The sequence below is a fragment of the Pongo abelii genome, chromosome 16, assembly GCF_028885655.2.
Source record: "Pongo abelii isolate AG06213 chromosome 16, NHGRI_mPonAbe1-v2.0_pri, whole genome shotgun sequence".
Lineage (NCBI taxonomy): Eukaryota > Metazoa > Chordata > Mammalia > Primates > Hominidae > Pongo > Pongo abelii.
In genome coordinates this window covers 79,400,043-80,392,814 of record NC_072001.2, presented here as the reverse complement: position 1 = coordinate 80,392,814, position 992,772 = coordinate 79,400,043, and the positions used below count along the sequence as shown (strand labels likewise).

The following is a 992,772-nucleotide window of genomic DNA, read 5'->3' as shown; positions in this document are numbered from 1 at the left end:
CCTTGCAGTTACAGATCTTAAGCATTCAGTAGAATGAATTTTGACAAAAGATTACACCCATATAACCCACACCCACATCAATATGTAGAACATTTCATCACTCCAGAAATTCCCCAGGTCCACCCCACAGGCAACCACGTTATGACTTCTATAATGATAGATTCATGTTGCCTGTTCTGAAGCTTCACAGAAATGGATTCTCACAAAACATGTGCCCCTTCCGGTCTGGCTTCTTTCACTCACCATAATATCTGTGCAATGCATCCATGTTGCTATGTGTCAGTAATTCATTACTTTTCATTGTTGAGCATATTTTCTTGTAAGAATATACTTATTGCAATTTGTGTGTCTATTTTCTCGCTGGTAAATATTTAGTTTTTTTCCAGTTTTTACTGTGAGCAAAGCTGCCATGAACACTGTGTGCTAGTCTTGTTGTAAACAGATGTTTCATATTTTTCCTAGGCAGGTGTACCTAGAAATGGAATTTGCAAGTGTGTGCACACTGCCAAACTGTTTTCCAAAACAATGTATGAGAGTTACTGTTGCTCCACATCCTCGCCATTATTTCATATTGCTTCTTTAGGAACTTTTAAAAAAAAATGGTTTAACTTAGCATTTCCCACACTAATTGAGCCATTGAACTTCTAAAATTTTTTATTTAGTATTTCCTTATTTATTTAGAGGTGGAGCCTCACTGTGTTGCCCAGGCTGGCCTCAAACTCTTGGGCTCATGACACTGTGCCTCCAGAGTAGCTGGGGCTACAGGTGCACACCACCACGCCCAGCTGTACTTTAAGAAAATAATCCCTTTTAACATATAATGGAACAAGTGTTTTGTAAAATTTATTTTGGAAAATGAAGATCTAGATCTTTATTTATAAGTAGGAGAAACAAAAGCATTAGCTATAACAGTAAATCACCAGATGAATGAGAAGGAGAGGCTCAAAAGAGAGGGCAAGGCTGAAAAAGCTGAAGAAATGGCCTCCCATGAAAAGGAATGAGTACAATCGATCAGACTAAGTGTGAGGTTCAAGAGCATGTCACATAGATAAAACTAGACGGAGCAGGCTGCAATGAAAGAGAAAGATAATTTGGAAATGACCAACATGGCTGCCAAAATGAAAAACTTGAGAATTAATGAACTACACAATAAGCTCTGCCCCAAACTAGTGATACTTGCAGTTAAAGACAGTGGAGTAAAGGCGTCTCCACCCCTTTCTCCTCTCTGAAACCAAGTAAAACCTTAAGAAGAATGAGAAATAGGAGAGAAATGCTCTTTTGCACAAAACTTGGACACTCATAACACCAAAACATAATGTATGAATACTATAACAATTGGTTACTATCCTGGTCTCTCCAGATAGTATAGTATCAGGAGAGGATTCTGAGAGACCGTATACCCCTAGAGACCAGGAAGGATAAAACCGAAGACCCCTCTGTTGGAACAGCAAAGGTCAGAGTGTTTGGATGGGCTTCTGAACTTTCCTGAATGCTGCTTGGCCGTGTGGCATGGCTGTGGAGGGAGTGCTGAAAATGGGAAGGCAGAAGTTGCCATCCTTGCAGGAAGCTGGATGACCATCTGGTGGGTGACTGGCAGCCCTGCCACTGCTGGTCTTGCTGGCTAAAGAGAAACAAAGGCTGAACCACCACACACAAACCTGGGACACTGTGGTGGCTTGACCGTGGGTGCCCTGCTAGTCTGGGGTGAAGTCACACCCTGGGGAAATTGTGGATTAGAAAGTATATTAGTTCCTATGACTGCTGAAACAAATTACCACAAACACCAGCGATTTATTCTCTCACAGTTCTAGAGAGCAGAAGTCCCAAATCTGTGTTACTGGGTCAAAATCAAGGTGTTGGCAGTGGGGCGCCCTCCGGAGGCTTAGGGGAGAATCTGTTCCTTCCCTCTTGCAGTTTCCGGGGGCTGCCAGCACTCCTTAGTCTGTGTCCGCACCACTCCAATCTCTGCCTCAGTGGTCATATTGCCCTCCTCTCTCCTGTGTGTGTGTCAAATCTGCTCCTGCCTCTTTCTCATTAAAACACTCATGATTGCATTTAGGGCTCAGCCAGATAATCCAGAATAATTTCTCCATCTCAAGATCCTTAATTTAACCACATATGCAAAAATCTTTGCCATTTAAGGTAACACTCACAGGTTCCAGGGATTAGGGCTTGATATCTTTGGGGCCATTATTCAGTCTACCACAGAAAGCATCACAAGACAAAGCTCAAACGTGAGCTGCATGCTAGCTCAACTCACTGCTTTGGCCTCTGGCTCCTCCTCCATAAAATCTTTCATTTTCTTTTTTTTTTTTTTTTTTTTTTGAGGTGGAGCCTCATTCTGTGCCCCAGGCTGGAGTGCAGTGGCACAATCTTGGCTCACGGCAGCCTCCACCTCCAGAGTTCAAGAAATTCTTTTGCCTCAGCCTCCCAAGTACCTGGGATTACAGGCTCACATGCCCAGCTAATTTTTGTGTTTTTGGTAGAGATGGGGTTTCCCCATGTTGGCCAGGCTGGTCTCAAACTCTTGGGCTCCAGTGATCCTCCCACCTTGGCCTCCCAAAGTGCTGGGATTATAGGTGTGAGCCATCACAACTGGCCCTCCATACAATCTTCCTATAGAAAACTAGTCCAAAAAGACTAGAAAAAGCTAGTCAAAAATGAATGATAACAACGCATAAAATGGCAGGAAGGTCAAACATGTCCTTGTTGCAGGATAGCTGTGACTTAGCTAAGTACCTCTATTTAATGAGAAAGATCCTAATACTGGGCAGGCACCCACATATTCTTGTATGTACTCATACACAGACTTACACAACTCCAGCTACACACCAGTTACAAAATACTCAAAACAACAAGAGTCACATGGAAGGCCTGGCTAAGACATCTCAGGCAAATGCTGACATAAAGAAAGCAAGATAGGATATGTTTATATCAGACAAAGTAGAATTCAAGGCAAGATGCATTAAACAAGATAAAGAACTTTTTTTTTTTCCAAATAAAAGTACAGTGTGCCAAGAAGATGTGAAATGAAGAGACCTTTTACCGAGCAATCGTCTCAGTGGGAGGATTTATCATAACTTTCTCAGACTCAAATTGAGTAGAGAAAAGAGAAGGTTTGAATATCAAATTAAATAAGCTTTGTGTGTACTCTCAAAACAGACTACCTGTTTTCTTTTCAAATTCTCATGGAACAGTGAACTGACCACATACCAGTCCACAAAAAACTCAGTAACCAAAAAGTAGAAATCATATGAACCACATTTCCTGATCACAATGTAATCCATCTAGAAATTAACAACAAACAGATAATACCTTCACCCCAGGTCTAACCGCTTATAAATTTTCAAACATTTCTCCACAGCTCAAGTTAAATTAAAAGATAAAATTTGAGGCCAGGCATGGTGGCTCACACTTGTAATCCCAGCACTTCAGGAGGCCAAGGTTGGAGGATCACTTGAGGCTAGGAGTTCGAGACCAGCCTGGGCAACATGGTGACACCCCATCTCTACAAAAAAAAAAAAAAAAAAAATCACAAATTATCGGAAATTATTATTAACAATGAGAATATCATTGTTAGTAACTGAAATATTAAAACCTAGATAATAAGACTAAAGATTTTCTCACAGCAGTGGTCATAGTCTTAAACTCTTATGTGTAAAGTCAATAACTCATTCATTCCACAAATATTTTCTGAGTGCTTATTATAGGCCAGCACTGCTCTAGGTGCTGGGGATTGAACAGAAAGAAAGAGAGATTCTTTTTGTAGAGCTTACATTCAAATTGATAATGGTAAGAATTTGGGAGCGGGGGAGGGTGGAATGCCCTGAACATTCAATTCAAGAAGCTGGAAAGGTACAATAAAATACTCTCAGAAAAGCAAAGGAAATTACAAAATATATAAATTAGGCCGGGCGCAGTGGCTCATGCCTGTAATCCCAGCACTTTGGGAGGCTGAGGCGGGTGGATCACAAGATCAGGAGTTCAAGACCAGCCTGGCCAAGATGATGAAACCCCATCTCTACTAAAAATACAAAAATTAGTTGGGCGTGGTGGTGGGCGCCTGTAATCCCAGCTACTTGGGAGGCTGAGACAGGAGAATTGCTTGAACCCGGGAGGTGGAGGTTGCAGTGAGCCCAGATCGCGCCACTGCACTCCAGCCTGGGTGACAGAGCGAGACTCTGTCTCAAAACAAAACAAAACAAAACAAAAAACAAAAATATATAAATTAATGATTTAGAAAAATAAAGTAGAACTGATAAAATTAAGCTTTGATTAGACTCTATTGCATCTAAGAAAAAAGAGAAAACAAATATTTATCATTAGTAAAGGCAAGAGGGATTACACAACTGCAAATACAGAGGCAATTGTATAGATTATAAGCAAATAATATGTGCAACATGATGCTAAAATTTGAAAACTTAGATAAAGCAGATACTATGGATACAAATGGATATATTTCTAGAAATATATAAATTACCAAATAGGCTCAATAAGAGATAAAAAGCCTGAGTGGTGGAAGGGCGTGGTGTCTCATTCCTGTAATCCCAACACTTTGGGAGGCCAAGATGGGTGGATGACCTGAGGTCAGGAGTTCGCAACCAGCCTGGCCAACATGGTGAAACCCCGTCTCTACTAAAAATACAAAAATTAGCCGGATGTGATGGTGTGCTCCTGTAATCCCAGCTACTTGAAAGGCTGAGGCAGGAGGATCACTTGAACACGGGAAGCAGACATTGCAGTGAACCTAGACTGTGCCACTGCACTCCAGCCTGGGCAACAGAACAAGACTCTGTCTCAAAAAACAACAATAACAACAACAACAAAACCTGAGTGGCCCAGTTACTAGAGAAGAAATTGAAAAGATCGTTCAGGGTCTACCTACCAAAACACATAAATACCTAGATGACTGGAAGCAAAATCTGACAAACTTTCAACACACTGATAATCTTATTAAACTATATAGAACATAAAGATGGAAATACACTCTTTTGCAAGTCTGCATACCAAAATCTGATACACAAAACACATAAAGCAATTACAGTTCCAAGCAGGAAGGCTGGAGCACACACTGCCATTGTTGCAGCTGGAAGTGCCAAGCAGTGTTCACTTGGACACATGGGTGGGCTGTCACCCAAACACAGCTGTGGGGATATTTCACCTACTGTGGTCCTGTCCTCCTGTCACTCAAACTATGCTCCACATCTATGGCTTCAGGGGTGTTCGTTGTGGCCAGTTGACAGAGGAAGATAATAATTGAGTGGAGTTTACCCCAACTGGTTCAGTAAAAGTGCACAGCTGCAGTGTTACTCTCCCACTCAGGAGTGGCCCCAAAAGACAGTGTGGAGAACAAATCCTCTCAGGAGTGGAATTTAGAGGCTTACATCTTGAACACTTTCCCCAAAGGCCAGATGGCCTGAGATATAGATCTACACTGGCTCATGGGCAGTAGGTCATGGTTTTGCTGGACAAACAAGGACTCCAGAACAAGATGTGAGATTGGAGACAGGGTGGTTTGGGGAAGAGAATGTGCATGGATCGCTCAGAACTGACCCAGAGGCAATGAGGATTTGTGTGCCATGTGGATTCTCTCCAAAATGTCCTCACTGTGGAGCAAGTTCTCAATAATCAGGTGGACAAGAAGACCCACCCAGTGAATGAGTAAATGTCTATAAGTCTCTTTCCTCAGTCACCCTTGTACCTACTCAGGAATAAAGTAGTTTTGAATACAGCAGCTACCTATCCAAGTAAAGACCTGATGGCCTCTCCAAAGCTGAAGCAGCCACTGGCACTGATGAGGGTCTAACTTCCAGCAGTAGAAACCAGATTCTGCAAATCTGATATTATACCACAGTGAGGAGGACCAGTTAGCTACTTGATGGAAAGTTAGTTTCACTGGGGCTCCTTCCATCGTGGAGGGGCAGGAACTTGACATCACTGGGATAACTACTTATATTGGAGTTGAATATGCATCCTGTCTTTATTGTGTTTCCATCAACACCACCATCAGTGGCCTGAATAATGTCCTCCACTCTGTCGTAGCAATCCATACAACACTGTTTCTGCCCAAGGATCAGGTGTACAGTCAAAGAAGGGGAGCAGTGGGTTGATAGTCATGGGATTCACTAGTCTTTTCATACATGTAGGAGCAGCTGGCCCTATAGAACAGTAGAATGGACTGCTAAAGGATCAGTCCCAGCAGGGCGCGGTGGCTCACACCTGTAATGCTAACACTTTGGGAGGCCAAGGTGGGCAGATTGCCTGAGCTCAGGAGTTTGAGACCAACCTGGGCAATGTGGCGAAACCCCATCTCTACTAAAAATACAAACAATTAGCCAGGCATGGTGGTGCATGCCTGTACACCCAGCCACTTGGGAGGCTGAGGCAGGAGAATCACTTGAACCCAGGAGGCAGAGGTTGCAATGAGCTGAGATCGCGCCACTGCACTCCAGCCTGGGCGATGGAGCGAGACTGTCTCAAAAAAAAAAAAAAAAAAAAAAAGGGTCAGTCCCAGCACCCTGGTAGACAACATTTTGTGAATTTGGGACACTGTCTGCCAGCGTTTGGTATGTGAGCACAACCAGCAACCAATTTATAGTGATCACAGCAATCTTGGCACCAAAGCACGGATGTGGGAATGGTGCCCTTCACTAATAACACCTTTTCAATAAATGCGCTTCTTGTTCCCACAGCTCTGCGCTTGCTGGTTTACAGGTTTTGATATCCAAAGGAGTAAATCTTCAATGTGAGTAAAACACAATGGCTGCCTAAACAGGAAGTTAATACTGACAGCCCACCACTATGGGCTCTCCATGGTACTGGACAAACAGGCCCAAACAGAGGTCAAGGCTTTGGCTTCAATGACTGATTTAGACCCGTGCTGCCCAATACTATGGCCACTAGCCACACGTGGCTATTATATTTAAATTAGCTCGAATTAAACAAAATTAGAAGTTCAGTTCCTTAGACACACTAGACACCTTTCAAGTGATCTGTATCCGCATGTGGCTCCTGGCTACCATATTAGCCAGAGCAGCTATGGAACATTTCCATCTCTGCAGAAAGTTCTACTGGACAGCATTGATTTAGACTATCAAAGGTAATGGGGAGGTCACTGCGATGGGGGCATGAAGAAGTGAGGTTGACCTCCAGGAACCCTCTGTCCTGTCTGCTCATCCTGCTGTATACAGTGGTCAACATGGAAGAAGGTACAACAAACCTATTTAGGCAAGGGCACCAGGGCTTAGCCCCCTCAGGAATAATGGTCTAGGTCACCCTACCAGTAAAGAATGCCTGCCACCCAAGGTGTGGACGGAGGGCAAAGGAAACATGGAATAAATGAGGAGGGAGGTCACACATTCCTAACCACAACCATACAGAGCCTGTATGTTCTTCCTTGCTATGCCATGGGTATATTTATATATTTTAATAAATTTATTTTGTCTTTCCCTTTAATCCACTATTGTACACATTGCTTGCAGAATATTGAGACAGGAGTGGGACAGAATTAGAGAAGGAATGGATCTCACCCAGAAATACTGGACTTAGAGTTGTACAGAGTAACCGTTATTAGGCTGTTCTTGCACTGCTACAAAGAAATACCTGAGAGTGGGAAATTTATAAAGAAAAGAGGTTTAATTGGCTGGTGGTTCTGCAGGCTGTACAAGAAGCATAACACTGACATCTGCTTCTGGGAAGGCCTCAGGGAGCTTTTGCTCATGGTGAAAGCAAAGGGGGAACAAGTATCTCACGTGGCAAGAACCAACAACGAGATCTCCCGAGAACTCACTGTCTTGAGGACAGCACCAAGCCATGGGGGATCTGGCCCCTGATCCAAACACCTCCCCCCAGGCCCCACCTCCAGCACTGGGAATTACATTCGACATGAGATTTGGAGGGAACATGCAATGCAAGCTATATCAGTAACTGAGAAAAGAAGTGAAGATATTTTCAGATGTTAGGCTTCACCTTCTGAGGGAGGAGTGCTAAGTCACAGAAAGAAGGCAGAACTGTAATAAAACCTTGGTTATTTTGCCTGCCCAGAGTTTGATTCTCCCAGTAGCCTTCCCATGTTAGTTTAAGTAGAGTTGATTTCTGCTGTTTGCGAACCAAACCTCTGACTGATCCAGAAGTCTAAATGTTGGTAAAGAATAGACCACATGGCTTTTTGCAGATAACATGTTTGTCTTCCCAATCAACAGGAAAAAAAAATAGAAATCATGAAGGAATTTACTGTGGTGCAAAAAATAATAATGTTGGAGGTGATGGATATGCTAACTACCCTGATTTGGTCATCACACAATGTGTGCGTGTATGGAAACATCACACTGTACCCCACACATATGTACAATTACTATGTGTCAATATTTTTAAAAGTCAGGAATTTACTGTGGTGGCCAGATACAAGATTGCTTTCTTCTTTATCAGATTTATTCTGAAAGAAAATCTAATTTTTAAAACCTATTTTGGGCCAGGCGCGGTAGTTCACACCTGTAATCCCAGCACTTTGGGAGGCTGAGGCGGGTGGATCACCTGAGGTCAGGAGTTTGAGACCAACCTGGCCAACATGACGAAACCCCATCTCTACTAAAAATACAAAAATTAACCGGGCATGGTGGCATGCACCTGTAATCCCAGCTACTCGAAAGGCTGAGGCAGGAGAATCGCTGGAACCAGGGAGGCAGAGGTTGCAGTGAGCTGAGATCACACCATTGCACTCCAGCCTAGGCAACAAGAGCAAAACTGTGTCTAAAAAAAAAACCTATTTTCAATGTAAAATAAAACCAGACCCAGAAGGGCCTTAAATGCCCAACCGTTTTGTCCTGGAGGAGCTAAGCAGCCAGAGAAGGTGTGAGAGCAGCGAGGCCAGTGTTAGGAAGCCTGGTTGCAGAAGTGTGTGGGAGGGCAGGACCTCCCAAGGCCAGGCTCATTCCTCCGGGGAGGTGCCTGCTGCTGTCCCCTGTGCAGGGGCCTGGGGCTGGGCATGGCTTAGATCCATGGCAGTGCCAGCTGCAGTGCACTCTGGTGAGAGATGGGGGTGTCTCACCCACAGGAGCCAAAGGAGAGAGCAGGAGGGCCTGGGGTATTGGAAGGGTCTCTTGTGGAGTGTGAATCACTGCAGCCCTTCAGGCCACAGCAGATGCAAGTTTTGTGGTCCCTAACTTTGTACAATTTGGAGGCCTTCCTTAAGGAAAATAATAAAAATCATAAAGACAAAATTAACAGTTGGACACAGTGGCTCACGCCTCTAATCCCAGCACTTTGGGAGGTCGAGGCAGGTGGATCACTTGAGGCCAGGAGTTTGAGACCAACCTGGTCAACATGGTGAAACTGTCTCTACTAAAAATACAAAAATTAGCTGGGCATGGTGGTGCATGCCTGTAATCCCAGCTACTTGGGAGCCTGAGGCACAAGAATCGCGCTTGAACACTGGGAGACCGAGGTTGCAGTGAGCTGAGATCACATCACTGCACTCCAGCCTGGGCGGCAGAGTGAGATCCTGTCTAAAAAAAAAAAAAAAAGACACTATTAGGTACAAACATGAATAGTTACTTGGAATGAGAAAATAAAACAACCTACAAATCAGAAAAGTTGACACTACAAATATTACAAAATCCCCCCCAATAGCAGTATATTTTTTATTCAGTGCTTAATAAACATTTATAGTATCTTTTTTTCCCTTCATTTTTGCTACATATCTTTTGGCTGCTTTTTCATATGACAGTACTTTCGTGCTGCCATTTTCTATAAAGAGAATAGAAAGATAATTCACTGCTTGCCGTGGTATGATTGACTAATTTGTTATTTTATTAGTGATAGTTTACAAAAATCTATTTTGGCTTCATGACTTACTGGTAAAGTCGTGTACATTTTTAGGATTGTTGTCAAGTTGAGGGAAACCTTTATCAAATTTCTTTTATAAATGAGCTGTAAGATTTCAGGGTTTTCAAGTTTTCTTGTGTTGAGGACCAATCTTAAATACTCTGAATTGATGGTGCTCGTTAAGGAGAGCAATTCAGATGCACTTAAATTGCTACTACATTGCTTTGAGCTACATAATTGTGTAATAAAATTACTCTTATGTCACATACACTGTACTTATTGATGAGCACATGTAGGAGTTTTGTCGCAGGAACACTTGTTTCTTCAGGCTGTCTTGCTGTGTTGGTGGCAATTTCATGTGCCATTTCATCCGGAACTACCAGACCTTATCAGGACAAGATGCATCAGTTACACCAAGATGTGATTCCATATATTGGAGTGCATAAAACATCTAACTTCACACACAAAAGTACTTGCTGCTTGTAGAACTGCTGTAACATTCAAGCACTCACTATAAGCAGTGATTTTCTTTTTCTTTTTCTTTTTATTTATTTATTTTTTTTTTTTTTTTAGACAGGCTCTCTGTTGTCCAGGCTAGAGTGCAGTGGCGCTATCACGGCTCACCACAGCCTTGACTTTCAGGCTCAAGCGATCCTCCTACCTCAGCTTCCCAGATAGCTGGGACCACAGGCACGCACCACCACACCTGGCTAATTTTTGTATTTTTTGTAGAGAGAGGGTTTCACCATGTTGCCCAAGCTGGTCTCAAACTCCTGGGCTCAAGTGATCCTCCCACCTTGGCCTCCCAAAGTGCTGGGATTACAGGCATGAGCCACTGTGCCTGGCCTAACAATGGAATTCTGATCAATTTTATTTTGCATGAATGTCATTAAAGAGAAACTAATGTGTGGCACATGCGTCATGGTGTATGCTACATTATTGCATATATTCTTGACAAGAGAGAACTTTCATTTTGACTGGGCATGAGAAATGAGTCCCATGTTCTGATAGTGTAAGAATTTTCTACAGACAAACTTCTGGATTTGTACATTTCAAACTTTGTTTCTCTTCCACAAACTGCCAGTGGTGGGAGCTGACATCCATATTTCAATGTGGCGTCTGGCCCTGCACCATCATGTCACAATGACGGGTGAGTCAGCATGGTGAGTATTGGTGGATAGGAGGAGTATTCCTGGAAACCATTACTAAACCAGAATGGCTAGTAATAACTTTACACTGTAAGCCACATAAATAGATCCCACTAAACCAAACAAATATGTCTTTAATTCAACTTCCCTTTAGCCAGATCCCCAAAATGCCATGGCCATTCCAAACCATCCAACATGTGTGGAAATATGACACAGAAGTTGGAGTGGAAGAGACAGTGATCTTCACTGATTGTAGTCAAAACATTTTACTCCTACAGGTTTTACAGAAACGTTAGGACCATGTAAATACATTGCTAGTACCCCTCCCAGGGCTTTGGAGGGGGATGTCATTGAGCTTAATTAACATCACACTTTATCCTCCTTTGGCTTGGGCTGCCAGAGTGGGAACTGGGGAACCAGGGAACAGTCGCATTCATCATTCCTGTCACCACAGAGCTCTCCACAGTTCACACAACAACCCTCACACTCACCTTCTCATTTTCTTGCTACAACCCTGTCAGGCAGGCCTTGTCATTCCCACCTCACGGAGAAAAAGTGCAGGCCCAGAGACGAAGAACCCTAGGCCAGGGCCACACAGTTGGCAAATGACAGAGCCCAGCTCTCTGGTGTCCCAGTCCGGTACTCAGTCCCTCCACCAGGGTCCTACTGCCTCATCTGAGCCCATAGTCATCCTGACAGGGGGCAGGGAAGGGGTCACATCCCCATTTCATAGAGGTGATGGCCTTTATGTTCACCCATCTACACCCACAGGACAGTTGACAGGACATTTGGTGCACAGGAGTTTATTTAGCTCTTATGGCAGTGTGCAGGGAGTGTTATCCCCATGCTCTGGTGGAGGAAACAGAGGCTCATGGAGGTCACGTGGTCTGATTAGGAGTCGAGGAAGAGGCACCTGAAGTCAGGTCTCCGGACTCCTAATTGAGTGCTTTTTTGCTGAACTTTGCTTCTCCCCCTTTAGAGATGGACGGGACCTCGGAGTATCATCCAGCCCAATCCCCTTTCCACAAATGAGAAACCGAGGCCAAGAGGAGAAGCCAGGTCATACAGCAAGTTGGGACGGATGCCTTACTCAGCCGTCTGGTTTGCCTCTCTCCTTCAGGCACCCGAGAACCTTCCATCTGCTCCCTCGTGTCTAGGGGTCCCCATTGCAGGCTGGACCTTTACCCCGAACTTTGAGTGACCCATCCAGCAACAGCCTGTACCAAGCAATCCTGTGATTGTCGTCCTGTCAGAGTAAACTCCTCTACTCTGAAACTGTCTCCACCCACAGCCCAGGAAGAGGGAGACGGGTGCTAGGCAGCCCTGAGAGCCCAGAGTTACCACGTCCCCATGGCCACAGCTGATTGGGTCACACCCGATCCGGGAGAGCCAATCCAGTCTAAGCAAAGCCGACTGGGTAGGTGGCAAGCCTGAGTGATCGGAGAGAAGCCGGGACGGATGCAAATGCGGAGCCCGCTGGCAGAGGCGCAGAGGCACCGACCGACCGACCGGAGCGAGGAGGCCCCCAGAGACAGCCGCCGCCCTGTAAGTTTCCCAATCCCATGAGCCTTAGCAGTCCCTGTGTCTGTGCGTTAACACACTCCCCCACGGAGTCCCATGAGAGGGTTTTTGTGCCCTTCAATTTAGACATTATAGAATTAATTTATTTTTATTTTAAAATTATGGCTAATATTTATATGGTTCACAAATCAAAGCCAAATGAAAAGGAATACCTTAGGAAGTCTCATTCCCACTCCAGTTCGCAGACATCCTATTCTTTAGTCCCCCATGGGTAACCACTTTTGTTCATTTCTGGTCAGTCTTTTCCAGCATTTCTTGATGCAGATATAAGCAAATACCAATATATTTTCTCTCTCTCTCTCTTTTTTTTTGTTTTTTTTTTGTTTTTTGTTTTTTGTTTTTTGTTTTAGAAACAGACTCTTGCTCTGTCACCCAGGCTGGAGTGCAGTGGCACGATCTCAGCTCACTGCAACCTCCACCTCCCGGGTTCAAGTGATTCTCCTGCCTCAGCCTCCCGAGTAGCTGGGATTACAGGGAGACGCAACCACGCCCGGCTAAAACCACGCTTGGCTAATTTTTGTATTTTTAGTAGAGACCGGGTTTCACCATGTTGGCCAGGCTGGTCTTGAATTCCTAACCTCAAGTGATCCTCCTGCCTCAGCCTCCCAAAGTGGTGGGATTATAGGTGTGAGCCACCGTGCCCAGCCCCAATATATTTTCTTACTCTACCCTCCTTGCCCAAAGGGAGCATTTATTTGTGTTCCTTGAAAAAGAAGCATCTGTTGTGCCTTGCCTTTTTTCACTTAGCAATCCTAGAGACCTTTCCATATCATGAAATGATGTATTTTTGTTTTGTTTTGTAGAGCTAGGGTACAGTCTTGAACTTCTGCCCTCAAGCTATCCTCTCACCTGGGCCTCCCAAAGTGCTGGGAATTAGAGGTGTGAGCCACCATGCCTGGCTCTGAAATGATGCATTTTAAATTCCACTGAAATTATTATGTCCTGGGCTCCTGGCAATAGAGATACCATAGGCTGAAGAGAAATTTTGTTGGGAATTTCAGTATTTCCAAAATCCCAAAAGTCTTCTTTTCCTCTCCACAGCAATGCTTGGAGGTGTGCAGTCTAGTCTACTGTAAGTCACATGTGGGAGGGAGGGAGTGGATGCTCTCCAGGAGCTGGGAGATGAAAGAGAGACATACAGGAGTGAGAGGAGTGTGGGCTTATGCTCAGACAAGGGTGAAGAGCAGCTGCGAGGGGGCTTACCCCACCTTGAGGTTGAAACTCTGGAGAAAGAGAAGATCCTATATTGTATAAACCCTACATAAGCAAAGTGGGAACCCAAAGTAGGAGACTGTCTCTCTGGGAACCCTTGAGCCAAAAGGTCAATTCACTGGAAGCCAGCTGACCCCCAAAGGGTGAGATGAGCCCCAGAGACTTCATGTAAGACAAAAGTGCAGCAGTATCCAGAGCTGCTTCTGGTCTGTCTCCTGGTGGGGAGAACTGAGTAGAGGAAGCATCAACTGGTGTCTGCAGGAGTCAGGAGGTGCCTGGCCTAGGGCTTGGTCATGGCAGGGATAAAAGCCCATCACTGTTATGTTCTACAAGGCCTGCTGGCCTAGGCAACTCCTCAGCTTCCCCCCACTCTTCCTATGAAGTTCAGAAATGAGTTTCTTAACCAGCTCAAGTTGCTCAGCTTATTTTTCTCTCACCCAGCAATTGCTCCCCCACCCTGAGTTGGCAGCTGTGAAAACATAAACATTGTCAAAACCTCCCTTGCACCTCCCCCGTCTCTCCCTGTCCCCAGTACTGCTGGGCCCACCTCTGTGCCCTGCTCCCGAGGGTCCTCCCTCATCCATGGCCTCCATCCGGGCAGTACCCAGGAATGTGGGCCCAGGACAGGCAGCTTCCCTGTCCCTCGGCCCATCCGGGGCATGGGGGAGGCACAGTTCAGCTCTCTCCCTGGGCTCTGGTGGACACACAGCATCTCAAGTAGCCCTATCTGGATTCCTAGACCCTGGCACAATCACTGGCAATTGGTGATGTGGGGAAGGGATCTCTACCCCCTGCCTCTGTTTCCAACCCGAACTTCAGGCTTCCCTGGCCCCTGGGCAGTGCCCTCACTCCCCTGCCTCTACTTGATCCCCAGTGCTTAGTGGATTTGTGCCCCACCTTGGCCATTAGGGCTCCCTGCGCCTCCCTCTTGGAATAACACTTCCCATCTACTCTTTTCTCCTTCTTCCACATTTCTTTTTCTTTTTCAAGATGGAGTCTTGCTCTGTTGACCAGGCTGGAGTACAGTGGCACAATCTCAGCTCACTGGAACCTCCGTGTCCCAGGTTCAAGCGATTCTCCTGCCTCAGCCTCCCAAGTAGCTAGGATTACAGGCACCCATCACCACGCCCAGAGAATTTTTTTTTTTTTTTGTATTTTTAGTAGAGACAGGGTTTCACCATGTTGGCCAGGCTGGCCTCGAACTCCTGACCTCAAGTGGTCAGCCCACCTTGGCCTCAAGGTGTTGGGATTACAGGCATGAGCCAACATGCTTGGCCGGTCACCTCCTCTTTTAAGGGACCCCAAAGTGCCTTTCTTTTCTCTCCCTTCTCCCCTCAGATTACAGGGCCATTCATTAAAGTCAGGTGGTCTTTCTACAGAAGAATTTTTGCTTCAGTAGGCAGTTCAACTGAGATGCTGTTGAAAGTGTCTATGTCCCTGCAAGGAGGGATTTTTTTTTTTTTTTTTTTTTTTTAACCGAGTCTCACTCTGCAACCCAGGCTGGAATGCAGAAAAAGTATTTGATAGAATTAAATACTCATTCATGGTTTAAAAATAAAAAACTTCTTAGCAAACAAGTAATTCTTAAAAATAATCTTATAAAGGCGTTGTAAAAAGCCCTATAGCAAACATCACATTGAGTGGTGAAATACTGAATGTTTTCTTCTGATATTAGAAATAAATCAAGAAGACATGCTATCGCTACTTCCATTCAACATTGTGCTGGATTTTACCAGTGCAATAGGGCAGGAAAAAAAATAAAAATCTGATGTCTTATGTATTGGAAAAAAAGAAATAAAGTTGTTATTATGCATAGGCAACATGATTATGTACATAGGAATTTTTTTTTTAATCTACAGATAAAGCCTGGCACAGTGGCATGTGCTTTTAGTCCCAATACTTGGGAGGCTGAGGCAGGAGGATTTCTTGAGCCCAGGAGCTCAAGGTTCCAGTGCACTACAATCATGCCTGTGAATAGTGTCCTCCAGCCTGGGCAACATAGTGAGACTCCATCTCTAAAAAAAATTTTTTTTAAATCTACATACAAACCCTTAAAAATCAATAAAATTTATCAAGGTTGCTGGATACCCTCTCTATATACAAAAAACAGTAGATTTCTTTTTTTAATCTTTTTTTTTTTTTTTTTTTTTTTTTGAGACGGAGTCTTGCTCTGTCACCCAGGAAGGAGTGCAATGGCACAATCTTTCTTAGCTCACTGCAACCTCCTCCTCCTGAATTCAAGAGATTCTCCTGCCTCAGCCTCCTGAGTAGTTAGGATTACAGACGCCCACCACCACACCCAGCTAATTTTTGTATTTTTAGTAGAGACACGGTTTTGCCATGTAGGTCAGGCTCGTCTCAAACTCCTGACCTCAGGTGATCCACCCACCTCGGCCCCCCAAAATGCTGGGATTACAGGCATGAGCCACCACGCCAAGCCAAAAACAGTAGTATTTCTACTAATAGCTACAAATAATTAGAAAGTGAAATTCTAAAAATGAGACCATTTACAATAACATCAAAGCAAGACTTATCTAGAAATAAATCTAATAAAAGATGTATAAAACTACATACTACATCACTGAGAGAAATTAAAGAAGACCTAAATAAAGGGTGAGAGGGATATGGATATATCACATTCATGGATTGGAGGACTCAAGAATATTCATAGCAGCGCTACTCTAAATAGCCTAAAAACTGCAAACAATTGGCTGGGCGTGGTGGCTCATGCCTGTAATCCCAGCACTTTGGGAGACCGAGGGGGAGTGGATCACCTGAGGTCGGGAGTTTGAGACCAGCCTGGCCAACATGGTGAAACCCCCATCTCTACTAAAAATACAAAATTAGCTGGATGTGGTGGCACATGCCTATAATCCCAGCTACTCAGGAGGCTGAGGCAGAAGGATCACTTGAACCCAGGAGATGGAGGTTGCAGTGAACCGAGATCGCACCATTGCACTCCAGCCTGGGCAACAAGAGCGAAACTCTGTATCAACAAACAAACAAAAAACAAACAAACAAACAAACATTGCAAATAATCCAAATGTCCCTCAACTATAGAATAAATAAATTCATTGTGCTATAATTATACAATTGAATATGAATATTCACAAGAAATTAATACACTTCTGCTTCATGCAACAACATACATGAAACCCGTAAATATGATGTGGAGTGAAAGATGCTAAACACAGAAGATCATGACTCTTTGTGATTCATTTATATGCAAGATTTTATTCATAAAAAGTTCAAAAGCAGATAAAACTGATCCGGTGTTAGGAGTCAGGATAGTGGTGGCTCTTGCTGGGGAGTAACGACGGCAAGGGCCCAGGAGAGAAGGTTTCTGGGGTGCTGGCCACCCTCTATTTCTTCATCTGGGTGGTGGTTTCACAACTGCTCTCGCTTTGTAACAGTGAAGCCATGCATTTATGGTTTGTGTACTTTTCTGAGTGTATGTTTTAATTCAGTAAGAATTTTCATTAAAAAAAGTAAGGGCCGGGTGAGGTGGCTCAGGCCTGTAATCCCAGCACTTTGGGAGGCCGAGGTCAGGAGATCGAGACCATCCTGCTAACACGGTGAAACCCCGTCTCTACTAAAAATACAAAAAATTAGCAGGGCATGGTGGCGCATGCCTGTAGTCCCAGCTATTCGGGAGGCTGAGGCAGGAGAATCGCTTGAACCCGGGAGGCAGAGGTCGTAGTGAGCCGAGATCGGGCCACTGCACTCCAGCCTGGGTGACAGAGCAAGATTCCGTTTCAAAAAAAAAAGTAGGAATTGGCAAATTGTGATGTAAAGGACTTCTATGGCTCCTTAAACTCAGTGACCTGGCTGTCGTCCGTGTCATGTGCTGCTGAGCAGTAGAGCTGAGTACTTTGTGTTTGTTTTCTCATGTAATCATCTCAGATTAAATGCACTCTGTGAAATCGGTATTATTCTTTTTTTTTTTTTTTTCTTTTCGAGACGGAGTCTCACTCTGTCGCCCAGGCTGGAGTGCAGTGGTGCGATCTCGGCTCACTGCAAGCTCCGCCTCCCAGGTTCACGCCATTCTCTTGCCTCAGCCTCCCGAGTAGCTGGGACTACAGGCGCCTGCCACCATTAGCCCTGCTAATTTTTTTTTTGTATTTTTAGTAGAGACGGGGTTTCACCATATTAGCCAGAATGGTCTCGATCTCCTGACCTCGTGATCTGCCTGCCGCGGCCTCCCAAAGTGCTGGGATTACAGGCATGAGCCACCGCGCCCAGCCGAAATAGTTATTATTCTTATCACCACCCCCATTTTGAAGAAAACACAGCAGTCCTCTCTTATCTGCAGTCGCACTTTCCATGGTTTCAGAAACCCACGGTAAACTACGGGCTGAAAATGTTAAAAGGAAAATTCCAGAAGTAAACAATACGTTTTAAATTTTGCACCATTGAGAGTAGCATGATTAAATCTCTCGCCATCCTGCCCAGGATGTGAATCCTTCCTTTGTCCAGTGTACCCTCGCTGTATACACCACTCACCCATTGGTCACTCAGTAGCCCTCTTGGTAATTACATGAAAAACACAGTAGACATAGGGCTCTGTACTGTCCTTGGCTTCAGGCACCCACTGGGGAGCTTGCAACTTACCCGTGAGGATAAGGGGGACTGCTATACTAGCATATATATGTGTGTGTGTGTGTGTATGTGTATATATATACACACACATATACATATATACATATGCACATATATGTGCATAGATACATATACATATATGTATGTATAAATATATGTGTACATATACACACATATACATATATACATATACACATATATATATTTGCTAGAGAAAAATATGCGTGTATACGTATGTGTGTGTATATATATATACACACACACACACACACATATATATATATATTTTTTTGGAGACAGAGTTTCACTCTTGTCGCCCAGGCTGGAGTGCAGTGGCACCATCTTGGCTCACTGCAACCTCCGCCTCCCAGGTTCAAGTGATTCTCCTGCCTCAGCCTCCCGAGTAGCTGGGATTATAGGCATGCACCACCACGCCTGGCTAATTTTTTGTATTTTTAGTAGAGACGGGCTTTCACCATATTAGTCAGGCTGGTCTTCAACTCCTGACTTCAGGTGATCCACTGGCCTTGGCCTCCCAAAGTGCTAGGATTACAGGGGTGAGCCACTGTGCCCATTCTATACTAGCAAATATTATTCCTCATTTTACAGGTGAGGAAACTGAGACCCAGAGAGTTTAAAGTAACTTGGCTAAGGTCACCTGAGGAGTAAGAACCAAGAGTGAAATCTCAGCAGTTGGTCCCAGGACCCATGCTCTTTGCCGCCGCACTGACTCGGCCTGTCAGCTGTGTGTCTATTCCACTCCTTTCCCAGTTCCTGGAAAAGTGTTTCCCAAGCTACATAATTCATCCCGCAATTCATGCGACATCTTTGCCATGTTTGATGACGCGAAAAACAGTAATGACTCCTATTGTATTCCAGCACTTGCCAATAAGAGACAGACTTTTAAAGAGCTTGGGACATGGTGCCAGGAAAATAGCTAAACAAAAGGTCTTCTGTATTTTGTCAGTAGAAGTGGAGTTGTGTGGGGCAGCACAATATGCATTTTCATTGCCAAGAAACTTGCATAATGATTTTCTGCCTCTTTAAAGGCCTGAATGTATTAAGGCTTTTTAATTGGTAAAGAGTAATACACGATGCAAATGGAAGGTATTATCCATCCCCAGCACCTCTTTGTGTCATCTTTTCTCTAGGAACTGTTAAAATGTCTCAGTTCACTCTGCATAAAAATTCGGAGTAATCAGTGTATTCTCTAAAAATGCAGAGAAAAGTTTTAAGGAAATACACTAGATTATTAATAATAGTTATCTCTGGGTTGTTCTTGTAGATTCAAATTTTCTATAATGGATATATGTCAACTTTGAATGCAGAAAATACTTTTCCAATCAGGTTAAAGTATATAAAGTTTTATAAAATCACATAACTACAATTATATTGAAATGTGTACATAGTAAAAGACTGGGAGAAATTGTTCATAGTTTTTTTTTTTTTTTTTCCCCTGGATGTAGAGAAATGAATATTTTTCTTTCTTCTATTTTTTGGAATTTTCCGATTTTTCTACAACAATCATTGTATTCATCAGGATTCTTGATGATAAATTACAGAAATAGACTCCAGCTACCTTGAGCAGGAAAGGATTTATTGTAAGAACATTAGGTAGTTCCAGCATCCTTTGGAATGCTGGAAGCTGTGGAAGGTTTAGTAGGAGGGATCTCAGCCAATGTCAAACCACAGTGATGGTGTGTTTAGGAGGCTGTTGCCGGCACTGCCACCCCGGCACACACAGTCGGCGCTGCTGCCAGACTCAATGCCTGCACTGCCACCGTAAATACTCTTACTGTCCCTGTGTCTTTGCGTCACTCCCTGAAGGTCCAGATTTCTGGGCAGGATCATCTGACTTGCCAATATCTATCACATGGCCATGTTCTAGCTGCCTGAGTGCAGGGAGAAAGACTGTCAGGCTCCAGTCTGGGTGCCCCCAAAATTCATACAATGGGGATCTTCCCAAACAGGTAGGGCGATCCAATGCAGGATAGCACAAAAAAAGACAAATGGCCACAAGCGGGTATTGTTATTATTTGCAATGGCCCAAATCATACTACAGAGCAGATTTAAGAAGGCACAAACCAGGCTGGGCACGGTGGCTCACGCCTGTAATCCTAGCACTTTGGGAGGCCAAGGCGGGTGGATCACGAGGTCAGGAGATCAAGACCATCTTGGCTAACACGGTGAAACCCCGTCTCTACTAAAAATACAAAAAATTAGCCAGGCATGGTGGCAGGTGCCTGTAGTCCCAGCTAATCAGGAGGCTGAGGCAGGAGAATGGCGTGAACCTGGGAAGCAGAGCTTGCAGTGAGCCGATATCGCACTACTGCACTCCAGCCTGGGCGAGAGAGCGAGACTCCGTCTCAAAAAAAAAAAAAAAAAAAGAAAGGCACAAACCACCACAAGCAGGCATTGCTTTACAATGGAAAGAAAATGAATAAGCCTTTTCTTTTTTGGTAAAAGATAGACTCTTTGTGTCATACAACATGGATCAGAGTGAATTTTACTTCACACAGTACGGGTTGAAAAACAGAGTTTATTAGGGCAAGTTATAGGCCAGGGGTCAGTAAGCGAAGTCACAATTGCTCCATCCTCCCATCTTCCCCAGACAGGTGTGCCACTGTCAGATGCAGCGAGACAGAGTGGGTCTGTGCTTCCTTGGGAAGGACTTCATGCCCTCAGTTGCTCTCTTTCTTAGCAACTTTGTCAGTGGAGGTAAAATCAGACTTCCTGAGCACTGGGCAGTAGGAATTTGGAGTTCCAAGAGTTACCCAGGAAGGCTAATTTTCCAGTAAGAAGGATCCTCTCAGTGGGTAGAAGGGGTCAGTGAGGGACGACTGTGGGTCATAATATCCAAGTCTTGGCCCAGGGAAAAGGATGGGTGGACTATTCATGAAGCTAAGGAACACAGGTAGAGGAGAGGCAGGTTGAGGGGAAATGATGAGTTCAGTTTGGGACCTGCCGGGTCTGGCACACATATAAGTTAACCCCATACAAGGTTATGGTATGGTCCCCGTTATAAACTCTCACAGCAGCCTGAGGGTCTCCTTTGTATTGCTTATCCCAGTTGCAATTAGATAAATAATTTCATAATTAGCATTGAATCTCTGCTCTGGATTGCAAGCTCCCTGGGGCCATCGCACACCCAGGTCTAACCACTGTGTTGCTAGAACCACCCCCCAGTACCTGGCATAGGGTTAGGCACAGAGTAGGTAACCAATAAATGTGTTGAATCAATAAATGAGTCCACCTGGAGCAACGCAGCAGGCAGTCAGATTCATGGGAAGGAAATTGAGAGAAAGACCTGGGTTGAAGCTGTAGGTTCAGGAAAGTCCTGCACGTGGATAGCAACGGAATCCAGTGCTCTGGGTGAGCTGGCCCAGGTTGGTTGAGAAAATCAAAAGACCAAAGCCAGAACTCTGGGAGACACCAACATCCAACGGGTGCAAGGAACAGGTGCTGCTGCAAAGGCAGACAGTGAACTAAGAGATGATGGTGTTATGGAAGCTAAGGAAAGGCAGAGTTCTGAGTACGAAGAAGTCAACAGAGCCAAATACAGCTAGGTCTCAGAAACAGTAAACTCCGATGGTTACAAAGCACCTGTGTGCCAGGTACTTTTCTGACAGCTCTATGTGTATGAACACACTTAATTCTCACAGCAATCACATGATAATTAGGGAAGTAATGTCATCATCATTTTCTCCCTATGATGGAGATACTAAGGCACAGAGAGAGGACCCAGCTAGGCTACCTGGTCCCCGAGCCTGTGCTCTTAACCATGATATATGCCACCTCAGAGAAGGGGTAGCAGATAAGTCACTGGTAACATTGACAAGAGCGATATCGGTGGCACTGTGGGGGTGATGCCACATGGCAGTGAGTCAAAAAGTGAGGCCGGGCACGATGGCTCACGCCTGTAATCCCAGCAGTTTGGGAGGCCAAGGCAGGTGGATCATGAGGTCAGGAGTTCAAGACCAGCCTGACCAACATGGTGAAACCCCGTCTCTACTAAAAATACAAAAATTAGCCAGGTGTGGTGGTGGACACCTGTAATTCCAGCTACTCATGAGGCTGAAGCAGGAGAATCGCTTGAACCTGGGAGGCGGAGGTTGCAGTGAGCGGAGATTGCACCACTGCACTCCAGCCTGGGCGACACAGCGAGACTCCATCTCAAAAAAAAAAAAAAAAAAGTGAGTGGGAAGCAAAAGAGTCAAGGGCAGAAGTCCAGCCCCTTGCTACAAAGAGGGGCCCAGCTGCACCCCCACCACCTGGACTCTGCATCCTCAGGTGATCTGTGTGCAAGGCGAAGTCTGAGAAGCACTGGATGAGATGACTCTTTTAGGAACCTTGGCTAAGAGAAGAAAGAAAAAGTAAAACACGGTGTTTAAGTGAGAGGCTTTTCTTTTTAGGATAGGAGAGGCATGACCACGCTTGTAAACTCAGAAATGTGGTTTGCAGCCCTAACAGCATATTTGAATCACCTGGTGTGTTTTTGAAAAACAACTGATTCCCTGAGGCTCACCCCCAGAGAATCTGATGGAGTTTGTCTGTGTGGCCCAGATGATTGTAATGTGGTGGGGGGTGGTCTGAGACCCACTCAAGGAGAAGGCACAAGGAGGACTTGATTAGACCTTGGCAGGGAAATGAGAAGGGACATGATGAGGATGAAGAAATGCAAAGGAGATGTTTTGGAAAAGGAGGAAAAGCAGTCAGAGCAAAGCAGACAGAGAAATTTACAGAGGGTAGGGGCGTCAAGAAGATAGATGTTCAAAGGGAATCATGTTTGAGAGCCCATCATTTTTCTTTCTTTAACTAGGACCTCCATGGTATGGCAAGAATGGCACTTGAAACACTTACATGGTGTTACTGGTCTGCTCAAAGGCTTGCGCCTGGCATAGTAGGCTGTTGGTGATCTGGACTTGCTCACCTCCAGCACACTAGGCTCTCTGTCTTCCCCTTCCTACAGCACAGTGATCATGTTCCAATGTGAAATGTTGCAATGCAAAGAGATGTTTCTGTAATCGTTGCGAATCTTGGTCCAAAACTTACTACCCTGGAATAGACCTTGTTCCCAACCACTCACCCACACAAACATGTCTCTGCCTTGCTAATGCCATAACCAGCCTTTTCTCCTCTCTGACTCTTCTGAGATCTAGCCCAGCGCCTGGCACAATAAGTTTCTCCATAAGTATTTGTTGTTTTTCTTTGCACTTCTCACCAACAGTGCTGCCAAGATTTTAACCTGGTCAGGAGAATCTGGTCAGGGAGAGATTAGTGTCTCCAACCTTCCTAGGGGAGAATGGGCTAGGTAGAAAGATAGCACTCAGAGTGCTCTGAATCATCTGTAAGGGTGGCATAGTAAACGTAAGTCATAGGAGGAGAGTGGCTTTGGTCCACCAGAACCTCCCTAGGGACCCATCTGCGTCCAAGGGCGGCCAGAGGCCAAGAAAAGGCGCTGAGGCCTTGGCTCCTTTAAGAGGCGTGGCCTCACTGCAGCCTCCGCAGAGGCGATTGGCTGAAGCGGCCGGCCGCGGGGGGCGGGACTCGGTTGCCAGGGAGCGGCGCGGGCGCCCTGAGGGGACTGCGGCGGCTGCGCGGAGGAGCGAGGCGCTTGCTGGGGTCGGGGCTGCGCGACGGCGCAGGGGCTGCGGGGAGCGCCGCGCAGGCCGTGCAGTTCCCAGCGAGGAAGCGCCGGCGCCATTGCCGCTCTCTCGGTGAGCGCAGCCCCGCTCTCCGGGCCGGGCCTTCGCGGGCCACCGGCGCCATGGGCCAGTGCGGCATCACCTCCTCCAAGACCGTGCTGGTCTTTCTCAACCTCATCTTCTGGGTGAGCGGGGCCGGGCAGAGCGAGGGGCCGGCGGCGGGGCCGGGCGAGGCCGCGGCGGAGGCGCCCGTGGGGGCCGGGCTTGGGCCTGGGCGGGCGCGCGGAGGCCGTGCGCGGGCCCTCAGGCGGCTGAGGCGAGGGGAGGGCCGGGTTTGAGGTTGTTTCGCGAGGTTCCTGCCGGACCAAGCCGGGAGCCCGGGCGCGGAGGACAGCGAGGGGAGGCCCTCAGGGACTCCACGGCCTCCAGCTGGCGCCTCCGCGCTCGGCCCACGCGGGCTGGCTCAGTGCCAGGTGCCCCAGGCTCCCCTCTGGAGTCGCCGGCTGGACGGAGAGCGCTCATTGCAGACTGTAACAGGACGTCGGGCTCGAAATAGCATCTTCCCCAGAGGCTCAGGTTCCGCGCTCTTTGTCGGGACTCCGCAGACGAGTGGCCGTCCCGAGGCGGGCAGATCCGCGGGGACGCCGCGGAGCCGGGGCGGGGGTTCCACTTAACGCCTTTTGTGTGTGGAGAACTGGCTGGCTGTCACTAGCCCAGAAAATGAAGGGTTTCAACTCGAGGAGCCGAATAATCCGTTGACCAAGAACATCGGTCTATTTGTTTTGGTCATGGGGGTGACCAAACTGTGAGATTATAACCCTTGGTTAAATATATGATGGAGATGTGACAAGATTTTGAAAGTGATGTAGTTCACTTTCAATAAAAGGTGGCTTATGAATTTTTAAGGGGTACACCCCCGTTGAAAGAAATGTTTATGTCATCTTAGTTTGGGTCCTTATCTCACCAGGGACTTTTATAGTAACCTAAGTTGTTCCTATCCGTCTCTCCACCCTCCAGCCCATCTGGACTTTGCACCCGGATAAATCTTTTAAAATGTTTCCTCTATCACATCACTTGATCTGAAAATAAGGAAAACAGAAGCTTCAGCGGTAGAATAAGGTTCAACTCCTTGCCCTGGTCTTGCAGCTGAAGTCCTCAGTCTGGTCCCAAATCACCTTGCCTCTCTGAACTTGTCATTTCCTTAAACACTTGAGTGCCCTGGACAGATTGCTCTGTCCACAGTCGCCAGAGCACTCCTTGAACATTCCGGTTAACCATACTCTGTGCCTCTTCCTCCTCCCCATTCAGCTCCTCCCTCCCACGCATACGCACACCTGTTCTGGAAAGAATCCTTTCCTCCTCCCCCGACCCCCCAACAAGGGATAAAACTTCATATCCTGACAGCTGTCTCATAAAAGGATGGTTATATGTCAAAAAGCACTTGCTACACACTTGTATTGCCAGAGTCCTTCAGGGCGTTTGTGTGTGAAGAGTCCTAACTGGGAGGTAGTAGCTGTTGGCAAACACCCGGGCGACATTGGCATTTCCGTGATTTCTTCTTTTCCAATTAGAGCAGTGTTTCTTATACTTTAATTTGAGTTACAGGCTTTTTTATTTATTTTATTTTATTTTTTCAGTTTCTTGAGTTTATTGTGCAGAATGAAATGCACATATAGAACCAGTTCCATTAGCAAAAGTCGTATCAGTCTTCTCTTTGTAGATGTGGCATGATTTGTGAATCTGACCATTATAAGGGCATCTTTTGCTAATTTGATACGTATCTGTATACCTACTGCTACTTATGCATCCATAACATTTTTTATTCCATAAAGAGAAATGTATTCTACAATGATTAAGTCATTAACTCTCATAGCATCTCGTTATAAACCAGGAGTCAGCAATCTCTGGCCCAAGAGCACAAAACGGTTAGCTACCTGTTTTTCTACAACCTGAGAGCCCAGAATAATATTTACATTTCTAAATGACTGGAAAACAAATGAAAAGAATAATACTATTTCTTGGTATGTAGAAATTATATGACGTTCTCCCACCATTCGACCCAGCAATCCCACTACTGGGTGCATACCCAAAGGAATATAAATCATTCTATTACAAAGACACATGCATGCATATATTCACTGCAGCACCATTCACAATAGCAAAAACATGGAACCAACCCAAATGGCCATCAATGGTAAACTGGACAAAGAAAATGTGGCACATATACACCATGGAACACCACGCAGCCACAAAAAAGAATGAGATCATGTCCTTTACAGGGACGTGGATGGAGCAGGAAGCCATCATCCTCAGCAAACTGATGCAGGAACAGAAAACCAAGCACCGTGTGTTCTCACTTATTTTTTATTTATCTTTTTTAAGAGTTACAGGCTTTTTTAAAAGGAAAAATAATTTTCAGGGGTCCCCAAATGAGAAACACGTTGTCAGCTAGTAAGCTACCTAAGAGGTAAAGATGTGGCTTTGTACTCTTTACAGTTCCTTGTGAATTTATGGCCATAACTATTTGATTTTGAAGAATATTAGGTGAATTCTAGGTTATTCAAGCTCAGGGACTGGAATTGTTCATGTAACAAAATATTGGAAATACAGTAACCATTTTCTTTAAATTAGATTTTTATTTACTCTGAAATATCAGTTCTAAGTGACTCCTCTGAATCTTTGGATATTGTGTAAATATATGTATTGTTATTCCAGTGAAGAAAGTTATTTTGAACTTCAGTGGTGCTTTTTATAGCGGGTTATTGCCAAGACTGAAGTGGTAATGTTTAGTAAAAATATGCTTTATCTTGGTTAGTAGGGTAGTAAAGTTTTTGTGCGCTGTGATAAGGAAGTTAAGCAGATATGCTGGGGGCAAATGTGGCACAATGCAATGTAGCTAATGAGGAAACAGCATTAGGTATGTCTCCCAAGAAAGTATTAGTTTGTGGACTAACTGTGGGAATCTGATGATGATGGGTAATGGCAACTAACATTTGAGTTGCTGTACCCCAGGCACTGTGCTAAACACTTTACATGGCGTATCGTCGCAGCTTTCTCATCTAGCAGGGAATATTATGTATATTTTAGAGGAGAACATTAAGGTTGACTGAGCCAAAGTAGCACACCCAAGGTGTGATTCAGCCTGCGTTCAAACCCAGGTTGTCCCGTACTCTAGAGACTGTGATGTTAGGACAAATTGTGATTTCAGAAGATTTGTAAAGAGAAGAAACTTGTTAGAATCACTTCTCTAAAGCATGCTGATTTTGACATTGCTAAAATTAGAAACTGTACCAGAATTTACATGACACTTTGTTTGGTTTTGAATTAAGTCATTATGAGGAAGTACATTAAAAAATGTTAAAAGTTTCTTCCTGGGAGTTTGTAATGCATTCTTCAGTTCTAATAAATGTATTCTTATATATTGGCCCCTCCCTCCTTTTAATGCCTTGAGATGATGTATAAGTGGAAGAATAAACATACTCTCCATAGAGCATATCAAATGTTTACCTAGGTTCCCTTGGGCAACTGTAGGCATAAAAACTATGTTGCACTGGCTCTTCACTGTCAGATGGTAATGGCTGATTGTTAACAAGGGTCAAAGTTTAACTGCTTTGGCAAGACCTTTAAACTACACTTTCTTATGTCTTGATATCCTGATTCTGCTGGCAGTTTGTTCATTGAACTGTGACATGGAGATAGATATATACCTGAAATACTCAGGCTGTAAATTATCTGACAGCTAAAATCGTTACTGTTGATTTGGTGTAGATAGTTTGGAACAATGCTGTAATAATGTTACTGTTGAAAGGCACAAACCAAAAGCAGAAACAATCATTTCTAAAATCCTGAAATTTGTCTTAATGGAAATAGGGAATTCCTGCTATGGCTAGAATGTTTGTCCTTTCTAAAACTCATGTTGAAACTGAATCCCCAATGTGGCCGTATTGAGAGGTGGGGCCTCTAAGAGGTGATTGGGTCATGAGGGCTCTACCCTCATGAATGGATTAATCCATTCATGGATTAATGGATTAATGGGTTTTCATGGGAATGGGACTGGTGGCTTTATAAGAAGAGGCAGAGAGACGTGAGCCAGCATACTCAGCCCCCTCACCATGTGTGATGTCCTGGGCCACCTCAGGACTCTGCAGAAGGCCCTGACCAGATACGGCCCCTTGATCTTGAACTTTTCAGCCTCCATGTATGTAAAAAAATTTCTTAAATTACCCAGTTTCAGGTATTCTGTTCTAAGCAACAGAAAACAGACTAAGACAGTTTCTCACCAAATTCTAGAATATTAGGATTTGTAGCTTGAAAGATAATCTTGGACAAGTGAAAGGATGTACAGCTTGGATCAACTTGGATCTCTGTTTTTATGGAATGATGAGGCTTTAAATATAAGTGTATTCATGCTGGACCCATGAGGATTTATTGAAGAAGGTTAGAAGTGTTTTAGGTAAATGACTAAATTTTAAAGGCTTTTTTTTTTTTTTTTTTTTTTTTTTTTGAGACAAAGTCTTACTCTGTCACCCAGGCTAGAGTGCAGTGGTGCGATCTTGGCTGTCTGCAGCCTCTGTCTCCCGGGTTCAAGCGATCTTCCTGCCTCAGCCTCCCCAGTAGCTGGGACTACAGGCGTGTGCCACCATGCGCAGCTAATTTTTGTATTTTTTTTAATAGAGGCAGGGTTTCACCATATTGGCCAGGCTGGTCTCGAACTCCTGACCTCTTGATCCGTCTGCCTCAGCCTCTCAAAGTGCTAGGATTACAGGCGTGAGCCACCGCGCCCAGCAAAGGCTATTGTATTAAATAGTCATTAGCCTATTCTGTAAACTGTACCTTTGTACCAAGGTCAGACAGGATTTTTAGTTTGGTAAGTCATTTAATCTGACCAAAGAGGGCTCGTCTAAAACAAGTTTAAATCAGTGCTTCCTACCATTAAGTTTTTATTCTGGTAAATTAATTGATTATTTAATCAAGTCCTATGTTATACAAATTACCTTTACTTTTTTCTTTTTAAACCCTATTAGAAAAACTAATTGGCTAATACTTGTTTTGCTCATATTTATCTTAGGCATTACAGGGACTGGAACAGAAAGCTTTGTCCATGCTTATAGAATTTATAATCTTAAATATCTATTTAGTTTGTTGTTTTTCATCTGAGAGGTGATAGTATAAAACTGAGACACCTGTAGAGTGGGGGAAGTACCACAAAAAAGTCAAACGCCTTTTAAATAAATGCCTTTAGAAATACCTTTGGAACGTGGCACCTTCACTAACCATCATTCGTTCATATGAAATACTTTACACATATAAATTGTAGTTGAAAGCCATATGTAACCTTTAAAACTTATCCTGCCTTTAAAAATAAAACTTATCGGCCGGGTGTGGTGACTCATGCCTGTAATCCCAGCACTTTGGGAGGCCAAGGGGGGCAGATCACCCTCTTGACTAACACGGTGAAACCCCGTCTCTACTAAAAATACAAAAAATTAGTCAGATGTGGTGGTGGGCGCCTGTAGTCCCAGCTACTCGGGAGGCTGAGGCAGGAGCATGGCGTGAACCCGGGAGGCGGAGCTTGCAGTGAGCGGAGATCGAGCCACTACACTCCAGCCTGGGCGACAGAGCGAGACTCTATCTCAAAATAAATAAATAAATAAAACTTATCACACTTATGTCTACGAATGTATATAATTAAGGAAAATTTGCTTTGTTAAATATAACACTAATATTTGAGCACCTACTTTGTGCTTATATTGTTGATAAATGATGAAAAGACAGTGAAAACTCCCTGTTCTTATAGAACTTACTTTCCAGTGAAGCAAGACACACAAAAATAAACAAGAAAAATGATCAGAGTGATGTGTTATGCAGAGAATTAAAGGGTGATGTGATAAAGTGATTGGGTCATGCTTTATGTTGGCAAAAAAATCTGGAGTATAAGAAGTTGCTGACTTGGGTGATTTGGAAGAGATTGGGAGACTGGGGGGATTCAGAGCTGAAGGAACAGGCTATAGGCTGTAAGGCAAAAACATACTTGCTATGTTCAAATTACTAAGAGGTTTATACCGTCATGCTTTTGTTTAAAAAATTAAACTTTATAATGAGGTATTTCAAGTGTGGTTCTCCCTTGTCACAAATCTTGTACATACTTTGTGTTTTCCAGCACATCCTACACATTCGAGGTGGTAGTATGATACTTTTAAACCGGAACCTGCATCTAATATCCTGGAATTTGTTTCTCTACTTCCTGTATTTCTCCTGTTATGAATGACTGCTCTGACAAAGAATATGTCATGGGACACACCTTCAGCTAACTTTGCTTTTTCATGCTTGTTTTCAATTCACTAGAAGAAAATCTAACTTGTCAGGAAGCAAGTACATAATAGGAAGTGTGTGTCTTAGTTTGTCTTCAACAGTTAAGAAAATGAATGTTTCCACTCTTACTACATTCTTAGTCACCTGTCCACTGACCAAGAGCCTTGTGGCCCTGAGTAATCATTTAGAACTTGGAATCAGCAGGGGCGCTCTCTCTAGTTGCAGTTTAAGGAATGGGTTATTAGCTTTCTAGGATATTTATCATGCTTTGAAATAATTTAATGAATTTTATTCCATAAGATCCAATTCAGGTTAGGCTTGTTTGATTTTTTTTCAGAAAATGTATTCCATAAAGTTTGTACTTAGACCAAACAGGTGTACTAAGAATCATTCATGAGTAAATGCGTGTTGAATATCTACCCTTGACCTTTTTTTGAGAAATAGAGTAAACACAGTCCCTGTAGTCTGACAGCTAATGGGGAGAGAGGGTAGACTTTTCATCGAATTAAATTTCTACATGCACCTTTCCCCCAGAAATCTTACTCATGGCTGGTCTCAAGTAAGTCTTTATTGAAAAATATTAACATATCTTCTTCCTCTTCCTTCTCCTCACCGTCTTCCTTTTAGTAGTTAGGCAGAGTTAATAGGTAAGAAAAATTATCTGCATTTATGTGTTGTTTTTAATCTACTAAAGGGGTTCTAGAATAAATGTTGACATTTTGTAACTTACATTGTTGTTGCTACTGATTAAACACATAACCCAAGCGTGGATGAACTCTACCATTATAAAGCTTAAGCACCTCAGGCTCCTATGATGTTGTAATGGACTCTTTTTACAATTAGAGTAGGGTGGGTAACAGAGGGTCTCAAAGAAAATGCATATTTAAATTTCAGGCTTCTCAGATAACCTCTGGAGCCCTACCGTCTGGAAACAGCCAATTTCCATGCTGTTACAATAATTTGGCAATGGCAATTGGTTAATCTCCAGTTTCGTTGCCACCTGAACTTTTGAGTTGTTCAGCCAGTAGATATTGGATTAAATAGAACAACTTTGTTAAGCTGGTTTAATAATGATTATGAAAAACCAAATCGAGAAAAGGTGAAAATAAGGCAGAATTGAGGAGCATGACCTTTGGTATATCATCAGAGTAATAGCAGTAAAAAGGATTAGAATGTTTCTTATTTAAGAATAATGGCAAAAATAATAGTGATGTTGATGGCAAAAGTGGCTTGTCAGAACTTTAAACTCTTAGCCAGGCGTGGTGGCACATGCCTGTAATCCTAGCTACAAGTAAGACTGAGATGCGAGGATCCCCTGAGCGAAGGAGTCTGAGGCCAGCCTGGGCAACATAGTGAGACCCCGTCTTAAAAAAAAAAAAAAAAAAAAGAATAATTTTCTCATTAGTATAGTGGTGAGTTAAAAAAACACACACAAAACTTTACACCCCAGTTTAAGTAGGACTTTAAAAAAAACTTGTCTCCTTGAAAAGTAATATTTATGAGAAAAGGAACATAGTGTACATTGAAAGAATTGTGTTAGATAATCAGAAAACACGTACAGGATGAGTCAAAGCCACACAGACCTGAGAAAAGTGGTAAGTGGGAGAGATTGGCAGAGGTGCCTAAAATATTTAGGATGGAAGAGGTGTCTGTTTTTGGTTGGTGAAGGACACATCCAGGAATGAATTCATTGGTGAGAGAACATTAAAGCCTCAATTTCAGACATAATTTAACTATTATTCTAATTACGCAAGTAATATATTTTAAAGAAGATACCAAAAGTATTTTAAAAAGCAAACTGATATCACCCATAGTTCTACCACCCAGAGACAACCAATATTAACATTTTGGTTTGTTTCCAATATGTGATATATGTGTTTTTTCCCCTATCACACCACAAGCATATTATTAAATGATGCTTTAAGAAAATATTCAGGGCTGAATGCAAACACACCTCTGAATACCAGGGCTTTTTCATTTTCATTTTTGCAGCCACAATTTCGTTACAACATCTCGATGAATTACCTTTTACACAAATCTGTGTTTCTGACTAACTTTCTTAACCATAGATTCCTGAAAGTGGAATAAGTAGGTATAAAGGCATCAATGCTGAGGCAGATGTGTATTGCCAGATTGTTTCCAAAAAGATGATTCTCTATTAGTTTGTGCTCTCGCCCATCTGAGGGCCCTTCTCTCTGCACCCTCACACATCTTTGAATACTCCTTAACTTTATTGCCGATCAGTTTGTTAGGTAGAAAATGATATTATTTAATTTAATTTTATTAAATAATTATAATATTTTAAATAATTACATTTATTTAATTATTATTTTTATAATAAAATTTTATAATTAAAATTTTATTTAAATATTTAATTTAAAATATATTTTATATATAATATATAATTTAAAATTATATAAAATTTTATGTATAATATATAATGAAATTTTATAATTAAATAATTAATTATTTAATTATTAATATTAAAAATTAAATAATTATAATATTTAATAAATTATAAAATAATATTAAATTTAATATTATTTAATAGCTTCAGAAATTCTTGGTAAGAGTAGCTTTAATTTCTGAAAGAGGATTTGGAGTCTTTGGAATGGCCTTTTTTCCTTGAGAGTTGGTAGGAGAGTAAATTATATATTCAGGTAGTGGACTTACATAAGAAGTAGTTGTGTTTAGTGATGTAAACTACTCTATCAGATTAAGTCAGAGGTGAAAGAAAGCATGGTTGAATTAGAGAATATACATTATGGCAAGTAGAATGCTAAATGATTTAAGATGATTTTAAGACACTTGTAATGGCATAAGGGTGGAGTTTGGGGAAGCTTTCAGAAATCCACTGTATGGGATTACGAATGATTCTTCCCAGGAGAGAAAAGAGGTATATGAAAAATAATATGACAGTACAGGAAACTCTGGATTAAATGTTAAAAAGATATGTGCATAAGATGGATTCCTGCCGATTTTTTCCCTCTGCTTTTAAAACCTGCTTTCTTACAAAGTCTAGAGTACAGCATTTTTTGCTCAGCCTTTTACTTCTTGACTTTTTTTTCCTTTCTCTCAACCCTCCAGTCACTTCTACTTTACTAATTGATTCTTTGGCAAAAATCACTCCGAAGGAGCAGTTCACACAGGCAAGCAAGAATTTGTCAGGCACTGTGCTTTTAGGTGAATAAAGTCCAGATGGTGCCTTGTCTTTACATTGTCTTGATTCTTGCCAGTTCTAGATGGGAATCATCATCAATGGCTACTACATACCACTGCAAGAAAACCACTTCTATTCTTTGCTTCAGCTTCGCCCAAAATGTCCTGTGGGATGCTTTCGCCTTTGTATTTCTAAATCTCCATGTAGGTATACTTTTGGCAACAGAGCTACTTTATCTCCCCACTTGCAGCAAATCTGTTCCATTTTTAATATTGCCACATTCCAATGGCAAGTTACACCGTAGTTGATGAAGGAATTTAATAGTTTTACAGATTTAAATTTTTTTTTTTTGAGACCGAGTTTTGCTCTTGTTGCCCAGGCTGGAGTGCAGTGGCACAATCTCAGCTCACTGCAACCTCTGCCTTCCGGGTTCAAGCATTTCTCCTGCCTCAGCCTTTCTGAGTAGCTGGGATTACAGGCATGTGCCACCACGCCCGGCTAATTTTGTATTTTTAGTAGAGACGGGGTTTCTGCATGTTGGTCAGGCTGGTCTCGAACTCACGACCTCAGATGATCTAACGACCTTGGCCTCGCAAAGTGCTGGGATTACAGGTGTGAGCTACTGCGACTGGCCCAGATTTTAACATTTTATCTACTTGTCTCTTTCATAGAATATTTGAAAATTACCCCCCAAAAACGTTTCTAAGCTATGGAAAAAGCAATCTCATATAAGAATGAAATCTCTTTAAGATATTTCACATTTGTGCATATGTAGAGGAAGGGTAAAAGCATAAAATGAAGTATCATCCTTTTGGAACTCATATACTTGCAAAATTTTATAACAAGATGGCTTTATTTTTTAGAGAAACAGCTTAGTGGAAAAGCACTGGCTCTCCTAAAGTTTTAAAATGTTGTGACTTAATTTAGAGTATAGGCTTATTAAAAGATAAAGAAGAATGGTTTTTAAAAAATTATTCTTTCTGTAATTTCAGACCTCAGCCTTTTGCCTAAATTTCCTTTCACTTCTTTGTAAAAAGGATGAATATTTTTAGTATACTGTCCTGGCACAAATCCTCCTTACAGGCTCAGATTTTCTCGGTGGTGACTAAAGCAGTTCAGCTGCTTCCAAGTTCTACATTTCATCTCCTTTTCTGTTGCACCTCCCTCCTCCCAACCCCCCTCCTTTGCAGCTGCTTTATTGGCAAAGCTCAGATCCTTTGATAGATCTCAAGCCTATCATGGCACTTCAAAAGAAGAATTTAAGCTCACCTTTTATATAGCTTTTCTGATAGCCACAATTTCTGCATTAAAAATCTGAGGGACGACAAAGTCCCTATGCATACTAGTTAGGAATTTCTTAGAACCTCTCTTCCATTTACTATACTGTTTCCCATGTTCTTTTGGGTGTTTTTCCTATTGATGGTTGGATATCGTTACAACCATTACTTTTGGCTGTTTTTAGGTCTTCAGCCACTACTGGGATACCTCTTCTATATTTTCAAAGTAACCAGTGTCGTTTCATAATTGTTTATTATACAGCTTAAGATATAAGCACCATATACAGATTTCAGTAAAAGCAAAATTTGAAGCTGTTTTCAATTTAGGAAACACATCGTCTATTTATAAGCAATTTGATATTTGATGTGTATAGTTTCATATCAGCAATCCGTGCAGTTTTCTCTTTGGTGTGTGCAACTAGTAAGTTCCTTTCACTATATGTTGCCAAATAGAGCTTTGTTATGTTCTCATCTTCTTGTGTGACTTGGATGTTGACTGGTTGCAACCTGGGAAAAAAAACTGTTGTAGAGTCTATCAGAAAAGAAGAGGCAGCTTTACAAATGGCATCTCCCCACAGCCCTCCATTGCATTTGTTGTGCGTCTGGTTGTCTCTTTTGCTGGTTTTTCTGCTTTCTTGTAGTCTCAGTTTCAGATGAGTGCCTCTTTTAGGGGGGAGTGGCAGTGGCAGCAGAGGAAACATTTCCCTTGGCCCATCTCCAAGCAGCAGTAAGTGTGAGTCTTATGGGAACCTCTTTAGGTTGAAAACTCATCAATTTATATCTAAAATGCAAGTAGTTCTTCAGTGAACTATGCTTCAGGTTAATTGTTAAGTACATATGGCCTCCAGTTTTCTCTTATTTTCATTCGAATTTACATAGGCTAAAACTAGTGAAGTTTCAGTAGGTGTACCGAAAGCTCAGAAATGGAATTCATTTTAACTCAAGCCTTTTAAGAAACAAATACTGCCTTTTAGAGTAAAAAAAAAAAAGCTACAACATTAAAGGATAGAGAAACGTCTAGTAAAAACAAATGACAAAATTTGATTAATTTACACTTCGGATTGCTTCTAATTTAGCGTGAGGACTGATACTATTTACTGTAGCAAAATGTGTGTGTGTACATGTGTGTGAATATATATCACACAAGTAGTCAATAAAAAGGGGTATTTGGGAAGAGTGTTAAGTAGTTGACATACTTCTGTAATAAATGCACCCAAGTTAAAATTAAGCTATTTCTGGCCAGGCGCGATGGCTCACGCCTGTAATCCCAGCACTTTGGGAGGCCAAGGCGGGCGGATCACGAGGTCAGGACATCGAGACCATCCTGGCTAACACGGTGAAAACCCGTCTCTACTAAAAATACAAAAAATTAGCCGGGCGTAGTGGCGGGCGCCTGTAATCCCAGCAACTCGCGAGGCTGAGGCAGGAGAATGGCGTGAACCTGGGAGACGGAGCCTGCAGTGAGCTGAGATCGCGCCACTGCACTCCAGCCTGGGCGACTGAGCGAGACTCTGTCTCAAAAAAAATTAAATTAAATTAAATTAAATTAAATTAAATTAAATTAAATTAAGCTATTTCTCTTCTTCCCCCCCCAACTTTTGTGCTCACCTTCATTCTCTAGTACCATGCCCCAAAAACAAATATGTCAGTGAACTCTGAGAACCTTTGAACAGGCAATTTGCTGTAAGTACAGCGTTTATATTTATGAGATATTTTATGATACATTAATATATTCCAGATGTAATGGCCATCAGAATTCAGCAAGCTGGATTAAGTTGCCAAATAATTGAATAGTGAACTAAAAGCTATAAGCATTGAACTGAAGAGAAACCAGATACAAACCAAATACAAATACAAACCAACGCAAATACAAACCAAAGCTTATGATAGAGTTGGGAGGGTGATTTCAAGGGAAAGGGGTGAGATGAGGTGTACTCAATAAATTTTAACTGATACCTGCTGTCTGCCAAGCACTGTTCTAGATGATACAAGGGTGAAGGACAGATGGGTACAATTTGTGTTCTCGAGGTGTGTTGAGACAGGTATAGCTATAATTGCAACCGTTTTGATAAATATTCTGTTAGAACCATGCACTGGGAGATGTTCGTGTCCACCAAGGGCAGCTAATCCAGCCTGAAATGGTCAAGAATGGCTTCCAGAAGGAAGAGGTAACATTTAAGCTTCATCTTAATGAGCGACAAGGAGTTCCCAGGCACTTGAAGAGAGCATTCTAGAGAGAACAGCAGAGTCAAAGAAGTGAGAGAATATGTGGTCCATTTGGGTATAACAGTTCTATATTGTTCATAGTTCACAAGGGGTAATGAGATATGGGGCTGAAAAGGAGGAACAGCTTGGTTCATCGGGGACTCACTTGCCTCATCCTGATTTTAAGTAAGGCTATGGCTTGATCTGGTTTGTATTTTTAATAAATATAACCCTGGTAGTATAAAGAATGTATTAAGATGCAGGGAAAGTCAATAAGTAAGATTTAGGGGGATAAGATAAGGCCCAAATTAAGACAGAAGCACTGCAGTGGGGTTGAAGAGGAGGTGAGGTATTCGAATAATGTTTTGGAAGTAAACTTGAAGTTTTGTGATTTATGGGTTATAGAGGTGGAGCAAGGAAAGTTAATCCTCAGATGTTTGACCAGAAAAATTAGATGTCTGTTACCTTTTGCTATGATAGGAATGTAAGGGAAGATTAGATGGCCTGGGCAAGAAGGCAGAAAGGGTTTGAGACAGGTTGAGGATGACATGTCTCTGGAACTCGCAGATGGAAATGTGTAGGTCTGAGATGATAGCTCAGGTAGTGAGCTACAATGACTAATAAAGCCATAGCTGCTGTAGCCCACGGAGAGCCCAGAGAATGACTAAAGAATAAGGCCGAAGACAGAATCCTGGAGATCACTAACATCTCAGAGTCGGTGAAGAGAATGAAAAAGTGAGCACCTGGGGAAGTAGGAAGAAAACCAGCAGTGGGGCCTCTTGGAAGCCAGAGGAAGAGAGTTTTAAAACAATGTTTTTAAAAATTGCCTTCATTATTCTAGTTGTCTTCTCACTTTAAAAAGTTCATGTTACATTTTAAAAAATCAAGTTACTTTCCCAAATTTACATAAATGGAGTCTTTTTCTTCCTCATCTGACAGTGATCCTAATGGCCTAGTGTAAAAAAATATACTGATGATCCCCAAGCTTACTGAATTTCATAAACTTAAATGATCTGGGTTTTCAGGTTCAGAGAAGTTAATGATATTTCCAATATCATTGTGGCAGCTGTTTCTAGTTCGAAGATGATTTATATGTTAAATTTTAAAGGATGATGAAATACTTCTTGTGAAAGTTTCAGAGTACTCTACAAATGATAACTCATTGTTATCCAAATGATAACCAAATGTTTTAACACTTACTCTGACACTGCATTTGCTTGTTTGCGTATGAGCCAGTGGCATTGGGCTGTCAGCACAGAGCTGGTACCCAAAGATAGCAAAATTGACAATAGCGGAGAAAGTAAGACTCTGCAGCTGGAGAATGACGCCTGGAGCAGCAGCTGAAATAAGACACACCTATCGCTTGTCTTTGTGTGTTCACTTTCCCTTTAGGTCTTTAATACCTTGTTACTCAGAGTGCGCTCCAAGAAGAAGCTGCGCCAGCATCACCTGGGAACTTGTTAGCAATGCAGACTCTCAGGCTCCTCCTCAGACCTCCTGAATCAATCTGCATGTTATTCAGATCCCCAGGCAATTCCTATTCACTTGAAAGTTTGAGAACCACCATTCTAAAGAATTAATAGAGGGCTTGCAATGTTCCTTAATGACTGAGCCCTCTAGCTTTGCCATTTCACTGTCTGTAGGACAGCAAGATTTTTGGAAGTGGGGTGGGTATCATGCTTACTAGTTGGTGTATTTTCTTTTCCTTGAGGTGGGGTAGATAGAGATTAGAAGTGCAGATTCTAGAGTCAGATTGCCTGAGTTCAAATCCAAGCTCTGTCATTTCTACCAAATTTCCCCACTTATTGAGGGCAACTGCAGTGAGCAAATAAGACACACCTATCGCTTGTCTTTGTGTGTTCACTTTCCCTTTAGGTCTTTAATACCTTGTTACTCAGAGTGCGCTCCAAGAAGAAGCTGTGCCAGCATCACCTGGGAACTTGTTAGCAATGCAGACTCTCAGGCTCCTCTTCAGACCTCCTGAATCAATCTGCATGTTATTCAGATCCTCAGGCAGTTCCTGTTCACTTGAAAGTTTGAGAACCACCATTCTAAAGAATTAATAGAGGGCTTGCAATGGTCCCCCTACCACCATACTGATCCGTATTGGATGTGGAATTGAGCTACAGTAAGCCTTTAGGGATGTGTAGGTGTGTGTCATCATCATTGTTATTTTTTGGTTGTGTTTTCTTGGTTCTAGCTGAACCATCAATTCTTGAAAAGTAGGTGAAGTGTGGATAACTTTTTAACTTTATCTAGTATAGAAATGCTCTTAATAAGGAATCATAGAAGACTTTTCAGCTTTACTGAAAAAAGTCTATAACAGTTATGGTAACTCTCATTAAATTATACCATATCAAGCAATAATAGGAAATTTTTACCAGCAGTGCTTAGAGACCGGTACTGACTTTGTTTTCTACAGGGGGCAGCTGGCATTTTATGCTATGTGGGAGCCTATGTCTTCATCACTTATGACGACTATGACCACTTCTTTGAAGATGTGTACACGCTCATCCCTGCTGTGGTGATCATAGCTGTAGGAGCCCTGCTTTTCATCATTGGGCTAATTGGCTGCTGTGCCACAATCCGGGAAAGTCGCTGTGGACTTGCCACGGTAAGATGTGTTGTGAGAACACGCAGGAGTATTTAGTCTACGCTGCTCTCTTCTTGAACATGAGACTCCTTGGCTCTTATAGTTGGAACGGAGTTAGCATTTAAACTTCTAGCAATTATCTCTGATAACTTTTTTTAAATCAAGAGTGTATTTTAAGTTATTTTTTCATTTGTATATAATTTTAAACAATGTTTTCTTACAGTTTGTCATCATCCTGCTCTTGGTTTTTGTCACAGAAGTTGTTGTAGTGGTTTTGGGATATGTTTACAGAGCAAAGGTATGTTGTCTACTGTAATTCACATAATGCCTTAAAAGGTGGTTTAAGTGTTTCAAGTAAAATAGAACACATTCATTTTATCAGAGTAAATGTTTTCTTTTGCCTTACTTGTTTAATCTGTATTTCAAATATCTAAAGTTAATTGGCAAATATTTACATGTCAAGACTCCTCACCTCATTTAATATAGCAGAGTATTATATATGTATTGTTCTTGATTATAGGTGTTTATAGCTGCAAATGAATAATTAGCTGAGAAGTTTGTTCAGATTTCCTCAGCACACAGATTGCCTATATGAGGGGAGGCATAATTTTCTGATAATCTGCTTTAGAAGAACCAAACTCAGGATTGTGTTTTCCATTGGCTGTTTAAAAAATGCTTTGGTCCTGAACATAGAAAAAGGTGTTGTGAGTTGTGATCCCACCTTCCACCCCTGTCCTGAGGAACAAGGGGTCCTGCCAACTTAGAACACCAAGGCAGCTGGTGCCAGCACTCCTTTCTTGCCCTTCATTCTTTTTAATCATTTCACCGTTCCTTCCTTTCTATTTTGCCTGATTTTGCTGTCTACCTCTAGTACTACTTAAGGCTAAACAGGCTGCTTTAAATTAATTAATATGGGTATAATTTTAGAGGCATGGTAAAGACATAATAGACTCATTCTCATTATAACTTAATGGTTTTGAGTCAAGGGCATAATATGCCAAGTTAATTTTCAGATCGTTGATATGTAAGGTACTGTAAAGCTGTGCTAAAAAAAAAATGCAATGGATTATGTCCCTACCTATGATCTGGTTATCAATTTTATGGACTTATTATATTACTGTTGTAATTACCAGATAAGTCCAGTCCTCCGAGGGGTAAGGAGGATCTGGTACAAGCAAACTTTACTTGCTTGCCATTTTATGTAATTGGCAGCAATAAGCTGTGAAGCTTGTTTCCTGCCTCCTTTTTGCAGTACATTGAACAGTAACTTTTTCATAAAGTGCCACTTGTAAGGACTGATTTTTTTAAACCTGCTGATTACTTTTGCACATTTAGCCAACTCTAAACGTTGAATAAATAAAATGGAAATAATGTTGGCATTTGTCCTAAAAGTATCTTACAGGAGCTTCGGAGTTACTTTACCTCACCTCCTTTAGGAAAGGAAAATGAGTAGTCTTCTGAGAAACTTATTTGTAAAAGGAAGATGTCCATTTATAATTTAGGACATCTATCCCAAGCCTCAACTTTTCTCCCTTTTGAATACGTTGTTAGCCTGCCATTTTGCACACAATCTTCTCTTTGAATGCTTAAATCTATGTGGTATATGTCTGAATTTTTACCTGTCACTTTTCTCCCTCCTGCCTTCATCTATATCTATATGAAGATGAAGGCAGGAAGGGAGAAAACTTTACAAGAAATTCATAAAGATCTGGCAACTTGCAAACATTTCATTTAAGTATTTTAGTAGGAGCCTTGACTAATGTAACTTTTACTAGTATTTTTGAGGGACTGAATTCTTTGTTCTGATTCAGGTGGAAAATGAGGTTGACCGCAGCATTCAGAAAGTGTATAAGACCTACAATGGAACCAACCCTGATGCTGCTAGCCGGGCTATTGATTATGTACAGAGACAGGTGAGCTTTCTTGAGGCAGATTTGTTTTTGAGGACCAATCACTATTGGGTCAACATTAAACTAACTGCTATTTCTGTGTAAATTAGCCATGTCCCTTCACACCCATGGCTATCCTGATGTGACCAATATTTTTCCCCAACCTTCACCCTTGAAAAGTTTATTTCATCACCTAGCCAGATGAGAAACATCTTGAACTTTTTTTTATCATCTGAATTCCCCTTCCCTGACCCCAGTCTGTACTCTCCCAAAGTACTTAGCCAAAGGGTTGATGATGCAAGAGAGAGGGATGTGTCACAGGAAAGGTGGGAGTCCAGATTGACTCCAGGGGAGGTGGGAGGTCTATATATACCTTTAGAAAACAAGATCAGAAAAGACAACAAACTGTCAAAAAAAAGTTGTTATGGACAGTTTGATACACACGAAGGTAGAAAGAATAGTATAATAGATGTTTGCACCCCGACCTTGCCTCAATAATATCAACTTTTCGTCAGTCTTATTGCCCCTACTTACTCTTTGCTTCATTATCTTAAAGCCAATCTCAAAATTTTTAAGACAAAATATTTTAAATACTTTGTCATTGGAAATAATATTTAACTTGGAACTAGATATTTAACATGTAAGACATGAAGATTTTCCTTAGTTAGAAACTACCCCTTATAGGCAATGTACTTTTCTTTTTTTTGAGATGGCGAAATTTCACTCTTGTTGCCCAGGCTGGACTGCAATGGCGCGATCTTGGCTCACTGCAGCCTCCACCTCCCGGGTTCAAGTGATTCTCCTGCCTCAGCCTCCTCAGTAGCGGGGATTACAGGCATGTGCCACCACGCCCAGCTAATTTTGTATTTTTAGTAGAGACAGGGTTTCACTGTGTTGGTCAGGCTGGTCTTGAACTCCTGACCTCAGGTGACCCGCCCATCTCGGCCTCCCAAAGTGCTGGGATTACAGGCGTGAGCCACTGCACCCGGCCTGGCAATGTACTTTTCATATGGAGGTTCTGGAGCCACTAGCCATGTCTGGCTGTTTACATTAAAATTTAAAGTGCAGTTTTCTAGTCACACTAGCCACAATTTAAGTGCTCAGTAGGGCTTCATGTGGCTAGTGGCTACTATATTGGATCATGCAGACTTTCCATTATTATAGAAAGTTATATCGGACATCACTGGTCTAGAGTAGCTTATTTTAAAGCTCTGTAGTACATGGAATTTCAGGCATTTGGGTTTTGTGAGAAATAATACCTATTCTCTTCTCCTTTAGCTGCATTGTTGTGGAATTCACAACTACTCAGACTGGGAAAATACAGATTGGTTCAAAGAAACCAAAAACCAGAGTGTCCCTCTTAGCTGCTGCAGAGAGACTGCCAGCAATTGTAATGGCAGCCTGGCCCACCCTTCCGACCTCTATGCTGAGGTGAGTCTCTTGGCCATTTGAGTCTAGCCTGATTAACCTGTTTTTCACCATGTCTTATCACCATCTGGGACTTCTTTTCTGCCACCTTGCTTGTCTTTAATGTCATATTGTTTTACTGTAAATTATTATAAAATGCATTCTTTGTTTTAATTACATGTCTGTAAATTATACCAATCATGGAATCTTTTTCCCGTCTTTCAGTTTCTGTCATTTTCCTTTCAGTCGGTGGGTAGTGGCCTGTGAATCTGCAGCTTTAAATTTAAAGAACACTTCTAACGAGGATGACTGTGTTTGTTACAGGGCTGTGAGGCTCTAGTTGTGAAGAAGCTACAAGAAATCATGATGCATGTGATCTGGGCCGCACTGGCATTTGCAGCTATTCAGGTAAGCACAGCTTGCCAAGGAGTTCTATCAGAGTGAGTTGGTTCTCTGTTGTCAGCCCTGAATGGTTTTAATCCCCATCACAGTGAATCTTTGTGTATGTAGGTAATGTGGAAGTGACTGAGGTACTGGCCTCCAGTTTCCCATGTCTTCCATTTCTTGTCTATACACCTAGACCTGGAATGGTCTAAAGAAACCAGAAATCTGGATGGGGAGGGACCATGTGTTGAGGGAACTCCTCGTCTTACTGTCTTTCTTGATTAGTGAGTGACCTGTTCAAAACATAAACAAACTGTTGTCTTAGTGTATTCTTGGAAGATATTTTAATAGAATGTCACAAAATTTTTAAAAATTATACTTCTTTCTTTCAGTTTGGGAATACAAAGCTTTATTCAGTTTTTTTGTATGCTAGTTCTCCCTCTAGTTCTTGTTTTTCTGTCCTCACAGGTTTTATATAGTCATATACCTAAATCAAGAACTGGTACTACAGCACTGGTCTCTTGCACTAAACACAACAACTTTTAAAAATAGAGACAAGGTCTCACTCTGTCACCCAGGCTTGAGTGCAGTGACATGATAATAGCTCACTGTAACTTTGAACTCCTGGGCTCAAGCGATCCTCCTGCTTCAGCCTCTCCAGTAGCTGGGACTACAAGCACGGGCCACCACACCGGACTAATTTTTAATTTTTTTTTTTTTTTTTTTTTTTCCCCCCAGAAATGGGGTCTCATTATGTTGCCCAGGCTGGTCTCAAACTCCTGGCCTCAAGCAGTCCTCCTGTCTTGGCCTCCTAAAGTGCTGGGATTTACAGGCGTGAGCCACTGCACCCAGCTTATGCTTTCTTTTCTTTTCGCTTTTTTTTTTTTTGAGACAGAGTTTTGCTTTTGTTGCCCAGGCTAGAGTGCAATGGTGTGATCTCAGCTCACTGCAACCTCTGCCTCCCGGGTTCCAGCGATTCTTCTGCCTCAGCTTCCCAGGTAGCTGGGATTACAGGTTCCTGCTACCACGCCCAGCTAATTTTTGTATTTTTAGTAGAGACAGGTTTTTACCATGTTGGCCAGGTTGGTCTTGAACTCCTGACCTCAGGTGATCCACCTGCCTCGGCCTCCCAAACTGCTGGGATTATAGGCGTGAGCCACCGCGCCCAGCCTCAGCTTATGCTTCTTAAGCCTGAAACCTATTTCAAGAGCTAAAAGAGCCAGGTGTGATGGGTTACACCCATCACAGCACTTTGGTAATCCCAGCACTTTGGAGACCGAGGCAGTAGGATCCCATGAGGTTAGGAGTTTGAGACCAGCCTGGGCAATAAGACTCCATTTCTACCAAAAAAAATTTTTTTTAAAAAAAGAAAAATGTAGATAACTTTTATTTGTTAAATAAAACCAATGTAATTGCTAGTTTAAATGTAAGTTGCTTGGATTGCTTGCTCTTTTTATATTTGAACAGAAGCTAGTGTATTTAATGGGGAAGGCCTTTTAAAATGGCAAAAGGATGATTGTTTACTATGCTGATATTCAGACAGCCCTGAAATGATTCATTAAAAACCCTACCTCTATATTTGCCATGGTCTTTGCCCTTCTAAGCATTTACTTTGTAGCTCTGCATAGCAGTAATCTAATGATCAGCAGGGATTTATTTCATATTTTGATTATTTATGCAAACACATTCATTTAGCTAAAAATAATGAAATATGAGGAAGGTCTCTTTTCCCAAATAGAATTCTGAAGTGTGCATTCTTAATGATTTTATGTTCAGTAATAAAGCCGCGTGTACTAGCATGCAGCAAGAAAGCTTTGGAACTGTATGGTACTTGTGGTCATGAAATATGCAACATGTATATAGAAGACTGATGAAAATAATCACTTTAGCTATGTCCCTCATCTAGTTAAGCGGCTTAGCCTGCCAGATATTTCTTTATTAAATATTTTTCAATAGGGGCTAATAAATATTTTAACTAGTCTCTTAATTTAAATATGACTGCTATATGTGTTTTATACTTAAGTCACCCTGACTTAAGTAAAAGCTGATAAAGCTTGATTTTTTCAGTTCAGCAAGGCTGCTTAAGTTTAGGGATTCAGAGCTTTCACAGACTCAAAACCTAGTGGTTTTGAAAATTTTAAAAACTTGGGTTTTAAGGGGAGAAAATTTATCTGAATTAATAATTTTCCCTAATTGTTTTTAAGAGTACCTGTAAACATTCTAAGCTTCTGGTATTCAAAATCTGATAGATTGGTGCCCTGGGTGTGGAAAACCTGAACAAAGGCAGAAATAACTGAAAGATCAGTGAGCTTTTGTGCTTATACACTGATCCTAATATAGATATTTAGAGCTGGAGAGGATGGTTAGAGATTCTCCAGTCTTGGCTCTCTTTGTTTAGCCACAAAATTTAGGGTGAGCAAGGATAGTATGGCATGACCATCACACAGAGAATGTCAACTCTAGAGACCCCTGCCTCTGTTTGTACTCTGCCTCCAATTACAAGTGTAAGATTTGCAGAAGATTAAATTCCTAAATTTTGTCAGGAAACCTGACAGTTAATTGACACTTTAGCTGGATAAAATACAGACGTAAGATGGCAGAGTTGAGTAGTTAACAATATTGATTGATTTTTGTCTTGGTTTGGAAAGCCTAAAATATTTATGATATGGCCCTTTAAGAAAATGTTTGGTGACTCTTGTTCTAGTCCATTAAATAATCTGGATTTGGGTAGGACCAAAGTGACCAAGAAAGAAAAACCTGAAAAATACCAGTTAATTATAATAACAGGACTTTTGAATATAAAAGAATGAGGTTTTAAAAATTTTGATGTACCCCTTATTAATTAGCAGGATATTTCACTTCTTTGAGAGTAGCCACTCACTTAACTCATGATCAATTATGAATTTTATATTTAAAGAGTCTGGTCGTAATAATTGACAAAAATCTAGGTTTTGATTTATCAAGCTCTTGAGTATCTGCTGTGAGTAAGGCTGTCTCTCTACAAAGGCAATACGGGGGAAATGTTCTAAGTCTTTACTTTGGGGTCTCATGAAGTTGGCATGTCCTCAAGATAGAACGATCAAGAGCAGATTTCATAAAGAACTGTTTCCCAAGGCTGTGTTGCTTTTTTTCTGGTCTCTATGCCGCATGTGAAGCCGGTGGAGACTGCCCTTTCCTCCTCCTCCTCAATTACCAGTTATTCATTAAAATGAGAAACTTCCTCCTTCCCCTCACACCCTGGCCAACACTGCAAAATGTTATATAAATGAACTCATATAGTTTGCAACCTTTTGTACCTTCTTAAAAACAAATTAGTGTATTTTGGATATAGATCTGCCTTTTAATTTCATGTCTGCGTAGTATTCCATTCTTTAGGCATACTTTAATCAATATTAATGGGCTGTTTATAGCAAAAATTTATAACTATGAAATTACAGTATCAGAGTGTATGAATGAATTTTGATAGGTGTTTCCAATTTTTTCTCAGAAAAGAGTGTTTCTAATGTGCAAAAGTTCTTACTTTTGTATAAGACTGCCTATTTCCCCATACCACCAGCAACATGGTATATCATAGAACATTTTACTTTGCCAGTCAGTTTTTTTAATCACCACTAGTCATTTTTCACAATTTTTGCAGTTGCTGGGTGTTACATTTGGGCTAAGTGAAGTTTAATTCTCATGCCTTGAGTATTGCAAGAGAGTATTTCATTGCAAGAAATAATGTTGGAGATAAAATATTTGTGTAATGTTTCCAAGTCTGTTGTTGGAGTATTTCAAAAATCAATGGAATTTCAGTATAGCAGGCCTTTGGAAATGAGCCTGTAATACTTAATGGTGAGGATAAGAAATTGTTGTGTAGAGCTTAATGTTCTTAAGCAGACTGATTCCCAAGCATGAGTAGAATTTTATCAAGTTTATTTAATTGTTTTAAAATCAATACAAGTTGATTTCATTGAAATAAACAAATTGGGATTCAGACCTCATTTTGAGAATGCTGACTTCTCTAATAGAAGTTAACCAATTGAAAGAAATGTGGGGAGTTGGGGGTGGGAAGAGAGATTTTTTTTCCCTTAGCAAATCAGTCATTTCTGAGCTTAGCATTTTTATTGCTCAATTTAACATTGCCTGAGAACATAATTGCATTTGAGTTTATAGCTGTTCTAACAATGTTTTGATGTACAGAGAACAGAAATGTATTTCTCTAGGAATTAGGTACTTCATCGGTCTAGATTGACTTAAATTGTTTGGTAAACTTTAAATAATATTCACCTCTTAAGTGTGTTTAAGGTGCTTTGCACTAGTAAGCACTCAGCAAATGGTGAAATAGTGAAACTGGTGGATTTGAGCAGGAAATATATATCCCGAATGAGCAGAATATAGGTTAATGTGAGGGTAGAAATTGGAGTGGGTGACTTTATACTATGGAGAATTCAGATTGAGGACATCCTTATGTGTATGTGTGTCTTAGTAGTGGTTAATCTTCCACTTCAAACTTTGAGAGTCTGTTTATGGATTGGGTACATTTTGCGGAAATTTGATTGACCCCCATATGTACAGAGGACCCTGTCTTTTAAAATCAAATAACTGAGGCTTTTCCTCATCAATGAGAAGTTAGAACAGCAAATTATCTCACAAAAAAATTATATTTTGGGAGAAGGTAGGTCAAAAATTCTAGAATCATTTTCTCTTTAATCCAGCTTAATCCTTTTGCTTATCCAAAATAACATGGCATGACTTTATTACTATTCCAATATGCTACCACAGAAGGATTAGGACTTATTAAAATAAAATGATGAAGGAAGAGTGACCTTTCAAAAGTAATATGTATATAATACCACAGAACCGTGGATTTCAAAAATAGTGAATGTGAAGGAAACAAAAACCTTCCAACTACATTTTTTTTGGCATCAGAATTTGTTTTCCACCATAGGGCTATTCACATACTGAATTTTGTTTTCCAAAAACCAAAAGGCCTGAAAAGACCACCATTAAACACACACATTCTTGCTCATTCTATTCCCCAGACCTTTGCTGTCCAGAATGGTAGCCACTAGCCACATGTGTCTACATTTAAATTAATTTAAATAAAATTAAAAGTGCAACTCAGTTGCAGTAACTATATTTCAGGTGCTCAGTAGCCACATGAGGCCACATGACAGTGCATATGTGGTATGTCTCCATCGCTGCAGAAAGTTGTTTTGGACAGCACTCGCTAGACTAGTAGTGGGGATGCCAAATAAGAGAGACTTGATTCCCTGCTGGCTTTACGAAGAGTTCCTGGGAGGGAAGCTGAAGCTTAGGACTTAGTTCCTTAAAAAATAATGTACTCATAAGAAATTCCTTCTATCAGTGTTGTTACTGCCTTTTTGATGATTTGAAGTCATTGAACTTTGAAACAGCTCTTTTACCAACAAAGAAATACACACCTGCCGTGAGAGGGTTTTCAGCCTTTTTTCCCCATTGTTGTTTTCTTTCAACAGCTGCTGGGCATGCTGTGTGCCTGCATCGTGTTGTGCAGAAGGAGTAGAGATCCTGCTTACGAGCTCCTCATCACTGGCGGAACCTATGCATAGTTGACAACTCAAGCCTGAGCTTTTTGGTCTTGTTCTGATTTGGAAGGTGAATTGAGCAGGTCTGCTGCTGTTGGCCTCCAGAGTTCGTTTAGTTAAAGCACATGTACACTGGTGTTGGACAGAGCAGCTTGGCTTTCCATGTGCCCACCTACTTACCTACCTACCTGCGAGTTTCTTTTTCCTTGTTCTAGCTCACTCTTCATGCCCCTAAGATTTTAAGTACGATGGTGAACGCTCTAATTTCAGAACCAATTGCGAGTCATGTAGTGTGGTAGAATTAAAGGAGGACACGAGCCTGCTTCTGTTACCTCCAAGTGGTAACAGGACTGATGCCGAAATGTCACCAGGTCCTTTCAGTCTTCACAGTGGAGAACTCTTGGCCAAAGGTTTTTGGGGGGAGGAGGAGGAAACCAGCTATCTGGTTAAGGTTAACACCAGATGGTGCCCCTCATCAGTGTCCTTTTAAAAAATATTTACTGTAGTCCAATAAGATAGCAGCTGTACAAAATGACTAAAATAGATTTTAGGATCATACGGTGTATATCTTGGTTCATCTTCAAAATCAGAGACTGAGCTTTGAAACTAGTGGTTTTTAATCAAAGTTGGCTTTATAGGAGGAGTATAATGTATGCACTACTGTTTTAAAAGAATTAGTGTGAGTGTGTTTTTGTATGAATGAGCCCATTCATGGTAAGTCTTAAGCTTGTTGGAAATAATGTACCTATGTAGACTAGCAAAATAGTATGTAGATGTGATCTCAGTTGTAAATAGAAAAATCTAATTCAATAAATTCTGTATCGGCCCCCAACATGTCATTTTTCATTATTTTGGGGATATTTCAGTTCCAGAGCAGCAGTGTCATGTTTTCTTTGTTGGCGCTGTCTATAGTTCATCATGGTTTGCGTGTGTTTTCATTATAGCTGTTGCCAGATTCTAAAGGCCTTGATATTCAAAAAACCACAGATGCTTTCAGTCCAGTATATCCTGGAAATATAGAGCTCTATTTTGTGCAAGGCACTGGGGATACAGTGGCGATACTGTCCTTGTCTTCAAGGAGTTCGGAGTCCTAGTATAGGAGACATATATAGGAGAAGATAATTTTCACACTGTGCAGTGGTTGTAATAATAGAATGGGAGTCTAAAGGGGAGTTCCAGAGAGGTCAGGGGTGACTTCTTGGAGGAGATGCCCAAGCTTGGAGGCTGGATAGGCTTTGTTGAAAGATGGTACACAAGAGTGTGAAACAAAATTGTGTGTGCAGGGAGCTTAAAATACAAGGCTGGGGAAAGAAGTTGGAGAAGCAGGAAAACCCAGGTCCTCTAGTGTCTTACAGAACATCCTGTGGAGGTGAGAGCTGACTTGTAGGTGGAAGCAGCTCTTCAGAGGTTTGATTTGGAAGGTGAACTGAGAAGAAGGTGGTGATGCAAGCCGGCCGTGCTGAAGCCAGGATGAATTGGTGTGACTGGGCTTCAGTTAGGCTGGCATAGCAGTTGAGAGAGCTTAGCAGTGGGCAGCAGGGCACTGTTGGGGGCAGTGGTGAGCGATGGATTCTGGCTGTTTGGAGGCAGGACAGTGGCGGAATTCGATCATCGATTGGATGTGGGACAGAGAAGAGAGAAGAGAAGACTCATCTAGGATGAGTCCCAGGTTTCTGGCTCAGTCAACTGGGGAAACAAAGTCACAGAGCTAGGGAGTAGTTAGAGAACACATCTGGGGATGTGAGCTCACGGTCAGTTTTGGGCTCGTCAGTTTTGTGATGCCCAAATAACATGCAAATCTGTCCCACCTGAAAATGGAGAAGACACGGGAAAGGAGAGGAGTAAAAACTCTGTTTCACAAAGTGGAAGTTACCAGAAGGTGATTTCAGAGGCCCCGGGGGATTTATCATGTGACTACTGACCCATCCCACCTCTTGCCCCTGCCTGTTGCACAGTGGGCAAGAATGTTTGTGACCTTTCACTACCACCACCTCCCCCGAGCATGGTCCCCCCAATTTTCAATATGAACCATCCTGTGGCTACCCTGTCACAGGCTGGCCCTGAGGTGAGCAATATTTGGACTGTGATGTTGGTTGTCCTCCACTCTTTCTACAGGACAGAACAGGGCCTCTAGAGTGGGAAATGGCTTTGGGAAATATGCCAAGCAGTAGCCTTGTTCTTGAACTTGCCCAAGAGGATAATTCTCCACACCCTTCCTGTACTCAGTCCTCAGTTTGCCTGGTGAGAGAGCAGCCTCATCCCATGTGCTCTGCCAGCTGGACCCAGACTGGCCATATTACCAGTGAGACTAAAAAGATGGAGGTGGGGAGGTAGCTCTGAGGTCTGGGAAACCATTCCAGCTCCTGCCAGTTTTAAATTGTGTTTAATTCCTGGCACAGTTGTCCTGGAAATGCCTTTTTCTCTTGCCTGGGAACCACTAGAAGGGGAATGTTGTCTGTGTTGGCCAGGGCCATGCAAATTCAACATCTTGTCTCTGCCCTTCCCCCATGTAGCTGAGGCTAGGTGTTGGCATTACCCAGTGCTTGTTCTTCAGAGAGCAAAAGCACTGCTCGTCATGTCTGAAATTTAGTGAGTGAGCTCACCCACTAGGCTGGTGTTTCCCGCCCGTGGCTGCATGTTGGAAGCACCGGGGCACTTTGAGAACTACAGATGCCTGGGTCCCGGAGCTTCTAAGGTGCTCTAGGGTGTGTCCAGGACACAGCCCCGGTTGAGGACCACTGCTATATCGCATGACCTCTTTTAAAAAAGTTGATTTTACTTGGAAATGATTTCAAACCTACAGAAAAGTTGCAAGAATAAGAACTGTACAAATGAGGCTCAAATATCCTTTGCCCAGATATACCTATTAACATTTTGTCCCATTCTATCTGTCCTGTGTGTTCTCAAATGTGTGTGTGTTCTCTCTCCCTTGCCCCAACCCCTTGTCTCTCCCTCTCCCTCCCTCCCGCTGCCTCCACACCCGTCATGGCCTTTTACCCCTAATACCTCAGTGGGTACTTACCAAGAAGAAGATACTCTCTGACGACTGCAGTACAGTTGTCAAATTCCGTCCATCTAACACTGATAGAATACCTCACCACTCATATTCCCATTGGCTGCATCGTGTCCTGTATAGCACCTTTCCCTCTGCGATGCTGGATCCGGTCTGGATCAGGTAATCAATTGAGTTGTCATCTCTCCTTGGTCTTCTTTAATCCGGATCATTTCCATAGCTTTGTCTGTGATGATTGGAACAGTTTGTAAGGATACAGTTCGTTTTAGGTGGTGCTGCTTATCTGCGTTTGTCTGCGATTTCCTCGTGATTAGATTTGGTTTTGCATTCCAGGTGGCTGAACCACTGCCTGCGTCACGCGACCTCTCAGGGCATCGCATCTCGAGGCACACAATGCCCATCTGCCCCACAGTGGGGATGTTCGTTTTGATCATCTAGTCCAAGGAGGAGGAAATGTGAACAGGAAGGTTTTAATATAAATAATTGTTAACTGTGTAGAAGGTAGTTAACTACTAAAAGGGATAAAAAAGAGCTCTAAAGCAGCTTAGCAGAGAACAGCTGTCACCCCTAGGGCTAAGGGAAGAGAAAACAGAGAAGGAACTTGGAAACTCAGAGGAGGTTCCCCAAGGTGGAGAGACCTCTGAGGGGTGGCTGTGGTTGCCTGGGATATGCTGCCTGTCCCATGCTGGAGAATCAACTTACTGGAGGTGCCCCCCGCCAAGCCACGGGAGCAGAGAGCCGCCACGGTGGGGAATGCTGCTGGGACCCGTGCAGGACCAAAGGAGACAAAAGAAAAAGGCCATCTTCCTCCTCTAGCCTTGTGGGCCCCTTCAGAGCCCACTGTGGGTCAGGCTGGCAAAGGATAAAGGAGTTTGCAGAGCCCCCTCTTCAGTGTGACAAGGAAGGGCAAGGTCAGGGAAATTCGGAGTTAAGAGGCAATAAATGAGTACCTGGCACACCTGGTCGAGGTGTGTCCACTTTCTCCATAGCATAGTTACTGTTTTTTTCTTTTCAACTAATAAGAAATCTCTGGAGACACACTGTCTCCATGTACATACCCTGTTCCTCATGAGACTCCCCGCATCCCCGGCCAGGTTCAGCAAATGTTGCTGATTCTGGCCTGATTGAATCTTTATGATGACTGCCAAGCGATGTTTCTGCAGCCCAGCACTCCTTCCTCATTTGCCAGTCATCCCTCCTCCTCCATTTATTTTCATATATCCACTATGGATTCCCATTTTTTCAGCAGTCTTCTTCATCATTGACCTTTGGGGATGGGGGAAGAGTTCCTCAGATAGTTCCCGACTTGGCCAGTGAGAGCCCCTTCGAGTTCCTCCTATATCCCAGCATTTTTGGAAGCACTCCCCTAATTTCTGATCTAACAAGATGTTCCGGGCCCCTTGGGCGCCAGCCCTGGATCAGTGTTTGTCCCGGGAGCCCTGGTCCCTGGCACTAGGTGTGCTTATTGCAGCTGGGGTGTCTTTGCTTCTTGTCCTATAGATTGACAGAGCTTGTCTTACTGCCTTTTTTAAGTGTATTTTTTTTAAACAAAAGTAATTGGTGCTTTAAAAAATGTAAACAATACAGACATCTGTAAAGAAGTACCCACAGGGAAGCAAGTTCAGCAGTTCAGCAATGGCATGTGTCTTTGCAGACTCTACATACACAGAAACACTTGGTATTGGGTTTTGGTTTTTGCTTTTTGCTTTTTGCTAATAGGAATTTTATCCTACAAGGTCCTCTTTCTGTCTTCACAACATAGTCTGATGCTCTTTCCATGTCGAACTGTAGGATTTGTCATTCCATTGTGTTAGCTGTGTGGGTACATTAGTACCATGATTAACCAAAGTGTATAAAGGGCAGGCCTGCAGGCTGCCTCCAGTGCCTCCACTACTCGCTACAGTGACCATCTCTATACACACACAGCAGTCATTTACAATTTTTAAAATTAAAACAATTTTTATTGAGATGAAATTCACATGGCATAAAATTAACGATTTTAAACTAAACAAGTTGCCTTGAGTACATTCACCATGCTGTGGAACCACTGCCTGTATCTAGTTTCAAAGCACTTTCATCACCCTGTGTCATGTATTTTTACATGAACTCCAAGAGTGGATTCTTGTTAGTCTGGATCGAAAAGTCATGTTTGGCTGGCTGCAGTGGCTCACGCCTGTAATCATAGCACTTTGGGAGGTCGAGGCAGGTGGATCACTTGAGGTCAGGAGTTTAAAAGCAGCCTGGCCAACATGGTAAAACCCATCTCTATTAAAAATACAAAAAATTAGCAGGGCGTGGTGGCATGCACCTGTAATCCCAGCTACTTGGGAGGCCGAGGCAGGAGAATCGCTTGAACCGGGAGGCAGAGGTTGCAGTGAGCCGAGATTATGCCATTGCACTTCAGCCTGGGCGACAGAGCAAGACTGTGTCTCAAAAAAAAAAAAAAGTCACGTTTAAACATTTTCATGGATACATCTGGTTGCTCTCCAGAAAGATTATATCAGTTTCTGTTCCCACCAGCAGTGAATGAAATGTGCATTTCTTTACACCCTTGTCGACACTTTTGGTGTGATCAGCCTTCATCTTTTCTTCCATTCTGAGAGATGAAAATGTGTTTATTTGACTGTTAGCTAGGGCCAGGATGCTTTTAAAGGTGTTTCAGCCATTTGTATCTTCTGAATTTTGCTTCTGTCCTCTGCCCGGTTTGATTGGTTATTGGGTTTTTTTCTTTTGGATTTTAACAGAGTTTACTTAGGAAATTTTCTGTGAAGCTTAATGTCTGTAGCTATTGTGAATGCAATGGTTTTCCTAACTTATTCCCGAGTTGGTTGTTGTTGGTGTGTAACAGCACCTGCTTTTTGGGTGCATCCTTGCAGTTCTTGAAAATAACTTGTGTGTTGCACGTGGCTTTCTGTTGCAGTGCCTGTGAGGTCTGTGAGGTCTCCTGAGGGTGTAACACAGTGACCTGGCAGAAACCTCCTATCTACTGAATGGTGCTGCTGCATTGCTAGTTGTGGGGAAGTTGAGTTATACATAAATCCTGCTCTCCTGAGTTTATCCAATGAAGAAAGTAAGAGATGTAGAAATTACAGGGTAGAAAAGAGACTTGCTGATCTTTTTTTTTTTTTTTTTCCCGAGACAGAGTCTTGCCCTGTCATCCAGGCTGGAGTGCAGTGGCATGATCTTGGCCTACTGCAACCTCCGCCTCCTGGGTTCAAGCAGTTCTCCTGCCTCAGCCTCCCACATAGCTGGGATTACAGGCACGCACCACCACGCCTGGCTAATTTTTGTATTTTTAGTAGAGACGGGGTTTCACCCTGTTGGTCAGGCTAGTCTCGAACTCCTGACCTCGTGATCCGCCTGCCTCTGCCTCCCAAAGTGCTGGGACTACAGGCGTGAGCCACCGTGCCCGGCCTACTTGCTGATCTTTGTTATCCCACCATCTGGCAAGTAATGGGCACTATCACCTGAGATAAGTCACTATGGTGCCATAACTGTTTTTCAAACTTTTAAAAATGTTTAGCTGAAGATCCTGTTAGCCAGGGGTTTCTCAGCTCCGGCTGCATATCAGAATCACCAGGAGAATGTTTCAAATATTTATGCGCAAGCCCAGTTTGCACGGATTTGGTTTCAGTTTGTCTGAGGTGGGACCCAAACATCAGCATTTGAAAATCTGCTCAGGTGACTCCGTTGAGCAGCTGGGTTGAGAACCACTGCACGTGCAATATGTAAACTCTCCAAGTAGATCTCGAAGTGGAGTGGGTGCCCCCTTTCTCCTCCCGTTTGCCCCTAAGAGGGCTCTACTGAGCACAGTTTGATAATCCCATGAGGGTGCTGAGGGCAGCGAGCCCACTTGCTGATGTGACCTTGTCCTGGGCTTGTGCTGGCTCAAATGCCGGGGTGGAGAAATAGGCAGACACCCAGGTACAGTCAGACCAAGGCAAGCAGGTGACCCTTGTGCTGAGGTTTCTTGGCCTAGGAAAGGCTGTGAGAGTGGTTGGAATTAGGTGTTGGACACTAGTGGCACGTGCTTCCAGTTTGGCCAAATGTGAGTTGCTGCTTTTCGTCATCATTGCGAAGGATTCACTGACATAACCACAGCTGTCCCAGAGGGCGTGCTGAGCGAGGGGGATTATGCCAAGCTCAAAGCTGCTGTTGAGTGTAGCCAAGATTCAGAGGTTGTGGGCCTTTTCCTTAAAAGTGGTACCCCTTGCTGGTAAGTAACATCTAACCATTGTTTAATTTGAACCTTAGGGGATTTTGCATGGGGGCATATTGCACCCATCTTACTGATGCTGAAACAGGCCCAGAGAAATTGTGACTTGCCTAAGACCACCCAAGAAAGCGTGAACCTGGATTCAGGCCCTGATGTTCTGATTCAGAGACCATGCTTGTCCTCCTGCTCCCTGCTGTCTTTGAGTGGCCCTCTGTCAGGAAGAGGCTGCAGTTATTTATACACCCAATTACACGCTAACTCCCTCTTTATCTGGCACCGTCTCTGCTGGGAAGGCCATCCATCCACGCAGTTGGTTCCCAGCAGCTGAGGTGGTGCCTGGTGATGGGAGAATGGAGAAAGCTGCAGAGGCAGTGAATCTGACTTGGATTCATTTGTGGGCATTCTCCCCCTGGCATAAATTGTGACCCAAGAGTTGCTTTCGGTTCTATTCTCTGGCCACCCAAACGACTGGAGAACAGACTGTGTTATCTAACACTTGTTACCCATCACCCTCCAGGGCCCACAGACACTGCGGCACCTGTCAGAGATGATGATAAATATCTAGGCCAAAGGTTTTTTAAAAAATCTTTGCAGTGGAATAGAATGTTCAATCAAGATGACAAGGCATCTTCAAGGAGTAAGTTAAGTATTGATACCTAACTTTTTACTCTTTCCTTTCCCTTCCCTGCCCACACATGGCCTGACCCAGTGGTAAGCTGTCCTGCCTCTCCCAGCCCTCGCCCAGGCTTTGTTCCTGCACCACTACCCTGCAGCTCCTCCACCTGGGGAGGAGCCCATCTTCAAGTCTCGACTCCGAAGTCACTCCTCACCTCCTCACTTTCCTGTCTTCCCACCCGTCTACCATCCTGTAAGTTACCAAGTCCTGCCCATCTGCTCCCTGTGTTCTTCCAGAATTGCTCTCCAGCCCAGTCACCACTTCCCAGACAAGCCACCCTCCGCTCTGCTGGATGGCCTGCACCGGCCTCCGGGGCCCACTCACCCCGCTTACTGCCTCACATCTCAGGGTCTAGAGGGTGCCTGTCTGTCCTCCTGGGCTGAGTGAGCTCTTTGAGGGCCCCCTTTATCTTAGCACCACACCCCAATCATCAGGTACAGTGTGGGTCACACAGAAGTCATCAGAATGTCCTGGTTGAATTACTTGGACCACCTGACAGGTCTGGGACCCAGCTGGACCTGCTGGGGCTTGAGACGTGTGTCCTGGGCAGTGTTTTTGGCCCAGGCCAGCATTTTCACATACAAGGCTTTATTCACGGACTTCTCTTGCCTTCAGGGGAGTATAAGACCAAGCACCAGATGACATTTTTCTCTCCAAACATCTCTATTGGGAAACCTTGGATGTATGAGAGCAGGAGTGGGCATTTGGTCGGCTCTTGCAGGATAGCTTTAGGAGGGAAAATGGCATTTCAGGAAGGATTTAAGCATCACTGAGTTTTTTCAGAGAACCAAAGCCTTTTCCCACCCTGTCTGCCACACCCCCTCTGGTGGGAAGCAGTGATGGGTGACGCTCAGCAGACGGCTAGCCTGTCCCCAGCTCTGGAGCCCTGCTTCCAGGGTCCTGCACCTGCACCCTGGGGGCTGCCTGTACCTTTGCACATCTGCCTGGCCCCAGCCTGAATAACACTTGGGTGGGAGAACAGCCCTCTCACTGCACTGAGGCAGCGACCCGAGGGCACTTTCCCTCCCCCGCCTTCACCAGGTCTCATGCTTGCTTAACTGAATCCAATTTTTTCTCAAGTAAAGATCAGGGTATAAAGATGGGCATTCATGTTAAACACCAGAGCAGTCCCCTTCTACCAGCCCCTCCTTGCCCTCTGAGAGCAGAGCTTGGTGAAAAGCCTCATTTCTGCCATGGTGGCATCTGACAGTGGCCTGGGCACATGAGGGAGCCTCTGTATGCCAGCTGGCTGCCAGCCTGGCAGCCAGGACCGGTGGGGAAGCCGCAGGTCCACCCTGGCCTTCTGCGGGGCATGATGAGCTCCCTGTCACTAGAGATGTTGAAGCCGACTGGGATGCCCATCCCCCAGAGGTGGCGGGGCAGGCATCGTGCAGGAGGTGCCATGAGAGTCTCATCTAGTCCTCAGTCCTGGGGAATTCCAGGGGTGACCTCACTCCCTTCTCTCTGACTCTCTCTCTCTGACTCTCTCTCCCCTCTCTCGGTCTGTCTCTCCTCTCTCTCTCTGACTGTCCTCTCTCCTCTGACTCACTCTCTCTCTCTCCTCTCCTCTCCTCTCTCGACTCTCTGACTCTCCTCTCTCCATGGTGGAGCTACCAAAGGCAGGAAGGAGCAGAAGGGAGTCCCCCCATCTGCTTTGCGTGTTCAGGGCCACCTCTTCCCAGAACCCTTGGTGACATCTCTGCACACCGGGACATTTCCTGTAGAGTTCTTAAACTTTCTAGGTTGTGTGGTCCCCCTTACTGGGTCAAGAGGTCCTTGGATGGAGCAGGAGACTGAGGCTTTGCTCCTCTGAGTTGAGGGCAAACCCAGCCCTCCCTAGGCCTGGCACAGAGCCATGTCCGTAGAGTGCAGTCCCCAAAGGCTGTGGATGAGGAGAGACCAAGCAGCTCGCAATCCAGATAAAGACGGTCCGCGGGGAACAGCAGTGCCCTGCAGCAGCTCGTCAGCGTGGTCCCAGCAGAGGAGGACCACTGTGTCCCCCCACCCCACCCCACCCCTTACAGTCCTGGGCCTGCGTGACTCTGAAGCGGGGTGGGGATCCCAAGAGGGTGTGAGGTGGGCCGGCTTGGCCACTCCCAGGACTGAGGAGCGGTCAGTGGCCAGGGGCCCTCTCCTCCACACCCACTCCCAATGCCTTTGGCATGGATGAAGCCTATCATGGTTGGAGCAGGGCTTGGCCAGCGGTGGAAGTTATGTTCCTGGGACCAAAAAGAGAAGGGGCTGAAGGCCTTCAAGAACAGCCCTCTCTGTGCCCGGGGCCGGCCTGCCTGGGCTCTGGAGCCCTGCTTGGCTGGGGTTGCCATGTTGAGGGGAGTGTCACAGGCAGCAGTGGCTTTCCCAGGCCCCACTTGCACCCACAAGCCACAAGCCTGTCTTCCTGGGCTCCCACCATGGCCTCTCCAACAGATCCATCACCAGCTTCCTGTTTCCAAACTGAGTCCTCAGAATATTCCTGGGTGTACCCCCAACCTCACCTTTGCCCACGCACTTGCCCTGGCCTGGCCGCTGCTGCCCGGCCATGGACCTGCTCGACCCTCCGCCCCCAAGAAGCCTGCTCTCCCCATTGCAGCCCTGCTGAGCCCCTTCTTGCCCCTACCACATCCTCCTGCACCCCTGTGTCCTCTGTCCAGGTGTGAATGTGTCTCCCTGGCGGTCTGGGAGCTCCTAGCAACTGGGGCCAGGCATCTTCTCCAACTATAGCTGAAGCCTCAGCTGAGTTGGGGAGCTCCACCATCCAGGCTCCCTCCCTTGTTCCTTTGCCTTCTCTGAACTGAGCACTCGGACACTGGAGAAGGAGAAAAAGAGAAAGGGACCCCAGCACACCAAGGAGAACAGAACGCACTCCTTTATTCCCTGGGAGACAGGCTCCCTCTCAGGGCTGGGGGACGCTTGGTTCTGGGCCCCAGCAAGGCAGGGACAGTGCTGGGGGCACTGCTGGCTCCACTGGCAGGGCAGGTTTGAAGGGGCTCCTGGCCTTTCCTCAAAGCTTCTCCAGGTAGGAACCAGGGACGAAGCCACGCTGCCCGTTCCTCTCCACAGTCCACCAGCCATCCTCCCCTTCCAGGATCACCTCCAGGATGTCTCCCGCGGAGAGGTCCAGCTCATCTGGGTTCTGGCCGAGAGAGATTGAAAGCGCATGATGCCGGAAGGGCCTGCAGGGAGGGGCCTGGCGTTCTTCCACCCAGCAGTAAATGCGGCATGTCTCCCAGGGTGGGCAGGGGCAGCCGAGCTGTGTCCCTGCCTGCTGGGGTAGCCCCTTGGAGACACAGGATGGGGGTAACCCAAGGGACCGGGCCTCCCGTCCCCCTCAGTTTGTCATCATAAGCCTCCCCCAACCTGGGTTTCTTCCCAGCCTCACCTCCCCTCTCCCACTCTGGAGACGCAGTGACTGGAGCATGTTAGGGGCCACGGGTGCTCATCATACCCCAAGCCCAGGGCACACTCACGCCCAAGCTTACCACACAGCCTCCCCTTTGCGGTCCCCAGCCCCAGCTAGCCACTGCCATCCAAATACTCCGTCACTTTCCTGGCCTGGCTTCCCTGCCTCCCCAAGCCCTGGCCTCGTCAGTGGAGTCCACACCCAGCCTGCCTGGCCATGTGGGGTTGCTTGGCCTCAGTCCAGGTGGGTGTGAGGTCTGGCTATGCACTCCTCCCCTCAAGCAGGGAGCAGAATGGACTCTCATAGCTGCCCTGTGGCTGCCTTGGTGCGTCCTCACCCTATGCACATCAGAAAATCAATCCTGGCACGATCGCAAGACTCATTCTGGCCACAGTTTTCCACACCCATGGCCAGGAAGGACAGGGCCCTGACCCAAAGGCGCAGAACCTGGCCCTCAAGCTATGACCTGCAGGCAGCCCCAGGCTCTGCCAGCTCCCCACACCTGTGCACCATGCAGCACCCAGCCTGTGTGGACGGCACAGGCACGTGCTCCACCTGTGTGCTGTGTACAGGCGCGGGGAGACACAGGCCTGCTTGCACACCAGCTTCCAGTCAGTACATGCACACTGAGGCCCCGCAAGCCCTGGGTGCTGTTCTCAGAGCTCACACCCAAGCACACTCCCAGGTGCCCTTGCTAGTGTGGACACACTCGGGCACACGTGCCCTCCTGAGCAGGAGAGGACGCTCGAAGATGAGTGAAACCATGAGGAGAGATGAGGACGCAAGGCACTGGATGGGAGAGGGAGCTCTCAGGTGCAGGGGAGGTGGCACAGGTGGGTTTGGGGTGTGGAGGCCTCACCTGCGCTGTATAATCGTAGAGCGCCCTGTACTCCTGGGCTGGCGAGGCCGGGTTTCCCTGCATCTCCTGCACTGCGATGGCTGCGTAGACACCCTCATTCCGCTCGGGGGTGGGGGTCAGGGTCTCTGTGGAGGCTAAGAGCAGGGTGACACATGGACCCCTCCCCTTTCTGGGGACACTGGCCCCTGGAGGTCCTGCTAGAACGGGGTTTCTCCATGCTGGGCCCTGCCTCTTCCTTCCGCTGTCCACACTTGCTGTTGGGGGACACACTCTTCCTCTTGAGGGCCTCAGTGGCCCCATCTGTGCCATGTGGGAGACCTCTCCTCCCCCCCCCCGGGATCAGTGTGTTTGGGGGTCCCCTCCTGACCCCCTTTACCAGCAGAAGCTGCCAACGAAGTGGTCTTGGGACTTCCGTGCAGCAGTCCAGAGAACCTGAGAATGGGGAGGAAAGAGAGTGAGTGCCCCCACCCCACACTCAGGGACCCACCGGGAGGGAGGGTTTAGACAGGGAGAGGTCTCAGAGCTGCACGCGCTCTGCCAGGGCTGGGGCTGCCCCTAGCCTCCAGGCATGGATGTCATTTATGAGGTGCCCCTCAGGCAGGAGGGCTCTCCAGAAAGTGGTCCTGGTGGCTCCTCCTTCCCAGCTACGCCCTCCACTGGTGCCCTCTGCAGGCCATCTCAGCACCTGTTCCCTGCAGGGCCCTTCGGGGGGATCCTAGAAACCCCAAAGCTGCAGCTTCATGGGAAGACTCCCATGGCCCTTTGGGGGTTCTAGGACCTCCGTGCTGAGGCCTCGTGGGAAGATACCCAGTCCTCACCCTCCAGGCCCCTGCTCTAGCTTGCCCTAGCAGCTTCCCCTGTGGGTGGGGGTGGGGGGGTGCACTGCCACACAAAGCCTGGCTCACGTGCCCTGCTGAGGCCTCCACTGCCTGGGCCGAGCCAGCCCTCCTCCCTGTGGGCCCACAGTGATCAGGCCAGCTCAGTCACCCTGTGCACAGGAGTTCCGGGACAGCGCTGGGCTACTTTACCCCTGCCCCTGCGCCAGGCTTAGGCCTGGACTGAGCTGGGGTCATGAAGGTTTACTGAAAAAAGGAAAATAAAACAGAAGAGGCAGCTGCTGGCGGCACCCCCTGAAGTGGGCCGTAGTGAGGGCTCAACAAGTAGAGGCTGACACTGCCTCCAAGGCGAGAGGGCTTCTTGGTGGGGTGGGGCTGAGTCTTCAAAGGTGAGTGAAGCTTTACTAGGAGAGAAGCGGGAGCGAGGCACTGTAGGGTGACCAGGAGAGGGAGCGCTCAGGTGCAGGGGAGGAGGCACGGCACAGGCGGGGTTTGCGGAGTGGAGTGGACCAATTTGGGAGTGTAGGGGACAGGACTGAAATAGGGACTGGACCAGACCCTGAGGGACCTTGAACGCAGGTGAGGGGCTGAGCCATGACTCAGGCGCCTGTGGGAGGCAGCCCTGCAATTCAAGGTGGCATGTGGGGGGCCTTTCCCACATGAGGGGCCAAGGGCCAAGGCCCCAGGAGTGCACACACATGCACAGGGTGGACATGCGTGCACCCAGCACATGGGAGGGCCTGACACCAACACAGGTGGGCATACACACGCACCAGCACCCCAGGCAGCAAAGGACAGGGTGAGAGCCAGCAGGGGCTGGGAACAGGAGGAGGGGGAAAGGTGTGCAGGGCTTGCTGAGCCATTGTGCTGCCTGCTCTACACCTCTTTTCCCCAGACTGTCTGACCCCCGCCTCTTCCCAGCCCTGCGTGGCTTCTAGATGCCCCATCCAGAGGCCTGACCAGCCCCCTCCAGCAGCCAGGCCTCCCTCTGCCCTGTAGGACATCTCTGTCTCTCTCTCTCTTTCTAATCCTCTCTGGGGCCACTCCTTTCAGCCCCTTCCTGATACTGCTTCAGGTGAGCTCTTTTGTCCAGTTGCTTAAATGACTACCTTTGCTGGGATCCAGGTCCTCACCAGGCGCAGGGAAGCCTGTCTCACAAGCTTTTGTAGCATGTAAGACTGCGGGTGTGCTGCCTCCTGGGATCACTGCTTTCACAAGATTCTCAAAGAGGGTGTGTGTGTGCCCCTCTCTAAGCACGGGTGATTCCCACGAGCCTCTGCCTCCCAGGAGTAGGAAGTTCCAGAGGCTCCTGAGGCCCTGGAATGAGCTGGTCCTAAGGGCCGGGAACTGCATCAGCCTCTCCCCGCAGTCCACTACCTCCCAGAGGCAGGGCCTTCTTGGTTGAAGGGTGGCTGAAGAGTGGTGGCATGGCGGTGGGGGCACAGGCACCATGTGAAACCCACAGACCCTTGTGGATGTTCACAGACAGGGCACATTGGCCTCTCTCAAAGGCCTGGCTATGAGGGCTCCCTGAGCTGGCTACAGGGCTCCTAATGGGCTGTCACCTTCGTCACTCAACGCCTGAACCAGGAGAGTCATCAGATTCTGAATCTGACCCCAACACTCAGGGCCCTGGCCTTAGAGAGTGCGAATCACTTGCCCAGGTCACACATTGAGGCCTGGCAGTAGGACCTTGGCACTTGACTGCAGCCAGGCCAGGGAAGGGGCCCTGGAAAAGCCTGGAGAATTCTCCAGATGCCCCAGTCCTGCTCCAGCCAGACAGCGTTGCCACTGCAGACTGACAGGGCACCAGGCTCACGTGAGGCCCCAGGGACAAGGAAGCCAGCATAGGGGCCTCCCCAGAGCTCGGAGCACATCCCCTAGTGAATAATTGGGGTGTGATTATTCACTTAGTGTCTGGGTCCCTTGGGCTGAGGGTTCCATAGGCTGAACTGAGCCTATCTTGTCTCCACAGAGTGCCCAGCACCTAAACTGGGCACCAGATACAGATACATAGTAGGTGCTCAGTGAACGAGGAAGGGCCAGGTGCAGAGGAGGGGCTTGATCCACTTCCTAGCCCAGCCTCAGGCCCTCCCTCCGTCTGTCAGGGCCTTACCTCTTTATCATGCCGCAGGATGGCTGTATGCCAGGGCTGCTGGTCAGCGGGGTGACCTCCCGATCGTAGTAGTTCTGGTAGGGCACCGGAGCTGCAGACAGCAAGCCGTGAGCCCCAGGGCGGCCCCCAACACCCCATTCTGGCCCTGCCAGAGACTCAGCTGGGGCCCTACATTCCCAGTCTGGCCCTGGCCCATCGTGGTGCCCGGGGGAGGTGCCTGTCTTGCTCCCATGAGAGACCCCACCGTAGGTACCATCAAGACCTAATATTCTGGACCCGTGATCCAGTGGAACCAAACAGGCAGGGAGTGGGGGCTGTGGGAGCTCCTCACCTCAATCCCCATCCCCACCCCTTCCTCTGAGTGCCATCGTGCCCTTAGCTTTGCCTGAGAGGAGGCAGCAGGCCTGGGACCCAACCCCCCCCCACCCCTGCTAGGGCTCCTCTGCCCGGAAGGGAGCTGTGAGCTACCCTAGCCCTGTCCTGGCACTTGAGGCTCAGGGCCGGCCCTTCCCAGGGGCTCAGTGCACCCAGAGGCTGCGCTGTCTGCAGGCCGGGCCTCACCGGGGGGCTCTGTGCCCGTGCTCTTGGCCTGGATGAAGCCGTCGATGTCTGCGTCTATGCTGCAGCCTTCCAGCGTCAGCCGCACTTCCTCATAGAGCTGGGGCAGGAAAGAGCAGAGGCCACAGCCCGATGCCCACTCTGCCCCTCTGTGGGCCTGAACTCTGGCCAGCGGCCCCCACCCATCAGACTCCTCACAGGCCATTGTGCGCAGCTCGGGGCCTTTGATCCTGAGGGGTCACGGCCCTGGCTGACAGCTTCCTGTTTCCTGAACACCTTCTGTGTGCAAGGCCCTGTGCAAGGGACTTAACTCACACCTGTCCTCTAAGGTAGACCCCACTTTTCCCATTGGATAGATGAGGAAACTCAGAGGGGAGTGACTTGCCCAAGGTCACAGAGCGAGAATGCAGCACAGCCAGGCCTTGGGGCTAGGAGAGTGGATCCAGAGCTCGCCCTTCCACCTCGAGGAGGCGAGGAGGCAGCAGGGGGATTGAGTCACTTGGGCAAAAACAACAAGAAAATCAACCCCCACAGCCCTGGACAGGAGCGTCAGGCAGGAAACACAGCAGGCAAGGGGGCCAGGGCTGCCCCGGAGAGCCGTGTGCTGGGCTGCATCAACAGAGCTCAGGGACCCTGGCTGGGGGCCCTCTCTGCTGGGGAGGACCCACCCAGCAGGTTGGGCTCAGTAAGGGGAACCAGGACACCCTGGAGATATGGGGAGCAGAGGAAGGACTGCGCCTCGGCTCCTGCAAGCACCAGGCCTAGAACAGAGCAGCCAGGGTCCTCCAGCTTCTGCCAACCTCTGACAGCTGTGTCCACCTCCCCTCCCATCCCCGGCAAAGGGAGCAGGTGCTCTGTGGCTCTGAGGCATGAGGAGGAAGTCAGATGGCAGGGGAACCACAGAGTCACCATCTTCCAGGCAGAGAAGCCATGGCCCTGTGCGGTACTGAGCTCCTGTCCTGGGGTTCTGGGGGCAAAGGCTGAGCTGCTGAGGCCTGAGACCCCTGGGGCCAGGCTTGGATCACAGAGGACCAGGTGCTTGTTGATTGGCTCAGACGGACCTGGGCACTTTGCCGCCTAGAGGCTGCCCTCCCTTACCCCACCAAGGCCCTCAGCCCCCACCTCATCATCCTTGACACACTGCATGGAGAGCTGGTTGCTGTGCACCCACAGGGCGTTGCGGAGAATGGTCAGCCGGTCAAACTCTTGCAGCTGAAAGGCCTGGGGGCAGTGGGAGGGAGGTGAGCAGTGAGGAGGGGGCTGCCGGGCCCGGCCAGGCTGGGCCCCATTCACAGCTCAGCCGGAGCTGACCAGGCCAGCCCTCTCTGCTGGAAGCCCAGTCCAAATGAGAGAGTGCCCCGGGGTCCCCATCCCAACTCCGGGCCAGCCCTGAGGCTGCAGGGAGGGAGGTGGAGCTGCCCAGGGGGTCCCTGCCCCAGCCTCCCTTCAGGCCGCACCACACCGAGGCAGAAGGGTAGTGAGAGGAACCTCGGACGGGAGTCCTGAGCCCTGTTCCCCAGGCCCTGTCCATTGGCAGCGCCCAGAGAGGCTGTGGGTTTTGTCCAAGTCCCAGTTGTGGCTTCAACCAAAAGGGTGGAAGAATGCCTGCCTGCAACAAAGGGGCCCAGGACTCAAGGCCAGGCGACAAGCAACAGGGCCAGAGCCCGGCACAGGCCTGTAAGCAGGAGGCTGAATAAACGAGTGAGTAACAGGTACCTTCCCCCACTGCCTCGCTTGGACCCCTTTAAGCAGCTGGAGTAGGGATGGGCGTCTCACACTTCCCAGCTGGGGAAAGCAAGGCTCCACGTGGGCCACTCACCTCACAGGTGGTCCGGTGCTCCTGCTCCCACTCGACCCGGACCTTCTCCAGCTGCGCGATGCTCTGCCTGTATACCCGCTCTGAAAGTGCAGGCAGCCTCAGGGAGTGCCCTCACAGGAGCCTCTCCACCGCTGTGCTCCGGCAGGTCCCACTCTGGACGCCTCCTCCCCCTGGGAGCCCCGCCTCCCCCGTGGGACCTGCCCTAGCAGCTGGCGGGGCCTCATCTGAATGCCCATCAGGGCCACCCACGCTGGTACTGCTGCTGCTCCCCAACTGTGCTCTGAGCTGCCTGAGGTCTGGAGTGGAGCCTCATATATGCAAGTCCAGAGTATTGGCCTCTGGGCATCTCTCGGCGCCCCACCTCACTTTCCAGAGGGGAAACTGAGGTTCAGAGAAGGCAGCTGAGACGGCGCTGGAGGAGGGGTGGAGTCCCACAGGCTTGGGTCACAACTTCTGTGCCCAGATCTCTGGAGGTCACCTGTCCCCCAGCCGAGGGACTAGCTGGGTCCCAGTAAAGGCAGAGCAGAAGGGAGAGGCCTTCCCAGGGGCAGGGTGGAGGGTGGGTGCTATGTCTGGTGGGTGGGGCACCAGCAGAGACAAAGGTGTTGGTAGGATTCGGGCATCAAGTGAAGGACAGAGGCCCAGAGAAGGCTGTGTGCACACATGCGTGTGCCTGAGCTTGAGAGTGTGTGTGCACACATGCATGTGAGAGATGAGCGGCTCTGTCTCCTGGGGCTGTGCCATGCAAGTCCTGGGCTCTGAAGCCCGATGGCCTGGGTTCAAATGCAGTCCCCACCACTTATTGGCCGTAACCTGGGGCAAGTACTGGACCTTTTAGTGCCTCTGTTTCCTCATCTGTTAAGAAAGGGAATAATAACAGCAGCCACCTTGGAGCGCAGCTGTGAGGACTGAACACAGGAAGCGCCAAGAAGGGCCGGCGAATGGGGGAACACAGTGTTTACTTTGACTGCACATATCTGGAATGAGAGCGCCGCGCCCATGACTGTGCAGCCAGGTGGGAGTGTGTGTCCCCAGAGGAGGTGTGTGTGTCCCCAGAGGAGGTGTGTGTGTCCCCAGAGTGAGGAGGTGTGTGTGTGTCCCCAGAGTGAGGAGGTGTGTGTGGGGAGTACCGCCCAGGCCTCCGCCCCGGTCGGACGGGGCAGCCAGGCCCACATACCTGCCTCGGTGGCCGAGTCCTTGCACTGCCTGGCTTTGTTCTGACTCTGAGGAAACAGAGGGGAAGCAGCGCTGAGCCCTTGCCCCAGGAGCCAGGGCCCACCCCAGCAGACCTGAAGTGACTGTCACACCTTCCCTGGCCACCCTGGGGGGGGACATTCAGGAGCCAACTGTGGGCAGATGCCATCATCCAGCAGCAACCTCTGCCCACAGAGGACCACAGGCTAGCTCCATGGAAAGGGAATGAAGACAGGAACCGAGCCCAGGAGGATGCCTGTGAAGAGTGAGACCACAACCCACAGGAGAGGTGCAACTACTGCTGAGCCTCCTGGCTGGGACTTGGGCTCTGGCCGCTGACTGACTGCCCCCAGCTCACCCTCGGGCTACTTCCCTCTCTGGGCCTCAGGCTTCCTGTCTGTGCAATGAGTGATGTGTTTCCTGGGCTCTGGGAGCTCTGATACCCCTACTCTGGCCTAGGGGCCACAGCATCAGGAGCATGGGCTCTAGACCACCTGAATTGGGGGTCCCTTCTCTGCTGCTTCCTGGCTCTGAGACCTTAGACAAGTCACTTACTGTGAGCCTCAGTTTCCTCTCTGTGACATGGGCCTACTGAGCCCTTCTCCAAGGTTGTGTGAGGGTTGGCGTCTGCTCTCATCGCCCTGTGGGCCTCAGTGGGCCTGCTCCGAGGAATGGGTCCCTGAGTGCCGCCTGACTGTGGCAAAGGGGATCCAGCTGACCTGCCTGTCCGTGCCCTGAGGTTCTCTCTAGGAAACCCATTTCACAGATGGGGAGACTGGGGGTCAGAGAGGGCCAGGCAGCATCCCCAGATGCAGATCTTGCCTGGGGGTGTCTACGGCACCCCTTCCGTGCCTCCCCCACTGCCGCAAGCCCTGGGCGACCCACACGGCCCAGCAGCCCAGCGCACCTTCTCCACCTGCTTCTGGTGGCCGTTGGCGCTAATGCGCTCGAAGGCCTGCTCGGCGTCATCCGCGTCCCGACACTTCTGCTCGTATGTCTTCTTGGACTGGGGGTGTGGAGGGGCGTGACTTGGGGGCTGCACAGCCCTGTTCTGTGGTCCCCGGGAGTGAGGCTCCCTTAGCCCAGCCTCCCTTTTTCCCTGGCGAGGGTTGCGGGTGGAGTGGGGGTATCCTCACCAGGGACAGGGATCTGGGGGTCCGGAAGGAGATGGAGAAGGCGTGGGGGCTGCTAGCAGTCCTGCTCTCAGGCCCTCCCCACTGAGAACAGCACGGCCTGCCCCGGGCCCCGCCTCCTGGGCTGTGCTCCTCCGCGAGGGCACGCCCTTCGCCATGCCGCGCCCTCTTAGGAGCCCCTCTCCCTTCCTGTCCAGCGTCTCGCAGGATCCAGCTCAGGGGTCCCTCCTCCCTCCACCCCTGGAGTCCCCAGCTGACTTCGTCTGCCCTTCATTCACGAGCCCCCCAAGGGAAGGGCCCGGGCCTATCCCCACGGGGCCATGGCGCCCAGCGCAGGCCCAAGCGCCCCGTAGGCTGGTGCGCCCTGCGGGACCAAGGCCGAGGCCAGCCTGTTCCAAATGCCCTGCCCGGGGCCACAGCCCAGGATCGCACCCTGATCCCTGCGCTGCTCCTCGAGGGAAGGCCGCGGCCCCAGGCCCTGGCGCTCACCTCCATGGCCTTCTTGTAGAGTGACAGCTTGCTCTTCTGGACCCGGTCCATGACGGCCTCATACTGCAGGGGACACGAGGTTCTGAGCCGAGGGCCGCGGCCTCGGGAAGCTCCCCTAGGCCAAGAGGACGGAGTGTCCCTGGGATGAGGCGCAGCACCTCTCCTGGCTCTGGAGAGAGGGTGACAGCCTGCCCTCCCTCCCCCAGAGCCTGCTGCTTCACAGTGACCCTCACAATGGAAGGCCACAGAAAATCCCAGGGCATGAGTGTGCCCTGAGGTCCTTGCTGCAGACCTTGGCTGGAGCTTGGTCTCCAGCTGGGGAGTTCCCGCCCCAACACACGTGCGCACACAGTCGTTCATCCTGCATCCCCGAGCCTCTGCAGGCATCACAGTTGCTCACACGTGTGTGTATACTGTGGCACACACACACATGCAGAGTTCCACATTAACTCGGAGGCACATAGGCCCCATCCCTAGCTGCCCACACACATGATCACAGGCATTCCTGTGCACACCCACAGACGCCACTCACAAGTACACACTCCCACAGTCACCCACACACAACCACAGGTCACATGCAGGCACAGTGGCCACTGGGCCCCTATGCCGAGGTCTGGGGCCAAAGCCTCCCTTCACCTCCCAGGCTTCCTGTTCTGATAGAGAAGGGAAAACAGCCAGGACAGCGACTGGGTTATGAGGTAGGAAGAGAACTGAGCCAGTTTGTGCCTGGGGTCTCCGGGGAGGGGTTCTGTGCCAGCTGGGAGACCAGCGAGGCACAGGCACTCACACACACACCCCAAAACACCCAAGTGCACAGGGCTGCGCAAGGACACATGCTCACAGGCATATGCAGGGGAGCGTAGGGGGTGTGTACCGTCCTGTGAGCATGTGTCCTTGCTGTGTGGCACACACACACACAGAGGCTCAGACACACATGGCACACACTACAACACAGTGCTCTGCCTGCGGGGCCCTGGCCACTTGGGAAAAGAGTGCTCTGTCCAAAACAGCCTTTGCAGCCAGAGCAGCTCCTCTGCCACAGGAGGGCTCAAAATAGCAGGGCCGGGGTCCCTCCTTCCTGGCAGGCTCTCTGCAGGCTCTGCGGGCAGGTCCCAGCTCAGAGAGGGTGCCTGCTCCAGCACCTCAAGCCTGGGCTGGCTTCTGGGGACCCACTGTCTGCTCAGAACCCCATATTTAGAATCCTGAAAGCCCAGCTGGCAGATGGGCAGGTGGCACGGGCAGCCGTGCTACATTTCTGCCAGCAGAGCTGCTAACCAGAGCTGGAGCCCTGTCTGTGGAGACTGAGGGGCGATGGCTTGGGCTGAGCTCCCAGCACTTGGGAGGTAGACATATGTGTCCCATCCTGTGAGAGGGAAACTGAGGCACAGAGCTGGGAAGTGGTATGGCCAGGACACCCAGGCCTAGCCTGGCCCCAGCCTCAGGTACAGCTTCTTCCCCTTCGAGGCTCAGCTGTGTCTTTTCATTTTCAGTTCTTCGGCCACTTTACAACGATCCTTCCTCCCCAAGCAGGAAGCAGGTCTGTGTGCTGCCCTCCCACCCTATGCTGGGCACCACCCTCATCACTAAGGCCCTGAGAGGCTGAGCCCCCATCCTCACAGGCCCAAGCCCAGCCTCCAGGCCAGCCTTCGTCCTGCCTGCCCTCCAGGGAACCCATCCCCAACCTCAAGGCTGCAGCCACTGCCAGCCTCTGCTTACACACCTCCCATGATGGGGACCTCACTTCCACGCAGTCACTCTGTCTCAGGATAGCCATGCCCTACATATGGGTGAGAAGTACCTTTGGATGCTAAGCAATGCCACACAACTCTTCCACCCCAGTCTGTGTCTGACCCCTCAGCCTTGGGCAGTCCTGTGGAGTGACTGGCTGCAAGTCTGCCTTTTTCCAGGACAATCCGCCGTGATCCTTGGACTCAACACCGGTTTCCAGTGACCCCCACAACTCAGACTGCCTCCTCTGGACACCGCCAAGTTGCCACAGACCCTCTACAGTCTACTGTAGTAGGATCCTCCTAGGCGTGAGGCAGCTCGACGGGAAGAACCCTCCATGGGGCTCTGGGACTGAGAGTTGGCCTTGGTGCCAGCGGCCAGGCCTCTGCCCTCCCCACCCACTTCAGATCACCCTCAAGCCCCAAAGCCTAGGGTGCTGTCCCACCACCACCCCTGCCATCCTCCACTGGCTCTACCAGGAGGGTCAGCCCCCTACCCCCACAGCAACTGAGAGGCTGGCAATGGGGGAACAGTTCCCCTGCCCCCTGCACCTGCCTCACCTTCTTCCTCTGCTCCTTCTGCCTCTCACGAAACTCCTCGAGACTCCGCAGCTCCTCGCGCAGGGTCAGGGCCAGCTGGATGTGTGAGCTGCCCACATTCTCCATTTCTGGGGTCAGAGCATAGATACTGGTCCCCAGTGTCAGATCTGATGGTCCTCAGTCACCCACAACTCACCCCTGTGTGGGCCAGCCCAGCCCCAGCCCCAACACCTCATCTTCTGTCCCCCCAAACCCTCCACCAGCCTCGCAGTCCCGAAAGATCCCATTGCCCCAGGGTAGGGGACTTACGCTGCTTCAAGGAGTCAAAGGAGGCCCTCAGGGAGCTGCAAAACAGACCGGTCCAGGTCAGGAGGAGGAGAGCACAGTGGGAACCTGCAGTCCAGGCTGTCCCCCAGCGGGGCGGGGTAGGGGGGAGGACTTTTATTTTGGTGGGAAGACCCTGGGTCACTCTAGAACCAAGGGACCTTTTAGCCAGATGGTGACCATCCACTGGGGCCCCAGACTGATTTCTGGAAGACAAAGCTCTCTGCAAATAAAAGCAATCAACCCCCTGCAATGTGGCAGAAGGAGGAGGTACCAATGGCCCCCACCACCTGTGCTCCTAGCTTCATTCTTAGAGAAGAGGGGATTGTCTTCAGGACCCTCCGTCCCTCCCCTGAACTCCTCTCGCACACTCACAGCCCTCTCTCCTTGGCAGGTACCAAATGGCCCCAGGGTGAGGCTGCATAAAGGGGAGGGGACAGTGTTCAGATGGGCTCCCAGCAGGTGGCCCGGGGGATGTTTGGAGGAGGTTGGATGGCCGTGGGAGAGGCTAGTAGGGCAGGGCTCAGGAGGTGAGAGGTGGGCACTGTCTGCCAGGGAGGGAGGGAGGGAAGGGCCCAGCACCGTGCATAGGAGGCAGGGAATGATGGGCGGGGGCTGCCAGAATGAACACATAAAAACAGGACACCCAGTGCAATGTGAATCTCAGATGAATTTTTGAGTATAGTATGCCCCTTGTAGTATTTAAAACGGACTTTTATTTTTAAAGTATTTGTTGTTTATCTGAAATTCACATTCACCTGGGCATCCAATATTTTATCTGGCTCTCCCCGCAGCCTCTCTGTGGAGCAGCTCGGCTGCCCCCTGGCGGCCACATGGCCTCATGACGCCCACCGGACAGCCCTGGGTGGCGGGGGCAGCGCACCAGGCAGGCTTCTCAGGGGGCTTTTCCTTTCAGTAGACACCTGGGGAAGCAGAGGCCAAGGAGGAGCAGTAGCCTGGCAGGAGCCTGGGGATCAGGCCTGGGGGAGATCTGTGGGGGCCAGGCCCCTCGCCCTAAACTCGTGGATCCCAAAATGAGGTCCACAGACCAGCAGCATCAGCATCCGCGGAGCCTGTTAGAAATACAGATTCTCAGGCTCCTCCCCGACCTCCCGAGTCTGAGGCTTCGGGGTGGGGCCCGGCTCCAAGCGCTGCTGATGCCCATCCAGACGTCAGAACTGCTCACAACTCTGCCAGCACAGGTGCCTTTATTATCCCATTTCACAGATGAGAAGCCAAGGGTCAGAGGAGTGAAGGAGCTGCGCCCGTGGCCACCCTGCGGTAAGAGGCGGAACCAAGGAGAGGAAGGAGAGGGGTGGCTGTGTGGTGACCCCACCTTCCCTTGTGGGGCTCAGGACTCTTCTCTGACTCCTCACCAGCAGTGACACCTCCAATCCCTCTGCTTCCTGTCAGATCACCCCTCAGCTCAGTCCCCCTCATTCAGTTAGAGGCCTCCAGGCACAGCCTGGTCCCCGCACCCCCAACCCAGCCCTCACGCACACCACCCTCCAGCCCCGCCTCCTTCGTGACCACAGCATGCCCAGGCCCCTCTCAGAGCTCAGGGCCTGCATACTCACTTCCCCGCCCTCACCTTTTGGGTCTCATATCTGACAGATACCTCAAATTCAGCGTGTCCAAAACCGGACTCAGCACCTGCCCTGCAAACCTCTCCTCTTCCAGGGCTCCCCTCTCGTCAAAGACACCACTGTCCACCAGCTATACACACCAGAAACCCAGGAGTCACCCCAGGCTCTGTCCTCTCCCTTCCTTGCCTCCACCTTCTATTTTATCTCCTAAATCTCATGCCTGTCCCACGCTAGCTGCCACCACCACTGCAGACCCTGCCCCACCACCTCCACCTCCCACCTGTCAGCCCTGCTCTCTGCCCCTCCCCCCATTGCTTCCAGGTGCCAGGCTCCATCTTGCCTCAGGGCCTTTGCACGTGCCCATCTCCATTGCTGCATCTTTGCCTGGCATCCTCTTCTGTCCTTTCTGAGCACTGATGTCACTTTGGGCTGACCCAGTGGATGTCTGTCACCCGGCTGAACCATGAGCCCTTGAGGACAGGGGCAATGCCTGTCTCTCCTCCTCATTGTCCCCAGGCTCATAATCTAGATTTTCTCAACCCCAAACCCACCTGTGGGCCACCCTGGTCCATGGTCTCAGGCTGGGGGGTGCTGTAAGGAATCGCAGGTTCTGGGAGCTGCTGGCCCTTTTCCCAGCCCCCACCTGAAAGCTGGGAGCCTGCCTGAACGTACAGCACTGCCAGGTGGACATTCAGCCTCTGTCCCACCCCTGGGACAGTCTTGACAGTGATGGTCTGTGCTCATCTTGAACTCCCATTTGCCCCCATGACAGGCTAGGCCTTGGGTGCTGCGTAGATACTGGTGCTGCCTCTGTCTGGGGTACCTGGGCAGGCAGGCTCTGGCCCCTCCAGGCCCCTCTTGCTGTCCCCTGGGCTGCAGGCCTTCCTGCCCCAGGTCCCCTGTCCCCATTGCTGGAACCATCAGGCCACCCTAGTTCAGCTCACACAGCAAGGCCCAGAACACTCCTCCCTTTCTTGGCCCCAGATGAAATTTCAAGGAGGCAGCCTCAGCTCTGTGGATGAGAGGAGGAGCCCAGCTTTGCCCCAGAACTCCCAAAGTGAACAGCCTTGAGCTCTGATCTTGGGGAGGATCTGGGGGCCACATAAAGTCATTCTCTGCCCCATGAAATTCCCGCTTCCTCCCCCTGTCTGCGCAGGGAAACTGTCAAGATCTCCCTGAGCGCCTCTACTGTGTCTCCATCGCATGTCGAGGACAGGGTCCCGCACAGGCCTCTGCCTCCTGCCATCTGTCCCCAGTGCCTTCATGTGTAACTCATCCCATTGCTCTTTTTGACTCGGCTCTCAGGAAGCTCAGTCTGAAATTCTGTGCTCAAATACAATCCAGATTTCCAGTGTGTTTCCTGCTCTGACCCCACTGTGTCCCTGCTGCCTGCCCACCAGCTGACAGGAGTAGCCCTCTCGGCTCCCTGTGCTGTGGCTGTGCCCATAGTGAGCCAGTGTTGGGGGACATCTGACAGGAACAGGGCCTGGCTCTCTCCCGCCAATATCCTCAGCGATGTCGTCATTCTCTCTGAGTTCAGAGGAAGAGAGACCATAAAAAAAATTGAAAAATCTCTCTGACAGGAAAACCACAGCATTTTTGGTTTGTGACAAGTGGGGGTGAGGCAGGGACGTGAGGATTCAAACCTGCACCCCTTGGGGACTGTGCCTGCCCACTGGTAACCACAGAGGGGCTACAGGAAGCTGGTCTTGCCTTGATTTTCCTTTGTTTCCCAAACCCCTGCCCTGTGCAGCTTCTGGGGGCAAGCAGCACCCCAAGCACCTTACCTGACGCAGGAGGAGCAATAGGGGAGTGGAGGTGACAGCTTTCTGAGGGAGGTGACATTTCAGGCAGGCCTTGAGGGATGGGTGGGACTGGGCAGGGGAGCAACCGGGCAACAGCAGGAGCAAAGGCCCAGAGGCTGGAAAGGAGAGTCAGGCAAAGTCTCTGCAGGGCTGGACAATTGTATTTGAGCACAGAATTTCAGACTGAGCTTCCTGAGAGCGGAGTCAAAAAGAGCAATGGGATGAGTTACACATGAAGTTACACGTGGACGTCAGCAATATTGGTAAGTCCCCTGCAAATATTAACACTGTCTTTTTTTTTTTTTTTTTTAAGATGGAGCCTCGCTCTGCAGCCCAGGCTGGAGTGCAGTGGTGCAATCTGGGCTCACTGAAACCTCCGTCTCCCAGGTTCAAGTGATTCTCCTGCTTCAGCCTCCTGAGTAGCTGGGACTGCAGGCTTGCGTCACCATGCTCAACTAATTTTTATATTTTTGATAGAGACGGGGTTTCACCATGTTGGCCAGGCTCGTCTCGAACTCAGGTCAGCCTCCCAAAGTGATGGGATTATAGGCATGAGGCACGGCGCCTGGCCCTAATGCTGTCTTTAAAATGCACTGAAAGCGCTGGTGGGGATCCCTGGAGTTTGGGGACTGGGTCTTACTTGTCCATCCTCCATTGCCACTGCCCCATGGATGTTTGCTGAATTAACATGTGAAGGAGATACATGTCAAAAATCACTTAAGATATAACCTCCTGTTAATTTCAGTGGCCTGAGCCTCCAGGCCTGAGGGTGGCTCCTGGCTGGTTTGAGGTCAGGGGAATGTGCAGAAATGCAGCACCTTCAGGCAGCAGTTCTGCCCTCAGGGCTCACTAGGCTATTTACAGGGTCACTTAACCACCTGGCTTTTGTCCTCGTTCTGCACCCTGTTCCTAGGCTTCCCATCCCCCAGTCCCCTGCCCGTTCTGCAAGGGGCAGGGAATGAGCATCCCATAGACCTGGGGGGCAGCTGTGGGCCTCAGGGAGGCCAGGGGCTTCCCCTACTCAGGGATGGGCCCTGGAGGGTGGGCCACCAGCCCCAACGTTGAAGAGCCGGGCCATCTTTCCTGAGGGCCAACACACACTCCCCCCCACAGGAGTCCAAGATGAGGAAACAGGTCCACGGCCACTGCTCATACTTACCCACCAAAAGCCCTTCAGGTTGGCATGGGGAAGGGTAATTGGGTCTAAGCCAAGACTCTGACAGTGAGGCAAGGCAAGGTGTCTGGGAGGGCTTCCTGGAGGAGGTGGGGGCGTAAATGGGCCCCAATGCAAAGGACTAGGAAGGAGAAGGAAGTCACCCTCAGTGTGCTGGACTCTGGCTAAGGAATGGCAAAGCCCTTTATTTTATTTTATTTAATTAGTGAATCCTCCTGACCCATCCAGGGCATGGCACATAGTAGGTCCTCAATTAAATGGTGACTAAATGGATGGAGGATGGATGCTTGGCCTACACTGAAAGGAACAGCTGCGTGGCCTCACCAACAGTACTTCATGCTACATGGGTCAACAGCAACACTATGGAGCCCCACTGTGTGCAGTGAACCCCTGTGGCTTGGCACTCTCTGCTTGTCCTTGTGACTGCCCAGAACACCTCTCCCAGTGACCATCCCCTTCCATAGGTACAGACCTTGGACTCAGAGACAGGGAGGACCATCCAGGGCCACACAAAGGATAAGTCAGGGCAGACCCTTCCCCACCTGGCCTTGAATAACCATGGCGCAATCAGGGCCGCCCGGAGCCTCCACCTGGCCCCTTCCTAGTTCTACAAATGGAGCAAGATGTTGCGTACCTCCCGCTTCCCGAGGCCCACCCTGCTCCCCACCCCCATTGTATTTTCTGTGAGTAGCTTCTCCTTCCCTGCTGTAAATCCCCTGTGACTCACAATCCCCTGAGCCTGCATCACACAGACCCACTCCAGCCTGGCTCCCATTGTGCCCTGCTGGGGCCACCCTCTCCACCTCTCCTGAGTTTCTGACTTCTCCCCATGAGGTACCCTCTCTTTCTGGGAAAGTTCTCTTCCAGCCTGGAGGCCGTGAGGCAAGGAGGCCAGGAGGGGCTCCCCTGGTCATGCTGCCAGGTCCCCACAGCTGCTCCTCCCCTGGCTGAGAGCTCTGGGCACTGCTTCCTGCAGAAGACACCTCCCTGCATACGTCCATTCACTCCTCGCCATGTCCTGAGCCCTCCTCTGTGCCCAGCCTGCACCTGGCCCTCAGCCCTTCCCTTGGGAGGCCCTCAGACCATGTTCTTGTTGATTTGCACAGCAGCTCGCTGGAGTGGGAGATGAGAAACAAACTCGGAGAGGCTAGGTGACTTGCCCACAGTCCCACAGCTCACATTGGCCGAGCCGGGACCAGAGCTCCAAGGGCTCCTCAGAGCCCTCCGTCCTCCCGGGGCTGTGTGCACACTTTCTGGCCTCACGCACGGCTCATGCCACATCTAAGCCTTCCTGTGATCTCTGGCTCCTGGTTGGAAGCAGGAGCCGCCAGGGTGCCTGGTGTCTTTGGGGGACCTTCAGAGTATGGCACATTCAGTTCCTGTCTCGGGGGAGAAGGCAGGAGGGGAAGGGGTTCCACAGCAGCTGCAGGGTCAGGCTCAGGGCCCCTCGGCAGGAGGACTCTGCAGAGCCCTTTTAAGAACTTGGAGGCCGGTGGTCTGTCTGCCCCTTGGCCTGGCTCTGTCCTCACCCAGGGGGACAGTCTGGGCCTTCCTAGAGCAGCCCCTCCACTCCACTGTTAGGGTGGCTCTGTCCTGAACTCAGCTTCATCTCCTCACCTCTCCTCCCACCCCAGCAGTCTGCGTGCAGAGACCTGTGGGGCTGGAGACCCCCGCTTCATCAGAGCCACTCCCCTAATGGCCTGCCCTCTAACCAGGCCTCAGCTAAGCCCATGAGCCCACTTCTTCCTTTGAGGAGGGCTGCATTACTATCCCATCACTGATGAGGAAACGGAGCCACGGAGTGTGTCAGCAGCCAGCCCATGGTCAGACAGCTGGGGGGTGAGGAGCTGGTACCGGAACCCCGGTGTGTCCCCTCCTGGAACCCCGTCTCTGGCTACATCTCCATCCTTGAAGCCCACGCTGAGCCAGTGCTGCAGGGGACTTGGTCCACCAATGCAGAGGCCTGTCACCTGCCCCTCAGGACTTCAGTGGAGGCCACCCAGGCTGGTGAAGTCTGTGCTGCAAATGACTGAGGATGGATGGCCTCCTGTCTCCCCTGCCCAGACCCTTTCCAGCACTCAGACCCTCGGGCTTCCTCCCACACAGAACCTGGCCTCACCCTGAATGCCCGATAACCAGGCACCAAGGAGCAATCCAGACCTACCCTGGTTCTGCCCAGCCTCCCCTATGCCAGGAAGACCTACACCTCATCTAAAGGCCCAGAAACTGCCAGCAGAGGGGAGGAGTGAGCCCCAGGGCCCGGGAGCTCTTACTTGATCTCAGTCTGGCCGCCTGCCTTTCGTGCGATCTGCACCAGCTCCTTCCCGTACCGCTCCTCTGCCTGGGCCCTGCAAAAAAAAAAGGGCATTTGAAAGGTCATCAGTGACCTGCCACCTTTGGGGGAGGCCCAGGTTTGAGGGAACACAGGAGAGTGTTTTTTAAGCAGGGCGTGTTCTGACAGAGTTTGGCTGGGATGGGGGCCTTGTCCACTGTCCCAGGAGCCGAGCAGAAGGCACCTGCCTCCTGCTTGCGCTCCCCATGGCCTGCCCAGCAGCTCACCTCTGCCTCAGTAGCTCCTCCATGTCTTTGCACATCTTCCTGCCATCCAGAAGTCGCTGCAGCAGCACCTCGTAGCCCGTGTGGGCTGTGAAGTCCCTGCACTGTGACACAGGACAGAAGGACACATGAGGGCCACGACCAGGCGACACTGAGCACAGCCCTGTGGGGACCTCCCACCATCTCTAGGAACAGCCTCTCTCCTGCCTCCATCTCCCCTGCTCAGGGCAAGCTCTTGGGACTCCAGACCTGGCTTTACACAGGCACACGGGAGGTCCCCTCACATCTGCAGAGGTGACAAGTACATAAGTGAGCCCCACCCAGCTGACAGGGCCGGGGGTGCCGGGCCTGGCATCAGAGCTCACAGGAGAGGACATGCATCAGCATGAGATAGCAGATGGGAAGGGCCACCCTTAAGTCCCCCTGATGACAGCCAGCCCTGAAATTCACTCACTCATGGTGCCACCCTTCCAATATCCCTATCGCAGCTAAGTGGGGAAACCGAGGTATAGGAGGATGACATGTGATCGCATCCAGAGTGGCCCAGCTGGAAAGTGGCTGGCCTGGCCTTGAACCCCAGGCTGTCTGGCTGGGGTCCCTGCCCTTCACCTCAGCACTCTGCAGTCTCCATGGCCATCACAGCAACTGCAGTTTCTTGGGCACCAGCCATGTGCCAGATGCTGCGCTGGGCTCTCTGTGGGCTCAGGAAACGCCCCCTTCACGCAGATCCAGGGAGGTGGGCATGGAGGGTGACTTCAGTCAAGGTCAGAGCATGCGCAAGCACACCCTACACTCACCTCTGGACTGGGGTGGGGTGGGGAGCCTCAGAGAACTCTCTAGGGACAGCTACCCTCTGCTGCCTGGCACTTGCCCAGCTTGCCCTGGCTGTTGTTCTTGGCCAACCCAATTCTCCTTTCTCACTGGGCAGTGGATTGCAGGTGTGTGTCTGAGCTGCTGGTGTGGGAAGCTGGGTGTGAGAAGTTGGGGGAGGGAGGTAGTCTTTAAGGACTGTGAAGGAACAGAGGTCTCCCAGGACATTCCCAGGCCTGGGGAGTGGGTCCCAGGGCCAGGCTCCCCCACACAACCCTCTGAGCTCTCCCAGGCGCTGCATGCAGGCTTACTCCAGGGGAGCTTGAGGGGTGCTGGGGAGACAGGATTTTTGTCACCAACTGCACCAAGGCAGGCCTGACATTCCGCACCTAGTCTGTCTTCCTTTCTATCCCTGAGGACCCCTAAGGCCTCAGAGACTGGAGGAAGAAGTCCCAGCTCCCCTGACCACACACATTACAGTCTCCAAGGTCACACACACTCCAGGGTCGCACACACTTGACTGAGGTAAAGCCTGGTACTCCTTCCCCTGACCCAAGTCTCCCCTCAAATGCCACCTTAGGGGTGTGAGGGGAGCAGGGATGGAGTCGAAATCCAGGAGAGCTCTCTGCAGGAAGAGGCATTTGAGTCAGGTGCTGGAAGGAGAAGGTATTCTCCAAGGTCTAAGAAGAATCTGAAGTAGAGGTAGCAATGGCATAAATTGCCCCAACAGTGCCCCCCCTCCCCACCAACTCCAGCCCACTCTCAGCAGGTGAGCTCTTCTGGCCTGTAGGACACTTAGGACCCCAAGCTCCTACCCCCTCCATAAGCATCCCTAGAAATTCCTGAGGAGGGCCTGGCCCATGTTCAGCTGTCCACAGAGCAACAAGCAGCCTGTGTAGCCTGGAAGGCCAGAAGCTGTCCCCCCAGCCTCAGAGGCAGGCATCCACCCCCATGTCCAGGTTGGCGTCACTGGGCTAGCTTGGACCAGGCCTCCATTTCTGTGGTTTTGGTGGGCAGCTGCTTGCAGCCAGCAGCCCTCCCCTTCCCACCCCTCAGCCTCTGCCCTCACTCCAGACCCTCAGGTCAGAGCCCCTGGCGGCTGGGAAGAAAAACAAATCTGGGGCCTCAGCCTCCTGCCCCTGCCCGGAGGGACACCAGGATTCATGTCAGAATGCCACAGACCACCCCCCCCCGCCCCACAACTGGGAACCACCTTGTGCGGCTCCCCTCACTCCTCAGGAAACTGAGGCCAGAGAATGAAATGGCTTGCTTGAGGCTTCAGAGTTAGGACGAGAATCTGGACTCTCAGGGGACCTGTCATTCCTTCCTGATACCTCTGGAGAGGCCACCTGGAGCCCAGCCCTGACGCCAAGGGAACCCTCTCCTTATGGAGGCCCCCAGAGTGGAAAGAGAAGCAAACGGAACCTACGCTGGCCATTCGGGAGGAGTCAGAAAGCAGCGAGAGGCCCTGCAGGCTGTGACCGCCGTGCTCAAGTCCCCAGAGGCTGCAGGCTCCAGGATCCCGCCCAGTCCGTCGCTCAGAGCTTTGGGCTGCTGGCAGGGGCTGTGGCCGAGTGAGCTACTGTCGCAAGGACTGGGCTGTTCCGAGGAAGTGCCCGACTCTCCAGGGGCTGCTCACGATGCCTCCCAGCCCTGCACCCCTTCCCCCAGCCTGCGCCCTCCTCCTTCACCCCCACCCCTGCCACCTCCTCAAGGGCATGGGTCTGACTCAGTGCTCTGAGCTGGGAGAGTCAGGCTCAGGATGTGTTTAGGAAATGAATAAACCAATCATCCTGTAACTTAATCAGTCGTGTGGGTCCGCCACCCAAGGCCCAGCATCAGCATCACCCCCAGGGGGCCTACCCTAGTTGTCCCCCACTCCTCTTACCTCCCTCTCCCCTCATCCTGTCCAACCTCTGTCATCCGAATGCTGCCTGTGTCCCTGCCCTTTGTGAAATCTCTATTTATCAAGTCTACCGGGCACACACTGCACCAAGGGTGTCACAGCGTTATCTTCCTGATCACAGCACAGATCTCGGGAGGCAAAGATGGGGACAGGAGGCCCAAACAGGGAAAGAGACTGCCCAAAGCCACTCAATGGGCAAAGGGCAGAGTTTGGGATCTGAATGCAGGTCAACCTGTCCCCAAAGCCATATACCTACATCAGCCATTTAGTAGACAGCCCAGGAACCATTTTCTATTTTGGAACATCCAAACATGATTTGAAAAACTCACTCTTGAAAATGATCACTCAAATGATCTCCACCTCAAATCAAAGCTGTATTTTGGGCTATAATTCGGTTACTGCGGATCCACAGAGGCTAGCCTGGTGCCCAGGCTGGGTCAGAGGAGTGCGGCCCTGGGGAACCCGTGAACAGCCAGTGGTCACGGCCCAGCCATGTGGCACCCAGGACAACCTGTCCTGGACTAGGGGTGCCAGGTGGGGAGCGGGCACAGTCTCTTCCTCTGGGAGGCTCACTTGAGCCAGATGTGGGACCCAGCCCTCGCCATCCGTAGTGTGTGGCCATCGGCTCCAGGCTGCATCCCAGAACTCCAGGAGGAGGCTCTTGGGAGGAAACATATTCCTGCCTCTGCCTTGAGGCAGTGCGGCCAAGGCCTGGGTGCCCTGTTCTGTCCAGGGACAGCCTACTGGCTTCATTCTCTGGTGGGTGTTGGTGTGAGCCATGGCCCAGGCCTGTGAGCTGGCCAGGGCCCTCCACACCCCCACTGGTTGAGTGGAGAAGCACCCTCTGTAACTACTGCCACTTCCCCCTTTTCATGCCCATAACACTCTTGGTGGCTGCAGGGGCGAGACCACAGACACCAGGGCCTGAAGCAAGCCACTTTACTTCTCAGGACCTGGTTTCCTCATTGGGAAAGTGGGGGCAGGAGGCTAACCCCTTTTCGGGCCCTGACAGCCCGCCCCTCTAGGGCACAGTCCTGTTAGTGTAGGCCACAGGTCAGAGAGGGTACTCGGGCCTGTTTGAGAGGCTGGGAAGGGTCTGACCAACTAGATGTGGATTCACACCTCCCGTGACCCTGGCCCTTCTCAGCCTGTTTCCTTCCTGTGAAAATGGGCCTAATAGTTCTCACTGCATAGAGGTGACCTGAGAAGCAAGTGAAATTGTGCGCATAGGTGAGAACGGTGGACTCAAGATCAGGGCTCACCACAAGGCAGATACTGGGCTAGGGGTGATGACTCCCATTTTATGGATGAGGAAAAGGTAACCCAGAGAGGTTACCCAATCTGCCCAGGGACCTGCCAGGTGCAGCTGGGATATAACCCAGATATCCCAAGCCACGATCTTGGCTGTTAACTTCCCATTACTTCACCTCTCTGCAAAGCCCCACACTCAGGGCCTGTCACCCATGGGCAGTTCAGCAAGCAGCAGCTCCCCGAGCCCTCCCCGCCTGCCTGCCACCTCCGCCACCAGAAACACCTTCCCTCAGCTGGGGCCAGGCTGGAAGAAATGAGTCACCTCGTCACCTCCCCTCTCGCCCTACACACCTTCCTCCACCAGAGGGTCCGTTTAAGGGGAACAGAGCCTTTTTCAAACGCTCCCTTGCCTGGCACTCCAGAATACAGCATCTATCAGAGGACAGCTAAGCCTCCAACCTTGGAGGGGGACGCCTGGGTTTTGGTCCGAGTTCCCATCTGCTATGTCCAAGAATTGGCACCAAAATCTTCCCTGGGAACCAAGTGGGGGCCGTGGAAGGTAGCCAGGAAGAGCTGCCTGGTAATTCTGTCCATGAGAACAGCCTGACAGGGAGAGAGGAGCCCCAAGGAGAAGCTGAGTGGAGCAGACTATTGGGTGCAATGGGAGGGGTTGGAAGTGGAAGGCTGTAGGGAATGGAGTGGTCAGGGACTCCAGGGGGTCAGGGTCGCCAAAAAACCTGCCTAGGTGCCAGGGAGAGAAAGGGCTGAACTGTGTGCATTCGCTGTCACCAGTTACAACAGTACCAGGGCAATGAGACATTTCTCCCCTTTACAGTCACGGCCCTGTGCCCCACCCCCCCCGCCATGGAGACCCCAGAGGCAGCTGGCAGTGCAGTGTGGGTACCCCACGGCAAGGGAGGAAACCGACCCTGTTCTCTTTTCCCCATCAGAGGCTTCCAGTGAAAGTCGGAGGACTGGGGAGCTTTAAATTGAATGAGAGTGAAATTGTGATACTAGGTTGGACTGGATTGGGTTACATCTGAAGATGACTGGGAAAGCTCCAGCACGGGCCCACAGGTGGGGAAGCAAGACCTAGCAGCGGCTTTGGAAGGTAGCTGCATGGAGCTCTATGGTGCTGGGGTGCTCTCCTCCCTCACACCAGCAGTGACTTCTGCAGGCGGTGTGGCTGACACTGTGGGTTTGCTAGCACCTAGTTTCCTGTTGCTTGTCTTCTGTGGACTGAGAACCTGAGGTAGGAAGGGCTGAGCTCCATGGAGGCAGAGGGGGGTCTTTCAGGTTCCCCACTGGATCCTGGCACCCGGTGCCTACACACAGCTCTGCTCACAGACACACTGGGTGATGGGCTGGAGAAGCGCCTCAGTGAGGCCCTCAAGAGGACAAGACCTTATGATGGCTGCTTCCTGAGGTGCCCCATGGAGGGGACCAGATCATTTGCTTGCAGATTCAATGACCCATTACCCAGCACCTTTAAAGAAGCCAGACACACTGGTCCCCTCTACCTCTTACAACAGTCCTCTGAGGCAGGAATAATCATCCCCATTGTATAGATATGGAAACTGAGGCACAGGGACGCTAAGTCAATGGGTAGCAACCAGGCTCCTTCCACTGCCCTACAGTCAGTACCCCACAATGCGACTCCTCTCCACCATTATTGGTTGACAAAGTGAGGTAGGCAAAGGACCAAACACTCAGGTACAACTGGATGGATGGATGGATGGATGGATGGATGGATGGATGGATGGATCGATGGATGGATCGATGGATGGATAGATCAATGGATGGATGGAAGGAAGGATGGATGGATGGGTGGGTGGATGGGTAGATGGGTGGGTGGATGGATGGATGGATGGGTAGGTGGGTGGGTGGGTGGATGGATGGATGGGTGGATAGGTGGGTGGGTGGATGGGTGGACTGGTGGACAAATGGAGGGATGGGTGAGTGGGTGGATGCATGGATGGGTAGATGGGTGGGTGGGTGGATGTGTGGATGAGTGGATGGGTAGGTAGATGGATGAGTGGGTGGATGGATGGATAGATGGATTGGTGGATGGATGGATGGATGGATGGATAGGTGGATGGGTGAATGGGTGGGTGGGTGGATGGATGGATGGATGGCCAGAGCCCTCAGTAAACAAGTCAGTTGCTTACCCAGAGTATTTGGGAGGAGGTGATAGGGAGGGAAGGGAGAGTTCCAAGCCAAAGCTGTGAGGGAATGGCTGATCTCACCTGGAGATCTCTGTGGGGCCATCAGGAGCAGAGGGAGCACTAGTGGCTGGCATTTCCCAGCCCAAGCCAGGACTCATGGGGGCAGAGACAGGGAGGCCAACTCCAGGACAATGCAAGGAAAGGCTTCCCAGGAGCCTGAATGGCTGCAGGTATGGAAAGAGGGCGGGGGGCTTTGACAGGTGAGGAGCGCCCATCACTACAGTCTGTAAGCAGGTGTGGTTCCACAGAGACGACTCAAGCCTCAGATGGCCTGTTAAATTAGGGACTTGGTGTCTAGGGGTCCCCTGACTCAAGTACTGCTGGGAACCATGTATAAGCAAATAAATATGGGATGAGGATGACTTACAGCTGTCTGAGATGGCCCAGGGTAAGTGTTGAACAGAGAGGGCCAAGAAGGCAAAGACAGACTTTTAGTTTTTAGAGAACAAATGTGCATTAATGTTGTCAGATGAACGACTCTGTGTTCACCTGGGCTGACGGGACCTTGAGATTAGAAATGAGTTTCCAGAGTGCCACGGTTCTCTTCCGAGTCCCAGTCTGATGGCCCCTGCTGGGCCTTACAGGGCCCTTCACCTCAGCAGCCCAGCTGGCCGAGTCCCAGAGATGCCTGGGCTGGGCTCCATTGTGCTGGGAGGCCCACAAGCCCGTGGCTGACAGGGACCCCATCAGAGCCCTGTGAGCTTCCAGGGACTCCCAGGGGTCCCACTGAGGGGACAACACAGGCACTGGACAAGGACACACTGCGCATGAGTATGGCACCTGCCCTCAGCAATACTGACCACGAGGCAGCTACTGGAACCTGGAACCTGGACCTGGGGTGTCCTGCTTTGCGGCTGTGATTTGCTGTAGGTGTGAGGGCTGGCAGGCTCCCCTGGGCTTGGGACTTGCTCAAGAGACAGAGATGGGCCCCTAGAGCTTCAGGGGAGCCCCACTCCTATGCCCATGCCCTTCCCTGAAGGCAGGGACAGACCCCTGCAGCCTCTGGAGGCCCTTTGGCTCTCTCTGCCAGCCTCAGCAGGTTCAGGGCCTTGGAGCTGAGCCTGAGGCCTTCCGCGCCTGGGGGCTAGTTGGACTCCACACCTGCAGGGGATCGCACGTGGAGCTCCTTATCCTTGCTTGGCCATCAACCTGCACGTCTCCACTCTCAATCCTCTAACCACCAAAGCTGGTTTACTACTGCAATATTTACAGACAAGGAACAAAGGCTCAGAGAGTTGAGGGGCTCCCCAGGGCCACCCATGAGTGTAGTAGGATCGAAGCAGGCCACTGGGCTCCAAGGTCAGAGTGAGAGACAAAGATGGCACCTGCCAAATAAAGGCTTCTATGTTGGAGTCTGGGAAATCGCTCTGCTCTGCCCAACACAGCCAGTGTACCTGTTGCACACAGCCACATGGTGGAGAAACATGGCTCTAAGTAGAGTCAGATGCTCCCCCTACCCCAGGCCTGGGGAGCTGGGCTGTGTGAGGAGCCTGGTGCTCTCTGGGACCATTCATTATTTAACGTTTTACTCTCAGCCTACAGAGGTAGGACACAAATCAAGAATGCCGGGCGCAGTGGCTCACGCCTGTAATCCCAGCACTTTGGAAAGCTGAGGTGGGTGGATTACCTGAGGTCAGGAGTTCGAGACAAGCCTGGTCAACATGATGAAACCCCATCTCTACTAAAAATACAAAAATTAGCTGGGTGTGGTGGTGGGCACCTGTAATCCCAGCTACTCGGGAGGCTGAGGCAGGAGAATTTCTTGAGCCCAGGAGACAGAGATTGCAGTGAGCCGACATGGTGCCACTGCACTCCAGCCTGGTCAACAGAGTGGGACTCTGTCTCAAAAAACACAAAACAAAACAAAACAAAAAGACTGCCGGACTCTGAGTGCAAGCTCCTTCCCTTGAGGACTGGGAGTTATCTGAGGACTGGGATGAAATTTCTGCAGTTTCACAGCGGCTCCTGCTCTGACCCTAGACCCAGGCTCAGCTGCTGGTCTTCCCTTGGTCCTGGCACCAGACACACCTGTTTCTTTGGTTTCAGGGTCAGTGAGAATCCTCACAGATATCCCCAAACACCTCATCCACACCCTGTGCTTCCCTGTGCTGTGCAGACCTCATACCTGGCTGTGTTTAGCATTCACTGCTGCTCCAGGGACACTGATTCAGACTTCTGTGATGATCTCTCGCCCTCCACCCCCAGCTCTGCTTGCCTGAACCATCCTCAGCTGTTCTGGGTCTTCCTACCACCTGTAGTCTGGGGTCCTGATGCCTAGGAGAGTGGGCTCAGAGCTGGTCCAGGTCAATGGGCAATTGTTCAGGAGGTGACCAAGAAGGGAATCCCTTCTGCTTCAGTGACTGCAGTCCTCAAAGTGTTCTATTGCCAGTTGGGCGCGGTGGCTCACGCTTGTAATCCCAGCACTTTGGGAGGCCTAGACAGGCAGATCATGAGGTCAGGAGATCGAGACCATCCAGTGAAACCCCGTCTCTACTAAAAATACAAAAAAATTAGCTGGGCATGGTGGTGGGTGCCTGTAGTCCCAGCTACTCGGGAGGCTGAGGCAGGAGAATGGCGTGAACCCAGGAGGCGGAGCTTGCAGTGAGCTGAGATCATGCCACTGCACTCCAGCCTGGGCAGCAGAGCGAGAGTCCATCTCAAAAAAAAAAAAAAGTGTTCTATTGCCCAGGCTGGAGTGCAGTGGCATGATTACAGCTCACTGCAGCCTCAACCTCCTGGGCTCAAGCGATCCTCCCACCTCAGCCTCCCAAGTAGCTGGGACCACAGGTGTGCACCACCACACCCCAGCTAATTTTTGTATTTTTTGTAGAGATTGGGTTTTGCCATGTTTCCTAGGCTAGTCTTGAATTCCTAGGCTCAAGCAATCCACCTGCCTCGGCTTTCCAGAGTGCTGGAATTACAGGCATGAGCCACTGCATATGGCCTGAAGTCTGATTTTTATCCAGGCAAGCTGAGGCCGGGACAGACATTAATTCCTTGCAGGGTCTTCTCTTGATCCACTGAGGAAGTTGGTGACCCAGCCTCCAGGCCTTCCCTCCAGACCCTCCTTGAAGAAGAGTGAGAGCTGGTGGGGCCCCAAGGAAGCCGAGACATCATAGATGGACCTCCTTGGGGAGCTGGAAGGCAGAGCAATCGCAGGGAGGAGCCCACAACCCAGGGGCCCTCTAAAGCAAGTGTCTCCCTACATGTGCCCAGGGTGGGAGTATGATGAGGAGTTTGTCACAGACTCGTGGCCAGTCCAGGCTGGGCAAACTCAAGACGGTCCAGGCCTCAGTCTCCTCACCTATAAAATGGGAACAACCAAAGCAGCTCTACTCGGGCCCCTGAAGAGCCAAAACAATCTTGAAAAAGAAGAAGAAGTTTGGAGGACTCACACTTCTTTATTTCAAAGCTTACTACAAAGCTACAGTAATTGAAGTAGTGCGGTACTGTCATAAGGACAGACATATGACGAATGGAAATAGTGAGCTCAGAAATAAGCCCTAACATATATGGTCAATTGATTTTTGACAAGGGTGCCAAGGCCATTCAATGAGAAAAGGACAGACTTCAACAAACGGCGCTGAGAAAACTGGATATCCACATGCAAAAGAATTAAGCTGGACCCTTACTTTATACCATATGCAAAAAATAACTCAAGATGAATTGAATACCTAAATGTAAGACCTAAAGCTACAAAATTTTAAAAGGAAAACATAGGGAAAACTTCATGATATTTAATTTGGCAATTATTTCTCTGATATATTAAAATCATAGGCAACAAAACAAAGAGTAGACACATTGAATTCATCAAAATGAAAAACTTTTGTGCATCAAAAGACAATATCAAAAGAGTGAAAAGACACTCCAGAGTGGGAGAAAATATTTACAAATCATATATCTGATAAAGGATGAGTATCCAGAATATACAAAGAACTCCTACAACTCAACAATAAAAAGACAACCAATTCAAAAGTGGGCAAAACTTAAATAGACTTTCTCCAAAGAAGGTACACAAATGGCCAATAAACACATGAAAAGATGCTCACCATCATTAATTATTAGAGAAATGCAAATCAAAACTACGATGAGATATTACTTCATGCCTCCTAAGGTGGCTATGATTTAAAAAAAAAAAAACAGAAATTAACAAGAGTTGGCAAAGATATGGAGCAATTGGATCCCTTTTGCATTGCTGATGGGAATGTAAAACTGTTTGGCAGTTACTCAAAAAGTTAAACATAGGATTACCATATGATCCAGCAATTCCACTCCTAGGTATATATCTAAAAGAATTGAAAGCAGGGTTTCAAACAGGTACTTGTACACCAATGTTCATGGCAGCATTATTCACAATAGCTCAAAGAAACAGCCCAGTGGTCATCAATGGATCAATGGATGTACAAAATAAAGTATATATGTAAAATGGAATAGTATTTTGTCATAAAGAGGAAGAAAATTCTGACATATGCTACAACATGGATGAGCCTTGAAGACATTATGCTAACTGAAACAAGCCAGACACAAAAGGACAAATATTATCTGATTCTACTTACAGGAGATGACTAGAATAGGCAAATCCATAGAGCTAGAAAGTAGAATCGAGGTAGAACAAGGTATGTGGTGAAGGGGTGGGGAGTTATTGTATGCTGGGTACAATTTCTGTTCAGGATGATGAAGCACTTCAGGAAATAGTGGATGTTCTTAATGCCTATGAATCATATACTTAAAAATTGTTAAAATGGTCAATTTTATGTTACATATGATTACCACCACCCCCAAAACTTCTAACCTCTGCTCACTCAGGTGAGTCAAATGAGGTCATGAAAATGGTAAACACCAGACGTATGCCTATTGTCAGCAATGGTAATTTTTGTTTTGTTTTGATATTGAGTGTTCGCTCTTGTTGCCCAGGCTGGAGTGCAGTGGCACAATCTTGGCTCACTGCAACCTCTGCCTCCCAGGTTCAAGCAATTCTCCTGCCTCTGCCTCTCAAGTAGCTGGGATTACAGGCACGCATCACCACACCTGGCTACTTTTTTTTGTATTTTTAGTAGAGACAGGGTTTCACCATGTTGGCCAGGCTGGTCTTGAACTCCCGACCTCAGGTGATCCGCCCACCTTGGCCTCCCAAAGTGCTGGGATTATAGGCATGAGCCACCACGCTCGGCCAGCAATGGTAATTAATTACCACAATTATCTATGTTGATGCCTCTCATAAACCTAAAATTCCACATGGAGGCACTGGGGAACTTTGAAAAATACTGATGTCCAGGTCCCACCCCCAGAAATCAGGATGTAATTGACCTGGGGTGTGGCCTGGGCATTGGGATTTTTTAGAATGACAGTCCTACAAGATCTCAAGATCTGGCTCTCTGCTTCATTTCTTTTCTTTTCTTTACTTTTTTTTTTTTTTTTGAGACAGAGTCTTGCTCTGTTGCCCAGGTTGGAGTGCAGTGGTGTGATCATACAGTCACTACAGCTTCCAACTCCTGGGCTCAAGTGACCCTTCCACTCCAGCTTCCCAAGTAGCTGAGACTACAGGTGTGCACCACCAGGTACAGCTAATTTTTGTACTTTTTTTTTAAAGAAGTGGTTTCATCATGTTGCCCAGACTGGTCTTGAACTCTTGGGTTCAAGTGATCTTCCCACCTCAGCCTCCCAAAGTGCTGGGATTACAGGTGTGAGCCACCACGCCTGGCCGCTGTTCTATTTCTTACCTTATCTCCAACTACTCTCCACCTTGGTCACTCTCTCTAGCCACGCAGGCATGCTCTTGCCTCAGCCCATCACCCCCTCACTTCCTCCCCAGTGTGGCTGTTTCCCGTTCCTGTTTCCACAGCTGGGAAGCCCTGAGTTCCATCTGGCCACCGCATCCCCACACTGGCTGCTGGTCTCCAGGGCTCCAGCTGGCACTTCCTGTTGCCCAATGGTGGGTGGCCTGTCAACACCAGTGGAAGGAGCTGTCACTCTCCTGCCTGTTCCATCACCCATTGCTCAGTGTGCCAGGCCTCAGCAAACCACCACACCCACCCATTAACTGCAAAGGTCTCTCTGACCCAGACCTGGGAAGGTGGTATCCAGGCCCAGCCCAGTCCGATCCATCTGTGTGGCATCCCCCAGGCCCACATCCCTTCCATGAGGCTCAGTTTCCTCTCTGTAAAACAGGAATAAGAATACTGACCTCACAGGACTATTGTTGGAATTAAGTGAGATAACATAGATCATCTTGTTACTTGAAACCAAAGGAATGATTCTCTAATGGTGGAGTATAACATGCAATGGTGAACATCAGTGGAGGAGGCATTCTGAAACAGCAAGATCTATGTATAAGGCTCACATATGGGTGCATATCCAATTATAAATCTGAGTCCCCTGGGACCTGTTCCTGGTCTGCTACCCCACTATGGTGAGCAGGAGGAGGTGGTCCCTTAGCACTGCCCTGAGCCGCCCCATCCTCAAAGCCCTTATCTTAAGTGATAATGACCCTGACATCCTGCAGATGAGGAAACTGAGGTTCAGAAAGGGAAAATGATTGTCCAAGGCCACCCAGCAAGTGTGGGTGAGGGCTGGGTGAGGCTTCAAAGAAGCCTGCTTCCTTCTTCTTTTTTTTTTTTTTTTTTGAGATGGAGTTTCGTTCTTGTTGCCCAGGCTGGAGTGCAATTGTGAAACCTCAGCTCACTGCAACCTCCACCTCCTGGGTTCAAACGATTCTCCTGCCTCAGCCTCCTGAGTAGCTGGGATTACAGGCATGAGCCACCATGCCCCGCTAATTTTTTGTATTTTTAGTACAGACAGGGTTTCACCATGCTGGCCAGGCTGGTCTCGAGCCCCTGACCTCAGGTGATCCACCCGCCATGGCCTCCCAAGAAGCCCATTTCCTTCTAAGCCTGGAGGATGGGGCATGACTGAGTCTGTGAGGGAGGAACCTTCCGGAGCCAACCCAGAGGGGAGTCCTGGTGTGGGCAGCCCCGGGCCCAGGGCATCATTTTCTCTAGCTGGAAGCAGAGGCAGTCTTGGTTTCCACCCAAAGTTCCCTCCATCGTGTGGTTTGCAGCATCAGCCAGGCTCTGGGTGAGGAAGAAGGGCATCCCACTCACAGCCCGCAGCCTCTGTCCTCTTTTGCATGAGAGGAAACAGCCACCACCAGAGAGGGTGCAGAGTGGCAGAAGAAAGTATCTCTGCCACCACTTAGGGCAGACACCTTTCACAATCCAGCTCAAGCGTTCCCTTCCTACCAGTCACCTTGCGCAATGCTCTGGGCCAGAAAACTGTCTTCCAAACCCCTTCCACACCTTTGCCCATGCCGTACCTCCCACTTTGAGTGCCGTTTGTCCTCCTGACATGTCTCAAATCCTCACCCACCCTTCAAAGCCCAAAGCAAGGCCCTCCTTCTCCATCCCAGGGGCTGCCCTAGTTCGTAGATGCCAGGAGCAGCCAGGAAAAGCATGTGGGTTCCTGGGGACTGGAGCACAAAGTGGGTCATCAAGAAGCAGATCTTGTTTTTTATCAAGAATAAAATTGAATTCAGAACACCAAATCAACCCAGAACCCTGCAGACAGCAAATCCTGGCAGTGACCATCTGCAGGCATCACAAAAGCAAAGCAAGCATGACCACAAACCTCTGCAATCTTCTAACACCTGAGCAGCCGGCCACGTCCTGTGGAATGGGCACAGATGAACGAAGTTCTTGGTCCCCAGAGGCCCACGTACCACAAAATATGCACCGAGCATGTGGAAAAGGACATGCTAGCAAACCACAGATTTGGCCTAGAAACACCAACTCAGTCTTGAGAGCAGGAATTGCTTAGTTTTCTTTTTAAATATTTTCTTTTTCATGACAAAGGTACTCTGTATTGACTTGCAGAAAATTAGATGGGGGATGGAGAGAATCCTACTTCCAAATCCATAGACACCAATGTTAACATGTAGGGAGGCATCCTTTCATCCTACACAAATTAAAACAGAAGCAAGAACAAACTCTTTAGAATTCAGGGGCAGAGGGCAATAGAGTTCGACAGACCTAGGTGGGAGTCCCTGCTCTACCCTGCACAGGTGACCCTCATCTGGTCCTAGACCTGCCGTGCCTTAGGTCCCATCACAGAGTCAGGAGGACACTGATGATGCGTTTGGAGGCATGTGGACTGAATGGCACCATGCCTGTCACGGAACAGGCACTCAGAAAACGGGCAGCATTGCTGCTCCTCAGGGGATGATGTAAGTAGCTGGGATTCAGGGAAAAATTCTTCATGGGACTTGAAATAAATGTCCTCTTTTTCATTTTTAATTGTTTAATTTTTGAATAATTAATACATTCATATCGTTCAAAAATCAAACAGTTTAAAAATATCAATCCTGAAAACATGCACAGCCGCTCAGCCTCATCCCTCATCCATCTCTTTTCTCTCATTCTCCCAACAGGCAATCATTTTAATGAGCTCCCTGTGCATCCATCCACAGATTGTTGTTGTTAATACAACAAGCCTGTGCCAGTATAAATGCTTATTTCCCCACTTTTCACCACGGGTTGCCGACCAGGTGCACTGCTAGGCTCTCTGCTTTTTACAGGGAACACCAGGTCTTAAGGAGCTTTCCCAATCAGGAAAAGGAGAGCCTCCGTCCTCACTGCTTCTGACAGATGCAGCCAGGCAGGTGCTGGGAAGGTACTTGGTGGCAGCAAAGGCAGGATGGCCAGGGCCTCTCCTCCCACCTCCTGCACCGTCTGCAAGCTCTGAGTGCACCAGGGCCACTCCTCAGCCACTGGCCTCCTTGGCCCTCAAGGCCACAGCAGTTTGCTGGGCTGCAAGGCCTTCCACAAAGTCAGAGCCGGCTCTGGTTTCCAGCAGGGCCCCGTCCATGGGTCCTGACCCTTCCAGGCCATTCTGGGGTCCCTCCTTCCTGTGTGAAAAAGCTCCTGCCCAACCAGAGGACTATGGGGGATCCCAAAGTGACTGCTAGTGCCCATGGCTAGAGAACTGGCCCCACTCTTTCACCCAGAAATGCCTCCTTCCCTGGAAAAGAGCCATTAGCCTCCTCTGCCCAAAGAAATAATCCCCAAGTGAAAAATCTACCCATGGTGTCACTGTCCAGAATAATAAATAATTGGCAGTAACCTAAATGTTCGGCAATGGGGTACTGGACAAAAAAATCACAGCATGGTCACCAAATTCACAAGCTAGAGAACTGTGCGGCCATGAACAGTGGTGTCGCTGAAAATGAGGAACCAATATCCATAACCCACAAGTGTTCCTGATGGAGTGAGTTATGCTAAAAAAAGGGGAGGGTGGCAAAGTGTGAACAAACCTAGCGCTACTGAACCATACACCAAAAAAAATGGTTAAGATGGTATATTTTATGTTATGTGTATTTCACTACAATTTAAAATAAAATTTAAAATACTAGAAAAAAAGGAGGGAGGGCCATGCATGGTGGCTCACGCCTGTAATGCCAGCCCTCTGGAAGCCAAGGCAGGAGGATTGCTTGAGCCCAAGAGTTTGAGACCAGCCTGGGCAACACAGAGAGACCTCATCTCTGCAAAAATAAAAAATTTTTAAAAGAAAGGGAAAATACAAAATTATGTACACAATATGCTTGCACCTATGTAAGGCAATCTTATGCAAACACAGCATAATATTAGCAGTTGTGTGATGAGACTAAAGGTGCTTTTTCTTTTCCTATTTCTCTCCATTTCCCCACTTTCCTTTTAGGATCTTATATTAGTTGATTTTGTTTCTTTAGAAAGTATATGTGTGTGTGTGTATATATATATATATATATTTAAATGCCCAGGATAGAACAGTTGCCCAGCAAATGTCAGGCTCTCCTGATGCCCCTGGGCCATGGTAGACAGGTCTGGGGGTAGGGACAGGCAGCTTTATGACAGATCAAATTAGGGCCCCTCAGTCCCCTTCTCTGTAGCCTCATAAATGGGCACCTCAGTGTCTCAGAACTGGGAAGTGAAAAGGCACCAGTGGCTGAGTGCCACATAGGGAAGGGGCAGACCAGCCCGGCCCGTCCCACTGTGTGAAGCTGGTGAGTCACTGCCCCACTCAGCAGCGGTGCTGTCACCTGTTAAATGGGCTTGGGGAGGCTCAGCTCTTCCCAGTGTGGCACAGGGGTTTCCAGACAGAGCCAGAACCCAGCCTCAAAGAAGAGATACACCCACATGTCAAGGGGAAAGTTCAGGCCTATTGTCCCCATACCCCCTTGGTGGTTCCCACCCAAAGGGTAGGTGACGGTCACTGTAGTGCATGTGGCCCAGCCTCCCCAGGTCCTTACTTTTCCTTTTAACTACCCTAAAAGGAACAGGATGTGGATCTCAATAGAATCTGGTCCAGAACTAGATTTTCCCTCTTAAAACAGTATCTAATGACATCTTTGCAAAGGCCATTGGATGGACATACAGGTTGCGGGGAATGGGGGGCCTGGGAGGGGATGGCACAGTTGACATACTGCTCCTCTCAGAGCACTCCTTGCCTGACTCAGTTATTCCTGCAGCCCCGGCACTGGACTGTGGCTTCCTTCAGGTCAAGACAGTTTCATTCATCTGATTAGATGTTGTAGGGTGAAGAAGCACAGGGGTCCAGAGTGGACCACCTAGTAGAGAGCCCTACTCACCAAATATTTGCAGAATATAACAAAAGTGAAATGAAGTGCTAGGCACAGTGGCTCACGCCTGTAATCCCAGCACTTTGGGAGGCCGAGGCGGGTGGATCATCTGAGGTCAGGAGTTCGAGACTCAGCCAGGCCAACATGGTGAAATCTCATCTTTACTAAAAATACAAAAATTAGCCAGACGTGGCGGCACACGTCTGTAATCCCAGCTACTCAGGAGGTTGAGACAGGAGAATCGCCTGACCCCAGGAGGCAGAGGTTGCAGTGAGCCGAGATTGTGCCACTGCCCTCCGGCCTGGGCAACAGAGTAAGATTCTGTCTCAAAAAAAAAAAAAAGTGAAATGAAGTAAAAAATGGGTTCAGGAAGGGAGATGGACCATGGAGACATTCACTGTCCGTTCATTAATTCTATGAACACGTCCTCAGCCAGTACCCCACTCGTCAGAGGGTGTGCAGAGGATACAGACAGACGTTTCTTGCAATAATTTGGCCACCTACTGGGAGTGGAGCCACGACAAACTGGGGGCAGGGGGAGGACCCTTCCTTCTCTGGGCTTCCCGGCACCTTAGACTCAGTGCTAGGCAAGACAACATGAGGTCTAATGCCCTCTCCGCTCGGACAGCTGGTATTCTCAGATTCAACCTTGTCTCACTGACAGGTCCCACTCTGAGGCTCATTTACAAACTTCCTGCCAAGGGGTGATGCTCTTTATCATCTGCGTGTATCACAGAAATCACATTATCCCTTCCCTCCCCCTGTGACTGGTCCGCCCTGCCTCACTCCTACAGCAGCGTGCATCTGAACACTCGGCTGCAGCTAAAATCAGGCTATAAATAAATACTGTGTGGCCACACTGACAAAATTGCAAAAACAGGCCGACTGAGGGACAGGACTGTTTCTGCTCCCATGCTGAGTGTCCCCACTACTTCTGTGCCATTACAGCTGCTTTTCAGACTGTTTCTGTCTCCTTCCTTCCAATCAGGCTGCTAGCTGCCTGTGAAACGTCCTCTCACAGTCCAGGTCCATCAGCATTTATCCATTGCCAACTGTATATCAGGTACTGTGCAAACTGCCACTAATTGCTACATCTATAGGCTAAAAGACCCCATGACCAAGCTCGTTAAAATTGTGGATGAAATTAGAGTTCATAGGACCTGAGTAAAAGCTAGGGGACATCTCCTAGGAGTGTAGTATGTGAGCTTTAAGGAAAGCTCTTAGGGAAATCATCTTTGGCTTCTGAGAAACCACTTTTGCTTCCTCCCTTACTGTGAGCTAAAGCCAGAAACAGCAGGGCTGGCTCCCCTCCTCTGCCCTGTGTTCTGTATGGGTGAGGTTGCCCAATAACTGAAGGGCTGTGATATCAAACATGATCTTTCTAGTTTAGCCAAAGTAGGGTCCGTCCACTCTGTCAGCTCTGTCGCCCAGACTAGAGTACAGTGGCGCAATCTCGGCTCACTGCAACCTCTGCCTCCTGGGTTCAAGCCATTCTCCTGCCTCAGCCTCCCAAGTAGCTGGGATTACAGTCATGAGCCACCATGCCCAGTTAATCTTTGTATTTTTATTAGAGACAGGGTTTCACCATGTTGGCCAGGCTGGTCTTGAACTCCTGACCTCAAGTGGTCCATCCACCTCGGCCTCCCAGAGTGCTGGGATTACAGGCGTGAACCACTGCACCCTGACTAAAAACCAGTCATTTCTAAACAGTGTGCTGGCAGGCTGAAGGGTTTAATGACAGTGCCTTGGGCTGGGGTGGGGGAAGGCCCGGACATGGGCCAAGCTGGCTGGGCTGTTCCTAATATAACACCTATGGTCAGAGTAGTGTGCCTTTTCTGTTTTACAGATTCGTCTAAAAATGAAGCTTCAAAATATTGTTCTAGCCACATTGTCTGATCTTCTTACCCCTCTGGGAGATAAGAGGGGTTACTTCTTATCTTACCCCGAAGCCAAAAGATCCAGTGATATGTCAGATAGAGAGAGGGATCCTGCGACAACACAGGTGCTGAAGCCAGACTGCCAGGGGTTTAATCCCAGCAGTGTGACCTTGAGCAAGTCTCTTAATAGCGCTGTGCCTCGATTTCCCCATCTGAATAAGAGAGATAATAGTAGCATCTGTTTGAAGGATTGAATGAGTGAATATGCATACATCTTGAGAACAGTGCCTGGCACATCTTTCGTGCTCAGCAAATGTTAGTTGTTATGCACTGGGATGGGCTGAGCATCAGGAAGAGGTATTAGAATCCAGAGCCCTGGGGCAGGTGATGCCTACAGTGACCTTTAGGGGCATCGGCCCAGACTCAGTGTGAGAAGTTCCCACTGGCTACTTCTCTCCTCTTCCTGCTCTGGCCTTCCCTAGGGAAACTATATGCCCACCCTGGGCTCAGGGAGCCAGACACAGAGAAGACCAGGTACTTGGAGGCCAGGAAGCCCAGAGGTGCGACGAGCACAGAGTGTGGGCAGGATGCCGCTCAGGAAGCTCCACAGAGGCTGGCTGCTTGCTTCTGCTGCTGCTGCTGCCACACCCTGCTCCCTTATACGCCACCCCTACCTGTGCCCAGATCCTGCCATGGAGGCTGCTCCTTGCCCAGCTCTGCCCTAGGGAAGGCAGGCCCAGGGGCTCTAGGACTGGACAGAGGTCTCAGTGATAAAAGAGTCAAGGGGTCCTGGCCTGCCCTGGGCTACAGAGCGGCCTGGGTTTCCAGACCCTACCCCTTCCCCCAACTTTGCACACCAAGGCAGGGCAGCAAGGTGCTGACTCACATCCCCCATCCCCCAGGGCTCCAGCTGCCAGCCTGGGCCCTGAGCATCCTGGTGCCTGGTCCTCCAGATGGGCTGAGGCAGCTCTGTCTCCATTGGCTTCTCTGGGCTGGGCCCACTCTATCTTTGTAGAGATGGGGAAACTGAGGCCCAGAAAGGCACAAGGTGCCCTCCCCACGTGGGGTCCTTTGCCTACTGTGCAGTCAGTGCAGAGGAAGCAGAACACTCACACGCCGGCCACAGGCCCCAAGTGGAGCTGGCCGGAAGGGAAGGGAGGCCTGGCTCTGTAGCTCTCATCCTCCTGGCTTCAGCCCCAGGAAAGGGCCCGGGGAGGGCAGGGCTGTTGGCTGGGGCTCCGCCGGCTGAGCCGAGGGCCAGAGTGTCCTCTTTGGGGTTGGAGGCAGCACCCCGGGACAGCCACATTCCCCAGCTCCAACCAGAAAGGTCTCAGCTTTTCCCCAGAGCCCTGGGCACAGCCAGAGCTGAGGGGCAGAGGGGTAGTCGAAGGACAGCTGGAAAAGTGCTGAGATGATCCAGGGGGTCCAAGCTGGGCTGCAGGCTACGTGGCCCGGGCCAAGCCACTTTACCTCTACCACTGGCTGGGCGCCCTTATTTCATGGGGGAAATGACTTGATTTAAGCCCGTGTTGAATTTAAGAAAGTAAGCAAGCCATTGCCCGCCTGGCTGCCTCCTTGAAGGATCCCCTAAGGTCTGCAAGGGACAAGGGGCTGGGTGAGGGGAACAGAATTACCATTTGGAGTGAGGCAAGGTGCTGGGAGCTTTAGTGCATTGGATCCCCTTGCTGATCCAATACTTTAGTTGGTGTGTTAATTTCTATTTTATCCCCATTATATAGATGGAGAGACTGAGGCTTGGAGACAGAAATGACTCGCCCAGCCTGTAACAAAGCCAAGACCTGAACTCAAGTTTGTCTGGTCTCTAAATCTGTGACCCCTCCTTTGCTGCCCCACACATCCTCCTCAAGCCCCCACCCATGTGTTACCCTCTTCTAAGGAGCTCCTGTTGTGGGGAGAGGTCTCCCAGAGGAGAAAACAGACGGGGCAGCAGAGAGGAGGACCCTCATTCACGGAGTCCACTTGCCTTCCAATCCAGAAGGGGTGGGGGGCCAGGGCCACCTCCATGACAATTAAGACCAAGAATCAACCACTATTTTATAAGAAAGCTCTCCTCTCAGAGCCGCATCCCATCACCTGCATGGAGATTTCAGCCTAGCTCTGCCCACTCCACTTGTTCAGTGCCCCCAGCCATCCTCACTCACCCAAAAGGCATCTTTGAACTGCAGCTGGGGCATCATCCTCAGGCGTCTGCCGCGGCAAAGCTCGCTCTCCTGCCACAGGCTGGCCTGATGGAGGGCCAGGCGCCAGCAGCAGCGTCCCAGTCCTGGCAGGGCTGGCCCAGGCCCCCCTTCCCGGCCGGCGCCGTCTGCAACACTCAGAAGGCAGCCACGAGCCAGAGAGGAGCTGCTGAGGGGAGGAAAAAGCTCAACCTGTTTTGTTTGGGGCTAGAATCAGCAGCAAAATGAGGAAGGAGTGGAGCTCAGTGATGGGAGGGCGGGCCCTGGTGTCCAGCCCAGCCCCTCACCGACCCTGCAGTGATGGAGGACACAGTCTGGGACCCAGGGCAGGCAGCAGGGATGCCAGCCCCGGGTGGGAGGCAGTGGCCAGTGGAAGAGGCAGGCTGGAGCTCGGGCCAGGCAGGCAGGCAGCCCGAGGCCTGCGCAGGAAGGTTTGTGCAACCTCCCCCGGGGCAGGCGCAGGGCCCTCGCCCACAGGAAGTGGAGTTGCTGTGCTCCCCTGTGCAGCCCCGCCTGCCACCTGCCATCCCGCTCCTGCCTCTGCTTGCCCCCTCCCGAGGTGCGGGCTCACTTTATTCCAGAGGCCATATGCTAAGGGAGCTTGAGGCCCACTGACAGTGTGGCCAGGAGGGGCCCAGGAACCCCAGGTGTGTCACCCGCCAGCCAGTCCAGCACCCTTCCAGGCTGGGCCCAGAGATGCCAGACTCTCCACCCCACACCAGCAGGCCATTCTGGAGGGGCTTACCCAGGCCTAGGGCATCTGTCATTCATCAAACCCTGGCTGCTCTGGGACCCAAACCAGGTCCTGCCCTCAAGGAGCCCACAGTCTGGGAGCAGACACAGCTGTGCTCTGGGGGGCTGTGAGCACACAGAGGCAAGGTGAGCAGGCAGCAAGATGAGGAAGAACAGCCTGAGGCCCCGGCACTGCCCCCCCCCACCACCACCGCCACCACCGCAAGTCTCCAGATTAGACGCTGTTTGGGGCAGAGAACCCCCCCCTGAAGATGGAGGCTTCCGGCTCAGTGAATGGGAATGGACGGAGAAAGAAACAGGATTATCAAGGCACAGAGTGGGGTGTTTGGAAACCCAGTCTGAGGCCCAGTTTTTGTTTAATTTTGACCCTACCCTTCAGGGGCTGAGGGACCTTAATAGACCCTCCAACTAGCTGAGCCTCAGCTTCTTCATCTGCCACACCCAGTCTTTGGAAAGAAGACGGTGTCGAGAATATTTCTGGAATTTCCAGTTTGGTGGGCAGGTGCTGGGGGCACTGTGTGGTACCACCTTAGGAAGAGCCCTGGACTAGAGCCCCAGCCCCAGCCCTGAGACGCCATGCCCTGCCCGCTCAGCAGAAGATGCAGCAGGAAGTCCTGAGCCCAGGGCGGGCTGGCAAAATGGGGTGAGTCAGGGATTGTCCACAAATCACCACCCTCACTGATGTCTGCCTTACAGCTGAAGGGGTGATAAGATGAGAGCTGCTGCAGATGAAATAGTTGAGCTCCCAAGTGCCCATTATGCATGCCCAGGGTTTAGAGAGAGGGGGCACACCCAGGCTCTGAAATAGCCACCCAAGAGGAAACACTTTGGGGAGAATTGCAGAGCAATGGGACTGCCCCCAGAAGGCCTTCACCTCCAGAAACCTTGGATTTGAGCTAATCTGTAAGGCGCCCCAGTCAGGTTTTTTGTTACTTGCAGCTGAAGACAACTAATAGTGTAAAAATCCGCTTGAACTCTGTAGGCCATAGAGTGAGGCAGGCTGCACCTCCCCTCCCAATGGCACCACCACCTCTGATAGCACTGGCTCAGCCTCCCTGAGCTCAGTTTCTCCATCCATCAGATGGGATGATGCCTCTAGGTCTGGAGCAGACTAGAGACCCTCTGTTAACAGAAGGCTCCTGCCTGCTTATTGGCAGAAATTTTCACAGCTGAGCTCCCTGCCGTGCCTCTCTAGGTGTCCTTCCCATCGCCTCCCAGAGACTTCCGCTCCGGCCAGGCCTCTTCCCTCTCCCCAGAGGCACCTTTCCCACTCCCACCTGCTCTGTTCCCAGCCTCCCTTCTGGCAAGCCTTCCTTGGTCTTCCTTAACTGGGCAAATCCTCCCACCCCTCAAAGCCAACCTCAAGGCTCCCACACATGACGCCTTCCTTTCCCGATTGCACTCGTCCAGCCAGGGCAGCCCCGGATGGAGGGCCATGCTGGTGACGGGCTGGAGCAACTGGGGAAGCAAGTAATGTGAGGAACCTCTGGAGAGACTCTGCAGTTCTCTACTAGAGAGGCCTTCCTCCTCCCCTCCCTTCCACCCTTACCTGTTGCAGGTCTCCAGGCTGGGCGACCAGACAGCCAATTCGGCTTTGGAGTACTTACCCAGCACCAGGTACATCATTCTGCTTTTCACACGGACCGCCTCAGTTACACTGTCATTATTCCCACTTTACAGAGGAGCAAACTAGTGATTGAAGAGTGTAAGTAACGCACCCAAATAACAGGCAATAAGCGGAAGGCTGGGCTTTGGTCCTAGATCTGTATGAAGCCAAAGCACACGCTCTTAACTTCTACGGTTGTCTTTTACTAACAGCCTTCTATTCAAAGAGCGTTTCATTGTTCCTTTCTCCGGTTCTACCTCGAGACCCTCTCACCCAAGTTGATAGATGGAAAAACAATCTAGGGAAGCCACTGGGGCTGATGGTGCTATGGGGATGAGAGGCCAGCCTTTAGCACATGCTATTCTGCAGTCACTGTGTTATTTGCATCAGTTGAGGATGCTTTTGGCTGCAAAGAACATAAACCAGAGGGTCTGACACAGAGGGCATGTGCTGTCATCTACACAAGGGGGCTGGAGGCAGGGCAGCCTCCAGCTGTGGTACATGAGGGCTTCAGCTCAGTCTCTCTGAGTTTCTCTTGTATTTACGATCTTCCTCCTTGGGCTGGAGGCCAAGGAGCTGCAGCAGCTTTCTACAACTCCAGACACAGCCACAAGCAGAGAAAGAAAAGGACATCTGCCCTTGTGTCTCATTTTCTCCAAAGCCCCTGCACCCTCCCTTCTGGCCAGCTCCCCAGGAGACCTTCCCCTGTGTCTCCTTGGCCCAAAGTGGGTCACGTGCTCATACTTCCCCATGGTTGGTCTTGCGAATGGGCAGCCGGGGATGCTGAAAGCCAGCCACGTGACCACCACAACCTTCTCCTCGGCCCAGGCGCTCAAGCACTGCTGAGCACCAACTCCTGCAGGGTCCTGCTGGGACTGGGGTCTCAAGGGGAGGAGACTTGGTTTTTGCTCTGAGGGGCCTACAGACTGACAGACAGGTTCTGGGGAGTTCTGTCTCCATAAGGAGTGGCTCAGAGCAGGTGAGACCAGAAGAAGATATTGTGATGACTTCGACAGGAATGAGGTCTGGTTGGGGTAGGTGGGGTGGGGCTTGAGTGGATTGGTGGGATGTCAGGGAGATGGAGGAGCAAGACTGAGATGTCTGAGTGCCCCTCAGAAAAGAGTACTGTCTTAGGGGGCCCCTACTCACACCAGCCCCACCCACACCCAGGCCCAGGCCTTTGGGGAGAGGAATCCATTCCTGAAAATCACCGCTTTTTAGTGACTGTTCCAGCTGCTTCCAAACAATTTGCCTTGAGGTCTGTGCAGTTGTGCCTCAGGCCAGGCTGTGGGGGCATCCCCTTCCCAGGCAGAGCCCCTGCCTGTTTTGCCTGGTATCTGAACACATCTGCTTGAAGAATTCAAGAAGCAGTAGCTCCAAGGATTGAGAATAAAATGCAAAATCAGTTTTTATAACATTTATTGTCACAGCCCCCACCACTGACTGGCAGGACTCAGCTCCTGAAGACACTTCATCCACAGAAACAACAAAACCAGTAACACCAGCTGCCACAGAAGGAGGATCAATATTTACAGGACCTCTATCAATTTCACAAGCTTGATCTCACTGATTGCTCACTGCCTGGACAGCTACATAATTTGCAGGGCCAGTGCAAAATAAAAATGTGAGACCTCTTACTCAAAAAGCAGGGACAAAATTGCTGTTAAAGGTACTAATATATAAAACTTGTTTCTTTACTGCAGTCTCTCTCTCAACCTGGAATGGTGTTTTTGATTTGTTATTTAACGTTACACTCCCTTGGGCATGGGAATATCTGTGGGACAACTTGCCCCGCCCCACCCTCTGACTTGACTCAGTTCTGTGTGAAATTCACCAGTTGCTGGAGTTCTCCTCCTGTCAGCCACCACGCTGACCTGCGTTCTGCGTTCCCCAGCGGGGGTTGGGGAAGTCAAGCCAGGCATTGCCATTTCCCACGGACCTGACTCACCAACCCACAGTGGACAGGCAGTCCCCAGGGTTGTTGCAAAGTCCAGGCCAGGATGCACTAGGAACCTGGGTCAGAAGTGAGTGAGAGGCTCAGCCCCGCTGAGTCACCTGTTGAATTTGCCATGGTGTTGCCAGCCTGGGGCAGGGGCCACATTGCCATGGCCAATCCTCAGATTCTACCAGGTGTGCCCTTGACTCTGACTGTCCCCATGCCTGCACTCAGGTCTCTGCTGGGGGCACAGTGTGGCAGTGGTTGCTAGGCAGAAGTGGAGAAGGAGACTGAGAACCAGTCCAGGGGAGGCAGTTGGAGGCAGGACCACAGGAGCTAAGGCTCCAAGTCCTTGATGTATGCTTCATTGTCCCACCAGACTGTACTTAAGACAAGCAAATTCAAAAATAATGTGATTAAGAATTCCAAGACGGCAATCTCAGAGCATTAGACCCCAAGTACAATTTGCTTACACGAGTTGTACATCTATGAAACCAACCCTGCTCACTCCTGTCTGCTCTCCACACAGCAGAGTGACATTTTCAGATCCACATTTGGTCATGTCAACGTCCCACTGTCACCTTGCCATGATTTTCCATTACTCTCAGGACAATGGTCATTGCCCTTATATGGCCTACAGACCCTGCATAATTTGGTCCCAGCCTACTCTTCAAAACTTCAACTCACATTATGCCTCCCTCAATTTCTGGTACTGCTTCCTGGACCGTCTTTCAATTCCTCCATCCTGCCTCATTCTCTTCTACCCCGGGTCCTTCACAAATGATCTCCCCTCTGCCTGGAAGCTTCTTCCCATTCCATCCTAGACCCTGTCTTGGCCCAGCTAACTACTCCTTATCTCTTGGCCCTCTTATCAAATGTCACCTCTTTAGGAAAGTCTTTCCTGACCAATAAATTGATGGACAAATGGACAAAATGCAGGCAAGATGGAAAGCAAATAAACATCATTTTTCTTTTTTCCTTTTTTTTTTTTTTTTTTTTTTGAGACAGTGTCTCGCTCTGTCGCCCAGGCTGGAGTGCAGTGACACAATCTTGGCTCACTGCAAACTCTGCCTCCCAGGTTCAAGCAGTTCTCCCAGCCTCAGCCTCCCGAGTAGCTGGGATTACAGGCATGCACCATCACGCTTGGCTAATTTTTATATTTTTAGTAGAGACAGGGTTTCACCATGTTGGCCAGGCTGGTCTCAAACTCCTGGCCTCAAGTGATCTGCCCGCCTTGGCCTCCCAAACTGCTGGGATTACAGGTGTGAGCCACCGCACCTGGCCAAATAAACACCATTTTGAAGGAAGTTCAGCCAAGTTCTCAGGGGCTGGAAGAGAAGACGTTGTTGGGGGAATAGCCCTCAGAGGTGAGGCTGACACCAAGCTGGAGGGTGGGACTGCACTCTGAGGGTCCTAAGATTCTAATTTGTTATCCAGGAAGAATCTAAAGCAAGAGCTTCAAGCCTTCTGAAGAGGGGCAGGGGCTGGAAAGAAGAGGGAGAGAAGGAGGGTCTAAAAGCTCTTTGGTGATATTCGAAGAGCCAGGAGGCCCTTGCCATGAATTTCATTTGGAGACAGCATTGCCACTGGTCCAAGGGGTAGGGCAAGTGACGCACGCTTCTCCCTTCTGCAGGGGAGCATCTGTCCTGCAGGAGTAATTCTCAACCTGCCATCAGCTTATGGCCAGAAGGGCATCCATGAGTCGGCCATTTAGACCTCGGTGTGTGCACTGTCATGAAGCTGCCCATGGCTGTAGGGTTGTCCACCCATCCCATGGCTGAAGTGGGATGTTCCAGCACCTGGCCATGATGGTTCACTGTTGCTGGGGGAAATACCTGTAGGGTCCCTCCAGGTGGCCAGAGGCACATGCCCACTGTACTGGGGCAACCACTGTCCACCCCACTTACCCTGTCCCAGAATGGAACAAGCTCCACTGAAACACACCCACCAGCACTGACTGAGCCTTCCTGTCTGGGAACATGCAAATGAACAAGCTCAGCCCCTGCCAGTCTGGTGAGGGAGGCAGCCTAGGAAGGGAAAATGTGCTGAGCGCAGACAACAGAGAAAGGCTGTTGAGGAGCCTGGCCTGGGAAGTCCTCCCAAAGGAGGGGAGCTGGGTCTTGATTAATGGGAAAGAGCTCACCCGTGAGGCAGGAAGGGAGTTCCAGAATAATGCTAATAGCCTACTAGGGCTGTGCTGCATCAGGCTCTGTTGTAAGCACTTCCCATGCCTTATGTATCACTTAATCTTCCCAACAACAGTGTGAGGCATTACAGCCACATTCAACAGATAAGGAACCTGAGGCTTAGACAGGTCAGTTAACTTTTCGGAGTCCCATCACTAAAAAGGGTCTTTCCTCCCCAGAGTGTGGGGCTGGCAGTGAGGGGCCAGGGCCTGGGGCAGAAACAGGATGAGGAAGAAGGGAAAAGCAAGTCCCCGCTGAGGAGGAAGTGCAGAGCCCATGCGGGGTGGGGGTGTGGCGCTCAGATGGAGGCTCCCCTCCTCTGACTCCAGGAAATATCCTTGCCCCAGAGTCCTCCACTGGGGCTGAGGGTGTGGCCCTTGGCCTTCAGGATGTGATATAGTTTGTTTTTCAATTTGCCCCCAGGGACAGCAGTTGCGAAAAATAAGGCCTCTTCCCACTCACACAGCTCTTCTGAGTTGATGAGGAGCTTTCAGGTTTACTAATTTGCAGCCACAAGAGTATGACTCTGAGTTTCCAAGCATTATCAGTCATCAGAAGCTGAGTGCTGGTCAGGAGTCTTGAAAGACAGCAAAGAGGTGCAAAGTGGCCCTTCGGGAGGTGGCCCAGGAACTGGTGGGCATGGGGAAGGGGCCTCAGTGAGTCCCAGGAATCCACTGCCACCCGCTCACTGGTCAGAGGGTGGAGGCCTGCAGTGATGGAAGAGCCTGCAGGGACCATCTGGAGGTGCCCAAACAGCACAAAGCCTGCCTACCAGAAGTGGGACTTTGTTTAAAAAAAAAAAAAGCAAAAGGCCAAGTCCCAACCTTGGCCCACTGACTGGGTGGGGCCGGGGAGTATAGATTTTAGGTTTCATAAGTGAGTCAGTCATACACCTTGGAGGAGAACTCCTGCTATTGCCTTACTTTGTCATTTTACAAATGGGAAAACTGAGGCCCAATAATTGGGGGTGGCAGGGCCCAGAGGGGGACCAGTAGAATGATCTCACTGACAGAGAAGGAAAGGCATAACCATCTCCCACCACCCCACCGCCTTTTCTAGCCTGTTTTGTTTTGTTTCCATTATGGCAGCTGTCTCTCAAAATAGCTTCAAAAATGTGTTTCTAGCATCCTCTCCCCCATTGGGTTGGTTTTAATTCAGGTGGAAAATGACTTGTTCACAGTAAGGCAAAGCTTGATTTCAGCCCAGCTGGTGTTTAATTTTCTCTGAAAACCTAGGATTCAGAGGCAGGAGACCCCAACTTCAGTCTTGGCTGGGCTAGAAAATCAATAGGCAGAGACATGTGGTGGGCCTATGTGCAGGCAAAGGGAGTAGCATGTGCTGAGGCTCGGAGCAGGGAAGCCCCAGCCTGTCCAAGGAGTGGAACTGGGGGTGGGGGGAGGGGGCAGGGGTAGATGACCCCTGGAGTCAGAGTTGGAAGAACTCCAGCCTCACTTCACTGAGACTCAGTTAACTCATCTGGAAAACAGAAATGATGAGCCTACATATTTAAGCAGGTGGCTTGTTTAAAGCTTAAACAAGATTCTGGCCAGCCGCAATGGCTCACGCTTGTAATCCCAGCACTTTGGGAGGCTGAGGTGGGCGGATCGGTTGAGCTCAGGAATTCAAGACCAGCCTGCGCGACAAAGCAATATCCTGTCTCTACAAAAAAAATTAGCTGGGCATGATGGCATGTGCCTGTAGTCCCAGCTACCTGGGAAGCAGAGGTGACAGGATCACTTGGGCCTAGGAGGTTGTGGTTGCAGTGACCTGTGTATAACTGCACCACTGTACTCTAGCCTGGGTGACAGAGTGAGATCTTATCTCAAAAAAAAAAGAAGGAAGGAAAGAAAGAAAGAAAGATAGATACATGCCTACGCCAGTGTTTGATAACATGAAAAGGCACCTAGTCCAGGTTCACCCACAGTAGACTCACAACCAGGGTGATAACTGTACCTTTAGACCTGACAGTGTTGCTGCTGACAGCCCTGTCTGCTCAGCTGGAAAAGCCTCATTCCCAGGACTTCAAATCGTAGAACCAAACTGAGGAGCGGCTGGAAGCCAGAGTAGCAAACAGACTTCCCAGCCCCATGAAAGCCCACATCCTCAGGGAGCAGGCACTCGCTCTCTAGCTGCCTCCCAAGCCCCGCCCTCGTAGTACCTCCTCAGGTCATCTAGAAGAGGCAGGCTTTCTCATGTTCTTTTTTTTTTTTTTTGGTAAATTTTTATTTTGGTATAATTTTAAATTCAGAGAAAAGAGTACAAAAAACTCCTGTCTGTTTTACCCAGATTCATCAGACTGTTTAAATTTTACCTCAACTGCTTTATTATTCTCTATTTTTATATATGCATACTGATTTTTTTCTATTAGTTGGGTAAGTTGCAGACACGGTATCCCTTCACCCTTAAATTATTCAAGTGTATATTTCCTAAGAATGAGGAAATTCTCTTATATAATCACAGTACAGTTTTTTAAATTAAGAAATTTATCATCGGCCAGGCGCAGTGGCTCACACCTGTAATCCCAACACTTTGGGAGGTGAGGCAGGCAGATTGCTTGAGCTCAGGAGTTCGAGAACAGCCTGGGTAACATGGCAAACTCCTATCTCTACAAGAAATTAGCCAGACATGGTGGCATGTGCCTGAAGTCCCAACTACTCGGGAGGCTGAGGTGGGAGGATTGCTTGAATTGGGGAGGTGGAAGCTGGAAGCTGCAGCAAGCCTTGATCATGCCACTGCACTCCAGCCTGGGTGACAGAGTGAGACCCTGACTAAAAAAAAAAAAAAAAAAAAAAAAGAAGAAGAAGAAGAAGAAATTTAACATCAATATAAGGCTATTGTCTAATTTGCACTCCATATTCAAATTTACTTTCATTAATTGTAATGTCCTTTAAAATTTTGTGTTTTTTTCTCTTGGTCTCCTTAATTCTGTGACAGTGCCCCAGTCTTTCCTTGACTTTCATGACCTCGACACTCTGGAAGATTGCAGGCCAGTTGTTTCATAGAAAGCTTCTCAATTTGGGTTTGTGTCAAGTGCTTTCCTCATGATTAGACTCAGATGATGTGTTTTTGGCAAAAGATACCACATATGTGATGCTGCATCTATCTCAGTGCATCATAACAGGAGGCACGTGATGTCAATTTGTCCCACTATTGGTGTTGTTAACTCTGATCACTGATTAAGGTAGTGTCCACCAGTTTTCTCCACCTTAAAGCTACGTTTTTCCCTTAGTCATTTGTAAGTATCTTGTGGGGAAATCCTTTGAGACTATGTAAATACATAGATCATGTTTCTCTTTGCATCTTCGCCCATTAGCTTTAGCATCCGTTGGTGATTCTCCAACTCCATCATTCCATCTACATTTATTATACCGTAAGGAAGAATTTTCCCTTCTCCCAACTATTTATCCATTTAATTATATTAGTGTGGGCTTGGTAAGTTCTATTTCATCCAATGAGATATAATCTGTTACTATTATTATTTATTATGATGCTCAAATTATCCCAGATTTGGCCATTGCGAGCCCCTTAGGGTGGCTTCTGTTTCCTTCTGTTATGGCCTCATCATTTATTAAGCACTTCTTTACTTTCTGGCACAAGTTTTCAGGCTTATCTTGTAAGTTACCTGCCCCTCGCTCTCAAATCAACCTTTCTCCAAGGATCCCTGGTTCGTTTCAGTGGTGAGTCCAGAGCTCTGGCTCTTAACTCATTATTCTTTACCTCTTATCTCCTAGAAATTGTTTGGAGTAGACCTTGATGAGACAGTTGAGGATTTTTTTTGGTTTGTTTGAGACGGAATCTTGCTCTGTCACCCAGGCTGGAATGCAGTGGCGCGATCTCGGCTCACTGCAACCTCTGCATCCCAGGATCAAGTGATTGTCCTGCCTCAGCCTCCTGAGTAGCTGGGACTACAGGCACCTGCCACCACGCCCAGCTAAATTTTGTATTTTTGGTAGAGACGGGGTTTCACCATGTTGGCCAGGCTGTCCTTGAACTCCTGACCTCAAGTGATCCGCCTGCCTCGGCCTCCCAGAGTGCTGGGATTACAGGTGTGAGCCACCACGCCTAGCCGACACTTGAGGTTTTGTATGAGCAGATGAGCCAAGCAACTTTAGCTTATCGCAGGTACTGAACCCCTATGAGTACCTATGGTTTGGTGGAGCCTAGAGAAACATGCGTCCTTTTATTATTATCACTATTAACAGAAATAAGCATTTTTCCTTTTTTTTTTTTTGAGACAGAGTTTCATTCTTGTTGCCCAGGCTGCAGTGCAATGGCACGATCTCGGTTCACCGCAACCTCTGCCTCCTGGGTTCAAGAGATTCTCCTGCCTCAGCCTCCCGAGTAGTTGGGACTACAGGCATGCGACACCACCCCCAGCTAATTTTATATTTTTGGTAGAGACGGGGTTTCTCCATGTTGGTCAGGCTGGTCTAGAACTCCCGACCTCAGGTGACCCACCTACCTTGGCCTCCCAAAGTCCTGGGATTACGGGTGTGAGCAACTGTGCCTGGTATTTTTCCTCATTCTTACTCACTGAGCCCCCACTCTGTGCCAGGCTGGGAGGAAGCAGCCCAGCTCATCAGGTACTTCATGCCAGGCTGAGGGATTGGACTTCAAGCTAAGGGCACTAGCAGGGCACTAAAGGCCTTGAAGCCAGATGCATCCTCCTCTTGAGGACTCAGGTCCCATGTCTTTCGGGCTACCTCCTTACTCCCGACTTCACGGCCTCATGGCCAAATCCACAGAAATAGGAAAAGAAGGGAAACAATGATCTTTGCTTTAAACAGAACGACGTGGCACCTTCATCCAGCAGAAAGCATATTACCAGGCCCAGGAGCTAGCACAGCAGGAGGGAAGGGAAGTGGTGAGATATGTCAAGCCAGATATTTCAAAACTGCCAGGCCAGAAAATCAGGAAGCAATGGACTCAGAGAATCTGACTCTCCTAATTGGGACTCCTTTAGTACAAACACAATGACTTATTTTCTCTATCCACCTTTATCAAAGCATCTGTCCAAAGCATAGGTTTGTATTCTCTAAAGTTTGTCTCTCTGCCATGTACAGTTGAGAGGGTGGTTCACTGCTTAAAGTGTGATAGACATGGAGATGTGCAGTCCAGATTCCCCCTTCAAGGAAGGACCTGCTGCTCAGCTGCAGGGAGAGAGGTCATCAGACAGTCTCAGCTTTCAGTTCCTCCAGAGCCTGCCTCCACTGCTGAGGGCCACCTCATCTCAGGTTATGCCGTTGCTGGGGTAGCCTACATCTGGTGACTGATGGTGGCAGGAGTATAGAGGCCCATCCACTTAGATCTGACGCTGGACAACTTTGATGAACACTGCTGGTTTAGCTGAGACTTTGCTGAGCTGCAGCACAGGTCAACTTCCCTCTGCCCAAGCCTGCTTCCCTGCTCCTTTCCTAGCTGTTGACTGCTAATAAACATCATATGCCTCAAATTCTGTCTCAGTGTTTCTGCTTCTGCAGAACCCAACCTGAAACACAAGGGTATCCAGCCAAGGGAATGAGTGAGGTCTGAAAACGAGACCTTATTCTTCTAGCCAAGCGATATAAACATGAGACTTCATCAGCCAAAGCAGGCCACATTTTCTAATCTTCATTAAGGGACAGTGTGAATGGCAGGGAGCCCAAGACAATCCTCGCCCTGCCTTGGGGCTCCCCACTGGGCACCTCCCACCTCGGCACTCCTCTCACCCGTGCTCCCTCTGTCCATCCCCCGCTGCCTCCCCTCCCACTCCACCTCTCCCCCGACACCCTGCTGTGCTCTGGCTGTGGTCACTCTCTTTAAGCAAGCCCCCTCCCTCTGGATTTTCTTCCAATAATCCTCCCGAAAAGGCTTCCCATTGCTCCAAGAGACTCGGTTACACCAGCACTTGTCTCCTGTCTCCTGCAGAGGAGCTATGTATGTTGCTAGGTTTTTAAACTTATGCGGAGGTCCAGAAGGAGGGTCGTCGATCTCTTCAGGACACTGCCAGGCCAGAGGTTGTCCAAGATCGAAGGACACCCAGGAACTTCTGCAAATGGGTAAACCAGAGTGCAGTAAGGGTGAGGTTCTTGTTCAGGGTCACACAATGAGCTAGTCATAGAACTAGGCATTGGGTGTCAGAACTTCCTGGGACCCATTCCTGCCCATTCCTCTGGCCACCTAGTAGCTGGATTCACCTTATGTCCTGGTACTGAACCAACCCTTCCCTTTGGACCTCATCTTCTGGTCTTGACCTTTCCTGTCCACCCCTCCTCTCCCCAACCAAGCTCTCTCCCTCCCACTCCTTCCCAGTCCCCTTTTTTTCCTCTCCCAGGCAGCCTGACGATCACTTCCCCACTCTGTTTTGCCCTCAGAGCCCTTTGCTCACCTTCTCTGGTCTCAGACCTTGGTGTTGGTTTTTGCTTTCTGCCCATCTGCCTGAAGGGATCCTGGGGGCCCTGGCTGGGTCAATGTAGGGACACACATGCCTGGGTTGGTGGGTCTCACTCTGCAGCTTCAGCTTCCAGAGGCCAAACGTTTACACCAGTCCCAACCAAGGAGATGCCATGCTATCGCGATAAACAATTGCTGTGCTCTTCTGTGTGCCATACCCTGAGCTGTGTGCCGTGCATTCAAGGGCCTTGGTCCTCACAAAACTGCTTGAGGGTAGTATTATCACTTCCATCACACGGACGAGGAAATGAGTCTCAGGAGGTTGAGGCCACGTGGCCACAGCTCTGTGATTAGTAAGAATCCCAGAGCCGTGTGATTGAAAACATTCCATGCCCACCTTCTCTTCTTCTGTAATTCCCACATCTTCACACAGATGCAAGGACGAGGCCATAACTGTGACTGGACACACCGGAAAGCCATCTCAGAAAGTCACTCAGGCCATAAGTATCGAGGGATTATTAAGAGATTTTAAAATGTTCACACATTGTGTCCAGAATTTCCAAGACTAAAAATCTACCCCAAGGAAATAAGAATCATGGGAAATAATTCTGTACAAAGATATTTGTAACAGTATTATTTGTCAAAGAAAAAACCTGAAAACGAAACTAAATGTCCAAGCCTACTTCTTACACCTGTAATCCCAGCACTTTCAGAGGCTGATGCGGGCAGATCACTTGAGCCCAGGAGTTTGAGACCAGCCTGGCCAATGTAGCAAGAGCTTGTCTCAAAAAAAAAAAAAAAAAAAAAACATCAAAAAATTAGCTGGATGTGATGTTGCATACCTATGATTCCAGCTACTTGGGAGATTGAGGTGGGAGGATCACTTGAGCCCAGAAGATCAAGGCTGCAGTGAGCCATGATCACACCATTGCATTCTAGCCTGGGCGATAGAATGAGACCCACCCCCCAACCAAAAAAAAAAGCAAAAACCTAAAAACTATGGCATTGCTTTACAGAAAATACATCACAGACATTGAAAATGTTTACCAAGAGTTTTATAATATTATAGGGCAAATGTTTATTACATAATACCAAATAAAAATAGCAGGTTAGGCTGGGAGTGATGGCTCACACCTGAAATCCCAGCAATTTAGGGGGCTGAGGCAGGTTTATTGCTTGAGCCCAGGAGTTCAAGATCAGCCTGGGCAACATGGAAGACCCATTCTCTACAAAAAATACAAAAATTAGCCAGGTGTCGTGACGTGTCTGTAGACCCAGCTACTTGGGAAGTTGAGGTGGGTGGATCACTTAATCCCGGGGCAGGGGTTTGGCGGGGGCAGCGGGGGGCGGGGGTGGAGGCTACAGAGACCCTATCTATAACAACTACAAAAAAAGCAGGTTAACAAAGACTGAATAGCCAAATAAATCTTTTTTTTTTTTTTTTTTTGTTTTTTTGAGACAGAGTCTCGCTCTGTCGCCCAGGCTGGAGTGCAGTGGCATAATCTCAGCTCCCTGCAAGCTCCACTTCCCATGTTCACGCCATTCTCCTGCCTCAGCCTCCCAAGTAGCTGGGACTACAGGCACCTGCCACCACACCCGGCTAATTTTTTGTATTTTGAGTAGAAATGGGGTATCACCGTGATAGCCAGGATGGTCTTGATCTCCTGACCTCGTGATCTGCCCACCTCGGCCTCCCAAAGTGCTGGGGTTACAGGCATGAGCCAGGGTGTGCGGCCAGCCAAATAAATCTTAAGCAAAAAGGATAAAGCTGGAATCATCACACCTCCAGCTTTACCTGACTTCAAAATTCACTAAAAAAATCTATAGTAACCAAAACAGCATGGTACTGGCATAAAAACAGACACATAGACCAATGGAACAGAATAGACAACCCAGAAATAAATCCATGTATTTACAGTCAACTGATTTTCAACAAAGCTGCCAATAATGTCCTTTGGGGGAAAGGACAGTCTCTTTAATAAATGGGTATGGGGAAAACTGGATATCTATATGCAGAAAAATGAAACTAGATCCTTATCTCTCATCATTAAAAAAATTAAATCCAAATTGATGAAAAACTTAAATGTAAGACCCCAAAGTAGAAAACTACTAGAAGGGACCTAGAAGCAGCTTCTCTGCTCCTTCTTGAATGTCCACCTGGTTCAGCCCGCCTGCCTCCACTCCTGCCTCCACCATGTCCATCAGGATGACCTAGAAGTCCTATAAGGTGTCCACCTCTGGCCCCCAGGCCTTCAGCAGCTGCTCCTACACGAGTGGGCCTGGTGCCCACATCAGCTCCTCGAGTTTCTCCTGAGTGGGCAGCAGCTTCCAGGGTGGCCTGGGTGGAGGCTATGGCGGGGCCAGCAGTATGGGAGGCATCACAGCTGTCATGGTCAACCAGAGCCTGCTGAGCCCCCTTAACCTGGAGGTGGACCCCAACATCCAGGCCGTGCACACCCAGGAGAAGGAGCAGATCAAGAGCCTCAACAACAAGTTTGCCTCCTTCATCGACAAGGTACAGTTCCTGGAGCAGCAGAACAAGATGCTGGAGACCAAGTGGAGCCTCCTGCAGCAGCAGAAGACAGCTAGGAGCAACGTGGACCACTAGTTCGAGAGCTACATCAACAGCCTTTGGCAGCAGCTGGAGACTCTGGGTCACAACAAGCTGAAGCCGGAGGCGGGGCTTGGCAACATGCAGGGGCTGGTGGAGGACTTCAAGAACAAGTACGAGGATGAGATCAATAAGCGTGCAGAGATGGAGAATGAATTTGTCCTCCTCAAGAAGGATGTGGAAGAAGCTTACATAAACAAGGTAGAGCTGGAGTCTGGCCTGGAAGCGCTGACTAATGAGATCAACTTCCTCAGGCAGCTGTATGAAGAGGAGATCCGGGAGCTGCCCTCCCAGATCTCCCACACGTCGGTGGTGCTGTCCGTGGATAACAGCCGCTCCCTGGACACGGACAGCATCATCGCTGAGGTCAAGGCGCAGTATGAGGAGATCGCCAACCGCAGCCGGGCTGAGGCTGAGAGCATGAACCAGATCAAGCATGAGGAGCTGCAGACGCTGGCTGGGAAGCACGGGGATGACCTGCTGCGCACAAAGACAGATCTCGGAAATGAACTGGAACATCAGCTGGCTCCAGGCTGAGATTGAGAGCCTCAAAGGCCAGAGGGCTTCCCTGGAGGCCGCCATCGCAGATGCCGAGCAGCGCGGGGAGCTGGCCGTTAAGGACGCCAATGCCAAGTTGTCCGAGCTGGAGGCCGCCCTGCCGCAGGCCAAGCAGGTCATGGTGCGGCAGCTGCCTGAGTACCAGGAGCTGATGAACGTCAAGCTGGTCCTGGACATGGAGGTCCTACCTGCAGGAAGCTGCTGGAGGGCGAGGAGAGCCGGCTGGCGTCTGGGATGCAGAACATGAGTATCCATACGAAGACTACCAGTGGCTATGCCGATGTGCTGAGCTCGGGCTATGGGGGCGTCACAAGCCCCAGCCTCAGCTTACCGCCTGGGCTCGAGCTTTGGCTCTGGCTAAGGGCTCCAGCTCCTTCAGCCGCACCAGCTCCACCAGCGCCATGGTTGTGAAGAAGATGGAGACCCGCGATGGGAAGCTGGTGTCCGAGTCCTCAGACGTCCTGCCCAAGTGAACGGCCATGGCAGCCCCTCCCAGCCTATCCCTCCTGCGGCTGCCCCAGAGCCTGTGGGGGAGGCCGAAGCCCACCCGCGGGGGGAGTTTACTGCCTGGGGTGCCCCACTTGGCCATGTCTCCAACTACAAACCAATTAGATTTTTTTTTTCTAAAAGAAAACTTCAGCTAGCTATGCCAAAATAAAAAAAAAGAAAGAAAGAAAGAAAAGAAAAAACTAAAACTACTAGAAAAAAACATAGAGGAAACACTTCAGGACATTGGATTTGTCTGGGCAAAGATTTAATGGAGACCTCAAACGCACAGGCAACAAAAGCAAAAAATAGACAAATGGAATTAGATCAAACTGAAAAGCTTCTGTACAGCAAAGGAAACAATCAACAGAGTGAAGAGACAGCCTGCAGAATGGGAGAAAATATTTGCAAACTATCCATCTGACAAAAGACTAATATCAAGAATACACAAGGAACTCAAATAACTCAACAGCAAAAAAAAAATCTCATTTCAAAATGGGCAAATGAGCTAAATAGACATCTCTCAAAGACATACAAATGGCCAATACGTATATGAAAAAATGTGTGACATCACTAATCATCAGGAAAATGCAAATCAAAACGGTGATGAGATATCATCCCATCCCAGTTAGAATGACTACCATAAAAATGACAAAAAATAACAAATGCTGAGTATGTGGAGAAAGAAGTCTTATATGCTATTCATGGAAATGTAAATTAGTACAGCCATTATGAAAACCAGTATAAAGTTTCCTCAAAAATCTAAAAATAGAACTAACATATGATCCCACAGTCCCAATACAGCATATACATCCAAAGGAAATGAAATCAGTATATTGAAGAGATATCTGCACTCCCAAGTTTATTGCAGCACTATTCACAATAGCAAAGATATGGAATCAATCTAAGTGTCTATCAGTGGATGAATGGATAAAGAAAAGCTGGTATACATACACAGTGGAATACTATTCAGCCAGAAAAAAAATGAAATCTTGACATTCACAGCAATACAGATGAGCATGGAGGACATTATGTTAAGTGAAATAAGCCAAGGACAGGAAGAAAAATACCACATGTTCTCACTCATATGTGGGAGCTAAAAAAGTTGAGTGCATAGAAGTAGAAAGTAGAATAGCAGTTACTAAAGCCTGGGAAGGGTGGGGGATAGTGAGAGGTTAAAGGACACAAAATCACAACTAGATATGAGGAATAAGCTCTTGTGTTCTATAACACCCTAGGATGACTATAATTAACAATTTGTTGTATATTTAAAAATTGCTAGAAGAGTGGATTTTAAATGTTCCCAACACAAATAAATGATAAATGAGCTGGATGTGGTGGCTCATGCCTGTAATCCCAGCACTTTGGGAGGCCAAGGCGGGCAGATAACAGAGTTCAAGAGTTCAAGACAAGCCTTGCCAACATGGTGAAACCCTGTCTCTACTAAAAATACAAAAATTAGCTGGGGATGGTGGTGAGTGTCTGTAATTCCAGCCAGTTGGGAGGCTGAGGCAGGAGAATCACTTGAGCCCTGGAGGTGGACGTTACAGTGAGCTGAGATCGCGCCACTGCACTCCAGCCTGGGCGACAGAACCAGACTCCGTCACACACACACAAAAAAATAATAATAGAAATGATAAATGTTTGAGGTGATTACCCTGATTTGATCATTACGGATCATATACATGTATTGAAATAGCACACTGTATCCCATAAATATGTACAATTACTACATGTTGATTAAAAATAATAATAGCTGGATGTGGTGGCACATGCCTGTAGTCCTAGCTACTCAGGAGGCTGAGGCAGGAGGATCGCTTGAGTTCAGGAGTTCTGGGCTGTAGTGTGCTGTGCTGATTGGATGTCTGCACTAAGTTTGACATCAATAAGATGACCTCCCAGGAGGGGGGACCACCAGGTTGCCCAAGGAGGGGTGAACCAGCCCAGATCCAAAACGGAGCAGGTCAGAACTCCCATGCTGATTGGTGGGACTGCACCTGTGAATAGCCACTGCACTCCAGCCTGGGCAACATAGTGAGACCTCGTTTCTAAAAAAAATTTAGGAAGAAATAGCAGGTTATAAAATTATACAGAAAGGTAGGTCTCAACCATAAAAAAGTGCTCTGCAGTTAAAAAAAAAAAAAAAAGGAAGCGTGACTCTTCAGCAGCTCCACTTCCTCAGGGTTCCCCGTGTGTCATGCACACACCTCTAACAGCAATTTCACTCTGACAGTGTCTCTTTGCCTTGTCTCTCTCTCTCTCTCTCTCTCCACTGGACTGTGAGCATTTAGGGTGGGGAGCAGTTGGGTCTTAGTTCTCTTTGATAGAGCAGCATCCAGGACAGAATCTGGCCCTGAGTGGATGCTCAATCCACATCTGTGGAATGAATGAGCAGATGAACGAAAGGAAAGGATGGGAAGGCTGGGCCAGATCCCAAGCCACTCACTTCCTTGAAATCAGAGTTCCCCCAACCCACACCCCACTAGGATTCTCTCCTAAAGCCTTTGGCAGTTTTGTTGCCTGGGAAACAAGAAGGCCCTTCTCAGCAGTTCCCCCATCATCCTATGCCTAGGGACATGGGGCTGGAGGCCTGAAAGCCACTCAGGAGCAGGCTCTTCATCTATCATTTCCTCTAACCCTCGTAGCAATAAAATATCAGAATTGTGATTTCTCATTAACATTTGCAGAAACTAAGCCTCAGGGGTTGAAATTTGCTCAAGCTCTTATGGTTAGTAAGTGGCAGAATTCAAATCTCCCTGTCTCCAAAATCCATATTCTTGTCTTAGAGACAAGACTGCAAAAGTGACCTTGGGCAAGCCCCTTCTCCTGTGTGAGCCTTGGTTTCCCCTCTGGGTAATGAGGCTGTGGATCCTCAGAGGGCTCAGCTATCCATTTCCACTCAGATAGTCCACAATAATAAAATGTCCCAACTCATCCCTCCCCAGCCTCCCTGTGTTACTGGAAGCAGCCTGTAACCTACCAGAATGTAGGACTGCAAGCTTGCCGAGCAAGGCCATGTTCACCTGGCTGGAGAAGAGCTCCTGTTTCTCCTCAGTGCTGGCAGAAAGCCCTGGGAGCATAAGAGCACCTCATCCGCAACTCACCTAAACAAGTGTGCATGGGGTTCCTGGCCATTGCCTCACATCCCCCCCACCTTAACCCCCTGGGTTGGCATCTGAGGGTTGTGGAGGGGCTTCATGCTGGCTTTGCTCAGGTCTTATGGCCAAGAGGCACCAAGAAACACAACATCTCCCCCTGCCCCTGTACACACCCCACCCTCAGGGAAAACCCTTATAATAACAGCCCGCACCTGCACAGTTTCCCACCTTAGCCTAGTGAGGTAACCAGGACACGGATGGCAGCCGCATGTTATAGCTGGGGATCCTGGGGCCCAGAAAAAGACAGTAATGTTCCAGAGACCACCCAGCAGTTAAGTGGCAGAGCTGAGACTGAGTTCCAGCCCCCAGGCCAGTATTTAGTGCTTTCCTTCCAGAGCCCATGTTTATCCAGGTCATGTAGCACATTTATTGACCCCTGCCACAGGCAGGGAAACATGACGTCATGGAATGGGCAAGATGCAGCCTCTGCCCTTGAAGGGTTACAGTTCAGAGGAGCAGAAGGATAAGGTCTCATGCAGGAGTTAATAAATGAAGATTAATAAGATCCCAAAACAAGTGGATGAGGTGTCAGAGCAGGGGGGTTCCGAGTGCTGCCCAGGAATGGCGGGCACAGAGTGGGAGCCTGCAGAGCCTGCTGAATGCAAGGCTGGCTGACTGAATGAGGGGCTGTTTCATTACCCAGAGGGATGCAGGAGGGTGGCGGGGAGAGGGGTTGAAGGAGGGAAAGACAACTGAGCAGAGGTGTGGCAGAGGGATGAGCACCCACAGTTTGACATACGTGCAGGATGCACCTCTGAAAAGATAAATAAAGCAGTAAAAATTCAGTAAGGCCACATTTTTGAACCACTTTAAATGCCAAGCCAAGTATTTTCAAAGATCCTCTGCAGATGAAGGCTGCTGTTATAGAATATGGTTTAGAAGCATTAATTTGGCAGCAACACAGTAACTAATCAGAGAAACAGCGGCAGCCCCTGGTGGATACGTGGGCAGGGTGAGCTGGAGGCAGGGAGGCAGATGAGGATGCTGGAGAGGCTGGGCCAGGGCCAGCCAGGGACAATGGGAAGGGAAGAGCTGGTGGGTGTCAGGGGCTGGTGTCTGACATCGCCTTCCTCTGATCCAACAGCTTGGCCTCCCTGCTGGCCAGCCTCAGCCTCACCCCATCAGGGGGTCAGTCCTGACCTAAGAGGAGAATAAGAAGGCAGCCAGCAGCCAGTCTCACAAGCCTTGCTGGTGGTCGGCTTCCTCTCTGGATGAAGCACATTAACACGGTGAAGTGCCTGGCATGGCCCCTGGCATACAGGACCACTCAGCACTAGACCCGGGCTTATATCTTTCAGACCCATAAGTGCCACTTCATCTGGATGAGGGACTCTTCCTCCAGCCTGCCAGAGCTGGAGTTAGGACCCTGAACCCCAAGCCGAGCTACATATGGCCCTGATGCCAGGAGCCACTCGGCCCTCCATGTGGGCCTGTGTCTGTCCCCCTCGTTCTTACTGCAATTAACCATGCTGTATTTGCTTACTTGTTGTTTGTCTCTGATATCCTCCAATGTCAGCTCTTCGACACTAAGACCCACACATCACTTGTTCACAATTATATCCTGCAACTAGCATGGTACCTGACATATACAGATATCAAAAATGGTTGTGGGATGAATGAGTGACTGTTATCCTCATAGTGGGTGCCCTTACCCAGCCAGGGGGTCATGCTTATTTCCTAAGGGTCTGCCACCCCCTCCACCTCCACTCTAGGTTGCCTCAGAGGCACTCGCACCCCCATGGGGTCCTACTCACCTCCCCACTCTCCTACCCTAATCTCACTGGACTTGTCCCAGGCTGTCCTTAACCATCAGAGTCATGCCATGGGTTAAGGGCCTAAAGGACAAATAAAAGTCCTTCCCCACCCCATCCTCCCACTACTTACTGTGTGGTGGTGTCTATTATACACAGAAGTGGTGGTTGTGTCTTTCTGAGATAGGGCCATCCTGGGGGCCACCAAGGAAGGCCCCTGCTCCCCTGCTAGAAGGAGGTAGCAAATGGAACTTCTGGGCCAGGCAGGGTAGGGGAGAGCTCAATCCCTCTTGGTCTGCATTTGGAAAATCTGGAAGAATAGGAGGAACTTCTGGAGCCAGGGGAGAAAGATGGCACTGAGATCAAGGCAGGAGACACCCAAGCTCTGCCCCAAAAGAGTTTTCCAAGTTTCGGTGCTGCCGGGAACAATTTCCGTCGTTCTTCCCCAAGCCTTTATCTCAATGGTCTTTACCACCCTCACTGGGCTCTGAGCCTGGCAGCTGCCCTTGGTTCAGGCTGATTCTTGGAGGCTGGAGGAACAGCGCCTCCTAGAGGCCAGGAAGGTGGGGCAGCAGAAGTCAGCAAGAGCCCCCTAGACCCCCTATGTCAGGGCTTGAAGAGCCTGGTGTCACAGCCAGCCTGGACATTTCTCAATTTTATTTAGCCCAAGAAGCCTGAGCTTCCTATGGTGGCTTCGGTCCAGCAGTTAGTGATGCTGTTCCCCTCAGACCCACCCCAGGTGCAGGGGCAGGTGCAGCGATCAAGGAGGCACCACCTCATCCCAGGGTGTCCCTGCTCAAGTCTTCCGCCTGCCCCGCCCTGCCCCAGGCCTCCTCAGTCTTGAGACAAGAGGTGGCTGCTCCCTATCCCGAGCTATGCAGAAGGGGCAAGCTTGGTGTGCAGGACTTTCCAGCGAGTCCTTCGGAGTTGCTGAACCGCTTAACTGGACCTCGAGATAACTTCTCCCAGAGCAGAGGGGTGGGGACTGGCGGCTCCTTAGCTGTAACCTTCCTACCCCAAATCCTGTTGTTTCGAAAGTTAATTCTGGAGCCACAGGGAGGATGAGAGGCATTATTGCTCTTCATACCTCCAGAAGTTCTCTTTCAGGCACAGGAAAGGGGTTTTGGCATCTGCCGTGCTTGCAGTTTTCCAGACTGAAACATCTGTATCAGTCTTATGACTCAGAAATTCTGTTCCTGTGCCTATGATGAGGGAGCGAGGGGCAGCCGGAGAGTCCCCTGGCCTGGGAGTAGATAAGGAAAGTGGGGTTGATGCACTGCAAGTACACACATTATGGATATAATGGATATATCTTAAAATCAAAGTGTTTAATGAGAAAAGTAGGAAACCAGGTGAGATTTTTATAACATAATGCCATTCCTGTAGTTAAAAATACATGCATAGACACGTGCTTATTTTTAGCACTGTGTTATTGCCTCTGGTGTTAATAAAATGAACACATGACTCTCTGGCACCTGTATGGAAAAGACTTAAAATACTTATTTTTAGGATATGAGGTGAACATGTTTTTGTCCAAAATCTGGACGTTAACTTCATACGCAAAGATGATTACATAACATCTCTCTTATGTTAAGGACTTTTTAATCTGGAACTTTTGCATAGTCACATAGTTGGAAGGAATTTTGGTGGTATTTTCAATAATTCAGTACTATTTTTTAAATGTGCTTGAAAATTCTATAAATTGACTTAGGAATACTATACTTAACTGGGAACGTAAGTATACATGCTATATTTTTACATATGTATATCCACGATATATTTTGCTCCCCAAATTATTTTTCATCTTCACATTGCATTGGCCCTGAGTTTGAAATAACAAGCTTATTCTAAGCAGAGAGGAAACTGGTGAAGGAAGATGATTTTGAAGAGAGTTTTGAGAAGTATTTATGTTTCTTCTCCCTTTAAACCTCTAGAAAATAATAATAGCCACAATATCACACTTAAAAACAATTAACAATAATTTTAATATAATCAAATATCCAGCCAGTGTTCAAATTTCCAATTGTGTTTTATATGTCATCAAAAAATTATTTTATTCTGTTTAGATTGTTTGAATCTTGATCTAAATAAGTTTTGCAGGTTGTGATTCTTTTAACTATCAGTTTCTTTTACATTTGTTTGTTTTTCTTTACAGCCTATTTGTTTAAGAAACTAGATAATTAGGCCCGGTGCAGTGGCTCACACCTGTAATCCCAGAAATTGGTAGGCCGAGGAGGGTGGATCACTTGAGCCCAGGAGTGTGAGACCAGCCTGGGCAACATAGCAAAACCCTGTCTCTGCCAAAAAACAAAACCAAAAATTAGCCAGATATGGTGGTGTGCACCTGTAGTCCCAGCTCCTCAGGGGGACTGAGGCAGGAGGATCACTTGAGTCTGGGAGGTTGAGGCTGCAGTGAGCTGTGATCATGCCACTGCACTCCAGCATGGGTGACAGACAAGACCCTGTCTCAAAAAAAAAAAGAAAAGAAAAAAGAAAGAAAGAAACTAGATCATTTATCCTGTAGAGCTTCCCACAGTATAGAATGACTGATTGCATACCCATTGTGGCCTTTAATATTTTCTTCTATCTCCTGTATTTCCTGTAAATTGCCATTTGAATCTAGATTTAGGTCCATTTTTTTGGCAAGAATACTTCATAGGAGGCCTATGAGGTCTGGTTATCTCAACTTGTGATATTAGCAGACATTGCCGATCAGTGCCACTATCCATCAATTAGGGATTGCCACATGGCGATATTCTAAGTCTACCATTTCTTTTTGATTTACGAGCTGAATTACTTCTATGAAGAGAAATGTCTCCTTATCTACTATTTGGTTACCCAGTAGTAGTTTGTACAGTGTAGGTGGGATAAATGCTCAATTATTTCTCTTTATCAGTTTATGAACCACTGAATACTCCAAAGGTGACCAATTAGATATGTTTTAGTATCATTACGAACTCATGGAGTTAAACATATTTGATGTGCTTCAATCCATTGCAATTTTTGCCTTTATTGATGCAAAAATGGTCCCATCTTTGGCCAGAGGGGGCCTCTTCAAGTTGACTCCTGAGTCCTTTGGACATCACCCTAGCTGCCTTAGAGAACTTTCTTGCCATCTGATATGGCCAATGTTCCAGTCACCTGTTGTCCATTTCCTGTCTCAGACCTGGAATCAATCACTTTTTCAGGGAACACTAGTTCTTTTACTGGGTATATTTCAAGAACACAATCTAGGTATTGGGGTGCTCATAGCTACTGAAATGCTTATTGTTCTTAGGTCTTTTCTGAGGTCAGAACTAGGAAATACATTTTTTCTCAATATAAATATAAGGCACATCATAAGTTCATACTGATACTTTCAATTAAATTTAGGTCTACAGGGTGTTTGCACAACCTCTTCCTTCTTCCATCTGTACCTCCTTTCTCCCATGTCCAGAATCTCATTTCCCAAAAACACCAGGAATTCCAGAATTAGAATTTCACATAATTTCTCATTTGCTTCATTCCACATTGCACACAACAGTCTCAGAACACCAATACCAAGTCTCCCATCAGCCAAGTGATGGCTGAAAACAATTTAAGATTTTCATTTGTGCATTTGCAGTTCTTTTTGTCTGCAGGCTATATCCTTTTGGGGTTGTACAGTCAAATTACTGTGTTTAGAACAGTTCATCTGTATACTGACTCCACCAACCAGATGCACATTATGTTTATTTGCTTCTTTTTGGGGGGATTCATTTTTATGTAATTTTTTTACTTTTATGAAATATTTACTCAGTTCCAAAGTCACATGTACAAAACAAGCTATCTTCAAATAAGCCCAGCTTCCATCCCTATCTCTTCCATTCTGCTCCCTCTCTCCTCCTACAGGTAGCCACTTTTCATTGCTTTATCCTTCCATTGCTTGTGTGCTTTTAAATATAAGCAGATACATTTACATGTTTATATATTTGCATCCCTGCCTTCCTTGGAGAACTATGAGACACACATTCCTTTTCTTAATGATATATTCTATATGGAAACAGTCTTCACTCCTTTCTCCAGCTGCCTAGTACTTCTTGGTATGGCTGTACCATAGTTTATTCAGCCAGCCTATTGACAGATATTTGGGTTGTTTCTCATTACAAATAGTCCTGCAACTAATTGCCTTTTTTTGTTATGTTTTATTTTGAGACAGAGTCTTGCCCTGTCGCCTAGGCTGGAGTGCAGTGGTTTGATGTGGGCTCACTGCAACCTCTGTCTCCCGGGTTCAAGTGATTCTCCCTCCTCAGCCTTGTGAATAGCTGGGACTACAGGCACGCACCACCACACCCGGCTAATTTTTGTATTTTTTTAGTAGAGACGGGGTTTCACCATGTTGGCCAGGCTTGTCTCCAATTCCTGGCCTCAAGTGATCCACCCGCCTCAGCCTCTCAAAGCGCTGGGATTACAGATGTGAGCCACCGCGACAGGCTTGCCTTTTGTATTTTGATCTGAGTTCATTTTAGATGCAAATCCTACACGTCCTTATTTCACAGAGTTTTTCTATATTACCAATGTGGTCAAGACTCTCCCCTGCTTAAAACCCATCAACAGTTTTTGATCATTCATAGGATAATGATCTAAATTCAGCTCGACAGACGGCACCCATCAGACCTACCTGGCCCCTCATATTGGTCTATCTTCTTGTCAGAGGCATTCAAACCAGAGTGACTCCATTTTGAGTGAGGGCTAGGAAAATGGGGCTGGGAATTACTGGGCTGCATTCTCAGAAAGTCAGGCATTCCTGGCCTCTAGATGTTTACAGTTAAGGGAAAAAATTAATAATGTTTACTAAACAGACCCAGACTTGGGAATGTCCAGATATCCTGATATCTGGAGAACAAAGGCATTCCTAATTTTGCTTTAAAGATAATAATATCGATTCTTGCAAAATATCAGAATTAAGAAAATTAATCCTTTATCACAAACCCTTGTAGCAGAGCACATCTCTCCATATACACAAGCATTGTACCCAGGGTGGACGCATTTCTCCTCTTACTTTTGGGAACGTCCTGCTCTGTCTATGGAGTAGCTGTCCTTTCACCACTTTACCTTCTTAATAAACTTGCTTTTACTTTGCACTGTGGACTTGCCCTGAATTATTTCTTGTGCAAGATCCAAGAACCCTCTCTTGGGGTCTGGATCAGGACCCCTTTCCTGTAACATTCTGGCCCTCTCTACCCAGCACCTCTCATGCCCCTCTCTACCCAGGAGGAAGCCCACACTTCCCTGACTCTGGGCTGCCCGCACGTGCTCTACTCTCTGCTTAGAAGGCTTGGTATCCTTCTTTTCTTCACCTGGCTAACTGTATAGCCTGTGTGAACTTATCAGTGTCAATTCATGGATTTCCAGGCTGTGATTTTCTTTCTTTCTTTTTTCTTTTCTTTCTTTTTTTTTTTTTTTTAAAGAAGATGAGGCCTTTAGAACCTGGGCTGTGATTTTCTTATGTCCATCTCCTCTGCACTGATGGCACCTTCAGAGCTGGGGCTGACTTAATATCCTCAATGGCTGGGCACAGTGACTCATGCCTATAATCACAGTGCTTTGGAAGGCCCAGGCAGGAGAATTACTTGAGCTCAGGAGTTTGAGATCAGCCTGGGTGACATAGCAAAACCCCATCTCTACAAAAAATTAAAAAATTAGCCAGGTGTGGTGGTTGCTCCTGTAGTTCCAGCTACTTGGGAGGCTGAGGTGGGAGGATCTCTTGAGCCCAGGAGTTCAAGGCTGCAGTGAGCTAAGATGGCACCACTGCACTCCAGCCTGGGCAACAGAGCAAGACCCAGTTTTATATATTTTACTGGGCTCACTGGGATTACAGATGTCAGCCACCTATATTTTATATATAGGTATGTTATACACGCATACATATATATGTATCTCCGCAGTGACCAGCAGAAGCCCAGTGGCTCTATGGGCTCAGTAAATGTTTGTGGAATTAATGAATACTTGTCTTGTCTTTCCTTTCAAATAAACAAAAACAGCTCCAGGCCACAGCCGTGTCTCTTGCCAACCAGAGAGGCAGCTGCACTATAACGAAATCTCCTTGGTGTTATTCTTTTTGTTATCCTTCTGAAGGGAAAACATTTTACTCTTGTTAGGTGTTTATGAGAAAGACTGGAGCTATCATCATTGTGGGGGTGGGGAGCGGGTGAGGAGGAGATTTTCTAACCCAGAAACTCAAGTAGTCCAAGAATTTTATGACAAAGTTCTGGTTCTGTTGGAAAAAACAGACTCAGAGCCAGCAAGTACTGGGCAGACAAAGGCAGGCTCTGGCTGGCGGCCCTGCCCTCTGTGGCAAGTCCATGGGCCGTCTCACATTTGGCCCCTTTAGAGTCTGGGAAGTCCCCCAGGTTCACCTCTGAGATCCCACCACCAGGGCAGGCTCTGACAGTCTCCTAGGCTACCTTCAAGACGGGTTTCCCCCAGCATGGCAAAACCAGTTCTACCCATGCCCTTCCCATTGGCCCAGGCTTTGGGGCTCCCTGCCTTTTCTCCTGTCTGCACCAAAGGTGGTGAAAGGCTCGGTTAAACTCAAATTGCAGCCTCTGCCATCTGCTGCCACTGTGATCCTTGACCCCAGCATGGAAAGCCCTCACTATGTGCCATCCCTGGAGAGGGGCATGCGAGGTATGTGGCTGCAGCAGCACACACACTCACATCTTTCCCCTTCCCCGTAAACATCACCACCTTGGTGACACCACATCCAAGGAAGTGTGTGGGCAGCTCAGGAAAAGCCTGGGAGGGGAGCAGAAGTTCCAGTTTGGAAAGTTCTCAAAGAACCACAGAATCAGAGGAGCTCCTGTCGGAAAGGACTTGATACTCACCCAGGATATTCCAAAGGGGTGTCCACATGGGAGGGCTCCAGATCCCTATCCCAGGGATCACCAAAGAGGCCCCGCTTTGATTGTTTTATAAATTGTGGTACCATGGTATATTATCTCATTCGAAGAAAGAGTTCTGCTTTAAAACACATTTTTAAAGTCTGCAAAATATTGACCCTGGTGCAGTTCCTTGCCTGATACAAGAATTGCCTTTACTATGGCATCTCTGTCACGTGGCCATACAGACTTACATACTCCCAGTGCCAGGAACTCCTTTTTATTCCTAAGATGCCATCCCATTGTTGGGTAGCTCTGTTTATCAAAAGGAGCCCCCAACTGTTTTTTCATGGCTCACTGCATATGAACTTGCAGGTTGTGATTGTTTTCTTGTTCTGGTCCTCTTCTACATGACGGGGCTGTGGCTCCTTGAGACAGAGCCCATATCCCTTCCCTCTCCCCAGCTCATCCCTTCTCCATATTAAGTGTCCTTAGATCTTTGGTCTGCTCCTTTGATATTTAACAGACCATTACCTACCCTAAAGGGACTCTCTTGTCAGAAGTAAAAATGTTTTATGGTTATCACCTCAATTTGCTCTGCCACTGTTTCCAAATAGCAATTGCTTTTCTCTTTAGAGTAAATGTCGTTGTTTTTCCGCTTGTGAGTTCTTGCCCCTTTTAAAGGTGTGAAGATTGAAGGCTGCCCATCCCCCAAATCCCCCCTTCTCCCACCCACCCCCACCCTCCCCCGCCACAGGTTTCAGATTTTTCTCCCTAGGCTTTCATAGCACTCCGCCCTCCCCACTTCCCTCCGTTCACCGTTGTTGCTGACAGGGTAACAGCAGCCTTACAATGAGGATACTTCAGGTGCACAGAATCGTGAAGCAAAGAATAAAGACTAAACCACAAGTAAAGCCATTTGATGAACCATCCCAGTAGAATCATGTTGAAATCGATGGTTCTGACTGTGCATGAGAATCCCCCAGAGGACTTGTTAAAACACAGATTTCAGGCCAGGCACAGTGGCTCACGCCTGTAATCCCAGCAGTTTGGGTGGCCAAGACGGGTGGATCACATGAGGTCGGGAGTTTGAGACCAGCCTGACCAACATGGTGAAACCCCATCCCTACTGAAAATACAAAATTAGCCAGGTGTGGTGGCACGTGCCTGTAATCCCAGCTACTCAGGAGGCTGAGGCAGGAGAACTGCTTGAACCCAGGAGGCAGAGGTTGCAGTGAGCCGAGATCGTGCCATTGCACTCTAGCCTGGGCAACAAGAGCAAGACTCCATCTCAAAACAAACAAACAAACAAACAACCCCACAGATTTCTGGGCTCGCTCGAGAGTTTCTGATTCGGAGGTCTGGATGGGGCCTGGGTATTTGCATTCCTACCCGTTCCCAGATGATGCTGATGCTACTGGTCACGGAATTGCATTTTAAGAGCCACTGGAGTACACGGCTATATTAGTCCATTTTCATACTGCTATGAAGAAATACCAGAGACTGGGTAATTTATAAAGAAAAAGAGGTTTGTTTAATGGATTCACAGTTCCACATGGCTGGGAAAGCCTCACAATCATGGTGGAAGGTGAAGGAGGAGCAAAGGCACATCTTCCGTGGCACCAGACAAGAGAGTGTGTGCAGGGGAACTGCCCTTTATAAAACCACTGGATCTTGTGAGACTTATTCACTATCACTAGATGAGCAGAGGAAAAAACCCACCCCCCATGATTAAATTACTTCCCACTGGGTTCATTCCACGGCATGTGGGGATTATGGGAGCTACAATTCAAGATGAGATTTGGGTAGGGACACAGCCAAACCTTATCAATGGCCATGGAGAAATATCCCCAAAGAAAGCAAGGTTGCAAGGCACAGAAGTGTTTCTAAGTGCCCAGCCTGGGCCTGCACAATCCACAGCTGCCTGGGCTTACCTGGGCTTCTTCCTGAGGCTCTTCCTCCCTCACCAGCAGCACCTCCTCACAAATCAAGTCTCACAGGGCTGGACACAGAGCAGCCGACATATCTAACCTTCTCCTGCTGACCATTCTATCTCAGAAAGTAAAGGAAACTTCTCCTTTGGACCCAATTTTGGCCACTAAAGAAAGAATTAACAAGAAAACAGCCATTCTTGTCTTGGAGGTGGCAGTATCTAAGCATAGTCTTGCCCTCCTCATGCATTTAAAACAGCTGTGTGTGTTAAATGCCTGCAGACATTTCCTGAAGACCTTAAAAAGGCAAATTTCAAAATTCTGAGAACACAGGTTTTCAGGATATGTGACGTCCAATGGATGAGAACTACTTTAAAGTAACAATAACAATCACAGCTCTGGAGAAAGAGAAGCCAGATCTGGGCTGACATCAGGGCAGAGATGTTAGGATTTGGAGGTTTCTGTTGGTTTTAAAATATTTAACACCACCTGAGCATCAAAGACTGACAACGAACTGTGAAATTTCCCAGACCAAGAGGGAAGGCAATTATGTTCAAGGGGCAGAGCTGTCAGTTGGTGGCCAATATATGCAGACAAGGAGCCTTCATCTTTGGCATCTTAACTCCAGCTGCTGAGTTCATCTCACCTTGCAGCCTTATCAAAGCTTTGCGCCTCCCTCCACCCTGGTTTTTGTTTGTTTTGTTTTTTGTTTTTTTTGCTTAGAAAGTCACTTTACCGAGATCCTGAAATGCCAACGTTTTCAAACCATCATCAGCTCTTATTAGAACTTAGATGGGCTTTAATCAGAATGTGTGTATTTCCTGTTTTAACCTTAAAAAGCAGCTGTGCCAGTACCTGCTGAGGTTTGATGAGGACTGTTTTATGACAGCGGGTTCCAGAGCTTTTCTTCGCTTTGTGTTTTGGCCATGCTTACCTCATCCTTCTCTTATTACCTAGCAAGGAAAGAATTTCCTTCTTTTTTTTTTTTTTCTTCTAGTCTAAACATTCTCCCAGGAGAAAAATCGTCGGTTTCTGTATTGACTAATAAGCCCAAAGAGCCGGTTAATAAAAATTAAAGTTCATTTAGAAATTCATGGTAGGTATGAATCAATATAATTCATATTAATCATATTTTTCTACCTGATAGAGCATAAAAAGTGGATCAGCTTCCTAAGCTTTCACTGAAGGAGCGGATACAGGGTTTGCTTTTTAATGAAGCATGTCAGACTAGTCCTGTTGATGGTTCTGCCGCCAAAATGTCTCCACTCTCTGTTCCCACAGCAGTTGTTCTACCCAAAGGCCCATTATTCCCTTCCAGAGGCGTCTACACCCTCCTAACTGATCTCCCCACCTACTAATAAGCCGTTCTCCACACACTTTCCTCAAAACGCAGATCTGGGCACCGGTTCCTCTCTCATAGCCTGCAGGATCAAGTCCAAACTCCTCCTCGTGGGGCGCCACAGAGCCTCCGTCCCCGCCTGACCTGCCTTCCCAGCTTGGCTTTGCCCAGGCTCCCAGCTCAGCACACCTGACCTGCTAGTCCAGCCTCCTTCCAACCATTGCTAGTCTCTCAGGCAGACAGGAGTTCATTCAGTCATTCATTTCTTCCCTCAGCACACATCAAGCCCCTATTCTGTCCATGATCAACAGCTTTAAGAACAACAGTAGTAGAGCCAGGAGTAGTGGTGCTGGTCTGAAGTCCCAGCTACTCTGGAGACTGAGGTGGGTGGATCACTTGTGGCCAGAAGTTCAAGTCCAGCCTGGGTAACATAGTGGAAACCCCCGCCTCTAAATATTTTTTTAATTAGGTTGGTGCAAAAGAATAATGGTTTCTGCCATTACCTTTAAATGGCAAAATCTGCAATTACATTTGCACCAAACTAATAATTAAAAAAACAGTAATAACAGCTAACATTTACTGAGGACTCTGTGTGCCAGTCACCGTTCTTCAGGCAAGAACTCATTTAATCCACACAATGACCCTATTAGGTAAATACAGGAACTTATCAACCCCACTTAGCAGTAATTAAAATAGAGACCCAGAGAAGCTAAGGAACTTGCCCAAGGTCTGACTTCACAGTTTATGGGTGAAGATCCATAAGTGTTGTGGTGGAAGTGTGAAATTGTAGTGGGAGACTAGGGGGCTTCAACCATTCATTCATTCATCCATCCACTCATTCAGTAAGCTTTTTTTTGGAGGAGTTATTATGTTCCAGGAACTGTTCTAGGTGCTTGGAAATATGAAAGAAGAAAACAACCCTGCCCCCCAGGATCTTCTTATGCTCTAGTGGAAGGAAACAGACATTATAAATACATTATGTGGTGTGTTTGAAGGTGGTATACTGTGGGGAAAAAACAAGGGCAGGCTTAGGGGCTGGGGAGTCAGTATGTGGGTGGCAGGTTGCAGTATTAAATAGGGTGGTAAAGGGCAGCTGCGTGGAGCAGATGACTTTCACCAAGAGCTAAGGGATTTAACACAGTCACCCTACAGCTATCTGGGAGGAACATTCTTGGGAGAGGGAACAGTTCGTGCAAAAGTCCTGAGGCAGGAGCCTGGGGTGTGTTTGAGGAACTATCATGGTGTCTGGTATGGAGGGAGAGGAGTAAATGAGGGGAAAACAGTAGATGATCCTGTAGGGCTTCTTAGTTATTGTAAGGACTTCGGCTCTTACGCTGAGTGAAATGGGGAACAGCAGCAGACGTTCTATGCTCTGGTGCCCTGTAGAGAGTGAATAATGGAGAAGCGGGTGGAGGGTGGGGAAGAGGCAATCACGTTAATGCAGCCAAGAGATGACCCAGGCAGTGGCAGTGGAGATAGCAAGAAGTGGCTGGATTGGACATGAAGTGAAAGATGGGAGTCAACGACTCCAAGGTTTCTGGTTGGGAGAGTGAGGAAGGCTTCACTGGGACTGACTAGGAGGTCTTAGGGACTCTACCCTGTCTGCTTGACAGGTAGTTGTATATAAGTCTGTTCCTCTGATTTGATAGTTAGCTATTAAAGGGAAAGGCCCCTGTGGCAGCCATTTTTGTTTCAGGACCACCATTTGCACAACTCCAGGGTGCTCCATTCACAGTGTGATCTATGGGCAATGTGCTGCTCCACCACAATGTTTCACCTGTGAACAGCTCAATAAACAACATTGGAAGGAAGAAAGGCAGGCAGGCAGGCAGGCGGGCGTCTCTTTGGATTATTACAGATTCGTTTGAAGTCACACACCCCAAACTGGAAATTGCTCATTTAAATTCATTTAATACTAGCATTACCCTTTTTAAAAACAACATCTACTTTTTAAAATTCCTACAGACTTTTTTGTCTTTGAAAGTTAAATTGTTAAATTCATCATCTCCACTTTTAAATTCCTCTCATAAAAAGGCAGTGTTTCTTCCTGTCTGTTTAAATCATATTCCACACTGAAACTGGTTATGTAACTTAGGAATGAAAATAATGTCAGGCCTTACTTTTAGTTTGTCCCCTGGGAGGTTGGGCATGGGGGAGGGTGTACAAGAAACTTATTGAGGTAGAGGTGGACAATCAATAAAGTCACAACCATTAAAGCAATTTAATTAACTCATTCTTAATTAACTGGGAAATATAAAATTCTTTTCAGTAAATGTATCTAATGTAAAATACACTCCAATTCCAACTAGTTGCTAGGGGAAAGCAGGCAGAGAGAAGATGTTAGAGCTGGAAGGAAATGGAAAGATCTACTAGTTTGACCTCTTCGTTAGCCCTCTGCTGGGGAAACAGACCCAGGGAATATGAGAGAGCTACCTGGCAACAGTTTTAATGTTGAACGTCCCACTACTGAATGGCAGTCAGAACTTCTGACATCAGTTCAGTGCTTTTCCCAGACACTGTCCTGCAGCTTCCTGTGAAGGCAGACACAGAAAACAAGACGATGGGCTTTCAAAACCTGGCTTTTTGTGTTTTGTGATGGAGTTTCTCTCTTGTTGCCCAGGAAATCTCGGCTCACTGCAACCTCTGCCTCCCAGGTTAAAGCTATTCTCCTGCCTCAGCCTTCCCAAGTAGCTGGGATTATAGGCATGCACCACCACACCCGGCTAATTTTGTATTTTTAGTAGAGACGTGGTTTCTCCATGTTGGTCAGGCTGGTCTCGAACTCCTGACCTCAGGCGATCCACCCACCTCGGCCTCCCAAAGTGCTGGGATTACAGGCGTGAGCCACTGTGCCCAGCCTAAAACCAGGCTCTTAAAGCAACTCAGAGCAACTAGACCAGTGGTTCTAAATAGAAAGTAATTTAGCACCCCCGGGACACTTGGGCAATGTCTGGAGACATTTTTGTTTGGCACACCTTGGCTCGGGGAGGGAAGTACTAGCATCTCATGAGTAGAGGCCAGGGATGCTAAGATCCTACTGAGCACAAGACAGCCCTCCCTGCCCCTCATGAAGAATTATTCTGCACAAAATGTCAACAGTGCCACTGCTGAGAAACCCTGAGCTAGAACGAGCTTTCAACCCTAGCCGCATATTAGAATCACCCGGGCCACCTTGGACCATCTGAATCAGAATCTCCAGGGAGGGGAGCCAGGCATCGATATTTTTGAAAAGCTCCCCAGTTGGTCTTAATGTGCCCCAAGTTTGAGAATCACTGATTAAACCTCCACAAATTGGAAAATGAACAAACAATCAAGCAAATAAGACATTTAGCCTCTATTATATGTCTGGTGGAAACTGAAGGAAACATAAAGTCATCAGTAACACAGTCCCTGCCTCAGGGAGCTTACAGCACGCGTGAGAAACAAACCAAGAAGAACTGTCATTCATTGAGGCTAAGTTAGGCAACAAATGAAGAGCAAGGGTGGGAAGCATGATGGGAAAGGGGGCAGCGCACGGCAGCCGTGGGAAACCAGGACTCCCTGGGGTCATTGCCAAAGCTAAGCCTATTCGGTGGAGACTGCCTCATTCATTTTGCATCTTGTTATACCTTTACTTCTATGATCAGAAAAAGAATTATTTTCTCACTCTGCTAGAACCAGATTCACCACTTATCTTTCTCCTAAAATTATAATTGTACATAACTTAATAATATTAAATATAATATATTCTATGAGTAAATTCAGGCTGCATTTTTTTTTAACATTATACAAGTTATACAAGCAATTTTGTGTAACTGATACATTTAAAAAATAATGGTCCTCCAACTGTGATTAGGTTAAGCCTATCTTTCCCAGTGGGGGGGTTGGTTCATTAAGGATATGTTGGTCAGATTCCTTCGCCTGCCTGTCATTTTTGTGGCTATAGCTCCCTCATTTCACTATTTAAAACACAGTATTTAAGACACAGTCTTCTTCAGTTTTGACTGGTCTCTATTCAAAACCGGTTTCCCTTAAAGGCCCTGGTGGTTCTGGCAGTGATTGTCAATCCTAAAGAGATTCAGTGCTCCCTTGCTATAATTATGTAGTAGCATTTGCTTTACAATCTTGAAATGAAATTCATAGGCAGTATAACTTATCTACATATAAAAATTTAAAAAGATCAGTATGTACTGCTTACTTCTCTTCCCCTATCTATTCTGTATCCTCCTATGGCCTGGCCTGCCCTGTGATTATCTCCACATATTGCATCGGCCCGCCTCCTAGCTCTCTGGCTTCATGGTACAGCAGGCCAGCGGGAGGCACAGACAGGAGATGCCACAGAGGAGGAAAGAGATGAGGGCATTTATTCCCTGACCCAGCAAGATACCTATAGTACAGGCCTATCTCTCTGGTCACAGCTCATGGAGGTAGGGGGAGGAGGGGCTGGGCTTCACCATCATACCTGTCCCAGGCCCCTTCAGGCCAAGGGGCAGTAAAGACTTCTGCTGTTGCTTATCCCAGGGTGTCTCACCAAGCCCAGTTGGTTCCCTTAAACCTGCCCTCTACTCTGCAAATATTGAATCCCCCATTTCCTGTTGTAGCAGGTGGTGGGGTGGGGGCCTTACTGATACACAGTGTAATGCTCTAACTAGAATAGGAAGGAGGAAAAAAAGGAAAGTAATTTTTATTAAATGAGTATTATTTCAATATGTAAATACTTGGATATGACTTTACCAGAGACATATTGAAATACTGTGGTCAGATGTTTGCACTGCAAATGGCCTAAGGACAAATGCAGGCAGTGGCAATGCCATTTGTGACTTGGTTTTCTAAATGGCAAATAACTCTTGAGAATGTTCTGAATAAAACAAAGCATCACATTCCTTTGATTTACATAGTAGCTGAATTTCTGGAAATGCTATGTACATGAAAACTACATAAAAATAGTTTTAAATAGAGTTTGATTCTAGGCTCAAATGATCATAAGCAGGCCTTTCATCTACATCAGGGGTCTGCAACCCCTGGGCCACAGACCAGTACCAGTTCATGGCCTGTTAGGAACCAGATGCACAGCAGGAGCTGAGTGGTGGGCGGGCGAGGGAGTGACGCTGCATCTGTATTTACAGCTGCTTCCCATCACTCTCATTACTGCCTGAGCTCCGCCTCCTGTCAGATCAGTGACGGCATTAGATTCTCCAAGGAATCGAACCCTACTGTGAACTGTGCATGCAAAGGATCTAGGTTGCATGCTCCTTATGAGAATCTAATGCCTGATGATCTGTCACTGTCTCCCATCACCCTCAGATGGGACCATCTAGTTGCAGGAAAACAAACTCAGGGCTCCCACTGAATCTACATTATGGTAAGTTGTATTAATATAATTATTTCATTATATATGACAATGTAATAATAATAATAGAAATAAAAAGCACAATAAATGTAATGCACTTGAATCATCCTGAAACCATCCCCACAACCCTGGGTCCATGGAAAAATTGTCTTCCACAAAACCCCTCCCTGGTGCCAAAAAGGTTGAGGACCACTGATCTACATGAATGCCCACTGGGATGTTCTAAAACCATGAAAGTCAGAGGACAATTTGTTCCTGTACAAGACTGTCTCATAAATTGTAGCATCCTAGGATTCCTGCTCTGCTTTTTTTTTTTTTTTTCTGTGATGGAGTCTCACTCTGTCACCCAGGCTGGAATGCAGTGGCATGATCTCAGCTCACTGCAACCTTCGTCTCCTGGGTTCAAGCGATTCTCCTGCCTCAGCCTCCTGAGTAGCTGGGATTACAGGCATGTGCCACCACGCCCAGCTAATTTTTCGCATTTTTAGTAGAGACGGGGTTTCACCATATTGGCTAGGCTGGTCTCAAACTCCTGACCTCAGGCGATCCGCCTGCTCTGGTAAGGATGTGCTTCTCTCTCAGGTGGTCGTCACTATTCTTGGCTCACACTGATTAGTGAAGCCTTCTGAGGAGCGGCTTTCTGGTGGGAAAGCCATGTGAGTTATGTTTTTTCTTTTTAAAATGGGCTTATGATGATATAATTCACATGCCTTAAAATTCACCCATTTACAGTGCACAATTTGAGTAAAAAAAAATAGAATGATTAAGATCTACTATTTGAGAGCACAACGGGGTAACTATGGTCAAAAATAACTTAATTGTACATTTTAAAATAACTTTAAACGCTTAAGGAGTGTAAGTGGATTGTTTGTAACTTACAGGACAAATGCTTGAGGGGATTGATACCCCATTCTCTATGATGTGCTTATTTCACATTGCATAAGCGTATCAAAACGTCTCTTGTATCCCATAAATATATATATCTACTATGTCCCACAAAAATTAAAAATTAAAAAATTTTTAAAAAATAAAGTGCACAATCCAGTGGTTTTTAGTATACTCAGAGTATTGTGCAACCATCACCATAATCTAATTTTAGAATATTTTCATCACCCCAAAAAGAAATCAGGTACTTATTAGCCAACACTCCATACCTCTATCCTCAGGCCTAGGCAAACATTAATATACTTTGTCTCTATACATTTCACATAAATGGAATTATACAATATGTGGACTTTTATGATTGGCTACTTTCACTTAGGATAATGTTTTTAAGGTTCATCCATGTTGTAGCACATATCAGTACTTTATTGCTTTTTATGGCTGAATAATATTCCATTGAATAGATCTACACCATGTTTTATTTTATCCATCTATCACCTGATGAAAGTACAGATTGATTCCATTTTGGGGGCTAATATGAATAGTTCTGCTATGAACATTCTTGCTCACGTTTTTGTGTGGATATGTTTTCATTTCCCTTGGGTATATACCTGCGAGTAGAACTGCTTGGTCATATGGTAACTCTGTATTTAACTTTTTGAGGAACTGCCAGACTGTGTTTTCCAAAGCAAATGGATCATTTTGCATTCCCACCAGCAAAGGTATGAGGGTTCCAATTTCTCCACATCCTCTCCAACACTTGTTGTCTGCTTTTTCATTATAGACACACGTTTAAATGGATCTGAAGTGGTATTTCAGTGTGGTTTTTGTTTGTATTTCCCTAATGAGCATCTTCTCATGTGTTGGTTGGCCATTTGTGTATCTTCTTTGGATACATATCTATTCAGATAATTTGCCCATATTTTAATTGGGTGATTTGTTGTTTTGTTTCTTAGTTATTGAGTTATAAGAATTATTTATATATTCTAGATATATAAATATAAATCACTTAGCAAGTATGTGGTTTGCAAATATTTTCTCTCATTCTATAGGTTATCTTCTCACTTTCTCGGTGGTGTCTTTGAAGCACAAAATTTTTAATTTTGATAAAGTCCAATTTATCTATATTTTTGTTTCATTCTTTTGCATGTAGCTATCCAGTTGTTCCAGCATCATTTGTTGAAGAAGTTATTCTTTCCCCATTGAATTTTCTTGATACTCTTGTCTATAAATGTGAGATTTTATTGCTGAACTCTCAATTGGAATCCATTGATCTATATGCCTATCCTTATGCCAGTACCACACCATGCTGTCTTAACCACTGTACCCACATATATTTTTAAATGGGCCTTACAAGGGCCTCCCCCACTTCATACTTGTCCTTATATGAGGAATCCAGCTCCTGCTCAACCTGTCCAGAACTGACAAAACCCACAGGGCTTAATAAAGAGGTAAATTGGAAACCATGCTGCTTAAGGACACTTCCACCATCTTGGACACACCTGACTCCCATGAAAACAGCTAATTAAGATGCAGTCAATCAAAGTGTGCAAACCACATGGGAGTTAGTGAACTAACAGATGGGACCACCACAAGAATTAACAGAACAATCCCAAAGTATTTTAAGATATATTTAAATATCCAAAGAGAGAAAGAATATAAAGATCACAAGAACAGACTAAGAGACATTAAAAAACACAGCCACTGAAATAAACTGATGTTGTGTCAGCTCTCTCTCATCTTGTATCATCCCGTTAGTAAATTTATTCAATGACTATCTAGTATGTCCTAATCACATGCTGGGCAGGGGAGATACAGTGATAAAGAAACAGTTGCAGCCCTCAAGGAGCTTACTTTTTCTTTTTTTTCTTTCTGAGACAGGGTCTTACGCTGTTGTCCAGGCTGGAGTACAGTGGTGTCATCACAGCCCACTGCAGCCTCAACCTCCTGGGCTCAAGTAATCCTCCTGCCTCAGCCTCCTGAGTAGCTGGGACTACAGACACAAGCCACATGTCCTGCTAATTTTTTTTTTTTTTTTTTTTTGTAGAGATGAGGTCTCCCTGTGTTACCCAGGCTGGTCTTGAACTCCTATCCTCATGCAATTCTCCCGCCTCAGCCTCCCAAAATGCTAGGATTGCAGGCATGAGCCACTGTGCCTGGTCTTTTTCACTTTAATGTAGGACAATTGATTTCCAAGTAAACTTTTTACCTTTTCTTTTTGCCAAATGAAATTTTATAAATTAGATTTTCTTACGTCTTTAAATTTAGCAGAAGGAAGGTGGCATCAAAGTAAATCATTCTTGTCTCTTTCCTTTTCTAAGCTCCTCGTAATAGTTGTTTTGCTTTGGTGGGTTGTTTGGGAGTTTAGGAGAGTTTTGCCTAGTCATTTGGGATTATAAAGTGGAAGGGCTGAAGACTAATTGCTATATGACAGCGAGGTAAAATAACTGTAAAGTAGCTTAGTCATAGCTCAGCCTCAGCCTAGCCTCCTTACCACCATGAAGGCAGTCCACAATTAACTTCAATCAAGTTTTTCATTACAGAGTACTCTTACAAAATAAATCACTTGCATGACATCATTTGTTGTAGACGGAACAATAAAGCATTAATTCAGACAGGCCAGCAGCTGGCACAAAAAGACCTTAGTTTATGCTTTTAGTGTGTCATTGTAATGGAACAGTCTCTCTACTTAGGTTACCAATCACTGCTAATGGTACAATAACTGAGCAAAATGGTGATGCCCTCTGTTCATTGGAACCTGGTCTCAGAAGAAAAATATCTCTGTGGAACAGAAAGCAAAAGTAGGGTTTTTTTCTTTAAGGTATGCAAAATCATGAATAAAAGCTATGAGATTTTAAAAAATCCCCATAATCACTTTAAAATAGTTTTATAAGCTCAAATGGTTTCCTTTCTACAGCTCAGGAACTAACTGGTTAATTTGAGATAAAGATAGGGCAAACTCTAGGTATTCAGCAGTACTTGTTTTTTTTTGTGCTTGGATTGAGGTGTTTTTTCCCCCAAAAAATAAAATAGAGACATTTTAGTAGCTGCACGAGAGGCCCTTAGGTAATTGGTTACTAGTTATAAAAAATTTTATAGCAGGCAGGAAATCTGGCAAATATTTATTCGACAAAACTCAAATGTTGCAATGAAGCAAATTAGTTTTTACAGTTGTTTAAAAACTTTTACTCTAAGTGGCTTTCCTAAATCACCTTCCTAAGTGAAAAAGTGTAAGTTTGAGTTGAAATTTCTCACTCAAAAGGAGGTATTGTAAGACAAAAACGTTTGAGAAACAATAGCATAAATTTATCCTCACATTTAAATTGCAAAGGAATGATATTCTGGAACAGGCAAAACTGTAGAGAGAGACCATTAGGGAAATGCAAATCAAAGCCACAGTGAGATACCACATCTCACCCATCAGGATGGCTACTATTAAAAAAAAAAAGAAAGAAAAAAAAAACAGAAAATAACAAGTGTTGGTAAGGATGTAAAGAAACTGGAACTCTTGTGCACTATTGGTGGAAATGCAAAATGGCACAGCTGCTGTGGGAAACACTATGGCAGTTCCTCAAAATATTAAAAATAGAATTACTAGTCGGGCGCGGTGGCTCACGCCTGTAATCCCAGCACTTGGGAGGCCGAGGCGGGCGGATCACGAGGTCAGGAGATTGAGACCATGGTGAAACCCCATCTCTACTAAAAATACAAAAAATTATTTTTTTGTATTTTAACAAAAAAATACAAGAGGCTGAGGCAGGAGAATGGCGTGAACCCGGGAGGCGGAGCTTGCAGTGAGCCGAGATCGCGCCACTGCACTCCAGCCTGGGCGACAGAGCAAGACTCCGTCTCAAAAAATATGTATATATATAGAATTACTATATAATTCAGCAATCCCACTTCTGTGTATAATATATATCCAAAAGAACTAAAAGCAGGATCTCAAAGAAATATTTGTACACCCATATTCATGGCAGCATTATTCACAATAAAAGGTGGAAGCAACCTGTGTCCATCAAAGGGTGAATGGATAAGCAAAATGTGGTATATGCAAACAATAAAGTATTGTTCATCCTGACAAAGAAGGAAATTCTGGTAACAATATGGGTGAACTTTGGGGACGTTATGCTAAGTGAAGCCACTCACAAAAAGACAAATACTATATGAGTCTATCTTAATGGACAAAAACTAGAATGGGGCTGGGCGCTGTGGCTCATGCCCGTAATCTCAGCACTTTGGGAGGCCAAGGCAGGTGGATCACCTGAGGTCAGGAGTTCGAGACCAGCCTTGCCAACATGGCAAAACCCCGTCTCTACTAAAAGTACAAAAATTAGCTGGGCATGGTGGCGGGCACCTATAATCCCAGCTACTCGGGAGGCTGAGGCAGGAGAATCGCTTGAACCTGGGAGGTGGAGGTTGCAGTGAGCCGAGATCACACCACTGCACTCCAGCCTGGACGACAAGAGTGAGACTCCGTCTCAAAACAGAAAGAAAAAAAAACTAGAATGGGAGGCTGGGCACGGTGGCTCATGCCTGTAATTCCAGCACTTTGGGAGGCTGAGGCAGGAGGATCACCTGAGATCAGGAGTTCGAGACCAGCTTGACCAACATGGTGAAATCCCATCTCTACTAAATACAAAAAATTAGCTGGGCGTGGTGGTGTCCGCCTGTAATCCCACCTAGTCGGGAGGCTGAGGCAGGAGAATCGCTTGACCCCAAGAGAGAGGTTGCAGTGAGCCGAAATCATGCCATTGCACTCCAGCCTGGGCAACAAGAGCAAGACTCCATCTCAAACAAAAAAACTAGAATGGTGTTTGCCAGGTGCTGAAGGGAAGAGGAAAGGGGGCTTTATTGTTTAATGGGTATAAATTTCCGTTTTACAAATGAAGTTCATGGAGATGGAAGGTGGTAATAGTTCCACAACATTTTGAATGTATTTAATACCATACCACTGAACTGTACAATTAAAAATGGTTAAGATGAATTTTGTTATGTGTATTTCACTACAATCTAAAAAATTATGAACAGTAAAAAGATCAGTATTGCTTGGGGTTACGGGGAAGGGAGGGATGAATAGGTGGAGCAGAAAAGACCTTAGGGCAAGGGAAATACTCTACCACACTACAATGGTGGGAATACGTAATCATACATTTGTCCAAACCCAGAGCATGTGCAGCACCAAGAGTGAACCCTAATGTAAACTATGCACTTTGGGTGATAATGGTGTTATATAGTTTCAACGATTTTAACAAATGTACCACTTTGGTAGGTACTATCTCATGACATATAGGATAGGATGGGGGGGAGGCTGTGCATATGTGGGGCAGGGGACATATCGAAACTCTCTGTACTACTTTTTGCTCAATTTTGCTGTGAACATAAAACTACACTAAAAAAATAAAGCCTATTTTTAAAACTGCAAAGGAAAGAACTAAGTAAGGCAAACATGATATGCTAGCTTTTCCTCTGAATGTCCTGGCTTCCTTTAAATTTATATCATAATCTAGACAGTCATTTTCTGTCCTGCAAATTGGCCCAATCAGAACTACATATGAGCCAACATGTGCACATTCCATTAAATTTTCGCCTTTGAAGTTGTACCTGAAGTCAAATAATGGAAGTGATTAAGTCCTTCAGGCGGAATCGGCCAATGATTCAGAAAGTCTCAAACTATTTTTACTCTAATGCTCAAGGATAAATTCAAATTATCCTAATTATATTAAAACCAAAATAAAAGCTTTATTTTAAGTCTTATTTAAAATTCAAATCCAAAAAAAGCCTTAAAATTTTCTATTTTGACTCAGCTGTAGATATAGCATCTCTGTTCAAGCAGATGATTCTTTTTCTCTGCATGCTTATTAAAAGCCTATTGTTAAATGCGAAATCTTCACTCAGTCACGGCAGGATGGGCTCTGCTGTGGTTAAAAACAAAAAAGCACAACCAAATCTCAGTGGCTTAACATAATAAAAGCTTATTTTTTGATCATACAAAGCCCACTGTGGATCCAGCTGACCTACACAGACTCAAGATCAAAGCCACCTTGATCTTGTGGCTGCACCATTTCTGCTGAGGCCTCCTGCACAGTGCTGTGGCAGAGCAAAAGGGTTTGTCATGAGATAGTCTGATAGTGACACACACTACTTCCACCCATGTTTAACTGGTCAGAACTAGCCATCGCCTACCTACAAGAGGGCTGGGAAGTGTTTTCTTTATGCTAGGAAGGAAAGTAGTACAGACATTGCATTTCTGCAAAGGATTGAAATAGAATCCATATCTGATGATCTATTCTGGCATAGATTTTGGAGAAGCTAGAGAGAAAAACAAATAGCTAACATACTAGTCAAACTGGTGATTTCAAATATGCCAGCTTCAGTGAGTCTGACAAATGACAGATGAGTGATAGTGGTAAATCTGTAATTCTAAAACTGCTATAGCCAGACATATATTGTAGGTTAAAATGAAAACCACGTAGATATCCAAGTAAGCAAGCAGTCATTAAGGTGTGGAAGCTTACAATTTGCAAGCACACCTCACATCAGCAAAGATGCGGCAGTAGAGAAGTATATAGGTGCAGTCAATTCTATCAGAGAAGAGTTTCATGTCTTCTCAAATAGTCATAGGTACTTGTTGAGCCCCCAGTGTGCTGTATATGAGACAACTTTAGCCTGGAAAGTGATTAAGAGAATGCATAGCTGACCTCTTCACCCACAAATAAAAGTGATTTAAAGAATGAAAAACTAGAGGCCGGGTGCATTGGCTCACGCCTGCAATTCCAGCACTTTGGGAGGCTGAGGTGGGCTGATCACAAGGTCAGGAGATGGAAACCATCCTGGCTAACATGGTGAAACCCGGTCTCTACTAAAAATACAAAAAAATTAGCCGGGTGTGGTGGCAGGCACCTGTAGTCCCAGCTACTCGGGAGGCTGAGGCAGGAGAATGGCGTGAACCCAGGAGGCGGAGCTTGCAGTGAGCTGAGATGGTGCCACTGCACTCCAGCCTGGGCCACAGAGCAAGACTCCGTCACACACACAAAAAAAGAATGAAAAACGATCTCTGTATATCAGAACTAGAAAAAAATTAATTCCTCCCTTCACTTTTCCCTATCCCACCTCCACCAAAGTTAAATAAGTTGACCTACTGAATTAGGTTAAAATTGATTATCATGCTTATCAAGTATGATTTTAATTTCAGTAAAATTGATATTGAGCTCTACTGTTGATATCTGACCAGCTCTATTGGTAATTCCAACCTGCATTACTCAAGATTATTTATAGCCCCAAAGAGCAAAACCACATTTGCTACAAGACCAATTATTAAAATGTGTCAGGTGCACATTCAATTATATTATAACATGATTCTCTTATTTAAAAAAAAATAAGAAAATGCAGCAAGAATAATTTGACAGCTTTGGGAACTATCCACATAAAGGAATGGATGAGGCAAGATAATGTACAATACCACAAAACCTATGCTAAATTCAAGATTTATCTGAAAGTTAAAGAAAAGCAAACAAACATATAAAAAGATAGGACATTTCATTTTTAATCACTCAAAAATGAAAAAGGTTTGGACAATGTCAAATTCCACTCACCATAATGCTATAGTTATACATTAAATATAATTACTATCTATACATATGCAAAAATATAAAGTTCTATTTCATACAATAAAACCCTTTATAGAAACCATTTTAAAATTAAGCAGAACTTCTCAACATTAATATGTGAGGTCTAAGTTCTTCTAAAGGTTTCTTTAAAGGTTTTTAAACAAAATGCTAAACCTAAAAACATTGTCCTGTCAGTTCCCAAATTAAATCTACTTAGAACAAAAATAAAAATTTATAGCTCAGTCACATACTACTTAAATAATATTGTTCAGGCATCTCTAAAATCCTCCATGTTTTCAAGTATGGAAATAGAACTCAAATATTCCACAATACAGTACTAAACAGATGGAGTATTTAGGAAAGACTTTGTTGTCATATGGCACAATATTAATGTTTTGTTGCTTCAATACGTTTTGAAATAAATATCAGATTTTTGTTTTTTTTCCTAAAAGACCAAAATTATAATCTACATTAAGATAATTCTGACTGTGGTTAAGACTTAAGAGTGTAAAATACAACATCAATATTTTATCACAAAAGTAAAGCTGGTAACAAATTATAAAAGGAGCCAGTACTCTACTGAGACAGGCTTGGAGATTAAAGCTCATCATGATAGAAATAGTCATCATGGAGCTGTCTGCCATAATCTGTGGCTTCACTGGTGAGAAACAAGTCCGGGTTTTCCAGAATCTCTTCTTCAGAGAGCTTTTTGTCACCATTCAAATCCATTTCATCAATTAGATGAAGCGCCTTCAAAATAAAACAAAAAAGTGTCAAGTGTAATAAGTATTTTCAGCAAGATGTTCACAATTTAATGTGATTTGACTTGTCAAAATCATCCAGGTGTACAAGTACTCATTATTGTTTAAGTATCTAAAAATGTTACACGTTGTAACTAGGTCTGTCTACTGCTTTTCCCATTATCTCCTTTCTTCATTTCTGCTGGGTTCTGTCTCTCTCCACTCAAATCCAATCCAGGATATATCAAGGCAATGAAAAATTACTATAACCTACTTTGAGTCCCTCTAGGTAAATACAAACTATTATTCTATTCACTGTACTCTCAAATTAATACATGACACAATCTTAACTTCCTTGTCTCCCTGACAATCTAAAACAGTTCGTAAATTCAAAACATAGCAATGCATCAATCCCAAATAACTCCATTACTTCTTTCTTTGGCTTAAGATTTTGAACGTCTTTTCCTATCAACAGCACCAAATTCGGGGGGAGGGGGTGGAGAGAAACAGTTGTTCTGTAACACTTACCTCCTCTTGTGCAATGCCCTGATTATTAGGTACTACCCAAGGTAACAGCTCTTGGGGATCAAGCCTGCCATCATTATCTTTGTCATAATCATTCACGAATCTGTCTTTCTCAACAAGTATCCATTCTGGATCTTCATTTGCAGCTTAATATAAAAAAACACAAATATACATACACAAGAATATCACATGTATCCAATAAGAAGTTTGGTATATCCCTAGAATAAAGGAAGTGAATTTAAAGTTTACTAAAGAAAACCCAATAAAACAGAACTACTTAATTGAAAAGTCATGACATAAGTACAAATATATAGTAATTTTCAAAAGTGACACAAGTCTAAATAACCCAGTTTTAAAATCATTGGATGTTTTCATAAACTAGTAATTTTGTTAACTGCTATTTGTTCTGATATCTAGTTTTCCCAGATGTGAGGTGGGTAATGTTTTACTATATATCATGTTTCTATACAAAGTTTCTTACATGTTTTCACAAAGTAAAGCCATGTGTAATTTTAAAGTGACAATCAGAATAAGTAAAACTGGTGACCAATTTAAAAATTGCATTGTTTGGTGTCTTTAAGCAACAATTCTGAAAAAACAGCTGCTTACATAAAAGCAAACTCTTAATTTCAAACACTTATTCACCTTCTACTAAGCTTCTGATACTGTGTTTACACCAGTATTTGTAGTGTTTTATGTTTCTATCTCTTTTAAGATCCACCTGCAACAGCACAGGATTTTGTTTAAAAATATCTACCTTACTTCCTTCCCCATTTAAACTGATAATAAAATTAGATTTGTTTGAAAAGAAAGAAAAATGTTTGACTCTACACATGGAAGTAAAAGTAAGCAAGACAGCGTTCTCAGATAAGCTATAAATCCATTTGTTGAACTTGTACTACAGTTAACGAAATAAGTAGGATCAGACACAGATCCTCGTTACATTTCCTGTTACAGTTCCTGTCGAAGAGAGCTTTCAATGAGCAAGGCTGTCTTTCAAAGTCTTTCCTTTTCTCTTTTCACATTCTCCCAGGTGACTTACTTGGATCCCACCTGTAATCACCAAGAAATTCTTCCAAACTAACAAATCCATCACCATTTTTGTCATGTTCTTCTAAAGCTTCTTGAATGACAAATTCCTATTCCACGTTCATTAAAAAAGAAAAAAAAAGTTACAAAATGTTCAGTCCCACTGCCATCTGATTCAATTCTACTACAGAACTTCTTTAGAAATAAATGATAATTTTTGGAGCTCTAGTGGTGCAATCAGCTAGTAAGGTACTTATACAGGAAAAATCACTTTGGTTGTCCATATCTTCAAGACAATCCTTCTAAACACTGGAATTTAGAAGCAAGAATAAAACCTGAAGTACTACGTAGCTTTAAATTCAACATCCTTAAGCTTCTGGTATTGTGAAGAACTCCACTTTCACTCTCATAAACAACCTCAGCGTTACTCTCATGCTATTTTCTGCCCATCTCTCCCTCTCAAGAAAAGCATCTTATACTACCCTTGTCTTTAACTTCATTTGCCCTCCAATCCATGAACCCTAAAAGAGCCCTTACCTTAGAACTGCTGTTCTGCCTCTAGATCTAAAATGTACCAGCCCGCCATTATACCTCAACCTCCTTGCTTCCCTTTCAGCAAACCTAGCCCTATCCATCCCAAACTGCCCCCAAATCTGTTCCTCCCTCTTATCAAAGCTTCTTATCAAACAACCAATCCTTTTCCCTAAAGATGACCTGTTCAATGGCCAGCTGTTTCAGTACTTTCCTCAATATCTTCCTATCTCCTTTTTTTTTCAGATGGGGTCTTGCTCTGTAGCCCAGGCTGGAGTACAATGGTGTGATCTCAGCACACTGCAACCTCTGCTTCCCGGGTTCAAGCAAATCTCCTGCCTCAGCCTCCCGAGCAGCTGGGACTACAGGCATATGCCACCACATCCAGCTAACTTTTATATTTTTAGTAGAGACAGTGTTTTGCCATGTTGGCAAGGCTGATCTCGAACTCCTAACCTCAGATGATCTGCCAGCCTCAGCCTCCCAAAGTGCTGGGATTACAGGCATGAGCCACCCCACCTAGCCCTCCCCCCGCCTTTTTTTTTTAAGATAAGATCTCCTTCTGTCACCCAGGCTAGAGAGCAGCGGCACAATAGTAGTGGCTCCATAGGCTCAAACTACTGGACTCAAGTGATCCTCTCACCTCAGTCTCCCAAGTAGCTAGGACCACAGGTGCATGCCACCACACCTGGCTAAACTTTTTTGTAGAGACAAGGTCTGCTATGTTGTCCAGGCTGGTCTTGAACTCTAGCCTCAAGCTGTCCTCCTGCCTTGGCCTCCCAAAGTGCTGGGATTACAGGTGTGAGCCACCATGCCTGGCCCATCTCTGACTCTTACCTTCCCTTAACACTTACTTAGTGAGTCAACATTCCTGCATGTGCTTTCTTCAAAATCTTGCTCAAATCTATTTCATTCAATTGCCAGACAGAGCTCTGGGCCGTATCACATTATGCCTAAATTATTTCATGGCTTTTACTGGTAATTCCTCTCTTTTGTCTTCAATTGTTCCTTATTCTCCAGAGAATCAAGATCTAGCAACCTTTGCCTGTCATTCTTGGGCTCAATTAGCTTGTCCCAACTTAATTTTGGTACTTAAATTACACCCAGCACTGTTCTTAAACTGGGTCATGTATTTTGTGCCAATGAGAAATTAGAAGCTTCACAATGGCAAGAGAAGTGGTATTAATGACAGTGTCTTACCACTGAGCTATGGAGAAAAATGTATCTGCAGCCTTGTTATGCAAGGCAGCAGGGTCTACCATGACACATTAAACAAAAAGCTATATCTTCCTTCTTTGAAATATCCAGGGAACCAAGCCACATAGCTGGAGGCTGATGTCATGCAACAGACTTCAATATAAATGTTTAGTCTCTTTTTTAAAAAGCTATTTGTTACATTAGTCTTTATTTCCCAACGTGATGGTTTATGCTTTCAAGCTTGGCCAAGTCATAATAGGGACTCAATTAATGTTTGTTGAGTTAAACTTACAATTCAACAAGTTTTGAAAAACTGGTACTTATTTTAAATACTAAAGGGATGAGAGGACTCATTATGCTTAAAATTGCAAAAACATTACTAGTTACTAGCAGCCGCACCCCTACCAACCCTAGGAAGAAGAATCCAAACATGTTTTTCCAAACCAAAAGCTTTCATAAGTGATGTTGTAAAATTAAACAGAAATCCTAGTATTACTAACATTGAAAAACCAAAAAAAAGTCTGAAAGCTACAAAAGGATAAGGAAGGCACTGAAGGTAACACAGTTATGAGAGAGAAAATAGCCTGAGGAAGCATGCTGCTCATACATAGTACGGAGATTTAAAACTTCAGTCCTTCACCTTCTCCCTCCCAATAAGCAACTTCGTCACCACCAGAAAGCCTCCTTACCACTCCTAATTTTAAGTGGGGAGAATTAGGATCATTTTAAATCTGTGTATCTCTTAAAATTCTGGTTATACAATTCATTTTAACAACTTAATGAACAGGTTTTAAAGTTTTGGTTACTTGGAAATGTAAATTCATACAACCACTATGGAGAACAGTTTGGAGGTTCCTCAAAGAACGAAAAACAGAGCTACCATATGATCCAGCAATGCCACTGCTGGGTATATACCCCAAAGAAAGGAAACCACTATGTCAAAGAAATATCTGCACTCTGATGTTTGTTGTAGCACTGTTCACAAAAGCCAAGATCTGGAAGCAACCCAAGTGTACATCAACAGATGAATGGATAAAGAAAATGTGCATATACACAATGGAGTACTATTCAGTCATAAAAAAGAAAGAGATCCTGCAACAACATGTTGATCCACGCAACAACATGGATGAACTGGAGATCATATTAAGTGAAATAAGCCAGGCACAGAAAGACAAACATCGCATGTTCTCACTCATTTGTGGGATCTAAAAATCAAAACAATTGAACTCATGGACATAGAGGGTAGAAGGATGGTTACCAGAGACTGGGAAGTGTTGGGGAAGGGGGCGCTGAGAACGGTTAATGAGTACAAAAAAAAACAGTAAGAATGAGTAAGATCTATTATTTGACAGCATAACAGGGTTGACTATAGTCAGTAATAACTAATTATACATTTTAAAATAACTAAAAGAGTGTTCACTGGATTGTTAGTAACACAAAGGATAAAAGTTTGAGGGGATGGATACCTCATTGTCTATGATCTGATTATTTCACATTGCATGCCTGTATCAAAACATCTCGGCCGGGCGCGGTGGCTCACGCTTATAATCCCAGCACTTTGGGGAGCCAAGGCGGGCGGATCACGAGGTCAGGAGATTGAGACCACGGTGAAACCCCGTCTCTACTGAAAATACAAAAAATTAGCCACGTGTAGTGCGGGCGCCTGTAGTTCCAGCTACTCGGAGAGGCTGAGGCAGGAGAATGGCGTGAACACAGGAGGCGGAGCTTGCAGTAAGCCGAGATCGCCCCACTGCACTCCAGCCTGGGCGACAGAGCGATACTCCGTCTCAAAAAAAAAAAAACCTCATGTATCCCATAAACATATAAACCTACTATGTACCCACAAAAATTTTAAATATATTTTTTAAAGTTTTGGTTACTCAATAATTCTCTTAAAAATGTTTCTTTCTTACCGTCATATAATCAACTTCTTCAGGATGCTCAAAAGCAATAAATTCTTCAAGACTCAAACCGGGACCTGAATCCTGGTTAGCTTTTTCAAATCGCTTCTTGTCCTTTAAGTGAAGCTTTGAAAATTAAAATTTCTCATTAGTATACCACATCATTTTAAATACTTTGAAAAATACAAACTATGTGAAATTTAAAGTACATTCCCATCCATTATCTCATTTATCTTCACATCCTCCCTTTGAAGGTAAGCTACACAAATACATGTATTAGAGGCAGGACAGACTCACAAGCTCTAGAGCCACATAGACCCAGGCCTGAATTCCAGCAATGTCACTTACTAGCTGTGGTGTCAGCGCAAACTGCTTAACCTCTCTGGTTTCCTCATCTATCAAACTGGGATAAAAATCTCTAATAAGCAATTGGGATGAGAATCCCTACCACACAATTAATAAACCTTAAGTATTAAGTATTTAGTGTTATATACTATTATTGATAGAAAAGCAGATTGAATGATTTGATAAAAGTCAGAAATACAGCTAAAAAATACTGAGCATGCATAGTGGCACACGCCTGTAGTTCCAGCAACTTGGGAAGACTGCATGAGCCCAGAAGTTCAAGGCCAGCCTTCATACCATAGCAAGACCCTGACTCAAAAAACAAACAAAACTACTGAACTTGGATCCTCCCTATTCTTTCTACAGTACTATACAGTCTACTTTAATAATTAATCTCAATACTTTTTTGAATGCCCAAAAGTCAATAAATTTATACCATGTATTAAATCTTGGTAGAGCTTTTAAAAATTGTTTCTGGTCCTCTAAGTGACTTTTCAAAAATATATTATTGTTTCAGAAAAAGTCTTCTTATGTTGAGAATCTCATAATATTAGTATATGTACCTAATATTTGGAAATCTTTTCTTTTTTGGGGGGTGGGGAGATGAGGTCTCACTCCGTCATCCAGGTTGGAGTACAGTGGTGCAATCTCAGCTCACTGAAACCTCCACCTCCCAGGTTCAAGTGATCCTCCCACCCCAGCCTCCCAAGTAGTGGGGACCACAGGCATGTGCCACCACACTCAGCTAATTGTTTGTATTTTTGATAGAGATGGGGTTTCACTGTGTTGCCCAGGCTGGTCTCAAACTCCTGAACTCAGGCTATCCACCTGCCACAGCCTCCCAAAATGCTGGGACTACAGGCGTGAGTCACCATGCTCAGCCTGGAAGTCTAGTCTTAGCAGGCTCTTTATAGTGTTAATTCTGTATATTCAGATATAAATACATAAAAGTTTAAATGGATCCCATGTTGAGGTTTAATAAACACACATCCTTTTCTACTTTCTCTCCCATCTTCCCATCCACCCCCCCTTTTTAAAAATGATTCGGCAGCTATCAGGGACAAGGCTGCTTTTGATAAAATTTTCAATGGTAATTCTGTAACCAAGAGCCTTGGGAGCCAATAATGCTATATTGCTAATCCTGTATAATTTCTGTTTTGAGAATTTCTGGGAATAGCTTTCCTTCCTATAAACTGATATGTATTAAACTGTGCATTTTTTTAAAGCACAATTTCAAATATTTTAGAAGCTTTTAAGTGTTTCCCTACTGAATAAAAATACCCTTTTCAGTTTTCTAGAATAATAGAGGTCAGGTAGCAGTCATTTACTTAAACACTAGTTCTTTTACAATTACTGATTTACAGCAGAGAGGCGCACCTCTTTCCCCAAAGAATTTGTTTTATTAACATCTAGACTCTACAAGCTAGTTATATTCACCCAATCATGACAGAAAAGAAAAAATAATAACTTGTTTCCAAATAGCTCCTTTTAACTTAATGTTTCAAAATGTTAAATAACTAGACCAAATAATTTGCATTTTATGTTCAGGTTTAACATGGTAAAAGCAGACAAACAAGAATTTGAGGTACTCTGCTGAGTCAATCAAGTTCTTTTTGAATAAACCATTATTCAAAATACCAAGTGCTTTGATTTCCTTATGAAAGAACCCTTCACTTTGGAGCAAAAAGGTCCATGTTTCAGGAGAAGAGCTAAATTTGGCCAAATTTGCCTATGGAAAGAAAGGATCTCTTTCAACAAGCTGAGATTTCTTTAAAAAAAAAAAAAAAAGTGAAGGGGGTAGCTTTTTCTGGTTCACATTTCACGGCCATTTGAAGAACACAAAATAAGAACAGCTCACATTAAATCGAAGAAGCCAAAAACAGAAAGACTGTTTTTTACAAAGTGGCAAATTCCTAAAAAAATAACAAAAAAGATGGTCAGTTTCATAAAACTTCAACACTCTTTTTTGTTCTTCTATATAAAAACCTTGTATTCTAGTAGAGGGTAAAAAGTGTTAGGTACAGTAATAAAAAAGCTACCATAATCATTTATTTTTAGATTACAACAGAAACTTGTGAGGAACAAAACTGCCATCTTTTGGTAGACTAATGATTCTACATGAGGAAATATATAATGTGTGATACTAGAACAAATGACTAGGCCTTAAAAATTCTGATTAGCCACATGCAAGGTTATATCTTACGTAAACAAATACTGCTTATACATGCGCATTCAGCAGTCACGCCTGTAATCCTAGCACTTTGGGAGGCCGAGGTGGGCAGATCACCTGAGGTCAGGAGTTCATGACCAGCCTGGCCAACATGGTGAAACCCCATCTCTACTAAAAAATTAGCTGTGCATAGTGGCACACACCTGTAGTCCCAGCTACTTGGGAGGCTGAGGCAGGACGATTGCTTGAACCTGGGAGGCAGAGGTTGCAGTGAGCCAAGATTGCGCCACTGCACTCCAGCCTGGGTGACAGAGCAAGACTCTGTCTCAAAACAAAAACAAAACAAAAAACACTTGAACTTTTGCCAGATAGATCCCCAAACTTTAATTATCCTGTGTTGACTATAACTGTTCTTTACATTATAAAGAAATGCTTCTTCAGGCATTTCACAGCCTGAAAGGGTTATCTTTATTCTCTATATGAAAACTTATTAAATATAAGATAAAATTCAGACTGGGCATGGTGGTTCATGCATGTAATCTCAGCACTTTGGGAGGCCAAGGCAGGCGATCACTTGAGGTCAGGAGTTTGAGACTAGCCTGACCAACGTGGTGAAACTCAGTCTCTACTAAAAAAAAAAAAATCAGCCAGGCATGGTGGCATGTGCCTATAGTCCCAACTACTCAGGAGGCTGAGGCAGGAGAATTGTTTGAATCTGGGAGGCTCAGACTGTAGTGAGCCAAGATTGCGCCACTGCACTCCAGCCTGGGTGACAGAGCGAGACTCCCTCTCAAAAAAAAAAAAAAAAAGGTGAAGTTCAGATATCAAGCTGACTTTTGTTAACAGACTTTCTTATAGAAAACTTTATTTTATTCACATATCCAATTACTTTTTATGATTATTTTATTTATGGTATAGTGTTTAGTCTATAACTTTGAGACTGATTCATTCCTCATCCTTTATTTTTTATTTTGAAAAATAATGCATATGGTTTCTGGGTTCATCTTTACACTCCACATCAATTTTTAGGATGTTATTTTTTTTTTTTAAAGGGACAAGGTTTCACTATGTTGTCCAGACTGGCCTCAAATTCCTGGGCTCAAGCAATCCTACTTCAGCCTCCTGAGCAGCTGGGACTACACATACACACAGGAAGTTACTTATACCAAATTCTAAAAACATATGATTAGAACTCCGTGAAGATAGAGACATATTTCTAGGCTGTCAAAAAAAAAAATAACCCAAAGGACTCCCATTGAAGTGTTCATTTTAGGGATCGATCTATTCTTTTAGGCTGTTAAGATTCATCTAATTCATCCTTTAAAAGCACAGTGTTATAATCAACACGTTCTAAGTAGCTGGTGGAGAACACAGAATTAGAACCAGACACCTTTTAAAAGAACTGTTCATAAACAATTTATGAGTCATGTATCTCTTCAAAGTGAAGATTTTCTTCTCAGCACCATCTATTACATCACCCCCTTCTAAGAATACAGGAACATGCACTTCTTATTTTTTAATGGGATAGTAATTAAGTCTTTTGAGTAACACAAAAATAAAAATAGAAAACACAATTAGAATCTAATTCCAGCAAGATTTTAAAATACTGTATTTAACTTCTCTGTTGTTCCTAGGAAGGGAAATCATACCATACCATGCTTTGATTTTAGATAAGTTACGTTGGTTTAAGATAAGTTAATTCCTATAGTAAATGAGGATACTTAATAGACAGATGATCCCAAATCTCATTATCACTACTTGTTTTTCCTTTAGTATTTACAAGTAGCAAAAAGACTGATTTTTACTCACTTTAGTCCACTATAGAATGAATACCCAAATAAAAAGAAAACAAAAGATACATTTTCCCGTTAAAAAATAAAATCCTAACTAATCTAAAGCTGATAGTTAACAAATGCATAAAGTTTTAAAAAGTTGATTAAATATAAATTTATGTGAACTATAAATGCTTTCTTCAGTAATATTCTTTTAAATCAAAACAGAACTGCTTGCCCCTCCAACTGCTACCATTTATTACTATTTATCCACACTATTATAATCCTAAATAAAGAGGAAATTTTTATTTATTTATTTATTTATTTATTTTTAGAAACGGGGTCTCTCTGTTGCCCAGGCTGCGGTGTAGTGGCATAAATATGGCTCACTGCAGCCTTGACTGCCTGGGGTCGAGCAATCTTCCTGCCTCAGCCTCCCAAATAGCTGGGATCACAGGCATGGACCATCATGTCCATCTAATTTTTAAATTTTGTTTGGGCATTTGTTAACTATACAGCTTTAGATTAGTTAGGATTTAATTTTTAAGAGGAAAATGTATCCATAGGGACGGGGTCTTGCCACATTGCCCAGTTGTTCTTGAACTCCTGGGCTCAAGTGATTCTCCCACCTTGGCTTCCCAAAGTGCTGAGATTACAGGTGTGAACCACCACACCTGGCCTGAATGGGAATTATTATCCTCATTTTTGGAGATGAGGAAATTGAGGCACATGAAAGTTTAATAACTTACCCAAAGTTACACAACTGTGAAGTGCTGGAGCTAAATGTGAAGCTAAGCAGACTGGCTCTGAGGATGGAGCCCCAAACCTCCACATTGATGCTGTAGTTATTAGCAGAGAATTAACCAACTTACAGTTAGTGGTGGCTTACAGAGTTCAAGCGGCCAATATGATTCTAAATAAATAGCACACTTAGAACGCATTTACCAAGGAGGGAATGGGGTGTTGTTTAACAGGTACAGAGTTTCAGCTTTGCAAGATGAAAAGAGTTCCGGGGATTAGCTGCACAACACTGTGAATGTACTTAACACTACTGAATGGTACACTTTAAAATGGTTACAATAGTACATTTGTTATACGCTCCTCCCTCCATATTTGTGAGAAATTGGTTCCAGAACCTCCCTCGGATACCAAAACCCAAGGATGCTCAATTCCCTGATATAAAGTGGCACAGTATTTGCGAATAACCTACACATATCTTCCCAAATATTTTAAATCATTTCTAGATTACTTATAATACAAATTACAATTTAAATGAGGAGTAAATCATTGTTATACCATATTGTTTAATACAATAAATTATGGCCACAATAAAAATTAAAAGGTATATACCAAAACAGGATAAGTTAAGAAACAGAAGAGCCTTGAATATTTTCCAAGCACCCTTGACTAATATTTTGGGACAGTTTGCAACAGCATGTTTGATTTCATTTTTATTTTTTTCTACACATAAAAACTATCTTAAAAAAATTCTTGGTGATACTCTAATTACCCTGATTTGATCATTATATTATATGTTTGTGTGATATCAAAATATCACATGTACTCTGTAAGTATGTATAATACAACCATCATGTACCTATAAAAAAGATTTTAATTCTTTAAAATTAGCTTTGAAATACAAATGTATTTGATATAGCAATTTCTCAAGCTCACAGTCATTTCTGTTGATATACTTTTAGTTTAATAGACTTCCTAGAAGTGTTAAAAAGTTCCTAATTCCTAAATTAAATTAGTCTTTCTCAGCTCTGCTTAAGAAGCATATATTTCAACAAATTAAACCATGAGACACATTAGAACTCATAGAGATACTAAATTTTCAAAAAATGAGTAATTTGGGGCCAGGTGTGGTGGCTCACACCTGTAATCCTAGTACTTTGGGAGGCTGAGGTGGGTAAATCGCTTGACCTCAGGAGTTTAAGACTAGCCTGGGCAAGATGGTAAAACCTCAACTCTACAAAAAATACAAAAATTAGATGGGCGTGGTGGCTCGAGCCTGAAATCCCAGCTACTTGGGGGGCTGTGTTGGGAGGACTGCTTGAGCCCAGGAGGCAGTGAGCCGAGATCATACCACTGCACTTCAGCCTGGGCAACAGAGTGAGATACTGTCTCAAAAAAAAAAAAAAAAAAGAAAAGAAAAAGGAGTAATTTTAAAGGGTGTACTCACTATGAAAAATGGTACTGTGGTTTCTCAAAAAATTAAAAATAGAATTACCGTATGATCCAGCAGTATCACTTCCAGGTATATACCCAAAACAATGGAAAGCAGGATCCCATAGAGATTTGCAAATCCCAAATCCAAGATGCTTCAATGAGCATTTCTTTTGAGTGTCGTGTCAGTGCTCCAAAAGTTTCGTATTTAAGAGCATTTTGATTTTGGAATTAGGGATACTCAACCTGTACATACAACAGAATATTACTTTGCCTTAAAAAGGAAGGAAATTCTGATGCATGCTACAAAATGGAAGAATCTTGAAGACACTATGTTAAGTAAAAATAAGCCAGTTACAAGAAGACAAATACGACGTATGATTCTACTTAGATGAGGTACCTAGAGTAGCCAAAATCAGAGACAAAAAGTAGAACAGTGGTTGACAGGAGCTAGTGGGAGGAGGGAATGGGGAGTTATTGTTTAATGGGTAGAGTTTCCGCTCTGTAAGATGAAAAGAGTTGGGGAGATTGGTTGCACAACACCATGAATGTACTTAACATTACTGAACTGTACACTTTAAAATGGTTACAATGGTCAGTTTGTTACACAGTCCTCCCTCACACATTCCTGGGAAATTGGTTCCAAGACCTCCCTATCAAAATCTGAGAATGCTTAAGTCCCTGATATAAAATGGTGCAGTATTTGCACATAGCCTACACACATCTTCCTGAATACTTTAAATCACAGACCCTTAATCCCTGGGTCACGGACGGGTACTGGTCCATGGCCTGTTAGGAATTGGGCCACACAGCAAGAGGTGAGTGGCAGGCATTACCGTCTGAGCTCTGCTCTGCCTCCTGTCAGATCAGGGGTGGCATTAGATTTTCATAGGAGTGCAAACCCTATTGTGAACCATACAAGTGAGGGATCTTCGTTGCGCACTCCTTAGGAGAACCTAATGCCTGCTGATCTGAGGTGGAACAATTTCATCCTAAAACCATTCCCCGCCCCCCCGCCACACACTGTCCCATGGAAAAATTGTCTTCCATGAAACTGGTCCCTGGTGCCAAAAAGGTTGGGGACCTCTGCTTTAAATCATCTCTAGATTACTTATAAATTATAACTTAAATGAGAAATAAATCATTGTTATACTATATTAAGGAATAATCAAGAGAAAAAAGTTCTGTATATGTTGAATAGAGACACAGTTTTTTTTTTTTTTTTTTAATACTTACTTTTTTGGATACTTACGATTCTCAGTTGTTTGAATCCACAGATGTGGAACCCGCAGATTTTTTTAAGTGAGTATATAAAACTATGTGTTTAAAAATGGCAATGGGCCATAATGGCCTTCTTAATAAAGATAAAACTGATTATTCAATGATATTAAAATATTGAGATACTCGTTCAAAACACATTTAAAAAACAACTCTGGAAATGAGGACAATTAAACGATGCAGCTGAGAAAAACAGATAGAAGAATCATGTAGGTAATCTAGAATAAGAGTCCTAAATCTGGCCAGAAAGGAAACCATCAAAATGACTGCTGAAGTGGAACAGGTGATTTCCTAGAGAACAAGACAATCCAGCTTACGACCTCAGGCCCTCAATGTGCTCATTCATGCAGGAAGGTAAAGTGAACTGATATGATCAAAAGAAACAGCTTGTGCACATGAACTCACCTTCCTAAAGGACTCCTCTTCTGCATCATCCAGAGCAGTGTTCTCATCAAAGTCAATCACACGATCATACATCTGAATGTTATATTCATCCCATGTCACAGTATCATCACTGTTTTTATCATATTCAACAAACTGTTGTTTTGCTTCTTGCATAGCATAATGCTTAAAAGACATCTGAATCCACGAACTGAGTTCACCTATGAGAATTTCCCAGAACACAACGCATGTGACGTTAATTCTGATACTTAAGAGTAAGGATTTCCAAACCTTCTCTGAAAAGGCAAAATCTTTGATGTTTGCAAATACTGAGAATTGGCCTAGTTGTATTAATAGAAATGGGGTAGGAAGTGGGAAAGGCTGTTTAGAAGAGCTCATGAAGCTTTTTTTTTTTTTTTTTTTGAGATGGAGTCTCGCTCTTTCACCCAGGCTGGAGTGTGCAGTGGTGCGATCTCGGCTCACTGCAACCTCTGCTTCCCGGTTCAAACGATTCTCCTGCCTCAGCCTCCTGAGTAGTTGGAACTACAGGCATGCGCCACCACGTCCGGCTAATTTTTTGTATTTTTAGTAGAGACGGGGTTTCACCATGTTGGCCAGGCTGGTCTCGAACTCCTGACCTTGTGATCCACCTGCCTCGGCCTCCCAAACTGCTGGGATTACGGGCATAAGCCACCATGCCTGGCCGGAGCTTCTATACTATAACATATGATCTAAATATAATGTAAGCTCCATAAAAGTTTGGGTATGTTCTGTTCACTGATGTACATCAAATGCCTGGAAAGTTCCTGGCTCTGTAAATATTTGTCGAATGAATTACCAACTGGCCAAAATAGCACTTAACTTTTAAAAAAAATGTTACCCAAAACCTTGCAGAAAACCTTTGCTAACTACCACAGATCTCTCAGGAAGCATAAATATCTTGATAGCTATTTATTTTAGTGTGTATGAGAAAAAATAGTTTTTTATTTATGAAGGTGATATAAAGTCTTCCTTTAAAATAAATTTTATGTGAGTTGAATTAAAACTAAATTAAGAAAATAATAGATGGTTAAGTAGATATGGCCTAAATTCTGAAAAGGTATTCAAGTGACTGAGAATACTGCTTCAGTATATTACCTTTAAATATGTCGTTAAAACATCTGGAGGAAATTTTAACAAAGTTATGGGTAGCAATTTATGCCCTTCCTGCAACAGCTGTCTGTCTTAACTTGGTACCTGAAGGCATGGGAAAAAAGTTTCTAAAACTCAAATGTTCACTTTTGAATCAACTTTTAAAAAATCTATTCGGCTGGGCTCAGTGACTCACGCCTGTAATCCCAGCACTTTGGGAGGTTGAGGCAGGCGGATCACCTGAGGTCTGGATTTCGAGACCAGCCTGGTCTCGGGTAAAACCCCGTCTCTACTAAAAATACGAAAAGTAGCCGGGCATGGTGGCCAGTGCCTGTAATCCCAGCTACTCGGGAGGCTGAGACAGGAGAATCGCTTGAACCTGGGTGGCAGAGGCTGTAGTGAGCCAAGATCACATCACTGCATGCCAACATGGGTGACAAGAGTGAGACTCTGCCTCAAAAAAAAAAAAAAAAAAAACTATTCATGAAAATATTTACTAAACTACATTAAAGGAAACAAAGGAAGGGACAAACACGAATATTTGTGAGGACAGCATGAGTATACCATTTATCAGGTCCCTCTGTACATGTTGCCTCTCATCTTCAAAACAATGCAATTATAATCACCACTATTATACAGGTGAGGAAACTGAGGTTCAGAAAAGTCCAAGCCTTCACAATTAGTAAATAGCAGAGTCCAGATTCAAACCTGTTTGGCTTCAAAGCCAACTCCTACTGAGTTTTGCTACCTCTTAACATCTGATTCCAGACCTGGCCCTCAAAGAGCAAATTACCAAAATTATCTTAAGGGTTCTCAAGTAGAATGAAGGCTTTCATAAGCACCATGAGTCTTTCTTCTAGTTTATTCAAAGAGATCACCATGGCATAGAAGAAAACAGAATGGAACAGAGATCAGAAATGTGGGTTCACACTTCAGCTTTGCCATCAGGGGGTAGTTTACCATCTCAAGCTTTTCTTCTCATCTGTATAATGAATATTTGGACTAAAATTTTTCTAACTTTAAACTTCTTAAAACCTTACTATTAAATATTTGAACATATCTAGGTCTTGACAGATAGGTACCACACAGTCTCCCAAATCAACGTGTTGTGTTCTTTGATTACTCTAGTATAACCAAAGATTGACTTATTATTAGATTGGATAATCAGAGTTCAAAGGTTTTGTTATTATTGTCTAATTAAGTGGAAGAAAAAAGCCCTTAATCTTCCAGAGGGTTCCAATGTGAATATGTCATTGACAGCACATCTTAAATTTACCAGTTTTTAATTTTCTCCAGCAACTTAATTCCTTGATGGTGAACAGTATTTAAAAGAGAGTTACAGAAAAACAGCTAACTTAAGAGTCACAGTAACAACCTGAATTTTTCTGAGGACCCACTTGGAATGCTGACAGGGTACATCATTTGAATTGAACAATGGGGAGAGACAACTGCACAGCAATTTATTTAGAACATTCTTTTAATAGTCTGTGCATTTCATTTCTGACTACAGAATTTACCTGAGAGCACTCAGATTTTTTTTTTTTTAACTGAAGGATATTAAAACCTGAATTAAGAGCAGGATACCTGGATTCTAGTCCAGCTTTGCCACTTATTTTTAGAAGGCACTTATCCCTGTGCTTCATTTCTTCATCTCTACAAAGTGATGTGGACAAGATGATCCTAAGGCCCCTACCAGCTCTAACATTTTGGTACAATGTTGTAATAAACGTAATTCACAGGCAGCAGGTCTTTTTCTACTTGCTTACAAAAAGAAGCAAATTCCTAAAATTTAAATGAAGCATATATCAAAAGAGCGATAAATCATTTACTGCCTTAAAGTTTTGGGGCATATTTCTCTAAAATAAATCATATTGTTGACACTAACAAAAGTCACGTGAGAAAGAGGGTGTCTCAAGGTGTGACTTGCACATAGAGTACAGGGTCAATGATGTTTATATTAACTGGAGAAAGCACCGAGTTTTACTTGGTTCTCAATGTCTAAAGATTTGTAGGTATAAAACCTATTCTCCATGTCCTTTTCTCCTTCTCACAGGACTTCCAACTTGGGACACTAGCAATCTATACATTCAGCAGACACCCCTGCTTAACATATTTGTGTTTGTCTCCATTGTTAGTCGTGTAGGGCAGTCCTTACTTTCAGTGAGAAAGCCATCTGAGTCCAAGTCTATTTTCTTTATGATCGCCTGCAGTCTTTTTTGCTGCTCTTCGTGGCCGAGTTTAACATATTCATCCACATCTTCCTTTAGGGGGAAGCGACACACAGGAGGGCCAAGCATTACTATCAGTGGGGCAAAATGGTGGAGAAAAACAGGGCTACTAGAAGACCCCCTTGCCAAAGGGTTTCGGGGTGACCCGCACCTGCACTTCAAGGCCCCTACCCCCTACACACCCTCCATGATCTGAGGGGTAGAAGGGATCCAGCTCTTGGGCCGTGCTATCTCCTCAGGCTTTCCAGGCCCCAGGACCCCCAGAGAGCGAGTGCCGCGCCGCCCGGCCCCCATTGTCAGGCCGCCCCTGCCAGGCCTCGCCCGGCCGCCCCTCTTTGTCCCGGGACAAAGCCCGCGGCAGCCGCGGTGCGAGGCCCGGCCCTCCCAGCACCGGCCTGGCCGCCTCACCTGGACGCCCAGCAGCGCCTCGCGGTCGTAGTCGCTGCGGCGCTCGCCCAGCGGGTAATGCAGCTCCTCGGCCTTGCCGGCGCCGGCCGCCGCGGCGCACAGCAGCAGCAGCCCCAAAGCCGCGGTCCTCGGGCCCAGCCGCATCGCGCCGGCCCGCGGAGGACACCGAGGGACGCGAGGAGGGAGGCTGGCGGGGGCCCGAGCCGGCTGCGATGCTCCGCGGGCGGCTACAGAGAGGCGGTGCGACGTACGTTGAGGGCGGAGGGAACGGGAGGCGGAACCTGCGGTGGCGGCCACAACGCCCATGGACGGGCCGGGAGCCGGTCCACCAATGCGGTGCGGAGGCGCGCCAGGAGAAGGCCTATATGGCCGGCGCGGAGTGGCGGGGCACCAGGCCGCGCCGCTGATTGGGCAGCGCGGCGCTGGGGGCGGGCCGCCGCGATGTCGGGGTCAGCAGCCGCCCAGAGAGGTCCAGGAGCCATGCTGGGACTGCAGAGAGGGGAGACCCCTACGACCCGCGCCTTCTCGTTCCCCCGACACGCTTCGAAAACCACGCCCCCACCCCACTCCTGCCCTGTCTTCCCGTCAGCCTCGTTACTGCTATAAACTGGTCCACTCCATGTGCCTCTCCTGCCGTCCATCAATGAGAGAGGCTGGAGGTTTCTGTGACAATACAATATCGAAAAAATTATTGCCTGAGGAATCGGCCAACAGTATTCTTTCTGTCTTCAATGTATCTCTATTTGTTTTATGAGAGTAGGACGTACAAACTCAGGAAGTGCAGCCAGATGCTTGTATCTGATGCTCAATTTCGTGATTTACAAGTTAATGTGAACTTGCTCAAATTTCTTGACCCCTGAAAACTTGTTTGCTCATCTCTAAAATGGGCATAGTAATAAGACTACCTTAAAGAATTGTCGTGAAGATTAAATAATGTAATGGGTTTAGAACAATAGCTGGCACATAAGGTGAAGTGTTCAGTGAAGGTAGGCTTTCATCCATGCAAGTAGAAAAACAAAAGATGATTGCACAGAAGGAATAGCTTAGTAAGTACCTTGCAAAACCTTTAGGGACAGAATGCGTATACACATGGCTTCTATTCCATGTCTATTCACAGGTTTATGTAATTTCTCCACCTCATCCTGAACACATTAAACTCTAAGAAATTTGTAGGCTGCAGCTTGAACCCTTTTCTTTATTGATTGCTCCACTTAGGATCAGGCCTTTCACAGAGAAGAAAAGGATTTCTGGGTCCTCTTTCATTTCTCTCAGTCTCTATTTCGATTGGGAGCAAGAATTCTGTTCCAAACTGCAAAACTGAGTGGGCACAAGTCGCAGAAATTTCCTGGGTCGGGTTGAAATTTATTGTTTGGTCACAAACCATTGAAAGATTCACAGAGCAAAGTGTAAGTTCAATCTTTCCGATTTTATAAAGATCAACGAAGAACAAAGTTTAAATTTCAGAGTATAAATTAAAGCAAATTTTAGAGTTGATTTCATTAAACTAAAAAGAAAACCCTTTATTGCTGGATTTTAATTTTCAATTCCATTAGCGGTTTTGAGGAAAAAAAGAGAAAAATGTCCCAATTTAATATAAGGAACTCTCCTTTGTACCTGTTGTTCTCCAATAAGTAAAAGGTAAACTTTGACCAGCTTCCGGTGTGACTCCAATTATAAAAGGTAGTCTACAAGGTACTATGGAAGTTCTTCTAAACTCAGGGGATCCACAGATGGGAGTTTTTGGGGCCAAGGGAACCTAATGATATCTAAAGAGACAGTGGAGTAAACAGTATCAGAAGGCTGGGTTCTGTCTTCAGCCCCTAAACAGGTTGTTTTCTCTCCCTGGGTCTATTGTTTTCATCTGGAGGAAAAGGATTGTGTTATCTCAGTGGATCTTAATTTGAGATCTTTGGGTTCCTAAGTGGGTCCCTGCATGGTTTTCAGTGCTGTGTTTATCCCAAAATCTTGGTGCATGTGTATATTTCCAGGGAGGAAGTCTATAGCTTTGCTTTTATCAGAGTTTCAAAGGATCCATGTGGCAGAAAAAGTTAAGAGTCCCTGAAGAAGGCTCTGAGCAACTTTTTGACTCTTAAAATCAATGATTTTATTGGGATTGTTTGGAAGCAGATTACAGTAAAGGCCTGTGCTTAAAAGAGGCAAGACTGATCCAATGTCATTAATTGTAATTAATCCATTCTACTCAGGGAAAAATAAATATCTAAAATAAGTAACCTGTTTAAAAAAATGTGTTATGAGAATCCAAAGATCAATTTTCTTGACCTATAAAAGCCCATAGCATATAGCAAAATTGGTTTTATTTATATTTTTATTGAGGTATAATTTACCTAAAGTACACAAATGTTAAGTATACAGTTTGATCATTTTTTTAGATTTGTTTGCTGTGAGAGCCTTGAGGTAGGGAACTGTGTGATTTCTCCTAGTGCACCTACAAAGAAGAGGAACTCAATAAATTTTTGTGAAGTGTATGAATTCAGCTATTCTGGCATTCTTTTAGAAGTATGTATTATGGGTAATAAAGTTAACTTTGAAACTATTGAAAGAAAGATTTGTAGATTTCTTGCTTTTTGAATTTGGTAAGATGTGTGTTAAAATAAGCAGCGGCTTAAAAAATAAAGCCATACTTAACATATATGGCATGGACCCTTGTGTTACAGGCTGATTTCCACCAGAATGAATGAGATTTGGCACAATAAACAACTTAAGTGGGAAAGCCAACAAACTCAATGAGACTGCAACTTTGCACAGATGGAAAACACAAGACAAAAGAACAGACTATAAGGCAGTGAATGGGAGAACAACTTAGACTGAATGATCATGCAATTAGGGGGATTTTATTGGCTGTTTAATCTTTTGTCAGTCTTTTGAAGGGAGAAGGAAATGTGAGAATTCCAGGGTTATGGTGGAGTCTTAGAAGGTGACAAGAAAATGTGTAGGTGGGTGGGTGTATTATAATGCCTTAAAAATCTTTTCATTTCCAAGGAGTATCTGAATGTGTAAGTAGTCACAAAATCTTTATAACCTATTAGAAGTACTTTCAAGAAATTCAATGTAACTTTTTCACTGAATAAGATTTCCCTAAATTAAAGATGGATCTGTCCCAATGATCAAATGTAGTGATAGCTCCATCCTCAAATAGAAGCCATCCTCCACTTCCAGAAATTCACATTTACGGCCCTTGGTCAGTTATACTGGTGCATCTCTTGCCCTAAAGGTAGCCCAAGTAGACAGATACTAGAGTGCCTTCCTGACTTTCTCCCTATTCACACAGGGTGATCATACATCCTGGTTGACCTGACGTGATTATTAATCATGACTCTTTCACACTCAAAAGTATACCAGAATGGGGTGATAAATTATATGGTCACCTTACCTTTGGGCCTCACATTCAAAGTGTCCAGCCCCCTCCCTGTACTCCTCCCCAAGCCCCAGGCTTTATTATGCCTCAGAACCTTTTCCCACACTCTTTTCCCCAGGTTTTCAACAATAGGACCTTGAAGTCTTAGTCAAACACATTAGCAATAAAAATAAAGAACACTAAGAAAGAGGGCATGAAAAGAGAAATAAGACTGTGGCTTAAGCAAGCGTTTCTTATGAATTATAATGAAATTTATTTTCTTTGGCATTACTAAATCAGCTCTGAAGACAATTTCATGGAGGAAATCCAAAACTGAAACAAGCAGAGTGACTTTGAAAGACAGCACTTCTTGAATTTATAAGTTCTCAAGTGTTTAAGAAAACTCAGGCATAGCTTTAAGTCACACCATGCATTCAAGTCTTAGGTATTCACAGATCTCACTGAGGAAGAGAAAATGCAGTTGCTCTGATTGCAACTCCATCACGAGATGGTGTTCAGGGGACTGTGATTGATTTGGGCTTTGGTTTTTTGATTCAGGATGAAACTCAAGTCTATGGGATTTTGAGGTTAATTTCTGTTTAAAAAATACAACTAAAAATTGGCCAGGCACAGTGGCTCATACCTGTAATCCCAGCACTTTGGGAGGCTGAGGCAGGCAGATAGCTTGAGCTTAGGAGTTCAAGACCAGCCTTGGAAACATGGCAAAACCCCAGATCTATAAAAACAAAATACAGAAAAGCATATTAGTTGGGTGTAGTGGCATGTGCCTGTAGTCCTAGCTACTCAGGAGGCTAGGGTGGGAGGATGGCTTGAGCCTGGGAGGCAGAGGTGGCAGTGAGCCGAGACCGTGCCACTGCACTCCAGCCTGGGCGACAGTGTAGAAACAAAGGAGTTATACAAGTTATGCATGCTTACTTGTTTATTTTTGCTTACTTGTTTATTTTAGGAAAATCAGTGTATGCAAATAAGAAAAAGGAAAAAAAGATCCCAAATCCCATTCTCATAAATAACTGCTATTAACATTGCGGCATAACTTTCCAGAGGTTTTCTGTGCGCAGTATATACACTTCTAAAGGCAGTATCCTAGTCTATTTGTGCTTCTAGAACAGGATAATTTATAAATCTGTATTTATAATTTATAAAGATTTATAAATCTGTATTTATAAATTTATTTATAATTTATATGTTATAAATTTATTATATATTACTTATATATTATTTTTAAATATTATATTAAATTATTTAAATTATATATTTATTTAAATTAAATATTTAATATTAATATTTAAATTAAATATTATATTTAAATTAAATATTATATTTAAATTAAATATTATATTTAAAATTAATATTTAAATTAAATATTATATTTAAAGTATTAAATATTGTATATATTTATATATTATAAATATATTATAAATTTATATATTATAAATATATTATAAATTTATATATTATAAATATATTATAAATTTATATATTATAAATATATTATAAATTTATATATTATAAATATATTATAAATTTATAAATTTATAAATCTGTATTTATAATTTATAAAGATTTATAAATCTGTATTTATAACTTATAAAGAACAAAAATTTATTTCTCACAGCTCTAGAAGCTGGAAAGTCCAAAATCAAGGCGTGGGCAGGATTCGTGTCTGGCGAAGGCTGCTCTCTGCTTCCAAGATTGCACCTTGTTGCTGCACCCTTGGGAGGGGAAGAACACTGTGTCCTCAGGTGGCAGAAGGGATGGAAGGGCAAAAACGGCTAACTCTCTCTGTCAAATTATTTTATAAGGGCATCTGGTCCTTTTCATGAAGGCTCTGAATCAATCACTTCCTAAAGGCCACACCTCTTAATACTGTTACATTAGGAATTCTGTTTCAATGTGAATTTTGGAGGGGCCAAAAACATTCAAACCATAGCAGGCAGATACAACTTTTGCAAAAACAGGATACAAAGGAAGCTACTACTGTCATTGAAATAGCTCAGAAAAGCAGAGAAACAGTCCAGAATGGCCTAAAAGGCCTGGGAATCCCTTAAAAATCCTCAGCAAATACGCACATTTCATCTCAGGAGTTTCTCTGTATCAATTAATTGTTGTCTGGTATGCTTTTCCTTATCTTTTACCTCTTTGGTGGAGTTTCTGTAGCTCTTACCACAAATACTGCTTCCCCTGGATCCATCTGAACTCTGGGAATCTGCAATCTATTTTGGAATTGAATATGGCAAGCTAGACCTTTGAGTCCCCTCCAAAATATAACTTCTGGTCTCTACTCTGAGTCTACCCATTATACCCAAAGTGAGAGGTATCCCACATCCTCCGGCTAAACAAACTCCCACCTAGCCCTCACTTAATAGTGGAATTAGAATGCAAATGTACAGGGGGCATGGAAACGCGCATTTATTGTATCTGTTATTTATTCTACTAGAGAGGTCAGACCTCAGACTTCTGCTACCTGCGCCTTCTTTGAAAGAGTTCCCACCCATGTGCAATGGGGGAAAAAAGTCTATATTCTGAAGTTGTTGTTTATAGTTTTCTGTTTGTGTCAATTGGTAACACTTGTTAACTGTGCAGTATAGATCTTCACTGTACTGATATTTTGACTGCTTGTCATTATCAGTTACTGAGAGATGTTTTATGATCTGCTCTGATTGTATATTTCTCTACTTCTTTAAGTTTTGTCAATTTTTGTCATATGTATTTTGAGACTATGTTATTGAGGACTTACACATTTATGATTGTTTTATCTTCCTCATGGACTGTGGTTTAATCATTACAAAGTGTTTTCTTATCTTTAGTAGAGTTTTTGTTGTAAACTGTACCTTGTTTGATGCTATTATTGCCTAGAAGGTTTTATTATTATTATTTCATACAATTAAAACTTATTTAATTTCCCACATATTTACCCTATTCTTTTCTTTTCTTTTCTTTCTTTTTTTTTTTTTTTTGAGGCAGAGTCTTGCTCTGTCACCCAGGCTGAAGTGCAGTGGTGCGATCTTGGCTGACTGCAACCTCCACTTCCTGGGCTCAAGCAATTCTCCTGCCTTGGCCTCCCGAATAGCTGGGATTACAAGTGCATGCCACCACGCCTGGCTAATTTTTGTATTTTTAGTAGAGACAGGGTTTCACCATGCTGGCCAGGCTGGTCTCAAACTCCTGACCTCAGGTGATCTGCCCGCCTCAGCCTCCCAAAGTCCTGGGATTATAGGCGTGAGCCACCACACCTGGCCACTTTCTTAATCTGAGAAAAAATATCTACAAATCCATTTTACCTAAAGGTAAAATATTGAATGCTTCCCCACTAGAACAAGTAAAGAGACAAAGATGCTCACTATTTCCTCTTCTACTCAATATTGTCTAAAGATACAACTCTTGCTAGTGCAAGAAGATAATAAAGGGAAATAAAAGGTATAAATATTGGAAAGGAAAAAATAAAACTGGTAGTATCTGCAAATGACATTGTTTTGTATGCCAGAAAATGCAAAGGAATCTATAAATAATCTGTCATAATTAAATGTTTGCCAGTATTACTAGATATAAGGTCAATCAATTTAATTTCTATATTCCACAATCTAAGTTAGAAAGTAAAAGTTTAAAACAATGCTCTTCATAGTAGTCTTTAAAAAAATCAAATATTTTCCATTAAGTATAATGAAAGTTGTACAAGTTATCTACATAGAAAGTTTTAAATGATTTTGAGAGTTGATGTTTTATATTAAGGCATTTTGCCTGCCAGGCTATGAAGATATTCTCCTAAGTTATCTTTTGAAAGAGAAATGAAATAAGACATTTTAAACCCCAAAGCATATACTATGTTCAAGGATTAGAAATTCAATGTTGTGAAGATGTGAATTCTCCCCAAATTGGTGTATATATTAAATGTAATCCCTTTCAAAGTTCTAGCAGTTTTGTTTTGTGGAATTGATGACTGATTCTAAAATGCTTCTGGAAATGAAAAGGACCAAAAATAACCAGCTCAATCTTGAAGGAGAAAAAGAATGTGGGAGGATTTATGCAACTGTATATTAGACTCATTTCACAGTTACAGTAATTAAAACAGTGTGGGATCAGCACCGAATAGTGTCAAGAAACAAACCCACACATATAGGCCCACCTGATTTATGACAAAGTCGGAACTCCAGAAGAGTGTGCTAAAGACAGTATTTCCAGTAAGTGTTACTGGGTCAACTAGATGACCATATGGGAAAAACTAAAACAAAGACAAAACTTTGATCCCTACTTTATACACACAAATTCCAGGTGAGTTGTAGATCTAAATGTTATCATTAGAATAATAAAACTTCTAGAAGTTAACATAGAAAAATATCTGGCCAGGCACAGTGGCTCATGCCTGTAATCCCAACACTTTGGGAGGCTGAGGGGGGCAGATTATGAGGTCAGGAGATCGAGACCATCCTAGCTAACACAGTGAAACTCCGTCTCTACTAAAAATACAAAAAATTAGCCGTGTGTGGTGGCACGCGCCTGTAGTTCCAGCTACTCGGGAGGCTGAGGCAGGAGAATCACTTGAACCCAGGAGAGGAGGTGGAGGCTGCAATGAGCAGAGATTGCGCCACTGCACTCTAGCCTGGCGCCACTGCACTCTAGCCTGGCACCACTGAACTCCAGCCTGACTCCGTCTCAAAAAAAAAAAAAAGAAAAAAGAAAAAAATATCTTTATGGCGTTGGGGTAGGCAAACATTTTTTGTTGTTGTTGTTGTTTTTGATTTTGTTTTTTTAGAGATGGAGTTTTGCTCTTGTTGCCCAAGCTGAAGTGCAATGGCGTGATCTCGGCTCACTGCAACCCCCGCCTCCGGGGTTCAAGTGATTCTCCTGCCTCAGCCTCCCGAGTAGCTGGGATTACAGGTGTGCACCACCACTCTCAGCTAATTTTTTGTATTTTTAGTAGAAACGAGGTTTCACCATGTTAGTCAGGCTGGTCTTGAACTCCTAACCTCAGGTGATCTGCCCACCTTGGCCTCCCAGAATGCTGGGATTACAGGCGTGAGCCACCGCGCCCAGCCTATATACACTCTTAATTTACTATTCTAGCTTTTACTAAAGTGTAGTGGATTGACAGTAGTCAAGACAATGTGGTACTGGCATAAGAATAGATTTATAAGTCAATAGACTAGAATTGAGAGTCTAGAAATAAATCCACATCTTTATGCTTAATTGATTTTTTGACAAAGTTGCCAAGACCACTTAATGGGGAAAAGATAGTATTTTCAGCAAATAATGCTGAGACAAGTGGATATCCACATGAATGAATCCACCCAAAAGAATGAATTTGGATCTCTAGTTCACACCATACACAAAAATTAACTCAAAATGGATCAAAGACCTAAATGTAAGAGCTAAACCTTCAAAACTGTGAAAAAATAGGTGAAATTGCTGTGACCTGGGATTAGGCAACAGCTTCTTAGATATAACACCAAAACACAGGCAATCAAAGGAAAAAAAGATAAATTTGATTTCATCAAAATTTAAAATTGTTGTAACTCAAAGAACACTGTCTAGAAATCAAAAAGACAACTCACAGAATAGGAGAAAATACTTGCAAATCATATATCTGATAAGAGATTAATATTCAGTATGTATAAAGAATTCCTACAACTCAACAACAAAGAAACCAAAATAACCAAATTCAAACATGAGCAAAAAATCCAAATAGACATTTCTACAAAGAAGATATACTTCTTTAAAGAAGAAATGACCAAGAAGCATATGAAAAGATGATGCTCAATATCGCTACTTATCATTAGGAAAATGCAAATCAAAACCACAATGAGATATCGTTTCACACTCAGTAGAACGGTTATTTTATATATATATATAAAAAATATATAAATAATATAAATATAAAGTTATTATATATATATAAAGAATAAGTGTGGGTAAGGTTGTGGAGAAATTGGAACTCTTTTGCTTTGCTGGTGGGAATGGAAAATGGTACAACCACTGTGGAAATAGTTTGACAGTTTCTTAAAAAGTTAAATGTAGAATTACCATGTGATTCAGTGACTATTCTTTTAAATATACACTCCAAAGAATTAAAAGCAGAGATCTAAACAGATACTTGTACACGAATATTTACAGCAGTATTATTCATAACAGCCAAAATGTGGAAACAACCCAAATGTCCATCAACAGATGAATAGATAAACAAAATGTGGTGTATATATATATACAATGGAATGTTATTCAGCCTTAAAAACAAGTAATATTCTGATACATGCCACAACATGGATGAGGCTTGAGGATATTATACTAAGTGAAATAAGCCAGACACAAATAGAAAAACATTGTATGGTTCTACTTATATGAAGTACCTAGAATATTCAAATTCATAGAGACAGAAAGCAGAATAGAAATAGGCTAGGGCTGGGAGAGGGATGATGGATAGTTATTGTGTAATGGGGACAGAGTTTCTGTTTGGATGATGAAAAGTTTTGGAAATGGATAGCGGTAATGTGACACAAAGTGGGAATGTGCTTAATGACACTGAATTGTTCACTTAAAAATGGCTAAAATAGTAAAAGTTATGTTACATACATTTTTCCAATATAAGAAAAATAAACTTAAACATTTTTTTAAATTTAAAAATGGTGACTTTTATGGTATATGAACTACATCTCACACAAAAAAATTTTAACTCAGTAGATCATGGTGGATGACAGTAGACCACTGCAAACTTAATCAAGTAGTAGTCCCAATTGCAGATGCTGTGCTAGATGTGCTATCTTTACTAGAATAAATTAATATGGATGCTGGTGTATGATATAAAGCTATTGATTTGGTGAATGCATTATTGTAACTACCCACTAGACATTGGGACCAGAAACAGTTCTTTCACATGGGATGGAGGACAGTATACAATATACACTCACAGTGTTGCTCTAATCTAAAGGGACCCAAATCATATGGACATACCATGGAACATCACATTGGACCACTATACTGGTGATATCATGTTAACCATACTGGACAGATAATAAATGGTGTCTACTTTGGATACCTTGGTAGGACAATCCATTCTAGAGTGTGGAAGATAAATCTACAAAAATATAAGAGCCTGACACATCTATAAAATTTTTAGGAGTCCGGTGGCCTGAGGCAATCTATCCAAGATAAAAGACAAGTTTTTGTATCTTGCACCATCTACCACTAGGAAAGAAACACCCACTAAGAAAAAATAAACATAATATTTAGAAGGCCTTTTCAGGTTTTGGAGGCAGCGTATTCCACACTTGGGAATGCTGCTGCAACACATTTATCAGGAGATACAGAAAGTTGCTAGCTTTGATTGGGGTCTAGAATCAGAGTTCTATAGCAGATCCACCTGTAGTACAAGCAGTCCTGCCTTTAGGGCCATATAACCCGGAAGATCCTACTATATTAGAGTTTCTGTGATGGAAAAAAGACGCCACCTGGAATACCTGGCAAGTCCCTTAGGAGAGTCATAGCATGGACCATTTGGGTTCTAGAGCAAGGCCACGACATCTGTAGCAGAGAACTCTATACCATTTAAAAAGTATCTCCTGGCATGCTATTTTGCCCTGGTAAAGAATGAACATCTAGCTATAATGACATGTTGTGAGGATAGGTCACTATCCTTCTTTATCCTTAAACCAACAGTCAGTGTATGGTGCTGCCTTTCCAGTCAATGCAACACATGGGTCTGAGATTCAAAGAGTGGAGCGGGAGTGGCCCCACTCCTCATCACTCTTGGAGACCCGGAATTTGTTCTGCCTGTCCTCACAATTTTAAGTCTTGTGGTTGTGGAGATTCTGATTTCTGGAAAGGATATACTTCTACCAGTCAACAGAGCATCCCACTAAACTTAATCCTATAACTGCTTCCTTGACACTTTGGGTTCCTTGTGCTAGTGGAAAGGAGTTACCATCTGCAGAGAAATTGACTCTGATTATCAGGAGGAGGCAGGGCTGCTGCTATGTAAGGGGTGCAGGCAGAAGAAATGTATTTGGCATTTGGATAATCCACCATCTTGGTACTCCCATGCCTAGTTTTAACTGTACATGGAAAAATTCAGCAACCAGAGCCTGATAGTGGCTGGTAATCAGGAGCTCAGGCTCCTCAGAGATAAGAGTCTGAGGCAACCCACCCAACAAACCATGTGGATGAGCAGAAGTACTACCTGAGGGTGTGGTGGAGAGAAGGGATAAATATTAGTGATGGCCTTGGGTCCAACTGCAGCAGTGGGGTTTGTAGTTTGTCTCACAAACTTTCCTGTCTTAAGTGTTCCAGAAATTATAACCAACCAGAATCCCAGAGAAGCTGTAACAGGATGGAGTAAACCTAATGTGAAAAGCACATGGACCCGAATGGTGCAAGAGGTGGACCTTTGTGGACATTGTTGATGCCTCGCTCAGATCTTCTGGATCCTCTTCCTCAGTCTGGTTCTTGTTTTTAATGCCCACCTGCCACAGATACCTTGGGTAACGGGTCATATCCACAACTTTCTCTAGATGATTTTCCATGAATGTCTGAAGTCTCTGTGGCCAGAGATTCCTGGGAGTAATGCTAACCTCTCATTTCATGGACCATGACCAACAACTGTCTGGGGCAGGAATACAAAAATTCCACTCCTTTGTCCAATGCAAGATGGGATCTGCCATCCACTTTATACTCCAGAGCTTCCTGTAAGATGTGGCTGAAGCTAGATTTCACCTGGAACCTCATTCTTGCATACGTTGTTTCCTTTCCTGCTTCACTCTCTCTTACCTGTCTCTCTCGAGTACACCCTTGATAAATCACAAGCACACAAATCCCCATCTCGTGCTGTTTCTGAAACCTACTTTGAGACACCTCCCAAATAAACTACTCATACCCAAGGCCTTCTCCAAAGCAAGAAAGAGGTTATTCATCCAATGGATTTTTAACAGGTGAGAGACCACAAGACCCTAAGTTATTGTATGAAACAATTCCTGGACTTCAACTTTTATAAAAATCATGAACATCAGACCACAGCTTATCTTGGTATACATAACTATATTTATACTTTTAAGACATTTTAATAGACTGTGAGTAACTTTCTATATAGAAGATTGTGTCTGTAGGAACTTCATTAACAACGAAATATAAAAGACTTCAAGATTTGAAATTAGTTTCAAGGGTATAAGTTACAGTGATAAAAAATTCCATTGAACACAAAGAAATTTTAGCCATTAGAGTGGCCTCAGGTTAGGTTGAATTACCTGTCATCTTAGATTTCTGAACACAAGCTGGATGACCATTTGGTGACGACTAAACAGAGGGCTCTTCAGGCATCAGGAGGATTGGACTGGTAGCTAGAAACTTAAGTACAGGGCCGGGCACAGTGGCTCACACCTGTAATCCCAGCACTTTGGGAGGCTGAGGCATGCAGATCACTTGAGGTCAGGAGTCCCAGACCAGCCTGGTCAACATGGTGAAACCTTGTCTCTACCAAAAATACAAAGATTAACTGGGCATGGTGGCTCATGACTGTAATCCCAGCTACTCGGCAGGCTGAAGCAGGAGAATCCCTTGAGCCCAGGAGATGGAGATTGCAGGGAGGCGAGATCGCACCACTGCACTCCAGCCGGGTGACAAAGCGAGACTCCGTCTCAAACAAAAAAAAAAACAAAAAATGAAACTTAAATATGGTATTTTAAACACTTTTAGTTGGAGGAATTACCAAGAAATTATTTCCAGTAATTTATATGTGTATTTTTTTCTTTCTAGCACCCAGTACTAAATTAATCTTTTATTTTTCACACATTTTTCTTTTTTTTCATTCATTCTTTTTTTTCTTTTTTTTAAAATTATTATTATACTTTAAGTTTTAGGGTACATGTGCACAATGTGCAGGTTAGTTACATATGTATACATGTGCCATGCTGGTGTGCTGCACCCATTAACTTGTCATTTAGCATTAGGTATATCTCCTAATGCTATCCCTCCCCTCTCCCCTCACCCCACAACAGTCCCCAGAGTGTGATGTTCCCCTTCCTGTGTCCATGTGTTCTCATTGTTTAATTCCCATCTATGAGTGAGAACATGCGGTGTTTGGTTTTTTGTCCTTGCAATAGTTTACTGAGAATGATGATTTCCAGTTTCATCCATGTCCCTACAAAGGACATGAACTCATCATTTTTTATGGCTGCATAGTATTCCATGGTGTATATGTGCCACATTTTCTTAATCCAGTCTATCATTGTTGGGCATTTGGGTTGGTTCCAAGTCTTTGCTATTGTCACACATTTTTCTTTAAGCAAACAACTGTTTCTCATTAACACAACCCATACACTAGCGTGTGGGATCCTTCAGTGAATTGTGTTGGGCAGTGTCTCTTACTGATGGTATGAAGTGAAAACCATGAACTTCCTACACCTGTAGGTGGCTAAAAACCCAATTTAAAATTTGATCCTGTGGGTTGCTGAATTTAGGCATTTAATGAATTCACAGCCATTCTCTTATATGAAAATAAGGGCACTGGAATGTAGGATGCCTAGAATTAAAGTGGGATGCATTGGAGTGTTTGGATGGTTGCTGCCTGATGGCACCATTCAATATCCCTGCCCACCATGCCCCTGAGCATAACACCATCCATCACCCTTAACCATCATGGTATTCCATGTAACATTGCTTCTAACAAAGAACACACACTTTATGATGAAAGAATTAAGGCAATGAATGATGCTTATGGAATTGACTGGCCTTATTATTTACTCCATCACTCAGAAACAAGTGGCCATATAGAGAGGTAGGATGGTTTACTGAAGCCTGGGAATAATGTTGGCAGGGAGATTTTCCAAGGTTGGATGCCATTCTAAGATATGTTATATGCTCTAAGTCAGCAACAAATATGTGGTCTTTTTTTCATTGCAAAAATGTAGGATCCAAGATGGAAGTAGAATATATGCTTTTTCACATAGCATAAACTGGCAAATTTTTTGTTTTCCATCCACACAACTCTTTAATGCGCTCATTTAGAGGTCTTAGTATGCACAGGAGGAATGTTTCTGCCGGGGTACACAACTATAGTCCCACCGAATTGGAAACTAAGAGTGCCACTTGGATACTTAAAGTTCCTCAAGTCACCAGGAAAACATGCTGAAAATGGTACTTGCTGAGATGATTAATCCTCACTATGAAGAGGAGATAAGGAGCCAGGTGTGGTGGCTGATGCCTGTAATCCCAGCACTTTGAGAGGCCGAGGCTGGCAGATCACCTGAGCTCAGGAGTTCAAGACCAGCTTGGCCAACACGGCGAAACCCCATCTCTACTAAAAATACAAAAATTAGCCAGGCATGGTGGCATGCATGTGTAATCTCAGCTACTCGGGAGGCTGAGACAGGAGAATCACTTGAACCCAAGAGGAGGAGGTTGCAGTGAGCTGAGAGCACAACACTGCACTATGGTCTGGGTGACAGAAGAAGACTCCGTCTCAAAAAAAAAAAAAAAAAAAAAAAAAAGAGCGGATAAAGTTGCTGATAAATAGCAGAGGCTAAAAGGACTATGGCTGGGACTCACAGATCTCCTTGGGGTGACTCCTGGTACTGCCAAGGTCCGGTGGCAAAGTTCTCTAGTAACAACAATCTCACGTGGACAAGACCATTAAGGGCTCCGATCCTTTAGGAATGAAGATTTGGGTCATTGTATCAGGTAATAAAGCCTGGTCAGCTGCTCTGGGCAAAGAGAACATGAAATGGGTGGTGGAGGAAGGAAATTAGAAATACCAATTACAGTCTCGTGACTACTTGCAGAAATAAAGATTGAAGGTTCTCTAATTTTCTGCATTGTTCAATCATGTATATATATTTAATTTTTCTTTCCTTTTTCTGTCCCTTTTCTTCATGGCATGCAGCTGGTGGTTAATTTTACAATTTCGTTTATGTGTTACAGAATACTGAGATAGGATCATAATGGAACCAGAAGAGGACTGAGTGTCACCCAGAGATTCTGTATAAACTGGATGTAGCTGCCAATGAGGTTATCATCCTTTTAGGGAAGGGATGAGCACATTGTGCTTTTATAAGGAATAGTAGCATTACGATAATTGGTAATACTTTTTCTTTCTTACGGGAAGAGGGGTTTATGTTAGTGTTGGGTATGCATAGCAAAGAAGTAAACTCTGGTGAATATTGCCAAATTCTGTTCCATCTAGCATCTGTTTTCTTTTTGATATTGGAAGAACTCCCCACCTTAAAGTATGCCTCCCACTCTAGAAGCTGAAAATGGCATATACTCTCTCTCCTAGCCTTTCTTATAGTTAAGAGTACATGATCTAGGACCCACCCCTAACCAAATACAATCTTCCAATTCTCTGAATCGGAGTTAGACACAAGAGGACTGAGAGGAGCTCTCAGACAGCACCTACATCACGGGAAGATCAAATTCCCGTAGCAGTGCTGCCTTCGCTGGACCAATTCTGGTGTGGGAATTTTGGGTATCGTTTCTGGTTGAATTGTCCTGAGCTCACTGAGACTGATTCTCCAGACCTCCTAGAAATTCTGGTGTAACAGGATCCCTGGGGTGTTGTTTAGCCAGTTGGAAACCTCTGTGGCTGGCGGCGCGTTTCTGCCTATTGCTCGTTTCTGCTGGGCTCGTTCCACCCACTTGGCCTGGCAGGCTGCACTTAGTTCACACTACCAGCCTGGATCCCACACCTGCCAAGTGTGAGCCAGGGGCGGAGCAGCAAGTGTTGTGTGTGGGTGAGCAAGCACCGGTTCAGCCACTGAACACAGCCAGGCACACCGGCTGCAACAGTGCAGGCAGCTCCACGTGCCAGCACAGGTGCCAGCTCCATGCCATGCTGCAGCTGGACCAGAAGTACTGCATGCAGCTTCCGCTGCAGGCACCCATGTCTGGATGAGAGGAACGCGGTGGCGCCCAGAAGCTTAGAGACACCAGCAACGGCAGAACCCCAAAGAGGGAGTCACAGCCCTGGCCCAGGGAACCCTTAGGTCCAGGCTCCCCGAAGGGCCAAAGCTCCTAGGTCTAGGCTCCCCAAAGGGCCAAAGCTCTTCTCGCCTTCACAACACGGCGAGTAGGGGGGATGTTTCAGCCCTGTTTGTGTCATAGCTCTTTTAGTCCCACCATTTGGTGGGTCCCGAGTTCTTGTTCCACATCCATGGGGCCTCATGGACTACTTCATAGATGGAGAGGCGCTTCACTGAAGGCAGAGAGGCAACAGAACAGTTCTCAGAAGAAAGCGGGCAGCTCCTTCCCTTTCCACAGGCAGGTCTGGGTCATCCTGACGAGTGTCCAGCCCTCAGCGGTGAGAAGACCCGCAGTGGGTAGCTTCCAGCAGAGAGAAGATGAGTGTCCAGCTCGCGGGTAGCTCCCAGCAAAGAGAAAGCGAGTGTCTGGCTCTCAGTAAAGAGAAGACAGGCAGTGGATAACTCATTAGTGACTCCAATTCGCAGGCGAGTCTTCCCATCATCTCTGCAGTCCTCAGCAGAGAGGAGACCTGGAGCGGGTAGCTACTATCTGCAGGCAGGTGGTCCTGTCCTTTGAGTCTGGCTGACTCGGGGGCTTTTATGGGCTTCAGACAGGAGGAAGTGTGTGCTGATTGGTCCCTGGGTGTCCATGGGCGGCCGGAAAAAGCACAGTAAGTTCTCACTCTGGTCTGCGGAACTGACAGCCCGGCCCCCAGGCTTCAGGCCATCTCTGGATTGAAGGTGGGGCTTCATCGGGACTGCCCCTTTCCTCCCGGGAGCCTGTCTGCCTCCTGCCACCGTCAGCCTGCTGTCCATGGCATCCATGGCGCCCACGGTCCCCAGGCGGTTCGTGCCAAGGGGGGCCTGCAGGCCTGCGCTGCCCTCGGCTTCCCTCCTGTGCTTCTCTGTGCCGAGGCGGCGGGAGGCTGGTGTGTTAGTGCTGCCCCAAGCGTGTGCACACCCAGCCAGGTCGCGACAGCGCCTGGGCTCAACCTCAACTTTGCTCTGAGAGCTGGCGCTGCCAGCGGGAGAGGCCAGCCAGGAAGAGCAGGCACTTCCGAGCCTGTCGGGGGAAGGGGGCTTCCCGGTCCCTGAGAATGCAGAGATGCCCCTTTCGGCAGCCGCAGCTGGTCGGCGCAGCTGCGCCTGGGAGAGTAGGGCTCCCGCCCCTCCAACTTGGAAGGGGGCGGGGCTCCCACCTGTTCCGGGCTCCGCAGGCTCCTAGGAACGCACAGCCTGCCTCATGGCAGTGGCCGCTCCAGATGGACTGCTGCTGCCATCACTGGGAATTACATTTTTGTTTGTTTCTTTACAACTTTTAATTTTGATATAATTTTATACTTGAGAGCAAAATTACAAGAATAGCCAAGGAATCATATATAAAAGGAACCATATAAAGAGAATATGGTAAAGCAAATTTGGGCAAAGTGTAAACAACTAGTACATCTAAATACAGGGAATATGCGAATCCTTAATTATTCTTGCAATACCCACACAAAGATACATTTTTTTTTCTGATTCATTTGAGAGTAAGTTGCAAACATTGTAGTTCTATACCTCTAAATGCTTTGGTATGTATGTCATAAAAACAAGGATATTTTCTTACATAACCACCATACAATTATCTAAATTAGGAAATGTAACTTTGGTATAATACTATTATCTATCGAATCCACTCCATATTCAAACTCCTATATCATTTAAACAAATTCGTTTACTTCTTAAATGAATCAGAATTAGCTTCTATGAACTCTGACTAATTCAAAGTCTCAAATATCACTCTCTCCAGACATGCTTTTGGACCCTAACTCTGGGTTAGACAGCTCTGTTATATACCATTATAACATGGAGTACTGTGTGTACCAGTGTATTTATAACTCTCTATTCCTGATTACTTATGTGTGTCTGCCTCTGCTATTTGAATTAAGCCAACAAAGGGCATATATGTCTCTTTTTCACTGGCCTTTCCTCAATGACTATCACAGTGACTAACACATAGTAGATACTCACTAAATATTTGTTGAACAACTGGATCTGCACACTTCCGTTGCAATTTAAATAAAATACATTGAAGTTGAACTTGTCATACACCTTTTTTCGATTGAAGGCAATGTCAGTCAAGGTTGAATGCAGAAAGTAGGAACCACTCTAGTTTTTTTTTTTTTTTTTTTTTACAGGAATAGATTTATTGCAGGAAATTGATGCTTAGAAAGGCGAGCACAGCAAGATCAAGGCTGGACCACTAGGAATGATTCTCAGAAAAATACAGAACTGTACTACTCAGAAACATTCCTACTTCCAAGGTCGTTATTTGAACCACTCAAGACACACCACCATAGCTTTGATCCAAAGATCAGGAAACTAATGAAGAAGCAGCTGCTCCTTCTACTATGGATGCTGGCACTGCCTTTCGACCCTCAGAAAGCAGGAAAATGGCCACTGAAGTCCCACTGCAGAAAAAAAACTCACATCTTCGGCCAGGAGCGGTGGCTCATGCCTGTAACCCAGCACTTTGGGAGGCCGAGGCGGGCAGATCATGAGGTCAGGAGTTCGAGACCAGCCTGGCCAACATAGTGAAACTCCATCTCTACTAAAAATTAAAAAATTAGCCTGGCGTGGTGGCACGTGCCTGTAGTCCCAGCTACTCGGGAGGCTGAGGCAGAAGAATCGCATGAACCTGGGAGGCAGAGGTTGTGGTGAGCCGAGATTGCACCACTGCACTCCAGCCTGGGCAACAGAGTGAGACTCCGTCTTAAAAAAACAACAACAAAAACAAAACCTCACATTTTCACAAATTTTCTAGACAGTATTTAAATTGGGTTTTTCCTTCACCTCACTTCCGCCTGTCATATTTCATGAGTTCATCATATTATCAGAGACTAATTCACATTCAGAAACGTAGTTGCAAAGAAGTCCAGAAAGTGTACTTTTCAACTCTCCAGGCTTTGCAGTGCAGGAAGACACCTTGTGGATTGGAGGTTGAGTTAATCCACATTATATACCACAATGGCATCGCTATTCATGAAGCTGCTAAAGCTAGACACTGATGTGCAATCCTCAACTCCTCTCTGACACCAAGATGCTCCCCTTGGATGGAGGTGGTTGTGCCTCTTCTCCTTGAGATTAAACCTAGAAGATACTTAGTTTGTTAGCGCTTCCAGGGAATGGGATGAAGTGCACCTGTTTCCACTGCTCCAGAATCACTGATCTTTGAGAAGTTTTCTGCCTGAGAAAATGGCAGTCACATAGCCAGTTTATACCTTTCCACCTCTGGAAGTGGCAGTAACATACTGACTCATTTGCCAGGTACCTCAGTGACTTCTAAGGTCAGAGCAATGGGAAAAAACTGTGGTAACCAAGGTCCAGAGAGATGAGGGACATGTGCAACATAATGGAAAGAGCATGGGCTTTGTAGTCACATGGTCCTCAATTTGAATCCAGGTTCTGCCCTTTACTAAATATAATACCTGGAGAAAGTTCCTTAGTGTCTTTATATCTTGGTTTCCTTGTCTCCAAAATACCTACTTCATAGTGTTGTTAGGAGGATGAAATTAGGTAACACTTGTATAGTGCAGGTACATAAAGTACAAAAAGAAAATGTTGGTCCTTTTATTAGTTTTACTAGTTTTATTAGTTTCCTATGGCTACTCTAACAAATTATGACAAACTTAGTCACTTAAAACAACACACATTTATATTCTTACAGTTCTGGATGTCAGAAGTCTGAAATCAGTTTCACTGGGCTGAAGTCAAAGTGCTGGCCAGGCTGCACTCCCTCTGGAAGCTCCAGGGAAGAGTTGGTTTCCTTGCCTTTTCCACTTCCAGGGTTGTATTCCCTGTGTGCCTTGATTAAGACCCCTTCCTTCATATCTGAAGCCTGCACCAGTCCTCACATTGTCTTCTTTGTCAAATTTCCCTCTGCCTCCTGCTTGTGATTGACAATTAAGGCCCACCTGGCTAATCCAGAATTACCCACTATCTCAAGATTCTTAACTTAATCACACCCACAAATTTCTTGTTACAATATAAGATAGCATTCACAAGTTTCAGAGATATGGATATCTTTTAGGGCCAATTCAGCCAACCATAATTCTTTTCATCACCAATCTTTACTACTTTTTTAAGCCATTTGGCATCTAAAGCAGTACAGTCCAGTAGAAATATAATGTGAGCCACATATGTAATTTTAATTATTCTAGTAGCCACATTAAAAAAGTAAAAAAAAAAAGGTGAAATTCATTTTAATGATATGGTTTATTTAACCTAATATGCCCAAAATATCATCAACATGTAATCAATATGAAAATTACTAATGTAATATTTTCCTTTTTTTTATACTCAGTCTTTTTTTTTGGAGACAGAGTCTTACTCTGTCACCAAAGCTGGAATGTAGTGGCATGATCTTGGCTCACTGCAACCTCCAATTCCCAGGTTCAAGCGATTATCCTGCCTCAGCCTTCCGAGTAGCTGGGACTACAGGCATGCACCACCACGCCCGGCTAATTTTTGTATTTTTTGTAGAAATGGGGTTTCACCATGTTGGCCAGGCTGGTCTTGAACTCCTGGTCTCAAGCGATCCACCTGCCTTGGCCTCCCGAAGTGCTGGGATTACAGGCGTGAGCCACTGCACCCAGCTCATACTCAGTCTTTGAAATCTGATGTGTAATTTACACCTAGTGCAAATCTCAATTCAGATGAACCATGTTCAGTTGCTTGGTAGCCACATGTGGTTAGTGCTGAGTGTAGGATAGTGCAGGTCTAAAGGGTTGTGAAATTAAAAGGGCCAAAGGTAGCTTGGACCATGTGCTCCTCACATCCAACCCATAGCTGTAGCTTTCACCTCTGGTACTTTATTCTGCCTACATTCACCACTGAGATGATGACTACAGCTCAGACCCTTGTCACTATGCCAAGTCGGCCACCAGCAGATTATAAACACCCATAGGGAACCAGACTGGGCATGGGATTAACTAACATTAGGTTATGTATCAGTTAGGTTTATCAAGAAAACATAACCCACCCTAGGTCTGAAAAGCAGAGGGATTTTAGTTCAGGGTTTTACTTATACAAGTTGATAGAAGGGTTGAGAATTCAAATAATAGACAATTAGGCAAACCACGTATTAGCAACATTACACAGCTGCTGCCACTTCTAGCGACAGAGGGACAACAGGAGGAGGTAGTGTTACCAGAGGGTGAAACTGGTACTGCTTATGAGCTAGGATCATGGCAAGGTTCTTGGATCATGAAGGAAGGAACTGTTTAGTGAGAGCTGGAGACACGGAGGAAACATAGCCACTATTGCAGATGCTGCCTGAGGAAGGAGTGAGAGAAATGCCTTGATGATTCCTTGCTTCCATACTCTGGTGTTCTGTCAGGGTCTTCCATTGGCCAAACATACCTGGAAGCAATTTGTCAAGGCATCCTGGGAAATGTAGTTCCTTGAAAATCAGACCAGCATAGGGGAAGATCAGGGAATGGATCCAAAAACTAACAGGCAAAAAGTGTCACAGTTCACATCATTTTTTTTTTTTTTTTTTAATTTTGAGATAGGGTCTCACTCTGCTGCTCAGGCTGGAACGCAGTGGCATGATCTTGGCTCACTGCAATCTCACCACCTGGGCTCAAGCAATTCTCCCATCTCAGCCTCCTGAGTAGCTGGGATTATAGGCATGCACCGCCATGCCCCATTAATTTTTGTACTTTTAGTAGAGATGGGGTTTAACCATGCTGCCCAGGCTGGTCCTAAACTCCTGGGCTCAAGCGATCCGCCTGCCTCGGCTCCCAAAGTGCTGGGAAAACAGATGTGAACCACTGAGCCCAGCCAGTCCACTTCTTTACTATTTTTCTATATTTACCTCCTATCTTACAACAACTTCATGTTTCTGTCTAACACAATATAATTATACTTTATACAAATGAAGATGTCCTCATTGTCTCCTCAACATAGGGAGATTAGTCATAATTGCCATCTTACAGTCCAAGATATTCAGTGAATTTACAGTTTTCTCCATCAAACTATGGCTTTTCATGGTCTGGTAATATCTGAACTAACTGGCAAAATTAAATACCATTGACCTTTTTGTACAAAATAGTAAGAAGGAGAAAAAATAATTGGTTAATATTAATATATACATAACAAATATATGCATAGTCATTTCCATAACTGGTCCTAAGGGTACAGTTGATACTTACCAGTTCCTTCTTTCACTCTCATTCCCTGCTCCCATTGTCCTTAGTTAACACTTTGGCTGGTTGTGGTCCTTCATCTGAGTAGTGACCCAAACCCTTGTTCTTAAAGGATCTGAGTCCTTAGTGGTCTTACCTTTATTGAGTCTTGCCTTTACTGGGTCTTGTCTTAATTGGGTTCTTCTTTTAACATTTTCTACTGGAAGTAGAAGAATAAAATGATGCCCCAGTGGTTCCCACTGGGTTCTAGATAGGGTCTTTCCTGCCCTCATTGTGTAGCAGCAACCCAAATTTCCCCTGTTAATTGGAACTTATCACTCCATCCATTATAACTCCTAATTTCCCTGTTGGTTCAGTGGGATGAGGACCCCAAAATAGTCAGGTGGTAGTTTCAACTTCTCACTCAATGGGACCATTATTATGTACCCCAAAGATGAGAGCATATCTCCCTTAGGAAATTTATCAGCTGAGGCAGATGTCTCTCTCCATGTCCCCTTGGCCCACCCGACTTCACTGGCAGCTGTGATAGAGAGTTTCCTACACAATGACAGCTTTTCCTCATTTGTCGTCTCTTCATGTGGGCTTTCTCTGGTACTCTGCCAAAGGAAAATGCATAACACCCTGTGAACTGGAGTTGGTGGGTATATGCTTTGCCTTCCCAACCTCTTAAAGGACAATTCTAAAGCTTGCTCCATCCTATTTTTTCAGAGAGTTCTTGGTGAGATTGAGCTTCAGTTGCCCTCAGCAGTCACCTGCTCATCATTACACACCTTATTGGCTTTTCTCCCTTCTCTGACTCATTTTCCTCTTTTCCTGCTTGTGCTTAGTGGGATCACATCCCAGATAAGCAATCTGCACCCAACACCTTGTCTTAGGACAAGAATCCAAACTAAGACAGGAACCAAGACCTATAAACCACAAGAGTCTCTAGGCGTGGAGAAAGGAAAATACACTTTGTCAGTGGGTCATAAGGTGTAATCGGTTCCAGAACCTGGGTATTTGGGCTGTAAGAGAAATAGCACCATCTGTTGGTCACTGGTCCAAAGCATATACTCCGTCCCATAGGACAGCACTTGATCTCACAGGGTGTTGTCTCACAGGTGGTGCTCTAATTATGGCTTCAGTAGTCCAATCTACCAGTCTGCCAGGTTATTTGTTCTCAGGTGTTGGGGTATGTGATAATATTAGTGAATTCCAAGAACACGAGCCAGTTTCTCTTGCTTTCAAATCATATCTTTGGAGAGAAGCAACAGTGTATAGGATATCATGAAAATGAATCACAGCATCATGACATTCCATAAGTCCACAGATGGTGATGCTGGCAGAACCATTTTGAACGGGAAAGTTTAAAAAAAAAGTGTCTATTCCAGTGGGGACAAATTTCTGCCCCTCCATGACGGAAGAGGTCCAACATAATCAATATGTCCCCTGAATCCCAAGGAATGGTGCATTCAGGAGCTCACTCTTGGCTTCTCTCGTTGGCAGGCTGCGTTTTCTGCCTCGGAGAGGGAAGTCCATGTTTTTGATCCCATGGTTAGCCCCATCCCTGTTGCCATGGTTAGTTACATATGGGCCCACTGAACAACAACTGGTGTAGCTGAATAAAGAAGCTGACCAACATCCACAGAATGGATCTTCTTGCCCATCTGATGATGATGATGATTATTATTACTATTATTATTTGAGACGGAGTCTGCCTTTGTTGCCCAGGCTGGAGTGCAGTGGTGCAATATTGGCTCACTGCAACCTCTGCCTCCCGGGTTCAAGCGATTCTCCTGCCTCAGCCACCCAAGTAGTTGGCACTACAGGCATGTGCCACCACCCCCGGCTAATTTTTTCTGTTTTTAGTAGAGACAGGGTTTCACCATGTTAGCCAGGATAGTCTCGATCTCCTGACCTTGTGATCCACCTGCATCGGCCTCCCAAAGTGCTAGAATTACAGGCGAGCGCCACCATGCCTGGCCTGCCCATTTGATTATTGAAAGCCTATTCAGTGGATGCCGTTTTGTAAGCATTCGTATGGGTCACAAAAATCCTCATACAAAAATCCTCTCTCCTTCCAGGTATTAGGTACGTGGCTAATATACGCTCAAAGTTTTCCACACCGAGAGGATTGCCTTTCATCATTTTTTCAGAGACACTTATCAACAGAATGGTAATACTGCAGTAGTCCACTTCCAGCTGATGCCAACATATTGTACAGACCCATCTTTAAATCAGCCTTAAGTTTTTCCCCCCCTGATAACTGGTTATAGGAAATTCTTTTTGAGGCCCTAGAATCTGAGCCACCTGCCTATGCAACTTACTTGTGTCCTCCTGATCTTCTAAAGCCTGACCTTTTATACAGCACTTTTAATTGATGATGGATTGTTGCTATGTATGCACACCCAATCTTATGGAAGTTCATGATGGGCAGCTCAGAGCCCATTGATCTTGATGTCATCAAAATCTAGCCTTTAGTAGAATCCAGTGCTCTTTCAGCAGAAAAGAGCACAGCATTGTGTCGAAACCCTGGGATTCTGTGCTTTGGACCCCTATTTTGCCAGAAGATCCATACAGCATCCTTACTTGCCATAGATGCTTTGGGTTTTCTGAATTATTAGGCTTGAGTAGCAAGATAGCTTGCCTAGCACCCTGGACCTGCTACAGAGCCCTTTAATTTTCTGAGAGAAAAGGGTTCTCAGTAAGTTGGTTAGAGAAATACACCCAAATGTGGTATATGTGCCTCTTTCTTAGTGTTAGGATGTGCAAGATGCAGAAAGTTGTCTCTTACTGTAAGTTACAGTAGGGATTCTCAATCTCAATCTTTTTATTTTGGGCTTGATAATTCTTAGTTGTGGGGAGCTATCCTGTGCATTGCAGGGTGTTTATCAGCATCCTTGGCCCCTACCTGCAAGATGCCAGTAGCCACTAATTTGCCCACCCTCAGTTGTGACAACTAAAAATGTTTCTATACATTTCCTGCAAAATGTCCCCTAGTGGACACAATCACCTGGTTGAAAAACACTGCTATACAGGGATATGCTAACATTCCTTTCACCGAATTTTTATGTCTCTGGCATGCATGTGCCTTACTAAGGCATCTAGAATATTTGCTACTTTTTGTTCACCAAGCCAATCAGCATGATGTTATCAATGTGGTGGATCACATGAGGATGTTCTACAGCATGTCTAGATGACCAAGGTCTCTGTGGACTAGACTGTTACAGAGCTTGAGAGCTGGCATAGCCCTGAAGTAAGACCGTGAAGGTGAATTGCTGTTTCTGACAGGTAAAAATTTGCTGCTTTCTGATTTTTCCTGCTAATTGATATGAGGGGAAATGATTTTCCAGATCAATAGCTACATAATAGATGGCAGGACTATGTTGATTTGTTCCAGCAACAATACCATATCTAAATTGGAAGCTGCAAGTGAAGCCACCGTCTAGTTTTGCCACTAGTCAAACACAGGAATTATGCAGAAGTGTGATGAGAATCCTTACTTTTGTATCTATCAAGTCTTTAAGGGTGGCACTAGTTAATGTCTGCAATTCCCACAGGGATGTGGTATTCTTTTTGGCTTACCATTTTCTTAGAGAAGAGCAGTTCCACTGGTTTCTACTTGGCTCTACCTAACCATAAGAGTCCTCTCTTTATGGGTCAGGGAGCCAGTGCAGGGATTTTGCCAGTTGACAAGTACGGCTAGTCCAGATAACTTCAGAGTTATTTGAATAGGGTCTACAGAACCTATTGAGCCCTCTGAGTGATGGACTTGATTATAAATTTCAGTTTCTACTTGACCACCCAAAGCTCTCAATCTATCCAGGGGTTCTCAAGGATTAGCATAAACTCAGAGTAGTGTGTAATAATCCTTCAAAGCCTAGGTATGTCCCTTTCCTCAGTGCACACCCATCATGATAATAGCCACAGGTCCTTTTGGGACAGGCTTGGAGAAATATTTATAGTATACAGTTGTGACAGTGTTGTAGTTTCTTTCCTCAAGGGGACTCAGTTTCTGCTTCAATCCCTGGACCCTGCATATGTGAAGCAGTTTAGGTCTGGGAACTAAATGAGAGGCTACAATTTCCTTTTGTGGCAACTCAAGACGGGTTTCTGCTCACTTGACCTCAGTTTTGCCAGTTGTGTATATCAAGTAATACTTCAGCAGGCTGCCCATCTATTTTATTCCTAGGGACCCTGTCATGTGTTAGCACCCCTACAGATCTCTCAATGTCAAAACTTTCTGACTGCCTGCTGCTCATTATGGTAATTGTGCCTCTCTGTCTCTGTTGGTTAAGTATTACTACATGGCCCCTGCCACGATGCCAACATCCCCGTAGAAATCAGATAACTGTTTCAATCATCCTTAGTCCAGAAAGGACAGCCATTGCAGAACTTTTGAGGATGCCTACGCTTCTCTGACTAATGTTTTCTCAATGCTTTAGTGCCCTCTGGGTCCTTCCAGGAAACATAGTCAGGAAGTGGGTGAACAGGTTACACATAATAAATCCACTCCAACCCTCTCATAACCTTGATCCTTTTGTATATGACCCTGTAGTTTGACTTTTTTTTTTTTTTTTTTTAAATAAAACCCTTTGCGCCAGGCGCAGTGGCTCACTCCTATAATCCCAGCACTTTGGGAGGCCGGGGCAGGTGGACCATCAGGTCAGGAGTTTGAGACCAGCCTGGCCAACACAGTGAAACCCCGTCTCTACTAAAAATACAACAAATTAGCTGGGTGTGGTGGCGGGTGCCTGTAATCCCAGCTATTTGGGAGGCTGAGGCAGGAGAATCACTTGAACTTGGGAGGTGGAGGTTGCAGTGAGCCGAGATCGTGCCACTGCACTCCAGCCCAGGTGACAGTGGGAGACTCCGTCTCAAAAAACAAAACAAAACAAAACAAAACAAAAAACCAAATCTTTGCTTTTTCCACATTATATGAGATATTCTGGCATCTCAGCTCAGCTTCATTGAATGTAGGCCACCACTGAATCCTAGCTTCAGTCAGTCAACCAAGCAAACCATTAGAGATGCTTCTACTTGCTTTACTTATTTATTTATTTATTTATTTATTTTTGAGATGGAGTCTTGCTCTGTCACCCAGACTGGAGTGCAATGGCACAATCTTGGCTCACGGCAACCTCCACTGCCTCCTGGGTTCAAGTGATTCTCCTGACTCAGCCTCCCGAGTAGCTGGGATTGCAGGCATGTGCCACCACACCTGGCTAATTTTTGTATTTTTAGTAGAGATGGGGTTTCACCATGTTGGCCAGGCTGGTCTCGACCTCCTGACCTCAGATGATCCGCCCCCCTTGGCATCCCAAAGTGCTGGAATTACAGGGGTGAGCCACAGTGCTCAGCCCCGTCACTCAACTTAGCACATTAAAAGGAGAACCTCAGGTAAGGACATCCATATTATAAGTTTAGTCTGGTCTGTTATCATATTCTATCTTTTCTTATAAAACACCCTTAGAATCTACTCCCATAAATGTTTTTCACATTACTGCTGATGAAAATACACATGTTTTTGCAGTGGTTTTGGTGTATAAGTTTCTTTTTCTTGGAATAGACCTTACATTTCTCTCCTGAGTCACTAGATTTGACTTTAGAAGTGGGTCTGGGGCCGGGCATGGTATAGTAAACAGTTGAGTGGATTCTTTTTTTTTTTTTTTTTTTTGAGATAGAGTCTCGCTCTGTCACCTAGGCTGGAGTGCAGTGGCGCCATCTCGGCTCACCGTTAGCTCCACCTCCCAGGTTCACGCCATTATCCTGCCTCAGCCTCCCGAGTAGCTGGGACTACAGGTGCCCGCCACCACGCCCAGCTAATTTTTTGTATTTTTTAGTAGAGACGGGGTTTCACTGTGTTAGCCAGGATTGTCTTGATCTCCTGACATCATGATCCACCCGCCTTGGCCTCCAAAGTGCTGGGATTATAGGCATGAGCCACCGCGCCTGGCCGAGTGGATTCTTGCTCCTTGCTTTCAAAGAAGTCTAACTATTGAAGTTCATACAAAATGCTATGGAAGCCCAGAGGAAGAAGCAACCAAGCCTGCTGCCAAAGTGCAGGAAAGGATGTCTGGGGCAAGTCCTAGAGGTGGGTGGGAGTTGATCACGTAGCAAAAAGGAGCAGGGGCATTCTGGAGGGACTCGTGCGGAAGTCAGGAGGTGGGAAAAGACAGGGCAGCTGAAGCAAAGGGGGTAGTTATACAGTAGCACCCAGCTCATATGTTTGTTGTGAGATTAGATGACAAAAGAAACATTATAGTTGGTATAATTTGACCTCTTTCTCTATGCTAAGGTTTTCTAAGTGCTTTCTAAAAATTGATTCATTAATACTCACAAAACCCTTTGAGGTGTATTTTATTGCTCCATTTTACAGATGATGATGTAGAGTTTAGAGAGTTTTAGTAATTTGCTCAAGGTCGCATATTATGTTATCTATCTCCAAATTCAGGGTCTTAAACTGCTGTGGGATACCACTATTCTATACTTCAAGTGCATGGATTTCTCTATGTGCGTTAAATATAATCCATGAAAAGTCCATGCTAATATCCATTTAGCATAATGCCTGCCACATACTAAATGCTTACTAAAATTCAATTACCTTTAGCTCTTAGTACAGCATAATGACTCAAAGAAGGGCTTTGGAATCAAATAAACCTAGGTTCAAATTCTGGCCCTACCCCTTCCTAGTGCCAGGAAAAGTAAATCTAGGGTCTTTGTTGATTTGTAAAATGGGATATGGTACCTAATTCTTAGGGTTGTTGTCAGACCAAATATATATATATATGTGTGTGTGTGTGTATATATCTGACAACAAAGCAGAAGACGTGTGTGTGTACACATGCACACACGCATATATGTTGTGGGCACAGAAAATATTTAGGCAAAGATAGCTATTAATATTATATTAATCCAGTAATAATGAATACTTAGGCAAAGTCAGGTTAGGGGGAGGGAGAAAGAGAGAGGAAGAAGTAAATTCCAGGGCCTGAATGCATTTTATTTTGTCTGGGGGATAGGGTGGTTGAGGGAATGGCCTAAAAATGAGGCTGTACAGGACAACAAGCCTGATCTTTAGGGCCTTGTAGGCCATGTCAAGGAGCCTGGAGGGACAGTGGAGCCAGTCACATATGATGAGTGTGTCCTCTAGGCCAGGCTATGTTATGATGCAGTAGCAAATGTCCCAAAGCATCTGAGTGGCTTACAAAAACAAATGCTGTATTAGTCCATTTTCACACTGCTATAAACAAACACCCAAGGCTGGGTAATTTATAAAGGAAGGAGGTTTAATTGACTCACAGTTCTGCATGGCTGGGGAGGCCTCAGGAAACTTACAATTATGGTGAAAGGGGAAGAGTCACATCTTATATTAGGGCAGGTGAGAGAGAGAAGAATGAGGAGCAAAGGTGGAAGAGGCCCTTATAAAACCATCAGCTCTTGTGAGAACTCACTATCATGAGAACAGCATGGGAGAAACCGCTCCCATGATCCATTTACCTCCCACCAGGTCTCTCCCTAGATATGTGGGGATTATGGGGATTATAATTCAAGATGATATTTGGGTGGGGACACAGCCAAACCATATCAAATGCTACATATCCACTGGGGATCAGCTGCAGTTCTGCTCCATGTCATCTCTAGTATGGAACTTATGCTGATGGAATAGCTTCCCTCTAAAACAAATTGCTTGTGGCAGACAGAAAAGAGACATGGTGAACCCACATGCTAGCTCTTAAAAATTCTGCTTGGAACTGACATTCCTGCTTACATTTTATTGGCTGAAGCAAGTTACCTGTCTGCCATCAGTGGGGCCAAGGCAGCAGCACATCATGGAGGGGAACCAGACTGTTTGGCATATCATTAATAAGAACAGATTTTGTGGCAAAAGAAAATGAGTGGTAACCTGACTAAAAAATTGGCAAAGGATTTCAATAGACATTTATCTAATACCATACACAAATGGCCAATAAGCACATGAAACTATGCCGTCAGGGAACTGCAGATCAAAACTACAATGAGATACCACTTCACATCCACTCAGATGGTTGTAATAAAAAAGACAGACAACGGTAAGTGTTGGAAAAGCTGTGGAGAAACTGGAACCCTTATATGCTGCTGGTGGGAGTATAAAATGGTGTAGCTGGTTTGATAAATCATCTAGCAGATCCAGAAAAATTTAAAAATACAGTTACTATGTAGCCCAGCAATTCTACTCCTAGGAATATACCCAAAATAAATGAAAATATATATCCCCACAAAAACTTGTAAATAAATGCACATAGCAGCATTGTTCATAATAGTCAAAAAGTGGAAATAGTCTGTATGTCCTTCCACTGATGGATAAATAAAAGGTGATTATATATTCTATACAATGGACAATTATTTGGCCTTAAAAAGGAATGAAGTGTTGATGCATGCTACAACGTGGACATACCTTTTTTTTTTTTTGAGACGGAGTCTCGCTCTGTCATACCCAGGCAGGAGTGCAGTGGGGAGATCTTGGCTCACTGCAAGCTCCACCTTCTGGGTTCATGGCATTCTCCTGCCTCAGCCTCCTGAGTAGCTGGGACTACAGGCGCCCACCAACACGCCGAGCTAATTTGTTCTATTTTTTAGTCTAGACGGGGTTTCACCTTGTTAGCCAGGATGGTCTTGATCTCCTGACCTTGTGATCCGCCCGCCTTGGCCTCCCAAAGTGCTGGGATTACAGGCGTGAGCCACCGCGCCCAGAAACATACCTCGAATATATGCAAAGTGAAAGAAGCCAGTTACAAAATACCATATCTCATGACTCCCTTTATACAAGGTGTCCGGAGTAGGCAAATCTATGCATAGAGAAAGTAGATTATTGGTTGCCTATGGCTGAGAGAATTGAGGGAAAATGGAGAAGTGAGTACTGGGTTTCTTTCTGGGGTGAAGAAAATGCAGTGATGATTGCACAATTGTGTGAATATCCTAAAAACCACTGATTTGTATGTAGGTTACATCTCAATAAAGCTGTTTTATATGTATATAAGAAAGATGAATGGTTTTTATTTTTGTCATATTTATTTTTATTAATTCAAGTGGAGATGACCAGTAGGTAGTTAACAATGTGGCCCGGATCCCAGGAGTAGGAATCAGGGCTGGGGATATATATTGGGAAATCCAGAGCATAAAGATGCTAACCAAAGTTATGTAAAAGGCAGCGGTCACATAGAGAGTGTGTCCAGTGGGAAAAGAGTGAAGGCTTACACCTATTCCTGTGGGATAACAATATTTAAAGCCTGGGAGAAATAAGAGAGACTTTAAAAGAGATGGAGAGGGAGTGGTTAGAGATGGAGAGGGAGTGGTTAGAGATGGAGAAGTGCTACCAAGAGAGTAAAAATGAAAGGCAAGGAAAAGTATTTCCAGAAGGAAGGAGTGTCATGAAGAGAAATTAAGTTAGGTAATGATGATAATGTCCATAAGATATACAGTAGGGAAATCCCTAGTGACTTTTTTTTTTTTTTTTTTTTTTTGAGACAGAGTCTCGCTCTGTCGCCAGGCTGGAGTGCAGTGGCACGATCTTTGCTCACTGAAACCTCTGTCTCCCTGGTTCAAGCGATTCTCCTGCCTCAGACTCCTGAGTAGCTGGGATTACAGGCACATGCCACCACGCCCAGCTAATTTTTGTTATTTTTAGTAGAGATGGGGTTTCACCATGTTGGTCAGGATGGTCTCGATCTCCTGACCCAGTGATCTGCCTGCCTCAGCCTCCCAAAGTGCTGGGATTACAGGCGGGAGCCACTAGCCCAGCCCAACTTTTTTTTTTTTTTTTAAATCGAGACAGAGTCTTGCTCTGTCACCCAGACTGGAGTGCAGTGGCGTGATCTCAGCTCACTGCAAACCTCTGCTACCCAGGTTCAAGGGATTCTCGTGCCTCAGCCTCCCGAGTAGCTGGGACTATAGGTGTGCGCCACCGCACCCGGCTATTTTTTTTTTTTTTTTTTGTATTTTTGGTAAAGACAGGGTTTCGCCATTTTGGCCAGGGAGGTCTTGAACTCCTGACCTCAGGTGATCCACCTGCCTCAGCCTCCCAAAGTGCTGGGATTACAGGCGTGAGCCACGGCGGCTGGCCCCTAGTGACTTTGGAAAGAATGGTTTCAGTGGGGTGGTGGGGCAGAAACCAGAGTGCAGTAAGTCCAGACTTGAGTAGTGGTTGAGGAATTGGAAGCACTCTTGTTTAGATAATTGGAGAAATGTATTATAGGAAAGAAAGCAGAGGTTGAAGTGGAGTCTGGTAGGTTCGGCGGGAGATTTCAAGGTGGGAGAGACTTCAGGTTGTTTACATGCTTATGAGTATGAAAGGAAGCGGGGATAATTAAGAAATGAGGCCCTGACCACCTTTTATAGAATTGTATGCTCCCTACTCTATCCCCCTTATCCTATTCATTTTGTTTATTGTAGTGCTTATCATGTTATATAATTTACTTATTTATTGTGTTTACTATTTCTTGTGTTAAAAGCAAAACATTAGCCAAATTAAACAGAATTTGAGCAAAGAACGATTCCCGAATCAGGCAGCCTCCTGAGCCAGAGTAGGTTCACACAGACTCCCGCAGAGCCACATGGTGGAAAAAGGTTTACAGACAGAGAAAGAAAAGTGAGGTAGGGAAACAGCCGGAATGGTTATAGCTAGACGTTTACCTTATTTGAACACGGTTTGAACAGTTGGCCGTCTTTGGCCAAAACTTGGTGATTGGCGCAAGAGTAGGTTGCAGTATATTTACACCTCCATTTAGGTTATAGTTTACTATTTACGGATAAACCTTCAGGCTGAACTTAAAATATGTAAGGACACAGCTTTTGGCTAAACTTGATGTAACACTTGCCTGGTTTCACCCTGCTCCAAGAAGTCGGAGGTTTTTTAGAGATTTCTGTTTATTTTGCTCACGTATTAACTCCAAGCATCTAGAATACCATCTGATATATAGTATGTGGTCAATAAACATTTGCTGAATAAATGAAAAAGCGAGTTTTCTAAGAAGGCAAGAGAGAAGGGGAGCCAGAACATAGCCATATGGTTCCTGCCCCCGCAGCGCTTGTGAATCCAGGACCTCCCGCCTACTGCGGGTGGGGAGAGGGAAGGGTAAAGAGCTGTTTCCCAGCTGGATGAAAAGGGACGGTGAATATTCGTTTGATAATTACAGTCTGCATTGAATCTTTTTTCTATTTTGTTCAGACTGATTTAAACGTTAAAGTATTTAATTCATCATGTGTTTGTCTTTGAAGTAGATGAAACGTATTTGTTAGGTCTCTGTACTTCGACCTTCCAAGCCTGGCACACAGAAGGGCCCTGATAAAGCTTCTCGGAGGCCTAGTTGTGTTCAGCGCAGCCCAGCGTGCTCCTGTCAAGTGCTTTCGCCAGCACAGATTTCTGTGAGGCGCGTCTCTAAGTCCTTAATCTGTGGATTGACTGTGGTGATAAGGCAGGAGGAGGGAAGAGATTGAGTAAGAGAAGGACCTATGTGGCCAAAAGCGGCGGTGTAAGCTTAACCTAGGAAAAGAAACAGCTTCGGAAAAGCCGCGGCCAGGACATCGAACCAAAGCGACCCTCAGACCTCCCGCCTGGGCGCCCCAACGGCGCGAAACGGCGTGCGCCTGCGCGCGGACGACACAGAACTTGCAGCCGGGAGCGGCGAGGCAGAGGCAGCGGGTGAGATCACGTGGTGCGCCGGGAAGCCACCCCGCCTCTCCGAGGCCTCCCTGCCCCGCCCCGCCACGCCCCTTTCCCGGCGGGACGCTCTGAGCCGCCCCGAACTGCGCAGGGCGGCCGGGGGTGAGTGTCCGCGAGGGGCGTGCGTAGCGCAGACCCGGGCGGGTCCGGGTTGGGGCGCGGGCCGTCTGAATGCCTTGCGGGGACCAGGGGACAAAATGGCGGCGGGGTACGCCCTTTCACCCCCTCCCCTCACCTGGGAGTGCGAGTTGAGCGGGGCAGGGATCGTTGCTGGGGGAGGGGAGCCGCGGTCGCCTGGGGAGGGCTCAGAGGTCGGCCTCGGAGGCCTCGGGACGGGGGCTGGGGTAAGCCGCGCCCGGGCCTGCCCTGCGGGCTCATCTGGGGTGTGAGGGACGTGAGACCCCGCATACTACGCGGTCTGAGGGGTGAGTGGGGGGCTGCCGCGTCACCTCACTTGGGGGCAGCCCCGGCCGCGGGTGACGAGGCTTCTGGAATGTCTAAATGCGAGGGGCCCTTGGAGGAGCCTCCCTTCGTTTGACAGGTGATCGTCATCGTCATCTGTCATTCCCAGCGGGGTTTACCATGCTTTCCCTGTACTCTGACCTTAGCTCTGCCCAGGAAACAGGGCAGGAATGGCCTCTCCGTCTTCCAGATGCGTGCGCTGAGGCCTGGAGGGGTGAAGAGCCCCTCGCACCTGGGAGTAGTGGGACCCAGCCTCCTGCCTCTGTTGATGCTCTTTTCCAAAACAGCACTTCCTTCGCGACTTCCCCCTACACCGTTTTCCAGTCGCGTTCGTGGGAACGGCATCAGGGAGGAACGGGATTGTTAGAAAGCAGGCACAAAACTGGTCCTGTAAGCAACACCTGCTGCTGTTGAGGGGGCCCCAGCTGAGATGAGGCCGCCTGTTTGTGAGCAGCTTCCTGTTGCTGGTGGACTGCATCTCTTATTCGAGTTGTGACAAGTTATTTTCCATGAAAATAGCTATTCACTAATAGTCATTTTACCGAACAGATACTAATTCCTTATATGAATTATAGTTTGTCTTAGTTTATGGATTAATTTCATCATTAACTTTTCATCTTCATAAATAATCTGGTAGAAGGATGGATGGGCTAGGAGTAATGCTTATTTTATGAATGGAGAAACGGGGGCTCAAAAGGTAATTACTTGCCTTAGATCACCAGCTGGTGAGTGGTAAATCTGGGATTAAGTTTTCTGACCTAAGGTTGGTAGTCTGACCACTGTCCCACTCTGGCCTATACTGGTGCTCTGTCCCTTCTGTTATTTCTGTTAACTATGTCTTTTCCTCAAAGTTTGTTGGTTGCAGATGATTTATGCCACTTGAAGAATGATATCCACTAAAGAATTAATATTTTTAATCAATCAAAGAGTCAAGTTTTAATGTGATTTGGAAGGTTGTCTTTGTGGGAGAAGTAATCTGATGGCTTTGAAGGCAGACTGATTTGAGTTTGAATCTCAGCCCCATCCCTTGTTTTTGGCAAATTAATTTTTCTGAGCCTTTCTCATCTGTAAAGTAGGAATAATATCCACCTCATAAATTTGTTGATAATAATAAATTAGGTGTCTGTAAAGTATTGAGAACTGTTCCTGGCCCATGGTAAGCCCTCAACAAATGCTCTTTTCCTTCTTTCTCCACACTCCCTTGAGCTGCATTAAAAATATTCTTTGTGTGTCTTTGGTCCATTTGGGTCTGGTATAACAAAATACCTCAGACTGAGTGGCTTATAAACAACAGAAATTCATTTCTTGCAGTTCTGGAGGCTGGGAAGTCCTAGATCAGGATGTCTGATGATTCAGTGTTTGGTGATAGCCTACTTTCTGGTTAATAGATGGCACCCTCTAGCTGTCTCCTTACATGGTGCAAGGGTGAAGGGGTCTCTCTCTGGCCCCTTATAAGGGAATTTATCCCATTCATTAAGGCTCTGCTCTTATAATACAGTCATCTGTCAAAGGCCCCACCTCCTAATATGACCTTGGAAACTAGGATTTCAACAAGAATTTTGAAGAACACAAACATGCAGACCATAGCATTATGGTTAATCACTTGGTTGTTCAGGTCAAACAACCATGGAAGTGTAATCAGCAGTACTGTACAAATGTGTTTATAAATAAATTTTGGTGACTGGTCCAAAGGATATAGTATTCTAAACAGACTTTAAAAATGTTTGCCATTGGTGCTTCATAGGTATTTTAGGAACTCCTAAAAGATTGATATTAAGGTCATTAATGTCTTCATTTAGCTGCAGGAATGTTTTAAAGATAAGATGAAGGGACTTGAGATTTTGTCATTTCTTTCACTTTCTTTTTTTTTTCTTGAAACCGAGTCTCACTCTGTCACCCAGGCTGGAGTGCAGTGGCACGATCTTGGCTCACCGCAAACTCCACCTCCCAAGTTCAAGCGATTTTCCTGTCTCAGCTTCCTGAGTAGCTGGGACTACAGGCACTCACCACCATGCCCGGCTAATTTTTTTTTGTATTTTTAGTAGAGACCGGGTTTCACCATGTTGGCCATGCTGGTCTCAAACTCCTGACTTCAGATGATCCACCCGCCTCAGCCTCCCAAAGTGCTGGGATTACAGGCGTGCGCCACTGCACCTGGCCTCTTTCACTTTCATACCTGACCACAGCCCAGACTAGTTTTAAAGGATAAACAACTTCTTTGGGAATCACATGTGAATGTTATTTAAACACTTAGAAAGTGGTGGTATTATTTAGGGGGAAATTTAATAGAATTCTCTGTAAGGGTACAATCTGATATCCATTGTGGAATTGACATTTCTGAAATTGTAGAAGAGAAAACTATAAATGGCTGGCATAGCAAAAATTAAATCATTAATAGAATTCTGTTTGCAGTTTCTGCTGGATGGTAACCTTTTTTTTTTAAAAAAAAAATTCAACTTTTATTATATAGTAGAGGGTACATGTGTAGATTTGTTACATGGGTAAATTGATGCTGATGCTTGGGGTCCCAACTATCCCATCACACACGCCATAAGCATAGTACACAACAGGTGGTCTTTCAGCCCATGCTCCCCTCGGCCTAGTGATCCCTAGTGCCTGTTGTTTGTGACTTTTACGATCACATATTCTGTGTTTAATTCCCACTTATAAGAGAGAACACACAGTATTTGGTTTTCTTTTCTCATGTTAAGTCACTTAGGACAGTGGTCTCCAGCTCTATCTGTGTTGCTGCAGAGGGCATGATTTTGTTCTTTTTTATGGCTGCATAGTATTCCATGGTGCATTTGTAGCTAACCTTTTTCACAAACATGTTTGGCTTTCACTTATTGGCTATGGGTCTTGTGAAATATAAAGAGTGAAAAGATCTGGAGTCCAATGATGGAGCTAGCCTTAAAAATTATTAGAGGCCGGGTACGGTGGCTAACGCCTGTAATCCTAGCACTTTGGGAGGCCGAGGTGGGCAGATCACAAGGTCAGGAGATCGAGACCATCCTGGCTAACACGGTGAAACCCCGTGTCTACTAAAAATACAAAAAATTAGCTGGACGTGGTGGCTCGTGCCTGTACTTCCAGCTACTCAGGAGGCTGAGGCAGGAGAATCACTTGAATCCTGGAGGTGGAGGTTGCAGTGAGCTGAGATCGTGCCACTGCACTGCAGCCTGAACAACAGAGCAAGACTCCATCTCAAAAAAAAAAAATTATTAGAAATTATTTATGGAAAGCCTTCTTCTGTGACATGAAACACTAAAGATTTCATAAAGTTTTGGTAAAATGATAACTTCTTAAAGTAATACGTTCATTTTATGTTTTGAAACATACTCAAAAGAGAATAGTATGATGAACTGCTATGTATCAATCTATTTCAAAAATTAGCTATACATTATACATGGGCAATATTATTCCATAAAAGTTACCTCCCCACTAAATTGTTTTGAAGCAAGTTTCAGACATCATATTTAATTTGTCAAGATTTTAGTATGCATTAGGCCTGCTTTTAATACAGTATTGGAAAAGAGAGATAGTTTCAGTATTTTCAATTGAGCATGCCACATTCATGAGACAAAATAAATAATTTGGTTGACATATTCATGGCAGTATATATAGAAGTAATCAGAATTGAAAATCTTATTAAACAATTTAGAATTATAAAATGTCTATATTGCTCTTCAAATTACTCTTTTTTTCTTTTGAGACGGCGTCTTGCTGTGTCCCCCAGGTTGGAGTGCAGTGGTGCGATCTCGGCTTACTGCAACCTGTGCCTCCCGGGTTCCAGCGATTCTCCTGCCTCAGCCTCCCGAGTAGCTGGGACTACAGGCGCGTGCCACCACACCTGGCTACAAACTACTCATTTTTACCATAATACACATATTTTCCAATTAGCAAAAATGTGAACGGTAGTTTTTGAGTATGCCTGTGACAATATTAAAGTATCAGACTCAGAAAGGCAAATACTCAGATTTTCTTAAATGTTGGAAAAGGCAAAAACATGGGTGACAGACTTTGTGAACCCTGGAGAGGAACTGTGATTGCAAACCTCAATTTTTCTACAATTTGTTGACCAATATGTGGATAATTCATAGATGTACTATCCTGGCTTCAGTTAGATGGGCCCCTATATTTTGGAGTAGTGCTACCAGCAGGCTTCTCACTGCTTTGGGTCTGCCATTTACTCCTTGCTCTTTTACAGCCTGTGTACCCAAACTTGGATAAAGAAAAGATATGCCTTTTCTGGCACTTGAGCCCATCTTTACATTTCCATCTCTAGGATTCTTAGGCATCTCCACAGATAGTCCGGGATTGCAGGGCAGAGTAAGACAAGTGAGACTTCAGTTCTGAACAAGGCAGGAACTTGTTCAGACACTTTGGGCTCAGCCAGACCTAGTGCTCATTCCCTGTTTACCACCTTTATTCTTTGTTTTGTTTGGGTGCTCCACTTTCTGCTTGGCCACTGTTTTTTTGCAGCCCTGAGTTTCTCAAGTTTCATTTATTTGAGTACCACTGTCAATATTTCGCCATATCCATATTTCTTGTATATTGACTGATTTTATGTTTAAGATAGTGTTACAGATTTTTATTTGAGTAAATGTCATTTTATTGAAAGAAAATTATGTAAATTATTTTATAGGTGGTACTTAGTTATGGCAAATATCATGAAGGTAGTAACTGAATGATTGCAATTTTGGGCATTTTGGATTAGGACATAGCTTGCTTTCTTTTTTAATTTGAAGCTTTATTGAGCTATACTTCACATACCATAAAATCCACCCATTTAAAATGTACACTTCAGTGATTTTAATGTATTCACAGAGTTGCGGATCCATTACCACAATCAAGCTTAGAACATTTTCAGTATCCCAATATGAAACCCCATAAGCATTAGCAGCCATTTTCCATTCTGGCCTCCCTCCCTACTTCCCCATCTTATCTCCAGCTACAGCCACCCACCAATCTACTTTCTGTCTTTATGGATTTGCCTATTCAGGACATTTCACATAAATGGAATAATACAATACGAAGCCTTTTGTGTCTGGCTTCTTCCATTTAATGTAATGTTTTCAAGATTCATCCATTTTGTAGCAAGTATCAGCCCTTCATTCCTTTTTATGGATGAATAATATTCCATCATATGGATATACCACATTTTATTTATTCATTTATCAGTTCATGAACATCTTGCATTGTTTCTACTTTTTGGCTGTTGCTGCTGTGAATACTCCTGTAGAAGTTTTTGTGCGGACTTGTGTTTTCATTTCTCTTGAATATAAACCTAGGAATAGAATTGCTGGGTTATATGGTGACTTGTCTTTTACTTTTTGAGGAACTGCCAGATTGTTATCAAACCAGCTGTACTGGTTTACATTTCCACTGCAGTGTGTCAGGATTCCAGTTTCTCCACTTCTTCTCCAACAGTTGTTTTGTCTGTCTTTTTGACCATAGACATCTTGGTGGGTATGAAGTTATGTCTCATTGTGGGTTTGATATGTATTTCCCTAATGACTAGTGATTTCAACATGTTTTCATATGTTTATTAGCCATTCGTATACATTTTTTGGAGAAATGAGAACATAACCCCTTTAACTTGACATAGTGGTGCTATTTAACCTGACATGGGTTCTTATTCTTCCTCTTGGTTGCTCTCTGTTGGCTTTTTATTCATATAATCAAGTGAATTGCTCCCCAGAAATCCTTTGTGGTAATCTGTGAAATATACATCTCCTACTTATGTTTATTATTACATTATAGTACCTGTTTACCTAAGTGCATCTGGAAATATCTGGAATTTATCTAAAAAAAGGTCATGCATCTTAAGTACCACTGACTTTCAGTTCAGAAGCAGAAACAATAATCTGTCAGGTGCCTAATTGAACAGTAGTGCACAAGATGCAGTGATGTAAGGATTTCGAGTTAATCAGTATCTGGTGGGACTTAAGAAATAATAATTTAGTCTTTTTCTTTTTCTTTTTTTTTTTTTGAGATAGAGTCTCTGTCACCCAGGCTGGAGTGCAGTGGTGTGATCTTGGCTCACTGCAACCTCTGCCTCCCGGGTTCAAGCAATTCTCATGCCTCAATCTTCCGAGTACCTGGGACTTCAGGTGCATACCACCACACCCAGCTAAGTTTTTGTATTTTTGGTAGAGATGGGGTTTTGCCATGTTGTCCAGGCTGGTCTTGAACTCCTGAGTTCAGGCAATCTGTCCGCTTCAGCCTCCCAAAGTGCTAGGATTACAGGTGTGAGCCACTGTGCCTGGCCAATCTTGAACTAACATTTTTTTTTTTTTTCCTCTTTGGAGGAAAAGGCCTGTAATTAAGAGTTTATGAACTCTGGACTGAAAAATTTTAAGTCAGAGCCTAGTTTAATCTGTAATTTGGAAATACTTTAAATCATTACAAGTTTTTAAAGTTGTAATTGCAGTGCAGTGCAATCATGTATCAGAAAATCTGAAAATAACAAAAAAATTCCCCATTATCCTGTGGTGCACAGCTACCAAGTATTGAGTGCTGGTTGTTTGCCATCAAACATTTTTTCACATTTACTTTGATTTTGAAAATAACCCTACAAAGTAGATATTTTTACTCTTGTTTTATAACTGTGTACCCTGAGATTCAAAAATGTTAAAAGAATTTACCTAAAGGCTAGTGTAGTTTGTAATTGGCAGACTTGGGATATGGATTTGTGTCTGACTTCAGAACTTACTCTTTTTTTAAAAAAGATTAATAGTTTTAGAGATGAGGTCTCACTCTGTCATCCAGGCTGGAGTGCAGTAGAATGATCATAACTTACTGCAGCCTCTATCTCCTGGGCTCAAGTGAGCCTCCCTCCTTAGCCTCCCAAGGAGCTGGGACTACAGGTGTGTGCCACCACGCCTGGCTGTTTTTTGTATTTTTGGTGGATTGCTGGTATTATTTTGTATTTTGGCGTATTCTCCACATTGCCCAGGCTGGTCTCAAACTCTTGTTTGAGACTCAAGGCGGTCTGCCTGCCTTGGCCTCCCAAAGCGCTAGGATTATAGGGTTACAGGCATGAACCACTGTGCCAGGTCTAGGATTGTTTTTTCTATTTCTGTGAGAAACATCATGGAGATTTTGATAGGGATTATGTTGAATTTGTAGATTGCTTTGGGTAGTATGGGTATTTTAACAATGTTAATTCTTCCAGTTCATGAACACGGGATGTCTTTCTTTTTATTTGTGTTATTTTCAGTTTGTCATCAGTTTTATGGTTTTCAGTGTATAGGTCTTTCTCTTTCTTGGTTAGATTTATATTCCTAAGTATTTTATTACTATTATTTTTGTTGTTGTTTTTAAGACAGGATGTCATTCTGTCACCCAGTCTGGAGTGCAGTGGTGTGATCACAGCTCACTGCAGCCTTGACCTCCCCAGGCTCTGGTGATCCTCCCACCTCAGCCTCCTGAGTATCTGGGACTACAGGTACACACCACCATGCCTGGCCAATTTTCATATTTTTGGTAGAGACAGGGTTTCGCCATGTTGCCCAGGCTGGGCTCAAGTGATTGGCCTGCCTTGGCCTCCCAAAGTTCTGGGATTACAGGTGTGAGCCACTGTGGCCAGCCTTTTATTGTCTTTTATGCTATTGTAAATGGGATTTTTTTTTTTTTTTTGAGATGGAGTCTCGCTCTGTCGCCCAGGCTGGAGTGCAGTGGCGCAATCTCGGCTCACTGCAAGCTCCGCCTCCCGGGTTCACGCCATTCTCCTGCCTCAGCCTCCCAAGTAGCTGGGACTACAGGTGCCTGCCACCATGCCGGGCAAATTTTTTGTATTTTTAGTAGAGATGGGGTTTCACTGTGTTAGCCAGGATGGTCTCAATCTCCTGACCTCGTGATCCGCCCGTCTCAGCCTCCCAAAGTGCTGAGATTATAGGCGTGAGCTACTGCGCCCAGCCGGGATTGTTTTCTTGATTTCTTTTTTGGATAGTTCATTGTTAGTGTATAGAAAAGCTACTGATTTTTCTATTTTGTATTTTGATTTTGTATACTACAACTTTACTGAATTTATTCTAATAGTTTTTGGTGGAGCCTTTAGGATTTTCTGTATATAAGATCATGTAATCTGCAAACAGACAATTTCACTTCTTTTTTTCCTAACTTGAGTACTTTTATTTTTTTTTCTTGACTTTTATTATTTTTTTCTTAGTCAAGAAAAAAAAAAGAATTGGATGAGATGGCATTCTTGTCTTGTTGATCTTAGAGGAGAAGCTTTTAAATTTTCACTGTTGTGTATAATGTTAGCTGTGGGCTTGTCATCTATGATCTTTATTACGACATTACTTATGAACCTAATTTGTTGAAAGTTTTTATCTTGAAAGGATGTTGAATTTTGTCAGATGCTTTTTCTGCATTTATTGAGATGATTGTATGATTTTCATTCTTTGTTCTGTTAATGTGGTGTATCTCATGTGTTAATTTGCATATGTTGAACCATTCTTGCAACCCACAAATAATTCCTACCCAATCATAGTGTATGATGCTTTCAATAAGCCGTTGGATTTGGTTTGCCGGTATTTTATGGAGGATTTTTGAATCTATATTCATCAGGGATATGGGTCTGTAATTTTCTTTTCTTCTAGTGTTTATGTCTGGCTTTAGTATTAGGGTAATGTTGGCCTTGTGAAATGAGTTTGGAAATATTTTCTTCAGTTTTTGGGAAGAGTTTGAGAAGGATTGGTATTAATTCTTCGTTAAATGTTTGGTAGAATTCGCCAGTGAAGCCATGAGGTCCTAGGTTTTTCTCTCTTGTGAGTTTTTTTAATTAAAAAATCAGTCTTCTTACTTGTTATTGATCTAGTCAGATTTTTTATTTCTTCATGATTCAGTCTTGGTTGTATATTTCTAGGAGTTTACTTATTTTCTGTAAGTTATTCAATTTGTTGGCATGTAATTGTTCAAAGCAGTCTTTTATGATCCCTTTATTTCTATAATATCAGTTGTAATGTTTCCTCTTACATTTATAATTTTGTTTGGGTCTTCTTTTTCTTAGTCTAGTTAAAGGTTTTTCAGTTTCATTTATCTTTTTCAAAAACCAACTCTTAGTTTCATTGATCTTTTCTGTTTTTCTGTTCTCTATTTCATTGATTTTTGCTCTGTTATTATTTCCTTCCTTATGCTGACTTTAGATTTAGTTTGTTCTTTTTTTAGTTCTTTGAGGTGTAAACTTAGGTTGTTTATCTGAGTTGTTTTGCCTTTCTCTTTTTTTCTTTTCATAGATGGGATCTTGCTATGTTGCCCAAGCTGGAATGTAGAGACTAGTCTCAGGCATGATCATAGCACACTACAGCCTTGAACTCTTGGGCTCAAGCAATCCTCCCACCTCAGTCTCCTGACTAGCCGAGATTACAGGTGTTCACATCATGTGAGGCTGAGATCTGTCTCTGTCTTTTTTTTTTGAGTTGAAATTTCACTCTGTTGCCCATGTTGGCATGCAGTGGCACCATCTCAGCTCACTGCAACCTCCACCTCCCGGGTTCAAGTGATTCTCCTGCCTCAGCCTCCCAAGTAGCTGGGACTGCAGGCATGCACCACTGCACTCAGCTAATTTTTTGTGTTTTTAGTAGAGATGGGGTTTCACCATGTTGGCCAGGCTGGTCTTGAACTCCTGACCGCAGGTGATCCGCCCGCCTCGGCCTCCCAAAGGGCTGGGATTACAGGTGTGAGCCACTGCGCCTGGCCCTGTCTGTCTTTATGTAGGCTTTTGTCACTATAAACTTGCCTCTTAGAACTGCTTTTATTGTATCCCATAAGTTTTGCTATGTTGTGTTACCATTTTCATTTGTTTCAGGATACTTTTTGATTTCTCTTTTGATTTTTTTCTTTGACCCATTGATTGTTTAGTTGTGTGTTGTTTAATTTCAACATATTTGTGAATTTTCCAGTTTTCTTCCTGTTATTTCTAGCTTTATACCATTGTGGTCAGAAAACATACTTGATATCATTTAAATCTTCTTGAATTTGTTAAGACTTATTTTGTGGCCTAACATATGATCTATCCTAGAGAATACTGTGTGTGCTTGAAAATGTTGTATATTCTGCTGCTGTTGGATGGAATGTTCTGCATATGTCTGTTAGGTCCATTTGGCCTATAGAACTGTTCAAGTTCACTGTTTCCTTGTTGATTTTTTTTTTGTCTGGATGATCTATCCCTTGTTGAAAGTGGGGTATTGAAGTCCCCTGCTATTAATGTGTTGCTGTCTATTTTTCATTTCAGTGGTGTTAAAATTTTGGTGCTCCACTGTTGGGTGCATACATATCTACAACGGTTATATCCTTTTGATGAATTGCCCCTTTATCATTATGTAATGACTTTTTTTTTATTATTATACTTTAAGTTCTAGGGTACATGTACACAAAGTGCAGATTTGTTACACAGGTATACATGTGCCATGTTGGTTTGCTGCACCCATCAACTTGTCATTTACGTTAGGTATTTCTCCTAATGCTATCCCTCCCTCAGCCCCCCACCCAGTGACAGGCCCCAGTGTGTGATGTTCCCTGCCCTGTGTCCAAGTGTTCTCATTGTTCAGTTACCATCCCAAGGATGAGTGAGAACATGCGATGTTTGGTTTTCTGTCCTTGTGATAGTTTGCTGAGAATAATGGTTTTCAGCCTCATCCATGTCCCTGCAAAGGACATGAACTCATCCTTTTTTTATGGCTGCATAGTATTCCATGGTGTATATGTGCCACATTTTCTTAATCCAGTCTATCGTTGATGGACATTTGGGTTGGTTCCAAGTCTTTGCTATTGTGAACAGTGCTGCAATAAACACATGTGTGCATGTGTCTTTATAGTAGCATGATTTATAATCCTTTGGGTATATACCCAGTAATGGGATTGCTGGGTCAAATGGTATTTCTAGTTCTAGATCCTTGAGGAATCGCCACACTGTTTTCCACAATGGTTGAACTAATTGACACTCCCACCAACAGTGTAAAAGCATTCCTGTTTCTCCACATCCTCTCCAGCATCTGTTGTTTCCTGACTTTTTAATGATGGCCATTCTAACTGGCATGAGATGGTATCTCATTGTGGTTTTGATTTGCATTTCTCTGATGGCCAGTGATGGTGAGCATTTCTTCATGTGTCTGTTGGCTGTATAAATGTCTTCTTTTGAGAAGTGTCTGTTCATATCCTTTGCCCGCTTTTTGATGGGGTTGTTTTCTTTCTTGTAAATTTGTTTGAGTTCTTTGTAGATTCTGGATATTAGCCCTTAGTGAGATGGATAGATTGCAAAAATTTTCTCCCATTCTGTAGGTTGCCTCTTCACTCTGATGGTAGTTTCTTTTGCCATGCGGGAGCTCTTTAGTTTAATTAGATCCCATTTGTCTATTTTGGCTTTTGTTGCCATTGCTTTTGGTGTTTTAGTCATGAAGTCTTTGCCCATGCCTATGTCCTGAAGGTATTGCCTAGGTTTTCTTCTAGAGTTTTTATGGTTTTAGGTCTTAGATTTAAGGCTTTAATCCATCTTGAATTAATTTTTGTATAAAGTGTAAGGAAGGGATCCAGTTTCAGCTTTCTGCATATGGCTAGCCAGTTTGCCCTGCACTATTTATTAAATAGGGAATCCTTTCCCTATTTCTTGTTTTTGTCAGGTTTGTCAAAGATCAGATGGTTGTAGATGTGTGGTGTTATTTCTGAGGCCTCTGTTCTGTTCCATTGGTCTATATATCTGTTTTGGTACCAGTACCGTGCTGTTTTGGTTACTGTAGCCTTGTAGTATAGTTTGAAGTCAGGCAGTGTGAAGTCTCTAGCTTTGTTATTTTTGCTTAGGATTGTTTTGGCAATTCAGGCCCTTTTTTGGTTCCATATGAACCAAATTGGAAAAAATTCTGTGAAGAAAGTCATTGGTAGCTTGATGGGGATGGCATTGAGTCTATAAATTACCTTGAGCAGTATGGCCATTTTCATGATATTGATTCTTCTATCCATGAGCATGGAATATTCTTCCATTTGTTTGTGTCCTCTTTTATTTTGTTGCATAGTGGTTTGTAGTTCTCCTTGAAGAGGTTCTTCAAAATCTCTTGTAAGTTGAATTCCTAGGTATTTTATTCTCTTTGTAGCAATTGTGAATGGGAGTTCACTCATGATTTGGCTCTCTGTTTGTCTGTTATTGGTGTATTGCTTGTGATTTTTGCAGATTGATTTTATATCCTGAGACTTTGCTGAAGTTGCTTATCAGCTTAAGGAGATTTTGGGCTGGGACGATGGGGTTTTCTAAATATATAATCATGTTATCTGCAAACAGGGACAATTTGACTTCCTCTCTTCCTAATTGAATACCCTTTATTTCTTTCTCTTGCCTAATTGCCCTGGCCAGAATTTCCAACACTGTGTTGAATAGGAGTGGTGAGAGAGGGCATCCTTGTCTTGTGCCAGTTTTCAAAGGGAGTGCTTCCAGTTTTTGCCCATTCAGTATGATCTTGGCTATGGGTTTGTCATAAATAGCTGTTATTATTTTGAGATACGTTCCATCAATACCTAGTTTATTGAGAGTTTTTAGCATGAAGGACTGTTGAATTTTGTCGAAGGCCTTTTCCGCATCTATTGAGATAATCATGTGGTTTTTGTCATTGGTTCTGTTTATGTGATGGAGTACGTTTATTGATTTGCATATGTTGAACCAACCTTGCATCCCAGGGATGAAGCCGACTTGATTGTGGGTGGATAAGCTTTTTGATATGCTGCTGGATTCAGTTTGCCAGTATTCTATTGAGGATTTTTGCATCGACATTCATCAGGGATATTGGTCTAAAATTCTCTTTTTTTGTTGTGTCTCTTCCAGGCTTTGGTATCAGGATGATGCTGGCCTCATAAAATGAGTTAGGGAGGATTCCCTCTTCTGTTGATTGGAATAGTTTCAGAAGGAATGGTACCAACTCCTCTTTGTACCTCTGGTAGAATTTGGCTGTGAATCTGTCTGGTCCTGGGCTTTTTTTGGTTGGTAGGCTCTTAATTATTGCCTCAATTTCAGAGCCCGTTATTGGTCTATTCAGAGATTCAGCTTCTTCCTGGTTTAGTCTTGGGAGGGTGTATGTGTCCAGGAATTTATCCATTTCTTCCAGTTTTTCTAATTTATTTGCATAGAGGTGTTTATAGTATTCTCTGATGGTAGTTTGTGTTTCTGTGGGATCTGTGGTGATATCCCCTTTATCATTTTTTATTGCATCTGTTTCATTCTTCTGTCTTTTCTTTATTAGTCTTGCTAGCAGTCTATCAATTTTGTTGATCTTTTCAAAAAAACAGCTCCTGGATTCATTTATTTTTTGAAGGGTTTTTTGTGTCTCTATTTCCTTCGGTTCTGCTCTCATCTTAGTTATTTCTTGCCTTCTGCTAGCTTTTGAATTTATTTGCTCTTGCTTCTCTAATTCTTTTAATTTTGTTGTTAGGGTGCAGATTTTAGATCTTTCCTGCTTTCTCTTGTGGGCATTTAGTGCTATAAATTTCCCTCTACCCCCTGCTTTAAATGTGTCCTAGAGATTCTGGTACATTGTGTCTTTGTTCTCATTGGTTTCAAAGAACATCTTTATTTCTGCCTTCATTTCATTATTTACCCAGTAGTCATTCAGGAGCAGGTTGTTCAGTTTCCATGTAGTTGTGCAGTTTTGAGTGAGTTTCTTAATCCTGAGTTCTAATTTGATTGCCTTGTGATCTGAGAGACAGTTTGTTGTGATTTCTTTTCTTTTACATTTGCTGAGGAGTGCTTTACTTCCAATTATGTGGTCAGTTTTAGAATAAGTGCAACGTGGTGCTGAGAAGAATGTATATTCTGTTGAATTGGGTTGGAGAGTTCTGTAGATGTCTATTAGGTCCGCTTGGTGCAAAGCTGAGTTCAAGTCCTGGATATCCTTGTTAACCTTCTGTCTCGTTAATCTGTCTAATATTGACAGTAGGGTGTTAAAGTCTCCCATTATTATTGTGTGGGAGTCTAAGTCTCTTTGTAGGTCTCTAAGGACTTGCTTTATGAATCTGGGTGTCCCTGTATTGGGTGCATATATATTTAGGATAGTTGTTCTTTTTGTTGAATTGATCCCTTTAGCATTATGTAATGGCCTTCTTTGTCTCTTTTGATCTTTGTTGGTTTGAAGTCTGTTTTATCAGAGATTAGAATTGCAACCCCTGCTTTTTTTTGCTCTCCATTTTCTTGGTAGATCTTCCTCCATACTTTAGTTTGAGCCTGTGTGTGTCTCTGCACATGAGATGGGTCTCCTGAATACAGCACACTGATGGGTCTTGACTCTGTCCAATTTGCCAGTCTGTGTCTTTTAATTGGGGCATTTAGCCCATTTACATTTAAGGTTAATATTGTTATGTTGTGAATTTGATCCTGTCATTATGTTAGCTGATTATTTTGCCCATTAATTGATACAGTTCTTTCATAGCATCGATGGTCTTTACCATTTGGCATGTTTTTGCAGTGGCTGGTGCCGGTTGTTCTTTTCCATGTTTAGTGCTTCCTTCAGGAGCTCTTATAAGGCAGGCCTGGTGGTAACAAAATCTCTCAGCATTTGCTTGTCTGTAAAGGATTTTATTTCTCCTTCACTTATGAAGCTTAGTTTGGCTGGATATGAAATTCTGGGTTGAAAATTCTTTTCTTTAAGAATGTTGAATATTGGCCCCTACTCTCTTCTGCCTTGTAGGGTTACTGCCAGGAGATCTGCTGTTAGTCTGATGGGCTTCCCTTTGTGGGTAACCTGACCTTTCTCTCTGACTGCCCGTAACATTTTTTCCTTTATTTCAACCTTGGTGAATCTGACAATTATGTGTCTTGGGGTTTCTTTTCTCGAGGAGTATGTTCGTGGTGTTCTCTGTGTTTCCTGAATTTGAATATTGGCCTGCCTTGCTAGGTTGGGGAAGTTCTCCTGGATAATATCCTGCAGAGTGTTTTCCAACTTGGTTCCATTCACTCCATCAGTTTTAGGTACATCAGTCAGACGTAGATTTGGTCTTTTCACATAGTCCATATTTCTTGAAGGCTTTGTTCATTTCTTTTTACTCTTTTTTTGGTCTAATCTTGTCTTCTCACTTCATTTCATTAATTTGATCTTCAATCACTGATATCCTTTCTTCCACTTGATTGAATCTGCTATTGAAGCTTGTGCATGCATCACGAAGTTCTCTTGCCATGGTTTTCAGTTCCATCAGGTCATTTAAGGTCTTCTCTCCACTGTTCATTCTAGTTAGCCATTCGTCTAACCTTTTTTCAAGGTTTTTGAGCTTCCTTGTAATGGGTTAGAACATGCTCCTTTAGTTTGGAGAAGTTTGTTATTACCGACCTTCTGAAGCCTACTTCTGTCAACTTATCATTCTCCATCCAGCTTTGTTCCGTTGCTGGTGAGGAGCTGCGATCCTTTGGAGGAGAAGAAGCACTCTGGTTTTTAGAATTTTCAGCTTTTCTGCTCTTGTTTCTCCCTGTCTTTGTGGCTTTATCTACCTTTGGTCTTTGATGTTGGTGACCTACAGATGAGGTTTTGGTGTGGATGTCCTTTTGGTTGATGTTGATGCTATTCCTTTCTGTTTGTTAGTTTTCCTTCTAACAGTCAGGTCCCTCAGCTGCAGGTCTGTTGGAGTTTGCTGGAGGTCCACTCCAGACACTGTTTGCCTGGGTATCACCAGCGGAGGCTGCAGAACAGCAAATATTGCAGAACAGCAAATATTGCTGCCTGACCCTCCTCTGGAAGCTTCGTTCCAGAGGGGCCCTTGCCTGTATGAGGTGTCTATTGGCCCCTCCTGGGAGATGTCTCCCAGTTAGGCTACATGGGGGTCAGGGACCCATGTGAGGAGGCAGTCTGTCTGTTCTCAGAGGTCAAACGCCATGCTGAGAGAAGCACTGCTTTCTTCAGAGCCATCAGGGACGTTTAAGTCTGCACAAGTTGTCTGCTGCTTTTTGTTCAGCTATGCCCTGCCCACAGAGGTGGAGTCTATAGAGGCAGTAGGCCTTGCTGAGCTGTGGTGGGCTCTGCCTAGTTCGAGCTTCCTGGCTGCTTTGTCAGGAGTGGACGCCCCTCCCTGACTAGGCTGCAACCTTGCAGGTTGATCTTAGACTGCTGCACTAGCAGTGAGCAAGGCTCTGTGGGTGTGGGACCCACTGAGCCAGGCATGGGAGAGAATCTCCTAGTCTGTGGGTTGCTAAGACTGTGTGAAAAGCGCAGTATTTGGGTGAGAGTGTACCGATTTTCCAGGTACAGTCTGTCACGGCTTCCCTTGGCTAGGAATGGGAAATCCCCAACCCCTTGTGCTTCCCTGGTGAGGCGATGCCCCAGCCTGCTTTGGCTCACCCTCCGTGAGCTGTACCCACTGTCCAACCAGTCCCAATGAGATTAAGCAGGTACCTCAGTTGGAAATGCAGAAATCACCCATCTTCTGGGTCACTTAAGCTGGGAGCTGCAGACTGGAGGTGTTCCTGTTCGGCCATCTTGGAATGGACTCTGACTTTCATTTTTTGAAACTTTTATTTTAAGTTCAGGGGTACAAGTGCAGGTTTGTTATGTTGATAAACTTGTGTCATGGGACTTTGTTGTACAGATTATTTCATTACCCAAGTATTCAACCTAGTACCCATCAATTATTTTTCCTCACCCCCTCCCTCCTCCCACCCTCCATTTTCCAAAAGGCCTCAGTGTGTGTTGTTCCCCTCTATGTGTCCATGTGTTCTCATCATTTAGCTCTCACATATGAGTGAGAACATGCGGTGTTTGGTTTTCTGTTCCTGCATTAGTTTGCTAAGGATGATGGCCTCTAGCTACATTCATGTCCCTGCAAAGGACATGATCTCATTCTTTTTAATGACTGCATAGTATTCCCTGGTGTATACGTACCACATTTTCTTTATCCAGTCAATCATTGAGGGCATTTAGGTTGATTCCATGTCTTTGCTATTGTGAATTGTGCTGCAATGAGCATACAGGTGTATGTGTCTTTATAATAGAATGATTTATGTTCCCTTGGGTATATACCCAGTAATGGGATTGAATTATATTTGTGTCTTTAGGTCTTTGAGGAATCACCACACTATCTTCCACAGTGGCTGAACTTAATTTGCACTCCCACCAACAGTGTATAAGTGTTCCTTTTTCTCCAGAACCTTGCCAGCATATGTTTATTTTTATTTTTATTTATTTATTTTTGAGAGAGAGTCTCACTCTGTTGCCCAGGCTGGAGTGCAATGGCACAACCTTGGCTCACTGCAACCTCTGCCTCCTGGTTTCAAGTGATTCTCCTGCCTCAGCCTCCCAAGTAGCTGGGATTACAGGCGCGCACCACCCACCCAGCTAATTTTTGTATTTTTAGTAGAGACGGGGTTTTGCCATGTTGCCCAGGCTGGTCTTGAACTCTTGACCTCAGGTGATCTGCCCACCTCGGCCTCCCATTGTGCTGGGATTATAGGCGTGAGCCACCGTGCCCGGCTGTGAGTTTTATTTTTATACATTTTCACATTGTTAGCATCCTTTTAAAAAATTTATATAAATTTGTGGGGTTCATGTACAATTTTGTGGGAATGTGAACTATTACACCCTCTATGGAAAACAGTATGGGGATGTCTTAAAAAGCTAAAAAATAGAATTACCATTTGATCCAACAATCCCACTACTGAGTATCTACCCAATGGAAATCAATATACCAAAATGATACGTGCACTTATATATTTATTGCAGCATATTCACAGTAGTAAAGATATGAAATCAACCTGTGTCTATCAACAGATGAATGTTTAGTCATCTTTTGTTTGAACTTGAGGAACTTCTTTTAGCCTTTCTGTAAGGTGGGATGAACTCCCATAGCTTTTCTTTGTTTGGTAGGGTTATGATTTTAAATAGGGCCAGGTGTGCATGGTGGTACATGCCTTTAATCCCAGCACTTTGGGAGGCTGAGGTGGGTGGATTGCTTGAGCCCAGTAGTTGGAGACCAGCCTGGGCAACGTGGTGAAACTCCATCTCTGCCAAAAAATACGAAAATTACCCAGACATGATGGTGTGCACCTGTAGTCCCAGCTACTCAGGAGGCTGAGGTGGGAAGATGGCTTGAGTCAGGGAGGCAGAGGTTGCAGTGAACCAAGATCGCACCATTGCACTCCAGTCTGGGCGACAGAGCCAGACCCTGTCTCAAAATGAGTGAATGAATGAATGAATGAATGTTATATGGGAAGGCCTCATTGAGAGTGACATTTGTACAAAGTGAATTGGGAGTGTTCCACATGGAAGGTCCAACAGGTATAAACCCCTAATGGTAGAATATGTCTGGCATGCTGGGAAGCATAAGGAGGCCAGTGTGATTGGAGTACAGTGAATGCTGGGGAGAAGGGGTATATGGAATTGGAAAATTTTGGACATGATAGGCTATTGTGAGGACTTTGGCTTTTACTCCGAGTGAGATGGAGAGAGGTTGGAGGTTTGTGAGCAGAGGTAGTACATTTAAAAAAATATAATAGCTTTACTGATAAATGATTCATATACAATATAATTTCTCTATTTAAAAATGGTTTTTAGTATATTCACAGAGTTTTGCAGCCATCACCATAATTAATTTTAGAACATTTTCATCACCCCCTAAAGAAACCATGTGCTTATTAGCAGTTATTCTCATTTTCTCCTAACCCCCCAGCCTTCAGCAACCTCTGTTTTCTGACACTATGGATTTGACTGTTCTGGACATTTCACATATGTGGAATCATACAATATGTGTTCTTTTATAACTGGCTTCTTTCACTTAGCATGATGTTTTAAAATTTCATCCATATTATCGCATGTATTAGCACTTTCTTCCTTTTTTTTGTCTTTTATCCATTTTTATGTCCTTTTATTCATTGTATGAATATACATTTTATTTATCCATTCATCAGTTGATGGGTATTTGGGTTGTTTCTACTTTTTAGCTGTTATGAATAATGCTGCTGTGAACATTTGCATATAAATTTTTATCTGGACATATGTTTACTGGTACTGCATTTTAAAGGAGCATATTTATTGACAAAGGATAAATGACCTAGGTTTTCTTCCAGAAGGAGGTTTGGTTCCATTTGCCGCTTTCTTTTCTTTGTTCACTGACTCTTCATACAGAGTTAGGTCATTTATTTTATTATTTATTTATTTATTTTTATTTTTTGTTAGGCAATTTCCCTGTCCCTGTGTTCTGTCTAGTTTCCCTGACTTGGATTTCTTTGAGTAAAAGTTTGGCCGCATTAAATAGGTTACCTGAAAGGTACGGTCTGTTGTACTTAGAGCCTTATGTAATTGTTAATTAAGATATTCTGATAAAATCTTAGTTTATGAACGTTCTTAAGGAAAGTTACGCAGGATTTTCTATACTGAGTTGAGACTCATTAGTGAGTCAGTTCAGTGAAAGCAGCATTTAAAAACTGAAATAGAATACAGAAGGAAATATTAGAGTACATGTGTTACTTTACGAAATTTTTAATTCAGTTAAACGTATATGAACTGGGTAAGATATAAAACGTGTATGTGTTTATGGGTTGTAGTAAAAAAGTTTGGAACCCCTCTGGGTTAGGATGTCCGTGTAATTAATAGTTTCTTTTCCATTTTATTTTTATTTTTTGGAGAGCACTGAGGTCTTGTTCAGCACGGAATATTTAAAGCATGCTATATTATACCCCAACAGGTAATATAAAGGAGCAGTTTTTTTTGTTGTTGTTAAATGTAAGTGTGGGGATAAGATTTGTATCTTTTTATGAATAGTTATGGTTTTCTGGTAATGTTATAACTAAGCGTATATATATTTTTTATTGTAGGAGTCATACTCCATGGGTTTGTGTGATAAATGATCTTGGCATAGAAGAGAATTTAAAGAATGATGGTAAGTGATATCTTAAAGACTAGCCTTAGTTTTTTTGCCTTTCTCTTTTCTTCCTTGCTTTTATCTTTTTTAATGTAATAGTTGTTTCATTCAAGATACCCTGTGGAACACATTGTCATAAAGCACAGTGATAAAGTGAGCAGCTATGAATGTACTATTCAACCTTAGAGCCCAGGAACCCTGCTGCTTCTCAGGCTTGCCTCTAACACTTATGGTACCTAGGTTAGGAATACAAGTGGAAGCCAGCTTTTAAAATTTCTTAATATTAAATAGTTACAAATCAATGGATGCTAACAGCCTGACCTGGCCTCCTACCCAGGGTCTAGCCAAGTCTTAAAGGAACCTGCTCTCCCTGGGCTAGGTAGGGTAGAAGTTGGGCTAGAGTAGGTCTTGAATCTGGTATGGGGACTGATGTGAAATTCCCCAGAGAGCCAGGGAAAACAGGTTTCTGTCACCCACACTTTACTTTTCTAACTCAAGATTTTTCAGGCAGTTCCAAACATCTTCTTAAACTACTCAAATTGAGGAGGAGAAAGGAATGCAGGTATACAGGGAGTCCAGTCTGCCTGGATACTTCCTTTGGGATAGTTGGGGTGACCAACCTTAATCAAAAGCAGATATTCTTGCTCTGTTTTTTCCAGCACTGATGCTGATTTGCCTTCTTCCTTCTCTCTTATTGTCTGGCCTGGGGGGACCCTAAAGTTTAGTTTGTGAGTCCCTCTCTCTTAATTTGTGTTCACTCAATTAGTTACTGATTCCTTTCGGATTTTGGTGTTTTTGATAGGTACAACCTTCTGAAGTGTGGGGCTCAGGGCAGAGCCCCTTCTTCTGGTTGAAAGAGCAGGAGAGGGCCGGGCACGGTGGCTCACGCCTGTAATCCCAGCACTTTGGGAGGCCTAGACGGGCGGAGACCGTCACAAGGTCAGGAGACCGAGACCATCCTGGCTAACACGGTGAAACCCCATCTCTGCTAAAAATACAAAAAATTAGCCTGGCGTGGTGGTGGGCGCCTGTAGTCCCAGCTACTCAGGAGAATGGCGTGAACCCGGGAGGCGGAGCTTGCAGTGAGCCAAGATCGTGCCACTGCACTCCAGCCTGGGCGACAAAGCGAGACTCCGTCTCAAATAAAAAAAAAAGAAAGAGCAGGAGAGCATCTATTTGTTGTGTGCTCTTATCTCATCCCTCCCACTTCATACTCTTCCTCAGTTCTAAGGTTTTGATTTTTCATATCTGTCATTTGGGGTTATTTTCTGTTGGTCTGCTTTTGGGTCTCTTGGTCATAAACTATGCTTTTGTTTGCCAGAAGATTTCTTTTTTTTTAATCTGCCCTAATTTTGAAAGATGGTCTTAGAGGGGATAGAAGTCTAGGTTGACAGATTTTTTTTCTCTTAATATCTTTTTTTTTTCTTCTTGAGACAGAGTCTCTCTGTCACCCAGTCTGGAGTGCAGCGGCACAATCATAGCTCACTGCAGTTTTTACCACCTGGGCTCAAGCAGTCCTCCCACCTCAGCCTCCTAAGTAGCTTGGAACTATAGGTGCATGCCACCACACTTGGCCAGTTTTTTATTTTTTATTTTTTTGTAGCGATAGGGTCTTGCTTTGTTGCTCAGGCTGATCTTGAACTCCTGACCTCAAGTGATCCTCCTGCATTGGCCTTCTTCCACAGGGCTGGGATTACAGGCATGAGCCACTATGCCTGGTCTTTCTTAGTATCTTGACAAAAGAGATTCCACCGTCCTCAGCTTCTTTTTGATTTTTAGGGAATTCTTTTTCCTTGGATTTAATTTTCCTTGGATTTAATAGCATATGCAGCATTTACATGGTTCAAAATTCAAACTATAAAACAATGTTCATTTAGAGAAATTCAACTTTCTTCTCTCTTCTTCCTCTTCTTCCCTTGTGGGTAACATTAATTTTTTTTAATTGTGCTAATACAAATAACATGACATTTACCATCTGAACCATTTTTAAGTATACAGTTCAGTGGTATTAAGTACATTCATTATTGTTGTGCAGCTATCACTATTATTCATCTTCAGAACTCCTTGTCTTGAAATATTGAAACTCTATATACATTAAGCAATAATTTCCCATTTCCCCTCACCCCCTGCTCCTGTACTACTTGCTGTCTCTGTGATTTTGACTATTTTATGTACCACATATAAGTGAAATCATCCAGTATTTGTCTTTTTGTGTTTGGCTTATTTCATTTAGCATAATGTCTTCAAGGTTCATCCATGTTGTAGCATATGTCAGATTTCCATCCTCTTTAAGACTGAATAATATTCTATTATAAATAATAATAATATATTACATTTTGCTTATCCATTCATCAGACACTTGGGCTGTTTCCCCTTTTTAGCTATTGTGAATGATGATGCTATGAACATGAGTGTACAGATATTTCTTCAAGACTGTTCAGGCTGGACGCAATGGCATACGCCTGTAATCCTAGCAAATAAATCCTAGTAAATAAGTAAATAAAATAGTAAAGAACTGTTTTCAGTTATTTCAGGTACGTAACCAGAAGTGGAACTTCTAGATAATATGGTAAATCTATTTTTAATGTTTGGAGGTACTGTCATAGTGTTTTCCGCAGTGGCTACAACATTTAAAATTCCCACCAACAGTGCACAAGGGTTCCAGTTTTTCCACATCCTCACCAACATTTTTTATTTTGTTTTTTTGATAGTAGCCATTTTAATGGGTGCATGGGTAATCATTTTTATTAATGTTTGATTTATCCTTTATATTTTCAAAAAGAATGTATACATTTATATGTATATACATGTGTTTTTCTTTTTTGAACCTAAAGGTAATATATTTTAGTATCTTGGGAGTTTTTTTGTTTTTTTTTTTTTTTTCACTTAGCAATATATCCTAGAGTGTTAGAGATCTTCGTTTCTTTTTATAGCTGCATACTATTTCCTATTGATCTCTGTTGTAAAACTCTAGTAGGTAAGACATAGTAAAGCTTTTCTTATCTGCCAATTGTGACTCTAAGGAATATGTCCAAAAACCTGAAAGTAAATGAAAAATGCCTATGATCATACACAACAGATAGTTCACACACTGTAAGTATATTCACTGTACTTACAGAATTCTTGAGTTCCTTATTCAGAACTGTAATAGTGCATTTCCCATAAGCCTACCAAATAAGAATTGACAGCTAATAGCTTGTTAGGGAAGAGGAGAAAATAATTAAGAATTAAGCTTTTGTGTTCTACTTAATCATCAGGAAGTAAAGAACTAAAAAATCTTTAACAACACTTTTGTCTGTGCCCATTTATTTTAGGACAACTGTCTTTTGTATTTCTATAACTCCTGAGGCATAATTAAATTATAGTATCATATAGAAGTTGGTGTTCATAGTAATAACCTGAAGTTACCAAGAAAAGAGTAAGTTTCTTTAGTAGCCTCTGTTGCAGAGGTCAAGGAAATGTGTTCAGAGATTTTCATACAAAATAATAAAACCAAAAAGAATTTGTGCTTAGCAGGGAAAACTTCAGTTATCAATTTATGTAGAACACCTCATTTCCCAATAATGTTCATTTATTGATGCTTTTTAAAAATCATTCTGCCAGTTATTCATTTATTCATGACATATTTATGTGCCAGACACCATCCTAGACAGTGAGAATAGTGAACAAAATCTAGTCCTTCAGAAACTTACTGTCTAATGGAAGACAGAGTAAACACATTAAGTGTATGATTTAAAATATAATTGTGGTTAAGTGTTGCAAGGAGTACAAGTTGGTTTGAGTATATAAAAGGAATCCTGGCCAAGTCTCGGGGTTGAAGAAAACTTAGCCTTAGGACGTTACATTTAAGTTGGGATTCGAAAAATCATTAGGCTTTGGCTGGACTAAGAGGAATACTCTCTTAGGATGCTTTCAGTAGCAAGTAGAGTTGGCTTCAGATAAGAATTGATCCAGTGGCTCAACAGTGTCATCAAGAATTTGATTGCTTTTCCTCCACTTACTCTGGCTTCTGTTCTGTTGCCATTATTTTAAGGCTTTCTGTCTTTATGATCCCTAGATGGTTAGCAGTAGTTTCCAAAGCTGTATATTCCCTAACATATGGCCAGTAGGAGAGTCTTTTCTCTAACATTCCAGTAAAAGATCTGAGATCCTCAGTTTTGATCACCTTAGGTCACATGCTCACCTCTGGATCAGTTGTTGTGGCTAGGCGAGCAGATTGACTTAGGCAAGGTCATGTGCTGCACCCTGGAGTTAGGGACAAAAGGTGCTTACCTATAACCACAAGGGACCCCAACAAAAATTGAACTATTAGGAAAGGAGGATGTAGAGAATGAACGCTAGGGAAGAAGAAGCCAATAAATTTGCATTATAGAGTGGCAGGCTATTCCACATAGAAGAAAGAATTCTGTGTAAATGTCCTGAATTAGGATGGAGCTTGGTGCTTATGGGGAACTGAATGAAAGTCAGTGATTTTGGAGCATGGCAAAGGAGGAAAAGAATAGTACAAGATGAGACTGGAGGCCAGGTCATGTATTTGTAGATAATACCAGATTTCCAAAGTGGTGCTACCAGTTTCATTTCCTGTCAGTAGTGTATGGGAGGAGTTGCCCCAGATCCTCACCAGTACACAGTATAATCATTTATTTATTAAAAAAATTTTTTTAGTAAATTTTGATGACTGATTCTTAGTACTTTTTTGTTTGATTATTGGCCATTTAGATATCATTTGTGAAGTGCCTACTCAAGTTTCCTGCTCATTTTTTTATTGACCCAGTAGACTTCTTTTTTGACTCAGTCTCTGTCTTCTTCTTCTTCCTCTTCTTTTTTTCTTTTTTAAATAGAGACAGGATCTCACTATGTTGCCCAGGCTGGTCTCAAACTCCTGAGCTCAAATAATCCTCCTGCCTTGGCCTCCCAAAGTCCTGGGATTACAGGCATGAGCTACCGTCCCTGGCTTTGACTCAGTGTCTTTCTCTTTTTGCAGTTGATTTAAGGAGTTCTTTATCTTGAATCTAAGACCTTTGGCACCTTTGGCACTTCTGCTCTGTAGCTTGCTTTTTCATTTTTTAATACCGTCTTTTGAATAGGATCTGTTCTTAATTTTAATGAAGTTTGGTTATTAACTTTTTCCTTTATGATTAGTGCTTTTTGTGTCCTGATTATTTCTTTCTACCTGAAAATCATGAAAATATTCCCCTGTATCATTTTTGGTAATTTTTAATTTCATTATAATTTTAAATTTAAGAAAGGTTGTGAGAAGACTATGAGGAATTCTCATATATCCTTTTGCCAGATTTACCAATTGCCCCATTAGTTTTATTCTTTCCTTTCTCTCTTTGTGTGTATGAAACACACATGTCTGTAAATATACATACATCCATATATGATGTATATCCATATACATATATCCATATATGAATTCTCATATATCCTTTTGCCAGATTTACCAATTGCTAATTTTGCCCCATTAGTTTTATTCTTTCCTTTCTCTGTGTGTATGAAACATGTGTCTGTAAATATACATACATCCATATACACATATCTACCTGCACACATATATAAATATATGCATATTACTTTTCTCCCTGAACCATTTGAGAGTATTTGAAGCCAACATACTCCTTCATCCTTAAATAGGAAATATGTATTTCCTAAGAATTAAGGACATTCTTTTATATGACCACAATTCAGTGATCAAAATGTGGAAATTTAACATTCATACAGTATTATTATATAATCCACAGTAGATATTCAAAGTTTGTCATTATCTGAATGATGTCTTTTATAGTTATTTTCTTCTTGATCCATTTAGTTGCCAGGTTTGTTTGGTCTCCTTTAATCTGAAACGGTTCTTCAGCCTTTCTCTTTCTTGACTTTGCCATTTTCGAAGACTACGGAACAGTTATTTTGAAGATGTCTTCTCAATTTAGGTGATGTTTCATCGTGATTAGATTCAGGTTTTGCATTTTAGGCAGAATATCACACGAATGATGATGTGTCCTCCTCAGTATATCACATTAGGAGGTATATGATGTGAATTTGTCCTGCTTGTTAACTTTGATTACTTTGTTAATGTAATGTAGTGTCAAGCTTTTCTACTTTAAAGTTTCTGTTTTCTCTTTTGATATTAGTAAGCAATTTGTGGAGAAGCACTTTGAGGCTGTGTAAATATACAGTACCTTATCAAACTGTCACTTACTAGTTTTAGAATCCATTAATGATTTACTTATTAGTTAAAGATCTGTGAGGAAAAGGCTTACATTCTCTTGTTATCTGGACTCTGATTTTTAATTTTATTTAATGTAATCTAATATTATCATTATTTATTTTGATACTCAGATTGTCCCAGATTAGCCAGTGGGAGACTTTAAGCTGGCTCTTGGATTTTTTTTTTTTTTTTTTTGAGACAGGGTCTCTGTCACCCAGGCAAGAGTGCAGTGGCGTAATTACAGCTCACTGCCGCCTCGACTTCCTGGGCTCAAGCCAGCCTCCTGCCTCAGTCTCCTGAGTAGCTGGGCCAATTTTTTAAATTTTTTGTAGAGATGGGGAGTCTCCCTATGTTTCCCAGGCTGGTCTTGAACTCCTGGAGTCAAGTAATCCTCCTGTTTCGGCTTCCCAGAGTGTTGGGATTACAGTTGTGAGCCAGTGTACCCAGCCAAGTCTATTTGGTATGTCCATATTATTCTTTGAGCATTTCTATACTTTATAGTGTAACAAGCTGCTGCTGTAGGTTCAGCTTGTAATTTCCCTGTTTTATTCTTTCTCTCACCTTATTACACAGGCTAGGACTTTCAATATAATATTGAATGGAAGTGGTGATAGTAGTAGGCATCCTTTGTCTTTTTCAGTTTTATACCATTATATATGATGTTTGCTGTAGTTTGCTAAGAATTTAAAAGTTATAAATAAATACTGAATTTTATTACATGCTTTTCTTTCCATCTGTTGATGTGAACCCAAGGCTTTTCTCCTTTATGTTGTTAATAAATATAAATTTATTAACAGATTAATAAATTCTGTGAATGATATTCATTGATTTGAAAATGTTAAATCAGCCTAGTATTCCTGAAATAAACCCAACTTGGTGGTGTTCTCATATCTGAATTCAATTTGCAAGTATGTTTATGTTTATACATACATGTATAAATATGTGTGCATTTTTTTTTTTTTTGCTTTTGTTTTGAGGCAGAGCCTTACTCTGTTGCCCAGGCTGGAGTGCAGTAGCACGATCTTGAGAAGTGACAGTGTACTGGCAGCCCTCGCAGCCCTCGCTCACTCTTGGTGCCTCCTCGGCCTCGGCGTCCGCTCTGGCCATGCTCGGGGAGCCCTTCAGCCCGCCACTGCGCTGTGGGGGCCCCTCTCTGGGCTGGTTGAGGCCAGAGCCGACTCCGTCAGCTTGCCGGGAGGTGTGGAGGGAGAGGCACCGGCGGGAACCAGGGCTGTGCGCGGCGCTTGCGGGCCAGCTAGAGTTCCCGATGGGCGTGGGCTTGGTGGGCCCCCGTACTCGGAGTGGCCCCGGGCAGTGAGGGGCTTAGCACCTGGGCCAGCAGCTGCGGAGGGTGCGCCGGGTCCCCAGCCCGCTGGCACTGCGCTCGATTTCTCACTGGGCCTTAGCTGCCTCCCCACCGGGCAGGGCTCGGGACCTGCAGCCCGCCATGCCTGAGCCTGCACCCCCCGCCCCCCACCATGGGCTCCTGCGCAGCCCGAGCCTCCCCGACCAGCGCCGCCCCCTGCTCTTTCGCTCTTTGCAGTAAATCTTGCTGCTGCTCACTCTTTGGGTCCACATTGCCTTTATGAGCTGTGACACTCACCGCAAAGTTCTGCAGCTTCACTCCTGAGCCAGCGAGACCACGAACCCACCAGAAGGAAGAAACTCCCAACACATCCAAACATCAGAAGGAACAAACTCTGGACATGCTGCCTTTAAAAACTGTTAACACTCAGGGCGACGGTCCGCGGCTTCATTCTTGAAGTCAGTGAGACCAAGAACCCACCAATTCTGGACACAGTCTCAGCTCACTGCAACCCTCGCCTCCCAGGTTCAAGCGATTCTCATGCCTCAGCCTCCTGAGTAGCTGGGATTACGGGCGTGGTACCACCACGCCCGCTAAGTTTTGTATTTTTAGCAGAGATGGGGTTTTGCCATATTGGCCAGGATGGTCTTGAACTCCTGACCTCAAGTGATCCGCCCACTTTGGCCTGCCAAAGTTTTGCTGGGATTACAGGCATGAGCCACCACGCCTGGCCTACGTTTGTGTGCTTATACACATACATATATATGATTTTCACATCTTTTCAATTAAGAGACATTAAATTGTAATTTATGTTTCTTGTATGGTCCTATTAGGTTCTGATATCAGAGTTTTTCAGGCCTCATAAAATGAGTTCTTTCTTCTTTATTCTCTAGAAAATTTAATGTAATTTGTTGCTTAAATTATTAGGATAATTTACCAGTGAAACCCATCTGGTCATAGATTTTCTTTTGTGGGATTCAATTTCTTCAGTAACTATTCAGATTTTCTGTTTTCTTTTATGCCAAGGTTTGGTAAGTTATGTTTTTCAAGGGACTTGTCTGTTTCATAGAGATTTACAAATTCATTGCTACAATGTTACTTAATTATTATTATTTTTTCTTGAGAGGCAGAGTCTCACTCTGTCACACCCAGGCTGGAGTGTAGTGGCATGATGATCATAGCTCACTGAAACCTTGAACTCCTGGGCTCCAGTGATCCTCCTGACTTAGCCTCCTGAGTAGCTGGGACTACAGGCGGTGCCACCATGCCTGGCTATTTGTTTTTTATTTTTATTTTTAGTAGAGAGAGGTCTTGCTATGTTGTCCAGCCTGGTCTTGAACTCTTGGTCTCAAGTAGTCCTCCTGCCTTGGCCTCCCAAAGTGCTGGGATTACAGGTGTGAGCCACGGTGACTGACCGGATACAATTTTATTTATAATATCCTTTTGTTATCTTTTTGATGTCTGGAGGTTTCTAGGATCTGTAGTGATATTTCTTTTTAATTCCTAATACTATTTTTGCCTGCTCTTGTTTTTACTTGATCCTTCTTGCCAAGGAATATATACATTTTGTTAGTGTTTTAAATAACTCACTTTTTAAAAAAATTTTTCTGTATCACATGTTCGTCTTGTATTACATTGATTTTTTGCTGTTTATTACTTCCTTTCTTGGGATTTAATATGGTGCTCTTTTACTAACTTCTTGAAATAGAGACTTAGATAATTTATTTTTAGCTTGTTTTCTTTCTTACATATCCTTTAAAGCTATGCAGTTTCTTTTAAGCTGCATCTTGTAAATATTAACCTGCCATCATTTTATTATCATTTAACTAAAAATACAATTTCCATTGTGATTTTTTCCTTGATCCCCGAGTTATTTAGAAATATATTGGTTGGCAGGCTGCAGTGGCTCATGCCTGTAATCCCAGCACTTTGGGAGGATGAGGCAGATGGATCACTTGAGGCTAGGAGTTCAAGACCAGCCTGGCCAACATGGTGAAACCCCGTCTCTACTAAAAATACAGTAAATTAGCCGGGCATGGTGGCGGGCGCCTGTAATCCCAGCTACTTGGGAGGCTGAAGCAGGAGAATCGCTGGAATCCGGAGGCAGAGGCTGCAGTGAGTCAAGATGGCGCCACTGCAGTCCAGCCTGGGCAACAGAACGCGATTCCATCTCAAAAAAAAAAAAAAAGAAGGAAGAAAAGAAATGTATTGCTTAACTTCCAAACACATGGGGATTATTCAGGTTATATCTCTTTTTACTTTCTATACTTTGAAATTTAGTGAGACCTGAGTTATGACTAAGGATATTGACAGTTTGGAAAACATGCACCTGGAAAAAATGTGTTTTTGCCATTGTTGAGTGCTGGGTTCTGGATATGTCAAATGTATCAACCTTGTTAATTATGTTGTTCTTCTATATTGTTACTTAATTTTTTTGTGTACTTGTTCTGCCAGCTTCTAAAAGAGTGTGTTGTGTTAAAATCTCCAAAAATAATTGTATTTTTCTCTTATCTCAATTTTGCTTGTACATTATTAGATATGTTAGATATGTGCACATTTGACATTGATATGTTTTCCTGGTTGATAAACTTTTTACTAAAAGTATCACTATATATACTCTAGCAGTATATCTTTCCGTTTCTTCCTATAAGCCCGTTATTTATATATTATTTTATTATTTTTTAGTGGGCACCCTAGAGTTGCCTGCCTGCCTGCCTGCCTTCCTTTCTTCCTTCCTTCCTTCCTTCCTTCCTTCCCTCCCTCTCTCCCTCCCTCCCTCCCTCCCTCCCTCCCTCCCTCCTTCCTTCCTTCCTTCCTCTTTCTCTTTTTCTTTTTCTTTTTCTTTTTCGTGAGATGGAGTCTGGCTCTGTTGGCCAGGCTGGAGTGTAGTGGTGCCATCATAGCTCACTACAGCTTTGAACTCCTGGTTTCAGGTAATCCTCCCACCTCAGCCTCTTGAGTAGCCGGGACTACAGGTGCCACTATGCCTGGCTTAAATTTTTTTTTTTTTTTTTTTGTAGAGTCAAGGTTGTACTCTATTGCCCAGGCTGGTCTTGAACTCTAGACCTTAAGTGATACTCCCACCTTAGTCTCCCAGAGTGTTGGGATTACAGGTGTGAACTACCGTGCCCGGCCCAACATTTCTTAATGACTTATTAGAGTCTATTATAAATTGTTGCTTTTATCACTTCCTGGAGAATGTAAAGGCCTTATCACCCTTTAATTGTTTACTCCCCTTCCACCTTTTGTGAAATTGTCATACACTTTTTCATATCTTTAAAATTTCATAAGATTATAGTACTTTCATATAGTTTGTATTCATACTCTTTTATTCATATTTTTACTGTTTTTTGGTGTTCTTCATTTGCATGCAAACCTAGATTATTATACTGTATTAATATAGCATAGTAGTGTAATATAGTATATATAGTACATAATGTAGTATAATAGTAGAAGTAGGTTTGCATGCAAACCTAGATTGTTATACTATATTATTATACTAGAGTAGAATATTTTTTCTACTAGAAAACAGTAATTTTCTTTTAGTACTTTAAAGGTGCTCCACTGTTTACTGGCATTTATCATGTCCGTTTGTCGGAAAATCAGCTGAGTTTTTTTTGTCACCCCTTTGAAGGTAATGAGCTCTTATCCTCTCTGTACACTCTTAAGATTTTCTTTGTTTCAGGTTTTCATCAGTTTTTCTGTGATATACTTATGTTTGGTTTTCTTTGTATTTATCCTGCTTGGGGGTTTGTAGAGCTTCTGGGAGAATTTGGCTGGTATCTTTTGTCAGTTTTAAAGCCATTGCCCTTCAAATTTTTTTTCTGCTCCAATTTCTCTGTTCTTTCCTTCAGAGTCTCCAGTTGTACCATGTAAGACTTTTTCACCATGTCTTATATGTTTATTTTCTCTTCTGTATTCTTTTTTTCCTCTGTGCTTTCATGTAGATATTTCCTACTGTCATATTTTCCAGTTCACTGACCTTTCTTCTGCTGTATTTAGTTTGTGGTTAAAGTGATTTATTGAGCTCATAACCTCAGTAATATTTTATTTCTCTTCTAGAATATCCATGTGAATTTCATTTTTTGTTTTTCCTCTTTTATTTTAATATTCAAAATATTTATTTTTAATGAAAAGGTATATCTTATAGCTTTTAAGTAATCAAGAAATCTGTGCAATATTTTGCTCATAAAAATGCAAATTGTGCCAGGCGTGGTGGCTCACACCTGTAATCCTAGCACTTTGGGAGGCTGACGTGGGTGGATCACTTGAGGTCAGGAGTTTGAGACCAGCCTGGCCAACATGGTGAAACCCCGTCTCTACTAAAAATACAAAAATTAGCTGGGCATGGTGGCGTGTGCCTGTAGTCCCAGCTACTTGAGAGGCTGAAGCAGGAGAATTGCTTGAACCTGGAGAATTGCTTGAACCCAGGAGGCAGAGGCTTCTGTGAACTGAGATCACACCACTGCACTCCATCTTGGGTGACAGAGTGAGACTCCATCCTCCCCCCAAAAAAAATGTAAATTGTAACAGATAAGGCCAGCTGTAGCTCCTTGGATTTGGTAATTAGTCACCAATCCCCATCCCTATCCCATCTTGCCCTTATTCCCCAGGTGACTGTGTTATTTATTTATTTATTTTTTGGTTATCTTCATTTTTTATTATGTTTTTTTTTTTTTGAGACGGAGTCTCGTTCTGTCACCCAAGCTGGAGTGCAATGGTGCGATCTCAGCTCACTGCAACCTCTGCCTCCTGGGTTCAACCAATTTTCCTGCCTCAGTCCCCTGAGTAGCTGGAACTACAGGCTCCCACCACCACACCCAGTTAATTTTTTGTATTTTCAGTAGAGGCAGGGTTTCACCATGTTAGCCAGGATGGTCTCGATCTCCTGACCTTGTGATCCACCCGCCTTGGCCTTCCAAAGTGCTGGGATTACAGGCGTGAGGCACGGCACCTGGCCCTTTTATTAGTTTTTAAATAGCTATTTTCACATATTTCTGCATGGCAGTTATTTACTTTTTTCACTTTGAAGGTATTTTATTGACTTGTATTTATTATTTCTTATGGAATGTCACTTGTCAGTTTTATTCTTATTAATTTGAGGTTACTTGTGACTACTTCTAAGGTTTGTTTTTTTTTTTTTTTGGTTGTCAGTACTTTTTAACCCTAGTATGTCTATCGTTTGTCTTTTTATTTTACCTTTTTATTAAAAAAATTCACAATTTTATTCATAGTGCCTGTTGATTCGTGGTATGATCTTTTTTGTTAGTTTTGGAAAGTTCTCAGCCTCTGTGTGCTCTAATCCCATTTTTGTTTCTGTTTTCCTCAGATTTCAGTTTTTGCTTCTATGTTTGACCTTTTTAAAAATTTCTTATGTCTCTTTTGCTCTTTTCTATTTTTGTTTTGTTTTCGTTCTGGATATTTTAGTCTAACTAATTCACTAATTTCTTGTTAAACCCATTCATTGAGTTCTTAATTTCAGTTTTTTGATTTTTCAGTTTTATAATTTCTACTTGATTCTTTTAAGGTATCTAGTTTTCTGCAGAAAATTTCAATCCTTTTATTTTCAGTTCATATTAAGTTACTTTAAAATCTATTTCTGATAACTTTTATTACTTGGCTAATGTGTGGGTATATTCCCTTTTTTTGTATTTTTTCTTGGTTTTTAGTCTTTGGACTTGTTTTCTAGTATGCCCAGTAATAATTTATTTTATTTTATTGCTGTATAAGAGATGTACATAATTTTGGGGTACATGTGATAATTAATTACATTCATATAATTTGTTAAGATCAAATTAGTATAGTTGGTTGTGTCTATCAACCTAAATATGTCTTTTTGTACTAGAAACATTCAAATTATTCTCTTCTAGCTATTTTGAAATGCATAATAAAGTATTATAACTATAGTCACCCCTCTGATCTATCTAACACTAGGTCTTATTTTTTCTATCCAACCATATATTTGTACCCATTAATCAACTTTTTATCCCCACCCACCCCACTCCACTATTTTTCCTGGCCTTGGGTTACTACCAGTCTACTCCATATCTTCATGAGATCCGCTTTTTTTAGCTCCAACATATGAGGGAGAACATATGATAGTCCTCTTTCTGTGCTTGGCTTATTTCACTTAACATAATGACCTCCAGTTCCATCTATGTTGTTGCAAGTGACAGGATTTTATTCTTTTTCATGGCTGAATGATATTAAACTTTGTATATGGAATACATTTTCTTTATTCATCTGTTGATGGCACTTAGGTTGATTCCATATATGTGAATAGTGATGCAATAAACATGGGAGTGCAGATATCTTTTTGATATATTAGTTTCCTTTATTTTGGATATATACCCAGTAGTGGAATTGCTGGATCATATGGTGATTCTATTTTTAGTTTTTTTGAGGAACTTTCATACTGTTCTCTATAATGGCATACTAATTTTCATTTCCACCAACAGTGTACTAGGGTGCCTCTTTTTCCACATCCTTGGTAGCATGTTATTGCCTGTCTTTTTGATAAAAACCATTTTAACTGGGTGAGATGATATTTCATTGTAGTTTTGATTTGCATTTCTGTGGTGATTAGTGATGAGTCTTTTTTCATATATCTGTTGGCCATTTTGTATATCTTCTATTGAGAAATGTCTATTTAGATCTTTTGCCCATTTTTAATTTGGATTATTTGTGTTTTGCTAGTGAGTTGTTGGAGCTCCTCATATGTTCTGGTTATTAATCTCTTACTAGATGGGTAATTTCCAAATATTTTCTTCCATTCTGTGGATTGTCTCTTTGTTGATTATTTCCTTTGTTGTGCAGAAGCCTTTTAGTTACTAATATAGTCTTATTTGTCTATTTTTGTTGCCTGTGCTTTTGAGATCTTACACAAAAAATCTTTACCCAGACAAATATCCTGGAGCATTTCTCTTAAGTTTTGTTTTAGTAGTTTCATAGTTTCAAGTCTTACCTTGAAGTTTTTAATCCATTTTGATTTGATTTTTTGGTATGGTGAGAGATAGGAATCTAGTTTTATCCTTTTGCATAAAGTTATCAAGTTTTCCCAGCACCATTTATTGAATAGGGTGTTCTTTCCCTGGTGTATGTTCCTGTCAACTTTGTCAAAGATTAGTTGGCTGTAAATGCATGGGTTTATTTCTGGGTTCTCTATTCTGTTCCATTGGTCTGTGTGTTTGTCTTTATGCCAGTACCATGCTGATTTTGTTAGTACTGTGATGTCTCCAGCTGTATTCTTTTTGTTCAGGTTTGTTTTGGCTCTTTGGGGTATTTTGTGTTCCATGTAAGTTTTAGGATTTTTTTTTTCTATTTCTGTAAAGAATGTCATTGGTATTTTGATAAGGGATTGCATTGAATCTGTAAATTGCTTTGGGTAGTATTGTTGTTTTAATAGTATTCTTCCATTTCATAAGCATGAAATATCTTTCCATTTTTTATATCCTCCTCATTCTCTTTCATCAGTGTATTACAATTTTCCTTGTCTGGATCTTTCCCTTTTTTGGTTAAATTGATTCCAAGATATTTTATATTCTTTGTAACTATCGTAAATGGGATTGCTTTCTTGATTTTCTTTTTTGGATTGTTCACTGTTGGTTTTTGTATGTTGATTTTGTATCCTGTACCTTTACTGAATTTGTTAATCAGTTCTAACAGATTTTGGTGGAGTCTTTAGATTTTTTGGGTTTTTTTTTTTTTTTTGAGACAATTTCTCACTCTGTCACCCAGGCTGGAGTGCAATGATGCGATCATAGCTCATTGCAGCCTTGAGCTCCCAGGCTGAAGCAATTCTCCTGCCTCTGCCTCTTGAAGTGCTAGGATTACAGGTGTAAGCCACCACACCTGGCTGTCTTTATCTTTTTCTAAGTAACAGATGTCATCTGCAAACGAGGCTAATTAGACTTCTTCCTTTCCAATGTGGATGCCTTTTATGTTTTCATAACTGGAAGGGGAACCAACAGATAAGTAGTTTATTTCTTGTTCACTTAATAGTTCAGTGTAGGTATTCAGCATGTGACCTTTCACATTTTGATGGGACTAAATTTTTTTTTTTTATCTTTTGACTCCATCATTCTTTAGAGAGTCCTGCTAGATCTTATGCATCTGGCCAGTAAGTGGGGAATTGAGGGAGATAACATGGCTGATGATGCAGGAGACTTAAAAAAAAAAAAAAAACCCAGACGTGGACATAGCTTACCTCATTTTCCCCTATATTCTAGCGTGCAGAACTTAGTCACATGGCCATCTGTTTGCAAGAAAGACTGGAAGGTGTTGTCCAGCTTTGTGACAGGAAAGAAAGCAAGTGGTTTTGATGCATATTGTAGTCTCTGTCATGGAGGCTGATACAGTATTAGTAATTTAGGTTTGAGATGATGATGGCTTGGACTAGGGTGATGGTAGTGGATTTACATTCTCCAGTTGTGTTTAGGAGATAGACTTGGTGAGACTTGATATATTATTTAGTATATAGGCTAGTGAGCTATAACAGAGACTCCAGAACAGAGTAGCTCATACAAGAGAGAAGTTGTTTCCCCCTTATAATAGTTTAGCCATCCTTAGTTCATCTGTGGTTTTACCTTTAGATGGTGTGAAATATTGATAAAAACTGATAAAGTTATCATAAATTACTGAACAGGATTCCAGCTTATCATTCTGTAATATTAGGGAAATTGTACTAGTTACATGGTTTCTCAGGTAAACTGCATGACTAGTAATCTTGTCTTCATACTACCCAAAATATTAAGGGCGTTAGTAGTGGGAATTTAAGAGAAAGGTTCTTTTCTGAATTATTCAGAAAGCTGAAAAACATTGGAAAAAAGATACAAGAATTTCATTTTATGGGCAGATAGTGGTATGAATGGATTTTGAAGAACTTGTATAAAGTAGAAAGTTTTATGGAGACAGATACATAGACGTTTAGTAAACAGTACTTGTAACCTTTTCAAGATTATGGGGAAAGTTGTTAAAATTGAAATTATTTAGATATTTTAAACCTAAGAGAAAGAAGTTTCTTTGGGAGCAAGTCTCATAAGTACCTAGCCTCTTTGGTGACTATTGTAAACACTTTCTTAGATTATATACTGTAAGATTTGAACTTAAAAACTTTCACTGAAGACTGATCTTTATACTTTTAGTTGAAACATTAAGTATTTGAACAGGCCTCTGTAAAATCTCCATACAGCACTAGGTGGCACACTGTGACTTTGGATGAAAATACACATATTTTGTTGAAGACTGCTGTGAGAAAAGAACCTAGGTTAAAAAAAAATACTGTTTGAAATAGACATCTATTTTATGAAGTATCTCAGAATCATTTATTGCATTTCAAACCCTGATACTGATATTAAAATGCTTAAAACTATTTTATTTACGTTACTACTGACATTTTTATAAGAATTGGATTACTAAAAATCATTAGAATTTATGGATTTTTACTGAAAGGAGTCCATTCAGCATGTATTACAAAAAGCGTATGTGCTTTAAAATGAAAAATGATTTTCAATCAGATCTTGTAGTTAGATGAGTAGTTATAATGTTTTTGCTTATTAAGTATTGGAATTAAGAATAAAATCAAAGTCTTGAGCTAGTGGTTTTTCTTTGAATGTGTGTCTATGAATATATACTAAATACAAAAGAGCCAACTTGGTAAAATTTATAGTGGAGCCTGAAATGTTTATGGAAGTAAAGAATATTAGATTTGAAGTTTTCTGGTCTAGTGTTACAACATTGCTATTTTGTGATTATCCATTTTAGTTCTTGGAAACTCATTATTTTGTGAAGACTCTTGACTTAGAATGTAATGTATGGCATAGTGAATTTTATGACCTGATACACACACACACACACACACACACACACACACACACACACACACACACACACACACACACACACACACACACACACACTCTCTCTCTCTCTCTCTCTCTCTCTCTCTCTCTCTCTCTCTCTCAATCTCTCTCTCTCACAGGATGTTCTGTGATTGTGTAAGGGAATTATCTGAAGTAGAGCTGAAAAGTAGGCCATCTATTTATACTTGTTCATTTGGCCTGGAAGCAATAGTGATACCCTTGGTTAGAACAATGCTAAATGATAGATGCCAGTGTAAGTTAGATAGAACTGACCAATACTTAATGGGAGATGTACTTAAGCTAAAGGAGGAAGTTTTCTGGTGTTACATTGATTGGAAAGTATGGGAATGAGTAGAGAAGTGACTTTTGCAAATCTAGAGGACACTGAATGGGGTTTGGATAGTGATCACAGAAATATGAGTTTCAGTGAAAGCTTAATGAGTCAGGTAAGTAGATGACACATGGATATTCAGGGTAAGGTCAGAGGAATGAAGGAATGTGGGTACAGATGTTTATGTTAAAGACGTAAAAACTGACAAGTTCTGGAGAGGAAAATTTGGGTTAGACTCTCATCACAGAGAATTAGAGTAGAAGAACATAGTCTTTGTTTTTCTGGTAGTTGGATATTAGTTGATTAGTTCATTCATTTTTGTACCGAAACCTGATTCCTGTCACTCACAGATTTAGCACCTATTGTCATTCCCTCTTTCTTACCATAACACAATTTTTCTCTGTACTGGATCATTCCCATCAGTATGAAAGTATGATATACTATCACTCATCTTAATAATCCATTCTGTTTATTTATTTCTTTGTTCTCCTTTATGATGAAACTCAAAATATCTTAATACTCAGTATCTCCATTTTTCTCATCATTCTGTTCTGAACCGTTTTCAGTCAGGATTTTGACCCTGCTATACCACTACATAGGCAATAAGTTACCAATTTATTAGAGCTTATTATAAATTATTACTTTTATCGCTTCCTGGGCAATGCAAGGCTGTCAGTCTTATGGCTGTTGCTTTAAAGGTAATGAGTTGATTTTTCCCTCTCCTCTGTACTCAAGATTTTTCTCTATGTTTAAGTTTATCATCAGTTTTTCTGTGATATGCTTAAGTGTGGTTTTCCTTGTATTTATCTTCTTTGGGGTTTGCAGAGCTTCTGGGAGAATTGGGCTTATATCTTTTTCTCAACTTTATTTTATGCTGTCAAAGAGATTAATGGGACAGTTGGTGAAATGTAAATGCTGTAATTTAAATAATAATTCTGTATCAGTGATAATTTCCTGATTTTGTTATTTATAGTATAGTGATATAGGAGAGTATCCTTACATATATAAAATACATAGTGAAGTATTTACTGCCAAGGAGTATAACTGCAGATTGTTCTCAGATGCTTCAGGAAAAAATGTGAGGTTATGTTTGATATTCTTTGTGTGAATTTATAACTTTTTAGTAATTTGAATTTATTTCAAAATGACAAGTAATATGTATCTGTTTATCTCACAATTGGCTTCTTACCATACAGCCACATTATTTGTTTACATATTGACTATGGCTGCTTCACATAAAATGGCAAAATTGAGTAGTTGTTACAGAGGTCTTATGGCCTGCAAAGCCTAAAATAAAAAAAATATTTATTATCTGGTCCTTTGTAGAAAATCTTTGCTGACCCTTGCTCTAGAGTGTACTATAGTGACTTTTTTTCTTTCCCTGAAGTGATGCTACTCATTAATTTCCTTCATTTGAAAATAGTGTATTGCTTTTTCTTCACATATTCCCCAAAAGAATAAAAATTAACAGTGGGTGGGGGGAATCCAAACTGGAAGGCAAATAGTAACATACTCCCAGGTGAAGATGAGCACTAATTACATGATTTTGGCAAACAGTACTTTGGATATTGTAAGGTTAAAGATAAGAACTGTACATAAATGCTGTAATGTAGTTAGTAAATGTGTTTCTCATAGGAGTATGGGTTAGCAATTTTGAAACTACTTTATGTATATATTAGCATTGAACAGATAAGTAAATAGATTGTAGATAATGAAAGCTGGGGATCTTATGTTGGAGAAAGAAGTTTCAGACAAGCAAAGGGAAAGGCTAAAATGAGCCCTGTGGCATAGGATTGAAATCAATCAGTATAAACTCATGGTTTTTAATATCTGTATACAAATAGATCCAGGTGTGTATATTGTGTGTTAGAGTACATTCATCTAGTTCCTGTTATCTCATTCTGTGAGTTGACTGGGTGGTTTTTGTGATGTGATGTTGGCTTGGGTACTGGCATGGCAGCAGTTTTCTAGGGGCTCAGCTGGGCTGGAATGTCCAAAATGGCTCACTCACACAGTGGGCAGAGGATGCTGTCCTCTGGGAGTTCAGCTAGGGCCTGTCAACCAGAGTGCTGCCTGTGTGTGGTCTCTCTACTTGTGGCTTGGGCTTCTCATGGCATGACAGCTGGATTTTAAGAGTGACTACCCTAAGAGGGAGCATTCTAAGAGACTCAGGTGGAGGCTGCAAAGCTTCTGATGACCTAGTCTCAGAAGTTATGCAGTGTCCTTTCTGCCTCATTTTATTGGTCAGAAAGCAAGTTACAGAGGCATATTCAAGGGGAGTGGATTACATGAGGGCATGAACACCAGCAGGTGTGGTTTACTGGGGCCAAGGGAGGCATCTTTGGAGACTGCCTACCATACTTGTTAATTCATATGTTATTTTTTACTCTTACATGTTTGCTTCATTTACTTGGATTGTTAGCTCTTTGAGGACAAGCACAATACTTTATGTTTTTCTTTATATTCTCCTCAGTCTCTTACTTGATGCTTTTGCACATAGTAATTGCCTCGTTAAATGTATTGTGCCTTAGGATTCCAGGAATGCTAAAAGTCCAGGCTGGCAAGAACTATAGGAAGGCATGGAGGCACCTACTAATTGGACTGGGATTTTGGGCTGGCTCCGTGGTGAACTTGTTTCACAAAGAGGCAGGTTTTCCACACAGATTTAAGGATTAGATAAGGAGGCTGTATCCTCGTGTTCATATGGGTGCTTTATGATCTCTTTCTTCTCATAGATACTTGGCTTATAAAAACAGACTATTTTGATATGACATTCATTAGTGGGGAAGCAATTTCCTTTATTTTACTAGACCTGGCTCCCAGCTGGCACAGGGTGTTGGTGGGGCTGAACCTGTAAGCTTATGTTCTTAGGCCAGGCGGGGCTAGAGCAAGCAAGAAATTACACATGTTCTGTGCAATAGTTTGAGTTTTAAAAATTGCAATTTAAAATTACCTGTTAACAGCAATTATTATTTGAATCCTAATAACTTGGAGATAAAATTATGTAGCTAAAAATGGAATGTTGACTTACTTTAGCACAATCTCTAGAGAATTAAAAAAAGGGTTTTCCAAAATATTTTATGCTGAAGAGGTCTTTTAGGGGAAATATATAGGATGTTTGTAAAAACTGGTCTATTTCACACTTGGACTCGTTGATATGTAAAGGATAGTGCAGATACTAGTCCACAGCAGTGTTTGTGCTCTTTAGGCCACTTTTTCAAACCTTAGATTATATTTATTATTTAAATAATTTGTTTATTTTTTAGAGTTACAAAACTCAGTGTTTTTAGATCTAAAAAAGACTCGTGACTTTCTTTTCTCTGTTTAACCACCTACCACATCCCAAATTAGTTTTAAGTGTTTTCTGAGAAAAGTGTGAGAAATAATGACTTTGTTAAATATATTATATATTTTGACTAATCTAATATCTAATAATCTAATAAGTACCATCTTTTCCATACATAGGCTTCATTCCAGCGCTCCAATAGTCATGACAAAGTAAGGAGAATAGTTGCAGAGGAGGGTCGTACAGCAAGAAACCTAATAGCTTGGAGTGTTCCACTAGAAAGCAAAGATGATGATGGTATGTATTTAAAAAATTAGTTTCATTTTTGTTGTAAGTAAGAAGGATGTATTTAGTCCTAAAGAGGTAGACTGAAAACTGTTTGCAATTAGACCTCTTGGGCTGATTAGTATGTTAAATAAGAAATAATTTTTTGTTGCTTTTATACACACATGGTTTTATAAAAGCCTTATTGTTAGTTTTGTTTTTTCAGATAATAGTGAAATTTGAAATTGGGTTTATTGTGTTATTATGACCAGCAGATTGGGGCTTTTTAAAGTGATAAGAGAGTTAGTGATATGATTAGGCTTTGTCTCCCCACCCAAATCTCACCTTGAATTATAATCCCCATAATCCCCACGTGTCAAGGGAGAGACCATGTGAGGTAATTGGATCATGGGGGTGGTTTCCCCCATGCTGTTCTCGTGACAGTGAGTGAGTTCTCATGAAATGTGATGGTTTTATAAGGGGCTCTTTCCCCTACACTCGGTACTTCTCCTTCCTGCTGCCTTGTAAAGAAGGCGCCTTGTTTGCCCTTCTCCTTCCACCATGATTGCAAGTTTCCTGAGGCCTCTCCAGCCATGCTGAACTATGAGTCAATTAAAGCCCTTTCCTTTATAAATTACCCAGTTTCAGACAGTTCTTTATAAGCAGTATGAAAATGGACTAATACATTTAGGTTTTTTCTTTTATTAAATTCTTATAAAAATAAAAGGAGGTTTTTTAAAAATCATATTTACCATAATTAGGTGCAATTTAATGTAATGCTTTAGAAAATAGAAGATATTTCTTTAGTTCTCATTATTATTATTTGAACAAGAAAAAAAAATCATCTCTCCCCTCCCTTTAATGGCTAGAGGCAGTGTGAAGCCACTGTTTCGGGGATGTTGAAGACTGGATAGAGATACAGAAGACAGGAGGTTGGCATACCTCACTTTGAAATTTTCTGAGGGCTTGTAGAATATTCCTCACAGTTAGGTTTGTCTGACATCTTTTCATGACTAGATTCAGGTAGGTGTTTTTAGTAGGAATTCTATAGAAATGATGTGTCCTTTTCAGTTATCAGAGGAGGTTCATGATAACTGTCTCGTTAATTTAATCAGTTGCTTTAAGTGTTGTCTGCTAGATTTCTCTACTGTAAAGTAGCTAATTTTTTCCTATGTAACTAATGAGTAATTTGTGGTAAGATAGTTTGAAACTATGTAAATATCCTGTTTTTGTTGAAACAGTACACTCACTACTTTTAGCATCTATTGATAATCCTTGGCTTATGTTATACCTCTGGTGGTTGCAAAGTGGTGATTTGTTAACTCCATCATTCCTTCTGCATTTGTTAGCCTTCTAATATAAGGAAGAGCTTTACCATCTCCTCTTTATTTGTATGTATGTATGTATGTATGTATGTATGTATATTTTCAGTTTGTGTGGACTCATGGCTTATGGTATTTAATGGGGTACAGTTACTCTATTTTGATGCTCAGATTGTTCTCGGTTTTTCAAATGGGAGACCCTTTAACTTGGCTTCTGTTCCTTTTGACATGTTCTAATCATGTTTCCATTCTTTGAGAACATCTTTACACAAGATGTTTCAAGCTAAACAAGAATTCACCTGTTTTATTCTCTTAAATTCATTTTTACATTTTATTTTATTTAAAATTTTCTTTAAAGAATGTTTTAAATCTTTATCTTTTTTACATTTGGTCCTCTGATCCATTTGTAGTTTATTCTTACATATACTCTGTGGTATGAATCTAATTTTATCTTTTTCCTTATAGCTAACAAGTTGCCTCAGCATAAGTTGTTATAAAGTTTATCTTTGCCCCAGTTATTTGAGATTCCACCTTTTCTGTAGAGTGAATTTCCATATGTAATTGTATTCCGTTTTAGTAGTCTGTTTACCTGATTCATGTGTGAGTGTCATACTATTTTAACTATGGAGGCATTATAGTATTTTTAAATGCCTGCTTGGACCTGTCTTCCCCTGTAGCTTTTCTTTCTCAGTTTTCCTAGCTATTTTTAGAGAGCAGTTATTTTGAATCACGAAAACTATCAAATAGAGGGGAAAATTGGGTTTATCTTTTGAAATTCAGCTTCTTAACAGCTAATCTTTCCACAAGAAGCTTACTATTACTTCATTTCTTTGATAAAAGTACATATCAACATGATTTATTACAAAAGTAAAAAAAAATTCTGTATATTATAAATATTTTTATATGAAATTGTATTCTCTCATTTTCCATGGGTTATTCTGAACACAAAATAGTTCAAAGGTGTTTCTATTAAAGTTGTTTCTATTCAAAAAACAAAGGAAAGAAAATATAATAATCAAACATCTGTACATAACCTGATTTTTCATACAAGAACATAAATAATTGGCCAGTACAATTTTAAAGCTTCATTTGTGAGTATTGTAACATAATAAAACTGTAAGCACAGGCCGGGCGCATTGGCTCACGTCTGTAATCCTAGCACTTTGGGAGGCTGAGGCAGGTGGATTGCTTGAGCTCAGGAGTTCGAGACCAGCCGGGGCAACATGGTGAAACCTTGTCTCTACTAAAATACAAAACAATTAGCCGGGCATGGCAGTGGGCGCCTGTAATCCTAGCTGCCCGGGAGGCTTGAACCTGGGAGGCAGAGGTTGCAGTGAGCCGAGATCGCGCAACTGCACTCCAGCCTGGGGGACAGAGTGAGACTCTGTCTCAAAAAAACAAAAAACAAAAAACAAAAAAAACCCAAAAACCAAAAAACTGTAAGCACAGATAATTAGAACTTTCTGAATATCTGTAGTAATTTTGACAAAAGAAGAATATTAACATTTACAATTTTTGTTAAGGATTATTTTATATTGTTAAAACTTTGCCACATATAGGCAATTAAAAACTAAGTTTATAATAGCAACTTGTTCTTATTTTATGACTACAATATATACTTAGGTGTTTCTGAGGATAATTCCACTTAAAAAAAGTTATCTGCTTCGTATTATTTCTGTTTCTAAGCTGGTTTTTCTGCTGGATATTCTAAAAACCTGCTGGTACATTACAGCTTGTGCTTATTCTAAGCTGGTTTTTCTGCTGGATAGTCTAAGAAAACTTTCTGGTACATTGTTTTATATAATTAAAGGATGTGCCTCTGTAGGTTAGTGTAGCATTCTCTCCCTTCACCCCTGATGGAACAGTGAGGGTGTCCCACTTATGTCAGATAAGTTGATAGTTAGGTACCTGTGTGTTATGGCTCACTTATACTGCTTCAGGGGACCCGGCCCCAAAATTACTTTGCAGAAAGGAAAATTATTCTGTTATACATTATAGAATTTTATTCCTATTTTGAAATGCTGGAGAGGTTGCAGAGAAAAAGGAACACTTACACACTGCTAGTGAGAATGTAAATTTGTTTGACCATTGTGGAAAGCACTTTGGTGATTACTCAAAGAGTTAAAAACAGAACTACCATTTGACCCAGCAATCTAATTACTGAGTATATACTCAAAGAATATAAATTGTTCTACCATAAAGATACATGTACATGTATGTTCATCACAGCACTACTTACAATAGCAAAAACATGGAATCAACCTAAATGGCCATCAATGGTAGACTGGATAAAGAAAATGTGGTACATATATACACCATGGACTATTGCGTAGCCATAAAAAGAATGAAATCATGTTATTTGCAGCAATATGGATGGAGCTGGAGATCATTATCCTAAGTGAACTAATGCAAGAATAGAAAACCAAATACTGCACGTTCTCATTTATAGGTGGGAACTAAACATTGAGTACATATACGTGGACACAAAGAAGGGAGCAAAAGACACCAGGGCCTACTTGAGGGTAGAGGGTGGGAGGAGAGTGAGGATTGAAAAACTACCTATCAGTTACTTATGCTAATTACCTGAGTGACGAAATAATCTGTGCACCAAACCCCTGTGAAACGTAATTTGCCTGTATAACAAACCTGCACATGTACCCCTGGACCTAAAATAAAAGTAAAAAAAAAAAAAAAAAAAAAAAGAATTCTGTTTTGAATTGCTGTTGAGAATAGTAATTACAAAACAGTAGTTGGTGTCTTTCTTATAAAAAAGAATGAGTGAAAAAATACAAAGAACTGAAACCTCACTTTTCTCAATGATATTGTGCATTTCATATATCAGATAAATTAAAACAAAATATTGGGGTTTTATATAGAAAACATAGAGTCTTAATTTTATTGTTGAAATGAAATTTGAACTTAAAGAACTATTTCCAGATTTATATACAAGTTGAGGAGTACAAGTAACTGGACTTTGTTTTTAAAAGTTGTCAGAGTATCTGACTTCTTTAAGATGTTGATTTATTCCTATTCAGAGAAAGGTATTCAATAATAGCAGTCTCTGGGACTTTGGAAATTTGTTGTTGTTGTTGTTTTAATTATATCAGTTTATATTGACCATGAACAGACTGTTATACTGTGGTCTCTGGAAGGAGATTAAATGTTAGTATGCCTGAATGATTTGCATAGTTTAGGTTTACATTATCTAATTACCTGTAGTTCAATTTTATATTATCTATCATTCTGTATATCTACATATTTATTTTTTTCTTGCCTTGAAGGAAAACCTAAATGTCAAACTGGTGGAAAATCTAAGAGGACAATTCAAGGCACTCATAAAACTACTAAACAGGTACAGCATCTATAACTTTTTTGCTTATTTACTTTTAATTTCAATTTCTGAATGTATTATAAATTATGAAAATCTTATTTTGCAGGATTTGAATATTATTTAAATAAACATTTAATGTACTTTTTTAAAACAAATGTGTATATAGTAATCAGTGTGACTTACTTGTACTAAATACTTTACAGATATTAATTTATTTGGTTCTTGTACCCTTTAATGTAAGCATTACAATTATCGTCACTTACATTGAAGTTTTGTTACAAAAAGAAATTGAGGCAGAGAGAAGGCACGTAACTTGCTAGTAAATGACACAGCCAGGGTTTGAACCCAGGCAGTTAATTTCTTTTCTTTTTTTTTTTAACTTTTTTTTTTCTTTGAGACAGTCTCACTCTGTTGCCCAGGCTGGAGTGCAGTGGCGTGATCTTGGCTCACTGAACCCTCTTCCTCTTGGGTTCAAGCAGTTCTCGTGCCTCAGCCACCCCAGAACCTGGGACTACAGTCATGTGTCACCATGCCCAGCTAATTTTTGTATGTTTAATAGAGATGGGGTTTCACCATGTTGGCCAGGCTGGTCCCAAACTCCTGGCCTCAAGTGATCCACCTGCTTTGGCCTCCCAAAGTGCTGGGGTTATAGGCATGAACCACCACATTCAGCCCTCGGCGGTTAATTTCCACAGTTTATGCTCTTAGCTCCTCTGCTACACCTTCCATGTTTGCCATTTCTTTTATGATTTTTCTTTCTTGATGTAATGATGCCTTTAGGTTGTAGGATAGTAAAGATATTTGGACTACAAAAATTTTAAATTGCTCTAATAAAATTCTGGAGAACACAAGCCTACTTTATCTTTTGAAAGTGTTTAGCATAATTATAGTTAGCTTTTTAATCCATAGTTATTTTCTCTGAACTTTTCATATGTTGTTATTTTATTTTATTTATTTAATTTAATTTTTTGAGATAAGGTCTCACTGTTGCCCAGGCTGAGTATGGTGGCACAATCACAGCTCACAGAATCACTTGACCTCCTGGGCTCAAGTAATTCTCCCATCTCAGCCTCCAGAGTGGCTGGGACCACAGGTGTACACCACTGTGCCTGGCTAACTTTTGATTTTTTGGACAATTATTTTGATATTTTTAAGTATCTAGTATGTATTATGTAAAATAAAATTTCATATGAGAAAAACATTGGCTTCTAATCATGATATCATTGTGAGTTCACAAAGAATCCCCCATCCCCACACACAAAGACACCAATGATTTTATATACATATATATGTAAAAAAGGTTAAAAATATATACACATATGTATGTTTTTAACATATACATATAAAAATATATACTTATATATGCACATATATACACATATACATGTATATATTTCTTATATATGTATATGTATTTTAACCTTTAGGTTCAGGGGTACATGTGCAGGTTTGTTATTTAGGTAAACTCGTTTCATGGGGGTTTGTTGTACAGATTATTTCATCACACAGGTACTAAGCCTAGTACCCAATAGTTATTTTTCCTCTTTCTTTTTTTTCTCCCACCCTCAAGGAGGCCCCTCTGTTTGTTGTTCCCTTCTTTGTGTTCATGAGTTCTTATAATTTAGCTCTCGTAAGTGAGGACATGCAGTATTTCGTTTTCTGTTTCTGCGATAGTTTGCTAAGGATAATGGCTTCCAGCTCCATTCATGTTCCAGCAAAATACATGATCTTGTTCTTTTTTATAGCTACATGGTATTCCATCGTATATATGTACCAAATTTTCTTTATCCAATCTGTTGTTGATGGGCATTTAGGTTGATTCTATGTCTTTGCTATTGTGAATAGTGCTGCAGTGAACATTCACGTGCATGTGTCTTTATGGTAGAATGATTTATATTCCTCTGGTAATATACCCAGTAATGGGATTGCTGGGTTGAATGGTATTTCTGTTTTTAGCTCTTTGAGGAATCGCCATACTTCTTTCCATAATGGCCGAACTAATTTACACTCACAGCAATAGCGTGTAAGTATTCTCTTATCTCCACAACCTTGCCAAGATCTGTTATTTTTTTGACTTTTTAGTAATAGCCATTCCGACTGGTGTGAAATGGTATCTCATTGTGATTTTGATTTGTGTTTCTCTAATGAACGGTGATACTGAGCTTTTTTTCATATGCTTATTGGCTGCACGTATGACTTCTTTAGAAAAGAGTTTGTGTTCTTTGCCTACTTTTTAATGGGGTTGTTTGTTTTTATCTTGTAAATTTGTTTACATTTGTTATAGATGCCAGATATTAAACCTTTGTCAGATGCATAGTTTGCAAAAATTTTCTCCCATTCTGTAAGTTTACTTTTTTTTTTTTTTTTTTTGCTGTGCAGAAGCTCTTAAGTTTAATTAGATCCCGTGTGTCAAATTTTGCTTTTGTGTCAATTGCTTTTGATGTCTTTGTCAAGAAATCTTTGCATGTTCCTATGTCCAGGATGGTATTGCCAGTTGTCTTCCAGGATTTTTATAGTTTTGGGTTTTACATTTAAGTCTTTAATCCATCTTGAGTTGATTTTTGTATATGGTATAAGGAAGGGGCCTAGTTTCAGTCTTCTGTATGTGGGTACCCAGTTATCTCAACACCGTATATTGAATAGAGAGTCCTTTCCCCATATCTTGTTTTTGTCTTCTTTGTCAAAGATCAGATAGTTGTAGGTGTGTGGCCTTATTTTTGGGCTCTCTCTTCTGTTCCATTGGTCTTTGTGTCTGTTTTTGTACCAGTACCATGCTGTTTTTGTTACTGTAGCCTTATAGCATAGTTTGAAGTTGGGTAGCATTGATGCCTCTAGGGTTTTTTGGTTTTTTTTTTTGGGATGGAGTCTTGCTCTGTCACCCAGACTGGAGTGCAGTGGTGCGATCTCGGCTCACTGCAAGTTCCGCCTCCTGGGTTCAGGCCATTCTCCTGCCTCAGCCTCCCAAGTAGCTGGGACTACAGGCGCCTGCAACCATGCCTGGCTAATTTTTTTTTTTTTTTTTTTTGTATTTTTAGTAGAGACGGGGTTTCACTGTGTTAGCCAGGACGGTCTCGATCTCCTGACCTCATGATCCGCCTGCCTTGGCCTCCCAAAGTGCTGGGATTACAGGTGTGAGCCACCGCGCCTGGCCACGTGTTTTTTTAAACTTAGGATTGCCTTGGCTATTTGGGCGTTTTTTTGGTTCCACATGAATTTTAAATAGTTTTTTTTATCATTCTGTGAAGGATGTCGTTGGTAGTTTGATGGGAATAGCATTGAATCTGTAAATTGATTTGGGCAGTGTGGCTGTTTTAATGATATTGATTCTTCCTATTCATGAGCATGGGATGTTTTTCCATTTGTTTGTGTCATCTCTGATTTCTTTAAGCAGTGTTTTGTAATTCTTCTTGTGGAGATGTTTCTCCTCCCTGGTTAGCTGTATTTCTAGGTATTTTATTCTTTTTTGTCGCAATTTTGAATTGGATTGCATTCCTGATTTGACTCTCAGCTTGGCTGTTGTTGTGTATAAGAATGCTAATGACTTCTTTGTTTTTGTTTTTTTTGAGACGGAGTCTCGCTCTGTCGCCAGGCTGGAGTGCAGTGGCACGGTTTCGGCTCACCACAACCTCCGCCTCCTGGGTTCAAGCGATTCTCCTGCCTCAGCCTCCTGAGTACCTGGGACTACAGGTGCGCGTCACCATGCCCAGCTAACTTTTGTGTTTTTAGTAGAGACAGGGTTTCACCATGTTGGCCAGGATGGTCTTGATCTGCTGACCTCGTGATCAGCCTGTCCCGGCCTCCCAAAGTGCTGGGATTACAGGAAGAATGCTAATGACTTTTGTACGGTGATTTTGTATCCTGAAACTTTGCTGAAGTTGTTTATCAGCTGAAGGAGCTTTTGTGCTGAGACTATGGGTTTTCTAGATACATAGAATCAAGTCATCTGCAAATGGATATTTTGACTTCCTCCCTTCCTATTTGGATGCCCTTTATTTCTTTCTCTTGCCTGATGGCTCTTGCCAGGACTTCCAATACTGTATTGAATAGGAGTGGTGAGAAAAGGCATCTTTGTCTTGTGCCAGTTTTCAGGGGGGATGCTTCCAGCTTTTCCCTTTTCAGTATGATGTTGGCTGTGGCTTTGTCATAGATGGCTCTTATTTTGAGGTATGTTCCTTTAATACCTCATTTATTGAGAGTTTTTAACATGAAGATATGTTGAGTTATATTGAAAGCTTTTTCTGCATCCATTGAGATAACTATGTGGTTTTTTTTTTCTTTAGTTCTGTTTATGTGATGAATCACATTTATTGATTTGCATATGTTGAAGCAACCTCGCATCCTGGGGATGAAGCCTACTTGATTTTTAATGTACTGCTGAATTTGGTTTGCATGTATTTTGTTGAGGATTTTTGTGTCAATGTTCATCAAAGATACTGGCCTGAAGTTTCTTTTTGTGTTGTGTCTCGGCCAGATTTTGGTATCAGGATGATACTGGCTTCATAGAACGAGTTGGGGAGGAGTTCTTTCTCCTCAATTTTTTTGGAATAGTTTCAGTAGGAATAGTACCAGCTTTTCTTTGTATATCTGGTAGAATTTGGCTGTGAATCCTTCTGGTCCTGGGCTTTTTTTGGTTGGTAGGCTACTTATTACTGATTCAATTTCAGAGTTTATTGTTGGTCCATTTAGAGAATCAGTTTGTTCCTGGTTCAGTCTTGGGAGAGAGTATGTGTCCAGGAATTTATCTGTCTCTTCTAGGTTTTCCAGTTTGTATGCATAGAGGTGTTCATAGTGGTTTCTGATGGTTATTTTTATTTCTGTGGGGTCAGTGGTAACATGACATTTCCAGTTGTGTTTATTTGGATATTCTCTCTTTTCTTCTTTATTAATCTAGCTAGTGGCCTATCTTATTAACTTTTTCAAAGAACCAACTCCTGGATTTATTGATCTTTTGAAAGGTTTTTAATGTCTTGATTTCCTTGGTTCATCTCTGATTTTGTTTATATCTTGTCTTCTGCTAGTTTTGGGGTTGATTTGCTCTTGCTTCTGTAATTCTCTTAGTTGTGGTGTTAGATTGTTAATTTGAGATCTTTCCAACTTTTTGATGTGGGTGTTTAGTGCTTAACATTGCCTTAGCTGGATCCCAGAGATTCTGGTATGTTGTATCTTTGTTCTCATTAGTTTCAAAGAACTCCTTGATTTCTGTCTTCATTTCATTATTTACTCAGAATTCATTCAAGTGCATGTTGTTTAATTTCATGTGTTGCATGGTTTTGGGTGATTTTCTTAGTTTTGACTTCCATTTTTATTACATTGTGGTCTGAAAGTGTGTTTGGTATGATTTCAGTTCTTTTTGCATTTGCTGAGGATTGTTTTATGTCCAATTATGAGGTCGATTTTAGAGTATGTGTGCCATGTGGCAATGAGAAGAATGTAAATTCTGTTGTTTTTGGTTGGAGAGTTCTGCAGAGATCTATCAGATCCATTTGGTACAAGGTTGAGTTCAGGCCCTGAATATCTTTGTTAATTTTCTGTCTTGATAATCTAATACTGCCAGTGGAGCATTGAGGTCTTCCACTCTTATGGCGTGGGAGTCTAAGTCTCTTTGTAGGTCTCTAAGAACTTGCTTTATGAATCTAGGTGCTTCTCCTGTGTTGGGTGCATATGTATTTAGTATAGTTAGGTCTTGTTGAATTGAATCCTTTATCATTACGTAATGCCCTTTTTTTTGTCTTTTTTTGATCTTTGTTGGCTCAAAGTCTGTTTTGTCTGAAGTTAGGATTGTAACCACTCCTTTTTTTCTGATTTCCATTTGCTTGGTAGATTTCCCTCCATCCCTTTATTTTGAGCCTATGTATGTCTTTATGTGTGATATGGGTCTCTTGAAGACAGCATACCATTGGGTCTTGTTTTTTTAAATCCAATTTACCACTCTGTGCCTTTTAAGTGGGGGCATTTAGCCCATTTACATTCAAGGTTAGCGATATGTATGGATTTGATCCTATCATGTTGTTGTTAGCTGGTTATTATGCTGGCTTGTTTGTGTGGTCACTTTATAGTATCCTTGGTCTGTGTATTTAAGTGTGTTTTTGTATTGGTTGGTAGCAGTTCTTCCTTTCTATATTTTGTGCTGCTTTCAAGATCTCTTGTCAGGCAGGTCTGGTAGTCATAAACTCTCTCAACGTTTGCTTGTCTGAAAAGGATCTTATTTCTTCTTTGCTTAGCAAGTTTAGTTTGGCTGGATATGAAATTCTTGGTTGAAGATTTTTTTTCTCTAAGAATGTTGGATATAGGCCCCCAGTCTCTTCTGGCTTGTAGCTGAGAGGTCTGATGTTAGCTTTATGAGGTTCCCTTTGTAGGTGACCTGCGCTTTCTCTCTATTAAAGCTACCTTTAACATTTTTTCTTTCATTTCAACCTTGGAAAATCCGATGACTACATGTCTTGGGGGTTGATCTTCTTGTGTAGAATCTTGCAGAGGTTCTCTGTATTTCCTGAATTTGACTGCTGGCCTCGCTATCAAGGTTGGGAAAATTTTCATGGATACTATCCTGAAGTAATTTTTCAAGTTGTTTGTTTTCTCCACATCCTTTTCAGGGATGCCAGTGATTCATAGATTTGACTTCTTTACACAATCCCACATTTCTCGGAGGTTTGTTCATTCCTTTTTCTTTATTTTTGTCAGTCTTATTTCAGAAAGCCAGCCTGATTCTTTCCTCAGCTTGATCTATTCTGTTAATACTTGTGATTGCATTGTGAAATGCTTAGCATGTTTTTTAGCCCTGTTAGATCCGTTAGGTTCTTTTTTATACTAGGTATTTCATTTATTAGCTCCTGTATTGTCCTATTGTGATTCTTAGTTTCCTTGGATTGGGTTTTGCCTGTCTCCTGAATCTCGATGATCTTTGTTCCTATCCATATTCTCTCTTTTTTTTTTCTTTTTTTTTTTTGAAACAGAGTCTTGCTCTTTCGCCCAGGCTGGAATACAATGGCACAATCTTTGCTCACTGTAACCTTCACCTCCTGGGTTCAAGTGATTCTCCTGCCTCATCCTCCTGAGTAGCTGGGATTACAGGTACCTGCCATCATGCCCAGCTGATTTTTGTATTTTTATTTTTGTAGAGATGGTGTTTCACTGTGTTGGCCAGGCTGGTCTTGAACTCCTGACCTCAGATGACCCTCCCTCCTCAGCCTCCCAAAGTGCTGGGATTACAGGCCCTATTCATATTCTGAATTCTATTTCTCTCATTTCAGCCAGCTCAGCCTGGTTAAGAACCCTTATTAAAGAACTGATGTGGTCATTTTAAGACATATGACACTCTGGTCATTTGAGTTACTGGAGTTCTTGCGTTGGTTCTTTCTTTTCTCTGAGTGTGGGTGTTCCTTTAACTGCAGTGTAGTTTGAGTAATTAATAGACTTCTATTCTGGATGTTTTCATAGTACTGAAGGTTTGTGCAAGGTCTTTATTTGTTGCTGACTTCTTTTGTTTGATTTCATGGGGATGGGTATGTTAGTGATATGGTTTGGCTCTGTGTCCCCACCCAAATCTCACCTTGACTTGTAATCCCCATAATCCCCATGTGTCAAGGGTGGGACCAGGTGGAAGTAATTGGATCACAGGGGTGGTTTTCCCCATGCTGTTCTCGTGATAGTGAGTGAGTCTCATGAGACCTAATGGTTTTATAAGTGTCTGGCATTTCCCCTGCTGGCACTCACTCTGTCCTGCCACTCTGTGAAGAAGGTGCCTGTTTCTCCTTTGCCTTCCGCCATGATTGTAAGTTTCCTGAGGGCTCTCCAGCCATATGGAACTGTGAGTCAATTAAACCTCTTTCCTTTATAAGTTACCCTGTCTCGGGTATTTCTTCATAGCAGTGTGAGAACGGACTAATACAGCAGCGTATTTTTGTGTTGAAGCTTTGGGATGTGATCCAGTAGGTGGTGCTTAAGTGTATTGGTCAGTTGATAGCTTCTTCCTTGGTCGTGTGGTTTCCTCACAGTTGTAACCTTGCTCCCTCTCAATGCTGTCAAAGTGTGGGTTCCTCTCCCACTGCCTTTAGATTGTGGCTTGACGCTCCCAGGCTGCCCACTGCAGCTCTGGGGTGATGTTTCCTCCGCAACTTGGAGCCAGCAGAGGAAGGGACTTTAGCAGTGGCATCACAGGATGGAGGGTCTGTGCTGTGGGCCCAAGCTGGAGGTTCCCTGTCTGTTGATGAGCAGGGGGTGGGTGGGACCCATGGGAGACAGACTGGCCTTCTCTCCTTGGGTTGATTGCAGTTTGTCGAAGGTGTGGATAAGGCACTTTGGGTCTTCGTTTCTTTGTTAGCCTGAGGGTAGCAAGTACTGTTCTATGGCAGAGGTAGTGGTAGAGAGGCTTTTGGTTGCCCCTAGGGGCTCCACCTCCAAGAAATGTGAAGCCACTGTTACTGAGGGTGTTCAGCCACTGGGATGGGGCGGCCGCACTGCTGTCATGAGCTTGGGGTTCTGCTTGTTGGGGAGCGGGGAGTTGAAGGTGCGCAGGGAGGAGAGGTTGGTCTCCTCTCCATATGGTTGCTGTGATGTACTGTAAGTTTGAGTGTAGCCCTTAGGCTCTTTGTGTCCTCCCCTAGTCCAAGGGCAGGAAGGATAGCACTGTTACTGTGGCAGTAGCCAAGGGGCTGTCGTATGCCTTTGGGAGCCTCTTCCCAGGGAAACTCTGTGTCACTACCAGTGGGTATGCTCAGCCATGGCTGGAGTGACTGTTCTGCATTCATGAGCCATAGGCCCTGCCTAGTGAAGAATAGGGGTGGGGGTTCCTAGAGAGGAGGGGCTGCACTCCTGTCTGTATGGTGGCTGTGGTGTGCTAAAAAATTACTAAAAAAAACCAGTTGATAGATTTTTAAGTACATATTATATTTTAAAAATTACATATTAAGATACATGAACTGACAAATTGAGTGTGTTATTTAATGTTCTTTTAGATACACATATAATAAACTATTATCTCAGAAGGGGTAGACATAAATCTTTGCCCGGGCTTGGTGGCTCACGCCTATAATCCCAGCATTTTGGGAGGCTGGGGCGGGCAGATCATGAGGTCAGGAGATCGAGACCATCCTAGCTAACACGGTGAAACCCCGTCTCTACTAAAAATACAAAAAAATTAGCTGGGCGTGGTGGCGGGTGCCTCTAGTCCCAGCTACTCGGGAGGCTGAGGCAGGAGAATGGCATGAACCCAGGAGGCAGAGCTTGCAGTGAACCAAACTGAGATTGCGCCACCGCACTCCAGCCTGGGCAACAGAGCAAGACTCTGTCTCAAAAAAAAAAAAAAAAAAAAAACTTTTAGGCCAGACGTGGGGGCTCACCCCTGTAATCCCAGCACTTTGGGAGGCTGAGGTGGGCAGGTCACCTGAGATTAGGAGTTCAAGACCATCCTGGCCAGCATGGTAAAACCCTGTCTCTACAAAAATAGAAAAATTAGCCAGGCATGATGGCTGTATTGTCAGCTACTCGGGAGGCTGAGGTGGGAGAACCACTTGAACCTGGGAGGCGGAGATTGCAGTGAGCTGAGATCACACCATTGCACTCCAGCATGGGCAACAGAGTGAGACTCCTTCTCAAAAAAAAAAAAAAAAAAAAGTCTTTATTTTTGTACTTCAGATAGTTTCAAAAACCTACAAAATACAGGGAGAGAGCTTCTTTTTAAATTTTAATTAAAAAAATGTTTTTAGAGGCAGGGTCTTGCTGTGTTTCCCAGGCTGCAGTGCAGTGGCATGATCATAGCTCACAGCAGCCTTGAACTCCTGGGCTCAAGCAGTCCTTCCACCTCAGCCTCCTGAGTGGCTGGGACTACAGGTGTGTGCCACCACACCTGGTTAGCTTTTTCATTTTTTGTAGAAATAGGGTCTTGCTGTGTTGCCCAGGCTGTTCTCAAACTTGTAAGCTCAAGCAGTCCTCTCATCTTGGTCCCCCGAAGTGCTGAGATTACAAGTGTGAGCCACTGCACTTGGCTGAGGAACTGCTTTAAAAATTAATTTTTGTGGGTACATAGTGGGTGTATATGTTTATGGGGTACATGAGATACTTTGATACAGGCATGCAGTGTGTAATAACCACATCGTGGAAAATGGGGTATTCATCCCCTCGAACACTTATCCTTTGTATTATAATCTAGTTACACTCTTTTAGTTATTTGAAACTGTACAATTAAATTATAGCCAGCCAGTGGTGTTCCCCAGTACTAGGTCTTATTCATTCTTCCCATTTTTTTTGTATTTTTTATCCTTTTATTTGTTAATATTTATTTGTTATACTTTAAGTTCTGGGATACATGTGCACAATGTGCAGGTTTGTTACATAGGTGTACATATGCCATGGTGGTTTGCTGCACCCATTCTTTCCATTTTTTTGTACCCATTAACTATCCCCACTTCCCCCCTACTACCCTGCTACCCTTACCAGACTTTGGTAACTATCCTTCTATTTTCTCTGAGTTCAATTGTTATGGTATTTAGCTACCACAAATAAGTGAGACCATGTGATGTTTGTCTTACTGTGTCTGGCTTATTTAATTTACGTAATGACCTCCAGTTCCATCCATATTAGTGCAAATGACAGGATCTCATTTTTTTTTTTTATGGCTGAATAGCAAGCACTTCATTGTGTATATGTACATTTTCTTTATCCATTCATCTGATGATGGCCACTTCCTTCCAAATCTTGGCTGTTTTGAACAGTGCTGCAACAAACATGAGAGTGCAGATCTCTTTGATATTCTGATTTCTTTTCTTTTGGGTATATACCCAGTAGTGGGTTTACTGGATCATATGATAGCTCTATTTTTGTTTTTTTAAGGAACCTCTAAACTGTTCTCCATATTGGTTATACTAATTTACATTTCCACCAACAGTGTACCAGGGTTCCATTTTTTTCCACATCCTCTCCATCTTTTGTTAATTGCCTGTGTTTTAGATAAAAACCATTTTAACTGGGGTGAGATGATAGCTCATTTTAATTTTCATTTGCATTTCTCTGATGATCAGTGATATTGAGCACCTTTTCATATGCCTGTTTGCCGTTTGTATGTCTTCTCTTGAGAAATGTTTATATTTTTTGCCCATTTTAAAGTTGGTTTATGAGATTTTTTCCTATTGAGTTGTTTTAGCTCCTTATGTATTCTGGTTATTAATCCCTTGTCAGATGGGTAGTTTGCAAATATTTTCTCCCATTCTGTTGTTTGTCCCTTCACTTTGTTGATTGTTTCCTTTGCTGTGCAGAAGTTTTTTTTTTAACTTGATGTGATCCCATTTGTCCATTTTTGCATTGTTGCCTGTGCTTATGGGGTATATTACTCAAGAAATTTTTGCCCAGACCAGTGTCCTGGAGATTTTCCCCAATGTTTTCTTGTAGCAGTTTCATAGTTTGAGGTCTTAGATTTAAGTCATTGATCCATTTTGATTTGAGGTTTGTATATGGTGAGAGAAAGTCAAATTTCATTCTTCTGCATACAGATATCCGGTTTTCCCAGCACCATTTATTGAAGAGACTGTCTTTTCCCCAGTACATGTTCCTGGCACCTTTGCTGAAAATGAATTCACTGTAGGTGTATGGATTTTTTTTTCTGGGTTCTTTATTATGTTCCATTGATCTGTGTGTCTGTTTTTATGCCAGTACCATGCTGTTTGAGTTACTATAGTTCTTTAGTATAACTTTAAGTCAGGTAATGTGATTCCTCCAGTTTTGTTCTTTTCGCTCAGGATAACCTTGGGTATTCTAGGTTTTTTGTGGTTCTGTATATATTTTAGGATTTTTTTTTCTATTTCTGTGAAGAATGTCATTGGTATTTTGAAGGGATTGTATTGAATCTATAGATTGCTTTGGATAGTATGGACGTTTTAATAACATTCATTCTTCCAGTTCATGGACATGGAATATCTTTCTATTTTTTGGTGTCTTCTTGAATTTCTTTTATCAGTGTATTCATTGTAGAGATCTGTCACTTCTTTGGTTAATTCCTAGGTATTTAATTTTATTTGTGTCTACTGTAAATGGAATTACCTTTTTTTTTTCAGATTGTTCACTGTTAGCATGTAGAAATGCAACTGGTTTTTGTATGTTGATTTTGTATCCTGCAACTTTACTGAATTTGTTTATCAGTTCTAATAGTTTTTGGTGGAGTCTTTAGATTTTTCTAAATATAAGATCATATTATCTGCAAACAAGGATAATTTGACTTCTTCCTTTCCAATTATTTCGTTCTCATGTCTGATGCTCTAAGTAGGACTTCCAGTATGTGCTGTTTTGAATAACAGTGGTGAAAGCAGGTATCCTTTTCATGTTCTAGATCTTAAAGGAAAGGCTTTCAGTTTTTCCACATTCAGTATGATACCAGCTGTGTGTCTGTCACGTATGTCTTTTATTATGTTGAGGTATGTTCCTTCTATGCCCAGTAGCTGAGGGTTTTTATCATGAAGGGATGTTGAATTTTGTTAAATGCTTTTTCAGCATGCATTGGAATGATTGTGTGATTTTTATTCATTTTGTTCTGTGATGTCACACTGATTGATTTGCATATTCTTAAACCATCCATGCATCCCTGGGATAAGTCACACTTGGTTATGATGAATGATCTTTTTAATGTAATGTTGAAAATGTTGAACATGTTCAGTTTGCTAGTATTTTGTTGAAGATTTTTGCATCAATGTTCATCAAAGATAGTGGCCTGTATTTTTGTTTTTTTTGATGTGTCTTTGTCTGATTTTGGTATCAGAATAATACTGGCCTCATAGAATGATTTTGGAAGTATTCCCTCCTCCTCTGTTTTTGGAATAGTTTGAGTAGGATTGATACTAGTTCTTTTTTAAATGTTTGGTAAAATTTAGCAGTGAAGCCTTCAGGGCCTGAGCTTTTCTTTACTGGAAGACTTTTTATTATGGCTTTGATCTTGTTACTTGTTATTGGTCTGTGCAGGGTTTGGATTTCTTTATGGTTCAATCTTGATAGGTGGTATGTGTCTTGGAATTTATCCATTCTCTCTAGATATTCCAATTTATTGGCATATAGTTTCTCATAGTAGCCACAAACTATCCTTTGAATTTCTGTGGTATCAGTTGTAATGTCTCCTTTTTCATCTCTAATTTTATTTATTTGGGTCTTCTCTCTTTTCTTGGAGAGCTTCTTAATCTGAGGTTGAAGATGGAGTCTGTGAACATGAAGAAAATATATGTTGAATGTAATACACGTGCATTTTTTTGGGGATAGGTCCATAGGTTTTCTCAGATTCTCAGGGGAGGCGATGAGCCTCTCAGAGAGGGATGAGTCAGAAGTCTCAGTTTCTTCCTCCCTCTTTCCCTGGCCTGCCTTTTTTTTTTTTTTCCTCTGTCTGTCTTTTTCTCTCAAAAGTCCTTGATTAAAACACTATTACCTCATGGAATCCAATTGTGTGTAACTTCTCTTGCAAGTTTAGATTGTTTTGTTATCGATTGAGTGCCTTGGGAAGCAGTTAGACATAGTAAGCCATAGTGGTAGTATAGTTACCTGATTAAGAATTCTGGCTTCGTCACTTAAGTTAATGTGAGGCTTGGGGATATAATTTAATTTAGCTAAACCTGTTTCCTCCTCTGTAAAATGGAGATAATATTAGTACTGGTAATATAAAATTGCTTCAACGATTAAATGAAGTATATGTAAATCACTTGGTGCAATGCTTGGCACATAGCAAGTATATCATGAATGTTAGATGCTGGTACAATTGTTATTATCACTGCTATTCTTTTTGTCGTCGTAAGTAGAGCCCTATATTTTAAAACTCTCTACTAGTTAACCAGCCTCTATGATTTTTTTTTTTTTTTTTTTTTTTGGCCAGGCACGGTGACTCATGTCTTTATTTTTATTTTTATTTTTGTTTGTTTGTTTGTTTTTTTAATTTATGAAGTATTTATTGATCATTCTTGGGTGTTTCTCGGAGAGGGGGATATGGGAGGGTCATAGGATAATAGTGGAGAGAAGGTCAGGAGATAAACACATGAACAAAGGTCTCTCGTTTTCCTAGGCAGAGGACCCTGTGGCCTTCTGCAGTGTTTGTGCCCCTGGGTACTTGAGATTAGGGAGTGGTGATGACTCTTAAAGAGCATGCTGCCTTCAAGCATCTGTTTAACAAAGCACATCTTGCACCGCCCTTAATCCATTTAACCCTGAGTTGACACAGCATAACTTTCAGAGAGCATGGGGCTGGGGGAAAGGCCATAGATCAACAGCATCCCAAGGCAGAAGAATTTCTCCTAGTCAGAACACAATGGAGTCTCCTATGCCCACACCTTTCTACACAGACACAGCAACAATCTGATCTCTCCTTCCTTTCCCCACACTTCCCGCCCCCCTTCCTTTCAACAAAACCGCCATTGTCCTCATGGCCCGCTCCCGATGGTCGCTGTCTCTTCCGAGCTGTTGGGTACACCTCCCAGACAGGGCAGCCGGGCAGAGGCGCTCCTCACCTCCCAGACAGGGCGCCTGGGCGAGATTTAAGGTCTCACTGTGTTGCCCTGGTCTGTTCTCAAACTGCTGGGCTCAAGTGATACTCCTGCCTCAGCCTCCTGAGTGGTTAGGACTACATGTGTATAATACTGTGCCTGGCTAGCCTCTGTTATTTGATGTGTCTTTTCTACCTTTCTTCACAAAGTTGGCAATTATTGCCATTAGTTTATGCACATTTTTTCTATAAGCATATTTTTTCTTCTTTTTGTCTTTCTTATGATAATCATACCTTACATTATTTGGACACTTACTGTTTGCTAGATGCATGTCAAACGCTCTGTGAACGTTGGAGCAGAAATTGAAAGATTGAGTTCTAGTTTCAGTTCTGTCATTCTTTTGACTTTGTCAAGAAATTCAGTCTGAGCCTCAGTTTTGTCATCTAAAAAATAGGAATAGTAATATTTGTCCTGTCTTTACAGCTTGTTGTGATGATTAAATGATAACTATGTTTTCAAAAACCCTTTATAAAATATGTTTTCTCCCCTTCTGGAATCTTTGTAAATAAAAGCCTTGGATAGAGCAGTCACACATAATGATAGAAACAGCTTAACCCCAAAGCATTATTGCCCGTTGTACATTATAAGCAAGGATGGTAAAATATTTGAATGATATACTTTATGATTTTAATTACTTATGATTATGAATGCTATATATATATACCACATTTTATGGATGTGTGATAAATTCATAAACAGGTGGGGATGAATGGCAGTAGTTTTGATAATTTCATAAGATTAGAGTCTGGATTCACAGGAAGCTGCTAGTCCTTTGCTGATCAATGTAGAAAAAAACTTTGGGAAGGAAGTATAATTCAGGAAACTTCCTAAGTTAATTTTAACTGTGAATGGTATATAGAAAGAAATGAGGTGGTCTGGAATATCTGGTAAAGAGCTATCAGCACTGAACCTTGGCCAGCAGTCTAATGGTAAGCCAGCAGTGTAATTGTAGAGCTGTAACTAGAAGATGGTCTCCTGTGGCAATGTGACCTTGAACAACTCAGCCTCTGAACCTCAATTTATTAATCTGTAAAGTGGAGGTAATAATACATACCTTAAGAAGTGTATGAAGAGGGTCAAGAGATATGTTAAGTTGATTTATAATATACATTTGTTCCTCAGTATCCATGGGGGATTGGTTTCATGATCTCTATATTAGTCCGTTTTCATACTGCTGTAAAGAACTGCCTGAGACTGGGTAATTTATAAAGGAAAGAGGTTTAATTGACTCACAGTTCAGCATGGTTGCAGAGGCCTCAGGAAACTCATACAATCATGGCAGAAGGCGAAGAGGAACCAAGGCACCTTCTTCACAAGGTGGCAGGAAGAACTGCCCAGCGAAGCAAGGAAGATCACCTTATAAAACCATCAGATCTTGTGAGAACTTACTATCATGAGAACAGCATGGGGGAAACTGCCCCCATGATTCAGTTACCTCCATCTGGTCTCTCCCTTTACATGTGGGGATTATGGAGATTATAATTCAAGATGAGATTTGGGTGGGGACAGAAAGCCTAACCATATCAGTCTCCCATGGATATCAGAATCTTTGGATGTTCAAGTCCCTTATATAAAATGGTGTAGTATTTGCATATAACCTATGCATATCCTCCCATAGACTTTAATCTTTAGATTGCTTATAATACCTAATGCAATGTAAATGTTATGTAAATAGTTGTTATACTGTATTGTTTAGAGAATAATGATAGGAAAAAAGTCCATACATGTTCAGTACAGATGCTTTTTATTTCTGGAGTAGTTTTGATTTGTAGTTGATTGAATCTTTATAAAAAATCCAAGCCCTGGAAGCCCTTTTATTTATTTATTTTCATGTTTTATTTTACTTCACCAGAGTACTGCAGTGGACTGTAAAATAACATCATCTATGACTGGAGATAAACACTTTGATAAAAGTCCCACTAAAACAAGGCACCCTCGGAAAATTGATCTAAGAGCTCGATACTGGGCATTTCTTTTTGACAATCTTCGCAGAGCAGTAGATGAAATCTATGTAACTTGCGAATCAGATCAGAGTGTGGTCGAATGTAAGGTAAGGTTTGCTTTGAGGCCTTGTAATCCATTTGAACTCAGATTCTTGAATTTTTGCTACATCTGACTTGATCTTTTTTTTTTCTTTGAGATGGAGTTTTGTTCTGTCACCCAGGCTGGAGTGTAGTGATGTGATCTTGGCTCATTACAATGTCTGCCTCCCAGGTTCAAGTGATTCTCCTGCCTTAGCCTCCTGAGTAGCTGGGATTACAGGCACATGCCACCACACCCGGCTAATTTTTGTATTTTTAGTAGAGACGGGGTTTTGCTGTGTTAGTCAAGCTGGTCTCGAACTCCTGACCTTAAGTGATCCACCCACCTCGGCCTCCCAAAGTGCTGGGATTATAGGCATGAGCCACTGTGCCTGCCCCTGACTGGATCATTTATCTCACTTTTTCTAGTTTTAATAAATTCTGTATGCTTTTCATTTAATTACCTCTTATGAAAAATTGTTCTTTTGGTCCATACACTAACATCAGCATTATGCTTCAGGTTTTCTTGATTTTGAAGATTTTTTTTTGGCATTACCTAATTATATATTTTATATTCTGTGAAGGATTTGGTAGAAAGCTGTCTTGATACATCGTTCTGGGCAGGGAATCAAAGGGTTGGATACACACTCAACATTATTTTAACATTCTTCTTATCTGTATTCTCCATTGGTGCTGTAGATGGCACTGGTGAGATTTCACATTCTTTGGTTTCATGTTTAATGTCTAATTGGACATTACTCCCTTTCCATTGAGATACTTATCACTCTTCTAATTCACTTTGGTCAGGGAAAAGTGAGATTGATGACTAACCATAAACAATCCTGGGTGGGATTGGGATGTCATTGTAAGGTGTGTTTTCTAATTTTAAATAATCTTGTGTTTGTAGTAGGATATTAAAAAGACACATGGTATAGAGTGTCGCTATCTAAAAAGCCTGGCCTTTTAGTAAGTAGAGACTGTATACCATATTACTTTTTACTGAATAAAACTATTTTGAGGAAAACCAGAGTGATACATGTTTATAGAAATATTAAAGAGAGAACTTCTGTTTTTATGGTGAACATGGTTGAAAACCCTGGAATTCATTATTTAACCTTTGAAATATATGAGGGGTTAAAGAAGAGTTACATATTGAGACAGCAGCTATGTTTCCTCTTAAATTGGAAACAGCCAAAATTGGTTTTAGACTAACTTAAAAATATTAGTTGTCAAAAGCAGGTTTCAAAATGAACAGTAGTTGAAACCATCTAAATATATGTTGTGTTGTTGTTACACTTAAATGTTGTTACTATCAGCATGTAAAAACTTTTTTTTTCTCTTCTTTTTTTTTTTTTTTTTTTTGAGGCAGGTCTTTTTCTGTCACCTAGGCCAGAATGTGTTGGTACAAACATGGCTTACGAAGCCTTGACCTTCTGGGCTCAAGCAATCCTCCTGCCTCAGCCTCCTGAGTAGCTGGGACCACAGGCATACGCCACCATGCCTGGCTAATTTTTAAAAAATTTTTGTAGCGATGAGGATGCATCATGTTGCCCAGGCTAGTCTTGAACTCTTGGGCTCAAGCGATCCTCCTACCTCAGCATTCCAAAGTGGTGGGATTATAGGTATGAGCCACCATGACCAGCCACTTTTTACGTTTAAAGAAGAATATTTTTAAGTAAAATCGTATTCTTGGAGTATAATGAGTCAGTATGTTTTGGTAGAAGACACTGCTGGACTTAGTTTTCTGTTATGCTTTGTAAACTGAGCATTTGGGCTTAGAGTATCTCTAGATTACCCCTAGAGATTAATCAAAGCAGCAGTTTGTTCATGTGTTTATCTCCTGACCTTCTCTCCACTTCTCTCCACCTTCTCTCCACTATTATCCTATGACCCTGCCATATCCCCCTCTCCGAGAAACACCCAAGAATGATCAATAAATACTTCAGAAATTAAAAAAAAAAAAAAAAAAAAAAAAAAAAAGACTTTCTCAGGCGAGGCTCTGTGGCTCATGCCTGTAATCCCAGCACTTTGAAAGGCTAAGCTCAGAAGTTCCAGACCAGCCTGGGAAACATAGTAAGACCCTTCCTCTACCAAAAAAAAAAAACTTTTTTAATTAACTGGGCATGGTGGGTGTGCCTGTGTTTCCAGCTACTAGACAGACTGTGGTGGGAGGACTGCTTGAGCTCAGGTGTTCCATACCAGCCCTGGCAACACAGGGAGACCCTATCTCTAAAAAAAGAAAAATGTAAAAATTAGCCGGACATGGTGGCGCCCGTGGTCCCAGCTACTCTGGAGGCAGAGGTGGGAGCCCAGGAGGTAGAGGTTGCAGTGAGCTGAGATCGTGCCACTCCACTCCAGCCTAGGTGACTGGGTGAGACCCTGTCTCCAAAAACAAACAAACAAACAAACAAAAAACAAGCACCATTAAGAACATACAAATGAGAGAGGCTGGGAGAAAATATTTGCAAATCACTTATCTTCTTTTTTGAGAGGCGTGATCTCGACTCACTGCAACCTCCGCCTCCCAGGTTCAGGCGATTCTCTTGCCTCGGCCACCCGAGTGGCTGGGACTACAGGGGCACATCACCATGCCCGGCTAATTTTTGTGTTTTTAGTAGAGATGGGGTTTCACCATGTTGGCCAGGATGATCTCAATCTTTTGACCTCGTGATCTGCCTGCCTCGGCCTATCCAAGGTGGTGGGATTCCAGGCGTGAGCCACTGCGCCTGGCCAATAAATATCCTATTTCAAAAATGAGTGCCTTCCTGGAAGAAGTTGCAAAAAAAAAAAAAAGGTGGGGGGGGCAAAATATCTCAATAAACGTTTCAACAAAGATAAAAAAAAAAAAAAAAAAAAAAAAAAGATATCAAGAAGCTTGTCCACAGAGGAGGTCTACAGAAATAAATAATAAAATTAAAAAGTCCAGGCGCAGTGGCTTACGCCTGTAATCATAGCACTTTGGGAGGCCGAGGTGGGAGGATTACTTGAGGGCAGTTCGAGACCAGCCTGATCAACACGGTGAGACCCCATCTCTATTTTATAACAAATAAATAAATAGCTTTTAAAAAGAAGATTGCCTATGATCTTGCAGCTAGAGACAAATGCAGAGCCTTGAATGTTATGCTGTCTGCAGCAGAGTTGACACCTCAGAAATCTACTGGGACAGTTTTAATGCCCTGGAACCAGGTCATTTTTTAAGGCTATTTAAAAACAGAAAACTTAACCAGTAGCTGCTCTTCTAACAGTGGCAAGAGGATGGGGTCAGGTCTTACAAAGTTTTTGAAGAGGTTATACATATATGAATTTCAAAACTCTGTCTTTTGAGGGTTTAATTATGTGTCCTGGTCAAGATATCTTTAATATATTTGGGGTTCTTGGATCTGGATATTCATTTGTCTCTCTAGGTTGGGGAAGTTTCCTTTAAATAAACTTTCTGCCCTTTATTCTGCTCTTTCTGAAATACCCAAAGTGCGTATATGGGTTCACCTGATGGTGTCCCATAGGCTTTCTTCACTTTTTCATTTTTTTGTTCCTCTGACTAATTTCAAGTGATTTGTCTCAAGTTCATTGATTCTTTGTTGTTGAAACGTCTGTGGAATTTTCCAATTTAGTCATTGTGTTCTCTAGCTCCAGAATTTGGTTCTTTTTAATGATTTCTCTTTGTTGAATTTCATATTGTTCATGTCTTGTTTTCCTGATCTCATTTAATTCTCTTTTTTTTTGAGACGGAGTTTCGCTTTTATTGACCAGGCTGGAGTGCAATGGCGCAATCTTGGCTCATTGCAACCTCCACCTCCCAGGTTCAAGCAATTCTCCTGCCTCAGCCTCCCGAGTAACTGGGATTACAGGCCTGTGCCACCAGCAGAGCAAGATTCTGTCTCAAATAAAAATTTAAAAAATGTCTTGAAAAAAAAAAAAAAAAAAAAAAAAATGACTGATTGATGAACTCAAATTTGCTTAAAAATATATATACTTCTTTATAGTAAAGTGAGATTGACCAATTGCAATTATGTCTTTTTGTGATAAGCAGAAACTCTTGCACCTGTCTCTGACACGACTGTGTTTTAGGAAGCTAGAATTGGCCACAAGAAAGCGTGGCTTTTATTTCTGGTTCTGTCACTTATTCCAAGCTTTATAAAAGCTTACTAGCAATAGAATTTTTTTTGTGTAAGTTGTAGATTAAAAGAATGGAGAAAGTTTTGACAAAGTGAGAGGAATAGAGATGTGTTTTCCATTCTTTGTCCTATGCCAATATGCTCAAAGGCTTATGCTGAGAAATCTAGGAGTTTAAAAGGTATTTTTATATTCTACTCTTCTCCTCATCCAAGACTTACAGGTGGTGATGTAAAAAGATACAATTTAACGTTTGGTCTAAGCACATGCTGGGTATATACTAACTAGTTTTCTTGTTTTATTTTGCTTTATTCTCATTATCAAAGCACTGCCATCCATGATCTCATTTGGTTAGTATCTTTATGAGATACATGACCCAATAACTTTTCCTCATTTTGTACATGGATTCAGCCATTGTTTTGTTAATGCATTGAAAGATTTTTTCCTATTTGTGATTTTTATCTTTTAGCCTTAGTTAAAATAATCACAGTTCAGTTCTGTGTCTCATATGTAAAATGCAGTTAATAACACATTATGTAATTCACATGGTAAGTATAGCATGATGTGAAAAGTATCTTTCCTGTTTGCCCAGGATTTCTGACTAGATGCTAACTTTGTAATCCAAAGAAGCTACATTCCTCATTTTTTGAGTTTGAAGATTGTGCCTGTTTATGACATTGGCTACTTTACTACATAAATTGCTAAAAACTGACGTTCCAGCAAAACTCTAAACATCATCCCTACACTTCCCTTGCTCTCTTACCAAGTAAGCTAGAGTGGGCTGGGGGAGTTGCTTTTTGGAGTGTGCTTAGTTAATGAAGTGGTGGCCATCTCCTCATTTGTTCTCACAAAATTTTGAGGTAAGGGTTGAAAGAGTTGGTTGTGAAATTTGTGGATGTGGCTGCCGGAAGGGGAGATTGGCATCTTCTTCTCTGGTTGAATGTTTGTTTTGTGGACTGATTTTGGCGTCTCTGGAATATGTTGAGAGAGTGTGGGGGAAAACGTGCTGGGAATACATTTTATTTTCCTTTCCTTGTTTCCCATTTCAATCTGGAGGGAACTAGATGTGTGTCTCTGGAGGCTTGGGGACACTTTTGGATATGGAGACTGGCACCTGCATCTGGCTTAGAGATTTCGTAGCACAATAGACTTGCTGGAGTAGCCTGTGCCAGCTGGGCTTGAAGGGACTCTAGGATAGTATGCCTTGAAAGGAGTTCTCAGTGATCAAGTAGAGAAGACCCGAGTATATCTAATGATCTATGTAAGGGAAGGAGCATAGGCATAGATGAAGGTATTAGAGTCATAGGAGCTTCCGCTGGGGACACTTGGCTAGGTGAGTATATGTAAAACTCTGATGGAGTTGGGCCCCAGTGTCTCTTATTCTCATATTTGTTTCCGTGCATACTCAATCTTTAGCTCCCACTTATAAGATAGAGCTTGGTACTTGGTTTTCTATTACTGCATTAGTTTGCTTAGGATAATGGCCTCCAGCTGCATCCGTGTTCCTGCAAAGCACATGATCTTGTTTTTTCCTATGTCTGCATAGTATTCCATGGTGTATATGTACCACATTTTCTTTATCCAGTCTACCATTGATGGGCATCTAGGTTGATTCCATGTCTTTGCTATTGTGGATAGTGCTGCAGTGAACATATGTGTGCATATATCTTTTTGGTAGAGCAGTTTATATTCCTTTGGGTATATACTCAATAATAGGATTGCTGGGTCAAATGGTAGTTCTGTTTTCAGTTCTTTGAGAAATCTCCAAACTGCTTTTTCCATGGTGGCAGAACAAATTTACATTCCCACCAGCAGTGTATAAGCATTCCCTTTTCTCTACAACTTTGCCGGCATCTGTTTTTGACTTTTAAATAATAGCCATTCTGTCTGGTATGATATGGGATCTCAGTGTGGTTTTGATTTGCATTTCTCTAATGATTAGTGATGTTGAGCATTTTTTCATATGCTTGTGTGTATATTCTTTTGACAATTGTCTGTTCGTGTACTTTGCCCAGTTTTAAATGGGGTTGTATAATTTTTCTGACTGATGTGAGATGGTATCTCATTGTAGTTTTGTATTGCATTTGTCTGATGATTAGTCATGTTGAGCATTTGATATGGTTTGGCTCTGTCCCCACCCAAATCTCATCTTGAATTGTAGTTCCCATAATCTCCACATATCGTGGAGGTAATTTCATCATGGAAGTGGTTACCCTCATTCTGTTCTCGTGATAGTGAGTGAGTTCTCATGAGATCTGATGGTTTTATAAGGGGCTTTTCTCCCTTCTTGCTCCGCACTTCTCCTTGCTGCTGCCACATGGAAGAAGGACGTGTTTACTTCCCCTTCCACCATGATCATAAGTTTCCTGAGGCCTCCCCAGTTATGCTGAACTGAGTCAGCTAAACCTCTTTCCTTTATAAATTACCCAGTCTCAAGTACGTCTTTGTTAGTAGTGTGAGAGCAGACTAATATAGCATTTTTTATATGCTTGTTGGCTGTATTATGTCTTTGTTTGAGAAGTGTCTGTTCATGTCCTTTGCCCATTTTTTAATTGGGGCTGTTTGTTTTTTGCTTGTTGATTTAAATTCCTTATAGATTCTAGATATTGGACCTTTGTCTGATGCATAGTTTGTGAATATTTTCTCCCATTTTGTGGGTTGTCCGTTTACTTTGTTAATTGTTTCTTTTGCTGTACAGAAGATGTTTAGTTTAATTATGTCCCACTTGTCTATTTTTGTTTTTGTTGCAATTGCTTTTGGGGATTTTGTTATGAAATTGTCGCCAAGACATATATCCAGAATGATATCTTCTAGGTTTTCTTCTATGGTTTTTATAATTTGAGGCTTTACCATTACTTTTCTTTCTTTCTTTCTTTTTTTTTGAGATGGAGTCTCTCTCTGTTGCCCAGGCTGGAGTGCAGTGGCGAGATCTCGGCTCACTGCAAGCTCTGCCTCCTGGGTTCACGCCATTCTCCTGCCTCAGCCTCCCGAGTAGCTGGGACTACAGGTGCCTGCCACCACGCCCGGCTAATTTTTTGTATTTTTTAGTAGAGACGGGGTTTCACCTTGCTAGCCAGTATGGTCTCAATCTCCTGACCTCGTGATCCGCCCGCCTCAGCCTCCCAAAGTGCTGGGATTTACAGGTGTGAGGCACCGTGCCCAGCCTACAATTAGTTTTTAAATCCATTTTGAGTTGATGTTTATATATGGTGAAAGGAAGTGGTCCAGTTTCAGTCTTCCGCATATGGCTAGCTAGTTATCCCAACACCATTTATTGAATAAGGAATCCTTTATTCATTGCTTGTTATTGTTGACTTTTCGAAGATATGATGCTTGTAGGTGTGTGGCTTTATTTCTGGGTTCCCTAACTAGTTTCATTGTTCTATGTATCTGATTTTTGTAGCATGCTATTTTGGTTACTGTAGCCTTGTAGTATGGTTTGAAGTGGAGTAGTGTTCTGCCTCCAGCTTTGTTCTTTTTGCTTACGATTGCTTTGGCTATTGGGGCTCTTTTTTGGTTTCACATGAAGTTTAGAATAGTTTTTTTAAATTCTGTGAAAAATGACATTGGTAGTTAGGAACTGGCATTGGTAGTTGGTAGTTTGGAATTGGTAGTTGGTAGTTTGGCATTGAATCTGTAAATTGCTTTGGGCAGTATAGCAATTTTAACAGTATTGATTCTTCCTATCCATGAGCATGGAATATGTTTCCATTTGTTTGTGTCATCTCTGATTTCTTTCAGCATTGTTTTGTAATTCTCATTGTAGGGGTCTTTCACCTCCCTGGTGAAATTTATTTCTAGATTTTTTTTTTTTTTTTTGTGGCTAATGTGAATGGGATTGTGTTCTTGATTTGGTTCTCAGGTTGAACGTTACTGGTGTATAGAAATGCTACTGATTTTTGTACATTGATTTTGTATCCTGAAACTTAAGTTATCAGTTCTAGGAGCCTTTGGACAGAGACTATAAGGTTTTCTAGGTATAGAATCATATTGTCTGCAGAGACAGCTTGACTTCCTGTCTTCCTATTTGGATGCCTTTTATTTTATTCTCTCACCTGATTGTTCTGGCTAGGATTTCCACTACTGCATTGAATAGGAGTGGTGAGGTGGGAATCTTTGTCTTGTTCTGGTTTTCAAAGGGAATAGTTTCAGCATTTGCCCATTCAGTATGATGTTAGCTATGAGAGTGTCATAGATGGCTCTTATTATTTTCAGTTATGTTATCTTTATACCTAGTTTATTGAGGGTTTTTAACATGAAGTGATGTTGAATTTTATTGAAAGCCTTTTCTGTGTCTGTTGAGATGCTCATGTGGTTTTTGTTTTTAGTTCTGTTTATGTGGTGGATCACATTTATTGATTTGCATGTGTGAACCAACCTTACATCTCAGAAATAAAGCCTACTTGATCATGGTTAATTAATTTTTTGATGTGCTGCTTGATTCTGTTTGCTAGTATATTGTTGAGTTTTGTTTTTCTTTTTTTTTTTTTTTAATCTGTGTTCATCAGCGATATTGGCCTGAGCTTTTCTGGTTTAATTTATTCCTAGACATTTTATTTTTTGTGTGTGTGTGGCTATTGTGAATGGGATTGTGTTCTCGATTTGGTTCACAGGTTGGATGTTATTGGTGTATAGAAGTGCTACTGATTTTTGTATATCGATTTTGTATTCTGAAACTTTACTGAAGTTGTTTATCAGTTCTAGGAGCCTTTGGATGTTGCGTCTCTGCCAACATCCAATTTTTGGGAACAATTTTAGTAGAATTCTTATTAGCTCTTCTTTGTATATCTGATGGAATTCAGCTGTGAATCTGTCTGGTTCAGGGATTTTTTTGGTTTTTAGGTTTTTTCTTAATGATTCCATTTCAGAACTCATTATTGGTTTGTTCAGGATTTCAGTTTCTTTTGGGTTCAATCTTGGGAGGTTGTATGTTTCCAGAAATTTATCTGTTTCTTTTAGGTTTTCCAGTTGGTACACACAGAGGTGTCTCTAATAGTCTCTGAGGGTTTTTTGTATTTCTGTGGGATTGGTGGTAATGTGAACTTTGTCATTGCCAATTGTGTTTATTTGGATTTTTTTTTCTTTATTAATCTAGCTAGCTGTCTATCAACTTTATTTTTTTCTAAGAACCAACTTTTCTTTGTTGATATTTTGTATGGATTTTCATGTCTCAATGTTGTTCAGTTCAGCTCTTCCTTATTAGTATGGTGGTGAGTATCCTTGCCCGTCAGTGTTGTTCAGTTCAGCTCAGAGTTTGGTTATTTATTTTCTTTTGCTAGCTTTGGGGTTGGTTTGCCCTTGTTTTTTTTCTTTGACTTCCTCTAGGTATGATGTTAAGTTGTTAATTTTAGATCTTTCTAACTTCTTGATGTGTGCATTTAGTGCTATAAACTTCCTCTCACCATTGCTGTAGCTGTGTCCAAGAGATTCTCTTATGTTGTTTGTTTTTATTAGTTTCAAAGAATTTTTTGATTTCTATCTTAATTTCATTGCTTATCCAAAAGTGATTCATGAGCAGGTTGCTTAATTTCCATGTAATTGTATGTTTTTGAGAGATCTTATTATAGATTTCTGTTTTTATTGCACTGTGGTCTGAGGATGTAGTTTGTATGATTTCACTTTGAATTTGTTGAGAATTGCTTTATGGCTGAGTGTGTGGTTCATCTTAGAGTATGTGCTGTGTGCAAATGAGAAGAATTTATATTCATTTATCATTGGGTGGAGTATTCTGTAGATACCTGTTAAGTCCATTTGATCAAGTGTCAATTTAGGTCCTTAATATCTTTGTTAATTTTCTGCCTTGATCGGTCTAACACTGTCAGTGGGGTGTTGAAATCTCCTGTTGTTGTGTGTGGTTGTCTAAGTCTCTTCATAGGTCTCTAAGAACTTATGTCATGAATCTAGGTGCTGTAATGTTGGGTACATGTATAAGATAGTTAAATCTTCTTGTTGAATTGAACCCTTTATCAATATGTAATACTCTTCTTTGTCCTTTTTGATCATTGTTGGTTGAAAATCTGTTTTGTCTGAAATAACAGCAACCCCTGCTTTTTTTGTTTTGTTTGCTTGATAAATCTTTCTGCATCCCTTTAATTTGAGTCTGTGGTTGTCGTTGCATGTGAGATGCGTCTTTTGAAGGCAGCCTACAGTTGGGTCTTGCTTCTTTATCCAGCTCACCACTCTGTGCCTTTTAAGTGGAATGTTTAGCCCATTTATATTCAAGGTCAATATTGATATGTGATGCATTAATCCTATCATGCATGTTGTTAGCTGGTTGATTCTTATGTCGACTTGATTGTATAGTTGCTTTATCGTGTAGTGGGCTCTTACGGTGGCACGTAGTGTTTTTTCATTTTCATGTTTAGCACTCCCTTAGGGATCTCTTTTAAGGCAGGTCTGATGGTAACGAATTCCCTTAGCATTTGTTTGTGTCAAAAGGATTTTATTTCTCCTTTGCTTATGAAGCTTAGTTTGGCTGGATATGAAATTCTTGGTTGGAATTTATTTTCATTAAGGATACTGAATATAAGCTCCCAATCTCTTCTGGCTTGTAGGGTTTCTGCTGAAAGGTCTGCTGTAAGCCTGATGAGTTTCCCTTTGTAGGTGACTTGCCCCTTCTCTCTAGCTGCCTTTAAGGTTTTTTCTTTTGTATTGACTTTGGAGAATCTGATAATTATGTGTCTGGGGGATGGTTGTCTTATATAGTATCTTGCGGTTGTTCCCTGAATTTCCATGTTGATGTGTCTAGTGAGGTCGGGGAAATTTTCATGGATAATTTCTGCGTATTAGTTCATTCTTACACTGCTATGAAAAAATACCTGAGACTTGGTAATTTATAAAGAAAAGAGATTTAATTGGCTAATGGTTCCACAGGCCGTACAGGAAGCATGCAGCATCTGCTTCTGGGGAGGCCTCAGGGAGCTTTTACTCATGGCAGAAGGCAAAACGGGAGCAGCAGCCATCTTACATGGCAGGAGCAGGACCAAGAGCGAGGGGGAGGTGCCACACACTTTAAACAACCAGATCTTGTGAGAACTCTGTCATAAGGACAGCACCAAAGGGATGGTGCTAAGCCGTTCATAAAGGATTCACCCTCATGATTCAGTCACCTCCCACTAGGCCCTCCAGTACTGGGGATTACAGTTGAACTTGAGATTTGGGAGGAGACACCGATCCAACCGTATAATTCCTCAAATATGTTTTCCAAATTGCTTGCTGTATCTCTGACTCGTTCAGGAATGCCAGTGTGTTAGAGGTTTGTTCTCTTTACATAATCACATATTTCTCAGAGGTTTTGTTCATTTTTTAAAATTCCTTTTTCTTTATATGCTTGCATTGATTTGATTTGAAAGAGCAGTCTTTGAGCTCTGAGATTCTTTTCTCAGGTTCATGTATTCTCTTATTAATGCTTCCAGTTGTATTGTGAAATTCCTGTAGTGAATTTTTCATTTCCAGAAGTTCAGTTTGGTTCTTTCTTAAAATGGCTATGTTGTCTTTCAATTCATAGATGGTGTCACTGTTTACCTTGCATTGGTTTTCAGCCTTCTCCTATATCTTGTGGAATTTCCTTCCCATCCAGATTCTGAATTGTAGGTCTTTCATTTCAGCCATCTCAGTCTGGTTAAGAACCATTGCTGAGGAGCTAGTGCAGTTATTTGGAGATAAGAAGATACTCTGGTTTGAGAATTGCCAGAATTTTTGTGCTGGCTGTGTGTGGTGATGTTCTTTTAATTTTTGAAGTTGCTGTTCTTTGGATAGAGCCTTTTGCTTTTATATTCTTTGATGCCCTTGAGGGTTTGACTGTGGTATAATTTGGGTTTAGTCAGTTGGCTTCATTTCTGAATGCTTTCAGGCCACCAAGCCTCAGCACAGCACTCCTGTGCTGTGGGCTCTAACCCTGGGGGGGCTGGAACTAGGCCTGCAGCTTTGTTCTGTGGCCCCTAGAGGTCAAGCAGCTGCTGCACTTGAGGGATAGAGGTACTCCCAGTCAGCTGACAACCACATTCTGACGGGCTGCTGGCAAATATGCTCCGGTGGGGTGATGGAAGGGGTCATGGGAGAATATGCTGTGGTGGTGGTGCGGGGGCATTGTGGGTGAGTGCGTACCAGTGCGGTGGTGGGGCAACCACAGGTGATTGCGCGCTAGTAGGGTGGTGGGGGATGCTGTAGGTGAGTACTCACCAATGGGGTGATTGAGGGGGAGGGGTTGGTGTACACCAACAGGACAATGAGGGCCCTGTGGATGTGCATAGTGGTGGTGGGTCCTCATGCACGTGCATGCTGACAAGGGGATGTTGTGGGTGTGTGTGTGCCGGCAGGGTCCTGTCTACAAAAGCACTCCTATGGGCGGGTGGGGGCTGGGAAAGAGTTATGGTAGTGGCCACTGACAAGCATTTCAGTGGGACCACTGTGGCTGTGTTGCGAGTGTGTGTGGCCAGGGAGGGACCCTGGAAGAGGCCAGCAAATGGGAGCATTTAGATCAGACTGGCCCTGTACTGCAGGCAAGACAGCCCTGCTTTCTCCTGGTCTGGCATCTAAGAAAGTCCAAACCCCTACCTATAGGAGTATGGCAAGCCCTGGGGAATGGGAGCCCATGGCCATGCTCCATAGTGGCTGTCCCCACGCCTAACCCTTTGGGCTCCATGCAGTTTGGAGTTCTTTCTCTGCCAACTCCTCAGGCAGTTCTCCCTGCCATCTCAAGTGCCTGTGGAGGTCATGAGGGGCTCCTGCAGGTCTGTGGTGAGGATGGACCACTCCATGCCTGTTTTACTCACCCCTTCCATAGGAACCACTTTGGGCCAGGAACGGGTCATGGTGCTTGGCAGCCCTGTTTAGGGTTCCCAGCTTCCTTCCCATTCGGCCCCAGGGTCTGTCTTCTCCCTCTATCCACTCTCAATGCCTTCTTTACAAAGATCTGCTTGGAGTGTGGTAGTCTACTTGATGTTTTGATCTTTCTTGGTGGGTGAAGCTCTTCTTCCTGGCTACGTCTAGTTGGCCATTTTGGCTCTTCTCTCTCACAACATTTTAAACTGGTAAAACTAAGTTCATGATCTCTCCTTCCCACCTCAAAGCTGATGTGTTTCTCTTCCTTGAATGACACATACTACTTTTACCCCCAGGTGTTTGTGCTTGAGACCTGGGAGACATCCTTGGTTCCTCCCCTCACCTCACAAAACCACTCAGTATCCAGTGGATTAATTCCTTTCAGAATTACCTCCTAAATCTTTCCAATCCATTCACATCTCTCACTCTACTGCTACCATCCTAGTCCAAGGTTTCATAAAATGCTTAGATTACAAGTGAAGCCTTCCAACAGGACTCCCTGCATCCTTCTAATTGATTCTCCACGCTGCAGGCAGATTGCTACTTAAAAAATGACAAATATATCTCTCTCATTACTTTGATTGTAGTTGTTCAAAGGTTTTTCTATACTCTGAGCATCAGAATCCTTAACATGGTGATGTTAAGGATCTTGAGTGACTTGATCTGTGAATTCTTCATTTCACACCACTTTTGTCCCCTCCCTTCTGCCTCATGTAAATCAGACTTCTTTGGTTCCATAACCATATCATGTCCTTGCATGTTTCCTGGCCTTTCCATGTTCTAATTTTTCTGCCCAGAACACTCTCCTCCTTCTTCTTGCCCAACACCTTCTTACTCATTTCTTTTACTTAACTCCTATTCATAATTGACATTTCAGCCTAAGTGTCACTTTCCCAGGGGAGCCTAACTTACGTTTCAGACTATGATATGCTCTTATAGCGTATATGCTTCTCTTTGGAAATATATATCACAGTTGAAATAATTATATATTTAGTTGTTTAATATCTGTCTCCCTTTCTAGACACTAAGCTCCATGAGGATAGAAACAACACTGTATTGTTTACCCCTCCATCTTTAGTACTTGGTACTGGCACTGGATCATAGGAAATGCCCACTAAATAGGTGTCGAACGGGTGTGTGAAGCCATGAGACTACATACACAGTTGCAGTGATGTTAGTCTTCATAGTTGTGTGATTCTTAATTCCTCCAGTGATCCTTAGCAGCCAGTCATATGCTAAAAATGTACAAAGATGGTGGGTATATGGATTAATCTTGGGCTAGTATTCTTCAAGCAGATGCATTGGAATTTCAACAGAGTAAAAAGAGTTGAAGAGGGTAAGAGAGTAGTTGGAGTAATGGGCCATGGAACCTAATCTGATGGGGAAGGAAATGATTATAAGAGAAGCTGATAGTGATGCTGAGTATTTACAAATACTCCTTGGACATGGAGGAGTGAGGAAGATGGATTCTCTGTAGATAGAAAGTGTTAGGTTTACATTTATATTTTTGAAATTAATATTTAGATCCTCCAATACTAGTTTTCTTAATCTCCTTGATCTGTCAGATAGTGTATGTAGTCTTTTATCTCTCGTGCCCCCTCCCACCTTTCCCGAGTCCCCAGAATCCATTATATCATTCTTTATGCCATTGCACATCCTCATAGCTTAGCTTCCACTTACAAGTGAGAACATAAAATATTTGGTTTTCCATTTTTGAGTTGCTTCACTTAGAATAATGGCCTCCAACTCCATCCACGGTGCTGCAAAGGTCATTATTTCATTCTGTTTTATGGCTGAGTAGTATTTCATGGTGTATATATACCACATTTTTTTTTGGTCCACTTGTTGGTTGATGGATATTTAGGTTGGTTTCAAATTTTTGAAATTGTGAATTGTGCTGCTATAAACATGCGTGTGCTTGTGTCCTTTTCATACAAGGACTTCGTTTCCTTTGGGTAAATACCCAGTAGTGGGATTGCTGGATCATTTGATCCAGCCTGGCCCTTAAATGCTTTTCATTGTGAATTCTGTTTTGTCTGATATTAATGTTATAATCTTATTGTTTTGATTTGCCTGTTATACTTTAGCTCAGGAATTGAAATTTGTTACAGAGAACACGAGATTCAGGACAAGGATAGAAGGCTAAGAGTTCACCTGTGCATTTATGGGAGTTGGCTTCTGTTACCTCACCATTGTCTTACATTAATAGCCATCTTTTCTTCATCTGTATCTGTGTCTTTTCTTCTTAGCCTTATTCTGCATATTCCCTGTTGTGTTTCATGCATTATAGTCTTCACAGTAAAATTTTACTGTTTGATTGGTTAAATAATTAATTTCTCCTGTATATGTAACATTTACTAAAGCATTGTTTTATGAGTGTTTAAGTTGTAGAGATAGATAGCTGTCATTTTTTACTCTAACATGAGACTTTATTGACAATTTCTGGGTTGACAAATCTTTGTTCCTTGTATCTAGTTTTCATATACATTATCATCAACATGATAGAGCATTGATTTTTTTTCCTTTTGGGTATGTTGAATAATGGAATAACTTGAGACTGTAATTACCATATCATAACTACTGTCGGGTTAGTCAAATTTGACTTGTCTGGTTGTCTTAGTCTGTTTTCTATTGCTTATAACAGAATACTAGAAACTGGGTAATTTATAAAATATTTATATATTATATAAATATATAAAAATCTTATCTTTATAATTATAAAGATAAGAAATTTATTTCTCATAGTTATAGATGGGCTTTATCTGGTTTGGGCCTTCTTGCTGGTGGGGACTCTCTGCAGAGTCCCAAGATAACATAGGACATCACATGGTGAGGGGGCTGAGCCTACTAGCTCAGGCCTCTCTCCTCTTATAAATGCACCAGTCTCATTCCCATGCTAATTCATTAATCCATTAACCCATTAAACCTTTCATGAGAGCAGAGCCCTCATGGCCCAGTTATCTCTTAAAAGCCCTGCCTCTCAGTACTGCCACAATTGAGGATTGGATTTCAACATGAGTTTTTAAGGAGACAAATATTCAAACCGTAGCACTGGGATAAGTTCCTAGTTATGTTAGCCTAGTTTCTAGACCTAGGTATTATACCAATTTATACCATACTTCCATTTTCAACTATTTCTTCCTGATTTATTTTTGTTGATGGAACCACCATTCTTCTAGTCACCTGTGTTCTATATTTTGTTGACTACAAAGTTCCTATCCATTCATCTTTTGCATTTTTTTTCCATTCACAAACTCCTTCCCTCTTTCCTAGTGTCAAGATACTGCTTTTTGAAGACCCGTATTACTCTCTGATGAAGTATTCTTTTTGATATGTCCTACTCTAGTTTTTTTCTTTTTATAGTCCTTCATATTACTTTCCTGCTGTAAAACTTGTATCAATTCTATCTCTATAGTCTTCTGAATCCACAGTAGACTAATCATTTTGGCTTTTAAAACCTCCTACTGTATGGTCTTAGTTGACTTTTTTGGTTATGTTATTAGTGCTAAGCTGCCTGTATACTCACTACAGAAGAGCTTGAGAAAGCTGAGTCCTCAGGACCGAGTCCACAGGCTATGGGATTCCAAGTGGAGACGTATTTTTAAAAAATGAATTAGTGTCTCATTTGGGAACTGGTATAATGCAACAGGATGAAATAACCTCAGCCCTGAGATTTTGTTGGACTTAATCTCAGTAGCAGTCATCTGTAGCTTTTAGACAAAGAGAGGAAATGGAAAGAAAGAGAAATGGGATGTTGGGAAGTGGACATTTGTTGAAGTCAATTTGGTGGAAGAATAGTAACTGGAGGGTGAAATCCAGTTCCACCTTACTTTTTTTTGTCTAATTCATTACGATTTAGACACATTACAACTTAGCTTTGTCAGAAAAAAAAGAATGAAAATCATGTATGTGATTGGTAATAGAAACCAAAATAGAACAGAAAATGAAACTGAATAATAAATCATGAGATCTGAATGTGATCTTAAAAATCATATAATCTAGCCATTTTATCTTACTGATGGGAAGCTGTAAAACTAAATGATGTGTCAGAAATTACATAACGAGTTAGCCTCAGAGCTAAGGACTGGAAACACAAGTGGACTTATATTTTTTTCAACCACATTTAATGAATATTACAACATGCACTGTTTTGGGTGAAGTATAACAAAAATGCCTTAGATCAAACACATCATGTTGATTTAAATGCCACAGTTTCTTCCTTTTATAATTTATTTAAAGGCTTTCTTTTAGGAGGGAACATCCATGCTTCTCCTTCTGTGGATGTCGCCTTGGGTTATTTATACTTTTTATTGAGATAATACCATTTTTTAATTAAAAATTCTTTTTTAACTATTTGAAATGATAGAAATTTTTCAGATAATGACTGCAACATAGAAAACAGATCTTTTTGTGGCCGGGCGCAGAGGCTCCCGCCTGTAATCCCAGCACTTTGGGAGGCCGAGCTGGGTGGATCACCTAAGGTCAGGAGTTCGAGGCCAGCCTGACCAATATGGTGAAACCCTGTTTCTACTAAAAATACAAAAATTAGCTGGGGATGGTGGTGTGCAGCTATAGTCTCAGCTACTTGGGAGGCTGAGTCAGGAGAATTGCTTAAACCCAGGAGGGAGAGGTTGCAGTGAGACGAGATCACCCCACTGCACTCCAGCCTGGGCAATAGAGCGAGACTCCATCTCAAAAAAAGAAAAAAGAAAAAACAGATCTTCTTGGTGCCCAGACCACTAGGTGTAGTAGGAAAGGTTATAATTCTGTTTTTTTATTATTCTGGGTTATCGAAGTGATTTGAGATTTGATCACTGTGGAGAAAAGATAGTCAATTTATGATTTTGGAATAAATTTTGCTCCTCTGTGCATGTTTGTCTCAATGAAGGTAAATATTTTAAGAATAACATTTTTTTTGACTAATAACTTAGAAAGTGAGATGTGTTACTATGGACAAATATGGTTTGAAAGAGAAAGGACTTTCGTTTTTATAGCAGTTATGAACTTGAATATCCATTGACATTAGTTATTATACTTGATATGGCCCGTAGGAGGAGAGGTAACTTCTGGCTGTAGGATCATAGAAGAGTTTGTATATGTGATATTTGTGCTGGCTCTTAAAGGGAGAATAGGAGCTATCATCAGTTAATAGTCATGTTAGTGTGTCCTCTAAGCTAGTTGTGTGATTTAAAAAAAAAAATCACCAAATTGTATTCAACCTTTGTGTTCATAAATGAAGAGTTGGACTAGATGAGGGCTGGAGATCCTTGAGGCTGAATAAAAGCATATAATTGGTATTGGGAGAATATTCCAGGCAAAATAAAGATCTTGAAGCAGTTGTTTGGCATTAACTGTGCAGGCATCTATGAGGGATTTGAATTTGGGTGTATTGATTTTGAGCCTTAAAACTTAGCATTTTTGTCTATTTATTCTTAGTGGCAGTAGGTCTCTGATTTTTCTTAGTGGGAAATACTATTAGAAGCATCTAGTCAAGCCAACTTGCAAGTGAGTTGAGTTAAAAATTGGTTAGGAATTGCAGTAAAATATTTGTGTCACTACCCAGGCAACTACAAATTTTATTTACCCACAAAGATGCAGGTAAGGATTAAATTATAAAGGAAAATGGCTTCCATTAGCAGATATTAATTTATAAGTTTTTGGTTGGTGAAGATATTAAGTATTCTTTTTCCAGATAGATTATATTAAAAATTTAGGAGAGATATTTAAAAAAAATGAGTGATTGAGAACCGAAGAAGATTGTGAATGATATTGACAGTTTTGCAAATGGTTTACTTGATGTTTTGCTTTTAGATGATTTCCCTGTTGAACTATTTATTCCAGTAGTAGCATTCAAAAAACTAGATAAGATGTTCTTAAAAAATAATGTTTTAAGAAACTTGTTTTCATTTTGGTAAAGCTCATTTTTTTTCATAAAGGTTCCCTTTTGTCACTGACTTCTCATGCAGTGCATGTTTCTAGCCCTTCATCACTATGGGAGTACTCCACTGTGCTAATTCCTGTAGCTGAATTGGAGGGCTGTATTGATGTCGTGGGCCCAAGGGCCTGTGCACTAGTATTGTGTGTCAGGAGGACAAAAGGATGGCACCAACTTTCCTGCTCTGTGCGCCAGTAACTAGAATTAATTACAAACCAATGGAATCCGTTGCAGCCAATTGGTAAACTAATTGGTAATTTTAGCTGTACATCTATATGGAGTGATCTGAATGCCTATAACGTTACTTTCAGAGCCACTTTTGTTCTGTTTCGTCCTGCTTGACAAAATGGCCTTCGTAGCTTTGAGGAGAAAGATGTGCATCAGTAACTATGAGGTTGCTCCAGCTGCTTGTCTTGTTTGTATTCCCTTGTTTGTAAAACATGACTCGGATTACAGCTGCGTGGTACCACTCTGATCATTTTTGATAACATTGAGTTAAACATTCCTTGAAATAGGCTGTGTAAGCCACCAAATATACTTTCTCTTTGCCAACAGGTTTCTGAAGTATAGCGGCTTATATTCTTGATATTCTTGCCCTTCAGAGTTAGTTAGTTTTTTTTTGCAAAAAGAAATCAGTAGAACACTTCTGAAGTAAATTATTCTGAGTTGTCTTTTTGTACCTTAATGTAGGTGATTTAAGTCAAATGAATTTGATTAAAGAATTTGAATTATATTAGTAGAATTGAGGGAAGGAAGCCAACTAAATTTTTAAACTTGTCCTTTTCTTGATTGTAGAAGACTTTTATTACCAGTTTTTTTGGCACCAAGGATTACTTTTGAAAGGAAATAAACAATACTTCTTTGTTCAGAAGGTTGTTTTAAAGTAGAATGTAACTTTTATGACTAAGGTAAGGGTGGTACTGTATTTCATTTGTTAATAATTTGGCATATATTCATTATTAGTCTTGGGTCTGATTTCCAAAGTATATTTATGTTTGTTTATTTATTTAATTTTATTTTTATTTTATTGTATTTTAATTAATTTATTTTATTATATTTTATTTTGAGACAGTTTTGCTCTTGTTGCCCAGGCCTGGAGTGCAATGGTGTGATCTGGGCTCACTGGAACCTCCGCCTCCCAAGTTCAAGCAATAATCATGCCTTAGCCTCCCGAGTAGCTGGGATTACAGGGGCCTGCCACCATGCTTGGCTAATTTTTTGTATTTTTAGTAGAGATGGAGTTTCACCATGTTGGCCGGGCTGGTCTCGAACCCCTGACCTCAGGTGATCCAGCTACCTCGGCCTCCCAAAGTGTTGGGATTACAGGCGTGAGCCACAGCGCCCAGCCCAAAGTATATCTATGTTTAAAAACACTTATAAGTGAAAAATATTTTTGAGGTTTTTGAGTGTGACTGATAATACAAAATCAGACTAAGCTATAGAAAAATAATGTGTTTATAATACAAATGATCATTTTTATAGCTGGTTGGCATTTTCTGATTGTCATTTTCTGAGAGTATTGGAAAGTTATCTTTATAGTAAGGTGAGACTGGTATATCTTTATGGCAAAGTGAGAATGGTATGAGACTGGTAAAGCAAATACATTTTAAAGTTTTTTAAATGCAATTAAATGACAGCTTTGGCTGTTGTACTAATACATACACACAGTCACATTTGATATCAATTTCTTCTTCCTGAGGAGTGGAGTGATTAGATTTTAGTGGCCTGTGCTTTTGCAGTCTTTTCTTCCATAAAATTTTAATTTCCATTTAGATGCATCAGTGATCAGTACCAAAAATTTGTCTTTGCCAAGTGCGTAGAGTGTATTGTCACAATAATATAATTTTGGGTTATTTAAAGGAGACAATTAGAAGGCAGCAATGGTAATCATTGTGAATGCTACAGTAGGCACAGATGATCTATATGTCCTAGTTAAGCTGATTTGAATATGATTTTCTGTCAGACCCAGACAATTTAAAATTTATCTTTGGAAGTTCAGTGTCAGTGGAAATGTTATATTTGGTAACAGAAGGCAGATAACCCATGATATGATTGAAAACTGGTTTTAAATCGTGCAGAGCTGCCTTTATTTATTTAGCTTTGTATTAGCTGCTTAAGAAATGTTGGTAAAACTTCAAACATTTCCTTTTTCAAACATATTTCCTTCTTTTTCTTTCTTTTTTAATGACTTTATTTTTTTTAAGATCAATTTTAGGTTCACAACAAAATTAAGAGGAAGGTAGAGATTTTCCATATAACCCCTGCCCCCATACATGCATAGCCTCCTCCATTATCAATATCATACACCTGAGTGGTATATTTGTTACAATTGATGAGCCTTTGTTGACAAATCATTATCATTCCCAAGACTGTAGTTTACATTTATGTTTGCTCTTGGTCTTATACGTTCTATGATTTTGGACCAATGTATGATGACATATATTTGCTATTTTAATAATATACAGAGTAGTTTCATTGCCCTAAAAATTCCCTGTGCTCTGCCTGTTAATTCTTCCCCAGTCCCCCACCCCTAACCCCAGCAGCCACTGATCTTTTTACTCTCCCTAGTTTTGCTTTTTTCAGAATGTTGTATAGTTGGAATCATACAGTATGTAACCTCTATTTTTATTTCTTACTTTTTTTTAGAGATGAGGTCTTACTGTGTTGCCCAAGCTGGCTTCAAATTCCTGGGTTCAAGAAATTCTCCTACCTCAGCCTCATGAGTAGCTGGGACTACAGTCATGCGTCACCATGCCTGACTAATTTTTAAAAAATGTTTAGTAGGGATGAAGTCTCACTATGTTGCCCAGGCTGGTCTTCAACTCCTGGGCTCAAGCAATTCTGCTACGCTCAGCCTCCCAAAGTGCTTTGATTATGGGTGTGAGCCACCGTGCCCGGCCCCACTGTGGTGTTTTGTTTCGTTTTGAGACAAGGTCTCGCCCTGTCACCCAGGCTGGAGTGTAGTGGCTTGATCAGAGATCACTGCAGCCTCAATTTCCCAGGCTCAAGTGATCCCCCCCACCTCAGCCTCTCTAGTAGCTGGGACTACAGGCACGCACCACTATGCCTAGCTAATTTTCTGTATTTTTTTTTGTAGAGATGGAGTTTTGCCATGTTCCTCAGGCTTGTCTCGAACTCCTGCGCTCAAGTGATTTCTCGGCCGTGGCCTCCCAAAGTGCTGGGATTATAGGCGTGAGCCACCTTACTTGGCCCCCACCATATTTTAAAATACTTTGATAGATCATTCTTTTTAGCCATGAGCAATATTTCATTTTCTGGATGTACCACAGTTTGTTTATTCATTCACGTACTGAAGAGCATCTTGGTGGCTTCCAAGTTTTGTCAGTTATGAATAAAGCTGCTATACACATCTGTATGCAGCTTTTTGTGGGGATGTAAGTTTTTAAATGCCTTTGGGTATTTACTAGGAGCGCAGTTGCTGGATCACATGGTAAGAGAAGGTTTAGTTTTGTAAGAAACTGCCACACTGTCTTCCAAAGTAGCTGTACCATTATGCATTCCCACTAGCAATAAATGAGTGTTCCCATTGCTCTACATCCTCGTCAGCATTTGCTGTTGTCAGTTTTCTGGATTTGGGTCATTCTAATAGGAGCGTAATAATATCTCATTGTTATTTTAATCTGCATTTCCCTGATGACTTATGATGTGGAGCACGTTTTCATATGTTTTATTTTCCATTTGTGTATCTTCTTTGGTGAAGTGTCTGTTAAGGACTTTGGCTTATTATTTGATCAAATTCTTTTTCTTATTGTTGAGTTTTAAGAGTTCTTTGTATGTTTTGGATAACAGTGACTCTTATATGTCTTTTGTAAATATTTTTTGCTTGTCTGTGGCTTGTCTTACTCTCTCAATATTGTTTTTTGCAGAGCAGAAGTTTTTGATTTTAATGAGGTCCAGCTTATCAATTTTTTCATTCATGGACTGTGCTTTTGGTGTTGTATCTAACAATTCATTGTTGCATCCAAGACCATCTAGGTTTTTTCCCTGTGAGTTATACTTTAGGAGTTGTATAGTTTTGTATTTTACAGTTAGGTCTAGGATCCAATTTGAGTTAATTTTTGTGAAGATTGTAAGGTCTCTGTCTAGATTCATTAGTTTTTGCATGTGATGTCCCATTTATTCTAGCATCATGTGTTGAAAAACAATCTTTGTTCCTTTGTATTGGCTTTGTACTTTAGTCAAAGATCAGTTGATTATGTTTATGTGGGTCTATTTCTGAGCTCTTTGTTCTGTTCCATTGACCTGTTGGTCTTTTATCCTAGTACCACCCTGTCTTGATTACTATAGCTTTTTAGTATATCTCGACATTGAGTAGTGTTAGTCCACCCGCTTTGTTCTTCAAAATTGTATTGGCTCTACTGAGTCTTTTGCTTCTGCATATGAACTTTAGAATCAGCTTAACTTGCTGGGATTTTGATTGAGATTGCATTGAATTTATAAATCAGGTTTGAAAGAACTGACTGACATTTTGACAATGTTGAGTCATCCTATCCATGGATTATCTTTCCATTTATTTAGTTTTTTAATTTTTTTGTCAGAGTTTTGTTGTTTTCCTAATATAGATCTTATACATATTTTGTTAGATTTATACCTAAGTATTTCACATTTTGGGGTGTTAATGTAAATGGTATTCTGTTTATTTACATATATATTTGTTATATATATTTGAGATTTATAACATGTTTTGATATACATATATGTAGTGAAATGATTACTGCAGTCTAGCAAATGAACCTATCACCTCACATAGTTACCTTTTTGTGTGTGTGGTAAGACTACCAAAACTACTCTTTTAGAGAATTTTTAGTATACAATACGTTATTATTAACTAGTGCCCTCATGCTATATATTGGATTTGTAGACCTGTTCATCCTACATAATTAGAAGTTTGTATCCTTTAATCTACATCTCCATATTTCCTTCCTCCCCCTGACCTTGTTAACCAACCACTGATCGTCCCTCTCTTTCTACGTATTCGACTTTGTTTAGATTATATATATATAAATGAGATCATACACTATTTTTCTTTGTAGGTCTGGCTTATTTCACTTAGCATGATGTCCTCAAGGTTTATTCATATTGTTGCAAATGTCAGGATCTCTTTTTTAAAGGTGGAATAATATTTCATTGTAGTCATGTGCTGCATAACAATGTTTCAGTCAACAGCTGACCACATATACAATGGTGGTTTCATAAGATTATAATGGACCTGAAAGATTCTTGTCACCTAGTGATGTCATAGCTGTCATAATGTTGTAGCACAATATATTACTCAGTGTTTGTGATGATGCTGATGAAAACAAGCCTATGGTGCTACCAGTTACATGGAAGTATAGTGCATACAGTTGTGTACAGTACACAGTACTTGATGATGATGATGATAATAAATTATGTTACTGGCGGCCAGGCACGGTGGCTCACGCCTGTAATCCCAGCACTTTGGGAGGCTGAGGCGGGTGGATCACTAGGTCAGGAGATCGAGACCATACTGGCTAACATGGTGAAACCCTGTCTCTACTAAAAATACAAAAAAAATTAGTCGGGCATTGTAGCGGGTGCCTGTAGTCCCAGCTACTCAGGAGGCTGAGGCAGGAGAATGGCGTGAACCCAGGAGGCGGAGCTTGCAGTGAGCCGAGATAGCGCCACTGCACTCCAGCCTGGGCAACATAGCAAGACTCCATCTCAAAAAAAAAATTATGTTACTGGCTTATGTATTTTTATACTATTTATTGTTATTTTAGAATGTATTCCTTCTACTTACAAAAAGAAAGCTAACTGTAAAACAGCCTTTGGCAGGTCCTTAGGTGGTAATCCAGGATAAAGCATTGTCATCAGGAGATGATAGCTCCATACGTGTTATTTTCTTGCTCTTGAAGACCTTGCAGGGGGACAATATGTGGAGGTGGAAGATCCTGCTCCTGGGTAGGCCTAGGCTAATGTGTGTGTTTGTGTCTTCATTTTTAACAAAAAGGGTTAAAAAGGAAAAAAATGTTAGATAGAAAAAAGCTTATAGAATGAGGTTATAAAGATATTTTTGTACAATTGTACAATGTGTTTGTGTTTTAAGCTAAGTGTTATTACAAATGTCAGAGTTTAAAAAATACTAAAAGGTTTATAAAGTAAAAAGATTGTAGTAAGCTAAGGTTAATTTATTAGGAAGACAGAATTTTTGTATGGATTTTGTATAGTCTAAATGTGTAGTTTATGAAGTCTCAGCAGCATACAGTAATGTCCTAGGCCTTCACTCACCATTCTCTCCTTTACTCCCTCCCTCACCCTCCCTTGCCCAGAGCAACTTTCAGTCCTGTAAACTCCATTCTTGGTAAATGCTACAGGTGTATCATATTAAAAATATTTTGCAATGTATTTTTACTGTACATTTTCTGTGTTTAGATGCACAAATACTTAACATTGTGTTACTCTCACCTGTAGTATTCAGTATAGTAACATGCTGTACAGCAGTAGTCCCCAACCTTTTTGGCACCAGGGACCGGTTTTGAGGAAGACAATGTTTCAACGGACTGGGGTCTGTGTGGCAGGGGTAGTTTCAGGATGAAACTGTTCCACCTCAGATGATCAGGCATTAGACTGTCGAAAGAAGCACTCAACCTAGATCCTTCACATGTGCAGCTCACAATAGGGTTTGTGCTCCTATGAGAATCTGATGCTGCTCCTGATCTGACAGGAGGTGGAGTTCAGGTGGTAATGTTTACTGGCCCACTGCTCACCTCCTGTTGTGCAGGTCAGGTTCCTGCCGTACAGGTTTGTAGCCTAGGAGCAATAGGCCGTACCGTATAACATAGGTGTGTAGTAGGCTATACCATCCAGGTTTTTGTAAGTACACTCTGATGGTCGCACAATGATGAAATTGCCCAACAATGCATTTCTCAGTATATCTCTGTTGTTAAGTGATGCTTGACTGTATGTATGTGTGTGTATACATACACCACAATTTCTTTACCCATTTATCCACTGATGAACACTTAAGGTTGTTTCCATATCTTGGCTATTGTGAATAATGCTGCAAATAAACATAGGAGTGCCGATGTCTCTATGAGGTGCTGATTTCATTTTCTTTGGATATCTACTCAGAAGAGGGATTTTTGGGTCATACGGTAGTTGTATTTTTAATTTTTTGAGAAACTTTCATACTGTTTTCCATAATAGTTGTACCAGTTTACATTTCCACAAATAGTGTACAAGGGTTTTCTTCACACCCTGGCCAACAGTTGTTATCGCTTATCTTTTTGATAATAGCTGTCCTAACAGATTTAAGGTGATATCTTATTGTGGTTTTAATTTGCATTTCCATGATGATTACTGATGTTGAGCACTTTTTCTTATGCTTATTAGCCATTTTTATGTTTTCTTTGGAAAAAAGCTTCTTCAGGCTCTTTGCCCATTTTTAAATCAGTTATTTGCTTCCTGTTATCGAATTGTGTGAGTTCCTTATATAGTTTGGATATTAACCCCTTATCATATACAGGGTTTGCAAATATTTTTCTCAATCTGTAGCCTGCTTTTTCATTCTGTTAAATGTTTTCTTTTTATTTGTAGCAAAGTTTTTATTTTGATGTAGTCTCACTTGGATATTTTTGCTTTTGTTGCATGAATTTTTGGTGTGATGCCAAACAAATTATTGCTTGAGGTCACTATTAAGGAACTTTTCCTTTTGTTTTCTTCCAGAAGTTTTATAGTTTCAGGTCTCATGTTTACTTCTTTAATCCATTTTGAGTTTATTTTTGCATATGGTGTAAGATAAGGGTCTAGTTCCTTCTTTTACATGTGGTTATTCAGTTTTCCTAACACTATTGAAGAGTTTATCCTTTTCTCATTGTGTTTTTTTGGTGGCCTTGTTGAAAATTGTTGACCATATATGCTTGGGTTTGTTTCTGGGCTTTCTGTTGTGTTTCATTGTTCTGTTGGTCTTCATGTCTGTCCGTATGCCTGTCATTACAGTTTAGATTACTGTTGATTTGTAATATAATTTATAGTCAGGAAATGTGATGCCTCCAATTTAATTTTTCTCTCTCCACATTGCTTTGGCTATTTAAAGTTTTTTGTAGTTCCATACAAATTTTAGCATTGTTTTTTCTATTTCTGTGAAAAATGCCAGTACAATTTGGTAGTGATTGCATTGAGCATGTCACTTTGGATAGTATGCATTTTTTTTTTTTTTTTTTTTTTTGAGATGGAGTCTCGCCCAGACACCCAGGCTGGAGTGCAGTGGCGTGATCTCGGCTCACTGCAGCCTCCGCCTCCCGGGTTCAAATGATTCTCCTGCCTCAGCCTCCCAGGTATGTGGGATTATAGGCGCCTGCCACCATGCCCAGCTAATTTTTGTAATTTTAGTAGAGACGGGGTTTCACCATGTTGGCCAGGCCAATCTCGAACCCCGACCTCAAGTAATCTGCCCTCCTCGGCCTCCCAAAGTGCTAGGATTACAGGTGTGAGTGACTGCACCCAGCCAGTATGAATGTTTTAACAGTATTAATTTTTACAACCCATAAACATGGAATAGCTTTCTGTTTATTTGCATCTGCTTCAGTTTCTTTAATCAATGTGTCATAGTTTTCAGTGTACAGATCTTGCACTTCCTTGGTTATATTATATTTATTCCTAAGTATTTGATTCTTTTGATGCTATTATAAATAGGATTTTGAAAATTTCTTTTTAACATAGATTGTTATTGGTGTAAAGAAATGCAACAGATTTTTTGAATGTTGATGTTTGTATCCTGCTACTTTTCATTTAGAAGTTCTGACCTTTTTTTGTGTGTTTGTGACACCTATAGCATTTTCCTGCATATAGAATCAATTCAAATGCAACCATGGATAATTTTACTTCATTATTTCTGACTTGAATGCCTTTTGTTTCTTTCTTTTTTTTGTCCAATTGCTCTTGCTAGTACTTTCAGTACTACATTGACTAGAAGTGGCCAGAGTGGGCATCCTTGCCTGGTACTAGATCTTAGATGAAAAGTGTTATCATGTTGATATTGATCACTGTTGATTATGATGTTAGCTGTTCATTTTTCATACATGACTTATAGTATACTGAGGAAATTTCCTTCTATACCTGTTTTGTTGAGCTTTTTTTTTTTTTTTTAGTGAAAGGATATTGAACTCTGCCAGATGCTTTTTCTGTGTCTGTTGAGATGATTATATGCTTTCTTGCCTATCATTGTGCTAATGTGTTGTATCTCATTGATTGATTTGCATGTGTTGAACCATCCTTGCAGCTCAGGGATTAATCTCACTTGGTTATGGTATATTATCTTTTTGATGTATTGTTGAATTTGCTTCCCTAGTATGGAGCATTTTTGTGTGTATATTCATCATTTTTTGTGTTATCTTTTTCTGACTTTGATATCAGGATGAAATTGATCTCATGTATGAAATTGAAACTCTTCCCTTTACTTTTTTTTTTTTTCTGGAAGTATTTAAGAAGGATTGATACTAATTTTTTTGAATGTTTGGTAGAATTCGGCTCTGAAGATACCTGGTTTTGGACTTTTCTTCATTGGGAAGTTTTTGATTACTATTTCAGTCATTTTGTTACTGGCATATTTAGGCTTTCTGTTTCTTCTTAATTCAGCTTTGGCATGTTGTATGTTTCTAGGAACATAACTGTTTCCTTAGGTTATATATGTATTGGTATATAATTGTTCATAATCAACTTTTATGATCTTTTATATTTTCAAGGCATCTGTTGTAATGTCCCTTTTTACGTTTCTGATGAGTCATCTCTTTTTTTCACCCTGTTTTGCCATTTTAAAAAATACAACCAACTCTTTGTTTTATTGATGTCTGTCTTTCTTTCTTTCTTCTTTTTTTTTTTTTTTTTTTTTTTTTCCAGAGTCTCACTCCGTCACCCAGGCTGGAGTGCAGTGGCACAGTCGTGGCTCACTGCAACCTCTGCCTCCCGGGTTCAAGTGATTCTAGTGCTCAGCCTCCCAAATAGCTGGAATTACAGGCGCATGCCACCATGTCCAGCTAATTTTTTTTTTTTTTTTTTTTTTCTTGAGACGGAGTCTCGCTTTGTCACCTAGGCTGGGGTGCAGTGGCACTATCTTGGCTCACTGCAGCTTCTGCCTCCTGGATTCAAATGATTTGCCCACCTCAGCCTCCTGAGTAGCTGGGATTACAGGTACCTGCCACCACGCCTGGCTAATTTTTGTATTTTTAATAGAGACAGGGTTTCACCATACTGGCCAGGTTGGTCTCGAACTCCTGACCTCAAGTGTTTGCCTGCCTCGGCCTCCCAAAGTGTTAGGATTACAGGTGTGAGCCACCATGCCTGGCTATTGATGTTTTTCTGTATTTGATTTATTTCTATTGTTATCTTTATTATTTTCTTCCTTCTGCTAACTTTGGGTTTAGTTTGTTTTTTTCCTAGTTTCTTGAGTTGTAAAGTTAGGTTGTTTATTTGAGATATTTCTTCTTCTTCAATATAGGTATTTATAGCTACAAACCTCCTTTTTACTTTTTTGTTTTGCTTTTTTTTTTTTTTTTTTGAGGCGGAATTTCGCTCTTGTTGCCCAGGCAAGAGTGCAATGGCGTGATCTCGGCTCACTGCAATCTCCGCCTCCTGGGTTCTAGCGATTCTCCTGCCCCGCCCCGGCTAATTTTGTATTTTTAGTAGAGATGGGGTTTCTCCATGTTGGTCAGGCTGGTCTTGAACTCCCGACTTCAGGTGATCCACCAGTCTCGGCCTCCCAAAGTGCTGGGAATACAGGCATGAGCCACCGCGCCTGGCCCAAATCTCCTTTTTATACTGCTTTGCTGCATCACATGTTTTTGTAAGTTCTCTTTTTATTTGTCTCAAGATATTTTTAAAATTTTCTTTTGGTTTCTTTTTTGCCCCATTGGTTCAAGAGTGTCTCATTTAATTTCCATGTTTCTGTGAATCCTCACTGCCTTTTTTTTTTCTTGCTATTACTGATTTCTAGTTTCATTCAATTGTGGTTGGAAAACATACTTGGTATGATTTTAATTTGTTAAGACTTTTTTGCAACCTAACTTGTTTTGCAATCTGTCCTGAAGAATGTTCTATGTGCACTTGAGAAAAATGTGTATTTTCCTGCTAATTCTATGTTTGTTAAGTTTATTTGGTTTGTGGTGTTGCATTGTTTTTTTTTTTTTTGTAAATTCTATCTATTATTGAAAGTGAGACATTGCAGTCTTCTATTATTGAATTGCAGTCAATTTCTTCTTTCAGATCCATCAGTATTTGCTTTTTTATTTTAAGTGCTTTGATGTTAGGTGCAAATATACTTAAAATTGTTGTATCTTCCTGTTGAATTGACCCTTTTATTGTTATGTGAGGACCTTCATTTCTCTGGAGACAGTTTTTTTCCTTACATTCTAGTTTGATAATTTAGCCATTTCTACTTTCTTTTGGTTTCCGTTTGCTTACAATATTTTTTCCATCTTTTCACTTTGTCTCTTTGTGTTCTTGAATCTTAAGGGTCTTCTTGTAGATAGCATGTAGTTTGTTTTTTAACCATTCAGTCACACTGTATCTTTTTTATCAGGGAGTTTAGTTTGTTTACATTTAAAATAATTATTGATAAGGATTTATTACTACCTTTTAATTAACTGTTTTGTGTTTGTCTCATGATATTTTTGTCCTTGTTTTTCTCACTTGCTCTCTTCTTTTGTGTGTGTGTGTGTGTGTTTTTTTTTTTTTTTATTGCTAGATTTTGATTCCTTCCTCTTTCTTTTGTGTAATTTGTTTAGGCATTTTCTTTGTGGTTACCAGGGTGATTATGTAAAATATTTTATTGTTATAACGATCTATTTTAAGCTGATAATGCCTTGAGTTCCCTTGCATTCAAGAAGTCTCTCCTTTTATGTCTCTTCCTCCCACATTATAAATAGTATTGATGTCACAATTTATAGTTATTTGTATTGTGCCCATTAACATAATTTAAATTTAGTTATAATTGTTTTTAATACTTCTATCTCTTATCTTTTATAATAGGATTATAATTGATATACCCACCACTGTTATAGTCATAAAATGTTCTTTTATTCTTTATATATGTTGTTTTCCAGTGAATTTCTTACTTATGCTTTCATGTTCCTGTTTAGTTTCTTTTTGTTTCAATGTGAACAACTTTTTTAGCTTTTCTTGTAAATCAGGTATAGTAGTGATTAACTCCCTCAGCTTTTGTTTGTCTTTGGAAGTCTTTATCACTAATTTATTTTTGAAGGACAGATTTTCTGGGTATTTTCTTGGTTGACACTTTCTTTTTCGTTCAGTACTTTGAATTTATCGTTTCAGCTTTTATGGGTTGCAAAGTTTCTGCTAAAAAATCTACCGATAGTGTTATGGGCGCCCCTGTGTGTGTAATAAGTAACTTTTGTTTTACTGCTTTCATAAGTCTGTCTTTGTCTTTAACTTTTGAGAATTTGATTATAATGTGTCTCAGTGTAGATATCTCTGGATTCATCTAGTTATTTGGGCTTTCTGGATTTTGATTTTGATTTCTAGTTTCTCACCCAGGTTTGGGAAGTTTTCAGCCATCATTTCTTTGAATAAGCCTTCTGTCACTTTCTCTTCTTCCTTTCTAACTCCAGTAATGCATATTTACTTCTGCTTCATGCTGCTTTGTAAGTCCCTTTAGCTTTCTTTACTCTTTTTCATTTTTTCCTTTTATTCCTCATCTTAAATGATTTCTGATGACCTGTCTTAGAGTTCCTGATCCTTCTTCTGCTTAATCTAGTCTGCTGTTTAACCCCTATATTAAAATTTTCAGTTGAGTATTATATTCTTCAGCTATATGATTTCTGTTTGGTACTTTTTGTATTTTCTGTCTCTTGGCAGAAATTTTTAGCTAGTTTTATGCATTACTCGTTTTGACCTTGGTGAACTTCTTTATGACTGTTCTTTTGAATTCTCTATGTGATAAGTCACATATTGGCAGTTCATTAGGATCAGTTTCTGGAGGTTTATCTTGCTCTTTTATTTGGAACTTATATACCTGTTTCTTCATTTTCTTTGACCCTTAGTGTTTGTTTCTGTGCATTAGGTGAGGCAACTGCCTTTCCTAGTCTTGTCATACTGGCCTTGTGTAGGAGATGGATCTTACCTGTCAGCTCAGCTAGTTATTCTAGGTGCCCCTCAAACCTTTGTGCTGATCTAAACTGCAGTCTTTGTTCTTAGTGGCCCCCAGATTAGGGTATGCCAAGTCCTGTTGGTATCCTGAGACAAACAAGTTAGAAACCCATCTCTCAAGATCCAGCTGGAAAAGTTGAGGTATTAAATGTGTGTTCCAGTTTCTTATTTCTCAAGGAGAAGCTAGGAGCTGGAGTTTTTCTCTCATTTTGTTTACATTAAGCTGGGGAGAGGATCTGCAGTGATGCCATATTCTTGTTCAGACTGCACAGTCTTTTGACCCATTGCTTTGTACTTTGTTGCTCCCAGGGGCCTGGCAGATGCCTAATCTATATGCTCTTGGAGATAGGCAGGTTAACTGGAGACTTGGCTTTATCTCTGGGGCATGCCAGCAGGTGAAGTTGTGGATAGTCCCCACATGCACATTTATGGTCCCGGAAGACTGCTAATTTCCTGCAGTTTCAGTTCCCAGATGGAGGCTAAGTAATGGCCTAATCTGCAGGTAGCAGCTGGATAAGTCAGGACATTAGATGTGTAGTCAGTTTCTTTTAGGGAGAAACTGGGAGTCAGGAGTTTTTGCTTTTTAGCTCAGCACTGACCTTGGGAGGAGATCTGCTGGAACTCTATCTGTTTAAAAAGCAGCTCTTTGCTCTTTGTAGTTTAGGAGATTCACAAATGCAGAGCCTCATCAACTCCCAGGGCTAGGTGATTTAGGAGCCAGTCCTTTGGGTGGGAGCTGTGAAAGTTGGGGCATGCCATGTACATGCAAACTCCTTCCAGGGAAAACCTGCAGATCTAGTTTTATTGCTGGAGCAAGGCAGGGGGAAAAGGGGCAGCAGGTACCCATAAGCCCCTTGAGGCTTCTGGAGGTCTATTGTTTACCTGCTCCACTGGCTTCCGGATGCAGGCTAGTTATAAGCCCAAACCCTCAGGCTGCAGCTGGAAAAGTATGCAGACAAACCCTTTCTGTGAAGAAACTGGGGGCTAGTAGTTTTGGCCCTTTTTCTCTTTCCTGTGCCCAGGAGGTTAGCTCCTGGAAGTGCTCACACACCTGTTGAAAATCATCTCTTTATTCTCTGTGATCCCAGGAGACTCAGAATACTCAGTCCCTTCTGCTGTCAGCTAGGTGATGTAGGTATCTAAAATTCTCTGTTGGGAATCATAGAAGTTGGGATGCTATTTGTGAAGTTGGACCACATGTAGTGGGAGAACTGGGATTCCTTTTGTAAAATGAAAATTTACACAAAAAGTATTAATTCTTAGAAAAACAATAAAAAGGGACATGAGAAATTGAAAACCTACATAGCTTTATAACTGGTAACTGAGTTTATAATTAAAAATACCCATCCCCCAAATAATTCCCAACTTTAGCAATTTTTCCAGTGAATTCTTCTAAACATTGAAGTTAAAAATAATCTTAGTTAAGCAATATTTTTTACAAATACAGACATAAAAATTCTCAACAAAGTAATAGCAAACAAATCTAGCAGCACATAAAAAGGTCTATAACATCATGACCTAGTGGGATTTAGTCCAGGAAGGTAAGAATGGTTGAGCATATGAAAATCAATAAATGTAATAGAATATATTAATAGAACGAATAGAAAAAGATCACAGATTATCTCAGTTGGTGCAGAAAAGGCATTTGACAAAAGCCAATACCATTTCATGATAAAAACATTCAATAGGGAAATTCCTTAACCTGATAAAGAGTATCTACGAAAAATCCACAGTTAATGTCATGCTTAATGGTGAAAGACTGAAAGCTTTCCCGTCGGGTAAGATCAGGAACAAGACAGTGATGTCTTTTCTTGCCACTTACACTCAGTATTGTACTAAAGGTTCTAGCCAGGGCAATTAGACAAGAAAACATAATAGAAAACATCTAGATGGAAAGGAAGAAGTAAAACTGTACTTGCAGATGACATGATTCTATATATAAAGAACCCTTAAAGACACTTACCCCCCAATTATTAGAGCTAATAAACAAGTTTAGCAAGATTACGGGATATAAGATGGACACTCAAAAATCAGTTGTATTTTTATACACTAGGAATAAACAATCCAAAAATGAAGTTAAGAAAGCAGTTACATTAAAATAACATCAAAAATAAAATATTTAGGCATAAATTTAAAGTAGTGTAAGATGTACACACAAACTATAAAATATAATTGAAAGAAACTATGAAAAATCGTTGTAAGAAATAAGAGAAACCTAATTAAAGGAAAAGATATTCAGAATTCATGAACAGAAGACTTCATAGTGTTAAGATGGCTGTATTTCCCAAAGTGATACCCAGATTCAATGCAATACCTATGAACATTTTAATTGCTCCCTTCCCCCTTTTTGGCAGAAATGGACAAGTGGATGTTAAATTCATATGGGAATGCAAAGTATATAGAATAGCCAAAACAATCTTGAAAAAGAACAACATTTGAGGACCTAGACCCCCTGAATTTAAAACTTAGTACAAAACCACAGTAATCAAATTCTGTGGTACTGGCAGTAGGATAGATACATGGATCAATGAAATAGATTTGAAATCCTTGGAATAAATTCATACATCTATGTATAATGAATCTATAAATTCGTACATACATCTATGTATGAATTTGATTTTTGACTTAAGTGCCAGAACCATTTAATGAGGGAAAGAATAGTATTTTCAACAATGGTGTTAGGACACCAGGATATCTGTATGCAACAAATGAATTTGGATTTTTACCTCACACTGTATACAAAAATTAACTGAGTACAGTTTAAAGCCTAAATGTAAGAGCTGAAGGTATCACACTCTTTGAAGAAAACATATGCATCTTTGTGACCTTGGACTATGACACCCAAAGCCAGAGAAAAAAATAAATTGAACTTTATCAAAATTAAAAACGTGTGTGTCAAAGGATACTATCAAATGGAAAAATCAGCCACATCATGGGACAAGATGTTTGTCAGCCATATGGTTGATGGAGGTCTAATACCTAGAATGTATAAAGAACTTTACAGCTCAACAATAAAAAGGACAAATAACTCAGTAAAAAAGGGCAAAGGATTTGAATAGACATTTCTTTTAAGATATACAAATGTCAGCTGGGCGCAGTGGATCACACCTGTAATCCCAGCACTTTGGGAGGCCGAAGCAGGTGGATCACGAGGTCAGGAGATTGAGACCATCCTGGCTAACACAGTGAAACCCCATCTCTACTAAAAATACAAAACATTAGCTGGGCGTGGTGGCACATGCCTGTAATCCCAGCTACTTGGGAGGCTGAGGCAGGAGAATTGTTTGAACCTGGGAGGTGGAGGTTGCAGTGAGCCGCGATGCCGAGATCGTGCCACTGTACTCCAGCCTGGGTGACAGAGTGAGACTCCATCTCAAAAAAAAAAAAAAAAAAAGGTAAACAAATGTCTAATGTATGTACGTGACAAGAGGCACAAAGTTATTAGTCATTGGAGAAATGCACATAACCCCCAATGATAGCACTTCACGCTCATTTAGGATGACTAGGATAAAAAAGTCAGAAAGCAGCAAGTTTTGGCAAGGATGTGAAGAATATGGAACTCTCATAAATTGCTGCTGGGAATGTAAAATGATGCAGCAACTGTGGAGAAAAGTTTGGTAGTTAACTTTAAACATAGAGTTATCATATGACTCAGCAAATCCACTTCTAGGTATATACCCAAGAGAATTGAAAACATGTTCACAGAAAAACCTGGATACAAATTTTTATAGCAGCAGTATTCATAATAAACAAAAAGGACTAACAACCCAAATATTTATCAACTGATAAATGAATAAACAGATACACTATATTCATGCAGTCATTCAGCTATAAAAAGAAATGAAGTACTGATACATGCTACCAGGTGGTTGAACCTTGAAAAACATTGCTAATTTTTAATAATAATATTATTATTATTTAAAGATGGCATCTTATTACCTTGCCCAGGCTGGTCTTGAACTCCTGGGCTTAAGCAATTCTCCTGCCTCAGCCTCTGGTGTGACTGGGGCTACAAGTGTGCAGCTGGATTTATGTTTAGTGTACTTTTCTATATGTTAAAATTCATAATAAAAATGTTGGAAGGATGGCTATTGGGGGAGGTTTTGAGACGGAACATCAATATCATTTCTTGGTCTTTAGACTTTCAACCTATTATATTTCTTATAATAGGTTGAAACCAAACAGAATGAAAAGAAAAACTATATCAGTAACTTATGCAGCTTTTTCATTGAAGAGTATAATGTAAAAACTACTAATTCTTAAGTTGTTCAATCTTTTTTTTCTTCAAAGTTTTTAGTCTCAGACTGGAATTTAATTTTTTTTCTTTTTGTTTCTTTTAGGAGGTGCTAATGATGCTGGATAACTATGTAAGAGATTTCAAAGCATTGATTGACTGGATTCAGCTTCAGGAAAAGTTAGAGAAGACAGATGCTCAAAGCAGGTAATGAGCTCTCTGGGCTCAATATTCCTATCATCCCAGCAGTTTCAATAGCAATCATTGAAACGGACAATAAACTTAACCTCTTATTGACTTGAAACTTGTAAAAATCTAAAAGTCAGGTGCTGCATTTCTCATGCAATTAAATAACAAATATTTATTGGGTATTTATCAGTGGGTATTAATTGGGTATTATCACTTTATTCAGTACAGAGATTTAATTGTTTAATGTGACACATTTACTGCTCATGGAATTTATAGCCCGAGTGTGATAAAAATAGAACTTAGTACAGAAAACTATTATGGTTCTTCAGATAAGGACAAATCTCTTTTGGAGGATAGATCAGGGAAGATTTTAGGAGGATGCAGAAGAAGTGTTTCAAGGATGGGATGGATTTTACCAGCTGGTTGGCCATTTCGGTGAAGGGAATAAATTTAAACAGCTATGTAAGTGTAGGACATGTGCAAAGTCAAAGTAGTAGGGAAAGATACAGTACTTCTTCTTAATGTATTAGGCAGTGAGGAAAATTGATGATTTTTGATGAGGGGAATAATACAAGATCAAAGCTCCTTTAGAAGGATCCATTTGGAATCACCACACAGTATCTGAATGCTGTGTGCCAAGCTCTGTGACTGTTGTGGTCAAGAGGACAGATGCATTCCCTGCCCTCATGAAGTATATAGTACATGCTATGGCCTGAATGTGCCTTCCCAAAATTCATATGTTGAAATTTAATCACCAATGTGATAGTATTAAGAGGTGGGGGCTTTAGGAGGTAGTTAAGTCAGGAAGGTGGAGCCCTTATGAATGGGATTAGTGACATATAAAAGAAGTGGGAGCTGTTACCCCTCCACCACGTGAAGACACAGCTGAAAGATGATCTTTATAAGGAACAGGGCTCGTATCAGACGTTGAATCTGCTGGCACCTTGATTTTGTACTTCCCAGCATCCAGAACTATGAGAAATAAATTTCTTATTGTTGTTTATAAATTACCCAGTCATAAGGTATTTTGTTGTAGCAGCCTGAATGGACTAAGTGCATTTCTAACAGGAAAGATTGATGTTAAGTAAGTATAAATGTGCCAAGTGTCATCAAGAAGAAATACAGCTTTCTCTGTGAGTATAAGAAAAAGCACCCTTAACCAGTTTGTTAAGTCCAGGAAGGCTTCCTGAGGAGGTGACATTTAAATTGAGACAGAATTCTTAAGTAGGAGTTAGTTAGACAAAGAGAAAAGAGTAATTCGAGATAACGCTAATAGCATGTGTGATGTCTTTGAAGTGGAAGGGAGCCCAGTGTAATCAAGGAATTTAGTAGGGCAGGAGTGAAAAGAACAAGGGGAGAGTAGCATGAGATGAGCCTAGAGAGCTAGGCTAGGACCACATTGTGTAGAGCTCTGTAGAAATAATAAGAGATTTATATTTGACTTTGAGCCAATAAAGGGTTTTAAAGTAGGGAAGTGACATATCAGATTTACGTTTTTAAAAGATCATTTTGGCTGCCATGTGGGAAGGTTGAGATATAGCAATGTAGTTTAGAGATGATGGCTACTCAGATTAAGGTAGTAACAGTAGGGAGAATTAGATACTCCAGAGATAGATAATCAAATGGACTTAGTATTATTTTGGTTATGTACAAAGGCAAAAGAGCAGTTTAGTTTAGACATCTAAGTAATTCCTAAACTCTGGTAAACTTGCCAAGTCACATGGAGCTACAAGGCTGCTCCCCTCCCCACCCCCCGCCTCCTGCTGAGCAAATAGGCCTATCCTGCCTCTTTGCTTTGGATTTAATCTTGGTTCAATCTTAGTGGGTGAAACTATCCAGTAAAAAACGGAATCTTTTATCTCATACTGATGTGTCAGCCCTACAGGCAGGCAGAACCAGTAGGGTAAAGGAATTCCAAGGGAGAAATCCAGAAGGGCTGGATTCCCAGGAAACCAAATCTAGGGAAACTAAGATAGGTTGATCCTTTTAACATTTTTGTTTCTCACAGTAAAATTTTTGATGGTTTTTAGTGCCTACTTCATCCACAGTCCCTGGGTGGGTCAGGCCTAAATGTCTGTTTGTACTAAGAAATTTTATCCTTACCTTGGTAATAGGTGATTGGATCTGGGGTTTCACTCTTCCACTGGGTTGAACCAAGCTAAGAGATCATCATGCTGATTTGGGACTTGTGGCTATATTGTCCTTGTGACAATAAGCAGAGTAAAACAGGTTGGGAAGAAAAAAGGGAATAGATTTACAGAGAGAAACAGAAATTATGTGGCCTTTGAGAGCCTATACCGGGTCTAATCCTCATGAGCCCTGATTCTAGTCTCCTCCAACTTTTGGATGTCTTTGACCTTGTACAGTTTATATCCTTACAATAAATCTTTATTTTCTTTTTCTTTTCTTTTTTTATTTAACTTGATTGAGTTTGTTTGTTGTATCCAGAGGTCTGTAATGTAATCTACAATGCATTAAAAAAATAGATTCTTTTTTTGTGCTTGCAAAATTCAGTTACCTATTGGTGGTTGTGTTGAGGATTGTATTGGGAAAGATACATAAGCCAAACCCAAGCTTAAGAGAGTGGTTACTATTCCTCTCTTGGCACTGTGGTTCAAAAATATACTTGAGGCATACCTTTTTTTTTTTCCTTGGAGACAGAATCTTACTGTGTAACCCAGGCTGGAGTGCAGTGGTGCCATCTTGGCTCACTGCAACCTCCACCTTCCACTTTTAAGCCTCAGCTTCCCAAGTAGCTGGGATTACAGGCACCTGCCACCATGCCCAGCTAATTTTTGTATTTTTAGTAGACACAGGGTTTCACCATGTTGGCTAGGCTGATCTTGAACTCCTGACCTCAAGTGATCTGCCCTCCTTGGCCTCCCAAAGTGCTGGGATTACAGGAGTGGGCCACCATGCCCAGCTGTGGCATCCCTTTTACTTTTACCAGTTATCAGCATTTCTCTTCTTTGCCTCATGAGACAGCACCTATATATGGAAAGCAGCCTTAAAATGCTCTATAGATGGCATTATCCATCTTGCATTCTTCAAATCATGCATCAAAATTTATTTTGGCTAGCCTTGAGATTTAAATGTAAAAACTGAAGTTGTATATGTTTAAAGAAGAAAATATAGGTAAATATTTATATATTTGTTTTGCGTGTGAGGACTTTGTAAGACACAGGCAGACACCACAAAGAAAAATACTGATACACTGATTCAATAGGAAGAGAACAAATGTTTCCAAATAAAAAGGAAAAATTAAAGGCAAAATAGTTGTATCACCAGTGCCAGTGGATTTGTAGCCATAAGAGTAGTAGTAAAACTATTTCAAATTAATCAGAAAATGGTGCAAATCCCAGTGGAAAAAATGAGGGAAAGATACCAACATGTGAATCCCAAATGAAGAAATTCAGATGGTTGGTTAAAAAGTTCAGTTTCACTAGTAATGATAATAAACGTATAATTTAAAAAACAAAGACAATGAAATACAATTTGCCAGTGAAATTTTTAAAAGCAGATATCAACAGTTGGCAAGATTGAAAGGCAATGGAGAGTAAGACACAGGGATACCCATGGGAGTTATGGGGATCTGATTGAGGGCATGTTATGCGTCCTGTAAGCCAATTGGTTGTGGGGCCAAGGAAGGAGGAGGAGTAGACGTTAAGTTACGTTTCTTAGCTTTCCCAGCAAAGAGCAGTGAAATCCTACTCTTGTGAGTGATTAACAGGTAGAGGAAGGACATTTTATATTTTCCTACTCTTCATTTAACCCTTACCATATTCTTTCTCTTGATACATGTTTCACAAACTCTCCAGGACATCAGAGACAAGTAGATTGAAGTAGTATCATTGCCTTTTAAACATTTTTTTAGCTGGGCATGTGGAAGCTTATAAATCATAAGTAGTGTATCTCATATTCCTGTAACCCCATGACCTTTTTGAGGTAATTGGAGTAGTATTGCTGTGCTGCAGTTGGTAGAAAATCCTGAACCATTTATCAACTATGATTTCTCACTGGTAATGTGGTAACTTTCTGGTAATCAATGCTCTAGGGGAACATTTGCACATGTTGTGACTTTTTGTTGCTGTTGTTGAAAAGTAGGATTATTTTTTCACCCACTAACAACCGAGAGAAAAGATTATTTGTTTCTCCCTTTTCTCTGTTAATTTAATCTGGTTTATATATTGAATTGGCAGACCAACATCATTGGCATGGGAAGTAAAAAAGATGTCTCCGGGACGCCATGTGATTCCAAGTCCATCAACAGATAGAATAAACGTAACATCAAATGCTCGACGAAGCTTAAATTTTGGGTGAGACGAACTAAAAAAAACTACTAAGACTTGCATTACAGTAAATTATTTTCTCAGTTATTATAGTACTATGATTCTGATATTCTACTATAAAAATATCCATGTATATGTTATGAAGAATACTGTATACAGGTTCTGATACTTAGGAGGGGAACACTGTGTGTTGGTTAGCAATCCCAGGGGAGGATTCTAAACATCTCATCAATTTCTGCTAAGGTTCCTAGATCTGATGGAAGGTTTTGCATAAACCCCGTTGCCAGTGGAGGAGTTTGGTGAGTCATACGCTGACTTGCACAAGTCAGGTAAAGCAATGTTGTTACTCACAGATAGGCAGCAAGAATCAACAGAAGCCTAGGATCCATGGCAAAGATAGTCCCCCGGGACTCAGGAAAGCTAACCAGGGGAATGGAGTTTCATTTGTGTGAGCTCCATTTATTACCACAGCCAAAAGACCCCAAAAGCACCCTGCTCTGGATTTTATACACCGATGTCACTTAGATTACTGAGTGCAAGCGTTGCAGGGATCCTCTTCTGCGGGGATAAGGACAAAGCCTGGGCCGTCGTGGGCAGTTCCTTCTTATTTCAAGATGTTGCATTCTTGGTACATTTTGCCTGAAAATTGCAAGCCAGAGAGGGAAGAGCTGGGTTTACCAAGGGATCTGTCTTCCTGCATTGTGGATATGTTTGAAATTGTCTATATAAAAAGTAAAGACACCTGTAATCCCAGCACTTTGGGGAGCTGAGGTGGGAGGATCACTTGAGGTCAGGAGTTTGAGACCAGCCTGGCAAAAATGGCAAAACCCCATCTCTACTAAAAATACAAAAATTAGCTGGGTGTCGTGGCATATGCCTATAATCCCAGCTATTTGGGGGCGGGGGTGGGTGGAGGTTGCAGTGAGCCAATATCATGCCACCGTACTCCAGCCTGGGCAACAGAGTGAGACTCCATCTCAAAAAAAAAAAAAAAAAATCCAGGAGATTATAGTTTAGCTTTTAGGACATGGAATATATTCAATCATAAATAGTAATTCAAAGATTAAAACTCACATATTTCATGCCAAATATTATATAACATGAATTAACAATTTCCTTTGCAATCGATCTATATATTAATACATATCATAGATTGTGTTATTGTCATACAAATTACATTATTTATATATTACAAGCTCAACACAGTTTTAAAATTACTGTTTTTTGCCATTGTCTCTTTAATCAGGAGAAGAAAAGAGTTACAAACAAAAACTACATTTATATTGTCTTTTGTGGTTACCTGTATAGTTTTCTTTTCTAGTCCTTTACTGGAGTCTTCATTTCTTCATATGGATTCGAGTTACTATCTATTGTCCTTTTGTTTGAGCCTGGACTCCCTTTAGTATTTCTTGTTGGACAGGTCTGTTAGGAACAGATGTTCTTGGTGTTTGTCTTAATTTATCTTTCAGTTTTTGAAGGGCAGTTTTGTAGTTTGTAGAATTCTTGGTTAACAATCCTTTCTTTCAGCACTTACGTTTCCTTACTGCCTTCTGGCTGCTATAGTTTCTGATGGGAAATCAGCTGTTATTGAGGATCCTTGAATGTGATCCATCACTTCTCTCTTGATTCTTTCAAGATTGTCTGTCTTTGGCTTTTGATCCTCTGACTATGATATATCTAAGTGTGGTTCTCTGAGATTATCATACTTGGAGTTTGTTGAGTCTCTTGGATATGTATTTAATGTTTTTAATCAAATGTGGGAAGTTTTTGCCCATTATTCCTTTAAATGTTTTTTTTTCTGCCCCTTTCTCTTTCTTCTCTCCTTTGAAAATTCCACTGTACACATGTTTGTACTCTTGATGCTGTCCCATTTGAGGATCTGTTCATTTTTCTCTTTTCTTTTTTTTTTTTTTTTTTGAGACATAGTCTCGCTCTGTTGCCCAACCTGGAGTAGAGTGACGTGATCTTGGCTTACTGTGATGTGCACCTCCTGGGTTCAAGCGATTCTCATGCTTTAGCCTCCTGAGTAGCTGGAATTATAGGCGCGTGCTACCATGCCCAGCTAATTTTTCTATTTTTAGTAGAGACAGGGTTTTCCATGTTGGCTAGGCTGGTCTCGAATTCCTGACCTCAAGTGATCCACCCTCCTTGGGCTCCCAACGTGCTGGGATTACAGGTACAATCTACTGTGCCTGGCCACTTTGATATTCTTTAAATGTAGTTAATAGCTGATTTAAAGTCTTTGTCTAGTAAGTCCAGTGTCGTCCGGGCTTCCTGTCGCTGCTCTTCTTGTGAATGGGCCATACTTTCCTGTTTATTGGCACATATTCTGATTTTTTTTTTTTGGTAGAAAAGTGGGCATTTTAAATGATAAAATGCGACAGGTTTGGAGATCAGATAGCTACTGTCTCCAGGATTGTAACTGTGACTGTTGTTGTTACTGTTAGTTTAGTGCTACACTTAACTCATTCTGTAACGTCTGTATATTTTGTTTCATGGGTACATACAACATGAGTGTATGTTGATGTATGTTGTATGTAGCTATACAACAGTATGTTTTGTCAACATCACCTAATGATTTGACAGAGGTTTCCTTAAATACCTTGAGCCAATAAGTCTCTTAGTTCTCACCTAGTTCTGTCTGTCTGTTGGGACATACTTTGAATGCTCTGGCAGTTTATAACTCTGCTTTTGCTTGTCAGTTCCTCCTTTCTTAAAGCCTCAAGGCCAGTCATAGTTGAGAGATTAGGGTCCTCTCAAATATTTCCTAGGTATGCACACAACCTGCATATGTGTGTGGCCTTCTTGATTTTCAGGAATTTGCTAGAACTTTTCAAAGCCTCCCATGGATGTCTTATTCTTGAGCTTTTCCTTTTAAGTTTTTTGGTCAGCTCTTTGTTTGCCTCAAATGGTATTTCAACCTCTGGTAGTTGTATTATTTTTAAAAATTGTCACATTTGTTTTACACAAACAAAAAAATTGTTTTTAAGACTAAGTTGTTTTGGACTCTACTTTTTTAGAGTGAATGTTAACATCCATTGTTTAATGGAAGGGTTCGTAAGTAGTTTGCTTGGTCAGTTTTCTTTTCTCTGTTAAAACCTGACCTTTCTTGACTGCTTTTTATCTCCTAACTTCATGTCACAGTTAATAGCTTTCACCTCTTGTTACTGCTCAACCTTGGATACAGTTTTATTGTTACATTTGCAATATCTTATACTCTTTCTTTTAATGTCTATTTTTTTTTAACTTATACTAGGACCTTCTTTGAGGCAAGATTACTGCTGTATCTCTGTATTCTAAGTGCCTGGCACTGTATGGCATTTAGTAAAAGCTGATGAAGTGTTTGTTTAATAGAATCTAACTTTTGCTTTCAAGTTCCTTTATGGAGTTATTAGATAGTATTGCCTTTAAAGGTTGATGGGCTTTGGAACCATTTAATAATTGAACCATAGTGGAGTAGGGAAAAGATATATATGCAAATGAAAACAAATATTTATATATTCAAGCACCATTTTAAGGAAACTTGCCCTGTAATGCATTTCATTGGTGTGTGGTTTGGAGTATTGTATAGTGTATGGTTTATTTTAACACTCAAAGCTGTTAATTCATGTGTGGTAAAAGTTCTTATATTGATCTCCATGTAACTGTGTCATTGGGTTAATTCTGTCTTCATTATCATTGTAGAACACACTGTTTGAGCTTGAGGAACAATTTTGGCTCATAGACTACATTTTGTATATCTACTCACTTCTGCTCCTGCTGGTTGAGTTATATATTTACTTCAAATGTGTTGTTAGTTACCAAACTTGGCTTATGTGAATTGTTTTCATTATTTTAACTCATAATTTAAATATTAAGTAGACTGTTAAAATATGAGTGTAAAAAGCGTCATTGTTTTTGTGAAAACTAAGATAAATTTTTGGAAGCTTTGAAAAAGGGAACTGCTAAAGTTGCTGTCAAATGAGGAGTAGACAGGACAACTATAAAAATTTGGGGAAAATATTATTAAGGTTAAGGAGAATTATGCATTAAATTATATAATAGAAATCACTGAATTTTCACTCTACTTTAAAGGAACCAAATTTAGATGTTGTCAGTGAGGCATCATGCTTGTGGTTCATGTAAGAAATGTACACAAAGAAAAAGCCTGTTTTATTAGTGTCTTTATCAAGATTGACAAATTAATGCATATTTATATCTTTTTCTTTTTTTAAATTGAGATGGAGTCTCACTCTGTCGCCCAGGCTGGAGTGCAGTGGCGCAGTCTTGGCTCACTACAACCTCCGCCTCCTGGGCTCAAGCAATTCTCATGCCTCAGTCTCTCGACTAGCTGGGATTACAGGTGCATACCACTGCGCCCAGCTAATTTTTGTTATTTAGTAGAGACAGGATTTCACCATGTTGGCCAGGCTGGTTTTGAACTCTTGGCCTCAAGTGATCCACCTGCCTTGGCTTCCCAGGGTGCTGGGACTACAGGCATGAGCCACTGTGCCTGGCCAATATTTGTATTATTAAAACACATAAGTGAAAATAAAAACTTTAAGGTACCTATGCATAATTTTTTAAAAGCTTCCTCATTTAAGTGAAATTTTCTTTTAAACAACTGAGGGCTTTTATCCTCCTCCTTTTCTGTTTATTCCCATATGTTATACTATATAAACTTAATGAAGTATTAGATCAAGATAAATTTATAAATATAGTTAACTTAAATTGCCATGGCAGATTATTATTCTATATATGTGGATATTCATATGCATAATTTAAATTTTAAATACATTTAGCATATATTCAGAAGTTTTTCTTTTATATTTAATTTATTAAATATGTTTATTTTTCTCCATAGAGGTTCAACTGGCACAGTGCCAGCTCCTCGTCTGGCTCCCACAGGTGTCAGTTGGGCTGACAAGGTAAAGGCTCATCATACAGGCTCTACTGCTTCTTCAGAAATAACACCTGCCCAGTCTTGCCCACCAATGACAGTGCAGAAGGCCTCACGCAAAAATGGCAAGTGACTTCGAATTAGCCATTTTGTGTAGTAAACAGGTGGATATATAGAGATACTTATTTTGTTTAAAATTGGTCCTATTTATCTTTTTGTACAACATGTAATATTAATTTATCATAATTAAAACATAAAATTATCTTAAAAGCTGAGCAAAACTACTTTTCAGCACTGTAGATAGCTTATGGAGATCATTCTAGTTTCACGTTTGCCATGTGTAAACTTTAAAGAGAATGAGGTCTTTTGTTTATTCATATAAGATCCTTTAGAATTCTTTTGACTTCAGGTAGGAACAAAAAATGCTAGTTTAGTATAGGCAGAATTCACTTTTAAGTAGCATGTTACTACTTCAGCTGTTTAATACTTGATTGTTATTTTGTACTGCAAAATAATATTCTGTGTTTATCTTTGCTCACACATCCATTTTCTATACCATCAGAATAAGGAATAAAAATAATTAGAAGAGGGATTATTATGAGGGCCCAGCTAGAACAGTGTTATCTCATAAGAATGATATAGATGTTTTATGTAAACATCTTTTTATGTAGAAGTCCCGAGTGGATTTTTATACATCCTCAGAGGCTGGGATTTTAGAATGATAATAGGTAATAATGAGTTTTGTTTCATGAGTTCAAGAGAACTTCAGACACTGCTTTCTGTTTTCTTCAGTGGAAGATGCCATTGGAACTTTTTGGTTCAGAAAGAAATGTTTTATTGCACATAACAAAAGACATTGCTGTCTTTGTGTTATGGATGTGTTTTGTGTTTTTTCATTTTTTTCTCAGTAAGTTGTGTTGAATTACTTCAATATATTGCCCCTCTTTTCTTTATACTAACTTAGTAGTAGATAATTGACTGTAGGCAAGAGTTCTTTTAGGAAAAGGTAGGAAAATACACAATCAGAAAACGTAGTTTCCGTATCTTGAAAGATTCTAAGAGAAATGTGTTGTAAAAATCAAAATTGCAAAAAACTTAAAGGAATCATGGTGTTAATACATATCACAGTTTTGTTTAAAGCAGTCCACTTCAGATTATTCATGAATAACTCACCTAGTTGAGATGAAATAATAGATCTTAATTATATCTATGCTTAAGGTAACTCTTGTTAATGTATTGGGAAATTTTATTTTGGACCAGTTTCGTCTTCAGTTTTGGGGTTTCAGTGCAGTGTAATACACAGTGAGTTATGCCATTCTGTGGGAAAAGCAAACTGTTTTTCCTCTGCTCTCATGCCACAGCAGTCAACACAGAAGACTTCTGTGACCTCTGATCACCATGAAGTATGTGGGGATTTCTCCCCACCAACAACCAATCGATCAGTTCTGCAGCAGACAGCAGCTGGTTGTCCTCGAATTCAATTTAATTCTGACACTGTCGAGCTGTAGACCGTGTCAGATCCCACAGGTTGAGGGCTCAACCCCACAAGACTGCCTCCCACTTCTGATGCCAGTAACAAGCCTCAGGTTATTTTACCTGTGCTCTGACCAACTAGCTATAAATCAGGATTCCGGCTACCTACTTCTTGGATTTGATTAATTTGCTAAAGCGGCTCACAGAACTCAGGGAAACACATTTATCAGTTTATTATAAAGGATATTACTAAGGATACAGATGAAGAGATGCATAGGGCAAGCTAAATGGAAAGGGAAGAAGAGCTTCCATGCCTTCTCCAGGCACACAACCCTCTAGGAACCTTCAAGTGTTCAGCTATCCAGACATTCCCTGACCCTCTTTTTAAAAAAGGTTTTTATAGAAACTTCATTATCTAGGCATGATTGATTAAACCATTGGCAAGCAACCTAACCTTCAGCTCCTTTCCTTTCTCCCTCCCTGAAGGCTGAGGAGTTGGGGCTGAAAGTCCCAGTGTTCTAATACAGCCTTGTTTTTTCCAGTGACCAGCTCCCATCCTGAAGCCACCTAAGGGCTGCCAGCCACTAGTCAACTCATTAGCATACAAAAAGACACATCATTTTGGGAATTCCAAAGATTTTAGGAGTTGCATGCCGGGAGACTGAGATGAAGTCCAAATATATATTTTGCAATATCACAGGTGTATACTTCAAGTAATATATAATAACAGTAGCTATAGAACTGAAGTTTGTAATTTTTGTGTTACAAAAAATAATTCTAGTTAAAGATGATAGAGTGACCACATGCATTTAATGTTCTCTTCCCCAAACCCAGCTAAAATGGTATAAAATGATTTAGAAATTGGACTTAAGGAAAAAGAGACAGGAGAAGAGATGATACAAACAAGTTTTTGGAAGTTAGAAAGGAGAAAGATGGTGGTAACTGACAAACATACTGAGTGAGCTAGCTGAATCCTGTGCTAAAAAGAGGAGGCACAACTGAATACTCCCAATATCTATTTCTGTGTAGCAAGCCCAAAACTTAGCTACTTAAAACAGTTACCATTTTATTTCCACATAATTGTTTGAGTCAGAAATCTAAGCAGTGCTCAGTGGAATGGCTCTTTTCTTTTCCACATGGTGTCAGCTATGACAGTTGAGCTGAAACTAAAGTATCCAACATGATATCATCACATTGAAGCCTTGGTACTGGCTTTGGCTAAGAAACCCAAGTTCTTCTTACAGCCTCTTTCTCTTCACGTGGTCTCTCATTATTCAGTGATCTCTCCTGGGCTTCTTTAAATGTCATCTGGCTTCCAACAAGGAGAGAATGAAAACTGCAAAGCTTCTAAGTCCTTAGTTGGGAAGTTACAGAACATCACTTACCATATTCAATTGATCATATGAAGTCACAGGGCCAACCAGAGATTCAAGGGAGGGTGAACAGTCTCCACCACTCGACAATGGGAGTGGCATGTAAGCACTGGGATGGGAGAAATTGATGGCACCCATCTTTGTGAACAATCTACCAGAGCCCACAATCTAACTTTAGATTGCCAAAGTCTCCCAAGACTGCCAGTGACTCACTCAATTATAATATCAGCCTTGAAGACCTGTATCTCATGATCTATATCAGATCTGAAAGTATTCCTTGAGTGTGAATTTTCTTAATCTGGAAGCTTGGAAGTTCAATGGGAGAAGAGGGCTGCAGGAAGAAGTGAGGATGAAAGTCCCAATATTACCTTTATATCTGAATTTCCTGTGGGTGTACTTTAAAATCAGTTTTTTTTGGCGTTTTACAGTTATTTCACTTTTTTTTTTAAGCATCATTCACAATCTTAACACTGTGTATTAAAGATTATAGAGCCTCCGCTAAAATGATTGTTTCTTTTTGTCTGGCAAGATGATAGAGAGCAAGCAGATCACCCAAGTCCCCTCCCAAAGGAGAGGGTGATCTGCTTGTTCACTATCATGTTGCCAGACAAAAAAAAAAAAAACCCAATCATTTGTTCTCCATCTCCCTTTGGGAGGACTTGGGTGACCTTTGGTTTGGTTTGAGATTTTATTAAGTTTGATGTGTTTGATGTGTTTTAATTAGTCCTTATGCCTTTTGGGGTCTCAAATGAAAAGCTGGGGTGTTTGCCAAGGCCACTGCATTCCTGAATTTAAAATTTTTTCCTCAGCACTATACAGTTGCTATAATATCAGCTTAGGTCATTAGCTTCCCAGCTGTTGCTTTCTGCTAGGTTTCTTGGAGTCTTGCCCTGTATATGCAAAGTTTTTTTTTTTGTTTTTTTGTTTTTTTTTTTTTTTTTAGCAGTTGTCAGACTTCTTAAGGAGAGATTAATTGAAGATTTTTTGACTCAATTCCCTGCAGTACTTTCCCACCCCCTCTAAGGTTTTTGCCCCTGAAGTTCCAGTTGCTTTAGATTCTCTGAATTCTAATATCTGTATCAGTTGGTTGGGAATGCTGGTTTCTGTCAGGACTCACTTCCCCTGCACCCTGAATTCCAGGTGTTTTAGGAGAAAATGCTATAGTGAATGTGGATCTGATCTCGTTGTCCTTCTCTCTTCTCAGGAATTGTAGTTCCTTTAAACTTGCCACATTGGCTGCTTTTCAATGCTCTTTAATTTTTTATAGTTGTTTTTGGCAGGAAGAGGGCAAATTTTAGCACAAGCTCCTTCACCATGGCTATAACTGTAAGTCCAAATACATAATCAAGCACATATGGAACATTTACCAAAATTGAAACATGCTGGGTCATTAGACATGTCTTAACAAATTTCAGGTGATTTAAATGATTCTGTTTGTTGCTGATCACAGTGGGATTAAATTAGAAATCAATTACAAAGAATATAGTTAGATAATGCCCAAATTTTTGGAATGTTGGAATTTGCTTTTAGAAAACTCATCGAGTCAGAGACGATATCACAATGAAAATTAGAAAAAGTGAATTGAATAAAAATGAACATTTAAAAACTTGTGAGATTAAGGTAAAGCTAGGCTTTGAGGAAAATTTCTAGCCTTGGTTGTACACATTGGAAAAGAAGAAAAGCTAACATTCACTCTTTGTTCATTTCACGAAGTTAGAAAAGAAAAGCAAGTTAAACCCAAGGAATATAGAATGAAATAAACTATATAAGTGAGAATAGAGAAAATAAAAGAAGCCAAAAAGTGGTTCTTTTAAATAGACCAGTAGAATTAACAGACCACTAGTTATATATTACTGTACTTGATCTTAGCCAAAAGACCAAGAAGTGATTGTTATACAGTATTGATCAAGAAAAAGAAGACACAAGGAGTGATACCAGGAATCAAATAGAGGATATTGCTAGAGATACCACAAATATTAAAAAGATGACGATTTTTATGAGCAGTATTATATACTAAATTTGGAAAAACAAGAGGATTGACATTCCTTGAAAAACACAAGTTAAAATTTGCATTGTAAGAAATATAAAAACTTGAAGAGAACTTAGAAGTATTTTTAAAAAGTGTGAGTTTGTAACTAAAAATTTTTTCATGAAGAACATTCCAGGTCAAGATAGCTTCATGTGTTACTTCTTCCAAACTTTTAAGGTAAAAATAACGTGAATCTTATAGAAACTCTTCCTGAGGATAAAAAAGAGGACCATGTTTTAATGTTGCCAATGTAACCTTAATATCAAAATCTAACAAGGAAATTAAAACATTATCTCTTGAACATTGATGTACTTTTTTTTTGAGATGGAGTCTTGCTCTGTTGCCCAGGCTGGAGTGCAGTGGTGTAATCTTGGCTTACTGCAAGCTCTGCCTCCTGGGTTCACACCATTCTCCTGCCTCAGCCTCCTCAGTAGCTGGGATTACAGGCGCCCGCCACCACGCCTGGCTAATTTTTTTTGTATTTTTTAGTAGAGACGGGGTTTCACCATGTTAGCCAGGATGGTCTCGATCTCCTGACCTCGTGATCCACCCGCCTCGGCCTCCCAAAGTGCTGGGATACAGGTGTGAGCCACCGTACCCGGCCCCATTGATGTAAATATTTGAAACAAAATATTATTGAATTAAATACAATGATAAAAATAATATTTCACAGTAAGATTGGGATTATTCCAGGTGCACATCAGTTACTGGTTATATTGACTTGAATTTAGTACAACGTTCTTAATGACATTTGTGAAGTTTAAAAAATTGTACAAGTGTAAAAACTATGAAATGAAATGTAATTTTTAGTTTTGTGTACTCTGTCCTAAACTTCTAATTATTTAGAAGTTCTCTGACGGTTTAATTGCATGATTTGCTGTTCTTAAACATTCTTTATTATGGGAATAATTTTTTAGTATAGTTTGCACTGAAGGTTTGTTAAAAATATAATTTGTCTATAACTAATTTCTCGGTTTTAAAGAGACCTAAGTTATAGTTCCTAGTTTGATATACTCCTCTCTTGACTGCTTTAAATATTATTTCAATTAAAAAAATTATATGATAGTGTTTGTGTTGGCAATTTTATTGGTTAAAGGATTAGGTCCAATTTTAAGCAGTATTTCTTTCTATAAGGAAGCTTTCAAATAAGGGTGTTTTTTTTCCTTTAAAAAGTAAAATGAGTAGGCATAGTGCTTCTAAGGGTAAGCCAGTTAATTGGAAACTAAGATCTTTTGTTAAATGCTTAATTTTATAATTTATTTTTTCCCTCTTGGTATGTGTGGTTTTTATATGATTCATCTTACGATTTTTGTTTTAATTTACATTATATGTATTTAAAGACAAAGCATAAGTGTATTATATATGCTGAATTTTAATAATATTAAACAAATGAAAATTGAACACAAACTGGATATTATATAATTTAAGGCATTATTATTTTTCAGTTTCATAATGTTATATTTTTAAGAAAATGCCTATTTATATTCTTACAAAGATACATACTAAACAGTTATAAGAGAAATGTATTTGCCTTAAATTATTTCAGAAAAAATAATGGGGAAGGGGAATGGATTGAAAAAAGAATGTCAGAAATTGGGCTGGGTAGCTGTAGTTCTGTAGTCCCAGCTACTCAGAAGGCTGAGATGGGAGGATTGCTTGAGCCTATGGGTACTAGCCTGGGCAACATAGCGAGACCAGTCTCAAAAAAATAAAAAAAGAGAGGGACAAAATGCTGATAATTGTTGAAGCTGGATTATTGGAACATGGGGTTCATTATACTGTTTTCTCTATATTGTGTATTTGAGAACTTTCATAATAAAGAACTTTAAAAATCCACAAAACAGATGTAAACATACTTTTACTTAGAGGTTTCAAAGTCCATATCTATGAAGTAAAATATTACAGTTGCTGTCTGATAATATTTATTTAAAATAAACATACAACATATGAACATACAGTTTTGTACTTTAAAAAAATAGGGTAATGAATTAATATACCAGTTACAAGAATGAGCATTTTGGGTTTTGTTTTCTCCTGAAAATAAATTTTTTTTACCTTTAGTGACTCATGTGATGGTATGACACACTGTTCTATGATATACAGATTTATTTTGTTTTCATAGTAATATAGATTTTCAGTTTTGCAAAAATAAACCTCAAAAATTGTCTTTTTTCTGTTCATTTTTTATACCAGCTTTATTGAGATACAATTCACATACCATATAGTTTACTTGTTTAAAGTATATAGTTCATTGGTTTTTAGTATATTCACACATAATGTACAACTATCACAACAGTCAATTTTATAACATTTTCTTTACCTCATAAAGAAATTCCATACACTTTTTGCTGTCACTCCCGTAACCCCACATCCTCCACAGCTGTGTGGTGTTTTGGTGTTACCACAGAATTTTGTTTTACCTGTTTTTATATGTGCATTGTGGTTTTCATTTGCATTTCTTTATTGACTAATGATGTTGAACATGATGGGCTTATTTGCCCTTTGTATATCTTCTTCAGTGAAATGTTTGTTCATGTCTGCCTCTTTTCTACTTGAACTGTTTGTAATAATACAGTTCAGTTTTGAGAGTTCTCTGTGTATTCTAGACACTTGTGTTGTGTTGGATATTTTCTACCAGTCTGTCCTTTTCTTCACAGGGTGTTTTGCACAGCAAAAGTTTGAATTTTGATGAAGTATGATTGATTAGTTTTTTTAATAGATCATACTTGACGACTTTTGTCATCAAGTCTAAGAATTCATTGTCTACCCATAGGTTCTGAAGGTTTTTCTCTTACATTGCCTGGAAGTTTTATAGTTTAAAATTTTATTACTAAATCTGTGATCCATTTTGAGTTAATTTTTGTATAAAGTGTGTGTTTTAAGTCAAGGTTCATTTTTTGCCTGTGGATGTCCATTTACTCCACCAGTTTGTTGAAAATTCTTGACCAGGCTTGGTGGCTCACCTGTAATCCCAGCACTATGGGAGGCCAAGCCAGGAGGATTGCTTGAGTCTAGAGGTTCACGTCCAGCCTGGGCAACATAATGAGACCTTGCCTTTTACTAAAAATAAAAGATTAGCTGGGTGTGGTGGCATGTGTTTGTGGTCCCAGCTGCTCTGGAGGATCGCTGCATTCCAGCCTGGGGGAGAGAGTGAGACCTTGTCTAAAAATAAATAAATAAAAGAAAAATTCTTTTCTTTCTCTGTTGAATTGCATTTGCAATTTTATAAAAAATTAGCTGGCCATATAAGCGTGGGTGTATTTCTGGGTTCTATATTCTGTTTCATTGACTATATGTTTGTTGTTCCATCAATTCTATACTGATTTGATTAACTCTGTGGTAAGCCTTAATATTGGGTAGAGTGATTGCTTCTTTTCTTTTTCAGAATTGTTTTTAGCTATTTTAGGTCCTTTGTCTTTCTATATACGTTTTTTGAATAAACTTATTTACATCAAAAATGTTACTGGGAGTTTATAGAACAATTACGATGATAGATCAATTTAGAGAGAGTTAATCAGTTTAGAGAGAGTATCTTTACTATGCTGAATCTTGCAGCCTATGAACATGGAATGTCCCTCTATTTCTTTAGGCCTTCTTCTGTTTCTTTCATCAGCATTTTATAATTTTCAAGATAGACATTCTGTACTTTTTTGTTGGACTTAACAACTATTTCATTTTCTTTTTGCGATTATAAGTTTTAAATTTAATTTCCACACATTTATTATTAGTATATAGAAATGCAATGGACATTTAGAGTGTTGATCTTGTATCCTGCAACTTTACTGAACCCATATAATTCTTGAAGTTTTTATGTGTATTCTCTGGGATTTTCTATTATTATGTCATCTGAAAATAGGGACAGTTTTATTTCTTCCTTTCCTATCTGTATGTCTTTTTTCCTATGTTTTTGTTTTGTTTTTTGTGGCACTGTCTAGAATGTTCAGTACTATATTGAACAAGCTATTGAATAAGCATGGTGGATAGGAGACACCTTTCCCTTGTTCCAGATCTGGGAGGAAAGCAATTTTGCACCACTAAGTATTATGTTAGCTGTAGGTATTTTTGTGGATGTTCTTTATCAAGTTGAGGAAGTTACCCTCTATTATGATTTAATGCAAATTTTTATTATAAGTGGATGTTGGATTTTGTGAAATGCTTTTCCTGTATCAGTTGATATGATCTGATGATTTTTGTTATTTAGCCTATTGACAGTGGTGAATTACATTGATTGATTTTTTTTTTTTTTTTTTTTTTTGAGATGGAGTCTTGCCCTGTCACCCAGGCTGGAGTGCAATGGTACGATCTCAGCTCACTGCAACCTCTGCCTCTTGGGTTCAAGTGATTCTCCTGCCTTAGCCTCCCGAGTAGCTGGGATAACAGGCACGCGCCACCACGCCCAGCTAATTTTGGTGTCTTTAGTAGACACGGGGTTTCACCATGTTGGCCAGGCTGGTCTCGAACTCCTCACCTTGTGATCCGCCCACCTAGGCCTCCCAAAGTGCTGGGATTACAGGCATGAGCCACCGTGCCCAGCCCATTGATTTTTTTTATTATTATTATTATACTTTAAATTCTAGGGTACATGTACACAACGTGCAGGTTTGTTACACAGGTATACATGTGCCATGTTGGTGTGCTGCATCCATCAACTTGTTATTTGCATTAGGTATTTTTCCTAATGCTATCCCTCCCCCAGTCCCTCACTGCATGACAGGCCCCAGTGTATGATGTTCCCCACCCTGTGTTCAAGTGTTCGCATTGTTCAGTTCCCACCTATGAGTGAGAACATGCAGTGTTTGGTTTTCTGTTCTTGTGATAGTTTGCTGAGAATGATGGTTTCCAGCTTCATCCATGTCTCTACAAAGGACATGAACTCATCCTTTTTTATGGCTGCATAGTATTCCATGGTGTATATGTGCCACATTTTCTTAATCCAGTCTATCATTGATTGACATTTAGATTGGTTCCAAGTCTTTGCTATTGTGAATAGTGCCACAATAAACATACGTGTGCATATGTCTTTATAGTAGCATGATTTCTAATCCTTTGGGTATATACCCAGTAATGGGATTGCTGGGTCAAGTGGTATTTCTAGTTCTAGATCCTTGAGGAATTGCCACACTGTCTTCCACAATGGTTGAACTAATTGACACTCCCATCAACAGTGTAAAAGCATTCCTATTTCTCCATGTCCTCACCAGCATCTGTTGTTTCCTGACTTTTTAATGATCGCCATTCTAACTGGTGTGAGATGGTATCTCGTGGTTTTGATTTGCATTTCTCTGATGACCAGTGATGATGAGCATTTCTTCATGTGTCTGTTGGCTGCATAAATGTCTTCTTTTGAGAAGTGTCTGTGTTCATATCCTTTGCCCACTTTTTGATGGGGTTGTTTTTTTCTTGTAAATTTGTTTAAGTTCTTTGTAGATTCTGGATATTAGCCCTTTGTCAGATGAGTAGATTGAAAAATTTTCTCCCATTTTGTAGGATGCCTGTTCACTCTGATGGTAGTTTGCTGTGCTCTGCAGAAGCTCTTTAGTTTAATTAGATCCCATTTGTCAATTTTGGCTTTTGTTACCATTGCTTTTGGTGTTTTAGTCATGAAGTCTTTGCCCATGCTTATGTCCTGAATGGTATTGCCTAGGTTTTCTTCTAGGGTTTTTATGGTTTTAGGTCTAACATTTAAGTCTTTAATCCATCTTGAATTAATTTTTGTATAAGGTATAAGGAAGAGATCCAGTTTCAGCTTTCTACACATGGTGAGCCAGTTTTCCCAGCACCGTTTATGAAATAGGGAATCCTTTCCCCATTTCTTGTTTTTGTCAGGTTTGTCAAAGATCAGATGGTTGTAGATGTGTGGTGTTATTTCTGAGGCCTCTGTTTTTGTTCCATTGGTCTATATATCTGTTTTGATACCAGTACCATGCTGTTTTGGTTACTGTAGGCTTGTAGTATAGTTTGAAGTCAGGTAGTGTGTTGCCTCCAGTTTTGTTCTTTTTGCATAGGATTGTCTTGACAATGCGGGCTCTTTTTTGGTTCCATATGAACTTTAAAGTAGTTTTTTTCTGTAAAGAAAGTCATTGATAGCTTGATGGGGATGGCATTGAGTCTATAAATTACCTTGGGCAGTATGGCCGTTTTCATGATATTGATTCTTCCTATCCATGAGCATGGATTGTTCTTCCATTTGTTTGTGTCCTCTTTCATTTTGTTGCATAGTGGTTTGTAGTTCTCCTTGAAGAGGTCCTTCACATCCCTTGTAAGTTGGATTCTTAGATATTTTATTCTCTTTGAAGCAATTGTGAATGGGAGTTCACTCATGATTTGGCTCTCTGTTTGTCTGTTATTGGTGTATAGGAATGCCTGTGGTTTTTGCACCTTGATTTTGTATCCTGAGGCTTTGCTGAAGTTGCTTATCAGGTTAAGCAGATTTTGGGCAGAGATGATGGGTTTTTTAAATATACAATCATGTCATCTGCAAACAGGGACAATTTGACTGCCTCTTTTCGTAATTGAATACCCTTTCTTTCTTTCTCTTGCCTGATTACCCTGGCCAGAACTTCCAACACTATGTTGAAGGAGAGTGGTGAGAAAGGGCATCCTTGTCTTGTGCCAGTTTTCAAATGGAATGCTTCCAGTTTTTGCCCATTCAGTGAGATATTGCCTGTGTGTTTGTCATAAATAGCTCTTATTATTTTGAGATACATCCCATCACTACCTAGTTTATTGAGAGTTTTTAGCATGAAGTGCTGTTGAATTTTGTCAAAGGCCTTTTCTGTATCTATTGAGATAATTGTGGTATTTGTCTTTTGTTCTGTTTATATAATGGATTACATTTATTGATTTGTGTATGTTGAACCAGCCTTGCATCCCAGGGATGAAGCCACCTTGATCGTGGTGGATAAGCTTTTTGATGTGCTGCTGGATTTGGTTTGCCAGTATTTTATTGAGGACTTTCGCATCAATGTCCATCAGGGAGATTGGTCTAAAATTCTCTTTTTTTGTTGTGTCTCTGTCAGGCTTTGGTATCAGGATGATGCTGGTCTCATAAAATGAGTTAGGGAGGATTCTCTTTTTTTCTATTGATTGGAATAGTTTCAGAAGGAGTGTTACCATCTCCTATTTGTACCTCTGGTAGAAGTCGGCTGTGAATCTGTCTGGTCCTGGGCTTTTTTTGGTTTGTAGGCTATTAATTATTGCCTCTATTTCAGAACCTGTTATTGGTCTATTCAGAGATTCAACTTCTTCCTGGTTTAGTCTTGGGAGGGTGTATGTGTCCAGGAATTTATCCATTTCTTCTAGATTTTCTAGTTTATTTGCGTAGAGGTGTTTGTAGTATTCTCTAATGGTAGTTTGTATTTCTGTGGGATCTGTGGTGATATCCCCTTCATCATTTTTTATTGTGTATATTTGATTCTTCTCTCTTTTCTTGTTTGTCAGTCTTGCTAGTGGTCTATCAATTTTGTTGATCTTTTCAAAAAAAACAGCTCCTGGATTCATGTATTTTTTGAAGGATTTTCTTGTGTCTCTGTCCCCTTCAGTTCTGCTCTGATCTTAGTTATTTCTTGCCTTCTGCTAGCTTTTGAATGTGTTTGCTGTTGCTTCTCTAGTTCTTTTAATTGTGATATTAGGGTGTCAATTTTAGATCTTTCCTGCTTTCTCTTGTGGGCATTTAGTGCTATAACTTTCCCTTTACACACTGTTTTAAATGTGTCCCAGAGATTCTGGTACGTTGTGTCTTTGTTCTGCTTGGTTTCAAAGAACATCTTTATTTCTGCCTTCATTTCGTTATTTACCCAGTAGTCATTCAGGAGCAGATTGTTCTGTTTCCATGTAGTTGTGAAGTTTTGAGTGAGTTTCTTAGTCCTGAGTTCTAGTTTGATTGCACTGTGGTCTGAGAGATAGTTTGTTGTGATTTTTGTTCTTTTACATTTGCTGAGGAGTGCTTTACTTTCAATTATGTGGTCAGTTTTAGAATAAGTGCTATGTGGTGCTGACAAGAATGTATATTCTGTTGATTTGGGTTGGAGAGTTCTGTAGATGTCTGTTAGGTCCACTTGGTGCGGAGCTGAGTTCAAGTCTTGGATATCTTTGCTAACCTTCTGTCTCATTGATCTGTCTAATATGGACAGTGGGGTGTTAAAGTCTCCCATTATTATTGTGTGGGAGTCTAAGTCTCTTTGTATATATACCTATATATACCTATATATCTATATACCTATATATGTCTATATAGCTACATATCTATATATCTATATATATCTTTATATATATATATTTATTTCTTTGTGTATATAGGTATATATAGGTATATATATACGTATATATAGATAGGTATATATATACACCTATCTATATATACCTATATATATACACCTATATATACCTGTATACATACCCATATACATACCTATATATATATACACACCTATATATATATATATGTATATAGGTAAGTATATGGGTATGTATACAGGTATATATACATATATACTATATATATATGCACACACACACACTTATGTGTTGAAATAATTAAAGAGTTTATAGCATCCCAGCCTGTGTGATTTAATTTGGATATTTAGAACATTTACATTTAAGGTAATTATTGATAAATCTGTTCATTTTATTATTTCTGTTTTCTCTCTTTGAACTGCTTTGCATTTCGTGCCTGTCTATGGGGTACCTGAAAGTTTTTTTGATTTTTTTTTGATTTACTCATAGTATTTTAAACAATATTGATTTGTATAGGTTCCTTAGTGGTTACTTTAGGTATAACATTATACATATGTCGTTTATCATAGTCTACTGATATTGGCATACACCACTGTGAGTGAAATTTAGAAACCTTACCTTTTAGTTGGTTTCCTTAACTCTCTCCATTTTTAAAATATAATTATCTCAAATATTTTATCTGTGTACATTGAGCACTACTTCAGTTGGTGATACAATTTTGCATTACTATGAAAGATAATTCAAAAAATTCATGAGAAGGATAATTATACAGATGAGTCCCAACTTATGACTTTTCAACTTTATGATGGTGTGATAGCAATATGCATTCAATGGAAACCATATTTTGAGTATCCATGCAATCTTACCCAACAGCTGAAAGTATTTTTCACTATCAGTATAGTATTCAATAAATTACATGAGTTATTTAACACTGTATTATAAAATAGACTTTGTATTAGATGATTTTGCCCAGCTGTAGGCTCTTAGTGTTCTCAGCATATTTAAGGTAGTCTAGGCTAGTTGTGTTTGGTAGGGTAAGTGTATTAAATCCATTTTTGATTTGATATTTCAGACTTACTGTGTATGGGTTTATCAGGTTGTGACCACATTGTAAGTTGAGGAGCAACTGGTATTTACCTCCATTTTTAACCATTCCAATGTTCTTTCCTTTTTGAAGTTTCAAACCTTCTTTTATTATTTATTTATTTATTTACTTTTTTGTGATGGAGTTTTGCTCTTGTTGCCCAGGCTAGAATGCCATGGTGCGATCTCAGCTCACTGCAACCTCCACATCCCAGGTACAAGCGATTCTTCTGTCTCAGTCTCCCAAGTAGCTCAGATTACAGGCATGTGCCACCATGTCTGGCTAACTTTTTTGTATTTAGTAGAGATGGGGTTTCACCATGTTAGGCTGGTCGTGAACTTCTGACCTCAGGTGATCCACCCCCCTTGGCCTCCTAAAATGCTGGGATTACAGGCATGTGCCACCATGCCTGGCCTCAGACCTTCTTTTGTTAAATTTCATTTCTCTTTTGGGAACTTTCTTTAGCCATTTATTAAAGGTACTTTTGCTAGTAATTTATTCTCTTAGTTTTTCTTTTATCTGTGAATGCCTTTATTCTCCTTTCATTCTGAATGGTATGTTCACCACATATATTAATAAAATTCACAATGGGCAGTTCTTTCAGTCCCTTGATAAATGTGCCACTTCCTCTTGGCTTCCATTGTTTCAGATGAGGAATCTGCTGTGATTTGAATTGGTGTTTCTCTATAGGTAATACATCTTCTGACTGCTTTCAAGATTTTTTTGTGTGTATTCAGAGGTTTAATTATGATTTTTCTTTCTTTTTTTTTTTACATTTGTTTATTATTATTATTATTATTATTATTATCATTATTATACTTTAGGTTTTATGGTACATGTGCGCAATGTGCAGGTAAGTTACATATGTATACATGTGCCATGCTGGTGCGCTGCACCCACCAACTTGTCATCTAGCATTAGGTATATCTCCCAATGCTATCCCTCCCCCCTCCCCCCACCCCACAACAGTCCCCGAAGTGTGATGTTCCCCTTCCTGTGTCCATGTGTTCTCATTGTTCAATTCCCACCTATGAGTGAGAATATGCGGTGTTTGGTTTTTTGTTCTTGCGATGGTTTACTGAGAATGATGATTTCCAGTTTCATCCATGTCCCTACAAAGGACGTGAACTCATCATTTTTTATGGCTGCATAGTATTCCATGGTGTATATGTGCCACATTTTCTTAATCCAGTCTATCATTGTTGGACATTTGGGTTGGTTCCAAGTCTTTGCTATTGTGAATAATGCGGCAATAAACATACATGTGCATGTGTCTTTATAGCAGCATGATTTATAGTCCTTTGGGTATATACCCAGTAATGGGATGGCTGGGTCGAATGGAATTTCTAGTTCTAGATCCCTGAGGAATCGCCACACTGACTTCCACAATGGTTGAACTAGTTTACAGTCCCACCAACAGTGTAAAAGTGTTCCTATTTCTCCACATCCTCTCCAGCACCTGTTGTTTCCTGACTTTTTAATGATTGCCATTCTAACTGGTGTGAGATGGTATCTCATTGTGGTTTTGATTTGCATTTCTCTGATGGCCAGTGATGGTGAGCATTTTTTCATGTGTTTTTTGGCTGCATAAATGTCTTCTTTTGAGAAGTGTCTGTTCATGTCCTTCGCCCACTTTTTGATGGGGTTGTTTGTTTTTTTCTTGTAAATTTGTTTGAGTTCATTGTAGATTGTGGATATTAGCCCTTTGTCAGATGAGTAGGTTGCGAAAATTTTCTCCCATTTTGTAGGTTGCCTGTTCACTCTGATGGTAGTTTCCTTTGCTGTGCAGAAGCTCTTTAGTTTAATTAGATCCCATTTGTCAATTTTGGCTTTTGTTGCCATTGCTTTTGGTGTTTTAGACATGAAGTCCTTGCCCATGCCTATGTCCAGAATGGTAATGCCTAGGTTTTCTTCTAGGGTTTTTCTGGTTTTAGGTCTAACATTTAAGTCTTTAATCCATCTTGAATTGATTTTTGTATAAGGTGTAAGGAAGGGATCCAGTTTCAGCTTTCTACATATGGCTAGCCAGTTTTCCCAGCACCATTTATTAAATAGGGAATCTTTCCCCATTTCTTGTTTTTGTCAGGTTTGTCAAAGATCAGATACTTGTAGATATGTGGCATTATTTCTGACGGCTCTGTTCTGTTCCATTGATCTATATCTCTGTTTTGGGACCAGTACCATGCTGTTTTGGTTACTGTAGCCTTGTAGTATAGTTTGAAGTCAGGTAGTGTGATGCCTCCAGCTTTGTTCTTTTGGCTTAGGATTGACTTGGCGATGCGGGCTCTTTTTTGGTTCCATATGAACTTTAAAGTAGTTTTTTCCAATTCTGTGAAGAAAGTCATTGGTAGCTTGATGGGGATGGCATTGAATCTGTAAATTACCTTGGGAAGGATGGCCATTTTCATGATATTGATTCTTCCTACCCATGAGCATGGAATGTTCTTCCATTTGTTTGTATCCTCTTTTATTTCCTTGAGCACTGGTTTGTAGTTCTCCTTGAAGAGGTCTTTCACATCCCTTGTAAGTTGGATTCCTAGGTATTTTATTCTCTTTGAAGCAATTGTGAATGGGAGTTCACTCATGATTTGGCTCTCTGTTTGTCTGTTATTGATGTATAAGAATGCTTGTGATTTTTGCACATTGATTTTGTATCCTGAGACTTTGCTGAAGTTGCTTATCAGCTTAAGGAGATTTTGGGCTGAGACAATGGGGTTTTCTAGATATACTATCATGTCATCTGCAAACAAGGACAATTTGACTTCCTCTTTTCCTAATTGAATAACCTTGATTTCCTTCTCCTGCCTAATTGCCCTGGCCAGAACTTCCAACACTATGTTGAATAGAAGTGGCGAGAGAGGGCATCCCTGTCTTGTGCCAGTTTTCAAAGGGAATGCTTCCAGTTTTTGCCCATTCAGTACGATATTGGCTGTGGGTTTGTCATAAATAGCTCTTAGTATTTTGAGATACGTCCCATCAATTCCTAATTTATTGAGAGTTTTTAGCATGAAGGGTTGTTGAATTTTGTCAAAGGCCTTTTCTGCATCTATTGAGATAATCATGTTTTTGTCTTTGGTTCTGTTTATATGCTGGATTACATTTATTGATTTGCGTATATTGAACCAGCCTTGCATCCCAGGGATGAAGCCCACTTGATCATGGTGGATAAGCTTTTTGATGTGCTGCTGGATTCTGTTTGCCAGTATCTTATTGAGGATTTTTGCATCAATGTTCATCAAGGATATTGGTCTAAAATTCTCTTTTTTGGTTGTGTCTCTGCCAGGCTTTGGTATCAGGATGATGCTGGCCTCATAAAATGAGTTAGGGAGGATTCCCTCTTTTTCTATTGATTGGAATAGTTTCAGAAGGAATGGTACCAGCTCCTCCTTGTACCTCTGGTAGAATTCGGCTGTGAACCCATCTGGTCCTGGACTTTTTTTGGTTGGTAAGCTATTGATTATTGCCACAATTTCAGCTCCTGTTATTGGTCTATTCAGAGATTCAACTTCTTCCTGATTTAGTCTTGGGAGGGTGTATGTGTTGAGGAATTTATCCATTTCTTCTAGATTTTCTAGTTTATTTGCGTAGAGATGTTTGTAATATTCTCTGATGGTAGTTTGTATTTCTGTGGGATCGGTGGTGATATCCCCTTTATCATTTTTTATTGCATCTATTTGATTCTTCTCTCTTTTTTTCTTTATTAATCTTGCTAGCGGTCTATCAATTTTGTTGATCCTTTCAAAAAACCAGCTCCTGGATTCATTTATTTTTTGAAGGGTTTTTTGTGTCTCTATTTCCTTCAGTTCTGCTCTGATTTTAGTTATTTCTTGCCTTCTGCTAGCTTTTGAATGTGTTTGCTCTTGCTTTTCTAGTTCTTTTAATTGTGATGTTAGGGTGTCAATTTTGGATCTTTCCTGCTTTCTCTTGTGGGCATTTAGTGCTATAAATTTCCCTCTACACACTGCTTTGAATGTATCCCAGAGATTCTGGTATGTTGTGTCTTGGTTCTCGTTGGTTTCAAAGAACATCTTTATTTCTGCCTTCATTTCATTATGTACCCAGTAGTCATTCAGGAGCAGATTGTTCAGTTTCCACGTAGTTGAGCGGTTTTGAGTGAGATTCTTAATCCTGAGTTCTAGCTTGATTGCACTGTGATCTGAGAGACAGTTTGTTACAATTTCTGTTCTTTTACATTTATTGAGGAGAGCTTTACTTCCAAGTATATGGTCAATTTTGGAATAGGTGTGGTGTGGTGCTGAAAAAAATGTATATTCTGTTGATTTGGGGTGGAGAGTTCTGTAGATGTCTATTAGGTCCGCTTGGTGCAGAGCTGAGTTCAATTCCTGGGTATCCTTGTTGACTTTCTGTCTCATTGATCTGTCTAATGTTGACAGTGGGGTGTTAAAGTCTCCCATTATTAATGTGTGGGAGTCTAAGTCTCTTTGTAGGTCACTCAGGACTTGCTTTATGAATCTGGGTGCTCCTGTATTGGGTGCATATATATTTAGGATAGTTAGCTCTTCTTGTTGAATTAATCCCTTTACCATTATGTAATGGCCTTCTTTGTCTCTTTTGATCTTTGTTGGTTTAAAGTCTGTTTTATCAGAGACTAGGATTGCAACCCCTGCCTTTTTTTGTTTTCCATTTGCTTGGTAGATCTTCCTCCATCCTTTTATTTTGAGCCTATGTGTGTCTCTGCACGTGAGATGGGTTTCCTGAATACAGCACACTGATGGGTCTTGAGTCTTTATCCAATTTGCCAGTCTGTGTCTTTTAATTGGAGCATTTAGTCCATTTACATTTAAAGTTAATATTGTTATGTGTGAATCTGATCCTGTCATTGTGATGTTAGCTGGATATTTTTCTCGTTAGTTGATGCAGTCTCTTCCTAGTCTCGATGGTCTTTACATTTCGGTATGATTTTGCAGTGGCTGGTACCGGTTGTGCCTTTCCATGTTTAGCGCTTCCTTCAGGAGCTCTTTTAGGGCAGGCCTGGTGGTGACAAAATCTCTCAGCATTTGCTTGTCTGTAAAGTATTTTATTTCTCCTTCACTTATGAAGCTTAGTTTGGCCGGATATGAAATTCTGGGTTGAGAATTCTTTTCTTTAAAAATGTTGAATATTGGCCCCCACTCTCTTCTGGCTTGTAGGGTTTCTGCCGAGAGATCCGCTGTTAGTCTGATGGGCTTCCCTTTGATGGTAACCCGACCTTTCTCTCTGGCTGCCCTTAACATTTTTTCCTTCATTTCAACTTTGGTGAATCTGACAATTATGTGTCTTGGAGTTGCTCTTCTCGAGGAGTATCTTTGTGGTGTTCTCTGTATTTCCTGAATCTGAATGTTGGCCTGCCTTGCTAGATTGGGGAAGTTCTCCTGGATAATATCCTGCAGAGTGTTTTCCAACTTGTTTCCATTCTCCCCGTCACTTTCAGGTACACCAATCAGACGTAGATTTGGTCTTTTCACATAGTCCCACATTTCTTGGAGGCTTTGCTCGTTTCTTTTTATTCTTTTTTCTCTAAACTTCCCTTCTCGCTTCATTTCATTCATTTCATCTTCCAGGGCTGATACCCTTTCTTCCATTTGATCGCATCGGCTCCTGAGGCTTCTGCATTCTTCACGTAGTTCTCGAGCCTTGGTTTTCAGCTCCATCAGCTCCTTTAAGCACTTCTCTGTATTGGTTATTCTAGTTATACATTCTTCTAAATTTTTTTCAAAGTTTTCAACTTCTTTGCCTTTGGTTTGAATATCCTCCCGTAGCTCGGAGTAATTTGATCGTCTGAAGCCTTCTTCTCTCAGCTCGTCAAAGTCATTCTCCGTCCAGCTTTGTTCCATTGCTGGTGAGGAACTGCGTTCCTTTGGAGGAGGAGAGGTACTCTGCTTTTTAGAGTTTCCAGTTTTTCTGCTCTGTTTTTTCCCCATCTTTGTGGTTTTATCTACTTTTGGTCTTTGATGATGGTGATGTACAGATGGGTTTTTGGTGTGCATGTCCTTTCTGTTAGTTTTCCTTCTAACAGACAGGACCCTCAGCTGCAGGTCTGTTGGAGTACCTGGCCGGCCGTGTGAGGTGTCAGTCTGCCCCTGCTGGGGGGTGCCTCCCAGTTAGGCTGCTCGGGGGTCAGGGGTCAGGAACCCACTTGAGGAGGCAGTCAGCCGGTTCTCAGATGTCCAGCTGCGTGCTGGGAGAACCACTGCTCTCCTCACAGCTGTCGGACAGGGACATTTAAGTCTGCAGAGGTTACTGCTGTCTTTTTGTTTGTCTGTGCCCTGCCCCCAGAGGTGGAGCCTACAGAGGCAGGCAGGCCTCCTTGAGCTGTGGTGGGCTCCACCCAGTTCAAGCTTCCAGGCTGCTTTGTTTACCTAAGCGAGCCTGGGCAATGGCGGGCGCCCCTCCCCCAGCCTCGCTGCCGACTTGCCGTTTGATCTCAGACTGCTGTGCTAGCAATCAGCGAGACTCCGTGGGCTTAGGACCCTCTGAGCCAGGTGCGGGCTATACTCTCCTGGGGCACCGTTTCCTAAGCCCGTCGGAAAAGCACAGTATTCGGGTGGGAGTGGCCCGATTTTCCAGGTGCCGTCTGTCACCCCTGGAAGGGGAACTCCCTGACCCCTTGCGCTTCCCGAGTGAGGCAATGCCTCGCCCCTGCTTCGGCTGGCGCACGGTGCACTCACCCACTGACCTGCGCCCACTGTCTGGCACTCCCTAGTGAGATGAACATGGTACCTCAGATGGAAATGCAGAAATCACCCGTCTTCTGCGTCGCTCGCGCTGGGAGCTGTAGACCGGAGCTCTGATTTTTCTTTGTCTTTACTTTTGAGAGCTTTAATTATGATGTGTCTTACTATGGACTTTTTTCGGTTTATCATATTTGGGATTCACTTACTTATATTCACTTCTCTGTTTCACTAAATTTAGGAATTTTTCAGCCATTATTTTTTCAATACTTTTTCAGTATTGAATAGTATTTCTTTTTCCTGTCCTCTCCTTCTTGAACTCTAGTAACTCAAATATTGTCTCACAGGTTCTGAGATTGTTCTTGTTCTTGTGATACCTTTGCAGCAAAAGTATCAAACCAACTTGCATCACTTCCTTTCCTCCTACCTGTTTTATAAGCTCAGCTCCCTGCTTGGCCACCCTCACGCTAAGGAGGGAAGAAGTGGAAGCAGGACTGACTCATACCACCTTGTTGTTGTAGGTTGGGGTGGGATCCTAGCTCCCTGCTGGGTTCCGCTGACATAAGGAAAAGGAAAGGGGGAATCCCAGTGTCAAACAAATCTGCCCCCCACTACTTTTTCTGCCTCATTGATGCTGGTGATAGCAGAAGCTCAAGTTTCTATAGGGCCCTGCTGATACTGGGTGAGGGTGAGAGCTAGTGAGAGGAGGCTTTTTTCACTATTGGGCCCTACTGATGCTACTTGGATAGGGGAATTGGAGTACCATCTATTTCTGTTAGGTGGGAGATGGAAGTTAAGCTCCCAGTTTACCCCTACTGAAACCATGGGGAGCAGGGGTTCCACTGGTGTTTGGCTGCAGTAGAGTGGATATTGCTAAAGAGATTTTCTGTTTTGTTAGGCCACCCTTTTTTCTGTGCTTTGTCTTGGCAAAAGAGGCATTTCTTGATGCCTGTTTTGTCTTTACCTATTGATATTTTTGGAGACTGTTGCAGCATCCTCTCTGGAATATATAGGAGGCAGTAAGGAAACCCAGGGAACACACCAGTTTGCTGCTTTTCAAGTCCCCCAAATCCCAAGGTAGTCTACTGTAGTCTATCTCTCAGTGTCTTCCTATGCTTGATGTGTTTTATCTAGGGTTTTTAATTGTAAGATGGAGGGCCTGAAATGAAGGAATGGTTACTTCATTTTGGCCAGAACTGGAATTCTTTATATTAGTTTTGAAAGACTGTAATTAGCCAATAAAAATTTAAAATTGGGGCTATAAGCACCACTATACATATCAATACCTCAACATTGTCATATTTTAGAGACAGATTCTTATTTATTTTAGGCTATTTTTTGTGATTTTTTTTAGGCTATTTTGCTGTGTAGCTTTGAACGTAGGCCCTTAGTTTCCATGTATATGTGGTGAAATATTAGACTAGATCCTCTTGGGTGCTATCAGTTAATATCCTATAATTTTATCCTAAAAATAGTTTATTTAAGTCAAGATATGCTGTTGGTGCTGGAATAGAGGAAAGAACTTGGACTTTGGAGGTAGATGTTTGGATTCTGAAAGATGAAGAGACAGTTTTTATATAGCCATTAGGATGGACACCAGAACCAATGTACCTAGACTAGCATTTTGGCATTACCTTTACTCTGTGCGTGATCTGGGATAAATTACTTAATTTCTCTTTGTCTCAGTTTCCTCATTGCTTAAATGGGTATGATAATACTGATCTTATAGGATTATTGTGAAGATTAAAAGAGATATTATATGTAGAGCACTTAAAACAGTGCTCACACATAGTATTAACTATTTAAATATTTATTATTACTCACTGACTATATGGCCTTAGGTCAGCCTTAATCTGAATTTCAGTTTTGTCATTTGTAAAGTAGGAATAATTATACATATATTTATTTAAATATGTATATACAAATATACATTTTGTACAATACTTACTCTCATATTTGTATATTAGTTATATTTGTTGGGAATTAAATTGGAAAATGTTTTTATTCTATGAGTTTCCAAATATTTTTATCATCTAAATAAATCTTGATTTGTTTTTTACTTTAATTGCATAGAACGGAAAGATGCTGAAGGATGGGAGACTGTTCAGAGAGGAAGGCCTATTCGTTCTCGATCAACAGCAGTGATGCCAAAAGTTTCATTGGTAACAGAAGCTGCAAGATCAAAGGATGACAGTGATAAAGAAAATGTATGTCTTTTACCTGATGAAAGCATACGGGAAGGTGAATTTGTTGGAGATGGATCTTCTAATACTATAGAATCTCATTGCAAAGACTCATTACACTCTTGTGACCATCCTCTTGCCGAAAAAACCCAGGTAGTACATTCTGAAAATCCTTTTACTGTCTTTTTCAAAGGTGTGTGTGTACATGTGTACTGGAATGTCTTAGTTTTGTACTTCATTTTTTAACTTACTCTGAAAATTTTCAGGTCTATAGACCTATAGAAAAGTGGCAAGAATAGAACAACGAACTCCTCCCATACTGTTCGCCTACATTCACAAATTAACATTTGCCACATTTTTTCTTTTCTGTTGTTACATACTACACATACATGTTAAATGCTTAACATTTGAGAGTAATGTGCAAACATCATAAGCATTCACCTTTAAATCCTAGAGCATGGATCTCCAAAGAACAAAGACATTTATTTATATAACCACATTACAATTATAAAATTCAGAGAATTTGATATCTATGTATTATTTAATTTATAGTCTATATTTAAAGTTTTTTAGTTTTCCCAATAATTTTTTTTTAAATAGAATTTCCTCCAGGATGCAATGTGGAATTACTCAGTTCATTTGGTATGTTTCTTCAATATATTTCATTGAATATAGTTCCTCCACCTGTTTTGTCTTTCATGACATTAATAGTTTTGAAGAATACATTTTAGGGTTTTTTTGTACATTGTCCTTTGTCCATAATTCATTTTAGCTTATGCATTTTTGATAGGAATAAAGTGATTGTCCTTAGTGTCAAATCTAGAGGCATATGATATCAGTTTGGTTAGGTTTGTTATTAACTTTGAGTACTTGGTTAAGGTGATGTCTTTGTGCCTCATTTGCAGTGTTAAAATTTGAACTTATTCTACTTACTGAAAATTGAGTATAATTTGCTAATAATATTTAATATAATTCCTTAAAGTTAATATTCCCAGTATTTCTTCTGTGAGTTGAGTTGATGTTTATTTTACTTATTTGATGAACTAGTTTATAGTTTTAGGTATTTGTTTATATAAAGATTCATGTTCCGTTGGTGTAATTTTATGTAAAATGACTAATGAAATATAGGAGCTTTTTTAAAATATCATACTACAGGAACTAAATAGATCAGTTGTAAAATGGTTGTAATATCTTTGGTCCAGAATAATACCTGCTTTTTAAAATTCTCTGTCTTTTTACCTGTAGGATTTTTTCAACTGGAAATGCTCCTCAAATTCCTTATCTTCCTTTACTGATGAGAATGACTCTTAATATTGTTTCTGATCTATAAACTCTTTAATGCGTATTGGTTTTATGCCTGTGTGAGATTGCAGATTCCTTTTGGGCAGTATTTTATGTTGCTTTTTAATTTCTTACAATATGGAAAAGTCCTAAATGCATAGGAAGTAATTGGTATACATTTGTTGGATGTAACTTTAAGAAACTCTTTAGTGTTGTAAGCTACATTAGAGATACTTAGTGAATAAACTACTTTTTATAATACTTAACAAACAGCTAGCATTTTTGCTGTGTTCAGCTAAAAAATATAACTTAGTATGAAAATTATGCAGTGTGTGTAGTGAATAAACCTATATGCTATTGAGATTTCAGGAATAATCTGTACATAGAACTTTTCGACAAGTAAACTATTGCTAAAATTTTTCAGTATAAAAGTTCACTGCTGATGGCAGCCAAGTTAATGATATTTGTTTTCTCCACTGTCATTCTGAAGATGGAATTAGCATATTAATGTCTTTACTTCATATTTTAGCTTTGATTTTGTTATACAAATGATACTGGGTTTTTTAATAAGTGGGATTGAGTAGTGTACACATAAGTAATGCTAATATAAATATTACCAAGAAGATTATAAACCATGGCGACTGACATATAAATAATGTTGATAGCAGTATAAACAATGTTATATCATTTAAATAATGCTTTTGCTAAAATCAACACTTTGGGACACTTTAAGTTCTGACCAATAGTAGAATTTTTAAAGTAGTTTATGAGACTTAGCCAAGTTTGATATTTGTATAAATAATTAATCAAACTGGGGGGAGGTTTATGGCCACTGCAGTGTTTATCTAATGTTTATTTAAGAAGTGATGGGAGTTTTAAATTCATAATTTTAGATTTTAGTTCCTTGACTTAGAGTATCATTGGAAAACACAGTACTATTGTTTCTCTTCTCTGTCCAAAGTGAAAATAAAGGCTTGACTCTACTAAATTGGAAGGTTTTTAAAAAATGGATATGTATTTAGCCTAAGCCAGTGTTTGCTTTTTATATTGTATTTACATTTCTGTTGGTTTGTTGTTAAATATTCCTAAAGGGGAATAGGGAAGATATCTAAATCTAAAGTGTATGAATGTCATAATGAGACACTACATGCTTTCAATCTTCACCCTTAGGTCATGCTTTTCTCTTTCAGATCTGAGAATTAGGATCATGTACCATATGAATTTTAAACAAAGATACTTGAGATCATGTTAATATTATCTGAAGAGAATAAGTTTTATATTTTTATGTAAAATGCCCTCCAAATATATTGTTGTAAAAATTGGTTTCAGGATTTTTTCAAAAGTGCTGAATGTCCTCATTTGATATTAGACCGTCTTTGCAAAAGACCATGTGAATACTTTTGGTTGTATGAGTATAATACAGTGAATGAATGCCTCATACTTGTGACTAGATTTCATTTGCGAAGGATATAAAATATTCATCACAAATTGGCCTACTACAAGAAAATTACAATATAAATTGCTTAATTTCTTAGAAAACTTTGGATAGTGCCCAGTACATAGTAGGCATGCAGGTAAAATTTGTGCTTAATTGTCCCTGTCCTTTTGTTACACTCGAAACATACAAAAAAGATGAGTAAATTTTCTGTCATCCAGTCAAGTACCTCTTCATAGTTAATAGGTTAAGCAAAATCATCTCTTCTTCTAAAGTGGAATAGTTGATATTTTTTAATTATCTCTGATTCATTCTCTACGTTTGTTAGTTCACAGTGAGTACATTGGATGATGTGAAGAATTCTGGCAGTATTCAAGACAATTATGTTCGAACTTCTGAAATATCTGCTGTCCACATTGATACAGAGTGTGTTTCAGTTATGCTGCAAGCTGATGCACCTCCTTTACAAGTAAATGAAGAAAAATTTCCAGCAGAGAAAGCAAGGATAGAAAATGAAATGGACCCTTCAGATATTTCAAATGTGAGTGCTGCTAACTTGGTAAGAACAACTTATTAGAATTCTGAGTATATTTAAGAGGCATAAACCCCAATAATAATAACTTGTATGATTTATACTTTTTAAAGCATTTTTATATATGTTATTTCATTTTAACATTTTATTCTTTTGGTAAACTTTTGATATAGTTAAGATTCTTGTTTTTTAGAGGAAGAAAGTGAGATTGTGAGAGTTAAGTGACTTGTTCAAAATCATTTGGCTTGTATGTGATTTGATCAAATGCTCTTAGCCCAGAATTAAGAATCTAAACTAGTAACAATAAAGTCTTCCATGCTACATCTAGCATTCTGATAGATGGCAAATGGTGTCTGCTAGACTTAGTTTTAAAAACTTTCTTAACAGAGTGCTTTAGACAGCCACTATCATTTGCTTGGAGTTGGTCTTTAAGATGAAATTTATTTACCATCCCTAATCCAAAATCTCTAAAAATGCATTGATTTGTGATTATTTATAGATATATGGTTTTGGATGATAACATATTTCTACCCATCTCTTCCTTTTGCTCATTTTAGTATTAAGATACTTGACCTGGGGATAATCCAGAATAAATCATGCTAACTTTGTTTAAAAACTAACTTTCCAAAGAAATAGGCACATATAAAAAGCTGTGAAAAATTACTTAATTTTTATTTTTTAAAGGCTGCTGTGCACTATAATTTCTTCTAAAATTTAATGCCTAATGCTGACAGATCTTAACAACACATGGTATTAGGTAAAATTGTACATTTTATAGGGATAATAACAGTAGAGATGAAACTTGATATAGGTTGTTTAAGGGTGAAAAGGAAAATAAAGGTTATAGTAATACAAAAAACAAATGTTTAGATTCTTTTAATAAGGTAGAACAATTAATTTTCATCTTGTGTCTTTTAGTAATGAACATTTCTAAATGTTGAACATAATTATGGTCAAATAAGTAGTGAGTTTATTGTATGGGGTGGAATTTGGTCATTTATTTTGTTTTAGTAGTTGTATATCAAATTGTATATTTTTCAGTTTGATTCTGTGAGAATCAAATTTTAAAAGAGGAAAACTCTCATACTTAAATAAGCATGAAATAATTAAAAATTCTTACCTCATTATTTTTATTTTCACCACATATATAAACTTGCAGAGTCGTAAAACCTTTTGGTTATTTTGAGGGTCAAATTTGCATACTTGAAAGAAAATAAATTCTGCTTTAATGTGGATATTAGTGTATTCTTAGAGGTCTTAAGAATACTTTTTGTTTTGTTTTGACAAACCAAGGGTGATAAGGTGATAAGCACCTTATTGTTTAATTTCCAAGTGGAGAGTTACAGAGAATTCCTGTAGTGATGAGACAACTGTTTTTTCTTTTCTTTCTTTTTTTAAAAAATTATACTTTAAATTCTAGGGTACATGTGCCCTATGTACAGGTTTGTTAAATAGGTATACATGTGCCATGTTGGTTTGCTGCACCCATTAACTCGTCATTTACTTTAGGTATTTTTCCTAATGCTATCCCTCCCCCAGCCCCCCACCCCCTGACCAGCCCAGGTATGTGATGTTCCCCGCCCTGTGTCCATGTGTTCTCATTGTTCAACTCCCACCTATGAGTCAGAACATGCGGTGTTTGGTTTTCTGTCCTTGTGATAGTTTGCTTAGAATAATGTTTCCAGCTTCATCCATGTCCCTGCAAAGGACATGAACTCATCCTTTTTTATGGCTGCATAGTATTCCCTGGTATATATGTGCCACATTTTCTTAATCCAGTCTATCATTGATGGACATTTGGGTTGGTTCCAAGTCTTTGCTATTGTGAATAGTGCTGCAGTAAACATACGTGTGCGTGTGTGTTTATCGTAGAATGATTTATAATCCTTTGGGTGTATGCCCAGTAATGGGATCGCTGGGTCAAATGGTATTTCTAGTTCTAGATCCTTTAGGAATCACCACACTGTCTTCCACAATGGTGTCTTCCACTCCCACCAACAGTGTAAAAGCATTCCTGTTTCTCCACGTCCTCGCCAGCACCTGTTGTTTCCTGACTTTTTAATGATCGCCGTTCTAACTGGTGTGAGATGGTATCTTATGGTGGTTTTGATTTGCATTTCTCTGATGACCAGTGATGATGAAAATTTTTTCATGTGTCTGTTGGCTGCATAAATATCTTCTTTTGAGAAGTGTCTGTTCATATCCTTTGCCCACTTTTTGATGGGGTTGTTTGTTTTTTTCTTTCTCTTTTTTTTTTTTATTTTTTTCTTTTGAGACAGAGTCTCACTGTGTTGCCCAGGCTGGAGTCCAGTAGTGCAGTCTTGGCTCACTGCAAGCTCCGCCTCCTGGGTTCACGCCATTCTCCTGCCTCAGCCTCCCGAGTAGCTGGGACTACAGGTACTTGCCACCATGCCTGGCTAATTTTTTGTATTTTTTAGTAGAGACAGGGTTTCACCATGTTAGCCAGGATGGTCTCGATCTCCTGACCTCGTGATCCACCCACCTCGGCCTCCCAAAGTGCTGGGATACAGGTGTGAGCCACTATGCCCGGCCGGGTTGTTTGTTTTTTTCTTGTAAATTTGTTTAAATTCTTTATAGATTCTGGATATTAACCCTTTGTCAGATGGGTAGATTGCAAAAATTTTCTCCATTCTGTAGGTTGCCTGTTCACTCTGATGATAGTTTTATATAAATTGAATTGTGTAAGCTTTGCTTGACTTCTTTCACTCGACATATTTATTTTGAGATTTATTCATGTAGCTGTGTGTATTAATATTTCATTCTGTTCATTGACTTTACTAGTATTCTGTTACATGCATGTAACACAATGTTTGTTCATTCACTTGCCCAGAGACATTTGAATTACATCTTTTTTTAATGAATAAAGATGCCACGAATGTTTTTGTATACAACTTTATGTGAACATATATATTTTTTTTTTTTTGAGAAAATACCTAGATCAATTTTGTTGATAGTATTGTTCAGGTCTTCTATATCCTTAGTAGTTTTTTGTTTACTTTTTCTGTCAGTTGAGAGAGGGGTACTGAAATCACTGACTGTAACTGTGGATCTATTTCTTTTCTAACGACTGTATTGAGATAATAATTTACATATAATACAATCCATCTGTTTCAAGTTTACTGTTGTTTTTTCAGTATATTCACCATAATCAGCTTTAGACCTCTTTCATCACTCTAAAAAGAAAACCCAGTGCCCATTAGCAGTTACTCCCTTTCACTCCACCCACACCCGCCACTACACTGCTTTCTCTCTCTATAATTTTGCCTATTTTAGACATTTCATAGAAATGAAATGCAATATGTGGTTATTTGTGACTGGCTTCTTAGCATATTTTAGAGGTTCATTCATGTCTTAGTTTGTCTCAGTACTTTGTTCCTTTTTGTGATCAAATAGTATAGTCCACTGAATGAATGAATATACCACATTTTATTTATTCATCAGTTGATGGACATTTAGGTTGTTTCCACTGTGCTATTATGAATAGCACTGCTTTAAGTATTTGCATAAAAGATTTTGTGTGGGCACATTTTTTATTTCTCCTGGATATATATCTAGGATTGGAATTGTTGGGTTATATGAACTGTATGTTTAACCATTTGAGCAACTGTCAGACTGCTTTCCAAAGTGGTTGCATCATTTTACATTCTCATTAGGTTTATATTTTTTTGCATTTCTATAGGTTTTTGCCTTATATATTTTGAAGTTATGTTAGGTCTATAAACATTTAAGATTGTTTTGTTGTCTTGATGAATTGACCCTTTTATTATTACAAATTGGTCTTCTTTATTCCTGGTGATATTTTTTGCACTGAAATCTGTGTCTGGTGTTAATACTTCAGCTTTCTTTTAGTTAGCATAGATCTTTTACTTGTAATCTGTTTTTTTCCTTCTAGGAAACATATAGCTCAGTCTTATTTTTTATCCAATTTGATAATCTCTGCCTATTACATGTTACATTTACGTGTAATATAATTATTGGCATAGTTTGTTTAAATCCACCATTTTACTATTTGTTTTCTCTTTGACTTGTGTTCTTCCTTCCATTTTTAATTTTTTAATAATTTCATTTTATCACCTTTGATGGCTTATTAACCACACAAGTTTGTTTTGTTATTTCAGTGTTTGATTTAGGGTTTCTAGTATACATCTTTAGCTTCTCATGAGGATTTATTAATTAATGAATCTCATGTATATTTTTATTATTTACAATGCATTTTTTAAAGTTAGGTGTATATATGTTCAGAAAGCATCATCACCAGTATAGCATATATTCTTTCCATGTTCCCATTATAGTATACTATTTTGGTTTTACATTTAATGAGTATATTCAATCTATAATTGTTTTGAATTTTGGCACTCAAATGAAATTCACACTTTGTCATTAATAATACCTGTTATTTATATAACTTCACAGTTTCTCATACATAGCTATCTGGTAAATAAGGCAAGTCATTGGTTATTGTTCTATTTTATGGAATACCAAGTAGGTTCTTGGTTTTTAGAAGCTTCTAAGGCACACAGCTAGTAAGTGGATGAGCCTGTATGGAACCCCAGCTTTTATGACTCTAGATCAATACAATTTTATGTATACTGTTGAGTTCATGTTAGAACATAAAAAATGATCACTTTCCAGTCAAGTGATGATTTTTCTTTTTGTTTATGTGTTTTTAACTTTATAGTCCATGGCAGAAGTCCTTGCTAAAAAAGAAGAGCTAGCAGATCGTCTAGAAAAGGCCAATGAAGAAGCCATTGCTAGTGCTATTGCTGAAGAAGAACAGTTAACTAGAGAAATTGAAGCTGAAGAAAACAATGATATTAACATTGAAACTGACAACGACAGTGATTTTTCTGTGAGCTTTTAGACTTTTTAACATAGCTATTCAAAATTTATATTTAGAAACAAAATTATCTGGGCCAGAAAGACTTGGGCCTATTTAAAATTATTTATTTAAAAATCATGTTCAGTAATCATAACTATTATTCTCAGGGTGATTTAGACTTATACAATAAACAATAGCAAATCTTTTGTTAGCACTTTACCGTTACTAAGTATTTTCATATATGATACACTTGACAAGTTAGAAGTTGTTATTGTTATTTTACCAGTCAAGAAATTGAATCTGGGCCGGTTGTGGTGCCCACATGCCTGTAATCTCAGCACTTTGGGATGCCAAGGCGGTAGGATTGCTCGAGGATAGGAGTTCGAGACCAGCCTGGGCAACATAGCAAAACCCCGTCTCTATTAAAAAAAAAGTTAAAAAATTGAGTCTGACATAAAGTAAGAACTCAACATTACTCAGATTATAATTTATAGAAAGTGAAGATGCAGCTAAGATATTTTACTTTTGTATTCTATTAACAAAAAGTAGGCTGGGCGTGGTGGCTCATGCCTGTAATCCTAGCACTTTGGGAGGCCGAATCGGGTGGATCAGAAGGTCAGGAGTTCTAGACCAGCCTGGCCAATATGATGAAACCGCATCTCTGCTAAAAATACAAAAATTAGCTGGGCGTGGTGGCGGGCGCCTGTAGTCCCAGCTACTTGGGAGGCTGAGGCAGGAGAATAGTTTGAACCCAGGAGGTGGAGGTTGCAGTGAGCTGAGATCGTGCCACTGCACTCCAGCCTGGGTGACAGAGTGAGACTCCATCTCAAAAACAAATAAATAAATAAATGAATAAATGAGTAAATGATACACTACCTTCTGTTACTAAGTGCTTAGGATATATATGTTAATGATGGGAATTTATTAAAGAATAAAATAACTTTAAATGTTTTACATATTGGTTTATTAAATTTTAATGCCAAACAATCTTTAGTTCTTCAGTATTTGCTTTGTATATGTTAGCATTTATGTAGTAATAGGATAAGTCCAATATATTTCTTAAATTTACTTCATTTGTCTCTGCTGTTAATGGCTGCTAGGCTCTTAAAATGAATAGGCTGTGGTATTTTAACTTGGCAATTATTTTGATTGTACTGGTAGGTACCTTTTTCCTGGTTTTCAGCTGTTGGTTAAATAGAATATATTAACAACAGGTAGGAAATTTTCATGTATAGTTCATTTTCTAAAGTTGTAATTGTGTTCAAAGATTTGATTTTCAACTTCGCTTATTACATTTTAGGCCAGCATGGGCAGTGGGAGTGTATCTTTCTGTGGTATGTCCATGGACTGGAACGATGTCCTTGCAGATTATGAAGGTATTGTGTATATGCATATTGGATGTGTAGTACAGTGTTCAAAAGTTTGTTCTCAAATGTTTTATAGACCTATGTGGTTAAACAATAATAGTATTTTTTTCTGAACAGCTCGTGAGTCTTGGCGCCAAAATACATCCTGGGGGGACATTGTAGAAGAAGAACCTGCTAGACCTCCAGGGCATGGAATTCACATGCATGAAAAACTTTCTTCACCCTCTCGTAAAAGGTCTGGCATTTGAAAATCAATTTGAAATGATTCACAGGAAGGAAACTAGCCACTCTTGACTGTTAAATAAAATTGCTACATGACATTTTTGGACACATTACTTCAGGACAGTTTCAGATCCATTGAAAAGTAACAAAGCTTTCCTGAAATGTTGGGCCAAAATTAGTTTTGTATACTTTAAGAACTGTGAAGTCTAAAGAACGCTTTTTCTGGCATTATCACGTAAACATTTCATGTCTCTTCTCCATTTGTTTGTATTAATAGAACAATTGCAGAATCTAAGAAGAAACATGAAGAAAAACAAATGAAAGCACAGCAGCTAAGGGAAAAGTTACGCGAAGAGAAAACATTGAAGCTTCAGAAATTGTTAGAAAGAGTGAGTTTTTATTTTTTAGGAAATTATGATAGTCTGAAGTTGGTGGGCTTATTTTCGACTCTACTTCTGGTCTGAGAGAAGCTAAAATAACCATAAAAATAATCAGATTTGCTAGGAAATAAAGGCATTTTAATCTATTGAATCCAAGAAGGTTAACTATTAAAAAATCGTCATTTTCAAATTATCTAGTAAATTGATATTTTGCAGGTTAGCGTGGATTATTAAAGCTCTACTTGTCTTTTGCCATTTTCATTGGAGGGTTTCCTTGGGGAGGTTTGTCTAAAGTGTAGAATGACCTGGTAGGACAATTTGGAGCCTAAGACTATCAGTTTGTAGTGTGTTTGCCGATGGCCAGCCCTGCTCCTTGCTCTTGGCTCTGGTTTTTACTTCTGTTTATGTATGTGCAGCCAACCCCTTCAGCTAGAGGAATGCAAGCTACTGCCCTGTCCCACAGTTGTTGTCAATCCATGTCCATATGCAGTGGGCCAAATAGCCATGCACACACATGGCCACAGCTGGCTATGGCCCCCATTGCCACATGTATGCCTGCAACCAAACTCCACCTGGCCTCTGCCACCACCTGCCTTGGCTTTCACCTACCAGGGGTGCTCACTTCTTAACACAGAGGTGCTGCTGGCAGCCACTGCCTACACCCTGTAGCTTTTGGAGCTGAGGACTGCCCTGTTACTGATATTGCCAACTCTAGCTCCCTGAGCTGCCACGCCAATGCATACATATAAACCAAGAGTTGTTGTACTTCTCCACACTTTGGCACTCTGTGTGCCAGTAGGCTTAGTGCAACAATATGCTCCTGCATTCCCCCCAAGTCAGTGCTCCCATCTGAGCAATTGACTATCCTTTCTGAAGCCAGTCCATAAAGACTGGAGAAGGTGACTGCTTCTTTAAGTGCACAGACAGCAATGCAAGGATACAAAGAACATGAAAAATCAGGAAAACTTGACACCACCAAGAGAACACAATAAATATCCAGCAAGCAACCCAAACAAGTGAAGATCCATGAAGTCCCTGACAAAATATTCAAAATAAATTTTGAAGGTCAGTGAACTGTAAGAGAACACAGATAAATAATGTAACAAAATCAGGAAAACAACATAAAAACAAAATGAGAACATCAAGAAAGTGAAGCCATGAGAAAGAACCAAACAAATTCTAGAAGTGAAGAATACACTGAAGAAACTAGAAAATTCAGTAGAGAGCTTCAGCAGCAGACTCAGTGAAGCAGAAGAAAGAATCAAGAGAACTTGAAAACAGGTCATTTGGAATTACCTAGTAAGAGGAGAGAAAATAATGAAAAAAATGAAGGATGCCTCTGAGATTTATGGGACACTATCATTGAATGAATATATGCATTATAGGGATTGAAGAGAAGCAGGCAGAAAACCTTTTTTTTTTTAAAGAAATAACCCAAAACTTCCTAAATATGGAGAGCAAAACAGATATCCAGACTCAAGCTCATAGAACCCCACAACAGTTAAAGAAGTTTACATCAAGACTTATTATAATTAAATTGTCAAAACTCAAATACAGATTTTTGAAAGCTGCAAGAGAAAGGCAACTCATCTCATACAAGGGAAACCTGCCCCCCACACCCCCTGCCCCAGAAATGATCAGTGAATTTCTCAACATGAATCTTCCAGGCTAGGAGATAATGGGATGGTATATTCAAAGTACTGAAAGAAAAAAACAAAACCCTGCCAGCCATGGTTACTATACCCTGGAAAGCTATCTTTAAAAATGAAAAGGAGATAAAGTCTTTCCCAGACACACAAAAATTGAGGGAGTTTGTCATCACTAGGCTTCCCTGAGAAGAAATGCTAATTGAGTTCTTAAAATGGAATAGAAAAAATGATAAACACCAATGTAAAAGCATATGAAGGAAAGTATGTAAAGCTCAGGGGTAAATGTACAGTCAAATATAGAATAACATAATACTGTAAGGGTGGTACAGAAATAACTGGTAACCCCAATATAAAACTTTAAAGAAGGCTGTGTGTGGTGACTCACACTTGTAATCCCAGTGCTTTAGGAGGCTGAGGTGGGAGGATCACATGAAGCCAGGTGTCTCACACCAGCCTGGACAACATAGCAAGACGTCATCTCTACAAAAATAAGGAACAACAAAAACATTATCACTTGTGGTGGTAGGCACCTGTAGTCCCAGCTACCTGGGGGGCTGACGCAGAAGGATCGCTTGAACCTGGGAGTTTGAGGCTGCAGTGAGCTAGGATTGCACCATTGCACTGCAGCCTGGGAAACAGAGCAGCATCCTGTTGCTAAGATAGGGTGGGGGAGGGGACTTAAAAGACAAAAAGGTATTAAGTATAATGACAAGAAATTGATAATAGATTCACTGTATGAAAAATAGTAAACTCTGACTTCAAAAACACATAGTGTAGTGGTAGGTAAAAGTGTAGAGTTTTGTAGGCCATTGAATTTAAGTTGTTATCAAAATAAGTAGACAATTGTAACCACAAGGGCAAACCTATGTAAATACACAAATGCTAAAGAGAAATCAAACCAAACCATTAGAAAAAAAAAAAAACCCACAATCAAATAACAAATGAAGATAGCAATAGAGTAAGGAACAAAAGCCTGCAGAACAAATAGAAAATAAGTAGCAAAATGGCAGTAATAAATCTTTACTTACTGTTAATAATTACTTCAAGTGTAAACGGATTAAACTCCCCAATCAAAGGGCATAGAGTGGCTCAGTGAATTAAAAAAAGACATACCCAACCATATGCTGCCTTGAACAGACTTGGCTGAACACGAAGGAATATCTTATTCCATGTAAATTGTAACCAAAAGAGAGCAGAAGTGGCTAAACTTAGACAAAACAGACTTTAGGACAAGAACTGTCCCTAGAGAGGAAGAAGGCCATTAAATAATGATAAAAGAGTCAGTTTAACAGGGGGATACAACAATTTAAATATATTTGCACCCAGCAACCTAACACATAAATATATAAAACAAATATAAATCTGAAGGGAAAAATTGGTAGTAATACAATAATAGTAGGAGACTCCAGTGGTCCACTCTCAATAATGGATAGAACATCCAGGTAGAAAATCAATAATGAAACAGGTGACTTACAACACTATACACTAAATGTGCCTAAGAAATATATACAGGATTTTCTACCCCCAAATCAGGAGAATACTCATTCTTCTCAAGTGCGCATGAAACGTTCTTCAGAATAGATCATGTGTTAGGTCACAACAGAAGTCTTTAGAAATTTAAGAAGATGGAAATCATACCAATATCTTTTAGACCGCAGTGGAATGAATCTAGAAATCAATAACAGAAAATAGGAAAATTAGCAAAAATGTGAAAACTGAACATACAGTTGAACAACTATTTGGTAAAAGGAAATAAAGGGGAATTTAAATAATGGCTTGAAGCAAATGAAAACAAACATAACTCACTAAAATTTGTGAGATGTAGCAAAACAAGACTGAGGGAAGTTTATAGTAATAAATGCCTACACTAGTTTTCTAACTCACAGAGCTAGAAAAAGAAGAAACAAAACTAACCCCAAAGTTACTATATGGAAAGAAATAATGATTAGAGCAGAAATAATTGAAATGCAAAAGAGAAAAATGATGGGAAAAAAATTAATAAAACAGGGTGGTTTGTTGGAAAGATAAAAAAATCAACAAACTCTTAGCTAGTCTAAGAAAAAAAGACTCAAATAATTAGAAACGAAAGTAGAGTCATTACAATGGATAACAGAGAAACAAAAAGGATCGTAAAGAACTATTATCAATAATTATATGGCACCAAATTGGATAACCTTAGAAGAAGTGGATAAATTCCTAGAAATGTACAACCCAACATGACTGAATCAAAGAGAAACAAAGAGCCTAAACAGACCAATAACAAATACAGAGATTGAATCAGTAATCAAAAACCAACAAAAAAAGCCTAGGGCCAGATGGCTTCACTGATCAATTCTACGAAACATATAAAGGAGAAGTAGTACCAACCTTTCTTAAACTTTTCTGAAAAATAAAAGAAGAGGGAACACTTTTGTGAAATAAGAAATATTGGTCTCTGCCCCTGGTTCCTGATGTAGAGCTTCTAAAACTCTGGTAGATAGAAGCACTAGGATAATATTGTTTTTCCAATATGTGGTCTTTGACTCGGTTCCCAACAGATAACTTCTATAATCTTTGTAATTTCTTGAGTGATAAGAGCATCTGAAACAGAGTTCCTAAATGCCTTGGGCTTTGCTGAGTGATAGGAGCATCTTTTGTTGTAATGAGGCTACTCTTGGTAGTGTCCTGAACAGCCTCAGAATTGGTGCTGGCTACCAGAACTTCGACCTCCAGGTTTGGTTGATTGCCAAAGCCAGTGATTTAATAGATCATGCCTCTGTAATGAAGCTTCCATGAAAAATCCCAAGAACAGACTTTGGGGAGCTTCTGGGTTGTTAAACATGTGAAGGTGGCACACCTGGAGAAGGCATGTAAGTTTCGTGTCCCTTCTTTGCACTTTGCCTTAGGCATCTTTTCCATCTGGCTGTTTATCTGCATCCTTTAAAAGTTCCTTTGTAATAAATTGGCAATAGTAAGTAAAGTGTTTCCTTGAGTTCTGTGGGCCACTCTAGCAAATTAATCAAACTTGAGGAGACAGTTGTGAGAACCCCAAATTTGTAGCTGGTTTGTCAGAAGTATGGGTCAGAACTTGGGACTTGTGATTAGCATCTGAAGTTGTGGGGGCAGTCTTGTGGGACTGAGCCCTTAATCTGTGGGACCAGGTTGATAATGTCAGAATTGGATTGAATTATATGACAGCTAGCTGGCGTCAGAGAAGTGGTCAGTGTGAGAAAAACCCCATAAAAATCTTGGTGAACAGAATTGTTATTGTGTTGTATGTGAGAGTAGGAAAAACAATTTAGTTTTTCCTATCTCTTACAACTCCCAAACTTGTATTATGAGGCCAGCATCACTCTGATTCCAAATCTAGATAGAAACACAAGAAAGGGGAAAACTACAGGCCAGTATTCCAGATGAACATAGATGCAGAAATCCTCTTTAAAATACTGGCAAACCAAATTCAAGAATACATCTACAATCATACCATGATTGAGTGGGATTTATCTCTGGAATATAAGTATGGTGAAATATACTAAAATGTATAAATGCAATATACTACATGAATACAATGAAAGACAAAAAACACACTAATATTTCAATAGATGCAGGATAAACACTTGACAAAGTTCAATATCCTTTCATGAAAAAACCCTCAACATAATAGGTATAGAAGGAACTTTACTCGACACAATATAGGCCAATGCTGTTTTTTTAATGTTTATCCCCTCCAAAACACATATTGAAGCTTAATTGCTATTGTAACAATATTAAGAGGTGGGTTCTTTAGGTTATATTGGCTCTGCTCTTATGAATGGATTGATACCATTATTGTGGAAGTGGGTCCTTATTGCAGGAGTGGGTGCCTTATAAAATGTGGGATTCAGCTCCCCATAGTGCCCACGCCACCCTTTGCCCTCTCTTGCCCTGTTGCTTTCCTCCAGGGTTGATTTAGTAAGAACCTTATCAGATGCCACCACCTTGATATTGGACTTCCAGTCTCCAGAACTATTACATGATAAATAAATGTCTTTTTTTAATAAATTACCTAGTTTCTGATATTCTGTTATAGCAGCACAAAACAGACTAAGACAGCCCATATATGAACAACCCACAGTTAACATCAGAGAAAAAACTGAAAGCTTTTTCTCTATGATTTGGTAAAAGGCAAGTATGCCCACTTTTACCATTTCTCTCCAACATAGTACTAGAAATACTGGGAAAAGCAAGAAGAAGAAATGAATGCATTATATGGGAAGGGAAAGAAGTAAAATTATCTATTTGTAGATAACATCATAAATATAGACAACCTTAAAGATTCCACAAAAAACTTTGAGAAATAATATATGAATTCACTAATGTTTAGAGATACAAAATCAACATGCTTAAGAATCAGTGGGGTTTTCATACACTACGAACTATATGAGAGAGAAATTAAGGATACAGTTTTCTTTATATTAGCAACAAAAAGAATAAAATACTTAGGAATTAAGCAGGGGGGTGAATCACTTGTATAGTGAAAATTATAAATTTATGAAAGAAAATTTAAAGCAGCAAGTAAATAGAAAGATACCCGTGTTCATGGATTAGAAGAATTAATATTATTATAATGGCCATACAGCCTTAAGTGATCTACAATTTCAGTGCAATCTCTATCAAAATCCCAACCATTTGTTTTTAGAGAAATAGAGAAACAGTCCTAAAATTCATATGGAGCTCCAAAAGACCCCAAAGATTGAAAGTCATCTTGAGCAAGAAGAGCAAAGGCTATAGTCATAACACTTTCTAACTTTAAATTTTATTATAAAGGTATAGTAATCAAAACAATTTGGCACTAGCATACAAACATACACACAGACCAATGGAACTTAATAGAAAACCCAGAAATAAACCTATGCAATTATGGGCAACTGGTCTTTGACAAGGATGCCGAGAATATACAATGGGGAAAGCGTAATCTTTTCAACAAAGGGTATTGGGAATACTGGGTATCCACATGCAAAAGATTGAAATTGGACGCTTATCTTACACCATGCATAAAAATCAACTCAAAATGGATTAAAGGCTTAAACATAAAATCTGAAACCATATAACTTTTAGAAAAAAACTTGCAGAAAAACCTTCTTGACATTGATCTTGGTGATAATTTTTTGAATATGACAGAAAAACACAGGCAACAAAAGCAAAATTAGACACGTGGAATTATATCAAATTAAAAACCTATACAGCAAATGAAAAAATTATCAAAATGAAAAGACAGCTATGGAATGGGAAAATATTTGTGAAAAATATATCAGATAAGGCATTAATAACCAAAATATTTGAAGTACTCACACAACTCAATGGCAGGAAAACAGCCTGACTCAAAAATGGGCAAAGGACTTAAAGAGACACTTCTCAAAAGGAGAAATCCAAAAGGCTAACAGGTACATGGAAAGGCGCTCAGCATCTATAATGATCAGGGGAAATGGAAATTGAACTTGAGTGAAATATCACCTGACACTTGTTAGGATGGCTATTATCAAAATGACAAGAGGCAAGTATTGGGGAGGATGTGGAGAAAATGGAACCCTTGTATGCTGTTGGTAGGAATGTAAATTAGTATAACCATTATAGTAAGCAATATGGAATTTCCTCAAAAAATTAAAATAGAACCTGTCATATGATCAGCAATTATTCTTCTGGGTATATATCCAAAGGAATTGAAATCTGGATCAAGAAGAGATACCTGTGCACCCATGTTCACTGTAACATTATTCATAATAGCCAAGATAGGAAACAATCTAAATGTCTGCTGACGAATGAGAAAAATATGGTATATATTTGAGTGTGTGTGTATATATATATATATATATAACAGAATATTATCTAGCCTTAAGAAGAATGAAATTTTGACATTTGTGACAACGTGGATGGAGCTAGAGGATATTAAGCTAAGTGAAATGAGACACAGAAATGCTGCATGATCTCACTTCTATGTGGAATATGGGAAAAAGTCACATTCATAGAAGCAGAGAGGGGAGATGGAGTGATATTGGTCAAAGGGTACAAAAGTTTGACTTATGCAAGATTAATAATTTCTGTTGAGGTAATGTACAGCATCATGACTGTAGTTAACAAAAAACAAAAAATACCTGAAAACATAGGAAACATTGAGTTTATTCCTGGAATTCAAAGATATTCCTTCATTAGAAAATCTATGAATGTAATGGGATATAAACTTATTAGAAGAGGAAAACCATTATTTTCAACATCAGGGAAAGATGATCAAGTTTGGATAAGTGGAGCACTAATTCTATTTACAGAAGAGAGTCTGTGTAGTTAGAGCAGAATAACTATTGATCATTGTGGTAAGTAGAAATAACATGGGCTCTGGAGATAGCCCACCAAGTTTAAATCTTGATTTTATTATATAATAAGCTATGATTCCCTGAACAAGTTACTTAACATTATTGTATTTCAGTTTCTTTTTCTGAAAAATGACAATTATAATTATTAACCTGTTGTGATGCTTAAATGAGGCAAGTATGTAAGACAGTAACATAGTGCTAGCTTGGATGTTGTTTAATATACAGTCGCTCTTATAACTGAGTACTGTGTTATCTATGCTCTATTACAAATGACAGAAAAATGTAGCTTAAAAGAGCAAACATTTATCGGCTCACATTTTTCTGTAAAAAAGGCAACCATGAATTGCATAGTGATTCTTTTATTGTTTTTTTTAGAGTCAGGAACTTGCTCTGTCTCCCAGGATGGAGTGCAGTGATGCAGCATAGCTCACTGCAGCCTAGAACTTCTGGGCCCAAGCCATCCTCCTGCCTCAGCCTCCTGAGTAACCAAGATTACTGGCACATGCCATCGTGCCTGGTTAAATTCTTAATTTTTTTGTAGGTACAGGGTCTTGCCATGTTGCCCAGACTGGTCTCAAATTCCTGGCATCAAGCAATCCTTCTACCTTGGCCTTCTAAAGCACTGGAATTCCAGGCATGAGCCATCATACCTGGCCATCATTCTTGCCCTGGGTCTTTGATGAATTTTTTTTTTTTTTTTTTTTTTTTTTTGAGACGGAGTCTGGCTCTGTCACCCAGGTTGGAGTGCCATGGCAGAATCTCGGCTCACTGCAGCCTCCACCTCCCGAGTTCAAGCGATTCTCCTGCCTCAGCCTCTTGAGTATCTGGGATTACAGGCGTGCACCACCAAACCTGGCTAATTTTTTATATTTTTGGTAGAGATGGGGTTTCACCATGTTGGCCAGGCTGGTCTCGAACTCCGGACCTGAAGTGATCTGCCTCCCAAGTACTGGGATTACAGGCGTGAGCCACTGCTCCCGGCCTGATGAATTTTTAGTCAAGCTATCAGTCAGGTCATCTGGGTCTGGAGGATCATAGTCATCAGGTCATAGTCATCTGGGTCTGGAGGATCCACTTCCATACTCATTTGTGTGGTTATTTGCTGGCCTTTGTTCCCCTTTGGCTGTGGGCCAGAAACCTCAGTTTCTTGCCAAGTATACCTTTCTACAGCCCAAGTGTCTTCATGACATGGCCAGTGGTTTCTCCATAGAAAATCAGAGAGAGAGTAGGGGAGAGAAAGGAAAAAGTACCCAAGAGAGTTGATAAAAGGAAGTTGTGCTGAGTTTTATAGCATCGCTTTTGCTGTATTCTTTTGGTCACAGTCCTGATACAATATGGGAGGAGATTACATAAGGATCTTAAAACCAGGTGGCTTAGATCACTGGGCACCATCTCAGAGGCTCCATACTACAAGTACCTAACACAGCATGATGAAAGATGTATGGCCACTATATTGTAATTACAGGTGAACTCTTTCGTTACCTTCTGGTATTAGAAAGGAATATAAATATGCATAGGTTAAGCATATTATTTGGATTACTTTTAGTGTGTAGTTTAAATTTGGGAGAAATAGTTGGACCACATAATCTGAATGTTCATAAAAATGCGTTAGGTAGCGCAAGATTCTGTTGAATACAGTAGTAAAGTTGACTAGGACTGTAAGAAAATTCTTTGATTTTTCTTTTTACTTGAATCTCAAGAATTTGTCATGTAGATGAATAGATTAGATATGAAAAGCAGTCTTGTGGGGTTCTACAAGAGTCAATGTATTATTTTAATTTTAGCTTAAGAGAAGTGCTCTAACACTATCACAGTTCTTCTCTTACTGTGTTTTTTAATACCAACAAAATTATAGTATATTTTCTTTTATCTAAATATGATCTCCAAGTATTCATGCAAGAAAATCATAGATTAGTGAAAGTATGCAAGACTTTAGATGTTTTCTGGTAATTTTCTCATCAATGTAGGTATCCCTTCAATTAATTTTAATGGCAAATTTCATCTTCCATTTGTATGATGGATTATTGTTTTCAACACTGTTTCACATGAGTGATGTCATCAGATCACCACAATAACTCTATGATGTACACAGGGCAGGTACTGAACCTCATTTTATAGAAGTAAAAACAATCTAGGAGAGGCTAAGTGTTGTTTCCAGTGTTACACAACCAATAATTTGCAGAGCTAAGGCTTTAAGGACATGTCATCTGGCTCTTAGTATAATGCTATTTTTGTATCATACTTTTTTGGATGGTTCAACACAATTATTGAGAGAAAAAACAATTAAAAAGTTAGGTTTTTTCCACTCATATTGACCCATCTGATTTTCTATAATTTATTTTCATTGGTACTGAATCTTATTCCTGGAGCACAGAACAAACTTTTGCTTCTTCTGTTTGAGGTTGTTTTAAGGAATTAAAATTTTAAGGGTTAATTTCTTAAAACAACATCAAATAGCAATTATTATATCTATCTTTTTTTTGTAGGTGAAACCCTCTCTGTTCCTTCAGAGAATGTTCCTTATGCAAATAATGTGATTTGTTAGATGTCATTTTTCAGTTTCTAGGATAGAATTACTTATTTTTCTTGAATGTGGGTTACATCATAGAGATGTTAACATTTATAAGGATAAGAAATATACACTATATTCATTTTAAACATACTCATGGTAACAGTACAAGAATAATAGCAAATATTTCTGTAGAGGCATGTCTAAGCCACTCTTCTGAGAGTTTTATGAACCTTCAAATAATCCTGTGAGTTAGGTAATATTATTTTTATTTCCTGTTTATAGATAAGGAAACTGAGACATAGGCTTAAAAAGTTGTCTAGATTATGCAGCTAGTAAGTGGCCAATGTAGATTATGAATTCAGGTAGTCTGGCTTCATAGTCTGTGTCCTTAATTGTTAATCATGTTGCTGCACATTTTTCCACGCTTAGACTTTATATTTCATAAGCCATTTACTTGTTTGTACTTCTTTTAAATGATTGTATATATTGAAATTAAGGATGTGATAATTCACTATACGTAGGAGAAGGATGTCCGGAAGTGGAAGGAAGAATTACTAGATCAACGACGTAGGATGATGGAAGAAAAATTACTTCATGCTGAGTTTAAGCGAGAAGTGCAATTACAAGCAATTGTGAAAAAAGCACAAGAAGAAGAAGCTAAGGTATATCATAAGAGGTTTAAATGTTGACTTAATTACCCAAGTACTTTTTTCAATTGTTATATAATAGTAATAGAAGATAATGTTTATCCAATGTTTATTCTGTTGTAGAATAACAGCATTTTACATGCTCATTTAGAACTTACTAGGTGCAATATTTTATCCCTTTGATAATTCTATGAGCCATCTATTATTATTTTTACAACCCTATAAAGGTATAATTGATAGAGAATAAGCAGCACATGTGTAAAGTATTCCATTTGATGAGTTCTGACATGTATATGTCCTTGAAAGTATCAGTACAATGAACATAATACACAATTCCTCTTTGTAATTCTTTCCTTCATTCAACTCTATTATCTAATTACTGATCTGCTTTCTATCAGTATAGATGTTTGCTTTTTCTAGAACTTATGTGCATGGAATCATACAGTATCTATTCTTTTCTCTGGCTTTCCCTCATAATAGTTACTTTGAACTTCATCTGTCCTGTTGTGTGTGTGAATAGTTCCTTCCTTTTCATTGCTGGGTCATTCCTTCCATTTCTTTACATATGGAAATACCATAATTTGTTAACCTGGTCACTTGTTGATGGACATGTGTTTTCTTTCCAGTTTTTTTCTATTACAAATATAGCTGCTGTGGCAATTCATGTATATATCTTTGTGCAGATGTGTACTTTCATTTTTATTTTATAAAAACCTAGGAGTGGATTGGTATAGTATCTTACAGTAGGTTCATGTTTAAGTTTTACACATGGTTTTCCATACTAGTTGAATATTTTACATTCCTACCAGCAGTGAATGAGAGTTCTAGTTGTGCCATATTCTGACCAGCACTCGACACAGTTACACATTTTAATTTGAGTCATTTTTTTAAATACATGTATAGAGTCTAATTTTTTTCCTGTTTTTTTGTGGGAAAAACATAATGTAAAATTTATCATCTGAATCATTGTTAAGTATACAGTTCAGTGGTTTTAATGCATTCATGTTATGCAGTCATCACCACCATGTATCTCCATTACTCTTTTTCATCTTGTAAAACTGAAACTCTATACTCATTAAACAATAACTCCTCATTCTCACCCCCAGCCCCTGGCAATCATCATTCTACTTTCTAGATCTATGATTTTGACTACTGTAAGTACCTCTTGTAAATGGAATGATATGGTGTAATTTTGTCTTTTTGTGACTGGCTTATTTCATTTAGCATACGGTCTTCAATGTTATAGCATATGTTAGAATTTCCTTCCCTTTTCAGGCTGAGTAATTTTCCATTGTATGTTTGTACTACATTTTGCTTATCCATTCATACCTCAATGAACATTTGAGTTATTACTACATTTTAGCTATTGTGAACAGTGCTGTTGTAAATATGGGTGTACAAATAACTCTGCAGTTCCTGCTTTGAATTCTTTTGGGTATATACCCAGAATTGGAAAGTCTGGATCATATGGTAATTCTATTTTTAATTTTTTGAGGAATCACCGTGCTGTTTTCTACATGTAGTTCACCATTTTTATATTCCCATCAGTAGTGCACAAGGGTTCTAGTTATTCCATATCCTCTCTAACTCCCGTCATTTTGTTTTTGTGATAGTAGTCATTCTAATGTGTGTTATTTGGTATCTCGTTGTAGTTTTGATTTGCATTTGTCTAATGATTAGTGATGTTGACCATCTTTTCATGTGCTTATTTGCCATTTGTTTATCCTCTTTGGAGAAATGTCTGTTGAAGTCCTTTGCCCATTTTTGAATTGAGTTTTTTTGTTGTTGTTATTGTGGAGTTTTAAGACTTCTGTATATATTCTTGATATCAATTTGTTTTTAAATCAAAGATATGATTTGCAAACATTTTCTCCCATTCTGTGGGTTGCATTTTTACTTTGACAGTAGCATCTTTTGACATGCAAAATGTTTTAATTTTCACAAAGTCCAATTTGTCTGTTTTTTTCTTTTGTTGCCTGTGACTTTGGTGTCATATCCAATAAATCATTGCAAAATCTAGTGTCGTGACACTTTGATCCTGTGTCTTCTTCTAAGAGTTTTATAGCTTTAGATCTTACATTTAGGTAATTGATCCATTTTGAGTTAATTTCAGTATATGGTGTTAGGTAAAGGTTTAGCTTGATTCTTTTGCATGTGGCTGTCGAGTTTTCCCATTACCATTTGCTGAAAAGGCTTTTCTTTGTCCATTAAATTGTCTTGGCACCCTTGTCAAAAATCATTTGACTATATCTGTGAGGGTCTATTTCTTAGCCCCGTGTTCTATTCCATAGGTCTATATGTCTGTTTTAGTGCTAGTACTATACTGTTTTGATGATTGTAGTTTTGTTGTAAGTTTTGAAATTAGAAAGTGGGAGTCATCCAATTTTGTTGTTCTTTTTCAAAATTGTTTTGGTTATTTGGGGTGCCTTGAGATTCCATATGAATTTTAGGGTGGACTTTTCTGTTTCTGCGAAGTCATCATTGGGATTTTGGTAAAGATTGCATTGAATCTGTACATCACTTTGTGTATTGTTGATATCTTAACAATATTAAGTGTTCTGGTTTATGATCATGGGATAATTTTTTATTCATTTGTGTTGTCTTTAATTTTTCAATAATGTTTTGTAGCTTTTATTATATGTGTCTTTTGCCTCCATGGTTAATTTCTAAGTATTTTATTATTTTTGATGCTATTGTTAATGGAATTGTTTTCATGATCTCCTTTTCAGATTGTTCCTTGTTAGTGTATAGAAATGCAATTGATTTTTGTATGTCGACTTCGTATCCTGCTTCTTTACTGAATTTTTTACTAGTTCTAACAATTTTTTTTGGTGGAATCTGTGTTTTCTACATATAAGTTCATATCATCTGTGAACAAAGATAATCTTACTACTTTCTAAATTTGGGCACTATTTCTTTTACTTTCCTAATTTTTCTGGCTTGAACTTCTAGTGCTACCTTAAATAGAAGTGGTGAAAGCAGGTATCTTTATCTTGATGCTGATATCAGAGTAAAAGCTTTCAGTCTTTTACCATTGAATATGATATTTGTTGAGGTTTTTTCATATATAGCTTTTGAGTTTGTTCTGTTCCTAGTTTGTTGTTTTTTATCATGAAAGATGTTGAATTGTCAGATGTTTTCTTCTGCATCAGTTGAGATTGTTTATTTCCTCTTTAATTCTGTTAATGTGTTATATTACATTGTTCAGTTTTCATATGTTGTACCCTTCCAGGAATAAATCCCACTTGGTCATGGTGTATAATCCTTTTAATATGCTTTGCTAGTATTTTATTGAGAGTTTTTGCATTAATATTGATAAAGGATATTGGTCTATAGTTTTTTCCTTGTAGTTTCTGTCTGATTTTGGTATCAGGGTAATACTGGCCCCATAGAATGAGTTAGGATGTATTCCCTCCTCTTCAGTTGTTTGGAGTTTGAGAAGGATTGGTGTCAGTTCTTTAAGTGTTTGGTAGAATTCACCCATGAAGCCATCAGGTCCAGGGATTTTCTTAGGAGATTTCTAAATTACTGATCAATGTCCTTATTAGTTATAAGTCTACTCATATTTTCTAAATTTTTTTGATTTAGTCTTTGTAGGTTTTGTACTTGTCTGTATTATGAGTTAGGGTTGAGATTTTTTTTTTCATATGGATATGTACTATTCCAGCATCAGTTGTTTAAGACTGTTAAAGACTTTTTACATTGAATTGCTTTAATAACATTGTTGAAAATGAATTTGCCACAAATATGTGAGTTTTCTTTCTAACTTGATTCTGTTTACTTTATCTCTGTGCCTGTTTTTATACCAGTACCACTCTATCTTGATTATTGTACCTTTATAATAAATTGAAATCAGGAAGTACAAGTCCATAAGCTTCGTTGTTTTTTTTCTGAGCTATTTTGGCTAATTTAGATCCTTTGTATTCCATATAAGTTACAGGATCAGCTTTTGAATTTCTACAAAAAATATTTTTTAAAGCCTATCTGGGTTTAAATTGGGATTGCATTGAATTTACGGATTAATTTGGGGGAGAATTGACATCTTAATGATATCGAGCATTTCTTTCCATGAACATGACATATATCTCAATTTATTTAGATTCTTGCCTTTGCATCTATTCTGTGAAATTTATCTGTAGTTCATATGTTTGATGGTATATTCAATGATATTTTGTTTTAATTTTTTTCTGTTTATTGCTAATACATAGCAATGCAGTTGATTTCTGTATATGTACCTTGTGTTTTACAACCTTGCTAATAAACTCACTTATTAGGTCTATTGTTATTTCTTTCTTTCCAGTCTGTATGTTTTTTATTTTTTATCTCCTTTTATTGCAATGGCTGGGACTACTACAGTGTTGAGTAGTTGTGAAGAGAGCTGACATCTTTCCTTGTTCCCAATCTCAGGGGAAAAGCATTTACTCTTCACCATTAAGTATGATATTAGCTATAGACATTTCATAGATGTCTGTTATCAAATTGAGGAAATTTCTTTCTAGTCTTAGTTTACTGAAAATCTTTACCATGATTGGACTTTAAAATTGTTCATATGGTGTTTTGTCAATTAAGATACCATTAAAATTTTTTTTAATGATGAATTTCACTGGTTGATTTTTCAAATATTAAACCAACTGTGCATTTCTGGGATAAACCTCATGTACTCATAGTATATTATCATTTTTATATATTGGTGAATTTGATTTGCTAAAATTTTAGGAATTTTTGTATCAGTGTTCATGACCGAGGGTGTTCGGTAGTTTCTTTTCTTGTAATGTCTTTGGTTTTGGTAACAGGATATGCTGGCTTTGTAAAGTGATTTAGGAAGGGTTCTATCATCTTCAATTTTTTTAGAGTTGTTTGTGTAGAATTGGTACAATTTATTGTTTAATTTTTTTTTCTTGTAAAATCCACCAAGGAAGCTATCTGGGTCTGGGATTTTCTTTGTGGGAGGATTTTTGCCTTAAAGTTTTATTTCTTTAATTTACATAGAGCTATTCCTATTATCTGTTTGTATTATATAATTTGTGTCACTCAAGAAATTTATCTATTTCCCCAAAGACTAATACTGTAGAGCATCTTTTCATGTACTTTTTGGCCATTTGTATATCTTCTTGGAAAAAATCTCTGTTCAAAATCCTTTGCTCACTTTTTACCTGGGCAGTTCGTCTTTTTGTTGTTTAGTTATAAGAGTTCTTTGTAGGTTCTGGATACTAGATCCTTATGAAGCTTGTGATTTGCAAATATTTTCTTTAATTTTGCAAGTTGTCTTTTCACTTTCTTGATGATGTTCTTTTCATAAAAGTTTTTAATGTTGTCAGATTCCAATTTATTTATCTTTTCTTGTTGCTTAGTTTTTGGTGCTAAGAAATAATTATCAAATCCAAGATCATGAAGATTTACGTCTTTGTTTTCTTCTAAGAGTTTGTGGTTTTAGATTTTTATATTTAAATCATAAAGACATTTTGAGTTAATTTTTGTGTGTGATCTGAGGTAGGGCTTCAACTTAATTCTTTTGCATGAGAATATCCATATTTCGGCCAGGTGTGGTGGCTCACGCCTGTAATCCCAGCACTTTGGTAGGCCAAGATGGGCGGATCACCTGAGGTCCAGAGTTCGAGACCAGCCTGACCAACATGGAGAAACCCCGTCTCTACTAAAAATACAAAATTAGCTGGGCGTGGTGGTGCATGCCTGTAATCCCAGTTACTCCGGAGGCTGAGGCAGGAGAATGGCTTGAACCCGGGAGTCGGAGGTTGCTGTGAGCCGAGATCGCGCCATTGCACTCCAGCCTGGGCAACAAGAGCAAAACTCCGTCTCAAAAAAAAAAAAGAAACAGGAAAAAAAAAGAATATCCATATTTCCCAGCACCATTTGTTGAAGAGACAATCCCTCCCATTGGTCTGTTTCAGCCCATTTGTGTTGCTATAAAGCAATACTTGAGGCTGGGTAATTTATAAAGAAAAGAGGTTTATTTAGCTCACTATTCTGTAGGCTGTACAAGAAGCATGGCACCATCATCTACTTCTGGTGAGCGCCTCAGCCTGACTCCACTGATGGCAGAAGGTGAAGGAGAGCCAGCATGTGCAGATCACATCATCAAAGAGGAGGCAGTAAGAGAGGAGGGAGGTACCATACTCTTGTAAACAACCAGCTCTTGAGGGAACTTTTGCAGGAACTAATATAGCAGAACTCACCCCTCTGCCCTGAGGGCATTAATCTATTCATGAGGGATCTGTTCCCATGACCCAGACACTTCCCATTAGGCCTCTACCTCCAACATTGGCAATTAATGTTTCACATATTGATTACATATATATATATTTTTGAGACGGAGTCTTGCTCTGTCGCCAGGCTGGAGTGCAGTGGTATGGTCTTGGCTCACTGCAACCTCTGCCTCCTGGGTCCAAGCGATTCTCCTGCCTCAGCCTCCTGAGTAGCTGGGACTATTGGTGCGTGCCACCACACCCAGCTAATGTTTGTATTTTTTAGTAGAGATGGAGTTTCACCATTTTGGCCAGGATGGTCTTAATCTCTTGACCTCATGATCTGCCCGCCTTGGTCTCCCAAAGTGCTGGGATTACAGGTGTGAGTCACCACGCCCGGCCAGATAACATTTCAACATGTGGTTTGAAGGGACAGACAGCCAAACCATTGCAGTCTATATGTCTGTCCTTATGCCAATACCACACTATTTTGATTACTGTAGCTTTTTAGTAAGCTTTGAAATGGGAACAGTGAGTCCTCCAACTTTGTTATCCCTGTCCCCACCAAACATGATGTACCAATGTAGTGTACCTTGCAATTCCATGTGAATTGAGGTTTGGTTTTTCATATCTGCATAAAAGCCCATTGGCATTTTGTTAGGGATTACATATCTTTATACCCCTTTGAGTAGTATTACCATCTTAACAATATTAGTCTTCTAATTTATGAACGTGGAATTTCCTTCTATTTATTTGTCTCTTTAATTTCTTTCAGCATTGTTTTGTTTTTAACATACAAGTATTTCACTGCTTTGTTTAAATTTATTCCTAAGTGTTCTTTTGGATGCAATTATAAATGATATTGTTATCTTAATTTCATTTTTGATTATTCATTGCTAATGTGTAGACATACAATTTTTATATATTGATCTTATGTCTTGTAATCTTGTTTGAACTCCTTCATTAGTTTTAATAGCTTTTTAGTGAATTCTTTAGGATTTTTCATAAACAAGATCACATAATCTGCAAATATAGTTTGTTTTGCTTTTGCTTTCCAGTTGGATGTCTTTGATTTCTTTTTCTTGTTTAATTGCTCTGGCTAGAACCTATAGTATATTGTTGAATAGAAGTAGTGAGAGTACATATCCGTTTGTTATTCCTGATCTTCCTAGATGTATTTAGTCTTTCATCAAGTATGATGTTAAGTGTGGAGTTTTCATATATAGTTGAGCCTTGGTATCTGTGGGTTCTGCATGTGCAGATTCAACCACCTGCAGCTCAATCAACAGGTGGTTGAATCCATGAATGCAGAGGATCAACTGTAAGGGACTTCAGCATCTGTGGATTTTGGTATCCGTGGTGGATCCTGGAATCAATTCCCCATGGATACCGAGGGACAACTATATGTCCTTTATCAGGTCAAGGAAGTTCATTTTTATTCATCATTTGTTGAGTGTTTTTTTTATGAAGGGATATTGGGTTTTGTCAAATGCTTCTTCTCCATCTATTGCTGTAACACTATATTTTTTGTCCTTGTTCTATTGATCTGGTGTATTACATTAATTGAATTTAGGTATTTTGTATATTTGTCCAGTTTTGTTGTTTAAAGTGCAAGGGTAAATCTCATCCTGTTACTTATGGCTGGAAGTGGAATTTCTGATCTATGTATTATTAGTATTTTTATCTTTTTATTTTCAAGGGACAGTCTGAAGGTAGATTATTGATGGTCAGAAAGGCAGAATTAAATCCAGATCTTTCTGGTTCCAAAGCTCTGATTTTACCACTGTACTTATTACTTTAGTATTCTCATTTTGTGATATTTTGTCATATGACTTACCTACATTTTGACTTGTCTAATTGCTTAACATACTTACTTTCAATATGATTTTATTAAGCCAAAGTGACTCTTATAAGCAAATTAACCTAATTATTTATCACAGTTTAAATAATTTCCATAGAGATGGATGGTGAACTCCTGGGTATCTTTACATGAGGAGATCAGCCATTTATAGTTCTTTTAATTCTTTTTCTTAAAATTCCAACTTTTATTTTGGATACATGGGGTACATGTGCAGGTTTGTTACATGGATATATTGTACCCAAGTAATGAGCATAGTACTCCGTAGGCAAATTTGTTTTGCTTTGTTTTGTTTTGTTTTTTGAGACGGAGTCTCACTCTGTCACCCAGGCTGGAGTGCAGTGGTGCGATCTCGGCTCACTGACACAGCTGCCTCCTTGGTTCAAGCGATTCTCCCATTTGAGCCTCCCGAGTAGCTGAGATTACAAGCACACACCACCACGCCTGGCTAATTTTTTTTTTTTTTTTTTTAGCGGAGACAAGGTTTCACCATTTTGGCCAGGCTGGTCTTGAACTCCTAACCTTAGGTGATCCACCCACCTCAGACTCCCAAAGTGCTGGGATTACAGGTCACTAGGTAGTTTTTAACCTTCTCTGTCTTCCCTCTCTACCTCGAGTAGTCTGCAGTATCTGTTGTTCCCATGTTTATGTCCGTATGTGCTTATTGTTTAGCTCCCACTTGCAAATGAGAAAATTGTCCTTTGGTTTACTGTTCCTACATTAATTCACTTAGGATTATGGCCTTCAGTTCCATCTATGTTGCTGCAAAGGATACAATTTCATTCTTTTTTTGGTTGTGTAGTATTCCATGTTGTATATGTACCACATTTTTTTAATCCAGTCTATTGATAGGCACTACTGATGGACTCCTGGGTTGATTCCATGTCTTTGCTATCGTGAATAGCATGGCAATGAGCATATGACTGCACATGTCTTTTTGGTAGAATAATTTGTTTTCCAATGGGTATATCCCCAGTAATGGAATTGCTGGGTCAAATGGGAGTTGTGTTTTAAGTTCCTTGAGAAATTTCTACAGTGCGTTCCACAGTGGCTGAACTAATTTACATTCCCACCAACAGTGTATAAGCATTCCTTTTTCTCTGTAGCCCTGCCAGCATCTCTTGTTTTTTAACTTTTTAATAATAGCCATTCTGACTGGTGGTGAGATGGTATCTCATTGTGATTTTGATTTGTATTTCGCTGATGCTTAATGATGCTAAGAATTTTTTCATGTTAGTTGGACACTTGTATGTCTTTTGAGAAATGTCAGTTCATGTCTTTTGCTCATTTTAAAAAATGGGGTTATTTGTTTTTTTGCTTGTTGATTTAAGATCTATTTGCTTATAGATCCTGGATATTAGACTTTGTTAGATGCATTGTTTGGAAATATTGTCTCCCATTCTGTAGGTTGTCTCTTTACTCTGTTGATAGTTTCTTTGGCTGTGCAGAAGATTTTTAGCTTAATTAGGCCTTACTTGTCAACTTTTGTTTTTGTTCCAATTACTTTTGGAGATATAGCCAAAATTGACTTGTCAAGCAGATGTCATGAAGGGTATTTCCTAGGTTTTCTTCTAGGATTTTTATAGTTTGAGGCCTTACATTTAAATATTTAATCCATCTTAAGTCAATTTTTATATGTAGTTAAAAGTAAGGGTCTAGTTTTGTTGTTCTGCATATAGTTAACCAGTTATCCTAGTGCCATTTATTGAAGAAGGAGACCTTTTTCCATTGCTTGTTTTTGTTGGCCTTGTTGAAGATCAGATGGTTGTAGGTGTGCAGCTTTATTTCTGAATTTTCTGTTCTGTTCCATTTGTCTGTGTGTTTATTTTGTAACAGCACCATACTGCTTTGTTTACTGTAGCCTTGTGGCATAGTTGGAAGTTGGGTAATGTGATGCTTCAAGCTTTGTTCCTTTTGCTTACTATTGCTTTGGCTATTGGGGCTCTTTTTTGGTTCCATACGAATTTTAGAATAGTTTTTTTTCTAATTTTGTGAAGAATGCCACTGGTGGTTTGATAGGATAGCATCAAATCTGTAAATTGCTTATGGCCATTTTAATGATACTGATTCTTCTAATACCTGCGCATGGGATGTTTTTCCGTTTGTGTCATCTCTGATTTTTTTCAGCAGTGTTCTGTCATTCTCCTTGTTCAATTCTTTCACCTCTTTGGTTAGCTGTGTTTTCCTAGGTATTCCATTTTCTCTGGCTATTTTGTATGGTATTGTGTTCTCGATTTGACTGTTTACCTAGGCATTATTGGTGGATAGAAATGCTACTGATTTTTGTGCATTGATTTTTATATCCTGAAAACTTGCCAGAACAGCTTATCAGTTTCAGTAGCCTTTTGGCAGAATAATTCATGTTAAGTGAATTAAGAGTCTGTACTAAAATTCTTGCTAATATAAATACTGTTTTAAAAGCTTGCTACCACTTGCTTACCTGTTGGTGCTCTCAATTGTCACCGTTTTCAGTTCAATAAACTGTGAAATCCTGTCTGGACATGTATTCCATTTCTACAAAGGAAATAGACACTGTATTTTTTTCCTTATTCAAAAGTATTTTTATTATCATAGTGAAGACTGAAGTCTCTTGAGTTAGATAAACTTGAACTTAGGTTCTGACTCCACCACTTAGTAGCTGAATATCCTTAGGTATTATTTTACCTCTCTGAGCCTATTTGTTCATCTTTAAAATGAGGATAATTTTACCTACATCTCAATTACTGTAAGTATTAAGTTAGATTGTGCATGTTGTGAAGCAGTTAATGTCATCTTTGGTATAACAAAAGCACTTAGTAAAATATTAGAATTATAGAAGAAATATTCTACTTAATTTTTTCTGGAGTCCCTCATGTATTTCTGTTGTTCTGTTACTAATCAGAAAGTACTAATAATCCAGTAATTTTTTTAATTTAAATTTTACTATAAGCATACTTTCCTTGAGAGTATGTACCATTTTAGTCCTGTTACATACTCAAGATGTTTTTTTTCCATGTATGCTTTTTATGAGTCCTTGGGGTAAATTAATGGACATTTCAAATCCTTTAGTTCTTTCTTAGGTAGATAGATGATTGAAAATAAATTAGCTAGTATTCTGTTGATGGTGATTAATATTGCAGCCTGAGTTATTCAAAATCTGATTTTATATTAGATCATAGTCCATTATTTAATAGTCTAATATTGACTTTCATTTTCAGTTTGTTAATGGTCTCATTGACTCATTTTCAGTTGCAGCATGTCTAGTAATAACTGCTGTTTATTTTTATTCTTTTTTTTTTTTTTAAGAAAAGACACCTGTTTCTTATTCCTTGTGCTGTGGGTCCTATTTTTGTCCCCTTTGCTGCTCTTGGAATTGTTTTTTTTATCAGTTAAATTTTTGTGCCTGGTCCTTTGCTTTCTTCCTCTAGATTACCTACTTTTGTACACCTGTCTTATAGATTACCTATTTTGTACTTTTGTAAATCCCCAAATTTCTGAGAAATAGTGGCCTGAGCTTGTTTCTGCTACCTCATCACCCATGTCTTCCTTAATTCCTTATATCATTTTCCCCTTTCTGCAACTATATTTGCCTTTGGGAATATTTCTCTGTTTTCACTGAGTTTAAAAGACTTTTCTGAATCACTTCATATGAACACCATCAGGCATCTTTTTCTAGAAAACTTCTGCACTATCTTAATTTTCTCTCTACTCTCTAACCAATCCTTTACTGTCTTCCCTTCTTTATTTTGTTAGTTAAACATAACTGAAAAATGAAGTTTCACTTCACTTACTCTTCTTCTTTAGTATCACAGTCACTACCATTGCTTCAGTGTCTTCTCTGCAGTGATTTCTAAATCTGAATCTTTAGCCCTACCTTCAACTAAGCTCTAGACTCAATTGCCTATTGTTTGGTGCTTGTATCGAGTGGAACTCATCAGCTCACCATCTCCTTTATCCCAAACTAACTGCTTTACTGAATTCCATATTTAAGATAATGATAATAATAACTAGTCACCCATTAACCTAGATTTGGAAAACTTGTATTCATTTACTTCATTTCACTTTTCTTTTTAATCTCTTCTTGACAACTTTTTGTGTATAAGCCAGAAAGATAAGCTAATTGTTTCTGACATCTTCTTTGGAGTCCTTTGTATACATACACCTGCAGTTCTCTAACTCTGTAGGCAGCTACATTTTCCACTGCACCTGCCACCAGTTTATTTTTATCTCCCTCCTAAATATTTACAGTTGATATTCTTCCCTTTTGTTCCTTCTCCCTCCAGATTAATCTTTCTGGAGGGTATTGTAATGCCTCTCAGTCCAAAAACCTTCAGGGACTTTTTATGATCTTCAAGCCTAAATATAAATCCATTACTCTAGATTTCTTTAATATTATATTGTATTTAAAATAGTGGTCATATTTTTATTTTAAAAGTGATTCATTTTTATTTTGAAGAATTTAAGCAACATAGCAAAGGAAACTCAATCCCACCCTCAGAAATAGCAACCATTAACATTAGGTAGACACTGTTTCAGACATTTTCCTATTATTATATTCAGATTGCATGAATGGATAATCTTATAAAATAGAATTATGCTATACATGATACTTCTTAGTAAGATCCATATTGGCTAGGCTGGTCTCGAACTCCTGACCTCAGGTGATCTGCCTTCCTCGGCCTCCCAAAGTGCTAGGATTACAGGCGTGAGCCACCACGCCCAGCCTGACTGTTGTTAGATTTCTTATTTTTGTAATGTGCCATAGAATTAACTTGATCTGAACCTTACCTTACCTTTGTTTTTTAAAGGTAAATGAAATTGCCTTTATAAATACCCTTGAAGCCCAGAATAAACGTCATGATGTTTTATCAAAATTGAAGGAATATGAACAGAGGCTTAATGAGCTACAGGAAGAGCGTCAGAGAAGACAGGAAGAAAAGCAAGCACGTGATGAAGCTGTGCAGGTAGGATTTTGTTCAGCAAACATTGATTGAGCACCTGTCATATTTGTAGCGTCCAGCCCCACAGGGTCAGTGGGTTTTTCTCCCCATGTGCGGAGACAGGAGATTGTAGAAATAAAGACATAAGACAAAGAAATAAAAGACAGCTGGACCCAGGGGACCACTACCACCAAGACGTGGAGACCGGTAGTGGCCCTGAATGCCAGGCTGTGCTGATATTTATTGGATACAAGACAAAGGGGCAGGGTAAGGAGTGTGAGCCATCTCCAATGATGGGTAAGGTCACGTAGGTCACGTGTCCACTGGACAGGGGGCCCTTCTCTGCCTGGCAGCCGAGGCAGAGAGAGAGAGGAGAGAGAGAGACAGCTTATGCCATTATTTCTGCATATCAGAGACTTTTAGTACTTTCACTAATTTGCTACTGCTATCTAAAAGGCAGAGCCAGGTGTACAGGATGGAACATGAAAGTGGACTAGGAGAGTGACCACTGAAGCACAGCATCACAGGGAGACGGTTAGGCCTCAGGATAACTGCGGGTGGGCCTGACTGATGTCAGGCCCTCCACAAGAGGTGGAGGAGTAGAGTCTTCTTTAAACTCCCCGGGGGAAAGGGACACTCCCTTTCCCGGTCTGCTAAGTAGCGGGTGTTTTTCCTTGACACTGATGCTACCGCTAGACCACAGTCCGCTTGGCAACAGGCGTCTTCCCAGACGCTGGCGTTACTGCTAGACCAAGGAGCCCTCTGGTGGCCCTGTCTGGGCATAACAGAAGGCTCGCACTCTTGTCTTCTGGTCACTTCTCACTATGTCCCCTCAGCTCCTATCTCTGTATGGCCTGGTTTTTCCTAGGTTATGATTGTAGACCTAGGATTATTATAATATTGGAATAAAGAGTAATTGCTACAAACTAATGATTAATGATATTCATATATAATCATATCTATGATCTATATCTAGTATAACTATTCTTATTTTATGTATTTTATTATACTGGAACAGCTCGTGCCCTCGGTCTCTTGCCTCAGCACCTGGGTGGCTTGCTGCCCACACATATTTTAGATTTAAAGCTAGTTGCTGAGGACCCCAAATGGGGTAACCTAGTGTTTGTTCCCAAAGGTGCATGGTTCAATATGGCACTCTAGAAACATAAAGTCTATTTTCTAAACGATAGTGTGTTCTCCTTCAGTTGTGGTCATCAGTTCTTTCATCAGCAGACTGTAATCATAGCAATAGAATCATCAGCTTCAACTAGGTGAAGGATTAAACTGCTCTGGACAGATTATTATCTATTCTTTTCTAATCAGGCTGGGCAAGAATATGGTCCTCTCCCAACAATAAAAACAAAGGTTGTTTTTGAATCAGTATATATAGCCTCAAACAATTTTTTGCCCATGATGAGGCAAATTTAGGTTAATTTTTATGCCTAAGATAAGGGGCATCTGTTATTTTTTAGATGGTATCATCAGATACCATGATTAGATTTTAACCTCTGCAGCAAACCCTACGTTTGCAACCATTGTCAAGGTGGGGAAAAGGTTAAGGCATAAACTGTCCTGCTGTTTATAATCTATTTTAGATCTCCCTCAGTAAAATGCCTTGCCCATAGTCTTTAAAGACATGACATATTTTTGGATGTAGAGAACAAATTTTGCAATATTTAAATATAAATTCACATATGCTGTATTTATTGTGACTAATATTTATTTGTTCCTTCAGTGATCATTTCATTGAGTTACTGCAAGTCATGTGTCAGGCTCAAAGATATGAAAAACATACATCTGTGTTCTCAATGTGGAGGTGTATATGTACATAAACAAAATTAGGAAAAATGCTATGCTAAAGGCATTGTCAGTAGCACAAAGGAGAACACCTTATTTATATAGAGAGTAGAGGGAATATGAAAAAGTCCAGAAAAGTTTCCAGGTAGAGATGACGTTTTTACTAAATTTTCAAAAATGAAACAGACAAATGATAAGTTGTATGGGAGGGCATTTCATGCAGAAGGGGATATGAGGAAGCAGTGCATGTAGAGTTAGGGAGGAGGTCATGAAAAGCTTTGTAGGTATTTTTAAAAATTACGGGTGTTGTATTTCATGCTTCTTGTTATCAGTGATTTTAGTAAATTATTAATACATTTTTAAGTTCATTGATCACTTTTTGCTATTTGTGGGCAATAACAGGCATTCCCATATTCATCCTTATCTCTCTTTGATTAGAGTCCAATGTACTATTTTAATGAATGCAAAGCTAACTTCATGTTTAAAAATACAGAATGCTCCCATTAGAGAAACTAGCCTTTCCTTTCCAAGAAGCAGTAAAAATTTTCATATTTATCATTTATAAGCTATTTATCTATTAACTTGTATTCTTAAATGAGTAAAAAAATATATTTGAATGTTTAATTTGAATCTTTAGCATTATTTCTGTTTCTCTACAGGATAAATGCTATAAATGTCTGTAGAGAAACAGAAATACAGACAAAAATAATATGGTTTGTAAATTATGTGTTACTTTAATAACCAATAATTCAGAGATATAAATAAGGCATTTTTGCCTTTATAGCAAATAGTAAATTACAGTTTAATTTGAAAGAGTGTAATTAGAGTATGTACAAGGTACAAAGGTACCACAGAGGAGGGAATACTTAGCTCGATTGGTGGAAACAGAATATCAGGGAAAGTTCTCTGGAAAAGGTAACTTCTTAGCTGGTTTTTTTGAGGAAATACATGAGTAGTAGTGTATATTTTTAAATAGACATCTTTGGTTCCTTACTCTGCATTTTGCAGATTTGAAATATAACAGTTATCTTTCGTTTAAAAATGATGACTCTCACTTCACAATTTTTAACATTCATTAAAACTTAAAGGAAAACAGTTTACTAAACTAATAGGGAATTTCCTCCACCAACTAACACTTTAAGAATTGTTTTGGCTCTTTAGAATTATTTTTGTTTTTAAAAGTGCTGAAATTTCCTATGGATTTAATTTCAATGAAAAATTTTAAACCTGTCTACATATGCTTGAGATATACTGAGATAGATAGATAGAAAAATCCACTGGTAGATAACATGTATAACATTAAAATTTTAAAAATGTGTAGTCATTACATGCTGTACAGGCAGTAGTGCCAAGTATTCTGTAAATACAATAATGGTAAGATCCTAACCTAATACAGAATTTCAGAGACCCTCCATCCATTTTATTTTTACTCTTGAAACATTCTCATGGACTATTACAGGCAATTGTGATTCTTATTTCTTCTAAGTAAAATATCAAGTGCTGCCATCATATATTCCCAGTTTGCTGTTATTGTTATGTATATTCTTTATTGATTAATTATAAGCTCAATTTTTTCTTTTTTACTTATCCTGCTTTGTCCTTTTGTCCTAATCATTTGAATTGTAGGCATAAAGAGGAGCTACAGAATCCTTTCTTAGGCTGCCTTAAACACCTCCCTGGCTGAGATATGTAGGGGTCTGAGAGGTTCTTCTGTAGGCTTAAGAATTAGTTATATTTCTAATTCCTTTGCTATAAGTTTTAATTCTTTCCTTGTGGCTATATAGATTCATGGTGTATATTATTTTATAAAGTCATGCTTCATTTATTAAACATATTTAGGAATCCCTACCCTTTGCAGGGTGCTTTGTGGGGTACAAAGTTTCCTGTCTTTTGGGAATTTAAATTTCAGATTGGGAAATGGTAGCTGAATTTTACTCATTAGCTGTATGGCTACCAGTTCTCTTTTCAAGTTATTAAAAATGGAAATTAATAGGTTGAGTAACTTTTTACGTCCAGTTATCTCTTTTCATACAATGTTGGAGCTGGTCTGATATCCATTAAAACAATCAGCAAGCTGACATTGTGTTTACAAGTGTACACTTGGCTACATTGCACATACCTGAAGTAATTATTTTTACATAATACATATTTTATAAGATCAATTTAGGATTTAAAAAATTACATTCCTCAAGCCTTTGGTCTTATATTAATAAAATATGAAATGAAAAATTCTGCTTTAATTATTTATATTTAATGCCTAAGCTCTTTGTATTTTGTTGTGAAACGTGTTTTCAGATATAATATGGAATTTTTAAACTTCAGAAAAATTGGACTATAAGAGGAATTTTTTTGTTCACTTTTTTTTAATGAAGAAAATTTTCTGTGCCAAATTTGATTGTTTTTAGTCTTAAGAGTTTTTGATATTTTTTTGGCTAACCAAGTTTCCACATATTATTCTTGATTAGTCATGAGAAATAGCTACAACTATTTCATGAATAGTATGCTCAGACAGTAAAGGATATATCTTAAAATCTAATTGCATGACTCCAACAGTCTGCAGTGTGCCTGTTATGTCCTCCTCAAATCAGGGCATTCCCTCCAATTCCCAGTTTACCCTCTTCTTATACCACCCACCCCCTCAAAAAAAAGAAAGAAATAGAGATCCTTTTGGCTATTTTTAAAAGGCTTTCTTTCCCTGGGGCAGATAGAGCTTGTTGTGGAGATGAAGTTACTATTGTGAGCTCAGTTAACTATTAGAAATGTTCAAATCTCTCTTCTGTGTTCCCTGAACAGAAATTGCTTTGTTATTTTTTTTTCTGCTATCTTTTACTGAGCCCTTACTATGGCTAAACTCTATGCTGAGAACTTACCTGTAATTAATAATTTACATCTCACAATCAACTGAGGCTCTTTAAGGTGAAGTACCTTGCCCAAGGTTATGTAAGTAGTAGGTACTAGAGCCTAGATCAATGTGTTCCATTAATTATAGAGGAGAGGCTACCAAGAGGTTGTGTGTGCTATCTGGGGAATGGGTATGGATTCAGAGAAACATATCAATAACATGAGGAACAAATATTCACGACAAATATTTCATGAGTGACAAATATTTCATGTTGAAGTTACCCAGTTTTGATGATTTATCTTCTGGCTTGATGATGATGGTGATGATAATTATTGAGAATTTTATATATGCCAGGCCCTATGGTAAGTGCTTTTCATATATTAGTTCATCTGTGCTTTATAATATCCTAAGAAATACAGATTATTTATCTTCTAGAAAAGTAAGGCACAGAGACTGTAACTAAGTAGCCCAGAGTCACTGTGCTAGTGAATAATGGGGTCAGGAAACAAAACCAGGGACTCTGACCCGATATCCACTTTTATACCCACTGTGCTCTATTATATTACCTCTTTCTCCTTCTCACAAGCTGTCTTTACTTAATTCCATCATGAAACCTTAGTTCAGAAATAAAATCTATTAACTATGGTTTTTTCATCATATTCAGGTATTTCTATAACCATATATTAACACAAGGCTTTACAAGTGATTAATCAGAAAACATATATTAAGTTCTGTATTAGAGTTCTCTAGAGGTACAGAACTAATAGGATATATATATATGTGTGTGTGTATGTGTGTGTGTGTGTGTGTGTATATATATATATATATGAGTTTATTAAGTATTAACTCACACAATCACAAGGTCTCACAACAGAGTGTCTGCAAGCTGAGGAGTAAGGAGAGCCAGTCCGAGTTCCAAAACTGAAGAACTTGGAGTCTGATGTTTGAGGGCAGGAAGCATCCAGCATGGGAGAAGGATGTAGGCTGCTAGGCTAGGCCAGTCTCTCTTTTCATATTTTTCTGCCTGCTTTATATTCTAGCCTCGCTGGTGGCTGATTAACCATCACAAGTTCCCACAAAACAAATACAACACAGTGTTTGCATAAAAAAGCAAGTCTTTACTGAATTATGTGTAACACTGTTAAATGACTTTCAGAAACCAGATATCATTGCTATTTGATTTTTGTTTAAACTTTTAAGAAGCAGAGTACCTAGTGGCAAGCCCATGTTTCTACTTGGCTTGAACATGTAAGTTTGGTGAAAGGTATATTACTTTGAATCATTTTTATTTTACACATAATTCTAATATTGGAAAAAAACATTTCTAACATTAGGAACGCAAGAGAGCTCTAGAGGCAGAACGGCAGGCCCGTGTAGAAGAATTGTTAATGAAGAGGAAAGAACAAGAAGCCCGAATTGAACAACAGAGGCAAGAAAAGGAAAAAGCCCGTGAGGATGCAGCCCGGGAAAGAGCTAGGTATCTCATTTGCTATCTTGATGAACATTTCGCACTGAGTGAATATTCAAGTTGAGGTCTTAAAGCCATTTATTGTCATGTAGAGTTTTTTTGAGATGAGGTTTTGCGATGTTCCCCAGGTTGATCTTGAACTCTCTGACTCAAGTGATCCTCCCACCTCACCCTCCTGAGTAGCTTGGACTACAGGTGTGTACCACCACACTCAAATCAAAAAACATATAATTTGATTCTGGATGGCTTCAGCAAAAGAGACTTTTGGGGAAGATACTGAGGGCATAAGTAATAGAAGGTTAGAGGACCAGGTTTGGAAATGTTTTCTCAGACATGAAAGGCTAGATCACAAGAGTCACAGCAGTAGATTTTTTTTTTTTTTTTTTTTGATGGAAATAGTCTGGTCAGCATGTCGCCACTCTGATTATGAGGTATGACCTTCAATTATCCCTTAGTTTTAATCACTTTAATCACTTTAAGACACAGGAAAAAACATATAATTGGCCAAGCCTAAGTCCCTTTTATTGGTGTGACCTTACTGACATGATATTTTGTGACTTCCGAATTATAGCGAAGTTGGTAGATGTGAAAAGATAGCTCTTTGTGGTTTTAATTTGCTTTTCTACTTGTCCCTGATTAATAATAGGGCTGAGCAACTTTTTCACATGTTTATGAGCTGTTCGGGGATTTTTAATGCAAAGTGCCTATTCAAATTTTTGTTCATTTCTGTATTGGGGTCTTTTTTTTCTTATTGATGTTTAGGGATTATCTTTACTAGATACTAAGTCTTTGTTAGTTACATATATTGCAAATATACCTATAGGTTGTGTCTTACTTTTTTTCTTTCTTTATGATGTCTTTTGATTAACATAACTCTTGGTTGCAGTTTAGTAGAACTGAGCAAACTATAATTTATGCCCTTTGGTCTTATTTATGAAATCTTTTTCTATCCTAAGTCATAAGACATTCTTCAAAATTTTACAGTTTTATCTTTAATAGTCTTTATTTATCTGCAATTGGTTTTATTGTGTATTTAGAGGTAGGAGTCTTACTTCATTTTCTCCATGTGGATACCCAATTATTCTAGCATACTTTATTGAAAAATGCATTTTTTTCCTACTGATCTGCAAGGCTTTCTAACATAAGCCAAGTTTTTATATATGTGTGGGTCTGCTCATGGACTGTTGTGTTCTGGTCCAGTGATCACTTTTTTTGTCATCTGCCTTAGTTATCAAAGCTTTATAATAATTGTTGGTGTCTGGAACTATCCTTCACCTTATTTTTTATTAGGACTGTCCTGGCCCTAGTTCATGTCTGTGTTAGTTTTAGAATCAGCTTGCTCAGTTCTGTATTTAAAAAGAAACTATAAAATTTTGATTGGAATTGCATTGACTCTGTAAATTCAGGTGTTGTTAAGATTGATATTTTTATGTTGAATAATTTAATTATGAGCATCCTACTAAATGTTTTTCTACTGATTTAGCTCTTTCGAAACATCTTTATATCCTTTCACCAAACTTACATGTTCAAGCCAAGTAGAAAATTTTTTTTCTATAAAGGATTTTTGTATGCTTTTTATTGTGGCAAAAAATATAAATAACATGAAATTTATCATTTTAATCATTTTCAAGTTTACAATTCAGTGGCCTTGAGTACATTGACATTTTTGTGAAACTATCACCACTATCTGTACCCAGAAATTTTTTCAGTTTCCGAGACTGAAATGTTCTATCTACTAAGTAATAACTCCCCATTCTCTCCATTCCACACCCCCACTTGCCTCTGACAATCGTCATGCTACTTTCTATTTCTATGAATGTGACTGCTTTAGGGACCTTATGTAAGTGGAATCATACAGTATTTGTCCTTTTGTGACTTATCTTAATGTCTTCAAGTTTCATCCATGTTGTAGCATGTGTCAGGATTTTCTTCCTTTTTAAGACTGAATAATATTTCATTGTATGTATAATACCACATTTTATTTATTCATTTCTTTGTTGAAGCAACTTGAGTTGCTTCTACCTTTGACTGTTTTGAATAATGCTGCTGTAAACACGGGTGTTACAAATGTATGTTTTAGTCTCTGCTTTTTAATTCCAAAAGTGAAGTGGTTGAATCATATACTAATTTTATTGTTTTTTTTTTTTGAAGAGAACACTACTGTTTTTCATAGCAGCTGTACCATTTTTCTGTTCTCAGCAGCATTGCACAAGGGTTCCACATCCTCACCAATGCTTGTTATTTTGTTTTTTAAAAATAGCGTTATTGAAGAGTGTGAAGTGGCATCTCATTCTGGTTTTGATTTGCATTTCCCTAGTGATTAGTGACCTTAAGCATCTTCTCATGTGCTTATTGGCCATTTCTTTATATTTTTGGGGAGAGGTTACCACTTAGGTCCTTTGCCTATTTTTTAATCTGGTTATTTTCTTGTCGGGTTATAGAGTTGTTTTTTTTTTAAATATATTCTGGACATTAACCCTTTATCAATGATACAATTTACTGATATTTTCTCCCATTCTATAGGTTGACTTTTCATTTTGTTGATAATGTCTATTGAAGAACAAGAGTTTTAAATTTGGATGTAGTTCAATTTGTCTGTTTTTGTTGTTGTTGTTGCCTTTACTTTTTTTGTCATATTCAAGAAATCATAGCCAAATCCAATGTTGTGAAGTTTTCTCCTTGGATTTTCTTGTAACATTTTTATAGTTTTAGGTCTTATCTTTACATCTTGGATAGTTTTAGTTAATTTTTGTATATCATATAAGGTAAGGGTTCAACTTCATTCTTTTGCACATACTCAGTTTTCCCATCACCTCTTGTTGAAAGGACTGTCCTTTCTCTATTGAATGGTTTTGTCATCTTTGTTGAAATTATTTGACTTACATACAATGGCTCTATTTCTTGGCTGTCTGTTCTGTTTCATTGGACTATACATGTCTGTTTTTATGCGAGTCCATACTGTTTTGATTACTGTAGTTTTGTAGTAAGTTTTGAAATCAGGAAATGTGAGCCTCTTTGTTCTTTTCAAGATTGTTTTAGCTTGAGGATCCTTTGAGATTCATGTGCATTTTTTAATTTTTGTAAAAAATAAGTCATTGGGATTTTGATAGGGATTGCATTGAATCTATTGATTGCTTTGGGAAGTATGGCTTTTTTTTTTTTTTAAATGTATACACTAAGAGAATTCAGGGTGGGCTGCTTGTAAAGGATGAGGCAGCCTATATGGACATCTTAACATTGTTGACTTTTTCAGTCCATGAACACATGATGTCTTTCCATTTATTTGTGTCTTCAGTTCCTTTCAACAATGTTTTGTAGTTTTCATTGCATCTGTTTTTCTCATCCTTGTTATGTTTATTCCTAAGTATTTTATTTTTTGTACACATTTTATGATATTTTTTAGTTATTATTTTATCCTGTTATACAATTATAAATAGAATCTCTTTAAGTGCTTTTAAAATTTGTATGTTGCTGGTGTTTAGAAATACCATTTATTTTGTTTCAGCAACCTCAATAAATTCTGTTAACCATTCTAATAATTAATCTTAGATTTGTTTTTAGCATTTTCTATATAAATAAACATACCATCTACCAATATATAGTTTGGGTTTTTTTCCTCATCTTTTTGCCTTTTGTTTTGTTAGTGGGCATCTTATTTATAAGGAATGCTTTCCCCAATTAACTATTAATGACATCTGCCTTAGGTTTTTTAAAAAATAGTTTTTATTTGTTGTTTATTTAAGGTATACATCATGATGTTGTAGAATACATATAGATAGTAAAAGGGTTACTATAGTGAAGCGAATTAACATATCTATCTTCTCACAGTTACCCATTTTATTTGTTTTAGTGGCAAGGGCAACTAAAATCTCATTTATCACAAACCCCAATACTGTACAATTTTATTACCTGTAGCCCTCCTGTTGTACATTAGATCTCTAGACTTGTTCAACTTACATATCTGCAGTTTTGTATCCTCTGATCTACATCTCCTCTTTTCTGCCCTCTCCTTCTTATGCACACCCCTGATAACAAATACCTTGTTTTCTATCTCTGTATAATTGAATTTTTTTTTAAGATTTCACATATAAGTGAGATCATGCAGTATTTTTCTTTCTGTGTCTGGCTCATTTTACTTAGGATAAGGTTCTCTAGGCTCATCCATGTTGTGGCAAATGGCAATGTCTTATTCCTTTCAGGGCTAAATGATATGTATACTACAGTTTCTTTATCACTGTTTCTTTGATGGACACTTAGTTTGCTTTCATATTTTGGCTATTGTGAATAATGCCATAGGAAACATGGAAGTGCAAATATCTTTATGAGGTGGTGATTCCATTTCCTTTGGGTGTATAGCGGGAAGAGGGATCAGCTGGGTCATATGGTAGTTCTATTTTAAATTTCTTTAGAAACCTCCATACTGTTTTCCAGATGGCTGTACCAAGCCACACTCTTACCAACAGTGTAAAAGAGTTCCCTTTTCTCCATACTCTCACCAACATTTGATTTTTGACCTTTTGATAATAGTCATCTAATGGGTGTGAGTTAGTATTTCATAATGGTTTTAATGTTCATTTTTCTGATGATAAATGGTGTACACCACCTTTCCGTATATCTACTGACTATTTTTATGACTTCTTTGGAGAAATGTCTATGCAGATTCTTCACCCATTTTAAAATCAGTTTGTTTTTCTACTATTGAGTTGTATGAGGTTTTTTATTTTTTATTTTTTTTATTTTTTTCTTTTTCTTTTTATTATTATTATTATTATTATTATACTTTAGGCTCTATGGTACATGTGCACAATGTGCAGGTAAGTTACATATGTATACATGTGCCATGCTGGTGCGCTGCACCCACCAACTCGTCATCTAGCATTAGGTATATCTCCCAATGCTATCCGCCCCCCCCCCCCCACCCCACAACACTCCCCGAAGTGTGATGTTCCCCTTCCTGTGTCCATGTGTTCTCATTGTTCAATTCCCACCTATGAGTGAGAATATGTGGTGTTTGGTTTTTTCTTCTTGGGATAGTTTACTGAGAATGATGATTTCCAATTTCATCCATGTCCCTACAAAGGACATGAACTCATCATTTTTTATGGCTGCATAGTATTCCATGGTGTATATGTGCCACATTTTCTTAATCCAGTCTATCATTGTTGGACATTTGGGTTGGTTCCAAGTCTTTCCTATTGTGAATAATGCTGCAATAAACATATGTGTGCATGTGTCTTTATAGCAGCATGATTTATAGTCCTTTGGGTATATACCCAGTAATGGGATGGCTGGGTCAAATGGAATTTCTAGTTCTAGATCCCTGAGGAATCGCCACACTGACTTCCACAAGGGTTGAACTAGTTTACAGTCCCACCAACAGTGTAAAAGTGTTCCTATTTCTCCACATCCTCTCCAGCACCTGTTGTTTCCTGACTTTTTAATGATTGCCATTCTAACTGGTGTGAGATGGTATCTCATTGTGGTTTTGATTTGCATTTCTCTGATGGCCAGCGATGGTGAGCATTTTTTCATGTGTTTTTTGGCTGCATAAATGTCTTCTTTTGAGAAGTGTCTGTTCATGTCCTTCGCCCACTTTTTGATGGGGTTGTTTGTTTTTTTCTTGTAAATTTGTTGGAGTTCATTGTAGATTCTGGATATTAGCCCTTTGTCAGATGAGTAGGTTGCGAAAATTTTCTCCCATTTTGTAGGTTGCCTGTTCACTCTGATGGTAGTTTCCTTTGCTGTGCAGAAGCTCTTTAGTTTAATTAGATCCCATTTGTCAATTTTGGCTTTTGTTGCCATTGCTTTTGGTGCTTTAGACATGAAGTCCTTGCCCATGCCTATGTCCTGAATGGTAATGCCTAGGTTTTCTTCCAGGGTTTTTATGGTTTTAGGTCTACATTTAAGTCTTTAATCCATCTTGAATTGATTTTTGTATAAGGTGTAAGGAAGGGATCCAGTTTCAGCTTTCTACATATGGCTAGCCAGTTTTCCCAGCACCATTTATTAAATAGGGAATCCTTTCCCCATTTCTTGTTTTTGTCAGGTTTGTCAAAGATCAGATACTTGTAGATATGTGGCATTATTTCTGACAGCTCTGTTCTGTTCCATTGATCTATATCTCTGTTTTGGTACCAGTACCATGCTGTTTTGGTTACTGTAGCCTTGTAGTATAGTGTGAAGTCAGGTAGTGTGATGCCTCCAGCTTTGTTCTTTTGGCTTAGGATTGACTTGGTGATGCGGGCTCTTTTTTGGTTCCATATGAACTTTAAAGTAGTTTTTTCCAATTCTGTGAAGAAAGTCATTGGTGACTTGATGGGGATGGCATTGAATCTGTAAATTACCTTGGGAAGGATGGCCATTTTCATGATATTGATTCTTCCTACCCATGAGCATGGAATGTTCTTCCATTTGTTTGTATCCTCTTTTATTTCCTTGAGCAGTGGTTTGTAGTTCTCCTTGAAGAGGTCCTTCACATCCCTTGTAAGTTGGATTCCTAGGTATTTTATTCTCTTTGAAGCAATTGTGAATGGGAGTTCACTCATGATTTGGCTCTCTGTTTGTCTGTTATTGATGTATAAGAATGCTTGTGATTTTTGTACATTGATTTTGTATCCTGAGACTTTGCTGAAGTTGCTTATCAGCTTAAGGAGATTTTGGGCTGAGACAATGGGGTTTTCTAGATATACTATCATGTCATCTGCAAACAGGGACAATTTGACTTCCTCTTTTCCTAATTGAATACCCTTGATTTCCTTCTCTTGCCTAATTGCCCTGGCCAGAACTTCCAACACTATGTTGAATAGAAGTGGTGAGAGAGGGCATCCCTGTCTTGTGCCAGTTTTCAAAGTGAATGCCTCCAGTTTTTGCCCATTCAGTATGATATTGGCTGTGGGTTTGTCATAGATAGCTCTTATTATTTTGAGATACATCCCATCAATACCTAATTTATTGAGAGTTTTTAGCATGAAGGGTTGTTGAATTTTGTCAAAGGCCTTTTCTGCATCTATTGAGATAATCATGTGGTTTTTGTCTTTGGTTCTGTTTATATGCTGGATTACATTTATTGATTTGCATATATTGAACCAGCCTTGCATCCCAGGGATGAAGCCCACTTGATCATGGTGGATAAGCTTTTTGATGTGCTGCTGGATTCTGTTTGCCAGTATTTTATTGAGGATTTCTGCATCAATGTTCATCAAGGATATTGGTCTAAAATTCTCTTTTTTGGTTGTGTCTCTGCCAGGCTTTGGTATCAGGATGATGCTGGCCTCATAAAATGAGTTAGGGAGGATTCCCTCTTTTTCTATTGATTGGAATAGTTTCAGAAGGAATGGTACCAGCTCCTCCTTGTACCTCTGGTAGAATTCGGCTGTGAACCCATCTGGTCCTGGACTTTTTTTGGTTGGTAAGCTATTGATTATTGCCACAATTTCAGCTCCTGTTATTGGTCTATTCAGAGATTCAACTTCTTCCTGGTTTAGTCTTGGGAGGGTGTATGTGTTGAGGAATTTATCCATTTCTTCTAGATTTTCTAGTTTATTTGCTTAGAGGTGTTTGTAATATTCTCTGATGGTAGTTTGTATTTCTGTGGGATCGGTGGTGATATCCCCTTTATCATTTTTTATTGCGTCTATTTGATTCGTCTCTCTTTTCTTCTTTATTAGTCTTGCTAGCGGTCTATCAATTTTGTTGATCCTTTCAAAAAACCAGCTCCTGGATTCATTTATTTTTTGAAGGGTTTTTTGTGTCTCTATTTCCTTCAGTTCTGCTCTGATTTTAGTTATTTCTTGCCTTCTGCTAGCTTTTGAATGTGTTTGCTCTTGCTTTTCTAGTTCTTTTAATTGTGATGTTAGGGTATCAATTTTGGATCTTTCCTGCTTTCTCTTGTGGGCATTTAGTGCTATAAATTTCCCTCTACACACTGCTTTGAATGCATCCCAGAGATTCTGGTATGTTGTGTCTTGGTTCTCGTTGGTTTCAAAGAACATCTTTATTTCTGCCTTCATTTTGTTATGTACCCAGTAGTCATTCAGGAGCAGGTTGTTCAGTTTCCATGTAGTTGAGCGGTTTTGAGTGAGATTCTTAATCCTGAGTTCTATCTTGATTGCACTGTGATCTGAGAGATAGTTTGTTATAATTTCTGTTCTTTTACATTTATTGAGGAGAGTTTTACTTCCAAGTATATGGTCAATTTTGGAATAGGTGTGGTGTGGTGCTGAAAAAAATGTATATTCTGTTGATTTGGGGTGGAGAGTTCTGTAGATGTCTATTAGGTCCACTTGGTGCAGAGCCGAGTTCAATTCCTGGGTATCCTTGTTGACTTTCTGTCTCGTTGATCTGTCTAATGTTGACAGTGGGGTGTTAAAGTCTCCCATTATTAATGTGTGGGAGTCTAAGTCTCTTTGTAGGTCACTCAGGACTTGCTTTATGAATCTGGGTGCTCCTGTATTGGATGCATATATATTTAGGATAGTTAGCTCTTCTTGTTGAATTAATCCCTTTACCATTATGTAATGGCCTTGTCTCTTTTGATCTTTGTTGGTTTAAAGTCTGTTTTATCAGAGACTAGGATTGCAACCCCTGCCTTTTTTTGTTTTCCATTTGCTTGGTAGATCTTCCTCCATCCTTTTATTTTGAGCCTATGTGTGTCTCTGCACGTGAGATGGGTTTCCTGAATACAGCACACTGATGGGTCTTGAGTCTTTATCCAATTTGCCAGTCTGTGTCTTTTAATTGAAGCATTTAGTCCATTTACATTTAAAGTTAATATTGTTATGTGTGAATCTGATCCTGTCATTATGATGTTAGCTGGTTATTTTGCTCGTTAGTTGATGCAGTCTCTTCCTAGTCTCGATGGTCTTTACATTTCGGTATGATTTTGCAGTGGCTGGTACCGGTTGTGCCTTTCCATGTTTAGCGCTTCCTTCAGGAGCTCTTTTAGGGCAGGCCTGATGGTGACAAAATCTCTCAGCATTTGCTTGTCTGTAAAGTATTTTATTTCTCCTTCACTTATGAAGCTTAGTTTGGCAGGATATGAAATTCTGGGTTGAAAATTCTTTTCTTTAAGAATGTTGAATATTGGCCCCCACTCTCTTCTGGCTTGTAGGGTTTCTGCCGAGAGATCCGCTGTTAGTCTGATGGGCTTCCCTTTGATGGTAACCCGACCTTTCTCTCTGGCTGCCCTTAACATTTTTTCCTTCATTTCAACTTTGATGAATCTGACAATTATGCATCTTGGAGTTGCTCTTCTCGAGGAGTATCTTTGTGGTGTTCTCTGAATTTCCTGAATCTGAATGTTGGCCTGCCTTGCTAGATTGGGGAAGTTCTCCTGGATAATAGCCTGCAGAGTTTTCCAACTTGGTTCCATTCTCCCCGTCAGTTTCAGGTACGCCAATCAGACGCAGATTTGGTCTTTTCCCATAGTCCCATATTTCTTGGAGGCTTTGTTCGTTTCATTTTATTCTTTTTTCTCTAAACTTCCCTTCTCGCTTCATTTCATTCATTTCATCTTCCATCACTGATACCCTTTCTTCCGGTTGATCGCATCGGCTCCTGAGGCTTCTGCATTCTTCACGTAGTTCTCGAGCCTTGGCTTTCAGCTCCATCAGCTCCTTTAAGCACTTCTCTGTATTGGTTATTCTAGTTATACATTCTTCTAAATTTTTTTCAAAGTTTTCAACTTCTTTGCCTTTGGTTTGAATATCCTCCCGTAGCTCGGAGTAATTTGATCGTCTGAAGCCTTCTTCTCTCAGCTCGTCAAAGTCATTCTCCGTCCAGCTTTGTTCCATTGCTGGTGAGGAACTGCGTTCCTTTGGAGGAGGAGAGGTACTCTGCTTTTTAGAGTTTCCAGTTTTTCTGCTCTGTTTTTTCCCCATCTTTGTGGTTTTATCTACTTTTGGTCTTTGATGATGGTGATGTACAGATGGGTTTTTGGTGTGCATGTCCTTTCTGTTAGTTTTCCTTCTAACAGACAGGACCCTCAGCTGCAGGTCTGTTGGAGTACCTGGCCGGCCGTGTGAGGTGTCAGTCTGCCCCTGCTGGGGGGTGCCTCCCAGTTAGGCTGCTCGGGGGTCAGGGGTCAGGGACGCACTTGAGGAGGCAGTCAGCCCATTCTCAGATCTCCAGTTGCGTGCTGGGAGAACCACTGCTCTCCTCAAAGCTGTCAGACAGGGACCTTTAAGTCTGCAGAAGTTACTGCTGTCTTTTTGTTTGTCTGTGCCCTGCCCCCAGAGGTGGAGCCTACAGAGGCAGGCAGGCCTCCTTGAGCTGTGGTGGGCTCCACCCAGTTCAAGCTTCCAGGCTGCTTTGTTTACCTAAGCGAGCCTGGGCAATGGCGGGCGCCCCTCCCCCAGCCTCGCTGCCGACTTGCTGTTTGATCTCAGACTGCTGTGCTAGCAATCAGCGAGACTCCGTGGGCGTAGGACCCTCTGAGCCAGGTGCGGGCTATACTCTCCTGGGGCACCGTTTCCTAAGCCCGTCGGAAAAGCACAGTATTCGGGTGGGAGTGGCCTGATTTTCCAGGTGCCGTCTGTCACCCCTGGAAAGGGAACTGCCTGACCCCTTGTGCTTCCCGAGTGAGGCAATGCCTCGCCCCTGCTTCGGCTGGCGCACGGTGCACTCACCCACTGACCTGCGCCCACTGTCTGGCACTCCCTATTGAGATGAACACGGTACCTCAGATGGAAATGCAGAAATCACCCGTCTTCTGCCTCGCTCGCGCTGGGAGCTGTAGACCCGAGCTGTTCCTATTCGGCCATCTTGGCTCTTCCCCCTCCCCCCCGCCCCGAGGTTTTTTAATATATATATTTTGCTTGTTTGTTTTTTGTTTTTTGTTTTTCCTTTTTGAGGCAGAATCTTGTTCTCTTGTCCAGGCTGGAGTGAAGTGGCATGATTTTGGCTCACTGCAGCCTCCGCTTCCCAGGTTCAAGGGATTCTTGTGCTTCAGCTACCCGAGTAGCTGGGATTATAGGTGTGTGCCATCATGCCTGGCTGATTTTCGAACTCCTGACCTCAAGTGATCTGCCCGCTTTTGCCTCCCAAAGTGCTGGGATTACAGGCATGAGCCACCGTGGCTGGCCTAGTTCTTTTTATATTTTGGATATTAACTCTTTATTAGATATATGGACTAAATATTTTTCCCCATTCCTTAGGCTGATGTTTTATTGATTTTTTTCTTTGCTATGCAGAAACTATAAACTTCCCTCTTAGGAATGCTTTTGCTGCAACTCATAGATTTTGCTATGTTGCATTTCTATTGTTTGTCTCAAGATATTTTTTAATTTCCCTTTTGATTTCTTCTTTAACTCATGACTTATTCTGGAGCATGTTATTTAATTGCCATGTATTTATGAAATTTTCAGGATTCCTTTTATTGATTTCTAGTTTTATATCATAGTGATCTGAAACAACAATAGATACAATTTGAATCTTCTTAAATTTGTTAAGATGACTTGTTTTGTGGTTTAACATATGGCCTATCCTGGATAATGATCCATGTGGACTAGAAAAAAATGTATTGCTTTTGATGGGATGTTCTGCCTATGTATATTAGGTCCATTTGGTCAAAGTACAATTAAGTCTAGTATTTATTTTCTCTCTAGTTTATCTATTGTTGACAGTGGGGTATTGAAGTCCCCTACTATTATTATATTGCTATCTATTTCTCCCTTCATGTCCATTAACATTTGCTGTATAGTTTTAGTCCTCCAATGTTAAGTGCATATATATTTACAATTGTTACATCCCATTGATGAACTGACCCCTTTATCATTAAATAATGATCTCTTTATTATTTGTATATTTGCTATAGTTTTTTGTTTTGTGGTTACTATGTGTTTATACAAAACATCTTATACTGTTATACTTAACACCTGTTAAGTTGTTATCAACTGTTTTAAGTTAATAACAATTTCTGGCACATACAAAAACTAGACTTTTACTGCCCATCCCACAAGTTATGTTTTTGATGTCACAATATTTATCTTTTTATATTATGTATTCCTTAAAAACTTATTGTAGCTTTTGTTATTTTTGACTGTTTTGACTTTTAACCTTCATAATAGAGATGTATATGGTTTACATACCACACTTACAGTTTCAAAGTATTCTGATTTAACTAAGTATTTATCTCTACTGGTGAGTCTTATACTTTACATGTAACCATGGTGGTAATTATTATAATTTTCTTTCTGCTCGAAGAAGCATTTCATGTAACACAGGTCTAGTGTCAGTGAATTCCTTCAACTTTTATTTGTCTGGGGAAGACTTTATTTCTCCTTCATTTCTGAAGAATAGTTTTCCTTAGTATAGTATTCTTAACCGGCAGATTTTTTTTTTCCCCTTTCATCATTTTGAATATGTCATCCCATTCTCCAGGCTTGCAAGTTTTCTGCAGAAAAGTCCAATGATACTCTGATGGACATCCCCTTATATGTGACTAGACAGTTTTCTCTTTTTGTTTTTAAAATTATTTCATTGTCTTTTCACTTTTGACAGTTTGATTATAATGTACCTTGGAGAGAACCTTCTAAGGTTTATCTGAGGATCTTTGAGCTTCGTTGACTTGTATGTAGATCTCTCTCTCTTCCTAAGTCCCAAGATTTAGGAAGTATTTACCAATTATTTTATTTATATAAACCTTTTCTGTTTCTTTCCCCTTTGGAATTCCTACAATGTGAATATTTGTTTGCTTAGTGGTGTCCCATAGCCTCTCTTCATTCTTTTTTCTTTTTCTTCTCTTCTGAGTCATTTCAGAAGCCTTCAAGATTCTTTCTCCTGCTTGATCTAGTCTGCTGTTGAACCCTCTGTGGTATTTTTTATTTCATTGAATTCTTCAGCTCTAAGATTTTTATTGAGATTTTTAAAATGATATCTCTTTTATTGAATTTCTCATTCAGATCATGATTTATTTTTCTAATTTCATTGAATGGTCTGTTTTTATTCTCTTATGTTTCACTGAGTTTCCTTAGTTCATTATTTTGAATTCCTTTTTAGACAATTTGTAGATTTCTGTTTCTTTGGGGTCAGTTACTGGAGAGTTATTGTGTTCCTTTTAGTGGTTTCATATTTCCTTGCTTTTTCATATTTCTTGTGACCCTGCCATGATGTTTATACATCTGATAGTGCAGTTATATCTTTCCAACTTTACAGAGTGGGAAGGGGAAGACTTTCACCTGAAGATGGGCCTGAGGGTACTGCTTGGGTGTAGGACACAGTGGCTCTGCTTCTGTGTGGGTTCAGTGGTGTGGTTGTCATGCAGCTTCTTAGTTGTGATCAATGTCAGTGAAGACTGTGAGTGCCTCAGTGGTCTGGGCTGTAGGAATCTGTGTCAGTGATGGTGGCTGCTGAGGTTATTAGGGCAAAGGTTGTAGGGGTCTTCCTGTTCTTGTCTTCCCCAAAGTAGGGAATCTTCATTGAGGGGATCTCTTTTGGTATCAGGTCTGACATTGCTCACAGGCAGCCACAGCAGCACTGGGTTATAGGGCACAGGGGCTCAGAGCAGCTGTGGAGCCAAGTTCCTGGGCTTAGGGTCTTGTGAAACTACTGTGGCACCTGAGACTTCAGGCACAGGTTCACTTTCCAAGGCATGAGTGGCTTCAGTTCTCCCACTACATGAGATTTGTTTCTGTGGGGAGTACCCCAGCAGCTTGGGCCCAGGGGGCTGGGATGTAGCCATGCTTCTGACCTTGGGGAGCAGGGTGAGGCACTAGCATGATTCTGGGGAAGAAGGGGTCTCTGGAGACTCAGTCCCTGGTGAGCAGTGAACAGTTGCCATTTGAGATCCAGAACCGACTGGGTAATATGGTAGCTCAGGCTGTGGGTGATGAGGAGCATGCAGTGGTCACTTGGGACCCTGACTTGGTATAATAGCCCAGGCTCTGTGAGGCTGGGTCCAGTGGCAACAAGGACCCGGGAATGGCAAGATACAGCTGTATCTTGGGCCCTGTGGGGTAGGGAACAATGCAGCAATAACCATTTCTTGGAGAGGTAGGGTGCTTCAGCAGATTGAAATATAGGGGGACTAGTCCAGTTCTAGGTAGATAGGGCACTGTGTCTCTTTGGCCTAGAACACAGGGTTTCACAGCTCAGCCGAGGTTCTGAATCCCTGGAAGGCAAGTTGCCATATCTGGTCAGCCCCAGAAGTCATAGCTACTTGGGTCAGTAGAGCCTTTGGATCCCTGGGTGGGGGTGGGGTGGGGGGTACTGCATCAGCTGTGGTGCTGGGGGTGCAATTACTTTGGTGTGCCAGAGGCTCAGAGCTCCTGGAAGTGTGAGGTGCTGTCTCACCAGTGGTATTGGCAGGGTTGTATGTGGTCTGGGGGAAATATCAACTGTTTCTGTGTGCCAGAGGCCTGAGGTCTCCAATGAGTGGGATACCACTTCAGTTTTAAGGGGAGGGTGCACTAGCAACTAGAATTCAACACCTCTGCAGTAGCTTGGCCCTTTGTGGTAGGGTATAGCAGCAGTTCAGCTGGGGGATGTCATGCTGCTGGGTGGATGTTGAGTTTTTCAAGTGATTTTATGTTTTTTTTTAATATGGAAATAATTCTATAAAATTTCTCCTTTAATCTGTTAATGTGGTAATTAGTTGATTGATTTTTCTAATGTTAAATCAGGCTTGCGTTTCTGGGATAAGCCCAACTTCAATTTGATGTATTTTTGTAATTTACTGATATAAATTATTGTTGGATATGGTTAACTAATTTTCAAGGTTTTTAACGTGGGGAGTAAACCATATATTTTTAAAAATAGTGAACATTTTTTATGAATTATAACAAACAAAAATACACAAATCTAAGTGTACATCTTGATGAATTGTCATCTCACCCATGTAACTATCTACCTGGCCAAAAAAGAGAACATCATCAGCTCCCCAAAAGCCCCCTTTATGTCTCTCCAAATCACTACTACTACTACTACTACAATGGTAATCACATTTTTTACACTGTAGTCTAGTATATGCCTAGGAGTGGAATTGCTGGGGCTCAGGGCATGTAAATATTCAACTTAAGTAGATACCACCAAATTGTTTAGTAATGTAATAGTTTCTATATTCAGATGCTCCACACCCTTGCTTGAAATTGAAATTGACAAATTTTTTTCACAACTTTATTGTGGTATAACTGACCACTTATTAAAGTGTACAATTTGATGAGTTTTCACATATGTAACCATTATGAAACTATCTGCACAATCAAGATAATATATCCATCACCACCCGCCCAAATTTTTCATGCTGCTTGGTAATCCATTTCTCTTTTCTCTAGCCTCAGCCCAACACAGCCACTGATTTACTTTCTCTCGTCTGTCATCTTTTACTCTGCACTATTTTTTTTAGATTCCTCCATGTTGTGTGTATCTGCGGCTTGCTCTTTTAAAAAAAAAATTGCTGAGTAGTATTTGTGTATATGTCATGCAAATTACAGTCCTTTTACCTCTTTGAGACATTTGTATTATCTCCAGTTTTTTTGGCTATTACAGATAACGCTGATACGGATGTTTGCATATGAGTCTTTTTGTGGCCATTCACTTTTGCTTCTCTTGAGTAAATAACTAGAAGAGGAATGGCTGGGTTGTAGAGTAGATGTATATCAAAATTTTTAGGAAACTTAAAACTATTTTTTCAAAGTGTTTGTTCATTTTACATAGCCATCAGCAGCAAATGAGAGTTTCAGTTCCTTCACAACCCTTGACACCATTTGGTGGATCAGTTTTTTAAATATACAAGTTCTTTCTTGTTGGTGTGTGGTCATATTTCATTATTTTAATTTTCATTTCTCTAATGACTAGTGCTGTTGAACTTGTTTTCAGTGTGCTTATTAGCTGTTCATATATCTTCTGTGGTGAAATGTCAAAGCTTGTGCTCATTTTTCATTTGGGTCGTTTTGTTATTATTGAGTTGTAAGAATTCTTTATATGTTCTGTATATACATTCTTTGTGAAGTGTATGACTTATAATCTATGGCTTATCTTTTCAGATTTTAAATAGTGTCTTTGAAGAATGTGGGTTTTTAATTTTGATGATGTCCAGTATATCAAATTTTCATTTTATATACAGTGGTTTTCATATCTAAGAAATTGTTGCCTAAAACAAAAAGAAACCACAAAAAGTTTCTTCTGTGTTTACTTCAAGAAATGTTTCAGCCTGAGCACTTAACATTTAGTTCTGTAATTCTTTTTAACTTTTGTAAATTTATTTGTTTGCATATAGATATCCAGTTATAGCACTGTTTATTGAAAAGGTTATCCTTTCCCCACTGAATTGCCTTACCATCTGTTAAAGATCAATTGATCATTGATGCAATGGTATATTCTAGACTCCATTCTGTTATATTGATATCTATATGTCTGTTCTTGTGACAGTACTACAGTTTTAATTACTGTAGTTTTATAGCATATTTTGAAATTAGTATAAATTCTCCAACTTCTTTGTTCTTTTTCAAAGTTGCCTTTCCATATAAATTTTAGGTTCAGCTTATCAGTTTCTGCAGGATTCTGATAGGAAGTGCATTGAATCTATAGGTCAGTTTAGGGAGATTGACATCTTTACAATATTGTGTATTACAATCCATGAATATGATGTTTCTGTTTAGATCTCCTTTAATTTCTGACAACAAGATTTTGTAGGTTTTTGCATATAGGTCTTGCAATTCTTTTTTTTTTAATTTTTTTTATTTTTATTTATTTATTTATTTTATTATTATTATACTTTAAGTTTTAGGGTACATGTGCACAATGTGCAGGTTAGTTACATATGTATACATGTGCCATGCTGGTGTGCTGCACCCATTAACCCGTCATTTAGCATTAGGTATATCTCCTAATGCTATCCCTTCCCCCTCCCCCCACCCCACAGCAGTCCCCAGAGTGTCATGTTCCCCTTCCTGTGTCCATGTGTTCTCATTGTTCAATTCCCACCTATGAGTGAGAACATGCGGTATTTGGTTTTTTGTCCTTGCGATAGTTTACTGAGAATGATGATTTCCAATTTCATCCATATGTATACTGATAATCTCTATTGTTTCCCAAACATTTAATTAGCAATATACCTGAGACTTAGTAGGCACTCTAAGAAGAATATTAAAAAAAAATAGCCCTTTAGACTATATAAGCCTATGTGTCCTAATTATAGTTTTGAGTCTCATGAGATTTGTTACTTTAAGCAGTTGAGTTCATAATTTTTACTGTCTTCTTACAGAGACAGGGAAGAACGATTGGCAGCACTCACAGCTGCTCAACAAGAAGCTATGGAAGAGTTACAGAAAAAAATTCAGCTCAAGGTAAGGATATTATGTATTTTTAATTTGAAATTTTAGAGCTTACAGTGGAGCATGAGATCAAAATTTTGTAGAACAAAAATTGAATTAATTTGTATTCTTAATCTTTACACAACAAAGCTTATATGATTTTGCTACGATCATTTCTAACTCAGTATCTGGAAACTAAGTTTACTTTGATATGGTAGAGCCATTGAGGAAAAAAAATTTAAGGAAGTTTAACATTTCCTGTTTTTACTAAGCAATTTACTAATGACTTGAAGGCATTACAGGTAGCCTTCTTATATTCATAGGTTTTAATCACTCAAAAGTAAATTAAAAGATGTTTCTTATAATTTGTTTCACTTGATTTCAGTGCTTATGAATTGCATAACTATAGCTTGGGAGATTATGATAAACTGATACTTTCTAGAAAATTTTTAGCATTACTACAACTGTAGGCAGTCTCTAACATATGAATATTTCATATTATATCACAGTTATTTACATACTGGCTCCTCACAGTGATAGTAAAACCCTTAAGGTAGAAGACTGTATTTTACTATTTGTATAGTCCTAGAAATTTATCATTCATTTAAATTTATTGTAGCAGGTATTTATTGAGCCTTGTGGTAGGCAGGGGAATGCAGAGATAAGGCATGGTTCTGATTTTTAAGAAACTCTTCATTTACTTTAAATTCAGATGCTAAGTACATAACCGCCACATAGAGAGAGGCATACATGAAATGCTGTGGAAGCACAGAAGAGGACACTTAGTCTAACATGAGGAGTGTTAGAGGTCAGGGAAGTGATTTTAAAGAATACTTCCTGAGCTGGATCTTGAAAGGAGGATGAGTAAAATGGATAGGTAGGTGGGATGCCATTCTAGCCATATCAAATAAATGAGTATAAGGACAAAGGTCTGAAATAGTGTTTTTTTTTTTCGCCAGGATTGTCACTGGAGGTATAAAAATGGAGTAGGTTATAGGTTTGGTCATGATGGGCCTTGCCTGCTGTATGGATAAGCATGTGCTTTACTTGTAGGTTAACATTTCCCATGGTGGGTTCCAGGAAGTGGTTCTCAAAAATATGTTATTGGCAAATAATTTGTAAGTTGATGCCTACTAAAAGCTAGGTGCATTGAGTCATAGATCACAGTGACGTACTGGAGGTTCTGTAAAGTTCTACATTACAAACCTGTTTAGCTTTAGCTTACTGTTTTCCAAATTTATTTGACCATGGAAACTGTTCTGTAAAACACTTGTTACTATCTCCTGGAGCACACTTTAATAAACATTACTGTTCATGTGGGTGATACTAAAGGGCTTTGTGTAAAGCTTTGTCTTCAGTGTGTAGGTTGTCATAGAAACGACATTCTCTTATTATTTTTGAAGTTTTAATGGAAATATTATTTTTCCGAGTTCTCACCATAATTTGAATAATTTTTGAAATTCTTGCACTTTGACTTCATCTATAGCATGATGAAAGCATTCGAAGGCACATGGAACAGATTGAACAAAGAAAAGAAAAAGCTGCTGAGCTAAGTAGTGGGCGACATGCAAATACTGATTATGCCCCCAAACTGACCCCTTATGAAAGAAAGAAGCAGTGTTCTCTCTGCAATGTCCTGGTAGGTTGTTTTATCAATATTGTAATGATATAGTTTACTACTAAAGTTTATGAAACCATGGAAATATATTCTTCCAGTCTTTGAAAACTTGTGCTAAAGCAGGCGAGATGTGGCAGCTCACGCCTGTAATTTCAGCACTTTAGGAGACTGAGGTGGGCGGATCACTTCAGGCTAAGAATTCGAAACCAGCCTTTCCAACATGGTGAAACCCTGTCTCTACTAAAAATACAAAAAATTAGCTGGGCATGGTGGCGCATGTCTGTAATCCCAGGTACTCGGGAGGCTGAGGCATGAGAATCCTTTGAACCCAGGAGGCAGAGGTTGCAGTGAGCCAAGATCATGCCACTGCACTCCATCCTGGATGACAAAGCAAGACTCTGTTTCAAAAAATAAAACTCATGCTAAGGCATCTGCTGTGTGACCTGGATTTCTTTCATGATTCTGAGTGAAAAGTGGTACAAATAACATCAGCATTTTGGAATAGCAGTAAAAGTGCTAAAGAATATAGTTACTATTAAAATGGATGATTACCTGCTTAATGTGATAGCCCAAGTCAGTATTTTTGGGGTATTAGATCTGAAAAAAGAAAGCAACATTTTCACTGCTGAGACTTGAACCTTCAAACTTAGAGGAAATAATTTCCTCTTAGGCTGACTATAACATGTCTTTTTTTTTTTTTTTTTTTTTCAGATAGAGTATCACTTTGTCACCCAGGCTGGAGTGCAGTGGCGCGATCTCAGCTCACTGCAACCTCCGCCTCCCAGGTTCCAGCGATTTTCCTGCCTCAGCCTCCCGAGTCTTTTTTTTAACCATTTGTCTTCTAGAGGATTCTCAGAATTATGTTCTGAGGAAACTATTTTTAAGACTAATATGTAAATACTAGGTGGATCTCAACTCACATATCATATACTGGACTGAATGTGTAGTGTTTAAAATTCATATAATGTTATATTGATTACATTGCTTTGATTTTATGCTTTCAGATCTCTTCAGAGGTCTATCTTTTTAGCCACGTTAAAGGGAGAAAACACCAGCAAGCCGTGAGAGAGAATACCAGCATCCAGGGGCGTGAACTTTCAGATGAAGAAGTGGTAAACTTTATTTTTGTTCATTTACAATTGTTTATTGAGTACCCAATATGTGCTGTTTTATTATAAAGAATTCCATGTTTGTATTTATTTCTATGATTATTTAAAATTATATTTAGCACTTAATAGCTACTACAATATAGTGTACAAATGAGTCATTATTTTAGTATATATATTAATTTAACAAGAAAGATAGAAAAAAGAATTTAATGCTATTCTTTACATAATTTCAGTATAAGGAAAGGTTATGGTAATTGATATTTTAATAATGCAGGAAAATAATCACTTGATGACATGCCACATTCTTGGAAAACAGTTTACCACATAAATTTCACTTAAGAGGATAATTTTGGATCAGTATACCATTTAGAAGCTTTTGGAAATTCATTATTTCTTCACAAATAATTATTGTCAACATGGAATTTAGATTTGTATAAATATGTATGTGAATATTTTTCACTTAACTCTTTTTGAAACTTGGATGACATAGCTAGATAATCTATGAATTTGTTGTCCTGTTTATTATAGTAAATTTTTAAAACTACTCAAGAATAAGCAATTCGTATTTGTTAAGCTAAGCAACTCAAGCTGTCCAAGAAAAGTTATTGTGGGTTCTTTGAGGGCAGGTACCTTAATGTAGGTGCATGTGTATATTGAACTTTTTTTTTTTTAGGTATGGCATTCATTAGTCAAGAGCACAAATCTCAAGTATATAGCTGATGAATTTTACATATGTATAAAGTGATATAAAACCACCCAGATCATAATATAGACCATTTGTTGTACCCTTTGGGCTCCTCTTATGCCCCCTCCTACTTATGTCCCCAAAGTTAACTACTATGAATTTTTGCATCATTATTTAGTGTTGCCTGTTATTAAATTTCATATAAATGGTATCATACAGTATGTATTCTTTTGTGCCTGACTTCATACATTCATGCTTAAGCCTGTGAAATTGATCCCTATTGTTTATGTGAAGCTGTAGTTATTTTTCTTAGCTTTATGTCAGTGCCCTCCTACGTAGCATCAGGAACATGTCTGTAGTTGAATAGTATTTGGTTTACTGACTTGTTAAAAGAAGGGGAAACAGGAAGAGCCAAGATGGCTGACTAGATGCAGCCAGGAAGAGCATCTCCCACTGAGAGACCAGACCATCAAGAAGGCTGGCACACTCTGAGCAGATCTTCCTAAGGAAGGCATTGAGAGTAGAGGGAGGGAAGGCACACCCTGGGCTGAAGCTGCGGGAGAAAGCAGGGAACGCTGCCTGGCTTTGTAGAGTACCAGGACTCTCTCCTGAGGAAGAGGTGGCCAACTAAGCGAGGAGTGGCCCACTCTCACCACGGACCTCTGGAATCCTAGCTGCAGGAGACCCCATGACCCCCACGGACATTTGAGCTGTCAGGGAGAATTGCTTGGAGAGGTGGCAGAGACTGGAGTCCAGCTTGTGAAGAGCCCAGAGGGTTTGACACAGGAACAGCTGCTGTGGAGGGCAGCCAGAGATCCTCAACCCCCAAGTCTCACTGTGTTCCTCTAGGTGGCTTTGGCCATTATTGTCTATCAGACCTGCACACAGCAGGGCTGTCTTGACAGTGGGACAGGGCCGGTGTAATCCGAGCACCCTGGTCTGATGGCATCTCCCAGGGTCCTTGCCTGGCCATGCCTTCTTGCAGTGCAGACTTGGATGCCCAAATGAGGTGCTTCCAGGTGGGTGCCACCATAGCTCCTGACCATCGGAGAGCTTCTGCAGATGGGCCCCTGCTGGCGCGCAACTACCCACAGCCTCTCCTCACCACTTTCTGGCAGCTGCATGAACTTTGCCACCATGCTGCTACTGGCGCCGGTGCAGGTATGCACTCTTGCCACTGCCCTGCCATCACCAGTGTGCGAATACATGTTCACACTCTGCCAGCTGCAACTGCATGCATGCAGAACCTGTGACTACTAGCCTGTGCACTTGGACCTGATACCACCGTGCTGATGAAGTGATTTTGCCAGCGCCCGCCATTGAAGTGTTGTTGCCAGTGGACCAGGAACACCTTAGCCACTCCAGCGCAGCAAGTGCTTAACCTTGAGGTGCCTAAGAGCAAGCCATGGGCCTGGTCTCAGTCCCCCAGGGCATGCAGTCCAGCACTGCTGAAATCATCCAGAAACAAAGCCAGTTCGAATGGTAATGCCTAGGTTTTCTTCTAGGGTTTTTATGGTTTTAGGTCTAACATTTAAGTCTTTAATCCATCTTGAATTGATTTTTGTATAAGGTGTAAGGAAGGGATCCAGTTTCAGCTTTCTACATATGGCTAGCCAGTTTTCCCAGCACCATTTATTAAATAGGGAATCCTTTCCCCATTTCTTGTTTTTGTCAGGTTTGTCAAAAGAAGACATTTATGCAGCCAAAAAACACATGAAAAAATGCTCACCATCACTGGCCATCAGAGAAATGCAAATCAAAACCACAATGAGATACCATCTCACACCAGTTAGAATGGCAATCATTAAAAAGTCAGGAAACAACAGGTGCTGGAGAGGATGTGGAGAAATAGGAACACTTTTACACTGTTGGTGGGACTGTAAACTAGTTCAACCCTTGTGGAAGTCAGTGTGGCGATTCCTCAGGGATCTAGAACTAGAAATTCCATTTGACCCAGCCATCCCATTACTGGGTATATACCCAAAGGACTATAAATCATGCTGCTATAAAGACACATGCACACGTATGTTTATTGCGGCATTATTCACAATAGCAAAGACTTGGAACCAACCCAAATGTCCAACAATGATAGACTGGATTAAGAAAATGTGGCACATATACACCATGGAATACTATGCAGCCATAAAAAATGATGAGTTCACGTCCTTTGTAGGGACATGGATGAAATTGGAAATCATCATTCTCAGTAAACTATCGCAAGAACAAAAAACCAAACACCGCATATTCTCACTCATAGGTGGGAATTGAACAATGAGAACACATGGACACAGGAAGGGGAACATCACACTCTGGGGACTGTTGTGGGGTGGGGGGAGGGGGGAGGGATAGCATTGGGAGATATACCTAATGCTAGATGACGAGTTGGTGGGTGCAGCGCACCAGCATGGCACATGTATACATATGTAACTTACCTGCACATTGCGCACATGTACCATAAAACCTAAAGTATAATAATAATACAATAATAATAATAAAAGAAAAAAAAAAAACAAAAAAAAACAAAGCCAGTTCGCTGAATGCGCAGTGTATGCTGCAGTCAGACCCTCAAGGGCATCAAAGAATATGAAAACAAAAAGCCTTATCCAAAGGACAGCAATTTCAAAGATGAAAGGAACATCCTTTCATGTTAAAAACCCTCAATAAACTAGGAATTGAAGGAACATAGCTCAAAATAAGAAGAGCCATCTATGACAAACCCACAGCCAACATCATACTGGAGGGGCAAAAGCTAGAAGCATTCCCCTTGAGAACTGGAGCGAGACAAGGATTCCCACTCTCACCATTCCTATTCAACATAGTACTGGAAGGCCTAGCCAGAGCAATCAGGCAAGAGAAAGAATCAGAGACATCCAAATAGCACGAAAAAAGTGAAACCATCTCCCTTTGCAGATTATATAATTCTGTACCTGGAAAACCTCAAAGGGTCTTCTCCAGAGCTCCTAGATCTGATAAACTTCAGTGAAGTTTCAGGACACAAAATAATGTACAGAAATCTGTAGTGTTTCTACACAGCAACAACATCAAAACTGAGAGCCAAATCAAGAACTCAGTCTCATTCAAAATAGCTACAAAAGGAATAAAAAGTCTGGGAATCCAGCTAAACAGGGAGGTGAAAGATCTCTACAGATGAGAATTACAAAACACTACTCAAAGATATCAGAGATAACACAAACAAATGCAAAAATGTTCCACGCTCATGGATAGGAAGAGTCAGTATTGTTAACATGGGCATGTGGCCCAAAGCAATTTGCAGATTCAATGCTATTCCTATCAAACTACCAATGACATTCTTCACAGAATTAGAAAAAACTTCTAAAATTCATATGGAACCAAAAAAGATAGCCCAGTCTGAGCTCACTTCTTTTGCGGTTTTTTAACTTGGAAGAATTTTGCTCAAGTTTTAACCACTTTGATGGCTCTAAACTCCAAATTCTGTCTCCTCAGCTCACTAAGACTGCTACTGTCTGCTTGCACTGTTCTCCCATGCCAAAAATTGGCATAAACCCTGAAGGAAGTATCCAGAATGAATGTACAGCTAATTTTATGTGCTTGCATATTTTTAGGCATCATTGTCTTTCAAGTCCTGTCTATGTTGGCTTTTGTTCCCTTCAAATAGTCACGTTGTGTGTTTTGTACAACTTTTGGCATTAGATTAGTCCAGTATAAGCCAGTTCACGGTAGCTAGAATTAAAAGTCTCCAGTGTTTGAGCCCTGCATATTCATGTTTGATATAATGCTTGACATATAGTTAAGGTTATTTATAAATGTCTATTGAGTTGAAACGAAATGAAAAGTTTATACATAGTGGCTTGAAGGTATCATTGGAGTAGAACTCTCAATTTCACCTTCGTAAATTCTAAGTACTTTTAATACAAATGAAATGGAACATGGAACTAATAATCTACTTTACCTCAAATAATTGCCTTTTACTCAAATCGTATGAGTATTTTAAGAGAGAATAGTATGGAGTTTTTTATTACTTAAATCTTTCATGATTACCCCCATTTTCTACTTGAGTTTTCTGTTTAGAACTATAGTCATGTTTTGTGTACTCTACTTTTGAAAAAAATCCTTAATTGCCTCAATTACTTGTAATAATTCCCATTGTAAAGGATATTCTTTCCTTTATAAAAATTATTTGTGGCCAGGCGCAGTGGCTCACGCCTGTAATCCCAGCATTTTGGGAGGCTGAGGCGGGTGGATCACCTGAGGTCGGGAGTTTGAGACCAGCCTGGCCGACATGGTGAAACCCTGTCTCCACTAAATATACAAAAATTAGCTGGGCGTGGTGACACGCGCCTGTAATCCCAGCTACTTCAGATGCTGAGGCAGGAGAATTGCTTGAACACAGAAGCCGGAGGTTGCAGTGAGCTGAGATTGTGCCATTGCACTACAGCCTGGGCAACAAGAGTGAGACTTGATCTCAAAAAAAAAAAAAAATTATTTGTAATTAATTTCCATTAATAAAACAGCTAAAAATATTATTTAATTTACGAAAAAAACCTTAACAATTTTTCTGGAATATGGTATTATGTAAACTGAAATATAAATTTCACATGTTTTTATTTCAATGAGAAAAGGTTAGAAGGAAATAATAGGATTCACGCACTTTGGAAGAAAAATGTGCAATATTATCTGATTTTTGTAGCCATAGCAGTCTTATGTTTAGCCATTATGGTTTGAGATTTGATTGGTGTGTTCATTTTGTGTACTGTTTCAGTTTGAAGGAATTAAATTTTCTTAAAGTTCTTACTTAATTCATGTTGTTATTATTGGTTATAGCCTCTTCTTCCTGAAAACAAGTGTATAATATAGCATATGAATTATGTGATATAAAAAGGCTATTTTCTATTACTCTTATGGAAGTTTCATTTTTTTTAATCAATAGAGGGTATCTATAGTAAACATACTTGTTCTACTTAAAGTTATTACTTGTCATCTATGATGTCTTTATGTTATATACACCTTGTCTGTGACCTTTCTTCTTTGACATATAAGATTTTATTTATATTACCTCTGACCTAATAAAATTGTACCTTTGACCTTATGAACTTAACATCTCAGATAACTTACTCTTGATCTTTGACACATTTTGTTTTAAGCCTGTTAAACATAATAGGTAGCTGCTGAGTAAGAAAGCTTTATTGTTTTGTGTTTTTATTGTAATTTGACTGGGCAATTTTTCTAGTGTTTCTTGAGACTTAACAAAAGGGACTGTGTTTGAAGTTTATGTTTGATTTGTTTCCTCATTCATCTTAGAATTCAAACGATTAAAAAAGTGATTTTTAAGTCAAAAATGGGTACTAGTTTTAAATACATTCTAAAATTTAACTTTTTACATGCATTGCTAAATAAATCAATGAAGTATTATTTTTAGTACTTGATATCTTTGTGGTCCTGTTTTCACACTGTCTAAAGAAGCTGATAGTATCTTTTCTAGAAGTTGCTTGAAGTACATTTAATTGTATATGTAGAATGAATTTGAAAAGGTTTTTTTTCGTTTTAAATCAATATATTTCTATGTTTGTGAGATTCATTAGCTTTAAAAACATGTACATTGTACAAGCTCCGTTTGTTACCCTGCATACTTATAGAAAAAAATAATAGTTAATTTTCATTTGACTCCTGAAAGGTATGAATAGGACCTTCATGAAGGATCTTAAATTAACTGTAATTTATTGGATATTTACAACCATATGTGACTTTACAAATAACATTATTAGTTGCCATGGACAATATATGCGAATTAGGTGATTGAAGAGAAAATAAATTTTAAATTAGGAAAATAAAGAAATTTTAAATTAGCAAAAATATAAAGACATCACTGTATTTAATGAAATGTAAGCTGACTGTCTTTGGCCAGGGTGTGCCTGGCATTGAGATCGAAAGAAGAAGTGGCAAGATGTTTCCCAGAATTATGGTAGTCTGGGAAATAAAAGATAATTCCATATAGATCCATTTATTTCCTTACCTTGCTTGCCTTTGTAGAAGAAGTATTCACTGTCATTTTATAATCACATTATGAAACATCTTATTTGTCTATCAACAGGAAATCAAGTCAAATGAACAAACCAGAAGTAATTTAAAATAAATCTTCAGTTTTTTTCCCATCTAATACTGCAGTAGGGTTAGTAAGTTTAAGACAATTTGAGAAATGATTTTAAAACATATTACCCTTTCTTTTAAGGCATAGCTTCCATTGACTTGATTTTCTCCTTAATAGTATGGGAAGAATTTTATGGGGGGTGTGTGTGTGTGTAAATGTATATGTATTCAGTATATAATGCACACACATATATAGCTGATTATTAATTTATATATTCTAAGTTTTCACACTGTAACTTGGATGTGCAGAGAATATGTGGCTCTATATCTGTGGCTGATTTATTGATCTTTATTTAGTTCAAGGAAAATTTTTAGATTCCACTTATTAGGTCAAGGAAAAATATTTAAGTAAACAGTTTTTTTTCTTTTTTCTTTTTTTTGAGACGGAATCTTGCTCCGCTGCCCAGGCTGGAGTGCATTGGCTTGATCTCCGCTCACTGCAACCTCTGCCTCCTGGGTTCAAGCAATTCTTCTCAGCCTCCCAAGTAGCTGGGACTACAGGCGCCTACCACTGCACCCAGCTTATTTTTGTATTTTTTAGTAGAGATGGCATTTTACCATGTCAGCCAGGCTGGTCTCGAACTCTTGATCTCAGGTGATCCACCTGCCTCGGCCTCCCAAAATGCTGGGATTACAGGTATGAGCCACTGTGCCTGGCTGCAAATAATTTTTATAAAGGAAAGAATACAAGCTTGCTTTTTAGAGTTTTAGAATTAACTCAAAACAGAAGAAGTAAGAATTAAGTTGACTCTTAACAGATTTTTAGCTGTGTTAGTCAAGTTATAAAATTATAAAATTCAGAGTGCAAAGTGACCTTAGAGTTACACTAGTAGCTAATTTAGTAACTTGGCATTTTAAGCTGAATGAAATTAAGACTTTGTTTTACCCTGTTACTTTCTAATTTGCAGTTTTAATTTGATCAGTTTATAGGTTTTTTAAAATATCTTTTATCATATTAAAGAAGGTCCTTTCTCTAATTTTATAAGATCTTAAAAATAATAAATCGTTATTAATTTGTGTTGAACTTTTTCTCCATCTTATGATTGGTTTTTTCCTTTACAGCAAAAAGTATTTTTTGGGCAAAATTGCAAAATTGCTTTTTTCAATTTGTTTATGTGATATATTACATTAATGGTTTGTCTATATTAATATTTAACTTAATTTGGTCATGATTTTAAAAGTACATAGTTAAATTTGTTGTTAAAATATCTTATGATTTTTCTTTCTCAAGATTGTATCATCTTCATATATAAACTGACTAGATTTTCCTGTTGTATTTTTATTCCTGGGAACATGTTGCATAAAATAGAAATTGTCTCTTCCTTAAAGGTTTTGTTTAATGTGTCTATAAAATTGTATGGAAATTCCTGGTATGTGTTTTTTGGGAAAATTTGTTTTCTGTCTTTTTTTGTGGTAAAATACACATAACTTAAAATGTGCCATCTTAACTATTTTTCCAACTTTATTGAGGTATGGTTTACAAAAATTGTGTTATTCAGTTGTACACATTCAACGAACACAACATAATGATTTGTATATTAATGCATACACTGTGTAGTGATTACCACAATTAGTTGTGTTTCTAGACACTAACAATGAACTTTCTGAAAAAGAAATTAATAAAATTATCTCATTCATAATCACACCAAAAAGTAGAATATTTTGGAATAAATTCAACCAAGGAGGTGAAAAGCCTTTTCACTGAAAACTGTAAGATACTGATGAAAGAAACAGAAGAAGATACAAATAAATGAAGATATCCTGTGTTCATGGATTGGAAGAATTAATATTGTTAAAGTGTCCATACTCTCCAAAGTAATCTATAGATTCAATGTAACCCCCATCAAAATTTCAATGACATTTTTAATAGAAATAGAAAAAACCTCCTAAAATTTGTATGGAATCACAAAAAAAAAACCTGAGTAGCCAAAGCAATCCTGAGAAAGAACAAAGCTGGAGGCATTACTCTTCCTGATTTCAAAGTAAAACACAAAGTGATAGTTACTGTCTTAACCCTTTTTAACTATATATTATAGTTTAGTGGCATTAAGTTCATTCACATTGTTAAGCTACCATCACCACTGTTAATCCACAGAACTCTTTTTATCTTGAACATCTGAAACTCTGTGCCCATTAAACATTAACTTTCCATTCTCTCCTCCCTCCAGACCCTGGTGATCACTATTCTAATTTCTGTCTCTATGAACCCCATATAAATAGAATCATACAGTATTTGTCATGTTTGTGACTGGCTTATTTCACTTAGTGTAATGTTCTCAAGATTCATTCATGTTGTATATATCAGAATTTCTTTTTTTAAAGGGCTGAATAATATTCTATTATATTTAATCATATTCCATTGTGTATACTATATTTTGTATAGCCGTTCTTCTGTTGGTAGACACATGGGCCGCTTTCGCCTTTTGGTTAATGCAGATAATGATGCTGTGAACATGGGTTATACAAATATTTGTTTGAGTCCTTGCTCTCAGTTTTCTTAGGTATATACCCAGAAGTGGATTTCTGGATCATATGATGATTCTGTGTTTAATTTTTTGAGGAATGCCATACAATTTTCCACAGCTAAGGAGGTATTTACATTCCTACCAGCAGTGTACAAGGATTCCAATTTCTCCATATCCTCGCCAACACTTGTTATTTTCAATTTTTTAATAGTAGCCATCCAAATAGGTTGGTCTTACTTTAAATTAGCAATTCATTTCTTTCAGTGTATTTAAATTTTCTATGATTTACTGTGTGTGTTTGGGTAAATTTTCATTTTCTAGGAAAGGATCTGTTTTTTCCCTAAATTTCTAAATGTCTTGGCAGAAGTTTTTTGGGGTATTATTCTAGATATTTTATGCAATCTCAGTTTTATCTGTAACTGTAATGCTGTTAATAACATAGCCTTAAAATAAATGTAGCAAAAATTGACAGAGCAACAAGAAGAGATAAATCTATCATACTGGGAAATTTGTAACCCTCTCAATCAGTAATTGAAAGAAGCAGCAGACAAAAATCAGCATAGATATAGAATATTGCAATATTCTATTTTTTTCTTGATCATTTCATTTTTTTCATGATTATCCTTGTCAAAAGTTATTCCCTAAAATTTGAATTTTGGTTTTATTGATCCTGTCTATTGTCGCTTTATTTTTTATTTTGTTAATGTCCATTATTTGACTTTTTTTTCCTTTTTACCTCTTTCTTGGAATTTCGATGTTATTTTTCTTTCTTTCCTTTCCTGTCCTTTCCTTTCCTTTTCCTTTTTTTTTTTTTCTTTTCTTTTTTTGAAACAGAATCTTGCTGTGTCACCCAGGCTGGAATGCAGTGGTGTGAGCTTGGCTCACTGCAACCTCTGCCTTCTGGGTTCAAGTGATTCTCGTGCCTTAACCTCCCAAGTAGCTGGGATTACAAACATGCACCTCCATATTCGGCTAATTTTTGTATTTTTAATAGAGATGAGGTTTCACCACTTTGGCCAGGCTGGTCTCAAAATCCTGGCCTCATGTGATCCACCACCCTCAGCCTCCCAAAGTACTGGGATTACAGGCAAGAGCCACCACGCCCAGACTTCATGTTATTTTTCTAATTCCTAAGTTGAATACATGGCTCATTAACTTTCAGTACTTAATGGAAGTACTTAAAATATTAATTTCTAATTATCCTGTATCCTGTTTGATACAAACGATTTCCATTATTATTCACTTCCAATCATTTTCTAATTTCTTTGGTATAATTAATATGCTTGATCGAATGGATAACTCGAAAAAACACATTCTCTTAAGGTATAAGGAACATTTACAAAACCTGACCATTGCAGTATTCTGTATCTATGCTGATTTTTGTCTGCTGCTTTTTATTTTAAGGCTATGTTATTAATGGCATACAAGTTTAGAATTGTGTGTCTTCTCAATTTCCAGCCTTTTACTATGGAAAGTGACTCTTTTTTTTTAAATTTTATTATTATTATACTTTAAGTTTTAGGGTACACATGCACAACGTGCAGGCTTGTTACATATGTATACATGTGCCATGTTGGTGTGCTGCACCCACCAACTCGCCATCTAGCATTAGGTATATCTCCCATTGCTATCCCTCCCACCTCCTCCCACCCCACAACAGTCCCCGAAGTGTGATGTTCCCCTTCCTGTGTCCATGTGTTCTCATTGGTCAATTCCCACCTATGAGTGAGAACATGTGGTGTTTGGTTTTTTGTCCTTGCAATAGTTTGCTGAGAATGATGGTTTTCAGTTTCATCCATGTCCCTACAAAAGACATGAACTCATCATTTTTTATGGCTGCATAGTATTCCATGGTGTATATGTGCCACATTTTCTTAATCCAATCTATCGTTGTTGGACATTTGGGTTGGTTCCAAGTCTTTGCTATTGTGAATAGTGCTGCAATAAACATACGTGTGCATGTGTCTTTATAGCAGCATGATTTATAATCCTTTGGGTATATACCCAGTAATGGGATGGCTGGGTCAGATGGTATTTCTAGTTCTAGATCCCTGAGGAATCGCCACACTGACTTCCACAATGGTTGAACTAGTTTACAGTCCCACCAACAGTGTAAAAGTGTTCCTATTTCTCCACATCCTCTCCAGCACCTGTTGTTTCCTGACTTTTTAATGATCGCCATTCTAACTGGTGTGAGATGGTATCTCATTGTGGTTTTGATTTGCATTTCTCTGATGGCCAGTGATGATGAGCATTTTTTCATGTGTTTTTTGGCTGCATAAATGTCTTCTTTTGAGAAGTGTCTGTTCATATCCTTCGCCCACTTTTTGATGGGGTTGTTTGTTTTTTTCTTGTAAATTTGTTTGAGTTCATTGTAGATTGTGGATATTAGCCCTTTGTCAGATGAGTAGGTTGCGAAAATTTTCTCCCATTTTGTAGGTTGCCTGTTCACTCTGATGGTAGTTTCTTTTGCTGTGCAGAAGCTCTGGAGTTTAATTAGATCCCATTTGTCAATTTTGGCTTTTGTTGCCATTGCTTTTGGTGTTTTAGACATGAAGTCCTTCCCCATGCCTATGTCCTGAATGGTATTGCCTAGGTTTTTTTCTAGGGTTTTTATGGTTTTAGGTCTAACGTTTAAGTCTTTAATCCATCTTGAATTAATTTTTGTATAAGGTGTAAGGAAGGGATCCAGTTTCAGCTTTCTACATATGGCTAGCCAGTTTTCCCAGCACCATTTATTAAATAGGGAATCCTTTCCCCATTTCTTGTTTTTGTCAGGTTTGTCAAAGATCAGATAGTTGTAGATATGTGGCGTTATTTCTGAGGGCTCTGTTCTGTTCCATTGATCTATATCTCTGTTTTGGTACCAGTACCATGCTGTTTTGGTTACTGTAGCCTTGTAGTATAGTTTGAAGTCAGGTAGCGTGATGCCTCCAGCTTTGTTGTTTTGGCTTAGGATTGACTTGGCGATGTGGGCTCTTTTTTGGTTTCGTATGAACTTTAAAGTAGTTTTTTCCAATTCTGTGAAGAAAGTCATTGGTAGCTTGATGGGGATGGCATTGAATCTATAAATTACCTTGGGCAATATGGCCATTTTCACGATATTGATTCTTCCTGCACATGAGCATGGAATGTTCTTCCATTTGTTTGTATCCTCTTTTATTTCATTGAGCAGTGGTTTGTAGTTCTCCTTGAAGAGGTCCTTCACATCCCTTGTAAGTTGGATTCCTAGGTATTTTATTCTCTTTGAAGCAATTGTGAATGGGAGTTCACTCATGATTTGGCTCTCTGTTTGTCTGTTATTGGTGTATAAGAATGCTTGTGATTTTTGTACATTGATTTTGTATCCTGAGACTTTGCTGAAGTTGACTATCAGCTTAAGGAGATTTTGGGCTGAGACAATGAGGCCAGCATCATCCTGATACCAAAGCCTGGCAGAGACACAACCAAAAAAGAGAATTTTAGACCAATATCCTTGATGAACATTGATGCAAAAATCCTCAATAAAATACTGGCAAACCGAATCCAGCAGCACATCAAAAAGCTTATTATCCACCATGATCAAGTGGGCTTCATCCCTGGGATGCAAGGCTGGTTCAACATAGGCAAATCAATAAATGTAATCCAGCATATAAACAGAACCAAAGACAAAAACCACATGATTATCTCAATAGATGCAGAAAAGGCCTTTGACAAAATTCAACAGCCCTTCATGGTAAAAACTCTCAATAAATTAGGTATTGAGGGGACGTATCTCAACATAATAAGAGCTATCTGTGACAAACCCACAGCCAATATCATACTGAACGGGCAAAAACTGGAAGCATTCCCTTTAAAAACTGGCACAAGACAGGGATGCTCTCTCTCACCACTCCTGTTCAACATAGTGTTGGAAGTTCTGGCCAGGGCAATTAGGCAGGAGAAGGAAATAAAGGGTATTCAATTAGGAAAAGAGGAAGTCAAATTGTCCCTGTTTGCAGTTGAAATGATTGTATATCTAGAAGGTGACTCTTTTTAGTATAAGAAATGCAGTAGGTGAATAGTTTTTTCTTTTTTCTGCTGTCACTTTCTGGTTTTAAAATGAAGCTCATAATCCATTCATAAAACAAATTGGGACATTTTATCTAACTTCAAAAAGTTTTCTTAAAGTCTGTTTTGTTTGACAGTAGTACAGATAAGCTGGGTTTCATTTATTTAGTATGTGTTTGATATGTCTTTTACACTTTTAAGAGTTTTGGTGACATTCATCATGTGTACAGAAGAGTGTCTAGGTTGTATGTAAACTATTCATAGAATAACAATAGAACAAATTTCTTTGTACCCATCATTTGGGTTAGTGAGAATCTCCTGGTGGGGAAATCCGATTTTTGCTTGTCTAAAATTGTGCTTTTGTTTGTAAATGGGGTTTTTACTGGGGGTAGAATTATAGCTTGACAATTTTATATTTGAAGAATTTATTTATTAGATATTATTCCCTATCTTCTTGCTTCCATTCCTAATACAGTAAGTTCATTCCTCTTTATTCTTTTTCAAAATTGCCATATTTCTCTATTTTTCAATTTGTGTATAGCCTTTGCAGTTAAGTTGTTCAGTTCAAAAATAACCGTTTGAATTTTGATTGAGATTGTTTTAAAATTGTAGATTAAATTATCCTTAAGAGTACACATTATTTAAATACTGATTTTTTCCTTCCAGGGACTTGAATGTTTGTCTAGTCATGTCTTGCATTTGTGTGTATGTGTCATTGAGTAAAGTTTATGGTTTTCTTCATTTAAATATTGAAAATTTCTTTAATAATTTAATTTTAATAATTTTTTTCCAATTATATCAAAGTAAATCTGTACATTTCTGTGTATTGATTTGGTGTCTGTCCACTGAGCATTTTTATTCTATTGGATTTTTTTGGCTGATTTACTAATTATTTGGTCCAAAAATAGTGACAGTTTGTAAGGTATTTTCTAATATTTTTACTTTTTTAATACATGCTTTTGTTTTTATTTTATTGGCTAGGACCTCATTGCAATGTTGAAAAGGAGTAGTGAAAACAAGATCAAGAGCCCTCTTTTTTCCCTTGCTTTTGATTCCAGTGGAAATACCTCTTCAAAGATATATTATTTTGGGTTCACTGTGTTCATATTTCACTTAGAAGTTTTTTATTCATATCCTTTTTTCCTATGTGAACTTCATCTATAGTTTTACTTTTTCTAGTCTCATTTTCTGGACTTAATATGAAGTTCATAATAGACATAAGTAAGTAAGGGCTCTTTCCAGCCTCATCTGTGTTCTGGAGCAGTTTCTCTAACATAGTCTTTTTCTTAAAGATTTGGTAGACTCACTTATAAACTATCTAGACCTGGTGTTCTTTTCTTTTCTAGTGAACTTTATTTTAGAATAATTTTAGATTTACAAAAAAGCTGTAAAGATAGTAGAATTTCTATATACCCTTTGCACAGTTTCTCCTGTTATTTATATCTTATATTACCATGGTGGGTGAGTTAGATGTGTTAAAATTAATAAACTAACAATGGTACATTAATATAACTGAACACCAGACTTTATTTGGATTTCGTTAGTATTTCCAGTACTGTTCTTTTTCTATTTCAGGATTTTATCTAGGACTCTACATTTCATTTAGTCACTGTGTCCTCTTGGTACTCTCTGGTTTGTGACAGTTTCTCAATCTTTTCTTGTTTTTCATGGCCCTGACGGTTTTGAGGAGTGCTGGGTGAGGCGTTTTGCAGAATGTCTCTCGTTTGGGTTCACCTGATGACTGAAGTAGATTTATAGATTGTTTTTTCCCATGATTACCCTGGGGTTATATATATTTGGTGGGAATACCATAGAGTTGAAATGTCCTTTATGCCACATCATATCAGAGATACATACAATTATAACTTATTTCTTGCCACAGTAGTGTTTGCAATGTTTCTTCACTGTGAAGTAACTATTTTTTCTTTTCCATACCTTGGAAGCAGGTTTCAAGGGGTTGGGATACCTGTGGGAGGGATTAGGTTTCAGCTTCCAGAGGGGGACTATCTATATAAAATTTTTGGAATTTTTCTGGTAAGGAAGGTTTGCCCATATTCCTATTTATTTATTCATTTTTTATATCAGATGGACTTTTTTTTTTTTACTTTGAGTTATATTCTAGTACTACATTATCTTATTGCTAATACTGTTCCAGCTTTGGTGAGTAGGAGCTCTTTCAGTTAGTTTTTGTGTCTTTTTGATGTTGCCCTGTTTAGTTTTTTTTGAACACCTCTTTGCTGGCATTTTATAATCTTGTAAGCAGCAGCCTTCTCTGGTATTGTTCCTTTTCTAGCCCTAGAATCAGCCACTTCTCCAGGGAAGTCTGTTTTTTTTTTTTTTGTTTTCAAGTATAACATTTAGAAAACAAGACCTAGATATAAGGGGTGCTCATTATTAACTGAGGTTTGCTACTTCTAGGCCCTCAGGTTTAGAAGCCATTTTTAGGGGGAGGCTTTTCTCTACCATATCAGTTTCTTCTATATGCATTGTCTCTCAAGAGTTTCCAGGTCTTCTTGAGTCAATAATTGATATTTTCTTAGAGAATTACTTTCTTAGATTAGATTTTCTAATTTATTTTAATAAAAGTGTATACACATAGTAAGTAGCCTCTTTAAAATCATTAAAATCTGTTTTCTATTTTCTGATTTCAATATTTTACACTTTGTTTTTGCCTTAATCAAACTTGCTAATGGTTTTTAAAATTTTTCTTCTTTTTACCTTTTTTCAGTCTTTTTCTCTGTCCTTCCCTCTACCCCGTCTCAGTTGAATGATTAATTTGTTTTTATTTGTTCTTGTTTTAAGACATGTTATTTAATGCCACATATTTCCTTTAATTGAGGACAGTTTGATTTTCTTTTTTTTTTTCCTTTTTAAGAAAGAGGCATTTGGGCTGGGCGCGGTGGCTCATGCCTGTAATCCCAGCACTTTGAAAGGCTGAGGCGGGCGGATCACTAGGTCAGGAGATTGAGACCATCCTGGCTAACACGGTGAAACCCTGCCTCTACTAAAAATACAAAAAATTAGCTGGCTGTGGTGACGGGCACCTGTAGTCCCAGCTACTCTGGTGGCTGAGGCAGGAGAATGGTGTGAACCCAGGAGGTGGAGATTGCAGTGAGCCGAGATCCTGCCATTGCACGTCCAGTTTTGCCTGGACGACAGAGCAAAACTCCGTCTAAAAAAAAAAAAAAAAAGAAAAAAGAGGCATTTAAGGCTACAGTAACCAAAACAACATGGTACCAGTACCAAAACAGATATATAGACCAATGGAACAGAACAGAGGCCTCAGAAATAACACCACACATCTACAACCATCCGATCTTTGACAAACCTGACAAAAACAAGCAATGGGAAAGGGTTCCCTATTTAATAATGGTGTTGGGAAAACTGGCCAGCCATATGCAGAAAATTGAAAGTGCACCCTTTCCTTACACCTTATGCAAAAATTAACTCAAGATGAATTAAAGACTTAAGAAACCCATAAAAATCGTAGAAGAAAACCTAGGCAATACCATTTAGGACATAGCATGGGCAAAGAATTCATGACTAAAACATCAAAAGCAATGGCAACAAAAGCCAAAATTGACAAATGGGATCGAATTAAACTAAAGAGCTTCTGCATAGCAAAAGAAACTATCATCAGAGTGAACAGGCAACCTACAGAATGGGAGAAAATTTTTGCAGTCTATCCATATGACAAAGGGCTAATATCCAGAATCTACAAATAACTTAAACGAGTTTACAGGAAGAAAACAACCCCATCAAAAAGTGGGCAAAGGTTATGAACAGACACGTCTCAAAAGAAGACATTTATGCAGCCAACAAACATATGATGAAAAGCTCATTATCACTGGTCATTAGAGAAATGCAAATCAAAACCACAATGAGATACCATCTCACGCCAGTTAGAATGGTGATTATTAAAGTCAGGAAACAACAGATGTTGAAGAGGATGTGGAGAAATAGGAGTGCTTTTACACCGTTGGTGGGAGTGTAAATTAGTTCAACCATTGTAGAAGACAGTGTGGCGATTCCTCAAGGATCTAGAACTAGGAATATTATTTGACCCAGCCATCCCATTACTGGGTATATACCCGAAGGATTATAAAACATTGTACTATAAAGACACATGTACATGTATGTTTATTGCAGCACTATTCACAATAGCAAAGACTTGGAACCAACCCAAGTGCTCATCAGTGATAGACTGGATAAAGAAAAGGTGGCATATACACACCATGGAATATTATGCAGCCATAAAAAAGGATGAGTTCATGTCCTTTTTAGGGACATGGATGAAGCTGGAAACCATCATTCTCAGCAAACCAACACAAGAACAGAAAACCAAACACTGCATGTTCTCACTCATAAGTGGGAGTTGAACAACGAGAGCACCTGGACACAAGAAGGGGAACATCATGCACCGGGGCCTGTCGGGGATGGGGTGCTACGGGGGAGGGATAGTATTAGGAGAAATACCTAATATAGATCATGGGTTGATGGGTGCAGCAAGCCACCATGGCGTGTGTATACCTATGTAACAAACCTGCATGTTCTGCATATGTACCCCAAACTTAAAAGTATAATAATTTAAAAAAAAAAAGTATGTGTTGCCAATATGAGGACTATTCTTTGGTTTTTAATTTTTACTTTTATTGGATTATGGTAAGAGAATATGGTTTATATAGGTTCCACTTTGAGGAGTTTATTAATTTTTCTTTGTAGTTTAATATATTGTAATATTTTAAGAATAATCTGTTTTCTCTCTGGATATATATAACATATATTAGATCAAATGTCTTAATTATCATGTAAATCTTACTTTTGTATCCGATTGGTTTTTGTTCATTTAAATCTTTTACTCAAAATGGAAAGAATGCCAATATGCTATTATTGTTATTTCTTCACATCTCCTTGTATTTTTAAAATCAATATTTGCTATTTATGTATTCCAAAGATTTATCATCACAGTCATAACTTTTTATATCTCTTTTACTGGTGAAGTTTACCTATTAAGAGTATGAAGCATCCCTCTTTCCTATTTAATGCCTTTCTCCTTGAATATTATTTTTGTCTGGTATTAATATGCAAACCTAGTTTTGGTTAATGTTGCTTGATAGATCCTCTTCCCTCTTGTCTCATTCATAATTTATATTTTGATTTTTTTAAATGTAGGTCTATTCCTAAAATGTATACTTTTATTTTGGTTGTTTATTGCTTTACAAAAAGAATACCTTGCTCTATGTAATCTTTATGGACTTGTGCTTTTTCCCTCAATATTATAATGCTTATATTCATCCAAATTACTATGAAGAGCTTTAGTTTGTTGGTTTTGGTTGCTGTACTGTTTTGTGATTATACACGATTTATTTACTATCCTGTTGATTGATGTTTATGCTGTTTTTAAGTTTTTGCTTTGTAAGTAGTGTTGGTGTTAACATTCCTATACATACCACTTGTACATGTATAAGAGTTTTCCTTGGGCATATACCTAAGGGTGGAATGCTGAGTAGTATGGTATATAAATGTTCAATTTTAGAGACGATCCCATACTGTTTTTCTAATTGGTTGCACCAATTTGCACTCTTACCAGTGACGTATAAGAGATGTAGATTTACGTTCTCCACAACTCTTGGCGTTATATGGGTTTTTAACATTTGCCAATCAAGTAGGTGTAAAGTGATATTTCATTATAGGCTTGATTTTTATTTACATGATCATTAATGACATAAAGCATTTCTTCATGTTTTAGGAAAGTATTTCCTGTTCTGTAAAATGTCTGTGGCTGTTCTTCCCCTTTTCTATTGAGTTCTATTGGGTTGTTTACTCTTTTTATTTTTAGGCTTTTTTCATAAATTGTTACTAGTTTTTTATTAGTTATGTATATTGGAAATATCTATAACAGTTTTTAACCTAGATTTTCATATTCTTATATCTATTAGCAAAAATATTAGTTTCAACAATCAAATTTATCAGTATTGTCTTTTATAGATAGTACTTTTTGTGTTCTGCTTCAAAAATCTTCTCTATCTTACGTTATAAAAGTGGTTCACCTGTATTTTCCATTAAGTGTTTTGAAGTTTTGTTTTTGACATTTAAATCTCCAATCCACTTAGAGTTATTTTTTACAGCTCCTTTTATTGGACTCTTCTTTCACCGTCTCACATCACCTCTGTTTTGTGCTACATTTCATGCATGCATGAACTGTTTCTGGGTTCCTTATCCTCATTTGTCTGCTCCATTATCATGTTATCTTACTTAAGAAACTTGTTCTACACAGGAGAACAAGATCTTTCTTGTGGCTTCTTGTCCTTTTACTCATCCTTATACATTTTAGAATTAAATTGTCAAGTTCTATCAAAAACTGTTGAGAATTGTTTTAAATCAGATCATTTGGGAAATAATTCACATCTTCCTGATATTCTTCTTATTTGTGAATGCCATATTATTACATTTCAATTAGGCCTTTAAGAATATTTGTTACTAAATAACGTTTTATAATTCCCACAATGGTATTTTTTACCTGTTTGCTGCTCTATAGAAATGCAAGTGATTTTGCATATCAAGCTCATATTTAGCCCTCTTGTTAAACTCTTATTTCCAGTAACTTGTCTGTAGATTGAGGTTTCTATGTAAATAATCACACTACAAATAATAAGGTTGTATTGTGTATTTGCATTGTTTATAACTCAAATTTACTTTTTTTTTTTAATCCCCCAGCTTATATGTGTAGTACAATGGTGAACACATGTAGTGGTGGCATTCTGTCTCATACCTGATTTTAAAGAGTAAGATTCTAAAGTTTTCTCACTTAAAATGATATTTGCTTTAGGTGTTTAATAACTAGTGTTTTCAGTTAAGGAAGTTTCTTTTTCTAATTTCTAAATATTGGCTTATGGATTTGTTATTTAATCTTTTAGTATAGTGACATATTTATTTCCTAATATTAAACTGTTTTTGCTAAGCTGGAATAACCCTAATTCATTACTGGTATATTATCTTTTTAATGTATTCTTTGCTAATATTTTGTTCACTGCTATTGCATATAAATTTATGAGTGATAGAGTTTTATGATTTTTCCTTTTTTTCATCATCTTTGGTTATCAGGATTATTCTCATACAGTAAGTTAGGAACTCTTTTTTTTCTATTTTCTGGAAGATTTGCACAATACCAGGATTGTCTTTTCTTTGAAATTTTGAAAGAAATTCCCTGTAAAATTCATCTGGTCCTGGTCCTTTCTTGGTTGGAAGATTCTTAAACAACCTTTAGTATTATTAATAATTACTAGTGTATTTAAATATTTTATTTCCCTTTTAGTCCCTTCTGCAAAGTTAGGAGTTTTCTAGAAATTTATTTTTATACTGTTTTAAAAATATTTTCATGTAGTTATTGATAGCGTTCTTGTATCTTTTAAGTCTCTACCTCATTTGTAGTTATACCCCATTCTTAGTCATAATTCTGTTTGAGTATCCTTTTATTTTTAGTCTTCCCTAAGGTTTTTTTTTATGTTTAATATCTTAAAATTTATTTAATTTTTAAATTTTCAGTTACTATGGGTATATAATAGTTGAATATAATTATGGGGTACATGTGATATTTTGATACAGGCATACAATGTGTAATGACCAAATCAGAGTAATTGGGATATCCATCACCTCCAGCAGTAGATTTTTCTCTATCCCTTTACATTGGGCATATGGGTGTCATTGCATGTGAGATGGGTCTCTTGAAGATAGCATGTAATTGGGTCTTGCTTTTTTGTCCAACTTGCCGCTCTGTGCCTTTTAATTGGGACATTTATCCTATTCAAAGTTAATATTGGTATGTGCAGATTTGATCCTGTCATCATGGTGTTAGTCGGTTATTATGCAGACTTGATTGCATGACTGCTTTATAGTGTCGGTGGTCTATATACTTAAGTGTGTTTTTGTGGAGACTGGTAGCCATCTTTCCTATCCATATTTAGCACTCCCTTAAGGACCTCTTATAAGGCAGGTCTGTGGTAATGAATTCCCTTAGCATTTGTTTGTCTGAAAAGGGTCTTATTTCTCCTTTGCTTTTGAAGCTTAGTTGGGCTGCATGTGAAATTCTTTTTAATTTTTAGAAACATGGTCTTGCTCCATTACAAGGCTGAACTCCAACCCTTGGCCTCAATCAGTCTTCCTGCCTCAGCCTCCTGAGTTGCTAGGATTATAGGTGTGAGCCACCCCGCCCAACTCTGCAATATGAAATTCTTGGTTAGAATTTCTTTTTCTTTAAGAATGCTGAATGTAGACCACCCCCCGCAATGTCTTCTGTCTCGTAAGGTTTCTGCTAAACAGTTTGCTGTTAGCTTGATAGGGGTTCCTTTTGTAAGTGACCTGTGCCTTCTTTCCAGCTGCCTTTAACATTTTTTTTCTTTGATTTCGACCTTGGAGAACCTGATGACTGTATGTCTTGGGGATGGGCATCTTGTATAGTATTGTGCAGGGTTCTCTGTGTTTTCTGAAGTTGAATTATGGCCTTTCTAGTATGGTCAGGGAAATTTTCATGGATGATACCCTCAGATATGTTTTCCATATTTGCATGCTTTTTCTCCTTGTCTTTCAGGGATGCCAAGGCATCGTAGATTTGGTCTTGTTACATAATCCCATATTTCTCAGAGGTTTTGGTCATTTTTCTTTATTCTTTTTTCTTTATTTTGTTTGACTGAGTTAATTCGGAGAACCAGTCTTTGTGACCTGAGATTCTTTCCTCAGCTTGGTCAATTCTGCTATTAATATTTGTGATTGTATTATGAGATTCTCGAAGTGAGTTTTTCAGCTCTATCAGATCAATTTTTTTTTCATAAAATGAGCGTTTCATTTTTTAACTCCTGCATTGTTTCATTGTATTTCTTAGATACTTGGGTTGGGTTTTGCCTTTCTCCTAAATCTCCACGATGGATATTCCTATCCATATTCTGAATTCTATGTCTGTCATTTCAGCCATTTCAGCCTGGTTAAGAACCATTCCCAGGGAACTAATATGGTACTTTTGAGGTAAGAAGACATTCTGGCTTTTTGAGTTGCCACAGATCTTATTCTTTCTCATGTATTTGGGCTGATGTTCCTTCAGTTTTTGAAATTGCTGTGCTTTGGATAGGGTCATTTTGTTTTTAATCTTATTTGGTGCCCTTGGGGTTTCATTGTGTTATAAGGTGGGCTCAGTTGGCTGACTTCATTTTTGGAAAATTTTAGGGGGCCAGAGCTCAACTCAGTAATCCTAGGCTGTGTGCTGTAACTCTTGGGGGCTAGTATCCATCCCTCTGCTTTGTTTTCTGGCCCCTTGAGGTTAGGAACCTGCTTTCCTGGAGGGGCTGAAGTATTTCTGGTCTACTGACCACAACACTGTAATGGGTGGTACCAGCTAAAGTGCTTTTTCAAGATGGTGCCTTGGGATCTGTGCTCACTTGTATGTGTCAGCAAATGCCACACTGTTTTGGGGTATGCTCATGTTGGCTATGGTGGTGTAGCAGTGGGAGCTGGACTGTGGCCTTCCTGCTTGTGCTTGTACCAGCAGGGGTGGGGCAGGGTTTCCAGCATTTGTGTTTGCACTTGCGCTTGCAGTGTCAGGATGTTGATGGGCATGGGGCCACCAATGTCTGTGTCCACATTCAAACTGGCAATGATGGCACAGCTGTGTACCTCCCTGTCAGCTGGGGGCATCATTGGGGTGTGGTTGTGCCAGCAGCAGTGGCACAGCAGTCTGCATGCTCACACATGCACTGTGGGGTGGGGGGGGAAGGGAGGTGAGCTCTGTCCATGTGCGTGCACTGTCACAGCTGTGGGTGTGTGGCCATGGGCTTCTGCATGCTGGCAAAGTGCCTGGGGAAGGTTGTGGGTAGGCTGGTACATTTCCACAGGGCCCATTCTAATGGAGTTCTCTAATGGTCAGGTGAAGTGTCTCGAAAAAGAACATATGAAGAGCCCCAGCGGCACCGTGGTTGGGCATCTGAGGCAGAGCTCCAAGTGGCACAGTCATGCTGGGGCTGCAGGAGAGGCTAGCATACAGGGCGGTGCCCAGATGGGACTGCCTCTGTCTCATGGGCAAGACAACTTTGCCCTGTCCAGGTCTGACAGTCACTCTAAGGCTACAATCTCCTAGAGGAGCATGGTGAGCCTTGGGGGATGGTCAGTCATTGCCAGGCTCTACTGCGGATGTTCCCACACCAGACCCTCTGGGCTTCACACAGGCTGGAGTCTTGCCCCTACCGCCCCTCTAAGCAGCTCTCCCTGTTAACATAAGTGTCTGTGGGAGTTGTGATGTCTCCTGCTGCCAGGATTCCAGGGATCTGTGGAGAGAAGAGGCCACTCCTTGCCTCCTCAACTCATCTCTTCCCCAGAATTTTTGGGTGCCAAGAACTAGTCCTGGTTCTTAGTATGCCCATGCGATGTTTCCAGCTTCCTCCCTCTTCATCCCAGCATCTGCATTCTGCTTCTGTTCACTCTTCGCTGCTTCCCCCTGACAGTCTACTCAGAGTATGCCAGTCACCTCCATGTCCCAGTCACTGGGTGATAGATGTTCCTCCTGGCTGCATCTAGTTGGCCGTCTTGGCCACTACACTGTTTTGTATCCCCTTTGGTCTTAGATGGGTCTCTTACAGATAGCTTGTGCCTGGATTTTCTTCTTTTAAACTAGTCTTACAGTATTTATCTTTTAGTTGAGGATTTGTTTTTAAGTGGACACAGTATTTAATAGTATTGTAATATGCATAATTATTTTATTTTACAATGTGTCGTACTGCAGGAAATTCAAAAATTGGATAAGTTCTCCTTTCATTTATAGGGTTAGGAATAGGTTTTTCTTAGAAATGTGTATTACAGTAGAGAACTTTGAGGTGTAACTATCATACATTTCTTACCCTGATTTTTAAGTGTACAATTTAATAAATTTTGGCATATACATAACACCATGGAACCATCACCATGATCAAGATAGTGGACAAATTTATCACCTCAAAACCTTCCTCATCTACAATATCCTTGCCGTTTTTCTCTTGTCTCACCAGTTTTTGAGAGAGGATATTGAAATCTCTGATTTTAATTGTGTGTTTGTCTTCATGTAGTTTTCAATTGTATTATTAGCTATATAAATGTGTCTTAGTATGTTTTTGTGTTGCTTCAGAAGAACACCTGAGGCTGGTTAATTTATAAAGAAAAGACATCTCTTTAGCTCACAGTTCTGCTAGCTGGAAGGTTTAAGATTGAGCACATAGTGAGGTCCTCAGGGTGCTTCCACTCATGGCAGAAAGTGAAGAGGAGCTGGTGCATGCAGAGATCACATGGTGAGAGAGGAAGCAAGAGAGTGAGGAGGGAGGTTCTAGGCTCTTTTTAACCAGCAGCTCTCATGGGAACTAATAGAGGAAGGACTCACCGCTTCAGCAAGGAAGGGCCTTTATCTAATCATAAGGCATCCACCCCCATCACCCAATAACTTCCCAGTATGCCCCACTTCCAACATTAGGGATCAAATTTTAGTATGAAATTTGGAGTGGACAAACATCCAAGATATAGCAAATGCTAAGGATTGTTAGGTTTTCTTAATTGGCCCCTGTATTATTATTATTATTATCATGAAATGACCTACTTTGTCCCTGTGCATATTCTTTGCTCTGAAATTTACCTGGTCTAATATTAATATAGCCATTTCAGCTTTCTTTTCTGTTGTGTTAGGATGGTATATCATTTTCTGTCATTGTACTTTTAACCTATGTATTGTATATTTGCATGTATTTTTTTGGTCAGTATTTAGAAGTTAACAGCACTGTGATGAAGCTGCTGACACCCTCAAGCCCTTGTCACCTATGGCTGTGGAAGCTACTCGAAACTAAGGACTTCTGGCTCTGAGCATTATCTTCCCTTTGATCTTGGTTTGAAAGATTGATGTTATTTGTGATATATGGTATTACTGTTACTCTATTACTAAAATATTTTCTAAGGATGAAGCCTGATACTAGTCAAGTTGCTGTATTTGAAATCTGAGAATTCTGAGAAAACACCTTTCATTACAAGGCATGGTTCAGTACAACTGAATTATTCCTTGTTGCAATATTGAGCTCAGACCTTTCTTATTCTTCACAGCATGATAAATTAATAACCTTTTTGAACTGTGGGCTTTCCTTTGAGTCATCTGTTAAACCTCAGATTAGATCAGAAAGGAAGATCAGAATCTGCAAAAGGAGGTTTTACCTCATTCATCATTGCCACCTACCAGAAAACTGATGGAGTATTTGTAATTGTCACTGAGTGGCGGGAGGACAGATGGTGAACTGTCATCCTTATCAGTGGATGGCTTTTCTCTTTTGCATGGTGTCTGTTTCACAGTATTTCATTAGCTTTATTTTTCTCATCTGTCACTTTAAACAATATAATAAATAAATTGTAACTGATAAAAATATAAGTATATCCTACATCTGTGGAAAGGGACCTTAGCAGAGTTGAATCTTTTGTATAATTAAAATGACCTATTTATTTTCAAAAGTTGTCATTGCCATATATGTTTAAAGTGATTTAGTCACAAATGATGCATAAATAATAAATGATGCATAAATGATAAAAAGGCATTGCATTTCAGATTTTCAGATTTTCTCACATTTACTATTTGACAGAATTTTAAACTTAAATATAATGGAACTGTCAGTCCTTTTCTTTTATTTTTTAAAGCATTTCTTCAGCACTTGCTTGTGTAATCTCTATTAGGCCAGGTGCTAGGGAAGCATAGGTAAATGATGTCATGTGAGCCCATCTCTGACAAATTTCACAGTTTCTTGAATCTCTAAACACACTCATTTTTATATGAATTAAGTAATTTTTCTATATTGTTGTCTTCATTTTTGAATAGTGTTTGAATACTGTCCATGGATACTTTATTTGATATGACTAATACCATCCAAGACATTAGTAATTACAAATCAGCTTTAAAGAGTTCCTCTGTGTACTTTCTGGAACATAATCTGTTGGAATGTTTTCTTGGATGAGTGATCATCTATGAAAAGAACAGTTTACTACAGATTCCTTTGGTCTTAGTCTGAATAAAACTCTGGCCCCCAGAGAATCATTCCTCCTTAACTTAAGCAGTTAGCATAAGTCCTTGATACATAGTAGGTTTGAATTAAATGTTAGTGAATTGAGCTAAAACCCTAACTTATTATCTTCAGTATGCTGTATCTATGGGGATGCTATACGAAATATGTGATAAAGTGCTGTCTAAAAATGCCCTTTGTTTTTAGGTGAGTGTTCCTTTATTTTTCCCTTCTTTCTTCTGTTTCTTTGTCTTGTTCTCCCAATTTTCCTTCTTCTTCTTCTTTCTCTTCCAGGTACCTTGATCTCTTTCCTGCCCTCCTATACCTTCCTCACCTTTTACTTCTGTCACTCTCTTCATCATCCAGAGAAACAAGAAATATAAGTTTTAACCCTTCAGTCCCTTACCCCTTCCCAATTTGAGTAGAAGGCAGTGGGGGAGTATTATAAATGCTTCCTATTTATCTTATTTGTTGTCATGCTGGGCAGGCTTAAAATGGTGGTATACTTAATAATATTTTTTAAATGTGAGGAAAAAAATTGATTTTTCAATAAACTGATAAAACTGGATTTTAGATTCCAAAGTTGATAAAGTGTAGGCTGAGACTGAGAGGAAAATGTTTTTACAAATGGCATGTGAAAACCATTGCATTAATTTTTTATGTATTTAGATTTGTAACTTGGTTTCCACCCTGTTCTTGAAAATAAACTTTAAAGAAATAAGCCTTTAAGCAAGACATTGAATTTTTATTGAAAAACTCTGATTTTCTAATAAAAAAATTTTTATTACTGTAATTAAGCTTTGGATCCTTTTTTTCAAAGTATATTTAAATCCTTTTGATCTAGGAAGAAAAATGTCTTTGACTATTCTAAATTCTATTATAATATTTAAAATAATGGGAAGGAGATTATTTGCTTCATTGTGCCACATTTTATGGAATGTGTTTGAGGCAACACTTGACAGAACTCTAAAAATGGCAGCTTTATAAAATTCTATGTTGTGTCATTTATATTTCCTGCCTATTCCATTTTTAGAACTTTTATTCTTTTCCAAAGATCATGAACCTTTCGGTCAGTTTTTTTCCCCATGTCTCTTAAAAAATAGGAAATATGGGAACCCTTAGGAGGAGTCTGATAGACTATCAAGGTCATAAACCTGAGTATGAATTATTTCATAGAATACAGTAAATTATGTTAGGAAAACCAGAGCATTGGTCTAGTATGCCATAAAAGGTAATTAAAAGAATAAGAAGGGTGTAAACTTTGATGAGATCATGTCTGCATACGTATTAGTTTCTTTATGTACATTATTAGTATTTTAAACTATAGCAGTGTTGTTTAAAATTTTACAGTGTGACTTAAAAACTAGACTTAAAATTTTATTGTGTGTGTGGAATTAGCCACATTAATTAGCTTTTGGGCTTGTTACATTGATTTTTAGAATATTAGAGAAGGAGGACTTTAGAATTTATTATCTAATCCCTTAATTTTACTAATTAGGAAACTGATGCCTAGAGAAATCAGTCAGTCATGAGTTGCAGACTTCATCTTGGTGTGGATCTCTTGACTCACAGTTTAGTGCTGCTTCTATTGCATCAAGCTGCTTTTCTATACCTAAAATAAAAAGTGTCTCTATTAAGGCTTAATTAGAATTAACAGTATGAAATATGGTCAACTAAGACTTACTTCTGTTTCTCTTAGTAGGAGATAGGAATTGTATTATCCAGGATTCAGTGAGGCTAGAAGTTGCATTTTAAAAATTATATTAGGAAGGAAGGAGATCCAGGCACCTTTTGGGAAGATTTTTATTGTGATTCACATTTTGAAAATGAGTAAGTCGGTCTCAGCTACTGTGTCTCACAGGGTATATCTTTGGTTTTACTTGTGCCTGTGACATAGTAATTAGCTTTAAGAGTAGATACAAAAAGATAAGTGATGTCTATACAACAGATATTGTGCAACAACTATAACCTTATGCAAATTGACCCTCTTTACTTGAAAGATTCTGCTTTTTCTTCCATTTCCTTAATAACATTAATTTATTTATAATAACATTTATAATAAAGTACATATTAATATATATTTATTGTAGAAAATTGAAGCAAAAACAAAGTAATGCCTGCTGTATTAACATTTTGATCTAATTATTTTTTGCTTTTTGTGCCCAAATACATAAAACTCACACATTTATATATGAACTGCATTGCATAGATTTGAATCCAGAATTTTTATTTAACATTATACAATGAAAATTTTAATATAATTAATATTGTTTAAAATTAAATTTATATAGTATCATCTCAATGCATGTGCCATAATTTATGTAATCAATTTCTTACTGCTGATATTTTGTTGTAAATCTCACTGCAGTGAATATCTTTATAGAGAAATCTTTTTGTACATCTATTTTATTATGGCAATTTTTCAGAAATAAGATTATTTAAAGTACCTTTTTTTGACTGAGCACTTACTAAATATTAGGTAGACTGGGGTATAAGACTAGTTGACTGTTTAGCAAGGTAGATTGTTATGAAATGTGACTATATAGAACAGAGGCAGGTATACCAGCATCCAAAGACCTCCATCTTTTTGATGGCTAGAGCTATAGATGACTTGAAGCGAACAGCATTTGAAATAAAAGGAGGTAAAATTTCTGTATTTTTCTGATCCCAGCTAGTGCAGGCTGGTTGAAGGAAGTGGGGTGTTAAGAAAAGATGCCATCAAGGCTCAGGGCCCAAAGGTTGCATTCTAAGGTTTTGAGCAGAGTTCAAATCACAGCAGGAATCTCAACCAATGAGTAGGGAGAAGAAATTAAGAAACCCAGTTTCAGCCAGGCGCGGTGGCTCACGCCTGTAATCTCAGCACTTTGGGAGGCTGATGCGGGTGGATCACCTGAGGTCAGGAGTTCGAGACCAGCCTGGCCAACATGGCGAAACCCCGTCCCTACTAAAAATACAAAAATTAGCCAGGCATGATGGCGGGCGCCTGTAATCCCAGCTACTCGGGAGGCTGAGGCAGGAGAATCACTTGAACCCAGGAGGTGGAGGTTGTAGTAAGCTGAGATCACGCCACTGCACTCCAGCCTGGGTGACAGGGTGGGACTCCGTCTCAAAAAAAAAAAAAAAAACAAAAAAAAAACAGTTTCATGGAATGGACTACCCACCCCTGAGGATAGAATGAAGAGTGCTGCGTGCCCAAATACAGAAGCGTTCAAGTGTATTGGATTCTGGACCTAGAGCAGCAAGAGTAATTTCAGAACCTACAAGTTAGTATATGGATCCTGCTATTGTACTACGTATCATGGCAGATTTGGCTATGGAATTATGGGAAGGGCATTAGAACCTTCATTTCAAAGTAGCTCCAGAAAGCAGAGCCTGACCCTTTTTTGTCAGCATTGTTACTTAGAAGGTTCAGCTTCTGCATCATTCTGTAATTCCCAGTTAAATTTTGTCCTATTCCATAGCCTCAGACATAAGAGAACCAAGCAAGGAAAGTGACGAGGTCAATGCAAATATATCACCTCTTCTTTCAGTAAAGCATATCCTTATTAATTTTACTTTTCTGCAGAAGATTGTTTTCTCCTATCCTTATAACAGATTTCAAACTTGCGGTATAGTATATGCTTTCAGCACTTGAATAGTGCACAAATGTGTTAATTTCAAGTTCAGATCTTAGATGCTTGAGAGATATAAATATTATAATTTCATTTATTTGGCAAGCCAAACATGGAATTTTAAGATTTATATGTATATATTATTTTTCTCTACAAAATGACTCTTTTGTAAACTAATTATTATGGTGAATTTAAAACATACATAATAGTTGACAGAATAGTATGATGAACCTCCACTTACTCATCATACAACCTTGCAGTGATAAACTTGTGGTAAATCCTGCCTCACTGACATTCCATCCAGTCTCCATAAGTACTATCTTGAAGTCAATTCCAGATAACATTTCATTATGGCTATTTTTTATGGAGATTTTCTTTCTGCTTCCAAAAGTAACACATGCTTATTATAAAAGAGGAAATTTAAAACTTGTCACAATCATCTAGTGAGAAATTTTAATTTTTGCCTTTTCTTATATTACTTTATGCATGCCAATGTATACATATAAATACATGCAAAATACATATTATGTATAAAACTTTGCTGCATAATTGTATTAGGGAAAGGTCTAAGCTGCTATAAAAGCACCAAAATACAGTGATTTTAAGAACATAGAAATTTATTTTTTACAGTACTGTTCTGAGGTAAGCAGAGTAGGTTTTCAGGGTCGCTTTATGTGACATATTTTTTCAGGGACTCATCTTCTGTCTTTACCATCTCTTCAGGTATGCCCTCCCTTCATGATTAGAGCTGTTGTTACAGGCTCTTTTCTGTTGCAATTTGCAGAAGGGGAAGAGTAAATGGACCTTAAAACACCGAGTATGCATTCATTTTCCATTGATGAATACTCAGTCACATGGTCACCTCAAGCTACAAGAAGGACTGGACATTCAGTTCATAGTAAAAGACTTATGTGACTTGCTATAAAGCTCTATTACTATGGAGTCTGGTGCAGTGCAATATTTTCTTTGTCCTCTTTATTTCCTCCCTCATAGACACATGAACGTAGAGTCTTAGACTCAGGTTTGATCCATTTGGTAAGACTATAATTGGTGTTGAGTTCTTTCATCAAGATGAACATAATGTTTGATTGTTTTTTATTTTTGTGGTATTGACGTATCAGCTATTGATGCTTAGTACCTAGATCCACTAATTAATAGATATGGGGATATTCCAGTTCTGCATTTCATTTTCATTTATTATTTGTAATACATTTATAAAGAAATGGTTCCCTCATCTACTATTTGGCTACTGAGTACAGTTTGTAAATGTGTGTGTAAGTCAGTACACATTTTTTATTATTTACCAGTTTTCAGGATAATGAACTGGTTTCCTATTATCCTCCAAAGTTATCTGATTGGGGGGTGTGTGTGTGTGTGTGTGTGTAGATAGATAAATTATGAATTGATGGATTTAAATATTTTTAATGGGTTTCAGTCATTTGTAGTTTTCCTGTTTGAATCTCAAATTATGCCATCTTTTGTTCAGTGAGAGTCTTTTAGGGTTTGTTTTCAAATCCTTTTGACATGAGCCCAGTCAAATTTGATAGTTGCCTTGCTACCCAGTTTGACAAGGTATTAGACTTATTATCAGCTATTTTGGTAAGAAACTCTGCTTACTTTTACTGGGAAATGATATTTCAAGACCATAATCAGAGATGCTCATTGCTACTGGGTTGATCGTTGTGAACAGAATTAAGAAATGAAGAAATGAAATATGTATATATGTGTGTGTCTATTCAGCCTCTTCTGTATTGCATCCTGTATCTCTTTTCTTCCATACCGCATATCAGGTTCTCAAGGACAGAAGAGATGATAGAATTATAATATAACCACATTTACTCTATCCTGCCCAACACATGCAACAGTCTTAGAATAACATTACTAATAGTACCACCATCAGTGTAATTACCAAGAACAGTTTAAATTTCTTTTCATATGTTTTCCCCATTCTCCCCATCTTTTAAAAATAGTAACACGATGATAAATCTGAGACACCAGCATTATATACTGGATTCTTTAGCTTTTATCCGTAGTTTAGTCTCAGTTCTGTAAGTATATATGCAATGTTCACCAGTAGTCCTTGTCCGTGTCTCTCCTGTCATTTTTCTTTTCTAAGGCATGTTCTGAGGAATCATGTAGATTCCTCAAAAGGTTTATGATAATAATATTCTCTAGGTTTTGAAAATGTTGATAATAATTTGTGCTTTTTTTTGCTTGAAAGTTAATTTTACTAGATAGAAAATCTTTAGCTTATATTTCTTTCTTAAAAATGCTAAATACATTATTTTCTTTTGGCATAAAATGTTGCTGTCAAAAAGGCTGATGATAATCCAGTTTTTTTCCTTGTAAATCACTTGTTTTTTTTTCCCCTAAATGCTGAAATAAATTTTCTTTTTATTTAAGGCCCGGACATTTTAATAAGATATGTCAGTATTAGCCTCTCTAGGTCAGTATTTTCAAGTGTATGGTGTACTCTTTCAGTATTTATATTCTTCACTTAATCTTAGCCAAAAGGCCAAGAAGCGATTCTTTTTATATTCTTGAAAGTTTTATTGGATTAAAGTTTTTAATATTTGATCTTTTCTCTTGCTTTGGTTTACTTTGTCAAGAACTCCTATTATCTGGATCTCATCTTTGTCCCTCTTCAGTATTTCCACTTACTTTGAAATCTTTTTTTATTAAAAAATTGTATCCTTTTTATTTACATTTTGAGGCATTATTTGTTGTTTATTTACTCTTATACATCTTCTGTTTTGTTTTTATTTCTTAAATGATTTCTTTCATTGCAATCTTTTTTTGAGTTTTAAGACCTAATTATTGAGTTTTTAAGATAGTGATTTCTGTTGTTCTCTCATGCCTTATATCATTTTTTGTGTGTGTTTCAGCTTATTTTGAAATAGAAAGTTACATTTTGACCTGTGCATACATCTTTTTGGTGTGATTTGTTGTTGTTTATAAGGTTGCTATTCTACTTATTTGTTTTCTTCTGATAACTTTGGCATTTGACCTTGATAATTTTCTCTTGCTAATTTTTACATGGAATTAGTTTTATGAAATTTTTAGAAGGACATGTTTTAGGATAGTCATTCTAACTTCATAGAGATCCCTCTTACATAATTTTTGTGAAAAATGTAGTGGCTTGAGTTCTGAAGTTTCCTGGTTCTGTTTTCCTGTTCTGCTTTTAGCTAGGCATTGTTTTCCCCTTTGTCTCTATTTTCCCTAGTTTGTCCAATTTAAATTCCTTTCCCAGCAGTTTCTCCTGGAAGGGAGCCCTGGTGGCTCATTTCCAGAGTCATAAGGGCTACCCTCCACTAGTCAGATCAGACCTTCTTAATGCAAGGACCATTTACTTACCTCCTATTGAAGTCGCCAGAGCCCCTCTCACTTTCAAATGCTGTTCTCAAATTAGCCTGTTAACTCTCCGGTGAGTAACTGTTCCTTTTTTAGGGTTCTTATGTTCTAATACTCATTATTCATCCTGATGTTTCCCTCTAATTTCTCCTGCAGACACTGAAACGCTACTTCTCTGATGGTAGTTTGTCCACACTCACTTCTTTTTTTTTTTTTAATTTTTATTATTATTATTATACTTTAAGTTTTAGGGTACATGTGCACAATGTGCAGGTTAGTTACATATGTATACATGTGCCATGCTGGTGTGCTGCACCCATTAACTCGCCATTTAGCATTAGGTATATCTCCTAATGCTATCCCTCCCCCCTCCTCCCACCCCACAACAGTCCCCAGAGTGTGATGTTCCCCTTCCTGTGTCCACGTGTTCTCATTGTTCAATTCCCATCTATGAGTGAGAACATGCGGTGTTTGGTTTTTTGTCCTTGCGATAGTTTACTGAGAATGATTATTTCCAATTTCATCCATGTCCCTACAAAGGACATGAACTCATCATTTTTTATGGCTGCATAGTATTCCATGGTGTATATGTGCCACATTTTCTTAATCCAGTCTATCATTGTTGGACATTTGGGTTGGTTCCAAGTCTTTGCTATTGTGAATAGTGCCGCAATAAACATACATGTGCGTGTGTCTTTATAGCAGCATGATTTATAGTCCTTTGGGTATATACCCAGTAATGGGATGGCTGGGTCAAATGGTATTTCTAGTTCTAGATCCCTGAGGAATCGCCACACTGACTTCCACAATGGTTGAACTAGTTTACAGTCCCACCAACAGTGTAAAAGTGTTGCTATTTCTCCACATCCTCTCCAGCACCTGTTGTTTCCTGACTTTTTAATGATCGCCATTCTAACTGATGTGAGATGGTATCTCATTGTGGTTTTGATTTGCATTTCTCTGATGGCCAGTGATGATGAGCATTTTTTCATGTGTCTTTTGGCTGCATAAATGTCTTCTTTTGAGAAGTGTCTGTTCATATCCTTCGCCCACTTTTTGATGGGGTTGTTTGTTTTTTTCTTAAAACGGAGTCTTGCTCTGTCGCCCAGGCTGGAGTGCAGTGGTGCGATCTCGACTCACTGCAAGCTCTGCCTCCCGGGTTCACACCATTCTCCTGCCTCAGCCTCCAGAGTAGCTGGGACTGCAGGCACCTGCCACCACTCCTGGCTAATTTTTTTCTATTTTTAGTAGAGACGGGGTTTCACCATGTTAGCCAGGATGGTCTCAATCTCCTGACCTGTGATCCACCTGCCTCGGCCTCCCACAGTGCTGGGATTACAGGCGTGAACCACCACACTCACTTCTATTTGGAGGTTGTGGGAATACCTTGTCACTTAGTATGGTTGTAAATATTTTTCATGGGTTTTGCTTTAATATCTAATTCCTCTTTATGTTTGTATATGGAGATGCAGAGAGTTCAAAATTCTGCTACCACTGCCACTATCTTCTCAGAATTTTCTTTTATAATCTCAATTTGTTGCCCAGACTGGAGTGCAGTTGTGCAGTCACGGCTCACTGTGGCCTCAACTTCCTGGACTCAGGTGATCCTCCCACCTCAGCCTCCCATGGAGCTGGGACCGCAGGTGCGCACCCATGATGTCCTGCTAATATTTTGTGAAGACGGGGTTTTTCCATGTTACCCAGGTTGATCTCGAACTCCTGGGCTCAAGCGATCCACCCGCCTCTGCCTTCCAAAGTGCTAGGATTACATATGTGAGCCCCTGCACCCAACCTTTAATAAGGATTTTGATGACTGTTACCTCTTCATAGAAATATACCATAATTTACTAAACCACTCCCTCAATGTTGAAAAAGCTTCTTTTTACATGCTTTCCATCTTAAGAAACCATGTCAAAACTTTCTTCCTGTATAACACTGTAATTATTTTAATGGAAAGGTAGATGATTTTTACTCTTTTATCATCAAAAGGTGATCTCTCTCTTAGAAGAAGCAAAAGCGTAATGCAAACCATTAAAAGGTAATATGTAAAGACTTGAAATGTATTTATAGAAAGCTGGACAGAAGAAACATCCTAAGTCATAGAAAACAAAATGCAGACAAATGGTCAAGCATACTAATACCAATATTTCAGTTAACTAATCAAGAGGTTTAGAAACAAAACAGGAACACCACATACTGGCAAACCACTTGCGGGGACATCAACTAATTCCCATTTTGATTGTTCAATTTGAGAATACTTATCAAAAGTCTTAAAAATATGTATAATCTGTGGCCCGGGTTTTTCATTTCTGTGATTTGATCATAAAGGAATAATTGACTATTTGTTTAAATTTGAACTATAGGAATATTTTGTTGCATTATTTATGTCACTGAAAAATTAAAAATTATCCAGATGTCTAACAAGGCATTACTCAAAATAGGTGTATTCATGAAATGGAATAGCTTACATCTGTTAGCTTATGTTGTAGAATTATTATTTAATGGAAGGAATATATATTTATATCAAATATAGCAAATTTAAAAATTTCATAAATGGGAGAACCTATTTTTAAAAAACTATATGCAAAGAACAATGTCTGGAAGAATATACTTCAAAACAGTTTTTTTCTAGGTATTAGAAATATTTTAATTTTTATTTATATATATTTTCTATAATGAACACATTTTTGTGTTAAGGAAAAGTTTACTATTAAGTCAAACAAAAACATGCTCATTTGTCTCTGGTTTGAGATTTTAAAAACATTAACATTAATATGAATGCCTGATGTATGTGGTTTTGTATGTGAATATGTGTGTAAAGGCGTTGTCTCTAACAAAGGTATGATTCTTGATAGTTCTGGATAGAGTCCAAGTTTTTTTGTGTAGTGACTGCATTTGTGTATAAGTTTTCTTAGTGATTTCTGTTAGATATGTAAATAACATTTATGTACAACTGAAAATAGTATAATTTAGATCTTTCACAAAACTGAAGATATCATTTAGAATATTTCTTTTCCTTAGTGCAGTGATCAAATCACATGTCGGAGACTAGCCTGCATGAGCAGCATGGCGGGAGGGAATGTGGAGTAGTAAAAAACCTTGATCTTGGAAAGTCAGCCAGTCGTGGTTTTGATCTTGAGCTTTATGACCATGGGCGGCCTTATACCGAACTCCTTTGAGATCTGCATCAGTAAACATCTGTGTTTGTTAACCATCTCTGAAATGTAAACATACTACCACCTGCTTTATGGGATTGTGAAGATGATAGGAAATAATGTATGCAATTGATTCAGTCCTTTGCTAATCACATAATAACTGTTCAATAAATGGTAGTATGGATGGTGCTTTCATATATGACTTGCTTTGTTCCATATGTCTTTGGGAGATAATGGGAAGAGGGTTTTCTCCCCCTGCCACTCGCTGTTTTCTTTCTTTGAAAAGAAAGACCTGGGTTATTTGTTTTAAGTTTTTTGTATGTGTGTACTTACTACTTAAATCATTTGCTTTACGTTAGTGCTACCGTATAAAAGTATAGTATACCATAGGCCTAGTTTATCAAAGAAAATATTCTACAGTGAGAGAATACTTTCTTCGTTTGGCTGTGGGTTTTTGTTGTTGTTGTTGTTGTTGTTGCTTGTTTTTTGTTGGTAGGTTCATAATTTGGAAAGTGAGCACAATTCTATAGCTCATACCTATTTCCAGCCATATCTCTAAGGTAGTAGTCAAGAATATGGATTCCCTAATCACACTGTCTGGGTTTAAATTTAGGCTCTGTCACTTTACTAGCTGCAGTGTCACTCAGTCATGGTTTTGGCCTTCTAACTTTGAAAAAGTTAACTTTGTGTCCAAGTTTTCTCATAGTTAAAATGAGGATAATAAAAATATATACCTTCTAAGTTTTTTCTAAGTATAGTTCTAAGGATGAGATGAGTGATATTATATAAAGTACTTAGCTCAATGTATCTTGTGTAATAAGGGAGAAAAATACTATTATTAGTTGTTATTACATTAACTCTCTTTTTATTTATTTATGTAACGCATACTTACTGAGTGCTTGCCATATGACAGACACAGTTCTAGGCTTAGAAACATCAGTGAACAAAACAGACAAAGTCGTTGCCCTTGGGAAACTTATGTTTGTGGATGGAAATTGAAAATGATTATGTAACGTTAGGCAGTGATGTGAAGTCTAATGAAGAAACATAAAGAGAATAAGGAGATGACAAATAATAGAGGGTGTATGTTAAGACTGAGCATTCATTTTGGTCGAGACCACGTAAATACCCAAGAGAATATTCTTGGCTAAGGGAACAACATATATAGAGCCCTGAGGCAGTAACGTTTCTGATGAATGTGGGGAACAACAAGAGGACTACTGTGGATGTAGTTTTAGTGAAGAAAGAAGAGAATGGTAGATGAGATCAGAGAGATCAATGACTCAGCTTTGTAGGTCATGGTGAGGAATTTGGATTTACCCTAAGTGTGATGAGAATGTAAGTTTTGATAAAAGGAATGATGTGATTTGATTGTTGTTTTAAAAAAATAAGTGGCTGTTTTTATAGAGAAAAGACCGATGGGGTCAAATTAGAAACTGTGAGACCAGTTAAGAGGCTATTGCAGTAATATAAATGAATGCTGTTGGTGACTTAGAGCAGGTGATGGTGGTAGGGATAAGTGGTTGAATTGGGGATATATATGAAAGGAGAACTGATAGGATTTGCTGATGTATTGGATGTGAGCAATTATGCAAATGATGGTACTGTTTACTCAAATAGAGAACACTTTCAGAAGAACAATTTGATGTATATAAGGAACATAAGAGTTTTGTGGTAGATGTGTTATTTTCGGAATGCTGATTGTGGAAATGTTCCACCTAACTGGAGATTTTGAGGAGACTTTTGTTTTGTTTTGCTTTTTTTAAAGACAGTCTTGCTTTGTTGCCCAGGCTGGAGTGCTGTGGTATGATCTTGGCTCATTGCAACCTCCGCCTCCTGGGTTCAAGCGATTCTTCTGCTTCAGCCTCCCAGGTAGCTGGGATTACAGGTATGTACAGGCATATACCTCCATGCCCGGCTAATTTTTGTATTTTTAGTAGAGACGGGATTCTACCATCTTGGCCAGGCTGGTCTCGAACTCTTGCCCTCAAGTGATCCTCCCACCTTGGCTTCCCAAAGTGTTGGGATTACAGGTGTTGAGCCACTGTACCTGGCTGAGGAGCCTTTTTTTTTTTTGAGGCCAAATCTCACTCTTGTTGCCCAGGCTGGAGTGCAATGGCGTGATCTCGGCTCACTGCAACCTCCACCTCCCGGTTTCAAGCAATTCGAGGAGACATTTTTATGCAGGTGAATGGAGTTTGGGAGAGAGGTCAGAACTAGAGATAAAAATTTGAGAATTTTCTATGTATGAATAATATTTCAAGTTACTGCATTAGATGAGTGAGTTTGGATAGAGAAGAAGAAAGCTCTGAGTATAGCTCTGGGATGCTTCAACATTTAGAGGTCAAGAAGAGGAGAAGGACCCAGCAAAGAAGACTTAGAAGGAGCAGCCAATGAGTTAGAAGGACAATGTGATGTCAGGAAACCAAGTGAAGGAGGAGTCTTGGGTAGGAGGAAATTATCTGTAGGACTAAGGTTGCAAGAAACAGATAAGAACTGAACATTGGCCACTGGCGTTATTGACCTTGACAAGGAAAATTTGTAGATTGGTAAGGGTGGTAAGGGCAAAAGCTGGACTAAAATGAGTTTGGGAGCGAATGAGAGCTAAGGAAGTAGAGGCAAAATACACTTTGTTTCAACAAATTTTGGTACAAAAGGGTAGTAGCTGAACAGAGACATACAAACAAGAATCCTTTTGAGATGATTTAAGTAGAAACAGGAAAACTGATGATGTAGATAAGAGGAGAAATAACCATAAAAATGCGAGACAAGGAATGGGATCCAGTGTATATTTGGAGGACTTGCTTTTAGATAGGAACATGTGTTCATATATTATAACAGGAGGGAAGAGAGTGTACGGGCACATATGCAGATTATTTGATATATTTAGCTGTGGGAGTGTGTGGAAGCTCTCGTCTGAATAATGCTGTTTTCCTTAATCAAATAAACATGGTCAAGAACTGAGAGATGGCGTTAGGAGATGACGGATATTGGAGATTTAAGGAGAGAGTCTACAATAATTTTTAGCAAGGCAAATGTGTAGACTAACTAATGAAAAGTTGCTTGACTGCCTGGGAATACTAGAGGCCACTTGAGGTGTAATTTCATAAATTTAAAGTTTGTAATTATAGCCATATTAATCTGCTTCAGACATAGGCTCAGAATAGGGAGAGAGTTGGATTTAGGATTGGGATTTTGCCATGCATGTATGAAAGAAGAAAGGGGGAAAAGAGCTGAGCGCAAGCAACAGAATGATTATAGTGATAGGCCATGAAATCTAAGATGGATAAGGAGGGGAACTTGACCAAACACTATGTGCTCTTGCTGAACAAAGCTTTGCTGTCCATACCCACATTCCACTTTCTCATCTCTAGGATGTTTTCTGAGATGACCTTCTTTTTCCTTCCTGCAGCCTTACCCTACTCACAGCCCAAACACATACTTACCTAATATTCGTATGTTCACATTTTATCCTTTCTTCAAGGGATAGCAGATATGGTGCTTCCTTCCTGAAGTTTCCCCGCCTTCCCCCTAGTGAACAGTGATCTTGTTTCCCTCTTTGGGTTCTTACAGCACTCTAAATCTCCGATTGGCTTGGTATTATAGATGGTTTTATAGTTTTGTGTATGTATTTTACCTTTCCTACTCTACTTGTGTGATATCGTGGTAGGGATTATGTCCATGTAGCCTTAGCATTGGCGCAATTGATATGCAATGAAGTGAAGTCAGTGATGTAAAAACCTTAAGTAAAACAGTTTCTTCAACGTTTTCCAAAACAATTGTAGAAACCAGTGTATTACGGAGATTACTTTTAGTTTCATCAAATGTCTTAAACTCACTGTAGTCTATAGCAATCCTATAATATATTTAAATAATCATCCTCATTATTATTATTTTATTTATTTATCTTGCAGGAGCATCTTTCCTTGAAGAAGTATATCATTGACATTGTGGTTGAAAGTACAGCTCCAGCAGAAGCTTTGAAAGATGGAGAAGAGCGGCAAAAAAATAAAAAAAAAGCCAAAAAGATAAAAGCCCGGATGAACTTCAGGTACCTTAAATACCCTTAAAAGCAAAAGAAAAACTCTTAGTGATGTGTCTTTTAATGTAAATCCAAGGAAGACAAAAAAAGTTTAAAGTTGTTTGCTTCATGAAAGCCTTGGAAATAACACTGATGAGCCTAATTTATAGCCACTTTCCTTGATTGAGAAAGAAAACTGCATTATCGATCTAAAGCCCTTGCTTTCACCTGTTAAGAGCTCTTCTTATAATTGGATGCCAAAGCTCTGCCAAACTTGAGCCTTCTCCAGCATACAATAGTATGTTTAAGTATGTGTAAACCAAGCCTATTTTTCTTTCCAACTATTGATTTTTAAATGAAGTATCAAAGAAAATCAATAGCAATCAACAAATAGAAGTCTACTGGCTGTAGTGTCAAATCCCATAACTAGGCTTAATCAATTTGGTTGCCTGTCACAACAAGAAAAAGTTCAAGAAATATCTTAAAATGGAAAGTGAGTTGTCAGACCTGTAGTTTATCATCAGCCTCCAAAGTGTCATCTGAAGATCAGACAGCTGTGTAGTACATCATTACCTCACAAGCTTTGAGTGTCATCTGATGACGGATGAGTCCGGTTCGAGGACACAGAGATAGCTCTTCTTTAGTAGATAATCCTTTGCTGTTCGAGGGCAACTATTCTGAATATGTCCTTATACTTTTACTACTAAGTGTCTCAAAGATGGAGAAGCTTGACCCATGGGATTATAGGAATATAGAACGTACAATAATAGTGAACAGTGCAGTTATCTCTCTGTAGTTTCAGTGTTTAGATAATGATAAATCTAGGTGTCTATTTCAATTTACATAATCAGTGATAACTTCAGAGTGCTCATTTAATCAAAGAATAGAAAAGGCTTTTTTGATTTTAGTTTTTGAAGTTAATCCAGATTTCTCAGAATAGTTTTACGTTATATTTTAGGGCATTACTGACCTTCATTTCTAGTTTATCCTAAGAACTTGTAGACCTCTTGATACTTTTGAATGTTTTAAGGGCCTGTTTTTTGAACATGTCTATTTTTAATGTTCACATTCCCTTGGTGAGCTTCCTGGTTCTGTGGCTATAAATACCTCTACTTGCCAATGACTACCAATTTTATATCTTCAGCTTTACTCAAACTTAGTATGTCCAAAACAAACCTGCTCTTCCTTCTTGCCACAGAAAACCTACCTCATTACATAGTGTTCTCTATATCAGCAAATAAATACTTTATTCCAGTTGCTTAGGCCAAAACCACTGAAGTCATCCTTGATCTGTCTTTCTCCTACACCTCACATCCAATCTAACTGCAAATGTTAGCTTTGCTTTAAAAATATATTCAGAATTTGACAACGTCTCTCTAACTTCACTGCTTTCCCCTGATCCAAAGCTTCAATCATCTCTTACCTGGATTGTTACAGTAGCCTTCTGACTAGTCTCCTTGTTTCTGCCCTTGTATATTCTAAACACTCCAGCCACAGCAGACCTGCTAAAATGTAAGTCAGAGCCTGTCACTGCTCTTGTCAAAACCTCAAGGATTTTATAGTTCAGGTTTCCTCTTCCTAGAAGGTTCTTCTCACATACATCCGTCAGTTGGCTTCCTTGCCTCCTTCAGGTCTTTGATCAAATGTCACCTTATCAATGAAGCTGCTTTTGAGGGCCTTATTTTTTTTTAAATGTAACTAATGCTTTGTTTTTTAAGGAAAATCTTAAACATGTAAATAACCATAGGAAAAATACTTTTATCTTCTAATATTTTGCCATCTGTATCCATTCTATGCGTACTAACTGTATCTATTGACTTTTTTCATTGACATATGGTTTATTTAAGTGCAATGTGGCAATGTCAAAAATACACTGTTTGAGTTTTGAAAAATCTTGATAGTCATACAATCCATACCCCTATCAAGATTTAGAACATTTTCATTGCCCCATAAAGTTCTTTTTTCCTCTTTGCAGTCAGTCTCCCACCACTCCTGGCCTGAGGCAACCACTGATATGCTTTCTATAACTGGAGATTACTTTTTCCAGTTCTAGAAATTTATACAAATGACATCCACTCTTTTGCAGCTGGCTTTTTTTTTTTAACTGATTATACTGTTTTTGAGGTTTATCTGTGTTGATGTGTATATGTAATTTCTTCCCTTTTTATTGCTGACTATATCCATTGTATGGATATACCACATTCTAGTGATAGACATTTAGGTTTCCAATCGGGGACATTTATAAATAAAGCTCCTTTAAAGTCTTTGGATGAACAAATATTTTTATTCCTCTTCGATAAATACCTACAAGTAGAATTATCAAACTGTTTTCCATAGTAGTTGTGCCATTTTATACTCCCATTAGCAATCTGTGAGAATTCCAGGTCCTTCATATTCTTGCCAATATTTGGTATTATTAGTTTTTAAAATTTTAGTTTAGTTCTAGTGGGAATGTAGTGGTATCTCATTGTTGTTCTAATTTGCATTTCCCCAGTGACTAACACATATATTGATCATCTTTTCATATCCTCTAAAACTGTTCAGTATTTTCCTTTATGAAGTGTCCCAATTTAAAAAAATAGGCTGTCATTTTATTAGTCATTTATATATTCTGACTGCAAGTTATTACACAGATGTATGTACTGAGATGTCTTTTCACTCATTCTGGAGCTTACATATACATTTTATTTATTTATTTATTTATTTATTTATTTGTTTGTTTATTTTTTTCTCCCCCCTCCCCCCACCCCACAACAGTCCCCGAAGTGTGATGTTCCCCTTCCTGTGTCCATGTGTTCTCATTGTTCAATTCCCACCTATGAGTGAGAATATGCGGTGTTTGGTTTTTTGTTCTTGCGATAGTTTACTGAGAATGATGATTTCCAATTTCATCCATGTCCCTACAAAGGACGTGAACTCATCATTTTTTATGGCTGCATAGTATTCCATGGTGTATATGTGCCACATTTTCTTAATCCAGTCTATCATTGTTGGGCATTTGGGTTGGTTCCAAGTCTTTGCTATTGTGAATAATGCCGCAATAAACATACGTGTGCATGTGTCTTTATAGCAGCATGATTTATAGTCCTTTGGGTATATACCCAGTAATGGGATGGCTGGGTCAAATGGAATTTCTAGTTCTAGATCCCTGAGGAATCGCCACACTGACTTCCACAAGGGTTGAACTAGTTTACAGTCCCACCAACAGTGTAAAAGTGTTCCTATTTCTCCACATCCTCTCCAGCACCTGTTGTTTCCTGACTTTTTAATGATTGCCATTCTAACTGGTGTGAGATGGTATCTCATTGTGGTTTTGATTTGCATTTCTCTGATGGCCAGTGATGATGAGCATTTTTTCATGTGTTTTTTGGCTGCATAAATGTCTTCTTTTGAGAAGTGTCTGTTCATGTCCTTCGCCCACTTTTTGATGGGGTTGTTTGTTTTTTTCTTGTAAATTTGTTGGAGTTCATTGTAGATTCTGGATATTAGCCCTTTGTCAGATGAGTAGGTTGCGAAAATTTTCTCCCATTTTGTAGGCTGCCTGTTCACTCTGATGGTAGTTTCCTTTGCTGTGCAGAAGCTCTTGAGTTTAATTAGATCCCATTTGTCAATTTTGGCTTTTGTTGCCATTGCTTTTGGTGTTTTAGACATGAAGTCCTTCCCCATGCCTATGTCCTGAATGGTATTGCCTAGGTTTTCTTCTAGGGTTTTTATGGTTTTAGGTCTAACATTTAAGTCTTTAACCCATCTTGAATTGATTTTTGTATAAGGTGTAAGGAAGGGATCCAGTTTCAGCTTTCTCCATATGGCTAGCCAGTTTTCCCAGCACCATTTATTAAACAGGGAATCCTTTCCCCATTTCTTGTTTTTGTCAGGTTTGTCAAAGATCAGATAGTTGTAGATATGTGGCATTATTTCTGATGGCTCTGTTCTGTTCCATTGATCTATATCTCTGTTTTGGTACCAGTACCATGCTGTTTTGGTTACTGTAGCCTTGTAGTATAGTTTGAAGTCAGGTAGCGTGATGCCTCCAGCTTTGTTCTTTTGGGTTAGGATTGACTTGGTGATGCGGGCTCTTTTTTGGTTCCATATGCCAAACTAAGCTTCATAAGTGAAGGAGAAATAAAATACTTTACAGACAAGCAAATGCTGAGAGATTTTGTCACCACCAGGCCTGCCCTAAAAGAGCTGCTGAAGGAAGCGCTAAACATGGAAAGGCACAACCGATACCAGCCACTGCAAAATCATACCGAAGTGTAAAGACCATCGAGACTAGGAAGAGACTGCATCAACTAATGAGCGAAATAACCAGCTAACATCATAATGACAGGATCAGATTCACACATAACAATATTAACTTTAAATGTAAATGGACTAAATGCTCCAATTAAAAGACACAGACTGGCAAGTTGGATAAAGACTCAAGACCCATCAGTGTGCTGTATTCAGGAAACCCATCTCACGTGCAGAGACACACATAGGCTCAAAATAAAAGGATGGAGGAAGATCTACCAAGCAAATGGAAAACAAAAAAAGGCAGGGGTTGCAATCCTAGTCTCTGATAAAACAGACTTTAAACCAACAAAGATCAAAAGAGACAAAGAAGGCCATTACATAATGGTAAAGGGATTAATTCAACAAGAAGAGCTAACTATCCTAAATATATATGCACCCAATACAGGAGCACCCAGATTCATAAAGCAAGTCCTGAGTGACCTACAAAGAGACTTAGACTCCCACACATTAATAATGGGAGACTTTAACACCCCACTGTCAACATTAGACAGATCAACGAAACAGAAAATCAACAAGGATACCCAGGAATTGAACTCAGCTCTGCACCAAGCGGACCTAATAGACATCTACAGAACTCTCCACCCCAAATCAACAGAATATACATTTTTTTCAGCACCACACCACACCTATTCCAAAATTGACCATATACTTGGAAGTAAAGCTCTCCTTAATAAATGTAAAAGAACAGAAATTATAACAAACTATCTCTCAGATCACAGTGCAATCAAGCTAGAACTCAGGATTAAGAATCTCACTCAAAACCGCTCAACTACGTGGAAACTGAACAACCTGCTCCTGAATGACTACTGGGTACATAACGAAATGAAGGCAGAAATAAAGATGTTCTTTGAAACCAACGAGAACGAAGACACAACATACCAGAATCTCTGGGATGCATTCAAAGCAGTGTGTAGAGGGAAATTTATAACACTAAATGCCCACAAGAGAAAGCAGGAAAGATCCAAAATTGACACCCTAACATCACAATTAAAAGAACTAGAAAAGCAAGAGCAAACACATTCAAAAGCTAGCAGAAGGCAAGAAATAACTAAAATCAGAGCAGAACTGAAGGAAATAGAGACACAAAAAACCCTTCAAAAAATAAATGAATCCAGGAGCTGGTTTTTTGAAAGGATCAACAAAATTGATAGACCGCTAGCAAGATTAATAAAGAAAAAAAGAGAGAAGAATCAAATAGATGCAATAAAAAATGATAAAGGGGATATCACCACCGATCCCACAGAAATACAAACTACCATCAGAGAATATTACAAACACCTCTACGCAAATAAACTAGAAAATCTAGAAGAAATGGATAAATTCCTCGACACATACACCCTCCCAAGACTAAACCAGGAAGAAGTTGAATCTCTGAATAGACCAATAACAGGAGCTGAAATTGTGGCAATAATCAATAGCTTACCAACCAAAAAAAGTCCAGGACCAGATGGGTTCACAGCTGAATTCTACCAGAGGTACAAGGAGGAGCTGGTACCATTCCTTCTGAAACTATTCCAATCAATAGAAAAAGAGGGAATCCTCCCTAACTCATTTTATGAGGCCAGCATCATCCTGATACCAAAGCCTGGCAGAGACACAACAAAAAAAGAGAATTTTAGACCAATATCCTTGATGAACATTGATGCAAAAATCCTCAATAAAATACTGGCAAACAGAATCCAGCAGCACATCAAAAAGCTTATCCACCATGATCAAGTGGGCTTCATCCCTGGGATGCAAGGCTGGTTCAATATACGCAAATCAGTAAATGTAATCCAGCATATAAACTGAACCAAAGTCAAAAACCACATGATTATCTCAATAGATGCAGAAAAGGCCTTTGACAAAATTCAACAACCCTTCATGCTAAAAACTCTCAATAAATTAGGTATTGATGGGTCGTATCTCAAAATAATAAGAGCTATTTATGACAAACCCACAGCCAATATCATACTGAATGGGCAAAAACTGGAAGCATTCCCTTTGAAAACTGGCACAAGACAGGGATGCCCTCTCTCACCACTTCTATTCAACATAGTGTTGGAAGTTCTGGCCAGGGCAATTAGGCAAGAGAAGGAAATCAAGGGTATTCAATTAGGAAAAGAGGAAGTCAAATTGTCCCTGTTTGCAGATGACATGATAGTATATCTAGAAAACCCCATTGTCTCAGCCCAAAATCTCCTTAAGCTGATAAGCAACTTCAGCAAAGTCTCAGGATACAAAATCAATGTACAAAAATCACAAGCATTCTTATACACCAATAACAGACAAACAGAGAGCCAAATCATGAGTGAACTCCCATTCACAATTGCTTCAAAGAGAATAAAATACCTAGGAATCCAACTTACAAGGGATGTGAAGGACCTCTTCAAGGAGAACTACAAACCACTGCTCAAGGAAATAAAAGAGGATACAAACAAATGGAAGAACATTCCATGCTCATGGGTAGGAAGAATCAATATCATGAAAATGGCCATCCTTCCCAAGGTAATTTACAGATTCAATGCCATCCCCATCAAGTTACCAATGACATTTTCTTTATAATAGCTTTTGATAAGCAAAATTTTTTTATTTTAGTGATATCTGCTTTATCAGTATTTTTCTTTTATGTCTAGTGCTTTCTGGGTATGTCTAAGAGATCTTTGCCTGCCCAAAAGTCAAAAGATACTCTATCATATTTTTTCTAGAAGATTTGTAATTTTAGCTTTTGCATTTAGGCTTATAGTCCATTTAAAATAAATTAGTAGGCATGACATAAAGTATAGGTCCAGGTTTATTTTTCTATAGATAGCCTGCTCTACTACCATTTTTGAAAAGATTTTTCTTTTCCGTATGCCTTAGCACCTTGAGTTAAAAAAATCTATCATATATGTGTGATTCTGTTTTGGACTCTATTGCATTCCATTGATGTCTAAGTTTCTATTTTGAAACCTTGATAAAAATGTAAATCTGCCCTATTAGTTTGAATATATTTCTGGACTCTCAGTTCAGTTCTATTTCATTGATAAAGTTATCTTTAAACTATCTTGATTTCTATAGCTTTGTAGAAAGTCTTCAAATAAAGTAGAAGTCCTTCAACTTTTCTTTTTTGAGCTTGTTTTGTTTATCTCAGGACTTTGCAATTTTTATATAAATATTAGGATCAGTTTTTTACTTTCTTTTGTTATTGTTGTTGTGACTGATTTTATTTTATTTTTATTTTATTTTACTATGTGTCCCAGGATACATGTGCAGAATGTGCAGGTTTGTGACATAGGTAAACAGGTGCCATGGTGGTTTGCTGCAACTATCAACCCATCATCTAGATGTTAAGTCCAGCATACATTAGCTATTTGTCCTGATGCTGTCTCTCCTCTTGACCCCTGACAGGCCCCTGTATGTGTTGTTCCCCTCCCTGTGTCCATATGTTCTCATTGTTCAGCTCCCACTTACGAGTGAGAACCTGTGGTGTTTGGTTTTCAGTTCCTGCATTAGTTTGCTGAGGATGATGGCTTCTAGCTTCATCCATGTCCCTGCAAAGGACATGATCTCATTCCTTTTTATGGCTGTATAGTATTCCATGGTGTATATGTACCACATTTTCTTTATTCAGTCTATCATTGATGGGCATTTGGGTTTGTTCCATGTCTTTGTTATTGTGAATAGTGCTGCAACAAACATATGTGTCCATGTATCTTTATAATACAATGATTTATATTACTTTGGGTATATACCCGGTAATGGGATTGCTAGACCAAATAGTGTTTCTGGTTCTAGATCCTTGAGGAATCTCCACACTGTCTTCCACAATGGTTGAACTAATTTACATTTCCACCAACAGTGTAAAAGCGTTCCTATTTCTTCACAGCCTCCCCAGCATTGTTTTTTTCTTGACTTATTAGTAATCGCTATTCTGACCAGTATGAGATGGTATCTCATTGTGGTTTTGATTTGCATTTCTCTAATGATCACTGATGTTGACCTTTTTTTAATATATGTTTGCTGGCCGCATAAATGTCTTCTTTTGAGAAGTGTCTGTTCATGTTCGTGGCCCACTTTTTGATGAGGTTGTTTTTATTTTCTTGTAAATTTGTTTAAGTTCCTTGTAAATTCTGGATATTAGACCTTTGTCAGATGGGTAGATTGAAAAATTTTTCTCCCATTCTGTAGGTTGCCTGTTTGCTCTTATGATAGTTTGTTTTGCTATGCAGAAGCTCTTTAGTTTAATTAGATCTCATTTGTCAATTTTAGCTTTTGTTGCAATTGCTTTTGGCAATTTCATCATAAAATCTTTGCCCATGTCTGTATCCTGAAAGGTACTGCCTCTGTTTTCTTCTAGGGTTTTTATGGTTTTGAGTTTTGGGTTTTACATTTAAGTTAGTTTTTTACTTTCTAAAATAAGAAAGCCTGTTGGGATTTTGATTAGGATTGCATTGAAGCTGTAGCTCAGCTTGGTAATAACTGACATTGTGATAGTATTGTATTGGGTCTTCCAGTTCATGATTATGGTATATTCTCTGCATTTCCTTAGAGCTTCTTCATGAAATTTCAGTAATGTTTTGTGATTTTTAGTGTATAAGTGTTACACATGGAATATCATTTAAAATGTTATTTTGTTTTCATTTTTACTTGTTTCTTGCTAGTTTATAGAAACAGGGTTTTTTTGCATATTAACCTTATATTCTGGGACATTGCCAAATTGACTTATAAGCTCTAATTAGTTTTTTTGGTAAATTTATAAGATTTTTAATGTACATGAACATGGTATCTGGGAGTGAAAAGTTTTATTTCTTACTTTCCAATTTGTATACTGTTTTTACTATCATACTACACTGTCTTGTACCCTCAGTAAAATACAGAACAGAAGCCTTGATCCTGATGTTAGGGAGAAAGCTGTTTTTCACCGTTAAGGGATGATGTTAGCTGTAGCTTGTTTTTGTTTTTATTTTTTTAGATGCCCTTTATCAGATTGAGGAAGCTTTCTTCTATTCTTAGTTTCTTGAGCGTTTTCGTCATAGATTGATGTTCCATGTTCCCATAGACAACCTAAAACCATGTTTTTGCTATTGTAAATACTGCCTTGATGACCACATGAGTGTATGTCTTTTTTTCCCCCTAGAGAAGAGGGGGAGTACACCTTTTACATTATTTATTTATTATTGTTTTAAATTTTTATTTTAGGTTCAGGGGTATTTGGGCAGCTTTACTCCATAGGTTAATTGCATGTCACAGGATATTTGCTGTATAGATTATTTTGCCATCCAGGTAATAAGCATAGTACCCAATAGGTTGTTTTTTTATCTTCAACATCCTTGCACCCTCCACCCTCAAGTAGGCCCCAGTGTCTGATGTTTCCTTCTTTGTGTCCATGTGTATTCAGTGTTTCACTCCCACTTATGAGAACATGTAGTATTTGGTTTTCTGTTCCTGCATTAGTTTGCGTAGAATAATGACCTCCAGCTCCATCCATGTTGCTGCAAAGCATGCAACCTCATTCTTTTCTTATAGATGCATAGTATTCCATGATACCTATGAACCCCATTTTCTTTGTCCACTCTCCCATTGATGGGCATTTAGGTTGATTCCATGTCTGCCATTATGAATAGTGCTGCAATGAACACAGACATACATGTGTCTTTATGGTAGAAAGATTTATATTCCCATGGGTATATACCCAATAATGGAATTGCTGGGTCAAATGGTTGTTCTGTGTTCTTTGAGAAATCTCCAGACTGCTCTGCACAATAACGGAATAATTTACATTCCCACCAACAGTATATAAGCATTCCCTCACCAACAGTATGTAAGCATTCCCTGTTTTCCACAGCCTCGCCAGCATCTATTATTTTTTGACTTTTAAAATAATAACCATTCTGACTAGTATAAGATGATATCTAGTTATGGTTTAGATTTCCATTTCTCTAATGAATAGTGATGTTAAACATTCTTTCATATGCTTGTTGACCATGTGTTTGTCTTCTTAAAAATGTGTCTGTTCAGGTTGGGTGTGGTGGCTCATGCCTATAATCCCAGCACTTTGGGAGGCTGTGGCAGGAGGATTGTTTTAGGCCATGAGTTTGACATCAGCCTGGGCAATATAGCAAGACCCTGTTTCTACAAAAAATGAAAAAGTTAGCAGTGCATAGTGGCATCCCCTGTGGTCCCAGCTTCTCAGGAGGCTGAGGCAAGAGGATCACTTGACCCTGGGAGGTCGAGACTGCAGTGAGCTATAATTGTACCACTATACCCCAGCCTGGGCAACAGAGCAAGACCCTGACTTAAAAAAAAAAGTGTGTCTGTAATATTCTTTGCCCACTTTTTAATGAGATTGTTTTTGCTTGTAAATTTGTTTAAGTTCCTCATAGGTTCTGAATATTAAACCTTTGTCAGATTCATGGTTTGCAAATATTTTCTCCCAGTATGTAGGTTGTCTGTTTACTCTGGTAATATTTTCTTTACTTGTGTGGAAACTCTTTATTTTAAATAGGTCTCATTTGTCAATTTTTTTTTTGGTTGCAATTGTTTTTGGCTTCCTCATCATGAAATATTTACCAGGTCCTGTTTCCAGAATGGTATTTTCTCGGCTATCTTCTAGGGTTTTTATAGTTTGAGGTTTCACATTTAAATTATTTAATCCATCTTGAGTTGATTATTGTAAATGGTGTAAATAAGAGTTTCAGTTTTAGCTTCTGCATATGGCTAGCCAATTACCCCAGCACCATTTAATGAATAGAAATTCCTTTCCCCACTGCTTGTTCTTGTCAACTTTGTCAAAGATGAGATGGTTGCAGGTGTGCGGTATTTTTTTCTGCACTCTCTTTACTGTTCCATTCATCTGTGTTTCTGTTTTTGTACCAGTACCATGCTGTTTTGGTTCATGGCCTTGTAAAGTATAGTTTGAAGTTGGGTAATGTGGGTAATGTGATGTCTTCAGCTTTGTTCTTTTACGTAGGATTGCTCTGGCTACTGGGGCTCTTTTTTGGTTCCATATGAGTTTTTAAATAATTTTTTTCTAATTTTGTTAAGAATATCATTGTTAGTTTCATGGGAATAGAATTGAATCTATAAATTGCTTTGAGCAGTATGGCCATGTTAACAATAGATTCTTTCTCTCTGTGAGCATGAAATATTTTTGCCTTTGTTTATGTCATCTCTGATTTCTTTGAGCAGTGTTTTGTAATTCTTGTTGTAGACATTTTTCAACTCCATGGTTAGCTGTATTTCTAGGTATTTTATTCTTTTTTGTGGCTATTGTGAATGAGATTGCATTCTTAAATTGGCCCTCAGCTTGGATGTTGGTGTGTAGAAATGCCACTGATTTTTGTACATTGATTTTATATCCTGAAATGGTACTGAAGTTGTTTATCAGATCTAGGAATTTTGGGGTAGAAACTGTGGGGTTTTCTAGGGATAGAATCATATCGTCAGCAAACAGAAATAGTTTGACTTCCTCTCTTCCTATTTGGATGCCTTTTATTCATTATTTTGCCTGATTGCTCTGGCTAGGATTTCCAGTACTATGCTGAATAGGAGTGGTGATAGTGGGAATCCTGTTTTGTTCCATTTCTCAAAGGCAATGCTTCTAGCTTTTGCCTGTTCAGTATGATACTGGCTGTGTGTTTGACATATACAGTTCTAATTATTTTGAGGCATATTCCTTTTCTCCCTAGTTTGTTGAAGGTTTTTAACATGAAGTGATGTTGAATTTTATTGAAAGCCTTTCCTGCATCTGTTTAGATGATCATATGGTTTTTGTTTTTAGTTTTGTGTATGGATGAATCCTATATATTGATTTGTGTTTGTTGACCAACCTTGTATCCCAGGGATAAAGCCTATTTGATCATAGTGGGTTAGTTTTTTGATGTGTTGCTGAGTTTGGTTTGCTAGCATTTTCTTGAGGATTTTTGTATGCAGGTCATCATGAATAATGGCCTGTGTTCTTTTTTCTTTCTTTCTTTCTTTTTTTTGTTGTTGTTGTTTTGTCTCTGCCAGATTTTGATATCAGAATGATACTTGGCTCATAGAATGAATTAAAGAGTCCCTCCTCCTCATTATTTGGAATAGTTTCAGTAGTAATAGTACCAGCTCTTCTTTATACATTTGGTGGAATCTGGCTCTAAATCTGGTCCTGGGCTTTTTCTGGTTCATAGGCTTTTTATTACTGATTCAGTTTCAGTCCTAGTTATTGGGCTGTTTAGGATTGCAATTTCTTCCTCATTCAATCTTAAAAGGTTGTACGTTTCCAGGAATTTATCAGTTTCTTCTAGATTTTCTAGTTTGTATGCATAGAGGTGTTTGTAATAGTCTCTGAGGGTTGTTTTACATTTCTGTAGGGCTGGTAGTAATGTTCCCTTTGGCATTTCTGATTGTGCTTATTTGGATCTTATATCTTTTTTTCTTTATTAGTCTAGCTAGTGGTCTATCAGTCTTACTTTGTCTGTCAAAAAAATCAACTCTTGGATTCATTGGTCATTTGCATAATTTTTTCTCATCTCAGTTTTCTTCAGTTGAGCTCTGATTTTGGTTATTTCTTGTCTTCCACTAGCTTTGGGGTTGGGTTCCTCTTCCTCTACTTCATTTGGGTGTGATGGTAGGCTGTTAATTTGAGATCTTTCTAACATTTTGATGTGGTAGTTTAGCACTATAAACTTCCCGCTTAACACTGCTTTAGCTGTGTCCCAGAGATTCTGGTATGTCTTATCTTTTTTTTCTCATTAGTTTCAAATAATTTCTTGATTTCTGCTTTAATTTTATTGTTTACTCCAAAGTCATTTGGGAGCAGGTTGTTTAATTTCCATTTCATTGTATGGTTTTAAGCACTTTTCTTAGAATTGATACCTACTTTTGTGGTGCTGTGGTCTGAGATCGTAGTTGGTATGATTTTGGGTTTTTGAATTTGTTGATAATTGTTTTATGTTTCACTGTGTGGGTAATTTAGACCATGGGCCTTGTGCAGATGAGAAGAATGTGTATTATGTTGTTTTGGGGTGGAGAGTTCTCTAGATATCATTAGGTCCATTTAGTGAAGTGTCAAGTTCAGGCCCTGAATATCATTGTTAGTTTTCTGCCTCAGTAGTCTGTTTAATGCTGTCAGTGGGGTACTGAAGTCTCCCACTATTATTATGTGGTTTTCTAAGTCTTTTCATAAGTTTCTAAGAACTTATTTTATGAATCTGTGTGCTCCAGTGTTTGGTACATACGTGTTTAGAATAGTTAGGTCTTGTTGAATTGAATCCTTTACTATTATGTAATGCTCTTCTTTGTCTGGTTTGTTGTGGATTTAAATTCTATTTTTTTCTGGAATTACAGTAGCAACCCCTGCTTTTTTCTGTTTCGTGTTTGTTAGATTTTTCTCCAGCCCTTTACCTTGAACCTGTGGCTATCACTGCTTGTGAGATGGGTCCATTGAAGACAACATATGGTTGGGTCTGGCTTCTTTATCCACCTTGCCACTCCACCTTTTAATTGAGGGCATTATTCTCATTTACATTTAAAGTTAATGTTGATACATGCAGATCTGATCCTGTCATGTTATGTTAGCTGGTTATTATGCAGACTTGATTGTGCAGTTGCTTTATAGTGTTAGTGGCCTACATACTTAAGTGTCTTTGTTTGTTTGTTTTTGTGGGCCGTAACAATCTTTTCTATTTCCACTATCTCTTAAGGACCTTTTTTAAGGCAGGTCTATGGTAATGAATCCCCTTAGCATTTGCTTGTCTGAAAAGGATCTTATTTCTCCTTCCCTTATGAAGCTTAGTTTTTCTAGATTTAAAGTTCTTGGTTGGAATTTCTTTTAATAATGCTGAATATAAGCCTCAAATCTCTTCTGCCTTGTAGCGTTTGTGCTGAAAGATCCACTGTTAGCCTGATGAGGTTTACTTTGTGGGTGACTGCCCCTTCTCTCTTGAGGATTTTTGTACACATGTTCATCATGGATAATTCTTCCTTTCACTTTGATCGTGGAGAATGTGATGACTGTATGTCTTGCACATGGTTGTCTTGTGTAGTATCTCACAGGGGTTCTCTGAGTTTCTTGAATTCGAATGTTATCCTCTCTAGAGTTTGGGGAAATTTTCATGGATGATGTCCTCAAATATGCTTTCCAGGTTGCTTGCTTTTTCTCTCCTTCTCTTTCAGAGACATCAATGAGTCATAGATTTGGTCTCTTTACATAATCCCATATTTCTCAGAGGTTTTGTTCCTTCTTCTTTTTTCTTTTTGTTTGTCTGATTTAATTTGGAAAACTAGTCTTCATGATCGGAGATTTTTTTCCTCAGCTTTGTTGATTCTGCTCTTAATTCTTGAAATTTTATTATGAAATTCTCAAAGTGATTTTTTTGCCTGTATCAGATCAGTTTGGTTCTTTCTTAAAATGACTGTTTTGTCTCTCAGCTCCTGTATTATTTTGTTGTATTCCTTAGAATCATTGGATTCAGTTCAAACTTTCTCCTGAATCTTGATGATCTTCATTCCTTTTCATCTTCTGAATTCTGTGTCTGTCGTTTCAGCCTGGTTAAGAATCATTGCTGTTGTTAAGATTTACTGCTGTTGTTTTGAGATAGGAAGACACTCTGGCTTTGAGATACCATAATTCTTACACTAGTTCTTTCTCAGCTCTGTGAGATGTTGTTTCTTTAATCTTTGAAGTTGCTATCCTTTTTCCTTTTATCTTCTTTGCTGCCCCTGGAGGTTTGATCATGGTATGAAGTAGATTCACTCCACCAGCTTTGTTTGCTGATGACATTCAGGCCTCCTGAAACCAGACCCAAAATTGTAAAAGAGTAAGCCACCTTGGTAGGACCTGGTGAGCCAGGCCAGGGAAAGCAGGATGCCTGAGTCAGGGACTTGTCACACTCATATTTGCTGCCTGGTGGCCTTGGCAACCACTTCCAGATTTCTGCAAGTGTCTTTTGTGTAGAATGATTATTTTATTTGGGGTATGTACCCAGTAATGGAATTGCTGGGTCGAATGGTAGCCCTGTTTTAAGTTCTTTGAGAAATCTTCAGACTGCTTTCCACAGTGGTTGAACTAATTTACATTCCCTGTGTAAGCATTCTCTTTTCTCGGTAGCCTCACCAGAATCTGTTGTTATTTGACTTTGTGGTAATAGCATTGTTAGTGGTATGAGATGGTATCTCATTGTGGTTTTGTTTGTTTGTTTGTTTTGTTTTGTTTTGAGATGGAGTCTCGCTTTGTCAGCCAGGCTGGAGTGCAGTGGCGTGATCTCGGCTCACTGCAAGCTCCGCCTCCCGGGTTCACACCATTCTCCTGCCTCAGCCTCCCGAGTAGCTGGGACTACAGGTGCCCGCCACCATGCCCGGCTAATTTTTTGTTTTCGTATTTTTAGTAGAGACAGAGTTTTACCATGTTAGCCAGGATGGTCTTGATCTCCTGACCTCGTGATCAACCCACCTTGGCCTCCCAAAGTGCTGGGCTCATTGTGGTTTTGATTTGCATTTCTCTGATGATTCGTGCATTTCTCTGATGATTAGCATTTTTTCATGTTTCTTGGCTACTTATATATCTTCTTTTGAGAAGTGTCTGTTTATGTCTTTCGTCCAGTTTTTAATGGGTTATTTTATTTGTTGATTTGTTTAAGTTCTCTATAGATTCTAGATATTAGGCCTTTGTTGGATGCATAGTTTCTGAATATCTTCTCCCATTCTGTTTGTTGTCTCTTTGCTCGGCTGATAGTTTATTTTGATGTACAGAATCTTTTTAGTTTAATTATGTCCCACTTGTTGCTTATTCTTGTTTTTGTTGCAGTTGCTTTTAGGGACTTTGCCAAAAATTATTTGCCAATGGTGATGTTGGGAAAAATATTTGCTAGGTTGTCTTCTAGAATTTTTGTAGCTTGAGGTACTTTTCAATCTTTAACTCATTTGAGTCAATTTTTGTATCTGGTGAAAAGTAGGGGTCCAGCTTCAATCTTCTGCATATGGCTATTCAGTTATTCCACCACCATTTATTGAATGGAGAATTGTTTTCCAATTGCTTGTTTTTATCTCCCTTGTTGAAGATGAGATGGTTGCAGATATGTGGCTTTATTTCTGAGTTTTCTGTTCAGTTGGTCTATGTGTCAGTTTTTGTACCAATACCAAGTTGTTTTGATTACTGTGGCTTTATAGTATAGCTTGAAATTGGGTAGTGTGATTCTCCGGCTTTATTCTTTTGCTTAGGATTGCTTTTGTTATTTGGGCTCTTTTTTGGTTCCATATGAATTTTAGAATCATTTTTTCTAATTTTGTGAATAATGACATTGGCAGTTTGATACGAATAGCATTATATTTATATATTGCTTTGGGCAGTATAGCCATTTTTACCATATTGACTCTTCCAATCCATGAGCATGGAATGTTTTTCCATTTGTTTGTGTAATCTGTAATTTTTTTTTGGCAGTTTTGTAGTTGTTCTTTTAGAAGTCTTTCTCCTCCTTGGTCAGCTGTATTCTTAGGTATTTCATTTTTCGTGTGGCTATTATGAATGAGATTGTGTTCTTGATTTTACGCTCAGCCTAGATGTTGTTAGCAATGCTACTGATTTCTGTTCATTGATTTTGTATTCCGAAACTTTACTAATGTCATTTATCAATTCTAGGAGCCCTTTGGCAGAGTCTTTATGATTTCCTAGGTGTGGAATCATATTGTCAGCAAAGAGAGGTAGTTTGATTTCTTTTCCTATTTGGATACCTTTTATTTCTTTCTCTTTCCTGATTGCCCTGGCTAGGACTTCTAGTTCTGTGTTGGATAGGAGTGGTCAGAGTGGGCGTCCTTGTCTTGTTCCAGATCCAAACAGAATGGTTCAGCTTTTGCCCCTTCAGTATGATGTTGGCTGTGGGTTTGTCGTAGATAGCTCTTATTATTATCATTATTATTTTTTGAGACAGAATCTCCCTCTGTCGCCCAGGCTGGAGTGCAATGGCACGATCTTGGCTCACTGAAACCTCTGCCTCCCCGCTCTAAGTGATTCTCCTGCCTCAGCCTCCCGAGTAGCTGGAATAACAGGCACCTGCCACCACACCTGGCTAATGTGTGTGTGTGTGTGTGTGTATAAATATATACTTTTTTTTTTTTTTTTTAGCAGCGACATGGGGTTCACCATGTTGGCCAGGCTGGTCTCAAACTCCTGACCTCAAGTGATCCACCTGCCTCAGCCTTCCAAAGTGCTGGGATTACAGGCTCACGTGAGCCATCATGCCCGGCCTTATTTTTAGTTATGTTTCTTTGATGCCTAATCTGTTGAAAGTTTTCATCATGAAGGGTGTTGGATTTTATCAAATGCTTCCACTGCATCTATTTAGATGGTTATATGGATTTTGCTTTTGATTCTGTTTATGTGGTGAATCACATTTATTGAGTTGCTGATTGAACCAGCCTTACATCTCAGGAATAAAGCTTACTTGATTTGTGGTGTGTTAACCTTTTAATGTGCTACTGGATTTTATTTGCTAGTATTTTGTTGAGGATTTTTGCATCTATGTTTGTGAGGGATGTTAGTCTGAAGTTTTTTTTTTCCATCGTGCCTCTGCCAAATTCTGGTGTCAGTCTGATTTTGGCTTCATAGAATGAGTTAGGGAGAGGTCCCTCATCTCCAGCTTTTTGGGAATAGTTTTAGTAGGATTAGTATCATTTCTTCTTTGTATGTCTGGTAGAATTTGGCTGTGAATCTATCTGGTCAAGGGTTTTTTTTTTTTTTTTTGGTTGGTAGGTTCTTTATTACTAATTTAATTTCTACATTGATACTGCTTTATTCATGATTTCAGTCTCTTCCTAATTCAGTCTTGTGCTTGGATTGAATTAGGAAGATTGTATGCTTGCATTGAAAAAATGCAATTTTAAAACATGACAAGTATGCTCACTCTCACTACTCCCATTCCACGCAGTACTAGAAGTCCTAGCCAGAGCAATCAGGCAAGAAAAATAATTCAATCTTGTGCTTGCATTGAGTTAGGAAGATTGTGTGCTTGCATTGAATAAAATTTCATTATTTTTCTTTTAATTCCTGTATGATTTTTAGTGACATCCTCTCTTTCATTACTGAAAATTTTAATTTGTCTTTTCTTCCTTCGTTCCCCCAATCTCTGGCCAATAATTTATCAATTTTGTTAATCTTTTGAAATAACAGATTTTTGCTGCATTTGATTTTTGTTTGTTCATTTTTATTTCATGTTCTTTATTATTTTTTACTTGTATTTACTTCATATTTATATTTTCTTTTTTCCTGATTTCTTAAGGTGGCCTCTGAGATTATTGATTTGAAAGCTCTCTTTTTATGATATATGTAATTATAGCTATCACTTTCCCTGTAATACCTATTTAACCTACATTCAACATATTTTAATATGTTGTAGTATTATTTTGATATAGTTCAAAATATTTCTAATTTGACTTTTAATTTCTTTGACCTATTGATTACTTAGAAGTGTTTTGCTGAATTTCCAAACGTTTGAACTTTCCAGATATCTTTTTGTCTTTAAGTGTTGATTTAATTTTCTGTGGTCAGAGGAGATACTGTGTATAATTTCATTCCCTTTAAAAATACTAAGATTTGTTGTGTTTCTCAGCAACTGGTCTGCCTTGATCAATATTGCTTATTACTTGAAATGCACTTATACTGTGCTTATTATAGGTGTACTTTCTATGTCAGTTTGGTCTATGTGGTTAGTACTGTTAGAATATTTTGTAATGTTCTGTCTGTAGTATTGTCTCTCTGATATTGTTCCATTTGTTTCTTCAAAAAGAATGTCCACATTTTCAATCTTTATTATGTTTAAAAAATTTTCTTCCTTCAGGTTTTTTCCAGTTTTTCTTCAAATTTTGAAACTTTGTTATTAGATATATACAAATTTAGAAGTATATATTCTTGACAAATTGTTCCCTTTCCCATTATCAATTTTCCTTCTTCATATCTTCTTCTAATTCTCTTTATCCTAAAACCTACTCTGTGTAATATTAATAGTATTATTTCTAGCTTTTAAAATTTGTTTTTTGCATAATATATTTTTCCTTTCTTTTCGTTGTAAATTTTAACTGTGTCTCTTTATATTTAATGTGTAACTATTATCATGTAATTGAATCTCCTTTTTTCACCTAGTCTGGACATTTGTCTTCATTGATTTATTAGCTCTACCACTTTTTATTTTTAGTGTTTGCTCAGTTTCAAATATGTATCTTTTAATCATCACAGTATGCCTTCAAATAATATTATAGTATTTCGGTTACTATTGTAGGACCTTACAACAATATGCGTCCATCTTCCTTTCTTCTGCCTTTTGTGTTACTGTTGTCATACATTTTGCTTCTTCATGTTACAAATCCTGCGTTTTAATTTTGTTCCAATCTTTCAGTTATCTTTTAAATAATTTAAGAAACCATTTGTTATGCTCTTTGCTTCTTCATGTAGTTCTGAATTTTTATGTGGTGTCATTTTCTTTCACCTGAATAACTTTCTTTAATGTTTTTAATAGTTCAAGTCTACTGACAGTAGGTTTTCTTAGCATTTGTTTGCCTGAAAACGTCTATTTAACCTTTATTTTTGAATGAAATTTTTAATGGATGTAGAGTTCTGTTATGACATTTTTTTTCTTTCATCTCTTAAACATGTTATTCTGTTTTTTTAATGGCTTTGGTTGTTTCTGATCAGCAGAGAACACACATTCCTTTTTTTCTTTTTTACTGTATCTGATGTTTCTTATTTTTTCTTTTCTGCTGTATATATTTTTATATGCAAAAAATATAAACTATTTAATATAAATATTAAAAAAAAGCATATATATATATATTTTTCCATATCATGGTTTTAAGTAATTTTGTTATAATGTGCCTTGGTATGGTTTTCTGGTTTGTTTGTTGTTGCTGTTTTTTTTTGGGGGGGGTAGTGGGGAGCAGGGGGGATTGTCTCACTCGGTCGCCTAGGCTGGAATGCAGTGGCATGATCCCAGCTCATTGTAGTCTCAACTTCTCAGGCTCAAGTGATCCTCCCACCCCAGCCTCCTGAGTTGCTGGTACTACAGGCATGCCACCATGCTCAGCTACTTTTTAAATGCTTTTAGAGACTGAGTCTGACTATTGAAGTGACATCATTGTCTAGGGTAAATACTCGAGGCTTGTTGCCTCATGCCAAGAAAACTAAGGACATGGACACACACAAGGAGTGAGTTTAAGTAGAGAGGTTTAATAGACAAAAGAAAGAGAAAGGAGAACAGCTCTGTCTCCTGCAGAAAGAGAGGGGCGCTCGAGTGGGTCTTCTGGTTTCATGGAGAAATGCATGGAGTTTTATTGACAAGCTTGAGGAGGCAGTGTCTGATTTACAAAGGGCGCGAGAGATTGATTGGACCAGGTGTGCTGTTTGCAAAGCATGAAGAAGCTGGCTATCCCACCCTAATCTTTTATTATGCAGATAGGGTCTCTACCTGGCTGGTGCCATGTTGCCTGCCTTACTGCACACGTGGTGACAAAGAAAAGGGAAGAGGGAACCTCCATGTTGAACATGCCTGGCCTCCGGGTACCCTTTTCTCCCTGTTGGCACAGCTGCCAGCATTTACCTGTGCAAGCTTCCGGCTTGCTTATCTACTCCTGCAGCTTGATTTGTCAGGCTGCTTTTTGTTAGAAAAGAAATGATTTTGAGGCTGCTTTTTTATTAAAAGGAAACCTTACTGAGGACTTCCTTATCCTTACTATCTGCCTGAATAATTTCTTTCTAGCTCCTGTATCACTGTGCTGCTCAGGCAGGTTGGGAACTCTTCTTGTTATGGTTTTCTTTGTGTTTATTCTGCTTGATATTCATTTAGTTTTTTGAATCTGTGAGTTTATATTTTACCCCAAATTTGGATAAATTTTCGCCGTTGTTTCTTGGAAAAGGTTTTTCTGCCTCAGTCTATTTTTCTTCTATTTTCTGATTCCAGTTGTACTTAATACAGAACATTTTATATTGTCCCATAGGTCAGTCTTTTTTCTCTCTAGTTTAGATAGTTCTATGTCCTATGTGATCTTTTCTTCTACTGTATCTCATTTGCTTTTAAAATCATCCAGTGACATTTTTATTTCATGTGTTATATTTTTCATCTCCAGGAGTTCCATTTGGTTGATTTTATAGTTTCAGTTTCTCGATATTTCTTGGTTTTTTTTATGTTTTCTTTTAATATGTTTATGAATTGACTTGAAGTCCATTATATCTGTCATTCCTTTTCCTGCTTTTTGGCTGATTTTTCTCCGAGTATGGCTTATATTTTCTGCTTTTTATGCTTAGTAATTTTGTTATTAGTATTTTATTTTTTCATATATTGGGCAATATAAATGCTACATTGCTCTATGTCTGGGTTTTATTGTTTTCTTTAAGAGAATGTAGAATTTAATTCTGTAATGCATTTTTTAAACTTGTAGGTTTGCTTTTGTCTCTGAAAATATGGTTTTAAACTTTGTTAGTTTGACGTAGAGTAACCTTTAATCCTAGGGCTCTGTTGTTCCTCCTTCTAAGGTATGTCCTTTGTGAACTCTCTACAGAATGACTAGGATGTTCAATGAGTATCCTCAAATATGACAGTTGAAACGCAAACATTTCCCAGCTTTATGAAAGCTCCAGTACTTGTTCAGCTTACAGTTCCTGCATAGTTCTTTTTTCCACAGTTTTGGAGATTCTTGCCTGCTCATTCAGCAGATTAATATGGCCAGAGACTCAGTGGGGCCTCTCTAAAGATTTGTAGACCTTCTCTGCATACATCTTTTCACTCTGCTACTCTGCCCCACAAATTCCAACTTTTTCTTAGGTCAGACTTACATGTATGCTCTGTTTTAGTTACTTAACCCTTCCCTGATATGTAGCTATCTGGAAAGTGCCTTCAGGCACAAAGGGTGAGACAATCACAGGACTTATTTCACTTGCTTTCTTTTTCTGAGGGATTCCAGTCCTGTGCTGACAGTTGTCCATACATGAAAAAAATTCATATATTTAAGAATTTCTAAGTTGCTTGTAGTAGAAAGGACAATATGATACTAGTTACTCAATCATGGCTGGAAGCAAAAATTGTCAAGGCCTTAATAAAATAATAACCTCCACTTCAACCTTCTCTTTTCCCAACTTAATTTTTTACCAATAAACTTAACCATCATCTAAAGTACTGTGTATTTCAACTGTTTATATATTTACACATTAGTTTTCTCCTACTAGAAAATAAATTTCACGAGGATTTTTGTCTTTAGTTTTCTGCACGTGGTAGGTGTCCAGTAAAAATTTGTGGAAGAATTAGATGAGATTGGATTGTGAGCTTTGTGGTTCTTATCACTAAGATTTCTTTGGCCTTTTAAGAAGGGAGAAACAAATTGCATATTACTATCATAAATTGGAATTCAGGCTCAAGGCATGATGGTCTGCCCCAGGTTTCATGATATAGGTAGTGAAGATAATGCTTTTAGGACCTGACTCGAGATGAATTAAAACTAAAGGTACTTGATTTTTCTCCAAGCAGTGGGATGAGGGAAATGTTTTACAGGCAAAGCCAGAACTAGCATATATTTTAAACTGGGTATGTGTTCTAAAATTAATTAGTAGGGACCTATATAACCTATATGTGATGAAGAACTGTGAGAGTACATGTGGTTGCTTGAAAGTTTTGATAGGCAGATTTAATTTGGAAAAGGAGTCGCTATGAGTCAGAACTTTGCTGCTGCAATTTAGGTGGAAAGAATTCATAGTTTGGCAAAGAGGACTAAGAAAAGCAAGATGGGCAATAAAGTTCTAATCATTGGACTGTGTTTTTGTACAGAAGGATGAAGATAAAGGAACTAGATTTGTCTAATATATTGCCATTGAGCTGCAGTTTGTGTAGGGGTAGAAACAGGAGAGGAGAGAGAGCTGAAAGAACAGCACGGGTATTCATAGTTTTTCATTGTATAATAGCTGGACCTCTGTCTGCAGTATTAGCAGCTTGGGCATCAGCTTCAGTGTCCAGTGGTAATCACTAGGCTAATAGACCTCCTATCTTTAACAATAATTGACTATCAAGAAGATATTCTGAAATGGGGCAGGGAGAGGAATGAGAGGATGAAGGGGGGCATGTGTGTGTTTGTGTATCTACATTCAGAATTAACCCTTAGTATCTGTGGGTTCCACATGCAGAGCCTGCAGATATGGAGGGCTAACTGTACTATGTCTTTTTATATAAGGGACTTGAGCATTTGCAGATTTTGGTATCCATGGGGATCCTGGAACCAATCCTTCATGGATGTTTGGATATAAATTTAGATATAGATAAACACACAGGTCTGTGTTAAATTTACATTGGTACAATAATTGACATACTGTCAATTTTTGTGTTAGAATTGACCAGAGAGCCTGACCATGGAGTAGGATACCTAAGTTGAACAGAGGAGAGGCAGGGAAAGACATAAGTTTTAACAAATATTACAGGATTCTGACAGAACTTTGAGGTGAAATCTAATGTTAAATCTAATATTTAAATATTTTTAACACCCATTCATGTGTTTTTAAAAAATATGTGGTTATTTACTTTGTGATCTTAAGGAATTCATTCAACACATTTAAATACTTATCAGCATACAAAAGTATATAGAACATGATTTCCAACCTTCTCAAGTTTACAATATAAGAGGTAAATGATGTATATAAATAACCCTTCTATGAGGCAGTGTCCAAAGTGACAAAAGAAAGGTACAAGTAAGTATTAGGTTAATTCCAGGGAGCATAAGCTTAGGTATGATTGGGGCAGTCAGGAAAGACTGTTTATAACAATGACGATGATAATAAGAATAAATACATACAAACCAAAAAAAAAAAAAAGGCTGATCTTTACTGAGCTCTTATTATGCCTCAGGTATTGTGCTAAGATGGAATATTTATGATTATGAGCAAAATACAAGTAGTCTCTGAGTGTTCATTGTGTTGGTATTCATAAGGGCAAAAACTAGGATAAAAGTTTAGGTAACTAGTAAAGAGATAATCAAGTAAATTATGGCACATATTTGTAGAAGAATATGTAAAATGGGCATATGCTTATGATGTATAAGGTGAAAATGGATAAATCACACATTTTATATATAGTCATCCTCATTTGGTTCTAGGACCCCCTGCAGATACCAAAATCCAGGGATGTTCAAGTCCCTGATGAAAAATGGTGCACTATTTGCATATAACCTACACATATCCTCCCATATATTTTGAATCATCTCTAGATTACTTATAATATGTAATGCAGTGCATATGCTATGTAAATAGTTGTTATATGTATTGTTTAGGGAATAATGACAAGGAAAAAATATGTATGTTTGCAATACAGGCACAACATTGCAGTTTTTTTCCACAAATATTTTTTATCCACAGTTGGTTGGCTGTGTGGATACGGAACCTATGGTTACAGAGGGCTGACTATATAGAATAAGACTACTGTTAAAAATTCACACTGTGCACAGAGAAAAAGACTAAAAGAAAACAGAAGCATGAGTATGGGTCTGGGAGGGTATATTTGGCAATGGAATTAGGAAAATGGTTTTCTTCTGTTTATATATGTGCATATTTTGCTTTAATGGAGCTGTGATATCTTTGTATAAAAAAATAAAGTAGAGCAAGGCAATTACAAAAATTTTAAAGTAGGACTGTGCTCAGATGCCTGTAAGTAGTTTAGGTTTTATACTGGGGACTGTGGGGAATTGTTGAAGCTCTTTGAGACAGGCTTTGATAACATGTGTAAAGCAGTTCTCAGATTTTTTTTGTTTGTTTTTATGGTCATAAAAATTAGTGAGTACTCAAGAGTGTACTGTATGTGTGAAAGCAGTTCTCAGACTTTTAGGTTTTTACATTTGTAAAAATTATTGAGGACCTCAAATATCCTTTGTTATATGGGTATATTTATTAACATTTATCATGTTAGAAATGAAAGGAAGAAATTCTTTAGAAAATTTATCAAACATTTAGAAATAATATAAAATCATTATTTGTTCACATGAATAACACGTTTTTATATAAACAACTTTCCCAAAACAAAAAAAAAGATTAATGAGAAGAGTCACATTATTTTACCTTTTTGCAAATTAATGTCCAGCTTAATAAAGACAGCTGAATTCTCACATCTGCTTCTGTATTCAATCTGTTTTAATATTAAATTCCATGTAGCCTCAGCTCTACTGTGTGCTTGTAAGAGAATGAGAATGAAAAAGTTTTGATCTTATATACCTTTTAAAGACTCTGTCTGACCCCTGGGGCCAGATCATAGTCTAAAAACTGCTGGCCTAGTCCATGAGAAAGAACTCAAAGAATACTAGTTATTCTTTGAGTTGATAATAATTATTGTCTCAATCTGAATCAAATCATGAAACATGGTAGTGATTTTCAAACCGTAGTTCTTCATCAGATCAGATCCTGCATCAGAATCATCTGGAATCATTTTTAAAAGGTAGATTCATGGTCCTTCAGCCTATTGATTTCTGATTCACTTGGTTTTAGGGAAGGAATCTATATTTTGGTAAGCTCTTACTAACAATTTGGTATGCCTACTGTTTATAGGAATTTAAAATCATGAACTCTTATAGTTAGGAGACCCTAAAAATTTAGCTAGTTTTTATTCCCTCATGTTACAAATGAGGATAGCTTAGGTTAACAAAGAATGACTTTCTTTTTTGTTTGCTTGTTTTTTAAAGACAGAGTTTCGCCCTGTTACCTGGGCCGGAGTGCAGTGGCACAGTCTCAGCTCACTGCAACCTCTGCCTCCTGAGTTCAAGCGATTCTCCTGCCACAGCCTCCCGAGTAGCTGGGGCTACAGGTGCGTGCCACCACGCCTGGCTAATTTTTGTATTTTTAGTAGAGACGGGGTTTCGCCATGTTGGCCAGGCTGGTCTTGAACTCCTGACCTCAAGTGATACACCCGCCTTGGCCTCCCAAAGTGCTTGGATTACAGGCATGAGCCACCATGCCTGGCCAGAATGATGACTTTCTAAAGACCCACACTTCCTCACGTAAAGTAAGTTATTCATGTGAGGAAGTAGTTCAACAGTCATTGAACAGTAGTTCAAGTTTGATCCTTATTGAACAGTGTTCAGTAAAGATCAAAGTTAAATGCCAAAATGTTTGGCACAGGCATGTGGAAGGAGATGGATTGGAGAAACTAATCTGAAATAGATTCTGTGGATGTCCTGATGTGAGGGAGGGAGACAGGAAGAAATTGATGGTGACCCTGACCCTAGAGCATGTAGCGTGTATGCAGATATCCTTGACTCAACTAGGGGGCACAGATAGAGGTGATGTGCCTGTGGCTATAGTAAGCCAGTTCGAGCTCTCCAGGGGATATCCCAGAGCAACTGGTAGATAGTGCATCAATTTGTAAACCTGTTCAATGTCTGCTTATCTTTTTAAATTGAAACCTATTTTTGTAAAAGAAATAATTTCCTCCTAACACTACCTTTTGAATATGTGCTGGTATTAATCAAGCTCTACTGCCCCCTAGTGGTAGTACCCTAAATGGTGAAAATGTCTCAAAAATCTTAAGAAAGAAAAAATCTCAAAATGTCTCAAACTGGAGTCTAAAAGTCCAAACATATACAATATAGCTGATGATGTCAAAGAATGTAAAGTTGAAAAAGTAGAATAGGGTCAAAATAAGGAATCTTGAATGCAGATTTCTTGGAAAGGAACCACTATACTATAGATAATAAAAGGAATAACATCAGGAAATGGGTCATTTGGGAAAATTTGCCATCTGTGCGTTGCTGGTAATATTAGAAGGTTGAGAACATGGTGAATAGCAGGTTATTTTACTGATCCAGGTATGAAGTGATAAAAGCTTATATTACAGTATACTGTAGATGAAATTATGAGGAAAAAAGTAATCAAGATACATTTTAATGTAATATTAATATTTTGATGATATATTGATTATTCAAAAAATAAATTGAGGATAAAAATAAAAGTTGGACTTTTAACTTTCTACTAGTTTTAAACTACTGAGTAATCCTTCCTAGTTGCTAAATATTATGTGTAATGTAGCTGCCTTGAAGTATATGGAACAAGCAGCATCAATAAGCTTTTAAAATAATCATTATTAACAGTCAAAAAATAAGGTGTAGGAAAATTTAGGATAGATTAGAAGATAAAGAAAATGTGGATAATCAAGGTATCAAGTATAATTGTCTTGGTATATGATGTTTGTACATTTACATCTGAATATAGATTGTATTTGGGCCTTTATAACATTTCAGCAGTAAAGAGAGCTAACATTTATTTGATTTTTGTCTGTGTAGCATATTTTCAACCATTTTCTAATTGATTCCTTATCATAATTCTGGGAGGTTAACATCATCCTGCTTATTTTAGGGATGACAAAACTGAGGTTCATAGAACTAACCTGACTAAAACTTCATAGCTATTAATTGGCAGAATTAAAATCAAGTCTGTCTGTGTCTTTAGTGTCCATAGTCAGTGACAACATGTTGTTCTTCATTTAGACAAAGTCATTTAAAATTATTGGTGATGATAATGATGATGATCAACTCAAAAGAGGCTGTCCATTTTCCTTGTCCTTCTTTGTTGCCTAACTCTCCAGTTTTATCACGCTGCATCTTATTCCATATGGTGTTACCAAATGCAAATATTGTTTTATGCTGGGTGATAATTACTTTGACCCCCAGTGCCTCCTTTTCTTGTTCCTGCTGGGTGAGCAATTAGCCAAGTTCCTGTTTATGTTGAGAGAGTATTTAGTTAAGCAAGAATTTGAAAATAATTTATATTTAGATACTTTGGTATTGCGGGATCTGGCCAGCAGCCCGCAATGCAACGGGGCTCTCTCTTTGTTCCCAGGTGGATTGGCAGATCGAGAAATAATAGACACATACAAGATAGTGAAAGCTGGGTCCCGTGGTGCCAACAATGCACTGGATATACCAGCATTTATTATTAAGTTTAGTGAGAGCGGGAGTAGGTTAGTGAGGGATTTAGGGTCATTTGATTATGAGGTGAGATGGTCACATGGGGATGAAGTAATTCTTTAACATAACATCTGTATGCAGAAGAATAGTATACAGAGATAAGAATTTGCAGTATAGTGTGTGCATCAGTAATTTCTAACAGAGCCTTAAAACAGAAACAGTCTTTCCATAACCTGTGATTGGCAAGATATTAATCAGCAGTAACAGTTGCAGCAAAAGCTGGTTAGAAACAATCCGTAGAAACAGGACATGAAGCTAGACAACCGGTTAGACCAGAAATTCTCAGAAGGGAGTATGCCTTAACCCTAAAGAGGCCTAGAAGAGCCATGGCAAGATGAGGGTGTTTATAGTCCTATCTTATCCATATGGACAGGCGCCCCTCATGCTTCCATTTATAGGCTCTCCGCAAGGGTCACATTCCATTCCCAGAGCTATGAACATCTGCTTTTCTGGGATAGGCATCTTGGTGATGTGAAACCTCCCTGACTGCACGTCCATTCATAGGCTCTCTGCAGGGGGAAGCACATCACATGCTGTTGGCTCATTCTGGTAGTCCAACCTGGCATTGTCTTTACACAATCCTACATGCAACTTTGTATTTACAGTAATCAGGAGCATTTCATCTTTTATTCCATAGCAGTAGTTTCAGGCGGTCTCCCTACATCTCCCCCTTTTCCCTGATTTAAATGAACCGTAGCAGTCATAGCTTGGCACTGATCACGATTGGATTGAAGAATATTTTTTCCAATTTTACATATGGATAATAAACCAATAGCACAAATTATACAGAGAACAAAATTAATGATAGTGGATCCTTCCAAAGATTTTACCCATTGAATGGGGTTGAGATTAGATAACCCCTTAGAGATACCATCTAAAACTTCAGCACCAGGTAAAGCAGTTAAGTGTGCTTGAGAGGCCTCAAAAATCTGTTCTTTTAGCTTGCTTATGTCTAAACTTAAATTATCTTCACTTCCTTGTAAATGGCGTTTTACTGATTCCCAATTGTGAACAGACTCATTATGTTGAAACGGAGTTATACAAAAATCAGAAGTATTCCAATCACATTGCATTTGTAATCTATATTCTAAACTCATAATTCTGTCTCCCATCCGTATAACAGTTTGTCTCAGATTGTTAATTTGATTGGCCAATTTTTGATCAATACTTGACTGAGAATTCACATCCAAGTAGAATTTTTGCCATTTATCCACAAAATGAACAGTTTGAATAGATTGATGTAATGCAACTCCAGCATTAGCAGCAGTCACAGTAACAGCAATCAAGCCCATTATTATTGAAATTAATGTACAAATAAATCGTTTACTCCTTTTGAGAATTTTTTGTAGAATATTATTAATAACATGGATAGAAGGGGAAGATTCCCAAGGCCTATGTATGGCTACGGGGAGCCAAATACCTTCTCTGGTGCTGACTATTAAAATACTATGATATTGATTAAAGGATGAGTCAATACAAGTATACAAGTAACAACACAGGTAATTATGTTGATTTTTGAACTAATATGCATTTTTCCTACTAATAACATATATGGTGGTTTAACATACTTTTAAGTGGTATAGTTTTTTTGGACTCCATAGAGATAGTATATATATTTTAGGATGGTATTCTTTTTTGTGAATGTGGGGTTGGGGGAAATAGGTTGTATGAGAGGTGGTGGGGGGACATTAGCAACGGGGGGTGTATGTCCTCATAATCTTTACTATCCCATCTTTGAATTGACCTTTTGATGATTGCCATAGTGATATTTTTGGCTGTGTGGAAATAGTAGTGTAAATCAATCTGTTGTCTTAGTTTTCAAGGTGACAAGGTGGATTTACTTATAACACTTTCTCCAGCCCAAACTCTCATACCAGTCAGAGCTATGGTTAATCTCCATAATTCTGAATGTTCAGGTCCTCAGTGGGGAACAACAAGCCTTGGCTTTGGAGGGGCAACCCCTGCCTCTTTCCACTGAAGAGGAAAAAAGGAGTTAAATCTATGATATAATAGGGGAGGGTTGTCACTCCTTTTTTGATAAGTAATATCATAGAGAAAATGTTGACAATCTCTGTGACCCTGAGAGCAGTCATTAGTAATATGACCTTAAGGAGCCCAATCAACAATGGTGTAGTGAGAAGAATTAAATAACACAGTTCCTTCTGAACTAACACAGTCCTTCCATATTAATTACAGGTATAGGTTTGACTCAATTCTGTTAAAAGTGAAATTTCAGTATGTGATCAACCTCTTTATTCCAGCATATAAAGTGTGTCTTTCTGGCAAAAGAACCCTGTTTTTCTCCTATTTATTCTTCCTTTCTGTTTTTAAAAAACAAGACAGGCATTTTCTATTAGACTCTAGATCCAGATACACTAGGTTTGAATCCATCTATGTCATGTAACCTTGAGCAAGCTTCTTAACCTGTTAGTGTCTCAGTTTCCTCATCTGTAAAATGGTTGCCTAACTTGCAGGTTTATTATGAAAATTACATAATTCATGTAAAGTGCTTATCACATATTAAATGCTGTATGAGAATTTAGAACCACACTAGGAATATTTTCAAAGGAAATAGCCAAATACATAAGTGTTCCTGTTTTTAAAATATAGCAGTGACCAATATTTTGTCATTCTCGACATAATTTATATCCTTGAAGAAAATCCCGTTTTGTATTTATTGGAACATAAGATTGGTTGACTCTTTGAAAATGAATCAGTATAATTCACCACATTAATAGAAAATATTTATGAAGAAAAATTCTCTCATTAGATTTAGAAAAAGCAATACATCTGTTCAACAGAAGAACCTCTTAACAGAGTGAGATTATTGAGGGAAGCCTCCTCAATCTGGTAAAAGATATCAACCAAAACCTTAGAGGACCTATCATACTTAGCGATGAACTATTGAAAGCATTCCCTTTTAAGACAAGACAGAATATATCTGCCACTGCCATGTCTATTTTATACTAAACTGGATATTGTAGTCAATTTGATAAGATTGAGGGGGAAATGTAAGAATCAGAAAGGGAAAAATAAAAGTGTCAATATTTATTGTTAAAATTGTGAACTCTTGGTTGAGAGCAACTTAGATAAAGAAAACAGCATAAAAGATTTGATCAATAAATGAAATTAAAGAAAAAGAAAAAGATGACCTTACTGAACAGAAATCATGAAACAAAATGGCAAGCAACAAAAACATAAATTGGATTAAATCAAAATTAAGATTATGTGCTTCAAAAGATCCCATCAAGAAAGCAAAAAGACAACCCACAGAATGGGAGAAGATATTTGTAAAAGATATTGGTAATGAAGGATTTATGTCCAGAATATATAAATAATTCTTGCAGCTTAATAATAAGAACACAACTCAGTAACAAATGGACAAAGGAATTGACATTTCTCCAAAGAGGGAATAGACATTTCTCCAAAGAAGACATACAAATGAGCAGTATGTTCTTAAAAAGACACTCAGTCTAATTAGTCATCAGGGAAATCTAAATCAAGTCCATAATAGGATTCTGCTTTATAACAACTAGGATGAGTGGAATATATATATACATACATACATATATATATATACACATACATACATATATATATATACATACATATATATATACACATACATATATATATATACACATACATACATATATATTATCACATATATATTGTAGAGATAGGGTTTCACTGTTAGCCAGGTTGGTATGCTGTGTTGCCATCATAGTTCACCATAATCTTGAACAACTTGGCTTAAGCAATCCTCCTGCCTCAGCCTCCCAAGAAGCTAGGACTACAGGCATGCACCACCATACCTGGCTAATTTAAAAACAAATTTTGTGTGTAGAGATGGGGGGGGGGCGGGGGCGTGTCTCACTATTTTGCCCAGGCTGGTCTCAAACTCCTGGGCTCAAGTGATCCTCCCTTCTTGGCTACCCAAAGTGTTACAGGTGTGAGCCACTGCACCCAGCTGGATGAGTATATTTAAAAAGATGGTAACAAGAATGTGGAGAAATTGGAACCTTTATATTTTGATAGTGGGAATGTAAAGTGGTGCATCTGCTTGGGAAAACAGTTTGGCAGTTCCTCAAAAAGTTAAACATAGGATTTCCATATGATCCAGTAATTCTGCTCTTAGATATATACCCTCAAGAATTGAAGACATATTTAAACAAAAATTTTATAGAGGTAGTAGATTAGTGGTGTGTAGAGCGGGGATCAGAAGGAATGGAGTCAGGATTGACTGTAAATGGCTACAGGGTTTTATTCAGGAGGAGAAAAATGTTCTAAAGTTAGGTGGTGGTGGTGGTGGTGGTGGCGGCTGCATAGCCTTGTGTATATACTCAAAAACATTATATTATACATTTTAAATGGATGGATTATATAGTGTATGAACTCTATCTCAAAGCTGTTTTTTTCGCCCACTTTTTGATGGGGTTGTTTGTTTTTATCTTGTAAATTTGTTGGAGTTCATTGTAGATTCTGGATATTAGCCCTTTGTCAGATGAGTAGGTTGCGAAAATTTTCTCCCATTTTGTAGGTTGCCTGTTCACTCTGATGGTAGTTTCTTTTGCTGTGCAGAAGCTCTGGAGTTTAATTAGATCCCATTTGTCAATTTTGGCTTTTGTTGCCATTGCTTTTGGTGTTTTAGACATGAAGTCCTTGCCCATGCCTATGTCCTGAATGGTATTGCCTAGGTTTTCTTCTAGGGTTTTTATGGTTTTAGGTCTAACATTTAAGTCTTTAATCCATCTTGAATTAATTTTTGTATAAGGTGTAAGGAAGGGATCCAGTTTCAGCTTTCTCCATATGGCTAGCCAGTTTTCCCAGCACCATTTATTAAATAGGGAATCCTTTCCCCATTTCTTGTTTTTGTCAGGTTTGTCAAAGATCAGATACTTGTAGATATGTGGCATTATTTCTGATGGCTCTGTTCTGTTCCATTGATCTATATCTCTGTTTTGGTACCAGTACCATGCTGTTTTGGTTACTGTAGCCTTGTAGTATAGTTTGAAGTCAGGTAGTGTGATGCCTCCAGCTTTGTTCTTTTGGCTTAGGATTGACTTGGCGATGCGGGCTCTTTTTTGGTTCCATATGAACTTTAAAGTAGTTTTTTCCAATTCTGTGAAGAAAGTCATTGGTAGCTTGATGGGGATGGCATTGAATCTGTAAATTACCTTGGGAAGGATGGCCATTTTCATGAACAGACACTTCTCAAAAGAAGACATTTATGCAGCCAAAAAACACATGAAAAAATGCTCACCATCACTGGCCATCAGAGAAATGCAAATCAAAACCACAATGAGATACCATCTCACACCAGTTAGAATGGCAATCATTAAAAAGTCAGGAAACAACAGGTGCTGGAGAGGATGTAGAGAAATAGGAACACTTTTACACCGTTGGTGGGACTGTAAACTAGTTCAACCATTGTGGAAGTCAGTGTGGCAATTCCTCAGGGATCTAGAACTAGAAATTCCATTTGACCCAGCCATCCCATTACTGGGTATATACCCAAAGGACTATAAATCATGCTGCTATAAAGACACATGCACACGTATGTTTATTGCCGCATTATTCACAATAGCAAAGACTTGGAACCAACCCAAATGTCCAACAATGATAGATTGGATTAAGAAAATGTGGCACATATACACCATGGAATACTATGCAGCCATAAAAAATGATGAGTTCACGTCCTTTGTAGGGACATGGATGAAATTGGAAATCATCATTCTCAGTAAACTATCGCAAGAACAAAAAACCAAACACCACATATTCTCACTCATAGGTGGGAATTGAACAATGAGAACACATGGACACAGGAAGGGGAACATCACACTTCGGGGACTGTTGTGGGGTGGGGGGAGGGGGGAGGGATAGCATTGGGAGATATACCTAATGCTAGATGACGAGTTGGTGGGTGCAGCGCACCAGCATGGCACATGTATACATATGTAACTTACCTGCACATTGCGCACATGTACCATAAAACCTAAGGTATAATAATAATAATAATAATAAAAGAAAAAAAAAAAAGAAAGAAAATATTACCAACAGAAAAAAAAAAAAGCTGTTTTTTTAAAATAAAATGGCAGGAATAATGCTAAACTTATTTTTCCTTGTAATTATAAAGATTTCTCATTGAAAAAACAGAAATCCTAAATTATGTCAGTTAAAATGGTATAGTAGGGAACCACCAAAGTTCATACCTCCACAATATAGTTAATTAATTGGCAAAAACTGTGAGAACCAATTTTTTTGGAACTCTGGAAAGTAATCAAAAGGCCACTGAAATCAAGGAAATGCTTAATCAAGTAAAATTAACTGAGTATCAGTAAGACAGTTTTGTGGCATTTTAACTTATCTTGGTCTCATCCCCTACTCTCCACCTCAACAGCAGCCTTGAAGACAACAGCCTGTATTCCTGGTACAGATATCTATTTTTGGAGGCAACATAACAGACCATATTCTCAAAGAATTGTAATTGTCTGTTTTGCCCTGTCTGATGGCTCCCTGAAGGACTGGGTCAGATGATTTGTTTTTATTTTTACCTAACCCAGAATTCTCCTAGGGCTGAGGAGGCCACCTGAGAGATTTTTTTTTTTTTTTTTAATTTAAAGGTAAATGTACTTAGTCACTATTTCCCAGGGAAAGGGAGAACAATTGGGGTCAACAGTAGACTAGCCAAAAAGGTTAGAGAGAAAGGCCAGAAATAGAGATCTCTGGGGAATAAGGGCTTTGTGAAAGCAGAAGAGAAGAAAAGCTTCACATATAAGGGATCCTTAGCATGGTTAACTGCTGATTTCTCACTGGAAATGATGGAGGCCACTTGGCAGTGAGATGACACACTCAGTGTGCTGGAAGAATTTTTTTCAGCCCTGTTAACCAAGAATTCTATATTTGGCAAAGCTTTCCTTCACAAAAAAAGGAGAAATTAATACATTCCCTGATAAACAGTAACTGAATTGTTTGTCACTAGTAGACCTGCCCTAACTCATTTTACGAACTCAGCATAACACTGCTACTAATGCCATATAAAGACAACACAAGAAATAAAATCTTCAGACCAATGTCCCTTATGAATATAGATGCAGTATTCCTCAAGAAAATATTTTAGGAATGCAGCAGCATATTTAAAAGATTATATATCATCACCAAATGGGATTTATTCCAAGAATGCAGGGGTAGTTGACATAGAAAAAAGTTACACAATATAATATACCATATTAATAGAATGAAGGGGAACATAAACCATGATCAACTCAGTTCATGCAGAAAAAGTATTTAACAAAATCCAACCTTTTGTGATAAACACACCCAACAAACTAGGAATAGAAGGCAACTTTCTTAATCTGGTAAAGGACAGTTAGGAAAATCTCACAGCTGACAGCCATACTCAATGGCAAAAGAATGAAAGCTTTCCCCTAAGATCAGGAAGAAGACATGAAAGTCCACTCTTGCCACTTCTCGCCTTGTTGTAATAGAATTTCTAGTGGCACATAGGCAAGAAAAACTAGTAAAAAGTATCCAAATTGGCAAGGAAGATATGAAACTATTTCTGTTTTAAGATAACATCTTAAAACAGCAGGTCCTCAAATAATGCTGTTTCATTATAACATTGATGAGGAAAAAAAAATCAATTCCTGGCCAGGGCCACTGTCTATGTGGAATTTCCACATTCTGCCTGTGTCCGCATGGGTTTTTTCCATGTACTCTGATTTCCTCCCACATCTCAAAGTTGTGCACATTAGGTTAATTGGCATGTCTAAATTGTACCAGTATGAGTGAATGTAGATATGTATTTGAGTGCACCCCATGATGAAGTGATGTCCTGTCTAGGATTGGTTATGGCTTGTACCCTGAGCTGCTGGGATAGGTTCTGGCCTATAGACTTTGATAGGCTCCAGAGACCCTAAACTGGAATAATTGGGTAAATAATTACCTTGTTTTCATTAATTTTTCTTAAATGTATATAGAGCTCAGATTTATTTCAGTGTTTAATATTAGAAATGTTTCAGTCTTTATTTAGAAGTTTGGTGATGATTTTGTGACCAGAAACATACCATAGCAACCTTATTCTTGTTAATATTAATTAGCCTATGTTAAAATTAGTTTTGCTATACATTGTTAAAATTGCAGTTTCAAGAACCTATCTACTACATTGAGGACTTACTGTACTTACAGTATCGTAAATAATACACACACACACACACACACACACACACACAAATACCCACACCCAATTTTACTGTGCTAATAAAGGAATTTGGCAAAGTTTCAAGAAACAAGATCAACATACAAAAATAGGTCATATTTCTATATACAAACAATGAGCAATCCACAAATGAAATTAAGAAAGCAATTACATTTGGCAATGGCATCTAAAAGAATAAAGTAATTAATAATAAATTTAACCAGAGTGGTGTAAGACTTGTACGTTGGAAACTACAAACGTTATGAAGATAATTTAAAGAAGACCTGAAAAATTGAAAGACATTCTGTGTTTCATGCTTTAGAAGACTTAATATTCTTAAGATGATGATACTCCCAAAATTGGTATACAGCTTCAGTGTAATCCCTGTCAAAATTCCAATAGCCTCTTTTGTAGAAATGAACAAGCTAATGCTAAAATTTATATAGAAGGGGGCAGCCAAGATGGCTGAATAGAAACAGCTCCACTCTGCAGCTCCCACGAAGAAGGATGAAAATGGCAAGAATTCTGCATCTTCAATTGAAGTACCAAGGTTCTCTCATTGGGACTGACTAGGCAGTTGGCATGACCCACGGAGAGTGGGGAAAAGCAGGGTAGAGTGAGGGCCCGCCTGGGAGCAGCATAGGGCAAAGGGAGCTCCCTCCCCCAGGCAAGGGAGGCAGTGAGGGACTACGCTACTCCTCCCTGAAAACCATGCTTTTCTCACAGATCCTTGTAACCTGTGGATAAGGAGGTCCCCTCATGAGCCCACGCCACCGGGGCCTTGGGTCCCAAGCACAGAGCTGCGCAGAATCATGGCGGCTGCTCAGGTGGGCGGCTGCTCGAGTAGGCACTGAGACATGGGAGTTTTTGCATACTCTGGCTCTGGGAACTCAAGTGAGGCAGGAGATCCATCCACTCCCATGGGAAGGGGGCTGAAGCCAGGGACCAAAGTGGCCTCCCTCAGTGGGCCCCCACTCTCTAAAACCACTGGCTTGGAATACCCACCAGCGCAGCAGGCTGGAGACTGCCCTAAAGACCAAGTTCCAGGCGGAGAGGGGTGACCACCATCACTGTGGCTCCAGTCAGCTGTTTTCCCCTGCTGCAGGTGCCAGTAAGACTGGGCATTTTGGACAGGGAGCAATTCCCCACAGTGCAGCACAGTGGCTGGGACAGTTTGTGGCCAGACTGCTTCTTTAAGCAGGACCCCAAAACACTCCTCCTCACTGGGCAAGGCTTCCCTGTGGGAATTGCAGCATCACCAGCCAGGGATTTATGGACAGAACTCTGATATCCCTGAGAGGAGCCCCTAGGAGGAGGGGTGCCTGCGGTATGGTGGATCAGCAGTCTTAATCTTTTCTGCCTGCTGGCTCTGGCGAGCCAGGGCAGCCCGGATGAGGGGGATTCGCCCTAGCGTAGTGCATGTGCTCTGCCAAGGGGCAACCAGACTGTTTATTTAAGCAAGACCCTGATCTCTTTCCTCCTGACTGAGTGAGACATCCCAATAGAGTTCGCCAGACACCTCATACAGGAGTGTTCCAGCTGGCATCACGTTGGTGCCCCTCTGGGTCAGAGCTCCAAGAAGAAGGAGCAGGCTGCCATCTTTGTTGTTCTGCAGCGTCCACTGGTGATAATTCCAGGAGTGGGAAGGACCCAGGGAAATAGAGTCTGGAGTAGATCCCCAGCAAATGGCAGCAGCCCTACAGAAGAGGGACCTGACTGTGAAAAGAAAAATAGAAAGCAAAAGCAACAACATCAATGAAAAAGACCCCAAAAAAAACCCATTTAAAGGTCAGCAGCAGGCTGGGCACGGTGGCTCACACCTATAATCCCAGCCAGCACTTTGGGAGGCCAAGGCAGGCGGATCACCTGTGGTCAGGAGTTCGAGCCCAGCTGGCCAATATGGTGAAACCCTGTCTCTATTAAAAATACAAAATTGAGACGAGTGTGGTGGTGCATGCCTGTAATCCCAGCTAACCAGGAGGCTGAGGCAGGAGAATCGCTGGAACCTGGGAGGCAGAGGCTGCAGTGAGCTGAGATTGTGCCACTGCACTCCAGCCTGGGTGACAGAGCAAGATTCCATCTCAAAAGAAAAAAAAAAAAAAAGGTCAGCAGCCTCAGAGACCAAAGGAAATCCATGAAGATGAGAAAGAATCAATGCAAAAATGCTGAAAACTCAGAAAGCCAGAGTGCCTCTTCTCCTCCAAATGATCACAACACGTCTCCAGCAAGGGTATAGAACTGGGCTGAAGCTGAGACAGATGAATTGACAGAAGTAGGCTTCAGAAGATGGGTAATAATGAACTTTGCTGAGCTAAAGGAGTATGTTCTGAGTCATTGCAAATAAGCTAAGAATCATGATAAAACATTACAGGAGCTGGCTGGGTGTAGTGGCTCATGCCTGTAATCCCAGCACTTTGGGAGACTGAGGTGGGTGGATCACAAGGTCAGGAGATTGAGACCATCCTGGCTGACACTGTGAAACCCCATCTCTACTAAAAATACAAAAAAAAAAAAAAAAAAAAAAAAAAAAAAAAAAGCCGGGCTTGATGGCAGGCACCTGTAGTCCCAGCTACTCAGGAGGCTGAGGCAAGAGAGTTGTTTGAACCCAGCAGGTGGAGGTTGCAGTGAGCTGAGATTGCGCCACTGCACTCCAGCCTGGGCGACAGAGTGAGACTCTGTCTCAAACAAACAAACAAAAAACCATTACCGGAGCTGTTACCCAGAATAACCAGTTTAGAGAGGAATGTAAGTGACCTGATGGAGCTGAAAAACACAACACGAGAATGTCACAATGCAAACACAAGTATCAGTCGCCAGATAGATCAAGGGGAAGAAAGGATATCAGAACTTGAAGACTGTCTTCCTGAAATAAGGCAGGCAGACTAGATTAGAGAAAAAAGAAAGAAAAGGAACAAATAAAACCTCTGAGAACTATGGGATTGTTAAAAGGCCAAACCTGTGACTGATAGGGGTAACTGAAAGAAATGGGGAGAATGGAACCAAGTTGGAAAACACACTTTAGGATATCATCCTGGAGAACTTCTCCAACGTAGCAAAACAGGCCAATATTCACATTCATGACAACCAAAGAACCCCAGTAAGATACTTCACAAGAAGATCAACCGCAAGACATATAATCATCACATTCTCCAAGGTCAAAGTAAAGGAAAATATGTTAAGGGCAGCCAGAGAGAAAGGCCAAGTCACCTATAAAGGGAAGCCCATCAGACTAACAGCAGACATCTCAGCAGAAACCCTACAAGCCAGAAGAGATTGAGGGTCAGTATTCATCATTCTTAAAGAAAATCCAACCTAAAATTTCATATCTGGCCAAACTGAACTTCCTTAGTGAAGGAGAAGTAAAATCTTTTTCAGATGAGCAAATGCTGAGGGAATTTCTCACCACCAGGCCTGTCTTGCAAGAGCTCCTGAAGGAAGCACTAAATATGGAAAGGAAAGAACGTTACCAGCCACTGCAAAAACATGCTGACATACACAGACCAGTGACGTTATGAAGCAACTACATGAAGAAGTCTGCAAAATAGCCAGTAAGCATCGTGATGACAGGATCAAATCCACACATAACAATATTAACCTTAAGTGTAAATGGGCTAAATGCCCAAATTAAAAGACACAGAATGGCAAGCTGGATAAAGAGTCGAGATCCATCAGTGTGCTGCATTCAAAAGCTCCATCTCACATGCAAAGACACACATAGACCGAAAATAAAAGAATGGAGGAAAATTTACCAAGCAAATGGAAAACAAAAAAGCAGGGGTTGCAATCTTAGTTTCTGACAAAACAAACTGTAAGCCAACAAAAATACAAAAAGACAAGGGCATTACATAATGATACATGAGTCAATTCAACAAGAAGAGCTAACTGTCCTAAATATCTATACACCCAGTATAGGAGTACCCAGATTCATAAAACAAGTTCTTAGAGACCTACAGAGAGACTTAGACTCCCACACAATAACAGTGGGAGACTTTAACACTCTACTGTCAATATTAGACAGATAATCAAGACAGAAAATTCATAAAAATTTTCAGGACTTGAACTCAGCTCTGGATCAAGTGGACCTGATAGATATCCACAGAATTCTCTACCCCAAAACAACAGAATATGCATTCTTCTTGGTGCCTCATTGCACTTACTCTAAAATTGATCACATAATTGGAAGTAAATCACTCCTTAGCAAATGCAAAAGAACTGAAATAATAACAGTCTCTCAGACCACAGCGCAATCAAATTAGAACTCAAGATTAAGAAACCCACTCAAAACCACACAACTACATGGAAATTGAACAACCCACTCCTGAATGACACTTGGGTAAATAATGAAATTAAGGCAGAAGTTAAGAAATTCTTTGAAACCAATGAGAACAAAGAGACAACGTGCCAGAATCTCTGGGACACAGCTAAAGCAGTATTAAGAGGCAAATTTATAGCACTAAATACCCACATCAAAAAGCTAGAAAGATCTCAAATCAGCACCTTAACATTACAACTGAAAGAACTAGAGAACCAAGAGCAAACAAACCCCAAAGCTAGGAGAAGAAAAGAAATAACCAAGCTCAGAGCAGAACTGAAGGAGATAGATATGTGAAGAGTCCTTCAAAAAAATCAATGAATCCAGGGGCTGGTTTTTTGAAAAAACGGTTAAAGTAGATAGACAGCTAGCTAGACTAATAAAGAAGAAAATAGAGAAAAATCAAGTAGACACAATAAAAAATGATAAATGGGATATCACCAATGACCCCACAGAAATAGAGAATACTGTGTTTCCACAGTACTATATACTGTATAGGCCCCACCATCAGAGAATACTATAAATACCTCTATGCAAATAAACTAGAACATCTAGAAGAAATGGATAAATTCCTGGACATAAACACCCTCCCAAGACTGAACCAGGAAGAAGTCGAATCCCTGAATAGACGAATAACAAGTTCTGAAATTGAGGCAGGTGATAAATAGCCTACCAACCAAAAAAGAAAGCCCAAGACCAAATGGATTTATAGCTGAATTCTACCAGAAGTTCAAAGAAGAGCTGGTACTATTCCTATTGAAACTATTCCAAAAAATTGAAAGGGAGGGACTCCTCCCTAACTCATTCTATGAGGCCAGCACCATCCTGATACCAAAACCTGGCGCAGATACAACAAAAAAAGAAAACTTCAGCCAATATCCCTGATGAACATCAGTGCAATGATTCTCAATAAATACTGGCAGACTGAATACAGCAGCACATGAAAAAGCTTATCCACCACGATCAAGTTGGCTTCATCCCTGGGATGCAAGGCTGCTTCAACATATGCAAATCAGTAAACACAATTCATTACATAAACAGATCTAAAGACAAAAACCACATGATTATCTCCATAGACGCAGAAAAGGCCTTTGATAAAATTCAACATCCCTTCATGTCAAAAACTCTCAATAAACTCGGTATTGAAGGAACATACTTCAATAATAATAAGAGCCATTTATGACAAACCCACAGCCAATATCATACTGAATGGGCAAAAGCTGGAAGCATTCCCCTCAAAAACTGGCCCAAGACAAGGATGCCTTCTCTCACCACTCCTATTCAACATAGTTTTAGAAGTTCTGGCCAGGGCCATCAGGCAAGAGAAAAAAATAAAGTGTATTCAAATAGGAAGAGAGGAAGTCAAAGTGTCTTTGTTTGCAGATGACATGATCGTATATCTAGAAAACCCCATTGTCTCAGCCCAAAAGCTTCTTAAGCTGATAAGCAAAGTCTCAGGATACAAAATCAATGTGCAAAAGTTATGAGTGTTCCTATACACCAACATTAGGCAAGCAGAGAGCCAAATCATGGATGAACTGCAATTCACAATTTCTCCAAAGAGAATAAAATACCGAGGAATACAGCTAACAACGGAAGTGAAGGACCCTCTTCAAGGAGAACTACAAACCACTGCCCAAAGAAATCAGAGCAGACACAAACAAATGGAAAAACATTGAATGCTCACAGATAGGAGAATCAGTATTGTTCAAATGGCCATAGTGCCCAAAATAATTTATAGTTTCAATGCCATTAAACTATCATTGACATTCTTCACAGAATTAAAATAAACTATTTTAAAATTCATATGGATCCAAAAAAGAGCTTGTATAGCCAAGACAATCATAAGCTAAAAGAACAAAGCTGAAGACATTGTGCTACCCAACTTCAAACTATATTACAGGGCTACAGTAACCAAAATAGCGTGGTACTGGTACATAAACAGGCATCTAGACCAATGGAACAGAATAGAGAGCCCTGAAATAAGGCCACACACCTACAACTATCTGATCTTCGAGAAACCTGACAAAAGCAATGGGGAAAGGATTCCCTATTCAATGAATAGTGATGGAATAACTGGCTAGCCATATGCAGAAGATTGAAACTGGAGCTTTTCCTTATACCATATACAAAAGTTAAATCAAGATGGATTAAAGACTTAAATGTAAAACCCAAAACTGTAAAAACTGTAGAAGACAACCTCGGTAGTACCATTAGGGACATAGGCACGGACAAAGATTTCATGACGAAATTGCCAGAAGCAATTGCAACAGAAGAAAAAATTGACAAATGAGATCTAATTAAACGAAAGAGCCTCTGCACAGCAAAAGAAACTTATCAGAGCAAACAGGCAACCTACAGAATGGGAGAAAATTTTTGCAATCTATGCATCTAATAAAGGCCTAATATCCAGAATCTACAAGGAACTTAAACTTACAAGAAAGAAAACCCCATTAAAAAGTGGGCCAAGGACATGAACAGACACTTCTCAAAAGAAGACATTCATGCGGCCAACAAACATATGAAGAAAAGCTCAACATCACTGGTCATTAGAGAAATGCAAATCAAAACCACAATGAGATACCATCTCATGCCGGTCAGAATGGCAATTATTAAAAAGTCAAGAAACAACAGAGGCTAGTGAGGTTGTGGAGAAATAGGAATGCTTTTACACTGTTGGTGGGAATGTAAATTAGTTCAACTATTGTGAAAGACTGGTGATTCCTTAAAGATCTAGAACCAGAAATACCATTTTACCCAGCAATCTCATTACTAGGTATATACCCAAAGGAATAAAAATCGTTCTGTTACAAAGGTACATACATGCGTACGTTCATTACAGCACTATTCACAATAAAAAAGACATGGAATCAACCCAAATGCCCATCAACGATAAACTGGATAAAGAAAATGTGTGACATATACACCGTGGAATACTATGCAGCCATAAAAAGGAATGAGATGATGTTCTTTGCAGGGACATGAATGGACCTGGAAGCTATTATCCTCAGCAAACTAACACAGGAACAGAAAACCAAATACCACATGCTCTCAGTTACAAGTGGGAGCTGAACAATAAGAACACATGGACACAGGGAGGGGAACAACACACAATGGGGCCTGTCGGGGTGTAGTTCGGGGTGGGAGAGCATTAGGAAAAATAGCTAATGCCTGCTGGGCTTAATACCTAGTTGATGGATTGATAGGTGCACCAAACCACCATGGTGCGCATTTACCTCTATAACAAACTTGCACATCCTGCACATGTACCCCAGAGCTTAACATTTAAAAAAAAATTATATAGAATTACAAGAGACCTCCTGGTAGCCAAAACGATCTTGAAAAAGAAGAAACAGGACTGAATTTCTCAATTTCAAAACTTACTACAAACCTATAGTAATTAACTGTTAACATAAGGACAGACATATAAATTATTTTATTAATCTATATTCTATTACATTCTAATCCATTAGAATTGAGAGTCCAGAAATATATCCAGGGGTTTATTGCCAAGCTTTGGTGTCTGCCAGTAGACCATACATATTTTAAAAAATACATTTCCATGGAACATTTATAAAACATGAACATACAACAAAACACGAAAGACCAAGAATTCTGATTCCTCTAATTCTGAAATGGAAATTATATATTCATTGTGCATAAATCAATAAAACTAGAAATTTATTACAAAAGATCAATCACCACCACCTCTGAAAATAAACAGTGATTTTAACACAGCAAAAAATTTGAATACACTTAACTGGAGAAGATGTATGACAAACAGCAAATACCCACATAGTAGGTTGTTTAAATCATTATTAGGAGATTGCAAATTAGACCACAGGGAGATACCACTATACACCCACAGGAATTTCTAAAATTAAAAAGATTGGCCAAACCAAGTATTGGCCAGGACTAAAGCAACTGTAACTTTCATACTTCACTGGTAGAAGTACAAATTGGAATGATTACTTCAGAAAATACTTCGCTCATTTAAAGTTCAGAAAATACTTTGGTCATTTAAAGTTAAGTACATGCTTATTACATGGTTATGTAATAACCATTACACTCCTAGGTAATTTATCTGTGATAAATGAAAACATTTTTCACCCAAGGACTTGTCTGCAAATTTTCATAGTAGCTTTATTCATAGTAATCCTAATCTGGAAAAAAGTGAAATGCCTAACTTGTGAGTGGATAAACAAATTTTCAGGTGTCTGAACAGTGGAACATTATTAAGCAATAAAAAGAAATGAACTAGTGATACATTCAGCAGTTTAAATGAATCTCAAGAGCTTGATGCTAAATGAATTAATTTAGAGACAATAGTGTAGATTGTAGTAATTGTATATTCTAGAAAGCCTTACTGGTAGAAAACAGATGGCTGATTTCTAGGAGCAAGAGGTAGGGGAAGAGATTGACTAGAAAGAGACAAAAGAGGACTTTGTGGTGTAGTGGAACTCTTTCATATCATGATTGTGATTTTGATTATACTGGGGTACACAATAGTGAAAACTCATTGAATTATACACAAATTAAAAATTTTTATTGTATGGAAATTATACCACCATAAAACTGACCAAATTTTTTTCAAATCTTAGAAAAAAATTAATTTTTTGGAAGCAAGGGTGACAAAAGAAAACATTTTCAATATGAATTGTTAGGAGTAAATCAAAGTGAAAACTACAGATTGCTTGAAATTTATGACAGTATGAAACTTACAGGATGTTACCAAAGCTTTGCTCAGAATGAAAGTTTTGCTTTAAATGATTTTGTTATCAATTGATGTAGAAATGATCTAAATAACTCAAGGAGCTAGAACGATATTGTTATCACCCCCATGGAAAACAAGATTCATGGATTTACTTAGTTTTATTTAGCAAATACGCACGTGACACTTACAATATACTATTTTTTATAAAGATAAAAAAATAGAGGTTTAATTTCTGAGAAGATTTGTAAAATAGCCTCTTTTTTTAATAAAACAAGATTTTTTTTTAGCAAAACAGCTAATATAAAATGGAGCATGCATATATCCCACATTATGACTGAGAGGGAGTATAACCAAGATGATATTGAGATTAATAATGAAGAAATGCAGTGTACAACACTACACCAATGAAATTTTTAATCTTACCAAAGTAGACAAGCATCTAAAAACCAAATCATCAGATTGTAATTGTGACAGTATATTTGAAAGGATTCTTTCAACCTTATCTCTTGCTATTCTCACATTTTAATCTTTTGCTCAGACCAAATGGGTCTCCACAATGTTCTAAGCATAACTTGTATTTTTCCTTATGTTCAGCATTGTTTACTCAATTTTCTCTGGTAATAATGCCATTTCCTTTGTATTTGGAGACCACCTGACTTTCAAGAGAGTACACATTTCATTTCTTTCAGGAAACTTAGCTGGAAATGAACATATCACATTACTTACCTGTCACTTACTCTGTCCCATGGAATTACATTTTTTATTTGTTTGTTTGAGACAGAATCTCTCTCTGTCATCCAGGCTGGAGTGCAGTGGCATAATCTTGGCTCATTGCAACCTCCGCCTCCCAGGTTCGAGCGATTCTCATGCTTCAGCCACCTAATTAGCTGGGATTACAGGCGTGCGCCACCACACCCAGCTAATTTTTGTATTTTTAGTAGAGACAGAGATTTGCCGTGTTGGCCAGGCTGGTCTTGAACTCCTGACCTCAAGTGATCCACCCGCCTCAGCCTCTCAAAGTGCTAGGATTACAGGCGTGAGCCTCCGAAAGTGCCTGGAATTATGTATCTTTTTATGCTATTATGTCATCTTCTTCCTTCTGCAGACTAAGTTTCTTGAATATTCTCATTATGTATATACCTCTTTGTATCCCCCTCCCATACTATAGTTTATACAGAGTCAAAACTCTGGAAATAAATATTTAATTGAATGCTAAAAGTGAATCAAATGGGAGGTGCTTCCGGATGGTTGACTAGAGGCATCTAGTGTGTGCCTCCTCCACAACAAAGAACCAAAATAGTGAGTAGATAATCACACTTTGAACAGATCATCTAAGAATATTGGCATTCAACCGAGAAGTGATAGGAGACACCTAAAGCAAGCTTGTCCAGTGCACATCCTGCAGGCTGCATGTGGCCCAGGATGGCTTTGAATGCGGCCCAACACAAATTCACAGACTTTCTTAAAGCATTACGAGATTTTTTTTGTGATTTTTTTAAAGCTCATCAAGAATCATTACTGTTAGTGTATTCTGTGTGTGGCCCAAGACAGTTCTTCTTCTTCCGTTGTGGCCAGGGAAGCCAAAAGATTGGACACCCTGACCTAAAGCAAGATAGGAGAGGAAAGTGAGGTAGCCTGTTCTTCTGGGATCAGCTGGGAGCCTGGAGAGGCTCCCCAGTGTGGGGAAAGAGGAAGTGCGTGATCCCCAGCAGTCCACATTCCCACCGTGGACTCCTGCGTCCAGCCACGGGAAAGCCCTTGCAACTAACATAAGAAGCTACTTGGAGACTATATAAAGGTATTGTTCCAGAGGGGGAGTCCATGCTTGGGCCTCACATACCCCTGAGCCTTGAGCAGCTACAGAAAGGTGCCACAATCAGAGTCTGCCTCCTACGAGAGCTACATTCTGCCCAGGGATCCAACAGCTTCTGCATTTCCGTAACTCAAACCCCGTTGACATTCCCCACCCTCAGCCAGCACCATAGTTGGCTACTGCCTCCAGGGATGAAGTGAGAGCCACTGGCAAAGACCCTACTGTCCCTAGCGGTGAGGCCACTGTAACATCTTCATATGTCCAAGAATGAACTTCCCTGCCAACAGCAGCCACCACTGTGGGCCGCTGAACCTGGGGCCAAAGCACAAGCAATGTGCATGCTTCCCAGCTGCCTGCATATGGGTGCTGCTGAAAGCAACCTCATTATCCCTAGTAGTGGGGCTGCAGTGCAGCCACTGCCATGCCCACCCAAGCATTCTGCCTTAGGCCTGAGTATTACCCCATGCTGGCCTACCAAAGCTAGCACCTATAGTACCACCAGAGTGCCTGACGACAGATCCACCCATCTCATCTCCACACCCCCAGTAACCAAGCATGTTGCCCAGGGGCCTGGGGACTGCCCAGCCCAGTCCACCACTGTTGGTACCCGAGTACTCTTTCTGGGAGCTTAAGGGAAAGCCCACCCAACTTGTCATTGCCATCACCATGGGGGTTCATCTACCTGCAAGCCTGGGGATTAGACTGCCAGCCCATGAAGGCTACCATCAACATGAGAGTGAACTACTTGGGATCCAGAGGTTATTCCTGCCAATGCTACTGCCATTGCCCATACCATGGCCCCAAAACCCGCCTTCCTCACTAGCCCATTGTTGCCACCCCTGTCACCAGAGCAAGCTGCCTGTAGGCCCAAGAATCAGCTCACCTGGACCTGCTAACACCGGTATCAGTGTTTGTCACTGTGGAGCCTAAAAACAAGTACATTTGGGCCACTGCTGCCACTACTGGGCCTTGAGGTGTCCCCATTCCCAGCAAAACTTCACCAGAACCTTCACTAACAACCCTACTATAAATCACTGGGGAAATCACAGACACCACTGATGCTGTTTACAACTGAAAAACAGCATATGTGACATATGCAACGTCATAAGGTGACAAAATACTCGAATTTGCAGTGTCCCAGAAGGTGAAGAAAAAATGAAAGGTAACTTAATAGGAATAGCATTGAATCTGCAGGTTACTTTGGGCAGCCATTTTAATGATATTGATTCTTCCAATCCATGAGCCCCTATGGAATGTTTTTTCATTTATTTGTATCATATATGATTTATTTCAGTAATGTTTTGTAGTCCTCCTTGTAGAGATCTTTCACTTCCTTGGTTTAAATGTATTCCTAGGGATCTTATTTTTGTGTATGTGTGGCCATTGTAAATGGGATTGTATTCTTGATTTGGCTCTCACCTTCAATGTTATTGGTGTATAGAAATGCTACTGATTTTGTACGTTGATTTTGTATCCTGAAACTTTACTGAAGTCGTCTATCGGTTCTAGGAGCCTTTTGGCAGAGTGTTTAGAGTTTTCTAGGTATAGAATAATATTGTCAGTGAAGAGAGATAATTTGACTTATTTTCCTGTTTGAATGCCTTTTATTTCTCTTGCTGATTGCTCTGGCTAGGACTTACAATATGTTGAATAGGAGTGGTGAGAGTGGACATCCTTGTCTTGTTCCTGTTCTTCAGGGAAATGCTTCCAGCTTTGGCCCATCTACTATGGTATTGGCTGTGGGGTTGCCATAGATGGCTTTTATTATTTTGAGGTATATTCCTTCAATTCTAGTCTGTTGAGGGTTTTTTATCATGAAGGTATGTTGGATTTTATTGAAAGCTTCTTCTGCATCTATTGAGATGATCATATGGTCTTTGTTTATCAATGTCATTTTTTACAAAATTATAAAAAGCTATTCTGAAATGCATATGGAGCCATAAAAGAGCCTGAAGAGCCAAAGCAATCCTAAGCAAAAAGAGCAAAATGGGAGGCATCACATTACCCAATTTCAAACTATACTGTAAGTCTACAGTAACCAAAAGAGCATGGTACTGGTACAAAAGCAGACACTTAAGACCAATGGAACAGAATAGAGAACCCAGAAATAATGCAGCACACCTATAGCCATCTGATCCTTGGTAAAGCTGACAAAAATAAGCAATGAAGACAGGACTCCCCATTTAATAAATGGTGCTGAGACAACTGGCTAGCCATATGCAGAAGAAATAAATTAGACCCCTACATTTCATCATATACAAAAGTTAACTCAAGATGAATGAAAGATTTAAAGGTAAGACCTCTAAACTATAAAATCCCTAGAAGAAAGCCTAGGGAATACCATTCTAGACAATGGACTTGGCAATGAATTTATGACTTAAGTCCTCAAAAGCAATTGTAATTAACACAAAAACTGACAAGTGGGACCTAATTAAAGAGCTTCTGCTCAGCGAAAGAAACTGTCAATGGAGTGAACAGATAACCTACAGAATGGGAGAAAGTATTTCACAAACTATGCATCCAAAGGTTTAATATCCAGAATCTATAAGGAACTTAGACAATTGAATAAGCAAAAACCAAATAAAGCTATTAAAAGGTGGGCAAAGGACATGAACAGACACTTCTCAAAAGAAGACATACAGTCAGCCAAGAGACATATAAAAAATGCTCACAGGGTGAGGTGCCACACTCTTAAACAACTGGATGTCACATGAACTCATTATTATTCATTCTTATGAGGAGGGCACCTAGCTATTAATGAGAGATCCACCCCTGTGATCCAGCCACCTTTCATTGGGCCCCACTTCCAACATTGGGGATCACATTTCCACATGAGACGTGGAGGAGACAAATATCTAAATTATATCATAGGGATAATACCATATTGAATTTTTAGATACTTGTGATATTATTGAATGTACAGCAGCCAGCACAATGCTTGGAACATACTCCACCATGCATAATTGTTACTTTTCTCACCTTTCAGATGAGGTCACAATTACTTGTAGCTACCAAGTAGTTATTTCTCCATTTTGACATGCAAAATGTTTATATTTGTAAAAATCTTTATATTTATAAAAATCTTAATATTTAGGCTGATGGCAATAAGCATACTTAGGTTGAAAAAATATGTAATTTTATATTTTATTCCAATTTAGATATTTCTTTATTCCAAAGCATCATCTGTCTAGTTTGCTTTTTTCCTCATTAGGGCTATTGTAATTTGCATCTTTCTCAGTTCTTTAGGTAGGAGTATTTTTTTTTTCACCTGTCATTGTTCTCTAGATTGTTTTACATTGTGGGTAATTTTTTCGTAGATCACTGGATGAATTCTTTGACAACAGGATCCTTTGGATGAGCAGTTAACATTTAAATTGTCATTTTCCTCTTTTTTTCTCCAAAAAGAGAAATGTACAAATTAAGTCAACATTAATGGATTGCTATAGTGAGAACTGTCTTAGATCAGTGACCAGCTTGATGACTGTCACCTACTAGTTTAGGCAAGCCGGAGCCTAGTTAGAAAGGGGCAGAGAAGTATCTCAAATTTTTCTGAACCTTTGGTATTTAGTCAGTATAAAAAACAAAAGCAAAACACATCTTTGAAAGTCTGGTCACGTTATTTCCACTGTCTTTTTAGTTATTTCTAAAATTAAATGACTTTTTTTGTATTATTCTTTACCTGTATTTATCTTTTCATTGTATAACTCTTGAGGTACATAGGTAGTCAGCCACTTCAATCACCAAATTTAGTAGGCTGAGTGTTACATTTAATAGGGGAAAAATACAACGAACATTTTGGTTTATTATAAAAATTAGCAGTGAAATAACTGTGTTAAAACTTTTTTTCTCTTCAGGGCTAAGGAATATGAGAGTTTAATGGAAACCAAAAATTCTGGCTCTGATTCACCTTATAAAGCAAAGTGAGTATTCCACATTTTAGTTCTCCTTTTCTTCAGTCTATGCCTGTAACAAAAGTGTATCTCAACCATCATGTTATGTCTGTAATAAGGTTCTTTGATTCTGATTTCTAGAACAGCATTCTCTTAATGCAGTAGTATCCAACTAGAGGAGAATTTGCTGAGGGTATTTGGCCATGTCTGGGCACAGTTCTTGTGAGCACAACTTGGGGCTGCTAGCATCAAGTGGGTGGAGGCCAAGGATTCTGCTATATATTATTCAATGCATAAGACAACCCTCACAGAGAGAACTACCTCATCCAAAATGTTAATAGTACCAAGGTTGAGAATCCCTGTTCTAACAGATCAGGTTCTGGCAAAGCAAGGCTATGCTGGTGCTTGCTCTGAGGAGATCTCTCTAAGGATTGTTCCTCGGGCCAGTCCGTAAAGAGAATTAGAATTCTCTAATGCTAATTCTCATGAGATTTTAGGTGAGAATTTAGACTTCACCATTGAGGTGTAAATGTAATTAAACAATAGCTAGGTAAACAAAGGCATCATCATTTTGTTTCTCTTAAAAATACTGTCAGTAGAGCTGCAGTGAGAAAAGTACTCACAAACACTATTGAAGGGAGTACAGACTAGTATGGTCTTGTTGAAAAGCAGTGTGCATTAGCAGTTTAGGAAGCCCTATTCAGACCTAAGCCTGCTCAGTGGAATAGCGCAAAATGTGCTGAGATATTTATATACATAGATGACTCTTTTAAAAAAAAATTTTTTATTTTAAGTTCTGCAGTACATGTGCAGGATGTGCAGGTTTGTTACATAGGTAAACGTGTCATGTTGGTTTGCTGTACCTGTCAACCCATCACCTAGGTATTAAGCCCAGCATGCATTAGCTATTTGTCTTGATGCTCTCCTTCCTCTCATCCCCCCTCGACAGGCCCCAGCGTGTGTTGTTTCCCTCCCTAAGTTTATGTGTTCTCCTTGTTCACCTCCCCCTTATAAGTGAGAACATGCGGTGTTTGGTTTTCTGTTCCTGTGTTAATTTTGCATAGATGACTCTTTTACTGGTACTTTTAACAGTGGAAAAAGTCAGGAAACAATTTAAGTGCCCCAAGTGGAGGAATATCCATAACCACTTGTTGGTGTACATATGCTATAGAATGTTAATATAGCCATTATTTGCATTTACAGTAGAAATATTCTTGCCTGTCAAAAGATACCAATCAGCTTACTACTTTTATTTATTATTGTTCTGAAAGTATTAGGCATTATAATAAAAAGATAAATACATATAAAACATTAAAGAAGTAAGAAAATTATCAAGATTAGGAAGATACTGTATATCACAAATACTGTATATCAGGAGAATGGAGTGCAGAACTAGTAGAAGCAACAAGAGAAATCAATTAAGTAGGATGGTGGATTGCCAAATTAATATAATAACAATAATAGGTAACATTTACTGAGCCATTACCTTATGCTAGACTCTATGTGTGCTAACTCATTCCTGACAATAATTCTATGAGGTTAATTAGGGAAACTAAGCTCTAGAGAGGGTAACTTGCCTGAAGCTACACAACAGCATATCTAGCATACAAAAATTAATAGCTTTCTTTGCAATAACCACTTAGAAAATATAAATATATTTACAATAGCAATAAAAAGAAGTAAAATATTTAAGAGAAAACTTATATATATATATTTTTTGAAGACAGAGTCTCGCTCTGTTGCCCAGTCTGGAAGGCAGTGGCGTGATCTAGGCTCACTGCAACCTCTACCTCCCAGGTTCGGGCAATTCTTATGCCTCAGCCTCCCACCTAGCTGGGACTACAGATAAGTGCCACCATGCCCAGCTAATTTTTTGTATTTTAGTAGAGACAGGGTTTTACCTTGTTGCCCAGGCTGGTCTCGAACTCCTGTGCTCAGGCAGTCCGCTCACCTCAGCCTCCCAAAGTGCTAGGCTTACAGGCACGAGCCATCGCGCCCAACCTTTGAGAGTAAACTTAAGAGGAAATGTGAAGGATCTATTAAAAGAAAATGTTAAAAAGCTAACAAGAGATATAAAAGACTTTTATAAATGGAAAGACAAATCATACTCTTGGATAAAAGACACAGGACAGTAAGTTTGCTGTAAATATTCCTACAAATGTAATGTAATTCCTGTAAAATAGCAACTTTTTTTTCATAGATCTAAAATCATTCTAAAGAGAATATAGAAACGTCTGAGAATTTCTAGGAAAAATTTTTGAAAGAAGGAATATGAGATAGGACTCAGCTAATGGATATTTAATAAAATTTTAAAGCTGCACTCACACATGAATAAAAATACAAATTGTTGGAAGAGTGTTCTTTTGTTTTTTGTTTTTGTTTTTGTTTTTTGAGACAGAGTCTCACTCTATCGCCCAGGCTGGAATGTAGTGGTGAGATCTCGGCTCACTGCAACCTCTTCCTCCCGGGTTCGAGTGGTTCTCGTGCCTCAGCCTCCCTGGTAGCTGGGATCACAGGCGCCTGCTACCACACCCGGCTAATTTTTATATTTTTAGTAGAGATGGGGTTTCACCAGTGTTGGCCAGACTGGTCTCGAGCTCCTGACCTCAAGTGATCCACCCGCCTTGGCCTCCCGAAGTGCTGGGATTATAGGTGTCAGCCATCATGCCCAGCTGGAAGAGATTTTTTAAAACAGTCTAGAAATATATCTAAATACTTGAGGAAATTTAATATATGACTGTGGTGTATAGTATTTGCAAAAAATGGCCAGAAGAAGTTGAGCCATTTCTGAATACATGCCCCTTTGCAGTATAACTTTGCTGTTTCTCCTATCAAGAAGTGGACTTTGTTTCTCTTCCTCTTGAACTTCTGGACCTGTGACTTGTTTTGGCCCATTGAAAGCTGTAGAAGTGATATGTGACTTCCAAGCCTTAGCCTCACGGGTCTATGGTTTCTGTTCTCGCCTGCACTTTCTTATTCTTCAGTAACTGCCACGTAAGGAAGCCTGGGTCAGCCTCCTTGTGAGTGAGAAATCACATGAAGGGACAGGCTCAGTTGTCATGGCTGTCCCCTCTGAAAACCCTAGGCAAGGGATTAAGGCCATCCAGGACCAGTTATCACCTAGCGGTTATGTTAGGTGAGACCAGAAGAATTACCTAGCTGAGCTCAGGTCAAACTGCAGGGAGGAAATAGATAGCTGTTTGAAGATACTGAGTTTTGAGGCAGTTTGTTTCACAGCAAGTAATTACTGATTCAGTGATAAAGGTGGAATTCCAAGTCATTAGGGAAAGGATAGATTAGCCAGTAAATGTTGATGAATACTTCTCACTCCTTACTCTAGCAGTTAAATTGCTGATTAATCAAAGATGTAAGATAAAAATATGAAATTATGAAAGCACTAGAAGAAAACAGAGGAAATGTCAAAGTCCCTTCTAAATAAACTTCTAGACACAGGAGTCAGAGAAGAAAAGACTAATGAATTTGACTGTATCAAAGTGAAAACTTTATGCTTGGTTAAATACCATAAAGAAAAAAGAGGGGAGGAAATATTTACAACAAAAATGATAAAGAGCTCATGTTATATATAAATAAATACCTTGTATAAATTAATATGAGCAAGATCATTCATCAGTAGGAAAAAATATTGGATATGATCAGATAATACAAGGAAAAGGAAATTAAAAGTGCCCAATTTGTTTTACTTTTGAAATTCCAAACTACTTAATTGGATTTTTAAAAATTATATTTATAGACATTTTAATGCTGTGAGGAAATGCTTATGATTGAAAACTTGTAATTTTGATACAGTATGAGCTTTTTACATTAAAATGATAGAGGCCCTAAAGAGTAGTAATGCTACTTAAATTCAAATTTCCGTATACATCTTCCTAAAAACTATATATATCAACAAGGAAAGCAAATTAAGTCATCAATACTTCATATCTATACTACATCTAGGAGACATAGATGGCTACCAATGTACTTTTTTTCATTTTTTAAAATGGTGATGAAATAACATATAGCAAAATTTACTATCTTACTCATTATTAATACAGTTTAGTGATATTAAGTACATTCATATTGTTGTGTAGCTATTACATCATCCATCTCCAGAACTGTTTTCATCTTACAAAACTATAACTATACCCATTAAACAATAATTTCCCATACCTCCTGTTCCTAGCACTTGGCAACCACCATTCTACTTTCTATTATTATGACTTTGGCTACTCTGGGTAACTCATGTAAGTGTAAATATACAGTATTTGTCTCTTTGTGATAGGCTTATTTCATTTATCATGATATCCTCAAGATTTATCCATGTTGCACCAAGGATAAGAATATTCATCCTTTTTAGGGCTGAATAATACTCCACTATATGTGTTGCTTATCCATTAATCTGTCATTAGACATTTGGATTGCTTCCACTGTTTAGCAATTATGAATAATGCTGCTGTGAACATGGGTACACAAATATCTCTTTGAGTCCCTGCTTTTAATTATTTTCTGTATATATCCAGAAGTGGAACTGCTAGATCATATGGCAGATCTATTTTTAATATTAATATATTGAGGAACCAGCACACTGTTTTCCACAGTAGCTATACCATTTTTTACATTCTCACCAGCTCTGCACAAGAGTAACAGTATCTCCACGTCCTCACCAGTACTTGTTATTTTCTGCTTTTTTTGATAGTAGCCATCCATATAGTTGAGATAGTATCTCATTTTAGTTTCGGATTGCATTTACCTAACGATTAGTGATGTTGGACATCTTTTCACTTGCCTTTTGGACATTTGTATATTCTTTTTTTTTTTTTTTTTTTTGAGATGGAATCTCGCTCTGTCGCCCAGGCTGGAGTGCAATGGTGGGATCTCAGCTCACTGCAACCTCCAGCTCCCGGTTTCAAGCAATTCTCCTGCCTCTGCCTCTCGAGTAGCTGGGATTACAGGTGTGTGCCACCATGCCCAGCTAATTTTTTGTATTTTTAGTAGAGATGGGGTTTCACCATGTTAGCCAGGATGGTCTCAATCTCCTGACCTTGTGATCCGCCTACCTTGGTGTCCCAAAGTGCTGGGATTACAGGCGTGAGCCACCATGCCTGGCCTCATTTGTGTGTGTGTATACACACACACACATACATATATACACATACACACACATTTTTTTTTTTAGATGGATTCTTGCTGTGTTGCCAAGCTAGAGTGCAGTGGCGTGATCTCAGCTCACTGCAACCTCTGCCTCCCGGGTTCAAGGGATCCTCCCACTTCAGCCTCCCAAGTAGCTTGGAACTACAGGAGCGTGCCACCAACTCAGATAATTTTTGTATTTTTTTGTAGGGATGGGGTCTTACCATGTAGCCCAGGCTGCTTTCGAACTCCTGGGCTCAAGCAATCCGCCCCCCTCAGCCTCCCAAAGTGCTATTACATCTTCTATAAATGCTTGGTAGAATTCACCAGTGAATCCATCAAGTCCAAGGCTTTTCTTCGATAAGAGATTTTGATTACTAATCTACTTAATTATATGTCTTTTAGGTCTTCTATTTCTTCATCATTAGATTTTGGCATATTTTGGGTTTCTAGGAGGTGGTCTGTTTTGTGTAGGTTATCCGATTTATTGCCATACAGTTGTTAATAGTACTCTCTTTGAATCCTTCTTATGTATGTAGGATCAGTAGTAATGTGCCCACTTTCATTTCTGAATTTAGCAATTAGTATCTTTTCATAGTCAGTCTAGCTAAAGGTTTGTCAGTTTAGTTTGTCTTGTGGAAGAACCAGCTGTTGGTTTCATTGATTTTTCTCTATTTTAAAAAATTGTTTCATTTATCCCTGTACTAGTCTTTATTATTCTTTCTGAAGGAAATAATAAAGCTTTGGGTTTAGCTTTGGGTTTAGATTTTTCTTCTTTTTCTACTTCGTTAAATATAAATGTTTATAAACGTCCCCCTTCTTTCACTGTGTCCCATGCATTTTGGTATGTTGTGCTTTCATTTTCATTTGTCTGTATTTTCTGATTTTTCTTTGACTACTTTTGTGATTCATTGGTTGTGTAAAAATGCATTATTTTTCACAAATTTGTGAATTTTTCAGGTTTTTTTTTTGTTACAAATTTCTAACTTCATCCTGTTGTGGTCAGAGAATACACATTGTATGACATCTGTCTTGTGAATCTATTGAGTCTTCATTTGTTTGTTTTTGTTTTTGTTGTTTGTTTTTTAACTTTTAAGTTCAGGGTTACAAGTGCAGATCTGTTACATAGGTAGTAAACTTGTGTCATGGGGATTTGTTGTACAGAATATTTTATCACCCAAGTATTAAGCCTAGTACTCCTTAGTTATTTTTCTTGTTCTTCTCCCTCCTCCCACCCTCCAGCCTCCAAAAGGCCCTAATGTATGTTGTTCCCCTCTATGTGTCTATGTGTTCTCATCATTTAGCTCCCACTTATAAATGAGAACATGTGATATTTGGTTTTCTCTTCCTGTGTTAGTTTGCTAAGGATAATGGCCTGCAGCACCATTCATGTCCCTGCACAGGACATGATCTCATTCCTTCTTATGGCTGTATTATATTCCATGGTGTATACATACCATATTTTCTTTATCCAGTCTATCATTCATGGGCATTTCAATTGATTCCATGTCTTTGTTACTGTGAATAGTGCTGTGATGAACATACGTGTGTGCATGTGTCTTTATATTTATATTGCTTTGGATATATGTCCAGTAATGGGATTGCTGGGTTGAATGGTATTTCTGTCTTTAGGCCCTTTGAGGAATCACCACACTGTCTTCCACAATGGCTGACCTAATTTACACTCCCACCAACAGTGTGTAAGCATTTCTTTTTCTCTACAACCTTGCCAGCATCTGTGATTTTTTGACTTTTAAATCGTAGCCATTTTAACTGGTATGACATGATATCTCATTATGGTTTTGATTTGCATTTCTCTAGTGATCAGTGATGTGGAGCTTTTCTTCATATGATTTTTGGCCATATGTATATCTTCTTTAGCAAAGTGTTTGTTCATGTCCTTTGCCCACTTTTTAATCAGGTTGTTTTTTTTCTTGTAAATTTAAGTTCCCTATAGATGCCAGATATTTTGTTGGATGCATAGTTTTCAAGAATTTTCTCCCATTCCGTAGTTTGTCTGTTTACCCTGTTGATACTTTCTTTTGCTGTTCAGAAGCCCTTTAGTTTAATGAGATACCATTTGTCAATGTTTGCTTTTGTTGCAGATGCTTTTGGTGTCTTCGTCGTGAAATCTTTGCCCATGCCTATGTCCCAAATGGTATTGCCTAGGTTGTCTTCTAGGGTTTTTATAGTTTTGGGTTTTACATTTAAATCTTTAATCCATCTTGGTTAATTTTTGTACATGGTATAAGGAAAAGGTCCAGTTTCAGTCTTCTGCATATGGCTAGCCAGTTATCCCCGCATCATTTATTGAATAGGGAATCCTTTTCCCATTGCTTGTTTTTGTCAGGTTTGTTGAAGATCAGATAGTTTTAGGTGTGTGGCCTTATTTCTGGGCTCTCTATTGTGTTCCATTGGTCTGTGTGTCTGTATTGTACCAGTACCATGCTGTTTTGGTTACTGTAGCCCTGTAGTGTAGTTTGAAGTCAGGTAGCATAATGCCTCCCATGTTATTCTTTTTGCTTAGGATTGCCTTGGCTATTTGGGCTCTTTTTTGATTCCATATGAATTTTAAAATAGTTTTTTATAGTTCTGTGAAGAATATCAATGGTAGTTTAACGGGAATAGCACTGAATTTAATAAATTGCTTTGAGCAGTATGGCCATTTTAATGATATTGAGTCTTCCTATCCATGAGCATGGAGTGTTTTTCCATTTGTTTGTGTCATCTCTGATTTGTTTGAGCAGTGGTTTGCAGTTCTCCTTGTAGCGATCTTTTACCTCTCTAGTTAGCTGTATTCCTAGGTATATTATTCTTTTTGTGGCAGTATGGAATGGGAGTTAGTTCCTGATTTGGCTCTCAGCTTGACTGTTGGTGTATAGGAATGCCAGTGATTTTTGCACATTGATTTTGTATCCTGAGACTTTGGTGAAGCTGTTTTTCAGCTCAAGAAGCTTTTGGAGGGTTGGGCATAGTGCCTCATGCCTGTAATCACAACACTCTGGTCAGCCACAACAGGCGGATTGCTTGAGTTCAGTTCAAGACCATCCTGGGCAACATAGCAAAACCCTTTCTCTACTAAAAATACAAAAAAATTAGCCAGACATGGTGGCTTTCACCTGTAGTTCCAGCTACTCAGGAGGCTGAGGTAGGAGAATCACCTGAGCCTGGGAGGTCCAAGCTGCAGTGAGCCGAGATTGCACTACTGCACCCCAGCCTGGGCAATCAGAGTGAAACCCTGTCTCAAAAAAAAAAAAAAAAAAAAAAAAAAAAAGCAGCAGCAGCTTTTTGGGCTGAGACTGGGATTTTCTAAATACAGGATCATGTTATCTGCAAACAGGAATAGTTTGAGTTTCTCCTCTATTCCTATTTGAATACCATTTATTTCTTTCTCTTGCCTGATCACCCTAGCCAGAACTTCCAGTACTATGTTGAATAGGAGTGGTGAGAGAGGGCATTCTTGTCTTGTGCCGGCTTTCAAGGGATATGCTTCCAGGTTTTGCCTGTTTAGTGCAATGTTGGCTGTGGGTTTATTATAGATGGCTCTTATTATTTTGAGGTATATTCCTTCAATACCTAGTTTATTGAGAGTTTTTAACATGAATGGACGTTAAATTTTATCAAAAGCCATTTCTGCAACTATTGAGATAATCATGTGGTTTTTGTCTTTAGTTCTGTTTATGTGATGAATAATATTTATTGATTCGCAGTAATAATAAAATACATAATAAATAAATAATGAAATAAAAAATAAAAATAAATAATATTTATTGATATGCAACCAACCTTGCATCCAGGGGTTGAAGCCTATTTGATCATGGTGGATAAGCTTTTTGATGTGCTACTGGATTCGGTTTACCCAGTATTTCATTTTGGATTTTTACATCAGTGTTCATCATGGATGTTTGCCTGAAGCTTTCTTTTTTTGTTGTATCTGCCAGGTTTTGGTATCATGATAATGCTGGCCTTATAGGATCTGTTAAGGCGGAGTCCCTCCTCCTCAATTTTTTGCAATAGTTTCGGTAGGAATAGTACCAGCTCTTCTTGTACATCTGGTAGACTTCAGCTGTGAATCCTTCTGGTCCTGGGCTTTTTTTTTGGATGGTAGGCTGTTACTGCCTCAATTTCAGAACTCATTATTGGTTTGTTCGGAGATTCAATTTCTTTCTTGTTCAGTCTTGAGAAGGTATATGTGTCCAGGAATTTATCAATTTCTTTTTCATTTTTTTCTTATGTTTTCTTCTAAGAGTTTTATAGTTTTGAGTCTTACATTTTTTATCTGTTTTGAGTTTTTTTGTATATTGTTTGAGACTGGTGTTCAATTTCATTTTTTTGCGTAAGGAGACTCCATTTTCCTAGCACCATTTGTTGAAGAGACTATTCTTCTCCATTGCATGTTCTTGGTGCCCTTGTCAAAGATCAATTGACTGTGAATGTGTGGGCTTATTTATGGATTCTCTATTCTATTCTATTGGTCCATAGGTCTATTTTTATGCCACTATCATACTGTTTTGATTAGTTTTGTAATATAATTTAAAGTCAGGAAGTGTGATGCCTTCCATTCTGTTATTTTTGCTCAAGATTGCTTTAGCTATTTGGGGAGTATTGTTGTTCCATTTGTATTTTAGGATTGATATTTGTATTTCTGTAGAAATGCTTTTGGAATTTTGATAGGGATTTCACTGAATATGTAGATCACTTTGGGTATTATGGCCAATTTAACAATATTCTTCCAATCTATGAACATGGGGTATCCATTTATTTATGTCTTTTTAAATTTCCTTAATCAGTGTTTTATAATTTTCAGTGTATAAGTCTTTCACCTTTTCAGTTAATTACTAAGTAATTTTTTGTTTTTCTTGTTAATGTAAATGGAATTGTTTTCCCAATTTCCCTTTTAGATAGTTTGTTGTTTATATATAGAAATCTTAGTGACTTTTGTATGTTGATTTTGTATTCTACAACTTTACTGAATTTGTATATTAATACTATCAGGATTTTTTTATAGAATCTTTACGGTTTTCTTTGTGTGTGATTTTGTCATATCCAGTCATTTTACTTCTTTTCCAAATTGGATGCATTTTGTTTATTTTTCTTGCTTAATTGCTCTGGTTAGGAGTTCCAGAACTGTGCTCAATAGCAGTGGTGATAGTAGGCATCCTTGCCTTATTCCTAATCTTGGAGGAAAACTTTCTATTTTGCCTGAGGTCTGGGGCTGATCGTGCACTTATGTGATAGTCATGCTCTGTTTCTTGAGGAACATGCATGGTGGTGCTGGCTCGGATGACATTAGGGTTTAGAGGATGGTGGGTGACTCAGCAGCTGGGGTTTGGGAAGACATAAACTGTGGGGCCAGTGATGTTGAAAGCTGGGAGTGGGCGCACAGTGCTGTGCTGGCACTGGTTTTCTCAGTTGCAGAGGCTCTTGGGGTCCTATGTAGAGTAGGCCACTACGCACCACAGTGGCATCATGGGAGGGGAAAAGTAATTATTTTGGAATATGTCAGAGCATTCCATTTTTACCAAGCCCTGCCCTCAGGAAAGAAAAAACTATTTCACCAGAGCCTAACCTTCTGGGGTTTTATCATAGCCAGTTCTACCTGGTGAAATGGGAAAACCCAACTCCTATGTTCATTAGCCATGCTTTTCCACATAAGGGGGAAAAAAAAAGAAGTACTGGTTAAAGTCACAGTCCAGCTGCACAGGCTCACCAAAATAGTGAGACTTAATCATAGAATTATAGAACATTTATCTTCCTTTCATCTTTTACCGTGATTTTACTAAAGGCTCATTTACTACCATAGTTCCATTTACCTAGTACATCATGTCCATCTTTCAAAAAACTGACAGGATATACTAAAAGGCAAAAAATGCAATTTGAGGAGACTGAACTAGCATCAGATTCAGAGTCAGATACAACAGAAATGTTGGAATTACCAGATCAGAAATTTAAACAACCATGAATAATATGCTAGGGCATTAATGAAAAAGTGGGCAACATGCAATGACAGATGGATAATATAAGCTGGGAGATAATTTTTTTTTTAAGTGAGACCTTTTAATCAAAGGTCTCATTCTGTTGCCCAGGCTGAAGTGCAGTGGCATGATCATAGCTTACTGTAACCTCAGCCACCTGGGCTCAGGCAACTCCCAACTCAGCCTCCTCAGTAGTTAGGACTACGGGCACATGCCACCATGCCCAGCAATTTTTTTTTTTTTTAAGAGACAAGATCTCACTATATTGTTGCCCAGGCTGATCTTGAGCTCCTGGCCTCAAGCAGTCCTCTTGCCTAAGCCTCCCAAGGCACTGGGATTATAGGTGAGAGCCATTGTGCCCAGTCCAATATTCTAAGAAACAATAAAAAAGAAATGCCAGAATTTAAAAACACAGTAACAAAAGTGAACAGTGCTATTGACAGGCTCATTAGTAGACCAGATAGCTGAGGAAATAATCTCAGCTTGAGGATATGACAATAGTAACTTCCAAAATTGAAAAACAATTTAAAGAAGACTGGGGAAAAAGTGAACAGAATATCTGAAACTGTGGGTCAACTGCAAAAAGGTATAACATACATGTAATTGGGATACCAGAAGAGAAAAGAAAGTGAGGAAGAACAGAAGCAGTATTTGAAACAATGATGACTGAGAATTTTCCCCAAATTAGTGACAGACACCAAATCCTAGATCCAGGAAGTTTAGAGAATAGGAGAATACCAAGCAAGATGAATGCTTCCCCCAAAAAACAAAGACAAAAAATTCTACCTGTGAGCGTATCATATTCAAATTGCAGTAAATCAAAGAGAAATGAAAAATCCTGAAAGACACCAAAGGGGAAAGAAACACCTTACCTATATGGGAGCAAAGATTAGAAAAAAACTCACCAACCTAGAATTCTGTACTGTGCAAAGTTATACTTCAAAAATGAAGAAATAAAAACTTTTTCAGATAAACTAAATTGAGGGAATTTGTTGCTATTAGACTTGCCTTGCAGGAAATGTTAAAAGAAGTTCTTCAGAGAGAAGTTAAATGGTACAGATCAGAAACTCAGACCTGTATAACAAAAGGAAGAATTTTGAACAATGAATAAACATAGATAAAATAACATTTTTCTTATTGTTAATTTAACAGATAACAGTTTGTTCAAAATAATAATAGCAACAATGTTTTCTATTATGTATGCTTATGTGTGTATATACAGTTGACCCTTAAACAGCATGGGTTTGAACTACCCAAGCCCAATGATATGCAGATGTTTTCAACCAAACACGGATTGAAAATGTAGTATTCTCAGGATATAAAACTCATGGATATGGAGGGCTGACTTTTCATATTTGCAGATTCCAGGGGGCCAACTGCAGGACTTGAATACATGCAGATTTTGCTTTACATGGGGGTCCTGGAATCAATCTCACACATATACCAAGGGATGACTGTATATTTATTTCTAAGTGAAATGAATGACAACAATGATAGAAGGGATAGGAAGGAAAAATGAGGAATATTTTGTTATTATAAGGTACTTCACAGCACTGCCTGTGAAGCAGTATAGCATTATTTGAAACTGGACTTTGAATAATTATAAATCTATACTGCAAACTTTATTTTGCAACTACTAAAGTAAAAATAAGAAATATACAGTCATACATCACTTAACAATGAAAATATGTTCTGAGAGATGTGTCCTTAGGCAATTTCATCATTGTTTGAACATCAGAGTATACATACATAAACCCAGATGGTGTAGTCTACTATACATTTAAGCTAGATGATATGGCCTATAGCTCTTAGACTACAAACATGTATGCCATGTTACTGTAATGAATACTACAGGCAATTGTAACAAAATGATAAATATTTGTGTATCTAAACATAACTAAACATAGAAAAGATAGAGTAAAAATGCAGTATTATAATCTTTTGGGACCACTGTCATATATGCAGTCTGTCATTGACTGAAACATCCTTATACAGCATATGACTGTAATTGATGTGCTAAGAAAGGAGAGAATATTTAATCATATAAAATGCTAATTTAAAACCATCAAATAACAAGGCTAAATAAGAAAACTCACATACATATCATTAGATGGAGAAAAAACGTTTGACAACATCCATCACCCATTCATGATAGAACACCATTATTCTTATTTTAGAATATTATCTGCTGCCATTACTTTTTAAATAAAAAGCATAATTTTCCATTTCTATTCTGTGTATCCACATTAACATTTTCTTTAATTCTCAATACATTTTTTCTTCAGTTTTTGTTGCTAGTATTAGAAATTTCTTCTGTTGTTGTTTTTTGAGTAAACTTTTCAGAGGTTGTTTTTATTGGTCCTTTCCAAAAATTGCTTTAAAATGTATAGATTCGATCTTTGTTTTCTGTTTTGTTTTCACTTTGACTTCGTTTCTTCTTTTATCCTTCTTATTGTGTTTTCATAGAGAGTGTTTTTGTTTTTATTCATCTCCACATAATTGGTATGGATTTTATTTTGAATCTGAGTGATTTAGAAATATTTTTAAAAATTACTTTCCGGGTGGGGCACGGTGGCTCACGCCTGTAATCCCAGCACTTTGGGATGCCGAGGTGGGCAGATCGTCTGAGGTCAGGAGTTCGAGACCAGCATGACCAACGTGGTGAAGCCCTGTCTCTACTAAAAATATAAAAATTAGCCAGGCATGGTGGCAGGTGCCTGTAATCCCAGCTACTCGGGAGGCTGAGGCAGGAGAATTGCTTGAACCTGGGAGGCGGAGGTTGCAGTGGGCAGAGATTGTGCCATTGCACTCCAGCCTGGGTGACAAGAGCAAGACTTCATCTCAAACACACACACACACACACACACACACACACACACACACACACACACACACATATATACACTTTCCAAGTATGCTATTTTTCTAATAGTTTTGCTTAATTTTAAGTTTATATGTTGTTCAGTGATTTCTGCCTTTGGGATTTGGGATCTTCTTTCTTAATACAGTTTACTAATTGTAACTATTCCTTATTTTTTGAAAAGTATGTTATCTGTTTGGTACAAAGTGTGTAATATCATAATAGATATTTCTATATTTTTTCTAGCATTATGAAATTTTAAAAAAATTCAGAAAAGTTGGAAAGAATTTTACTGTGGAAACTTATATATCCTCTACATATATTCCGTAATTATTTACTATACTTAATCACATTGATTCATCTTTCCATCCCTTTATCCATTATCAATCCATCAGATTTTGATGCATGAAAGTAAATTGCTTACATTAGTATATTCCTCCTCCAGTATTTCAACATGCATGTTATTAACTCAAGTTCATTATTTGTGTATCCTTGTTTGTGTGTTTGTTTTGAGGTAAAATTTACATGTAACAAAATGCACAGATCTTAAGGGTGACATTTGATAAATTTTGACAAATGCATACACTGAGTATTTTAAACACCTCTCAAAATTTGCACAGTATCATCATCCCAGAAGGTTATTATATGTCCTTGGTGAATCCCTTTACTCCCACCCAAGAGGCAACCACTATTCTGATTTTCTTTCACCATTGATTAGAATCACCTGTTGTAGAGCTTGTCTTTCAGACAACATGAGAGAATCATCTGTTGTAGAGCTTGCTATAAATGTAATCAAATAGTATGGACTCTTTTGTATAAGCCTTCTTTCATTCAGCATGTTTTTGTGTTTCACCCATGTTGTGTTTATCAGTTCATTCCTTTTTATTGCTGGACAGTACTCCTATGAGTAAATGTAGCCTTGATTTGTTTGTGTATTCCACTAATGATGGATACTTGGGCTCTTTCTACTTTTTGGAAATAAATTTTGGGTATAAGTTTTCATTTCTATTGGGTGATTACCTAGGCATGAATGTGCAGAGTCCTTTGATATGTGTATGTTTAGGTTTATAAGAAACCACGAGACCTTTTTTTCAAAGTATTATTACCATTTTACTATTTACCAACAATGTGTGAGAGTTCCTGTTTCATATCCTTGGTAATATTTGATGTTGTCAATCTTTTTAATTTTAGGCATTCAGATGGGTATGTAGTGGCACTTTTAAATTTTATTTAGAGTTTCCATGATAATCCTAATGATGTTGAGTGTCCTCTCATGTATGTATAAGCCATTTATTTCTTCATATGGCAAGTGTCTATTCAGATATTTTGCCATTTTTTGTGAGTTATCTTTTTTTATTATTGAATTGTAGATCTCTAGATACTTGTGTATGTTTTTATTATTTTTTAAAAATATAGCAGGTAATGTTATGCTTAATACATATTCATTTTATTACCGCTAGAAACTGGGTCCTGGCAAAAGTTGTTTTTTTTTTTAATTATACTTTAATTTCTGGGATAAATGTGCAGAACATGCAGGTTACGTAGGTATACATGTGCCATGCTGCACCTGTCAACCTGTCATCTACATTAGGTAGTTCTCCTAATGCCATCCCTCCTCTATCCCCCTAACCCCAACAGACCCCGGTGTGTGATGTTTCCTTCCCTGTGTCCATGTGTTCTCATTGTTCACCTCCCACTTAGGAGTGAGAACATGTGGTGTTTGGTTTTCTGTTCCTGTGTTAGTTTGCAGAGAATGACGGTTTCCAGCTTCATCCATGTCCCTGTAAAGGACATGAACTCATCCTTTTTATGGCTATATAGTATTCCACGGTGTATATATGTCACATTTTCTTTATCCAGTCTATCATTGATGGGCATTTGGGTTGGTTCCAAGTCTTTGCTATTGTGAACAGTGCTGCAATAAACATACGTGTGCATGTGTCTTTATAGTAGAATGATTTATAATCCTTTGGGTATATACCCAGTGATGGGATTGCTGGGTCAAATGGCATTTCTAGTTCTAGATCCTTGAGAAATCGCCACACTGTCTTCCACAATGGTTGAACTAATTTACACTCCCAGCAACAGTGTAAAAGTTTTCCTATTTCTCCACATCCCCTCCAGCATTCGTTGTTTCCTGACTTTTTAATGATGGCCATTCTAACTGGCGTGAGATGGTATCTCATTGTGGTTTTGATTTGCATTTCTTTAATGACCATTGATGATGAGCCTTTATTCATATGTTTGTTGGCTGCATAAATGTCTTCTTTTGAGAAGTGTCTGTTCATATCCATCACCCACTTTTTGATGGGGTTGTTTTTTTTTTCTTGTAAATTTGTTTAAGTTCCTTGTAGATTCTGGATATTAGCCCTTTGTCAGATGGATAGATTGCAAAAATTTTCTCCCCTTCTGTAGGTTGCTTGTTCACTCTGATGATAGTTTCTTTTGCTATGCAGAAGCTCTTTAGTTTAATTACATCTCATTTGTCAATTTTGTCTTTTATTGCCGTAGCTTTTGATATTTTAGTCATGAAGTCTTTGCCCATGCCTGTGTCCTGAATGGTATTGCCTAGGTTTTCTTCTAGGGTTTTTATGATTTTAGGCCTTATGTTTAAGTCTTTAATCCATCACGAGTTAATTTTTGTGTAAGGTGTAAGGGAAGGGGTCCAGTTTCAGTTTTCTACATATGGCTAGCCAGTTTTCTCAACACCATTAATTAAATAGGGAATCCTTTCCCCATTTCTTGTTTTTGTCAGGTTTGTCAAAGATCAGATGGTTGTAGATGTGTGGCATTATTTCTGAGGGCTCTATTCTGTTCCGTTGGTCTATATCTCTGTTTTGGTACTAGTACCATGCTGTTTTGGTTACTGTAGCCTTGTATAGTTTGAAGCCAGGTAGCGTGATGCCTCCAGTTTTGTTCTTTTTGCTTAGGATTCTCTTGGCTATACAGGCTCTTTTTTGGTTCCATATGAAATTTAAAGTAGTTTTTTCTAATTCTGTGAAGAAAGTCAATGGTAGCTTGATGGGGATAGCATTGAATCTATAAATTACTTTCGGCAGTGTGGCCATTTTCATGATATTGATTCTTCCTATCCATTAGCATGGAATGTTTTTCATTTGTTTGTGTCCTCTTTTATTTTGTGGAGTAGTGGTTTATAGTTCTCCTTGAAGAGGTCCTTCACATCCCTTGTAAGTTGTTTTGCTAGGTATTTTGTTCTCTTTGTAGCAATTGTGAATGGGAGTTCACTCATGATTTGGCTCTCTGTTTGTCCATTATTGGTGTATAGGAATGCTTGTGATTTTTGCACACTGATTTTGTATCCTGAGACTTTGCTGAAGTTGCTTATCAGCTTAAGGAGATTGGGGCTTAGATGATGGGGTTTTCTAAATATACAGTCATCTCATCTACAAACAGAGACAATTTGACTTCCTCTCTTCCTATGTGAATACCCTTTATTTCTTTCTCTTGCCTGATTGTCCTGGCCAGAACTTCCAATACTGTGTTGAATAGGAGTGGTGAGAGAGGGCATCCTTGTCTTTGCCGGTTTTCAAAGGGAATGCTTCCAGCTTTTGCCCATTCGATATGATACTGGCTGTGGGTTTGTCATAAATAGCTCTTATTATTTTGAGATACGTTCCATCAATGCCTACTTTATTGAGAGTTTTTAGCATGAAGGGGTGTTGAATTTTATCAAAGGCCTTTTCTGCATCTATTGAGATAATCTTGTGGTTTTTCTCGTTGGTTCTGTTTATGTGATGGATAGTATTGATTTGTATATGTTGAACTAGCCTTGCATCCCAGGGATGAAGCCGACTTGATCATGGTAGATAAGCTTTTTAATGTGCTGCCGGATTTGGTTTGCCAGTATTTTACTGAGGATTTTCACATCGGTGTTCAACAGGGATATTGGCCTGAAACTTTCTTTTTTTGTTGTGTCTCTGCTGAGTTTTGGTATCAGGATGATGCTGGCCTCATAAAATGAGTTAGGGAGGAGTCCGTCTTTTTCTGTTGTTTGAAGTAGTTTTAGAAGGAATGGTACCAGTTCCTCTTTGTACCTCTGGTAGAATTTGGCTATGAATCCGTCTGGTCCTGGGCTTTTTTTTTTTTTGGTTGGTAGGCTATTAATTACTGCCTCAATTTCAGAACTTCATATTGGTCAATTCAGGGATTCTTCTTCTTCCTGGTTTCGTCTTGGGAGGGTGTATGTGTCCAGGAAGTTATCCATTTCTTCTAGATTTTCTATTTTATTTGCATAGAGGTGTTTATAGTATTCTCTGATGGTAGTTTGTGTTTCTGTGGGATAAGTGGTGATCTTTTCTTTGTCATTTTTTATTGTACCTATTTGATTCTTCTCTCTTTTCTTCTTTATTAGTCTGGCTAGTGGTCTATCTATTTTGTTAATCTTTTCAAAAAACCAGCTCCTGGATTCACTGATTTTTTTGAAGGGTTTTTCACGTCTGTATCTCCTTCAGTTCTGCTCTGATCCTAGTTATTTCTTGTCTTCTGCTAGCTTTTGAATTTGTTTGCTCTTGCTTCTCAGTTCTTCTAATTGTGATGTTAGAGTGTTGATTTTAGATCTTTTCCTCCTTTCTCCTGTGGGCATTTAGTGCTATAAATTTCCCTCTAAACTCTGCTTTGGCAGTGTCCCAGAGATTCTGGAACATTTTGTATTTGTTCCCATTGGTTTCAAAGAACGTATTATTTCTGCCTTAATTTTGTTATGTAACCAGTAGTCATTCAGGAGCAGTTTGTTCAGTTTCCATGTAATTGTGCAGTTTTGAGTGAGTTTCTTAATCCTGAGTTCTAATTTGGTTGCGCTGTGGTCTGAGAGACTGTTATGATTTCTGTTCTTTTGCATTCGCTGAGGAGTGTTTTACTTCCAATTATGTGGTCAATTTTAGAATAAGTGCGATGTGGTACTGAGAAGAATGTATATGCTGTTGATTTGGGGTGGAGAGTTCTGTAGATGTCTATTAGGTCCACTTAGTCCAGAGCTGAGTTCAAGTCCTGAATATCCTTGTTAATTTTCTGTCTTGTTGATCTGTCTAATATTGACAGTGGGGTGTTAAAGTTTCCCACTATTATTGTGTGTGGGTCTAAGTCTGTTTGTACATCTCTAAGAACTTGCTTTATGAATCTGGGTGCTCCTGTATTGGGTCCATATATATTTAGGATAGTTAACTCTTCTTGTTGCATTGATCCCTTTACCATTATGTAATGCCCTTCTTTGTCTCTTTTGATCTTTGTTGGCTAAAGGTCTGTTTTATCAGAGACTAGGACTGCAACCCCTGCTTTTCTTTTGCTTTTCATTTGCTTCGTAGATCTTCCTCCATCCCTTTATTTTGTGCCTACTTTTGTCTTTGCATGTGAGATGGGCCTCCTGAATACAGCACACCAATGGTTCTTGACTCTTTATCCAATTGGCCAGTCTGTGTCTTTTAATTAGGGCATTTAGCCCATTTACATTTAAGGTTAATATTGTTATGTGTGAATTTCATCCTGTCATTATTATTCTAGCTGGTTATTTTGCCAGTTAATTGATTCAGTTTCTTCATAGTGTTGATGGTCTTTACAGTTTAATATGTTTTTGCAGTGGCTGGTACCGGTTTTTCCTTTCCATATTTAATGCTTCCTTCAGGAGCTCTTGTAAGGCAGGCCTGGTGGTGACAAAATTGCTCAGCATTTACTTGTCTGTAAAGGATTTTATTTCTCCTTTGCTTATGAAGCTTAATTTGGCTGGATTTGAAATTCTGGGTTGAAAATTCTTTTCTTTAAAAATGTTGAATATTGGCCCCTACTCTCTTCTGGCTTGTAGAGTTTCTGCAGAGAGATCCGCTGTTAGTCTGATGGGCTTCCCTTTGTGGATAACCCAACCTTTCTCTCTGGCTGCCCTTAACATTTTTTCCTTCATTTCAACCTTGGTGAATCTGATGATTATGTGTCTTGGGGTTGCTCTTCTCAAGGAGTATCTCTGGGGCATTCTCTGTATTTCCTGAATTTCAGTGTTGGCCTGTCTTGCTAAGTTGGGGAAGTTCTCCTGGATAATATCCTGAAGAGTGTTTTCCAACTTGTTTCCATTCTCCCAGTCACTTTCAGGCACACCAGTCAAACATAGTTTTGTTCTTTTCACATATTCCCATATTTCTTGGGGGCTTTGTTCATTCCTTTCTATTCTTTTTTCTCTAATCTTGTCTTCATGCTTTATACCATTACGTTGATCTTCAGTTTCTGATGTCCTTTCTTCCACTTGGCTGATTCAGCTATTGATACTTGTGTATGCTTCACGAAGTTCTCCTGTTGTGTATTTCAGCTCCATCAGGTCATTTATGTTCTTCTCTAAACTGGTTATTCTAGTTAGCAATTCCTCTATCCTTTTTTCAAGGTTCTTAGCTTCCTTGCATTCGGTTATAACATGCTCCTTTAGCTCAGAGGAGTTTGTTATTACCCACCTTCTGAAGCCTACTTCTGTTAATTTGTCAAACTCATTCTCCATCCAGTTTTATTCCCTTGCTGGCAAGGAGTTGTGATCCTTTGGAGGAGAAGAGGCCTTCTGGTGTTTGGAATTTTCAGGCTTTTTGTGCTGGTTTTTCCTCATCTTCCTGGATTTATCTACCTTTGGTCTTTGATGTTGGTGACCTTCGGATGGGGTTTCTGTGTGGATGTCCTTTTTGTTGCTGTTGATGCTATTCCTTTCTGTTTGTCAGTTTTTCTTGTAACAGTCAGACCCCTGTACTTCAGGTCTGCTGGAGTTTGCTGGAGGTCCACTCCAGATCCTGTTTGCCTTGGTATCACCAGTGGATGCTGCAGAACAGCAAAGATTGCTGTCTGTTTTTTCCCTCTGGAGGCTTTGTCTCAGAGGGGCACCCACCAGATGCCAGCCAGAGCTCTCCTGTGTGAGGTGTTTGTCGACCCCTGCTGGGAGGTGTCTCCCAGTCAGGAGGCACGGGGGTCAGGGACCCACTTGAGGCGGCAGTCTGTCCTTTATGTGAGCTCGAGCACTGTGCTAGGAGATCCGCTGCTCTCTTCAGAGTCAGCAGGCTGGAATGTTTAAGTCTCCTGAAGCTCTGCCCACAGCCATCCCTTCCCCCAGGTGCTCTGCCCCAGGGAGATGGGAGTTTTATCTATAAGCCCCTGACTGGGGCTGCTCCCTTTCTTTCAGATATGCCCTGCCCAGAGAGGAGGAGTCCAGAGAGGCAGTCTGGCTACAGCAGCTTTGCGGAGCTATGATGCCTCCACCCAGCTCGAACTTCCCGGTGGCTTTGTTTACTCTGTGAGGGGAAAATTGCCTACGCAAGCCTCAGTAATGGCAGGCACCCCTCCCCACACCAAGCTCAAGCTTCCCAGGTCAACTTCAGACTGCTGTGCTGGCAGCGAGAATTTCAAGCTGATGGATATTAGCTTGCTGGCCTCTGTGGGGGTGGGATCTGCTGAGCAAGACCAGTTGGCTCCCTGGCTTCAGCCCCCTTCCCAGGGTAGTGAATGGTTCTGTCTTGGTGGTGTTCCAGGCGCCACTGCGGTATAAAAAAACACTCCTGCAGCTAGCTCAGTGTCTGCCCAAAAGGCCACCCAGTTCTGTGCTTGAAACCCAGGGCCCTGGTGGCATAGGCACCCAAGGGAATCTCCTGGTCTGCAGGTTGCAAAGACCTTGGGAAAAGCGTAGTATCTGGGCCAGAGTGCACCATTCCTCAAGGCACAGTCCCTCAAGGCTTCCCTTGGCTAGGAGAGGGAGTTCCCCAAACCCTGCGTGTCCCAGGTGAGGCAACACCCCACCCTGCTTTGGCTGACCCTCCATGGGCTGCACCCACTGTCTAACCAGTCCCAATGAGATGAGCCAGGTACCTCAGTTGGAAATGCAGAAATCACCTGCCTTCTGCGTTGATCTTGCTGGGAGCTGCAGAATGTAGCTGTTCCTTTCAGCCATCTTGCCAGCCACCAAACGTTTTTTTTAGAAAGGACCAGGTTGTAAATATTTTAGGGTTTGTGGGCCTAAAGTGAGGGTCTATATTTTAGGCTTTGTGAGTCTCACTTATTCAACTGTCTATCTTTGTAGCATAAGGGAGTCACAGAGAATACATAAATGAATTTATGTGACCATATTCAAATAACATTTTATTTGAGCAGTGGGCTGTGGGCTGTAGTTGGCCTAACTCTGCTTTAACAATTACATGAAGTCATAATTGAAATGCCTCTTTATTTCTAAAATATCTTCCTTTCCTCTAAGATGCCATTTTAAAAATATTTTCATTCCTAAGTATTACCTATTTTTATATACCTATATATAGAACCTATATAACCTATATATTACCTATATATCTCTCTCTATATATAACATAGATATTATATATATAATCTGTAGGTAGGTAGGTAGGTAGGTAGATAGATAGATAGATAGATAGATAGATAGATAGATAGATATACATTTTTTGAGACACATGGTCTCACTCTGTTGCCCAGGGTGGGGTGCAATGGTGCAATATCAGCTCACTGCAGCCTCAGCCTACCAGGCTCAGGCAGTCTGCCCACCTCAGCCCCCCAAGTAGCTGGGACTACAGGCATGTGCCACCCTGTCTGGATAATTTTTGTATTTTTTGTAGATATGGGATTTTGCCATGTTGCCCAGGCTGGTCTCAAACTGCTGAGCTAAAGCAATCCACCCACTTTGGCCTCCCAAAGTACTGGGATTATGGGCATGTGCCACTGCGGCCCAGCCTATATTTTTATCTTTCTTTGTAGAAACTTGTATATACATTTTGATTGGCAACTTGCTTTTTACTGTTAATATTTTGTGTACTTTTTTACTTTAGTAGTGATACATAGTATTCTATTGTTTGAGTATTCTACAAAAAAATGCAAAAAGTAGCCAGACATGGTGACATGTGCCAGTAATCCCACCTACTCAGAAAGCTGAGGTGGGAGACTCACTTGAGCCCAAGAGGTTGAGGCTGTAGTGAGCCATGACTGCACCTCTGCACTCCAACCTGGGCAACAGAGCGAGACCCTGTCTCAAAAATATATAGATATATTAAAAGAATATTCTGTAATATATTCAAGAATTACCCTGTTGTTGCCCATGTATATTTTCCCCCTTTCCATTGTTTTTGTTATTGCCACAGACAAGAACTTTATTTATATGACATTGTATATATGTAATTTTGCAGGGCAGAAAACCAAACTGGCCTCCTGGGCATGCAACCCTGCACTCGGAAGGGTTCCACCCTGGTTAAAGTCGACTATTGCTGTCTTGAAATTGTTAATACATTTGAATGAAGGACCCTGCATTTTTCTTTTTCTTTTCTTTTTATTTGTATAAATTTAAGGGTTGAGGTACCAGTGCAATTTTGTTACAAAGATATATTTCATAGTGGTGTAGTCTGGGCTTTTAGTGTATCCATCACTGATAAAATGTACATTATACCCATTAAGTCATTCTCATCATTCACCACCTTGCCTGCAGTTATGAGTCTTCATTGTCTATCAGTCCATACTCTATGTCCATGTGTACACATTATTTAGCTCCCACTTATAAGAAAGAAGATGCAGTATTTGTCTGTTTCTGAATTATTTCACTTAAAATAATGGCCTTCAGTTCCACCCGTGTTGCTGCAAACATACATGATTTCATTTTTTAAATGACTGAATAGTATTTCCTTGTGTGTATGTATCACATTTTCTTTATCCAGTCATCTGTTGATGGACACTTAGGTTGATTCCATATCTTTCCTATTTTGAATAGTGCTGTGATAAACATACAAGTGCAGGTATCTTTTTGATAAAATGATTTCTTTTCCTTGGGGTAGATATCCAGTAGTGGGATTGCTGGATTAAATGGCAGTTCCATTTGTAGTTCTTTGAGAAATATTCATTCTGTTTTCCATAGAGATTGTACTAATTTACATTCCCACCAACATTATATAGGCATTCCCTTTTCTCTGCATCCCCATCAACATCTGTTTTTTTGTCTTTTTAATAATAGCCATGCAAATTATGTACCCAGTCTTGCTTAGAAATGAAATTTTTGGGGCCAAAGTCTATGTGCATTCTGATTTTAATAGAACCTTGTAATTTTTTATAGTGTATTTATACTCTGCCAATAGTTATGACGTTCTCTTTCCCTTAAATAGGATGCTATTGAAAAAAATACATTTTCCATGTTTTCATAGGCTGCTTATTCAAATATATAAACTTGTATTTTACTTCATGAGTTAAAAATCAGACTTAATTTTCATCCAAGCCTCCATTTCCAACTTATAACATTCTATCTAGTCACACTCAAAAATGGCAGATAGGAGGTGGGACTAAATTGCAGCTCCCACTTGGACAGACAGAGCAATGTGTGTGGAGACTTGCACTGTGAACTTTTGCTCCAAGAACTACTGCAGGAATATACCAGGAAAGCCGAGAGAATCCACAGACCCTCTGAAGGAAGTGGATTGCTCCTACAGGACCTGGGAGACAGTCCAAATACTGTGAGTGCCCAAATTGTGAAAGTGGGAAAGGAGGATGGTCCACCTCCAGACACACACAGGGGAACCTGAAGTTCCAGATCATGGAAGAAGGATTTGACCATACCTGGAGCTGAGTCAATTTAGAGCAGCATGAAATACAGGGGTAGAGGAGGCCATGGGAGAAGCCCTGTGGGCTCTCTGGGTCCCCAGGGAAGCCATTTTTGACTTGTCTCACAGGGGTCCTTCCAGAGGGCTGCCAGAGGAACTGAGAAAAGACCACAGGGAGAAGGAAACCTCCAGCAGAACTTTGTAACAATTCCAACCAAACGCGAAGTCTCCTGGCCAGAACTTGAGGGAGAGCATGAATCCGGTGTGCAGACTCAACAGGCAAGGAGGTGTGAAAGCCCTCCTTGCTTTCTCAGCTGGGAGGCTGGTAGCCTGGAGCATGTTCTCAGCTTAGCTTGCCCACTGCCTGGAAACAAACTTAGTGCTGTTGCGGGGGGCACAGTGGGAGTGACACCAGCCTTTTGGGTTGCATGGGAGCTGGCGAAGGCCTGTGACTGTCAGCTTTTCCCCACTTCCCTGACAACCTGTATGACACAGCAGAGGCAGCCATAATCCTCCTGGGAACATAACTCCATTGCCGCAGCAAGCCCTACCCAAGGAGAATCTGAGCTTAGACATGCCTAACCCTGCCCCCACCTGATAGTTCTTCCCTACCCACCCTGGTAGCTGAAGACAAAGGTCATATTCTGTTGGCTGTTCTTGGGCCCCACCCACCGCTAGATCCTCCCTTATACTACTATAACTGATCCTCTCTTGAAAATGCCACCTCCTGGCAGGCGGCCAAACAACACAAAACTAGTGTATTAAACGACTGCAACTAAGGACCCTCACAGAGTCCATTTCATTCCCTTGCCATCTCCATGGCTGGCATCCACGGCTGAGAGACCTGAAGACAGTTCACATTACAGATATCTGTGCAGACACCCCCCAGTACCAGCCCGGAGCCTGGTAGGCCTGCTGTGTGGCTAGATCCAGAAGAGAACAATCACTACAGTTCAGCTCTCGGGAAGCCACATCCCTAGGAAAAGGTGGAGAGTACTACATCAAGGGAACAGCCCATGGGACAAAAGAATCTGAACAGCAGCCTTGAGTGCCAGATGTTCCCTCTGACATAGCCTACTCAAATGAAAAAGAACCAGAAAAACAATTCTGGTAATATGGCAAAACAAGGTTCTTTAACACCCCCCAAAAAAATCACACTAGCCACCGCACCTGGCCAAGGAGTTCTAAATCTTGAAGCAAATCCTAGAAAGACATCAAAACAGAACCTCTTTAAAGCATAAATCTCACAGGACCTATAAAACAAAAATACAATTTAAAGACAAGTTATACAGGCAACCAACAGCACAACAAATGGGATAGTACCTCACATCTCAATACTCATGTTGAATGTAAATGGCCTAAATGCTCCACCCAAAAGATACAGAATTGCAGAATGGGTAAGAATTCACTAACCAAGTGTCTGCTGCCTTCAAGAGACTCACCTAACTCATAAGGACTCACATAAACTTAATGTAAAGGGGTAGAAAAAGACATTCCATGCAAATGGAAACCAAAAGCGAACAGGAGTAGCTATTCTTATATCAGACAAAGCAAACTTCAAAGCAACAGCGATTGAAAAAGACAAAGAGGGACATTATATAATGATGAAAGACGTTGTACAACAGGAAAATATCACAATCCTAAACATATATGCACCTAACACTGGAGCTCCCAAATTTATAAAACAACTACTGCTACCTAAGAAATGAGAGAGACAGGGCCGGGCGCGGTGGCTCACACCTGTAATCCCAGCACTTTGGGAGGCCGAGGCAGGTGGATCACAAGGTCAGGAGATCAAGACCATCCTGGCTAACATGGTGAAACCCCATCTCTACAAAAAAATACAAAAAATTAGCCGGGCGTGGTGGCAGGCGCCTGTAGTCCCAGCTACTCGGGAGGCTGAGGCAGGAGAATGGTGTGAACCCAGGAGGCAGAGCTTGCAGTGAGCCGAGATTGTGCCACTGCACTCCAGCCTGGGCGACAGAGTGAGACTCTGTCTAAAAAAAAGAAAAAGAAATGAGAAAGACAGTAGCACAGTAATAGTGGGGGATTTCAGTACTCCACTGACAGCACTAGGCAGGTCATCAAGACAGAAAGTCAACAAGGAAACCATGTATTTAAACTATACCCGAGAACAAAGGGACTTAACAGATATTTCTACCTAACAGCCACAGAATATACATTCTATTGATCAGTTGTATGGAACTTTCTCCAACATAGACCATATGATAGGCCACAAAACAAGTCTCAATAAATTTAAGAAAATTGAAATTATATCATGTACTCTGTCAGACCACAGTGGAATAAAATTGGAAATCAACTCCAAAAGGAATTTTCAAAACAATGCAAATACATGGAAATTAAATAACCTGCCCCTGAATGATCATTGGGTCAACAATTTAAATCATTGGGTCAAACAATGATCATTGGGTCAAACAATTTAAATATTCTTTGAACTGAACAATAACAGTGACACAGCCTATCAAAATCTCTGGGATACAGCAAAGGCAGTGCAAAGAGGAAAGTTCATAGTATTAAATGCCTTCATCAAAAAGTCTGAAAGAGCACAAATAGACAATCTAAGATCACACCTCAATGAACTAGAGAAACAAGAACAAACCAAACCCAAACCCAGCAGAAGAAAAGAAATAACCAAGATCAGAGCAGAACTAAATGAAATAGAAACCAAAAAAAAATACAACAGATAAATGAAACAAAAAGCTGGTTCTTTGAAAAGATAAATAAAATTAACAGACCATTCTATTGATTGGGAAGATCCAAATAAGCTCAAATATAAAACGGGAGATATTACAACTGACACCACAGAAATACAAAAGATCATTCAAGGGTACTATGAACACCTTTACGTTCATAAACTAGAAAACCTAGAGGAGATGGATAAATTTCTGAAAAGATACAACTCTCCTAGCTTAAATCAGGAAGAATTAGAAAGGCTGAACAGACCGATAACAAGCAGCGAGATTTAATGGTAATTTAAAAATTACCACCACCAACAAAAAAAAGTCCAGGACCAGACAGATTCACAGCTGAATTCTATCAGACATTCAAAGAAGAATTGGTACCAATTCTACTGACACTATTCCACAAGATAAAGAGGGAATCCTCCCTAAATCATTCTATGAAGCCAGTATCACCCTAATACCAAAACCAGGAAAGAACATAACAAAAAAAGAAAACTACAGACAAATATCCCTGATGAACAGACCAATATGCCTGATATTTAGTAGACTTGAGCATCTGATTTTGGTATCCATCTGGGGATAGTGAAACCATCCCCAAACAGATACCAAGGATAACTGTATATGTAATACACACACACACATTTATACACACATATATATGTATGCATACGTATATACATTCATTTATTTATTTTCTAGCTCTGTTCATTGAAGAGGCATGAAAAGAATGCCTAACTCAGTAGCAAAGAGCATCTCTAGTGCTCATTGATTTGGGGTTTGAAATATCTTTTCTCAGTAAAAGAAACAAGCGCTTCTTGGGGAAATGGCTAATTCCTGATCTGAATGTCTAAATAAAGCCCTAAATTTATTTAATTAATTCCAGACATGAATGTCTCAAAATAGCTCTAAATTTAGACCATGTACCTTCCAAATAGAGGAGATGAAAGGTTAATTAATTTATGTCTTCCTATCCATTATGCTAAAGAACAATCTTAGTTCCCAAATGGACCAAGTATCTTTTTTTACACTTTTACAAATGATCCTAGTGGACCACCCCACCACCCCAAGCAAACTTAACTGTGATAAAAGTTAGGAATTCTTGGAGAGATACTTTTACATTTCACATTTACCAATGACAGACTTGAGCTTAGAGTTGCTGAAATTTGTTCCAGTTTTAAGAAGAAAATATTGATCTTACAGCATTATTCACAAAACCATTTACCTGACAGATACTTCTCATATTCCTAGGTGGGAAGATACAACACCTTCACTTCTTCTTTTCATTATAGAAAAATTATCTGCCAGAAGGAATCCAAATAAAAGTTTCTGTGTTAAAAACTACACTCTCTAAGCAGCTCGTGTTTTTGCACTGTGAGGAAAATATAGCTCTCAGAGCTTGACTTCTCTGACATTCTATAATTATTTACAGTATGAATTAAAATCTAGTGCTTTTTTTCTTGACGGGCTATTTTATTTGTTGTACTTCTGTGAAGGCAGGGAATGAGACAGGGGTGTAGCTCATATTACCAAAGCATCCCCTTGATTTGGCATTCTTCCTTGAAGGATAGGTTCAGAATTGATTTACCTCAGGGTGAAATACAAGCCTCTTGTATTCTGTGAATTAAAATGGTCCTTGTGCCTCCCTCAGTACTGCTGATTTTCAGTCAAATGTCAGCATTCTTGGTAAGAATAGTGCTAGATTCATATATATCTGTTGCTATGGCTGCATATTTAGTTACATGGTATGCAGACATTAGCCAAAAGCTGAAGTGGCTACTTACCTATCACACAGTGAAGTTCACTGCCAATAATCTTCCACATAAGGTCAGTAACTTTAATTGGATGTGACTCTAGCCCATATTTGATTGGAAGGTAAAATAAGTATGCTGCCATTACTCAATTTTTTTTATTTTTAATATTCTCTTTTTCCATTTGTTAGATTGAGATATACTATCAGTGAACAGTAATAATAGTTGACCATTTATTGAATGTCTACTTTAGTGTGTGGTGTCAGAATTATTATAGTAATCATTTGTAACCTCCCAAAGCTCTGAAAGGAAATATATATTATCCTGACTTTTAAGATGAAGAAACTGAGATTCAGAGAAGTTAAATAACCTCCCCAGGGTTTATACACATGGTATGTGCTGGAGCCAGAATTCAAGTATAGGTACTTTTGATTTTACAGTTTCTATTTCTATTCTTTGACTTATCAAAGTAAGCTTCATATAAATAGCTGAGGCTTAAACTGAAGTTCAACAGTGCCTTTTTGAGTGGCATTTGTTGTTGTATTCTTTGAAAAATTTTAACGTTTACATAAATTTTTAGATGAAATTGTACTCTGGGAATATAGTCTTTTGTGAATAGAACTTTCTTATTTAAATTGAGGCTGGGCATGGTGGGCTCACACCTGTAATCCCAGCACTTTGGGAGGCTGAGGCAGGAGGATCACTTGTGCCCAGGAGTTCAAGAACAGTGTGGGCAACATAGTGAGACCCTGTCTTTTCCAAATAAATAAATAAATAAGTAAAAATTAAATTGACTAATATGGTAAGAACGCAAAAGCATGAGATTTGAAGATTAAAGGCTTAGGTTTCAAGTCCCATAGTACATTTTACCAACTGCGTGACCTTGGGAAGATCACGTAACTTTCTTGAGCCTTAGATTTTGCATTTTTTATTTTTAATTTTTGTGGGCACATAGTAGGTGTATATGTTTATGGGTACATGAGATATTTTGATACAGGTATATAATGCATAATAATCACATCAGGGTAAATGGGATGTCCACCACCTGAAGCATTTATCCTCTCTTCGTGTCACAAACAATCCAATTATACTCTGTTATTTTAAAATGTACAATAAATTGTTGACTGTAGTCACTCTTATGGTATCAAATGCTAGATCTTATTCATTCTATCTAGCTATATTTTTGTACTTATTAATGACACACACTTCCCCACTACCCTTATCAGCCTCTGGTAACCATTGATCTCCTCTCTATCTCCATGAATTCAGTTGTTTTAATTTTTAGCTCCCAAACATAAGTGAAAACAAGGAAAGTTTGTCTTATTTCACCTGGTTTATTTCACTTAACATAATGACCTCCAGTTCCACCTGTGTTGTTGCAAATGACAAGATCTCGTTCCTTTTTATTGGTGAATATATTCCATTCTGAACATATACCACATTTTCTTTATCTGTTTATCTCTTGATGGACATTTAGGTTGCTTCCAAATCTTGGCTATTATGAATAGTGCTGCAATAAACATGGGAGAACAGATACCTCTTCGATATACTGATTTTTCTTTTGGTTGTATACCCACCAGTGGGATTGCTGGATCATATGGCAGCTCTGTTTCTAGTTTTTTGAGAAACCTCCAAACTGTTCTTCATAGTGGTTTTACTAATTTATAATGCATTCCCACCAACAGTGCATGAGGGTTTCCTTTTCTCCACATCCTCACCAGCATTTGTTATTGCCTTTTGGATAAAAGCCATTTTAACTGGGGTGAGATGATATCTCATTGTAGTTTTGATTTGCATTTTTCTGTTATCAATGATGTTGAGCACCTTTTCATATACCTGTGTGCCATTTGTATGTCTTCTCTTGAGAAATGTCTATTCAGATCTTTTGCCTATTTTTTAATTAGATTATTAGATTTTTTTCCTACAGAGCTCTTTCAGCTCTTATATATTCTGGTTGTTACACCTTTGTCAGATGGATAGTTTGTAAATATTTTCTCCCATTCTGTGGGTTGTTTCTTCACTTTGTTGATTCTTTCCTCTGCTATGCAGAAGCTTTTTAACTTGATGTGATCCCATTTGTCCATTTTTTTGCTTTGGCTGTCCATGCTTATGGGATTACACTGAAGAATTTTTTTTTTTTTTTTTTTGAGATGGAGTCTCACTCTATTGCTCAGGCTGGAGTGCAGTGGCTCAATCTCGACTCACCACAACCTCCGCCTTCCGGGTTCAAGCAATTATCCTGCCTCAGCCTCCCGAGTAGCTGGGACTAGAGGCATGTGCCACCATGTCTGGCTAATTTTTTAATTTTTAGTAGAGACAGGGTTTCACTATGTTGGCCAGGCTGGTCTCGAACTCCTGACCTCGTGATCCACCCGCCTTAGCCTCCCAAATTGCTGGGATTACAGGCATGAGCCATTGCACCTGGCCTACACTCAATAAATTTTTGCTCAGTTCAATGTACTGGAGAGTTTCTTTAGTGTCTTCTTGTAGTAGTTTCATAGTTTGAGGTCTTAGATTTAAGTCTTTAATTCTCTTTGATTTCACTTTTGTATATGACAAGAGATAGTTTCATTCTTTTGAATATGGATATCCAGTTTTCTCAGCACCATTTATTGAAGAGACTGTCTTGAGACTGTCTTTTCCTCAATGTATATTCTTGGTGACATTGTCAAAAATGAGTTCTCTGTAGATGTAAGGATTTGTTTCTAGATTCTCTATTCTGTTCCACTGGACTATGTGTCTGTCTTTATGTAAGTACCATGCTGTTTTGGTTACTCTAGCTTTGTAGTATACTTTGAGGTCAGATAGTGTGATTCCTTCTGTTTCGTTCTTTTTGCTCAGAATAGCTTTGGCTATTTTGTGTCTTTTGTACTTCCATGTAAGTTTTAGGATTGCTTTTTCAGTTTCTGTGAAATAGAAAAATACTTATTTCATTGGTATTTTGATAGAGATTGCATTGAAACTGTAGATTACTTCATATAATATAGACATTTTAACAATATTCTTTCATTCCATCAACATGGAATACCTTTTCATGTGTCTTCTTCAGTTTCTTACATCAATGTTGTATAGTTTTCATTGTAGAGATCATTTATTTCTTTGGTTAATTTCTAGGTATTTCATTTTATTTGAAGCTATTGTAAATACGATTAGTTTCTTGACTTTTTCAGATTGTTTGCTGTCAGGATGTAGAAATGCTAATGATTTTCATATGTTGATTTTATATCCTACAGTTTTACTGAATTTGTTTATTAGTTCTAATAGTTTTTTGGTGGAGTCTTTAGGTTTTTCCAAACATGAGATCATATCATCTGCAAAGAAGGATAATTTGACTTTTTATTTTTCAGTTTGGATGCCCTTCATTTCTTTCTGTTGTCCAGTTGGTCTAGGTAGGACTTCCAGTACTATGTTAAATAACAGTGGTGAAAGTGGGCATCCTTGTTTTGTTTCAGTTCTTAGAGGAAAGGCTTTTAGCATTTCTCTGTTCAGTATACTAGCTCTGTGTCTGTCATATATGTTTTTTATTGTGTTGAGGTATGTTCCTTCTATACACAGTTTTTGGAGGGTTTTTATCATGAATGAATGTTGAATTTTATCAAATGCTTTTTCAGGCCAGGCACGGTGGCTCACACCTGTAATCCTGGCATGTTGGGAGGCTGTGGCTGGCAGATTGCCTGAGCTCAGGAGTTCAAGACCAGCCTGAGCAACATGGTGAAACCCCTTATCTACTAAAATACAAAAAATTAGCCAGGTATGGTGGTGTGAGCCTGTAGTTCCAGCTAGTCAGGAGGCTGAGGCACAAGAATGGTTTGAACTTGGGAGGCAGAGGTTGCAGTGAGCTGAGATTACGCCACTGCACTCCAGCCTGGGCAACAGAGCGAGACTCTGTCTCCAAACAAAAGTAAAAACAAAAATAAATGCTTTTTCAGCATCTATTGAAATGATTATATTGTTTTTGTCCTTCATTCTGTTGATATGATGTATCCCCTTTGCGTATGTTGAACCATCCTTGCATCCCTGGGATAAATCTCATTTGGTCACGATGAATGATCTGTTTAATGTGTTATTGAATTCCACTTGCTTATATTTTGTTGAGGATTTTTATATCAATGTTCATCAGGGATATTGACCTATAGTTTTCTTTTTGTGCTTTGTCTGGTTTTGGTATCAGGCCTATACTGACCTCCTAGAATGAGTTTGAAAATATTCCCTTCTCCTCCACTTTTTAGAATAGTTTGAGTAAGATTGATATTACTTCTTTAAATATCTGGTTAAACTCAGCAGTGAAGCCATCAGGTCCTGGGCTTTTTTTTTTTTTTTTTTGCTGGGAGACTTTTTATTATGGCTTCAATCTCATTAGTAGTTTACTGGTCTCTTCAGATTTTGGATTTCTTCATAATTCAGCCTTGGTAGGTTGTATATGTGTAGGAATTTACTTATTTCTGCTAGGCTTTCCAATTTATTGGCATATAGTTGCTCATGGTAGCCTCTAATGATCCTTTGAATTTCTGTGGTATTGGTTATAATGTCTCCTTTTTCATCTCTGATTTTATTTGTTTGGGTCTTTTTCTTCTTAGTCTGACTAAAGGTTTGTTGATTTTGTTTATCTTTTCAAAAAACCAACTTCTCATTTCACTGATCTTTTGTATTATTTTCTTTCAATTTCATTCATTTCTGCTCTGATCTTTATAATTTCTTTTCTTCTAATTTGGAGTTTGGATTGCTCTTGCTTTTCTAGTTCTTTAAGATGTAGCTATAGGTTTTTTATTTGAAGCTTTTCTACTTCTTTGGTATAAATGCTTATAGGTATAAACTTTCCTCTTAGTACTGCTTTCACTGTATCTGATAGGTCTTGTTATGTTATGTTTCCATTATAATATTTTCAAGATTTTTTTTATGTGTGGAGATGGGGTCTTGCTTTCTTGTCCAGGCTAGCCTCAAACTCCTGGCTTCAAGGGGGCCTTCTATCTTAGCCTCCCAAAGTGCTAGGATTACAGGCATGAGCCACCACACACAGCTGTTTCAAGAAAAGTATTAATTTTTTTCTCAACTTCATTAACCCACTGGTCATTCAGGACCATGTGGTTTAATTTCCATGTGTTCGTATAGTTTCCAAAATTCCTTTTATTGATTTCTAGTTTTATTCTAGTTTTGTCAGAGAAGACTATTGATATAATTTCAGGTTTTTGAATTTTTTAAGACTTATTCTGTGGTCTAACACTTGGACTGTCCATGAGAATGATCCATGTGCTAAGGAGAAGAATGTGTATTCTTCAGCCATTGGATGAAATGTTCTGTAAATGTCTATTAGGTCCATTTAGTCTATGGTGTAGATTAAATCCAGTGTTTCTTTGTTGATATTCTGTCTGGATGATCTGTCCAGTGCTAAAAGTGGGGCGCTGAAGTCTCCAGGTGTTACTGTATTGGGGTCTGTCTCTTTCTTTAGTTCCAATAATATTTGCTTTACATATCTGTGTGCTCCCATATTCGGTGCATATATATTTATAATTATTATATTGTTTTACTGAATTGACCCTTTTATTATTGTATAATGACATTCTGTGTTTCTCTTTATAGTTTTGTCTTGAAATGTATTTTTTCTGATATAAGTATAGCTACTTGTACTCTTGTTTGGTTTCCATTTTCATGTAATATCTTTTTCCATCCCTTTATTTTCAGTCTGTGTGTCTTTATAGGAGAAATTTGTTTCTCGTAGGCAACAAATAGTTGGATCTTCTTGTTTTAATCCATTTGGCCATTACATGTCTTTTGATTGGACAGCTTATTCCATTTACATCCAGTTATTGATAAGTAAGGACTTATGCCATTTTGCTATTTGTTTTCTGGCTATTTTGTGGTCTTCTTTTCCTTCTTTTCTTCCTTTCTGTCTTTCTTGTAGTGAAGGTGATTTTTCTTTAGCAATGTGTTTTCATTTCTTGCTTTTTATTTTTTTTTAATGAATCTGTTGTATGGTTTTTGGTTTGAGGTTACCACGAAGCTTGCAATTGATATTTTATAACCCATTATTTTAAACTGATGACAACTTAACACTAATTGCATAAAAAAACTAAATAACAAACAAGCAAAGGGAAAACTAATAAAAACTTTACATTTTAACTTCATCCCTCTGCTTTTTCACTTTTTGTTGTTTCTATTCATATCTTCTTGTACTATGTCTTAAAACATTGTTGTTGTAGTTACTTTTTTTTTTTTTTTTTTGAGACAGAGTCTCACTCTTGTCACCCAGGCTGGAGTGCAGTGGCACGATCTCAGCTCACTGCAAGCTCCGCCTCCCAGGTTCACGCCATTCTCCTGCCTCAGCCGCCTGAGTAGCTGGGATTACAGGCACCCACCACCATGCCCAGCTAATTTTTTTGTATTTTTAGTCAAGATGGGGTTTCACCGTGTTAGCCAGGATGGTCTCGATCTCCTGTCCTTGTGATCTGCCTGCCTCGGCCTCCCAAAGATTATTTTAAATTATTTTCGTCTCTTCGCTAAATGTATCTGGTAGAATTCTGAATTCCTTCTCTGTGTTATCTTGAATTTCTTTGAGTTTCATCAAAACAACTATTTTGAATTCTCTGCCTGAAAGGTCACTTATCTCTCTTTCTCCAGGATTGGTCCCTGGTGCCTTATTTAGTTCATTAGGCGAGGTCATATTGGGTGTTTGTAGGTGTCTGGGCATTGAAGAGTTAGGTATTTATTGTAGTCTTCACGGTGTAGGCTTGTTTGTACCCATCCTTCTTGGGAATGTTTTCCAGGTATCCAAAGGGACTTGGGTGTTGAAACCTAAGTTATTGGCCACTGCAGTTATATCTGCATTTGGGGGAACCCCAATCCCAGTAACACTATGGCTCTTATAGACTCGTAGAGATACTGCCTTGGTGGTCTTGGATAAGATCCAGAAGAATTTGCTGGACAACCAGGCAGAAATTCTTGTTCTCTTCCCTTATTTTCTCCCAAACAAATGGAGTCTCTCTCTCTGTGCTGAGCTGCTTGCAGCTGGATGAGGGTTAACACAAGCACACCTGTAGCCCCCATCACTGGGCCTGGGCTAGGTCAGACCTGAAGCACAGATGACTGTGTCTCGCCCAAGGCGCGCAGTAACCACTGCCTGGCTACCACCTTTGTTTGCTCAAGTCCCCATAGGGCTCAGCAATCAGCAGGTGGCAAAACCCGCCAGGCTTATGTATTTCCCTTCAGTGCAGCAAGTTCTGCCTGGCCCGAACAGGTCCAGATATGCCGTCCAGGAGCCAGGGCCTAGAGTCAGAAACCTTAGGAATCAACCTGGTGCTGTGTTCTACTGTGGTTGAGATGACACCCAAACCACAAGACAAAGTCCTTACCACTCTTCCCTCCCCTTTCTATAGTCATAGGAGTCTCTTCCTGTGGCCACCACCACCCCAGGCCTATGGTGAGTACTGCCTGGCTGCTGTCAGTGTTGACTCAAGGCCCAAGGGCTCTTCATGCAGTTTGTGGTATATGCTGCCTGGCCTGGGCCTTCCTTTCAGGACAGTGGCTCACCTGTGGCCCAGGTCAGGCGCAGAAATACCATCCAAGAGCCAAGGCCTGGAATCAGGGACCTCAAGAACCCTCTTGTTGCTCTACCCGACTGTGGTCAAGCTGATACCTAAGCTGCAAAACAAAGTTCCCGTACTCTTCCCTCCCCTTTTCTCAAGCAGAAGGAGTCTCTCCCCATAGCCACCACAGCTGGGAATGTGCTGTATCCCATCTGAAGCCATCATGTCTCTGAGTCTCACCCAAGGCCCTTGGCGAGTGCTTCCTGGCTACCACTGCTAACTCGTGAGGGCCCAAGGAGTCTTTTGTCAGCAGATGACAAATCCTTCCAGGACTGGGTCTTTCCCTTTAAGATAGCCCATTCCCTTTTTGCCCAGGATATGTCTAAAAATACCATCCAGGAGCTAGGGCCTGGAATGGGAGCCTCAGGATTCTGCCCAGTTATTCTGTCCTACTATGGCTGAGCTGGTTTCCAAGTTGCAAGACAAAGTCCTCTTTTTTTTTCTTCTTCTTCTTCTTTTTGAAACAGGGTCTTGCTTTTTCACCCAGGCTAGAGCACAGTGGCATGATCATAGCTCACTGCAGCCTTGACTTTTGAGACTCAATTGATCCTGCCTTCTCAGCCTCCCGAGTAGGTGGGACTACAAGTGTGTGCCACCACACCCAGCTAATTTTTGTATTTTTTGCTAGAGATGGGCTTTCACCATGTTGCCCAGACTGGTCTCGAACTTCTGGGCCCAAGCAATCCTCTTGCCTCAGCCTCCCAAAGCACTGGGATTATAGGTATGAGCCACTGTGCCTGGCACAGAGTCCTCTTTAGTCTTCCCTCCCCTCTCCTCAAGCATAGGGAAGGAGTCTGTACCAGAGTTGTGAGCTGCCTGGGGTTGAGGGAGGGATGGTGCAAACACTCCCTTGGCTGCCCTGGCTGGTCTCATAGGTCACATTCTTCCCAAGTTCACTGGCTCTGAGCCCAGCACAACACCAGGACTTGCCCAGGAATTGCAGTTCTTGTGGCTTAAACCTCCTTTCAAGTTTATTTAGGTCCCCAGAACACTTTAACCTGCAACTCAGGTTCTGAGTGCTAGGATGGGCATTTCCCCGCTTTCCAAGGTTGGTCTAAATGCTCTCTCTGTGGGGGCCAGCTGAATTCTGTCCTGTTGCTTTCCACTGTAACAGGCTAGCACTGATTTCCAAGGCAAAGTCCCACTGCCACTGTGCTTCCTGTCTCCCAAGTGCATAGACTCTTTGTCTGCACCACAGGGTGGCTGCCAGGGGAGGAGGGAGAGGTGGCATCAGCATTTCAAGACTGTCTTTCCTGCCTCTTCAGTGCTTTTTTCAGTGATATGAAGTGTGGTGATTCACACAACTTTCGGTTCTTATTAAGGTACTTTTTTATGTGGATAGTTGTTCAATTTGGTGTTCCTGTATGGAGGACATCTGTGAAGGCTTCTATTTGGCTATCTTGCTCTGCATCAGTTTTTGCGTTTTTCAAATAGGGATAATACTAATTGACAGTGTTGTTGAGAGGATTAAATAAGATCATGTACATGAAAGTATTTTGTAACCTATGAAGTTACTGGGTTTTTTTCTTTTTAGAGATGAAGGTCTCACTCTTTTGCCCGGGCTGGAGCGCAGTGTTGTAAGCTCACTGCAGTCTGGAACTCCGGAGCTTAAGCAGTCCTTGCGCCTCAGCCTCCTGAGTAGCTAGGACTACAGGTGCACGCCACCATTGCCAGCTAATTATTTCTTATTTTTTGTAGAAACTGGGTTTCGCTTTGTTACCCAAGCTGATCTCAGATTCCTGGCTTCAAGTGAACCTCCTGCCTTGACCTCCCAAAGTGCTGGGATTACAAGCATGAACCACCATCCTTGGTCTGGATGTTGTTAAAATTAATGTAAAGAAGAAGTTTTCTCTGTAGGACATGAATTTATTAAATATCTAATGAGTGTACTTATGTAAAAGTAGCATGTTACATGATAAGGATAAAGCAGTGAGCAGATAGACGAGCACCTCTATCATGAAGTTAATACTCTACTTCTGCACTGTTCAATACAATAGCTTCTAGCCACCATGTTGGACAGTACATATACAGAACATTTCTATCACTTCAGGAAATTCCCTTGTAAAGCTTTGCATGGGAGAGGCACACATTAAACAGTTCAGTAAGTATTTTTAATTCTCTTGTGATGAGTGCTTTGAAGAAATAGTCAAATCAGAGAAAGTAATGTTTGTGCTAAGAGCTGAGGGATAAATAGTAATGTTCTAGGTAATGTGGGAGTGGAGGAAGCATTTCAGAAGGAAAAGATGAAGAACATTTGCAGAAAGACCTGAGACAGGAAGAAGAGAGAGCTTGAGATCCAGAAAGAACTCATGCATACATCCTGTGTGGTGAAATTAGTCCTGTCTGGAAGGAATGACTGTAATAAGAGGAACAGAGAAGAAGATGAGTGAAATGCAGATAAGCTTGTAGATTTTATGGCCGAAAGTGAAAATTTTCTTGTTCCAATAACTTCTGTTTTCTCTTTGAAATGTAGGATCATCTTATGAAAGCAAGAGAGAGAAAGGAAAGGGTGGAGTTTTGAAGAGAGTGGGGAATGTATGAAGCAAACCTTTGTGGATAGTGGGAGAATGAACACCCTAGAGAGGTTTAGATTTGAATCAGTAGTCCTACCAGTATTTAGCATGGTCTGACTCCCCCCACCCCCCACCCCCACCAGGTTCAGAAATGGAAAAGTCTGCCAGTTGTTTTCATTAATCCAGCTAAAGAAATTAATGCATGCAAGACATTGAGAATGGTGCCTGGCCCATAGTAAGAGCTAAACAAACATTATTACCACTGCTGGGGTTTGTCTAAGAAGAGTAAAAAACAGAACAACAGAGAGGAAATGTAGGACATTTGCAAGAAAATGATTATAATGATGTACTGTGGAATCTACCACAGATAAAAATTTAAGGCAATGGGGATGATATATAGGGGAAAAGTGGGGAGATCTGGTGAGCATCTATTAGTGGATTCTCAAGTAAATAAGTAGAAAGCAGAGGAGGGTTGCTCCAAGAGTGAGGTATAAGGTAGGGGCCACAAAGAAGTAATGCACACAGTGATGTGAATGAAGACTCTTACAGTCTAGGTATAATGTGGTATTTCTTGGTGAAAACCAAATACGTGTTCTGTCGTCTAAGTAAATGATATGAGCAGTAGCAGACAATCCCCAAACTGCCTGTAAACAAACATTTGGAAGTTCAACATTCTGAGAGTTTATAAAGCTAATAATATTCGAAGATTTAAATCAAAATATAAAAACCTGCTCAAGTTCTTATACTCATTTTCTCTGCTCTCATCCTCTCACCTTCTCCCCATTCCTAATTCTGTTCTAATTTAAGAATCATACAGAAACTAAAGGCATCAATTGCTCTAGCTAATCCTGTAGATTGATAATATTATCCTCTAGTTCTGTTTTGTGCCATGAAGAGTGAATTGGTGGTCATGAATATAAAATAACACCAGCTTTATTGGTTGTCTGGTTTTTTCTCCCCTCAGATGCTCTGTGAAGCATTTTCAAATCCAATACTGAAAGTAACTTGTGTTTCAAAATGTTTTGGGAAATGAAGTATTATAGTCTAATTCATTAATGTCATTCTTTCCTTTCATTTGGTATTAAAGGCTTCAGCGATTAGCCAAAGATCTTCTAAAACAACTACAAGTTCAAGACAGTGGCTCATGGGCAAACAATAAAGTCTCTGCTTTGGATCGGACCCTAGGAGAGATCACTAGAATACTGGAAAAAGAGGTGTGTAACTAATCTCTGGCTTTTGAACCTTAATCTTTGTGATCCTTTCTCACTATGACAGTACATAGAGCTATAAGGCAGACTCAGTATATACTTTTCTTCTGTGTTTTTTAAAGCTAGTCAATAATAGATGAATTTTTTTTTTTTTTACTTTTGTTCTTTTCAGTTGTTTAATTGAAGCTATTTTTGGGTTTTTTTTAATTGAAGTCCTCTTTAGGTCATGGTTTCCTCAGTCATGTTTTCCTCACACAAACAAACTGAAATTATTTTGTCAGGAATCACAATAATAAAGATGTATGACTTTATGGCAGAAAATAGAAAACTTTGAATTATAAAGCCTCATAAATCACAACCAGATTTCTACAAAACACCAATATCCCCTGATTCCAACAGATTTGGCAGTTTTCTTTAATGACTTAGAATCGTTAAATTACCTCAATTATAGTTTAAATATCCTCAGTGATTTTTAAAGTATTTATTATTCACTATAGGAAAATGTTAAATGTATAAAGAAGAAATAAAACTTCCTGTAATAGCAACTGATAACATTTTATTGTATCTTCCTCTAAACATTTTATTGGACTTTTTTACATTATTTTATCATAAATACTTTATCATGTCTTTAAAAATCTTTAATGGAATGAACATATCACATTTTACATAATGTATAATATTTAGGTGGTTTCTAATTTTCTGTTTAAAGTAATGGGTATTTTCATTTATTAGCTGTAATTTTCGGGGTTTTGTTTTGTTTTGTTTTCTGGGATTAAAGGTTGTAATGTAATATTTGATATGTACAAAAGAAATATTAATAAAAAATAATATGAATACAGTGAACAGCTATGAACTCACCACCCAATTTAGGAATAAGATTGTTACCACTACATTTGTGTTTCCCAATATGATCCTTTCTTACCCCATTCATGATTCCTTTAGAGGGAATACTGTACAGAATTAAAGGTGTATCATTGTTTTTTAGAAATAGCTTTATTGCTTTATCACATAAATGTATTGTTAAATAATGTTACTTGGTTTTGACCTTTATAAAATATTGCACAATAGACCTCTACAATTATTTTTTCAGTCACAGTTATGGTTCTAAGTTTTATTTAGCCTTATAAATATGGCTGTTTGTCATTGCTTTTCTCTGCTGTAGAATAAGTCCTTCATTTTGTTAATACTACAATTTTTAAATATATTCTGACAATGGACATTTCAGTGTGTGTGTGTGTGTGTGTATGTGTGAGAGAGAGAGTGCACGCAAGCTTGGGCAAACAGTGCTGCTCAAACATTCTTGTATCAAAGTAAATAAACAAGAACTTCTTTAAAGCTGGGAGTCTCAGGCTTTCGTCTACATTGGAATTGCCTAGAGAACTTGTTAAAACACAGATTGCTGCCCCCCACTCCTGCCCCGGATTTCTGATTAAGTAGGTTTAGGGTGGTTCTGGAGAATTTGTATTCCTAACAAGTTCCTAAGTCATATTGATGCTGCTAGTCCAAAGACCATATTTTGAGAATCACTGCTCTAGTCTAGGGCATATGCCTCAATGGTGGAATTGTGGGGTTCTCAGGCATATGAATGTCCAACTTTGCAAGGTAGTGCTCAACTACATTTTGGCATCAGACAGTACAGTCGTCTGGAGGAATCGAAAGCAGCCTATTCAGTGTGGCATTGTGGCAGAACTGTAAAGTCAGTTCTTGTGTGTAACACATCCCTTTCAGGATATCAGAGGTTCAGAAACTGGTAGTTGTCACACATTTGCTAGAATATGCAGTATTTAAAGATTTAATGTGCTTTAGGAAAAATCTCTGATCTTTTAAAAAATTATTTATATACTGATTATTTTTGTAAAGTATAGAGTACTTTGAATTAAAAGGTAATTGCTTGAAGACACTGCTACACGTATCTTATCTCATGAATATTGTTTTAGATTAAAGTAATAGAACTTTTGAGGAAAAGGCAAAATGATCTATATAAGAAAGGTATTCAGGATGAAAATTTACCTAAAGTTATTTCCTTCACAAAGGGGCAATTTACTGAAATACCACTGATTTCTTATAATTTGGGGAAGAAAAATGTTGTCTGGCTCCCAGTCTAAATGGTCTGTGTCAGGAAGCTTGCTGTAAAGCTGTCCTCAGAGTATACACTGCAGGACCACCTAAGAGTTTAGACTTACCTACAATAAGATCCTTTTGCTACTTTTATAACTAAAATCCTTTTTACCTAGCCAAGACACACTCACTTCATGAAGACTTCTGTAGAGTAATACTAACATTTCAGTGTAATTCAGCAGATGATATTTATGATTTCAGTCTAGGAATTGTAAATAGCCATTCGTTTTTGTTTGGAAAACTGGCTGGAGTAACAAACTCATTAGAGCCAAAGCCAGGTACCCAGTGAAGGATATTTGAAGATAGTCTAGAAGTGACAAGGTAGGATGGTGGAACTTGGGCAAGTGTAAGCACTAATGGAGGAATGGTGAGAGATGAATCTTGAGGTCTTTATTTGCTTAATTTAGACCTCAAAACATGGATGCTTTCTACTATCGCTTGACACAGTGTTTCTTTAGATAATTTTTCTAAAGTTCTGAGAACTGTTTTAGACCTAACGGGTTAAACTTGTGATGTATAGTAACGCTCTTATCATGGAAGGGGTCAGGAAACTGAGGAGACCTGGGTTTTGTAGTACTTACTATGCATTTCAGGTTCCTTCTGGTTTTTTGGGTTTTCTGATTTCATTCAGAAATTAAAAGTGTGTAAGCTTTTTTTATGTGTTATGCTTTAAAAAAATCTTAAGCCACTTCTGTTTACTAACATACTTTGGTCTAGGGTACTGGTACTAACTCTCCCAACAAAAACATCTGAAAATGCTGGGTGGGGAAGAAAGCAGTTTTCTTAAAAGCATCAAATAGCTAAGAAGAAATTAAGGAATTCCCAGTCCAAAGAAAAAGCGAGAATTTAGAAAGTTGTGCTTATAACTTAATTGCTCCAAAAAGCATGTGCCAGATTGGCAAATGTGGGTTGTGGTTTACAAGCGTCATCGTGTAAGGTGATGAAAGTAAAAGTATAAGGGCTGCCTAGGTATGAGGTCTAATAGGAGATTTTTCCGATTTTCCTTTCATAAAGATAAGACTACATTAACCTACTCCATCACATAATCATGAACCTTCTCATCCCACCCTCAGGACTATGAAGAAAGCACCTTGGCACAATGCAGAATTTATACCCATAGTCCAACCCCTGGCATAGATTTGCTGCTCAAATTCACATCACCCGTATTATTTCAGATGGTGAATTGAGTTTAAAGTTGTCCTAGATTGATTTGCGGTGTCTTTAGGAATCAAGCAGAAGAGAATACAAATCCTCATTGGAAGAAGACACCTTTATTCTAGGCCTCAGATAGTTTCTGTTAAACAATTTTACAAGGACCAGTAGCCATAGTGAAAAGATAAGCCCGAAAGTAAGTAAGTCATGATGAGTAAGCAGAAACTAGAACTGCAAGGCTATGTTATTACTAGTCACAGATTATAAAACTGTGCTTGCTATCTTCTGAGGAAATAAAAGGTAAGCTTGAAAATTTCTATAGGAATGGACTTAGCAATAGTGACAGGTAATTCAGAACTGTCCTTCCACTGATGACAATAAAACTAGATAAAATATGAAATAAAACTGAACTGCAAACAGAGTAGTGAATAATTACTGAGCCAAGATCCAGAAATTTGGCATTTCGGGACTAGGTACCGTTGATGATCCAAAAGAAGTGGACATGAGTTTGATTAGTACTTTTGAGATTGTTTGCAGGACTGGTGAGAAAAAAAAAATGTTGGCATCTAGGACAATCAATGGTAGAGACTATGGCAAAAAAAACTCATGTTTTGGTTTGGGATCTTAAAGGACTGTACAAGGAAAAAGGGTAGACAGGAAGTACACCAGTCATTACACAGACAGCTCAGTTTCAAATCATGTAGGTGGCTGTGAAAATCCAAATCACTGAAAAAAGATTAAAATGATCCTAAATTGCTAATACCCCAGGTGGCTAACAGAAGCAATTGGAAAATTTATTTTGGAGAAAGATTATAGCAACCTAAGTCTCAAATTATCTCAACAAAATAAATTTCAAACGCAGTGTTTGGCACAGTAAGGTAATTAAGCATACAAAGGGACAAGACAACATGCATAAAAACCAATAGAAACAGACCTACAGATGCTCCAGAACTATGCTTACGATGATCAAAGATATAAATATTAATTATTTTTAAAGATATATAGCACATTTGAGAAAAAATCAGAATTTGTAGATTCAGTGAAATCTCATTTAAAAGTCCAACACTTTGTTCTTTGGAAATTCTAAAACACTATTTAGAATTTCTAAAGAACAATATGTAGGCGCAGATTCTAAAATATGGAATTTCAAAGATCCAATGAAACAGTATGCAAAACCCTGTTGAAAAAGAACAATATGACCAGCAGTTTGCGAGGCTGAGGCGGGTGGATCACTTGACGACAGGAGTTCAAGACCAGCCTGGCCAACATGGTGAAACCCCGTCTCTACTAAAAATAAAAAAATTAGCCAGGTGTGGTGGTGGGCACCTGTAACCACAGCTACTTGGGAGTCTGAGACAGGAGAATCACTGGAACTCAGGAGTCAGAAGTTGCAGTGAGCCAAGATTGCACCACTGCACTCCAGCCTGGGCGACAGAGTGAGACTTGTGGCGCAGGGAGAGGTAACAATATGGGAAGATTTGCTCTACCAAGTATAAACACTTTTTATAAAGCCACAGTAATTAAGATAGTGTTCTATTGGAGATAAGATGGAGAAAAAGAAGAATGGAACATAACTGAATTCATAAACAGTCCCATTTGTATATATATATATATATATGCTTGATCCGTGACGTGAGGTACTTGTCTATGCACATATGGAAAAAGGAAGCACCACAAAACATTGTGGGAAAGTATGCTCTATTTAGTGAATAAAGGCTATAATGATTGAATATCCTTGTTTTTTAAAAAATGTTACTTCTATCTCACATCATAAACAAAAAATTGATTCCAGATGGATCTAAATATGAAAAGAAAAAACTAATTTTTAGAAGATAATATAGACTAATCTCTTCTTTACCTCGGAGTTTTACCTGGACAAGAAAATGACACAAAAGAAATTAACAATAAAGGGAAACTTGATAAATTGGGCTGCACTGAAAATAAGAACTTCTGTTCATCAAAAGACACCAGGAAGAGAGTAACAAGACGAGCAATAGAAGGGAAGAATATTTTACATATATATATCATCAACAAAAGAGTGGCATCCAGAGTATATAAGGAATTCCTACAAATTAATGAGATGCAAAAACAAACTAAACCAGTAGGATAATGGGCAAGAGGATAGGCATTCTGAAAGAAATCCAAATAGCTAAAAAATAAATGTGAAGATAGTCAACCTCTTTAATAATCGGGACAATTCAAATTAAAAATTCAATGTGATAATGTGATTCACTTATCAGAATGACAAAAATTAGATTGAAAATACCAAGTATTGGCAAAGAACTAGAGCAATGGGAACATACAGACAATGTTCGTGATAACATAAGTTGAGCCTACCATATAGCAAACAGTCTACTGTTGTCTACTAAATTTGTAGACATGTGTATCATATTTCACTTTTAGGTATATACTCTATGGAAAGCAATGCATATATCCACCAGGCAAGATATACACAAATGTTCAATGGCAGCATTGTTTATAATCACCACATATGGGAAATAGTGCAAGAATCCATCAACAGCTGGAGATAACAAATTATGGTATGTTCATATAATGGACTATCATTCAACATAAAAATGAATGAACTACATCTGTGGATAACAATATGGATATATCTCACAAACTCTTTTTAGTGAAACAAGTCACCAAAAAAATATATATACTGTTACAATTCCAGTCATATAAAGTTCAAGAAAAGACAAAAGGACTTATATTGTTTTGGAATATACACATAGGTGGTAAAACTATAAAGAAAATAGAAAAAGAAATTTCCTAAAAATCAGGATCGTGATTGTTCAGAGAGAAGGGTGAGATGTGTGATCAGAAAGAGTCATATAGGTGGATTCTTCAGTGCTTCTAGTTTTCTTTTTCTTGACTGGATACTGGTTACACAGTGTTCAAATTAAAATTATTATTTAATTTGTACATACATGTTTGCTAATTTTTCTGACTTTTCTGTATGTTTATGTTTAATAATAAAATTAATTTTTAGAATTTAAGGTAAAATAAATTGCTCCAAATAGAAGAAACTTTTTTATTGAAGAAATGTTCAATTATTTCTAAATTGAAGAAATTTTTTTTATTGAAGAAATGTTCAATTATTTCAAAAAAGAGTTTAAAAAATACTCTTACATATGCAAAAGCATTTTCCTTATTCTTACCATTGTATTAAATTTGGTCCAAGTGAATGTGATCTGTATTTGCATTGACTTTTCTCATTACTTTGTGATGATAAGCATTACATTTAAGTTTGGATAGTAACAGCATCCCAGAAGCTTTTCTGTGGTTTATCAGTAACATGAGACATGTGTATGCTGTTACTATAAGTAAACAGTTTAAGCAGATGGATTGGACATGGAGTTTGTCCAGTTGCCTTTCCTGACTTTATAGAATCCTGCCAAATTTAAATAGAGATTTAGCTGTGACTCTTTCGAATCTGAATAAGCAAACCACATAGCTGGCAGCATTGATGATTTGAAGTGAATTGAGATATGTGAAATCACAATTTACATTATAATACCTATAGCAAACCATGCCATGCTTTGGTATTTTCAAAACTTATCTTGTAAAATTCCATTCACCGATACCTGTATAAGGTAGAAAGGTAGAAACTCTTCCCTACCATTTTCCTCTTTTTGCTGACCGTTGTGACTATGTAACACATGCCTAGGCTCAGAGAGATAAATCAGTAAGCCTTAAGAGCTTTTTCAACCTAATTATATTCAGAAAACTATGTTCAGATCCTGCTAGACACTGCCCATCTTCCAAACCCCATGGTTCTGCTTCTCTTATTTTCAGCTGGAATTCTTCAGCTGAAGAAATGGGAAGCATTCCATACTAGGAATCTCTTTCGATCCCTTCACTATGTTCTCAGCTTACATAGTTGTTTCCTCATTGCAACTGATGCATAACTGAATATAGCTGGTATGACACCCATATTTTGTCAGAAGGTGACAAGTATATAGCCCAAAGTAAAATGAAGATGTTTTTCAGACGTTTTTCAGCTAGCTTCCCTTGGAAGACTACTATAAAGAAAAATTGAATTGTTATTTCATGAATATGACAGATTTAACTTATAAATGGTTTGTATTTTTTAAAAAGAAACAACAAAAAGCAGGTGTTGAGAGAAGGAGAATTTACTGGAAAGCGGCATAAGGAAATTTCTAGGGTGATTAAAAAGTGTTCTGTATTTTGTTTTGGATGGTGCTTAGATAGTTGTGAGCAGTAGTCAAATGTCATCAAACTGAGTGGATAAGCATTCCTTTTTCTCCACAACCTCACCAGCATCTGTTATTTTTTGACATTTTAATCATAGCTATTCTGACTGTGTGAGATGATATCTTATTGTGGTTTTGATTTGCATTTCTCTAATGATCAGTGATGTGGAACTTTTTAAAAAATGATTGTTGGCTGCCTGTATGTCTTCTTTAGAAAAGTGTCTGTTCTTGTCCTTTGCCCACTTTTTAATGGGGTTATTGGTTTTTATCTTGTAAATTTAAGTTCCTTATTTAAAAAAAGTTCCTTATAGATGCCAGGTATTAGGCCTTTATTGGATGCATAGTTTGCAAAAGTTTTCTCCCATTCTGTAGGTTATCTGTTTACTCTCTTGATAGTTTCTTTTTCTGTGCAATAGCTCTTCAGTTTAATGAGATACCATTTGTCAGTTTTTGCTTTTGTTGCAATTGCTTTCGGTGTCTTCATCATAAGATCTTTGCCTGTGTCCTGAATGGTATTGCCTAGGTTGTCTTCCAGGATTTTTAGTTTTGGATTTTACATTTAAGTCTTTAATCCATCTTGAGTTAATTTTTGTACATGGTGTAAGGAAGGGGTCCAGTTTAAATCTTCCGTATATGGCTAGCCAGGTATTGCATCACTATTCATTGAATAGGGAATCCTTTCCCCATTGCTTGCTTTTGTCAGGTTTGTCGAAGATCAGATAGTTGTAGGTGTGTGGCCTTGTTTCTGGGCTCTCTATTCTGTTCCATTCGTCTATGTGTCTTTTTCGTACCAGTACCATGCTGTTTTGGTTACCATAGCCCTGTAATATAGTTTGAAGTTGGGTAGCGTGATGCCTCCAGCTTTCTTCTTTTTGTTTTGGATTGCCTTAGCTATTTTGGCTCTTTTCTGCTTCCATATGAATTTAAAAATTTTTTTTTTTTTAGTTCTGTGAAGAATATCAATGATAGTTTAATGGGAATAGCATTGAATCTAACAAATTGCTTTGGGCAGTATGGCCACTTTAACGATATTGAGTCTTATCCATGAGCATGGAGTGTTTTTCCATTTGTTTTTATCATCTCTAATTTCTTTGAGCAGTGGTTTGTAGTTCTCCTTATAGAGATCTTTTACCTCCCTAGTTGACTGTATTCCTAGGTATTTTATTCTTTTTATGGCAATATGGAATGGGAATTTGTTACTGATTTGCCTCTTCGATTGACTGTTGTTGGTGTGTAGGAAATGCTAGTGATTTTTGCACATTGATTTTGTATCATGAGACTTTGCTGAAGCTGTTTATCAGCTTAAGCTTTTGGACTGAGATGATGGGGTTTTCTATATATAGGATCGTGTCATCTGCAAACAAGGATAGTTTGACTTCCTCCCTTTCTGTTTGGATGTCCTTTATTTCTTTCTCTTGCCTGATTGCCCTGGCCAGGACTTCCAATACTATGTTGAGTAGTAGTGGTGAGAGAAGGCATCCTTGTCTTGTGCCGGCTTTCAAGGATAATGTTTCCAGCTTTTGCCCAGTCAGTATGATGTTGACTGTGGGTTTGTCATAGATGGTATTATGACAAATTATTTTGAGGTATGTTATTTTAATACCTACTTTATTGAGAGTTTTTAACATGAAGGGATGTTGAATTTTATCAAAAGCCTTCTCTGTCTCTATTGAGATAATCATGTGGGGTTTTTTTGTCTTTAGTTCTGTTTATGTGAGGAATCACATTTATTGATTTGCATATGTTGAACCAACCTTCCATCCCAGAGATGAGACCTACTTCATCATGGTGGATAAGCTTTTTGATGTGCTGCTAGATTTGGATTGCCAGTATTTTGTTGAGAATTTTGCATTGATGTTCTTCAAGGATATTGGCCTGAAGTTTTCTTTGTTGTATCTCTTCCAGGTTTTGGTACCAGGATAATGCTGACCTCATAGAATGAGTTAGGGGGGGAGTCCCTCCTCAATTTTTTGGAATAGTTTCAGTAGGAATAGTACCAGCTCTTCTTTGTATACCCGATAGACTTCAGCTGTGAATCCTTCTGATCCTGGGCTTTTTTTGGTTGATTGGCTATTTATTACTGCATCCATTTCAGAGCTCATTATTGGTCTGTTCAGGAATTCAGTGTCTTCCTGGTTCAGTCTTGGGAGGGTGTATGTGTCCAGGAATTTATCCACTTCTAGATTTTCTAGTTTATGTGCATAGAGGTATTCATAATATTCTCCAATTGTTGCTTGTATTTCTGTGGGTTCAGTGATATTTTCTATTATTATTTTGTAAACTAACTATTTTTGGACTATTTAAAAATGTATCTTTGAAACCTCTTGCCTTATGTAATACAGTACACAGATACTTACTTGCACAAAATAATGAAAACTATGGAGGCAAAAACCTCAGTGACTACTAATTGAGAAGTAGGACATTGTCAGCATCCCAGAACTGTTTTGTCTGCCCCTGTTTATTTTGCTAATCACACTCCTTTCTCTGCATTTTATGCTAAACTATTAATTGGACTTTTAAGAAGCGACTTCCTTTTCTTTATGGTTTTATCACTTAAGGGTCTGTTTCTAAACACCATATGTTAGTTAAACATGTCTAGTTTTGAACTTCATGTAAATGGAATCCTACTGTCTGTATTTTGATGGCTTCCTTCTATCAAAATTATGTTTTCGAGAATTTATGTTGTACAGTTTTATTTCCATTACTGTATAGTGTGCCATTGTATGAATTTGTCACAGTGGTATTTATCCATTCCACTGTTGATGGACATTTGGATTATTTTTATGAAAAATGTGCCTGTAAGCATGTATCCTGGTATTTGTGCAAAAATTTCTCTAGCAAGCAGAGTTCCTGGGTCATAACATACGTCTCTCTTTATCTTTTCTTGATAATGCTAAATAGTTTTCCAAAGAAATTGTACCAATTTGCATTTCTTCCAGCAGTATATAAAAGTCTTGTTGCTTCCTTTCTTTCCAGCACTTGTTATTATCAGACATTTTGATTTTTGCTACTCTTGTAGGTAGACAGTGCTATCTTGCCAAGATTTTAATGTACATTTGTTTTTTGGCAGATAAGTTGAGGCACCTTTTCATATTTATTGGCCATTTGGGTTTCTTCTTTTGTGACGTGCCTGTTCAAATCTTTTGCACATTTTTCTACTGATTGTTAGAATTTCCTGTGTGTTCTGGACACTAGTCCTAGGTTGTTCAAATTTATTAAACATATCTACTCCTGTTATTGAGCTGTGTTTTTATTGTCTGTTGGTTCTTTTGATGAACAAAAGTTCTTAATATTAGTATGTCAGATTTGTCAATATTGTCTTTTATAAAGGTTTTTGCTCTCCTCTTAAAATATCCCATCACAAAGTTAAGAAGATATTCTCCTATATTCTTGAGGTTTTACTTTTAGTCTCTTGTCCATTTGGTATTAATTTTTTTTTTTTTTGAGATGAAGTTTTGCTCTTGTTGACCAGGCTATAGTGCAGTGGTGCAATCTTAGCTCACTGCAACCTCCGCCTCCTAGGTTCAGGTGATTCTCCCGCCTTAGCCTCCAGAGTATCTGGAGGATTATATGCACGTGCCACCACACCCAGCTAATTTTTTGTATTTTTGGCAGAGATGGGGATCACCATGTTGGCCAGGCGGGTTTCGAACTCCTGACCTCAGGTGATCCACCTGCCTTGGCCTCCCAAAGTGCTGGGATTACAGGCCTGAGCCACCATACCTGGCCTCTGCCTCATATTAAAAAAAAAAAAAAAAAAAAAAAACAGCTAATACTAGGAGGCGAAGGTTGCAGGGGAAGCAAAGGTTTCAGTGAGCCGAGACTGAGCCATTACACTCCAGCCTGGGCAAAAGGAGCGAAACTCCGTCTGAAAAAAAAAAGTGAGGTAGAGACTTCATTTTGTTTTTCTTGCCCTTATAGATGCATAATTTCTTGAGTGTCGTTTATTGAAAAGACCAGTTTTAATAACTGTATTGTACCTACACACTGTGATTAACCACCCTTCCCTAAAACAGTGCTAAGAAAAGTTACTCAAAGCTGGTAAAATAGCACACTTCCCTCAAGTATCGGTTTTATTAAAACATTTCAGGGAACAAAAACATTAAAAAAAATTTTTATTCTCCTAAGTTTTTGTCCATACCTGTGCAAAAGATACTAAAAATATCTCTTGAAGAAAGGTAGTACATAAAATACTTTATGGTAAAATAATTTTTAAAAAAAATTTCAACCAGGCATGTCAATTATTACAATAGGTAAGAAATATCATGAAAATGATATTTGAGAGCCAGAAGTAGGACCATTAATTATTTAATCTTAATTTTAAGTAAATAAATTATAAGCTCTTTTGGCCCAACATGTGACGTTGAGTGATTTTATTTCTCAGTAAGCAGATGTGCTTATTGAGGTTTCTGCTTATAGCAGCCTGATAGTATTCCATCATGCTAACTCTCTGGCTATATTCTACTCTAAGCTCACCTTAGTGATTGATTGCCTCATGCAGTGAGTAAATACTTACTGTTTTTAACCACATTTATGTAAGTCTGGGTTCTCGGAAATAATGACACTTAAAAAAATGAGAGACATTGCCCGTGTGTGGATCTTGATGCTAGCTGTCTTCAGTTCAGCTAAGTTCTTTTAAATTAATAGACTCCATGACAGATACCCTGTATATTAACTAATGCAGGTAGAAAACTCATTTCTCCTTAATATAATACATTATTTTCTAGTTATGATAAACATGGGCCATATGGAAAAAATTGAGAAGTCTTGAAGGTATTTCTTTCTAGTGCTAGGTGTATATCCCCCAGCCCTGCATCCCTGGGAATTCACTTTTCTCTGATACTACAAAGTCGTAAATGGATACTTGGAGAACTATACTCTAGAATAAATTAAATCATTTAGCTTATTTTCTATTCCATTCCCAGGAACTATGAAGAAACAGGATTGTTGAAAGTGATGATGTGGGTTGGATTTGGATCATCACTGGGAAGGTATTTAGGGAAGCAGTTAAGAGCAATGTTAAAAGCATGGACCTAGAACTTACTGTTTTGTTATTGTGTGACCCTGGACAAGTTAATTAATTTCTCTGGGTGTCAGTTTCCTTATCAGTAAAATATAAGGTTTTGACACATCCCGAAGAATTGTGTGGCTATTAAATGAAATATTGCAATCAGTAGGCAGTCAGCAAGTGTTGAAACAATATAATGCACCTGTTAAGAGCACAGGCTTTCTAGTTACGGGCCTGAATTCAAATTCCAAATAGATCATGTAGTAGCTCTGTGACTTCACCAAGGTTTTATTAACCTTTGTAAGTTTCAGTTTCTTCCTTTGAAAAGTAGGATAGGATTACTCCCTTCAACCTCCTTCACAAGGGTACTAATTCCATTCCCAAGATCAGAGACCTCCTAAATTACTTCCCCAAAGGACCCACACCCAATGCTATCACACCGGGGATTAAGTTTCTACATGTAAATTTGGAGAGGGGCACACAAACATTAAGACCATAGCAGAAAGCTAATAAGAAAAAAAAAAACTCAGTGGGAATGACACCATAAATATTTGATGTGTGGGAATTTGATGTTTCTATCAAAATAGTATAACTATTTTAACTTTCTTTACAAAGTAGTAAACATATGCATACACACCCACACACACATACATACACAAACACATATACAAGTTGTTGTTTAACTTTTAGTTTTAGGGGCATATATGCAGGTTTGTTACTTAGGTAAGTTTTGTGTCATGGGGATTTGGTGTACAGGTTATTTCATCACCCAAGTAATAAGCGTAGTACCCAACAGGTAATTTTTCAGTCCTCAACCTCCTACCAAGGTCCACCCTCAGGTAGGCCTTGGTATCTATTGCTCTCTTCTTTGTGTTCATGTGTACTCATATTTAGCTCCCACTTACAAATGAGAAGTGGTATTTGGTTTTCTTTTCCTGCATTTGTTCACTTAGGTTAATGGCCTCCAGTTCCATCCGTGTTCCTGGAAAGGACATTGTATTAGTCTGTTTCATACTGCTCCGTAAAGAATTGCTCCATATTGGGCAATTTATAAAGGAAAGAGTTTAATCAACTCACAGTTCCGCATGGCTGGGGAGGCCTCAGGAAACTTACAATCATGGCAGAAGGCAAAGGGGAAGCAAGGCACCTTATTTACAAGGCGACAGGAAGAAGCGCTGAGCGAAGGGGAAAGAGCCCCTTATAAAACCATCAGATCTCGGCCGGGTGCAGTGGCTCACAACTGTAATCCCAGCACTTTGGGAAGCCAAGGCAGGTGGATCACTTGAGGTCAGGAGTTTGAGACCAGCCTGGGCAACATGGTGAAACCCCGTCTCTACTAAAAATACAAAAAAAAAAAAAAAAAAATTAGCTGGGTGTGGTGGCGGGCGCCTATAATCCCAGCTACTCAGCAGGCTAAGGCAGGAGAATTGCTTGAACCTGGGAGGCGGAGGTTGAAGTGAACTGAGATCATGCCACTGCACGCCAGCCTGGGCAACAGAGCGAGACTCCATCTCCAAAAAAAAAATCAGATCTCGTGAGAACTCAACTCACTATCACAAGAACAGCTTGGGGGAAACCACCTCTATGGTTCAGTTACCTCCACCTGGCCTCTCCCTTGACATGTGGGGATATTTGGTATTACAATTCAAGATGAGATTTGGGTGGGGACACAAAGCCTAATCATATCAGACATGATCTCATTCTTTTTTATGGCTGTCTAATATTCCATGGTGTGTGTGTGTGTATGTATGTGTGTATATATATCACATTTTCTTTATCCAGTCCACCATGAATGGGCACCTGGATTGAGTCCATGTCTTTGCTGTTGTGAATAGTGCTGTGATGAACATACATGTGCATGTGTCTTTATGGTAGAACAATTTATATTCCTTTGGGAATATACCCAATAATGAGATTTCTGGGTCAAATGGTAGTTCTAAGTTCTCTGCAAAAGCATCACAACTGCTTTCCACTGTGGCTGAACTAACTTACTTTCCTACCAACAGTATATAAGCATTCCGTTTTCTCAACTTCACCAGCATCTGTTCATTTTTGACTTTTTAATAATAGCCATTCTGACTTGTATGAGATTGTATCTCATGTAACTCATTGATTTGGATCAGTGAGATCAATGGTATCTCCTTGCTATGGATTTCTCTAATGATTAGTGGTGTTGAGCATTTTTCACATGCTTGCTGTCCACATATGTGTTGTCTTTTTAGAGGTGTCTGTCCGTGTCCTTTGCTCACTTTTTCTTTGTTTTTTATTTGTTAATTTGTTAAGTTCCTTATAGATCCTGGATATTAGACTTGTGTTAGATGCATAGTTTGCAAATATTATCTCCCATTCTGTGGGTGGTCTTTTTACTCTGTTCATAGTTTCTTTTGCTGTGCAGAAACTCTTTAGTTTAATTAGATACCATTTATCAATTTTTGTTTTTGTTGCAGCTGATTTTTTGGTCTTAGTCATGAAATCTTTGCCAGGGTCTGTGTCCAGAAGGGTATGTCCTAGGTTTTCTCCTAGGGTTTTTATAGTTTGAGGTTGTATATTTAAGTCTTTAATCCATTTTGAGTTGATTTTTTTATATGGTATAAGAAAGGCATCCAGTTTCAATCTTCTGCATATGGCTAGCCAGTAGTCACAGCACCATTTATTGCACAGGAATCCTTTACCCATTGCTTGATATTGTCGACTTTGTCAAAGATTAGATGGCTGTAGGTGAGCAGCTTTATTTCTGGGCTCTGTATTCTATTCCATTGGTCTATGTATCTGTTTTTGTACCAGTACCATGCTGTTTTGGTTATGATATTAGTCTGTTCTCACATTGCTATAAAGAAATAACCAAGACTGGGTAACTGATAAAGAAAAGAGATTTAGTTGGAAGCATGATTCTGTCATCTGCTCGGCTTCTGGGGAGGCCTCAGGAAACTTATAGTCATGGTGGAAGGCAAAGGAGGAGCAGGCACTTCACATGGCCAGAGCAGGAGCCAAGAGAGAGTGCCACACACTTTTAAATAAACAGATCTCACAAGAATTCACTGTCACAAGGACAGCACCAAGAGGGTTGGGGCTAAACCATTCATAAGAAGCCCACATGATCCAGTCACCTCCTACGAGGCCCCACCTCCAGCACTGGGGATTACAATTCAACATGAGATTTGGTGGGGACACAGAGCCAAACTTTATCAGCTACTATAGCCTTGTAGCATAGATTGAAGCTGGGCAATGTGATATCTCCAGCTTAGTTCTTTTTGCTTAGCATTGCTTTGGCTATTGGAGCTCTTTTTGGTTCCATATGAATTTTAAAATAGTTTTTTTAATTCTGAGAAGAATGTCATTGGTACTTTGATAGGAATAGCATTGAATCTGCAAATTGCTTTGGGCAGTATGGCCATGTTAATATTGATTCATCCTGTGGATGAGCATGGAATGTTCTTCCATTGTTGGTGTCATTTCTAATTGCTTTCAGCAGTGTTTTGTAAATGTCTTTGTAGAAATCTTTCACCTCTCTATTTAGCTACATTCCTAGGTTCTTTATATTTTTTGTGGCTATTGTGAATGGATTACACTCTTGATTTGGCTTTCATGTTGGATGTTGCTGGTGTATAAAAATGCCTCTGATTTTTATATATTGATTTTTTTTATCCTGACACTCCCTTGAGGGTGTTTATTAGACATAGGAGCTTTTGGGCAGAGACTGTGGGATTTTTTAGATATAGAAGCATATTGTCTGCAAAGAGAGATAATTTGACTTCCTCTCTTCCTGTTTGGATGCCTTTTATTTGTTTCTCATGCCTGATTGCTGTGGCTTTTTTTGGTTTGTAGGCTTATTACTGAGTCAGTTTCAGAACTCATTATTGGTCTGTTCAGTCTTTCAGTTTCTTCCTGGTTCATCTTGGGAGGTTGTGTGTTTCCAGGAATTTATCTATTTCTTCTAGGTTTCCTAGTTTGTGTGCACAGAGGTGTTCATAATAATTTCTGAGGGTTTTTTGTACATCTGTGGGTTAGTGATAATGTCCCCATTGCCATTTCAGATTGCATTTATTTGGATCATCTGTGTTTTTGTTTATTAGTCTAGCTAGCGATCTATCAATTGTATTTTTTCTTTTAAAGAACCCACTTCTGAATTTACTGATCTTGTGTATGGTTTTTCAGATTTCAATTTCATTCAGTTCAGCTCTGATTTTGTTGTTTCTTGTTTTCTCCTAGCTTTTGGGTTGATTTGCTCTTGTTTTTCTAGTTCATTCTGGTGTGGTGGTAGGTTAACGCTATAAACTTCCCTCTTACACTGCTTTAACTGTGTTGCACAGATTCTGGTATGTTGTATCTTTGTTCTCATTACTTTCAAAGAATTTCATTTTTGCCTTATTTTAATTGTTTAGCCAGAAGTTGTTCAGGAGCAGGTTGTTTAATTTCCTTGTGATTATATGGTTTTTTATGCTCGCTTCAGCAGCACATATACTATGTATATGGTTTTCAGTGGCCGTCCTAGTATTCATTTCTCTTTATTGCACTGTGGTCTGAGAGTATGGTCAGTATGATTTTGGGGTTTTTTGATTTGCTGAGAATTGTTTTATGGCTGATTGAGTGATCAGTTTTCCAGTATGTACCATGTGCAAATGAGAAGAATGTATATTCTGTTATTTGGGGGAGGAGAGTTCTGTTCATGTCTATTAGGGTCATTTGGTCAAATGTTGACATCAAGTCACAAACATCTTTGTTAGTTCTTTGTCTCAATGATCTGTCTAATGCTGGTGGTGCAGTGTGTTGAAGTCTCCCACCATTATTATATTTCTTTCTAGGTTCCTAAGAACTTGTTTCATGAATCTGGGTGCTCCTGTGTTGGGTGCATATATATTTAGGATAGTTAAGTCTTCTTGTTGAATCGAATCCTTTACTATTATGTATGCCCTTCTTTGTCTTTTTTGATCATTGTTGCTTTAAACTCTGCTTTGTCTGAAATTAGAAAGCAACTCCTGCTTTTTCTTCTGTTTTCTGTTTGCTTGGTTGGTAGATTTTTCTCCATCTTTTTTCTTTGAGGCTATGGGTGTCATTGCATGTGAGATGAGTCTCTTGAAGACAGCATACAGTTGGGTCATGCTTCTTTATCCAACTTACCACTCTATGCCTTTTAATTGGGGCATGTAGCCTATTTCCATTCAAGGTTAATATTGATATGGGCAGATTTGATCCTTTCATCTTGTTGTTAGCTAGTTATTATGCATACTCAATTGTGGAGTTGCTTTGTAGTGTTAGTGGTCTATGTACTTAAGTGTGTTTTTATGGTGGCTGGTAATGGCCTTTCTATATTTAGCACTCCCATAAGGACCTTTTGTAGGGGAGTTCTGCTGGTAATGAATTCCCTTAGAATTTGCCTGTCTGAAAAGGATGTTATTTCTCTTTGGCTTATGAAGCTTAGTTTGGCTGGATATGAAATTCTTCATTGAAGTTTTTTTAAGAATGCTGAATACATGGCCGGGTGCAGTGGCTCACACCTGTAATCCTAGCACTTTGGGAGGCCCAGGCAGGTGGATCACTCGAGGTCAGGAGTTTGAGACCAGCCTGGCCAACATGGCAAAACCCTGTCTCTACTAAAAATACAAAAATTAGCTGGGCATGTTGGCACGTGCCTGTAATCCCAGCTATCAGGAGGCTGAGGCAGGAGAATCACTTGAACCCTGTAGGTGGAAGTTGCAGTGAGCTGAGATCACGCCACTACCACTGCATTCCAGCCTGGTGACTCTGTCTCAAAAAAAAAAGAATGCTGAATATAGGCCCCCAATCTCTTCTGCCTTGTAGGATTTCTGCTGAAAGGTTCACTGTTACCCTGATGTGATTCCCTTTGTAAGTGGCCTACCCCTTCTCTGTAGCTGCCTTTTCTGTTTCTTTCTTTTTTTTTTATGTCGACCTTGGAGACATGAAAAATAGCCAAAGCAATGATAAGTAGAAAGAACTTAAACTGGAGGTATCATACTACCCAACTTCAAACTATACTACACTTGGAGAATCTGATGACTCTGTGTCTTGAGGGATGATCGTCTTGTATACTGTCTCACAGTAATTCTCAGCATTCCCTGATTTTTAATTTTATTCCTATCTAGAGAGTTTGGGGAAATTTTCATGGATGATATTCTCAAATATGTTTTCCAGGTTGCTTGCTTTCTCTCCCTCTCTTTCAAGGATGTCAGTGAGTTGTAGACTTAGTCTCTTTATGTAATCCCATATTTCTCAGAGGTTTTGTTCATTCTCTAATTGTTTTTCTTTATTTTTGTCTCATTGAGTTATTTTGGAGAACCAATCTCCAAGCTCTGAGATTCTTTCCTCAGTTTGGCTGATTGTGCTGTTAATACTTGGTGATTGTCTTATGAAATTCTTGTAGTGTATTTTTCAGCTCTATCAGATCAGTTTGGTTCTTTCTTAAAATGGCCATTTCATCTTTTAGCTCCTGTATTGTTTTATTGTGTTCCTTAGATTCCTTGGATTGGATTTTGACTTTTTCCTGAATCTTCATGATCTTCATTCCTATCTACATTCTGAATTTTGTGTCTGTCATTTCAGCCATTTGAGCCTTGTCAAAAAACATTGCTAGGGAACTGGTGTAGTCATTTGTAGTTAAGAAGTCACTCTGGCTTTTTGAGTTACCAGAATTCTTGCACTAGTTCTTTCTCATCTGTGTGGGCTGATGTTCCTTTAATCTTTGAAGTTGCTCCTTTGAATGAGTTTTTTTTTGTTTGTTTTTATCTTTTTTGATGATCTTTGGGTTTGACTGTGGTATAATGTGGGTTCTGTTGACTGGCTTTGATTCTGGAAGATTTCAAAGGGCCAAGGCTCAGCTCAGGACTCCTTGGCTGTGTGCTCTTACTCTCGGGGGCTGGGACCAAGCCCTTGGCTTTGTTCTCCATCCCCTTGAGATTAGGAACCTGCTGTGCTGGAGGGGCCTAGGTATTTCCTAGTCTCCTGGCCCCAGTATTCCATCAGGTTGTGCCAGCCAAAGTGCTTTGTAGGGGCAGTGGCAGTGGGATCGGTGCTCATTCATGTGTGCTAGCAACTGTGGTGGCACAGCAAGATGCACGTGCATCAGCTGTAGGGGACATCTGCGGGAGTGGGGCAGAAACGTCCATACATACATTCCCGCCATCTGTGGTGACACTGTGGGGTGTCCACATGTTGGCCATGTGGTGACAGGGGTACTGGCATCTATGCATGTACTTGTGCTGGCAGGGGCACCGGTGTCCATATACACACTCAGGTGGCACAGGTAGAATGCCAGCAGGGGCTGGGTTCTGGCATCTGCACAGGCACTTGCAATGCAGCAGCGTGCTCTACGTGGTGGACTGCCTGTGCCTCAGCTGGGTTGGATAGAGGAGGAGTGTGTGCACATATGTGCACCATCCAGGGAGGGGAGACAGGGTCCACCCACACCCATAGCCAGCAAAGCAGTAGGGGGTGGGGGGTGCTGTGGGCAAGTGCATGCCAGCAAAGCGGCAGAGGGGAAATTTCAATGGGAGGGAGACTGTCAGTGGACTGGGGACCTATCTGCTGGAGTTCTCCAACAAGTAATAGTGGTCTGCCAGCAACGGAGCTATGATGAGGGTCCCAGGGAAGCACTCTCGTTGAACATTGGAAGCTGCCCAGTAAGAAGGCATGGCCAGACTGGGGTCCCTGGAGAGTCTAGTAAGTAGTGGGAGCACTATGATTGGACTAACCATGGGCAAGTCTGCCCTGCTCTGTTCAGGTTAAACAGTCTCTCAGAGGCTAAAGCCATCTAGCAGTGCTTGACGTTCCTGGTTGGGGGTGGGGGCAGGCATGGGCATCCCTGGCATGCTGCACTGCATCAGTTCTTGCACCAAACCCCTAGACTGCGTATGGACTGGAGTCCTGCTCTGCTACTCTTCTGTGCAGCTATCCCTGCCAACTCAGGTGTCCATGGGGGTCCTGAGTTCTCCTGCAGCTAGGATTCTGAAGGTCCATGGCAAGAGGGGGCCAGTGCTCACCTATTCAACTCACCTTTTCCCAGGAGTCAGTTGGGGTCCAGGAGCCTGTCCCGGTGTTTGGCCAACCCTGCGCAGGGTTCTCAGCTTTATCCCCCTTCAGTCCAGTGTCCACATCCTTCATCCATCCACTCTCAATGCCTTCCCTCCGATGATCTGCTCAGAGTGTGCCAGTCTTGCGGATGTCCAGTCCTTTAGTGGGAAATACTCCTCCCAGGTGTGTCTACTTGCCCATCTTGAATTCCTCTCTTATTTTGTTTTGTTTTGTTTGTTTTGAGATAGGGTCTCATTCTCTTGCCCAGGTGGGAGTGCAGTGACGCAATCAGCTCACTGCAACCTCAAACTCCTGAGCTCAAGGGATCCTCCTGCCTCAGCCCACCTAATAGCTGGGACTACAGGCATGTGCTACCATGCTTGGCTTATTTTTAAATTTGTAGAAACAGGGTCTCTTTTTGTTGCCCAGGCTGGTCCTGAACTCCTGGGCTCAAGCAATTTTCTTACCTCAGCCTCCCAAACTGCTGGCGTTACAGGCATGAGCCACCATGCCCAGCTTCCCTATCCTGTTCTTTACAACCTGCAGGTCACAGGGCTATGGAGGCTACAGGAGAACCAGCTAGGCCTCCCAGACCAAAGAAAGAGGAGCAATGGAAACTGACCAAGCAACAGACATGTAGGCATGAGAGACAAATCTAGCTGAAGTTGTATTTTATATATAATTGACTCATAATAATTGCACATATTTATGGGGGTACAGTGTGATATTTTAATACATGTATATATATTGTGTACTGATGAAATCAGTGTAGTTAGCATATCCATCACCTCAAACATTTCTTGTTACTTTGTGATGAGAACAATCAAAATCTTCTACTAATTTTGATATACAGAGTATTGTTAACTATGGTCACCCTACTGTGCAATAGAACGCCAGAACTTATTCCTCCTATCTAACTGTAATTTTGTAACCATTGACCAATCTCTTCTCATCTCCTCCTCTCTGCTACCCTCCCCAGTAGCCAGTATTCTACCCTGTACATCTGTGAAATCTGTTTTTTTAGATTCCACAAATGAATGAGGTCATACAGTATTTGTCTTTCTGTGCCTGGCATATTTCACTTAACATAATGTCCTCCAAGTGTATCCATGTTGCCATAATGACAGGATTTCATTCTTTTTTGTGGCTGAATAGTATTCCATTATGTATAGACACCTCAGTTTTTTATCCATCCATTCATTGATGGACATTTAGGTTGATTCCATATCTTGGCCATTTTGAATAGTACTGCAATAAACATAGGAGTGCAAATATTTCTTTGACGTACTGATTTCATTTCCTTTAGATAAGTATCCACTAGCAGGATTGCTGGGCCATACAGTAGTTCTATTTTTAATTTTTTGAAGAACCTCCATACTGATTTTCATAATGGCTGTACTAATTTATGTTCCTACCAACAGTGTGAAAGTGTTCCCATTTCTCTACATCTGTGTTAGCATTTGTTGTTTTTTGCATTTCTGATAATAGCCATTCTAGATGGGGTCAGAGGATATATCTCTTTGTAGTTTTGGATTGCATTTCCCTGATGATTAGTGATGTTGAGAATTTTTTTTATATACCTGTTGGTCATTTGTATGTCATCTTTTGAGAAATGTCACTTCTCACACCAGTCAGAATGGTAATTATTAAAAAGTGAAGAAACAATAGATGCTGGCGAGGCTATAGAGAAATAGGAGTGCTTTTACACTGTTGGTGGAAATGTAAATTAGCTCAACCATTGTGGAAGACAGTGTGGCAATTCCTCAAAGATCTAGAACCAGAAATACCGCTTGACCCAGCAGTCCCATTACTGGGAATATACCCAGAGGAATATGAATCATTCTGTTACAAAGATACATGCACGCGTATGTTTATTGCAGCATTATTTGCAATAAAAAAGATATGGAATCAACTCAAATGCCCATCAATGATAGACTGGATAAAGATAATGTGGTACGTATACACCATGGAATATTATGCAGCCATAAAAAGAACGAGATCATGTCCTTTGCAGGGATATGGATGGAACTGGAAGCCATCATCCTCAGCAAACTAACACAGACACAGAAAACCAAACACCAGCATGTTCTCAGTTATAAGTGGAAGCTGAACAATGAGAACACATGGACACATGAAGGGGAACAGTATGCAGTGGAGCCTGTCAGAGGTCAGGGGGAGGGAGAGCATCAGGATAAATAGCTAATGCATGCTGGGCTTAATACCTAGGTGATGGGTTGATAGGTGCAGCAAACCACCATGGCACACACACTTACCTATGTAACAGACCTACATGTCCTGTACATGTATCTTGAAACTTAAAATAAATTTTTATTAAAAAAAGAAGAAATGTCTGTTCAGATCTTTTGTCTATTTTTAAATTGGGTTATTTGGGTTTTGGGTTTTGTTTTGTTTTTTTTTTTAACTGTTGGGTTATTTGAGTTCCTTATACATTCTGGTTATTAACCCCATGTCAAAAGTATAGTTTGCATCTATTTTCTTTCATTCTCTAGGTTGCCACTTCCTCTATTAACTGTTTCCTTTGTTATGCAGAAGTTTTTTAGCTTGATGTCTGTTTGTCTGATTTTGCTTTTGTTACTTGTGTTTTTGAGATACTCTTCAAAAAATCCTTACTTACATTAATATCATGAAGCATTTCCCCTATGTTTTCTAGTAGTTTTATAGTTTCAGCTCTTATATTTAAATCTTTCATCCATTTTGAGTTGATTTTTGTATATGATGAGAGATAGGGGTCTAGTTTCCTTAATGTCATCTTTTTTTTCTGTTTTTACACTTTAAGTTTTAGGGTACATGTGCACAACGTGCAGGTTAGTTACGTATGTATACATGTGCCATGCTGGTGTGCTGCACCCATGAACTCGTCATTTAACATTAGGTATATCTCCTAATGCTATCCCTCCCCCCACCCCACAACAGGTCCCGGTGTGTGATGTTCCCCTTCCTGTGTCCCTGTGTTCTCATTGTTCAATTCCCACCTATGAGTGAGAACATGCAGTGTTTGGTTTTTTGTCTTTGCGATAGTTTGATGGTTTCCAGCTTCATCCATGTCCCTACAAAGGACATGAACTCATCATTTTTTATGGCTGCATAGTATTCCATGGTGTATACGTGCGTATTTTCTTAATGCAGTCTATCATTGTTGGACATTTGGGTTGGTTCCAAGTCTTTGCTGTTGTGAATAGTACCGCAATAAACATACGTGTGCTTGTGTCTTTATAGCAGCATGATTTATAATCCTTTGGGTATATACCCAGTAATGGGGTTGCTGGTTTAAATGGTATTTCTAGTTCTAGATCCCTGAGGAATCGCCACACTGACTTCCACAATGGTTGAACTAGTTTACAGTCCCACCAACAGTGTAAAAGTGTTCCTATTTCTCCACATCCTCTCCAGCACCTGCTGTTTCCTGACTTTTTAATGATCACCATTCTAACTGGTGTGAGATGGTATCTCATTGTGGTTTTGATTTGCATTTCTCTGATGGCCAGTGATGATGAGCATTTTTTCATGTGTCTTTTGGCTGCATAAATATCTTCTTCCGAGAAGTGTCTGTTCATATCCTGTGCCCACTTTTTGATAGGGTTGTTTGGTTTTTTCTTGTAAATGTGTTGGAGTTCATTGTAGATTCTGGATATTAGCCCTTTGTCAGATGAGTAGATTGCAAAAATTTTCTCCCATTCTGTAGGTTGCCTGTTCACTCTGATGGTAGTTTCCTTTGCTGTGCAGAAGCTCTTTCGTTTAATTAGATCTCATTTGTCAGTTTTGGCTTTTGTTGCCATTGCTTTTGGTGTTTTAGACATGAAGTCCTTGCCCGTGCTTATGTCCTGAATGGTATTGCCTAGGTTTTCTTCTAGGGTTTTTATGGTTTTAGGTCTAACATTTAAGTCTTTAATCCATCTTGAATTAATTTTTGTATAAGGTGTAAGGAAGGGATCCAGTTTCAGCTTTCCACATATGGCTAGCCAGTTTTCTCAGCACCATTTATTAAAAAGGGAATCCTTTCCCCATTTCTTGTTTTTGTCAGGTTTGTCAAAGATCAGATGGTTGTAATAGCAACAAAAACTATGCCTAGGAATAAATCTTTTAACCCTTTTCCCATTTGCCTTGAAAATACTCACCAGTGGCGCTTACAGATGCAGTGTTTAACCCAAGATAACTTTGCCATGAAATATCTCGCTTTTATTATTATTTTCACATTGCTCTAATATGTCAACTTTGGAAACAAAACATCATTCTATTAATAGCATTCTCCTTTTCTTAGTGGTATTTCCATCTACAAAATACAGTAATTCTTAATAGCTGAAAATGTCAAATCCTAGAAAATGTGGCATTCCTATTTGTGATGGTAACATCATTCTTGAATAGTTGTTGGCCCAAGATTCATTTGATGAAGCTGATTTTTCCAAAATAGGCAATTCTGATTATTCAGTTGTAATGTTCTGTTTAGAAATAACTCCACGAACAGTTTTTATATTTTATTTTCACATTGAAAATCAGGTTAATTTGCTTCAGCCTCAAAGAGAGTGTTTATGTAAAATTAAATGAGCGCTAGCAGCAAGCTGCACTTTTTTTTTCCCTAAACGGGAAAAGGGCTAAAAGAAATAAGATTTTATGAATAAAATTATAAAATTCTGTTGAAAGGACATTTAACAAAATGGAGATCCAGGATGCTCATAGTTTGGTAAACTCAATACAATAAAGCTGTCAAGTCCCCATAACTTAAATCATAAATAAGATCCAATCAAAACAGCAATAGACATTTTCATGGAATATTACAAAATGATTCTAAAAGTTCAGAAAAATAAATGAGTGAGAATAACCAAACCAATTTTAAAGAAGAAATAAACAAGACTTTTTAAAGCTCTAGTAATTAAAAGTTTCTTATTAGTACAAATAGATAGATTAGTGGAAAATATTAGCCCACAAATGGTTTGACCTGTGTTTGCATATGTGTATATATACAACATATATGACCCTTCTCATCAATCAATCAATGAGTGGATGTATGGATAGAGTAAGTGAGCAAATGAATAACCACACCATACACAAAAATTAACTCCAGAGTGAGTTAAATACCTATATGTGAAAAAGCAGAACTTTTAAAATTTGGAAGAAATATATTTTATGATATCAGGTAGAAAAGAATTTGAGATCCCGAAATCACTATTAATTAAGGTAGTGTGATTGATAATATTAAACTAAAAAAAGTCTTCAGGAAGTAATGCAGCATAAACAAAGTTGGATACCAAAGAATATAAAGAAGATATTTACAACATATATAACTAGCAAATGGGTTAGTACAAATATATTAAAAAGTATCCTACAAATCTTTAAGTCAGCTCCTTAGAAAACTGGAAAAGCCATAGAAAAAGAAATCCATGTGGCTAATAAATATTTCAATAGATGCTCAATCTCATTAATAATCAGAGGCCTATGAATTTAAATGAAAGAACATTTTAGTCCCACTTCTTTGGCAAAAATTGAAAGTTCAAAATACTAAATATGGGAAAGCATATGGGGAAAGGGAACCCTGTACACTGCTGGTGAGAGTGTAAATCGAAACCCACTTTGAAAAGCAAGTTCCGGTAAAGTTGAAGCTGTGCATTCCCTATTCAACCCCAAAATTTCCATTTCTAGGCTTATACTTTGGAGAAAATTTTGTAGTTGAATGTGGTGAGATCTGTACAAGGATGTATGTTGCATCATCATTTTAATAACAGAAATCTGAAAACAACCTAAATGTTCATCAGTGGAAAAATGGCAGAAGGGAAGGGGGTAAGTTTGTAGCATTGTCATAGAATAGAATACCATTGAACAGGTCATTGACTCATTTATTTAAAAAACATTAATAAACTATCCACTGTATGCCAGATACCTTTCTAGATACTGAGGATATGACGATAAACAAAACAAATACTTTTAAGTCGTAAAACTTAAGTTCTAGAAGTCTACTTACAGTGTGCTACCATTATGTAACACTTGCAAATACTTAAGGAAATGCCGTACTTCTTAGCAGAGAGAGAATGCATTTGTGTGTGACAGACAGAGAGAGAGAGAGGGTGGGGAGAGAGAGAGAGAAGTATAAAAGCATCAAAAAGAAAATATACCAATTTAGGATAGCCTTTACCCCTGTGAAAAGTAGGAAATTGGGATTGGGTGGGGGCAGGGGTATTAATCCTATTCTGTTTTATTTCTTTTTAAAAAACAATAAAGCATGGTCAGACATGATGGCTAATGCATGTAATCTCAGCACTTTGGGAGGCCAAGGTGGGAGGATTCCTTGAGCCTAGGAGTTCGAGACCAGCCTGGGTAACAACATTTTTTTAAAAAAACGCAGTTGAAAAAACATTTTTAGATGTAGACAGTAGGTACATAAATTTTGGTTATATTATCTTTTTCGTATATTTGAAATATGTCATAATTAATATTTTTAATTTAAAAAGGAGTGGTAGTCAATAACATAAAACATCCTGGTCTTATATTTTCATCATTTGTACTTCATACTTTCACTACCCTGGGGTGTATCTTGGTGTGTAGATTTTTCCTGGGAAGGGTACTAATCCTGCTGGTAAGCGGTACTCTACCATTTAGGGTCTTGTTTTGAAATTTTACTCTAGGCCTAGTTTAGTCCTACTATCAAGGCATAGCTATTTTTGGGTTTCTTCTGTGCGTTCTGGATGTTGAACTAGGACTTTCCGCTGGCTAATGAGGACTTCAGTTTCTCCCTGCCCTGTGTGAGCTCTGCGAATATTTTTTTAGAGGGTGGGAGATGTCTTTTTTTATGTCAGTTTTTTGCCTTATGGAGTTTCATCCACTCATGCATGACTTAATATCAGCAATAGAGTTAAAGAGAACTCCAGGCAAATTTCTGTAGTTAATTTCTCTGTGTTGCTCCATCTTTTCTGGTATTCTGTTCCACATATTCCATCTAACTTCACCTTCCTGAACTCTTATTTCTGTCTCCTCAACTTAGTGAGACCATTGTCCTTTGCATCTCCTTCCCTTCACAGTAGTCTTTAAAAAGCCAGGGTGATTATGAAGCTCACATCATTTATTTCCCTTCCCCTAGGCATCACAGTCCTGAGATACCTATTATCTTAATGTCTAAAAATAGTTGTTTCATATATTTTATCCAGGGTTCTCGTTATTGACATTAGGAAGCTTAGCCTGGTCCCAGTTACTCTCAATGGCCAGAGGTGGAATTGATTATATATTTTTCTCTTCTAAAAATGTCTGTTTTCTAACCATGTACACTATAACGGCATCAAAGGAACCTTTATAAGGCAACCCAGTAGCAATATTGTGGTCCCTAAGTATTCTTCTTAAAATGAACCAGCGTCATTGGAGAAACAGTTGCATCTAGCACAGAATGTTCAGGATGAGCCGGAGATATTTTCTTGTGCCAGTTAACAAGGAAGTTATGAAGTGGTGAGTTCTTGTCAAAAGAACACAAGAACTACCCTAAAGGGGTTGTTGCCATTGCCCACAATAACCATTAGAGCATCAAGAATAATGACTATGGTTTTACATCAAACACATTAAAGATATAAAAATCCATGAATTCATAATGTTAATTTAAGAGGAAAAAAATCTCATTGGCCCCCATTGAAGGTTTCTAGGGTACTAAGTTGTTATTCTAAAAATTGGCAAATTATGGGAAGAAGCCAAGTATTTATCATGCCTTGCTTATATAAATTGTATTTCAGGGTAGCCAAGTAATTGATGTTAATCAGTTCAGAAAGATTGATAAAGATATGACACCACTATATTGTAAATTCTCTAATGAAGTAATGAATCTAGGTAACAACCATCAGTGTATACCAAAACCATTGAGTGTTTGGCTAATTGGGATCTTCCATATATCAACCTTAAAGAGACTTAATTCATATACCATACAAGTTACTATTTAAAATATCCAATTTATGTTTTTTGGTATAGTCAAAGAGTTGTGCAATCATCAGCACAATCAATTTTAGAAGATTTTCATCACCCCAGAAAGAAACCCTGTACCCATTGCCAGTCACGCCCCATTTCTCACTAACCTCCCAATCCTGGGCAACCATGAATCTACTTTCTGTCTATATAGATTTGTCTATTCTGGACATTTTATATGAATAAAATTATTCGATATGTGGTCTTTTGTGACTGGCTTCTTTCACATTAGATAAATTTCAAGGCTCATCTACATTATAGCTTGTATCAGCATTCTGTTACTTTTTATTGCTGAATAATAGTCCAATGTATGTATACAGTAATATTCCATTGTATAGGACATTTCATTTTGTTGATAGACATTTGAGTTGTTTCTGCTTTTGGCTATTAATAATACTGCCACAAATACTCATGTACAAATTTGTATATGAACAGATGTCTTCTTCAGGGTACATTTCTAGGAATGGAAATACCAAGTTGTATGGTAATTCTGTACTAAACTTTCAAGAAACTGGCAAATTTTTCCAAAGCACCTGTATCACTTTACATTTTCATTAGCAGTGTGTGAAGAAGATTCCCATTTTCTATGTCCTTGTTATTGTCTTTTTAAATATAGCCATCCTAGTGGGTGTGAAATGGTATCTCATAGTTTTGATTTACATTTCCTTAATGACTAATGATATTGAGCATCTTTTCATATACATTTCAGCCATTTATGTATCTTCTTTGGAAAAATCTATTCAAATCTTTTCCCCAGTTTTAAACTAGGTTTTTCTAAAAACTTGAGTTGTAGGTGTCCTTTTTGTGTTCTGGATATATAAGTCCCTTAGAAATGTTATCTGCAAATATTTCCTCCCATTGTCTGGGTTGTCTTTTCACTTCTTGATGATGTCTTTGAAGCATATAAGTTTTAATTTTGATAAAGGTCAGTTGATCTGGTTTTCATTTTGCTGATGGTTTTGGTGTCATATCTAAGAAATCATTGCCTAAGCCAAGGTCATGAGTTGGAGGTCACAGCATTCATGGCATTAGGGAATTCCCTACCTTATTTCCAGCCTGTCTTGCAGCTGTGGCACAGGCATATGATATAGGTTCCTCCACTTTGAAGCATCCATGCCAGATTTTGTATTAGAGTCTAGGGAGGTAAGGAAGAAAAGCACTGCAAAAAATCCATTTTGGTAAGGGTAGCAGATATATCTAGTTTCCAGATTTCAGCATTGGTAGGAGTTAGGGGTAACATGCAGCTTCTGTCCACAGTGCAAACCATAGTGCTATGCCCAGCAGTTTGAAAGAACGGAGTGTACACTGAAAATCTTTCTCTTACCATCAGTAATTCATTCCTGAAATGAATCCATTCTGTGTGAGAATTCTAATTGACAGTCTACTTCCTGTATTTTAAATAAGAAAAAACTGCATTACATGTCAACCTTAAACCTACAACCAGTTTCCTAAACTGTACTAAAACACAGTAAAATGCACATGTAAGTAATAAGCATACATATTAGGATATAAAATGCTTAAAGCATCAAAATAATTCGTATAGTTGTGAATGGTTTCCTTTGTATGCAGTAACATATTACACCTCCCATTTGTTGACACTCAGTGCATTTTTTCAAAATGTCTACATGTGATTGTGACATTCTACAAACTGTATTAGAAATGTAATTCAACATACATATTATTTAAAATCTATGGAGATATACAACTATTGTGTACCCATAATTATTTTTAAAAATTAAAAAAATGTACTGAGTTTGGGGTATATATATATTTTTCTGTATACTAAACAACTGAAAAACTTTGTATTGAGAACTAAGTATGTCCTATAAAGTTTGAGTATTAAAAACCAAGAGGCATTTTACAAGGAAAATATTAAGCATGGAAACTTTCTGCAGAGGTATGCCTGTATTAATCAAGCACCTGTAACATACTTGGCACCATACAAAGGGTGCACATGATGTCTATAAGTTTATGTTTCAGGTAAAACACAGTTGTGTTTCATAACCATGACTTAGGTACCCCAAGACTTATATAAAGAGTAAAAGAAGCAAAATTCCTCTTATATAGTCTTCCTTTTTCTTTAATAAGCTAAGCTGTACCTACACCTCTCTCTTTAAGGAAGGTTGTAAAATCATCTTATCCCAAAACTTGTGTAGGGGTTGTGGATTCTTTATTCTTTTTTTTTTTTTTTTTTTTTTGAGATGGAGATGGAGTCTTGCTCTCGTCGCCCAGGCTGGAGTTCAATGGCGTGATCTCGGCTCATTGCAACCTCTGCCTCCCAGGTTCAAGCGATTCTCCTGCCTCAGCCTCCCAAGTAGCTGGGATTACAGGTGCCTCGCCACCACATCCAGCTAATTTTTGTATTTTTAGTAGAGATGGGGTTTCACCATGTTGGCCAGGCTGGTCTCGAACTCCTGACCTCAAATGATCCGCCTGCCTCAGCCTCCCAAGTTGCTGAGATTACAGACGTGAGCCACTGCGCCCAGCCAGAGTTGTGGATTCTAATCCCAGCCCTGATAACACTTGGCAAGTCATTTCCCTTCTCTGGGCTGCAATTTATCTATAATATGAGAAGTAGATTGAATTAGATCTAGGGTTTTGTCTAGTTTTAAAATTATTTGATATGGTCATATAAGCAGAAAATAGTCAGATGAGTAGAACAGTTTTCAATGGTTCTCCTTTTAGAATGTCCAGATTTTTCTGAAATAGCTTTTATCTTATAGTTATTCTCAGAAAAACTCAGGTTCCCCTCATTTAGAAATTATATTCTGATCTGACAGTTTAGGAAGATCAAAAATTGTTTTCAAATCAATTTATTTTGTTAATTTAAAAAATGTTACAAGCAAGTATTTTTTATAAGCACATGATCTACAAAATTGATTATTAACTTTTTATCATATATGTTTCTAGGTAAATGTCTGTAGTATGAAAAGGGCCATGGGAAGATAAATTTGGCAGTGTTAATAGGCAAGCCCTCATTGGAGTATTTTTTTCTTTTTCTAGGCATTACTCTGCCACCAGTGAAGTCTCATTATTTCTAAGTGTCCTAATCAATAAGGTCATGAAAGATTGATTTCAGGAGCTGTCGCTGTGTTTATGACAAGAAGCATATAGAGTCATTTTTAGAAGTGGGCAGTAATTCTCCTGTTAACTAGCAAGTCAAGGAATCAGTAAGCCCATCTTACATGTCTTTGGGTGGTGAGGAAAATCTCGATGGTGTCCATCACCGACAGAGTAAGAGACTAATACTGTTAATTGAATTCCCCTAAAGAGAACAAAACTATACCATCGTGTAGGGGGAAGGGTAGAAGGAGCAAATCCATACAGGTCTCCAATATGTATGAATTGGTTGCATTGATTTTCCTCTGCTAATGGCCTAGGATAGATACTGAATTGTCCTCAGAAAATATAAAGTTGATTAGAGCAGCTTATTTCCACTTAAGACTTTTTAAATTGCAACTACAAATATTTCAAAGGTATGTGTGTGTATTTAGATATATTTTTTAAATAAAACATTTTATTTTTCTATTAATATGTGTTATACCATGCATAACTTATAAACATTTCCTCATCATTCCTCACAAACATGAGTTTTTTTTCTTTTTTTGAGACGTAGTCTTGCCCTGTCATGCAGGCTGGAATGCAGTGGCATGATCTCGGCTCACTGCAACCTCCGCCTCCCAGGTTCAAGGAATTCTCTGCCTCAGCCTCCTGAGTAGCTGGGATTACAGGCGCCCATCATCACACCCAGCTAATTTTTGTATTTTTATTAGAGACGGGGTTTCATCATCTTGGTCAGGTTGGTCTTGAACTCCTGACCTCGTGATCCACCCGCCTCAGCCTCCCAAAGTGCTGGGATTACAGGTGTGAGCCACCGCACCCAGCCACAAACATGACTTTGAGAACCACATGATATTCTATCATAAGGATACTATAATTTATTGGGCTAATCCTGTATTTTACATTTAGGTTTACAAGGCCTTTTGAAAATAATAATAATTATTACTATAATACATGTTCATTGTAAAAAAAAAACTAGACAATACAGAAATGTGTAAATAGAATAAGTTAAAAATTCTTTCATTTTTCTCTCCTCAGACATAACAATTTTAACAGCTTAGAATGTATTCTTCCAGATTTTTTCTATGCATATTTCTGTAAATATACATATACACTCATATTTTTTATTAAAAAAAAGTGTATATATAGTTTTTTCTTTCCACTAAGCAGTGTATATGAATATCTCATGTCAACACATGAAGATCTACCTAATCCTTTTTTGATTAGCTGGATTTTTAAAAGAAAATTTTTTTAGAGACAGAGTCTTGGTTTGTTGCCCAGGCTGGAACACAGTGGCACAACATACCTCACTGCAGCCTTGAACTCCTGGGCTCAAGCAGTTCTCCTGCCTCAGCCTCCTGAGTAGCTAGGACTACAGGCATGCATCACCATACCCATCTAATATTTTTATTTTTTTGTAGAGACAGGGTCTTGCTATATTGCCCAGGCTGATCTTGAACACCTAGCTTCAAGCAATCCTCCCACTTCATGATTTATTTTTTAATTTAAAAAACATGGCCACACATGGTTTTTTAAAAATTAAACCATCCAAAAGAAAATGCAGTGAAAAAGAAATTCTTCTTTTACTTTACCCTGGGAATTATTTTTAAAGACTGAATAGTATTCCATGGAATAGTTGTACCATCAACTTATTTAACTGTTTCCCTGTTGATTGACATTTGTTTGAATTGTTTTTAGGGATTTTGCTGTTTCAAACAGTGTTTCAGTAGGCATCTCTTTACATATACCATTATGGACTTGGACTTATTTTCCAGGATAGATTTACTGAATGTGGAACTGAAATTTTGATTTTAGGCCGGGCGCGGTGGCTCACACCTGTAATCCCAGCACTTTGGGAGGCCGAGGTGGGTGGATCACGAGGTCAGGAGATCGAGACCATCCTGGCTAACATGGTGAAACCCAGTCTCTACTAAAAATACAAAAAATTAGCCAGGAGAGGTGACGGGCGCCTGTAGTACCAGCCACTCGGGAGGCTGAGGCAGGAGAATGGCGTGAACCCCAAGGGGCGGAGCGTGCAGTGAGCCAAGATCGTGCCACTGCACTCCAGCCTGGGAGACAGCAAGACTCCATCTCAAAAAAAAAAAAAAAAAAAAGAAAGAAAGAAATTTTGATTTTAAGAAACTTCAGATGTGTTAAAAAGTAGCCAAAATAATTTGGATCAGTAGTTGGTTGGTTAAGCCCAAAACCCAAACCAAGTAAATCATAATATATGATTACTAAATACCTTAAGTGTTTTAACTTAAAACATTTTAAGTGTAAATTTCTTCACCAATATTCTGATGTAGGAGCCAGGCTTTTCTTTGTGAATGATTCTCTTCTTGGGAGTTCCATTTAGGTTTACTTGCACAAAACGTACCTATAATACATTGTCTACAAATTCCACTTTGAGGTTTTTGTAAGTGAAGCAAGCACATCAAATAATCTAGTTTGTTATCAATCCTCTAGAATTTTACATTTTCCCCTTAGTCCTTTTACTTGTTTTATCTACACCTAATTTGCTGGCAGTTTTGTATAGCAATTGCTGTTATTGAATCTTTCAAAAACATTCAGCTTAGTTTTTTAGTTGAAAATTTTTTTTTTTACTTACAACATTAGTTTACTTGGCATTTAGTTAAGTTACATAATTATTGTAGAGTTGATTCATATAAACTTGTTTGGGAACAGATAGGACCTACTCATGATTAGCATAATATTTAGAGGCAGGACCATTCACTAGGATGCAGGCATCAGTCTTCATGTTTTACGGAGGAATGGAAAGTGTCCCTTAACTCAACATTTTGGCTAATGTGGAGATCAAATAACTGTCTATACCATTGTATATGCACATCATAATTTGCCAGGTTCCATTTCTACGTATCTTTGCTAAAACTAGGCATGATCGATAAAGCATTTTAAAGCTGGAAAATGTTTTGTCAGTGAACAATAACCAAAAATACCCTAGCATTTATTCTCTTGTAACACTTTGTAATATTGTCTCATAACTCATTACCATTAACTGTGTAATGCCGTCCTCATTTTTAAAATAAGAACAGTGAGACACAGAGAGATTAACTAATTTGACCAAGGTCACACTGCAAGTGGCAGAGCTGAGATTCAAAAGTTTTTTTTTTTTTCTTCCAATTTTTATTATTTTAATACTGGGTGTTTTTTTGAAAGACAAGGTCTCTCTATGTTTCCCAGACTGGATGTGAACTCCTGAGCTGAAGTGAGCCTTCTGCCTCAGCCTCCTGAGTAGCTGAGTGGCACACACCACCGCACTTGGCCAAAAATATTTTTAAACATTTTTATTGGACATTATAAGTTTATTGCATAAATGAGATATTCAGTATTTCAGCATCATATATTTACACAAGAAGTTAAAACATTCTTGCAAAATATAGAAGTAGTCTCTGTAAGATATGAAATGTATTTTCCTTTCAAGACATATACTTTCAGAATGGTTTTAAAATTTTGCTCAGTAAGTGTATGTTGAGCCTACAAATTACTGGAAGAAAACCATAGAATGTTAAAATTTAAGTAACATGAACAGTTATTAAGCCAACTCTCTCATTTAAGCAAATGGGATAATACAGACCCACAGAGTTGGAAGACCTTCCTAAGACCCTATGAGTGCTGAGACCGGAACCCAAGTCTCTTGACTCTTCTGTCATACTTGTATTGAGATAATTCATAAACTGATGACCACTTTATAAGTAACTGATCTACCTTAACAAGACTCCTTCAGCCCATGTAGACTATGTAGAACCTAGAGCCTGAATGAAAAGATTTCATTAGTGAAATCTTGGTGCGTTTCTTTAGGCCAGCAATACCTGTAGGCCAGCAATACCTGTATGTCGTCTGGGCAACATAAATTTTCCATAAATGTTTGTGGAATATGTGAATGAACTATGATGATACTTCACATTTGCAAGGGCCTTTACAGAAATGATTAAAATTAGAATTTCTTTTTTTTTTTTTTTTTTGATACAGAGTCTTGCTCTGTCGCCCAGGCTGGAATGCAGTGGCGAGATCTCAGCTCACTGCAACCTCCGCCTCCTGGGTTCACGCCATTCTCCTGCCTCAGCCTCCCAAGTAGCTGGGACTACAGGTGCCTGCCACCACGCCTGGCTGATTGTTGTATTTTTAGTAGAGATGGGGTTTCACCATGTTAGCCAGGATGGTCTCGATCTCCTGACCTCGTGATCCGCCCGCCTCGGCCTCCCAAAGTGCTGGGATTACAGGCGTGAGCCACCGCGCCCGGCCAAAATTAGAATTTCTTATACTCTTAGCAGAGGATGATAATGTGTCATGGGCATGAAATGGTGTCATGGGCATGAAAAATTATCATTCTGTAATCATAAATGTTAAATTCATTTCTACAGACCCACTGAGTGTGTCTAACTCCAGCATGCTTTTGTGGCCCAAGTTAAGACCTATGTTTCTCTGTACATTAAGGTAGACATTTGTTTTGGACTCTGACTTTTAATAGATTTATTACCATGTTTTGCAGTGACCTCCATTCCATTTTTAAACATTTTTAATTGTTTAGAAATAAAAATATATTTGTTCTTTATGTTAAAAGTCATCATTAAGCTCTAAGTATAGTTAGCCCAGGAATAAAGATGTAGGAATTATAAACATTTATAAACTAACATAAAAAATCAGCAATATTATAACCTTGTAATTTATACATATAATTTAATTTAACCTTATAATTTGTAATTATAATAGAGTTTGATTTGCAGTATCATCTTAATTTAAAAGATATCTTGAAGTTTTAAGAGAACTATTCATCCTATTGGACTTTTATAACTTTTCAGGAAAGCTCTACCAAGGAGCAATAACAATTATCTCCCATAGAATAGAGGAAATGAAAGAATGGGATTCATTACATTTTATAGAAAATTAGAATTACAAATTTTATTCCATGCCCTTTCACGTAAAATCACTGAAAAACCAGAAACTAAAGTTAACAGATTTCTATTTGTGCTCTAATTTAAAACTGTCCTTTGGAGAGAAAATCTTGCCCTTTTTCTACTGGCTTCTAATCCTTTTGCCTCTCATATTACTCTTGCCTCAACTAAATTGTGACAGTATCTTTGGTGCATATTTTTTGAAGACTGATGACAACACTTATGACCTCCCAAAGCTGCTCCCTTGGTGACCACTAATGGTTTATCTAGTGTCAAACAAGATCTTTGTTTTCTTGATTTTAGATAAATTTGCAGCCCACTGCTTCACTAGTCATGATGTCAGTTGTTTACATTTCAGCACAATGTTTGTCGTAACTTTCAAATACAGGGGAACTGTAGACAGACGGTGTTTATCACATTGTAGAGACTGTCAGAAATGGCTGGCCTCAACATAACTGAGTCAAGCCCAGTGTTTACATTTTAATCTGCAAACTGTCAGGCCTGCTCACTATAGTGACCAATTGCAGCATGAGAAGATGAATAGCATAGAATTTTTATACTAGTTGCTATATATTGCTCTGAATTAATCTTTTCAAAAAAATATATTTTATAATCATAGTGGCTGAAGGGTGAGAAGAAACCATTCCAGCAATGGAAATGGTAATATTACTAATTTGGTTAATAATCCTCTTCTGAAAGTGAAATGTGGAAACTCACATGTAGAATGTGTTTTCTGTGGTGGTATTCTTTCCTAGCATCTTTTGACCAAGTTAGGTCAGAAAAGTGTGCTGATAGATAGACAGAGGAGGAGTAGCCCTTTACTTGCACAGTGGTCATGTCAACTATTACACCCAGTTAAAGATTGTTTCAATTTCAGGCATTTACTCAATTATTTACTGATCAAGAGTGAAGGAAATGTGTAATAATTTTAATATTGCTTAAGATATGTCCATAGATCATACATATGTACACTCATGCATTGCTTAACAATAGGGAGACATTCCGAGAAATGTGTCCTTAGGCAACATCATCGTTGTGCAAACATCATAGAGTATACTTACGCAGACCTCGATGGTATAGCCTGCTACACACATAGGCTATATGGTATACTCTGTTGCTCCTAGGGTACAAATCTGTACGGCATGTTACTGTACTGAATACTGTGCTGAATACTACAGGCGTTTGTAACACAATGGTAAGTATTCATGTATTTAAACATATCTAAACATAGAAAAGATACAGTAAAAATAGACTATTATAATTTTATGGGACCACAGTTGTATATGCTGCCAGTTGTTGACTGAAACATCGTTATGTGGCACTTGAAGTGTATGTAAATATTGATGTATTTGATTTTTAACAGTGCACTTCCTTCTTTACTGCCTACATGCCATTTCCTCTTCTGAAATACCCACTCCCCAAAGCCAGCCCCTACTTACTCTTCAAAACTAATCTCAGTAATCTCTACCTTTAGGAAGCCTTTTCCCAGTTCACTGTTTAACATCCTTGCCCAGCTGCATCATTGCTGCATAATAATTGATCATTTCTGCTGCATAATATAATTACTTATTTTCTTGATTGTTTTGCCTACAAAACTGTAGTTTCTAAAAGGTAATTATTTAACCCTGTGTCACTAGTGCAAAGCAGTGTTCTGCATATAGTAGGGCTAAATAAGTGTTAAATTATTTGAGGACATCTTTCTCCTGCTGTAGAACTCTAGCATTCATGGCCCTCCCTTGCTGTTACTCTCACTTCCCACCTCCCAAAGGCATCATCACTTGTTAATCAAAGCGACATCTTCTGCGTTGTGCCTGCACCATCCATCTTTTCTATATTTCCCTATGATGTTACCTCTGTAATAACTCCTTCATTTCCTCTGCTTGTCTGTGCATGCTATTTTCAAGACCACATTTAAGGTGAATTTTCTTCAGAAAATTTATGATGAATTTAATCCTTAATGCCATAGAGACTGCAGTGAGAAATATAGGCCCTCAGATTACTTTCTGAAAAAATTAATGAGTGATAGAAAAATTGATGAGTGAAAAGTCAGCATTAGCCTGCAGACTTAAAAGAGAGAAAATATGGTAAAGAAAGAGGAAAGTAGCCCTGGCATGGTGGTTCACGCCTGTAATCCCAGCACTTTGGGAGGCCAAGGCAGGAGGATCATTTGAGCTCAGGAGTTTGAGACCAGCCTGGGCAATGTAGCAAGACCCTGACTCAAGAATGAACGAACAAAAGGAAGGGAAGGGAAGGAAGGAAAGGAAGGAATGGAGGGGTAATGTTAAAGGAGTTTGAATATTAGTTGTATATTTATTCTTACCATCAGCATAGTCATCTCTATGATGAGGGAGAGCATTGCCACAGAAATGATAAGCCTCAGCTTCTTGCCCCAGATGTGCCTGGATGTGTGCCTTGGAAAATGACAAAACTATTCAGCCTCAATTTCATTATCTGTGAAGCAGTAGGTTTTAGGGTTCTTCCATGGGCCAGTAAGCATTGAGATGATCAACACCTGTGAAAAGAAGGGGAAAAAATATATAAAGTCTACTATTTTAAAATCTTCAAAAAAAAAAAAGTTGAGATGAGAGTAAGGATACCTGGTGGGGAGTAGGAGAGACTTTATATTCTAATCATCTCTATCAGAGAAGACGTGTATTGTTGCTAGAGCAGGATTTTGATGATCTGTGCTTCTTTGCCAATCCCTGGTGCCGAAGGAATCTGCTGAGTGAAAGAATGTGGACACAACCCAGTCATACAACTCACTGACTTTACTGAAGACTGGTCAGTAGACCACTAACTCTCTATGGGATGCTCAAGGCCACCTTTACTCAGAGTCAGAAGACACTGGGAAATAAAATATCTCTGGGCAATTTCATTAAATAGGTGCAGGCTAATAATCATAATTAACACTGTGTGCCAGGTACCATTCTTTTTTTTTTTAACATGTGTTTACACATTTGATCCTCACATCATCCCGTTTGTTTTTCTTATGCTCATTTTACAAATGAGGAAACTGAGGCACATGTCCACACTCCCATAGCAAATAAGTGGTAAACCATGATTTGAAAATAGATAGCTTGTCGCCAGTTAATTACTATGATGTACCGACTAAAGCAAGTTGGTATTCTGTCTTGCTGCCTCTTGCTTGAGCAGCCATCAAGGTGTGACTGTCCCCAGTTTCCTCAGGAGAGAGCACTGAGACTGTCTTCACACATACTCAGAAGCCACAACCAGGAGTCATGTTTCAGTCTCAGATATGTTTTTGTAGGGAGTGTTTTTCCAGACCAATAAAGAAAACGAGCATCTCTTCCCAAGAGGTTTGACTTTCTGATTTCCTTTTCCAGCTTTAGTAGATTCTTGTAGCATGTTTTACTTCAGGACCTTTATGTCCTCAACTTTTGCTAATATATATTCATAAGAAGTATCAGTATTCTTAGAGGTTAACTGATTTATAATCAACTTTTTTATTTGAGATTCACAAGCTTCTGCCCTAAATTTTTATTATATTCAATTAAATAATTGTTTTTATCGATATAATCAAGAACTGTTTTTTAACTTATTTTTAATCTCTTTGTGGCTTGGATTATATATATATACATGTGTATATTCATATATACATATATATACACATATATACATGTATATACATATATATGTATACATACATATGTACATATACACATACACACATACACATACACAAACGTAACTTTAAATTTCTTCGATTATAAGAAATATGTCTTGGGGATTTTTTAAAATCTCTACATACTTCCCTCCCTCTGTCTCTCTCTTCCTTTCCTTTCCCTTTTTCCTTCCTCAGCACTGTAAATTGTTTCGTGAACCATGGTGCTGGACATAATTAATATATGATGGTGATAATTTCCAGAGACATAGCTCATTCACAGGAAACAGATGTTCTCTCGTTTCCCTGGTGCAAACTCAGAAACTGTGTGCAGATACACACTCATCAAATTCAGTTGTTTGGAAAAACCACAGGAAGAACAAGAAGACCCTCCTAAGTGTGACCACAAAGAGGTTAATAAATTTCCCATAGTGCCTCTGGAACAGATATTTGGGACAGTGGAGGCCAGTACATGATGCCTTTAAATTTTTCTCGTTCTCAGACCACATTTAGATAATTTAGGCTTGAAGGGTTCAGAACATGGTTTACAGGGTGACTGTGCACACTACTCTTTCAAAAGGGTACAATAATCAAAAAGTAAATTGGATGCCTGAGAGCTGGATTCATCTGCTCATTGAAAACCAAGGAGTCATATGGTCATTAAAAGATAAGGATAAGTTGCAACATATAGATAATTTAGTTGATGGATGAATATTTTGTTATGATATATTCTGCCTGTTATTAATACTTTGGAAGGATATTTCATCTCTCCACTAAAAGGCGTAACGATATTATGCAGTATGTTCTTATTAGAGCACATTCCTGCATTCCTAAAAACTGTTTTCAAAATAGAACTTAGGAAGTAGATCATTCCTCCAGCAATATGAATGCCTAAACTGTGTGTCAGACCCTGCTCATAAGACACTTCAATCTAATAGCTGGCTTCAGTCAAGTAGAGAGGTGGTTAAAATATAAGCTGTACAATAACAGGTCTTCTTGCTTCCATCCTTGCTACTTTCAGTCTGCTCTTTATACAACCTCCAGAGTAATCCATAAGTCAGATCACATCACTTCCCTACTCAGTACCCTCCAGTGACTCCTCATCATATTCAGAATAAAGCTAAAGTACTTATAATCACCTAGAAAGCTCTAGATTTGCCCAACTCTTTGCATGTATGACCTGTTCCCTCACTACTTTCTCTCCTCATTTAACTCTGCTCCGGCCTCATGGCCCTTGCCATTCTTCGGATATGTCAGCTTTCTTCTGCCTTAGGCTCTTGGCACTTACTCTTCTCTCTGCCTGAAAGTTCTTTCTCAAGATAGTTGCATGACTTTTTCCTCACTTCCTTCAGGTCTTTACTCAGATGTCAACTTCTCAGAAGGCCTTCTCTTACCACGCTATTTAAAATTGTATCTCCCTCTACCTCCACAGCCCAGAGGCCCCCTTCTCTATTTTTCTTTGTGGTCATGGGTGATAAAGGACTACATCTGACTGTCTAACATACTACCATATTGCTAATGACTTTCTCCCCCACCTAGAATATTCCTAGAAATAGAAGTAGAGATTTTTGTCTGTTAAACATTTGTTGAATTAATCAGTGAATAAAAGTTAAATACAAAGTTCTGGAGGGGAATGGTGGCTCACACCTGTATTCCCATCACTTTGGGAGGCTTAGGCGGGTGGATCACTTGAGGCCAGAAATTGGAGATCAGCCTGGGCAACATGGCAAAACCCTGTCTCTCCTAAACATACCAAAAAATTAGCCAGGTGTGAGGGTACAGGCCTGTAATCCCAGCTACTCGGGAGTCTGAGGCACAAGTATTGTTTGAACCTGAGAGGCAGAGGTTGCAGTGAGCTGAGATCATGCCTCTGCACTCCCGCATGGGCAGCAGAGCAAGACCCTCTCTCAAACAACAACAACAAAGTTCTATAAGAGCACATAAATCCAGTAACACATATCAAAGATGACTTTTAAGTTACAATGAAGCTAAGATTTGGCAGATATGAGTAGGACGTTTTTAACAGTGTTTCAATCAGAGAATGGCACTTGCTAAGACCCAGAGAAGCACAGAAGAAAGTGTGGTGCTTCAGTCATTCATAACGGCTGGAGCATAGCTAGGTTGGGAATGGTAAATGATGAGACTAGAGAGATAATCAGGGACTGGTTAGTCATGAGTCAGATAAAGACAGTGAGAGCCACTGAAGGAAGAATGAAGTGATTAAGTTTGCATTTTGGAAAGATCTTTCAGGCTGCAATGTGGTGAGTAGATTGGAGGAAGGCAAACCTATAGCAGAAAAGCCTCTAAGGAGTTATTTTGGATATTCGAGTAAGATGATGGCAGCCTGAAGTAAGCTGACAATGATAGGGTTGTTTGAACCTGGAGAAATGCATTTGAAAAGTGTTTGAGAGACTAAATCAATATTGGCTGTGAAGAGTAAGGAAAAGGAAGAAGCTAAAAATGGAGTATGGATGGTGGTGCCATTCAGGATCAGGTTTAATTTCTTATAAGAAAAATAACAGATTCCTCTCTGGACATGTTGATGTGCTTATGAGACATCCAAATGGTGGTAAGATACCTGGTAGAAAGTTATTTGTAGAAGTATGAGATTTAGAAGAGAGATCTAGACTCGAGATACAGGCTTGGGGTCATCAGCTTAGATATAGTAAAGGAAACAGTAGAAATGGATGATAATCTATAGAATAAAGAAGACAGGACAAAAAAGAAAAACATAAGGAATATTATTATTTAAGGCGGAGATTGGCAAACTATAGCCCATGGACCAAATCTGGCCCACTGCCTGTTTTCAGTTGCCCACCAACTAAGAATGGCTTTTACATTTATTAATGATTACATTTTATCTAAAGTCCTTGATTTTGCTTCTTGGCCTGCAAAACTTGTACTGTTTACTATCTGGTTCTTTAAGAAAAAGTTTGTTCACCCCTGATTTAAAGGCAAAAAGAGAAGAGCCTTCAAAGACAAAGATAAATGTTAGACTGGTGGGGAAAATCAGAGTGAAGTGTCATGTAAGCCAATGGGAAAGACAAGGTTTCCAGATAGTTGGGGAAAGTTTTGGGTTGTCTTGACACAGTAAGTTTATACATTGACACATCCTTCTCCTCCAAATACATAAAAAATAAAAATAAAAAATTTTAAACAGAACTAAGAGGACATAGGCTGTCAAAAACAAAACTAGGATTTCTATGGACTAGAAATAGAGTGAATATAAACACGAAATAGTAAAATTAGCAGAAGCCATTCATAATTCTGTTGTGCTGCTTGTCCGGAGGCAGACTGTTGTGACTAGGATTGGAATAAAAGGGGGCTAAATGCCCCATACAACAGTTATGTTCACAATCTACAGTCAGAGCTTGGGTCTTTTCTTCTCCTAAAAGGAGGTGGAATAAAAACTGCTACTGATTACAGCAGCTTAATAGGAAGCTTTAAGCCTAGGGAAGAAGAGAGAGCACACAGTTTCACAACCAAGAATTGAACCAAGCCACCTGCCAGCTCAGTAACTATATCTGCAATGTCTTCAGTATCAGTGCTGGAACTCCAACCACTGAATTGCCATTTATATGACCTGGAGCCCTAGATGCCCAAGGAAAGCAACTATGAAGCTGCTAAATAATAGAGGAAGAGACAGAATAAAACAAAAAGCCTCTCGCCCAAAATGCACCTGCAAACCAAAACTACAAACATGAATAAATCAAATATTAAGAAAGCCATGACATAATGTTCAAAAACAGAACAAGAATTTATAACAGATAAAATTACACGTGAAATTAATTTTATAAAACTATCTGGGCTTGGCGTGGTGGCTCGTGCCTATAATCCCACCACTTTGGGAGGCCGAGGCAGGTGGATCATCTGCGGTCAGGAGTTTCAGACCAGCCTGGCCAACATGGTGAAACCCCGTCTATATATATGCACCCAATACAGGAGCACCCAGATTCATAAAGCAAGTCCTGAGTGACCTACAAAGAGACTTAGACTCCCACACAATAATAATGGGAGACTTTAACACCCCACTGTCAACATTAGACAGATCAACGAGACAGAAAGTCAACAAGGATACCCAGGAATTGAACTCAGCTCTGCACAAAGTGGACCTAATAGACATCTACAGAACTCTCCACCCCAAATCAACAGAATATATATGTTTTTCAGCACCACACCACACGTATTCCAAAATTGACCACATAGTTGGAAGTAAAGCTCTCCTCAGCAAATGTAAAAGAACAGAAATTATAACAAACTGTCTCTCAGACCACAGTGCAATCAAACTAGAACTCAGGATTAAGAAACTCACTCAAAACCCCTCAACTACATGGAAACTGAACAACCTGCTCCTGAATGACTACTGGGTACATAACGAAATGAAGGCAGAAATAAAGATGTTCTTTGAAGCCAACGAGAACAAAGACACAACGTACCAGAATCTCTGGGACACATTCAAAGCAGTGTGTAGAGGGAAATTTATAGCACTAAATGCCCACAAGAGAAAGCAGGAAAGATCCAAAATTGACACCCTAACATCACAATTAAAAGAACTAGAAAAGCAAGAGCAAACACATTCAAAAGCTAGCAGAAGGCAAGAAATAACTAACATCAGAGCAGAACTGAAGGAGATGGAGACAAAAAAAACCCTTCAAAAAATTAATGAATCCAGGAGCTGGTTTTTCGAAAGGATCAACAAAATTGATAGACCGCTAGCAAGACTAATAAAGAAAAAAAGAGAGAAGAATCAAATAGACGCAATAAAACATGATAAAGGGGATATCACCACCGATCCCACAGAAATACAAACTACCATCAGAGAATACTACAAACACCTCTACGCAAATAAACTAGAAAATCTAGAAGAAATGGATAAATTCCTCGACACATACACTCTCCCAAGACTAAACCAGGAAGAAGTTGAATCTCTGAATAGACCAATAACAGGAGCTGAAATTGTGGCAATAATCAATAGCTTACCAACCAAAAAGAGTCCAGGACCAGATGGATTCACAGCCGAATTCTACCAGAGGTACAAGGAGGAACTGGTACCATTCCTTCTGAAACTATTCCAATCAATAGAAAAAGAGGGAATCCTCCCTAACTCATTTTATGAGGCCAGCATCATCCTGATACCAAAGCCTGGCAGAGACACAACCAAAAAAGAGAATTTTAGACCAATATCCTTGATGAACATTGATGCAGAAATCCTCAATAAAATACTGGCAAACCGAATCCAGCAGCACATCAAAAAGCTTATCCACCATGATCAAGTGGGCTTCATCCCTGGGATGCAAGGCTGGCTCAATATATGCAAATCAATAAATGTAATCCAGCATATAAACAGAACCAAAGACAAAAACCACATGATTATCTCAATAGATGCAGAAAAGGCCTTTGACAAAATTCAACAATGCTTCATGCTAAAAACTCTCAATAAATTAGGTATTGATGGGACGTATCTCAAAATAATAAGAGCTATCTATGACAAACCCACAGCCAATATCATACTGAATGGGCAAAAACTGGAAGCATTCCCTTTGAAAACTGGCACAAGACAGGGATGCCCTCTCTCACCACTCCTATTCAACATAGTGTTGGAAGTTCTGGCCAGGGCAATTAGGCAGGAGAAGGAAATAAAGGGTATTCAGTTAGGAAAAGAGGAAATCAAATTGTCCCTGTTTGCAGACGACATGACTGTATATCTAGAAAACCCCATTGTCTCAGCCCAAAATCTCCTTAAGCTGATAAGCAACTTCAGCAAAGTCTCAGGATACAAAATCAATGTACAAAAATCACAAGCATTCTTATACTCCAATAACAGACAAACAGAGAGCCAAATCATGAGTGAACTCCCATTCACAATTGCTTCAAAGAGAATAAAATACTTAGGAATCCAACGTACAAGGGACGTGAAGGACCTCTTCAAGGAGAACTATAAACCACTGCTCAATGAAATAAAAGAGGATACAAACAAATGGAAGAACATTCCATGCTCATGCGTAGGAAGAATCAATATCGTGAAAATGGCCATACTGCCCAAGGTAATTTATAGATTCAATGCCATCCCCATCAAGCTACCAATGACTTTCTTCACAGAATTGGAAAAAACTACTTTAAAGTTCATATGGAACCAAAAAAGAGTCGGCATCACCAAGTCAATCCTAAGCCAAAAGAGCAAAGCTGGAGGCATCACACTACCTGACTTCAAACTATACTACAAGGCTACAGTAACCAAAACAGCATGGTACTGGTACCAAAACAGAGATATAGATCAATGGAACAGAACAGAGCCCTCAGAGATAACGCATATCTACAACTATCTGATCTTTGACAAACCTGAGAAAAACAAGCAATGGGGAAAGGATTCCCTGTTTAATAAATGGTGCTGGGAAAACTGGCTAGCCATATGTAGAAAGCTGAAACTGGATCCCTTCCTTACACCTTATACAAAAATTAATTCAAGATGGATTGAAGACTTAAACGTTAGACCTAAAACCATAAACACCCTAGAAGAAAACCTAGGCATTACCATTCAGGACATAGGCATGGGCAAGGACTTCATGTCTAAAACACCAAAAGCAATGGCAACAAAAGCCAAAATTGACAAATGGGATCTAATTAAACTCAAGAGCTTCTGCACAGCAAAGGAAACTACCATCAGAGTGAACAGGCAACCTACAAAATGGGAGAAAATTTTTGCAACCTACTCATCTGACAAAGGGCTAATATCCAGAATCTACAATGAACTCAAACAAATTTACAAGAAAAAAACAAACAACCCCATCAAAAAGTGGGCGAAGGATATGAACAGACACTTCTCAAAAGAAGACATTTATGCAGCCAAGAGACACATGAAAAAATGCTCATCATCACTGGCCATCAGAGAAATGCAAATCAAAACCACAATGAGATACCATCTCACACCAGTTAGAATGGCAATCATTAAAAAGTCAGGAAACAACAGGTGCTGGAGAGGATGTGGAGAAATAGGAACACTTTTACACCGTTGGTGGGACTGTAAACTAGTTCAACCATTGTGGAAGTCAGTGTGGCGATTCCTCAGGGATCTAGAACTAGAAATACCATTTGACCCAGCCATCCCATTACTGGGTATATATCCAAAGGACTATAAATCATGCTGCTATAAAGACAGATGCACACGTATGTTTATTGCGGCACTATTCACAACAGCAAAGACTTGGAACCAACCCAAATGTCCAACAATGATAGAGTGGATTAAGAAAATGTGGCACATATACACCATGGAATACTATGCAGCCATAAAAAATGATGAGTTCATGTCCTTTGTAGGGACATGGATGAAACTGGAAATCATCATTCTCAGTAAACTATCGCAAGGACAAAAAACCAAACACCGCATGTTCTCACTCATAGATGGGAATTGAACAGTGAGAACACATGGACACAGGAAGGGGAACATCACACTCTGGGGACTGTTGTGGGGTGGGGGGAGGGGGGAGGGATAGCATTAGGAGATATACCTAATGCTAAATGGCGAGTTAATGGGTGCAGCACACCAGCATGGCACATGTATACATATGTAACTAACCTGCACATTGTGCACATGTACCCTAAAACTTAAAGTATAATAAAAAAAAAATTAGCCGGGCGTGGTGTTGGGCACCTGTAATCCCAGCTACTCGGGAGACTGAGGCAGGAGAATAGCTTGAACACGGGAGGTAGAGGTTGCAGTGAGCCGAGATTGTGCAACTGCACTCCAGCCTGGGCGACAAGAGCAGAAAACTACGTCCCAAAAAAAAAAAAACTATTTGAAAAAGATTTTTCAGGAAATATATTTAGTATTCTCAAAGAGATAAATGAAAACAACAGGTAAGTATGAAAAAAGATGCAAAAATGAAATCATAGGTGATTTAAAAACTGAAATCTAGGAAGTAAAAATATAGCTTTGAAATTAAAAATAAACTTGACAGGGAAAAAAAATCTAGACTGGAAGTAGAATTAATAGCTTGGGTCATAGTATTAATATTAAGGAATATATCTTAAAAATAGCAGAAGAACAGATAAAAAGTATGAAAGAATGGTTCAGAATGATAGAGTATAAACTGTGGGGCTCCATTGATGTTTATTTGGAGTTCTGGATGAAGAGAATGGAAAGAAAAGAAGAATTAGCACTATTTGATGTAAAACACCTGATAATTTTCAAGAATTGAATAAAGGCATCACAGTGAAACTGCAAAAGATCAAAGAGAAGAAGAAAATACTTTGAACTACTAGAGACAGATTATGTAAAATGTACAGTTAGACTGGTAGCAAACTTCATCTTAGCGATAAGAGCTGCCAAAAACCAATACAGCAATAGGTTCAAAATGCATAATTATCATGTAGAATTTTATGCACAGTAAAACACTCAAGAATGAAGACAAAATGAAGCTATTTTCAGATATTCAAAGATAAGGAAATATAAGTACCACAGGTCATCACTAAAAATAATTAAAAGGTATACTTCAAGAAGAAGAAAATGAGCTCAGAGGGAAGGAATGGGATATATAAAAATGATGAACCTAGAAATTGTAAAAATACATGAGTGTATTTTATTAATTATTGACAATGTTCAACTACTTTTTTAAGTCAAAAAACCACAGATGCTGGCAAGGCTGAGAGTAAAGGGAATGCGTCTACTGTGTTGGTGGGAATGTAAATTAGTCCAGCCACTGTGGAAAGCAGTCTGGAGATTTCTTGAAGAACTTAAAACAGATCTACCATTTGACCCAACAATCCCATTACTTGGGTGTATACCCGAAAGAAAATAAATCTTTCTACCAAAAAGACACATGCACTCTTATGTTCACCACTGTGCTATTCACAATAGTAAAGATATGGAATCAACCCAGGTGCCCATCTGTGGTGGATTGAATAAAGAAAATGTGGTATATATACACCATTGAATACTACACAGCCATAAAAAAGAATGAAATCATGTCCTTTGCAACAACATGAAGGCGATAATCCTGAGCAAACTAATGCAGGAACAGAAAACCAAATACCACATGTTCTCACTGATAAGTGGAAGCTAAGCACTGAACACATATGGACATAAAGATGGAAGCAGTGGACAATGGGGACAACTAGAAGGGGAGGGAGAGGGAGCAAGTTGAAAAACTACCTTTTGGGTACTGTGCTCACTACCTGGGTCATGGGCTCAACCTCTGCATCATGTAGTATTGCCATGTAACTCACACATGTTCCCTCTGTGTCTAAAATGAAAGTTGAAATTTTTAAAATAAAATTACTTTTTTATTTATATTTTAAAAAGAAAAAAAAATTACACTGTAGTCCACAGCAATAACATAGTAGGATGGCATATAATTGGGAGTTAAAGTATGCTTAGGGCCTTATGATAGATATGAGTTTAGGAGAGTGAAGATTTTCAATAGGTTACTAATCCTATGAGTCAAAATTACTATGCAGGAAAAACATCATAATTATAAGTTTGTGTTTTAGACCAAGAATTCAAAATCAGTTAAATCATAAGATAAGGCTAATGATATCATAAATGCAAAGATAAAATTACTTGATCTACCCGTGAAAATCTTTTAACAGGATAAAATTCTAACAGTGAGAAATTAAAATAGGCACCCAGACAAAGGAATGCCTGTATATTTTTTAAGTATACATACAGAAAATCTAGCTTTACCAAAAAATAAATTATGCCTAACAATCATGTGTTAGTTTAGTCTGTTTTAATATGGTCAGTAATTATGTTTAATTTTTCACATTTTAAGGGGTATACAATAGATTATTTGAATGGTTAGGTCACTTAGATCTTCCCTGTATGTAAACCTACCATTAATATTTATTCCCTAGATCTTTCAAAATTAAGTTTCAATTCTTGTTTCATTTCATGCATACACTCTTATGTATTGGTAAGTCTTTACATGGATAGTAAAAACAAAACAAACAAACAAACAAAAAAACACAGAACAAAAAAACACAGCTCCAGAAGCTGTAACAGCTATCTTAAACATCTTAAAGCACAGAATGAACTTTTCTAAGCAGAATTTGGGACTGTCCTTATTTTCTATTTCTGAGTGTCATAAAAATATAGAGTCAAAAATATACAGTAAGATGTAAATATTAAGTGAATATATTTGAAAATATTCACTTATATTTATATTGATCTTGTTTCTAATGGAATCATCCATAAATGTCTAGTAATTTAAATGAGAATATTTTCCCAGAAGTAATGATCTTCTCTTCTTTGAACTCTGAAACACTTTGTCTGCACTTTTCTTCAGACACCTACCAAATTTTGCCTTATCTTATAGCTACTTATTATCACTTTTGTCCCATTATATAGACACTAGTCTTCTCAAGGCCTTCTACCATGGCTCTCCATTCTCCACAGGGTAGACTAGTGCCGTCTATACAGAGCATAAAAGTGTTGCGTGCATGGCTGGTTCATATATCTGAATTTTTGTTTTTGTTTTGCTTTTACTGTAAGAGGAAAGCATTTTACAGTATTTTACTGCTGCATGTTGTCTTGCAAAGCTATGGAATTTTTACAAATTTGCTGGTAAAGTAAGTAAAGTATTTGAGTAATTGGGCCATCAAGGAAGATTTGTGTAAAGCTGATTGTGTTGATGTTTTGAAGGAACTTTAAACCATAGTTTAACATAAGAGTCTAATTTCAGTACTGACAGTTATTTCAGTCTTAGGAAAGTCAAGAATTCATGGTGTGCATGAAAAAACTAAGGTAGGAGAGGTTAAGTGAAGTCACCAAAGTTACACACAACAATTGGGATTTGTGGTTGTTGATTTATGCACATTTTTTACTGACTGGGACATTGAAGTGGAAAGCATATCATCCTCTCCAAGCATACATGGAAACATGCTGTAGTAGTTATTTTTCTATATAAAGTATGTATTTTCTTCAAAAAAAAGTAAACCGTTAGTACTCTTCTGTGCTCTCTGAGCCCTCTGATTGTACTCCTGTTATAATATGTACTATGCAATTATGGTTGTTTAACTGTCTTCCTAAAGCAGACCCACCTCAGTATTTGGCATTGGGTGGATGCCCAAAAATGTTTATTGAGTGAATAAATGATTCCCTGGATGTAATTTAATTGCCTTTGGAATTTGGATCCTAAAAGTTATTTATATTATTACTCATTTTTCTAAAGCAAATAGATTCTGAATCTCTTTGTTGATTATTAGTCGGTTCTATCAGATTTACATAAAGGACAATCAGTGACTGACCTGGAAACCATAGCTCAGTACTTCTGTGGTCACAATATTGGAAATGTGTTGGCTGCTTTGAGAAACAAAAATATGGCAGTTTATATCCAAACTTAGTATCATGGGGTTTTGCCTGATTTCAAGTCTTCCTCATTTTATGCAAATATATATTTCTCATCTATTATTTAAAACTTTATAACTTTATAACTCCAATTAGTTTAACTGAGTGTGAACCCCTTTGTAAGGTAAAAAATATTTTTATAAAATTGTCTTCTAATTTGAATTTTATGTATCATGATTAGTTAAAGCAATATGCCACTTTTATTAAAGACATGAATACTTCATGAGAGTTAAGCTAACCTATTTTGGAATTATGGGAGGAATATGTAGGAAACCAATATTTATATATATTATATATGTATTTATATAGTAACAATGCATTTTGGATTTTTCAGAATAGAATTCCCCATGTAAATGAGAAATAACATTATATACTAACAGTCTATTTTGAGGAATAGGAATGTATAAATCACTTGTCAGAAACATATTACATGAAATTGTATTTTTAATTAGACCACTTTGTTAATATTTGTAACAGCTCTATTTATATATAATTTTATGCCATACAATTCACCCATTTAAACTGTACAATTCAGTGGCTTTTAGTATAGTCACAGAGCTATGCAACCATGACCACAATCAATTTTAGAACATTTAATTACCCTAAAAAGAAATTCTACACCTCTTAGTCGTCACTCCTCTAATGTCCCCATCCCCCAACATTTTGTTAACATTTACACTTTATGGTTGAAATACTTATTTACTACTCTGTCTTAGTGTAAAAATCTGAAGTTTGCATTTTGCACATGCTTGTATGTATTTCAGTAATCTCTGTATAGTCCATATTTTTCACATCTTGCTACAAGCTGTATGTGCAAATGACCTTCAGAATTAGAATTTGAGTATCATAGTTTTACTTTTTCCTGAAAATATAAAACTTAAAAATTAGTTTATTATTTGAAGATGAACCATTGCTTTATTGATAGAATTGAAATCAGCAATCTTGTAACTGACTTCCTACTGGTGAATCAGTCATTGTATAGTGATTGAAGAAGTATCTCTCCACCAAATTCAAATTGAAATAAATTATACTGGGGTACTTGCTCTCTGTCTCTGTCTCATAATTTGACCTAAATTATTATTCTTCATAGGTTTTTACAATTTTTAGAAAATGAAAGTTAGTAACTGCATTTTGGATTTTTCAGAATAGAATTCCCCATGTAAATGAGAAATAACGTTATACACTAACAGTCTATTTTGATGAATAGGAATGTATAAATCACTTGTCAGAAACATATTACATGATTTTTTATGTGTAATTTACACTAAATTATTGCGGGCACAAAGCATTCTCTGAATTAAATTCTCTGTGCAAAAGCAGTAAAATGTATAATGCATTTCTGAATAATGCATTAACATCCTTATATTCAAGATCAGTGATAAATAAATTGGTACCCTAGTATCTGGGGACACAGGGTGATAAGACTGCTGAGTTCGTTTGATAGAAGACTTTAGAGACTTGTCTACTATCTTTGCATCCATTGCCATAGAAACAAATTTAATAGATTTTTTAAACAAATATAATAGATTTATTTAAAGCAGTGTGCCACTTTTATTAAAGACATTAATACTTCATGAGAGTTAAGCTGACCTATTTTGGAATTATGGGAGGAATATATAGAAGTCAGTATTTCAACAAGTTGTGTTTTTTAATTAGGCCATTTTGTTAATATTGTTAACAGCTTTGCATACACTTTATATAAGGTATATCATTTATGTATTATTGTGATACTTAATTGTAACATCAGAGACACAAATGGATAACCTAAGTACAGCTATGAAGGCTAACTCTTCTTATCGCTTCAATTTATTAACTAATGAAAATTGGTCTCGAACTCCTGGCCTCCAGAGATCCTCTCTCCCCACCCTCCCAAAGTGCTGGGATTACAGTCGTGAGCCTAATTATTTGGGGTTTTTTTTTTTCTGACCTTAGATTTGGTCTTCTAAAGCACCAACTATACATTCCTTATATATTCTAGATACTAGGTAGTTTGCTGAATTGATATATTAACAAAGCCTGTTTATATATGAATCCGAGACAGTGAGTTATAAAATATACCATAAAAAGCTAGTAAGTATACAGATACCCAAAATGACCATCCTAATATATTCCAAGGCATATCTTTGTCTCATCTAATAGTACTTAATTTTCATAAAGAAATGAGATAATTTTCACATTCCTTGCTATTATAAAATTTCTGAATTCTGTACTTATTTTCTGTCTTTTACCATTTATTCTTAACTACTTGAATAATGACCCTTTTCAAAGCTTCAGTAACTTTTCTCTCAGGAGTAACATAGAGCTATCTCTAATCTAAAAGTTTTTAGTTCATTATATCTGTAGTGCTATCATCTGTCTAGGAAAACTTCCCACTACTGACCCTTTATATAATTGCATTCACTTTATAGACATTTTAGTTCAATTAAACGATTTTGTTTTTCAGTGTGTACCATGCAGGGAGGCAATATACTATGGTGTTTGAAAGCTCAGATTCTAGAGTCAGACATATCTGGGTTTGAATTCCTGATCAGCACTTACTACTTATATAATCATAAGCCAACTACTTATTTTCTCTGAGCTTTAGTTTCCCCATGTAGATGGGAATAGTAATTGTATCAACCTCATGCTGTTGTGATATGAGACAGTTCTTGCAAGGCAGCACTTAGGAGAGTACTTGGAGGGCATGTGTGTGTTTGTCTGAGGGGGTCGGGGGTGTGTATGAGTACAATAAATGTTAGTGATTTTTTAAAATGGACCAAGCACATGGGAAACAGCAGTGATAAGACAGCTATAGGCTGGGTACAGTGGCTCATACCTGTCATCCCAGGACTTTGGGAGGTCAAGGTGGTTGGGTCACTTAAGCCCAGGGATTCAAGCCCAGCCTGAGCAATATGGCAAAACCCCATCTCTACTAAAAATACAGAAACTAGCCAGGTGTGGTGGTGCATGCCTGTAGTCCCAGCTACTCGAGAGGCTGGGGTGGGAGGGTCACTTAAGCCCAGGAGGTGGAGGCTGCAGTGACCTATGATCACACCACCGCACTCCAGCCTGGGTGACAGAGTGAGACTTTGTCTCAAAACAAAAACAAAAACAAAAAAACAAAAGATATCTATAGGCTCTGTCCTTCCAGACAAACAAATAATTACAATAAAGAGTGATCACTTATAACTGAGGAAATACACAGTTGTTCATAGATACAGTAGGAAGACTAAACACAATCTAGAGGTTAGAGAAGTCCCCTTTGAGGAAGTAACATGAGTGAGTAGTTACATTCTTAGCTAAAATATAGGTTTTATGAGAGAAACTATACTGTAGTACCATTTTAAGATATTACAAAGATCCCAGGGTATGTCCATCAAGAACATTAAGGGTATACTATTATGAGTATCACTTAGCATTGAATGAAATAGAAATGAAATGTGAAACCTAGAAAAAGCAAGAACTCTCTAGAGTAGGAACTAACATTTGTTTCATAAAAATTTATTAGGCACTTATTTAGCTAGAGGAGTTTGGGGGACAGAATTTAAAGATGGTCATCACTAACATTTATGCAGATTATTCAGTCATCTAAACAAGCACTTGAGATAGGAAGTATTAGCCCTGTTACATGAATAAGAACACCAAGGCATCAAGAGGATAAGAGGAAGAGTTAAGATCCAAACTCTGGCAGAATTATTTCATAGGCCATGCTCTTAGCCACTGTTGTAATAGCTTCTGAACAGTGGATACACAGTCCATCCCCATAAGGAGCTCATAGTCTAGAGGACAGTAGATGTTCTGGGCTATAGCTGCTAGGACAAGACTTATTTTGAAATCACTTATATCACAAAGTTAACAACCCTAAATGGTCTTTCTACCTGATTCCCCTGATAAAATATGTCATTCCTGCCTATCTTTCTCAGATCCCTACTTCTCCCCTTCCCTGCTAAAAAGGCCTCCTGCTGTTGTGTGCCATTTAATATTTACAAATGAATATTTTCAGAGGTATAGTTTTTTTTAGGATCTTTACATTTATTTTCTATATGATCACTTGCCCATGTAGTGAGGATATAAACTTGCCTGCTGACTTAAAGCTAAGTGTATTTTAAATTTCAGATTAAAAGCGTTATGTAAATATAAATTAATCCTCAAATTTCTCTTCGAATGAACTTAAAAGTGCTCCTTGTGAAGAGGAAGGGATTTTATATTTGCCTTTTCATAAAATTATTTAATGGTCGGGTGTCCTCCAGGCTTAACAACTCTTCTGAGTTTTGTTTGCCTTAAATGAGCAGCCTTTTAAATGTTTCAGTTTGCCTTTAGTAAAGGTCTTATTCTCACTAGCTAATAGTAGCAGCACAGAGTAGCTCTAAAGTTAGAATTCAGTGGGGCAATATTAACTCTTCAGTAAACACTTGATCACATTTGCTTTAGCAAAATCAAGAAGAAAGACCAGATATTCTGAAAAAAGTTTTCACACTGTTCTCCACATAAGAAGGTATTATTTGTGACATTATGATGGAGAACAGAAGCTCAACAGTGTTAAACACTGTTCATCCATGACCAAAGTATAGATTAACGTGGGTACCTTGGAGTCTCCGTGCTGTAGGGCTGTTCATCTTTACCTTCTTCCTTGCTGCACTACATTTTGTGTCAGATAGTCTGATAGGAACACATTTTGCAATGTTTTTGCCTCCTGTGTTTCTCCCATAAGCCTTTTAGGTGCTAGAGAGCAGGAGGGTCTAAACCAGAGAGCAGGCTCCAGATAATCCATCTGAGAAAACCCTGACCCTGCCTATCACTAGCTGCTTCCTTCCCTTCGTTGCCTTTAGGCTAAATTAAGCAGACCCAGTACTTGCTAACAGGATCATCTCTAAAATTAGCTGTGCTTGACTTTCCTTGTGCCTCATCTAAAGACTTTTACCCCAGCTGCTTCTTGGAAAGAAAAAATATATATATTGCAATAAGTATCTTACCATGGCACAAGTGGAAAAGGCTTACTCTAAAGACTGAAGCAGTATCTGTGCTGAAGCTGGAAGCAGAGCCTGCAGAGATGAGCTCCAGTTCTGACATCCAGGAAGGAAGGTGTTTTGAAAGATGCCCTGGCTGAGGAACTATTGAAGGCCAGTTGGGGCTTGAGCTGCAGGGAGCCCATCTTGGGCCACCTGGAGTCTCTTCTAACCCTGGTCCCACATTTTCCCACGTTTCCTGCCGCCTTACCCAAGGCCTGCTTCCCTCCTGCTGTGTGCACATTTCTTCCCATTTCCTGGCAATCTCAAGAACTGCACCACTGGTTAAAAGAACTACTCATATTTCAGTCCCTTAGAATCTACTTAGCTCTTTCATTTCCTTTGTATTTACTTGTGATAGTCAAACTTAACATTCCTTTACATTCTTTGAGTCTGGATTATTTCAAGGATTTTTTTTTTTAAGCTGCTAGTGAATGCTAATATAAGAAAGCTCAGGATCCCTCCTCTAATCCTAAAAGTAACTTATCTTTAAAATATTATTAAGCTAAATGCAATGTGGTATTCTAGATTCATTTCTGGAACAGAAAAAGGAGGACATCGATAGAAAAACTGAGAAAATCAAAATAAAGGCTGTAGGTTAGTTAAAAGTATAGTACCAATATAATTTCTTAGTTTTGATAAACATACCATGGTTATATAAGATGTTAATATGGGGCAGGCACGGTGGCTTACGCTTGTAATTCCAGCACTTTGGGAGGCCGAGGCGGGTGGATCACTTGAGGTCAGGAGTTTGAGACCAGCTTGGCCAATATGGTGAAACCCCATCTCTACTAAAAATACAAAAAAATTAGCCGGGTGTAGTGGCACATGCCTGTAGTCCCAGCTACCTGGGAGGCTGAAGCAGGAGAATGGCTTGAACCCGGGAGGCGGAGGTTGCAGTGAGCCAAGATCACGCCACTGCACTCCAGCCTGGGTGACAGAGCAAGACTCCATCTTTAAAAAAAAAAAAAAAAAAAAAGATGTTAATACAAAGGAAAGCTCGACTAAGGCATATAGGAAATCTCTACTGTCCTTGCAACACTTCTATAAATCTAAAATTACTTGAAAATAAAAAGTTTTAAAAATATATTTTTAAAAGTAGATGTATATATATGTATATAGTAAAATATTGGGCTCTAAGTAGCCCAAGATTTTATAAATTTGGGCTATTTAGAGATAAGGGTGCCAAAAGTCAAACACATACTTGCAGTTACATGGAAGATTTTCCCACAACATTCTTGGTGTAAACCCATTACACACTCAGAAATCAGATAAACCTAGACTCAATCCCCAGCTCTGCTACCTCTAGCTTTGTACATTTGAGCAAGTAACTGATTGTTCTAAGACTGATTTCCTTATCTGTATAATGGGGCTGATGAGTCCTACCTCATAGGATTGTTGTGAGGACTTATATGTGAAGATAGCCCAGGGCCTGTTACATGGTAAGCCCTCGAAATGTTGCTCTCAGTAGCCCTCCAAGATGGTAATTTGATAAAAGTAAAATTTTGGTTCCTGTTTCCTCCTTAAGTTTGTTTTGACTCCCAAGAATTGCTTTCCCCCTCTGTCCTCAGGATATAGAAAGTTCTGGGTCACCAGCAATCCCATTACTTGGTGTATACCCGAAGGATTATAAATCATTCTACTATAAAGACACATGCACACATATGTTTATTGCAGCACTATTCACAATACCAAAGACTTGGAACCAACCCAAATGTCCATCAATGATAGACTGGATAAAGAAAATGTGCCACATATATACCATGGAATACTATGCAGCCATAAAAAAAGGATGAGTTCAGGTCCTTTACAGGGACATGGATGAAGCTGGAAACCATCATTCTCAGCAAAGTAACACAGGAACAGAAAACCAAACACTGCATGTTTTCACTCATAAATGGGAGTTGAACAATGAGAACACATGGACACAGGGAGGGAAACATCACGCACTGGGGCCAGTTGGGGGGTGGGGTGCTAGGGGAGGGATAGCATTAAGAGAAATACCTAATGCAGATGACAGGTTGATGGGTGCAGCAAACTACCATGGCACTTGTATACCCATGTAACAAACCTGCACGTTCTGCACGTGTATCCCAGAACTTAAAGTATAATTTAAAAATTTTTTTAAAAGAATATATTTAAAAAAAAAAAAAAAAAAGAAAGTTCTGAGTCCTGGGTCACTACTTTCCCTAAGAATAACGCAAAAAAAACTGATGCCAAGATGAGTAAGACGTGATGATTGACAAAGGCCCTGTGGTTGGCCTTCACATCTCTGGTCTCTCCTTTCCCTCTTTCCCTTCAGGCAGGCCTAACAGTAGGGCCTGCCTCCTCTGTCAGCACAGACAAAGGACCAGTAACGTTTTCCAAAGTTTCTAGCTTACTTGTACCTTACCTTGACTTTTCCAAGGCTGTGGGATTCTAAGCCTTTTCTTTCTCATTGATGGGCTGTCTTTCCTCTTAAGGGAATTTCTGATGTCAGAGCCCCAGAAATTAAATTAATTGTAACTTTATTCTTTGATTCAGCAAATATTTATTGAATACCTACTTTTTGCTAGACCCAATATAAACATAATTCCAGCTGTTAGAGACCTCACAATCTAGTTTGTGATGAAGTAAACAGATACTGTAATCATTATGATTTAGTTTACAACCAAATAAATAGAAAAATCAGTAAAGAAGCAAAAGTGTTATGATGGAGAGAAAATAGAAATTGCCACCTCTGAGAAAGGCCTCTGAGCTCTAAGGTCCTGCCTCCTGGGAGCTGCTGGACCCATTAGAGTTTGTCCATGTTACTGGCTCTTGTCCATATAACCCATTTGCCCAAAGCAAATTTTCTTTGCCCTCATAGTCCCAAGTTTCTTTTACCTTCAAACTTTAAAACATTCAGGATACTTGAGATACAGGGGCAAGGAAAAAAGGAAGTGCTGTGTTAAGACTCATAAGGTTCTGCTGTAAACCAGTGGGTAGACCTGGAAGTTGAAAATGGTTGGCGTATAAAGAAGTTGTACAAGGAACATCATATATACAGTCTTGACTTAGGTCCTTTGTCTTTTAATTTGAGAGCATAGTAGCTCAGAAAACTGTCCACATTGACACCAGTTGTGTTCTAAAGAATTAGTCAAAGGAATCATTTCTTCTATGAGCATCTTTGTATATCCACTCGTTATAACATTTATCTCACTATATTGCATTTATCTATTTGTAAGTCTACTGCTTACTAGACTATGAGTGCTGGTCCTGGCCCAGTGCCTCCCACTTGGCAGCTTTAGAGAACTTGAGGGTAAGGAAGATCAAAATAACTATCATGAGCTTTGTTGGATTGCAGTAATGAACTCTTCATACTAATCTTTGGTCATCTATCTCACAACAGCTTAAAAAGAAAGACAAAGACCACTCAGGTCTTGTGGTCTGCTTCTGTCCTTCAGTTACTGCACCCACCCTCTCTCACTCACTCTGCTCTTTCCTTCCTTAGTCCAAATGGGTCAGAAATGGCACAGTTCAGCTCCCTCAGGGAGCATCTTCCAAAGAGTCCAACTTCTAATTAACATCGCAAAGGAATTGTTCCTCTGATACTGAGAAAGCTTTTCTAGCCTCTTAGCCCCACTTACCGTATTGCCTAAGCCTTCAAACCGTAGCTTTTTACTCTTTTTGGCATCACCTTCCCACAGTATGTTTTTGTTCTTGTAACATCCTTGACCCCAAAACCTAGTACTCTCAGTGTTAGTGCCTACAGCTGAAAAGCTGAGCATAGATATTTATGTAGATTATAGGAATATAAAGAAGCCAGCAGTTAGGAAGCTTGTAAGGGAAAAAAAACACAGAACAAGGAGCATCATCTCATTGTGCTTGCTTCTTTTAAACTAACATTAACAGACAAGGATACTAGAAAAGTGGAAATGATGTCTTTTAAGTGTCAGTAAAGTTTTCCATGTTGGGAAAAACGACCATAAAAATTTTCACTTCAGGACCTTCTCATCTCTATAAATTAGGCTACTGAGTTCTAAATTTATGGACTTGCCAAAACCTACTTGTATTTTCTCTAAACAGGTCTTAAGGTGCCACAGATGCTCAGAACAGATCTAGCCTATACTGCTAATGAACACGCAAACAGTTTTCCCCATCTGCCACCTCTGTCTAAAAAGCTTTGAAGGCCTTCCTCCGTGATCACAAAGAACATAATTATTGTCTACAGAAAAGTCAAGTACAAAGGCCACTAGCCTTTGCAGGCTGCCAAAGATTAACAGCTGCCTCTTCTTTGATTGGGAGAGGTAATAACAGTTACTCTAGTTAATAATTGGATGGATTCCCTGGCTGTGTAATTCAGATTGAGACTGTCATTTTTTGCTGGCCTTTAGCTAAGTGGGGTTATTAGAATGGAGCCACTAATCCTATTAGTCAGTTGTCAGTCTCACAGTGGGTGAGAGCAGGGGAAGGCAGAGCTTTTAAGGTATTATGCCAGGTACATAAGGGAAGCCACACGTCTTATCTTTAAAGGTATGTTTTTCTCAATCAAATCAGAATTACCAAGCTTTCTGTGAAAGTTTTTTCCAGTTTCATATGTCTGAATGCGGAGAATTCGAAAAGGGGTAAAAGGGAATTCACCTTTCTAGAATGAGATATTTTCAATCACTGAAAAAAACTTTGCTTGATACCTGCAGTGTGTGCATCCTGTGCTTGGCCCTGGGTAGGAACACAGACATAGGAGAGTTTAGGCTTTACAGTCTACTACATGGACACAAATAACTTTGCATAAAGTAGAAAGTGGTAAGGGCCACACAAAACAATACAGTTAAATGTACAGAGAGCTTTGATTTTAGTTGAGGGGATCTGAGTGACTTAACAGAAGAAGCAACATTTGATCTTGGTCTTAAGGGATTGGGAGAGCATTTGAACACTACAAGTTGGAAAGGTGGCAGTTTGAATGGAGAAGATAATTATGGTTAAGGATTTTTAGTGTACTTGCTTTTTCTGGATGCTAAGAGGGATAGAGACAAGTATAAAATGGTGTATCTGAAGAGCATCCAGTCTTATTATTATGGTATTAAGCCATCCAGAAATGTAATCAGAGCACTGTATAAGAAGTGCCAAGTGATTGGCACAGGAAGTTAGTGTGGTATGAAAAGAGAGGAACAAGAGATGGGGAAGCTTTCTGTGTTAAGTCTACCTAGATTTGTATGAGGATTATTTTCTTTTTAGATTTGCATATAAGGTATTTAACGCCACATGTTTGCAAAGGTTTTTTTCTCTCTTAGTTTTAATATTTGGTTGGTTCATCATTGAGACAGCTTGATTTTCCCTTTCTGTCTCTATGAGATGAAGAAGTCATCTCTAATATCACAGGATTGTTTCATCCATCTTTATGTATAAGCTGTTAGGGAATGGGATCCAGTGAGCAGTATTTCTCCTTGTTATATTTAACATGCCTCTATGTTGTGTTAATCTATCATATCTCACAGGACATTTTTACTATCTGAAATAAGTCCTTTCACTTGTTCATTCTTTTGTCCCATCACTTATCTATCAGGTATTTACCATTCCTGCTCTGTGCCAGGACTGGGGCTGCAAAGATGAGTCAGATGCCACTCTTGAGGAGCTTGCAGACAAGAGAGAATGGGGCCATGAGGTACGGCAGAGGTAATGGATGAATAGGGCTTGATGTGGGACATGAAGAACTTAGGATGATACGGAGCAGTGTTTCTATCTGGCCATGCTCCATGGAAGAGAGTCCCGAGGTGGCTTGTTGCATCTTTAATCCAGAAGTACACATTAACCAGAATCTTCCTTAGCTCCAGATGGAGATTTGGGAGATTTTTTTATTTCACAGTTGATTTTGCTTTTTGCTTTTTTTTTTTTTGAGAAGCTGCAAATAATAAACTAAAACTTCGGTTTCCAATAGTACATTAGTAAAAAGTTGACTCTGAATGGCCTTTATCTTCCTGAAATTTGTTTATTTGGTCCTGTTTAATATCTGTTAGAGCTTGTGTCTTAGGTTTTTCAAGAGGTCGCATCCATGTTGTTGGCATTGCAGAAAAGGCTTTGAGGGTTTTTTGGAGGGTTTTTTTTAAGGCATAGATGTATACATTAAAATGATCTGCTTTTACTCAGTCCTTTTCCCCTCCACTTCTGCAGTGCTGACCCAGTTTCCTCCCATTGTGGAGGGTCTGCAGGAACAGCAGTGGTGCTGCTTGGTTTCCCTGTGGACAGACTGATCAACCGGTGTTTCTGCTTGGCTTAAAGTACTCTATGCCCTGTTTTTGAGTTGAGAGATGTCAGTACATAAAGGCTTTACACTAAAATGGAATACGAGAGGAGAGTTTAGTTCCTTTCTTGGTGGTTGTTAAGGAAGTTCAGGGCGAACATGTCCTTCAGTCTTGGAAAACTGAATCTCATTCTTTGGTCATGAAGCTCATTTCCAGTGAAAAACTATTCTGTGTGGCAAACATAATAACAAGAATGGAGGATTTCATCCTGCAATCATACTAGAGAAATTATTGTTTGTGTTTTAGCAGTTAAAACCATGTATAATGGGGCTGGACATGGTGGCTTCATGCCTGCAATCCCAGCACTTTGGGAGGCCGAGGCAGGTGGATCACCTGAGGTCAGGAGTTCGAGACTGGCCTGACCAACATGGTGAAACCCTGTCTCTACTAAAAAAAAATACAAAAATTAGCCGGGCATGTTGTCAGGTGCCTGTAATCCCAGCTACCCAGGAGGCTGAGGTAGGAGAATCACTTGAACTCAGGAGGCAGAGGTTGCAGTGAGCCAAGATCGCGCCATTGCACCCCAGCCTGGGTGACAGAGCAAGACTCTTGTCTCAAAAAAAAAAAAAATATATACACACACACACACACACACACACACACACACTATATATATATATATATATAGTAAGAGTATCTTTGTCAGCCTTCCTTCTCATTCAGCAACCATTGTTGAGCAATTACTGAGTGCAGTCCCCTGTGCTAAGTCTTTGGGATATGATGATGAAGCAGACATGGTCTCTGACATCAGCAAGCTCAGAGTTTAGTGGAGATACAAAGATGGAAAAACTAGAGGATCATCCTTCCTGAAAAGGAACAGTTTATGCCAAAGCACAAAGGCATGAAAAAGTAGGGGTTATATAAGGAATTTGGTTACAAGGGAGGAAGGATCCTGGCAGGGAAGGAGGCTTTTGGAGAGGGATCATTCTAAGGTCCATGGATCTCATTCTGTAGACTGTGAAGAAGTTGTCCCTGGAGTGTTTTAAGCAAAGAGTGATGTAATGACATTTACTCTTTAGGGTATTTCTTGAGTGTGTATCCAGGGCAGGATTACTCAAACAGAGTCCAGAAGCCAGTGCCAGGCCACTGTTATGAAACATAATGAGATAAATACACAAATCAAGAGTAAATTTTGCAAGTTGACAGAGTAATTTTATGTCTTTTTGCATCTACTATTTTATTTATTTATTTTTATTTCCATAGGTTTTTGGGGAACAGGTGGTATTTGGTTACATGAGTAGGTTGTTTAGTGGTGATTTGTGAGATTTTGGTGCACCCATCTCCCCAGCAGTATACACTGAACCCAATTTGTAGTCTTTTATCCCTCACCCTCTTCCTACCCTTTCCCCCTGAGTCCCCAGAGTTCATTGTATCATTCTTATGCCTTTGCATCCTCATAGCTTAGCTCCCACTTATGAGTGAGAACATACAATGTTTGGTTTTCCATTCCTGAGTTACTTCACTTAAAATAATAGTCTCCAATCCCATCCAGGTTGCTGCAAATGCCATTAATTCATTCCTTTTAATGGCTGAGTAGTATTCCATACACACACACACACACACACACACACACACACACACCAGTTTCTTTATCCACTTGTTGATTGATGGGCATTTGGGTTGGTTCCACATTTTTGCAATCACGAATTGTGCTGCTATAAACATGCGTGAGCAAATATCTTTTTTGTATAATGACTTCTTTTTCTCTGGGTAGATGCCCAGTAGTGGAATTGCTGGATCAAATGGTACTTCTACTTTTAGTTCTTTAAGGAATCTCCACACTGTTTTCCTAGTTTACATTCCCACCAGCAATGTAGAAGTGTTCCCTTTTCACTGCATCCACACCAACATCTATTTTTTTAATAGCCATTCTTGCTGGAGTAAGGTGGTATCACATTGTGGTTTTGATTTGCATTTCCCTGATCATTAGTAATGTTGAACATTTTTTCATATGTTTGCTGGCCATTTGCATATGTTCTTTTGAGAATTGTCTATTCATGTCCTCAGCCTATGTTTTGATGGGATTGTTTGTTTGTTGTTGTTGTTTGCTAATTTTTCTTGCTAATTTGAGTTCCTTGTAGTTTCTAGATATTAGTCCTTTGTTGGATGTATAGATTGTGAAGATTTTTTTTCCCACTCTGTGAGTTGTCTGTTTATTCTGCTGACTGTTCCTTTGCCATGCAAAAGCTCTTTAGTTTAATTAAATTCCAGCTATTTGTCTTTGTTTTTATTGCATTTGCTTTTGGGTTCTTGGTCATGAAATCTTTGCCTAAGCCAATGTCTAGAAGGGTTTTTCTGATATTATCTTCTAGAATTTTTATAGTTTCAGGCCTTAGATTTAAGTCCTTGATCCATCTGGAGTTGATTTTTGTATAAGGTGAGAGATGAGGATCCAGTTTCATTCTCCTACATGTGGCTTGCCAATTATCCCAGCACCATTTGTTGAATATGGTGTCCTTTGCCCACTTTATGTTTTTTGTTTGCTTTGTTGAAGACCAGTTGGCTGTTAAGTATTTGGGTTTATTTCTGGGTTCTCTGTTCTGTTCCCTTGGTCTGTGTGCCCATTTTTATACCAGTACCATGCTGTTTTGGTGACTGTGGCCTTATAGTATAGTTTGAAATCAGGTTATGTGATGCCTCCAGATTTGTTCTTTTTGCTTAGTCTTGCTTGGGCTATGCAGGCTCTTTTTTGGTTCCATATGAATTTTAGGATTGTTTTCTCTAGTTCTGTGAAGAATGATGGTAGCATTTTGATGGGAATTGCATTGAATTTTTAGAGTGCCTTTGGCAATGTGGTTATTTTCACACTATTTTAAAATGTGGCCTTCTACTTAGTACATTTTTTCCCATTTGTTCAGTACTTCATCTGTATTGTATTTCACAAAAGTGTCAGCCTATAACGGAGTAAAAATTTTAAAAACAAAAAATTGGCTTTTATTCGATAGAGTTTGGGAAGCAGTGCTCTAGCAAATGGGCTGGTTAGGGTAAGCTTGGACCCAAAGATACTAATTAGGAGGTTGCTATAATACCTCAAACAAGATACCATGAGAACCTAACTAGACATGGTCCTGACATGGTAATCAACAGTAGGCATGGATAGAAGAGGCAAGAAGTGTAACAGAAGTAGAATTTTCAGAATTTGGAGGCTGAATCAGTGTGAAAGCTGAAGAAGAGGGGATAATCTAAAGAAGCAAATGTTCTTTTGAGAATCTACTAAAAATTGGACCCTTGCCTTACGCATTACTATGAGCTTCTCCATCCCTGTTTCACAGAGATGTTTCATTTATTTTTTAATATGGTTATGATTTTTAATGTTTTAAAATATTTTATCTGGAATCCTTATTTGTTTTACATATAAGAAAGGAGGTGTGTGTATGTGTTTACATCCCCATCTTGACCCTCTACCATTTTCCCTACACTTGAGGTGTTTCCACAGTTGCCTAGGCTTGGTGTAAAACTACTGGTAGGATAGCCAGTCTTTACCAAATTAAATCCAGAAAATATTTATACATACTATATGATCTAATTTATATGAAAATCTATGGTAGACAACCCTAACTTATGGTACTATGAAACAAATCAGTTGTCGCTTCAGGGAGGAAGGATTGACCATAGAAGGAGCATGAGGGAACATTCTGGGGTGAGAGAAATGGATGTGTCTTGATAAGCATTTGTCAAGTTTGATTGAACAGTATATTTAAGATCTGAGCCTTTCACCCAGTTATAAAATATAGCTGAATTAAATTTTTAAAATCACGAACAGCCAATAAACATAAGATGTTCAACCTCCCTGGTCATCAGGAAACAGCAAATAAAACCTCAAAAAAATGCCAGTACACACCCATTACAATGACTAAAGTTAAAAAGACTGGTAAAACCAATTTTGAGTGAGAATGTGGAATAACTGAAATTAACACTATACCACAAATATCGTTTGAAATATTTTAGAAAGCTGTTTGGCCATAGCTACTAAAACTGAACCTATGCATATTCTGTGACCCAGCAGTTCTACTTCTAGATATGCCCAGTATAGCTGCATATCACATGTGCCAAATACATGTGCACAAATGTTTAAAGGAGCGTTGTCCAAAGTGTCAAAGTAGAAACAAGCTAAATGTCAATCAGCAGTGAAACATTTAAATAAGTGGATATAGAATAATATCCAGAAAATATACAGCAAAGAAAATGAATGAAATACTGCTACAGGCAGCAACATGAATGAATTTAGAAATAAACAATCAACCCAAAAAAGCTAGACACATTTGGGTAAAGTGTGATATAGATATGAAAAGAAGGCAAAATGAATTTATGAGTTTAAAAGTCAGGATAACCTTTACATTTTGGGACAAGGAAGAGATAGTGAATAAGATGGGCACAAGGGATACCAAGGCACGCTACAAAGCTTTGTATTTTAATTTTGGAGTTGTCACACAATGTGTTCAATTTGTTTTAACGCATCCAGCTGTACAATTATGATTAGTGCACTTTTCTTTGTGTATATATGATAATACAGAGCTAATTATTCTAAATATATTGACATCCTAGCATAAACAGAGGGAGTAACAACAGCATTACAGTATTAAGTAAATTACTAAGTACCTGGATTTTGCAGGTTTTGATTATTAGTTTTATTGCAAAGAAATATTTTTCCATTAATAACAAAATTATTAATTTTAATCTTAAATGTATGAGTCTTGTCTAGCTTTCACAATGAACTTATAGTCACAAAATGTATTTTATTGTGCACAAAGAGCAATTGAATGATTAAGATAAGCATTTGATTACACTGCTAAACTCTAGACATGTACTGGAGACAATAATTGATACCTCATTAATGCTCAGAACACCAGGAGAATCAGGCAAATATGTTTGACAGAGCTTATGTATACTAATATCTCCTCCCCACTCCCTTTTCAAAAAAAACCTCAGTATTTCAACATTTCAAGGCTGTGGAATGCTATTAGAAGAAATATAAGGTGGTGATGTAATAGAGGTGTTGTATTCGTTGCTTGGGGCTGCCATAACAAAGTGCCACAGACTGGGTTGGTTAAACAACAGAAATTGATTTTCCCTCAGTTATAGATGCTTGAAGTCCAAGATCAAGGTGTCAACAGGTTTGGTTTCTCCTGACACCTCTCTCCTTGGCTCATGGATGGCCACGTCTTGCTGTGTTCTCATGCGGCTTCTTGACTGTGCAGATGTAACCCCGGTGTCTCTTTCTCCTCTTATAAGAACACCAGTCATATTGGACCAGAGTCTACTCTAACAGCCTCACTTTTAACTTAGTTACCACTTTAAAGATCTCTTCAAATACAGTTGCATTCTGAAATACTGGGTGTTGGGACCTCCACATATGAATTTTGAGGGGGGCACAATTCAAGTCACAATAGATTGCTATCTTATTTTTTACATATATGTTGTATTGATTCTGCCTATGCTTAAAAACATTCAGTGTAGCATAGAATTACTCTTCTCTTCCCCATGCCAAAGAAATGCAAATAACTTGGAAATGTTATTTCCCATAAGAATTATATACAGATCATAAATTGCATAGAAATAATCTAGGTTTAGTTCTAAAATTGTTAGTTAATGTTCTCCCAAAATAGCTGAAATGGTATTTTTTAAAAAGGATACAGCTAAAATGATTAGATATTACATTATCTTTTATTGCTGAAGACAAATATTCTAGTAGAGGGAATCTTTGTGGAAGTCTATATTGTTAGGTGGTAATTAAGATTACAATGTGATAAAGATGTGATTTTTAAGTAAGTATTGCTAAAATATATATATAATTTTTTTCCTTTGCCTGGAGTGCTTCTTCTCTTCCCACTTTCTTTTACTTGTCTTAAAACTTCAATTTTCTCAGAGAAGCCTATCCTGACCCTTTCCCCATTATATAGTTGATTCCCCCATTATTCTCATAGAGAACCTTTTATCTTTCAAGGTACTTAAAATTAAAATCACCTTATTTATAACTATCCGATTAGTGTTGGTCCTAGCCACTCATTTTTTTTCTAATTTTCAATTTTTGTGGGTACATAGTTTATATATGTATTTATGGTATACATGAGATGTTTTGATATAGGCATACAATGCTTAATAATCACATCAGAGTAAATGGGGTATCCATCACCTAAAGCATTCATTTTTTGTGTTACAAACAATCCAACTGTATTCTTTTAGTTATTTGTAAATGAACAATTAAATTATTATTGATTGTATTCACCCTGTTGGGCTATCAAGTACTAGGTCTTATTCTTTCTGACTATTGTTTTGTACCCATTAACTACCCTCACTTCCTTCCCCACTACCCTGTCCCCCCCACTACCCTTCTCAGTCTCTGGTACCCATCCTTCCATTCTCTATCTCCATGAGTTCAATTGTTTTAATGTTTAGCTCCCACAAATAAATGAGCACATGTGAAGTTTGTCTTACTTCGCCTGGCTCATTTCACTTAACATAAGGACCTCCACTTCCATCTATGTTGTTGCAAATAACAGGATCTCATTCCTTTTTATGGCTGAGTAGTACTCCATTCTGTATATGTACTACGTTTTCTTTATCCACTCATCTCCTGATGGACACTTAGATTGCTTCCAGTTCTTGGCTATATTGTGAATAGTGCTGTAGTAAATATGGGAGAGCAGATATCTCTTAGATATATGGATCTCCTTTCTTTTGGGCATATACCTACCAGTGGAATTGCTGGGTCATATGGCAGCTCTGTTTTTAGTTTTTTGAAAAATCTCCAAACTATTCTCCGTAGTGGTTGTAGTAATTTGCATTCCCACCAACAGTGTATGAGAGTTCCCTTTTCTCCATATCCTCACCAGCATTTGTTATTACCTGTCTTTGGATAAAAGCCATTTTAACTGGGGTGAGATGATATCTCATTGTAGTTTGATTTGCATTTCTCTAATGATCAGTGATGTTGAGCACCTTTTCCTGTGCCTGTTTGTCATTTGTATGTCTTCTCCTGAGAAATGTCTATTCAGATTTTTTGCCCATTTTAAAATTGGATTATTATATTTTTTTCCTACAGAATTGTTTGAGCTCTTATATATTCTGGTTGCTAATCCCTTGTCAGATAGATAGTTTGTAAATATTTTCTCGCATTCTGTGGGTTGTCTCTTTGCTTGGTGGATTGTTTCCTTTGCTGCGCAGAAGCTTTTTAACTTGACGTGATCCCACTTGTCCATTTTTGCTTTGGTTGCCTGTGCTTGCCATCTACCAATTTTAAGCTTCATGGAGGACAGCAACCATGTATTTTTATGCTCACTCCTTTTGACCTATATTTCCTAGTACTGAACAATTAGCAGTGAGTAGCATTCAACAAATATTTATAAAATAATATTTGTAGAATAGTTGAACCATCAGCATGTTTCAGACTACAGATATCATTTGGTTATAGTTTAATGCCTGGGAAATTGGACTAACTTCTGTTTGTATTTCTGTCTAGAATGTGGCAGATCAGATTGCATTTCAAGCTGCTGGTGGATTAACAGCCCTTGAACACATCCTTCAAGTAGTAGTCCCAGCCACAAATGTGAACACAGTTTTAAGAATTCCTCCTAAGTAAGTATAGTTTCTTAATCTATTTTTTACGTTTCATTTGTGAGTCATTTCTGCCCTATGGTTTCCATATGGAGAACCACAAGAAAATTGTATGCGTATTCAGGGTTGAATACCAAAAGCTTACACTCCCCATTAGGGAGAAAAACAGAGGTGCTCAACGTCACTTACAAACTCAAATTGAGCCTAAAAAGCCTTATAAAGGAAATCTCTTTGGTCTGTGATGTGCTCTAATCTGAAATCAGAAGAATTGATGAACTCTTGAGCAATTCTAACTGCTTCCAAAAATTGAGCACAAATAAATAATAGCAACAGAAAGCTAGCTTATTGTGTTACATGTGAAAAAAGAGGTGAGTAAGTACATTAACAAAAGTCTGAGCTGTGAAATTTCAAGAAGTTCCTACCATACAGGAAGAGCAGTCAGAGGCGAAGAGTGCCATAGTCTAGCGTCCCAGCCAAATGGCTGGGAACTGAATTGCACATTGGTCTTTAACGGTAAATTGCTTTCCTGTTCTCTTAAGTCCCCCTTTAGTCCCTGGCCACCTAGGGTATAGCAGCAATGTTATTTCAGAAGTATTGTGTTCCTGGGTTGTAACGTCTGCAGTTCCTGGGTATTTTGTGGAGACTCTTATTTACAGAGTTTAAATAAGAGGTTTTAATAAAAGTTCATTTAGGCGGGACGCAATGGCTCACATCTATAATCCCAGCACTTTGGGAGGTCAAGGCAGGAGGATCACTTGAGGCCAGAAGTTTGAGACTAGCCTGGGCAATGTAGCGAGACCCCATCTCTACAAAACATTAACAAATTTAGCCAGGCATAGTGGCGCACACCTGTAGTCCCAGCTACTCAGGAGGCTAAGAGAGGAAGGATCACTTGAGCCCAGGAGGTCAAGGCTGCTGTGAACCATGATTGCATCACCACATTCTAGTCTGGGCAACAGAGCAAGACCCTGTCCCAAAAAGAAAAAAAAAAAGTAAATGCTTCATTTGTCCATTGGATACAACAGGAAAAAAAAATCCAAGAGTATGTTATCTTTTTTTACTTAGAGGCATTTGTATTAAAAAGAAATAGCATTGGCTTTGGAGTAGGACAAACCTGGGTCCTAGTTTTACCTCTGCCAGGCTACTAGCTAAGAAAATTTGAGTGAGTACCTTAATTTCATTGCATCTGTTTCCTTATTTGGAAAAATAGATGTAATCATATTCACCTCGTGGTGCTACTATGGGACCAGTTGAAATAACATATATGAGACCTCTTTGTAAACTGTTAAGTGTTCATTATAATGTATATTTGTATATTATAATGTAAAGTTACATTATAAATGTTAAGTGAGAGTTTAGACAGTGCTAGCTACCTGACATGAGATATTTCTAAGTACAAGCTTTTGACATTAAAGATAATTTGGATTCCTTTCCTCTATTCACAAAGATTAATGAAGAATGGTATAGGTATTCTTTAAGTCAGGAAATCTTTCTATGGAGCAGAAAACTCCCCATCAGGCATGTTATAGCATGTATAGTGGTTTTTATAACCCAGAAGGGTTGCTATTCCTTATCAAAATGGTCTTTATTTACAGGGTGTTGTTGGGCAGGTTATCTTCACTTACTGTATGTTAATTGGCAGGGAGGAAGGTAGAAAGGAAGAAAGGAATGAAATGTAATAAATATTTGAAATAAGAAAGGAAGTGATTGATTCTTTGAGAGAGTGCTTTGATAACTGTTAATAATTTATATTGTTCATCTTAAATTCACCTGGAGGTTTTTTGTTTTGTTTTTGTTTTGTTTTGTCTTGTTTTCTGGTAGGCTTCAACGTGCATGACACTAAGCTCTCTGGTAACCTAGATTAAATGCCTATTTCCCAAAAGCTGCTATTGTCATTGTGACAGAGTATGTTGTTCTGGTGCTTATCTCTGCCTCTTGTTTAGGAAATGGAAGAGGCATCCACAGTTCCTATAAAGACGTAAGCAAGAATTAGCACACTCCCTTTGCAAAGGAGCTGTGGAATCTTGAGAGTCCAGACCAGTGCCCTGCAGCTGGTCAGCACTAGCTGACCCACAGGCTCAGGATTAAGAGCTTGTTCCTTCATCTCACTTTAGGCCAATAGATTTATGTTTTCTTTTCTTTTCTTTTTTTTTTTTTTTAATTATACTTTAAGTTCTAGGGTACATGTGCACAACGTGCAGGTTTGTTACATATGTATACATGTGCCATGTTGGTGTGCTGCACCCATTAACTCATCATTTACATTAGGTATATCCCCTAATGCTATCCCTCCCCACTCCTCCCACCCCACGACAGGCCCCAGTGTGTGATGTTCCCCACCCTGTGTCCAAGTGTTCTCATTGTTCAGTTCCCACCTATGAGTGAGAACATGTGGTGTTTGGTTTTCTATCCTTGCGATAGTTTGCTCAGAATGATGGTTTCCATCTTCATCCATGTCGCTACAAAGGACATGAACTCATCCTTTCTTATGGCTGCATAGTATTCCATGGTGTATATGTGCTACATTTTTCTTAATTCAGTCTATCATTGATGGACATTTGGGTTGGTTCCAAGAGACAGTGTGGTGATTCCTCAAGGATCTAGAACTAGAAATACCATTTGACCCAGCCATCCCATTACTGGCTGTATACCCAAAGGATTATAAATCATGCTGCTATAAAGACACATACACACGTATGTTTATTGCAGCACTATTTACAATAGATTTGTGTTTTCAACTAAGTGCTACTTATTGAGGGAGTCTAGCACCCAGAGCTGTGGGCATCCAGCATTGACTCTAAGATTCTTCTGTCCTGGGCACAGTCTCAATATCATAACTCTACTTTCTAAACCAGCTTCAATTTTCAGGGCTAAAGGATTAAAGTCATGAGAGTGTTATGCTGTTTACTCAGAGAACAGCAAGAGGAATTTTGTAACCACTTCAGATTTAAATGTAGAATAAGAGCATACTGGTGGACATGAGTCAGTGGCTTGCTTCAAAAAATACTCTTCCTCATTTTCCTTCCAATTGCTCTCCTGCACAAATCCCTGCCCAGGCCTTGGACTTTCCATAGTCCTTGGGCACTTCCTTTGTTCTCAGCCTGTCCAGAATCTTTCCATCCCTAGCGGGTTCCCACCCCTCGACTCCATGAACCTTTTGCCACCTTAGCCCTTGCTGTTTCCTGCCTCCTGTGGCATTTCATGGCTTTTACCTAAAGAGGCTAGTTTAGAATATCCTGTTTAATTTTTCTCAGTGATAAATAGCACAGGATTTGATAAGTTTAAGCCATTGTCACATAACAGTTACCCTGTTGAAACCTAGCATCCTATGGCCATAAACCTTATGTGTCACTGCTTCTGAAGCCCTGACTCTTTGTTAGTGGATAAACCAGCTTCCTGTCCTCTTTTCTTACCGTCCTGTTCATATCTCTTTTTACTTCACATAGTACCTCAGTAGTTGCATGTCTTGTTTGTCCTATAATTATTGCTAAGCAGCTACGTGTGAATGAATATTTGCTTCCAGAAGCTTTTTTTTTACGTGAAATAGAGAATTATACCTACTTCTGGAAATGTAACTTTTTGAAACCTTTCTGAGTCTGCAGTAGGTTGTTTTGCTCTTATCAGAACCAGGGAAAGGCCATAAAACTGCTTTAATTATTTTCAAGTTATCACTGAAAGGGCTTAGGTCAGGATGTGTTATTACAAAATCAATAATTTAAACAAATGTGCTCCAATAAAGTTGTTTTCAGTGCCAAGAAAGATCACCCTGAAACAAGGCAGTTTGTATCTCCTTTGGGGTAGACTAATGTTATTCTGCCTACAAACTTTTTTTTTTTTTTTTTTTTATACAGGGTTTTACTCTGTCACCCAGGCTGGAGTGCAGTGGCGCCATCTCGGCTCACTGCAACTTCCGCCTCCTGGGTTCAAGCGATTCTCATGCCTCAGCCTCCCGAGTAACTGGGATTACAAGCACACGCAACCATGCCCAGCTCATTTTTTCGTATTTTTATTAGAGACAGGGTTTCACCATGTTAGCCAGGATGGTCTTGAACTCCTGACCTCAAATGATCCTCCCACCTTGGCCTCCCCAACCTACAAACTTTTAATTGCAGAAAACAAGTACAGACAAATGAATGACATCTTCTAGCCTTTTTAAAACTTTAATAATAGTGGTTCATCGTAGCTTTTTAATATTTGAAAATAAATAGGAGTTTTCACTTTCTTTGAGCATAAAGAATGGCCCATGTTATGTAAATAAGATGAATCTGCTGTGACTAGAAGCAGCTGTACCAAAACTTTGTGTTGCCTTTTTAAGGTATATGTACTTAGTAGCAATGGTAATTAAAGTGAGAGGTGGCACTAAACTGGCCCTCCACATCGCCAAGCCCTTTCCAGGTAGCAGTAGATGTTCATAATTCACAAGGCAACCAGCAAACCTCTTGGGCCACCAAAAAGAGTCTGCCCCAGGTTGTCTTTTACTTACTTAAGATTCATAATTTCTGATAGTTACACAAGGACCAGGGGCCAAATAGTAAACTCTGAGCTACTTTAGGTTGTTCTGTTGGGGAACTAACCAGGTGCCTTTCTTCTCTGTCAGCCTTGCTTATCTCTTCATCGTCCCTGTGGACACAGTTTTTCATATAGAAGTACACTCATCAACACAAAGCAAAGCAGACAGCATGGTATAGTGAAAAATGTGTAGGCTGTAGAGTCAGATCCAGGCTTAACTCTGCTTTTTACTGATTAGCTATATGACCTTGGGCCAAACTACTTGTTATAACAGAGCCTCAATTAAATGGTAAGACTAATGCCTACCTTATAGAACTGTTATGAGGATTAAAAGTGCATGTGTTTAAGTCCCTGCACAAAGAAAGCACTTAGTTATTTTCATTGTTTTTTTGTTGTAGTTATTGTTTTGACTCCATATTATACTGCGTAATTACTGAGCTTTAAATCCCTAAGTCTTTGTCACTGTGGCTTCTAAGAAGCCGTAATCTATTAATTTTATTGGGCATTTCTGTTTTTCACCCTAAATTCAAACTTCATCTTGGTAAATTTTAGCCCAGTCTGTCAAGATCGTGATGTGACCACTTATTCAGTTTCATTTTCCTTAACTTTGTGTCAGCCCGAAAGTTGATCTGTAGAACATTTGTGTCTTCATCTTATCACTGAAGAAAATATCAAACGGGTTAGAGAATAGTTCGGCTTAGCACTTTATTATGCGCTGCATTGCCAAGTACTCTGGCTGCTGTACTGTCATCTCCCCAAGTAGATTGTAAGTCCTTAGGATCATGAGACATAGTAAATGCATTATTTGTAAATCATAGGACATCATAGTCAATATTGTGTGACTATATGAATGAATTCTTTCTCCAACAGATGAAAGCAAAGCAGTAAAAGGGCATACTGCATCAAATACTGGACTCTATAGACTTACAATTTGATCTCATTTTTGCCAAATATGGCCCTTCTGATTTTGGCATTTGATTTCCATGTAGAGCTGTCAGGTATATTACATTTATTTAACAATCAGAGCATTTGGCATGTTTTCACCATTATCACACTATATAAATGAAGAAACCAAAGGTTTTAAAGACTGAATGATTTACCCTCCATCATCAGTTTAGCTGAGCTAGGTGTGAGCATTCTATTCTTCTTCTTCTCTGTTAGATGGATTTTAGGCAATGGCTTTAAGTCTGTCTTTAAACTTCCATGAGTTTTTGAATGTCATGTATCTGTGACTGTTGCTTACTCAAAAGGCCAAAGAGTATGCTAGAACTATATTCTTAAGGTCATTGTCCTTATCACAGTTTTAGAATAAGAGCATATCAGTAGGTATAAGATTGCCCCATTTTAAACTAATAGGAAAAATAATTCTTTTTTGTAAGGTATGCCTAGTTATTCATATCAAATAGATCAGTAAAGTTGCTTTTTATTTCTTTACAGTATATGCATTTATCTGCCTATAGTAAATCCGTCCTACTCAGGCCAAGCAATACTCATCAGATATACTTTTAAAAAATTTAGAATGATGTGAAATGGAGCTTTGTTCACTAGGAAGATCATTTACAACAAGATATCACAAATTTATTCTCCAAAGTAAAACTTGTGACTATACTTGGCAATATTGCATTTACCTGATCCTTTGAGTTGGTAAGGAGATACAAACTAACATTATTGTGTGCTTGGTGCCAAGCACTGTGCTAGATGCTCTGCACGTATTACCTTGTTTATTCCTCACAATCACCAGCAACCATGTATGTGGCTCACTGCCAGATGAAGGTTGGAAGCAGTCACATTGGGGTATGGCTACAACCTGACAGAGCTATGGTAACCCCTTTAAAAGCGTGTTTATTCTTTTCAAATAGCAGAAAGAATGTTCAGAGAGAACATTAGGAGAGAGAATGTTCAGAATTGCTCTCCCATGACTTATTGAGGTTTTGTCCCCAAAGGCTTCTGTTTCCCTCTCTTTGTGTTGTGTAGAGGCTGATGCAATTCCTCTTGTAATAGAGATATCTCATGGTGCTCCAGAAGCAGGTAAATAATCTAGGGCTTCCAGTCCTTAATCCCAGGAGACTATTTTCTAGCATTTTCCTTGTTTGGATCACTTGTGGGCATGGGAATGGGATTGCCATACCTAGGAACCATTTGAAATAGACCCTGTCCTCAGGGAACTTACAGTCATGGAAAATGAGACATATTAAACTCTAAATATTATTAGTAGTAGCCTACTGTGTTACCTTTGTGGAACAGCCACCCTGGTGGTATAACAGAAAACTCTTCATTAAAGGAATGTTTTGTTACATACGCCAGTATCTGTCAACTTAGTTTCCTGAGATGCCAGGCCTCATGTGCTTACTTCTTTTTTTTTTTTTTTTTTTTGAGGTGGAGTCTTGCTCCGTCACTAGGCTGGAGTGCAGTGGTGTGATCTCGGCTCACTGCAACCTCCGTTTCCCAGGTTCGAGCAATTCTCCTGCCTCAGCCTCCTGAGTAACTGGGATTACAGGCGCGTGCCGCCACACCCAGCTAATTTTTCTATTTTTAGTAGAGATGGGGTTTCACCATGTTGGTCAGGCTGGTCTCGATCTCGTGACCTCATGATCCACCCGCCTCGGCCTCCCAAAGTGCTGGGATTACAGGCGTGAGACACTGTGCCCGGCCATGTGCTTACTTCTTATTCCAGTCTCTTGACTCATTTGGCTGTTCTCTTTGGGACTCATCTACTATTAAGTCTTTGCCTTTGTGTCTTCAGTTTGCAACACAATCCAGACTCTCACAGTTTTTACTATGAGTTTCCTTCCTTGTTACCTTTTCTTCTTTCTTGTTGGCTTGCCATAATCACCTTCTCCCTTCCTATTTGTTGTGTCCTTCTTTTTTCAGTGTTTTGTGAATACTACTTGTTCTAGGCCTTACATCCATGCCTCGTCAGCTATGTTTTATGCTATCCATGTGGTGCTCCCCTCAATGGCCATAGCTGACTAAACTCTAAAGAGAGGACATCTGACTCAAGAGCAACCAATCTACAGACCAGCCAGCAAGATAGGATTTATAATCCAATACAAAAAGTTGAACTGGCTCAGTCAAGTTTCTTTCTCGGGAATTTGCAGTTGGGAAGTTGCAGAACTTCAAGTCATTTTTTTTCTTAGGTATTTGAATTTGAATAATCAGGTAGATTCACTTCTGGGATGGCCATTACAGGACTATGTGCATTCCAAGTTTTGCAGGACTAAGGAAGGCCGTTTTGGGAAAAAAAAGAGGAGACCAAAACTGCTTCATGGGACAGAAGGGGGCTGGAAATGAAAGCAGTCTAGTCCACAGAGCTAGCATTGTTCCAGCTCTCTTGAGGTATGGTTGTTCATTTTCTCCTGGACTTATGTGGAAGTTCCCAATAGCCTTACAATAAATGGCTCTTTTTACTTAAAATATTCTGAGTAAATTTTTGTTCCTTCCAACCAAATGAACCTGATACTTTCAAATACAAACATTAAAGATTATTTTAACACTAGATTGGCTTGAAAATATTTGACTTTGCTGTAGAGTCTTCCTTGTGACCTCATAGTTGTTTTTCAAAATTCTTCACATCAAGAAAGAATGAATAAATGCCCACCGTTTAAAGTAGGAATGAAGAGAGAAAGTATACTCTACAAGCTCTCTAGGGTACATTTCTTTATGAACATTAAATGCCGTTACTACAAGCTGGGACTGACTGAACTTTCCTTTTTTCTGTCAACCTCAGTTTGGATAATCTATATAGAAAATGACATTCATTAAACTTACTATCCCTAGGTCCTAAGGTAAACACACTTAAAAGGAACATACCTACAATGAAGAGCTTATCTTCAGAATCAAAGAAAAGAAAATATATTATGTATAGTTCTTTAAGAAAAATACAAGTTCTGTAAGAACAAAAACAGTACTGCTCATATTCTTTATAACCCTCAAATGTTACTTTCTAGGGGGACTTAGTGTCCCAGACTGGTTATCTCATCATTAACTTTATAATGAACACTTAATTTGAAACCCAAGAGCATTGTCTTATATTTACAAACAACTGAAAACTGTATGTCTTCAGACGCTACTCTCTCAGACTTGATCATAATGGGCTATAGTCCAGCTTTTTAATAAAAAAAAAAAAATAAGAAACTTAAACATTTCACCAATGATTTTCCTGAAATTAGAAGCCAGTTGCCTATTATGAAAGTGAGGTTAAGGTGTTCAGAAGGCATGCGATTATAAGAGCATACCCACATAGACCTCTTTTTTCCTTCCCTCTCTCCCTTCCCCCCTTCCACCTTTCATCTCTCTCTCTCATTGTCTCTGTGTGTGTGTGTGTGTGTGTGTGTGTCTCTCTCTCTCTCTCTCTTTCTTTTGCTTTCTTTCTCTTTCTCCCTCTCAAATCCTGGTAGCGTAATACAGCTCAGAACTTTAATCCTACAGCTACAAGATAAAGCTTTACTATATTATGCCTTTATTATTTACATTTAACAGTGCAGTTTCAACTGCTAAGAGGAAAAAACACAGTATTTGAGAAATATAAATGATCTTTTCTTAGTTAAGTCATTTTACAGTGCTGAACAGAATGAAGAAAATCATTGGTTTATATCATTTCAAAGCTATTTTGGAGTTGTGGTTTTGTTCCTCTCTGGAAAACCAAGAAGTATCTCCATATTATTCATCTACCCCAAACCCCAAAGAATGACATAGTCAAGTACCAGATGCACATTTTCAGAGCGTTGCATCGTCTTTTTTTTTTTTTTTTTTTTTTTTTGGAGACTGAGTCTTGCTCTGTTGCCTAGGCTGGAGAGCAGTGGCAAAATCTTGGCTCACTGCAACCTCCGCCTCCTGGGTTCAAGCAATTCTCCTGCCTCAGCCTCCCGAGTAGCTGGGATTACAGGCACGTGCCACCATGCCCAGCTAATTTTTGTATTTTTAGTAAAGACAGGGTCTCACCATGTTGGCCAGGCTGGTTTCGAACTCCTGACCTCAGGTGATCCACCTGCCTCATCCTCCCAAACTGCTGGGATTACAGGCGTGAGCCACCGTGCCTGGTCTGCATCATCTCTTATTCTTCTCTTCCTCACCAGTGAGAAATGCAAAACTTCATTCTGGATTGGGTTGTTGTTTTACCAGTGTCAATACTACTATTAGAGAGTGAACGTATTAAGAAAAAATTGCACTGGTAGGTGTTGGGTTCATATTTTCTGATAAAAGCCACAGTGTTGAGATTTTTTTTTAATATAACCCATCTATGCCATGGTAAGGCATTTGATTTCCATGTAGAGCTGTCAGGCATATTACATTTATTTAACAATCAGAGTATTTGGCATGTTTTCACCATTATCACACTATATAAATGAAGAAACCAAAGGTTTTAAAGACTGAATGATATATCCTCCATCATCAGTTTAGCTGAGCTACGTTTGAGCATCCTATTCTGGTCTTCCTTCTGTACCTTATTGCCTGCATGCTATCATCAGAGAGAAATATTATCAGTCTGCTAGTATTTGTTGAATTTCTTCTGTGATGAGTTTTGTCTTCAAAGAGCTTACATCATAGTTGAGAAGAGATATTCTCAACTATATTGATAAGATATTCTATACTACACAACAAAACAAATTATTTAAGGGTAAGCAAATAGTACTATTTGGTTCGAAGTTTGCGTCAATGAGCGTTCTTGGTTGGATCTCTTACAAAGTTAGTGTTTGCAGGGTGATGATAGCTGTACTTTTCTTTCTGATTTATGAACATAAAACTTTCACTATTTTAATAAAAGTAAAATATCATTTCATTGATATAAAAAAATGCTGTTATTCCTGTGAGTTGCTGGAGGATTGAGATATTGTGTAGTTGATTGGTTTTGGATTTTTGGCTTGGGTGTTTTTGTACTGGTTTATTGATGTGGGTATAGGAAATTATCTATGGAATCATTTTTCCCACCTAGCAGACTAGGGACCAAAGAGGAACTGACCTAACAGAAATTGAGAAAGGTGAACCAAAAACCACATGTAGCTGTTTGTATGTGTGAGACGAAATGTTCACGTAAGATCCAGCAATTAAGTCTAAAAATGAAATACAACATTTCTGTGTACTATAAACACTCTTTAAGGCTCAGATCAGCTGGCAAATGTGGAGTGAACTTATCATAGAATTTACTTCTTATAAGTAACAGATGAAGACATGGAATTGGAACCTATGTGTCACCTCCTGTGTCTACTACATCATAGACCCCCAATAAGCACTAATAAAAGAGTATTAGCCAGTTAGGGTAAAATGTATACTATGATCCATTGTTAATAAACAATTACTTATTTCTAGTCAGGATGATTTAATATAATTTTAAATATCTATTTTTAGATAAAAGTTTACTAAAAGTGAATAATTATCCCCAATAGACAATAAAAGTAAAAAATTATTTTGCAAGCTAATTAGCAATAGTGATTGATAAATACTATTCTCCATTTGACATATTGAGGCATTTTGTTTATGTCTCAAAAGGCTTTATAGAGATGGTTACAGTTGACAGCTGTTGTACCACTAATAAGATTAGAGTAAAGAAATTAGTTGTGTCAACTTTAATCTGCTATTTAACACTGCAAACCACCTGGGGTCTTCTCCAGAGGCAACATGTTTAATTGTGAATTTAAAATTACATAACCAGATCTTGCTTAAGAACATATCTACAGACTTACTAATCATAGTCATCTTGTTATTAACAAATTCAAGTTAACAGTAAAAATAATGCTCCAGCACTAGAGTTTAAAATTAATGAACTAATTTGATGCTCACCCTACTTTTTAAATTTATTATTGTAATCTTTGAAACATAACACTTTCTCAGTCAGAGGCTAATTTGAGGAAATAAAGAAAGTCTAATTAGGTTGGTGTTTAAAATATGTATGATTTCCTTTCTAAAGTTAGAATGTCTCTGTGGAATAATTAAATTGCCTATTCTACTAGGACCAAATTCACCAATTAAGTAAAAACCCTTGAAATAACACATCTAGTTGAAGATTATGTACTCCTTATTCTGAAGCAACATTATAATTAGGAAAATAGTTTAATTTTAACATTAATTTTGTTGTTTATTAAAATGTTCTATTTTATGATATGAAGTGCAGGGAAATAATCATTTGTGATTGTTATATTGACTTGATGCAAACTCAAGTTTAGGATGCATATAATTTATATCCCCACAGTGAAGATTCATTGTCAAAAAGTATTATTAGCACCCCTTGAAGACCCCTCTCTGGAGCTGGTTTGCTATTACAGCATGGTGGTTCTCCCTACTATCCCCACCTACTCTAAGTGTTCTGGCCTCAGAAAGAATGAGCCGCAAGACAGGGAAGGCAGTGTAGGTAGTGTAGGTTTACACTAGTCATCACAGTGCTAGTAGGAGAAATTTTCCCCCTTCATCCACAACTCATACTCTAATCCAAATATCCATCCCATTGTCTTCTGCAAAAAAAAAAAAAAAACCACTCTCAGATTGTGTTAGAAGTCTTACTTCTCTGTGGTCATGAAAATGTCAAAACTGAATAATCTCTTTAAAGAGATTTTAAATCTTTCTCTACATTTTAAAATTTTCTGTCCGCAGGTTTTTTGCTGAGAGGACATTTTCTTATTATCAGTCCCCAAGTTTCTTGCTGAGAGGACATTTTCTTATTAACCAAGACTTATTCATCTAATTGCACTAATTTAATAACTTCTAGTTTTATCACTGAAACAATAACATTAAAAATATTTCCATATATGCAAGTCCACATGTAGGACTTCTTACAAATACATTTTTCATGTCAAATACTATTTTTCTCTATTTCTGTTTAATATATTTTATTCTGATCAGTACTTTACATTTACAATATGTTTGGTACAACAGACCCAATGAACATAACTAAAATGAGACTCCATTGAAAAAATTTTCACCCTTGCCACAATAAATAAATTTATAAACATAATTAAATAGCAATTTTTTTCTGTTTATAAGCACTCCATTTTGTTTTATAATTTAAAATTCATTGTTTTAATAATATGTATTTACTTGTAATTCTACTTTCTGTGGAGATGAACTAGGACATATGCCTGATACTGTCATTTGTGCTTGTAAATGAGATCTGGTTTTGCTCGTTTTAAAATTTTAAAGATCATAAGCCTTCCACATGTTTTCTTTTTTTTTTAATTATTATTATTATACTTTAAGTTTTAGGGTACATGTGCACAATGTGCAGGTTAGTTACATATGTATACATGTGCCATGCTGGTGTGCTGCACCCATTAACTCGCCATTTAGCATTAGGTATATCTCCTAATGCTATCCCTCCCCCCTCCCCCCACCCCACAACAGTCCCCAGAGTGTGATGTTCCCCTTCCTGTGTCCATGTGTTCTCATTGTTCAATTCCCATCTATGAATGAGAACATGCGGTGTTTGGCTTTTTGTCCTCGTGATAGTTTACTGAGAATGATGATTTCCAATTTCATCCATGTCCCTACAAAGGACATAAACTCATCATTTTTTATGGCTGCATAGTATTCCATGGTGTATATGTGCCACATTTTCTTAATCCACTCTATCATTGTTGGACATTTGGGTTGGTTCCAAGTCTTTGCTATTGTGAATAGTGCCGCAATAAACATACGTGTGCATCTGTCTTTATAGCAGCATGATTTATAGTCCTTTGGATATATACCCAGTAATGGGATGGCTGGGTCAAATGGTATTTCTAGTTCTAGATCCCTGAGGAATCGCCACACTGACTTCCACAATGGTTGAACTAGTTTACAGTCCCACCAACGGTGTAAAAGTGTTCCTATTTCTCCACATCCTCTCCAGCACCTGTTGTTTCCTGACTTTTTAATGATCGCCATTCTAACTGGTGTGAGATGGTATCTCATTGTGGTTTTGATTTGCGTTTCTCTGATGGCCAGTGATGATGAGCATTTTTTCATGTGTTTTTTGGCTGCATAAATGTCTTCTTTTGAGAAGTGTCTGTTCATATCCTTCGCCCACTTTTTGATGGGGTTGTTTGTTTTTTTCTTGTAAATTTGTTTGAGTTCATTGTAGATTCTGGATATTAGCCCTTTGTCAGATGAGTAGGTTGCGAAAATTTTCTCCCATTTTGTAGGTTGCCTGTTCACTCTGATGGTAGTTTCTTTTGCTGTGCAGAAGCTCTTGAGTTTAATTAGATCCCATTTGTCAATTTTGGCTTTTGTTGCCATTGCTTTTGGTGTTTTAGACATGAAGTCCTTGTCCATGCCTATGTCCTGAATGGTAATGCCTAGGTTTTCTTCTAGGGTTTTTATGGTTTTAGGTCTAACGTTTAAGTCTTTAATCCATCTTGAATTAATTTTTGTATAAGGTGTAAGGAAGGGATCCAGTTTCAGCTTTCTCCATATGGCTAGCCAGTTTTCCCAGCACCATTTATTAAACAGGGAATCCTTTCCCCATTGCTTGTTTTTCTCAGGTTTGTCAAAGATCAGATAGTTGTAGATATGCGGCGTTATCTCTGAGGGCTGTGTTCTGTTCCATTGATCTATATCTCTGTTTTGGTACCAGTACCATGCTGTTTTGGTTACTGTAGCCTTGTAGTATAGTTTGAAGTCAGGTAGCATGATGCCTCCAGCTTTGCTCTTTTGGCTTAGGATTGACTTGGCAATGCGGACTCTTTTTTGGTTCCATATGAACTTTAAAGTAGTTTTTTCCAATTCTGTGAAGAAAGTCATTGGTAGCTTGATGGGGATGGCATTGAATCTATAAATTACCTTGGGCAGTATGGCCATTTTCACGATATTGATTCTTCCTACGCATGAGCATGGAATGTTCTTCCATTTGTTTGTATCCTCTTTTATTTCATTGAGCAGTGGTTTATAGTTCTCCTTGAAGAGGTCCTTCACGTCCTTTGTACGTTGGATTCCTAAGTATTTTATTCTCTTTGAAGCAATTGTGAATGGGAGTTCACTCATGATTTGGCTCTCTATTTGTCTGTTATTGGTGTATAAGAATGCTTGTGATTTTTGTACATTGATTTTGTATCCTGAGACTTTGCTGAAGTTGCTTATCAGCTTAAGGAGATTTGGGGCTGAGACAATGGGGTTTTGAAATGAAGGAAAAAATGTTAAGGGCAGCCAGAGAGAAAGGTCGGGTTACCCACAAAGGGAAGCCCATCAGACTAACAGCAAGTCTCTTGGCAGAAACTCTACAAGCCAGAAGACAGTGGGGGCCAATATTCAACATTCTTAAAGAAAAGAATTTTCAACCCAGAATTTCATATCCAGTCAAACTAAGCTTCATAAGTGAAGGAGAAATAAAATACTTTACAGACAAGCAAACGCTGAGAGATTTTTGTCACCACCAGGCCTGCCCTAAAAGAGCTCCTGAAGGAAGCGCTAAACATGGAAAGGCACAACCGGTACCAGCCACTGCAAAGTCATGCCAAAATGTAAAGACCATCGAGACTAGGAAGAGACTGCATCAACTAACAAGCAAAATAACCAGCTAACATCATAATGACAGGATCAAATTCACACATAACAATATTAACTTTAAATGTAAATGGACTAAATGCTCCAATTAAAAGACACAGACTGGCAAATTGGATAAAGAGTCAAGACCCATCAGTGTGCTGTATTCAGGAAACCCATCTCATGTGCAGAGACACACATAGGCTCAAAATAAAAGAATGGAGGAAGATCTACCAAGCAAATGGAAAACAAAAAAAGGCAGGGGTTGCAATCCTAGTCTCTGATAAAACAGAATTTAAACCAACAAAGATCAAAAGAGACAAAGAAGGCCACTACATAATGGTAAAGGGATCAATTCAACAAGAAGAGCTAACTATTCTAAACATATATGCACCCAATACAGGAGCACCCAGATTCATAAAGCAAGTCCTGAGTGACCTACAAAGAGACTTAGACTCCCACACAATAATAATGGGAGACTTTAACACCCCACTGTCAACATTAGACAGATCAACGAGACAGAAAGTCAACAAGGATACCCAGGAATTGAACTCAGCTCTGCACCAAGCGGAACTAATAGACATCTACAGAACTCTTCACCCCAAATCAACAGAATATACATTTTTTTCAGCACCACACCACACCTGTTCCAAAATTGACCACATAGTTGGAAGTAAAGCTCTCCTCAGCAAATGTAAAAGAACAGAAATTACAACAAACTGTCTCTCAGACCACAGTGCAATCAAACTAGAACTCAGGATTAAGAAACTCACTCAAAACCCCTCAACTACATGGAAACTGAACAACCTGCTCCTGAATGACTACTGGGTACATAACGAAATGAAGGCAGAAATAAAGATGTTCTTTGAAACCAATGAGGACAAAGACACAACGTACCAGAATCTCTGGGACACATTCAAAGCAGTGTGTAGAGGGAAATTTATAGCACTAAATGCCCACAAGAAAAAGCAGGAAAGATCCAAAATTGACACCCTAACATCACAATTAAAAGAACTAGAAAAGCGAGAGCAAACACATTCAAAAGCTAGCAGAAGGCAAGAAATAACTAACATCAGAGCAGAACTGAGGGAAATAGAGACACAAAAAACCCTTCAAAAAATTAATGAATCCAGGAGCTGGTTTTTTGAAAGGATCAACAAAATTGATAGACCGCTAGCAAGACTAATAAAGAAAAAAAGAGAGAAGAATCAAATAGACGCAATAAAACATGATAAAGGGGATATCACCACCGATCCCACAGAAATACAAACTGCCTTCCACATGTTTTCTAAGCTGAGAAGTATGATTTCTTTACTTTGGGGAGAGGAAGAGAGTATTATATTCATTAGTTCCATCAATCAGGGTATATTTTTATGTTGCTGCTGTAGATACATCACAGAATAAAACAGTTAATAAATGTGCACAAGATTTGAACAGACACTTCACCAAGTAAGATACAAAGATGCCAAGTAAGCACATGAAGAGATTCTCAACATCAAGAAATACACACTAAAACTACAGTGAGATACTTCAACATGTCAATTAGAATTGCTTAAAAAACAAAACAAGCCAGGCACGGTGGCTAACGCCTGTAATCCCAGCACTTTAGGAGGCCGAGACAGGCAGATAACTTGAGGCCAAGAGTTCAAGACCAGCCTGGCCAACATAGTGAAACCCCGTCTCTACTAAAAATACAAAAATTAGCCAGGCATGGTGGCAAATGCCTGTAATCCCACCTACTCGGGTGGCTGAGGCACGAGAATCGCTTGAACCCAGGAGGCGGGGATTGCAGTGAGCTTAGGTCACACCACTGCACTCCAGCCTGGGCAACAGAACGAGATTGTCTCAAAAACAAAAAACAAAAAAATAAAACCAGTAATACCAAGTACTGGAGAGCATACACAGAGAAGTTGGAGCTACGTATACTACTTGTGGGAATGCAAAATGATACAGCCACTTTGGAAACAGTATGTAACTATCTCAAAAAGATAAACATATACTTAGTGTATGATCCAGCAATCCCACGCCTGGGTAGTTACCTCAAAGGAATAAAAATACATGTTCTCACATATATTTTTTGTGTATGTATTTATATAATTTATAAATATAAATGAATGTTTATGGATATTTTATGCATAATCACCCAAAACTGGTGAATGAATACACAAACTGTGGTACATCTGTGCAGTGACATACTATTCAGCAATAAATGTAACAGCAATCTTGAGAATGAAAAACAAAGCTGGAGTCATAACAGTTCCTGATTTCAAAATATGCAAAGATACAGTAATTGAAACAGTATCGTACTGGCATAAAGATAGGCATATAGAGCAATGGAGCAGAACAGAAAGTCCAAAAATCTGTGTATATACAGTCAACTGATCTTTTTTTTTTTATTTTAAGCTAGAAATTATTCTTTCTTGATAAAATCACCAGAAATTTTCAGCACAAGATTTAACATCTTAATGACCACCAAGGCCTGAGCTCTAGGGCTCTCTCTGCCTCTTCTAGTCCTTAATTGGGTTTAAAGGGAGAGACATCATTAACAGATACCAAGTCAGATGGAGTCAACTGATCTTTGATAAGATTGTCAGGAATACACAACACAGAAAGGAGAATCTTCAACAAATGGTGTTGAGAAAACTGGATATTCACAGGCAAAAGAATGAAACTGGTCCCTTATCTTATACCGTAACACAAGAATCAACTGAACATGGATTGAAGACTCAAACATAAGACCTGAAATTCTAAAATTAATGAAAGAAGACTTAGGGGAAAACTCTTATAATATTGATCTTGACAGTGAATTCATGGATATTACACCAAACACAGACCACAAAAGCAAAAACAAACAAATGGGACCACATTAAACTAAAAAGCTTTGGCACATCAAAGGAAACAAGAGAATGAAAATGCAATCTACAGAATGGGAAAATATTTGCAAACCATATCAGAGAAGGGGTTAAGTTCAAAATATGTAAGAAATTCTTACAACTCAACCAAAATATTAACAACTTAATTAAAAAATGGACAAAGGACTTAAATAGATCTACTACATCTTTACATGTCCAAAGAAGACATATAAATGGCCAAAAGATATATGAAAATATGCTAAATGTCCATAACTGTCAGAGGAATGCAATTCAAAACCACAACGAAATAGCACCTCAAACTGATTAGGATGGTCGTTAACAAAACACAACAAGTGTTGACAAGAATGTGGAGAAATTAGAACCCTTGTACACTCTTCGTTGGAATCCAAAATGGTGCAGCCACTATGGAAAACAGTATAGAGATTCCTCAAAAAACTAAAAGTAGAACTACTGTATGACCCGGCATTCTCACTTCTGGGTATTTATCCAAAAGAATTAAAATCACAATCTCAAAGAGATATTACCACTTCTGTATTTATTACAGCACTATTGACCATTGTCAGGAGGGGGAAACAACTTGAATGTCCATTGACATTGAGATGAGTAGACAAAGAAAATGTATGCACATACAATGGAATATTACTTAGCCTTAAAGGAGAAGGAAATCCTGCAATATGTGACATAATCATTGAACCATGAAGACATTATGTTGAGTGAAAAAAGCCAGTCACACAAGGACAAATACTCCATGATTTTGTTTATATGAGGTATCTAAAATATTTAAATTCACAGAAGCAGAGAGCAGAACTATGGTTGCTAGGAGCAGGGGAGAGGGGAAAATAGGGAGTTGCTAATCAACAGGCATAAAGTTTCAGTAATGAAAGATGAATAAATGCTAGAGATGTATTTTACAACACTATGCCTAAAGTTAACAATATTGTATTATACACTTAAAATATGCTGTGGGTAGATCTCATATTAAGTGTTTTTACCACAATAAAATAAATATAAAATTTTAAAAAGAGGGACAGACTACTGATGTATGCAACAACATAGATGAATCTCAAATGTATTGTGCTAAGTGAAAAAAGCCAGACTTAACGGCTACATGTGGCACAATTCCATGTATATGACATTCTAAAAAAGGCAAAACTACAGGAGTAGAAAACAAGAGTTGAGAGAGGAGTTGACTAGAAAGAAGACAGCAAGGGGAATTTAGGGAGGTGATAGATCTACTATATCTTTATTGTGGTAGTTTCACAACTGAATGCATTTGTTCAAACTCTTTAAGAAAAGGGTTAATGTTAGTTGTGTATAAATTGAACTTAAATTTTTAAAATTACATAGCAAAAGAGCAAAAATAGTATTAGGTTGGTGCAAAAGTAATTGCGTTTTTTTCTGTTACTTTTAATGGCAAAACCACAATTACTTTTGCACCAACCTCATGCATGATTTATAAGGGAAAGAAAATTAATGTAATATCAGATTTTTTAATAGCAATGCTTTATTTTATAAGAAAATTGAGTTAACATTTTTAATACTCTCAAAAAGAATATATGTGCCAAGAACTTCATATCCAACAAAACCGATCCTTTCTTATAAAAGGCAAGATGGCTGGGTGCAGTGGCTCATGCCTGTAATCCTAGCACTTTGGGAGGCCGAGACAGGTGGATCACCTGAGGTCAGGAGTTCGAGACCAGCCTGGCCAATATGGCAAAACCCCATCTCTACTAAAAATTCAAAAATCAGCTGGGTGTGGTCATGCGCGCTTGTAGTCTCAGCTACTTGGGCTGAGGCAGGAGAATCGCTTGAAGCCGGGGGGCAGAGGTTGCAGTGAACCAAGATCCCACCACTTCACTCCAGCCTGGGCAAAAGAGCGAGACTGTCTCAAAAAAAAAAAAAAAAAAAAAAAAAAAAGGGGGCAAAATGTACTGTTATCAGGATGCAACATGCAAGAATTGAGGGAATATTGGTCCCACAAGCCCTTCCTAAGAAACTTACTAGAGAACAAACTTCAGACAAGCAAATGACTACAGACACATTGACATAAGTACTTGTAGTGAGCATAAAATATGTAGTTATTTATAGTTCTAAAACTAAAGAAGATTGAAGGAGAGAGTATAGTATGAAATGGCATGTTCTGACCATGTTACTAGTATAATGACAAAAAAATTAGTGGAAACTGAGTATGACATATGCCAAAACATTTCCAGCTGTTTTCAGTAATCATTATTGGTAGCAGTACTATTAATATTGTCATTATGAAACTGTTATGTATTGTAATATAACATAAAGCAAATTATAGATATTCTGTGTAATTGTAGGTATTCAAATTTTATCATCCTCTGTGCCCTTGAGCACCAGGATTCTCCATGTGAAAGAAAAGAGAGAGAGCTGTTATATGAAAGATGTTAAAGAAAAAAATCCCTTAGTCTAGAATTTGAATTTGAAATATTATTACAAATTCAGAAGGTATTTTATCTTGGGCTGTATTTTATCTTGAGCTGTTACATAAAACATATTAAAGAAAAAATCCCTTAGTCTAGAATTTGAGTTTGAAATATTATTACAAATTCAGAAGGTATTTTATCTTGGGGGTGGGAAAGTGGGAATGGGGAGAGGTTCCTAGATCTATTCATTCTAAAGGTCTAGAAACAGTGACCACCCTAGTAGTATTGAGAACCATAGGGCCAGGTTATAGGTTTGAAGTATCATTTCCCATCAAATTAAATCAGTGGCTGATTCCAAGTATGCAGCAGGAAATGACTCTCAAACCTCTTGTTATCCCAACTAGAGCAAAGTTCTCAAAGACTAGTAGAGTTAAGTCAAAGGATCAAGATACCAAGGGCCTAAGACGGAAAAACTGATCTCTGATATGAATAAGAATTGCAGGAGATTAAAACCTATCAAATACATCTAAATCCTAGAGTTTTTTTTAATTAACAGACTTTATTAGAGTAGTTTTAGATTTACAGAAAAATTGGGCAGAAATTGAGTTCCCAGCTATTTCCTCTTCCCATCCTGTCCTCGGTTTTACCTATTCTTGAAATCTTGCATTGGTGTGGTATATTTTTACAGTTGATGAACCAATATTGATATGTTGTTACTAACTGAAGTCTATAGTTTACATTAGGGTTCACTCTTTGCGTTTTCTAGTTCTGTGGGGTTGACAAATGCATAATGTTGTGTATCTACCATTTTAGTATCATGCAGAACAGTTTTACTACTGCAAAACTTCATTGTGCTCCATATATTCATTTTTCCCCACCCACCCAACCCCTGGAAGCCACTGATTGTTTTTTAAACTTTTAAGTTCAGGGGTACATGGATTTGTTACATATGTAAACTTGTGTCATGGGGGTTTGTAGTAGAAATTATTTCATTACCCAGGTATTAAGCCTAGTAGTACCCATTAGTTTTTTTTCCTGATCCTCTCCTTCCTCCCAACCTCCACACTCCAATAGGCCCCAGTGTATGTTGTTCCCCTCTATGTGTCCATGTGTTCTCATTATTCAGCTGCCACTTACAAGTGAGAATATGTGATATTTGATTTTCTGTTCCTGTGTTAGTTTGCTAAGGTAATGGCCTCCAGCTCCCTCCGTATCCCCACAAAGGACATGATCTCGTTCTTTTTTATGGCTGCATGGTGTTCTATGGTGTATATGTACCAAATTTTCTTAATTCAGTCAATTGTTGGCATTTAGGTTGATTCCATGTCTTTGTTATTGTGAGTAGTGCTGCAGTGAACATTTGCATGCATGTGTCTTTCTAATAGACCAATTTATATTCCTTTGAGTGTATATCCAATAGTGAGACTGCTGGGTTGAATGTTATGTCTATCTTTGGGTCTTTGAGGAATCGCCACACTATCTTTCACAATGGCTGAACTAATTTACACTCCCACCAACAGTATATAGGCACTCCATTTTCTCCACAGCCTTGCCAGCCTCTGTTATTTCTTGACTTTTTAATCATAGCCATTCTGACTGGTGTAAGATGGTATCTCATTGTGATTTGATCAGTGATGAGGAGCTTTCTTTCATATGATTGTTCGTTGCATGTATGTCGTCTTTAGAAAAGTGTCTATTATGTCCTTTGCCTACTTTTTAATGGGGTTGTTTGTTTTTTTATTATAAATTTGTTTAAGTTCCTTATAGATGGATGTTAGACCTTTTCGGATACATAGTTTGCAAAAATTTTCTCCCATTCTGTAGGTTATCTGCTTACTCTGTTGAGTTTCTTTTGCTGTGCAGAAGCTCTTTAGTTTAATTAGATCCCATTTGTCAATTTTTGCTTTTGTTGCCATTGCTTTTGGCATCTTTGTCATGAAATCTTTGCCCATGCCTATGTCCTGAATGGTATTGCCTAGGTTGTCTTCCAGGGTTTTTTATAGTTTTCGGTTTTTGGGTGTTTGTTTGTTTGTTTGTTTGTTTTTTGAGACAGAGTCTCGCTCTGTCGCCCAGGCTGGAGTGCAGTGGCGTGATCTCGGCTCACTGCAAGCTCCGCCTCCCGGGTTCATGCCATTCTCCTGCCTCAACCTCTCAAGTAGCTGGAACTACAGGCGCTCACCACCATGCCCAGCTAATTTTTTGTATTTTTGGTAGAGATGGGGTTTCACCATGTTAGCCAGGATGGTCTTGCTCTCCTGACCTCATGATCTGACCACCTTGGCCTCGGCCTCCCAAAGTGCTGGGATTACAGGCATGAGCCACTGCGCCCGGTCAATAGTTTTCAGTTTTACATTTAAGTCTTTAATCCATCTTGAGTTAATTTTTGTATGTGGTGTAAGGAAGGGGCCCAGTTTCAGTCTTCTGCATATGGCTAGCCAGTTATCCCAGCACCGTTTATTGAATAAGGAGTCTTTTCCCCATTGCTTGTTTTTATCAGGTGTGTCGAAGATTAGATGGTTGTAGGTATGCAGTCTTATTTCTGGGCTTTCTATTCTGTACCATTGTTCTATGTGTCTGTTTTTGTACCAGCACCATGCTGTTTTGGTTACTGTAGCCCTGTAGTATAGTTTGAAGTTGAGTAGAGTGATGCTTTTTCCCTTTGCTTAGGATTGCCTGGGCTACTCAGACTCTTTTTTTGGTTCCATATGAATTTGAAAATTGTTTTTTATAGTTCTGTGAAGAATGTCGATGGTAATTTAATGGGAATAGCACTAAATCTATAAATTGCTTTGGGCAATATGGCCATTTTAACGATATTGAGTCTTTCTGTCCATGAGCATGGAATATTTTTCCATTTGTTTGTGTCATCTTTGGTTTCTTTAAGCAGTGTTTTGTAGTTCTCCTTGTAGAGATCTTTTACCTCCCTAGTTAGCTGTATTCTTAGGTATTTTATTCTTTTTGTGGCAGTTGTGAATGGGAATGTGTTCCTGATTTGGCTCTCAGCTTGACTGTTGTTGGTGATATTTGCACACTGATTTTTGTATCCTGAGACTTCACTGAAGTTATCAGCTCAAGAAGTTTTTGGGCTAAGACTGTGGGGTTTTCTAGATGTAGGATCATGTCATCTGCAAACAGAAATAGTTGTACTTCCACTCTTCATATTTGAATGCCCTTTACTTCTCTCTCTTGCCTGATTGCCCTGGCCAGGACTTCCAATTCTGTGTTGAATAGGAGTGCTGAGAGAGGGCATCCTTGTCTTGTGCCAGCTTTCAAGGGGAATGCTCCCAGCTTTTGCCCATTCAGTATGATGGCTGTGGGTTTGTCATAGATGGCTCTTGTTATTTTGGGGTATGTTTCTTCAATACCTAGTTTATTGAGAGTTTTTAACATGAATGGATGTTGAAATTTATCAAAAGCCTTTTCTGCATCTATTGAGGTAATCATAGTTTTTGTCTTTAGTTCTGTTTATGTGATGAATTACATTTATTGATATGCTTGCATTGAGCCAACCTTGCATTCTGGGCATGAGGCCTACTTGATTGTGGTAGATAAGCCTTTTGATGTGCTGCTGGATTTGGTTTGCCAGTATTTTGTTGAGGACTTTTGCATCAATGTTTATCAAGGACAATGGCCTGAAGTTTTCTTTCTTTCTTGTATCTCTGGAAGATTTTGGTATCAGGATGATGCTCGCCTCATAGAATGAGTTAAGGAGGAGTCTCTCCTCCTCAATTTTTTGGAATAGTTTCAATAGGAATAGTACCAGCTCTTCTTTGTACATCTGGTAGAATTCAGCTGTGCATCCATCTGGTCCTGGGATTTTTTCAGTTGGTAGACTATTTATTACTGCCTCAGTTTCAGAGCCTGTTATTGGTCTGTTCAGGGATTCCATTTTTTTTCCTGGTTCAGTTTTGAGAGGGTGTATGTATCCAGGAATTTTTTCATTTCTTCTAGATTTTCTATGTAATCTACATCTATTTATGTAAATAGATGTGTTTGTAATATTCTCTACTGGTTGTATTTCTATGGGGTCAGCCACTGATCTTTTTACTGTTTGTATAGTGTTACCATTTCCAGAATATCACACAGTTGAAGTTATATAACATGTACCCTTTTTAGACTGACTTCATTCACTTAGCAATATGCATTTAAGGTTCCCTCATGTCTCTCTGTGGCTTGATAGCTCAGTTCTTTTTATTGCTGAATAATAATCCATTGTATGAATGTGTATCGATTGTTTATCTGTTTACCTACTGAAGGACAGCTTAGTTGCTTCTAAGTTTTGGCAATCATTAATAAAACTTCTGTGAATACTCATGCAGTTTTTTGTGTAGATATGTTTTTAAGTCATTTGAGTAAATGTGTAGGAATGTGATTCTGGATCATATGATGACTATGTTTAGCTTTATAAAAAACTACCAAACTATCTTCCAATGTGACTTTATCATTTTGCATTCCCACCAGTAACGAATGTGAGCTCCTGTTTCTCCACATACTCAACCGCATTTCTGATGTCAGGTACTTTGGATTTTAGCCATCCTAATAGGTGTATAATGGCATCTTGTTTTAATTTGTAATCCTTCTATGACATGTAACATTGAATATCTTTTTCTATGATTATTTACAATCTGTATACTGTGTCTTTGATGATGTATCTATTAGATCTTTTGCCCACTTTTTAACTAGATTTTTTGTCTTCGTATTAAGTTGTAAGAGTTCTTTGAATATTCTGGATACAAGTCCTTTATCAGATATGTGTTTTCCATGTATTTTTCTCCTAGTTTGTGGCTTATCTTTTCGTTCTCTTAACAGTGCTTTTCACAGAGCAGTGTTTTTAGCTTTAATGAATTCCGACATATCAATTTGTTCTTTCATGGAGTGTGTTTTTGATATTGTATATGAAAACTCATTACCAAACTCAGGATCATTTTGAGTTTCTCCTTTGTATTCTCTAGAAGTTTTATGGTTTTATGATTTACATTTGGGTATACAATCCATCTTGAATTAACTTGTGAAAAATATAAAATCATCTAGATTGATGTTTTTTTTTTTTTGCATGTGAATGTCCAGTTGTTCTAGCACCGTTTGTTGAAATGATTGTTCTTTGTTTGGTTGCCTTTGCTCCTTTATCAAAGGTCAGTTGACTGTATTTGTGTGCTTCTAATTCTGGTCTCCCTTATTCTGTTCCATTGATCTGTTTGTCTATTTTTTTCACCAATACCACATTCTCTTGATTAGTGTAACTTTATCATAAGACTAGTAGCCACATAGAGTCAGTCTTCCAACTTTATCCTTCTTATTTAATATTATGTTGGCTATTCTGGATCTTTTGCCTCTCCATATAAACTTTAAAATCAGTTTATCAGTATCAGTGGAGTAACTAGCTTGGATTTTGATTGAGACTGCATTGATCAAGTCCGGAAGAACTGACATCTTAACATTATTGAGTCTTCCCATGAATATGTAATATCTTTCCATTTATTTAGATCTTTAATTTCATCCATCAGAGTTTTATAGTTTTCCCTCATCTAGAATAGTGAGGGTATATACATATTTGTTAGATTTATACTTGAATATTTCTCTTTTTTTGGTGCTAACTTAAATGATACCATGTTTTTAATTTCAAATTCCAATTTGTCATTGCTAATATATAGGATGGCAGTTGACTTTTATCAAGGTGTGACCTACAACTTTGCTTTAATTGCTTATTCATTCCAGGAGGCTTTTTGTCACATCTGTGAAACTTTCTACATAGACCATCATATCATCTTCAAACAAGTAAAGTTTTACTTCCTCCTTCCCAGTCTGTGTATCTTATATTTCCTTTTCTTATCTTACTGTATATAGGAGTGGTGAGAGAGGACATACTTAACCTTGTCCCCAATCTTGGGGGGGAAAGATCTGGTTTTTCATCATTAAATATGATGTTAGCTATAGTTTCTTATAGATGCTCTTTAATAATTCATGAGTTTTTAGTGATATTTAAAATAAAACTAAGAAACTAACTTGTCACTTTCTAAGCATGACAGGGAACCCATTATGTTGATAACTGAAAAAATAAAAGGAAAATCTCAAACATTTGTGTGGAGCTGTACCACTAGGCAATCAAATATATGAAGGGAATGTCTCCTTATAAATTATTTCATCTAACAAATTGAAACAAAATAATAGAATTTGAATATCACAGTTTTGTACCCCTTGAAGAGTGAACCTTTGATGAATTCATGGCTCTAGGTATTGATCATCAGTGACTGCTAACCTGAAAAAAAAAGAGTGACATTCAGATATTATGCACCTGCTGATTAAAGAACTCCACCACCTATAGTCTTGCCAAAAGAGGTCAAACGTGAGTCTGATCAAGCCTCCAGATCCAACTTCCAATTTTCAGGAAATGCTGAAGAAAAAGGAACATTTGAACTTCATCATGTATATGCAGGCAGCAAAATTATAAAGAAAATAGAGGAAGGGAGGGGAACTTCACAGATTAAAAGAGATGTAAAAGACATATCTGGACATATTTTTAAAAGACTTTGTTAAAAGTAGGTAAGACTAACCATGGATGCACAGTGCTGGAGATACACACTTAGGCGATAAAAGCATAATAAAATGCAAGGAAGTGATCACTGTAAATGTCAGAATTGCAGCTACTTTGCAGGGAAGGAGAGGTTATAATTGGGATGAGGAAAAGTATGTCTGGGGCTTCTTAGTAACAAAATTCTGGACCTGAGTGGTGATTTCAAGGATGTTTTCCTTATAACAACTAACTAAGCTATATTTTTGTGTAATTTTCTGTATCTGTGTTTTATTTCATTAAAAATGATTTTAATAAAAAAATTATATATGCATATATGCAGCATATATGAGGTCAGGACAGGTATCTAATTTTTTTCATTGTTGCCTGTTACACTCAGCATAGCGCCTAGACATAAATAGATGCCCAATAAACAGTAGTTAAATGAACAGTCATATAATCCCATCGTAATTCAGCTTTTACACAGAATCAGCAGATTATGTCTCCTCTCAAAACTGCTTACAGTGAAAGCTTAATAAAATAACTTTTATAAGTTTTAATCTTGCCTCCCAGCATATTTATAAAGCAATTTAGCTACAATCTAATTTTCAAGTTCTAAAATAATTTTCCTTCTTTATAAATACACTTCAAAACTTTTAGATACTTCACAGTTCTCTCTGTTGGGTCCATATTTTATTCCTGATACCTACAAAAAATAAAATATTTATTTGATGCTGAGAATAAACCAGATTGGCTGAGAATAAATGTTCATGATCAAATGAGCATTAAAAAGTAGAATAGTGGGCCGGGCGCGGTGGCTCATGCCTGTAATCCCAGCACTTTGGGAGGCCGAGGCGGGCGGATCATGAGGTCAGGAGATCGAGACCATCCTGGCTAACACGGTGAAACTCTGTCTCTATCAAAAATACAAAAAAATTAGTCAGGCGTAGTGGCAGGCACCTGTCGTCCCAGCTACTAGGGAGGCTGAGGCAGGAGAATGGCATGAACTCGGGAGGCAGAGCTTGCAGGGAGCCGAGATCACACCACTGCATTCCAGCCTGGGTGACAGAGCGAGACTCTGTCTCAAAAAAAAAAAAAAGTAGAATAGTGGAGAATGGGGCTAATCAGTGTATTAAGATATTCCACAGTTACACATTCTTGTATGTTTTAAACAAGGAAGACAGTTGTTCCTTCATTAGACATCTGTGTGCTCAGCCAGACTTTGTGCTGCACAGTATGAGGACTCCCGACAGAATGAATGAGACAAGGATCTTGCCTAGAAGCAACTTAGGCTGGTTATGTAACAGAATATAGTTTTCAGTGGTTTGACCTAAGTCTCAGTTTCAGCCTCTAGAATTGACACGTGCTTTCAGGTGGGCCACTCCTGCAGGGCCAGGCCTAGATTACACGTCTCATTCTGTGAGAGGGGCACTGACTTAGGTTCACTTCAGGCCTTAGACTTCTAAGCACAGTTAGATCCCCCTAGTTTCACATAATTCTTTTAAATAATATCTAAAGAAACTAATTTGGAGCTTTATAAAGATAAAGCATAATTTGAGAATGACTAAATGCATGTAAACTGTATGCTATTTATTAAATCCTTAGTGCAAACCAAAGATACTCAGTAAATTACATATGCATTGGGGCTCTGGTATTAACATTTGTCTCTCCCTTTCCTAAGGAATTGGAAAACTCCAGGTCTGGGTGTTCTGGTCCAGTCTAGAGGGTTCTCATCAAACTAATACTATATCAACTGCTAATCATCTTTGTTTTGCGAGGATCTGTCCTTTTACATTTATCGCATCAGGCTAATTCTGTTCTTACTTGAGGGCAAAATGATAATTGATAAAAACACCAAGTTTCTCTTTGCGGCCATATTTATGTGATCCTGGTACTTGCTATCCCTACTTGGCACAGAATTTTACTGTGCCAGAACTTAAAGCCATTCTCTCTCCCCCATGTAGATTTTGTGAAATTGCCTTTGGCAGTTGTTTAAAAATGGTTGCTCTCTTGACACAGGTGTGTGACAATGGATTTTGGTGAACAGTGTTTTTTTTTTAAGCCTTAACCACTGCAGACTGCACAAGAATATAAACTATGTACTTTCTAAGTTATGTTATTAAACCTTCCCACATGGCAACCACCTGGAGCTTTTCTGTTTAACTATTTTATAATGTCTTAGGTGTGTACTACACTTGTATTCTATTACTGTCCTTTTTCTATATGTCCTGCACTTATTGTCAAAAGACCCAATTTTATGATACTTTTCCTATCCCCTGTTTTTTGAGAGGAAACATTTTCAGTGAAAAGACTTACTGACACAAAAATTCACTCACATATTCATGATTTTTTGGAGCAGAAAGCCTTTATCTCAAACCCCCCAACCACAGGGTACTTTTGACAGGATGGACAATAAGTTTTTAATGTCTTCTCAAAAGATACTTTGAAAATCTGGTGCTTTCTGTTTGATGTTAAAAAGTGCTTCTAGTCATTTGAGTTTAAAATTACAGGGAAAGCTGCTTGGGTAGACCACCCAGGCTGGGTTCAAAGGAGTGATCTTTCTAAGACAGGTACTCCTCAAATAGAGGTTGTCTTTCAAACAAGTTTTACTGAAAGGACAAGTTTTTCCTGACCCTGAGTTTTTTGGTTCCCTCATCCTTTTTTTTCCTCATCAGAAAGTGGTTTCTTTGTGAAAGTTTCTCAGGAGAGTTTTGTGAGCATAAGATTATGTAGATATACATTCCACACTTTACCCATAAATGACTTTTCTGTATAATGTAAAGCACAGAGGGCATTAGGACATTAGTCCCATACCGTGTGTTGTTTGTTCATGCCTCATGATAACGCACAGAAGATTTGAAACAAGTAGTAGGAATCCCATTGAATAAAACAAACAAAAAAAGAAATTAAAAATAAAGGTTGTATAAATATAGTTCAAAACCAAAGGGAAAATAGGATAAACTATAGAGTTGTAATGTTCCACACATTATTCTTAACTTAATACCCCGAAATATTTTTAAAAGCCTTTAGAGATCTGCAATTTTATATATTAACTCTACTATAAAGCTACAATACACAAAACAATGTGAAATAGACACAATGATAGATAGTTATCAATTAGAATCTGATAAAGATGGCATTTCAAACCAGTGGAGAAAGGAGGGTTTATTTAATACTTCTTCATGGGAAAAATAAATTCAGGCTCCTGTCTCACACAACACACCAAAATAAATTCTAAATGAATCAGCAGTGAATTAGAAAACCATAAAATTACCATACACAGTGATAATTCAAGGAAAATAAATACAAATGGTTAGAAGGTGATACAAATGAATAATTACCTCATCTCATAGTGAGAGTGAGAATTTTTAAGGCACAAAAGGAAAAGCAGGAAAAAGAAAACTACAAAAATTGTTAGACTACATAGAATTGTTTAGTCTCAATATATTTTAAAAACTTTAACATAAGCAAAATGGAAGATAAAAGTTAAGCTGAAAAAAATATTAACAATATGTATTAACCATTTGTCATATTTATAATGAGATAATCTTACTAAGTTATTTTTAAAAGATGAAAACCTCCTCCCCAAATTTTAAAATAGCAAACTAGAACAATTAACAGAAAGATAACGATAAATAGCAACTTTATTTTGAAGAAAAATAAGAAAGTAAATGTCTTTTTCCCTTATCCCCAAATCAAGTTTATATTGTGAATTCAAAGGCAAAGCTCATAAAAGCGCCAGAAGTAAATTTAAAAGAATATTTTTACAATATTCAAATAGAATGGCCTTTCTAAGTCTGATAGAAATCTCAGATGTCCTAAAGGAAAAGTTTGGCAGATTGTATCAAATAAAAATGTAAAAGTTATTTATGACAAAAAAAAAAACTTAAAAAAAAAAAATTAAGATAGCAATAAACTGGAAAAGTTATTTTTAAAATATGACCAAAAGGGTTAACATCTATATTATCAGTAAAGAGCCTTATAAATAAATAAGGAAAACACACCCCAATAGAAAATGAGTAGAAGGCACACCGTGATAATGCAAGAAAATGTAAATAGACATGGCAAATAAACACTGGAAAAAATCTCTAATCATACTGATAATCAAAGAAATGTAACCTTTAAAATACCAGTTTTATTTAGCTGTCAAATTGGTAAATATTTGTTTTAATGAGATTATTTAATGTTGGTGAAAGCATGGAAAAAATATTTTTCTCGGGGTATAAATTGATTAAAATTTTTTTTCTGGAGGGCAGTTTAAATTTGATAATATCTATCAAAAGGCTTCATAAAATGTTCATATTCTTTGACTCAAATTATCATTATTGGAAATTTATCCTAGGGAAGAAGGCAGAGTAGTACAGAATGATTTGTTCAGCAGCTGTTGTAAACATGGGTTGTGCTGTTAACCTGCACAGCATCTCAGCCATTGTCCTATATTTGCAGAATTCTCAAGCATATAAGATGGCTCTCTCACTATAGAACCTGAGAATGCCAAGTATTTGCTTCCCAGTCTTTATTGTGTTTAAGATACAGGAATGTGACCAAGGTTTTACAATCCACCATACCCACACTAGACTTTCACTCTGAAGGCAATGAAGTAAAGAAGCAAAGACATCTCAAACTGTATTCTCTGGAGAGTTTGAGGCAGCTATATCTAGTGTTCAAAGTCAGAATGTTAGTTCAGTCTGTCTCATATGGTGCCCAGTGGTTTTTTTTTCAGCAGACCAGTCTGGTGTGTTCTTTAGATATGAGTTCTGGAAGTGTAACTTCAACACCTAAGTTTTCCAAATTCTATTATATACACAAGTAGCCTGTCAATTAATTTCTTTTCTATTTAAATCAACCTGAGCTTCCCCCCACCAACACCATGGTTTGCAACTAAGAATTCTGACTGTGTTAAAACAACTTTATTTATAACATTGAAAATTGGACAGAATAGTAAGAGATTAATTGAAGTAAATTTTTATATCCACAGGATGAGACACTATTTAGCTTTTAAAGACCATGCAGTATTTCTCAGTTTAAGTATTTTACTCAGAGAGGGAACTTAGTAGAAGACATTAAGTACTTAGAAAATTCTTGGAAGGCTGGGTGTGTTGGCTAACGCCTATAATCCCAACACTTTGGGAGGCCTAGGTGGAAGGAGGGATCAGTTGAGGCCAGGAAGTCAAGACCAGCCTGGGCAACATAGTGATACCCTGTCTCTACAAAAAAAAAAAAAAAATTAGCTGGGTGTGGTGATGTGTACCTGTAGACCCAGCTACTCTGGAGGCTGAGGTGGGAGCATCACTTGAGCCTAGGAGTTTCAGGCTGCAGTGAGCTATGATCATGCCACTGCACTCCAGCCTGGGTGACAGAACAACACCCTGTACAAGGAAGGAAGGAAGGAAGGAAGGAAGGGAGGGAGGGAGGGAGGAAGTACAGGGGAGGGGAGGGGAGGGGAGGCGAGGGAGAAAATTGTTGTAAGACTTCTAGATTGACTCCTAAAACAATACCAAACAAATTCACAGGGGTGCTGCTCCTTCTGAGGCCAGCACAAGTTAGGGAGGAAATGTGTGGCTAATGCCACACCAACAACTATCTCTTACACCCAAGAAACCACAGAATATATACCCGAAGCTACAGACGAGAAATTAGCACGACTTCTCCCACTAATTTTTGATGGCCAGGAAGCTGGAAAATGGACCCCAGAATGCTGCTGCAGGAAAGTCTCATGTTTCCAAACCTTGCTAATAACAGCCAAGAGCCACAGGAAGATGTCTGACTCACATTCAACCTCCAAATCTTGTAGGATACTGTTTGTGTAGGGGAGAATAAAAGGCTTTCATATGCACAGATTGTCTCTGGAAGGATATGTAAACCAGTAACCATGATGATTTCTAAGATGAGGCTGGGGGACATGAGTAATAGGGAGAAACTTTTCATAATGTACTTTTTTTGTTTTGGCATAATTGTACTGTGGTCATCATCACCTATTCAGAAAGTTAGCAAATTAAATTTTACTTGGATCTTAGCTCAGTAGTTTTCACCGTATCGCAAAGGAACACACACCCCCAGGCCTCTAAGGACGCTTTCAAGGGTCTTTGAAAGGGGAGAGCAGGGTAGGTCGCTGGGTCCCCAACTTCTGCTTCAGCCAGAGCAACTCTGATTTTATCAGTTCTTTGGTTCAAGCTTCTGAGTAAGATTTTGTTTGAAGAAAGAATTTCCCTGCTCTTCTTAAAAATTAAAACCTGGTGGGGCATGGTGGCTCACGCCTGTAATCCCAGCACTTTGGGAGGCCAAGGCAGGTTGATCACCTGAGGTCAGGAGTTCGAGACCAGCCTGGCCAACATGGTGATAAAAACACAAAAATTAGCTGGGTGTGGTGGTGTGTGCCTGTAATCCCAGTTACTCGGGAGGCTGAGGCAGGAGAATAGCTTGAACCCAAGAGGCAGAAGTTGCAGTGAGCTGAGATCATGCCACTGCACTCTAGCCTGGGCAACAGAGCTAGACTCCCCCTTAAAAAAAAAATTAAAGGCTAGTGTTATAGAAGAATATTAGATGTCATGGAGAACTGTTCATTATTATATATTAATTAAGAAATGGGAAAATGGGATAAAAAATAAATGTAAATTTATTTATAAGAATAGGAAAAAGATTAGAAGTACAAATACCAAATTTTCTCTTGATAGTATTTTAGTATTTCTTTGTGGTTCTCTTTCCCAAATTTATGACAATTATTTTTAAAATTATTTTTATCAGCATAAATGCACATTATTTTTAAATTAAATAGAAAAATACTCTTGAAAATTTAGACATGTTATCAAATAAATGAAGTGGTGCTGGTTGACATCTGTGAAGAATTTGCTAGATAGAACCTCCAACTGATATGTCATAAATGTGTTAGATGTGGGTCAAGGTTTTTTTTTTTTCATTACTCAGGGAAATTGGGTGAGGCTGGAAACAGATGAGTCTCCTCCTGGCTCCCATCAACTTAGTCCTTTCAGCATTTATGTGAACATACCATGAAAAAATTTGGCAAGCACTGTGCTTTACTAACCTGGAAATAAGCATCCGTAGCATGCTTTAATTTGATTCTGTTTATTAACATATTATTTATACCTTATTCATTAAGAATAATAAGATTAATATCCCAAATAATAGACTAATAGCCATAATAAGGGCTACCATTTATTAAGTACTTAATCGTGTGCCAGGCACTGTCCTAAGTACTTTACGTCTATTATCTCAATTCTCATGACAGCCATACAAAGTTTAGATATTCCAGTTTTATAGGTGAAAACATGGATGCTATTATGTGAAATTAGTAACTAACTTGCTAAAATCTTGAATGGTAGAAGTAGGATTCTAACTAGGATCTTACTCCAATGTCTCTAGTCTTAACCAGTATATTCTACTGTGCCCTTTTTTCAGGAACCTGTCAATTATGTGAAGCAGTATACAGCTGTATCAGACAGATGATTACAAGTATAACAAGGGCTCTCTTCACCATCTCTCTCCCACTAGAGCATCAGCTCCATAAGGACAGAGAACTTGCCTGTCTCATCCACCTAGTACAATACCTGGAACATCATAAGAAGTTAGATATTTTTTGAATGAACAAATAACTCTGGCTGCACATCAAAATTGTCCATAAAGATTTTGAAACATTCAGATGTCAGGAGCCTACCCCATCTCCCAACTAGTATCACCAAGGGAAGAATTCAGGCAAGCATATATTTTTAAAGATCTACAGGTACCAGGCATGGTGGCCCACGCCTGTAATCTCAACACTTTGGGAGGCTGAGGTGGGTGGATCACATGAGGCCAGGAATTCAAGACCAGCCTGGCCAACAAGAGGAAACCTGTCTCTACTAAAAATATAAAAATTTGATGGGTGTGGTGGCACACACCTGTAATCCCAGCTCCTTGGGAGGCTGAGGTGGGAGAATAGCTTGAACCCAGGAGTCAGAGGTTGCAGTGAGCCGAGATTGTTCTACTTCACTCCAGCCTGGGTGATAAAGTTAGACCCTGTCTCAAAAAAATAAATAAATAAATAAAGTAAAATGAAACTACAGGTGATCCTAATGCTTAGTCAAGATACAGAACCCCTACCCGAGAGCAGTGGTTCTCTAACTTCAATATGCAGCAGAATTACCTGCAGAACTTGTTAAAATCCCCAGAGCTTCTGTTTACTAGGTCTGGGTTAGAGCTTGATAATTTGCATTTCTTGCAAGTTCCCAATACTGCTGGTCTGTGAATCACATGTTTAAGATCTGTCCTAGAGACTTGGTTGTAAGGGACTAAATCAAAAAATTTTACCTAGAACTTAAGCAGGAGATTTAGTCAGACAGGCCAAAATAAACATTGATCACTCAGGCAATGCAGGTTTTAGTCACAGTATTCAAAACATCCAGGAATCTGTCGTGCCCATTGAGCTTGTTGCTCTAAGAGTTTCTTTCAACAATTGCATATCATTTTTTTCCAAGCCAAACTATATCTAGCTTTATTAAAGTTACTTTCCAAAAACAATCAGGTTATTTCAGGCAGGACATGGGCAGATAATCGATAACGGTGTACAACAACTTTTAAACTCCCTTCTTCAATGGACTACCAAAATCAGAAAGCCACTATAAAACCCAGTGAAGTCTTCATTTTACGCTCTGAACAGGGAAAGTTTAGAGTGAGGGTTGACATTTCACCTTTAGCATGTTGTTTAACAGCTTTTCATGAACTGACCCTGACTTCCAGGAAATGAAATAAAAATGGCAGAATTTATCTGAAAATCTGAAAATCCACAGTCTAGAAATGGAAACTCTACTCTTTTTTGGGGGGCTCCATCTCAGTGGCACCACTGGAAAGTCTGATTGCCTGACACACTGTTAACCAATTACTGGAGGGTCAGGGCCCAACAGAGTTTGGGTTTAAGGGAGTTAAATCTGTGTTGAAGATGACAAGGGAGAAGAGGATATAACAACTAATTTGTTTTTTCATACCACAAGGGATTTCTGCCAAGGTGGCTACATGTCTGAGAGTCATGGAATCCCTCTTCCTGGGAATCAAGAAGTCTCTCAAAATGGAAAGGGAAAGGTGTTTTCCCCACATCAATCCAGCATCAGAGACATTCTATTAGTAACCTATGACCCTTCCCCACAATACAACAGTAAAGCGTTCTGTGTGCTAACAACATAGCTTTGAAAAAGTAAAACAAGGCCAGGCATGGTGGTTCGTTCACTTTGAGAGGCCGAGGCGGGTGGATCACCTGAGGTCAGGAGCTCGAGACCAGCCTGGCCAACATGGTGAAACCACGTCTCTACTAAAAATACAAAAATTAGCAGGGCATGGTGGCAGGTTCCTGTAATCCCAGCTACTGGGGAAGCTGAGGCAGGAGTAAAAAAAAAGTAAAACAAATTTTGCATTTTTATAAAACTTGATAAAAATAGTATTTCAAACTATACAGTCACCAGAAGTACACAGTCACCAAAAATGCACACGCTTCACTTGGCATCTCCAGCACCTTCAGCTTTCTGTGCCTGGTCTGTTTTGGCATCTTCATTTTCTGCAGGGTTATTCCCCTCCCTGCCAGTGTCAGCATTTTCCTTTTTCCTTGTGGGTACCTCCTCTCTCTCTGTTGCAGGGGACTTTTTAGGGTTGGGCTCTGGCTTTGGAGGAGCAGGTTAAGCAGACAACCTTGTGGATCTTCTCTGGCTTGTTCTTCACCTTGGCTCTGTCGCCTTTAGCATCCCCTTCAGCTTTTTCTTGGGCATGGCAGTGATGTGGCAGGACATAGGCCATGGATGCAGGAATGCAGCAGCAGGCAGACTTTGGTCAGGCTGGGGTCGTTCTTGCCCCTTCTTCACATTGCTCAGGCTCTGGGGGCTTCATAGTTTTTTCAGCATATTTTTTTAACCTCCTAGAGAAAAACATTTATTTGATCAGTTTGACCTTAAACTGTTTGGGCCCATGCAGGCCAGTTTTTACACTCTGGGAAAGATGTCTTCATCTGCTTAGGCACTCATCTATGACCCGCCTCCAAGCAGTGTGGTGTCCACTCCCTAGAACTCCAGGGTCTTATCTTACACGGAGAGCCTCCAGTTTCTCCTTATGGGTGCTCTCTTCTTCCATGATCTTTCTTATCCTAGACCAGGAGATCTAGCAACAGAAGTTTTGATAGAGCCCTTTTCCTTTTTTTTCTGGGTATTATTTCAAGAACCAGAGTTCCTAGATAACATCTAGTCTTAGAGTATTCAGAAACTGTCATAGACTAGTAAAATATGTTTCCGTTGTCTGCAACTGTAGCTAATAGAAATTAGTAAGAGTTATTAGGTACCAGTGAACACTGGGCTTTGGGTGAAAATTATAAGCTTTTATATCTAGCTGATGGGCCTTGTACCTAATAATATTTGGCTTGGTTTTTAAAGTGACTTCCATCTCATGCCTGTTGCTTTCGTACCATTCGTTTTATGTATTTTTAATTGTTTAAAGAAGAGCTGCTCGGGTTTTATAAATGGTGTTTTTCCCCTTCTTTTAGGTCTCTCTGCAATGCAATCAATGTTTACAACCTCACCTGCAATAACTGTTCGGAAAACTGCATTGATGTTCTGTTTAGTAACAAGATTACCTTCTTAATGGACCTCCTGATACACCAGTTGACGGTATGTAATATTATTGCTTTGAGTTAGAAGCAGTTAAGGTTTGAGAAATAGTCCCTGTGGAGAAAACTAAAAGAATTCAACTTATTTACTCTCCAGATGAAAAAAAAAGCAGAAGAAAGTGAAGATGACTGTGAGAGTAGAGACTGGCAGACAAATTTATTAATAATTTGAAATTTTTGCATTGGATTCTTTTAAGTTCCAATACTTAATGGATAATAGACTTATAACACTTGCCAAGGTTATGGATTTACATAGTTAGACTGGGGCTTTGGAATTAGTTGGATGCAAAGCCAAACCTCTAAAGCCACAGGAATTAGTACTGTAGAAAGGAAGAACGTTAGGAAAGCCTCAAAACCTCTCTTGCCAGGTTAAGTTAAAAGGGTCAGTTTAAGAGGACTTTTTGATGGATATTTAGATTATTTTAGAAAAGAAAACTCCTCTGTTAGGAAGGGGAAAACTTGTTATATTGTTGAAATGGGAACAAGCAGCCAATTTTCACCTTAAATTTTACTTCAGTTCACAGATGTTGAAAGAGGTAAGCTCAATGTAATAGCCAAAGGTTTAAGTATGTCAACTGCAGTCGCCAGGAGTTTCCTGGTGAAGTTTCTAAGCCCCTGAGGTATTGGCACAAAATAGCTCTCAAGCTACAAGTTTATAACACAAGAGATTTATTTTTCAGAACCGATGTACTTTTACTCAGCACACAGTTCTAGTAACTCTTCCTTAAACTACAAGCTATTACCTCTATCTGGTTAATTTCTATGCATTTTGCAGTCCTTTACCAAAGCTTAATGTTACCTTCTTCATGAAATCTTCCCCAGCCTGACTCTTTCCCCAAATTCAGGTTAAGTATACTTCTTATGTGATCTTAAGCATTACATCTCTGATAGAACTGATGACATTGAACTGTATTTAACTATTTTCTTGTCAGTTTCCCCCACTAGCCATAAAGTCATTGAGGACAGGAAGTAAGTTATCACTATCTCCAAGACTCTAACATAGGACCTGGCACTTAGTAGATTCAGTACATCATTGTATGTATGTGTGGGTGAATAAATGAATTTTGATACATCACAAGCTGAAAATCAGAAATGGAATTATGAAGCCCTTACAGTCAGACATATTGACATTGAGAGGGAATAGCAATAAGGGAAAGCAAACAAAAATACAGATCTGGAACTGTTGCACAAGTACAACAATGGCTTTTTATAGTGATGATAGTGGGTCATCAATCAAAGGCTACATTATATATGATTTTGTCTAAAAAATAAGGCATTAAAATATAAATAAGAAATTTTAGCAAAAAAAAAAATTCTATCAGAAATATTTGAAAGGCAGCACAAGGAGAAAAGATAACATTTGTTGTATGGCCTTATATCCCAGGGATTTTAATGTATTTGCTTCATTTAATTTTGAAAACAGCCTCTTAAATCAGTATTACTATTCCATTTCAAAGATGAGGAAATTTGAGTCCCAGAGAGGTTGACTTGCCCAAGGCTGCATAGATATTAAGTCAGAAAGCCAAGAATCAGACCTAGGTGTATCAAACCCAAGTTGGGGGACATTCTGCACAATAACTGACTAATATTTTTCAAAAACGTCAATATCATGAAAGACAAGGAAAAAGTGAGGAACTGTCACAGAATGGAGGAGACTAAGGAGACATAACAATTAAATGTAATGTATGATCCTGGACCAGAAAAAGGACATCAGTGGGAAAACTTGGAAATTCAAGTAAGATCTATAGAATAGTCTGTTTTATTGGCTCAATGTTAATTTCCTCCTTTCAATTATTATACTGTTTTTGTAAGATGTTAACAGTAAGGGACACTGGGTTTAAAGGAATGCTCTATTTTTGCAAAGTATTTGTTTACTTAAAATTATTTCAAAACAAGAATGAAAAAAAAAAAAACTTCATGCTCTCCTATCATTTCATACTGCATCATCTGGAAGAATTTACTCCATGAAGATTATTCTATGTTGGTGGTGGAAGAAGAGACATTACTTTGAACAGAACAAGTAATGAAAGAGAATGGAACAAGAAATGAAAGAGAATGGCATTTGAAATGTGAGGGAATGAACAAGAAGACTTAAAGAAAGAATCTTGGTTCTGCTTATGTATAGATGTCATATGTCATAATATAGATGACATATTGTCTTAGTCCAGGCTGCTGTTACAAAATACCATAGACTGGGTGGCTTATAAACAACAGTAATTTATTTCTCACATTCTGTAGTCTGGAAGTTCAAGATCAAAGTACCACCATAAGTTATGGTGAGGGCCCTCTTTCAGATTTCAAACTGCTGACATGTCCACTTTATCCCCAGATGGTAAAAAGACTGCAAGCTAATTCTCTGGCCTCTTTTTATAAGGGCACTAATCCCATTCATGAGGATTCCATCGTTATGACCAAATTACCTCCCACAGGCCCCATCTCCAGATATCATCACATTAAGCATTATATTTCAACATGTGAATTTGGGAGGGACACAGCATTCGGACCCTAGTACATACAGTAAATGATATGATGGCAGCCTGTATGGAGTAGTATGGGAGCACAAAGAAAGATAATCAGTGATCCTCTCTGGGACATCACAAAAGAGGGACATTTGAGTTAGTTCTCAGCTCCTCATAATAGCTCTCATTTATTAAGTACCAACCGTGGGCCTGAAGCTGGTAGGTACCTTGATCATTTTCTTCTTCTTTGAAATCCCTAGTTGCCTTTGAATAATAAAGCCCTAGTTCCCTTTGAATAACCTTCGTTGTAACCCAAGGTTTGTTGACCTCAGAAAAGCTTTTAATCTCTCAGTGGATTTGACCACATTCTATGTTTATTCTGCCCATGAATTTTGCTCAGTTTGGAACTGGGATCCTGGGACATTAGTTTGCCAAACACATTTTATCCTTTTTTTTCTTATACATGGCACTTTCTGAGTTTTTTCATTCCTTTTGGGCCCTTTATTTTATCACTGTCAGTTCTTACTGTTGCTGTGACTGGGTTTGTGGCAGTGAGTAAAGGAGGTTGTGTTTCCTGGTTTGGGGTGGTTGGTGATGGTGATTTTTATGTTTCTGAAAATCACTTGAGTGTATTTTCATTTTTCTTGCTAACTGATTTTAATGTACATGTAACTGAAATATGGACCACTGACTTATTAGTATCCTTTAAATAAGGGATTAAAAAATAGTTGTCAATACATTTTCCAACAAGAATAGAAAAAAGCATAAAAGAAGCTAATTAATTGTGATCTGGTGTTATTTATAAGACAACTGATTATCCTCAGGTACTGTTGTCTTTCTGGTTATGTTTAGCAAACCCAGGTGGTTTAGGAGACAGTTTTCTTCTAGCCATGTGGAGTTTGTTTTGGCACTCTTGTATTTCATTTTAATTACTATTTCCAAAGCATTGTACAGATGCCTGGGTTACAGAGGTGAGTTGGACACAGTTCCATCACTCTAGAAGCCCACAGTTAAGGAAGGAAGAAATTGCATATGCAAATATTAATGACTATAGGAAGCTATGAGAAGTTCTATAATGTTATCAGAGCTACAACGTAGCTCAGACAACCTAGTAGAGTACCTAGCACATAATAGGTGCTTATTCAGTATTTGATGAATGAATGAATACATTCTGACTTGCGGAATTGGGAAGATTTGGGGGAAGAAGTTTAATTTGATCATATCTTGAATACCTTGAAGCCAGGAGTTCAAAGCTACAGTGGGCCATGATTGTGCCACTGCACTCCAGTCTCGGCAACAGAGTGAGATCCTATCTTAAAAAAAAAAAAAAAAGACACCTCAACTCTCAGCTTCTCCTCTGGGAGGGAGAGAGAAGAGTGGAGCATGTGTACAATATCCCAGCTTTTTGGAAGGCTGCCTGAAAGACTGCTGTCTGTCTTGCCTGACTTGGGACTAGCATACTTTGGATGCTGCTGAGAACAACAAAGAACAGGGAGGCTTGCTGCCATAAAACTAGAGAAAGTGCAATGTGTATTAGTCTGTTTTCACACTGCTATAAAGAATTCCATGAGACTGGGTAATTTATAAAGAAAAGAGGTTTAATTTACTCACAGTTCTGCAGGCTGTACAGTACTTGAGAAACTTACAATCATAGCAGAAGATGAAGGGGAAGCAGGTACATTTTACATGACTGAAGAAGGAGGAGGAGAGTGAAGGAGGAGATGCTACACACTTTTAAACAACCGATCTTGTGAAAACTCACTATCACAAGAACAGCAAGGGGGACATCTACCCCCATGATCCAGTCACCTCCCACCAGGCCCTTCCTCCAACATTGAAGGTTACAATTCAACATGACTTCTGGGCAGGGACACAAATCCAAACCATATCATAGTGCTAAAGACAGATACCAGAGGAAGGAAGAGATTATGATTACTTGAATAAGAAAGCAGCAAGCATCTCTAGTTGAGAAATTGCATACATCGGCCTAGAGAAGTTGTATCCCCCACCAAAGTTTTCAGAGGCCCCCAGAACCCCTAGCTGAGCTCATTAGTGATGGTTTTCCATACTACAAAAGCCAGTTCATAAAGACTGGAAGAAGTGGCTTTTTTTGTCAAGTGCACAGATCCCAACAAAGCTCTCAAGACGTAGAAGAAACAGGGAAACATGGCCTGAAGAAAGGAGCAAGATAAATCTTCACAAACCAATCCTAAAGAAACAAAGACATGAATTACCTGAAAGAATTCAAAATACCCCTCATAAAGATGCTCTATGAGCTCAAGGTAACAATGCATGAGCAAAATGAGAATATCAACAAAGAGACAGAAAATACAAAAAAAAAAAAAAAACAAACAATTTTGGAACTGAAGAATACAATAACTACACTGAAAAATTCACAATAGGGGTTCAACAGCAGACTCAGTCAAGCGGAAGAAAGAAACAGCAAACTCAAGACAAGTTATTTCACGTTATCCACCTAGAGGAACAAAAAGAGAAAGAATGAGAAAGAGTGATGAAAGCCTAAGGGATTTGTGGCATACGCCAACCCATATACACATTATGGAAAGTTCACAAGAAGAAGAGAGAAAGGAATGGGCAGAAAGTTTACTTAAATAATGACCCAAAACTTCCCAAATCTGGGAAAGAAAATGGACATCCAGATTCAAGAAGACTAAAGGACCCCAAATAAGATCAACATAAAGAAATACACACCAAGACACATTATAATAAAATTGTCAAACTCTCAAAGACAGTAAGAGAATTTTGAAAACAAGAAAAAAGTGACTTGTGTACTAGGGAACACACTTCAGACTATCAACATATTTCTCAGCAGAAACCCTGCAGGCCAGAAGGGAGTGGAGGGATATATTCAAAGTGCCAATTAACTGATCTTTGACAAGATTGCCAGGAATACACAGCAGGAAAAAGATAGTCTTCAATAAATTGTGTTGGGAAAACTGGATATCCACATGCAGAAGAATGATATTGGACCCTTATCTTACACCATACACAAAAATGAACTCAAAACTGATTAAACACTTAAATATAAGACTTGAACTAAAAAAACTCCAAATTAAAACATAGGGGAAAACCTTCATAACATTGATCTTGACTGTGATTTGTTGGATATGACACCAAAGCAGGGGCAACAAAAGCCAAAAATAGATAAATGAGATTACGTTAAACTAAAAAGCTTCCGCATCAGAGGACACAATCAACAGTGCAGAAAGGCAATGTACAGAATGAAAGAAAATATTTGTAAACCATATGTCTGATAAAGGGGTGCTGTGGGCTGAATGTTTGTGTCCCCAGAATTCATATGTTGAAACCTAATCACCACTGTGATGGAATTAGGAGGAGGAGCCTTTGAAAGGTGATTCCATCATGAGGTCTTTGCCCTCATGAATACGATCAGAACCCTTATGAAAGATGCCCCAGAGAGCTGCCTTGCCCCTTCTGTCAGATGAGGTCACAGCTGGAAAGCGCCTTCTATAAACCAGAAAGCACCACTTCTGCCAGCATCTTGATCTCAGGACTTCCTAACTTCCTGAACTGTGAGAAATAAATTTGTTTGTTGTTTATAACAGTATTTTGTTATAGCAGCTCAAATGGAATAAGTCAGAAGTTAATATCCAAAATATATAAAGAACTACAACTCAGTAGCAAAAATATATGATAATCAATTAAAAATGAGCAAAGGGCTTAAATAGACATTTCTTCAAAGAAAATATACAGTTGAACAACAGGTATATGGAAAGATTACCAAAATCACTAATCATTGTGAAAATGCAAATCAAAACCACAATGAGATATCACCTCGTACCTGTTAGGATGGCTGTTATAAAACAAATCAGAAAATAAGTATTGGTAGGAGTGTGGTGATATTGGAAATGTGCACTTTTGGTGCAGCCACTAAGGAAAAAAGTATGGAATTTCCTCAAAAAAATTAAAAACAGAACTACCATATGATTCATCAATCCTGCTTCTGGGTATTTATTCAAAATAATTAAAATTGGGATCTTGAATAGATGTCTGCACTGCCATGTTCACCTCAGCATTATTCACAAGAGCCAAGAGGTGGAAATACCTAAATATTCATCAACAAATGAGTGGATAAAGAAAATGTGGCATATACAATTGACTCTTAAACAACACAAGTTTGAACTGCATAGGTCTATTTATGCATAGATTTTTTTTTCAACCAAACATGGATCAAAAATGCAGTCTCCATGGGATACAAAATCCACACATATGTAGGACTGACTTTCCATATATGCAGCTTCCACAGAGCTGACTGCAGAACTTGAGAATATGCAGATTTGGGTATACACAGGGAGCACTGAACGAATCCCCTGTGTGTACTGAGGGACAACTGTACAAACAATGGAATATTAATCAACCTTAAAAAAGAAGGGAATTCTGTCACATGCTATAATGTATAAACCTTGATGACGCTGTAAGTGAAATAAGCCAATTACAAAAACAGAAATACTGCATGATTCTACTTAAATGACATATCTAAAAGAATCAACCTCATAGAAACAAAGTAGAATGGTGGTTGCCAGGGACCAAGGGGAGGGGAAAGCAGAGTTGTTTAATAGGTTTAGCGTTTCAGTCAAGTGAGATGAAAAAGTTCTAGAGATCCATTTTACAGCAATGTGCATATAGTTAACAATATTGTAATATGCACCTAAAAATTGATAAAGAAAATTTATGTTATATGTCTTTTTACAAAAAAAAAGACCAGTGAAAGTACTACTGAGTGCTGTGAAAATAGATGGATAAGCTTTTAATGTTGGGCAAGATCTAAACAGTCCAATATACTGATGAGCAAATTGAGATGTGGAAAAGGATCACAGAGCTACCTAGTGGCAGAACCATGACCTGGACCCTGGTCTTCTGAGTCCCTGACCAGGACTTCCCTTCCTATAAGCTAAATTGATGTGTCCTCATTTTCTTAAGTTGACAAATGAAACAAAACAACAATTTTGTGACTTTAATTTTATAAGCTTAATAGTATTACTTTGGTAAGATATACTGAAAAAGCACTTAATTAAAAGATTTATAATTTCTTGATGTTTCATTGCATTTTAAAAGGCATTAAATATTTTATTAGCAGTCTTATTTTTAATTCATAGTGACCTGTTCCTTATGAAATATTTAACGAATACACTGATAAATTGTGTGTATGTATTTTTGGGAGCCAAGGAGATTGTTAATTGAAAAGTGATGTACTAACCTTAAATAATTGATATGATACTGTTGAATCAGAGAGGCTGCTGGTGAGCTCTTCAGAAGGTGACAAGAAAGCCCTGGATACAAACAAAGGAAATCTAAGTGCAACCTTACAGCAAGGGGATTGTTTTTCACTTAGTCATGTGCAGAGCCATCCAGGTGCCTGTTGATTTTCATTACAGCAGCAAGGCCTGGAACTCTCCATTCACCACATTGTTTCTTTATATTGAGTTGCCAGAACATAGACTCCATAGTTAATTACATGGGAGCAAAAATCCCTCAACACTGCAGGTAACAGTACTCTTCCAGTTGCATCTTGTTTCCTTCTTTCCTCACTATATAGTATGGTACTTGCTCAGCATATCTAGGACACGTTGCCTTTTCCTTCAACAAAAGTGTGAACTCTGTTTATGTCTCCTGTGCCATATGTCTTATTGACACAGCATTTCAAAACTGAAGAGGAGGCCTTCATAGTATGTAGTCTATTTCAGTCCACTCGTTTTATAGATGAGGATAATGGAGATAAAAGAGGAGAGGGATGGGAGATATGTGGGGTTGGATACTTGCCCAAGTTCTACAGCCTGTTACCACTATAACTGGGATGCAAATTCAGGTCTTCTAAATCCTAAGTTAACTTTCTATTATTTTACTTAACGGACTGCCCATTTCTAAAGTTGGTGGGAACAGTTAAGGGATGTTGTGTGTATGGAGCTTTACTCTCAAAGCTACATTCAGAATTCAGCTGGTAAAAGAACATGGGCCAGATTTTAACTCAGATTGCCTTTCTACTACATTCATATGAAATAGTATCCTCACCACCATTATCACTATCACCTAAAATAATTAAATGACTACTTGAGGGAGAAGCTGACACTTGTACCTTCATCAGTGTAAAAGATATGTCACACTGCTTACAAATACTGATAGATAACGCAAACAGAAAATTATTAAAGGTGTAAAAGGTTTCAGTAAAACAATTAACAGTTTAATGCACATAGAATCCTATGTACAACATTAGAGAATATATATTCTCTATAAGCACATATGGAAGATTTATAAGAATTATTCACTAAGCCATAAGCAAGTATTATCAAATTTGAAAGAATCTACATCATAGAAGATGACCCAGTTCTGCTTCGGTTATGGATGAATAAGCTCCTATCAGACTGACGCTCCTGCAGACAACAAATGTAAATGCTGAGTAAAGTATGTGAAAACAAATACCTGAAAGGTACTAAGGACCAATGAAAAGCAGATCCTGGTGGGAATAGTCACTTGGAAGAAAGGAACAGCTTTGGGTAAGTTTCCTGGTTGTATGGCTTTCAGCATGAGGGCAGGCTACAGTTGGTGCCACATGGGCTGGCTAGAACTCAATAGAAAATCCACAATCTTTTTATCCTGAAGAACCAGAGGACAGAATTCAGGCCAAAGACAAGTGCTAGAATGTTAGGAGGATATTCAGGAGAAAAGCTACAAAGGGGTATCCCCTAAGTATTTACAAATACCTGCATGATTCTGAATATACTGTACATGTATGAGACAACTCCATATAACTCAGCTAAAGACAGAAGAACTAAACTGGGATTTGAGCTGCTATTCACTAGTAGAGTTTTGCAGTTTGAGTCCAACAAAGTCAAATGGCTACTTTAAAAAGAAAATATCAACACCTGTAAGAGAAATATAGCAGAATCCAGATTCTTCATGACATAGCATTCACAGTGTTTGGGATTTCTTGACATAAAGAGAAAGAAGATGTGCACTATTTTCAAGAGTTAAGGCAATTAACAGAGGCCAATCCTGAGATGACACAGATGTTAGAATTAGCAAACAAGGATATTAAAACAACTTTATGACTCAGCTCAATGACAGAAAGAAAAATGTGCTGATAATGAAGGATATGAAATATCACAGAAGTAAAAACATAATAAAGAATCAAACAGAAATTTAAAAACTAGAAAATACAATACCTGAAATAAAAAACTTACTGTATGAGTTAATAAATGAGAAAGAATGATGAAAAACAGAAAAATCACCATTAGGCAAAAACCAAAGTAATAAATATTGCAGGAGAGAATCGTCAGTGGATGCAAAAATTAGTGGACAATGTATGATGAGAAAGAGGATATTTACATAATCTCAAAATAATTTCCCACAAAATAATCTTTTTTGTAAAAAAAAAAAAAAACGGGGGGGGGAGGATAGTAACTTCACAGTGAAAACCTTGGTAGACATCACTTTAAGCAAGTTATCAAAAGTAACATCACTACTACTGATGTTGCTATGTCAACATCAGTACCCTCTGATAATAATACATGTTTACAAGCTCACAGCATCACTTCTATGATATTCTTGCCAAAAGTGCATAACCACCATCAAATTATGAGAAAACATCAGACCAAAAATTAAGGGACATTTTACAAAATAACTAACCAAAGCTATTTCAAATATAAAGACTGAAAAACATATTAGAGGAGACTAAAGAGGTATGACAATTCATTGTGGAATCTTGGATTGGATCCTGGACTGAAAAAAAGAATATTAGTGGGGAAACTGGCAAAACTCTTATAAGGTCTGTAGATAAGTTAATTGTTTTGAGCCAGTGTTAATTTTCTGGTTTTGGTAATTGTGCTATAGTTGTATAGGATATTAACATTGAGGAAAGCTAGGAGAAGCCTAAAATTGCTTACCAAAAGTTTTAAATTTTTAAAAATTCACTAGATGGGTTTAACAGCAGGTTGGAGATGACAGAGGAAAGGGTCATTAAACTTGAAGTCACATCAATAGGAATTAATGTAGTCTGAAGAATGGAAAGAGAATTTAAAAGGGAACAGAGCTTAGAGACTTTTGAGACAGTATCAAACAGTGTAACATACATATCACTGGATATCCAAAAGGCGAAGAGAGAGAGAATGAGACATGAACATTTTTTTGTAAAAAATAATGGCTAAAATATTTTCCAATTTTAGTGAAAAACATAAATATGCAGATTCAAGAAGCTCAGAAAAGGAAGTTAAATTGTCCCCATTTGCAGATGGCATGATCTTATATTTAGAAAAACCCAGACTCCACCAAAAAACTCTTAGATCTGATAAATGAATTCAGTAAAGTTGCAGAATACAAAATCAACTTATAAAAATCAGTAACATTTCTATACACCAATGATGAAATAGCTGAAAAATTAAGAAGGCAATCCCTTCTATAATAGCTATAAAAATAAAATTCTTAGGAATAAATTTAGCCAAAAAGGTGAAAGACATCTACAAGGAAAACTACAAAACACTGAGAAAGAAACTGATGAGGACCCAGGAAAGATATCCATGCTGATGGATCAGAATAATTAATATAATAAAATGACTATACTACCTAAAGAAACCTACAGATTCAGTGCAATCCCTATCAAAACACCAATTTCATTTTTCGTAGAAACAGAAAAAAAATCATATATTACAAGGCCACAGTAACCAAAACAGCATGATGTTGGTATAAAAACAGCCGTACAGATCAATGGAACAGAAAAGAGAATCCAGAAATAAATCCACTTATTTATAGCCAACTGATTTTTGACAAGATGCCAAGAACATACATTGGGGAATGGACACCCTCTTTAGTAAGTGGTGCTGGGAAAACTGGATAACCACATGCAGAATAATGAGACTAGACCCCTATCTCTCACCATGTATGAAAATCAACTCAAAATGAATTACAGACCTAAACAAAAGACTAAAATTATATAACTGCTAGAAGAAAACATAGGGGAAACTCTGCTGGACATTAGTCTAGGCAAAGATTTTATAGCTAAGACCTCAAAAGTGCAGGCAACAAAAATAGACAAATGGACTATATTAAACTAAAAACCTTCTACACAGCAAAGGAAACGATTGACAGAGTGAAGAGACAAACTGTTGAAAGGGAGAAAATATTTACGAACTATTCATCCAACAAGCAACTAATATCCAGAGTATACAACAGCAAAAAAAACCCTAATAATTCCATTAAAAAGTGAGCAAAAGACATGAATAGATACTTCACTGAAGACATACAGATAGCCAACAGGTATATGAAAAACTGCTGAACATCACTAATCATCAAGAGAATGCAAATCAAAACCACAATGAGATGTCATCTTACTCCAGTTAGAATATATATAGAATATGTATATATGCACACACACATAATGGAATACTACTTAGCCATAGAAAAGAATGACATCCTGTCATATGCAAAAACATAGGTGGAACTGGAAGTCGTTATGTCAAGTGAAATAAGCGAGGCACAAAAAGACAAATACCACATGTTCTGACTCACGTGGGAGCTAAAAAAAAGTTTAATTCAGCCAGGCACAGTGGCTCATTCCTGCAATCCCAGCAATTTGGAAGGCCAAGGCAGGAGGGTCACTTGAGCCCAGGAGTTTTGAGACCAGCCTTGGCAATGCAGTAAGACTCCATCTCTACAAAAAATAAAAAAGAATTTGCCAGGCATGGTGGCACATGCCTATAGTTCCAGCTACCTGGGATGCTGAGATGAGAGGATTGCTTGAGCCCAGGAGGTCAAGGCTGCAGTGAGCCTTGATTATGCCACTGCATCCCAGCTTGGGCAACAGAACGAAACCTTGTCTCAAAAAATAAATAAATAAATAAATAAATAAGTTGATCCTATGGAGATAGAGAGTAGAAAGCTAGTTATTATTAGAGGCCTGGAAGGGTGTGTGGTGACAGGGGCAGATAAAGAGAGATTGGTTAATGGGTACAAACATGCGGTTAAATAGAAGGAATAAATTCCAGTGTACAATAGCTAGCAGAGTAGGGTGACTGTAGTTTACAACAGTGTATTGTATATTTCAAAATAGCTGGAAGACAGGTCGTGAAATGTTCCCAGCATCTAGAAATGATAAATACTTGAGGTAATAGATGCCCTAAATATCCTAACTTGATCATTACACATGACCAAAATACCACATGTACTCCATGAAATGTACAAACATTATATATTGGTTTTTTAAAGCTAGATACAAAAGAGAAGCTCAGACACTCCAAAAAGGCTAAATACAAAGAAAATCAAGCTAGGCAAATCATAGTCAAACTGCTAAAAGTGTGTGTGTATATATGTGTATATATATATGTATGTGTGTGTGTGTGTGTGTGTGTGTATGTTTGTATTTGTGGATATATATGTGTGTGTGTATATATACACTTTCAAAATATTCTCTCTATATATATGATTTTCTCTCTCTACATATATAGTTTTTCTCTCTTTCCCTTTATATACACGCACACACACACACACAGTGGAGTATGTGGAGTCTGTATGTGTGGGTATATATGTGTGCAGGTATATATAAGGAGAATATATAGTGAGAGAATATATAAAGAGAGTGTATCTTGAAAGTAGACAAATTTCATAGAGGTAAATAATTCATATAATGTCTTCTTAGCAGAGGCCAGAAGACAGTGAGCATCTTTAGAGTGCTTAAAGAAGAAATAAATATCAATCTGGAATTCTATATCCATCAAAATATCCTTCAAGAATAAATGTGAAATAAATACATTTTCATATTAAATATATATACACCTCAGAGAATTTGCTGACAACAGACCTGCACTACTAGAAATGCTAAAGGAAGTTCTTCAGGCTGAAGGGAAATGAAACCCAGTGAAAATTTCTATCTTCAGGAAATGATAAAGAGCAGTGGAAACGGACTCTATATTTATTTTAAATTTTTAAAAAATACATGTGATGGTTAAATTTTACTTTAAAATTTTACTTTAAAAGTTAAATTTTCCATTTCGTTCTGTGAAGTTATGACATATGTAAAGTGTACTACATATTATTATAATATAGAGAATGGGAAGGACAGAAAATGAACCCATGAGCTTACAAGCTTTCTACACTTTACACACAGTGCTACAATACCAGCTTAAGGAGACTGTGAGAAGTTAAGGTTGTGTAAGTAACTCCTTCAAGCAACCACTAGCAAAATAACTTAGAAGCCAATGGTAAATTAAAATAGGATTCTAAAATATATTCAAATATTTCAAAAGAAGAAAGGAAAAGAGGAATTAGAGAATAAAACACAGAGGGGACAAACAGAAAAGAAATAATAAAACAGTAGACCTAAACCCAATGTGTCAGTAATCAAATGTGTAAAGCCAACTGGGCATGGTGGCTCATGCCTATAATCCCAGCACTGTGGGAGGCGAGGCCGACGGGTCACAAGGTCAGGAGGTCGAGACCATCCTGGCTAACACAGTGAAACCCCGTCTCTACTAAAAATACAAAAAAATTAGCCGGGCATGGTGGCAGGCACCTGTAGTCCTAGCTACTCGGAGGCCGAGGCAGGAGAATCGCTTGAACCTGGGAGGCGGAGGTTGCAGTGAGCTGAGATTGTGCCACTGCACTCCAGCCTGGGTGACCGAGCGAGACTCCGTCTTAAAAAAAAAAAAAAAAAAAAGTGTGTAAAGCCCTCCGGTTACAAGGCAGAAATTGTTGGAATGGATAAAAAGACCTAACCATGTGCTATATCTACATGAAATGCATTTAAAATATAAAGACCGAACCCATATAAATACAGGTTGAAAGTGGATAAAAAGACATACATAGTAAGCTTAAGAAGTAGCTATATTAATATCAAAGTAGAATTTAATATCACTGTATTAGTAGATGCAAAGAGGCATTGCCTATTAATAGAATATCAAATGAACAGGAAGATATAACAGTCATAAATGTGTATACTACAAAATACACGAAGCAAAAATTGACAGAATATAAGGGAGAAAGAAACAATTTCCGTATGAGAATTTCCATTCTCAGAGATGGATATTTTAACAGACCTCTTTAAGCAACTGATAAAATAACTAGATCAAAAAAATCAGTAAAGATATACATGATATGAACAATACCATTATCAACCACTTTGACCTAATTGATATTTATAGATCACTGCACCTAGCAACTGTAGAATACACACATTCTTTCTGAGCATACTGAGGATGTTCAAGATACACTATATGCTGGACCATAAGACAGTTTTAATCCATTTAAAGAGCTTGAAATCATGGAAAATATGTTCTCTGAGACAGTGGGATTAAGTTAGAACTCAATATTATGTATCTACAAATTCACAAAGAAATGAGAAAATATTTTGAACTGAAAAGTATTTTCAATGAAAATATAGCATCAGGAAACAACAGATGCTGGCGAAGATGTGGAGAAATAGGAACGCTTTTACACTGTAGGTGGGAGTGTAAATTAGTTCAACCATTGTGGAAGAAAGTGTGGCAATTCCTCAAGGATCTAGAACCAGAAATACCATTTGACCCAGCAATCTCATTACTGGGTATATACTCAAAGGATTATAAATCATTCCACTATAAAGACACATGCACACATATGTTTATTGCAGCGCTATTTACAATAGCAAAGACTTGGAACCAACCCAAATGCTCATCTATGATAGACTGGGTAAAGAAAATGTGGCACATACACACCATGGAATACTACGCAGCCATAAAACAGAATTCTGAGTTCATGTCCTTTGCAGGGACACGGGTGAAGCTGGAAACCATCATCTTCAGCAAACTGCGAGAAAACCAAACACTGCATGTTCTCACTCATAAGTGGGAGTTGAACAATGAGATTACATGGACACAGGGAGGGGAACATCAAACACTGGGGCCTGTCAGGGGTTGGGGGGCAAAGGGAGGGAGAGCATTAGGACAAATACCTAATGCATGCGGGCTTAAAACCTTGATGACGGGTTGATAGGTGCAGCAAACCACCATGGCACATGTATACCTATGTAACCTGCACGTTCAGCACATGTATCCCAGAACTTAAAGTAAAATAAAAATAATAAAATTTTAAAAAGTTAAAAAATACTAGACGTGGTGGTGTACACCTATAATTCCAGCTTCTCGGAAGGCTCAGATAGAATTGCTTGAGCACAAGAGTTCAAAGCTGTGGTGCATTATGATAACACCTGTGAATAGCCACTGCTTTCCAGCCTGGGCAACATAGCGAGACCCCAGCTCTTTAAAAAAAAAACAGTGCTTACAGGAAAGTTTATACCTTTAAATAGAAATATTACACAATTAGTGCGTTCTGAATATAATGCAGTTAAGGTAGAAACCAATGAAGATAAAGATCCATATATACATTTAGAAATTTAGAGATTCTCATAATAAACTCAAGAGCGATAGAGTAAATTACAAGTTTTTGAAACCTAAAATGGAAAAATAGTGAAATCAAAACATCGAGTTGTACAACTGAAGTATATACAATTTTTATTTGTCAACTATACCCCAGTAAAGCTGGAGGAATGAAAATAACAACAATGAAAATACTGCATATCAAAATGTTTGGGATACAGTTAAAGCAAAACCATTAAAAAAGGCGTAAACTTAAATACTTAGGCTTCATAAATTAGAATTGATCAAGAAGAAAGAAGAGGCACAAATAATGAATAAAATGGGAAATTTAACTACAGGTTGAGGAAGAATTAAAAAGTTAAGAAAATACTTTGAACAGCTTTATACCAGTGCATTTGAAAGCTTTAACGAATTTAAATTCCTAGAAAAATATAACTCACCAGACCAACTCAAGAAGAAGTAGAAAGCCTGAATAATTTTTTAACCATTAAATAAATTATTTAAAATCTATCTATAAAAAAAAGCATCAGGCCTAGATAATGCTACGGCCAACTTCCAGCAAACATTCCAGGAACAAGATCATTTCAATATTAAATTATGCCAGGAAGATAAAACGTGTGATTTCTTCACAGTTCATTTTTTTGAGACCACTATAACCTTGGTAACAAAACCAGACAAGGATGGCGCAAGAAAAAAAATTACAAGCCAGTCTCTCTCATGAACCAAGATGTCAAAATTCTAAAAATATTAGTAAATTCAATGAATTATAAAAATGAGATATTTTTACAAAGTGTAAAAGCAAGCAAAACTAAACGTTATATTCTCTAGGGACACATTTATGTAATAAAATCTTTGTTTAAGCAAGGGAATGATAAACACAAAATCATGATAATGGTTACTAGGTTAGGGAGATGGGGAATGAAATAGTAGAAGAGCCAAAAATAAATGTATTGATATTATTCCCGTTAAATTATTTAAATTTTACTTAAAAAATTAAAGCCACAGTTGTAGTCTTCTTGGAATTTATGATCAGTGGATAGCTCAAACAAGCGGTCAAATACAATATATCTTAAGGATTATGATGAGTCAGGACAGTGCTGATTTTCAGGGATCAGAGAAAAGTTCCTAGAGAAAGTAATGTCTAAACTGAGACCTGAAGGATAAGTAGTAATGTGGTCATCTAAGAAAACAATAAGAAAAAAACATCCTTAGCAAAGTTTATAACCTAAGTGAAAGGAAGGGGGATGAGTGCTAAGTGGTGAGAACTCTAGCTGGTGACATAAGTAGGAATTCACTAGTGAAGGATACCAAGTCAGTGATAATAGGACATAGCCTTAGCTCTTGCCATACAGATGCTTGCTTGTCTCTCAGGTTTCAAATATGAGGAAAGAATGTACTTACTGTACTACTACATTCTGGAAAATAATGCCCTGTATTTTAAATAGACACAAATGATAACTGATCTGTCAGTTTAAGCAGGAAGACCTGTATCTCAGATCATTCTCCAAGTATCTTTCTGCCACTTTTTACCAGTGAGAGAGAAATATTTATTTTGTTTATGAAATAGTTATGCCATACCCATTTCCCAAGAAGAATGAACGTTTGTTGAGAAACAGGATATTTGCCTAATTTCAAAGTATAGTATATTCCTACAAAATTGTTATTAATTGCAAAGTAAAAGAGTAACTTTCTAGTGAAAAAACCTGGTACACACCACCTTACCAAATGATCAAAGTAAACAGTATCAGTTATGCACAAATCAGAACTGTCTGCTACCTGATAGGCTGCAATGAAAATAACACAGCATTGCTTCTGTAATATTTCTGCCAAAGATAATATAATCTGAATCTAATTATGAGGAAACATCCTACATACCTAAATTTTAGGACATTCCTCAAAATAACCTGTAATCTTCAAAAGTCTGAAAATCATGAAAGTTCAAGGAGTCACTGAGGAGTGTTGTAGACTGGTAGTAATAAGAGACATGACAACTAATTAGAACACGATTCTGAACCAGATCCTTTTGCTATAGACGACATTAATGGGACAATTGGCAAATTTTGAATGGGCTCTGAGGTTTAGATGGTGACAAAGAATCAGTGTTAATTTCCTGACTGATGAATATATTGTAATGTAGGAGAATGTCCATTCATTGGAAATACACAAAAGTATTCAGTGGTGATGGGGCATCATGTGAGTATCCTCACAAGGTTCAGGGAAAACGGTCCTCTTAGCTGGGCTCAGTAGCTCTCACCTGTAATCCCAGCAACTCAGGAGGCTGAGGCAGGAGGATAGCTGGAGGCCAGCAGTTTGAGACCAGCCTGGGCAACATAGCAAGACCCCATCACTACAAACATTTTTTAAAAATTTAGCTGGGCGTGGTGGCACACACCCGTAATCCTACCACTCACTGAGCTGAGGTAGAAGGATCACTTGGGCCCAAGAGTTTAAGGTTGCAGTAGGCTATAATTGCACCAGTGCATTCTACCCCGGGCAACTCTCTCTCTAAAAAAAAAAAAAAAAAGTTCTTTGAACTAGTTATTCTAATATTTGGGGCTATATGCACACAAAAACACACAAATATTTTAACAAAATACAAAAATAAAAGTTTTGGAAACCTGGAATGAGTTGATAAGAGTTTTGTGATTTCCATCAGCTACATACATTGACCTCAATAGCTGAAACACAGAATAACTTAAAACTAGGGCTTATTTCTTGGAGCTGAAATATGGCCTTCAACTTAAAATGTTTTCCTTATGGGAAAATGATTGTTCTTATGAAAGGAAAGTGAAGCTTCCATAGTAGACTGTTTAGCTATATCATTGAAACACATTTAAAATCCTTGAAGAGGAATTTTTAAAACACCTAACTCATACTATGAAAATTCCTCGAAGGGGATGACAGCTATTCAGTGTATACTTTGTGCCAATTTGAACAAAACGCTGATGTCATTTAATATGAAAATTTAGGAAAATGGGCAATCCCAGTAGCTGGTGGGAAACCCATAGTATCCCAGGTATCTTGTGTAGAATGTTCACAGTATAGCTGCAGGGAAAAGACTACTACAACTGAAAGGCACAAAGGCCAGGATCAGCAATGCAAGGGTATAGTTCTGTTCCTTTGTGTCTAACAAGCCTGGAAATACAAGACTTGTTAACTGCCATTTTGAAAGACTGAGAACAGAATCTTGAAATTAAGAAACCTAACAAGGGTAAGATTCATACAATACACATGTGTACATATACTCAGAAAGCAGAGAGATGAGAGAAAATGGAAGAGTGGGACTGAAAGGAAGACAATAGTAGGAACTAGAAGAAGAATGAGACAGAAAAGGGAGGTTAAGGAAGGAGGTAAAATGAAGAGGAAAAGAGAATAGACGTGGATCAGGTGTGGGGGTATGTGTAGAAATTAGAATGGCAAATACAGAGAAAACCTGATTAGACCTTTCCCAATACCCTGTAATAATGCAGTCACAGCCTGCCCTCTTTAAGCTTACATCCCAGTGTTGTCATGTTTGTATTTAGATATAGCAAGGCATGAAGCAGTAAGTCTTCTGTCTTTTCCAGTAAATGAAAGAAAATAGTAATATCAGACATTCTAAGGTCATACACACAGCTAAGTTCCTGTTTCTGTGCCCTTTCCCACTCCTCTTGGGGTTTTATGAGATGTGGGAAATGGACTAAAAGCATTCTTTATGGTTGGCCTCTGCTCTTGTTCAGTTCATTCTTACCTGTTAAAGCAGTCTGTTTAGAGAGGAAAAGGCAGCAATATTAGGTCTCATTAATGTTTCTGACTGTGGCAAAAGTCTTAACATAGACCACACTTCAGTATGTAGTTGCATTCGTTGAAAGATAACTTGCTTTCTCTTAAACCTTGACAATATAGTTTAACAAACTCCTGTGTTTTATAAAGCATGCTTTAAGTTTGGCAGTTTCTTATAAACATACACTTACCCTACATCCCAGCAATCCCACTCCTAGCTATTTCTCCAAGAAAAATGAAAAACATTTCTCTACAAAAAGACTTGTACAGGAGTGATCTTAGCATCCTTATTCATAAGTAAAATCCCTAAATAACACACATGTCCACGAACAGGTGAATTGATAAATTGAGGTATATTCATAGTGGAATATTTAGCAATAAAAAGGAATGAACTATTGATACAACATGGATGAATTATTCAGAATTCATGGAAACATTATTCATACTGCAGAAAGCCAGATTCAAAAATCTACCTACTGTATGATTGCAGTTGTTTGAAATTCTAGAAAATGCAAAGTCATTTATAATACAAAGCAGATCAGTGATTGCCTATGCCCACAGGGGCAAAAGGGAACATTGACTTCAAAGGGGCACAAGGAAACTTTTGGAGATGATCAAAGTGTTCTATATCTTGATTATGATGGTTCTTACATAGATGCGTATATGTCAAAATCAAGTGTACACTTCAAATGGGTGCATTTTACAAAAAAATTTATTTTTAAAATATGTGTTTACAGGCCAGGTGCAGTGGCTCATGCATGTAATCCGAACACTTTGGGAGGCCAAGGTGCATGGATTGCTGAGCCCAGGAGTTTGAGACCAGCCTGGGCAATATGACAAAACCCTGTCTCTACTAAAAATACAAAAAATTAGCCAGGCGTGGTGGCACATGCCTGTAATCCCAGCTACTCAGGAGGCTGAGGCACGAGAATCGCTTGAACCAGGGAGGTGGAGGTTGCGGTAAGCCGAGATTGGGCTGCTGCACTCCAGCCTGGGCAACAGAGCAAGACTCCATCTCAAAATATATATGTATATATATATGCTTTTACAAATGTGGCAAAATGTTATCAATTGGTGAATCTAGGTAAAGGATATACTTCATCTTATATTTCATTGTACTAGATTTAGAAGGGAAAAAAATACTCTTTCCAAAAGGCAGCAATGTAAAGACAGTAATTGAATTATTGAGGGGAATAAATAAGCTGGAGAGCTTAAGGAATACTCCGTCTTCATAGAATTTTGTATCTGTTCTTTCAGACTACACTGCTACCTTCTTAATTCAGTGTCTTGATATGTATAACATCAAGAAAAAAGCTATTGATTTGCTTTCCTTATATTTTAAGTGAACAGAATTTAATTCACTTTCTTCCACTTTGAGTGCCCTTTTCAGACAAGAATATGCTATAGTAGACATCACAAGGAATACAGAGACAATATGGTGTGGAGCTTGCTCTCAAGATACAGTGTAGCACAGGGGTTAGCAGATTCAGATCCACAGGCCAAATCACCACCTGTTTATAAATAAAGTTGTATTAAAATAAAGCATTTGTTTACATATGACTGCTTTCTTCTTACAACAGTAGAACTGAGTAGTTGTGATGGAGACTGTATAACCTGCAAAGCATAAAATATTTACTGTCTGGCCCTTGACAGAAAAAAATAATCGCCAACTTCTGGTCTAATAAAATAGATAAGACATGGATGTTAAAAACAGAGTGTCATAAGCAAAGTAAAGATCAGGTGTTCCAAGAGGTCAGAGGAGGGAGAGATTCCTTTAAAAGGAAAGCTGGAGAAAGTTTCATTAAGGAAGTGGTATTGATAGCCAAACCTAAGTAGGAATTAGGCAGAGGGAGATTTGAGGATACAAGTTGGTAAGTGCTGGGGCAAGAGGCATGGAGGAAAACTTTATACATGCCCTTGAAAATCACCAGATAGAGGGAAATAAGGGCCAATTAAGCAACCTTGTACCCACTTGTCATAGAATTATAGAATATCAAGAGCTGTAAACCTTAAAGATTATCTCATATAACTATTTGAAGTTACAGTTGAGAAAACAGACTGAAAGGGATTAAATCATTCATACAAGGCCACATACAAAGTTAGTGGGGAAGCCATACTAAAATTCAGCATTTATGCCTCCACACCTTAAGCCAATATTTACTGAATTAAGCTGAATTGCTTCCCCAGAGAGACTTTCTAGGGCAAAGACTTTCATCTAAGGTGTAGAATACAGATCAAAAATCTGTAGAGTACATTTTTAAAATTACATATGCTCTTTCCTCCTTTGAGATTTACTACATGAAATGAGAAATGTCAGTTTTGGAGATATGTTCCCCCAAATGAATATTGTGGAAGAGTAAGACCAAAACTTTTTCTAAAATCATGTATTTCACATATGGTTTAGTAGATATTTGATAGGCCTTTATAGAAAAATAAATGATATTATTTTGAAGACCATTTGTTGCTGCCTATGAATAACTTGGTAATATCTGGATTCTGTGTTGGATCAGATTGCCCATCCCAAGACTCACGTTTATATTTTTCATTCCTGTGTGTGCTTCTGTCCAAACTTTGCCAAAAATTATGCCATCGTTTGTCAAGTGTCAGCATTATCAAGCTTTGTTGTGTTACGTCACTAAGTGCTATCCAGTAGAAGAGAGATGATAATTCACTGGCTTCTGGTAATACTTATCACCCTTTCCTGCCACAACCAAACCTCTTAAAGAGCTGTCTGCATCCATTCTTTTCATTTCCACACTGCAGATTCACTATTCACCCACTGAGTTTGGTTTTTTCTCCCACCATGCCACTCAAAGTTCTTTCACCAAGATCACCAGTAGATTCTAACTTGAAAGTCTCCCCTCCTTTGGTTTGTAGAAAATCTCCCTCTGGACTTTACTCCTGCTAGGCCATTTTGCAAATGTTGATGTGTCTCAGAATACCTTTTTAGTTTTCTTCCTCACCTTCTCCTACCAAACTGTACAATCTTCATAAACAGGGTTTCTTTGTTTGTTTGTTTGTTTCAACAAACAGCATGCCATTTGTTTCAACTGTTTCCCATACACCGATGGTCCCAAGTCAGCATCTTCAAACCCTGAAACTTAGCATGCCCAGAACTGGGCATATACTCCCTCAAAATCGGCTTCCCCCACTGCATTCCCTATCCTGGTAAACAACTCTACCATATAAGCCAGAAACCTAGGAAAGTTAAAACCATCCCTCCCTTCACTCTTCTTTCCCCCTTTCCCTAAATATGCAGTCAATTAGATTATTCTCCATTTCCCATCATCTTTCATTTGTAAGTAATATAATAGCCTCCTTCCCTGCTGTTAATTGTAACCCTTCTCATAGCAGCCTACATATTATGATGAGTCATTTTTCAAAAAATGAAAACTTTTCATGGCACTCCTAGCTTAGAATCCTTCATTGTCTTACCCTTTATGTTCAGAATTGAGAGCTAAACCCCTCAGTATAGCAGGGCTTGTGTGATCTGACAGTCTCATACACCACTAGTCCAACTATCTCCAGCAACCTGCAGCTTCCTGAACACACATACTCTCTTCTGTCTTCTTTCATGCTGTTTCCTCATGTGTCCTCTTCACTACCCAACATCACCACCATCCCAGCAGGCTAAGTTTTTCCTCTCTCTGTGAGACTCAGCTCAGTGGTTACCTTCCCCAGGCACTGCACCTTGCACCTGTCCTCATAAGACCATGAGTTTACTTATCACCTGGAATTCGAATTACATTTTACTTACCTGTGAACTCTGGGAGGCAAGACCGTGTCTTTCCTCTTCACCTGTTGAGTTTATCACAGAGTCGAGGACATAGTATTCAAAAAATGTTCAATGAATGAAAGAAATTGTTGTAAGCTAATGTGTTTTGTAGTTCAGATAATAATATTATTTCAGAGATAGGTGTCTGAGAATATAGGAATAACAAACTCAGTTTCAGCTATACTTTCACAACACAAAATGAGTTTGTGACCTCAGATGTTTAGGGGTTTTCCCACACACACACCAAGCCAAGTAGTCCTTCAGCAGCAAACACCAGCTAGGAGCCTCTACTTCAATTCAATTCTGACTACTTGAAGGTAGCATCATACACACAGGTTTAGAGCTCAGTCCCACAAGACTGTCCACCACTTCAGATGCCAGTCACAAGTCTCAGGTTGTTTTACCTGTGCTTCTGACCAAATGACTATAAATCAGAGTTCCCCATGAACCTTTCCTTGGGTTCGATGAATTTGCTAGAGTGGCTTACAGAACTCAAGGAAACACTTACATTTACCAGTTTATCACAAAGGATGTTACAAAGGATACAGATGAAGAGATTTATAGGATGAGGGAAAGAGGCATGGATTACCCTCTCCAGGTGCACCACCCTCCAAGAACCTCCATGTGTTTCATGCTCCTGAAGCTCTTCAAACCCTATCCTATTGGGTTTTTATGGAAGCTTCATTCCATGGGCATGATCAATTAAATCATTAGCCATTGGTGATCAGCTTAACCTTCAGCCCTTAATACACCAGACCTAACAAACATCATGGCTTAGCCTAGTCCACCTTAAATGTGCTCAAAACACTGCCCTTAGCTTATAGTTGGGCAGAATTAGCTAAAACAGAGTCTATTGTACAATGAAGTGTTGAATGTCTCATGTAATTTATTGAATCATATACTGAAAGTGAAACAGGGAATGGATGTATAGGTACTCGAAGTATGGTTTCTATTGAATGCATATCTCTTTCACACCATGATAAAGTCAAAAAATCATAAGTTGAACCATGGCAAGTTGGGGACTGTCTGTATATGTTTCACAGTATTATGAGATTATGGATGACATACATTTCCTTTTTCGTATGAATTTGTCTACTTCAGGATATGCACATAACTGCCTCTTTAAACCATAGGGGGTTCTCCACAATGTTAATCTCCATCCTATAAAGTGGATAGCAAAGCTTAGTGATTTTCCATAATACATCTGTCCTTCTAAGTTTCTACTGAACTTGCCTGAAGAGATTAAAGGAAATTTCAGTTCCCTATATGTGCAAAAACAACCTATGAGAAAATAATAGATACTTGTATTTCAGTAAAGCTCTACCTCTAAAACTTCCCGAGGTTCTTTTGCAGCTTTTGCTGAATATAAAACATGTCATTTGGGGCAGCTATTGCAATGAGAAACAATGTTTAAATGATTTATTAGCACCAGTTGAAGCCTGGATTTTCATTTATCTAATCATGGTCACTTGTTGCAGTGCCCTGGAAATGGTAATAAAACTTCCATCACACTTGTTTAGTGCTTTATAATTTTTGAGCACTTTCACATGTCACCTTGATTAATTTTCAGTATTGTATACTACGATAGTTAAAGACTCAGGCTCAGAAGTGAGACAGCCTAGATTGAAATCCTGACCCTGATGTAATTTAACCTCTCTGAACCCTAGTTTTCTTGTCTGAATATAGGAATAACAATATTTCTGATCTATGAGAGTGTTGTGTAGATTAAGTGAGATGATCCAGATGAGCTGTTATCATGGAACCTCACATTAAGTGCCCACTAAATGTTAGCTGCTACTACTATTATCACTACTGCCCCTTCCACCACTATTTCTACAAGAAAATTCCCTGTGCAGTAAGAGTGGATATTACTTCTGGAAGAATCAGAGGTCTTAAGAAAGGGTTAAGCACTCATGCAACGCCCCTCTCGCCATCCCTTGGTGGTGTTAGAGAAGGCTGAGTGGGAAATCGAGATTTTAATCCTCATCCAGCAGTAACGATGCACCTCCACCCAGGGTGCATGGAGAATGTATTGGAAGCCTGATTTTTCACCCCTACTGAGAGATAGTGAGATTCTCCTCCCCCACTCACCAGGATGGTGCCAGAAGGGGCCAAGTGAGATGCCAGGACTCACCAGCTTCCTGTGGTAACAAGCCCTATCCCATCACCTCCTGTGGAAACCATGTGGGGAACAGTAACATGCCATCTCCAGGTGGCTAACTCAGGAGCCTGAATTCCTGCCCTCACCTGATAATGAGGCAGCCTTCACCCCCAGCTGACAGTAATGAAGTGACACTCCCTGCCCCCCATCAGAACAGTGTCAGAGGAGGTCTTCTAAAACAAGATTTAAATAAGATACAGTCTTATCATACACAAAGCTTCCAGAATATAATTTAAAAATCACTCATCATAGAAAGAACCAGGAAAATCTCAACCTGAATGAGAAAAGACAACAGATGTTACAATTCTTATAAGGATTTTAAAGCAGCCACCATAAAAATGCTTCAAACATGCAATTACAAATATGCTTAAAGCAAATGAAAAAGTAGTCTCGGCAAAGAAATAGAAGATATATATTCTCACTTACAAGTGGAAACTAAGCTATGGGTATGCAAAGGCATACAGAGTGGTATAATGAACATGGGAGACTCAGAAGGAGAAAAGATGAGAATAGGGTAAAGGATGAAAAACTTACTTATTGGGTACAGTGTACACTATTCGGGTGACAGGTGCACAAAAATCCCAGACTTCACCACTATACAGTTCATCCATGTGACCAGAAACCACTTTGATCCCTAAAGCTATTGAAATAAAATAGAAGATATAAAGAATAACCAAGTGAAATGCTATAATTGAAAACTATAATAATCCAAAATTTTAAAAGTCGGTGAATGTGCTCCAATGACTGAGTGGAGAGAAAGGATGAAAGAATCAATGAATTTGAAGTTAGAACAATCAAAATTACCCAATCTGAAGAACAACAGAGAAAACAGACCAAAATGTTTCAAATGACCAGAACCTAAGGACTGATGGAGCTATAACAAGAGATCTAACATTCATGTCACCAGACTCATGGGATCTAACATTCATGTCATCAGACTCATGGAAGTAGAAAAAAGACAGGGATGAAAAAGTATTTGAAGAAATAGTAGCTGAAATGGTCCCAAATTTGGCAAAAGATGTAAATGTGTGGGTTCAGGAAGCAGAGCAGACCACAAACAGAATAAACAAAAAGTAAATTATTGGACTTAAGCCCTAACACATCAGTAAAAATGGTTCCAAAATAACAAAATTTTATTTAAAAATGGGAAAGATTAGTTTACAGCCGTGAGGGAGAGGGAAAACTTGTGGAAAAACTGAATTACATAATGAACATAAAAAATAGGAACTTTATTTTTTTAACTTAAGTTCCATCAAGTTCAAGACACTTTTATAAGCCAGCCGTTTAATTCATCCCTAAAAAACTAAGGGTCCTGGGAATTTAACCATGTCAATGCAATCTTTTTTACATTATTAACTGAAGAAAAATGGGGCCCTTTACAGATTTTTTAAGATTAGGAAACAAGAAGTCAGAAGGAGACAAATCAGGACTGAAAGGTGGATGCCCAATGATTTCCCATCAAAACTCTTGAAAAGTTGCCTACATTTGATGAGAATAAGCAGGAGTATTGCTGTGGTGGAAAAGGACCCTCTGGTGAAGCTTTCCCAGGTGTTTTTCTGCTCATGCTCTGGCTAACTTTCTCAAAACGCACTCATAATGAGCAGATGTTATCATTCTTTCACCCTCCAGAAAGTCAAAAAGCAAAATGCCTTGAGCATCCCAAAATGTTGCCATGATCTTTGCTCTTGACTGGTCCGCATTTGCTTTGGCTGGGCAATTTCCACTTCTTGGTAGCCATTGCTTTGATTGTGCTTTGTCTTCAGAATCATACTGGTAAAGCCATGTCCTATTGCAGTTCTTCCAAGAATTGCTTCAGGATCTTAATCCCCCTTGTTTAAAATTTCCATTGAAAGCTGTGCTCTTGTCTGCAGCTGAGCTGGACACAATGGTTTTGGCACTCATCAAGTGGAAAGTTTGCACAACTTTAATTTTTCAGTTAGAATTGTATAAGCTACCAGTTGAGAAGTCTGTGGTGTTAGCTGTTGTTTCTGCTATTAATCATCAGTCACCTTCAATTAGAGCACAAAATGAATTCTTTCCTTGTAAATTGATGTGGATGGTCTGCTGGTGCAGGCTTCATCTTCAACATCATGTTGTCCCTTCTTAAAACAAGTTACCCATTTGTAAACTGCTGATTTCCTTGGGCCATTGTCCCCCTAAACGTTTTGTAAAACACCAGTGATTTCAGAATTCTTCCACCCAAGCTTCACCATAAATTTGATATTTGTTCTTGCTTCAATCTTAGCAGAATTCATCTTGCTCTTAAAGGGGATCTTTTCAAATTGATGTCTTATATTTCTTTGTGCCTCCGACTAGAGCCTCTTCAGACATGTTATAACAAGTTGATATAAGTTTATTTTGGTGCAAAAATAATTGAAATCCATGCATAGTTTTTTCAAAATACACATTTTTCACAAATGTTTGAAGACCTCTTATATTAAGGAGCCCCTGCACTGTTTGGGAGGATGAACTAGATAATCACCTTTAGGCTTTCCAACTCTGGGAGTCTCTGATTTTCTCCATTCTTCAAGGTCCGCCATCTAGCATTATTATTAGAAGGTGATTCCCTTGGTGGTGGTGTTATTTTTTTACCCCAACTTTCGCTGTTTATCTGTCTTCTCATTTGCATCAATACACATGCCCCCACCACCTTTTTCATTGGTTTTTAAAATTATTTCCTGGTTTTTGCCTGTCTGTATTCCAGATAGATGAGATTACTTGAATAACTTCATAATCATAAATAAAGACCTACAGAATCATAGAATCTGAGACTCAAAAGAGGTCTCAGAGATTAATGAGTCCATCCTTATACCAGGAAAGATATAATGGTGTTAGGGTATATCACCTAACATGGAGTCAGATGTTTTGAATTTGAGAAGCTGCTCCATTATTTGCTGACTTCAAGATCTTGTGTAAGTTGCTTAACCTTTCTGAGCCTCTGTTTTCTCATTTGCATAATAGGCATAATAATAGATATACTAGAAGGTAGCTATAAACATTTAATTAGATAAATATATATAAAGGGACCTAGCTTGCCATCTTACAGTGGACTCTCAGTAAATATTAATTAAAGCTGAATGTCCTCATTTTATACATAAGGAACTGGATACACACAAGTCATGCTGGTAGCAGCAGATGAGATAGAATGAGAGAGACTCAGGCCTCCCGGGACAGTGCTCCCAACACACCAAAGCTGCTATGTAAATGCCTCTAAAACCTCCCCATTCTTTCACTGGACAAATATTTAGGCACTGGAACTACAGAGACAAATTGTAGCTCACAGTTTAGTAGGACAAACCAGTAAGAGACATTTAAAATGTAGTATAATGAGTGCTGCGGTAAAGCACAGCATGTACAAGGTGTTTGGGAATTACAGTGAGGCATATAACTTATTTTGGGGGGTGGGGAAAAGAAAAGATGCACCTCATAGACTATAATAACTGAAACAGGAGTAAGAGGTGAACACATAGGATATTGCATAGAGAAGGGTTTTGCGTGCAAACTTCCTTTCTTCCTTTAATTCACTTTACACCTTTGCCCAGGATGACTAAATACTATCTATATCTATATCTATATCTATATATAGATATAGATATTTAATGCTGGTTTTCTGTTTACCTTGGACCTTCTAAATGTCACAATTATTGGTTTGGTGAATTTTTTTAGTGAAAATCAATGTCTACATGCATTAAAAAAATAGTGAACATCTACTACATGTCTGATGTTGTTTAGGCACTGGGATTGTAGCAGTGATCAAGACAAAGTCTTGCTCTCGTGGAGCTTATATTCTGATTGAGAGAGAGAGGAAATAATGTACAGTATGTCAGGAGGTAACTGTTGCACTGGAAGAAAAATAAAGTTGAGTAAGCAAGAAAGGGAAGATAGGTTTGGGGAGAGAAATGTTACTTTAAATAAGATACTCTGGCATAACTTACGGATAAGATGACATTTGAATAGAGACTAGAAGAAGTGGAGAAATTAGTCATGAGGTTACCTGGGGGAAAGGTATTCCAGGCAGAGGAAATATCAGAATGCGAGCAAGAGACAGACTGACTTAGTATATTAATTTGGGGAGGAATGGAGGTAGAGGATAGATCAGAAGGGCTTCCTTGGGCATCATGAGGTTTGGAGCTTTTAGTTTGCAGGAAATGAGATACCAGGGAATGTGTTGAGCAGAGGAAGTATATGATTCAACATGTATAACAAAGAGTTTTGTAAGCATCATGACCACTAAGGCATACACTATAAAGTTTGCTGACATTTTATCTTGTTAGGATTTTGGCTGCATAAATATAGGCTCAAAGGCATAAATATGTTAGAAGGGGTAATGATATTTAGGATTAATTGCAGTGTCTTCTTTAATATTGTCATAACATTATTTGTGGCATAAAAAGAAGGGGAATAGGCCGGGCATGATGGCTCACACCTGTAATCCCAGCACTTTGGGAGGCCAAGGCGGGCAGATCACAAGGTCAGGAGATCGAGACCAACCTGGCTAACATGGTGAAACCCCATCTCTACTAAAAATACAAAAAATTAGCCGGGCGTGGTGGCGGGCGCCTGTAGTCCCAGCTACTCGGGAGGCTGAGGTGGGAGAATGGCATGAACCTGGGAGGCAGAGCTTGCAGTGAGCCAAGATCATGCCACTGCACCCCAGCCTGGGCGACAGAGCAAGACTCCGTCTCAAAAAAAAAAAAAAACAAAAAACAGAAGGGGAATAATTTTAAAAGATAATAGTGAAAAACTACTAGCCACTTCTGTGTGATTTCCTTTTATATTTTCAAGCCATGTAAATTGTTGAGGTAAATACCTTTCATCAGTTCTATTTTTATGCATAATATAACATGGGCATACACGTTTTATAAATATCAGTGGGAAAAAGACTGTTGCATGTTTAGTGACCGTTTCATATAGGAAATGAGGCCAACAATGTAAGAACTTGTGTCTGCTGCTGGAGCCCTTCCACATTTTTTGCCTTTTTTTTCTGTACTCTGACACTGTCTTGACAGTTTTCTAAACAATCTCTTATTGATTCTCAGTGAACCTAATTCATATTCTGAGCATTCTGTTTACACTGTACAGCTTGAAAATATGTAAACCTATCTTCAGAATACTAAAAAACAGTTGTACAGAATTACCAGTAATTACTAATTTAATTTTCTCTGTCATGGAATCACATTACAGAACAATAGATTTCTATTACTAATAAAAGCATTTTTCTGTATTGCAAACAAGAATGTTGAAAGTATTTGAAACCACTTTGGCAATGGGAAAAAAGAATACATGCTTGGCTTTTAAAAGTTATAATGACTTTTAATTTAACTTCGCTGAAAACATTTTGATTCAGGGCTTTGTCCTATAAACATTGGGTTTCATTTTGGAATAAGTATAGAGAATCGGCACCAGTATCTATTCCAGCCCTGATGATTTCTGTATCCTCAAGGAAGTCTTTTTCTCCTCTGGACCTTGGTTTCCCCAAAGATAAAATAAAAAGATTTGATTCTAAGATTTTTTTCTATATCTAAAACTGTATGAAATATCTACAAATTTTTAAAAGGTCAAATATCTTTTGAGGGGAATGGGAAATTTTACAATAAGATTATGTACATGAAATCACTGTATAATAAGCTGCTATTATAAGAGTAAGATAATGACCACTCTAGTATATTCTAAAGAAATATTCCAAAGGAAATACCTTTCATCCATTTGAAAAGAAAGCATGGTTTTAGATTTCTGCCTGAGGGGTGAGAGATTCAGAAGGACCAAAAACTACATAGCTCTCTTTCCCAGGCCAGGCTTGGTACATACCAGCAGGTGGTAGTTACAAACACTGATGCATGCTGGGAAGGTAAGCTTCCCCTGCCCCTCCACAGACCACCCACCCCAGAATGGAATGTGTTCCACACTCAGGTAAGTCAGGTGTGTAATAGAGCAGAGTGGGGGAAGGGAGGAGGTTGCTTGCACACCTTGCCAAGGACAGGCCCTTGGCCCAGCAGCTGTGCTGAAAGTAAGTTCAAACTCAGGTGTTGCTCTATAAGCAAATATCAGAACTCACTCACAAAAGTGTGTATTTCATGTATTAAAGGTGTCCCAAAAGAGCAGGCTGCTCACAAGTAAGCTATTTTACCTCTGGCAAGTAACGGTGATACCCAACTAGATGAAAGACAGCAGTGCAGTATACTGCTTTGAATAAAATGTCATTTACAGTATAGATACCTTCTCCTTAAAGTTTCTTTTTGTCAAATCTCATTTTTAAGACGAGAAGGTCTTTGGGAGGCTAAGGTGGTCGGATTGCTTGAGGCCAGGAGTTTGAGACAAGCCTGGCAAACATGATGAAACCCTATCTCTACTAAAATATTAGCTGGGCCTGATGGCACACACCTGTAATGCCAGCTTCTTGGGAAGGTGAAGCACAAGAATTGCTTGAACTGGGGAGGTGGAGAATACAGTGAGCAGAGATTGCACCACTGCACACTAGCCTGGGTGACAGAGCAAGACTATCTTTAAAAAAAAAAAACAAATTCATTTTATCTCACTGAAGATGAGCCCCTCCTTACCTTAATTCTGGCAATTTTGAAATTCTTTTCTAGATGAAGCATTGGTTTTCTATTACAACATTCCTGTAAAATAACTTAAACCCAGCAAAAGAAAAATCTATATAAAGGGACAAGGAGAATTTCTGGGACCATTTGAATAAAATGTCCTCTGAGACAGACCAAAAAATCTTTTACCGAAGGTTGCAAACAAAAAACACTATTTTTAACAATGAAAGGGCCAATCTAAATGAAAAAATGAAATTTTCTATGAAAAAATTTGTTTCGGTGCTTGAACTGGATGTGAGGCTCAGTGAGACTGTTGGAAAATAGAAGATCATGGTGAGAAAGTAGGACTGTTCAGTAAAGTAAAGGCCTTTAGACCTGGGCCTGAGATCCTTGGATTTGGCCCAGCAAGCCTGACAAGGGAGATTTGCCTAGTGCAGGACCACAAAGATTCTTTGTGTAACTGCTAGATTGTTATAGAATTTTCTCCATTTGTGTTTACTTTATGAGCAACTGACAAAATGGTGTTTGTGAAATTAAGCACAAAGCCCCCAGTGAGACGGAAAATCAAAAGTTGCCAGTCAGCTATAGGCAGAGAATATAACAATAGTGTAAAACTATATATCTGATTTGCTTTACATTGAGCTTATTTTCTTGGGGAAGATAAGGAGGTAACATTTGGTCCCCAAACCACATTTACAGTTTCTAAATAATGAGATTAGTATGTTTCACCCAGAATTATCCCAACAGCCCATAAATATATTCTTAATTTTTTTTTTTTTTTTTTTTGAGACAGTCTCACACAGTTGCCCGGGCTGGAGTGCAATGGCACAATCTCGGCTCACTTCAACCTCTGTCTCTTGGGTTCAAGCAATTCTCCTGCCTCAGCCTCCCGAGGAGCTGGGATTACAGGCACCTGCCACCATGCCTGGCTAATTTTTTGTGTTTTTAGTAGACACAGGGTTTCACAATGTTGGCCAGGGTGGTCTCGAACTCCTGACTTCGTGATCCGCCCACCTTGGCCTCCCAAAGTGCTGGGATTATAGGTGTGAGCCACCACACCTGGCCTATATTTTTAATCTTTTGGCCAAGAGTAAAGCTCATGTGAAACCCCTAGTTTTTTAATGGAAGAGACATCAGTAAGGCAGTGTTTTAGCTCATGACCCATTTTCACATCCTCCACCAGAGACACAGCTTCTCCACAACTCTCAGTAAAAGAGATGCCCAATGAGAGGGAGTCACTGTGGGGTAAGGGAAACCACATGGGCTTTAGAGTCTTAGCAGATTGGGTTCAAGTCCCAGCTCTTCCATTCAGTAGTTGTAAAACTTGGACATGTTGCTTGATGTCTCTGAAATTTGATTTCTAGTCTGTAAAAATTAAATGAGATAATATAAGGAAAATGATTAAGAACCTGGCATGGTAGAAAACTCTAGTAAACATTAGTTTTCATTCTTCCCCCCCCTACCCTCATAAGTGTGGCTCATATTTTAAGCTTTTCTTGACCTCTTAAGGGTGTCATTTTGAGAATTAGCAGTTAACGCTGATTTGTAGTAAATCCTAATTTCATAGGAAATAAAGATGATTCAGTCTGTCCCCAGATCGCAATGCCTTTTGCATTCTCGTATCTGTCTTTTCTTGTGCTTCCAGAACCAGTATCACATTTTACTACTGCCTACCTGTAAAATGGTCACTGTTTTTCTCTCTCTCTCTTTTTTTTTTTTTTCTGTGAGACAGAGTCTTGCTCTGTCACCAGGCTGGAGTCCAGTGGCTTGATGTCGGCTCACTGCAACCTCTGACTCCCAGGTTCAAGCGATTCTCCTACCTCAGCCTCCCAAGTGGCTGGGATTACAGGCACACACCACCAAGCCCAGCTAATTTTTGTATTTTTAGTAGAGACAGGATTTCACCATGTTGGCCAGGATGATCTCCATCTCCTGATCTCGTGATCTACCCACCTCAGCCTCCCAAAGTGCTGGGATTACAGGCGTGAGCCACTGTGCCCGGCCCATTTTTCTTTTTTATATTATTCCTTCTGTTTCTATAAACCAAGAAACCACATCTTGTTACAGTTTTATGAAATTAGAGTCTTTAGGGTCTGGACAAAAGCCTGAGGATGAGCAAAGCATCGGTCTGCTCCCTTGACTATGTATGTGTTAGGTACTCAAATGTTAGATGAGCAAGTGTTTAAATAAATGACATCAATTTTATTATCTCAGAAGTCTTTTTAATTTCCTGTTGACTACTGTATTTTTAAAAGTTCCAGTTACTGGATAAAAAAACTTCTAGATAAATGAAAGATTGCTAAATACAACATGCATACATAGTGTTTTATTTGAAATACTTCATGATGAAAAACAGTACAAGGTTGTTGAAGAAAAAGGAATATGAAAATTTGTGATGAATGAAGAACCCTGACATTACCTAGAAACGTATTACTCATATTCTTTGTGTAGTGTGTAAAAGAAACAGAAAGTTGTATTTTAGAGGATTTATTGAGTTAATTTTAGAATGTGGCCAGTTGAACACATAAATTACATTCTCTCTGTTGAGAGGCCTTACTAATATTCTAGTGAATAGATGAAAGTCATAAACCCTCAAAGAAAGAGCATAGGAAGGAAAGGAAAGCAAGTATTTTTTTTTTCAATCTGGAAAGCACATGATTGAAAGAGTTGCCCAAACTAGCAAAACGCCAGAAGAAAATTTGTGCCACAGAATCCTAGCAGGGCTCAAGAATTAGAGTTACTGGCTATCTCAGAAAATGAGGGTGCAGGTGGGGCTGCAAAGAGGGGAATTGGTTGAAAGTCTAAATAAAAGGCAGTTTAGGTGCCCTGGGTGCCTTAGAACCTACCTACTATATGTATAGCCAAGTGACTGCCATTGCCCAAACCTCAGAGAAGACACCAGTTTCAATCAAAGTTACATAGAATATGAGGACACCAGGCACAGCCATACAAAAACAAAGTGATTTAGTGAAAACCCATTCTCAGAACAGTAAGATACTGAGCCCCCTTCTCCAGTGAACCTCTGAAAATGCACACCATGTTATACACTCCAGGTTTGCAGAGGATATAAGATTTCATTCTGTATCATGAAATTAACTGTCCCAGGACAATAGACTTATAAATACTAAAAGCTGGGATCTCCCATCAGAAAAGTGTGGTCTCAACCTAATCACCCAAATTGAAACTCCTCACACGGAAGTTTGTATTCAGCTTCTGATTGATTAGATCCAGATTGTGATACACTGATATATTCATTTATCAATCTTAAATATGAACAAAAAGCCCAAGATTACTACATATTTGAGGAAAGCCTCCAACTTGAAATACAGAAAAACCTCAAACGAAACAGAGACCATGTTAGAAACAAAAGAAAATCTTTTAAAAAGTATAATTTCACAAAAATGAGAAGATATTGCATCCATGAAATAAAAACAAGACACTACCAAAACATATAGAAAGCCAAAAAGAGCTCTTGAAATTTGAAAATATAATTGATGAAACAAAAAAACTAATAGGACCAGAAAATAAGGAAGTCTCCAAAGAAGCAGGAAAAAACATAAAAAGATGAACAGCAAGAGAAAAAGTATTTTCCAAATTAGAAGCTCAGTCTAGGTTCAAAATCCATCAGAAGGCCGGGCGCAGTGGCTCATGTCTGCAATCTCAGCACTTGGGGAGGCCCAGGTGGGCAGATCACCTGAAGTCGGGAATTCAAGACTAGCCTGGCCAACATGGTGAAACCCCATCTCTACTAAAAATACAAAAATTAGCCAGGTGTAATGGCACACACCTGTAATCCCAGCTACTCAGGAGGCTGAGGCAGGAGAATCGCTTGAACCCAGGAGGCAGAGGTTGCAGAGAGCTGAGATCATGCCACTGCACTCCAGTCTGGATGACAGAGTGAGACTCTGTCTCCAAAAAAACAAAACAAAACAAAAAATCCAACAAAAAAATGAATGGGAGGAAATTAGCAAAGAAATAATGCAAGAAATTTTCCCAGAAATGAAACATAAAACTTTCAAGTTGAAAAGACCACTGAGTTTTCACACAATAAATAAAAGAAAATCTATACCAAGGCACAGGAAATCAGCCATAAGAAGATTCTAAGTTTCTGGAGTTTCAAAGTTCTACAGGGCGTGCACTGAAGTATTAGGAATTAGAGACTTCTAAACAGCCATGCTTGAAGTGGAAAACAATGGAGCAATCCTTCAAAACTTAAAAGAATATGGCTTCCAACCAAGAATCCTATATCCAGCCAAACTATCGATAAAATGTAAGGATAATAAAAGATATTTTTAAACATGCAGAATCTCAAAATGTTTCTTCCATGCACTCTTTCTTAGGAAGTTGGTGGAGTAGACCCTACACCAAAATGAGAGAATTGTATGGAAAGAAAAGGAAGACATGAGATCCAAGAAATAAGGGCATCTAACCTAGAGCTGTGTAGTAGGCCTAGAGAGTTACCAGTCTAGGTTAGAGAAAGAGGGTGGCTGATTTCAGGAAGAATGTCTCCTTTGGAGAAGGAAAAAGAATCAGCAATCCCTGATGTATATGAATTTGACAGGAAATTTCATTTTGACAAGAAAGATAGACAATGAATTAGTGATACATAAATAGGAAATTCAACATATAGGGAAAAATGATTATCTCAGTGAAACCAAAAATTTTGGACAAAAGGGTAAATGTTAAGTAGATTAGCTGTGAATATTTACATAGTCATAATAGAAAAAACAATAACTATTACTATGCAGTCGATAGTGCTGTTTAACAGATGTTCTGATTCTTTCTCTCTTGCCAAGTACATGATAGGATGACATTTCCTGGCTCCCTTTGTGGTTGGGTGGACTGTGTGACTAGTTTTGGCCAATAAGTTGCTTGTTTTTTTCTAAAGATCCCCCTTTTGGGTCCAAGTGATCATTTATTCCTCTATCTTTGGTAGAACTGATACAGATAAACAGTGAAAATGAGGCAAAGGCTGGTTGTCACCAAGTAAGTACATTTGTGGAATTTAATATTTTACCAAATATTTTCCCATTCATCTTCTTAGTTGAACTTCAGAGTTGTCCTGGGAGCTAGGGAGATACAGAAAGCAAGGAACTTGTCTCATATCATATACTACAGAGCCATGGTCCAAGCTCCAATGTTTAATAACCACGTTACTTGTAAACTATATGCAAAGAGAGCTGAGTATGACATTATGTACTAGGGAAAGAACAATTTTGCCATTTTGTAGTAGGAAATGCAAATTTCATCCTGATAGAGGAATTCAGGTTAGATATTTTTTAATACACTGTAATAAGAAATGGTGCTGTCATTTTATCTGTTTTCTGAGTTCATTTAAATTTTTAATATAATTTATTAAGTATTGCATACTTACAGTGTACCTGTGCATGTTCTAAGCATTTTATATGTATCAGCTCATTTAATAATCACAAAAATTCTATGATACAGGTACTCTCATTATCCTTGTTTTATAGATAAGAAATTGGAATTTTGAAATAGTAACCTTATCCAGGGACATCAGGTACTGAGGGTAAAGCTCAGATTTGAACTTGCAGTCTGATTTCAGAGCCAACACTCTTGAACATTTTAGATTGTCAAAATTACTTATGATTCCAGAAATGTTCTAAACTATCTGCCCATTTTTGGTGGTTTTATTGAAACATATTTACTGTACTTTTTTTTCATCTAGGTTTATGTTCCAGATGAAAATAATACTATTTTGGGAAGAAATACAAATAAACAAGTTTTTGAAGGCTTGACAACTGGACTTCTCAAAGTCAGTGCTGTGGTTTTGGGCTGCCTGATTGCCAATCGACCAGATGGAAACTGCCAGCCAGCTATCCCAAAAATACCAACACAGGAAATGAAAAACAAACCCTCACAAGGTGATCCTTTTAACAGTCGAGTTCAGGACCTTATCAGGTAAAATTGCTAGAGTTCTTAAAACTTTGTTCTTTGTTAAAAAACTATATTAATTTAAATCTCAAGGCCCATGTGATGGCAGTGGTTCTCACAATGCCATTCACACATTCCTGGTAGAGAATACCAAGAACGCCTTGTAAATATTTCTCAGATTTATCACCTTCACTCCGTTGCTGCTATTAATACTTTACTTCAGATACTCAGGTTCTTTTGCAGCGGCAGACAGCATGTCTGTCTGTCTCTCCCCCACCTTTTAAAAATAAGTTCTTTTTCCTAATTATGAAAGGAATACATGCTCAATGATAAACAATTTGGAAAACATGGAAGAGCACAATGGATTTTTTAAAACAGTTTTGAAGAGAGAAAGAAAATTCTTTTAATGAAAAGCAATATAGGTAGAGCTCAGGTATCATTCTTGGTTGTTTTGTTGTTGTTGTTGTTGTTGTTTTTTCTATCAACCAGTCTGGAGCGCAGTGGTACAGCGCAACCTCGGCTCACAGCAACCTCCGCCTCCTGGGTTCAAGCAATTCTCCTGCCTCAGCCTCCCAAGTAGCTGGGATTACAGGCACATGCCACCATGCCTGGTTAATTTTTGTATTTTTAGTAGAGATAAGGTTTCACCATGTTTTCCAGGCTGGTCTCAAACTCTTGACCACAAATGACCCGCCTGCCTCTGTCTCCCAAAGTGCTGGGATTACAGGTGTGAGTCACTGCACCTGGCTTTTCTTGATATTTAGATAGGTGATGTTAGAATGTGTTCTGCTAGAGCTTTTACAAGTTTCTTGATGTCAACTCTTTCCAACTGAAGGAATTTCTGAGAATTCCCCTATCTCAGTTCATCTCTGGTTATAAATTCGGCTCAGACTTAAAACAACAATAATAGCTACCATTTATAGAGTACCCATTATAGTGTAATACCTTACACCTAGTAGGTTAACCTTATAGGGTTATACCTATAGTATAGTATAGTAACCCCTTTAAGTGTAAGGTATTGTAGTAGAGGCTTTGCAGCCCTGTAAGTGTAATATTTCTAACTCAAACTTTGTAGGTGAGGAAATTGCTCAGAGAAGTTAAGTACTTAGCCCAAGGTTATGTAATAAATAAGATTAAAAGTAGGTGGGAGAGCTGAGACTGGAACTCATGTCTAGCTGGACTCCCAACACCTGTATGCTTTCCACTACACAAATGTGACAATTTCTGACACCTGTTCCAGGTCAGCCCTGTTTCCTTCTAAGGTCACCTTCTCTCCAGGGAAATTTACTCCTGCTTTGGCATCTGAACTCATTTACCCTCGTTAATTTTTTATTTCCCAACAGAGTTTCATCTGGTGTTAATCAATTACCTGTTCCACCTATCAGCACCTCTTCTGTGTTCTGCACTGATCTCTGGCTCCCCAAATCCATGCCATTTGTTGCTCTCTGAAGCTTATGGTTGGTTAACAGGAGAACAAGAATGTACTCCTCTGTATTTGCTTCTTTCGCAGTTCATAAATTTCTTCTGCTTTCTTGTAGTGCTTTCTTGGGAACAGTTGTTTCATTCAGTAGCTTCCTTACCCTTGATTACTTTGTTCACTTACCCCTTCTATCTGCCTGTCCTCTTTCCTCAAGTGTATTTATTACTGGAGAGCACCAGGCCCTTTGGGCCACAACCATTTATCTTACAGCACTTGACTTTTAGCCTCCCTGGCCTTTCTCTCAGTTGCTTGATCCCATTCAATTCCCCATGTCCTTTTGGTCGTTGTAGAGTTTGCCCTCTCTGCTGACGAATGTCATTCTGTCCCTGCATTCTCCCTTGGGCTACCCTGTGATGCAGCAACCCTGCATGCTTGTCATCCAGACAACTTAGCCACATGCCTTAGCTGTGATGAAGCGGAAGACCCATTCAAATGCTTCATTGCAATTCCAGTGGGCCTTCCAGGGGGAAATACATACATTTTCACATATATTATTATAATTACCAAATCCTTCTTTTAATACCTTCCTTTAGGAGGTATTTTTCCCCTAATACCTTCCTCCTTTAGGAAGGAGCAGTGGTAATCTGCCAAACCAAATAACTCATGTGACTTAAAAACGATGATTGACGACCATACTACTTCAAAAAATACCATGCCAGTCTTTCTCTGATTTGAACCACTGTTGTTGAATATTGTTTTCTTACAGATAATGCATTGTTATTTGGCTTGGTGAAGACTGTGTAAAAATGCAAACCATATTTCACATCTGCCTAGTTTAGCAAACAAAGCATTTTTTTTTTTTTTTTTTTGCTAATTATTTTCATACTTGCCTTCTCACCTTCCCAGATATGAACTGACAAGAAGTCTCACTCCACTCCCTGTTACAATCTGGGCATTTTTGTCAGTTGTGAAGTTGAGTAGAAAGGGCTCCAGTACAGTCTTTGGAGCTATTCTCTGGCTGTATCCCTGAAGTAGAGCAGGAGCAGATTCTGACATCTGTCCCTTCCTTCCTCTTATCTGGCATAGGAGAGGTAGGAAGATATCTAAGAGACATGAGATCATTACAGTGTTTATTCTTATTATTTTTTTTGTTTCAGTCAAGTTTCTGCATCTAAGCCATTCTTGGAAATATTTTTCAATTCAAAGTATGGCCACCCATACCAATTTTGTGCCAGACACTGTAGAAGGACATGTCAAGAATTTAAAAAGACTTTTACCACGTATCCAACTAATTTTATTTTACTATTAGACATCTGAATTTATTTCATTTTTAATTTTTTTAATTGGCACATTGTAACTGTATTAGTCTGTTTTCACACTACTGTTAAAGACATACCCAAGGCTGAGAAAAAAAGAGTGTTCCACATGGCTGGGGAGGCCTCACAATCTTGGCAGAACACAAGGAGGAGTAAGTCATGTGTTGCATGGGTGGTGGCAGGCAAAGAGAGAGCTTGTGCAGGGGAACTCCTCTTTGTAAAACCATCAGATCTTTTGAGACTTATTCACTATCACGAGAACAGCATGGGAAAGACCTGCCCCCATGATTCAGTTACCTCCCACTGGGTCCCTCCCAAAGCACATGGGAATTCAAGATGAGGTTTGGGTGGGGATACAGCCAAACCATATTATTCCACTCTATCTCCTCCCAAATCTCATGTCCTCACATTTCAAAACCAATCATGCCTTCCCAACAGTCCCCCAAAGTCTTAACTCATTTCAGCATTAATTCAGAAGTCCATAATACAACGTCTCATCTGAGACAAGGCAAGTCCCTTCTGCCTATGAGCCTGTAAAATCCAAAGCAAGTTAGTTACTTCTTAGATACAATGGAGGTACAGGCATTGGGCAAAGATACCCATTCCAAATGGGGGAAATTGGCCAAGACAAAGGGGCTACAGGCCCCATGCAAGTCCAAAATCCAACAGGGCAGTCAGATCTTAAAGCTCCAAAATGATCTCTTTTGACTCCATGTCTCACATCCAGGTCACACTGTTGCAAGAGGTGGGTTCCCATCATGTTGGGCAGCTCTGCCTGTGTGGTTTTGTAGGGTATAGCCCCTCTCTTGGCTGTTTTCTTGGGCTGGCATTGAGTGTCTGCAGTTTTTCCAGGCACGTGGTGCAAGCTGTCAATGGATCTACCATTCTGGGGTTTGGAGGACAGTGGCCGTCTTCTCACAGCTCCACTATGCGGTGCCACAGTAGGGACTCTGTGTAGGGGCTCTGACCCCACATTTCCCTTCCACACTGCCCTAGCAGAGGTTCTCCATGACAGCCCCTCCCCTGCAGCAAACTTCTGCCTGGGCATCCAGGCATTTCCATACATCCTGTGAAATCTAGGCGAAGGTTCCCAAACTTTAATTCTTGACTTTGGTGCACCTGCAGGCTCAACACCACATGGAAGCTGCCAAGGCTTGGGGCTTCCATCCTCTGAAGCAACAGCCCAGGCTGTATCTTGGCCCCTTTAGCCATGGCCAGAGTGGCTGGAAGTCAAGGTACCAAGTCCCTAGGCTGCACAGAGCAGGGGGGCCCTGGGCCTGCCCCACTAAACCATCTTTTCCTCCTAGGCCTCCAGGTCTGTGATGGGAGGGGCTGCCATGAAGACCTCTGACATGCCCTGGAGACATTTTCCTCATTGTCTTGGGGATTAACATTCAGTTCCTTGTTACTTATGCAAATTTCTGCAGTCGGCTTGAATATCTCCTCAGAAAATGGGATTTTCTTTTGTATCGCATAGTCAAGCTGCAAATTTTCCAAATTTTATGCTGTTTCCCTTTTAAAATTGAATGCTTTTAACAGCACCCAAGTCATCTCTTGAATGCTTTGCTGCTTAGAAATTTCTTCTGCCAGATACCCTAAATCATCTCCCTCAAGTTCAAAGTTCCACAAATCTCTAAGGCAGGGGAAAAATGTCAACAGCCTCTTGCTAAAACACAGCAAGAGTCACCTTTGCTCGAGTTCCCAACAATTTCCTCATCGCCATCTGAGACCAGCTCAGCCTGGATTTCATTGTCTTTATCATTATCAGCATTTTTGGTCAAAGCCATTCAACAAGTCTCTTAAGAAGTTCCAAACTTTCCTACATTTTCCTGTCTTCTTCTGAGCCCTCCAAACTATTCCCACCTTTACCTGTTACCCAGTTCCAAAGTCACTTCCAACATTTTCAGGTATCTTTTTAGCAGAGCCCCACTCTACTGGTACCAATTTACTGTATTAGTCTGTTTTCACACTGCTGATAAAGACATAACCAAGACTGGAAAGAAAAAGAGGTTTAATGGACTTAAATTTCCAGATGGCTGGGGAGGCCTCACAATCATGGTGGAAGGCAAGGAGGAGCAAGTCACAACTTACGTGGATGGTGGCAGGCAAAGAGAGAGTTTGTGCAAGGGAACTCCTTTTTATAAAAAACCATCAGATCTCGTGAGACTTATTCACTATCATGAGAACAGTAGGGGAAAGACCTGTACCCATAATTCAGTTGCCTCTCACCAAGTCCCTCCCACAATACATGGGAATTCAAGATGAGATTTGGGTGGGGACACTACCAGACCATATCAGTAACTATACAAACTTACTGAGTACATCTTGATGTTTTTATATATATATATTGTATAATGATCTGATCAGGATACCTATTGTGTTCATAACCTCATACATTTGTCATTTGTGGTAAGAACATTCAGAAGCCTCTCTTCTAGGGATTTTGTAATATACAACACTTTACTGTTAACCATAGTCACTCTACTATGCAATAGAACACCAGAATTTATTCCTCCTATCTAATTGTAGCCTTGTACCCATTGACCAACCTCTCTTCCTCCTCTCTACTTCCCCCAGCCACTCCTCAGCCTCTGGTAACCACTGGTGTACTCTCTGCTTCTGGATACCAACTTCAGCTTCTCTTTATAGATTACACACTTGAGTGAGATCATGCAATATTTGTCCTTCTGTGCCTGGTTTATTTCACTTAACATAAAAACCTCCAGGTCCATCCATGTTGTAACAAACCTCCAAGTCCATCCATTTTGTAAAAAAGAAAGATTGCATGCTTTTTTATGGCTAAATAGTATTCCATTATGTGTGTATACCACACTTTATCCTTTAATCCACTGAAGAACACTTAGGTTGACTCCATATCTTGGCTATTTTGAATAGTGCTGCAATAAACATGGGAGTGTAGATACCTCTTTGACATGCTGATTTCATTTCTTTGGATTTATAACCAACAGTGGTATTGCTGGATCATACAGTAGTTCTATTTGCATACTTTTTACGTGATGGCTATACTAGTTTACAATCCCACCAACAGTGTTTAAGTGTTTCCTTTTCTCTACATCCTCACCAATGTTTGTTTTGTCTTTTTTGTTTTGTTTTGTTTTGTTTTTTGAGACACTGTTGCCCAGGCTGGAGTGCAGTGGCATTATTATGGCTCACTGCAGTCTCAATCCCCCAGGGTCAAGCAGTCCTCCAAAATCAGCCTCCCAAGTAGATGGGACTACAGGTGCAAACAACCACACCCAGCTAATTTTTTTTTTTTTTTTTTTGAGATGGAGTTTTGCTCATGTCACCCAGGCTGGAGTGCAGTGATGTGATCTCGGCTCATTGCAACCTCTGCCACCGGGGTTCAAGTGATTCCCCTGCCTCAGGCTCCCGAATAGCTGGGATTACGTGGCTAATTTTTGTATTTTTAGTACAGATGGGGTTTCACCATGTTGGCCAGGCTAGTCTCGAACTCCTGACCTCAGGTGATCTACCAGCTAATTTTTTAATTTTTTTTATAGAGACAGGGTCTCACTATGTTGTCCAGGCTGGTCTTGAACTCCTGGGCTCAAGCAGTCCTCCCACTTCAGCCTCCCAAAGTGCTAGGATTACAAGCATGTGTGACTGTACCCAGCATCTTCTTTTGTCTTTTTGATAATAACTATTCTAACTGGAGTGGGCTGGTATCTCATTGTGGTCCTAATTTGCATTTCCTTGATGACTAGTGGTATTGAGCGTTTTTTCATATACCTGTTGGCCATTTGTATGTCTTCTGAGAAAAGTCTATTAAGATCTTTTGTCCCTTTTTGAATTGGGTTATTTAGTTTTTTACTGTTGAGTTATTTAAGTTTTGTATATATTCTAGATATTAACCTGTTATCAGATGTATAGTTTGCAGATATTTTCTCCCATTCTGCAGGTTGTCTCTTCACTCTGTTAGTTAACTTTGCTGTGTAAAAGCATTTTAGTTTGATATAATCCCCTTTGTCTATTTTTTTGGTATGTTAATTGTGGTTTTAAGATCTTATTTTTAAACTCCTTGCCTGACTCAATCTTGTGAAACATTTCCTCTGTGTTTTCTTCTAGTACATTCATAGTTTCAGGTTTTACATTTACATTTTTAACTTATTTTGAGGTGGTTTTTGTATTGGTGAGAAGTAGGGTTCTAGTCTCATTCTTCTGCATGTAGATACCCAGTTATCCCAGCACGGTTTATTGAAGAGAGTCTCATTTCCCCATTGCATGTTCTTGGCAGCTTTACCAAAAATAAGTTGGTTGTCAGTGCATGAATTTATCTCTGGACTCTATTTTGTTCCATTGGTCTGTATATCTGTTTTTATACCAGTACCATGGTGTTTTGATAACTATAGTTTTGTAGTTCATTTTTAAGTCAATTAATATGATGTCTCCAGCTTTGTTCTTTTTGCTCAGGATTGCTTTGGCTGTTCAGGCTCTGTTTTGTTTTGGTTCCCTATGAATTTTAGGATTGTTTTTTGTTTTATGTGAAGAATGTCATTGGTATTCCGATAGAGATTGCATTAAATCTGTAGATTGCTTTGGGTATATAGCCATTTTAACAATATTAATTATTCTAATCCATGAACGCAGGATATTTTTCCATTTATTGGTGACCTCTTTCTTTTTATAAAAAAAAAATTACTGGGCAGTTCCAAGATGGCCAAATAGGAACAGCTCCATTCTTCAGCTCCCAGCATGGGCGACGCAGAAGACGTGTGATTTCTGCATTTCCAACTGAGCAAATGGCACACCAGGAGATTATATCCCACGCCTGGCTCAGAGGGTCCCATGCCCACGGAGCCTCACTCATTGCTAGCACAGCAGTCTGAGATCAAGCTGCAAGGTGGCAGCGAGGCTGGGGGAGGGGTGCCTGCCATTGCTGAGGCTTGAGTAGGTAAACAAAGCGGCCAGGAAGCTCGAACTGGGTGGAGCCTACCGCAGCTCAAGGAGGCCTGTCTGCCTCTGTAGACTCCACCTCTGGGGGCAGGGCACAGCCAAACAAAAGGCAACAGAAACCTCTGCAGACTTAAATGTCCGTGTCTGACAGCTTTGAAGTGAGTAGTGGTTCTCCCAGCATGGAGTTTGAGATCTGAGAACGGACAGACTGCCCCCTCAAGTGGGTCCCTGACCCCCAAGTAGCCTAACTGGGAGGCACCCCCCAGTAGGGGCAGACTGACACCTCACACAGCCGGGTACCCCTCTGAGACGAAGCTTCCAGAGGAACGATCAGGCAGCAACATTTGCTGTTCAGCAATATTCACTGTTCTGCAGCCTCCGCTGCTGATACCCAGGCAAACAGGGTCTGGAGTGGACCTGAGGAAACTCCAACAGACTTGCAGCTGAGGGTCCTGACTGTTAGAAGGAAAACTAACAAACAGAAAGGACATCCACACCAAAACCCCATCTGTACGTCACCATCATCAAAGACCAAAGGTGGATAAAACCACAAAGATGGGAAAAAAAAAACAGAGCAGAAAAGCTGAAAATTCTAAAAATCAGAGCGCCTCTCGCCCTCTAAAGGAACGCAGCTCCTCACCAGCAACGGAAAAAAGCTGGATGGAGAATGACTTTAACAAGTTGAGAGAAGAAGGCTTCAGACAATCCAACTTCTCCGAGCTAAAGGAGGAAGTTCAAACCCACTGCAAAAAAGTGAAAAACCTTGAAAAAAGATTAGACGAATGGCTAACTAGAATAACCAATGTAGACAAGTCCTTAAGTGACCTGTTGGAGCTGAAAACCATGGCACGAGAACTATGTGACGCATTCACAAGCTTCAGTAGCCGATTCTATCAACTGGAAGAAAGGGTATCAGTGATTGAAGATCAAATGAATGAAATGAAGCGAGAAGAGAAGTTTAGAGAAAAAAGAGTAAAAAGAAATGAACAAAGCCTCCAAGAAATATGGGACTATGTGAAAAGACCAAATCTGTGTCTGATTGGTGTACCTGTAAGTGACAGGGAGAATGGAACCAAGTTGGAAAACACTCTGCAGGATATTATCCAGGAGAAATTCCCCAACCTAGCAAGGCAGGCCAACATTCAAATTCAAGAAATACAGAGAAGGCCACAAAGATACTCCTCGAGAAGAGCAACTCCAAGACACATAATTGTCAGATTCACCAAAGTTGAAATGAAGGAAAAAATGTTAAGGGCAGCCAGAGAGAAAGGTCGGGTTACCCACAAAGGGAAGCCCATCAGACTAACAGCAGATCTCTCAGCAGAACCTCTACAAGCAAGAAGAGAGTGGGGGCCAATATTCAACATTCTTAAAGGAAAGAATTTTCAACCCAGAATTTCATATCCAGCCAAACTAAGCTTCATAAGTGAAGGAGAAATAAAATCCTTTACAGACAAGCCAATGCTGAGAGATTTTGTCACCACCAGGCCTGCCCTACAAGAGTTCCTGAAGGAAGCACTAAACGTGGAAAGGAACAACTGGTACCAGCCACTGCGAAAACATGACAAATTGTAAAGACCATCAATGCTAGGAAGAAACTACATCAACTAACGAGCAAAATAACCAGCTAACATCATAATGGCAGGATCAGATTCACACATAACAATATTAACCTTAAATGTAAATGGGCTAAGTGCTCCAATTAAAAGACACAGACTGGCAAATTGGATAAAGAGTCAAGACACATCAGTGTGATGTATTCAGGAGACCCATCTCACATGCAGAGACACACACAGGCTCAAAATAAAGGGATGGAGGAAAGTCTACCAAGCAAATGGAAAACAAAAAAAGGTAGGAGTTGCAATCCTAGTCTCTGATAAAACAGACTTTAAGCCAACAAAGATCAAAAGAGACAAAGAAGGCCATTACATAATGGTAAAGGGATCAATTCAACAAGAAGACCTAACTTCCTAAACATATATGTACCTAATACAGGAGCACCCAGATTCATAAAGCAAGTCCTTAGAGACCTACAAAGAGACTTAGACTCCCACACAATAATAATGGGAGACTTTAACACCCCACCATCAACATTAGACAGATTAACGAGACAAAGTTAACAAGGATATCCAGGAATTGAACTCAGCTATGCACCAAGCGGAACTAATAGACATCTACAGAACTCTCCACCCCAAATCAACGGAATATACATTTTTCTCGGCACCACATCACACTTATTCCAAAACTGACCACATAGCTGGAAGTAAAGCTCTCCTCAGCAAATGTAAAAGAACAGAAATTATAACAAACTGTCTCTCAGACCACAGGGCAATCAAATTAGAACTCAGGATTAAGAAACTCACTCAAAACTGCTCAACTACATGGAAACTGAACAACCTGCTCCTGAATGACTACTGGGTACATAACGAAATGAAGGCATAAATAAAGATGTTCTTTGAAACCAATGAGAACAAAGACACAACATACCAGAATCTCTGGGACACATTTAAAGCAGTGTGTAGAGGGAAATTTATAGCACTGAATGCCCACAAGAGAAAGCAGGAAAGATCTAAAATTGACACCCTAACATCACAATTAAAACAACTAGAGAAGGAAGAGCAAACACTTTCAAAAGCTAGCAGAAGGCAAGAAATAACTAACATCAGAGCAGAACTGAGGAGATGGAGACCAAAAAAACCCTTCAAAAAATCAGTGAATCCAGGAGCTGGTTTTTTGAAAAGATCAACAAAATTGACAGACTGCTAGCAAGACTAATAAAGAAGAAAAGAGAGAAGAATCAGATAGACACAATAAAAAATGATAAAGGGGATATCACCACTGATCCCACAGAAATACAAACTACCATCAGAGAATACTATAAACACCTCTGTGCAAATAAACTGGAAAATCTAGAAGAAATGGATAAATTCCTGGACACATACACCCTCCCAAGACTAAACCAGGAAGAAGTTGAATCTCTGAATAGACCAATAACAGGCCCTGAAATTGAGGCAATAATTAATAGCCTACCAACCAAAAAAAGTCCAGGACCAGATGGATTCACAGCCGAATTCTACCAGAGGTACAAGGAGGAGCAGGTACCATTCCTTCTGAAACTATTCCAATCAATAGAAAAAGAGGGAATCCTCCCTAACTCATTTTATGAGGCCAGCATCATCCTGATACCAAAGCCTGGCAGAGACACAACCAAAAAAGAGAATTTTAGACCAATATCCCTGATGAACATTGATGCAAAAATCCTCAATAAAATACTGGCAAACCAAATCCAGCAGCACATCAAAAAGCTTATCCACCATGATCAAGTGGACTTCATCCCTGGGATGCAAGGCTGGTTCGACATACGCAAATCAATAAACGTAATCCAGCACATAAACAGAACCAAAGACAAAAACCACATGATTCTCTCAATAGATGCAGAAAAGGCCTTTGACAAAATTCAACAGCCCTTCATGCTAAAAACTCTCAATAAATTAGGTATTGATGGGATGTATCTCAAAATAATAAGAGCTATTTATGACAAACCCACAGCCAGTATCATACTGAATGGGCAAAAACTGGAGGCATTCCCTTTGAAAACTGGCACAAGACAGGGATGCCCTCTCTCACCACTCCTATTTAACATAGTGTGGGAAGTTCTGGCCAGTGCAATCAGGCAGGAGAAAGAAATAAAGGGTATTCAATTAGGAAAAGGGGAAGTCAAATTGTCCCTGTTTGCAGGTGACATGATTGTATATTTAGAAAACCCCGTTGTCTCAGCCCAAAATCTCCTTAAGCTGATAAGCAACTTGAGCAAAGTCTCAGGATACAAAATCAATGTGCAAAAATCACAAGCATTCTTATACTCCAATAAGACAGAGAGCCAAATCATGAGTGAACTCCCATTCACAATTGCTTCAAAGAGAATAAAATATCTAGGAATCCAACTTACAAGGGATGTGAAGGACCTCTTCAAGGAGAACTACAAATCACTGCTCAACAAAATAAAAGAGGACACAAAGAAATGGAAGAACATTCCATGCTCATGGATAGGAATAATCAGTATCATGAAAATGGCCATACTGCTCAAGGTAATTTATAGATTCAGTGCTATCCCCATCAAGCTACCAATGACTTTCTTCACAGAATTGGAAAAAAACTACTTTAAAGTTCACGTGGAACCATAAAAGGGCCCGCATCGCCAAGACAATCCTAAGCCAAAAGAACAAAGCTGGAGGCATCACACTACCTGACTTCAAACTATACTACAAGGCTACAGTAACCAAAACAGCATGATACTGGTACCAAAACAGAGATATAGACCAATGGAACAGAACAGAGCCCTCAGAAATAACGCCGCATATCTACAACTATCTGATCTTTGACAAACCTGACAAAAACAAGCAATGGGGAAAGGATTCCCCATTTAATAAATGGTGCTGGGAAAACTGGCTAGCCATGTGTAGAAAGCTGAAACTGGATCCCTTCCTTACACCTTATACAAAAATTAATTCAAGATGGATTAAAGACTTAAATGTTAGACCTAAAACCATAAAAACCCTAGAAGAAAACCTAGGCAATACCATTCAGGACATAGGCATGGGCAAGGACTTCATGTCTAAAACACCAAAAGCAATGGCAACAAAAGCCAAAATTGACAAATGGGATCTAATTAAAGAGCTTCTGCACAGCAAAAGAAACTACCATCAGAGTGAACAGGCAACCTACAGAATGGGAGAAATTTTTTGCAATCTGCTCATCTGACAAAGGGTTAATATCCAGAATCTACAAGGAACTCCAACAAATTTACAAGAAAAAAACAACCCCATCAAAAAGTGGGTGAAGGATATGAACAGACACTCCTCAAAAGAAGACATTTATGCTGCCAAGAGACACATGAAAAAATGCTCATCATCACTGGCCATCAGAGAAATGCAAATCAAAACCATAATGAGATACCATCTCACACCAGTTAGAATGGCGACCATTAAAAAGTTAGGAAACAGCAGGTGCTGGAGAGGATGTGGAGAAATAGGAACACTTTTACACTGTTGGTGGGACTGTAAACTAGTTCAACCATTGTGGAAGACAGTGTGGTGATTCCTCAAGGATCTAGAACTAGAAATACCACTTGACCCAGCCATCCCATTACTGGGTATATACCCAAAGGATTGTAAATCATGCTGCTATAAAGACACATGCACACGTATGTTTATTATGGCACTATTCACAATAGCAAAGACTTGGAACCAACCCAGATGTACATCAATGATAGAGTGGATTAAGAAAATGTGGCACATATACACCATGGAATACTATGCAGTCATAAAAAAGGATGAGTTCATGTCCTTTGTAGGGACGTGGATGAATCTAGAAACCATCATTCTCAGCAAACTGTTCCAAAGACAAAAAACCAAACACCGCATGTTCTCACTCATAGGTGGGAATTGAACAATGAGAACACTTGGACACAGGAAGGGGAACATCACACACCAGGGCCTGTCATGGGGTGGGGGGAGCGGGGAGGGATAGCATTAGGAGATATACCTAATGTAAATGATGAATTAACGGGTGCAGCAGACCAACATGGCACATGTATACATATGTAACAAACCTGCACATTGTGCACATGTACCCTAGAACTTAAAGTATAATTTTAAAAAAGTCTTCTTATAGTTAACAATGTAGAGATATTTTATCTTGTTGAGTTTATTCCTAGGTATCTTATTTTTATTATTACTGTTGTAAATGGAATTGCTCTCTTGATTCTTTTTCAGATCATTCACTATTAATGTATGGAAATACCACTGATTTTTGTATGTTGATTTTTGTATCCTGCTAATTTGGTGAATTCATTTATTCTAAGAATTTTTTGGTGGAGTCTTTAGGATTTTCTGTATGTAAGATCATGTGCCAGGCATAGTGGTGTGCATCTGTAGTCCCAGCTACTCAGGAGTGCAGGAGACTAAGGCAAGAGGATCTTGAGCCCCAGGAGTTTGAGACCAGCCTAGGCAACATAGACCCCATCTCTATTTAAAAAAAAAAAAAAAAAAGGAAAAAACATCTATAGAGAGGGGTGAAAGTGGGCATCCTCATCTCATTCCTGATCTTATGACATTAGCTGTGGGTTTGTCTTAAGTGACTTATATTGTGTTGAGGTATGTTCCTTGTATACTGAATTTGTTGAGAGTTTTTTCAATGAAGGAATGTTGAGTTTTGTCAAATTGTTTTTCTGTGTCTCTTGAAATGATCATAAGGTTTTTGTCTTTCTTTCTATTAATGTGGTGTATCACATTTATTGATTTCCATATGTTAAACCATCCTTTCATCCCTGGGATGAGCCCCACTAATTACAGTGAATGATCTTTTTAATGTGTTATTGAATTTAGTTTGTCAGTATCTTGTTGAGAATTTTTGCATCTGTGTTCATGAAGTATATTGGCTTGTAATTTTCTTTTGTTAACATGTTTGTCTGGTTTTGAAATCAGAGAATTGCTGGCTTCATAAAATAAGTTCCTTCCTCTTTAATTTTGAGAGGTTTAGTTTAATAATTAGTATTAGTTCTTTTTTTTTTTTTTTTTTTTTTTGAGACAGAGTTTTGCTCTTGTTGCCCAGGCTGGAGTGCAATGGCGCAATCTTGGCTCACCACAACCTCCACCTCCCAGGTTCAAGAGATTCTCCTGCCTCAGCCTCCCAAGTAGCCAGGATTACAGGTGTGCACCACCACACCCGGCTAATTTTGTATTTTTCGTAGAGACAGGGTGTCTCCATGTTGGTCAGGCTGGTCTCGAACTCCTGACCTCAGATGATCTGCCCACCTTGGCCTCGCAAAGTTCTGGGATTACAGACATGAGCCACCGTGCCCGGCCGAGAATTAGTATTAGTTCTTTAAATATTTAGCAGAATTCAGCAGTGAAAACTTCAAGATCCTGGGCTTCTTTTTTTTTCTTTTCTTTTCTTTTTTTTTTTTTTTTTCTTTTTGAGACGGAGTGTCACTCTTGTTGCCCAGGCTGGAGTGCAATGGTGCAATCTTGGCTCACCACAACCTCTGCCTCCTGGGTTCAAGCGATTCTCCTGCCACCTGTAGGTGGGTCCTAGGGTGTTGGTTGGGTACGGTGTGTTGGATTTGATTCTGAGTGGACTTAGTAGTATGGTCTGTGTACAGTTTCCTCAACTGTAATTCTCATCAGCAATGTCTGTGATTGCCTCGGTAGCCTAGGCTGCAGGAATTTGAATAATCACAGACATTGTAGCCTAGGGGCAGTGGCACTGGGCTGGTTGTTGGGCCAGGTACATGTTCGTGCAGAGGTCTGAGACACTATCTGGCAGACTCTCCAGGAAGGCACTTTTGTGCAAAGGTCTGAGATGCTATCTGGCAGACTCTCCAGGAAGGCAGCAGCCACAACCAGGCTGGCTTCAAGACTGGGTTCAGGCATGTGCAGGTGTGGCCAGCTATGTGGCTATGCAGTAGTCTCTCTGGGGAGGCAGGGCCATCACTGGTCCAGCTGTCAGGCCAGAGGCAGGCACAGCAGGCCAACCAGCTGTTCGGTGGCTTCACCACAGTGCAGGTTTGCCTGTTCCATTGTTGGGTGGGATGCCACCTGGGTTCAGACACTGGCATCTCAGTAATTTTGTCTGGCCTAGGATCCAGCCAGCTACAGTTATAGTGATGCAAGCACCCATGTGAACATGGTGAAATGATGGCAGGGCCTCAGAGGAGAGAGTCAGTTGCTACTGGCCCCCAGAGCAGGACATACTCTACCAGTGGGTCTGGTTCCAAGATGATCTGTGCTGTGACAACTTAGGTTACAGAGGTGGGGAGTGCCCAACATGGGATCCTACTCTGAGAGAGTTCAGGTTTACAAATTCCCAGCTACTCTCCAAACTAGATTTGGGTCCTATGAGTACTGGGAGATTCTCCTGTAGCAAGATTTGCTGGCATTTGTGGTGGCAATGAGGACTGCTGGGAATCTCCAGCTTACTTTTTCCCTGTGAGAAATCCTCCCTGACTCTGAGCTAATCCCAGCAGGGAAGACAGTGTGGCAGAGGCAGGATGCCTTTCCCCTGTCTGTGGTGGTATCCTGGGCTTTAATGCTCCACAGGGATTTTGCTGCCCCTCTAGTATTCTCCAGTGTACTTCTTCAGTCACTACAGTCAAAATATCATTGTTCGCTTGTTGTTTTGGTCACTTCCTGTTGGGGTGGAGGGGGACAACCACCAGGCAACTCTAATTAGTCATCTTGCTGACACCCCTTGACCACATTAATCTCTGAATTTTTTTTTTTTTTTTTTTTTTTTTGAGCCGGAGTCTTGCTCTGTTGCCAGGCTGGAGTGCAGAGGCGCGATCTCGGCTCACTGAAACCTCCACCTCCCGGGTTCAAGCCATTCTTCTGCCTCAGCCTCCCGAGTAGCTGGGACTATAGGCACGCACCACCACGCCCAGCTAATTTTTGTATTTTTAGTAGAGACAGGGTTTCACCATGTTGGCCAGGATGGCCTCGATCTCTTGACCTCGTGATCCGCCCACCTCGGCCTCCCAAAGTTCTGGGATTACAGGCATGAGCCACCACGCCTGGTCACCAGCCTTTTAGAATCTAAGTTATCAAACATAAGACATGTATTCAAGGAGAAATTTTAGCCTAGCACTTTCCTGGCCACCAGACCCTGACCACATATCTAGCCACCAGGATGTACCACAGGTACCTCAGACTCCATAGTTCAAAGCTTAATACATTATCTGTCCACCCAAAGGAGCTCCTCTTCCTGTGTCCTCTGACCTTATCAATGACAGCAATGTCCTATTAAGTTACTTAAGCTAGATCTCTCAGTCTTTTACCAAGCCAATATTCAGTTAATCCTCCAGCACCTATTGATCCTGCCTTGTAAATATTTTTCAAAACTCTCACCCTCACTCCATTGCTTTCTTTACTTCAGGTGTTCAAGCTGTCTTGCAGCAGCAGATGATGTATCTGTCTCTCTACCACCACCTTTTAAAATAAGTTCTTTTTTCTAATTATAAAATTACTATGTGCTCAATGACAAAAATAATTTGGAAAACACAGAAGAGTACAATTTTTTGTTTTTTTGTTTTTTTAACACATACAGACTATCTTTAATACCACCACCCAAAGATAATTACTGGGTTTGTGTTTTTTAGTGTATATATGTAGTTATTTTATTTAAATATAATACCTGTAAATACTCTTTTATAATGTGCTTTTTTAAACTTTATTTTTTATTTTTTTAGAGACAGGGTGTGTGTGCTGTCACCCAGGCTGGAGTGCAGTGGCATGATCATAGCTCACTGTAACTCAACTCCTGGCCTCAAGCAGTCCTTCTGCCTCAACCTCCAGCGTAGCTGGGATTACAGGTGCAAGCCACCACACCCAACATATCATATACTTTTTTAATTCACTTTTTCAAGTCAATAGAAACTTGCAAATTAATTTCTACTGGTTTTCCAAGTATTTCACTACTTAGGAATGATTTGCTTCAGGTAACCTATTATTACACGTATAAGTGTATTTTAGTTTTTTACATTTTCAGATAACACTGAAGAACATCTTTGTATGCTCCTCTTTTCCTTTTTTTTTTTTTCTGTTTTCATATAATTGATCATTTTCTTATGATGGATGTTGAAAAGTAGAATTTCTGGGTCAGAGAATATGCCTTAAGAATTTTGATCCATATTGCCAGATTGACCTACACAAAGAGTACCCATGAGTATGTCCTTGTACCCTCAACCTAGACAATATTGGGTATCATCATTCTTTTTAAACCTTAGCCAAACAGAGAGATGAAAATATTTAACTTTTTTTTTTCTTGAGATGGAGTCTCGCTCTGCCACCCAGGCTGGAATGCAGTGGCATGATCTCAGCTCACTGCAACCTCCGCCTCCTGGGTTCAAGTGATTCTCCTGCCTCAGCCTCCTGAGTAGCTGGGATTACAAGCATGTGCCATCTCGCCTGGCTAATTTTTGTCTTTTTTTTGTTTGTTTGTTTGTTTGTTTGTTTAGTAGCGGCAGGGTTTCACCATATTGGCCAGGCTGGTCTTGAACTCCTGACCTCTAGTGATCCACCTGCCTCAGCCTTCCAAAGTGCTGGGATTACAGGTGTGAGCCACTGCGCCTAGCCAGTATTTAACTTTTATATTGCTAGTGATGGGGAATATTTTTTAATGTTCACTGGCCATTTTTATTATTTTGTAAGTTGCTTCGTTATATACTTAGCCCATTTTTCTACTATTGGAGGTGTTGAAATGTTTTAATTATAAAAATTATTTATATATTCAGAACATTAACGCTTCATCTTAATATTGCAAATGCTTTTTCACACAGTCATTATTGCCATTTTTAATATTTACATTTTCTATTATTTTATTATGAAATATTGTCAACATACACAAAATAAAATTATAGATATCTGTGTACCAACAATTGTTAACTGATAAGATTTTCCATATTTGTCTTAGGTTTAGATCTTTTCCTTGTTGTTAAGAAACCAACTGTTGCAGATACAACTGCCTCCCCACCCCCTTCCCTGTCCTTTCCCCTTACTCTCTCCCAAGTGGTAAATCACTGTTAAGAGTTTGTGTATATCATTTCATGTATTTTTTATATGTGTGTATGTGTGTGTATCTATCTCCATAAACAACATATTCTACTTTTAATGGTTTTTTAAATTTACATAAATGCTATGATATTATTTTGCCAATTGTTATTTTTATGCAATTAAACATGTTTTAACTTTTTTTATATTTATTTATGTTGATTCATATAGATCTAGCTAATTCGTTTTAACTGCTCTTCAGATTCTATTCTGTGAATAAATTCCCAAATTTATCTATTTTCCACCTCAGGGCAATAGTTTATTCCTTTTGACTATTTCAAGCAGTGAGGTAGTAAATGTCTTTATAAAAGTCTTTTTCTGTACTTGTACAGAGTTTCTCAAGGGTATATACCTAAAGGAGTAATTTATGGATGATATAATAAATGCATGTTCAACTTTTATCAGAAAATACTGTTAAATATTTGCTGACAAAAATTTATACCAAATACCAAAAAAATGATACCTTAAAACCATAATCTGACAAAGATATTCAACAATTTAACACCAAATTGTTCTTTAAAGTAATTGTACAAATTTTAGTTCCCATCGTCAAAAAAATTGCAGTTTCCATTTCCCCATATCCTTGCTAGTGTTTTGGTCAGTCTGATAGCTATGCAATGTTTTGTTTTTGTCATCTTCATTACACTGACTTTATCACTAGTGAGGTTGAGCATTGTTTGTCAGTCATTGTATCAGTCTGGATTTAGTTGTAGAAAATGAAGCCATCGTAGCTATTTTAAGCAGAAAAGGATATAAAACAGAATTAGGTGCTTACAAAATCGTTGAAAGGACTGAAAGAGCAAATCTATCAAATAAACTTCAGTAAACACATAAAGCTAATTACTACTATACTGAACAACATAATTCTATATTCTTAATTTTTTTCCAGTTCTAACAATTAGCAAAATAGGAGTGTTAAAAATCTCCAACTGTGACTGTGGATCTGTCTCCATTTAATTAGTGTGATTTTGCTTCAAGTATTTTGAAACTCTATTAGACTGTTATGTCTTTCAGATGGCCCTTTTATTATTATTCCTCTTTATTGGTGTTAAATACTCCTTGCTTTGAAGTCTAGTTTGTTTAATATTAATTTCTCACATAACTGTTTGTTCTTTTCCATCCTTGACCGTTTTTTTTTTCCTTTAAGCACTTTAAAGATGTCATTCCATGGTCTTCTGGCTTCCATCGTTTCTTATAAGAAATCAGCCTTCATTTATGTCATTTTTCCCCTGTAGGTTGTGTCTTTTTTTTCCTCCAGCTGCATTCAAGATTTTTTATTTATATTTGAGTTTCAGCAGTTTGACATGATCAGCTTTAATGTAGTTCCCATTCTGCTTGAGGTTTTCTGAGCTATTTGAACGGTAAATTGATGTTATTCCACCAAAACAGAAATCTACTTTCTTTAACTTTCCACAAAGAAAACTTTGGGTACAGATGGCTTTACTTCTAAATTCTACAAAGCACTTAAGGGAAAAATAATGCCAATCATACACAAACTCTCTCAAGGGAGAGGAGGGAATACTTGCCAGCTTGTTTTATGATGCCAGTATAACCTTAATACCGAAATCTGACAAAGATATTCCAAAAAAGAAAATTACAGATCAACATTCCTCGTGAACATAAATGTAGCAATTTTTAACAAAATATTAGCAATTAAATTCAGCAATATATAAAAGGATCATGACAATATGAGATTTATTCTAGGAATGCAAGGTTAGTTTTAACATTTAGAAATTGCCATATTAACTTATCAAGAACCATGAAAGTTCATAGATTTTGCCCTTTTTGCAGGCTAACAAGTTAGCCCACACAGTTTCATGGATGCTGGCAAAAGATACAAGACTCCTAGTCAGAGACAAGGGACCTCATTACTCACAGACAGCAAGCAATTTGAACTTGATGTTCTCATCAGTTTTTCTTACCCCCAGGTCCCACGGAAACAACACAGGGTGGGCCCAGATGGATGTTGCACGTGCAGTGAGTTTACATCACAGCTGAGGAAACCCCCACAATCTTAGGAAACCCCAATCTTTAAAATGGGCTAAAAATAGACCTGTTCAACCTTTGCCTGGGAGGTAGACACTAACTTTCTATACTGGACAGCCAACATACCTGACCTTTGCTCTAAAGGAAGACATCATCACCATTTTCCAAGACCATTCCCCATACAAACATTCTGGAAAACATAGTCTAGAACGAAAGCTGTTAGTTCATCTGCTCACAAGACATGCAAAAATGTCAGACCTTTTGAGGATTATCTCCTGGCACTGACCTCAACAAAAGGAAACTATGATCATCTTAGTAGATGCAGAAAAAATGAAAAAAATGTAACACCACTTCATGATAATAAAATAAACAGCAAATTAGGAATAGATGGGAAAAACAGCTAAATCATACATAATAATAAACACTTTTCCTTTAAGATTAGGAATACACAGACTGTTTACCCTCATCACTTCTATTCAGCACTGTATTGAAAGTTCTAGCTGGTTCAGTAAGAAGTGGAAAAAGAAAAGGCATAAAGTTTGTAAAGGACAAAATAAAACTATTGTTATTTGCAGTCTCATGATTGCACGTATAGAAAACTATGTAATCTACCAAGAAAAAAAATGACTATTTAATAGAGCTGATAAGTAAGATTTAAGCAAGGTTTGAATATACAAATATAACTTCCGCAAAAATCAGTTGTTTCGCTATGTATAGCAACAAATAGAAATCAAAATTTAAAAAACAATACCATTTATAAAAAGCATCAGAAAATATCAAATACCTCTGAGTAAATCTCATGAAAGTAAAGCAACACCTCTACAAAGCATTACCGAGAGAAATTAAAGACCTAAATAAACAAAGATGTATATAATATCCATGGATCAGAAGACTCAATATTGCTAAAACATTATTTTTCCCCAAATTAATTTATAGACTCCATGCAATCCTAATCAAAATCCCAGCAGGCTTTAGAAATAAATTTACAAGTCAGCTCTAAGATTTCTATGGAAAAGTTAAGGCTCTAACACAGCCAAAACAATTTTGAAAAAGCATAATAAGTCAGAGGACTTGGCTGATTTGGGGACTTACTACAGAGTTATGCTAATCAAGACAGTCTGGTATTGGTATAAGATTGATCAATAGGTCAAAATGGAATTGAGGGCACAGAAATAGACCCACACAAATACGGTCCAATTATTTGGGGTGGGGGAGCTGATTAGGCTTTGAAAAAAACATACACTGTTTTTTAGAGCAGTTTTAAAAGTTCACAGCAAAATTGAGTGGAAACTATAGAGTATTTCCATAAACCCCCTGGCCACACACATGTACAGCCTCCAGTAGGCCTCATTAGAGTGGTATATTTGTTACAGTCAGTGAACCTACATTGATGTCATTATCACCCTAAAGTCCATAGTTTACATTAAGGTTCACTCTTGGTGTTAAATATCTTAGGGATTTTGACAAATGTATAATGACATGTATTCATCAGTACAGTATCATATAACCCCATCTATCATTCCTCCTTCCCCCACAACCTCTAGCAATCTGTCGTCAGTCAATTTCTGATCAAGGGATCAGATTAATTTAATAGGGAAAGGAAAGTTCTTTTAATGAATGGTGCTAGAACAACTGGATATCCATATGGAAGAAAAGTAACCTCTTGTTATATACAAAATTAATTTGAGATGGATCATAGATCTAAACACAAAAGTTGTGACCATAAGACTTCTAGCAGAAAATATGGGACTATATATGTCTTTGCACTCATGGAATGGGGAAAGATTTATTTGGATACAAATACGCAAATAACTATTTAACACATGGAAAGATACACAAATAACTACTTAGCACATGGAAAGGTGTTCAGTATGTTAGTTATCAGGGAAATGTAAAATAAAATTATACCAAGATACTGTTTCAAATCCGATAAAATGGCTAAAATAAAAAAGATTGATGATACCAGATTTTGGTAAGGATATAGAACAACTGGAGATCTAATACATTGTTTCTGGGAGAATGAAATGAAATGACCACTTTGAAGAACTCTAGCAATTTGTAAATTTAAACACATCTATTCTATGACTCAACAATTCTACTCTTAGGTATTTACCCAATAGAAATGAAAACACATGTTCACCAAAAGACTTTCCCATGGATTTTCATAGCAGTCTTATTTATAATAACTAAAAACTGTAAATAACATATACATCCATCAACAAGAGAAGGAACAAACAAATCATAGCATACAGGTTGAGTATGCCTTATCTGAAATGCTTGAGACCAGAGTGTTTTGGATTTTGGACTTGGGCGGGGAAGGGATTTTGAGTATTTGCATTATACTTGCCAGTTGAACATCCCAAATCTGAAAATCCAAAATCTGAAATGCTCCAATGAGCATTTCTCTTGAGCATCATGTTGATACTCAGAAAGTTTTGGGTTTGGGAGGATTTTGTATTTTCAGGTTGGGCATGCTCAACCTGTATTCATACAGTACGATACTAATCAACAATAAAAAGAAAGGAATTATTGTCCCATGCACCAACATGAATAAATCTCAAAAACATCATGCTTAGCCAGAGACAGATATAAAAGAGAACATTTTGAATGATTTCCTTTATATGGAGATAGGAAAGGATTGGATAGAAAACAAGGGAACTTTCTGTGATGATGAGTATATTCTGTATCTTGTTTTTATTGATGGTTATGTAGATTTATGTGGTCTTCAAAACTTGTCAAACCAAACACTTAAGTTTTGTGCATTTATTATTTGGAATATATCTCAAGAGAAAGCAGTTGATTATTAATCACAGTGAAAGCAGAGAGAAACGACAAAGGTTATCACAAATGTGATTAGCAAGAAGACAAGAGATGTGAAGGATAGACAACAGAATTAAAATGTTGAATAATTGATCTTCTCAAATAAGGTAACAGGAGAAGTACAACAGAAAAAAAAAAAACAACAGAGCAAGAATAGAACACTTCTAAACTGAAGGAAAACATTCATTAGCCATATATGAAGGAACCAACTTTACTAGTGGGGTAGATATAAAGAGGCTGAGACTCAGGTCAGGCCTTGTTTCTAATATCACACAGTAACTTAGCCTGATAGGATGTGACCTTGACCAAACTATAGCAATAACAATTAGAGTGGAAGCAAGAAGGATTTAGGACTATTTTAGAGGTAGAATTAGCTTCTATCTACCTCAGCCTTGGGCCTTGTCTACCTGATGAATTCATTTAAAAATATGAAGATGCCACCTCTTTTGAGAAGCTAGCCCTGGCCCGTTAAGCCAAAATTTGGCACTTCTGCTATATGGTAGTAATACTTTGAACATACGTTTATTATAGAATTAATCGTAGTAATGTAGAAATTATGTGTCAGCTACAATGTTAAGAGGTCCTTAAGGTTAGCATCAGCATCATACTTAGAAATAATTGAGTGGATGAATGCATGATTACAAATGGTTATCTTAAAATTTCTTGCATTACTGAGATGAATAATGACATTCATTTGGACAAGAATAGTGGGAGAAGGAGATTTCAGAAGAGATAATGAGGTTTTATTTGAACATACAAATATAGGGGTGCCTTGGGACCCCCAAGGGAAAATAAAGAAGTTCAGAAAAGAAGTAGGCCGGATGCCATGGCTCATGCCTATCATCCCAGCACTTTGGGAGGCTGAGGAGGGCAGCTCGCTTGAGTCCAGGAGGAGTCAAGACCAGACTAGGCAACAAGGCAAAACCCTGTCTCTACAAAAAAAAAAAAAAAAATTATCCAGGCCTGATGGCATGCACCTGTAGTCTCAGCTACTCAGGAGGCTGAGGTGGGAGGACCCTTGAGTCCAGCAGTGAGCCATGATTGCATCACTATACTCCAGCCTGGGCGATAGAGTGAGACCCTGTCTCTAAAAGAAAAACAAAAGTAGGCCTTGAGATAGAATTGGGAATTATTATTAACATATCAAGGATAGTTGAAGCCATGGAATTGCATGACTTTACTAAATTTAGTTCAGGGATAGAACCCTAATAAGCAACATTTTGGTTGAAATGTGAGAGTGGATAGGTAGACAAGGATGGACAAAGAAACAATAACTCATTTTGGTGTTTTTTTTTAATAGATTCAGAGGGTACATAATACATGGATATATTACCTGATGGTGAAGTTTGGGCTTGTAGTGAACCCATCACCCAAACAGTGAACATTGTATACACACACACACACACACACACACACACACACACGTATATGTTTCTAAATATCCCTTTCTGTTTGTAAAGTCCAATGACAGAAAGCTGCAAAGGGACTCATTTTAAATTTCAAATGGCAAAGCAAATGGAGAGACCCATTTACTGTATCATTTACAGCAGCATGTTTCTTTCCCAGGATGTGTGTTCCAAGAAGACTAGGAAGTTTTCTGTATTAAAGCTTTTCATCCTGGGTGTGGTAATAGTCTCAACATTATAATTTCAGCCTAACAGTTACAATGCAAAAGATATGTTGCTTTTGACCCCAGTATTCATTAGAAAGTTCCATATTTTTCCCTCAAAACGATGAGATTGACAAAATGAATTTCTCTACACTGACCTTTTAGAGCCATTTAGTTTAAGCATCTTCTTAGCCAGTCATTTAAAGATTGTCCATGCAGTTTTCAAGACATAGGCAATTTAGAAAAACATTAGACTGACTCATTAGTAGGCACCGTAGATGGCCCAGTAACCATAGGAGACGATACTCAGAAAGGACCAACCACTCAACAAGTGGTTGTTTTAGTTTGCCTTGGCTTTACAATGCTTTTTATCTCTTTGCTCATTTTGTAGTCTTTCCTCCTTTCTGGCTGTTTCAAGGATGGTACCGGAAACCTAGCTAAGCCATTTTCATCTTGAGACTACATGGTTTTGAAGCTTTGTGTGATCACTTTAGACCTCAGTAAGGACCCAAAAAATGCCACAGAAAAGCAGTGAATTCAGTGCAAAGGACCCTCTTATCAGGAGTCAGAAAACCATAGAATGTTCCAGCTGTCCTGCTTGAGCTTATGCGTTGCCTTCCTTGAGCATCAGTCTCCTTGTCTGTCAAATGGGGATAGTCATACCAGCCTCCACATAGTGAACTGGTTTTCTCATACCTTGCTGGTGAGACTATAAATTGATTTAATGTTTCTTGAATATAATGTGGCTATGTATATCAAGAGCCCTAAAAATATGCATACCGTTTGACTCAGTAATTCCACTTGTGGAAAATAGTCTGAAATCTGGCAAGGTTTTCTACTCAAAATGTTTGGCACCGCATGGTTTATAATAAGGAATATTGAAAACAACCAAAAGTTGCAAAAACATTCCACTGGTAGAATATTATTCAATCATTAAAAATGATGTTTATGTATCCAGTCAGACCTCTAGAACCTAGATCATTTTACAGGAAATAAATAGTTCCAAAAAATGTTATGTGACACCACAGGGATATAATCAGCAAAATTCAACTTGTGGGAAAGTGTATAGGATAAACAACCAGGTTTCGTCAACAAATACATACATTTTCAAAGGGGGGTTAAAAAGGTGGAGGGTAGCTAACAGATTAAAAAGAGACTTAAGTCATATTATCCAGTCACAATGTGTGGTTCTTGTTTGGATTCTAATTTTTAAAAAAACTATTTAAAATATTAAGACATTTATGGTACATTTAGAAATTTGAACACCAGTTATTTGGTGATATTAAGAAATGGTGATTTTTAGATGTGATAATGATGTTGTGGTTTTGTTTTTTTTAAGTGATTTCTTTTTAGAGATAGAAATGGAAACATTTACAAATGAAATAATATGCCTTGAATTTGCTTAAACTTTATGCAGGATGGGTGTGGACAGATAGGATTGGCCATGGGTTGATGGTAGTCAAGGCTGTGTGATGAATGCATGGGTATTTGTCATCCTATTCTGTCAATTTTTTATGGTTTATGTTAACTTTTCAATAATACAATTTTTAAAGATTTAAAATATAATGCTTAACCAAGATGTTTTCATTACATAGAAGGGGCCTAGTCATTGAATGAAATTCGGTATAATGTCAATCATGTGGAGAAAGAATCAAATAGAAAAACATGAAAGGAAAATTATCAAACTGTGATTGTCTTTAAACGGTGAAATTATGGCCAACTTTTTCTACTTATTTTTCTGCTTTTCTTTACTATATAAATTTCTATAATGAGCCTATATTACCACTATAATCAGAAAAAACAAGTTTTCACTCTGGTTAGAACTCTTTTAGAACCTTAGCCTGAAACAACATAAGTAAAACAATAATAAAATGGCTTGTGTACCTGGGAAGGTCAAGGTTTGAACTAGATGCCAAGGCTCTAAGTATAGTAATGCACTACATAATGACTTCTCAGTCAACAACAGACCACATATACAATAGCGGTCTTGTAAGATTACAATACTGTATTTTTACTGTACCCTTTCTATGGTTAGATACACAAATACTTACCATTGTGTTACAGTTGCCTGCATTGTTCCCTGCAGTAACATACTGTATATGTTTGTAGCCTGGGAACAATAGGCTATCCCATATAGCCTGGGTTAGTCTATACTATCTAAATTTGCGTAAGTACACTCTATGATGTTTGCACAATGACAAAGTTGCCTAATGATGCAGTTCTCAGAATGCGTCCCCATATGCCATTACAGCTTTGTTTCTTTCTTTCAATTCTACTTATCTCTACTTGGCTTTATTCTCTAAGCAGATGTTCTCCATGTAACAAGTTGACTACCAGCACCCCCAGAGTTACACATTTTAGTTTAGATATCCCCAGTGGAAAGATATTTTTCCTATGGTCATATATTAATTCCACAGAAGATGTTGAGTGGTCCTCCCTAGGTCATATACTCATCCTGGAACCAGTCATTATGGCCAAGGTGATGAGTACTTTGACTGTCCTGAAGCACATGCTCACTCCTGCATTAGCAAGCGGGTAGCATCTTTAACAACGCCCCCAGGACCATATGGAATAGGAGAGGAGAATGTGCTGGGCAGATAAAAACCAAAGCTTTTACAGTCTGCTCCCTAATGGTGTTCTTGGGATAATTCATTGGGATGACTAAGATAAAACACTTTCTTTTATTTTGTTTGCTAATGTGTGTGTGTGTGTGTGTGTGTGTGTGTGTGTGTGTGTGCGCGCGTAGACAGGGTCTCACTATGTTGCCCAGGCCAGTCTCAAACTTCTGGGCTCAAGCAGTCCTCCTGCCTCAGCCTCCCAAAGTGCGGGGATTACAAGCGTAAGCTACTGTACCCAGTCAAAACACTTGATTTTTTTTTCTTGAGATGGAGTCTCACTTTGTTCCCCAGGCTGGAGTGCAATGGCATGATCTTGGCTTACTGCAACTTCGACTTCCCGGGTTCAAGTGATTCCCTGCCTCAGCCTCCTGAGTAACTGGGACTACAGGTTCCAGCCATCATGCCTGGCTAATTTTTGTATTTTTAGCATATTGGCCAGGCTGGTCTCAAACTCCTGACCTCAAGTGATCCACCTGCCTCAGCCTCCTAAAGTCCTGGGATTACAGGTGTGATCCACCGTGTCTGGCTACAGACAAAACACTTTCTAAATTGAAGAGTTCTGTGCAAATGTAAAAGCCAGTTTTTAAAAGTCTAATTTTGTTAAATCAGATTGTAATAAGATTCTCAGTGTGTATATATATCAGTCTATCAATTTCCTTTACTAGAAGAGGTCTAGTGGTCATCATTTCATACTTCCCAATTTTAAAACTGTAGGAGTGCTCAGTAGCCCAGGTAGATACATATTCTAATGTAAAAGATGAAAGGAGGCACTATTTTGTACCTTCAACGTAGTAAACTTGGAATGGCTCCAAACATGAATTATTCATCAGTTTATCCTTCCTTTTACAAAAACCTGTGTTGGTAAATGAATAGTGGTGGGGACTGTAGTGCACTTACACACCAAAACCTCAATTCCTTTGTGTATATCTCTGAAAGTTAACATGTTGATTTGCAGAACTGCTATATTTGTAGTCCTACCCTTCTCATACATGTCAGTGCAGTAGCATTGAATTTCTAGACCAAGGTTGATTTATCTACAAGGTCTTTTATAGTTTTAAAATATTCTTTTCAATGATTGCTGCTCTGTGGATTAATAATAGAGTTACTGTTGTCAGTCCAGTTTACAAACAGCTGTAGAAAACTGTTTTTTGTACTGAAAAGATGGAAATGATGTCTTAAATGTTGTTGTCAACCCTCAGGACTGGTACTTTTCAGTAAAAGCAATTAGATTCTCACTGTTTGTTATGCTGTTAATGGTGATAGAGTCTTTAAAAATAGAGAACCTACAACTGGCTTTAGAAGTTTAAGTTGTGGCCAGGCATGGTGGCCCATGCCTGTAATTGTAGCACTTTGGGAGGCCAAGGCAGGAGGATCGCTTCAGGCCAGAAGTTCAAGAAGAGCCTGGGCAATATAGCAAAACCCTATTTCTACAAATAAAAAATAAAACATTAACTGCACATGGTGGTACACGCATGTAGTCCCAACTACTTGCGAGACTGAGGCAGAAGGATCTCTTGAGCCCAGTAGGTTAGAGTTGTAGTGAGCTATGATCATGTCTCTGCACTCCAGCCTGGGTGACAGAGTGAGACCCTGTCTCTTTAAAAAAAAAAAAAAAAAAGTGTAAGTTGTAACAAGAGTGTCCGCGTTGAATCATTGTACTGTGTCTTCTAAATCCTTGCACTGGGGCTCCCTAGTACTTTAAAAAGGAACAGTTTTTAAGAGCATAAAGGTCATTATAAATCATTTCACTTGTTGTTAGACTCTTTAGACCAGTAAGAATGACTAGATAATCATTGTCATTCATTTTTTTCTTGAAAAATAGTATTCAAATAACCAAAAGAAAGAAGAGAGAAAAAAATACTTACAGAAAGAGCTGATTATTCAGGAGTAAATCTAAGGAAATTTTTACTTGAGATGCTTTACTCAAACTTGTGTTGTGTCTACTTGTTTGAGGGGTCCAAGCCTGTGTATGGTAACATTTATCATTGAAGGTGAAGATGTTGCTGGCCTATTCATATTGATAACATGCATTTCTCCCCCACATCTAGCTACGTGGTGAACATGGGTCTGATTGACAAACTGTGTGCCTGCTTCCTCTCGGTGCAAGGCCCAGTGGATGAGAATCCCAAGATGGCCATATTTCTGCAGCATGCCGCAGGACTCTTACATGCAATGTGTACACTGTGCTTTGCTGTCACTGGAAGGTAAGGCATCTACTTGATCTCAATCTAGACTCAACTTTTGGAACATCTCTTGAATTTTGCCCATTCTAGGGTCATTTCATAGAAATTCAAGTGGTCATCTTGGCCATCTTTCCTCTTTCTTCTTTCCCCATCATTGGCTTTCTGTATTGAGATGTATATTAATTTCTCATTTTTCTGGGCCACACACTCTCACCAGAGTCTTTTTTTCTTGTTGGTGTCATAAATTTGACTATCATTGCTAGAAGAGACCTAAGAGGTCATCCAGTCCCTCTTCCACTGAGATCCAGAGGAGTCCAGTGATTCTTCTTCAGTCATTGAAGGAAACAAAGCCTAGACCAGACCAAGCCAAGCTGTCAGCCCTACACAGTACAGCCTGCAAGTGCTCATTACCGTCATTCATGTGCTTTCAGTTATAGGCTGCTAGGTTTATTTATTTTCCCTCTGTCCCTTCTTCCAGAGTACTTCCATGAATAAGGGAAGGGAGCCATCCAAAACAATAGGTCCCTGAAGTCACACATGACCCATGGGCACAGTGAAAGCCAGCGTGCCAGGGACTACTACTGGCCTGGTTGGCTGTTTAGACTACCCTACCCCATCCTACTCCATCCTACCCCATCCCACCCTGCGACTGTCCTCAAAAACAATAATTCTCTAGGAAGGACACAAGTAACCCTCTTGGTCTTCTTGTCTTCTCCCCAACCCATCCCTCACCAAGTAAGAATCGTTGATAATAGTGCCTCCGTTTTTGTGATAGGAAAATGACATATCCCTTAGGCATATTGAGGATGTTCAGTCAAATAATTTTCTTATAATTAATTCTAAACAGCACATATGTATTACCTATTTTTTAATTATGTGTTTTGTATTTTTAGGAATTTGTCCAGTCGAAGCTTCTAAAGTCTAGCTTCTTAAGGAAATATTATCCATCTATATTCAGTGTTCACAGAATACCAGTGACTATATTCAGAACATTTTAAGAGGGGGAAACTGTATTCTAAAATGAACATCCTCAACATTTTTTAGTTCATTATACATAGGACTCCTAAGCCCACCTATCCTTCCTTACTCTTACCCAGTCCCTCACCACCAGTCACATTCTAATACAATTAAGACTGTCTAGAGAAGTCAGGGAAGCCAAGCATGCCTGTATTCAGTGTTCGAAGTTAGTCTCTTCCCATCAAGAAATGTAGACCAAGCCTACCTTCAGTGAGAGCTCGGGAAGTGACTTTTTGTGGGTCTGTGGCCTATGTAGGATCAGGTAGTGCCATACTACACGGAGGTTGGCATACCAAACACTGTCCATCTGGAACAGTGGCACCTGCCAGGTTGGAGGCCACCATGCTGCCCAGCTAGTTCCTGTGCAATGGCCAGGCCCCTCCATGGAGGTGTCCTCTCAGGCAGGAGACCTGTGCTGACCCTGTCTCTTTTTGAACACACAGTTTCCCTGTGTTCATTACATTACAAACCTGCCAGCATCTCAAGTCTGTGTCACCTGTATTTTCTCGAATCCAGATCAATATCACAAATATAAGCATTTCCATATGTGATTGCTGTACAGTCTGTGGGCTTCAGCTTTCACTTACACGCAGATTCAGTCACTTGAAATCTATGGAATTTAAAAGAAACCTAAGGGTCATTCACCGTCACTTGTTTTTTGTAGGAAAAGCAACTGAGCCAAACTGACTTGAATCAGGTCCTGAGATTTCTAGCTTGGTACTCCTTCTGCTTGACTTTATGTTATTCAGGATGTAGAAGCATATATTTCATTTCTTTGAAAATTTTCTCAATTACATATGGAACATGGAAATAGGATCTTCTTCTCTTTAATGCACACAGTCGTGCTCTTGTCCTGAAGACACTGAGCATCTGTCCTGTGCCAAACACCAAGTTAGGTAGATACTAAAGATAGTGCCCTCAGGGAGCCAAGAGTCTAGTGTGGGGTCAGACTTATAAAGTAATAGTTATAGCAGAAGAGAATTTGCACAGAAAAGGAAGTAAAGCACTTACAGAGGAGGTCAAAAAAGGCTTCCATAGGCAGAATCCAAGACAAGTGGAAGGAAAAAAATCAATTGAGAAAAAGGACATGATATGTACATTATGTGGTATACCAGATGTTATTGGTGCCTTTGGTTCACCTGGAGGTCATCTGCCAATGGCTTTCTGTATTTCTCTGCCTCAGGACGTTCTCTGGACAAGGAGCTATTTGCTAGAGTGCAGAGGAGTTTAACACCTCCAGTAGTGGCGTTAATAAATTGGTAGATAATACAAACAATAAATTGGTAGATAATACCCCTGCTTCCCTAATGTTCAGTAGTACAATTCTGAGTATATTCTGTATAGTTCTCACAGGATCCTCAGCCCTAACCTGTTTTTTGTTTGTTTGTTTGTTTTGTTTTGTTTTGTTTTTGAGACTGAATCTTACTCACTCTGTCACCCAGACTGGAGTACAGTGGCACTATCTCAGCTCACTGCAACCTCTGCCTCCCATGTTCAAGCGATTCTCCTGCCTCACCAGCTGAGTGGCTTGGATTACAGGCACAGGCCACCACTCCTGGCCAATTTTGGTATTTTTAGTAGAGATGGGGTTTCACCATGTTGGCCAGTCTGGTCTCGAACTCCTGACCTCAAGTGCTCCACCCACCTAGGCCTCCCAAAGTGCCAGGTGCACCTGGCCCATAACCTGTTCTTTAACACATCCTTGATTGAGTTTTCTCCCTTCCCTGTTTCTCTTCTCTACATCCTCACAAATAATCTATTTGCCCCCATATTATTTTTTCAGGGTCTGCTTTTAGGGCAGCCCAAACCAAGAGATATGGACATACAAGACTTAGCGTCATGTTTAGTTTGATGTAGCTGTGCAATTGGGCAACTGTGGAGAGCGGCAGGAGATGAGGTATTAAATGAGCTCCATAAATGTTAGTTCTTGGGCGGTGCAAAGGGCTACAAGAGCTAGACTAGAGCTGTCAAAGGGTGCTAAAGTTGCTTGAGAGGGAGGACAGGATCAAATTTCCGTTAAAGAATGATCACTCCTAAGAAGCACAGAGATGACTGGAATGGCACAAGCCTAGAGGCAGAAGGATTAGTAAAGAAGCTCTTGCATAATCCAAGTGAGACATGTTGAGGGCCAGTAAGGTCAATGAAAATAGAGATGAGCAAATACATTACGAGGGAGTAGAACAAATGTAGGGAAGATGGCATAGGGTTTCATGATGTGGGGGGTGAAAGGAAGGGAAGCATCTAGAATGACTCCCAGGTTTCTGACTATAAAATTTTGAATGGTAGATAGCACAGTCTCCAAATTAGGAAATATAAACAGTTCTTCATAGTAGAAATATGAGTTTGGTCCTAGACATGCCTAAGGGTTATTATATATGATATAAGATTATCATGTACATATACATATATATATAAACTTTGGTCTACTTGGATAATCTTCAGGCATGCCTAGGACCAAACTTATATTTCCACTAAGAAAAACTGCTTATTTTCTCAAACTTGGAGACTATACTGTCTACCACTCAAAATTTTATATTTATTATATATTTATACATCTGATAAATTACATGTTTACACATCTGATACATTTTAAATTTTTTTAATTACTATATATTTTATTATGTATATGAAATATAATTCCTTGTATGTACACATACAACTGGATTTTAAACAGTGATTTACTCTTGATGGTTTTTAAGAATTCTTAATCTATTTATCTCCATTATAATTTCCTTCTCTAACCTCAATTGCTTAGCAAACTTCTGTTAGTAGGACTTACTACAAAAACAGATTATTCTAGAAAGAAGGTCCAGGTGGTTTCCTGGCTTAATTTACCTAGGAAATTATTTGCAGTATCAGTGTAAGCTACTTCTCTGAAAGAGCTGAGAAAAATGACCCCTTATTGTTGTTCTTTGTCTCATCCTTCAGTCTCCCAGCATTTCCTGAACACCACCAGACCACAGGAATACAGGGAGTTTTTTCTACCTCCTCAGATTCATTTACTTCTGATATTTACAGATTGTTTTCTCCTGCTTATTTCTTCATGAAAATTATATTTCTAAACTATAAATGACAGTGACAAGCATTTTGTTGCATGCATTAAATAGAGTTTCTGCTGTAGGTCATAGCCATGTCTAAGAGGAAAGGTAGTGTGGTTTTTGCTTTATTGGAGTAATTCACATAATGTCTATTTTGGCTACGAGAAGCTAGCCAGAACCAGAGTCAAGGAAGGCTTTGTCCTCCTAGCCCTTTTGTGACAGGAGTGAAAGAGGAAGAGGAGCTAGAGAGGGCTTCAAAAATTGCCTCTTGTGATGGCAGAGCCTGAGATAATTAAGGGGACTAATTGATATCTCCAGGCTTTGAGTAAACACTGCAGTCTGCTGGTGGCCCAGCCTTTGTGATGGTGATTACCGCTAGTCTGCCTTTGCACTACTCTCCTATTGTGCCCTTAATCTTCTAATTTTTACCTAGATTTTCTTTTCCTTTCTTTTCTTTTTTTTTTTTGAGACGGAGTCTTGCTCTGTCGCCCAGGCTGGAGTGCAGTGGCGCCATCTCGGCTCACTGTAACCTCTGCTTCCTGGGTTCAAGCTATTCTCCTGCCTCAGCCTCCCGAATAGCTGGGATTACAGGCGCTTGCCACCATGCCTGGCTAATTTTTGTATTTTTAGTAGAGATGGAGTTTCACCATGTTGGCCAGGCTGGTCTCAAACTCCTGACTTCAGATGATCCACCCACCTCAGCCTCCCAAAGTGTTAGGATTATAGGCCTGAGCCACCTTACCTAGCCAAATTTTTACCTAGGTTTTCCAGAACACAATTTGGATGTCAGAATTTGTGCTGTTAGTCTTTGTTTTAACTTGGGATAGAAAAGCAATAGCTGATGACTTGTACCAGGCTTAGTTTTGAACAATGAACTTGCATTTTTTTAAGTAAAAATTGAAATTGTGATCCTCTGATGAAAGGATTGATTTTATGTCAGAATTGCTCCAGAATTTTAATATTGTTAACAAATGATTCTTAGTCACTTAAGCAAAATTCAACAGTCTGTAATGGGACTCTCAGAAATGCCTATTTCTGGCCAGGTGTGGTGGCTCAGGTAATCCCAGCACTTTGGGAGGCTGAGGCAGGCGGATCACCTGAGGTCAGAAGTTCAAGACCAGCCTGGCCAACATGGTGAAACCCCATGTCTACTAAAAATACAAAAATTAGCTGAGAGTGGTGGCAGGCACCTGTAATCCCAGCTATTTGGGAGGCTGAGGCAGGAGAATTGCTTGAACCCAGGAGGCGGAGGTTGCAGTGAGCCGAGATGGCACCACTGCACTCCAGCCTGGGTGACAGTGCGAGACTCCGTCTCAAAAAAAATGAAATGCCTATTTCTTTGGCCTTTACTGTTAACAGTTTTCTATTCTTGGTCCTACAAGTAAAGAGAAAACGATGGTTTTCAAATCTCAGGGCAGGAGCTCAATTGCTGTAATTGGTTGAGGCTCATTGTGTCCCCCTTAAGGTGCTGACTCCTTAGCAGAACTAATAGGATCAGCATAATAATGAGTGATTATAAATTGAAACCAACATGGGCTGTTAACTTAATCAGTAATCATTTACAGTATTCCTAACCGTGCTAGGCACTATGGCAACAAAGCCAGGAAGCAGTGGACCCACAGTAAAAGAGTTTGCAATCCTTACAACTACACTGAAGAGAGGAACTTATAAAGCCTGGATAATGCTGATTGGTTGGAAAAGACTTGTGAACTCAAGAATATTTGTATACAAAAACAAGTTTGATGTTATATACATTTGTGTTTTTCATTTTCACATCCATAGATGACAATAATAAAATGTGTTCTAGCCAAAGTTCTGGAAACCTGTGTCATGAAAAGATAAGGAATGATTTGTGATTTAGTCCATTTATTATGTGGCTATAAATGAGTGCTTTTCAAGTGTTTAAGGGTGCTTGAAAACCATTTGTTCAAGCAAAGGTAAACGTTAACTCTGCCCGCCTGCCTATTCATTCATTAAACAAATATTTGTGTAGCACTTGCTCTGTGCCAGGCCCTGTGCTAGGATTGGGAGAAAGCAGTAATGGCTAAGACATCAATTTTGTCTAAGGACTCTGTAAGCTTGTAGGGGGGAAAAGATGCCTATACAACTATCTACAGTACAAGACAGAGAGTGATCAAGAGGATAGAAGATAACAAAAGCACTTAACATGCTGCCTGGTACGTAGTAAATGCTTCATAAATGTTGGCCACTATTATCACCATTGTCATTGATGGAGTTCAGAGGAGGGAGAAATGACTGTTACTTGTCTGTGGGGATTAGCTGTTTTTTAGAGCAGCTAAAATTTAACATGGCCCTTGAAAGATGGAAAAGATTAGAACATGTAGAGTAGAGAAAAAGGTGGACCAAGAAAATAGCATAAGCAAAGACATAAAGGAGAAAAATACAAAGAATAGAGTACCTTAACTGAACTTTGAGATATATATGGTGGTATTTTAATGTTCGCAGATCCTTATGAGGCTCAAATCGTCAATATAAAAAGACTTTGTGAACTACATAAAATAATTTGCTGAGATGTGGTAACGGCAATAGTGTCATTAAAACCTTTTTACTAGAGGAAATGGATAAGTTTTGAGACACATGCAACCTACCAAGATTGAACCATGAAGAAATCCAAAACCAAAACAGACCATTAGCAAGTGATGAGATTGAAGCTATAATAAAGTCTCCCGGCCGGGCGCGGTGGCTCACACCTGTAATCCCAGCACTTTGGGAGGCCGAGGCGGGTGGATCACCTGAGGTCAGGAGTTCAAGACCAGCCTCAACATGGAGAAACCCCGTCTCTACTAAAAATACAAAATTATCTGGGCGTGGTGGTGCATGCCTGTAATCCCAGCTACTCGGGAGGCTAAGGCAGGAGAACTGCTTCAACCTGGGAGATGGAGGTTGCGGTGAGCCGAGATTATGCCACTGCACTCCAGCCTGGGCAACAAGAGTGAAACTCTGTCTCAAAAAAAAAAAAAAAAAAAAATGTCTCCCAATAAAGAAAAGCCCAGGACCAGAGGGCTTCACTGATGAATTCTACCAAACATTTAAAGAACAACTAATACTAATCCTACTCAAACTATTCCAAAAAATAGAGGAGGAAGGAATGCTTCCAAACTCTTTCTACAAGGCCAGTATTTATTACTCTGATGTCAAAATCACAGAAACATCAAAAAAAAGAAAACTAAAGACCAGTATCCCTGATGAATATTAATGCAGAAATCCTCAACAAAATACTAGAAAACCAAATTCAGCAAAAAAGATCATTCATTATGATCAAGTGGGATTTATCCCAGGAATGCCAGGATGGTTCATCATATGCAAATTAGTCAGTGTGATACATCATTATCAACAGAATGAAGGACAAAAACTAAATGATCATTTCAGGACATGCTGAAAAAGCATTTGATGAAATTCAACATCACTTCATGATTAAAAAAAAAAATCTCTCAAAAAATTGGGTAGAGAAGAAACATACCTCAAAAGAATAAAAGCCATGTATGACAGACCCACAGCTAGTATCATACTGAATGAGGAAAAATGGAAAGCCTTTCCTCTAAGATCTGAAACACAACAAGGATGCCCACTTTCACCACTGTTACTCAATATCATACTAGAAATCCTAGCTAGAGCAATCAAACAAAAGAAAGAAAAGGCATCCGAATCAGAAAGGGAGAAGTCAAATTATCCTTTTTTACAGATGATATGATCTTATATTTGAAAAAACCTAAAGACTCCATCAAAAAGCTATTAGAACTGATAAACCAATTCAGTAAAGTTGCAGGATACAAAATCAATGTACAGAAATCAGTAGCATTTCTATATGCCAACAACAAGCAATCTTGAAATCAAAAAAAGTAATCCCATTTACAAGAGCCACAAATAAAGTTAAATATGTAGAAATTAACCAAAGAAGTGAAAGATTTCTACAATGAAAACTATAAAACATTGATGAAATAAATTAAAGAAGACAAAATAAATAGAAAACTATTCCATGTTCATGGATTGGAAGCAGCAATATTGTTAAAAATGTCCATACTACCCTAAGCAATCTTCAGAGTCAATGCAATCCTTATCAAAATATTGATGACATTCTTCACAGAAATAGAAAAAACAATCCTAAAATGTATATAGAATCACAAAAGACCCAGAATAGCCAAAGCTATCCTAAGGAAAAAGAACAAAACTGGAAGAATCACATTACATGACTTTATAATACAAAGCTGTAATAATCAAAACAGCATGGTACTGGCATAAAAACAGACACATGGGCCAATGGAACAGAATAGAGAACCCAGAAAGAAATTCATCTACAGTGAACTCATTTTTGACAAAGGTGCCAAGAACATAAATTAGGGAAGAGTCTCTTCAATAAATGATGCTGGGAAAACTGGATATCCATATACAGAAGAATGAAACTAGACCCCTGTCTCTTACCATATACAAAAATCGAAATGGATTAAAGACTTTAAGACCTCAAAACTATGAAACTACTACAAGAAAACATTGGGGAAACTCTTAAGGACATTGGACTGGGCAAAGATTTCTTGAATAGTACCCTGCAAGCACAGGCAACTGAAGCAAAAATGGATAAATGGGATCACATCAAGTTAAGCTCCTGCACAGCAAAGGAAACAATCAATCAAGTGAAGAGACAATCCAAAGAAGAGAGAAAATATTTGCAAAGTACCCATCTGACAAGGGATTAACAACGAGAATATATAAGAATTCAAACAACTCTATAGGAAAAACTCTAATAATCTGATTTTTAAATGGGTGAAAGATCTGAAGAGACATTTCTCAAAAGAAGACATACAAATGGCAAACAGGCATATGAAAAGGTGCTTAACATCACTGATCATCAGAGAAATGCAAATCAAAACTACAAAGAGATATCATCTCACCCCAGTTAAAATGTCTTTTATCTAAAAGACATTCAATAACAAATGCTGGCAAGGATGTGGAGAAAAGGGAACCCTCATACACTGTTGGTAGGAATGCAAATTAATGCAACCACTATGGAGAACAGTTTGGAGATTCCTCCAAAAACTAAAAATAGAGCTACCATACAATCCAGCAATCCCACTGCTGGGTATATACCCAAAAGAAAGGAAATCAGTAAATGAAAGAGATATCCACACTCCCATGTTTGTTGCAGCACTGTTCCCAATAGCCAAGATTTGAAAGCAGCCTAAGTGTCCACCAGGAGATGAATGGATATAGAAAATGTACTCACACACACAATGGAATCCTATTCAGCCATAAAAAAGAATGAGATCCTCTCATTTGCAACAACATGGTTGAAATTCGAGGTCATCGTGTTAAGTAAAATAAGCTAGGCACAGAGAGATAAACATCACATGTTCTCACTTATTTGTGGGATCTAAAAATCAAAACAAACTCATGGAGATGGAGAGTAGAAGGATGGGTGCCACAGGCTGGGAAGGGTAGTGGGTGGGTGGGAGAGAGCTGGGGATGGTTAATGGGTACAAAAAAATAAAAGCGTTAGAATGAATAAGACTAAATATTTGATATCACAACAGGGTGACTATAGTCAGTAATAATTTAATTGTACATTTTAAAATAACTAAAAGAATATAATTGGATAGTTTGTAACACGAAGGATAAATGCTTGAGGAGACAGATAATCCCATTTTCCGTGATGTGATTATTACTCATTGCATGCTCGTATCAAAATATCTCAGGTATCCCATAAATATGTATACCTACTGTGTACCCACAAAAATTTTAAAAACATAAAATGAATTTTTAAAGCCTTTGAGCAGGGAAATGACCTGCTAAGAACCATATTTGGGAGCACTAGTCAGGTGTCGTGTGAAGAATGTATTAGAAGGTGGAAAGTGCAAGGGGCATTAACAGTTGTCCAGGTAAGAGACAAAAGGAATGGAAAGAAGAATTTTTTTTTTATTATACATTTGGTTTTAGGGTACATGTGCGCAATGTGCAGGTTAGTTACATATGTATACATGTGCCATGCTGGTGCGCTGCACCCACCAACTCGTCGTCTAGCATTAGGTATATCTCCCAATGCTATCCCTCCCCCCTCCCCCCACCCCACAACAGTCCCCAGAGTGTGATGTTCCCCTTCCTGTGTCCATGTGTTCTCATTGTTCAATTCCCACCTATGAGTGAGAATATGCAGTTTTTGGTTTTTTGTTCTTGCGATAGTTTACTGAGAATAATGATTTCCAATTTCATCCATGTCCCTACAAAGGACATGAACTCATCATTTTTTATGGCTGCATAGTATTCCATGGTGTATATGTGCCACATTTTCTTAATCCAGTCTATCATTGTTGGACATTTGGGTTGGTTCCAAGTCTTTGCTATTGTGAATAATGCCACAATAAACATACGTGTGCATGTGTCTTTATAGCAGCATGATTTATAGTCCTTTGGGTATATACCCAGTAATGGGATGGCTGGGTCAAATGGAATTTCTAGTTCTAGATCCCTGAGGAATTGCCACACTGACTTCCACAAGGGTTAAACTAGTTTACAGTCCCACCAACAGTGTAAAAGTGTTCCTATTTCTCCACATCCTCTCCAGCACCTGTTGTTTCCTGACTTTTTAATGATTGCCATTCTAACTGGTGTGACAAAGGGCTAATATCCAGAATCTACAATGAACTCAAACAAATTTACAAGAAAAAAACAAACAACCCCATCAAAAAGTGGGCGAAGAACATGAACAGACACTTCTCAAAAGAAGACATTTATGCAGCCAAAAAACACATGAGAAAATGCTCACCATCACTGGCCATCAGAGAAATGCAAATCAAAGAAGAATGTTTTTAAAAACCCTCCCATAGACACTCTTTTTATGTATGGTATCATCAGTCTCTCAGGCATCAAGCTCCAAACCTCATCATCTCTAATCTCTCCTCCTGATACCCCAGATCTAATCTACTGCCACACTCTGTTGATTGAAAGGAAACTTAAAGTCCCCTATCTGGTCTTCCAGTCAGGTTTGAATCTTTTCAGTAAGCCTCTCGGTCTCTTGAACACCTCCAGTGACAGGAAACTCATTACTTACTAAGGGGAGCCTGAGTTGTTGATGCTTAAACCATCTCTCCCTATACCAAGCTGAAATCTGTCTCCCTAGTGCTACCTATTAGTATAAGGCCTACTTGCTCCTTGGCAACATGCAGACTAATATGAACCTACTCCTCTTCCTGAATTCCCCTGGTCTCACTGTACCTCATATTTTCCTTTGCTTTTCTTCTTGTTACGGTTACAATGGCTGTGCAACAAATTACCCTAAAATTTAGTGGCATAAAACAACCATCTATTAATCTCACAGATTCTGTGGGTCAGGAATTCTTTTAAGGTACAGAGAGGATGGGTTATCTTTGTTCCACAATGTCTGGGTCCTCAGAAGACTTGAAGGCTGGTGGTTGGAATCATCTGAGTGCTTGTTCACACATCTGTGGTAGATGCTGGCTGTCAGCCGGGGGTCTTTCCATGTGGGGTCTCTGCGTAGGCTTAATTGGCTTCCTCACGGCATAGTGGCTGTGTTCCAAGAACAAGCATCCTGGCAGTGAGAGAGCAGCTAGAAACCATATCACCTTTTATGACTCAGCCTCAGAAATCACACAGCATCACTTGCACTGCATTCTATTCACCAAGGCAGTCGTGAAGTCCCATCTAGCTTCAAAAAAAAGGAGAAATAGACTTTGCCTCTTCCTGGGAAGGATGAAGGTTCTAGAAGAGCATAGGGGACCAGAAATGTTGCTGTGGTTATATTTGAAAAATATAGCCTGCTACTTTCCACCCTACCCTAAAGGTAAATGAGTTCCCAGTCTCCTGTTCTCAGCTGCCTTCTATTCTCTCTGCAGTCTCTTATTTGATACTGTCAGCCCATTCCTAAATATTTTGTTGTCATTAGCTACTGTCTTTGGACAAAGGGTTTGTTGGTATTGGGAGATGGGCAATGAAGTGAATGTAACAGGACTAGGCAAGTAGAACTAAAAGAAGTAACATTTGTTAAGCACCTTTGATATACCCTGAGCTGAGTATTTCATGTGGGCTGTCTCCCTACAAGCATTCAAGAGTCCTGCTCACACTGTCAAAGGAGTTAAAACAGCCTCTAGACTAATAAGGAGGAGTGACTGTCCATATCCTTCAGATCTGGAGAATGAGAAGAATACAGAAGCAGGAACTTCTGGGCTGTCTCTGTACTCACAATGGCAAAGTGCTAATAGAGGGACTTCCGAAAGATCTATCCCAGCTGACATAAAGCCCTAGTTAATTTGAAGGAATGGAAAGATGACAACTTCATTGGTACAGTTCACATGAGTGCTAACTATGTGCTAGGCAGAAAGGGAACTGGCTGGGCCCCAGCCCATAGGGCCAAAGTTTAGGACAGTCTTCACTGACTTACCATTCTCACAGGGGACAAGGGATGATGGCCTCAATATGCAGGGTTTAGAGGAGCAGAATGTGTCCAGGATACATTTGCAGTCAGATTCTCACTGGCTCTAGGAGATTGAGGAGGCAGGACCTCAAGAGGAAAACTGTGTGTAATATTATGTTGAAGAGCACAGGTTGCGAAGTCAGAAAGATACGTGGGCTCAGTTTCAGCTTTCTCAGTTCTATGACCTGTGGCAGCGTGCAGAAGAGTGATCAGGGCTTACTGCAGCCTCAATCCTCCAGGCTCAATCTATCCTCCAACCTCAGCTTCCCAAGTAGCTGAGACTACAGGGATGCACTGCTGCGTTCCACTAATTCTCTGATTTTTCTTTTCTTTTTTTTTTTTTTTTTTTTTTTGTATAGACGAGCTCTCCCTATGTTGCCCAGGCTGGTATCGAACTCCTGGGCTCAAGTGATCTTCCTGCATCAGCCTCCCAGAATGTTGGGATTGCAGGCGTGAGCCACCATGCCTAGCCCTGGTTCTTTAGGTTTTCAAAGCCTGTTGCTCACATATAAAAATGAATGTGTTACTTCTTCCCTCACAGGGTTGGATATGACAGAAGTAAATGGGGGCTAACATCTGTCACTCTTACTTCTTGTCTAAGATGCTATTTTTTACATATTCTTGTATTCATTATAACCCATTTTGTTCCAAAAACTTGAGATAGCTTATAGAAGTATGTATATCTTATTTTTTTAAATTAAAAATTAAAAGGAGATAGGCAGGAAAGGTAAATCAAGCCACAGCAAGTAAGATTAAGGCCCAAACCATATTCATAACAAGGCCATGATAGACATTTCCTCCTGGAATTCCTACTGGCAATTTTTACCAGGAACTTATATTTAATATGTTAGATCCTGAGCTCATTGGCTTTCACCCAAAGTTGGCTGTCCCTCCTGACTACCTTATTCTGCTCATGATTCCAGTAATCTGAGTAGATTTTAAGATCCAAAGCCTTAGTCATCTTTGACTTTTCTTTCCCAGAATCCAATCCAGTCCTATTTGATTCCATCAAAGGGATGTTTTCCTCTGAAATATGAGATGGAACATACTATTTATGCCACTTCCTTGATATTTGTCAACATGCAGTTCATTATTTCTCTTTCCTTGTATACATGGTTTGTGTCTAGAGTTAAAAGTATTTACCTAGAGAAAGAAGCTAAATATCCTAGCAGCTCCCCATCAGGCACATAGCACCTGAAACAAAACAAAATAAGAACTTGAGAAACAGCTGTTCATTGGCAGAGCTAGCAAATAGCAGTGAACAATCATTGGCCTATGTCGGAATCCCATTTCCTGGGCCTATTCTATACATAAGAAGAAGGACTGCCCACATCTCATGTTCTTCTTTCTCTGAGTTAGGAAATAGGCATCCAAGGCCTTCATTCCTTTGGCATGCCTTGCTAAGATCATTTCTCCCTTTCTTCCTTCCATTTCTTTGGCAAATATTTACTCATACCTATTTACTGAGTATGTGCTATGTCCCAGACCTTGTCAAGGTACTGGGGATCGATTGGTGAACAAGATACCACTCTGATGAAATTTACAGTCTAATGGGGAAAAAACAATCAACCAATATACAAATAAGATTATTTTAGCTAGTGACATGAGAAAATAAGGCCTGGTAATATAGCCGAATGTCTTGGTCAAGGGCTTCTGCAGACGAAGTGGTCAGGAAAGGCCTCTCTGGGGAGATGACAAGCTAAGACGAAACCAGGCATGTAAAGACCCAAGCAAAGAGTATTCTAGTTGAGAAGAATGGCAAGACCTTGAAGTGGATGTTCCAGAAACAGAGAAAGTGATATATTGGAATGTGAAGAGCCAGAAAGAAAGTGGTAGAAGATGAAGTCAATAAGTAAAGGCCAGGAGATGAGGGCAGAAAGATGAGAAATCTGAATTCTGCTCTTAAGTGTGAGGGGAAGACACTGGAGGATTTTAAACAGGAGAGTGGCTTAAAAAGTAAAAAGCATCTGTTTACTCTGTGAAGAATGGATTAGAGAGGCAAGAGTGGAAGCCAGAAAGATCATTTAGGAGGGTACTGGAATCTTAATGCAGCACCTGTTAATGACAGTTTTTTCCTCCCAGTTACTCTCCCAGCAGAAGCAATTACCTTTACTTGGCAACACAACATAGCCTCTGGCAGAGCTCCTTCAGCCCAACTTCCAAAAAAGAGAGGCCCAAAATATCAACTAGCCAAACCAGTGTGTCAGCACAGGGTCCTTTGCTGTTTACAGTATGGGAAAACTGAAGCTAGAGAGGTCAAAAGTGTCCCATCTGAGAGGCAGTACTGGACAACAGCCCTAGCCTGCAGTTCCAAGATCTAGGAGCATATCTTGTTGTCAGTCACCCAGAGCTGCCTGCCTTCTCACCTCATAGGCTCCTCCCTGCCCCTTCATCCATTCACCTTTCGTTTTCCTAAGATTGTCCTGAGCCTGTCACCTCTTTACTCTTCCACTTTGTTGTGTCTCCATTTAGACCTTTGCCAGGGTCCAGAGTTTCTTCTTCTTAGTGGCCTTGTCCTTTACCTTCCATTCTTATTGGTGTCCTCTGGTCTTGCTCTTTCTCCAGCCTCTTCCAGATTGTTGATCCCAAACAGCAAGACTGTCCATTCCGTTTTCATCATCTGTTACTTCTCCTTTCAGGAAGGTTCCCCTCTCAAGAGTTCCTCTTTAGCCAGGCACAGTGGCTAACGGCTGCAATCCCAACACTTTGAGAGGTGAGGTGGGAGGATCACTTGAGGCTAGGAGCTTGAGACCACCCTGGGCAACATAGCAAAACCTCATCTTACAAAAAATTAAAAACTTAACCAGGTGTAGTAGCACATGCCTGTAGTCCCGGCTACTTGGGAGGCTGAGATGGGAGGATTGCTTGAGCCTGTGAGTTCAAGGTTACAGTGAGCTACAGTTGTGCCACCACACTGCAGCCTGGGCAACAGAGCAAGACCCTGCCTCAAAAAAAAAAAAAGTTCCTCTTTGAGTTCACCTGAAACTCATAATCAGGTAACTGGAAATTCTCCCAGGTATCTGAGCCTGTCCTACCTAATGTTCTCACTTTTTAATTTTCCCTATATTTTTACTGTTCTTTTTCTTCTTCTTTTTTTTTTTTCCTCTTGAGACGGAGTCTTACTCTGTCGCCCAGGCTGGAGTGCAGTGGCGCATCTCCACTCACTCCAAGCTCCGCCTCCTGGATTCATGCCATTCTTCTGCCTCAGCCTCCCATGTAGCTGGGACTACAGGCGCCCGCCACCACACCCAGCTAATTTTTTGTATTTTTTTTTTTTAGTAAAGATGGGGTTTCATCGTGTTAGCCAGGATGGTCTCGATCACGTGACCTGGTGATCTGCCCACCTTGGCCTCCCAAAGTGCTGGGATTACAGGCGTGAGCCACTGCACCCGGCCTTTTTTTTTTTTTGAGACGGAGTCTTGCTTTGTTCCCCAGGCCACAGTGCAGTAATGCAATCTCGGCTCACTGCAACCTCCACCTCCCAGGTTCAAAACATTCTCCTGCCTCAGCCTCCCTAGTAGCTGGGATGACAGGCACATGCCACCATGCCTGGCTAATTTTTGTATTTTTAGTAGAGACAGGGTTTCACCACGTTGGCCAGGCTGGTGTTGAACTCCTGACCTCAGGTGATCCGCCCACCTCAGCCTCCCAAAGTTCTGGGATTACAGGCATGAGCCACTACGCCCGGCCTATTTTTGCTGTTCTCTAACCAAATGTCCTGACTGTCTTAGATTGCTTACACATACATATATTCCACCTTGACTTTTCTTTTACCCTCAGCTCTCCATTAAGTTATCCCCATTTTCTTCAACAGAGCTCCAAATTAGATTTGCATTAAACAAGCTATTTGTCCACATCTACTATATAAATAACATAAAAGGTTAGAGAGGGAGGGTGTGCTGTATGTGTGTGTGTCTGTGAGAGAGACTGACTGTAATTTTTTTTTTTTTTTTTTTGAGATGGAGTCTCACTCTGTCGCCAGGCTAGAGTGCAGTATCGTGATCTCAGCTCACTGCAACCTCCGCCTCCTGGGTTCAAGCCATTCTTCTGCCTCAGCCTCCCGAGTAGCTGGGATTACAGGCGTGTGCCACCACACCCAGCTAATTTTTTTGTATTTTTAGTAGAGACAGGGTTTCACCATGTTGGCCAGGATGGTCTCAATCTCCTGACCTCATGATCCGCCCACCTCAGCCTCCCAAAGTGCTGGGATTACAGACGTGAGCCACCACGCCCAGCCGACTGACTGTAATTTTCAAAGTAGATTTACATCTGTTGTACCATCCCAGAATTGAACAGAATCTTAGACATCATCCAGGCTCATGCCCAGCTGAGTCTTAAGTGCCCTCTGCTACTACAGTGGATGTAACCTTCCACCTCTTCCAGGATGAAGAAGAATGTCATACCACACCAAACAGCCCACTTCACTTTTAGGTGTTCTCATTATTAGAATTTTTTTTTTCAGAGATAGGATCTCACTGTGTTACCCAGGCTGGAGTGCAGTGAGGCGATGATAGCTCACTGCAGCCTTGAACTCCTAGGCTCCAGTGATGCTCCTGCCTCAGCCTCCCAAGCAGCTGGGACTATAGGCGTGTACCACCACACCTAGCCCTAGAAAATTTTCATAGATTTATTTCATATATGCTTTCTAGTAACGTGTCTCCCCTGGGGCCATAAATAAATAGTTCTTCAGTTTGAAGATAGCCTTTGTGTCCTTCAGTTCTGAGCTAAACTTCCCAATTCCTTCAAATATTCCTTGGGTGACATTATTTCCAGACACTTTTACCACAGGGATTACTTTACTTGGGAACTTCGATACTTCTGTGTCCTGAATTAGCGCTGCACCCAGTGCTGGACACAGTACTTCCAGAACAGTCATACAGTGCACTGGAGCAGAACTAAACCTTCCTTGTTGTGTACATTGTACTGCTGTAAGTCAAAATTGACTTATATTCTTTGGTGATCAAGCAGTGCTGTTTTCTCATTTGAACTGGTAGGTACCTAATTTGCTAAGTCTTTTTTCCCACTTATTGTTGACAAACTGTATTCCATTCCCTGTTACTTACCCTCTTCCCATCTTAAGCATGTGGAATTTGTTTTTATAATCTAAAAATAAGACTTATGTCATTTGTGTATATTTCCTCCTGTTTTTAGTCCTCATGTTTATTTGTACGTAAACTTTGTTATTGATTACTTTCTCCTCCTTGAAGCTATCTTCGCTTTGCTTCTAGGGCACCATATTCTCCTGGTTTCCTTCTTACCCTACTGGTGACTATTTTTTAGTTTCCTTTGCTGGTTTCTTTTCATCTCTCCTGGTTCTAAACTTTGGGGTATCCCAAGGATCAATCCTCGGACTCTAGACTCACTAGAATAAGTTTCTAGTTTTAAATACCATCTCTGTTGATGGCTTCCAAATATCTCAAGCCCAGACTCCTCCTCTGAATTTGGGCTTGTGTATTTATTCAGCCATTCAACACATATGTATTGAATAGCTACTGTATATGAGACACTGTTCTAAGCCCTGGGGATATACCTGTGAAACAAAAGAGACAAAAATCCCTATGCTTGGGAAGCTTATTTCACACAACTTCCAATCCACTGTCCCCACTGTGATGTATAATAGGCATCTCACATCTAACCAGTTCAAAACTGAATTCCTGGTTTTTCTCCTGAGACATGCGCTCTTCACTTTCTTCCCCATTTCTGTAAATGGCAACCACAGTCTTCCAGTTACTCAAGCCAAAAAGCATTGAGCCATTTTTCACTCCTCTTTCTCACACCCACATCCAATTTATCAGGAAATCTGTTGGCTTGCCCGTCTGAATATTTTCAGAATCCAACCACTTCCCACATCCATGGCTACCATCCTGATTCATATACCATTATCTCTCACTTGGATGATTAAAGCAGCCTCCTAGTTGGTCTTCCTGCTTCTGCCTTGGCTCTTCTAAAGAGTTTTCCACCCAGTATAGCTGTAGCACTCATTGTTCAAATGAAGTCAGAGTACATCACTTCTCTGCTCAAAACCTTACAGTGGCTTCCCATGTCACTCAGTAAAAGTTTTCTAATGGTTTCTAGGACTCTACCTGATCTTCTCTGCTCCCTCCCTGACCTCACGTCCTATTACTCTTCCATTTACTCAGCCCGCTCTAGCCACACTGGCCTTCTTGCTGTTTCTTGAACATGTCATGCACACTCCTGGCTCCAAGCTTTGGGATCTTCTGCCCTTTTACCTGAAACACCGTTCCCCCAGGTGTCCACATGGCTTTCTTCCTCACTTTCTATAGAATTTGGCTCAAATAATGCCTTAGAAATGGCTTCGCCAACCACCCTATGTAAAGTAGCTTCACACACATTCCTACTTCTTCATTTCCTAGCCATGTCCCTTGCTCCTCTATCACACCATACATTACATAATATATATTTGTTCGTTTATATCTTCCTGCACTAAAATGTAAGCTTTATGAGAAAAAGGTCATAGATTTTACTGCTGAACTCCAGGTCCTAGAATAGGGCTTGCCACATAATTGGCCATCAGTGAATATTTGTTGAATGAATGAATCATGAATGACTAGGTTCTCTGGAGTAGGCATAATAAAGTTCCTACGACAGTATCTATATTTGAATCTCCAGAACCTGTGAATATTACCTTGCTTGGCTTAAGGGATCTTGCAGATATGATTCAGTTAAGGATCTTGAGATGGTGAGATTATCCTGAATAATTCAGGGGGGCCCAATGTAATCACAAGCGTCCTTATAAATAAAGACGGGAGGCAAGAAAGTCAGCGTTAGGAGGAGATTTGAAGATGCTCTGTTGCTGGCTTTGAAGTTGCAATAAGGGGCCATAAGCCAAGGAATTGAGGCATATTCTAGAAAGTGGAAAAGGCAAGGAAACGGATTCTGCCCTGGGTCCTCCAAAAGGAACACAGCTCTTGTGACACCTTGATTTTAGCCTCGTGAGATCTGTTTTGAATTTCTGGCCTTCAGAACTGTAAAATATTAAATTTTTTATTGTTTGAGCCGCTAGCTTGTGGTAATTATTCCAGCAGCAATAGGAAACTGATATACCCACCTGCCCCTATTCAACTGTAATGCCTCTAGAACAGGAGCTTGGTCTTCCTTAACCTTGCACATTGCAGGTGCTCAGAGTTCCCGGAGCACAGGTACTTTGGCTTTTTAGACAGAGTACCTGACAGAACATCATGCCTGTTTGTCTCACCTTAAACCCTGATGAATGATGTTGTCACTGGATACAGTTTGGCTTTCTCAGAATATCCCAGGACATAATATCCAAAAACTGGGATAACTGCTGAGAAATAATTTACCTCTCCTTGAACAGTAAAATTCTCATCCATCATTGGGGGAGACAATGACTTAGTCTCACCCACTCCAACACTATGCAGATCTTTGAGTGCAGGTCTGTGGGTTTAAGGGCTAAAATGGGATGTTCTCACAAGATCCCTCAGGGATTCCTAAACAAAGCCAAACTCCAAGAAGCTAAGAGAACAATCTAGAAGATCACCTGCACTGAAGATCAGAGTGGATGTTACCAAGCTGGAAATCTGGGGACCATGGAAATGAGGGGAAACAAACAGAAGAAAAGGGCTTATAGAGTCTGGAACTGTCACAGCTGCTTTTTTAGGCCAACTAAGGCCCAGTGTATAAGTGGTTTATGAAGATGGAATGGACGGCACTTCATGCCCACACAAATCATGCTGTTTTTGCCCAGCTATACTCTCCTTTAAGGTAAAGTAGGGTTGTCAGGCATTGTGCAGTATTGATGAAAAACCAATTTTAGTTTTTCCTAATTGAATCTAGCTTTTGATAAACAGAAATGAATATCTCACTAAGATCTCTAGTCCTGGAGACCTAACAAAAACACCTTAAAATCTGATAAAATTATAAATATCTTAGAATGTACTATACAAAATTTCAGATCTTATTTTTCACATCTTCTATGTATTTTTTTAAAGAAAACTTCATTACACATGCCTGATATGAATAAGGCCTTTTACTTTTTTCTTATAAACATTTAGGCTTAAAGTGATTATAACTGACAGTTAAGACCAACAGAAGCCAGTGGCCTGTTCATGGACAAATTATCTGTACTTCAAGCTAAATCAAAAGTAAACATTCTCTATGGTCCCTTCAGGTCTACATTAGTCCTGTGGAAGCCAAATGGGACAGTCAAACCCTCCCCTTGCCCCCATATATTCTGTGGGCTCTCTTCAACATGAATGGTCTTTTCCATGAAGCACTATTTTATGCATTTTGAACCATTTCCACATCTAAGTTCTTAAATGCTTATTTAGCAGATTTTCCTCAATTACCATTTTCATTTCATTAGGATAATATTTGCAAAAGACTGGGCTGTATTGTTTTATAATCCATCAGATTAGTGTTTTCCTAAATAATGGTGCAGGAGAGGAGATGTTCTGATAACCTTCACTTTTTTTTTTTTTAAGATTTTTTACATGTATTCTTCGGAAGAGGAAATGGCAGTGAATTCTTGTCACTTAATAAATGCTCAGAAAGACTAAGTATTATAAGATGTTTTAAATGAAAAAGCTATATTCCTGAATATCTGTATTAGAATATGCTGATAATCAGTTTAAAAGCAACACAAGAGTAAAGGGAAAATCACTATTCTGAATCACAGAGCAGTAAAACTGTTGTCACCAGCAATGATGTCACTCATCCTCAAGGTTCTGAAAACCTATTAGAAATTAGCTTTAGGGAGAAATATCTTCTGACTTGTCACTGGTTCTAAAAGGCAATCAGTGTTAAACAAACACAGGCCCCTTTTTGGAACCTATATAATAAACTCAGACACATTAATCTCTACTCACGTCTCTAGTCAGGGTCTGACCCCTAACTCTTTTGGCTTTAATGGAAGGAAGTAAGGGCCAGCTGACATTAGCTAACAGAAGTTTGTGTAAAGGTTCAGATATACCTATAAGCAAATAAATATCATTTCTTAAACTTTTGTTTTTATTGAGCACTATGAGACAAAAATATCTCCCCTCAACAATACAAGATTGCATTATAGTCTCTGTATATCTTAACAGTATTTACTTAATCACAAAATTTGACTTAAGACATCGAGAGAAAAGAGGAGGTCAGCCTCTGTTTGACCTGGATGTTTTGGTCCATGGACAAAGCACTGACCCTAAACAGTCAAAAGCCCTGGGTGATATCCCTGCTTTTGCCACTAAAAATTTGTATGACCTAAAACACTTCACCTTATTTCTCTAGGTCTCACTTGCTTCATGTGCACAATAAGAGGATGAATAACTTCTCTACCAACTATGAAAACCCAGTAAGAATGAGATAAGGTGAAAGATATGAATGTACTTGGCAGATCCTGCCATATAAATAAGATGACAGTATTTCATAAGAGAGCTTCTTTCTCTTATATGAACAAGGTATATGAAGATGCCATATCATTTGGCTGTATTCTTAGAAATACTAGAAATAGTGCACGTTCAAGAAATGAATGTGTACCGTGGTTACAAATAAAACTGCTTTGATGCAACTAGCAAAGTAAAATGAATAAAATGATCTCTTTAGAAAAACTAAGTTATGAATTGAGAAAACTAGACAAGATACTAGAAATTTGCCAGTCAGCACCTCTCAATTCTTGTTTAATTAGTGACACCTCTTGAGTGCTTCTGGGAAAGATAACGAAGTAAGCATAGTTCTTCAAGGACTGCCTCCTATCCTGGGTTCCAGCTGAAAGGAATGACAAATGACAACATATATATGTGTATATATGTATATATATGTGTGTATATATATGTGTGTGTGTGTATATATATATATATAAATACACACACATACCTATACACACACTAACCCAGATTTTTAACACTAACTCGTAGTGTTAAAAAGTAGGGAAAGGTATTATGCCATGACAGAAACATAAAAGCACTCCTGCTCAGTATTGTGTAGATCATGCCACATTAAAGGAAGACATTGAGTAGAAACTTGTAACTTGCCTTCCTGAGAAAAATCAGAGTGTCATGAAGAAAGAGCAATTAGATACCTGAGGTTTTGTGCAGTGGTTACAAGTGGCTATAGCAACTCCAGACCTTACATCTCAGATTCAAACCCAGTAGAGGAAAAAGTGATGACTTCTTCCCAAGCGTCTCAGCAAAAGTATCTCCCCTCTATCCCATTAGCTCTGATTGTGACGTGTGGCATCTCTGAGTGATGCTCAACAGCCAGAGAAATGTGTGGCTTACCTTAGGCCTGGGCACCCTTGAGCCAGAGTAAATAGGGAGGGAGGTCTATGTGAAGCATATTGGCTATGAGTTAAGGAGAGGTGATTCCTTAGAAATATTTATACAGTTTCTATTTAAAAGAGTGAATGCTTGGCAGCCATGTTTACTATAACTGCCTGCTCTTGGTCACTAGATGCTTCACATATACCTTAATTCAGAATTGCCTGGCCAGCTCAGTTGGTAGAGCATGGGACTCTTAATCCCAGAGTCAGTGGGTTCAAGCCTCACATTGAGTGGTTCTATTTTTTTTTTAACACCTGTGAAAAGAAGGGAAAGTTAAAAAAAAAGAAAAAAAACAAAATAAAAAATACCTTAGTTCAAGGATGAGGTAGATTTAGCATACCCCTGCTGCTTTACTATTAATTTTAGGAATTCATTTGCCACTGCCATTGTCTCTTCTTGCTCTTCTGTAACATTACCTGCCACGGTAGCTAAGCTGACTTCATCTGATTTGTGTAGACCTAATCCAGTACTTGCTTGTTCTTGGAACTGTGGCTTCTACAACCTGTCCTGCCTGTACTCCTCGATGTTGGAAAAGGGGCTTCAATAGCAGCTGAAGAATCTCCCTACCACAGTATACCAACACATTACTGGGTTTTTGAGGCCTCATGCTTTCCTAATAGCTGCCTCCCCTAAGAAGAGTACCTTTATATATCCAGAAAGGAAGCTAGGAGTGTTTTTGGCCTCTGAGTCCCAAAAGCTTTCACAGACTCTGTCCACTTTGCCCAGACCCAAGATACTAAACAAAGTGAGGCTATGTAGGCTATAAAGTGTGGGAAGGGTGGTTGGCAGCCTTAGCACTGGCTGCAGAGTGCTCAGTTGACACTGCTGCAGCAGCCTGGTCTTCCAGGAGAAGAAAAAGCCACAGTGCAGTTGATGGGGAGGGCTGCATTTATTCCTTGAAGTTTCTTGTTACCATATTGTACAACTCAGATGGTTTGTTTTTAACGGTCTGCTTGTCTTGTTTCATTTAACCTATACAAATTGCTAACATCCTTTAAGTAGTTTTTCTCAAAGAATTGAATGTTTCTTTGTCAGGTCATACAGCATATTTGACAATAATCGCCAGGATCCCACAGGGCTGACAGCTGCTCTTCAGGCAACCGACCTGGCTGGAGTTCTTCATATGCTCTACTGTGTCCTCTTCCATGGCACCATCTTGGACCCCAGCACTGCCAGTCCCAAGGAGAATTACACTCAAAATACCATCCAAGTGGCCATTCAGAGTTTACGTTTCTTCAACAGCTTTGCAGCTCTTCATCTGCCTGCTTTTCAGGTACCAAGTATTGGTTTATATCGATGTTAACCAATCAAGAGTTAGTATTTTAGTGTAGATAGGATGTCAGATTCTTCTCCTGAATTGGGGCATAAGGAATAAACTACAATAAATGGAATTATAATATATATTATAATTTATTAAACTACTATTTTCTGGGAACTGTATTAGATGCTCTATAACATCTAGCATTCTCATTTATTCTCATAGCTACCATGCAAAGTATTATTATACCCATTTTACATATAGAGAAGCTGACAGTTAAGTAATTTGCCCAAGGTTACATGTTTGTGAACCAGGACTGGTAACCATGACTCTCCCACCCCAAAGGCTATGTTCATCCTTTGCCATGCTGCTATTTATAAATCTTTTGTCTGGAATTCTTTAGATCAGGACATTATCATCTCATCAACTTTTAAATATTAAGGAAAGTAATGGTTTCTTATGTAAATAGAACCAAAATTAGATAAATTGATTGATATGACTTTCTACAGATGGTTTAGCTGATTTTGTGTCCAATGTAAAGTGTATAACTAGCTTTACAGGGATTTGCATCTTTAGCTATTAAGTTTTTATAGCTAAAGAAAGAAGAATTGCTTTATGCTATAACACCAGACTGTCAGCCTGGAAACAGATTTTTTTTTTCATGTAGGAAATTTAATTTTCAAAAACACTGAACCTTTGGAACAGAGCAAGCCCCAAGGAATAGACTTTCTCTTTCAGTTTATTAACTGTCAAGTGATTTCATTAAAAAAGGAACAAACTTGGCAGATGATGAACCCATAATTTAGATGAATTGCTTTGCTCAGAGGGAAAAAGGTTATAGAGAAACAAATGTATGAAAATAGTGGACTTTGCCATTCTGAGATGGGAGGAATACTTCTATATTGTAGCTGATGACAAATGTGCAGTTCTTTAGTTGATGTCTTCCTGTCATTTTGTTCAAAAAAGGAAATTTGTGACTAAGTTGTATCATTGGATCTAGTATCTTTCAACTTTGTAGAATTAGTTTATCTGTCACAAGAACAGAAATCCCTTCCTTTGGGTTAATGCTTTTCTGTCTCCAGAGCAGTTGAACTAGCCTTAGGTGGTAACTGACTGCACAATACGTAGAGTTCTGGGAGGTTACAGCCACATATAAATGAGAGATATCTGCTCCAAAAAATGTCAGTGGTTCTTGCCTCAGGGTTGAACATAACATCTGTGTTTTATGAAGACGTAAGCCCACCGTATTCTGTCTGGAAACAGTTTGGAAATCAGGGAACCTTAACTTTACATGCTCAGGATATGGAGTCCACCAGTCTACCCATCAGCTGGGTTGAAAGGGAGTGATTTCTTTTGTTAACAGATTATGGAATAGCAAATATCTAAAAACTGTCTCTTAGCTTCCTGTTTCATGGGTCTTCTTGGCCAACATTTATACCGCTACAGGGGACTCCATATCATAAACAAGCATCTAGGATAAGTCAGCTGTTCGGTCAGTCACTCTGTCAGGGAGCCCTAGTTCCCTGCTCCTTGCCCCTCTCCTCCTGTGAACTTGTGGCCTGTGCAGTCTCACTCACAAAGGAGCACCAATGAACTTCACCAGACCTGCTCCCTAGTGCCTTTAAGCCTAAAGGGCTTAATAATGGGCGATAATGTCAAGTGATTTCATTAAAAAAGGAAAAGAAAAAATCAAAAAGAAAAATCAAAAGCCTATTTTTGGAATCCTTTGTGCCCAACTAAGATAAAAACATTTCTCCTTTCCAGATCCTTGCTATATCCAACTTGAAACTTATCCCCTACTTGAGCCACTTTTGCCAAAAACAGCAGGAATAAAACCAGAGTGGTTCAAGAGGATTCAACTATTCTCAAAATCAGTGTCTCTAGGGATAAAAAGAAATGAAATAATAAAATAAATAAAAAATAAATAAAAAACAATTATTCTCAAAATTAAATGCCCTGGCTCTCATTTGGAATGTCCTTTCTTGACTGGTTCTCACAGTTCTCCAATACCTTTTCTTCCTTCTTCTCATGCAAGTCTATATTTCCTTCTCAGTTCTTTTCCTTCCTGTTTTTTCTTCTTTTGTGTCTCTCTCCTGTCTCTCCTCTCTTCTTTTATCAGTCTTGCCTTTACTCTTTCTCATTCTCTTCCTAGCTGTAGTTTCCAGGTACCCTTTACCCTTCATGTTTCTTTCTGACTCTTCATCAGCATGTGAGGGGACCTAAATGCCCAGAATTTCTAGCATTGGGGCCTTTAATATACCAATGACTAAGTATTTTTTCTTAATTACTTTTATGCATTTAAAAACAAACAGATGAACTTAGTGGGGAAACAATTATTTCTGATCACAGATTCTAGGAGTTCAGAATTCAAATGGGGCTTATCACAGTGGAAATGGTTTGTCTCTGCTCCATGATGTCATGGCTACAGCTAGGAGCTAAAGTCATCTGGAGGCTCTTTACTGTCATGTTTGATATCTGGGATGACTCAAAGACAAGATTCACCTAGGACTGGTGGCCAGAGCATCTACTACTGCTTCTCCATGTGACTTGGGCTTTTTAAAACACTATGGTGTCTCGATTCTGAGTGGGAGTGTCCTAAGAGGAAGCTTCCAGAAAGCAAGTGTTCCAAGAGAAACCAACAAAAGCTACAGGACTTTTTATGACTTAGCCTCAGAAGTCATATACTTACCTATCAACCATACTTTATTGGTTGAATCAGTCATAAGCCTTCCATATTCAAGGGAAGGGAAACATAGGCTTCACCAGCTAAAGCAACACGTCTGTCTACATAGACATCATTGATGTAGATGGACATGATCAAGAATATAATGCTTAAGTAAATTAAATACATAGTATTTGTACTGTATAGCAACAGATGAGTTTTCCAGAAAAGTACTATTTTTGTGATAGTTATGGTCAGAGAAACTCATGTTGTAGTTCATCAAAACAACTTACATGTCAAAAGTGAGATTTTAGGAACTATGTATGTAAAGGACAGGAAAAGAGATTTTAAGTGGAAAGAAGGAAGGTGTACATCTCAGCATAATCTGACCTCAGAAAAATCTGAGGGACAATTTATGAATTGCCTGGGAGGCTCAAAGGAATTGAAGAAAAAAAACTGAAGTGAGATAAATTGTCTGACCTGCTGAAGAGTTAGACAAGATGATATAAGACATGTTGATGATTTGGGTTCGAATGCATCACAAGAATACAGAGCTGTTACAGGGAGGCATCCTCATTAGACCCCTGAATCTGAAGTCAGAATGACCTGACTTTGAGCTATCACATTACCTCTTCAAATTGTATGACCTTAGACAAGTCATTTGAACACTTAAGACTCCATTTCCTCATCTGTAAAATAGAGATTAAGAACACCTACCTCACAAGACTGTTTGAGGATTAAATATGATTGCATAAAAGTGTTGTGCTCACTAGCACATAGTAGGCCCCCATAAAATGTGAACTGACTGAGTTTCTGAAAAGAAGAATTTACCTAAACAGACATGCTGAGTCAGAAGGTTGGAAACTGAATGCAGCATTCCCAGTGCTCCTTCACCCTTCTTCAAAGCCACAAACCTGTATGCTTATTTTGTGTGAGAACCCATCATGTAATAGTACAAAAGGTTATCCATTAGAGTATTTTCCTAGCTGGTTCCATTTCATTGTATACCAATAAGGCTGTCAAAATATTTTTCCCTCTTCAGCAAGGAGTCTGATTTCACTCTGAATTCATATTGGCATGGGTGGCCTTGAGACTGGGGATATTGTATATTGCATTCAGTTTGACAGTTTTTACAATTGAAGGTGGTCTCAGGAAACAAATCAATGTACTGACTTGGCAGTTAATTCTGACTAAAAAGGAAATATAGTTTCCTTGAAAAATTGGTTTAATTTTTATATTCAAACTTATATGCCCCTTGACCTGCTCTTATCAGTGAAGGTTAAACAGAGGGCACTGGGTCACAGCATGCTGGACGTGACTAATTAAATAAAGGCTGAGCTGAGAAGGTGTCACTACTTGATTTAAAGGAGCAAAGCCCTTCTGAAGTCTCTTTGGGGCTTGAAAAACATTTTTTTTGTTTTGGGGCTGTGAAACAGACAAAAGGCACTCTTAAAATTTAGCAGTAATTTTGTTTCAGGAATGCTCACTAAAATGGCTCTGTTTCACCCACTGTTAAGTGAATTGAATTCATTGAAACTTCCAAGCTGCAACGTATCCAACCTGGTTCAAGCCCACTAAGACCTCAAATCAAGAGATGAGTTTAAAACTGCCTTTTCCCACAGGCCAGCAGTGGTGCTTCATTCCAGTGTGGGCTGCGAGTATATTCTGTGGGCTTCGCCTCTCGCCTTTGCCCTCCTGTCGCTCTGTCTGTTTGACATGTTTATTAAATAGAAGCTGCAGGCTGCACAGACAGACTCAGACTCTCTTCCTGAGTCGCCCACCGCCGACAGCCCTTTGCCTGTCTGGAGAAAGGATCCCAGAAGTCCCATAACTGAGGGATTTCATGGTTTTAGGGAGAATTTTTATTTTGTTTTTTTACATTCTTTTGGGAGCCTTTGGTTTATAGAGCTACTTATTTGAATAATAACTAGTTGTTATTTATATTTTTTGTTTAAACATAATTAGAAATATATGTTTAACTCTGTGTACAAGAAAATATTTTCTCCTTCAGAAAAAAAAAGTGTTGGAATTCAGCTAAGTGGTAGATTTACAGGTGAATTTTAGGTTTTTTATGTTTTTCCAGATTTTCTACAGTAAGAATATTTGTATATGAGAAAAATTAAGTTATTAAAAATAGAATAAATAACTGTGCTTTAGGTAGATAATGTCTTGATCCACGTGGTACAGGCATTTGGTCTACTACTGTCCCTTTTCAGGTTAAACATTGCATTTATTATGGTCATTTATTAGAACAAGAACCCCTAAACTAAAGTGTTAAGCATAGTACTGTAGAAATGTCATGTTTTTCCACCACCGTGGCAGAAAGTGCACAGGGCCAGTCTTGCTTTGTGATTTGCAGCCCTGGCTCTCCCTGGGCTGAGGGCTTCTAACTGCTCCTTGTCTTTGTCAGTCTATTGTAGGGGCAGAGGGCTTGTCCCTTGCATTCCGGCACATGGCCAGCTCCCTGCTGGGCCACTGCAGCCAAGTCTCCTGTGAAAGCCTCCTTCATGAGGTCATCGTCTGTGTGGGCTACTTCACTGTCAACCACCCAGATAACCAGGTAAGAGGCCCTGGAAAGCTCCTTAGAATGCTCCCCCAGTGCTGAGAGTGTGAGGTATCGGAATGAGAAAAGGCAGGCTAGCGGTCTGGAACCCAGATGTCCTCTGTAAAGCCCTTTAACCAGACTGCAGGAATATGCCTCTAGCTCCTTCCCTTCAAATAGATTTTTTTTTCTTTTGGAGACAGAGGCTCGCTCTATCACCCAGGCTGGAATGCAGTGGTGCAATCTCGGCTCACTTCAACCTCTGCCTCCCAGGTTCAAGCGATTCTCATGCCTCAGCCTCCCAAGCAGCTGGGATTACAGGCACCTGCCACCACACCTGGCTAATTTTTTGTATTTTTAGTAGAGATGGGGTTTTGCCACGTTGGCCCGGCTGGTCTTGAACTCCTGACCTCAGGTGATCTGCCTGCCTTGGCCTCCCAAAGTGCTGAGACTACAGGCATAAATAAGCCACCACACCTGGCCCTCTTCAAATAGATTTAGTAAGAACTAGATTAGCACTAGGGCCTCCTCTTAGAGCTATAAAAATAAAATATTTTTAATAAGATATTCTTAAGCCACAGAGAAGCATGTACTCTCTTACCATGTAGATTCTTTACTGTCTACTTCCTTACCACATGAAGTCTGCTGCTCTAGCTATCAGGGTTTTTGTTTTGATAAGGTAGTTTACATCTTCCAAGTTGGGTCATTTTTCATATAGTATTAGAGTCTGGTGCTCTATGAAACTGTTCTTGGCTCCTGGCTTCTGCTTAGGTGCTTAGAGTCTTCCTTTGGTGTTGGTGAGAGGCTGAGAGGGAGGGTAGGACTCTCCCGCTTAGGTCACTCAGAGTAGTTTTGCTTTAAACTGCTTTAATTATTTGGTTTCTGAGCAAGATTTCATAGATTAAAAAAAAAAAAGATTTCATAGATTTCATTTGTAAATAGGTTTCTGCTTTTTTTTTTTTTTTTTTTTGACAAGTTCTTGCTCTGTCATTCAGGCTGGAGTGCAGTGGCATGATCATGGCTCACTGCAGCCTTGACCCCCTGGGCTCAAGCGATCCTCACATCTCAGCTTCCTGAGTAGCTGGGTCCACCGGCGGGTACCATCACACCCAGCTAATTTTTGTAGAGACGGGGCTTTGCCACATTGCCTAGGCTGGTATTGAACTCCTGGGCTCAAGCAATCCTCCTGCCTTGGCCTCCCAAAGTGCTGGGATTACAGGTGTGAGCCACCACACCTGGCTTGCTTTCTGCTTTTTTAAGATGTTGGAAAATCTGTTATAGATTTTTTACTAATAATAAAGTACCTTATTTCTCTTTATCTTGGAAACCAGGATTATGGCATAACTAGCACATCAAATAGTAATTCCTGACAACCTCATTTATCTAAAGCCCCCTACTTGGCCGGGCGCAGTGGTTCACACCTATAATCCCTGCACTTTGGGAAGCCGAGGCAGGTGGATCACTTGAGGTCAGGAGTTCGAGACCAGCCACATACTCACCAACATGGAGAAACCCCGCCTCTACTAAAAATACAAAATTAACCGGGCATGGTGGCGCATGCCTGTAATCCCAGCTACTCGGGAGGCTGAGGCAGGAGAATCGCTTGAACCCAGGAGGCAGAGGTTGCGATGAGCTGAGATCACGCCATTGCACTCCAGCCTGGGAAACAAGAGTGAAACTCCGTCTAAAAAAAAAAAAAGCCCCCTACTCAGCCAACCTTAATTGTATAGATTGTAGCTAAGAAAAAAAAGCCTCTGAACAACGCCTTAACTCTTACTCTGAACTTTTGTGTTTTTTTGAGACAGAGTCTTGCTCTGTCACCCAGGCTAGAGTGCAGTGGCGTGATCTCGGCTCACTGCAACCTCTGCCTCCCGGTTCAAGTGATTGTCCTGTCTCAGCCTCCTGAGTAGCTGGGATTATAGGCACCCACCACTGTGTCCAGCTAATTTTTTTATTTTTAGTAGAGACGGGGTTTCACTATCTTGGCCAGGCTGGTCTCAAACTCCTGACCTCGTGATCCACCTACCTTGGCCTCCCAAAGTACTGGGATTACAGGTGTGAGCCACCGCGCCCAGCCTTACTCTAAACTTTCTAATTTTTATTGTAGGCAAATCTCTAACAAGTGTGTTTGCAAGGTTTATCTAGCCTACAGCAAACTAGATCTGGGCAGGAATAAAAGAGATGGTTGTGGTGGCAGAGCCAAGTACAAGGTGAGAAGCTGTACAATGAGAGCTGAAATTGCTTTCCTGAGAAGGAGAAAAAAGACAGAAAAAAAAAAAAAAAGGCAGGCCCAAGAACTCAGAAGTCACAGCCATGTGGGTTCAGAGGGACACTAAGCCCTGCTCTGTATTTCCTAGATGATTGTTGATGCCTCTAATACCTCAAGTAAGCATGGAGGCAAAGTGTATGTTCAGTGCATTCCCTGAACCGCACTGCAGGAATAAGCAGTCTGTTTTAGAAAGATTCCCATGGCTAAAATATAGGCAGTTTGGATCCTTACCAGAATATTATACACAGAAAAGTTCCCCTTTTACAGACCCTGTTGCCAGGAGAGTAGATGGCAGCTTTTTCTCCCCTCCTACCTCTACAGCACAGACAGTGTCCTTCCCTTTCAAACACTCCCTGATGGGGATGCTCTGTCCTCTCTGTGGACCAGGCCTAGTAGGTTCACAGATCTCTTACAAACAGGGAAGGAAAGTTGAGGGAAATCATCCGTGTAGATTTTTTTTTTTCTTCATGTGCATCCATTCAACCTATTAAATTGCTTTTTATTTTCTCTTAAAAGTTGATTTTATTTTTCTGATTTTAGTTATTGTGAAAAAGGGCAGCCAGCGCAGTAGCTCACACCTGTAATCCTAGCACTTTGGGAGGCTGAGGCAAGTGGATCACCTGAGGTCAGGAGTTTGAGACCAGCCTGGCCAACATTATGAAACCCTGTCTCTACTAAAAATACAAAAATTAACAGGGCGTGGTGGCAGGCGCCTGAAATCCCAGCTACTCAGGAGGCTGAGACAGGAGAATTGCTTGAACGTGGGAGGCAGAGGTTACAGTGAGCCAAGATCGTGCCACTGCAGTCCAGCCTGGGAGACAGAGCAAGACTCTGTCTCAAAAAAAAAAAAAAAGAAAGAAAGAAAGAAAGAAAAAGGAAAGAAAGAAAAAGAAAAAGACAGGGCAAGTATAAAGAAAAAAATGGAATCACATTTATTCCTGATCTCACTATCTGAGATAGCCACTGTTAACATTTTGGCAGATTCCCCTCCAGCGTCTTTTCTGTGAGTAATTTTACACGGCTGAGGTCATACTGTACAAATGCTCATGTCCTGCTTTATGCACTTAACATTATATCAGAATCTTTGTTAAGTATTTTTAATGGCTGCATGGCTTTATCTTGTATGGACATTCATGGTTTACCTAAAAATGTCTTGTTTTACACTTAAATTGTTTATCATATATTGACACTGCCTACTGCCTTTGAAAGAGGTAATTTGTATATGTGATAATATTTTGCTGTGTGCAGTTCTGCAGGACAAAGTTCAGCGCTTTCGGTGCATTTCATATTAAGGATGGTTTAAAACTTTTTGCTTAAACCAACTCTGTTATGATAAACTTACTGAACTCAGAATTTCATGGGATTTCAGACAGTTTTTCTGCTGATGCTGGATCACAGACTAATCCTCTCCTTTAGATAAAACACACAATTTTGGCATCTCTGGGCTTCAAGTTAAGGGGTATCAGGGATGGGTAACTCATATTTGGAGATGGCATGTAAGACCTGACTTGGACATGGTGGAAAAGTGATGACTGGGCATGCTAGGATGGGAAAAAAAGCAGATGAAATGGGTGGAGAGAGCACTGGTCAATATAAGGAGGAGGAACAGACTGAGACCCTGTCACTTTTCAGTTGGAGAAGAAGAGGATACAGTGGGGTTTGAAGATCCTTGGTGAGAGGTAAGCTCACGCTGAGGAGGAAATTAGAAAAGTGAAAAAAGCCAGACCCTGTGTTTCAACACCTTGCCTCCCAGAAGGATTGAATACTAAACTGGACATCCACCTCTGATTTGAGGGAAGATTACAGAGGTCAGTTTACATCTGGGGCAGTTGCTGAAATGCAACAATCTATGAGAAGAAAGAACAAGATTAAAAAAAAAAAGTAGAGAAGTAAGAAGCTGATAGAAAAGATAGTAATTGTAAGAAGCTGAGACACTGCACATTATGGAGATGATATTTCTAAGCATAATATTTATGTTAGAAATATTTATTTATTTATTTATTTATTTATTTATTTATTTTTTGAGACAGAGTTTCATTCTTGTTGCCCAGGCTGGAGTGCAATGGCACCATGTTGGCTCACCACAACCTCTGCCTCCTGGGTTCAAGCGATTCTTCTGCCTCAGCCTCCTGAGTAGCTGGGATTACAGGCATGCGCCACCACGCCTGGCTAATTTTGTATTTTTAGTAGAGACGGGGTTTCTCCATGTTGGTCAGGCTGGTCTCGAACTCCTGACCTCAGGTGATCCGCCCACCTCGGCCTCCCAAAGTGCTGGGATTACAGGCATGAGCCACCACACCTGGCCGTATATTAGAAATCTTATAAGGTAGAGGCCAGGCACAGTGGCTCACACCTGTAATCCCAGCACTTTGAGAGGCCGGGGTGGGCGGATCACGAGGTCAGGAGTTTGCGACCAGCCTGACCAACATGGTGAAACCCCGTCTCTACTACAAATACAAAAATTAGCCGGGCGTGGTGGCACACGCCTGTAATCCCAGCAACTGGGAAGGCTGAGGCAGGAGGACCGCATGAACCTGGGAGGCGGAGGTTGCGGTGAGCCGAGATCATGCCACTGCACTCCAGCCTGGGTGACAGAGCAAGACTCTGTTTCAACAACAAAAAAAAAAAAAGAGAGAGAGAAATATTATAAGGTAGAAATACCTTATATTTGTAGAGTTCTTTATACTATTCTTCTCATCTCTTGTCTCTTGAACCTCAGTAGCACTTTAGTGAGGCTGTAAGTACAGGAATTATTCTTACCTCACAGACAGATGAGCAATTGGGCTTCTAAAAGATAAAGTAAGCTCCCTGAAATGACACAGAGAATCATTTCTCTATGAAAGATCAGGGCTAGCATCCAGGTTTTGCAAAGCCCAACTCAGTGTACTTTTCATTTCATCTTACATTGCTTAAGAAAGCCAGGCATGTAACAGGTACCATCTGCTAGCGATCACTGAAGTGTACCTTGGCTAGCGGTGGGGGGTGTAGAAGATGATGCGGGTTCACCAAGACAGTACATTTGAGAAACTGCCATTCTGTCCCTTAGATGCTGATTGGAAAGCTTCTAGGGCCTATCTGTGTGCCTTATTCAGGGGAGACTCATAAAGATCTTGGAAAGTGTAAATGAACGTGTTTTATGAGTAGAAATGGACCACAATTTAGCAGATAGAAAGCCTGGGTTCTAGCCCCAGCTCTGCCATTAGCTATGTGATCATAGATAAATTCTTTCCACTCTTGAGGTTTGAACATCACTGACTCTACAAAGAAGCAAATTGGTTCTGGAAGTGGATAGCAGTGATAGTTGCACAATATTGTAATTGTGGGGTTAAAAATAGTTGAAATGGGGCCAGGCGTGGTGGCCCAAGTCTATAATCCCAGTACTTTGGGCGGCCGAGGCAGGCAGATCACTTGAGGTCAGGAGTTTGAGATCAGCCTGGCCAACATGGCAAAACCCCATCTCTACTAAAAATACAAAAATTAGCCAGGTGCTGTAGTGCATGCCTGTAGTCCCAGCTACTTGGGAGGCTGAGGCAGGAGAATCGCTTGAACCCGGGAGGCAGAGGTTGCAGTGAGCCAAGATCATGCCACCACACTCCAGCCTGGGCGACAGAGCAAGACTCTGTCTTTAAAAAAAAAAAAATTATATGTTATACATATTTTACACAATGAAGTAAACAAAAAAGAAGTGGATTATACTAGATGACCTCCCCTGTGAGTTCCATAAGTCTGTGACATTTTAAAGGCTGAAACTAGAACCACAGAGCAGCATTTTGATCTCATGGGGACTCCAAGCTATTTTGTGGTTTTCCATACCTTCCTTACCCTATTCCAGATGCCATCTGCAGCAGACAGCTTAATGAGCTGCCTACCCACTGTGTGGCAACTTATCATTAAAAACTCAGTATACTTTGGCTCCTCACTATTAGTAGAGGGAGCCCAATGACAGAAACTTATAAGCAGACTTCTTACAGGTGAGATGTCACGTACCTTGCTCTGTGATGCCATCTTCAGCCACAGTTGTTTTACATGCACTAAAGGCTGTGCTCACCAGCTCATGGCTGTGCTCCATGCCAGTCAGGCTGCAGGGCAAGGGCAGGGTATAGGAATAGCCACAGCTTGCTGAGGTGATAACTTCTCATATCCCAATAGAGTTGGGAAGTTTTCTATAACTGAAAAGTTAATTGTTAGTTTGATTTCACTTTTAAAACTAGTTCTATTAAATTCCCTTTCTACTGCCCCCACGAAATCCAGTAATTTGCTAAGTGAGCATTTGCTAAGAGGATGTGGTAAGTTTAGTTTTCAGCACTGGCCTTAGCTTCTTCAGTCATAGATTCATGGCGCCTTCATCCTAGAAGGGCTCTGGGAGATATCTAGTCCATCTCCTTCATATTGTAGGTGGAGGAACTGAGGCTCAGAGAAGGAAAAAGAATTGTCAAGCGAGAATTGGCAGAGCCCAGCCTCACCAATGGCAGTTCAGTGAGTTTCCACCTCACTTTTATACTTAAGAAAGTGAATCTGTTTCGCCTGTTGCCACTTTCTGTAAATCAGAGGAAATTCACAGGAGAAATAGATGCTCAATTCATTTAATGTTTCCTTATCATTAGTCAGAAGTCATGTTAATTTGCAGAGCCAATTTGTCCACAGGGCATAATAGATTTCCTACTGGGAAAACAGCTTGTGTCTTTATAAGACAGGGCATCCTGAAAGCCTGCTGCAGCCTACTGTTTGATTAGGTAACTGCTTTGCATAAAGGATTGGCACTTTTTATTGGCCACCATTTAGTCTATTAACTGGAAAGACTGAGCCCCTTGATACCAAGGATGACTTGAGAAGAGAAACCTGGATAATAAAAGTGACGTCCCATCCTTGATGGAATGAATCTTCTGTTTCCTATAGGGTTGCAGTTTCCAATTAAAATGCTGTTTTAATCAAAAGATTCCCTGTATTTTATGGCATTTTCTTGACTCTTTCTAAATTCCTTCCCATTTAATTATTATAATGAACATAATTAGTATGTGCTGTCAACCCCTCACTTTATTTACATTTTGTATTAGATAATTAAATGTGGTCTGATAATTAACTCAAATGACTGATGATTTGACTGCCTGCATATTACTATATTGGGAATATGCACCTTTGCATACTCATTTTATTTAGCAACTGGCTTTTTCATTTGGAAAGGCCCCATAGATTGCAGCTATCAGAGTTGGAGTTTCTTGTAATCCCTGAAAGGAAGGAGCCCCTTGACCCCCTTGCCCCCATTGAGCTCTCTCTAGTGAAGTCCGTGCTGATCATGTAACTGTCTGCTCTGCACCACACCTTGTCAAAGGCTCCTGAAAGCTTCTGGGCAGATCAGAACAGGCAAGTAAGTTGGACAGCGAAGCTCGTGAAACTCGGTTCTGCCTGAGCTGCATGCCATGCATTTTCCAGCTCTTTTGTAACTCAGTGACTTAGTGAGAAACCCCAAACGTTAATTTGACTACAAATTCCGAAAATGAATCTGTTGTACTCACCTCGGGTGTTTCCCTGTGCACAGAAATAAGGAGTGGTTTCCTAGAGTCATTGTGTGTTAAGAGTGGCAGTTTTCCAGAATCCCATTCCAGCATTTAGAACTTTTAGAGGTGGCTTAATTCCTGCTCAAACATTCTTACTTCACTCTTTGCCTCAAAGGCAGATGGTCAGTCCTAGGTCACACCCACTTGGTAAACTCCCTTAGCCCCATCCCAGTTCGTGAATGGAGGCTGCGGTGGTGGGCTCAGAGTGGAAACTCCAGCACGCAAGGCCTTTCTGTTCTCCCAGAGTTGACAGCTTATTCTTTAGCTGTCACACAAGCATTCAGGTTTCTGTATTTTCTTTCTTTGTGTGACAGATACGTTCCTTTCATAAAATAGAAATACATCATGTCTAAAGAAGAGCCTGAGTTTCAGCAATGCAACCATTCTGGAACCAAGTTACTCTCAATATTATAGCACCAAAGAAAAAATGTGGGTTTTTTTTTTTCCAAAAGTAGAGCAAAAATTCTTAATTAAAAATAATTTATACCTAAATATTTATTTTGAGACTTCTGATGAGTGAACTGGCTGACATAAGAATGGAGAAATTTGCCAGTTAGCAATTTTGGCCAATTGCATTAAAAGTTACCAACTTCACAGAATCCAAATAAAAGATACCTTTTATTTTATTCATTGTTTTAGTGAATTTTTCCACACAAGGGTATTTCAAAGTGCCACATGCTCACACTAGATACATTTTTTACTCCACAAACCTCTGAGAGGTCAGAAGGAACTCCTGGCTTGCCTGAGTGGCTGTGTTGCCAGGACGTCAACTGAGGTAGGCAGCAGCCAGCCTGAGGGGCTGCTGCCAGGTCAGGAGTGTGCACGAACCTCAGTTATCCTTTGCTCACTTGAAAATCTTCTATTGGGGTATCAAATCAACACAGGAAAATGAGGCCAGAAGGAATCTTTTATCAAAGTTTAATTCATGACCAATTTTTCTGGACTTGCCTTGGTCTTCAGCCATGGAGGGGGTGTTTGTAATAAAAATCACTCTGAGATAAGACTGTATAAAGGCTTAGGCTGTAATCACAGGGAACACCTCTCCTGAGATAGGAGATTTTATATAAGACCCTCATCAGTTACAGAAAGCCCATCACGATGAAACAAACATTGGTACAGCAGTCAGGACTGCTGGATCCTTTTACAGCTTTACAGCTGTTTGACCCTGGGTAAGTCACTGCCCTTCTCTGAGCTTTAGTTTCCTGTCTGTATAAAGAGTTAGCCTGGGTGCTCTGAAGAAGCCTTTCAGCTCTGATAGAGGAAGAATAGATAATTATAAGATGAATTGGGAAGTCATGGCCAGACCAGCTGTCAGAACATTGTTCCCCATCTGTGGAGAACCTGTGAGAAGCGTCTGCCTACAGGGTTCCTTTGTGGACCAAAACGTGTAGAAGTACAGAGGATCCTCCCACCTCAGAGTCTCAGGGCTGCCACTCAAAACACTGTTTTGACACAGCTGCCAAGGGGACTTTGGAGTATCAGTCTGGTTCTGGTCAGCTGCCAGCTTCCCTTCCCAAGGGGGCATGCCTGGTTCACCTGGACATATCTGACAGGTGATAAACCTATTCTTGTCTGGAAGGCAGTGAAGGAGAATCTCCACTCACCATCTTGGACTATAGAAGTGGGAGGGAAGGAGAACTCACACCCAAATAATTATTTTACATATGGTCAACTGCTAAACTGAAAACACACCACAGAGATAACTCAGAGGTGCATTGAGATTGTGTTAGGAAAAGAAACTAGAAAATGGCTCAATGAATCAATGTGAACATTTAATGGGCCTTAATTGGAACCTTATCCTACTATACTTAGAGCAGAGAGATGAAAGCAGAAGAAATCCGAGAGACCATTTATTTCACTTGAGAAAGCAGTAAACTGGAAACTCCAAAAAGATTTGATGACTATTATATTTTTATGATTAAATAAAATTGTCATAGACTAGTGCTGGAGAGCCCATAAATGTTCCGTGGAATTTTTCCATGCTCTCTGGCAGCTATTAGGTTATGACCAGAAAACCTATCAGCCCATGCACTGCATTTATTAACCCTGCTGTTCTCATACCACCCAAAAGCTCCATAGGAAGGAAAGTTTGTCCTCAGTTCTCACAGGAAAGGTCCAAACCCTACTTAGAACCTTTGAATTTTAAGGCATTATTAAATGCTGTCCATTCATCTACCCACCTCCCTGTGCCTCCATGCACATATCCCGTTAGTCTATAATGGACATAATCTTTCCAGTAGAGTGTGTGTGTGTGTGTGTGTGTGTGTGTGTGTGTGTGTGTGTGTGTGTGTAAGTAATCAGTTCTCTTTTCTTAAATAAGCTAGATGAGAAAATCAGAATAGGTACTCATTGAGAATTTGGTGGTGGCATATTTTATGTGATGACTTTTTTCCTTTGTAAGAAAAAAATATTATAAGCGCCTTCTCTTTTTACCATGTTTAAATGTCGTACCTATGCAGGTATGGGCAGCATAGGATGCATAAGTACATGATTGCCCATAGCACAGGATTATATTATGTCTCCAGGTTCACAGGCCTTCAGAGATCATCTATTCCAACTCCCCTCATTTCCAGAGAGGAGAAGGACTTACTCCAGGTCACTGGAACCAGGCCTCCTGATATATTATCCAGGGCTTTCTGTGACCAGCCTTCCTCCCATCCCCAGCCCCAATGGTAAAAGAGACACAGATAATGCAAATATTAAAAAAAAAATCCAAAATAAAGTAGTTTCTCAAATTTACGATGATATGGTGAGTCTGTAAAATTTACAAGGTCAGTGTTCTATAGATAGGGTTCTTTCTCAAATGTAAATTAAAATGGAAGCAGCACTTGCTGCCATCGTCCCTGATTAGCTGTAGAGCCCATGACTTTTAGCTTAGCCAAGTCTTTGAGAAAATCTAGCCCAATTTTCTTGTGCTGTGTTTGAACAGAATTTAAAATATGCTTCATTTAAAAAGTAACTCTTCTCACAGAATAGACAACATGAAAGAAGGAAAAAGAGGCCCTAACACAGAAGACTGGAAGGTAACTCATTCTTGGAGAAATGCCAGTATTGTTAGCTTTTCGTCCCTATGAACATTCATCACTCATTCCTTCTCTCATTTATCAACTTTTACAAAATGCCCACACTGTGTCAAACCACGTGCTAGGAGATGCAGAAATGAACACAACCCAATTCTTGTCCTTGTGACATCCACAGCCAGGGGCAGTGCCTTCAGTGCTGAGACTCATTCCTTCCTTCAGCAGACATTTATTGAGTGCCTGCAGTGTGCCAGGCACTGTTCCAGACATCCAGGATACAGTGGGAAGCAAAACAGACAAAGTCCCTGCCCTCAAGTTGCTGACATTCTCGGGGCTGGGGGAAATAATTAACAAACCTGGATCTATGCCAGAGGTTTGAGATGTAAAATGGCCTGGCAGGTTCAGGGGACTGCAAGCTGTTTATTCTAACTGGAGCTCAGGATGTAGGAGAAACAAGAGCTTAAGACTAAAGAGGCAGGCAGGGTCCAGGTCAGGAGGGACCCAAGAACTTGAGGATTGATCCCCTCAGAGATGAGGACCCCCTAAGTGTTACAGGCAAGCGAATGATACGCTCAGACTATGTCCCAAAGTCCCGGATATGGAGAATGGTAGGTGGGCATCAGACTTCCACACTGAAGCCCCAGGGCTGTAAACAAGCATCCCTGGTTCTGAAGCATTATTCTCCCCTGCAGGAATTGAATGATGTTTGAGGAGGGGAAAAGCCTTTTTTGCATTCCTCTGCTATTGGTACCCAGCACACAGCCTTTTCCCATAGGAAGCAGACAGCAGCTGGTCAGGGGCCATCTCACTCAGTTTCCCTGGAGGGACACAGCAAAACAGCCATTCACCCCTCACTACATGAGAAAAGCCCTTGTTTCTCTAGGATCACCTGGTTTCCAAAGCCTATAAAAGGCCAAGCCCCCAACTACTGGCTTTTTAGCTTCTTCTGGTGATCCTGGCTACTTTCTTTCCTCTTTCCCTTCTTCCTTCTCTCTCATCCCTCCTCGTCCTTGATACTTTGCTGGTGCTAGAGAGCAATGGATCCTTGGGACCACCGGGAAGAAGGCTAGTGCTTAAAGGGCCTACTTCCCTCATGGTCTGCCAAGGTTGCTGTACTGAATCTCAGTTTGGAAATCATCTAATGGAAGAAGCAGATCTGGGAGGATAGGAATTTGTTTGCAGTGCTAGCCAAAGGACTCTTTGTGTTTCTTTGCTCTGATTTTGACTTGATCATGTATATGCATAGACTCCTCAAACTTTTCTCCTGTGATATTAAAATAAAGCCACTTCTGTACCCTCCCTACCCTAACCCCAAGGCATCAGATTAAGCAAGGTGTGTGTGTTTGGGGCATTCCATATTCTTTATGACACATAGAGATCATTGGCCTCAAGGACCCTCTTGTCATATTGCTCCTAGGCCTGGTCTCCAGGTGTGACAAACTTGGCAAGAGCAATGTGGACAGAGATGCTTGGCTCTTGCACTGGCCTAGCCTGGCCACTGCAGCTGCTGCCTTTTTACTATAGCATTGTAGCAGGACCAGTTTTGTGAAGAGGAATGCAGCAACTACTTTGTTTCTGCTCTGCTAGAAAAATATTTTTTGTTCCAATGATTTACAAACTCTCTCTGCTGTCTTTTTTAATGAATTTAGATGTCTAGACACCTATTTTTGCCCCTGTTAAGGACACCTTGTCTCTGACAAGGGAAAAAGTAAAACAAGAATTCTTAGGCATAAAGAATTTGCCCTGGTGAAATTTAACTATTTACATTTCTGACTCCATGTACCACTCACCCTACCACACCAACCAATGGAACTGATTTGGCCTTAGGTTTTGACAGGTGCTTACAAAGCCAGCAGAAAGAAGCTGCTTCTGCCCCACCCTACCCCTCCTCTCTATAGCACTATGCCAAGAGGCTGTTGGACCAGTTAGGGTGCTGGCCAAAATACCCAGCTAACTGTTCTCACACATAGAAAGATGGTGTTATCTGAGTCCTTGAAGGCCCGGGATGGGTAGGCCCCAGAGCTCTGGTATGGTAGGTACAGGCTCCCTGGAGTAAGGATTTGGTCCTCAGTCATTCATTCCCCAGATAGTTAATGAACACCTGCTGTTTTCTAGGCACTGTGCTAGACACTATGCCAAATACTAGGAATACAGCAGTGAATATAGGGGGCTTAACAGTGGTTAAGTGTCTGTCTGCTTACAGAGCCGACAGCCTTGAGACTGTTGAAACTGGGGATTCATAGCAGTCTGTCTTTGCCTAAACAATTGCTGTGGTATCTGGAGCAGGGCCGTATGTGGTTCTGTCTTCTGGTCTGTGGCAGGCACAGCGCTGGGGTCCCAGTGACATAAGTGTTTAGAAACTTGCCAGAGGGCCTTCTGGGGAAAAAAACAACTAATAAAAATAACACAATATGGAGAGCTTTCTAAAACCGCTGATGGAGTTCTCCTAAATAAGGAGAAAATGAAGGATCACTCTTAGGTCTTAGCAAAATCAGAAGAGGCAGAGTATAAGTAGGTAAAAGAGAACTTGACCATTTTCTGTTTTGTTTCCTTGAATATAAGTGAGTTCCAAAGAGCGGGGAATTTTACTATAGGACATCCTGGGTTTATCTATTATGTATGTAGATTATATGAGAGAGAGAGAGAGAGCAAGGGCTGGGTGCAGTGGCTCACACCTGTAATTCCAGCACTTTGGGAGGCCGAGGTGAGTAGATCACAAGGTCAAGAGTTCGAGACCAGCCTGGCCAACATGGTGAAACCCCATCTCTACTAAAAATACAAAAATTAGCTGGGTCTGGTGGTGGGTGCCTGTAATCTCAGCTACTCGGGAGGCTGAAGCAGGAGAATCGCTTGAACCCGAGAGGTGGATGTTGCAGTGAGCAGAGATTGCACCATTGCACTCCAGCCTGGGCGAAAACAGTGAAACTCCATCTAAAAAAAAAAAAAAAAGTGTTTAACATTAACTTTCCAGTCCCTTTTATAATATTATGATGTCTCCTTCCATCTTAAACCAATTATGCTGAATATATTATGTATTTTTTGATGCCTTCAGAAATGAGTTCCTACTATGATGTTAAGGCACATTACTATTATTAGGTATGTGGAAGCAGATTTTTAAAGTGTGGCATACTAAGTAAGGATAATTGGTTATAATTAATAAGATATTTTACTACAATACAGTAATGCTCTCTCAAGACCAACTGAAAAGGGTAGAGATACTTTTATACCAAATGATTCTAGGCAACTTTTTGAATTCTCATGTCTGCTTAAAATAATTTTAATTCTCATGCCTTCACTTACTAATGTCAGCTGGTACTTCTTCCTCTTGTCAATTTACTTAAACCAGCAGTGTCCTTTCTAGTTGCTGATTTCAGTCTACTCTAGGCCAGAAAGCCCACTTTTATTAGACTTGCTTCTGAAATGTGACTTGGTAGATTGAGTTGGAGCTTGGAAGACTTTCCTGTAAGTAACTGGCGTGGATTTTGTGGAAAAACTGGGCACTCTGTGAAGGCAAGAACGTCTCTGATTTGTTCAGTATTCCATTCCCAGTGCCTCACACCATGCTTGGCTAGAGTAGATGCTCAGCAAATATTTGATGAATGGACTAATCTCCCTGCTCAAAGGCCTGCTTGCTTCTTTTCACGTTCTTGACTGAATTCCATGTGGTCACAGTTGGAGGAAAAGGTCCCTCTGGGTGAGGGAATCAGGCTATTTTACATTTATACAACGTGATAGACTCTCCATGGGCCTTTCTAGCCACTCCTTGGAATTTTATGGAGTGAATGTGACAGTTGTCATTTTACAAATGTGAAATCTGCAAACTCTCTCCAGGAGAATTTGCATTTTTAATCCAGATTCGCGACCACTCACTATCCCACCTCCACTTTCCTTTTTTTTTTTTTTAATTTAAATTTTGGGTAACACCAAGTATTAATATTACAAATATATTTGACATGATAGCATTTGTTTCAAAAATATAAGACCAGTTTTGCAAGGCACTCAAAACCTATCAAGGCTGCTCCAGAAGGCATCCAAATAAATGGCCATCCTAAGACAGTACTAATTTAGAGTCACGTGTTCCAACAGTTCACTCCTGAGAATCTAGCCCCATCACCAACCCTTCCTCTCTTTCAAGTTCTTACATCTGATAATTTGAGACAAACCCTTGGCACAGCCAGCACATAACCAAGAACTGGTTATTTGATACCAAGCCAAGAAGAGTATAGGTTTTTGAAAAACAGTCTTTTGTGTTAGTTTAATCTATGTCAGTTGGTTTGTTTATTTGAATGGCAGTATGTCATCCTCATCTTCATCCGGGCTGGCAGAGCCATGCAAGAAGCTGGCTGGCAGCCAGTCATGGAAGTGAGTTCAGGCCTAGTGACAGAGAGCCCTTCTGCCCAGGAAGGAGTGGTCTCATGAGTCCAGTGGCTGTAGATGGGCCTTTGAGGTGAGGAAGAATCCAGCATTTGGAATAATAAGAGATTGCTAAGCCCAGCTCCACCTTCGACTAGCTGGAGGACCCGGGACAAGCTCTCTTGAACTTTCTGAGCATTAGTTTCCCCATTGTAAGAGTATAGCCATCCCTGTCTGCCCATTTCAGAGTTTAGAGACTTGGATAATGTAGGTAGAGGGGCTTTATAGTCTACTGAGTACCGTCTCTGCCAGTAACAGGTTTTCTGCTGTGTTAACTGAGGTTTTGGCAAAGCATTGTCCTAGAAGGCCTTGAATTCCTTCATACCAAGTGAAACACCAGTGTTGCCCATACCTGCAAAAGGAGGAGGCTTTTCCAGAACTCTTCTTATAACCAGACCAGGGATCCCTGAGTTGGTGCCCAGGATCCTGAGGATTCTAATCCTAATTTCCTTCTAGGGTAAAAGACAGCTTATCACAAAATCTATTCTTCAAGGACTTGATGTGCAGACCTAAGGTGATGTAGACACCATTGAAGCCTTCAATCCAAAATATGCCATCTGTATTTCATGAGACAAGATGTGGTATGATTCTCCCCCAAGGCAAGGCACCAATTAGTTTGTTAACTAGGGGCCCCCTGTCACTTTATTTCATTCATTCCAGTAACTTTGAGGCCCTCCTTCAGTGCCTAGCCCCCAGCAGAGCAAAGGAGGATTCAATACCAAAAACATAATTCCTGCCGTTCTGGAACTTGGGATTCAGCTACATATACTTAGTTATGTGATAGTTGCTGCCATGTCTTTGGGTTGAAAAAGAAAGGCTGCCTTTGGCTGTGCTGCCTGGGAAGACTTCCTGGGCTTAAGGATTTCCTTAAGTGCTTCAAGGGAAGCTCATCCTTGCTCTCAATCAGGAGCCCACAACACCAGTCTATTAGCTTTGGCTCTTCCTGCTCTGTTTTCAGGTTGACAAGCCTAACACAGCAGCCTCAAAACACACACATGCACAGTAAGTTAAGCCACTGTTTCTTTGTACCACTTACCTGTATTTCTTGGATCATGCTTTTCCTGGATTTTCTTTTCAGAGCTGTCAGAATACATTTCCTACTCTGCCACTGCATGATCCTGGCTGGCAGCCCCATCACTGTTTGCACAGCTCTCTCTCATGCAGGCAGGGCCAGGGAGAGACCTCAGCAATGGCTTCCCATGTGACATGAAACTTGCTGATGAGTCCCAGCCAGAGAGTGGGGCCTGCCTCTGCCAGACTCTGTGCTCTGAAGAGTAGTCTTTATGGAGAGATGGGGCTGGGGCGATGGGGAGGGGGGCAAGATGATGGAAAGCATTTAGGAAGCCTCACACTGGGAGGGGGCTTCAGGTCTGGCGGGAGAAGACTCAGAGCAGCAGAACTGGTCAGCTAACCAAACACTCATAACTAACATTGTTCTGTACTTTATGGTCACAGACACTGTCTCATTGGATCCTCATCTAAATCCTGAAGGCTGCCATCTACCCTCATTTTATAAAGACTCTAAGGCTCAAATTAGTTAAGTGACTATAGCAGATCAGGGGGCAGAGCCAGACCTAGAGCCGGGGGCTGCCTAACACCAGCACTCTTGAGCTGTAGCTTCATGGTTTATGGCCACTGACAGACAGTTGGCCCAGGAAAAGCCACTCAACTGACTCTGAAGTGCACCTGGTTAGAGATGGTAGCCTTTCTAATGGAACATAATTCCGGCTGAGGTTGATGAGAAATGATGAGGATTGTGCTATGGACTGAACTCTTTTCCCAGAATTCATATGTTAAAGCCCTAACCTGCAAGGTAGTTGTATTTCGAGACAGGGCTTTTAGGAGGTAATTAAATGAAGTTGTAAGGGCGGTGCCCTAATCCAGTAGGACTGATGGCCTTATAAAAGGAAAGGAGAGATCTCACTCTCTAAATGCACTCACCAAGGAGAGACCATGTGAGCACAAAGCAAGAAGGCAGCTGTCTGCAAACCAGGAAGGCCCTCACCAACCCCACCATGCTGGTTCCCTGATATAAGACTTGCAGCCTCCAGAACTGTGGAAAATAAGTTTCTGTTGTTTAAGTGGCCCAGTCTATGGTATATTGTTATGGCAGCCCAAGCCAACTAAGATAGTTTTGTACTGAATCTATAAACTTCTTCCCTCCACTGAAAATTCACCTACGGTTTCCAGGTGTCCACTAGCCTCTGCTTTGAAGACCAAAAGGGGAGCTATGCACCTACGGTCGTCTCTCCAGAGAATGATCAGGAATAGTTCCAAGGAAGCCTTGAAGTACTCTCTCTTGTGTTCTGTTTAGTCAAAGAGTTTCCATATGATTTGTCCCAAATTCAAAATGTAGGAATGTAATTTTCAGTGAGAAAGATTATATTTATTTACGATTTATTTTTATGTGTGTCTCCCATCTTTTTTTAAAATAAACTAGGGGGTACAAGTGTATTTCTGTTACATAGACATATTGAATAGTGATGAAGTCTGGGCTTTTAGTGTAACAATCACCTGAATAGTATACATTGTACCCATCAGGTAATTTCTCATTCCTCACTTCCCTCCCACTTTCCCACCTTTCCCTCCCATTTCTGTTCTTTCACTCTCTATGTTCATGTGTACACAGTATTTAGCTCCCACTTATAGGCAAAAACATGTGGTATTTGACTTTCTGAATATTTCACTTAAGATAATGGCCTCCAGATCCATCCATGTTGCTGCAAAAGACATGATTTCTTTTTTTTTATGGCTGAGTAGTATTTTATGGTGTATTTATGTATGCACATACATACCTCACTTTCTTTATCCAGTCATCTGCTGATGGATATTTAGGTTAGTCCATCTCTTTGCTATTGTGAATAGTGCTGTCATAAACATACAAGTGTGAGTATCCTTTTTATATGGTGATTTATTTTCCTTTGGGTAGATATCTAGTTGGTAGTTCTATTTTCGGTTGAGAAACCTCCATACTGTTTTCCATAGAAGTTGTACTAATTTACATTCCCACCAACAGCATATAAGCATTCTCTTTTCTCTGTATCCTTGCCAACATCTGTTATTCTTTGACTTTTCAATAATAGCCATTCTGATTGGCGTAAGATGGTATCTCATTGTGGTTTTAATTTGCATTCATCTGATGATTAGTGATGTTGAGCATTTTTTCTTATGCTTGTTGGCCATTTGTATGTCAAAAAGAATATATTTAAAGATCCAGCATTTTGGGTCATATTCTCATTCTTAATTGGGTACTTGGTGACACTGGTGTATACACTTTGTGAAAATTGAGCTTATTCACCTAAGCGAGGTAGGTGAATGGCCATAGGGGTGTGTGTGTGTGTGTGTGTGTGTGTGTGTGTGTGTGTGACATCAATAAAAAGGTTACTTCTTTTTAAATTCACCACCTTAAAACCCAGAGCAATGGAGCAATTTGCCCAGGGTCACAAAGCCAGTTGGTAAATAAATACAAGAACCCAGATCTCCTAGCTCTTTAGTTAGCACCTATTTAAGAATCACATCCAAGAACAAGGTTCCATTTCAATGTCTTTTGATCTGAATGTTGTTGGAAATTCCGTTGATTTCCTCAGAGCCCTACTCTGCATCTGAAGGTGGGCATCATATTTGAAAGACTGCTTCTCATTATTATTGAGGCCATACATGCTCCCTACTTGCTCTCTCTAGCTGATGAGCGTGGCCACCAAAGAAATCTACAGGTAGTCCATTCCCTGCCATTGGTGCAGTGCTCTGGAAGGAGGCTCTGTGGGAAGCCCCTTTATGTTTGTGTTGGCCTTGTGCACTCTGAAAGATGAGGCAGGTGGCTGGCCAGGCTCACAGTGGTGCCTGCCTGAGGACTTATGGGCAGCCCTTTGTCTGGACAAAGGTGACAGACCAACAGTTATTGACTTAGTAACAGCTCCATCAGTAAGGCAAATGGAGAGAACACCATAGTGTAAATCTGAGATGTCTCTTAATTATGCGTATTTTGTTCATTGAGCAAGACTCTCATATCCCATGACTCCACTGACTTTGGAAAGCTCCAGCAGTCCAGGTGACATTTTACCACCTAAGGCCTAAGAGTGAATGCTGGGATGAAATAAAACTGAGCCCTGCTCTCATCTCCACATCTTTCAAAAAGCCCCTCAGACAACCCTCTCAAGACAACCCTACCCCAAACCCTGATCATTAAGGTCAGGCTATTTGCATTCCCAGCCCTGCCCCCTGCCCCAAAGGGTAGTGCTTAGTCCAATTCAGCTGACGGTTCATCTGTGCTCAACATCAGACTGCCACCCTCTGTGCCACAAGCCCACCTGAATTAGCCCACTGAGTGTTAGTGCTGCAAGCTGGCCCCTTCCTGAACCTCCTGATCCTGTCTCCACAATGTTTAAAATGTGGTTGGAAAGACAGTGTAGACTAGATGTCCCATTCTGGCTCATAACCAAGCCATGGGGTGGTAGGGTTGGGGGTTCTCATCAGTCCTAGTAGACTCCTTACCTATAGCCTGGTTAAGTCCTGTCATAGGTGGTCCAATGGGTAAAGCTCCTTAGAAGTCCATGGTAACCAAACTGCCTACATCCATTTGCATCTTCTGCAATCCAGGGATTTAAAAGTAATGGCTTCTGGCAAGTCATCTCACTGCACTGCTGGTCATCTCTGTAAACTTGCTCTGTAAATGGCAGCTGATAACTAGCTCTGTTCCTTGAGGGAACCAACAGGTCCCTAAGGGGCTCTGCCTCACCCCAGTGAGGTTCAGGAGCCCAAATGGAGTAAGTTCCAGTTAAGCTCTTCATGTTCTGTGCTGATATGCCAGGCACCGGGAGTTGTCTTTAACACTGTACCTGCGCCAGCCAGACTGGCCAGTGTAACATTTTTCAATTAGAAAATCTTCCAATAATAGCGTTTTAACAATGAAGTTCTAAAGAAAAAACTTGTTCTTAATTTTTGTCCAAGGAGGGGAAAAAAAAGAAGACTTCTAATAATCATATCATCATAAATTCTAATGTGGTGAACATTTGGCTGTGTTACAAAATTTGCAGCTAATAGTTAAAATAAAGATTTAAGTAAATGCCTTTATCAATAAAGTAAATGATAGGGCATATTCTTCTCAGCCAGAGTCAGAAATGGCAGCACATAGCCATGTGCTGAATTGTCACACAGTGCGAGTCTTTAAAATTCCTTCTGGATTTGAAGGTATTAACAAGTCCCTATCAACAGTCTCTAAAGGCTTTTGATGTCATTTTAGCTATTGAACAAAAATATGTGAACTATTACTTTGTTGATTTTGTTCTTAAACTAAACTGCATTATCATCTGAGAGTGTGTTCTTAAAGTATTGTTAAAAGTACTTTGAAAACTTGTAAATCCCTGTAATTTATGTTTCTCCTGCCTCTGCTGTTTCATTCTTTCCTTCTGGTTTTAATTTGAATGTAGTCCTGTCTGGGTGTGTACCTGTAAAATTGTGTTTTTCCAAGTACAATTTACAGTTCTGACCTTAGGTTTACAGTGTTCCTAACCTTCTAGGAGGTTCCTCCTATACCACGAAGTGGGCTTTGGGTCACCCAGCTCTTTCATAATAGAACTGTCTAATCAAGGTTACTTGAAACAGATATAATTTTGACATTTCTTAGTTTATCATGGAGGCCTAGGGAGTAAATTAAGAGGGCTTCCCTGCAAGCCCATTCGTTGCATTGCCCTATTTCTTTAAATGTACACAGTTGTAAACTTAGACTGCTTCAAGACAACAGTCTCATTTATCTAAACAGTTCTCCTTTTAGACTCAGTGGCACTGATGGAAACAAAAATAAGAAGTATAGATTGGAGGAAGGGTCTTTTGGAGCCTATAACTTTTTTTTGAAACACTTCCCATTTTCCTTAGAATTATCTTTTCTTTCTTGGACCTGCCGGCATACAGAATAGATCTGTCTGCATTGAGTGTATTCAGTTAGCTAAGCTAAGGGAAGGCTGCAGTGGGCAGGGCCTTACTTTCTTGTGAGTGAGCTCTTTGCAGGTTTTAAGGAATATGACTACTCTGCTTTAAGGGGGCCTGGGGAGCACTCTGTTAAAGCAAAGTGCATTCTGAATCCATTTCATAGGCATCCTTACTCCGTGGCAGCTACACCTTTCATCGTGGATTATAATAACTTTTCAATGAGTGCAAAACTTTCAGGATCTTTTCCTTAAGTTGGGAAATGAGATTTTTTTTTTTTTCTGCTCTTTTCAAGTATCACTTAAATTAAGCTCTGGTACGGAGTTAGGAGTCTTTTTCTTTACACTCCTTCAGCATGTTTTCCATGGTTCTAGCCGACACTGTGCAGGCGGGTGGGGGACAGGCTGGGGCATTTTGGCAGCTGACCTGGGCTGCTCTTCCATTTCAGGTGATCGTGCAGTCCGGCCGCCACCCCACAGTGCTGCAGAAGCTCTGCCAGTTGCCCTTCCAGTATTTCAGTGACCCACGGCTGATCAAAGTACTGTTCCCTTCACTTATCGCTGCTTGTTACAACAACCATCAGAACAAGATCATTCTGGAGCAAGAGATGAGCTGTGTTTTACTGGCCACTTTCATTCAGGTACCTTCTATATTATACCTAATTGTCTAGTTTTATGTGTAAACTAATGCGACAGAAATGTAAAAGTAAGCAAGCTGTTTATTTTTGCCTTCCATACTACCTTTTAAAATCTTCACATATTTATGTGCTCCAAAATTAATTTCTAAAATATCAGCATAGTTTCTGAAATATTACTGGAACTGCGATTGGGTGTTGTATAATTTCTACTTGGAGGATTTCAAAGAAAGGATACTTTTCCAGTTAATGAAATGGTAACCCGTACTCAGGAAATGTTTTTAAAAGACTGCCAGACTTCTTTAAGGCTTTAACTATTGTATTTATCTTGCTTTTATTCTAACTATAGGAAATAGATAATTGCTGAAGAAAGATGAATTAAAATTAGTTTATTTGTACATTTTTAAATAAATATGATTTTCATATATGTGTAAAATAAAAACCTGTTATATTGATTTTTTTAATGTAAAACAACTTTTAAGTACAGCCTTATATTTTAAATTCTGTAGGGCTAGAATCAGAATTACTGCCATAGCAAAGTACTATTTCCACATCTAAATTAGTCAGCTGAAAAACCAAGTTGACTATGCTTTAACATTTGCTGCTAACTCATCCTGTGAATTTCTTTTTGTCATTGTAGAGCATTATTTCCTGAAAATCTCCCATTTCTTTCACATGTTCCACCATAAGATGTGTTTTTGCTCCATGACACACATGTGATGAGTAGACAGTACTTTCTGGTCTTCAGAATAATGAAACAGAAAGCAGAGTTCTCTATTAGTATTCTTCCATATTCTGGTGAATATACATCTATCTCTGTCAAAAGGATATGATAGTGCCCAGCTGGCTGGGAACTAGAGGATAGCTAAGGAGTTCCCCGAGCCCTCTTCATCTTAGACAACATTTCAAAGTTTATGTTTTCCAAACTATCCTGTATTAGATAATTAATAAACGCAACTAGATCAGTTATGTTAGAAAAGTTTTGTTTTCGGCTTAATTGTTCTGTTTGAATCTACGTTTTATTTTCTGAAAAAAAAGTTAGATATTTAGATCTACAAATATGGATTTCAAAAACTGTCTTATAGTTAATATCTTAAGAAAATTTTACAGTATATAACATCATATCAACACTTAGGATTCTTCATATATTTTTAGAGCCTTAGGATTAAATTAAATAGAAAATACATTATGGGCCAGGTGTGGTGGCTCACATCTGTAATCCCAGCACTTTGGGAGGCCGGGTGAGCAGATCACTTGAGGTCAGGAGTTTGAGACCAGCCGGGCCAACATAGTAAAACCCCGTCTCTGTGGGCACCTGTAATCCCAGCTACTCGGGAGGCTGAAGCAGGAGAGTAGCTTGAACCTGGGAGGCAGAGGTTGCAGTGAGCCAAGATCATGCCACTGAACTTCAAGCTGGGTGACAGAGCGAGACTGCATCAAAAAAAAAAAAAAAGAAAATACAAATACATTATGGATAATTTTAAGAGTGTGCTCTTTCTAAATTCAGATTATTCATTCTTTTATTGAACAGGTAATTTTTGAGTGTGTAAGGTGTGCTGGGCACTGCTCTAGGCACTGCAAATACAGCAACAAATAAAACAGATAAAAATTCCTGCCTTCACAGATCTTTCATTAAAGTGAAGAAGAGTCAAGCAAAAGACAAAAAAAAATTAGTAAAACAAATAGTATGTCAGATACTATGTTAAGTGCTATGGCAATAAGTGCTGTGGAGAAAAGTAAGGCAGGAAAAGGAGCTAGGGACTTCAGGGAGATGATGTGCAGGTTTTTATGATGTGGGCAGAGAGGCCTCAACAAAGACAGTGATGTTTGAGCGAAACCAATTTCACATCTGTATCAGCTTAGTTCCTTATGTTTTCAACTGCATAGACAATGACTTATAATGATGCAAATGATATCAGGATCTAAAGATTATATATATTTCTTGTGTTTATCTGATATTGATCACAAAGTACTAAGTCTACCTTTCTCTATTACAAAAAAAATCTGTAACATAAATTTTGTAAATGCTAAAAAAAATTTCTTATATTGTTTATTTCAGATAGCATATTAGACTTATGGAGTTAAATCAAGTTCTTTTTTCTATAAATAATTGTGCTTAAGAGAATGAATATAGATAGGATTTTAGTTTATAATGTGGTTCCTCAAGGTCTCTATGTGTTACATTATAACTGAGTTACTAGAAAATGATATTAAAATAGCAGTTGGTTGTCTTAGGTTTCTGAAGATTTACATATTTTATATTACATTTTTCATTTTCCATCTACATGCAGAATTACCAGGCTTTTAAAATTTAGCTACAGAATACATAGGGCTTTCATATTTGTACTTTTTTAAAAAATGATCAAAACCTATTGATATTTTAAGATAGTAAATTTGGCTTAAATTTTAGTTTATTAGATAAAAAGTTGTAATTTCCAAAGTAGGCAGCAAGTTGTCCCCTGGTGATAATTTAGCAAGATGTAAGTCATTACTATTTGGTTTAAATTTATGAGAACCTGGACTACATAACATCAGTTTCTTCAGCGTTTATATTTGGGCCCCAGAATATTCATACAAAAGTGGTTGCATGAATCAGAAGTATATTTAAAGCCACCCTTAGTGAAATTCTCTGTTCATAGCATTGATAGAAAAACACTTTTCTTTCCTCATACAGGATTTGGCACAGACTCCAGGTCAAGCAGAAAACCAGCCTTACCAACCCAAAGGTATGTCTCTATTGAAATTAAATTTCATGTGTTTGTTAGCCAAATGGACATCTTTCTTATCCTTTCCTCTGGAACTGTTACATTATATGTACAATTTTATACATAACCTAAAAATATTTGAGATTCAGATACCAAGTATATTTCAGTAAGTAAAGAAATCGATTTTGTCATGAAGCATGAATGCATCCAAATATGTATAGAAATCTATGGGAGTAAAAGAAAAGCACAAATATCTTTGTATAATTTATAATCATCTCATGTAAGATATATTAAATGGTGAATAATTACTAAAGAGCCGCTTTGTAATACAGGAGCCAGCTCATTAATACTGGCCCACATTTCTCACATAAATGCTGAAATCACATAGGTTTGGTTCCTTATCCATGTTCAGAATAAAGTTATCAGTAATAGTAGCCCACAATTTCCCCCTAAGTTCAAGTAGTTGAACTTTTGTTTTGAAAATAATTGTTTTACATGTAGAAAAAGTCATCTAATTGGCAAAGTCCAGGGCAAAAGATTTACAAGTTTTTTTTTTTTTTTTTCCTATAGCATTCCTGCTGGGGTATTTGCTGTGATCAGAGTTAGAGATGTAGAATTTTTACTGCATTTTTACTTTTTTAAATATTCTGCTACCCAGACTGTAATTGAGAAGTACAAGTTGCTCTGTGGCTGTTATGACAGCATCTCTGATGAATGAGACCCTAATCCAGATCTTCTTCAATTCTTCCATTAGTCTGATAGTCTTTAAAGTGGCCATTTAGAGGTACACTCCCAGCAGGACCCTTTAGGGCACCCACCAAGAAACCCTTACTTGGTGGGGGCGGGGGTGTTACCTTGGATTCTTTCACACACACACACACACAAAAAGTCCTCTACAGTGGACAGGTGTTGAAAAGCGCACAGAAGAAAATATAACTAAAGCTATTACAATATCATGAAAAAAAAGACGTTTTATTGACTCAGGCACCCAGAAAAGTTAAACAGAAAGCTATGCAACTTTTCAGAAATTCAAGTCATCATCCTTGTTGGTACCATTTGTCTGAGCAAGAATTAGTCTGCAAGTTCAGTTCTGCCCTGACCCAGTCACAGCCTTTTTTTGTTTTGTTTTGTTTTGTTTTAACTACTGGAGGATACTTGGGAGAAATCAGCAAAATGTGTTACTGTTCTTACAAAACAATTTCATTTTGAATAAATTAAAATGCTTAGAAAAATCTAGTGTATTTATTTTCAATTGTACAGCAGTTTTGTTTTGTTTTGTTTGCCACTAAGAAGCATAAGCATTTTTTTCTTACTCTTTCTCCTGATCATAAAGATGAGTCACAATTTGTTACACTGTCTGGAAGACACAGTCCCAGAAGCTGCCTCTGTCTGCTTGGTGGACTGAGGCCTGTGGAAGTCTCAACCTTCTTTCTTTTCCAAGGGACCATCTTCCCTGATTTTCATGCTTTCCCTGGTTATAGTAGGCTTAACCCACAGAACAGCAAAGGGGGAATTGGTCTCTCCTTTGCTCAGAAGGGTTATCACTATGTTAATGACAGCTCATAATATGTTGCTTGATTTTTTTTTTTTTTAATGATGATGCCTCACTAAGTTGCCAGTTTGCACCTTGGGTATTTATTTGTTCCCCTTTTGCCTAGATTAAGTCCTCATAAAATGTCTCAAGATATTTTGAGTTAATTGTCCAGGTAAACCTTTAAGTATAAAAGCAGCTCTTGGTAATACCACATTCCTATTGCCCAGGAAGAATTTTGGTTTTCAAATACCTACTGCCTGTCTAGCTGCGATTGTTTACTTTACCTACGTCACTGGCCAGTAAAGCTCCTATCATTCATTCCTACTGCTTTGTTAGATAGGCTGTGCCATATTTGAATAATTTTAAAGATATACTTAAAACTACATTCATGTTTTAAATTAAATAGACTTTCAGGAAACGTCATCATTTACATAGTTTTCCCCCTTTCGTGGCTAACTTAAGGATAGAATATAGGACTGTCATTTTAGTGTTTTTTTTTTTTTTTTTTGGAGACAGGGTCTCTCTATCTTGCCTATCCTGGAGTGCAATGGCTACTCACACGTGCGATCATAGCAAACTATAGCCTCTAACTCCTGGGCTCAAGCATTCCCCTGACTTCAGCCTTCCAAATAGCTGGGACTACAGGCGCGCACCACTGTGCTTGCCTGGTTGCTAATGTTTTTCTCATTGTGGAGTCCAAAAACATCTTTTTTTTGTAATTTATATAGGGGTTAATGTCTGAATATGTTAAAGGACAAACTGGATTGTGGTTAAAATATATGTCATATATTTTATACTACAGATAGATTGATACACATAGATCAATCACCTTATTTACCTAAAATGTGTCATGGTTTATTTGAAGTGGATATCTCCATTTTATACTCAGATATGAAAATAAGTTTAATTTATGAATCTTCAAAGAATTTAACCCTCTTTTATTTAACTTTTTTCTCTTTTTTCCCCCTCTCAGGGAAATGCCTTGGTTCCCAAGACTATCTTGAGCTGGCTAACAGATTTCCTCAGCAGGCCTGGGAAGAAGCTCGACAGTTTTTCTTGAAAAAAGAGAAAAAATAAATGTTTTGGTTGATTCTGTATTTGAGTACCCTTGTTAATATTTTAAATTGTTCAAACAAACATTCTAATTGTTCCTTAAGAACTCATTTTTACATGTTTATACTCTCCCCACACTGTAGATATGGCATGTACTTTACACTATTTATAATGACTGTAGATACTTGAATGTTCTACTTGCTAATTTTGCAAGTTGAGTTTATTTCATTTATGCAGAATATCTTGGAGTTTGGTAACTTCCATCTTATGATAATATATACTTTGCATTTGTAATATGGGTGAAAGTAGACATAAAATTAGCAAGTCTGTTTTGTTCTTGTAATAAAGTAACTTATTCTGTTTTCATTGTTGACTTTTCATGTTAAGGAAATACGAATCTGAAAGAAAAATGTTAACTCCAGCTCTTGAAGTATCTTAAATAAAGACTTAATTAAAGTTTACCTGCCCTAAATTTAACTTTTTAAGGTCTACGGTAAAGATATTTGCAACACTTTTACATTCTGACTACATAATATGTTTGGGGGCTATTTGAAATCAACTTAGGGCATTGTATTCATTGGTCTGCCCGAACTCTCCTGGCAGACAATCCTGAGAAACTCTCTTGGCATTGCCGAGCTGAAATTATTCTCCTAAGTAAAAATTAGTGATAAAAAAGATGTGTCCTAGTGAATCACCCTAGAGTATTTTCTCACATGGTTGTGAAATGAAGCAATGCTGAAGTAAAAGTCACGCTGAAGTAAAAGTCACACAGAAGGTCCCGATGGTTCTGAATGAGTTTCACATAACTCCTGTGCACCTCTCAGTGTCTGCCTGGAGATGTTGACCTTTTCATGTCTTGTTCTCATCGTTTCTCCACTAAGCCGATGGTCAGTGCTAAGCCGTTCACTGAGTGACATCAGTAGTAATTTCTGTCAGATAATGATCAAACATTACCAAGAAAAAAGATCCGGTTGGGGAAAAAGATCTGAAAATGTATTCGCCTCGACAGTACGGCGCGGGGAGGGACTGGAAAATACAGAAGTTTTATGTTTTTCAAAAGCAAACTTACCCACCTAGCGTTCTGGACCCTTCTTTTTGGAGCCTCATAGAGCTGCCGGGTTACATATTTGCTATTTTTTACTTCTTTGCAAACAGAAAATTAAAAGGTATGATTAAAAAAAAAAAAAAAAAAAAAACGAGCTCCTCCCTGTGCGATCGGCGTCCCCGCCGCCGCGGGACCCTGGCGTCTCCCGGGCTCAGCCCAGCCGAGCCCCCACCCCGCGGGTCTCCAGCGCGGCGCTCCGGCTCGAGGGCGGGGACCGGCAGCTCCAAGCCAGAGGGACGGGCTCTAGGGCCACCCCTCCAGCCTCGCGTGGCGAATCCGCCGCCGGGCACCGGAGAGCGGGACCCAGGACTCCAGCCGCTGGCCGCGGGTGCTCAGCAACTCCCGGAGCCGCAGGGCCGGGCTGAGCTCCGCGCCTGCGAGACCGAGGGGTGGCCCCTGGCGCCACCAATGATCCTCCCGGGCGGGGGCTGCCGCGGGCCCAGCGAGCGGCCCCGGGGGACGGAGGCAGGTGTCGGCCGCAGGCTCCTTCCACACCAGGGATAGGAGTTCCCAAAACTCGCTGGCCCCGCGCTCTCGGACGCAGGATCCTTGCAGCTGAAAGGAATCATCAAGTATTTATAAGATTTCCTGCAAGACGCTTCACAATAGAATATACTTATCTGGTCGGAAATTTGCCAAAAGCCATAAATAATTGAGACAGCTGTGACTAACCTCCCAGAAACCATACCAGAATTCGCAATTAAACATTTAATTGAACTGTCTCATTGCCCCCTCGTCCCGAAGAGAAGGAGGAGTAAAAAGCAAACTCAGGCCCCACCCAGCCGGGAGCCTGCGCGGCTCGGGCCCGGGAGCTCCCCGGTGCCTCCCGGCGCACGCGTTTCCTGGGGGTCTGGAGTTCACTGCTTTCGGGCGCCCCGGCCCGGTCCGGGCGATTTAAGCTCCAGCTCCCCGTGCTTTAACGGCTTCTAAACTCTCCGGGGCTCGGGGGAGCGCAACGCCCAGGTGAGCGCGGCCGCGTCCAGTTGCAGCTCGCGGGGACGCAGTGCCGCCACAGGTTGCTTTCTCCCGGGGCGAGGGCCGCCCCCCGGCTCTCCAGAGGCTGAGGGGCCGCAGCGGAGACCGCTGGGCGGAGGCGAAAGGCCTCTGCTGGGCCCAGCCTGTGAAGTTGACGGTGCGACTGGCGTATTCGCAGTGAAAGCGACAACTTCGCCCGGGCTTTACAGCCCAGAATTTGGGTCAGGTAGGAGAGGCTGCCCAAGGCCCGGGAGCAGCGACGTTTGAACGCTCAGCGGCGTTGCCCAAGCCAATTCCCCGCAGCGGCGGCGGCTCCCTTCCCCCGGAGCTCTGCGGGTCACGCCGCCCCAGACTCGCAACTGTACGTCAGAGCCGCAGCTTCGGGCCCGGCCACTCTCCCGCCCTCCAGACGCCAGCAGTCGCGAGGCTGGGACCTCGAACCCTGAACCTGGCCCCGGGGAGCCTCGGTCCTGACCGCGGCCTTCCTGGGCTATTTCTTCCAGGGCTCTTTGCCACGTTCTGGAAAGTCTTGAGTCTCGATAATCTGGAAAGAAATTACTCCTCACAATCCCCTATTCTTCCACTTCCTCGTCCCTGCTCCCTCCCCCCTCCTTCCCCCACGCCCGAACACGGGGATCTCCGGTCAGCTACTCTCAAACCACGCCTTAACTTAAACACGCTCTTTCCCAACGGGGAACCGGCCTTCCTGAGCTCCTGCCGGCCCCTGGGCTCACGCCTTGACCCACTCCCCCGCTGGCTCTGACCTTCCGGACCAGGAGGTACCGAGGCAGATGGCTGGATTCACCTTGCACTCCCGCCTCTCTGGCTGTATTGTTGCTGGGGCCCCAAATGTGCTTTATACATTGAGCCGCTCCCTACCCAACTCCACATCTGAATCCCAATGAAGTATTTCCTTGTGCCCTTTCTTGCTCTCATTACCACTCTCAACCTAGCTCTATTCATCTGCATCTTTCATGCACAGTCTCCATCAACAAGGTGCTAGTCTGTACTTGGCCACACAGTCCTCATAACTGCACTGAATCCCAGTATTTTCAAGAAAGTTTACTTTTACATCAATCAGACCCCGATTTAAAAGCCTCTAATCTTTCCCGCATCAGCTTAATAAACTCTGAATTTCCTGCTTTTATCACCACTCCACTGGGAACTTCTCTGCAAATATTCATCCATTGTTTCTCTAGCATGCTGCTATTTGGCTAATTCTCTTGCTCTCTTTGGTGAACACCCATGAGAAAGCACAGCTAACTAAATGTGTGGCCATCTATGTCCTCCCCTAGGCAGAAGAGGTAGAACCTCAAATTTTCTAGAGAACAATCTTAGACAATATCCATTTAAACCCTGTATTTGCAGCTCTGACAAAATTGAGCTTTGTTATTCCATATTCAAAACATAAAGCCTGATTTCTGTTCCACAATCCATTAAATATTAAAGTTTGTTGGGAATACCGCCACAGGGACTGTGAATTTCCCAGAATTATGCAGTCTTTCAATATGTATTAAATTTTGTGTAAAAACTGATAGCCATAAACTGTCTATTTCTGGGAATCCCTTTCCTGCCTCAATTGCACAGAGCTATCCAAATTAATAGTTAAGTCTTCTGAGAAAACCGTATTCTAAAGTGAATCTAGCTAAATAACTCCCGCTTTCCACCTATGGCCTCTCTTATTGAATTGAGTTTTTACTATGCAATTGGGTATCTCCTGTTAAAAGTTCAGTAAGTATAAAATACAATACTTGTAATTGTTACAGGTAATTTAATTTATGGGGAAATCCCTACTGTATTACAAAAGATGTTTAAAGATGACTTGGGAACCAGTAAAACTGATATTTATTAATGTAACTAACCAAGCGTAGATGTGACACCTCACTAGGGACCACTGTAATAAGGCTTCAGAGTTGAATCCTTTCCCTGGAAACCCACATAGAAAACGATGCACCCCTTTGGGTGGGTAGCAACTATGGAAGAGAAAAGCTTGTAATGTTTTGTACAGTGATACAGAGAGATGCGGGAATCTTAACACACAATAACCACTTTTATCTAGGTAATTTCCCAATATTCAAAAAAGACAGACACAATCATATAAATAACAAAAAGAGGAATTTGATTTTTGATTCATGGATGATGAGGAAAGAGATAACTAATTAGATGTTGAGATAACTAATGTAGACGTTTCCATTCATAGCGTTAAAACGCTGCAATCTGTCAAAAGCAAAAATTCAGAGCTAATTAACCATTAATGAAATTCTTTATTCAATAACCTGTTATTTCTTTTTTTTAAAAAAATGAGAAAACCCAAATATTCTGGATAAATCAAAAGTTTTTGACAGTGAGATTTATTCGAAGTTTTAGCCCCCTATCTAATGGCCAGCCAGAAGGTAAAAGGAGAAATCTGTATTTCTGTTTGGGAAGGAATGGTCTAAGTTAAAGGAAGGAAGCCTCAAAGAACCCAGACCTGATTATTAAAGCCATTTCTGGGCACTTGAGAGGTAAAGCTGGTCCTCATTAACTCTGCATATCTCTTCCCTTATCTCTAAGTTTGCAGCACCATTTCCTATATCCCAAAGAAGGGGAATGTTCCCTTTAATATTTGTGCCAGCATCACCTTGACATTCAGGAAGTAAAATATAAATGCAGCTCCATTTTCCCACCTCCCATTTTCTTTCAGTAATTGCCAGTAAGCCTTCCATCATCTGCAAGTGGGGTGGGGGCAGTGTGAAGGAATTCTGCCAAAAGCGCTGCTGAAAAACCCACAGTGGCCTTTGGCCATCCAAGCAGCCATGGCTAACAGAAGACACCTACTTCTCTATCTAAAGACTATAGGGCCCCCCAGACACGTTTTCCTTGCCAGCCTCTACCTAAGCTAAGATGGCAACTATCCCCTACCCAGTTAGGGCGTTGCCCACTTTCAAAACAAACCTTGGACAAAGAAGGATATGCTTGTGGGTCGCTTAACTCGAGGGACAAGGAAACGACAACTCAACGCCAAAGGTTCTTACAACAGCGGTGGACTAACTGGTAGTCGGGAAGCTCCCTCAGTCCACTAAGTGAAGGCTGGTCTTGGAAAAGAACTGTCCCAGGCTGCCAAAGGGTTAAATATTTGTAAAGAGTAAAACCTGAGCCTCCGTGGGGTTTTTTTTCTTTCTTTTGGGGTTTTTTGTTTTTGTGTGTGCGCGGTTGCCCGGGGGCCTACTGGAGATTCAGTATCTCTCGGTTATTTCCTGCGATCACTAAAGCCAGTTTTCAAGAAAACAAGTCGCAGGGGTTTGAAATGTCACACCAAGTGACCTGGGCAGGGCATATCCAGGGGCCATTCCCAGCTCCCTCCCACCCGGGCCACCCCCGACCCCCTCCACTTCGGTCTGGAAAGAAAATAAACCAAGGACACGCCAGACTGGTTCTGGGTGGACTTATTTTCCCGGCAGCCGCGCTCCTAGCAGGGGCTCGTTGCGGCCCCTCGGTGTATCGCTTGCAGGTGATGCCAAACGCAGATAAGCAGCCGCCGCCCGGCCCCCGCCTCTGTCTAGACTGTGGAATTAATAAATGCCGCGGATTGATCACGTCGCGCATCCACTCCGGGAACAGCGCGGAGCACGGCCCGTCACGGCCGCCCGCTCTGGCCGGGGTTGGCCTCGCTGCTGTGCTGCAGGGCCAGGGGCAGCGCGCGGGGCTTCGAGCCTCACCCGGGGCCGCGGACCGCTGGGGAAGGAAGCGCCGGTAGGGCCGGCGGCGCCGAGCGAGACGGGGGCTCCGGGCTCGGCAGGCGCCAGGCCAAGGCTGGTTCCGGGAGCGGGGCGCGCCCTCGCCGGCATAACCCTAGGCCGGAGTCCGCCGCTCAGCCGCCACAAGCACCGCAGGTTTCCCGCCCAAACGGGTCCCGCCTCCCGCCCGCGGGCCTCGGCCGCCAGGTGCCCAAGGGTCGCCAGTGGGGCGCGCCTGCTTCTGGGAGGGCCTCAGCGCGCATGCGCCCAGCGCCACCCCTCGGCGGCGCCCAATCCCCACCGGGCCCGCCCCGCCCGCAGCACGCGGAGCCCCGGCAGCCGTCGCCAGCCCGACCCCTGAACTGGCATCCGCCGGCCCTCCCGCCGCGCCAACAGCACACAGGAGTGGCGTCGCCCGGGGTTATTATTTTTTATTAAGATCAAAATACGAGTCCCACTATGAACTGGCTGTTCTCACAATAAATAACAATAACTTACGTTTGTTTGTTCGGCAAAGGCTTACACACTCTGTCCTCCGTCGAATAACTTAAACACTTTCAAGGCAAGTCTGGTTTCTACTGTTTCCCAGCAATCATGCGCTTTGGGAGTTTGAGTGTCTGTTCCTCTGAGTTATCCCCTTCCTTTTCCCCGCTAGGAGCCCGGGCGAAGCCGCCAGGGAGCGCGGAGCGGGGGCACGGCGGGGGTCCGCGTGGGCGAGCTCCGGGCCAGCCGAGGTGGGGACACAGGTGGGGCGTGGAGAGACAGAGCGGCGGCCACGCGGAGAGGAGAGGGCAAAGCTAACCCTGGTAAGTCCCAAATTCTGGTTTTGAAAAAATAAGAGTCCACGGAGCAGGGGTCTGCAGTCTGGTGAAAGCAGGTTGCATCCTGGAGCCTTGGGCTGTCCAGACCGTGTCTCTCGGTCCTCTCTCATAAATAACAATAGAATAATTACGAAGGCGAGAGAGCTTTCGGAACTGGAATGGCCTGAGCATTGGTGAGTCTCATGCAGGGAGCATGCGAGGTCCGCGGGCTGGCAGGGAGGGGTCCCCCTCACGTCTCCACGGGACTAGGCACCATACTGTTGGGGGTGTCCGGGAGCTGCGAGGACAGGGAGGTCACGTCGCTGCCGGAGGAGTTGCCTAGGGAGCCGGACTCGGAGAAGGAGACCTGGGGCGGCGGAAACACCGGGAAGAGGCAGGTGAAGTGGCACGCGAGCTGGTGCTCCAGGGCCGCGTGCTCCGAGTCGGAAAGTGTCCCTTGGGGACCGGCCGCCGGCTGAGAGCAAGCCCTGCGAAGAAGGAGGCCAGCTCCCCAGGCGCACGCAGAGGGGGATTAGGGCGGGGGAGCGGGTTGGTTAATCCTGAGACCTCTCTTGTGAGCACTTTAATCCAGGGAGACCTGGTTTAGGGCGCGTAATGGGCCGAGGTGAGGTTTCAGAGCCCGACACTGTTCCCCCTCCCCCACCGCCTAGGGCTGTCCCCAGCCCCTCAGCACAAGGCTACCCCCTCCCCTCTCTGCCAGGCTAAGTGGCTAAATCCCCAACCCGCAGAGTCCCGAGGTCGGGGCGGGTAGGGCACGGCCTCACCAGCTGTTGGAAGGCGGGTTGGTCCAGGTCGCTCTGGAGGGCAAACTCGCTGAGCGCTTTCCACGGCGGCTGGTACGTTTGCACCTCCACTGCGCTGCCCTGCACGGCGTTCTCATGGCGGATGGGACTGCCCGCCACCAGGGGCGTCCCGGTCAGTCCCTGAAGGCTCTGTGGGGCAAGCAGAAGGCAGTAGGTGCTCGAGTTAGGTCTGGCCTTTTCTGCCACCTTTGAGACTGGAGCTCCAGGCCTTGAGTGATTTGGAGTCTGCATTGCTTTGCGGGGAGGCGTACACTCGATCCCATCGGAAGAGCCCTCTTTCTCCACTGGGGATCTGCTGGGGCTGCAAACTTGCCACGATAGGTCAGCTTCGGTGCTGGAAGCCAACCACCCGGTGAGGAAAGGCAAGACCTGCACTCCCACACTTCTGCAGCTGCCGACAGAGTGCACAACCCACCAGCCCGACTGGCGGGCGCTGCACACTGCCATGCAGCCTCGGGCTCCGCGCAGCGCCCGGGACCCGCAACGCGGGGCTGCCACTGGGACAAGGAGAAACCCGGATCCCAGACAAAATAGGAAGCCTCAAATCCAAGGGAAGCCTTGCTGTGAAGGTACAGACATACACCATCTGGAATGCCCAGTTCTCCCTGGATCTCCCAGGGCTCGCCCAGAAAAGGGCACGCAGATACCGCGGCAGAAGCGCAGCCCCCACCCGACTCAAGCCTGCGGTCCCGCGGCCGCTCACCGTCTTGTCGCTGTGCTGCTGCTGCTGCAGCTGCTTCATGAGAATGGATTTCTTCTTGTCCTTGCAGCGCTTGTTCTGGAACCAGACGCGGATGACCCGCGGGCTCAGGCCGGTCATCTCCACCAGCTGCTCCTTCATGAGAGCGTCGGGCCGCGGGTTGGCGGCGTAGCAGGTCCGCAGAGTGTGCAGCTGCTTCTCGTTCAGCACAGTCCGCACGCGGGTCGTCTTTTCCGTCTGCTTGTGCACGTGCGGGCGCAACGCGGGCTGCCGGCCCGACCCAGCGTCTGCCAGGACAGGGTGGGGCCAGAGATTAGCGAGGGGCCGCCACCCACCCGCCCCGAGCCCAACCTCCGGGCGGCCCAGCCCCCCGGGGCCCAATTTCGTTTCTGTTTTATTCTGTTTCGTTTAATCGTTCGTCTTCCTCTCCATCTGTTCGCCTTACGCGGAGAGAGCTGCGCATTTTCGTTCTTTCTCTCGCTCCTGGGCCGGACTGCCCCGCAGCGATCTCTCCCGAGCTCAAGCAGGGCTCGGGAGCTCGGCGACAGGCCGCTGCGGGGAGGAAGTGGCTGCTCAGGGATGTGCCTCCTCCAGTCGCAGGACCCTCGCCTCGGAACGAGCGAAGCCCTCCGGAAGAAGTCGGAGTTTCAGAGGAAGAGGAAAGAGGCTCGCCCAGGACTCTAGAGGGAAAGGGACCGACGTGGATCCGGGGCGAGGCGCTGCCCAAGGGACTGGGTAGGAGGTGCACATATGCCGGGGGCCTACGAGGGCCCTTCCCCTCCTTCAGAGCCCATTTGGACAGGGCCAGGCCACATGTGTAGAAGACTCATCCAGGGTTATGGAGGGGCCTTCAGGGCTTGCAACAGTTCCTTCCTGCCCGCCTTTGGGCTTCGGCCCCTGTCTCCTTCCTCAAGGCTCCAGGTTCCCCAGCCCAGTGGCCTCCCAACCACCAAGGTGCTGAGCAGCCGCTGGCACTCTCCTCGCTTGGCCCCAGGTTCTCTCCATCCCGGGGAAACAGTGACTGATTCCAGAGCCTGCACCCTGAAGCCCGGAACAAACAAAGGGGAGCCTCTCCGAGATCCCAGTTGGGGGTGCACTGAATACCCGCTTGCTCCCATTTCACATCTCCATTTGATCCCGACCCATATACACCGTGGATCTGTACTGCACCATTTCGGTTTATGTTCCCCTCTACGAATTTCTAGGTCTGGACAAATATTTACAAATAGCCCATCCAGCCCAGTTTCCTCTTTCTATAGGGAGGAAGTGGAGATCCAGAGAGGGGAGGAGCAGGGCAAGGCCACACAGCACCCAGAGGCCCAGCCTGGTCTGCGGATCTGTGCTGCAGGCCTATGGCTACCTGGGGGAAACTGCCTTGCCTGGGGCGGAGGCACCGCTGTTTCTGTTCAGCCGTACCTGCCCATTATACACTCAGACCCCATCTCTGGGCAGCTGCTGATGAGGACCCAGAATATTCCAGTGACAGTCCACTATGCATTGATACTCCCCCTCCCCCAGAAGAACCTGGCTAAATTGTTCATCAAACTGGGCCTCAAAACCCCTCTCTGTTGGCAAAGATGGCAAAAACCCCTCTTTGTTGGGTTCTTGGCTCCTGGCTGACCAAGCTCCTGCCCAGCTCCCAGTTTGGAGCTGTGTTACTTACACACATACCCCTGGGCAAACCTTTCCCTCTGACAATAACACATATTCCTCGAAGAAATTCCTAATACAAGCCCCAAGACGGACACCACTTAAGATTCCCTGTTGTCATCCACTCTTCTGCTCCTAGCACTGTGCCCTGCATGTTCCTGGTCATGGAGAACACGATTCTGCACAATTCTCCGTGCTCACACGCTCATACGCACGCAGTTTCTCCCGAGCACACAAGAACACACACAGCCTTGTTCCCAGCACACAGTTCCGCAGTGATACAGAAAAACATTATCCCGGCAGACGGAACCACACACAACTGACTTCTCGTTAGGGACACAAGCACACCCCTACACACACGCACGCACACACACCCCGCTCACCCCAGCACAGGCCCCGGCGCTCTTACCTGGCAGATGCAGGCCGCGGGCGCCGGGAAGCGGGCCGGGGCTGCGCGGGCTGCCGGCCGCGGCGCGCTCGAGCAGGAGGCCGTGGTCGGCACGGCAGAGCAGCTCATGCTCCCGCAGCGAGAATTCGTCCCCAGGCAGTAGCTGGCGGCTGCACACGGAGCAGCGGAAGCACTCGATGTGGTACACGCTGTCCCGCGCCCTCATCACCAGGTCGCTGCTGCTGAAGCCCACCTGGCACTTGGCGCACTTGATGCCGAACAGCCTGCGGGCCCAAGGCGCGGCGGTGTCAGCGCTGGGCCTGCGGCCGCCCTCATCTCCCTGGCTGCTACGGCTCCGGCACGCGCCCAGGACACTTTGTGGCCACCAGGAGACTGCGGTGACCCGCCTGCGGGCATTCCCGGGCCCGGGGGAGCGCTGCGGCACCCGTGCGGGATGCGGACCGCCTTCTCCCTGGGCAGGGCCGGGGCGCGCGGGCAGGCCGCCATCCCCAGTCCCGGCCCCGGCGCGCGGTGGCCCAGCCCGCGTTCTCGCCGGCCTCACCTGACATAGTCCCGCTTGCAGTAGGTCTTCCCGTCTCTCACGAAGCACGTGCACGTCTCGTCCAGGTACTGGCTGCACTCGGCACACTTGAGGCAGGCCGCGTGCCACTCGAGGTCGGGCGACACCCGCAGGATAAACTGGTCGTGGATCTGACTCCCGCAGCCCACGCACATGGCCGTCCCGGGCTTCTCTGCCGGGGAAGGGCGCGGGGCCGCGTCAGGCCTGACTGCCCGGACCCAGGCCGGCCTCGGCCACTCCAGCCCCAACCCAACCCGCTCGCTCTCTTGCTCTTTCTTTCAAGACTTGCGACCATAAGGAAAGGTGATGAGCTCTCTAAAGGTCCAGAGCATTGGAAACGAAAAACCAGTATCTTGTGGATTGCTGAAGCTTTCTTCTGTCCCCCACCCCCAAATATTTCGCTATTACATTCATTAATCACAGTCGTTTTGTCGACGTGTCTTGAAACTAAACGCTAACACGAAACTAAGAAGAGAGTAAATATACAGGCACTGCGGACGCCTGGATATCAACACCTAACGGTGCTGTCCCGGCATTTCCGCTCACACACTCCCACTCACAGCGGCCGCCTCCTATCCCAACACAGACACATCGTCTTTCGGCAGTCCCCGCTCATCCTCTCAGACATTTCTTAGTTTAAATATCCCAGAGCAAGCGAAAGAAAGCTCCCTAGCTTTGAAAAACCGAAAGGCAAACAAACAACAACCAAAAAAAAAAAAAAAAACCACATCCCTAAATCAAACCTAATTGCCTGTGCGCAAAACAGAAGCAGATTTCGCAGCCCGAAGTCATCCTAGCCGGCTTGAGAAATAGTGTTTACTTATAAAATAAAACAACAGGATTCCCAAAGATAAGCAGTCCTGCAGGAGTCATGCATTCGTTTTTCCTCTCCTAAACTATTCTGACAAATAGAAGCCACTTGTAGAATCCACTAAACATTTTTCTGCATTAGAAATTTTGCATATTAAGCATACACACACACCCCACCCCACACACACACAGAAATACTTACTCTTGGAATGATCACCCATAGCACCCAGAAAAGGATAATGAAAAATAATATCCACCATGCAGAAAAAGAGATGTGCGCAAAGTGTGCGGCCAGGGGCAGAAGGACAAGGGTCGCGCGCCCGACCTCGGCTCTTTGCTAACTAACTCCTACTGCCCCGCGGAGTTGAAGGAGCGATTCCGCACCGGCCCGCACGCAGCATGACGTCAACACGCACTAGCCCCGGGCCGGAGCTGGGGGCGGGACCTGTGGCGTCACGAAGCTTCCCCAGAACTGCCGGGGATGCGGGGGAGGTGATGGGGATCCAGGGGCTGATGGGCGGGGTGGGTTGGGTTGGAGGCTGGGGGTGAAGGGAGATTGGCTGGGAGGAAGTGGGCCCACCCTGATTGGCCCGGAGTGAACAATGGAGTGCAGCCCCCCCACCTCCGAAACCTACAAGGATCCTCTCTCATGCCCCAGGCCTGGCAATCTGGACTGGACCTTGTGTCATCGCCGAGCTGGCTCCGCGACCGTTACAACTCCGAGCTTCCTCTTGGACTTTCGGGGCGGTTTTCCCAGGCGCGCTGGAGCTGGGTGATGGATACCTGAGGGTGGAGGTGGCTCTCTTTTAAGAGCTCCCTTCTTATATAAATAACTAAAAAAAAAAATTAAAACCACTCTCAGGACGAGAGAGCCGAGGACAAGGGGGATCCGTTTGGACGTGACCGTCATCGTCCAGCCGGTCACCTTTCTCCTCTCATGTGCCTTTGTTCTTCGGGTCCAAGCTAGAGAGAGAGGGTAGAGAATGACCACCTGGGTTCTGATAAACTCTATTTAGACTTTCCTATCCACACACACTGTAGAAAACTTCAGATTGGGGCATTAAGTGGGTTGAGCCAGAACCCAGATCCAAAAGCGCTCACCCGGGACTGGGACGGGTCTTGACTCCATCCTTGCTGCTGCTGCCGCTGCTGCTGCCCCTCCTCCCTCTCCTCCACCACCACCTCCTCCTTCTGCTGCACTTCCTTTTTTTGTTGTTTTGTTTTGCTTTTAATTTGTTGCTGTTGCTGTTTTAAATGTAACGTGGACTCCCCCGCTCCCTCATTTTTCCCCCATTCAAATGGCATAGCTCCTTCTAGGAACACTGCTGGGGTCGATTGCGTATCCAACTTCCAAAATAAGATTTTTCTAAACTCTTGTGCTTCATTCACAAACCCACTGCAATGCAAATCATCAGAAACCAACGTAAGGCGCTGGGTAATTTACAGTGGTATCTGCGAGGCGGCGGCTCGTTGGTCCTGAGAAAATCTGAGAGCTCTGAGCAGAGTCCAGGCATTCTTTCAAAGAAATCGCTGTGGGTTTTGTTTGAAAGGGTTCAAAGACTGGCCCATGAATTATAAATAACATTTATCCAACCATGGTGTCTGTTCTTGTTTTCCCATTAAAAGGAGTACCAAGAACTTGGTGTGCGCCTGGGTGGGGCGCGAGGTGAAACGCCTGCGGATAAAGTGTCTCCACCGCCATTCCAGACCCTGCCCAGACCTTCGGGCTTGTGGGCCTGAGGGCGCGGTCGCTACTGCCGTTCTACTAAGAGCATGAGGTTGGTTGGCCTCGAAACGGGTGTAGCCAAGGGCGCAGGCCGAGGCTCTGCAGAGGGCTAGGGCGAGGCCCCGAGTGCACGCTAACATTATTCGACCATGGTCCACGGTGAAGGTTCCTCACCGGCCCCGCGCTGGGGCGAGCGCTTTAAGCCTCGTCCAGTAGCGTCCGGCTTTTGACCTCCGCCTCCACCTTTAGGAGGTCTAGTCTTCTCACTGGTCCGGCTTTTTTTTTGAGACAGACTCTTGCTCTGCCGCCCAGGCTGGAGTGTAATGGTGCGATCTCGGCTCACTGCAACCTCCGCCTCCCGGGTTCAAGCGATTCTCCTGCCTCAGCCTCCTGAGTAGCTGAGATTGCAGGCGAGCGCCACCATGCCCGGCTAATTTTTGTATTTTTGGTAGAAACCGGGTTTCACCATGTTGGTCAGGCTGGTCTCGAACTCCCGACCTCGTGATCCGCCCGCCTCGGCTTCCCAAAGTGCTGGGATTACAGGTGTGAGCTACCGCGCCCGGCCAACGGACCGGCTCTTGTTACAGTTTACCACTCGTTGGCCAATAGGCCATTTCTTGCGTCTTTAGTCAACAGTCCCCCAAAGAGCGCTCACCCTGAGTGTGTGCGGGCGGGTCAGAGGTTGGGGGATGCTGCGTTGGAATGAATGTGTTTATGTAAATGGAGGACAAGAGCGAGGGGGTGGGTATCTGTGCCTGAGGCTGTGCCAGGCCACCTGTGTGACCTCAGTCATCTTATTTGAATTCTCCTTCCCTCAGCTTCCTTATCTGTAAAATGGGCGTATAATAACTGTAGCTATCTCTATTACGTAAGAATTAAATCAACTGTTCTCCGGAAAGGGCTTCCAGCAATATCTAGCACAGAGGAAGTGCTCCATATGTGTTAATTATGACAATTATGACCGTGGCTGTATCTTTATGTTGGGAGCCTCTGCCCACCCTGCCTGCATGTGTCTGGATGGGGAGGGGAGGTCTAAGTATGTCTCAGTGTGTGTCATCTGATGATTTCTTTGTGTATTTCGATGTGTGCTTGCTCTGTGTGTGTCTGCTGTGTAGATGGGGTTTGGAGATGTGTGGTCTGTGCATACACTTTGTGTACAGGTTATATCTGTGAATGTGGGTGCACAGTCAGAACTGGGAGGGGACTCCTGGTGTGTGTGTCTGCATGTGGAGTGAGGAGGTGCGTCTGGCCCAATGGCCCTACCCTTAGGTGACCCTGGACTAGGCCTGGCTCCCAGCACCTACTAGGTCTTGCTCACCAGGCCAGGAGCAAGCAAATCTATAATTCAGGGGTTCAGACAGCTGGCCAGGAGGGGCAGCTCCAGGCCCAGCTTTTAACCCTCTCCTGCCCAGAGAAACTCTTCCTTCCCATCCAGAAAAACCTGTCCTTTGAGACTTCACTAGGGAGGTGGGGTTTGGAGAGGGTCACCCCTCCTGGGATGCTAGGAAGCCAGGTCAAAACAAATATTTGTTCAGGGCCACCATGTGCAAAGTCCTTGTTGTTCGCCTGTTAGGTCTTCAGAGTAATGCCATGTGGTGGGTACTATTGGGCCCCTCCAATCCTCGAGGAAACTGAGGCTCAGAGAGGGGAAGTTACTGCCTCAGGTCACAGGTTAAATCATTGCTGGCATTGAACCCAGGTCTATCTGGCTCCATCTCGCTGGCTTTTTTCACTGTGCCATTGAAGAGCCACATGAGTGTAGCTCCATCATTCACCCATTTCACATCTCTGGAGCTGTAAAACCAGGGATCCATTTCAAAATCACTCCCTGTGTGACTTCTGGTCACAGCCACCCCTGAGAGACCAGCACTGAGATGGGAGAAGAAAATACCTGCACCTGCTGGGCATGGCCACGGACACCATTGATGTGGCCCTACCCTGGTTCTCTGCCTCCTGGCTGCTCCCTTCTCAGGTATGGAGGGGCCACACACTCTCCACATCCCAGGCTGGCATGCAGGAGACCTGGGTGCCTCCTATCCTGGGTCTTAGAGCACTTTCTCCTTATCAGGAATAGCAGCTTGAGCTCCATAGCTATGCTTTATCCCATAAAACTAGCCTGTACTGGGGAGAGTTCAGAAGCACAGAGAAGTCTCCCTGATTATTTTCTCCCCAAAACCTCCTCTACCACATCACTCACAAACGCACAGCCCCATGCACAATGTCCAGCCAACACAGAGGAAGCTGTTTCTAGTGTGAGAGCATCAGTCCTACTGTGAATATCAGAAAGGAAACTGAGGCCTGGTGACCTGTTACCCAGCATGTGACAGAGATGGAGCCAGAAGCCAGGTCCCCTGACCCAGGCCAGACCTCTTCCTGCTGGAGTCCCTCTGGATGAACTTCTGCTGTCCAGGGCTGAGACCTTGCTGCCCGGCTTAAGTCACTGGACCGGGCTTCTCCTCTTGCTCCAGCCTCCATCCCCCTCCATTCTCCTTCTGCCCCACTCCCAAAGGCTTTTACTCTTCTCCAAAGGTAGTTGGAGATGTTGAATACAGCAGGCCAGAGACAGCCTCAGCATCCACATCTTCACCCACCACAGGCATCTGAGAACTTGCTTTTGGGATAGGGATGGAGAACCATGTTTCAAAGAAGAAACTAAGGCCTGGGGGCAGGAAGAAACTTGGCAAGTCAAGGTCAGGCTTCAGGCTTCCTGACATCCAAGACCCATGCTCTCTCCCCAGCCTTGCCTGCCTCCCCAACCCCAGATTCCCTTTGAGCAAACGGGTACCCACAGGCACTGCTGGGCCCCTCCTCTCCCTCCTTCCTGAGCCCCCTTCTCTCTTCCCTAAGTTACTGAGCATGTGCTGTAGCTGGGGCTCTGGACTAAGCAGCCATATGAGGTCTCATTAAAGTGCCCACCAATCTCCTGAGCAGGAATGGCCACATAATTTGCAGATCCCATTGCAAAATAAAAATGCACGACCCTTTGTTTAAAAAATTATTAAGAATTTCAGGCTGGGTGAGATGGCTCATGCCTGTAATCCCAGCACTTTGGGAGGCCGAGGTGGGCAGATCACGAGGTCAGGAGATCGAGACCATCCTGGCTAACATGGTGAAACCCTGTCTCTACTAAAAATACAAAAAAATTAGCCAGGCGTGGTGGCGGGCGCCTGTAGTCCCAGCTACTCGGGAGGCTGAGGCAGGAGAATGGCATGAATCCGGGAGACAGAGCTTGCAGTGAGCCGAGATCGCGCCACTGCACTCAAGCCGGGGCGACAGAGCCAGACTCCGTCTCAAAAAAAAAAAAAAAAAAAAGGGAGGGGGGAGGGATAGCATTAGGAGATATACCTAATGTTAAATGACGAGTTAATGGGTGCAGCACACCAACATGGCACATGTATACATATGTAACTAACCTGCAGGTTGTGCACATGTACCCTAGAACTTAAAGTATAATAAAAAAAAGTTTGAGTATGTATGTATGTATGTGTATGTACATGCGCAGGAAAAAATCTGGAAATATAATCATCAAAATTTTCAAAAAAAAAAAGAATTTCAATGGCCAGGGGCGGTGGCTCACACCCATTATCCCAGCACTTTGGGAGGCCGAGGCAGGTGGATCAATTGAGGTCAGGAATTTGAGACCAGCCTGGCCAACATGGCGAAACCCTGTCTCTACTAAAAATACAAAATGTAGCCAGGTGTGGTGGCGCATGCCTGTAGTCCCAGCTACTCGGGAACCTAAGGCATGAATCACTTGAACCCGGGAGGCAGAGGTTGCAGTGACTCAAGATCGTGCCACTGAACTCCAGCCTCGGTGACAGAGAGAGACTCTGTCTCAAAAATAAGTAAATAAATAAATAAAAATTCAAGACAGCAATGGCAGAGCATCAAACCAAGTGTGTCTTACCCCTCCATGCACAGGGTTTTTGTGAAGTTGGCCCTGCCTCTGAGGCAGGTCCTAATACCATCTTTCAGCCACTGAGAAATAAATAAACCAATAACCTTCACAAGTTAACACAACTAGTAAAGAGATGGGACTGCGACTGAGACTCAATCCCACACCCCACAGCCGTCCGTGAGACTCAGACCCACACCCCACAGCTGTCCATGAGACTGGTTATGAACCTGTGGTACTTGAGTGTGTCCAGATGGGAATAGTTTTGTTTGTTACTTGGGTTATCATGGACATATGCCAAGATGATTCTGTATTAAAACCAACCAACCCATAATCTATAGTACTCTTGTCCTGAGGGGATCAATGGGGAGTAGCCAGTGGGGAGGAGATAAAAAGACCACATGGGGTCATTACACAAGGGGGAGAAAAATTAACCGTTTAAAAATATATATATGGAGCTGATGCAGTGGCTCCCTCCTGCAATCCCAGCACTTTGGGAGGTCAAGGTGGGTGGATTGCCTGAGCTCAGGAATTCGAGACCAGCCTGGGCAACATGGTGAAACCCCATCTCAACTAAAATATAAACAATTAGCCAGGCGTGGTGGTGCACACCTGTAATCCTAGCTACTCCGGAGGCTCAGGCAGGAGAATCGCTTAAAACCAGGAGACGGAGGTTGCAGTGAGCCAAGATAGCATCATTTCACTACAACCTGGGTGACAGAGGGAGACTCCATCTCAAAATATATAAATATAAGTATATATAAATACATATATATATATATATGGAGGCTGTCATTTCTTTCCAAATCACATTCTGAGGGTAGCCCAGGGATACCCTCCCAGGCCCAGATCTTAGGAGGGGATGAGGCCATGGGAAGGAGCTGTGCCCAGTGGCTTTGGGGGAAAGCTGCATTTTCCTCATCTTTCCAGAAGGGGGAACCCGGGCTGGCTAGCATGGCCTGGGAGTGGTTCTGAGCAGTTTGGCCAAAGGCACTGGCATATTCCCAACCACGGGGCTTACCTTCTAGTGTTCTGCTTTCTTCTAGAAGTACTTCTCCTCTTACCGAGATCCAGGTCCTGGGCAAAATGAGAAAGAAAGGGAAGGAAGGAGGGACCGACTGAGCTCCAAAGGAAATGGATTCCCTGAAGCAGGACTGGGTACTTTTTTGCAGAGAGGCCAGCCTCTTGCCAAATGGGACAGGTTTGCAGCTGAGGCCCTGGATGGATGAGTGCCCTTCACTGAGATAGGCAATAGTAGAGATGGGAAAGATGAGGCAGGAAGGTGCGGGTCGGCACTGTAAAGAGGCTGCAGTAGAGCCATGACCTGGAGCTACCATAGGACACAAAGCGGGGAGGGGGGTGGTGCACAGAGCAGGGTGAGGAGCCTGTGGTGTCTCTTCCAAGCCTTGGAGGATGAGCTGGATTCTTCCAGACACAAAAGGAGCAGGAAGGTCTCCTAGGAAGAGGGAACGGTCTGGCAGACAGAAGGAGGCAGTGTGTGAATCGAGTGCTTTTGGGGGAAAATGTGGGCAGCCAGGAGAGGCTGGAGCCAGAGGTGACTACGGGCAGTGGCACAAGCAGAGTCATGGAGACTGGGAGAACCCATAGCCACCCCAGGCAGGCCCACATGGCCAGATGGTCAGGGAGGAAGCAGCAGGCGCGAAAGACAGAGATATTTGGGTGAGCATGAGAAGCTCAAGTGCCACACTGAGGAGCTTGGAGGTGATTCTCTTGGAAAAGGGGAAACCTCCCATTGCCTGGCTGAAGAGATTTAGGTGGGGAAATGGTACAAACACAGCTATGCCGTGGAAAGAGGAACATTTAGATGTGACAAGCAAGACAAACAACAACAAGGACATGTGTCAGGAGGGCCGGGAGGGGACAGGACCGAGGAGGATGGCGTGCATGTTGACTTGACGAGTGGCTCCCCTCTCTTCCCCAGAAATGGGCAGGACAGGGGCAAGGCTGGTTTGGCGGAAGGGTGTGAATGGGTGATAAATTAATCTCAACCATTGACATGGGGTGAAGGAAGAATTTCTATTTGTAATCCTGAGGATGGCGGAAAAGAATACCCCTTACTTGTGACTTACAGATACTGTTAAATATATTGAAAAATACATCTGGGTTGAGATCCAGTTAGCAAGATTCCAGGGAACAATACTGCTTTGTGAATTGTACCATCCCAGAGTGGAAGTGACTTCAGGTTTTTCGTTGTGCTCCAATGCTCCAGCACCTGTGAGTCAGTAACCATGAGCGTGGCATCAGAACTGTCATGACCCATGTGCTCCTTGCATTTCTCTTTAGCAGTACTTCTAGATTCAAATTTTCCCAGCAGGAAAACTAAATATTGTAATAAGCTCCTCTGTCCTGCACAGATGTGTGTGGATTTAGGTTTTGCAGACTTTGTGGGCTGGTTACATCCCCTTTATCAGTCAGAGATGCTTGCCTTTATGATATTAAAACAAATGAAAAATGCCTTATCATATGTTCTCAAACATGAGATTTTTCTCTTCATAAAGTTATTGTCCTTTTAAAGGCTTTTAAGGATGCCATTTATTCTCTCCAACATGTACTCTTAAGAAGCTAAATGTGTTTTTTTTCTTATAACAAGGACCAATCATTCTTGTTCTAGTTTGTCTGTTCGTCACCTTGCAACAGCTCTAACAAAAGTCCATCAAGAAACCATTTCTCAAAAGAATCTCCAGCAGATCCTCTTTCACTGGGAAACATCTCCTGGAGGTTAGAGTTACCGGTAAATTCCAAAAATAGATAATAAATGAGATAATAGAATCTGGGTTGTCACCTCTTGTCCAATGGGATTATCCAATGTCTAATCATGGACAGATTGTGATTTATGTGATTGTAGATGGGGCATTAATCCGATTCAGGAAGGAATCCAGTCAGATTTTCATCTGCTCCGAATGTGTAATTGGTTTGGAGGCAGGAGAAAAGCAGCTTGTACCAGATTTTGCCGCATCACTGTGATGAGGTCTATTTTGATCAGCTTGAGTTATGGACAATATAAATTATTTATAGCAGCTTTAGACATGCCTTATACTTGTAAAGACCTTCAGAACAAAGTAATAATGCTCCTCTTGCCATTGGAGGAATGAATCTTATTCAGCTAAATGCTGGTGCCCACAGCTTATAAAAATCAAGAGGGAGAAAAGATTAATGGCCTGTCGGTCCATCACCAAATACTGACCAAACATTACAAGAGTCAAGAGGTTGAGCCAGGCCCAGGAGAGGAGGCCAACTGCTGTATGAAGAATGGTCCTGGCCCTCAAGGGGTTTCACTCTGATGGGGAAGATAAGACCCAGATTCAGGAAAGCACAGGCAACCACAGAAGGCAGTAGGTGGGGAGGAGAATTCCGCATGAACTAGACAAGCTTCCTGAAGGACATGGAGTTGGAGTTGGGTCTTAAAAGGTGAGAAGGCTTCAAATGTGGCCTGTGTAGGAGGAGGGAGAGTGCTGCGAGCAAAGGCAGGAATGCAGGCATGCTGTGGACACAGGGAGGACCCTGGGTTGGAGTGGAGGGTAAAGGAAGTTGCTGTCATTTACTAAGCAACCGCTATGTGCTGGGTGCTGGCTGGGATTGCATCTACCTCATTCAGTCCTCTCATTATCGGCAGAGTGCTTTTGGCTAAAAGATAGCCCTGCTAAAAGTGGCATTAGGCTGGAGTAGTGACTTAAGCCTGTAATCCCAGAACTTTGGGAGGCCAAGGCAGGTGGATCACTTAAGGCCAGGAGTGCGAGACCAGCCTGGCCAACATGCAAAACCCTACCTTTACTAAAAAAAAAAAAAAAAAAAAAAATTAGCAGGGCATGGTGGTACATGCCTGTGGTCCCAACCACTTGGGAGGCAGAGTCAGGAGAATCGCTTGAGCCTGGGAGGTGGAGGTTGCAGTGAGCTGAGACGGCGCCACTGCACTCCAGCCTGGATGACAGAGAGAGACTCTGACTCCAAAAAAAAGAAAAAAAAAAGTGGCGTTAACCAGGAATGAGTTGGCTCAAACAACAAGCACAGAGGTAGGGCAGCCCCAGAGATGAATGACTCAGTGACCCAGTGATATCAACAGGTCCTTTTTGTTTTTCTGCTCTACTGTCCACAGATGCAGTCTCATTTTAAGGATGGTTCTTGTGGTCACAAAACGGCTGCCAAAATACCCAGGGCCATATGCTCCCTTGGAGAAGCTGGCTTCTTTTCAGAATCCCCCAGGAAACCTCTTTTCTGTCCCATTAGCCCAAATTGGCTTAGATGTGCCATTTCTGAACCGTCACTGGTAAAGAATTTGGGATTCTCTTGTTGGTTTAGACCAGTCAGCACAGGTACATGCACTCCACTAGTAGGTGCCAATAAATGTTCAATAACTGGTTCTCTGCGGCCAGGTGCAATGGTTCATGCCTCTAATCCCAGCACTTTCAGAGGCTGAGACGGGTGGATCATTTGAGGTCAGGAGTTTGAGATCAGCCTGGCTAACATGGTGAAACCCTGTCTCTACTAAAAATACAAAAATTAGCTGGGCGTTGTGGTGCACGCCTTTAATCCCAGCTACTCCAGAGGCTGAAACAGGAGAATTGCTTGAACCCTGGAGGCGGAGGTTGCAATGAGCAGAGATCATGCCACTGCACTTGGCCTGGGTGACAGACCAAGATGCCGTCTCGAAAAAAAAAAAGAAATAAGAAAAAGAAAAAAAATGCAACGGCTGGTCGGGCATGGTGCCTCACACCTGTAATCCCAGCACTTTGCGAGGCCAAGGTGGGGTGGATCACTTGAGTCCAGGGATTCAAGACCAGCCTGGGCAACATGGCAAAACCCTATCTCTTAAAAAAATACAAGAATTAGCCACCACAAAAAATAGCCTGGCATGGTGGCGCACACCTGTAGTCCCACCTACTTGGGAAGCTGAGGCAGGAGGATAGCTTGAGCCCGGGAGGCGGAAGTACAGTGAGCTGAGATCACACCACTGCACTCCAGCCTGGGTGACAGAGACTCTGTCTCAAAAACAACAACAAAAATGCAACGGCTGTTTATTATTTATGACAAAGGGGTTGATACCCTTACAAGCCTTAATGTGTTAAGAACTCAACTATCAATAGGAAAATGATGAATGCTAATACTAATGGAAAAATGGGCAAGAAGAAAAAAATATGATCAACACGTAAAAACCTGTAGTTTTGTTAGTTATATGAATTATCTATGCCGCGTAACAATTACCACAAACTCAGTAGCTTAAAATAACACCCCTTCATTATCTCACAGTTCTATAAATCAGAAGCCTGGGTGGCTTCACCGCTTTCTCTGCTCAGGGTGTCACAGGGCAGAAATCGACGTGTTAGCTGGGCTGCATCCTCAGATGGTGGCTTGGCTAGGGAAAGATCTGCTTCCAAGCTCTTTCAGATTGGTGGCAGAATTCATTTCCTTGCAGCTTCATTTCATGACAGCTTGCTTCTTTAAGGCCACAGTGAGTTTCTGCTGCTTTGAGTTTCTAATGTCAAGGAGTCCTTTGAAATGACTCACCTGATTAGGTAAGGCCCACCTAGAATAATATGTTTTTTTATTAACTCCAAGTCAATTCATTAGGAACTTTTATTACATCTACAAAATCTTTTCACTTTTGGAATATTCTATTCTTGTTTCTAAACAAGTCATAGGCATTCAAGGGGGGGTATTATCCAAAGATGTGACTCATTGGGGGTCACTTCAGGGTGTGTTCACCACATAATAATCAAAGGAAAGCAAATTAAAGCATCGTGAACTACCATTTTTGGTCTGTCACACTGACAAGGATTTTTTTTAAACTCCAAACCTGAAAATTCCCAGTGTTGGTAGAGTGTGGGAAAATTGCCCCTTTCATAGCCTGTTACAAGGAGTGTCAAATGATACAACATTCTGAAAAGCAGTTTGGAAAAATTTGCCAAAGCCTTAAAACTCTAATATCTTTGATTCAGCAAACCTTCTGCTAGAAATTATCCTATGGAAGTACTTATGGATAATATACACAAACATTTAACCACGGGGTTCTACACTGAAGCTTTCTGGTTTTTTTTTTTTTTGTTTTTTTTTTTTTTTTTTGAGACAGGGTCTCACTTGATCACCCAGGCTGGAGTGCAGTGGTGTGATATTGGCTCACTACAACCTCCACCTCCCAGGTTCAAGGAATTCTCATGCCCCAGTCTCTGGAGGAGCTGGGACTGCAGGTGCATGCCATTATGCCTGGCTAAATTTTGTATTTTTACAAAATACAAAAGATGGGTTTTGCCATGTTGGCCAGGCTGGTCTTGAACTCTTGGCCTCAAGTGATCCACCTGCCTTGGCCTCCCAAGTGGTGGGATTACAGGTGTGAGCCACCTTGCCCAGCCTGAAATCTCTTTTCTAAGCACTGAGAACATAGCCACGAACAAGAGACATAAATTCCTGTGCTGCCTCATGGAAGAGGAGGGTCTGGGACAATCTGTGAGACCAGGGATGGTATCAATCTCCCCTCCTATCTCTCCACAGAACTAGCAGAGGAGAGTAAGTTCGGCCCTGAGCTACTGAACCATAAAGTATTCGGGTGCCCTGGAAAAGCCAGCCAAGGGCATTAAAGGGAGGGACAGACATCCAGTCAAACTTCACTTAGTGTCTCTTGGGCACCTGCAGGTGCCTCAGCATCAGAGAAAGTTCTGGTGTCCATTTCTGTCCCTGGGTATATTGGAAAGATATGCATGTTTTATTAAGCTCAGAATAATAATTCAATATTTGTATATAAATCCAAAGATTTGCTTCAGCATTATGAAGGCTAGCGAGATGCAAGGCTAATTTGATAACGTAGGCAAATTCCTTTGCCATTAATCCCATGAATCATACATGTCTCCTCTAAGAGCCTGAAATATGAATATTTTAGTACAAGCGAAATATCAATAAAGTAAAGTCTCACTAATTGGGACAAACAAGGAGAAGTCAGACTACATTAGAAAATATTTTAAATTCGAGCTCACCGTTTTTATAGTACATACATGTCTATATGTAGATTACATTAAACACCCATAAAATTAACAAAGTGTATGAGTCATTGTCAAATAGCTGCTTTCACACAGAGATAAAGAGCCTGGGAATTTAAAAGCTGATTTGTTAGTACGCCTATGGATGCAGCTAATGTCTGAAAGAACAGTTTCGGAAAATAAATAAAACCACCCACGCACAACTGTGGATACCTTCAATTTACTAGTATATCTTTTTCTCACAGATGATTATAATGGCTGTCTTCATTCCAGTTGGGATCCTTCATGTAAGTTTCAGCTTCTAAACTGCAAACCCTAGAGTCTACCAACTTGTAATTGTCACATTTTGCAGGGTGGAGGAATCCCTTACTTTCCCAAGTGTGAATTACTTGGATTATGTCAGTACCTTAAATTAGCAAGGACTCCTTTTGTTCTTCAACTTTTATTTTAGATTTGGGGTAGGTACATTGCAGTTTTGTTACATGGGTATATTGCTTGATGCTGAGGTTTGAGGTACAACTGATCCAATCACCCAGGTAGTGAGCACAGTACCCAACAGTTGTTCAACCCTTCCTTCCCGCCCTCCCTGCCCCACAGTAGTGCACATTGTCTACTGTTGCCATCTTTATGAAGGACTCCTTTTTAAATTAAATTTTATTTTTTTGAGACACAGTCTCGCTCTGTTGCCCAGGCTGGAGTGCAGTGGTGCGATCACAGCTCACTGCAGCCTTGGCCTCTCAGGCTCAAGTGGTCCTCCCACCTCTTAAGCTCCCAAGTAGCTGAAACCACAGGTCCACATCACTACACCCAGAGGATTTTTGTATTTTCTGTAGAGACGGGGTTTTGCCCTGTTGCCCAGGCTGGTCTCAAGCTCCTGGGTTCAAGTGATCCTCCCCTCTCAGCCTCCTGAGTAGCTGGGACCACAGGTGCTCGCCTCACTGTGTTGCCCAGGCTGGTAACTAGTGAGTGAGGTTATGAAAGACTGCAGCTTTGGCCAGGCGCGGTGGCTCACGCCTGTAATCCCAGCACTTTGGGAGGGGTCAGGAGATTGAGACCATCCTGGCTATCATGGTGAAACCCCGTCTCTACTAAAAATAGAAAAATTAGCTGGGCGTGGTGGCGGGCACCTGTGGTCCCAGCTGCTCAGGAGGCTGAGGCAGGAGAATGGCGTGAACCCGGGAGGCGGAGCTGGCAGTGAACCGAGACTGCGCCACTGCACTCTAGCCTGGGCAACAGAGCGAGACTCCGTCTCAAAAAAAAAAAAAAAAAAAAAGAAAGACTGCAGCTTTATCCTGGTTTCCTCACTCCCCACCCCCTTTCTATCTTTCTCTCTGAAAGAAGCCGTATGGAGAGGTCCATGTGGTACACAATTAAAGCCTCCTGCCACAGCCACATGTGTGAGCTTGGAATGAGATCCCCTGTCTCACTTCAGTCCTCAGAGACCACATCCCTGGCCGATGTTTTCAATGCAACCTCATGAGAGACCTCGAGGCAGAACCACCCAGCTAAACCACTCCATGAATCCTGACCCTCACAAACTGTGTATGATAATAAATGTTTCAAGCTGCTAAACTTGAGGGGTAATTTGTTACACAGCAATAGATAACTAATAAAACATACAGTCCCACGCATTTCTCACCTAAACCCTGTGAGAAGCCAGGCACAGTGGCTCTCGCCTGTAATCCCAACATTTTGGGAGGCCAAGGCGGGCAGATTGCTTGAGGCCAGGAGTTCGAGACCAGCCTGGCCAATGTGGCAAAACCCTGTCTCTACCAAAAATACAAAAATTAGCTGGGCGTGGTGGTGCACACCTGTACTCCTAGCTACTTGGGAGGCTGAGGCATGAGAATTGCTTGAACCCAGGATACAGAGGTTGCAGTGACCCAAGATCATGCCACTGCACTCCAGCCTGGGTGACAGAGCAAGACTAGGTCTAAAACAAACAAACAACAAAAAAACTCTATAAAGAAGGTATTAGCCTCACTCTTTTTTTTTGTTTGTTGGTTTTTTGTTTTTTTGTTTTTGAGACAGGGTCTGGCTCTGCCACCCAGGCTGGAGTGCAGTGGTACGATCATAGCTCAGTGTAGCCTTGGCTTCCTGGGCTCAAGTGATTCTCCCAACTCAGCCTCCGGAGTAGCTGGGACTACAGGCACACGCCACCAAGCCCAGCTAATTTTTGTATTTTTTGTAGAGACGGGGTTTCGCCATGTTGCCCAGGCTAGTCTCAAACTCCGGAGCTCAGGCAATCCACCTACCTCTACTTCCCACAGTGCTGCTATTATAGATGTGAGCCACCACACCCAGCCTAGCCTCACTGTTTTCCCAATGAAGACACAGAAGATCAGTGAGATTAAGGAACCGTTATAAAACTTCTCGGCTTAACATAGAAAAAACTGGATACAAACCCAGGTCAGGCACCTGCTATCTCTGAAAAAACAAAATAATCACACTTCTCTTGCTCAAATAATCTTACCATTAAAGTCTGTCACTCTGTTATCATTTGGGATTTCAACATCTGGTAATAATAAGAGTAGTAATTATTAAAAATATACCATGGGAAGCTGTTTGTGTAACCCATAAATGTTCAAGGTTTCACGGTCATGATTTTCAAATAGAGAAATGACAACATGTGGGAAGGGAAGATATAACTTGAAAGGAGAATCAGAAAGGGGCACAGTCAAAACCATCTGCGGTTATTTTTAGCACAAAGAAAGAACTCCTGTTGGCAGACGTTGCTAAAAAGGTAGGTCCATTTTCATCGGTGGTATTTAGAAAGGCACAACGTCATTGCAAAATAATTGCTTATTAAGAACACAAACGGGCCTTGAAAATATGAAGCAGGTTTTAGAAATACAGACCCATTTCTACATGGCCCATACAGAAATGGCGGAAGGGACCACCCAGAAGCAGCGCCCTGGGGTCCGATCTCCATCAGCTTCCAAAGGGTTAGTAGCAACAGCCAGTCTGCTGTGCACACGCAGCTTCCAAACACATCCCTGCACTTCCCCGCCTATTCAGAAGTTCTGGAGCCGCTATAGAAAGCAGTGCAATTCGAGCCATGCAGATGGATAAGAGAATTGCAGGGTGCTGAGCACGTTAAATTAGGTGTAAAGCAGCAGTTTTCACTCACGGAATCCTGAAACGCTGGTGGGTCAAGGTTCATATGTGAGACACGTTACAAGGCCTTTGTAATTATTAACAGTTAAGGCACTGGCCTTTTCAAATGATTTATCTTTTGTTTTTAAAGACAATGTAAAAGGGAGGACTTATCATAACATCCCTCACCCTTACAGGATATGTGTATCTTGTGTATCCGTTTTATTGAGATAAAATAAATAAATAACATACATCCTATGCAATGTACCCATTTAAAGTGTATAATTCAATGGCTTTTAGCATATTTACAGAGTTGCGTCACCATCACCCCAATCAATTTTGGGATGTTTTCATCATGTCCAAAAGAAAGCCCATGCCCATTAGCAGTCACTCCCCATCCCTCTGTCCATCCTTCCAGCCTGAAGCACCACTCATCTACTTTCTGTGTCTATAGATTTGCCTATTCCAGATATTTCCCAAAAATGGAATTAATACAATATGTTGTCTTTTGTGACTGGATTCTTTCACTTATATTGTTTTCAGGGTTCATCTATGTGGTAGCATGCATCAGTAGTTCATTCCTTCTTATTACTGAATTAAAATATTCTGTTTTATGAATATAACACATTTTGCTTATCTATTCATCAGTTGCTAGATATTTGGGTTATTTTAACTTTTTGGCTATTATGGATAATGTTGCTATGGATATTCGGGGTTTTCATTGTTGTTGTTGTTGTTTTTGAGATGGAGTCTCACTCTGTCGCCCAAGCTGGAGTGCAGTGGCGTGATCTCAGCTTACTGCAACCTCCGCCTCCCGAGTTCAAGCGATTCTCCTGCCTCAGCCTCCCGAGTAGCTTGGATTACAGGCACGCACCACCACGCCTGGTTAATTTTTGTATTTTTGGTAGAGATGGGGTTCTGCTATGTTGTCCAGGCTGGTCTCGAACTGACGGGTTCAAGTGATCCGCCCACCTTGACCTCCCAAAGTGCTGGGATTACATGCCCAGCCTGCTATGGACATTTGTGTGCAAGTTTTAATGGGACATATATTTTCAATTCTCTTAGAGGTATACCTAGGAGTGGAATTGCTGAGTCATACGGTAACTCTATTTTTAACATTTTGAAGAACTGCCAGACTGTTTACCAAACCAGCCACAGCATTTATGTGGGTTCCCCAGCAATGTATGAGGGTACCAATTTCTCTACATCCTCGACAATACTTTGCTGGGAGACATGGCATGATAGGGGTGTGATGGCTTAAGAGTCAGAGGTTTCTTTCTGAGGTGATGAAAACATTCTCAAACATTGTGATGATGGTCATACAACTCTGTGAATATACTAAAAATCATTGATTTATATACATTAAATGGGTAGCTTCTATGGCTTGTGAATTATATCTCAATAAAGATTATTTAAAACAATCAATCAAACAAAAGCAGCAAATGCTGGAGGGGTGCGGAATGGGGAGAGAGAAGTGCAGGCCAATCTGAGGTTTCATAAGTGCATCTGCTTATCCGGTCATCCACTCATTCATTTGTTCATTCGTGAAGTATGCATTGAGTACCTGCAGGTACCAGACATTGTTCTAGGTGCCAGAGATACAACAGTGAATAGAACAAAGTCCTTGCTCTGAAAAATTAAACATAGTAAGGGAATGGAAGAAATATGGAAGGTGGTCAGGAAAAGCCAGGGGGTATAGTAGTATTGAAGCTAAGACCTGAATGAAGAGTGGCAGCAAACTGTGTAGAAGATCTGGAGCAAAAGCATTCTAAACAGAAAGAACAGCAAGTGCAAAGGCCCTCAAGGCACGAGCATGTTTTTTTTTTCTTTTTTTGGCAGGATCTCACTCTGTTACCCAAGCTGGAGTGCAGTGGCACAATCCTAGCTCACTGTAACTCTGAACTCCTGGGCTCCAGCGATCCTCCCACCTCACCTTCCCAAGTAGCTAGGACCACAGGTGCACACTACCATGGCTGGCTAATTTTTTGTAGAGATGGGGTTTTGCCACGTTGGCCAGACAGGTCTCTAACTCCTGGCTTCAAGTGATCCTCCCACCTCAGCCTCCTGAAGTGCTGGGATTATAGGCATGAACCATCACACCTGGCCTAATATTATTTTAATTTTTTGAGCCATAGTCTCACTCTGTCACTCAGGCTGGAGTACAGTGGCGTGATCTTGGCTCACTGCAACCTCTGCCTCCCGGATTCAAGTGATTCACCTGCCTCAGGCTCCCGAGTGGCTGAGATTACAGGCAAGAGCCACCACATCTGGCTAATTTTTGTATTTTTAGTAGAGATGGGGTTTTGTCATGTGACCTCAAGTGATCCACCCACCTCGGCCTCCCTAAGTGTTGGGATTACAGGCATGAGCCACCATGCCCAGCCTGATATTCTAAATACATCCACATAAGAATATATGTTGCATTTTGGCTGGTGGCAGTCACTCACACCTGTAATACTAGCACTTTGGGAGGCTGAGGTGGGTGGATCACTTGAGGTCATATGGTGAAACCCCGTCTCTACTAAAAATACAAAAAATTAGCTGGGTGTGTTGGCGTGCACCTGTAATCCCAGCTACTCAGGGGGCTGAGGCATGAGAATTGCTTGAACCTGGGAGGCGGTGGTTGCAGTGAGCCGAGATCATGTTACTGCACTCCAGCCTGGGTGAGACAGCGAGACTCTGTCTCAAAAAAACAAAAAGAACATATATTCCGTTTTAAATTTTCTAAGTTTTTTGGATGGTTGTTTTCCTGTGAGCTGGAAATACTGTGGTGAGTGCTTAGTCTATCAACAAATATCATATTCTTTTAGCATAGCTATACTGTTACTGCATTAAAAAACACAATTAAAAACAGAATAATTCACATTCCACTGTATTATTGTTCAGGCCTGCATATCAGCCCAACTACTGCTTCTGCCCAGTTCTGCGGTCTCATCCCTCACACAGGTGTGGCTCCTAAGGGCACCCCCTAACTATCATAATGTATTCTGAACTTGTCTCGATCTTGCATCCAACAGAAAGCAGGAGTGTGGGAGTGGTTGAGAAAACAGGTGGTAAGATGAGGGTTTGGAGCTGTATTACTCTTTACCAGACTGGCACTGAGGACCCCAACCCTGCTGGTAGCTGGAACAAGCCTTTGGCATAAGGTGGTATCCAATTGTTAAGACTTGCACTAGTGGCAAATTGGGATGGGATGCTTGTGGAAGGGAATATGGGGGAAATAGTAAAGACAATGACATTGGGTGGCAATTGCTAAGCTCCATGCCCTTGATAAAAAATTACAAAGGAGTAGGAATGATTAACAGGCAATTGAGAACCATGTATAAAAGCTAGAGGACCTCCTTGACAGCAAACAATGAGGCAAACTTCAAGGTTCTAACCTTCAAGGATCATTATTCCTCTTTATCTCACTAGTATTGTCCCTCCAGGAACCAGACGGAACCTGGAAGATGACAGTAGACCATCACAAACCCACAGAAGTAGTAGCCCTATTGCCGCCACCACACTGGTTTTGGTATCTTTGCTAGAGCAGATTAACACAGCGCCAGGTACATTTTATGTGGACGTTGATTTGGTGAATTGGTTCTTTTCTAGCCCTAGGAGAAAAGTGGATCAGAAACAGTATGCATTCACATGGAACAAACAAGAGTCTACATTCACAGTTTTGCCCCAGGGCTATGTTAACTTTCAGCATCTATCAATCACAATACAGCCTGAAGAGGTCTGGACCATCTGGACATACTGTAGAACATCGCATTGATCTTTTACATCAATGACATTACATTGATTCAGTTGGGTGGAAAAAGGTGGATAGCACATTAGAGGCCTTGGAGAATGACAACACAGGCCCCTGCAGTATTGGAGCAAGGCCATGCCATCTGCAGTGGAGACTTACGTGCCTTTTGAGAAAAACTTCTGGTGTGCTACTGGCCTGATCATAGACATCAAGTGACCATATGCCAGGAATTACCCATCATGAGCTGAGTTCTGCCAAACCCACCGAGTCACAATACCGGGCAGTCAGTAACAATGCATCCTAGGATGGAACTGGTACAGCTGGGACTTAACATAAGTAAGACCAGAAGGTACAAGCAACTTCCATGAGCTGGCAGCCTAGACCCCCATGAACACCACTACTACATCGGCACCCCTCCCCTGGTGCACCCTTCTGGTTGTATGTAGGATCCTTCATGACCAGCTGACAAGAGGAGGAAAAATCCTATACTTGGTCGATGGAGGGTCTGCTCAGTATGTGAGTTCAAGCTGAAAACAGATGGCAGTTGTGCTATAGCCCCACTTAGGGACAGCCTTGAAAGACAATGGTGAAGAAAAATCTCCATGGGCAGAGCTTCAGGAGGTACACTTGGCCATCCACTCTTCCTGCACAGAGAGGCATCTCAAGCACAGAATATCTATGTACTCAGTGGCAGTGAGGAATGGCCTACCTGGCTAGCCAGGGCCCTGGAAGAAGAAAGGTTGGAATGGAAGATGGGGGACAGCGAGGTCTGGGGTAGGCATGAGGATAGGTGTCCGGAGTGGGCACCAAGTATGACGATGTTTGTATTACATGTTAACACCCACCAGAAACCATCCACCATTGAAAAGCCACCATATAAATAAGAGGACAAAAATATCCGGGCCAGTTGACCTTAGTCGGCCTCTGTCATCAGCCACCTAGTGCTGGTACTAAGGGCACATGCATGAAATGACTACAGTGGCAGAGACAGAGGCAGTAGGAGCCTAATAGCATGCGCTCCCACTTATGAAGGCTGATTGAGCTACTGCTGCTGCTGAATGAGCCCCCAACATGGCACCATTCCTCCAGGAGACCAGCTGGCTGCATGGCGCAAGTTGACAACATGGAACCCCTTCTATCTGGGAAAAGGCAAGATTCATCCTAACCACATGGAACCCCTTTCATCTGGAAAAAGTCAAGATTCACCATGTCAAGAAAACACATATATTCTGGGTACTGTTTACCTTTCCTGTCCTCAGGACCTTAGTTAGCACCACTATTTGAGGGCTTATCGAGTATCTGATTCATTGTCACAGGATCCCACATAACATCCCATCAGGCCAGGGACCCAATTTACTGCAATAGAGGTGCGGAAATGAGTCCGTGATCAGAAGATTCCCTAAGCGATTCACAGGCTGGATCATCCAGACACTGCCAGCCTGATAGGATATCGGAATGGCTGCTGAAGGCCCACTGGAAGCAGCAGCTTGGAGGCAGCACTTGATAAGAGTGGGGTTCATCTTCTAGGATACTCCTTGAACCAAAGACCTTTATATAGTGCTGGGACCTGCAGGGTTAGAGGTCTTTGTCCCCAAAGGGGGAATCTTTCACCAGAGGACACAGCAAGGGTCCTCTGAGCTATAAGCTACAGCTGCCACCTGGGCACCTTGTATGCAGGGACCAGAAGACCAGAAGGGGAGTCATCTTGGCTAAGAGTAATCCACTTGGGTGCCTCTGAGTCCTCCATTGCACAATTATGACAATAAACAGGCTTTGGAAGGGCATGCTGGCCAGGGGTTGAGATCCTCAGTCCACGAGGCAGGACGGAGGCATTAGCCACTCAAACCAGGGGAGATGCTAGCTGGGGGAGCGGGAGATTTAGAATGGATACTGAGGAAGGAGACAATGAGTACCATTGTGACCCCCAGAGAGTTGCAGCAGCTGGGGCTGTAGTTTGTCCCAGGGACCTTCCTCTTCTAAGTTTCCAGCAGGAATCCTGGAGGAGCTGCTCCTGAAATTGGCCTGTGGAGAAGAAAGAGGTGTTTCTCCAAATATGCTGGAGTCATCTTCAAGGGTTGACTGTGGCAGTCCTTGAATCCTCCTTCCTCCACCCTCTCTTTTCTGGCCTTTCTTCTTTGGACAAATATTTACTTTCTTTTTTTCTTTCTTTTTCTTTTCTTTTTTTTTTTTTTTTTTTTGAGATGGAGTCTTGCTCTGTCATCCAGGCTGGAGTGCAGTGGTGTAATCTTGGCTCACTGCAACCTCTGCCTCCCAGGTTCAAGTGATTCTCATGCCTTAGCTGCGGGGGTAGGTGGTATTACAAGAACACGCTACCACACCCGGCTAATTTTTGTACTTTTAGTAGTGAAGGTGGGGGGAGGGTCTCGCCATGTTGACCAGGCTGGTCTTGAACTCCTGACCTCAAGTGATCCGCCTGCCTCAGCCTCCCAAAGTGCTAGGATTACAGGTGTGAGCCATTGCACCTAGCCCTTTGGACACATATTTCTACAAATGTTCGCTGAACATCTAAAAATAAGAACCAGATAAATAGGCTGGGCACGGTGGCTTACGCCTGTAATCCCAGCACTTTGGGAGGCCACGGCAGGCAGATCACCTGAGGTCAGGGGTTTGAGACCAGCCTGACCAACATGGTGAAACTCCACCTCTACTAAAAATACAAAAATTAGCTGGGCATGGTGGTGGGCACCTGTAATTCCAGCTACTTGGGAGCCTAAGGCAAGAGAATCCATTGAACCTGGGAGGTGGAGGTTGCAGTGAGCCGAGATCGTGCCACTGCACTCCAGCCTGGGTGACAGAGTGAGACTCCGTCTCCAAAATAAAAAAAATAAAAATAAGTAAATAAAAGGAAACCATAGGTCCTGCCACCAAAGCAGCTCATAACGGAGTGGGAAAGTCATATGCCTCTAGGGAAAATCTTCTAATAGAAATGTCTTAGCACACACATTTCTCTGGTACATAACCTGGTTGTGATTGTAGAACCCTGATACCCCTTCATCCCAAAGCCTCAGGGGGCGTTTCATGTGTGATCAGAACAGGTCTGGTCAGGTGTCACAGACTTTGCCCATTTTTAGCCTCTCCCTCTGCTCTGAACTGCTCCGCCATGAACTCCCAGGGGCAATGAGACTCTGGGGTGCACAGCTGCTGCTGATTTGCCCAAGCCTGGGAGCTGTTGAATCTGCCCAGTGGGGGCAGGGCGGGCAGCCGCTCTCCCCTTGTGTTTCACTTTGTCATGGGTGGGGAGGTAGGGAAGGAGGTTAGTTTGTATCCCAGTTTTTTATATGGTTTTTAGTAAAATATCCTTTTCTGTTTTTACTAAAAGTACCCTTCCCTCTTCCTTCCACTCCCATAGGTCTCAGATTCTAGTCCAGTGTGGGACTGGTTAGGAGGTAAATGCAGTGAGACATGGAATAGTAAATTGCCCCACCCACAGGCAGATTGACTGGGGGGCAGGGGTCCACAGCTCTGTCCACAACATGAGTTCAGACGTGTTCGAAGTGGGTGCAACTTAAGTTTAAGGTGGGTCCTCACCTCCTTGTTCATAGAGCTAGAAGAGTGAAGAAGAGGAAAGGATTAATTCATCCTGGAGAATCGAGAAAGAGCTTACAAAAGAAATGTCACTTGGGCCAGGCGTGGTGGCTCATGTCTGTAATCCCAGTACTTTGAGAGGCCAAGGTGGGAGGATCACTTGAGGCCAGGAGTTCGAGACCAGCCCTGGGTAACCCTGCCCCTACAAAAAAAAAATAGCTGGGCATGGTGGCACACGACTGTAGTACCAGCTACTTGGGAGGTTGAGGCAGGAAGATTGCTTGATCCCAGGAGTTTGAGACTGCAGTGAGCTGTGATGGCACCACCGCACTCCAGCCTGGGAAACAGAGTGAGACCTTGTCTTAAACAAAACAAAAGAATTGTCACTTGATCTGGGTTTTAAAGAGGCCTGTCAGATGGGGAAGGGAATTTCAGACAGAGGGAAGAGCAAAAGCACAGGGCCCTTAGAGTGCTTGTTAGTTCAGACAAAGCTCTTGCTCCAGGGAATTTACACTCCAATGCAGTGAGATCAGCAATAAACAAACACGTGCATCCTGTTAGGCAGTGATAAATGCCAAGAAGAAAAATCAAACAGGTGATAGGGCATCTGGGAGTGGCATGGGTGCTATTTTAGATGGAGAGGCTAAGGTCGGCCTTTCTGCAAATGTGTTTTTTGAGCAGAGACCTGAATGAAGTGAGGAACTACGCCACGCGGGTAACAAGGGAAGGCCACGTCAGGCAGAGGGAAGAGCCAGAGTGCAAAACTCTGAGAGGAGCAGGCTTGTGCGCTCAAGAAGGCCTATGTATCTGGGGAACAGTGAGAGAAGAGGGCAGTGGGAGGAGAGGGAACCACCATAGGGCTTTGAGCAGAGGTCAGGATCAGTCCATCAGTTTGGAGAAGAGGCTTCTGGAAACATGGGTAGAAACATAAAGACCAGCTAGAAGGCTTTGCAATGATCCAGGCGAGAGATGACAGGGTCCTCAGTGAAGGTGATACCGGCTGAGGAGCAAAGGGGTGTTGGAGGATATTGCTGGATTCTGGTTATCTTTTGAAGGTAGAGTCAACGGGATTTGTTGACAGACTAGATAACATTGGAAAGGTAGGTTGTTGCTGAATTGGGAACTGAGACAATTTCTGAACATACCACTTCCCTTCTTAAAAATTTCGTGATAAACTCCAGACTCATTAGCAGTCATTTGTTCATTTGCTCATTCATTCAACACATACTGACTGAATGCCTAATATGGGCCAGGCATTGTGCTAGGTGTTGCAGGTAGACACAAAATTTAAAAGTAGGGCATACTGGCCGGGCGCTGTGGCTCACGCCTGTAATCCCAGCACTTTGGGAGGCCGAGGCGGGCGGATCACGAGGTCAGAAGATCGAGACCATCCTGCCTAACACTGTGAAACCCCGTCTCTACTAAAAATACAAAAAAATTAGCTGGGCGTGGTGGCGGGCGCCTGCAGTCCCAGCTACTCAGGAGGCTGAGGCAGGAGAATGGCGTGAACCCGGGAGGCGGAGCTTGCAGTGAGCTGAGCTCGCGCCACTGCACTCCAGCCTGGGCGACAGGGCGACTCTCACTCTCAAAAAAAAAAAAAAAAAAAAAAAGTAGGGCATATTTTCTGCCCTTACAGATCTTTAGTCAGATGGGTGACACAGACAAGTACTTAGGTCATTACAACCCATGTAACAATTGCTACCATGGGGAAATACAGGGGGAAATAGGGGCATATGGGAAAGGCATCTAATTGGAATTGGCAAGGCTCCACTGGTACCTTACCCCGAGGTCAGCTCAGTTTTGAAGTTCACTCTAGCAATGCTGCCCATTGCGGGGCTGTGAGACAGTACAGTCTGAGCTCGGTCATCGGCGGGTGGCCAGCTTTGTCTCTGCAGCTCCGCGGCCCCGGCTTACTCGAAGGTCCCCGGGGAATAGCCTCACCTTTGCCCCACTTCCCAGTCTAACCCCTAACTTCCCGCCGTCTATTGGCTGCGCAGCCGCCCAATGGGCAGGCGGAAACCGCGGGCTCGTGCTCCAGGCCTAGGGCGTCTTATCTCGTTCGCGCGTCTCGCGAGCATTAGGTGACTGGCTGAGGCGGCGCAAGTTGGCCAGGCGAGGGGCTGCTGTAAGGCCGAGGTTGCGGCGGAAGCAGAGACCATGTTCCGAGCCGCGGCTCCGGGGCAGCTCCGGCGGGCGGTGAGTCCGGACTGAGAAGGCGAACCCAGGGACGGCCCCCCGTCAACCCGCCGTCCCTATGGGGTCTTGCAAAGGTCACTGGCCGCCTCAGACTCGACCAGCCCTTGCGCCCGCAGGCCGGTCCCCGCCTGGGACTTGGGTCCAAAGTTCTGGGGCCTGCCCTGGACTCCATGCGGGACGCCAGTTCGGGGCAGTAGTCAGAGGTTTGGGGTCAGGGTGACCCCGAATGATGTGAATTTGCGCGTCTGCTGCCTCTTCTCCTGGCCCACTCTCTGCCCTGCCGTTTCCCACCTTTGTCGGTCACTCTGGACACTTTCGGGCCGCCAGGTCCTCCACACTTGCTCCACACCCGAGGGAGCAAAATGTCACCGGGGAATGCCCTGTTGGGGAAAGTTTCAAACCTGGATTCCTCCCGGAGGCCGGCATTTCTGGAAGAATTAAACACTTTGGGCGCATTGTGGCTGCTCCGACCCACTCACTGTCAAGGGCGGGCGTGGGGTGGGGTGGGAGGCTGCGTGGCCAGTTATGGAAGCTGGCTCTGCTTTCTGGTTTATGGAGCAGGGCTGAATTTAGGTGATTGTATTTGTAAAACCTGCGATCCGATTTGACAGCTTTAGCCAGTTTTGAAAGGCAGACCTCCTTTTATATGCTGCAGGCTGACCTGCTTTTAACTAGCAGATTGTAGGTTAAATAGGTTAACTGGTGACAGTGGTACATTTTCAGTGTTTCATTAGTGACAAACCACATTTCTCTCTTCTGTTGTGAGAAGGACTGATAGGAAACATATTTTTCTTCTCATACTGTGGGAGAGGAGTATTTGGAGACTGACCAAGCAACAGTAATTTATATTGTGGATTGTGTAGTTTTCCTAGTTTACGTTTAGGTGAAATGAGAAACAAGATTGGTAAACTTGGGTCAGAAACTTACCTGATGGTTTGTACCTTTTCTCTTTTTTTTTTTCTGTGCATGGATATTTTCCCATCCACTCCTGGGATTTTTCTCTCTGAGGCATAGCTGGAGCTCTTTGTAGATGTCTGTAGACATTAGACTTTTGTTTGTTTGTTTGTTTGTTTAAGAGACAAAGTCTGGCTCTGTTGCCCATGCTGGAGTGGAGTGCAGTGGCACGATCTGGGCTCACTGCAACCTTCGCCTCCCAGGTTCAAGCGATTCTCCCACCTCAGCTTCCCGAGAAGCTGGGATCACAGGTGCGCATCATCACGCCTGGCTAATTTTTTTTTTTTTTTTTTTTTTTGGTATTTTTTTTGTAGAGACGGGGTTTCCCCGTGTTGCCCAGGCTGGTCTCGAACTCTTGTCCTCAAGTGATCCACCTGCCTCGGCCTCCCAAAGTCCTGGAATTACAGGCCTGAGCTACCGTGCCTGGCCTTAGACATCTTTTTTCTTGTGCGTATTCCTTGTTTAATAAAAAGTCCTGACCCTCCCCTCCCCTAAAGAGTTCAAACCCATGTCTTTCAGGTTAGTGTCCTGTCTTCCCCTCAGGACATGTTTTCTCCCGGTTGGGGATCTAGACATAAACAAGTGAAAGTCATGAATTTGGGGAAATTCCAGGAACCTGAGCCAGAAGAATGCTGCTCTGTGCAGCAGTTGGAAAACAGTTTTGTGGACAGATTACAAGTCTGGCCTAAGTGAAATTATAATTGTGGTGGGGGATGGAATTTAGGACTCAGTAATTTTGTAGAGCTAACAGAAAAAAATGGAATGATTAAGTAATTCTTACTATCCACATCGTTGGCTAATGTGTATAGACATTACTTCCAGATATTCATTGTGGTTTGCCAAAGACTTTGACCTTGACTTATTTTTAAAATTTGAAGTCAAGCTAAGTAGAATAGCTGGGTTTTTTTTGTTTTGTTTGTTTTTTTTTTTGAGACGGAGTCTTGCTCTGTCGCCCAGGCTGGAGTGCAGTGGAGCGATCTCGGCTCACTGCAAGCTCTGCCTCCCGGGTTCACGCCATTCTCCTGCCTCAGCCTCCTGAGTAGCTGGGACTACAGGCGCCCGCCACCACGCCCAGCTAATTTTTTTGTATTTTTAGTAGAGACAGGGTTTCACAGTGTTAGCCAGTATGGTCTCGATCTCCTGACCTCATGATCTGCCCGTCTCGGCCTCCCAAAGTGCCGGGATTACAGGCGTGAGCCACCGCGCCTGGCCTAGAATAGCTGTTTTAAAGTCATTAAGAATGTTGGAGAGATTTGGATTTCTAGCATAAAAGAAATGGTGGCAATACTTCTAAAATGGACCCATATATTAATAGGGATATATACCTGTATTTAACTTTTTAAATTTTGAAATAGTTGCACTTATGGAAAAGTTGCAAGAATAGTACAAAGAAATCTCAAAACCCTTCCGCTGGTTTTCTCAGCATGTTAGCAGTTTGACACATTTACTTTATCTTTCCACATATATACATAATACTATCTTTCTGAACCATTTGAAAGTATGTTGCAAATGTGCCCTTTACTCCTAAATAATTGAGTGATATTTTAAAAGAACAAAGAGGTTCACTTTCTAACTACACTGTAATTGGCAATATCTGGAAGTTTCACCATAAAATACTGTTTTCTAATCTACGGATGTTCAATTTTGCCAGTTGTCCCATTAGTACAGTTTATAGCAATTTTCCTTATTCTGGTCTAAGATACTCTAGATGTCCTGCAAGTGGTTTTCGTGTATCTTTACTCTGTTAGAAAGGTTCCTCAGCCTTCCTTTGGGTTTGATGACATTGGTGTATTTGAAGAGTACAGGCCTTCTATTTTCCAGACTGTCACTCAATTTGGGTTTGTCTGGTGTTTCCTCATGATTAGATTCAAGTCATGTATTCTTGGTGGGAATATCACAAAAGTGGTATTGTGTGCCCCGTGCATCATATTAGCAGGTACTTAATGTTGGTTTATCCCATTAGTGGTAATGCTAACTTGAGTTACTTAGCCAAAGTGTTGTTTGCCGGGTTTCTCCACTGTCAAGTTAATACTTTTCCTTTTGTAATTTTTAACTAATTTGTGAGGCGATGCATTGAGACTATGTGACTCTCCTATTTCTCATCAGACTTTTACCCAGTCTTAGCATCTGTTGATGATTTTTGCCTGAGAAATGATTACTATGATGCAAAATGGTGATTTTCTATTTCCATGATACCTTCTACATTTTTTAGTTATTCTACTATAAGGAAGAACATTATCTTCTTGTATATTTATGGATTTATGGATACATGGATCCTTATTTAGGATAATACATTTCTACCTTATGCTCAAGTTGTCTCATGTTTGTGAAGTGGGGCCCATTCAATCTGACTCCTGTTTGTTTACATACATATGTTTGTGATATCACAAAGTCAAAATAGCTTATCTCAAATCCCCATTCTTGAAATTAAAAAAAAAAATTGTTCTGTAGCTAACAATTAATGCATTTAGGAAGAGGATACATTTCCAAAACCATATTTAAAAAAATAAAGTTAGGAATTACAGTTAAAAGATTAACATAAACTGTTAACAATGTGAATATAGTTAACACTTAACACTTAAAAATGGTTAAGATGGGGCCAACCATGGTGGCTGACACCTGTAATCCCAGCACTTTGGGAGGCTGAGGCAGATGGATCACCTGAGCTCAGGAGTTCGAGACCAGCCTGTGCAACATGGCGAAACCCCATCTCTACCAAAAAAAAAAAAAAAATTAGCCAGGCGCCGTGGTTCACACCTGTAGTCCCAGCTACTTGGGAGGCTGAGGCACAAGAATTGCTTGAACCTGGGTGTTTGAGGCTGCATTGAGCCCAGGTAGCACCACTGCCCTCCAGCCTGGGCAACAGAGTGAGACCCTGTTTCAAAAAAAAAAAAAAAAAAAAAAAGATGGTAAATTTTATGTATTTTGTTAAACCACTTTGTTAAACTATTAGAATATAAGTTCAATGACTTGCATTTGGTATCTAAGTTCCATTTTTAGTTCTGACTGATTTGTGCCATTGAGTAAAGTCTTTCATCCTTGTGTGTGTGGCAGTGGTCTTTAAAGTCATCTGTTAACAAAGACAGTTTTTATATCTATAATAAAGAGCTAGAGAACACACCAAGAGGAAAATAGGTAGGCATTTGCAATTAGTTAATATTCTTGCAGGGATATTAATCCTAATTGTTATTTATTAATTTGCTCTTGAAATTGATTTATTGAAGAATAAGAAGATGCAAAAAAATATTTATGTGGTGAGTGAAACAACAATTTCAAGGTCATTTGAGTACTTTTGTTACTGTGTTTATTGTCAGGTGGGAAGGAATATCTATCAGGACTGCGAAGCTATGAAACTGGTGTGAAGGAACATGACACTTTTCTGTCTAGTATTGATGAATAAGATCGAACTCTGTAATTTGCATGTAAATTTTAATTTCTATTGAAAGAAGAAAGAGAGCCAATTTTGGTGTGATTCTAAAAGAAAATTTATTGCATAAGGTGAATTCAGTAAAATTATGATGCCTGCCAATGTGTCTACTAAGAGTCTTGTCTGTTCTTAAAGTGAAGTAAATTAACTGTGTTTTTAGTATTACAGTCAATGTCATATAACATTTCTGGTCATGATTAAAACTGCTATATTTTATTACTAAAAAGATTAAAGGAAGTATTTAAAGTACAGAAATATAATATACATTTTTAAAATTACAAAATGTATGTTAAAATAGGGGTAGGTGACTTTATTATTTATCCTTTTGGGTATGACTCAGATTTTACAGCTTATTCTTGCTGTTTTTCTTTTTTTAATTAAGAAGCAAAAAAACCGGCTGGGCGCAGTGGCTCACGTCTGTAATCCCAGCACTTTGGGAGGCTGAGGTGGGTGGATCACGAGGTCAGGAGCTCGAGATTAGCCTGACCAACATGGTGAAACCCGTCTCTACTAAAAATACAAAAATTAGCTGGATTTGGTGGTGCGTGCCTGTAATCCCAGCTACTTAGGAGGCTGAGGCAGGAGAATTGTTTGAACCCGGGAGGCAGAGGTTGGAGAGAGCTGAGATCGCGCCACTGCACTCCAGCCTGGGCGACAGAGCGAGACTCTGTCTCAAAAAAAAAAAAAAAAAAAAAAAGCAAAAAACCCTCCCCTGCCGTCTATACCCTCATTATATTCATTACACCTAGTTTCCAAAGATGGTTGGGGCGGAGGTATAGGTTAAAATCATTCTTACTACCTTAGGTTATGAGTGGGTTTGTAAGGGTAAGAGTTAGATTCCAGCTTTTTTTCTTCTTCTAGCATCTGTGGTACTTTACTATGTGAATATACAGTTAAGTCACAGCAAGAACTCTAAAAAACTGACAAGCAAAAACAATGTCAAAAATGAGGCTGACGCTGGGCACAGTGTCATGTGCCTGTAGTCACAGCTCATGTGGCTGAGGCAGGAGGATCACTTGAGTCCAGGAGACCAGCCTGAGCAACATAGCAAGCAAGACCCAATCTCAAACAAACACTCACCCCCACAAGAAAAAAAAAAAAAAAAAAACAACTATTGAGGTTGAAAAAGAGAAGGACCAAAATGTGTTCATTGGACTTAGCCATAATGAAGTTTTTGGTGACTTTGGAAAGATTGGATTCAGTGTTGTGGAGGTGAAAGCCAGTTTGCATGAGTAACTGAAAAAATGGAAGGTGAGGTAATAGAGTTGGTATCTGTGGAAATTATTTTCAAGAAGTTTAGCTTTGAAAGGGTGCAGAGAGGGTGATAACCTCTTTAAATCCTGCCCACAAGAAGTATACTATCTCATAAAGGCCAGTCAACTTTATATGGGTATGTGGCTGGCATGAGAAAGAAAACTTCATATTTTGCTATTTGCAACCAAGTCTAAACAGAGTATAGAGAACTTCTCTAAAAGCATGATGGTGTGTCTGTTTTAGTGATGTAACAGTTTATATACTGTTTAGTTACCCTTATACATGTTTAGATGATTACATTATCAGTGAGGAAACAGTTGCTTTTTAGTTTTTGATAATTCTAAGAAAAGTTTTCATTTAGTTACTATTCATTGAGTGCCAGCTGTGTGCCAGAGAGGTAGATACCAAGTTCACAGTGGAGAATAAGACAGACCTGGTCCCTGCCCTTGTGATGCAAACAGATTAAGGAAGAAACACATTATTTTAAGTGTGGTCATTGTTACAGAACGTAGAGGATGTTTGGGAGAGGTTTAATCTTGTTAGAGGACTGGAAAACACTGAAAGGAGATCTGTGAAATTATGTTTGCACTGTGCCTTAAACTATGGTTATTGAGTGATAAAGTAATAGAGTGGAGGATTTTCTTTCTTTTTTTTGAAACAGAGTCTCACTCTGTTGCCCAGGCTGGAGTGCAGTGGCGCCATCTCGACTCACTGCAGCCTCTGCCGCCTGGGTTCACGCCATTCTTCTGCCTCAGCCTCCCAAGTAGCTGGGACTACAGGTGCCCGCCACCACGCCTGGCTAATTTTTGTATTTTTGGTAGAGACGGGGTTTCACCGTGTTAGCCAGGATGGTCTCGCTCTCCTGACCTCGTGATCTGCCCGCCTCGTGAGCCACCACGCCTGGCCGAGGATTTTCTTTAGATAAAAACATCGCTTCATTTTTTAGTTTTGTCTAAAATCATTCATCATTGCTGTATTTTTTCCCCCGATTTTTTTTTTTTTGAGATAGAGTCTTACTCTCTCACCCAGGCTGTAGTGCAGTGGTTTGATCTTCACTCGCTGCAACCTCAACCTTCTAGGCTTAAATGATCCTTCCATCTCAGCCTTCCAAGTAGCTGGGGCTACGGGAATGTGCCACCACATCCGACTAATTTTTTAATTTTTATCTTTCATAGAAACAGGGTCTTACTATATTGTCCAGGCTGGTCTCAAACTCCTGGGCCAATTTTAGGTTTGCAGGGTATCTGTGCAGATTTATTATGAGTAAATCGTGTGTCTTGGGGGTTTGATGTACAGATTATTTTGCCGCCCAGGTAATGAACATAGCATCTAATAGGTAATTTTTTGATTCTCACCCTGCTCCCACCCTCCACCCTCAAATAGGCCCAGGTATCTATTGTTCCCTTCTTTGTATCCATAGGTACTCGATGTTTGGCTGCCACTTACAAGAGAGAACATTCCATGTTTGGTTTTTCTGTTCCTGCATTAATTCACTTAGGATAATGGCCTCCAGCACCATCCATGTTGCTCTAAAGGACATGATCTCATTCTTTTTAATGGCTGTGTAGTATTCCATGGTGTATATATGCCACATTTTTTTTACCCAGTCCATCCCCTGCATGGGCATCTAGGTTGATTCCATGTCTTTGCTACTGTGAATAGTGCTGCCATGAACATGTGCATGCATGTATCTTTATGGTAGAATGGTTCATATTCCTTTGGGTATATACCCAATTATGGTATTGCTGGGTCGAATGTTAGTTCTAAGTTCTTTGAGAAATCGCCACGTTCCTTTCCACAGTGGCTGAACTAATTTACATCCTCACCGGCAGTATATAAGCGTTCCTTTTCTCTGCAACCTCGCCAGCATCTGTTGTTTTTTGAGTTTTAAATAATAGCCATTCTGACTGGTGTGAGATGTCTCATTGTGGTTTTTATTTGCATTTCTCTAATGATTAGCTAATGTTGAGCATTTTTTTTATATGCTTGTTGGCCACATATGAGAAGTGTCTGTTGATGTCCATTGCCCATTTTTTAATAGGGTTGTTTTTTGCTTGTTGATTTAAGTTCCTTATAGATTCTGGTTATTAGACGTTTATCAGATGCATAGTTTGCAAATTTTTTTTTATCATTCTGTAGGTTGTCTGTTTACTTTGTTGATAGTTTATTTTGCTGTGCAGAAGCTCTTTAGTTTAATTAGGTCTCACTTGTAAATTTTTATTTTTGTTGCAATTGCTTTTGGGGTGTTCGTCATGAAATCTTTGCCAGGGTCTATGTTCAGAATGCCATTTCCTACGTTTTCTTCTTGGGTTTTTATAGTAAGAACATTTAAATCTTTTTTTTTTTTGAGATGGAGACTCGCTTTGTCACCCAGGCTGGAGTGCAAGGGTGCAATCTCGGCTCACTGCAACCTCCGCCTCCTGGGTTCAAGTGATTCTCCTGCCTCAGCCTCCCGAGGAGCTGGGATTACAGGCACCCGCCACCATGCCCAGCTAATTTTTGTATTTTTAGTAGAGATGACAGGGTTTCACCATGTTGGCCAGGCTGGTCTCGAACTCCTGACCTTAGGTGATCCACTCGCCTCGGCCTCCCAAAGTGCTGGGATTGCAGGCGTGAGCCACTGCACCTGGCAGAAGTTTTTTTGTTTTTTTTTTGTTTGTTTGTTTTTAAGTAGAGTTTAGCCTGTGTGGTAGTACACATCTGTAGTCCTAGCTACTCAGGAGGCTGAGGCCGGAAGATCCCTTGGGCCCAGGAATTGGAGGCCAGCCTGGCCAACATAGCAAGACACTGTCTCTAAAAATAAAATTTTTTGAAAATAGACTTTATGTTTTAGAGCAGTTTTAGGTTCACAGCAAAATCCAATGGAAAGTACAGAGAGTCCTCCTGGTCCACACACCCACAACCTCCTCCACTGTCAACATACAGCACCAGAGTTGTCCATTTGTTACAATTAATGAATTTACATTGACATCAGCATTTCCCAGAGTCCATAGTTTACATTAGGATTCACTCTTTGTGTTGTACCTTCTATGGGTTTGGACAAATGTATAATGACAGGTATCTACCATTATTATATCATACAGAATAGTTTCACTGCCCCCGCCCCCACTCCCCCCCGGAAACAACAAAACAACAACAACAAAAAAACTCTATGCTTTGTTCTCCTAATCCCTGGCAGTCACTGATCTTTTTACTGTTTCTGTAGTTTTGCTTTTAACAGAATGTCATATAGTTGGGATTAGACAGCATGTAGCCTTTTCAGACTGTTTTTTTTTTCACTAAGTAATATGCATTCAAGGTTCCTCCATGTCTTTCTCATTTCTTGTTACTGCTGAATAAGATTCCATTGTATGAATATTTATTCACCTACTGAAGGACATTTTGGTTGCTTCCAAGTTTTGGCAGTTATGAATAAAGCTGCTGTAGACATCTGGTTTTTGTGGGGACCTAAGTTTTCAACTCATTTGGGTATGTACAAAGGAGTGCAGTTGCTAGATTGTATGGTAAGATTATGTTTAGTTTTGTAAGAAACTGCCAAACTGTCTTCCAAAGTGGCTGTACCAGTTTGCATTTTTACCAGCAATGAATGAGAGTTTCAGTTGTTCCACATCCTTACTAGCATTTGGTATTGTCAGTGTTTTGGTTTTTTACCATTCTAATAAGTGTGTAGTGGTATCTCGTTTTAATTTGCAATTTCCCAGTGAGCATCTTGATGTTGAGCATCTTTTCATATGCTTCTTGGCCATCTTCTTTGGTGAGGTACCTGTTCAGATCCTTTCCCCCTATTTAAATCAGGTTGTTCATTTCTTATGTTGAGTTTTAAGGGTTCTTTCTGTATTTTAGATAACAGTCTTTTATCAGATATGTCTTTTGCACATATTTTGTCCCAGTCTATGGCTTGTCTTCTCATTCTTTTGATGAAGAGGTGTTTGTTTTGTTTTGAGATGGAGTCTCTCTCACCTAGGCTGGAGTGCAGTGGTGCGATCTCGGCTCACTGAAACATCCACCTCCAGGGTTCAAGTGATTCTTGTGCCTTAGCCTCCTGAGTAGCTGCAGCTATGGCGTGTGCCACCACGCCCAGCTAATTTTCATATTTTTAGGAGATGGGGTTTCACTCTGCTGGCCAGGCTGGTCTCGAACTCCTGACCTCAGGTGATCCACCGGCCTCGGCCTCCCAAATTGCTGGGATTACAGGCGTGAGCCACTGCACCTGGCCAATGAAGAGTTCTTTAAAAAGAATGTTCACTTCCCTTATTGGTGTCAGCTCTGTGCTGGATACTAGAGTCCGGGTTATAGTGGTAAGAAATATCAGACATTGCCCCTGTACTCAGTATCAAAGGGGGAAGCCAAGACAATCAGGTGAATATGATCAGGTGTGATAAGTGCTGTAATGAAGGCAATTACAGGGTACCATGCTGGTGCTAGCAAAGCTAACTAGTCCGAGATGGTCCAAAGAAGACTTTTATGTGTAGCTAACATTTATTGAGGATTTAATATGTTCCAGGCATCATTTCAAGAGCTTTACATTTATTAATTTAACCCTCACAACAACTCTATGAGATATTAATATTATTATCATCATTTCCATTTTACAGTCAGAGAACTGAGGTACTGAGAAGTTATGGTGGAGGTGGGATTCAAACCCAGGCAATGTGGCTGGCTCCAAAGCCTGTACTCTTTACCACTGCAGTTGTACTAATGCTTTTTGGAGGAATTGACCTTTCAGCAGAAAACCTAAGGATGATTAATTGGAATTTAGTAGGGTAACAGGGAAAGAGGTCCACTAGGCAGAGGGAGCAATGTGTGGGAAGGCTGGAAGTCTGAGACAGCAGGGCAAGTTCAAGTATCTGAAAATAAGGCATAAATTGAGTGAGGGATATATGGTTAGGGAGGTAGATCAGGCCGTAAAATAAATGCATGATAAACCAACCTAAGGAGTCTAGTTTACCATATCCAGAGGAGGCAGAAAGCAATAGCAGTGTTTTAAGCAGGGGAGAATAACATGTTAGATTTGTGTCATGGAATGATCACTGAGAGAAATAGATTGGTAGGAAGCAGAATTGTAGGTTAGAAACAAGCTGGGTTGGGAGACTCTGTGGGGTAATAGAGGAGAAGGATAATAGCCTGCACTAGGATATTGGCATTGACGATGGAGAGAAGTGAATGGATTTAGGAGTAGCTCTCTTTAGAAGGAAGAATTGTTATGACTTGAGTGGTTGGTTAGATGTAAGGTTGAGAGAAAACCCAGAGATGATTCTCTGATCATGGTTTGGGCAGATTGAAGTCTGGAGAAGTAGCAGTATGGGGAAGGGGCTGGAGGAACAGAGGGAAAACATGAGTGAGTTAAAGTATAAATTTGCTGAGATGGAAAGTGTTTGATGAGACAGGCAAGTGAAGCACTTAGATATACAGATGTAACCTTATTATAAGTCTAGCACTTAGGAAAGAGCTTTGAACCCTATTTGAGATTTATATATATGAAATATTTGAGCCACTGTTCTATAGGGGTTAAATTAAGACATGGAAGGCAGAAGGGAGTAGTCAGTAACTTCAAACATTGCTGAGATAACAAGTAACATTAAGCCTGAAAAGGGTTTGTTGGTAATTTGGGTGAGGGCAGAAACCAGATGCAAGTAATTGAGGAGGGAGTGAGAATGAGGAATTAGAGAAGCTAGAGTGGAGTGTGGGTTTGTGGCTTTTTAGCAGGATTGTTGCAAATGGGGAGAGCCTCAATCATGTTTAAATGTTGATGAGAAGGAACCAGGGTAAAGGGAGAAGCTGGAGACATGACTGGGAAGTGCAGATTACAGAAAGTCTCTGAGTAGATTCGAGAGAGTGGAATCTAGATCCCAGATGAAGGGATGAGACCCAGGAGAAAGGATCCACAGCAGCTTCCATTGTGATAGGGCAAGGACAGGAATTGTAATAGGGCAGGGACAGGAATTTCTATGTTGAGTATCAGGAAAGGAAATCAGGTCCCCCCGATGGCTTTAGTTGTCATTGTGAAGTAGGAGGTGAGGCTGCCTTCTAAGAGTAGGGGGCAGAATGTGTTGGCAGTTTAAAAAACATCAGGAGGCAGGCACAGTGGCTCATGCCTGTAATCCCAGCACTCTGGGAGGCCAAGGTGCAAGGATCGTTTGAGCCCAGGAGTTCAAGACCAGCCTGGGCAACATAGCAAGACCCTGTCTCTACAAAAAATAAATAATTGGCTGGACATGGTGGCGTGTACCTGTGGTCCCAGCGACTTGGGAGGCTGAGATGGGAGGAATGCTTGAGCCTGGAGGTTGAAGCTGCAGAGAGCTGTGATTGTGCCACTGTACTCAAGACTGGGTAATAGAAGGAGACTTTGTTTCCAAAAAAGAAAAAGAAGAGAAACATCGGGAGAGGATATTTGAAATCATTGCTGTGGAGGGTGAGAGTGCCAACAAGGAAGTTGTGGTAGCATTGCTAGGCAGTTTTGAGAGCCCAGGTGAGGCTGGTGACTAAGAATTTATGGGTGGCATGGGCCTGTATAGTTAATTTTTATTTAAATAGCAGTGTTTGAAGAGATCAAGATTCCTTTTGAGGCAATTACCTCATTAAGTATTTCAGTAGTTATCCTTAAATGTTGAAGAATTTGGCTCCTTTTCCTCTCATAACTATTGTTAAAAGAGGATCGATCCTAAAGTGTAGAGGCAATGGGTTATAAAATAATAAAATGAAAATTTGTTTCCTTTAAAACCTTTTCAATAATGGACATGCATTTTTTACTCTTAGTCATATTCTATACTACTCTTCTACTTAAAATAGGATTTTAGAGTTATAGAATTTTTAGAGCAGGAAAAGAGGTCTTTTGAGATCATATTTTTCTTTCTGACAATGCTATTGTCTTTTTTTTAAGCATGAGAATGTTTGCCAAGTGCAATCTTACAGGAATGACCCATGTATAAAACAGCTAAAAATGGTGGTGCTTTGATGTGTGCTAGTAATTAGGAACTCAAACTGTAGAATAACCTGACTCTACTTCCTACCTGTGTAGCTGCTAAGCTCCAGTTTCCTCATCTGTGAAGTCGGAGTAATACTAGTACCTCCGTCATAGACTTTATAGGAATTTTAAATAGGATACTATGTATGAAACTGCTTAGTACAGTGCTCCATCAATGTCAGTTTGGTTAATCTGGTTAAAGCAAAGTTGGGTAGGGGGGCATTCTAACAGCTGTACATGCCTAGTCCCTACCTTATCCCATGTGGTGGCTCCTGAGATGGCTTCCTAGAACCCTTCTATAGATGCAGTTTGAAAATCTCTAATCTTGGCTAGGTGCGGTGGCTCAATCTGTAATCTCACCACTTTGGGAGGCTGAGGCAGGCAGATCATTTGAGGTCAGGAGTTCAAGGCCAGCCTGGCCAACATGGTGAAACCCCATTCTCTACTAAAAATACAAAAATTAGCTGGGCGTCGTAATGCATGCCTGTAATCCCAGCTACCTGGCAGGCTGAGGCAGAGAATCGCTTGAACCCTGGAGGCAGTGGTTGCAGTGAGTCAAGAGCGCGCCATTGCACTCTGGCCTGGGCAATAGAGTGAGACTCTCTCAAAAAAAAAAAAAAAAAATCTCTAATCTGATTCATCCTCCTAAATTTGCAGATGGGCTTTAGATTGTAGAATAACATTTTAAAGGTTCAGGCCAATTTCTTCTGCTCTAGGTTCTACACAACCATTATTGCTGAATTAAGCCGCATAACCATGCCTAGAGGCTGTAGCTTCTCTCTAGGTGGTATCTGAGAAATGGAATGTAAGACATTGAATTAGAAGGAAGTTTAATATTTTAAAAATTGTAAAGGAGTCAATAAAATAGAGTACCTTTATGATGTATATAATGCTTTGTAAAAATCGATCAGCTAGATGGACTGAGTGGGTTCTTAAATATGTTCTTTTGTTGTTTATGCTTATAAATCTAATTTTGATAAATCTTTTAAAAAGTATATATAATCTCCAATTGGAAGTTCTAAAAGCTTGATGGTTCCTTAGGATAACTACTTAATTTATCTTATGATAGAACTATAATTTACAGCAAGTATGGGCCTTCTGCCACCAAATCTTGGATTTATTCTTCAAATGGTGATGGAAATCTCATAATTTTTATGGCAAATGATGTGTGAAACATAATAAAAAATATGATGTCGGATATATATTGGTAATAAATAGCTTGTTACTGGCAATTCTTGTGAAATGTGATTTAAATAATAAATTATTTAAATTATTGTTATTTTTAATTATTTTATTAATTTTATTTATTAATTTGTTTGTTACCCAAATACCCAAAGTAATAAATTACTTTGAGTCTTAATTACAAAGTCCTTTCCAAAATATGGTGCTCTTCCAATGAAAAAAGAAAGAGTACCATATAATTAATTCTGCAGATGTACATTGGAAAAGAAACATTGTATTTGATTCTGGGGATACAAAATATGAACAGGTATGGTATTTGCTTTCTAAGAACTTTCATTTCATTCCAGGAATTGTCCTGACTTCCCTTCAATTCATACCCTCCTTTTAAGTTTCCAACTCTGGGTAAATTCCATGCTATGCTTTCTTCACTCCAACTCCAGAGCTTAAGGTTATTGCTGAATTAAGCCACGCAACCATGCCATTTGATCCACAGTTCCTCTTTTTCTCACTTTTCTTTGCCATTTTCCATAAGAATAGTTCCAAGATTTTATTTTTTTCTCATGCCTGTTGTGCCATTCCTCATCTTTTCACATGATAGAACACCTGAACTTCCTTCCTTCCCCACTTGACTGTACTTCATGATCTGTAGCCTTCAACATTTTGGATCTCATTATTTGAAAAACTGTTCTATTTTATAATTGTATGTGAACAAGTCTAATTTCCTGTGAAATATTTGAGCACAGGGACCATTCTTATTCATCTTTGTGTTCCTTATGTTTGAAATTATTCCACATGACCATGAATGATTGGTGGTTTCTTGATAGTCTGCATTAGATAGGGCTGGATATTGGTTGGTTCCAAGATACTGTCTGCAAGCTTCCTTTTTTGAATCCAGAAGCATATTTGAACAGTCAAAACCTGGCAAAACTGCTGTTTAGTGTCATATTTTAAAAACATATTTCCATTATCAATTGTTTTGGTATTGAATGCATTTTGACTGAAACAATAGGGATCAACTTTCGTGACTGATTTCAAATCCATTATTTGTGATTATACTGTACTCCTATACTGTAGGAGTACAAATTCTACCACCAATTACATTTGGTTACATACTGTACTCCTATACTGTAGGAGTACAAATTCTACCACCAATTACATTTGGTTACATACTGTACTCCTATACTGTAGGAGTACAAATTCTACTACCAATTACATTTGGTTACATACTGTACTCCTATACTGTAGGAGTACAAATTCTACCACCAATTACATTTGGTTACATACTGTACTCCTATACTGTAGGAGTACAAATTCTACCACCAATTACATTTGGTTACATACTGTACTCCTATACTGTAGGAGTTAATCTGGTTAAAGCAAAGTTGGGTAGGGGGGGCATTCTAACAGCTGTACATACTGTAGGAGTACAGTATGTAACCAAATGTAATTGGTAGTAGAATTTGACCAGTTCCTAGTTAGGTAGTTAATATGTTCTGTCTAAGGAATTTACATTTAGTTATATAGTAGTTTCTTATCAGATGTAGATTAGTGGGAAAGTTGTTTTGAAGTAATTAAACATTTTTCCTAACAATAGAAGGCTAATTTGCATTCTAATTTTTATTAGATAAGAATATTAGTAGGCCAGGTGCAGTGGCTCACGCCTGTAATCCCAGCACTTTGGAGGCCGAGGCAGGCAGATCACAAGGTCAGGAGGTGGAGACCATCCTGGCTAACACGGTGAAACCCTGTCTCTACTGAAAGTACAAAAACAAAATTAGTCGATGTGGTGGTGGGCGCCTGTAGTCCCAGCTACTCAGGAGGCGGAGGCAGGAGAATGGCATGAACCTGGGAGGTGGAGCTTGCAGTGAGCCATGATCGCGCCACTGCACTCCAGCCGGGGCGACAGAGTGAGACTCCATCTCAAAAAAAAAAAAAAAAATTAGTGGTACAGTGATAGACAAAAATAGCTAGATTTTTGCTATAGAACAAGTATTTTATAAATAAATTTATAGAACAGTGTTGTGTACAGAATAGTTTTCTTTAAAGCATACATGCTTAACAATTAGTGTAAAAAAAAAAAAAAAAAAAAAAAACCTGTGATAACATCCTTTCCTTTTTTTTTTTTTTTTCCTTTTTTCTCTTTTTAGGCCTCATTGCTACGATTTCAGAGTACCCTGGTAATAGCTGAGCATGCAGATGATTCTCTAGCACCCATTACTTTAAATACCATTACTGCAGCCACACGCCTTGGAGGTGAAGTGTCCTGCTTAGTAGCTGGAACCAAATGTGACAAGGTGAGAAATTTTTAAGGTCAGCCATAGCAAATATAATCTCCATCAAGAGACAGGAAAAGATGGCAACAGAGAATTATGCTTAGGACTGTAACCCAAACTGGGCTCTAATCATTAAATGGCCAGTGTCACAACCATTACCATGTGTGAGAAAGGAACTAAACGGTTTCCTCCCTAAGCATTTTGTCTTTTGAAATGCGGTAGAATACTTGATTTAGTTCCACTGGCACCATCATGTGCCATCAGGTACCAAGTGAAATGATAATATTTGAGTCCCCTTAGAGGTTAATAGCTGATCTCTTTTTTGTGTTGATGAATATACTTCGTAATTGCTTCTAATTCTTGAAAGTGGTAAATCTGGACAAAGTATTATGGATGTTAATTTTTAATTGGTAGAAGAATTTGAATGTTAAGTGCTATTCTTCCCAAACTCTAGCTGGTACTAAAAGATGTTCTTGGGTTTTTTTTTGTTGTTGTTGTTATTGTTGAAATCAGATGATAACACCTTGGAACACTAACCCTCTAGAAAGGTGCTATGATATGATTTGCAGGATCTATGCCACCGGGCTGCAATATAGATGAGTGCTTCAGTTAAGCTTACCCAGCTTGAGCCACCAGTTCCCTCTCACATGGTATAGGAGTTGCTGAGTGTGTAGTTGGGGGCTTAAAGTTCACAGAGGAATAAATCTGAAGGGAGTATGTTTTGAGGATTTTATGTTTTATTAAATAATTTATGCTGGCCGGGCATGGTGGCTCATGCCTATAATCCCAGGACTTTGGGAGGCTGAGGTGGGTGGATCACTTGAGGTCAGGTGTTTGAGACCAGCCTGGGCAACATGGTGAAACCCTGTCTCTACTAAAAATATAAAAATTAGCCAGTGTGGTGGTGCATGCCTGTAGTCCCAGCTACTTGGAAGGCTGAGACACGAGAACCACTTGAACATGGGTGGCAGAGGTTGCAATAAGCAGAGACTGTACCACTGCACTCCAGCCTGGATGACAAAGTGAGACTGTGTCTCAAAAAATATATTAAAAGTAACAGTAATTCAGAGCATGTGATAATGCAGGTTTATACTGCTGGTGTTGCTTCTGTCTAATTTTTTACATGAAATTGATAAAAGAACGTATTCTGGTGGGTTTATGATTAGTTATGTGGATTTCTTTACCCAATTCCTGCTAACAACTATAGAATCTTACATAGTTGATATAGCCACAATGTGTGATGTGTGATGGCTAAGCTATCTATTTGTATGTCTGTATTAGCCACAGTATATGATGGCTAAGCTATTGGTTTCCCTGTTTTTGGATATATAGGAATTTGTGATTTGTTGTTTGTTTTGCTGTGATTAAAAATAATTATTGTAATATTACTTTAAAAAGACTTTGATACTTTATACTACTTTGAGAAAAATCAAAATAGAAATCATCTTCTGTACTCAGTTACAATCCTAACCTGTCATGTTCTAATTTTAAAGAAAACAACCAGTACCTGTATGAGGAGATCATTAATAGAGTTTGGTTTTATACCATTTTATTCGCTATTTGTCATAAACAGCAAGTTATTCTTCTGTATAATGCCAGCCGGTTTTGCCAGTAAAAACAAGACAGTTTCAGTGGAAAAATTCTGCCCCATTTTCTATCCCATGCTACTATGCAGCTACATTGCAATTAACTGAGTTTCTTAATTGGAAATTCTCTTAAAGTTTGAGAAGCTAAATACAGCTGCATCCATAATAAAGGGCCTCTGTAGTACAAAATGGTATGCCGGTGAACACTTGGTTTAGCAGAGAATGTATTTTTGCACTGCATCCTTTCTTCAGTGAATATTGTTGCAAGCTAACAGTTCATGTGAGGGTGGCACAAGGCACAGCATTTTAATCCTACTCATCAGTGAATCAATGTATCAGTTTGGAGGTTAACAAGGAGACAGAAGAGGATAGTATGACTGATATGACTTAGCTAAAGTGGAAACCAGCTATGATGTAATAGAGATACTTAAAAAGGGGAAATCTAACTGCCTTCTGAATATAGAAAATCTGAATCATCAAAAAGCTTTCTCAGAACCCCATTCTAATTCCAAACAGGAAAAATGAAGAATTAAAATAGGAAATATTTTGCTTTGTCATAGATAAATATGTGTGTGTGGGCAGGAACTCAGTGGTTGACAATGGAATGTTACTAAGAGAACTTCATTTTCACCATTTCCAGGACATTGAACTTACACTTGGATTGAACCAAAAGTAAAAAGCACAATTTATAACAAAATTTGAATAAAGAGCCATGTTGGTTTTGGTTTGTCAATTAGCACTTTTCTTTTTCAAGGCAGGAATTTTTGTTGAAATGCTTGGTAGTTGGACAGTGTAAGGTCAGTCAGTAGTAAGATCTATTGGCATTAGATTTTCTTTGTTAAGGAATGTATTTTAATATTTTAATTCTTTGTTTGTTTGTTTGTTTGAGATGGAGTTTCACTCTTTCGCCCAGTCTGGAGTGAAGTGGTGTGATCTTGGCTCACTGTAACCTCCGCCTCCTGGGTTCAAGCAATTCTCTTGCCTCAGTCTCCCAAGTAGCTGGGATTACAGGCGCCTGCCACCATGCCTAGCTAATTTTTGTATTTTTAGTAGAGATGGGGTTTCACCATGTTGGCCAGGCTGGTCTTGAACTCCTGACTCCGGTGGTCCGCCTGCCTCAGCCTCTCAGAGTGCTGGGATTACAGGCTTGAGCCACTGCGCCCGGCCGGAATATATTTTAATTCTTAACTGGCCCTTTTGCTAATAAGAATAATTTTTACAGTTGGCCATTAAGATTTTATGGTCTGTTGATATTTATAGTGGTGGCTTTATTTGTATATTTCTGATAGATGGATAATTAGGAACTTATCTTTTAATCATAGGTGGCACAAGATCTCTGTAAAGTAGCAGGCATAGCAAAAGTTCTGGTGGCTCAGCATGATGTGTACAGAGGCCTACTTCCAGGTGAGGTTTTCCAGTAGAAAAAAATGTAGTGTCTAAATTATGCTTGAATATATGAATATGAAAGCATTCCAAAATATTTTTTATCAAATGTGTTTAATTCTCAGAGGAACTGACACCATTGATTTTGGCAACTCAGAAGCAGTTCAATTACACACACATCTGTGCTGGAGCATCTGCCTTCGGAAAGGTGAGAAGGTTGAGAATGTGGAATCTGATATCACTGCTTGAAAGGGTTAGATTTCATTGTACTGAAAGTGTGCAACAGACTGTTTATGTAGCCAGTCTGGATTTATCTGAATTGATGTGGTAGTTTTGCTAAAATTTATTCTTTCAAGATTTTGTCATAATTTTCTGTTAAAACTACCATTTCCAGGTTTTCAAATTATGTTGTGGAGAAAACTCTAATTAGGCTATTATTTTAAAATTTTCTGCATTTAAAAGTAATGCTGAATTCTGTTTGCCCGTGAGAGAGAGAGTTAATGAGCAAGAGTCATTTCTATTAGTATACCATTTTAAGAGATGGTTTATTTGGATGGCTGATGGATATCTAGAAAAGCCAAATTTTATCTACGTGGGGAATTTGGAAAGGGCTGTGTGGTGGTTGAAGACATCCTTAAGCTAAAGAAAGCTGTAATCTGATCATGTGCATTGTGATGTGTCTGAAGAATGAGTGTGTTATCAGATGGGTAGCAGTCTACATAAAGTTAAAAATGGAGGGAGGAGTGTAATGGGAGCCTAAGACAAGGAATTTGTCAGTGGATTTTTCTTGCTCTCTCTCTGCGGCCGTGGGTGTTATCTTAGCTCTCTTTTCTTTTGTTCCATTCTTAATAAGGTGTCATTTTTAGTCTTTATTTTTACTTTTTTTTTTTTTTTTGAGACGGAGTCTCGCTGTCGCCCAGGCTAGAGTGCAGTGGCGCGATCTCGGCTCACTGCAGGCTCCGCCCCCCGGGGTTCACGCCATTCTCCTGCCTCAACCTCCCGAGTAGCTAGGACTACAGGCGCCCGCCAGCTCGCCCGGCTAATTTTTTGTATTTTTAGTAGAGATGGGGTTTCACTGTGTTAGCCAGGATGATCTCGATCTCCTGATCTCGTGATCTGCCCGCCTCGGCCTCCCAAAGTGCTGGGATTACAGGCGTGAGCCACCGCGCCTGGCCTACTTTTTTTTTTTTCCCGAGATGGAGTCTTACTTTCGTCGCCCAGGCTGGAGTGCAGCAGCACAATCTCAGCTCACTGCAACCTCTACCTCCTGGGTTCAAGCCATTCTCCTGCCTCAGCCTCCCGTGTGTAGCTGGGATTATAGGTGTGTGCCACCACACCTGGCTAATTTTTGTATGTTTAGTAGAGACAGGGTTTCAACGTGTTGACCAGGCTGGTCTCGAACTCCTGACCCCAGGTGATCTGCCTGCTTCAGCCTCGCTCTGTTGCCCAGACTGGAATGCAGTGGCACGATTGTAGCTCAACATACCCTCCAACTTGTGGGCTCAAACGATCCTCCTATCCTAGCTTTCCGAGTAGCTAGGACTACAGGTACATGCCACCATGCCCAGCTAATTTTTAAATTTTTTGTGTCGATGTAGTCTCCCTATGTTGTTCAGGCTGGTCTTAAACTCCTGGCCTCAAGTCATCCTCTCATTTCAGCCTCCCAAAGTGCTAGGATTACAGACATGAGTCACTGTGCTTAGCCTATTTTCACTTTTAAAAATTGTAAAATAAGTTGTACACAAATACATCCTTATTAGGAAGAATGCATGTAGTACAGCAGTGTGCAGAGCAAGGTGTCAAAGTCCTGCTTTCTTATTCCCAACTCACCCTCCCCTCTTTAGAAGTATAGCTGTTAACAATTGTACATTCTTTTAGGCCTCCTTCTATGGATTTTTAAATTACAGTAAATGTACAGCTATATATTTTTTACTTCTAAAATGGGATAATACGGCATGAATTGTTTTGTGAATAGTAGCTTTTACTTAAGAGTATGACTTGGGCAGGGTGCGGTGGCTGACGCCTGTAATCCCAGCACTTTGGGAGGATTGTCTGAGCCCGGGAGTTGTAGCCCAGCCTGGGAAATACAGTGAGACCTCATCTCTACAAAAAAATGAAAAAAAAAAAAAAATTAGCTGAGTATGGTGGTGCATGCCTGTGGTCCCAGCTACTTGGGAGGCTGAAGTGGGAGAATTGCTTGAGCCTGGAAGGTTGAGGCTGCAATGAACTGAGATCACACTGCTGCACTCCAGCCTGTGCTCCAGGGTGACAGAGCAACACCTTGTCTCAAAAAAAAAAAAAAAGAGTATGACTTTGGCTCATAGTGTTTCTCTTTTTTGTATGGCTGCATAAGTTTCCATATTTAGCTAAGGACAGTTAACTTGTTTCCAGTTTTTTGCATTTATATACTTTGCTGCAAGAAAACATGCTCATGCATGTATCTGTGTAAACATGGGCTGGAATTTATTTACAATAGAGTTCTAGAGGTGAAATCACTGAGTCAAATGCTATGTAGTTTAAAAATTTTGATACTTATTGCTTAATTGCCAACACTTGGTAGTATACATTTTAACATTTTTCCCCCCAGTCTGATGGGTGAAATAATCTTTGTGGACCATTCTGTCTCTGAGAGTTTTGATTATATGTTGGATGATTTAAATAATTTCATGAGCCTTGAGTTTCTATGATGACAGTTCACCTAACAGATTGTTAGACCATGAAAGGGTGTTTGTCATTAGCTAGATTTTAGTACTCTGGCCATGATTGCTATGTTGTGACAGATGGGAGTTTTGAGAATAAGGGTCACATAATAGTAGCTGGTCGTGCGGCCTGTAAATGGGTTTGGAATGAGAAACGTCTATCAGAAGAAGCCAAACAATTTGCTGTATGATAGTCCTTCACCAGCTGTGGTTTTAAGATAACACACTTTTATACTTGTCTGCTAGAATTTTAAAATATGTCATTTTTTATGCACAAAAAGAACTCAATTATTGCTTCTCCTTCCCAGAAACCATGCAGGCAGCTTGTTGGATGGGATATATTTTTAATAGGATAGAAGTACACAGGTACTTCTATATTTTTAATAGGATAGATGGTACACAGGTACCATCCACCCTCATGACATTTAGATAGAAGACCAGATCCAGGAAAACATACTTTTAAGTACCATGGTAAAATTTCTTGAAGATATGTTAAAACAAGGGATAATGAAAATACAAAAGACATTAAATTTTGAGCAATTTAGAAAGTTCTAAAACTTTCAAAAGAGGCAAAGTCTGTATAACATAAAATTTGTAAGATAATCTGTTCAGCCAAGTAACTATTCCAGTAATAATTCCTGAACTGTTAAAGAAGGTGATTCAGGAGGAGGATTACTTACTGAAGCTAGCTTTAAATACTGACAAATCTAGTTTTTAAACCAGATTAAGTAGGTGCTTCAGAATGGGCATGGTGGCTCATGTCTGTAATCCCAGCACTTTGGGATGCCAAGGCAGGAGGATCAGTTGAGGCCAGGAATTCAAGACCAGCCTGGACAACAACGCAAGACCCCGCCTCTACAGAAAAAAACAAATCATAAACCAAAAAATGAGCTGGACGTAGTAGCATGCGCCTGTAGTCCCAGCTACTCAGGAGGCCGAGGCAGAATAATCTCTTGAGCCCAGGAGTTCAAGGTTACAATGAGCTATGGTCACACCACTGCAACTTCAGCCTGGATGACAGAATGAGACCCTGTTTCCAAAAAAAAAAAAAAGAAGAAGTAACTGAGACTTGGGGAACTGTGACTTTCCCAAGGATTCCTGCTACTGAGGACAAAGTTAGCACATACATCTATTTCAGTACAAGCACAAGAACACACCTTTATTTTATTTTTGTTGCTTTGTAAATATGTAGTACACAGGCTGTTCTTCAGGTTAGTGTTATTCTTTTCCTTTTTTTTTTTTTTCTTTTGAGGCAGAGTCTCGCTTTGTCACCAAGGCTGGAATGCAGTGGTACTATCTCAGCTCACCGCAACCTCCGCCTCCCAGGTTCAAGCAATTCTCATTCTCATGCCTCAGCCTCCTGAGTAGCTGGGACTACAGGCATATACCACCATTCCCGGCTAATTTTTTGTATTTTTAATAGAGATGGTGTTTCACCATGTTGGCCACATTGGTCTCAAACTCTTGGCCTCAGGTGATCCTCAGCCTCCCAAAGTGCTGGGATTACAGGTGTCAGCCACTGTACCTGGCCTTACTCTTTTTTTTATGCAATATCAATTTAAACAAAAGGTGAAATGTCTGCTGTGAATTTTTTTCTTTTATATACATTAAGTAAATGTATATAAGCATAATCTTTTTCAGTATTTGAGAATTTTACCACCATTCTAAATTTGTTCCATCTTTTCTTATCTAAATTCAATAATCCACAACTGTCACACTTGGTAATTGATGTTTATTAAATTTCATATCTCATAATTCAATATATTGCATGAAGGTGGCTTAATACTGTAAAACTCATGAAACTCTTAATGTAGTTAGAGTAATGGTAGGTACTCAATCTCAAAGGCTATTTAAGAAGCTGTGCTTGAAGTTGTGTATCCAAAGGTGCACATGAAATATAAAATATTTGAATTAAAATTTCTACAGAATATGCATTTAGAATATGTCATTACTGATCATTTATAGTCATCCATCACTATGTATGTGTGTAACTCACTGCTTATTTTGCTTTTAGAACCTTTTGCCCAGAGTAGCAGCCAAACTTGAGGTTGCCCCGATTTCTGACATCATTGCAATCAAGTCACCTGACACATTTGTGAGAACTATTTATGCAGGTGAGTACTCAAGGAAGATAATTAATCAACATGTTAAATTTTAGCGAAAAGCATAAATTAATCTTGAAGATAGAATTTTAAATCAAGCCTTACAATTACTTTAAGTGGACCATCTTAAAGGTTTCTGAGGAAAATTTTAGTCCAGAATTGCTGGTGGCCCTTGACATGGCATTCTCTCTGATGGATCGCAAGCACAGCGATTTCCTGCCTGTTTATTCAGTTTGCAGAGTGATATTTTCCTAGTAGTCAATAAAAATTAGATTCACTATTTAATATATTTTGTAAGTGGTACCTGGAAAAGCAAAACTTAAAAAAAAATAGTATTCTCAATCTTTGCTGCTTCTACTTCATTTCCAACGGCATTAAGAAATTCATTTTAGCCAGCTGCAGTGGCTCGTGCCTATAATCCCAGCACTTTGGCAGGCTGATGTGGGAGGATTACTTGAACTCAGGAGTTCGAGACTATCCTGGGCAACATAAGACCCCATCTCAAAAATAAATAAATAAATAAATTAGCTGGGCATGTTGGCATATGCCTGTAATCACAGATACTTGGGAGGCTGAGGTGGGAGGATTGCTTGAGCCAGAAGGTCGAGGCTATGGTGAGTTGTGATCATGCCACAGCACTCCAACCTGGGCAACAGAGCAAGACCCTGTCTCAAGAAAAAAAGAAAATAAATTCATTTCAGTGTCTCTTCAGTTGATTTTTTGCTTAGGACACTGGTCTCTAGTGGGGTCGGAGAAGGCAGTGAACTCTTCGTTTTTTTCCTGATTAAAGTTGTGTATTTCAGTATGAATGGCTAATTCTCAAATTAGACTTTTCATCTTCCATAATGTTTGAGGGAAAATATTTTGTCATGGTTTAGGTTACTGTTAATGTGATAGCTAATGCAGAGTGTCTCAAATCCTCTTAAAATCTTAGCACATACATACCTGTTCTTTATGACCTATTGTGTTTTCAAGATATTCCTCCTTTAGCATGCATAGTAGCTACATTCTTACTAAGTTGTTGCAGCTCATAGTTTTGAGTTACTGATTGTATTGTTTTTGGAGAAGGAAGCTTTGTTCATATTCCTTTTAGAGGTGTAGCGTACCTTCTTAGTGTGGATGCCTGTTCGAGTTTCTTCCTTCTAGGTGTGGTAGTACCTGTCCTGCTTTTAAAGACATCCAGGGTTATACAAATATCTGATGATATGTTTCTTCACCGTTATGGTTCACTTTTTCCTATACTTAATAGAGTTAGAAGACAACTGGTCAACAGTTATTTCTTGCCTTGTCTGTGAAGTAAATTCCAAGCATCAAAGGAATGCTAGTTTTGTTGCCTTTTGCTGTTGCTTTTAAAAAATAGATTGTATGTTTCAGGAAATGCTCTATGTACAGTGAAGTGTGATGAGAAAGTGAAAGTGTTTTCTGTCCGTGGAACATCCTTTGAAGCTGCAGCAACAAGTGGCGGTAGTGCCAGTTCAGAAAAGGGTGAGTGTTCATTTGGAGTTTTTTTGTTTTGTTTCTTACTTTTTTAATTCATAGACTGTATTATAATAAGAGATGACTTCTGCCTGCATTTCTAATGCATAGTATTTGAAAGTTCAATTTAAATGATACTCCCAAGCTTATACAAAAATAATAAATATGTATAACTTACATCTTTTTCACATTATCTTTGGTACTAGGATAGTTGCTTTGGTAGATCAAGGGAGTGGGAGACAGAGGATCTATTAAGATTAAGCTTTTTTACTCTTGTCACTGTTTCCTATTATAGTTGGGTGATTCAGTATAACAGAAAAATGTAATAGGAAACGTGTGGAAGGTGTTACACTTTAACATATATAGTGTCTTATTTGAACCTCATAGAAAGAAAGTTATTCTATATTCAGACTCAGAATTGAATGATTTCTGGAGTCATACAGCTAATGTGGCAAAGGCTGGAATCTAGTCTCCTTAAGTCTTTCCATTATCAGAGAGAATTAATTAGCAGCACCGAAAATTCACAATAATTAACTTAAATTTCATGGAATTATATACTTGTGTGTTTCTCTTGAAAATAATTCTGGTTATAGAACTTGAAATCATAGTAATTGTTTTATTATGTATTAATGTATGCAGCATCAAGTACTTCACCAGTGGAAATATCAGAGTGGCTTGACCAGAAATTAACAAAAAGTGATCGACCAGAGCTAACAGGTGCCAAAGTGGTGGTATCCGGTGGTAAGTGAAATATTAACCTTAAAAGATGTAAACTGAAAATACTTTGGTTTTTTTTTTGTTTGTTTGTTTTTAGTATTTATTTTAGAAGTACACAGATCTTTTTCAGATGTAAGAAGTTGGGAAGTTTGGGATATTATTCCCATTTAACCAATTAGGAAAATGAAGTTATGAGCATAATACACAGTTTGGGGTTTCTGTTGCACACCTAGTCACTGGCACCAGGGGGAGCATGGTATAAATGTTATCTCCATAGCTTTGCCACTTGGTGCCATCTTATTGATGGACTTCCATGTATTCTGCAGAGTATGGTTGGCTTCTGAATTATAGATAGAACTGGCTGGAATTTCAGGGCCATCTTGTGTATAATTCCTACCCTTCTTTCCACTTGGAAAGATTTCCAGAGTTGTCCATGTCTTTGTGTATAACTCTTTAAAAAGTTTCTTAACATTTAATATCAAAACTGTTAATATTGCATAAGACATGCTTATTTTTGTACATCATTCTCCTTTTCTTTAAAAACAATGATTTTTTTATGGCCCACTGACTAACTTTTTGAAAAAATAAGGACTGTTATGCTTTTTAAATCCTTGCAACTAAACATCCAACAAAATAATTAAGCTTTCAGACAGCCTTCTATTGCAAGTATCATTGAGAAAAAAAATTTAATATTTTGAAGCGATATATCCGACTTGTTTTTTGTTTTCTTTTTTTCTTTTTGAGATGGAGTTTCGCTATTGTTGCCTAGGCTGGAGTGCAATGGCACAATCTCTGCTCACCGCCACCTCCACCTCCCAGGTTCAAGCGATTCTCCTGCCTCAGCCTCCCGAGTAGCTGGGATTACAGGCATGCGCCACTATGCCCAGCGCGGTGACTCACACCTGTAATTCCAGCACTTTGGGAAGCCAAGGCGGGTGGATCACCTGAGGTCAGGTGTTTGAGACCAGCCTGGCCAACATAGTGAAACCCCGTCTCTACTAAAAATACAAAAAATTAGCTGGGCATGGTGGTGGATGCCAGTAGTCCCAGCTACTCAGGGTTAGGCAGGAGAATTGCTTGAACCTGGGAGGCAGAGGTTGCAGTGAGCCGAGATCGCACCATTGCATTTCAGCCTGGGCAACAAGAGTGAAACTCCTCCTAAAAAATAAATAAATAAATAAATAAAAATAATAATTTTGTATTTTTAGTAGAGACGGAGTTTCTGCATGTTGGTCAGGCTGGTCTCGAAATCCTGACCTTAGGTGATCCGCCCACTTCAGCCTCCCAAAGTGTTGGGATTACAGGCGTGAGCCACCGAGCTGGGCCCTGACTTGTTTATTCACTTATTTATTCAAGAAATGTATATTGGTTATCTGTTCTATGACAGACTTATTGCCAATTTCTGGAGAAACAGATGAAAAGGCAGAATGTTCTTCCTCTCGAGGAGTTTAAAGTCCTTGAGATGACTCCCATTCAAATAATAACTTTATTCAGTCATTCAGAGAAATTTATTGAGCATCTATTATATGTAGAGTTTCGCTAAATATTGCAGATATGGCAGTGACCAAGATAGATATAGATCCTGAAATTAAAGAGTTTTTATTCTAGTGGGAAAAAAACTCATATTAATTACACAATTAGTTAACTAGTTAATCATAGTAGTGTTGAATCCTTTATAGAAGTATAGGAGTGTCAGAGGCCAGAAAAGGTTTTATGAAGGAGTTGACATGCTTAATATGGCAGTTACATAATATGAAAATTTACTACAGTACATAAAATAGCAAAATTGTTCCAGAATGGATTTGATGTTTGCCTAATTTTTTTTTTTCATCTTTTTAAATGAGGTCGAGGCTTGAAGAGTGGAGAGAACTTTAAGTTGTTATATGACTTGGCAGATCAACTACATGCTGCAGGTAAAGTTATTTTCCTTAGTAGAAAGATATTCCCTTTTTGTTGGAAATATTTTTTCTTCATTATTTCATTTTTGTGTAAGTCTTTCAACCCTACAAATTATTTTATTTTCCGGATTTTTCAGTTTTTCTCTCTGAACCAGTTTTTCTTAAGCCTCCAAGTAAATGGTATATAGCATTCAGTGAGGAGAAGGCCTCCTAGTATCTCTTACATTTGCCTAATCTTAGTAGGTTTTTTTTTTTTTTTCTTCACTTTAAAAATAATGAAATGGGCCAGGCACAGTGACGCACACCTGTAATCCTAGCACTTCAGGAGGCTGAGGCAGGAGGGGACTGCTTGAGCCCAGGAATTTGAGACCAGCCCTAGCAATGTAGTGAGACCCCATCTCTACAAAACATTTAAAAATTAGCCAGGCATATTGGTGTGTGCTTGTAGTCCCAGGTACTCAGGAGGCTGAGGTGGGAGGATTGTTTGAGCTTGAGAGGTGGAGGCAGCAGTGCACTGTGGTGGTGCCTCTGCATTCCAGTCTGGGCAACAGAGTGAGGCCCTGTCTCAAAAATAATAAACAAAAGACAAAATAATGAAATGTCAGTTTCAGTGCCTACTTCAGATTTAGGAATACCCTGGTTTTTCATCTTTTTTTGGTGGTCAGTATAACTCTTATACAAATAGAAATACATTTAAAGTTTTTAAGTTTGTAGTTAAAAATATAGAATTGTAGTTAACCATTTATAGGTAAGGTAGAACCTATTGCTAAAAGTACATTGATGAGAAGGGAGTGATGTTTTTTGAAAAACCAAAAAAATTTAAGCCAGGCACGGTAGCATGTGTCTGTAATCCCAGATACTTGGGAGGCTGAGTTAGGAGGATTGCTTGAACCTAGGAGTTTGAGACCAGTCTAGGCAACATAATTAAGACCCTGTTTTGAAAAAAAAAAATCTTTTTAAAGACATTTGATTATTTTTGAATTATACAGTCACTACAATGAATGTATATTAAAATGTCCCAATTCTGTCATCTCACCCTCCTTTTAAGACTTTAACATATAACTTTCCAGGGTTTTCCTGTAACTTTCTGTGGTTTTCCTGTGCATTTCTATTACATAACATGTGTACCCATAGAAACAGTAATAGTTTTGTCAGAATAAAGGCATTATATTGACACTGTATAATCAAATGGTAGTATTTCAGGGTTTATTTTCATTCGTTCTTTCTTTGAACAAGTATTTATCAAGTGTCTGCCATATTCCAGGTACTATTTTAGGTGCTATTAGTTTATTTTGGCTACAGTAATAAGTTACTACAAACTTGGTGGCTTAAAGCAACAAAGTTTTTCTCTCACAGCTTTGGAGGCCAGAGATGTGTTGAAGTGTTAGCAGGGGCCATACTCCCTCTGGGGGCTCTAGGAGATAATCTGTTATTTTCCTCTTCCAGCTTCTGGTGGCTACTCTGATATCCCTGGGCTTGTGGCCACATCACTACAACCTCTGCCTCTGTCTTCATATCTTCTCTGTGGGACTGCGTTCAATCTCCTTCTGTGTCCCTCTTATAAGGATACATGCCAGGCGTGGTGGCTCATACCTGTAATCCCAGCACTTTGGGAGGCCAAGGTGGGCGGATCACCTGAGGTCCGGAGTTTGAGACTAGCCTGGCCAACATAGTGAAACCCCATCTGTACCAAAAATATAAAAATTAGTTTGGTGTGGTGGTGCACACCTGTAATCCCAGCTACTTGTGAGGCTGAGGCAGGAGAATTCCTTGAACCTAGAAGGCGGAGGTTGCAGTGAGCTGAGATTGTGCCACTGTACTCCAGCCTGGGTAACAGAGTGAGACTCCATCTGAAAAAAAAAAAAAAAAAAAAAAGGATATGTGTAATGGCATTTAGGGCCCATGTAGATAACCTAGGATAAACTCCCTCTCAAGATCCTTAGCTTTATATATATCTGCTGCCACATAGGTAATCTTCACAGGTTCTGGGGATTAGGATGTGAATATGTCATTGGAGGGGCCATTTTCTTGCCTACTACAGACACTTAACACCATAGATTAGTAAATAATATAATATGGGCCAGGCGTGGTGGCTTATGCCTGTAATCACCTGAGGTCAGGAGTTTGAGACCAGCCTGGCCAACATGGGGAAACCCTGTCTCTACTAAAAAATACAAAAATTAGCTGGGCGCAGTGGTACGTGCCTCTAGTCCCAGCTACTTGGGAGGCTAAGGCAGGAGAAACGCTTGAACCTGGGAGGCAGAGATTGCAGTGAGCAGAAATCATGTCACTGCACCCTAGCCTGGGCAACAGGGCGAGACTCTGTCTCAAAAAAAAAAAAAAAAAAGAGGGTCGTTAAGTGTTAGGGAGCCTAATAGAATGGGTAATGGGGGGTGGAGAATTGAAGGGGAAGATTGAAGTTTAAAATAAGATAGCCAGATTTGGCCTTAATGAGAAAGAGACATCTGGCTGGGTGTGGTGGCTCATGCCTGGAATCCCAGCACTTTGGGAGGCCAAGGCGGGCGGATCACTTGAGGCCAGGAGTTCAACACCAGTCTGGCCCACATGGTGAAACCCCGCCTCTACTAAAAATATAAAAATTAGCTAGGTGGGCGGATTTCTTGAGGCCAGGAATTCAAGACCAGCCTGGCCCACATGGTGAAACCTCACCTCTACTAAAAATACAAAAATTAGATGGGTGTGGTGGCACGCACCTGTAGTCCTAGCTACTCAGGAGACTGAGGTGGGAGGATCGCTTGAACCATGAGGTGGAGGTTGCAGTGAGCTAAGATTGTGCCACTGCACTCCGGCCTGGGTGACAGAGACACTGTCTGGAAAAAAAAAAAGACATCTGAACAAAGGTTTGAAGAAGGTGAGGAAGCGACCCATGAGGAGATCTGGGGGAGAGTGTTCCAGACCAGAGCAACTAGTAAAGTGCAAAGAGCCAGTCTAACGCAGGAACACATCTGGCCTATTTGACGAATAGGAGGGAGGCCAATGTTGGAATGGAAAGTGCAAAAGAGAAAGTAGCAAGAGATAAAATTGGGAGGCAACGTGAGACCAGATCACACAGGGCCTTATAGGACATTGTAAAGAGATTGCTTTTTCTCTGAATGAAATGGGGAACCATTTCAAGGTTTGAGCAGAAGAATGACATGATCTAACACATTTTTAAAGGATCACTTTGGCTGCAGTTTTGTGAATAAGCTGTAGGGGGTAAGTACAGTAATGGGGAAATCAATTAGCAGGCTATATCAGTCATCTAGGTGGGAGATACTCATAGTTTGGACCAGGGTAGTTGCAGTTGATGTGGGGAGAAATTGTCAGTTTTGAGATATATATTTGAAGGTAGAGCCATCAGGATTTCCCGACAGATTGGATGTGGATTATGAGAGAAAGTATTTGCCCTGGCGAGTGGTAGGATGGAGTTACAGTTAGCTGAGATAAGGAATATCTCGAGTGAAGCAGTTTCCAGGGAGAGATCAGGAGTTCAGTTTTGGGCATATTAACTTTTGAGATGTCTAATAACAGACATCTGAGTAGACATGTCAGTTAAGCAGTTGGTATAGGAATGTGAAGTTCCATGGAGAAGTTTGGGCTAGAGATACATATTTGGGAATCAGTTCATTTGGATGATATTGAAAGCCATGAGACTGGATGAAATTACCAAGGGAGGGAGTGTAGATAAAAAAGAGGTCCCAGGCCAGGTGCAGTGGTGTGAGCCTGTAGTCCCTGCTACTCTGGAGGCTGAGGCAGGAGGATCTCTTGAGCCCAGGAGTTTGAGGCTGTATTGTGTTATGATTGTGCCTGTGAATAGCTACTGCATTACAGCCTGGGCAACAGAATGAGACTTTGTGTCTTAAGGAAAAAACAAAACAACAACAAAAAAAAACTCAGGACTAAGCCATAAACACTGTATGATTAAGAGCTAAGAGAGAAAAGGAGAAAGAAGACCAAAAAGGAGTGGTAAGTTAGGCTAGACAACCAGGGCAGAGGCTATGTTTTGGAACCCAAGTGGAGTGTTTCATTGAGGGGGGAAAAAATTGATCAACTATGACACACACTGCTAACAGGTCAAGGACGGTGAGGACTGAAGAGTGACTATTGGATTTAACCACTTAGACATTGTTGGCCACTGAGCAGTTTCAGCGGAGTGATGGAAGCAAAAGTCTGATTAGAGTGGGTTTAAAGGTGCTGTGACTTGCACCTGTAATCCCAATACTTTGGGAGGCCAAAGTGGGAGGATTGCCTAAGCCTAGGAGTTTGAGACCAGCCTGGGCAACATGGCAAAACCCCGTCTCTACAAACAATATCAAAATTAGCCAGGCATGGTGGTGTGCACCTGTGGTCCCAGCTGCTTGGGAGGCTGAGGCAGGAGAAATCACTTAAGCCCAGGAGGTTAAGGCTGCAGTGAGCTGTGATTGTGCCACTGCACTCCAGCCTGGGTGACAGAACAAGACCCTATCTAAAAAAAGAAAAAATAAAAGGCATAGGTAGTGGTTACATGGTTGTCTTCACTGTATGATAAAGCTCTTGAGCAGCACATTTGTCTTTTTCTGTATGCAGGTTATATTTTAATGAAAAGGTTTTTAGAGCTAGAATGGGAGGGCTGGAGTTGGAGACAGTGAATACAGATAACTTTTTGAGGGATTTTGCCATATAGGGAAGCAGGGAAATGGATGGTAGCTAGAAAGAGGAGTCTGGCCAACAGAGGGACTTCATAAAGCTGGGACAGGTAATAACATGCTTCTATGCTGATGGGAATGCTACAGTAGAGAGGGAAAAGTAGTCATACTTTTTCCTCTTCCCTTCACATACTTTTTCACTTCACTCAAGGACATCACTCCAGTAATTCTCCCCTGAAGGAAAAGTCAGAATTACTGGAGTAATGTCCTTGAGTAGACAAGAGACAATGTGGACATAGCTGCAGGTGGTGGGTAGATGTGTTACTTGGAGCATGTGGAAATTCTCTTTTGATCCTTTCAATTTTTTTCAGTGAATGAGAAGCAAAGTCATCAGCTGAGAATGAGGATGCTAAAGAGGTATAGGAAGTTTGAAAAGAAGAAAATATATGAAATTATGGTTTAGGAAACAGTGAGCTAATGAAAGGACTGGGGGAACTTAGTATAACTGCCAGGAATTAAGTCTTATTTATTTAGAGGAAAATATACTTCATATGGTTGGATATTTGGATGTTTTTCTCCAGTAATGCTGAACTACAGGAGAAGAGCTATGGAAAAAGTGGAGAGGTTGCTTAATCAGCCAGAGAGGGAGGTTTTTCTGAGTGAGTGTGGTGATATAAGAGGAGAACAAGGAAGTTGAAGGCATAGCAAAGGAATGATTAGAATGATTGATCATAGAATTTAAGGTGGGCAAAAACAAGAGGACAATGGGGGAGAGTGAATAGAATTGTAGATTACAGTGCGGTCAGAGGAATGTTGGAGGTGAGTGTCAGCTGGAAAGAGGAGGTCAGACACTGAAAATTGAGAGTATTAAGCAATCTTGGTAAAGAAAATGTCTAGGATATGATCATGGGTGTGGCTGAGGTAGGGTGGTGGGCAAGCTCACTGGAGGAGAGTTGTTCAAATCTCCAAGTGTTGAAATCTCCAGGAATTAAGAGAAGACTAGTGTAGGTCTTTTGGTTTCCAGTCTGGCATATAAGAAGCTTGGAAGTCACTATTCTGTCCTAACAACAAGTAAAAAACTGAATAATAATTTAAAAAAACAAAAAAACAAAAAAAAACAAAACTCAGATCCATAGGAGAAGTGAGGTTGCATGGCAAACTGCTGTCCCCCAAACTGGAGAGACCAACAAGCAAATACAGATAATCACAACTTCCCAGAGCAGAAACCCAAAAGTAGCAACCTCCACAGGAGCTGGTGGTGGGGTAGGGGGACCTGAAGTCTTGTTGATGAATTGCTGGAGGTTCCATGTTAAAAACTCCAGGTGGGCGGGGCACGGTGGCTCATGCCTGTAATCCCAGCACTTTGGGAGGCCGAGGTGGGCAGATCATTTGAGGCCAGGAGTTCGAGATCAGCCTGGCCAACTTGGTGAAACCCCATCTCTACTAAAAATACAAAAATTAGTCGGGCATGGCGGCACGCACCTGTAGTCTCAGCTACTTGGGAGGCTGAGGCAGAAGAATCACTTGAACCCTGGAGATGGAGGTTGCAGTGAGCCAAGATCATACCACTGTACTCCAGCCTGGGCAACAGAGTGAGACTCTGGTTTTTTTTTGTTGTTGTTGTTTTTGACAGAAAACTCCAGGGGTATCCAGTGTGGGGTCCCAACATTTTTGTGAGTTTTACCTTCAGGAGCTCTTCCACATGGTGAAAATTAGAGAAAAATCACCTCATGCCTCCGACAAGGGGAGGGGAAAGGGAACCATTTTAAAACATGCCAGAGCATTCTGTTCTTCTTAACAAGGTCTGATCTCCTTCAGGAGGAACTGTTTAACCAGAGATTAATTTGCTGGGGCTTTATCAGAGCCTAACTGACCTGAGGAAAGGTAAATACTCAACTTCAGCCATTCTAGCCATCCTGTCCCACCTAAGGGAGAGAGAGGAACTGAGAAGCATGTGTAAAGTTTACAGTCTCAATATGGTCTTATTGAGGTATGGTCTTAGTAAAAGACCAAGACCTCACCATAGGACTGTAGAATGCTTCCTTTTCCCCAACACCTTACCACCATGTAACAAAGGCTTATTGACAGCACTTCCTTTTACTCGTGTACCTCATGTCGGGCTACCAAGAAAATATTTCAAGATATACTAAAAGGTAAAAGACAGTTTGAAGAGACAGAGAAAGCATCAGAACCAGACTGAGCTGGAATAATCCGACTGGAAATTTAAAACAACTGTGATTAGTTTACTAAGGTCTCTAATGAATAAAGAGCAAGCAAGATGTGCAATATAAGCGGAGGGCTAGAAATCCAAGAAAGAAACAGAAATGCTAGAGATAAAAAACATTGTAGCAGAAATGAAGAATACCTTTTAAGGACTTCTTAGTAGACTGGATATGGCCGAGGAAAGAATCTCTGAGCTCTAGGATATCTCAGTAGAAACCTCCAAAACTGAAAAGCGAATAGAAAAATAACCAGAAAAAGAAAAAAAAAACAAACCCGAACTGTAATATAATATCTAAGAATTGTGGAACAGCTACTAAGAGTATAACGTGTAATGGGAATACTAGAAGGAGAAGAGAGAAAGGAACAGAAGCAATATCTGACTGAGGATTTCCCCACATTAATGTCAGATACCAATCCACAGATCTAGGAAGTTGAGAGAACACCAAATATGATAAATGCCAGAAGAACTTCAACTAGGCCTATCATTTGCAAACTACAGAAAATAAAAAATAAATACTGAAAGAAGTCAGAGGAAAAAAATCCACCATACCTATATAAGAGCAAAGGTAATAATTAGATCTGATCTCTTTTCAGAAACCATGCAAGCAGAAGAGAGTGTAGTAAAATGTTTAAAGTGCTGAGAGAAAACACCCACCAACGTAGGATTTTATATCCTGTGAAATTATCCTTTAAAAATGAAAGAGAAATAAAGACTTTCTCAGACAAAAATTGGCAGAATATGTCATAGACTTACCTTGCAAGAAATGTTAAAAGTTCTTTTAGAGAGAAGGAAATGATAGAGGTCAAAAACTCTGATGTATATAAAGCAAGTGAGAGCATTGAAGAGGGAATGAGTGAAGGTAAAATAAGTTTTATTTTTCTTAATTGATCTAATAGGTGACAGTTTAAAGTAATAACAACATTGTATTCAATTACATATGCTCGCGTATTACAATTACTTATGTGCTCATGTATAAGTGAAATGAATCACAATGTAAGACACAGGAGATAGGGATTAGGATTATCTTGTTATTAAATGGTACTTGCACCACCTGTGAAGTAGTAAAGTGTTATTTGAAAGTGGACTTGGATTAGTTGTAAATGAATATTGCAAACTCTAGGACCACCACTAAAGTAAAACAAAAATACGACTAATAGCTAAGAAAAGAGACAAAATGGAATTACTTAAAATGCTCAGTTGGTGGAAGACAAAAATAGGAAAAAAGAACAAGGGCAACAAATAGAAAACCGTTAAAATATGGTAGATAGTAATCCAACTGTGTCAGTTATTACTTTCAACATCAGTAGTGTAGATGCACCAATTAAAGATAAAGATTGTCATAGTGTATGAAAAAGTAAGACCCAACTATATGATGTCTACAAGAAACCCACTTTAAATATAAAAATACATATACATATAAAGTAAATGAGTGGAGAGATATACCATGGTGATGCTAATTGAAAGAAAGCAGGAGTAGCTATATTAATTTCAGATGGAGCCAATTTAAAGTTTTATTAGGTAAATAAAACCTGAGTTTTAATACACTTAAAGTTTTAAGTTCTAAAACTTACATTTTAATAAAACTTAATATAACTTAAGTTTCGCTGATATTGGGCTTTATATTCCAGAAATCACAGTGTAAGGGTCAGGAATATGGGAGATGGGTGCAGGGTAGGGAGCATGCAGAGCATTATGGGGATCAGTGTATGGGTTATGAAGGATAACCTTTGAGTTTGGGGCTTGTGGGGCAGACATAATGAAGGGCAGGGTGTGATTAGTCCTGACTGACTCAAGATAGTGGTGGTGAGGCTGTGCGTTTTTGGAGGTGGTTAGTTGTATTGTCTATGGCTCCCTCTGTCCTTTTCAGCTTGAGAAGAAGAGGCCTGAGGCTCATTCTTGACTCCTGCTGGGGAAGGGGTTGTTTTACTCCAAGTATAGGGCTCATTGTTGACTCCTGTTGAATGAGAATAGAAAGTCAGTTAAATTTTATTTATGAATTTGATAGCAAATACTGGTTAAACCTTCATCTTGTTATATGAAACTCTTTATTCAGTATCTTCTCTTTATAGTATTATAAGAGGTAATGTAAAACCTTTCTTCAAAACTTGTGAAGTTATTACTTAAAGGAGCATTATATAATGACATTCTAAACATTATAGTGTAAATTTTATGACTGCCATTTTGATAAAGCATGCAGAAGAGTTAAGCCCAAATTAAAATTGGAAATACTTGGGTATAAAAAGAAGTTATTCCTTGAAGCTTTCTGTATAAAATATACTAGTACTTAGAATTCTAAATCAATGTCTTTGTTTACAGTTATCAGTGAATATCCTAACTGGCTAAATAATAGAGCTTGAAAAAAATGACAAATATTTTTTCCCCTTAGTTGGTGCTTCCCGTGCTGCTGTTGATGCTGGCTTTGTTCCCAATGACATGCAAGTTGGACAGACAGGAAAAATAGTAGCACCAGTAAGTATTGCAATAAAATATGCTGTGCAAAATGTTATGGGGATAAGTACTGTATGTATTTGTTGAACAGTGATCTCAGTGATTTATCTTACTCAGTGTTCCTAACCAGTTAGCCAGTACCATGGTGAATATGTCATTTTCACAAGGTCTGTGTAGTTCTTGGTCTCAGTAAAATGCGCCCAGCAGTTCTTAAATCCAGCTTATTTTTCAAGTGTTTTAAAGCAGTGGAACATTTTATCAAATTAAGTCATATTACATCAAATAAAACATTGATAAAAGCAGCATTTTATCAACTCAAATTTGTAAGTTCACATTGATAATATTTATTTCCATAAAGCCTTTATAGAGAGTATAAAATCAATGAGAACAATGAACCTATTTTAATGAACAGAATTTTGAAATTGGGAGCTGTGAATGACAGTTTTAGTCTTATATCTTCCTGAACACCTAGTTTATTTCTGTATTTTGTCTTATAGTATGAATTTCAGAAGATTCTGTTCTACATAGATAAGTGATACTAGAATGTTCTTCAGTTAAGCCTATCTAAAACTTGGAAGAGCAGGAAATTTTGGTCTCAAACTTGAATCACAGTTCATAATGACTGTTTATATTTCTTAGGTGATACAGATTTTCAGTGAATAGGAGTCTCAGCCAGTTTAAACTTGTATAGTATGCAGGAAAACATGTTTTTTATATATTTCAAAACAATATGTAGTCTTGTCCATTAAAAAAAAAATCTTACATCCCAGTGCCCTATTCTATGAGATATTCATTCACAGTTTTAAAATACTGTAGTCAACATTTTCAAGGCTTATTTTTGAAGTTTTTTTTTTTTTTTTTGAGACGAGTCTCGCTCTGTCGCCGAGGCTGGAGTGCAGTAGCGTGATCTCAGCTCACTGCAACCTCCACCTCCCAGGTTCAAGCAATTCTCTGCCTCAGCCTCCCAAGTGGCTGGGATTACAGGCGCCCACCACCATGCCCGGGTAATTTTTTTGTATTTTTAGTAGAGACGGGGTTTCATCATCTTGGCCAGGCTGGTCTTGAACTCTGACCTTGTGATCCACCCGCCTTGGCCTCCCAAAGTGCTGGAATTACAGGTGTGAGCCACTGTGCCCAGCCTGAAGTTTGTTTTGAAGTATTTGTTCAAGTCTTTTGCCTGTTTAAAACTTGAGTTCTTTTTCTTTTTCTTTTCTCTTTGTAGGAGTTTTTTATATAACCTACATACAAATTCTTTGTCAGATGTGTGTTGTATTTTTCCCATACTAGGGCTTCCTATTCATTTTCTTTTGATGAGTAGAGATTTCTAATTTTGATAGCTTAATGTACCAGTCTTTCTTCTTATGCTTAATACGTTTTGTGTTATTCAACTTACTTGAAGTCAGAAAAGAAGATTTAAAGCTTGAAATACATACTAGAATTATTCATAAATTAAGTCACATCATCATGTGGCCTGTTTGCTTGTCATACTGAATTAGGCTGTGAGAATGGATTTATTGAGCAGATGAGCTTGAGCCTTCCTTGACATTTAATGAGCTCTAGCACACATGCATCTATATATCTATATATATCTATATATCTATATATCTCTCTCTATGTATCTATCTATCTCTATATATATATATTTTAAGAGACAGGGTCTTGCTATGTTACCTGGGCTGGAGTGCAGGGGTTGGTCACAGGCATGATCATAACACACCACAGCCTCTAACTCCTAGCCTCAATTAATCCTGCCACCTCAGCCTCTTGAGGGGCTGGGACTACAGGTATGTGCCACCATTCCTGACTGGCACACACATTATTTGTGGAAATCTTTCAATTTTACATGAGTAGACATCTGTAGGCCTGATTTCATAAAAGATCAGCAGACCCACAACCTTCTTAACCAAAAATATGTCTACAAGAAATTCAGGCTGGGAGCAGTGGCTCACGCCTGTAATCCCAGCACTTTGGGAGGCCGATGCAGGCGGATCACGAGGTCAGGAGATTGAGATCATCCTGGCTAATACGGTGAAACCCCGTCTCTACTAAAAATACAAAAAATGAGCCGGGTGTGGTGGCATATGCCTGTAGTCCCAGCTACTGCGGGGGTTGAAACAGGAGAATTGTTTGAACCAGGAGGCGGAGGTTGCAGTGAGCTGACATTGTGCCACTGCACTCCAGCCTGGGCGACAAGAGTGAGACTGTCTCAAAAAAAAAAAAAAAAAAAAAAAAAAAAAAAAAAAAAGAAATTCAAAGATATACACTGAAGTGACAAGAGACTTATTTTGACTGACAGAGAGTGCTTGTGGTTATCAAATAGAAGAGCAGAGTGGCAGGGAGTGGCTGGTGGTATCCTTTCCTATATTGAAAATAAATGGCATACCATCAGCATTATTCAATATTACTCTTATGGATATAGAACCATTGAAATTTTTTTTCATAAGGAAATACATTAAATGCTTTGAAGACTTTGACATAAACTATACAGCCTCCGAGAGAATTTTGATTCATTAACTCACGGGGTGTGTGTGTATGTGTGTATATATATATACACACACACATATACGCATATATGTGCATACACATATGCACACATTATGAATGTACATTTTGTTAAGGATCTGAAACTTTTTTTGGAAACTGTATCTCAAATTTACAGAAAACTTATAAGTAGAGAACAAAAAACCTATATTTTTATGGGCCATTTGAGTAACTTCCTGTGATCATCCCCAAATATGTTATATAGGACGTTTTCCTAATAACTACAATACAGCTTTTTAAATTAGGATATTAACATTGATACATAATACCATCTAAGCATCAGACGCTGACATTCAGGTTTTGCCTATTATTCCAAAAATGTCCTTTATAGCAAAAGGATATAGTGCAGAGTCACATATTAACATTTTAACTGTCATGTGTCCTTCAGTCTTAAATATTAATAGTTCCACAGTCTTACCTTCACTTTATGAGGGAATTGTGAAGATTACCAGACAGCTGTTTTATAGAATGTCCCTCAATTTGGATTTGTCTAATGTCTTCAATTTAGGTTATATATCTTGAACAGGAATATCACAGAAGTAATACCTCATCCTATCAGATGGTATACAATTTCATTTGGTCTTTCATTAATGATTTTCACTTTAATCCTTTGATTAAGGCAATATGTGCCAACTTCTCCACTGTAAAGTTATTTTTCCCATTGTAATACATATTTTATATGGAGGTACTTTGAAATTATGTAAATATCCCAGTTTTCCTCAAACTTTTTTTTTTTTGAGACATAGTCTCGCTCTGTCGCTGAGGCTGGAGTGCAGTGGTGTGATCTCGGCTCACTGGAACTTCTGCCTCCAGGGTGCAAATGCTTCTCATGTCTCAGCCTCCTGAGTAGCTTGGATTACAGGCATGCACCAACCCGCCCAACTAATTTTTGTATTTTTAGTAGAGACTGGATTTTGCCATATTGGCCATGCTGGTCTGGAACCCCTGGCCTCAAGTGATCCGCCCGCCTCGGCCTCCCAAAGTGCTGGGATTACAGGCGTGAGCCACCATGCCTGGCCAATAAACTTTTGATTTATTCATTTATTTGTATCAGTATGGACTTATGGTACCTATTTCATTCAGTGGGTAAAAATCTATGGTTGTCATTATTATTGATGTACGAATTGTCCCATGTTTGGCTAGTGAGAGGCCCTCTGTGTCTTTTTGACGTGTTCCCATCATTCTTTGAATCCTTTTTTACTTCCTGACAAGACAAGATGTTCCAGGCTCATTTTGTATTTTTCCTGTCCCATCTCTGGAACCAGTCATTTCTCCAAGGAATCCTGGTTCCTTTTGCTGAAGAAAAGTATTTAGAAGCCAGTGTCTCAATGCTAGTTATGCTCATTGCTGTTGAGATGTCACTGCTCCCATGACATCTCAGTGAAAAAAGCTAGAGAATGTGTGTGGGCATGTGTCTGTCTAGGCAAATATATGCATATATATATTTACATACATACACAAACACATTTACATTTATATTTCTGTATCAGTTGTATATGTTGAAAACCATAAGTGTACACTGGTATCTCCAATTCTAGTCTCATACCACAGGGTTAATTCTGGTTTTCTCCCTTTTCCTATTTGTAATGCCTTTCTCCTATGGTGAGAAACCTAGACCCTGCCAGTACTCTACCCTGCACAGATGCCCTCCTTGCCCCCACTCAAGCTCCAACACCTGGAACTGAATAGTCTTCCTGTATAGATACCCTCCCCACCCTACTTGGACTCTGGCATCTCTGTCTGGGTAGCTTTTTCCCAAGATGGTTGCATAATTTTACACTCGTACCAGCTATGTATGTGGGATCTAGTTGCTCCTCATTTTCACCATTTGGTGTTTTAGACATTTTGGTGGATGTTATTGGTTTTAATTTGCATTTCCCTGCAATTAATCTGATGCTCATCTAATGATGATGAGCACTGTTATATTATTGGCCATTTAAACATCTTCCTTATGAAGTGCCTGTTCAAATCTTTTGCCCTTTTTTTAATTGAATTGCTTGTTTTCATTATTGAGTTATGGACATATTTTATATATTCCTTTACAAGTTTCTTGTTAGATACGGGTTTTACAAACATTTTCTCACAGTCCGTGTCTTACCTATTTATTTTCTTAATGGTATCAGATTGAGGAAGTTCCCTTCTATTTCTAATTTGCTGAGAGTTTTAGGAATGTGTGTTGAATTTTGTCGGATGTTTTCTGCATCTGTTAAGATGATTGGATAGTTTTTTGTTGGGATGATCAGACCCAACACCAGGCCATGGGGGCTACAAAGTCCGGAGGAGTCAAAGGAATGAGAAAAGACAGGTTAAGAGAGAAAGTGGGAACAGGGGGCCAACGCTAGTATGGAGGCTGTGAAGGCCCCAAGCTCTGGGAACCCATGCTATTTATTGATGATCAAACAAAGAAACAGGTGGTGAGGATGAGGGGGTTGAAAGGAAGCGATGTATCAAGCAAATGAGCTACAGCTGTGATGGTGTAGCATTTTCTTGGAAACATGGCTACTTGAGATAATGGGTGTGCTAGAAGCAAGAAGCCATCAAGTTTAGACATATTCCAAACGCCACTAGGTATTTTAGACCCTGGACCCTAGACATATTCCAAAACTCTTTTATATTGTGTCAGACATGCAAGCCCTGCCTCAGCTTCTCTCCCAACATTCAGCTTTTCTCCCAACATGCCCCCCTTTTCTTTTTTGTAAAACCGCCACAGCTATCATTGCTTGTTCTTGATGGCAGCTTTCTCTCCAGCGGTGGCTTCCGCATCTGCAGACTAAAAGGAGACAACACAAGCACATAATTATTAGAACAAAATCTGCAAGTGTAGAGCTTCCAATGGCCTTAATCCATTTAAGAGGATTGACTGTAGACAACCCATCGGCTGTCTTGTTGAAAATACCAATTGCAGGGAGGAGGTTCAAGTGAGCCTGAGAGGCTTCAAAAACCTGCTCTTTTAGTTTTACAATATCAAGGGTGAGATTTTCATCTCTGCCCTCTAGATGGCGTTTAAGAGTAGCATAACACAACTTTGAATCCAAAAGGTCCTCTTTTTGTTTTTGAATTAATTGAGCAAGACAATTGCAGGCTGTGCAGCCCTTAATTGCCGGTTGGTGATCCAGCTTCATTTTTCTTAGCCCTTATTCAAAATGGAGTCACTCTGGTTTGAATGCTTCTTACATATTTCCTCTTTCCCTTTTGCAAGAGGACCCTTAATTCCAAGGGTTGCGGAAGGATGGAGGTCTGTCTTCTGTAACTTCTTCATGCTGAATAGGGGTGATGATACTCCTGCCTACCTATTAGGGTCTCTTGTATTTAGGATAGAGAGGAATTCAGTCAGAAAACATTGGTCCATTAAGCATCTGTTGTACCTCTGAATCCCAGCAAAAGGTAAAATCCTGGCACTCCAACAGTTTCTCAGCTTCCTGTGTGGTTTTCTTGATCTGTCCCATGTTATGGGGGTTGATGTCAGCATGACTCTGGTTGGTCCTTGTTCCATCTTTGTATTCAGATTCACCTGGCTCATGGCTTGTACTGGGGGAACCCAGTCCATGGTTGGGATCCATACTGGGGGAACCCAGTCCATGGTTGGGATCCATGGGCCTCCAGTCTCCTGTTCCATGGTCATACACATCTTAAGGGCACCCACACGGTTTTTTCATCTCCTGCAAAAATACAAACATACCCTCACCCCTACATTAGTAAATCTACTGAAACAGAAGCAAAGCCTTTTTTTTTTTTTTTTTTTTTTTTGGCTGTAGCTGGGAGGCATGCCATTGCTGAAGTATTTGTAACTCAGCTTCTGCCTCTTTGGTTAATTACTGCGGGGTAAAAGTTAACATTGGTAATGAGAAGCAGGCTTTTTGTGATTAACAGAAGGCATAGAGAAAGCAAATTGAGGCTTATCCTTCTTATGCAATAGTATAGCAAAAAAGCAATCCTTAAACCTTCAATTTGCACTGTACAGGTGGATCCACTAGATGCTGTGGCTCATGATAGATCTTCAGATGTTTGGTGGGCACCCACAGACACGTGGTTGTCAGCTGGAGAGACACAAGCAAATCCTCTTCCCCATATAATTATCTTTCCTTTTTCTCAGCTTTTTGTATGTGCATCTCTCCATCATATATCTTGTCCAGCCTTTTTATTTTCCTTTTGGCCTGTCAGTTGTTCAGCTGCAGTCGTGGGTTGAACTTTTTATAAATTTAAAAACTTTAAATGTTAATAAAGCTAAATGAAATTGCATATGCAGTGTCTTATATTCCTGGTCCCCTCCCTTTTGTATGTGAGTTTTTAAAGTAGGATTAGCTCTTTAAGCAATGTCAGTTTGAAAAACTTGCTGTTGAGGTCCTGCAAATTAGGCTTTTCCATTACTAGATCCATCAGTAAAAACAGTAATGGCCACTCCAATAGGGGCTTTTTGAGTAATAGAAGGCAGTATCCAGGATGTTAATTATAGAAATGGAAATACCTTAGATTTAGGATAATAATTATCAAGAATGCCAACAAAACCGGCCAAATTAACTTGCCATTCTTGGGAATTAATATAGACTTGTTGAATTTGTTGTTCTATTAATGGAACTATAATCTGATTTGGATCATATCCCATTAGCTTTGTTGTGCGCAGCCTCGCTTGTCCTACTAGCACAGCAATTTAAGTACAGAGTGAGCGTTTTGGTTGTATTGTGAGGTAGAAAAAGCCACTCAACCAGATCATCCTGTTGAACTATAAACTCCTGTAGGCAAATGCTTAGTAGGAAAAACTAAAAACTGGAATGGCTGTATCAGATTAATTCGTTCTACTTGTGCTTGCTGAATTTTTTCCTCAATTAATGGAAGTTCCTCCAATGCTTCTTTGAACAGGGAGCATTTACTGTTAAGCTTAGAATCACCTTGTAAAGTAGAAAAGAGATGAGACACAGTATAGGTAGGCATTCCTAAAGTTGGATGAATCCAATTAATGTCTCCTAATTTTGGAAATCACTTAAGGTTTTTAAATTATCTCTTCAAATTCGAACTTTTTTTTTTTTTTGTGACGGAGTCTCGCTTTGTTGCCCACGCTGGAGTGCAGTGGCGCGATCTCAGTTCACTGCAAGCTCCACCTCCCAGGTTCACGCCATTCTCCCACCTCAGCCTCCTGAGTAGCTGGGACTACAGGCGCCCGCCACCACGCTTGACGAATTTTTTTGTATTTTTAGTAGAAGCAGGGTTTCACCATGTTAGCCAGGATAGTCTCGATCTCCTGACCTCATGATCCGCCTGCCTCGGCCTCCCAAAATGCTGGGATTACAGGCGTGAGTCACCGCGCCCGGCCAAATTTGAACTTTTTGAGGCTTAATAGCACTTTGTTCTAACTTCATTCCTTGATATTGAAAGGGAGTAGAAATTTGGATTTTATCAGGGGCTGTAATTAACCCTGCCGCATTTACAGTCTTTTCTGTTTGTAGCACATCAATTCTTCCCTAGTTTCAGCTGCACACAAAATATCATCCATGTAATGGATAATATAACATTTTTTAAACTGTTCTCTAACTGGCTTAATAGCTTTCCCGACATAAGTTTGACAAATAGTCGGGGTATTTAATATGCCTTGTGGCAGTACTTTCCAATGATACCTGTCCACTGGTTCATTATTATTTATGGCAGGAACAGTAAAAGCAAATTTTTCATAATCTTGGGCAGGTAAAGGAATGGTAAAAAAGCATTCCTTTAGATCTATCACTATAAGAGGCCAGTATTTTGGAATCATTGTTGGGGAGGGCAGCCCTGGTTGTAGCGTGCCCATGGGTTGAATTACAGCATTAACAGCCCTCAAATCTGTTAGCATTCTCCATTTACCCGATTTTTTCTTAATGACAAATACAGGAGAATTCCAAGGGGAGAAAGTAGGCTCTATATGTCCCTTTTGCAATTGTTCCTGCACCAGTTCTTTTAAAACCTCCAGTTTTTCCTGTTTCAGTGGCCATTGCTCCACCCAAACTGGTTTGGCAGTTAGCCAAACAAGAGGAATGGGAGCCAGAGGCTCAATAATGGCCACTGCTACAAATGATACTCCAATCCAGTCTGATCTGTTTGTCCTTCTGAAGGTTCTGATTGGCCATTTTTATTTTTTCCTAGTCCTTCTCCCGAGCGATATCCCATATTTTTCATCATTTGTCCACTAATATTACTATATTGATCCATAGGAATAGATATTTCAGCACCCCATTGTTGCAGTAAGTCTCTACCCCATAAATTGACAGGAATAGGTATAATAATAGGTTGGATTGTCCCTGGCCATCCCGCCCTTGACATGGTAAAATCAAGGGACTTTGAAAAACTTCTGAGGCAGTCCCTACGCCATCGATACCCGTGGAAGTCTTTTGTTTAGGCCAGTGTGGGGGCCATTGATTTAAAGCAATAAATAGAGACATCAGCTCCAGTATCTACTAGTCCTTCAAAATCCTTTCCCTGAATAGTTACTATACAAATAGGTCTTTTGTCAGACACTTGATTAACCCAATATAAAGCTTTTTCTGCTGGATTAGTACTACCAAAGCCTCCTGTTCTTTTCACTGTGCTGATTCCTAGTTTTATATAGGGTAGCAGCAAGAACTGAGCAATTCATTCTCTCGGGGAGGCAGACCACGGAGTCGAGGAACTAATAACTAGTTGAATCTCTCTGGTATAATCAGAGTCAATTATTCCCATATGCACAGTGACACCTTTTGAATTTAGACTAGACCTTCCAAGTAACAGACTGACTGTTCCTGAGGGTAAGGGTCCCCTAACTCCTGTGGGGACCTTCTTTGGTGGCTCCCCAGGAAGGAGACAGGAATTGTGCTGCAGAGGTCTACGGCAGCACTGTCTGCTGTGGCAGGGGACAACTGTATGTTAAGGGCACTGGCTGTGCCAGATATGCCTCGGTTTGTTGAGGGGCCCAAGGCAGGCCCCTCTTCCTATTTCCTGAAAGAGGTTGTCCATCTTTGCTAAATTTAGAATGACACTGATTTACCCAGTGATTGCCTTTCTTACACCAGGGACATACACCAGGACTTTTCTGTTGATTGATGGTAGTGGTTTTTCCTTTTGATTTCCGTTTCTACATTCCTTTTTTGTGTGTCCAAATTGCTCACAATTAAACCAAGAGCCTGAGAAACGGAACATATTATTTCCTACTTTTAATCCAGCCATAGCCTGAGCTAAAAGAGTAGCCTTATGTAAGTTACCTCCAATGCCATCGCAAGCCTTAATATATTCAGCTAAATGAGCCTTCCCTCTCAGGTGTCTAATAGCAGTTTGACACTCTGCATTAGCATTATCATATGCAAGAAGCTGTATTATAACATCCTGAGCTGTTTTATCAGTTATGGCTTCATATACAGCCTCTTGGAGCCAAGCAATAAAATCAATATATGGTTCTTTAGGTCCTTGTCAGACAACTGAAAGAAGGATATTTTTCCCCTGTAACATTTATCCTTTCCCATGCCCGTAAGCACACAGAGCGCAGCTGAACAATGGCAACGTCCTCCATTACTGCTTGATTCTCTAATTGACCCCAATTAGGGCCAACTCCCAGTAACTCTTCAAAGGAAACAGGCACAGGTGACTGCACTTGTGTGTTTTCCCTTGCCTGAGTTTGAGCTTCGTCAGCCCACCAGGTTTTAAACTGCAAGTACTGGGACGGAGTGAGAACAGATTTTGTTGAAGTATCCCAATCATATGGTATTAACCTATTATCAAGAGCCACATTTTTCAACAAAGTTTTCACAAAAGGAGAGTTCGGTTCATAATGAATAATAGCTTGCTTAAATTCCTTTAAAACTTAAAAGGAAGAGTGGCCCAATTAGCTATATTCTGTCGTCCTTGCTGGGTTTGCCATGCTTCAAGGTCTCCCTCAGCCCTAGCTTTTTGAATAGAATTTTGTATAGCACCACCAATTGCTCCAGGTTTTAATGTTGCAACTACAGGAGCAGTAAGTTTTTCAGCTAATTCATTGTCTCGCCCAGTAAGGGGGAGAGGGGAGGGGCCATTCACTTAATTCAGCAGGTGGAGCTGACGGGCTAGTAAAACATACTTTTTTTAGTTTTCCTTTCCTTTCTTTAATCTCCTCCGGTAGCTGTTCCTCACACTCAGAATCTGAAGTTAGTTTTTTACACTCGTCCTCCTCTTCCTCATCTGAATCTGCCTCATCATCGGTTTGAAATGGCTCAGGAGTTACCTTTATTAGTGCCCACACTGACCAAATGGAAACTGGAATTTTTGCTCTGTCTTTATACACCTTTTTAAAATCTCTTCCAGTTCTCTCCCATTCATCCAACTCCATAGTCCCTTGTTCTGGAAACCATGGGCAAAACTGCTTTACTGTACTAAAGAATGATAACAAATTCTGAGTACTAACTTTCACTCCCCTTCTTCATAATAAATGCCTTAAGAAATTCAAATAAGCAGAGTGTTTGCTTTTACTTTGTCCCATTGTTACCCTGGTTCTTCCAAGTGCTCAGCTTCCCCACCAAACTTCTTTCAGTCGTCCCTGGGTGTCCTCTGACGATGCATCCTCTGCTTTCACGTGCTCTAGCGTTCCTTCACTGTGGTCTTTGTCGCCCCATGTTGGGTGCCACGAATGTTGGGGTGATCAGACCCAACACCAGGCCATGGGGGCTACAAAGTCTGGCGGAGTCAAAGGAATGAGAAAAGACGAGAGAAAGTGGGACCAGGGGTCCAACGCTAGTATGGAGGCTGCGAAGGCCCCAAGCTCTGGGAGCCCACACTATTTATTGGTGATCAAACAAAGAAACAGGTGGTGAGGATGTGGGGGTTGAAAGGAAGTGGTGTATCAAGCAAATGAGCTACAGCTGTGATGGTGTAGCATTTTCTTTGAAACATATGGGTACTTGAGATAATGGGAGTGCTAGAAACAAGGAGCCAGCAAGTCTAGACACGTTCCAAAGGCCACGAGGGGTTTTAGACTCTGGACCCCGAACATGTTCCAAGACACTTTTACATTACGTCAGACATGCAAGCCCTGCCTCAGCTTCTCTCCCAACACTCAGCTTTTCTCCCAACACTTTTCTTTATTCTGTTAATATGGTGAACTATATTGTTTGATTTTCATATGTTAAACTACCTTGAATTACTGTGATAAACTGTAGTAGTTGATCATGTTATCCTTTTAATATATTGCTGGTTTTGATTTGCTGATATTGTGTTAAGAATTTTTGAGTCTGTCTTTATTAGGATATTATGTAATTTTCTTTTAAAAAAATAACTGGAGTTTTGGTATCAGCATTATGCTACCTTCATGAAATGGTTGGAAGATGTTTCTTCCTGCTTTATTTTCTGAATGAGTTTGTGTAAGGTTGGTGTTTTTTTTTTTTTTTCTTAAATGTTTGATGTAATTCATTAGTGCAGCCAAATGGGCCTGGCATTTTCTTTCTTGGACTATTTCACAAAGAATGCAGTTCCTGTAACAGATTTAGGGCTAGTCAGATTTTCCATTTTATTTTGTGTCAGTTTTGCTAATTGATCCATGTCTTCTAAATTGTCAAATGTGTTAGATGAAGTTGTTTATATTGCCTTTTTTCTTTTAGTGTATATAAGATCTGGAGTGATACTTCCTCTTTCATTTCTTATTTAGTTTGTGTTTTTTCCTTTTTTGTTCTCCCCTCTTCATTAGTTTAGCTAGGAGTTTATAAAAATTTTAAAAAATGTTTTCATTGATCCAACTTTCAAAAATAACAGCTTTGGCTGGGTGCAGTGGCTCATGCCTGTAGTCCCAGCACTTTGGGAGGTCGAGTTTTATTGAAATATAATTTACATACCATGCAATGCATAGTGTTTAAAGTGTAACTCAGTGGCTTTTAGGGTATTCAAAGAGTTGTACAATTTTTACCTCAATCAGCTTTAGAATATTTTTTTCATCACCCGTGAAAGGAACCCCATACTTATTTTCTTCCCAACTCCCCTAGTCCTAGGCAATTGCTAATCTTTGTCTCTACAGTTTTGCCTATTCTAGACATTTTATTTAAATGGAATCATATAATATTTGGTCTTTTGTGACCAATTTCTTTCATTTAGCATGATGTTTTCAAGGTTCATTTATGTCAAAGCACTTCTTTTTATTGCTGAATAATATTCCATTATATACCACATTTCATTTATCCATCATTTGATGGACATTTGGGTGTTCTTCCTTCTTAACTATTATGAATAATGCTGCTATGAACATTTGCGTACAAGTTTTTGTGTGGACTTATGTTTTTATTTCTCTTGTGTATATACCTAGGAGTGAAATTGCTGGGTCACGTGGTAACTCTGTGTTCAACCTTTAGAGCAACTTGTCCAAACCACAGTCCAGGTTGGCTTTGAATGTAGCCCAACACAAATTCATAAACTTTCTTAAAACATTATTTTTTTTTCTTTTTTTTAGCTCATCAGTTATCGTTAGTGTTAGTGTATTTTATGTGTTCCAAGATTACTTCTTCCAGTGTGGCCCAGAGAAGCCAAAAGATTGGACACCCTGGTTTAGAGGAACTCCCAAGTTTTTCCAGAGCAACTACACCAACAGTGAACCAACTTTTAGCTTTATTAATTTTTTCTGTTGTCTCTTTTTCATTTTATTGATTTTTGCTCTTTATTTTCTTCCTTCTAATTACTTTGGGCTTACCTGGCTTTTAAGGTAGAACTTTACTAATTTTGTATTTTTCTTATTTTAAAATATAAATATTAAAGCTATAAATTTTCCTCAAAGTACTTTAATTGCAGCCCACGCTTTTGATACAGTTTTATCCTTCTTTTCAAGATATTTTCTAATTTAGAAATGTTTTATTTCTAGATATTTGTGTTTTTCCCAGATGTCTTTCTGTTATTGGTTTCTAATTTAATTTTGTTGTGGTCAGAGAACATATTTTATAATAGTTCAATCTTAAAATTTATTGAGACTTATTTTATGATCCAGCATATGCTCTATTTTGGTGAACATACCTTTTGCATTTGAAAAGAAAGTGTATTCTGTAGTTGCTGGATGTAATGTTCTATAAGTGTTAGGTAACAGGACAAGTCTGTATTGCGGCCTGTTTTTGTACTTAAAGTTTTATTGGAATACAGCCATACTAATTCATACACTACCTTTTTTTTTTTTTTTTTGAGATAGGGTCTCGCTCTGTCACCCAGGCTGGAGTGCAGTGCTGCAATCTCAGCTCACTGCAACCTCTGCCTCCCGGGTTCAAGCAATTGTCATGTCTCAGCCTCCTGAGTAGCTGGGACTACAGGTGCACAGCACCATGCCTGGCTAATTTTTTGTATTTTAGTAGAGACACGGTTTCACCATGTCGGTCAGGCTGGTCTCAAACTCCTGAACCCAGGCAATCTGGCTGCCTCGGCCTCCCAAAGTGCTGGGATTACAGGCGTGAGCCACCGTGCCCACCCTCATTCATATACTTCTTTGTCTATGTCTGCTTTTGCTTTATAAAAGAAAGATTGAGTGGTTAACAACAGACTCTATAGCCAACAAAACCAAAAATATTTACTATCTAACCCTTTAGAGATAAAGTTTGCTAACCCCTACTCTACATCTTTTATGCCCTTACCAAATTTTTTGGTCTAGTTGTTCTGTCACTTACTGGGAGAAGGTATTAAAAACTGTGATTGTGGATTTGTCGGTTTCTCACTTTAGTTTTGTCAGTTTTTGCTTGATATATTTTGAAACTCTCTTATTGGGACGTTCATTCGTGATTGATCTATCTTCCTGGTAAATTGACTATTTTATTATTATGTAATTTTCCTCTTTATGTTTGGTAGTACTTTTTCTTGAAGTCTACTTTGATATTAATAAAGACACTTCAGATTTCTTATGCTTACTCATTGCATAATGTATCTTTTTCTGTCTTTTTCAGTGTATCTCTTTCTTTATATTTAAAATGTATTTCTAATAGGTATGTATAGTTGAGTCTTGCTTTTTTAATTCATTCTGACCAGCTCTGATTTGTTTGTTTGTTCAAGAGGGAGTTGCGCTCTTGTTGCCCAGGCTGGAGTGCAATGGCATGATCTCGGCTCACCATAACCTCTGCCTCCTGGGTTCAAGTGATTCTCCTGCTTCAGCCCCCTGAGTAGCTGGGATTACAGGCATGCGCCACCACGCCCGGCTAATTTTGTATTTTTAGTACAGATGGGGTTTCTCCATTTTGGTCAGGCTGGTCTCGAACTCCTGACCTCAGGTGATCCACCCGCCTCGGCTTCCGAAAGTGCTGGAATTACAGGCATGAGCCACTGCACCCAGCCTCAGCTCTGATTTTTCTACTGGGACTTTAAGGTCATTTATATTTTTCTCTGACTGCTGTTAAGAATTTCTCTTTATCACTTGTTAAGCAATTGGATTATGATACATCTTGTAGTTTCCTTCATATTTCCTGTTCTTGGGGTTTTTTGTGCTTCTTAGATCTGTAGGGTTTTAATTTTTTCAAATTTGCAAATATTTTGATTATTATTTAATAAAAAAAGTCCAAATAGCTTTTTTGCTCCAATTGCATATATATTAGGTCTCCTTAAGTTGTTCCACAGCTTACCAATGGTCTATTTTTTCTTATTTTTTTTCTCTTTGTGTTTCATTTTGAATAGTTTCTTTTGCTGTATTTTCCAGTCATGAATTTTTTTTTTCCGCAGTGTCTAATCTGCTAATTCCATCCAGTATATTTTTATCATAGACATTATAGCTTTTATCTCCAGAAGTTTGATTTGGGCCATTTTATATGTTCCATTTTGCTACCTAACATTTATAATATTTTCTCTACCTTCTTGGACATCTGGGACATACTTATAATAACTATTAATATCCCTCTTTACAAATTCTTTCATCCTTGTCATTTGGGGATTTATATCATTCGCTTTTCTTCTCATTATGGATCATATTTAACTGCATCTTTGCATGCATTGGTAATTTTTTATTAGATGCCAGACATTGCAAATTCTCCCTTGCTGAATGCTAGATATTTTTGTATTCCTGTATATATTTCTTTAAATTTTTTAAATGTCAGATTTTTTAAATTTGTACAAATTTGTGGAGTACCTGTGAAATTTTATTATATGTATATAATGTGTGGTGATAAAGTCAGAGTATTTAGGATGTTCATCACTTGAGTACAATACACTTTTGTCAACTAACGTCACCTTACTGTACTGTCAAACACTGGATTTATTCTTTGTGTCTAAATGTATATTTGTACCCTTTAACCCATCTCTCTTCATCCTCCCCAATTCCCCCACTCACCCTTCCCAGTCTCTGTTATCTAGCTTTCTACTCTCTACCTCCATGCAATCTAATTTTTTAGTTTCCACATATATATGAGAACGTGTGATATTTATCTTTTTGTGCCTGGCTTATTTCACTTAAGATAATGACCTACGGTTCTATCCCTGTTGCTGCAGTTGACATTATTTTATTCTTTTTTATGGCTTTGTTCTAGGATGCAGTGAAAGTTATTTAGAAACAGTTTGATCCTTTCAGATTTTGCTTTTTAAATATGAACTGTATCCTGGAAACTTGCTCAAGTTGGTAGGCTGGGGCAGTCACTGGGCTCATCTTGTTTGTTTCTCCTGGTTTTCAGATCTGTGCTGCCTGATATCCAGTGTCAGAAAGCAATTGTTTCTTAAGTTTTGTCCAATGTTTTAGTTATTTCAGGCAAAGGGTACATTCAATTCCTGTTACTACATCTTGGTTGGAAGTGAAATTAGTTCATAATAATTTTTACAGTTGGGTTTAGTTGTCATTTTGCTATTTGTATCCTGCTTATCCTATCTGTTTTTGTTCGTATACTTGCTTTGTTTTGTTCTGTTTCTCTGCTTCTCCTTTTCTGCCCTATTTTGGGCCAGTTGAATATTTTAAATTCTTTTATTGGATTTTTAGCTATACCTCTTTGCATTATTTTGTTTTTTAGTTATTTCAATTGGGATTACAACATATTTAACTTTTCACGGTCTACAGAGAGTTAATATTGTACTAATTCATGTAAAACCTTGGAACCATATACAATTGACCCTTGAACCATGGGGGTTAGGGCCAATGACCCACTATGCAGTTGAAAATCTGTGTATAACTTTTGATTGCCCCTAAATTTAACTACTAATAGCTGTTGGCCAGAAACCTTACCAATAACATAAACAGTTGATTATAACACGTATTTTATATGTTATATATATTATATATTATGTTTTTATAATAAAATAAGCTAGAGAAAAGAAAATGTTACTAAGAAGATTATAAGGAAGAGAAAATATATTTACTGTTCGTTAAGTGGATGTGGATCATCATAAAGGTCTTCATCCTCATTGTCTTTATGTTGAGTAAGCTGAGGAGGAAGAGGAATGCTTGGTCTTGCTGTCTCAGGGATGGCAGAGACAGAAGAAAAACTGCAGATAAGTGGACCTGCCCATTTCAAATCCATGTCAACTGTGGTTCCATTTATTTCTCACCTTCATGCTCTACTTGTCGTCTGTATTATATCTACATACCTCACAGTGCAACGCCATAATTTTTATGTTAGGCATTCATGTGTATTTTAAAGAAATTAAAATATGAAAAAAGATACACTTTAATAAAAATTTACCCCCTGCCAGGCATGGTGGCCCATGCCTGTAATCCCAGTGCTTTGGAAGGCTGAGGCAGGCAGATTGCTTGAGTCCAAGAGTTAGAGACCAGCCTGGACAACACAGGGAAGCCCTGTCTCTACAAAAAAAAATACAAAAATTAGCCAGGCACAGTGGTGTGCACCTGTAGTCCCAGCTACTTGGGAGGCTGAGGTGGAGGAATCGCTTGAGCTTGAGAGGCAGAGGTTGCAGTGGGCCAAGATTGTGCCACTGCACTCCAGCCTAGGTGCCAGAGTGAGGCTCTGTCTCCCCACCCCCCACCCCCCCAAAAATTACCCCCATATATTTACCATTTCTGGTAGCCTTCATTCTATCTGAAGACTTGAGTTTCCTTCTTAGGTCATTTCATGTCCTTTATGTTTTTGTAGTACTGGTATGATGGTAATGAATTCTGTTTTTATCAGTCTGAAAATATCTTTATTATACTTTCATATATATATATTTTTTTGAGATGAGGTCTTGCTCTGTCACCCAGGTTGGAGGACAGTGGTGCTATCTTGGCTTACTGCTACCTCCCCCTCTCAAGCTCAAGCAGCCCTCCCACCCCAGCCTCCTCAGTAGCTGAGACTGCAGGTGTGTGTCGCCACACCTGGCTAATTTTTTATATTTTTGGTAGAGATGGGGTTTTACCGTGTTGTCCAGGCTGGTCTCAAACTCCTGAGCTGAAGTGATCCACTCTGCTTGACTCCCAAAGTGCTGGGATTATAGGCGTGAGCCACTGCACCTGGCTACACTTGCATTCTTGAAAGTTTTTGTTGTTGTTGTTGTTGTTGCTTTTTTTTTTTTTTTTTTTTGATATAGCTTGAGTCTGGTGCCTACTGGGCCATCCTGACACATCTATTCTTAGGTATAGAATTTCAGGTAGAGTTCCCCCCAGCACTTTGAGTTCCATTGTCTTCTGGTCTTCATTGTTTCTAATGAGAGCTCAGCCATTATTTGTATTGTTCCTCTGTATGTTTTTTTGTTGTTGCTTTCAAGATTTTATCTTTATTGTAGATCTTTAGAAGTTTGATTATGATAGGCCGGGTGCGGTGCCTCACGCCTGTAATCCCAGCACTTTGGGAGGCCGAGGCGGGCAGATCACCAGGTCAGGAGATCGAGACCATCCTGGCTAACACGGTGAAACCCCATCTCTACTAAAAATACAAAAAATTAGCCGGGCATGGTGGCAGGTGCCTGTAGTCCCAGCTACTCAGGAGGCTGAGGCAGGAGAATGGCGTGAACCCAGGAGGTGGAGCTTGCAGTGAGCCGAGATTGCACCACTGCATTCCAGCCTGGGTGACAGAGCGAGACACCTTCTCAAAAAAACAAAAAAAAACAAAAAAGTTTGATTATGATATACCTAGGGGTGTGTCTTTTTGTATTTATCGTGCTTCAGATAGCAAGCTTCTTAAATCTATAAATGTATGCCTTTTACCACATTTGGGACGTTTTATGTTACTATTTTTTCTGCTTCATTTTTTTTTTCCTCACTTTTGTTCTGGGACTCTAGTTACACATATTTTAGATATCTTAATGTTCTTTCCCAGATTGCTGGAGTTCTGTTGATTCTTTTTCTTCTTTTTTTCTCTCTACTCTATAGCTTGGATCATTTCTTTTGATCCATTTTCAGGGTCACTGACTCTTGTATAATTTTAATATGCTTTTAAACCTATCCAGGGACTTTCTTATTCTAGGCTTCATATTTTTTAGTTTGAGATTTGCATTTAGTTGTTTTTAAAATTTTTATTTCTCTAATTTCTTATCTGTTTGACCATTACAGATATTTTACTTTACATCCTTGCGCATAGGTATAGTACCTACTTTAAAATCCTTGTGTGCTAATTTCAAAATCTGGATCATTTCAGAACTGGTCTCCTAGGCTCAAGCAATCCACCTGTCTTGGCCTCTCAAAGTGCTGGGGTTACAGGTGTGAACCACTGCACCTGGCCTGAGTGAATATTTTACCACTTTATAATATTATGCATTGTTCATTTAGAAAATAATGGTTTACTGAGTTTTGAAGATCTTCCAAATGTTGACACATTTGTCAATATAAAAAGTCACATTCAGCCCTCCTCCCTCCTCGCTTGTGGGCCAGGCCTGGCATGGTATGGCGTCACCACAGATGGCGCTGAGGCAGAGCACGGGGCGGCCGGGGCTCCTGCTGCTGCCACCACCGCTGCCACGGCGGCTGGGGCTGCTGCTGGCGGCTCTGGCTTCTCTGCTGCTCCCAGAGTCCGCAGCCGCAGGTCTGAAGCTCATGGGAGCCCCGGCAAAGCTGACAGTGTCTCAGGGGCAGCCGGTGAAGCTCAACTGCAGCGTGGAGGGGATGGAGGAGCTTGACATCCAGTGGGTGAAGGATGGGGCTGTGGTCCAGAACTTGGACCAGTTGTACATCCCAGTCAGCGAGCAGCACTGGATCGGCTTCCTCAGCCTGAAGTCAGTGGAGCGCTCTGACATGGGCCATACTGGTGCCAGGTGGATGGGGGCAAAACCGAGATCTCACAGCCAGTGTGGCTCACGGTAGTAGGTGTGCCACTTTTCACAGTGGAGCCAAAAGATCTGGCAGTGCCACCCAATGCCCCTTTCCAACTGTCTTGCAAGGCTGTGGGTCCCCCTGAACCTGTTACCATTGTCTGGTGGAGAGGAACTACGAAGATCAGGGGACCTGCTCCCTCTCTATCTGTTTTAAATGTAACAGGGGTGACCCAGAGCACCCATGTTTTCCTGGGAAGCTCACAGCCTAAAATGCCTGGCCTCTTCTCACATAGCCACTGTTCTCCTTCAAGCACTGCCTGCAGTCCCCTTCAACATCACCGTGACAAAGCTTTGCAGTGGCAACACTAGTGTGGCCTGGATGCCAGGTGCTGATGGCCGAGTCCTGCTACAGTCCTATACAGTTCAGGTGACACAGGCCCCAGGAGGCTAGGAAGTCCTGGCTGTTGTGGTCCTTGTGCCCCCCTTTACCTGCCTGCTCCGGGACCTGGTGCCTGCCACCAGCTACAGCCTCAGGGTGTGTTGTGCCAATGCCTTGGGGCCCTCTCCTTATGCTGACTGGGTACCCTTTCAGACCAAGGGTCTAGCCCCAGCCAGCACTCCCCAAAACCTCCATGCCATCCACACAGATTCAGGCCTCATCTTGGAGTGGGAAGAAGTGATCCCCGAGGGCCCTTTGGAAGGCCCCCTGGGACCCTATAAACTGTCCTGGGTTCAAGACAGTGGAACCCAGGATGAGCTGACAATGGAGGGGACCAGGGCCAATTTGACAGGCTGGGATCCCCAAAAGGGCCTGATCGTATGTGTGTGTGTCTCCAGTGCAGTTGGCTGTGGACCCTGGAGTCAGCCACTGGTGGTCTCTTCTCATGACCATGCAGGCCAGAAGGGCCGTCCTCACAGCCACACATCCTGGGTACCTGTGGTCCTTGGTGTGCTAACGGCCCTGGTGACGGCTGCTGCCCTGGCCCTCATCTTGCTTCGAAAGAGACGGAAAGAGACGTGGTTTGGGCAAGGCTTTGACAGTGTCATGGCCCTGGGAGAGCCAGCCATTCACTTCCGGGCAGCCAGGTCCTTCAATCGAGAAAGGCCCAAGCGCATCGAGGCCACATTGGACAGCTTGGGCATCAACAGCAAACTAAAGGAAAAACTGGAGGATGTGCTCATCCCAGAGCAGCAGTTCACCCTGGCCAGATATTGGGCAAAGGAGAGTTTGGTTTAGTGCGGTAGGCCCAGCTGAAGCAGGAGGATGGCTCCTTTGTGAAAGTGGCTGTGAAGATGCTGAAAGCTGATATCATTGCCTCAAGCGACATTGAAGAGTTCCTCAGGGAAGCAGCTTGCATGAAGGAGTTTGATCATCCACATGTGGCCAAACTTGTTGGGGTGAGCCTCTGAGCCTCTGGAGCAGGGCTAAAGGCTGTCACCCCATCCCCATGGTCATCTTGCCCTTCATGAAGCATGGGGACCTGCACGCCTTCCTGCTCACCTCCCGGCTTGGGGAGAACCCCTTTACCCTGATCCGGTTCATGGTGGACAATGCCTGTGGCATGGAGTACCTGAGCTCTCGGAACTTCATCCACCGAGACCTGGCCGCTCGGAACTGTGTGCTGGCAGAGGACATGACAGTGTGTGTGGCTGACTTCGGACTCTCCTGGAAGATCTACAGTGAGGACTACTATTGTCAGGGCTGTGCCTCCAAATTGCCTGTCAAGTGGCTGGCCCTGGAGAGCCTGGCTGACAACCTGTATACTGTGCACAGTGACGTGTGGGCCTTCGGGGTGACCGTGTGGGAGATCATGACATGTGGGCAGACGCCATACGCTGGCAACTAAAACACTGAGATTTACAACTACCTCATTGGCGGGAATCGCCTGAAACAGCTTCCAGAGTATATGGAGGATGTTCTTAGACTCCCACTCCATCCAAGCCAAGGGCTCCTTAGGCCTTCAGACGACCTTTTATATGATCTCATGTACCAGTGCTGGAGTGCTGACCCCAAGCAGCGCCCAAGCTTTACTTGCCTGCGAATGGAACTGGAGAACATCCTGGGCCAGCTGTCTGTGCTATCTGCCAGCCAGGACCCCTTATACATCAACATCGAGAGAGCCGAGGAGCCCACTGTGGGAGGCAACCTGGAGCTGCCTAGCGGGGATCAGCCCTACAGTGTATCTGGGGATGGCAGTGGCATGGGGGCAGTGGGTGGCACTCCCAGTGACTACTGATACAGCCTTACCCCTGGAGGGCTGGCTGAGCAGCCAGGGCAGGCAGAGCACCAGCCATAGAGTCCCCTCAATGAGACACAGAGGCTTTTGCTGCTGCAGCAAGGGCTACTGCCACACAATAGCTCACAGGCAGAGGGCATCAGGGCCATTTGGTCAGCTCTGATGGCCACTGTGCTGGCTGACTAAGCCCTGTCTGACCCCAGCCCAGACAGCAAGGTGTGGAGGCTCCTGTGGTAGTCCTCCCAAGCTGTGCTGGGAAGCCCAGACTGACCAAATCACCCAATCCCAGTTCTTCCTGCAACCACTCTTTGGCCAGCCTGGCATCGGTTTAGGCCTTGGCTTAATGGAAGTGGGCCAGTCCTGGTTGTCTGAACCCAGGCAGCTGGCAGGAGCAGGGTGATTATGTTTCCATGGTTACCATGGGTGTGGATGACAGTTGGGGGTCTAGGTCCAGCCCTGTGGGCCCCAGGTCCAGCCCTGTGGGCCCTGCCTTCCCGCTGAGCTGCCCCTGCTGCTTAAGTGCATGCATTGAGCTGCCTCCAGCCTGGGGGCCCAGCTGTTACCACCCTTGGGGTTTAAATACCCAGGTTTGCCCCTCCAAGTCACAAAGAGATGTCCTTGTAATATTCCCTTTTAGGTAAGGGTTGGTAAGGGGTGGGTATCTCAGGTCTGAATCTTCATCACTTTTCTGATTCTGCACCCTGTCTAGGCCAGGAGAAGTTGAGGGGAGGATGCTTCCCTGCAGCTGACTGGGTCACACAAAGGAATGCTGGAGCACCCAGGCTATCAGGTGCCCCTCTTCCAAAGGCAGCATGCTGAGCCAGCAAGAGGAAGGGGTGCTGTGAGGCTTGCCCAGGAGCGAGTGAGGCTGGAGAGGAGTTCAGGAGCCCCTCTCCATGCCCACAATCTGAGCATGCTACCAAATTTCAAAATATCCTAACACTAACAAAGGCAGCTGTGTCTGAGCCCAACCCTTCTAAACGGTGAACTTTAGTGCCAACTTCCCCTCTAACTGGACAGCCTTTTCTGTCCCAAGTCTCCAGAGAGAAATCAGGCCTGATGAGGGGGAGTTCCTGGAACCTGGACCCCAGACTTGGTGGGGGAACCTCCGGAATGCATGGGGTGGGTCCTAACTGTTAGGGACATTTCCAAGCTGTTAGTTGCTGTTTAAAACAAGTAAAATTGAAGACTTAAAAAAAAAGTCACATTCATTAATATAGGCATGCATCACTTAACAATAGGGATATATTCTGAGAAATGTGTCATTAGGCGATTTTGTTATTGTGTAAGCATCATAGAGTGTACTTACACAAACCTAGATAGCATAGTCTACTAAACACCTAGGCTATATGGGGTAGCCTATTGCTGCTAGGCTACAAACCTGTATAGTATGTTACTGTACTGAATACTGTAGGCAATTGTAAAATAGTATTCGTGTATCTAAACATAAAAAGTTAATATGTTGTGCTATGATGTTACAACGTCTATGACATCACTGAGGCGATAGGAATTTTTCAGATTCATTATAATTTTATGGGACCACCCTTATATATGCAGTCTAATGTTGACCAAAAAATGTTATTATGTGGTGCATCACTCATCTTGTTCATCTTGTTAGAAGAATCTTCAAAGCTCGTAGTCATCGGTACAAGTGTTTTAGAATTCTGATTTTCACTTAAAAGTTCAAATTTTGTCCTTGATAAGAAATACTTTCAGTTGTTATCTCAGAATTGATGAGGTCACTTTATTCACAGTAAGATATCTGTGAAAAATGCAAATGTCTGTCAGATTTTCTTTGAAGTAAAAATTATGTTTCATGAAAAAAGTACCTGGTTCAGCTTGCAACTCAAACTATTAAACAAGTGCTTTCCCTCGAGACAACCCGTTGTACTTTGGTATGAAGTGGAAGTGCTTTCTACATTCTTCACAGTTTGTCACACAGAATATTAAAGATACATGTACTCCAAGGTCAAGATTTAATAAGGTTAATCTTTTTTTTTTTTTTTCTTGAGACAGAGTCTCACTCTTATTGCCCAGGCTGGAGTGCAGTGGCACCATCTTGGCTCACTGCAACCTCCACCTCCCGGGTTCAAGTGATTCTGGTGCCTCAGCCTCCTGAGTAGCTGGGATTACAGGTGTGAACCACTATGCCCGGCTAATTTTTGTATTTTTAGTGGAGACAAGGCTTCACCATGTTGGCCAGGCTGATCTCAAACTCCTGACCTTAAGTGATCCACCTGCCTTGGCCTCTCAAAGTGCTGGGATTACAGGTGTGAGCCACTGTGCTCTGCCAAGATTAATAATTCTTACTGCTTTATCAAGGACCTTAGGTGAAAATGGCTTTAAAAAAACAAAACAAAAAACTGTGAGTATGTGGCCATGAAGAATGCAGTGAGTTTGGTGCCACTGCCTTGAAACTACCACTAAGGCAGTGTTACCCACCATCATTTTCACATCATCAGTGCAAATGTCAATTTGGTTTTTCCAGAATAAATCATGGGATTCCAAAAAGCTATTTAACCCTTTGAGTATTTCATCACCACTGTGTTCATTGCCAAGGATTCATGTAAAAATATTCTTCAGTGATTCCTTGATATCAATACTGGACAATAGAAGTAAAGCAGGAAACACAGTCATGTCTACAGACTTGTCAGGCAGAAGTACAATTTTGCAGATGAGATATTATCTTCATATTCATGTTTACAGCTGAATATTTTATTCAGCAAGTTACATACCACTGGAATGTGACAGTGTCATAGTTTGTTTTCCTGATTTTTCAAAGCAGGAATTCAGCAATGTCACCTTTATTAGTCTCTCAGTAACTATACTTCTCTAACCAATGGAATATGATAACTTAAGATGCTTCAATGACTTTTTCTTTTCTAGCTTGAAAAGCTAAAATAACAGCTTTTGGCTCTTAAACTCATGACATTTATGTTAAAATAAAATCCAGTTTAGTTTTCTCTGAACTCTGAATGTTTGTTTTCAAAATGGTCATCACTTCCTTTGCATAAGATAGAGTAAGGTAAATTACTAGCGTCTGTAAACCTAAGAGAAAGATAACTTTTATCATTTTCATATATTTATTTTACACAGTATTTTTTAGAGTATATTTCTCTTTTCCATAAGTTAGAGAACTCTGTTATCGGTTTCATCTTTTTCAGCATCTTTAGACATGGTTGTTGCTGCAGTGGGTTGAGAAAGTTAGTCTTCTCTATTTCAGTATAAATATTATCAGAATAGTTTTAGAGAAATTTAAAAATGAATAAAAGTTTAAAAAAATATAAATGTTATTGCCATGTAAGACAACAAAGTGTATTTCTTGTGTTTCCTTGCAGGCACAAGGAAACCTTTGGTATTTCAAACATTGGTTTATTGAACGATAATGAAATTATAGAAATTATAGCAGTTATAACTGTGAGAACACACACTGCTGTACTGTCCTGAGAACAAACTAAGTTAATCCCTATATACACACAAATTTATACCTAAAATCAACTACCTTAAAAACTTTTAGGAAACATAAAAATACAGATGCATACATTCTATTAGCCATCAGAGTGATGGTTTCTTTAAAAGTCCTGGCACCTCTGGGAAGCTCCACTGCACATTGTGAGAGAATGAAAGAAAAAAACGGTAAATAACATCTTAGTATTACTATGAAAATAGGTTTGACTTTGCAGAATCCCTGAAAGGGTCTTGGGGCTCTCGGGGTTATCCTGACCATATTTTGAGAATTGCTGGTTGTCTAATAGTTTTGTAATATATTGTAGAGACACTGAATACGTTTTAGAGATTATGGATTCTGTTATATTCCTATTAAGAATATTAACTTTGTGTTTTAGCAGGCAGTTAACTTGGCTGAACTCAAATTCCAGACTCCTCCTTATGTTCAGTTCTTTTTGTCTTAGCCTAGCAGCCTAGAGCTCACCTCATACATGCCTAATGCGGGGGTCAGCCAGAGTTTTGAGTGGAGTGTATGTGCAGAGTTTGTGGTTCTCCCTCTGTGGTTCTCTCCTTTTGGAATTTTTCCCTCACTTTCCAGCTGGTTTGGCAGTCATGAATACTGTCTTTTGTGTGTTTCCTCAACCAATAAGACTGCAGGTTTCTATCCAGAGTATCTCCTTTCGGATTGGCTTTCATCCCTGTGGGGAATCTACAAATGCCCCAAGGGAGGAAATGGAGATATATGCTGGGTTCATTTCAATGTGCCTCCCTCCCTTACAGGATTCTGGCTCCTTCAATGTTGCCTTTCTAAGTTGATCTCCATTGTACTTAAACAGTTGCTATCTGTGTTTTAACCAGGTTTTGTAGTTGTTCTCAGCAGGAGGATTGGTCTGATACAAGCTATTCCCTCAGGGCCATAAGCTAGGATTCCTGAGGCCCAGAATTGAATGCATTACTTCACTTGTGCTCTGACTAGTGCAGAGTTGGATTATTATCTCCCTAAATAATATCTTAATTAATGCTACTTAATAATGCATTAGGTTTTTGGCAGCCATATCCTACTGTTGGCAAGAATTACACTTGTGGCCATCCAAAATCTCTCCCCTCCCCCACTTGAATTGCCTGCTATTAAACCACATCTCCTTTGTCTAGTAATAATTCAGTATTTCTTTGTTTTTAAAGCTGAACACAGTATTTTCATTTATCCTTATTTAATTTGGGTCTGTTTTCCCTACCATTGAAGCCTCTTGAATCTTTTAAAGCTTGATTTCGTTTTCTACTTTCCTTTCAACTTTATATTGTTTGAAGATCCTCTCATTTTTTGCCACTTTGAATAGCTATGGAAACCATCATCAACACTGCTCTTTCTGATGATCAGTAGTAATAAGTTCCCTACTTCATAAAGTAAGGGGACACAAAGATTTGGTTATCCTCACAAAATAATATTTTATTAATTTGAAAAAATATGTAATACTCAAAGGATGCCATGAATTTTGTTATTTTTTAAATGCTTTTTTTGGGTCATTCACAATAATTTACACGTGAATATGAAAGATTATGGAACAATTCCTAGTATGCTTATGGATTCATGCTCCCTGCAAGAATTCAGACCCAGTGATAGGAAAACACTAGTCAGTTCATATCTTACTATTATAACAAAGACTTCTTCTCCTCTTTATTTTTTATTTTGAAATGATTTCAGACTTACAAAAAGTTGAAAATGAAAAGCAGTACAGCTGAGCACCGTGGTGTGTCTATAGTCCTGGCTATTCAGGAGACTGAGGCGGGAGGATTGCTTGAGGCCAACAGTTAGAGACTGTAGTACACTATGATCATACCTATGAACAGCCACTGCACTCCAGCTTGCATAATGCAGCAAGACCCCATCTCTTTAAAAAAAAAGTACTCTGTGTGTGTACACATACATTTTTTCTGAACTAGTTGATAGTAACATTTATAGCCCTTTACCCCTAAAGACCTCAGTGTATATTTCCTAAGAATAGAAATATTCTCGTATATAACCAAAACACATTTATATACCATATCCCAATTTTGTCAGTTCATATTCTGATTCTAATTTTTTATTTTCTAATGGAATACTCCAGTTTTATCAGTTAGCCTAATACAGAATCCACTTTAGGGCCAAGTATTGCGTTTAGTTGTCATCTCTTTAGTCTTAAGTTATATGGTTGTGGTAAGGGATGGTTCTTGGTTCTTATTTAGTCTCAGTCTTAGGCAGATCTTCTGCACTTGGGCCTCAGAGTGAGGCTTTCTCAGTGTTCTTGCCCCTGCCCCCTGTGTCTCTACCTGTGGCAGCCAAACTCTTATCTGTAGTGATGGTAGCAGTTTGAGTCATCCTGAGAAAATTCAGGTGAAAGATAAAGGCTAGAAAGATAGGCTGAAATGAGGTGAGAGTATGTAAATAAAAATTCTGGCTGTGCGAGGTGGCTCATGCCTATAATCGCAGCACCGGAGGCTGAGTTGTAGAATGTACAATAAGTTTACTTGTGAAGTAGAAGGAAACCCAGGAGTTCAACGGTGCAGTGAGCTGTACTTGTGCCACTACACTCCAGCCTGGGTGACAGAGTGAGTCTCTAATTATATAAAAATAAAGTCACCTTAATAAAAAATATTCTGTGTGGTCCTGTCCGTTTGCTAGATGTGGGCTGCAAATTTGGTTTTTAGAAGCCAATTCATATTGGGAAACAAGATCAGTGCCCTGATGTACAGTGTCCCAACGTAAAAACAAACTAATGGCACATGGGAAGTATCATTTGGCCTGGTATCAAGATCAGAGAGAGAGAGATATCCCTTGAGTCCTTATAAAGAAGGCTCTATTGATTGACATCCTCAACAATACCTTTACTATAAATAAGACAGTGGTTTCATAGGACTGCGTTTTTAATAATGTCCCTCAGTGTAGGCTAATTGCCTAATATTAAGCGCATTTTCGTGAGAGGCAGAAATTATGTGATTTCGTATCTGCTGTTCAGGCTTATTCTAGGGTAGTGACTAGTGATCTAGTTGTAGAACCCTTCTTCAAAGGAAATTTTATCAGGAAGCCCCATGTATAATATGGGAAAAAGTGGAGTTGAAGTGGGATGGTATATCTAGACTGCTACTAGCTCAGCTCTCGCCCTTTCTCATTTTCCTGAGAGAGTCGGTACTACACCTCTGTGGAATGACTAGAGCCCTGAGCACATTATCAGAACTACTGTCCAGAGAAAACTGTTGAATTGCATAGCCCCAGATAGTTCTCTACAAATGTGTCTATGGGAACTGAATTCTGATTTTTGTCGTCTATTAGTATTTCAACTACTTTATTTTAAATTGTCACCCTTTTAAAACCCCTTATTTAGTATCATTGTCTTATTCTCAGAAACTGACCATTCCTTCCACTTCACAAGTAAACTTATTGTACTTTCTACATAAGCAAAACGATACAAACAAAAATCCAGCTTATCTACATGTAGATAAAAAAGAGGGCCTCCCTTTTTAATTTTGCTAATATGTCTGCTTGTCCTCTGGATCTCATCATTTTGTACCTTCTTTTAGACAGTGTTCCATTAGTTACCCCATCCTCCGGTCAGAGTCTCTCCTCTATTGGCCCCTTTTCTATAGTGTTAAAAAGAAAACCCTTTATCTGCCCAGCAGCTTCTTTTCCTCATTACCTACTGCCCCTTTCACCTCTCTTGCTAGGCTGAGCTTAAAAATGTAGCTTATATTTGCTGTGTTCCTTTTCCTTCCCATTCTTTTCTTTTTATTTAAAAGTTTATATATAAATTTATGAAAATGTAAATATATATACAATTTACATAGAAATAATAAACACTAATGTTTTCATCCCTGAATTTAAGAAACAATATTACAGTACTGTTGAAAACCCTTGTGTACTCTTCCTTTAATACACATTTTTTCCTCCCCTCAAAAGTAACCATTACTGGCTGGGCATGGTGGGTGGCTCACACCTGTAATCCCAGCACTTTGGGAGGCTGCAGCAGGAGGATCATGTGAGCTCAGGAGTTTGAGACCAGCCTGGGCAACATAGCGAGACCTCCTTTATACTTTAAAAAAAAAAATTTAGTTGGGTGTGGTGGCATGTACCTGTAGTCCCAGCTACTCAGGAGGCTGAGGTGGGAGGATCACTTGAGCCAGGGAGATCAAGGCTGCAGTGAGCTATGATTGTGCCACTGCACTCCAGCCTGATCAACAGAGCAAGAAAAAAAAGGAAAAAAGTAGCCATTATCTTAAATTTCATTATTATTGTTTCAAGACATTTCATTTTTACTTTTACTACATATCTACAGATCCCTAAGCAGTATATAGCTGAGATTTTCAATATGAATATGATGAATGATTTAGAGGCATACCAGATGTTGATCCTCTCAGCCTTTGGAACAGTGGATTTTATGACCAGCCTTGTTCGTGTACCATACAAATGTTATTTTCTGTGTGCCATGGTATAAAAAAGTTGGGGAGCACTGATATATAATATTGTGTATATTTTTGAAATTATCATTAGTAATGTCCTATATATGTTCTTTATCTGTTTTTCAATCCATCTTATATTTGTGAGATTCATCTTTGTTAATGCAGGTAGCATTTTTTTCATTTGTATTTCATTTATGTATGGTATTCTATTATATGAATTTTTCACACTTTACCTATTTTCTTATTAATGGTTGTTTAAGTAGTCTATAATTTCTTGCTTACAAATAATGTTACCATGAAGATTATTAATGTTTACTTGTATATTAGTGTTTTACTAGAGAAATATGCCTTGGGGTGAAAGTGCTAATTGTAGAGAATCTAGCTTTACCAGATTTTGACAAGTTGTTTTCCAAAGTGGTTATTCCAGCGTATATTTACCAACAGTTTTAACAGCTCTCTGAACTTTGCTTATTTACAGTTTTAAAAAAACTTTTGCAGTTCTTGAGATAGACGGTAGTTCTGAAGATGGGTGGTGATGGTTGCATAACAAGGTAACTGTACTTAGTGTACTTAGTGTCCCAGAACTATATATTTAAAAATTATTACTGGGCCGGGCACGGTGGCTCACACCTGTAATCCCAGCACTTTGGGAGGCCAAGGCGGGCAGATCACGAGGTCAGGAGATCGAGACTATCCTGGCTAACACAGTGAAACCCCGTTTCTACTAAAAATACCAAAAATTAGCTGGGCGTGGTGGCGGGTGCCTGTAGTCCCAGCTACTCGGGAGGCTGAGGCAGGAGAATGGCATGAACCTGGGAGGCAGAGCTTGCAGTGAGCCGAGATCGCGCCATTGCACTCCAGCCTGGGCGACAGAGCGAGACTCCATCTCCAAAAAAAAAAGATTACCATGGACTGGGCGCGGTGGTTCACGCCTGTAATCCCAACACTTTGGGAGGCCGAGGTGGGAGGATCACCTGAGGTTGAGAGTTCAAGAGCAGCCTGACCAACACGGAGAAACCCCATCTCTACTAAAAATACAAAATTAGCCGGGCGTGGTGGCACATGCCTGTAATCCCAGTTACTTGGGACGCTAAGGCAGGAGAATCATTTGAACCTGGGAGGTGGAGGTTGTGGCGAGCCAAGATCGCGCCATTGCACTCCAGCCTGGACAAGAGCGAAACTCCGTCTCAAAAAAAAAAAATTACTATGGTAAATTTCATGTTATATATAATTTAGCACAATTTAAAAAAAGCTTTGCTGGCCTGATGGGAATGAAATCTCACTGTACTTTTTATCTGCTTTTCTGTGATTACTAGTGAGATATCTTTTCATATGCGGAATATCCATTTATGGTTTTTTTCCCTTTGAATATTTAATGTTAATACCATTTGCTCATTTTTCTATTAAGTTATCTTTTTCTTACTGATTCTTGGAATTTTTTTTTTTTTTATATTTTTTGAGACAGGGTCTCACTCTGTTGCCCAGGCTGGAGTGGAGTGGCGTGATCTTGGCTCACTGCAGCCTCTACGTCCTGGGTTCAAGCAATTCTGCCACCTCAGCCTCCTGAGTAGCTGGGACTACAGGCGCCCTCCACCATACCTGGCTAATTTTTGGATATTTTTTGTGGAGATGGGGTTTCACCATGTTGGCCAGGCTGATTCTTGGAAGTTCTTTATGTATTCTGGATACACATCTTTTGTTGGTTATATGTGTTGCATACATTTTCTTTCATTTATGTCTGTCTTTTCCATTTTAAAAAATAATACCTTTTGATAGAGCATTAATTTTAATGTGGTTCAACTTATTTTTTTCCTTTTCGATATGTACTTTTTATGTCTTATTTAAGAAATCATTCCTAAGTTAGGGTTGTAAAGATATTCACCTGTATTTTTTTCTAAAAGTTTTAAAAATTTTGTCCTTCTTCACATTTTGGTTTATAATTATAATCTACTTGATTTGATTTTTATGTTTAATGTGAAGTGAGTTTTCCATTTTCCCCCCATGTAGTTAATCAGGTACCTCAGCACCATTTATTACACATTCCCTCTCTCCTCCACTGATGCGCAGCATCATCTTTTACATATCAAGTTTATATGTATGCAGGGGTCTATTTCTGGGCCGTCTATTCTGTCCCATTGGCCAGTTGTTTATTACTGTACCCATACTACACTTAAGCTATATAATAAAGTTATCTGGTTGGGCAGTATCTCCCTTCTCAGTTCTCCAAAATGTTTTTAGCTATTGGTTCCCTACGTTACTTTACAATTTTAGAATTCATTTGTTAAGCTTCACAGTTGAAATATTGATTGGAAATGTAGGTATAACTCATTATCCAGATTTAGACTATTACTAAAATTGTATAGATACTAAAGCTTCAGAAAACTGAGACCTATATTTTATTATCTTAACAGGGAGAATTAATAACTGGTTCACAGTCTATTCAAAACCTCAAATAATTTTCCCTCAATTACAAAATCTTAAACACTTTTATAAGAATCCCAGTTCATGTAAAAATCTGCATTATGCATATAAAACACCAGTTACCTAACACTTACTACACTCATTATTTGGTATGTTTTTGGACAGAATAGTGTGGAAACTGTACAGTATCAGTTATTTCTTCTACACTGCTCCAAACATGTACCATAATGTGAATAAGCAATGAGAAAATATGTTAAAGATACATGATGAATGCAAATAACTCTTAGTGAATAACCAAGACCACGTAAAAAAAAAAAAATGTACTGATTAAAGAGTTGCCTGAGTTAGATTTTGTGGTGAGAAGTGGGAGAAGGGGCTGTTATCATGGTTGCGGTTCAGTGGTGAGTCAAAATGTATGGAAAGATTCTAGCAAAGGAGCTCACTATTGGATCCTAAGAAGTGATGAACAGTTTTCTCCACTCCTGAGGTCCAGAAATAGATGGCTGTGAACCATTGTCTGCAGTCTTAGATGAAACAATTAGATGGAAAAAAATCTAAAAAAAGTATGTCTCCTTGTGTTCCTTTTGCTCGTGGTTATAGAATGTGAGCATAAGATATGGTCCTGTCAGGAAAATAGCTGAGATACAGCTGCTGAGTAGACTGGACAGTCTCTCTTAGATTCATAAGCACCTTAAATGTGCACTCATGCAAATCCCTGATAGTTGTTTTTTAAATTTGAATAGTGACTCCTGGGTTTAAAAAGTACATATTGTAACAAATATTCAGATAGCGAAAATTCTTCAAGTGAGGAACATTGGATGTATAGATTAATTTGGCAAGAGTCAAAATCTTTGCAACATTTGGTCTTCTATCTGTGACCATGATTTTATTTCTCCACTTGTTTAGACAGTTTTATAATTTTTGTTATAAAAGTATGTAGATATATAGGAATGCAATTGATATTTATATACTGCTCCTACTAATTTATCTGTAGATTTTCTTGGATGTTGTACATACACAGACATATCTTCTGGGAATAATGAATAATGAAATTTTGCTTCATCTTTTTATTTAATTTTCTTTTTTCTTTTCTTTTTTTTTTTTTAAGACGGAGTCTTGGCTTTGTAGCCCCCAGGCTGCAGTGCAGTGGCACGATCTCGGCTCACTGCAAGCTCCACCTCCCGGGTTCACGCCATTCTCCTGCCTCAGCCTCCCGAGTAGCTGGGACTACAGGCGCCTGCCACCATGCCCAGCTAATTTTTTTTGTATTTTTAGTAGAGACGGGGTTTCACCGTGTTAGCCAGAATGGTCTCAATCTCCTGACCTCGTGATCCGCCTGCCTCAGCCTCCCAGAGTGCTGGGATTACAGGCGTGAGCCACCGCGCCCAACCAATTTTCTTTTCTTATTGTGTTAGCTGTGGCATTGTTGAACAGAAGTGGTGAGGATAAACATCCTTGTCCTTCATTTCGAGGAAATTCTTCCATTGTTTCACCGTAGGTATTATGTTGGCTGTCTGTTTTTAGTGGATACCCTTTATCAGATTTTAAAAAGTTCCCTACAATAGGCAGTGTCATAGAATAGTTAAGAATCCAGACTTTCTAGCCAGGTTGCCAGGATTCAGCTCTTGGTGTTGCCACTTGCTGGCTGTGTGACTTTGGACAAATCACTTAACCCCTCTGTAGCACAGTTTTCTCAACCATATAATGGTGATAATAATAATTCATACTTCATACTGTAGTATTAAAGATTAAATGACTTCAAAGATTAATATGTAAAACAGGATTAAATGAGTTAATATTTGTATAACACTTAAAAACTGTGCCTGGTATATAGTAAGTGCTGTGTATTAGCCATTTTTACAGTACTGTTTTTACAGTACTTTACAGTATTTTACAGTACCTTGTTTTCTAAGAGATTTTGTTTTATTTTGTTTTGAAATTATGAACAGGTATTGAATTCTTATTTCTTTACCTGAGGTTTGACACACTTACTGGATTTTGTTAGCACATTAATATTTGTTGAACTTAATAGAGTCTCAGATTTATGCTACAACTAGCATTTAATTTCTATGGCCTTTTAAAGGTTGGCGTATTTGGTGGTAGTTTCCATTTAATACTTATTTCTAGATTGCCTTCTATTAGCTTTTTTGATGGTGCTGACCTTACCTTCCTAACCATCTGAACATTAAGCATATTGCAATTATTAAAGAATCTGTTTTCTAATGCCAGGGAAATGTGTTCTTATGCTTAGTGCAACTTCTTAGTGGGAGTAGATTATTTTGTGTGTATTTTGGTATTTTACTAACAGACCAACTGTCCATTCATAATGGTAAGACTAAGTGAATAGAAGTCAGTTTAAAGTTACCAGATGAATAAGCAGTTTTTGAAAAATGTATCAAGATAATAAATTTTGTTTCTGGGTTCTCTTTTGAAAATTCACTATTGTTGAAAAGTCTGTGTAGGAACAAACTTTATAGACTTAACTTGTATACAGCTGGGACTGAATTTATGGGCTGCCCTTCTAACTTGCTAAAAAGCTGAAGATTGACAGCTGCTTTCATACTGCATTATCTAGCTTGGCTTTTAACTCCAAGAGAACTATGTTCACAAATTGATGCTCTGTTCCTTTGGGGTTGGTATAGAAGCATTAAATTGTACTAAAATATTCATATGTGAGTGCATTTAGCTGAAAGCAATTGATGTTTTGTTCCCAAGAGGACAGAGAGAAATGCTGTATAGACTTGTAGTCCAGAAAACACCCTAAGCATGCTTCTTAAAGGTAATTACATGGCCTGGATGATCAAAGCCCATACAGTGAAGTTTAAAACGACAAAGAAGAAGTTGTAGAATTTATAAACTGTGGTTTGTATATATAAATTATTTGGTTGTACAATAGTTAAAAACTTAATTGCCAAAAAACTAGTTTTAATTATATCTTTGGTTTGTCTTCTCAGCTAATTTTTACTAGACCGATTTCTCAAAACATTTATTCCGGAGGTCCAATATCAGTGAAGTTCTTTATCCATTATCATTTTATTATATAAAGTTAAAAATTGTAAGTTTCAGAGAGAGTATTGAATTCCTTTTTACATACATATGGTAACTGTTTAAAAGCATGCCACCAATAATGATAAATTGACATGTCTTGTAGATAGTGAATCTAATTTAACAGCTGACATGAAAATCAGTAAGAGTAGACAGCAGTCTTTGTCGTAGCTGTGTTGGTGTGGTAACTTGAAAGAAATAAAACTATTCTAAATTTCTATTCTTATTTTATGTACTTTTGTTTTTTTTCCCTATAAAAACCAATGTATTTTCTCATATAGTTTCAGGTATGATAAATGGGCACATGAATGTCAAAGAACATGAGACACTTTACTAGAAAATGTTGATTCAATGGATAATTGGTCATTTAGCATATGTAATTCAGTACTGTGTTCACCTCAAGGCCAAAGATACAGGCACTAAGGTGTAGAGAAGAAGAGTTTAATAACATCGTTTAACTATATATTAATATTAACCAAACTTAGTCTGAAAGGAAATTTGGGAAATAGTATTTGGAGCAGGAGGGTATACTCCACTTCCTTAAAGTGAGATTATTTTAGAGGATCTTAGGTTGCATAGTAAATTTATTTTTAACTGGCATTACTATTTTCCATATTACAAGCTCTACTCCAATTCTTATAATTTTAGAAGGTGTTTAAATGAGTTTTTCATAAGTCTTTGGTCTGAACTTTACAACTCAGATAGCTTTCTCTTAAATAAACATTTTGAGGGCTGGGTACGGTGCCTCGTGCCTGTAATCCCAGCACTTTGGGAGGCTGAGGCGGGCAAATCACCCGAGGTTGGCAGTTCGAGACCAGCCTGACCAACATGGAGAAACTTCATTTCTCCTAAAAATACAAAATTAGCTGGGAGTGGTGGCACATGCCTGTAATCCCAGCTACTTGGGAGGCTGAGGCACAAGAATTGCTTGAACCTGGGAGGCGGAGGTTGCAGTGAGCTGAGATGGCGCCATTGCACTCCAGCTTGGGCAACAAGAGTGAAACTCTGTCTCAAAAAAACTAATAATAATAACAATAATAATAATAATTTTGAGAACGGTTTTGGATTTTAAGAAAAAAACTTTGTTTTTTTTGTTGTTTGTTTTTGTTTTTTTGAGACGGGGTCTTGCTCTGTCGCTCAGGCCGGAGTGCAGCGGCGTGATCTGGGCTAACTGCAACCTCTGCCTCCCAGGTTCAAGTGATTCCCCTGCCTTAGCCTACCTAGTAGCTGGGATTGCAGGTGTGCGCCACCACGCCCGGCTAATTGTCGTATTTTAGTAGAGACGGGGTTTTGTCACCTTGGCCAGGCTGGTCTCAAACTCCTGACCTCGTTGTGATCCGCCCTCCTCGGCCTCCCAAAGTGCTAGGATTACTGGCGTGAGCTACTGCGCCTGGCCTGAATTTAAAGAAAAATTTTGAAGACAGTACAGTGAATTTCTATAAATCCTATGCCTGGTTTTCCTTATTATTATTTTTAATGTATGTTAATAATTTTTAATAATTACCACAAGATTCTAGAATGAAGTTTTTTAAACATGGGAAATTCTGTCATGGTTTCTGTCAAGGTTTCTAGTGATTTTTTTATTGTGGTAAGATATAAAATTTAATGATTTTTTTTCTTTTTCTTTTCTTTTCTTTTTTTTTTTTTTTTGAGATGGAGTCTCACTCTACTGCCCAGGCCGCAGTGCAGTGGTGCCATCTTGGCTCACTGCAACCTCCGCCTCCCAGGTTCAAGCAATTCTCCTGCCTCAGCCTCCCAAGTAGCTGAGACTACAGGCATGTGCCACCAAGCCTAACTAATTTTTGAATTTTCATAGAAACAGTGTTTCACCATGTTGCCAGGCTGGTCTCGAACTCCTGGCCTGAAGTGATCCACCCACCTTGTCCTCCCAAAGTGCTGGGATTATAAGTGTGAACCACCACACCCAGTTGTTTTAACGATTTTTAAGTGTACAATTTAATGACTTTAACCACATTCACAACGTGCAGCCATCACTACTCTATTTCTGGAAGTTTTCATCACCCCAAATAGAAATCCTATACCCATTAAGCAATAGCTTCTTATTACATTCTACCTTGGCCCCTTGTAATTGCTAATCTATTTCTGTCTCTATGAATTTGCCTATTCTAGATATTTCATAAAGTTTAATCAAACAATATTTGTCCTTTTATGATGGCTTTTTTCATTTAGCACATTTTCACATTTTATCATATTGTATCATGTATCAGAACTTAATTCCTTTTTATGGTCCAGTCATCTGTAAACATTTTGCTTATCCATTCATCTGTCAATGGACACTTAGATTGTTTTATTTCACCTTTTAGCTATAGTGAATAATGCTGCTATGAACATTCACATACAAGTATCTGTTTGAGTCCCTGTTGTAAGTTCTTTTGAATATATACTTAGGATTGGAATTGCTGAGACATATGGTAGTTCTATGTGTAACTTTTTGAGGAACCTTCAAATTGGTTTCCTCTGGTTGCTTTGTAGCTCTCATAAACTTCTTGACATAGAAGTTATGATTAAATGTCAAGAAAGGCTATGTGTAAGCAATGGCCAGCTCTTAGTGATTTGGGAAAACAGACAGTTTGGCGAATGGAAAGAATACTACTTGGAAGTCAGGAGACCTAGGTTCGGGTGGCAGCTCTGTTTCCCAGGGCCTTGATTTTTATCATTGATGAAATAAAGAGATCGCATAGATAATTTCAAAGTTTCCTTACAATTCCAAAATTCTACTTAGAAATGTATAATTTAGCATGTTTTGACTTGGATCAATTAAAGAACTTTGCTGATAAAAAATTTTGATAGTTGGCCAGGCGAAGTGGCTCACGCCTGTAATCCCAGCACTTTGGGTGGCCAAGGTGGGGGGATCCCGAGGTCAAGAGATTGAGACCATCCTGACCAACATGGTGAAACCTTGTCTCTACTAAAAATACAAAAATTAGCCGGGCGTGGTGGTGCACACCTGTAGTCCCAGCTACTCAGCAGGCTGAGGCAGGAGACTCACTTGAACCCAGGAGGCGGAGGTTGCAGTGAGCCAAGATCGTGCCATCGCACTCCAGCCTGGGCGACAGAGTGAGACTCCATCTCAAAAAAAAAAAAAAAAAAAAAAAAAAAAAATTTGATACTCAAATAAACTTTTTTTTTTTTTTTTTTTTTTTTTGAGATGGAGTCTCACTCTGTCGCCCAGGCTGGAGTGCAGTGGTGCAATCTTGGCTCACTGCCAGCTCTGCCTCCCGGGTTCATGCCATTCTCCTGCCTCAGCCTCCCGAGTAGCTGGGACTTACAGGGGCCCGCCACCATGCCCGGCGAATTTTTTGTATTTTTTAGTAGAGACAGGGTTTCACCGTGTTGGCCAGGATGGTCTGGATCTCCTGACCTCGTGATCCGCCCCCCTCAGCCTCCCAAAGTGCTGGGATTACAAGCGTGAGCCACTGCGCCCAGCCAAATAAACTTTTTTTGAGACAGGGTCTCACTCTATTACCCAAGCTGGAGTGGAGTGGTGCCATCACATCTCACTGCAGCTTCAACCTCCTGGGCTCAAGTGATCCTCCTGCTTCAGCCTCCCAAGTAGCTGGGATCACAGATGTGTCCCACCACGCCCAGCTAATTTGTTTTTTATTTTTTGTAGAGATGGGGTCTTGCTGTGTTGCCTAGGCTGTTCTCAAACTCCTGGCCTCAAGCAGTCCTCCCACCTCGACCTCCCAAAGTGCTAGGATTACAGGCATGAGCCACTGCACCCAGCCTTCAAATAAAGTTTTTATTTGACCTGCTAAAATGCAAAGCTTTGTAATAGACTTGATTACATATTCAAGTATTTTGATGTCATATACACAAATATTTCAATGTAAATTAACTGTCTGAATAGTTTTAGGTAAGTATATAATAATATACTTGGCTTTTCATAATTTCAGTTACACTTAAAGTATATTTTCCCACAATTGAAAATCTCTGAACTGGTATAGAAGCAAATTAGGTAAATGCAAAGCATTTAATTATAAAATTGTTAAATATCAAAATTATATTTAATTTATTATTATTAATATTTTTAGAGGTGGGGTCTTATTCTGTTGCTCAGGCTGGAGTATGGCAACATGACCATAGTTCACTGCAGCCTCAAATTTCTGGACTCAAGAAATCCTCCTGCCTCAGCTTCCCAAGTAGTTGAGATTATAGACGTGAGCCACTGAGCACAGCTGAAGTTGTATTTTAATGTGAAACTATTCTCTTAAGAAAAAAAAAAAACACTTGTTTCAGGTCCTATACATCTTGCATAATTGAAATCTGCAATTAGAAAACATTACTAAAAGGCCAAGGGTTGAAATTTCACTTTTTTTCTGGTTTACATTTAAATTTTTGAATTGCGTTTCACAATATAGTTAATGTCCTTGTTTTAAAAAAATTCTTTTAACTTTGTAGTTGAGCAACTGGGTTATTAAATTTACATTTTGAACAAAAAATGTGAGGTACATAATGAAGTGTGTGCTAGTGATATACATCCCACCTGCTTTGGACATATTAGACTAGATGTGAAGAAGACATTTGCTTAGTTCCCTATACGTCCTGGGAGAAAAGGTAGGCTGGTTAAAAGAATATGGAGGAGCTTATATCTAAGAATGAATTTGAATTTAAGATTTCAAAGAATCTTTGACTACATATTCTATCACTAAAAAGAACCAAGTCCATCTACTGAGCCATGGAATCTCCATTCATGTGAAAAATCTTCAGAGGCTAGATGAGGGCCCCTGCTTTTCTTCCAAATGCATTTTCTGGCTTTGCCTCTAGACTTCCCTTTAGCAGCTATTTGGAACCAGATATTGACTTCATTGAAAGCCAGATCAAAATCTTTAGCTGAAAAGTATTAGTTAGTTTTCAGTGCAGGTTACATAAATTAAAAGAAAGAAACATCATCAACAACAACAAACATAATTTCGGAGCCTTGCCTCTTTTGTGAGTCAGTCTCCTTGAAGGGCTTCCAGCTGGTGCATGTGTGTGGTGGGTGTGCATTAGAGGCTTTCTAATTGACGTGCAAGTGGTTGATAGAGCAATAAATCTAAACAGTGTAGCTTGTCATTATTCATGATAAGGAGACCCAGAGCTAATGTACAAACTGATACTTTTAGTAACATGGAGTAAAAGCTAATGTTAGCTAAAATTGACAATACTTTTTTTTTTTTTTAATATGTACAAACTTCAGTTGGCTCTTCACCAGGTCTCATCTTGTTTTAGGGATCTTTCTCTAAGATAAATATACTTTGTGGAGTTTTAACAGACTGGTGACTTCAGCTAAAGCATATTACCAATACAGTAATAATATTGAGTCATATGTGGTATAGAAAAAGTGCTGAATTTAGAATCAACCTAGGTTAAGAAGCCTGCCTTTTGAGAGTAGAATGGTGGCTTCCAGGGGCTGGGAGGTGGGGGAAATGGGGAGATGTTGGTCAAAGGATACAAAATTTCAGTTATGCTGGATGAATAAATTCTGGGGATCTATTGTATAGAATGGTGACTATAGTTAATAAGAGTGGATTATATACTTAAGATTTGCTAAGAGAGTAAATCTTAAGTGTTCTTACCACAAAAAGTAACTGTGATGTGATAGATATGTTAATTAGCCTGATTGTGGTAATTATTTCATAATGTTTACCTATATCAAAACATCACATTGTATACTTTGAATATATAGAATTTTTATGTGTCAAATATACCTCAGTAAAGCTGGGGAGGGAGAACCTGCCTTTTACTAGGTGTTTATAATTTTGGACGACTCAGCAAGCCTGCCTGAGCCTCTGCTTTCTCTTCTATAAAATAGGAATCATTTCTACCCTATAGAGTTGTTGTCATAGTTAAATGAGGTCGTGTGTATAAAGTACAGCATAGTTACTGGCGTAACATAGACAGTACATATAGCTGTGATGACTAGTGTGTTGTCTTGAATTCTAATAAAACAGGAGCTAATCTTAGTACAGGGGCATTGTCTGATGGATGGGATATAATTTCAGCTTCAAACCAAGAGTATGGGTAAAATCTTCCCTTCATGTGAAACTCAGTTTAGCCAGAATCCCACCTGAGAATTTCATAATACAGGCAGAGAGCTGTTTGAGAAAAGAGCCACAGATAGTTGTGCTTTGAGTTTTGGGGCCTCTTCCAAAAAGAGAAGAGACTTAAACAGGATTTGGCAAACAAAGGAAATAGCTTGGCCTTTTAAATGAGCAGCAGGATGAAATATAGCAATATTAATGCACAGGAGGCTCCAATAATTAGAAAATATAGTTTGGTTAATTTACTTCCCAAAGACACATTCATTATTTGCTATGATAAATTCATTTAACTCCTAACCTGGCATTTGTTATGTATATGTATATTATGTTTTATCTATAACAGTTGCTGTTTAAGGTTATGGCTGTGTAGTCTATTGAGAAAAGAAGGTTGAGAAAGCATTTGCCATTCTGTATAACTCTTGTCCTGGTTGAGGCAGTCTTAGGGGTATTGTTTTTTTGAGCACATAACATTGGATCTCTGAACTCTAGATAGAACCACTTACATGATGTGTTTAAATTTTTATTTATTTAAAGAAATGTAATTTTTCATGTTCCTTCCCTACCTCTATCTAGAAAGGAACACTTTTGGCAGAAAAGTTTAAAACCTGATTTTTTAGGAGAGGAAACAATATTGGCATGGTATTTCTGCTCTGAATGCTCCAGATTTAACCACCCTACTCATATTCATATTTCATATAAACAAAAAGTAAACATTTAAATCTCTCTATTCTACTTTGTTTAAAGTAAAGCAGATCTGAAGTTGCTGCAGGCAGAATACTGTTCCAATTCCAGAAAAACGTGAATTTATGAGTTTATATCATAAACTGACATAATTTCAACTTCATATGTATTATATTTTTAATATGATCAACTTGATATGTCTTAGTACCTGCATCTGGGATATGTATCCTTGCACAAAGATTGTGTTAGAAATCTGTAAAGAAATCATCCCAACTTCCTAGGCAAGCACTGGCTAGGAAGCTGGGCAGAAATTCTAACTTTATGGTCAGTACTAAATGCAAAGAAGAAACTAACAGCTATCAAAGAAAATTCTTCCCAGTACACTCCCCTGGAAGAATTGTATCAAGTTAGTAACAACTTTCTTGACTATAGATATATAGATAGTAATAGTTACCATTTTAAAGTGAAATTTTTGACAGTTGCCTGTCTCCTTTCTGTTTAGAACTATAACATTAAAAATGCCTTCTAGTTTAGAGATTTGGTGATCATTTTAGAAATAATAGCATTATAGAAACATTTTGAGTACTTTATGTGCATCTTATTTTCATCATCACAACAATCCTATTAGCTGCAGGTATTTGTCTCCATTTTACACATAACAGCAGTTGAGCCTTTGAGAGATTGAATAACTTGTTCAAGAATGCAGATTGGTAAGTGGGAGAGTCAGGATCTGAACCCAGCTCTTATTTATTTAACTGTAACAATTGAATAATGTAGTGGTTTCTTTTACCTTCTCATTTTCAACTTTCTTGAGTTGAGATCTGAGCTTACTAATTTTCCATCATCCTTGTTTTCTAATACGCATTTGAGGTTATAAATCTTTCTAAGTATCGGCCAGGCATGGTGGCTCATGCCTGTAATCCCAGCACTTTGGGAGGCTGAGGTGAGTGGATCACCTAAGGTCAGGAATTCGAGACCAGCCTGGCCAACATGGCAAAAACCCCATCTCTACTAAGAGTACAAAAATTAGCCAGGCGAGGTGGCACATTCCTGTAATCCCAGCTACTCAGGAGGCTGAGGCACGAAAATCGCTTGAACCCAGGAGGCAGAGGTTACAGCAAGCCGAGATCGTGCCACTGCACTCCAGCCTGGGCAGCAGAATGAGACTGTCTCAAAATCAATCAGTCTTTCTAAATACCACTCTAGCTGCATCCCACATGTTCTGATATACCCTTCCTTTTTTGGTGTTTTGTTCCATGTATTTTTAAATTTCCATTTTAATTTTTTTGACTCACATATTTTAGATACTTTAAAAATCTTTTTTAGAACTGTGAGTTTTTGAGGAAATATTTTTCAGGTCCATCTAGAGTTTTAAGAACTAAATATAAGTTACTGGAGAACAAAATTTGATAGAGAGTTGCTTTTTCAGAGTATAAACTCATCATGTTAAACCAGTAGTTTTCATCTGCTTTTGGTTTTCCTATAATGGGCCACACCACCTGAAATTTGATAGATTTTTGTCATCTATTTGTGACTGTCTATATTGGCTACTCTTGTTTAATGTTGCTGCCTCTAATGCTAGTCTTCAGCTCTGCCACACTGCTGACTTTCCTTTTTGGTTCACGTTCCCATTGAGCATAAAAGAACCTGTAAATGGTCTTGTTCTGAGCCAACAGAAGCAACACAGACACATAAGACAATGCCATTCTGTCTTTAGAACTGTTGTCAGACCATGGTCCACAGTCCCCTAGTGGAGTTTACAAGAAGGCTCTTTAGTTTGTTCTGTGATTATTTTGGATTTGTGCTGCCCAGTATGATAACCACTAAGCCACATGTGATTATTGGGTACTTGAAATACAGTTAGTCTGACCTGAGATTACATTGTTAAGATTAATTTTACCTGTTTATTTTTACTTTAATGTGGCCACTAGAAAATTCAACATTAAATATGTGGCTTACAAGATATATAAGTATAGATATATCGAATAACTCTGTTTGGGGCTTAACAGTGATAAGCGAAAATGCAATGTAGCAGAGGACAGTTTTCCCCTTAGCTTCTACATGAAATTCTGGAAAAGCAGAGCTCAGATAATACATCTTAGAATTCCAGGTTTGGGCACGTGTTTTGAGTAAAGCAGGAGTGATGTTAGTATATACTTACTTTCTGAAGAAAGCAGCCAAAAACCTAATCATCCACCAGAGAACACTAGCCATGTTGAATCCACAGGTTGGTTAGATTTCTGTAAAAGTCTGAAGATTTCATTCCAATCATCCCTCTAATTCTCAGACATGCAGTTTTATCATTAAGCCAGGACCATTAAAACCTACTTTAAAAGCTTGTTTTGTCTAAAGGACTTAAGGGAGCAGGAACAGATGGGGATAGATGGCAAAAGTGAGCCCCTGTTTGGCAGAAGGTAAAGATACTGTCCCCTAATCTGTTTTCTGCTCCTAATGGCTTTTCCACTTCTCAGTGGCAGGTAGGAAAGTGAGGGGCTGATGAGAGACTGTAGCTCTATCACACCTCTTTTCCATTTTCCTTTATTGGATTACAGATTTTTGTGACCTTGCCATAACCTGTAATTGTTAGACTGTGAGCTTCTTGAGGACAGGGCACAGAGAATTAGTCATCTTTATATTACCTGTAAGGTACAGTAAGAACATCAGCAACAGTAAAATCAGTTACCCAGTGCTGCTCAACTCTTTCCTATTATGGTACACTTAGACAGTTATAATATTTGTACCACGGGATTCTGGCCACTCAGTACTTCTAGTCCACACAACTCTTTTGTACAAATTATAAAGTAATGGTGACTCAAGTTACTTTACTGCCATCTGTTGGAAAATTATTGTAATAAAAATGCAGGGCTATAGTGACTGTTAAGAGTGGTGCCCTCCTTCAGAGTTACTCAGTGTGCAGCCTGCTCAGCTGTACATGGTAGTCCTGAGGCTACCTCAGGAGCCCACCTGGCCACGTAGTGGGCTGAGAAAATCAATATTTGAATAAACCTCAACCCGTGAGTGACACATCAATGTGTCTTGAGAAATCTGATACTATGCTAAGGACGAGCCTCAACAGTAACCCTATAAAGCAGGAGTTCTTATAATTCCAGTGTTTTGGATGAGCAGTCTGAGGCATAGAGAGGTTACATGAATGGCCCATGGTCATGCAGCTATCAGATGGCAGAGGTGGGATTTGAATGGAGGCAATGAGGCTACAGAGCCTAGGTTCTTAACCACAGTGATACGGTAAACCTGTTAAACTGCATCAGATGCAGCAGTTTCTCGGTCCTGCTGCCCTTTCTATCTCAGCCCACTGTAACTAGTTTAGACCTCAGCCCCTGAGTTCTTTGAATGAGTCTATAGGTTTTGGCAAAGGAAGAGGTATTTGTGCTTTTTTCTGCCAGTCCTTGTTTGTGTTAAGGTTAAGTGCTATCCCTTCTCTATATTTCAGAACAAGCTCTGGTCCTCTTCCCATCCTGTGGCTTTACTTCTCCGCACAGCCCCTATTCTTGGCATCACAGAGTGATCAACCCAGACTGCTATCAGCCACCTGGTTGATCCATTCTCTTCTAAATTCTCACTCTTCTAGATTCTAAAGCCACGAGGCCTATCTCTAGGACTATCCCTCCTTCTTTCTGTTTCTGTTCGTGCCTTTAATCCCCACCATCCCCCGCCAGGCCTTGTATAACCCTTAATTGCTGTACTCCCTGGCAACATCTCTCACTTTCTCTCCAAATTATCTTACTATCTGATTTAGAAGGAAAGTGCCTCAGGGAAGGGATTGTCTTGTTATGTTGTGAAGCAGCATCTGAAGTGCCCCATAAATTAGCATCTGTAGAGAGTTTTGTATTATACTAATTATTATTATTCTTGAAATACAAAAATGCTTTCTGAACCATGAGGAATTAGACTAAGATATTAGTCTAATTGCCTGTACATGTTTTTTAAAAAGGAGGAAAAAAGCCTCTCTTCCTGCCTGAGAGAGCTATCAGAGCCTCAGAGCAGCCGCCAAAATCCCTAGACTTGTTCTGGGTTATTGTTTCAGTGGTTTTATATTTATTCAGAGGACCATGTTTGCAAGACAGTAAAAGTCCTGTTGGTCATGTGGATCCCTTTGGACCATTTATTGTGATCAGAAAGGTAGAAATGGCCCTGGAGCACCTGCCTTCAGTTTGTTTTGGCCCAGAATCTCTTATTTCCTTAGTGACACTTATGGTCAAAGTCAATGGAATTCATTTTTGGGGACACGGGGTTTTAAGTAATTTTCATTTATATTATGTTTATGTTTACTGCCAGAGTGAATCAACATTTTTATTAGCATTTTATAATGCACATGGAGCTTTTAAGACTTGAATTTGCTGTAGACATGTATGACAGAAAGACTCATTTACAGGACTACTGGTCTTTTCCAATGCTTGCTTTGGGAATATACCTAAAAGAGTGGTGTCTAGCTAAATAGCTTGCTTTAAAAATCTTTATGTTAGAATTTGTTTGCCGGGATTTTCTGAATATGAACATTAGTATATTTTGATTAACAATTTAACAAATGTCCCTTTATGAATGAAATGCTAGTCAGAATAAACTGAGGTGACCTTAAAATTATCTATTGAAGGCTGGGCGCCGTAGCTCATGCTGGTAATCCCAGCACTTTGGGAGGCCGAGGTGGGTGGATCACAGGGTCAGGAGTTCGAGACCAGCCTGGCCAACATAGTGAAACCCTGTCTCTACTAAAAATACAAAAATTAGCTGGGTAGGGTGGCATACACCTGTAGTCCCAGCTGCTCGGGAGGCTGAGGCAGGAGAATCGCTTGAACCTGGGAGGTGGAGGTTGCAGTGAGCCAAGACTGTGCCATTGCACTCCAGCCTGGGTGACAGAGTGAGACTCCATCTCAAAAAAAAAATTAAAAAAAAAAAAAAGCCTATTGAATTACTTCTAAATCTTAAATAGAAAGTAGTGGAAGAAGTTTACTACTTATGCAAGTGTCCATGTCTGAGAGACAGTATGATATCAGGGCCTTATTGCATTGTCCAACTATGTAGGGTCACAATTGACACACTGGATACGTTCAAGGTAGAATCACAGAGCATGCAATTGCTTTTTATCCTCATCCATACTTTCTGCAGCATTCCTCCCCACCCTAAGACACAGTCTTATTACGCCAAATTGTTCTTGTCTTCAGGCTTTTGGTAACTATAGAACAAGTTGATTCAAAAAACAAGCTCATCTCATTTTTAGATGATTAACTCACTTTGGGGACTAGATTGTTTCCTTTTCCAGGTTACATGGTGCTGCTCTAGGAGCAGTTGGACACTTTATGCTTGTAAAGATCAGGGAGTACTGCAGGGGGCTGGACAGCTGTAAGATTCAGGCTGCCAAAGAGCTGAGGGATCACCTATTGTAGTGGTTCTCCAGCTCTGGCTATACATCAGAGTATCCTGGAGAACTTTCTTTACAAGCACCAGTGCTAGAGCTGTACCTCTTCTGTTTACAATTGGAAAAAGTGAGGCCCTGAGAGGTGAATTGACTTGTATGTGGCCATATACAATTAGGTGCTGAAAAATCATAACATTAGGAGGTAATAACATTATTTTCAGATCCTAGTTGAAATGCTCTCTTATTTTGAATTGGGCAATTGTTAAATGAGATCATAAGCAGTGCAGAAAACAAGGTGGGACCACCTTGACACTGTCATTGGCTTTTGAAGTATCTGCCCTGTAATAAAAGTAAGTAGAACAGAACCACCTTCAGTGCCTTCCACATATTATTCATATTGAGGAGAGACTTTACTGTCAGTTGTGACAAAACCTTAGTGTCAGTCTGGTTACATGGTAGTTATACCTCCTACCCAGGCCAGGACTTGTTTGTTCAGTTTTTGTGTGGGAAAAGGTTTTCAATTGAAGCTTTAATTATACCTGGTAAACAGAATGAAGCAAGTAAGCTCTTCTAATTAAGCACTTATTAAAGTGCTTAAAGTTTTTCATAATGGAAGTGTGTTTTTATTTTCAAACAAAGGCACTGTAAAAATTTTAGATAAGGAGACAGAACAGTATCAGTCATCATTCCCTTTGTAATTATTGAGGGCAGAGGGGCAGGAAGAGGTACAAATATCATCAACATTTACCAAAAAACTATGGTATGAGGCCTTTTTGTTAGGCTCTGGAAACACAAAGGTTCAGCCCATACCTTTGAGAAGTTTGTTATTTTTTATTCAGAGAGAACGTGTGTATGTGTGTGTGTGTGTTTAAAATCTCTTGATAATACTTTGTATTTCTAGTTTAAATCTCTTGATAATAATTTGTATTTCTGGTTTTTCTAAATACAAAGTTTAGTAAGCATATCCTAATCATCATTTTAACAAATATCCTTTTGTGATAAGGCGAACAACTAAGCCAAACAACTAAGTCAAAATTTATTTTAATATATTTGAGTATATGTGTTTATATGTTAATATACAATGTGTGTATGTTGTTAATTTTTAATGGGTATATACAGCATGTATGGGTTGTGCAGTGATTTTCAAGTGAGTGCCACAGATGAAAAATGCTACCTCACAGGTAATTGTGAGATTGAGACACTTGATGTAAAATGCTTAACACTGTGTCTGGCACATAGTAAATGTTCAGTAATCCTCATTATCCACATGTTTATTATACCACCACTGCTATAGGAATTCATAGGAAAAAGAGAACTGTAGGTTAAGGAGATCAGAGAAAAAGGAAAGCATAATTTAAGCAATACATTTTGCCTCTATTTTATTTAACATATCTTTTGCCTAAGACTTAAACTGCTAATAGCAAACACTTTGGAAAGTATTATATAATATAAATACATATTAATAATGTGACCTCTTTTATTTCAGGAACTTTATATTGCTGTTGGAATATCTGGAGCCATCCAACATTTAGCTGGGATGAAAGACAGCAAGGTAATTGTAAATCAGTGATGTTAAAAGAAAACGTTTCCACATTTTAGGATTTGGCTTACCTTGTATGTTTCCATGTAGTTACAGTGCATGCAGTCAAGCCATTCACACTAACGTAGATCTGGGAACTGAAAGAAATAAAAGCTACCGTTCACTGCCTTAAAAATTATTGGTCACAGAGGCAGTGCTGTGTCATGGAAAGAGGCCTGAACCTGAGTTATAGCTCCACTGCTAACTTAATGCATGATGAGTGCTGTCTGCAAACTCAGTTTCTTTGTCTACTAAATGTGGGTATTGAATGATGGTCACTAAGTTGCCCTTCAGCTGTGACAATCTGTGGATAGAAAATATCAGCCTTAAACAATTTGATGAGGTTCTGAACGTGTAACTTATTTTTGAGGTTTTGATCCCTGATTCTCTCTCTGTCTGCTTCACTTTGGTCCTCTAACCCTCACAATCTCATATATCAGCAGGGCCCCACTTCTTGGGTTGTTATCAAAGTATAACCAACACATTTTGGGTTGGAGCATCAGGCCATCTTAATATCTCAGTATCTCAGTAATGATCAAAAGTGCAATAAGTATGGGGCTGGGTGCGATGGCTCACGCCTGTAATCCCAGCACTTTGGGAGGCCGAGGGCGGCAGATCATGAGGTCAGGAGATCGAGACCATTCTGGCTAACATGGTAAAACCCCGTCTCTACTAAAAATACAAAAAAAATTAGCCAGGCATGGTGGCGGGTGCCTGTAGTCCCAGCTATTCGGGAGGCTGAGGCAGGAGAATGGCGTGAACCCGGGAGGCGGAGCTTGCAGTGAGCCGAGATTGCGTCACTGCACTCCAGCCTGAGTAACAGAGCGAGACTCCATCTCAAAAAAAAAAAAAAAAAAAAAAAAAAGGTGCAATAAGTAGAGGAAGGAAATACTTGATTTTTATTTATTTGAGACAAGAGTCTCGCTCTGTCGCCCAAGCTGAAGTCGCCCAGGCTGGAGTGCAGTGGCCTGATCTTGGCTTACTGCTAGCTCCGCCCCCCGAGTTCACACCATTCTCCTGCCTCAGCCTCCTGAGTAGCTGGGACTACAGGAGCCTGCCACCACACCCGGCTAATTTTTTTGTATTTTTAGTAGAGACGAGGTTTCACTGTGTTAGCCAGGATGGTCTTGATCTCCTGACCTCGTGATCCATACGCTTCAGCCTCCCAGAGTGCTGGGATTACAGGCATAAGCCACCGCGCCCGGCCAGGAAACACTTGATTTTAACTTGCTACTTGGACTACTCTGAAAGTCCTGTGTAATGATTCTGAACATATATTTCAGAATATGACACATTAATTCATGCATAATAATGTATAGTTTGAATTATGAACTTATCTTTCATGAAGTCAGAGATGCCTCTGACATTCCTGCATTTATCCATTCAGATGGAAGCTTGATATAAAAGATAATAAAACTTTTAACAGGCTTAACTTCTTCTAACTTGAAATGCGTGCACTACCTCTTTGTAGCTTCTAAATGAACTGGCCCAAAACCAGTCAGATTTTACAGTTGGATGGTAGGTTTCTTTACTGAGCTATGAAAACAGCAGTGCCAATGGGGAAAATGTGATTGCTGCATTAAGAAAAAATAAATAAATAAATAAATAAAAGAAACTCCAACGCCAGCAGCCTTACAGTATATTTTTAGCCAGACCAGTTCAGACATAGTTAGAATTCTGCTTCTCTAAAAATAAAAGATTCTGCCTGTCAAGAAGATACCAGTGAAAATTCTTACCCCATGCCAACAGGGCTGCATTGTGGGAGAGACACTAGGTAGTGTACGTCAGAGCAAATAGGGAACAGTTGAAGTAAGGAGACTGGTGTTGGGGGTCAGCCAAGACTTTGTATCTCCATCTAGTCAACAGATGTTTATTAAGACCTTTCCTTGTACTAGAAGCTGGGAATGCTTAAATGAAAAAGACATAGCCCTTGTTGTCACTGTCTCATCCTGTTGTCTGTGTCGTCCTGTGTTGTCATAGCTCCATTATCTGCATAGGAGACAGACAGTCTTTAGTTCTAAAATGGGATATTAGAATGGTTTAAATCTGACAGTTGCATTCCCTACAAGCTGCAATTTTAATTAGAATCCTGGTTTAGTTAAAGGAATTCAAGATTTGATTGTTAAATCAAATGAATCTAATGAAAGCACTTTCTGAACTAGTACATAGTAATATGGTTGAGGCCATATGCACTCCCAGCACTTTGGGAGGCCGAGGCGGGCAGATCACCTGAGGTCAGGAGATCGAGACCATCCTGGCTAACACGATGAAACCCCATCTCTACTGAAAATACAAAAAATTAGCCAGGCATGGTGGCAGGCGCCTGTAGTCCCAGCTACTTGGGAGGCTGAGGCAGAAGAATGGCGTGAATCTGGGAGGCAGAGGCTGCAGCGAGCCGAGATCGCGCCACTGCACTCCAGTCACGGTGACAGAACGAGACTCCATCTAAAAAAAAAAAAAAAAAAGTAGTAGTAATAATATGGTTGAATACAATCTATGCATTTCAAAGCTTAGTAAGGAGGAAGAACTTGAGCTTGTGAGGAGCTATTGAGAGAGCTTTGGATACAAGCAAGACTTTATCATAGTTCTTTACAATTGATTATTTAGGAATATTATTTTAATAATCTGAAGAACAATAACCAGCCCCACATCTTTTTTGTTAAATACCGTAGTGGTTCCTTGCCCACAGTTATATGCTCTCTCTTTAAAAATAACTTTTAAGGCAGGCATGGTGGCTCACTGTAATCCCAGCACTTTGGGAGGCCAAGGCAGGAGGATCACTTGAGCCCAGGAGTTGGAGAGTGGCCTGGGCAACACAGTGAGAACCCCATCTCTCCAAAAAATGAAAGAATTATCTGAGCATGGTGGTACACCCCTGTGGTCCCAGCTACTCAGGAGGTTGAGGTGGGAGGATCACTTGAGCCCAGGAGATCAAGGCTTCTGTGGGCTGATTGTACCACTGCACTTCAGCCTGAGCAACACAATGAGACCCTGTCTCAAAGTAATAATGATAATAACAATTATTATATAGTATAATGAAAAAGCTTTCGGATGATTAAACTCCCAGATGTCTAAGTGGCCTCTAGAAGAAGAATTTACCACCAATAACTAAACAAATCTCTACTTATCGCCGTGAAGCAGGTTACACATTCCCAAAAAAGAAACACGTCAGTGCAAATCAACACCTGCAATTCAAAATGTTTGTTCTTGTGCCTTTGGATTTGAGGCTCACGTTTGAAACTTGTTTATTGTCTCTGACCACGCATCTTAATGCGTGTAGCATGTTTCTCTGGATTAGCAGTTACCTGGACTATACCATGTTCCAGTCTTAGACATTCTGGCATCTTCTGCACATCTCTCTGAGGAACCCCTCTAAGGGAAATACACAGATGTTGGATATCATGTAGCCTGTATTTTAAGTCGGGCTACATCAAAATACTTAATGTATTTTTTAATACCAGCTGTTTTCACAACATACAATGCCAGGTAGGTAAAAACTTAATTTTACTTCTAGAGATTTGAATTATTTTTAGTCCACAATCTATTAAAATACTACTACATTAGAGTCTAACTGCAGTGGTGTTAGAAGCATCTATGGGGAATACCAAACTATTTGTATTGATAAACTATCTGATATTAATAAAAGAATGATTTGAATGATAGCTTTTCCTTTTTTTTTTTTTTTTTTTTTTGAGACAGAGTCTCACTCTGTCACCCACGCTAACATACGGTGCACAATCTTGGCTCACTGCAACCTCCACCTCCAAGATTTGAGCGATTCTCCTGTCTCAGCCTCCCGAACAGCTGGGAATACAGGCGTGCACCACCACACCTGGCTAATTTTTGTGTGTTTAGTACAGATGAGGTTTCACCATATTGGCCAGGCTGGTCTCGAACTCCTGACCTCAAGTGATCCGCCTGCCTCGGCCTCTCAAAGTGCTGGGATTACAGGCATAAGCTTTTATTTTTTATTTGTAGAGATGGGGTCTCCCTGTGTTGTGCAGGCTGGTCTTGAACACCTGGGCTCAAGTGATCCTCCCACCTCCACCTCCCAAAGTGCTGGGATTATAGGTATGAGTTACCACGCCTGGCCTGCATTTAAGAATATTTTTATAGCAAATAAGAGAAATGTTTGACAGCTTTTATAAGAGATATAAGTAATTTGCTTCTTTTATAAATCTATTTGCTATGTACATAAGGACTTAAAGCTGTTTAACGTCCCTTACTAACAGGCTGACAAGATAGTTTAGCTTTCATATTGTTAGAATATCCCAGAATAATTATTTTATTTTATTTTATTTATTTATTTTTGAGACAGAGTCTCGCTCTGTCGCCCAGGCTGGAATGCAGTGGCGCGATCTCGGCTCACTGCAACCTCCGCCTCCCGGGTTCACGCCATTCTCCTGCCTCAGCCTCCCGAGTAGCTTGGACTACAGGCGCCCGCCACCATGCCCGGCTAATTGTTTGTATTTTTTAGTAGAGACGGGGTTTCACCATGTTAGCCGGGATGGTCTTGATCTCCTGACCTTGTGATCTGCCCACCTCAGCCTCCCAAAGTGCTGGGATTACAGGCGTGAGCCACCGTGCCCAGCCTATTTATTTATTTTTATTTTTATTTTTGTTGAGACAGAGTCTCACTGCTGGAGTGCAGTGGCGTGATCTCTGCTCACTGCAACCTCTGCCTCCCAGGTTCAAGTGAGTCTCCTGCCTCAGTCTCCCAAGCAGTTGGGACTACAGGCACACGCCACCATGCCTGGCTAATGTTTGTATTTTTAGTAGAGACAGGTTTTACCATGTTGGCCAGGCTAGTCTCAAACTCCTGACCTCAGGTGATTCACCCGTCTTGGCCTCCCAAAGTGCTGGGATTACAGGTGTGAGCCACTGTGCCTGTCCTCCAGAATAATAATTTTAAAATAATAAATGAAGGACAAAATAATTTGCACTACAAAGGCTGTGGATTTGGGTATAGATTTGTTACTTTTTCACCTAAAATCAAATATTCTTTTTGTAAGTCAAAAGAAGAACTTTAAAAAAATAGTGATTTTAAACTCTTTAATACTGAGATGGGCTAGATGTGGGTAAGAGAGAATTTTATTACATTCCAACCTGGAAATTTCTAATAAATTTACAATATTGACACAGATGCATCAAATCTTACTTGGTAGACATTTTAAGAATATTAATATATTGTAAGGGAAGTTAAAATGGAACTATCAGTCTGTGTGGAATGTTTTCTTGGTAAAAGTCAAACTCTTTGTTTTTATTTCACAGACAATTGTGGCTATTAATAAAGACCCAGAAGCTCCAATTTTCCAAGTGGCAGATTATGGAATAGTTGCAGATTTATTTAAGGTAAGCTGGCCTTGAGAGAAATTGCTATTATCTAGATTGTCATCCGAGAAACTCTCAGAATTGGTCAGGGATGAAGCTATTAAAAGAAAACATTGTGTGTTTGTGTGTCTATGTTTGTATATATACTGTTAATATATGTACACAATTTTGACCTACTTAAAGTTGCTCTAAGAGTAGATATGTGTTGTTTATATAGAGCATTATAACTTTCCTTTTAAGAAAGAGTCCAAATTGTCTTTATCCACATGGCGGTCGGGCGTGGTGGCTCACGCCTGTAATCCCAGCACTTTGGAAGACCAAGGTGGGCGGATCATGAGGTCAGGAGATCGAGACCATCCTGGCTAACACAGTGAAACCCCATCTCTACTAAAAAATACAAAAAATTAGCTGGTCGTGGTGGCAGGCGCCTGTAGTCCCAGCTACTCGGGAGGCTGAGGCAGGAGAATAGTGTGAACCCAGGAGGTGGAGCTTGCAGTGAGCAGAGATTGCGCCACTATACTCCAGCCTGGGTGACAGAGTGAGACTCTGTCTCAAAAAAAAAAACCAAAAAACCCACATGGTTTTTAGCATCTCATGTGCTAAGTTAATGCACAATGTGAAGTGATTCAAGTAATTTATAACCTAGAATCATATTTGGCAGGTCCCCTAAAGAAATTAACATCAAACTCCCTTATTCAGGGATTTGCCAAGAATGCTAGAGCTTTTCAGGGGAGAGTAAGCACTCATATCCAGCTTATCTGACTCAATAGGAATGCTCTGCTTGCTGTGTTTGTGCGTTAATGGCCTTCCTTAGCTGACGAGTGTAGGGAGAGCACTTATTTCCCACTCCTCACACTCTTCACTTTTGAGTGTTCCTTCTCTCTTGCCGTCACCTCCATATTTGACCTTCCCATGAGAAAAATTACTTTCATGATATTAATTAGTGAATTACAGGTGATGAGCACCTGATACTCATTTGGCCATATTTAAAGGTCATGACTCATGCATGGCCTGGTCTCTTCTTTTCCCTGGGTCTGCCTACACGTTTCTAGGTTATCTTATGCAGAAATCACTCATGCAGGAATTGACACTCTGAAAATAGCATCCAACCCTAGGAGAAGTGGGTTTGCTGGGGTGAGGAACCCCTCATGTAGAACCACAGAGAGGGGCTGTGGGCCTCAGTGGAGAGGCTTCAGCCTGAGAACAGAGCTACAGGTGGTTCCCTCAGCAAGAGGATTGGCCCATTTCCATGACTTCACCAGCACTGCATATGATCTAGAGGAACCTAGTGAGTGTGCTTGGAGAGCACATTTGTACTTTGAAGTATGTTCATGCTCAGTGAAGGATGGAAATAGGACCCTTGAGTTGATACTCCGTGATGGCTCAGACTGCATGCAAAGACTAGGATGGGGCTCTTGCTCTGGCTCAGTGTTGGGCATACTTCCCCTCAGAAGGCCCCCGCCAAAGAGCTTAGATTTTGGCTTGGGAAAAACATTACCCCTCTTCAGTAACCCTGAAGCTCTGTATTTGGTATTTGGGGTTCAGGTAGGTCAGCTGCTCATGTTGCCTGGCCCAAGTGTGTAAGAACAAACAGTAATGTCAGTCATTTTCCCACTAAGATGTTCCAGTGGGAAGGGGAGCTGGTATGAAAAAGAGAATTTTTTTTCTCTGTGTAATGATAACTTTGTTCACGTAGTAAGAATTCAGTTCTTACTATTGGTGTGAATAGGGGGTAAATATTATTTTTATTTAAAAGCAAAATTAAATACTTTCTGAACCTCATCCATGTTTGCAAGTAGATGTCTACTGTAGTTGCCTTTTTTCCTCAAGAGAATATTTTAATAAACTTATAAGTAATTTTGTTACATTTTTCTGTCTGCCTGTGTACTATGTATTAAAACTCACATGGGGGCTTTCATGATAAAAAGATAAACTGTTAAGCAGTTGGAAATTTTCAGTGTTCTTCCAGTGGACACCTGCCTTGGGGCAGGAGCTTCTTTGTAGTCATTATTGATAGAATGGGGTCACACACATTGTGCTCCTGCATTAAGGGCAGCTCCAAGGTTTGGCATGAGAATATGCGCGTGTGTGGACACAGAGGTTTCTCAGTGAGAAAGAGTCCTAAGACAGTGAAGTGGAACGAGGCCTTAAAAATCATCTAGTCAGCTGACTTCCAGTTTCAGGTTCTCAGGCTCCTTTTGCTATTTTAGGAAGCCCACATTGGACTAGAGAGAGACTTCAGACCAAGATATCATGTTGATGTGCTTTTAGCTAGAATTGTATTAAGGCAATGACTATCTCCTACAGCTTAGAAGTTCTGAAGTACATGGCCAGGAGCGGTGGCTCACACCTGCAATCCCAGCACTTTGGGAGGCCGAGGCGGGTGGATCACCCGAGCTCAGGAGTTTGAGACCAGCCTGGGCAAGATGGTGAAACCCTGTCTCTACTAAAACTGTGAAAAACAAATTAGCTGAGCATGGTGATGCATGCCTGTAATCCCAGCTACTCGAGAGGCTGGGGCACAAGAATCACTTGAGCCTGGGAGGCAGAGGTTGCAGTGAGCCAAGATGGTGCCACTGGACTCCAGCCTAGGCAACAGAGCAAGACTCTATCTCAAAAAAAAAAAAAAAAAAAAGTTCTGAATTACAGTTATATATGTATTTGATGAATACAAAAGTAGAGAAGTTAATCACTCCTTAAAAAATGCAGTTTGGGAGGCCAGGCACAATGGCTTATGCCTGTAATCCCAGCACTTTGGAAGGCCGAGGAAAGGCGGATCACTTGAGTCCAGGAGTAGGAGACCAGCCTGAGCAACATGGTGAAACCCCATCTCTACAAAAAATACAAAAATTATCTGGGTCTGGTGACGTGTGCCTGTGGTCCCAGCTACTTGGGAGACTGAGGTAGGAGGGTCACATGGGCCCAGGAGATTGTGACTTCAGTGAGCCATGATTACACCACTGCACTTCAGCCTGGGCAACAGAGTAAGACCCTGTCTCAAAAAAAAAAAAAATTCAGTTTTGGGGGAAAAAACTAAAGATTATAAAAATATTAAACATATGGCAGACTCCTGTTTGTTACTATGTGAGTAACACAAGCCAGGTGCATTCTTTTTAAGTTGCCTGTCCCAGAGAGATGTGATTTGGGACAATCAGCAGGTTATGGGCACAACTAAGCCAGGGTCCTGCTTCTGTTCCCCTTCTCTCTCATCTCTCTGCCTCTCTGGCTCAGCAGGTACTACAGCTGGGTGGCTCACCACTACTATTGTACCTTGGATAAGGTGCAGTAAAAAGAATCGCACCTTTGACAGACTCTGGGAACCTACAGAGTACGCATCAAGTCATTTTCTTAGCTGAAATCAGAATGAGCTTATTGTAGGTGAATACTGTAGTAATTCTGACAGAAGAGCACAGACAAAGTGGTTTGGTGAATATACTCCTTACTGGGGCGACCTCGTTTTTAAAAAATCAAATATTTAAAGAAAATATTTTAAAAATCAAATATTTAATACTTTTGATTAAAAAAATCAAAAATACAATATTTGTATAATTATATTTCTTAATGTTATATATTTTGTATTTTTTAATATAATTTTATTTTTGTTATTTTTTGTATTTTATGTATTGTAATTATATTTTAAATTTTTTTAAATATATATTTATATAACATTAAGAAACATATAAGGTAATATCTGTTTATAACATTAAGAAATACAATTAATTATACAAATTATGGGTGAGAATTAATTAGCATTATCTATTTTGGATTACGATCTAAAGAAAATAGAAGTCAAATAATAGCGTACAGAAAGGACTTTTTTAGCCTAACTTTTGTGTGAAAATTTTAAATTGTAAATTGTATCATGTGTAACATGTATATACAGCTGTTAGACTAATAATTCCCTAGGTGATATTTTGCTCACCAAGTAGAACCGTATCTGGAGTAAAAATGAGTATGCATAACATTTTATTCTCTTATATTAATTGTTTCGCTTGACCCTTCAACAATCATTAGTTATAAAGGACAAGTTTATTTTTCCCTCAGAAATAATATGTTATAGTAATTAAGAGCTTTAATTCCAATTCTGCCTTGGCCACATACTAGTTAAATTATCTTGGCTAAGATATTTAATCTGTGGACATCAGCTTCCTTGTAAGTAATGTAAATATTACACTACCTCTTTAAAGGTTGTAATGAAGATTAAATGAGATTATACTGTATCTAATACTAATAGAGTCTGTGACAAATATTAGCCTGCCTGTTCTGTCCAGGTACATAGTAGGTGCTCAATAAATGGTAAATATTATAATTGTAGTTACAGTGATAGGGCATAGGGCACCACCTGTTTTTTGTTTGTTTGTTTTAATATAACAGCTTTACTGAGATATAATTCACGTACCATAAAACTCACCATTTAAAAATGTACAGTTCAGTGGGTTTTAGTATTTTCACAGTTACACAACCAACCATCACACATTTCATCACGCCAAAAAGAATTCCATACCTATCAGCATTCACTCCCTGTTTTACATTCTGCATCCCCAGCCCCCAGCCCCCAGCCCCCAGCCCCAGCTCCTGGCAACCACTAATCTACTTTCTGTTTCTATAGATTGGCCAGTCCTGGATGGTTCATATAAATGGAATTATGTAATATGTGATCTTTGTGATTGGCTTCTTTCAGTTAGCATAAGGTTTTCAAAGTTCATCCATGTTATAGCCTGTGTTAGTACTTTGTTTCTTTTTCTTGCCAAATAATATCCATTGTAGGGATATGTAACATTTTGTTCATTCATTTATCATTTGATGGACATGTTGGGTTTTTCCCCTTTTTGGCTATTATGAATAATGCTGCTATGAACATTCACATATGAGGTTTTGTGCAGACCTATGTTTTCATTTCTTTTGGATGGATGTCTAGGAATGGAACTGCTGGGTCACCTGGTAACTCTGAGTTTAACATTTTGAATAACTGTCAGGTTGTTTTCAAAGTGGCTGCCCCCTTTTACATTCCCACCAAAAATTTGTGAGGGCTCCAGTTTTTCTATATACTCATTAATGTATGTTATTGTCTGTCTTTTTAAATATAGCCCTTCTAATCAGTGTGAAGTGGTATCTCATTGTGGTTTTGATTTGTATTTCCCTGATGGCAAATGACATTTAGTATCTTTTCATCTGAGGCCATTTGTATATTTTCTTTGTAGAAAGTTTATTCAGATCCTTTGTAATTTTTAAATCACATTATCTTTTTGTTCTTGAGTTGTTAGTGTTCTTTATATATTACGGATATAAGTCCCTTATTGAATATTTGATTTGCAAATATTTTCTCCCATTGTGTGGGTTGTCTTTTCACTTTCTTAATGGTGTCCTTTAAAGCATGAAAGTTTTAAATTTTGTCAATGCCTATGAAAAAGGGGAAGGAAAAGTTTTAAAATAAAGAAAGTTTTAAATTTTGATGAAATCCAGCTTACCAATTTTTTCTTTGTTGCTTATGCTTGAAGTCTCATATCTAAAAACCATTGCCAGCCAGGCACGGTGACTCACACCTGTAATCCCAGCACTGGGAGGCCAAGGTGGGTGGATCACTCGATGTCACGAGTTCGAGACCAGCCTGGCCAGCATGGTGAAACCCCATCTCTACCAAAAAATACAAAAATTAGCTAGGCATGGTGGCACGCACCTATAGCCCCAGCTACTCGGGAGGCTGAGGTGGAAGAATCATTTGAACTTGGGAGGAAGCAGAAGTTGCAGTGAGCCAAGATCATGCCACTGCACTCCAGCCTGGGCAAAAGAGAGCCCATCTCAAAAAAAAACAAAAAACAGAAACCCATTGCCTAATCCATAGTGTAGTGAACATTGGCCTACAAGTATCTGCTCAAGCCCCTGCTTTCAGTTCTTTTGGGTATATAACTAGGAGTAGAATTGCTGGGTCATATGATAATTCTGTGTTTAGCTTTTTGAAGAACCTTCAAACTTCTTTCCACAGAAGTTGCATGATTTTACGTTCCCACCAGCAGTGCACAAGGGTTCCAGTTTTCCCGCGTCCTCAGTAACACTTGTTATTTTCTGTTTTTTAATTCTAGTCATCCTAGTAGGTGTGAAGTGGTATCTCATTGTGACTTTGATTTGCATTTTCCTAATAACTAGTGATGTTAAGCACATAAGCATATGAAAAGATGTTCATTGGCCATTCATATATCTCCTTTAGAGAAGTGTTTATCCACCTCTTTTGCCCATTTTCAGTTTGTTCTGTTTCTCTTTTTGTTGACTTGTGTGAATTCTTTACATATTCTGGATACTAAACACTTATCAGAGATATGATTTCCAAACGTTTTCTCTCATTCTGTAGGTTAGCTTTTCACCTTCTTGAGAATATCCTTTGATGTGCAAGAGTTTTAGATTTTGATGAAGTCCAATTTATCTTTTTTTTTATTTTGTTGCTTGTGCTTTTGGCATCATATCTAAGAATCCATTGCCAAATATTGAGTCATGAAGATTCACCCCTGTTTTCTTATAAGAGTTTTATGGTTTTAGCTCATATATTTAGGTTGTTGATCCATTTTGAGTTAATTTTTGTATATGGTGTGAGGTAGGAGTCCATCTTCATTCTTTGAGATGTGATTATCCAGTTGTCCCAGCACCATCTATCTGTTCAAAGAGACTATTCTGTTCCCATTGAATGAACTCGGCAAACCACTTATCTGTCTAAACTTTCTTTTCTTTCCTCTTCTCCCCTGTAGTCACTACAGTCTCTTTACTATCTCTGGAACCTGCAGTTGTTTATCTCTGTCTGTGCCTCGTTTTTTGCCTAGAATCCTTTTCTTCTTTAGTTTGATGTTCTGAATTTTCCTAATCCACACTGATCTTCCTCAGAACTCCTGAATTTGGAGCTTTTAATGCTATTCTCTTCTCCTTCTCCTACATTCCAGTATAAGCTGAGGACACTTCTGACTGGGTGGTTCATAGGCCTCTGTCTATTCTTGCCAACTAGGAGGCAGAACTCCTCTGTCACTCCCACAGTGACAGAGAGCTTCTCTGTTTCCCTTAGTACTACCTGGAGGAAGTACTAAGTGAATGAGTGAAACATACTTCTACTGTGATTTATATCAGTAGGTTGTCTTTTTAAAAAAAAAACAAGTGACTTTTATTGGGTCTTACTGAGTAGGGAGCTGCCTCTGCAATATCTAAAAGAGAATAGAAACAAGAATCCAGATCTTTCAGTGTGCTCAGGCCATCAGACACTCAATGAACCTGAGTTAGCATTTCCTTTTTCCTAAATAAGGCATCATGTGGTGTGCTTTAAAGGTGTGCAGTTGGGCTGGGTGCAGTGGCTCACGCCTGTAATCCCAGCACTTTGGGAGCCTGAGGTGGGTGAATCACCTGAGGTCAGGAGGTCGAGACCAACCTGGCCAACTTGGTTGGTCTCTACTAAAAATACAAAAATACATCTACTAAAAATACAAAAAAAATTAGCTGGGTATGGTGGTGAGTGCCTGTAATCGCAGCTACTTGGGAGGCTGAGGCAGGAGAATTGGTTGAACCTGGGAGGCGGAGGTTGCAGTGAGCCGAGACGGCGCCATTGCACTCCAGCCTGGGCAACAAGAGCGAAACTCTATCTCAGAAAAGAAAAAAAAAGTGTGTGGTTGATCTAATAAAAAAAGATATAGATGATAGAGAAAATCCTCTCAACCCTTTCATGGGGAGTGTGGTAAGGATATATTCGGTAAAATTTTAAAAAGTTATATATTCTAAACCAAATTAGTGTTTCACTTCGTGGTAAAAGAAGTTGGGCTTTATCCTATTTTTCATGAAATATACAGGTCCCGTGTGAAGCTCAGTTAGCATGTCATCTGTGTGACTGGCATGAGCTCATGGTCTGTCCACTGAGGAAGTGGTGCCAGCACTTAATGCCACCCCTGAGCAAATGCCTGCTGGCTCCATGGTAAACATGGACCTTTTAATAGGCTGGAGACAGTGACATTCGGAAGAAACAACATGTCGACAATTTCCTTAATAAATTTTGTACGAACACATTATTTCCACCTAATGGAAATGTAGCTCTCTTAAATAATTGAGAGGCTATATTCATCAGTGGCGAGTTCAGCTGGGATCTTTGTGAGCTAAGGCAGCTGAAAGCCCCTTGGAAGACTGGGTAATTGATATTTTGCACAAGTGGCTGGACCAGTTTTCAGAGTATCTGTGTGACATTCCCTGCAGCCCCCTTGGACAGCTCTCCTCTGTCCGAGCAGTCACAAAGCAGCTCTACACTGGAGGCTCCAGTTGCAGCCACTGCACTGCCACGACTAAGGGTTAGTAATTAATCCTTTTTAAAATGGGAGCCAACTCAGGCCATTTCCCTTTGCTATAGTTTCTTAACTGTGTCTGCTGACCGGCCACTGCATTAGCACACAAGGTCTTGATTTTAATAAAGAGTGATGATATTGAATGTTCAGCATGTAGCACATTTCTGTGTGCCAGATGATAGTAGTATGCTGCTGAAAAAGCAACCAATATGTTTGTGAAATGAACGATGAATGAATGAATGAACAGTGAGAAAACAAGTATAGAGGAGGTTGGCAGGAGTCATAATTGCAGTAAGCTAGAGACTTTGGTGTAGACTTGGAAGGAAAGTCAGGAATGCAGTTAAGGGTGGGAAGAATGCCAAGGAAAACATGAAGGTAAATACACAGTACTCTTCACCCAGACAAGAAAAATTGGGCTTCCTGTTTCTAGGGTGCCTTCTTGAAATTTGTGGTTGGGTCAAAAAGCCAAAAGGTAGCAGTGTGTGCAGTGGTTCAAGCCTGTAATCTCAACACTTTGGGAGGCTGAGGCAGGCAGATCACTTGAGCCCAGGAGTTCGAGACTAGCCTGGGCAACATGATGATACCCCATCTCTACAAAAATTAGACAGGTTGGTGGCTACTTGGGAGGCTGAGGTGGGAGGAGTGATTGACCCCAGGAGGTAGATGCTGCAGTGAGCCATAATTGCACCACTGCACTGCAGCCTGGGTGACAGAGTGATAGCCTGTCTCAAAAAAAAAAAAGAAAAAAAGGCAAAAGGCACCTAGGCAATGAGTGGGCTGTAGGCCCTGTCAGCCCTGGGTCCTGGGTAGTCTCCCTGGGTGGGAAGAGAGACTACCGGAGAACAGGGGATTCCTGGTGGAGAGGAGGGGGCCCTCGTGCCTCAACAGTGATTTGTGTTGTTTCTTTTGGCCTCCCTGTACTGCTTACGGAGCTGTGACCGTATCACAGTGAAGGCTCTAGTTGCTTAATTACTTTTTGTTTTTATTTGCAGGTAGTTCCTGAAATGACTGAGATATTGAAGAAAAAATGAATCAGGATCATGCCTTAAAAAGAAAACTTATGTTAAAGTATTCCACTGAAATCACAGATATTTGTGGGTACTATAACAATCATTGGAAAGCATGGAGAGCTACATTTCATAATTTGAGGGAAAATTTCTAACAGATGCCAGAATGCTTGTTTATGGGATTACTATATTTCCTTTTAATTATTTGTGGTTCCAAACAATTATTTTTTGAAATTTTTAAATTCTGTAATAAAATCTATAATAAAGCTTTTCCACAGCTTTAAAACTATCAGAAATATGCCTAGCCTTTAGAGAAAATTGAAGAAAAGGAGTAAAAATTTTGTTTATTTATTTTTTTTTTGCCTTTCTTGTTCATGGAGAGCTCTATGTTTTAGGAAGATTGTAAACATGATTGTTTCCACCAGCCTAATCAACCTAACTAATCTCATTGTTGAAGGGCAAACTTCATAGGAGAAGGTAACTGAATTGGCAAGTGCAGGGTTAAAAAAGCACGGCTATAAAGCATGAATATTATCTTAAACATACTCCAGTCTTCAGAAGACCATAGCTAATGTGACAAAAGCAGACCTGACTTAAACCTGACCCAGCTCCATGTATTTAGTTGGCTTAAGGTAAATTTCATTTTCGTTTAATTTTAAGGTTTTGTCAGTTTATAGGACTTTTGTCTGTAAAGGAGGGAGAGTGGAGGAGGGGCTGCTTTGAGACAGCATGGCCTCTGATGCAAACAGATAGTTTGATGTTATTATAAACGTTCAAAATCCTGTGCAGAGAATGCTCTAGCCTTTCTTTTGCCTTCTGTTGGCTTCTTTTGGGCTCTCTTAGGAAGCACCCAGGCCTGTGTAGTCACCTCTGGCACTCTCATTCTGCTGCTCAGGGCACAGCTGAGGTCCAAGAGTGTCACCAGGGCTGCAGCTGGTGTGGATGCAGGCCCAAGAGCAGAGGCTGGTGAGGCTTTGAACAGGCCTGCAGGAAGGCGTGGGTAGGTAGGTGAGTAGAACAAAGAGGGCTGCCCTCCTGAATCAGATCTGCAGAAGTGGGAGTAGTGACCTGGATCAAGTAGACAGTAGGGAAGAGAAGGGAAGTGATAAGTAATGGAGGTGGCTAGAGTGCCTTTGTGTGGCCAGCCTGGGGCCCTTCCCCAGCTGACTAGTGAACCCTTTCTGATTTGTGTCACAATTAGTTGCTATAAAACACTTTTAAAAGTTGTATCTTTGGCATTTCAGTCTTCTTTTAATGAGATGAGAGGAGAGCAGTAGAATGATGCCTCTTTGCAAGTAATGTCTGTTAGAATAGGAGAATCCTAGAATGTCTGAGCCCGGTGATCATCTGGTCAGACCCCTTGTTGTATAGGTGGGGATACTGAAGCACAGAGAAATGAAGAAGGTAAAGTGACTTGGCCAAGGCCACATGGCTTGAATCACCTTTGGGAGAGTAATTCCTATGTCTTGTTTTTATCTTTGAGGTTCTTCTTAAGAGGGCTAACCTTGCTCAGGATTTCTTCCATTTACCCCTCATCCCTGTTGGATGCTATAACTGGGGGGCAGGAGAGATGGCAAAGGTGATGGCCACAGAGGCACCCCCAGTAGAAGGTGTGCTGGCTCAGGGAGGGACATCCCAGGTGGTGCCTCAGCTCAGAGTTGAACTGGTTGGTCTTTCTCCCTTTGCTCCCTCCTGTCATGGCTGCCCTGCCTCAGCCCCAAGCAGCTGTTCACTGGACTAGTATTTACAGCTCATCATCATCATAGCATTAAGTATAATGCTTCCTATATACCAGGCACTGTTCTAGCACTTTATACATATTAAACCCCTTCAGTTCTCACAGCACCATGTAAGTTAGATGCTATTATTATCCCTCTTTTACAGATGGGGAAGCTGAGGCTCAAAGAGGTCATATAACTTGCCTTAATTCGGACAGCTTATAAATGAGAGTCAGGATTTGAAACCAGGCAGACTGGCTTCAGAGTGGTAACTTCACTAAGGACGTGATTCTCCCTCACCTCAGCTCAAGGGACAGTGCGACTGCACAGCAGCCTCAGGTAAAGAGCACTAAGTACTTCATGCTGGGTGGGAGGGGCACATATAGACCTGGTTGAGAAGGAGGGATGGGCGTTCTGGAATAGTCCCTCCAGTGGGATTTTATTCAACTCAAAAGTCCCTCTGAGTGCCCACTTAGAGCTTACCATAAAAAGGCAGCCATGTGAGGTGGAGGCAAGTTGTTAAAACTATTATATATGCAAGAGGCACACATATATAATGTGCCCTTTTAATCTGTTTTTTTTTTTTGGAAACCGAACAGTTCCTGTTGACTCTGCGCCTGTGTCCAGCCTTAGCACCCAGAATAATAGCTCTGGAAACAGTATGGGGGAAAGGTGTTAGGGGTAGCTTTCTTTAATGCTTGCATATAGGTTTCCTGCCTTTTTCCCTAGTTTCTTTGAGGTCTTTGGTTAACCTCACACAGCCCGTGGGAATTTGGTGGCCTGGTTATTTTGGCAGAACACAGAGTCCCTGGGAGGGCAAAAATAGGCATGTTAGAAAGGCAGCCCTCTGAGGGCAGAGCCAAGCAGGTCCGTGAGCTGAAGCTGATGGCCTCTTCACTTGCAGAAGGCCTCTTTACTTGCAGAAGGCCTGAGGCCTAGTAATGGCCCTGGGCCTAGCTTCTTAGTAGCTGAGAAGGGACAGCATCAGCTTTCCCCGAGGTCCCACTCGCTCTCAGCAATTCTGTGGGGACATGTTCCCTGCTGGGTTCTCTGGCTCACCAGCTGTGCTGTTTGGGACTCTGAAGAAAATACCTAGAAGAGTGTGTGGTCCAGCCATTGCCTCGAAGTAGCCTGTGGTCTTGACAGGGAGGACGGTATTCTTCCAGACTCTGAGAGTACAGGCTGTTGGAGCCACAGCCCCCACCCTGAAGGATTTTACAGCTACCAGGAAAGATGAGATGAAACATCAGTAAAAGCAGAAAGCAGGTCTCAGGATGGACAGCATATACAGAGAAGGCTCCTCAGGAGGCTGGCATGGCCATTCCTCGCAGGCAGGGGCTGTTCAATCGGTGTATGGGAGCAGAAGTGGAAAATGTTATCAGAGCTCAGGTGCATGAGGCAGTGAGGGGCAGAAACACTTGGGTCAGGGAGGGGATTGAGGGTGGTAGGTAGTTGAGGCCAGATTGGAGAGGACATTGACTCACAGGCTGAGGAGGCCTTTTTCCTTAGAGATCAATGGTTTTCAAACTTTGCCCTCAAGGAACACTGCCATTTCCACTGGACCAGTGATGGTACTGTGAAAGTTACACCATACAGGACTTTTCCTGATTTGCAGGAAAAATTTATCAACAGCAGTCTCCCAGTCTTAAGTCTTTCTCGCATACTTCTTTCTAAACCTTTGGTAGCTGCTACCCCTTGTCTTCTTAAGAATGTGAGCAGATTCCAGGGTGACTGGACAGTAGCAAGTGGATCTGAACAAAGAGCAGCAGCCACTGACCCACCACAGCTTTTGTTTTTGTCTTGGGACATATCAGGGATCTTGTTGAATATTTAAAATACTTTCTGCTAGTTGGTAATTGTTCCTTGTTTGTTAGAATTAGATATGTCAGTATATTAAGAGTGTCCCATAAAAACTGTATGACTTACTGTGCCACCTGAACAAGTCTTAAGAAACACCACTGGCAACAGGGAGCCATTTACAGTTTTTGAGGAAGGCCTATAACTTGGTGGTGTATGCAGGACAGAGGGAGGGAGGAGAAGATGGAAGCCATTAGGGGCTGAATCCTCTGGCTCCAGATGGATTTGGCTGGGGATGGGCTCCTGGAGATTGTGAAAATGGGTCCAGTGCTGTGGGCAAGGCTGGCAGAGGGCAGGGCTCTTCCTCCCAGGATAGCAGTGGGAGCCCTGCTGCCTCCAGAGCCCGAGCATGTCTGCTGGGCTGGAGGGCTGGAAACCCCAGCCCTAGGTGCACTTTCTGCTCTCTTTCTGAAAGGGAGGGTCAGCCTGATTGCATTTCACACTGTCTTTCACTAAGGGTTTTTGTTTGAGTTTACATGAAAGTGGGCTGAAGAGGCTGGGAAACTCAGAGAACACCACTGAATGTAACAGATGGATTTGGTTAGCTGTTGCTGAGCTAAAGGAGGCTTGACTGATAACCTTGTGAAAAGTCCATGTAGGATGATACACTGCCATAATTTCTTACAGCTCTGGTGTTTTTAAAAAATCTTTGTGGGGAACAAATGAAGAGTTGCTTTTAATCCTTGGCTTATAAAGCACTTTCATGTATGTCACCCCATCAGTGGGGGAAAGAGTAGAAAACATGCAAGAAATCAGACTCTCAGGAGAGGAGGCAGTTTGCCCCAGGTCACAACACGTGATAGAACTGGAACACAAATAGAACTTTGGAAAATACTACTTATTAAGAACTCCCTGTGTGTTGGGTACATTATATACCCTTCTAATACAACCACCTCTAAAGTATATATCATTACGCCTACCTTCTGGATGAAGAAATGAGCAGAGAGATGACCAGAGGCAGTTGGTGAGATGTGGGACCCGAACTGGACTCCAGGTCTGGAAAAGTTGGCCTGTCCACTAGACTGTGATCCTCCCATTCCCTCCAGGACTGTATCCTCTGATTTGCATTGCTTCAAAACAGCAGGCTTGTTATTAGAAGCAAGGAACACTGATGGAATTAGGGATTTTCTGTGAAGTAAGCTGGTATTTACTTCCGGTAGCATTGGGACTGGTGAGAGGGAGGCCCTGGGGTGGCTTTATCTGCGTGGCCTTTGCCTTCTTCATCTCCTGCAACTAACTGGGCATGTGGTTGAAGACAGGTGAGTGCTTTCTTTGTGTGTGCTCACCTCCAGCTGTGTTTCCTTCCCAGCATGGGCTGCATAGGGGACATTTGGGTCTGGGACCTGGGGACCACTGGGTGGACTGGTCAACAGGAGCCTTGGGTTCTCATCCTGTTCCTGTTACTGCCCCAGAGGCACCCTGGTCACCTTCCCTCCTTTCAGGTTTCATTTTCATCATCTGTAAAATGGCGATGTGAACTAGGTGATCTTTCTAGATAACAAGCTTTAACCTATGAGTGTATTGGTGGGTGTCATACGAGGTGAGTAGATGGAAACAGTGAATACTGTTTTTGAGGGCTTCTTATGCCCAAGATGCTGTGCTGAGCCCTTTACATACGTTATCTCATTTACGTCTCATAACCTTACAAGGTGTAGGTTTGACCTGGGGCAAACTGCCTCCTCTCCTGAGATTCTGATTTCTTGAATGGTTCCTACTCTTTCCCCCACTGATGGGGTGACATACATGAAAGTGCTTTATAAGCCAAGGATTATCAGCAACTCTTCTTCAGATGAGAAAACTAAAGCCTACACAGCTTAAAACACTTGCCCAAGGACTCATGGCTAGTAAATGGTGACCACAGGCAGTCTGCTCCCAACCACATGCCATATCCCAAGTGCCTCAGTGGGAGTGCAGAGGATGGACCTAATCTAGCCTGACTGGGGTGGGCTGCAGTGCAGGGCAGCAAGATATGAAGGCCTCACCAAGTTCAGAAGGGGCAGCAAAATCAACCAGATGAAGAAGTGCATTCCAGGCAGAAGACCAGCATGGACAAAGAACAGGAGTACCCAGGAACATGACACACTGAGCTGCTTTCTCTGGAAAATGCAAGGTATAGACTCCAATGCATGAATCTTCTCCAATGCAACACCCTTCTAGCCGGACATTCCTCCATTCTGAACCACTCTTTGCTCAGGGAAGCAGGGGTCTTTGTACTGAAATCTGGATCCAGTCTGCTCATTGGCCTTTTGTGGTATTTAGCATGGTGCAGGTCCCAGAACCCCCTATCCCTTCTTTAATCAGTGGAGGCGGAGGTGAGCGTACCTAGTTATGAGGCCTAATTGATGTTGGGGAGGTTCCTAGAGTGCTCGGTGAAGGGTGACCCATAAATCTCAGACACTGAAGAATTTTGCCACATCCATCACAGTGTTTAATATCCTGATTGATCTCCAGGGTAGTCAATTTCATTTGCTTGTTTCAGGATGAAGGGGCAGCCTGCTTCCCTATGCTGCAGCCTGGGGCTCTGCATAAAATTATGCCAGCACTGTCTCCTGGTAGCTTGCAATAAATTTTAGCAGCAAATGTTTCATCATTTTCCTTGGATAATTAACTATTCACCAGGAGAGAATACCAAGCTTTTCAGCAGTGGAGTCAAAGATATTCAGAATAGTGATGAATTCCTCACTTAGTTAATGTGAGGGAAATACAAGTTTTTGGCAAGTACTCCAGTACTACTAGGGGCGGGGCTCACTGCCACCCTCCCACACCAGACTATCAGCAGCAGCAAAAGCGTCTCCTGGGCACCCGACCTCAAAAGTGCTGAGCGTGTGCTGGCAGTAAAACACCCCAGGCTTCTCATTAATAAGGATGCTTTCTGTTTGTGTCTCCCCTGAAACATTCTCAAAGGGTTTTCCCTTCTGTTACATCATTAGCTATCCCAGCAGCCTTCAGGGTGGGAGGCACAAGATCATTCCTGTTGTACATGGGGAGGAAGCAGGTCTAAGGATTTGCTTGGAGCCTCATAGCAAACCAGAAACAGGGCTGGGCTGAGAATCCAGTCTCTGCCACATCCTGTGCATAGGTACAGCGGCACCTGAGGTGGGAGGCATGGGAGAGAGTGGGATGAGCAGACCTCTCTCCAGCCCTGAGATGTCCATGGTTTGGCTGTTTCAGCCCCCAGAGTTGTTGGGGGTCCTTGTGAAGCAACTCCACACAAGTGTTGAGTGGGGCACAGGGTACTGTCAGCTTGTTAGTAAGAGGGATTCCTTGGGCCCAGATAATTTGTCAGCAGCTCCAAGAGTGGGACCCCAACTCTGTCTTCTCTCTTTAGAGGTAACTGAATAGCACCAGGGAGGAGCGTGGCGGCAGCACCCAGGCGGAAGCCATGCTCTTTCGACTCTGGCTTCCATCAAGAGCTGTCTCAGAAGGAGAAAGGAGCTCCTGAGTTGAATTTCAGGTGGACACCCACCATGCTAAATAGAATTCCAAGCCACTAGCCTCTAGCCACACAGGTTCCATCCCAACACTCCTGTCTGTGGGACTTGATCTGAAAAGCCACACTTTGGTTGGGAACCTTGCCCAGGGCTGGCTGGAGAGGAGCCTGTTGTGCCACTCAGGGAAGGCCTTATGGCTCCCTCATCCTGGGTGGGCTTCAGGCTGGGGCTGCAGACTCTGGCCCAGCTCCCTAGTGGGCCAGTCACCAGCACTGCTGGCTCTGAGTCCTGATTTCTTACTTTGGCTTTCCTGGTGGCACCTGGTTTGATTCCGGTCAGCTCATCTCACATCTAGCATGGCATATAATCCAGCCAGACCTGGGTTTGAATCCTGCCACTACAGCTCACTAGTTAGCTGTGTGCCCTTGGGCAAGCCCCTGAATGAGTCATTCCATGGCTGCTGTTTTCTCCTCTGTAAAGCAGGGAAGATAGTGCCCACTTTCCAGGGCTGTGCTAAGGAGGGAAGCCTGTGAAGAGCACCTGTCTCAACAGGCAATGCAGACATGGGAGTCACTATTGTTACCACCCTCTTGTTCTAGCAGGAGACAGTGGCTGTTACCAGACCCTCCCTTCAGGGACAGCCCGATGACTCCTCTGGGCCACCAGAGTGGGTTCTCCAAAAGGGTGCAGGAGAACGGGGAGCCATTTCCCAGAGCTGCAAACCTCCCAGGGAGTGCTCAGGCTCCATCTCCCTCAGCCCCCAGCTGCCCGCCAGCCATAACTGTAGAATATGGTGCCCAGGGGAGCCATGAAAGGCGAAGCTTTTACCTCCATCTCCTGCACTTCAGGCCCCCAGGCCCCACCCTAGGACTTGCTGTGGGATGGGCTGGAGGAAGGGCTCTTGAGTCTGCAGAAAGGACTGCCATGTTCCTGGCTCTGGAATCCTTCTCTATGCTCTTGGTGCCAGGCACAGCCATCCTGATGTCTCATGCTCAGACACCACAGACTGGAAATGGTGGCATATCCTCCAACGCACAGCTCCCCCAAGTCCCATCAGTCAGGTGTCCCTAGTGTCTCCTCCACCACCGCTGCCTTCATCCTGCCTGCCTGTGTGCAGCCTTGTTCCCTCTCCTCTGGGCACGGGCCCCTCCTTCTGGCTGCTCCTCTGCAACTACCAGAAGACTCTGTGGTAGCCCTTCCATGGCGCTTTATCTCTAGGGAGAACATCTGGCTCGGCCTGGCATCCAAGGCCTCTGGTGAGCAGCCTCACCTGTCCTTTTCCAGGTTGCTCTCATGTGGTCCCTTCCCCCTCCTACCCATGCCATTATTTTTCTGACACCAAACTTCTCCCTGTTCCCAAACCCTGTTCCCTGCCTAGCTCACTGCTGTTCCTCTGCTTGCACTGTTGTCCCACCACCGTCCTCCTGACATTCCTTCCTTTTTTTCCCCTTTAAGTGGTTTAACGACTGACTTCAAGTCAGGGAGACAATCAAAAATTCCCTGCTCACATTCTCTGGAAGTGGGCCAGTTTTGTAGCTCAGTGTTGAAACTACCCCTAAAAACTGCTGTCCTCTTCCACGACAAACAGAAGAGTTGATTTGGTATACTTACTCTTTTAAAATCACCTTTAAATGTTTCCTCCATTGTGAGGCCTTCAGATGTCCCCAGGCAAGTAAGTAGCTTCCTCCATCTGTGTGTACTGTCTTACGCTGTGACTTGGGGACCGCCTGTTATCTCTGTCCCCAGCCTCTATCTGTGAGGCAGTTTCAACACAACATGAAGGCAACAACAAATGCTCAGCAGGGTCTCACCTCACAGCAACTTGTAAATACCCCAAGAAATCTGCTTTTAAATGTGGAGTTCTGGCCAGGCCCAGTGGCTCATGTCCGTAATCCCAACACTTTGGGACACTGAGGTGGGCAGATCATTTGAGCCCAGGAGTTCCAGACCAGCCTAGGCAACTTGGCAAGACCCCATCTCTACAAAAAACACAAAATTTAGCCAGGCATGGTGACGTGCACCTGTAGTCCTAGCTACTTGGGAGGCTGAGATGGGAGGATCATCTGAGCCTGGGAGGTTGAGGATGCATGAGCCATGATTACACCACTGCATTGTAGCCTGGGCAACAGAGCAAGACCCTGTCTCAAAAAAAAAAAAAAAAAAAAAGGCTGGGCACAGTGGCTCACACTTGTAATCCCAGCATTTTGGGAGGCCAAGGCAGGTGGATCACCTGAGGTCAGGAGTTCGAGACCAGCATGGCCAACATGGTGAAACTCTGTCTCTACTAAAAATAGAAAAATTAGCTGGCCATGGTGGCGCTCGCCTGTAATCCCAGCTACTTGGGAGGCTGAGGCAGGAGAGTCGCTTGAACCTGGGAGGTGGAGGTTACAGTGAGCCGAGATCACACCACTGCACTCCAGCCTGGGCGACAGAGTGAGACTTTGTCTCAAAAAAAAAAAAAAAAAAAAGTAGAGTGCCTATAAAACAAAACACGACAAACAACAAAAGAAAAAAAAAGTGGAGCTCTCTAGAGACCCATTTCCTAGAGGACAAACTGAAGAGAACAGCTGCCACTTGCCTAGCATCTTTCCCATGGCATCCCTCCCCATCCTGTGGTCCTTCCCTGGAGTAGGAGTCCCCAGCAGACGCGAGTGCTGGCAGTTGACCTTGCAGCTCCCCCTGGCATGGGGCCAGGTTCATGTGCCTGTGAGGTAGCAGCACTAGTCCAAGAGCTGGGACAATGGAGCTCTGCAGAAGGCCAGTCACAGCTCAGCAAGGTGAGCCTGGAGGAGGAGGGTGGCCATTTCTAGTCCAGTGGGTGGAGATCACCAGTTAAGGAGCCCACTGGCTTCTGCCCTACAGATTACAAACCATGTACTTCCCTCCAGCCCATCAAGTGGCAAAAGCCAGGTGACTGCTTTGCTTCCCAAAGCTCTAAACCCTGGGAACCCCAGGGCTTGGCATGGTGCCAGCAGACTTGGGCCCCAGTTTCAGGGCCTGTCATTAGAGTTCAACCTCAGAAAGTTTCTTCAATATCTCTGAGCCTCAGGTTCTTCAACTGTAAAATGGGGTTAGTGATAGCTGCCTCACAGCGTCGCTGGAAGGGTTAAAGGAGCCCATGTGAGTAGGGGCCTTGGCCCAGTGCGCAGTGATGGATGCTATGACAGTGCTGTTGGTGATGCCTCAGGACACCTACTCTTGCCCTTTGCAAAAGCTTCCCCTTGGTAGGTCTTTTAATTACACCCCAAAAGTGGCCACCTTTAGCACTTTTTTTTGACAACTGTTCATCACCCCATGAATCAGGAGGGTGCTCTTTCCCAGCACGTGGTAATTTCCTTCCCTTTCTTCCAATTCAGCCATCTTTCCCAAGTGGCTCCATGCCCAGGCCTGTGGGATTCTAATGGGGCTCAGGCCTGCTCGTTGTTCTTGAGGACCAGCCTGGGAGGCAGGCAGGGAAGCAGATGCTGACCAAGCCAGGGACATGGTGCACTGTCAGGTGAGTCCGGGGGGGGGGGTCACAGGAGCTCCAAGGACACCCAGCCTAGTGGTGAGAGCAGGCAGGACACTGTCACGGTGAGAATAACCCAGACCAAGGTAGAGGGGAGAAAGAACAGGCTGGACAGAGGCATGGGAGGACAGCCAGAGGGGCAAGCAAGCCAGCTCACAAAGGGGCTGAGTCACACTCAATGTTCTCTCGAGGCAGGGGGAGCCCTTTAAAAAATTATATCTTCTCGCCGGGCGCGGTGGCTCACACCTGTAATCCCAGCACTTTGGGAGGCCGAGGCGGGCGGATCACGAGGTCAGGAGGTCGAGACCATCCTGGCTAACACAGTGAAACCCCGTCTCTACTACAAATACAAAAAATTAGCCGGGCGTGGTGGCAGGTACCTGTAGTCCCAGCTACTCAGGAGGCTGAGACAGGAGAATGGCAATGAAGCCGGGAGGCGGAGTTTGCAGTGAACCGAGATTGCACCACTGCACTCCAGCCTGGGTGACAGAGCGAGACTGCGTCTCAAAAAAAAAAAAAAAGTCTTCTCTACTCCCCTCCCCCTGCCCATATAAAAGAAAACATGATGGTCATACACACAAAATCCCTTGGAGGCTTTTAAGCAGGGGCGCTGAGGCTTAGCTGCCTGGGAAGATACACTGGGGAGGGTGAAACCAGAGGTTGTGCAAAGAGGAGGCTGCTGCAGGCCAGTCCGGCAAGGGGCCTGGGTCTCAGCAAGGCCATGATGGGAGCCAGGGACAAGCAATTTGGAGGGTGGAGTAACCAGGATTCACGACTGCTCATAGGGGACGAGGAGGGAGCCTGGGATGCCATGTGCATCTGAAACTGGGTGGATGGTGGTGCCCTGGCTGGGAACCACTCTGGACGCCTCACCTGGGCTAGCAATCAAAGGAAAACCTCCACCAACTGGGAGTCTCAGTGCAGCTGGTTTTTATTATTAAAGCCAAGGTTGGAAAATGGTTGTCACCCTGCCCCCTAGGACCCTCCCACCCACCTCTAGATTGATCCCTTTATATCCTGTGAAGGTGAAAACTAGATTTGTCTTGAAGAGACTCAAACGCTCATGCTGGAATGAGAATGAGGACAAATGACATAGGCTCAGATGGTGGTCTCCGTGTGATTGTGTTGGACTCCACCCAGGATTCCTGGGAAAGACGGCTTAGGGGTGGGGCTGGATAGCCCCTGCTCACAGTGCTGTTCCCTAGAGTCCGGGGTGGGCGTCAGGAACGAAGGCAACGGAAGAGGCTGAGCTGGCACCCCCGCACTCTACCCTGCTGAAGCTGGGCCACGGGCTGGTTTTTGTAAAAATGGTTAAAAAGAAAACCCAGCCACGAGCACCACCCTCCCCTGAGCAGGGCGAGAAGAGGCGCCAGCTCTGGGCTTTGAGGTCTGAAGCTTGTGGCCTCCTGGCCTGGCGTCGCCTCCCTGGAGGCAGGCAGCACCCTGAGGGAGGCCAGGTGGGTTCCTGGGCCCCGCGTGTGGCCCTTGGCAGCCTCCAGGGTCCCAGGAGAGCTTTGAGATGGCTGTCTCCCCTCCTCTCACCCAGCCCATGGCAGGCTCTAGGCCTCAGGGACCCTGTGCAACTTTTGCTCTTTGGATTCCAAAGATCTGAACTTGTCCTCCAGCATGGGCACAGTGGGCTGGAAGTGGATGACAGGCCTGATCTGAAAGACAGTGAAGCCCTCCTGGTTCTTCTGGTTGAACAGACTTACCCTGTGTTCCAGCTCAGGGCTGGTTTGGGTCGAGCCCGCTGGGCTGTGCTGGGCGAGGGGGGCTGGGTCCAAGACCCTCTGGGAAGGGCAGGGGTCCTCCGACAGGGAGGACAGCAGGTCCTGGACTGTGGCCTCCTCCACCTGCTGCTGGGGTGGCAGTGGCAGGGGAGAAGGGCCGGGCTCAGAGGATGGCTCCTCGCGGGCGGTGCTGCAGTCCGTGGAGGAGCCCAGCGTCTGGCTGCTGTCACTCTGGGCCTGGGTGACCGAGCTGCGGGAGGCACTCTCCGAGGTGGCGCCAGTGCCATTACCGCCGAGCTTGAGGGGCATGTCCAGAGAGAAGAGGTCCGAGGAGATGTTGGGCTGGTGGATGTCTATTGCGGCCGTGGTGACCATACACACAGCTGGCTCTGGGACACCGCTGTCTGCAAGGTAGGAGGGGATCTTGGTCACACTTCAACCTCTGCCACACCTGGGGGCCCTGAAGAGAGCAGGTCTGAGCCGGGCGGTGGGCAATGAGTGTGGCTAGGCTGTAGGAGACCGTGCCTTTGTGGAGGGAGGCCTTGGTAGAACTCCCTCCCAGTTCTCCAACATCACTGCCCTGCTTTGAGGGGGATTATGCCTCCTCTTGTTAAACTCAAGTGTAGGCATGTGACACGCTTTGGCCAGTCACCCATGAGAAGTGACCTGTGGCACTTCTGGGCAGAAGCTTTATGAGCTGGTGCTTTTACCCTGGCAAATGTTCTAGGATAGATGGTGACTGTCTGTCAACTGGGTGCTGGAGTAACAGTGATGACCCAGGAGCAGAGCCCCCAGCCAACCTACAGTGGGCTTTTGTGGCTTTTGTTTAAACCATCGAGACGCAGGGTTATTTGCCACAGCTGCCTAACCTAGCCCATCCTAACTCAGGAAGCTTGGTGTGCCAGGGCAGGGAACTTGGGTTCCATGGTCTGAGGAATGACTCAGTTTCAGATGGACTGGCAGGGGTGGGGGCTGCGGGGTGGGAATGATCAGAGCCTGCTTAGCATGCATCACAGGGTCAGAGGATGCTCAGAGCTCTTTGCTCTAGGTGAGATGTACCACGGGGCTGACCTACAGAGGGTGCAGGGTGGGGAGGTTTCTCCCCAAAGTTGTGGAGGACTGGGAGAGAGGTCTGGGCTGGAGACGGTGGTCTTTGAAACCAGCATATTGGATGAGGCTTTGAGGGAGGACAGAAGAGGGATGAGGCCTTAGGGAAGCTAAATTGTGGAAAACAAAAAATTCGAATGCATTATTCACATGGCCCAACATAATATTCTAGCTTTACAATGGAGCATACAAGGTTTTGGGGGCTATGAAATTCAAACTCAAGAACTGCATGCGGAACCCAGAACTGGAAAGGGGGCTATGGAGAAACGAGACACCAAAGGCCTCAGCATTATTTTAAAATTCAATTTTTCCCATAAGTAAAAACCACTGGGCTTCCCTGAGGTTTTTTTCAAGTGCAAGAACATCCAGCAGGAATGTACCCAAGGGCTGCTGCGTGCTGTGCCTCGTCAGTCTCCACTGTGCCCACCTTGACGTGTGCAGGTGGGGGGCACTGAGGTCACTTGGAGTTCTGGATTCCAACCCCCTTCCAATTTCAGGGTTCCACATGCAGTTCTTATGGGTGATCACAGAGCACCCCTATCCTGGCACTTGCAGGCTCAGCCCCTGGGGACCCCCAGCTCCAGTGCTGGAGTTTGCTGGAAGCTGAAGCTCCGATATTTTAACCTTGAGCACTGCCTGCAGTTATGGTTCACAGGCACCAGGTGATGGGCATGCTTTGAAGCCAGGCCGAGTTGTCTCTGCCCTTGGGTTTAGGGGTTGCTGGGGTTCTGGCACATGTAGAACAGCCCCAACCCAGACTTACCACTGCTGGGCCCATTGTAATACTGACTGATGTAGCTGTTCATGTCGTCCTTCACCGTGGCTTCTACAGAGGGGGGGACAGAGAAGGGTGAGTGCATCAAGTTCATTCTCTACCCCTTATATTCCTGTCCCCACCCCCATGGCCACAAGAGAAGGCAGCTGTCTCACAGAAGCCCTTGGTGTGTGTGACGGGAGCTGCCTCCTAGTTCTCCATGGGGACCGCCTGTCTCACCTGCCCCAGGGGCTGGACTGCACTGGGTGCTGAGGGACCCAGGTTCTGATGAAGCATCTGCCTTAGTACTGACCTGGACAGACCCCTTCCCTTCTGTCCCCAGTTTCCCCATCTCTGAGATGAGGGGTGTGGAAATAATTTCTCAGAGCTTTTCCTTGTCTGGATGGCCTGAGCCTTCATTGCCTAAACTTCTCAAGGGCACTGGAAACACTGCCCTCGGTAGAGAAGCCTTGAAATCCCATTTGCAGGAATACACAGCCAGCCACAGGGCTGAGGTGCCATCCAGACAGCCCGCCGTGGCTCGATCCACCTGCGGGCTCCAGCCTTCCATGCAGTATAGGAACAGACCTGGGGAGGTGGGCGCTGGGGATCTCCACCACCTGCACTGTTCCTGCACATAGTAGGTACTCAGTACATAATTACTGAGCAAATAACAGAAGGGGAGGTGAAAAGCTGTCCATGTCAAGGGGGGTGGGAACAGGGTCTTAAATATTGACCAGCCTGGGCAACATAGGGAGACCCCATCTCTACAAAAACAAATTTAAAAATTAGCTGGGCGTGGTGGTACACACCTGTGGTCCCAACTACTAGGGAGGCTGAGATGGGAGGATTGGTTGAGGCTGCAGTGAGCTGTGATCACACCACTGCACTCCAGCCTGGGTGACAGTGTGAGACCCTGTCTCCAAATAAGTAAATAAGGAATCTCCGTTCACCTCCTGAGAGGAGCAGGGAGGGAATGGGAGGAGAGTTGAGATTTTCAGAATGGCCTGAGAGTGGGAGGAAAGCCAGGTGCTGGGAGACCCCAAAAGCCATCCTAAGAGCTGGGCCTTGTTCTAAGGACAGCGAGGCAGTGAGGGGCCACAGGAAGGTCTGAACTTGGTCAGGTGTGATTGGGAGAGGCTGTGGCAGGAAGATCACAGACTGCAATGCCCAGGGTGAGGTCAGGCACCAGAAAGCCCTCAGTATGGGAGGGCTGTCCTCCCTCTCCCGTGGAAGTCTAGAAGTGCTCCAGGGCTGCCCCTAGAGTCCGAGTCTGCACCCCCAGGAGCTTCTCTGAAGAATGGGGTCAGCAGACACACTGTGTTCTGAGGGCCCCTCCCAGGCACACCTGTGAGCTGCAGAAGCCAGTCTGCTCTGACCCTGGGAGGCTGGAGGCAGCACAGAAGGGCCTGGCTCTTAAAAGCTTTTCTGGCCTCTTTTGATCTTTAAATGCCTGCAGTCAGAGGTGTGTTTTGCACTAATGCTGGGGTTGAGGGAGGGCCCTGGGCTGGCTCCAGGCCCTGCTCCTCATCAGCCAGCTACACTCTTCTTGCAGCTGGGCATCCGTACGCTGTGTGTACTGCCAATGCTGTCTAGCCTGGCTGCCGCCCTGGGAAGCCAGGGGTAACTGATCCCTGCAAGCTGGAGGCTCAGGGCCCCCAGGCCCTGTGGGCCAGGTTGGGGGATCTGGTCAGTCTTGGTTTTATCCTGAGACCACACCTGCAGGGACTCCAGAGGGCCATGTGATGTGAGTAGGACAATGAGCTCAGCTGAAGTATCCACAGACCAGCGAAACTTTAACCCAAGAGCCACTTGCAGGACCAGGGTAAATGAGAAAATCCCAGATGCTGAGTTCTTGTCCTTGTGCTGCCACTGGCCTGCCATGCGGGCTCAAGCAGGTCCCATCCCCTCTCTGGGCCTCAGTTTCTTCATCTGTACCCCGATGGCGCTGGCGAGGCTCTTTCAGATTGTGATGGGATCAGGCAGATGGTTCTGAAGTTCCAAGAGGTGACTGAGTCACAGCGGAGTGCGAAGGGACTGGAGGCATCTTGGCCAGTCCCCAGTGCAGGAGTCCCCTGGATACCGGCCTGAGAGGGCTGTCTCCACCACAGCCTGCACACCTCTAGGAAGGGTGTGCCTGCCTCTTTGTGGAGCAGCTCTGGTCATCAGCTCCTGGGCAGCTTCTCATTCATCTGTGCTCAGTGGAGTCACAGTGAGCCTACCCTCTGCCATGCATTGAGCCCAGGAGTCCCTGCCTGCGGGGAGCACAGTTGGGGCCTCCCGGGGACGTCAACTCCTGGTCAAATTGCCCATTAGCATTTAATCAGGAAGTGCCTACTATGTGTGAGGCTTACAGGTCCTGGTCCTGCCTTCCACACAGGTACCAAGGACAAGCCCATTTCTACTCACGGTCTACATGACAACCCTTCCACCACCTAAAAAGCCCCTCACATCTCTCCTGGGAAGTCTCCTTTCCTTGAAAAGCCCCTGTGCATTCTCTGCCCCTCCCTGGTTTCCCAGCCTTTCCACCCTGAAGGCTTCACTATGGGCTCCAGCTGTGACCAGAATGGGAGGGACTAGTGTTTACTCTCAAAGCTCCAGACCTAGGGGTCCGTACTTCACACGCTGATCTCCCTGCCCCTGTGCTGCAAGGCCGTGATTATCGAATAGACTGTGCCAAGTGCCCCGAGATCCGATGTGATCACACTGCCCTAATGCACCCTCACATCCTCCAGGCGTGTTCAGAAACTGCCCTCCTCTGCCAACTCATGTGGAGCTTGTGGCCAGCACGGATGCCCAGGTCTTCTCTGCAGGAGCTGAAGCCAGACCAGGCCTTCCCCACCCTGTACTCATTGTAACCCCCAAGGAGGGCTTATCACCCTGGGCAAACATCAGCTTGCTGGGCTCAGCCCAGAGGGTCAGCCTGCTGGAGACATCCTGAGTCCTGGCTCAGTCTACCAAGGTATTAGATCGTTCTCCTTTCTCTGTGTTGCCTACATAATTGAGGAGGCTCACATCTTCATGCAAGCTGTTGATAAAAATAACCTAAGCCAGGTGACCTTCAGCCCAGACATCCCTCCTGAGCTTCGGACTGGTCTGGCCGACCGTCCCTGGACAACTCCTGGCTGGCCTCCAGCTACCTCTGACTCAACATGTCCAAAATAGAACGCGGTTTCTCCATGCTCCTCCATGGCCTCCAGCTTGGTGACTGGTTCCTGGCACTTTTTAGTGCCTCTCTCTTACCAACAACTTGCCTTCCACCAAGTCTGTGACCAGTTGAGGGTCCCCTGGCCCTATGACCAGTCTTAGATTGGACTTCATGGTTTACCCTTTGGACTCCTGCCCTGCCTGTGGGTTTAATGAATCAGATTACTTGCTCCCGGGATGTGCCTGACACAGAGCCGAGGTCCCTAGGTGGCCATGAGGGGTCTTTTCAGTCTGCACTTGCTCTCCCTGTCCCTACTCCCTCTGCTCCAGACCTGGACCCACACAGGGCCTTGGAGTGAGCTTTAAGGCGCGAGTCTGAGAGCCAGGCTGGCCTGGACTTACTCTAACGGTGCTGATGCCGGGCCTGCCTGTTGTCTGTGTCACGCAGGCTGGTGGATCATCTTCTTCCAGAACTGAACACTTGGGCTGCGGTTCTGTCTTCACCCACAGAGGGGGACCAAGGGCCTTGGAGGGCAGAAGCCATATTTTACTGTTTCCCTGGTGCTTGGCATGGAGTTCGGCATATGCCGAGTGCCATTAGGCTGGACTGGACATAAGACTATGGTTGACTTCCCAGCCTCCACCCCTACTCCAGGGAGCCATGGAGTCACCACACACTCAGCAGGAAGTCTCACTGCCCACCCTGGTTCCTCCTACAGAGAGACTGGGGGGTCTGGGAGCGAAGGGGTGGCAGGGGAGGCAGACACAGATGTTTATGGCTGGGACTGAGCCACACTGTTGGCCTCACACGGGGCTACCCACCTTCCATCTAAGAATAAGCCCCTGCCCCCGGGGGTTTGCTTTGATTCAGCCCTGAGGAGTCCTAGAGACCCGCAGGAAGAACCCACAGGGGACTGCGCTGTGCAGTCCGTGGAGGGGCAGGAAAGAATGGGCACAAACACAGGCTTCAGAACAAAACAGATCCAGGGCCAACCCGGCTCTGCAGGGCACGTGCTGTGTGGCCTTAGGTAGATTCCTTAGCCACTCTGAGCTTCAGCTTCTTCATCCATAAAATGGGGATAGCAAATGCCTACCTCTGGTGGTGAACTGGAAAGAGTCACTGAGATCCCGAATGTTTAGCCCGGGGCCATCCCTTCCCTCCCTGAACCCCTGGCTCCAAAGTCTCAGTGCTTTCTGTGGCAGCTGCTCTCTGCTGCCCGACGCCTTTCTTCCCAGGGTGTGAGCACTTTGCAAACTCAACTTGACTAATCCTCCTAAAGCCCGTCAAGTGCAGCGGTGCCAACGCTCATTATCTGGGTTTTACCCCTTGGGTGGAGCCCCCGACCTGCCCAGCGAGGAGGCAGAGGTGGAGAGAAAGGGTGGTGAGTCAGCTGGGCCAGGCTTCCTGGAGGTGGTGGGGACTGGCCAGGCTGCATGGACTCTGGTGTGGCAGAGGGGCATGGGGTGCCAACCACATGCCCTGTGCAGACCCAGGCCCCAAAGCCCAGGGCAAGGCCCTGATTCCTGGTTTGGGCTCCTGCTCCTAAACTCCAACTTGCTCTTCCATGGCTTGGCAGCCTTCACCAAGGGAGGGCACTAATATTTACTGAGCGCCTACTGTATACGAGGGATGAGAGCTGTGCATATGACTAAATGCTCAATCCTTCTCAGTGAAGAACTTCTGCACCTGTTTCATTTTGGAAACACTAAGACAGAGACAGGACCAGCTACATAATTTCTAGGTCCCTTGTTTAAAAAGTATTAAGAATTTCAAGAGGGTAACAGAAGAGCAGTGAACCAAAGTTAGGGCCCTGTGTGACCACACAGGTCATGCGTCCATGAAGCCAGCCCTGATCACAGAAGTAACTTGTTCAAAGCCAAGTTGAAATTCAAACCCAGACCTCAGTCCTAAACCCATGTCCCTCCGGTTGCTTCAAATGCTACTTTGCCTGAGACTCTTTCAGATCTAGTCCTACAGCCCTGGGGTTCCCGGTGTCCCGGTCAGGCCCACACATTTGGAGGCCAGTGGAGAGCCTTGCCTTCATGATCAGCCAGGCCCACTCCTCTCCAAGGACAAGCACTGGTGCCAGCTCAGCTCCCTCCCCTGGGGCTGCCTGGCAGAGGGCAGGCACAGAGCAGGCTGGCCGCATGCACCCCTGCGGCAGCGTCTCTGGATGCTGCAGCAGCGTGGGGGATGCGAAGGTTCCCTGTGATATATGGTGAAATCCGTGGCACTCCCACCAGGGGCTGTAATTCATAAGTTATGGGCGAGCTTCAAGACTAATAAATTTGGGAGAGAAGTATTAATGACTACACAGGGGCACTGTGAACTTGGCAGGCCCCAAAGCCTGGAACTCTGCAGCCTAGGTTTTAAAAATGATTTGTGCTACAGCAAGTCTAAACAGAAGCTGCTTGGCGTTGTCTGACTGTGACCTGCTGGCAACTGTTGAGACTGTGGAGCCGCTTCCTCCTCATGGCTGGGGCTGGCACCCCGCCCTCCTGGGCTGCCCTCCCCCACTCTGCAAAACACACGGCCCTCCCAAGGCTCTGTGACTCACGGCTCATGTCTGTAGGTTAATCCCTGGATTGTCTGTGTCCTGTGCACGAGGTGGGCCTCAGAGCCTCGCTGGCCTGAAGGTCACAGTTAGTTAGCAACAAGCACTGCCCTTACTTCATCTCCAGAGTAGCCTACAGTGCTCTCAGCTTGTCCAGCCATAATTTCTAATGTCATGAAAATCCCTCCCTGGACACAGTTCCTGGTCAAGGAGAGATCAGCTGGGGGATGCCCTGTGTCCTGGGACCATGCGAGGCTGTGAATCACGCGTGCCCCTCGCCAGCCTTGTGTTCTGCCCTCTCTCTTGGAAGCACTGGCTTTGCTGTTGATGCTCTGGGGCTGGCTGTGAAACAATGTGCCTAGGCTGGGGCAGGCAGCATCCGCAGAGCCGGGAGGTACCCAGGGGACACCCCAGAAGAAGCAGGGTAGAGTGGGCAGGGGGACCCCAGGGCTGGACAGAGAAGCATCTGCACCTGCTCCCAGGGTGTGTGTCTGGCACCTCTATGGGAGGCCTGGGCCCGCCCTATCCAGATATCCCCTACCTTAGTTTCCAGGAGGGTGAGCAGGGACACTGCAGACCCCATGACATCCTGCTGGTGACACATAGCTGATCAGTTTCCCCCAAGTGGCCTTCGACTCTGACCCACTTTCTCCCTTTTGCCCCTGCCTCCTTCCTCCTTCTCCTGGAAGTTGCCCATTATGGGGGCTGCAGAGAGAGGAGCAGCAGGAGGGCCAGGCAAGACTGAAAGCTTCAGAGCACTCCTAGAATGTGCAGGAGTATTTTAAAGGCTTGGTTTCTTTGTGGAACCTCCAAGCCCAGATCTTGGCTCCCCTGTGGGCTCAAATGTGGCATCTGGCGTTCAGGGTCTTATAGGTCATTGGCTGAGGGACAAAAAGGGCTGTGCTGTTAGCTCTAAAGCCAATGACCCTGATGAGAGAGACAGAGGAGGTGCTGCGGAGAGCGGCTGTACTGGGAGTGCTTAGACCTGCAGAAAGAACAACACAGGGCAGGCCCAAGCCCCAGGTGAGGTGCAGCCTCAAGATGGGCTGTGGGCAGAGCCAGGAGGCTGTCACAGAGGAAGATCCAGAAATGGGCTGTGAGATGGTATATCTGCTCCTTTCATCCTTAGGAAGCCAGGCGAAGTAGGCAAAAGTTGTTCCCACCTTCCAGAAGAACTTTCAAAAAGAATAAGAAGGTGGATTCCACAAGCACCAGCCTAGGGGCTGAAAGCCAAGAGTGGGTTTTCTGGGGTGGACTACTGCTGACTGGCCTCAGCTCCCAGAGAAGACGCAGGGCTCCACACCAGAACAAGTGATGTCAGAGAGCCTTATTTTGTTCTTTGATCAGTTACTGGCTTGAAGATTACATTCAATGCAACAAACTTTATGGAGACCTGACTGAGGCAGGCCCTGAAGTAAGTTTAGAGGGGAGACACACATAAACGCTTCTGGCAGTGGGGCAGGATCCGGACCTGGGAGTCGGTGTAAGGTTGCCAGGGAAGGGTGTGGAGATCTGGGAGCTTACTCTAAGATGGGTTCTAAGCATGAAGAGAAGTCTGGTAGGCAGGTTGGGCCATCCCATGAACAGCATGCAGAGACTCAGAGACCGTACAGAACATTTACAGAACTAAAGGTTGTTCCATTCCTCTAGAATGAAAGGCAAGCTGGGGTGGAAGGAGATAAGGCTGGGGAAGCAGCCCGGGGCAAGATCATGAGGGGTCTTATGTGCCTGCCCCCTCTTAAGGGTTGAATGGGTACCCCCTCTTCATTCATATGTTGAAGATGTAACCCCCAGTACCTCAGAATGTGGTCTTACTTGGAAAGAAAGCGGTTGCAGATGTCATTAGTTAAGATGAGGTCCTTATATGACTGGGGCCCTTATAAAAAGGGGAAATCTAGACCCAGACATGTGCATAGGGAGGACGCCATTTGCAGATGAAGGCAGAGCAGGGTGATGTTACTGTAAGCCATGGACGCCGAGGATTGCCAGCCGCCACCAGGAGCCAGAGGGAGGCCTGGGACAGATTCTCACTCCCAGCCCCCAGAGGGAAGCAACCGTCCCCAACCTTGATCTCAGGTTCCAGCCCCCAGCACTGTGAGACAATACACTTGTATAGTTTGTGCTAGCCAGTCTATGGCATTTTGTTATGGTAGTCCTAGCAAACTAATCCACCAGCCTAAGGGGCGTGGGCTTTTTCCTGAGGGACACAGGGAACCAGGAAAGTCGGAAGTCGGGGAGTGGCATGAAAGATTTTGGAACAATCACGGTATGGTGGGGGAGGGGAGACTGCAGACGGGAGGGGAGCTGGGCAAGGTCCAGACATAACAAAGGCTAAACGATGAAGATGAAGAAGGGGGCTGTTTCAACTAATCAGGAATTGGCGATGGGTTGTCAATCAGGACCTACCAAGCCCTGGAGTAAAGGCAAGAATCAAACAAGCTACAGCTGAACACTTATGATTGTGAAGTTCTGCACGAGGCTACAAAAAGCCTGTTGCCCAAGGCTGGGCTGCTGGGACACGTGGCTCAGCTGAGCTGTGTGGGGAGCACGTGAGGCTGGGTCAGCTATGAGCTCAGCCAAGTGGTCCCCACAAACTCAGGAGCCTACTGGCTGCATCGTGGGGACCCGGGTCCAGAAAAAAAAAAAGCAGTAGTGGCCCCCTCAACATTCTGCCCTGGGCTTGCAGCGCCCCAGTAACTGCATTCTGTTGCGGATATTACTCTGAGAGGGACCAAAACACTGGAGAGCTCTGGGAGGAGGCAGTACAGCAAGAACTTGGAGCACGCCCCCTGAAGATTGGCTGTGGGAATGCAGGTGACGGTCCCTGGAGGAGAAACAATCTCTAAACAGTCTCAGCTGGGATGGCACTGCCTGTGCGTGAAACCCACGGCTGGCGGGGAGGCAGGGGCAGGGGACCAGGCCTCAGTGCAGTTGGAGGAAGAATCTTCTTACAGGCAGAGCCATGTGGAGGTGGGGTGGGCTCCCAGGGAGGTATGAAGCACTTATTCTTAGAGAAGGGCGAGCTGAGGCTGCATGGCTCATGGCAGGGAGTTATAGAGGGGATTCTCACATCAGCTAAAGGGCTGGACCCAGAAGTCCCCTCTAGCCCCCAAATCCTATGTTTCTAAGATCTGAAGTTCTCTCAAAAGACTGGCTGGACACAGTGGCTCATGCCTATAAACCCAGCACTTTCAACGGCTGAGGCAGGAGGATCACTTGAGGCCAAGACTTTGAGACCAGCCTGGGCAACATAGCAAGACCCCACCTCTACAAAAATAAAATAAAAACATTAATTGAGTGAGATGGTGTACACCTATGATCCCAGCTACTCAGGAGGCTGAGGCGGGAGGATCACTTGAGCCCAGGAGTCTGAGGTGGCAGTAAACTATTATGATACCACTGCACTCCAGGAGTGAGTCCCAAAAAAAAAAAAAAAAAACAAAAAACAACCATTCGTTTCCCAAAAGCTGTTTGCAGTGTTGCAGTGCCTTACAGCCCTCAGAGCTTTCTCACACCCATCGGTTCCTCATAAGTCCTGTGAGGCAGACAGAGCTGGAGTTACGAGTTCATTTTACAGAAGGGAACACTGAAGCCTCAAGTCATGGAGCTGAGGAGTGGCGGAGGCTGGAGCTCAGGCCTCTTGCCTCCCCACCTGCTCAGCCTGCCCGGCTGTGTCCCCACTGCCCTGGAGGGGACACGGCATGCCAAGGCAGAGTGGCTCCTGGATGAAGCTGGGGTTTTGGGTCCCACAGCCCGAGTTCCCAGCCCAGCACCACCATTTCCTGGCTTGGGTGGCTCCGTGCAATTCCCGAAACCTCTGAGCCTCGCAGCAGCCCTGTGAGGAAGCCTCAGTACTGCTCCTATTTGACAGCTGGGAAAACTAAGGCCCCAAGAGAGTCCCATCACATAACTGGCTGATAGAAGAGTCGGGATTTGAATCTCGAAATAACTCCCTTCCATACAGGACCCTACCCTGGGCTATGGCTCGTGTTCCCATCTCCACTAACATCACCGTCTCGTGAATTCTCACCGTCTGCAAGGCTCAGGCTCTGGGCTGCTGTGGCCCCGGGCCTGGACTTGTTTGGGCCCCAGTAGGTGGTAGTCCAGTAGGAAGCCCCAGACCTCTCTCTGGAAGCCTGGCTCTGCCACTTATTAGCGATGCGCCTTTGGACGGCTTTCCTGGGTCTCGGCTTCTTCAGTCATACAACAGGAAAGTCACACCTCCTCCTCCGGCTACCGCGAGGACAGGGACTACACCGCACACAACGCACGCCGGTAGCCACAGGCATGAAATGGGGACGAGTCATTTCTAGTTTGGGTCGGTGGCTGGACTACATGCTCTCTGCTGGGCTCTGACAGGCAGTACCGAGGCTACTGATCTGAGCGTGTCCCCCAGTCACGAGTGAAGGAGGGGCACACACCTGCGAGGAACCCCATCCACTCTGCGCACAGTTCCGGGGCGCGAGAGGGAGGCGAGGGGGACCCCCAGCCGTGACACTCTGGGGCCGGGTGGAGACCCGGGCTTACCTTGCGAGGGCTGCAGCTCCTCCACGACGCTCTCGGCCGCCGTCTCCTCGTCCCACGTGCCGGCCTCCACCACTTTGAAGCGGCTGCGCGGCTGGCTGAGCACGTGCGGGGCCTGGAGCGCCGCCTCGCGCTCAGCAGCCAGGTCCAGGTCCTGCTGCGCCAGGTGCGCGCGCAGCTGCCGGATCTCAAACTGCGGAGGGAGACGGGCAGGGCTGGATCAGCGGCGAGGGGCCGGCGGGGGCCTCCAGCCTGACCTCTGGGCGCTTTGCTCCTGCATGGCGGCGGGGTGGGAAGGACTGGGCTGAGCCTCCCGCAGCTGGATGATTCCTTAGGAATCTCCCAGCATCGCGGTTCGCAAGAGCTTCTAAGGGTTGCGGAGCCTTTTCCAATCTGTGCGATCCTGCGTCTCAGGTGCCTTGCAGTCTGGCCCCCATCTCACGGATGCCCGGGAGAGGAAACACAACGTGTTTCCTTTGTGGAAAGGCCACTGGACGGGGAGTCAGGAGCCCTGGGTGCAAATTAAGTTCTAGCTCTTCGCCCAGATGTGTGACCCCAAGGGGTGCTCGACAACATGAAAGCCTCGTTCAGAACAGGAAACCTCAGGACACCCAGGGCCCGCGTCCCAGCCTGGGGACCCCATCCTGGCGTCACTGCCCGCTGGTTTGAACACTGGCTCGTTTTCTCCACGAGGAGGCACCCAGGATCAGACCGATTCAGTCCAAGCCGTGTGGCTTCGTGGCCCTGTGGCCTTGAGCAAGTCCCGTCACCTCTCCGGCCTAAGTTTCCTTTTCTGTAAAATGGGGTTTTCACCTCCTTGAGGACTTGGGTTGCTTCCTCTTAAGGGCTTTCTCCCAGGTGGAGTGGCAGCCTATTTGAATGTCCTGCATTGCACTTATCACCTTCTGGTATTATTGTGTATTTAATGTTTTGTTGATTTTACTTTTACGAAGGTAAAACACACACACAACTGAAAGCATTCATGAACTATAGGGTGGCCAGGCAGCAACCTGGCCTTGTAAAAGCTACACACATTTTAATTTTGTTTTACTTTCTGTTGGGGAAAGCTTCTTGGAAAGGCTTCCAGATACCTCTTGGGTTTGTGGCTGAGATGGCTGTTCACACGCCAGGGCCTTCATGGGACATCTGGGCCAACGACAAGTTTGGGTCTGACATTGCAGGTCCCGGCCGCGGGCTCGCGGGAAGGAGGGCCTTCACCGCCACCTAGTGTTCCTCGCACGCCTCGCACCGCTTCTAAACGGAGCGAGTCGGGAGGGCGGACAGAGAATACCACGCCCGGGCGCCCTGCCTAGGAGGTTACCTACTTACCAATGCCGCCCAAATGTACCTCGCCAGCCCTGACCCCTCAAACTGGGGTGTCAGACTCTCACCGCCAATGCCTCCATGACCGTATCACTTTTACAGGAGTTTCAAAATCAATCTGGTCAAAGCAGGACTTCTCACTGTCTCTCCAAAGCTGTTCCTCAAGTGTTTTCATCTCATTTTAGCTGGAGCCAAAAATGCAATCACCTTCCTTGCTTCCTCGCTTTCCCTCACCCCAACATCCCATCCATCCCCCAAGTCCAGCAGCTATCCCGCCTCCCTCCACCTCCACTGCCAGCTCTGGCCCCTACAGCTATGGCTTCTGCATCCCTCTGCCATCACTCCAACAGGACTCAGGGGGACTCTCCTATACCCAGGTCAGATCATGACACTCCTGTCCATAAACCTCGATGGTTCGCCACCCCACCTGGGAGATAGCCCGAGCTCCTCAGCCTTGGCTTACAAAGCACGTGCACCATCTGGCCCTGCCCACCTGGCCAACTTCGTCTCATCCTCTCTCCCGTGATCTGACCCCAAGACACAATCCTTCTTCTGGTTCTGTAAAGATACCAAGCATGCGCTGGTCTCAGGGCCGCGTTCTCAGCTGCTTCCTCTGTCCCAAATCACATGGTGGCCCCCCTCAGAGGGGCCTTCCCTGACCCGCCACCTAGGGCAGCCCCCCAGGCACTCAGTTGCATCAGCCTATCTGAATTCTCTGCATTGCACTTATCACCTTCTGATATTATTGTGTATTTATTTTAATATTTTGTTGATTTTAGTTTTATGAAAGTCAAACACATACAACTAAAAGCATTCACCAACAACAGGGTGGCCAGGCAGCAACCTGGCACTGGACAGCCTCCCAATGTCAGTGTCTATAGGTTTGGTCTCTGGGACTGCAGGTTTTCAGCTTCCTGCCTGAGGCTATAATTTTGGTTGCCTCTGTGCTGGGAGTAGGGCAGGGGAATAGGGCAGAGGGTCCCACTTTTAGGGGGAAAGATTTTCATTTAATCCTCATTTTCAGCCCTCCACCTTTCCCCAGGTCCCTGCCTAACCCAGTGCCCACATGCAGAGCTCCCTGGTTCATTTTCTCATGAGGACAAACCCCTTGACTCTTGCAGGGTGGGGGAGCTCAGTCTCCTGGCCATGCAGGATTTGGGAGGGTGTCTTGGGATCTCAAATATTATGCATGCAGACCTTTAGCCACCCCCACCCAGTGTCGGCTTCACACTATACCCCCTTCCTCCCAGACTCTCAGGGGTTCTGAGGGGAAAAGTACTGCATTTCCCTCACTGTCCTCCTCTGTGAGCACTTCATTGACACATTTCCCACTCTGCTCAATCAGTTACCACTATCTTGTCTAGTCTCCATTTCCCCCCGATTCACTAAAACCTCTTTCCTCTTTGTCCTGATAGACAAGACTTAGAGACCTTCCTTCCTTCCCTCCTTCTTTCCTTCCTTCCTTCCTCCCTCCCTTCCTTCTCTTTCTCTGTCTCCCTCTCTTTTTCTTTTTTTGAGACAAGGTTTGTCGTGATGGACAGAGATCTTCCTTCCTTCCCTCCCTCCCTGCTTCCTTCTTTCCTTCCTTTCCTTCCCTCCCTCCCTGCTTCCTTCTTTCCTTCCTTTCCTTCCCTCCCTCCCTCCCTTCCTTCCTTTCCTCCCTCCCTCCCTTCCTTCTTTCTCTGCTCCCTCTCTTTTTCGAGACAAGTTTGTCATGATGGACAGAGACCTTCCCTCCCTCCCTTCCTTCCCTCCCTCCTTTCTCTTTCTCTGTCTTTTTCTTTCTTTCTTTTTTGAGACAAGGTTTTACTCTGTCTGCCACACTAAAGTGCAGTGGCGTGATCATAGCTCACTGCAGCCTTGTACTCATGGGCTCAAGTGGTCCTCCCACCTCAGCCTCCTGAGTAACTGGGACTATAAGCACGTGCCCAGCTAATTTTTTTGTTTTTATATTTTGTAGAGACAGGGTCTTGCCATGTTGCCCAGACTGGTTTCAAACTTCTGGACTCAAGCAATCCTCCACATTCCTCAGCCTCCCAAAGGGCTGGGATTACAGATGTGAGCCACTGTACTTGTCCAAAGGATAGTTTCTTAATTCTTATGCATTTATGATTTTGTTCTTTACTATCATTCCATTGGGGTTTGGGAAGGGAAATCAGATAAATATTTGTGATCGTGCCTGATATGGTTTGGCTGTGTCCCCACCCAAATCTCATCTCGAATTGTAGTTCCCATAATCCCCATTTGTCGTGGGAGGGACCCAGTGGGAGGTAATTGAATCTTGGGGGTGGTTACTCCCATGCTTTCTCATGATAGTGAGTGAATTCTTACAAGATCTGATGGTTTTGTTTTTGTTTGTTTGTTTTTGAGACAGAGTCTTGCTCTGTCACCCGGGCTGGAGTACAGTGGCACGATCTCGGCTCACTGAAACCTCTGTCTCATGGGTTCAAGTGACTCTCCTGCCTCAGCCTCCCAAGTAGCTGGGACTACAGGCATGTGCCACCACGCCCAGCTATTTTTTGTATTTTTAGTAGAGACTGGGTTTCACCATGTTGGCCAGGCTGGTCTCGAACTCCTGACCTCGTGATCTGCCTGTCTCGATCTGATGGTTTTATAAGGGGCTTTTCCCCCTTTTGCTTGACACTTCTCCTTGCTGCTGCCATGTGAAGAAGGATGTGTTTGCTTCCCCTTCTGCCATGATTGTGAGTTTTCTGAGGCCTCCCCAGCCATGCTTCTGCTGTGAGTCAGTTAAACCTCTTTCCTTTATAAATTACCCAGTCTTGGGTATGTCTTTATTAGCAGCATGAAAACAAACCACCATTTTTAAAGGATTATCAGTTACCTCTTGTTCAGCCCCCAGTGGTGTTCCAGTGGGGTGGGGTGGTGGGGGAAGGCATACTCCTCGTATGGCTGATTTCAAGCTACCAACAAGACGCCCTGGGGGAAATGTGCACAATGGGTTCTCGTGAGCAAGTGAGAGCTCCAGCGCACCCCTGCTACCCTCCACCCCCAGGAGAATATCATCGGTGAACCAACAGGGGTCTTATCTGTTGTGTTGCCTGGTGTGCAAGAAGCATTCAATAAACATTGCTGAATACACGAACAAATCAATGCAGGAAACCAGTTAGCCTGTTCAACTCCCTGGCTTCAGACTGGGCCCTAAATCCAACCACCAACTGAGCTGCACCCCTGTCCCAAAGTTAAGACAAAGACTGAGGCCTCGTGCTGGCTATGCACTGAGCCCTGACCCTGGTCACACACTGAGCCCGATGCTGGTCACAGACTCAGCCCTAACTTTGGGCTCACACTGGGCTCAGACATGAACCTCGACAACCCAGCACTTAAAACACTCAAAGGTGGCTGGAGGGCTCACAGAGTGAGAAAGCGAGGCTAGCTCATTATAGGGCAGCCTTTATGTGCAGGATGACAGGGTGCAAGCCAACCCTCTGGCTGCAAGGTCTCAGAGGCGACTGAGGGCCCATGAGGCAACTCTCCCAAGCTCTGCCGGGGGAGCCCCTCCTGCCCTGCTGATCTGAACCTCCCATGGGCACACCCAGCCCACTTTCTCCAAGGCCACTCATCGAGGCCTGCAAGCCAGCTAATGGCTTCCTGGCCGCTCTGATGGGATGCATTATTGATGGCTTGTAATTGATATGGAGCTGCCCAAGAGTGTCCCGCTGGAATTCAGGCCAGACAGCCAGAGGCCAGGGCTTGCCCAGCCCCAGGCCCACATGTGCAGACGGAGGCACATACACAGAAGCAAGTTTCAGCTAAAGAGATGAACTCCAAGTGTGTGGCAGTTCTCACATTCATTCATTCAGTAGGAAGTCAAGTAAACCATGGTGGGGCGATGTTAACATTCTGTTACAGGTTTTGGAATGAAAATGCCTTCCTCAGCTTGCAGGTAAAACCTGGCTAGCCCCAACAAGGGGGGCTGTCAGCTGCATTGCAGGGAACAAGTCGCCTCCGAGAGCCAAGCACAGCCCTGGGGTGGTACTTATGGCACGGGAGGCATGGTGTGTACAAGGGCCAGAGGGCCAGAAGGTAAGGGGCTGGGGAGCTCAGCCGGGGCCCCACCAGGCAGAGCCCGGAGCCACAGTAAGATGTTTTAAAGAACAACCAGAAACCACTGGAATCCTCCAAACAGAAGGGTGGAGTGGTGGGAGTGGCGGTACACAGTGATCCAGATGGGCATTTTGAAAGGACCATGCTGACTGCAGAACGGAGAACAGATTGGATGGGGCCAGAGTGGATATAGGAAGGCCAGGTGGGAGGCTACTGCAGCAGTCCATGCCAGAGACGAGCAGGTATGGATGAAGGTGGAGACGGAGATAAGATGAGGGATAAGAGAATTACCTCGGAGGTGCGATATCAGCACATGGCATGGACTGGAATGGGGGTGAGGGAGAGAACAACCTGCTTAGGGGACAGATTTTGGCAAGCTTCACACCCAGAGGGTGTGGGGTGGCTGGATGCTGTCCATCGTGCCCTGAGAAGGAATGACTGACTCCTCAGAGGGGAAGGGCACATGGGTCAAATGGCTCTTGGCCCGGTCACAGGCTGGGACAGCCCAGGGGGCTTCAGGAGGTGCTAGCGGGACCCTCAGAGCTGGGCTCCTGGCTCCTCCTATGCTTATCATGGCCACATGTGCCTCTGCAGTGTTTCCCAGGGGCCCTAGGACATTGGGGCCTCATGAGTCAGATCGGGAACTGAGGCCCAGAGGTGGGAAGGAGCCTCCTGTGCTGGGAGGGAGGGTGGGGGAAAGGCCAGGACCACATGGTGCGTCAGAAGCAAAGCAGGGGCCACAGCCCACGCCCCTGGCTTCCAGCCCCCAAGACCTTGAGCCAGGGAACTTGCAGCCTTATAGGCAAGATGGAAGTGACTCAGCCCAGCAGAATCCAGGGCAGCTTGAGGGTAGCAGGGGCCAGGAGAACAGAAAGTCACCAGAGGGAAAAGCAGGGGCTGGAGGCTGAGCTCTTGGCCCATCACCCCTCCCTCGCCCTGACTTTAGGTGAGCCTCTTTTCTTCCCCGGGCCTCGGTTTCACTGTGTGTCCAATAAGGCAAATGGACTCACTGAATTCCAAGTCAATGACAAGCTCTGTACCAGCTCCAGGACCCCACCTGGAGGGAATGAAGTGTAAGTGCAGTTAAGGCTTGGTGCTGTCTTGAGGGCCATCCCCTACTCCCTGCCAAAATGTCCCATTCCCAGAGAACCGTCTCTTCAGAGAAGGATAACAGAATCCACAACCTCTAAAATGCCTCATCAATGATGTGTAGCACACCATGAGAACCATTCATCATGCAAATAAGCAGAAAAACATGATTGGTTATCAAGCCATAAAACAGTTAATAGAAGCTGACCTGGGTAAATATTTGAGTGAACAGACAAGGACTTCAAAATAACTACAATTAATATGTTAACAAAAATAGGGGAGAAAGACAGACAAAATGAGCGTAGTGTTTCAGCAGAGGGTTAGACTCTATAAAAAGAATCAAATCAAACTTTTAGAACCTTGATATACAGTATCTGAAGTTGAGTAGTTGGTTGGACGGGTTTAACAGGAGATTGGACATAGTAGGGTTGTTGAAGACAGGTCTATAGAAAAATATCAAAACTTACAGCCATTAAAAAAGGAGAGAGGGAGAGAGAGAGAGAATGAATAGTGGAGCAGAGTAGGATCTAAGAGAAACGTGAGACATAACCAAATGGCCTCAGGTACAACTGGAGCTCCAAGAGGAGAAGAATGAGACAGGTGCAATGAATAAAGAAACCATGGCCAATAACTTCCCAAATCTAATAAAAAAAGATCAACAAATTTAAGAAACTCCTAAGCAGAATAAATACCAAAAAACCCCACAGAAACCCACACGGAAGCACCATGCAGTCAAACTGCCGACAACAGGAAGAAACACAACAGGACGGGGCTCCCCAGGGCTCACACGGGTCTGTGCCTTAGGAAAAGAAGGTGCATGGTGGCTTTGATGAAGCAAATCTTCCACTGGCAAATGGGCCCGGTGGGAAAAAAAAAAGACCATCCCTAGGCTTGGGAAGAATTAAAGTGCAGTCACAGCCCCATTTAGTGTACATCATTAGCTAAGTATTTCTAATCAGATAACCTGCCCAGATCATCTGGGATCCATAGGGAAGCCCGCAGTATGCATTACTGGAGTGAGTCAGGCCCCTTCCATTGGGGCCGGGCTTTTAATGCAAGCCCAGGAGGGGTCAGACCCACCGGGGCGGCAGGACGGGCACACCCAGCGCTTCTCCGCCTTTAATGGTCCGGTTGCGGAGTCCAATTGACACGGTCCTTGTCCTGATCAATGCACACTTTGGCCAGAAGCTCGATGGTATCTAATGCAATAGCAGTAATTCTGCTCCATCCTATTAGTGCTGTTTGCAAGACTGCCCTGCCTTCAAACCCATCTGCTGTTGGGATAGCATCCAATGTTTATTTCCATTAGTTTCGCCATTGTTGGTAACAATAAAAATCAGGAGACAGTTGCAAACTAATGATTTAGGAGCAGAGTAAAGCTGAGATCGACCTTGGCCCCTTTCCATCCACTGTGAAGATGACTGGTAGTTGGCCATAAATTTAAATTATGGCAAAAGGATAACATAAGTTATTCCTCTGATGGCTGATTTTATCAGCTAAATAGGCTTGTCATTAAAGCTATCGGCTGTTTTACAAATCACTTCCCATCTTAAAAAAAATTTCACTTCCCACAGTGGAGATCCTGAACAATCCAGGTAACAAAGGCTATTGTGCTGAGCTGGGGACTCGTGGCCTCTGTAGGAAAAGAATGAGCTCTCTGGAATGAGCCAGCCTCAAGCCCCGTCCCCGGAGCCAGCCTCAAGCCCCGTCCCCGGAGCCAGCATGGAACCACGGCTTTATTCCTGCTATTCCTGCCCTTTGGCCCCTTTTCCGAGCTGCTAGCCCGGCCTCAAAGGCGAGTGACCTACGCAGAGCCATTGGCATTCTCTCAGGGGTCCAGAAAACCAGGGGGCAATGGGGTCCAGCGAGAGGTCAGGATGGGGAGATGGGCCCTGGCTCCCAATCAGACCACCCACCACCTCCCACGTTTGCTCTGGCTCCTCCACGTGAAAGACAGAGAAGGGGATGGAGGGAGGGGCATGACAGCTTCCTCTCCCCACATCTTCCTCCATCAGAAATGCCTACAGCTTGCAGGGTCAAGATTATCATCTTGTTTCTTCAGGAAACAGGCCAGGGAGACATGGCATTCCTCCAGGAAGGACTTTGATAAGTGTGGCTGTGCCGCCTGCTGTAGTGGAACCGGGAAAGGGTAGAGAATGTTGTGAGCCCATTGGCCTTGTCTTATGGGATGGGTGACTGTGCAGGCGACTGTTTTCTTCTTGGGCACAAAGACCACTTCTGACCGCATCTGGTGCCCCTAGTTGGTACTGTGCAACTGACTCCTGCCAATAAAACGGGGGCAGAGCAATGTCACCATTTTCAGTCCTGGCCAATAAAAACCTGCTGTGTTTCGGAACTAGAGCGAGATCCCACGCATGGAGGTACATAAAACCTCAGAGGTGGTTTCGTGAGATGAGTCAGAAGAGTATATCGTTGCATTGATTTAACTGCTGCATCTAAAATGGCTTTGGTTTCTGAAGCAGCCAAGACAGAGGGAGAGACAAGGCGTCCACACCGTCTCTCTGAAGGGCAGCCTCTAGCATCGTGACTTTGGAATCCATCTGTGTACCAGCGAGCCTAACTCGTAATGAAATTCTGGCCAGGATCCACCCCTCACCAAAAATGAACAAACAAACAAACAAACAAAAAGAATGGAAAAGAACTTCCACCTAAGGAATTGCTGAATTCAGGGGTCAGAGGCCATGTGCTTCTATCACAGCAGTGGGGAGTCTGGAAGGGACTGCAGAAGGCATGGCCAGGGCTTTGGAATGGTATGACTGACCAGCAGAGAGACCTCCTCCCCTCCCGGGATCTTCTAGGCGCTCCTCCCCAGGTAGGAATCTGTTAAGGATGAGGTGTGTCCACAACGAGAAGAGATCATACGAATGAGGGAAGCAGTGAAGCCTGCTTCCCTGTCAAAGCCAGAGGGCCCGTGTGATCCAGGAGGGAAGGCACTGGAATGAGCGACAAGAGACCTGTTTTCGTCCTGGCCTCATAACTGCTGTGCCACGTTGGGCCCACCTCTCCCTTTCTCTGAGCCTCAGATGCCCCACAGGTGTGGGCCTGTGACAAGAAATGAACTGCTATGTAGCACAGAAGAGGAAATGAATCAGATATTCATGCAAGAAACCGGCCAACAGGCTCACCTGAGAGTCTCCACAGGTCACGGTAAGAAGCAACATAATCTTTCTTAAAAAGTTAAGATGGGCTGGGCGCGGTGGCTCATGCCTGTAATCACAGCACTTTGGGAGGGTGAGGCGGGTGGATTACCTGAGGTCAGGAGTTTGAGACCAGCCTGGTCAACATGGTGAAACCCCATCTCTACTAAAAATGCAAAAATTAGCCGGGCATGGTGGTGGGCGCCTGTAATCCCAGCTACCCGGGAGGCTGAGGCAGGAGAATCTCTTGAACCCGGGAGGCGGAGGTTGCAGTGAGCCAAGATGGTGCCACTGTACTCCAGCCTGGGCGAAAGAGTGAGACTCTGTTTCAAAAAAAAAAAAAAAAAAAAAAAGTTAAGATGAAGAAACAGAGTAACTGTGCAGTGGAGACACCTGACCCACGCTGCCCCAGCCAGGTGATCCAGGTTGCATCACAGTGAGAAGTCACGTGGCCAGTGTGTCCTCTTGATGTGAGACAATGAGAATGGCACTTTCCTTCTGCAGTCTTCCTCCCAAAACCCACAACCCCACGCTTACCCTGGGAAAAACATCAGACGAATCCCAACGGAGGGGCAACCTGTAAAACAAAAACACCCGGCCAGTGCTCCCCAAAACCCTTCAGGTCATCAGAAACAAAGTCTGAGAAATTGCCACAGCCAGGAGGAGCCTAAGCCGACTGAATGTGATGTGGAGCAAATAGAGGACATAACAGATTAAATACTAAGAAAATCTGAGTACCGTATCAATGTGGGTTTGTTCATTGTAACAAATGATACTAGTGTATGACGTTAATAACAGGCAGCCGGGCACAGGGGATACAGGGAACTCTGCACCTGCTTCACTGTTTTTTGGTCAATATAAAACTGTTCTAAAAAATAAAGTTTATTTTTTTAAAAAGAGCTGGGTGAAGTTGTGGCAAATAGTTGTACAAACACACCCCAGCAAGAGAGCAAGGGAGTAGAAAGTGGTTTTTTTCTTGTTGTTGTTTTTTTTTTTTTTTTTAGAGACAGAGTCTTGCTCTGTGGCCCAGGCTGGAGTGCAGTGGTGTCATTACAGCTCATTGCAGCCTCAAACTTCTGGCCTCAAGCAGTCCTCCTGCTCCTGCCTCAGCCTTCCAAAGCACTGGGATTACAGGTGTGATCCATCGCGCCAGGCCAGGTGTTGTATTTATTGGTAAATGTCAATTTTTCAGGCAGCGTATGTGAATTCAGTTTGGAAATGTCTTCATCATACTCTGAGAATTCCAGCAAGGAGACAGCAAGAGTTTGTCACAAAGAATACTAGACTGTCCTGGAACGGGGTTGGGGGGTGCCATTGAGACAGCTGAGGGGAGCCAGGTCTGTGCCTGCGGTATAAAATACCCCGTGCATAATCTGATCAATGTTTTCGCCGAGTGCTAAGAAGTGCCATGAGTAGGAAAAAGGAGGCTCAACATGATGAGCTGGAAAAGAACAGTGTTCACAGTTAGGACGCCTGGTTCTATGCCCCCCTGGACTAGCTGTGTGCCCCCAAGGACAGCTGCCACTGCTCAGTTTTCTTATTTGTAAAATGGGTGTGTGGGGCAGGTGTGGTGGGGCTGGTGAACTGCGGGGTCCACTTCCATTAGTTGCTACCCATCATGTGTCAGGCCTTAGGCTACGATCTCATCGCCATCCTTTGAGGATTCTATTACTACACCCATTTTTCAGATTAGAAAAACCAAGGCCCATAGATGTCCCATTAATGCCCAAAGCCACAAGGCCAGTAAGTGTTCTAAAGAGACACACCTGGGTTCGAAGCCAGCTCAAAGTCTATTTAGAACCAAGTCTATTCTCAACCATTCCATGGGCTGCTGTCTCCAAGGGTCTAGCCATCTCTGACATTCCAGGGCCCACCGTCTCATTTCCTCCAGGGTATCTGTTACCCAGTCAGGTCTCAAACCAGGTCTGAAAATACAGCTGCAAGTGAGGCGTCTGTCTGCTTTGCTCTGTGGAGCGGGCACCACAGACTCCAGGAGAGCAGCCCTCCTGGTCCCTCTGGCCAGGCAGCCCCCCACCCTCCCTGGCGGCCCCACTGGGAGTCCAGCCTGTCTGGCCCTTTCTGCTGTCTTAACTAAGATGACAGGCTTCAGGTGTTTTTTAAATTAAAATGGTTCGTTTCTGTTCATCTCTTTTCCAGATGTCACTACCTAGAGGGAATCTGTCTTTATTTATTGGCTCTTTCCTGTGCAGAATGCAAGGGAGTCTCCCTCTGGCTGAGACCCCTGGGAAGGAGGCCACATGCGGAGGTGACTTGAACCAGGACGGCAGGAACCTGGGGTCCCCAGGGGGCTCCAGACAGAGGTCATGGAGCCCTGGGAGGTGGGGCTGCCGTTAGGATTTTCTCCTGGCCACGTGGCGCATGTGTGGCTGAGGTGAGGCGTGTGGCAGGGTCAGCGCGTTCCCTGCTGGGCTGGGAGGCTGCGAATTTATGAGGGGCGGATGCAGCCCTGTGTCCGTGTCTTTCACGTTGCCAACTGCAGTGAAGTAGAGCATTTGTTTTCCTATTCAACAGCAGAATGAGAACTGCCTGATCGGCTTCCAGCCGCTTTCTAGATGACACCCTGCGCTTTCCTTTCCCCACTTCCCTGCAGCCCCCTCTGCCTAAAGCCAAGCTTCTCCCACCTTCTTCTCCAGCCTCTGTCCCCAGTCTTCCTGTCTGCACTCTGCCCTCTCCATCCAGCCTCCAACAGCAGCCAGAAGGTTCCATCAACAACTCACATCTGAGAGATCCCCCAGTCCTGCTTTTAATCCTCCAGGCTTCCTCTGTCTCAGCAGGATAAAGCCCAAACTCTCTGGTCAGCCACAGAGCCCCTTCCCAAGCCTGCCCCCAATCCTGCTGCCTCCCTCTGCTCAACTCTAAATGGACCCAAACCCCCGGGGCACTGCACCCACTCCCACACCCCACACTGTTCCCTCTGCCTGGCAGCCTTCTCCCCAGGGCTCTGCTCCACATCAGCTCCTCTGGAAAGCCTTCCCCACCCTGGCCTGCAGAGCCCGAGACGTGCCCGTGTGATGCAGGCATTGCACCAGATTTCCACTCCCTACTTATGGGCTGCCAAACCCCCTGAGTCACCCAGAGCCCCGTGAGGATGAGGGTCACGCCCTGTCCTAGGCGGCATCTGCATGCCCGGCACAAGCCCAGCACAGAGCAGCTCTGGACGGTGCTGGCTGACCACGTGATATGGCAAGAGAATGAATGAAGCTGATGCCAGCTCCTCAGAAAGGGAACGCTTCTCTTCCTAGTCTAGGATTCCATAGCCTGCCCTGCTCTCAGGACATCTTGGACAACGTGCCCCTGAGGGCCATGTCCCCTGATGACCCCTCTTGTCACATACAGGCATTCTGTGCGAAACAAAAGGTCATAGTGTTCCCAAAGCAGATAAAAAAATTGGTTTCCTGACAGACATTCCGAGGGGATGATTCTGAAGACACTGTGTGCGTGTTCCTGTGGGGACATTTCCCAGGATCACTTTGTAGTGACATTCCACAGACGTGCCCCCCACCCCAAAACTGAGAGGTTGGGGTTGGTCAAGGAGCCAAGAGGTACAGTGAATATGCATTTACCAAGACCCGCAACAGAATACACATTTACCAAGACCCACAACGTACACTGAATACACATTTACCAAGACCTGCAACGCGCGGAGTGCTGGCTGGGACCGGATGTGAGTTGGACAAGGCTTGCCCTCAGGGGGCATTCATTTCAGTGGGAAGAGCTGCCCCAGGCGTAAAGGAGCACTGACCATGGCAGTGAGTGCCCAGTACCCTGTGAATATGGACAAGTGAGGGCTGCTGCAGGGCTGGGGGAGGAGGTGCAGAGGCTACTGGCGGGGGGAACACGCTCTGTAGAGAGGCCAGGACTTGAATTAGACAGACAGAGCTTGCAAGGGGCGGGGATTCAGGCAAGGGGCACAGCGCAACCAAAACCCAAGGGGTGGCATGGCACAGGGCTTGTCAAAATGACAGGTGACTCCACTGGGCACAATCAGGGTGTTTATGCACCAGACACATGAGAGAGGAGGTTGATGGGACGGGCAGACACATAGTGGGCCCGTACACCAGGTGAGACCTCAACCCTGAGACCCCCTTGGAGACTGCCTGGGCACCCAGCAATGGGGGAGGAATAGGGAGCCCAGGGCTGCCCATCCTCACTGCACGGCAAGCCAGAAGGGCTCAGTGCCCACATCAATATGCGGCCATGGGCATTCCTCCACTTTCACTGGCAGGACATGGGCTGGAAGACAGCCCCGTGAAGAACTCGCCTGGCCCTGGGCACAGAGAGCCACAGGCTTAGCGTCTCTGGCTTGCGCAGCTGGTGGCAGTGGCCCTGTCCTCTCCCCAGAATCCATCAGGCAGAATGGAAATGACCATGCATGTCATTTGGCCCATCCCCCACATTCCCACCACCTTGCCAGTCCCCTCAGTAGCATTCCCACCTTACAGCCTGGGACCGGACTCTTCCCTGCACCCTGAGCTGTGCTTCTACAGAGCTCTCAGCCTTGCTACGGGATCCAGCAACCACCCACTCCTGAGTACCCCAGTCCCCCTCCTCTGAACTCCCCTGTTCCACTCACATGGGAGCAGCAACCTCATCTTACAGAGGAAGGAACTGAGGGCAAAGGGGTGGCCTGACTTGGCCGGAGTCCAGCGGGGGTGGGAGCAGCAGGGCTAGGCCTTGAATGCAGGTCTCTGGATTCCTGACAGGGTGCCCCCCGCCCAGCTGCCAGTCCCCTTTGCCTCTGCTGAGCCCATCCTTGCAGAGCCCATCACCTGCCTCTCTGAGTCTTCATCACAGATCCTGGAGGGTAGAGAGCACCGCTAGCACCTTTCTGGGGCTCTGGGCGTCCCGTGTGGCAATGGGCATACCATGGTGCCCAGCAACCCTCAGCAGACAGAATTAGTCACTGGCTTTAGAGACCGACCATGTCTCCAAGAAGACTCTGATGAACTGAGTGGGCGACTTGGCAGGCTCAGGTTGGGGAGCTGAAGAGTCACCGTGCTACAGTGGAAAGAACCCTGGCCTGGGAGTCTGGGTTGAGTCCATGCCTGGCTGGGCTATACATCAGAGACCCTGGAGATGTGTCCCCTTCTCTGGGCTTCAGGTTCCCCATGAGTCCAACAAGGGGCTGGAGAAACTCCCTGACCTCTGGTGCCCCGGCAGCTCTAGCAACCCGTGGCTTTAGGCACTACCAGTGTCCCCAGCAAGACCATGGACAGAGCCGAAAGTGGCAGTGCATTACCCCTTGCTCCTGACAGATCTGCGTCAGCCTCTCCAGCTGCTCATCTTGGATAACCTTGGCCTTCTCGTACTGCTGGATAACCATCTCCATCTCCAGCTTCACTGGCAGGACGTAGGCTGGAAGACAGAGACAGCCCTGTAAATAATTCAGCAGTAGCAGGGCTTGGACTGGGGAAGGGCGGGCCCAGCATTCAGCCAGCAGCAGGTTCGAGGCCCTGGGCCATTTCTGTGGATCTAGAAGGGGAAATGTCCAGGTACCCGACAGCATCCAGAAAGTACAGAGGGCCACAACCTTCACTCATGGTGTCCAGGGTAGCTGTTTTCCTGTGTTCCATAGTGCTAGAACCCATACTTTTGGGCTGTGTGCACAGCTGCCTGGAATAAAGACTATTTTCCAGCCTCCTTTGCAGCTATGGGTGGCCACAAGACCACCCTCTGGACCATAGGATGCTAGTGGAGGTGGCATGCAGCAGCTGCAGGAGCCTTCTTCACAAAGGAGCTGCGGCCAGTGAGGATGGGGCGGCCCTGGAGCCTGCACACACTGGCGGAAAGAAAAACGGTGCAACCACTTAGGGAAACAGTTTGTCCGTTTTTCAGAGTGTTAAACAGAGAGTGACCATATGACCCAGAAATTCCATTCCTAGGTGCCTTAGGGGAAGGAAAACATGTGTCTTCACAAAAACTCGCACATAAGCATTCATAACAGCATTATTCCTAATAGCCAAAAAGTAGACTTAACCGAAATGTTCATCAGCGGATGAATGTGTAAACTGTGGTCTAGCCACGCAGTGGAGTACTACTTGGCAATGAAAAGGGGTGCAGTCCCGCCACCAGCCACAACACAGATAAGCCTCGAACACATGATGCTGAATCAGAGTGGCCAGCAGAGAAAAACCACATGTCGCATGATTCCATTTATATGAAATGTAATGGAACAGAACAGGCAACTCTATAGAGATGGAAAGCAGCTTAGTGCTTGCCTAGGGCTGAGGCGGATATGGGAAGTGACTCTGATGAGTGTGGGCTTTCTCTTTGGAGTCATGAAAACACTCCAGACTTAGATTTTTTGGTGATGGCTGCAGAACTCTATGAATATACTAAAAACCACTGAATTGTGAACTTTTATTTTGAGATGGAATCTTGCTGTCACCCAGGCTGGAGTGCAGTGGGCGATCTCAGCTCACTACAACCTCCACCTCCCAAGTTCAAGTGATTCTCCAGCCTCAGCCTCCCGAGCAGCTGGGATTACAGGTGCCCACCACCACGCCTGGCTAATTTTTGTATTTTTAGTAGAGACGGGATTTCACCATGTTGGCCAGGCTTGTCTCAAACTCCTGACCTCTAGTGATCCACCCGCCTCAGCCTCCCAAAGTGCTGGAATTACAGGCGTGGGCCACCATGCCTGGCTGAATTGTGGACTTTAAATCGGTGGATTTTATGGCATGTGAATTATATTTGGATGACAATGTTTAAAATGAGAAGGCAGTGGGCCTCCCTTTTGCCTCTTTATCCTCTTCCCTTCCTCCTTCTTCTTGGCTAGGATGAGGATGTGATGGTTGGCATGGAAGCAGCCATCTTGGACCATGAAGTGATGTTGAAAAGTAGGCTAAGTGCAGCAGAGCAACAAAACAGAAAAACAGAAGGAGCCTGGGCTCTTGACTACAGGGAGTAAGTGACTGTAGTCAAAGCCATATCTGTCTTGGGCCACCTTCCTACGGACCTTTTTTTTTTTTTTTGAGACAGACTCTCACCCTGTCACCCAGGCTGGAGTGCAGTGACATGATCTCAGCTCACTGCAACCCCTACCTCCTGGGTTCAAGTGATTCTCATGCCTCAGCCTCCTGAGTAGCTGGGATTACAGGTGTGCGCCACCACACTCAGCTAATTTTTATGTTTTTAGTAGAGACGGGGTTTCACTGTGTTGACCAGGCTGGTCTCAAACTCCTGCCCTCAGGTGATCTGCCTGCCTCAGCCTCCCAAAATGCTGGGATTACAGGCATGAGCCACCATGCCCGGCCTGCAGACTTTCACATGAATGAAATACACTTCTGTGTTGTTTAAGACACTGTTATTCTGAGTCTGTTACTCAGATGATCCTATTTATAACGGATATAGTGAGACCCAGAAGAGAAAGCCTGGCCTCTGAGGTTGAGGGCCCCGTGCTCCACCAGCCAGCAGTAGTCCCATGGACACCTGCCTTGGTGGTTCTGTGGGCTCAGAGTAGCTCTGGGCTCCTGGGAAGTCTCAGTGTCCGCTCCTGACTGTAACACAGCCTTTCCCCTCACACTGTTCCCACACCCCTCAAAATCCAGCCCTTCCTGACTCTTCAGAAGCCTCGGTCCCATGCCTCTCTTGCCCCTAATTTCTAGAACCCTCCACATTTCCTCTCTCCAAGTCTCCTTTCCACCCACAGCCTCTGCACCTCCAGATGTTTCCTGGCTGTTGCAGGAATCAGCAGAGAAGAGACATTGGGACTTTTCTGCTTGCTTCCAGACTTGAGGGCCGGCCACGTGTCCCTGAGACCCATCTCCAGGTCCGGAGGCCACCCCAAGCTGCCGCTGCCTCCTCAGATCTCTGCTGAAGCCAGTTCACACCCAGGGTTAATTTGCAAGAGTAGCAAATTAACGCCCATCTGTTCACCAGCGTGTCTCTCTCCTGAGGCTCCCGGTGGCTCCGTGATGCCTGATGTGTCAGGAAAAGGGCGGGACAGCTGGGAAGAGCGTCACAAAGGGGGCTCTCAAAATCCATTAGTCTGAGGGTGTGCAGCTGTCCACAGCTGGAAGAAAGACCCAGAAGGCGCTGTTCCTGCCCTGAGTGGGGGTGGATGTTCTCATGGACAGAGCCAAGAACAGGGCCCTGAGCAGACTGCCGGGAGTGAGCAGCCGAAAGAGCGCTGGTGGGTGTCAGGGGTCCTAGGCTCCACTTCTGGTTCTGAGCCTGATTCACTATGTGACCCTCATCCTTCTTAGCCTCAGTTTCCCCATCTGTCAAATGAGGGGAGTGAACCAGGTGATCTCCCAGAGCCTCCCCAGCCTTCCAAAGGCTTCTAAAGTGAGACCCAAACACATTCCAGTTTGATGAAGATTCCCTATTAGGGGATCCCTGACAAGATGGCAGCATCTTCATCAGGATGAAATCCCACAGTGTTCGCAGGGTGCAACACAGGGTGAGGCCCAGGGAGAGGGAGCCCGCCCTGAGGATGACAGCTTCTGCCTTGCACCTGCTGGGCAAATGCTGGCAGAATATTCTCATGGCTACAATTTCTATCATCTGCAATCAAAATTCAGGGCTGGAAAAGACCATAGCATCTATCCCAGTGGTTTTAAAACTGTGCTCCAGAAGGCCTGGCAGTTCCTTAGAGGTGCCTCAGAGGGCAAGGGAGAAGGCAAGTAGGTGGGCTATGAGGCCCCTCCACTCCAAGTAAGCCAAAGCAGCTCCACTTGCAGTCTCTTTTACAGATCGGGTATGATTTTGTTGAAGAAAGGGCTTTGCTGTCAACCAAATCAAACCAAACCAAACCAACAAAACATCCTGGGAACCACTGTCTATACAACCTCCTGGTCACTCTAGGGGGACCTCTCTTGGAGGCTGACCAGCCCACTATGAGTGGCTCTGTTCCTTATCTGGCTGAGGTGGGATGGGCCTCTTCTTCCTGTCCTCAGGGACCAAGGACACCCTCTGGAGCCCAGTGACTTGAGTCTTCCCCCTTCCATAAGATGACTTCAGTGTCCTGCCTGTGTCGTCATCCTCTGGGTCACCCCCCACCCCCAGTATCCTGCACCATTCTTCAGGGGTGGGTTTTCTGTCCCCCATGTCCTCTGGGCCACACACTCTGGTCTGTCACCACCTTCTGGAAACACAGGAGCCACCCAGGTCAGGGCACAGCTTTCCAGACAAGAGTGGCCCAGTGGGGAGGCAATGATAAAGCAAAGACAAAGGAGTGGACCAGATGCTTTCTGCGAATGGAGACCCAGGGATGGAAAGGCATGTCACTAAAGATGACAGAAGCACAGGCCAAAAGCCAGCCCCTGCCAGCAGGTCCCTTCCCTACTTGTTGCAGGTCAATGGGCTTGTGGGCAGCCAGCTTGTCCTTGGTGGACTCAAAGGTGAGACAAAGCCTGCAGGGAGCAAGGCCTTGACTAGATGACCTGGATAGAGCCAGTGGTGAGGCTGGCGGCCATCGGGGAGCCAGCAGCAGGTGTGCATCGAGACACCCAGGGTGTAAAAGTCTGCTCCTTCCAGAATGGCAGGCCCTGCTCTAAGGGCTTGCATGGAGGCTGGCCCTCCCAGGCTCACAGTAAACAGCTGCATGGGAATGAACACATGGCCCCTAAATGGGAAGTGGGAAGCTCAGCGTGTACGTGCGACACCCTGGCAGTGTGCGTGAACGCGTGACGGTGAGTGAGCAGGATAGCTGGCCCCTCTCCCTGCTGACAGTTTCACCTTCCATCCTGACGCCAGCAGGGCGTACCCCCATCACACGACATCTCCTCTCTCAGTTGAAAGCCCCAGTTTCTGGAGCAGCCCCACTGACCACACCCCCCTCGGGCCACTCACCATCAATGACCCTCTTTACCCTCCAGATCCGGAGCATGATGATGAGGCTGATGGCGTCCCAGGGGCTCCTGGGTCCATTGGCCACAGTGGATGCCACCATCGGAGCCAAAGATAGGATGATCACAGCCCCGTCAAACACCTGTGAGAGGAGGCCCATTTCAGTGCCCTGGGCCCTGCCGCGTGTCCGGGACCAGGGGTCAGTCAGGCAAAGCAGCTGCTGCTGCCCAACTTCTCCAGCAGCCCGGGCCCCCACCAGAAGGCCACCCCGCCCCTGGTGGCCCCTCCTGACCCTCCTGAGTCTTTAGGGGCCTCCTCCTCCTAGATGTTCTCCTGAGTGCACTGTGTCCTCCAAGTGACCTCAGCCCATCTCCAGCCCTTAGTTCAGATGGCCTTGGGCTGTCTTGCCCCTTCTCAAGATAGGGCCTGCATCCTGTATCCCAGGCGCTGGGCAGAGGCCAAGCTGGATCCCTCCCTGGCAGGGCAGGGGCTGAAGGCAGGCTCAGGGTGCCTCCTTCCCCAGGGGGAACAGGAGCCCGGAACCCCATCTCAGCTCTGTCCAGTGCAGAGTCTCTAACCCTCCAGGGGGGCAGGGCTAGGCAAGGAGTGGGCCCAGCCTGCACAATGAAGCCTTGGGCCCTGCCCTTCCGTCTGCCTGCCCCAGCCTGGCCGTGTTCTGAGCCATCCATCGGCCAGGCCCACTGTGTCAGATCCCAGCACTGAGCCAAAGAGGCTGAAATATAGATGGAGAGGTGAGGAAGGAGTGGGCAGCAGATCCTGACCGCCTTGCCTTGTCTGTGTGCACAACACTGCCAGCGACAGCCAGGCCTCCCTGACCTCATCCCACCCACCACACCCACCCGTGTGGCGGGAAGCAGAATGGAAACTCAGCCTGAGAAGCACGTTGACAGTTTCCCGCTCAGCTTTCCATTTAGGGTGGATTTATTTGTTTTAAAACACATTTCAAAAGCTTTTCAAATTGATTCAAATCGTAAAATTTTGCAGAACATCAAGGAGTTCTGCATTCCTTTTAACATTCTAAACGAATGTTTCAGAACATTCCTTTGCTGGAGACAGTCTCAGTTCCCCCTCCCTGCCCCACCCAACATGCGCAGCCACAGAGGTCAAGTTGGAGAAGGAGCCAGCCTTTTGGATGGTGTCCACCCTGGGATGGATGGGACATGACGTTTTCCAGCTTCCAGGATGGCTGAGTGGGGGCTTTGGTGGTGGACATTGGTCTTTACCTCTATTTTGTTTTCGATGTAATCCCAGATCCCAAGCACCACAATCCGTAGAACAGTCTGAGGAAAGGAAGTGAGAAAGTGGTTATTCTCCAGGTCCTCCTCCAGCCAAGAAGATTCCAGAGCTCAGCACTCAGAGCTCTGCTTCTGCATTCAGTAAAAGGAAAAGGTCTCCGCCATCCCCTAAGCATTCCTCGGCCCCTGGGCCCTCTCCACTCCCACAGCCAGTGCCCCAGCTCCAGCCTTCGTGGTGGCCGCGCCTCCTGCTGGCTCCTCTGCCTGCAGGCTCAGACCCTCCATCTCTGTGCCATCACCTGGGCGCTCCTGATGCCATTTTCAGTGCTCCCTGTACATACAGAATACACTCCAAATCCCTTGGAAGGATACTTAGGACCTTGCCTGCTTCTCCTGTGTCATCTTTTGCCACTCCTGTCATGCTGCAAACCACTTACGAATCTTTAAACATACACGCTCTCTCTCATGGCCTTGTCTTTGCACGTGGCAAAAACGCAGTTGACTCCCTTCTCCACTCCCCGACCCCAAATCCCTTCCCTCCTTCCTGTACAATAACTGAAGCTCCAGCATGGCCACCCAACTAAAGACTACATTTCCCAGCCCTCCTTGCATCTGGGAGTGGCCATGTGACTACATTCTGGCCAATGGGTAGCAAGCAGAAGCACCCAGTACAACTTTTAGGTTGTGCCCTTAAATGAATTAGGCTCCTCCTCCTCCTTCCTTCTTCCCAAGGCCTAGAATTGGGTGCATAAGTGTGATGGTGTGCCACCTTCAACCAAGGAGGGCCAGGCCGCAAGACAAAAGCCTGCTGGGTCCCCAACAGCCCCAAGCCTTACCTATCCACTTAATGTGTTTTTCCATGAGAGAGAAATGGACCTTGCCTTGTTTAAGCTCCTGTGTTTTGGTTTTCTTGTAACAGCAGCTTGGCCTGTGCCTAAGCCAGCAGGGCTTTCCCCTTCCTGTCCTCCTGGCTTAAACGTCACCTCCATGAAGCTCTTGCACACGCCCCAGCTCAGCTGACGCCTCCTTCCTGGGTGTTCCTATGGTCTCTGGGCGTCACCCTCCACAGCACTTCCTCGTACCTTGTGCTGATTCCCTCCCCATCCCCCAGTGGAGGCTCAAGGGACCTGGTCTGCTTTCTCTCTTTTATCCCTAACACCTGGCATACAGTAAACACCAGGCGATTATGCACTGTGGACAGATGAACAATGCGTGCATGAATGAATAATTACCGAATGGTGCTGCCTTCAGGAGAGGTTTCCTCACCAAGAGGACATCTTTCTCCAAAGAAGCCTCTAAATGCTGGTCTCGTAAGATGCTGGTGCATTTGTCTACAGGCTCTTCCTTGAGCCAAGATCACTTTAATTCACAGTGATTCACACCAGATGGTGCCCCTCTCCCGCATGCCTGTAGTACAAGCCTAGCCTTCTGAACTCTGCGAAGCTGCCTGGAGGATCATCACCCACAGCTGTTATGCCACAGAAAGGCTTGGCTGGTAAAATCCAGCTCTTTCTCGTGAAGGACAATCTTGATTTCTGTGAAGGGATGGGAAGGTGAATGCTCGTGGGGGACAGTCATGTTGCCTTCTCTGAATACAGAGAGGAGCATGTGGCAGCCCGAAGTCCGCTCCGCTATAACTTCCCGGTCTCTGGGTGGGTGGCCCCACGCTTAACTGCAAGACAGCTTGCAGGGGTGGGAAGAGATCTGGGTGGGGTGGCCACAATGTCTTGAGATCATAGCTCAATAATGGGCTGGTTGTGTGGCCTTGGGCAAGTCAAATCCCGTCCTTGGGCCTCAGTTTCTCCTTCTGGCAGAGAGGTGGGTTACATGTTATAATTCTTCCAAATATTTATGAGAATAATATCTGCCATCTACTATATATGTCTGTGAGTGCCAGACCCTGGACCAGCCCTCCTAACATGTGATTCCCATTTTACAGAAAGGGTCAGAGAAGGAAGCTGCCCATAGCCACACAACAATCAGGAACGAAGGCAACATTTGGACCCAGAGGTTTCTGGTTCTGCAGAGTGTACTCAGCTGTGTAAGGACACCACATAACAAGCAGGCACAATGGCTCACACCTGTAATCTCAGCAGTTTGGGAGGGCGAGGCGGGCGGATCACTTGAGGTCAGGAGTTCAAGACCAACCTGGCCAAATGGTGAAACCTCATCTCTACTAAAACTACAATCATTGGCTGGGCGTGGTGGCGCACACCTGTAATCCCAGCTACTCAGGAGGCTGAGGCAGGAGAATTGCTTGAACCTGGGAGGCGGAGGTTACAGTGAGCTGAGATCATGCCACTGCACTCCAGCCTGGGTGACAGAGAGACCCTGTCTCAAAACACACACACACCACATAATAATATGGTTTCTTTTTTTTTTTTTGAGACAGTCTCGCTCTGTCGCCCAGGTTAGAGTGCAGTGGCACGATCTTGGCTCACTGCAAGCTCCACCTCCCAGGTTCACGCCATTCTCCTGCCTCAGCCTCCCGAGTAGCTGGGACTACAGGCACCTGCCACCATGCCCGGTTAATTTTTTGTATCTTTAGTAGAGACAGGGTTTCACCGTGTTAGCCAGGATGGTCTCAATCTCCTGACCTCATGATCCGCCAGCCTTGGCCTCCCAAAGTGCTGGGATTACAGGCATGAGCCACCTCGCCCGGCCATATGGTTTCTTTTGTTGCTGCCCAACCCCTCTAATTGTGCTGAGATTGAAACTTAGTGTTTGTCTCCTCTGAAATGCTACAATAGCCATATGTATCCTGAACTCTCAGTTCTGGGGTGTCCAAAACAAAAGTCCAGGCTGGGAAGATGGGAACAGGGCCTGGTGCAAATATAATTTCTGCTGTGGCAACTGCTCCTTTCTGCCCCTTCTTCTCCTTTTAAAATGGTGGTTAAATACACGTAACACAAAACACACCATCTTAACAATTTTGAAGTGTCCAAGTGTGTTAAGTACATTCACACTGCTGTGCAGCCATCACCACCATGCACCTTTAGAGCTTTCTCACCTTCCCAAACTGAAACTCTGTACCTGCTGAACAGTAACTCCCTATTCTGCCTCTCCCCTTTCTACTTTCTGTCTCTATGAATCTGACTCCTTTAGGATCCTCAAATAAGAGGAATCATCATGCTTCTTTAGAAACAACACTCTTCTTAGCTGAAAAGGCAGAGGCCCAGGAGTGAGGGGTGGAGGGAGCCGGCCAGGCGTGGGACTCAGCCAGCAGAAGTTGAGCAGGAAGAGGAGGCAGCAGACAGCGCACCCAGAGCCTCTGTGCCCCGGGAAGGAACGGGGCTGAATGGTTTCATGAACCAGAGCAGTGCCAGGGAAGCAGGTGAAACAGCTAGAATCCCAGCCGCTGCCTTCCCTCTGTGCTGGCCCATCCGCAGGGGACCCATCCTCGGAGGCCTGGCTCAAGCCCCACTCTTCTGGGAGCCTTTCCTTCTTAGCTCAGCCCATGGAAACAGAACAGCAAGAAGCCGCTGTGGAGAGGGCTCGGGAAACACCTCCCAGCCAGGCCTCCTGCTAGAGATGGGGAAGCGGTGGCTTCAGGTCAGGGTCAAGGCCAGAGTGACCCTGGCTCTGATACACCCCACCTGCTGGCTTTTCCCCCCCGCAGCATCCTTCCCCTCCCCAGACACCTTTGCCGAGACCCACTGTCCATGGAGGCAGGGACAGAACCTCACTGCCCTGCCCCCCACAGACCGAGCATAGTCTTACACGTCCGAAAACACGGGCTGGACTAACCCACTGACTGCCTGTGCTTCTCAATGTGCAGCCAGGGACGCCCCGCTTAAGCAGCATCAAGGGGTTTATGTAAAACGCAGAGTCCTGGACTCTCGTGGAGAGCCAGGATATCAGAAACTCTGGGCACAAGCCCCAGAATATGCTTTTTAAAGAAACTCCCCCGGATCACCCGAGAGAACCGCGGGGATGTGTGAGGCGACCCTGCCCCGGGTTACAACAGGAGACCACAGGCCCACAAGCAATAACGAGAAAGGGCGTTCGTTAGATGGGGAGTCGAGAGTCTAGTCCTCTTTCTGGCTCCAATCATTCCTTACTAACCACCTGACACTGGCCCGATCTCTGGACAGATCTGGACTGAAAGCAGATCCACGCCCTTCATGCGGCCGCCTTCAGAGCCGCTCCAGAGCTCAGCGAGGCACACGGCTCACTAAAAAAGCAGGGTGACGATGAGGGATTGCCCCACCCCCAGCCATAGCCCCAGCCCCAGCCCCAGGGCCGTGGCCTTGCAATACTGACCCCTAAAAGTTGCAAAGGGCTTTGAAGGAGCATCTGAGGGAGCTGGAATCCCCAGCTTCAGCCTCCTCCTTTCCCACCTGGGGCGAAGGGTTTTCAGCCTCCGTCATCCCAGTTTTGCCTTCAGGAGGCTGCTCTGATAAGCAGTGTAGGCTACAGCCTTGGCAAACACTCAAGGATGGTGCCATTTATTGAGTATTATGAGCAAAGTTTTTATACCATTTGAGAGACGCAGAAACTGAGGTGTGAAGAGTGGCAGGTGAACCTTCTGGTCCCTGGACCCCTCTTGCCTTCCGCCTCAGGTGCCCTCATCTTCTGTTCCTGGTCAAGCCCTGCTCTCAAGAAGGGACTCCCCTCATCTCTTCCAAGGGAAGGAAAAGCTGACTTCTCTGAAGGAAGGGGTCCAGGCTTCAGGCTGCAGGAGGGGAGAGTGGGAAGTCCCAAGCCTTGCACCTGGTCCAGGCCCTGCCTCAGCCAAATGGCAGAAAGAGCTCCTGCCGCTTCCTGCTGCCTGAGGCCGAGGCCCTCCCCTCAGTAGAATCAGCGTCTTTCCCTGGGGAGGGGCCTGATGAGGCTGCCAGAGTTTGGAAACCTTGGGAGATGTAGGCAGAAGTAGCTGTTAGTCTATAAGTTGGCTTTGTGCAAATTTTTAAAAGGCAGAGGGAGATCCCCAGATCACCTCTTAGTGAGCAGAATGGGGGCTTGACACCCCTGTGCCCTGCAGAGCCATCCCCACGTGGGGCCCGCCAGCCAGGGAGAAGGGAGCAGCCGTGTCTAGCCCCAAGCCCGCGGCCTCCCAACACTGCCGGCAGTGGGTTAGGGGCGTAGGGTGGTGTGTGGCTCAGGGGAGCAGGCTGGTCTAAGGAACAGCCACCACGGGTACCAGGCACTGGGGGCTGACCCCTGGCACTTCCTTAAGAAGATCTGCTCTTGGACAAATTTTCCCTGGGGTTAAACTACAATGGCAAGAGGAAGACGTGGATTCCAGGATCCAACTACAAGGCCAAAGTAAGAAATGTGAAGATCTGTGTGGTAGCTGACACTGTCACCAGTCTCACACTGGTGAGGAGAAGAAAAATTGGGGCTGGACACAGTGGCTTTGCCTGTAATCCCAGCACTTTGGGAGGCCAAGTGGAGAAGATCACTTGAGCTCAGGAGTTTGAGACCAGCCTGGGCATCATGGCGAAACCCCATCTCTACAAAAAACATACAAAAATTAGCCAGGTGTGGTGGTACACGACTGTAATCCCAGCTACTCGGAAGACTGAGGTGAGGGGATCACTTGAGCCAAAGAGGTTGCAGCTGCAGTGAGCTGTGATAGGACCACTGCACCCCAGCCTGGGTGACAGAGTGAGACCCTGTCTCGAAAAGAAAAGAAAAGTGTGCTGTGCTACCTCGTGGATGAGCCAAGGAAACGTGCTAAAAGATGCCAGTCACAAAAGACTACATAGTGTAAGCTTTTGTTTACATGAAATATCCGGAAGAGTTCAGTGCACAGAGACAAAAGCAGATTACTAGCTGGCAGGGGCGGCCGTACGGGGGCAGGGAGAGTGACTGCTACTGGGTATGGGGTCTCCTTTTGAGGGTGCTTTGGAAATCAGGTAGGTTTCCAAAGTGCTTTGGAATCAGGTAGAGGTGACAGCTGCACATCACTGTGTGGGTACTAAATGCCACGGAATTGTCCATTGTAAAAGGGGTATGTGAAGAGAATTTCACCTCAACAGAAGGAGGAGGAAGAGAGGGAGAGGAGAGTCAGTAGCTGCTGCCACCACTGCCTGAGGCTCCTGTCTAGAAGGCCAGCCACAGCTCTGCTTTCTCTTCTCCCAGGGAAAGAGCTGGGGCTGCCTGGGCCTTTCCAGACCCCAGGGACGCAGCCAACACCCCACAGCCTGCACTGGGCCCTGCTGCAGGGTGGCCTGGCCTTGGCCAGGAGGCCCCAAGGACTCCTGCAGTCTCAGGGGAGGAGCATCAGACTTCCCAGTTCCAAGTGGCCAGCTGGGCCTGGCCTCAGCCAAGGGCGGGGCTGCGCTTTGGAGGAACGTTTGCACAATTCTCCATCTGGATTGCAAGGCTCTGCATATTCTTGGTACTGCAGGGCCACGTGAAGTGCAGTGACCCTGTGTGACCTGGACGACTGGGGCCCAGGAAGTCTCACGGGCATCCACTCTCACCTTGGACCCTGTGCAGGGACCCCTGCACAGCCTGCCTGATGAGGGGCACCTACTCTCACTGCTTTGAGAGCATCTGTCTCACTGTCAAACAGCTTGGCCCATTTGAACAGATGTCCTCAAATGGAGCCCAAACCAGCCTCACACTCCCCTTCTCTGGGCCTAGCTCTATGGCCTGGGGCCAGCACAGAGCAAAGTAGCCCATCTTCAAAGAGCAGCCTGCAGAGCTCCAGGGTGGGCAAAGGCCGGGACAGAGGCCCACTCACCCACCCAGAGGCCTGCACCTGGGCCCACCTGCCATTCCTGCAGGCCCTGGGCAGGTTTCTGCACCTCTCCAGGCCTCAGTTTCACAACTCATAAAATGTCCTACCCACCTTCCAGGACTGTCCTAAGACTCAGCTGAGAGGAGGGGTGGAGAACTGCTCAGGACAGGCCCAGGCCTCCAGGACAGCAGGAGCCGCGGCGGGGTGACCTTCTTGGAATTTCCTGTGGAGTAATGCCCACTCCCTAAGGCCGAGGAGGCTCGGAGTGCCACCCCACCCTCGGCCCACAGCCACATCCCTGGGTATTAACCAGGAAAGAACTGGCAGACCTGAAGATATGGCACTCATTTCTCCCAGCTGAGGAGGGGGTACCAGTCATCCTGGGTCTGTGGTCTGATTGATCGCTTGGTCGGACTTTCTTTCTCCAGTCCTTCCCAGAGACCCCGGTCCCTTCCCACCCTGCCAGCTTCAGGGCCTCCAAAGGATGCGGTCAGGGGCAAGAGACCAGCTTAGGTGCCCAGAGCCTTGGGTCCAGTTTTGGTCTTAACTGGCTGCGTAACCCTAAGCTGCTCTCCTTGTCTGTGCAGTATTTTGAAAGGACGCTGCTGGCATGGTGGGCAAACACGCAGGCTGACCCACCACTGATGGACACTGGGCTCTCCTGGCCCTTGCTATTGGGCATCCCAGTCATTGTGAGGGGCACAGACATGCTCGCATGTTTCCAAGTTGTCTGGGGGCAGGGGACCTCCATGAGACCCTTCTAGTAACAAGGTTCTGACACGGTTCTTATGGGCACGCAGCAAGACCACGGAAATCTGTGCTTGCTAGTGTGGTGTGAGCTGTGTGTGTATTCCCGCAGGTTCTGTGCCTCATTCATTCGTCACTCGATCCCCATGCACCGGCCCTCCATTCATGCTGAACACTGGCAGGGGCGGCTCCTGCTACCTGCGGCCTGGCTCCACCTCCTCACCATCTTTGACAAGGTCAAGGTAACGGAGCCAGCCCTTCCTCCCCAGTCTCCTGCAGACCCTGCTCTCCCCGCTCAGCTGTGGGAGGACCCAGCCCCTTCCCTGGTTTGGGGGCGCCTATGGGGGACTCTGAGGCTGCGATTCCTGTGCACAGGGGTTTGTCTGTTTCAGGTGGCTTGTCTCCGGCAGTGACAGGAAGGGAATGCTAAATTAACGCTGGGCAATAAATTCTGCAAAAGCCAATAAAACCAAAGCAGAGGGATAGAGGGGAAGAACCGCAGCAACTGATTAAACATTTTTGTTGGCAGTCACAGACACATGGCACATTTTCCAAGGTTTGCATCAAGGAGACATCTGGCCACGGCCCATGTGTCTGTGGGAGGGAATCCTGGCCAGGCAGAGACAAGAGGCCAGGGAGGGCAAGACCCACATGGGGGCTGTAAGCTGGGGAGCAGGCACTCTGCTCTGCGGGGCAGAGGCACCTCCAGGGCAGTGATCTCAGGAAGGTGGTTAGGACCCCTTCTGGGAGGGCAGTGCTGCGATCTGTCCCCTCCATCTGAGCCTCAGGCCCAGGCTCGCCAGCCAGCTCCGTGGGCTGTAGGAGGTGAGGCCCAGGAAAGGGAATGTTCCATGCTTGGAATGCCTGCTGCCTGGCCCACCACACCCCACACCCGGACTCAGGATTCTGGACTCAAGACCCAAAGCCCAGCTCCCTCCTGATTTTTAGGGAGAGAGAGAGAGAGAGAGAGAGAGACAGCAGAGCCATTAGCTAGGCCAGAGGGGACCCACAGGAGGACGCTGGGACTCCTGACTCCCCAGGTTCCCTACCTCAGTGCCTCTGCCCACGCCACCCTCTCCCACAGCATCCTTCCTCCCTTCAAGGCCCCCTGTCTTGGGGTCCCAGAGCACCCGTGCCTCAGGTAGAGCAGCTCCCGTTGGTGTGAGATGTGCGTATGTTCCCAGCAGGTGCTGTGCCTCTCGCGTTCCTGCCTTTCCCCGAGGGTTTGCTGAGCCATGCTGAAAGGCCCACGGGACTCCGCATGGGCTAACATGTACCCGTAGCAGGGATGGGATGCTCAAGGGTGGAGTGACACAGTGGCCCGCTGACTTGGGCCAGTCCTAGGCTCTGTTAGGAGAAACCAGTTTTCCACATGAAACTCTCCTGTCCTTCAGTGACCCTCCAGTGCGCACAGTACAGGATAAAACCCTGCCTGCAGCAGGCCCAAGCCAATTCCTCCCACACCCACATACAGGCCAGAGTCTCACTGGGACAGCCTGGGAACTGCTCAAAGGAAGTGTCACTCACCCCCATGCAAAAACAGAGGAATGTGCTGCCCAGACATGTCAGCTTCTGCACCAAGCCCAGGGGCCCGCAGATCTCTGTAAACTTTCCCCCTCCCCTCACCACAGAGATTTGCACTTGGTCTTTACTAGCCGACTCCAGCAACGCTGAAGGGGGTCCGTGCTCCCTGAGCCCCCACCTCAAAAACACAGCCTCACACTCACACTGAGAGGCACATCTTTCGGCTCCGTCAGACCCAGGGCCCTTGCAGGACCAGGTCGGGTCCACTGCCTGGCTTTGTGACCCCATTCCCCCACCCCCTGCGTGCTTCAGCCCCAAAGGTCTGGCCAACTGTGGGTCCAAGACCACAGCCACAATGTCCTAAGAGCTTCCCTGTGTGGGCACCTGGCTTAAGCCTCACCTCCCGCTCGCTCCTTACTGGCCGCACCCAACACCGGCTGCCCTGGGACGCCACACTCAGTCTCACCTTCACCAGTGTCATCGCCCACCCCTCACCTGGAGAACACCTGCTCATCCACGGGGGTTCCTCCCAGGAATCACCTACTAGGGCCAAACCCCCCTGGCTGGGTCAGGCTCCCTGTACCATTTCCCCCGCAGAGATCATCTATCTATATTTTGTCTCCCTCCCAGCAGCCTCAAGGGCTAGCAGGGGACCTGATGCTAGAAACCATTTCGAAAAGTAGACCTTGGTTTCCCCAGGACAGGAGTCACCCAACAGAGGAGGTGACAGGGCCAGAGTCTCCACCTACCTCTGAGAAGAACACGGACAGAATGACCAGGCTGATCCAGTGAATCACGCCAGCAAACTGGAACGCGCTGGAAACTGCAAAGGACACGATAAGGACCAATTTTAGGAGCGAGGAATTAGGTGAGTTGCTGTGGGGGCTTCGCAGCATCCGTCCGGACCTCTGGGACCCCAGGGACTGCCTGCATGAACGTTTAGATCTGGTGGAAATCGGGTCAGAGAGCAAGGGCAGCTTTAGCTGGTGTCTGCAGTGAAGGCAGTAGGTAATTTGTGAGCCAACGATGCTGTTCTTCTTGCCTCCAATGCAAGGGGCTGCCTCCTTCTCCCCCACAGGCTGCCTCTCTCAGATCCTGCTTGGTCTTGGTGGGCTTTTGGCTGTAGCCAGACTCTAGGAAGAAGCCCTCCAGAAGGGGCTCATGAAGACATTCATGGCTTTTGGGCTGTGTAGGCACCTTCAGTTGAGGCTGGATGGGCTTTTAGAAATCCAGCCCACAGTTCACCCCCAAAGTGCTGTGCACAGTCAGGGGACTCTAGGTGAGCTTACTGTGACTTTCTTTTCATTCTGGAAACCGAGTGGCAGAGACAGTGGTGTTGGCCAGTGTGTTTTAGAGAGAAGGCTGCAGTGAGGACTGGCAGGGGAGCCAGGCGTGGGGTGGAGGTGTCTGCCTCCCTCCCTAGATTGGCAGAGCCAGTGGGATGGGGTCTGCTAAACTTCCACATTGCCCTACTTGCCCCCAGGTTCTGGAGTAGGAGTGAGGGCAGCCATCAGCCCCTGAGGGTTCCCGCCCCACCTTTCACCAGCCACTCCTTAGAGTTCAGCATTTTCTTTGGAAAGCCCTTTTAAAATACATGAAGCCACAGCCAGCCTTCGAACCCTGGCATGGCATGGTTTTTAGCCAGCCAGGCCAAAAGCAGGATGCTGGGGCCCAGGACAAAGGTCAGGGGAGCTCTGATGGAGACTGGGTGGGAGGGATCACCCCAGAGGGTAGAGGGCTCCCCAGAGGCCTAAAAGAAATACTGGTGGGTTACCCTGGGATACTGGGGAAGGGCTGAGAGGGGGTAAGGGGCAGGATTGCTGCTGAGAACATGCCTGCTCTGCCTCCTTCATGGGCTGCAGCCAGGCCGGCTTGACACACTGCTCAGAACCCCCCCCCCCCCCCCAGGGCCAAGGGAAAGTGCCCAGTGCCTTCAGCAGGGAGGGCCAGACTGAAACAGAGGAACCCACAACCTCTCCCGAAGCTCTGGGATCTGCAGACCCTAGGGGTGGGTAGAAATCAGGTCACAGAGCGTAGCCAGGGGAAGACGGCTGCAAAACCAGGTTCCAGGTGGGAGAATCTGAGGCTCCCTGGCTTTGGGCCAAGGCGACCCTTAGAAGATGAGTCCGGAGTCGGGCCACATGAATACCAGTGGGAACGAAGAGGCTGAGGCCTGTGTGACTCCAAGAAGACCTCCAAATGATTCTGAAAACATAAAATCTCTCCCCATTATTTCTCAAATGAATTCCTGTGCCTTTTTTTACGGTTTGCTTTAGAAGAGCAATAAATCTCTGATTGTGCATTTTATGGAATTTAAGATGCCTTTTATGAGCTGCTATTGGATCTCCCACCAAAATCAATCTCCTGGATACTTAATTTTAAGCAAAATTCCAGTGTCGGCTGGGTTCTCAGTTCTCCTCAATACCTTGTCACAGCCCAAGCAGCCGAGGGCCCCGAGGACAATCCGCCACAGGGAAAGAAAGCCTCCGTTATGGGCAGGTCTCATAAAAAGCAGACAGTATGGGTGAGTGGGAGGGAAAGTATACAACATGGTTTAATTGAAGACAGGTTGAGTGTAAAACCAGTACCGGTCACTTTATGCTGGAAGATCCTTTAATTGGAACCAAGGGGCCCCCAGCTGCATAAAACCCAACTAGGCTTATCAGACAAAAGCAATTCTGTGCTCACTGTCCACCCTCTCTCAGAGAGCAGAGAAGGCTCGTGTGACTTGGAGGGAGCTTGGACAGACCCTGAGTTCACAGGATCCCAGAAAGGAATTGGAGGCATTTGAGAAAGGAAGTCCAAGACGTCTGAATGGGTTTGGGGGTGACTGGATCTACAGTCCTGGATTTTGCCAATGGAAGGAAAAGAAATCTCTCTGGGGCTGATAATTGTACCTCTTTTTATTTTTTATTTATTTATTTATTTATTGGAGATGGGGTCTCACTCTGTCACCCAGGCTGGAGTGCAGTGGCGTGATCACGGCTCACTGCAGCCTCAACCTCCCAGGCTCAAACGATCCTCCTACTTCTGCCTCCCAAGGAGCTGGGACTACAGGCGTGTGCCACCATGCCAGGCTAATTTTTAAATTTTTTTGTAGAGACAGGGTCTCGCCATGTTCCCCAGGCTGGTCTCAAACTCCAGGGCTCAAGCGATCCTCCCTCCTTGGCCTCCCCACATGAGGTCACAGGCATGTGCCACCACACCTGGCCTGTGCCTCGTTTTAAATTCGCATTTGAAGGATCTACCTTTTGAGTCAGGGCAATACAGGGAACCAGGAACTGCACCAGAAACCACTCACTTATCCAAAGTCAAGAGGCAAGACACCTGCTCCTGCCCCTCTGGTGTGACAAACAGTCGGGGGTAGGCCGGGTGGGGTAAGCAGAGGATCCTCCATTCGGACAGCCATGTCACTATGGGACATCCAGGACAGAAGAGGTGGAAGACAAGGTTTAATGTGAAACTAAGACAAATGCCAAGAGGAAGAGAACTGGCCAAGCACTTAAATGACCTGGTGCTTTGAAGTCCCAGCTCCAATACCTCTTACTTAGGGCCAGTATCTCACTTCTCCAAATCTTAATTTGCCACGTCTATAATACGGGATCATATCCATCTCGCCCATCTCACAGGGTTACTGTAGTGTCAAATGTGTGGAAAAATGCTTTAAAAACTATCACGATACGTATAAATCACACTGCCAACTCACAGCTGGATAAAAATACCAGGAATCTTATCATCATTGTGGTCGCTGTCATCATTAGTTACTACAAGCTGAGATGCCTCCGTAAATGAGAACTCTCTTTAGACTACAGAAAATTCCAACCTGGAAAATTCCAAATGGGAGCAATTAAAAAAAATGCATACAGGGGTCCCCAACGTTTTTCATCTCATCAGTTTCTGATCATGGAATGCTGGGGAGGGGACTGCAGAGGCCACACTGGGCAGAGAGGGGCAAACTGAGGCTGGGGGTGACAGAGAGAGAAGCTGCCAGATGTATTTCCTCCCCAGTGGCCATCCCCATGAGCCCCAGGGCCTGAGGCTGGGCAGCAGCATCGGCGGGGACAGATCACAGCCTGCGGGTTGGGGACCCCTGATGAATGCAGATGCACATTGAATATTGACATCATATGTATTGGCATATGTATCTCTCTTGCTACTCACACTGGAGAAGCTTTATATCTATTAGAAGTTCCAGAGTCAGGAGAATCACCACCAATATTACACAGGCTACCAGGAAACTGTTGAGACTTGCACTGAGCAAAAATACCTGCCACACGGCTGCTCTCTTCCCACAGCACGGCTTCAGCCAGTTAGACCTGTGGGGACAAAAGTGGGGAGAAGAGAGGCTCAGAGTGGGAGAGGACAAGAGGGTGGACCCCGGCCAAAGCCCTGCTCTCAAACCCACCAGCGTCACTCCTCCCAGGCTCTCTCCCTGGCTCTAGGCTTCACGGCGAAACACAACCTTATTCAAGAGGCTGGGGAGCATCATAAAGGGTGAAAATGTCTCATTAAGAAATGGAGCTGGCCTTTTTTTTTTTTTTTTTGAGACAAAGTCTTACTCTGTTGCCCAGGCTGGAGTGCAGTGGTGCAATCTCAGCTCACTGCAACCTCTGTCTCCCAGGTTCAAGCAATTCTCCTGCCTCAGGCTCCCAAATAGCTGGGGCTACAGGTGCGTGTTACCACGCCCAGCTGATTTTTGTATTTTTGTAGAGATGGGGTTTCATCATGTTGGCCAGGCTGGTCTCGAACTCCTGACCTCAGCTGATCTGCCCACCTCGGCCTTCCAAAGTGCTGAGATTACAAGAATGAGCCACTGCTCACAGCTGGGCTTATATGCAAACCTGTAGCTCATGCAGCTCTGTGCTTCAGTCTTCTCAAAGTTGAAAAGGGTATGAGACCAACATCTGGTGGGTTAGTGTACAGTCGGCCTATGCGGCAAGTGCAGCGTGGAAACAATGTGTTAAATGTGTTGTTACTGCACTTCCGTGCGTCTCAGAATGCGGTGACATGGGCTCTGGCATTGGGGAGCATCTCAATTTGCCTTTAATAAGTGCTCGATGAGTCACTGAATGGATTTTCCATTTTTCAGCTATAAAAAGGAAGATTTGAACCAGATCGCTGTTTTTCAAAGTAGACTGAGTGGAACACTAGTTCCACAGAATGTTCATAGTTGTTATTTGATGCAAAAGTTTCCATGGTTGGGTACATTTTGGGAAATCTGGGTCCAACGAAGTTAAATGGATATTTTTCTCTGTGGGGCATTTTAGGGCCTTCAGTATGCTCCTATGCATCATCACGGTCCCAAAGAGACTGCAGAATCAGGGCTTCCCAAACTTGCTGGACCATGACACCCTTTGTCACAGAGTGAGAACCTGGTGAGACTAGAGTTCCACGGACTTTCAGGGAAACCCTTGACTATATGATCCTGGACATCACAGCAGAGGCGAGGCCTCCGAGGACAGAAGCTTTCCTGAGCAGGTCTGGAGGTGGGAGGGGTCACGGAATCTGAGCTGGGTGGGCTCCGCAGGGCACTAGACACCCTCCTCTCGGGAGCACAAGAAAGGCAACTCTGAGGGGCCTGGGGAATACAGGGATGGGGGAGCTGAGGTCAAACCTCACCGGCTTGATAGTTTAGGTACGAACAGGACCTGCCTGCCTCCCTTGCTGAGGAAGAGTTAGGCATCCTGAAGTGGCAGCCACAGCACCAGCCCGGGAGGCCACACTTCTGGCTCTGCCTTCGGCCACCCTGGGGCCCCGTGTGAAGGCTCCTCACCACTGTGGCCTCTGCCTCTGCCTCCCCATGTATAAACAGGGATAATGCTCCTGAACTCACAGGTCACTAAAGTTAAATGAGGGAACTGATCTGCCCTGTAAAGACAATGCGGCTGAAATGGATTGGTGATGATGACGACGATGATGATAAAATATCTGATGGCCCAAACATGGGGTTGGGAATGGGGGGTCTGCCCTGAGGCGCCCCCTTCTCTCGGAAGGAATAATGTGAATGCTTCAAGGAGACTTCTTCCTCACAGTCCATCCAGGGAAAGCCTGAAGGAGTCCCCCACCATTGGAAGGACAGACAAAGTTCACAGCTCATCAAGAAACCTGGCAGGACAATGGGCTAATTCACATTATTCTGAATATTTTCTAACACCTCTGGGAATGATAGGCCCCCATCCTCAACTCTGTGGGGAATGCAAAGACTGGTGTTCAGTCCCCAAACTCAGGGAGCTGCTCCCAGAAAGACAGGTAGGAGGACATCAACAGGCAAAGGAGGAAGAGGAAGAGGCCCTGTTGGATGGGGCTGGGGGTGGTCAATGTGAACCCCGCATGGTCCAAGAGTATGGGGCAAGAGATGAGAAGATCAGCCAGGTCAAAAGAGAGGGTTTTTCATTAAGGGACAAGCAGAAAATAGGAGGAGAATGGTCTGTGGGGGCCAGATGGTGAAGGCCATCAATGAACATCCTTATCGCCCACTTCAGGTGGATTTCGAAGTCCGTTGCAGAACCACATCTTTCTGCTTTCGTGCCGGCACACAGGGGCCAATCTCCAAGCAAGGGGCTACAGAGGATACCCCAGACTGAAACTGGGAGGAGCTCGGGAGGGTTGCCAGATCAAGCACAGGATGTCCAGTTACATCCCAACTTCACATAAAAAATGAGCAATTTTCTAGTATACCCTAAGCATTGCATACAATGGACTCATACTAAAAAATGATCTGTTGCTTATCTGAAATCCAAATTTAACTGGGAATCCTGTATGCTTATTTGCTAAAGCTGGCAGCCCTAAACTCAAGAGCCGAGGGGTCCGGGGGGGCCTGGTGAGGGCGGCTGTGATTTGATCAGAGAATGTATGGGAACCCTGGGATGCAGGCAGAAAGCCAGGATGAGCTGGGGAAAAGCGCATGGGAAGGCCATCTGTCCCAAAGGGGCAGGAGGGAGGGACCTGGCCAGGGAAGCCAGGTGCTCAGATGACAGCTTTGGCCCTGCTGGGCTGGAGGATCCCAGAAGCCTAAAGCTGCTGCCCGCAGCAGTGCCAGCAGCACGGCGCTTCCATCCATTAACGAGCCTTTGCATTTTAAGATATCTTTGGCTATCATCACCCCTCCTCACCTCCTGATTCTTCCTTCCGGCCTCACCTACTCCCCCTGCTTCTTTTCCCGCGATATGACATTCCTGCCTCCCCTTCCGCCAGCCCCATTTTCATCCTTCACACCTCTCACCCCAACTTCTCACCCAGCCTCCAGCCACCTCAGCGTTCCCGGAAGCCGGTTCCCCTCTGCCTGCTCACTCCTCCCCTACGGCTCTAGCAAGGTCTTTTCTAGGCCCCAAGGACACCCGGCTCCAATTCCACATTCTCCCCAATGCCCATTCCCATGTCTGTGGCCCCTAAAACTGATGGCATGTCATTGTCATTTGAAATCTGAGCCAAGCACCTTCAAGCGGTTATGAATAAAAAGGGCAGCTGCCAGGGCCATCTGCCTGGGCTGGCCAGCAGGAAGCCTCGTCTTCACGTTCCACAGAAGGTGCCGGGCATTTGTTCACCTTTGTGCCTCGGACATCCCTAAGACACTGCTCCTTCTATCCCAGAGGAGGGTCCTGAAGGGAGTAGGGAAAGAAACGAAGCATTGTATTCAGGAGCACTAGTTCCATATATTCAGTTCCCTATCAACAGGAGACTCAGATCTTGACCTGCCTCCAAGGGAGGAAAAGTCAATTTATATTGCTGTTTAAAATGTCATTTTTTCTTTTCTTTTCTTTTTTTTTTTTTTTTGTTAGAGAAACTTACTAACCATATCAGGTGGTTAGGAAGCTGCAGTAGGTGGGCGTCTGGAGTTACCTGTGGTCTGAAGTCAGCCCATAGCTGGCCTGACCCTGACACCACAGCACACTCCTCAGCCTCAGGGAAGAGCCAGGCAGAGGACTGGGCAGATGGCAGGATTGGAACGCCAGGCAGGGGATGACGGTCTTGAAGTCAAATGAACACCAACCCCACCATAAGCTAAGGTAGGCAGTGTGATCAAGAGAGGCGAAAATCCCTGCTCTTGGGCAGGTTACGCTCTAGTGGGAGAGAGGGTCAGGCAATCAATACAACAGGTTGTGGTGTGCTACAAGGCGATGGGTACTATAAGGAAGACACACAGAGCTGGTGGAGGGATTAGGACGGGTAAAGGATGAGTTGACATTTCAAATATGGTGGTCAGAGCAGGCCTCAGTGAGAAAGCGACACGTGAGAAAGCTGATGGGGGCGAGGGGACAGCAATCCAGGCATGGTTGAAATGTATACTAAATAGGGACTGTTTCTGGTAAAATTCTATTCAGCCCCAAAGTACCTCCAGCATGAGAAACACTAGGGTGATGGGAGCCAGGAGCTGGGCTGGGAGGAGGATAGGGCTTCCCCCTTCAGCAGTGGGTATAGCTCACCACCCACCACCATCTAGGGCAGATGCTGCTGGTGCAGCCACAGCCCTTGGCACAGCCAGCACGCAGCACCCAAGAAACCCGAGACAGCTGCACAATCGCACCTGTGCCACGCTGCTCTGGGCCTGCCCTTTTATTCTCATGCCAGTTCAGTTGTCCCCTGCCCACACTCTGCCCTCAGCGACCCGCCCCTCCGCTGTGCCAGTCTGGGAGTGAGTTCGTGCAGGCCTCCTTGTTGGGGGTGCCACTTGTATCTTGCTCTGTGCACCCCCTCCTCTTGGTAACCCCAGGGCAAGGCACACGGGGGTGACTCGACGGAAGTGGAAGGACAGAAGACCACTGTCAAGGAAAAGATGGTATCCAGGGGATACAGTGGCTGGTGAGGCCTGGCTGCCTTGGAGCAGGGAGGCAGGGAGCCATGGAGACTGGGGATGGGATCCGCCTCCAGGTCACTGGATCTCAACCCAAGCTGCACACTACAGCACCCAACAGAGCTCTTAAGAACCCCAATGCCCAGGCTGCACACCAGACCTCCTGAACAACAACCTCTGTGGGAGGACCCAGGCCTCCTCAGATGACACCAGTGTGCAATCAAGGTGGATGGAAAACCGCTGTTCCAGGTCCTCGATACTCAGTGCAATTTACAGAGCAGCAGCATCAGCATCACCTGGCGCTTGTTAGGAATGCGGCGTCTCCGCCCTTCCCTGTGCTCGCTGAATTTGAGTCTGCATTTCAATGAGATCCCAGGTGCTTTGGGTGAGAACAAATGCTTCTGGTGGCCTACTAAGAGGTAACAGGTATCTTAGAAGGTAAAGGGGGCATGGCAAAGGGAGTCTGGGAGCAGGAGAGATGAGACAAAGAAGGCAAGCCAGGGTCAAGCAGCCCTGGGGCATCAAGGAAATGGTGCAGGCAGGCTGTGTGTATGGGGTGGGGCAAGAGTGTCCAGGTAGGTTCTGGGCTCCTTCGTGAAGAGCAGAAACACAGGGCAGGGCTGCACTAGACTGCAAGACCACAGACCCCAGGGCTCCAGAACAGGGCCCTGGAGGGTGGGTGGGGGGCTGGGAGGCTGCACTGAAACCTCAGGCTTTTGGTTGACCAGTGTTTGAAAATCTCAAGCCGCTAATAAAATTTCATCTGAAATTCAGACGACTCGGACATTCCTAGAAGACTGTGTTTTAGCAGTGAAATAGAATGTGACCAGTTTCAAAAGATTCCTGAGTGGTTCAGTAATAACTCAAGGGGCTTAGTGGGCCAAAGGGGAAATCAGCGTTGACTGTTTAATTAGAGAAGGTGCTTTCCTTCTGTCTTCAGCATCGGCCCATCAAGGCCCCAGGGCTGGTTCTCAGGGTGGTGTTATCCCCAGAATTGCCACGAGATGGCAGGCGTTTCCCAATTTCCTGTCTTGGTGCTGCTGTAGGGAGGGTACAGCTCCAGGGGCCCGGCTTGGGCTGCCAGAGTCTGCAAATACCAACAAGCAGATGGCATGTCCTGGCAGGTGGGCGAGTATTCTACCATAAGGTAGTCACTCTTGAGGCCTCAGAGAAATCCTGGGGTGGGAGGGGAGGCTGAGTACCTTTGCTGCTTCTGCTTCGTAGTCTTAGGTGTTTGCATAAAAATTTCAAAGAATAAATTCTAGAATAGGAAAACAAACTTGACAAACTTCTGGCGGAGGCTTTATATGTGATAAAGCCACAGGGGTGACCTGGAAGGAGCTGGCTCAAGCTACTGCTCCGTCAGGCAGTGTTCCCAAGCCTGGCACTGAAACAGCCCCAATCTGGAAGGGGAAGTAGAGCCGTGTGGCGCTAGGATGGGGAGGGCTGCGCTTGCTCTTGTGGGGCCTGGCCTCTCCCACCCCACAATCCACTATGCAATGGTGTGCAGTGGCTGCCAGGCTGTCTGTGGCTGGGAGGACACGTGGTGGCAGAGAGGGGAGTGACAGCACTGAGTCTCCTGAGGTGCAAGCTGGGGAGTGACTAGAGCAGGGGGACCGTGGAGACCCTCAAGGTATCCTAAAGGGGCTCACAGGCAGTGGAGAGTCACAGCATCAGCCCATCTCCCTGAAGGCAGCCAAACTAGCTAACCCTGTCGGCCCTACTTTGAGATTTTCATCCTTCAAGTTCTCAAGGAAGGAGCTGAGGGAGGTGATCAAAATGAGACTGGAAGCTGCCTGGTAGCAGGAGCCAGATCGAAGCCTGGGGCCCTGGGCTTCCCCAGCTGCTGTCACTCTGCCTTCAGGAAGGCTCTGCTAGACCAAGGGCTCAGAAGCTTTACTGGACTGCAGAGCTCTCCAGCAGTGGATACAAGCTATGCCCTTACACCCCCAAAATGCACAAAACTACAGCACTGTGCATAAAATTCCAGGGAGTGCACGGACTCCTTCAATCTCACTGATGGATCATCTAAGTATACTCAGGCTCCAGGTTAAAGCCGCAGGATTGGGTGATTTGAGGCCCCGCCTAGCTCCACTCGTGCCAGTTCTATGATGCTGAACACCTGTGTCCTGGGTGTCACAGCTGACTTTGCCAATGTTTTTGATGGTCAGCAAAACTCCTGGGTCCCACTTTACTATATTTATTCCAGATGATTAAAATATTGGAGAAAGCCATGAGGCTGACTGAAATGTAACTTCAGTCACATTGATTAATTAAATCACATTGTTTGATTAAACAAACACTTAAGATACATATTGTGCACCAGGAGCTGTTGTGAGCACTTTACAAATGTTAACTCGTCTAGTTGCTTTAAAAGGCAAGTCCTTTTTTCTGTTGTCATGGAGGGGAAAGCCAGACTTTTCCATCTGTTTGGCTGTTGCTGGCAACTACTGTCTCCAAATCACAGTCACACCATTGACTGAACTCTGAGTGCAATCGTTGAGCCTTAGTTTCCTAATCCCCGAAATGGAGATATCTGCTTTGACAGGTTGTTGTGAAATTTAAAAATATTAAAAATAACATATGTCAAGCCCATAACAGTGTTTATCGTATGATCTATGGTGATGATTTAGATACACGGTCATTAGAAGGGGGATGAATAAACTAAACACAGTTTCAACATTCATTCCAACCCAGGCATGGTTCTCATATGCCCACCAAATGCCAGGCACTGTATTGGGTACTGGGCCCAGGAGGGTGATCAGAGCCTTCATCCTCACGGAGCCTACAGCCTTATACATGAACTCTGATGATCCAATGCATTCCTAGTTCTAGAACACTCAAAAGGCAAAACAAATAAGGGGAGGAAAAAGGCAGGAAAGAAATGGGCTCACTGTGTATGACGTCTCTAAAGAGACGCATAATCTCAACCTGTGAGAACCATCAACCCAACGTCTACAGGGATACCCTCTTACACAACATCTGAAATCGTTAGTGGGGCTTCTTTCTCACGCAGAGAGAACCAGAACCACAGGAAAAACACTGCTAAGCTTCCCCTTTGTTCTCTGTACCCAATTTCAGGGCGCAAGCCACAGCAGCACACAGACTCCGAGATGCGGGCTCATAAACACACACCATGAAACCAGAACTCTCAGGGTGGAGGTGAGAGGTGAGTCTCCCAGCGCTCTGGGATAACTAAATAAATTGAAGTTTCCATACCAGCAGCTTCAGTTCTGCAATCAGAGCTAAAGATTAGCCCTGCTGCCTTGCGATGAGAGAGGGAGGAGGGTTGTGTGCAGCTGGGGTCACCAGAGTCTGACATTTGCTTGTCCCAGAATCTCAGATTTCTTGCATCCTCGGAAATGTCAACGCTGGGAAACAGTAGGGTGTGGTGGCAAGAGCTCAGGGTGGGGAATGAGGGGGTGGGGGAAACTGCCATACACTTGGCAACCCCCCACCCAGAGCACAGTGGCCAACACACACCATGGATTGGCTGTCCCTTCTTGGGGGGACCAAGGACACTGATCACACATCTCAGAAGGGCTGGCATGTAGGTGGGCTGTGCTCAAGGAGCCACTTGTCAAGTCCTTGGCAAGGGGTTCAAAGTTGACTTAGGGGTGGAAGTGAGGTGCTATTGGATGAAGTGCCTGTAAGGTCCCCGCCACCCTGAAGTCCTCAATTCTGGAAACTGGCCCCAAGTCTGAGAATCTCCTTGTGCTGTGCTTGGAGGACAGGGCTGACCTGGAGGCGGTCAGCTTCCTACCGGGTGAGAACGAGGGAACAAATCGGCACCCCACCCACCAGCTCTCTGCAGGTTTGCTGTGGTTTGGCAAATCCTAGGTCAGCCACGATCTCCCTCCTTCTGTTTGGCCAAAGTCAATATTCAGGTGCTTCCGCAGATGACTGGGGACTCCCATTCCGTCCCAGTACCATAAATTCACCTAACTTTCCTGGCCACGCATTTAAACTTTCCTCCCCTCTCTCCAGGAAACGTCCCCGACACACCCCCAACCCAGGTGGTCGGAGGCGCTCCGCCGCCATCTAGCGGTCACCCGCCGCTGTACACCCTGCGCCTTGTGAGCAGTTGGGGACGGACGGATATTTTGCTGAGAAATAATACATCCGTGAATGTATTGCCTTTTTTCCTTTTCCTTTTTTTTTTTTTTTGTACAGGGTCTCACTCTGTTGACCAGGCTGGAGTGCACTGGTGCGATCCTGAGTAGCTGGGGCTACTGGTGCACACTACCACGCCTGGCTAAATTTTTGTAGAGAGGGGTTCTCACACTCCAGGCTAGTCTCCAACTCCTGGCCTCAAGCGATCCGCAGGCCTCGGCCTCCCAAAGTGTTGGGATTACAGGCGTGAGCCACTGCAACCGGACTTAATTGATTTCTTTAGGAAACTTCTCTGGGGTTCCTGGACTACAGGAAAGGCAGCTAACCAGTGCTCATCAGGAAAACTGTTTTCGTCTAAATTAAACTTTTATTCCGTTGTTGGGGCATCAAGAATTCTCCTGGAAACCGGAGCCTACTAAAAATATCAAGGGAGTGAGGGGTCACAGGGTCAGTTTGGGGTCCAGGGACAGCTGACTTGCTAGAGAAAGGGGTGGTGTTTTATTATAGACAATCTCACTGGCATCAAAAAAGTGGATTATTGAAGCTCCTTTCTTTTCCTCCCTGAGAAAAAAAGGATGCAAAGCCATCCTAAATTATGTGATGCCGAATTTCCAGACTCTGCAGTTGCATGGCCATGGCAGGGATCAATCTGCCTCACAACCCTGAACCCCAAAAGGCTTTTCCTTCCTCTACCAGGACGTTAAAACCTTACCAAGTGAAGTTGGCATGTTCTGAGGCAAATCTGATTTCCTTCTTCTAGGGTGACTTTGTGGAGAAGGCATGGAATTAGCAGGGATGCTCAGAGGTGAGCCAGCCAACAACCACAGCAGTAACTTCTGAGGCACAAGAAGCCTGGGGCCTCCCTTGCAGCTCCTCAACTCCACAGAGATCTAGGGACCAGCTCCCAGCTCCCTCCAAACACTCCAAACAGAACTGGGCTTCCCCTTCTCTTCTAATCCTTATTTGCATGCAGCCCCACCCATTCACTCACTGATTCATTCATTCAAGTCATTCCTTGAGAGGTCAACACCCCTGTTCCAGGCTCAAGTGATCTGATCCCTGCCGTGAGGCAGCCCCTGGCCCGGTACTGGAGACAGACTTGTAAAGAGAGGAGCAGAGCTCATTGTCCCCCCTGGGTGTGGTGATGGAGGTAGGCAAGGTGCTGTGGGTACACTGAGATGAGGACCTAGCCTGGTGGGGTTGGAGGACAGAAGACTTTCTGGAGGCTGTAGCCCTCAAGCCAGACAGTACAGGAAGAGAGAAGGGTATTTTGGGCTATGGCTTAGTAGGTCCCTACCCCTCCTTTCTCTTTGTCCCCAGTCTTTGCTCACTGGCATATCTAAAATTATTTCAGTCCTTATTTAGAGATGTTTGCTATATTGGGTCTGTCTTATTTTTCTAACCTGACATCCCAAAAAATATCCCTGTGCCCCCATTATGTTTTTTTCCTCTGAGTGTAAAGTTCTGGCGGAAATGTGCTGTTGGCATCATCTCTAAGTAATAACATCCATTTACATCTGCCCAAGACCCAAACTTCCTCCAAGCTTCTCCTGCCTAGGAGTCCAGCCCTGACCTCTCAGGCTGGGCCTTTTAGAACCCTAAGATATAAATAACTGTCTTACTATACACTGAATATCTTTCATTTCTTACTTTATTTTTATTTTCGACAAAAACTATCCCATGACCATCTCTGCACCCTCTTTTCACTAAAAAGATGGGGAGCATCTTTATCTCTATGTGAGCACAGAGTGTCATTTATAAAGTGGGGATGACGACCCCCGCCTTGCACCACCATTTCTCCTACGGGGCTGTGGGCCTCTCTAGGGTGGAGACTCTGGTCTCTCTGAATTTTCTCTTTTGTTGCCTGTGGTCTCACCCAGACCCTGAAAACTAACCAGACCTTCAGTGTACTGTACTTGGTTAAGAGAAAACAGAACTTCCATTCTGCACCATGATTCTTGCAAATTCAATGTCACTCTTCCAAAGATCGATGATTGGCTCACCGACAGCCTCACTGACAGCCTCACTTTTCTGTACTTCACTTTTCCACCATTGAGTGGGATGACATCTGATAAGAACATCACATAACGAGAACAAGAAACTAGGGGCTCTGGTTATGTGCAAACACAAAGCCCCAGCACTGTCCACCAGGACAATGGACACTGGTCCAACTGCACTGGAATGAAAGCATCAACTGACCAAGTCATTGAAGAAACAGCCTAAGAAGGCAGAGCTTTCCCAAACCAAACAATGTCTAGAGACACTGGATGAAAGTAAGAGCTAATTTGAGACTGAAAGTTATGAAAGGAGAACTGGCTTCCTTAAAAGCTGTGGATGATTCTCTCACTAATGTTCACACTACCCCGTCCTACTGGAGTAACAGTGATGTACTTTGGGAAATGATACCGTTTAAGGGGTAGGCCTGATTGGCTTATGGATTTTCTGTGCCTTGTCATGTGACCCAATTCTAGCCAAACACATGAAGGAGACAGCTGCTGGAGGCTTCTGGGAAAGTTCTTTGTTGCTCTTAGAAGACAGTGATGGGCAGTCACTCTTACTTGCCAGACATGAACGAGGAAGGATGTGGCCTGATGACCACAGGCAGCCCTCTTGGAAGGAACCAGTGGAAATCGCTGGTTCCTGTTGCAGCAGGAAGGAGGCCTGGGGTGCTTGTAAATGAGCCGAAGTGTACATGTGGCTCATTTTGGTAGTAATGGGCTGGTGAGGTCCAGGTTCCACACGTTGGGGGTCACATGGCTCTCAGAAGCCATGCGATGAAGTTTACAGCATCAAGATGAAGCCGACACTGCGGCCAGCAGAGTGCAGAGATGAAAGGAATCTGGTTCTTGTTGGCACTGGTGAGTCTCTGGACCAACCTCAAAGCCGCCCTTGCCCTGGACTCCATGGTACCTGGATCAGTGAGTGTGAGATGGGTTTTCTGTTACATGCAGTCCAAAGCAACTGGCTGATGGAATTACCAATCCTTCATGAGAATGGTGTAGAGAAGAGATATTAAGGCAGTAGAGATTTACAAGACTTGGAGATGATGGAGTTTGAGGCATGAAGGAGAAGACATTGAGCTGGCCCCTGAGGTTATCCATGTAACAGGGCATTGTGAGTGGCTCAGCTGGGGTGCAGATACCTCCCGTTCCCCTTCTCCCCTTCTCCTGAGTGTCTTTTCACCTCTGTGGACACGCATGAAGGTTTCTGTGTGATCACTATTGAGGGAGGGAGGCACCTGGTTGGGGGTGGGGGTAGAGGCAGGGAGGGAGAGGCAGATGATGCAGCAGGCATGATGTGCCAGCCCAGCTTCTTGGGTTGAACTGGTGACCTGGGTGTTGGGTGGTGAAGGCCAGAAGCACATAGGACTGGAGCTGGGGCCATAAGCTGCGCATTGACAGCATGGTACAGGCTTGGCATGGGGGTAGCTTTCCTTCCTCACTCTGCATGGAGCCCACACTGCATGGGCTTTGGGTTTCTGAAGCCCCTCAACTTGGTACTGGCACTCCCAGAAGGGACACCATTGGCAGCAGTAGCTTCATGGGCACTGGACATGGTCAGAGGGAGCCAGAGCAAGGCAGGAGGAACACAGACTCCAGGGTGACTACGGCTGACTACAGGTGACTAGAGGTGACCACAGCAGGCTTCATGTCGCTTTGGGGCATGTTGGAACCCACTGGTACCTGCTGCAGCAGGAAAGAGAAGTAGGTGCTTGTTAATGAGCCGAAATGCACAAGGCTCATGTTGGTAGTAATGGGTGGGTGAGGTATAGGTTCTACTGGTTAGGGGTCCTAGAAAATACATATTGAGAAAAGACAGTTCAATCTGGGGCTTGCTGGGTTTGAGATGGCCAGGACAGGCAGGCCTTGTTTCCTCAGGCTGGATTTGAGTGCTGTCACTGAAAAGGCAGTTTTTAGCAATGACTCGGGTGAGACAAGAACATTTCTCCTCTCAAGTATGCAGCCAACTCAGAGGCAGAAGAATAGATCATTCCACAGACACTCATTAGGATTCTGAGATACGTTTGGGATCCCTGTGAATATGTCCACGAAAGTAGCTGGATCTAAGTCGGGAGTTTGAGAGAGAGAGAGAGAGATCTAGGCTAGAGACACAACTTTGAATGTTACCAGTTGAAGGAGATTAGTTTAAGTAATAGGAATGGATGAAATTACCCAGTGTGTAAAATTAGTAGAGTGAAAATGGCCAAAGGCAGAAAACAAAGAACCCAACATTTAAAGAACAAGCAGAGGAACCTCAAACAATTTTTAAAAGGCCCGGAAGGAACAGCCAGAGGAGGAGGAGGAAAATCAGGAGAAGGGCTGGGCATGGTGGCTCATGCCTGTAACCCCAGCACTCAGGGAGGCCGAGGCAGGAGAATCGCTTGAGCCCAAGAGTTCAAGACCAGCTTGGGCAACATGGCGAGACCCTGTCTCTATTTAAAAAATTAAATAAAAAAGAAAACCAGGAGGTCATGGTTATAACAGCAGACACAAGGAGGCTGGAGAGGGAGGGAGTAGCTGACAGTTTCAAATGCTGGACAGAGGACAATAAGGATCGTAGCAACAAGGAAGTGGCTGATGCCCTTGAGAACAGTTTCCATGGTGTGGACGAGGCCGAAGCTGGACTGCAGCAGATTGAGACATGAATGGGAGGGGTGAAGGGGAGGTAGCAAGTGTCATGAGGCTTTCAAGAAGTTTGACTTCAAAGAAAAAGAGAGGTAATGGTGGCTAGCAGGGACGTGGAGTCAGGGGAGGACACGAGACTGGAGTGTGATGACATGAGGAGGTAACTGATGAAGCAGGTGCCTGAGAAGGCGGGAGGGGAAGGCAATCAGAGCTCAAGGAATGGGGCAGGTCCTAAAAGGGAGGAAGGAAGAGACCGGGGTGCGGTGCAGCCCATCCATGACTGTGCCTACTTTCTGAGGGTACTGGGAGAGGAGGTCATCTGCTGAGGGCAAGAAAGAGGGGACTTGAGGCAGACACAAGTGATCAGAACTGGCCACCTTGGGACTAACCAGGACCGCAGAGGAGGACTGCCAGGCAAAACTGAGAATCAAGTCGAGGCTGGAGACCTTGAGTCTGGGGAGGTACCCAGTCTGCACAGTCATATGATTTTCCTCCCTGAGCCGTCGGCAGCCTGAGTGCAGAGGTGAAGAGAGGAGCAGCAGACAGCTCTGCTGTTTGGGCTCTGCTAAGCAGCTATCTGGAGGACAAAGGGCTTCTAGGCAAGTCAAGGAGCTTGGCCAACATGGGGCTCTGACTTCACATCAAGGCGACTCCTCCTTCTTCCTCACCCCGCAGGACTTTCATGGACTTCAAGCATACCAAACCACCTCACACCCATTAGGAAGGCTGCTATCAACAAAAAGGAAAATAGCCAGTGTTGGTGAAGACAAGGAGAAATCACAGCCCTCATGCACTGTCAGGTGGAATGTAAAACAGTGCAGCAGCCACTGCAGAAAGCAGTATGGCAGTTCCTCGGAAAGTCAAAAATAGAATTACCCTGTGAGCCAGCAATTCCCGCTTTTGGATATATACCCAAAAGCATTGAAAGCAGGGTATTATTATTATTATTATTATTATTATTATTATTATTATTTTGAGACGGAGTCTCGCTCTGTCACCCAGGCTGGAGTGCAGTGTTGGTGTGATCTCAACTCACTGCAACCTCTGCCTCCCAGGTTCAAGTGATTCTCCTGCCTCAGCCTCCCAAGTAGCAGGGATTACAGGCATGCATCACCATACCTGGCTAATTTTTGTATTTTTAGTAGAGACGGGGTTTTGCCATGTTGGCCAGGCTGCTCTCGAACTGCTGACCTCAGGTGATCCGCCTACCTCGGCCTCCCAAAGTGCTGGGATTACAGGTGTGAGCCACTGCACCCGGCCTGAAAGCAGGGTTTTGAAGAGATATTTGTACAGGCCTGTTCATAGCAGTATTATTCACAGTAGCTAAAATATGGACACATTTGAGAAAAAACAGTCCAGTGTGGGGTGTGTCCACTGACAGATGAATGGATAAACAAAGTGTGGTATAGTCACACAGTGGACGATTATTCAGTTTTAAAAAGGAAAGAAATTCTGACACATGCTACAACATGGATGAACCTTGTGGACATTATGCTAAGTAAAATAAGCCAGTTATAAAAAGACAAATACTGCATGATTTCACTTATAGGAGGCACTTAGAGTAGTCGAATTCAAAGGGACAGAAAGTCGAATAGTGGTTTCCAGTGGCTGGAGGAGTAGGGGAACACGAAGCTACTGTTTACTGGGTATAGAGTTTCTAGTTTGCAAGAAGAAGAGTTCCGGGGATGCATGCTGGTTATAGTTACCCAACAATGTGTATGTCCTTAATGCCACTGAAGCCTACGCTTAGGAATGGTTAAGATGGTACATTTTGTTACATGCAATTTACCACATTTTTAAAAAATGCTTTTTTAAAAAAGTATACTGAGGCTAGGCACTGTGGCTCACGCCTGTAATCCCAGCACTTTAGGATGCAGAAGCAGGCAGATCACTTGAGGTCAGGAGTTTGAGACCAGCCCGGGCAATATGGTGAAACCCCGTCTCTACTAAAAAAAAAAAAAAAAAAAAAAATTAGCTGGGCGTGATTGCACGCATCTGTAATCCCAGTTACTTGGGAGGCTGAAGTGGGAGGATCGCTTAAACCTGGGAGACAGAGGTTGCAGTGAGCCAAGATCGTGCCACTACACTGCAGCCTGGGCGACAAAGCAAGACTTTGTCTCAAAAAAAAAAGTATACTGAGAAGTTAAAGGCATTGGACAGGGTAGCTAGAAGTGGAATCACATGGGCAATGCATGTTCACCCACAGTCACAGCCATGATGTTGGAAAGGGACGGCTGAGAAGTGGAAGCCCAGTGCTGCTAGCCAGGATCAAGGGATCAGGATCACAGAGATAGGGCTCTATTCCCGTCTCTGTCATTTTTTGTTGTTGTTGAGACAGGGTCTCACTCTGTTGCCCAGGCTAGAGTGCAATGGAGCAATCATAGCTCACTAAAGCCTCGACCTCCTGGGCTCAAGTGATCCTCCCACTTCAGCCTCTGAAGCAGCTAGGATGACAGGTGCGTGCCACCATGCCTGGCTAATTTTTTTTTTTTTTGTAGAGATGGGGTTTTGCCATGTTGCACAGGCTGGTCTTGAACTCCTGGGCTCAAGTGATCCTCTCACCTCAGCCTCCCAAAGTGCTGGGATTACAGGCATGAACTAGCATGCCCCGCCCCCGTCTCTGTCACTGTGTGACCTTCGGCAAGTTCCTCGTACTCCCTGGGCCCTGCTGTCTTTGAGAAGGTTTAGAATGGATGGTTTTGGTCTCTTCCAGCTCTATCGGTCTCAGGTTCAGGGAAATTGAAAAGCCCTGAAATATCACGGAACTCAAGAACACTGGGAGGTGGGCAGCGGGGCCACGGAGCACTTTCTTGCCAGGGTCCCTGAGGTCTCTTCATTCCCTACAGAAAAGGTAGGAAGAGGCATCCTGGACAAGACTGAAACCAAGCTGAGAGCTGTAAATGAGGACTCTTCCTTTTGTTTTCCATTGCCCCAGAAAGGGCCGGGTTGGACATTTTGGGAAAACCCCAGGAAATGCAGTAAGAGCCAAGAAGCCTCGCGGAGACGGGCCGTTCCTCCCTCGCAGTGTGTTTTTGCTTCGCTTCAGTTTCCCCTGGCTTCGGTCCTGTGCCTGCGCTTCCTTCCTCCAGGAAGCCCTCTGGCTGCCAATCGGGGCCCCCAGCCGAGAGCTCCAGCAGCGAGGCAGATCCCTTCCCCGGGCTGCTTCCTATTTACCCAACAGGAACAGTTGGGTACCCTCCAGGCACACCTGGAGATTCAAATCAAATCAAAAGCCTCTCTGCCTTGCAGGCGCTTCATTTGGATTCGTTTGGGAAGAAACCTTGCAAAGGCCAAATTTAGAGGCAAATTGAATGATAAGGCAAAGCCTCTGCCAGCCTTGGGGTTCAGGCTAGGGAGTGATACACAGGGGATACCTGGGAAGGGGTACACCACAGCATACTACCCCTGAAAGGGGGCACATCACAGTGTGGTACACCTGGTGGGGGAACACCCATAGCAAGGTCCACCCGCGGTGCCGTAACAGCCACAGGGGGCACATGTGGACACTGCTTTGCTCCGAACCAGAATCCCTGGAGGTTTCCCCGCTTTTCTCCGTACCATCCTACTCTCCACGTGAAAAGGGCCTAACGCAGGCTAGGCCGGGGCAGGAAATGAATTCTCCGAAATAGCTAGGGCATGTTAGACGGCTGCACTACTGCTTTTGACCACTAGAGAGCAGTGACGCAGCGACTTGCTGGGTGCTCAGGGAAGGACCCACCAGCTACATCATTTGCAGAGCCCAGTGAAAATGTGGGGCTTCTTAAGAATTTCAAGAAAGCAGCGGCAGAGCATTTAGCCAAGTGTTGGAACCCTTCTAAGCACGGGGCTCTGCGCTACTGCACAGGTCACATGTGCACGAAGCTGGCCCTGGCCCAGGGGCCTCAGGTTTTAGCCCGGCCTTCAAGATGGTAGGGACCTGACAGAGCTCAGGACAGCGCTGCCACTGCAGGTGTCCCTTAGCTGCCACCTGCTTGCCTGTCCTTTTTTATCCAGTGTCCTGATGACAATATGCATAATACTTGGAAAAATTATATTTTCAGAGAAAGCCACTGGGGTGTAGTTTCTGCAAAAAAAGGTGTGTGGTTTCACCATTGTTAGGAGGTTTATCTCAGGAAGTGGGAAGCTCCTTCCAGAAGCAAGCCCAGGGAATCCAAGCACTGCAAATTTAGCTTTAGCTAAGGCTTCTCGTTTGCTTCTAAAATACCTGACAACCCTTCATTTTTATATTCAAAGCAGCCAGCATGTTCCAAAGTGTTTACCGGCACCCAGGAAAGAAAAGTCCAGAACTGGCTCCTAAGGTCCTGCCAGTATTTACAATTCTGTGTCTAAGAGTCACAGGGCGAAGCTAGGGAAAGCCCTTGTCAGAGTTGGAAGTCTGATCTGCTGTGTGACCCTAGGACCTGTTCCCACCCCTCTTTGGACTTCAGCTACACCACCAAGCCCCATGAAATCAAGGACATCAAACTGGTGTGTCTCCCCTGCCCCACCCAGCTCTTGCCCTCTACCACTCACCTTCAGGAAGTATGTTTGTAAGACAGACCACGCTAATGAGAAGTGAACTGGGAAACGAAGGCATCCAAGCTGATTGACAAGCTAAGTAGGAGGAGGTAAGGACCACCTTTTTGAATTGCGGACCCACATATTCTGCATGCCTTCCCTGGAAAGGGAGTGCCCTAATGTCTGCAGAGCTCCTAGCCGAATTCTCTAGATTCCCTTACATCCTAAGCATGTTCCTGCATGTAGGGTACATTCTTCCTGGTCACTTCCTAGTGAGAGTCTGCTTCATAAAGGGAAAGTGCAGCTCAAGTCCATCCCTTATGGGCTCTGTGACCTTGGGCGAGTCCCTAATCACTGTGGGTCTCCTTCTTCCCAAGCGTACATAGAGGGGATTGGATGGGTCATTAAGGAGTGCCTCGGTCCTAAAATAAATTTTATGATTCTCCCAAGAGGTCACCTAAGAGGTGGTCCGTCTGGCAGGTATTGTCTGTGCCCAGTGCCTTTTTCTGAGGAAGTAACGCGTGAGTAGGAAAAGGGCCTGAGTGGTCTGCTGTGAACCTCTGCTGTCTCACTAGTTAGCATCTCTCATCTTGGCTGCTGCTTCTTGGAAGATATCCATAGAAACCCAGGGAATTTTTTGTTTGTTTGTTTTTTGAGACAGAGTTTTACTCTTGTCACCCAGGCTAGAGTGCAATGGTGCAATCTCAGCTCAATGCAACCTCCGCCTCTCGGGTTCAAGCAATTCTCCTGCCTCAGCCTCCTGAGTAGCTGAGATTACAGGGCTGCACCACCACGCTCGGCTGATTTTTATATTTTTAGTAGAGACGGGGTTTTACCATGTTGGCCAGGCTGGTCTCGAACTCCTGACCTCAGGTGATCTGCCCGCCTCTGCCTCCCAAAGTGCTGGGATTACAGGTGTGAGCCACCACGCCTAGCCTAACCCAAGGACTTCTTAGCTAGCTCAATGGTCCCAGCACCTACCCTTCTCTTTGGTAATCTTCGTCCAGATTTGACAGGAGCTGCGAGCCCGCCGTGGAGAGATCGACAGCAGCCAGGGGCAAGTCCCGATAGGCAAAGTTCACCAGCTGCACAGGAGCAATGCTCTTGGTTTCTTCGTCTACTTGTTGGGAGATGATCTCAACTTCAGAAATTCCTCCTTCTATGACAGGCCTGGGTTGGAGAGGAGGAACAATGGGAAAGAGTTATCTTCAAGGGCCAAAAAATTCTTCCATTCCTCAAGGAAAGGAGGCAGAATGCTGCTATGCCGGCGGAGGGCTGAGGAAGCTTAAGGTTGCCCCTCTTCCCTTCTGGCCACCCAAGGACTGGACTGAGGCCCTAACAGTCCCATCTCTTTCAATGGTTGGGGAAAAGTGGGAGAATGGGAAGAGGAAGTGCTCAGACCTGGAAATATGAGCTTTAGTGGGGCAGAGTCCTTCATGAAGGGGAGGTAAAGACCCAGGTGGATAACTGCCAGCCCGCAAAACTATGGCTTAGACTTTCAGGACTCTGGGTCACTGGACTCTATATGGGAGTAAGATACTCTTTTAAGTTGTCTCCTGAGTTTCTTTGTAAAGGTGTTTTGAAATGTTTCTATTCTCTATTCCACAATAGAGAAAACAGGTTTCTGTTCATAACTGGATGTACTGTGGTGACAGAGGAGCCTACATGGGGACTTGTAGAGACCTAGTGGGCCTTGGGATGGTGAGGACAGGGGGCTCCAGCTGTCCCTGGTAGCCACTCCCTTCCTGTTTGAACTGGTCCTGCCATATGTCTCTTCTTAAGTTTGGGAATAGGGGATGGCAGTCACTTGATCCAATGTCTGAGGGCTTGTGGGTCTCTTCCTATCTTACTATCAGGCTCACCTTGGGCACCGCCAATAACTAACCACTCCAGTGGCATTCCTGGGCATCTCAGCCAGGGCAGTACCACCTCCCAATCTACCAGGGGATATTTGGCAATTTGTGGAGGCATTTTTGGTTGCCACCATCACCACGGGTGGTCATTATTGACATTTAAGTAGGGCTGGGGATGCTACACATCCTGCAACGTGTCAGTAACGACCAAAAACTGTCCTGCCCACACCCCCACAGCAACCCTGTCCAGAGATGCTGGACTAGAAAACTTTCTCTTAGCTTCCTGGGGCACCATCTTTGGTCCATCCAGTATGTCCTTGATCCTATCTCATCCTGTAGAATCTGAGGGGCTCAGTCTTGTGCCTCTGTCCAAACAATGAGAGTTAGAAAGGAACAATAGTATAATGGCAAGGAGTAAAATTTAAATATTGGAGGGAACATTGAGAGTCAGTGCCCAGGGTAATGAGGGCCCAGTTTTAATACTGAGATGGCAGTCCTGTCTGCTGTAAACTGCTCTTGGGCTCTGGTGCTGGTTTGAATGCCAACTTCTGCAGGGCTCCTCCTGAACCTCAGTTTCTCCAATCAGAACATGAGGAGGTAAAATAGAATATTCCTAAGGGCTGTTCCTTCTCACTCTATGATCTGACATAGATAACAGACATATGGAGAAGATCGGAAGAGCTCCAGAGTGACAAGTCCCTATACTTGTGTGGGAGCTCTAAATTCTAAACTTTTCCAACAACCATTGAAATCTAACCAATAATACACAGCTGCAGGCTGGGCGTGGTGGCTCACGCCTGTAATCCCAACACCTTGGGAGGCCAAGGCAGGTGGATCACCTGAGGTTAGGAGTTCAAGACCAGCCTGACCAGCATGGTGAAACCGTCTCTACTAAAAATACACAAAATTAGCCGGATGTGGTGGCGCATGCCTGTAATCCCAGCTACCTGGGAGGCTGAGGCAGGAGAATCGCTTGAACCCGGGAGGTGGAGGTTGCAATGAGCTGAGATTGGGCCATTGCACTCCAACCTGGGCAACAAGAGTGAAACTCTGTCTCAAAAGAAAAAAAAAAAACCCACAGCTGCAGTTATCCCGGAAGTTCAGAGATTAATCTACCTACTTTTCTTTTGCTTGGATTATCTGATAACTAAGGAGAAAGTGAGATTTTTATTTGAATGCCACAGACTGGCTGCCTCGACCACCTGAATTCACCAAGTAATTTCTAATGCCCAATTCTCATTTGTAGGCCTTATTTAAACCTTTGCTTTTTGCTACCTGTCAAGCACAGATAATAGTACTCATCATTGCTTGACATTTACAAAATTACTCAAGATCTTTAAAGGAAACAGAATATGAGGTTTCAATGTTTCTCAACAATTGATATAAAAGTGTGGGTGTTTATGGGGGGAATCCCAGCTCCCCCAGATGGTTCCCAAAAAGCAGATGCTGGGTTGAATTTGTTCTCTTTTCTTCTGGACTACTCAAGGAAACTATGGATCACTGAACTAAACAGAGAGAACTTTCTGATCAATAAGGTGTTCATGGAGGGAAATTAACAGGATATGGCTCTGAGAAGTGGGAACAAACTATTTCTGCCTTTCCAACGTTTCTGCCTCAGGTTCCCCTTCCATCAGTGGTCACAGTGGCCCAGCACCATCTCTGGCCATGTGGTGGTCACCTCAGCAGAGAGACAAGGCCTCCTCTGGTGAAGTGAAGGTCCCACAGTGTATAGGCTATATTTAGCCTACACCCTTTCCTTAGATACAAAGAATGGTATGGTAGACAAAATGTATTAATGGTTCTATTCTTTACCTCTCCTTGAGCCCGTGCCCTTTGGCATATAACTTCACAGCTCCTTCCATCAAAAGGAAGAGTGTATTTTCCTAACCCTTGATTCAGCATTCAGCCATGTGACTCGTTTTTGCCAATGAGATGTTAGATGGTAGAAGAGCCAGGTTAGACACCAGCAGAGGCATGAGAAGGCTCTGTGACTTTCTGCCTGTGCTCCAACATCACCCATGAGAGGGTGAGCAGCCTAGCCTACTGGAGGATGAGAGACCTGGAGCAGAGTCCAGCCTCCTCTAGATCAGCTGACAGCCAGCTATGACCCATATTTAAAAGTCATCCCAGCCAAGATCAGAGGAGCTGTCTAGCTGAGTACCCTAGACATGTGAGCAATAAACATTTTTTGTTGTATTCTACTAAGGTTCTATGGTTGGTTGTTACACAGCATTACTGTGTCAATAGATAAGAGATTCATACTCCAGAAGACAGAGCAGTCAGGCCCATATCTAGATAGGCCAGGACAGTGTGGTGTAATAGAATGAGTGCTGTTTTCATCTTAGTATTCATACCAACCAGTTGCAAAACACAAAATAAGTGACCACCTTGCAGGTGCTTGGTAAGATTAAGTGATTGGTTCATATGGCATCTCAGGTTTTGGGAACTGAAAGCAATTCTCCCTTAAGAATTCTGCCCCAGGTTTCATAAAGCCTGGTTTTAGAAACCCTCTCAGATTTCTAAATTTCCTTGCAATTCCCATTTTGTTAATTCACCTTCAGCACTTCCTAATCTTGTCTTGAGTCTTGCTTTTGAAAGGTTTCTCCATTTTCTGTGGCCTCCTGCTAAAGGAAATGTACATAGTGGTTGCCTAAATTAGAAGAGCTTCATCTTCTGGGAGATTTATAGCCACAGTTCTGGATCCAGAGAGCAGATCCCAGCATTACTTACTGTGGATTGGTCATGTTGAAAGATGCAGCCAGAGCCATGGGTTTTCTTGGTGTTTAGTGGGGCTCAGCTGTCCTGAAGCCTGCTGTCAGCATTTCCAAGCGTGGGTTCTACAAGACACATACAAATATAGTGCCCTGAAAACAAAAATAGGAACTTATTACCTTCAGATGCCAAACCAAAGTCCTCCTAAGCTCATCTAAAAATGGGAGTCCTTAGAACTTTCTTCCATCTAGCACTTTTCTTCAAAGTAATGTTGAATAGATTCTTACAATTACCCTATGGAAGGGTAATAATAGGCATAATTTCTCTTTTTTAGACGAGGAAACAAGGCCAGAGTGACAAAATGACTTTTTTGTGTCACAGAGATGGTTGAAGAGCCAGGTTAGTGCCCAGGTTCTCTGACTTCTCATCCACAGCTCTTCCCACTAAACTGCTGTGCCCCCCAAAACAGCATCCCTTTATACTGCAGCTTTGAGAGCCTTCAAAATAAGGTTTGTCTAAAAAATCTCAAATGTTTTCCATGTATTTTTTCTCCCATTTCCCTTTCCCTTCCGGTAGTTCTGTCTTTTCGTGTAGGCTTTTCTCTTCTTCTCCTCTCAGCTCATTCCGAGAGCAGAGAGAAAGAAGAGACCCTGGAGCTGGGCTGCCACAGTCAGAGCCTCACTCCCACTTACCAGCTCTGTGACCTGGAGTGAGCTACTTACACCCCCATCTTCAGTTTCCCCACCTGAAAAATGGGGATAATAACAGAACTAACTCCATGAGGTCATGCCTGCAAGACACTAGCATAGTGCCTGACACTTAGTAAGTACTATATAAGTGTTGGATTTCATTATTATTATTTATTTTATTTATTTATTTTTTTTAGATGGAGTTTCACTCTTGTCACCCAGGCTGCAGTGCAATGACATGATATTGGCTCACTGCAACCTCACCTCCTGGGTTAAAGCGATTCTCCTGCCTCAGCCTCCAGAAGTAGCTGGGGTTACAGGGATGCACCACCACATCCAGCTAATGTTTTTGTATTTTTAGTAGAGGCGGGGTCTCTCCATGTTGGTCAGGCTGGTCTCGAATTACTAACCTCAGGTGATCCGCCCACCTCAGCCTTCCAAAGTGCTGGGATTATAGGCATGAGCCACTGCACCCGGCCTGATTTATTTATTTATTTATGTTTAAACAGGGTCTCACTCCGTCACCCAGGCTGGAGCACAGTGGTGTGATCTTGGCTCACTGCAGCCTTGACCTCCTGGGCTCAAGTGACCCTCCACCTAAGCCTCAGCTGGGACTACAGGCACGTACTACCACACTCAGCTAATTTTTTGGACTTTTGGTAGAGTCGGGGTTTTGCTATGTTGCCCAGGCTGGTCTCAAACTCCTGAGCTCAAGTGATCAACCTACCTCAGCCTCCCAAAGTGCTGGGATTACAGGTGTGAGCCACTGTGCCTGGCCAGTAATAATAATAATAATAATTACTATTATTATTATTTGAGAGACAGAGTCTCGCTCTATCTCCCAGGCTGGAGTGCAGTGGCACAATTTTGGCTCACTGCAACCTCCACCTCCTGGGTTAAAGTGATTCTCGTGCCTCAGCCTCCTGAGTAGCTGGGACTACAGGCATGTGCCACCACCTGGGCTAATTTTTGTATTTTTAGTAGAGATGGGGTTTCACCATGTTGGCCAGGCTGGTCTCGACCTCCTGACCTCAAGTGATCCGCCCACCTCGGCCTCCCAAAGTTCTGGGATTACAGGCATGAGCCACTGTGCCCCGCCCATAATAATTATTTTTTTATAAATTAAAAGGGCATAGTCTGTTGAACCTGAGTATATTCCAACACATTTAGATGGCTGAATATAGTATTTCCTCTTAAAAACTGGATTGGTAGGCCAGGCGCGGTGGTTCACGCCTGTAATCCCAGGACTTTGGGAGGCTGAGGTGGGTGGATCATGAGGTCAGGAGATCAAGACCATCCTGGCTAACACGGTGAAGCCCTGTCTCTATTAAAAATACAAAAAAATTAGCCAGGCGTGGTGGCGGACGCCTGTAGTCCCAGCTACTCGGGAGGCTGAGGCAGGAAAATTGCTGGAACCCGAGAGGCGGAGCTTGCAGTGAGCCGAGATCACGCCACTGCACTCCAGCCTAGGCGACAGGCGAGACTCCGTCTCAAAAAAAAAAAAAAAAAAAAAAATGGATTGGTAAACAGCATATACTTTTCTATCAACCAGTGCTACACTACCATCTGGAAGTCTTCTGGGAGACAGGGCAACCCAGCAGAAGATATGCAGACAAAATAACTCAGAACCCAGGTTCTTAAAGGAGCGAGGAAGTTCCTTTAAGCAATGTGTAATTAAGAAAAGAGAGTGCTCAAGTTACAGAAACTTAAGGAAATCCTGGGAAAGTCTGAACTTAGAGCAACTATAATTAACAGAGACAGAGAGCTCTCTAAAAGCAGAAGGGCAGCCAAGGAGGGAGCCACCAACCATATCCACACCAGATGTTTGTGGGGCAATAAAAGCAAGGGACAAAGGCTCAGAGCCAACACCAAGGAGAAATGGACAGATGTTTTGTAACCACAACTTACTAAGTGCTTCACCTTCCCTTAGTATTCCTTAGTAAGGAGGGTCTAAGCATGAAAAACAGAACTGTCCTCTATAGTATTTGGGATTTCATATCCATTTTATACTAAGTCTTATAAAATTCCATAACATAGATTTAATCAGTATCAATCTTTTTATGTCCTCTTTATAGAACCTCAAGTTAATAAAGTCTTCTGAGACTAAGACTGATCACACAGAGTGTCTAAACCCAACTGACAATGAAGTCAGGATTGAGATATCCATAAATGGGAAGCCAGGTGAGCAGGCCTTCTTTCCAGAATGGTGTTTTAACAACAAGTTGTATTCCCAAATGAGGTTTGTTTGTTTGTTTGTTTGTTTGAGACAGAGTTTCGCTCTTGTTGCCCCAGCTGGAGAGCAGTGAGCAGAGGCGTGATCTCAGCTCACTGCAACCTCTGCCTCCTGGGTTCATGCAATTCTCCTGCCTCAGCCTCCCAAGTAGCTGGGATTACAGGTGCCTGCCACCATGCCCGGCTAATTTTTGTATTTTTAGGTTTCACCATGTTGGCCAGGTTGGCCTCGAACTCCTGACCTCAGGTAATCCACCCATCTCAGCCTCACAAAGTGCTGGGATTACAGGTGTGAGACACCATGCCTAGCCCCAAATTAATATTTTACATGCTACACAAGGTATTAGCCCTGTGGGGGATATAATGGGAAGGTCATTACTCTCATGGACCTTCCTGTCTCTCTGGGCAGGCAAATTTAAAAAATACAAAACTCCAAACTTTTTGCACATTTCTAGTAGTGAAGAACAAGTAAAAATTCACAAATCTATATTTATAAATAATAAACAATTACCACATTAATATAGCCAATATAAAACATATACAAAAAAGAAGTGAAGATTATGAAAACTGTTTTTTTAACTTAACTTTTTAGGAAGGAAAATTTCAAATATATACAATTGTAGAGAATTGTATCATGGACCTCTAATTCCCCACCACCCAACGTCAACATTATCAGCTCATGGGCAATCTTTTCTCTGTATCCCTGCCTGTCTCCACTGCTCATGACTGTTTTGGAATAAATCTTAGATGCCACATTCACCTGTATTTCAATATGTGGTTCTAAGGATAACGAGGAGAAGGATTCCTTTTAAAAGAAGTAATCACAAAACTATCATCATTCCCAAGTCAATAATCTTCTCTTTTCTTTTCTTTGAGGCACAGTTTCACTGTCACCCAGGCTGGAGTGCGCTGGCACGATCTTGGCTCACTGCAACCCCTACATCTCGGTTCAAGCAATTCTATTGCCTCAGCCTCCCAAGTAGCTGGGATTACAGGCGTGTGCCGCTATGTCCAGCTAATTTTTTCTATATTAGTAGAGACAGGGTTTCGCCATGTTGGCCAGGCTGGTCTTAAACTCCCGACCTCAAGTGATTCAACTGCCTCGGCCTCCCAAAGTGCTGGAATTACAGGCATGAGCCACTGCACCCAGCCTTTTTTTTTTTTTTTTTGACAGTGTCTCACTCTGTTGGCCAGACTGGAGTGCAGTGGTACAATGGAAACTCACTACAGCCTTGAACTCCTGGGCTAAAAGTGATCCCCCCACCATCAGCCCCCAGAGTAGTTGAAAAGCACAAGCCACCACACTCGGCTAATTTTTGTATTTTTTGTAGAGAAGAGGTCTCAGTACATTGCCTAGGCTGGTCTCGAACTCCTGGGCTCAAGCAATCTTCCCGCCTTGGCCTCCCAAAGTGCTAGGATTACCGGAGTGAGCCACCATGCCTGGCCAGGATTTTCTTTCTATCATTAAATATCCAGGCATTGTTCACATTTCCCCCATTTGTCCTGTATATATTTTTTTAAGGTTTGTTGAATCAGGAGCCAAAGAGGCCACACATTATGATTAATATGACTCTTAGGTCTCATTAAATCTACAGGTTTCCCCTTCCTCTACCTCATTTTTTCCCTTGCAATTAATTGGAAAAACTGAGTCATTTGTCTGACAAAGTTTCCCACAGTCTGGATTATGGTGATTGTATTTCCTTAGCAGTTTTTTTTGTTTTGTTTTTTGTTTGTTTGTTTTTTTGTTTTGAGATGGAGTTTCGCTCTTGTTGCCCAGGCTGGAGTGTAATGTTGTGATCTTGGCTCACTGCAACCTCCACTTCCGCGGTTCAAGTTATTCTCCTGCCTCAGCCTCCCGAGTAGCTGGAATAACAGGCATACACCACCACGCCCGGCTAATTTTGTATTTTTAGTAGAGACACGGCTTCTCCATGTTGGCCAGGCTAGTCTCGAACCCCCTACCTCAGGTGATCCGCCCGCTTCGGCCTCCCAAAGTGCTGGGATTACAGGTGTGAGCCACTGCTCCCAGCCGCCTTAGCAGTTTTCTAACACGTTTCTCTGTCCCCTATATTTCCTATAAATTTTAATTAGTTTATAGATTTTAATCAGATTCAGGTTCAATTTTTTTGCAAGATTTCATAGGTGGTGCCATAACTTCAATAGGAGACACATATTGTCTTCTTGTCCCTCTTTTTATGATACTAACAGCCATTGATAATTGCTTCCTAGATCAATTAATTTATTAAGGTTTGCAAAATGGTGATATTTTAATTTTATTGTCCCTTTTTCATTGGTCAGCTTCTATTCAGACAGACTTTCCCTCCTCAGTTATTTGATTAGCCTAAGGTATGGTTTATATAAGGAAAGAAGGAAAATGCTTAACTTTCTCCCTTTTATTTGTTTTGAAAATAATGAATTAGCATCTTGGTATCTTCCAAAATGATCAACGAGGTGCTTATGGTTGTTTAAGCAGCTCCAGGGATACATTCATTCACTCAGCATGGGTTGAGTGGAGGAGCAGATTCCCTGAAAAAGTGGCAGCAGTTTCCTGGAAAGGAGATATGGGAGAGGGGAAGAAACGACTGGCATCTCTGGTACAAGGGCAAAGATGAGGGAGGAAAAGACGATAAAATCATATTTAGATGGACAACGAGCAGGTGGCTTCAGCTGGAGGTTTTAATCCTTAACAAGCAGCACATTTTAGAAGGCAAAATTCCCTATGACGATGGGAATGCTGAGCCTGTTTGTTATTTTAAAATAATGTTTCCCAAACAAAATAACCCTCAAAACACAAGCCTAGCACGAAGCAAGCGTAGTCTAGCACTCTAAAAATGAACATCCGAAGTGCCAACCTGCTGTTTCATAAACCTGGTAAAAGTGGAAGATAAAACCTGTTTTGGATTTACTGGGTGGGTGGGAAGGCTGCTTTTAAGACTTTAGTCAAATTCCAGTCTCTTCCACTTGTTGGTCATGAGTCTACGTATTTACCCATATATGTGTTCCAGAGAGATCTGCCAAGCTCAATCTTCCTAAGCTAATATCCTTGGAATTTTAGGGCTGAAAAAGGCTACTAAGATCAAGTAGTCAGTCCCCAGAAAAAAGGCAGAATTCAACTCACCTGTCCCCAGAGGCCCCCAGGTCTGTTCATCACCTCTTACTTGAGACAGCCCCATGGCACACATGGCCTGCTTTCATACCTATTTCAGTGTTTCCCATGCCTGGTTTTACTCTGAATCACCTGGGGATCTTTGGGGAAATAGAAACTCATAGGTGCACTGCAGAAATGCTAAATCGGAACTCTGCAGGTGAAGTTTGAGAAGCTGTTTAAGTTTCCAGGTGTTTCTGACATGCAGCCATTCCGCTTGACCCTCTGTATCAGTGGTTCTCAAACGTTCTCATGTACCAGAATGATCACCTAAAGGGCTTATTAAAACCCAGCTTGCTGGCTCCGCCCACAAAATTTCTAATTTATTATGTCTGGAGTGTTCGAAAATGTACATTTCTAACAAATTCCCAGAGGATACTGATCTGCTGACCCACCGACCACACTCTGATCTACTGAATCAGAAAATTTGCTCAAGGTAAAGTAGTTATTTTTATCCCTATTTTGCAAATGAAGTTAACTGGTTGCAAAGCTACTGTGTTGGAATTAGCAGAAGCTATGCTGACCAAGCTGAAGAACCAGAGATAGGGTATATCAGTTAGAAATACTTTTGTTTGCAAACAACAGTATACCTAGCAGTGACTTAGGCAATGAAGACTTCAGGCCAGGTGTGGTGGATCATGCCTGTTATCCCAGCACTTTGGGAGGCCGAGGTGGGTGGATCACTTGAGACCAGGAGTTAGAGGCCAGCTTGGCCAACATGGCAAACCTCATCTCTACTAAAAATACAAAAATTAGCTGAGTGTGGTGGCTTGCACCTATAGTCTCAGCTGCTCTGGAGGTTCAAGTGGGAGAACTGCTTGAGACCGGGAGTTTGAGGCTGCAGTGAGCTATGATTGAGCCACTGCACTCCAGCCTGGGCAACAGACCAAGGCATTGTCTTAAATTAAAAAAAAAAAAAAAAAAAAAAAAAAGGACTAGCGGTAGATGATTCCAGAACTGGAGAAGTGGCATCCAAGCTCTTTTTTCCCCCGCATAGCTGAGGTATGACTGACAAATAAAATTGTATACATTTGAGACATTGAGACATAAACTGTAATGTTTTGATATATGTATACATTGTGAAATGATTACCACAATCAAGGTAATTAACATATCGATCACATCATATAATTACCTTTTTTGTTTGGTAGTAATGAGAATACTGGAGATTTCCTCTCTTAGCAAATTTAAGCATACAACATGTTGTTATTGACCATTATTAGTCACTATGGTGGTTATTATTAACCATTATTAGTCACAGACCTAATACATTAGGTCTCCAGCATGTATTCATTTTATAACTGAAGATTTATACCCTTTGACCAATATCTCCTCTTCTCCCTCACCACCTGCCCCCGCAACCCCTGGTAACTATCATTCTACTCTCTTGTTACTATGAGTTCAACTTTTTTTTTTTAAAAAAAGATTCTACATATAGGCTGGGCACAGTGGCTCATGCCTGTAATCCCAGCACTTTGGGAGGCCCAGGCAGGCAGACTACCTGAGGTCAGGAGGTCGAGACCAGCCTGGCCAACATGGTGAAACCCCATCTCTACTAAAAATACAAAAATTAGCCAGGTGTGGTGGGCGCCTGTAATCCCAGCTACTCAGGAGGCTGAGGCAGGAGAATTGCTTGAACTCGGGAGGCGGAGGATGCAGTGAGCCGAGATCGTGCCACTGCACTCCAGCCTGGGCGACAGAGTGAGACTCTGTCTCAAAAAAAAAAAAAAAAAAAAATCTACCTATAAGTGAGATCGTGCAGTATTTGTCTTTCTGTGACTGGCTTACTTAGCATAATATTCTCAAGGTATATCCATCTTGTTGCAAGTGGCAATATTATCGAGCTCTTTTTAAAGCCTGAATAATATTCCACTATATATATATGTATGTGTGTGTGTGTGTGTATACACACACACATATTTGTCTATTGATGGACATTTAGGTTGCTTCCAAATCTTAGACATTGTGAATAGTGCTGCAAGAAATGTAAGAGTGCAGATATCTCTTCAAGATTGTGATTTCCTTTCCTTTGAATACATACTCAGCAGTGGGATTGCTGGATCATACGGTAGTTCTATTTTGAGTTTTTTGAGGAGCATCCATACTGTTTTCCATACTGGCTGTGCCAATTTACATTCCTACCACAATACACAAGGTTCTCTTTTTTCCACATCTTTGCCAACACTTGCTATCTTTTGACTTTTGACTTTTTTATAATAGTCATCCTAAAAGGTGTGAGGTGGTATCTCATTGTGGTTTGGATTTGCACTCCCCTGATGATTGGTGATGTTAAGCACCTTTTCATAAACCTGTTGGCCATTCCTGTGTCTCCTTTAGAGAAATGTTTATTCAGGACCTTTGCCATCCCCACCCCCCACCACCTTTATTTTTTATTTTTTATTTTTTATTTTTTTTTAGATGGAGTCTCGTTCTGTCACCCAGGTTGGAGTGCAGTGGTGCGATCTCAGCTCACTGCAGCCTCTGCCTCCCGGGTTCCAGCAATTCTCCTGCCTCAGCCTCCCGGGTAGCTGGGATTACAGGCATGTGCCACCAGGCCTGGCTAATTTTTGTATTTTTAGTAGAGACGGGGTTTCGCCATGCTGGCCAGGCTCGTCTTGAACTCCTGACCTCAGGTGATCTGCCCACCTGGGCCTCCCAAAGTGCTGGGATTACAGGCGTGAGCCACCATGCCCAGACCCATTTTTTTTTTAACAGGGCTATTGACTTGTATGGGTTCCTTATATATTATATATTAAGTTATATGGGTTCCTTATATATTATATATTGAGTTATATGGGTTCCTTATATATTGAGTTGTATGGGTTCCTTATATATCATATATTAAGTTGTATGGGTTCCTTATATATTATATATTGAGTTGTATGGGTTTCTTATATATATTGGATTTTAACTCCTTATCTGATAACTCCTTATCAGATATATTGCTAAAACATACTTCCTCCCATTCAGTAGGTTGCCTTTTCATTTTGTTGTTTCCTTTGATGTGCAGAAACTTTTTATTTGACATCATTCCTGCTTGTTTATTTTTGCTTTTGTTGCCTGAGGTTTTGCCTCCAAAATATCAATGCCGAGACCAATGTCAAGCAGCTTTCGCCATATGTTTTCCTCTAGGGGTTTTGATTTTTATGTATGGTGCAAGATAAGCGTTCAGATTAATTTTTTAATGTAAATATCCAGTTTTCCCAGTTTTTCTATTAAACAGACTATCCTTTTCCCATTGTGTATTTTTGGCACTTTTGTCCAATTAGTTGATCATAAAGGCATGGGTTTATTTCTGGGCTCTTTGTTCTGTTCCATTGGTAAGCCTGTTTTTATGCCAGGACCATGTGGTTTTGATTACAACAGCTTTGTAATATAGCTTAAATCAGAAAGTGTGCTGCCTCTGGCTTTTTTCTTCTTGCTCAAAATTGCTTTAGCTATCTGGGGTCTTTTGTGGTTCCATACAAATTTTAGGAATTTTTTTTTTTTCTGTGAAAAGTGCCATTGGAATTTTTGTTTGTTTAGAGAGAGTCTCACTCCATCATCAAGGCTGGAGTACAGCAGCACAATCATAGCTCACTGTAGCCTGAAACACCTGGGCTCAAGTCATCCTTCTACCTCAGCCTTCAGAGTAGCTGGGACAACAGACACGCACTATTATGCTTGGATAATTTTCAATTTTTTTTAGAGTTAGGGGTCTTGCTATGCTGCCTAGGCTGGTCTGGAACCCCTGGGCTCAAGCAATTCTCCTGCCTAAGACTCCCCAATAGCTTGGATTACAGGTTCAAGACACTGCACCCAACTCACTATTGGAATTTTGATAGGAATTGTATTGAACCTATAGATTGCTTTGGGCAGTATGGACATTTCAATAATATGAATTATTCCAATCTATGAACATAGGATATCGTTCTACTTATTTGTGCATTCTACAATTTCTTTCAACAATGTTTTCTAGTTTTCAGTGTACAGAGAACCCAAGCTCTTCTCATCCTTCCATACCCCTTATCTTGTGTGTGGTGGATTCCTTATGCTTGTTCCCTGTGGTTGCAGAACGGCTGCTACAGCTCCAGCTTGCACATCCTCACACCAACTCCCAAACAAGAAGAAAGAATCAAAGGCTTTCTCTTTACAAGGCTTTGATCTTTTATTCAGGAGGCATCTTTCTAAGCTCTCCAGACAACATTTCCTGATGTCTCCCTGGGCAGAGCTAGGACAGGGCTGCAAATGAGCCTGGGCCAATAGGCAGCTGGCCAAGGGGGTTAGGGGTGCTATGTGAGCCTAGTCCAGTCAAGATTCATCCCTTGGGACCGGACACGGTGGCTCACGCCTGTAATCCCAGCACTTTGGGAGGCTGAGGTGGGCAGATCACCTGAGGTTAGGAGTTTGAGACCAGCCTGGCCGACATGGTGAAACCCTGTCTCTACTAAAAATACAAAAATTAGTCAGGCATGGTGGCACACGCCTGTAATCCCAGCTACTCAGGAGGCTGAGACAGGAGACTCACTTGAAACCAGGAGGCGGAGGTTGCAGTGGCAGTGAGCCAAGATCACACCACTGCACTCCAGCCTGGGCGACAGAGCAAGACTCCATCTCAAAAAAAAAAAAAAAAAGATTCATCCCTTGGGGATAGGCATATTGGTTCCATAAACATAATCTTGGTTGTCTTAGCAAGGAAGAAGCAGGGAGGGACTATGGCATAGGTAACTAATTGTATGCTAGACCAGGTTTGGACACTTCTAATGTGGTTCTGAGGCTCAGCTGAGATAAGCTTTCTGGGTCCCTAAACAAGACTGGCCAAATGTTGGTGAGTGGCAGGCAGCATGTGCTCTCACAAAACCTTGGGGTTCTTTTACGTGGAGATAGCATTGCATGCATGTGAGGTTCAGTTCTAACATCATAAAGCCTGCTTTAGAATCTGCTCCTAGGGAGAAGCCACTGAGCTCTGGCATGTTTCATGGACATCATGTTCCACACCCCCAGGAGGAGAAGGTTGTATTTCTTGTGCTTGATGAGAAAGGTTTCTGTACAACAGATGCTGGTCCTCCTTGTTGTTACCTTGACCCCCTAATATTTTACTCCATTAACAAGGAGCTAAAATGAAGAAAATCAATCACACACCTGAGCATTCTCCCACTCCAATCTCCAGTCTACTGCAAAATTATTAGCTGCAAATCTGCTAAATGAATGGGCAGAGAGCCCACAGTGGCTTTCATCTCTAGGTGAGCCAAGGTCTCTTCTGGACCCCTTTAACTTTCTATTGTTTGCTCTTTTTCACTTACTTAGTGATGTAGTCTGTCAATTACTACTGGTCTCATGCAGCATGGGAAACACAAAACAAGATTACGCAAAATCAAATCACCCATCATTACTCAGTTACTCTTTTCAGAAAGCCAAAAGGACAATTATCGTAATTCTTCCCTTCCCCTCAATATCTTTTTTCCACTTTTGAGCTTCCCTAACAAACACTTCCGTAAGTGACCCCACTGAGACAAAGGATCCACTGGCTCCTCGCCCCTGGCTGGCCTAGGCTGAAAATAATGCCACCCAGTAAGCAATCCTCAGCCCCAGCCTGATGTCATTTTCCCTCCAGAATTCTGCAGAGTTTCTGGAGAACTCAAATATCTATGATTTTGAGAATCACCAACAATGAGCTAGGGCTGCATTGGCTGCCCCAGTATCTCTAACCCTCCCCTCAATCAAGCAAATCTTAAGTATAAATACCACATTTCAAACACTTTGTAAATTTCCAAATTAATCTTTTGCTTTACATGCTATTAACTACAATATGTTAGGAACCCAGATATAATTAACTTTGCCATTGAATACTACATGGCACCAGGCAAGTAACTATTCTTTGGTAAATGGAGGGGAAAAGTCCTCTTTCTTCAATACTTTTCATACTACATATGGTAAGACTGTAAAAAAAGATCCCATTTTTTACCTGCATTGTATCAATGCCCCGTTTGTCATGTAATTTTTCATTACCCTTTTACCTGGTGGTTGGCCTTGGCCATTTGGTTGACCAAGCAAATCTACTTGCTTTGTCCAAATAGATTGTAAGCAAATATGAAAACTCTCACATGAATGGGCCTGTCCTCTCTTGCATCTTTCCCATCATCATGACAGCATACCCAGGCTGGCCTGCTGGAGGATGGTCATTGCCCCAATCACCTCAACTAAGGCCAGCCAACAGCTGCCCTCCAGGCATGTGTGAGAGAGGCTCAGCCAAGACCAGAAGAGCCACCCAGCTGTGCCTAGCCTAAATCACTGACCCACAGACTCATGATCTAAATAAAGGGCTTTTTGGTTTGTTTCTCAATTCATTCTTCAGTCACTTTTTAGCACCTTCTGTGTTCCAGGAACTATACTAAACATTCAGGTTATCAAGATAAACGAGACATTATCACAGCACTCAAAAACTCATGGGCTAGTGGTAGAGACAGATGCATAGATAGACATTTACATCAAAGAAGTGAGAATACTGAAAGACTATCAAGGAGTGTTTTGAGAGCTGTAAACTTCTGTAACTAATGATTAACTAATGATTCCTCATGCTGGCAGGCACAATCTCCTTCTTTGCTTCAGCCACCTGTTAAAGGTTTGTTTTGGCCAGGAGTGGGGTCTCATGACTGTAATCCCAGCACTTTGGGAGGCCGAGGCAGGCAGATCACTTAAGGTCAGGAGTTTGAGACCAGCCTGACCAACATGGTGAAACTCCATCTCTACTAAAAATACAAAAATTATCTGGGCATGGTGGTGAGTGCCTGTAGTCCCAGCTACTCACGAGGCTGAGGCAGGAGAATCACTTGAACCTAGGAGGCAGAGGTTGCAGTGAGCTGATATTATAACACTGCACTCCAGCTTGGGTGACAGAGTGAGACTCCATCTCAAAGAAAAAAAAAATGAACACCAAGAAAGGCTTGTTTTGTTAAGCCCACCAAGTTTTTAGGGTGGTTTGTTGTATGAGATTATTGTGGCAATAGAGCACTGATACATTATAGACAATTGCCCACTGCAACACATAAAATAATACATTTTATATCACATATATTGGTATATATATCTTTGTATTATATATATATTAATACATAAAAGTTAAACCTCTCTGCAGCTTCCACCTTAATCTTTTGACTTCCTTGCTCTGTCCTCACTTGAGGTCCCTATGTTAATACCCAGGCATAGAAATCCTTGCTCAGAATTAAGCAAGCATATACTCTTATTTATAGGCTGATATTTGTGGGTTTGTATTGAACAAAATAAAATCAACCCTGCAATTTGCTTTTATCACTCAGCAATATATATGGACATTCCTTCCAGTTAGTGAAGATTTATATATTTTCTAATTTCCTTTTTCAGATATACACACACATGCATATATACAGCTTTATATAAATTGATTATCATGAAATTCATGTTTTAGTGGAGTCTGTTTTTCTATTTTTCCTGCTTGCCCCACGTTACCTGCCTCATGCTGTAGTCCCTTAATATACATACGCATGCAAAAACACATACCAATGTTAATCTGTGTATATCTTTCCTTACTTATCCTTTTTCTTTTTTTTTTTTGAGACAGTCTTGCTCTGTCATCCAGGCTGGAGTACAGCGTTGTGATCTTGGCTCACTGCAGCCTTTGCCTCTCAGGTTCAAGCAATTCTCCTGCCTCAGCCTCCTGAATAGCTGGGACCACAGGGGCATGCTACCATGCCCAGCTAATTTTTGTATTTTTAGTAGAGATGGGGTTTTGCCATGTTGCCCAGGCTGGTCTCTAACTCCTGACCTCAAGTGATCCGCCTGTCTTGGCCTCCTATAGTGCTGGGATTACAGGCGTGAGCCACTGCACCCAGCCTATTTTTCCTTTCTTTTCTTTGTGCTTATATAATTATGTACAAAAATAGTTCATTATATATTTTTAATATGTATTATTCACACTTATCTGCTTTTTGCTTTTTCCATTTGACAATATCTTGTAGAAATCCCCCTCCCCCAAGTCAGGTAGTAAAACTCTAATTCATTCTTTTATTAGTGGCTGTATAATATATTCCATGGTGCAAATGATCCATAATTTAGTTAAAAATTGCCCCATTGATACAGTTTCTTTTTAGATTTTTTTTTGGGGGCCACTGTGAAAAATGCTATTAGAAACATTCTTGTACACATTTCATTATATACTGGTATTTTCATTTGCGTGGAATAGATTCCCAGTGACATTACTGGGCTAAAGAGAATGTATATTAAATTTTAATAGTTAAAATGAAATTGCTTTCTAAAGGGCTTTAACAATTCACACTTCACAGCAAAGTAGGGAAGTTCCCTTTTGAGGGGAGAATCTTAAATCACAAGCTCTGAAGGGTGGCTGTGGACTATTTAAGTTCAAATACTTGCTTAATTATACCCTCTTCCCCACAGAGCACTGTAGTAAAAATCTGAAAAATGGAGGACAATGGCAAAAGCAAAAATAGTAACAGATATCCTTATACAAAAGAAAATATGTAGCCAGTTTGGGAACTATCCCCATCACAATATTTCTTTTTCTTCTTTTTTTAATTAATTTTTTTTTTTTTTGAGACCAAGTCTTGCTGTATTGCCCAGGCTGGAGTGCCGTGGCACGATCTCGGCTCACTGCAGCCTCCACCTCCTGGGTTCAAGCAATTCTCCTGCCTCAGCCTCCTGAGTAGTTGGGACTACAGGGGCTCGCCACCATACCTGGCTAATTTTTGTATTTTTAGTAGAGATGGGGCTTTACCATGTTGGCCAGGCTGGTCTCCAACTCCTGATCTCAAGTGATCCACCCACCTCAGCCTCCTAAAGTGCTGGGATTACAGGCCTGAGCCACCGTGCCTGGCCCCCGTCACAATATTTCTATGAATTGTTTCAGCAACAGCTAGTTCCCCTGAGACCCTATTTTCTTTTCTTTTTTTGCCATAAACCCTAACCCCCTAAACTAAACCAATAGCATAACCTTGAGATTAAACCTTGGGAAGTGTGTGCCCTTCCCCTCCTAACACTCCAGGACTTACAAGCTGGCAAGTAGAGTGGGTACAAATATGGCAGGCTTAAATCTGATAGTGTTCCTGACCAAGTAGATAAAAATCATTATCAAAGGAGAAGAATTTTAGGAAGAGTCATTCGCTTTTAATGACTAGTATATCAATACATAGGCTAGTGCCCCCCCCACATAGCACTAGAAACTCTGGGAAGGTGGCACCAGGATTTCCTGGATTTGCCCCTCTGGTGTAGTGCTTTCCTGTCCTCATTCCCAGGGAAGTCAGTCTCCCCTCATAGATCACAGGTCACTGCATGATGACGAGGGTTAAAGTGTTGGCAGTGCTTCATTTGAAAACCAGTGGCACAACGCCCCTTGGCACCAGGTAGGGCCTGCTTTAAGCTAGGAGTTGAGGAAGTGCCACTCACTAACACCTCTCTCTGAAGAACCCATGTCTTCATGGAAGGCTCCCCACTCGGAGCTGTCCCCCTGCATGATGCTACTACGTGATGACACTCTACATAAATCTCCTGGGATGCCGGAAGGATCTTCCTTTCTTCTAACCAACATCATTTCTTCCAAAAGGGTAGAAACTGGAGGGAAAGCAAAGCAAGGTCTCTACATCACTGATGGCCATTTTATTGATTAGGGCTCCTTAGGTAATGGGCATTTATGGAGATTCTAGTAAGTGCAGAGCTCGGGGCTGGGCACTAAGATGCAAAGCAGTCTAAGGCAACCCTTGCCCTCAAGTTTCCTTCCTTTCTTTATTTTTTGAGACAGAGTCTCGCTCTGATGCCCAGGCTGGAGTGCAGTGGTGCAATCTCAGCCCACTGCAATCTCTGCCTCCCAGGTTCAAGTGATTCTCCTGCCTCAGCCTCCCGAGTCGCTGGGACTACAGGTGCCCACCAGGCCCAGCTAATTTTTGTGTTTTTAGTAGAGACGGGGTTTTACCATGTTGGACAGGCTGGTCTCAAACTCCTGACTGCAAGTGATCCGCCTGCCTCGGCTTCCCAAAGTGCTGGGATTACAGACGTGAGCCACCAAACCCAGCCTCAAGTTTTCAATCTCATTAGAATGGAGGGCCCAAGGCAGTACGATGTAAATGATGACTGAAGATGATATGTGCTGAAGGCCAGCTGAGTGGCTCAGAGAAGATGGGACAAGATTAAGCCAGGAGGAGGTCAGTGTGGGCCACACAATCAAAAAGGCTGTGGATCTTCCCAGGGGTGCAGTAACCTGGCCTTACTTGGAACCATGTATCCGGTCAGTGGCAAGAGTCATAAAAGAGCGTTAGCTTTCTGGCCTTGAGGCCAATGGTATCTACCAGTGGCTCCAGCTGCAGCAGGCCTGAGAACCACCTGGAGAGCATGTTTAAAATGTAGATTCCTGGGCCATCCTAGAGATTCTGAGCAAGGAGATCAGGAACCTGCGTTTCCACCTGAGAATCAATGGCCTAAGTAACGGTCCGACCTGAAATCGCCTCTACTTTCATGTCCCTCCTTCAAGGACCACAATCAAGTTCTCTTTAATTTTACAAACACCTCCAGGCCTCAGTTCATTCCAGTCTTCTCTCCTTCTGCTGATCCTCCTGTGGACCCACTGCCATTCCCAGCTTGTCTCCTCTCACAAAATCCTTCTCCACCTCCAGAAGTTCCTAGCCTTGAGTCTATTCCTAGAGCTTCAGTGGCCCTTTCTTATCTCCCTTCAATTCAAAACAAACGGCAGATATATTCTCATCAGGGCTTGTGTTCAGGTCAGGAAACATAATAAAACCACTCTAAGACCCAAACTGATCAAAACACCGGCTTGGGCTCTCTTAATAAGCAACCCAGGCTATGTGGGAGGTGGGTGTGGAGATGGTCCCAGACTGGGCAGCTGTAAAACTGGGCAAATCTCTTAGTCGGAGCCCAGTTTTGCCACGTGTAAATAAAGACAAAATGACTGACCACCTCAGGCACTGCCATAGTGTTTCATTTGATCCTGGTATACAACATGGTGGTACGGCACGTGATGACCTTGTCTCTGAGAAGCCATCAGTATAAGGTACAAAGTCGATTTAATAACAGCTTGTCAATGAAAAAAAAAGTACACACTGTCAAATTTATGCATCAAGTGTTAAGACCCTGATGGATTCAGCTAGGCGTGCTGGCTCACACCTGTAATCCTAGCACTTTGGGAGGCCGAGGCAGGCAGATCATCTGAGGTTGGGAGTTCAAGACCAGCCTGACCAACATGAAGAAATGCCGTCTCTACTAAAAATACAAAATTAGCCAAGCTTGGTGGCACATGTCTGTAATCCCAGCTATTCAGGAGGCTGAGGCAGGAGAATCGCTGGAACCCGGGAGGTGGAGGTTGCAGTGAGCCGAGATCACGCCACTGCACTCCAGTCTGGGCAACAAGAGCGAAACTCCATCTCACAAAAAAAAAAAAAAAAAAAAAAAAAGATGTGCTTTACTGTTTATAAATTATACTTCAAAAAATGGCTGATTTTTAAAAATAGATGAGGATGTGCTATTTTCATTAACATGAAAAGTTGTCTGTAACGTAATAGGAAATAAACAAACAGGTTACAGGATGACATATGTTTGACAATCCCTATGTACAGAAAATATATGAGAGACAGGATCTGGAATGAGACTTTTCCTGTTGTCCTAGAGTTTTGCAGATGACCTAAAGAAAAAAAAAATAAAAAATAAAAAAGATAAGGACAAAGGTGGTAAGAGCTCACACTTGCTAAAGAGAAATGCCAGACCATCTCTATTTGGAACACACTGATGATGGTCAAAGTGGTCCAGCAACCCCCACTCCAGATGGGTGCAGGAGAGAACGCTAGATTCATTAGTGAGGAGAGGGAGGGGAGTGGAGGGAAGAGGCAGAGAGGGGGAGGGACAGGACGGTGTCTCTGAAGGGGATTTGTAGGAGTAAAGAATGTGAGCATTTCCCTTCCCTGAGGATGAGGGAGGGGTGCATACCTTTTCCCTTAAGCTAGGTGAGAACCAAGAGAGCCACTGCGAGGCTGCGTGCAGTATGGGAGTCTGGCATCTGCCTCTGGGTAACCTACGGAGCCTTATCGGCCCAGCACACTACAAGACTGCAGAGGAACAGGGAGCAGGATCTTAGACAAGCTTCGCGTGTGTCTCCCGGAGCTTGGGGATGTGCGTAAGCAGAGGAACCCATGCCAGACTCCCAGGCTGGCTGGCACAGTGGGTGATGGCAGGGCGAGGAGAGAGGGCTGCAGTGGGCGCAGGCTGCCTGTAACCGCGAGGCTAAGCAAGGATGTGGTGCTAGTTCTTAGTGAAAACTCAACTCATTAATTTAAACGAGTATAAATTTTTAAAGAACACTGAATGTGGGGGGTGGGGCGGGGGAGCGAGAAAGCCAGGCATAGAAAGTCAGGAACACCGAGCATATGCTGAGCACTGCTCCAGTAAAAACACCACTGTGGTCACTGCCTCACACCAACATCTCCCTCCAAATCTGAGGGCACACAGCTTCATCTGGCTGGCAGAGGTCACATAGCTGCATCCTGGCTGCACATGGGTAGATGGACTAAATGTGGGAATTTCCCCAAATATAGAAGGGATACATATTGAATGACGCAGGATGGCCACAAATATGAAAAGCACCCTGTCTAGTTAAGGCCTTCCTACAGGCCAAGTGAATAACTGGGCATATTGACAGACCCCCACCCAAGAAGGTGGCCTCCCAGGGCCAGGAGAATCCCAGGGACACAGTGCCAAAAGTGAGAACTGAAGGCAGCCCCAAGAAGTTAGGCAGAATGTCCAGTGGAATGGGGCATGCAACCCCCTCCCCAGGGGCATTGGGAGTGGCCAGGACGCAGGCGGTGGGTTTCTAGGGAACTTACAAAAGCACCTTTCACCAGCCAGAGAGCAGAGAGCATGGGGCCAGAGCAGAAGAGCTGGTCTGCCAGTGGGATGAGAGACCAAAGTTTTGATTTAGATGGGATGTTTTAACATCTGAAAATGAACCTAAGTCCTGAAAGTGACTAGAAAAGCTAAGACATCTTCCCACGTTCACATCAGGTGATGGGAAAGCGAAGGAGACAGAATATGTTGGAAGAAAGCAGCAACTTGATGGTTCCCTATCAATTCCCAATCATCTAAAAGGTCTGGATGGCTAGATCCTAGGTAATTAGCAGCAGTTAAAATTAGGGAGGTGGCGTTCTTGAGGGGAGCTCTCAGTAGTTTTTGTTTATGAGCATGCTTTATTTTAAAAAGACAAGGTATATTTCTTTTTTAAAAAAATAGAGATGGGGTCTCACTATGTTGCCCAGGCTGGTCTCAAACTCCTGGGCTCAAGCAATCTTCCTGCCTTGGTTTCCCAAAGTGCTGGGATTATGGGCGTGAGCCACTGTGGCTGGCCAACAAGGGATATTTCTATTAACAAATCTAGACATGATGAACCTTGAACACATTATGGCAAGTGAAAGCCAGACACAAAAGGCCACATATTGTGTGATTCCATTTATAAGAAATAGAATAGATAAAAAAGCAGATTAGTAGTTGACAGGGACTGGTGGGAGAGAGTGACTTTGATGGGGTTTCCTTGTGGGGTGATGAAAATGTTTTGGAACTAAATAGTAGTAATGATTGCACAACACTGTGGATGTGCTAAATGTCATAACAGTAAATTTCATATACGTTTTACCACAATTTAAGAAAACAAAAGACAAAAAACTATAAAAAATCTAGATATACTGGCAAGGAAAGATGTCCACTATACAGTAATTTGAAAAAGTAGGTTCTAAAAGTATGTTACCTTTTATAAAAGCAAAACAAAACAATATAGTGTGATGTATATAGAAAGATATCTGAGTTTTTTGTTTTTGTTTTTGAGACAGGGTCTCACTCTATCACCCAGGCTGAAGTGCAGTGTGCAATCTTGGCTCACTGCAGCCTCCACCTCCCAGCTCAAGTGATCCTCCTGCCTCAGCCTCCCGAGTAGGTAGAACCTCAGGCGTGTACCACAACACCCAGCTAATTTTTGTACTTTTTGTAGAGATGGGGTTTTGCCATGTTTCCCAGGCTGGTCTTGAACTCCTGAGCTCAGGCCATCCACCTGCCTTGGCCTCCCAAAGTGCTGGGATTATAGGCATGAGCCACTGTGCCTGGCCTATAGAAATATATCTGAAAGGACAGACACACTCTGAGTGTCAACAGTATTTAATGGATGGTGGGATTACAACTATTTATATCTTTCTATACTGTCTAATTTTCCTTTATAATGAACTACAACTATTTTTAATTAAAAATGTAGATAAGGTAAAAATTGGTAAGTACCTAAGAGAAGTATTGATAAAGGGCTGTGGGAGTGCAGAGGCAGAAGAGACAGCTTCCAACTGTCTGGGTCCTTGTAACTGCCTTGAAGTAGCCTCCTGATGGGTGTTCTCACTGCTGGGCATCTTGCTTCAGGCATATCCTTTTCTTTTTCTTTTTTTTTTGAGTCGGAGTCTCGCTCTTTCGCCCAGGCTGGAGTGCAGTGGCACGATCTCAGCTCACTGCACGCTCCGCCTCCCGGGTTCACGCCATTCTCCTGCCTCAGCCTCCCTTATAGCTGGGACTACAGGCAGCTGCCACCGCGCCTGGCTCATTTTTTGTATTTTTAGTAGAGATGGGGTTTCATCGTGTTAGCTAGGATGGTTTCGATCTCCTGACCTTGTGATCCGCCCGCCTCAGCCTCCCAAAGTGCTGGGATTACAGGCATGAGCCACCGCGCCTGGCGCTTCAGGCACATCCTATACGCTGCCACCTGGTGACCCTTCTGAAGCGCAGTGTGATCTGCTCATTCCCTGACTCAAACCCGCAGAGGTTCCTACTGCTTACTGAACACGCTCTCAATTCCTTGGCCAGGAATTCAGAGCCTTCCACCATCTGGCCCCAGCCTTTTAAGCCATTCCTCATCCTTCTCTACACTGTGCTCCAGCCACCTATCTGTTCCTAGTGCATGTGCACACACAATTATTCACCTCTCTGCCTCTGCTTATGGAATTCTCTCTGCTTGGAACATCTTTCTTTCTTTCTTTTTGAGACGGAGTCTCGCTCTGTCACCAGGCTGGAGTGCAGTGGTGTGATCTCGGCTCACTGCAATCTCCGCCTCCCAGGTTCAAGCGATTCTCCTGCCCCAGCCTCCCGAGTAGCTGGGACTACAGGCGCCTGCTACCACACCTGGCTAATTTTTGTATCTTTAGTAGAGATGGGGTGTCACCATGTTGGCTAGGATGGTCTCGATCTCTTGACCTCATGATCTGCCTGCCTCGGGCTCCCAAAGTGCTGGGATTACAGGCGTGAGCCACCGCGCCTGGCCCAGAACATATTTCATAGGATTGGGTAGGAGTCTCACTCCTACCTGGCCCTCCAATCCAAACTTTCAGAACTGGTGTCACCGCTTCCACTTGAGGCCAGTGGAGAGGGGCTGGATTTCCTCTCTCTCCTGCCCACTTCAACTGTACCTCTCCCAGACTATGAATCATAGTTTACCTTGTGTTATAGTGGTTTATACTCACATACCATCTACTCTAGACCATAAGCTCCTTAAGGTCAGGGCTCATAATCAGCAAATTAAGAAAGAAATCTCTCAGGCACATTTTTATCTGCCAAATTTAGTTCAGTGGCTTTTCAAAGGCAGAAAAATAATGCAAGGCCCTCGGATGGCCCCACGAGTGTGCTTCCTGCATTCAAAAAGTCTCAATAATCCATCAGACTCAAAGGACAGCTCTCGACAAGTCAATGCTGTGCTGGGGACAGCTGGGTGGAGGTGCCATCTGCAGCAGATGTGCAAGGTCATCTTTGTGCCTAAGGAGAAACGTGGCTGAGCAATCGTCCAGCAACTGATCTTCTCTTGGAATAATTTGGTAGCACATTACAAAAATTAATAGACTTTATTTTTTATGGAAACTTTAGGTTCACAGAAAAATTGAGCAGAAAGTACAAAGCATTACCATAGATACCCTTCCCCAGCCTCTACAGTTTCCCCTATTTTTAACATGTTGCATTTGTTTGTTAAAACTGATGAACCAATATTGATATATTATTATTTATTAAAGTCCATAGTTTATATTAGGGGTCACTCTTTGTGTTGTTTACTTCTATGGGTTTTGACAGATCCATAATGTCACATGTTCACCATTAGAGCATCATACAGAACAGTAGAGATATAGTCCTAAATAGCCCCTGTGCTCCACCTATTCATTCCTCCCTCCCTCCTCCTGAATACCTGGCAATCACTGACCTTTTCTTCTGTCTCTGTAGCTTTGCCTTTTTCAGAAGGTCAAATAGGTGGAATCATATAGTATGTAGCCTTCTAAGATTGGCTTCTTTCACTTTAAATGAAAAAGAGGCATTTAAGGTTTCTCTATATCACTTCATGGCTTGATGGCTCCTGTCTTTTTATTCCTGATCAATATTGCATTGTATGGATGTATTACAGTTTGTTTACCCATTCATCCATGGAAGAACTTGTTGGTTACTTCCAGTGTTTGGCAATTATGAATAAAGCTGCTATAAACATCAGGTGCAGGATTTTGTACAGTCATCAACTTCAGCTCATTTGGGTAAATACCAAGGAGTGTAATTACTAGGTCATATGGTAAGAGTATGTTCAGATTTGTAAGAAACTGCCAAGTGTTGGCTGGGCACGGTGGCACACGCCTGTAATCCCAGCACTTTGGGAGGCTGAGGCAGGTGGATCACCTGAGGTCAGGAGTTACAGACCAGCCTGCCCAACATGGGGAAACCCCATCTCTACTAAAAATACAAAAATTAGCTGGGCGTGGAGACGGGCGCCTGTAATCCCAGCT

The 992,772-nt window shown here is 41.3% G+C and overlaps 7 protein-coding genes, 1 long non-coding RNA gene and 2 pseudogenes across 39 annotated transcripts; 5 read left to right on the top strand and 5 right to left on the bottom strand.

Annotated features, from left to right (window-relative positions):
• Window positions 1–10,911: 10,911 nt before the first annotated feature.
• TSPAN3 (tetraspanin 3) lies at window positions 10,912–49,615 on the top strand. 3 transcript variants are annotated; one of them, XM_009250054.4, is made up of 8 exons: window positions 10,912–10,985; window positions 11,950–12,515; window positions 39,384–39,575; window positions 39,778–39,852; window positions 41,366–41,467; window positions 42,722–42,874; window positions 43,175–43,258; window positions 48,715–49,615. In XM_009250054.4, exons 2-8 carry the CDS (start codon window positions 12,429–12,431, stop codon window positions 48,805–48,807), a joined length of 786 nt encoding a protein of 261 aa, XP_009248329.1. In that variant the 5' UTR covers window positions 10,912–10,985; window positions 11,950–12,428; the 3' UTR covers window positions 48,808–49,615.
• Window positions 49,616–59,332: 9,717 nt separating this feature from the next.
• On the bottom strand, window positions 59,333–100,115 carry PSTPIP1 (proline-serine-threonine phosphatase interacting protein 1). 2 transcript variants are annotated; one of them, XM_024232841.3, is made up of 15 exons: window positions 81,044–81,156; window positions 78,808–78,908; window positions 78,522–78,596; window positions 71,669–71,703; window positions 71,381–71,487; window positions 69,093–69,155; window positions 68,378–68,476; window positions 67,454–67,499; window positions 66,277–66,356; window positions 65,580–65,678; window positions 64,461–64,557; window positions 63,900–63,990; window positions 61,324–61,379; window positions 60,948–61,081; window positions 59,333–59,821 (listed from the first exon to the last, which is right to left on the bottom strand). In XM_024232841.3, exons 1-15 carry the CDS (start codon window positions 81,050–81,052, stop codon window positions 59,690–59,692), a joined length of 1,224 nt encoding a protein of 407 aa, XP_024088609.1. In that variant the 5' UTR covers window positions 81,053–81,156; the 3' UTR covers window positions 59,333–59,689. The 2 variants fall into 2 exon arrangements, with proteins under 2 accessions (XP_024088609.1, XP_054387635.1); XM_054531660.2 differs by lacking the exon at window positions 81,044–81,156 and adding an exon at window positions 99,645–100,115 and having other exon boundaries at window positions 59,334–59,821.
• Window positions 100,116–114,712: 14,597 nt separating this feature from the next.
• On the top strand, window positions 114,713–116,175 carry LOC100448366 (keratin, type II cytoskeletal 8-like; annotated as a pseudogene).
• Window positions 116,176–144,936: 28,761 nt separating this feature from the next.
• Window positions 144,937–164,388, bottom strand: RCN2 (reticulocalbin 2). Its single transcript, XM_002825708.4, has 7 exons — window positions 162,830–164,388; window positions 162,349–162,454; window positions 159,087–159,283; window positions 150,960–151,073; window positions 147,332–147,428; window positions 146,293–146,435; window positions 144,937–145,774 (listed from the first exon to the last, which is right to left on the bottom strand). Exons 1-7 carry the CDS (start codon window positions 163,133–163,135, stop codon window positions 145,622–145,624), a joined length of 1,116 nt encoding a protein of 371 aa, XP_002825754.2. The 5' UTR covers window positions 163,136–164,388; the 3' UTR covers window positions 144,937–145,621.
• A 32,557-nt stretch (window positions 164,389–196,945) lies between these two features.
• SCAPER (S-phase cyclin A associated protein in the ER) lies at window positions 196,946–752,325 on the top strand. Of its 28 annotated transcripts, none has more exons than XM_063715990.1 (33): window positions 197,030–197,110; window positions 217,245–217,309; window positions 238,462–238,579; window positions 243,150–243,220; window positions 259,553–259,750; window positions 296,076–296,176; window positions 300,358–300,474; window positions 305,291–305,451; window positions 328,265–328,527; window positions 331,419–331,631; window positions 336,322–336,492; window positions 337,763–337,838; window positions 337,947–338,064; window positions 338,329–338,440; window positions 349,440–349,580; window positions 362,414–362,569; window positions 368,519–368,661; window positions 385,853–385,934; window positions 387,388–387,540; window positions 388,524–388,631; window positions 429,005–429,141; window positions 480,205–480,270; window positions 520,389–520,515; window positions 582,425–582,523; window positions 590,620–590,735; window positions 627,954–628,077; window positions 665,844–666,076; window positions 695,385–695,540; window positions 719,333–719,570; window positions 724,628–724,777; window positions 746,387–746,578; window positions 749,247–749,298; window positions 751,785–752,325. In XM_063715990.1, the coding sequence occupies exons 2-33, from the start codon at window positions 217,304–217,306 to the stop codon at window positions 751,886–751,888; spliced, it is 4,302 nt and encodes a 1,433-aa protein (XP_063572060.1). In that variant the 5' UTR covers window positions 197,030–197,110; window positions 217,245–217,303; the 3' UTR covers window positions 751,889–752,325.
• Window positions 719,172–732,614, bottom strand: LOC129050158 (uncharacterized). The gene is made up of 4 exons (XR_008513688.1): window positions 732,542–732,614; window positions 731,016–731,197; window positions 729,690–729,763; window positions 719,172–719,649 (listed from the first exon to the last, which is right to left on the bottom strand). It is a non-coding gene; the product is annotated as an uncharacterized LOC129050158 (long non-coding RNA).
• Window positions 752,326–758,074: 5,749 nt separating the features above from the next.
• Window positions 758,075–763,861, bottom strand: ISL2 (ISL LIM homeobox 2). Its single transcript, XM_024232668.3, has 6 exons — window positions 763,615–763,861; window positions 762,585–762,774; window positions 762,044–762,306; window positions 759,988–760,271; window positions 759,246–759,413; window positions 758,075–758,827 (listed from the first exon to the last, which is right to left on the bottom strand). Exons 1-6 carry the CDS (start codon window positions 763,670–763,672, stop codon window positions 758,711–758,713), a joined length of 1,080 nt encoding a protein of 359 aa, XP_024088436.1. The 5' UTR covers window positions 763,673–763,861; the 3' UTR covers window positions 758,075–758,710.
• Window positions 763,862–788,443: 24,582 nt separating this feature from the next.
• On the top strand, window positions 788,444–889,612 carry ETFA (electron transfer flavoprotein subunit alpha). 2 transcript variants are annotated; one of them, NM_001131899.2, is given in 12 exon segments: window positions 788,494–788,593; window positions 804,522–804,668; window positions 807,556–807,637; window positions 807,742–807,824; window positions 812,330–812,429; window positions 813,792–813,902; window positions 814,533–814,634; window positions 816,455–816,523; window positions 825,744–825,826; window positions 874,586–874,651; window positions 879,950–880,030; window positions 889,302–889,608. In NM_001131899.2, coding segments are annotated over 12 exon segments (1,002 nt in total). In that variant the 5' UTR covers window positions 788,494–788,554; the 3' UTR covers window positions 889,341–889,608.
• Window positions 844,731–853,068, top strand: LOC103892562 (tyrosine-protein kinase receptor TYRO3-like; annotated as a pseudogene).
• An 11,125-nt stretch (window positions 889,613–900,737) lies between the features above and the next one.
• TMEM266 (transmembrane protein 266) lies at window positions 900,738–992,291 on the bottom strand. Its single transcript, XM_054531659.2, has 11 exons — window positions 992,205–992,291; window positions 969,923–970,056; window positions 966,321–966,509; window positions 947,475–947,629; window positions 944,063–944,136; window positions 934,340–934,396; window positions 933,099–933,237; window positions 928,543–928,658; window positions 913,651–913,840; window positions 903,431–903,493; window positions 900,738–901,964 (listed from the first exon to the last, which is right to left on the bottom strand). Exons 2-11 carry the CDS (start codon window positions 969,958–969,960, stop codon window positions 901,390–901,392), a joined length of 1,596 nt encoding a protein of 531 aa, XP_054387634.2. The 5' UTR covers window positions 969,961–970,056; window positions 992,205–992,291; the 3' UTR covers window positions 900,738–901,389.
• Between the last annotated feature and the right edge of the window lie 481 nt (window positions 992,292–992,772).

Bases quoted from the DNA above. Each gene is read 5' to 3' on its own strand.
- TMEM266 (XM_054531659.2), bottom strand. From the start codon at position 969,960: ATGGCTCTGGCTGCATCTTTCAACATGACCAATCCACA. The intron at 947,630-966,320 runs GTAGGTGCTGGG...TTGTCCCCACAG, and splicing joins GAAGATTACCAAAGAGAAGG to GTCTAACTGGCTGAAGCCGT. The intron at 903,494-913,650 runs GTAAGCCCGGGT...CCCCCTCTGTAG, and splicing joins GGAGCTGCAGCCCTCGCAAG to AAGCCACGGTGAAGGACGAC.
- ISL2 (XM_024232668.3), bottom strand. From the start codon at position 763,672: ATGGTGGATATTATTTTTCATTATCCTTTTCTGGGTGCTATGGGTGAT. The intron at 762,307-762,584 runs GTGAGGCCGGCG...TTGGGCCCGCAG, and splicing joins TGCAAGCGGGACTATGTCAG to GCTGTTCGGCATCAAGTGCG. The intron at 758,828-759,245 runs GTGAGGCCGTGC...CCGCCGCCCCAG, and splicing joins AACCCGCCTTCCAACAGCTG to GTCTCCTTCTCCGAGTCCGG.
- PSTPIP1 (XM_054531660.2), bottom strand. From the start codon at position 99,680: ATGATGCCCCAGCTGCAGTTCAAAGATGCCTTTTGG. The intron at 78,909-99,644 runs GTGAGTGAGGAT...CCTGTGTCACAG, and splicing joins AGTTCAAAGATGCCTTTTGG to TGCAGGGACTTCACAGCCCA. The intron at 66,357-67,453 runs GTATGTGGGCCT...CTGCACTTTCAG, and splicing joins GGACTCGGCCACCGAGGCAG to AGCGGGTATACAGGCAGAGC.
- SCAPER (XM_063715987.1), top strand. The intron at 300,475-305,290 runs GTGAGACGAACT...TTTTCTCCATAG, and splicing joins CGACGAAGCTTAAATTTTGG to AGGTTCAACTGGCACAGTGC. The intron at 746,579-749,246 runs GTACCTTCTATA...TTCCTCATACAG, and splicing joins TACTGGCCACTTTCATTCAG to GATTTGGCACAGACTCCAGG.
- RCN2 (XM_002825708.4), bottom strand. From the start codon at position 163,135: ATGGGCGTTGTGGCCGCCACCGCAGGTTCCGCCTCCCGTTCCCTCCGC. The intron at 151,074-159,086 runs GTGAGTTCATGT...TAATTTTCAAAG, and splicing joins AAGAGGAGTCCTTTAGGAAG to CTTCACTTAAAGGACAAGAA. The intron at 146,436-147,331 runs GTAAGTCACCTG...TTTTATATTAAG, and splicing joins TGATTACAGGTGGGATCCAA to CTGCAAATGAAGATCCAGAA.
- ETFA (XM_009250050.4), top strand. From the start codon at position 788,555: ATGTTCCGAGCCGCGGCTCCGGGGCAGCTCCGGCGGGCG. The intron at 804,669-807,555 runs GTGAGAAATTTT...TTTTAATCATAG, and splicing joins CTGGAACCAAATGTGACAAG to GTGGCACAAGATCTCTGTAA. The intron at 880,031-889,301 runs GTAAGCTGGCCT...TTTTATTTGCAG, and splicing joins TAGTTGCAGATTTATTTAAG to GTAGTTCCTGAAATGACTGA.
- TSPAN3 (XM_009250054.4), top strand. From the start codon at position 12,429: ATGCAAATGCGGAGCCCGCTGGCAGAGGCGCAGAGGCACCGACCGACC. The intron at 39,853-41,365 runs GTATGTTGTCTA...GTTCTGATTCAG, and splicing joins GATATGTTTACAGAGCAAAG to GTGGAAAATGAGGTTGACCG. The intron at 43,259-48,714 runs GTAAGCACAGCT...TTCTTTCAACAG, and splicing joins TGGCATTTGCAGCTATTCAG to CTGCTGGGCATGCTGTGTGC.